General features: G+C 41.4%; 23 protein-coding genes, 1 long non-coding RNA gene, 10 other non-coding genes and 1 pseudogene across 78 annotated transcripts; 22 read left to right on the forward strand and 13 right to left on the reverse strand.

Moving 5' to 3' along the window:
- Nucleotides 1-312: 312 nt before the first annotated feature.
- YPEL2 (yippee like 2) lies at nucleotides 313-42,780 on the reverse strand. 7 transcript variants are annotated; one of them, XR_009222700.1, is made up of 6 exons: nucleotides 42,477-42,672; nucleotides 10,196-10,239; nucleotides 8,774-8,882; nucleotides 4,843-5,082; nucleotides 4,694-4,757; nucleotides 313-888 (listed from the first exon to the last, which is right to left on the reverse strand). XR_009222700.1 is itself a non-coding variant. In XM_058560522.1 (4 exons), exons 1-4 carry the CDS (start codon nucleotides 42,591-42,593, stop codon nucleotides 4,993-4,995), a joined length of 360 nt encoding a protein of 119 aa, XP_058416505.1. In that variant the 5' UTR covers nucleotides 42,594-42,780; the 3' UTR covers nucleotides 313-4,992. The 7 variants fall into 7 exon arrangements, 1 of the variants encoding a protein (XP_058416505.1); XR_009222701.1 differs by lacking the exon at nucleotides 4,694-4,757; XR_009222699.1 differs by having other exon boundaries at nucleotides 313-4,757.
- A 63,927-nt stretch (nucleotides 42,781-106,707) lies between these two features.
- On the reverse strand, nucleotides 106,708-146,906 carry GDPD1 (glycerophosphodiester phosphodiesterase domain containing 1). 3 transcript variants are annotated; one of them, XM_058560546.1, is made up of 10 exons: nucleotides 146,669-146,903; nucleotides 132,904-132,946; nucleotides 125,994-126,129; nucleotides 123,649-123,694; nucleotides 118,714-118,832; nucleotides 118,108-118,197; nucleotides 113,810-113,943; nucleotides 110,758-110,817; nucleotides 108,751-108,802; nucleotides 106,809-108,337 (listed from the first exon to the last, which is right to left on the reverse strand). In XM_058560546.1, exons 1-10 carry the CDS (start codon nucleotides 146,808-146,810, stop codon nucleotides 108,215-108,217), a joined length of 945 nt encoding a protein of 314 aa, XP_058416529.1. In that variant the 5' UTR covers nucleotides 146,811-146,903; the 3' UTR covers nucleotides 106,809-108,214. The 3 variants fall into 3 exon arrangements, with proteins under 3 accessions (XP_058416531.1, XP_058416529.1, XP_058416530.1); XM_058560548.1 differs by lacking the exon at nucleotides 108,751-108,802 and having other exon boundaries at nucleotides 106,708-106,892; nucleotides 146,669-146,906; XM_058560547.1 differs by lacking the exon at nucleotides 110,758-110,817 and having other exon boundaries at nucleotides 146,669-146,905.
- An 8,413-nt stretch (nucleotides 146,907-155,319) lies between these two features.
- Nucleotides 155,320-160,217, reverse strand: SMG8 (SMG8 nonsense mediated mRNA decay factor). The gene is made up of 4 exons (XM_058560540.1): nucleotides 158,440-160,217; nucleotides 157,266-157,411; nucleotides 156,136-157,008; nucleotides 155,320-155,720 (listed from the first exon to the last, which is right to left on the reverse strand). Exons 1-4 carry the CDS (start codon nucleotides 160,196-160,198, stop codon nucleotides 155,523-155,525), a joined length of 2,976 nt encoding a protein of 991 aa, XP_058416523.1. The 5' UTR covers nucleotides 160,199-160,217; the 3' UTR covers nucleotides 155,320-155,522.
- Nucleotides 160,218-168,777: 8,560 nt separating this feature from the next.
- PRR11 (proline rich 11) lies at nucleotides 168,778-189,679 on the reverse strand. 3 transcript variants are annotated; one of them, XM_058560543.1, is made up of 10 exons: nucleotides 189,601-189,679; nucleotides 180,630-180,765; nucleotides 179,045-179,195; nucleotides 178,683-178,805; nucleotides 175,947-176,210; nucleotides 174,898-174,996; nucleotides 174,433-174,542; nucleotides 173,034-173,093; nucleotides 172,848-172,944; nucleotides 168,778-169,001 (listed from the first exon to the last, which is right to left on the reverse strand). In XM_058560543.1, exons 2-10 carry the CDS (start codon nucleotides 180,758-180,760, stop codon nucleotides 168,933-168,935), a joined length of 1,104 nt encoding a protein of 367 aa, XP_058416526.1. In that variant the 5' UTR covers nucleotides 180,761-180,765; nucleotides 189,601-189,679; the 3' UTR covers nucleotides 168,778-168,932. The 3 variants fall into 3 exon arrangements, with proteins under 3 accessions (XP_058416526.1, XP_058416525.1, XP_058416528.1); XM_058560542.1 differs by lacking the exon at nucleotides 189,601-189,679 and adding an exon at nucleotides 189,512-189,594; XM_058560545.1 differs by lacking the exon at nucleotides 189,601-189,679 and adding an exon at nucleotides 180,875-182,888.
- A 604-nt stretch (nucleotides 189,680-190,283) lies between these two features.
- Nucleotides 190,284-217,289, forward strand: SKA2 (spindle and kinetochore associated complex subunit 2). The gene is made up of 3 exons (XM_058560549.1): nucleotides 190,284-190,460; nucleotides 207,009-207,095; nucleotides 217,227-217,289. The coding sequence occupies exons 1-3, from the start codon at nucleotides 190,324-190,326 to the stop codon at nucleotides 217,237-217,239; spliced, it is 237 nt and encodes a 78-aa protein (XP_058416532.1). The 5' UTR covers nucleotides 190,284-190,323; the 3' UTR covers nucleotides 217,240-217,289.
- Nucleotides 217,290-221,446: 4,157 nt separating this feature from the next.
- On the forward strand, nucleotides 221,447-375,211 carry TRIM37 (tripartite motif containing 37). Of its 15 annotated transcripts, none has more exons than XM_058560526.1 (26): nucleotides 221,447-221,912; nucleotides 222,182-222,319; nucleotides 223,615-223,716; nucleotides 231,309-231,349; nucleotides 233,156-233,272; nucleotides 236,572-236,659; nucleotides 238,341-238,463; nucleotides 239,890-240,013; nucleotides 241,123-241,190; nucleotides 262,793-262,938; nucleotides 269,803-269,853; nucleotides 271,241-271,322; nucleotides 277,309-277,385; nucleotides 285,963-286,142; nucleotides 289,555-289,669; nucleotides 290,568-290,786; nucleotides 291,845-291,981; nucleotides 298,953-299,038; nucleotides 308,364-308,558; nucleotides 315,934-316,236; nucleotides 325,591-325,719; nucleotides 326,306-326,495; nucleotides 328,609-328,748; nucleotides 340,124-340,234; nucleotides 343,375-343,453; nucleotides 375,023-375,211. In XM_058560526.1, the coding sequence occupies exons 1-26, from the start codon at nucleotides 221,892-221,894 to the stop codon at nucleotides 375,024-375,026; spliced, it is 3,066 nt and encodes a 1,021-aa protein (XP_058416509.1). In that variant the 5' UTR covers nucleotides 221,447-221,891; the 3' UTR covers nucleotides 375,027-375,211. The 15 variants fall into 15 exon arrangements, with proteins under 15 accessions (XP_058416509.1, XP_058416508.1, XP_058416506.1 ...); XM_058560525.1 differs by lacking the exon at nucleotides 375,023-375,211 and adding an exon at nucleotides 356,126-356,233 and having other exon boundaries at nucleotides 221,448-221,912; XM_058560523.1 differs by lacking the exon at nucleotides 375,023-375,211 and having other exon boundaries at nucleotides 221,449-221,912; nucleotides 343,375-344,649.
- Nucleotides 236,229-236,331, forward strand: LOC131418029 (U6 spliceosomal RNA). Its single transcript, XR_009222825.1, has one exon. It is a non-coding gene; the product is annotated as a U6 spliceosomal RNA (small nuclear RNA).
- PPM1E (protein phosphatase, Mg2+/Mn2+ dependent 1E) lies at nucleotides 356,330-548,409 on the reverse strand. Its single transcript, XM_058560541.1, has 7 exons — nucleotides 547,876-548,409; nucleotides 377,946-378,064; nucleotides 371,891-372,090; nucleotides 367,828-368,016; nucleotides 365,259-365,402; nucleotides 364,916-365,009; nucleotides 356,330-359,099 (listed from the first exon to the last, which is right to left on the reverse strand). Exons 1-7 carry the CDS (start codon nucleotides 548,325-548,327, stop codon nucleotides 358,039-358,041), a joined length of 2,259 nt encoding a protein of 752 aa, XP_058416524.1. The 5' UTR covers nucleotides 548,328-548,409; the 3' UTR covers nucleotides 356,330-358,038.
- Nucleotides 548,410-565,555: 17,146 nt separating this feature from the next.
- On the reverse strand, nucleotides 565,556-603,934 carry RAD51C (RAD51 paralog C). Of its 5 annotated transcripts, none has more exons than XM_058560550.1 (9): nucleotides 603,763-603,932; nucleotides 601,868-602,126; nucleotides 600,901-601,067; nucleotides 598,229-598,362; nucleotides 581,916-582,047; nucleotides 576,448-576,514; nucleotides 575,648-575,708; nucleotides 568,288-568,351; nucleotides 565,556-567,099 (listed from the first exon to the last, which is right to left on the reverse strand). In XM_058560550.1, the coding sequence occupies exons 1-9, from the start codon at nucleotides 603,878-603,880 to the stop codon at nucleotides 566,983-566,985; spliced, it is 1,119 nt and encodes a 372-aa protein (XP_058416533.1). In that variant the 5' UTR covers nucleotides 603,881-603,932; the 3' UTR covers nucleotides 565,556-566,982. The 5 variants fall into 5 exon arrangements, with proteins under 5 accessions (XP_058416533.1, XP_058416534.1, XP_058416536.1 ...); XM_058560551.1 differs by having other exon boundaries at nucleotides 568,288-568,348; nucleotides 603,763-603,931; XM_058560553.1 differs by lacking the exon at nucleotides 581,916-582,047 and having other exon boundaries at nucleotides 603,763-603,933.
- A 617-nt stretch (nucleotides 603,935-604,551) lies between these two features.
- Nucleotides 604,552-733,833, forward strand: TEX14 (testis expressed 14, intercellular bridge forming factor). 8 transcript variants are annotated; one of them, XM_058560556.1, is made up of 33 exons: nucleotides 604,552-604,615; nucleotides 640,841-640,977; nucleotides 668,562-668,676; nucleotides 672,317-672,482; nucleotides 673,478-673,614; nucleotides 675,395-675,476; nucleotides 676,376-676,506; nucleotides 677,860-677,973; nucleotides 679,026-679,149; nucleotides 688,208-688,386; nucleotides 693,626-693,777; nucleotides 694,668-694,858; nucleotides 695,274-695,424; nucleotides 698,858-699,774; nucleotides 703,384-703,490; nucleotides 706,083-706,205; nucleotides 706,405-706,490; nucleotides 707,336-707,617; nucleotides 708,508-708,608; nucleotides 711,127-711,246; nucleotides 712,890-712,956; nucleotides 715,227-715,308; nucleotides 717,181-717,243; nucleotides 717,742-717,869; nucleotides 718,467-718,672; nucleotides 720,033-720,129; nucleotides 721,794-721,868; nucleotides 724,601-724,678; nucleotides 725,441-725,537; nucleotides 729,210-729,302; nucleotides 731,219-731,328; nucleotides 732,617-732,668; nucleotides 733,111-733,832. In XM_058560556.1, the coding sequence occupies exons 2-33, from the start codon at nucleotides 640,842-640,844 to the stop codon at nucleotides 733,145-733,147; spliced, it is 4,599 nt and encodes a 1,532-aa protein (XP_058416539.1). In that variant the 5' UTR covers nucleotides 604,552-604,615; nucleotide 640,841; the 3' UTR covers nucleotides 733,148-733,832. The 8 variants fall into 8 exon arrangements, with proteins under 8 accessions (XP_058416539.1, XP_058416541.1, XP_058416542.1 ...); XM_058560558.1 differs by having other exon boundaries at nucleotides 731,897-732,668; nucleotides 733,111-733,156; XM_058560559.1 differs by lacking the exon at nucleotides 733,111-733,832 and adding an exon at nucleotides 731,897-732,253.
- LOC131418025 (U1 spliceosomal RNA) lies at nucleotides 613,663-613,826 on the forward strand. Its single transcript, XR_009222821.1, has one exon. It is a non-coding gene; the product is annotated as a U1 spliceosomal RNA (small nuclear RNA).
- On the forward strand, nucleotides 616,016-616,179 carry LOC131418036 (U1 spliceosomal RNA). Its single transcript, XR_009222831.1, has one exon. It is a non-coding gene; the product is annotated as a U1 spliceosomal RNA (small nuclear RNA).
- LOC131418047 (U1 spliceosomal RNA) lies at nucleotides 624,993-625,156 on the forward strand. The gene has a single exon (XR_009222842.1). It is a non-coding gene; the product is annotated as a U1 spliceosomal RNA (small nuclear RNA).
- LOC131417991 (U1 spliceosomal RNA) lies at nucleotides 631,471-631,634 on the forward strand. Its single transcript, XR_009222790.1, has one exon. It is a non-coding gene; the product is annotated as a U1 spliceosomal RNA (small nuclear RNA).
- Nucleotides 636,336-636,499, forward strand: LOC131418014 (U1 spliceosomal RNA). The gene has a single exon (XR_009222811.1). It is a non-coding gene; the product is annotated as a U1 spliceosomal RNA (small nuclear RNA).
- On the forward strand, nucleotides 649,079-649,292 carry LOC131418018 (small nucleolar RNA U3). Its single transcript, XR_009222814.1, has one exon. It is a non-coding gene; the product is annotated as a small nucleolar RNA U3 (small nucleolar RNA).
- On the forward strand, nucleotides 656,317-656,530 carry LOC131418019 (small nucleolar RNA U3). The gene has a single exon (XR_009222815.1). It is a non-coding gene; the product is annotated as a small nucleolar RNA U3 (small nucleolar RNA).
- LOC131418020 (small nucleolar RNA U3) lies at nucleotides 660,220-660,433 on the forward strand. Its single transcript, XR_009222816.1, has one exon. It is a non-coding gene; the product is annotated as a small nucleolar RNA U3 (small nucleolar RNA).
- Nucleotides 666,643-666,857, forward strand: LOC131418017 (small nucleolar RNA U3). Its single transcript, XR_009222813.1, has one exon. It is a non-coding gene; the product is annotated as a small nucleolar RNA U3 (small nucleolar RNA).
- Nucleotides 733,834-750,752: 16,919 nt separating the features above from the next.
- SEPTIN4 (septin 4) lies at nucleotides 750,753-774,521 on the forward strand. 7 transcript variants are annotated; one of them, XM_058560567.1, is made up of 14 exons: nucleotides 750,753-752,337; nucleotides 753,010-753,054; nucleotides 753,797-753,804; nucleotides 767,486-767,779; nucleotides 768,166-768,259; nucleotides 768,715-768,801; nucleotides 769,306-769,429; nucleotides 772,650-772,784; nucleotides 772,901-773,018; nucleotides 773,108-773,209; nucleotides 773,406-773,502; nucleotides 773,596-773,758; nucleotides 773,924-774,023; nucleotides 774,295-774,521. In XM_058560567.1, exons 1-14 carry the CDS (start codon nucleotides 750,753-750,755, stop codon nucleotides 774,352-774,354), a joined length of 3,012 nt encoding a protein of 1,003 aa, XP_058416550.1. In that variant the 3' UTR covers nucleotides 774,355-774,521. The 7 variants fall into 7 exon arrangements, with proteins under 7 accessions (XP_058416550.1, XP_058416553.1, XP_058416556.1 ...); XM_058560570.1 differs by lacking the exons at nucleotides 750,753-752,337; nucleotides 753,010-753,054; nucleotides 753,797-753,804 and adding an exon at nucleotides 762,420-762,494; XM_058560569.1 differs by lacking the exons at nucleotides 750,753-752,337; nucleotides 753,010-753,054; nucleotides 753,797-753,804 and adding an exon at nucleotides 762,608-765,341.
- Nucleotides 774,522-776,184: 1,663 nt separating this feature from the next.
- MTMR4 (myotubularin related protein 4) lies at nucleotides 776,185-799,368 on the forward strand. 2 transcript variants are annotated; one of them, XM_058560566.1, is made up of 19 exons: nucleotides 776,185-776,244; nucleotides 777,408-777,446; nucleotides 781,158-781,247; nucleotides 781,611-781,727; nucleotides 782,268-782,350; nucleotides 784,401-784,561; nucleotides 784,677-784,773; nucleotides 784,970-785,083; nucleotides 785,890-786,086; nucleotides 786,337-786,465; nucleotides 787,004-787,115; nucleotides 787,612-787,807; nucleotides 788,045-788,230; nucleotides 788,306-788,476; nucleotides 788,628-788,782; nucleotides 793,596-794,991; nucleotides 796,415-796,525; nucleotides 796,768-796,856; nucleotides 797,085-799,368. In XM_058560566.1, the coding sequence occupies exons 2-19, from the start codon at nucleotides 777,444-777,446 to the stop codon at nucleotides 797,260-797,262; spliced, it is 3,585 nt and encodes a 1,194-aa protein (XP_058416549.1). In that variant the 5' UTR covers nucleotides 776,185-776,244; nucleotides 777,408-777,443; the 3' UTR covers nucleotides 797,263-799,368. The 2 variants fall into 2 exon arrangements, with proteins under 2 accessions (XP_058416549.1, XP_058416548.1); XM_058560565.1 differs by lacking the exons at nucleotides 776,185-776,244; nucleotides 777,408-777,446 and adding an exon at nucleotides 779,545-779,756.
- Nucleotides 799,369-800,371: 1,003 nt separating this feature from the next.
- Nucleotides 800,372-838,614, forward strand: HSF5 (heat shock transcription factor 5). Its single transcript, XM_058560574.1, has 6 exons — nucleotides 800,372-800,978; nucleotides 805,710-806,084; nucleotides 814,573-814,670; nucleotides 817,411-817,932; nucleotides 819,993-820,170; nucleotides 838,544-838,614. The coding sequence occupies exons 1-6, from the start codon at nucleotides 800,372-800,374 to the stop codon at nucleotides 838,612-838,614; spliced, it is 1,851 nt and encodes a 616-aa protein (XP_058416557.1).
- Nucleotides 838,615-843,678: 5,064 nt separating this feature from the next.
- Nucleotides 843,679-904,316, forward strand: RNF43 (ring finger protein 43). Its single transcript, XM_058560575.1, has 9 exons — nucleotides 843,679-845,902; nucleotides 888,076-888,198; nucleotides 894,556-894,630; nucleotides 894,745-894,876; nucleotides 895,512-895,616; nucleotides 897,065-897,226; nucleotides 898,018-898,120; nucleotides 899,044-900,387; nucleotides 902,833-904,316. Exons 1-9 carry the CDS (start codon nucleotides 845,651-845,653, stop codon nucleotides 902,874-902,876), a joined length of 2,340 nt encoding a protein of 779 aa, XP_058416558.1. The 5' UTR covers nucleotides 843,679-845,650; the 3' UTR covers nucleotides 902,877-904,316.
- A 1,485-nt stretch (nucleotides 904,317-905,801) lies between these two features.
- On the forward strand, nucleotides 905,802-911,452 carry SUPT4H1 (SPT4 homolog, DSIF elongation factor subunit). The gene is made up of 5 exons (XM_058560576.1): nucleotides 905,802-905,935; nucleotides 906,504-906,610; nucleotides 910,223-910,278; nucleotides 910,560-910,613; nucleotides 911,039-911,452. Exons 1-5 carry the CDS (start codon nucleotides 905,867-905,869, stop codon nucleotides 911,104-911,106), a joined length of 354 nt encoding a protein of 117 aa, XP_058416559.1. The 5' UTR covers nucleotides 905,802-905,866; the 3' UTR covers nucleotides 911,107-911,452.
- Nucleotides 911,453-922,014: 10,562 nt separating this feature from the next.
- LOC131416681 (uncharacterized) lies at nucleotides 922,015-924,772 on the forward strand. Its single transcript, XR_009222628.1, has 2 exons — nucleotides 922,015-923,413; nucleotides 923,591-924,772. It is a non-coding gene; the product is annotated as an uncharacterized LOC131416681 (long non-coding RNA).
- A 4,474-nt stretch (nucleotides 924,773-929,246) lies between these two features.
- TSPOAP1 (TSPO associated protein 1) lies at nucleotides 929,247-954,802 on the forward strand. The gene is given in 32 exon segments (XM_058560578.1): nucleotides 929,247-929,609; nucleotides 930,419-930,526; nucleotides 930,802-930,930; nucleotides 931,514-931,693; nucleotides 932,248-932,433; nucleotides 933,679-933,756; nucleotides 933,843-933,926; nucleotides 934,199-934,288; nucleotides 934,478-934,600; nucleotides 934,851-934,955; nucleotides 936,371-936,421; nucleotides 936,824-936,844; nucleotides 937,677-937,881; nucleotides 938,525-938,697; nucleotides 939,896-940,011; nucleotides 940,297-940,406; nucleotides 943,570-943,715; nucleotides 943,717-944,401; nucleotides 944,568-944,719; nucleotides 945,034-945,411; nucleotides 945,497-945,736; nucleotides 946,052-946,237; nucleotides 946,810-947,676; nucleotides 948,328-948,427; nucleotides 948,542-948,693; nucleotides 949,184-949,352; nucleotides 949,725-949,796; nucleotides 950,219-950,251; nucleotides 950,439-950,542; nucleotides 950,633-950,704; nucleotides 950,946-951,056; nucleotides 953,576-954,802. Coding segments are annotated over 32 exon segments (5,730 nt in total). The 5' UTR covers nucleotides 929,247-929,279; the 3' UTR covers nucleotides 953,750-954,802.
- Nucleotides 954,803-963,888: 9,086 nt separating this feature from the next.
- On the forward strand, nucleotides 963,889-972,951 carry MPO (myeloperoxidase). The gene is made up of 13 exons (XM_058560579.1): nucleotides 963,889-963,973; nucleotides 964,124-964,217; nucleotides 964,539-964,714; nucleotides 964,916-965,039; nucleotides 965,142-965,271; nucleotides 965,357-965,563; nucleotides 966,391-966,709; nucleotides 967,519-967,679; nucleotides 969,371-969,626; nucleotides 970,098-970,268; nucleotides 971,039-971,276; nucleotides 971,948-972,162; nucleotides 972,860-972,951. The coding sequence occupies exons 1-12, from the start codon at nucleotides 963,898-963,900 to the stop codon at nucleotides 972,153-972,155; spliced, it is 2,160 nt and encodes a 719-aa protein (XP_058416562.1). The 5' UTR covers nucleotides 963,889-963,897; the 3' UTR covers nucleotides 972,156-972,162; nucleotides 972,860-972,951.
- A 1,882-nt stretch (nucleotides 972,952-974,833) lies between these two features.
- On the reverse strand, nucleotides 974,834-999,024 carry LPO (lactoperoxidase). 2 transcript variants are annotated; one of them, XM_058560580.1, is made up of 12 exons: nucleotides 998,949-999,024; nucleotides 997,917-998,004; nucleotides 993,429-993,589; nucleotides 991,910-992,027; nucleotides 991,384-991,513; nucleotides 990,401-990,604; nucleotides 988,574-988,898; nucleotides 986,769-986,929; nucleotides 977,156-977,408; nucleotides 976,148-976,321; nucleotides 975,237-975,474; nucleotides 974,834-975,051 (listed from the first exon to the last, which is right to left on the reverse strand). In XM_058560580.1, the coding sequence occupies exons 1-12, from the start codon at nucleotides 999,022-999,024 to the stop codon at nucleotides 974,844-974,846; spliced, it is 2,136 nt and encodes a 711-aa protein (XP_058416563.1). In that variant the 3' UTR covers nucleotides 974,834-974,843. The 2 variants fall into 2 exon arrangements, with proteins under 2 accessions (XP_058416563.1, XP_058416564.1); XM_058560581.1 differs by lacking the exons at nucleotides 993,429-993,589; nucleotides 997,917-998,004.
- Nucleotides 999,025-1,034,067: 35,043 nt separating this feature from the next.
- On the forward strand, nucleotides 1,034,068-1,046,772 carry MKS1 (MKS transition zone complex subunit 1). Of its 2 annotated transcripts, XM_058560582.1 has the most exons (18): nucleotides 1,034,068-1,034,156; nucleotides 1,034,581-1,034,690; nucleotides 1,036,036-1,036,106; nucleotides 1,036,793-1,036,948; nucleotides 1,038,289-1,038,386; nucleotides 1,038,575-1,038,703; nucleotides 1,038,977-1,039,081; nucleotides 1,039,750-1,039,858; nucleotides 1,040,420-1,040,476; nucleotides 1,041,563-1,041,605; nucleotides 1,041,840-1,041,905; nucleotides 1,043,395-1,043,465; nucleotides 1,043,828-1,043,897; nucleotides 1,044,002-1,044,109; nucleotides 1,045,055-1,045,188; nucleotides 1,045,707-1,045,789; nucleotides 1,045,875-1,045,972; nucleotides 1,046,071-1,046,772. In XM_058560582.1, the coding sequence occupies exons 1-18, from the start codon at nucleotides 1,034,077-1,034,079 to the stop codon at nucleotides 1,046,160-1,046,162; spliced, it is 1,680 nt and encodes a 559-aa protein (XP_058416565.1). In that variant the 5' UTR covers nucleotides 1,034,068-1,034,076; the 3' UTR covers nucleotides 1,046,163-1,046,772. The 2 variants fall into 2 exon arrangements, with proteins under 2 accessions (XP_058416565.1, XP_058416566.1); XM_058560583.1 differs by lacking the exon at nucleotides 1,045,707-1,045,789.
- A 977-nt stretch (nucleotides 1,046,773-1,047,749) lies between these two features.
- On the reverse strand, nucleotides 1,047,750-1,058,090 carry EPX (eosinophil peroxidase). The gene is given in 17 exon segments (XM_058562028.1): nucleotides 1,047,750-1,047,975; nucleotides 1,048,560-1,048,642; nucleotides 1,048,644-1,048,798; nucleotides 1,051,020-1,051,065; nucleotides 1,051,067-1,051,191; nucleotides 1,051,639-1,051,701; nucleotides 1,051,704-1,051,893; nucleotides 1,052,282-1,052,442; nucleotides 1,053,956-1,054,274; nucleotides 1,055,486-1,055,692; nucleotides 1,056,568-1,056,697; nucleotides 1,056,819-1,056,878; nucleotides 1,056,880-1,056,928; nucleotides 1,057,116-1,057,291; nucleotides 1,057,531-1,057,624; nucleotides 1,057,732-1,057,973; nucleotides 1,058,086-1,058,090. Coding segments are annotated over 17 exon segments (2,298 nt in total). The 3' UTR covers nucleotides 1,047,750-1,047,782.
- Nucleotides 1,058,091-1,071,161: 13,071 nt separating this feature from the next.
- On the reverse strand, nucleotides 1,071,162-1,072,092 carry LOC131416682 (olfactory receptor 4D2-like; annotated as a pseudogene).
- An 11,113-nt stretch (nucleotides 1,072,093-1,083,205) lies between these two features.
- LOC131416683 (olfactory receptor 4D2) lies at nucleotides 1,083,206-1,084,141 on the reverse strand. Its single transcript, XM_058559341.1, has one exon. The coding sequence runs from the start codon at nucleotides 1,084,139-1,084,141 to the stop codon at nucleotides 1,083,206-1,083,208; it is 936 nt and encodes a 311-aa protein (XP_058415324.1).
- Nucleotides 1,084,142-1,093,291: 9,150 nt separating this feature from the next.
- On the reverse strand, nucleotides 1,093,292-1,094,251 carry LOC131417928 (olfactory receptor 4D2-like). The gene has a single exon (XM_058562029.1). The coding sequence runs from the start codon at nucleotides 1,094,249-1,094,251 to the stop codon at nucleotides 1,093,292-1,093,294; it is 960 nt and encodes a 319-aa protein (XP_058418012.1).
- Nucleotides 1,094,252-1,103,682: 9,431 nt separating this feature from the next.
- On the reverse strand, nucleotides 1,103,683-1,104,618 carry LOC131416684 (olfactory receptor 4D1-like). The gene has a single exon (XM_058559342.1). It carries the CDS (start codon nucleotides 1,104,616-1,104,618, stop codon nucleotides 1,103,683-1,103,685), a length of 936 nt encoding a protein of 311 aa, XP_058415325.1.
- Nucleotides 1,104,619-1,114,692: 10,074 nt separating this feature from the next.
- On the reverse strand, nucleotides 1,114,693-1,115,628 carry LOC131416685 (olfactory receptor 4D1). Its single transcript, XM_058559343.1, has one exon. The coding sequence runs from the start codon at nucleotides 1,115,626-1,115,628 to the stop codon at nucleotides 1,114,693-1,114,695; it is 936 nt and encodes a 311-aa protein (XP_058415326.1).
- Between the last annotated feature and the right edge of the window lie 30,599 nt (nucleotides 1,115,629-1,146,227).

Here is a 1,146,227-nt window from a genome sequence, read left to right on the forward strand (position 1 = left end):
AAAGAAATTGGTGTAAACAGAAAAGCTTATAGGGTATAAGAATATGGACTTAGTAGACAGAAATGATAAAGGTCACTCAGCATTTCTGATATCTAAAGCCAGGAGATGCATTTGTAGATAAGCAGGAGGCCTGATTTTTATTCATTAATTGGCTAACTGTCCTAGAAGAAAACAACCCCTCTGGGTCTCAGTTGACAGATCTGTGAACAGGGTTAGAAAGATGACCTCCTGCAGGCCTTTCGGTTCCTTTAAATGCTAAATGTCAAGACAAAACATGCTGGGTAAATTAAGACAGATGAGTCCTCCAAAGAATTAATATTTGAAAACTTTATTTTCTCAAATGAGCACCAACACAGATTGGAAATATGACAGAAACAATGCACTTTTCTCTAATACTGAATCACTATGTACAAATACAGGAAAAGGTGAAGACAAATTATTTGAAAATAATTATCTTTGTTATTGAAGCAAAGTGACCTGAAAAATGCCAACAACAACAACAAAAGATAAAGAAAGAAAATAACAAAACCCAAACCCAACAAATACAGTTTGTAAACACAAGCATAAATAGACAGATTCTGTACTTAAAGATAGTCTCTGCAGGTTGGAAAAGGGAACCGACTCTCACTTTCATCAGAACGTTATACAAAAACATACGGGCAGATAGAATTTGGTAATACGAGAATAGCTTGTTTCTTCTTGGCTTTACTTTTCACTGCTGGCAGATTTCATGACTGTACGTTAATTTTAAAAATTAAACATCTCTTTCCTCTACCTAGACCACTAGCATGTTTTCTCATTTGAGGCAGACTCTTTTTTAAGATACGTAAGTTGATTGTGTTCAAGACTTGATTTCCCAGCCTCTTCCTGAAACTGAGGCAATCTGACCTTAAAAAAGAAGAAAAAAAGCTGTTTACCTACAAGGTATGTATATTATTTTATTAATGTTTTCTCAACTCAAATCAGTTAATGTTTAACATGATGTGGCTTCTATAACAACCGGAGCCTGGGATACGTGATGAACACATTCACATCTCAGTTAGAAACACAGACGACTCTGCTTGATCTTCACAAACAATGGATTTCCTTTACGGTCTGTAAAAGTTGAGCACACAAAGAAAGAAAAAGGAGCAAATTGGCTACAGCTCCATGCTCAGGAAAACAAAATCTTCGTGGTTTGTGCTGTTGGTCCACTCAGAAACAAACCACCAGAGAGAAAGAGAAGAAAAATCTTACGTGCCCAAGGTGTAAACTGTAGGTATAGTGTCCCCAGTAAGAAAGAAAACAGGAGGCACAATCCAAAGTGCTTTACACACACGCATACACACACACAATTAAAAACAAGATTCCAACTTGTTGGACATTCTTCCAACAAGAGGAATCACTCTAAGTTGTTACTAAATTTATTTGATTTTATTTATTTTCTTTTCTAGCCAATATTGGTGCAAGAAAATATTTCAACTCTCAACCTGGTAATGTACTGCAGAGTCTGTTCCACTGGGAAGAAATGCAGAGAGGCACTGCTTTACTGCCTCTGTCCAGACTAAAGTGATAGAGATCTTTTTTAAAAAAGAGTATATTGGTGATCACTGTTTCCCTTAAAATATACTTCAAGAAATGCAGAGGAAACCATAGGATTTAAAAATGAAAATAAAAAGTGCTCTCAGGGGATCTGAGAAAACAGCACCAAATATATTATTTAAAAAATTAAATATTATTTACAAAAGTATATTTCACAAGCAACTGTTTCTTTTATATATATCCACTTGAAAATCTCTTTATAAAGGGGACACCTCTTTTTCACACACTGATCCACCGCCAGTAAAGATGTACTCTATCCTATCTCCGTGATCTTACTGTCATAGGAGTTGGGGCAGCACTCAGTCAGGCCCAGCTGACACTCTGTGGGCATCGAGTTTGGCTGTATGTGATTCATGTCAAATCAACCCATCAGCAGCCTGAGACGAATATCCTAGGGGCATTGGATGTAATCCAGGGCCGCCAAGGCCACATGACCTAGGGTGGCACAGAGGAAATGGAACTAGAGAGTCTGCCGGCTGGACTTCAGTTGAAAGTGAAGGCAGCTGCTGGCTGAGGTATAGAACTTCATGCCTTTTCCCTTTCTCACTTCTCCCTTTCCCCTTCCCTACTCCCTGCACCCTGCCTAAGCTTTACCACCGAACTCAAATTCCCTGGACCCACCAGGGGCGAATGGATGAGGTCTTTGGTTATGCTCTGAGTCAATAATTTGGTAAGGAAATTAAAGAACGAACTGACTGAGGCCATGAGCTGATGCGTCTTCATCGCCCAGCTGCAGTCTCTCCAATGCTGCTAGATGTTAGATAGACAAGCCATGAATGGAGCTCAAGTTATAAGAAGCACTTTTGGTTTCACTGACACAAAGGGAAAGCCTAATGAGTGGTTGCCTTTTCTCCCCTGTAGTTATGGAAAAACCAACATTCTACTCAGATCTCTCGCACCAAGAATGGTGCCATGCACCCATTGGATGCTCAATGGATAGTAACTGTAAAAAACCAGAACCAGGGTCGAATTGGAGCCTGCTCTGGTCCATGCAACAGTCAGAGGTCCCATCCCCAAGCAAGAACAGTGGCACATCGGTCTCCTCTGCCCTTTGAAAATTCTAGGGCACCCCATGTCCTGTTTCTATGTCACCACACTCCATTTTTAGTTTTAAAGACAAAACACTTACCCAGGTTTAAGTCCTATTTTCTTTTTATGGAAAGGAGTATCAATAGCCAGGACATTCCCTGAACAAAGGGACCAACCAAAATCCATAAATGAAGACCACTACCTTCAGGGGGCATAGAGAGGGGAATCTATGATTTCTGTGCTGGCAAGCCAACTCAGGAATGTGAAAGTTGAAAGTGTATTTTTGGAGATCTTGGGCCTGGGAGCCAGAAGAACTCTTTCTCTGGGAGTGGAAATGAAATACTTCTTCTGAACCTCAGTCTGCTTTTTAGTAATGTGGGGAGGACAACTTAATCTCCCAGAGCTACTAAAGCACCAAAATATGTGGGCAAGAAGCCTTTGGGAACAAAATTTGATTTCTACGAATCCTTTTGTCTTACAGGCCGTCTACTGCTAAACCTGGAGCTACCCTGCTTCCTGTCAGTCCTGCTGCCCACCAGTGCCAGGGCAGGACCATGCCTGTCTCAGGTCCCTCATGCTGCAATCAGCACACAGAGACACAAAAAGGCATTTCCACCATGGACTCACTCCCTGTGGGAATTTGGTTCAATTCTGAAAATGTTCTACGTTGGCTGCTTGAATCTTGGTTAATCAATTTTACAGATTCTTGTCTCCGTGAACTCACTCTTTTGCGACTTTTAAGGTGAATTTTCCTATAGGATCAGCCTACCTGGAGAATGAGATGCTGAGAATTACCTAACATAACAGACACATATCTTAACAATAATAATATTTTCAGTCTAAGCAATGAAATTAACTCAGTTAAATGAGTCTCGGTCATGCACCGTGTACTGGCTAAATTGCTGTAGAACAGACTTCACAGTGTTGATTAAATGTAACAAACTCCTCTGTCTCTCATGAGCCTTACAGGGATTTGTCCTCTACTCCCCTAATACGATGAACTTCCGATGGGGAGGGGTTAGGGGGTAATATTGGAATTTGTAACTTGACGTTTGACCTCAAATCTAAGCCCTACCCACTGCTGGACCACACTGGCGGACTTCTCTCCACACAGAACACTCAAGTCCAAGGAGAACAGCTAGGGGCACGAGGAATCTACCAGCCCGGTTATCACTAAGCTCAAAGCCTTGGGACTTTGTTTTCCAAAATCTACAACGATAGAACTGGAGAAAAACACCCAAAACTCTATGTACAAAGAATTGCTGATCTCATTGAAGCCACTGCATACCAAAGAGGAAAGATGACCTAACCTGTAACGGTTCAGATCTAAACTATTCCCAGCATCGCCCCACCCTATCCCCCTTCCTTGCCACAATGCTCTTCTCTTATTAAGGGTCAGAAAAAAAGGTCAGACAGTCAGAATTGCTAACTGGTTCTACTTTTTGTTTTCTCTGGCCCAATACCTGAGCCATTTCTGCAGGAGCTCCCAAACTGCAGCCCCCTTTGTTCCCTGTTCTCCTCAATTACTCATTTTAGTTAGTTGCTGGTCAAAGCCTTTGGGATGTTTGGATCTTGCACCCATTGCAAACGGCAGTCCCCTCTGTCTCACCTACAGTGGCTGAAGAGGCAAAGAAAAAGATTACCCACAGGAGCAGGGAGGCATCCGAGTCATCAAAACCCATCTAGGTTTTCCCGAGTCACTCCTTGCTTCCAGGACGCTCCTCAACTCGGCCCAGGAGAACAAAGCCCCTGCCCCACTAGCTAGAATTAGGGCCACTTCTTGTGCTGATTTGCTAACCTGGCACATTTGGTGTCAGGAACAGAAGCTTCTGATCAGAAAGAATGCAGGCATGAGGTATTGTTTTTCTCTGTCATTTTAGACAAGTCAATTATTTCAAGCCTAAGTTACCAGGTCTCCAGGAGCAGCACAATTTTGTTTCTACCTCTACCCTCCCGTCCCCTGCCCACCCCCGGGACCTTCAAGGTTCCCCCCTTTCCCTCTTCCTCACACCCCTGTGCTGTGCCACTGCTCTCCTGACAAGCGGCCCTCAGGCAGCTCTTGCATGGGCCCCAAGGCCCTTACCAAGGTGTGCTGCCACCACGCAGTCAGGCATCTGTTCCTTTTGCTGTTTTGTTTTCAGCCAACACTAGAACAGAGAGAGAAGCCAGGATCAACTCACAAACAGATACAAAGCAAAGAGACAGAGAGACAGCGATTTAGAGGCCGGTCACCAGAAAGATGGCGTCAGGGTGGGAGAATGCCCCAGATGGCGAGGCCCCTAAATGGATGGAACCGAGTGTTCAGTCACTCTCTCACGCTCGGGTAGAATGTTCAGGTGGATGGCGTTCACGTGGACACTGGATTGGGTGGATGCTCTCCCATCAGTCCCAGCCATTGTCCTTGATCATGTGTGCTAGCTCAATGATGTATTTTCCTTCTTTATATTTCTGGCTGCTTTCAAAGGCATGTTCCTAGGAAACACAAAGGAAGAGAAACACTGAACGACCAAAGATGAGCACTTTTGTAGCATGGGGCAAAGGTGGGGCCAATGTCAGGCACCAGGACCACTGAATTCTGGTCCCAGCTTCACCCAGACTCACTGAGAGGATTCCCACCACTCAAGGATGCCATGTTTCCTTCACTAACTACAGCACTGAGGCAACACCAGGACTTTCTCAATATTTATGATAGAATTTCAATGTTTTGAAGTTGAAATAGTCTATTCACAAAAGAATTTCTTCAGGATCTTTGCTCATTCAAGTCCTTGCCCAAATATCACCATCTCAGTAAGGCCTTTCCCAACTACTCTACTTAAAATCAAAATGGCCACTGCAGCAATCTCTCTCCCCTCTTCTGCTGCTTTATTTTTCTCCACAGCACTTATCACTTGCAAATATACAGCAATGCTTGCATATCTATTTTGTATATTATCTGTCTCCCATTACTATAATATAAACTTGAAGGAAGGCAGAGATTTTCACTGTTTTGTTCATTGCTGTATCTCCAGTGCCTAGAAGACTGCGTGGCACATAAAAGGTCTTCAATAAATAACTGCTGAATGAATGGGTGCATGTATATATATAGTATCCTATGAGAACTTGGTTTCTGATGCTAATCAGAAATCTGCCCTATGGATGTAGCCGTAAAGTTTCTGTGTCATAATTTTAAACTGTGCTTTGTTAGGCTTAGAGAAAAGATGCTCAGGGAGAGAAACAAAGTATTGTGAGGCCAAACAGGTCTCTTTATTTCTTATCTTGCTGTTTCTATGTCAAATGTGTTAAGTCTGTTTTTCCTGCACTGCTTATCTCCAAGGAGACAGGAGCTGTATGAACTCCAGGCTGAAGAATCTGGCAGCTCTCGCACCCCACCCAGCTGCCAGGCCTCCAGAGGGAAAACCAGCTGGCAGTCACCATCCTAAACTTACAGCACTGTGGGCGCTCCCAGCTAATAAACTCCCCTGAAAGAAGTTCTGCATGAGTGTAGGCTTTAAGGGATATTTTATTTGCAGACACACATACATAAAAACATCTTGGTGTGTCATCTGAAAAACACTGGTCAGAGTTACTAGATGGCTAAGCTCGATGTGCAGAAGCAGTGGACATCAGCTCTTCCTCCTGAGTCCCCCAAATTAGTAAGTAACTAAATCCTACTGTCAATAGGTTCTGGGCAGCATCTATATGAACTGGATCTTCTGTTCCAGAGCTCAGGGGCTTTGAGTTTCAGAACAAGAGTTCAGACTTGAGTCTCTCATTGAGAGAGGAATCATTCTGAAAAGTGGAGGGGGGAGGGGCACCAAGAGAGAATGTGCAAGCACCATACACATATAAGAGCTGTGGGCTCAGCAGTCATTTCCGTGTGTGTGTGTGTGCGCGCGTGCACGCACGCGTGAGATGTGTACACAACAGAAGAATGTGGTTTGGGAATAAGACCTATTGTTCCATAGTAGTGTGTTCAGAGTAGTGGGGAGGAAAAAACAAAACTAGTAAAGTGAGAGCGTATCCCTATTAAACCAAAAAAAAAGAAAGAAAAAAATTCAACAGCCTCCAATCATCCAAAGGGCACTTGCAAAATGTCACAACTCCAGTGGACAGAGCACTAGATCTGGAGTCCTTAGAAGCACCCCAGACTGAACTCCACTTCTGCTTCCTAGCATCAGAAGCATCACTTAACCATTCGACTTCCATTTACAATTTACAAAATTATAAACTTCTCATTTGCAAAAATGGGATGATGACAAGTACTTCACAGGATTATCGTGAGGGTCAGAAGAAATAATAGAATGAAAGCCTGGAGCACTGTGTGTGGCCCATGAGCGGTGATGAATACATACTTGAGGAGATGGAGGTTTCTCTACTGTGCATATCACTATACTTGTCAAGCCGTTTTAGTTTTATCTGTTTACCTATCGCTTCCCTCTCTGGTATCATGACTATAAACACCCTTAGGGCAAGAACTGGATCTCATTCCCTTTTGTATCCAGCACAAAGGCTTTCAGTAAAGCTTTGTCAAAGGAGTGAGTCATTTTACCTGAAGTAAGGAGCTAAACCAACCAGCTCAGATTTATCTTCTGTCTGTAAGACAGCATATCCTCAAAGGAATAAGATAACCAAGAGGGTGGGAAACAGAGAAGGGGCAGAACATTTCTGACAACCAAAACCAGACCTGTGGCCCCCAGATCACCCAGAGGGGGCAGGTGGCCACAAAAGGGGAGCAGAGTGGCCAAGTCCAGTTTTTCCCACAAGAAACAACCAAGGCAACCATAGGGAGCTGTGGCTAAACCATCTTGGCATCATGAGAAACACAATGTCTAGGTATTTTCTTTCTAATCCTGAACACTTCAAGGGACGTGAAAGATGGAATCTAAAGGCGGTGCTGCTCCACTGCAGGCTCCAGCAGCAGCAGGTTTTAAGATTCGTACATTTTTGAACTTTATTTAAACGGAATCGTACTCTTATGTCTGGCTTCTTTTTTGCTCAATGTCTTTTTTTAAATAGACTTCATATTTTTAGAGCAGTTTTAGGTTTGCAGCAAAAAGGAGCAGAAGGCACAGAGATTTCCCCTATACTCCCTGCTCCCACATATGTACAACCTCCCCCACTATCAAAATCCTCCAGAGTGGTACATTTGTTACAATCAACAAACCTACATTGACACATCATTATCACTCTGCAGGCAGTTTTGACTACTTCTTCAGGCTCTTTCCCAAGCTAACAGCAGGTCATAAGAGACCAGCCCCATACTGACTCCATGCAACTGACAGGACAAGGAATTTGAAGCATTTCACATGGAATAAATTGCCCTCCCATAGACAGGAAGGCGCATTTTTCAACATCCCCACAATGACAGAAAGGCCAGAAAAAAGCATTGTGAAAAGATCTGCAAATAATAATAACACAACAACAATTCAAGTTTATTTTCATTGAACATGTATACCTCCTCTCACCCTGGCAAAGAACTGCTCACTCTCCTAGGTACCAAGAAGACGTCAAAAATATTTGTTGAGTTAAATAATGAAGGAACAAATGTCCAGTTGAGAACGTCCAGTCATCACTATATCTGATAGCGGACACTAATTAATATAATGCTTGATGCTACCTGGCACAAGGCCTAAGACCTAGATATTCTGGGAACATTTATTGAAGCATCAAAGAGCACGGGTTCTGCATCAGACCACTACCTGGACTCCTATCCTGGTTTGGCCACGTAATAGATAGATAACAATGAACATCCTATTAACCTCCCTAAGCCTCAGTTTCCTCATCCATAAAATAGGGATTAAAATATGACCTACCCTCTAGGGATGCTGTGAAGAATAAATAAAATAATGTATGCCTGGAACATAGTCAGCTGTCAGGAAATGTTATGCGCTATGATTGTTATTGTTTATTAAATTGAAAGGTAAGAATGTAGGAGTGTGTGTGTGTATCTCAGGGCAGGTGAGAAGGAATGAACAGGAGGAGACGACCATCGGTGAACAGGGAAAAAGGAGTGTGGCAAACAGAAGAGTGTGTCAGGAACTGCCCATGGAGCTCAGTTTCCTGTCCTGGTCTAAGACAATCACACAAGGCCACAGGAAGCAAGTAGAAGAAAGCTTTCTAGTTTGAGACTCTCAGCTATTCCTCTCACGGCCCTCTCCCCATCAACCAGATTCCTCATACTTACATATTTCCAGCCCAGAGTGGTTTTGCAGTTTTCACAGTAAATGTCTGCGACTGCATGCAGTCCCGTTAGCAAGACTCGCTCCTCTGCAGGCCCGCAGCCCACATTAACTCTATGCCAAGGGACAGAAAGAGAGAGAGCGGGCGGGTAGTTAGTCACATGTTCATCATCAGTCGTTCAAACAGCTTCCAGGAAAAAATTAACTGAGCATGGCTGCCTCAAGGGAAGCCAACACCGAGAAGGGCATCATCTGTAACTGAAATCAATAATGACCCCCAAAAGGTAGCCACATGGAAACATCGCCACTAAAATGAATTTGGGATCTGCAAGTTCTGATTCAATGAGTCTACTACAAGTAGTCTTTATGGTTAAGACTCTGGAATTTTTCTGACAGGTGCTTTTGGGGGGGGGGGTGTGTGTGTGTGTGTGTGTGAAGAGATCAGCCCTGTGCTAACATCTGCCAATCCTCCTCTCTCTTTTTTTTTTTTTTTGGCTGAGGAAGACTGGCCCTAGGCTAACATCCATGCCCATCTTCCTCCACTTTATATGGGACGCTGCCACAGCATGGCTTGCCAAGCAGTGCATCGGTGCGCGCCCGGGATCTGAACCGGTGAACCCGGGGCCACCGCAGCAGAGCGCGCGCACTTAACCGCTTGCGCCACCGGGCCGGCCCCATGACAGGTGCTTTTAATCTTGTGATTTAAGGGGACAAACTAACAACCACAATATGAAATCCATAGCCATGAGCACAGGAACTCAGAGCTTACAGAGGACTAAATGCAGTTGAAGAAGTCAAACATGATGGCACAGTCTTGTCCTGATCACAAGGATGAGTGAGCTCTGGGTATCAAATACTCTCCTTCACAGAGCAAGTATTATCTCAAGCTGAACACGCTAGATTTCCATTTTCACAGTTCATCGGGCTTATATGAGCTTCACCTTCCTTTCCTAGGAAGAGGCTGTAAATGATGTGCCCAGCAAGAACTGAGGGCTGTGGTAGACTGTGCATCTGCAGGAGGGTATGGAGATTCTTCACTAACTGAGCCTTCCCTCCAGCCTTAAGTCCTTCAGCAGATCTTAGAGTCTTCTGTTCACCCTCTCTCTCTTCTCTAATGACAAATCTCAGATCTGGTGATGACACCTCCACGCTGAGGCCCTCTCAACAGCACGTCAGCTTCTTCCCTATGAGACTACAGCACTCTGATGTGCCTACTGGGCGTAGAGAATATATTATTTTTAGCCAAAGATGCTGCCAAAAAAATTACCCAAATATAACTGGCTACCAATTGTGGAGAATAATGCTCCATGGATCTTTTATTGTCGCAGAGAGGGCAAGGTCCATCACTTAATTATCACTGAGTGTTGCTTTTCCCCACCCCTCAAAATCTGCATCAAGCAATGGATGTACCGTTCAGAGACACTCACACTGAGTTAAAGAGGTATGCTCGTCCTTGACTTCCTTGGAACGACTGAAATGCAAGAAAACAAATGGAAGTTAGATATCCATTTCACCCACCCATTTGGGAAATCAGCCCCAAATCACAACAGTCATGACCTTGCAGATTGACACAGCAAAAAGGGAGCAGTGAGTCAGTTAACAGTCCAGCTGGCAGATGGCATGGTGGGAGGAGGAGAAGGCAGAATGAACAGAGCTACAGAGCCCAGGCCAGCCCACACTTGGACTCACCAGCCCAGGTGAGAAGATATAAAAAACCCAAACTCCACAATATCATCACAAACTAACATTGTCTGATGTAATTAATTCACCTGAGATAATTAATCCATATTGGCCTTTCCTGGACCCACTTGATTTCAGTCATCTGTGCTGGCCACAGCTTTCGAGTTGGCTAGGGCATGGAAACCACTACAAGCACCTTTGTTTGCCCTCTTGGTCCAACCCTGCAGAAGACAGTGAAGAATCCCCAGGGCAAGAATAAACCACCAAACCCACACTTCTCACTCATCTTGTGTTCTTGTAGATCCTAACTGCCATGACAGTTACAATCCTCCTGAATAGGAGCATGGGAACTCTCCTTTTGAGATGTAAGCAAACTGATCTCTAGATCACAGGAATGCTCATTAAGCAGCAATCCCATTAAAACTTCTAGCTTAAATACAAGCTTCCTTCTTCTGGCTGGAGAGTGGCAGGGAACAGGCGAAACAGGAGCCAGAGCCTGCCATGCAATTTGGCGTCTACTTCCATTAACACAGGCCCTATCCGTGTTTTCCTCCTCTGGTTACGCTGAAACTTCTGGCTGACATGGGCCAGCCACGTTCTGCACTGCTGCCTGCATTTTTAATGTGGCCTGACAATTGTACCCTGAATTAAACATCCTAGTCTGCTCTGAAAACCACTCTAAAAATAAACAAACAAAAAAAATAATAATAAGAGACTCTCCCATGACCTGTTACTCAGTGGCTGGAGAAATTCAGGGGTGACTTGTTAACAGATGACCAGAGGGTAGGAGAGAACCAGACAGGACACAGATCACTGCACACGAGATAGTCACTGTCAGAAGCACAGAAGTTTAGGGATCGGTGCCACCAGCCAGACAAAGGCAAAATTCTTGACTTGTGGAAAAACTGCCTTTGGGGCAGCTGGATTGTTGGTTGCCTCCAACCTACAAATGCAGCAGAAGCCTTTGCTCCCAAGCATAGCTCCAAGGAGCAAGCAGATGTTACCCAGCTGCTGCTCAGACCTAAACCAGCTCTCTCTCTCCTTTGGGACTTGAAACATCCCTGGGGAACGTAGGAGCTCCCAGACTAGAATTGAGCATGAATATGAGTATCACAGCCTTGAAACCTGGAACCTGGAACTCCATCCAGTGTTTGGATGAGACAATGTCCCAGTGACACAGACCACAGATTTAGCCAACCTGTTAGTTCAACCTTGGAGCACAAAGACACCCAAGCTCTGCTTCACCATCTGGCCCCACTAACCTCTGCAGCCTCTTCTCTTGCTACTTTCCCACCGTGTCCTTTACTCCACTCAGGCCGAAGCACATGCAGTTCCTGGAACTTGCATTTCACCAATTTTGCCCACGATGTTCCCTCACTTGGGGAGGCTCTTCCACCCGACCAATCCTAAGCCTCAGCTCAGCTTCCTCTCTTTCGTAAGGCTTCCCCTGACCTCCCCAGGAAGAGGCACTCGTTGGCACCCATGTTCTGGACTCCTCTTGTTCCCTGTCTGTTCCTTGTTCTTAGCACTTAGCATACTGGATTTAAAGTCTGTTTATTTGTCTAACTCACTCGCTAGGATTGCGAGCCTTCTGAAGGCACGAGCTATGTCTTCAATCTCTCTCTGAACCCCCAGCACATAGCACATGAATCTAGCACACAGTAGGGATTTGTTAAATATTTACTCCACGAGTGAATTACCTCTAATTTCCTTTTTGTTATTAAATGGCTTCATTGATGTATAACTGACATATAATAAACCGTACATATTTAAAGTGTACTATTTGATGAGTTTTGATATCTGTATACACCTGTGAAACCATCACCACAATGAAGATTACAGACTATCTATCAAATCCAAAAGTTTCCTCATGCCCCTCTTAATCCAGCCTTCCCTTCGCTCCTCACCCTCTTCCCACTCATCCACAGGCAGCCACTGCTTACTGGCACTATAGTTTGTATTTTCTATAATTTTTTATAAATGAAATCATACAGTATGTAGTATTTTTTGTCTGGCTTCTTTCACGCAGCATACTTTTTTTCAGATTCATCTGTTGTTGCATATATCAACAGTTCATTCTCTTCTTATTGCTGAGTTGTATTCCATTCTCTGGATTTACCACAGTTCATTCACTTTTGGTTTGATTTTAATAAGGGATTTGGCTTAGATGATTTCCGAGTCCCATTCCAGATCCAGAACTATATTCTCTCATAAATCCATGGTTCTACATTATGGATAATCAGGAGTGTCATTTTCAAAGAAACATTTGTTAAGACCTTCAAGTTCAGAGCTTAGAAGAAGGTGGCTATGGAAAAACAAATTTTAGAAGAAAGCCGGCAGGAAAATAACAACTTGAATCAGCAAAGCTTCACCATTTATTACAGGAAAGACCCTTATTTCTCAAACACTCACAGATCATCTACTATCTGCTAGGCATACTTGGGAATGCATGGAGAGGGGCGGCATTGTAAGACTCTTCAGGGCAGCAGTATTCCCAAAAGGTACACAAGACAATCCTCCAGGGCAAGGAAAAAACATTAGAAATTTTATCTATTTATTTTTATCTTTAAAAAAAGTTTCACTAAACTGTCATAATATATAGATTTCCACTGGGATCTTCCCTAGGCTAGTATGTGTCATGTGTATACCGGTATCTAGAAGGAAGTGTGGGGCTCTCACTGTGTGTGTGGGGGGGGGGGGCGGCAGGGGTACCCTTCTTCTGCCGTTGCTTTCAGCATATCATGAATACTGTTGTTTCTGTGCTCTAGGATGTCAATAATGATAGTGAATTTATAAAAACAGGATCTTTAGAGTACCACAAAGAGGCTCACTTACATCAAAGTACTCAAAATAGTAAAGATAAGTTATGTATTTTTTTCTTCTGCAAAAAGATGAGCATTCCAAACTAGGCAGCCTTTGTGGTAAAGGGCAGCTGACAGTAATATGCTACTTTGCAATATTTTCCAAAAAACAAACACTAAATCTGTCCCTTCAAAGTAAAGGTGACATTTTAACAGGGAATGGGGCAGGGGCCGGCCCCGTGGCTTAGCGGTTAAGTGCGCGCGCTCCGCTGTTGGCGGCCCGGGTTCGGATCCCAGGCGCACACCGACACACTGCTCGTCTGGCCATGCTGAGGCCGCGTCCCACATACAGCAACTAGAAGGATGTGCAGCTATGACATACAACTATCTACTGGGGCTTTGGGGAGAAAAAGGAGAAGGACTAGCAGTAGATGTTAGCTCAGGGCTGGTCTTCCTCAGCAAAAAGAGGAGGATTGGCATGGATGTTAGCTCAGGGCTGATCTTCCTCACAAAAAAAAAAAAAAACAAAAAAAAAACAGGGAATGGGAATGTAACTCCTTTTCAAAAGAAACTTATGCTATGCCAAGAATTGGTATTTGGCAATGTTTTCATTTTATATGATCTTTATAGTTTAAAATTGATATGCCTGTACAAAAATTAATTCAAAATGGAAAAAATCTTTGTGACCTTGTGTTAGGAAAGATTTCTTAGATACTACCCCAGAAATACAATTTATAAAAGAAAAAAACTGCTAAATTGAACTTTATCAAAATTTTAAACTTTTATTCTGAAAAAAACACTGTTAAGAGAATGAAAAGATAAGTCATAGACGGGGAGAAAATATCTGCAAATCACATATCTGACAAAGGACTTGTATCTAAAATATATAAATAACTCTCAAAACTCAACAATAAGAAAACAAAAAACCCAATTTTAAAATGGGCGAAAGATGTGAACAGACTTCACCAAAGATAAACAGATGGCAAATAGGCACATGAAAAGATGCTCAATATCACTAGTCATTAGGGGAAATGCAAATCAAAAACACAACAAGATTATTACAACACATCTATTAGAATGGTTTTTTTTTTTTTTGTAACTGACAAAACCAAGTGCTGTCAAGAATGTGTAGCAACTAGAACTCGCATATGTTGCAAAACGGCATAGCCACTTTGGACAGTTTGGCAGTTTCATTTACCCAAGCGAAATGAAAACCTATGTTCACACAAAAACCTGTATGAGAATGTTTTTAGTAGCTTTATTCAGATCGTCCAAAACTGAAAACAACTTAAACGTCTCTCAGTCGGTGAATGGATAAACAAACTGGTACCACCATATAAGAGTACTCTGTAATAAAAAGGAACGAACTATTGATACACATACCAACATGGATGAATCGGAAATGCATCAGGCAAAGAAAATCAGTGGTTACCAAAGGTTATGGATAAAGGCAGAGTTTGACTATAAAAGGGTAAAAGGGGGAGATGGAATTGTTTTGTTATCTTGATTGCGGAAGTGGTTACAAGACTGTGTATTTGCCAAAACTCATAGGACTGTATACCAAAGAGTGAATTTTACTATGTAAAATTAAAATATCTTTAAAGATCTAATAAAAATTTTAAAATAATAAGCCATCTCTAAAATAGCCTGTATCTGTACACTGTACTCCTATTTGTACAATTAGGAATTGTAAATAATTTCCTAATCTATTTAAAAGTATTCCAAACAAGGAGTTTCAGAGGGTTTTTTTTTTTAATAATTTTATTTATTTATTTTTCCCCCAAAGCCCCAGTACATAGTTGTACGTCATAGCTGCACATCCTTCTAGTTTCTGTATGTGAGACGCAGCCTCAGCATGGCCGGACAAGTGGTGCATCGGTGCACGCCCGGGATCCGGACCCAGGCCGCCAGTAAGGGAGCGTGCGCACTTAACCGCTAAGCCACGGGGCCGGCCCTCAGAGGGGTTTGAAGCCTTGTTAAAAAACACTTTTCTGAAAGTTTGCAAAAGCAACTGCAAAGTGCAGCAAAACCTTTTGTGTAATTAGTAGATGGGCTGGAAAATGGGGATCACAATTTTCGGAAGCACAAAGGTGCTAATGTTCCATTTGAATCTACCTTTTGTTGTAAGGACGTTTTCAGCGAGGGATACTGTTAAAATGAAATACTGAAATATACTCTCCTTAGGACATACCTTTAAATTACTGTATCAGAATGTGATAAACCAAGATTTTTTTTTTTAAAAAGAGCATATTCAATCACATATACCTTCAATAAAATAAGATTCAAAAATAAATGTATAATTGTTTTATCTCTTTCATTCTTTTACATTATAGAAGTTATTAAATTTTATTTTTATATATGTTTATAATGTACACATTACATAGCAGCACATGTATACCATTTATAAGTAAGTATACATATATTAGGAGTATAAAAAAATGTGTCATTAGGCAATTTCATCATTATGCGAACACCAGAGTGTACTGAAAAGAAATAAAATTTGCCACCCCAAAAATGTGTCTCTTTAGCATGAAGATTATTTTAGGCTGATTATTATTATTATTATTATGTTTTTTTCCCTCTCCAAAGCCCCAGTACGTAGTTGTATATTCTAGTTGTAATTCCTTCTAGTTCTTCTATGTGAGCCACTGCCATAGCATGGCTACTGACAGACGAGAGGTGTGGTTCCACGCCCAGGAACCGAACCGGGGCTGCCAAAGTGGAGCGCGCCTAACTTTAACCACTAAGCCATCAGAGCTGGCTCGAGGCTAATTATTTGTAAGAAACAAAAGACTCAAAAGTTTTTCTTGTTACCTCCCCCTTAATTTCCTAAAAGAATTCAGATTAAAAAAAACTTGTCTCAGGAAACGAGCTATCACCTTAGCGTAAAATGAACTAGGTGGTAGACTGGGAGGAACCTAGAAAAGCCTGTTTGTTGGGCTCCCCTCTGAGTTCTTCTGCTTCTCTGTGGCCAAACACTTGTTTTCCAAACCTTTGCTTCTTTTCACCTACCTGTGAATTGCCTTCCTTCCCTATGAAGTCCCTAACTCTCCCCACTCCCAACATCTTCTTTTGTCTTTAGCTGAGGATGGTATTTAAGGTGAGGGCTTTGGCCATTTTGGTGAGTTAACTCTGTTTTCCTGAGTTTCTCCCATGAATATACATTAAACTTTTGTTTGTTTTTCTCCTGTTAATCTGTCTCATGTCAATTTAATTCTTAGACCAGCCAGAAGAACCTAGAAGGGTAGAGGGAAATTTCTTCCTCCCCTATAGTACTTATACAAACTTAGGTGGTATAGCCTGCTACACACCTAGGCTATATGGTACTAATCTTATGGGACTGAAACGTCCTTATACAGCACATGACTGCACTCAAACATTTTACTGATAGGGGTATGTGATTTTAAAAGCTTGGAGACCACTGCTCTGGGGGTTCCAGTCTGCTTCAGGGCAGGGCCTAAGAGTAACTTTCTCTAGCCTGACACAGATTAGAATTCCTAGAGAGGAGGGGTGTGGGGGGACACACAGCAGAGAAGAGAAATGGCAGCCAGGCCCAGAGGTGCCTCACAGGGTGCAGAGCCACTACGGTTCCTCCAGGTCTGTTCTATGAGAGTGTGTTGGCACTCTGGTGCTGGCACACAGAGAGGCCCACACTCTACAAAGGGTGCCGAAACCAAACAGGGCTGCCTGGGTGGCAGTATCTACTCAGGTAACTCCTGAGTGACATTGTCTATGAACCTGTTTCCTCAGCCTGGCACTCAAGTCCAGCTGAATTTCCTGGGGCAGAACTCTGGAAGCCCTTCCACCATGGCTTCCACACTGGGCCCCTGCCAAGCCAACATTTATGATAGGAAAAACAGCCACTGAGAACAACAGACATCTTGCAAATAGACACAGACAAGAATAGCCCTGGTTGGGTCACTGTATCCTGTGGGGCCCAGCCCAGCCTGGCGCAACCAGGCACAGCCTGGCACTCCCTTGAGTGAGGGTGGTACTGAAGGTGGGAAGACTGAAAGGAAGTTAAGGAAGCAATTAGAATGAAGCAAACAGAATTTCAGACCAGGAGATCCCAAACAGACTGTCAGACACATTTGTTTGCTGTCATTACTGCCAGGCAACAAGGCAGCTCTTTTCCATGTTGTGTATCAACCAAGGCTGGTGTTGAGGACTCCAGGAAAGGTTTTTTTTGTTTTGTTTTTTTTTTAATTACACAAAACTTTTCTTCTGTCCTTTAAAGGAAAGTAATAGTTCTAGGCCCAGTCCTTCTAGCCAGCTCAAAGGAACCGAAAGGGCTTTGAGTTTCCTGTTCAGTAGCCAAAACCACTGATTTCTGGCCCCATTTGAAAGTCTGGAAGGCAGCAATTCCTTTTAAAAGCAGGAGGACCATTGAAAAATGAATGGTTGTCAAGTGAGGTGGCAACAGAGCAAACATGTGGGTTCCTTCCCTTTGGTGACAGGCGCAGGTCCTCACCCTGGAGTCCTGTTCACTTGAACAGACTTAGGCATGAAGTCCTCCTAGCGCGAAGCAGAGCCTCTCAAACTTAGGCCTCCTCCTCTCACTGGAAAGGTGAAGCATTATCAGCTAAGCACGTGCACCTCAGGAGATGCGCAGAGAAATGAGGGAAGCAGATGTCCACCTGCCTACTCAGCGGTAACACCTGGGAGCTAGATGAGCCCTTGCATATCTGAGTATGCTAAGAGGATCTAGTCTTGGCATCAGAAATTCAGGATCAAATCCTGGTTTTACTGCTACACAATACAATAAATTAGCTACTTGACCTTGGGAGAATTATTCAGCCTCTCTCAGCTTCCACATCTTTTACATCTGTAGATGGAAACCATGCTATTTCATAGGGTTCTTGAGAACAATAAGTAAAACAAGGTAAATGAAACGCAGAGTAAAAAGAAGGTCAGTTCCCTATCTTTCCTCTTTGGCCTTTTCAGGAGCCTGGGGAAAAGGGATGAAAAGGCTTCCTACTTGGTTCTTCAAAATTCTTTTCTTTGGTGACTTTGGTCTCCCCCTTTCTCTACTACTGAGACAAAAGGCAAGTCTTCTACCCTTTGCAACTCAATGTCTCCATAAAAATGGAGGGATGAGACTGAAGCTCCCCATGATCCTTTCCAGCTATATTTTCTTTTTCTTTTTTTTGTGAGGAAGATCAGCCCTGAGCTAACATCCATGCCAATCCTCCACTTTCTGCTGAAGAAGACTGGCCCTGGGCTAACATCCGTGCCCATCTTCCTCCACTTTATATGGGATGCCGCCACAGATGGCCTGACAAGCAGTGAGTTGGTGCACGCCCGAAATCCAAACCTGGGCTGCCAGCAGCGGAGCGCTAGCACTTAACCGCGAGGCCACGGGGCCAGCCCCCTCCAGCTATATTTTCTGAATCCTTTAAAGCACCTGGTGCATGCTTCTCCAACCTACCATCCATAGGTAGTGGTAATTACATGGGCCTCAAAGAGGCACATTGCCAGAATTTGAGTCCTGGCTTTGCCATACACTAGGTATGTTACTAATGTGGTCAAGCCAATTAACTTCACTGAGACTCAAATTCCTAATCTGTAAAATGGGCCCAATAAAATAGTATTCACACTCACACCAGATTTGTATAAGAAATAAACGAGATACTATGTTTGAAAGAAAGTGCTTATAAACTTCCAGGCACTACAGTCATGTGTCACTTAATGACGGGGATACATTCTAAGAAATGCATCGTTAGGTGATTTCGTTGTTGTGCAAACATCATAAAGTCTACTTGCACAAACCTAGATGCTATAGCCTACTACACACCTAGGCTATATGGTACTAAACATATGGGACTACTGTTATAATATGTTCCGTCGTTGTCCAAAATGTCATTATGTGGTACATGACTGGGTATATATATTTTTGTGGTTGTTAGAATTTATTTTTATTGTGCAGCTATAAAAGAACTTAGTGGTATAAACATAAAGTTGAGGGTTTTGTTAATTGAAATGTAATTCACATTACCATAAAAGTCACCTTTTTAAAGTATACAATTCAGTGGCTCTTGGTATATTCATGAGGTTGTGCAACCATCACCACTATCTAATTCCAGAACATTTTCACACCCCAAAAGGAAATCTCACATCGTTACCAGTCACCTTCCATTTCCCCTGCCCATAGCCCCTGCGTTAGAGGTACAAATCTACTTTCTGTCTCTGTGGATTTATTCAAGGCACTATATACTATACTACGTACCATCTCAGTGAAAAGGTAGCAGAAGTGTTAGGTAGAGATACAAAGGAGGATTAGGAAAACCCCTGCCCTTGGGGTGTTGGCTAAACACCCCACTTCAACAGATCTGACATTCTGCTGGGGAGGGTCAGATCAGTCCTTTTTCCTTTCTCATTCTTTTCTCCATCCATGGTTAGGCTTGGTGGAGTTTCCTATTTAGGGTCAAAGTAAGCCACAGGCTCCATTCCAAAGAGCTGAAACCCAAGCAAAATAATACTGGATCCTGTTTGGATTTCACCCTTGAGGAAGTATATGGAGAAAGTGAGAAGGGTGATAAGAAAGAATAATGAAGGGGCCGGCCTCGTGGCATAGCGGTTAAGTGCGCGTGCTCCACTGCAGACGGCCTGGGTTCGGATCCCAGGCACGTCAGGGTTCGGATCCTGGGCACACACTGATGCACCGCTTGTCAGGCCATGCTGTGGCGGCGTCCCACATAAAGTGGAGGAAGATTGGCACAGATGTTAGCTCAGGGCAGTATTCCTCAGCAAAAAGAGGAGGACTGGCATTTTTTCCTCACAAAAAAAAAAAGAACAATGAAAATAATGAAAACTTCCGGAATTAGAACCCAAGTGCAACTTAAAGAAACTGTGAACATTTAGCTAAGAGGAAAGAAGATTAAAGGGGATTTCTTCCATCCTCTCTGCAGTAAGAACAAGAGGAAATGGACTTAGATGGAAATAAGACCGACTTGGGTTAATTATAAGGGAAGAATTTCCTGACTCTGTGACTTCTACACTACGACACAGGTCACCAGGAAAGACTAGGAAAGAGCAATGTCACTGTATGTGTTTATGGTTTACAAAAAGCTTTCACATAGCTGTCTAAAAACTTTGAGATGGGATAAAAAGCCATGTGTGCTGCTTAAGGGCAGAAGCATGGCCTCCTACGGAGCTCCTCCCCTAGCTTTGAGCTTTGTTAGGTCTCAATTCACCCTCACATTCCCTAAACAGATGGAGGGAGGGGCAGGGAAGGGGCTGGCTCTAAAAGAGGAAATATCTGCTGTGTGGAGTCATAAAATTCCAAGGGCATGGGAGCATACACCATGCAATGGATGCAAGGAACGGAACGGCAAAAACAAAAGGTGGTGAGGGGCCTGGGTCCCACATTTTATTGCTGAAAGGGGGAGATTCTGGGATCTAAGTCACTTAATGATCAGACCTTTCAAATTCACCTTCCTGTTGACCTACATGAAACGGGCTGCTTTCAGGGATGGGCCTGGAATAGAGAAATGGAATAGAGAAAGGTCCTGCAAGGTCTGTTCCTCAAGTGTGTCGTGTCTGCCTGACGCTTAGTGGAATGGATGCAGCCTTTGGAGCCAGGGCGGCCTTGGACGCAGCCCTTATTAGCTGTGTAACTTGGGTAAGTCACTTCATCTTTCTGAGCCTCCGGGTCCCATCTACAAAAGGGAAAAACATAACGCCTATTCCATGACGCCCTATTCCAAAGGGATGTTGTGAGTGTTAAATGAATGCCTGTACTTAAAGCACATTGCCTGGCTCATAAAAAGCATTTAATGAATGTTTGTTTCTTTCACACTACCACAGGCTTTCAGGATTTAAAATGGGAGCTGCATGACTAGTCTGGAAGGGCTGCGCTGTCTTACCAGAGCTTCCCCAGACTTTTTTCCACTCACCCCCTTACAGCTACAGACCCCCACAGCTCCTCTCCCACACCTCTCCCAGCTGTCCTAAGGGCCTCAGATGTGGCTTGGGGCCGTGCGGTTGGTTGTTCTCTGCTGAACCCACAGCAGATAAGGCTCTTTAGTCTGTGGCAAAGGGTTAGGACAGTAGATGCCAATGTAAACACACAGCCAGTGGGAAAACAGATGCTGTCAGCTCTCAACATCCTGCATTCCCTCCTCGTTCTCCATAGAAAAGGCATGGAAAACATGCTTTCTCCAGAAGGATAAAGAGCAGGGGATTCCCATAATCATATAAGCCCCATCCCCTACAGAAGAAAGCCTGACATGTCATCCTCACTAGGTCTGTTCAGGGAGACCGGCTTCTGAGTTAGAGAGCAGAAGTGGTGGAATCAGGAGGTAATGGCAGCCAGTCATCAACAGTTTGGCTCTTTGCAGTTCAATTCAAATATAAAACTAAAACTTTAAGGGGGCTGAAAAAATGGAGCTTAAATTTCTCTCAAAACCATCAGGCCTTTGAAAACAATTCACTATGAGCTGCTGAAGTTAAAAAGATAATGCAAGTTAATAGACCTAGGAAGGACAAATACCAATTCCTTGGAATTAAGTTTCAATCTACACTTCTGTTCCCAAAGCCAACTGGATACTGGCAAATGAAAATGTCCTTACACTACAAAGGAGGTCTATGAAGTCAGTAGGCAAAACCTACAGACTCTCAAGGTGAGTCTTCCCCTACAACCAATCCAGGCAAAAAGGCGAGAAAACGCCTCCCTCCAGGAGTGAAGCCACACGCTATGGAGAGGATTGCTTTTGAAATATTTTCTAACAAGCAACCACGATAATGAAATTGGAGAGAGTTTATCGCTGAGATTGAGGTGGCTCACTAAATTGGAAATTGTGAAATAACAACAGGAATGGCTCACATTTAAATAGTGCTTACTATATGCCATGCAGAATTCAAATTGTTTTACATAAGCCAAGTATTTAATCCTCTCAGCAACCAGATGAGGTAAGTAAGATCATCGTCCCCATTTTACAGATGAGAAAACTAAGGCAAAGAGAGGTTAAGACATATGCCTAGGGTCAAACAATCAATACTACATGACAGAAACCCAGGCAGTCTGGCTGCAAAGTCTAGGGGAGAATGAACAAGGGTGTTGTCCACCTGACTTCCTAAAAGAAAGGCGCCTAACAGAATTAGACTAATACTGACATGTATATAGGACTTCAGAATGTTCAAAGCACTGTCACATACATTAACTGATTCAACCTCCAAAACAGAGGTGGAAACTGAAGCACAGAGCTGTTCAAGTGGACTTACCCATTTTCACAAAGCTTCTGAGTCAAGGTCAGAACTTAAATCCATGGCTTTTGACTCCAAGTCCCAAGATTTTTCTAGAGCGTGTTCACTTGGAAAATCTGTCTCTTTGGTGAAGAAGGATGGATCAAGATGTCAGAACTGATGAAAATCTCTTAGGCTATTCAACTTCCTCTGCTCTGATTCCACATTTACTTAGCAACTGCCTAAATTTAATTCTCTCACTCAAGTGGGTTTACCATCAAGAAAGATAACACACAGTCCAAGCTTTCAGGATTACCTGTTTCACTGCAAATTAATGAATTAGAATCTTGGTCTACCAATTAGCTTCCTGTGAGTTGTGTTAGGGCGAATCACTTCACCAGAGCTTGGTCATTCTTGAGTGAATGGATGAAACTAAATTTGTAAACCTACAATGCTTGAGGCTGACTGAAGACCATCAAGGGAATGTTCTCTGCAACTCAGCCAGAAAACAGCCTTCCCAGCTCACTACTGAATAAATGATTCTCATTTCACAACCTGTAGAAAAAAATAATTAAAAGCAAAGAAGCTCCTTAAAATTCCTTCTTTCTTTGGCACCTGGACTTCATGGCAAAGAATGAGCAAAGAACCCAGAAAAATGCTTGGGGAATTTGTAAAAAGAGAAATACTTAACTAATTGCAGTCTGCAGGAATCTCACGCAGTGGACTGCAGTTTCAGTATAACGGAGGATCTCAAAACAAAACATACATATGACTCTATCCACTTTTAATTTCATAGACCATTGGGATTTGAAGGCGCCCCAAAGGTCAACCACTCCCCTGACGCATGGCTCTTGTTCACGTTTCTGCCAAACCTCTACTTAAATACTTTCAGGAACAGTGAACTCACTACCCCCCGAGGAAGCCCATTCTATTGCCAGTCACTCTGGCAATACCAAAATTCCTTATAAACGCTGAACTCTTGTCTCCTGAGAGCTCCCTGAATCCTCCATCTTTATATCCTTTGGCGCCAAATAACACTTCAAGTTATAGCTTGAAAGCTGTTATCTTGCCCACATCAAGGTTTCCTTCTATGGGCTAAACTTCTCCCAGTTTAGTAGCTTGGTACAATGAAAGAATTGTGTAGTTGGACGAACTTGCCTCACTTCTCAGTTCTGGCACTTCCTCTACCGTGTGCTCTTGGATATGTTCACTTCTCTGGCCTCAAGTTCCTCGTCTGCCAAATGGGATAATAATAATCTCACAGAAAGTAAAGTGTCTGGCATATAACAGGTCCTCAATAAATGATAGCATGTTCCTTCCACCAGTTCCTTCAAAATTCCCGTATGTAGCATGGTTTTACCCTCACCAAGTTTACCACTGTCTTCTACACCTGATTTTCCATTTCATACTAGGTGTTCCCTAAATACTTTCAACACTTTCCTCCCCTGGAAATGCTACTCAAAGCACAAAGCCTTACGTAAACAATTAGGCTTCAGGTTGCACGTACAAACTAAAGTAGGTGGATTAACGTGTTCTTCCCCACTGTGGCAGTGGTCCAGCATTAGGCTTTCCTCCCGTGAGCATATTAGCATATATCTACATTTAACTTCTGTATTCATATACCTCCAGGGACTGGGTTTAGGAGTGGAGTTATATGAAATACTTATGAAGGAAGAGACGGTGTTACTTAAAAGGGTCATGGTGGGGTGTGAAGAAATCACAGCCAAAGAGCTTTTATGAAAGAGACATGGGCATGTAAGTGTTAGAAAGATTTCAGCATAAGGCGCTTGCCACAGTGCAAAAGCTAGGCACTGCTGATTCTCGGTATTCCCTCTAGAAACAGAACACAACTGGGTCAGAATACCCGCTCCCACCCTTGCCAGGCAAGGCTGGATCATCTGCCTCCAATTAGCATGATGTCCTTGGGCAGATCCCTGCTCCTCTGAACTGAGAGTTGCATCATCTGTGAAATGAGGGGGTTGAGTAAGGTCTCTTACAAGGGTGAACATTCCATGAGTCCATATTCTCAGGAGAGTAGACACCTCACACATTACACAAACATTTCTGACTCAGAGTTAGGCCTCTTCTCTCATGTTTTTCAACTTCCTGTTTATCTGCATAAAAGGTCTTCTCTGCTCATCAGCTGACCTATCTCATCTGATAATTTCTCACTTAAGACTCGCATCCTCAAGACATGAAGACTTAAATCCCTTTCATATATTCTGGTGCTCAACCTTCTTTCCTGGCCAACATTAAGAGCCTCAGGCACATTGTGAAATATCATCTCCCAGGCAAAACCATTTCCCAGGCAAAAAAGTTTTGTCACACGAAAGTAGTCTAAAAAATTGGGGAGAGAGGTGGTATCTAAATGTCCAATACTAAGGGTATGGCTCATATGAAGGATGTGGTATGGTCATATGGAGGAATATTGTGCCTCCACAACTATAAATCAGCAAATATTTAACCAGCAGCTATGTCCTAGACCTTGCTGGGCACCACAGAGAACATATTGAGCCAGCTGTGTCCTGAAGGTGTTTACAATCTAACTAATCAGAAAATAGGACTCGGGGCCGACCTGGTGGCGTAGCAGTTAAGTTCGCACGTTCCGCTTCGGTGGCCCGGGGTTCGCCAGTTCAGATCCTGGGTATGGACCTACTCATCGCTCATCAAGCCATGCTGAGGTGGTGTCCCAGAGAAGACCTACAACTCTACAACTATGATACACAACTATGTACTGGGGCTTTGGGGAGAAAAAAGAAAAAAAGAGGAAGATTGGCAACAGATGTTAGCCCACGACCAATCTTCCTCAAAAAAAAAAAAAAGAAGATAGGACTAAAATACATAAAATATGTAAAATAATGTATATCACTGTAATACATTATGGATGTTAAAGGAGTTTTGAGAACAGGGACAAGACTGAAGAGGATGAGAGGATTCTAGGTGAGCTGATTACAGCAGAGGGCTTGCCTTAGAGAGGAAGTAAGGTTGAAGAGACCGTGAGGACCTAGCACAGCCTCAGCACAGGCTGTCTATATCCCCACCTCTTTCCTAGTGGAGAAGTCAGCAGTGGTCCCTAAATGTTTGTGACATATAATAATAAAATCAATGATATCTTGTATCTCCCATAGTTTGATACTGTCTCAAGGCATTGTCAAGTATTATCTGTGTTTTAAGTAAGGAAAGACAACAGCCTATGGGGATAGAGCCACTCCTGGAAGCCAAATCTCAAGAAGCCCCTGCCTCTCTTTTGGGCACCTACTGCATTTTGAAGTGAGTGTGAGCACTGCCTATTGTGCACACATCTAAATACAGGGCATTCTCATCACTCCCCTAATCTTTCCTTATTGATGGGGGTGGTGGAGAGGGTGTGGGATCCTTAACAGCACTGGGCAGCAAATTTGAAAGCAGAACTTGTTAGTTTTTAAACAAGGACCAGCCAGTTAGACCACAGAGTGGGTGTTTCCATGCAAATTCCAGCACTTTCAAGTTGCTCCACGAACTGAGCCCAGCCAGGACAGCAAGCCGTGGTTTTTGTTTTTTGTTTTTTGTGTTTTTTTGCAGCCAGCTCTTTGATTAGGTCTAGAGAGGGACTCAATTAGCATCATGGAAACAGAGAGCAGATTTCAGAAAGTAAAGGTCAGCTGCAAGCCCTAGCATTTGCTATCAGCCATCTGCCAAGCAGGAAGTGCTACTCAGATCTATTTTTAATCATCTTCCCCAGGCGAGGGCTCCTGTGAGAATGCAGAGGCCAGGCTTATTCCAATACAAACATTTAATTGCTACCTTTTTGTACATATTTTTAAGTAGCCTCTGGATACTCTGGACATTATTTTAAATATGGATACCAACCTATACAGAAAGGCCCAGCTCTTGGGTTCTGTCACTCTGGCACCTATCTACCAGGTTATCTTTGGAAGCCATGGTTGGGGATCTCTTCTTGGGGAAATCACCCGAGACGGTTTGGAATACTGACTCACTCCACATAACATAATAATCCCTATAACCAGGGTCCAGGTATTTGTGTTGGTTGCAAGTGACAGGGAAGACAGGAGAAGAGATGGGAGTTTCAGTCCAGGGTACATGTTCATTCCCCAAAGCAGTGAGACTGGCAAAGCTAACTGTGCAGACTTCCCAGTAACTCTTTTTTATTTTAGGTGCATCTATCAGCTCAGAAAGGTAAATTAAAGCCAGTTCATCCAGCAGTAACTCATTTATTACTGAGAATATGGATTGGCTAAAGGAGAAAGGTTTCATCTCAATTCCCAGGGACCTAGCCTATGCTGTGGCTAGTCCATCCAGGCACAGGAACATTTTGTCCACTGGCTTTTCCCCCTCCCGTCTCGCAGCAGCACTCATGTCTCAGTTCCATCCAGCCCAAGGAATGAAATATCTCTGCGAGGTCTGGACAATGAGTCTGGCACGGCGATGGCAGATTATGCAGAAACAGAGCCTGGCTCAGGAGCCCCTGCATTCTCCCAGCCCACACACTGAACACAGAGTTTCCTTGTCTCTTGACACTTACAAACTTTCAGCCTCCAATTTCCACCCTAAGGTAAAGCCTAAGCATATGTACAACTGTGCCTCAGCCAAGTCAAGTTCCATCTGCCAATAAAGGACTGGGGCCAGGCAGCTAGCCACCACCCAGGGCCTCCCTGTCACACACAACACTGGGGAGCTGAAGGACCCACTATGCCCCATGACAAAGGGACAAAGGGGTCTGTTCCGGGTTTTACCCACCTCTCCACCCTCCCCCTTCCCTCCTCTTAGGAGCTTATCTGTCATTGAGCAGCCGATGGGAAAGCTAAGCTGAAAGGGCACCTTGGCTGTGGGATCTCTGCCTAAGGATGTGAAATAAGAGACTGGGTATTTGGGGCAACTTAACACCAGCAGGAGCCCAGCCAGAAGCCAGGGAGGAAGGGACTGAATAGGCAGACATGACAGGAGATCTAAGGGTGGGGGGGTGGAGAGGGAGCCTGGAATCCCCCCGACCCCTCAGTGCCATGGAACTCTGCTCTAGTGAGCTGGGGCACAGATGTCCCCGAAAAAAAGAAAAGGCCATTGCACAGGGTCACAGCCCCTGACCCAGTTGGATCACAAATTAATAAGGGCTTCTGAGCCTTGCTGACTCTTGAGTTCCTCCTCTTTCTGGTTTCAGGAGCAAAGGGAGTTAATTAGTAAACAGCTTAAGAAAGAATAACTCTTCTGCCCCTGCTGAGGATCCCCTGTGCTCTTTCTCTATCCCTTCCCCTGTTTGCCATGGTTCTGTGGGTCAGAAAACCCTATTTTCAAAAAAACCCAGAGGAGACCATGGCGTGTCATGTTTGGTCCAAGTGCAAGACCCCAGGAACAGGTGGTTACCTGGAGATTTCAAAGCCAGGCACACCACCTGGGAAGGACCAAGAGCGTAGACTGGGCTGGGTTCCTCTGCTAATTCACAGCAAGAAATAGCCGGGTGGTAGAGCCCTTAAGGGCATATAGTGGGGACCACGCCTGAATTCCAATTCTGGTTCTACCATTTCCTAGCTGGGTCCCCTTGATCAGTTCAATTTGTCTACGGTTCACTTTCTCCATCTGAAATGGGAACAATAGTAGTACATCTCTCTCTGGGTTGGTATGAGACAAAAGATGTGAGTCATATAAAAAGTACCCAGCACAGTGCCTGGCATTTAGTAAACACTCAGTAAAATAATGACTATTGTCATCATTATTAGAAGAAGGCCTCCAAAGAGCTCTTTCCTTTTTCAAACAAATGTTTTTCCAAACCACACTTTGGGCCTTCAGGGGGTAGCAAGTGCTGGATGGTAGACAGTGGACAGTAGGGACAGCATGTGTAGCTACTTTCAAAGTAGTGAGAACACTTGTCCTAGAGCAGCGGCTCCCAAATATTAGTACTAGCTACATCAGAATCTCATGGGGGTCGAGGGGTGCTTGTTAAAAATACAGATCCCCAGTAGGGCTGGGACTAGGGTGAGGCAAGCCAGAAAGCTGGAACAAAACACTTAAGGAGGAACTCACTCTGAGGTGCCGCCCTGCACTCGTACAACAGGGAAAGTGAGTGCCTCCTTAAATCTTATGTCCTAGGTGACGTGGTCCTTCCCCTAGTCAGGGCTCTAATTCCCAGTCACATTCAGACCCACACAATAGGAATCTCTGGAGGTGGGACCTGGAGATCAGCCTTTTCATCCCAGATTATTCTGATGTGCTGTCAGAATTGGGATCACTGCCCAAGAATCCTCATTTTCGAATGCCAGTTTCAACTACTTTCAGGCAAGCCCTAAAATACATGAAGACTGCAGAAGCCACTTACATGCCCCCTTCACTTTGCCCTGTCCCAAACTCCACAGCCACATCAAAAGACATCTGAATTCTGCAACTCAGTTCTCCCTTTAAAGTAATAGAAAAATTCATAAATGTGTGGTTGCAGTTGCCAGCTTATGATGACTCAGTGAACCTCAAGCAGCCAAGAGGGTCATGCGTGAGGGAATACCTGGCCCAGCAAACCAGGGAACCCAGGTCCCAGGGAACTCTGAAAGGCCTTCTTCTCAGAGTTATGGGTGTTTGGTGTTTGCCAATGATTTATCTGGTTTCTGTTTAGCTGAAGGCATCACCAGGGAGGCACTGGTTCTGGTTATTAATTACAGCCACTGATTTAATTATCAGTGCTTATTAACTTTATATATATACCAATGTTCCTGTTTACACAAAGCTCATAGATATAAGGTTTATAGAAGCTGGAGAGAAGTTGATTTTCCAAAATAGGCCATGTTATAATATTCTAGTCCAATCTCAATCAAATGCTAACACTCCCTTGCTTAAAACCTTTTAGTGGCTCCCCACAGTATACAGAATTCAGTCTAAACTCCTTAGCCGGGCCTTCCAGGCCCTATGTGATCCGCCCCTGCTGACCTCCTGCTTCCCTCTCACACAACCCTCCCCTCCATCTCTCACCTGTGGTACCCTAGGCTTGATCTCTTCTAGAATGTTTCTCTGCCTCTGCTCAGAAAGGACGACTCCTTTTTTGTTCACTTAGTAAACACTCATCCTGCTCTTTGCCCCCACAGCATCCTGAACAATCACCTACTCAAAGCCTGTGTTTCCCTACATCTTATAATAATTTACCTGTTTGTCTTCCCCACTAGATCATAAGCTGCTTAAGGGCAAGAATTTTGTTGTGTCCATTTCTGTGTCCCCAGTGCCTCACACAGTAGTACTCAATATATGCTGAATGGTCAGAGAGGTTACGTGACTAATGCCACACTGAACAGTCAGTGGCAGAGTCAGGCCTAGAGCAGAGGCGGCTTGACCCTTCTTCATTCAGGGCTTTTAAAATCGCACCACTGACTCTCCATCCACACGGCCCCAAACTATTTTCTCACTAGAGTGATGAGACCATACGAAACTATGCGCACTGTCTGGCTTGGTCACTTTGTAACTTTTGGTGGGAACCTGTGGGTGCTAGACAGCTAAGGCTGAAGTTTGGCCTGTGCCGTGGAACTTTCTGTGCAGCTAACCGACTATCAATGAGCATACGCTATCCATACCAAATGTAGCCACCGTGTTGATTTGGGATTCCTCCTGAAATCACTTAAATCCGTTTCTCCAACACTCATTTCACAACATTCTTTCCAAGTATCTAGCCTAGGGGTCAGCAAATAATGCACAAGGGCCAAATTGGGCCTCTCCTCTGTTTTGCAAATAAAGTTTTACTGGAACACAGCCATGCTCATTTGTTTATGTATTTTCTATGGCTGCAGAGGTGAGTGGTTGAGGTCATATGGCCAGCAAAGCCTAAAATATGTACTATCTGGCCTTCACAGACAAGTTTTGCCGACCCCTGATCTAGCTGAAGGAACAGGGAATGAAGACTCCAAACAGCCCTTTCCTTCTACCAAGAGACTGGCTGCCTCCACTCTGGAAGTTAGTGGACCAACTGGCTTCTGCATGATGTCATTTCTTTTTTTAGCACTGGTTATAGGCCTGGGATCCAGCAGGAGATTTTGCCTGACAGAGACACACAAGGGCCTGAAACACCTAGCACATGGCCTGGCATATAATGGTGTTCAAAAAATGTTTATTGAATAAACAAACAAACAAAGGCATGAGAAGCCAGCCATTCTGTACCCTGAACAAAAGTCCATCCTCCCTCCTGTCTGCTTCAAGGTGACCAGTCACACAGGTGCCTGGCAGCAGCCTGGTGACCTAGATTTGTCAGACCTTATCTTATCGGCTTTCCTTCCTCATGTGTTTACCCAGCACCTGCCCCCACAGTGCCCAGGGCAGACCGGTCTGTTGTTTTTACAGAGAAGGAAACAGACAGGGAGGACCTCTCCTCCCCCACAGACACACTTTGGTTTTTTTCTTTCTCCCGCTGAGAAGAGGATCAAGAAATATGGGGACTTAGAGCTACAGGAGCTCCAAGAAGTCTGGTTTCTCTTGCTTCCTCTCTCCTTAGGTTTCCTGGTGAACTTGTCTGGGGTGAACCTTAGCCCTACCTGGCGCTTGGAACATTCAGCATCTAAAGGGGAGGGGCCAGCTGAGGGTCAAGTCTAGCAGCTTTCAGAAGTAAAACAAAGCAGCCACCACCCAATGGTGAGAATGCCTGGTCTGAGAACAGACATCCCTCCACAGACACATCAGAGAACAGTGAGTCTTATTCAGTGGCCACCTGCAGCTATAAGAGCCAAGCTGGCAGTTTTACTAGGCGAGCCTAGCCTAAGGCTGGCACTGCAGGGGAGGACAGGGACGGTCAGGGAAAAAGCTATATACATTTGGGCATCTCATGAAAATCAGGCAAATTGGATGAAAAGCAATATGGAAATGTTGGCTTCTCCGCCGCCCCAAACAACCCTGGGTACCAGGCTCAGGATGGAGATCTCCACTTGTACTGCCACAAGCTGCCCCTGCAGATGATGGGCTTTCCAGTAACCAAAGGGTACTGAGTTCAAGCTGTGTGAGGGCAAGGCATACAACTGCTACTGTATCCGCAATATCTAACATGTAAGAGGAGCTCACTAAATGTGGAACACATGACTGGGCTTGGTGCATGAGGTTTCATTCTGGGATCTTTTGTCTTGGCAAGGAAATGCTTTTCTGTTCATTTATCTGTAAGAGAGTTGAAGTTACCACGAATGCTCCTGGTGGAACCAGACCTAAGGGAGAAAAAGGAGTTCCTGGGCCCCCAAAGATAGATAATTTTCCTTTTGACAATCATAAGTTGCTCCTTCAAAGACCCAAAGGTATTGAGGGCAAAGGGGAGAAGAGAGCCAGTGCCACCTGCTCTGCCTCTTGATATCACTGTGGTCTGGAAGGGAGGGAGTTTATGGACTGACTAGATGTTGTTGTTGTTTTTAGCAGCAGCTGGCGGAGCCATCGCCTCCTCTCTTCCTCTCCTCCCCCTCCTCCCCTGAGTCACTGTCCAGCCAGAGGAGGGATGGGTAGGGAAGCAAGAGAGCTAAAGCTCTCCTTGGCTTGGCAGCCCTGACCCCAGAGACAACACTCTGGGTCACCAGGTCAAACCTTCCCCTCAAGAGCTAGCTGAGTGCTTTAGAAACAAAGGTATCAGACACCCTTTTTTGGTTTTGTTGTTTAAGGATAAGGAAAATGGCTTCTTTCAAGAGAACATCGCCCCACCCCCACGGTGAAGCATCACAGGATGAACCAAACTGACAAGCAATTCTGGCCCAGAATTCTCTTCCAGCCGCCTGGGCTGCTGTTGTCACAGTAGTTTGAGGTCTCTGTAACTGGCTGACATGTGGGTCGGAGGCAAAATAACCACCTGACAGACTAGAAGGGAAGGAGGCAAGAGCAGATTTTTCCTTTTAAATTCTAGAGAGGCCTCACAGCGGCTGGCAGGAAAGACCCTGCGAGTAGGGCGGAGGCTGCTGCTGCTGCTATTTAGTTACCCCCAGAGACCTGCTGGCCCCTTTGGAATTATAAGGAACAAGAGACTCAATGATTACAGAGGTCTCAGAAGACCACTGACGACAGCTGTATAGCTAAACGGCAATAGCTGAGACTCAAAAAATGGAGGGAGCAAACCAGGACCATTACGGGTGCTAGAACCTGGTTATGTTTGAGTGCCACTTTCTGTTTGGTTTGCTTAACGAGTATTCATAGACAACAACTACCAACATTTACTGAGCATTTACTGTATGTCAGGCAGTGTGATAAGTACTTTACATTGACTTAATTTCCACAAAAATCTTATAGGTATCTAATATTAATATTATTCGCATTTTCCCCTCGAGGGCATTAAGACACAGAGAGGTTACTTAACTTGCATAACTACTAAGTGAAGAAGCCAGGACTTGAACCAGGTAGCATCTGGCTCAGAGGTTATACTGTTAACCACTAAGTTATGTTGCCTCATATCATCGTTTTTTTTGTGTGTGTGTGAGGAAGATCAGCCCTGAGCCAACATCCACACCACTCCTCCTCTTTTTGCTGAGGAAGACTGGCCCTGAGTTAACATCTATTGCCAATCCTCCCCCTTTTTTTCCCTTTTTCTCCCCAAAGCCCCAGTAGATACTTGTATGTCATAGCTGCACATCCTTCTAGTTGCTGTATGTGGGACGCCACCTCAGCATGGCCGGACAAGCGGTGCGTCGGTGCGCGCCAGGGATCCGAACCTGGGCCACCAGTAGCGGAGCGCACGCACTTAACTGCTAAGCCACGGGGCCGGCCCCCTCATATCATCTTTTGCTGCTACATTAGAATCAGGATACGGGGGAGGTGGAAGGAAACTTTAATAACAGTCTATCCAATCTAATGCCTTATTTGCATGGATGAAGAAAAGGGAGAGCCAGAGAGAACAGTCTTGCCTGGGATCATACAGCTTAATACTTTCATTTCCCCAGCTGCCAGCCCTCTCCTCCAGGGCTGCCTCCAGCGTTTACAAGCACCCCGTATGTGCAAGGGAGTGGGCGGTACAGCAGGGAGGAGGTGGCAAAGTACAAAGTCAAGAGGCACTCAGTTTCTCTGGGCCTTGGTTTCCTAATCTGTAAAATGAAGATTTGAACCAGAAAACTCAGGTTCAAAGGCCCTTCTAGTGCTAACGTTCTGAGAGTCTATGACTCCAGGTCATTCAGAATCTTATTAGGAAACAAGACAATTATACATGAAAAGTGCCCGTAACCACAATAACACCCACCATATTATTACAAGACAGTCATTATTAATTGCCAAATGAACAATCAGGCAGTGAGTTATACAGACGTTCATTGGAGGGAAAGAATCCTACAGTCCAGGAAGACATGCTAGAAAATACTTAAGCTGGTCTTCAAGAATGGGTAGAAACTGACTAGACAGAAAGAAAGGATTCTCCAGGCAAGGGAGATGATAGGAGGGAAGACAGGGTAGGATTTACCACCAATATTACCGAGAGAGACGAGAAAATAGTCGATGCCAAAAGAAGCTACCCAGGTCTCGTCTGTCAAGCTATGTTAAAGAGGGCATAGACTTATCTAGATCTGTATCCCATATGGCTTCCTGGTAACCTATGGCTTAGGCAAATCATTTCATCCCTACCTTGAAGGGATGTTGTAAAGTGAGGGAGTAAGAAGCATGTCTGAAGAAGTCCCTAGCATACAGTCAATGTTCAATAAATAGTTAATAGCAGCAATGTAGATTTTTCATCCTGTGTTTTTTACGGCTCAACACCTCATCTGTAACATTCTTCTGCCCTCCTTGGTGGGCCTTGCATTTCCATGTACCCCAAGAGATCACAGGCTGAGTGCAGAAATCATTTGGCTTCATCTCCCTATCCCTAGCACCCAGCCTAGGGCCTGGCATGTTGTTTGAAACACAAAAATATTATTGAACTGAACAATGGTGGATTCTGGTCAGGCCCCCAAATACAAACAGTCAAACCAGCAACGGTGAAGTGTTACCATTCCAGAGACCGAGGGAGCGCAGTGATCAAACAAAAACAGGAGGAGGGGTCCTGCACCTACTTCTTGCTTCCCAGGAAGAACATCCTGTTGAAAAGAGTTTCTTTGGATTTTTGACTAAGAACACAAGCTTGCAATCACCAGCGTCCTTACTGAGTGCCGAGACGCTAACGTACAAACCAATCTTATGATTGCAACCTTACAGGCATTTGCAAACCACAGAGTTAATTTTCAGGGTACGCCTCATAGCTCAAGTCAACATTTCCTTTTGGTATTTAAAGCAACCACATAGAAAGAATCACATTTGAGCAGATTCGTGCTCCAGCTGCCTGCAGCAAAAAAACCACAGATGATTCACCACACTTGGTCCCTAGCAGCTCCTTTGATAATAAATTGGTGAGCAATTCTACTTGTGCCCAGATCATTAGTTTTCACAGGGAGCAGGGATGACTGTGGGACAGGTCTGCCTCCCATCCAAAGAGTGTGACTTCCTGAACTCAATTCCTCTTATTCATGGCTATAAATGATATAATTTTTTTAAACCTTAGAATCCTTGTATTTCTTTCCCAAACAGTGGTCAGTAAGTATTTACTGAATAATCACCATGTGCCCAGAACACCTCCAGACCACTGCAACATATATATACTAGTTTCTCCATTTCCAGTGTCTTCCTCAGTAGTTCACCTGCCACACCATGACAACATTCACCATCTCAGAGCAAAGCTCTGGTCATGTCATTACTTGCTGAAAACTCTTCAAGGACACCCAACTGCCAGCAGGATAAAGTCTGAACTTCCATTCTCCCAACAATCTGGCTTCAACCTACTCTTTCAATCTGTTTTCACACAGTTCCTCAATATCTAACCCAAAAGAACGGCTGCTCTCTGCACGCTTCCTGCCTCCACTACTTTGTTCATGCTGCTCTTTTCACTGGCCCCTCCCCATCCATTTCCATTTGTCTAAGTTCTTGCTTCAAGGCACATTTCAATGTCACTTCTTCTACCAAGTCTTCCCAGAACTTCAGTTTCTAGAAAGATGGATCTTAAGGGTTTTTCTGATCAACAAGCCCTTTGAGAACCTGATGAAAGCTATGGAACCCTCCCTAGAAAAATATACATGCAAACAGAATTAAACATACAATTTCAGGGATCCCTTGAAGCCAGTCCGGACCCCAGATTAAGACCTCCCCTGTTTGCGCCAGCCCAGTGGCACAAGCAGTTAAGTGCGCGCGCTCTGATTTGGCGGGCTGGGAGTTCGCTGGCTCAGATCCCGGGCGTGCACGGACGCACCGCTTGTCATGCCATGCTGTGGCAGCGGCCTATATAAAGTAGAGGAAGATGGGCACAGATGTTAGCTCGGGGCCAATCTTCCTCGGCAAAAAAAAAAAGAGGAGGATCAGCATCGGATGTTAGCTCGGGGCTGATCTCCCTCAGAAAAAAAAAAAAAAAAAAAAAAAAAAGACCTCCCCTGATGTCTGTCTCTATCTTAGAGTACTAATGGTCATTTGCCCAGATATTCACTGAAAATCTACCAGTATTTAGGAGCTATACTGGTGCTAGAGACACAAAGATGACATCAATCATCTCCTCAAGTAGTTCACAGGCTAATAAGAGACATGCATGACACTGTGATAACTACTTTAAGATAAACATAAGGTGAAGTACAAACTTCAAGAAGGGAGACTTATGAACCTATTATCTCCCCAACTAGAGTCAAAGTCACCTTAGTCACTAGAGTCAAAACACCTTATCTTGAGGATAAAATCCTTGAGGGTAATTTCATATTATCTAGTACAGTCTACACACACAGAGTACACATTTAATATTTATGCAATGATAGAACAGAGCCAAGACAAGAACTATTACCCACGTATACCAAAGCCCTCTGAGATCCAGTTAACGTGGTCCCATTTTGGAACAATTACACTTACAAATTGTTCCAGCCTAATTTATGGCTCATCTCACCTTGAACTGATTCAATCTCTGTCCCTATGGGGGGAAGATACCCTAAGATATTATATTTTATAAGCTCCAAATTATTTCTTTTCACCAAGAAACACTGTAATCTCATCACATCCCTTTGACAACTTTTTTTTTTTGTGAGGAAGATCAGCCTTGAGCTAACATCCACGCCAATCCTCCTCTTTTTGCTGAGGAAGACTGGCCCTGAGCTAACATCCGTGCTGATCTTCCTCTACTTTATGTGGGATGCCGCCACAGCACGGCCTGACAAGCGGTGCATCAGTGCGCGCCCGGGATCCGAACCCGGGCCGCCCGCAGCCAAGCGCACACTTCACCGCTATGCCACGGGGCCAGCCCCTGGAGACTTTCTGTATGGACTTGGTTCACCTGTCACCCTTCCCGGGTGGTCAACAGCACACCTTCAGAACTAACATTTCATTATAATAGGAGACAGGGCTTTCAAAGGTCAAATAGTTGAGCAAAAGAAGTAATTTTACGTTGGATATGTGATTTTCTTTACAAAAGCTAAATTGGTTGAACGTGTTTTGAAACCTGGCTTATTGGGTTATGGAACTCTTCTATAATTTATCACTTCTGCCTTTGCTCTACCTCAGAAATGCTCTTTAGGGAACTCTGACAAACATTCAACAATGTTTTGCAAACACTGCAAAGGAAACAAAGGCATCCACTAATGCCTGCAAAGAAGCAAAGACACCCACTATGATGTGGGTCATACAGTGTGGTTGTTCTCTCAACCTTTTGTTTCTTAAAGCCCATCAATTAATCACTCTGGTAAAGAGCCTGAGTCCCACTATTTTAGAAATAGAAAGTTCACTTTTAGTGACACAGACATTTACAGGTTTACATGCAATCTGGTTTTTTTCCCCCTCCTGCTAGAATAAAAATACTAATTTTATTGAATTATGGTTTTTGTAAAAATCGTCATACATCCACTGTAAATCAAAATCTCTCAATAAAATTAGAATTCAACATATATTTTTCAAGTTAGATAAGCTCACAGAATCATATACAAGAGCCACATCTTATTGTCCATGCTCTTTATGAATTGTGTTGCTTGATGTGACACAGCAGTCATTAACACTACTAATACAATCTGATGCTCACTATAACATTTTCCAGAGCACAGAGAGAAAAAGAAATGAATTGATTTTTAGAAATTCTGTTCCTTTTTTTATTTTTACATGAAGTTTTCAGGATATAAACAATTGCACTAATATTTTAGAGTTAGTTTTATTGTACATTAAAGACAAGCTGGTAGGCAGTGGGAATTAAGGGAAACAAATCCCTGAAGGTGGGACAGACCTCTGTACCGCCTTCCCAGCATCCCCTCCATGTCCACTACCTCTAAGTCACTCTGTTGGAAGTACAGTCTTTTTGAGAATCACTGGTGTAGAACACTAGTGCTCAGAAGCAGAGGTGGGAACCAGGGGCAGAGTGGGTCTGTCAGCAGTCACTAGATCAATACAAGGCTTCAAAACATCTTATTCCCTGCCACTTTATTCAAAGCAGTGCTGCATCTAATGTCTAGGTAGGAAGGGGAAACCAAAATGCCACCACTATAAGCCCAATGGAACCCCACAGGAAACAAAAAGAACCCGCCTCCTAAAAGCTCCCAGCCTTAAAAGGAAGCCCAGCACTTGAAAACAAGTCAAGTCAGAGTTCCTTACACAGAGCGCGGTTGAGAAGTGCGAGGTAGAGATGCCTGGCTCTGAGGCTGTGTAACCTCAGGCTGGTCACCGAGTCGCCCATGGCCTGTTTCCTCATGAAGAGGGGCTTAGCTAGATGATCTGCAATTCTGGGAATTCTGTATTTGTCACCAGATGATAATCTGACCTGAAGATTTGACATAGTAATAACAAGTAGTTTTGGAGGGTGAGCAAAAGATTTCTTCCTGCACTGGACACCCACTCCACAGCCTCCTACAACACCTTCCCTCCAAGGACCCAGTGCAGTAGAGCAACCTGTGTCTTGGAATGAAGCCACCAACCCCAAAGTGGATTCGTGACAGATTAAGCCAATGCACCATTCCTAAATAGTCTCCTGCACAATGCCATCGAAGGGTCAGCAAGGAGGAGGCCAGGGAAGGACTAAGAACATAAATTTTTCATGGAAAAGTTTTGTGAGGATCGAGGTTTCCGTAATAGATAGCATCTACTGAAACGAGCATTAGAATTGTTCTCATTCGGGGCAACTAACTGTTCCAATTGAAACTATTATTACTTTATAGCCAAAGTATATTTTTATACTGGGGCTTACACCATTAAGTGAGAAACAACAGCATGAGCAATTCCTCGTGCCAACTCAAAATACCTCGGCGTGCAAACACTCCAGCATTTAGATCACAACACCCCCTAAGAAAGAACTTGTAGGATGCCTCAGCACATTCCCTAGATAGTTCTGTCATCAATTCAAAAAGCACCCCCCCGCCCCAGAGCAAATGCTGTTACCTTTCTGCAGACACACACAAAACTTTGCTGTCATTTTCTTCTATCACCTTTTCCTCTTAAATCCAACTCTTGTGCTCGAGGTTCTAAAGTGAAACTATCTTGGCTAAACTAAATTTGCTTGGTGTCAGGCAGGATCAATCCCCTCCACCCCACTCCCTTGCTTTTTTTTCTTTTTTTTTTTTTTGGACAGCAAAGCCAGGAGAAGCAAAGGGACTGCTTTATATTTGCATAGAGCTTTGTGACTTGCAAACCACCCACACATCCATGATCTCATCTAGCCTCGGAACAACTCACTGAGGTAAACCTGCTTCCCCACCCTCTAATAATGTATGCCTACCTCACAGGACTGTTATGGGGATGGCACATAGCAGGCAGACACTAAGTACTAGCTACCAGCCATTAGACATAGCAAATGTTATTTTACCCATTTTAATAGTGAGAAACTGAGACTCAGAGGTTGGACAGTTGATTCCAGGCAACGAGGCCTCCAGGGATCTGCAGCAAGCTGGGAAGAGGGAAAGCCTAGGACAGGACTCTTTCCACCACATCAATACACAGTCATGCTTCGCTTAACGACCGGGATGCATTCTGACAAATGCGTCATTAGGCAATTTCATCATTGCACAAACATCACAGAGTGTACTTACACAAACCTAGATGGTAGAGCCTACTACACACCTAGGGTATATGTTACTAATCTTAGAAGACCACCCTCGTGTATCCAGTCAGTCATTGACCGAAACGTCATTATGTAGCGCATGACTGAAGACCCTAATTGTTCAAAAGTTTACAACTACACATTTCCACGTAGCCACACTGATAGGAAGGGAGTCCAAAGTCCTGATTCTGTTCCCAGTCGCCACCAGCCACATATTCAGAGCTTTAGTTCTCTGGACCTTTGTGTCGCCTTCTCTGTAATGAAGGCAGACTCACTTTTTTTTTTTTAAACCAAACAATGGAATGTCAAGCTTCCAGATGAAAGGCTCCATTACAAGTACAAAGTATCATTTAATTACACTGCTGCTCCAGTTATCTGCTTCCCAGCTCCTAACTCCCACTGGGCGGATTCTGAAACCACATAGGAGATTATGTCAAGAGGGGAGAACAGGAGAAACATTCTCTCCCTGAACTTTCTTAAATGGAAGAAACAAACAAAATGAAAAGAAAGGCCCATTTTCCAAGGAGGGGGCTGGGGCAATGATCTTTCCGTTAAGCGGACCTGCGTAAGAATCTATAGATTATTTAATGCCGGGGGTGGCTGTGGAGTAAAATAAAGGAATCTTTGTGCAATGCCAGCCACAGTTCCCTCACTCTTTCCCCAGTCAGGCATTTAACCTAACTCTTTAAATCAAGCTCTAATGCACCCCATCTGTGCACTGGTTGTAGCTAATGAAACTGAAGCCTGTGCTCACTTTGGCTTGGACTTGTGAATGAGCCTTTCTGCCCCAAAAAGGGCAGCAAGGAGGACATAAGGCCAACAAAGTCTTTTTTGCTCATCCCTTGTCTTCTCCCAAGACTCAAGCTCCATCCATCCATTTATTTGATCATTTACTGAGCTCTTGCCATGGGTCAGGTTCTGACCCAGAGATACAAAGCTAGTAGGACATGGCCCCAGGTGGAGAAGGCTATGTAAGAGCTCCTAGGAGAAAGGAAGGAGGTGAAGCAAATGGGCTGCACTTGACTCAGGCACAGAGGCCTGAAATACCCTTCTTTGCATAGTCAGGGAATGTTGCTTAGTTCCAAGTAGTTGGAACATAAAGCAAGGAATTGGCAGGAGACCTAACTGAAAAGCTAGGCTCTGCCAGATCATCCAAGGCTCTGTACTACAGGCCAAAGAGATAAGACATCGAATTTGAAGGCCATTACCATCTCTACATATTCACTTCTGCACATCTTACAAGGCCTAGCTCAAATACCACCTTTTCCAAAAATGCTTCTTGAACACCCTCAAAGTAATTGCTCTCTCTTCTTTGAGCTTCCAATTTGAGTTCTTTGCCAACTTGTATGAGTCTCAACTTTTCCTTCCATACAAAATATGACTAACATCACGTACTTTTAAGGCTTCTTATGAGGGTTAAGTGAGACAACATTTATAAAGTGTCAAGCAGCAGTTTTTAGTACATAGAAGGTGCTAAAATACATTTTATTGTTACCTCAATTTCTTAGGATACATAGCACTTCTTCCTAGTATTAAAAAGATATTTCAGCTTCCACTTTCTCTGGAGATTTCCAGCAATAGGACAACTCACATTTTCCCTCCAAGCTTGCAGGCCCCCTTCCAAAGCAAAGAGGATGGGCTCCTCTCTTTCCTCACTGACACAGCCTCCCCACATCCAAACTTCCCGAGTCAAGGGATTCTCAAAAGATTCAAGAGGAATCTGAGACAAGATGAGTTAGTTGACAGAGAAGGATGCTATAGGCTGACTGGAATATAAATAGCATAAAGGAGAGTAATTAGCAGAAACCCAGAGAGGGAAAGTGAGCCAGAGGCCAGGACTCTGAGGGCTCCAGGGTTCAAACTCTGTAGTAACCCTAGACCCTGGAATAGGCCTAGAAGGAGGAGTTCTGTCCTCAGTCCTGATTTGAGAATCCCCACTACCACAGACGTGGCTGTTCAAGCAGCCTTCTTCACTCCCTGTCAAATCAGCCAGCTGGACAGGACTGTTCAACATAACAGTTGATCCTTCAGTCCTCTCTGGCTGGGGCTACCAAGCCAGAGGCAAGGAAAGTGATGCCTCCTTTTCTAACGGTTCTTGTAAGCAGATCAAGAACATTAACTTTTTTTTAACTTAGTCTGAGTCTTCATGAAAATGTTTCTTTTTTTTTTTTACTTTAACAGCATGAAGACCAGGTTCTGAGGAATGATGCTTTTTAAAGGGAAAAGTCCCCCATAAACTCTTTCTCCTTTTTATTCAGCCTAGTAAAACCTGTTTCTCTCCCCTTGGGAATTTAGGGCTGGGAGGGAGGTAGCTCCCTTGAAAATGTTGCCTGAAGGAGACAGTTTCTGGATTGCACAACTGGGATGTTGGGTTTATTTACTTAATAATAACCACCCCCCAACGCTATGAAGCAGTTGCCAAGGCTCCTCAGGGAAAATAGGGTTCCATTCTTTCTTCGGATTGTGATCAAATGTCATGCCATATTACCTCATGTAGAAGCCCTAAAGGTCCCCACAGGCCAGTGGGTCAGCTCTTCACCAAGCCACTTTTGGCCTTCCCCAAAGGCCACCCATTTTAGTAATTCAACAGTCTGATAACCTTCCCCGGGGCTTGGAAGGCAATATCCTCTCTCATCTCAGCTAATAACCACCCCCCCAACACACACACACGTGATATCCTGCCCTCCCTCCCACCCCCACCTTTCTTAGAACTCACTTGCCAGCTAGGCAGTCCCCTCTTGGTGTTCATGTGCCAACCTAAGCCAAGCAAGCTGAGTGAAAGGCTCCCATCACTCCTCAGCCCCTCTCCCCACAGCCTGCGAGCCACAAGCCCCCACAGCTTCCAACAGGGATGACGTCTAATTTCCAAAATTACAAATTAAACCGGTATACTCGCCCTCCAACTCTATATCCCAGTTGAGTGAGACAGCCATGTGGGTCAGCCCTCCCTGCACAAAAGATGGAGTACAAATATCCCCGGCTCTGGGAGAGCTTGTAAACTTCTGCAACCTTAGGAGCCAGAAGTGCCCTCCCCGGGGTAGGCAAGGAAGGCCTGCAGGGAACATGTACCTTGGAAATGAGTTCGTCATGATTGGCCAAGTGGGCTCTGCAGTGAATGCAGCTGTAGGTCCGGTGGCAGGAGGGTAGATATGCTTGGAAAGTCTTGGATCTTGTCATCTTCACCATTGGCGCTGCTGAGCGTGGGGTGAACTCCGGGGCAGCCCACGACGCACTCCCACAGGATGGGTCGCACGGGAAACACCGGAAGACACAGGTAAAGGCCGTGGCTTGGCAGGGGGTGGGTGTGGGGCAGGCTCCACACACTGGTGATGTCTCCAGAGGAAGGACCCTCAAGCAGAGGTCTAGGGCTGGTTCTCAGCAGCCTGCAGTACCAAGATAAGGCAAACATCATTAACTGATGGAGCTGGGCTTCCTGCAAAGCAAGTCGAATCCAACTGCCACCTAGAGAGAGGGCAACACTTCCAGGATGAAATGACCCCCTTCCCAGTTTCTTGCACTATGCCAAGATGTCTGACGAATGAGAAAGAAACCACTGGAGACCCCAGTATTGCTGCTTTTCTAGAGTTGGAGCATCAGTATCACCTCAGGGTTCTCAGCAGTTACGGTAGGTACCCACCACCAACATCCAGCAAACTGGCATGAGCACCATTCCTAGGGAGCCCTAGAAAAGGCCAGGCTTAAAGATGTGCTACCTACAGCCCCAGGGAGAGGACTCCTAAGAGCCCCCCGCTCCTGAGCCAACCAAGATAAATGGCTAAAGGAAAAGGAGAAGTTCAGCCTCTAGAGATTCACGACATCAACAATCACATATGGATTTCTCATCCACTTCCAGACGCTGGGAGTCCTCCAACACTTGAAACCACCACCTGCAGAGGCAACAAACCCCATACCACCCTTTGCTTATGGACTAAGCCTGGGATATAAAGGATCAAGTTCCCAACCAGCAGCAGGGTCCCTCGTGGCTAGCCAGCAGCTCTTTTTTGGAAGAAGTGATTCCCTTTGCAATACTTTCCCCAGAAGTAGATGCTCAGTGTGTGTGTGTGTGTGTGTGTGTGTGTGTGTGTGTGTGTGTGTGCGCGCGCGCGCGCGCGTGTGCGTGTGTGTGTGTGTATTTTTTTTTTTTTTTTTGGAAAAAGCAGGTGAATGAATGAAACAATGGCATAATGGCATAATCAGACTCCTGCATCTAAAATTCACGACAGTGAATTTTACCAGAATTTCTTCTCAACCCCTCAAACTTTCATTACTTATCTCACAGTACCAAACATCTCTCCTACCATAGCCTCAGCTCTTTTATTCTACCGAGGACCAAGGACACTAAGAAACTGGGGCAGCTCCCAGGGTACGTCCAAGTAAAGGTCTGAGGACAAAGCCTCAAGGTCTAAGACTCACTCTGCTTCTCTGTGGCTCACCCACCTGAGGCTTCCGCACCTGCCTATTCCCTGGGCTTCACTAACGGGGGTGGTGTTCCCACTTGCCTACCTCCCAGGAGAACCAGAGTGTTAATTAACGCCTGCGTCATGCTTTGAAGATAAAATTATTTAGAGAGACGGGGGAGGAAGACAAACAAAATCAGATCTTCCGTGCTGGATTATGTCTGGGATCCATCTGGATGTTTAGAGAAAGCCCGCAAATCATAGTCCTCTTTTTCCTCTAAACCTCACTGGAACCAAATCTTCCAAAGGGAAGCTGCCCTCCTCCCTGACGTCCTTCCCACCACAGCAGTCACTGAAAGCTACTCTGCCCCTGGGACTCTGTATATCTTCCCGGGTGGCCAAGACCACTGTCCAGCACTAGGCTGAAGGAAGACAGTGGTTTCTACCCCTTACCCTGCGGGTCCTTTGTGCAGCCCTGAGCCAAGCACACTCCACATCCAGGGTGACCAGTTATACATGAGATGCCCAACTGCTGAAGGGATTCAGACCTACAGCGGCCCAGGCATAATATCTTCCCTGCTCAGTCTTCCACCACTATTTTTAAAGATGTGAAATCAGGTTAAACTGAACATCACAGAAACGCTTGAAGGATACGGAGGTGAGAATTAATTTCCCCAGCTTTGCCTCAGAGTTAGGCCTGGCCATAACAGGAGATGAGGAAGGAAGATACATGACCCCTTGGATCCAGAGCCCCTTTGTCTCACCCTGGGCATACTCTGGTAGTGGGCAAAGTGAGCGGTCAAAACAAAAGCCCATGGTAGACCACTGCTGCTGGGTGTTAAAGTGTTACAGGCGGTAGATAGAGCCAAGTACCCCACTTGGGATTTCCTGAAACACCCTCAAACTTTCCAATACTCCTGTTTCACTCTCAGGAAGGAGCATATTTCCAGGAAAAGAAGGGGTGATAGGCCAGGGTAAGGAACAGGAAAGAGACGGGCAGCGGGAGCGAGCAGAAGGCTTGCCCCAGGCTAGATGATGACGGCTGTGGACTCAGCTGCCCAGTGGGGAGCACTGGGAGCACTGGCCCCATCCGTCTTATACAAACACTGAGGGAAGAAAAGAAAACAACGAGCCCTGGCTGCCAGTCTGGGTTTATAGAGCAGCCACAGACTCTGTTTTCTTACACATGCAGACGGCTTCTAAATTATGCATTTCCCCAGAGTAGAATTATTTCTTCCCTCACTTCTCTTCTGTAGGAAACCCAAAAAAAGCTCCCAGGCAGGGGTTTCTGGTTATGCTCAGCTTCAGATCTGAATTCCAAAACTTACTCAAAGCTACCTTCTGAGGAATAAGCATTTATAGTCTGTATTAGATGAGTGTGTCACACAAACATACCCACGCACACACATTCATTGCACACCATAGCTCTGAACTTCAAGAGACAAGAGGAAAATCGACCACGTAAGCAATACCCCAGGCTGCCTGGTGCTAGAAAAACCCCAGAGAGCCTAGACAGCAGGCATTAGACTCTGCTGCTCCACAGCCACTCTGCTTCTCTCATTCTTTCACAGGAAGTCACAGGCATCAGAAGGTGACTGCTTCCCTGAGAAGAAAGGAAAGAAAAAGCGCCTTGCTGAAAGATGAATCTTGTTCAACTGGTACAGAGCTAACTAGAAGGAATGAGAAGGGATAAGTGAAAGCAAGGTAAAGCAGGATCAAGAGAGGGCCCGTGTACCTGAGAAGAAAGGAGAGAGTAGGCGGAGTGGAAGAAAAAAGATGAGAGCTAGGGACCGAAAAATCATCACCTATTACTGTCTTCTTCCCCCTTCAAGGAAAATTTTAAAGCTGCTTCTTTGAGTCGATTCTTAGGAAGGAAGATAAAACAGATGGATTTTTCTTTTAAAGGAAGAAATTAAAAGTATGGGGCTGCAGAACTCACCACATTTTAATTTTTGGACTTTGGTACCTGTTAATGGGGCCACAGGCTCCACGGGGCATCATGAGTCCAACTCATTGAACATATTGTGGAGTCCAAATTGATTTCCAACAATAATCAAATGAGCTCAATATTTAAAAGCCTCAGGGCACATGTACAAATTAAACACCATTTTAAGTGAAGTAATAATCCATCACAGTGGAAATTAAAGGAAGATTTGCTACCACCCCCAGCTGGCTCCTGCTGATCAGCATGGAAAGAAAAGACGTGAACTATTATGATTAAAAACAAAGACTTTAGATACTCCACTTTGGGAGCCAAATGCATAGGGAGCACACACCAAACCTGGCTGGCCCACCTGACAGACAGGCCTTTTCCATGAGAAGCCACAATTGCAGCTGGAACTCAAAACACAACCTTCTGAATGTCTTCAGGATGGAGGGGCAGGAGGTACGGATTCTTCAGGTAAGCCATGACGGAACCCGATGAATAATGTGGGGAACAAGGCTGTACTGCCACACACACAGAGACACAGAAACTGAGAGGTTAGAACCCACTAGGGTAGGTAACACCTCCAGCCACGGGACGGACCACCCCTAGGTGTGCCTTTGTGTTGTCATTTTTGTAGGGTGTTTCAGTGGAGGGCAAAGACTGCCTGGAAAAGAAGTGGACTCTGCAATCACAAACCAGTTCTACTCCTTTGTAGCTGAGTGACTTTTGGCAAGTTATTCAACCACTCTGACCCTCAGCTTCCCCAGCTCTAATAATACCAACCTACATAGGATTACAAGGATTAAATGAGATGATGTAAGTATATACACAGTGCTGCCACACAATACACACCAAAACTGTAGCTATTATTATTTTTAGCAGTCAAAGAAAAAAAAAATGCTGCTGCTTAAAAAAAGAAAAGAAAAAGAGGCCTGTTCAAAGACAGACAGAGAGCTTGCCCGCCATTTCCATTAGGACCCTCTAACTTGTCTTCAAGCATTGCAGGAGATGGTACCGTTGGGATGACATCTCTTGAAACCTAGAATTTTCTTCTCAAGGTGAGACGAGATGGTGACGACACTGGAGGAACCTTGGGAGTGTTCCCCTAATTGGTAGTAAAGTCCTTCTAAGCAGTGGCTTCCCCAGTGGCCATGCTCCCACAGGCCCTAAAGCACTGCCGGGAACACAGCACCTCTGATTTAACAGCCCTGGCAGGCCTCTGAGCCTCTTTTCCCCCTTAAATCTGCCCTCTGCATTTTAGCCAATGTTATCTACTAAAAAGCAGATTTGACCATGTCATCACTCTCATGGCCTTCAGAAAGTCAATACGGGGCAGTGGTTAAGAAGACAGGTTCTGAAACCAGACTCAGGGGGGTTTCAAATCCCAGTTCTGTCATTTACTAGCTTTGTGACCTTGAACAAGTTACTTACCTCTCTAGACCTTGCTTTCCTCATCAAAAAATAGGAACAATATCTTCCTCTTAAGGCTCTTGTGAGGATTAACTAAGTTAATGCATATAAAGTACTCGGCATATGCACCTGGCATGTAGTAAATATACAATAAATTCTAAGTGTGTATTACCGCTGACAACCGTCTACCACTGACACCCATAAATGGCTTCAGACTCATCTCTACCACCCTATACTCTATACTCCATTTATTGTACTCACATTTAAGGGTCTACCATGTGTCAGGAACTCTCTTAAGTGCTCAGATTTGACAGCCAAACCCTTTGTAGTTCCCCCTAATACCCCACACTTGCATTTCACCCTTCCACAGTTTTGTTGATGCCATTCTCCAGCCTGACACATCCTTCTCACTGCCCCTCACCAGGCCCTTACTACTCCACTAAGACTCAGCTCTAATGTCACCTCAGCATTAGCTTATTGGCCCCTCCTCTATGCTCACCTCTGCCTTAACACTTACCCTACTGAAACTGAAATTATCCTTTTCTGCCTCTGTATCCTCTACCAGAGGTAAGCTCCAAGAGCAGGAACCACATTTTAATCATTTTTGTACCCTCTGAACTCAGCAGCACAAGGTACACAGTAGAGGCCATCACTGAACTGAACTCCCTCTCCTTCGCCTTGGGCTACTGACTAGATCAGTCCATCCACCTGTGTGGGTAGCAGACATGATTGAGGCCCCCTCCTTCCCTCTCCAAGTACTGAGGCAGGAGGCAAAGTTACTTTAGGTCCCCAAGCCCCATGAAACCCTATTCTTCCCCAAGAGCCCCCACTCAGATCCTGTACTGCGATGCCCAGAACTATGGTTCTTCTATGCTATAGAGGAATTTTTAAGTCCTGGGTGTTAATCAAAGGCCTGTCATTGGCATCCATGCCCATTCTTTGCATTTGCGGAGTCTAGGTTAAATATGTATATATTGGGCTGTTAGAGTTACAGCTTAACCATATTCCAGCTTTTCCATCTCCTATTTATTGTAGAAACTCTTAGCAAGCCTGAAGAGGGCTTTATGCTAGCTTTAAGGACAGGAAGGTGGGAGCATGACTGAGTAGTCATGTTTGTTCCACCATGGGCAAGGAAAGAGAAGCCCTGATTGGAGGCAATAAATAGGTGGTGGCAGTGGAAAGGAATAGGTAAGCCATTTCGGGGACTGGGAGACAGAAAAAAAGAAAAAGAGATAGAATGGGTACGGAAAGCCTTCACCCCAAGAGGACTGTCCTCCCTCCTCATTCCTAATCTCACCAGAATCCTGAACCCAGGCCAGGGAGCAGACACTCAGTTTCCCTGGGCTGCCAAATAAGAGAAGTAGGTGGCAGTGTAGTCCACTGGCAAGGAGTACAGGATCTAAAGGCAGATGGACCTGGATTCATTCTTGGTTCTTCTCATTAGCTGCATCACCATTGGGCAAGTTGCCTGAAAGGGAATAACAACAGTGCCTACCTCATAGAGGAGACAAAAGAATCCTAGGAGATAATGCAAGTGAAGCATTCAGTACAGCATCTGGCACATGGATGGTACTCAATAAACTTGATTACCAGCAAGAGAGAAAAAGCACGAGAATTGTTCCTACTCACAAGACCCCAAAGAGTAGTGCTCCTATCTCCCAGGTTGACTCATGGCAGTTAGGGGGTTAGAGCCTAAATTAATCCACTTAAAGGTACACTATGGTTTAAGGTTTTTGTGGCTTAGCTGGGGATCTGACATTATTGCTATGTCATTCCAAACAACAGACCACCCCATCACTTAGTGCAGTGGAAAAGCTACCTCTGCGGTCTACACTGACTCTACTAATCCAGGATGGGGCCACTACTGAAAACTTTACTGAAATGCCCCTATTAAAACTGCCACAGAGCTGATGTGCAAGACACACAGGAAAATCAATGCCATCATTTCATAGTTATCTAGTGTATAGCACTGGACCCAGGGAGTACTTCAAATCCACCCAGTTAATAATAAAAACTAGCTTGGATATCCAAGAAACCCCTCTCTTTCATAAACAAAACCAACCATTCATCTCTACCCTGGATATAAGGCCTACTCTTGATTTCAGGGGGATTATCTGTCAGATGATAATTCTACATGATCTCTAGGATTCCTTCAACTCTACAAGTCCTGATTCCACGTTGTAATGATGTCTCTGCCAGCCAAATCCTGCCCCAGAGCAGAGTATCCATCCACCAACCTTCACTTTGTTAAGACCTTGATTTCAGTGAGGTCACAGAACACACCAGTCTCACTGAGTCCACTCAGAGATGGCTGCTGGACAATGCCTTTGCAACATCTGTTAGCACAGCAATGTATTTACCACATGGCCCTTAGCTCAGCACTTTGCCTGGGGAGGCCCCCAGATGAAGCTTGCATCTGTTACAGCAACTGCATAGAGAAGAGGCAGTTCCCCTTGAATATCCTGAAACTTGCATGTAATTTACTAGATATTAGAAAGAAGTAGCTGTTGCTAGCTGGCTATGAAGAGATAAGATATTCCTTTGGGTTGTTTCTACAATGTTAGTCAAAAATAATGTAAAAAGCCCAGACTATCTGTCTGAAGATAGGTTAACAAGGACACTTGGCTAAAGTTCATCAATGACTTCCTTCTTTTTCTTCTACAACTCCCAGCTCCAAAAAGCACATGGTGGTGGCTTACAAAAATATAAATAATAATATTAAAATATACTAAGAAATTAAGGCAGGAGGAATAAAAGAACAAAAAGAGAGTTAGGACATAGAAATGCATGCTGTTTAAGTTGCTAAATATTTACTGAATTTCAATTGCAAATTTGGCTTTGAGCTCCCCAGTAACCAAAGCAGAAAAGAAAATATCAGCAGTTTTAAGGTTTATATTTCCTATAAAATAAAAGCATCTTGGTTGTCCAGGAAACAGATTCTTCTGAGAGACATTTCTCCTACGAGTGATAGTAGAGGAGACAATGAGAAACCCGGTGGACAAGATCCCCAGCACACTCCAAGGGTTCCTACCACATACAAGACTGTTTCTGAGAGGTCCCTCCATGAAAAGGGACAGCATAACTAGCACCAAAGGGCAATTCGGTAAAAGGGATTCTACATGGGGTCAAATCAGGGCAGCCCAAGAACATGGCTTTCTGATGGTCCGGCCAGATCCAGAGCTACAGACTCTCCAGAGGAATGGAAGAGCTACAGGGCCTTCTGGCAATACTCCATGAATATCATTTATCACAACCAGGCTTGTTGAGTAACAAAAATATGGGCAGCCTCCAACATGCCAAGCCCAAACACTAATACTTTGAATGCTAACACTATTTGGCCCTGGTGCTGCATTCAGCTCTCTCGTGGGCTGCTTTCCCCTGAAACTCTCCCTTATGGGCCTCATGCCTCTCTCAGCTCTTCTCCTATCTCTCCGAGCCTCAATCTCCCTGGCTGCTCTTCTTCCATCTTTGTCCTCCTTGGAGGTGCTCCCACCATGTGCCTGACTGTCTGCTCCCCCTGGGCATTCTCATCCACACCTTCAAGTCTTCTAAACCTCTGTCTCCCACTCCTGAACCCTGGGTCCCTTTCAAAAGGATGCTTCCATCTGGCTCCTAGGAATGCACCTCAAACTAAACTCATCCAAAGCCAACACCATCTTTCCCCTTTCCCCTGGCTCCTATCATCTTCACCCCAATTCTGTTTCATCCTCCTGAAGGCCCAGTTGTCCAAGCAGGAAACACCCATTATTGTCTCTCCATTCTATGTCATATTTCATCTGTCCCCTTGACAGTTGCTTCTGCCTCTGAAATCCACCCTCCCATTGCCATCCTCACAGTCACAGCCAGCAGCACTGTGTGAGCCCTATCCTCTCTCATCCTGAACTACCGTGGTAGCTTCCTACTAGTCTCCCTGACTCAGCTCTCACCTCTCCAGCCCATTCTAGAATTCTATTTATACAACACAATCTGATCACATCTCTTTCATGTTTCAAAACCTCCAGTGGTTTCCTAGCAGCCTAAAGGACAAGGTCCAACCACTCAGGTGGCACCAAGAACCTGGGCCAGATTCTCCTTATGTTTCTCACCACCTTCCCACCTCACTCCAAACTGTTTCCCCAGCAGACCAAGCTCGCTCACTACCTTTTCTCAAATTGTTTCAGCCTCCTGCAACGCCTTAACCTATCTTCCTTACCTGGTAAATGCCTGCTCATCCCTTAATACCCAGCTCAAATAAGACCCTAAACAGAGCTGGTGGGCCCCTTCTTCCAGCATGCACAAAAAACGTTTTTTCTCTGGAATGGCCTTTATCACACTGTTCGTGTGTCTGCCTCCCCACCGGACTGGGAACTTTCTGCAGTCAGAAGTCCAGTTTTTATACCTCCTTGCTTCCCCAGGACTCCTAGTGTCCGGAACATTGGAGATTCTTGATAAATGTTAATTGAGTGAGATGAGTGACCATCAGTGAAACCGTGCTGCCCTATAAAGCTGATATTTTTTTAATCTCCTTACTTACTTTGCTACTATCCAGTATATTTAAAATATCTAATCCTGAGCATTACATGAGACTCGCACACCATTAATGTTCCACAAAGTTAAAAAGACAGCAAATTCTTGTGACCTCAACTTACTTGGGCTGGCAGAAGGAGTCTAAAACTAGTACTGTGGGGCCATATCTCCCATGAGCCATACTGCACAAACCTCTGATGGTTTTATCCGCCTGCTGTCTGATGGAATAAACATTTCCCATTCCACCTCCCCTAGCCCTTCACACCATCTCTGTGTGCTACCTAGGGCAGCTTCCCAAGAGACCCTCCCCAGGCTGGCATTGACTTATGGACACCTAGAGAAACCCTCAGACTGCCAACGCAGGAACCTTCTTTCTCTCAGGGTGGTCCCCACAAAACCCCCAGGGTAGGCCGAGCTGCTGCTCTAGGCCAGACTGAGTCAGAGACAAATGAAGTGTCAGACTTGGTTCAGGCCAAGAAGGAAAGGGGTCTCTTGACGCTGCCTCTACTCCACATGCAAAAGAGGGCCAGATCTGCCTTCTCCTCTAGCCCCAGAGACTGCCGCCCTCAGCATCAGCCCTTTGTTTGCTATTTGGCCATGCTCAGAGATGATAATCCTGGTTAAAACAAAACGAATACATTTTTCCCATGATCTGGGACTCAGAGAGGGATGGGGTCCATTCCTCTGCCCCCAGACAGGACTACACTCGAACTACAATGTAAAACAACCATTTAGAAGATCTATCAAGAAGAAAATGTCTTGGAAAGCAGGGTAAGAGATGTGGCCAACCTTCAGAAGTTACTTCACCAGGGAACCCTCTCCTTCACCTCCTCCAAGCCCCACTAAGTCAGGTCCCCTATTCCACATGCCTAATACTTTTCACAGTTGTAGTTTTACTATTATTGAGGTGATTATTTGTCATCTGTGTCTCACACACTCAAATGTTAGTTACATAATAAATGAATGTCTTTTGGACTATAGGCACTGTGTAACCTTGATTTCTCTTTAACTGCTGCTCCCCCAGGGCACAGCTGGGGCCCCAATTAGTTACAAACCATTCATCCCAAATCTGTCAATACAATTCCATTGTTCAGCTGTCAGCATGATTTTGGCTTTCTCACTTTAATCTCCCAATTCAAATAAATCCAAAACTCTAGACTCTGACATCTGTGGCTGGGCTCCCTGCCTGTCCACAATTGGAATTTGGAAACTGAACTTAAAATTCAAAAGCAAAAGACAGGAGAGGCACTGTCAAAAGGATGCCTGTATGTCACAAGTCCCAGCCATCACCAGCCCAAAGATGGATGTATTTTGTTCTAAGAATTATTAAACTGTTATCTAGTGTTGCCATTTATTGAAGGAGAGGAAAAGGAGTAGGGTGGGAAAGAGAGACTGATTCTAGAGAAAATTTCTGGATTTCTCCTGTTACGGGAATGGCAGATAGATTTTAATAAGAATTACAGCCTTTTTTCCTTTCAGGCCTGGCACATCAAGGGGAGCCACGCACCCTGCCAGTGCAGCTTTTTCATATAATTTAAGAAACCTCCACAAAGCTAGTTGTTTATGGATCCGTCTCTCCCCCCTTGATTGTGAGCCATTCCCGGCCAGAGACCATGTCTGGTTAATCAGCCCTCATACCTAGCCCAAAGCCTGGCTCACGGTAAGAGCTCAGAGAGTATTGGCTGAGGGATGGTGGGAAGTGAGGGGAGGGGGTAGAGAGAAGTCATCTGAGGCCCTGCAGCAACTGTCAGTAAGTCTCCAGGCCTTTACAATTTATTAATTTCCTACTATGGGTCCACGAGAGGCCAGGTACTTGATATGCATTATCTCAATTAATCTTCACAACAACCCAGGGAGGCAGGCATTATTATGATCACCCCTGTTTTAAAGAAGAGGAAGAAGCTCAAGAGAAGTTAAGCAATTTGTCTGAGGTCACTGAGCTAGAAAGTACCAGAATCAGGATTTGCATCCTGGGACATCTCCCCCCCCCCCCCCCCCCCCCCCCCCCCCCCCCCCCCCCCGTCAAGAGCTCCTTCAACCCAGACAAGTCAGAGTGGGGTCTGAAGATGTGCATCCTTGGTCCTTGAGCCCTCCAGAGCAACAAGCAGAATATCTCCCAGAGGGAGAGTCTAAGTCAACTAATTATAATGCAAAACAAAGATGTCAAGTTCTCTTAGAACATCTTCAGACTCTCAGGGTTGTCTCCGTGCTTCAACTTTTAAACTTTTAATCGCTGAAACCTGAGAAAACAAATGAGGGAAGGGAATAACCTGAACCAGAAGGTGGGACAATGGATTAGACACAAGAAAAAGCTTTATTGGTTCTTGTCATATCCTCCTGCTAATGGGATATTCAGCTTTAAGGCTGCAGTCATGTGTAAGGACAATTTTTCCCTCAAATCCTAAAGGAAACACACTAAGAATCATGTAAGCAAAACTAACCAAAAGCCCTATTTAATTTATGTTTACATAATATACATGTTTATACCATTAACACAGTAAATACTGAAAGAGAATTCATTTTTACTTCTGGTCCATTTGGCGGTGGGTTGATTTGAGGAAGGAACCCTCAACATACAAAGACCAAAGTGGTAAAAGAAGAGATAAAGGAGGGGCAAATATAATGGATGACACGCACAGGAGTAATACAAATAAAAAGAAGAAAAGCAAAGGAAGTGGCGAAAACAGAGAAAGCAAAGGAAAGGAGGCCAAAGGTCAAGGGTGCTCAGCAGTTGGTTGCTGCCAGGGAGATCTACCTCAGTGATTTCTGGACCTCAGGCATGTGTGGGGTGGGCTGCCTTAGAAAACCCTGGGAAATATTTTGGGGGGTTGTTACTGTTTGCTTGCTTTTATTAGATACCTCATCTGAAAATTCTGATTTTGTAGGCCTTTGGTGGAGCTAAGGAATTCTTACAGCAGTCAGGTTTGAGAAGCTCATTTTGAGGACACCTATTATCTATATCAATTAGCCATTGTTCACAGCTCTTCCTCCTCAAGAGGTCTACTGTGAATGGAAGTCACAGTCTACTTCCATGGAGTTGCTCGAAACTGTAGCAATGGTAGCCCAAGCAATATCCCAGTGTTCTCCTTCCCACTACTGAAGTACTGAACATTCCCCATATATTCCCTCTTATGTTCATACCTCTGTGCCTTTGCACATACGGTTCCCCCTGGAGTGTTCCTGCATGTTTAAACTCTCCTCGTTCTTCACAGTCCCTTTGAAAAAGCTCAGCCTTCTTTCTGTATCTCTGTAATGACTTTAAACTCTTTCTACCTCGTACTCTGGTTATCAACACAGATGTGTGAATCACTCCTACTTGAGCATATGCTCTTAGGGGCAGGGTCCATATCTTAACTCATCTTTATCTTCCAAAGGTCTATAAGACCTAATGTATCTGTTGAATGATTATCACCCAAGAAAATAAAACAAAACCAAGGTTGAGTTTCACCCCCAGGCCAGACGTTCCTCTTCTCTAGCTCAAAATAGGAATCAAAATTTTCCTGATCCAGGCAGGATGTGTTCCAAGCCTATGCTCTCTGGCCCCAGATACTTCCAGCCAGAACACCATTGGAAAACAAAGCAAAACAAATCATTAGGAAGGTTAATATTTTCTATAAATAAATTTCATACTAGATAAAATAAAGCCACTTTCTCCAGTCCAACCAAACTCAGCCACTGCCCACACCCAGAAGACCCTGCTGGAGCCTCAGGGGCACCCATCTGCCATCTGGATATTGAGCCTTCCTTTCCTGGCAAGAAATAGGCAAGGGAACTTCAGACACTAGAGGTTAACTTTATTCTGAGCTGGCCATCTAGTTTCAGATCAAAGCCACTAAGTTTGGACACACCACTTCTCTCAAGATCACCAGAGAGGGCTGGCTGCCCTGAAGCTCAGGAGACAGGAGAACACAGTGCTGCTGACCCAACCAGGATACAGGAATGCGGGGCAATTTCACACCTCACTGGCAGAATGCCCTCTGCCCCATCACAGAGAGGAGGTAGGCTTTGCCTAGTATTGAGACATTATACATTATTTTGAGTTTTGGTCTGGAGTTGGTATTCTTCCAGAATGTACAGGAGTAGAAAGAGCCCTGAGCCTGAGAAATAAAAGATACGGTTTACAGTCCGTGCTTTGCCCTAATTAGCTCTGTGTCTTAAGCAAGTCCTTTTTGCCTGTTTGAGCCTCAGTGTTTTGTATCTCTAAAATGTAACATCAAAAATAGATTTTAATATCCAATCCAGCATATACCTAATTAATTGAGTTATAAATCTTGAATTAGAGAAAATAAAAATTACAAGGTTAACACTGGAAAAAATTAGGATGCAGGACCCTACAGTTACTAAAGTCAAGCCACAGATTTGGCTCTGTGCTTCCTGGCAGCCAAAGCAAAAAGAGAAACCTGATCAGTTATAAATTTCCAATTGTCCACCAAGAAAAATCATACCAGTTCCTCGGGAGAGGCAAAGCTTTTCCTGGCTCTCTGTTCTGAAAGAAATTTCTCCAGTTTACTTCTTAAAGGGGACATTAAGTGAAGTTGTAGATAAAGTCTTCAATAATATAAACCCTTATAAGAAATACAGTAGCAAATTATATGAAGCTATTTCAGACACTGTCCCTCCATGAAAGCAAAGGGCAGGAGGGCACTGAAGTTCATCTCAGTAAAAACAGTTCTGAAGGGGCTGACCATGACATGGCCCAGGTATGCGGTTTTCACTCGGCCCAGCTTAATCCCAGGATAAAACTAAGACTGGCCAGAGGAACAGGTAGACAACATGTCCTTCCAAAAACTTCTATAAATATTACTTCTCCCACATGAGTGTTTATTAAGAGTTGAGCAGCAGTTTGCACTTAGGTGATTTCTAAATTCCATTCCAGTTCTGAGAGATCTAAGTGACATTTTGGTCTTCATTTACTTACACTAATTTAAGATTTGGTAGTTCTTCCCCTCTTACTGCCCACTCCCAAATCAATGAAATGGGAATTCCTGCCAGTCAGAGAGAGGGGGAATCTAACTATTAATATTAGTGTCATTATTAACAGCTTATGTGCCAGGCTGTGCTGGGTTTCTCCTTGCATTCTCTCATTTAATCCTCCCATCAATCCTGTGTGATAGTAACTATCATTAGTCCCATTGTACAAATAAGGAAGAGATTTAGAGAATTTTAACAAATTGTCCAAGGTCACAGAGCTAATTATCCAGATCTTTCTGGTTCCAAAGCCCAGGCTCTCAGCCCTACTTATAGTGCCTCCTAGTATTAATGAAATGTGATTACTGGTAGAAATGCTTATGGTTGTCAGAACAGTGAGGCCTAGAATAAGGCTACTAGAGGAGGCAGGAGTTGTTTACTAACAACAACAACATAACAATGGAGCCTTTAGAGATGCTGGTGAACTATAAAAAGAATAAAAGGATGAAAAATACTGTGAAAAGCAGAAATCCCAAAAGAAAGTAATTCCAAGGGAACACTATCCCATCCCAGGAAAAGGGAGAGAAAAATTCTTTTCCTCTTCTTCTCTTGAAAATAAAGCATTATTTTCTACTCTTAGAGACTCTAAATCTTGGCTCTCTGTATTCATTCATTCATTCATTCCACCGACAGACATTTATCCAGTGCTACCCCATGCCCGGTACTGTCAGCAGTGAGTAAGACACAGAGGATCTCCAGCTTCCAATCTAGACATCAAGTAAGTAGACAATGTATTTCAAGATGTGTTTTGAGGGGCTGGCCCAGTGGTGTAGTGGTTAAGTGCTTGCACTCCACTTCGGTGGCCCGGAGTTCACAGGTTCGGATCCTGGGCACACACCAACGCAGCACTTGTCAAGCCATGCTGTGGTGGCGTCCCATATAAAGTAGAGGAAGATGGGCACGGATGTTAGGCCACGGCCAATCTTCCTCAGCAAAAAAAGAGGAGGATTGGCAGGAGATGTTAGCTCAGAGCTAATCTTCCTCACACACACAAAAAAAGCGTTTTGAAAAAAAATAAAGTTAACAAGATTAAGAGAGGCTGAGGGGCAGAGAAGGGAAGAGCTGTTCTAGATAACTGGCCAGGGAAGGACTCTGAGACCCAAAGGAGAGAAACTAATCATGCAAGAATTTGGAGAAAAGACATTCGGGAAAGAGGGACTACCAGCAGAAAGGCCCAATGACATAAACCAACCTTCTACCCTTTAGAAAACTCAGGAAAGCTGGTGCAGTTGGAGCCAACTGAAGCAGAGTGGACCAGGGGATGAGTTGCAGGAGATGAGGTGGGAGAAGTTGGGGGAGGGGGGTTACCTGTGCAATGCCTACAGGGAAAGAAGTTGGATTATGTCTGAAGGGCAACGAGAAGACACTGGAAAATTGTGAACAGGGAAGTAGCCTAATGCGATTTACTTTTAAACCCTCCAGGGCTATATTCACAGCTCCCAGGGAAATTCAGGTAGGTGTGATCCTTTAAAGATGCAAGTATGTATCACCTTTTGCTAAGGATAATATCACTGAAAAAATGATCAACTCTAACAAAATACCTTTAGCCTGCAGGCCCTGGGGTTCTATCACTGAAGGCTAAAGTTCAACAAGATGTTTTCTTTTCCAGAGCTTTATACCTCTTCATGCTCAAGGAACACAATAGTCGGAGCACCTAGTGGTTTGGTTGACAGACCCTCGGGAAATGCCAAGAAAATTTACGAAGGAAATTGATCCTAATCCTCCATTTGAATCCCACCTGAACATTTCTTCCCTCTGCTTTTCCTATCCCAGGATATCCTTTCCTTTGCCATCCTTTTGCTGTTTTCCTTTTTCCATAGGCTCAAAACTAAACATTCTAAATGTGAGCTCCTTGACCAAACTGAACATTATTAAAGTTAATTTCAACAATCCTACAGTTAGCGTTCCCGTATAAGGCATACCTTTGGCAGGAAGTTGAATTTGCATTTGGATAATTTAGAGTTCTTCCTGAAGCTAAACTGCAGCTTTGATTAGTTCAAGGAAATTTCTTTTACCAATACGTTGGCACACAATTACTAAGATAGAAACACCCGACATGTGGATGCATCAGGTATGTGTGTATGTTTGGCCTGAAGGTAGAGATAGAGGTAACAGCATCAGAAACTGGATGACTAACAAGATGCACCTGCATACAGGAGCCGAGATGTCAGCAGAGGAAAGAACCAGGGTGAGTAGGCAAGGAGGTGGCAGAACTTGTGCCTCTTCTTATTAACAACTGTTGCCAGATAAGCCCCTGACTCCCCTACCCTCCCCAAACAAAAATAAAATCACCAGCCTGCCCTTCCCCCAGACTACACAGCCTGGAATACCCAGATACTAAACGAAATCAACCTTTTCTGCCAGCCAATTGTTAATATCCCACTCACAAGGGCTGTGTCGCTGCCTCAAAACCATTAAAATCATTAAAACAGTGAAAATTCACATAATCTGTGAATAGTACAGCAAACTCATCAGCACTACTCATGACCCCAATCCCACGCACCCAGAAATTAGAAACATCCAGCAGTACAGAACAGTGAACAGCAGCCGTCAAATGGGCTGGGGCTGGGACAGGGTGGCATGGGGAGGGAGGGCGGCCTGTCTCTTATGGCCAAGGCTTCATGGCAGCTGAAAGCAAACAACACTACACCTTTAGACTTTTCAAAGCCTAGGCTTTGAAACTGCCAGATGAGTGAGCTTGGGTTTACATAGACTGACTAAGGCCTTGCACTTCATGTCCAAGTTGATGCCTTTCATTTTTCATTGCCCCCAATTCCCACAAGATCAGGGTTTCTTATCAGCCACCTGCATCACAATCTCATGGCCCACTTAATAAAAATGTGCACCACTGAGCATAAACATTTCCAGAGTGGACTGACAAACTGCATTTTTAAAAACTACCAGGCCATCTTTACGCACATTTAAGTTAAGGACTTCTGCCCTAGAGCAGTGTTTCTTAAACTGTGGGCCATGACCTGTTTGGTCAAGAAATCAAATTAATGGGTCATGACCAGCAGTTGATTTTTTTTTAAGTAGAAAAAAATTATAAACAGAGCACACTGCAGGTAGTAAGGGCAATTGTTGTCTCCTGGAACTTATCGCAGTTGTGGGCCTCTGCACAGTGATGTAAAATGTATTCCTTATCGTGGATGCCACTCAAAGTTTGAACACCACTCTCTCAGAGGTAAGAAGGAAAACAGTATTCTTGTGCATGGTGTTTATTTTCCATTTTCCACCCCTAACTCCAAGCTTCTTGATTTTAGTTCAAGCACAGGATATTAAGACAGATGCCAGAAATGCTGTTATCAAATCTTAAACCGATAAGGCAAAGCCAAACTGAGGAGTGGGATGAGCCCAAGGCCTCCACTCAACTCCTGCCTGAGACCCTTATCACAGGAGCTGGGGATAAGGGACAGTGCCAAAGGGAAGTTTGCACAACTCTCCTCAGGCCGGACTGGTTCCTCGGTAAAGAACTTTTAGCCACTCATATCACAGTTCAGAAGAATGAAAATGTTCCTCATAGGGGGCAAGACTCAGCCACAGTATTAAGTGCTAAGGAAATGAGGGGAGGGATGGACAGCACTCAGGTTCAGCCGACCTCTGCAGTCCTGTGGCAGTGATTAGGTCCAAGGAAAGCCAGGGAAGGGTGAATCCAACTCCACTGATCACAAGGCCCTGAGTTCTCAGTACCAAGAGAGCTCTGAAGAGCATCAAGCATGTGAGGTCAAGTCCCACCCCAGAGCCAGTGACATGAGTTACCTTGGGCAAGTCACTTAACTTCTCAACTCCCTAAGCTCCTTGTGCTGCTAATGTTCTACGAGCAAGTGGTGTACAGGGAAGCAGACAGCTTCCCTTCCAGCCCAATGCTCTAGGACAGGGAGCCCTTGCACATCTTGCTGGACGAGAAGAGAGGCAGCCCAAGGAAAAACCGATAAGTAGCTAGCTGCCTCGTTGGCCCTTAGATTCACCAAAAGCAAGGCTCACTGAAACGAGCCTCAAGACTCCAGGAGAGCAAACTGACAAGGAGGCCAGACAGCAAAAACCCCAGCAAAGGCCAGGAGCAGTTTCCTGTGCCATTCACAGCGGCGGGACTGTGGGAGGGTGAGCTACATGCAGAACAGAGGAAAACGGAGGAAACTCACTTTTGGCTTTTTAAGATCTTGTAAGCTGAGAGTGAAGTCAGAGGTGGCAGTCTCCTGGGCTGAGTCCAAAAGAACAGGTGGTTCCCCCCAACCCCCAACGGGAGAAAAGCCACCACTTGGGTAAAGACACCCAGAGGAGGTCAGCGGCCGAGGAGGGTGAACTTGAAGCAGTGAGAAGTCGGGGCTGCCCCTCAGCGCCAGTTCCTGGGAGGTGCTCGCTGGAGAGGCCCCTACATTCCGTCGGGCAGGAGAGAACTGGCGCCCACCCCCTTGGCAAGGACACTGGGGAGGCGCCGGGAAGCGGCCAGGCGGGAACTCGGCTGCGGTTACTTCGGCCCAGGCCGGCCAGGCGCTCCCGGGAGTTTCGAAGGCAGCCAGGCCCCCATAGGCGGGGGCCTCGAGGGCGGCACCCCTGGACCCAGTGTCTCCAGCGGAGACCCGGCGTCATCGGGGACAGAAAACGTCCGAAGCCCCCCACCCCGGCCCCCACGGAGTCCGAAGCCGCGGGAACTATGCTGAGGAAGAAGCAGCGACCGGGTCTCCAGGTCCCCTCGCCAAACCACGCACCCCAGCCTTGCCCGACGCCTCGCACAGGTCCCGGGCCCCGATCCGCGTCCCCGCGCCGCCTCGGCTCCCTCGGCGGGCCGCCGCTGGGGCCCGGCAGTGTTTGTAAACAAACCGGTCACGTGGCCCCGGCGGCCCGCTCCCCGCCCCCGCGCCCGCTGCCCCCACGGGGACCTCACGCCAGACCCCGCGTCAGCCGCGCAGGGCAGAGGGCGCCGCGCGCTCCGCGGAGCGGGGCTGAAGGGGCCACCGGACCGGCGCCCAGTGCCCGGCGCCCGGCGCCGGAGCTGACAGTGCGCCCCACGCCCACGCGCGCCCGGCCCGCGCCGCGCGCCCGGCTTGCTTACCCGGCAGCAGGCTGCCCCGTCCGGCCAGCGCAGGGCTGGGCTCCGCGGGGGTGCGCAGCAGCTAAGGACCGCCCGGCTGGATCCCGGGCTCCCGGCGCGCTCTTAAAGCCACAGTCTCCGCCACTGCCGCCGCCGCCACTCCGCATCCCTCCGGGTCGGGGCCGGGGGCTGCCCTGTGACGGACGCGCCCCCGCGCCTATCCCCTCGGCTCAGCACATAGCAACACGCCGCGGGTTGGCTCGGCACGGCCACAGCCCATCCGCGCCGAGCCAATCAACGAAGGACGGAACTCCACCCCCCTCTTCCCCTACCTCCCACCCCCCCACCCCTCTGCCCTGGCCCGGCTTGGGTGCGGGGAGTATAGCGAGTCTGGCTCGGGGAGGCTCGGCCAGCGGAGCCTGGCTAAGCAAGGCAACTGGCCAGAGAAACAAGGAAAAAGGGTGATGAGCATGGGTGGGTTCTGAGCTCCTGGGAGGAGACCGCTTATTTGGGTTTGGGGTTTGTCCTCAGGTTAAGGCTGGGATTCCCAGAACCTGGGAGAGGCTTTATAGTGCTTCTACTTGGAGGGCCAAAATAGTAACTCCCTCCTTACACCTTAGCCATCCCTAATCCGGAGCCCAAGTTACCTGAAGAGGCCCTCAGGACCCGGGACAGTTGAATTGAATAAGATAGTGCCAGCCCGACCCAGCCCAGCCAGGCCCGACTCAGAAGCAAGGCATTTCCCCTCCTCTCTCTCTTCTGCCAGTAATTTCGGTGAGTTAAAAGTAGGAAAGGGGCCTTAGGGGGATTGGAAGATGCCCAGCCCCCTATTGCTGCTGATTTTCCGAGGCTTTTAGGAGATGAGGATGGTTAGCTCAGGAGAGTAGGATGGTCAGTGACCAGAGGGGAGGAGCCCACGTTCTGGGTCAGTGGGGTGGTGCTTTTCAAGGAAGAGAAGGTTAAAAAATAAGCCCAAGGCAGTCAGGAAATCCAGGGAGGCACCAGGTGGGTGGAGTGAGGCTGTCTCCCAGCAGGAAAACAGGTCAGTTTGAGAAAGAATACTGACAGAGTCAGGGGAAGAGAGCAGCCCAGCCTTTTCACTTGGGAGTGAGGTTCTGCAGTTCCTCAGAGAGCAGTAGGAAACCCCATGTTTTATTGAGCAGCTATCAGGATGCCAGATGCTTCTAGAGGCACAGCTGACTTCAACCACTTTCCATACACTGGTTTGCACATAAACCGAGAATGGTACTGGGATAGATCCCCAGGTGGCTCAAACCTCACCCCCAACTCCACCCAGCTGTCTTTAAAATATATTTGATTCAGTTAACGTACATTGCATTCAAATTGTGTTCAGTTAATATACATTTCATGGTTGGATGTGAATCCAGTCCTAATGTTAGTAAAAACAACAAAAATACCTCAAATACATCAGTATTATGCATGTGTGTCAGTCTTAAATTTGCAGTTTCAGTGTAAGCAGGAGCATCATGTCACTGTTTTTTTTGTGTGTGTGTGTGTGTGTGTGTGAGAGGAAGATCAGCCCTGAGCTAACATCCGATGCCAATCCTCCTCTTTTTTGCCCTTCTTCCTCTACTTTATATGGGACACGCCACAGCATGGCTTGACAAGTGGTGCGTTGGTGCGCACCGGGATCTGAACCTGCGAACCCTGGGCCAAGCAGAACGCACGCACTTAACCGCTGCGCCACCGGGCGGGCCCCGTGTCACTGTTCACAGTTGACAAACTTGGAAAGTCTAAAACAAAAAAAAAAATGCTTTTCAGGTAAGAAAGAATCATGAACAAGAAAGGCTTAACACTTAATCCTTAATCTAAGAAGATGTGATGGATTCCTTAGATTATCAAGAGCTTAATTTCTAGCCCTGATCTGCTTCTTGGGCAAATTTCTTTGTCTCTCTAGGCGTTCGTTTCCACATTTTAAAACAAAGAAGATTGAAATAAGATGATCTCTAAAGTCCCTTCCAGCTCCAAAATTCTAAGTAGAGCCAGAAAATCAAACTTGTTACAACATTTTAGCAATATTCTCCTAGTGAATATTTGTGCTGCCAGATCACCACTCCCAAACAGTAGATGCCGCGTTAGTTTAACACCCTAGGATATTGGTATGTTATGTAACAAGATTGGTGGCTACTGTTTCTGTTTAAATAAAAGATAATGTTAGCTGAGGAGGACAAGCCTGGTGTAGTGATTCGGAGGGAGATCTGAGGACCCCTGCAGGCGTGCTGTGTGTATACAGGGGATTGGAAGAGACAACCTGACTGCAGGACCAGAAGACAATAGAACCAGCCAGCCACCCAACAAAAAAATATTTCATAAACCTGATCAAGCCTCCTCCCAGTTAAAAGAGCCAAGCATTGTGAGTTGCTAAGCGAGGAAGTAGAAGTAAAACAAAGTAATAGGTGAAATAAAGTAGCAGAAGTGACTTCTCTTCCTCTCTGAAAGCAAGCACCTCTAATTGCCCCTCAGTACATATTTACTCAGTGCCTATTATGTGCAGAATTTCCTGCTTGACTTGGATGATAGTACTCAGAAGAATCTACTGAGAGGAGAGAAGCTGAGGCCAATGGAGAGTGTGTGTGAATAGACAGATATTTAACCTGTAGGGCAAAAAAAGAGATGGAGAGATGTAGGGAGAGATGTAAATAAATTTGTTCAGATTTAGCCAGAGGGCTGGGCTCTTTTTCTAAAAACCCTTGGCAGTAAAAGTTTGAGAGGTTCCTGGCCTCAAAAACAGGTGATCGACCTTGCTTTGTCAGTGGCACAGCATCGTTGTCTCCTCTGTGTGAGGCCAAATCCATTCATTCCCAAAGCCTTCGCAGCCATTCTTTTCCAGCATCCTCTCTCTCCAATCCCGTGTTCCTACTGTTGCCACACTGACATCACTACTACCGGGAACAAGGTCACTTTTACGTGCTCATCTTATTCAACCTCTTGTAGCATTTGATATGATTACATCTTCCTTTCCCTCACCCCCACACCAATCCATGAGCAGCTCCTGTCAGATCTACTTCAAAAATATGTATTTGCTCTGAACACGTCTGTCTCTGCTGCTACAACCCTAGTAGGAAACACCACCATCTCTTGCCTAGAGTAAGCAACAGCCTCGCAGCTGATCTCCCCACTTCCAATCCATTCTCTACACAGCAGCCAGATGGTACTTCTTCAAACAAACTCCTTATGGGAGCCCACAAGTTCCTGCTAACCAGGCCTGCCAACCTCTCTGATCTTCCCCATGGCTCCTTTTCTCATGCTGCTCCAGCCAGGCTGGCTGCCTTTCTGTTTCTCAAATACACTAGGCCTAGTCCTGTTATAGTGTTTGTATTTATTGTTCCCTCCACCTGGAACACTTTGCCCCCAGAAGGCTGCCTCCTCGTCACTTTGTTCTCAGGTCAAATGCCTCCTCCAAAGAGGCCCCCCTGACTACCCAATCTTACATGCTACCCCAGGGTACTCTCTATCATACCTTCTCCCAACTTATTTTCATCATAACACATATCACTCTCTGAAATTACCTTGTTCATTTATTTATTTGTTTTCTGTCCCATCCAGCTCTAAAGTGTCAACTCCAGGAGAGAACCAGGGACCTTGTCTGTCTTACTTCCTGTTGTATCCCCAGTGCCAAGAACAGTGGCTGGCACTCAACAAATATTTGTTTGTGGAATAAATAACGGAACCAATGAATGAATATGCTGACCACCTCCCACCCTTGTCCTTGTAGTTTCTTTCACTGAGAATGTTATTCTCTCCTTCATCCCCCTTTCCTCCCCCTCTGTTCTTTCCTCTTCTCTTTCCAAGTCAAAGCCATTTGCTTGATGACTCAGTCCAAAGATCAGATCAAAGGTCACTCCTTTGGAGGAGTTTCCCCTAACCTCCCTTAAAAAAAAATTAAATTTTGTCTTCTCAGTACCCTCAGTAACACTTTATTCATAGCTCTACTGTATCTCTCAACACTCTGCACTCCCTATTAAGCGCTATCAGTTACCACCCCCTCTGCCAGTTCCTCCTGTGCTGGAACCTTATCAGATCATCTTTGTATTTTCAGCACCTGGCACATGGTGGCCCTCCCCCAAGGTTTATATCTGAGTTGAATCCAGTAGGGATCCAAGCAGGAATGGACAGGTTCTGTCCTCAGAGTACACTGATCAACAGATAGCAGTCTTACTTTGTAGTATGACAACATTAAACCTGAAACTTCAGGATATTCTATAATAAAAGGGGAAACCTACATTTTAAAATCACAATGCAATGGAAACTTCCTGAAGGCTAAAGGCTACGTACAGGCTCTCACACTCCCATACCACCTGAGAAGACATTGCCCTCTGCCTGTGTGGGGAGGGGAGTTGCTCCTCCCAGGTGTGACTGTAGCCCCTCCTCCTGCCTTCCCCCACAAGTAAAGTCCCATGACATTACATCACAGAGGAGGGCCTGGTCCCATCTTGCTGTGGACAGATCACAGTAACAATACTTTCTGTATGTACAATAAATGCTTTCTCTGATCCCTGTCCAAGTCCCTCATTTTCAGTCATGAAAGTGGCTGATTTATGTCCTTTTCAGACTGTAAATGGGTAAGGGTTGTGCCTCAGCCCTCCTGAATATATCCTAACAAAACAGCTGCTGTCATTTATTGAGTATATATTGTGTATAGAGCAGTTTCTATTCTACCTAGGTATATTTAATCCTCAAAGCAACCTGCTAGATAGGTATTTTCCCCCATTTTTTAAAGAATCTGATGCTATGGAATTTGAACTCTAATCTATCTGGCTTCATAGCACATTCATTCTCTTCTACATCATCAAAGAGTAAAAATGCTTCTCTCCTCTTCTCTTCAAATATCTCAATCATCTTTACAAGGAAACTCACCCAAACATCAAACAAACCCACAAAGCAAAACCCTATGCCAAGCTAAAGAGCCCAGAAACAAGAGTTGTAAGGGCTTAGCACTTGTCTTAAAAACAACAGTAATGATAATATTTATTTGGTGCTTCCTATGCTCTAGAAGCTGGTATAAACACTTTACATGCATTGTTTAATTTAATCCAATCTTCACGACAACCTTATGAGGAAGATACCACAGGTCCACATACCTTAACCACGGTTCCAAAATCCAAAAAGCTCTGAAAATCAAAAGTAATTTTAATGCAGCTCATATGGAACAATAACAGGGCAGTAGTATTCAATAATTAAAATCTGTAGGGTGAAAAAATATCTGACAGGATACAAGCAATTTTATTTTCACAATCCACTAATAGTACTCTCATTGAGTATCCTTTCATTTCCAATCCTTCCCATGTGGGCTAGTCTCAATATTTGTCTAATTAATAGGTTGTATCTCACGATCAGTTACAATACCATTGAGGATGTCTCTCTTCTGCACAATTTTTAACTTTCAACAAATGATGTAATAAACCATAGAAGATTTTCCTATGCTCCACTTTCAAAAAAAAAAGTTTGATACAGCTCATTTGATGGCAAACTTCAACTGACATGAGGTCATTCATAGGCTTTCTTAATCCCATCTAGTATATTCATGTGTTTCTTATAGGAATATTAACGCTTGAAAGAGCTCATACTCCTTAGGGTTTTATGTAATATACAGTATATGCACTGAAAGATTCTAGAATCGAAAACACATCTATCCCAGGGTTTCAAATATAGGATTGAGGACTATATTATTACCCCTATTTTACAGACAAGCAAACTTAGGCTACGAGAGGTTAAGTAATTTGCTGAGGGTCACACAGCTAGGAAATAGTAGAGCTAGGATTAGAAATATGTCTGGAACTGTGAAAAAAAAATATTTGGAACACATATGACAGACTAAAGCCCAATTTTTCAGAAGGCACAGGATATGAAGTGACAATTCATGGTAGAGGAAAAAGAAATAACTTGTAAAGATATGAAAAAATATTCAACCATACTTATAACAAGAAAAATTAAAATTACAATGAGGTCTATTTTTATCTTATCAGATTGGCAAGTAGTACAAAGTTCAATAAAATTGTATTGGAGAAGATGTAAAGAAATAGCCACTCATATGTTGTTCACAGTAAGGTAAATGGGTACAATTTCTATGAAGGGCAATTTGGTAAGTTTCTCAAGATTAGAAATTAATATACTCAAAAATTTCACTTCTTGGAATTTATCCTTAAGATACACTCACATGTGCACTGGTTTAGCCTGTAGGACATTAACCAGTTTTGTATCAAAATTAGCAATTTTATTTCAGAATTTCTTTTAATCCACTGACTTTACAATTTTCAACTTTCATATTCCCTTTTGAACCAACTTTGTCATCCTGGTGGTTTCTTCATTAATGAGTTAAATAAAACCTTAATATGTGCTTTCTATGCCTTTATACTAGAAATATGCTTTTTTTGGTGGGGGGGGGCCGGCCCCCTGGCTTAGCAGTTAAGTGCACGCGCTCCGCTACTGGCGGCCCAGGTTCGGATCCCAGGCGCGCACCGACGTACCGCTTCTCCAGCCATGCTGAGGCCGTGCCCCATATACAGCAACTAGAAGGATGTGCAACTGTGACATACAACTATCTACTGGGGCTTTGGGGGAAAAGAAAAAAAAAAAAAAGGAGGAGGATTGGCAATAGATGTTCGCTCAGACCTGGTCTTCCTCAGCAAAAAGGGGAGGATTAGCATGGATGTTAGCTCAGGACTGATCTTCCTCACATGAAAAAAAAAAAAGAAATATGCTTTTCATCTTTAGAGACTAATGCTTTGAAATAACCTAAATCTGTCAATAAAGGATTAGTTGAATAAATCACAATGACTCTATACAAAGGAATACTATGCAGCCATTAAAAAGAGGCAGGTTGGGGCCGGCCCGGTGGCGCAAGCGGTTAAGTGCGCGCGCTCCGCTGCGGCGGCCCGGGGTTCGCTGGTTCGGATCCCGGGCGCGCACCGACGCACTGCTTGGTAAGCCATGCTGTGGCGGCGTCCCATATAAAGTGGAGGAAGATGGGCACCGATGTTAGCCCAGGGCCGTCTTCCTCAGCAAAAAAGGAGGAGGATTGGCGGATGTTAGCTCAGGGCTGATCTCCTCACAAAAAAAAAAAAAAAAAAGAGGCAGGTTGATACATAGATGCTCCATGAGGACAAGAATCTTTGTTTGGTTCCCTAAGGAACCTAAGCACCTAGAATAGTGTGTGAACACATAGTAGTCATAGTTTGCTTCTGGCTGTGGTAACAAACAACCCCAAAATATCAATGGATTATGCAAAAAACATTTAGTTTTCTATGGTGACACTGCCCCAGGCTGAGGGTCACAAGTTGGGTTTAGGTTGGCTACTAGTATCTTCTCATTTAGGGACCACTGTTGTAAAAGAAGTACATGAAAACATACGATGCCTCATAAAGCCTCTACTTAGAATGACACACTGTCACTTCCACCTACAATCCATTGGTCAAAGAAAATCTTATGGCCAAGTCCAAAGCCAAGAGGGAAGAAAAGTATACTATACCTTCGTTTTGGAAGAGTCTCCAAAGTCACATGGCAGAGAGAAGGATGTATAATCCTATTACGAGGAGCAGAGAACAATATTTCAGTCTATCACAGTGTTCAATAAATACATGTTGAATGAATGAATGAATGAAGAGTGAACAAACTCAAAGAATTAAGTGAAAAAAAAGCATGGTGCAGAACAATTGTATCAAGTATGGCACCATTTATTTTAAAAATTTATTTATATGTAGTATGTATACAAGTACGCCTGAATATGCCTTTATTATCTCTAAGAGAATACCCAAGAAGCTGGTATCTGTGGTTGCTGCTGGGGAGAACTGGGAGAGGAGAGTTAGGAATAGGAGGGAGTTTTCCTATTTAGTATTGTGTGTATGTGTACTTATTAAAAAATAAAATAAAATTTTCTATGGAAAAAATAAAAAGAACAACCCAACACTGTCTGACTATAGATTTCAAACTCTAAACTCTATGCTATAATACCTTTGGGGTAAGACATGGATCAGAATACTTCCTTTTGTTCTTAATTCATTGCAGACAAGCGGTACATGGGATCTCCTTTGTCTCTAGTTCCTGTAGACTTACTTACAGCACAACACAAGTTCCATGTCATCCTATTTTTAAATGTTCTAGAGCCATAATTTTCAAACTCAGTGGAAGGCTTCCCATTTCTGGGACGCCCTGTAGCTGAAGTCTCTGAAGAGAGAGGAGTGAAACTGGTTCATCCCGATCCCTTCAACGAAATTAGCTCTGCTTTTAGGTTTTTGCTTGAGTTTAAATAAAACCATTCTCCTAATAGTAAAATGTGATGATGACTATGGCTCCCTCATACTCACTTTGTGGTTCTATATGGAGCAGTGTCATCATTAGGCACCCTCAAAAATTCAGATAAAGTTCCCCTCAAGGAGTAACAATAAGGAGAATTAGAATGTGATGGAAGAGATCGAACTCGTCAGCATGGGTAGAGATTTAGGACTGGCCATATCCAGTTAAGGATTAGGGCATAATCTCTAAGCAAGAACTATTTATATTGCCATTGTAACCAAGGCTGTAAAATATTCTAGTCTCTGAGTGAATGCATTGTATTATATTGCCTGAAGAATAGCCTCATTCATTACTGAGGTATCCCAGCAAAGAATGGGAATTCCACAACTGGAGGGTTGACAGTGGCACCTCACTCACTGGTTTCCTCTCAGCATAGAGTGTGGCACCTTGAAGTTTACTGTGCCCTGTTTAATGGATTTACAAATTGTATTATATTACAGTATTCAGTTTTCACTAAGTTAACCCTCATAAAATGGACAAGGGTTTAACAAGTTTCCTGCAAAGAAACCATGAATTAAAGATAATACTTATAATTAAAGCAGAAGCAAACAAGAAAATGGTGGGGTTGACACTTCTCTTACCTTTAACATAAGCTGTCAGCCACATTACTCAGTAAAAGCAATAACCTTCTTGTCAGATCTGACAAGAAGATGATAACAAAAAAATTCAAAATTATCCACAGATGATTTGAAAAATGAATTTACAACTTTTTGCTGTTAGGAACGCACGCTTGAAAAAGTGACCCCTAAAGAGCAGGAATTTGTCAGTGACTCTCCAACGTGGTCCAGACAGAAGGTGCCCAGCCAGAGTCTGGGGTGTTTCATTCTGCTTAACTGGTCACCCCTACAGAAAGACCGAATGAATCCAGCTACTATAGTTTGGTTGTACCATCTTTTAAGATCACCCAACATATTTCTTAGTTGTATTCTTGATTTTCAAGTATAATTTATGGTTCTAATTTGGCTCCCCATGTTGTCTTTCTTACAAGTAGAGACTGTACCACCCAGTGTTAAGGTCCGGTCCTTGCATAATTCAGTAGTGGACTCTTATAAGCTTGGTTAGTGTGGATCCATCTCCCAGAGACTGCTCACTTCTGAGTGTTATGACAAAACGTGTTCCTGGATTTGTCAAGATTTTCCTAGAGGACAGGGACCCTCAGTTTCCCCAAATGACTTCTCCATCTCAGTACTCTCTCTTGGCAATACTGTAACCTAAATTCTTCCACTGAGGACCTTGAGAAGCAATATATATATAGGAACCTGGGCCTTGTTTCTAAAAGAAGGGAGTTTTAGGTCTGAATTGTATTAATTCTATAGCACACCTAATGTTATTCTTGCTCAACAGCTTTTTCTTCAGTTTTTGAACGGTGTTAATTCACTAACTTGTAAGCTGATTGTTGCTTTGGTCTGCCAGGCACCGAGGCCCAGGCTCCCAACAAAGGCTCTTGGACAACACGATAGCCAAGATAAACTGACAGGCAGAGCTGAGCAGAGTTTACAAAGGCTCAGAGTAGTCTCTCTGCTATCCCGGCTTACTACTGTGGCAGAGTGCTAAATAATTGCATAGCCAGCCTCTGTAGCATTCTCCCTCCCATGACTGCACTCTTCCTTCTTTGAATAAAACTGAAATAGATCCATTTCCTTTAGTCCAATGACAATATCATCAGCTGTCCGAGCAGGTTGGCTGACCAGACTTTTATTTTAGCTTCACTGCCTGATGGCAATATTCCAACTACAGCAATTTCTAGGAGTGAGGAGCGGCCTCAAGGAAGGGTATGTTGGGCTCTATGGAGCTGGACTGACTTTAGATCAATTAGGACCGCAGTTCTCTGCCTTGGTTGCATATTAGAATCACCTGGAGAGCTTTTTAAACATAGCAGCGCCGGTGCCGGCTCCTAGCAATTGTGCTTTAATTGGTCTGAGGTGGAACCTGAGCATGGATGCCTTTAAAAGCTCCCCAGGTGATAAGTGCAGTCAGTGATGAAGACCACAGACTTGGGATCTTACATTCAAAGGGAGGATTTGAAGCTGACAAAATTCTCTTCTAAGCCTTCTGGTCTGAAGCTCGCCTCAATCCTCTCCACACGTTCCATTTTGCAATTAGCTCACAGACATATTTGCAAAAAACTGTGGAAGTAAAAATGTGTTAATGATACAATGCCACACTTTACAGGTTGCAGGACGTTTTCTCATATATCCTTTCATTTACCCTTAAAATAACCCGGTGAGGTAAGCAGGGCAAGTACTATTATCCACCATTTTCTGGTAAAAATAAAATTGATATCCTGAGCCAGCTGAGGATCCAGACTCCTACTTTTGTTCAGCACTCTTTTAATTATATAATACATACTCTACAGTGACAGCGAATAACCTCAGCTGTCACACATGGGGAGGAAATTTTGCACAAGAGCTAAAAGCAAAGATTTTTAAATCAGACATAAAAATTTGAATTTTAGTTTTGCCACTTATTAGCTCTATGATCTTGGGCAGATATCCAATCTCTTTGAGACTCAATTTTCCTCATCTGAATATAGTACTGGAAAATAGTACCAACTTCAAAGGGGCATCAGCAAGATATAATACTTGATATTAACGTTATATGATCATGCCGCATTTACCTACTTGTTAGAATAGAAATAATCTCTAAGAATTATTTAAAGTAGTTGGGCTCATTTCCTCTATTAAAAGTTTTCTTCAGTATTAATCTTTGCCTTTCTTACCTAATACTGCTGCATAAAGTGAGGGGCTTGATTGGTTCATGATGGTGGCATTTCTCATTACAGTCACCAAATGATTCCTTTTAGATCAGAAATCAGAATCCTAGCAAATCCACCATTTTAAAATCTTCTTTGGGGCCGGCCCCGTGGCTTAGCGGTTAAGTGCACGCGCTCCGCTGCTGGCGGCCCAGGTTTGGATCCTGGGGGCGCACAGACGCACCGCTTCTCCGGCCATGCTGAGGCCATGTCCCATATACAGCAACTAGAAGGCTGTGCAACTATGACATACAACTATTTACTGGGGCTTTGGGGGAAAAAAATTAAAAAATAAATAAAAAATAAAATCTTCTTTATTTTACCATGGCAGCGCTTGATCAGATGCTTTTAAAAAAATTAATAGACAATTTCTTAGAGCAGTTTTAGATTTATAGAAAAAATTAAGCAGACTACAGAGTTCCCATATAACCCTGCCCCTGCACAGTTTCCCCTGTCGTTAACATTTTATATTAATATGGTACATTTGTTATAAAATTATAATTAATGAACCAATATTGATACTTTATTATTAATTTAAGTTCATAGTTATTTATATTTCCTTATTTTTTACCTAATATCTTTTTTTCTGGTCCAGAATCTCATCCAGGATACCACCTCATGTTTAGTTGTCTTGTCTCCAAGTTCCTTTGGCTGTGACAGCTTCTCAGACTTTCCTTATTTTTAATGACCTTGACAGTTTTTGAGGAGTTCTGTTCAGGTGTTTGTAGGATACCTCTGTATTGGAATTTTCCTGATGTTTTTCTCATGATTAGACTCAGGTTATGAGGTTTGAGGAGGAGGATCACAGAGGTAAATTGCCATTTTCATTGCACCATATCAAGGGCACACACAATCAATATGATTTATCAGTGTTGATGTTGACCTTGATCACCTGGCTGAGGTCACATTTGTCAGGTTTCTCCACTGTAGTTAACACCCCACTCCCCCTTCCAGACTATCCTCTTTGGCAGGAAGTCACCACCTACAGCCCGCACTGTGGGGAGTTATGCTCCCCTCCATTAGGGTGGAATACCTACATAATTTATTTGGAATTCTTGTGTGTGGGAGATTGATCAGGTACTTTTGTTTTTAAGCCTTTTGCTGTCACCACCCACCAAGTCATGACAATTAACCTGTTTGGTGGTGGCCATAGCCCCGTATTTTCCAGATTAGAACCATAATGGGGTCTAGGGAGACCTCTCGTGGTTAAATAAGGGCATAACCAGCCAGCTACAGGTTCTCACCTTATGCCACTGACATTCCTGCAGTCCATTGGTTCTCAACCAGGATTGATTTTGCCCCCAGCTCCAGGGAACATTTGGCAATATCTGAAGACGTCTTTTTCTGTCACACTTTTTGGCGGCTATGCTACTGACATCTAATAAGAAGAGGCCAGGGATGCTGCTAAACATCCTACAATGCACAGGACACACACAACAAAGAATTATCTGAGCCGATATGTCAATAATGCTGAGGTTGAGAAGCCCCATGGCCAACAGCTGTACACAGGTATGTAAAAGTTACAGCTATGCTCAAAGGAATACTGTCATAATGGGGGTGGCGTGGGGAGAACACCCTGTTTTGCAAAAAATGAGAACAAAATCTTCAATAAAATGTGCAGCTCAACACTATTGGACGCAGCAGAAATAGAAGAAATAGGGAAGTGACTTCTGGAAATGTGCAATTTCTATGTGGGCCAAGCTTGTGCACATGGATATGAGTGGCAAGAGCTCATGCTGTGGAGATAAACAGAAACACATGGCAAATAGGAAGCTGTTCTGAGCAGAAGCGGTGCAGGTAGAGAAAGAAACTGGACTGGGGCCATTGTTTTGAGAAGAAAATTATGTGATAAAATTGTTCATTTCAGATATTTTTTTTTTTTTTTGTGAGGAGATCAGCCCTGAGCTAACATCCGCCAATCCTCCTCTTTTTTTTTTTTTTTTTTTTTTGCTGAGGAAGACGGCCCTGGGCTAACATCTGTGCCTATCTTCCTCCACTTTATATGGGACGCCGCCACAGCATGGCTTACCAAGCGGTGCGTCGGTGCGCGCCCGGGATCCGAACCAGCGAACCCCGGGCCGCCGCAGCGGAGCGCGCGCACTTAACCGCTTGCGCCACCGGGCCGGCCCCCAGATATTTTTTTTAAGACTAAGAACAATTTTGAGGGGAAAAATTGCAGCCAGTCCTATTACAACCGCAATCCACAACTACTTTCAATAGCATTCCTACACGTACGTATTTTTCTGTTGTTGCAATCAATGAATATAAGTACTTCATATTCTGCTTTTTCACTGAATATGTATCTGAAATATTTTTTTCATCTTCCTAGAGTCTCCACTATCTTTTTTAATGTCTATATGATATTTCATAATGTAGGTGAACCATACTATAGCCATTCTTTTATTGTTAGACAATTACATTGTTTCAAATTTTTCTCTTTTCTAACTAACATTGCAACATAGTGTTTTCCTTTAGTTCAAGTATTTCCTTAGGACATCTTTCTAGGAATCGGATTCTAGGGTCAAAGAGTATGAACAGTATACGGCAACATAGCAGAGTGGGTAGAACACAGAATTTGGAATTAGACAACCCGGGTACAACACTCAGTCCTGCCCATTACTACCTGTGTGACTGGAATGATTTGCTTAAGCTCCCTGATCCTCTGGGGATTGTGGTCATGATTAAAGGAGATCACGGATGCTAAGCACATGGCATAGATCCTGGCAAACAGACAAACTACTGTTGTTCTTATTCTTGTTTTCCTTAAGGCTCTTGATACTTATTGTCATGTCACCTTTCCAAAAGATTGTGCCAGTTTACACCGCCACAGGCAATGCAAAAACTGGCCTTTTTCGGCCCCCAAAACTGGCCTTTTTTTTTTTATTGATGTTTTAATAGTTTTTAACATTGTGAAATTTTGGGTTGTACATTTTTGTTTGTCCATCACCATATATATGTCTCCCTTCACCCCTTGTGCCCACCCCCACCCCCACTGCCCCTGGTAACCACAATACAGTTTTCTCTGTCCATGTGTTGGTTTATATTCCACATATGAGTGAGATCATACGGTGTTTGTCTTTCTCCTTCCGGCTTACTTCACTTAACATAGTACCCTCCAGGCCCATCCATGTTGTTGCAAATGGGACGATTTTGTCGTTTTTTATGGCTGAGTAGTATTCCATTGTATATATATACCACATTTTCTTAATCCAATCGTCAGTTGAGGGGCACTTAGGTTGCTTCCACTTCTTGGCTATGGTGAATAATGCTGCAATGAACATAGGGGTGCATAAGCCTCTTTGGATTGTTGATTTCAGGTTCGTTGGATAGATTCCCAGTAGTGGGATGGCTGGATCATAGGGCATCTCTATTTTTAATTCTTTGGCGAATCTCCATACCGTTTTCCATAGAGGCTGCACCAATTTGCATTCCCACCAGCTGTGTATGAGGGTTCCTGTTTCTCCACATCCTCTCCAACATTTGTTGTTTTTTGTCTTGGTGATTATAGCCATTCTAACAGGCGTGAGGTGATATCTTAGTGTTGTTTTGATTTGCATTTCCCTGATGATTAATGATGTTGAACATCTTTTCATGTGCCTATTGGCCATCTGTATATCTTCCTTGGAGAAGTGTCTGTTCATTTCCTCTGCCCATTTTTTGATCGGGTTGTTTATTTTTTTGTTGTTCAGTTGTGTGAGTTCTTTATATATTATGGAGATCAACCCCTTGTCAGATGTATGTTTTGCAAATATTCTCTCCCAGCTGGTGGGTTGTCTGTTCATCTTGATTCTGGTTTCGTTTGTCTTGTAGAAGCTCTTTAATCTGATAAAGTCCCACTTGTTTATTTTTTCTTTAGTTTCCCTAGTCTGGGTAGGCATGTCATCCAAAAAGATTCCTCTATGACCAATGTCAAATAGTGTGTTGCCTATATTTTCTTCTATGAGTTTCAGGTCTCACCTTCAGGTCTTTGATCCATTTTGAGTTAATTTTTGTGAATGGCGATAGCAGATGGTCCACTTTCATTCTTTTGCACGTGGCTGTCCAGTTTTCCCAACACCATTTATTGAAGAGACTTTCCTTTCTCCATTGTATGTGCTTAGCTCCTTTGTCGAAAATTAGCTGTCCGTATATGTGTGGTTTTATTTCTGGGCTTTCAATTCTGTTCCATTGATCTGTGTGTCTGCTTTTGTACCAGTACCATGCTGTTTTGATTACTATTGCTTTGTAGTATGTTTTGAAGTCAGGGATTGTGATGCCTCCAGCTTTGTTCGTTTTTCTTAGGATTGCTTTAGCTATTCGGGGTCTTTTGTTGCCCCATATAAATTTTAGTATTCTTTTTTCTATTTCCGTGAAGAATGTCATTGGGATTCTGATTGGGATTGCATTGAATCTGTAGATTGCTTTAGGTAATATAGACATTTTAACTATGTTTATTCTTCCAATCCATGTGCATGGGATATCTTTCCATTTCTTTATGTCATCATCGATTTCTTTCAATAATGTCTTGTAGTTCTCATTGTATAGGTCATTCACCACCTTGGTAAGATTTATTCCTAGGTATTTTATTCTTTTTGTAATTTTAGTTATTTATTTTTCCCCCCAAAGCCCCAGTAGACAGTTGTATGTCATAGCTGCACATCCTTCTAGTTGCTGTATGTGGGATGGCCTCAGCATGGCCGGAGAAGTGGTGCGTCGGTGCTCACCTGGGATCCAAACCCTGGCCACCAGCAGTGGAGCGTGTGCACTTAACTGCTAAGCTACGGGGCGGCCCTCCAGTACTATGTTGAACAGGAGTGGTGAGAGCGGGCAGCCCTGCCTTGTTCCTGTTCTCAGAGGAATGGCTTTCAGTCTTTCCCTGTTGAGTATGATGTTGGCTGTGGGTTTGTCATAAATAGCCTTTATTATGTTGAGGTACTTTCCTTCTATCTCCACTTTGTTGAGAGTTTTTATCATAAATGGATGTTGTATCTTGTCAAATGCCTTCTCTGCATCTATTGAGATGACCATGTGGTTTTTATTCTTTGTTTTGTTGATGTGATGTATCACGTTGATTGATTTGCAGATGATGAACTATCCCTGCGTCCCTGGTATAAATCCCACTTGATCATGGTGTATGATCTTTTAATGTATTGCTGTATTCGGTTTGCCAAAATTTTGTTGAGAATTTCTGCATTTATGTTCATCAGCGATATTGGCCTGTAATTTTCTTTCTTTGTATCGTCTTTGTCTGGCTTTGGTATCAGTGTGATGTTGGCCTTGTAGAATGATTTAGGAAGTGTTCCATCTTCCTCTATTTTTTGGAATAGTTTGAGAAGGATGGGTATTAAATCTTCCTTGAATGTTTGGTAAAATTCAGCAGAGAAGCCATCTGGTCCTGGACTTTTATTTTTTGGGAGATTTTTGATTACTATTTCAATCTCTTTACTTTTGATTGGTCTATTCAGATTCTCCATTTCTTCTTGGTTCAGTTTTGGGAGGTTGTATGCGTCTAAGAATTTATCCATTTCTTCTAGATTGTCCAATTTATTGGCATATAATTTCTCATAGTATTCTCTTATAATCCTCTGTATTTCCGTGGTATCCGTTGTAATTTCTCCTCTTTCATTTCTAATTTTATTTACTTGAGCCTTTTCTCTTTTTTTCTTAGTAAGCCTGGCTAAGGGTTTGTCGATTTTGTTTATCTTCTCAAAGAACCAATTCTTTGTTTCATTAATCCTTTCTACTGTTGTTTTGGTCTCAATTTCACTTATTTCTGCTCTGATTTTTATTATTTCTCTCCTTCTGCTGACGTTGGGCTTTGTTTGTTCTTCTTTTTCTAGTTCTGTTAGGTGTAATTTAAGGTTGCTTATTTGGGCTTTTTCTTGTTTGTTAAGGTGGGCTTGTATCGCTATGAGTTTCCCTCTCAGGACCGCTTTTGCTGCATCCCATATGGTTTCGTATGGCATATTTTCATTTTTGTTTGTTTCCAGATAGTTTTTGATTTCTCCTTTAATTTCATCAGTGATCCATTGGTTGTTCAGTAGAATGTTGGTTAATCTCCACATTTTTATCACTTTCCCAGTTTTTTTCATGGTTCATTTCCAGTTTCATAGCATTATGGTCTGAAAAGATGCTTGTTATGATTTCAATCTTCTTAAATTTATTGAGGCTTGCTTTGTTTCCCAACATATGGTCTATCCTTGAGAATGTTCCATGTGCACTTAAGAATGTATAGTCAGCTGTTTTTTGATGAAGTGCTCTGTATCTGTCTACTAGGTCCATCTCGTCCAGTTTTTCATTTAAGTCTACTATTTCTTTATTGACTTTTTGTCTGGATGATCTATCCATTGATGTAAGTGGGGTATTAAGATCCCCTACTATTATTGTGTTGTTGTTAATGTCTCCTTTTAGGTTTGTTAATAGTTGCTTTATGTACATTGGTGCTCCTATGTTGGGTGCATATATATTTAAAAGTGATATGTCTTCTTGGTGGAGTGTCCCTTTTGTCATTATGTATTTCCCTTCTTTGTCTTTCTTCACCTGTTTTATCTTGAAGTCTACTTTGTCTGATATGAGTATGGCAACACCTGCTTTCTTTTGTTTGCCATTAGCTTGGAGTATTGTCTTCCATCCTTTCACTCTGAGCCTGTGCTTGTCTTTAGAGCTGAGATGTGTTTCCTGGAGGCAGCATACTGTTGGGTCTTGCTTTTTAATCCATCCTGCCACTCAGTATCTTTTGATTGGAGAGTTCAATCCATTTACATTTAGGGTAATTACTGATATATGAGTGCTTAATGTTGCTGTTTTGTCACTTATTTTCTGGTTCTTTTGCATTTCCTTTGTTTCTTGTCCCATTTGTTTCGGACTGCCAATTCAGTTTGGTTGTTCTGTCTTATGTCTCTTCTAGTTTTCTCTTTGTTTATCATATGTGATTTTGCAAAACTGGCCTTTTTTAGTACAACTCCACAAATTGTTTTAAAGTTATCTTAACTATTAGGAATAAGTTTTTATTAGTGTATGTTGCTTTCATGGACAAATTATCTTCCTAAAAGTGCAAATCTATAGGTAAAGAATATTTTGAGATCACTTTAACCAGGAAAAGGGCGATAGAGTGGGGCCTTGGGGTTCATCACTCCTCAGAGAAGGTGCAGTGAAGTGAAGGGATGTACCTGACATTTATGGCTTCTGCAGGGCCTTCAGCTGTGTGATGATGGCTTCGGATTAGCAAGGTTTCCCTGCTAGTGCCCCTGGCACATGCAGGTATGGCGCCTCATCACTCCTCCTGTAAACGTCTCTGATGTGACCCTTCCTGTCTCTCCTATAGGTCTGTGAGGCTTCACTCCTTGCTGGGCACCTGGAGTCACACGAGGACTGGTAATCCTTAAGTATAATTGATCATTTCCAGCGAGAAGAATATCCTCTGGCTCTCATTAGAGTCTTCTAAGTGCTTTCTCTTCAGCTGTGTATAATACAAAGAAAATAAAACACAACAGTCAAATTGATAGCTTCTACCTTTGGTTCTGCATTAAGGGACATAGGCTTGGGAGACCAGAAGTTTGAAATGAAGGTATCAGCAGGGCCATGCTCTCCTCTGAAAGTTGTAGGGGGAAAGTCTTCCTTGTCTCTTTTGTTTTATCTTCTGTTGTTGGCTGGCTATCCTTGACTTATAGATACATCGCTCCAATCTCTGCCTCCATAGCCACACAGCCGTCTTTTTTTTTTTTTTTAAGATTTTATTTATTTATCTTTTCCCCCCAAAGCCCCACTAGATAGTTGTATGTCATAGCTGCACAACCTTCTAGTTGCTGTATGTGGAATGCGGCCTCAGCATGGCCAGAGAAGCAGTGCGTCGGTGCGTGCCCAGGAGCCGAACCTGGGCCGCCAGCAGTGGAGCGCGAGCACTTAACCGCTAAGCCACGGGGCCGGCCCACCACACAGCCGTCTTCTCTGTGTGTGTGTCTGTCTTCACATGGTGTACTCCTTTCCTATAAGGACACTAATCATATTGAATTAATAACCCTCCCCATTCCAGTATGACTTCATCTTAACTAATTACATCTACTTAACCTATTTCCAAGTAAGATTACATTCCGAGGTACAGGGGGTTAGGATTTCAATATATCTCTTGGATGGAAACAATTCAACTCATAACAAATAGAATCACAGGATCAATATATATGAACATTCTCAAGACTCAGTATATTTTGCCAAAATGCTCTTCAGAAAATTATACCGGGGCCGGCCTGGTGGCACAAGCAGTTAAGTGTGCATGCTCCGCTGTGGCAGCCCCAGCTTCGCCAGTTTGGATCCCTGGTGCGCACCAAGGCACCGCTTGTCAGGCCATGCTGTGGCAGGCATCCCATATAAAGTGGAGGAAGATGGGCACGGATGTTAGCCCAGGGCCAGTCTTCCTCAGCAAAAAAAAAAGGAGGATTGACAGATGTTAGCTCCGGGCAGATCTTCCTCACAAAAAAAAAATATCATACCAAATTTATTCTGTACGTGAGTGCCTGTCTTATGATACATTTGTCAGCACTAAACGTTCTAATTTTTAATCCTAACCAATTTATTAGTTAAAAATGTTATCTCATTGGTTAGTTGACCTGCATATGATCAGTGAGATTGGACGTTTTTTCCATATGCTTGTAGCCATTAGGCTATTTGTATTTGTCTTCTGTAAACTGTTTATGTGTTTTGCCTTTTTTTTTTTTCCCCCGGTGTGGAGGATTGGCCCTGAGCTAACATCTGTTACCAATCTTCCTCTTTTGGCTGAGGAAGATTGGCTCTGAGACACATCTGTGCCCATTTCATCTTCCTCCACCTTGTATGTGGGACACCGCCACAGCATAGCTTGATGAGAGGTGTGTTGGTTCATGCCCAGGAATCGCACCTGCGAACCTCGGGCCACCGAAGCAGAGTGCGAGAACTCAACCACTATGCCAGTGTGCCTGCCATATGTGTTTTGCCTTTTTTGTAATGTTTTTCTGATTTATAAAAGTTGATGTAAAAGTATATTCACCTGTCATTTATCCATTTATTTTATCTATTTCCAAAATTTTTCCTTTTCTTTTTAATTATCAGTATTTGTTGGTATATTAAAGTTTATTATTTCTTTCTCCCTTTATACTTGAAAGTCATACCTTTTTAGAATTAAATATCCATATATGTTTTTCTTCTAAGTATTTAATGCTTTTATTTTTTAGATTTACTTCTTTAAATTCTGGAATTTATTTTCAGTCTATGGTATGAAGTAAAGCTCCAACTAGATATTTTTATCCAATTTTCTTCACACAATTGATGATATCATTTCTTATCTATTGTGATGTATCCTTATAAAATATTAACTTAATCTCTTAAAAACCCTATAACTGTTATTATTCACATTTTATACCTAAGGATTCAGGCACAGACTTGTCCAAGGTCACATAGCTAGTACATGGCAGAGAGAGAATCTGAACACAGGCAGTCTGGCTCCAGAGGCCCATTCATAATTAAATTAGCTAAATTATAAATGAGTTGATATTTGTAAAGAATTTAGAACAGTGCTTGGCACACAGTAAGCTCTGTGGTTTGCTTAATAAATACAGTGAAAATGTCATGGACTTATCTATCCTAGGATCAAGGATACCCGTTTAGGGGCCAGCCCGGTGGTACAGGCGGTTAAGTGCGCGCTCCACTGCAGCAGCCTGGGGTTTGCCGGTTCCGATCCTGGGCGCGCACAGACGCACTGCTTGGCAAGCCATGTTGTGGCGGCGTCCCATATAAAGTCGAGGAAGATGGGCACGGATGTTAGCCCAGGGCCAGTCTTCCTCAGCAAAAAAAGAGGAGAATTGGCAGATGTTAGCTCAGGGCCAATCTTCCTCACAAAAAAAAATAATAATAAAATAAAAGATACCTGTTTGTATTCCATTGTTCTGTCTTAGTTTCTGTTCTAGTTTTGATTATTGAAATAGCATTTTAAAATGCTATCTTCCTTGGGGAAGATAAATATGTGGTCAAAGCACAGGTCAAGCAAAGATTTTGAAGCAGGAGTTTTGATCAGAATTAGTTTTTGACAAAAATCATTCTGACACCAAGGATGGCTTGGCATGGGAAGAGAGAAGGGAGGAAAGATGGTGGGAGTCAGATTGTGAAGGGCATTACATGCACCCATAGGGAGCTAAATCTGCCATTTGGGCCTTAACCTGCAGGCAATGGTGTGATGAGATCAAATAAATAACAAAGTAGTGAAATAAGGTGTGGCAATCAATGGCACAGATAGCAGTAACTGTAGGCAATCAGGGGAGGGACTTATCACCACATTGGGAGATAATCTTGTCCTTGAAGTCAGACCTGGATAGGAATCCCAGTTCTTCCTCTCATCATCTGTGAACAAATTTTGTAGCTCTTTGAGCCTCAGTTTTCTGACCTCTAATAAAATAACAAGGCTAATAATGCCTACCTACGTACCTGTTGTGAGGACTAAATGAAATAGACCTACTAAATACCAAATACATAGTAAGTACTCAATAAACGTTATTTCCATGCTAGCTCCTACCTTGAGTTTATAGGTGAAAAATTTGCAGTTGTACTTATCACTGTTTTTCGTGCTCCTGTACTTCTCAAAATCCTCTACCAACTTCATTTTTCATGTCTACATTCTTGCACTTTAATTCCACCTTAAGAAAAATGTCTTTTTGTAGTATATTCCCTATCCTCTCTCTGCATTTTACCTTTCAAATCAAGAGCATTTTAGAACTGGAGGGACCACCTCCTCTACTCTGTCCATTTCACTATATCACATTTCCAAAGATTTGCTTTGCTAATTCTTTCTACCTGATCCAAGGGTCAGAGATCTTGACTACAGCACAAGCAATTTAGCTTAGGGAGACAATGGCTTATTTATTTTCCTCTTCCAGCTTCTGGAAAAATAATACTGAACAACTCAACAATCTTGGGAGAGTGAGAAATATGAACTGATATCCCCCACTGTTCTGCCTTTTAGCTTTGGGCCCAGAAGTCAACCAACTAATATCTTTGTCAATAAAATCTCAGTGCCTGCAACTCAACCCAAAGATTGACATCATTGTCCCAAAACCTATTTTGCAATCTGTAATCAGTTTGTAAATTAGTCATAGTGCTGATTATCAGGAAAGAGGAGTATCTCATGTTCCAGACAAAAATTGATTTGTAAATAGATCCAGAGCTGAAGTTGCAATATAGTAACTCACTTATTTAACAAATTTTTATTGGGATCTCTTATGTGCCAAGCATTGTTCTAAGATCCAGCAGTAAAAAAAACAAAGTCCTTGCTCTCATGGAGCTTACGTCCTAGTGGGACACAGATAATAAATAAATACATTAATATATAAAAAATATGTCAGCTGGTGGTATGTGCTATGGATAAAAATAGAATAAGAGGAAAAGGTGATGAGAAGGTAGAAAGGACTATTTTAAATAAGTGAATTTTTCTTTCTTTTATTTTTCTTTTCTTAATTATCAAGGTATAACATACATGCTGTAAAGTATGTTAAATGTACAGCTATGTACAACTTGCTAAATTTTTACATACCCTCATGTAACCACTGCCCAGGTCAAGAAACAGAACATTTACAGTGTCCCAAAAGGTTCCCTTGTGCCCCTTCCCAATCAGTGCTCTTCAAGTGCAAACTGCTATTCTGACTTCTATCACCATTGATGAGTTTTACCTGTTCTTGAACTTCAAATAAATGGAGTCTTAAAGTATTTATCCATTTGTGTCTGGCTTCTTCCACTCAACATAATGTCTGTGAGATTAATCCATACTGTTGCGTAAAGGTAGTTCTCTTTATTGCTATGTAGTATTCCATTTCATGACTATATCACAATTTATCCATTCTCTTGTTGATGACATTTGGATTATTTCCAATTTGGGGCTATTATGAATAAAGCTGCTATGAATGTTCTTGTATATGTCTTCTGGTGGGCAGATGCACTCATTTCTCTTGGGTATATGCCTCGGACTGGAATTACTGGGTCCTGGAGCAGGTATATGTTTAGTTTTAGTAACCAATGACAAAGAGTGATTGAACCAATTTACACTCCCACCAGCAAAGTATGAGAGTCCAAATTCCTCCACATCTATGCTAACACTTGATTGCATCAGTCTTTTTCATTTTCGTCATTCTGTGTGTTTGTAAAGTGACTCTTAAGCAGAGACCTGAAGGAAGTTTGCTTTGCTTGGAACTGCCTCTGGAAGAGAAGTACAAAGGCCTCAAGGCAGAAGTGTACTATTTGAGAAGCAGAGGCCAGTGTGGCTGGAACTGAGTGAGAAATGGAGAGAGTAAGAGGAGATGAGGTAAGACAAGTGGGGGCTGGGGCGAAGGATGAAGTAAGCCATTGTAAGGCCTTTGGCTTTTACGCTGAGATAGAGAAGAAATCATTGGAGAGTTTTGAGCAGAGGACAGACATGATCTGACTTAAGTTTTTAACTGGACCACTTTCGTTGAAGAAGAGCAAGGGAAGAAGCGAGCAGGGAAGAAGCAGGGAGAGCTTTTGCAGGAATCCAGGAGAGAGATGGTTTGGACTTGGCTCAAGGTTATGGCATTGTAGGAAGAAGTAAGAAGGGATCTGATTCTGGATACATTTTGAAGGGAGACCCGACAAGGTTCTTTGATGGGATTGAGGTATAAGAAAAAGAAAGTATCGGGCAGGCCCTGTGGCTTAGCGGTTAAGAGCGCGTGCTCCGCTACTGGCGGCCCAGGTTCGGATCCTGGGCGCGCACCGACGCACTGCTTCTCCAGCCATGCTGAGGCCGCATCCCACATACAGCAACTAGAAGGAAGTGCAGCTATGACATACAACTATCTACTGGGGCTTTGGGGGAAAAAATAAATAAAATCATATAAAGAAAAAGAAAGTATCAAGCATGATTCCAGTTTTGCAGACTTGAGCAGGATGGGATTGAACCCAGGTCTGTTGTACAAACTTTTTGGTATAATTGATCCCATAAAGAATCCGGCAGGGGTTACTCCTTCAAACTCCAATATGATAACATCAAGTTTAGGAAATATTCCATGTGACAAAGCTCTGCTGGAATAGCCTTGAACTGACTTATACCTGTAATCAAAAAAATATTTCTACTGGAGGAATTTAAGCCAGTTTACAATTATAACTGACAAAGAGTGGCTTTGTTTATAAATCTCCTCCAAGGGCTGTAGACACTTCACAAATCCCCCATGGCCAGGTGCTTCACCTCAAAAACAAAGCCATTTGAAAAGCAGAGAATTAAGAGGTGTGAAAGAGGCAAGAGAATCTAGGTCAGGAAAACTAACACCCTCTCATAAGAAAATAGCACAAAGCTATCTGCAATGCTTAGTTAAGGTCCAGAGAGCTCTGAGTCTTACAAAAGTGCTCAGAAATTGCTGAAACAGGAAACAAAAGTAATCCTCTCATTTCCCAGTGCAAGAGCAAACCTAAGGGAATTGCTTAGGGCATTCATAGAATGAAATGATCCTGGTCAATAAAAAGTTCAAGATTAATATTAAATAGGCACAACACAGCTCTTTTGCTTTCTCAGAGAATTATCCCAATTGCTTACAAGTCACTTTTCCTACATGACGAGAAAAAACCCCGTAGATTTCTGCCTTTACTGCCTGAAAAAAAGCACACTACAGTTTGTGTCACCCTACACCGAAAAAGGGGAATTCAAAAGCTTTCAAGTGACAGAAAAAGTGTGAATAATCACCCATAAGCTATGCTAGAAATGAAAGCATGAGGAAGTGGCATCTTTCACTGGCTTCTCCTGGTGATAACTAATGGCCCATATCTTCAAGTCATCGGCCAGCACTGAGGGTGGAATTTGAGATTGCAACAGGTTCACCAGTGCAAAGCTGATTTCATCATTCAGATGAGGATTAAATCCACAGCCTTGGCTTCATCACCAGGTCCTAATTAACTGAACTAACCAGCCCTTTATATCAGGGATTGGCAAACTATGACTCATGGGCCAAATCTAGCCTGTTTTTGTAGGGCCCACAAGCTAAGAATGGTTTTTACATTTTTATATGGCCGAAAAAAATCAATAGAAGAATAATATTTTGTAATATGTGAAAATTATATGAAATGCAAATTTCAATGTCCATAAATAAATTTGTATTGGAACATCGCCCCACTCACCATTTAGGTAAAATCTATGGTTGCTTTTGCATTGTAACAGCAGAAGTGAGTAGTTGTGACAAAGACCCTATAGCCTGCAAAGCCTGAAATATTTACTATCTAGTCCTTTACAGAATAAGTTTGTCAACTCCCTGCTCGATATCACACTGTTGTATAAAAGGCAGAAATTACAGTTGAAGGAATTTATATTCCCAAAATGCAATGGAAGACACATCCTGGAAATGGAAAAGCACAGAAACCAAACTGGCTAATGTTGCATGTATGATAGCTTTTGCACTCGACATTCATTCTTTCCAGGCAATAGAAAAGAGAACGATCACTTTTCCAAGAAAGGAGAAGGATACTAATCCATTTAATCTGCCAGAATCAGATACTATTCATGTTTTCTGCTCTTAGATTGTTCTTTTCCATGGGGAGGTAGTAGAAGAGAAGAAGGAGCTGAGAGTCAGGTAATACACAATAGTGACTTAGTCAACCCACTCAGTTGGATTAAAACTTTCACAATGGATTTTCAGAACAGAGGCCTTGCCTACCTTTTTCACTACTGTCTCCCTAGAACCTCCACATTGTCAGCACTCAAATATTTGTTGAATGAATACATGATAATAAACTCTCTGCACACACTTATAAAGAAAGTTGGCTACTATACGTCACGTTTTCAAAGAACTATAGAGTTGAACAAAATGAACCACTTTGTTCTCAGCTTCTAATTGCTTTGGGGAAACTGAAGCAACACTTGAGGCCTCTGCTCCGCCTCAGGATTAGAGCCCTCAATAACATAGTGGTCTTAGCCCCTCTTTCCCTGCTTAAGTCGAAGGGCAAGTACGGTTATTTTTTAGTGAAGGCTCCGCAGGAAGATTTATTTCTGATTCCAGCTTACTGGCTTGGCCAACATCAGACAGGCCTCAGGCCAGTATGAGCAGTAATGTTTATAACCTTGCTCAACCTCCATATCTCCTCTTCCTGCAGTCCAAGCTCTTTCTTCCTTCAAGTGCTTTTCAAAGACTGCTGATTAAGTGAGAAGAAAATACTGACCAAAACAAAACCCAAACCAGAATGCTCTTATTTACACAAAGGAAGCTGTTTTATCTTTATCCACTAAATACCAAAAGAAGTTCATAGATCCCTTAGCTATTTTTTCTAATTGCAAATATGGGAGTAACTAAACTATCTGAAATATTAACCCTGAAGAATGTTGTTGCTGCCCACGGAAAAAGAGTTTCTGTAACTCAGTCTCTCTTTTCTTGCTCTTTTCAACTTGAAGTTTTAATGAGGATCTACCATGCACCTTATATGCATTTTGCCAAGTTGGGAAAGACGGAAATAGCGGAGGTGAACGATGAGCTTCCTGTACTCCAGAAGTTCAGTTAATAAGTTGTTTTTTGTACATCACTGCAACACCCTAATGGAAATTGAAACTTATGTACCAATGCTACACATTGCAGACAAAAAGAAAAATTTAAGAAATCTCTAATTGGGCCGGTCCTGCGGCGCAGCGGTTAAGTGCGCACGCTCCTCTTTGGCAGCCCAGGGTTCGCAGGTTCAGATCCCGCGTGCGCACCAACGCACCACTTGTCAAGCCATGCTGTGGTGGCATCCCATATAAAGTAGGGGAAGATGGGCACGGATGTTAGCCCAGGGCCAATCTTCCTCAGCAAAAAAGAGGAGGATTGGCATTGGATGTTAGCTCAGGGCTGGTCTTCCTCACACACAAAAAAAGAAATCTCTAATCTACTGGACTTTAAGTTTATGACAACAACAAAAATTCCAACAATAGCACTTTGGAGTTTTTATACAATCATTTAAAATCTTCTAAAGATTGTTGCCTAAGTAGTCTCAAGAGATAAATAGCCAGAACACTACTGGTTCTCCAAAATGTTAGGTACAAATGCATTACCAGCTAAGAATGAAATTTTCCTTTTGCCTACCATAAAAAAGGGAGGAAATACAGAGAAATAGGTCAGATCTCCAGGTTCTCTCCAACTTCAGATACTAAATATTAATCCTTACTGTATACATCATGCATGAGCTTTGCCATCAGAAAATCTCAGTTTGCATACTCTGTGATTTACTTGATCATCAACCTTGGGCAATTCTTGGAACTCTCCGAACCTCTATCTCTTCATGCCTACTTCATAGGCCTTCTGCAAGAATCAAGGAAGGTAATATATGTATATAAAAATGCCTTATAAATTATAATTCCTCATCTATCCCTTGAGAGTAGGGACTGCATCTTATTCTTTATTAAATCCCCAATATCTAGGACAGTGCCTGGTACGTAGAAGGCACTTAATTTTGATTGAAGACATACTTTTCTATATAAATATCAGTTATTATATAGCAACTTTTACTATAATTTCTGGATTTATAATAAGGTAGTAACTGAATATGAGATGCCAAGTTAGAAACTGTCCTGGGGCCGGCCCCGTGGCTTAGCGGTTAAGCGCGCGCGCGCTCCGCTGCTGGCGGTCCGGGTTTGGATCCCAGGCGCACACCGACGCACCGCTTCTCCGGCCATGCTGAGGCCGCGTCCCACCTACAGCAACTAGAAGGATGTGAAACTATGATGTACAACTACCTACTGGGGCTTTGGGGGAAAATAAATAAATAAATAAATAAATATTATAATTTAAAAAAAAAAAAAAGAAACTGTCCTGGGACTATGAAGCCCTTATTCTAAATCTTTTTCTATAAAATATGATTTTCTTGATGGTAGCACCCAACTACAGAGTTTTATACACATTAGATACTCCACGTGTGTGTATTAAACTAAAGAAAATTGAAAGTGCACATTAAGGAAAAAAGTCATTCCAAGGCTGATAGTGTTGACGCCTTTTTTTGAAGGTGATTTTAGTAACAATATCAGTTGGATATTGTGCTTCGAGTTTTCTCAACAGTTTGCAATGAACCAGCCACACCATTTCTCTCAGGTTTCCTGTAAATAATGGCACACATTTGCGAGGCAGATTGCCAGAGTCTGGTGATATGAAACAGTTCTTCTCAGCAAGAAGTGACAAATCCTAATGGGGATCAAAGTCACACTGGCATCTCAGTAACTCAGGTTCCAATTAATTAAACTAACCAGACTGTAAAACAGCAAAGATATCAGGCAATTAAAGGACTAAGTAGGATTAGGGGCTCTGGGGACAAGAAGCAGCATGGATAAATTCCAAAGATCAAATGCCCTCAAAACTTTTGGTCTAAAACAAAAAATTTATTTTCAAAATTTTTTTCTCTAACTTGCATATTTATATTATTTGTACCTATTTCTTTTGGACTGTTCATCTTTTCTTTCTTCATTTATATGAGCTCTTTGTAAACTAAAGAACTTAATCCTTCAACTATTATATGTCTTGTAAATATTTTTCCCAGTCTTTTGACTTTAGAGTATTTTTGGACATGTAGGAGATTTAAAATTTTTAATAGCTCATTGAGATATAATTCATATATCATACAATACCAAAGATTTAATTTTTATGTAATCAAATGTATCAATCTTTTCCTTCTTTGCTTTTGGATTTTATTTTTAGGAAGGCCTTTTACAATATAACAACATAAATTTGGCCTATTTTTTTTAATTTTTTTTTTTTTTTTGGGAAGAAGATCAGCCCTGGCCTAACATCTGCCAATCCTCCTCTTTTTGCTGAGGAAGACTGGCCATGGACTAACATCCGTGCCCAGCTTCCTCCACTTTATATGGGATGCTGCCACAGCATGGCCTGACAAGCGGTGCGTTGGTGCTCGCCTGGGATCCGAACCCCAGGCCACCACAGGGGAGCGCGTGCACTTAACGCTATGCCACCAGGCCGGCCCCTAAAATAATTTTTATGGTTTCACTTTTTCACCTTTAAATGTCTACTTCATTTGGAATTTATTTTGAAATAAGATGTATGGCAGGGATTCTTCTTTATTTTTTATTTCCCAAGTGATTAGCAGATCTCACAATACCATATATATAATAATCCCCTTTTTCTAACTGGTTTGAAATATTATCTGTATAATGAGCCTAATTGCATTTGTATTTTTCTAGAATCTATAGTTTTTATTTTATTTTTTAATAAAAAAATAAGCTTTTAATATTACAAAATCATTTTATGAGCATTGTAGAAAATATAAAAACATACTAACACAACCAAAGATTACCTTACTGTATATTCTTTTGAGATATTTTTCTGTGAAGAGATAATAGATAAATGCATTTTTACCAAAATAAGATTATATGTATATTGCTTTATTTTTTTTCATAATTTTATTTATTTATTTATTTTTTTCCCCCAAAGCCCCAGTAGATAGTTGTAGGTCATAGCTGCACATCCTTCTAGTTGCTGCATGTGGGACGCCGCCTCAGCATGGCTGGAGAAGCGGTGCGTCGGTGCGCGCCTGGGATCCAAACTCGGGCCGCCAGCAGCGGAGCGCGCGCACTTAACCGCTAAGCCACGGCGCCGGCTCTGTATATTGCTTTATAACCTGCTTCAATTTAATGATTTCTACCTATTCATTTCAATAATTCTTTATCTCATTTAATACTCGTTATACAAATTTCACCAATCTCGAAATGGCCTTTACAGCTGGTTTATCAAAACCAGAATTTAATCCAGAACAATGTATCTGGGTGATATGTCCCATAAGCCTCTTAATCTTGATGAAGCGGAAACACAGTGCAGACTTTTACTTGTACAGTAAAGCTGTCGGGATCCTCCTCCAGTCCTTGAGATTTTGCTCTTGGAGCACATAATGATGTTTCCAACTTAGAATTTGTGAAGAATGTCATAGACAGTATTTCCTCCAAGCCTGGCAGAGTCTCAGACTTTACCTTAAACCAAATACGAGTTGCATAGAGTAGTAGAGGTCAGATAGCAAAATATGAACAACATTTCAAATAGAATGTAGAAGGAAGAACATGAAACAAAGAAGTGACCTCTATCTGAGCCTGCAGGAAGAAGCAGTCAATGCCCCCCAGAAAGAAATAGGGTACTAGTGAAGCTATAGGATTTCTGTTGGTCAGGGATTTTTCAGGAATTAGTGCAAATAATTAGTTTCAAGAACCCATAAGAAAGACACCAGAAATTCAAAATACGGTAAAGTTCATTAACTTTTATATTGTCCTGTAGGAGATCTTCAAAAGCAATTTGCCAGATTTTAAATTTTTTTTATCAGAGCTCAAGGTAAGATATTGTTTGAATCAAATTCTTAGTTTGTGAGAGTTTTCACAATGGAATAAGGAAGAAGTAAGACAGAGCAGTATCATGAAAATCCCTCACAATCCATTGTTGTAGCCTACTGTATAATATATTCTTGCTAATGCCTCAAAATATCCTGTGAATAGAATACTTTTGGATAATTAAAACAACACAGACTAGGGACCAGCCCAGTGGTGTAGTGGTTAAGTTGGAGCGTTCCACTTCGGTGGCCCAGGGTTCACTGGTTGGGATCCTGGGCACAGACCTACTCACTGCTCATCAAGCCATGCTTAGGCGGCATCCCACACAGAAGAGCTACAACTTGACAACTATGATATACAACTACGTACTAGGGCTTTGGGGATAAAAAAGAAAAAGAGGAAGATTGGCAACAGATGTTAGCGCAGGGCCAGTCTTCCTCAAAAAACAAAAAACACAGAATAGATTGTAAAATGAGAAAAGTAAGCCATAGAACAATATGAATAGTATGATATCGTTTGTGACAAAAATGGAATAATTTGTTTATACTTGAAAATATTCCGAACACATGACAGACAATTGTCATCTTTGGAATGTGGAACTGGATAAAGAATGAGACATCCATTTTTTTATTCTACATATATCTATAATTTTTAGATTTTTAAAAACATAACATTTTCACCCTCTGATATTTCCTGAAGACCAGAAGACATGTACTAAAAACGCGGTACAAGTTAGAATGGGACACTAAAAGCACACTCATTAATAAGGTGTAATCATTTTAATGGTGGTATCGGGACACGACTGGCTCTAGCGCAACAAGATGACTTCTTATCAGGCTTTTCTTACAGATTAGAGGTGGACAAAGCAGGAAAGCACAGGGAATTGGAGTTGCAAACCAAAGTGGGCCTCAAGCAGCTGAAATCGGTTGCTTTCCACCGTTATGAGAGCTCCCAATCACTGGAAGAGCATGGTTAGAGAGTAAATGCTCTTCTTTTGGGGGTAGAAGTATTTCTGTTTGGGTAAGTCTAGAATAGATGATCAGGGCCGGCCCTGTGGCTTAGCAGTTAAGTACACGCGCTCCGCTACTGGTGGCCCGGGTTCGGATCCCAGGCGCGCACCGATGCACTGCTTCTCCAGCCATGCTGAGGCCGTGTCCCACATACAGCAACTAGAAGGATGTGCAGCTATGACATACAACTATCTATTGGGGCTTTGGGGAGAAAAAATAAATAAAATAAAGTTAAAAAAAAAAAAGAATAGATGATCAATAAATGCTAAAATTCTAAAAATAATAAAAATCTAAAATATTTCCATTCACTCAAATTCTGTCTAAAGACAGGTGAAATAAACATTTATCTTCCCATACTGTCAAGGTCTTATTCGGCCTTCCAAATATTTTTTTTTTGCTGAGGAAGATTATCCCTGAGCTAACATCTGTGCCTATCTTCCACTATTTTGTACATGGGATGCCACCACAGTGTGGCTTGATGAGCAGTTTATAGGTCCACACCCAGGATCTGAACCCGCGAACCCCAGGCTGCCAGAGCCGGGTGCTCGAACTTAACCACTACACCACTGGGCTGGCCCCCAAATAATTTTTTTTTTAATTTTTAATTGTGGCAAAATACACATAACATAAATTTACCATCTTAACCTTTTGTTTTTTTGTTTGTTTGTTTGTTTTTGTGAGGAAGATCAGCCCTGAGCTAACATCCATGCCAATCCTACTCTTTTTGCTGAGGAAGAATGGCCCTGAGCTAACATCCATGCTGATCTTCCTCCATTTTATGTGGGACGCCGCCACAGCATGGCCTGACAAGCGGTGCATTGGTGCGCGCCCAGGATCCGAACCCTGGCCGCCAGCAGCAGAGCATGCGCACTTAACTGCTACACCACGGGGCCGGGCCCCAAGTAATTTTTCTTTAAATTTTTAATTGTGGCAAAATACACATAACATAAATTTACCATCTTAACTTTTTTTGTTATTGTTGTTTTAATAAAATATCAGTTGACCAGTTTTACACAGGTAAGCTTTCACATTTTGTTTTCAAATGAGTAAGGTAGTATGCTTTGGCAGAAACTAGAGGCCCACTTATATCCTCTGGGGATGACTCTGAAGATGGAAATCCTAATTATCCACCACCCAAAATTTATCAAATTTGTTTTGAACTTATTTTTTATAACCATATTTTTTTAAATCCATCTTAACCTTTTTTTTTTTTTTTGGTAAGGAAGATTGGCCCTGAGCTAACACCTGTTGCCAATCTTTCTCTTTTTGCTTGAGTAAGATTGTCCCTGAGCTAACATCTGTGCCCATCTTCCTCTATTTTGTATGTGGGTTGCCACCACAGCATGGCTTGATGAGTGTATAGGTTCGCGTCTGGGATCTGAACCTGCGAACCCAGGCTGCCAAAGTGGAGCACACTGAACATAACCACTACACCACTGGGCCAGCCCCCATTTTAACCATTTTTAAGTGTACAGTTCAGTGGCATTAAATATATTCACATTGCTGTGCATCCATCACCACCATCTATTTCCAGAACTCTTTTCACCTTGCAAAACTGAAACTCTACCCGTTAAACAAAAACTCCCCATTCCCCGCCCCAGGGGAATGCCCCAGTCCCTGGCAATGACCATTCTACTTTCTGTCTCTATGAATTTGACTACTCTAGGTACCTCATATAAGTGGAAACATACAGTATTTGTATTTTTGTGATTGGCTTATTTCACTTAACATGATGTCCTCAAGGTTCATTCATGTTGTAGCATATTGCAGAATTTCCTTCCTTTGTAAGGCTGAATAATATTCCATTGAATGCATACCACATTTTGTTTATCCATTCATCTGTTGATGGACCCTTGGGTTGCTTCCCCCCCTTGACTATTGTGAATAATGCTCCTATGAACATGGGTGTACAAATATCTTGACAAGTCCTTGCTTTCAATTCTTTTGTATGTATACCCAGAAGTAGAATGGCTGGATCATATAGTAATTGTATTTTTAATTTTTTGAGGAATTGCCCTACTATTTTTCCATGGCAGCCACACCATTTTGCATTTCCACCAACAGTGCACAAGGGTTCCAATGTCTCTACAACTTCACCAATGTCTCCACAACTTCACCAACACTTGTTATTTTCTGGATTTTTTTTAAAATTTTTATTTATTTATTTTTTCCCCCAAAGCCTCAGTAGATAGTTGTATGTCATAGCTGCACATCCTTCTAGTTGCTGTATGTGGGACGCGGCCTCAGCATGGCCGGAGAGGCAGTGCGTGGGTGCGCGCCCGGGATCCGAACCTGGGCCGCCAGCAGCGGAGTGCGTGCACCCAACTGCTAAGCCACGGCGCTGGCCCTGGATTTTTTTTTTATAGTAGCCATTCTAATGATTGTGAGGTGGTTCTAATAACTTTTTAAAACACGTTATTTGGGAGAAGTTATTCCAAAAAATGATGATTTTAGAAAAAACAACTTTTTTTCCTGAGAAAAATGTTGCCATTGTTCTCAGCATTTCCCACCTGAGCCAAGAGGTATTTTTCTTCTAAGATGATATCATTTATCTAAGTTTTTGATAGGCTAAATTCAGACTGCTATTAGTAATTAATAGGACCAGGTACATCCTGTTACATTTTGCAAAACTGTCTAAATGTTTCTTATTTCAGAATCACATGACCTAAAAGTGATGACTGCAGGAATATATCCCCCAAAAAGGGAAATGAATCAGCTCCAGAGGAGAAGGGACTGGGAAAGCACCTGTAAAGAATTATATAGTTCATCTGACCTTTTACTTAAGTACACAGAACTATAGCTTCATCATTGGTAAGCTTTAATATTTGACCTCAAAGATCACAGAAGACAGAAAATGTGAAACTCCTGGACTTTTTAAAACTCAAATTTATTTCTTAATATGGTAAAAATGGTTAGAATGAGGAAGTAAAAAAAAAAAAAAAAACTTCTGCATAACTCCATACAACAGTTGGGAGAGGCCCAGCACTGATGTATATTAAATATTAATGTGTTTAATCAAAAGTCTTACTTGGAAGAGAAAGGAAAACACTTACATGAGAGCTATTTTGATTTCTTTTACCACACTTTTCCCATGGTCATATTTAAGAAGTCCAGTGACGAAGGTTATGGAGAAAGAACCAGCCTGTGAACAGCAGTGTTGTGTGATGAAAACAGCTTTGAACTTTGTCTCTGAAGAACTAGATTTGCCTACCAGGTTTGTCGCTTTACTAGCTGTGCAATCTTTTTTTTTTTTTTTTTGTGAGGAAGATCAGCCCTGAGCTGACATCCATGCTAATCTTCCTCTTCTTGCTGAGGAAGACCAGCTCTGAGCTAACATCTACTGCTAATCCTCCTCCTTTTTTTTTTTTTCCCCCCAAAGCCCCAGTAGATAGTTGTATGTCATAGTCGCACATCCTTCTAGTTGCTGTATGTGGGACGCCACCTCAGCATGGCTGGAGAAGCGGTGCGTCGGTGCGCTCCCGGGATCTGAACCCGGGCCGCCAGTAGCGGAGCGTGCGCACTTAACCACTAAGCCATGGCGCCGGCCCTAGCTGTGCAATCTTATGTGAGTCACACAACCCATTTGAGCTTCAGTTCCCTCATCTACAAATCAGAGTTAATACCTCTGACCTCATAGGACTATGGTAAAGATTAAATAGGATGATAGGTGTGATAGCATCTGGCAAACAAAAGATACTGGTTAAAAGTTAACTTCATTCTTTTTTCTAAAGTAGGGTCAGACTTGTCTAGTTATTTTGTAGGACTTAAAGTATGCATAATTGAGCTCTGTATAGTGTTTCGTAAAGAGTGACTTGAATCAGAATTTTTCATATTCCTTCCAGAAATATGTATGTTTCTTTCCCATCTCAGTAAATGGCTCCACCATCCATCTATCCAATTGTATAAGTCAAACCTACCAACCAATCTAGAGTTTTTCCCCTTTCTTCACCCACTAAGTCTGTTGGTTCTACCTCCAAAATATATCTCAAATCCAGCCACTTCTCTCCATCTCCTCTCCCACCACCGTATCTCTGGGGCCATCTTGTCCCTTTCTAATCTATTTCTACTCAGCAGAAAGAATAATCTTTAAAAGTAAACTACATCACTCCTCTGCTTAAAACCCATTAATGACACCTCATTGCATTTAGAATAAAATGCAAATTCTTTATCATGGCCTGCCAAAAAGGCCCTACGTGATCTGACTCCTGCCTAGCTCTCTAGCCTTATGTTGCTTCTCCAGTTTACTTTGCTCCAAGAACACTGGTTTCCTTTCCGCTCTTTGAAAACATCAAGTGCCCCCCTACCTTTTGCACTTGGAGTTTTCTCTGCTTCAAACACTTCCCCTCAGGTTTTATCTCATACTTCAGGCTGAAATGTCACCTCCCCAGAGAGACCTTCCCCGGCCACTGAATCTAAAGCTGCCCCTTGCTCCCTTAACTCTCTATCACATCATAATTAGCCTTAAGTAAGTTGTTTCCATGTTCATTGTTTGTCTTCTCCCAAAGGCAGGAACTGTGAAAAGTTTTTTTTTTTTTCCCTTCTCTAGCAATCTGTGGGTTTGTTTGGTATCAGCTGTCTGTAAATCTCCAAGTGGGTATCCTAGGAAACTAAGAAATACACATCAGCTTCTTTCTGACAATTCTTGGCCACACTAAATTTCTCTATCCTAGCTTCTCCGTGGTGGTCTACAAGTGCTTCCTTCTCCAACTCTCTGATTTCCTCAATTTAGCTTTCCCATCTCCACCTCCTCCTACACATAACCAATCTCCAGCTTCCCCCTTTGACTCCTATCTCCACCTCTTATGGACTGATTTGTATCCCCTCAAAATTCATATCTTGAAGCCCTAACCCTCAATGACTGTATGTGGAGATAGGACCTTTAAGGAAGTAATTAAGGTTAAATGAGGTCATGTGGGTAGGGCCCTAATCCGATAGGACTGATGGCCTTGTATGAAGAGGAACAGACATCAGAAACCTCGCTCTGTATGTGTATGTGCATATAGAGAAAAAGCCAAGTGAGGATACAGCAAGAAGGTGCTGTCTGCAAGCCAGGAAGAGAGGTTTACCAGACATCAACCATGCTGGCATCTTGATCTTGGACTTCCAGCCTCCAGAACTGAGAAAATAAATTTATGTTGTTTAAGCCGCCCAGTCTGTGGTATTTTGCTATGGCAGCCTGAGCAGACTAATACACCACCCTTAGCTGTTCCATCCTCTTTCAAGCGCAAAACATCCCGGATTCTTATACTCCTATTCTACCCTGGAATATAAGAAAAAAGACATCTCTTCCTCCTCTTCTCTCGGCTCTAGATTATCTACTAACCAGACCATAAGCACCGAGGACAGGAATTGTTCCGTATGGTCCACAGCTGTAACCCAAGTGCCTGGCATGGCAGGTGTTAACGAATATTTGTTGAATAAATTACAACCCACTCAGTCTTTTTGTGTGTGTGTGTGTGTGTGTGTGTGAGGAAGATCAGCCCTGAGCTAACCTCCATGCCAATCCTCCCCTTTTTTGCTGAGGAAGACTGGCCCTGAGCTAGCATCTATTGCCAATCGCCTCCTTTTTTTCCCCAAAGCCCCAGTAGATAGTTGTATGTCATAGTTGTGCATCCTTCTAGTTGCTGTGTGTGGGACGCAGCCTCAGCATGGCTGGAGAAGCGGTGCGTCGGTGCACGCCCGGGATCCAAACCCGGGCCGTCAGTAGCGGAGCGCGCACACTTAACCGCTAAGCCACGGGCTGGCCCCCCGATTCGGTCTTGAAAGAGATCTTTGCTCACATGTCCTCCCTCTCCAGCATTTGCAATCTCTCTCCACTAGCTCTTTCTCATTTTCATACATTTATAAGCCTCCCCATTCAGAACATAACTCACTTGTTACTGCTGCCTCTTCAAATGTCCTGTCTCCAATTCCTTTGAACAGTGGCTGATTTTTATTAGCCTTATTTAGTACCAGTCAGTCCTCTTCATCCCTTTGCAATCTGGTACCAGTGCCATCAACTACAGAGATAAATGAACCATAGTTAAGGAGGCCTCCTTTTAAACCAAAAGCAGTCATCCTTTCCCAGCCCTTTCCTTCCTTGATCTCAACGTCCTATTTTGCACCCTTTTGATAACTACCTTCTTTCTTAAATTCTCTACTTTCACGGGGTTGAGGACATTGTACTTCTCTACTTCTCTTTCTCGGATCACATCTTCTCTGTCTCCTTTGGGCATATTCTAAGGCTTAACTCTCTGCTCACTCTTTTTCCCCACTCACTTCCTTCAAGAATTTTTTTATTCTCTTAATTTAAATTATCAACTCTTTTTTTGAAGAAGAAGAAGATTGGCCCTGATTGGCAACATTTGTTGCCAATCTTCCTCTTTTTTCCCCCCCCCAAGGCCCCAGTATATAGCTGTATATCCTAGTTGTAAGTCCTTCTAGTTCCTCTATGTGGGACACTGCCTCAGCATGGCTTGATGAGCCTTGAGTAGGTCCTCACCCAGGATCCAAACCAGTGAACCCCAGGCTACCAAAGCAGAACTGCGAACTTAACCGCTATGCCAGTGGGCTGGCCCCAAATTATCAACTCTTTTGTTCATGACTTTTGAGAAATCACAGCTGAGTTGATTTCATTTTAAATGCAGAATCTTTTTTGTGTGTGTGTGAGGAACATCAGCCCTGAGCGAACATCCATGCCGATCCTCCTCTTTTTTTTTCGCTGAAGATGACTGGCCCTGTGCCAACATCCGTGCCCATCTTCCTCCACTTTATGTGGGACGCCGCCACAGTATGGCCTGACAAGCAGTGCGTCGGGGCGCGCCGAGATCTGAACCCTGGCCGCCAGCAGCGGAGCATGTGCACCTAACCAATATGCCGCGGGGCCAGCCCTAAATGCAGAATCTTAAGCCTCAATTTAGCACTCAGAACAGCCCAGGAACCCCACTATGTTTCTCTAATAGGAACACATTCCCACTCCCTAAGATGACTGAGGGAAAGCCGCCTCTTTCCTCAAACCTTTTGCACTCCTTTCTCCATTCTCAGTTTTAGCAAAGACCTTTGCTCACCTGTCATGGAGAAATTAGAAACTATTGGATGAAAACTCTCTAATCATCCCACCACCAAAGCTACAAAGCACTGCTTTTATTTGTACCTTGATTCTTTTCGTTTACAATGAAGGAAGAGTCCTTCTTTCCATCAAAAGCCAATCTCTCCACTTATGTTCTATCTCTCTCCTTTTTATTCTTAATACCCACCATGCTCTTTCCTGCCTCAGGGGCTTTGCATAAGCTCTTGCATCTGCTTAGTGTGCTCTTTCCTCCTGTTCTTTGTGTGGTTCATTTCTCTTGCTTTAGATCTGTGTAAATGCCACTGCCTCAAAGTGGCCTACCTTGACCATTTTATCTAAAATAAGCTGGACTTTATTATTTCTTGTCTCAGTACCATGTTTATGTCCTTCTGCAAAGGGTTCCTGGACCCAATTCCAGTGTGTGTGTCGGGCGGGGAGGCTTCCCACACCAACAAGCAGTTCTTGGACTCTAGCAGGGTGTCTGAGAATTCAACTGTCAATTGTGTCAGTTCTGACACTATCTACCAGGAGATAGAATCAGATTCCACAGGTAAAGGGCTCAGTCCCACAAGACCACCCTCTACTTTAGATGCCAGCTGCAAGCTCAGGCTGTTACCTGTGCATGTGACTGACTGGCTATTAAATCAGAGGTTCCAATGACCCCCTCCTCAGGTTTGATTACTTTGCTAGAATGGCTCATAGAACTCAAGAAATTCCGTTACAACTTATTACAAAGGATGTTAAAGGATACCAATCAACAGCTAGATGAAGAGATACATAGGGTGAGGTCCAGAACAAAGGAGTTTGTGTCCTAAAGAAGTTTGGGGCTCAGCATAGTGGCACGTGGAAGCGTTCTGATTCCCCATCATGGAAGCTCTCCGTAAAGAGGACCAATGAGCTGCCCTTTTGGGTTTTATTGAGGCTTCATTACATATTCATTAATGACTGAGTTATTGGCGATTGGCAATTGATTCAACCTCTAGTTCCTCACTTCTACCCAGAGTTTGGGAGGTGGGACTGAAAGTTCCAATCCTCTGATCACATGGTTGACTCCATTGGCAACCAGCCCCCATCCTGAGCAGCTTTCCCAAAGTCACTTCATTAGCGTAACAAAAGACACTTTCATCATTCTGAACACTTAAGAAATTCCAAGCGTTTTGGGAGCTGTGAGCCAGGAACTGTGAAGGAAGACCAAATGTATATATGAAATATATTTTGGCCATCTGAATGACCAAATATATATTTCTTATAAATCACAATATTGCACCTTCATGATATCTGCTTCAAGTTGAAGTTTTGTTCACTCTTTTTGTTTGTATTCTCAAACTGAATGTAAGATCCATAAGTCTATATATCATGTCTATCTTGTTTACCATTATACCTCCAGATCTAATAAGTCACTGACCTATAGAAGGTGCTCGATAAATATTTACTGCATAAATGAATGATAATATCGAAGTCCTATTTCCTCCAGGGAGGGAATTCAGTGATTGGAGGATAGGAGTGGAAAAGAGACATTTTACTGTATATCTTTTTGTACTTTATGAACCAGAGAATATATTACTTATTCAAAAATAAATTACATTAAAATTAGAAAAAGAAGGCAGTTGTGTTGTGTGGGGGATCAGAATTGGCCACCTCAAAATACACCTCTTTACCTTGTTTATTTTCTGAAGACACTTTGACACTCCCTGACCACCAACTGCCTAAAAGAATTTAAGATAAGAGGCCTGTCGCCAGGACAGGCCTTCACCATAGATAACTCTGGGTATCTACAGACTGGGCGGGTCCTTTTTAAGCCCATTCTTATCAAAGTTCTGTTTACCAAACATTTACATTTGTAACGGAAATCTCCAATTGTAAAGGTATCTCCCTCTCCAGACTGGGAAGGGGCGGGATGACCTCATCTCTAGAAACTTGTCAATGTGGAAGGTGAGGCCTTAAATCTTACTCTTGTTTACTGTGCTTTTCTGGTAATCTCCCATAGCAGACTCACCCCACCCCCAACATCCTCCTTTGTCTTTACCTGAATATGCTATTTAAGATGAGAACCTCCACCATTTTGTCGAGTTACCCAGTTTTTCCAAGTCTCTCCCATGTATACATGTTATAAAGCTTTGTTTGATTTTCTCCTGCTATTCAGTCTCATGTCAATTTAATTTGTAGCCCAGCCAGAAAGGACCCAGAGTAGGTAAAGGATAGTCTTCCTCCCCATCAATTATTTTAGTCAGAGATGATGGTGGCTTGCACTATGATGATGGCAGTGGAGTTGAAAAGAAGATGTGATATCTAGGATTTCATGATTGGGTGTGAGGGAGTGAGGTATACATAAGAAAGTTCATCACAGCATTATTTATAATAACAAATAATTAGAAAATTTAAATTTCCAATGACAGAGAAATAGTTAAGTAAATCATGGCATATCTACTTGATTAAATAGCATTTCATCTTCTTAAAAGAATTTAAACATGGGAAACTGTTCATGTTACAGTAAGTGGAAAAAAATTTAAAAGTATAATTGTATGAATCTACAATAATTTAGGTTGTTTCCAATTTTTCACTCTGCATATGCACCTTTGGACACTTGTCCTATTATTTTCTTAGGATATTATTCCTAGCACTGGAATTGCTGAAGAAAAGGATGTATTTAAAGATATTACTGTCAGGCCGGCCCCGTGGCTCAGCGGTTAAGTGCGCATGCTCCACTGCTGGTGGCCTGGGTTCGGATCCTGGGCACGCACTGACGCACGGCTTCTCCGGCCATGCTGAGGCCGTGTCCCACATGCAGCAACTAGAAGGATGTGCAGCTATGACATACAACTATCTACTGGGGCTTTGTGGGGAAAAAAATAAATAAAATTATTAAAGAAAAAAAAGATATTACTGTCAAATTGATCCCGGAAAGTTCTGCCAATTTATATTCCCACTGACACACCTCTCATCTGCTTCCCCATGCCTCTCACCAAAGCATTCACTCTTGCCCATCTAAGAGGTGGAAATTGGTATCTCACTCAATGTTGTTTTAATTTATGGGTCTTTGATTCCTAGGGAGGTTAAACATTTTTTGTTTGTTGACTATTTACACTTGTAGATTACGTGTTCATGTCCTATGCTCCTCCCCCACCCACTGATTGTTCTTGAGAAGTTTCTGACCAGAAGGAAGGACTATAAACCCTTGAGGAACTGACTTAGAGTGAGTTAGGAGGGAAGGAAAGGATGGAAGAAGGAAGGGAGGAAGGGAGAGAGGTTCTATTCAAGCCTGAAGGGGAAAAAGATCTTAGATCAAAGATTATAAAAGCAAAAATAATTTTTTTTTTTTGCAGAAAACTCCTATTTTTTTTTTTTGTGAGGAAGATCAGCCCTGAGCTAATATACATGCTAATCCTCCTCTTTTTGCTTAGGAAGACCAGCTCTGAGCTAACATCTATTGCCAATCCTCCTCCTTTTTTTTCCCCAAAGCCCCAGTAGATAGTTGTATGTCATAGTTGCACATCCTTCTAGTTGCTGTATGTGGGATGCGGCCTCAGCATGGCCGGAGAAGGGGTGCGTCAGTGCGCGCCCGGGATCTGAACCCGGGCCGCCAGTAGCGGAGCGCGTGCACTTAACCGATAAGCCATGGGGCCGGCCCAGAAAACTCCTGTTTTAAATCAAACTTTATGTGGAACTCATACATGAAACAGAAAAAAGTGGAGCAGCTCTGGTCAAATTGGGAATGGGTAACACATAGGTATACCTGCTCAGCCTCCTCTTAGCATAACCATCTCCACTCACCCAGCAGAAGCTGTCTAGACCCTGTCTTATCTTAGGGCTTCAAGAAACTAAATTTTAAAACTACTGGACAAACAATACCAATGTATTTATATTCTTTTCATAAACAATACAACTAGTTAAAATTATGCCTGTTTTGATAGAGTTCTCTACTTTTGAAAGAAAAAGGTATAAATGAGTGGGAAAGTGTGTTATCATTCAATCTCACTGTGGTATGAACCACGCTGTTCACACGTAGGTATCTGGTGGCATAGCAACCTATTCAAATTGCAAGTAGAACACTGAGAAGGAACTAACATCACCTCTAAAGTGCTAGCTTTACAAATTCATACCTATAAAGTACACGTAACTCCTAAATCTATTCCTCCAGACCTATCTTAAGGGCTATTATACCTAAAGCATAGCCACTCAAACATCTGTCATTTCAAACAGCACCCATATACATCATTTTTACCACCAAACTGGTTCCCCTCTCCAAGTTCCCCATTTCCTTGCAGCTTTGGAGTTAGTAGTGACTTTTCCTTCTCCTTTTAAGCTCATCTAGTCACCAACTCTTATTAATTCTTCCCTTAAAGAGACACATAGATTCATTGTTTCCCTACTTACATCGCCACTACTTTCATCTGGACCATTATTTGTCCAGAATTGGATTGCTGCAAGTCTCCCATCCCATAGATTATTGCCAAATTAATTTTTATGCAGTCTCATGTCAATGGATCTGTTTAGTCTTCTGATCTGGTTTCTGAACTGTTCTCTGGTCTAGGCTTGTATTTTTATTTCAGATTATAGGATGATCCAACTTTCCAAACTTTAATTTGTCAGTGCTATACAAAAGAGGCAGAAAAGCTAAACATCATTAGTGGTTTTATGAGTTACCTTGGTATGCTCTCAGCATTCTGATCTCTGACTTTTGGATCTGACTGCTTTAGTTTTTTTTTTTTTTGTGAGGAAGATCAGCCCTGAGCTAACATCCATGCTAATCCTCCTCTTTTTGCTGAGGAAGACCAGCTCTGAGCTAACATCTATTGCCAATCCTCCTCCTTTTTTTTTTCCCCCAAAGCCCTAGTAGATAGTTGTATGTCATAGTTGCACATCCTTCTAGTTGCTGTATGTGGGACGTGGCCTCAGCATGGCCGGAGAATCAGTGCATTGATGCACGCCCGGGATCCGAACCTGGGCCGCCAGTAGCGGAGCGCACGCACTTAACTGCTAAGCCACAGGGCCGGCCCTGACCGCTTTAGTTTTTTTGTTTTTGTTTTTTTGTGAGAAAGATCAGCCCTGAGCTAACATTGATGCTAGTCCTCCTCTTTTTGCTGAGGAAGACTGGCCCTGAGCCAACATCCATTGCCAATCCTCCTTCCCCCCCCCTCCAAAGCCCCAGTAGATAGCTGTATGTCATAGCTGCACATCCTTCTAGTTGCTGTATGTGGGACGTGGCCTCAGCATGGCCGGAGAAGCGGTGCATCTGTGCACACCTGGGATCCGAACCCGGGCCGCCAGCAGTGGAGCACGCGCACTTAACTGCTAAGCCACGGGGCCAGCCCTGACCGCTTTAGTTTTGATCCTGTTTTGGTGCCTGGTCTCAGACTGGTATTTACATTTTTTTTCCTTTTGGTACTGAAATGATTATGTCACATAATTGCCTAGCAGTTTGGCTCTTGTTTTTAATGTCTTGAGTTTAGCCACCTACTTAAGACATACAATTTTCAATTCAAAACAAATTCTTCAACCTGGCAATCATGGCTTCCCTTCAATTGGCACTCTTATCTACAGCAGATTTTCTTTTTTCTTTTTTTTTGCTGAGGAAGATTTGCCCTGAGCTAACATCCACTGCCAATCTTCCTCTTTTTTTGTACTTGGGCCGCCACCACCGCATGGCCACTGACAGACAAGTGGTGTAGGTCCATGCCCGGGAACCGAACCTGGGCCACCGAAGTGGAGCATGCCGAACTTAACCACTAGGCCACCAGGGCTGGCCCAGATTCTCTCAACTATTTTTTTTTCTAATGCACCTTTCCAGGGCCACCATGTTGCACAACTCTAAGCAGAATCATTTACATGGTATTCTATGTTAATGGTTTCCCATACTAGAACATATTATGATTTATGTTTTATGTTCTCTTTTCCCAACCCACTGCAAGCATTTTTTTCTTCAAAGTTGTGGCTACTAGATGCCCACCTGTAGTCAGAGCCTCACCCCAATTTCTAGAACTAGCCCTGGCCAGAAATGAGAGGTTTAATAGCTCATGACTTTCTAAACATCTTTACCATACTAGGTACTTTATCTCCTACTGGTTGACACAAAATAATTGCTGGCCCTATAATGTGAACTGCTCTGAATCATAACCGAGCAAAAAAATTTTTTTTAACTTTATTTATTTATTTATTTTTTGTGAGGAAGATCAGCCCTGAGCTAACATCTGCCAATCCTCCTCTTTTTGCTGAGGAAGACTGGCCCTGGGCTAACATCTGTGCCCATCTTCCTCCACTTTATATGGGATACTGCCACAGCATGGCTTGACAAGCGGTGCAACGGTGTGCGCCCGGGGTTCCGAACCGGCGAACCCCAGGCCACTGCAGCGGAGCGTGCACACTTAACCACTTGTGCCACTGGGCTGGCCCCATAACCGAGCAAAATTTAAAAAGAAGAAAAAACAAAAAGAATTATATCAAAGATGATCCAAATGGTCCCTAGCAACTATAACCATAAATTGTAATAAGTGAAATGAAAATGACTGATTTAATGGATTATTTGCCCAAGTTATTTGTTCAAATGCCAAGAAGCAACTTCTTTACCATAAAAGCGTTTTTATATTGTCTTTTCCTTACTCTAAAGAGAAATCTCAGGTGTGTTTACTCATACTAACAATTTATTAAATTCTGCAAAAAAAAAATCTATAAAGCATATTTGGAATGACAACTGCAAAAAACAATGAAGAACCCTTATTTTGTTCTTGGAAAACTTTATTTCAGTTTGAACAAAAAAGCAAAGGTTATTTATGTCATCCAGGGACAGGTGGAAGCGTACGATCATCCTTCACAGCTGTTAGCGGGCAAACTTCAAATGAGAAATGTAATCTAGGTAAAAGACACATTATTTCAAATCACATGTACCTCCCAAAGAGAATAAAAAATTAGTCAAAAAGATTAAAAGAGAGTTACATGAAGTCACATTAGAAAAGCTGAGAGAGGGGCCGGCCCGTAGTGTAGCGGTTAAGTGCTCGCGCTCCACTGCTGGCGGCCCGGGTTTGGATCCCAGGTGCACACAGACACACCGCTTGTCAGGCCATGCTGTGGCGGCGTCCCACATAAAGTGGAGGAAGATCGGCTAGGATGTTAGCTCAGGGCCAGTCTTCCTCAGCAAAAAAAAGGAGGATTGGCATGGATGTTAGCTCAGGGCTGATCTTCCTCATAAAAAAAAAAAAAGAAAAAAGAAAAGCTGAGAGAGTGATGTCTAATGCTTTGGGAAATTGTGTTTCTACTTAATATTCAGAAGAATAAATTCTTAAAGATCACGAATAGGTGCTTTATACTATAAATATTAGAAATAATACGCATTTTCATCAGTTTCATATGATTATCAGGATTCAAGATATTATTTAAAATCCTAGACATAAGCCCAAACAGTTAGTCATTGCCAAAAATGGAAAATTTACATTTCTTTAGAGGAAACATAAAAGTATGACTATTTAGATCTTGTCTCAATGTACAATTGATAAGTCCAATCAATGTTTACAAAAAAAAAGACATGGTAGCATTGTTACACACCTGAAAAAGATTCCAAATAGAATGTCTCCATAAACAATAGCAACCAAGAAATCTAATTCAGTCTACAGATTTTATTTCTGATCAAGTAATAAACTTTTAATTATTCCTTTGAGTCTGCCTTTTGCTAACACTGTACAACTTGTCAGATAACTACATCACTGATTTCCAAGCTCTCCTTCCATTGTATTTTTCCCATTTAACTAAGATGTACCTAGAAATAATGAGACAACTCGTAACAGCTGTACTGGCCTTCAATAATTTTGTTTTGCTAATTAGTTGATCTTATTTCAGTGAAGGCCAACGTCAAATTTATCTAATAGTCTTTGATTTCAGAATTACTTATAATAGAATACTGCATCATATATAGAAATCTTGATCAATAATCTTCTACTTACATCTCATAACCAATTACCTTTCTAAACAATTTACAAATGTAAAATATGCAATATTGTTTAAAATAAATATACAATATATAATTTCTACATTCTCAGACAGGTTTAAAAATGAGGTAATAAAAACTTAACTGATTGAACCTTTTACCATTCTGGAAATGGCTTAGGGAAATGACGGTGAAATTTTTTTTTCTTAGGTCCTTTCATGTTTTCTTTAAATGTTTCCGAGTACCTCCTTTTCTATGCTGAAATATTATGTAAAAAATCCTTAAGCTTTGTTGGATAGTCTGTCATCACCCCAGTTGCTCCCAAATCAAAAGCTCTTTTGTATTCTTGTTCTTCATTTAATACCCAAATATACACCTGAAAATTAGAAGCATAAGAAATATGAGAAGAAAAGATAAAATAGAATATTATTTTTATAATAGCATTTATCCACTACAATCTCAACACACTTAAAACTAACCTTTAAAAATTGCCATTTTAAGAAATCATTGAACACTTTAAAAAACTTCCACTTTGCTCATTAAGTACGCACTGTCCCACCCCTCTGGCTTCAGCTATTCTTACCTACACTTAATTGGACTATAGCTACTGAAATGCCAGTGGTTTCTTGTGAACTGTAAGGCAGAGCCTAAGACTTTCATACGTGAACCAGTAAAACAGCATCATCAGAGTTGGGACCAAATTAAGTCAGTTAAGAGTTCCTGCCCTCCACACGAGTGTTAAATTAATAAACTGTACTGTTTCCAAAACACATCATTTCAGAAACTTACCTGAATGCCTCGGGCAGTGAGGTGGTCAAACAAAGCTTTTCTCATTAGTAAACTAGAAAAGAAAAGCAGAATAGATTTAGGTACGTCTTAGCCCTAAAAAAAGGACTAAAGTTAGTCCTTAGTCTTAATTTAGTCAATTTAGAGTTTATAACTCCCTTTTGTGTGTGTGTGTGAGGAAGATGAGCCCTGAGCTAACACCCGATGCCAATCCTCCTCTTTTTGCTGAGGAAGATTGGCCCTGGGCTAACATCCGTGCCCATCTTTCTCTACTGTATATGGGATGCCGCCACAGCAGTGCATCGGTGCGCACCCAGGATCCCAACCCGAGAACTCCAGGCCTGCGCAGCGGAGCGGGCACACTTAACTGCTTGTGCTATTGGGCGGCCCCCTAGAGTTTATAATTCCTAGTTGAATTTAATCCCAATGCTTCAGCAACACACGCAATGGCCTCAAGTAATAATAGCTGCTGTGGATGCATTTACATCTTAACTGCTGGATCTCCTTTCACTGCAGGCTGCTTACCGGTAGACAACCAGAACCGTTTTTCACTCCTTGCTGCCACTAGATCCTCAGGAAACCCATTCTTATTGAGGCAGCTCAATGAAGAAGAGGCTTCCTCATTTTCCCTGCTGGCACCATAATGAGACTGAGAAAGAGCTGGGAAGTCTGCGTTCCTAACTTTCCAAGTTAAAATAAGGCAGCAAACTTGGGTCAAGTTCTATAACATCATAGTTCATTTACATAATGGTTGGTCTTTTGTGAGCTATCTTAGAAATCTAATGTCCATTAATTACACTATCCTATATATAGGAAAAAAACCTTTTACTTTATTTTTTAGTTCCAAATAACTGACTTAAAAGTGAACTTTTATTTTATTATATTTTTGTGTGTGTGAGAGGAAAATCAGCCCTGAGCTAACATCTGCCAATCCACCTCTCTTTGCTGAGGAAGACTGGCCCTGGTCTAACATCCATGCCCATCTTCCTCTACTTTATATGGGATGCTGCCACAGCATGGCTTGACAAGCGGTGCATCAGTCCACACCCAGGATCCGAACCTGCCAACCCCGGGCTGCCATAGCAGAGCGTGTGAACTTAACCGCTACGCCACTGGGCCTGCCCCCAAAAGTGAACTTTTAGAATACAAATCACTTGAGCAAAATGGGAACTAATTGTACTGGAAAGTTATACATATTTTTTCTATTCTGTTTATGTCTATTAGAATGATTAAATAACAGAAACTAAAAATTTTATGCATTTAACACCAAGTAACCATGCATCCTTGAAAACCAGAAATTAAATCAGGAATAAAGCAAAAAAGAATAAATCCTGTGGCACAGAGAAAAGATAAAATAGTTTCTGAACTCTTTGAAAGAGGAACTAAGTAATAAAAGGTTGTGATTTAGGACTATTATTTAAGCATTCAAAATTCCATATTAAAGCAAAATATAGCATAATAACTTTCTGGTTTTTACCCAAAATTAAACTCAACATGTCTTAGAAATTAAGGCATTTTCTTTAAAGTAGATGCCCACTCTATAGATGGGGCTTCATTTCTGCTGTGAAGTCTTGGTGCAGATTTTTCTGAGAAATGTGACATTAGTCAACATACATTTTCACATTTACTGTATTGCTATACAGACTTCTTTTCACCAAGATTTTGACTGCAGGCTAGTGGAAAAGCAAATAAGTAGAAGGGAATGGTTATATATCCCAGCTATGCTACTAACTAGCTAGCTAGCTCCAAGTAACCCATTTAACTTTGCGTGGGTGGGTGCTCTGTTTTCTCCTGAAGTTGGATGAGATTCTCTCTCAAGATTCCTCCTAAGGTTTTGTGACTAGTAATTAAGCTAGTTCTAAATGATTCATACACATCCATTTGTATAGTAGGTGCTCAACATGTCCTTGTTACAAATTACATGTACAAAGCTTGCTCTTAATTATAAGCATAGTATTTAACAGATATAGCTAAAACAATAACTTGTATATCAAGAAACTAAATTCTTACACATCAGAAAGCCAGATGAGAAACTTTTGACTTCTGGACATGGTGTGTGGTTCTCTTAGTCTGAGGCAAAATAAAATTTGAATCATAAAATTAGAAACACAATAATATATCAGTGTGATAAAATAAAACAAGCTCAAAAAACAAAAACAGTCCCTTGCACTTAGTATGTGCTCAAAAAATATTTGTAAAAGGACAAAAATAAATTAAAATAAAGCCCATTTGGGTTGTCTGTTTCCATTGATTTCAAGTTAACTTTTTGCTACCACTATTTAAAGGTAAAGAGAAATAAAACTTATCTTTCCAGAGACCCTGGGCACCCTGGGTACCCGAGTCTCTTCTCTTTTTTGGTGAAGCCTCTTTCTCTTGCTTTGCCTGCTATAATTGAGTATATAGTAGATTCCAACATACAACCGAACTTTACTATAGATTAAAAAATATTTGGGGTAAAAATGAGACTAAGAAAACCCCTAAAAGCACGTTTTTTCTTTCCTTTTCAGTATTTGAAGACCTAGGCCCTGTCCTTTTTAATTTTCCTTCCTACTGAAACAGCATACTTGACTTTTAGACCAATGCTGAGTTCCTTCTCCAATCTCTGATGCCTAAAGCAGCACAACGACCTGTGTCACTAAGTTTGGGTTGTGTCCACAGGAAATCTCTGATGAGTCTCTCTACTATGGAGATTAAGCAGCTTCTTTCTAAATTTAACAGCAGGCAGTGATTTTCATTCTCCCCAGATCTGCATTTCTAGTTTCCATTTGAACTCCCCCGGTCTATATTCTTAGGTTAGTTCTGAGTCTCCGCATTTAAATTCATTTTTTTCTTTCTCTGAATTAAGTTTTTATTAAAAGCTCTCTAAATGAAATCCTTTTCCCCTAACTCCAAGTGGAAAGTCCTGGTTACAATTTCAGGAATCTCAGGGATTTAGTAACTCAAATACTATTCACCTTGTTAAACACAAATTATTATGTCGTCTTAGGAAGTACCCATTGTCTTCCACAAAAAAATATTAAAACTCACATAATATTCTACCTGTGTCTTAATACATAATCACTTTTTTTTGGGGGGGGAAGATTGGCACCACGCTAACATCTGTTGCCAATCTTCCTCTTTTTTCCTTTTTCTCCCCAAAGCCCCAGTACGTAGTTGTACATCACAGTTGTAGAGTTGTAGCTCTTCTACTTGGGATGCCAGCTCAGCATAGCTTGATGAGTGGTGAGTAGGTCTGCACCCAGGATCCCAACCAGCGAACCCTGGGCTGCCAAAGCGGAATGAGAGAACTTAACCGCTATGCCACCAGGCCGGCCCCCATAATCATTTTTTAGAGAAAAGATTAATTCTATGAAGTTTGTTCATATGTCTGCATTTCAATAATATTTGCTTCTAAAAGGAACACATGGAGATAATCCAGAAAGTACAATAGTCCATTCCAGGCCAGAGGAAACCTAACCACTTTAGGAATAAATGGTTAGGAATTATTATTATTATTTTTTCTTTTTTTGTGAGGAAGATCAGCCCTGAGCTAACATCCATGCCAATCCTCCTCTTTTTGCTGAGGAAGACTGGCCCTGAGCTAACATCCATGCCAGTCTTCCTCTACTTTATGTGGGACGCCGCCACAGCATGGCCTGACAAGCGGTGCATTGGTGTGAGCTGAGACCTGAACCTGGGCCACCAGCAGCGGAGCACGCACACTTAACCGCTACGCCATGGGGCCGGCCCAGGAATTATTTTAATCTAGCAAATGAAATGGTTTCTTTGTAGAAAAACTGATTTATGTTGTTTTATCTGAGAAACAGCTACAAAGACTGCTAATGAATATAACTGGAAATTGGTAAAATAAACACGCTCATCACTAAGAAACTCAAACTGGAAAACAAGCACAAAACAGATGCTGAGTTCAAAGGTACTGACTAAATTGTTTTTCTTACATATTTTCTAATGACTAACATTCAGCTTGATTTCTTAAAGTCCTGTTTGGTCTTAAAGTTCTGTTTGGGGATGAAAAAAGTTTTCACGCAGGTGAAATCACATTTAAATGATCTCCCCAGGAGCTCCCAATTCTTTTGTCATGACTCAGAAATCACATTCTAAGCGTGCAGGATTGTGAGATGAAGCTATCTTTCTTCAATAATAATGATAATAAAGATAATTTAACAGTAAAAGCTATCATTTATTGAGTGCTTATTATTTGCCAACGGTTTTATATATTTTTATTTTTGTAGTAAATCAGTGTGTGAAAAGCAAGGCTTTGTACCCAGTAGAGAAATTATGTAAATGAAGTATCTTATATAAACTAACTCTATCCTTTTCTTTCTCCTATCTCCAGAGGTTTTTTGGTTGTGGTGGTAGTGGTGGTTTTTCTGCCTTCATGTATTAATACTAGCAGTGAATTTGGAGTTGAATGGAATTTCAGCTGCGTATAGTTGTCAATGAAGTAGAAAGAAGGGAAGTTGGAGGGCAATTGCTATTAGACGTTAGAATAAAAGAATTATTAAGCTTCAATAGTTAAGCTCGATTCTTTTTACCTGACTTCTGAGTACACAGACACAAAAAGTCATTGTTACTTGAAATGGGTCCAGATTAAATACTTACAATCTTTTCTTATTCATTTTAGAGAATGTGTCTTAATTATATCAAAAAGCATTGTTAATATAGGTCAGCTAATTAAACATGGAAATAACTATAGCAACTTAATCTTGTTCTATTTTTTGTTTTTTTTTTGTGAGAAAGATTAGCCCTGGGCTAACATCTGTTGCCAATCCTCCTCTTTTTGCTGAGGAAGATTGGCCTTGGGCTAACATCCATGCCCATCTTCCTCTACTTTATACGGGATGCAGCCACAGCATGGCTTAACAAGTGGCGGGTCGGTGCACGCCTGGATCCGAACCTGTGAACCCCAGGCCGCCACAGCAGAGCGTGCGCACTTAACCACTATGCCACCGGGCTGGCCCCTATAGCAATCTATTCTTTATCACTGATATTGATATATTAATGAGCCTTTATCTTAGTCCTCCTGTTATTGATAATTGATGAAAACAGGGTAATCACTTACTTCAATACGATAGAAGGCATTGGGATTTCAAAAAACTGTTCTCGAATGGGCACAAAGGGCAAGAGGCCAGTGAAGAACAGGCCAAGAATGAGCAGAACACGTTGTAGACTGAAGAGTATAGGAATATCCGAATTCTAAAAGACACAAACAATATTATATGTTACTTTACACCGTTCAAATAAAGAGGATTTCCTCAAAATTTCCCAAGACTGTCTCTTGACATCTATTAAAAGCATTCCTTGAATTATCAATATCCACTTCCAGACACATCACACTTAGAAATGGCATCAGGATCTATCTTGGAGCACCACAATGTTAACTGATAATACTCAAGTTTCTCTATTCCCTGCTCTCTGCTTTTACTGCACCACTCTGTCTGTTGGTGATAGTTGATAGTGCTTATCACAAGAGATTAAACATACTGAATCTAACGAAACAAGATAAAGAAATGAAGATATGAAATATTCAGTAAACTTACTCCTGTTTATATATAAGATATAGTTATATATTTGTTAAACAGGATATGATATAGGTATGAATATCTAGAGATACATACTAATACTGTTGCAAATATGTCATCATTTAGCTACGTTATGGATCAAATATAAATTAAGGTTTTGTAAGCTGGTCCAAGAATCTAACCACCATTTTAAGTTCATATTGGAAAATGTGTTCAAGATCCCCAAACCCTTAGAATGCAAGCCTCATATATATATGAACTCTTTTCATCTTGTAAAACTGAAACTCTATACTGTACCCATTAAACAACTCCCCATACCCTCTCTCCCTAGCCCCTCCTATATTTTTGTCTTTAAAACAAATAAAAATTATGATAAATTTGAATTTTTCTGTACGAAAATAATATATTGAAAAAATCATGCAAAAAAGTAATTTATTTTAAACATTAGCTCTAAATTACCACTTCTTTATTTAAAAAAATACAGAGTAAATAAGTTTGAAGATTTCTTTTGCCCTATGTTCACATGCTGCTTTGTAATATTTTCAGTTTATTTGTATACAGATGTTTCAGCTGCTACACAATATACAAGTCCCCTGCAAATTCATACACCAAGAATAACAGAGTTTATGGGAAAAACAGGGTTAGGGGCTGATCCTCAAAACTTACACAACTTTAGAACCAGAGAACTAAAAACAATAATTGGTACTTCTGGAGAGTCATGCAAGGGCGGGGAGTGGTATGCTGGCATACCACTGGCATAACAACTGGTTGTACCCCACATCTTTTAAATTAGAATATCTGGAATGGGACACACATATCAGTATTTTTTGAAAGTGTTCAGGTAATTGCAACATATAGCCAAGGTTAAGAGCCATTGCTTTAAGTAGGAATGAATAAAAACTGAGAATAAGTGCCACGTTTTCCCATGTGTGCCCCACTTTCTTTTATTTTTTTAGTTTCTAGCATCTGAGAAAGGTAAAATTAAAATTCTTATAAATCATACTTTAAGAACTGTAGGGGCCGGCCCCGTGGCATAGCGGTTCAGTGCACGCGCTCCACTGCTGGCGGCCCGGGTTTGGATCCCGGGCGCACACCGAGGCACCGCTTGTCAGGCCATGCTGTGGCGGCGTCCCACATAAAGTGGAGGAAGATGGGCACAGATGTTAGCCCACGGCCAGTCTTCTTTTGCAAAAAGAGGAGGATTGGCATGGATGTTAGCTCAGGGCTGATCTTCCTCACACACACAAAAAAAAACTGTAAAAGATGCATGACTTAATTATACCGCATGTTCATAATATGAATGACAAATACTATTGAGACATTCTTACCATGATGTTTGAAAATTACTGCTGAAAGTTTTGGAGTTTTTAAATTCTAAAATGACAGAGAGCCAGAGGCTTCTAGAAAGATATGTGAATCAAGGGAAACGTTCTATGATTCTGGGCCAAAAATGAACTTTTTATTTTGAAATAATTATAGATTCACAGGAAGTTGTAAAAACATAGTAGAGTTCTGTATACCCTTAACCCAGCTGCCCTAAATGGACATCTGATGTAAAAAGACATAACAAAACCAGAAACTGATATTGATACACTACTGTTAATTAGACTATACACCCTATTCAGTTTTCACCATTTTTTTTTTTTTTTATAATTTTATTTATTTATTTTCCTCCAAAGCCCCAGTAGATAGTTGTATGTCATAGCTGCACATCCTTCTAGTTGCTGTATGTGGGACGCGGCCTCAGCATGGCCGGAGAAGCGGTGTGAGGGTGCGTGCCCGGGATCCGAACCTGGGCCGCCAGTAGCGGAATGCGCACACTTAACCGCTAAGCCACGGGGCCTTCACCATTTTTTTAACCTGCATTCATTTGTGCATGTTCAATGCAATTTTAACCTATGTATAGATTTGTGTAACCACCACCATAGTCAAGATACACAACAGTTCCATCACCATACAAGAACTCCCTCGCGCTACCTCTTAGTATTTGCACCCATTCTCTACCCCACTCCCAGTCCTTGTCCCCTGGCAGCCACTAATCTGCTCTTCATGTCTATAGTATTGAGAAAATTATATAAATGCAATCATATAGTATGTAACCTTTTGAGGTTAATTTTTTTCACTAAGCAAAATGTCTTCAAGGAACATCCAGGTGTTGCATAGATCAATAGTTCATTCCCTTTCATTGCTGAATAGTATTACATTATATGGATGTATCAGTTTGTTCAGCCATTTACTCATTGAAGGGCATTTGAGTTGTTCATAGTATTTCGCTATTATGAATAAAGCTGCTATAAACATTCATGTACAGGTTTTTGTGTGTATAGTTTTCATTTTTCTGAGATAAATGCCTAAGAGTGAGATTGCTGGTTAATACAGTAAGTGTATGTTTAGTTTTGTAAGAAACTACCCAACTAATTAAGAGAATGGCTGTACTATTTTACATTCCCACCAGCAATGTATGAGAGATCCAGTTTCTCATCTTCAGCCTTTGCTATTATCAGTAATTTTTATTTGAAAAAAATTTGGAGCCGGCCTGGTGGCATAGTGGTTAAGTTTGCGCGCTCCACTTCAGCGGCCCGGGGTTCGTAGGTTTGGATCCCAGGCACAGACCTTCACACTGCATATCAAGCCATGCTGTGGCAGCATCCCACACACAAAATAGAGAAAGGTTGGCAGAGATATTAGCTCAGGGACAATCTTCCTTAAGTAAAAGAGGAAGATTGGCAACAGATGTTAGCTCAGGGCCAATCTTCCTCACACACACACAAAAATTTTTGAATGATGTACAAAGATCAGCAGGTCATGAGGCCTCCAGTATATTATCTCCCTCTTAATGACATGTGAAAATACCACCAGACAATGATTAGTTAAGGAAAAGTCTTAGTCCTAAATTCTTAGGAATCTGAAGCCATTCAGCCCAGTGATTACTCTGTTCTCTCCTTTTGTACACAAACTACCTTGGGATCTCACAGAGCCTGCTGCGCATAAATAAAACTCACTTGCCTTTATGAGGGTCTGAACTGTACTTTTAATTTTGGTGCTGATCTTGGATCTATGTTTTTGCCTTCTTTGCTAGGAAGGAAGGCCTTCCCAAAAGAATTCTTTGTATTTTAGAATTGCTACTTCTGTCATGATATTTCTTCTGCACGATCACTAATATTCTGAAAAAGATGCTTCAATGCTTAAGTTTTTTAACATTTTGAATTTCAAATTTCTCTTAGCTGACTATATAGCTAAACTTGCTTATAGAGGCTTAGCATGCCATTTCAAAATATATCAAATTAATTTTTTATAGATATATTTTCTTCAAACAGAAAAATTTCAGTGAGTGGATGGCTCTACTTTTATATACTACCTGATAATCATGATCTTGGCTTAATTTCTATTTGGGAGGTAGGGTAAAGAGAAGCTTGAGCTATATATAGATCAAAGGACTAAATACTTTCCTCAATTCAAAGTTACACAAAAAATTTCAATTACCTAACAAAAAACAGACATTAAAAGATACGAATCATATTTTGTTTTATAACGTACATAATAAAATGTTGGTAAACAACTAATATTAGCATGTGAAAATAATAATTCTCTGAGCCAGTCCAATTATATTGAACTTAAATTGTAAGGTCTGTTATCTCTATTAAATCCATTATCTATAAATCTGTTATCTCTATTAGTAAACTTCTGGTTAGTTGCTTCCACCCAATACCATCTGTCTTTGTATCAAGGCTATGAAATAAGATGATTTGAAGAAATTATTACTGTAATAACTTAACTTTTATAGATATACAACAACAACAAGAAAGATAGATCATTCTGTATCATTTTTAAAGCTTACCTCTTTGTAGCACTTTTCTACAATTTCATAACTGGCATTACCCCACACTGTTATGTGTTCTCGTCTGTACAGCTTTACCAACTCTGAAACCTACATGTAAAAATTCACAAGTTTATGCATGTGCCTATTTGTAAAGCTACTTACATTATTTCACTTAAAAAATGGATTACAATTGACTATCTGCCAGTGAATAGTATAAAATTTTGGAAGAACCAATACAAAAATTCAGATTATTTTATAAAGTATAAGAAATTACTTACATTTTACCATTATACGATTGAGCTAAGAGAATACAGCTACTTAGTAATTTGACATTAACTACAAATGAAACAAGTTAAACTAGAAGAAGTTAATTATATAAATGCCAGAATGATTGGTTCACATGAGCTCACTTTTATCCATGACTCAGACATGACAACTCACTCTGAAAATAGGCTTTCTCACAGTAAAGTGATCTCTTCTACCAGGGCATTATTTAAAACAATACTGATCCCCAGCGTATCACTTTTCCTTGAACGTTATCAATCTATGCAGTCACCTACTCTAGCCTTATTTAGTTTGTGAAATGGGATGCAACACACCCAGAGGAGGCAATGCCTTAAATACCTTCTTAATCAGCACATTGTTGTTGACTTTGATATCGATGTTAATGGGAGTGTTAGGAAAGGCCTCAAAAACTTCCTTCAGTAATGGAATTCGGTTATCTTTTCCTTCACATTGGCATGCTGAGAAAGCAAGATTTTTAAAGGTATTTTTAAAAGATAACTTTTACCTTTTTGATGATTAGAAAAGTTATAGTATGTATTCATAATAGGACATTTACAAAATGATGAAAAGTATAAAGAAGAAAAGAAAAATGATCTAAAATCCAACAACTTAGATATGACCATTGTGACCATTTGGTGTACTTTCTCTATTCTTTTTTTTCCTATGCATAATTTAATAGAGTTATAATATACTGTACCTACAGATTTTAACCTGATCTTTTTACATAAAGAAAAATAAATATTGCATGTAATACACTGTATTTATAATTATGATTTAAATTTTTTTCATTCAACTTTTTGCGATAAATGTAGATTCACATGTAGTTGTAAGAAAAATACAGAGATCTGTGCACCCTTTGCCCAGATTCCCCAATGTAAAACTTGCAAAACTATAGTACAATATCATAACCATGACATTGACATTGGTATAATCCACTGATCTTATTCTATAATTATTATTTTTAAATGTTTTCAAATATTCCATTGAGTAGCTATACAACAATTTAATTATTTTAATTTAACCATTCCCCCCAAAGTGTAGCAGAATTTGCCACTCCAAAATATACCACTTTGGCATAAGGATTATTTTGAACTGAAGGTAATTGAAAAGCAGATACAAGAAAAGTTCTCTGCCCTCCCCCTATTTGCCTAAAAATAAGATTTAAATTTGTACAAATATTAATCCCCAACAACCCTAGACCAGCACCAGAGGACTCCACATAACAAACTACTGACTAGCCTTTATCTTCCATTATTCCCCCATATATTTACCGTCCCACAATTTACCATCTTAGAAACTCAAAGACCTTTCCCTTTGTCTTGTCACTTCTCTGAAAATTTACTGGTTTTTTTTGTTAATATATTACATAAACTCAAGTTCTAGCTACCCCTTTGAGTTACTCATCCCTGAGTTTCTCCCATGAGTTGTTGTTAGCTCCGTGGAGTCGATTCCAACTCCTAGTAACCCTCCGTACAGAAGAGCAGAACCCTGTCCAGTCTTTTTGCACCATCCTCTCACCTTCCTGCACTATTACCACAAAATGCTCCGCTGCTACGGCCAATTTTTTTGGAAGTGGGTGGTCAGGTCCTTCTTCCTAGTTTGTCTTAGTCTGGAACTCCACTAAAACCTGTCCACCCCGGGTGACCCTGCTGGTATTTGAAATTTCAGCAGCATAGCTTTCAGCATCACAGCAACACGGAGCCATCACAGTATGACAATGACAGACAAGTGGTGTGGTTCCCTGCCCAGGCCTCGGCAGTGAGAGCACCAAATCTTAACCACTGGATCACCAGGGCAGCGTAGCGCTATTTAAATTAAAATTAAATAAAATTAAAAATTTTATTTCCTCAGGTGTACTAGCCATATTTCAAGTGCTCAATAGTCACATTGGCTATTGACTATTGTATTGGACAGTGCAAATATAGACCATTTCTATCACTACAGAAATTTCTATTTAGACAGTGCTATTCTTTTTTTTTTTTTTTATAATTTTATTTATTTATTTATTTTTCCCCCAAAGCCCCAGTAGATAGTTGCATGTCATAGCTGCATATCCTTCTAGTTGCTGTACGTGGGACGCGGCCTCAGCATGGCCAGAGAAGTGGTGCGTCGGTGCACGCCCGGGATCCAAACCCGGGCCGCCAGCAGCAGAGCGCACACACTTAACCGCTAAGCCACAGGGCCGGCCCACTAGACAGTGCTATTCTAGTGAGGCAAAAATTTTGTTCGCTTGTTAAGTGTGGAAAAATTAATTTAGCAGTCAAAAGAATTGCCATGGGCCATAGCTAATCATATCCAAGTAAGATGTATGCAACTTAGAAAAAGGTCAAACAGACAAAACTAACGTTGGAACAGCAAAATACTACACTACACAAAGAAGAGTAATATTGCATCTAATAGTGGAGGAAACAAGGAAAATAAGTGTACTAATAAAAAAAATGTGTGCTAAAGTGATGTGAAGATATTAAAATTGGATGCCTCAGCCAGCACAGAATGTAGAAAAAGAGTTAGAGAAAGAAGTTTGTCCCCAGTATTGTTCCGGGCAGAGGATAATCAGCTGGGAAATACTACAAAAAGAGAAAGAGGAAAGTAACAGGAAAACAAGAATCATAGGCAAAGAGTATGCCACAGGATGTGTTGGGTGGAGGAATGAGTAAAGCAGCCTCCACAGCATGCTAGAACTTTAAAACTGATCATTACAGTCAACTCCAGACCATCCAAATCTATTTTCCATGAAAAAAGGCTACTTTCAAGTAAGCAAGATAGATAATAACAAACGCTTTGGTTAACACATTTTTATGTTCCTGATTTACATTTACTTTTTAATGTAGCCTGTGGCACATCAAAGCACCTTTTAAAAGAAAACACTTAATTCTTCTCCAGTAAAGTTATGAACCACAAAGAAAGCAAGTGGCCTGAAATATGTATTATTTCATACATATTACATATTCGTACATTCATATATACATACATACAATATTACATATTATATTCATACATACATACACACATATTTCATTATTATTCCTCTGAGATTTGATAGTCTGTCTCCAGCATTTAAAGAAAAGCAAGCAAGAGTTCAGAGCAGAATAGGATAGAAAAAAACTGAACAATGTTTTGCCTAATGTGAGTCAAGTTTTTACAGTACTATATTAGTTTGTTTCAAATGCAGTAAACTTTACATTTGAGGCACAGCGTTAGGTTAATTATGATATGAGTTGAATGCAATATGAGCAAAAGTTCATTATTATTTACAGTTGTCTGAAACTTGAGAGTACATGGCATTGCTATTAATCAGGCATCTGAAGAGACTTCAAATAAAGAGGCAGTATGTTGTAGCTGAACACTGTGTGGTACGGAGGAGATCTAGTTTCAAGTCCTAGCTCTGTCATTTACTTGTCATCGGACTTTAATCAAGTTAATTGACATCTTTAGGTCTCAATTTCCTTTTCTATAACAGGATAAGATAGGATTAAATGGTCTCAAAGGTCTGTTCACATTCAAAAGTCTTATGACTTTACGAGGGAGGTATAAAACCAGAAGAAAATTTAAAATATTTTTTCTCAAAGGATCTTTTAATCTTTGTGAGGCTTTGGCTTTGCTCTACAAAGGGAAAAATAGGAAAAACTTCACGTTATGAAATTTTCTTAACCTTCACAAGTCCACAATTGACATAAATATTAGAATAATTCAGCAAGTATAATCCTATTAATTATAAGAATGAAAAAACTGTTTCCTCAAACCAAACTTGCCTGGAAGGCAAGATCTAACAAACATCAGTGCTAAACATCCCTTAGAGATAGCTAATTTAAACAATTTTCTTATGTTTATTTGGCTTTCTAAAATTTCCCAATCAAGGAGAAATTACACTGGCTAATTTTAAATCAGTTCATAGAGCAATTACAGCTCTTTTTGTGTATGTGAGGAAGATTAGCCCTGAGCTAACATCTGTTGCCAATCCTCCTCTTTTTTTTTTTTTTGCTGAGGAAGATTGGCCCTGGGCTAACATCTGTGCCCATCTTCCCCTACTTTATATGTGGGATGCCTGCCACAGCATGGCTTGATGAGCAGTGCGTAGGTCCGCGCCCGGGATCCAAACCTGTGAACCACGGGCCGCCAAAGTGGAGAGTGTGGACTTAACCACTATGCCACTGGGCCGGCCCCTACAGCTCTTTTTGAAAATTATTATCAATAGATCCTTGACATTTAACCAAGGTTTTAACTATATGCAAGCCATATAAAGGACCATAACATGTAGCATCTTGTACTCTTACTGAGTTACATTTGAATCATTCAAAACATAAGGCTGAATTGTGATAGTGAGGGAGCCTATGTCTGCCAGCAACCTGTACCTCAAGGAGGTGTATCTTCCATTCTAACATGTTCCATTCTGACATAACCAACAAATTGGGCCAAGGGACATGTTTCTTTGTGAGAAATGTTCCCTCAAAAGAAAGAAAACTGCTATGCTGGTGATTAAAAAGTAAAGATGATAAGGAGATGGATGGTTTATTTGAGTAATACAATTCTCTTTAATAATTTAAAATATGGAGCAGCCAGGGCCGGCCCTGTGGCTTAGCGGTTAAGTGTGCGAGCTCCGCTACCGGCAGCCCGGGTTCGGATCCCGGGAGTGCACTGACGCACCGCTTCTCCAGCCATGCTGAGGCCACATCCCACATACAGCAACCAGAAGGATGTGCAACTATGACATACAACTATCTACTGGGGCTTTGAGGAAAAAAAACGAGGAGGATTGGCAATAGATGTTAGCTCAGAGCCAGTCTTCCTCAGCAAAAAGAGGAGGATTAGCATGGATGTTAGCTCAGGGCTGATCTTCCTCACAATAAATAAATAAATAAATAAATAAATAAATAAAATATGGAGCAGCTAAATAACATAGAATCAAATGTTATAGAATCAGTAAGGATCTGAAAGGGGTCCTTGCAATTTCTTTTCATTTATTCTTTTTATTTATGATGGATGATTACTACAAGTTATAGTAATATTCTAGAATTTGAAGCTTTAGAAGTTCAAAGTATCCCTAATAATATCTGGATTTCCTGTAATTAGTATTCAGGCTTAAATTAACTGTATATAAATTCAAGTAGAATGAGCCAGTTAAATCTCCGGGCTTCATAATCTCAGGGTCAAGATCTCAGATCCAGTACTTTTAGCTGGAACTTACTATGACAAAAGAACACGCTTGTATATCTAATTCTCAGCATAAATGAACACTTTAATGTACATGTTTAAGCTGCAAATGGGAAATATTACCTTTTTGAAATGCGACATCCAGTTTGCCAAGGTAAGGTGGGAGTTCCTTTAAAAGATATGATTGAACAAACTTAGCTCTCAAAAAATAAAGTATTTTAGTGTCCTACATTAAGACATAAAGATCTGCTTCTTCAAAAAATAGAAGAACAAAACATTACATATATTTACACAGGGCACCCTTTAGCAGAACATCCCCAACAGCAAATTAATCACATAATTACTTACTTTCATAAACTACAAAAGAAATCTGTACTATTTAATATGGATCTTTTCTCAATAATAAATACACAAAGATTTCAGCAGAAGAATGTCAAGAATAGACAATTCAAAGGAAAAAAAATGAAAAATGACAATCATATAGAAAAATCTTCAAACTCACAAATAATCAAATAAATGCTAATTAAAATTTAATCTAGCCAATTAGAAAATTTTGGTATAATTATAATTCTCAATAATAGTAAAGGTACAGCAAAATGGGAATTCTTCTAATATCAGATTAGAACTCTTTTAAACACTTTTAAAAAGCAAGCTGGCAACAGCAACTTTCAATATATATTAAGACACTATAATATTCCTAATCTTTTACCCGATAATTTCTCTGCTGGGAGTTTATTTAGGGAAATAATTTTAAATACAGAGATCACTTTATCTTTATATAAATACTTGTAATAAATATAAATATCACACATATATCTTTATAAATATATATTTATATCTTTTAAATAACTTTATTTAAGCATCTAAATATAGAGAAAGCTTTATCTTTATGCATAAAGATGTTCAGTGCAGTGTTATCTATAATAGTGAAAATTCAGAACTAATTCAAATGTTCAACAATAGAGCAATGGTTAAAAATAATATATATCCACTAAATGGAATAACTGTAGTCATTTAAAATGTTTATGAAAAATAAGCATAGAATCTGAAAAGGCTAAATACTATACAATTCCAATAATATGACATTCTGGAAAAGGCACAACTAAGGAGACAGTAAAAAGATCAGTGGTTGTCAGGGGTTAGGGGTGTAGGAAGGATAGGAGGAGCACAGAGGATCTTCAGGGTAGTGAAACTATTCTGTATGACCCTATAATAGTGGATATATGTCATTATACTAAGTTAAAACCTATAGAATGAGCAACATCAGGAGTGAACCCTAGGGCTGGCCCTGCGGCTTAGCGGTTAAGTGCGTGCGCTCTGCTGCTGGCGGCTCAGGTTCGGATCCCGGGCGCGCACCGACGCACCGCTTCTCCAGCCATGCTGAGGCCGTGTCCCACATACAGCAACTAGAAGGATGTGCAGCTATGACATACAACTATATACTGGGGCTTTGTGGGAAAAAAATGAATTAAAAAAAAAAAAAAAAAAGAGTGAACCCTAATGTAAACTACGGACTTTGGGTGATGATGATATATCAGTGAAGGTTCATCAGTTGTAACAAATGTACCACTCTGGGGCAGGATGTTGATAGTAGTGGGAGGCTGTGCTTGTGTAGGTTCAGAGGGTATGTGGGGAACTCAGGACTTTCTGCTCAATTTTGCCATGAACCTATGACTGTTCTAAAAACTAGTCTATTAACAAAAAGAAAAAAGTATGGAAAAATGTGTATCATGCTATAATGTTAAAGTGTTTAAAACACAATATACATAATATATAGTGGGCTCACAACTACCTAAAAAACATACAGTATACATACAGAAAGTATTCTGTTAAGTTTTCTTTAGGTGGTAAAATTAGACATTATTTTTCCTTCCATTTATCAGTATTTACTATAATGAGCATGTAAATTACTAAAAGCAGATTTTTAAAGGGTGCTTTCCTGTACTTGAAGACTAAAACTGATTCATATACTTAATCTGAATCAAATAAATTATAGAATACTTCAAGCAAATTGAACTCTAGTAGTTTTACATTTGAAGACTTTGATAATTTTGTTAAAATACTTATAAAAATAAGTCTTCACAGATGTATGACTTCCTTGCTGGAAGTCAGAATAGTTGTTTTTTTTTTTTTGGCTGAGGCAGATTCGCCCTGAGCTAACATCCCTTGCCTATCTTCCTCTATTTTGTATGTGGGTCACCACCACAGCACGGCTGCCAACGAGCAGCGTAGGTCTGCGCCAGGGAACCAAACCCGGGCTGCTGAAGCAAAGCACGCCGAACTTAACCACTAGGCCATGGAGCCAGCCCCCAGAATAGTTTTTAAAATTTTCTTTGACATTCTTTATTTAATCACTACTACTTATTTTTTTATTATTTATTGAAGCACTATCTGGCACTCACTGTTTTTAAAAATCTTACAAGCCCTAGTATCTATCAGATATTAGTTTATCATGCATTTTTACTTACACAGTACTTGAGATCGGAGATGTTTACATTGACCCCAGTTGATCTCTTTAGATTCTCATCATGAGACACTACAACTTGTTCATCTTTTGTGATATGGCAGTCCAATTCCAGCATATCAGTTCCAATTGTAACTGCACTGAAGAAATACAAATAAAAATAATGACACTCAAACTTAAGTAAACATTTAGGTTACGTTCATCAGATGTAAAAATTCAGTTACAAATCAAATAGCAAAAAAAATTCCACAATTTTAAATTTCTCAATACTGTCATCTATTAGGATTTATTGATGTGAAAATATTCCAAGTGAACTCAGAATAAGAGCATCCTGTTGTCTCCTTTCCATAACCAGCTATCCTTATTTCTGTCAACCCAATATAATGGAAAGAACAGTGGACCACAAGTTAAGAGATCTGGGTGCCAGTTCCTGCTTTGCTACAAACTTGCTGTATAACTTTGGGCAAGTAAATGTTCCTCTCTGGGCCTACATACCCACATCTATAAAATGAAAGGAGTAAAGAACAAGACAAGAGTGTCAGCTTTTGCCATTGTAATTCAACATATGATTAGAAATTCTAGCCAGAGCAATTAAGCAAGAAAAAAAACAAGGGGCATTCAAATTGGAAAGGAAGAAGTAAAATTATCTCTGTTCACAGATGACATGATCTTATATGTAGAAATATTAAAGATTCCACACAGAAAAAAAACCTGTTAGAACCAATAAACAAATTCAGTAAAGTTGCAGAATACAAAATCAACACCCAAAAATCAATTGTGTTTCTATACACTAACAATGAACAATCTGAAAAGGAAATCATAAAACAATTCCATTTGCAATAGCATCAAAAAGAATAAAAAACTTAGGAATTAATTTAACCAAGGGAGTGAAAGACTTGTGCAATGAAAACTACAAAACATTGCTGAAAGAAATTAAAGAAGATATACATAAATTGAAAGAAATCCCACACGTATGGATTGGAACACTTTACATTGTTAAGACGTAAATACTACATTCATCTACAGATTCAATGCAATTCCTATCAAAATCCTAATGATGTTTTTTGCAAAAATAGAAAAATCCATTCTAAAATTTATATGGAATCTCAAGGAACCTCAAGTAGTCAAAACAACTTTGAAAAAGAGAACAAAGTTGGAAGACTTACACTTCCTGATTTCAAAACTTACTATAAAGCTACAGTAATCAAAATAATATGGTACTAGCATAAAGACAGACATATAGACCAATGAAATAGAATAGAGAGTCCAGAAATAAACCCTCATATATATGGTGAAATGATTTTCGACAAGGGTGCAAAGATCATTCAATGGGGAAAGGACAGTTTTCAACAAATGGTGCTGGGAAAACTGGATATCCATATGTAAAAGAATGAAGTTGGATTCTTACTAACACCATATCCAAAAAAAACCTCAAAATTGATCAAAGACCTAACTATAAGACCTAAAATCAAAAAACTCTGAGAAGAAAACATACAGAAAAAGTTTCATGACATTGGATTTGGCAATGATTTCTTGGAAGTGACACCAAAAGCACAGGCAACAAAAGAAAAAATAGACAAATTGTACTTCATCAAAATTAAAAAACTTTTATGCATCAAAGGACACTCAACAGAGTAAAAAGGCAAACCAGAGAATGGGAGAAAATATTTGCAAATCACCTATCTGATAAAGGATTAATATCCACATTATATATAAAGAACTCCTAAAACTCAACAACAACAAAACAAACAACCTGAATCAAAAATGAGCAAAGGACTTCAACAGATATTTATCCAAACAAGACATGGCAACATCCTTTTAAATACATAAGCACTCACAACTCTTATTTGGCATGTGAATCTCCTCAGTGGGGTGAATATATCCTCTGTTTTATAAACTTAAAACACATAATATAAAAATATTACATATCAATTAAAGAATAAAGTTTTAACAACTAAGTAAAAGTTTCTTAATGTTTCTCAAAAATGTGTCGTAATTCATTTGGTTAAAAAAGAAAGAATGAGGTTGTGGACAATGCAAGCATCCAACGATAGGAGTTGGATTAGATGATTTATAAGATCTTTGCCATCCCAGATCCAATGATTCTAAAATTATGAAGCTGGCAAAATTTGCCTTTGGAGCCAACCACTTCCCCATTTTCTCTTCCTTGGCCTACTTCTGGTGATCCACTCCCATCAGCATCCCTTTCCAAAAGACCCAATGGCCACTTGCTGCCTTGTGCCAAAGTCTCATACTGCTCCCCCGGTCCTCCTTAAGTGACCCTCCCCTTCAGTGTCCTGATTACTACCAGTTGTTAGAAGAAAACGAACAAACCTGGCTCCTTAATGTAATTCTTGCTAAGATGTAAATAATTAAGTTGCTAACTTTATATATCCTCTTCTAAAGGATATCCACCTTTAAAAGAGAATATTTGTTTGCCAATTGTGTGTTTGCTAGAACCACAAATGTGTAAAAATAAAATCCAAAATGAAGTAAGCAAACAAAAACAGTTTTTAGGTTGGTAGAATTATTTTTCTGTATTTTAAATTTCCTTAAATATTGTTGTTACACTGTGTTTCATTTAAAAAAGAATAAAAAACATAGAAGCTGTAAGCAACATATATAGCCAGCAAACAGTTTTGAAATAAAATTCTAAGATCCTTTATATAGCAAAAAAAAATTGATACTATTGATTTTTGGTCACGCTCATATCTTATTTTTTTCTTTTTGTTTTGTATGAGTGTGTGAAAGGAGAGTAAGAGCAGGGGTTATCTATATTTTCTTGTATTTGAAAAAAATTATACATATGACTTAAGAATCTTTCTGAGTATGAAGTTTGCCTTTAGCTGAAATGTTGGCTATTTTTAGAAATGTTTAGGAATTATATGAAAAATATTTTCTATTTATTGTATGCTTATTTTACTAACAAGCTAATAAATACAAATTGAGAGCAATAGTAAGGACATCTAGGACAATGTGTAAACTATCCTAATAAAATTATCCCAAATTTGATACACAAGTAGCTAAAACACAGTGGGAAAAGAACTTTTTTTTTATCACTTTGGCCTTCAAAATTTTCCATAAATAACAATATGCATCTACTTCAATTGAAGCACCAGATATTTTACAGCTGAATTTCTGACAAGCTGATAACAAATATAGAAAAAAGTTATAGAAGCCAAGGCTTCAACATTTCCAGAAAAAGAAATAAAAACTTGAACTCTAAAAGAAGATGTGAAATTACTTGAAATTCCACAGAAATAAGGCATAACAACTTACAACAGACCATATGTTAAAGAATTTATTTGAATCTCATTTACTTCTCACAACACTGAGGTTGTATTATTATTCCCATTTCATAGATGAAATAATTAGTATTGCATTAATTAGATAGTCTAAAAAATTTATCATGAGAACCAGGTCACTGACTAATTACTTTGACTGTCTGCCAACTTCTACTTCCAGCTATTGCTAAAACAATTTGTTTTTTTCTCTTACCATTCACGTTAATCCCACAGGGATCAAATTGTCCTGTGGGTATTTACAAAGGCGGCCTGGTTTAATAACCTAGTTTTATTAGCTCTTAAGAACCAGATTTTACATACTCAAGGGCTTAGTGACTCTGTGTGTGTGTGTGTGTGTGTGTGTGTAGTACAATTCCTTAGTTTTGGGTTCTATGCTTATTACGAATAGGGTTCTGTCTCCTGCTAATATTCTGCTTTGTTCTTGAGTGCCCCATTCCATATCTCATGAAGTAAGCAACTAGTGAGAGCCTATTAGCACCAAAGCTAGATGTTAGGAATTGAGAGATCAACAAGGACAGATTCTTGCTCCCAAGGAATCACAGAAGAGTCATATTCATAACCTAAGGCATTCGTGAAAGCATTTTGTAAACCACATTAAAGGACTTTTTATAAATTTTGAAATACAATTATTTCTCTTTGTCAGTTCTAATTACTTCTTTAGCCCCACTATAATATAATGAATTAATTTTCTATGCATTCTTAAGGTCTTTTCAATTCCCTAAACATACCTTGTCCACATATCCTCACATCTTAATCTCAAACATTTCACATTTTAAAAATAGCTTCTTCCTCTCTAACAAATGACAGCTCTTCTAGCCCTGGTATCTTTTCAATTTTTTAGTTAATCTTAACCGGGCTTCCGACACCAACTACTTACACTTTCTCTAATATCTTCTTGTCTTCACCTGCACGTCATAATGTGGGCTTTGTGAAGTGTATGTCTAAATATGTAGATAAATAAGATCTAAGTTTTAGCTGCTCTTTATATTTTTACTCTCTCCCTCAATTACCTTATCTTATCAAGGATATACCATACTTAAGCACAGTATCTGTCTTTTGCCAATTATGTATTATAACTCTTTATCTTTTTAATACATGGTACCTTGAAAATAGTATGTTTAAACAATTTTTTCTTGTTGTTTATGAAGCGGGTATGTTTAAAAAAAAACAACAACAAACCTTCTAAGTGTCCTAGCAGTTAAATAGTAGACTATATGTAAATTTTTTTTTAAGTACAATAAAAAAGTACTTACTGATAACAAGGGCACTGATGCATGAGATAAAACAACAACAAAAACCAATAACTGCCGCCACCATGACCACCAATAACAAATTTTTAAAAGAGGTTAAAATTAAAGCCTATTTGATTTAGGTTTTAGATAAATTTCAAAGTCAATTAACAAGCAGGCTTACAAATAAATACATCCAACAAACACTAACAATAACATATAGAAGAGTTGCTTTCTTCTAAATTTTTTTTTTAATTTTTTAAATTTATTTATTTTTTCCCCCAAAGCCCCAGTAGATAGTTGTACGTCACAGCTGCACATCCTTCTAGTTGCTGTATGTGGGACGCGGCCTCAGCATGGCCAGGGAAGGGGTGAGTCGGTGCGCGCCCGGGATCCGAACCCGGGCCTCCAGCAGCAGAGCGAGCGCACTTAACGGCTAAGCCACGGGGCCGGCCCAAGAGTTGCTTTCTTCTAAAGTATCAGAAAAACTTCCAAAAAACTAAAGTTATAGAAAGCTACCACATGATAGTTAGAGAAGGCTGTGGCACTTTTCAATAGTTACTGCTTGAAAAAAACAATATAAAAACTGCTGAGGATGAGAAACGTAAGCTTGTAGCTAGTAAGTAAAAACCATCTAAATTAGATACTCTTTGAATATCAAAGAAATCTTCAGAGGATCAAAAAGATAAAAAATATATACGTACCATCCTTAGAAATAACTTACTATACAAATGCACCATCTTTAGAAATAGTTTATTACACCACCCAACACCCAGTAAGGGTGGTTGGTAAAATATCAATAAAAAATACGGAGAAAACCTTACAAAATAATATACTTTAAACATAAAGAATGCTAAAATCACTCATAGTTATGAGCAGTTTTTTCTCAATTAATATATATCACTACATCTCAGGCAACAAATATTTGATAAAGGATAGTGTGTATGTGTGAGTGCATTTGTGTGTGTCTCAGTGGAAACTGTACACATGAAATTATATATATATTTTACTTAACTATAGCTAGCCAGCTAAATATATAATCTCAGTATAGAAGATGACAAAGTAATTGTTTTTTTTTGTTTTTTTGTGAGGAAGATCAGCCCTGAGCTAACATTTATGCCAATCCTCCTCTTTTTGCTGAGGAAGACCGGCCCTGAGCTAACATCTATTGCCAATCCTCCTCCTTTTTTTTTTTTTCCCCCTTTTTCTCCCCAAAGCCCCAGTAAATAGTTGTATGTCATAGTTGCACATCCTTCTAGTTGCTGTATGTGGGACACCGCCTCAGCACGGCCGGACAAGCAGTGCGTCAGTGCGCGCCCGGGGTGCTGGCGCACTTAACTGCTAAGCCATGAGGCCAGCCCCAAAGTAATTTAAATTAAAGTATTCTGTTTCACAGTCTCACAGTGACAGGAGGAAAGATTTTGCATTTTAGAGCTCTAAGAGACTTTTGAGATTATAGTCAAAAGCCATCATATTATAGAACAGGAAGAATAAGCAATGACAAATACAAGGTGATATGCTTTAGATGAAACTAGAATATGGAGAAGCCATATCTTTGGACCTGATAACAGGAAAAATAATCTCTAAGGTGTCTTTGAAAGATGAGAAGCAGAACAAAAACTTAAGCCAAATTCTCCTGATTTCTTAGCCCCAATAAAAATGGCTCAAAAATTATATAAGAAAATATTTTTCTTACTAAATGTGGATAGGTAATGTCTTTCATGGGGTTTAACTTTTCACATTCCCTGTCGTATTTTTCAGGGAAAAGAAAACGGTGTTCTCACCATTACCACAAACTGATGATAATCATTTATTCTAAGATAAGAACAAGGTATCAATCAGCTTTCATTCTTGTCTCTCCTGCTGCTTGTCTATGAGGTGCTCTAAAAGACATCTATATGAAATATGAATAATTTAAAAATTGAAAAAAAATTAATTTATCGTATTTAAAAAAATAAGATCAACACTCATAAGGCTTCAAAGAAGAAAGACCAGGTTCAGGTCTGTAAAAGAATTACTGGGTAAACACATAACCCTATTCATAAACAGCAGCCAATGTAACTGTTGTTTCATTTTCTCCTTTTCTCTTTCTCTCCAAGACTAATTAGCATTACACACAGTATGTTCCTTGTCACAAACGTCTTCTTTCAGCTTTGGAACTATAGTATCTTTTGATTACCCAAAACTCTGATCTAGTTTTTTAGTTATGCAGAAGCCACTCTTTGTAACACTTCAGACTAACTAAATAAAAAAAGGGATTTTAATAAAATAGAAACAACTATTACGAGTGGATGCTACGTGTATACTATCTTCACTTTGTCAATCATCATCACTTTAAAGATAAACTGTAAAAGAAAAGAATACCTTTTTATATACTTACTGCTGAAAGGCTGCCATTGTATTCTCCAAATTTTCTCCAGCACCTGTGAAAACATGAAATTTAAACTTCATTTACTTATCTAATTTGAATATTTTATTTTTCCAGAAATTCATTTTAATAAGATACATCTAGTGAATCTTGATGTTTATATATCATGTAGACATTATAATACAAATATTTTAAAGAGTGTAATGGTATTTTGTAATTTTATTTATTTATTTATTTTTCCCCCAAAGCCCCAGTAGACAGTTGTATGTTATAGCTACACATCCTTCTAGTTGCTGTATGTGGGACACGGCCTCAGCATGGCCGGAGAAGCAGTGCGTCAGTGTGCGCCCGGGATTCGAACCCGGGCCGCCAGCAGCAGAGCACGCGCACTTAACCGCTAAGCCACGGGGCCGGCCCATGTAATGGTATTTTGAATTGTTTTTTAGCTACACCAGGAAGAATCAGAGATCAAAACACATAGCCACACTAATGCAGGAAGGTTAGAAGAACCTAAACATGAGTTTTAAGCTATAGTATCTGCTTGTCATAGGAAAGACAGAAGAGGACTTGGTACATATACACCTCCTCAGACAGAGTTAAACCGTCTCTCCTCTGTATCTCCATCGTCTCTTATGCATCTCTCCACTATGGCATTTATCATGTTATAGGGTAAATTATTTACCTGTCTCTCTCCTCTCTTTCCCATGAATTACTTAAAAGAAGTGATTGTGTTTTAATCACCTTGGCTGAAGGCAGTATAATGTAGCAGTTGAAGGTAGGACTCTGGAGTTAGGATCTCTGCTCTCAAATCTGTTTGATACTTCTGTGACCTTGGGGAAGTTACCTAACCTCTCTGTGGCTGAGCTTCCTTACCTATAAGAATAATGATGGCTCCTATCTCATAAGCTTGGTATAATTAAATGAATTAATATGTCAAGTGCCATATGTCATCAATTTGAAAAATAAGAGCTTTTCACTTTTTAACATCTCTGAAGTTAGGGTACATTTTACAGTGGATGGTGTGTAGTAGTTTAACTGGCAAGATTTTCTCTTTCTTAGCAGTACATAAAAAATTGTGCATCTTATAACTAATGGCATTACATTCAATGAAGCAGTGAATATTCAGCAGAAGTAAAGGATTATCACTATTTAATTATTAACTATTGCCATTATTATAGTAATTGATGCTTGGTGAATATCCATGGACTGAAGTAATGAATAATATTGTAATGACAAAAAGAACACAGATAAAAAGTATCTAATATTATATACTATGTAGAATCAATTAGCATAACATATGCTAGCCATAAGTTTTTAAATATTTTAAAACTAAAAGATTTCAGTATTATAAATAATTAATAGAATGCACAGGAAAAATACTTTGGAAATACTTTTCTAAATACTCTGGAAAAACAGCCAATTTCTTCTTAACAAAAAGAGGCACTTCAAATTTAGGGTACTGTTCAAGGATTAGCATTAAAATGTTTTATATACCGTACAATACCATATGAACATATTTACGAGAGTATTAAAATTTTCTTCTTCCTTTATATTGTTAGATTGTATTTTTATGGCAACCTAATTAATAATCAACAGAGGGCTGGCCCCGTGGCTTAGCAGTTAAGTGCACGAGCTCTGCTACTGGCAGCCCGGGTTCGGATCCTGGGCACGCACCGACACACCGCTTCTCCAGCCATGCTGGGGCCGCGTCCCACATACAGCAACTAGAAGGATGTGCAACTATGACATACAACTATCTACTGGGGCTTTGGTGGGCGAGGGGGAAGGAGGAGGATTGGCAGTGGATGTTAGCTCAGAGCCGGCATTCCTCAGCAAAAAAGAGGAGGATTCAGAATGGATGTTAGCTCAGGGCTGATCTTCCTCACACACACACACAAAAATAATAATAATAATCAACAGAAACAAAGGTATAAAGAAACTAATATATTAACCTAATGTTCTAAAGTTCCCTGAGTTTAGCAGAGAGAAAGGGATATCTATGTGAAAAAAGCTACTTTGATTTTAGGTTCACTTTAGTTACTACAGTTGATGCACCATAGAAAACAGATGAAGTAAATATGGAGATTATTTTTTTTTCCAAAAGTAAGTGCTCTTGGGGCCGGCCTGGTGGCATAGTGCTTAAGTTCGCACACTCTGCTTCAGCGACCCAGGGTTCGCGGGTTCAGATCCCGGACATGGACCTACACACTGCCATCAAGCCAGGCTGTGGCGGCATCACACATACAAAAAATAGAGGAAGGGTGGCACAGCTCTTAAGTCAGGGACAATTCTCCTCAAGAAAAAAGGGGGAGACTGGCAACAGATGTTAGCTCAGGGCCAATATTCCTCACCAAAAAAAAAAAAAGTAAGTGCTCTTTTGAGGTTAAAGGACTTTTAAAAATCTAGTTGGTGTTGTCTGTTTTAGTCAAAAACTATGAAAATATGTTATATTCAGATAATCTATATTCAAGAACAAAGCACTCTAGAATATTACCAAAAAGACAAGAGTGCTAAAATGATTATTAGTAGGTTAACGTAAACTACTGCCTGCTTGTTGTGCCAAAAAGCAAGGAAGTCAAAAGGATACAGAAGCCAGTTTGAAGGAGCTCTTACTGGCTAAACCTGGGACAATGTTAGCATCAAAATAAAGACAGTAACAGATTTTAAACCACTGAATAAAATAGGAAATTCTGAGTCCATTTTAATAAATGGACTGAAAGTTTGATGAGGAATGGGGTATTTACGTAGTTTAAGGTAACTTCCTACAAAAATACTTATTAATTACAAAAAGAGTAACTTTACAATGGAAAAGTCTGGCAGACACCACCTTCACTACGTGATCAAAGTCAACATCATTAGCTCCTTCAAGGTGACTCCTGTGTCCTTTTAATTTCCTTGCTTTTTGGCACAATAAGCAGTCATTAGTTTAACCTAACAAATCAAATTAATAGCAATTATCTCCAGATGGTCAGAATACAAATGGTTTCTTTTCTTTTCTTTTTTTTTTTTTGAGGAAGATCAGCCCTGAGCTAACATCCGTGCTAATCCTCCTCTTTTTGCTGAGGAAGACCGGCTATGAGCTAACATTTATTGCCAATCCTCCTCCTCCTTTTTTTTCCCCCAAAGTCCCAGTAGACAGTTGTATGTCATAGTTGCACATCCTTCTAGTTGCTGTATGTGGGACACAGCCTCAGCATGGCCCGAGAAGCGGTGCGTCGGTGTGTCCCAGGGCCAGGCCGCCAGTAGCGGAGCGTGTGCACTTAACCGCTAAGCCACGGGGCCGGCCCCAAATGGTTTCTTTTTTAATATGCATTCTCTTATACCTTACAAACTCTCTACAATGAATATGTATTACTTTTAAAATAGAGGAGAGAATCAAAGTCTTAGGCACGTGCCATAATGCCTGGAACATTCTCTTCACAATAGCCTCCCAATCTTTCTTCACCTTAATTCCAGAATCAATTCAATTCTCAATTCCTCCATAAAACACTTTCTTATCACTTCAGATTACAATGATTCTTATTACAGACAAGAGTTAATACCCTAAACTGGCAATTCCCAACTATTTTTGTCTCAGGACTCATTTATTGGGTATCTCAAAGAGCTTTTTGATTATGTGAGTTACAGCCATTAAAATTACACATTAGAGAGGCCGGCACAGTGGCACAAGCGGTTAAGTGTGCGCGCTCTGCTTCGGCGGCCCGGGCGTGCACCGATGCACGGCTTGTCAAGCCATGCTGTGGTGGTGTCCCATATAAAGTGGAGGAAGATGGGCACAGATGTTAGCCCAGGGCCAGTCTTCCTCAGCAAAAAAGACGAGGATTGGCAGATGTTAGCTCAGGGCCGATCTTCCTCCCACACACACACACAAAAATTACATATTAGAAATTGACTTCTAAAATTTTTTAATTTATTTATTTGAAAATAACAAAAATAAACTCATTACATGCTCATAACATTTTATGGAAAACAACTATCTTCCAAAAAAATTTAATGAGAAAAATGGCATTGTTTTACATTTTTGCAAATCTCTTTAATGTCTGGCTTAATGGAAGGCAGCTAGATTCTCATATCTGCTTCATACATACATATCAACCTTCACACAGATACACAGTTAGAAAAGAAAGATTCTTCTTGATACTGCACCAAAATTCAACAAGTAGTCTTTCTTAAAAGTTAGTTGTAATCTGAAGTCTGAACCACATCAGTGACCTTTTCATACTCTATTACATGAAAATCCATTGGTCCATCTTGAACTTTGAATGGATCTTTCACCCATGCAAGGTTTTATAATATCATGCATTGGTCTTTTGGAAAATATTGATTCACTGAATTATGCTGATCTTCTAAATGTTGGCACATTTCAATATACAACATTGTTAAAAATCACATTTGTTAATATCTGATCTCATCAGGAAAATCTTTAACAACTGCAAGCTATCAAGCTCAGAGTGGAGAATACTAGTTTTCCAAATTTCTAATTTTTGCTTGAAAGTTCAGATTTAATCATTGGCCCTGCCTTAATAGACGGTAGCTAGATTATTTTTCTTCTAATGACAGACTCACTTCATTAATTTTCAAGAACACATCTGCCAAATACTCATCTGAGTAACCAGTTTTTCAGTCAATTTTTTAAGTAAAAATGGCTTTTTGTGGAAAAAAATAAAGGCTAATTCAGCTCACAACTCAAATGATTGCACAAGTGTTCTTCCTCAAGACAACCATCACCACGCTTTGGTATGCAGCAAAGTGTTTTGTGTGTACTTCCAATTTTGTCACACAGAATATTAAAAGTTATATGTACTAAAGGGGTGAAATTTAATAAAATTAATAATTTTTACTAATATATCAAAGATATTCTTAAATAAAATTACCTTTTTTAAAAAACTGAGTGCATGACAGTGAAGAATACAGTGGCTACTAGTATATTTAGTACTACTGCTTTCATTCGTGCTAAAGTGACAGCAGTTTTACTCAGTACTGCTTTTGCACCATGAGCACAAATGTCAACAAAGTGAAAAAGGTAAATAATGTCTTACAAAAACAGTTTTGACCTGTAACCCATGAAATGTCCTGGAGACTCCCAGGAGTCCACAGATCACACTTTGAAAACCACTGTCTTAAATAATCAATGATGATAAAAGTCAGAGGAGTGGTTACCTCTGGAGACGAAGGAGGATAGACTGGGAAGGGAACCACGGGGATCCTATTGGATTCTAGAAATATTCCATATCTTGATCTGAGTGGTAGTTACCCGGGTGTATACATATATATATATATATATATATAAAAATTAAGCTGTACACTTAAGGTTACTGCTACTACATGTATGCTATCTCCAAATTAAAAAAAAAAAAAGCCTTTAGTTCTAAGTCTTATGATTTTCATATTCTAGTATATTCAACTAAACCCTAAGAAGGCTTTTTAAGGAAAATATTGAGGGAAACATCTACCCTCCACTCCCTGTTTCCACCTAGTGAAGGAAAATTCCACTCTAGTCCCCAAGAAGGGGAAAGAAGGGAAGGAACACTTTTAATCCTTCTTTATCCCTCATACACTCCTCCCCATGGGAGCAGAAATGACTTAGGAGAAAGCTGTCTGTCCATCTGTGACTCAACCCTTCATAGTCCTCTTAATTTGGAGTGGCCCATCCTCAGAAGGAACAAAACGCCTGCCAGGGCAGGCCCTGCCAATACAAGGAAAAAGCCTCCAATTTTAGTGTTAAGTTCAATTTAGAGGGCATTATAGAGTCCAAATTCAGCTCTATAAGTAATAAAGTTAGTATTTTTACTTCCATCTTTCTGATGCCTGCATTTTATTTCTAAACTGTTTCCAAACTTAGGAAGAGAAAGTAAGCAGTGTTAATCTATTAGCCTTCTCAAATTCCAATAGCAAGGGCTTCGTAATATACATCTTTTAGAATATTCCATAAAATAGTGTTCAATAAATATTTACTATGTTTGAAATGATACGATATCTGAAATTTGTTTCAAAATAATCTGGGTGAGAAGAATGGGCAGGGATACAGAAGAAAGAAGATTGGGCATGAGTTGATAATTGTTTGTATCTGGGTGGTGGGTTCATGGAGTCTTACTCCTTTTGTATATGTTTGAAATGTGCCATAATAAAAAATTCAAAGGATATTTATTGTTTGACCTTTTGGTTTCAAGGAAAAAAGCTAAGAAAAAAACAGGATAGAGATTCAGTACTCTGCTATAAACTGCCCCACAGTTAATATAATTTTTACTACAAATGTTAACATTTGAAGTCTGCCAGTTTGTCTTTTATATCTGCTTTCCATATTAATTTTTTAAAATTATTTTATTGAGGTCATATTGGCTGATAACATTGTGTAAACGTCAGGTGTACATTATTATATATCAGTTTCTGTACAGACAGCATTGTGTTCACCACCAATAGTCTAGTTTTCTTTGTTTTTGTTTTTTTTTTTGTGAGGGAGATCAGCCCTGAGCTAACATCCGTGCTAATCCTCCTCTTTTTGCTGAGGAAGACCAGCTCTGAGCTAACATCTATTGCCAATCCTCCTCCTTTTTTTCCTTCCCCAAAGCCCCAGTAGATAGTTGTATGTCATAGTTGCACATCCTTCTCGCTGCTGTATGTGGGACGCTGCCTCAGCACAGCTGGAGAAGCGGTGCATTGGTGCGCGCCCAGGATCCGAACCCGGGCTGCCAGTAGCGGAGCGCACGTACTTAACCGCTAAGCCACGGGGCCAGCCCCAAATTCTTCTTTTTTGTGTTGTGAGTTTGTGAACTAACTGTATTGGTTATAGTTACTTTTGATGCTTTCCTTCCCTTTATCTTTTATGTTATAATTGTTTACTAACATATTCTCATATAGTGCTACAATTTTCTGATTCTGTCTATTTATCCCCTTGCTCTAGGTTTTGTGAACCTTTGCTTTTTGGTTTCAGATAGGAGGGCTCCTTTCAATGTTTCTTATAAGCAGTTCTAGTGGTGATGAACTCCCTCAGATTTGTTTGTCTAGGAAAGCTTTCATTTCTCCACCATATCTGAAGGATAATTTTGCCGGATAGAGTATTTTTGGCTGATAGTTTCTATCTTTCAGTATTTTGAATATATCATTCCACTCTCTCCTAACCTGCAGAGTTTCTTCTGAGAAATCTGCTGAAAGCCTGATGGGGGTTCCTTTGTAAGTTATTTTCTTCTGTCTTGCTGCCCTTAATACTGTTTCTTTGTCATTGACTTTTGACAGTTTTAACTTTACATACCTTGGAGAAGATCTTTTTGCAATAAGGTAATTAGGAGTTCTATTAGCTTCATGTACTTGCATGTCCATTTCTTTCCCCAGGTTTGGGAAGTTCTCAGCTATTATTTCTTTGAGTAAGTTCTCTGTGCCTTTCTCTGTCTCTTCTCCCTCTGGGATACCTATGATCCTTATGTTACTTTTCCTAATTGAGTTGGATATATCTTGAAGAATTTCTTCATTTTTTAAAAATCTTAGTTCCCTCTCCTCCTCCACCTGACTCATTTCTAGGTTTTTATCCTTGAGCTCACTAATTCTCTCCTCCATATAGTCTGCTCTATTTTTAATGCTTTCTACATTATTTTTCATCTCACTTATTGTGCTCTTCATCTCCAGAGTTTCTGTTTCTTTTTTTTTTTTAGAGTTTTGATCTTCTTGGTGAAGTACTCCTTCTTTTAATTAATTTTACTCCTGAGCTCATTGAATTGCCTTTCTGAGTTTTCTTTTAACTTGAGTTTCTTTACAACAGCTATTTTGAATTCTCTGTCAGTCAGACTGTATATTCTATGACTTCAAGTTTGGTTTCTGGAGAGTGATCCTTCTCCTTCTGTTCTTCCATGTTACTGTAGTTCTTCAGGGTGTTTGATGAATTGCCCCCTGCTGGCACATTTGTGGTGGTAACCATCGTTCTTATTTGGGTATAGCTTTGGTTACTTTAGTTCTTTGCTGTGTCTGGGTGTATTTCAGAGTCTACACTTTCCTCTCTCCACTGCTTCTGCCAGGGGCATCGTCAGTGCCCTCCTAGTGCCACTTGTGCCTCTGGGGTTGCTGGTGCCTTTGCTTTAGTCTCGTGTGTTGCCACTGGGTTGCTAGGCTGTGAACACATCTACTGCTTCCAAGGTTGCCTGGGTCTGGTGTTCCTCCAACGGCTCTCCACAGGCTAGGAGGTTGCTGCCCTGTGTACCACTTGTGCTGCTGTTCCTGGGTTGTCTGGGGGTGCTGGGTTCACAGGTGTCGCTGTCACTGCCGGGGGCCTGGGGAATTGTGTGCAGTCCCTGATGCTGGTGGAACTGGTGTTGGGGATGCCACCACTGGGGGCTGGGTCCCCAGTTCTGCTGTGGTTCCCAAAGCCTCTAGTTACAGCTTCCACTTGCCACCACTAGTGGTGAGCAGGGGCTAAGCAGGTCAAGGTTTTTGTTGTTGCTCACCATGCAGCCTCTGGTCTCTAGTGCTAGCTGGTGTGTTTTTAAAACTGAAGTCAGTGTGCCCACCCCTCCTGGGAAAATCTGAGCTTTGTATACTATCCCCACTGTTGGAAGGACCTGGCCAGTGCCATGGCAGGAAGAGGGAGCACACATGCTGGACCTGCTGGTAGACAGGCAGGGAGCAATCCAATCTGTCCTCTCCACCCCCAGGACCGCTTGAGGGTGTGCAGGCTAAGACCTCTGGGAGACAGGCAGAGAGTACTCCAATCTGTACTCTCTGCCCCCACAGAGACTGCTCCCAGGCATGCAGGCCAAGTCCTCTAGGACTTGGAGCCTCTAGGACAGGGAGCACTCTGATCCACACTTTCTGCCCCCACTAGGACTGCTTCTGGGAGTGCAGGCCAAATCCTCTGGGAGACAGGCAGGGAATGTCCATATTCATTTTAACTGTAATCCACTTAAGCCTAACAGTTTAAGCATGCAAACATTATTATTTAAGATCTTTGATCTATTTTATAAGTTTATGAAATTACATAGCCAGCACTAAATAAAACATTGAAAAGGTGATCAAGATATTAATAAACAGAAGCTATGTACTGTGCTTAGCACTTTATATATACTATTTCATTAAAATCCCCACAACCATGATATTACTATCTCCAGAAAAAAAAATTGGGTAAGGTCACATAGCCAACAAGGGGAACTGGGATTCGAGCATAAGCAGTATGATTTCAGATCTCACTCTTTTTACCACTAACTATGCTGCAGCTGCTATGCTGCCATTCATATAACACTTTTAATTCAGTTTTACAGATAAGTTGTTCATGTTGGTCCTTATTCCCATATTCTTCTACGGTATTTGTTTGTATAGCATGAAGATAAATTCCACAATGATAACACCCACAAATTATTTGTTAGATTCATATGGTGAAAGCCTGGAGAGTAACCAAGGGACTAATTAAAAAGTATGCCATTCCTCTCCAAGGAATTATTTGGTGGTAGCTCTTCTCTCATGAAATGGTTTGAATTCCTTTTCTTTCCCATTATCATCACATCATTCATAGAATCACACTTGCCATTAATTTTTCTTTTCCCTCAATAAGCAACTTAATGCCTGGCTTTGCAAATAACCATAAATACATATAAACACAAGTTTAATTTTTAATTAGTTATGAAGTTGATTAATTATGAAATGTGGAAGAGAATAACAGATTTTACATGCTGTCCTAATATAACTTGTTCATAATTCCTCTGCTTATGTCCTCCTGCTTCCCTCTTCACCAGTTCACACTTTTCACTTCTTTGAGAAAACCTTCTCTGAAATTTCCCAATTCATTTTATTTATAGCTTCACAATAAACTTCCCAATTTTTCATTCTATATTAACTTTTCCTCTCTTATATAGTGCTTCATAATTACTTTGTGATTGGTTAATTTCTGATAGGATAGGAAAAGTAAAAGAAACATTCTCTTTTGTATTGTTAATTAGATTTAAATGCTGTTAAGGAAAGAAATATCTCTTCAGTTTCCTTTTTACCTCTTAAATGTTTTATATACCAATAAACATTCGACAAACATTGTAGACTTGTTTTATACTTATGCTCCAACCATCACTATTATTAACATCTTTGTATACATGATATATGTGTGTGTGACATTTATAAAACCAATGACAAATATGACAATGTGCATCAGCCACAAAAGAACAACCTCCAAAATTAAATATTTTCTGATATTGGAAAAGACAGTTTAGTGCAAATAAAACATATCTGAATGTGTTTGAAGATATGATCCTAACTTAACTCAAAATGGAGTTATTCAGTAAATCAAGCAAGAAGGTAAGGTCCTTCTTCATTTTTAAATTCATTTGTTCATTCAACATTTACAGTGTGCCTTGGAAAGAGTATATATGATTTATATACGAGCATAAAGAGCTCATAAGGTCTAGAGACGGCATACGCAAAAGAGTATTTCTCAAAATGGGTTCCCAGGAACACTGCAGAATTGTTTCTATATTTCAAGGGGAAAAAACTAGTGAAATTTATATTTGCAGATATAAGAAAAAAATTAAACACATTAACAGCACAGAAGCACAGAAAAATGTACCAACTAACCACCAAATGCACACTCTCTTCAATGACAAATGGTTTTTGTTTTGTATCTTGTCATAATTTCAATAATTTTTCTATAACTGTATTTTTCTAAATTTGTATACAGTTTAAAATATATACGTATATATCTCCACTGCTGAAAATAAGTACATTTTAGTTTGCTTTATTAAGCAGGAAAGCACTATTAAATAAAGAATAAATGACGCCACTGCTAATAAGGTATTACTCTGTATTTCACACAGAAATTAAGAAAATGGCCTTTGAGAACATTGCTTGCTCTCCATTTAATCCAAAGGGTTTATCTTTGGTCCTATTGGTGTTTCATCAATACACTTTAGTTAAAAAAGTCTTTTTTGAGTCAAATAAATTTAGGAAACACATGGAAGTTATCTAGCACGCAGTAGAGAATTAGCAGACTATAAGCTATTACTTACTTATATGTTAAAGTCTGTACTAGAGGCTAGAGACACAGCATTAATCAAATCTGAAACCTGCCCTTGAGGAACTCGCAGTCTAGCAAGAGAAGCAGATGTATTAACATATCTTATTACAATATAATGCAGTACAATGTATGCTTTAAAGAGGAATGAACAAAGCAAGCCTACAGCATTTAATTTTTGAAATATTAGAGTATTTTCCACTTTTACGGATAATCAATCGTAGTAAAAGGTGAAAGTGTTCATTCAAACTCTGAAAACATAAGTATAGGGTGATCTCATTCCTTCTCAATCAACTCAAAGTTCACTTGCAAAATACATGTAGATCCCCTGTACCCATGCTTATATTTCTCAACCATTTTACAGTTTTCAAAGTGCTTTTTATATACCTAATCCTCATAACAAACCAGAGCGAAGCAAGGCAATTGGTCCCCATGTATCAATAAGCAAACTAAGGCTTATTCTCAAGGCTAACTAGTGGTAGGTCCAGAATCTCACTCAGGTGATAATCCTTTTATAGCAGACATAATATAGTACATATTAAGAGTTTCAAGTTATACCAACTCAGGTGTATCTACTTTATACTCATATAATGATCAATGTTTCAATCTTGGAATGGTCATACACCTGGTTTACATGAAATATCAAGTATTTGCAGTTAGGGCAATAGAGAATTAGCCCAAATGTTAGCGATATGCAGAGACTAGTGACTGAAAAGCAAGCAAGGAGGTGACTCCTTCCTAGTCTATTATTTTCCAGAAATTTAGTATCTTGAGTTACAAAGTGTTCTTTAGTAAATATCTCCTCTACCACTCTGGATTCAACTGTATTATTTGGTGCACATACTCAACAAAAGTGTATTAAGCACTAACACGTAGGAACTTACTGCAGTTCTTTAGGACCGTCAGACAGGTAAACAGATTTTGAGTCTGCAGATACTATTTAACACGATTCCCAAGAAAGGCTGTAACATCTTTGAATATACAATTACTGATGCCACATTTACAAATAATGGAAATTTTTATATAAGGAGTGAAACTGAAACAACTGAAATGACTTAATATGTAGGGAGAAAATATTTTCAAGATTATTTCCCAAAGTAAATGAGAATTGCAGGTCTAGCTTATCCTGGCTTTGATATTTGCTGCATTGACCCACCACACATTTTTTAACCTCTAGAGAGTGCTGTTTTTTTTTCACCTGTAGAGTGTAACAAAATTTCAAAGATTAACATGTATTTCTCCTAAAATAAAATTTAGATTATCCATAATGACAGTTTAGATGGCTTTTTAGAGGGTCTAGTTTTGTTTTGGTTTGGGTTTTTAGTAAGCACACTTTCTTTTTTTAAAGTTAGTAAACACAACCACAGTGTGTACTACCTATCCCCCAAATAGGAATACTACCATTGAAAACTGCTTCTATAGCAACAACTTAAACACTAAAAGCTGGTTTTTGGCTTTAATGGTTGAAGGCACATTAATAGTCATATGTTATCCTACAGTTTAATACACAGATAAACCAAATAAGCAATAACACGGCATTTAGCTGGTGACCCCTTAAAACCTTTGATGCTTTTCATGAGTGGGAGACTAGCATAACTAATGAAGTTACTCTTCAGAACTATGTTTAACTGATAAAACATCAGAAGAATGCTAATGTATTTCCGTGGTATTTAGAACCTTATTCTTGTCCAATTCTTGTTAGAAAAGGAGTTAGGGTACTCAATCAAGTTTTAGACTGTAAACGCCTAGAATTTACCATTTCAAGTATTAGACTGTAAATTCCAAGCAATTTTAACCTAGTTTAACATTCATGTTTAAAGGACAGTTAAAATGGATTAAAATAATCCAATTTCACAACATTTTATACATCATGCTTGAAATGAAATAAAGACACATTATTACACAATAATGAAGAGAAAGATTTGGCCTGCTGTCTGGGAAATCAGAGGGTGGACCATCTAGGCTCCTTGGGGGAAGACACTTTTCCAAAAGAAACTTCTTTGTGTTCTTTAAACAATACTCTCCTATCATAAACTAAATCACCTTTCTGTCTTTTGGAAATCCACCTGTCATCGCTGGGGTGCGGGGTGGGGCTTAAACAAAAAAGGTGCAAGCTTTGCAGCCTTGGGAACCAGGACGCTCCAGTTTCTGTCCCAGTGCAGCCCAAGCTCTAATTGTGACCTTGGGAAGTGTCCCCGGCTTAGGGACTCGGTTTCCCTCTCCTCAATTATCAGTGCTCAGAGGTGGTGACGGTGGGGGGAGGACCCGCCCCCAGTGACCGCAGACACTCGGGCTGCAGCACGCTGCAGGTTCACGCAGTTCCTCAACCCTGGAACTCGTCGCCCCGGCTCTCCTACAAGCTCAGCCACTGGCTCGCTCCGAGCAGCCTGTTCCCGGTTACCCTGCGCGGGGTACCTCTGGCTCTGTCCGGCGCTCCCCCATTGTGCCTCGCTGCTAGGAAGGGACCTTGCGATCATCCTTCCATTCGCCGAGAAACGCTCCATCTACCTTGCATTCTCACTCTGGTCCTTCCTCCTCCAGAGAACCCCTGACACCGCCGCACTCGAGAGATCCCCGCCTTGGCTCTGTCTCAAGACCCCCTTCGTTCCCTCGGGAGACCTTCCCTTCACATCGCATTCATCTCCGAGGAAGCCCCCTATTCACCCAACCCCATTCTTCCTCAAACTCTCACGTATTTCCACCCGCCTGCCTCTTGCGAAGCTCCAAAGAACCCTCAGCTCTAGTCGGAAAAAAAAGCCTCCCCCACCTCCGCCATCGGGTTCTGGGGACCCCTCTCACCTCCGCGGTGAGAGATGTGTTTACTGAGGAATCGCTGTTTCTTTCTCTGGTGCAGCAAGGTCGGGTATTTGAGCAACAAGAATGAGGTCACCAAGTACCCTCCCAGGGTGGAGAGAAGGTAAAAAGCCGCGGTGGACGACATCTCAGCCACCGTGTGGGAAGTCTCCCACCTTCCGGCCCTCCGAACTCCGCTGCGGCGGTCCCAACGGCGACGGCGGCGGCTGCTGCTCGCCCCCAGCCGGTGCCAGCGGCACAGCGCACTTGTCCGCGCCGCGCCACTACGCAGGCGCATCCGGACCCTAGCGTCCGAGCAACAAAGGGGCTCCGGCACGCAGGCGCGCTCCGGATGCTGGGTAGGAACCTGCGGAGGTTTTGTCGTGAGCATCTGTCACCTAGCTTTGTGGTCGGACCTGCAGCGCTTCCAGGAACTGAGGCGAAAACTTGGAAACCTGCTAGTGCCTTCGCCATCACTCAGGCAGAAAGGCTATTCAAGGATAGCCTTCAGGAAGGCCTGACGTAATTAAAAAATACACATCGGAAAGGAAAGCTTTCAGGTGCATCTTTGCCCCTACTCTAGGAAATGTGAAGAACTGTTACTGACGGAGGAGTTAAAGCTTGCTAAACAAACAATAAACCCATCCATTTGTCTAACCAAGAGAGAACTTTCCCTATTGTCACGCATACCATAAAATGTACTAGTTTGTCAGTCAAGTATTTGAGGGACGGAGCCCTCTCTTATTTCACTAAGAAAAAACAATCCCCATGTCTTGTACGCGATAGGCAGTATAGGAATATTTGTTGACTTCCAAGTCCATTTAAAATAAGGGAAAGTTGACAAAGTTATAGGTTATCACTTCTTAGGAAGACTGGAAACTAAATTCCACAAGCCCCAACTAGTTTCCCTTTCGTTTCACACATTCCAAACTACTAAAACTCGAAGAGCCACATTTAAATGCAAAAGAATTAACCTAGGGCTGAGGGAGATTTGGCAAGAAGAGTTTGTCTCCCACAGAGGTAGAATGCACAGTGATTATTTAAAATCTTGTGATTCTTGTCTCTGGTTTTAAGCAAAGTACTCTTAGTCCTGTTTCTTTATCTATAAAATGAGGAATTTTTTACTATATGATAACTTCCAACTCTCACATTCTATTAATGATCTTGGTTCCCAAAGATTCTAGCTTCCTTTGAGAGGACTAAATAACATTTAGAAGATTCTTGAAAACAGGGGCTTGTATTACTTTTTTTTTTTTTTTTTGGTGAGGAAGATTGGCCCTGAGCTAACATCTGTGCCAATCTTCCTCTATTTTGTATGTGGGACACTGCCACAGTATGGCTTGACAAGTTCTGTATAGGTCTGTGCCCAGGATCCAAACGGGTGAACCCTGGGCTGCCAAAGCTGAGCATGCGAACTTAACCACTATACCACCAGGCTGGCCCCTGTATTAGATTTTTTAAAGTAGCTGAAAAAGACTTTTGCATCAGTTTACCTCCAGTAGTAGTCTTTTTGTTGATCTAACACCAAAATACCCAAAGAAATGGTGAAGCCTTTGTAGAAGAAAAAGAACTAAGTATAAAAATTTCCAAATACAACCAAACTTTTAAAATTAAAACATTTTAAGGAAACTCCTGAGTTGAAAAACACTGCCGTGTTAGGAATTAAGGAAAGCATCTGTTTAGGGCTGTCAAATTATATCCTATAAATCAGGTGATATGCATGGTTCTGTTTCCCTTTTCCAAAATCTCACCTGATAGCACCTTTTCTTTAAATTTGATGACTACTATTTATGATGAGTATAGACACATGTATATGATAAACATTACCAGAAAAAAAAAATCTATGTAAGAATACTTAACCTTCAAATATAGAGGCACCTGTGGCTTAGCAGATAGAGCCCTGAACCCACAGACATAGCTATACATTTACAAGCTGAGTGACTTTGGGCCTATCACTTAGTTTAAGCCTCAGTTTCCACATCTGTAAAATGGGGACAACAGTATCTACCCTCATAGGGCTGTTCTGAGGATCTAATTAAGTAAAATGAAAGCATTAAAAGTATCCTATATAAGTAAAGCCTAATGTCAGAAGATAAAATAGTTTCTTTCTCTAAAATATCACCAAAAAATTGGGAAAAGTATACAGAATTACTCAAAATAAGTAACCAAGCGGGAGCACATATACCTTATTGGAGGCCCAAGAAAATGAAAGAACAGGCAAGCTATAATAGTAGAAAAGCACATTTTAAAAAATTGTACCAATATGACCAGAAATGTCTTCCAAGTGGAAGAAGGTCATATTTTGAGGGAAATTTACAAGAGGCTCCAAAGTTAATAAGAGATTACTTAAACCAAGAAAGGAAATTAGTACAAGAAATCAATTATCACAGGGAAAAAGTGTTGAAAAAGAAAGGGTATCAGAAATCACCGGCCTGTTTCATTATAAATAGAAAACTCATGTCTTAAGTAGTTTTCCCAAGACTACACAGATAGTGGCTGATGTTATAATAAAAAGGTCACCAATCTTAATTCAGTTCAAGGGGGTGAAGATAGTATTGATCTTCTGAAAAGCAAAAGATTTAAAAAAATAGTCTTGCTCTTTATAGAAGACACTATAGAAGACATTATAGAAGACATTAAAGAAATTCCCACTTAAAAACTATCCTTAGAATTGTATCAGAGGTAGCAGATCCAGGAAGCAGTACAGTGGAAAGAACACTGAATTCTAGTCCAATGATTCCTTAACTTGTCATTTCAACCACATGTACAATTGCATTGCCCAAATCATTAGTGCTCTAGATAGCAGATGTAATTGACTAAGAACATATATCATTGGGACTAGAAGGGATTTACCCAAGAGTTCTGAAGGAACCCATAAAATAAATTAAATTGTGATACTATTCAAAATAAGAAAACTGCTGTAATAGTGTGCTGATACATTGGCAGACTGCCATCAAGATTCCCAACTATGACAATGAGAATCTGATACTAGGTTAGAGCATGGTTCAACTTTCTGTAGGGCAATTTAGCAATATGTATCAAAATGTAAAATGTGTATATCCTTTAGTCCATCAATCCCAGGTCCAGGAGTTTATTTTACAAAGAAAATTTCACAAGTATTAATAAAAAATGTATGCACCATGGTGTCCTATCAATGTTTGTAGGGGCCCTAAATTGGAAGAAACCTAAATATCAAACAATAAAGGACAGATTTTGCACATCATGATAAGGGAAAACGATGCAGCCATTAATAACAGACTTCCATTTATTTATTATTATTATTATTATTATTATTTTTTTTTGTGAGGAAGATGAGCCCTGAGCTAACATCCGACGCCAATCCTCCTCCTTTTGCTGAGGAAGACTGGCCCTGGGCTAATATCTGTGCCTATCTTCCTCCACTTTATATGGGATGACGCCACAGCATGGCCTGACAAGCGGTGCATCAGTGCACCCCTGGGATCTGCACCCGGGCCACCAGCAGTGGAGCTCGCACACTTAACCACTACGCCACAGAGCCAGCCCCTCACTAGCATATTCCTGATGGTTTTGGCAAATGAAGTGTACCTGGGCCCATGTGTGTAATGTAATCTGAACCCGGGCCACCAGCAGTGGAGCGCACGCACCGAACCGCTATGCCACAGGGCCAGCCCCTAGACTTCCATTTATTTACAGGAAAAATGTGCACCGCATAGTAGACAATGAGTGAAAAAAAGCTGAGTGAAAAAAAGTAGATTACAGAACAAGATGTATTCTATGATTGCAATTACTATGTAAAATTGAATACGTATCTACATGTGCATGTATGCATAAAGATGTTTAGAAGGATATTCACTAAAATATTGCAATCGATTAGAAGAGCACTAGCAGAGCAGTGGAATTACAGATAACTTACTCTTAGCTTTGTTTAAAAAAATTCTTAATGATGGATACAAGGACTAAATATTAGTTTTACAAAAACAGCAAAAGTATGTTCAAAACCAAAAACAATTGTTTTAAATGAGATTATAAAGTAGGTAGTCTTTTATATTGAGAAAAGAGCTAGGATAAGACAAAAGATAAACAAGGGCCGGCACCACAGAATAGTTGTTAAATTAGCATGTTGCGCTTCAGCGGCCCGGCGTTTGCGGGTTTGGATCACCGGCAGGGATCTACACCACTGGTCAGCCACACTATGACGGAGACCCACGTATAAAGTAGAGGAAGATTGGCACGGATGTTAGCTCAGGGCTAGTCTTCTTCAGCAAAAAAAAAAGGATAAAAATAATTTGATACTCAATTACATATAATTTAGTAGAAGAAAGGAAGTAATAATCAAGTGACATAATATAGTCCTCTAAGAGTGTTTGGAATAAAAAGGAACCACGGGATATAATTTACACTATAGACATTTTTCCTATACCTATTCAAATAGAAATTTTTTTTTTTTTGCTATACCTATAGGCAGGATTATTTTCAGTATGGAAATGTTTGGAGAAAATATTTAAAATGCATTTAGAAGATGATTGGATCTGAGCTATCAGTTACAAACAAACAAGGAATAACTATCCCTTATATTTATAAAACAGTTTAGAATTTGTAAAGGACTTCAATTAATATGATCTTTAAGTGTCTGAACCATGGTTATCTTTTGAGGTAGATAAAGGAGTTATTATCCCCATTTTAAAGATCAATAAGCTGAAGCTTTAGATGGGATCCAGTGTTAGGAGATGCAGTAAGATTATTTCCTCAAGACACCAACCCAATGAGCTGCTGTGTCAACTTAGGCCAATAAACATTATTAACAGTATTGAAAATTAAACATAAACTATTAGCTGGCCTTTGTGCAAAATTATGCAGCATTCCAAAAACTTAGTGCAGTTTTATTTGCCACATCTTAGGACAGGCACAAAGTTGTGGGAGACAGAACAGAAAAGGGCAATTAAATGGCCAAGGGATTTGAGAAGATGCTTTATATAAAGCATAAACAAACTAACAAACACTAAACCCAGTTTGAAAGTCCACAAAAGATAGAAGCAGGAAGGTACAAACCATGTTTACCAAACTGCTATATGTCATAGGGCTTACCACAGTGTTTTACATGTACTAGGCACTGTTTACCTGGTTATAAAAGGTAGGATTAAAACTAACAGAGACTTACTCACCATCTCCCAAACTATTAGAATTACAGGATAACTTTAAAAAGTAAATTTAAGGGCCGGCCCCGTGGCTTAGCAGTTAAGTGCGTGCGCTCTGCTACTGGTGGCCCGGGTTCGGATCCCAGGCGCGCACCCAACGCACCGCTTCTCCGGCCATGCTGAGGCCACGTCCCACATACAGCAACTAGAAGGAAGTGCAGCTATGACATACAACTCTCTACTGGGGCTTTGGGGGGAAAATAAATAAATAAATAAAATTATTAAAAAAAAGTATAAAAAGTAAATTTAAGATAAATTATAATTATTATCAAGAATTTGGTGCGGGTCTCCTGGCGTAGCTGTTAAGTGCGCACGCTCTGCTGCGGCGGCCGGGGTTCAGATCCCAGGCCTGCACCAATGCACCGCTTGTCAGGCCATGCTGAGGCGGTGTCCCATATAAAGTGGAGGAAGATGGGCACGGATGTTAGCCCAGGGCCAGTCTTCCTCAGCAAAAAGAGGAGGGTTGGCATGGATGTTAGCTCAGGGCTGATCTTCCTCACAAAACAAAAAAAAAATAATTTATCTATGTGCCTCTCTATTAGCTTTATATATAATACCTTTAATCCTCACAACCACCCTTTGTGATAAATAGGAATTACCATTACCATTTTAGGGAAAATAATACTCAAGAATTAAGTAAATTATTCAGGTTTCTTAAATGGTGGAGTCAATTTTTTTTTTTGGCTTCAATCTACTACAGCACTATTTTATACAGGAGAAAATACAGAACAGGACAGGGTATAAGAATATAAAGATTCAATACAGTTTTAGAGAGAATCAAGATCCACACTCTTAAGAGAAACTCAGATGTTTTGGGGGTAGCATACATAATTTTCCCCACATTAAAAACTCAGCCATTCAGACCAGAGTCAAAATATTCAGTTGGAAGAACTGACATGAAGTTTCTGTTCTTATATTTCCTAAGGCAGAACACAGGAAGAGTACAGCTTTGAAATCAGTGTCCTCAATTTAAATTCTGACTTTGCTACTCCCTAGCTATGTGATCTTGGACAAATTTTTTAACCACTTCAAGCTTTAATTTCCTGATCTATAAAATAGGGATAATATCTGTCTTGCAGGGTTCTGAGGATTAGAGGCAATGCATGCAAAACGGTTAGTAAAGTACATAATAAGTAGATATTCATGAAATAGCTATTATTACTGTATGCCATTCAATAAAGACTAGCTATTGTTATTTTTATGAATCAGGCTTCCCTAGTCCTATTTTTCTAATTTTCTTTGTTTTCTGTTCCTTGGAAGTCTTTTTTGTTGTTGTTGTTTTAGTATCGATTCACTGTTTAAGTAGTACAGGGGAACCTAACTTTAGGTAAAACAACATGTGAAGCCAATTTTAAAGTTAGAATAATATAATTTACTTTACAAAATGATGTATCATATTAGTCCTTTAAATAGTAAGCACTCCTTCAATAAGATATGATTTATTTCCTAAAAATTTTAATTCTATACAACTTTTCATGGACACATCAAAAGAGTTACCAATAGGCCAAAGAATGTCCTGTGAAGTCCCTTCTGACCTAGTGATTCTTAAAAAAGAATCAATTTGAAACATCTGCTTATATCTCAATAATAAAAAAAATTCTGCTAAGCAAAGCACAATGCAAGTGCTGCCACAGAAGAAATACAATTTCTTTAATAAAATCATCACTTTTGAAATTTGCTGAAGGTTTATGTGACCAAAGAGAAGAGTAGTAAGCAACACAAATTGCATAGTCCACATTTCTCTAATGCAACACTCTGTAAACCTATTTATGGATAAAAGCAAACAAGTGCTGTACTTGTCTTTTAAGCAAGTTATACAAATACAAATAGCTAAAGATTTTGTATTTCAAAACTCTACAGAAATTCAAATTAGGGTGGCTAAAAATAATCAAGGAAAATCATTTACTGATTTAAGCAGGAATGTAAAGTTGCTCCATACAGAATGACATCAAAAAGGAAACAAAGAAAAAAGACACAGGTTTGCTCTTCTGAAACTTATTTGTTCTTACAAACTACTTTCTTCTAGTTCCTTTGATCTACAAGTTTACACAACCTGTTATTCAAGTCTTAGAGGCTATTCAAAAAACAAAACAACTATTAGTACATATCCTACAGAGCAATCTAGCTGTATTTCCCAAATGCAGTGTGCTATTTTATAAAACCAACCAAGAACCACATTCAGTACAAAAGCAATCGTGATTTTTAAAATTGATATAAAAAGAATGAAAGATATAAAAGAAAGGATGAAAAATAAGGGTGAGATGTAAGAAGAATGTAGACTAATTTTCATATTGGCTAACATTCTCCTTTTCCTAATCAAAGTATAGTAAAATGGGCATAAAAATACATCTAATTAAATTACAGTTCTAAATTGGCTGCCAGTTACATGTTTCTCCCTATACATTTTTTTGTGTGTGTGTAAGGAAGATCAGCCCTGAGCTAACATCCATGCCAATCCTCCTCTTTTTGCTGAGGAAGACCGGCCCTGAGCTACCATCTATTGCCAATCCTCCTCCTTTTTTTCCCCTTTTTCTCCCCAAAGCCCCAGTAGATAGTTGTATGTCATACTTGCACATCCTTCATGTTGCTGTATGTGGGATGCCGCCTCAGCATGGCCGGAGAAGCAGTGCATCGGTGCGTGCCCGGGTCCAAACCTGGGCCACCAGTAGCGGAGCATGCGCACTTAACCGCTAAGCCTCTCCCTATACATTTTAAAATCTAAATCTAAATAACTGCTTTAAGCTGGTAGCAAAACATCTTAAACAAATACTATATTCATATATATTGAGACTAAAATTTCCAATTCCATTTGCCCAGCACTTCAAAATCAATGTGTCTAGGAAAATATAATCAATTACACTAGAATTTTGGTATGTTATTTTGCACATTTATCTAATTGATAATATAACAGTGTCACCATGTTGATGCTGGTAAAAGGTATCATAGATTGATAAGATTTGTATTACTTGGCAAATTGCTTCACAGTGTAAGAATTTTTAAACAACAAAGTGTGTATTAATATTTTGGATTAAAAAGTTTTAGTTCAGAGAGCATTCATTTAAAATACGGTCTCTTATCAGTCCAAGAATAAAATGGTAAGAACAAAACAATCTAACTCATATACCATAATTGTGAGCTAAAAATTGGGCTTTTTTTGCAATTAAGTCCTCTTACCATTACCAGATAACCTGCTGGATCATCTTTTTTTTTTTTTTTTTTAAGGATGTCGTCGTTTTTATTTATTTATTTACTTTTTCCCCCAAAGCCCCAGTAGATAGTTGTATGTCATAGCTGCATATCCTTCTAGTTGCTGTATGTGGGACATGGCCTCAGCACGGCCGGAGAAGCGGTGCGTCAGTGCGCGCCCGGGATCCAACCCGGACCGCCCACAGCGGAACGCGCGCACCCAACCGCTAAGCCACGGGGCCAGCCCTGGATCATCTTATTTTGAAGATAATTTCAGGAGCAGCATCTTGTTTATTAGTAAGTTGTAACCCCATTTACAGTAGATAGCAACAAGATCATGAAATAGTGGAACAATTATTGTCCAAATACTGAACTTCTATAACCAAAACACATTTTGGGTTCAAGAAAACACAGTACACACATACCAAAAAAAACACCATATACACACTAAAAACAAAAACCAGCTCAAATCTAGGATTGAACTGGCTGGACAACACTTATTGTGTAACTGCTTTAAGAACCCCACGGAGCACCTTGTAACTCATTAACTGCACATTTTCCTTTGGAGGGAAACAAGGTCCTCTCTCAGTTACATATGCATAAGGAAATCTCAAAACCCAGAGGCCATCTGGTGGAAGAGTGATTTCTTGTTTTTCTGGGTAGAATACTGGACATGGTGGTGGGCCTGGCTGAACCTGAAAAACACAGGTAATATAATTATTTTTACATTTTTCAATAAGAAACACCTGAAAGATAAATACCTAAACAGACAATAAGTTCAAAGAACATATAAGATTAAGGTAATGGGTACACTCCTAACTCTAATCATATCCAATATTACATTATTTAGTTTCAAATATTATCCTGCTTTTCTACAGATTTTTAATTTCAAGTTCTGCCTCTGAACCAACAATGTCAATTCACAGTGTGAATTGATTAACACATCCACAATTTATTTTTCAAGAAACAGAATATTAGTTATAAAAGGTATTCAAAATTAAGACCTTTTTAACAAAATAATTAGTTTGATATTATTCTGTACTTTCTAAAAAGAATCAAAACAAGCATCAGCATTTTTTGCTTGAGAATGGACAGGGTCGTATTTCTTACCTGAGGCATTAGTATTATCTGCAAAGGAGCGTCAGGAACCACAACAAAAAGCCTCATAAGTTGAGCATAATGTGGTTTTAGCCCTCTACCCTGAGACGATGACAGAATATATAAGGGCATATCACTATTCAGGGCTTTTAAAGCTGATTCCTTTGGCCCACTTCCCATTACTTTCATTACTTTGTCAGGTCCCGAGCACATAAATCTCCGACCTCGAGAGTCTTCATATTCAAAGCCCACAAATGCTCGAGCTATGTCATCTCGCCGTCTTCCTCTTCCCATTACAACTGCACTTCTCTTTCCAGGAATAGCTTTATTTGGAGCAGGCCAAGAATTTGTGTCTAAGTCTCCTTCATCTTCAGCTCTAGTCCTGATGACAATGTCCCAAGGCATAAGATAGTTTGTTCCTGGAATGAAGCCCTGTTGGTCTAAACCTGTGTGAAAGTTATAAGACTTAGCAGGGCCTAGTTTAACCAAAGACCAGCTGGAGAATTTGGGTAGGAGACCCTTAGGGCAATTTGAATGTAGCATGCCTGGGAGATACTCAACTGTAGATGCTTGTCGATCAACCAGGTTTGGTCTTTTCTCAGTTTTTACTTCTCCTTGACCATGAACTTCTGGATTATCTCCTCCTGCTTGTGGATCAGCTGGATAGGTACCTAAACTATCTGTGGATTGACCTAAACTCAAAGCTAAACTTAGGCTTGTGCTCTCTCCTTGGGTTTGAGGTTCTTTTTCTTTAAGTTTATCAGCATCTGGATCTGCTGGGGCAGGAGAAGATTCATTTTTGGCAGGAGCAGGATCTGGAGTACTTGGTTCAAATACTGGGAAATTGATATGATCCAATTTTCCACAACATTTTTCTTCCAGAAGCTATAGAGGAAGAAAAATTAATAAATAAATAATCCTGTTAACTTTTCATTTAAAATAATATATTCTTCACTCTAAAAAGCAAGATTTATAATTAACGGCTAAGCAAGTAAGTACATATAAAGAACTTTCCCCTGTTTACATATCACACTGCAGTCCTTTACTTTTCTAGACATTTTGCTCCTGAAAATATGTATTTTTAGTCAAATGGTAGTTAGCAAAAAAAAAAAGAGGAGAAAGAAGAAAAATTCAGAGTCTACCTGATAAAAGTCATAGTTAGCTGCCTTGATATCAAAGGGATCATCTCGAGGTGCTTGTTTCCTTCCACAGTTACAGGCACCAGTTGATCGAGCTCGGCTATTGTGATATAGCACAGGAGGATTTCTATCAGCCTCTGGTTTTTCTCCTGGAAAATATAACAGTCATTATTAATTTCACACACACAATGCAGAGTCAAATTTATTCTGCATTCTATAGCATCTAACCCCCAAATTTCTCCAAACAGTTCTTTGGAAATAAGAAGGGAAAAAACAAATATCAAAAACATAAAAACCTTGGGCGAGGGCGGTGGCGTAGCGGTTAAGTGTGCGCACTCCGCTGCGGCGGCCCGGGGTTCGGATCCCAGGCGCGCACCGATGCACTGCTTGTCAAAGCCATGCTGTGTTGGGCCAGCCCTGTGGCTTGGCGGTTGAGTGCGGGCGCTCCACGACTGGCGGCCTGGGTTCAGATCCCGGGCACGCACCGATGCACTGCTTCTCCAGCCATGCTGTGGCCGCGTCCCACATACAGCAACTATAAAGATGTGCAACTATGATGTACAACTATCTACTGGGGCTTTGGGGGAAAAAAAAATTAAAAAGAAAAAGCCATGCTGTGGCGGCGTCCCATATAAAGTGGAGGAAGATGGGCACGGATGTTAGCCCAGGGCCAGTCTTCCTCAGCAAAAAGAAGAGGATTGGCAGATGTTAGCTCAGGGCTGATCTTCCTCACAAACAAAACAAAACAAAAACCTTGACTAAATTCACATAACAGAAGAAACAAGTGAAAATACATAAAATATGTTTTTTTAATCTAAAATGTTAGGGTTTCTAAGTAAATTTTATCATCACCATGGTGGCCTTACACTTCATTATATTCATTTTAGTTCACCAAACCTCCAAAATAAAAATGTTAACGTTTTTCTAAAACTTTGTATTATTTAATAGTTGTTTACTAATGCCCTAGGGCTCATTCTTTAAATACAAGAAAATAATTAGTAATCATAGCTGATATTTTCTTTTTACAGTAGAAAGAGAGAAAATTTAAATCCGACGCACTTAAATTTCTGTAGGGCTCTCTTTTTAAAATATCAATACATAGTGAACAAACTCGCTTAAAACAAGAATAAAAACACAGCTCAGTTTTGATTTCAAAAGGGTGAAAAATTTTAGCTACCTGATTTAGGTAATGAATGAAATTTATGTACACAGTGTTGATCAGTTAAACTCCTCTCCTCACAGAGCTGATGGCCATTGCTCCAAAACTTGTAGCAGTCCTCGTGTAACTGCATGGCGTACTTGTGAAAGGCTGGACCCCTAGCGTGTTGACTGTACACTCGAAGAGCCTGGGCAAGCTGATTCTTATGGACAGTCATTGTGTAATTATGAGGCAAATTTGACTGATAGGCACTATGGGCCATGGGTAAAGCTTTTTGGCATCGGTTTTCTGAGAATTTGGTGTCAATATCCAAAAATCCTTCCAAGACTTTAATACTGCTTAAAATCTTAGATGTTAGCTCCCCAGTGGGAGACCCCAGGTCCTCCTCTTTCCCATCAATAGCTACTTCATACAGTTTTGAAGCTGCTGAGATCCACTTATGATAAGTGGGAAGTTCAAAATGGGAAGGCTGTGGGTTCCTGCCCACACTGTCATCAAAACCTTTCTTGCTTAGGACTAGCTCCACATGCTGCCATAGGAATTCCCGAAGAGTGAAATCCACTAGCTGCCCTGAAGAACTGGAACTGCTGCTGTCAATGTGGAAAGAAAGTTGTTGTCGGTTGTGCTGCCTCATCACCTGGTATCGCCTGGGCCCAGAAAGGGGTGTAGGCACTAGCAAAGATTCCGGGTCCTTCACAGTACAATGACCCCTGAGTTGGTCCAGCAACATGCCTACTGGGTCCTCCTCCTGGCTTCCGGGAACTATGTACACAAAAGCTTGGTTGGCAGGCACAGTAAAGAGGCAGTTGATACTCTGATTAGTCAAGACACGACTCTTCCGGAAGATTCTATAGATCTGGTCCTCTAGGGCATGCTGCAATCTCCTTTTGGGAGAATGCTTCTTGGGCTTGTCTGGATGGGCTGGGTCTTGGTTCCGAGGGGGTTCCACCTTGAGGGCTCCATTGAGTTGGAAGAGAAAAAGGAGTCTAGGTGGGCAAGGTCGACAGTTTAGCTTCCAGTCTTTGCCAACTGGACAATCCTTAATGGCTGTTTTGAGGAGGGGCAGTACTTTCTGTCTCAGTCCATCCAGGGCTCTGAATACTCGATCATAAGTGATATCAAAGGAACAAGTGGGATGGACCAGAAGCAGGATGTGACAGACAGAGAAAAGATAAAGGAGACTGAGGCACTGCAGCTTCTCTTGATGCTTCCAGAACTCGTGCGCTTCTGCATGAGGTAAAGACAGGCCACCTCCAGCTTCCCCGCTCTGAAGAGCCCGACAAGCCCGCAGAAGCTGGGAATTGTCACAGATAGAAGTGAGAAGAAGATATAGAACTTTGCTTTCCTGGCTGTAATATGCCTGCAGAAGGCTGTAGTCGTGCGAGCCTGGCTCAGGTCGGTTACCTTCCGCAGCGGCTCCACCTCCCTTAACTGCATCCTCGGCCCCAGCCCCAGGGTCCCCGGCTCCACCAGTTTCCCCGACGGCGCCAGGCTCGGTCCTGATTCCAGGCCCTGGGTCCCCAGGATCTTGGTGGCGAAAGAGGGGAAAGATCTGTCGGTCGCACACCGTATTCACAAGTGAGAACTTCTCGGAATTCAGTCGCAGAGCCGTCTTGCCGAAGATTCCCACCACGCAGATCTCATCCTCTCGCCAAGGAGGCTCCGGTCCGCCAGCTGCGCTCCCTCCGCCCTCCGTAGAGGACCCCTCGGGACTTTCAGGGCCGGTCCACGCTGAAGCTCCCATTAGAAGCTCTCGCAAGCTGACAGGACCCGCCATGGTGCAGAGACTTCTCTAGAGTCCTTCCGGTCCGCCCTGTAAACCGAACCGGCGTTGGTCCAATTTTGAAATCCCTCCCCCGCGCCTTCAGTACCTGCTGTCCTTTCACTTTAGGTTCCGCCTCCCGCTCCTCCTCTCCTAGTCTTTCCCTAAGCTTGTCCCTAGTCCTACACCACAGCCCGTTTAAGATTTTCCTCAACCTGAGGCTGTAAGACGAGATATCAAAAAGACAATTGGAAGCAGTTAGTTTGCACTTCAAGGAATACAAAAACACTGCAAAAGCAGGGTCAAGTGACTCTTCCAAAAGTAGAGAAATGGTTTAATTTAAGCTCTAGAACCTTGCTACACAAGGCCTATTGTGCAGAAAAAAGAGGAGGGAACTTGTTAGAAATGCAGAATCTCAGGCCCCAACCCAGACCTACTGAATCAGAAGATGCATTTCAACTAAATCCTAGTGATTGGTACACACTCTGCAGTTTGAGAAAAACGGCCCTAGAAACATCTTGCAAGGTGAACAGATTTCCTTCTTCAGACCTATTTGTAAAGAAAGATGATTCACTCACATCAATGGAAAAGAAAGACGGTGATTTTGAAAGGTTTATGGAGTAGAAGCTTTAAAAAAAATAATTTCTCAGGCTCAGAAGAATATATGACAAAATGTTAAACAAAATATATACCAAGGGGGCTGACCTGGTGGCATAGTAGTTAAGTTCACGCATGCCTGCTTCCTTGGCCGGTGTTTGTGGGTTTGGATCCTGGGTGTGGACCTACACACTGCTCATAAAGCCATGCTGTGGTGGCATTCCATATAAAAAAACAGAGGAATACTGGCATAGATGTTAGCTCAGTGACAATCTTCCTCAAGCAAAAAGAGGAAGATTGGCAACAGATGTTAGCTCAGGGCCAGTATTCCTCACCAATATATATAATATATATATACCAAAATATTTAAAATGTGATGGGATTTGTTTCATTTTTTTATTCCCTTCTTTTTTATATATATAATTTTATTTATTTATTTACTCCCCCAAAGCCCCAGTAGACAGTTGTATGTCATAGCTGCACATCCTTCTAGTTGCTGTATGTGGGACGCGGCCTCAGCATGGCTGGAGAAGCGGTGCGTTGGTGCGCACCCGGGATCCGAACCCGGGCCACCAGCAGCGGAGTGCACACACTTAACCGCTAAGCCACGGGGCTGGCCCTTTTATTCCCTTCTTTATGTTTTTTTTTAATAGACTTTATTTTTTAAGAGCAGTTTTAGATTCATAGAAAAATTGAGCAGAAAGTACAGACAGTTCCCATATACTCTCTGCCCCCACACAGGCACGGCCTCCTCCACCATCAACACCCTCCTCCAGAGTGGTAAATTTGTTACAACTAATGAACCTGGATTGACACATCATTATGGCCCCCAAATCCATAAATTACATTACGGTTCATTCTTGGTGTTGTACATTCTATGGGTTTGGACAAATGTATAATGACATATATCCACCATTATAGTATCATATAGAATAGTTTCACTGCCCTGAAAATCCTCTGTGCTCTGCCTATTCATCCCTCCCTTCCCCCAACCCCTGGTAATCACTGATCTTTTTACTGTCTCCATAGTTTTGTCTTTTCCGAAATGCCTCATAGTTGGAGTCATACAGTACACAGCCTTTTCAGATTGGCTTCTATCACTTAGTAATATGCATTTACGGTTCCTCCGTGGTTTTTCATGATTTGATAGCTCATTTCTTTATAGCGCTGAATAGTATTTCCTTATCTGGATGTACCACAGTTTATTCATCCATTCACTCACTAAAGGACATCTTTGTTGCTTCTAAGTTTTGGCAATTATGAATAAAGCTGCTACAAACATCTGTGTTTAGGGGCCAGCCCATTGGTGTAGTGGTTAAGTTTCTGCGCTCCACTTCCGTGGCCTGGGGTTCGCAGGTTCAGATCTGGGCGCGGACCTACAAGCTGCTTATCAAGCCCTGCTGTGGCAGCATCCCACGTACAAAATAGAGGAAGATGGGCACAGATGTTAGCTCAGAGCTAATCTTCCTCAGCAAAAAGGAGGATTGGCAATAGATATTAGCTCAGAGCCAGTCTTCCTCTCTCTCACACACACACACACACACACAAAATCTGTGTGCGGGGTTTTGAGTGGACATGCTCTTTTATTTTTATATCTGTATTTTCTAATTTTTCTACAGTGAACACTTTCTTCAATTTGTAATAATATTAAAAAATTCTTCCTTGAAAAAAATGTGGAAAGCTTTAACTCAATATTTGATTTAGTTGATTGGAAGTTTGAATGGTTAGATATTTTTTGAAATACTCGTGGTTTTAAAGTAGAAATGGAGTTAGATAATTTGTGTTTAATGAGTTCTTACTTGGGGTGTAAATAATGACAATAAAATAATAATCAAGCACATATTACTTACTCTGTATGTGGCTCTGTGCTAAATCCTTATCAAGAATTCTCATTTGGGCCGGCCCCATGGCTTAGCAGTTAAGTGAGCGTGCTCCGCTGCTGGCGGCCTGGGGTTCAGATCCCGGGCGCGCACTGACGCACTGCTTCTCCGGCCATGCTGAGGCCGTGTCCCACATACAGCAACTAGAAGGACGTGCAGCTATAACATACAACTATCTACTGGGGCTTTCGGGGGAAAAAAGTAAATAAATAACGTTATAAAAAAAAAAAAGAATTCTCATTTGTGTATGATCTCACTTATACATAGAATCTAAAAAACCCTAACTCATAGAAATAGAGAATAAGTAGATAGTTGCCAGTGGTTGGGGGTGGGCAGAATGGGTGAAGGTAGTGAAAAAGTATAAAGTTCCAGTTATTAGATAAATAAATTCTGGGGATATAATGTACAGAATTGTAACTATAGTTAACAATACTGTATTGTATGCTTGAAAATTGCTGAGAGTAGATCTTAAAAGTTCTCATTGCAAGAAAAAAAATTTGTAACTATATGAGGTGTTGGATGTTAACTAGACTTATTGTGGTAATCATTTTGCAATATATACACATATCAAATCATTATGTTGTACACCTTAATATAATGTTATCTGTCAATTACATCTCAATAAAACTGGAGGGGAAAAAAGAATTATCTCATTTAATCCTCAAAGGAAGGGTGGGGTCCTAAGTCATGATTGTGTTATTTTTAAAATATTAAGCTATATGGGGCTTCCATAAATTCTTCTCAACCAACTCTTATTTACTAACAAGAATTTAGCAAGGAGTAGGGGTGGGTTTTTTCTTTTTTTGTGTGTGAGGAAGATCAGCCCTGAACTAACATCCATGCTAATCCTCCTCTTTTTGCTGAGGAAGACCAGCTCTGAGCTAACATCTATTGCCAATCCTTCTTCTTTTTTTTTTCTTTCCCCAAAGCCCCAGTAGATAGTTGCACATCATAGTTGCACATCCTTCTAGTTGCTGTATGTGGGACGTGGCCTCAGCATGGCTGGAGAAGCGGTGCGTCGGTGCGCGCATGGGGTCCGAACCCGGCCGCCAGTAGCAGAGCACATGCATTTAACCGCTAAGCCACGGGGCGGCCCAGGGGTGGGTTTTTAAATGTATTTTTAAAGATTTTGTTTGTCTATTTGCTCTTTACTTGTTGCCTTCTCTACTTCTACATGTCCAGATCCTGTCTTTCTTTGGAAAGCCAACTAAAATGAGAAATTCTACATGTTTATTCACATAAATTATATTGTGATCCTCACCATGTAGATTATTTGCTATGTTCAGAATGTGACTTTGCTGATATAAGATCATTTTAACAATTCCTTGACTTATAAATCCAGGAAAAATAGTGTATATTAACCACACACATTGTACAGAATTTCCCAAGTAAACAAAATGTGGAAAAACCAAATAGAAAAGACTCTTTGAAGAAAACAGGAGCAACAAGAACTCTCATACTTTTCTGAAGGAATCATGGATTGATACAACTACTTTGGAAAACCAGTTTGACAGTATCTAGAAAATGGGCACATTAAGAGGTACAAACTCCCAGTCATGAAATCAATGTCATGGGGATGTAATGTATGGCATAGAGAATATAGTCAATAATATAACAACTTTGTATGGTGACAGATGGTAACTAGACTTATCATGGTGATCATTTCATAATGTATATAAATATAGAATCACTATGATGTACATCTGAAACTAATAGGATATTGTTTATCAATTACACTTCAATTAAAAAAAGAAAGAAAATAGGCATACTTTATATCCTAGCAGATCCACTCCTAGGTATACACATTAGAGTAGTTCCTGTATATATGTACATGCTCAAGAATGTTCATAACGGCATGTATGGTTCATAATAGCCCAAAACTAGAAACAATCCCAATGTTCATTAACAAACATCATCAACAATAATGAATTAATAACTCTATTTACACACCAAAAATAATCTATAGCTTTATACAATAACATGGTTGAATCTTAAAACTAAGTGTTGATTGAAAGAGGCCAGAAACAAAAAAATACATAATGTGTGTTTCTGTTTATATAGAGTTCAAAAGCAAGCAAAATAAATCATAGCATTTAGGGACGCATACTTAGAGGGTAAAATCAAAGAAATATTTATTGTAGCAAGCAGATCAGTACTTACTTCTTGAAGAAAGGGATTATGATAGGGGAGGGAGACAGGCAGGGCTTCTAAGACACTTATAATATCTCTTTCTTGGTGGTTACATGATTGCTTTATGATTTATAGATTTATGTTTTATGTACTTTTCTGTATGTATTATATTTCTAGTGAAAAAATGTTAAAAAAGAGAAAAACCAAAGGTTTTTTAAATTACTCTTTATTTAAAAACATAACCAGATGCACCTTGGTTGTTTATGCTCTCTAGGTGTCTTCAACTCTGGTTGTCATTCAGTCTCAAATAAACATTGGAAACATATGATCAGCAATAGTTTAATGAAGCCACAGCATTTACAGGATTCTCAAATGGGTACAATATAAAATCTGATATAAAAAGTAGTAAAAAATTCAGGGTAGAACACATTTTAATACTGGTACAATGGCAGTAGCAGCTTTACAAATGTTTATCTATAGGATTTCTATAGCATTTTTTTATGAACCTTTATCCCACAAGAACGATCAAATCACTTAAATTAAATTGATATAGCATAGGGTGGTTTAATAATATTGCAAACATTAGAAGTGCACCAGGGCAGGCCCCATGGCTTAGCAGTTAAGTGCGCGCGCTCCGCTACTGGCGGCCTGGGTTCGGATCCCGGGCACGCACCGACGCACCGCTTCTCCGGCTATGCTGAGGCCACGTCCCACATATAGCAACTAGAAGGATGTGAAACTATAACATACAACTATCTACTGGGGCTTTAGGGGAAAAAAAAAAAAAAAAAAAGGAGGAGGGGCCGGCCCGTGGCTTAGTGGTTAGGTGCACGTGCTCCGCTACTGGCGGCCCGGGTTCGGATCCGGGCTCCCACTGACGCACTGCTTCTCCGGCCATGCTGAGGCCACATCCCACATACAGCAACTAGAAGGATGTGCAACTATGACATACAACTATCTACTGGGGCTTTGGGGAAAAAAAAGGAGGAGGATTGGCAGTGGATGTTAGTTCAGAGCTGGTCTTCCTCAGCAAGAGGAGGATTAGCATGGATGTTAGCTCAGGGCTGATCTTCCTCACAAAAAAAAAAAAAAGTGCACCATAGGGGGCTGGCCCCCTGGCCTAGCGCTTAAGTGCGCACCTTCGGCTGCTGGTGGCCCAGGTTCAGATCCTGGACGCACACTGACACACCACTTGTCGGGCGATGCTGTGGCAGCATCCCACATAAATTGGAGGAAGATGGGCACGGATGTTAGCTCAGGGCCAGTCTTCCTTGGCAAAAAGAGGATTGGCATGGATGTTAGCTCAGGGCTGATCTTCCTCACAAAAAAAAGAAGCGCACCATAAAATATTCTGATATAAATGCTCAACTGGGGGCCAGCACCGTGGCTTAGCGGTCAAGTGATCGTGCTGCGCTACTGGAAGCCTGGGCTTGGATCCCCAGCGTGCACCGAGGCACTGCTTGTCCGGCCATGCTGAGGTGGCATCCCACATGCAGCAGCTAGAAGGATGTGCAACTATGGCATGCAACTATCTACTGGGGCCTTGGGGAGAAAAAGGGAAAAAAAGGAGGAGGATTGGCAATAGATGTTAGCTCAGGGCCAGTCTTCTTCAGCAAAAAGAGGAGGATTGGCATGGATGTTAGCTCTGGGCTGATCTTCCTCACAAAAAAAAAAATAAATAAATACTTAACTGCTTTATTCTCAGTGATCATTCTCTTTATTCTTACATAATGTAAACGTAAAATTATTAGAAGCAGCTATGTTTCTTAACTTCACTATCTGTTTAATTTTCATCCATAAACGTGTTATAAACATAAATGTGAGTCTCATAAAAACAAAACAGGGTGTGCTTTCTAGTCTGGCGACTTTCCACAACCCTTTATTTGGCATCTCAAAGCTATATTTATCTGTGGAAATATAGACATTTCTGGGCAATTGCCAAAATATCTTTTTAGCCTAAGCTAATGAGGGATATTTCAAGGATATCATCTATGTATCCACTTCCTGTCATGCTAGAAAGTGCAGTGAAGATCTGAAACTCTTTGTTTCCTATGTATCCAAGAGGAGCTGCTATCCTTATTCTTGGAACTGCAGTGGAGGTCATCAGCATGAAAGCTAATCCTGCACCTTCAGTCACACTCACCCTAATGAGAGTTCTCCTTCCTCCATGATACTTAGCACATTAGTGATGGGGATCCTGGCTGAAGCTACAGTAGTGTCCACTGCTAAGTAGGTATGTCTGACGAACTGGGGGCTCCCAGAAATACTTGGCAACTTTGTAGGTGGCTGACTGATAGGGCTGCCTATATAAAATATAGGATGCCCAGATAAAACTCTCAATTTCAGATAAACAATGAAAATTTTTTTAGTATAAATATGTCCCATGCAATATTTGGGACCTACTTATACTAAAAAAATTATTCATTGTTTAATGGGACATATTTATACTTAAAAGTTATTTGTTGGGGCTGCCCCACGGCGTAGTGGTTAAGTTTGGTATATTCCACTTTGGTGGCCTGGGTTCGCAGGTTTGGATCACTTGTCAGCCATGCTGAGGTGGTGACCCACATACAAAGTGGAGGAAGACTGGCACAGATGTTAGCTTAGGGCCAATGTTCCTCAAGCAAAAAAAGAGGAACATTGGCAACAGATGTTAGCTCAGGGCTAATCTTCCTAAGCCAAAAAAAAAAAAAGCTTATTTGTGTTTATCTGAAATTCAAATTTGATTGGGTGTCATGTATTTATATTTGCTAAATATGGCAACCTTGGACTGGAAGGAAAGAACAAAATCCACTGAGGTGTGTATTATTACTGTTATTCAATTGACAGGTTGTTGAGGACAGGGAATCAGGTCTCACGGTGAACCCACTATGTACCACAGAGAATCCTTGGCAGGGCACTGTGGAAAATACAAGGTTTGTGTTGAGGTCTTCATGAAATTTATATGTAGCTGCAGGAATGTGGACAGCAGATATAAAAGTAAGGAATATCTCAGACTTCAGTGAGCCAGATATAACTACCTACCTAAGATGCTAGAAATGATACATTCTAATTTTTCTTGTTGTTGTTGAGGAAGACTGGCCCTGAGCTAATATCTGTGGCCAATCTTTCTCTTTTTGCTCGAGGAAGATTGTCCTTGAGCTAACATCTGTGCCAATCCTCTTCTATTTTGTATATGTGATGCTGCCACAGCATGGCTTGATGAGCAGTGTGTAGGTCCACACCCGAGATCCAAACTCGCGAACCCTGGGCAGCTGAAGCAGAGAGCCTGAATTTAATCATTACCCCACCGGGCCAGCCGCAATACACTCTAATTTTTATGGTCACATTGGACCTTTTGCTTCAAATCCTTTTGGAAAATAGTTGGGTTTGGATGGGGGATGGTCTTACCTCCTAATTGTTTATAGTACACAGAAATCAAATCTAGAGGGTCTTTTTTTTTCCCCCCAGAAGATTGACCCTGAGCTAACATCTGTTGCCAATCTTCCTCTTTTTCCTTTTGTTCTCCCCAAAGCCTGAGTACCTAGGTGTATATCATAGTTGTAGAGTTGTTGCTCTTCTATATCGGACACCACCTTAGCATGGCTTGATGAGCAGTGAGTAGGTTCCAGGATCCAAACCAGCGAAACCTGGCCCACCGAAGTAGAGCATGAGAACTTAACCGCTATGCAACCGGGCCAACCCCTAGAGGGGGTTTTTTATTGATTAAGTTTGTAGCACTTAATGAATGCATGAGCTTCATAGGCTAAAATACTTTTCAATTACCCGAGAATACTCAAGATGAACAGGAACCAGGTGATTTTCTTATTGTTATAACTGCACCTATAGAGTATAAGCTACAGTTATGTAGTTAAATTTGAACAACTTCTCCAACCTAAATTGGGTAATTCCAGGATAAAATCACTTTGGAGATTCCATTTTTCCATCTGTTCTCTTATAGAACATGCAAACTAGAAAATATCCAAATACCCACTTTACACCACAGTATGAATGGGCTCCATACATACTTTAATTCTCCAAATGGAATTATGTATTAGAATAATTACTTATACATACCCTACTATATTAAAAAAAAGAGACAATTGGAGTGATTTTATCTGTATATTTTGTGGATTATCACGTGGAGTCTGACAGAGTTGGCATCAGTTTTGTTCATCAAAGCTGCTTGTAGGAAGCGGTAGAGTTTGAGTTGGGCTTCTAGGGTGAGCCAGCTATAAAAAAAAAGTTCCAATTATTATGTGAGTTACATTCCCATGGCCAACATAGTTCTCCTTCTTCCTCACCAACAGAACCCAGATTTGTGCAGGGCAGCAGTGCACCCAGATTCTAAAAACCACTTTTCCCAGCTTCCCTGATGTAATCAGAAGTTCCTGGATAATGCCTGTTTATTTTATTTATTTATTTATTTTTGGTGAGGAAGATTAGCCCTGAGCTAACATCTGTTGCCAATCCTCCTCTTTTTGCTGAGGAAGATTGGCCCTGGGCTAACATCTGTGCCCATCTTCCTACTTTATACGTTGGACCCCTGCCACAGCATGGCTTGATAAGCAGTGCATAGGCCTGTGCCCAGGATCCGAACCTGTGAACCCCCCGGCCACCGAAGCGGAGCACGTGAACTTAACCACTATGCCACGGGGCCTGCCCCTAGATAATGCCTGTTTAAAGAGATGAGGGGTAGCTTAGCTAGCACATCCTTTTGCCTTTTGCCCTTCTCCTTATCTTGCTTAGAATGTGGACACGAGGCTTCAGGAAGTGTAGCCATTCTGCACCATGAACATAAAAGCCACACATTAAGGATGGAAAAGCAGTGAGGACATGGTGAAGCTGCTATACCAGCTGTGAACTGTCTACTTCCCAAGGGAATATGTAGGCTAGAAAAATAAGCCCCTTGTTGGTTAAGCCACTGTAGTCAGATTTCTGTTACCTGTAGCCAAATGCAAAACCTAACTAAAACAGTTGCTTCAAAGTTAAAGAAAAAAGGAAGCCTAAGGGCTGGATGGGAAAAGTCATTCTATGTCTAAAAACAGTTTTTACTAGACATCCTCCTAGTGATAAGAAATTTTCACATATTGAGGTATATGGGGTAGCTATTCTGGTTTAAACCTGATGTGACCTGAACTAAAGAAGCCTGACTTATGGCCTGTCAAACATACACTGTACATCTGCTTTAACCGTTAAGATAGGGATGCATTAAACATTATCTGAAACTAAAAGAAGGCACTCTTTGCAGATAAAGATGCATACTTCCTTTCTTATGAAGCCAGTATAAGTAACGTCAGTATCAGTACTCCTTTGAAGATAAGTTTCCTTCCCCACCCCCCCAAGCCCGCAACATCAGAGTCATGTTGACCTGCTAATCTGCAGCTGAGTATCTCTTTGAAACTTTGATGTATATGTATCCTGGGTGCTTTTGATGTATATTCTTTGTTCTAAAAAAGGTATAAAACTGTACTGAAAACCATAGTTCTCTGGAACACTTTTTTCCTTTGTGGAGACTGCCTTCCTGGGATAGTCCTCAACTTGGTTAAAGTAAATCTCACCTTATCTGTCTTATCTATAGATTGGTTATTGTTTATTTATATCAACAATAGTAAGTGGATTTTGGGGAGTACAACATACGGCATAGGTCTTATCTGTGATTTTTGATGTGGTTGCTCAATATGTGGTCTATTTATTTATTATTTGGGTTTATTATTTATTATATTTTCATTTGTTTCCACATTACCCAACCCACTATAGTAGTTATGGGGTGGGGCAAGGACAAAAAGGATCCTAGAGCCAAATAAAGAAAGGAAAAGGCTTAGTCCTTTAGTGAGGCCTCTGCCCTCTGCCCCTGTCCATTATAATTTGTGATATCACTAAGGAACATGATCTAGGGGTAGACTCCTATTGGATGCTCCAAAAGAAGGAAAGAGGAATCTGGCCACACCTCCAAAGAAGGTCAAACATTGCCCAGGAGGACCAAGTTGATTGGCAAGAGGGAAACCAAGCTGTCCTGCAAAAGGCACTGATTCTTTTTTTTTGCTGAGGAAGATTCACCCAGAGCCAACATCTGCTGCCAATCTTCCTCTTTTTGTATGTGAGCCGCTGCCACAGCATGGCCACTGACAGACGAGTGGTATAGGTCCACGCCTGGGAACGGAACCTGGGCTGCCAAAGCAGAGTGTGCCAAACTTAACCACTAGGACACCAGGGCTGGCCCAAAAGGCACTGATTCTTAACAAGGAAATGAAGGGAGGGCAGTGTTGTGGTGGGAGAGTGTCAGCAGTGAAGTCTGTAGTGTGTCTCTGCTGCCAGAGGGAGACAGAAATATAAGCTTCATAGCCAAAGAGGCCAGCAGCCCTGTGTCCCAGCACTCTAGCAGGGGTGGCAGGATGGCTGCTCCTCACAGTTCTGATGATAGAGGTGATCAGGGAGATGATGGGACAAACAAGATTTGGAAGAAATCATACAAGGGCCAGCTGATGTACTGAATTTTGGTGTGTGGGTCATACATGTACATGACAAAGAAGAAAGCTGCCAAGACCTTTTCCTACCAACTCTGCGTGATCTAACTCCTATCTACATCTCCATCCTTGTCTTTCACCACTGTCAGACTTGCTTTGTGTTACAGCCACACTGCACACTTTTCAATTCCTCAGATAGGCCGTGATCTCTCCCTACCATGAGACCCTTGTGCATGCTGTTCTTTCTGCCTGGAACTCTCTCCTCCCTGACATCTGTCTTGACATGAGTACAGCCATGTTTGGCCGCTCCATTGACCTACAGCCACCAGCACAAAAAGAAATATGAAAGCTGCTTTCTGCGTGGTGGGAACTGGCCCTTCTCTCACGGAGGGAGTTGCAAGTTGTAACATTTCAAGGCTCTTGGAGCGTCGTAGCACGGGATGGACTGGCCATCTGTGCCGGGCTGGGACGATAACCAAAGAGAACAATGCACGTACACAACTACTGGGCCGCGATGTTAGCCAGGGGGCTCAGTGCACGTACGCCACTGATAACCATTTTGTGCATGGGAACACTAAATGCTTGCTCTGCAAACTCTGTAATTGCTTACTCTGAAAATTACTGATGGTATAAAAACTGCTGGAAACTGAGACCCAGTGAGAGTTCCACCTGTGGAAGGGACACCTTGCCCAGGACGTGTGATCCTTGCCCAGCCGCGTCGATTGACAGGGCTCTCCCGGCAGTGGGGCGTGGATGTTGTGAGTAACTGATTTGATGTGAAGTAATTGATTTGATGTGAAGTAATTGATTTGATGTGTTCTCTTTTCGGTTAACCTGGTGTTTCTCTTTCCGGTTGATTTGTGTCATTTTCTCTTCAGCCGACGTGGGTGTTTTCCCTTTCCAGTCGGGCTGATGTTTTTTCCCTTCTAATATTTGACCTATTTAGATCTGTTTGCAGACTGTCACCTTTACTATCCTCTATATAATAAAATATACCTTCGGTCCATTTGTTTGGAGTGGAAAGTGTCTTTTACGTCTCCGATCGAATCCTCGAACCTCTCTTAACAACATCCAAGGTGGGCCCACCCCACACCCTGGAGGTACCCTTCCCAGTTAATACCTATTCATCCTTCAAGTCTCACTTCATCTCTTCCTAAATCATCCAGGCTAGATCAAGTACCTCTATGGGTTCCCACAGAACCCTGTTCCTTTCTTTCACAGTGCTTACCCCAGTGCAAAATTATACAAATACGTGATTATTTGATTAATCTCTATTTTTCTCAATAGACTGAAAACTCCAAGACAGTAGATCTTTGTCTATTTTTGCTTACCACTATATCCCTGGCACTCCAGCACAGTGCCTGGCATATAGGAAGCGCTTAATAAATACTTATTAAAGGAATTAAGAAAACCAGACATTCATTGCTAAAGTGGAGATGATAATCCTAGCTACCTCAGAGAATTTTATGAAGCATAAATATGAAAGTGCTTTGTAAAGCATAAGGTACCATTTAAAAATTATGATTATTATTAAACATGATGCTTTAGATTATGATTCTAAATAAATGATTTTGAAGAAAAGGAACCAAATTTTTTTTTCTAAAGGCTTACCTGAAATTTTCTCCTCAAAGCTCGGGTCATTACTGGGGTCAGCCCAGTTCCTGTTTCCATATTTTCTTTATTGGTAAGTGGGGTTCCACCTGGACTCCTGCAAAGGTATTAAAAATATTAGGAGCTGTGTTTCATGCCAACTTTTCAAATGAATTCAGAAAGCATAAAGATAAGAGAACGTATTACCTCTCTACATTGACTTTTCTAAGTAGTTTCCGTAGATCTATCTGGCTCTTACCAGGAGTACTGATAAAATAAAGATGTGGAAAGTTTAGAGCTTGCCAGATTTTATCATTTTTCCCAAAGCAAAGCAATCATTTCTATAGGCAACATCCTAGAAAGTAGTTCTAATTTGTTACATTAAAAAATAGCAGTAGGAGCAGGCCCGGGGGCCTAGTGGTTAAGTTTGCACGCTCTGCTTCAGCAGCCCAGGGATTCACAGGTACGGATCCTGGGCGTGGACAAACGCCCTGCTTATCAAGCCGTGCTGTAGCAGGCGTCCCACATAAAGTAGAGGAAGATGGGCACGGATGTTAGCCCAGGGCCAATCTTCCTCAGCAAAAAAAAAGAAGAGGAGGATTGGCAACAGATGTTAGCTCAGGGCTGATCTTCCTCACCAAAAATAAATAAATAACCAAATAAAAATAGCAGTAGATGCCAATAGGAGCATAAGGTGGTATGATCATTCTAATAAGTAATATTTTTTGATTCAGTAATTACATGTACAAGAATCCATCTTAGGGGAAAACTAACCTATGCACACAGATGATGGACAAGGCTGTTCATTGAAGAGTTATAGAAATAAAAAATCATAAATAACCTAAATGTCTCAAAACAGGATTTTATCTATGAAATTTACACATAATAAACTGCATATATTGAAGAAGTCAAAATGATGCTGTAAACTAATTTTTAATAAGATGGGGGAAAGGTCAGGACAAATTAAACGGGAAGAGCTGTAACTGTGTGTACAGTACGATTATGCACAGGTATATACACACATACATATCATAGTTCAATTCCAAGACATACTAGTTTTTATATTTTATTATTTATGAAATCAAGCTGTTTTTAAAATTCTTGATAATATTTCTTCCACCCCCCAAATCTGTTATTAAATCAATGGTGTATCTTATAATAAACAGCATCATGAAATGGAAACAACAGAGTACATGCTTAGAAAAAGGCTAGAATGATAAACAACAGTATGTTAACAGAGACTATTTCCAATGATAGGATTATTTGGATGATTTTGTTTTCTTTTTCTTTCTTTGTTTTTTTTTGCTGAGGAAGATTCACCCTGAGCTAACACCTATTGCCAATCTTCCTCTATTTTGTATGGGAGCTGCTGCCACAGCATGGCCACTGATGAGTGGTGTAGGTCTGTGCCTGGGGAACCAAACCTGGGCCGCTGAACTTAACCACTAGGCCACTGGGGCTGGCCCTGATTTTTGTTTTCTTCATTAAACTTTTCTGTAGATTTCAATATTCTTACATGAGCGTATATATAACTTTTAAAGTTAGAAATAAGCAAAAAATCATTCTTTTAAGTAGCAATAGAGCATAACACTGTGCAGTTCCTTACATGAAGACATTTGTAACTTGAGTTAACACTTTGGAGCTGGGTTTCAGGGTAACATGCTTCAGGTCAGAGACAGTAACTAGTGGATTCCGTGCCTTTGGTGATGGTACAAGCTTTAATCACAAAATGAGACATTATTAAAAACACATTTAAAAATATCATTCAAAATGTAAACATGCTGGAACCATGAACATTTCCCTACTGGGTATGTGTAAGACATATCCACTACTCTATTCAATTTTTATTCCAAAGTGTCAAAGTACATCTCTACTTTTTCAGACTAATGATAAAACTGCCCAATTAAATAATTTTGAGATCTACACATTCTGTTGAGGAGATCCAAAACTACACAAATAAAACATCAAATACCTTGGAATGGTTTCTATACACAAGACTAACGCTTATTTTCCGTAAAGGGACAACCAGGTTAAAAGCTGAAAGACCATGATGTAGTCAATGACATCTTACCTTCTTCTTTTCATCAAAACTCTGTGTCTTCTTTAATTTCACAGTCATTAGATCTTTAACTGTTATCTGCATAGGTCCATCTTTTTTTAATGGTCCAGCCTTAAAATAGAGGGAGAGGTTAGAATTCAAATTGGAGCCAGGATTTCTAGTCAAATGCAAATCCAAATCTAGTGTTTAAAGACTTAGAGTTAAAAATTAACTGTCATTTACCCGAGGAGCCTATCAAATTCTTTCCACTCAAGCAAGAACCATCCCGTTTTCAGCACCCATGGATGCTAAGGCTATTGAAAAATATTCATCAAAATGTAAGCCTTTGATAGTAAATAAGAGATAGGTTAGTTCCTTGCAACTATGCGTCTTCCTTAGGAGTCATTATAAGACAAGAGTTGAAGGAGTTCCTCAAATCAAAGTGAAGTTTTGCCTGAACTACCTAAAAAAGATGACTCAGTTCCCATAGAGCGAGAACGTATACTCAGAGAGGTATATACTAGGGCAAATATAACAACAGGCTATGGATTTAACTCAGTCATTTCAAGCCAAATGTGTCTGTAGTAAAAATTCAGCAGGTTTTTAAACAGGCTTATGCCTATCTAAGTGATTCACAGATATTCTGGTCCCCTTGGCAGATAAGTAACTCGAACGGAGACTGGTTCTCCAGCTTAATGATATTATACTTTAGGATCCACCAACTCTTTGTATTCTGACTTCACTCACGAAGCCATCTTCTGTTCTTAATTTGGTTTCCCAGGGAGGTTTTCATTTTGGTAAAAAGATATACTGAGAGGCTAATAGGACTCTCCCACTCTACTGGGTTTCATTCATTTATCCTTAAAAAAAAAAAAAAATCACTTTCATTTCTAAATCCAGCTTTCGTGAGTTCCCAGGGGACTGAGTTTTTAAAAACAAAAGAATTGACACAATTAAGATATGGAATCAGAACAAAATGTAGCCTTCCTGTCAAAGCCCTTAGCCCAGCCTTAAAAAGCCACCTGCCTTTACTCTTCCAATACACACTGACCAAAACACACATTTATCAGATTGTTTTTTACCTGAAGAGCTTTAGCGAGATTGGATTTTCTGAGCATTAAAGGTGCTATAGGTGGTGGTGGAGGTAGAGGCAGAGGAGGCGGTGGAGGTGGTGGAGGCAGAGGTGGAGGAGGAGGAAGATGGCTGACTGGCTGTGGCAGTGTGGGAGGAAGTGCAGCTCCGGATTCTCCAGGGGTGGTTACAGCACATGCAGGCACATCTGTGAGTTTACCACTCATGTGACATGTTTGACCACAGCTTCGACAGGAAGAATTTTCTGAGACAGTCTGGAAGTAGGCATTACATTTGGCAATGAATAACAGATTAATTTGGTTCTTGTAACTGAGCGTCATCAAACACAGTGTATTGAATGCTTTCTCAGTATACCATGTGCTTCATAATCTTTTCTCATTTATCGTAAGCAAATTCATTCATTCATCCACTCACTCATTCATTCATCTATCTGTTTTGTGTGTGCTATATGCCAGGCACTGTGGGTACAATGTGAGCCCTGTCTGTCACCTCATGGAGCTGACAGTCTGGTGAGGAAGACAGACATGAAACACACAAACACACTCAAAGCAAAACAAAATAATATTTCAATAAGAGCAATCAAGTGTGCTGTGAACATGAATAGCTAGAGGCCTGGGGAGTGATATTTAGCCATGATCTCAAGGATGAACTTAGGCTTACCAGGCGAAGAAAGGGGATAAAGACTGGGGGAAGAGAGTCCCTGACAGAGGGAAAAATACCTAATGCAGCCAAGAATATAGTATATTCAAGGGACTGAAAAAGGCCAAGAGGCTGGAACATGACTGTTGTGGGCTGAATTGTGTCCCTCCCCCAAATTCATGTGTTGAAGCCCTAACCCCCAAGTACCTCAGAATGTGGCTGTATTTGGAGGTAGGGCCTTTAAAGAGGTGATTAAGTTAAAAAGAGGCTGTTAGGGTGGGCTCTAATCCAATCTGGCTGGTGTCCCTATAAAAAGAGGAAATTTGAACATACAAGGGAGATACCAGGCATGTGCACAGAGAAAAGACCATTTGAGGACACAGTAAGCAAGCCAAGGAGAAAGGCCTTAGAAGAAACCAACCCTAACACCTTGAGCCCAGACTTCTAGCCTCCAAAACTGTAAGAAATTTAATTTCTGTTGTATAAGCTAGCCAGTCTGTGCTACTTTGTTATGGCAGCCCAAGCAAACTAATACAATGACTCTATAACGTAAGACGGTATATTAGTTTCCTATGGCTGCTATAACAAATTATCACAAAAACTTGGTGGCTTAAAACAATCAAAATTCATTCTCTCACATGGAGATTAGAAGTGTGGAGATTAGAAGTCCGAAATCAAGGTATCAGCAGGGCTGTACTCTCTCCCAAGGCTCTAAGGAAGAATCTGTTCCTTGCCTTTTCCAGCTTCTGGTATCTATTGGCATTCCTTGGTGTGAAGCCGCATCACTCTAGTCTCTGCCTTTGTGGTCTCACTGCTCCTCCTTTTCCTGTATGTTCTGCTCCATGTGTCTCATTTATAAGGATATGTAATTGGATTTAGGGTCCACCCAGATAATGCAGTATGATTTCCTCACTTCAAAATCTTTAACTTTATATTTGCAAAGACCTTTTTCCCAAATAAGGTAATATTTACAGGTTCCATGAATTAGGACGTGGACATATTTTTAGGGGGGCCATCATTCAGCCCACTACAGATGGTATCTTCCCCATTTTATAGATGAGGAAACTGAGGTCCAGAGGAGTGAGGCGATTTGACTTTCCTTCTCTGACTAGTTCATTTTGAGGTACAAATTCTGGGAGCAGGGGTATGATCCCAGAAGCTTCTCTCCAAACTAATGAGCACGATGTTTATTCTTTGGGTTTTAGACACTGAGAATAGGGGCCTTTCTTAGGGGAATTTGGAGAGAGTAGATATTTATAGTTTTTTTCTGCCTGTATCAGTCAAGAAAATAGAAACCACTGAGTATTTGAAAGAGGGGGAATGTAATGTAGGGAGTTGGGTACACTGCTGATGCAAGAGCTGAGAAGCACACGAGGGACAGTGAGGCAGCCCAGAGACTAGCAACACCAGAAAGCCATGAACACCCTGAGGCTGGAGGGAGAAAGGGAAGAGCAGTGTAACCAGATCTCTGGAACTGGGTTAACCCAGAGAATCAAGAAACATAGACTCTGGGCCGGCCCCGTGGCTTGGCGGTTAGGTGCGTGCGCTCCACTGCTGGCGGCCCGGGTTTGGATCCCGGGCGCGCAGCGACGCACCACTTCTCCGGCCATGCTGAGGCCGCGTCCCACATACAGCAACTAGAAGGATGTGCAGCTATGACATACAACTGTCTATGAGGGCTTTGGGGGAAAAAATTAAAAAAAAAAAAAGAAACATAGACTCACCTAGTGGGAGCTGAAATCAAGGAGACAACTACAACCATCACTGGAGAAATCACCCAACACAGAGAACGAAGAGGAAAAATACCCCAGCTTCTCCCTCCCTCTAGTCTCTCATCACTGTCTCCCATTAGCCCAGCACTGCCAGGAGCCAGATGACATGGAGCTTGGGAAATGTAGCCTGCAGGGATCAGCCCCCCTACAATACAGAGCAGAGCCTCTGAAGTTTAAGGAATAGATCTGAGGGCAAACGGGCCCAGGACTAGCACTTGCCTGTAGTCATTCCTCCTGGTAAAAGCACACTAGGATTCCTATGGCGGACAACCCCTTCCCTCCTTACCTAACTGTTTTTTATTTGACAATACGAACCTTCAGTGCTTCCTGGAGCTTGCATAATTCACTTTCCAAAATGCAAAACCGTTCTTTTAGACTGTGAAGTTCTCGGCGGCAGAAACGGGATGGCAAAATGGTGTCTTTCAATACTTCTAAACTCTGCAATCAAAAATAAACCAGCCTGAATCCAATGAGCAATATGATAAGGACAAGAAAACAAGACAAAAATGTGGTTTGATGTATGTTTTATAGAAGCAAAGGCAGACATGACCCCATAATTTCATCTTCTCTGAGCTTAGCCTGAGTGTTGTGCTGACCTGAGTGCACACACATGTGAACACACATACCAAGTGTGTAGAAAAACTGTATTGCTGAAAACAGGTATATCCAACCCATACCTGGGTAATGCACCTCTGGCACCAGCTGTATACAGACCACACTCTATTTGTCCAAAGTTTTACTGCATCTTTGATATTGGGAAATTTGAAGTTCCAGGATGATCTTAGCCAGCTTCTGCTAAGGGGTCTATCTGTTGAAGGAATAACCACTCTATAGGAAAAACAAAACCAAACAAAGCAAAAACTCCTGAGTTGGAATAACAGCCTCTAATTAAATAACAAGCTAGTTTTATAGTATGACTCAGCAGCAGAGACTACCTAAAGCCAAATTCTTCATTCAATTCCAGAATTCTGAGATTCACTTATACAATACATATTTGTTGACTAAATAAATAGTAATGAATAAAATAAAATAAATGGTAAATAAATAGGCATCAGGGATTCAGTAATGGACAAAATAGATAAAAACCCTGCCCTCATGGAGTTTAGTCTCATGGAAGAAAGGTAAAAATAAGTAAATAAATAACATATATGGGTTGGTAGGTAGTGAGTAAATGCTAAGGAGAACAAGATAAAGCAAGAAAGGGGGAATGTGAAATGTTGGATGGAGGTGAAATTTTAGATAGAGTAGCCAGGGGAAGTCTCACTGAGACGGTGACTTTTGAGAAAAAACTTAAAGGAAGTAAAGAGACTGGCAATGCAAATATCTGGGAGTAGAACATTCCAGGCAAGGGCAATAGTAATTGCAAAGGCTCTGAGGTGAAAGCTCGTCTGAAGCGTCTTGAGGAATAGCAAGGAGGCCAAAATGACTAGGGTGGAGAGACTGAAGTGTAGGGGACTAGGAAATAATGAGGGTCAGCTCATGAAGGCCTTGTGGGACATACAAAGGACTTTAATTTTTACTCTGAGAAAGACATTGTAGAGTTTTAAGCAGAGGAGCAATATGCCATGATTTTAACAGGCTCACTCTAGCTGCTGTGTTGAAATATACTGCAGAGGGGGCAAGGGCAGAAGCAGGAAGACCAGTCAGGGGGCTTTCTCAATATTCAGGAGACATAGAGAAGAGTCAAGGATGATATCATGATTACTGCTTTTTGAGGGCCTGTTTTAAAATTTTTCCATAAAGAGAGCTATAACGACAAAATGTATAAAGTATGTTATTGTGAAAACTAGTACCCCAGGGTTCCTAGAACTTAGAGTCTCTTTCAGTAACACATTTAAGCTCTGAGTCCCAGAGAATAACTGACCAAACTTCACCAAAACTAAGATTTAAATTCTAATCCTATGTCTCTCTTTCATCACTTAGTTGCCAGATTTATGCAATTAAATTGACTAGGAAAAGAGAAAATAGTTATTGTGTACCTCCAACACAATTCCTTGTGATTTTTGCTCTGGACTCTTAAACTACAGTTGCCACATAAAATTCAGGATGGTCAGATAAAATTTAATTTCAGACAAAGGATGAATAATTTTTTAGTATAAGTATATTGCAAATGTTGAATTGGATAATACTAAAAACTTATTTGTTGTTTATCTGAAATTCAAATTTAACTGGGCATTCTGTATTTTTATCTGCTGAATCTAGTAACTTTATCCTAAACTGATCTGATTTTTAATATTTTCTCTGTTCCACATTACACCTTACCTTTCTGGCGAGGGTGGTGGTGGAGGGGGAGGTGTAATTAGCTTGGACTGAAAGTGACAGCCTTCTTTTTTTTTGAATAATCTTTTTGCTTTGGCTTTTAGTTTTCTTCTTCGTTGCTTGAACTTGGGCATGATTTCTACGGAGAAAATTTTTTTTACATTTTTTATTGAAGAATAATATATACATATGAAAAATGCACAAATCTTAAGTGTATAGTTCAATGAATTATCACAAAGTAAACATACCCCTGTAACTACCATCTTGGTAGGAAATAGGTCACTACTAGCATTCCAGAAGTTCTCTAAAAGGGAGAAAAATTTTTTTTTATGGTGAGGAAGATGGGCCCTGAGCTAATATCTGTGCCCATCTTCCTCCACTTTGCATATGGGACGCTGCCACAGCATGGCTTGATGAGCAGTGTGTCAGTCCGTGACCGGGATTCGAACCTGTGAACCCTGGGCCTCCAGAGCAGAGCGCATGAACCTAACCACTATGCCACAGGGCCGGCCCCTGAAAGGGAGAAAAATTTAAACCCAGATTTAAACTATCTCTCGAGAAACCTTGGCTTTGGCATTACATTAATCTCTAATTTTGTTTTGCTTATCTTGTTTTTCTTCATTAAGTCAAGTGAATTTCCCTTTCTTTATAACAGAGAAAATGGATATAACTGGATTATAGTCAGTTATTAAAAGGAAGTAAGTTTCTTTGCCAGTAACGCTTACCGTAACATCCACTGTAATAGGTAGAGTTGGTAATGGACAATTAACCATTATAGAATGTCCACTTACTTTTAGGCACCTTCACATACATTTTCTCAATGACTCCTCACTATCCTGCAAGATATTATCCCTGAGGAAGAATTTTTTATTCTCATTTTTACATAAGAATAAACCAAGGCTTAGAAAGATTAGATGATTTGCCCAATGTAGTGAAATAAGGTATTAAGTCCTGATCTGTAAGTCTCCAAAGACCATGTTCTTTCTAATACACTGTGGTGCAATAGATTAAATAGGTGATACACAATGTAATAACAATTACCCCAAATCTAAGATGTGTTTCAAAACATTTATTTAAAGCATTTCTAAGCACTATCTAGTATATTTAGATTTTAATCCATATATTTTCTGAAGAAAATTAAGTCTGAGCTAGTTTAATGTGAAGAAGTGCTTTGCTGGTTTTAGCTGTTGCTACCTGAGGAACAAAGATGTTGGTATTCAAGTAGCAGAACTAAAAATGGTCTCAAGGGCTAGGCCTCCTTCCCTTCAAACTTACATTTGAATAGGAACAATTGGCCTTTAAAATACACATTCATTCCACTTTTGTTCACCCAGTAACCTTCTAGCACTTGGTATGCAGCTCTAGGCTTGCTCAGCAATCAGATTCCACTGGCTGAAGAACCTCCCCCCACCCCGCTGCGGGTTGTGAAAACTCAGAAGTGGCTTAGTTTCAAAAGCTCTGGACTTGCAGAGGGCACCCCTAATGGCAATGGGTGACAGTGCATATATTATCAGCCCTCCTAGAAGTAAAGGTTCTTGATGGGATCTTATTGAACTAATTGCCAGGTCTCAAATTAACAGAGCATTTTTCTTAATTGTTCTTAGAAGCTTGGGAGACACATCAAAAAATAGTTGACTTCAACTCTATTATGTCACCTTTTCTTCCTGCTGCAATAATGAAGGAAGGCCATGCATGGATTATTAAACACAAGGGATGTTTAAAGGATTGATTGATTTTTTAAAAAAAACTTAACACAGAACAAAAATACTCTGAATGAAGATGTTTAGGAAAGCCTCAGAGGAAGCAGCAATCTTGTGGTTGCCTGAAAAAAATGTTAAACCTCATCAAATCCACGCCTACAACCTCCTATGGAGAAATGTCACTGGAAACCTCTACCCAAGGCCCAAAGTTCACTGGTTGGGATTCCTAAATCTGAGACTTCCATGGTAACCTCTCCTTCCTAATCTTCCATCTGCCGCTTCCCAGCCCTCCTGGCTTCTGTTCCCTCTCTCCCCTTGATATCTTTTTTTAGAGATCAAACTGACACAGAGAACCAGCCTCCTGCCTCTTTTTCTTGTAGCCACCAATCTCTAAGTTATGAAAATAGACTTTAGAAAGGAGCTGGACATTTTGGTTAAACTTAGTGGATTGACTGTACCTTTATCTCCACTCCTATGTGTGCTGGGGTTGGCACCAAGTCTTACATTTTCAAGAAGTCTGTGAGTCATTTGTTAAACATGTCCACCATTAAAATTAAATTATGTAAACTTACAATTAGATAATTTATACTTAAAAAGGTAATAAATATGCAAAAGTCATCATTTCCTAATGATTTTACTATCATCTATGCTCTTGAGGTTGTTTACCTTATTGTATCTATATAATGAAAATGCTACAGAATGATGTATTAGTGCTCACTTCTTCCTGGATTCACATTCCGTGACTTCATGTTGGAAACTTGAAATTGGCCATGATGGGTGTATTTATACCACAGATATTATAAAATACTACAGATTAGGGCTTGATTTATTATTGTGTCGATTGTTAAGAAAGTGATGAAGAAAATGTCAATAATGCAGAGTAAACTTAAAAATTTATCTTGTGTGTAGTCATTACATTGTGAATAGCACAAAAAATTGAGGAATATTATTCCAGTATTTGGAAACTATTATCTGATTCATCAAAGATGTTGCATACATAACTGAAGTGAAATTCCAACATAAAGTCTTTGTGTTTTGCTTTGTGTTTTGTTTTTACTCCACAGAGTAAATGAAAATATCAACCAACATTCATATCAGGACTACATTTGTTCTTAAATTACAACCACAGTTTGGCTATAGATATAAGAAATCTGTAAAAATTAGTATAGCATTCTATGAGAATCAATTGGTTATATGAAATTTACAGGAAAGAGTATTATGTATTTTATTATTATTTATAGCAATTATTACATTATTACTTTATATCAGTAAATTTTTAATAAAATTATGCTTATATATTTATGAAACATTTATCAGCACACTACTGCTCCACTCCCTTCTGAAACACGAAAAAGCAGTAAAGGAATAAAAAAGGCATAAACTCATATGACAAAGGATGGGAACAGACTACAGTAGATGATAGATGTCAACGAAATTATGGAAAATGGTAAGCAGATGGAGGAATGCTAATTGACTTGGCAGAGCAGAGGAAAGCTGAGGCTTGATTGTGTGTGGTAGGGAAGCAACAGAAAGTAAGACAATTCTTAAAACTCTGAGGAAGATTTGGGACCTGGAAGGACCTAATATCTTTGAAGGTTTGGGGTACGGCTAAAATAGGACTAGTTAAAAGTCGTTATAAAGATCGGATAGGCCTCTGGAGTCTATTCTCCTGTCCTTGCAGCCAGACAGTTCTGCTTGGCTTTCATGTCCTCTCCAGTAAAGATGGGCACATTTATTCTCTGGAGAAGTTGAGCAATAGAGGTGCTGAATTCTGGGCCACGAGGCATAGCAGGGTCATGTGTGTGTCACCATACAGAAGATAAGGGATGGTCCTGAACTGAAAAGTGAGATTTTCAATCCCCTTCCTCAGCTCAGCTCCCAGAACACAGGCCACCAGGTTTATTATTATTTATTTTATATTATTTATTATTTATTAACACAGGCAGATTAATTCCCTGCCTCAAACCCCCTCCTCCCTCATTCCCCCTGCAGGAGACTAGATTTCTTTCCAGGGAAATTGGCTGGCCCACGTAAAAAGACCTCCATATATTGACATTTGCGGTTCCCCCCAAATGGCCAAGTCCTTGATCAATTACCCCTTGTGGTGCACACAGATTGACAATATCAACCTCTCCTACATCAAGCTTCCAATCATCTTTTTTGTGCCTATCTTTGACAAGTAAGAGCCAAGGATCATCAGTCATTTTAGGAAAGTCTCTAACTTGAAAGACAGAGCCCAAAATAAAAAGAAAAAAGCTATTTCCATTTCAAAGGAAATGGAAAGAATGTAGGAAACAGAAGAAAACTTCAGAAAAAAAAGAAATATCTTCAGAAAATAAGATATCACATTCATGAAGCAAGAAGGATGACAAAAAGCTTTTAAAAATTAAAAATAGAAATTTAAAAAATGTAATAGAACAGTTAGAAGATAAAAATTTTAGGAGAGAACAGAGAAAATGGAGAGAATTTTATCAAATAAACAATACAAAAATATTCCCCAGAACTGAAGGACTTGAATTTCCAGATTGAAATGGTCCACTCAGTATAATGAATAAAAGAAGATCCATATTGAGGGATGCCAACATTTTGTTGTTAGTGCCGTCCAGGGATTCCGACTCCTACCAGCCCTGTGTACAGCTGGGAGGAAGCCTGCTCCATCTTTTTGCACCATCCTCTCACTGTGCTGTCTCAGCCAATGTTCTGCTGCTATTCATAGGATTTTTTTTTTTTTTTGGTGAGGAAGATCAGCTCTGAGCTAACATCCATGCCAATCTTCCTCTTTTTGCTGAGGAAGACTGGCCCTGAGCTAACATCCCTGCCGATCTTCCTCTACTTTATATGGGACGCCGCCACAGCATGGCCTGACAAACGGTGCGTCCCCAGGATCCGAACCGGGCCACCAGCAGCGGAGTGCCCGCACTTAACTGCTATGCCACGGGGATGGCCCTATTCATAGGATTTTTTTTTTTTTTTGTGAGGGAGATCAGCCCTGAGCTAACATCCGTGCTAATCCTCCTCTTTTTGCTGAGGAAGACCAGCTCTGAGCTAATGTCTATTGCCAATCCTCCTCCTTTTTTTTCTTCCCCAAAGCCCCAGTAGATAGTTGTACGTCATAGTTGCACATCCTTCTAGTTGCTGTATGTGGGACGCGCCCTCAGCATGGCCCGAGGAGCGGTGCGTCAGTGTGCGCCTGGGATCCGAACCCAGGCTGTCAGTAGCCGAGTGCACGCACCTAACCGCTAAGCCACCGGGGCCGGCCCTATTCATAGGATTTTTTTTTTTTTTTAATTTTTTGCTTATTGCAGTAACATTGGTTTATGACTGTAAAAATTTCAGGTGTACATCATTGTACTTCTATTTCTGCATAGATTACATCATGATTTTAATGGTCAATTTTTTCGCAAGTGGATGGCCGGGTCCTTCTACCTCGTCTGGCCTAGTCTGGAAGCTCTGCCGAAATCTGTCTACCGTGGTCCATCTGAAACATAGCTTTCAGGGTCACAGCAATACCCTCCATGGCAGTATGACAATAGATGGGTGGTGTGGTTCTCTAATCAAGACACAGACTGGGGTGCAGAATCCTAACCACTAGACCACCAGGGCTAGCTTGGTATGTACTATTAGCTGGAAAATTAGAGTACCACCATTCTAAAACTGGGCCATCTTTTTCTAGTCCTTTCTTGGTGGTTTTTCCAGTGCCCATGCATTCAAATATCTAAAGAGTCCTACACAAGCTGATGTATGTCATTTTGGAGATTATTTTTCAGTGAAAAAAAAAAAATCTAGGAACTAAATCATATTTTCTCCTCTCTCTGCCTCTGTCTGTGTGTATGTGTGTGTCCCCTGGGCTCTGGGTCATTGTTACTCTAATAGTCTTCTAATTAAATATAGAAATTAGCACATATAGAGAATTAAGAGAATATGTCAAATTTGTCAGGGTGGAAAGGCAGAGTCTGAGATAATTCCTAGATTAACATTCCATTCAAAAATAATCACAGCTCTTCCAAAAATGAAAAATAATGAATTCCTACATCAAACAAGACAGAGAACTCAGCAAGCTAAGGTTCATTTTATTATCATTGCTTTATTAAAAGCATGAGAATCTGCAGAGGAAAATTGTCCAATTGGAAGAGCATACATCAGTCTTCCTCTAGGTTAAAACACATAGACTTGTCCCCTTTCCGAAAGAGTAATGAGACACACAAATTCTTTTTGCTGGATTAGGTGGTATTTCAATTGCTAACACTAGATAGAAGCTCATTCTTTCATGATTACTCAAAGCATTTTTCCTATATTTTAATTGAAAGTATTTTTTTTTTTTTTTGATGGGTAAGATTCGCCCTAAGCTAACATCTGTTGCCAATCTTCCCCTTTTTTTGTGTGAGCCGCCACCACAGCATGGCCACTGACAGACAAGTGGTGTGGTTCCATGCCCGGGAACTGAACCCAGGCTGCCAAAGCAGGGTGCCATGAACTTTAACCACTAGGCCGTTGGGACTGGCCCCTCTTTCTTCATTTTTATCTGCCTTGTTTTGAAAAGAATTTAAAGTCAATTAAAAAAACCTGTACCACAACATGATTAAAAAATTAAAAAAAGGTAAGTAAGGAAATTAGGATACTCCATTATAAAATAGAATATATAAAATATATATATTACACTTATATACATATATTTATGTACATGAATCAAAAATATTTCTCTGATTAATTCATCCTGTCCCGTATCCTCACCATCCCTCCCCTTTCTGTCCTCTAACTTCGGTGGCCTTCACCATCTTTCCCCTGGGCTTTCCCGTTTCCGTCTTTTGCTATGGTCTATTTTCCCCTACTCTTATGTATTATAACATATTTATTTATATTTATGTATATATTATTATTTATGTATTATAATATATCTATTTTTAGGTATATATATTATTATATATAAATATTACATAAATATATTATATTATAATATATATTATATATCATACACATACCCCTATACAGAAAGATGACAATTGGTGAATCTAGGTGAATGATATATAAGTGTTAATTATACTTTTCTTGCAAATTTCCTCAAGTTAGAAAATTTTCAAAATAAAGTATATATAAATGTGTATAAATATGTAAAATTTATATATACACACATAAAAGTTTGTAGTTTTTGGCTGAGCAGCATTAGTTGTAGACATCATGATACTTCACTCCTAGATACTTCAGCTTGAGTTTCCTAACATGGACACGGACATTCTCCTACAAAACCATAATCACAGTTGAGAAATTTAACCTTGATATTATCTAATAAACAGTCCATATTCAAATTACCCAGCTGTCTCAATAACATCTCTGCTCACTTCCTCTTTCCACATTGCATTTAACTGTAGTGTCTCTTTAGTCTCCTTTAATTTATAACAGTTCCCCAGCCTTTTTATATGAGTATTTGCCTTTCTTCAGAGTCATATGTTTGAAGTGTCCAGGCCAGTTGTTTTGGAAAATGTTTCTCAGTTTGGGTTTGTCTGAGTGTTCCTGCAATGATCCTCCTGCCTTCAGTCTTTCCTCTTGCCAGTTCATTTTCTACACTTTTACTAGAGTTAGTTTTTTAAAACAAAAATACGATCCTGATATTGCTTAAAAGTATTGGAAGGTTCCTTATCACTCACTGGATAAACCAAATTCCTTAGCTTACCTTTCACAGATTTTCACAATTTAGCTGTAATGGCTCTTTGCAGCCTCATTTCTCCTAGTGATTAGTAGTATACCAAACACCTGAAGTACAAAATACTTTCTACAGTGTTATCAGCCTTTCTCCCTGCTTGGGTTATCCTCCTCCAGGTCAACTTATATAGCCTTCAAGATTCTGTTACTTTTTCTCACAGATATTTGTTGAGTGCTTATAATCCACCAGGTAATATGGTAGGTGCTGGGATACAATTCTGAACAAGACCAATCTAGTCTCTGTCCTTACGGAATGTATACTGGCTCAAATGTCATCTCTTTTGTGCTTCTATAGCACTTTATATGCACTCTTATTATAATATTTATTATACTGCATTGTAATTTTTGTTTGTATGTTTGTCACTCTGCCGGACTGAGAGCTTTTCAAGGGAAGGATAAATTTTATTCATCTTTTGTTCCCCAGGGCTTAGAGTACAGCAAGCACTAAATAATCTTTCATTCAATAAATGAATGAAAAAAATCATTCCTGCAAAGTGTTAGCTAGCAAGTGTTCTCTCTTTTAGTTAAGGAATATGCTTTAATACAATAAAATTCTGGAAAATCTCTTGGTGAGCGAGGTTTTTAGTTCTTCAAATCATACCACATCTTCATATGGTTAGAGGATGGGTCCAAAACTATTTCCACTAGGAAGATGCAATAAATAATAGCCTAAGAATTACAGTCTTCTGTAGAAGTTGGCATTGCTGCTTCTATTAAAACTCTACCCTGTGATATGAAAAGTGCTTTTGGTCAGAGGACACTTCCAAAGCTGTGGCAGCAATGGAAATGACAATTGCATTTCATTACCATCTTCCTAAAACATATTTCTATGGAGATTTCTTACACGCTCCCATAAACAGCTTTCAGTCAAGTAATCAATTTTCATTACCTGTTCAACTGATTCCTCTTGAACATCCATAGGATTATTTCTGGTAGTACTTGCTTATATTTAATTTTACGTTTTATGCTGTGCAGCATTGCTATTTTAGTTCTTGTTTTCTTTAAAGAGATTGCAGCTCCCTAAAGCCTAGTCCAGCACAGTATTAGGCACATAGTAAACAGGGCACACTTTTAAAATTAAAACTCGCACAGAACGTCGGAAGATATTAAGACTATATCAAGGAACATAGTAATATTTCCTGCCAAGAAATGTGCGTTCTCAAACTTTAATGTGCACAAGAATCACTGGGGGGAATCTTGTTAAAATGCATCTTCTGATTCAGTAGGTTTGGGTGGAGCCCGGTAATTTGCATTTTTAACAAGCGCCCAAGTGATGCAGATGCTGTTGGTCCGCGGACCACATTTTGAGTAGCAAAGATGTAAAGAACTGTGCAAAAGGAAGGCAGATTTTTTTGCTCCAAAACATTTTGCAGAGCGTAAATTAATATAAGTATGGTTAGGATGGAGCCCTGCCGAGCACTTCTTACGCAGCCTCAAATCTCTTCTTCCCCGCTCCATCTCCCATTCGAGTCCAGCCAAAGTCCTCACCTCTGTAAACCGTAAGAACGCAAGCAGCAACAGGCCCAGCTACGGAAGACACGAACCCAGGTAACAAAGGAAGATCTCCCTGCACTTACTAGTCTAAGAGCACGGGGATTAGATGGAGTCCCGGCAGCGGCGTCTCCCTCGCCATTAAAGAAAAATTCAAAATTAAAACCTTATCGTGGACGGACCAATCGTAGTCATGGTCTCGCCACGATTCGCTCTCGCGGTAGCGCAGGAGCACAGCTTGGCTTGTGATTGGCTGAGATAGTACCACGCTCCGGCCAATCAGAGCTGAGGCGCTTCTTGTATGAATAACGAGAAGGCGGGAGCGAAGAGGAGGGGAAGCAGGAGAGGGAAGAAGGTGTGTCACGTCCTCTGTGCTGTTTGTGGAAGCTTTTGTGTAACTGGTTGGCTCTTTTACAGATTGCACCAATCGCCAGCTCTTCTCTGCTGAGCCCTAACTATGAAATTGAAAGTTGATATGAGGGTGCAGCCAATGGGAAAAAAAAAAGTGTACAGTAGCCAATCCTCCTGCGGCGTTTTGTGTCTTTGTCCAACAGGGAAAGGTGTTTCATGGGGATGGGCGTTACCCAGTCGCCAATGGGCGGGCGCCGGTGAAGCGGAGGAGCCAATGAGTGCAAGACGTTGAGTGACAGCTGTCCAATAGGGACCCTCAGTGCTAGTACGGTTTGCGGCTTAAGCGCCGCCGCGGTCTGAGGAATGTCAACTATTCAACATGGAGGCGGAGGTCGATAAGCTGGAGCTGATGGTGAGTGTAAAGTGAAGCAGATCTACTGGGTATTTTCCTTTCCCCCATGGCCTCCAAGGTGGGTCGGAATTTGGAGTCGCCGGAAACCCTGGGCGGCGGAGGCCGGACCAGACTCGAGTTCCCTCCTCCTGCACCAAAGGGAGTCGCCGCCGCCTGGTCTCTTTTAACCGCCGCGGGGAAGGGGTTACATCCGGGAAACTCATGAGGGAAATGGCGGGAGATGCTGAGGGTGCGGGGCCTTTGGAATTCCTTGTTCCTTGCCCTCACCTTTCCGCTCCTCAAGGAGCCGTGGCTGGTGCAGACAGTGTTCTAAGTATTTCCAGCAAAAAGACGTGACTGGAATGGTCCCTAAGCGCCCCAAGAAGGGGAGAGGTCGTTCACACTCCAGGAAAAGAGGATGGAGGGTGGGGAGGGGAGTAAACCGAGGGGGGCGGAGAGAAATCCCTTTAGGGCTGAACCGTTCATTCTCCAGGGCGGGCTGAGAAAGTCTGAGAAAGGATGCTAGACTTGCTTGCACAACTTCCTCGCGGCCAAAGAAGCCCCTAGACTAGTTTTTTTTGGCCCGAAGGTGGCAGTCCTTGGGTGGGGGAGAGGTGTGAGCGATGGGGATCTGAACCGCGAGCTTCTTTCCTGGAGCGCGGGCGAGAGTGGGACAAGGAAGGGACCCTGCTCTCTAGTTGCCTAGTTTCATTCATTTGTGAAAGTAGGGGGCAGGGGCGAATAACTGGAAAGGATTCCCGCTGCTGCTTGGCCTGCCCGAGGGCGCCAAAGCTGGAAGGCTGTCCTAGTTTTCTTCTATGGATTCTTCCCTCACTTGTCTTCCTTATTCCCTCCCTCCCATCCCTAGACTACCAGTTTGATAGCCCGCGCTTTTTTTCTTCCCTTCTTAGCTCCCTTGTTCTATCTTCAGTCCTTCTTTTCCCCCTGCATTACCAGTTTTTTGGATTGGGCTGCTTCCTTTAAAACGTGGAATTTGGAGGACGCACCCTTCATTGATTTCCTGTTGGTTTTTTGTTAAGGAAAAATAACAAGATTAAGTAAAAAAGCCAAAATCTTTCTTCTCCATCCGCAGTCCGCCCCTCCTCCCCCTGCCATTGCCTGGCATTAGTCCTTAGGTATCATTTGTACTTGTGCTGCTCTCTCCAAGCTAAATCTTGGGTCACTTTAATGTCTGCATGTGTAGTGATCCTGGAAGAAACTGAGTGCCATCCTCACCTCCATTCCCACTCCCAGAAAATGTGAGACCTTAATATAACTTATGTTCTTCTGATGTGTTAATGAATTGTAGTGCCTTTCATATACAAATTCGACTTGAAGACTTTCAGTTGCTTCTAACGTTTTGAATTTTAATTTTCTTTGTGGGGGGGTGTGTGGGGATGGGGGGGAGAGAAATGGCAGTGAAGAAGGAAGAATTTTCTGCAGTTTTCCAAACCTGTAATAATGAACTTTTAGTTCAGAGTTTTGTTATTTTTATCATTAACTGTCTTAACAAACACAAACAGACAAATCAAAAACACCTTAAATATTGTAGTTGGATTCTGTCAATAGGCATAAATGTTAATACTGTCTTGCCCTTCTCCCCCATTCTGAATTCCTCCCTCCAGATCAATATTTCTGCCTAACTGTAAGATGCTAGATGATACTAATTCTGCTTTTAACAGCACCCCACCCTTAAGCTGGCTGTTTAATTTTGAGGTACCAATTAAACCTTACCAATTAAGCCTTTTCTAGACTTTGCAATAGAATCAATATTCTCACATGAATTTTTTTTTAGATTGAACACATATTAAGGGGAAGACAACTAAATGTACATGTTGAAAAAAGTAAGTTTTAGAAAATTATGAGGTAGCTAGACTCAAACTTTTAGATGTTTGAATGATGTAGTAGTTTTTAAAATTGTTTTTATGAGAGGAAGAGAAAAAAAGCAGATCTTCTTAAATTCCTTGCAAGTAACCTAGTTATAGTTTTTTTGTTTCCTGTTCAAGTTATTAGTTCGTTTCCAATATCACTAGGATTTTAACAAAGTGTTTGAACTGTTATCATAGTTTTATTATTACTGCTTTGTATTGATTGGATAGTAAAAGTGCATCTTATCTTCCGATTTGCTATGTGCTTTTAGAAAAAAATGTTATATCTGTGAACCAGTTTAATTCCTAAGATTCTAAAGGTAAATGATTTCCTGTACAATCCTCTGATTGTTGGTTTTACATTACTTGCATAAAGGATTTGTTGAGGAACCAATGTTGAATATTTAATAAGCAAAAGAGAATGCATACTATTTAACTTTGAAAACATAGTACTTATCCTAATTTTGTAGACAGATAGCCTGATCCTCTTAATTTAAAAATGTTTCATATTTTTCTCATTTATATTAACTTCAGAAAATCAAACATTTGTCTTTTGAATACTTGTCTTTAAAACCTGATCCTTGGCTAGCAGAGTCGAAATATTCTAATATTTGAGTTATGTGGCCCAGGATTTGAGAGCAAGACACTCATGTTCCAGCTGTCCTGAATGTCCAGTTCATTTCTTAGTAGGCTCAAGCCAAGTAAGTAGCTGAACTGGACCATTTATAGGAAGGTGTCTGGCCACACGCCCAGTTGGGTGAGCACTGCTGGATAGATTGAGGAGAGACCAAAGAAAAGACCTGGAGACGGCGAACGAGACATATAGGTTTATTGGGAGCTACTTACAGGGAGGTCCAGTAGTGGCCAGCTGGACAGAAATGTTCACCTGCCACTGTGAGTGGCGAGGGGGTTGCTTATATAGGCAGGGGACTCAAAGGCTATATGCTTGCCAAGGGGCTGTCCCTGGTACGACCAGCGTTCCCAGGAACAGTAGCTCACGTGGAGAGGCTCTATGTCCCTTTAAGACTTGATGTTCTTTAAGTGAGATAAGGTAGGATCCGGGCTGGCCAGGCCCTGGATTGTTACAGATCCCAGCAGCTGGGTGTCCTGCCCAGAAGGCAGCCAGAAGGACACGTGGTTGCAATGGGCTTGTGGGCTCTTGCTGAGCAAGCAAGGCCCAGGCCCTACAGAAGGTTAGTGAAAATAATGGAAAGTATTTTTGCATCAATCAACATTATTCATGGAGGAATAAGCTCATTGTGGGGTTATCTTTGTTCTTGTACTTTTTTCCCTTCACTTACTGATTGAGTGGTATTTGTCTAGTGTCCTTTTGTGGTACCGCTAGTGATTGTGCATAAGAGATGGTATAATGTGATAATATGATACTATTTCTATTTCTGGGTTTACATCTGACTTTTGAATGGTTTCTTACCAGTTAAAAGGTTAGGATGTTAATTGGCTTGAATCCAAGGAAAGCTGATTCTTGAATCTTGGACCCCACGCCCCCTTATTATTTTGTCTTTGATTTTTCTAAGTTTGAAGGAAATGAAGATGATTACCTCCTGTAATTAAGTTTTAGAGGTTAAATGAAAATTAAAAATCTCCTTCTATAGTGTTCAGTTAGGTACGGCTAATGGTATCTTGTTTAGGACACATTGATTCCTTGCAAGTCTGTAAACTCTTGAGATAAAAAGCCATAAAATGGTAAGTGCTTTTTGTGTTGTAGTTTAGATTCCAGCGAGAGAGAGAGAGATTTGGTGTATAGAGATTGGGAAACATTATTTTACTTTTCATTTGTTTTCTTTCTTATTCTTACTCAAAAGACTCATTTTATATGGCAGTTGATTAATCAATTGCTATGGAGGAGCTAACCAACACATCTCAGCAGGATGGAAATATTTTTCACACCTTTGCCTTAGCAGTAACTAGAACCAGTTTTGTTAATACTAACTAAGGTACTAACAATACCCTTGTTAATAATTTCTAAAGCTTAGGGCATGTTTACAAAATTCCCTTTTATATTTATGCATGTTTCTGTTTGAATATTAATCGTAGGTTAGTCATCAAAAAATAATATCACTTTGCTATTTAAGTCCTATTCTTTTTTTTTTTTTTTTTTAACATTGATATAAATGTTCTTAGGTTTTGGATGTCTTCTGTCCAAAATGGCAACCTTTCTTTAAATTCTTTTCGCACTGAAGCTTCAACTGATACAAGATGCTTTTGTGTTCCTTTTCTACCTATTACTGCTAACGAATGCTCTGACTTTATTGCACTACTGTACTTTACAGCTAGCAGTGCAATAGTATTGTCAAAGCATCTGAAAGCAGGATGCACACCAGACTTTTGATTCTTGCCTTACATCTTTCTTCAGTATCTGTGAGTAATTTACCACAACCTTTGTTGCTGAAAACTGAATAATTTTATTACCAAAAGTGTGTTTTAGAAAGTCATACTTTGAAAAAATAAGTTTTTAACTAATTTAAAACTCACTATTGTAATGTGTTATGAAACACATTGAAAGAATACTTTTTATAGCTAAAGTTATTAGGGCTAGTCTAAAGTCGTACTTTGTGATTTGCTTTTTTCTGTAACAGATTTGGATAGGCTCTGGTGAATCTCAGGTTTTATTTAATTGAGTTTTAAGATGAATTAGTAAGTGATGAAAACATTCTCTTCTCTATATTTCCTTTGGTAACTTGCCCCATATCTTAATTGGTGTTAATTTTGTGTATTGTGTAGTAAATGCTTGAATTTAAAACTAAAGAACGCTTCTTTTAAAGTTCTTTTTTGTGATTATGAGATAAAGTGTGAATCCATCACTTGTTTTTTTATATTCAGTTTTATTTATTTATTTATTTTTTTGTGAGGAAGATCAGCCCTGACCTAACATCTGATGCCAATCCTCCGCTTTTTTCTGAGGAAGACTGGCCCTGAGCTAACATCTGTGCCCATCTTCCTCTACTTTATATGGGACGCCACCACAGCATGGCTCAACAAACGGTGCCTCGGTGCGCGCCCGGGATCCCACCCGGCGAACCCTGGGCCGCCGCAGCAGAGCACGTGCACTTAACCGCTGGTGCCACCAGGCTGGCCCCTGTAATCAGTTTTATTAAGATATAATTTACAGGGCTGGCCCTGTGGCTTAGCGGTTAAGTGCGCGTGCTCCGCTGCTGGCGGATCCAGGGCGCACACCAACGTACTGCTTCTCCGGCCATACTGAGGCCGCGTCCCACATAGAGCAACTAGAAGGATGTGCAGCTATGACATACAACTATCTACTGGGGCTTTGGGGGGGAAAAAAAAGATATAATTTACATACAATAAAACTCACCAGTTTTAGGTGTATAGTTTGATGAGTTTTGACAAATGTGTACAGTCATGTAATCATCACCACAGCCATGATATAGAACATTTCCATCATCATAATAAGTTCCCTTATGCCTCTTTGCAGTCAACCTCCTCCTCCCAAACTCCCTGGCAACCACTGATCTCTTGCCTTTTCTAGAATTTCATGTACATGGAATCATATACAGCATGCAGTCTTTTGTGTCTGGCTTCTTGCACTTAGCATAATGCTTTTGAGATTCATCCATGTTGTACATATCAGCAGTTGGACCATTTTTATTGCTGAGTTATATTACACTGTATAGAATATCACAAGTTGTTTATCTGTTTACCAGATTATGGTCTTTGGGTTGTTGCCAGGTTTTGCCTATTATGAATAAAGTTGTTATAAACATTATAGTATAAGTCTTTGTGTGGACATGTTTTCATTTCTCTTGGGTAGCATGATAAATGTATGCTCGATCTTAAAAGAAACTGCTAAAATCTTTTCCAAAGCTATGTATTAGGGTTCCAGTTTCTCCACATCCTCACCAACACTTCGTATTGTGAGACTCCTTCATTTTAGCCATTCTCAGAGGTGTGTAGTGGTATCTCATTATAGTTTCAATTTGCATTTCCTTAATAGCTAATAATATTGAACATCTTTTCATGTGCTTATTTGCAGTTGGTATATCTTCTTGAGTGAAGTGTCTTAAAATCTTTTGCCTATTTGCAAATTGAGTTGTCTTTTTATTATTACATTACAAGAGTCATTTAATTTTGTTTGCCCTCTCACTTAAAAAATTTTAATGAAGTCCATTTTATTCTTCTATGGTTTATGCTTTCTGTGTTCTATCTAAGATATCTTTGCCTCACTCAAAGTCACAAATATTTTCTTCTAGAAGATTTACAGTTTTAGTGTTTACATTTAGATCTCTGACCATTTTGAGTTAATTTTTGTATATGGTATTAAGTAGGGTGTGGAGGGCCTTTTTTTTTTTTTCGCATATGGATATTCCCTTGTTCTAGTATCATGTTGAACAGAGTATCATTTCCCCATTGATTACCTTGGCTCCTTTGTAACAAATCAAGTGAGCATGTATGTATCAGGCTGGTTTATTTATTTTTGAACTCTGTTTTGTTCCATTATGTCATATCACACTGTCATAATTACTGTAACTTTATAGTGTCTTTTTTTTTTTTCTTTTTGGTGAGGAAGACTATCCCTGAGCTAACATCTGATGCCAATCCTCCTCTTTTTTTTGCTAAGGAAGATTGGCCCTTAGCTAACATCCATGCCCATCTTCCTCTACTTTATATGGGATGCCGCCACAGCATGGCTGGACAAGCGGTGCGTCAGTGCGCGCCCGGGATCTGAACCTGGGAACCCTGGGCCACTGAAGCGGAGCCTGCACACTTAACTGCTTGTGCCACCAGGCCGGCCCCTATAGTAAGTCTTGGAATCATCTAGTGTAAGGCCTCAAACTTCGCTCTTGTTTTCCAAAACTTTTAAATTATTTTGCATTTACAAATAAGTTTTTTGTCAGTTTCTACAAAAAATTCTGCTAGAATTTTGGTTGGGATTATGTTGAATCTAAAGAACAATTTGGAGGGAACTGATATCTTAACAATATTGAGTCTTCTGATGCATGAACGTTATCTACCTCTCCGTTTATTAGATCTTTTAAAATCTCTCTCAGCAGTGTTTTGCAGTTTTCAGTGTGTAGGTCTTGTTTATATTTGTAACTTGCTTAGTGTGTTGTCTGCCGGTGCTCTATATTTTAAAAGTAGAGCAAGAACAGTTACAATATGTGTTCTAAATGCATTGAATTTCAGGAAAAAAGTAAGCAATGTACATAAAATGGATGGGAGAATAGATACCAGAGGGAAGAAAGATGACTGAGATATTAGGCTGCACTCAAGGACATCATTTGTAGAGAATGAAGAACGTGATTGCTCATCCTAAAACCATTTTATTCCAAATTTTATACATAAAATCTCTTTCTGAGTTACCTCCCCTGGCCTCAAGTGTGGCTGTTTTTGTCTTCTTGGCTTTTAGTTTCCTACCATTTACTGGTGGACTATTAGAGCAGTGGGTAGAATTTTGTATTTTTTAATAACGTAGGATGTTAGTTACATGGGAAGGGACTGAGGGGAGAAAACTGCTTAATTTGAGGATCTCATTTCATTTCTCTGAAAAAGTGAATTGATAACAATGAAATGTATTTCTTTTCAAATATCATTGAATTTTCTTTCTATCCAGAGCTTGTGCAACTTAAAGTTTTTTGGGTAAAAGATTATATACTAATAAAATAATAATGAAAAAATATCAATTGGGTTGGAGATGGAAGGTTTCTTCTGCCTTAAATTGTATTTTAGTGTGACTACATCTTCAATTTTAGAAATAGGATATGAAAGGCCTTCCATATGAGCTCATTTAAAATCAAGTGGGAAATTTTCTTCTTCCTTGGAGCAAAGTAAAAGTTTTAAAACAAATAAAAAATATCTTACCTTTGTTAGTTAAACATAACACAAAGTGTCAATATTAAGAATATCTCAGATAAATAAAATTTATTCTTAATTAGATTTTAAAAGGTTATACTTTTAGTTTATCTCAGAATATAACATTTTATTTATTTGTTTGTTTATTTATTTTTTTGTGAGGAAGATCAGCCCTGAGCTAACATCCATGCCAATCCTCCTGTTATTTTTTTTTTGCCGAGGAAGACTGGCCCTGAGCTGACATCTGTGCTCATCTTCCTCCACTTTATGTGGGACACCACCACAGCATGGCCTGACAAGTCATGTGTCGGTCCGCACCCGGGATCTGAAACCGGGCTGCCAGCAGCGGAGCACGCACACTTAACTGCTACACCACAGGGCCGGCCCCAGCATATAACATTTTAAAAGTTTGAGTAAGTCAATCCTTGATTCTTTGATTCAGTGTTTTTGTTCTCATTTTATCAAAGAGGAAATAATCTCAGTTTCGCTAATGTTTTCATGTAGTGATTTAGTGACTGTAAAATAATTTAGCTTTTAAGAACAATTTATTTTTGTTAGGAAATGTGAAAGTTGTAGTAGCTTTTATAAATTTCTCTTCTCCCCACTTAATTTGCCTGATTGTAGGTGACAGTACTTCATACTTTTTTCAGTAGGTATTACTAGAGCAGGCTCATCCTAGAGGCTAAAGATAGTAAGGAACTTATCTGGGAGACACTGATAAATAAATTGCGACAGGTGCCATGATGGGACAACAAAATACCAGGTATTATAGAGGCACATTGGAAAGAGGCACCTAACCTGGGAAAGGCTTCTTGTTAGAGGCGAGATATAATCTGAGGTTTGAAGGATGAGTAAAGATTAGCCAATAAAGGAAATGGAAGATGTTTCAGGCAGAGGAAACAGTGCCTGTGCAAGTCCAGAGATGAGAGGTGTTGCATAACTGAGGGAAACTGCAAGTGGTTCAGTACAGTGTTGAGACGGGGAGAAGGAGGGTTGAGTTGAAGACCCAGTAAAATCAATGTTCTAGCTATTAGATTGGAAACCTCTGCCACAGTTTTTCTTTATTACATTCCTAAACATTTTAAATTATTTTAAATATTCATGTTCATGTGGTAATCATGAACGTATGTTTCTTAATTTAAAAAAAATTTCTGTATAAACATCCAGTTAAGGTTTTGGGTAAAATATAGGGAAACTTAACTTCTGATTAAATCACTATATATTGATTTTTGTGTTCTACACTCTTTATTGCCCTATTTATTTGGTATAAGATAGCATAAATAAGAGAGAAGTCTTTAAAAAAATAACCTAAGGGAATGTTTATCTGAATATTCTTGCAACAATACCATGTCTGTCATTTACATGTACCATAGTGACCTGTTCTGGATTTTTCCAAAGAAAATAGAAGTATTCTAGTAAAGTGAATGGTTTACTTCAATTCTTCACTCTTTTCTGTATCCAGATCTCTTTGTTATTAATTGAGGTATAACTGACATGTAACATTATCTTAATTTCAGTTGTACAACATAATGATTCCATTCATGTACATATTGTGAAATGATCACCACAATAAGTCTAGTTAACATCCATCACCACACATAGTTACAAATTTTATTTTCTGTGATGAGAACTTTTAAGATCTTCTGTCAGGGCCGGCCCTGTGGCCTAGTGTTTAAGTTCTGCGCACTCTGCTTTGGTGGCCCAGGTTCACGGGTTTGGATCCTGGACATGGACCTATACCACTCATCAGCCATGCTGGCAACAACCCACATATAAAGTAGAGGAAGATTGGCACAGATGTTAGCTCAGGGTGAATCTTCCTCAGCAAAAAAAAAAAAAAAGAAAAGAAAAGATCTACTGTCTTAGCAACTTCCAAATATACAATATAGTTAATAGTATTATTAACTGTAGTCACTGCTGTACATTACATCCCCTGGACTTAATTATTTTATAACTGGAAGTTTGTACTTGTATCCACATATTTGTCATGACTTCATGATGGGCAGAGTTCATTTCCCCTCCTTTTGGATGTGGTTTGGCCAATGGCATATAGGTAGGAATTGACAGTGTGCTGGCTCTGAACTTGGGTCTTAACAGGCCTTGTGTATTTCTGCTTACTCTTGTGCTTCTGCTATTTCCATGAGAAGAATATCTGCTGGTTCAAGGAGGATGAGAGACATCTGGAGCAAGGCCCTACCAGGCAACCCACAGAACTGCAGCCACGAAACTTAGCCCAGCCTAGAGCACCTGAACCTAGTCAAATTGCAGATTGACGAGAATAAATAATTGTTTTTAAGCCACTAAGTTTTTTTTTTTTTTTTTTTTTTGTGAGGAAGGTCAGCCCTGAGCTAACATCCATGCTAATCCTCCTATTTTTGCTGAGGAAGACTGGCTCTGAGCTAACATCTATTGCCAGTCCTCCTCCTTTTTTTCCCCAAAGCCGCAGCAGATAGTTGTATGTCATAGTTGCACATCCTTCTAGTTGCTGTATGTGGGACGCGGCCTCAGCATGGCCGGAGAAGTGGTGCGTCGGGGTGCGCCTGGGATCCGAACCCCGGGCCGCCAGTAGCGGAGCGCACACACTTAACCGCTAAGCCACAGGGCTGGCCCCAGCCACTGAGTTTCTTAGCATCGTGTGCCACAATTTTGAAGTATGTTGGTTTAATCTAGACTGCCATTTGAGTTTCAAAATTTATTCTATTCATTTCCTAGTGTGTTGGCTAATCCATTCTTAGCAGTGTAGCCTAGTTATATGGTAATATTATCTTATATGTAAAGGAAACATTGTGTTTGTCTTGACTGTTAATGAGTGACCAAGGATAAAGCATGTAAAGATACGGTCCTGTGCCACTTCTCTTTCTGGCCCTATATGTTTGATAACATTTAGAGATCCCTTAAATTAGGGTTGCTAGACTTAGTAAATGAATATATAAGATGCCAAGTTAAATTTGAATTTCAGATAAGCAATGTATAATGTTTTAGTATAAGTACGTCCAAATATTGCATGGGACATACTTATACTAAATTTTTTTCATTGTTTATCTGAGATTCAAATTTAACTGAATGTCCTGTATTTTATGTGGCAACCCTACTTCAAATGCCCTGTCAGAATGTGTTTTCATACAGTTATAAGCAGAGTACATTAGATTGTAATGCTTTATCTCTTTATTGATCAAATAATAACCAGCTGTGACTTCTTTTACCTGTTGAGTATGAGGAACTGTGCTAAGCAAAGTTAAATATATAAATCAGCAGGAGAGACACATAAGTCACAAAAAAATCTATATGAAGAAAAAATAGAGGGTGCTGTGTCTTTGAACAAATGTATATAGATAATCTCTTTGTCTTCTATAGTCTCTTAGCCCAGGACATAGACAATTCACAAATAAATATGTTTGTATTAGGTGAATTGGAGGGGGTAGAAGTTAACTTTAAAAAAAGATTCTTCCTTTATTAGTATATAATAGCATATTTCCTATGAAGACTTAGAAATCCAGATTAACAAAAGAAAAGTAAAGTACATCCTATTACTCAGAGATAGAACTAAAATTTTAGGGAAAACAGATATCTTTAGTGACTTTATCTCCTAGTCTGGATTCAGGATGACCCAGAACTACTGGCTTTACTAGTTTAAAAAGCTTTCCTAGATACTTCCTGCTCAGACATTTAATTTTCATTTTATTCCCTGAGGCCTAACTCATGAACTCAGATAAGCTTTAAAAGGGAGGGGACAGGGGCCCGCCCGGTGGGGTGGCAGTGGTGTAGCAGTTAAGTGCGCGCCCTCCACTTCAGCAGCCCGGGGTTTGCAGGCCTGGATCCCAGGTGTGTACTGACACGCTGCTTGTCAGGCCATGCTGTGGCAGTGTCCCATATAAAGCAGAGGAAGATGGGCACGGAGGTTAGCCCAGGGCCAGTCTTCTTGGGCAAAAAGAGGAGGATTGGCATGGATGTTAGCTCAGGGCTCATCTGCCTCACAAAAAAAAAAAAAAAAAAAAAAAAGGGAGGGGACGCATCTGCCTTTTATTTACCCAGCAATATGCTTAGCATTTGGGTTTCAAAAGCAATCACACTTTCTTTTGACCAAAAAACAGATTACCTCCTGGTACTTACTGTTCTTTCCAATTTTCCCCCTCCATCTTTAGGAGTACAGAGGTTCAGTTTATTTTGCTACTTTGTTACCTTATCATTGACTCTAAGACAGAAACTACATTTCTCTTAAAGCAATGGTTTGTAATGTTTTTTTTTCTTTAGGCCATGGATCCTTAGAGGAGCTCCATCTCACTAGAAAAATGTGCACAGATACATAAAATTGCCAACCATTGGTGGGGATCTGTCGATCCTTGCCCTCGTAAGATCATGGGCCCCTTACTAAGAACATCTGCTATTCAGAGGTTGAAGTGATTTGAAATTAAGTGACTAAATATCATTAATCGTATATCCTTTTCAGTATCTGTGCTGTCAAAGATGTTCTCCTTCAAGATTATACTAAGTTTATGTTTCAAGTATGTGTGCTATTCTAATTGTGTTCTGCAATTTAGGATTGTAACTGCTTTGTTATATTTGATGATATATTCTAACTTTATACTCTGAAAACGGTTTATCATGAGTATTTTATATACACACATACATACTGCACAATATTATAATCTATTACACAATCTTATTCTATATATATTACACAATATAATATTTGAGAGCGTGCTGTTTGCCAGGCACTATTAGAGATGAGTGATTTTAAAAAACAGCCTGGCATATTTGGGACAGTGAAATTCAGTGTGGCTGAGGTGTACATTAAAATGTGAAGCTTCAGAGCCAGCCCTGATGGCCTAGCGGTTAAAGTTTGGCGTACTCCGCTTTGGCAGCTGGGATTCACTTGCCAGGCGCAGAACTACACCACTGTTTGTCAGTGGCCATGCTGTGGTGGCAGCTCACACACAAGAACTTGCAACCTTATACAACTATGTACTGGGGCTTTCAGGGGAAAAGGGAAGGAAAAAGGAGGAAGATTGGCAACAGATGTTAGCTTAGGGTGAATCTTCCTCTGCAAAAAAAAACCTGAAGCTTCGGTGGAGAGAATGTCAATGTCATCTTGTGAAGAATCATATGGAATTGGAATTAATTCTACATTCCATTGCATTTGAAAACCCTAATGATCTTTAAGTGAAGAGTGACTTAGTACGGAATGCACTTACACTATTTAAGAAATTGTTTTAAATAGTTATTATACATGTAATACATATTCATTGTAATTTGATTAGAAGAGAGATAAGAGGGAAAAAAAACTCTACAATTCCATGAGTATTAAGACTATGTTGTATATTTTAGATTTTTTGATAGGTGTATCTTGAACTATTTTTTCTAAACTAGGTTCATTCAATACATGATGAAAGTTTGTCCCTGTAGTCCATTATGTATCTATTGCACAATTAACATAAATAACTTAGGATACTGAAAGCTTTAAAAAAGTTCAGTAGACCACTTCAACTGATAAAACCAGTCCTTTATAGGCAGGGGCCTGTGTGTACTCCCCTAACAATTGTTCCATAAAGGCCTGCAGATTAGGAACTGATGAACCTGAAGCTTCTGCCTACTTTCTTCTGCTGTGATGTTGCTATTTGCCTGAAATAACATGTCTGTAACCTGGTGCTTGTGCATATTACTGCTTATCTGTTTTAGACAAGCATAGACATGCATTTGTTTTATCCAGAAGAGAGTGGATAATAGTCAACTCTCCAGCAGAAATATACAAAAAACAATTTTGATTGTGTTGACATTAGATGCGGCCCTCAACTTGTGGGAACTTGAAATATTTCTCTTAAAATAGACTTTAGAGGGTGGTTGGGTTCCCAAGCTGTTTGTTCCTTCATCAATGAATGTTGTTTCATCTATTCCCTTTTGTCATTGAGCATTAGGCTGTATATTAAAAAACTAGGGATACAAAAATGAAAAGACAGGGCTTGTGCCTGCAAGAAATGTGAAATAAAGTGGTGATACTACCATGCAAACAAATGATTATAATATAATATATGAAGTGGTATGCCAGAGCCATGAACAAAATAAAATGAGAGTAGATAAAAGTGTTTCTAAATCTGCGTTGGAGAGGGGAATGTAAAGCGCTGCTTTAAGTAGATTCTTTGTTTAATAATATGGCTAACCTAGGTGTAGGAGTATTAAATTACCTAATCCTCCCTTAAAACAATGTTTCTATGCTAAATGTATTTCTAAGCCAAGCTACTGAGTCCGGAACATACCTCTTTACCAATTCCTCTCACTATAGACAAGACCACCATATTTTTTTCCCTTCGTTTCCCTGTGGTTTGATGCTGTTGAGACAAGCTCTCATAAGAGGATGTGTTTGGAGCTTTAAGAGCACTGGTCCTTTTGAAAGGGAGCACTACTGTGGCAGTGAGAATCTATGGGTTAGTTGTAAAAAGGAAGTGTTTTTAAAATGAACTGCAATTAAATTCTTTTTTCCCTGCTGCCATATGGTTGAGTGGTATGTAATATTGTGTGCCATTTACTTAAAGCCTTAAGCTGGTCATAACAAAAACTAGTATAACAGAATATTATATGTTTATGAAATATGTAGCATGGTCTCTAAAACTCAAAATTATTTCCTAAACTATTCCTTTTCCATTTTGTACGATATCTTCCTTACCATCTGTTTCCAAGGATGTCCAATTGGTAGAATGTAATTTGGCTATCTTTGGGGCTTTAATGTTGATTTCCATGGATTTTCCCCAGCTAAACTGCATATTTTATTTATCACTCTTAGGGTTGGGATAAAACTTTTCCCATTTATTTTTATTGCTGATTTAGAAGAAAACTGAAATATGAATGTCTTGGGCTTTAAAAAATTCACTAGTTTTATTTTAAATATTCAAATGCTCCTAAAAATAAGATAGGTAGCTAGAGTTAATTAAAAAGCAACCTCACTGTTTACAAGGCCTCCAAGAGGCTAATTTATAACTGAGGAGGGCTGTGAATGAAGTTTATCCATATCAATTTGTTCCATTAATCAGACACTAATGAGTTTTGGAGACTATCATAATTGGTCAGTAAATTTCCTACCATGTAACTAAAAAATTTCCTGTTAACCACCAGATCCTAGAACCCTATCGATATTGTCTCTGCTGTGTAAATAACTCTGAGTAGTGCAATATTGCTTATAGGGTTTTGGTGTTTGGGAAGAACAATGGGAAGGCTGCAGAAACTATGCAGCTGAAACTGAAGCAACAGTCATCTTTGTTTAGGAAGAAAACAACTAGTTTTCAATATAAACATTAAAATCTGAAAATCAAATGTCAAATTTTAATATATTAGAAGGACACACTTATCTTTTCTAAATTTTAACATTTTGATAAATTAAACTTAGGTTTATTTGTAGTATAATGAAATAATAGAATTTTAGTGTTGAAAGGGACCTTAGATTTCCAACTCTCTCGTTTAATAGGAAAGACTCAGTGAGATAGATGGAGGACTAACCTAAGGCCATATAGCTGGTTAGTGATACCAGGGCTAGAACTTCTACCACATCTCTCAATCCTTTTATTTTCTTTTTTCTGTACTGTACTACCAGGTTGTGTTCAGAGAGAATTTTTAATGGACTAACTTCAGTGATATTAGATTTAAAACTTAAAAAACCCTTTAAATTTAATTTTAGGTAAAGTCTTTACATTTTCTCTCCATCTTTGTAAATCTTATTGGCTTTAACGTCATGAATAACTTTGGTCGAACTACATAAAAAACAGAGTAATGAAAATAGAACTAGAGGCAAGTCATTTAGACTATTTCTTCATTTATAAAATGAACGGTTCAGATCAGAGAATCTTGATTGTCTATTTCTCAACATTGCATTGGCATCCTTTTCCCTTTTTTGTGCCCTGCTTATTCCTTAGCCTACTGACTTCACTAATGAGTAAATATGTATTATCACAAAATATTCTGTTCAGTTCTTCACTCTAGCTACTCATTCTACTCTCAAGCTTTTTTTCCTGTCTTCGTTTTTTTTCTTTTTAAAATTTTTAATTGTGGTAAAAAACACGTAACATCAAATTTACCATTTTAAGTGTACAGTTCAGTAGTGTTAAATACATTCACATTGTTCTACAACCATCACCACCATCCATCTCTAGAACTTTTTCATCTTTCCAAATGGACACTCTGCACCCATTAAACAATGACTCCCCATTTTCCCCTCCCCACAACCCCCTGCAACCACCATACTACTTTCTGTCTCTGTGAACTTGACTATTCTAGGTACCTCATTTAGGTGGACTCATATATTGTCCTTCTGTGACTGGGTTATTTCACTGAGCATAATGTTCTCAGTGTTAATTCATGGTATAGCATGTATCAGAATTTCTTTTCTTTTTAAGGCTGAATTATATTCCATTGTATGTATACACCTCATTTTGTCTATCTATTCATCTGTCAATGGACAGTTGGGTTGCTTCCACCTTTTGGCTATTATAAATAATGTTCCTATAAACATGGGTGTACACATATCTGTTTGAGTCCCTGCTTTTGATTCTTTTGGGTATATACCCGGAAGTAGAATTGCTGGATCATATGGTAATTCTACTTTTAATCTGTAGTTCTTTGGTTAGTGGAGTTGTAGATAATGGTAACAGTGTGAGTATTCCTGAAAATAAATTTGTTCTGTGTTTTAACTTGAAACCACATTTCCTACTAGAGGTAGGAAAACACTGCCTAAGTGATGAGAGTGTCAGTGACCCTAGGGAATTCTGGAAGCCATTATTAGTTCTTGTATTAATATATGACAGTGGCTACTTAGTATCTTAATTTTGGCTCAAAATTTAAGAGAGATGAATAGAGAAATGACTTTCAAAATGTTAACTAGTTTTTAAATTTTTAATAGAACATGGGTATTATAGTTGATGGAAGTTTTATATATTTTTCTATTTCCATATTTTCAAAATGAGTATATCATATTATTAAAATACTAAAAAATATAAAGAGAAAGAAAGAATAGTTACAGTATTATGTTTATTAATATGTCTTTTGGTTCACAAAATAATGATTTATGCTTTAGTTCCAGAAAGCTGACTCTGATCTGGATTACATTCAATACAGGCTGGAATATGAAATCAAGACTAATCATCCTGATTCAGCAGGCGAGGTAATCTGTAAAATAAATGTCTTTTTAACAGATTATTTTATTAAAAGATTTTTCTGATAGTATTTCTAACAGTAGATTATAACAATTACATTATTAAGTAGTCCATTTATAGAATCTTAGAATCTTTTTGTGGTGGAAGCTTGGTCACAGCATACTACAGAGATTATACCCACAGTCAAGGAAATTTGCGGCCACTTTTTTTTTTAACTGTTAAACAAGAATTATTGAGTCCAGAGGTACAAACCACTGTGGAAACCTCTGAAATTCTAAGAGAGAATATAGATACCTCTCAGGTAGTTGTTAAATAAGAGGAGAGAAATCTCTGCATCCTTGCTTTCAATTCTTTTGTATATATACCCAGAAGTGGAATTGCTGAATCATATAATTCCATGTCAACTTTTGAGGAACTTTTTTTTTGTGTGTGTGTGAGGAAGATCCACCCTGAGCTAACATCTGCCAATCCTCCTCTTTTTTGCTGAGGAAGACTCGCCCTGGGCTAACATCTGTGCCCATCTTCCTCCACTTTATATGGGACGCCGCCACAGCATGGCTTGACAAGCGGTGCGTCGGTGCATGCCCAGGATCAGAACTGGCAAACCCCAGGCCGCCACAGCGGAGCGCGCGCACTTAACCACTTGCACCACCAGGCCGGCCCCGAGGAACTAACTTTTTAAATACCTGTGTGGACTGAAATAAAGAGTCTAGGTGATATTAGTGAAGGAGTTTATTCAGTAATCATCATGAGGAGTTTGAACCCTGGGAAACAGTTCAATCAACAGAGTGCTCGGATGGAACTGCTCTGAGGTGTGTGAGTTTAAGTGCAGCTTATATCTCTTTCACAAAACAGTGTACATGGAGAGAAGATGAAAAAAACCTTACAACTAGATTTCATATATGTCAAAAAAGGGATAGGGCACATCTGGTTTTTTCTTTAGATTATACATTAAAGGTAACATAAATAAGAATTCCTTGGTTATACATCAAATAAGTTCAGAGATGCTGATGTTATCTGTGTGGAGGGAGGCAAGGACCAGGGTTGTGAATTATTCCCTCAATCTCTAAGAAATGTAACTGTGGATGTAGGAGCTAGGTACCCTTTATCTTTTCCTGTAGCTGATGTCTCCAGCTGGCGCCTTCAGTCATGAGGTGTGGGGTTGCAAGGTCATTTTGGCACAGGCTGAAGATGGCCTGCACGGTTGCTTCACAGTACGGCATGGATTTTTATTGTACTGATTTAAAGCCTATGCAGTTTGCTTGCTAGATTCACCTGTTAGACCAGGGAGGTGGGGGCCGGCCCCATGGTCTAGTGCTCTGCTTCGGAGGCCTGGGTTGGTGGGTTCAGATCCTGGGCACCCACCTACACTACTCGTCAGCCATGCTGTGGCAGTGACCCACATACAAAATAGAGGAAGACTGGCACAGATGTTAGCTCAGGGCCAATCTTCCTCAGGAAAAAAAAAAGGGACTAGGGCGAGGGGTCCCCAAAAGCTGTCCATCTGTAATATTTATCTAATAACTCCCTTTTTTGTATGATATTTGGGAAAAAAATCATGATCTTAATCTTTATGGATTTCACTGACATTAGTCCTAATGATTATATATGTATCAAGGAACAGGACAGTAAACAACCAGTTGCACTAACCTCTAATACCTCTACATGGTGTTAGTGGTAGTAAACATTCATTGAACATTACTATGCACCAACTACTGTGATATGTGTGTGTTTGTGTGTGTGTGTGTATACTCACACCCACATACATATAATTTTGTCTAGCTGCATTATCCTCATTTTAGTCCATTGTGATTTGGAGACTGTCAGTAATTCTGCATAAAAGTCAACATTTTTAAATAGCATCTATTTAGATATAAAGATATGATAAACTACAAGCTTCTGTTACCATGTTTTTCACCTATATTTGTTCCAGAAAGATAATTTTGTTTTATTTTATGAGCATTTTCCCTATAGATTCTTTTTTTTTTTTTAATCTTTCCTCTTTAATATTTATTTATTTATTTAGTGTGTGTGTGTATGTGCCAGGAAGATCAGCCCTGAGTTAACATCCATGCCAATCCTCCTCTTTTTGCTGAGGGAAGAACTAGCCCTGAGCTAACATCCCTGCCGATCTTCCTCCACTTTATATGGGACGCCACCACAGCATGGCCTGATAAGCGCAGTGTCAGTGCGCACCCGGGATCCAAACCGGGGCCGCCAGCAGCAGAACGCTTGCACTTAACCGCTATGCCACGGGGCTGGCCCCGCTATAGATTCTTTTAAATTTAGTAACATAACTAACGGCACGTTTCCTTTTGTTTCTTTCAAAGGACTTAATTGAGTTGAGCTTTTTGCTTACATATTGGCTTTTCTTTTCCCTCATCAGTAGCACTATCATTAGCAGAGTATTTCTTGTATATTCTTATGACCTATCATAAGTGATCACCTGCTTATAATACACAAAACCCTAAAATGAACTGAAGTGTTGTAGGCACAAAATTAAAGTGAAGTGTAGTTTACTAACACCAATAAAAGAACACAGTGGCTCCCAAGAAGTCATTCACTCAAACAAAACAGGCTATATACACAACAGTTTTTTCCTCTGTGGTATGGTGCTAAGTCCTAAAATCATGTTATCCTGAATTAATCGTTGCCATATCAGTTTTATTAGATCCAGTTAATGTTACAAAAACATGTAGTATAGATAATTGCCAAACTACCCTATCCTAGCTCTTAGCTCTATGGCTGTTTATTCTTTATGCTTGATTCACCAATTCTTTCTTTTCCTAGTTTAGGAGATCACCAAGGATTAGTTCTTGCCACATCTTTTTTTCTATGAATTTGTATTTGAGGAATTCATCGTTCTTTAATTTACATGTACAAGTCTCTGAGCAAGTCACTACTGAGCTCCATTCTAGTTACCTAAAGATCATTTATACTTGCATGATTCACTGTCATCTTAAGTCTTCTACCCTCATACCAATTTTCCTCCCAACTTTAAAATTTTATTTTTGTCAAATTAATTTTTGTATATGATTTGAAAAGTCACAGAAGTATAAAGCTTATAATTACAAATAGTAATTCCTTGTTTCACACTCTTCCACCCCCCAAGAAGGCCTACACTTTATTTCAGCATCTTTTCGTATTTACCTCTATATTTCTAAATAGTATGCTTGTATTGCTATTTTTCTCCTGATCTGAAATATCTACTGATTTCCTGGATACAGACTGTTCTAGTTCTCTGTATTGTGATCTTAGGTAAGTCAGTTAACCTCTCTGTACTTAGTTTCTTTGTTTGTAAAATGGGGATATTACTGCCTACTTTGTAGATTGAGAGAAAATAAAATTAGTTTTATATATAATGTGTTTAGAACTGTTTTGTCCAGAGTATACACTATATTTTAGCTGTTATTAATAATAACTTACTGTTATGGAAGATAAAGATTAAATACTTTACTCTCATATTTATCCCCATCATCACAATTTCTGGATATATCCATATTCATTGTTTGTTTATATTATTATGTTTTAGTCCGTTTGGGCTGCTGTAACAAAATACCACAGACTAGGTACCTTATAAACAACAGAAAGTTATTTCACTGTTCTGGAGGCTGGAAGCCCAAGATCAAGGCGCCAGCATGATCAGGTTAGGGCCCTCTTCTGGGATGCAGACTTTTGGTTGTATCCTGACATGGCAGAAGGGGAAGAGCTCTCTGGGGCCTCTTCTATCCAAGCATTAATTCCATTCATGATGGCTCTGCACTCATGATGTAATCACTTCCAAAAGGTCCCACCTCCTGATTCCATTACCTTGGGGGTAAAGTTTCAACAAATGAATTTTGGAGGGATACATTCAGACCATAGCAATTATAACTCTGCAAATATTGCTTTTATCTAAATCATGTAGTATACTATGTTTGCTTTTCCTTTCTTACATAACTTGTTTTTCTGGAACTAATTATTGTTTTCTTTTTTTCCTTCAATTTGCTGAGTTTTTCTGTGCATTTTTCATTAATTCGTTCTCAGACTTTTCTAACAGAACTGTAAAACTCTTGTCAACATTGTCAGATACATCACATGATCCCTAAGTTAAATTTTCTTCCACATCCCTTCTGGTGCTGCTATCTTCCTGCTCCAATCTTAACCTCCTGCTCTACAGCCTCCTGCATGGCTGTGTTTCTGGGATTTCTTTGCCATGATTTCGGTAATTCCGTTTGTTTTACTTCTAGTTTGGATCACATGTTTCGCTCTTTCTTGGTTTATTTCCTTAATTGGGTGAAGCATATCCTTTGGAAGCTTCCTGAGGAACAGTACACAAAAGGTTAACTTTTTGAGATGTCAAATGTTTGAAAATGTCTTTAACCCTTATTTAATCCTTTAGTTGATGGATGGTTTGGTTGAGTATAGAATTCTAGATTGGAGATTATTTTATCTTAATTTTAACATCATTGCATTGTAGTTTTCTAGCTTCTAGTATTCCTGTTGAGAAATAGATGCCAGTCTAATTCCTGATCTTTTGTGTGTGTCTTCCACCTTATTCTAACCTCTCTGCCCTCTGCACCCATCCATCTCTCTTGGAACTTTCAGAATATTTTATCTATGCTGTGAAATTTTATGCTTTTGGTATAGGTCTTTTGATTAATTGTGCTGTCACTTTGCTGGGCTCTTTAAATCTGAAAACACATGAATCTGAAGTCTTATATAACTTTTCTTATGTAATATATTCATAAGAAAAGAAATTCTCTTTTATAGCCTTTCCTATTAGTGAGATATTGGATCTCCTGGATCTATCCTCTATTTTTATTTTTTCTTCCTCATTTTGATTTTTGTGTTTTCCCCTCCCTACTTTTTAGGATATTTTTTTGACTATATTTTCCAGTTTTTCTATAGAGATCTTTTATCCAGTATAATGTATAGCATCTAGAAACATGATGGGAAATGTACCCAAGGATAAGGGGACAGTTCTGAATGTCATTGCAGTGTATACAAGTAGATATCCAAAAAGACATGTTAAATATACACTATTCCTTTATTTACTAGACTGCACATTTGGTGTTATCTATTTTTTCTTTGCCCATATCAAACATACCACTAAGTTCTCTTAACTTTTTCATGATGTCTCTCTTCTGTCTCTTCCTACTTCTACTGCTCATGCCATAGGTCTTGATCACTCCCTGCAGAATTATTTTAAGTCTATAAGTTAGATTTTCTGTTCTTATGCCTTCCTGTTGGAATCATCTTTATTTACCATTTCCATCACCAAAAGTTTAGAGAAAAGTCTCCAAGGAAGACGGGAGTAGAAGGCCATGAACTGAGCCTCTGCCCATAGCCATGAGGTAGGTCCACGAAGGAGATATTTGAAGAGTAGGAAGATAAACAAGATAGTTTTATGGAAATCAAGAGTTCATTTTAAGAAGGTTGGAACAGGAAGGAAATAAAGAGAGGCAAGAAGAGGGGTATCAAAATTATATGCTATAGGGCAAGCCTAACCTTTTGATTGTTTAAAATAATTTGGCAAAGGATACTAGTCTGTGGGGTGTTAAACTGAGGAAAGTATATTATTATAGGACCTAGAAGATTTGTGGCAAATGGAGTGAGAAAAATGAAACTAGTTTTGAAGTGATAACAGAGTCAAGAGAAAGAGTTAATTTTTCCACCAGAATAGGGAAGATCCATATATATCTGAAGTCTGTACAAAGGGAGCTATTGAAAAGATTATTGAAATATAGGAAATTTAAGGTTCTGGAAGACATGGGGAGGAAACAACAATAATAGTGGTAGTGTTAGGGGCTGAGTAAGGATGAGAATATCCATAGATGTTTTCATTTTGGGATGAAAAGCCAGGAAGATGGAGTTTCTACTAGATGGTTTCTGTCTTCTCAGTAAAGTAGTTGGTGAAGTCTTGTGCCAAGAAGGAATGGATAGGAAGTGGAGGGAGTAGAGAAAGTTTGGAATAGCTAGTACTGGAGGGTTTGCTAAGGAACCAGCAGGGAATGAAAAGAATTACCAAGCGGCAGAAAGGACCCAGTTGAAATGTCTTTTATGGAATAGTGGTTATTTATATTCCAAAATGAATTTGAAAAGCCAATGTAATTTATAAATATAGTTGCTTGAGTTGGCATATATTTTGTAGTTAGGTCAGTGAGTTGGTATTTATACATATTTTAGCCCCATGACAGTGTGTTTAAGACTTTTATGATAAGTGGTTTCAAGTTGTCTTATTCTTTAAGAACAAATCAAAATAGTTCCTTTAATCATCTTCCAAATAGCATTTAGAATTGTATTTTTGGAGTACTGTGTAATTAATTATTTTGAACTATGCATCAAATGTTATGTATCTAAAGTGACCTTATTTGCTGTTTAATATTGCTTTTTTTGTGTGGGCTATTTCTGTACCTAGGTTTTAAATTCCTTGAGAATAGGATCTAGGTCTTATACTTCTCTCTTTCTTCCCCTCCTCCAATCCTCTGTCACACAGTTGCATAATTAAATACTCACACTGTTTGATTAAATGGATGGTAGAATGTGTTGTATACATTTTAATTCTTATAGGAAGCTTAATTTTTCCTTTCCTTGATTTAATATATATTAATTTTTTTCCTGTTGTAGAAAAATCCAGTTACACTCTTAAAGGAATTGTCAGCAATAAAGTCTCGATACCAAACTTTGCAGGCACGCTTTAAACCAGTTGCTGTTGAGCAGAAAAAGACTAAAAGCCGTATTTGTGCTACTTTCAATAAGACTATGACCATGATACAAGAACTACAAAAGCAAACAGACTTGGAGGTAATGCTTTCAACTAAGTTGGATTTATAGAGTTTTAATTCTGAGTGTCACTTTCAAAGATAAATTCCCAGTAACTTTCACTTTGAAATTCAGCAGTCAGTTTGAACTGTTGATAGAAATGAGATCTTCTTGATTTCCTGAAATATTATAGCTCTTGTCTTTTTTATTTTAAAATGAGCATGTTGACTTGACATCATTAATGAAGAGTTGTGATGTCCTGGATTATGTAGCCATGGCAGAAAAGAAATCTTGCTAATACTTGCTCCTATAAGAACTAGTGAGAGTGAGAAATCTGGAAAGTATCTATACCAGTCACTTTTTTCTTAGTTCTCCTTTCATTCAGTTGAGTTCATGGGTTTGGGTAAGCCTGACCTTCATTCTCTCCCTCCATTCCCCATTCACTACTTGTTTAGTGTAAGAATCCTTGGGGGCCAGCCCGGTATGGGGGCCCCTGGTCCCTGTATCCTATATATTGGATACAATATATAGATGGTATATTTCTGACTGAGATTACAAAGTGGTACAGAAAAATAGTTATGATAGTGATAGGGGATTTCAGTCATTTGAATATGTGTAAAGGTCTTCATCAGTTAAAAGAAGAAATATCTGAAATGAGCAATAATTATATCAAAGGTAGAAAGCTAAGGAAGCTTTCACTTTGCATCAGATAACGACAAAGAGAAATGACTAAAGGGTAGATTATAAGCCTTGAAAAAGGAGATCATATTTTAGAATCAATGATGGCCAAGTTGGGAAATGTTAGCTATAGTGGGCCTTGTACCTACTAGTTTAAAAATGAGATAGTAGTAGAGAGTTCTGAGAAAATTTTTGATTAAATGTGGAAGAAAAGGGAACGGCATCTGTAGTGAGTTGTATAACCAAAAATAGTTGTGAGCCTAGAATTTAAAGGACATGCAAGGTAGACTTCATAAAGGAATTTCAAGTATAAAAAGAGGTGTATCAGTCATAGGGACAGAACTGTGAGAATAGTTAAGAAAGCCAAAGGCTAGATTGAGCTGAGGCTTCTGAAATTTTCTAAAATAAGCAAAAGGGCCTTTAAAATTATTTTGGGAACATGAAAAACAAGAAAGGGATAAGTCTACTTAGAACAAATGGTGCTCTGTTTATAGACAACAGAAAACAAACAAAGTAAAACTGTTTAGGTATTATTTTGCTATAGTCTTTATCAAGGTAACTGGTTTTTTACTTGGAAGGGTAGAAAATATATTTGAATTGATAATATTGGAAAAGAACACTTGAATTGATAATATTAAAAAATAAATAGGGAGATGAGAACAGAAAAGGACGTGGAAGGAAGGGAATACATATTAATTTCATCTTTTTAGTTGATACTGAGGCATTGAGGTTTAAATATAAAGGTGACCACCAAAAAACAAAAAAAGATGACTAAACTTGTACCAAAAAAAGAATAGCGAAACAAACCCCCAAAACAAAAATATAACAATAAATAGAAAATTAAAAAGGCATTAAAAATAGAATGTGTGGTATTCTATTGATGCTCTAAAACATTTGTGTTAAAAATTTTAGACTGGTTAATTCCCAGAAAAATTCTTTGAAATTTCTTGAACAGTGATCACAAAGAGCAACATGGATTCATGGCGAACAGTGTCTTCCCAGAATAATGCCATTTCCTGTTTTTGAGATAGAAGAGGGAAATTCTGTAACTTTGGGTTGCAATAAGGCATGTAATTTTCATTTTATCCATGTGAACATTTTGGGTAAATGTTGGCTTGATCAGCCAAACTACCTGGGCTGTATAATAGCCACATGTGGCTATGTAAATGAAAATTTAAGTTAAAATTGAAAGTAATTAAATAAAATTAAAAATTCAATTCTTCATTTACTGATTGGACTGTGCAGATATAGAATATTTCCAGCATCACAGAAAGTTCTGTTGGACAGTGCTGCCCTAGAGATTCTGATTCTCTAGGTATGGGGTGTTCTAGATTTGGCAGTCTCTCTAGAGATGACCTATATACTTAGGCAGATTTGTAACTATTTGAGTGATTCTTCAGGTTGTACTTCCTGTTACTCCCCATATAACCTTTTGTTTCAGCCAGCCTGTTGGTGCTCTGTGAAAGCCTCTTACAACTTCCCTTCAGCTTCTCTTCTTCCCTCTGCTTTTGGTCCTACCTACTTTTGGTGGATACTCTTGTTGGTTATTTTCTCAGCATCTGTTCTCCCTTCCTGGCTAACAGAGTACTGACTTTCTTGAGATGTGTGCCATCCCTCACAGCCTCATGCCTGAGGTAAAGTTGGCACTATCCTCAGCTTCAGGGATGTACCTCATTGGCAAGGGGAATATTTTACTTTAACTAACATTGGTTCAGGAATGAGTTTGTAACCCAAATGACATGTGAGGAGGGAGTCTGGAAGTAGGAAATTAGGAAGAGTTTCCTCACTGCTGAGAGATCCCTGGGAAGAGAAAATTTCTTTTCTTCTTCTATACACCATGTATAGATGTGATGCCTAGCACTGCTAGAGCCATTTTCCTGTCAGCTTGAGGGTAAAGACACCATCAAGGATATTGAGCCGTGAGATGGAAAAAAACTGAGTCCTTACATTGTTGAGCTGCTGAATAAACCAGTCTTGAAGTTTGCCCTTTTGTATTTATTGTGCAATGATAATACATTTTCTTATTATTTATCCATTTTGAAATGTGTTTCTATTAACTTGCAGCCAAAAGCCTCTTAATTATCCTTCAAAATTTAGCCTAAGTGTCTACTTCTGAGGAAACTTCCAGACTATTTTTGTTCACACTTCTTTTTCAAAATACTTTTAAAATATAGCATTCAAACGTGACTTCTGGGCTGGCCCCATGGCCTAGTGGTTAAGTTTGTCACGCTCTGCTTCGGCAGCCTGGGTTTGGTTCCCAGGCGTGGTCCTCCACCACTTGTCGGCAGTGTGGTAGTGACCTGCGTATAAAGTGGAGGAAGATTGGCACAGGTGTTAGCTCATGGCTAATCTTCCTCAAGCAAAAAAAAGAGGAAGACTGGCAACAGATGTTAGCTCAGGGCTAATCTTCCTCAGCAAAAACAAACAAAAAAACAAATGTGACTTCTTTGGTTCTGTTAAATTCCAGTCTTAAAATTGTTTCTTGGTCTTATTTCTTCAACTTAATTGCAAGTGCTTTGGAAACTCCAACATCAAAGTACCTTGTATGTAGATAAGCAAATATCTATTTTTTCTCTGCCTTCCTAAATTTGTGATCACATACATACATAGTGTGAGCTTATGGAAACATTTGTTGGTGTGACAAAGGAGAAGTTAACTAAATCAATTTAACAGTCTTTAAAGCTTTTAAAATAAAGATTTTGTCATTTGTTTTCTAGTTATCACCACTGACTGAAGAAGAGAAAACTGCAGCAGAGCAATTAAAATCTCACATGTCAGATTTATGAAGAAATGGACCTGCAAGAGGGAACTCTAATGGAGAAGAGATCAATTCCAGAGAGGTTTAGGAAGATGTCTTGTTAGCAGTTGATAACTAGAGGTGGGGGGATGGTGAAGGAGAAGATTTGGCTTGGGTGACTGGATAGTGTGCCTTTCACAAGAGAGGGGAATATAGGAGGGGCAGATATTATATTAATAATTAGCCAAAAGGATAGAATGGGAATAAAGGGATTTAAAAAATATATGCACATACTCTTAGTCTTATCATTTCAGGCAAGGAATTCTCTTAATACTATTTTGCATCTGTTTTTGTATAATTAGGATAACATAGGTGTCCTGGCCTATTGTAAAAGAATATTTGTGTACTATCAGTCAAACGTGAATGAGCATGCTTTGGAAATTAAAGGATAGAAAAAATATTTGTATTATATATGTAGATAATTTTATTTTGGAAAATTTTGATTGCAAATGTGCTCACATTATCTGTGAGACTAATATGTGACCTACAGTCTCCTACAAAACCTAACTTTAGTAGTAAGCTGGCTTTTCTAAGACAGCCTCACTTTTGTTTCTTTTTTTCCTATTCCTTATGCCTACTAATGTTGAACAGCATGAGCTCTGCTTTCAAATGCTGTTTCAGATGGTCCCTCTTGTATTTCCTTTTTTTTTTTTTTTTGTGAGGAAGATCAGCCCTGTAACATCCAATTCTGATCCTCCTCTTTTTTGCTGAGGAAGACTGGCCCGGGGCTAACATCCATGCCCATCTTCCTCTACTTTATATGGTACGGCGCCACAGCATGATTTGACAAGCTTTGCTTCAGTGCACACCCAGGATCTAAACCTGCGAACCCCGGGCGGCAAAGCAGAGTGCTCGCACCTAACCGCTGCGCCACCGGGCTGGCCCCTCCCTCTTGTATTTCAATACTACCTTTGTTCTCTTTCAGCCTATATTACTATAGTTGTTCATTCTATATGAAAAGTAAGAAACTGAAATCAGAGGAGCACTGGCTATTGCTACTTGCCAGTTTGTGTGTGTGTGTGTGCGTGTATGTGAATTTCCCTATTTATTTTTAAATAACTATGGGCAATAAGGTAATTGTTCAAAGTAGGGACAGATCTTGATACAAAGATGTTAATCAGAGTTATCTATAATAGAAATACACATACATATCCAGCTACTGGTATCTAAATAGGAAAGGAAATCATGTGTATCTATACAATAAGAGGTCAAGTTGCCAATAAATTATTACTGTTAATGTTCTGGGAAATGCTGAAGCTATGCTAAATGGGAGAGAAGAGAAGCACATCTTGCAGTTTTATAGTTAAGATTGGGCTTTGGAGTCATACCTGAGATGTAAATAGCAGGTTTTCAAATCTGGCTATGTGACCTTGAGCAAATCACTTAACTTCTATGTGTCAGGATGGTTGGAAGCACAATGAGATGGTAAAGTGGTTGGGTCTGATATTTAGTAATCCTTCAATAAATGGTTTTTCCATATATGTAATAAAAATAAGGCATTGAAAAGACTAGGAAAAATGCATCAAATGTTAGTTCTGCAGGTTAGAGAATTACACTTTCATATAATTAAAAAAATTTCTGTTGTGAGCATGTAGTTGTCCATTAAAAAACTTATAATAGCTGACAGACACGGTTGGGAGAGTAGCTTCAGTTAAAATTGTCCTGTCTAATTTAAGAACAGAAAGCTCCCCTTTTTTAAATTACAGAGAAATAAGTCACACCTTAGTAACAGATATTAATTTTCTTCAGTATTCAGGCAATTAATATTAAGGAAGTTTCTGTTGGGGGATGGCCCTGGGATATGATATTGATTGGTGGGATTGAAAAATGATAGTATCATGAGGTCATAACAAGTTCCTGGTGTTCAAGTGGTTTTGCTTTCACTTGGGAAAAATACTAGACTGTACTGTTTTTCCTTCCTTCTCAGCTATCTTCGAAATGTTGGTTCTTCCCCTCATCTCCCTTAAAATTGTTCTCTATGCACTTCTTTATATATTCATTTGTTTCCCAAGCTTCATTTATTGTCTCTTTGTGGATAATTCCCAAATATAACTCTTGCACTAGATCTACATCCATATTTCCAATGAAAACCTTTACTTGAGTATTCAAATTGAACACGTCAAAAATACTTACTGATTTCGTTATTGGCCACTATTCTGGTTAGTTGATAAAATCTATAATTTTGTCTCTGGAATGTTCATAGTTTCCAACCTCCACTTCATTCTTACTACCCTAATTTAGACCTTTTATTTCCCATCTGGATAATTGTTTTCTCTTATGTGACTATAGTGTTTTTATGTTTTTAGTTGTAAGTAATAAAAATTAATTTTAATTAAGTTGTTTTAATGCAACTTTAATTTTAAGAAATTTAAAAATACAAGTGTGCCTATTCTCCAGAAGTAATCTGCAGTTTCTTCAGATGTTTCTACATGTATACAAATTAAATTTTTTTTCATTACAAAAATAGGCTGATACCACACATTGTACTGCAGCTGCACTTGGTTTTTTCATTTTAAATATATTTTGGATATCTTCATGTCACAAATCTGCCATTCTTTTGAACAGCTGTAATCCAATATATGGGTGTCCCATAATTTTTACTAGTACTTTATTGATAGGCTTTAAGCTGCATAATAGACAAGTTAGGAGATTTGTCTGGGGCAGGGGCAGTAATGGGGGGAGGGCAGTAAGGTCAGCCTTTAAGGAATTCTGATGGAGCAGATTACAGGCTTCCCAACTCCACAGTGTGTAGTTTAGCATCCTGCCAACTAACTTCTTTTTTGCTTAAGTTAGCCAGAATCTGACTTTGTGCTTGCAACCAATGACTAGCTGTACAGGTTTTCTAATTTTTCAGTTATAAACTATTGTAATAAATCCTGAAACGTTTTTGGGTTCTTGGGCAAATATATCTATTTGTACAAGAACCTATTGTAATATTTATCATATATATTTTAATTTGTCTTATTCTTTTCTACTATACTGGGTTGCAAAGACCATTTCTCATTACTCTTTGAATCTCAAGTAGTGTTCTATAAATTTTTTTGAGGTAAAATTCACATAACATAAAAATTAACCATTTAACATTATTAAAGTGTACAATTGAGGGCATTTTAGTACAAATGGTGTTGTGCTACCATCACCTCAATGTTGTTCCAAGACCATGAATAATTGTTGGTGAACGAATTTTTCCGTCACAGATTAATCTTCCTAATTTATATCTTTGTCCATGGCTCACATAGTTTAAAAAAATTGTTGTTATCCACTACTTATAAGAAAGTCCAAATGCCTTGATACCAAGAACTTCTTTCTAGATTGTTGATTCTCTACATGTGCACTTTAGGTTGGGTTAAGTATAGTAGGTATTTGCAACAAACCAGAATGGAAAAATTAAGTTCAAATTAAGAATTTGATGTACGTCCTTTATCTCACACCTTCAATTCCTGCAATCGTTAAACATCTCTTATGCTAGAGAATTGTAGAAAGCAGACGCCAATAGAAGAAAGTTGAAGACAGCTGATAACCCTTGTGCACTTTCCATAGTTCCAGAGTAACAGCTCACCTCAAGCGGCAAGAAATGCAGGGCTGGGGTGGGGTGGGGTGTGGTATCGGTCTGATGTCTACACAGTCTGCGGTCTTTTCCTCCCACCCCGAAATGAGAAGCCCCACCGGTCTAAGCTTCATGATCTGGAGCTTTGCTTGCGTAGGTGGGGCGGAAGTCTTAAAAACCTGAGAATCTGGGCTTCCTCCCCGAGAACGAACTACCAGCCGAGAATCCTTTGCACCATGGTTTCTCAAAGCGCGGGCCACAGAGTGGTTGTTGAAAACGTGGATTGCATGGAGCCCCACCCTAGAATCACCGAGTCCGAATACCCAAGGGTGTGGCTCCGGAGTCGGCGTTCTCCACTAGCACACCAGGTGCCTCCGGTCATTGGCGCGCAAAACTTTGAGACGGGTGGAGCGCTGCCCCTCCCCCGAGGGGGGCGGGGCGAAGCGAAGCGCTAAGCTCCTGGCCGCCTGCGCTAGCCTGGGGCCGAAGGCACGCAACCCTGCGGCAGCGAGCCGCCAAATCTCGTCTGCGCACCCGCAACGCGGGAACTAGGGGTCCGCCCCGCCGCTGCACTCCCCTAACGCAGCGTCCTGCGCGCATGCGCGCCGCGCCTTCCCTAGCCGCCGCGGCTCCAGCTGCCCTGGTTACCGTTGGTGTTTGCGAACTCCCTGCACCGCCGTCTTCGCTGGAGACCAGCGCCGCCCGGCTGTAGCAGCGGTTCGATACCCCGCGTCACGTGGGCCGAGACTCCCTCGCGGTCGCTGGCGGGCGGCTGAGCCGGGAGGAAGGAGCTGCGGCCACAGCTCGCCCTCCCACTGCGCCCTGTGGCGGGCTCGCGAATAAAAATGGCGAAGGGGGGGTAGCTGGCGCCGAACCCGAAGCGATGGGGCGCGCAGGTGGGACAGTCGTCGGAGCACCCTGACGTGGGCGCCGGGCTGTTCTCCGCGGCGATTTGTCCCGGCGACCTCGGGCCGGCGCCTTCTAGGTCAGTCTACGGACTCCGCGGGTCGCCAAGGGCCCCGCCGAGAGCCGGAGGCAATGGATGAACAGAGCGTGGAGGTGAGGGGGCTTGAGGTGGGTGGTGGTTAGTCTACCCCCCGCCCCCCCCGCTAAGCGTTCTTTATTTCTTTATCCGGGGCGCTTTGCCCTAGTCCTCCCTCTGGTAGGGCACCCCACCCTGCCGCTGTGGAGAGGGCCTCCCCCCGTGCGAAGGACACAGCGCTTATTTGCAGCCTTCCAGGTGCCTTGTGCTCTGGCCGTTCCCGCAGTCAGATGGTTCGTATCCTGGCCTTTTCTGGATGTCTTGGCACCGGTATTCATCCCCACAGGGTTTTTGCAAAGTACAGCGTGTGCAGAGCAAAACTGCGAATTCATCAGATGGACGTGCCCTGCGACTCGCCACCAGTTCTTGCGAGTTTACGCGCGGATCCACATCTTCCGAATGGACAAATCATTCCCGCCCAGCGGTACATTTTGCAGCCCTTCCTAGATTGAATGAAGATATACTCTTACTATCCTATTTGACTGTAGTTTTCCGGAAAAACCTATTATTTTTATATCTGACTCTTGTAAGCTGTGATTTCGAATGGTTGGGATATTTACATTAAGGCTAGCAACATAAAAAAGATTGTTTATTAGACTCAATTATATAATAATTGTCAAATTTTGATCCTTCCAAGTACTAAATCTTTGCTTCTCAGTAAGGGGCAACTATGTTACTGGGCACTCCACTTGGAACTAGTTAACCCAGTGGTCGTATTGGCCACCCCCCCACGTCTGCATGTCACAGGTTCTTTCTGGTCCTGCAGAGTCATGATGAGACTCATGAGTAATTTTTTCCTTAATTCCTCGTGTGAAAGTATCATAAAGGTTTTGTAACCTTACCTTGGTTTTGGGAGAGTTTAATTCTCCTGGAATGGAGTCAAAATGAATGTGAGTACTGTAAAAACAAACATAAAATATATAATAACCTGTATTTAATTGTATCTGTTTTCTTGTCAGTTACTTCCTAAATTGATTCATCTAAGGCTTGCAAAGATAATACTGCTTTTTCTATTTATGTAATTTTTTTTCTTCCCAGAGCGTTCATAGAGCTACCACCAAAACTCAATAGGGGCAGAATCTCAGGCTCAAATAAATAGCTAGTTGGTTTCAGCATCAGGGCAGAAATTTGGATTTCTGGATTCTGAATTAGTTTTTCTCGTGATCAAAGCACACTGCTATTAGGATATGTATCTTTTTAAACCTTTTTTTTTAAGTTATAAAAGCAGTCCATCCTCTTGGGGAAAGTGCAGAAAACAGTAGAAAGTTCATATTGTTCATTCAATTATATAGTTTTTTTTTCTTACTGTTATACATCATAAGCATTTTTCTGTATCATTAAATAATTCAAAAAATATTTCTAGTGATTATCATAATCTGTATTAACTGCCATAGTTTAATTAGTATTTGGATATTTGGGCTAATAGCCAGATTCTTGCCATTATAATTAATGCTTCAGTGAAAATATTTGTGCATAAGTCTATGTTTGCGTTTCATATCTTTTCCTTAGAATAGAATCATTGAAAGCTTAGAAAAAAGGAAGCACCTTTTCCAGGAGACGTTCTCAGGTACCCTGGACCTTGACTAACCAAGTCCTGATATGGTATAAAGTTATCAGCCCAAAATAAATGTAAATATTGAGTGAATTATTTTAAGCATGCCTTTTACTCTTCATGCAGTAGCCTAATGTGGTGGACTTTACATCTTTTACTATTTTCAGAGCATTGCTGAGGTTTTCCGATGTTTCATTTGTATGGAGAAATTGCGGGATGCACGCCTGTGTCCTCATTGCTCCAAGCTTTGTTGTTTCAGCTGTATCAGGGTAAGTTGTATTTCTTTTTACGTGCATTTAGTATATATAGGATATATCGTAAAAAGTAACCTTTTCCTTTATCTTTTTTGTATTTTACATTTTGGACCCTTTTTAAAAATATCTTAAATGAGGGGCCGGCCCAGTGGTGCAGCGGTTATGTGCGCGGGCTCCGCTTTGGCGGCCCAGGGTTCACAGGTTCGGATCTCGGGCACGCACCAATGCACCAGTTGTCAAGCCATGCTGTGGAGGTGTCCCATATAAAGTAGAGGAAGTTACTTTAGGATGTTAGCCCAGGGCCAGTCTTTCCCAGAAAAAAAAGGAGAATTGGCATCGGATGTTAGCTCAGGGCTGATCTTCCTCACACACACAAAAAAATCTTAAATGAATATTCCTTAAGACCGTCGATGTATATTGTTTAGTACAGGGAGATGAATAATCATCAAATGATAACTGCCATGAAATGTCTGGAAATCAAAGCCCAGTGTAATTTAGTATATTTACGTTAAGTCACTGCACATTTAACAAGTAGTTATGAAGTGCTTGCCTGCATTGTGTTTGTGGTTGAGGGATGTTAAGATATGTGAGAAAGTGTTTGCCCTGAAGGAGCTTAAATCTAAGTGAGAGGATGGACTTTGAGTTTATGTTGAAGAATGTGTAGTGTCATAAAGAGGCGCTAACATGGGCCGGCCCCGTGGCTTAGCGGTTAAGTGCGTGCGCTCTGCTGCTGGCGGCCCGGGTTCGGATCCCGGGCACACACCGACGCACCGCTTCTCCGGCCATGCTGAGGCCGCGTCCCACATACAGCAACTAGAAGGATGTGCAACTATGGCATACAACTATTTACTGGGGCTTTGGGGGAAAAAATAAATAAATAAAATTACAAAACTTATAAAAAAAAAAAAAGAGGCGCTAACAAAGTGCTATGAGACTCAGAGGAGGGAAAGTTTAGACTTGTTTGATGGGTGGAATGGAGAAAAAGCTAGTAATAGGTTCAAAGGCAAAGAATAAAATCATATAATCTTATAGTAGTTACAGAAGACTTTAGAGATGAGTATAATCCAGTGGCTTTAAAAATTGAATATAGGTGAACCTCTCAAACAAAATTATGAGGAAGCCTAAGATGTAAAACAGAAGAACTTATTTTGGTTGTGTGTGCGGATTCAATAGCGCATCTGCAGACCGCAGTTGAAAACTGCCCTCCCTGCATTACTCTTAGTAGATTATTTCCTTTACTGAGAAAATCAAAGCCATCTAACATCTCTTCACCTCAAAATCTCTGGTTCCTTATTCCTGCCTAAGGAAGAGAAATATCCCTTTGACAAGAGTAGTATCTGTAACGCTTAAATCATTTGCGTCCAGTCACACAGCTAGCAAATTTGGAGCTGGATTTGAATCCAGGAAGCCTGGCTCTAGAGCCTGTGTTCTTTGCCACTACACCATGTGCAGAAGACCTAGGTTACATACCATGCTGGTTCTCCGACTCATAAACTGAGAGACTCAATCTTTCTTAGCCTTGTTTCCTCAGCTGTAGAATGTGGATAACCAGACCTGCCTCAGAGGATGGTTGTGGCATTAAATGAGATAAGCTAAAAAGTGATTTAGAAACTATGAAGTACTATCCACTTGTAATGTTTTATATTATTCTGTTGTTAAAATACGCGTATCAAGATTTATGTTTTATAAATGGTGAAATTGAAGCTAGAGAAATTAAGTAATTGGCCTCTATCACTGTAGTTAATTAAGTGGTAGAGGCTGGATCTGGACTTCGCTCTTTTGATGAAGGTCTAGTATACATATGACCCCTGGTTATTACTTTCTACCTCATTGATTCTTCATTTCTTCACTGTTACTTCTTCCTCCTCCTGCTCCTTAAAGGTATGTATTAAATATTGCTGCTGGCATTCTCTACTCTGAGGTTTCTGGGAAATTTTCATCTACTTTGGAAAATTTGATTTACTCTTGAAGGTTTAACTATTATCTCTGTTTATGGCTCCTAAATCTGTTACTTCAGCATTGAACTATAAATGTCTTACCTGATTGTCCTTCTAGCATCTTGAACTTTGTTCCAGGTCATATTCTTCCTATTATTTTCTCAAATTGACTCTTTTTGACTTTTTTCTTTTTATTCTGTTCTGCCAGTTGCTCAAACTTGAAACCTCTTACACCAATGATTTTTAAGTCCTGTCAGTTATTATCTTTTAGTGTCTCTTATATCTGTCCTACCTTTTCATTCCTATTATTACCATCCTAATAGAGAAATATAGTCATTTATTACCTCATGCTTAGATTTTTATAGTTACCTCCTAACTGATCTCTCTGTATTGAATCTTTTCTTATCTCTAGTCCATTTTGTATTCTGCTGCCATATTGATGTTTTCCAGCAATATCATTTTTTTTCCTCCCAGAAGTCTCAGAGATTTATTGCCTGAAGGATAAGGTCTAAGATCATTAGCCTTACATTCAGACCATTGGATCATCTGGTTCTAACCATTTTTTTCTAGGGTTGTCTTGGTTCCTGAATGCACCATTCAGTCATTTGTTCATTCAGCAAATACTAATTGCATGCTTATTACAGCTAGGCATTGACTTCTCAGGGAGTTGACTTACTAGTTGGGTTATGGACAAAAAAGTAAATAGATATGTTAGTTACCAATAAGTGCTGTGAAGAAAGACAAAACTGAATAATGGTATAGAGTGGGGACTTTGAGGAGGGCATGGGCAGGTCAGTAGCTATTTTAGATAGGGTAGTCTGGGAAGATCTCTCTGAGGAGATGATATTTGAGCAGAGACCAGACTGAAATGTGGGAGTGATGTGAATATCTAGGGGAAGAAAATCCCAGGCAGAGAAGTCGGAAGAGGCAAAGGCCCTGAGAAAGAAATATGGTTAGTGTATTGAGAAATAGCGAAGAAACTAGTGTGGCTGGAGCAGAGTGAACAGAGGGAGAGAGGGAAAGGAGATGAGTTTGGAGTCGTAGCTAGGGGCCTTGGTAAAGACTTTGGATTTTATTTTAAGTGTGATGGTAGCCATTGAAAGCTTTTGAGTGATATGAAGTAATTAATGTTTTAAAAGCTATCACTCTGGCTACCGTGTGGAAAGTAGACTAGGCAGGTAGGAGAGGAAGTGAGAAGACCAATTAGCATGTGCTTTATTAGTGAAAGATGACTGGTGCTTTAGACTAGAATGGTAACAGTGGAGGTAGTGAGAAATAGGGTAGTTCTGAATATGTTTTGAAGGTAGAACCAGTGGATTTGGCTACAGATGGGAAAAGTTACAGATGTGAGAAAAGTTTTTTACAGCATCTGGATGAATGAAGGATTTTTCATTATTCTGAGGTAGGAAAAACTTGGGGAGGAGCAGGTTTTGGTAGGCTATAGATGTAAAAATTTTGTTTTAAAATATATCAAGTTTGAAATGTTCATTATACATCTAATTGGAGATGTTGGTATTGGAAATATGAATCTGGAATTGGGGAAGGGGACATTAGAGAGATTGAATTATTAGTATATAGATAGTATTTAAAGCCAGGGGACTAGATGAGATCACATTACCTGCTTAGAAGGATATTTTTAGGTCTGAACTCTGAGGCCCTCAACATTTAGAGGTCAGGAGGAGGAGGATTCAGCAAAGGAGAACAAGAAGGAGCCGTGGGTGAGGCATCACAGAATTCAAGTGAAAAACGTGTTTCAAAGTGTAGTTTAGCTGTGTCATGGTTCTGGCCTGGGAATTGACCATTGGATTTGAGAATGTATGCAGGTCATTGGTGACCTTGATGAGTAGTTTCAATAGGGACAAAAAGTTGATGGCAGAGGGTGGGAGGAGAAGGAGACAGCAAGCATAAAAAAATTCTTACAGAATTTTGTTGTAAAGGGAAGAAATAAGGCAGTTAAGAAGGGTATTGAGTCAACTTTTTTTTTTTTAGGAGAAGTTTTATATCTTGCTGGGCCTGAACCAGTAGAGAGAGAATAGTTAATATGCTGGAGAGAGAAGGGATAATTATAGGAGCAAAAGTCCTTGAGAACTGAGTACTCTACCCCACCAAATTGTAATATTGTTCATTTGAATACCTTCCTTTCTCTTCCATCCCATCTCTTTTCATTTGACCATGGAAATTTAATTATTTTTGACAGTTCAGATTGAATAAAACAAAGTTCCAGACTCGTGAATAGACGTGTTCAGAGTCTCCTAGTAGTTGGTGACAGACCAAGACTGGAAGTAAATTTTTAAATCAGGAAATGTGAGTCCTCCAACTTCGTTCTTTTTTGTTTGTTTGTTTTAATTGAGATATAGTTGACATATAATATTGTATTAGTTTTAGGTATACATGTTCATTTTCAAAATAGTTTTGGCTATTTGGGGTCCCTTGAGATTCCATTTGAATTTTAGAATGAGTTTTTCTACTTCTGTAAAAAGCACCACTGGGATATTGATGGAAATTGTATGGCTTCTGTAGGTTGCTTTGGGTGGTATTGTCATGTTAAGAATGTTAAATCTTCTAAATATGAACACAGTATGTCTTGCCATTTATTTAGGAATTCTTCAGTTTCTTTCAGCAGTGTTTTGTAATTTTCCAGGTACAAATCTTTCAACTTCTTGGTTAAATTTATTTCTAGGTATTTTACTCTTTTTTGATGCTATTGTAAATGTATTGTTTTCTTAATTTCCTCTTTGGATTCTTCCTTGCTAGAGTATAGAAATGCAAGTGTTTTTTGTGTTGTTGATTTTGTATCCTGCAACTTTGGTGAATTTGTTTGTTAGCTTTAACGGTTTTTTTGTGGAATCTTTAGAGTTTTCTACATGTAAGATCCTGTCATTACAAACTAATAATTTATCATCGCAAACTACTAATTTTACTTCTTTTCCAATTTGGATGCTTTTTACTTCTTTTTATTGCTGAATTGCTCCAGCTAGAATTTTCAGTATTATGTTGACTGAAAGTGGTGAAAGCGGGCATCCTTGTTTTTTTCCTAAGCTTTAAGGGAAAAGTTTTCAGTCTTTAACCATTGAGTATGATGTTCGCTGTGATTTTCATATATGGATGTTTATCAAGTTGAGGAGTTCCCTTCTATTCCTATTTCTGGAGTGTTTTTATCATGAAAGGATATTGGATTTTGTCAAATGCCTTTTCTATGTCCACTGAGATGATCATATGGTTTTTTCATGTGATTTTATTAATATGATGTATTATAATGAATGATTTTTGTATGTTGAACTATTCTTGCGTTCCAGGAATAAATCCCACTTGGTCATGGCGTATAATCTTTCAAATATACTATTGAATTGGGTTTCCTAGGTTTTTGCTGAGGATTTCCCTAGTACAGTTTTGCAGAGTAGGTATGTTGATTCTCTTGTTGCATATGAGGAAACTTGAGTTCAGTCACTTGTCTAGTATCACGTAGTCAGTAAGTACTGGAGCTAGGAATCAGACTCAGGTCTGAATACTGTCTAAAGCTTATGATTCTTCCGTTTTAATGAATGAGAGAAATTCTTAAATTGAATGTGGAGGAATTGCTATAAAGATGTTCCTTTAATATTACTTGCGCATTACTATTGTATCACTGGTTCTTTGGTTTTGGTTTGGGAGAAATGTTGTTTTTCCCAAAGTATTAAGATTGCATATTTATTTTGTGATTAAGTTAGATTATGGAATACAAGATCAAAATGCCACAGATATTCAGGGAAAGGAAAGGTCACTGGCCTGGGATAGGCAGGAAAGTTTTATGGACATAATCAGTGGACATTCCCATGGAACAGGATGTGGAGGGAGGGACTGTATAAAAATAAGTACACAAATATGATGCCAAGAGTGGTATATACTGCAGCAATAAGCCTGTTTTTGACTGGAAGGGAGGGGCATATTTAAATATATGGACTGGTCAGTCCCTATCATGGTTCTAACTTTTATAGAGCTTGTAGTCTAGCAGGGCAGGGGAGACCAACATATAAGTCAGGGTAATGAAGTGTTAGAAACATGATGAAGAGGGAGTAATAGGTTGCTGTGGTAGAGCATGGCAGTGGTATCTAAAATAGTCTGTAGAGCGTCAGGGAAAGCTTTCTGGAGGAAGTGACGTAAACTGAAATCTAAAGGATGAGTAGGAATAACTCTGTTGAAGAGAACTGTTGAAGAATATTCTGGGTAGGGGCTGGCCCCATGACCTAGTGGTTAAATTGGTGCCCTCCACTTTGACAGCCTGGGTTTGGTTCCCAGGCATGGGCCTACACCACTTGTCAGTGGCCGAGCTGTGGCAGTGACCCACGTACAAAATAGAGGAAGATTGGCACAGATGTTTGCTCAGGGTGAATCTTCCTCAACCAAAAAGAGGAGAATTGACAACAGATGTTAGCTCAGGGCAGCTCTTCCTCAGCAAAAAAAAAAAAAAAAAAGAATCTTCTGGGTAGAGAGAAGAAACGTATTTAAAAACTTCCTTGCTGGGTCCCCTAGAGTGAGAGAGAAGATGAGGCTAGAGAGGTGTGAGCTGAGACCACCCCTGAAAGGGTACTATACTTGAGCAGAGCATTGTTTCAGGGGAAGAAACCTGATTCAAATCTTGTTTTTGCCGAGGGACCAAAGAAATAATGTTCAGGGTTATTAAGATTGGAGGAATCTTGTTCCATCTATTTTCTTTTTCTTCCAACTTTATTTTCTTTGCTGTGAAGTACTTTTTTCCCTATTATCTTTAATATTTTATTGTCCTTTTAAGGTTTCCTTGGGAATTTTATTTCTGAGCTAATTATTTGACTTTAGGTAAAAGCACATGTTCTTTTATAGAAGTAGACAGGGATAAACAGAAATAACAGATTATGAAAGTACATTGGTATAGGATTATATAGTTAGGTATTTACCTCTGAACCTATTTCCCAGACAAAACATAAAATATTTAACCATTGAGCTATCATTTTTGAAAAGGTATTCAGAAAATCTTAGCATCTTTGTATATGGTGTAAAACTGCTCCCTATCCAGTAATAACTAAAATGATTAAATTAATAGAATTTGAGGTTTAGAAGAGACATTATTCTCTTGTAAAACCTTTTTGTAATTATGAGGAAACCAAATTATATAGATGTTTAAATTACTGAGCTGTAGAAGTCTTTTAAGACATAAAAAATTTTGCTGTATTTCTTGTTCATATTTAGGTCTAATTTGTATACCCATAATGTATATACTTCAAAATTAGTTTGCTTTTCTAAAAAGGAATTTAGTAGTATCTTAAAATTCCTGGGAGATTTTATGGTAGGTTAGTTAGAAGTAAATCATCACTGTGGTTTATTTTTGGGAGTGGCGGTGACAGTATGACTATTATTTTGTGAAGATTATCCATATCTTCCCTGTGAGATCCAGACAGTCCTAGGATCACTTTCTCTCCTATGAGAGAATAGCTTCTTGACAACTGTTTTGGGGTGAGTGCTGTGCCTTTGAAAGTTTGTCCTTGTCACGATGATAATGAGAGGGAGACAATAGATTGCCTGCCATAAGTATCTCTATAATTAATGCAGGCACTAGAGAGTTAAACTCATTAAATTTGGTATATAAATATTCAGTACGTACAAATTAAAGTAATGGTCTTTCTACAATCAAAAGCTAATTTTTCTTTGCCTCCTTAGCGCTGGCTCACAGAGCAGAGAGCTCAATGTCCTCATTGCCGGTAAGTGTTTTGCTATGATTATTTGTGAATTTGGAAAATAGTAAGGTGTAGGTCAGAGTGCCCTGCAATTGCAGAGTTCTTTCTGCAATCTGCCATATTTCTCCTCTTTGAATACAGTTGAAAAGAAAATAAGCAATCTGTCGAGATAAAGAAATACAGACTAATATACCTGACTTAGAATTTTGTAGAATGCATTACGTTGTTTACCTTCTTATAGAAAATCATTGTGTAACTTCTTAACTTTTATAATTAAAAAAAAAATTTTAAAGGTTTCTAGTTTAAAAAATCCAAATAGTATAGATAAATATAAAATAAAAAGGCTTCTGCTTATGATATGCCCCACCTAATCTTTTCATGAAATAACACTTTCAGAAGAAGTTGTCAGGTTTGGTATCTATTCCTCTAGACATTTTTCTGTGTATATACGGATATGTAAACATAAAAATTTTTTCTTAAAACGCACAAATGATATAATACTATTTTGCTATTTGCCTTTTTTTTTCCTCCCCAAAGCCCCAGTACATAGTTGTGTATCCTAGTTGTAAGTCTTTCTAGTTGTACTATGTGAGCTGCTGCCACAGCATGGCAGCTGATAGATAGGTGGTGTGGTTCCACCACCAGGAAGTGAACCTGGGCCGATGAAGCCATGAGTGCCAAACTTGAGCCATTAGGTCATCAGGACCAGCTTGCTGTTTGCTTTTTTTCATGTAAATATGAAAAAATTTGGTACCTTCCTTGATGGTATGTACACACACATCATTTTAAAAAAATGTTTGAATAATAATCCATTATATGACTGTACGTTGATTTATTTATGCTTACATTGAGACATTTAGGTTGTTTCCAATTTGGTTATTTCAAATAATGGTGCCAGATTACATTGAAGGAAAAGTTTTTACCATTTTACATTCGTAATAATAGTTATGAAAGTGCCTTTTCCTCACATTCTTTCCAACACTGGATATTACCAATCTTTCATTTTTTTGTCATTCTGCCAGGTGAAAAATGGTATCTCATTTTTAATATGCTTTTTGAAAATGATTGAAACAATATCTTTTGAAACATTCTTAGCCATTTATATTTCTTTTTTTCTTAAATTACCTCTGCATATCTTTTGCCCATTTTTCTTCATGTAATGTTCACTTTTTTCATATCAACTTTCAAGAAGACCAGCGCTATCAAATAGAACTTTCTGTAATGAAGGAAATAATCTATAGCTTTGCTGTCCAATTTGGTAGCCACTAGCTACGTGTGGTGATTAAGCACTTGAAATTTACCTAGTTGTGACTGTGTAATGAAATGTTATTTTTATTTAATTTTAATTAATTTTAATTTTAAATAGTCACGTATGGCTAGTGGCTATCATTTTGGAGAGTACAGCTTTAGACTAAGGAATTGAAAATTCTTTCTGTAATCTGATTGTCAATATTTCTTTGTTCAGTTTTTTTTGGTAAATGATACATTAATGTAAAAAAGTTGCTAAGCATACTTTTCATTGTGTCTTTATTATTTTAATAGTAATATGGTATGAATATGATTGTGAGCTTTACTTTGAGGAATTTGTTTATTTTATTTTTTTCTTGATTGATAACTTCTTTTTTTCCCAGCTTTTCTGAGGTATAATTGACAAGTAAAATTGTAAGATAAAAGTGTATGGTGTGATAATTTGATGTATGTACACATTGTAAAAGGAGTCCCCCCATTAAGTTAAACACATTCTTCACCTCACATATGTACCTTTGGAATGTGTTTTAGAAAATAATCTCAAATTCCTGAATTACAATATATGTATATATTTTTTTCCAGTGCTCCACTCCAGCTACGAGAACTAGTAAACTGTCGTTGGGCGGAAGAAGTAACACAGCAGCTTGATACTCTTCAACTCTGCAGTCTCACCAAACATGAAGAAAATGAAAAGGACAAGTATGTCCTCATTTCTTTGTTCAAATATTTCCTAGATTTTTGCCATATGTTATTTTTTTTTAAATAATTTTATTTATTTATTTTTTTCCCCCAAAGCCCCAGTAGATAGTTGTATGTCGTAGCTGCACATCCTTCTAGTTGCTGTATGTGGGACGCGGCCTCAGCATGGCCGGAGAAGCGGTGCGTCGGTGCGCGCCCGGGATCCGAACCCGGGCCGCCAGCAGCGGAGCGCGTACACTTAACCGCTAAGCCACTGGGCCGGCCCACCATATGTTATTTTAATGACACTATTGAAAGTTTCCTTTTAGTTTCATAGGTGAACACTTAGGTATTTTTCCTCTGGTGTGATATGGGTATTGCTGTTTGGAAAGACCCTTCTCACTCTTGATTGGATTCTTTTATTAGAACCTCTCATAAAAGGAGTGGAACTGCCACAGTTTGCTAATCTGCTAATCTCTCTTCTTTGCCTCTTGGTGCCTGGCCACCCCCTTAGATTTGCTGAAGGTACATATAGGCCATTGATTAAGAACTGTTCTGGTAAAGTTCCTATGTTGTAAAAGCTGTATTTTAAATTTGGTAGTTTGGAAATCATGCTAAGTGAGCTTCCAGACAGAATCTAATATGCTGTTTCTTCATATTTTTATTAATTTCCTGTTTGATACTCAGATTACCTACAGGTGAGAAATACAAAATGTAGACCTATTTAGATATTTTCTCTAACTCAACATACTTAATCAAAAAGCTTTTTAAAAAATGCAACAGTGTGTCTCCTTTATAGGCAAGAGAGAACTTAAATTAAAAAAAATTTTGGGCCGGCCCCAGGGCTTATTGGTTAAGTGCGCGCTCTCCGCTACTGGCAGCCCAGGTTCGGATCCCGGGCGCGCACCGACGCACCGCTTCTCCGGCCATGCTGAGGCCGCATCCCACATACAGCAACTAGAAGGATGTGCAACTATGACATACAACTATCTACTGGGGCTTTGGGGAAAAACAGGAGGAGGATTGGCAATAGATGTTAGCTCAGGGCTGATCTTCCTCACACACACAAAAAAATTTTAGTTGTAAAATACACATAACATAAAATTTACTATCTTAAGCATTTTTAAGTGTACAGTTCAGTAGTGTTAAGTATATACATATTGTACAGTCAATCTCCAGAACTTTTTCATCTTGCATATCTGATGCTCTCTACTTGTTAAACAATAACTCCCCATTTCCCCTCCCACCAGCTCCTGGCAACCACCGTTTTACTTTCCGTTTCTATGAGTTTGACTAGTCTAGATACTCATAAGTGAAATTGCACAGTATTTCTTTTTGTGACTGTCTGCCTTCACTTTCCATAACGTCCTCAAAGTTCATCCATGTTGTAGCATATGTCAGAATTTCCTTCTGTTTTAAAGCTGATTAATAGTCCATCATGTGTATGTATCACATTTTATGTATCCATTTTTCTGTTGATGAACATTTGGATTAGTCAGTCCACTTGAATAATGCTACTGTGAACATGGATGTTCATCCCTTTTAGACCTTACTTTCAATTTTTTTGGATATATACCCGGAAGTGGTATTGCTGGGTTTTATGATAATTCTGTTTTTAATATTTTGAGGAACCTCCATGCTGTTTTCCATGGCAGTTGTATCATTTTACATTCCCGCCAGCAATGTACACGAGTTCCAATTTCTCTACATCCTTGCCAACACTTGTTGTTTTCTGTTTTTTTTTGATGACTGCCATCCTAATGGATGTGAGGTAATATCTCATTGTGGTTTTGATTTGCATTTACTTGATGAGAAGGATGTTGAGTGTCTTTTCATATGCTTGTTGGCCATTTGTATATCTTCGGAGAAATGTCTCAAGTCCTTTGCCTATATTTTAATCGAATTTTTTGTGTTTTGTGGTTTTTTTGTTGTTAAGTTGTAGGAGTTCTTTATATATTTTGGATATTGACTCTTTATCAGTACAGGATTTGCGTAGGTAGCCCTTTCAGCTCTGTTGATGTCTTTTGATGTACAGAAGTTTTAAATTTTGACGTCCAGTTCATCTATTTTCACTATTGTTGCGTCTGCTTTTGGTGTCTTATTTAAGAAAACATTGCCAAATCCAGTATCATGAAGCTTTTCCTCTGTGTTTTATTTTGAGAGTTTTATAGTTTTACGTCTTATGTTTAAGTCTTTGATCCATTTTAAGTTAATTTTTGTATATGGTGTAAGCTGAAGGTATTTGTCTGCTAGGGCTGCTGTAACAATACCACGCAGAGGTGGCTTAAACAGGAATGTATTTTTTCATGGTTTTAGAGGCTGGAAGTCCAAGGGCAAGGTATTGTCAGGGTTGCTTTTTGATGAGGCCTCTCTCCTTGACTTGGATACAGTCCCTTCTCGCTTTGTCTTCACATGGCTTTTTCTCTGTGTGTGCACACTCTTGGCATCTCGTTTTCTTCTTGTAAGGACACCAGTCCGGTTGGGTTCAGGCTCTACCCTTATGACTTCATTTAACTTGCATTACCTCTTTAAAGGCCCTATCTCCAAAAACAGTTACATTAGGGCTTCAACATAGGAGTTTATTGGGGTCACAATTCAGTTCGTAATCAGATCCAACTTTATTCTTCTGCATGTGGATATCTAGTTTAAGGGAAAACTTATAAAAATTGAGTTGTTCACTTCTTATGAAGATCTAGTATTACATTGTGCAGTTAATCACATGTGCAATTAATCACGTGTGTCTTGATTATCGTTAGCATTGGCCACATGTAGGGAAAGTATTTGCTCATGCATACGTGATCCAGTAGGTATAGGCACATAATCTGATTTGCCCAAAATGTAGTAGTAGGATAGAATTTATCATCTATAATGATGCTAGGAAATGATGTTATATTTGTACTTTATTTAGAAACTAATCTGCATTTTTTTTGTGATTGTAAAGTCCTTATAGGTTAATGAAAATAATACTTAAAAAAAGACACTTTGGCAGCACGTGTACTAAAATTGGAACAATACAGAGAAGATTAGCATGACCCCTGTGCAAGGATGACGTGCAAATTTGTGAAGCATTCCATACTTTTATAAACCAATGTTACTTCAATAAAATAAATGAATAAATAAATTTTAAAAATTGTGTCACATGGAATTCTTTAGCTTATTTCATAGAAGCGATGGAATACATTTTATATTGTGTTTCCTGAGATCTAATAGTTTAAAATTGACTGACCTCTTCGCTCAAACTTAGGAATTTGTTGACATAATTCTGTTCAAATTAAATTAAACTTGAATTTATAACTATATTTTCTTTTCATAATATATAGATGTGAAAATCACCATGAAAAACTTAGTGTATTTTGCTGGACTTGTAAGAAGTGTATCTGCCATCAGTGTGCACTTTGGGGAGGAATGGTGAGCAGAACAAATACAGTCTGTTACTTCTAGTTAGAGACTAGAAAATACTGAAATACTTATTTGATGTAGCTAGAAAGTAATGTCATTTTATTCTGTTTATCAAATGAAAATTAAATGTATCTGGATTATAGCAGAAAGTATTGTACTTTTGTTATTCCAGAAAAACTTCTTTTATGGGAAATTTTGATGTGTGATGTGTACCCCTTACATAAATATTTTATTTCAGTGGAAAACCTATAAAACGTATGTTCATTTGCAAATCTTTTGTTGTAGGAGCAAGGTCTTTTCTTTCATTAAATGTCGGTTGATCTGATTTCCTGGCAAAGATTTGCACTTTTGGTTTCTTTAAAATGGAACAACTTTAGACATTTGTGAAACAATATGAATGCAAACATCTAGATTTTATGATTTATTTCTTTTACTTTTTATTTTCTTTTTTCCAATCTAATTCAAAAGTAGTTTTTTAAGGTAACCTACCTTTATCAAGTTTAAAACATTCAAGTTAGTTTTCCTAGAAACAGCTTTTCATTTTAAAGTTGTGTTCTATTGTTTAATTAATATTTGTTTAAATTATATACTTACAGTAGTAAGTACAATTAGCATAAGTAGGTTTGAGAATAAACACAATAGAGTCTTGTTGGGGAAAGTTTAGTCATACTGGGAGCAGAAGTGAGTAGATGTCTAGAGTTGCCTGTTAGCAGTGAGACTTGATCATTGTTCGGGCATCAGTCAGCATGTTTTAGGGAGAGAATGGCAGGCAAGTTGCTTGAGTAGAGCTCAATTCAGAGAGCTTTCTGTTAGAATTTGAATACTAATGTGCCAACTAGAAAAATTGTTTCTCCAATTTATTTACTTAAATAAATGGGTTTTGTAAGAAACAATGGAAATATGCATTTCCTTGCTTTAAGTGGACATGTAAAAATTCACATCTTTTTTCTCTTAGAAACCATGGCTGGATGCCTTGGTTGAACAAGACAGTTCTAGTAAGAACTTATCTGTTATAGGAAGTTTCTTATAATAGGAATTTAAGTTCTACTTACCAAACAAGAGAGTTATATATTATAATACTAAAATCGGGTAGAAAATTGATTATATGTTGTTAGCTCCAAAAAAATTGTTCTTTACTACAACTGGATTTGTGAGGCTGATTTGTATGGGCCATCTGTCTCCACAGTGACACTCCGTGGCATGAGAATGGGTTCATTGCTTTTGCTAATAGTGTACATGGGCCTTTTCCTCAAATATCTTTCTAATTTATTCACTTGTGCTAGAGACTGGGGGGTTCAGTGATGAATAAGACTGATATCAAACAGCTAGTTTTGTGCTTAATTGCTGTTTAATAGATATTAGGCTGATTCAAAGGATTAGGATTCAAAGGATGAGTAGAAATTAAGAGGTGGAGAGTTTGGGGAGGGAGGATGAAGGAGAATAATTTCTGAATAAGGAGGAGTTACTTTTGCAAAAGCCTGGTGGGAAGAAGTTTGAGGACATGAAAGAAGGCTAGTGCTGACCAAGAGAAAAGTGGCAGATAAGGTTGTGCCGGATGGTTTGGGCCACGGTTAAGAATTTGGGGTCTTTCTAATTAGTGAAGATTTCTAGATTAAGTATTAATAAAGGAATGTAAATATAGATGAGGTATATGAGAATGTTCTAAAACTACTCTTATTAATTTAAATAGCATGGTGGACATACCTTTAAACCTTTGGCAGAAATTTATGAGCAGCATGTTACTAAAGTGAATGAAGAGGTAGCTAAACTTCGTCGGCGTCTCATGGAACTGATCAGCTTAGTTCAAGAAGTGGTAAGACTACTACTAAAAGATCATTATCCTTTTTGTAGTCTATAATACATAATATGTATTTTTTATAGTGTCAATCAGATATTGAAATCAAGATTTGAAAATTTGATAAGATATATTTATAGTCATTCTCATGCTCTTCACACTAGCTGAGGAATTTGCATCCAAACCCCTGACCTGTTCCACCATTGAAGCCAGAGAATTGCCTCTCCTTATGAAATAGAGAGTCAATTAATGAGCTAAATAAGCCTATTTGTTACAGAGTCAGTAATTGACTCCTAAACAGTCAGTATGGACTTGTACAAAGTCATTAAGTTACTCATTCTTTGGACCTCCATCTTTTGGGAGAGTTTGTGCTACCAAGGAGTGAACTATTTCTGATGCCCTGAATTAGAACTCCGCAGAATTGAAAGGGTAATATTTAACACTACTCTTCAGATACTGTATGGGTCAAACAGCTTTGGTGAGCTGTTTACCGCTTGTAATATTATTTATGTGGGAAAATGTGATAAGCTTCAAACATTTAAGTACTAAATATACTTTTGGAATATATTTTGTTTAAAGTTGCCAGAATGACAGTTGTTATTGAGGTTTGTGGACCATTCCTAACTTAAGATGTTGTCTTTATTTTACCCCTTCAGTAATCAAGATTCAAATCATCATTTATAACATTCTTTATACAGAAAGTAGTATTTTTGAGTTGCGTGTATGCTACCTACAAGGTCATTTTGGAATATAAACAGTTGGTTGGCTTCTATTTGGCCTTCATCTAACTACCTTTTTTCTATTATTTTATGTTGGCAACATTATAATTAGGTCATTAAAGAGGGTGTTCTAGGTTGAGATTCTCACTGCTTACATTTATAATAATAGTAAATATAGGAAAGAGTAGTTTTTATTTTTGGTGGTATTGCTATTACAAAATCTATATGTACTTTGTGATCTTTGAAAACCCTATTTTTTTCTGTTTAGTTCTGAAAAAAATAAAAAACTTTAGAGTAGATATGGTTTTTAAAAATTTCCATTAGTTCCCGAGTTTTAACAATGTAAACTGGCTTTAGTAAATTTTCTTATTTTCGAATAATGGTTTCCTATCAGAGTTATGATTGGGGCTTTGAGTGTGTGTTTTTTATGTTACCTAAATCAATTTTTTGTAATTCTATGTCTTTCTGTTTGTTAAAATATCATGTACTTTATTATGCTTTAATTATTTATTTTTAAGGAATTTTTTCCTGATTCAGTTCGTTGCACAATTTTTTAAAGCCATGAGTTTTCTGTGATACATGAACAATGAAAAAGTATTATTGGCTTAGTTTTTAATGTGGAAATCAACTACCTTTAAAAATAATTGCAGTGATTGCATTATTGTCAGTTTGCTTCTGTTTTAAAAATGCTGTAATCAAAATTTTTTTACCTGTTTATCTTCCAGGAGAGAAATGTAGAAGCTGTAAGAAATGCAAAAGATGAGCGTGTTCGGGAAATTAGGAATGCAGTGGAGATGATGATTGCGCGGTTAGACACACAGCTAAAGAATAAGCTTATAACACTGATGGGTAAGTGTTTTTCTGTGCTGCTGGGGTACATGGTGCTTTGAACCTCAAGGCTAGTGAGTTGTTATAGGCTAGGAAAAGATTGGTTTCACAAATAAAAAAAAGTTTCACCTATTAAATGTCCCTCTGTGTCAAATAACATTACTGAAATTGATACAACTTCTGCTAACCTCATGAGATATGCTTCCAGTTCTTCAGACCTTTGTGATTTACAAAGAAAATGGTCTGATTTGGCCGGCTTGCCTGTCTTGTCTTTTCTTTTTTTTAAACATGTGAAGCAGTTCTCTCTTCCTTTTCTGTAATAATAATTTCTCTAATAGTAATTCCTTTACCCCTGTGTGTTTTCAGCCTCTTGAGACTATTTTCCTCTCTGAGCATTCTTTTTTACAGGTTATTCTTTTTTTTTTTTTTTTTGTGAGGAAGATCAGCCCTGAGCTAACATCCGTGGCCAATCCTCCTCTTTTTTTTCTGAAGAAGACTGGCTCTGGGCTAACATCCATGCCCAACTTCCTCTACTTTATATGGGACATCGCCACAGCATGGCTTCATAAGCGGTGCGTCTGTGCGCACCCAGGATCCGAACCTGTGAACCCCGGGCCGCCTAAGCGGAGTACGCTTGCACCACTGGGCCGGCCCCTTTTACAGGTTATTCTTATGTTCAAAGAACATACTTGTTGCTGACATTTAACATAAACTTCTGGCCCACTTACTACATTTGTCTTTTTAAGCCACAGTTAAATTTTGGGGAGGAATTATTTCAGAATAGTTGACTGAGAAAAAATTTACTTTTCTAGATCTTTATATTCCTTTTAGAGGAAGCAGTAACATTAATTTCATTACAAAGTATACCGTCATTATATATTTCTTAGGTGAATTTGATAGACCTAAATTGCATTTGTCTTAAACTATAGTCAGGGTTCTGAAATCCTCATGTCAAAGTTACTACAATAGATTCAACCTCTTAAAGCTCTGGGAAAATGTTTTAGGGTAGCTGTAATGAAGCAATTTTCCTTACTTGAAATAGATTCCTTGTTGAATATATTCACTGAAAGTTATTTTCATTCATAAACCAGTAATGAGCCTGAATGTTGGTGTTTGCTATTTTTAAATAGGTCAGAAGACATCTCTAACACAAGAAACAGAGCTGTTGGAATCCTTACTTCAGGAGGTGGAGCACCAGGTGATGAAATATTAAATGTAATGAAATAAAATGTTTTTCTTTTTTTGTCCGTATGCTTTAAAAGTTTTTCACAGAGATAATATAAGATCAAAAGATCTGGGGATCTCTGTGCTATACTAGGGATTTTTATGAAATAGCAATCAGCTGATTCTTTCACATTTTCTCCATCATATTTGGAAACTAGTTGAAACTATTAAGATTTATTCTATTTTGTAAGAAAGGTATTGTTTTTACTGGGAATAATCCATAGGAATCTGTAAACCTATAAAAGATTAAAATCTTCTGCCATTGTGACTTAAATGGTGACTTTGAGATAGAACAAGTGCCAGTTACTTGTATATAGTGATTCTTATGCTAAAATTAACATTTTTATTTATTAAGGAAATTTTTATTGAGTACCAAATAGATAGCAGACACCGTTTTACATGTTTGGAATACAGCCTTTTCTCATAGAGTTTTTAATTTAGATTGGGGGTAGATGGGGATGAAGTACATAGTGAATGAATAAATAAAATGTGTAGTCTCACATAAATATTTGATATCTTCATCTGTCTTAAATTTGGTTTTTGGAATTCTTGAATTCCTTTCTGTGCCTAATACACAGCTGTCTCCTGAGATTTTTCTCTTAAGTTATCATCTTGGGGATTCTCTTCACCTCTTTCTTGGACTGAGTTTCATGTTTCCTGATTCCCTATGGCTTCCACTCTCTTGGTTTACTTGTTTGTTTTGGTATCACTCTTCCTCCTGTAGCTTTCCTGAAAGGGTAGTCAGAATAAATTTTTCAAGAGTGCATGTCTGAAAATATGTTTAATCTTTACACTTCATTGACGATTTGGCTGGTAGGATTCAGTACATATGTTTATTTAAATACTCTTGTTTTTCTCTTCAGTACTTCCATTCATAATTGTGCATGTTGTTCCACTAGTCCAGAGACTTTATCTCCTCCAGAGAATAAACTAGCAGCAAATTTAAACCAGCTATGGTGGAGTAGGGTAGGAATCTGGGGATCTGTGTGCTTTTTTTTCCTTAATGGCTTTATTAAAGAATAATTGACAAAAAATAATATTCTGCGTGTGTTTAAAGTGTATAATTTGGTAAGTTTTGACAAATGTATACACCTGTGAAACCATCACAGGTCAAGATAGGGAACATGCATTATCTCCCAAAGTTTCTCTGTCCCTCTGTAAATTCTCCTGCTTCTCTCCACACTTCTGTCTCTGGGCAACCCCCTATCTGCTTTCTGTCATTATTGATAAGTTTGTATTTTCTAGAGTTTTATATAATTAGAATCATATGTGTTATGTTCTTGTTTTAAGTCTGACTTCTTTTAGCATAATTACTTTGCAATTTGTTCGTCTGTCGATAGTTCTTTTCTTTTTAATTGCTGAGTAGTATTCCATTGTATGTATACACCATAATTTGTTTTTCCGTTCAACTGTTCATGGTCATTTGGGTTGCTTCTTGTATTTGGCTTTTACAGATAAAGCTGCAATGAACATTCAGGTACAAATCTATCCATGGACCTATATTTCTTCTTTTGGGTCCACCTAAGATAGAATGGCTCGGTCAAATGTTAGATGTATGATTAACTTTTTAGTAACTGGCAACTGTTTTCTGAAATGATTGTACCATTTTATATTTCCATCAGTAGTCGATGAGAGTACCATCTTCTCCACATTCTTGCCAACACATGATATAGTCAATCTTTTGAATTTTAGCTAGTCTCCATAAGAATGTATAATATTTCATTATGGTTTTTAATTTGCATTTGCCTCATAGCTAATAATGTTAAGCATCCTTTCTTGAACTTATTTGCCATCCGTATATCTTCTCTGTTTAGGTGTCTGTTCAGATCTTTTGCTGGTAATTTTATTCACCTGTTTTCTTGTTGAATTTTGAGAATCCTTTATATAAAGAACTAGCTATAAGGCCTTTACTAGATATATGCCTTGCAAAGATTTTCTTTAAGTCTGTGGCTTGTCTTTTCATTCTCTTAACTGTCTTTCGAAGAGAACTTTTTAATTTTGATGAAGTGTAACTTATCAATTTTTCATTTTGGTGTCGTAGCTAAGAAATCTTTACCTAACCCATGATCACAAAGATTTTCTCCTATGTTTTCTCCCAAAAGTTTTGTAGTTTTTTTTTTTTTAATTGAGGTAACATTGGTTTATAACATTGTATAAAGTTCAGGTGTACATCATTATATTTCAGTTTCTGTGTAGATTACATCGTGTTCACCACTTGAAGACTAATTACTATCCGTCACCATGCACATGTGCCTAATCACCCTTCTGCCCTCCTCTCTCCTCACTCCCTCCCCACTTCCTCTCTGGTAACCACCAATCCAATCTCTGTCTCTGTGTGTTTGTTTGTTGTTATTGTTATCTTCTGTTTATGAGTGAGATCATATGGACTTTCTCCCTCTGACTTATTTCACTTAGCATAATACCCTCAAGGTCCATCTGTGTCACGAATGGCAATATTTCATCTTCTTTTATGGCTGAGTAGTATTCCATTGTGTATATATACCACATCTTCTTTATCCATTCGTCCCTTGATGGGCACCTCGGTTGCTTCCAAGTCTTGGCTATTGTAATAATGCTGCAGTGAACATAGGGGTGCATATATCTTTACGCATTTCTGTTTTCATGTTCTCTGGATAAATATCCAGTGGTGGAATAGCTGGGTCCTGTGGTAGTTCTATTCTTAATTTTTTGAAGACTCTGCATACTGTTTCCATAGTGGCTGCACCAGTTTGCACTCCCACGAACAGTGTATGAGAGTTCCCTTCTCTCCACATCCTCTCCAACACTTGTTATTTCTTGTCTTGTTAATTATAGCCATTCTGACAGGCGTGTGGTTGTAGGTTTTATATTTAGGTCTGTGGTCCATTTTGAGTTATTTTTGTATGTGTGGTATGGATCCACAGCGTTTTTGTTTTTGTTTGTTTTCATATATGGTTCTCTTGTTGTTCCAGAACCTTTTTTTTTTTTTTTTGTGAGGAAGATGGGCCCTGAGCTAACATCTGCCAATCCTCTTCTGTTTGCTGAGGAAGACTGGCCCTGGGCTAACATCCGTGCCCATCTTCCTCCACGTTATGGACGCCGCCACAACATGGCTTGACAAGCGGTGCGTCGGGTGCGCACCTGGGATCTGAACCGGCGAACCCCGGGCCGCCGCAGTGGAGCGCGCTCACTTAATTGCTTACGCCACTGGGCCGGCCCCCAGAACCATTTGTTGAAGACCAGCATTTCTTCACTGAATTGCCTTTGCATCTTTTTAAAAAATTTGTTGTCTACATATACATTGGTCTATTTCTGGAGTCTATTCTGTTCCATTGATTTATTTATTTTTATGTCAATATAGTCGTGCTGCGTAATGACGTTTTGGTGAATGACAGACTACATATACAATGGTGGTCCCATATGATTATAATGGAGCTGAAAAGTTCCTGTTGCCTGGTGATTTAGTCATCGTAATGTTATAATGCAATGCATTACTCACGTGTTTGTGGTGATGCTGGTGTAAACAAACCCACCACTGTGCTGCCAGCTGTATAAAAGCATAGCACACATAATTATGTACAGTACATAATACTTTTTTTTTTTTTTGTGAGGAAGATCAGCCCTGAGCTAACATCCATGCCAATCCTCTTTTTTTGCTGAGGAAGACCGGCTCTGAGCTAACATCTATTGCCAATCTTCCACCTTTTTTTCCCCAAGGCCCCAGTAGATAGTTGTATGTCATAGTTGCACATCCTTTCTAGTTGCTGTGTGTGGGATGCCACCTCAGCATGGCTGGATAATCGGTGAGTTGGTGCGTGCCTGGGATCGGAGCCCAGGCCACCAGTAGCAGAGCACGCACACTTAACCACTAAGCCGCAGGGCCGGCCCCCATAATACTTGATAATAACAGACTGTGTTGCTGGTTTCTGTATTTACTATACTATACCTTTTTTTTTCCTGAGGAAGATTAGCCCTGAGCTAACATCTGTGCCAGTCTTCTTCTACTTTATATGTGGGTAGCTGCCACAGTGTGGCTGAGGATGGCGTAGGTCCGTGCTCGGGATCCGAACGTGCGAACCCAGGCTGCCGAACCAGAACATGCCGAGCTTAACCACTATGCCATGGGGCTGGCCCCTACATCCTATACGTTTTATTGTTATTTTAGAGTGCACTCTTTCTACTTATAAAAAAAAAGTTTAAAACAGTATGCCATGATACACCGGCAGCAGCCTCATACATCTCTTGTTTACCGCATCTCTCTCTTTTTTTTTTTGTGAGGAAGATCGGCCCTGAGCTAACAGCTGCCAATCCTCCTCTTTTTGCTGGCAAAGACTGGCCCTGGGCTAACATCCATGCCCGTCTTCCTCTGCTTTATATGGGATGCCGCCACAGCATGGCTCGACAAGCGGTGGATCGGTGCGCGCCCAGGATCCGAACCGGCAAACCCCGGGCCGCCGCAGCAGAGCGCGAGCACTTAACCACTTGTGCAACTGGGCCGGCTCCTGTTTACCGTATCTCTTGATTGCATCATTTTCTCTTTTGCTTGATTTAATATCCTGTTGTTTTATTCATCATGACCCCTAAGCATACAACACCCCTAAGTGTTGCCAGTAAGAGGCCATGTTGAGTGATTGACCTGGAAACAAAATGAAAAGTGATTAAGGACTAGGAAGGTGGAAAATCAGTGATGGTATTGCTTGCCGGTGAGGCATGTCCCATTCTACCATAGCTATGATCTTGAATAATAAGAACAAAGTGACTGGAGCTGTTAAAGGATCTGCTTCATTGAAGACAACAACACTAAAACAAAAACTTGAGAGGGCCTACATCAGACATGGAGAAACTTCTAACGACCTGGATTGAAAACCAGACATAGAAGCACATCCATCTCAGTACCATGACGATGATGGCCAGAGCAAAAAGTTTGTTTGTGATGTTGAAAGAAAAGGCTGGGGCCGGCCCCGTGGCTTAGCGGTTAAGTGCACGTGCTCTGCTGCTGGCGGCTCGGGTTTGGATCCCGGGCGAGCGCCGACACACCGCTTCTCCGGCCATGCTGAGGCCGCGTCCCACATACAGCAACTAGAATGGATGTGCAACTGCGACATACAACTATCTACCGGGGCTTTGGGGGAAAAATAAATAAATAAAATCTTTAAAAAAAAAAAAAGAAAGAAAAGGCTGGACTCGACTATGATATTGAATTTACTGCTAGCTCTGGGTGGTTTAAGCGATTCAAGAATCAGTATTCATTATATAACGTGAAAGTGAGTAGTTAGTCTGCCATTGCTGATGTGAAGGCAGCTGAAGAATTTTTGGAAACTCTAGATAACTGTGGAGGAAAATGACTTGCCAGGGCAAGTATTCAATATGATGAAGCCTCCCTGTTCTGGAAACGGATGCCTAAAAGGAGTTTTATCCATAAAGAGGCCAAGTCAGTGTCAGCTTTCAAGGCTTTTAAGGACAGGATAGCAGTCTTACTTGGGGGCAGTGTTGTGGGCTACAAAATAAAATCCTTTGTAATCTGGCACAGTGAGAACCCCAGGGCCTTCAAACACGTGAGTAAGCACACACTGCCAGTGTGCTACAGGGGCATTAAGGAGTCATCGATGACCCAGTTCCTCTTCCAGGATGCCTCCCTGAATTTCTCTGCCAGCAACATGGAGAAGTACTGTTTGGAGTGTAACATACCTTTCAAGATTTTGCTTATTGTTGGTAATGCTCCCAGTGCTCCAAGTGGGATCTTCATCCCAATGTCAAAGCAGAGTTTTGACATCTGAACACAACCTCTTTGGTCCAACTAAGTGGATCAAGGAGCTATAGCAGCTTTTAAGGCCTGCTACCGAGGAGGTCCTTTGCTCAGGCTATTGATGCAACTGAGGAAGACACTGAGAAGACACCGTTGCAGTTCTAGAAGGATTAAGACATCTGTGACCATATCAAGAACGTTGCTTGGGTTTGGGGTCATGTCACCAAGGAGCATATGAATGACATCTGGAAGAAGACACTCAAGAGGTTTGTCCATGACTTAGAAGGATTTGCTAAGGTTGAAGAGGCTCCAAAAATCAACAAGGCTGTGTATGAGATGGCAAACAATTTAAACCTGGATGTGGATAAGGGTGACACTGAGGAGCTCCTCAAGATGGTTTCTGAGGAATTGACTCATGAGTTAGGACTAACAGGACCGCATAGCTGAAGAATAGGCAAAAGAAGAGGAAACTGCAGAAGAAAAAGAAGAACTTGCAAGAAAATTAACAGTGAAGAGTTTAGCAGGAACTTTTGCAGACCTCAACAAGCTCCTTAAAAAGCTTGAAAATGTGGACCCCAACATTGAAAGGTTTTCATTAATAATGAGGAATGTTTATGGTGCATTATCTGCTTACAAGCAAATCTGTGGTTAAAAAAACCAACCAAGCAAACCACCATGGACATATTCCTGAAAAGTGACTCCTCAGGAGCCTCAGGCAGGTCCTTCAGGAGGCATTCCAGAGGAAGGCATTGTTATCATAGGAGATGATAGTTCCATGTGTGTTACTGCCCCTGTAGACCTTACAGTGGGACAAAATATGGAGGTAGAAGACAGTGATATTGATGATCCTGACACTGTGTAGGCCTAGGCTGATGTGTGTGTTTGTGTCTTAGAGTTTAACAAAAAAGTTTAGAAAGTAAAAAAAAATTTTTTTGATAGAAAAAATCTTATAGAGTAAGGATATAAAGAAAAAATATTTTTGTATAGCTGTACAATGTATGTGTTTTAAGCCAAATGTTACTATGAAAGAGTCAGGAAGTTAAAAAAAATTTCTAAAGTTTATAAAGTAAATAAAGTTACAGTAAGCTAAGATTAACTTCTTATTGAAGAAAGAAAAATATTTTTTATAAATTTAGTAGTCTACAGTGCTTATGTAGTCTCCAGTAGTGTACAGTAATGTCGTAGGCCTTCACATTCACTCACCACTCACACTGACTCACCCAGAGAAACTTCCAGTTCTGAAAACTCCATTCATGGCAAGTGCCCTATACAGGTGAACCATTTTTTAATCTTTTATATGGTATTTTTACTATTCCTTTTCTATGTTTAGAAATGTTTAAATACACAAACACATTGTGTTACAGTTAGCTGCCATATTCAATATGGTAACATGCTGTACAGGTTTGTAGCCTAGGAGCAATAGGCTATACCATATAGCCTAGGTGTAATAGGCTATACCATCTAGGTTTGTTTAAGTATACTCTGATGTTCGCACAACGAGGAAATCACCTAGAACGACCCATTGCTCAGAACGTATCCCCATTGGTAATTGACACCACTGTGCTACACTTTTTTGATTACTGTAGCTTTAGAATAAAAGGTAGTGTTAGCTCTCCAACTTTGCTCTTTTTTATAGAGTTGTTTTGGCTATTCCAGATTTTTTGCATTTCCATATGAATTTTAGAATCAGCTTGTTAATTTCTACCAAAAAAAGTTCTGGGGTTTTGTTTGGAATTGCATTGGATCTATAGACCAATTTGGGGAGATATGACATCTTAATAATACCGACTCCATTTATTTAGATCTTCTGTAACTTTTCTCAGCAATATTTTTAGGTTTTTTTGTGTGTGTGTGTGTGAGGAAGATTAGCCCTGAGCTAACATCCCATGCCAATCTTCCTCTTTTTGCTGAGGAAGATTGGTCCTGGGCTAACATCCATGCCCATCTTCCTCTACTTGATATGGGATGCCACCACAGCATGGCTTGACAAGCAGTGCGTTGGTGTGCCTGTGGGATCCGAACCCGCGAACCCTGGGCTGCTAAAGCGGAGTGTGTGCTCTTAACCACTACACCACCGGGCTGGCCCCAATGTTTTGTAGTTTTCAGGGTACAACTTTTTCACATCTTTTGTCAGATTTATTCAGTTTTTCAGTATTTTCGATGTTATAAAGGGTAGTTTTTTAAATTTCAATTTCTGATTTCTTATGTCTATATAAATTATTTTTGTATATTGATCTTATATCCTACAATTTTGCTAAATTCATTTATTAGTTCTAGTAGCTATTTTGTTGATACCTTGGATTGCCTATAGATAGTCATGTCAGTCTGAATAGAGACAGTTTTCTTCCTGATCTGGCTGCCTTTTATTTTTTTTTCTTGTCAAGTTTTTACTGGCCAGAACTTCACTATAATGTTGATTTAAGTATGATGTTAGCTGTTGGTTTCTTGTAGATGTCCTTTATCAGGTTTAGGAATTTCCTTTTATTCCTATTTGATGAGTTTCATTGGGAATGAATGTTGGATTTTGTCAAATTCTATTTCTGCATATGTTGAGATGGTTTTAGTTTTTTAGTTCTTAAAATGGATTGAAAATTTTTTTTTTAAGTAGTAAACCAGCTTTGTAATCCTAGAATAAAAACCCTGGTTTGGTCAATGTGTTATCCTTTTAATATAATATTGGATTGGATTAGCTAAGATTTTGTTAAGAATTTGTGCATTTTTGTGCATGAGGGATATTAGTCCATAGTTTTCTCTCAAAATATCTTTGTCATGCTGGCCTCAAAGAAGGAATTTTAAAGTATGCCCTCTTCAATTTTCGGCAAGAAGTTGTGTAGAAGTGGTACATTTTTTCCTTAGATGTTTGCTAGAATTCACCAATGAAGTCATTTGGGCCTTGTTTTCTTTGTGAAGTGATTTTCAACTACAAATTCAGTTTCTTTAATATAGTGCAGTTCATATTACCTATTTCTTCTTGAATAAGCTTTGGTAGTTTGTGTCTTTCAAGTAATTATTCCATTTCGTTTGAATTTGCTGAATTTATTTCTTTTGCTTAGTTTGAGTTTAATTTGCTCTTTTTTTCCTAAAATTTTAAGATGGAAGTTGAGGTTATTGATTTGAGACCTTTCTGTTCAAAATACTTTCTTACATCCCTTGTGATTTCTTCTTTGATCCGTGAGTTCTTCAGAATTATGTTATTTAGTTTCCAAATATTTGGTGATTTCCCTGATAGTCTGTGATGTCATAAAGTCAAGTTGGTTGATGATGATGTTCAAGTCTACTATATTCTCGATAATTTTCTGTCTACTTGTTTTATCAATTATTTAGAGAGGGGTATTGAAATTTTCAGCAATAATTGTGAATTTGTCTGTTTCTTCTGGCAGTTCTGTCAGTTTTTGCTTCATGGATTTTGAAGCCATACTCTTTGGGCATAAATATCTAGGATTGTTATATTCTCTTGATTAATTGTTCCCATTATCACTGTGAAATGACCTTCTTGTTTTTTTTTTTGGGGTGTTGATGAAGTTGGGTTTATTTATTTTTTTTTTTTTTTAATTTTTTGTTTATTGCAGTAACATTGGTTTATAACATTGTAAAAGTTTCAGGTGTACATCATTGTACTTCTATTTCTGTGAGCTGCTCCTGGCGGCCGTGAAGCTGGCTGCTTGTGAAGGCAGCGTTTTTCCTCTCCGGAAGGGAGTCTCTGCCTCTTCTACCCCAGTTAGGATTGTCCGTTGTTGTAGGAGTTCCTCTTATCCAGTTTTCAGTTCTGTCTCAGGGGTAATTTTTCCACAAGTAGTTGTAAATTGGCTGTGTCCACGGGAGGAGGTGAGTTCAGAGTCTGCCTACGCCACCATCTTGACTCTGCCCCCTGAAATGACCTTCATCTCATAATATTCTTTGCTTTGAAATCTATTTGATATCAAAAAAGCCATTTCAGCTTTCTTTTGACTAGTGTTATCATGCCTTATCTTATTCTATCATTTTATTTTTAATGTAGTTTTAAATATTTAAGGTGTATCTTTTAGGCAGCATACAATTTAGTCTACTTTTTTAAATTTAATCTGACCATCTTTGACTTTTTTTTTAATTGATGTCATAATAGTTTATAACCTTGTGAAATTTTAGTTGTACATTATTGTTTGTCAGTCACCATATAAATGCATCCCTGCAGCCCTTGTGCCCACCCCCACTCCCCTTTCTCCTGGCAACTGCCAACTGTTCTCTCTGTCTGTGTGTTAGTTCATCTTCCACATATGAGTGAAATCATGTAGTGTTTCTCTTTCACTTTCTGGCTTAATTTCGCTTAACATAATACCCTCCATGTCCATCCATGTTGTTGCAAATGGGACGATTTTGTCTTTTTCTTATGGCTGAGTAGTATTCCATTGTATACATATACCACATTTTCTTTATCCAGTCATTGGTCAAGGGACACTTGGGTTGCTTCCATTTCTTGGCTATAGTGAATAATGCTGCAGTGAACATAGGGGTGCATAGGCCTCTTTGGATTGTTGATTTCAGATTCTTTGGATAAATACTCAGTAGTGGGATAGCTGGATCATAAGGTACTTCCGTTTTTTTGTGTTTTTTTGTTTGTTTGTTTGTTTTTGGTGAGGAAGATCAGCCCTGAGCTAACATCCATGCTAATCCTCCTCTTTTTGCTGAGGAAGACTGGCTCTGAGCTAACATCTATTGCCAATCCTCCTCCTTTTTTTTTCCCCCCCAAAGCCCCAGTAGGTAGTTGTATGTCATAGTTGCGCATCCTTCTTGGTGCTCTATGTGGGACGCGGCCTCAGCGTGGGCAGAAAAGCGGTGTGTCAGTGCGCGCCCAGGATCCAAACCCAGCCGCCAGTAGCGGAGCGCGCGTACTTAACCGCTAAGCAGCAGGGCCGGCCCCTCTTTTTCATTTTTTGAGGAGTCTCCATACTGTTTTCCATAGAGGCTGCACCAGTTTGCATTCGTACCAGCAGTGAATGAGGGTTCCATTTTCTCCACAACCGCTCCAACATTTGTTATTTTTTGTCTTGGGGATTATAGCCATTCTAATGGGTGTAAGCTGATATCTTAGTGTTGTTTTGATTTGCATTTCTCTGATGATTAGTGATGTTGAATATCTTTTCATATGCCTATTGGCCATCTGTATTTCTTCCTTGGAAAAATGTCTTTTCATCTCCTCTACCCATTTTTGGATCAGGTTATTTGTTTTTTGGTTGTTCAGTTGTGTGAGTTCTTTATATATTATGCAGATTAACCCCTTGTCGGAAATGTGGTTTGCGAATACTTTCTCCCAGCTGGTGGGTTGTCTTTTCATATTGATCCTGGTTTCCTTTGCCTTGCGGAAGCTCTTTAGTCTGATGAAGTCCCACTTGTTTATTTTTTCTTTTGTTTCCCTTGTCTGTGTAGACATGGAATTCGAAAAGAGCCCTCTATGACCAGTGTCAAAGAGTGTACTGCCTATATTTTCTTCCAGGAATTTTATAGTTTCAGGTCTCACCTTCAAGTCTTTGATCCATTTTGAGTTAATTTTTGTGTATGAGAAGGAGGATGGTCTACTTTCATTCTTTTGCATGTGGCTGTCCAGTTTTCCCAGCACCATTTATTGAAGAGACTTTCCTTTCTCCATTGTATGGTCTTAGCTCCTTTGTCAAAGATTCGCTGTCCATAGATGTATGATTTTATTTCTGGGCTTTCAGTTCGGTTCCATTGATCTGTGGGTCTGCTTTTGTACCGGTACCATGCTGTTTTAGTTATTATAGCTTTGTAGTATATTTCAAAGTCAGGGATTGTGATGCCTCCTGCTTTGTTCTTTTTCTCAGTATTGCTTTCACTATTCCGGGTCTTTTGTTGCCCCATGTGGAATTTAGTATTCTTTGTTCTGTTTCCGTAAAGAATGTCCTTGGGATTCTGATTGGAATTGCATTGAATCTGTAGATTGCTTTAGGTAGTATGGATATTTTAACTATGTTTATTCTCCCAATCCATGTGCATGGGTTGTCTTTCCATTTCTTTATGTCATCATTGATTTCACTCAATAATGTTGCATAGTTTTCATTGTATAAGTCTTTCACCTCCTTAGTTAATTTTATTTCTAGATATTTTATTCTTTTTGTTGTGGTTGTAAATGGGATTGTCTTCTTGAGTTCTCTTTCTATTAGTTTGTTATTGGAGTATAGACATGCAACTGATTTTTTGTAAGTTGATTTTGTGCCCTGCAACTTTGCTGTAGTTGTTGATTAGTTCTAATAGTTTTCTAATGGATTCTTTAGGGTGTTCTATATATAAAATCATGTCATCTGCAAACAGTCAGAGTTTCACTACTTCCTTGCCTATTTGGATTCCTTTTATTCCTTTTTCTTGCCTATTTGCTCTGGCCCAAACCTCCAGTACTATGTTGAATGAGAGTGGCGAGAGCGGGCATCCTTGTCTTATTCCTGTTCTCAGAGGGATGGCTTTCAGTTTTTCCCTGTTGAGTATGATGTTAGCTGTGGGTTTGTCATATATGGCCTTTATTGTCTTGAGGTACTTTGCTTTTATACACATTGTGTTGAGAGTTTTTATCATAAGTGGATGTTGTATCTTGTCAAATGCCTTCTCTGCATCTATTGAGATGATCATATGGTTTTTATTCCTCCTTCTGTTAGCATGGTATCACATTGGTTGATTTGCGGATGTTGAACCATCCCTGTGTCCCTGGTATAAATCCCATTTGGTCATGGTGTATGATCTTTTTACTGTATTGCTATATTCGGTTTGCCAGTATTTTGTTGTGGATTTTTGCATCTGTGTTCATCAGTGACTGGCCTGTGATTTTCTTTCTTTGTATAGTCTTTGTCTGGCTTTGGTATCAGGGTGATGTTGGCCTTGTAGAATGTGTTAGGAATTGTTACATCTTACTGTATTTTTTGGAATAGCTTGAGAAGGATAGGTATTAAATTTTCTTTGAATGTTTGGTAAAATTCTCCAGAGAAGCCATCTGGTCCTGGACTTTTATTTTTTGGAGGTTTTTGATCACTGTTTCAATCTCTTTACTTGTGATTGGTCTATTCAGATTCTCTATTTCTTCTTGATTCAGTTTTGGGATGTTGTATGAGTCTTAAGAATTTATCCGTTTCTTCTAGATTGTCCAATTTGTTGGCGTATAGTTTTTCATATAGTTTTTCTATATAGTTTCATATAGTTTTTCTTATAATCCTTTGTATTTCTGTGGTATCTTGTAATTTCTCCTTTTTCATGTCTAATTTTATTTATTTGAGACTTCTCTCTTTTTTTTCTTGGTGAGTCTGGCTAAGGGTTTGTCAATTTTGTTTATCTTCTCAAAGAACCAGCTCTTTGTTTCATTGATCCTTTCTACTGTTTTTTTGGTTTCAGTTTCATTTATTTCTGCTCTAATTTTTATTATTTCCCTCCTTCTGCTGACTTGCAGCTTTGTTCTTCTTTTTCTAATTCTGTTAGGTGTAGTTTAAGGTTGCTGATTTGGGATTTTTCTTGTTTGTTAAGGTGGGCCTGTGTTGCTATGATTTTCCCTCTCAGTACTGCTTTTGCTGCATCCCATATGAGTTGGTATGGTGCATTTTCATTTTCGTTTGTGTCCAGATATTTTTTGATCTCTTCTTTAATTTCCTCGATGATCCATTGGTTGTTTAGTAGCATATTGTTTAGTCTCCAGATCTTTGTCACTTTCCCAGTTTTTTTCTTGTAGTTGATTTCTAGCTTCATGGCGTTATGGTCGGAAAAGATGCTTGTTATGATTTCAATCTTCTTAAATTTATAGAGGCTTGTCTTGTTTCCCAACATATGGTGTATCCTTGAGAATATTCCATGTGCGCTTGAGAAGAACGTGTAATCTGTCGTGTTTGGGTGGAGTGCTCTATATATATTTATTAAGTCCATCTCGTCCAGTTTTTTAAGTCCACTATTTCCTTATTGACTTTCTGTCTGGATGATCTATCCATTGATATAAGTGGAGTGTTAAGATCCCCTACTATTATCGTGTTGTTGTTAATATGTCCTTTTAGGTTTGTTAATAGTTGCTTTATGTACTTTGGTGCTCCTCTGTTGGGTGCGTATATATCTATAAGTGATATGTCTACTTGGTGGAGTGTCTCTTTTATTATTGTATATTGTCCCTCTGTTTCTCTCATTACCTTTTTTATCTTGAAGTCTACTTTGTCTGATATAAGTATGGCAAAACCTGCTTTCTTTTGTTTGCCATTAGCTTGGAGTATTGTCTTTTATCCTCTCACTCTGAGCCTATGTTTGTCTTTAGAGCTGAGATGTGTTTCCTGGAGGCAGCATATTGTTGGATCTTGTTTTTTAATCCATCCAGCCACTCTGTATCTTTTGATTGAAGAGTTTAATCTCTTTACATTTAGAGCGATTATGGATATATGGGGGCTTAATCTTGCTACTTCATTGCTCATTTTCCAGTTCTTTTGCATTTGTTTTGTGTCTCGTCCCGTGTGTTTTGGACTACCAATTCAGTTTGGTAGTTCTGTATGATGGTTTTCTTAGTTTTCTCTTTTTTTTTTTTGGTGAGAAAGATCAGCCCTGAGCTAACATCCATGCCAATCCTCCTCCTTTTTTTTCCCCCTTTTTCTCCCCAAAGCCCCAGTAGATAGTTGTATGTCATAGTTGCACATCCTTCTAGTTGCTGTATGTAAGACGCCACCTCAGCATGGCCGGACAAGCGGCGCGTCAGTGCGTGCCCAGGATCTGAACCCCGGGCTGCCAGTAGCGGAGCGCGTGCGCTTAACCGCTACGCCATGGGGCCGGCCCCTTAGTTTTTTCTTTATTTATTGTATGTGTCTCTGTTCTGAATATTTGTTTAGTGGTTACCGTGAGGTTTAAAATTTCATAGATGAGATAGCCTATACCATCGATTTGTTTATACCATGAGGTAAAAAGTCTTGTAGATGAGATAGTTCATTTTCTGATGGCCTCTTATTTCCTTTGACTAACTCGATTCCATCCCTTTCCTCTTCTCCTTCTGTTATTATTTTCACAACTTATTCCATCTTGTGTTGTGTGTTTGTGTTTAAAGTGATGAGGTTATATTTATTTTTGGTGTTTTCCTTCCTTTAATCTTTGATGTTATAATTAAGTGTTTGCTAACCTATTCTGGTAGAGAGCTGCAATTTACCTGATTTTGTCTACCTATTTTCTCCTTGCTTAGAGCTTTTATCCCATTTCTCTCTTTTTTTTCAGGCATGAGGACCTTCTTGAACATTTCTTGTAGTGGGGGTCTTGGGGCAATGAACTCCATTAGCTTTTGTTTATCTGGGATAGTTATTATTTCTCCATCATGTCTGAAGGATAGTTTTGCTAGATAGAGTGTTCTTGGCTGAAAGTTTTTGTCTTTCAGAATTTTTGAATATATCTTCCACTGTCTTCTGGCCTGTAAAGTTTCTGATGAGAAATCTGCTGAGAGCCTGATTGGAATTCCTTTGTACATTATTTTTTTCTCTTGCTGCCCTTCTGTAATACTTTTCCTTTGTCATTGACTTTTTCCAGCTTTACTACTGAATGCCTTGGAGAGGGCCTTTTTTTTTGTTGGTATATTTAGGAGATCTGTTGACTTCATTGACTTGTATTTCCAGCTCCTTCCCCAGGTTTAGGAAGTTCTCAGCTATTATTTCCTTCAACAATCTCTCTGCTCCTTTTTCCCTCTCTTCTCCTTCTGGAATACCTATAATCCTTATGTTGCATTTCCTAATTGAGTCAGATACTTCTTGGAGAATTTCTTCATTTCTTTTTAGTCTTAGTTCTCTCTCTTCCTCCATCTGGAGCATTTCTACATTCTTATCCACCATAATACTAATTCTTTCCTCCATATTCTTAGCTCTGTTCTTTAAAGATTCCAGATTTTTCTTTATCTCCTCCATTGTGTTTTTCATCTCCAACATTTCTGATTGGTTTTTCTTTATAGTTTCAATCTGTGTTGTGAAGAAGCTCCTAATTTCATTGAGTTCTCTCTCTTTATTTTCTTGTAATTCATTGAATTTTTTTATGATAGCCATTTTGAATTCTCTTTCGTTTAGGTTATAAATTTCTCTGCCTTCAGGATTGATTTCTGGGTGCTTGTCATTTTCCTTCTGGTCTGGAGATTTAATGTATTTTTGCATTGTGCTTGAGGGTGTGGTCTTACTTTTCCTCATCCTGAAAATATCTGGTTTCAGCTTCTACCTGCTGCCACTAGGTGGGGGTGAAGAGTTGTGTATTCTTTGCCTGCCACGATCTGTGGGTGCTCTGGCTGGGCTGAAGTGTTGTTAAGCTGCTGCGCCAAGTGTGGGTGAGCTGGGGTGCTGAGCACAGCTGACCTGGGGTCCTGAGCTGGGGCGCTAAGCACCACTGAGCTGGGGCTCGGAGCAGCAGGGAAGGGGCGCTTACTTTTGCCTTCCCGATCCCAGGGTCTTCTCACTCATTCCTCGCTATCTGCTCTCCTGGGATGCTTGCTTGATGAGGACACCGCCACAACTGTTCTGTTCCCTCTATGAGGGAGTTCCCCACAGGCTGTGAGGGAACTTGGAGAGTGCCGATTTTCCTGTGGAGGGTTGCTGCCTCCCCTGCCTCTCTCTCAGAGCCATGTGGTCTTGGTCTCAGGGTTGCTGTGGTTGGGGAAGAATGGAAGAAGAACTTCCCTGCTTCCACTTTCTCTAGGGGTTCCAGCACCACCACCTTCAGATGTAAGGCTGCCTGGGTCTCAGACATCTTTTGTGTAGTGTGAAAGACCTCTGTTGGTATATGAATGTCCTTTTTGTTGTATCTAAGGCAAGCAGACTCTAAGGGAAAAGCTCACTGTGCCATGATGCTGACATCACTCAATCTTGGACTTTTAATTGGAATGTTTAGGACATTCACATTCATTGTGCTTATTGATATGCTGAAGTTTGAGTCTAACATCTTGCTATTTGTTTTCTATTTGTCCCATCTGTTTTTTGTTTCCTTTGTTATTTTTGAATTTTGAGTATTGTCATCAGTGGATGACACTGATAACAGTAATGAAAATAAATATAAATTGATTAAGTTGATCTAAAAATATCCCATGATGAACTACTTAATAAGACAGATCTAGGGAATGAAGATGAATTTAAAGTGAAAACATTATACTAGTGATAAAAAGGAATACTACGTGATAGGAAAGGGAACAGTGCATCTTAAGAAGATAGGTCAGTTTATGCTTTTTGTACTCCAGCAGCATAAGCTTAGAATAGAATATGTAAAGCAGATACTGACAGAATTACAAGATTTTGATAAAATCATCATCTATAGTGAATGGATAAAAAATGTGATCAGCTGATAGCTCCAGCTAACAGAGGATTGTAAGAATAGAGGATGTTTGAAAAAGAAAATTAAGGCACTGGATCTAAAACGTATATGTGGAACCCTGAATCCCAAAATGAAGACTATATATTCTTTTCAAGTCCATGTGGAATAGTTTCAACATTTGATCGTGTAATAAGGTATATAGAAGTCTGAAGAAATTTTAGAAATTTATAGAAAGAACACTTTCTGTGATGACAATGTAATTAAGATAGACATCAAAAACAAAAACATAGTTTAAAAACATCATATATGTATGTAAATATTAATATAAATTTAAATATATTAAATATTTACGTAGTTTTTGAGTTAAAGAGGACACTGCAACTGAAATGATAAATTGTTAAAATACCAGACATAGGTAAGGGATATTTAGAAGCAAACTTTTAGTCTAAAATGCAATTTTTGGGCCAGCCCCAGTGGCCTAGTGGCTAAGTTCGATGCGCTCCAGTTTGGTGGTCCAGGTTTGGTTCCCAGGTGTGGACCTAACCACTTGTCTGTCAGTGGCCATGCTATGGCAGTGGCTCACATACAAAAAGAGGAAGGTTGGCAACAGATGGTAGCTCAGGACGAATCTTCCTCAGCCAAAAAAAAAAAAAAAAAAATCCAAACGCAGATGTTTGCAGTTATATTTGATCCTCATTTTGTCAAATTAATTAGCAAACTAAAAGTAAAGGAGAACTACGTTAAGTTTATTAAAGGTATCCATTTAAAAGTCTGCGGGAAACAATCTGTGGTAAAAGTGGTAAAACTCGAGAAGCTCTGTTGTAAAGTTAAGAATCCAGGGTTGCCTGCTGTCAGTGCTTCGCTTCTGAATGTGCTGGTCCTATTCATTAAATTATGACAGTGAAGGTGGCATAACTATATTGAAAGGAAGAGAAAAATTTCTTATTTGCAGAGGACATGATTATTTACATAGAAAATGTATCACTTTCTAGTGAGCTCATCATGGTGGCTGGATGTAAAATGAAGATATAAAAACCAATAATGTTTCTGTATATCGGGAATAGCCAGTTAGAAAATTTAATTGAAAAAAAAACGCCATTCATATTAGTAACTAATTAAGCGTTTTGAATAAATCTAACAAAGATGTTAAAGAGCTTTGTAGAGACTGTCATAAAACACAAAAGAGTTGAATGAAGAAATATTCTGCATCTCATTGATTCTCAGATGAATATTTTGTTACATTAAGCTCTCTTGAAATGGGATGTGTCTCAACAGTTGGTACAGTCATAATTTATTGAAGTTTTTTTCTTAGTGGAACATAAAGCTGTGTTTAATAATCAATGACCTGTTACATTCTACGGACTATGGTATATTTATCTAGGGGAAGATTCAACATCATAAAGGTGCTATTGTCTCAGTATTGTTCTACAAATGTAATTCAATCTTTATTTCAACATGAACTTTCTAAGAGTTTGGTGAAATTTCAACATTATTGTGAAAGAGCAAGGGGCCCCAAATAGCCAACACGTTCCTGGATTTAAGAAACAAAAAAGAATAAAGTTGGGGCTCTTATGATATCTTATATCAAGCTATAATAAGAAACCATAGTAATTATGACACAGGTTTCAGCGTAAGGACAGACAAATGGATAAGTAGAACAGAATAAAAAGCCCAGGAACACACCCCCAGGTATGTGTGAAGACTTGATATATGGCAGAGATGGAGAAGGATGGACCTTTCAACAAATATTCACAGTTACACATGTGAGAAGTCAAATTCGATCTTCATCTTACACAATACACAAGACTCATTTTCAGGTGGATTAAAGACCTAAATATGAATGGCAAAATTTGATTACGGTTATGCACTGCATGAAGATGTTTGAGTGAATGACAGACCACATATACGGTCCCATAAAATTAGTACCATAAAGCCTAGACGTGTTGTAGGCTATGCCGTCTAGGTTTGTGTAAGTACACCCTATGATGTTCACACATCAACAAAATCGTCTAACAGCACGTTTCTCAGTACTTATTCTCATCATTAAGCCATGCATGTGTATATTTTTAGAGAAGAATATCTTTGATATGAAGTAGGGAAAGATTTCCTTTTTTTTTTTTTTTTTTGTGAGGAAGATCAGCCCTGAGCTAACATCCATGCCAATCCTCCTCTTTTTTTGTCGTTGAGGAAGACTGGCCCTGGGCTAACATCTGTGCCCATCTTCCTCTACTTGATATGGGATGCCGCCACAGCATGGCCTGACAAGCAGTGCATCTGGGTGCGCGCCTGGGATCCAAACCCGGGCCGTCAAAGCAGAGCGTGCGCACTTAACCACTAAGCCACGGGGCTGGCCCCAAGAAAGATTGCTTAAGACACAGTAGGTGCAAAGTATAAGGAGAAAGCTTTGAATGCATTAAAATTAAAATGTTTTTTGAAGAAAAAGATCTTCAAAAACTAGATTGACAGGCCATAGATTTGGAAAAGATAGTTACCATTCCTAAAACTGAACAGGAATTGGTATCCAGAATTTATAAAGAAATACAGTTCAATCATAAATAGCTGAGGCAGTTTCATAAAAGTGGGCAAGGGATATGAACAGATAGTTCACAAAGTGGCTGTTCAGATGACCAGTAAATGTGAAATTTCATTGATAATCAGGTAAGTATAAGCTAAAACCACAAGATGCCATCTTACATCTGTTAGATTGGCAGAAACGTACATGTTGACAAGAATGTACAGCAAAGAGAACTTATACACTGCTGATCGAAATATAAATCTGCAAACTACATTGAGAGCAGCTGCTAAAGTTTTCAGTGTGCTTCAACCAGTAATTCTAGTTCCAGAGAAACTCACATATGTGTACGAGGACCTGCACAAGGGTCTTCACTCCAGAGTTACTTTTAATCATGAAGAATAGGTAGCAACCTAAATGTCCATCGATAAAGAAGAGAAGTAAATTGTACTAGATTCATGCAATGATATTCTTTAAAACTGTTCAAATTAGTAAAGTAGATCTATGAATATCAATACAATTAAATCTCAAAAACAATGGTGAGTGAAAAGTGTAGGCTGCATGGTGATAAAGCCTGATAGTATTTATGTGAAGTCTCAAAACGTTCAGAATATTGTTTGTAGATGTGAATAGTCTCACAGTACTTGTAGAAACACATGTATAGCAGTAATAAACTTCAGTTGAAGGAGTGAGTTACCTTTGGAGGAAATGGGGTCAAGGAAGGATACTCACAGTCTGTATTCAATAAATACTTCAGTAAAAGCTATACATTTTGATAGCTATCATGTGATAGCAGTCATGTATCATTATTCGTGAGTTGTAAGCAACTGTCATTTAAAAGACGTAAACCCAGTTGTACTGAGTTTTATAAATATTCATATGGCATTTGATAGTTTAATTAGTTTGCTAGGACTTCGATAACGAAATACCACAGACTAGGAGGCTTAAACAACAGAAATTTATTTTCTCATAGTTCTGGAGGCTGGAAGTCCAAGATCAAGGTGTTCGTAGGTTTGGTTTCCCTGCGGTTTCTCTCTTTGGCTTCCAGATGACTGCCTCCTCTGTGTCCTCTAAAGGGCAAATCCTCTTATCTCCAAATATAGTTACACTGAAGTACTGGGGGTTGGGGCTGCAACATATGAATTGGGAGGAGGACACAGTTCAGGTTCAGTTTGTAACAGTGTACAAAGCTGACTTACTACAGCTTCGTGATTATTACAAACCCAGCGAAGCAAGCAGTGGTGGGTACTGTTATTCCAGTTTTACACATAAACAGTCTCTCCAAGTCACGTAATTAGTGTGTGGCAGAACTAGGACTTCATGGGCTGGCTGCGTGGCTTAGCGGTTAAGTGCGCGTGCTCCGCTGCTGGCGGCCCGGGTTCGCATCCCGGGCGCGCACCGATGCACCGCTTCTCCGGCCATGCTGAGGCCGCGTCCCACATACAGCAACTAGAAGGATGTGCAGCTATGACATACAACTATCTACTGGGGCTTTGGGGGAAAAAATAAATAAATAAAATTATAAAAAAACAAAACAAAACTAGGACTTCAAAGTGGTTGTTTCAAATACAGAATCAGTAGTCTTTTAACTACCACGCATATTTTACTAAAGTTTGATTTCTTACTTTTTACCTTTGGCATAACTTAAAAGTAGTGTTTCCCAAATTGATATAGGTTAAGACTTTTTTGTGTGTGTTACATCTTAACAGTATCTCTGTTCCCTAGAATGCAGTTTGAAAAATCCTTGTTTGAAGGCTATCGATCTGTAGGGGTTTGTTCATTAATATACATAATGGTTTCAATGTATTAATCTAAAATATATCTGTAGTTGCGTAAAATTGGATTTGTCCTAATATGTGAGGCGAGAAAAATGCATTAAAATCAAACACTGCTGTTAGAACGGAAATAAATAAACCTAGATTCTTTGTAGATTCTTAAGTCTCAAACCTACTTTGAAAGAGTCATTTTGTTTTTCTTTATCTCATGTTTTTCAGCATATAACCAGAATAATTTCTATTTTCCTTCCTTATTAAGAATTTTGAGGTGCCAATGAATATTAATTTTGTTTATTCAGATAAATTTTTTCCTCACACAGTTGCGGTCTTGTAGTAAGAGTGAGTTGATATCTAAGAGCTCAGAGATCCTCATGATGTTTCAGCAAGTTCATCGAAAGCCCATGGCATCGTTTGTTACTACTCCTGTTCCACCAGACTTTACCAGGTATGACAGTTTTTTAACTTGATTTTCATTTGAAGTTTATGTGCAAATGCATATGCTTGTTTTAGAAGAGTGTTATTTTTCTTAACTCCATCTTTTTTTAAGTTGTTGTTTATAATGATGTAGTCTGGTGAGCTTTACGCATGCAAATCTGGTTAGAAAAACTTCTGGCGGACTTAACACTTTTGACTGTAAAGAGAAGATGATAGTGCATTAGGAATTGGTTTCTTCCTGGAGCTTCATCTTCCATACTGTAGGAATAAATAATTGATCCCATTCAATTTCATCAGTGTCTGTTCATTTTCCTTTTTTTTTTTTTTTTTTTTTTTTTGTGAGGAGATCAGCCCTGAGCTAACAACCGCCAATTCTCCTCTTTTTTTTTTTTTTGCTGAGGAAGACGGCCCTGGGCTAACATCTGTGCCTATCTTCCTCCACTTTATATGGGACTCCGCCACAGCATGGCTTACCAAGCAGTGCGTCGGTGCGCGCCCGGGATCCGAACCAGCGAACCCCGGGCCGCCGCAGCGGAGCGCGCGCACCCAACCGCCTGCGCCACCGGGCTGGCCCCCATTTTCCTTTTTAATTGAGGTATAATTGACATAAAAGATTTAGTTTTCAGGCGTACACATAATGATTCGATATTTGTATGTATTGCGAAATGATCACCACAGGAAGTCTAGTTAACGTCTGTCACCGTGCATAGTTACAAAGTTTTTTTTTTATGATGAGAAACTTAGCAACTTTCAAATATGCAATACAGTATTATTAACTATAGTCACCATGCTGTACACTACATCCCTATGACTTATTTATTTTATTACTGGGAGTTTATATCTTTTGACCTCTTGTTTTAGATTCCACATATAAGTGAGATCATATGGTATTTGTCTCTCGCTTTCTGACTTAGTGTAAAGCCCTCAAGGTCTGTCCATGTTGTAGCATGTTCATTCTGTTTACCTTCTGAGTTTACTTACATCTCATTACACAGTGACTATAACTCATTATTTACATGTATGGTGCCAAAAACAAAACTCAGAGAATGGATGAAATGCCAAAAGATTTTGAAGGTGACTCGATGTTATCTCCACATCTTAAAAGATAGTGGGAGAAAACAGTTGATTGCATTCTTTGCATCTTTTTAGTTTTTATGTTGGGCGGTCTTAGAATTCTTCTGAACAGCATATTCTTTCACTCATGTTTAGCATTAGACTGTGGTCTTAGAAGAGTGGTTCTTTACACTGTTGATAGGTTAGACTCACTTGGGGTTGAAAATTACCAATGCTGGCCCATACCCCAAGTCTTTGTGGGTTAGTTAGTCAGTTTGGACTGACATAACAAAATACCACAGACTGAGTGGCTTATGCAGCAGAATTTTATTCTCTCACAGTTATGGAGGCAAGAAGCCTAAGATCAAGGCGCTAGAAAAATTCAGTTTCTGGTGAGGCCTCTCCTCCTGCCTTGCAGACAGGGCTTTCTCACTGTGTCCTCACATGACCTTTTCTCTACATGCACAGAGATCAATCTCTGATGTCTTTTCCTCTTCTAAGGGCACAAGCTGTATTGGGTTAGGGTCTCACCTTTATGACCTCATTTAACCTTAATTACCTCCCTAAACGTCCTGTCTCCAAATACAGTCATATCGTGGGTTAGGACTTCAACATACGGATTTTGGGGGACACGATTCAGTCCATAATATTGGGTACAGCTAGGCATTTGTAGTTTGTGCTTTTTAAATCTCCTTAGTTTATTCCTAAAATGAGAGGTTAAACCATTGCTTCAGATAAATATATTGATATGGTAGACTTTAATCCATCTTATACTTTAGAGATGACTTATGGAATACTATCAAGTTTTTCTAGCTTGTTGAGGGCTGTGGTACATTTAGGAAACATCTTTTGTTATAAAGATGTTTGTTTAGCTGCCTTTTCTTTTTTTCTCTAATATGTGATGCCCTCTGATGGCCATAGTGCATTGATTGTACTAGATTGTATGGTGTAAGCCAGAGTTTTTCAGCCTTGGCATTGTTGGCATTTTGAGCTGAATAATTCTTTGTGGGGTGGAGAGAGCTTTCCTGTTTATTGTAGGACATTTAACAGTATCCCAGTAGTACCTCTCCCTTTACAGTCGTGACAAAAATGTTTCCAGACATTGCCAGAAATTCCCTGGGGGCAAAATTGCCCCTGGTTTAGAATCACTGGCTTATTCCTCATCAAAGATGCATTGCTGAGGATCATGACCACCCACAGTCCTATAAACAAAAGGGCAGATTTTTTCTGACAGCCAGAACTCAGATAGTTCTCACTGACCAATAAGTCTTTGTTTCTTTCTGAAGTAACAAACCAGATACAATATTCATATTTTATTCAAGCACTGAATATTATTAAAAGGACTAGGTATTTGCTTTCATTAAGTAGATTTGGATGAACTAAGGATGGTCACCAGTGTCCTAAGGCTGACTCTTTGATATTGTGGTCAGCCATTTCAATTTTGAGGATACCTTTTCTGAACCATTCCGTCACCAGTGGAATGAAACCTAAGTTTTGATGTAAATACTGTATATAAAGATGAGTGTCTTTCAGTTCAGAGTACATGGATCAGCTATATCAGAGGCAGTTGGAGTGTTTATCCAAAATGCAAATTCCCAGGCCTATTCCCTGACAGTCTTTGGAGGTGGTATCCAGAAATGAATCTTAAGCACCTTAAGTAATTCTGCACTAAAGTTTGGGAACCATTGATGTAGGTAAACTCCTATCCTGATACCACTTGCAGCAGCTCTTCAGGTAGACAATTCTGCTTTAGATTTCTTGAGTGTCAGTCTCTGTCATAGCCAGTGATTGTTTTAGTTTCTCTTCCCTTTCTCGCTGTCCAAGTGGCTCAGAACTCCAACAGTTCCTTCCTTTCACCACCTTCTTTTTTGGGTGTAGATGGAACAGACTGAAATTGGGAGTGGGGGAGGTAGCAGGCACATCAATAAGGAGGAAACCACCAAAAAATAAAAAAAATTGAGTCTGATAATTAAGGAGCTTTCCATGGGTGAAGGTCACCTGGGACCCTCTTTCTCCAGTAATGCTTTACTGTCTTGCTAGAAATTTTGGCTTATAATTTAACTGTAATTTTTATTAGAAACTCAGTTTATGAGTTGTACTATACTGGGAGCAGCTGTTCTCTGTTGATGCATTGATCAACAAAGAAAAGAGGACCGAATAAGAAAGGCTAGCATTTATTGACATTAAGTTACGGACCAAAGTTTAGATGTGCAAAGCAGTGGTAAATGTTTCTGAGCTTTGAGATCATGGGACTGGATTGCCTTACGTTCCATCAGTTGACGATTGTGATGGAGCCGCAATGAAGAATAAAAGATCAATAAACAAATGCAGTGTTATTTATTAAAGACCATCTATATGTTCAGCACTGTTGTAGGTGCTGCATAGGAGACATGGAAGAGGAACTAATATTATTACTGGGTGTATATTCCACGTTAAATAGTAGAGAATTGTGTATTAAAGTCTAATATTTGTTACTCAATTATATGCAGTCATATCAGAAATTCTGAAAAGAGGTCAGGGTAGAGACTGATGTGGTCAAGAAGGCTTAATAACCTAGAAAGGAATTGTGGAAGACCTTGAAAGATACTTAGGATTTCATTAGGCAGATGGGAATAGGATATTTATGCATGAGCAAAAATATGTATGTGATAAGAGCTGCTATATTTAGCAGACAGCAAGGAAATCATTTCAACTAGAATTTGAAAGGCTCTTGTTGGGGTGTTGTAGGAAATAAGGCTGTATGGGTGTCCTCAGGGAGCACTTAAAAGATAGAATAGTATGGCTTCCAGTCCATAGAGAGTTTTAAATTTCTGTGAGAAGTGGTCAAGTTGGGAAGGAAAACTAGTTTTTATGTAGCTGACCAACCTACTTTCTGAAGGAAAAAGTGGATACTTGTGGTCCTCTTTTTCTTCCCTTTGTTCATTAAGTCATGATGAGGTCTCTGGTCTAAAGATTTGCAGATCAGTATTTTTCAGGTTACTGGGCTAGAGATGGTTTGAGGCTAGCTTCTCCATATTCTTTGAAGATTCACTGACGACATCATGAGATGCTTCTAGTCATAAAGGCCACAGTAAAGGAAGTATAGAAATAAAGAAAACTATGGGAAGATAAAGCTGTGCCTTACTTACAGGCCCAGATTTGTAACATCAGTACGATTGCGGATAACCTTTGAATGAGTGAGCATAATGTGGAGATGTTGGGTGGTGGAATTAGATAGCTTAGCAGTTGCTATGGCTTTGTATATATATGTAAAGAAGGCAAAAGAAATTTTTGAGCAAATATTTCCACTAAATTACAAGGATTTTCCAGCAGATATTTGTAAATATTCCTCCATTCAACGAATATTTGAATGCCAGCTGTGTTCCAGGCATGTGGTAGGTGCCAGTAGTGAGCACAATAAAGAGTTCTTGTTTTCTCAAATTATGATTTAGTGAGAAAGATAGATGACTGAAGCAGTAATAAAATAAAATGTGATGATTGGTGATAGGGAAGTGTATGCATCCTGCTTAATGCTACCCCATAGCACTAATTTGTTATAATGTTATTGGTATCTGAAAAGTTTTCTCTAAAATATATACATATATAGGATTGTATCACAGTACCCTAGAATTGATAAACGTTTTTTATGTTCTGAATGTGATCATTTTCTCCCAGCAAGTGAAAGCTAGGGCAAACCATACTGTACCCTCTTGGTTAGTGAGCTTTAGCGACCTATATACTCTTTAGCCCATAAGCGTTCTGCCTTATTGTTCTGAGTTAAACGTGTCATCTCCTTCTGCTGTTCATTTTGTGTTTTGGTGAACCCTTTTGACCCTTAATGGCTGATAAAAATTTGAGAATGATAGTCTGGCCTTACAGCAAAAACAGCAGTAACAAGAACAAAGGAAATATATTACACTGGATGTTAAGGACATGGTGGAAGAAACAATATGAAGATCAGCAGGCATCTGGGGCTTGGTTAAAGTCTTTAGACATTATGAAGGATGTTATGAATTTGGTAGGAGAACTGACCGACATTTGTATGATTGGAAGTTGTGTGAAATTAGAGCCAAAAACATGTCGTGACTTGACCAAATTTGAAGACTATCCTGGGGAGATTTCCTTGGAGCTCTAATTAGGTTTGTGGTTCCAGGAAGGCTTCCCAGGCACTAATTGCATGGCTCCTGCTAATTGGGGTTTGTGTATATGGAGTGCTGGGAGAACATATAATGGGGAGAAGTTACAGCAGACCTCCAAAGGTATGTGACTTCTAATCTGTTATCTGAAGGAATAGTAAAGATTAACCAGGCAAAAGGATCTGGGAATGAGGAATATGAGTCTTCTAAGAAAAGGTAATAACTGCCTAGGGTTATGATAGGGGTGCTTGGCAATTCGATGGTAGCTATACAGTTAACAATTGCAGGGCAAACCACATTTACTTACTGTGAAAAAGATGTGAGCTATTTAACTATACATACTTAACCATAAAATAAAGACTTATATATTTTTTATTCTATACTGTGTTTTCACTGGCAAACCACTAATTTCTTTAGGCATTGTGACAGTGTGAAAATGCTATAGATGTGTCTTATATTTTATTTTGGTAATAGCAAATTTTCATGAATTGAACTTTAGAAAATATGTCTGAAGATGTGGTAAAATGGCTTGCAGTTAATCTTTTTCGTAAGTTTATAATTTTATTTCTTAAGTATATAACACTGTATTACAACACTATGTATGATAATGTCTTAATCATAAATGTTTTCCTGACTCTGACTTTTGAGGTGTTTTAATGACAGTACTACAGACTGTTTACATGACCTAAGGGTATTTAGTGGCAAAATGGTCTGTCCCTTTACCTATTTCCTTTGGTTGTAGTTTGGTTGTCTTGGGAGAAAACTGTGTGGAACTGACGTTGCCTAAGGTAATATTGCCTTGCCAAGAAACTGTTAATGTGCTCATCCATCCTACTTGCCCCATATGTGATTATGTATTCTTATCCTATAAGATTGTGTAGGTTTATTTGCTAGTACATAGTCTCAAAAATATTTGAGGTCTGTCAGTGTTCCTCATAATTTTTCTGAAGAAGGAAGTTTGGGGATTTATTATAATGTCTTTTGCTTTTGCTATTTCTTTTGATTTTTTAAACCTGTTTATATTTGTTTCATATTTCAGGTTCCCAGCCTAAGCACTAATTTCTTTCTTTTCCTGTTTCCATGAGTACTTTTAAAATGTGTCTTATGCTTATTTTTTTTTACTTATTTTTTTTGTGAGGAAGATCAGCCCTGAGCTAACATCCATGCTAATCCTCCTCTTTTTGCTAAGGAAGACCGGCTCTGAGCTAACATCTATTGCCAATCCTCCTCTTTTTTTCCCCAAAGCCCCAGTAGATAGTTGTATGTCATAGTTGCACATCCTTCTAGTTGCTGTATGTGGGACGTGGCCTCAGCATGGCCGGAGAAGTGGTGCGTCGGTGCGTGCCCGGGATCTGAACCCGGGCTGCCAGTAGTGGAGCGCACACACTTAACCGCTAAGCCATGGGGCTGGCCCTGCTTATTTTAATACTTAATCATATATTGCTTTTAAAAAAAAAGCTATCTTATAAAGTATTTGTTGTCTCCAATTTAATTGCAAACTTTTGTTGTCTGCTTTTGATGGTCTTATGAATTTATTTGATTTAATGTTATGTTTAATGAGAATTTTAAAATACTTCTTAGGGACTTAGTTTAGTTTAATAAAATTTTCAGCATGTTACTGAAGTTCTTAAACTTTATTAATAACTAAATCAAATTTTAAACTTATATAAGCCAATTAATTTCTTTTGCCTTTTGCTTCTTTTTAGTGAATTAGTACCATCTTATGATTCAGCTACTTTTGTTTTAGAGAATTTCAGGTAAGTTTTTGATAACTCTGGTTTTTTGTATATATACATAAGTAAGAACTGGGAAGGTGTCATTCTTGGGTAGGATACAGACCTATTCATCGGTGTGAGTCAGTGTGTAGTCTTAGAAGAAAGAAGTTTCCTATTGGAAACATAGAGGTCATTCGTCTGGATTCTGTTTTATCTTCGAGACAGATTGCTTCTCTAGTCTGGGAAAAAGGAACCAGCTTTTTAAAGAAGAGAGTCCACTTAGCCTTTGCTAGGATGGGGCAAATGGAATGACAAAGACTGATGAGCCCCACTACCCATCCTCAGAAATAAGAGTGATGAGAAGTCTATTTGAGTCCGTTTATCTCACCTCGAAGTGAGGAATTGTGAATGAGAGGCCATTATTGTAAGAAATTTGTAAGCTTTGTAACTTGCATATTAATTTTGTTAGCTTTTACTGCCTATTCTCTAAGATTGGAAGTAAAGGGGCTGGCCCTGTGGTGTAGTGGTTTAAGTGCGTGCACTCTGCTGCTGGCGGCCTGGGTTCAGATCCCCGGCATGCACTGACGCACCGCTTGTTAGACCATGCTGTGGTGGCGTCCCACATAAAGTAGAGGAAGATGGGCACAGATGTTAGCCCAGGGCCAGTCTTCCTCAGCAAAAAGAGGAGTATTGGCATGGATGTTAACTCAGGGCTGATCTTCCTCCCACACACACAAAAATAATAAATTAATTAATTAAAAAGAAGTAAATATCTTAAAACACAAAAGTCTTAAGGGACTTGTCTTCAAGGGCAGCATGGAAGTGGGGAACCAAGAATATAAGGTCTTTCCTTGGGGAGAGAAACTCCAGGGGGTAATAACCATCAAAATAAGGCCAAACTGTGAGAATTTATACCATTTCCAATTTAATTTGTTTTATTTATGGGATAATTTTGTGGCTAAAATGTAAACTTTCTTTGGATTTCCACACATATTTTAAGATTTAGCATACGTTCTTTTGTTTTTCCATTTTAAAAAAGGATCATTATACTACAGGAATGTGAGGAAAAAACACATTTTTTTTTTCTTTAATGGTGAAAGACTGCTTGTTGAAGTGGTGATTAAATTCAGGACACTTAGTTGTAGTTTCCTTTTCCCTTAAATGTCATAGTTTTGAGGGTTTTTTTTTTTTAAACTTGAAACTGAAAAGATATTGCTAAATATTTCAGTGTCATTAAATTTTCTTTTTTTTCACAATGTAACTATATATAAATATATACAGTGGAATTATGACTTGTTCAATCACCTTCATTTACATGTCTAAGACTTCAAATAAGTAACATAAATAAACTAGTTGGTTTTTGGTTTTGCCTGTTACTATTTCACAACAATTTTGATCTTAGGATTTGGTTGGTTTTCTTTTACTTTAGCACTTTGCGTCAGAGAGCAGATCCTGTTTACAGCCCACCTCTTCAAGTTTCAGGGCTTTGTTGGAGGTTAAAAGTTTACCCAGTAAGTTTTTCATATTTCTAATAAATTTTGAAACCAAGATCTGTCTTTCAGGGTTCTATAGTACATTAGTTCACTTTTTTAGTGGCGTAAGGAATTAAAGTAATGACAAGTCTGTTTCTTTATAGGATATATTACTAAGTCTATGAAAAAATGAGTTAAATATGAACATATAAACCCTGACATATTATTGAATCTTATTTCTTGTTTGTAGGAACATATTTATCTTTAGAAGAAATGTTTAAAATTCTTATTTTCAAAGTCATTTTTTAAATAAAAATAAAATACAGATACAGAAAGCCATCAAAAATACATGTATGCTGGAGCCAGCCCGGTGGCATAGTAGTTAAGTTCACGTGCTCTGCTTTGGCGGCCCAGGGTTTGCAGGTTCGGATCCCGGGCAAGACCTATGGACCACTTATCAAGCCATGCTGTGGCGGGTGTCCCACATATAAAGTAGAGGAAGATGGGCACGGATGTTAGCCCAGGGCTAATCTTCCTCACCAAAAACAAACAAACAAACAAACATATTTGCTGACTGCACATGCACAGTGCATTTTAGTGTGTTCCTTTGACGTATGTATTTTCGGAAAATTGGCAGCTGAATCCAGTGGCATGATGAGATTCGTAGTCGATTCCTATGGCAAGAATATAAGCAGTAGTGTGTTCTTTTATCACATCATGTCTAGTTGCATCTTTTCTGATACTGGAAGCTATTGATGCTCATTGCCTACATCTGTTAATTCATTGGGAGTTGCAGAATAGTGATATTCTCATTTTATTGTTTCTTTTTCATTTATTAGTTGTAATACTTCTATAAAGAGATGTTTCCCTTTATCTGTTATTTACTTACCCAGTATTACAGTTCATGTAGAAGAGGCGGGATTCTTTCCTGTTATTTGCCAGTTTTCCTTATTATTCTTTGAACGTGATTAATTAGATTTTTTAAAATATCATTATGAACTTAACGATTTATACATATTTAATCTCTTCAAGTTGGCTTCTGTGTCATTTTGCTCTGACCCTGATAGTCCCTAGTGTGACCAAAGTAGTTCACTTTCTTGTTCTCTTCTATGTCAGGATGTTCTAGGCTTATCTTGTACATTTCCCATTGACTATTTTATCCAAAGTTGATTCCTTTTAGTGGGGAAATTGTATTTCAAAACCTAACTGGGGACTAGGGATGCTCATTTCTACGACCAACAGGTTGGTCACTGTTTCTAGCCTCCTTAGTGAACAGAGCTAGGAAATAAATAAGTAAAGATATGTGGGTGTTCAGTGTGTGGGGGGTAATCTGTATTTATTTATATAAAAATTTATTTATAATGGAAGCTTTATTTTTTAGAGCAGTTTTAGGTTAAAAGCAAAATTGAGTGGAAAGTTCAGGGAGTTCCATTCACCCCCTGACCCTGCACATGCACAGCTTTCCTCACTATCAACATATCCTGCACCAGAGTGGTACATTTGTTGTAACTGATGAACTTACATTGACATGTTATTACCCAGAGTCAGAGTTTGCATTAGAGTTCATTATTGGTGTCATATGTTTTATAGATTTTTGTTTGTTCTTTGTTTTTAGGCCCAAGACCATACTTTGAGAAAAACTGGGTAGGAGTATAGATAAAATTAAAGTGATTAAGCTCCAGGGATCTCAATAGAGAGAAAAAATTTATGAACACTTTAAAATTGCTATGTAATTGTAGAATATTGGGGTGTTTTTTGACACATATATGTATTTATTTTTTTAAAGATGAAACAACTCATGAGTTAATGCTCACATTTACAATTCAAATTCAGGACTATAGATTTTTAACTTAATCTCTTTATATTACACCTGTATCTCCTTCCACTCTAGGAATCCTACTTCTTATCAATTTGATTACTGAGAACTGTTTAAAATTTTTTTTGCGTATACTCTCCACAGTCCCCTCCTCTGCCATGTCTGGACAACAGTTCAGATGTCCAAAGCTTGTTCTTTAGTAGATTTTACTGGAAGGGCTATTGGAAACAGTATTCCATGAGTTTTTATATGTTTGAAACCGTTGTGTCCTTTATACTTGAAAGCCAGTATTGCTGGATACAAAATCCTTGGCTCATGTTTTCTTTCATGGGGTGCCTTAAATGTTCAATTCCATTTTCTTTAGGTAGTCTGATTATAAACTATTCCTTAAAAGGCATTTGCAGATATTGTTTAGATGCCCATGAAATCATCTTCTTTTTAAGTCTAAGAATTTACTACTGTATATTTTGGTTTTTCTGGGTCAGTATTCTCAAGTACATGCTGGGCTCTTTCAATATGTAGTTTTAGATCTTTTTTTTGTCTTCTCCAAGAAAACGTTTCCTTAATTATAGTTTTAAATGTTTGTTTTGTTCCTTTCTTTGGTTTGCTTTCTTGGGACTTGTATTATCTGCATTTTGAATCTTCTTTGTCTGTCTTCAGTATTTACCACTTTCTCTCTAATCTTTTTAACCCTTCATTTCATTTTTATTTTTAAAATTTTCCTTCATTCACTTTTTTAAAGATATAAACTGTTGTGCTTATTTGCTATGTTCCTTTTAGTTCAGTCTTTATTTCTTAAATAACTTTTTATTTCTAATTCTTTCCTTAGTTCCATCACCTGATTTCTGAGTTTTTCTATTTCTGTGTTATTCTTTCATGTCACTTTTTTTTGTTGTCATATTATTTTCTTAGTGTCTTTTAGGTTGTTCTGAAATAGGTTACAATTTTGATCTGTTCTTTGAGTATGTTTTTCTGGAGTGCTTTCATTGTCTGTAGGGATGTTATTTAGCTCTTTATTCTCCTTTTTCATTTTGGTATATAACAACGTAAAATTTATCATCTTAACCATTTCTGAGTGTACATTTAGTAGTGTTAAGTATATTCATGTTGTTATGCAACCAATCTCCCGAACTTTTTCAACTTGCAAAACTGAAGCTCTCTGCCCATTAAACAATAACTCCTCATTTCTCCCTCACCTCAGCTCCTGGCAACCACCATTCTACTTTCTGTTTCTGTGAATTTGACTACTCTAGATACCTCATGTATGTGGAATCATATGGTTTTTGTCTTTTTGTGACTGGCTTCTTTCACTTAGCTTAATGTCCTCAAAGTTCAGCCACCTTGTGGCATGTGTCAGAATTTCCTTCCTTTTTTAAGACTGAATGTTCTGTTATATGTATATACCACATTTTGTTTATTCATTGATCTGTCAATGGACACTTGGGTTGTTTCTACCTCTTGGCTATAGTGAATGATGCTGCTGTGAACGTGAGTGTGCAAATATCTCTTCGAGATCCTGCTTTCAATTCTTTTGGATATATACCTAGAACTAGTATTGCTGGATCATATGGTAGTTCTATTTTTAATTTTTTGAGGAACCTCGATAGTGTTTTTCACGGTAGCTGTACTGTTTTTACATTCGCATCAGCAGTGCACAAGGGTTCCAATTTCTCCGTATCTTTGTCAATACTTGTTTTCTGTTTCTTTGATAGTAGCCATCCCTATGAGTATGAGGTAGTATTCATTGTGGTTTTGATTTGCACTTCCCTAGTGATTAGTGATGTTGAGCATCTTTTCATATGCTTTTTGGCTATTTGTATATCCTTTTTAGAGAAATGTGTATTCAAGTCCTTTGCCCATTTTTTAATTGGATTGTTTGTTGTTGTTGAGTTGTGGGAGTTCTTTCTATGTTCTGGATATTAGCCCCTTATTAGGTATATGATTTACACATATTTTCTCCCATTCTTTTGGTTCCTTCTTGCTCTGCTGATTGTGTCCTTTGATGCACACAAGTTTTGAGTTTACTTGTAGTCCAATTTGTCTATTCTTGTTTTTGGTTTGATATCCAGAAAATTTTTGCCAAATGCAATATCATGAAGCTTTTCCTCTGTGTTTTCTTCTAAGAGTTTTATAGTTTTAGGATTAGGTTTATATCTTTGATCCATTTTGAGTTAATTTTTGTATATGGTGTGGGCTTCCAGCTTCATTCTTTTGCATGTGGACATCCAGTGTGCTATGGCAATCAAAAATATGGTGCCTTGCTTTCTGAGAGATTTCTGGCTCTCCTCTACTTTAACTGGGCCTTCTTCCTTTGTCTCTATTATTTCTGTGCTGTTTATCTTTTATTTTACTCATAGCAGTTCTTTGCAGTCTTTGGACATGTCCTGAAAGGCCCTAAATATTCATTTTCAGTAGTTTATAGAGTGACTAGACTGAATTTACTTTTCAGACTTTTTTATATTAGGCCTCCTTGTACTCGGTATTATGTTGAGCAGCTCTTTCCAGTTTTAGCTGTAGTATTTGGCTCATGATACTTTTCAGTGACTAACTCTTGGCCATTTTGTGATTTTCTGTGTTCTGGTCCATTAGATACCCCATTGCATCCCCTTTTTTCTACCACACAGTTGTTGATATCATGCAGGTCTTTGTGGTTGTAATTGGTATGTCTTTACCTGTTTGTATTTTGGGGATTGTGGAGACAACCTGTCATGTAATTTTGTTATAAATGTTGTTTGTGAGCTTTTGGTTTTGCTGTCCAGTTATCTTTTGTTTTATGTTTGGATTTGGAGAGTTGCAAAAACTGCTGCCATTGCTGCAGTCTTTCCACAATCCTCTGCCTATTGAAAAATCTGAAAAGCCAGTATTTTGTTATAGGTATGGCTGGCATGTAAATAAGAGTAGCAAATTTTGTCGCTTAAAATTATGATAAAAATTAAATAAAAAAGAAATTTCTCATATTATTAGTTGATAAAGATCTGGAGTGGAAAATGTTCGTTTCCTTTTATTTATTAATTGATTGATTTCACTCCAGGGAAATTCTTCTGGGAACATAATTCAAAAGAAGAACACAGCTATTTTAACAAGGATGTTGATTGATTTTTAAAATCAATGTAATTTGTGATATAATTTGTTTTCAATAAAATTCACCAATTTTGGCAAGTTTTGACAAATATATACAGTTGTATAATTATTACCACAGTCAGGATTTGTATGATGCCCAAAAGTTATCTAATTCCCTTTTTCAGCTAATCCCTTCTTTCTCTTTTCCATGCCCCTCTGCAACCACTGATCTGCTTTTGTCAATATAGTTTTGCTTTTCCAGAATTTCATATAATGGAATCATACAATATATGATCTTTTGTGTCTGACTGTTTTCACTTAACTGATGATTCATTTATTCATTAGTGTTTATTGAATGATTACCATGTCATTTCCTGAAAGCTGCTTCAGGACCTTTTAGAGCAAAGTAGCCCAGAAATGTACTTGTACCTCTCTATAGTTATATCCCAGTAGACACTAGAGATGAATAATAGGATCCCTGCTCTCAGCCCTCACAGTCTGATTGGGGAAACAGATGTTTATATATATTCTTAGAACAAATGTAATCCTTTAAAAAAGTAGACACATGAGCAAAATACTGGAGAAATACAGAGGGGAATATTTATCTCTGTAAAAATCTCTGTAATAGAAATTTAAACAACTTCTCAATCTCCAGACAGAATCTTATATGGAATCCTAACAAATAAAACACAGAAATTATATTTAGTTACTTTCAACATCAAGTGTTCAACCTTTTTCTATTTTACTCTTTTTTGGTCTTAAATATTATCTTAATTTTTTTTGTCTAATTCCTAGTGAAATTGAGTGTTTTTTGGTATTTGGGGTTTTCATTTTTCTGGAGACTGATTTTTAAGAGTTCTGTATATGTTAAAACTCTTAACACTTTTCAAAGTTGTTCATATTTTCCTTCACTTGTATGCTTTAGTATTTTCATGGCTTTTTTTATGTACAGAAGTTTTAAATTGTTATAGACTCAAATCTCTTGGTCATTTTATTATTTTTCTTGCTGTTTTTAAGCTTAGAAGTACTTCCGAATCCAAATATCAGATATTAATCTGTGTGGTTTTTTTTTTTGAATCGTGGTTTGGTTTTTTTACATTTAAATTGATCTGGAGTTTGTATTTGAATAACATCTTTTTCTTTTTTAAGGATGGGAATGGAGTTGTTCGTGGTTACTACTTATCTGTGTTTCTGGAACTCTCAGCTGGCTTGCCTGAAACTTCCAAGTAAGTTATGCAATTAAATAACAAACTTTAGTGTGTGTTTACGTATATTCCTCCTAGCATTTTTATTAACTACTTTTGTTAATTACTAAGATGTATACTGGTATGGAATCCCTGGCATAGTATGATGGGATAGACTGGCAGTTCTCAAGCTGTATGGCCTAAGGACTCTTTATACTCTTAAAATTTATTGGAAACTCCCGAGTTTTTCTTTATGTGTGTTATATCTATTGATATTTTCTCAATTAAAAATTAAAACAAAAATTTTGTTCATTTTAAAATAACAGTAGACCTATTACATATTAATATAAATAGCGTTTTCTTGAAAAATAACTTTTTGTAAAGCAAAATAATATTTGGTGAGAAAACTTGTATTATTTTGCATTTTTGGAACTCTCTTAATATATGCCTTAAAAACAGACAACTGGATTCTCAACATCTGTTATTATATTCAATTTGTTGCAGTTTTGGTTGAAGTGTATGTATAAAATCTGGCCTCACAGATTTTGAATATCATATGTAGTTGGGAAAAGTCTTTTTAATTCACATACCATAAAATTCACCTTATAGATAAGTGTACAGCTCAGTAGATTTTAGTATACTAATGTATATATTCACTGAGTTTCTACCACCATCACCAGTATCTAATTTCAGAACATTTTCATCACTCCACAAAGAAACTCTGTACCTGTTAGCAGTCACTTCCTATTCCCTTTCCCCTCAGTCTCTGGCAACCATTAATCTACTTTTTGTTAAGGAGGAACATTTTAAAGAGCGGTTTTAGAGTGTTGTGAATCTTCTTTGATATTACACTAAAATTGAACAAGTGGTTGTTTGTTAAATGTAATTTGTAATGTGGAATCTGGAACCATATCAGTGAATTTTATTTTACTCTATTACATTAAAATCTGTTGGTTTGGTATAAGATGTCTGCTTCCAACTATGATGGAGTAACGAGGGTAACCCTTTCTCCTGCAACAACCAAAAGGAAAAGAAAATGAAAACATTTTCTAAACTTTGAACATCAGGCAACAAATGAAAGCAACCCCTGAGAGACAAGCAACAGACAAATGAGCTCTATGATTGCCTCATCTTACAGCCGTGAGCGTTTTCAAGCTATAACACAGGGAGGGGGAACTGAGATAGAGTCTGGCAGACTCCTTGAGTTGAGGAGACAGTGCTGAGTGTCCAGGAAGACCAACACAGCTAGAGTGTATTGGACAGAATACCAGAAAGGAGAGAGCTGCACAGATAGAGAACTCCAGAGATCTGTAGAGGGTTCCCTTCAAGTATTAGCAGAGTGTACTGATCAGGGCATGTGTGTGAGGCAGCATCCTGAGGTTGGGGAAAGAACTATCTGAAAGGATTAGAGGGAGTGGTGCCTGGTGCTCATACAGGGCCAGGAACTGTGTCTGTTTACCACTACAGTGGAGAAATTTATAATTCATGGGGCACTGGATAGAGTAGTCAGGAAACTTTGCTAAGTAGTGGGGAGCAGTTAGTCCTAGACCAAACACTGCTCCAGAGCTGCCTAGCAAGTAAAAGCAAGACCTGAAAGGATCAAATTGTTTCTAAGTAACTTAACTGCATTCCAGAGCAAAGCTCAAGAAAATTTATAAGATCACAAAAATATCCAGCCCCCCACAAAGTAAAATTTACAATATCTGGTGTTCAATCAAAGATTAATTGACATGCAAAGAGGCAGGAAGATATAACCAATAATGAGGAGAATACTCAATCAATCAAAATTGAGCAAGAACTGTTTTTCTTTACGTGGGTTATGTCTATTGATATTTTCTGAATTAGAAATTAAATCAGAAAAATTCTTAAGATTTTATTAATTCACTTAAAAATAATAAACCTATTGCATATTAACATAACATTTTCACGAATAATAAATTTTTCTAAAGAAAAATAGTATTTGATGAGAAAACTTGTATTGTTTTGCATTTTTGGAAATCTCTGAATGTATGGCTTAAAAAAAGACGACTGGATTCTCATGTGAGAATTAGGAGAGAAGGACATTTTTAAGACTGTTATTATAACTTTCATATTAGTCCAGAAGTTAAGTAGAGATATGGAAGATGTAAGAGACTCAAATTGAGCTTGTTGAAAATGAACTATATTTGAGATGAAAAATACACTGAATGACATGAATGACAGACTAGATATCGCAAAAGAAAAGATTAATGAACTTGAAGACATGGAAGTAGAAAACTATTCAAAATGAAACGTAAAAAATGAATTCCAGGGGCTGGCCCGGTGGCGCAAGTGGTTAAGTGCGCGCGCTCCGCTGCGGCGGCCCGGGGTTCGCTGGTTCGGATCCCAGGCGCGCACCGACGCACTGCTTGGCAAGCCATGCTGTGGCGGCGTCCCATATAAAGTGGAGGAAGATGGGCACGGATGTTAGCCCAGGGCCGTCTTCCTCGGCCAAAAAAGAGGAGGATTGGCGGATGTTAGCACAGGGCTGATCTCCTCACAAAAAAAAAAAAAAAAAAAAAAAAAAAAAATGAATTCCAAAACAGTAGAACAACTTGAAGCAGCTTAATGTACATACAGATAACTGGAGTCCTCAAAGGGGAAGATGGGAAGAAAAAATAAAGAAATAATAGTGAGAACTTTTCCAACTTGATGAAAACTTGAAACCCACAGATCCAGGAAGCTCAGTGAACTACAAGCACATGAAACATGAAGAAAGCACCAAAGCACATCATAATCAAATTGTTCAAAACCGGTGATAAACAGAAACCTTGAAGCTGTCAGTGAAAAAAAAAGATGTTACATAGAGACACAAAGATAAGGATGAAATCAGATTTCTCACTGGAAACAATATAAATGAAATGATAACAGAGTAACATCTTAAAAGGACTGAAAGAAAAAACTATTAACCTAGGATTCTGTATCCAGCAAAAATATCTCTTAAAAAAATAAAACGGGGGCTGGCCCGGTGACGCAAGCAGTTGGGTGTGCGCGCTCTGCTGCGGCGGCCCGGGGTTTGCCGGTTCAGATCCTGGGCGCTCACCGGTGCACCACTTGTCGGGCCATGCTGTAGTGGCGTCCCATATAGAGTGGAGGAGGATGGGCACAGATGTTAGTCCTGGGCCAGTCTTCCTCAGCAAAAAGAGGAGGATTGGTAGCAGGTGTTAGCTCAGGGCTAATCTTTCTCACCAAAAAAAAAAAAAATACTTTACTGCTAAAAAATGCTAACCATCATATGAGTCTTCAGCAAGTTGTAATCTTTTTGCTGGTAGAGGGTCTTGTACAAAATGCAGTATCTGTGAAGCACAGTAAGGCGAAGTGCAGTATAAAGAGGTATGCCTGTATTTGTAATAGCCAAATCGAATCAACCCTAATTTCTATCAACAGGTGAATGGATAAACAAATTTTGGTATGTCCATACAATGGAATATCACTCAGCAGTAAAAAGTAATGAACTCTTGATAAATGTATCAACATGAATGACTTCTAAATTAATTATTCTTAGTGAAAGAAACCAGACAAAAAAGAGCACCACTTAGATAAAACTCCAGAAAAATGCAGACTAATCTGTAGTTTAGACAGAATGCAGGTGTGTGGTTGCTTGAATGGGAGGAGAGGTAGGGCTAGAGTTTGGTGGAGGGAGAACGTAAGAGGGAGGGATTACAAAAGGTAGAGGAAACTTACGGAGATGATGGATATGTTTAGTATCTTGATTGTGGTAATGGTGATGGTTGCGTAGATATATACATATGTCAAAACTTAACAAATTGTACACTTCAAATATGTGCAGCTTTATTTCAGTTATACTTCATTAAAACTGTTTACTCAAAAAACAAACAACAAAAACTCCATTTGTCTGTTTTGTGCTTTGAATGGATCTTTTATTCATGCATGATTTTGTAACACACACTAATCATTTGGAAAATAATGGTTTACTATACATGCAGTTGATACATTTCATTATGAAATATCAAATAATCACATTGGTATTACCATTTTTATGAGCAAAGTCTTGAAGTGTTGGCAAGTTTTTAAGCTCATATGGTGCATAGAAATTTTTCAGAATTATGATTTTTTACTTGAATGCTTATGTTTGTTTTATCATTGACAACAAATGACATTTCTTTGCCTTAGTTGTTTTGGTCCAGAAATTGTCTGCCAGATCTGAATTGTCTACCCCATCTGAAAGTGTGTGGCAGTGAATAATATAATGACCACTAGTATATTTAAACTACCGTTGCTTTTGCACCATTAGTGCAAATGTCAACACAGTGAAAAAGGGAAATAACGTTTAGTGTTATTATGAAAATGGTTTTGACTTTTTGGATCTCTGAAAGGATCGTAGGGACTGACCCCCAGGGTCACACAGCCTACACTTGAACAACCTCTGGCATAGACTAACCTTAATGCAGAATGTGCTTGTCATCACTGGTGAGTCATACTATGAATAATCATGAATAATGAATAGTCACTAATAATGTGGAAATGTTTCTGGCCTTTGAATGTAAGTATGATTTAGGCATAGCTCTGCTCCAAATCTGTATGATCTGTAACAGTGGACTCACCTGTTTGTTAAAACAGCTAACACCTACTGAATATGTACTTGGTGCCGTGCACTATGCTTTCCATAACTCATTTTGCTTTACTACCACCTTGTGAGCTGTAGGTTCTATTATTACTCCCATTTCACAGATGGGAATACAATGACTTAGTTATTAAGTTATTCACTCAAGTTCAGCATTGTTTAAATAGTAATCTGTTTAACACATATATTTCAGTCTCTGTATTCTTTGTTTTTAACCGCCAAGCTCTGTTTGATACCCTGATATCAGCCTTTGTGGTTGGAAGGTGGTTGATCTTGGGCAGAATTATAAGAAGTTTCAGTGATTATAGGATTTTGTTCATGTTCCTGTTACTACCATTAATCTTGGACCTCTCTTTTTCTCTTGATTAGTCTGTTTCCTGATCTACCTCTGTTTCTTGCCTTGTGAAGATTCTCCTTCCTCTTTTACTGATATGTAGATTTTGTGATATTTCTGTTGCCTTTGGTGCTGGTTTCATCTCAGTGCTTTTATTGTTGACCATATACACTTCAGGAACTTAAAGTTCACATTGTCTTACAAACAGTAATAGCATCAGTGATAATGAGATATTATCATTGAGAATACTAAGGTTGAAGAAGATTAGAATTTGTATATTTATAAAAAAAAATTGTGTATTTGTTAGATATTATCTAAATACCTTAATGAGACTGTTCTATTCTGATAAAAACAAACGTCTTATCAGCTGTTAACTCTCTCAATACCTCAGTAAGCCTAGAGAAGAGTTTTGAATACTTTTTCATTAAATATTGAAATGTTATTCGGTTATGGAATTCAGAGTGTAACAGTGAAGTAGTTTAACTGCCAAACTATGGAATAAAAACTTAAGTCATTGTGTCATTATCTAATAGATTTTAGTATCACTTGGGACCCTGCAGAAGTACTTTCATAATTTCACTATGTTTAAATATCTCCATAAAGGTGTATGTCAGCATACACATATGTGTAGGCTTTCGGAGGAAATTTGCATGAGTACCATCCTGGAATTGACTCTTAACAGTGTTTGCCGAGTGACTTTTGTTTTAGAGATGAGAATTTCTTTGAGTTCCTTAAGGAAAGAGTAGAACTTTCCCTGGAAGAGTGATTATAATAAGACTAAAATTTTTAAGTTAACAGTTGTTAAATTTATTCAGACTTTCATTTTGACAGAAGAAAAGAAGTTGAAATATTCAAATTTAAGATTTTAGTTTTATGTAAGATTGGGGTTGAGATGCTATGTAAATAATTTAACTTGGATTAATTGCCATATTTATTAGAAACATAGGTCTATGCCTGTCATGATTTTAAAGAACTAATGCAGATAAAAAGAATGATTTTTTTTCCAAACATTAGGTGCTTTTTCTTACAAAAGAACTGCTTTTTTGAAAACTGTTTTATGTTGATTTTAAACTTTTACCTGTCTTGATCCTGGATGTATTTGACCATCTACAGTAATGTCTTTCTCCCCAGATTTTCACTATTCCTGATTGTTTCTCTGTGAGCTTTGAGTTTTTCACTGTTCATTTTTAAAATAGAAGTAAAAACTTTATTTTTTGAGGTGAAATTCATATAATATGTAATTAACCATTTTTAAATATACAGTTCAGTGGAACTTAGTGCATTTACAGTGTTGTGCAACCACCACCTCTCTCTAGTTTCAGAGTATTTTCATCACCCCAGAACCCATTAAATAAACACTCCCCATCCCTTGCCCCATTCCTAGGCAACTACTACTCTGCTTTCTCTCTCTGTGTATTTATTTGCCTATTCTGGATATTTCGTATAAAAGGCCATATGATATAGGACCTTTTGTATTTGGCTTCTGTTCACTAAGCGTAGTGTTTTCAAGGTTCACCCATGTTGAAGCATATGTCAGAACTTCATTCCTTTGCATGACTCAATATCACATCGTCTGTGTAGAACTCAATTTGTTTATCCATTCATCTGTTGATGGACATTTGGATTGTTTCCACCTGTTGGCCATTATGAATAATCCTTCTGTAAATATTGATGTACAAGTTTCTGTATGGACATATGTTTTAATTTCTTTTGAATATATACTTAGTTGTGGAATTGCTGGGTTATATGGTAATTCTATGTTTAACATTTTAAGGAACTGCCAAACTGTTTTCCACAATGGCTGCACCATTCTATATTCCTACCAGCAATGTACAAGAGTTCATATTTCTCCACATCCTCACCAGCACTTAATTATTTTCCATTTTTAAGTATATTTTGTAGCCATCCTAGTGCTTATGAAGTGGTATCTCATTGTGGTTTTGAATTGCATTTCCTTAATGGCCGGTGAAGTTGTACATCTTTTCTTGTGCTTATTGGCCATTTGTATATCTTCTTTGGAGAAATGTCTATTCAAGTCCATTTCCTATTTTTAAATTGGGTCGCTTGTCTTTTTGTTGTTGAGTTATAAGAATTCGTTATATATTTTGTATACTAAACCATTGTCAGATACATGGTTTGACAATAGTTTCTCCCATTCTGTAGGTATTTTTACTTTCTTGATAATGTCCTTTTATGCTCAGAAGTTTAAAATTCTTATGAAGTCCAAATTATCTGTTTTTTCTTTTGTTGCTCATATGTTGGAGTCAGATCTACGAATCCATTGCCAAATTTGAATTTATGAAGATTTACCCCTACGTTTTCTTTTTTTTTTTTAAAGGATTCCAGAATTTTTTTTTTTTAATTTTATTTATTTATTTTTTTCCCCCAAAGCCCCAGTAGATAGTTGTATGTCATAGCTGCACATCCTTCTAGTTGCTGTATGTGGGACGCAGCTTCAGCATGGCTGGAGAAGCGGTGCGTCGGTGCGCGCCCGGGATCCGAACCTGGGCCCGCCAGCAGCGGAGCGCACGCGCTTAACCGCTAAGCCACGGGGCCAGCCACCCCTATGTTTTCTAAGAGCTTTAAAGCTTTAGCCATTACATTTAGGTCCATTTTGAGTTTATTTTTGTATATGAAGCTAGACAGGGGTACAACTTCATTCTTTTGTATGTGGCTTTCCAATTTTCTCAGCACCGTTTATTGAAGAGACTTTTCTTTCCCTGTTGAATGATCCTGGCACCCTTGTCAAAAATTAATTGTGCATAGATATTTAGGTTTATTTCTGGACATTTAATAGCACCCTTTGTACTGCAGAGCTGATTTCATTACTTCCATAAAATCTAGGCAGACAAAATGTCACAGCTTTTGCATTGGTTAGTTCTTTGTGCCATCAATCTGGATAATGTACTATGAGAGATACTAATATAAAAATCATTTAACAGTACTTAAAGAAATACATCTGATATTTGTAAGTAAAGAGCTATAATTTTTTCTTTTGCCTTTGCCACCAGAAATAGCAGGTTGAACTATTGTGTTTTTGTTTTAAAAAATTATCTCCATCAAAAAAGAGAAGCTTTATGGCTACTATTGAGTGTTCCTTCTGATTATTTTTATTTCTTCACTTTTCTTTCTTGTAATAACAATGCTTTCTTAGTAAAAATGAGTTTGAAGACTTGAAAGTTTTCTATTGTGTAAGATATAGAAATCTAAATATATTGGCTTTCCGAATGTATACTTATTTTGTGTTAGAAAATTTTATAGGCCTGAATTTCTGAATACACAGTTAATTTATTATTACATGAATTAGAAAAATACAGTAGAGTATTTCAAAATTTGTTATTTATTTTAAAATTGCATGGTGATAAACCTCAAAGGAAATGGCAGAATATTTATATGTGAGGAAATACAGGTAATGAATATATGGAAAAATACATAGTTGTTGCTAAAACAAAAGTAACTTTGAAAGTACTATTTTATACAGACTTTATTTTTTGACGTGGTGTTTTATACTACTATTGTATTGCAGTACTGCTGTCTTTATAAATGATACAATCCTGTCTGAAAGAAATGTAACTATTAATAAGTTTGTTCTCAGATAATTACCTAATGACCTTAATGTTTTGATGAGTCTTTTATTCTTGCTTTGCTAACTGTATATTAATAGTCTATTTTTCAATTTTAGATATGAATATCGTGTAGAGATGGTTCATCAGTCCTGCAATGATCCTACCAAAAATATCATTCGAGAATTTGCATCTGACTTTGAAGTTGGAGAATGCTGGGGTTATAATAGATTTTTTCGTTTGGACTTACTTGCGAATGAAGGATACTTGAATAGACAAAATGATACAGTGATTTTAAGGTAATAGGTAACATTTGATGTTGTAGCTTTTATCATGGGGGAATAATGCCATCAGAACTTTATTTTTAAAGTCTATTCATTTAACAAAAATGAGTATTGAAATTCTTAGTAACTATAACCTTACCGTGTTTTTAACCATTTCATTTCAGGAGTCCTTTGTAGTCAGTAAATAATATGTTAGTCGAAATGTGCTTGACATCTAGTTAGTAATTCCATAAAAAGGAAACTACTACTTTCAATAAATGTAGTAATGTCCCATTAATCCAATTGAACTTCTAGCAGCCTCACTATTTGGAAATTGAAGACTAGTGAGGGATCAAGTGCTTATTTTTTTCACTTGATTTTGTATTTAGATTTGGGTGACTGGTTTTACGAACTTAATTTCACTAAAAGATTTTTCAGTTTTTTTCCTAGATAACAGCAAATTAAAAGTTAGAGAATAGAGATGAAAGTTGGTTAAAGTAAACTAAGTAATAGTAGTTGGTGTGTTATTTGCAAGAAAGGACAGAACATAAACTGACTATAAAACCATTACAGCCCCATTTAGTGTTGAGGTAATCTTTACAAGTCAGAAGTTTGGGGGTATCGATAACATGATGTTTTAATTTGTGATCAAAATGAGAACTTAAAAAAGATAGATTCCTGTGTGTGTGTGTGTGCGCGTGTATATATATATATATATATTTTTGTGTGTGTGTGTGTGAGGAAGATCAGCCCTGAGCTAACATCCATGCCAATCCTTCTCTTTTTGCTGAGGAAGACTGGCCCTGAGCTAACATCCATCTCCAATCCTCCTTTTTTTTCCCCAAAGCCCCAGCAGATAGTTGTATGTCATAGTTGCACGTCTTTCTAGTTGCTGCATGTGGGACGCGGCCTCAGCATGGCCCGAGAAGCAGTTCATCAATGCATGCTCGGGATCCGAACCCGGGCTGCCAGTAGTGGAGCTCGGGCACTCAACAGCTAAGCCACGGGGCCGGCCCCAAATATATTTTGAACTGAGAGGTTTCAGAGTGTTTAACGGTTTGGAAAGTTTCCATGAAAACCATTTTGAAAGATTTTTCCCTTGGAATTGATTTGATATGCTCTTAGATTTTACTTATTCTGAGCTCTTTGTTGTTGAGCATGCTGGAGGAGTTGTTAATATATCAACCTTTACTATTGTGTGTTCTTTTTAACTTTTCTGAGAGAATAAAGAGGAGAAAAAAGATTATTGCATTTTCAATATAGAAAAAAATCCATGTTTTTATCATCTTTTCTTTTGGGGGATTATTTTAGTTCCTTTTATAACCTTTCATGTTTTTGTATTTTTTTTAAATTATTCACCAAAAGAAATAATTTGTTGCTATTTCACACTTTAACCATAGAGAGGATTGCAAAATTACTCAAACGTCACTTTTACCAGCCTACAAAAGAGCCACTTTTTATATCCTTATTTCTCTTCTTATTGGAGTCACAATAATGGTAAATCTTTCTGGTGGCAGTCTTCATGAGAGAGTTTCCTTTTTTTAATGCCCAACCTCTAGTTCTTTATTTAGGCCATCCCTGTTTATAACAAAACGTTTACTTAGAGGCTTGAATATTAGTACAAGAACAGATTCCAGTTGTGATGTTTAATTACTGATATTCAGCAACATTTACTGAGTCTGTGCCTGACACTGGGCTAACAACAAGAAAGAATAAGACATGGTTTTTGTCTTCAGGAAACTCAAGATGAAAAGAGCAGATAAAAACAGAATGTATTATTTTACAAGATAGTGCTGTAATAGCAGTATACATAAATTGCTGTGGGGTTCATGGAGAGGGGGCTTTTAATTACTTAAAGTATGTAATGAGAGAGTGCTCATAATTTAAACCTCAGTTCAAGATTCTGATGGAATTTTATACGTACTTGTTAGAAAGTTATTTAAGGCTTTTCTGTCACTATATATGAATAAATATATTTTATTCTTCTTTCATTAAAAGAGAAAGTTAAGGAATTTTAGCTGCTGCTTGCTTTTGTTTTAATGGCACAAATACTAAAAATAATGTGCCGGGTTGACCACAATTTCCTTAGTAATTCAAAGATGATAATACTCCTTAGAAAGTCCTACTGTCTTACCAATGTATACTGTCTGGGCAGTATCCACTTAGAATGGGGGTTGAGTGAATCATCTCTACCCTCTGATGCATGAGTATCCTTGATTAAAAGTAGTTATCTGCTGCAGATAACTATTAAGATGGTCAGTAGATTCCTACACTAGCTGTAAAATCCTGAAAATAATGGAATGGTAGTTAACGTAAGGGTGGCAAGACTAGAAGGAGGATTTATAGGCTTCCAAATTAGTCTTGCCTCTTGTGACTCTTCTTTTTTTCAGAAGTGTCTTTACACATCACTGTAATTTTTTTTCACAGTAAAGGGAGTCATGTTCAGCTATCTTAACAAAGGTAGAGGTCTTTTTGCTTTAATAAGTATTGGTTTGTGGCGGCCTGGTGGCATAGCAGTTAAGTGCGCGCACTCCGCTGCTGGCAGCCCGGGTTCGGATCCTGGGTGCACCAGTGCACCACTTGTCACACCATGCTGTGGCGGCGTCCCATATAAAGTAGAGGAAGATGGGCACAGATGTTAGCCCAGGGCCAGTCTTCCTCAGCAAAAAGAAGAGGATTGGCGTGGATGTTAGCTCAGGGCTGATCTTCCTCACACACACAAAAAAGTATTGGTTTCTTAAAAGTACAGGTAACTGAATAGATTAAGATCCTATCATTTATCTGTTAATAAGCTTTAACATAGCTACTTATTTTTTTCCTAACCCTAGCTGAAATATGCCATATTGTGATATGAGTTTTGATTTTAAGCTGCTATCTTGAGAGGCTGGGAATATAGGTTATTTATAGCATGTAACTCTTTAGGGGACGGTAAAGCAGTTCTGGGTAGTTGACCCTCTAAGCGTTTTTTTTTTTTTACTGAGGAGCAGGAAATATGGGACTGTGAGATGGAGAAGGGGAAGAAAAAGAGCAGTGCCTAAAACAATCTTTGCCTATGTTGTAGGGTCCAACCCAGGCAAGACAGGGGAAGTAAAGGGTTAGTTTCCTCACTTCCTGCATGATATGGTCCTCTTCTTCCCAACTCATGATCAACATTGTATTTGAGCTAGAATCTTATAGTAAATATCCTGTAGTAGGTCCGTTTGGGAGTTTAACCATGATGTATAATGTTATTTCTTTAGAAAAGTACAGTTTGAGTTTAGACAACTGATTTACAGATTACTTTTTGGAACTGTATGTCGTAATTTGTAGATTATGTATTTAAATGGCAAATGCCAGCAGCTCTGAGTTCATTTTGAATTTTGGCCTTATAACGTAATCAAATAAACTTAAAGTTGTAGAACTTATTATACTGTATGGATTATGTTTCATGTGCAGCTATTCTTTTAAGGTTTCAGGTTCGTTCACCAACTTTCTTTCAAAAATGCCGGGACCAGCATTGGTATATTACTCAGTTGGAAGCTGCACAGACTAGCTATATTCAGCAAATAAATAATCTTAAAGAGGTAAGCAAAAAACATATGTTTTGGGTTTAGTGTTTCATTTGCCTGTAGTATTTGTAATTAGATTTTGGATATTTATTGCTGTTTATAATTTTGTAGAAAAATCCAGTTATCTTATTCTCCCTCCTTACCACCTTTGAGCCTCTAATTCTGCACTGTCCAGTTCAGTAGGCACTACCCACATATGGTGGTATAAACTTAAAAATCAGTTCCTTAGTTGTGCTAGCCACATTTCAAGTGCTTGTATTGGGCATTATGTGTATAGAACCTTTCCATCATCACATAAAATTGTATTGGATAGGGCTGCTCTAGTTTGAGGTAAACTCTTTGTGTTTCTCTCAGTGACTTGGGTATTTCTATTCCCCATGCTGTCTTGAATTTAGAGGATTCTAAGCTATAGAAAAATTGAAAGTTGCCCCATCTTGAATTTTCACTATTGTTGAATTGAGTGCTGGGGAGGATCAGTTAATTTTTATTTTACGATGGTAAACTAAATTATGTAAGGAAAGTTTCTTGCTGCCAATGGAAATTGGGATGGGGTGGGAGGTTTGAAGTGTTGACACTAGTTAATAGATGAGGGAGGAAAATATGAATAAATATATACTTTTGGAGATTTTTATGTTAAGTGTACTATTTAAAACTGCCTGAATTTACTATGCAGGTTGCTAAGTGTATGTGTATCTTGGGCAGGATATGAGAAGAAGGAGGAGAATGAATTGGGCAGTTTGTCTCTATCATAGATTTTTCCATAAGCAAAAGGCAGGAGTGGAGGTGAGAGAGATGGTTCAAGAAATGGTTTTAGGAACATCTGGATATATTTTTTTACTTGAAATATTTTTTACTATACTACTGAAGCACTGCTTATGACTCATGTTTATTTGTGCTGTTCTTGTTTTAAAAGAGACTTACTATTGAGTTGTCTCGAACTCAGAAATCAAGAGATTTGTCACCACCAGATAATCATCTTAGCCCCCAAAATGATGACACTCCTGAGACACGAGCTAAAAAGTCTGGGTCATGCGTTGACATGCTTCGACAGGATGGTCCTACTACAGCTTCTATAAGAGAGGCCAAAGAGGATGAAGAAGATGAAGAGAAGATTCAGAACGAAGATTATCATGTAATAGAGGTTTAGATTCATTTTGTGTTTGAAAAGAGAAATGATGAGATCATGATTTCCAACATATGATGTAGGGGAGTGAGTGTGCTGAAAATTTTGTCCATTTATTTTTATGATCAAGGTATGCCCTTCTGTAAATGTTAATGTTTATAAGTCAGAAGTTGTGGAATCAAAGTGTTTCAAGTTTCTAAAAATTAATTTATTGTGGGAAACAAACGGTGATACACATTCTAGAAACTATGTAAATTGTGGGTTTTAAAAATGTGTCCTATTTTCATTCACCAAAACTAAGTACCTTATCATTGCATACTTAGGTAGAATGATTTAAGATTTGGGAGATAGCCAGGTTTTGTCCTAGCTAAACAACAACCAGAATGAGAATTTAGAATTCAAGAAGCGGTTGTTATTGTTTAAAGTAAGACAGGGATGCAGAGACAAGCTTTTTTGTTGTTGTACTTGTTATTTTTAAGATGGGAGACTTCTGGTATGTGTTAAAATGAGGGAACCAGTGGGAAGAGAGATTCAAGATAAGGTTAAGGTATTGACAAAACAGATTATTTAAGGAGATAATAAGGGTTTGAATGGAGCACTCAGGTGAAGCAGTTAACCTTTGATAGGATGGATGAAATGAAGGGTAGAGTTTGCAGGTAGAGCAGCTGAAAGTTGAGGAGATTTATGCTTAATAGCCAGTATATTTTTCTGTGCAGATAGGTGACAGGGTTTTATATTGACCTTGAGGGTAACAGAGGTTAGGTAGGACTTGAGGAGTGATGGTTTGACATGTTACTCTGTGAGGAGCCTTAGCGGAAGCTGACGTGGAATACATGAAGCATTTCCAGTCACATTGAGAGCCCAGCTGAAATTGGCAGCAATACATTATTAATGGTACCAGGTAATGTGGTTGTATGATTTTCTCTGCAGAGCTCAGCAGCCTAGGCACAGGAGCAGAGAATTCTGGTGATTACATTATTCTTTGGTGCCTGGTCTGTGGGCTAGATGGGATGATCAACTGAGTAAAACATTTGAGATAGAAATCTTGTTTCTTTACCTTGATCTAGCATGAGCTTTCAGATGGAGATCTGGATCTGGATCTTGTTGGTGAAGACGAAATAAATCACCTCGATGGCAGCAGTTCCTCTGCCAGTTCCACAGCAACGAGTAACACGGAAGAAAATGACATTGATGAGGAAACTATGTGAGTGTCTCACAATAACTACCACTATAAATCATCTAAGTGGTAATTATTAGAAGCGTATTACCTAACTTGGGCCTAAAAGTGGGGATATTCAGCATTTTTTTCTTGATACAGAGTATCTTGTATAAATAAAGGAACTTGAAGGAAAGACTGAATCAGTTTCCTCCCTCTCATCTCCAGCTTCCGAAGTGAGTTTTAGTTTTAGTTTTAACTTTTCGATTTTGCAGTTATTTCACATTTAAGAAAAGTTGTAAAAATGTTAACTAAGAATTCCCATATTCCCTTCACCCAGATTAATTCCCCAAATGTTAATATTTTGCTTTGTTATATATTTCTCTTTTCTCTCTCACTCTATGTAATTTTTTTTCCACTAACAGAGATATATATTTATACAATTCAATACCATATAGCCAGGAGAATAAACAAATTAAACTACACACAACATGGATGATTATTGTAAACCGTTATGTTGAGTGAAAGAGACAAGACACAAAAGAGTATATACCACATGATTGCATATACATAGTGTTCAATACAGGCAAAATATTCAAAGTTGACAGAATACAGGTTACATTTGGAGATAATGACTGCAAGGGGCAAGAGGGGGCCTCTAAGGCTTCTGCTACATAATTTTTTGTGAGACATTCAAGGTGAATACACTTCTCATTGTGTACTTCCTAAAAACAAGTATGTTTCTTATGCAGCAACAGTACAGTTATCAAAATCAGAAAATTAACACTGATGTAATACTATAATCTATGGCCTTTAAAAAATTTTGCCAGTGATGCCCTTTGACTGGTCTGGGCTCCAATCCAGGATAACATGTTCCTTGTAGTTAAGTCTCTTTAGTCTGCTTCCATCTGGGTCACTTAGTCTTTTTTAAATTTTTTAATTTGTTTTTCATGACTTGGCCACTTTTGAGAAATACAGACCAGTTATTTTGTAGAAGGTCCCTCAATTTGGAGTAGTCTGTTTCCTCACAATTAGATTGAGGTTATGCACTTCTGGCATTGTTGACCTTAAACAAATAGCCAGATATTTCCCCAGCAAAAATGGGTTTATTTGGGATCAGCAAAGAACTGCAATTCTGTATCTGCAACCATGGGCAAGCCACGTGCAAGTGCGCCAGCAGTAAGGGAGGAGAAACTCTTTTATAGAGGGGAAGAGGAAGTTGGGAGGTCTGTTGTAAACAAAGAATTTGAGGTGTGGTGGCTTTTCATTGGCTGAATTGTGACAGTCTCTCGTTGGCTGAGCTTCTTGCTAGTCAAGAAGAAGTCTGTCTTTTTCCTGTTGGGCTCTGCTGACTTAGGGTGTGAGAGCTCCACCTTTTGGCCTCCCAACTCCAATTTATTGAGGTTTCTGTTTATTAATTTGACCACAGGAATACTACTAAAGTGATATGAGAGGGAGGTGGAGGACACGTGTCTTCAATCTGTCCCATTACAGTTGATTAATTTAGATCAGTTGGTTAAGGTGATGTCTGCCAGGTTTCTCCACTCTAAAATTACTACTTTTTCCCTTTGTAATTAATAATATCTTATGGGGACATATTTTGAGACTGTAAATATCTTATTTCTCATTGTACTTTTATCCACTAGTTTTAGCATCCATTGATGATTCTTGTTTGGAAAGATTACTGTGTTGATTGCCAAATGATGATTTTCTAATTCCATTATTCCTAATTAATTGGAATTCTACTTTAGGGAAGAGCTTTCCCCTGTGCCTGATTAATTAATTAATTTGATTAATATGGACTCATGCATTCTTATATTATTAAATGGTTTAATCCATTTACTTTCATAATTTATTGCTCAGATTATCCTAGATTTGGCCAGTGGGAGTCTGTTAAAGCTAACTCCTGTGTCCTTTTGAGATGTCCTCGTCATTTTTTAAGTGATTTTTTATTTTCTGGCACTACAAGACATTCCAGGTTCATCTTGTACGTTCTCTGTCCCAGCCCTAACATCAGCCATTTCACTAGAGTAAGGTGAGGGTTTTAACCCCATAGTTGACCTCACCTCTGTTCCCTCCAATTAGCTCCATGAAATAGACCATTTTCATTTAATGTTATCCCTTTAAGTTCCAAATCAGAAATCATTACAGTGATATTTTTGGATATATAAAATAGAACTGATTAATTTGAATCAACATGAGAAATTCTCTTAGATTGTTATTCTATAATGTGGAATCCACCTTGCTAATAGCTTAAATATGCAGTTCTATGTGAATTAATTTCTTTGACTGTTATGTCTCTTGACTTTTTTCAAAGTTGTTTTGAGGGTAGTTGGATTTTACATAAAATTTGATTCACGGTCTTTCATTAGGTTTTTAATCTTTTTTCTAGTAGAAAGTGTTTGATTATGTTTTCTCTATATGTATACATCCATATAATATCTCTCTAGTCAGACTATTTTGTATAATTCATAGAAATAGCACAATTAATCTTGAGCTATTCTGAGCACTTAGGGAATCATAAAATGTTAGAAATTAAGGTCAATTTCTTCCTTTTATAGGTGAGGAAATAGGCAAACAGTTTGTTTGGATAATTATTATAAACAGCTTTTAACTAACTAGAACACATTTAATGAATAGGTGTTTTCTTTCGATAATGATTATTATAAACAGCTTTTAATTAACTAGAACACATTTAATGAATAGGCGTTTCTTTCCTTCTCCCTCCTCTTCCTCTACCTCCTCCGTCCTTGGTGTTTCTACAGTAGTACTGTAGAAACACTTTATTTTTTTCTTTTTATTTTGAGATAATTGTAAATTCACGTGTAGTTGTAAGAAATAATACAGAGATCCCATATACCCTTTACCCCGTTTTCCCCAATGGTAAGTAACATGTTGTAAAACTATAGTACAAGATCACAACTAGAATATTGACATTGATATAGTCAAGATATACAACATTTCCATCCCCACAAAGATCCCTCGTGTTGCCCTTTTATACCACATCCTCTTCCTCTGCTTCAAACTCCTGGCAACCACTCATGTGTTCCCCATTTTTATAATTTTGTCATTTAAAGAATGTTGTATAAAAAGAATCCTACAGTAAGTAACCTTTAGGGATTCGCTTTTTTGATTCTGCGTAGTTCTCTGGAGATTCATCCAGGTCATTGTGTGTATCGATACTTCATTCCTTTTAATGCTGAGTAGTATTGTGTGTTGTGGATGTATCACAATTTGTTCAATCATTCTCCTGTTGAAGGACATCTGAATTGTTTTCAGTTTTTGGCTATTATGAATAAAGCTACTATAAGCATTCATGTACAGATTTCTTTATGAAGATGTCTCTGTTTCTCTAGGATAAATGCAACTGCTGGATTTTATGGTAATTGAATGTTTAGTTTTTGAAGAAACTGCCAGTTTTCCAGAGTATCTGTACTATTTTGCCTTTCTATAAGCAACGTATGAGTGATGGTTTCTGTGAATCCTCACTTGCATTTAGTGTTGTCACTATTTTTTTATTTTAGCCGTTCTGATAGGTGTGTAGTGATATCTCATTGTGGTTTTAATTTACATTCCCCTAATGGCTAATGATGTTGAACATCTTTTCATCTGCTTAATCTGCCGTCTGTATATTCTCGTTGGTAATATTTCTCTTCATGTCTTTTGCCCATTTTCTAACCGAATTTTTTTTTAACTGTTGTTTTTTTTTTTATTATGGTAAAATATACATAACATAAAATTAACCCTTTAGGCCGTTTGTAAGTGCAGTTCAGTGGCATTAAGTACATTCACATTGTTGTGCAACCGTCACCACCATCCGTCTCCAGAGCTTTTTTTCATCTTCCCCAACTGAAACTCTATACCCATTAAACAGTAACTCCCCTTTTCCCCCTGCCTCACCTCCTAGAAACTACTGTTGAGTTTTGAGAGTTCTTTATATATAGGTACTAGTCCTTTGTCTGATACTTTCAAATACTTTCTCCCACTCTGCAGCTTGTCTTGTTGTCATCTTAACAGTCTTTTGCCAAGCAAAAGTTTTTAGTCTTCCGACAGTGTTTTGTAGTTTTCAGAGTATATGTTTTACACTTCTTTTGTTAAATTCATTCCTAAATATTTTATTCTTTTTCATGTTATTGTAAATGGAATTGATTTTTTTTTAGTTTCCTTTTTGGATTGTTCTTTTTAAGTATATGGAAATACAGTTTGATTTTTGTCTATTAATTTTATGTCTTGGAACTTTGCTAACTTGTTTATTAGTTCTAATGGCGTTTTTTTTGGGTGAGGAAAATTGACCCTGAGCTAACATCTGTTGCCAACCTTCCTCTTTTTGCTTGAGGAAGATTGTTTCTGAGCTAACATCTGTGCCAGTCTACCCGTTTTGTATATGGGATGCACCACAGCATGGCTCAATGAGTGGTGTGTAGGTCCTCGCCCAGGATCTAAACCTGTGAACCCCAGGCGACCGAAGCAGAACATGCAAACTTAACCACTATGCCACCAGGCTAGCCCCTCTAATGGGTTTTTAAGTTCTGGATTTTTTAAGTTTTTCTGTCTACAATGTATCATCTGTAAATAGACTTAATTTTACTACTTCTTTTCCAATCTAGATGTCTTTTATTTCTCTTTTTTTGTCTAAGTGTGCTGGCTAGAATGTCTAGTAGAATGTTGAATAGAATTAGTGGGAGTGGACTTGCTTGTTTTGTTCTTGATCTTAGACAGAAAGTATCCATTCTTTCACCATTAAGTATGATTTTAGCTGTGAATTTTCTGTTGAGGAAGTTCCCTTCTATTCCTAGTTTGTTGAGTGTGGGTTTTTTTGTGTTTTTTTTTGTGTGTGTGAGGAAAATTAGCCCTGAGCTAACACCTGTCACCAATCCTCTTTTTTGCTGAGGAAGATTGGCCCTGGGCTAACATCCGTGCCCATCTTCCTCTACTTTATATGTGGGATGCTTGCCACAGCGTGGCCTGATGAGCGATGCGTAGGTCTGTGCCTGGGATCTGAACCGGCGAACCCTGGGCCGCCAGAAGCAGTGTGTGCGAACTTAACTACTACGCCACCAGGCTGGCCCCTTGTTGAGTGTTTTTATCATAAAAAGGTGTTGGATTTTGTCAATTTCTCTTTCTGCATCTATTCAGGTGATCATATGATTTTTGCTTTTTATTCTATTTGTATAGTGTATTACATTAATTGATTTTCATATTTTAAACCAACTTTGCATTCCTAGGATAAATCCCACTTTGCTGTGGTTTGTAATTCTTTTTACATTTTGCTGGATTCTGTTTGAGATTTTTTTTATACTCCTCATAGTGTTGCACATTTCTCTGCAGCTCTAGTTTACAGCCTGCTTCTCCTCCCAGGCAAAATCTCTGATGCTGGAGTGAGGACAAAAGTGTGCTAATTTCTCCTGCTTCAGAAGCTGAACCAGTGGGGGTGGGGGTGGAGGAGTGAGGGGCTGTAGTCTCAGATCTTTTCAGCTTGTCTTCTCAGGCCTGGGTCTTCTGCCTTATGAGTGAATTGGGGCAAGGGTGAACCAGTATTCTCAGCATGCTGCACCCAAGGTAGAGCCTTGGGTCTGGGTGGAAGAATGGAATCCCCACCTCTTGGCCACATATGCCTGACCTTAGCCTCAGCAACAGGTAGCTGGGGGTGGGATGAGAAATGCTGATGTTTGCCCTTCCTGGGAATATAGCCCTTCTGTAGGGAGCTGTGGGAAATGGGAGCCCTATGTTCTTAGCTACAGTAGTCTGGAGTGGAATTCCTGTATCACTGAATTGGGAGGGGAAGGAGAGAACGGTCTTGGTTCAAGTACCACAGACTCACTGTTCTCACCAAATTTTAGTACATTTTCTTGAGGAGATGTCTTTTCATTTGCTGTATGCTCTTAGAACTGTTTCCAGAATCTTTAAAGATTTTATTTATTTATTTTTTGCCCCCAAAGCCCCAGTAGATAGTTGTGTCATAGCTGCACATCCTTCTAGTTGCTGTATGTGGGACGTGGCCTCAGCATGGCTGGAGAAGCGGTGGGTCGGTGCACGCCTGGGACCGAACCCAGGCCGCCAGCAGCGGAGTGCACGCACTTAACCGCTAAGCCACGGGGCCGGCCCTGTTTCCAGAATCTTTAAATGGTTGTTTTAAAAATAATTTTCACCAATGTCACTGGAGAGCAGGTCTGCAAAGCTCGTTACACTGTCAAGCTGGGAGTTGATCTTGAGACTTTTTAAAATTTCCAAAGCTAGCATCAGTTAATGCTGTTCCATATAGTACTTTGTCATTGAAAATAAGGTAATAGTGTTTTTGGTATGAGAGACTTTGTAAGGACTTTGATAGGAGGCAACATCCTCTTTTCTGAAGTAATATTTTAAGAAAATAGTATTTAGTCATATACAGTAATTTGAGCATCTTTCTTTTTTTAAACCTTAGAATGTAGTGTCTTAAGCCGAATTTACTACTGTTATGTTACAAATTCTTTTTTTTTTTTTTTTTTTTTTTTGGTGAGGGAGCTTGGCCATGAGCTAATATCTATTGCCAATCTTTCTCTTTTATTGCTTGAGGAAGATTAGCCCTGAGCTAACATCTGTGCCAGTCTTTCTCTATTTTGTATGTGGGTCACCGCCACAGCATGGCTGATGAGTGGTGCAGGTCCGTGCCCAGGATCCGAACCCATGAACCCAGGCCGCCAAAGCAAAGCACGCCGAACTCAACCACTACACCATGGGGCTGGCCCAAAGTTACAAATTCTTTGAAGCTATACTCTCTTCTGCTTACAATGATTCACAGATTTTCTATTTTAAAAATTAAATGTTGCCAACCTATCTTGTTATTTTTAAAAGGTGATTTGAACAATAACACTACCCATACATGTGATAATGACAAAAATCTTTTTACTCATTTTTGTATATAGAAATATCCTATGTTACTTCACAGGAGAAAGCTATGCACTACTGTTATAAAATTCATTGAGGTGTGACAATGTTAATTGTATTTACTATAAGGGAATGATGAATTTTGATATGCTTAGGTCTGGAGAGAATGATGTGGAATACAACAACATGGAATTGGAAGAGGGAGAACTTATGGAAGATGCAGCTGCTGCAGGACCTCCAGGTATAGAGGCCAAGCCCCACAAGTCTGTCTTGTCTTTGCTCTTCTCTGACTGTGTTATATTTTAATATGTGGCAGCCACTGCTCTCCGTGGCTCATGGTGTTGGAAGTGCTATATTTTATATATGGATTGTAGAGTGTATTAATAATGGTATTTAAAATAATAATAATAGCTAACATTTGGTAAGTGTTCTTAGGTACCACTCAGGCATTGTGCAAAAGCACTTAATGTGTACTTTATTTCTTTACTTATAAAATTCTGTAAGATTGATTTTGATATTATCTACTTTTTATAGCTATAGAAACTGATGTGTAGAGAAATTAAGCCACTTGCTATCTTTTCATAGTTTAGTAAATGAAAGGGAAGAATTAGAGTTCCACATTTGTCTGAATTCAAACAAGTCATGGTCTTATTTACTGTTGTATACTATCTTTTTATGATATGTAAGTCTTGTTTGTATATCAGTTTGATTATAGAATAATCTGAATAGAATCATTGAATCTGACTTACAAAGGACCCTTTGAGAGCTCATTTTATACATGAAAACAACTCAGAGATTTAGTTGTCCAGATCACACAGGTAGTTGCTGGTAGAGCCAGGCTAGAGCCCCACATCGTTATCTCCTTGGACCCAGTTTTTTGCCAAACCATGCTGCTGCTCCTGGGAAGAACTGACTTAGATAGCAGCTGTCTGTTTTGTGTTCTTGGACCTGTTTTAAGCATACAAATCTTGGCTAGAACAATTCTAAGCCAGCTTTGTACTGCTTCTGCTTTACCTTTGTTGCCCTTGGTGTGAACACTGGCATATTCTATAGCATGCTTGGATACCTAAAGACCTCTTAAATACTGGTCCTCAGCATTTCAACTTCTGCCTATGCTCTGTACTCTTCCTACTTCTCACTTTATTCTTGGGTTATCTTAGTCACACCTGTATGTTGTTTCTGTCTATATGCTGGTTACTCTCTAAGTTCTATCTCTAGGCTTTATTTTTTTTCATGACTTCCATGACCCATGTAGCAGTCTGGTTTTGATGTCTGAGACTCAGCATCTCCCAAAGAGAAATCATTATCTTTCCATCTACCAGCCTGCCTGTCAGTTTATAGCCACCATCTTAGTGACTGATAGTGCTATACATTCTTCACCTTTTCCTCTCCCTCAAACTCTACCTTTAATATGTTACCAAAATCTGTTGATTCTCCCTCCTAAATGGTGCATGAATTCATTTGTTAATCCCCATTCCTTTGCCCTTCCTAGTCCAGGCCAGTGTCTTTCAAAGTGGCCTCTCATCTGGGTTCCTTGTATCCATTATTGCTCCCCTCCATTCTGTTTGCCATGGCGTGAGTTCAGAATGAGTTTTTTTTTCCCTCAAATTAATATCTGATCATGTCACTTCTCTACTTAAAACGTTTTATTGAATTCCGTTTACTTATAGGATAAAGTCCAAACTCATTAATATGGTACACAAGGCCCTTCCTGTGCTGGCTCCCGCATCTGTAGTCTTACCTCTCTCACACTCCCCTGTGTCATTTTTCAGCCCAGAAGAGCCTCTTTCAGCCCCTCAGATGTGCCATGGTATCTCTCACCTCTTTGCTTACACACGTTGTTCCTTACACCCTCTTCTCCTCCCAGGCATAGTCAGCCTGTATTCCTTCTTCGTTTTAGCTTGTATTTTTCTTCCTGGAAGCCCTACTAGACTGTTTGCCCTGGGCATCTTTTTCTGCTCTCTCAAATTAACCCATTTAGAACATATATTAAACATTATTGTAATTGCTTATTTAGGTGCCCATTTTCCCTTTCATTTCTAAGTCAATGAAGCCAAGATAATGTGCCTCTTGATTTTGTATCCCTAGCACATAACACAATATGATAAGGAGTCCTTTACTATTTTTCAGATAAAACTTTGAGTGAATAGACTTATTACTGTGTTGAATGTAATTTTCGTGCTTTAAAATAGTACAGAAAAATTCAGAGGCTACCTTGATATAAAAATGGAAGATGAGAGGGCCAGCCCCATGGCCTAGTGGTTAAGTTTGGTGCACTGCACTTTGGCGCCCCAGGTTTGGTTCCCAGGCGCAGACCTACACCACTCGTTAGCAGCCGTGCTGTGGTGGTGACCCACATACAAAACAGAGGAAGATTGGCACAGATATTAGCTCAAGGCCAGTCTTCCTCAGCAAAAAAAGAAAGAACATGAGTGTGATGAGTCAAGGTTACTGAATATTTTTCAACCTTGTGGGTTTTTTTCTTAGTTAAATCTGTCATTTCCTCTCTTAAATTGTGTTGTAGGAAAATTCTTGTATATAAGATTTTTATACATACTGAGTAAACAAGGTTATAGTTTTCAATTAATTTATTCATTTGTTCACCAAAAGTTTGCTGAGCACTTAGCTGGAACTGGGTACTGTTTTACTTTCTGGAACTACAATATTGAATCAAAAGACGTCCCTGTTCTCATGAAGCTTATGTTCTAGAATTCTGAAATTATACTTTATTCATTTAATAAATATTTTTTGAGGACCTGTTATAATTCAGACACTGAATTCTAGGTGCTGAGGATACAATAGTGAACCAAACACAGTTAATTTTTATTATGTGCTTTTGGGAATTTTATGTATTTGGCAGATATTTGTTGAATGTCTTCCCTATGTCAAGATTTCTGGAGAATACAATGAAAAAGACTTATTCTTAAGTAATTTATAATCTAAAGGTGAATAGATGTATGAACAGTTAGCTAAAATATAAGACAGTACACATACTGAAGAATTCCAAATAATTTCTTTAGGTACCACGTCCTCAAGGAGGTGGAACGTAGCTCCCCACCCTTAAATGTGGGCTCTGCTTAGTGACTTGCTTCCAAATAGTAGTTTAGAAAGGGGGGAAAATAACTTTATACTAGAGAAACCTGGCAAACATTACCTTAGTCAGGTTATCAAATTTAACATCATCAGTGTGGTCATGTTGATAGCATATACCTTTGATATGGTGTGTTGAGAATCACACTTTACATCTGTAGTGTCGTCCTCCTCAAAATCCATGAACACAATCTAACCATGAGAAAAATACCACGTAAACCCCAGTTGAGGGACATTCTACAAAATGGCTGACCAATACTTCTCAAAATTGTCAAAGTCATCGGGGCTGGCCTGTTGGCGCAAGCGGTTTAGTACATGTGCTCCACTTCGGCAGCCTGGGGTTCGCTGGTTTGGATCCCGGGCGCGCACCAATGCACCGCTTGTCAAGCCATGCTGTGGTGGCATCCCATATAAAGTGGAGGAAGATGGGCACGGATGTTAGCCCAGGGCCAATCATCCTCAGTTAAAAAAAAAAAAAAAAAGAAGATTGGCATCAGATGTTAGCTCAGGGCTAATCTTCCTCACCAAAAAAAGAAAAAGAAAAAGAAAAAAAATTGTCAAAGTCATCAAAACCAGGAAAAGACTGAGAAACTGTCACAGACCAGAGGAACCTAGGAAGAAGTGACCAGCTAGATGTAATTTGACATTCTGGGTGGGACCCTGGAATACAAGAAAAGGACATCAGGGAAAAATGAATGAAATCCAAATATAGTATCGAATTTAGTCTGTAATAACATATTAATATTGGTTCACTAGTTGTGATAAATGTACTATAGTAATGAAAGAAGTTAACAGTGGGGAAACTGAGTACGGAATTTACAGAAACACTCTGTATGATCTTTTCACCTTTCTATAAGTCTAAAACGATTCTGAAATAAAAAATTTTAATATATAAAGCAGTGAACATCAACTAGATAAAAGGTGAGATGGGACTGAGTGTGGAATGCATTATTGTTATGTGATAATTATAGAAGGTCCATTTTAAGCCTATTGTGGTTAATATTTCAGAATCACACAGTCATCTAAAGAATTATGTCAATTAGGATGTTAAGTTGTCCATTAAACAGGAGAAAATCCTATACAGACGCTAGGTATAAAGTACAATATTATTTACTTAATTTCATTTTATAGGCACATTAAATAAGGATATAGCTTGAAATAAGAGATATTTAGTGACTCAGGTGGCCTCCTTCCTGTAAGAAGTGCTTTTAGTTTTTTCAGTTATTTTCATTTTGTTGCAAGAGAACTTATGCTTAAAAATATGTGCTGAAAAAGGTTGTAACATTCTTTTTTTTTTTTGTGAGGAAGATCAGCCCTGAGCTAACATCCATTCCAATCCTCCTCTTTTTACTGAGGAAGACTGGCCCTGGGCTAACATCTGTGCCCATCTTCCTATACTTTATATGGGACACCACCACAGCATGGCCTGATGAGCGGTGCATCAGTGCGTGCCCAGGATCCGAACCCGAGTTGCTAGCAGCAGAGCGCGCGCACTTAGCCGCTACACCACTGGGCCGGCCCCAGGTTGTAACGTTCTGACCTAGAACATTAGCTAGTTGAATCAGCTAAGTAGGAAAAAGTTATTTTCTATTTGCATACCTTGTATGACTTATTAAACATTGTAATAATACTTCTTATTTGAGAACTAAAAGGTTCTGGCAATATAACACACTTGTAAAACAAATTGATGTTGTATAAGATTATTACTCAAAACATTTATTTATTTCACATTAAAGATTTTTAAGGTTACTTGTTCCACAAATGTTTAATGAATGCCCACTAGGCATCAGGCATTGTGTTGTTCATTGGGGTTATAAGATGAGTGAGCATCACTTTTCCTAAATGAGATTCTAGCACTAGTCATTGCAAAACTTTGATTGTAAATATAGAGATACAAGGTGGTACCAAAAATGGAAAGAAAGCTAATTGGGAATGGATGAAAAAAGGCTTCAGAAAGGGAGTGATGCTTGATCTTGCTCTTGAAAGATGAGCTGAGAGTTCATTAGGAGAGCAAGGGAATAATGAGATAAGAAAGCAAAGGCATTCCAGGAAGGAGACGCAGCTTTGTTCTCTTTGGGAACTTGAAATAATTGAGATTTTAGTTTTAATGGGGGCAGGTCAATGTTAGATTGGTAGGCAGAAACAAGATCAGGTAATGGAGAGTCTTATTTGCCAGACTTAAGGAGCTTGGGCTTTATTCCATGGAACCATGAAAGGTCTTTAAAAAAGAATGTGATCAGATTTGATTATATAGTGGAAGATGGATTAAAGGTGGATGAGACAAGATTAGCTAGAATACTACCAAAATGTTCCAGGAGGGGAAATTACTAGGGCCTGAAATAAGGCAGTAGCAGTAGGGGTGGAGAAGCAACATTTTGAGAGATGTTAAATAGTAAGAATCTGTAGGACTTGGAATCTAACTGGATGGATTGCAGTTGATAGAGATATGAGGATGATTTCTTAAGTTTTCTAGGTTAGGCCATGCCATTACATAAGATAATGAGTCCAGGAGTAGAAGATAATATATTCAGTTCGATCCCTGTTGATTTTGAGAGACCTGTGGGACATGTATGTGTTGATCTCCAGACTCATGTATCTAACTGCTTAGAAGATCTCAGGTGTGCAGTCTGGTCTAGAAATACATATAGATTTTTTTTAACAAGCACTATAATTTCTATTAATTAGAATAAACAAATTAATTTTAAATATTGTCCAAAAGACTCATCCGTAATATATAAAGAACTTCTACAAACTAATAAGAAAAAGATACGACAACCTCCTAGGAAAAAAAGGCAAAAGATTAGAATAGACACTTCACAAAGGAGGCTATCCAGATGGTCAATACACATTTTAAAAGGTGTTCAGCCTTTTTCATCAGAGAAATGCAAATTATGATGTGTCCCAGTGTAGCTTTCTTGAGTTTATTTATTCTATGTGGAGTTTGTTGAGTAGAGCTCATTGGGTGTATAGATTAATATTTTTCATTACATGTGGGAAATTTTCAGCCATTTTTCTTCGAATATTCTTTGTCTTCTGTGACTCCTATTTTGTGTATAATGGTACACTTGGTGGGGTCCCACAGGTCTCTGAGAACCTGTTCATTTTTCTTCATTCTTTTTTCAGGAAATGCCAAATAAAAACCACAGTGAGATACTACTGCACACTATAATAGCTAATATTTTAAAAACTGGCAATACTAAATGTTGAAAGCCTGAGGAGAGACGGAAACTCACATATGCTGCTGCTAGGAGTGAAAATGGGTATCACTACTTTGGAAAACTGTTGGGCAGTTGTGCTAAAGCTGAACATACACATACCTCTGGCTCCACCAGTTTCAAGAGATATGTGAGCCAGTGTTTGCCAGTAGATTTTTACAAGAATATTTAGAGCAGCATCATTCTTTTTCACATAGTTTTTTGTTATGTTTTTTAATTTAAGAAAAACAAATGAAATTTTTTTGTGTGCGAGGAAGATCAGCCCTGAGCTAATATACGATGCCAATTCTCCTCTTTTTGCTGAGGAAGACTGGCTCTGGGCTAACATCCGTGCCCATCTTCCTCTATTTTATATGGGATGTGGCCACAGCATGGCTTGACAAACAGTGCATCTATGCATGCCCGGGATCCGAACCTGTGAACCCCAGGCTGCCGCAGCGGAGCATGCACACTTAACTGCTGCGCCACCGGGCTGGCCCCAACAAATGAAATTTTAACAAAGGACGGATGTAAAAAAGTAGAGAAAACTGGAAAGGTAGTTTGGTACTAGACTGTGTAGGACCTTGAATGTCATGGTGATGTGTACAGGCACTGTATATAATCAAGAACTGACGTAGATCAGTGTGATGTTTTAGCAGGATTAATCTAGCTTGGCTCAGAAAGAGAGGAAGCTGTCACTAATCATTTGCTTTTTCATGAAGTGTTTTATTTATTTATACGTATATATATTTGTATGTGTGTGTGTGAGGAAGATCAGCCGTGAGCTAACATCCATGCTAATCCTCCTCTTTTTGCTGAGGAAGACCAGCTCTGAGCTAACATCTATTGCCAATCCTCCTCCTTTTTTTTCCCTCAAAGCCCCAGTAGATAGTTGTATGTCATAGTTGCACATCCTTCTAGTTGTTGTATGTGGAACACGGCCTCAGCATGGCCAGAGAAGTGGTGCATTGGTGCGTGCCCAGGATCCGAACCCAGGCCGCCAATAGCGGAGCGTGTGCACTTAACCGCTAAGCCACGGGGCCGGCCCTATATATATATTTTTTAATGTGAGCCTCAAGAGTAGATATCTGCTTATAATTGTAGTAGCTTTATTTTTAGTAGCCAAAAGCTAGAAGCAATCCAAATTCTTTCCCAATAGAATAAAGGAAATTGGTTATATTCATATACTGGGATGCTACACAGCAATAATGAAAATGAATAAACTGCTATGTACAGGAAATAAATAAATCTCATGAACATAATGTTGAGCAAAGAAGCAGAATATAAGAGTACATGCTCTATCATTACATTTATATATAAAGTTCAAAAACAGGCAAAACTAATCCATGGTGTTTAACTCAGGATGGAGGTTACCTTTGGGGAAGAAGGTCAGTGAGCAGTTTAAGAGGCATGGGAAGATTCTGGGTGCCAGAACTTTGTAAACATTCGTTAGGCTCATACTTTCACACACACGTACAAACCCAGAATGATGGCAGTATTAGCTCTGAGAGAGGGAAAGTGAAATAGGTACTACAGTCTTTTTTTTTTTTTTTTTTTGTGAGGAAGATCAGCCCTGAGCTAACATCCATGCCAATCCTCCTCTTTTTTTCCCTTTTTCTCCCCAAGGCCCCAGTAGATAGTTATATGTCATAGTTGCACATCCTTCTAGTTGCTGTATGTGAGACGCGGCCTCAGCATGGCTAGACAAGCGGTGCGTTGGTGCGCGCCCAAATCCGAACCCAGGCCGCCAGTAGTGGAGTGCGCACACTTAACCGCTAAGCCACAGGGCCGGCCCTGGTGCTACAGTCTTTGATGCTTGTGGATGATGAGTATGATAGTAGGAAGGATGGAAACGTGGGAAGAAAGGAGTAGCCAAAGGGCCTAAAGCTCAAAGGAAAGGAGTTTTTGCCCATAGGTGAGAGTAATGGCCTGGAAGAGCAGGGAGAAGCAGGAGACTGCTAACACTCCTTTCTGTAGTGTGGGTCCATTTAACATGGGAGAATGGGCAACTTCTATTTTTAAAGAAGAACCAGATATCAGGGCAGTAGATACCATACAGTGGGCTACTGAGCTTATTTACTATACAATCAGAACCACCTGAGTAGCTCTTAGGGAACGTTCCTGGATCCCACTCCAGTATTCTCATTCACCACACCTGGGTTGGAACCAGGACTCGAACTCCTTCAACTGACAGGCAGCCTGATTTGGGAACTCCCTATTAAAGGAAAAGAGTTAAGAAACAGTTGCAGAGTGGAGGGGAGATAGTTTTCTGTTATTTTTAAAAGGAGTTGCATTGGGTACAGAGGCTGGGAAGAAAAATTGGCAATGGGATGATAAATCCTTAGAAGAGGAAGAAGTAGGAGAAGATGAGGACATGAGCATGTGAATACAGATGAAAAACATATAAGTAAATAATTCGCCTGAAGCCTCTGAATAATTAAACTCTTTCTCCTATGTTATTTCCTGCCAGATCTCTTCGAAACACTCATGAATAGTCAGAACCTGATTAGTTTATGTTATTTTTATATTACCTACTTTAAGACTTTGCTTCATGAAACATTTTTTAATGTTATGATTTTTTAGAATATGTTTAAATAGTTTTATAAAAGGAGATCAGTTTTAACCAACATATTCATACCTAGTATTTGCTAGGCATTGTACTAGGCACTAGAGATAAGTCAGGTGGTTTTCTTCACTTAAGGAGCTTACTCCAATATAGGTTATATAGACATGACATTTGCTCACAGATGTCTCTACTATACATCAGTCATTAACAAGTTTAGTCTAAAAACTTCAGATTTTACTTCAGTATTTAATCAAGGTAGAAAAAAAGTCTCCCAAACTGTTATGACCTGTACATTTTGCTCTCCAGAGACCTGGAGAAGATTGCTATTTTGGTGTATACCTCCTTAGCATCTGTTATATCATGGGGATTTGTCTTTCATCCAAGACCACTGGGTTGATGTATTCTCCTTTTCCTCACCCTCATTCTGCTAATGGTATATATTATACATTGTCACCTTTTTATTTCTTGGGCTCAGGATGAAGTTGAGGGTTGCTCCTGAATTCTGGATAGTAATGAGGCCAATCACTGTAGTTGTGTACACCTCTCTGGCAATCTGGTTTCTTCTATGTGCTTCTCATCATGAACATCAACTCCTAAGAGACAGGTCCACAGACAAGTATTCAAACAACATTAACCAGTTTACTTTTTTTTTTAAACATACTTAAATTTGTGCAAATACACAGCATGCATTTTTTACATCTCTATTTCTTTTGCAGGTAGTAACCTTGGCTATGTGGGTGCCAGTAGCAGAATGTCAAGAAGAGCACATTTATGCTCTGCTGCTACCAGTAGTTTATTAGACATTGATCCTTTAATTTTAATACATTTATTGGACCTTAAGGACCGGAGCAGTATGGAAAATTTATGGGGCTTACAGCCTCGCCCACCTGCTTCGCTTTTGCAGCCCACAGGTAAAATATTAACAGTCATTTCCCTTCTTTCCACGGTTCTCCAAAAGAACTCTTGAATTTTAATCCAAGTATTTCATCTAAGTGTTGGAACATGGTATGTTTCTATAGCAAATTGAATTTTTCATTGTATGTCATAAAAATGACAAATTAATTTTTTGTTGCTGTTGTTCAAAGGTGTTTTGTGCAAAAATGTCCAAAGGTCTGTAAGAAGGTTTTTATATGATTTGGCTGTTTAGATTGTGTCTAGTTTACAGTTTGATCCATATGAAATACAATTGTCCTCTTTGTGAATGGACTTAGAGTTTTGTAGGCCTCATGAATATTCTAACTTTCAAGTGGAACTGTGTCTAAATTGAATATATAAAAAGATGGTTTACTCATGCTTTGATATTCAGTAGCCTACAAATGTACACCAGTTAGTAGCAGTGTTTTATATGCAAAAGTTATTTGTTAAAGAGAAATTACATTTGTGTTACAGTAATATGATGTATACACATGCCATATTGGATATATAGTCAAACCCTGGAGTTTTTGAAACTCCCAGGCATAGTCATTTTGAATAGCTAAGGATTTACCTTTAAATGCCACATTTTAAAAACTATTTTTGTTGGAAATCTAAGATATACTGAACATTTTCCTACCTTCTTAAACAATAATATTATACAAATCAAATCAATTATCGAGAACAGCGTTTTTGATACTTTTTTTTTTTTTCGGTGAGGAAGATCAGCCCTGAGCTAACATCCATGCCAGTCCTCCTCTTTTTGCTGAGGAAGACTGGCCCTGAGCTAACATCCATGCCTGACTTCCTCCACTTTATGTGGGCCGCTGCCACAGCATGGCCTGACAAGCGGTATGTCGGTTTCTCACCCACGCGCCTGGGATCTGAACCCCGGGCCGCCAGCAGCGGAGTGCGCACACTTAACCGCTCTGCCGTGGGGCCGGCCTCTTGATGCTTCTTTAAAGCAGCAGAGGGGGCCGGCCCCGTGGCTTAGCAGTTAAGCGCGCGCACTCTGATGCTGGTGGCCCGGATTCGGATCCCAGGCACGCACCAACGCACCGCTTCTCCGGCCATGCTGAGGCCGCATCCCACATACAGCAACTGGAAGCATGTGCAACTATGACATGCGACTATCTACTGGGGCTTTCGGGGAAAAATAAATAAATAAAATTAAAAAAATAAAAAATAAAGCAGCAGATCTCGTTTTTCTAACAAAGTCTGGGGCAGAGCCTTAGTGTAAAGAATGGAGACACAAAACTGCTCTAGTGGGGGACAGACTCGGAGCCTGGATTATTTAGGTCTCTTCCTTCCTAAGGTATACTTCCTGGGAGTCTGGGTCCTCAATTTGAAAGACTGTCTCCAACCAGATTATGAAACAGTTGCCTTCTATTTATGGTCCAAGTACATTTTGTATTGTACTTGTACTTTTGTAGCACTTATCCCATTGTATATAATGTTAAATTTTTTTCTGAGGCAATTTTATTGTAGAAAACTTGGAAGATATAGAAGAAAATAAAAATCACACATAATTCTTGTGATCAACAAAGAAATACTTTTTTAAAAAAAATACCACATTGGCAAAGGTTTTGCTTAAATTATTACCAGTGTTCCTTGCAAAGACCTAGTGAAACAGACAGGTTCCGATTCTGCAGGTAGATGTGTACATTGGTTTAACCTTTTCGCAAGAAAATTTTGTAGTAGGCTTAAAATACCTCTATCTTTTAATCCTGTAACTTCTAATAGTATATCCCAAAGAGAAAGCAATCAGAATTGTTTGAAAATATCCAATAATATAATTATGGCTGAAAAATTACAGTTTAGCCATGAAATAGCATATTTTATAGACAGGTAAAATCATATTTTTGAAAAATATTCAGTGTCATTGGGAAAAAGAATGCAAACTATATAAACAGAGTAAGATCTCAGTTCTCTAAAAATTTAGTTTTCTATGTAAAATTAATAATGTAAATGAGATGACCCGTGTTTCAAATCCAGGTGGTTAAAATACTGATGACAAAGGAGGATGGGGGAAATAGTAGAGAGGAAGAGCAAGTCTTAGATTTAAACATCTTGAGTTTGACATACTAGTGGGGTATCAAAGTAGAGACGCCTAGTAGATAGCTAAAAATTAAGAACTGGCATGCAGGCAGTTATTTGCCTAGAGATGATTCTGGATAATTAAAACTAAAGGAGTAAAACCGCAAAAGAGAGAGTTTCAAGAAATTTTTTTTAAAAAAGACCAGGGACATAATTGTGATCAATATCCATTTTTACTGAGTGTGTGGAAGGTGAGCCAGATGAAGAGCTTTTGGAAAGGAGGAAAACCAAGAGAACAGAGTCAAGGAAGCCAAATGAAAATAACCTGTCTGTGACAGGATATTAAAAGTTAATGTTGCAGAAAGATCCAGCTTTTTATTAAAATGCTTTTTGGGTTTCCATGTTTGTTTTGGTTCTTTGTGTATTCTTTTCTTCTCAATCTGTATACCTTTCATTTCCTTTTCTCGTCTTACTGCATTATTAGCTAGGACTTCCCTTATGATGTTGAAAAGGAGTGGTGAAAGGGAGTATCGTTGCCTTGTTTCTGATCTTGGTGGGAAAACTTTGAGTTTCTCACCAGTAAGTATGATGTTGGCTGTAGGTTTTTTGTAGATATTCTTTATCAAGTTGAGGAAATTCCCCTCTATTTCTAGTTTACTGAGAGTTTTTTTTTTTTTTCTTTATCATGAATGGGTGTTAGATTTTGTCAATGCTTTTTCTGCATCTATTGGTGTAATGTGATGGATTGCATTAATTGATTTTCAAATGTTGAAGCAGCCTTGCATACCTGGGATAAATCCCACTTGGTTGTGGTGTATGATTATTTTTATACATTGTTAGATTCTGTTGACTAATATTTTGTTGAGGATTTCTGCATCTGTGTTCATGAGAGATATTGGTCTGTAGTTTCCTTTTCTTGTAATGTCTTTGTCTGGTATTGGTATTATAGTAATGCTGTCCTCATAGATTGAGTTAGAAAGTATTTCCTCTGTTTCTATCCTTAGAGATTGTAGAGAATTGGCATATTTTTTTCCTTAAATGTTTGGTAGAATTCACCAGTAAACCCATCTGGGCCTGATCCTTTCTGTTGGGGAAAGTTATTAATTATTGATTCTATTTCTTTAATAGATTTAGGCCTATTCAGATTGTCTGTTTCTTCTTGTGTGAATTTTGGCAGATTGTCCTTTGAGGAATTGGTCCATTACATCTAGGTTGTCAAATTTGTTGGCATAGAGTTGTTCACAGTATTCCCTTGTTACCTTTTTATTTCTTTTAACACATATTGAGTGAATACCTATTATGTATCAGACTCACTGCAAGTTCACGTTCTTGATGACTATGCTGTAAAAGGAGCATTGTAAGAGGCATCAGGGTATGAACTATAGGTAGTGTAGCTGAACCAGATTTTAAGGTACATGTAGTGGTAAGTAGAACTAGAAAGTCAAGTTGGGTCTGTCTGTGGAAGGCCTACCCTGAGGAATTTATTCATAGTGGGCAGTGGGGAGCTATTCTTTTGGTTTAGGAGTGGTTTGATTCAAACTGTTTTTTAGAAAACTGGCAGTGCTGAGAAAACTATCAGAAATGGAAGTTTAATCAGAGTACTATTATAGAAGTTTATTTCAGTGATTCCTAGTATGAGAGGGCAAATTCATACATTTCTCTGTATTTTCTCAATCATCATATGCTTAAAAATATGTGGAGCTGGGGTAAGGTCTTCAGAATCTTTTGACATTATAAAAGTTCTACTTAACCTCTAGAGAATACATTAATCTAGGCAATATATAATTAAGATTTTACTTATAGCATGGCAGTGATAATATTTGGAACCTTGTGAAGTTAGAGTTTGTAGGGTTTGGCAACCAATTGGAATGTGGTAAAGAGGACTCTAAGGAAGCTTAGCTGGTGACCAGGAGAAGAGTGGCAGCATTGACAGATACTGAAGTCTGGAGGAGAAGCTGTAGAGAACTGTCGTTCCTGAAGACCATACTGAATGATGTGAAAGAAATGTTACAGATAAGACTCTCAATTGTAATTAGCCTTATAACTTGGCAAATTCAGGAAGGCTTCTCATCATCAGTGCAGTAAGTATTCTTAAATTGTCAGGTTCCCCTGGTGTAAGGTCCCATGGCACCTTACAGTTTCTTGTCTTGACACTCATCGCACGGTACTGAAATGGATGATTTTCCATTTTTCCCAGCTAGACTGTGACCTTTATGAGGGCAAAGGCTGAGTGTTCATCTTGTTCACTGTTGTATCCCCTGCCCAGCACAGTGCCTAGCATTTGAAGCAGGCTTGGTAATGGTTTATTGACTTTTCTATGTTCCCATTTGGGATTTTTACTTTTTTAAAATTCTTGTCAGTTTCTAGTAATAATAAACTGAACCATGTGGGTTAATACAGATTTTCATATTTAAGTCCGTGTAGACATGGGGGTGGGAGGTGGGACCCACAAAGACTTTATTTAACAAAACATTGTGAGTATTTTGTACTCGCATAGAGTTTGGCCTGGAATACAAAGATCACGAAGATGTGATCTTCACCCTTAGGTTGTTCACAGTCTACATGTTTGTCTTCCTTACTGTATTATGTTATAAGTGCTGCAGTAGAATTATACTCCATGTACTGTACAAAATTAGGTAAGAAATGATTTGGAAGGAAAGGGCCAGTTGGTGGTTTTGGTGCCTGAAGGACGGGACAACTCAGATTATATTTGATGAGTTTGGGTTGGTGAATGTGACAGAGAGAGCACAAAGGGAATAGGACATATGAAAAGCATGGAAGCATGTTAGAGCATGGCTGATGTATTAGAAAGAGTTGCAAGTAATTCCAGAAGATTGGGTTATGTTTGGGGTATAGGTGGAAGATAAAGCAACTGAAAGATAAGGTAGAATCAGATGATGTAGGGTCTCCTGTGCCATGCTGGTGCTTTCCTAAATGATTCTAAGCAGGAAAGTAATATCTGATTTGGTTTTTAAAAACTGCTCTGACGTCTTGGTGGACAACAGATTGGATGGAACTACACTGCAGAGTGCTTTCACAAACATTGAGTCTCCTGAGCCTCATGACAGCCCTGTTATGTGTATATTATTATTTTCATTTTACAAATAAATAAATAAATGGACTCAGAAGTTGATGGGCTTATAGAAAGTTACAATTACTAAATCGTATTTCTGAGGCCAAATCCTTGTTACTGAACCTCTTAATTCTCAAGTTCGCATGCCTGATGTGCAGTAAGCCAAACACTGAGACATCGGTACTTGGAGAGGAGAAAGGTTTGTTCGAATTGGCCAAAATGAGAAGGTGGGAGCATGTGTTTTCTCAAATCTGCCTTAACAAGAGAAGAAAACGGGGTTTTAAGGAGCTGAGGGGTTTGGCAGGAGGAGTTTCAGAGAAACAAAGGGGTAATCCGTGTTGCTTTCTTTCCCGATAAGACCCTGGGCGATCTGACTTCTGGGTGTCAGTGGGCAGCTGGGGGCTGGTTATCTGGTGATCCTTGAAGGCACTCTCTTTATTCTGTAAAACAAGCTCATAAATCCTTGTGACCCTTGAGTGACTCCAGGTTAAACAGGAAAATAGCAAGTTGACAAGATTAACTTCTTTTCAAAACAAGGTTGAAAGGTAATGTTATTGAATATTTGCAGTAACCCTTAGGTAGCCGGCTTTATCCTGAGTTTCTAAAATCTGTTATATTCTGTTGTGAAAGCTTTCAACTGCTAGTAACGAAATGCTACTAATGGTGGCTTAACTAATAAAGGCACTTAATAATAATGCATATTAAGAAGTCTGGAGGTGGGTGATTCCAGGTTCATCAGGTACTTAAAGGCAGGGTACTGGATGATCCTCCTGTAATTCTCTTGCTTCTTCTCTCATGGTAATAAGATGGCTGCCACAGCTCCAGGCATCATGTATTCACAGGAATGTGTCACTAGCAGGAAGGAAAAGACTAGATGGAAAAGAGACCCTATTCCTGCAACCCTGGAGAGCAGAGTTAACTAATATTATGATCACTGATTCTGGAGGCAGGCTTATAGGTTTGAATTCAAGCTCCTCTTCATAGCTGTATTACCTTGAGCGTGTTATGTAACCTTTCTGTATCTTCCTTTTCCTCATTTATCAAATGGAGATAATAATAGTACTTACATACCTCAGAGGATTGATATGAGAGGATTAAATGACAATATTTTTTAAATATCTGACACTTAGTAAGCTCTTTGTAGATGTTTGTTAAGTAAATAAACACAACAAAATCTCCCTATCAGGATAGAATGTGTTTCCCGGAAGTACCCCCACCCCTGCAGACTTTTGGCTGGGACTGAGTCATGTGCCCACCCTAAGCACCGTCAAAGAGGAATGAGCTTAGATCAGTCCTAGACCCGTATCCCCTGGGGCCAAAGGATGGACCTAACCTCCTGAGCACATTGCTGCCCACCTGATGCCTGAACACAATGTGGGTCGTTTTGCAAGGTAGAAGTGGGGGAATGGCTGTTGGAAACACTACAATGTCTGCCTTTTAGTGTACTTCATTTTTTATGGCAGAAGGTTGTTGCAATGTGTAAGCAGGTTCAGCTATCATTAGGGCTAATAAAGGACTTGTTCTTTGTGTAGTTAGGGTGCCTGTTGGTCCCTCGTTTTGACGTTTTTTTGTTTTTGTTTTTCTGGCCTGTTTTCTTTTCGCTTTGAGTCAGTTATGATCTTTGATTTCCAAAATATCCACTTCTTTTTCCCTTCCTGCAATAGAAAGTGTATACTTTTCTTGCTCATGCCTCTCTTTTTTATATTTGGGTAGGGGGAGAAGAAATTAAAAACAACTTCAACTACTTTCTCTGGGAAGAGAGAAAACATTGTTACTTTAGTGGCTGCAAAGATTCAGTGACAGAGGACTATTATTCTGTAATGTTACATGTCACTTAATAGCTGCATCTACATTGGATGATAGTTCGGTAAATCAACTTTTTAAAGTTAGAATATATTTATTTTTATATACTATGGGTAGCAAATTTGACTCAGTATTTGGCTTCCAGGTTTTTTTTTCACTTTTTCAACTTTGAGCAAAAAGATCAATGTAGAATATTTGAGAAAAGTAGAGAAGTATAAAGAAGAAAGCACAGGCAGTAGGGCAGCAGGGCAGCTTTTTAAACTTTTAGAATTAAATATATTACTCAGGTTTGAGGGATCGTAATGTGACCCAGATTCTAACTTTTACTCTAATGGAATTTAATGCATGCTTTTATTGGTGATACCACCTAAAGCACCTTATTTACACATAAAATTTGCATATATTCACAGTACAAAATGATTTCATGAATGTTAACGTGACTTGTCACTTTCTCTCTGAAGCATCATATTCTCGAAAAGATAAAGACCAAAGGAAGCAGCAAGCACTTTGGCGAGTTCCCTCTGATTTAAAGATGCTAAAAAGACTCAAAACTCAAATGGCTGAAGTTCGATGTATGAAAACTGATGTAAAGAATACACTTTCAGAAATAAAGGGCAGCAGCGCTGCTTCTGGAGACATGCAGGCAAGCCTTTTTTCTGCTGACCAGGTAGCTCTGGCTGCATGTGGAACAGAAAACTCTGGCAGATTACAAGATTTGGGACTGGAGCTCTTGGCAAAGTCATCAAGTTGTTACATGCGAAACTGTAAGTGAAAAACCTCCTATTAGTGTCGTTTCTCCATGTGTCATTTGGGAAGCTGGAGGACCAGTTATTTTCAGAATAATAATATTTAAACATTTCTCTTACAGTGAATTAAACTACGAATACATGCAGCCTTTTCTCCCATCAAAAATTGACTCTGTAAATTTTCTGCTATACAATAGAGTTAACATTTCTTGATTGCTTATTCTTAACCTCATGGATCTTGCATTCATGTGGTGGGACTCGGACATTAAAATGTATAGACAAGTAAAGATAATTTCAGTTGGTAAAAAGTGCTGTGAAGGAAATAACAGAAGAGTGGCATGGGAAGAGCAGGTGAGGAGTGTGCTACTTTAGTTAGGGTAGTCAGAGAAAGTCTCTGAGGAGGCAACATTTGAACTGAGACCTGAAGGTTGAGAAGGTGGCAGCCATGCAGAGATCTGGGGGAAGCAGTGTTCAGGGTAAACAGAAGAGAAAATTCAAGGTCACTGATACAGGAGTTGCTCCGTGTATTTGAAGGCTTGAAGGAAGACCAGTAGGGGTGAATATGATGAACAAACCAGAGAGGAGAATAATAGGAGGTAAGTCAGAGAGGTAGGCAGGATCTAGATCAGGTAGGGTCTTTTAGAACCTCAATAAGGAGTTTGAGTTATATTCTGATTTTAAGAGGAAGACTCTAGAGAATAAAAATCAAGGGTGTATTTATGACATGGTTTACCTTTTACAAAGATTACTTTGCTTGTGTGGAGAAGGATCTGAAAAAGGTTGAGAGTGGGAACTGTGAGATCAGTAAATAGCCTATAACAATAGCTTGTGTGAAATATAGTGGCTTATTCTGGAGTTGTTACAGTGGGTAGATGGGCTTGCTTATAGTCTAGCAACCTGTCTTGACTGAGGTTCCCATCTTTCTTAGTTCTTCCAAGGATGGTACATAACTAGTACTATTCTAGAAACATAGGACAGAAGTTAATCCATTACATGCAATGGATATTTTAGACGAGGAGGGCTCAATTCTTTCCCACAACCCTGGTAAGAAAGGCTGGGTAGTGTTTTAGGGAAAGATAACTAAAAATGATGTTTAAGTTTTTGGCCTAAGCAACTTAGTGACTGGTGGTGTCATTAATTGAGATGCAAATCAAATAAGGAAGAAGCAAATGTGGGGTTGGGGTGGTGGGGGCAGGAAGTTAGGAATTCTTTTTTTTTTTTTTTTTTTTTTTTTATTATTTATTTGTCCCCCAAAGCCCCAGTAGATAGTTGTATGTCATAGTTGCACATCCCTCTAGTTGCTGTATGCGGGACGCAGCCTCAGCATGGCCGGAGAAGCAGTACGTCGGTGCGCGCCCGGGACCCAAACCCGGGCCGCCAGCAGCGGAGCGCGCGCACCTAACCGCTAAGCCACAGGGCCAGCCCGGGAATTCTTTTTTAAACATGTTAAGTTTGAGATGTTTGCTAGATATCCTAGTAAAATGTTTTGTAGGTGGGTGAATGGTACATAAGTCTGAAGCTTATGAGGTCAAAGCTGGATAGAAACACTTGGGAGTCAATAGTATCGGATGTTTTTAAAAAAAATTATTTTTAATTTTTTTCTTTCTTTCTTTCTTTCCTTTTTTTTTTTTTTGGTGAGGAAGATTGGCCCTGAGCTAACATCTCTTGCCAGTCTTCCTCTTTTTTGCTTGAGGAAGATTCAGATGTTGTTTAAAGCCAGGGCCTGGTGATGCAGGGGAGGCCAGCAAAGGAAATTGGAAAGAGCAGTCATTGAGGTAGGAGAAAAACTAGAAGAGATAATACCTCAAAAATCTAAAAAAATACATCTCAAAAAGAAGTAGAGTGGTCTCACCACTGAGAGGTGTCGAGATGAAAAGCAGGTGGCCCTTTTGAGAACCATTTCCACAGAGGAGTGTAGCAGAAGAGTGAATGAGGTAACAGCTGGAGAATGATGGCACAGCTCTTTAAAGAAGTTTCACAAGGAATCAGGTGGTACCTGGAGGGGGTGTGGAGTCAAGAAAGAGTTTGGGGTGTGTGTGTGTGTGTGTGTGTGTGTTCATTTTCTTAAGCATATATGCTTTTTTTTTTACCTATTTTTTTTTTGTGGTGTAATATATAAAGTTTACCATTTTAACCATTTTTAAGTGTACAGTTCAGTGACATTAAGTACATTCACACTGTTGTGCAGCCATCACATCACTGTCTATTCTCTAGAACTCGCTCATCATCCCAAACTGAAATTCTGTACCCGTTAAACAGTAACTCGCCGTTCCCCCTTTTCCCCAACCCCTGGTAACCACTATTCTACTTGCTGTTTCTATGAACTTGACTGTTCTAGATATCTCATATAAGTGGAATCATATAATATTTGTCTTTCTGTGTCTGGCTTATTTCACTTTAGCATAATGTCTTCAGGGTTCATCCATACTGTAGCATGTGTCAGAATTTCATTCTCTTTTAAGACTGAATAATATTCCATTGTGTGGATATATATACACACTACATTTTGTTTTTCCATTCATCTTTTGATGGACACTTGGTTGGTACCTACTTTTTGGCTATTGCAAATAATGCAGCTGTGAATGTGGGTGTTCCTCTCTTGAAGACCCTGCTTTCAATTTTTTTGGACATATATACTCGGAAGTGGTATTACTAGATCATATGGAAATTCAATTTTTTATTTTTTTAGGAACCACCATACTGTTTTCCATAGAGGTTGCACCATTTTACAGTGGGTAGATGGATTGTGCAACAGTGCACAAGGATTCCAGTTTCTCCACATCTTCCCCAACACTTCTTATTTTCTGGGGGTTTTTTTTGTGTTGTTGTTGCCCCCCCCCACCCCCAAAGCCCCAGTAGATAGTTATATGTTATAGCTGCACATCCTTTTAGTTGCTGTATGTGGAACGCGGCCTCAGCATGGCCAGAGAAGCGGTGCGTCGGTGTGCGCCCGGGATCGAACCCCAGCAGCGGAGCACATGCACTTAACTGCTAAGCCACGGGGCCAGCCCACGTGTTGTTGTTTTAATAAAGCCATACTAATGGATGTGAAGTGGTATCTCATTGTGGTTTTGATTTACATTTCCCTAATGATTAGTGATGTTGAGCATCTTTTCATGTGTTTATTGGCTATTTATATTTTCTTTGGAGAAATGTCTGTTCAAGTCTTTTGACCATTTTTGAATTGGGTCAGTTTTTTTGATTTTGAGTTTTAAGAGTTCTCTGTATATTCTGGATATTAATCCCCTATCAGATATATGATTTGCAAATATTTTCTCCCGTTCTGTGGGGTGCGTTTTCACTGTATTGATAATGTCCTTTGATGGTACCAGTTTTTAATTTTGATGAAGTCCAATTTGTTTATTTTTTTCTTTTGTTGCCTGTGCTTTTGATATCATATTCCAAGAAAACATTGCTAAACTCAATGTTATGTAACTTTTCCCCTATGTTTTCTTCTAAGGGTATTATAGTTTTAGCTGTTACATTTATAAATGTCTTTGATCCATTTTGAGTAAATTTTTGTATACAGTGTTAGATAAGGGTTCAGCCTCATTCTTTTGTGTGTAGATATCGTTTTCCCAATGTCATTTGTTGAAAAGACTGTCCTTTCCTCATTGAATGGCCTCAATACCCTTATTGAGAATCATTTGAGCATATATGCAAGAGTTTACTTCTGAGCTCTCCATGTATGTGTTTATTAAAATGGGGTATATTAGTGCTTGATACTGATGGCAGTAATCCAGTAGAGAAGAATAAGAGAAGAGATAATTGCCAAATGCATAAAATTTTCTTAAAATAAGGATGATGATTCAATAGGAAAATGAGTAAAGGTTATGATTAGGCTGTTAACTTAAGAAGAAATACAAAAGGGGCCGGCCCCGTGGCTTAGCGGTTAAGTGCGTCCGCTCCGCTACTGGCGACCCGGGTTCGGATCCCAGGCGTGCACCAATGCACTGCTTCTCTGGCCATGCTGAGGCCAAGTCCCACATACAGCAACTATAAAGACGTGCAACTATGACATACAACTATCTACTGGGGCTTTGGGGAAACAAAAAACAAAACAAAACAAAAAAAAGGAGGAGGATTGGCATGGATGTTAGTTCAGGGTTGATCTTCCTCACAAAAAAATAAATAAATAAATAAATAAAACTGTTAAAAAAGGAAGAAATACAAATGGACAATAAACGTGTGAAAAGGTACTCAACCTAAGCTAGTTGTCAAGGAAATGACGATTTAAAACCAGAAGAAATAATGTTTTTTTGGATGGGCCTTTGCAAAAAGCTTTTCTTACATACTTTTGCAAATGCCTTCCCCTGTCATCACTTGTTTGTTTTCTGCTAAACACAGAGTTTTAAAAATTTTTTTTAACTTTTTGACATTTAGGTCATTATTCCATATATATAATGTTTTTCATGATGATGTGTGAGGTAAATTTGGTGATTTTTTTCCCCAAAAAAATATACTTTTTTGAAAAATCCACTTTGTCCAGCAATTTGTCCAGAAATGTATTCTTTATTGTAGACCAAATTCCCATGTTTACGTGGTTCCGTTTTTAAATTCATTCGTAGTGGGTGAACCAGATGAAATTGCCAATATGCAGCTGTTTTTGACCTACAAAACAGCAGTTTGATGTCATTCATCCAGATATTTTTTGTCTTCTGCTAGACCCATACTTTTTTTTTTAACTACTGTAGTCTTATAGTTTGTAATACTGTGATATGTTCGCCTTCATTTTGTTTTTATTTTCAAGGTATCCTTGGTGGTTCTTGCACATCTACTCTTCCAGAAAAACATATTGACTGGAGTTGTGTTACATTAAATGCGTTTAATTACATTTAATACATTTGATTTGGGTAATTGACATCTTTTCAGTATTAAAGCATTCATATCTAGGAATGTGGTATTTCTCTCCATTTATTCAGGTCATCCGTTATATACATATACTTCTTCAGAGTTTTAGTTTTCTTTGTACGCTCTTGCATTGCTTAACAGTGGTGATACATTCTGAGAAGTGCGTCATTAGGCGATTTTGTTGTTGTTCGAACATCATAGAGTATATTTATACAAACCTAAGTGGTATAGCCTACTACACACCTATGCTATATGGTACTAATCTTAAGGGACCATGGTTGTTTATTCAGTCCACTGTTGATTGAAATATTGTTATGTGGTGCGTGACTGTATAAGTTCTGTCTCTGTCTTGTTATATTTATTTCTAATTGTATTATAACTTAGGTTGCTATTGTGAATGGGATCTTTTTTCCCCCCATAATATTTTCTGATTGTTACTGACATATAGGAAGACTATTGGTTTTTATACGTTTATCTTGTATTCAGCCTGCTTAGTGAAGTTTTTTAATTCTAAGTTTTTCTGTCAGTTGTCTTAAATTTTCTGAATAGTCATATCATCAGCAAATAATCAGTATATTCATTCCTTTCCTGCTTGTTTACTTTTCTTATTGCATCGTCTAGGCTAGGACCTCAAAACAATGTTAACTAATAGCAGTAATAGAATTTTTGTAATATTTTCAACTCAAGTAATTCCTTCAGTTTTTTCTTGCTAAGTTCAAAATTTGCTGTATGGTTTTTGTGTGTGTGTGTGTGTGTGTGAGGAAGATCAGCCCTGAGCTAATATCCATGCCAGTCCTCCTCTTTTTGCTGAGGAAGACTGGCCCTGAGCTAACATCCGTGCCCATCTTCCTCCACTTTATATGGGACGCCACCACAGCATGGCCTGACAAGCAGTGTGTCGGTGCACGCCCGGGATCCGAACCTGGGCCGCCACCAGCAACGGAGTGTGCGCACTTAACCGCTATGCCACGGGGCCAACCCCTGCTGTATGTATTAATGGGTAGTTTTTATCAAGTTAAAAGATGTATCCTTCTATTCTTAACAACAGTAATAATGGTTAACATTTACTGAGTGTTTCTGAGTCACATGTATTAACTCATTTAGTCCCAACAACCACTCTATGAGGCAAATTATTTTTATCTCCAATTTACAGATAAGGAAGCCAAGACACAGGGCATTAAACAGCGTTCCCAGAGTTTCACAGTGGTAATCAGCAGAGCTGAGAACTTGAATCTCAGAGCCTATGGCTTTCACCATGACATCAGTCTACCTCTTTTCCTACTCACTGAGAGAGTTTGGGTTTTTTTTTAATCAAGAAGTTAGAATTATATCAAATGCTTTTTTAGCATCTGTCAAAATGATCATATAATTTTGCCTCATTACTTTAACATAGAGAATTACATTATTTATCTAATGTTGACCACTTTTGAATACTGGAATGACTCCTACTTGGTTTTGGTTTGTAATATTTTTTAATATGCTACTATATTCAGTTTGCTGTTATTTTACTGAGTGTTCTTTGACTATGTAGTCATAAGTAAAATCGAGCTGTAGTTTCATGACACTATCCTTAACCCATCTAGTTCCAATTTTATGCCAACCTCATAGAATAAATTCAGAAGCTCTTGTCTTTTTCTGTGCTGTAGAATTATTTTAACATGTTATCTGCTCCTTAAAAGTTTAACGAAACTCATTCGTAAAACCCTCTAGTAGTTCTTTCAGGGGTAGAACTGTAACAGCCTTTTTCATTTCTGTGTGCTTATTGGTCTCATATTTCTGCTGCTTCTTAAATCAGTTTCCATAATTAATTTTCCTAGACAATTATTCATTTTATTAGATATTTAAATTTATTGGTATAAAGTCACTTATTCTATTCTCTTAAATTTTAAAAACTTCCTCTGAATATGGGGTGTTAACTTTTTCACTTATTTCATTGCTTATTTGTGTTTTCTTATTTTTTCCCTTAATTTGACTTGCTTAGAGGTGTGTCCTTTTTATTAATCTCTTCAGTCATCTAGTTTTTTAGATTTATTTCATCTACTGTCTTCTGTCCTTTTGTGATGTTAATTTATGCCTTTGTTTCCATTAATGCAACTTTTTTGGTTTTTAATTAACCAATAATTTATATATATTTTGCAGTAGAGAAATTGGTCATATTTTTTCTCACAGCACTTTTTGTCCCTTCTTTTTCAAGTATACAATTTAGCAGTTGTTAGTATATTTACAAAGTTGTGTGACGATCACCATTATGTAAGTCTAGAACATTTTCATCACCTCTCTCCGCCAAAACTGCATACCCTTGAACAGTCAGTTCTCATTTTTCTCTCTCCCTAGCTCCTGGTAATCACTAATATATTTTGTCTGTATGGATTTGCTTCTGGACTTTTCCTATAAATAGAATCATAACGTGAAGCCTTTGGGTCTGGCTTCTTTCGCTTAGCATAACATTTTCAAGGGTCATCCATGTTGTAGCATGTATTATCTACTCATCAGTTGATGGACATTTGAAATTTTTTCCACTTTTTGGTTTTTATGAATAATGCTATGAATATTAATTTACAAGTTTTTGTGTAGACATATGTTTTTACTTATCTTGAGTTTATGCTTAGGAGTGGAATTGCTGGGTTATATGGGAACTGTGTTTAACTTTTTGAGGCACTGCCATACTGTTTCCAAAGCACCGGCACAATTTTACATTCCCATCAGCAGTATATGAGGGTTTCAGATTTTCATATCCTTGCCAACCCTTGTTATTGTCCATCTTTTTTTTTTCTTTGCCTCTTTGTCTTGGCCTCCGTGTCAAAAATTAATTGACCATAAATGTAAGGGTTGGGGCCAGCCCCGTGGCTTAGCGGTTAAGCGCATGCACTCCGCTGCTGGCAGCCCGGGTTCAGATCCCAGGCACGCACCGACGCACCGCTTGTCAGGCCATGCTGTGGCAGCGTCCCACATAAAGTGGAGGAAGATGAGCACAGATATTAGCTCAAGGCCAGTCTTCCTCGGCAAAAAGAGGAGGATTGGCATGGATGTTAGCTCAGGGCTGATCTTCCTCACAAAAAAATAAATAAATAAATAAAAATAAATAAATGTAAGGGTTTATTTCTGGACTTTCATTTCTGTTCCATTAATCCTTAGCTCTATCTTTACACCAGTACCACACAATCAAGATTACTGCAGCTTTACAGCAAGTTTTGAAATCAGAAATGTTAATCTTTTGCATTTTCATATGAATTTTAGAATCACCTTGTCAATTTCTGCAATTTAAAAAACTCAGCTGGAATTTTTATGGGGATTGTGTAAATCGACAACGATTATTGGTCTTCCATCTTGCTACCTTGCTGAACCTGTTTATTACATCTTAATGCATTTCTTCTTCTTTCTTTTTATTTATTTTTATTCTTTTCCTAGCTTCTTGAATCTGTGCATGTTAGGCCATTTAGTTTCACTTTTTTCTGATTAATTCATTTAAGACTATACCCATTCTTTTAATTACTATTTTAGCCACAAACATCTTTTTTTTTTTTTTTTTTGTGAGGAAGATCAGCCCTGAGCTAACATCCACGCTAATCCTCCTCTTTTTGCTGAGGAAGACCGGCTCTGAGCTAACATCTATTGCCAATCCTCCTTTTGTTTTTTCCCCCAAAGCCCCAGTAGATAGTTGTATGTCGTAGTTGCACATCCTTCTAGTTGCTGTATGTGGGACACGGCCTCAGCGTGGCCGGAGAAGTGGTGCGTCGTTGCGCGCCCGGGATCTGAACCCGGGCCGCCAGTAGCGGGGCACACGCACTTAACCGCTAATCCACGGGGCCGGCGCCTAGCCACAAACATCTTGAAGCATTGTAATTATGGTTTGTTTTAATTCAGCATTGATTTTCCTTTTAATCCATAATATTTTACAATTTCCAAGTGTTTTGGGAGTTATATATTTTTTGCTGGGAAAGATTTGCTCTGAGCTAACATCTGTTGCCAGACTTCCTTTCTCTTTCTCTTTTTCTCTTTTTTCTTCCCCAAAGCCCCAGTATATAGTTGTATATTCTAGTTGTAAGTCCTTCTAGTTCTTCTATGTGAGCTGTTGCCACAGCATGGCTACTGACAGACGAGTGGTGTGGTTCCGCACCTAGGAACCAAACCTGAGCCACTGAAGCAGAGTGCACCGAACTTTAACCATTAGGCCATCAGGGCTGGCTCTTGGGGGTTGTATTTTTGTTGTTAGTACTTACTTTAATTGCACTGAGATTGGAGTTTGTGTCTGGTATGATTTTTCTTTGGGAATTTATAGATATTTTTCTAGTTTTATAAGTTAAGAAGCTGCTCCACAAGCAGCTCTGCTCTACAGGTATTCCTACTTTTGCCATAAAACCCCAGATAAACCAGTTGGGACCACAGTATCCTGTTTATTTTTGGACATAGTAGATAAAATACCTTCCATGTGTGGTAAGATTAAACCTTTCTCTGACTGCCTATGTAATGAATTTTGTGCTATTTTATCATATTCAGAAATGTTTTTAAATGTCTTTGCAGCCACAAATAAGAAAGGTAATTTACCCAAGCCAGCTCCATGCGGTATAGTAGGTAGTCTGTCACTTCGAAGAGCAGTAGACTCCGGAGAAAATAGCCGTTCAAAGGGAGACTGTCAAACTGTGTCTGAAGGTAAGTTTGGAAAGTTCCGAATGTAACTCCAGTGGGTAGATGTCTGTTATTTGAAATTGATCTTATGTGTAGTTTTAGACCTTTAAAGGCACCAAAAATGCTGAAACTTGATTTGAAAGTTCCTTTTTTTTTTTTTTAATTTTATTTATTTATTTATTTTTCCCCCAAAGCCCCAGTAGATAGTTGTATGTCATAGTTGCACATCCTTCCAGTTGCTGTACGTGGGACGCGGCCTCAGCATGGCGGGAGAAGCGGTGCGTCAGTGCGCGCCCGGGATCCAAACCCGGGCCGCCAGCAGCAGAGTGCACGCACTTAACCGCTAAGCCACAGGGCCGGCTCTGAAAGTTCCTTGATCTCACAACAGAACAGACCCATCAGTAAGAAAATGCAGCCAATAGACTGCATATTCTGGACTCCTTGATTTTAAATACCTGGCATCAAAAAGACTGGGATATATTTTTAAGTTGTTCTTGAGTTTTCCTGCAATTTAAAAATGTATGTATAGTGAGATCTTCTAAAGTGGAAACTGTAGAGACAACTTTTTGTTTGTTTGCCTTCTTTCTGAATGTCCCCTCTTTTTCTGCAGGCTCCCCAGGAAGCTCTCAGTCTGGGAGCCGGCACAGTTCTCCCCGAGCCTTGACACATGGCAGTATCGGTGATATTCTGCCGAAATCTGAAGACCGGCAGTGTCAAGCTTTGGATTCAGATGCTGTTGTGGTTGCAGTTTTCAATGGCTTACCTACTGTTGAGAAAAGGAAGAAAATGGTCACCTTGGGGTAAATTAAGTTCTTTTGTTTATGTAATGGAATAATAGCTAATAGCTTTGTTTGGCACTTTAAGTTGACGTCATAATGAACAAAATAAATTTCCACTTTGTTAATTTTTTAGCAAACAGAAAATTCATTTGTTGTATTAAAATGTAGCTTTTAAAGTATCAGAGACCTTATTTTTTTGTCTTAATGAAATGGGATAGTGCCAAAAGTTCAGTTTAAATATGTTAGAGCTCATTTTCACTGAAGGTAGGATAATAATGGTGTGTGAACTCTGCCGTGTGAGACTCGTGTGTGTGTCAGGTTTTTTTCCATCTATCTCACACTTTTCAAAGACGTTTGTGCTGGGCTGTATTATGTCTCATAGGTCTTCTACACATATTTTGTATGGAACAAAGCACTTTTAGCAATTTTATCTTAAGAATGCTTTTCTCCTTTTATCTCACCTTTTTTCTCTCTTCTTATGAGAATGTCCTCAAAACTCATAGTTGGAATTTTCCAGAAGGATATATATTATAGTCAGAACCTTTTTCTCTCTCCCAGGAAACATAAACTCAAATCTCAGCCATGTCAATTAAAATTCCATCCATTCAAAAGATAGGGTGATTGTGGAATGTCTTATCTGTGAATGTGCTAGATGAGCCATTAATATACATCTGCTGATCTATTTTATGAATATTAAATACCTTTCTAAATTTAAACAATGGAATAGTTCTCCCTTGGAGACTTTGAAAAGAACTTTGAGTTAAATTTAGAGAAACATTAACATCCCTTAAGTTTGCTTAATTTTATACAGTTTTAAGATAATCTGTATAATTACCAAATCTAAAAGGACAGCTGGTCATTTAGTTTTCTGTTTTAGCTCAAGTTTAAGCAGTGGAAAGGTGTTGTGATCATTGGAGGTGTTCTTGTTCTCCCCATTACCTGGCCTGATTTTGTTCATGTTCCTTTCAAGTTGAAGCTGCAACTAGCTTTTTTTTTTTATTTGTTATGGAGACATTTATATCTGCCTTTAGTCATAAAGATTAGATGTATATGAACACAGGCTTTTATCTGGACTATAAAATCCTTTATAAATGTCTGCAACTCTTAGCTGTAACTCTCATTGTACAGTTAAATGTATTGCTGTTCTGGCTCATGTGGTGTTTTCCAGCTTGTGTCTTTTTTCCTTGCCTGATTTAAAATAAAGTAAGCTAAAATTTTAAATACTAATAATAAGTGGTTGAAAAATGGAAGTAAAAAAAGGATATTAAGTGAAAATTTTCCCATCTTTTCTCCCATCTGCTTTAGTTTTCCAACCCCCTGCCCATACACATTCCTGCTGTTCTTAATTTTTTATATATGGTGTGTCTTCTCAGTTTTTATGCATATTTAAGCAAGTGTGACTATATAGTTTTTTTAATACAAAAGGTATACCTTGTTTTCTCTCTCAATAATGTAGCTCAAAAGTCTTTTCCCGGAAGTTAGAATATATTGTTTAGGACTTCTATTTATATATATTGTTGTTGTTTTTTTTTTTTTTTTGAGGAAGATTGGCCCTGAGCTAACATCTGTTGCCAATCTTCCTCTTTTTTTTTTTTTTTTCCCTTTTTTCTCCCCAAAGCCCCAGTACACAGTCATATATCCTAGTTGTATGTTCTTCTAGTTCTTCTGTTTGGGCCACTGCCTCAGCATGGCTTGATGAGCGGTGGGTAGGTCCGCACCCAGGATCCGAACCTGCAAACCCCAGGTCGCCGAAGCAGAGCGCACGAACTTCACTGCTACGCCACCTTGCCGGCCCCTATATTTATTTTTTAATTGGAATTTTTATTGAAATAATTGTAGATTCACACACAATTATAAGAAAAAGAGAGATCCTGTGTGCCTTACTCAGTTTCCCCTAGTGATAACATTTTGCAAAACTGTGATACAATATCACAATCAGGATATTGACATTGATAAAATTCACCATTTTATAACCTTTTATTGTGAGTCTTCTAGTGAATTTTTTTTAAATAAAATTTGAGATTTAGTATTAAACACTAGTGCCATGTACCCTTCTTAGTCTGATGCTCAGTTTCATGACCGAAGAAGAAAATATAAATTATTGTATCACTGACTAGTTATACAAAAATATCAGGTTATTTTCTCCCTCTTTGAGGGCTAATGCTCAAGGAAGTCATCTGGAAGGAATGCAAATAACTGATTTGGAAAATAATTCTGAAACTGGGGAATTACAGCCTATACTACCTGAAGGAGCTTCAGCTGCCCCTGAGGAAGGTAAGGAATGATAAAGTCATAATTAGGCGGGAGGAGTGAATAATGATCTTTTTTTGGTGTTAGTGGTGGTGGGGAGTGGTTGGTTTCATAAAAAAGTTTTTGAGACATTATCTACTATCTGATATGCTTGATCTGAACACAGCATTCATTGTGCCACTGAATTTGATTTACTAGGACATCAAGCACAGAGGAAGGCAAAATGGCTAATTGACTGCGTAAAAGGAGATGTCTTACTAGAAGGTGCATTTTACAGGGGGAACATCTGCAGATAGTTCATCTGCTCATTCAATAAATATATTAAGCCGCCTATATGACAGGCATTGAATTTTTGCTAGATATTCAAAGATGAAACTAGATATACTCGCAGTCTTATACGGAAGACATGCCCAAAACAACTACTTGGAATATTAAGTGTTAAAGTGCTTCATCTTTTAAAGTCAGTCTTGGTTAATGTTTGTAGATTGCTTTACTCTTACAGAAGTATTCCAAACTTTAATCATTTTAAAAATCCTTTATGGTAACTGACTTCAGCTTTGCCGATTCGTTCTCAGTTACATTTCTGATATTCTTCGTGTTCTTCCACATTCATTATTGTTTATCTAAAAGCATAAAAGACATTTAAAAATTTTGAGTAACAGGAGATACTTGAAACAAGGTGATGTGTGTTGCCCTCATGTTGTCCTTTACATGTTAACAAAAAATCATGTCAACTTTATTAATGATATTTGACATTGAAATTTTTTTCATTTCTTATTGAAACTCTGCTACTTTCCACCTCTGTACTCATTTGAATTTCAGTGACTGATGAATTTTAGCTCAAAGCATATATACAGGTGCCAGTATCTATCTCTGGTTGCCTTGTGAGAGGGTGTGTGGGTGGTGGCATTTTCGGTTTTTTCAGCTCAAGAAACTAAACATTTTGGTCTTCCCTCTTAGTTGTTGCTCCTGTGACAGGCAGCATTATTTCAGTAGAAGAGATTAAATAGAAAGGATTTTTAAAGTGAAGTGTGTATTGTTAAAACATTAAGAAGGAAATATTATGATTGATGATCTTTATAGAAAGGACCTGTAGGGATTAGCTAGTTTCCATGTATTTATACATACTGATTATAAATTGTGGTGCCTTAAATTATTATATCATATGCTGGAATTACAGGCTTCTTTTATTCATACAGCATTTATAAAATGCTTCTAATTTGCCTGGCGTTGGATTTGATGCTGGTGATAAAGTAATTCCTGAACCTACTGTGTAGTTCAGGGTTTCTCTACCTTGATACCACTGACATTTTGGGCTAGATGATTCTTTGTTGTAAGAGACTGCCCTGTGCATTCATTGTAGGATGTTTAGCAACATCCTTAGCTTTTAACCACTAGGTGCCAGTAGTACCTCCTCCGAGTTACAGTAACCAAAAATGTCTCCAGACATTGCCAGGTGTCCCCGGGGAGGCAAAATTTTCCCTAGTTGAGAACCACTGGTTGAGCTGAATGACTCTCAACCAAGAGTGACCTCTCCTTAAGAATCACTTGCCAGTGGGTCACAGTTAGAAATGGGAGCAAGTTGTAGCCCTCACGTATGCTAGATATATGTATTGGTGGTGGTGGGAGGCGGGCAAGGAGAACAATGGAAAACCACTGGTCAGATGTCAGAGAGACCGGTTAATAGCCAATTATAATATAGAATGATGAGTGCTGTGATAGAGTATATAGGGAGCTCAAAGAACAGGTATGTAATAATAAAAATATAGATAATATTTACTAAGTCCTCATTATGTATTAGAGACTGGTAAAGACTGTACCAGTATTATCTTATGTTTTCTCAACACAGCCCTACATGGTATTTTATTACCTTGATTCTAGAGATGAACAGGCTGAGGCCTAGACATGTAACTTATCTTACCCAAAGTCAGAGTTAGTAAATGGAAGGGCTGGAATTTGAACCCAGAGCCAATGCTCTTAACTATTACCTCTCTACTAACCTAGTCCACCCTTGGACAGATCATCCTAAGGGATGAGTACGAGTTAGCCAGATGAAGACTGATGAAAGATGGGGCCAGAGTGGAGGCAGAGGTCCAATCATGAAAAGTTGCATTGTGTGTCCTAGCTAGAATTTGGACTTTGTCATTTGAATGGGATCTAAGCAGGTAGTGAGGTAATAAAATTATGTTTTTAAATTCCGACTCGAGCTGCATTGTGGAGAATGGATTTTGGAGAGTGGGAATGGGGTGTGGAACTCTGGGGGCAGGAATACTGGTAAGAAGCATGTTAAATTAATCTAGGTGAGGGATGACTTGGACTTCTTAATTTCAGCCTTCAACTCATAAATTCACAGCATCTTAGCAGTTTTTCTATATAATTAGCTAGTTAGCACAAAAAACCCTGCAAGTTTTTGACATCGGTTTCATTTCTTATTTAAAGCTAATCATTGACAGCTTATCCTAAACTGGAGAAAGGCATTTGGTTGGCCATATTTAGGATCTGTTCTGCACTTTAAAGTCCTTGAAACTGGGATTTAGAGTTAAGTGGTCAGTGTTAACACATTTTCTCTTCTATAAAGAGTGTTGTGATATAAAGCACATAGAACTCAGTAAGAAAAGTTGCTGTAAACATGCAAATCAACAGTGCCACTGAAGTACACCCTTGCAATTTGCTGGTATCTAAACAGCATGTTTACCGCTAGAGTCCCAGGATAGGCAGTGAGAAGGAGCCTGACTGATGAGGCTGGAAGGAGGGAATACAGTGGACAAAAGGAGCTCTGTGCCTTTTGGAATCTGTTTTGTTTGTGAGAGGAGAATGGGGCCTTACTCAGTGCTGTGGGTATTATTCTGTTATCAGCAGGAGCCACGTCTCAAGAAACCTTTATTTTTCACACCGGTAAGCCTTGGTAGAAAGCTGAGTCGGTTTGTCTTGTATCTTTGCTTAGGAAAAACAAGGCTCTTTATTTGAGCAGAAATTTTCTGTGTTGGATCACTGTGGGTTGATGTCTGTCTCCCTCTCTCTCTTTCTCAAGCTGTCTGAAGAAACTTTAAAATAAGTCATTGTTTGTGTTACTAGCTGGGAATTTGGGGCTACTAAAGTGATCTCTTAAATGTTCTTGAGCAAAATGTGACTTTTCTAAGACATGACAGTCATCAGCAGGCCTTTTCCTTCTAACTGGGACCATATGGGACAACCTTGTATTAATCTTCTGTTTAATATCTGATGCTGAAAAGCTTGATTCCTCCCTCCTCTGCTCCCCCTCCACTTGACACCCTACAGAACTCCTATAGGTAGACCACTTTCTTCCTTGTTCTCTCTAAAACTGGAGGCTGTACTCTGATTGAGTTCTTACTGAAGTAGCTCAGATCCCTTTCAATTAAGTCAGGGGTATCAAAACACCTATCCAGGAGAAAAGCCGTGGCACGCCTGTTACAAATCTTACTGACAGCCTATCTAAGAGGAATACAAAATCTGATGCCCCAGCGTTGCTGATCCCTTTTGGGATATCGATTAAGAGTTTTTAACATAGGTTACAAAAACTCAATGTGCTTCCTTAAACAAGGAAGATTTGCTCTCTTGTATTAACAAGAAATGTCACCTAAGTGATAGGGCAGTTTCAGGGTTGGAAAATTAAGCCATTCAATGTCATCAAGAACTTGTGGGGTTTTTTTTGCCAGCTTTTGCTCTGCCAGTCTTAGTGAATTGGCTTAGCTCCCCTCAGGATGGCAAGATGGTTGCTGCAGTTCCCAACTTTGTGTGGAATCAGAACAACATTTTGGGAGTAGGGGAGGATTATTTCTTTCTTTCTATGTATCTCCATTTATCAAGAAGGAAAACCTTTCTCAGAGCACCTCAACAACTTGCTGACTTCCTCCTATATCTCAGTAATCACTAGCTGAGAAAGGAAACTTGGCAAACTCTAAACATTTGGTCCCCCACCCCAGACCCCCTTCCACATGGCAGTGTGGAAGAGGGAACATAGCTGAATAATACTGAGGTTCTGTTAGAAAGGAGGAAGGCAGGTAAAGCCTTAATGTCTGCTGCACCAAGTAATTAATGTATTTTCCAAGCATCTGAAATTGGAGCACCCTTGAATAAGGAAATTATAACTCAAAAGTTAGCTTTGGACGGTAGTGAGTATGTATTAGATATTTAAAACGTGATAGGTGATTGATACAGAAATGTCCTATTTCAAATTTTACTCTAAGATGCAGATTTTTTTCCCACGTTAACATCTCTGAAGCATCTTACATTTAATGGAGTCTTATAATTACTATCAGTGACAGCCAGTTGTGTGAAAACCTTTGACACCTGGTGAGTTCAAGAAAGGTCCAGTATTCAAATTTCTTAGACTCGGTGAAATATCACTAGTTTGCTTTAGCCATTACTTAATGTAGTGGGTAGACATTGCAATTTATGGGGCAAGGCACAGCAAATAGCTTGTGACCTATTGCTTGACGACAGCAGCTAGTTTTCATTTCAGAAAAATGAAAGTATTTGACTCAACGTTGTGTTGACTCTCACTTATTGACGGCAATGTGTTGTACAGGACCTGTTGACCCAGTAGGCCAACTGTTAAGCTAAAGGTCAAGAGACCAATTTGTCTTTCTCATTACATTCACAAAGCTAGGGAATTTCCAGATCTTAGGACCTGATAAAAGACTAAGTAGTGTTTTCATGCAGGAATTCTTCCCACAGTTTCTTGGGAAATCTATGTTTTCCTGAATCCTGAGAAAAATGAGTCAAGAAATCAAATAAATGGAAAAAATTATTCTAATTCTCCTGTTAGGGTTAATCTTAACAATCAACACAAAAACGTTGCTGGTTTGAAGGAATCTGCTTATGGCAAGTTGAAAGTAAAAACCGGAAATGCTGGTACCCGGAATCAAAGGTTAAGATCAACAGGAGCACCTTGGAAAAAAGCGATCACAATCAAATTAGTCCTAGTTATAGCTGTTGCCATTTTATAAGTATGTATTTACGGCCCTGTCTGCTGCTATGTAACTATTAATGAATTTATACTATAGTTTATAGGAATTCTATGAGTGGTGTTCCAAGGAAGTTTTGGAAGGAAAATAGTTCCTTAAATTGGCCTTTTCGACATGTGATTCTATGCAGTGCTAGAAACCTTGCTAAGAATTCTAGATGTTAATTATTCGAATACTACCCAATAATGTTCACAATATTTTCCAGCATTTGAATATTCATTGTAGGCTGCAGATGTAACTACTACAAATTAAACAAAAATTTTAAAGATGTATAATTAATACTAAGAGTTTGAAAAATGTTGTTAGTATTTAGAGAATAACTTAAGATTTGGGGAATTCCAGAGAATTCCAGTTACTTGTTTATGAATCGTGAAGGTTAATATCTGTCAGGAATTCAGAAACACTAGTACCAAGAGGTCAAATTTGTGCCTATCATTTCCATAACTCAAGTGGGTTTTAGTGTTTTCAGCAACAGTTTCATGAAGGGCCACAAGGTGGAGGTGGTTCTTCACGGAGTAGCTGGTTTGGTCTCTAAGCAGTGTTACTCTTTAGAGCAGGAAAGGTCTTTTTCTTTGCTGACGAAGGAATTTCAGAAATGTCCATACATCCAGCTTATGTCTTCTAAATATTTAAGGGAGAAATAAACTGCACAAACTCTTCTTGAAAACAGTCGAGGAAGAATTCACCAGTAAAACCACCTGGGGCTACAGTTTTCTTTGTTGAAAGATTTTTTTAACTACAAATTCTATTTCTTTAACAGTTAAAATATTAATTTTTAACTGAATGAGCTTTAGTGGTTTGTGTCTATCAAAGAATTTGTCCATTTCTTCTGTGTTCTTGATTTCGTGAGCATAAAGTTGTTTATACTATTCCCTTATCATCCTTTTATTAATGTCTGTAGAATCTGTAGTGATGTGTCCCCTCTTTTATTCCTGATATAGTAACTTTGCTCTCTTTTTTCTTAGTCTGTCATTTCAATTTTATTGATCTTTTCAAAGAACTACCTTGTTTCATTGATTTCTTTTTCTGTTGTTTTCCTGCTAATTTTGTTTCTGTTTATTTCCTTCTTTTTACATGCTTTGAGTTTGTTTGCTTTTTTTTTAGTTTCTAAACTAGTTTTTTCTAGTTTTCTTTTTTCTAGTTTCTTAGCTCATTCGAGACCTTTTTCTTTTCTAATATAAGCATTTAATGCTATAAATTTCCATTTGAGTACTGCTGTAGCCACATCCCAAAACTTTTGATGTGTTTTTATTTTTATTTTCATTCAGTTCGGAGTGTTGTTCATTAATTCTGGAAAATTCTCAGCCGTCTCTCCTTTGTTGTTTTTCCTATCTCTATGGCAGTCTCACACAATTTGATTCATTCTTTTTTATCCCTTTATTTATTTTTTTTAATTTTTTTTTTTTAACTTTTATTTATTTATTTTTTCCCCCAAAGCCCCAGTAGATAGTTGTATGTCATAGCTGCACATTCTTCTAGTTGCTGTATGTGGGACGTGGCCTCAGCATGGCCGGAGAAGCCGTGCGTTGGTGCGCGCCCGGAATCCGAACCCGGGCCGCCAGCAGCGGAGGGCACGCACTTAACCACTAAGCCACGGGGCAGGCCCTAATTTTTTGTTTATTGCAGTAACATTGGTTTATAACATTGTAAAATTTTCAGGTTTATATCATTATACTTCTATTTCTGCATAGATTACATCATGTTCACCACCCAAATACTAATTACAACCCATCACCACACACATGTACCAAATTATCCCTTTCACCCTCCTCCCTCCCCTCTTCCCCTCTGGTAACCACCAATCCAATCTCTGTCCCTATGTCTTTGTTTATTGTTGTTATTAACTACTACTTAATGAAGGAAATCATATGGTATTTGACCTTCTCCCTCTGACTTATTTCACTTTGCATTATACCCTCAATGTCCATCCATGTTGTCACAAATGGCTGGATTTCATCGTTTCTTATGGCTGAGTAGTATTCCATTGTGTATATATACCACATCTTCTTTATCCATTCGTCCCTTGATGGGCACTTAGGTTGCTTCCAAGTCTTGGCTATTGTGAATTATGCTGCAGTGAACACAGGGGTGCATGTACCTTTACAAATTGGTGTTTTCAAGTTCTTTGGATAAATACCCAGCAGTGGAATAGCTGGATCATATGGTAGTTCTATCCTTGATTTTTTGAGGAATCTCCATACTGTTTTCCATAGTGGCTGCACCAGTTTGCACTCCCACCAGCAGTGTATGAGAGTTCCCTTCTCTCCACATCCTCTCCAACACATGTTGTTTCCTGTCTTGTTAATTATAGCCATTCTGACGGGCGTGAGGTGATATCTCATTGTAGTTTTGATTTGCATTTCCCTGATAGTGATTTTGAACATCTTTTCATGTGTCTGTTGGCCATCTGTATATCTTCTTTGGAGAAATGTCTGTTCAGGTCTTTTGCCCATTTTTTAATTGGGTTGGTAGTTTTTTTGTTGTTGAGGTGCATGAGTTCTTTATATATTTTGGAGATTAAGCCCTTATCAGAAGTATGGTTTGCAAATATCTTCTCCCAATTGTTAGGTTGTCTTTTCGTTTTGTTGATGGTTTCCTTTGCTGTGCAGAAGCTTTTTAGTTTGATGTAGTCCCATTTGTTTATTTTTTCTATTGTTTCTCTTGCCCGGTGAGACATGGTGTTTGAAAAGATGTTGCTAAGACCGATGTCGAAGAGCGTACTGCCTATGTTTTCTTCCAGAAGTTTCACAGTTTCAGGTCTTACATTCAAGTCTTTAATCCATTTGGAGTTAATTTTTGTGTATGGTGTAAGGTAAGGGTCTACTTTCATTTTTTTGCATATGGCTATCCAGTTTTCCCAACACCATTTGTTGAAGAGACTTTCTTTTCCCCATTGTATGTTCTTGGCTCCTTTGTCAAAGATTAGCTGTCCATAGATGTGTGGGTTTATTTCTGGGCTTTCGATTCTATTCCATTGATCTGTGTGTCTGTTTTTGTGCCAGTACCATGCTGTTTTGGTTACTATAGCTTTGTAGTATATTTTGAAATCAGGGAGTGTGATACCTCCAGCTTTGTTCTTTTTTCTCAGGATTCCTTTAGCTATTCGGGGTCTTTTGTTGTTCCATATAAATTTTAGGATTCTTTGTTCTATTTCTGTGAAAAATGTTGTTGGAACTTTGATAGGGATTGCATTGAATCTATAGATGGCCTTAGGAAGTATGGACATCTTGACTATGTTTATCCCTTTATTTCTTAACCTCTTTCTTATAATTTTCACTTTATTTTTCTTTGTATCCTAGTTAATTTCCTCAGTTCTATCTTTAAGTTGGCTAACCTCTTTTTCAACCTTGCCTAAATCCATCTATTAATACTTTAATTTTAATAACTATGTCTTTCACTTCTAGAAACTCTATCTAGTAAATTTTTTAAAGTCTATCCTTTCTTTTTCCATGTTAAACAGAATTTTGTAGTCTCTTACAGATTATTTCGTTTTATGAAAAATTCATGGTATTGTCCTTCTATTTGTTTATCTGCTTGACTCTTCAGGTTGAGTGTTCACCTTATTTGTTTTGTAGATTTTGATTAGAACACTCCTTCTGGAGACACCCCAACCCCACCCCCCCGAGATTTTTTTTCCCCTCCTGTGATAATTCTTGTGACCTAAATTATATAAGCTTCCCTCCAGAGAGCTTTTTAAAAATATGTTTCAAGAGTGTTCATGAGCTGTTTTTTTCCTTTTTTTTTTTTTTTTTTTGCTGAGGAAGATTCACCCTGAGCTAACATCTGTTGCCAATCTTCCTCTATTTTATGTGTGGGTCACCGCCACAGCATGGCCGCTGACTAGTGGTGTAGGTCCACACCTGGGAACCAAACCCGGGCCGCCAACGCAGAGCGCATGGAACTTAACCACTAGGCCACAGGGCCAGCCCCCACAAGCATTTTTTAAAAATTTATTATTTTTTTTTTTCAGGGGAAGATTCGCCCTAAGCGAACATCTTTTGCTGGTCCTCCTCCTTTTTTCTTCCTTTTTCCCCTCCCAAAGACCCAGTACATAGTTGTGTATAGTTGTAAATTCTTCTGGTTCTTCTTCTAGCTCTGTGTGTGCTGCCGCCACAGCATGGCTACTGATGAATGAGTGGTGTGGTTCCACACCCGGGAACCAAACCCAGGCAGCCAAAGAGGAGCGCACTGAACTTGAACCACTAGGCCATCAGAGCTGGGTCACAAGCATTTTTATATCTGCTTTAAAGTCTTTGTTAGATAATTTCAATATCTCTGTCATCTCAGCATTGATGTTTGTTGATTCTCTTTTTCTGGTTCTTCATATACTGAAGTAATTTTGGATTGTATCCTAGACGTTTTTTTAGTATAATTTTGTGAGACTCTGGGTCTTGTTTAAATCTGCTGATTTGGTGGTACTTGAAATTCTGATCTATACCAGTATGCCTGTTCCTATTTATTTTTCAATAGCTGCTTAATGTATTCTGTCCAGGTTTTTAGCCACATTCATTGGGAAAGATGGGGTGGAATGTGTTTTTACTCTATGTTACTAGAACCCTCCAGGTGATTTTACATTTACTTTATTCAAATAACACCAGCCTCTGACCAGTATTTTTGGGGGGGGGGGGGGCGGTGAGGGATATTGGCCCTGAGCTAGCATCTGTGCCAGTGTTCCTCTCTTTTGTATGTGGGACGCCACCACAGCATGGCTTGATGAGCGGTGTGTAGGTCTGCACCCAGGATCCTTTGAACCCCAGGCTGCTGAAGCAAGGTGTATAAACCCAACCACTACACCACTGGGCTGACCCATCCTGACCAATTTTTATGTTAATTTCCTGAGATCTGAACCTCAACTTTATTTATTTATTTATTTTTTAAATTTTATTTATTTATTTTTTTTTGGTGAGGAAGATCGTCCCTGAGCTAACATCTGCCAATCTTCCTCTTTTTTTTTTTTTTTTGCTGAAGAAGACTGGCCCTGGGTTAACATCCATGCCCATCTTCCTCTACTTCATATGGGACGCCGCCACAGCATGGCTTGCCAAGCAGTGCGTCGGTGCATGCCCAGGATCTGAGCTGGCAAACCCCGGGCTGCCACAACAGAGCGGGTGCGCTTAACCGCTTGCGCCACCGGGCCGGCCCCTATTTTATTTATTTTTTCTTTTTTCTGAGGAAGATTGGCCCTGAGCTAACATCCGTTGCCAATCTTCCTCTTTTTTTTTGATTGAGGAAGAATGGCCCTGAGCTAACATCTGTGCCAGTTTTCCTCTACTTTGTTATGTGGGACACCACCACAGCATGGCTTGAGTGGTGTGTAGGTCCACAGCCGGGATCCGAACCTGCAAACCCCCTGGGCCACCGAAATGGAGCATGCGAACTTAACCACTATGCAGCCAGGCCAGCCCCTGAACCTCAACTTTAAATCTCAAACCTGAATTAGGCACACAGGTCTTAGTTTGAATTCTGCTATGAGCTGAGCCCAGCAGAAACAGACAGCATTTCTTGCTGTCTTCCTGTGTCAGTAGGCAGACTTTTTCTAGTCTGTTCTTTTGATAAGAATTTTAGCTTTATGCAGGGAGTGGAGTTTTAGTCTCAGTTTCAACTCCCTTTCTATGGTGGGTCCAAAGTTTTTTTGTTTTCCTATCCCTAAGTGAGTGTTAAAGACCTTTACATCAAGCCCTCCGGGGCAGCATCTGACCCACTAGTTTTCCTTGTCCTTTTTTTGTTTTGGCCCCTGTGGATGTCCCTTCTTTCTTTTAAATGTGGCTGTTCATTGAAATAATATTTTAAGTTTATATTTTTATCTAGCATTTATAAGGATTTGAAGCAAAAGGAATTTCAGATTTTCTTGATTACTATCTTTTGAAACAGAAGTACTTTCTATAGAATTTTTTAATCAACTGATATACACAAAAAATTGGAGGCTCAGATGGGATATTAACTCATTTATTGCTAGAATTACTGGAATTTTTTTATATACACACATATAACTGTAAATGTGTATTTGTGTTTACATAACATGTTTATATGGTTTAGGTTAGAAACTATATCTACATTGAATCGGGATTAAGAGAGGTCCTATTAGCTCTTAGCAGTCTCTAGAAAAGAACTGTTTGATATGGAAAAAATATTCTAAGTATAATAAAATTAATACTGGTTTCAAATTATAACTTTCAGGTACTGTGGAAAGGGCAATTTTAATTTTTGAGAACAAAAATAAAACCACTGCTTTAAATAACTAAGGAGAATTGAAGTTTGTGTGGTTACTTTTTTCTTCGTTTGATGTCTTCCGTTGTCTTGGCATTCAGTGTAAAATTCAATAGGAATCTCAGTTCAGTAGATAAGATTTTCTTTTCCTTTCACTTGCAGTGGTTTCTTATCAGAAACATGTTCTCCCTTCCTTCCTGCTAGGAATGAGTAGCGACAGTGATGTTGAGTGTGACACTGAGAACGAGGAGCAGGAGGAGCACACCAGCATGGGCGGATTTAACGACTCTTTCATGGCGCAGCCCCCAGATGAAGGTGCAACACACGGTGTCATTTCACAGAGATTAATAAAATCATCTCTTCTGCTGCTGCTTTTGCTTCTATTTTTGCTTCTGCTCCTTCTTCTTCCTCTGCTCTGCTGCTTCTGCTTCTTTTTTTTTTTTTTAATTATTGTCATTTGTGAGACAATATTCTATGGGGTAAACTAAATGGTGAGTACTGAAAAAATTTGGTAGATAATATTTGGCTGTTCAGACACCTAATGGGTACTGCTGATTGGGTGGAGCAGGGGTCAGCAACCTGCTTTAGTACAGCCTGTGACCTAAGAATAGCTTCTACGTTGTAAAGAGTTGTGTAAAACAAAGAATTTTCAGCGGAGACCATTTGTGGCCTGCAGTGCCTAAATATTTACTATCTGCCTCTTTATAGAAAATGCTTGCCCACCTCCGGGGAGGTTTCAGATGTTTGATTTTTTTTTTTTTTTTTCCTTTACAGAGATATTTGTAGCCTAGCTAATAAAGTAACTTTTTTGAAGATAACTTTTTCTGATTTCATAGAAATGCATGCAGATTATGAAATCATCAATTTTTATTCCCTCTTCCTCCCAAAAACGTCTTAAGAAAAAAACCCACTGAGAGAAACTCACTGTTAGTATATTTGTTTTGTTTTGTTTTAGGTTTACAACCTAATGATTTGACATATGTGTATATTGCAAAATGATTACCACAGTAAGTTAACATTCATCACCCATTGTTAGTATTTTATCCAGAGACCTTAATGATCACTCTGAGCATTCCTCTGCAAGATTTCCTGGAATTACAGCATTGTCAGGCTTATGCTAATTGTCAGCTTTATATTTTACATATTTCCCTGATGTTCTAGTGTCTTTTTCAATACAGGGCCAAGCATTTGATGATTTTTAAGTACAGTCATCCCTCAGTATCTGCATGGGATTGGTTCCATGACCCCCCCCATGGATACCAAACTGAAGATGCTCAAGTTCCTTATATAAAATGGTGTATGTAGTATTTGCATATAACCTGTATACATTTTACCATACACTTTAAGTCATCTCTAGATTACTTATACAGGCATCCCTCAGAGATATTGCCGATTTGGTTCCAGACCATTGCAATAAAGCAAGTCACATGAATTTTTGGTTTCCCAGTGCACATAAAAGTTATGTTTACACTGTATTAAGTGTGCGGTAGCATTATGTCCCAAAAACACAGTGTACATACCTTAATTAAAACATACTTTAGGGCCGGCCGGCCCTGTGGCTTAGCGGTTAAGTGCGCACGCTCCGCTACTGGTGACCCGGGTTCGGATCCCTGGCGCGCACCGACTCACCGCTTGTCCGGCCTTGCTGAGGCCGCGTCCCACATACAGCAACTAGAAGGATGTGCGACTATGACATACAACTATCTACTGGGGCTTTGGGGAGAAAAGGGGGCAAAAAAAAAAAAAGAATTGAAGAGAGTTAGGGCCTTGCTTGGGTTAGGGTTTGGCTTAAGGGAATGTTATAGCTCGTTTGATCTTCTATCCAGACCATGAAAACTTTCTCCATATCAGCAATAAGGCTGTTAGGCTTTCTTATCATTTGTGGGTTCTCTGGAGTAGAACATTTAATTTCCTTCAAGACCTTTTCCTTGCATTCATGGCTTGGCAAACTTCAGCACAAGAGGCCTAGCTTTCAGCCTGTCTCTACTTTCGACATGCCTTCCTCACTAAGCTTAATCATTTCTCACTTTTGATTTAAAGTGAGAGATATGCGATTCTTCCTTTCACTTGCACGCTTAGAGGCCATTGTAGGGTTATTAATTGGCCTAATTTTATTACTGTTGTGTCTCGGAATAGGGAGGCCCGAGAAGGGGGAGAGAGATGGGGCAGTGGCTGAGCAGTGGAGCAGTTAGAACACACACAACATTCATCAGTTAAGTTTGCTGTCTTATATGGGTGCAGTTCATGGTGCCCCAAAACAGTTACAGTAGGAACATCAAAGATCACTGACCACAGATCACCATAATAAATGTAATAATGAAAAAGTTAAAAATACTGTGTGAATCACCCAAATGTGACACAGAGACATAAAGTGAGCAAATGCTGTTGGAAAAATGGCACCGATAGACTTGCTTAATGCAGCGTTGCCACAAACCTTAAATTTAAAAAAAAAAAAAAAAATGCAGTATCTGCAAAGTGCAATTAAACAAGATATCTTATGCCTGTAATTCCTAATACAATGTAACTCTGCTAGGTAAATAGTTGTTATACTGTATAGTTTAGGGGATAATGACAAGACGGAAAAGTCTGTACATGTTAAGTACAGATGCAATCATCATAGGCCTTTTTTTTTGGTCAGGAAGATCAGCCCTGAGCTAACATCCATGCCAATCCTCTTTTTGCTGAGGAAGACCCGCCCTGGGCTAACATCTATTGCCAATCCTCCTCTTTTTTTTTTTTTTTCCTCCTTTTTCTCCCCAAAGCCCCAGTAGATACTTGTATGTCATAGTTGCACATCCTTCTAGTTGCTGTATTGGGACACCACCTCAGCATGGCCAGACAAGCAGTACGCACCCTGGATCCGAACCTGGGCCGCCAGTAGTGGAGCACGTGCACTTAACCGCTAAGCCACAGGGCTGGCGCCCATCATAGGCCTTTCAGTCCACAGTTGGTTGAATCCGCAGATGCAGAATCCACAGTCTGAAGAGCTGACTGTATTAAGACACTTTAGTAATTTTCTTTGCTTCTAAAAGAAGCAGCCAAATTTTGGGCAAGTTATTTTGAGTGCTGATGGGTTTTGTAGTGATATCTGTATGTGCAACTTAATTGGCTTTGAAGTACGTTTTATGTTTACAAAGTCAGTCTTTGAGTATACATCATCATCGTTTCCTATTCCCTTCAGCTGCTCCCACAGTGTCCCCCAGAGGACAAAGTGAGGCAGTGCCTTTCATCTTCTAATTGTGGGTATCTATTACACATTTTGTTTTTTCTCCTTTATTTTCCCTCTGTATTTGCTTACACCTGACTCAGATCCCAAATTCTCTGAAGACCAGGATTTGTTCACAACCCAGCACATCTTTATTGCTTAAATAGCAGACTTGGTAAGATCATTTAAAGACAAGTAAAAAGAAAGTACTAGGTTTTGAAAAATGTTATCTGCTTTTAATTTATCTTAGATACGCATTCCAGTTTTCCTGGTGGTGAACAAATTGGCCCTGAGGATCTCAGCTTCAATACTGATGAAAATAGTGGAAGGTAATTTAAAAATCAAGAGAACTGACTTGCAAGCTCCCTTGACTCTGAAATTTGCTGTAGTTGGTGCTCAAATTTGTCATCAGGCAAATAATCAGATTTGGTTTTACTTTTTTCATCATCTCTACCTGAAATAGTAGTTCTTAAACTTTAGAAAGTAGCACAATTCTAGTATAAAGATATTTGTACATAGGAGAAAATTAACGGTGGGAAGAATTCCGTGTAGTGGAATGAAATGACAGTGTAGTCCTCAGTTAACTTAGTAAATTAGTCTGTTCATAAAAGGCAGTTTCTCTACAGAAAAGAAGGGCGATTAATGTACCTGGAGACAATGCATGCACTCAGTAACCTGCTCAGCATCGGTGCTCTTCTGTCCTTGGCTAGACACTCAGTTGTGTTTAAATGACCACCTTTATATTTTGGGTTTTCCTTACAGTTTATAGTTTCATTAGTGCCTGTAGATTACTGAACAGAAAAATTACTTATGAGTAGATTCTGCCCTGTAGAGACTTGATGTGAAGAACTGAAGTAACACTAGACTGAATCTCCTCTTTGGAGTATGTTGACTGACTCAATTAGTTTATTTATCTTTTCCTGTTTGTTCAAGTGCAGGCACACTGATATAATGGCACATAATCTTTCTGTTGTGTGACTTTTACAAATGTAATTTTAAATGAATTAAGTTAATGTGATTGGTTATGTTCCTGGTCATATGAACACATGTAAGAGCATTTAAAATTGTTTCATTTTTTCTGCCTCTTACTAAACAAATATAATGCAACAAATATTTTAAAACCCTCTTTTCTCCTATATTTTCATTATAGTTGGACATTGATTTCAGTGTCGCTGCATTTTAAGATTCATACATACTGCGCAGTGGCCTACATGAAACTGTGGTACAAGGTTTACTTGCATACTTGCAATTAACCCAAAGTAATTGCCAAAATTTGCCATTGTGCTCCTGCATTTGTTTTTGAGCTGCTATACTTTTTGTGAAAATTACACTGAAAGTTGACTGAGACTATTAAGAAAGCATGAATATATACATGTGAGAGGTATCTCATCTGCTCAAATTTTACTTAATGAATATTGTTCACTTTTCCAAGTCTAATGTCTTACTGAATGCTGTGATTCATGGTTTGCTTTTGTTCAAAACAGTTTGCACTTTTTGTTAATAAAATGAACTTGAGAAAATGTTATGCCTCTGCAGTTTATTAAAAGTGGGACAGGAAGCTCCCATTTTTTCCTATTCATATTGCCTGTATATAACAGAGGCTATTGAGCTGTGTAGTCTGTTAGTAAACACATGAGGAAGTTAGAAGACTTCTTTATAATCTCCATAATATATATGGTTACTTTTTCTCCTAAAAAGTTAGTTGCACATATATATGAGAAGTAAAAATTTAGCGTTTGCTTACTAACATGATAGCATTGGCATGCTGTTGTATAGTTATTAGGTAGTTTATCATGCAATGCCCTAAAACATTACTAATAAGTTCTTTAACACATTTCATTTTCTCTTCAATGGAAATGTAGTCACAGTCATTATATTTTGATGAGATCATATTTTTAATCCAACTTTCTCTTATCTCTACGCTGCATTGTAATGGAAACTATAATGTAAGAATGTAATGAAACTATAATGTAAGAATTTTGCACCTTTAGTGTTGAGAGCAATCCATTGTAAGTAATGAGGCTCATCGGAATCCATAAATGCAGGTGTGATTGACTCTGCTTTGACTCTTTCACTATTGCCTAGCTGTTTCTTGACCTGTATTTGATGTATAACTGAGTGCTGTTCCATGTACCTTTATAATTCTTCTTGTTTTCAAAATATGGAAAACCATGTGTGGTTAAGAACTAAGAAGGCTGAGAATAAGACTATTCGTTTGGGGAAATCGTAAAAGCTTTTAGCACGAGTAATTTAATCATGAGATTCTCTTGGGTCATTAATCTGTGTCATAGCATTTTGAGGTATCCCTCTGTTCTTTATTGGGAAGAGGTATCCTTTTTTGTTTTTAATCATAAATATTCTTAACCTTCACTCTTATTTTTCGTGACCTTGAGGTTTTTAAATCAGTGGATTCCACAGAATGGCATAGTGATATTTGGGTCATGGTACATTTGGATCTCGGGTATTTTTTTGGCTTTTCTTATGCTCTCTGGTTATGTATAAAAACAATCAAGAGTGCTGCCCTTATTTTACATGAAGTGAGAATTGGGTAAGACCTTTTTTTAAAGTGGTGGAGTTTGAGTTCACTATGTCAGCAAGACTCTTTGGTTGTTAACAGCAATAGGAGATTTGAAGGTATTTACTTCTTTATGCTTGTACAAAAGCTTTGTAGGGAAATTATTATCATTATTATTATTTTTTTTTTTGGTGAGGAAGATCAGCCCTGAGCTAACATCTGATGCCAATGCTCCTCTTTTTGCTGAGGAAGATTGGCCCTGGGCTAAAATCCATGCCCATCTTCCCCTACTTTATATGGGACGCCGCCACAGCGTGGCTTGACAAGTGGTGCATCGGTGCACACCTGCAATCTGAACCTACAAACCCCGGGCCGCCGAAGCGGAGTGCGCCCACTTAAGTGCTGTGCCATTGGGCTGGCCCCCTGTAGGGAAAATTATGTGAATTCAAATGGTATATTATCTTCTCCTGTATTTTAGGAACCCAACCGGTTTATACCATATTCTGGCTCCCTATTTAAGAATAAAATCTCTCTCTTGAAAAGCAAAAAAGTAAGCTTCTAAAGAAATGATGTTGTAACTGCCCTCCTGGTATAAAATTCTCCATTTTTGTAATTAAAGTTGACAACAGTTTTCACCAAAAAAAACAAAAACAAACTTATAGGTAGCTAAAGGATAGACTGAATACTCAAAAGCAGTTCTCCTATGATGAGGAAAATCATGTCTGTTTTGTTGGGCTCCAGCTCACCTCAAGTAATGTTATTGTTTGTGAATTATAAAATAGTAAGACATATGCAGCATATACAGATTCACACAGTTCATTGAGGAAAACCTCTGGGATTCAATTAACAAGTATCTATCTGGCATTCTCTCTAGGAATAGACAAACTACTATCCTTGGGCCAAATCCCTACCATTGTCTATTTTTGTAAATCAAGTTTTATCGTAACATAGCCACATCCATTCATTTACAGATTGTCAATGGCTGCTTTTGCCCTACAAAGGCAGGGTTGAGTAGCTGCTAAGAAACCTGATGGTTCCCGGAGCCTAAAATATTTGCTCTCTTACCCTTTACAGATAAAGTTTGCTGACTTCCGCTCTATCACTGATATTAATGGGAACTTCATGTTTTCTTCAGTATAGAAGGTTTGGGTTTGAGAAAGCATGATTTTTAAGTCAAAAAGATCAAACATTTGACTAGTTGTTTCGTTCTTGGTTTTGTGATATGGGCTGATAGGCAGCTTCTATCCCATTTATTCTAGAATCATAATCCTGAAAAACCAAAAGATTTCTTCAGAGATGAACCTGTTAGCTTTTCGTAGTGTTGTCTGTGGAAAATGTAATTTCTTCCCCAGTTTCTAGTCGTGTTACATACTAAGTCTGCACCCAATTCCTCAGCAGTACCAGGAACCCTCGTGTTTTCCCTCTTCCTTGATGTAGTATGCCTGCCTTGGCTGTGCTAGATTTTAGGTAGCAGTGAGGGAGGGAAGAGGCATAGGAGAAGATACCAATTCCTTTTCCCTCTCCCCATTGGTTGTTCATGATCTGGTCTGCAGGAGATCTGGTGCAAAAGAGATCTCTCTCCCATTCTCCCATTTGTAAATTGTCATCACCCACAATCTATACATGTCATGGGTAGCAGACCCAGATTTCCAATCAGTTGCTCTACTCTGCTTGTCCTACTTTCTGGCACTTTCTGTACCCTAACAGAGGCCCTATCTTTTTTTTTCTTTCTTTCTTTCTTTAAACTTTTCCGCCTTCAGCTGAAGGGTGTGGTTTCTCTTAGTCTTTCCTTCCACCAATACCTTGCTTCAGTATTTAGTATTTTTATCTCAAGTTTGTTCCTGGAAAATTTCTCCTTAATACTGTTTTCCCTAAGGCCTAAAGATAAAGTCATAATGCTTGCATTGCGCACAAGTATATCGTTTCTGGACAACTTTGACAACATTGAAACCTTAAGTAACCTTTGAGGCAGATGAGCTGTGTATTGTACCCATTTGGCAGAGAAACATGAGGTTCAGGGAGGTTGTGTGACTCTCAAGGTTCAACACTACTGGCAAGGATGGAATGAGTTGCTGGTCTAGTACTTTTTCCAATTCATCACACTTGAACCAAACCCAGCATTTTGATAACTAATAATTAAAAACCTAAAGATTGTCCTATTTTCTAACTTTTTATTTTGAGATAATTTTAGATTTACAAAAGAGATGCAAAAATCTTGAGAGAGTTCCTGTATACTCATTGCCCAGCTTCTTTTGTTAACATCTTACATAACCATAGAACAGTGATCAAAACTAAGAAATTAGTCTTGTTTAGAGTACTGTTAGCTAAACTACAGAATTTGTTCAAATTTCACCAGGTATTTCACTAATTTTTTTTTCTGTTCCAGGATCCAGGCCAGGATCCCACATTGCATTTAGTTGTCATGTTTTCTTAGTATCCTCCAGTCTGACGGTTCCTCGGTCTTTCCTTGTCTTTTATGCTCTTGACGTTTTTAAAGAGGACCAATTATTGTATAGAATGTTCCTCTATTTGGGTTTGTATGATGTTTTCTCATATTCAGTTGAAATTATACATTATCGGGAAGGTGCCCGCAGAAGCTGGGCTCTTCTTGGTGCATCATGTCAGGGGCTATACAATGCTGCAGATATTTATTATCGACGATGTTAATCTTGATTACTTCGTTAAGGTGGTTAAGGAGGAATCTGCCAGGATTCCTCACTATTTACTATATTCCCCCTTTATAATTACTAAGTATTTGGGGCAGATACTTAGAGACCATGTAAATATTCTGTTATTGCTTAAACTCTTACCCTCTAATTTTAATGCCCACCAGGGGATCTTGCCTACAACAATTATTTCTGCAGTGTTCTAATGGTGGTTTTCTATTTCCCTAATTTCTCCTATATTTATTATTAGAATTCTGTAAGGAAAAGTTGTCCCTTCTTCCCCATTTAGTTTTTTACTCAGCTACTTATTTATATCCATGTGGACTGATGGATATTTATTTTATTCTTTGAGTTATGATCCAGTACTGTCATTATCTTACAGTTCAGTCTGTTCCCGTTTTGGCTGTTGGAAACTCTTTCAGATTGGCACCTGTATCCTGTTGATATGCTCCATCCCCCGTCCCCCACCCCAAGATGCTCTGGGCTCATCTCGTATTTTCTCTGCTGTTTTTGGGGGACAGTAGTATTTAGAAACAAATATTTGGGTGCTAATATGCTTATTTTTACTAGAGTGTCACTGCTTCTAGTCCCTCTCAGGGCATAGAATAGGAAACATACATATATTCGCTCATGTGAACACACATCTATATGTATTTCTGTGTGTATCTCCCTGTGTATCTATATGTAAAATATACATTTTAAGACAAAAAACTATGAGTCTATATTGATAACCTACACCAGTCCAACTCCACAGTGCTCATTTTAGCCTTCCCTTTTATTTATTATGTCATTTTTCTAATAGCCTAGCTCTCATTAGCTGTAATGTATTTACTTCCTTGTTCAACCCTAATATACAAACCAAATAGTTTTAAAACTGTTGACCTATACCCTTGTGAGAAACAAGTTTACCGACTGCAGTATAGTATTTGTGTATGGTTTTTTGATTTTTAGCCTTTCAGTATCATCTCAAAACACTTTTCCAAAGTTATTAGGTCCTAAGATTCAGAGTTATGTTAGTTCCTTTCTTTTCTATTCTCTTCAGTGTGATTATGTGATTCGTTTGTAATACAGTTAGATTCATCTGTTATAGTCTGCATTCTGTCCTCCTTCACACATCCTGGTTGATTTTTTAATTTACGTACATTAAAATTCAGTCTTTGTGGTATACAGTTCTCCAGATTTTGACAAATACAGAGTTGTGTGTCTGCCACCATAATACTACACAGAACAGCTCACTTACCCCCAAACAATCACCCCCAAAATTCCCTTGTGCTGGCCCTTTATAGGTAAATCCCCACCACCACCCCCTAGCCCCTGGCAACCACCATCTGTTCTCTGTCCTTTTAGTTTTCCCTTTTCTGGAGTGTCATATAAATAGAATCACACAATATGTAGCCTTTCACTTAGCAAAGTGCAGTTGTTTCATCCATCTTGTTGTGTGAAGCAGTACTTCATTCCTTTTTATTGCTGAGTAGTATTTCACTGTATGGATTTACCAGTTTATTCATTTGCCCACTGAAGGACATTTGGGTTATTTCCAGTTTAGGATGATTATGGACCTTATAAACATTTGTGTATAGATTTTTGTGGGAACAATAAGTTTTGATTCTCTAGGGTAATATATGCCTTGGAGTAGGAATGCTGGGTGTGTCATAAAGAATTTGGCTTGCCTTTGTCCCTGGTTCCTGGGATGTAGCCTCTAAGTGCTTGGAATTTCCTGAGTGATGGGAGTGTCTTTTTTATTTATGGTGGGTCCTGATAGCTTATGCTAATGAGATAACTCAGGATGCAGGCTGGCCATGCCAGAAAGACTAACCATGTGATTAGAGGATTGGAGCTCTGAGTCAAATGATCTGAGCCTGAATAGTTCACCCTCATTGCCAGTCATGGTTATGTAATGAAACCCCAGTAAAAACTCTGGACACTGAAGCTCTTGTGAGCTTCCCTGGGTGGCAGTACTCTCTGTTGTCCTAGGTCGATGTTTTAGGAGGGTAACATGCCCTGATCACAAGGAAGCTTCACATTGGGACTCTCTGAGACCTCACCCTATGTGTCTCTTTTTTTGCCTGGTTCTGATTTGTATTTTGCTATAATAAAACTAATTGTAAGTAAAGTATTTTCCTGAGTTCTGTGAGTAGTTCTAGTGAATTATCAAACCTAAGGGGAGACAGTGGGATTTGTAGCCTACTAGTCAGAAACAAGGGTAGCCTGGGGACCCGCAAATTGCAGTTGGTATCTGAAATGAGAGCAGTCTTGTGGAGGGCTTTGTTCTTAACCTGTGAAGTTTGGCCTAATTCCAGGCAGTTGGTGTCAGAACTCATTGCACTGAGTCATGTGGTCTTTATATGCTTAACGTTATAAGAAACTACCAAACTTTTCCAAAAGTGGCACTGCCATTTTGCATTCCCAACAGCAACATATGAGGGTTTCAGTTGCATCCCACACTTAATACTGTCAGTATTTTTCATTTTAGCCATTCTAGTAAGTATAGTGATACTCATTTTGCTCATATTTTGCTGAGGATTTTTGTATCTGTATTCATGATGGATATTGGTCTGTAGTTTTGTTCTATCTTCATCTGATTTGGTATCAGAAATGCTGACCTCATAAAATGAATCTTCTCTTTTCTAGAAGAGAATGTATAGAATTGGTGTTATTTATACTTTAAACATTTGGTAGAATTTACTAGTGAAACCACCTGGAAGGATATTTCTTTTTCCCAGTTCTTGGATTAAACTGCAGTTTTAGGCACTGTGTGTGTCTATTTACTGGCCCCTCCCTAGCTTGTTCCCTTCCCTCAGCTGCAGTGACTTTTCACCAGTGCCCTAAGGGTGGCAGTATTTGTGGCCTTTTTCCCCCATAGGATAATACTTTTGTTCTGTAGAGGAGATAGAAGGGTCTGGTAGAGTTTCTTGACCCTCTTGCAAGGCTGCTGTATCCCGCTGCTGGGTCTGCACCACAATTGACACTTCTTAGGGTTCTTTCCAATCTTGTCTGTGAGCACCTGACAGTTTGTGAAGAAAATGCCTGCAAGAGGGTGCAGACTCCCCTAATTTCTGCAGCCCTCGGGATTTCACACTCTCCTTCCAGTCCACACTTTGCCTGTACCAGTTCATCACTTACTCAAGCTGAACTATTTTTCCCAATGTCTGCTTACAGCTACCCTATGTAAACTAGTGCTGATGGCCCTCTCTTCGAGCAGGCACCTGTCCCTCTTTAGATTTTGGGCCATTTGGTTACTCTGCAATCTCAAGCTCTCTGATGGGTTTGAAAAAAGTCATAATTTGAAGTTAAGCTGCCTTTTTTTTTTTCATTGTAAGAGTGGAAGCAATATTCCTTTTAGCTCTACATCCCAGAGTGGAGGCTGGAAGTACTGTGATTTAAAAAAATATATGTAATTATATTTGTTGAATAAAAACGTAAGTGTAATTAATTTCAACATCAGAATTCAGAAAGTAATGAACCATTTTTAATTTTATATCCAAATTTATTATTTTTTAATACAGGTGATAACATTATAGAAAATTTTGGAAAATAAGAAACTCCAAGAATAGTTTGTCTGTGTGTGTGTGTGTGTGCACGCGCGTGTGTGCATATTCCTTTCAGTCATGGTGATATTTCTAGATTTCTCCTCATTTACCTCTCGTTCCCACATCAACCAATATATGGCTTCATAGTCTAGATTTATATGTTTTAAAACTCTGTCTAGGGAGGCTTAAGAGCAAATGGTAACATCAGTCATTTTATAGTTTGGGACATAAAGATGGGCTGCTCTATTTCTAAAAACCCTTGTCTCCGGCTGGCACATTTATTTGGTTTTTCCTGTTACAGGGAGTCTTGTCTTCAGTTCCTGCTCTGAGAGCTGCTGCCCAGCCAGAGCCCTTGCCTGAGTCCTGCAGGGTGGTTAAGTGTGTGTCCTTATGTAGGTTTAGAAAAACCTGCTCCATAGGCCTCCCTCCCATTTGGTTTCATTTGACCCGTTGATCTCAAAACAACTCTTACTTGGCTCAGTTGCCTACCCCTAATGCTCTGGTTCTAGGATTACCCAGTGTCACAATTGGCAGGGACAACTTTTTCATCTTTAAACTCCAGTTACTCATTTGGAAGATGGTTTCTCCAAATATATATCATTCTTGACAGTTTTTCACATTTATTGTTTGCCTGGTCCTAAAGCAGGATCAGAAAAATCAGAAACTGTATGTGAGGGCCCCTGCTTGCACCATGAAGCGGGGCACATCTCATGGGGAGGTTTCACGACTGGAGGTCTTAGGCAACATCCTACAGCTCAGCTAAGAGGAATGCTAAACCCAGCTGCCCAGCACAAGAGCACTTTTCTTACTGATCAACACTTAAGAGTTTTGGGTCTCAGAGAAGAACTAGATTTGTTTGAAATATAAATAAGAAAGGATCTTCCCTAAGATTTTTCCTAGGACAAGCAAAAGTAGGTTTTCTAAAGTGCAATAGAAGAGTGTTCTTTACCAATTGCTGTTAAGCTGACACAGAGCAAACCTGAGTAATCAAAAAAGGAAATGAACAATTAAACACCATATCAGTCCAGGCAATCATTATCTGATAATTTGGTAACTCAAATAAATTTCTATTAAATGATTTCACTATACCTAGTGGTTCACTTATTTTGCTGTGCTGCTGCTTCAGAAAGATGTTCCTTTTGAACTAAGTAATTCTATATTTTAGGGGATTTTTTCAAATATAAATAATACTTATTACCAACATATTCCTTTTCTTTCTTTTCCTGCTTCAGCACACCCCTTCAGATATATGATTCTTTCTTCACTTTTTTCCCTCAATTCTTGCTTTTTTGGGTTCTATGTAAAATCATACAAAGTGCTGAATGAATTTAGGGAATTAGGAGTTTAAGATTGTTCTAACTATGTGAAATCAATTTTCTAGGACTTAATGTTGGGGAGAGGAGGGTAACAGTGCAGTGTGTTTACTAGGTTTACTTGTTTTTCGGGTTTAATTCCATTCCCTCAGATGCAGGTATCTTGCTTTATCAGCTTCACTTCTGTCCCCCATATTCTCCGTTCTCTCTCTTTCTATCTCCTGTTACTCTCTTAACAGCAGTCCTCCAGACAGACTTTCTTCAACCACAATTCACTTGATTATTTTCTTTCTTCCAGTTTAAAAGAGGAAAGACTAAGTGAGAGGAAAAAACTTTGGTTGGATGCAGAGTTTGAACAATAAAGTAGCTGGGAGATTTGCGGAGTCAACACTTAGCCCTTGGCGGGTCTTTGTCTATTTTAGGATACTAACCCCTCTGTCTCCCCCTGTCACTATTAAACTTGCGGGAAGAACATATATAAGATGAAATCTCTCTCTTCTGTGTTTTCTGGGGAGGAAATAACAGTTATAGCAGCACTTAGAAAATTTTCTTTTTAAATGTTCCTACTTTAAAGTTTAAGAAAACTACCACCTCGGGAGTTTATTTTCAGTTCTGAGGCAATCAGTCTAAATCTCAGCACTAAATAACTTATCTTTCCTTTGAATAAAAAGACAAATGACTAGTGGTTTTAAATTGCTGGGTTTTTATTAAGATATTGGCAAAATTTCAACATACTTCCTACTTGAATGAACAATTTTAATAAATAAAATATGAAGGATCACTCATGATTACAACTGAACTCAAAAGTGAGCTGTAGAGCAGGTTTATAAATTGACAAATTTACTTGGTAAGAAATGATTCACTTCATTTGCTTCGCTCCATAGAGAATTCTTTGCAAGAAGTGTCATGAACAAGAGAACAAAGCCCGTCTCTCACCGAAGAGCACCTAGAGTAAGAGTTAACAATGATGTATCTGTGGATTATCTAATACATCAAAGTTTATTAGAGTATTTCCTTTTCCAGAACAACTGCTGTGTCAATCTGGAGTTCCGTATCTTATTTCATGTTTTCTAATTAGGACAATAAATAGTCTTCAAAATAGAAGATAAAATGCTGCTAGAGGAAGTAACAATTATTTTTCAACACAGTACCATTTGTCTGGAAAATAGTCATGTTATAGTACTGGTGGTATCTTGTTTTGAAAGAAAAACATTTAAGCTATTCACAGGTCAGAACAGAAGAGTGGGTATTTGTCCTTTAACATCACATGATTTTAAAAGGTGAAAAAAGTATGTTCTTTCTTTTTCTAATTTATGATCTAAAGAAAAATTGTCCCAAATTATGGTGTGACCAAAACTGTAGTATCCCCTTTCATGGCCTTACTTAGGTGAGAATGGTCATGGAGTGAACAAAGTATGTTTAAACATTAATTTAGATCACTTTCTCACAAAGCCTGGGCAAGCCTTCGATGGGGAAGGAAGTACTTGAACCACAGCAGTTTTATCTGTAAACACTGAACTTCTTTATGCATCATTTTCATCTGCCCATTGGATGTTGCACTTCTTACTGGCACAGTGTTCCAACAATGGAGTGTGGTTGTCGTGAAGATGCATCGTGACACTACCACCACTTTGATGTTACACCACTGTCAGTGTGGTCAGAATCAGACTCAGTGTTGACATTGACATTGTTGACATTGTCCTTGGAAAAGGTGTTACTTTCAAGGACCCTACTAGTTAAATTAAATGCAACAGTAATCTTATTAATTCAAGGACAATGGATGGCACTTCTAGGTAAAGAAAAGGTATATACGTGTGTTTCCACCATCCTCTTGAGTACAAGCCTAAATGGGATTAACAGCCCCAGTGTTTGGTGCTGTAAAGTTGGTTAACCTCAGATATCCCTCAAAAGTACACATCTGGAAAGTGAACAAAGGAAACCTTTAAGTTAGGGGCTGATTCCCTTTGAAACTCACAGTGAATGTACAAGGAGTTTGTAATGACTTCAGTTGGTGACTTGAAGTCTGTTTCCCTAACCAATACTACACTTTCTTGTTTATATTTATTTTACTATTTCCTATTCTAACAAAACTTTAGCAGGCAAACAAATTGATGCAAACCATGTTCAAGTGAAAAAGGGATACTGCCACTCTGAAGGGTTGAGTGTAGAACTTTCACCACCACTAAATTACACAATGAATAAAAGTACAAAATACATAGTTCACAGACTATACCTCAGCATTAACAGTTAATATATAATATAGATACTTTTATATCTGTCTAATATTTTTACAATCACCAGATACACCATCATTAAATACAAGTTACGGAAATGTGTAGATACCATTAGTTAGAGGGGTACTTATTGCTTACGTCAGCAAGCAGCAAATAAGGGCACAGGATTTGAACTGAAGGGAACTACTGTCTATCACCAGTGGCATTAAGATATAACACTGCATTTCACAAAGCACTGCTTTTTATCTAGTTTATAGAACCAAGAGCAGCATATGTCAGACCAATAACCACTACTTTAATATGTATTATAGAATTTTAAAGGACTTACCTTACAAATGGTACCTAACTATAAATATATATGTTGTGAACAAATGAATAGTTGCTATTTTTTACAATATTGGTTGATAACTTGACCATACTGGAACTACTTTGCTTTATTTTCTAGAGGGCTACTGGTATGAGAAATGGAATTAACACTGCTTATGTAGTCAGACCTACGAAATCCAGACCCTTAAAAGATGTGGTCTATGTTCGTCCCAGTTTCATCCATTTTTTCCCCCACTGGAAAAACCTATCACTTGTACCTTCTTTCCTTTCACCTTTTTTATTCTGATCAAAAACATTAGCAATAGACAACTAGAAAGTCTAAAAAAAAAGGTGTTTTTTTTTTTTTAACTTAGCTAAGTGCTTTGGACTATAATGTGTACCAATATTCTGCTGCCTCTGTTTTTTTGTTTCCTTAGATAATGTGATTTGAAACTGACTCTGCACCTGATGGGTTGTTAACAAGATCTAGGCTTCAGAAAAGGACAGATGTGAGCGGGGTCCGTACATGGGGGTAAAGCATCAGGATGGTAATCACATTCTGGTACTGTAGTTGGAGCCATGTTTGTTTACTCCCTCCTTTTCAGCCATGTGTCACAAAACTTGAGAAAAGAAGAAATGACTTCAAAATCAAGAGAAAACAAATACTGAAAATCTCTACTTACATCCAAATTTTTAAAAATAAAATCTGTAGACTAACAGTCTGATCATTGCTAAAGTGGAGCTATTTTTATTTATTTGATATACTGGCACTCAAAATATGCTACAGTCCTCTATGTTTTTAAAATCCAGGAATTTCACTCTTCTGTTATGGGTGTGGGGAACATAGAGTAATTGTATTATTATGTAAAAACATGATTCGGCAATGGACGTTTCTCAGCAAGAGCATTTGGTGCCTCCTACCGGTATGAGTGACTGAGCACTACAGCAGGCAGCTCCTGTCTGTGGGCATGGCTGGTCCACGGTTGCCTAGGGGAGGGTAAAATGTCACGTGGAGACATTCACGATTCTCAGAAAAGCAGAGGCTGCTTCATCAAATGAATCTGATTGGTAGTTTATTTTCTGTCTTTAGTTGAAGATATGCCCTGGCTTGAAACCGCAAAAATGGCAAAAAGCAGGCAACTTGAAAATATCACATAAATGTTGAAATGGGAAACACATGTCCTGTCTCTGCAGTCTGAAGTTGCATGTAGCAGGACTCTGGAGCATTCTCTGTTTATAACCAAACAAACAGACCTCAGTCTTAGTAATGTGCATTCTCCTTTGCACTTGGCCTCTGGGCTCACTGTAGGCAGTACTTTGAGCCTCCTTCACACCAATTACTTTTTCATTCCTTTGAGGGGAAACAATTCTACAGAAGTTAAAACTAGTATTTATTTTTTCATTCTCCAAAACTACTTTTTATTTTATAGTAGTATATGCCTTTGCTGTCCGTGAACTTAAAAAAAAAAGTGGCAGAAAAAATAGAAATACTATTTGATTTTCTTTTTAAATGGCAACTTGATTCTAGTATATTTGTACCTGACATCATCTCCATTTAACCAGTTTTATTCCTGAGATGAAGGTACAGTAAAAGACATATTAGCATCGTAAGTTAAAACCAGTTGACAGTGGTCTTTTAAAATGACAAATAATAAAAATTCCACCAAAAGCACCATAACAGGTTATGAAACTCCCAAATAGCTACAGCCCTAGGAAATACTTTTTAATTCAAAAAATTTTCATATTCTATTATGTTACAGAAAAAAATCAGTAAATCGTTTTGACTATATACTGCCTCACAAGTTTGAGAATATGACATTTTTACACTGGTTTTCTACTTTCATTGTTACCAGTTAAGACCCATATGGCTTTTAGTCTTTTACCTACTGAAAAAAAAAAGGGAGAAGAGTTTCCCTCATAGTTCTCAGTATTTTGAGAAACGTTTTCCAACTAAATCTAATTCTGCATTGTTTTCCATAGATATATTAGGCACATCAGACCAGATTTCAACTGCGTTGAGATTTCAACACTCTCTAACCTGACTGAAGTAACTAACTCGCAGGCTTCCACTAGTGACGTGAAGGGGCAGTGGGGTGGGGGTTGTATGTAGGTGTGGAGACACATCACAGGGACTAGTTGTATAATTTTGCTAGTGAAACCGCCAATACTTCTTTTTTAGATTGAAAACACTATTTTGAGTTTCCTAGAGATCTATTTACATTTAAGAATTGAGCCATCCATGGTTTCATAATGAAGCACATACATTTCAGAAATGTCTACCTTGTTTCTACTCTGATGGTGGTGTTTTTATTGGGGGGAGAGCTAGCTAGCCTACTTTAACAAGAAAGTATTATATTTTATAGCTCCAGGGAAGATCTGGGTATGGCATATCATTACTCTTTCTGAGCTTCCTCATCATGTTTTCACTGTACTCTTTCCAACTACTTTGCCTCCATGGCAGAGAACTTCTTAACATCCTATTTCTCTTCCCACTTCGAATAAGTGAGGACAGGCTAGTGCCTATTTTGTGGGAAGGCTCTCGAGCAGAGAGAAATGAATAAGACTTTGGATTAAACCTGAATCCATGCCACCTCTTTGAGTAGTGGTGGCGTAAATGAGACAATCTAGAAACTCTCTTTCCCAGGAATTTGAACTGTTCATTTTCCAACCTAGAACAGACAGGAGACAAGCTCTCCATTCTGTATATCTGCTGCCCTGTTGAACCCAAATTAAAAGAAGAGGGAAACTCTCCAGCACCACTCCATTCAGGCAATGATGATTGAACTGATTTTTTCTCTGTTATTAGCTCATTAATTAGATTTGCTTTCTTTGGTGCACCAGGACCAAACATCTCAACTGGTGGCAAAAACTGGGCACTGTGAGGTTTGCTTGCTTCTATTTGAGTGAGATCTAGGTAGCCTGGGTCTTCCAGCACGTTGATTTGGGACCCTGGGCTCAGGCTAGTTCTATCAGTGAATGAATCCACGCGCCCATCATAGCCTAGATCGGCTGGTGCTGAGCACTGGTGCTGAGGCCAAGGGCGTTTGCACTCTCCATGATTCTCCTTATCATCCCCACCATCTTCTTGCCCTCCTTGAAAAGAGTTCTCTGTCCAATCTGATTCCTCACTAACATGTACAGCTTTGTTCATGTCCCTCAGGAATACCACAATAACAGTGATGTTATCACTTGACCCAGCATCACGAGCTGATGCCACTAATTTGTGGGCAACCATGCTGCTGTCTCCATTATTCTCCTTCAAGTGGTCAGACACAACTTTCACTGCCTCATCAGGGTTCACGGTGTCATAGAAGCCATCACAGGCCAGAATGAGGTAGTCTTCAGTTCCATCCAAAACAGTAGATGCAGAATCTGCATCCCCACAGATATATGGCTTATGTTCAGCATCTCCTGTGGGAATTAGAAAGTAGGTCAGATTTTGGTTTACCTTACATGTAAGAATGTTTATGGCCAATGCGATGATTCTGATCACAGTTTACAGGATTGTGATCTGAATTTACTGGAAAGAATTTATAAGCTAGTTTTAGATTAAAAATACTTGAATTCTCGTTAATCAGACACTGCTCACACCTTACTCTCAGTTAAATAATTGCCATTCACTGGGCTTAATTTCTTATCTAGCTTAGATTCTGAATCTTGTGCCTCTAGCTGTGATTTAGGCTTAGCTGAACATGGCAGCAAATGTCAAATCTATATTTGTTGCTGTACTGAAAAATTCAGTCCTATGTAGGAAAACTTTGTTGATTTAGTAGATCTGTTCTTTTACTGGTGGTTAGGTTTGATTTAATTAATATTTGAGAACAAGTCTGTATTGAAAAACAAAGCAAAGTTCTGATCACTCTCTTCAGTAAACAATTTTTGTTCTATCCTTGTTTAGAAATCAGTAGCTTGATGCTGTGAGCTGAGAGGAAGGTTTGAGTTAGAAGGGATTTTATTTTATTTTTGTGAGGAAGATCAGCCCTAAGCTAACATCTGCCAATCCTCCTCTTTTTGCTGAGGAGGACTGGCCCTGGGCTAACATCCGTGCCCATCTTCCTCCACTTTATATGGGACGCTGCCACAGCATGGCTTGACAAGCGCTGCGTCGATGTGCGCCCGGGATCCGAACCGGTGAACCCCGGGCCGCCGCAGCAGAGCACGAGCATTTAACTGCTTGTTTCACCGGGCCAGCCCCTCAAGGGATTTTAAAAAATCAAGCCAACTTGCTCAAGCCAGGAAAAGTCACCCCAAGCCTCAGACAAGGGACTAGAATGTAAGTCTCTTGGTTCCTAGTACAGTTTGCTTCCTATTTTTTAATGCTGCTTTACTTGTAATTTCTAGACAACAGTCAGAAAATGACCATTTTTCTCTCATTTTCAGAGACTACCGTGTTCTTGCTTCATATGTCTCTGATTGTCCCCCCCTTCTGTCTTTATTGCTATTGTTCGTTCTCCATTTATAAACAATTGTGAGAACCTCAAAGCTTTACTAGGTCCTTATTTCCATCTTTTCTTGCTTAGCTCATCCACTTACAGAATGACATTTGAGCTGGGCCTTGAAGGATAAGTTAGTTAACACCCAGCAGAGAAGGCCCTTGTTTGAGGGAACAGCATTAGCAAAGACATTAAGGAGTAACGTGTAGTTGAATATAGGGTGCTTGGAGTGGAGACAGACTGGAGACCCTTGGGCCCACACGAAGCTACATTTCTATCAACAGAGTACTGTGATTATTGATCATCTACAATGCATTTTGGAACTTTCAGATCCAGAGCACTTCCAGATAGATTCACTGTTTACATTCATTATTTTCCTTTAGGTACTTGGAGAGAGCCTAGCGAAAGAGTCCTTAGCCTATTGGGTAACCAAATAGCTTATTTCTGCAAAAAGGTATACTGATTTACTTCTTTACATAAACAAAACAAAGTATTGAGCAATAATTCCTAGATTAGGGTATCAGAATTCATCAGTAAACAGTAGTTAAAAAAAAATCTGCAAAGTGCTTCTTCATTTGTAAAGTAGTGGCATATAGTTTAGTGGCTTAGGATGCCAGCACTGGAGTCAGAGTGCCTGGGTCCAAATCCTAGCTAGCACTTGCTACTTAAAAACCCTTTTCAATTACTGTCCTTTCTGTTGTACTAAAACTGAACTTTTTGACTAGGGGAAGATGAAATGAAGATAAATATACTTACTTAAGTGATCTGGCTATATCATCACTATTGCTAGTATCTGTTATAGGTTCTCTCCTACCCAGGCAGGGCTCTCTCCAATATTTCACATCCCTGTTTAATCCTCAAATAGGCCCAGAAAGCTCAATAGGAACCCTATGGATAACTGCTAGAACCAGCGTGGGCCACATGACCTATCAGTAGCTTGCATGATGGGATAACCCTGAACAACAGATACTTAATGTAATTATCTAGGTTAGTTTATTTATAAGGTAAGAAACTAGTCTTTGTCATACAGTAGCCAGAACCATCGTCCTCAAGCATGGTTTTGATTTCATCAACTTCACTTCTGTACTCAGATGCCTCCCAATAGCCTGTTGGAACTAATTAAAACTTTCAATCATAGGATCCAGTGTCCTTCACCAATCCACTTTACTGAATTTCCCCATCCCCTGCTCCACCTGACTGTATTATCATCATCATTATTATTTTCTGAATTCCAGCTCTAAAAATAAATGTCATCTGAGTCATACTGTTCCCAAAAATCTTGTTTTAGTGATTCAATTAAAAGGCTACTGCAACTGTTAGTTCGGAACAGAACATACAAAGATTTGCACGGAGAAAATGCTGCCAAAATTCTGGCTTTTCACCTGCTCTGCTGTTGGATGTCAAATTCATGACATTTCGCCCCCAAATTTGGTAGGAGGGCATGATTATCCATTTCATGGTAGAAACGGCAACATACTTTTGTCTTCAACCTCCTCTCTCCATATGCTAGGAAACATATCATGCCTCTGTCAACTTTGGATCATAGATCTGAAGGGCTCATGGGGAGAAACGGTTGAAAAGCTTTTCATTTTTCAAGCTTTGAACGTCATTCATTTTCTAAGTAGAGTTGAACTCGGCTCAGGAGTCCTTTTTCTTGTCCCTCTTTAGCCCCTGTTTTATTCCGTGAGCTCTCCAAATCTTGCTCACATTCTTCAACTCCCTCTTCCAATTAAGCTACTGGATTTCGGTAGATGGCCTAATTTCCTACTTCAAAGAAAACTAAGTTTATCAGGCCTGAATTCCCTCAGTTCCTCCCTCCACCCCAATTTCTTTTTTAATCTGTAGAGATTCACCTATATCATCTACCATTCTTTCAGAGTAAGAGGTGTCCTTTCTTTTCTCAGAGCTAACCTGTGCTGTCTCTCTAGGACTCTGGTGTCTCTCTCATCTTCAATTTCTCTTCTACCTGCTGTCTTCTTTTATCCTACAAACATGTTCTGATCTAAAGTCTCCTAATCCTAAAAACACAAACAATAAAAGCAACCTTTTCCCAAATCAACTTTTCCCTCTAGCCACCACACTATTTCCCTTCACCACCAAATTGCCCAAGAAACTAAATCTACACATGCTCCTTTATGTTACTGCTCATTTTCCTCACCTGATTATTTTCTGGTTTTTTCACCTACTAATCCAAAACATTTCTCTCAAATGTTACCAATTATTTCCTGTTTTCAAAATTTCATGTCTTATTAACCCACATCTCACTTGTCCTCTGCAGCACTTGACCCTGTTGACTACTTATTCCTAGAAACCCTCTTTCCCTAGCATCTGTGATACCCTACTTCTATATCTCTCTCTGATCTCTTCTTGATTTTCTTCACTGGCTCCTTCACTTAATAATACACTGTAACAATCACTGTGTGCTAAGACTTTGCCAAGCAGGGTTCTAAGTGTGGTGTGTGTATTACACCATTTAATACAAAACTCCAGGAGTTTAGGTACTGTTACTATTCCCACTTTACAAAGAAACACAGGAGTTAAGTAAATTTCCCAAGGCCCACAGTTTATAAAGTAGTAGAGCCAAGATACAAACGTAGAGAGCGTGACTTCATTATGTTATTCTGCCTTAAGTAATGAGTCTCATCCTTGGTCTCTCTTCATACTACATATTCTTCCTGGGCAATGTCAACTATGCCTATAGTTTCAACTACTATATATCTATCACTTCACAGGTTGCAAATACTATTGCCAAAATGGGATGAGTTCCCAAATCTCTATTTCCAACTCAGAATTCTCTGCTAAGCACCAGATCTGTATTTCCAACTGCAGGTAAATCATCTCTTCCAAGACAGCCCACAGGTACCTAGAATATTGTATGTCCAAAATGAACTCATTATCTGCCCTCCTCCCCACCCCCCAAACTACTGCTGCTTTATTGCAAATGCTTTATCATCCTCTCGGTCACACAAGTCAGAAACCTGGAAGTTAGCTTTCCTCTTCTACCACAAACTCATTTGTCTCATCGATGTATACTCTCTTCTGTATCTGTTTTTAGCTCTCCTCCTCTCTAACAAACTGTATCAACAGCCTCCTGAATGACCTCTCATCTAAGCTTTTTACTCTAGTGGGTCTTCTGTACCATCATTACAGATAGCTTATAAATACAAATCTGATCATGTGGCCCCTCCGCTTATTCACCTGCTAAGATCCAAACTACTTCACCCGGCATATAAGCTTCTTCACAGTCTGGAGCCAACACTTATCTCTTACCGCTGCCACCCTCTGCCCTAGCCTCCTGTACTTGTTGCTGTTCCTAGAACATGACATGCCCTTTCAGACGCCCATGAATTTGTACTCCCCTATACCTGGAATTTCTCCCCTAAACGCTGTCCACATCCAACTTAAAGGTCACTTCTCTATGAAGTCTGCCTTATTCTCTGTTAGACTGTCATTCATTCAGGGACATTCTTCCCTTGGTTTAGTTTCCCCTTGTGTTATATTTTCAGAAGCAAGAAAGGGCAAGTATCCTCTAGTAAAGCTGGTTCTATAACAAGCATTAAAGATACCTCTCAATACTCTGACACAGTAAGATCATGGAAGAGGTCTCTGGTTGGAGCTGTCAAAAATAATTCTACATGGGGATATGTTTTAGGAATGAGAAATTTCCCCTTTTTGGCCTTATTCCAGAGTTCCTAATAACTCCCTCAGTTGTTAAGGTAAAGCCAGCTCTCAATTTTTCGGGAGGCATTTGCACAATCTTTTAGCTTTCTCTTTCTCTCTCAGCCTTCTGCTGCTCACATTTGGGCCACTTCACAGCTTGCCAGCACCTTCCCAAAGAGTGGGAGGAACTCACATCTCAATCCTTTGAGATTTTGTTAATGCTCTGGAATTTTTTGGTAATGATAAGCAAAATTTGTGGCTTAGATGTGAATTCCATTTATCCATGTTATCCTTATGTCAAACTACTTCATTTCTTTAGGAGGCAGTGACAAAGAACTGCAGTACATATGCATATCACCCATATAGACACACACATTGATTTATTCTTTTGTAAAAAACAGAAAATGAAGCTCAGCCATGAAGCCTAATAAATAAGCCCAGGTGCCAAAGTGAGACAAAGACGGAAACAGGACTGTAGCTCAATTCTTTGAACTTATACCTTTGCATTTTGTCCAATCAACTTAGCTGTTTGCTAAGTTTTAGATAGACTTTCATTGACTTTCCTCCTCTTTTGAAGAATTTAGGTCCCAAAGAGACAGATTCTTTGAAACCCCAGGGTTATCTGGCAAATTACTATATTCCACATATAGTAAATTGTTTTCATCTAAAAAGTAAAGTACAAGGTTTTTATTCTCTGTTGTTTATGTCATTTTAGAATTTATTGAAAAAATTTAAAGATATAAGCAAGGTAAAATATGGGGAGGGGCTTCCATTCTCTGAAAAATACTGATTGAACCTAACTATAACCCAAAATGGAATAAAATGAGGATCACTGTGGTTTTAAGCAGATTTGTGTTTGAAAGATGAAAGCCTTCTATTAAAAAAAGAAACTAGTAAGTTCTGCATTTCTTAATATAGTTTCCTTTTAATAATAGAATTTAAATATATAAATGAGTAGGTTAATTAAATCAAATAATTAAAAGAGGCATTATCCAATTGTTATTTTAAACAATAATCAGCACTCTGATAATATAAATTACTATCTCAGGTCCCCTTGTTGTATCAGAGTTAATATAAAACAATGAGCTAGAAGAGGACAGTTTAGAGAAACAAAAAATAATTGGTTTTTCCTACCAATAGCTCTGGAGACCGATAGACTTCCATTCACCCTCCAGGCACCAAACCAGACTACACAACCTCCAAGGGCCTCAATTCGCTGCTTTTCATCCTAAACAGCAATGCAATAGAAAGACATAAATAATTGGGTTCAGGATTTATTCATCTGCCTTAACAGTAAACAACAGATATAGTACTCATCAGCTTCCAAGAGAACCTGGGAAGGTTCTCTTTATTTCTCCTTTGGAAGGTGGGCATGGTTGCTGAGATAAGGGTGATAATTATAATAATTAAGTGAATCTTAATTAATAACTAGAAAACTGCCTGTGACATGTGCCCTAATAGAATAGACCATACTTACCTCTCTGTCCGGTTTATGTGGCTTCATTAGTTCAACAGCTTGGCCCTTTCTCACAAGCATAACCTGGGAATCACCAACCCAAGCCACATGTAGCATGTTGCCTCTGATAAAAGTCACCACTCCTGTGGTGCCACATCTTAAGCTCTGAAAATAATAATTTAAATAAAACTACAGTCAGTAAAAATAAATAGACATCAAATTCTCGTTGAGAAGCAATTTATAGTTAATACAAACTTTTCAGTCTACAGCTTGACTATTAATAACTCAATTTCACAAATAAACAGCAATTCCTACTTCTCAATGCATTTTTATGTGCATATATGTATTTCTGTGTGCACACACATATAGATCCATTTGATCTTGATATGCAAGGCAGGGATGATTATTAATGCCATTTTATATACAAGTAAGAAAACTATGGCAGGTTATGTGACTTGCCCAAGGGCAGGTAAGTGATTAGTACGCAAAACAGAACTGAATTTCTTTTTCCTCCTAGTCCAGTGCTAAATCCACTATATCAACCCTTAGAGTAAAGATTTCCATATTCTGGTCTCTGTTTTGTTAGTGATCTACTATACGTTCAGGGGGAGAGTCCTAGCTTTACAAAATAACCTATGAAGCATCTGATTGGTACACAACAAATGCTCCCATACTCTGGATATTAAGATAGGAGCCAAGAGATAACATACATTCCCTGGAGTGTTAGGATGCTTATACCTTTAAAGAAAAAAACAAAAAATTCAACTCCTCTACAATAATTTTAGGGGCCTTTGCTTTTGGAACATTGCATAAAGAACTAACAGCGTGGAATCTCACCGCTGTAGCTCAGTACCACTGTACTTAATGCTCTTGGTACTACCTTACTAAAATGACATCTTCATTTGACATGAGTCACCACCAAATGAGCATGACTTTCTGTTACTAAGGACTTGGCCTAAATTAGAACCAATGCGTCAAGGGTGGTAAAAGGCCCCTTGTATTCAATGAGAAAAACAACAACTCATTTTCCCTAAATAGGGAAAGTTTGTTATAAATCCTCACCCACCAATAAAATGTCTTCCCACACAGAATGTTCAAAAACTCAGCCCCCTGGAACACATGATAAAGACACTTCAGTGCATATGCCCTGGGGAGAACAGGAGGTAGGGCTGCTTCACAACAGGAATAGCTACTTTCTTCCCAGCAGTTAGCAGCACATGGAAGCACAAGAAGGAGAAAATTCACTGCTGAGACAAACCTAAATTATTCACAAGAAATATTGGCAGGACTGAGAGATACTAGGATCACTACTAAAGCAAATGAGGTGAACATGGTCAGAAAAACCATAATTTTGAGGACACAGAGGAAAAGAGAACAGAGGATGAAGAAGACAAAGTGATTCTCTTAGTTCACATTGGTGATTACAGATCACCTCTCAGGGGCCAGGTCTTGTCCTCAGTCAGAATGACAACCCGCAGCTCCGGGGCAGGCAGAGCCAAGCAGTGCTGGCCCTCCAGAGCCGCTGGGAAGATCTGAGGTCTAAACTGTATTTCATTTGCTAGCTCCACCTACATATGTAGACCCTAGTGGTTACTGTTTTAGATTTGCATATTAATCTAAGCCTGGGATCTATACAGGTAAGGAGATATAGAATATTTCCCTTGCTTAATAACAAATAGTTCTGAATTACTGTTTCATTAATTCCAAGCCCCACTATTGCTGTGTAGCATAACTATGAGATCAAAGAAATTGATTAAATGATTACCATGTTCTCTCCAAGTCCATTTCAAAAAGTTAATGTTTAAGTCATAGCAGGAGTCTTATTTCTGTGTGTATATAATTTTGTAATTACTTTTAAAAATTAAAAATTATTTTTTTTCTATTGGCCCCAGTTAGAAATGAACTTAGAGTACTATAGTTAATTATATACCAATGCCCAGAATGATAATTAGATTAAAATTTTTACTTTTAGATCTTAATATAGAGCCCCTGTTATTCATTCAGAATAAAAACCTTAGGTCTGATTCACCTTAAGAAATTAGGACATGAGCTCTGACTGTTATTCCTGTTAAGAGAAAATCAGTTCAAAGATCATCTAAGGATTCATTCTCTCCAAGCAAATTTTCCCTCAAGAGATACACAGCAAAACACTGCCAACCCATTTAGAGCCAAGTGTATGGGAGTAATCCCAGCTTCTGTTTCTTTTTTAAACCATTGTTTTAATCACCACATCCAGATCTTGTCAGCAAAAGTCTGCTTAGAGAGATGGTCCTGGTGTGAACCTGACAGGCAATGGTGAATGAGAAAGATAAAACTCACCTGCCAAATCTAGCAATGGATTGGCTTTCTAGAAAATGATAGCTTGGGAGTTTCTATACAGTACATCATAGCACCCCACTAAAACTATTCCTAAACAGGGAATTAGAACTACAACAGAATCCAGTACTGTGGGTCAAGAATATGGTTTGGAAGAGAACTTTTTAAGTAATGCCTGCCCCAAAAGAGAAAATACAAAGTAGCTCTTTAACCACAGACCAAGTTGAGTTCAGCTAGTGCATTCGTGGCTATAATTTATGAGAAAATGGCATACCTCCCTGGCTGCTTTCTGCACAAACCGCTCGTCAGTGACCCGGAAGGCCCGGCACAGGGCCTCAGCAGGATCATGGGGGAACATCTCCTGGCGTACTAAGTTAACATGCAGGTGAATGGAGGCATAAATGGCAGCATCCACTCCCCCATGGCCATCAAACACTGCAAAGTAAGCTTGTTCTTCCTGGTCCTGTCAACAAAAACACAGAAACAGTTTAAGGGAGTTAGGTATAGCATGATTCAAATGAGCCAATCCCCTGCACTGTTGCCCATCTTCCTCCACCGCATTTGTCACCCAGATAATGAGACTAAATGTTTCCCTTTTCTGACATGCCTGATCAACTGCTAAAATACCTGCAATATTAGGGCATCTGTGTTTACACACCAGAACACTAGAACACATCATGCCCAATTAGCTCAGGCTGAATTGCCCTCTCTCTGTGAAAGCTGTTGTCTTGTACCATGGAAACCACCCACATACATTTGCTTCAAAACTGGTGTTACAAGTTGTGGGGAGGAGGAGGAAAGAGAAGGTATGAGGAGGAATTGAGCAAAAGCTGTTCTGGATTGAGCATTTTTTCCAAAATGAAAGTATTTTAATAAAATTGGAAACTGAGAAGAATAGGAAATAATTGTCCTTCCAGCACAAGGCCAATTACATTAGGTTGTTTAAAATATACAGAGATAATGAAAGCATACATGTACTTCATAATAATGTCTCCTTCATAATTCATTCATGGTCACATTGAATTCTCACCATAAATAACAGTGTCTCTAAACTGGTTAGCAAAACGTGAACCACATCAAATGTCCAAATGCCCTGTAACCACTTTGCCTTGTCCCCAATCCAAGATCCAGCTTCACATTTCCTTTCCCACCCACTGCTTGAAGCACTGAGGCAACTGCCAGAGGAGGGTCTTCCACACTCTGTCTTGACAAAGGAAGCCTAATCACAAGATTACATTTAAACCGTTAAGTAGTTTGCTGCTTCATCTTCAACTTGAGTGTTTTAAATCCCAAAATGAGTACTGTTTTAGTACAGGTAGAAATTCTACATGTCAAGACTTTTTTTCTAGATTTGTTTAATCAGTTAATCTTCAATGGCATTATAGATGGTGTTAATTAAATTGCTAAATTAGGGGCTGGCCCCGTGGTGTAGCGGTTAAGTGTGAGTGCTCCGCTGTTGGCAGCCCGGGTTCAGATCCCAGGCGCACACCAATGCACTGCTTGTTAGGCCATACTGTGGCGGCGCCCCATATAAAGTAGAGGAAGACAGGCACAGATGTTAGCCCAGGGCCAGTCTTCCTCAGCAAAAAGAGGAGGATTGGCATGGATGTTAGCTCAGGGTTGATCTTCCTCACCAAAAAAAAAAAAAAATTGCTAAATTAACTAGTTGCAATGTCTGTATTAGATATAGATTTCATAATATTTGGGTGTTATCATACTCTATGGACATTTATATTTGGTACTTTTGTAATATGGACATTTATATTTGGTACTTTTGTAAATGTAGTATACCCAAAAAGACTTTTTCAAAGCACAAATATACCTGTTGTTTTAGTAGTCCTTCCAAATCCTCATGAGATAGCAACTCATCACTTAGGAGATCTGTAACTCACTGAACTCGCACTGAGTCCTGGGCTGCCTTTAGGCAACAGTATGTAATGATTTTCATTTGCAAAGTCTTTGATTTCTTCCTTGGGCTCTAGGAGCTCAGATGAGTCCAGGCCCTATCATTCAAAGTAAATCAAATATACAAAGTAAATCATGTAATTTTCTTGTGCTTGTTTTCTCATCTGTTAGGTGGCAATAATAGTTTTATGGGGGCATAAGAATATAACTTTAAACAATGTGAGATTGGTGGGGAGATTCTCAAACAATATAGCATCAGAAGAAACAGAAAGGAGCCAATGGGTCTCTTAAAAAAAAATTAGTATAGCTTAAATAAAAAAAAAAAATACTGATGTTTTCCCTGTTATAAAGAATGTATATTTATTTGGACTAATAAAAAAGTGTAGGAGCCAGCCCTGTGGCATAGTGGTTAAGTTTAGCGCGCTTTGCTTCGGCAGCCTGGGTTTGTGGGTTTGGATCCCCAGCACAGACCTACTCCACTTGTCAGCCATGCTGTGGTGGTGACCCACATACAAAATCGAGGAAGATTGACACAGATGTTAGCTCAGGGCTAATGTTCCTCAAGTAAAAAAAACAGAAAGATTGGCAACGGATGTTAGTTCAGGGCGAATCTTCCTCAGCAAAAAAAAAAAAAAAAAAGTGTAAAGAAGAAAATAAATATCTATAAGCCCACCATCCACAGATAACCAGTCTTTTTTCTATACATATAAATTCTTTAAATAAAATTAGGATCATACTGTACCTAAAATTGTACCTCTTGCTTTTTGTCATTTACCATATCATTAGCACTTCCCCCATGTCATTAAGTATTACTCAAAGACATTTTATTTTATTTTTTATTTATTTATTTATTTTTTGTGAGGAACATCAGCCTTGAGCTAACATCCATGCCAATCCTCCTCTTTTTGCTGAGGAAGACTGGCCCTGGGCTAACATCTGTGCCCATCTTCCTCCATTTTATATGGGACGCCACCACAGCATGGCCTGACAAGCGGTGCGTCAGTGCACACCTGGGATCCAAATCCCGGGCCGCCAGCAGCCGAGCACGAGCACTTAACCGCTATGCCACGGGGCTGGCCCCTCAAAGACATTTTAAATGGATATGTACTATACAGTTATCATTCCCAATATGTAATGATTTAGATCATTTCCAATTTTTTATTATTGACAATGTTGTGTAAAACATTTATGTCAAACAAAACATAAATGTAAGACTTCTGCATTTCTGTTTCCTTATAATATAAAATTAAAAGTGAAATTACCAGATCAAAAGGTGTGAAAATTTACAAGGTTCTAAATATGTGTTGCCAAATTGCCCTCAAAGCCTATTTCACTATAACAAGATACTCCTTTCTGAGTTAGGTCTTTGGACTAATTTTGAGGCAAAATGAAAAACCAACCAGGTCAACAAACAGCAACAATGCTCTCAAACCTGAGTATAGTCTTCAAGTGGGTGTAGTGATACAAGGTTTGTTCACCACACAACAGCCTTTTAGGTTACATTTGCATGGGCCTGGATGGTAATATTTGGAAACAAAGATATCAGCTGATCTGTCTTTGTAACATAAGCACCAATTACCAACCCACCATCACTGCTTATCAAACCTTGACAGTCAGCTGAAATTTAAATTTAGCTACTAAAGGAAGGAAATATTGTGCTTTGTATAAATTACTGCATTGTAATTTCTAAGTTATGGACTTGAGTGAAGAAAAAAGGCAAGTGACAGGCAAAGGAAACAAACCTACCTCTGTTTGCATTAACATAATACATTTAATAGAAAAAGAAGAAGAAGATAAGAAAATGGTTATTAAGTTGACAAGGCTCATATGATCCAATTTGTCAGTCACAGAGATTGATGAAATGTAATTCCAGCTACTTTCCAATCTCAGAAAGCAAGATTTAAAAAAGAAAATCACATGAAATCAGAAAACTGTCTCAGTCTCAAATTCACCCTTTTGTTTGTGTTTTGGTTGCTTCAGCAACATAGCAATGTGGGAACTAAAAAACACGATTTGATCATACTACAGAAATAGTTTCCTTTAAAAAACAGCTTTATTGAGATATAAGTTTTCTTTTTTTCTTGTGTGTTTCTAGAATAGCTCTGGAAGGTTACACAGGAAACTGGTAACTTCCCTTGCCTTCTAGGAGGGGAACCGAGTGTCTTAGAGACAAGGATAAGAGAGAGATTTTTATTTTCCAGTTCTGAACTGTGTGAATGCATTACCTATTCAAAGTAACATAAAATAAATAGTTCGTTTTCTATTGTCTAATGCAAGCAAATCTGTGCCACTTTGCCTTTAGTCCTACTCCAGCCCATCAGAGATACTGTCAGAAGTATATTAGAAGTTCTCCTGTTAGAAAACAGAACCATGAAGGTGTTTATTTTGTTTTGTTTTTTAAACCTCGTTGACTTTTCAGAAGTGCCCTTTACCTCTAGGTTGAAGAGCATATTAAAGTCAGGAATGCAGACATGTTTGTCCTCCATTTTTCTGCGCATGTTTTTGATGGCATGGATTGATGTCTCATAATAAAGCTGGGGTCTCCTGCGGAGAGGGAAGTCTTTCACCCAGCTGCAGCAAATCTCATGTAGTTTGCTGAAGACAGAACGGGCCAATTTCACTGTCTCAATCTCTGTTAAAGAAACACAGAAACCCCAATGAAGAGCCTTATAAAACAGCTTTTCACTTGCCTGCTTTGTAAAGACAGAAGTAGATCACCTTAGTCAAGCTCCTCCTTAACAGAAGAAATTCCTCTTTCTCAAGAGAAATGAAATGTTCCTTCTGAAGAGAGAAAATGACAACCTATCTAGCAGAAAATCATCAGCCAGCAGCTGCCCCTAAGATATCCTTATGTCATGAGGAGAAAACCTCTGGCCAGGGCTGGATCTATTTGTAGGCGGAATGTCTTCCAGCCTGTGAAGTGCTCTGGCCACTGCTATCTAGTTCAGAACATTGGTCCCCTTTTGGTTGGCTGCCATGGTTATCATCTGAGAGCCAAGCCCCCTATGCTTAGAAGAATGACTGAAATATGAACAGTGGTTATCCAGCTAACTGGAACATGAAAGGCCTATGAAAACAGATTATTTATTTATAAACCACAGGAGGAAGAAGAGTTTGCCTTGATTACCATTTGTCTTTGTCTCTCTCTTTCTTCCTGGCCTCTTCCTTTACCTCCCTCCGGTTCCCTAACTTTCGTCTCCTGTAACTGATCATAATTTGGAACTAAAGTGTATACTTTTGTTATTTAATGCATTTTTTAATTAAAGTTTTAGGCAATAGCTTAAATAGTTTAGCCAACAGATCAACAAATGAGTGAAAACTGTATATTTCATTAAGGAAAAAAGTACTTAAATTCTGTGTGTCTGTGTAACCCTGGATAGAAAAAAGGAAATAGCAATCAGAGGATTCTTCACCCTAAAGTATTAAGTCTACTACTTGACCTATTAAGTGGAGTAGACTAGCTGACTTCTGAGGCTGACTTGCCTCCCTCAATGGATAGACAGATGTGTAAGCCTTGTAAGCAACACTGAATAGTATTGAAAAGATCGTATCTCACATCATCTCCACTCAGGCTGTCCTCCCCTCAAGTTGCAGCTATTGAAATAACCAGGGAGAGATGAGTTTTTCTCAGGCCAGTATTCTAGAGGTTCCTCCTACATCACAGGTAAAATAAAATTTGTAATTCTCCAAATTTTTTTTTTTACTTTAATAAATCAGATATAGCTTGACAGCCTGAGAAAATAAGTTCCAGATGGGCAATGGCTGCACATGCCTCCTCCGATCTAGAACACAAATCCCAAAGAAGAGAGACTACGTGTTCTAGAACAGCCTGGAAACTTCCCATTTTTTATTCCTCACCCTGCCATTGCCTTAATTTGTGACTACATTTACTTGTTTTCTTATTCAAAATTCTTTTAAAAATGACTGTATTCAAAAGCTGATCTCAAGCATTTGTTGCTTTTTTTATTTTCTCATCAACATAGTACCAGGCGGTAAACCATGTTTTGTGGCTTTTTCCCCCTTGACATTTTCTTTAAACGATTCAAAATATGTATTTATCAATTCAATTAAAAATAAAGCCATTTCATGTTAACATAAATATTTTTATGAAAACTGTGTTTCCCAAAACAAAAATAGTTTGTGAGATCAGTGGCATCATTTACCATTTTACAAATCTCTTCAATGTCTGGGTTAATAGAAGAGAGCTGCATCTTTTTTTTAAATAATTGTGGGCCCTTGACATTTTTATATAACTGAAAATCAAAGGTACATTTGAAAAAGAAATTCAAAGGGCAAAAACAGCCTGAAGAGGTGTGTATATAAGAGGAAACTGAGGCCAATAGACAACCCAACATTTTGATTGTTTTGAGCAATTCCAATCTTTTAAAAAACAAAAAACAAAAAAAAAACACCAATTGCCAGAGACCCTCTCTTTCAGTCAGCAATTACTTACTTGTATCACTCCAACCCATCTGGTTTCTGCAGCAGTATAGTCCCCCAAATGTAGGGTCTGCATTTGGGTGTACATTTGACTCAATCACAGCAAAGGATTGCAGAACAATAAGTAAATTCAGAAACTTTGAGGGAGAATGGGGTGGGGTGAAACAACTAAATAGTTTCCAGTTTCCCAGATAGTAATATAATACCATTCTTTGGTTTGTATATTACTCTTACTATATAGACCTACACTGTCCCATAAGGTAGCTTACTAGCCACATGTGACTATTTAAATTAAAATTAAATAAAATTTAAAATTCAGGTTTTTTGTCACATTAGCTATATTTCAAGTGCTCAATAACTACATATGACCAGTGGCTACCACACTGGACAGTGCAGGTAGAGAACATTTCCATCACTGTGCTCTCTACTGGATGGTGCTGGTGTAGACAGATTGAATTGGTTAGGGGAAGCAATACCATCTTCCTCTAATATTTGGTAAACCACTGGATCTGTCCCTGCCCCCTCCTAGTTGCTCCTTCCCTTATGTTCCCATTTCACTTTGTTCACACTATTACAGCTCTTAACCACATTCTGTAGCAATAGGTAACATTTATGGGGTATTTGCTACATTCTATGTCTCTGGAACATTTCGCAAACAGGGAAAACCATTCTCAATCCCAGGTCTATCTAACTCTAACACCATGCTTTGCATTTCCCAAATTAGACTACAGATAGAGACTGTATCATTAATTTAAATCCTTTTTATGTTGCTCAATAGAGTTTTAACATAGGTCTTTCATGTTTCTTAATGAATTTATTCCTAGTTATTTAATTTTGCTATTTTAAGTCAGAACTTTGCTTTAATGTATTATTTGCCACCTAGCAAATATTCCTCTTTCTACTAGGAACATTTCCTTCTCTGCTGTCAGTCCATGTGCATCTAGGGATAAAACATGTGATTCAGTTCTAGCCAATTAGAGAATCACATTCCTCTGGCCATAGTGATTGGTTCAGGAATGGGAAATAATCCAAGTTGGGCTGATTAGAGTGAATCCTGTGACTTTATGTAAGAGCAACTGAAGTAAAGTTACTCTTATTTTCCTGCTTGATTTGAACCTGGGCAGGTGAGGACCTGACGCTCCTAGCAGTCATCTTGCCACCACATGGAGCCTGAAAATAAAATCAGAATGAAAGAGAGTACCGCGGAGAGTTGGAGAAATGCCAGGTTCTGATGACATCATGTGAAGCCTTGAACCCAGCTGTGTAGCCCTTACCTTGAAGCGTAGCCAATAAATTCTGTTTTGCTGAAGCCAGTTTGAGTTGTGTTGGTCATCACTTGGAACCAAAAGGTTCTTGAGTATACATTAAGCATAAATGCTAGATTTTGGATTGAGCCAGATTTTGTTCTACTTTATTAAGTATATTTTTAAAATTAGGAATGGATATTGAATTTTATCAAATGCTTGTTTGGGCATCTTTAGAGATTATTCCATTTTTTTTTCTTTTAACCTACTAATATATAAATTATGCTAATAGACTTCCCAATATTTTTTGTTTGTTTTGTTCACTGCTGTTTCCCCAGCATAGTGCTAAGCATATGGTAGGCCCTCAATAAAATACTCATCAAATGAATTAACTGTTGTACTCAATATGCAGATATTTTACTTAAGATTTTTTACATTGATTACTAAGACTTATCTATTTCCTTTTTTAGTTTTGTCTTAGGCAAGTTTTGATATCAGTATTATGCTATGCAAATTTTCCTTCTTTCTCTATGCAACTGGATAATTCATTTTAAAAAGCATTGGAGGGCCGGCCCCGTTAAGAGTGGCTTAGCCGTTAAGTGCTCGAGCTCCGCTGCTGGCGGCCCAGGTTTGGATCCCGGGCGCGCTCCGATGCATCGTTTCTCTGGCCATGCTGAGGCCGCGTCCCACATACAGCAACTAGAAGGATGTGCAACTATGACGTACAACTATCTACTGGGGCTTTGGGGAAAAAAAAAAATAAATAAATAAAAAGTAAAAAGCGTTGGAATTATTTGTCTTTGCTCATTTGAAAATGTTCACCTGTAGAATAACCTATTCTGTACTGTTGGGAAGATAGCTCCTTGACAGTCTTCTCAATCTCCTTCTTCTTATGTGAACTTTGTTAATTTGTATTTTTCTAGAAAATACTCAGGTTTTCAAATTTATTTACACAAAGTTTTCATAATTCTTTTAATTTCCTCTGTATCAGTCATCATTTTCCTCTTCCTGTTTTTAATTTTTATATTGGGATATTTCAAATTGATTTTAGGTTGTCTGGACAGGAGTTATATCTGCCAAACTAAATTTGTATCAAATGATATGCAAGGTCGTTTAGCAAACTTTCTTTTGGCAATGACAGAAACATGAAAAGAACTTTAAATTAAGAATTTTTGTTTTTGGAAAAAACTAAGAGGAGAGACAAAAGACATTTCAGTGGGGACTTCAGTGCCTTTAAGCCAGTGACAGCAGGCCTTATTCAGTATGCTCATTTCCCACTCTGACTATGGATAAACAATATGCCCTAGAGAGATTCTCCTCAGTGCAGTTCACACTGAGTGATTTGGGTTAAATAGATTAAGGATTTGCAAACAGTTTAGAATTATAATGGATCATTCTGAATCACAGCAATGGCATGGAAACATTACTGGGTAATCTCTTGGAAAAATATAAAATCAGAATGACCAATGATATCCACCAAAAGAAACGCCCTTAATTTCCCTTTGTTATCTTATGGGGGGGTGAGAAAATTCTTCCATAGTAAGCATGTAGGGCAACACTTAGTTTGCTACGTTAAATATTCTCCTACTGCTAGAACATCAGTATATAAATAATTGCTACTTGAAATGGAAAAATGAAATAAAATAAAAAAGGGTGCGAAAAAGAGAAAATTGTCCAAGGTAGCAGTCCACCCCCTCACAGCTGTAAATTACTCATCGGTCGTTAATGTCACTGTACTGAGCTGGAGCTGAGTCAGCCATCACCCTGGCTGCAGTGAAGCAGAATGTAATCTCCCTCATCTTTTCATTACGGGGCTTTTACTTCATGCGTCAGTACCAGAGGAAAGACCAATGCTTTGTAGCAGGAATTCCATCCAGCTTGACTCTGGAACAATCTGGTTCCAAGTGAATGAATTACTCTCAGTAAAAACAAGGAGAGGAATTCCTTCTTTGCCAATTTTCTGTCAAAAATGATCTGGAGAGATAAAGGAAGAATGGAATATTTACTTTTATATCTGCCTCACATTCTCTGGAATCTAGCTATTCTGCTTCATTAATATATGCTTTGCTTCTTATACACCATATTTAAAGGCAAATGCTTAAAAGAGAAATGGATTGAAATATTAAAATTCCTTAACAATTTTGAGTAGTAACTCCCTAATTTTTACTAAAATCAGTATTTCTTTAGAGCCTGTCAAATATGTATAAGACTAATACATTAATAAATATGCCTTCATTAATAAATAAATCCTCATAATTTGCCTGGAAAAAAGATGTACAATGATCCATGCAATTAAATCACAAGTTACATAATTCTCATAAAGAGCTCTATTTATTTATTGGTAGACACAAAATTTAATATAATTAATGAGAAGTTTTGTCATAGCTGATTTCTTGAAATTTTATATCTGATTTTTTACTTGGATTCTTAAAGGTAAGCTAAAAGTTTTAAATAGGTTTTGCTTAAACTCCTCTCCCCTCATTCACTCTTTTCTTTTGTGTCTTCACATTCTCACTTTACTCTTTCCATTTACCTAGACATTATTTATGATAATATCCTGTTATGATAATCTCTTGCTCCAATTACCTTCACATTTTCAAAATATATCTGTATTTTTTTCTCTTTTTCCCTCCTTTCATGGGTTAGTTTGAAAAAAAAATTATTTTTTGCATTTTTTTCTCTTGCTACCACTATAAAATCAACTGATGGGTAAACATAATTAGATTTAGTATTTTGTACACATTTTCTGTGGAAATGAGAAGATTTTAATATTTTTAAACACACAAGGTATAAAGGTACTCACCCACAGTCCCTTCTGTGCCATCCGTTTCCTTTGGGATATAATGTGCAGACAGATCACTCTGAAGGACTTCGTCTGATGTGGCTCTGGCTAAAGCAGCAGCCAAAAATGAAGGGCAGTTACTGAAAGAGAAAAATAAAAGGCTATTTCAGTAAGAATTAGGAAACAATACATTTAACATTATTAATAATTACTTATTAATTATTAATATATTATCTCAAAACAAAATTATACCTTTAAATAATATTCAACACATTTATCAAATGCATATTCTGTGGTAGGCACTCTGCCTAGGCTCTGGGTATATATTGGTGAATAACACAGACATGGCTCCTGACCTAGTGGGGCTTACAATGTAGTTAGGGAGACATGATAAATAAGTAAACAAATAGGATATAACTTAAAATTGGGATAAGTCTTACAAAGGAAACAAACAGGATACAGTGATAGAGAATGATCAAGAATGCCATACCTTGAAGGATGGGAAAGACTTGGTTATGTCTGGGTGGGAAGTTGGGAGACAATATTCCAGGCAGAGAAAATAGCGTGTGTACAGACCATTTCTGAAAGCTTGGTATGTTTGAGGAACTGAAAGAAGCCCAGAGAAGATGAAGTACTATAGTGGGTAAGGGAAAGTGGCAGGGAATAAAGTCAGAGGAACAGGCAAAGGCCAGTTATATGGACCTTTTAGGGCCATGGTAAGGAATTTGGATTTTACTCAAAGCACAGTGGGAGGTCAGTGAAGATTGTGAGCAAGAGAGTGCCATAACCAGACATATTAATTAAAATATTACTTTGACTGCTGTATCAAAGGAAATTGGAAAGGAACAAGAATGAAGGAGGATGACCAAGAAGGGGATTGCTGTAATCCAGGTGAGATGAAAAAAAGTTAGTATATTTTGGAGAAAGAAAATATAGAACTTGCTGATTAGTGAATGTAGAGGTGAAAGAGAAAAGAATTAAGCCTGAGTCCTGGATTTTGGTCTGAGCAACTAGGTGAATGGTGGCATCATTCACCTAGATGGAGAAACCAGGAAAAGAAGAGATTTGTGAAAGAAAAGGGGTAAAGTAGAAAACAAGAGTTCATTTTAGCATGTTAACTTGGAAATATCTGTGAGGTATCCTAATGAAGGTGTTGAATGGTTAATTAGATATTTTAGTGTGGAGCTGAGAGATGTTAGGAAATTTGGAAGTCATGAATGTATGCATGGTATTTAAAACTATGGAAACAGATCACATAGGGAGAAAATATAAAAAGAATTGCTATGGACCAGTGTGACTTCTATGTGACTTCTATGTGCCTCCTGTTTTCCCACTTTTGGAATAGAAAGGTTATCTTATGCCTTGCCATTATACGTTGGGTAGTGGTGGGGAAGGCGGTAGATAATTTGCCTCTTTAGTCCCCAAGTTTTCAAATCAAGTGGAACTATATTCAAGGAGCTGTCCTCAAGAAATCGTACCCAAGGAATGTCACCTGCACGTGGACCTGACCTCACTGAAATTCTGAACCTCAAGCCTGAGCCTGATGCCATACAGGGATGAAATTCCGGGAGACTTTGGAGGGGGAGGGGAGTGTATTTTTGCATGTGGGAAGGATGTGAATTGTGTGGTCAGAACAGACTCTGGCAATCGTTTTTCTAAAAAAGGCCACAACAATATTTCTGGTCCCACGTGCTCTTTAAGAACCTTACTATTCCACATAAAGAGGCAGACTCTCTTTCCTCTTCTTTGAATGTGAGACTTTTTTTTTTTTTAATTATTTTATTTATTTTTCCCCCAAAGCCCCAGTAGATAGTTGTATATCATAGCTGCACATCCTTCTAGTTGCTGTATGTGGGACGCGGCCTCAGCATGGCCGGAGAAGCGGTGCGTTGGTGCGCGCCGGGGATCTGAACCCAGGCCGCCAGCAGCGGAGCGCGCACACTTAACCACTAAGCCACGGGGCCGGCCCTGAATGTGAGACTTTGATGAAAAAAAAAAATGTAGCAAAAGTGATGCTCTGTGACTTCTGAGGTTTGGTCATAAAAGACTACATGACTTTCCCCGGGCTTTCCCTTTCTCTTCTCTCTTCTTTTTTGCTTCTTCTCTCTTCCTCCTCCTCACCCAACCCTGCCCTGGGACATGGACAGGCTCATGTGGATGTGAACCAAGGCTCCCAGTCAATAGCTGTTATCAACTGCTTCTCATATAATGGCACAGGCCTTCAGATGATACCAGTCTTCAGCCCGAGTCTTCCAGCTGAGGCCCCAGACATTATGGAACAGAGATAAGCTGACCCTGCTTTACCAAGTCTGAATTCCTGGCTCAAAGAAACTGTGAGCATAGAAAATGATTGTTTATGCCAGTAAGTTTTGTGCTAATTTGTTAGTCATAGTAACTGAAAACCCAACATTTAGAAGCTTGGTAGAAGGAACCTATAAATACTAAAAAGAAATAGCAAGATAAGTAAAAGGAGAATGAAGAGAATAGAATATTTGAAGGAGGGAATTCTCAACAGTGTCAATACTGCTGAAAGTAGTATTGATAAGGGAAAAATTGGATAGTGAATTTAATAACATGTAAATCATCACTGACTGGGTGCCAAGACAATTCAGTGGGGAAGGAACAGTCTTTTCAACAAATGGTGCTGGACAATTGGATATCCACATGTAAAATAATCAAGTTAGACTCTTTCCTTACACCATATACAACAATTTACTCAAAATGGATCATAGACCTAAATGTAAGAGTTAAAACTATAAAAATCTTAAAAGAAAACATAGGAGTAAAACCTCATGACTTTGGATTAGGCAAATTGACACCAAAAACAACAAAAATATAGTTAAACTGGACTACATCAAAATTAAAAACTTTCATGCCACAAATCAAGAAAGTGAGAAGACAATTCACAGAATGGTAGAAAATGTTTGCAAATCGTATATCTGATGAGGGACTGGTATTCAGGATATATAAAGAACTCTTATAACTCAATAATAAAAAGACAAGCTAATTTAAAAATGGGCAAAGGATCTGAATAGGTATTTTTCCAAAGATATACAAATGGCCAATAAACACATAAGATGTTCAACATCATTAGTCATTAGGTAAATGCTAATCAAAACCACAATGAGATACCACTGCACACCCACTGGATGACTATAATCAAAAAGATAGGTTATAACAAATGTTGGTGAGTATGTGGAAAAACTGGAACTCTCATATATTTCTGGTGGGAATGTAAAATGGTGCAGCTGCTTTGGCAGTTCCTTAAAATGTTAAACATAAAGTTACTATATGGCCCAGCAGTTCCACTCGTAATATATCCAAGAGAAATAAAAACATCCACACAAAAACTTGTACATGAATGTTCATAGCAGGATTATTCATAATAGCCAAAACGTAGAAACAACCAAATGTCCTTCAACTGATTATGGATAAATAAAAGGCAGTATATTCACACAATAGAATATCATTCAGCCGTAAAAGGAATGAAGTATTGATACATGCTACAACATGGATGAACCTTGAAAACTTAATGGTGACAGAAGCCAGTCACAAAAGACCACATTATTGTATGATTCCATTAATATGAAAAGTGCAGAATAGGCAAATTATAAAAACAGAGTCAAGTATTGGTAGCCTAGTGCTGAGGGGTGAGGTGAGTAGGGAGAAACTGCTAACGGGTAAGGGGTTTCTTTTAGGGATGATGAAATGTTCTATATCTTAGATTGCAGTGATGGTTAAACAATTCTGAATATACTAAAACCATTGAATTGTACACTTTAAATGGGTAACTTATAGTATGTGAATTATATCTCAATAAAGATGTTAAAATAATCATTGACTTTGTGAAGAACTATTGAATAGTGGAGGTGAAAATCAGATTAGAAGAGGTTAGTGAGTGGCAAGGAGGCGTGGCAGTGAAGGGAAACAGAAATGGGGCATAAGTGAAAGGGGATGTAGGAACAGAGAATGTTTGTTGTTTTAGAATGGTGTAGAATCTGACTATATACTAAATGAATGATCTAGTAGAGAAAGATTGATAGATAATGCAGGGGAGAGGGGATGACCATAGGAGCAAGTTCTTGAGAAGGCAAGAAGGGATGAGATCCAATCCATGTATGGAAATACTGACCTTTGATAGGATGAGGCATATTTCCTTAATTGGAAAGGAAGGAAGAAAATGGGTCCAGATGTAGGTAGGTTTCTAGATTTCTTAGTAGGAAAATAAGAGAGTTCTCATCTAATGGTTTGATTCAACAATAACTTATTGAGGCTTACAGTATTCCAGGCATTGTTCTAGTGCTCAGGATATAATACCCAAAAAAGACAAAAAACCCTTGCCTTTGGAGTGTACATTCTAGAGAATGGCTTCTCAATGAAGTATGAGGGTAGATCAGTAGTTCTTAAACTTTTGGGTGCATTAGAATCACCTTACAGGGCTTGTTAAAACAGATTGCTGGGTTCCCATCCCGAAAGTTTCTGATTCAGTAGGCCTGGAGTAGGGCCTGAGAATTTTCATTCCTGTCATCTGTTTATCATTTGTTCCCAGATGATGTTCATGCTGCTGGTCTGGGGACCACACTTTGAGAACCATTGGATTAGATCATCAGCTGGGTGGAGAGGGTAGAAAGCACATGGGGGAGGAGGGATGAAGAGAAAGTAGATATGAAATAGTCATTATCGCAGAGTAGTAGGACTGTAAGGCAGAGCTAAGAGATGATTCTAAGTTTGAGACAATTTTTAAATGAAACCAGTCTTTCTGATCGTACAATTTTCTCCCTCTATGTTCATGTGCTGAAACATGTGTGGGTAAAAAGAACTGTCTAGTTCATCAAGATTTGGCGTTTCGCAAGGTGAAGAAAAGACATGGGAATTGGGTATCTTTTAAAGGATGTGATTACAACGTTAGACCATGGCTAACATTGGCTAAGTTGGCTAAGAAAGAAAGTTGCAAATCAATGTGGTCTAAATGTAATTAAAGAATAGTAGTGGGAGTAATTGGGCACATAACCTAGAAAGACAGAATGTTGTAGTCTGAGAGCAGGATGCTTGTATATACAATTTTGGAGCTGGTGCAATTTTGCGATAACAAGGTTTGGATGAGACCAAGAAAGTGAGTGGTTTAGAAACATAAAATGGCAATGTTTACATTTTAAGTCCCCAAGAAAAAAAAAACTTAGAAAATTCTCTTCCATCATTCATCAGCATTTTTCAAGTTGTAGGATGTGATCCATTAGTGGGTAATGAAATTGATTTATGAATTGTGACCAGCACTTTTTTTTATTGATGTTTTAATGGTTTCTAACATTGTGAAATTTTGGGTTGTACATTTTTGTTTGTCCATCACCATATATATGACTCCCTTCACCCCTTGTGCCCACCTCCCACCCCATCACCATATATATGACTCCCTTCACCCCTTGTGCCCACCTCCCACCCCCACTGCCCCTGGTAACCACAGTCCAGTTTTCTCTGTCCATGTGTTGGTTTATATTCCACATATGAGGGAGATCATACAGTGTTTGTCTTTCTCTTTCTGGCTTATTTCACTTAACATAATACGCTCCAGGCCCATCCATGTTGTTGCAAATGGGACGATTTTGTCTTTTTTTATGGCTGAGTAGTATTCCATTGTATATATATACCACATTTTCTTAATCCAATCGTCAGTCGAGGGACACTTAGGTTGCTTCCACTTCTTGGCTATGGTGAATAATGCTGCAATGAACATAGGGGTGCATAAGCCTCTTTGGATTGTTGATTTCAGGTTCGTTGGATAGATTCCCAGTAGTGGGATGGCTGGATCATAGGGCATCTCTATTTTTAATTCTTTGGCGAATCTCCATACCGTTTTCCATAGAGGCTGCACCAATTTGCATTCCCACCAGCTGTGTATGAGGGTTCCTGTTTCTCCACATCCTCTCCAACATTTGTTGTTTTTTGTCTTGGTGATTATAGGCATTCTAACGGGCGTGAGGGGGTATCTTAGTGTTGTTTTGATTTGCATTTCCCTGATGATTAGTGATGTTGAGCATCTTTTCATGTGCCTATTGGCCGTCTGTATATCTTCCTTGGAGAAGTGTCTCTTCATTTCCTCTGCCCATTTTTTGATCGGGTTGTTTGTTTTGTTGTTGTTCAGTTGTGTGAGTTCTTTATATATTATGGAGATCAACCCCTTGTCAGATGTATGTTTTGCAAATATTCTCTCCCAGTTGACCAGCATTTTTTTTAAAAGGAAATAGAATAGGGTACATGAGGTAAGGCTAAATATTCTAGATATATATGTATGTGTGTAAATAAGTATCCTGATTACAATGAAAAAAAGTTGTGAGGGCCTGCCCCGTGGCTTGGCGGTTCAGTGCGTGCACTCCGCTGCTGGTGGCCCGGGTTTGGATCCCGGGCATGCACCGACACACTGCTTTTCCGGCCATGCTGAGACCGAGTCCCACATACAGCAACTGGAAGGATGTGCAACTATGACGTGCAACTATCTACTGGGGCTATGGGGAAAAAGAAAAAAAAAAAAAAAAAAAGGAGGATGATTGGCAATGGATGTTGGCTCAGAGCCGGTCTTCCTCAGCAAAGGGAGGAGGGTTAGCATGGATATTAGCTCAGGGCTGATCTTCCTCAAAAAAAAGAAGTTTTGAAAGGCACTGTCCTTTAACAATTGTGAAAAAAATTGATGGCATGCATTGAAATCCAAATGCTTTATAAACAGTATTACCATTTCTCCTTTCATGCTAAGTTAACAGACTTTTTCTTGATGAGTCAAAATTTTCCTTCATAGACCTAAACTCTGTCAGCACTAATTGTCTTTACCTTTCTATCATGCTTTACTTCAATTAACTGGATACATTAAAATATTTTGCCTAGGTGGATTTTTAGTATACAGTTATAACATTTACTTGGTCCTTTTGTTTGTTTTAAAATTTATATTAAAAATGTATCTGAAAATCTTTATTGTAATCTTTTTCCCTAGAATTCCAAAAAAAAAAAAAGCATAGCTTTTATGTAATTATTAAACTATCTGGATCTAGGTTCACCAAAGGTAAGAATATGAAAACTTTAGAGAATAAGGGAAGAACCATTAGTCTCATTAATGTGTCATCTGCAGTATATTTTTAGTCACAGTTAATGTAATTTTTTACTTTTTGTCAGACAGAATGAAAATATTTTCAGTGAAGTAGGGAGGAGGATTAGCTGACTAATAGCAAGATATAAAACATCAAGCTAGATGCCTCACCCACATCAGCTATTCTTACATGTCAGAAAGCTATAACACTTAGCATGAATAAGTTCTTATGGTTTTGACTCTGAATTGAAAGTGATTATTTATGAAAAATCAGAATTGCAAATATATTTTACAGCATAGTCACATCAGAGAATATTTGATACACCTCAAATAAAAGCTTATCATTAAAGCTCGTCATTTTTAAGAGAATTCCCAGGAGTGACTAACATGATAATAACATAGCAAACCGCTTTCTTTCATCATTTCTCATTCAATGCTTGAAAGAGCCTGAAAGGAGTTTTAAAATTTTGGCAAATGTATTACATAGCAAATATCAAAGGAGGGCCAATACTCATTGTAGTTTGGAGAACTGGGGTTACAAGTGTTATTATGTTGAGAATATTGCTAAAGTAAAGTATACTTAGAAATTTTTCAGCTTTTGTGTATGTCATTTTGGGGGACTGGCTCCTTTAAAGTCGAATTAATCTGGTTAGGCCCCTCAAATATAGACCAATACACATCCTGAGAACAAAAAGAAATGTGTTTTCGTATATACCAATTTGTTACTTTCTTGTTTGTTTTAGATATCAAAGTACAGACTTGATATATTAGATAAAAAGAAAATCTTTGTCTAGTTTATGTCTAAGTCATATATAAACTATATGCATAAATACCCTTTGAATAATGTTGAAATATTAATTAGGGGTCCATTTAGTTTTAATTTTTGTTTAGTCACATAAAGCATTCTACTTCATTAAAGGTATTTATGTTAATGAATACATAAATGCATTTTAACGTCTGTGTATACTGACATTCTCAATCTTATATATTGGAAAGCAGACATCCAGGCTGTATTAAGCTTCATAAACTGAACTCTGTAAACAAAGCACAGGAGCTCACTTTAAGTTAATAACAGTTGTTCTTCAAACAGAAAAATACATAAAACTCAGATTCATGAATGTTCTGATTGTTCTTCCCTGCTGCTCACATTGCCTAGTGTCATCTTTATCCTCAAAATATTTATCTGGGCAGGTCAATTTTGACTCCTCAATTCTATTTCAAAAATAACCACAGCCCAAAACATGTCTGGTAGAAGATTTTGAATTATAAAAATACATTCTAAGAACCTTCAGTAGTTCCGTACTTGTCAATGTTTATACAAATTATTTTGTTTTATTTTAAATCAGTCTTTTCCCAAATTAGACATTTAAGAAGTTATACAGTAGTATCTGGAAGCAGTATTTAAGGATAAGGCAGATGTTAAATCATTGTTATGGACTGAAAGTTTGTATCCCTCACCCCTGCCAAATTCAGATGTTGAAATTCTAACCCCCAATGTGATGGCATTTGGAGGTGAGGTCTTTGGGAGGTGATAAGTTCATGAGGGTGGAGCCCTCATGAATGAGATTAGTGCCCTTATAAAAGACAGCCCAGAGAGCTTTCTCACACCTTCCACCATGTGAGGACACAAGGTAAAAATAGTCATCTATGAGCCAGAAAGCAGACCCTCACTACACACCAAATCCGCCAGTGCCTTGATCTTGGACTTCTCAGCCTCCAGAACTGTGTAAATTTCTGTTGTTCATAAGCCATCCAGTCTGTGGTAATTTGTTATAGCAGCCCAGATGGACTAAGATAATCATTATGGGAACTACCCAAATCCTTATCATAATTAGTGATTCAGCATAGACAAGCAAAATTTCAATACTGAGTATGTTCATTTCTTATGCTCTAGATGAGCACTAATTTCTTTGGATTTCATAATGAGGTTAAGTCATAGGAGAATCCCTAGCATTACTTTCACCTATAGTGCTTGCATGAATTAATTATTATACATGGGTCTTTGTAAAGACTATCACTTATATACATAGATATCTCAGGCACTCAGAAATCACTTTATGTTCTAATTTAAACACTGATTTCTCTATGTTGCTACAAGAATTTTTTTAAATGATGAATAATTACGGATCACTTGACTTTGAAGCCTGGACATATATAGTCGCACACTGAGGGAGACCTAAAATTTCTGCCAACTTATCACTTAATTGCTATTCAACTAACTTGGAAACAGGAGGTTACAGCAGAAATACAAGGAATTAGAAAGCTGGGTTATAATTCTAGCTGGGTAACCTCAGAAAAAAATGCTTCAACTCTCTGGATTTCAGTTTCCTCAACTGGAAAATTAAGAAATTGGAATAAAATAACTCTAAAGTCTCTTCCAGGTCTAAAATTCTAATTCAGTAATTCTATCTCAAATAAGGTTTTGAATTTCAAAGATGCAACAAAGGCAGTTTTTTTGTGTGTGTGTGTGAGGAAGATCAGCCCTGAGCTAACATCCATGCCAATCTTCCTCTTTTTTTGCTGAGGAAGACCGGCCCTGGGCTAACATCTGTGCCGATCTTCCTCCACTTTATATAGGACGCTGCCACAGCATGGCCTGCCAAGCGGTGCGTCGATGAGTGCCCAGGATCCGAACCCAGGCCGCCAGCAGCGGAGCGCGCGCACTTAACCGCCATGCCACAGGGCCGGCCCCACAAAGGCAGCTTAATGGTATAAATTAACACACTTTAAAACCAAACTAATGTTTTCACATAGGCCAGCAGAATGGAAATAAACTCTATATACTCCTTTTGTAAGCAATATGGGAATACTCTGCTTTATGCATTAGGTATATTCTTAAAAGTTGAATGTATATTTATTTTGATAAATATAATCAATTCTTGCAGTGAATTCACTAGTTAGGAAAGAATCCTTCAGATTTTGTATAGCTATATGAGATATGCTATACCATAAACTTCATATAAAATAATATTGTTACCAACTGGTTATGAAGCTTTATATTTCAAACAAGAGATTACTATTTCCTACTTCTTTGAAAATACTTATTTACAAGAGCTTACTATTCTATCCCCACTCTATAGGATGACATGAGTCTGTTTAAAACAAGACAACGGGGGGCCGGCCTGGTGGCATAGTGGTTAAGTTCACATACTCCACTTCAGCGGCCTGGGGTTCACAGGTTCGGATCCCGGGCGCTGACTCATGCACTGCTTATCAAGCCATGCTGTGGCAGGCATCCCACATATAAAGTAGAGGAAGATAGGCACAGATGTTAGCCCAGGGCCAATCTTCCTCAGCAGAAAGAGGAGGATTGGCAATGGATGATAGCTCAGGGCTAATCTTCCTCACCAAAAAAAAAAAAAAAAAAATACAGCAGGCTGCAAATGGAGTCACTTATGCTAAGCCCAAACCAAGATTTAGCTTAATTATAGTTTCAGCTCTCCCAGAAATGCAACTTTAAACCAATCAGGGATTGCCCAATCAGCACTAGTTAGGTCATCTGCCAGACAGACCCTTGCCATCCCCTAAAGGAAAGTGGCCTTGGCATAACCAATCCACTTTTTTGTCTAGTATAACTTCCTTGTTCCCACTCCCTTCTGCCTGTAAAAGTCTTTTACCTTGTACAGCTCCTCGGAGCTCCTTTCTATCTGCTAGATTCCATGCTGCCCAATTCATGAATTGTTGATTGAAGCCAATAAGATCTTTAAAATTTACTCGAATTTTGTTTTTTTAACAAATCCAATCCACATTTTCCATTAGAGAAAAGGAAAGGAGTCAGATTGGAACTGAATATGAAAGCTGGCTCTCTTTCAGCGTTGTATATCGCCATCTTGATAGAAAGCAAAAGCCACAAGACATAAACAGATTATTCTTGCATAAAAACATTTAATTTGCATTCATTTTCTTTCTTTCTTTTTTTTTTTTCTTTTTGTGAGGAAGATCAGCCCTGAGCTAACATCCGTGCTAATCCTCCTCTTTTTGCTGAGGAAAACCGGCTCTGAGCTAACGTCTATTGCCAATCCTTCTCTTTTCCACCCCCCTCCAAAGCCCCAGTAGATAGTTGTATGTCATAGTTGCACATCCTTCTAGTTGCTGTATGTGGGTTGCGGCCTCAGCATGGCCGGAGAAGCGGTGCGTCGGTGCGCGCCCGGGATCTGAACCCGGGCTGCCAGTAGCAAGCGCGTGCACTTAACCACTAAGCCACGGGGCCGGCCTGCATTCATTTTCAAATATCAAGGGTGGATAAGTCCTGTTAGATGGACAGGATAGTATTTTAGTGAGAGCTTTTTCTAAGTTGACTTGTTAGTATCTTCCACATGCATATTAAGACAATATACATTTTAAGACTGCAAACTGAATTCTTGTTATAAACCAAGCCAGGAAGCATTTTCATCACAATACCAAACCTACACAAATCACTAAAGACATTATTAGATAAATTAGAGGTTTAAAAGTACATCCTTCCTGACACTGGCAATGTGGGCGTTGGCATAGCATCCACAGCTGTGTTTCAGCAGTCTTGGCATAGCATTGCTAAGGTAATGAAAATTCTTGAAGGTGGGAAGTTCCCATCAATTAACTTTGAAAGAGACTCGTCTGGAGCAGCCTCATCTCAGCCCACATATTATGATGATGCTCTCTACTCAGTACGCCCTTGCTAGGGTGACAGCACTTAAATGTTGAATTTCTGATCATCACCCCCTCCCAAGTTAACCATATGTATTCTAAATCTAAAATAACACATTAAACTAAAAATAAAGAAGGCAAATTCTCCACTTGACTTGATATTCTTTTTCTTAGTGGACTAAATGGAGTTAAAACCAGGGCTGAATTTTTTCCTCTTTAAGCTATTTTCTTTCTTTCTATACCAACCTCTAGGAATGCCACCTGGAGTCAACTGATTGTAATGCCCACACATCACAGAGTCTCTTAGTTAGTTTTTCTGAATCTAAATAATGTTACCTACTAAAGGGCTAGTTCCTGTAGTTCTAGGTTTGGGGTTCTCACAACAGAAATCTCATTCCCTACTGCAGCTATCACTGAAATCTTTTTTTTGTTTGTTTTTGGTGAGGAAGATTAGCCCTGAGGTAACATCTGTTGCCTATCCTCCTCTTTTTTTTGCTGAGGAAGATTGGCCCTGGGCTAACATCTGTGCCCATCTTCCCCTACTTTATATGTGAGACGCCTGCCACAGCATGGCTTGATAAGGGTGCATAAGTCCACACCTGGGATCCAAACCTGTGAACCCCGGGCCACCGAAGTGGAGCGTGCAAACTTAACCACTATGCCACCAGGCCAGCCCCATCAGTATAATCTTAAGAACCATTTGTTCACACTGGCCAGGTTGACATTCAAGCAAAACCAACAGTATCCTAAGTTTTCTGTGAATAGCAATCTAGATGTTACACATTTACCAAAGATCAAACTACCACTAGTGCCACAGACCACAAAAAGAAGGGAGCTTAGCAGTAACTATCTTTCTTGTCATCCCTCCTCCATGATCAAAAGGAATTAAATAGCACAAGTTTACTGAAACTTGTCAAAATCACCAATGTGACCTTTCTGTTGCTAAATCCTACAGTCTGTTCTCAGGTCTGCCTCACTTAGGAGCATCTGACTGCTTATCATTCCCTCTAACTTGATACACTTTCTTCTCTAGGCTTCCACAACATCACAGTATCTATGTTACTCACAGGGTTGTCTTTTCAGTCCCCTTTGATGGTTCTTTCTCTTCTCCTGTACTTGCAATTCCTCTCACTATGTTGTAAGTCTTTACTTTTCCCTTTTGCACAGGCTTTTGTCAATTTCTAGTATCCTATAATGCATCTCTTATTATGTTTATTGTTCATTTTATGTCTCCATTCCTCCTCCCACTAGACTGCAGATGTTTTTGTCTGCTTTTGGTCACTGATGCCTAATGCCTAGATTAGTGCCTGGCACACAGTAATCAATAAATATTTGCTGGGCCATTCCGGTGGCACAGCAGTTAAGTTCACGCATTCCACTTTGGCGGCCTGGGGTTGGCCAGTTTGGATCCTGGGCACAGACCTACTCACCGCTCATCAAGCCATGCTGAGGTGGCATCCCACATAGAAGAGCTACAACTCTACAACTATGCTACACAACTGTGTACTGGGGCTTTGGGGAGAAAAAAGAAAAAGAGGAAGATTGGCAACAGATGTTAGTGCAGGGCCAATCTTCCTCAATAAATAAATGAGTAAATAAATATTTGCTGAATCAATAAACTTCTTTCTTTCTGATTTACATATGTTTAGGCCATTCCCTAACTCCTTAGAGTAAATGTTCCTTAAGAGTAGAAAATCAGGACGTCAGCATCATGGTGGAGTGAGCTTCCCCCATTGAACTCTCCCCCTCTAACACACAACAAAAAGGACATCCACATTCCAACAGAAGCTATTCAAACACAGGGGACATCTGAGGCACCCAGGCAGCCATACACCTGAGGACTGAGGTGCTGGAATCCCCAGAGTAAGTGGAAGGAAGTAAGAGGGGCTCCCTTCCTTCCCCAAGGACTGCAACCCTGAGACTGAGACCACTCGGCTCTCAGACAGTGGGGGAAGGGCGGCTCTCCGCAGGAAAACCAGAGCTCTCCAAGACCCCTCACAGCCCATGGAGAGTCCCCCTACTGAGGGAGTGGAACTATTGTGAGGGTACTTTCGACAAGCTAGCCCAACAGGAGAGCAGAGAGTGATAGTGAGGCGAGAGGCTTCTGAGATAGGGGAGGTGAAAGTAAGCGCCGCTCCCCAACCCAGGCCACCCGCCCGCCTGGTGCTTCACCACAGCAGCGCTTCAGTTCAGCCCTGCCCCAAGAGGTAGCGGCCCCCAGGCGACAGGGCCCCAACAGTGGCACAGCGTGCCCCTGCCCCACCCCCAGAAGCAGTGACCCCAGGCACCCAGGCCCCACCAGTGGCTCAGTGTGCCTGCACCCCCGTGCCAGAGGCAGCAGCAGCTCAGGCCCCACCACACCACAGCCCCAGCTGCCCCGGCTCCACCGTGCCATGGCCCTAGCTCCTTTGGCTCAACTGTGCCCGGGACCCAGCCGCATCAGCTCGACTGTGCCCTGCCCCCAGCCCCTTTGCCTTGACTGCCCCCCACTCCCGGCACCAGCTGCTTCAGCTTGGCTGTGCTCAGGTTCCAGCTGACTTGGCACCAGCAACTTCGGCCCAGCCACACTCCAGTTCCAGCTTCTTCAGCCCAGTGGCACTCCGGCTGCAGCTGCTTCAACCCACCTGCACCCGAGCCTCAGCTGCTTCAGCCTAGCTGCGCTCCAGTCCCAGCTGTTCCCACACTGCAGCTCCAGCTGTTCCCACACTTCACCCTCAGCAGCCTCCGCTCAGCCACGCTTCAGATCAGCCGTGCTTCAGCTCAGCCGGGAGCTGACCAAAGCGCCCACAGATCGAAGCGGGCAAGAAAACATAGCCCTTGACCCCTACCCAGCAGCGGCAAGAGGAAACTGCAACCACATATTTTCACTATGAGGAAAAATAAGCCAACATTGACAGGCACTATGCAAAAATATATTAAACCTCCAGACCAAAAGGAAAATGACAAGTGCCCAGAAGTCAACCTGGAAAGCACAGAAATGTATAACCTTAATGACAGAGAATTCAAAATAGCCATCATAAAAAAGCTTAATGAAATACAAGAAAACACAGACAGACAAGTCAATGAAATCAGGAGTTTCTTCACAAAAGAGATTGAAACTATGAAGAAAAACCAATCAGAAATCTTAGAGATGAAAAATGCAATAGAGGAGATAAAGACAAATCTGAAAGCCTTAAGCATCAGGGCTGACAATATGGAGGAAAGAATTAGCAATATTGAGGACAGCAATGCAGAAATGTTCCAGATGGAGGAGGAAAGAGAACTAAGACTAAAAAGAAATGAAGAAACTCTCCGAGAAATATCCGACTCAATTAGGAAATCCAACATAAGGATTATAGGTATTCCAGAGGGAGAAGAGAGGGAAAAAGGAGCAGAGAACTTGTTCAAAGAAATAATAGCTGAGAACTTCCCAAACCTGGGGAAGGAACTGGAAATACCAGTGAATGAAATAAATAGATATCCTAAATATATCAACATGAATAGACCCTCTCCAAGGCATATAGTAGTAAAGCTGGCAAAAGTCAATGACAAAGAGAAAATATTAAGGGCAGCTAGACAAAAAAAAAAAAAAAAAAAAAACATACAAAGGATTTCCTATCAGGCTCTCAGCTGATTTCTCAACATAAACTTTACAGGCTAGGAGAGAGTGGAATGATATATTCAAAATTCTGAAGGACAAAAACTTTCAGCCAAGAATACTCTATCCAGTGAAAATATCCTTCAGCTATGATGGAGAAATAATAACTATCCCAGATAAACAAAAGCTAAGGGAGTTCATTGCCACAAGACCCCCACTACAAGAATTGCTCAAGAAGGCCCTCATCCCTAAGAAAAAACAGAGAAAGGGGATTCGAAGTTTTGAACAAGGAGGAAAATAGGTCGACAAAACCAGAAAAATTGCAGCCCTCTATCAAAATAGATTAGCAAACACTTAATTATAAAACCAAAGATCAAGGGAAGGTAAGCACCAAAAATAAATATAACCTCATCATGTTAAACACAAACTCAGAACACAAGAAGGAATAAGATGTGACAACAATAAGAAGAGGAAGAGGGAAGGGACTGAATTGACTTAGTCTAAGGGAATAAGAGGTCATCAAAAAATGGACTATTACATCCACAAGATTTCTTACACAAACCTCACGGTAACCACTAACCAAATAATCAGATCAGAATCACAAATGATAAAGAAAGAGAAAACTAAGAGAACTCCCATACAGAACCACCAAACTGAATTGGAAGTCCGAAACACATGGGATGAGAAGCAAAAGAAATGCAAAAGAACTGGAAAAAGAGTGATAAAATAGCAACAACAAGCCCCCATATATCAATAATTATCCTAAATGTAATGGACTGAACTCTCCAATCAAAAGACACAGCGTAGTGGGATGGATTAAAAAACAAGACGCAACAATATGCTGCCTCCAGGAAACACACCTCACCTCTAAAGACAAACACATGCTCAGGGTGAGAGGATGCAAGACAATACTCCAAGCTAATGGCAAACAAAAGAAAGCAGGTGTTACCATACTTATATCAGACAAAGTTGACTTCAAGATAAAACAGGTAATGAGAGACCAAGAGGGGCAATATATAATGATAAAAGGGACACTCCACCACGAAGACATATCACTTTTAAATATATATGCATCCAATACAGGAGAAGCAGGGTACATAAAGCAACTATTAACAAACCTAAAAGGAGATATTAACAACAACACAATAATAGTAGGGGATCTTAACACCCCACTCTGATCTTTGGACAGATCATCCAGACAGAAAATCAACAAGGAAATAATGGACTTAAACAAAAAACTTGAGAAGATGGACTTAATAGATATATATAGAGCACTCCATCCAAACACAGCAGATTACACATTCTTCTCAAGCGTGCATGGAACATTCTCAAGAATAGACCATATGTTGGGAAACAAGGCATGCTTATATAAATTTAAGAAGATTGAAATCATAACAAGCATCTTTTCCAACCATAATGCCATGAAGCTAGAAATCAACTACAAGAAAAAAGCCAGGAAAGTGACAAAGCTGTGGAGACTCAACAACATGTCACTAAACAACCAATGGATCATCGGAGAAATCAAATCATATCTGGAGACAAATGGAAATGAAAATACACTGTACCAACTCATATGGAATGCAGCAAAAGTGGTCCTGAGAGGGAAACTCATAGCAATACAGGCCCACCTTAACAAACAAGAAAAAGCCCAAATAAGCAACCTCAAACTATGCTTAACAGAATTAGAAAAAGCAGAACGAACAAAGCCTAAAGTCAGCAGAACGAGGGAAATAATGAAAATCAGAGCAGAAATAAATGAAATTGAAATTTAAAAAACAGTAGAAAGGATCAAGAAACAAAGAGCTGGTTCTTTGAGAAGATAAACAAAATTGACGAACCCTTGTTTGAAAAGATAAACAAAAGTGACAAACTCACCAAGAAAATAAGAGAGAAGGCTCAAATAAATAAAATTAGAAATGAAAAAGGAGAAATTACAACAGACACCACAGAAATACAACAGATTATAAAAGAATACTATGAAAAACTATATGCCCACAAATTGGACAATCTAGAAGAAATGGATTCATACACCATGATCAAGTGGGATTTATACCAGGGACACAGGGATGGTTCAACATCTGCAAATCAATCAACGTGATACACCACATTAACAAAACGAGGAATAAAAGCCATATGATCATCTCAATAGATGAAGAGAAGGATTTTTACAAGATCCAACATCCATTTATGATAAAAACTCTCAACAAAATGGGTATAGAAGGAAGGTACCTCAACATAATAAAGGCCATATATAACAAACCCACAGCCAACATCATATTCAATGGGGGAAAACTGAAAGCCATCTCTCTGAAAACAGCAACAAGACAAGGGTGCCCACTCTTGCCACACTTATTCAACACAGTACTGGAGGTTCTGGCCAGAGCAATTAGGCAAGAAAAAGGAATAAAAAGAATCCAAATAGGCAACGAAGAAGTGAAACTCTCGCTGTTTGCAGATGACATGATCTTATATATAGAAAACCCTAAAGAATCCATCGGAAAACTCTTAGAAATAATGAACAACTAAAGCAAAGTTGCAGGGTACAAAATCAACTTACAGAAATCAGTTGCATTTCTATATACCAACAACGAACTAACAAATAGAGAACCCAAGAGACAATCCCATTTACAAGTGCAACAAAAAGAATAAAATATCTAGGAATAAATTTAACCAAGGAAGTGAAAGACCTATGCAATGAAAACTATAAGACGTTATTGAGTGAAATCAATGATGATTTCATTGAAAGGGAAAAATATTCCATGCACTTGGATTGGAATAATAAACATAGTTAAAATGTCCATACTACCTAAAGCAATCTACAGATTCAATGCAATCCCAATCAGAATCCCAAGGACATTCTTCACAGAAATAGAACAAAGAATACTAAAATTCATATGGGGCAACAAAAGACCCTGAATAGCTAAAGCAATCCTGAGAAAAAAGAACAAAGCTGGAGGCATCAAAATCCCTGACTTTAAAACATACTACAAAGCAATAGTCATTAAAACAGCATGGTACTGGTACAAAAACAGACACAGATCAATGGAACAGAATTGAAAGCCCAGAAATAAAACCTCACATCTATGGGCAGCTAATCTTTCACAAAGGAGCTAAGAACACACAATGGAGAAAGGAAAGTCTCTTCAATAATGGTGGTGGGAAAACTGGACAGCCACTTGCAAAAGAATGAAAGTAGACCATCTACTTTTGCCATACACAAAAATTAACTCAAAATGGATTAACTCAAATTTAACTCAAAATTAACTCAAAAAGACCTGAAGGTGAGACCTGAAACTATAAAACTCCTAGAAGAAAATATAGGTAAGTACACTATTTGTCATAAGCCAGAAAGGGATCTTCTTGAATTCCACGTCTACTCAGACAAGGGAAACAAAAGAAAAAATAAACAAATGGGACTTCATCAGACTAAAGAGTTTCTACAAGGCAAATGAAACCAGGACCAACATGAACAGGCAACCCACCAGCTGGGAAAAAATATTTGCAAACCATATATCCAACAAGGGATTAATCTCCATAATATATAAAGAACTCATGCAACTGAACAACAAAAAAACAAACAACCCAATCGAAAAATGGGCAGAGGAAATGAACAGACACTTCTCCAAAAAAGATATACAGACGGCCAATAGGCACAAGAAAAGATGCTCAACATCACTAATCATCAGGGAAATGCAAATCAAAACAACACTAAGATATCACCTCACGCCCGTTAGAATGGCTATAATCACCAAGACAAAACAACAAATGCTAGAGGCTGTGGAGAAATGGGAACCCCAATCCACTGCTGGTGGGAATGCAAAGTGGCACAGCCTCTATGGAAAACAGTACGGAGATTCCTCAAAAAATGAAAAATAGAAATACCTTATGATCCAGCTATCCCACTACTGGGTATCTACCCAACGAACCTGAAATCAACAATCCAAAGAAGCTCATGCACCCCTATGTTCATCACAGCATTATTCACTATAGCCAAGACATGGAAGCAACCCAAGTGTCCCTCAACTGATGACTGGATAAAGAAGATGTGGTATATATATACAATGGAATACTACTCAGCCATAAAAAAAAGACAAAATTGTCCCATTTGCAACAACATGGATGGATCTGGAGGGTATTATGTTAAGCGAAACAAGCTAGAAAAAGAAAGACAAACACTGCATGATGTACTCATATGTAGAAGATAAACCAACACACAGACAGATAGAACTGTCTGGTGGTTACCAGGGGCAAGGAGGGTTGGGGGTGGGCACAAGGGATGGAGGGATGCATTTATATGGTGACTGACAAACAATAATGTACAACAAAAATTTCACAATAAAAAAAAATAGAAAATCAGTCTATTTACGAAAGAGTATCCCACATAACAATGTTGAGTTCTTACATGCAAGCTATGAAACTTGGGCTAGTATCAGGAAACAGGTGATAACCACTGGCAAACAGTAATTATGGTTACATTTACACTTTTGTTGTCAACTCATATAATTGGTTTATGCTGAGGCCTCATTTACATTAGAGACTTTAGTCCCTCTCACTAAGAGATAAAGTATTTAAATTTCAAAAGTATGTATGGCTTTTTTTTTAATAATTTTATTTATTTATTTATTTTCCCCCCAAAGCCCCAGTAGATAGTTGTATGTCATAGCTGCAATCCTTCTAGTTGCTGTATGTGGGACACGGCCTCAGCATGGCCTGAGAAGCCGTGCGTCGGTGCGCGCCCGGGATCCAAACCCGGGCCGCCAGCAGCGGAGCGCACGCACTTAACCGCTACGTCACGGGGCCGGCCCTATACTAAATTCTTTACATCTTTTATCTCTTTTAATTCTCACAGTAACAGTGTGAAATAGGATGTAACTGAAATTCCTAGCTGAAGAACCTGATGATTAGAGAGGTTAATAGTAGAGCCACATTTTAAACCCAGGTTTGTTAAGTCTTGAAAACTATATTTCAAACCTCTAACAGTATAATCATTTATCCCAAGAACACATGTGGTAACAATTACTCAGATTCTACTGACTGAGAAAACAGAGATACAAGATAATCAGCTAAAAGTTGTGTAGCTTATCAACAACATGGTGGCTATAGGAAACATGTTACCTGAATTTTGGGCCCTTACTCTTTAGTTTGTTCATGAACACAGCTTACATATTTATTCATTTATTTTAATTAAAAAGTGACACATGCCACATTATTGTTAAAAAAAATCAAAGAATACAAAAGTATTTAAAGTAAAAAGTAAAGATAAAAGTTATCAATTTGTTATATCCTTCCACACTTTTTTCTATGCATTTACAGACAAACAGAAAAATATAGCTTTGGGCCGGCCTCGTGGCTTAGCGGTTACGTGCGTGCGCTCCGCTGCTGGTGGCCGGGGTTCGGATCCCAGGCGTGCACCCACGCACCACTTCTCCGGCCATGCTGAGGCCGCGTCCCACATACAGCAACTAGAAGGATGTGCAGCTATGACATACAACTATCTACTGGGACTTTGGGGGAAAAAAATAAATAAATAAAATTATAAGAAAAATATAGCTTTGTTTTGGATTTATCGTAGTATAAATGAAATGACATATGTATTATTATAAAATGCACTTTTCCCTTATCAGTATGTTTTAGAGAACTTTCCATGTCAATGAACACACACACACAGACACATAAAACTTATTTTAAGCTGCTACATAGTTTCTCTATCAATGGACATTTAGAATATTTATAATTTTTTAAAACCATAAACGATACTTAAGTGAGCATCTTTATATGCCTTTTTGTACACACTGCACAAGGTATATAATCTATTGTTTATTAAATTATTTTTCTTTTATCAAAATATTGCAATCATTACCTTTAAAAAGTCAAATTGAACTAAAAGACACATAATGAAAGACAGAAAACCATTCCCCATCCTTATCTATGCTCTAGAGGCTACCAGCCTCAACTCTTCTAGCCACTCTCCTCTGTTTCCTTCTTTCTAAATAAAATTCTTATACTAATATTTCTTAATTTATCAATATTAGATATCAGATATATTATCTTCCCCCATGGTAGAAGAGGTTTTAGTTCTTGATTTATCAATATTAACCGTATCTTTTCACCATGATGAAGTTTTAGTGATTCTTCTCACACACACAACTCCCATCTCCCAAAATTTGGTTAAATCAGTAAGTTTTAAAATATTATAGCTATACAAATAGTGTGAATTCATGATCAGTATACTAAGATCACAACTCCTTTCTTGTACAACTATTTTGTTTTTCCTAGAGATGATAACTGCCTTATTTTTTTTATTTGCTTGTTTTCCACACACCTATCAGTATTTTTTCCAAATGCTCCAACATCATTGTGGCACATCATTCAATAATATTTTCCATATGCTCAAACAAATCAGTTCCTATTTTTTTTCCTGGAAAACTCCCTGGACTCTAGCCTTGGTGTGTAAATGACAACCTGGGACTTCTTTATGGAGCTCTTCTGTGTTGGGTCACCTCTTTCCTAGATCCCATGTTTTCTTTTCTTGACTTATTAACTTGGTTTTTAGATTTTGCTAGAGTACATCCTCCTGCAGTTTTGTTACCACCTTCTACTATCTCTCTTCCTTATCCTCCCAGTTCTTTTGAGTCATATAATATCTACACTGTCAGAGCTGACAACATAAATTCTGTCCTAGAAATAGTAGGCCCCACATTAATCCTATGGATTCAATGCTCACCAGGTCTTTTGCAATATTTTCTTTATCACTTGGTTAGTGAAAGTGTCTCCTCTAGTAGTTCCTCAAGAAGGAATCAGGGAAATTATATTTTCTGAGTTCTTGCATGTTCAAAAACGTCTGTTGCCTTTTTAGCTGAACAACAGTTTGACTAGATATAAAATTCTTAGGTCACACTTTTTGTCCTTGAGGACTATTGTTCCACTGTCTTCTGGCACTGAACTTTTCTGAGAAGAATTCTGAAGCCAGTCTGAATCTTTCTCCCCCTCATATCTTTGTTCTTTTTCTCTAGACTCATTTTTTTTTAATTTTTGCAGTCCAATAACATTACTAGATTGTGCCTTGATGTTAATTGTTCAATGTAAATTTTTCCTGGCTCATGATGTGTCCTCTCAATCTATAGACTCAAGTCTGCATTTGTTTCTCAATAGTTTCCTTGAAAAAATATCTTTAAATACTGAATTCTATTATTTGAGTTTTATTCTCCAGGGACAACAATTATTTTTCTTTATCCATGTTTCACATCTAACAGTGGCTCTTTAGTCCTTTGAAAGACTTGTTTAATTTCCATTTCATTTTGTTCATTATTTCTCAATTTTATCCTCCATGTACCTTACTATGTTTTTCAGAAGTGTCTATTCTCCTCTTTGCTGCTTCCAATACACCCTTCATTTCATTGACAATTTTATTTTTCTCTCCCACTTATTTCCTGGGCTCTGTTAGCTAAGTCTCATTTTTTGCACTAAATTTTCTTTGACCTAGCTCTGAGTTTTAGTTTTATCAAAGCATTTGCAAGATTAAGGTTTTAAAATTATTTTTCAAGGCAATATATTTTATTACAACTTTCATCAGCTCTGTTTTTCATTACTCAGTTTTTTTCCATTGCCATTTTTTATTTTTGTTCCTTTCAACTTTTTTACATTGTAATCTCTTTATATAAATTCCCTGATGGTTCCTTTATGATAAGTAGTCATCTATAAATGAAGTGAGTTCTTCCTGAACCAGCTATTCATAAGAGGTTCATGTGAGAAAGAGGCCAGATCCATGTTCTAGGCTAGCAAGAATTCTCCATAGTTCACGATGAAGTTCCTGAGGACCCAAGGTTGTATGAGGAAGTTATTTTATTATTAACTTCTCCTTAGCCAACAGATTGGCAACCACAAAGCTACTAATAATACAAGGTCTCTTTCCTCATGTTGCTTTTTAAAAAATATGGTATATTTATAATTTCTTACTCGGCTTCTCTCCTCCTTCTTGGTGCCAGAGTGGGTATTGAGAAGCTCCTACTGGTAGCCTGTGAATGGTTCCAAAATTGTTTATTTTTGCTCCTAAGGGCATATCACCTTCTTTGAAGCATACACTCTATCGGATTTTACTGAGATCTACAGTTGTAGGCATCCTATGTCATCATTTTCTCAAACCCATTTTGGCTTTCTTGTATTTGGCAGCCCTTACTCAATTTTGTGTTGATATTTCCTACTCTTATTGAAGATGGAGTTTGCATTTTTCTTTCTTGTTCATCCTCCAATTTTTTTTTCCTGGTGATTTCTGAGAGAAACAGAATGGCATTGTTATTCTACTATTTAAAAACATGTGGGGCTGGCCCCTGGCTTAGCGGTTAAGTGCTCGTGCTCCGCTGCTGGCGGCCCGGGTTCGGATCCCGGGCGCACACCAACGCACCGCTTCTCCGGCCATGCTGAGGCCGCGTCCCACATACAGCAACTAGAAGGATGTGCAGCTGTGACATACAGCTATCTACTGGGGCTTTGGGGAAAAAAAATAAATTAATTAATTAAAAAAAAATAACTGCTATAACATTTAAAAAATAAATAAATAAATAAATAAATAAATAAATAAATAAATAAATAAATAAAAATAAAAACATGTAATGAGCCCTTACTTTTTACTAGCGATTGAACTGTTTTTCAGAGACAGAGAGTGATAATTACTCTTGTAATACAGAAACATATGCATTAAGTCTATCTTGATTCTTGAGTATAGCAAAAAAGATAAAATGACACTTTCTTGAAGCAGTGCATCTTCAATGAGTTGAATCAAATACATTCAACTATGAAGCATAATAAATTAGGAAAAGAAGTGATTCCAGGAGGAAAATTGATATGTGAGGAATCAGTCATTCTAAACTCTGATTCTACACTATTTAACTTATGCTATGATCTTGTATTAGGCATTTTGCACTCAGATTCTTCTCAGTAAACTTAAAATCTTTAATTATTTGTTGCACATATTTTGGATGGAATTTAGAGATCTTGTTTAAGTATAAATTTATTACAACTAAGTAATATTGAGAGTTAATATCAAATCAACCAAAATTTTTATATGTTTATAATTACCTTGTATTCTCCTTTGTGCCCTCTAAAGTATTCCAATAAGCCTAATGAAAACTGAAGACAGGCAAAATCTGTAGCAGGTTATAGATTCCTTCTTTCTAGTCTGTGCAGCTAACATATACGCAAAACCAACTGCATTCACCAGAATTTAAATAAATTACTGAGGAGAGAAAGCTGTGATTTATTTTCCAACTTTATTTTAATCACACATGATTATATAGAAATTCCAACAAATGGTCTTGCAAATACTTGCTTCTTATAAATTGTGATAGAACCTCAATTAAATTCTGAGGACAGAGGTAGAAGGAAAAATTTCTGATAATTGAAAATAATGACAATTTATCTCATTTTTAAGACCTTCCAAACTTACCAGAATTTCAAATGATGCATTGAGGTTAGATAAACAAGCTAACTTCTCAGTGATGTATACAAAGTAACATGATAATATAAAGAAATCCAATAGGGTTTCATATTAGTTCTATAAAAACATACATCCAGCCAGAAACATAATATGTGATTTAACTTTCAGAGGTTATTGCTCACTTTGTTTCACTCTGTGGAGTAAATAAGGAAGCAATTGCTTTTGAGAGTATCAAATGCTTTTTTCCCTTCTCAGTATTCTATTATGAAAATTTCAAATGTACATAAGAGTTGAATGAATTTTACAGTAAATATTCATATACCCATCACTTAGATTCTTCCATTAATATTTTGCTACCCATCTATCCATTGATTAATCCATCAATCCATCTTATTTTTTATGTTTTAAGGCAACATATAGATATCAGTACATTTCCCCTTAAATACTTTAGTATACATATTATGAACTAAAATTCAGTATTTGTTTACAGGTTTTAGTAAAATTTACATATAATAAAATACACAAATCTTATATATACTTTCACTGAATTTCAACAAATGTACCTGTGTAACTCAAATCGCTTTCAAGATATAGAACATCATCATTACTCAAGAAAGTTCCTTAATGCTCCTTTCCAGTCAGTCCCCACCCCTAGCCTCCCACTGTTCTCACTTTTTTCCACCATAGATCAGTTGTATCTTTTCTTGAACTTCATATAAACAGACTCATATCGCATGTAGTCTCTTATGTAAAGCTTCTTTCATTCAGCAAAATGTTTTTGAGATTCATCCATATTACTGTATTTCAATAGTTCATTCCTTTTTATTGCTAAGTAGTTTTCCATTATGTTAATACACTACAGTTTATTCTCCTGTTGATGGACATGTGGGCCGTGTCCAGTGTTGGGCTGTGATGAATAAAGCTGCTATAAACATTCTTGTAATGAGTCACTTTGTAGACGTATGTTTTCATTTCTCTTGGGTAAACACCCAAGAAGTGGAATTGCTGGATCATAGAATAGGCGTATGTTTAGTTTTATAAGAAGCTGTAGATCTTTTCCCAAAGTGATTGTACCATTTTTACATGCCCATTGACAATGTATAGAGTTCCAATTCTTCCACATCTCCACCAGCATTTGGTATTGTCAGTCTTTTTAATTTTAGCAATTCTGGTGGGTGTGTGGTAGTATCCTGCTGTGACTTTAATTTGCAATCAAATCCTTTTTTAAGATTTAACGTAATAAATAATAGTAATATAATAATATACAATAAATATAATAATTTCTTTCAGATGTCAAATAGTCCTGATAACAGTATCAGAATACTTCTAATCTGAATAGTAAATTTTTCCATAGTAAGAGGCTTTTTTGTTTCTGGTTATATTTTCCAGATAAAGCAATTCTGTTTTAAAAAGCAAACACATTGTTAAGTGATAATCTTTTATTAGACCTAAATTAATGGACATGGTCATATATTTCCAAGTAGTCAGAAAAACAAATGTCACACAATAACTAATTAATATCTGATAACCCTGATAATACCTTGATAATCAATACCCTAATAATCTTAGGTTTAAAGCAGAAATAGCTATTTATATCATGAATGGATTCTAAGGTGATAGAAAACAGAACAGAGGATACCATTTCATGAAAACAAATTGCTTCAGGTGGTCATATTAGGGAAAAATATGACCTAAACAAGGAAAATGTTTGATCATGGCAACAACAATATGTGTCAAGAAATATTATAGAATTGCAAATCTATACAAAACTATTAAACTAGTAGATTCATTATCAGAGGGCTTATGGATGTAGTAAAGGAAAAGTTACTGAGGGTACGTGAAATTAAGAAGTATGTATACCTAAAACTGGTTCCACCAAAAAGATATACTATTTTCATCATCATAGCCTTACAAAGATAGCATACTTTATATGACCCTCCAGTAAAAGATGGTCTTTTTTCTTTTTTAAACAAACACAGGCTATTCCTAAAAATGCTTTCTACAAAGGTATATTCATGGTAAGTTAATGGAAGAGGCCCCAGTATACCTTAGGTATTTTCACTTTTAGTTCCCTTAGCAGAGGAAGCACCACATAATAAAATTAAAATGCTTAAAAATAAAACAAGGAAAAACTTGGGCCCCCAAATTTTACCTAGCTAAAGAATTAGTATCAGTATTAGTATATATTATGAGCTGAATTGGGTCCCCCCGCAAATTCATATGTTGAAGTCCTAACTTCCAGTACCTTATAACGTGGCTGTATTTGGAGATAGCGTCTTTAAAGAGTTAATTAAGTTAAGATGAGGTCATTAAGGTGGGTCCAATCCAATATGACTTGTGTTCTTATAAGACGAAATTTGGATACATACAGGTATAGAGGGAACACCACGTGAAGACACAGGGAAAAGACGGCGATCTGCAAGCTAAGGAGAAAGGTCTCAATTAGAAACCAACCCTGATGAAACCTTGATCATGGACTGCTAGCCTGCATGAGACAATAAATTTCTGTTGATAAAGCCATGAAGTCTGTGATACTTTGTTATAGTAATCATAGAAAACTAACATAGTATAATACTAATGGTGTAGGGTACTTTCATATTCAAATCTGGTATTTATCAATTTTTTTTCCCTTTAGTTCCAGACTGATTTCTATAAGATCCTGGCCTTCAATAATTTTAACAGCAGCTCTAGCAGGAAAGCAATATGAAAGTAGGAACTATTCAGATTAGAAAGAGTACTGACCTAGGACTCAAGAGAACAAGTCTTTTAATCATACTGTACTTCAATTCATACATCCATGAAGTGTAGAATTATGGTACCCCTACCATTCCCGTCTAGTGTCTATATAGCTGTGTTTCACACTTTTAACCTTAGCCGTTCACCATCCAACTATGAAATGATCCTTCAAAGTATAACCTTGATAAATGAGATATGTGAGAGACTTCCAAAGATAGAGAGAAAAGTATTACTCAATGTTAAAACAAGAATTAAATGAATTTATTTGAGGCGACACTGTTATAGTAACAAAGGCACTTGATATATCTATTTTGGGAAACTGAGAACAGTGAAGAAACTGCAATTCAAACACTTCACCAAAAGACTCCATTATTTAACTATTTTTGTAAAGGTAGCTGCAGGAGGCCAAAAGACTAAAAATGCTCTCTAGCTAGTTTAAAAGTCAATAAGTAATACATCTCTATAGTATAAAAATGAATATATTTGAAAGCAAAGCTATTTATTACAAGTCCATATATTCTGACAAATTTAGATCAGGTTAAAAAAACTAAATTGTGACTTAAGTTAAAAAGAAAGCACAAAGTGTCTGATTCAATGTTAGTGAACATTTTTTAAATGAAGAGTTTTATTTTTCATGTTATAATTTAAATAACTTGTTTTCAAGTACACATTTATTTTATACATTTGAGTTTATAACATTTACACATTATAAAGTCAATCCTATTAGAAAATGAGGTTGTTTTAATTAATGCGAACATTTTAAATCTGAAGTTGTAGATACTGTTGCAGTCTTATATCAGCCTTGACATCTAGCTTTTTTCTGTTTTGTTTTCTCTGTTTTTGTTTTGTCTTTTTTTTATGTTGTACTGAAGATAATTCAATTTCCACAAATGCCATGTAAATGGTAGCAGTTTTTTTTTTTTTAGTAAGGAAGATCAGCCCTGAGCTAACATCCGTGCTAATCCTCCTCTTTTTGCTGAGGAAGACCGGCTCTGAGCTGACATCTATTGCCAATCCTCCTCCTTTTCTTTCCCCCAAAGCCCCAGTAGATAGTTGTATGTCATAGTTGCACATCCTTCTAGTTGCTGTATGCGGGACGTGGCCTCAGCATGGCTGGAGAAGCGGTGCGTCGGTGCGCGCCGGGATCCGAACTGGGCCACCGGTAGTGGAGCACACATACTTAACCACTAAACCATGGGGCCGGCCCTAGTAGCAGTTTTTTAAAAATCAGCTTCTCCTAAAATCTCAAGCTACTCTTCAATTAAGGAGAAATAGCAAAGTTTATTAGGAGATGAACACATATGTACACAAAATAATCTGGCAGCACAATTAATTGTTCTGGCTGTGGTCTCTAAGGGTATTATATTAATATTTGATTGTTTCCTTATTATAACTTCTAGATAGTATACATAAAAACCAAAATATATATTTGTAATATATATACATATATAAAAATATATTTTTAAAGTATATAAAAAAATCAAAGAATATAAAAAGACATAATAAAAAACAACAGTACTCTTCCTTCCTCTTTTAGTTCTTTTCACCAGAGACAGACTTATTGGTCTGTCAATAGGTCAGTTTTAGAATATTTTGAATACAGATTAGTACAAACCTCTTAAATAGCGTTACCATGTTAATAAACAGTTGGAGGAGAGAAGGAAGAAGAGTATAGAGAAATTGATACTCCATATATTGTTGATGAGAGTATAAATTGATGAAAACGTTTTGAAGAGCAATTTGGGCATATCTAATATTTTTAAAATACGCATATCTTTCAACCTAGCATTAGAAATTTATCCTATTGATATGGCTGTAAAAGTACTCCACGACATATATTTCAAGATATTCGCTGCAGGAAAAACCTAGAAACAATCGAATGTCCCATACATAGGGCACTGGTTAAATACAAGGGAACACAGTGCAGCCATTAAAAAGAATAAGGTAAATCTATACATTCTGCTGCAGAGAGATGTCCAAGATATTGAGAGAACAAGAGAACAGTATCAGAATTTTAAAAAGGTATTTAGACCTTGACATGTACACATACTTCTAAATAAGTGGACAACAGTTACTTTTGGGTAGTAGGAATAAAAAGTTAGAGGACTCTATACTTTTCATTTTTATTATTTGAATTTTTAATCATAACATAGTATTGCTTTTATAAATAAAATAAATAAATCACTGGCACAACCAGGAGCCTAGCCAGTTTTTATTATATGAGCTATTTAGAAATCCTAGGTAACATAGTGGCTAGGGTTGAGAATCATCTCCTTTAAGAATCAATCCAGGGCCGGCCCCGTGGCTTAGTGGTTAAGTGCGCGCACTCTGCTGCTGGTGGCCTGGGTTTGAATCCGGGGCATGCACCGACACACCGCTTCTCCGGCCATGCTGAGGCCGCGTCCCACATACAGCAACTAGAAGGATGTGAAACTATGACATACAACTATCTACTGGGGCTTTGGGGGAAAAATAACAATAAAAAATAAAAAAAAAATAATCAATCCAATCATGCCCTATATCTCAGTCACAAGAAGCCCATATTTCCCAGGTAATCCCTTATATCAAAGTCTCTCATCTCTGTTAAGCTCTGTATGTCCCTTAAACTGATCCAGATTCACATCCCTCCTCTGCAACCTCCTCAGCCCTTCCACTGTGTTCTCTGGAAATCAAGGTCTATCATCAAAAAATCTCCTATCTTAAGCCTCTTCTCTAACATTCCATTCTTTTCACCTTCTTACATTAACTGATACTTGACTCCCTTGAAGTTACTGTTTTCCTTGGAACCCTCTCAGACAGTGCCAGTTTTCTCTTTCATTCCTCAGATCTCCTGGTCTTAAGGTAAGTTAGATGTCTTCCTTACTCCTCATTGCCACCTACCTTCTCCCTAAAAACCCTTTGAAACTTACACTATTGAGCTGTTTCATTCACTACCCACTACCATGAGTCTTCAGCAGACCTCCACATTACATGGCCTCATTACTTGAATATTTTAGCATCTATCTTACTGTCACTCTTTCCACTACAACTCATAATTTTTTAGCGATTTCAATATCTACACAGATGATCCTTCCAACATTCAGACATTTCAGTTCCTTGACCTCCTCACCTCCAATCATCTTGTTCTCCACTTCAACTCAGTCCCATGATCATCCCCTAGGCCACGTCATTACTAATAACCAAGTAGTCTTCATAATATCAATTTCAAGCATCTCACTCTCCACCTACTAGCTCCTATCTTTCCTACTCACTCCTTATAGAACATGGACTTCAACAATTTTAACTCCACCAGGGGCTTTAAGCAATTTTCCCTACAAACTTCACTACTTTCCTTCCTTGGTCCATCGTTATCATCACTCCCTTGCACAAACTCTCAAATCTCTTATCCTTCTCCCAAACTCACTTTATAAAATCCTGGTTAAATCCAACTCTCTCCTTACACCAGTCATCACCCAAACAGCTGGATGCAACCAAAGTAAAATTCAAACACACTAACCTGTCTTCCTTTAATTCATGAGCACTAACTTTAAGAGGGCTCTTAGTGTTGCTTAACAACTTATTATATATTTTCTTAATCAACTCTCTCCTCTTTCCCTCTCCTCATTCTGAGACAACAGAAATGATTAGAACTCACATAAGCTCCCATCACCAAATCTACCAAACTATGTGCACCTGTAACCATAAACTCTGTCTTTCTTCCTATTACAATGGTAAAACTAGCCATGTTCCTATCTAAGGCCATCTCTTCCACTTATCTACTAGATTCCATCCCCTATCAACAACCAAGGATATCACTCGTGCAACTGTCTTTTCTCTCACATTGTCAATTTTCCCTCTCTGTAAGTCATTCCCAACAGTATACAGTATCTCCAATGTTAAAATACAAGTTTCTTTTTTTTTTTTAATAGTTTTATTTATTTATTTATTTATTTATTTTGTGAGGAAGCTCATCCCTGAGCTAACATCCATGCTAATCCTCCTCTTTTTGCTGAGGAAGACCGGCTCTGAGCTAACATCTATTGCCAATCCTCCTCCTTTTTTTTTTTCCCCAGCCCCAGTAGATAGTTGTAAGTTATAGTTGCACATCCTTCTAGCTGCTGTACGTGGGACGCGGCCATGCTGCGGCCGGAGAAGCGGTGCGTCGGTGCGTGCCCGGGATCCGAACTTGGACTGCCGGTAGTGGAGCGCACGCACGTAACCGCCAAGCCATGCGGCCGGCCCAAAATACAAGTTTTTTGACCAACATCTAACCTCCCCAGGCATCGTTCCCTTTCTCTGCTGCCTATTACAACCAAACTGGAAAGAGCAATCTATACTTGCTGTATATTCCCATTGTCTCTTTAAAAAAACATTTTTTACTGTGGTAAAATACACATAACATAAAATTAACCATCTTAACCATTTTAAGTATATAGTTCAGCGGTATTAAATACATTCATAATGTTGTACAACCATCACCACCATCCATCTCCAGAACTCTTCTCATCTTGTAAAACTGAAACTCTATACTCATTAAAAAATAACTCCTCATTACCTGCCCCCTCTACCCCGACCAGCCCTTGGCAACTACCATTCTACTTTCTGCATCTGTGATTTTGACTATTCTAAGTACCTCATATAAGTGAAATCATACAGTATTTGTCTTTTTGTGACTGGCTTATTTCACTCAGCATCACATCCTTACAGTTCATCCATGTTGTAGTATGTGTCAGAACTTCACCCTTTTTAAGGCTGAACAATATTCCATTGTATGTACAGTCATGCACCACAAAACGACATTTCAGTCAATGATGCACCGCATATACAACGATGGTCCCATAAGATTAGTACCATATAGCCTAAGGTGTATAGTAGGCTATACCACCTAGGTTTGTATAAGTACACTCTATGTTTGCACAACAATGAAATCATCTAATGATGTATTTCTCAGAATGTATTCCCGTTAAGAGACCCATGACTATATATATATACCACATTTTGCTTACCCATTCATCCGTCGATGGACACTTGGGTTACTTCTACAATTTAACTATTGTGAAAAATGCTGCTATGAATATGAGTGTACAAATATCTCTTTGAGATCCTGCTTTCAATGCTTTTGGGTCTATATTGACAAGAGATTTTCACATATTGAGGTAACTGGGGTAACTATTTGGGTTCAAAACTGATTTGGCTTGAACTAAAAAGCCTGACTTATGGCCTATCAAACATAGATTGTACATCTGCTTAACCATTAAAGAATACACTCTCTTAAAATAAGAATGCATACTTTCCCTCCTACGTCCTATTGGTAACGCCCTATTGGTAATGCCCAGATTAGTCCCTTTCCTGTCAGTCCCTTTCCTGACATCACGGTCACGTTGACCTGCTAATTTGCAATTGAATACCTCTTTGAAATTTTGATAAAAATGTATCCTGGGTGTGTTTAATGTATGTTCTTTGTTCTAAAAAGATATGACTGTACTGAAAACCATGCTTCTCCAGAGCACTTTCTAAGGGCTTCCCGGGTTATAATCCTCACTCTGGCTCAAGTAAACTCACCTTATTTCTCTCGTCTATAGAATGGTCATTGGTTATTTTGCGTCGACATTTCTTGGCATAGTCGCGGCAGGATTTCAGAGAAATCCACTGAAGACTACCTGGAATCTACACTGAACTGGCATTTGGGCCCATTGAGACCCTCCCTCCATCCCCCTAGATCACTGCCTTCTTCAGGTACCCTAGTGAGTTCCCCTGAAACCGAGACCTCCTTATTTTAAGTCAATAGTCCAGAGTTTATTTGAGCTGTTTCAAACCTTAAGACTAGGCGTCTTAAGTGGGTACGGTACATACCCTAGGTCAGAGGAACCCGGTGGCGGGAATTCCTAGGAAAGAGAAACCTAGGGGGCATTTCCTAGGCCAGGGGAGCCTAGAGGGAACTTTTGGAGTGAATGGGGCAGGCTGACCTTTTTTGTTTGGCTTTAAATTGGAAAGAATTGTGTTTATAAAGTCTGAACAAACTGCTTGATAGAGAAATGAGAGTCTGAACTTGTTCAGCTCCGAAGAGAAGGGACATTAGCTCCTCATGGCTGAAAGGTGTTTTTAGGTGACTGAGAACCTAGTGGGAGTGTCTGAGGTTGATCCTTGAGACGTGCAGCGGTCTCATAGGGACCTCTACTATCATTCACCTTAATTAATTAAAGGCTCGTCTGGGGAAGTGCCTATGAGGGTTGATCACCCACACACTCCCAGCCCCCATGGCGGCCTTAGACTGCAGGCGGGAAAAACTCAGGCACGTAAGAGAGTGTTCACAACCTTTCTTTCAGGCGTAACACTCACAAGCAGCACACCTCTGACCCACTACAGTCCTTAGATGTTGTTCAGACTTTATAGCAAAACATAACTAAAAGAAAAGCAGGAAATCGAGCTTCTAAGAGCCCGACCAGTTCCCAAATGGCCAGCCTCCCCTCCCAACCCCAGAGAGTTGCACAAGTGCTTAACAAAAAGGGGCCTAAGACTGAAAGAAAGGAAAAAAAAAAGGGAAAAGAAGCTTTGCAGACGCAAACTGCTAAAATTTTTAAAATGAAGGCTATAAAATCTTTGTTGCATCCGTCTGATGTTTATGTGTGTGTCTATATGTATGTTATATTTGTGTGATATTTTACATCCGGATGGTATGGCTAAAATTAAGAGCTCTGTCTAATTGGCTTAAAGTAAGCACTTACAAAAATTATTTCTAAATGCAATTAACTCAAATGTCTTTTGAGTTAACATGATATGAAATAATCTTTGGTAAATAAAAGCTTGTTTAAGTATGTTGGTTTGATTAAAATAGGCATGTCTTCAGTTATCAGCATTGGAGATAATGCAGACCTGCAGCCTATATTCTACATTTATTGGTTAAATAAATAAAGCTGATGTTATCTCTATCACAAAACTGGTTAACAAAAATAATAGCTTTAAATAATAGCTAATTTTGTCTGTCTCATGAAGTTTTCATGGAAACAAATGATTTAGATAGATGAAAATGAGTAAGAGTTTTGGGGTACAATAATTATGTTTTATGATCTGTATATCTGTGGAAAAAAATAGCTTCCAAAATCTCTTTAGTAACTGAAACTTTGAAGTTTTGCTAGGTTAAATTAAATGATAAAAATTCATTAAGTATTTGGATCATTTTCAAATAACATATTAGATATTATTTATTAAATATAAGATTATCTACTTTTGGCTCCTTATTACAGAGAAACTAAAAAGTGTTGTCTATTAGTAAACATGCCTTGTTTTATTACTATAAAGTAACATGTTTCTAGAAATTATGAAAAGTGTTTATAAATTTGTCATGCCACAGAATGCTAATGTAAAAGAAAGTATAATTGCTTACTTAGTTTTTACTTAGAAAATGAGGTTTCTAAGTGTTAAAAATTCTAATATGTGATTAAAGCTACTAAAAATTAATAAGGGAAACATCTTTGTATTCAAGCAAAGTAAGATGTATGTTTTCAGTAAAAAAAAAAAAAAAAAAGGAAATATTTTTGTTTGTTTGGTTAAGAAAGATAAATTTGTCCCAAAATACTAGGAGGAAAAAGGAAAGTCATGGGACAAATTCTAAATGTAAAAAAGAAAGTTATAGAAGGTTTGTTGAAGAGGAACCCTGAGGAAAGAGTTTTATACATGGTCAAGCTGGCTAAGATTAAAATAAATTTAATTAAGGGAATAAGTTTTAAGATCAGAAGCTGATACAAAAATTAGAATTTGGTTTTCTTTCTCTTAAAAGGATAATTTCTTAAAGACAGAGATCTATGTTTAGTTAAGGTAATTTCCTATGTTCAAAAGACTGAGGTCTCTCTATTAAGGCCTTTTTTACTGTTTGAAGGCTCTGTTGGCCCTTGACTGTTTCTGTTGTCACTTTGTTTGAATGCATAACTAAGCATTGTTTCACAGTGACAAGATCAGCAACCCCTTGATCTTGTCTGACCAAATGTTTTAAAACCTTCTGATATATATATTTTTTTAATTTATTATTTTTTTTGTGAGGAAGATCAGCCCTGAGCTAACATCCGTGCCAATCCTCCTCTTTTTGCTGAGAAAGATCGGCTCTGAGCTAACATCTATTGCCAATCCTCCTTCTTTTTTTTTCCCCCAAAGCCCCAGGAGATAGTTGTATGTCATAGTTGCACATCCTTCTAGTTGCTGTATGTGGGACGCGGCCTCAGCATGGCCAGAGAAGCGGTGCGTCAGTGCGCGCCCGGGATCTGAACCCGGGCCACCAGTAGCGGAGCGCGCGCACTTAACCGCTAAGCCACGGGGCCGGCCCCCTTCTGATATTTTTAACAAGCTCCCCAAAATTCATATCCTTAATAAAAGTTTTTCTTTTGATTTTTTTCTTTGAGAATTTTCAAAGGGCCCTGGGACTTCTCAAAGAAATTTATTCTCGCTTCCTATAAAGAGAGAGATAACGAAACTAATTAGGCTTGTTTGGTATGCTAAATTGCATGGGAAGCATTGTCAAGTAAATGATAAACCTTCTTAGGTTATATTGCATAGGTAAATATTATTCACTATTTTAACCCTATTTTAACCCTGCTACCTTGCTTCCAACATCACAAGAGAAAAAGACCACAACTGCATTCTATTTAATTTGGTTTACAGATGGGTCTTACTTAAATGATAAGACATTATCAAGCTGGATGTGCTGTCCAGCCTCGAGAACGCCTGCTACTTTGTATTAACTCTGCTAACTCAGTAAAAGATTTCCTTCTACAGGCTCAAGAAATCTGGCCACAGAAGAAGAGAAACAGACATGACGGACAAAAGGGGGAATTTTTGACACCCCCTCACAGATGTGGTTTGGGCCCAATAAGAAACCCATGGTACCTACTAGAGCACAATTGCCACTGCTCCAGGATATACACCAATGAACCCACTGGGCATCTGAATAGGTAATTTTGTGGGGAAAGCAATACTTTTGAAAACTTTCTCCCACAGCGGCCCCAACAGTCTATACTTGTTGTGTTATATGCCCAAAATATAATCTAGGGAAACTAATTCATGAGTCACAAGGCCACTTTCCCATTCCTAAGGTACCCTTTGAGGTATGGCAATTGGACTTTGTCCAAATGTCACCATCTTAAGGATATAAATATATCTTATAATGACCTGTGTGTTCTCACATTGGGTTGAGGCCTTTCCTTGCAGAAGAGCAATGGCTTTAGACAAATTATTATTGGAGAGAATAATTCTTGTTTGGGGAATTCCTATCGAGTTACATAGTGACCAGGGAACTCATTTCAGCCAACAAATAATTAAATCTATTTGTAATATTTGGTCAATAATGCAGCATTTCCACTGCGTTTACCACCCCCAATCCTCAGGATTGATGGAAAGAACTAACGGCACAATCAAAACTCAACTGGAAAAGCTTTTAGAAGCATTTAATCTCTCATGGCCAAAAGCTCTTCCGCTAGTGCTCCTCAGTCTTAGACCTACACCCTTTGGTAAACATGAGCTGTTTCCTTTCAAGGTAATTACTGGACTTAGAGGAAGAAATGTATGAACCAACTTTGCTTAAAGGAAATATCTTAATTATTGATCATGGATCTGAAGAATTTGTTTATCAGAAGAGGCATCAAATAAAAGAATCTTTGCAGCCCTGCTGGAAAGGACCATACCAGGTACTTTTTTTTTTTTTTTTGTGAGGAAGATCAGCCCTGAGCTAACATTCATGCCAATCCTCCTCTTTTTGCTGAGGAAGACTGGCCCTGAGCTAACATCTATTGCCAATCCTCCTCCTTTTTTCCCCCTTTTTCTCCCCAAAGCCCCAGTAGATAGTTGTATGTCATAGTTGCACATCCTTCTAGTTGCTGTATGTGGGACGCCGCCTCAGCATGGCCAGACAAGCACTGCGTCGGTGTGCACCTGGGATCCGAACCCAGGCCACCAGCAGTGGAGCGCGTGCACTTAACCACTAAACCACGGGGCCGGCCCCCATACCAGGTACTTTTTTACCAATTCATGTGCTGCAGAATCAAGAGGCATAGACTCAAGGATTCACATTTTTTGTTTTAAAAAGAGGCTTTTCCACCTGAGTGGGTTTCAGTTCCTATTTCTGATACCCAGCTTCAACTGACCAATACAAATATCTCCAAACCAGGATGAGAAGAAGACGGCATCTGTTGTAGATAGCTGTCCCAAGACTCCAGACCAGGCCTGTATTCCCCACCTTAAATCTCCTCACTTAAACCTTTGTCATGCTTAAACTGTATACCCATTTTATAATTGTTCCATTTAAGGTTTTCAGAATACTATCATACTTAAAGAAAGTGATTTGGAACAGACTGGTCTCGAAGGCCAGGCATTTATCAGGAGGCTCCTAATGGAACTCAGTGGTTATGTGGAACAAATCTCTGGCCTTGGCTACTGCCTGGATAGCTAAAACACTGCACCCTAAGCTTCCCTTGGATGCAGGGAAGGATTCACTGAGCTAACATATGTTGCCAATCTCACTCTCTTTAAGGCCAGATGGGCTCATTCAGTGTTCCACTGGTATGACCACCAAACAGCTAGCTATATCTGTTCCTTCTTTGGGGCTAGAGGATGTCATACCCCATACAGAAGCCCTTAACAATTGTCAAGCAGAAATAGCCTTTTTAAATACTAAAATGTCTTTAATGAGGAAGGCTGTCCTTCAAAATAGAATGGCCTTAGATATTCTTACAGCATCCCAAGGTGGTACATATATATCACTCAAACTGAATGATGTGTTTTTATACCTGATGAGTCTTGCAATGCGTCATCTCTGAATGCTTTGAGCGAGCCTATACCTGATCTTGATTTGTTTAGTTGGCTCTCTTCTGGTATTGGCTTCCATTTGCAACCCAGGTGCAATTCCTGTTTCTATTACTCCTTGGAATTCTTGTGTTAGTCATAATATTCAAACTAATTGCTGTTTTCTTTACTCAGTGTTGTAAGACTGGCATGCTAGCTAGAGTAAAGATTACTCAGCAATGTGAGATGGTCGATCGATCTTACAACCCTGGACGAATCTCCTTTTCTTATTAAGGCTATGCTTGAAATAGTATTGGATTACCTGTTCTATAACTGTTATAAACAATGTAACTATAGGAAGTCATGTAAAAGCACATGTGCAATGTTTGTGCGATAATCTAAAAATAACCGACAAATTACATAACCTATGAAACACTTCCCCTGTTAATATATACTTCTAAGCTTGCCCACTATATCTGACTGTTTCCCCTCAATGTGGATAACTGGGCATATTGATGAAATAAAAGCCTAGCACCAAGGGACATGATGGACCCAGCGCAGGCAGCAACCACGCTGGCACCAACGGACAACATCAGCAATGCTTTCTATTGAAAGATTATTGATCAAAAGGGAGAAATGACAAGAGATTTTCACATATTGAAGTATATGGGGTAACTATTTGGGTTCAAAACTGAATGGGCTTGAACTAAAAAGCCTGACCTATGGCCTATCAAACGTACATTGTACATCTGCTTAACCATTAAAGAATACACTCTCTTAAAATAAGAATGCATACTTCCCCTCCTGCGCCCTATTGCTAACACCCTATTGGTAATGCACGGATTAGTCCCTTTCCTGACATCACCGTCACACTGACCTGCTAATTTGCAATTGAATACCTCTTTGAAATTTTGATAAAAATGTATCCTACATGTGTTTAATGTATGTTCTTTGTTCTAAAAAGATATGACTGTACTGAAAACCATGCTTCTCCGATACACTTTCTAAGGGCTTCCCGGGTTAGAATCCTCACTCTGGCTCAAGTAAACTCACCTTATTTCTCTTATCTACAGAATGGTTCTTGGTTATTTTGCATCGACAATATCCAGAAGTGGAATTGCTGGATCATATGATAATTTGAATTTTTTAAGGAACTGCCATACTGTTTTCCACAGTAGCTGTACCATTTTCCACGAACAGTGCACAAGGGTTCCAATTTTTCCATATCCTCACCGACACTTGTTATTTTCTCTTTTTGATAATAGCCATCCTAATGGGTATGAGCTGATAATCTCATTGTAGTTATGATTTGCATTTCCCTAATGATTAGTGATACTGAACATCTTTTCATGTGCTTATTGGCCATCTGTATATCTTCTTTGAAGAAATGTCTATTCAAGTCCTTTGCTCATTTTTAAACTAGGTTTGTTTTTTTGTTGTTGAGTTTTAGGAGTTCTCAATTTGTCTATTTTTTCTTTTGTTGCCTGTGCCTTTGGTGTCATATTCAAGAAATCACTGTAAAATTCAACGTCATGAAGCTTCTGACCTAGGTTTTCTTCTAGGAGTTTTATTGTTTCAGGTCTTACATTTAGGTCTTTGATCCATTTTGAGTAAACTTTTGTATGTGGTGTTAGGTAAGGGTCCAACTTCATTCTTTTGCATGTGGATATCCAGTTTTCCCAGCACCATTTGTTGAAAAGACTGTCCTTTGCCTGTTGAATCGTCTTCGTGCCCCTGTCAAAAATAATTTGACTATATACGCAAGGGTTTATTTCTGGGCTCTCTATTCTATTCCATTGGTCTATATATCTGTCTTTATGCCAGTACCACACTATTTTGATTACTGTAGCATCATAGTAAGCTTTTAAATCAGGAATATCACATCAGTCTTCTGGTTTTGTTCTTCTTTTTCAAGATTGTTTTGGCTATTTGGGGTCCTTTGAGATTCCATATGAATTTTAGGATGGGTTTTTCTATTTCCAAAAAAAACATCATTGGGATTTTGATAGGGATTGTGTTGAATCTGTATCTCACTTTGGGTAGTACTGACATCTTAAGAATATTAGATATTCCAATCCATGAATATGTGATGTTTTTCCATTTCTATGTCTTTAATTTCTTTCAGCAATGTTTTGTAGTTCATTGTACAAGTCTTTCACTTCCTCGGTTAAGTTAATTTCTAAGTATTTTATTCTTTTTGATGCTATTGTAAATGGAATTGTTTTTGTAATTTCCTTTTCAGATCGTTCATTGTTTGTGTATGGAAATGCAACCAATTTTTGTGTTTTGACTTTGTATCCTGCTACTTTGTGGAATTCATTTATTAGTTCTAACAGGTTTTTTTTTTGTGTGGAATCTTTAGGGTTTTCTACATATAAGCTCATATCATCGGCAAACAGATCATTTTACTTCTTTGTTTCCAATTTGGATGCCTTTTATTTCTTTTTCTTGCCTAATTGCTCTGACTGGAACATCCAGTACTATGTTGAATAAAAATGTTAAAAGTGGGCAGTACTATGTTGACCAAAAGTGGTGATAGCTCTTTCTCTCATTTATAGTTCAGTTGGAATGCTTGGGGTATTATAGATATCAACATCCCAGTTATTTAGATAAAATTTTAAACCTCATAACTGTAGCTCATAAAAACAATGTCTCATCTGTACTTTATCTAGATTTAGATTTGGGGTTCAAGAAGCAAAGATCATGGCTGAATCCAAATCTTTAGAAATATCTGAATAAATGTTTCTTATTCAGTTTTTTAGAAGCCTGCATTTTTAAAAGTATGTATTGTTTGTAAAAATCTATTTTAGGGAATTTATGGTAGGTAAAAAACACTCCACTAAAATTCATAAATTAAACATTATAAATCAGAATGAGATAGTAGAGCATTAATTCTAGTCTTATATGAAAGAGGATTTTCTTCTACTTGACACAAATTTCTGTCATATAAGTAATAGCTACCTGATAAAGGAATATGCTCTTAGGAATTCTACCGGTTAAATAGTTCAATTTCTGAAGGAGCTATTTTTAAATAAACCTTAAATATGCACCAAGCCCCCAATACAGTTGGCAGCTTCAGAAAAGCTTAATTACTCTCTTATTCTTTTAACCATCCAAAAAAATCAATCTAGTGACTACCATAGTACTTTTTACCTGCTGTGAGCATAAATGGATTCCCCAATGTTAAATTCAGAAAATAAACTAGGGAAGAAGGAAAAAAAGAGAGAAGAAACAGGAATCTTGACAGGAGAAGTAACAAAATACAGCAAACAGGGACAAATTGAGAATCTCAGCCTGGCTTTTGATACTGAGAAAGATCTGAGAAACTATTTTCAGAAACTATATGAAAAATATCTAGGAAAATGCCTTTGTTCGGTAGTAGTAAAATAAAATTCAGACTAAGGATAGAGTCAGTTGCTACAATTTTCTTTAAATACTACTCCTCAGGGAACTAGAGAATAAAATTACAATTTGACTTTGAAATGATCTGGTAGGGTCAGTAAATGAAAATGGAAAAAACTAAAAAAAAAAAAAAGAGGGACGGTCATAAAACTTCTTTTTGCAGAAGAACCAATAAGTACAAAGTATGTATTATTCTCATAATGAGTAGAAGAAATAATAGGTAGTAGACACTATAGCAGGGTTCAAGATCATTTTACTTTCCAGCTATAGCTTCCCTTCTGAAGTTACCATAAAATTGGTTCTGCACTGCTTGAGTTAAACCAACAGTAGTGACATCAAGCTCAGCAAATCTGACTGCAGAGAGCTACTGTTTTAAAAATGGTTTGGCTACTTTAAAATGGTTTTTGGAAAGATGACTCCTTAATGGAAATGCTGAATTATAACCTTAACCATAGCAACACTTCTGGGCATTGCCTTAGGAAAAACTGTCATAGAAGTAAGTGGACTGGAAGAAATAGGAGAATGTATGCTATATAAAAATGTGCAAACAGGGCCGGCCTGGTGGAGTAGTGGTTAAGTTCGGAGGCTCTGCTTCGGTGGCCTGGGGTTTGCAGGTTCGGATCCCGGGTGCAGACCCATGCACCACTTATCAACCCATGCTGTGGCAGGCGTCCCATGTATAAAGTAGAGGAAGATGGGCACAGATGTTAGCCCAGGGCCAATCTTCCTCAGCAAAAAGACGAGGACTGGCAACAGATGTAAACTCACGGCTAATCTTCCTTACCAAAAAAAAAAAAAAGTGCTATAATCCTCTAGCTAGGAAAACAAACATAAATAAATAAACAACAACAGCAACAATTATAATACTAATAAACTCTAGGTTTTACTAGGGAAAGAAAAAAACTCAACACATCAGATGTACCTTTTAATTTCCAGTGAATACAGAGGTTCTGATAGTTACTGAAGGAATCTCTGTTAACTAGCTAATTAGTGGTATATAATATCACATATTCGTATGATACTTTATGATTTTAAACAGTTTTCACATATATTATCTTGGTTATCCTTTATCAAACTCTGTGAGTAGGGACAGTAGGTATTAAAACATAAAATCACAGAATTGGAAGGAACCACAGATGTCATCTAGTCAACCTTCAATTTGCAGGTAGGAATTCTCTCTATAGTATCCCTAACATCTGATTAGTTAGCTTCTGTTATAGTTTCCTTGGTGACACAGAATTACCAAGGCTTATGAAGAATGAGCAAGGCTTAACTGAGTATTTACTTAAATAGTATCAGAAAAACAGGACAAAAGAAAATTCTACCTCCTTCAGCTATTTTCTGTTTATTGAGAATTTATTATGTGCCAGGCACTGTCTTTATGTAGATGATCTCATTTAATCCTGGAAGGAGCAGCTAATAGCTGCTTAATTGGAATATTTTGCTCAAAAATATTTTTTTCCAAACTATTTAATGGCCTTTAAAATCTATTTAAATGGAACACCTCTGAGAGTGCACGTTGAATAGCAGGCATAGCTAAAGACAAGATATGATGATTCCCATTTTATAGCTGTGAAAAATGAGTTAAGTAAATTAGTCATATTTAGGAAGTAATGGGGCAGGACTTAGAACACAGATCTTCAATCTAGTAATCCAGTATAAATTCCATTCCACATTGCAAAGTAGGTAGCCTACAATAAATTTTAATAGAGATAAACATTTTAAAAGTCCCTTAAGGGGCTTGCCTGGTGGCGTAGTGGTTGAGTTTGCACACTCTACTTCAGTGGCCTGGGGTTCGCAGATTCGAATCCCGGGCACAGACTGATGTACCACTCATCAAGCCATGCTGTGGCGGCATACCACATACAAAATAGAGGAAGATGGGCACAGATGTTAGCTCAGAGCCAATCTTCCTCAGCAAAAAGAGGAAGATCGGTAACAGATGTTAGCTCAGGGCCAATCTTCCTCACCAAAAATAGAAAAAAAAATGTCCCTTAAATCTGCAACAAAAATAAAACCATTTGGGATATAATAATAGTGTTTAATACAGCCAACTCCGAGTTGAATGAGAGTTATAAAGATGTGAAATTCAGGACTTTTACAAATTAACAAGCTACTGATCATATGTGATTCAATACAGTATTTGGTCATTGCAACTACTGATATGATATACATGTGCATTACTACAAAAATAGGCACAAACAGACAAAGCCTGCCTCCCTCCTCTCTCTCTCTCACACATACATATATCACAAAATGACAACAATAATCTTTGATGATAAGTAATGAATAATTGTGGAAAATGAGGAGATATGTCAAAAATTTAGATTTAAATTAACTTTGCCACAGATTATGTGTATTTTTTAATGAGTGCAGTCTATGGAAAATCATAAAGTGGACAAAGCTTTCTCAAAAATCAGGTTTTGTTCACATGTTATCTCTATATCAAAATCATTTCAACTCATCACCTCATATCAACATGACTTATCACTGGTAAAATTAACCTTGATCACTTGGTTAAGACAGTGTTTACCAGGTTTCTCGATACTCTTTAATTTGGTTTCTCTATTCTCTATACTCTTTACAGTGAGTCAGCCCTTAAAGCAGGGATGGGGTTAACTCCACCTCCTAGAAAAGGGCACTTCACTTCTGTGTATTCTTCTCAAAAACTTATAACCCTATTCTAGTCATTTGGAAAACATTATCAGATAAACCCAAATTGAAGAACATTCTATAACACACCTGGCCAGAGCTCCTTAAGACCGTCAAGGTCATAGGAAACAAGGAAAGACTGAACAACTGTCATAGACCAGAAGAGACCGAGGAGACATGATGATTAAGTGCAATATGGTATCCTGGATTGGATCCTGGAACAGAAAAGGACATTAGTGGAAAAACTGATGAAATTCAAATTAAGTATAGAGTTTAGTTAATAGTAATGTACCAATGCTCGTTTCTTAGTTTTGTCAAAGGTACCATGGTAATGTAAGATGTTATCATTAGGGGAAACTGGGTAAGAAGTAGATGGGAATATTATTTCAGCAGCTTCCTGTAAATCTAAAATTATTCAAAACAAAAATGTTTATTTTTTAAAAATCTCTTTAAGGCTACTTGCTTATAAACTCATTCATTACCTTGCTGACCATCTCCTACAATTCTACTCTTTCCTCAATCCACTCCAACCATACTGGCCTCCTTGTTATCCCTCAAACATACCAATCATGCACTCATTTCAGGCCCTTTGTACTTTGCATCATTTCCTCTGCCTGGAATGATCTATCTTTTCTCTTTTCTTTCTTTTCCTTCCTTTCCTTCCTTTCCTTCTTTCCTTCTTTCTTTCTGAAGATTCACCCTCAGCTAACATCTATTGCCAGTCTTCCTCTTTTTTTGCTTGAGGAAGACTAGCCCTGAGCTAACATCTGTGCCAATCTTCCTCTATTTTATATATGGGTCGCCACCTCAGCATGGCTGACGAGTGGTGTAGGCCCATGCCCAGGATCCGAACCCGTGAACCTGGGCTGCCAAAGCGGAGCACACTGAACTTAACCACTATGCCACAGGGCCAGCCCCTGGAATGATCTTTCTTCAGATATTCATATGGATCACACCCTCACTTCCTTCAAGTCTCTGTCAAATGTAACATTATTAAAGAGGATTTTCTTACCCACTCTGTATAAAAAAACAGCTCCATATATTGTCTGTCTCTCTCCCATCCTCCACAGGGGTGCAGTCAGTTTTGTTCACTACTTTATCCCCAGCACCTAGAATAGCACTTAGTACATAGTAGGCACTCAGTAAGTATTTGTTGAATGAATGGATGACTTTATATTAAACACAGATTTAAAAAGTCCTTCAGGGACATTTGTATCTTAACCAGAACAAAATCTTAAACCACAGGAACTGGTGTAATTTTAGATGTCATTATTAACCAGTATAAGTATTTAAAAATACAACAGAACAGCCTTCAAACCACCCCTTGAAATCATGTGTAGATTATTGCTTATTTCTTCTGGTCCTAAGGCCCTCTCCATTCTTTAGCAAGGTCCACGCTATTCTTTAGTACACAGGAAGGTGGTTAAAAGTTATTCTCTATTCCTGTGTTACAATGAAAATAGAGGGAAGAAATGTAGAGAGAATTATTTAAGTTAATATGATCAGAGCCAAAGCAGGAAATTAAAACCTCCTTTTTAATACTTTTTTTTTTTTTTTTTGTGAGGCAGATCGGCCCTGAGCCAACATCCATGCCAATTCTCCTCCTTTTGCTGAGGAACACCGGCCCTGAGCTAACATCTATTGCCAATCCTCCTCCTTTTTTTCCCTTTTTCTCAGCAATGCCCCAGTAGATAGTTGTATGTTACAGTTGCACATCCTGCCAGCTGCTGCAGTAGGACGCTGCCTCAGCATGGCGCAGCAAGCTGTGGGTCGGTGCACGCCCGGGATCCGAACCCGGGCCGCCAGTAGCAGAACGCACGCACTCAACCGCTAAGCCACGGGGCCAGCCAAAACCTCCTTTTTGAATATGTACATTATGGAGAGGATACCCTCAAACAATTTTAGAATAATGATATTTTTAAATATGAAGGGCTCTATATCTAAAACTAATTTCTCAGATTTGGTAGGAGCATATGTTATTCAAACAATGATGGTGTCAAATCATATTATATTCTCTAATTTCAGATTTTAACTCAGAAGACCCAAAGCCTGAGAGCTAGTTTGAATTCTAATGGTCATATTAAAATCTACCTGTTTCTAACATATATTTTACAGCATCTGGCATGGTATCTCATTTGTACCTACAGCTAAGCATCACCAACTCAAAGTGTTCTTGCGTCAGCAAGCCAACTGCTTCCACTATATCACATTCCCACTCTCTGCCAAACTGTTTACGCATTAGGCAAAGTTGCTAAAAATGAACTAAAATGGTTTCAGAAGCAAAAAGTGTTTTGTTACAATTAAGATCCAAGATACAGTACAGCTCAGGTGAACTCAAAGGTATCAAGATAGCTGGAGTTACTAACAAAGCTGTGCCAACCTACGTGTTCCTGCTTCAGGTTATTATAATGGGTGGAAAGCCTGATGAATCATTCATTTATTCAACTAATATTTACTAAGTGCTTACAAACATACACCATAGGGTGATCCCTTTTTGTGCTATAGGGCATAAAAACATATATAACCCAGTGATCACCCTCAAGTAGCTTATAGTCCATTAAGATAATTAAAATATCATTCCAATTTACAAGTCTTTCTTATACAGTACGGTAGTCTTCCCTTACTTGTGGGGGACATATTCCAAGACCCCCAGTAGATGCCTGAAACCGGGAATAGTACCAAACCCTATATATGCTATGATTTTTCCTATACACACATACCTATGATGAAGTTTAATTTATAAATTAGGTACAGTAAGAGAATAACAACAATAACTAATAATAAACTAGAACAATTATAACAATATACTGTAATAAAAGTTACTGTAGATCTTAGCAACCTCAGCATACAATTTTTTTTTCTTTCCTTATTAAGTCAAGAACTTTCACCTTTTCACTTAAAGGAAGCACTCTATGGCTTCTCTTCGGCATATCGAAATTGCCAGCATCACTACTCTTGTGCTTTGGGGCGTTAAGTAAAATAACTGTTACCTGAACACAAGCACTGCAATAGTGAGACAGTAATCTGGTAATTCAGACAGCTACTAAGTGACTAATGGGTGGGTAGTATATACAGCATGGATACATTGGACAAAAGGGATGATTCATGTCCTGAGTGGGACGGAGCAGGACAGCGCAAGATTTCATCACACTACTCAGAACAGTGTGCAATTTAAAATTTATGAATTGTTTACTTCTGGAATTTTCCATTTAATATTTTTGGACCATGGTTGACCACGGGAAACTGAAACCAGGGAAAGCAAAACTACGGATAAGGGAGGACTACTGTATTTCACTTGCTTGGGCTTGGCAGGTATTATCATCTCTATTTGCCAGATGAAGAAATTTGAGTTGAAAGAGGTTAAGAATCTTGCCCAATTATACAGAGCAAGTGGTAGAATAGTATAGTCATAAGCTACAGATCAGAGAAGGAAGAAATTACTTCCAGCAAGGGTGAAATTTTTTTCCTACTGGCTATTTTTATACTTTGAATCTGATTTACAGGCTTAATCTTCAACAGACTTAATTCTGCCCCAAATCCAAAAGGTCTTTCTCAGAGACACACCACTACTACCTTCTCCCAAATTAGCTGCTTGTCTAGAAGAATTTGCCAGCTGTTACATCATGATTAAAAGCATTGGTTTAGAACCTGGATTAAAATCTGGGTTCTGATACTTACTACCTATGAGACTTTGAACAAGTCAAACTCCTGAGCTTTTTATTCACCTGTAAAATGGGCCTACTACCTACTTTTCAGGGCTGTTGTGAGAATTAAATGGCATAAAATATAGTAGTTAATATACAGAGCCATAGTTCTTAGTACTATGCCTCGCTTATAGTAAATACTTAATAAATAATGATAGTATTATTTCATTTAGTGGGTTTCCTATGGTGGTAATTGTGTGGGATTTTACCCTTTATCAACTATTAACTCATCCTTCCTTATCGTCTATACTTAGTTTATTAGTTCAAGAAATGTTTTGAAGATCTGTTTGTGCTCTGCCACCCCATCAGCCTAATCTCAACTCTTGGCCACTCCATCATAGCTTTTATAAAAATATGTAATCATCTTATTTATTTTGGCTTATTGTCTGGCTTCCTCATCTGAAATGCAAGCTCAGTGAAAACAGGGACTTTATCTTTTTTATTTACTGCTTAACCCTAGAGCTTGGTAAATAGACAATACTGAAATATTTGACTGGCTGAATGAATGAATGAATGGGATATGGTCTCTTCTCTTGAGAATGTTACAGTTTTCTGGGGAGGATACACTAGTTAAACAGATAATCTTAATACAAAATGTATGATAGACTTGTACATTGGATGCAACAGAAATCCAAAAGATGGCTAGGAAAGTTTCCTGTGAGAGGTGACTACTCTTAGCTCTTTAAAATATGTTTTGCTTTGTTTCTTAAGTTCAGCTTGCTCTTTTCCTCCAGTGCAAAAAAAAAAAGCCAACTAACATTTATTCAGCCTTTACAATGTTCCAGACACTACTTTTAGTGCTTTCCATTTAGTAACTCATTTTATCTTTAAAACAATTCTATGAGATAGATACTACTATAGTTGAGGAAACTGAAGGACAGAAAGTGTAAGTAACTTGCCAAAAGGTCACATGATTCAAAATAGGGGCATTTTGCTCAAACCACTTCAATAAGTTGTCTCTCAAAATCAATCAAAACACTTTTTTAATGGAAAAACATAAAAGTATCTTTATAAGGGGGGTTGCTTCTTTTAAAAGGAAGGAACTTATACTACAGACTAAGAACCTAGCTCTTGAACAAAATATTAACAAATTGAGTTTTAAAAAATATAAAAAGAATTATACACCAAGACCATCTGGGATTTATCTCAGGTATGCAAGGCTGGTTCAACATTTGAAAATCAATTAATGTAATCCATCACATCAACAGACTCAAAAAGAAAAATCACATGATCGTATCATTAGACGCATAAAAAGCATTTGACAAAATCCAACACCCATTCATGATAAAAACTCTCAGTAAACTAGGAATAGAGGAGAACTTCCTCAACTTGATAAAGAGTATCTACAAAGAACCTACATCTAACATTGTACTTAATTATTGGAAACTCAAACATTTCCCACTAAGATCAAGTACAGGCAAGGATATCCCCTCTTGCCACTCCTTTTCAACATCATACTGGAAGTCCTTGCTAATGCAATAAGGCTGAGAAAGGCAAATAAAAGGTATACAGTTAGGGAAGACATAAAAGAACCTAGCTCTGAAGAATGGTAAGTTCTCATTCAATGCAGTTTTCACAATATAATAATTCTGCAATTCAGATTTCCCATAACATTATTCTTTTATCACAATATATTCTCGAATGAGGAATGCCTGATGTAAAATAATATGTCAATGGAATTATTAGTACAAATTCACAGTACTGAAAGAGAGAATAAGGAATTTAAATGTCATTTACCTTGTTTTTTTTATTCCACTGTCATTGAATTCACAAGGGAGTTTATCTTGGCTGTACATTTGAGACAACTCTCACAGAAAAGAGGATTTCTGCCTCTTCCAACAAGCTTTTTGTCTATGGAGAACTCCCACATGTTTATTGGTCAACTATAATTTGTCCTATTTTACATCTTCTTCACTCTTGGTAAGAGAGACAGCAATCCAGGAATTGTCCCTACTCTTTCATGCATTATAATTTTCCCCTCTCTAATAGGTTGTTCTGTCAGCATATAAACATGCTATGATAGCTCTAATCTTTTCTTTTTTAAAGGCTGTTATTCCCGCATTTCACTACTCTCCTACAGAACTAAATTCCTTGAAAGAATTGTCTATACTTAACTGTCTTGAATTCCTTTCTTCCTATTTTCTCTTGAACCAACTGTTCACTGAAATTGTTTTTGTCAAAGTCACCAAAGACTTACCAATCCAATGATAATTTCTCAAATCTCATTTTATTTGACCTATTGGTAGCATTCGACACAACTGATCTCTCCCTTCCTTCTTGATACACTTTCTAGGCCACCACTCTCTCGGTTTCCCCAATAAATAGTGATGTCCTTCACAGTCTCCTTTGCTGGTTCCTCCTCCTGTTCCTGACTTCTAAACATTGGAGCACCCCAGGGATCAGTCCTTGAACCTCTATTACTGTCTGTCTACACCTATTCCTGAGGTGATCTTATCTCGTCTCATGGCTTTAAACTAATCACTGTTTCCTTATGACTCCGGAATATTTATTTACTTCTAGCCCAAACTTATCACCTGAACCCCAGGCCTCTATTTTTTCTTGCTTACTCGAGTTAGAAGTCTAATATGTGTCCTAAACCTAACATGACTATAGCAAAATTCCTGATTTCCAGCTCCCAAACCTGATCCTCCAACCATCTTCCCAATGTCAACAAATGGCAACTCCACTTATTGACAAAAGCCTTCAAGTCACCTTTGACTCCTCTTTTTCAGCCCTATATCAGCAGATACAGGTGACTTTTTCTTCAAAATATATATATACCACTTTTCACCATCACCACAACTATCACCCTAGTAACCAAATAGATCTTTTCAAAATGTAAGTCAAACTCTGATGAAATGATAAATTCAGGCAAGAATCACTGATAGATGTCTAAATCAATAAATGAAACCGTGGTATTGTGGTTATGTAATCAATACGCTTATTTTTAGGGATGAAGTATTGTGATACCTGCAACTTTTAAATTGTTCAGCAAAAATAAATAGATAGGGAGGGAGGGAGATAGACAAATAAGGCAAAATGTTAACATCCGTTGAAACCAGGAGGTGGGCAAATGGATATTCATCATACTATTTTTTCAACTTTTTTGAATATTTGGAAATTTCATAATAAAAAGTTGGAAAGAAAAAAGTTGGGAAGAAAAATGTAAGTCAAATTGTGTATCGCTCTGCTCAAAACCCAATGGCTTCCTATTACATTCAAAGTAAAAGCCAAAGTTCTCACAATGGTCTCCAAGGCCTTGAATAATCTGGTTCTGTCCCCCATCCCCAACTCTTAGCCATAGCTCTCCTAAATACTCACTTCTTTACAAGCACACTGGCACCTGTTTCTCAAACATACCAGGCACTCAAGACCTATGCGTTTGTTGTTCCTCTACCAGAAATATTCTGTTCTCTTCTGAGGGAAGTATACTTTCACTTCATATGAGACACAACTCTACCTTATCCCTATATTATGCAGCACTCTCCTCTCCAATCATTGGTGCTATGACCCTAACCTTCCTTTATTTTTCTCCATAAATGCATCCTACCTGATATATTATATCTTTGCTTTTTTTTTGTTTATTGTCTGTCCCCCCAAACTAGTGCCCTCCATGAAGTCCAGGCCTTAATCTGTTCACTGTTACATCCCCAGTACAAACGACAATATCTGGCACATAGTAGGCAAATAACTAATATTTGTTACATGAAGGAAGGAATAAATAATAAAAGTTGTTGGGCAGCATAAATTGTTTTTCTGATTATTAATTTAGATGAATATCCATGAAGAGATCTATAGTACAAAATTTAAAATGAAAAACTGGAGATAGAGGAAACCACATATTTTTCCTTAAAATAAATTTATCATCGTCATCCTTATGCTTTTCATCTATTAGCAGTTCTCACAATGAAAAATAAAAATTCTCAGAGTTAGTTTCACATACTGAAACATTCTTGGTCATTTTATGTATAAAATATCACTTTTATACAAAAAAGCTATAGCTTAGAAAACTAGAGGAAAATTGATGATCCTGAAAAGTAAAATTCCAAATATAACAAATTTGGGTTATTTTAATATAAAATAACCAACTGACAATCACAGAAAAAGTATATTTAATTCACTTATAAAAAATTGTAACAATGGCTTCCTATGGGAACTGAATTAGAGGCTGAATTACAGGTGTGAAAGACATACTTTTTACTTTGTACCCATTTGTATCTTTTGAATTTTATATTACGTGCAACATAAAAAAATAATTTTAGAGCCAGCCTTGATGGTCTAGTGGTTAAAGTTCAGCTCTCTCACCACTTCGGTGGCCCGGATGTGTTTCCCGGTTGTGGAACCACACCACTCGTCTGTCAGTCCCCATGTTGTGGCGGTGGCTCACATAGAAGAACTAGAAGGACTTACAACTAGGATAAACAATCATGTACTGGGGGACTTTGGGGGGAAAAAAAAGAGAAAGATTGGAAACAGACATTAGCTCAGGGCGAATCCTTCCTTGCAAAAAAAATAATAATAATTTTTAAAAATATCGTATGTAAACTTCAACTCCTGGCATGAGACTAGGTACTCAGACTAACTCTTTCACTGAAAATAACTAAAAATGCTATTTAAAAAGCTTCTTTAACATATCCATGAGTTAGCAAAAACTATGGAATACTCATACCAAAAAACTAAGTGAAGGGAGGGAGCACCCAGAGAGGTGAGATGAACACTGAAGCCGGTTTTTGTCTTGAGGACATTTGCTGACTGGTGACCTAAGCTTTGATTTTCAGAGCTTAAATTGGTAGATTGGTTTGAGGATCAAGAGCCAAAGCCCAGAGTATGCCCAAAGTGGGGAATCTAATAAAAGATACCCCCATAAAGCAGGGACTTCCCAAACCACCTACCCTCAGAATAAAGGTAAACTGGAAATATCACCCACCCAACTCCAAATGCTAGACAAAGCATTTGTTTCAAACCACAGCATTGTGTGGAGATAGAAGAAAAATCCCCCTGTAGATTCAAAATCTCAGTGTGGCTCAAACAAAGGACTGCAACCCATATTCATATTGTCTGAAAAACTTTATGCTAATAATTTAGTTGAAAGTTGTCTTAGACTGGTAATATCCCTAGGGCACCCAACAGAAACAAACTCAAAATCCTGTCTGGATAAATCCAAGCCTTATTGTAGGCCTCAAATAATTTTCACACATAAATTTCATGGAAAATTTGAGATCATGTCAAAATTACAAAGCATATAAGAAGGGCTGGCCCGGTGGCATAGCAGTTAAGTGTGTGCGCTCCACTGCAGCAAGCCGGGGTTCAGATCCTGGGTCCGCATGGATGCACTGCTTGTCAAGCCATGCTGTGGCAGCATCCCATATAAAGTGGAGGAAGATGGGCACGGATGTTAGCCCAAGGCCAGTCTTCCTCAGCAAAAAGAGGAGGACTGGTGACAGATGTTAGCTCAGGGCTAATCTTCCTCACCAAAAAAAAAAAAAACCAAAACACTAATAGGGGCTGGCCCAGCGGCGTAGTGGTTAAGTTTGCACACTCTGCTTTGGTAGTCCAGGGTTTGCCGGTTCAAATCCTGGGTGCGGACTTACACACCACTAATCAAGCCATGCTGTGGCAGGATCCCACACATAAAATGGAGGGAGACTGGTGCAGATGTTAGCTCAGGGACAATCTTCCTCAAGCAAAAAGAGGAGGATTTGCAATGGATGTTAGCTCAGGGCCAATCTTCCTCACCAAAAAAAAAAAACAGACTAATAAAATTTATCAACCCTGGTGTAGAAAAAAGAGAGGAAATATAAATTATAAATATCAGGACTGAAAAATGGTACAACATTATAAATCATACAGATTAAAAAATAATCAAAAGGATTTTGAGAAAAACTTTTGCCAATAACTTTGAAAATTTAGATAAAGTAAATAAACTCTTAGAAAAATACAACCTATCAAAACTCCTGTAAAAAGAAATAGAATAGAAATTCTGAATAGATCTTTATCTATTAAAGAAACTGAATCCATAATTAAAAATCTTCCCACAAAAACAGTCCAGGCCAGTGGCTTCAACAATTTAACCTAACATTTAAGAAAGAAAGAACACCAATCTTAATCAAACTGTTCTAGAGAATAGAAAAAGAGGGAACAGGTCCCAATTCCCTTTATAAAGCAACCATAACTTAGATACCAAAATCCAACAAAATTAAAAGAAAATAAGGCTGGGCCGGCCCCGTGGCTTAGCGGTTAAGTGCACGCGCTCCGCTACTGGCGGCCCAGGTTCAGATCCCGGGCGCGCACCAACGCACTGCTTCTCTGGCCATGCTGAGGCCGCGTCCCACATACAGCAACTAGAAGGATGTGCAACTATGACATACGACTATCTACTGGGGCTTTGGGGGAAAAAAAAAAGGGAGGAAGATTGGCAGTAGATGTTGGCTCAGAGCCGGTCTTCCTCAGCAAAAAAAGAGGAGGATTAGCACGGATGTGAGCTCAGGGCTGATCTTCCTCACAAAAAAAAAAAAAAAAAGAAAAGAAGGCTAATGTCACTAATTAACATAGATGCAAAAGTCCAAAAGAAAATATTAGCAAACTAAATAATACATCATAAGTTAAAATTATTCTAGAACACAATATTAGTTTAAAATTAGAAAATCAATCTTCATGACCCTAGGATAGACAAAGTTTCCTTAAACAGGACACAAAAACCTCTAACCTTAAAGGAAACTATTGACACATTTGACTATATTAAAGTTAAAAACTTCTGTTCATCAAAATAAAACTTTTAAAATTCTTTTTAAAAAAAAATTAAAAAGAGACTAAGAAGTGAGGATATGGAGATAAATCTTTTGAGAAGTTTGGCTATAAAGGAGAATAAAGTGTGATGGATGCTAATTAGAAGAGGGATTTTTTTTAAGATGGGAGAGACTAGAAGGCTATTTTTGAATGCCAATAGTAAAGATCTAGTAAAAAAGGAGAAGCTAAAGATGCAGAAGAGGCAATAACCAATGGAATTACTTCTCTAAGAAAGCAGAAAAAGATGAAATTTAGGTTACATGTGGAGGGGTCAGTCTTTGAGAGGACAGGAGGAGAAGACATATGCAGATGCAGGTGAGCCTGTAGAACTGCTGCCTGCAAGAAGAGGAAAATTTCATTTGATAGCTCCTATTTTCTCTATGAATTAGAGGTAAGCTACAGTAAGGAAGGAAGAGAGGGCATCAGGAGGTCTGAGCAAAGAAAGTATGAAATAGAAAATATGGACTGCAGGAGAGTGAACTTACTAGAGAAAATGAGTTAATGACTACTCACTTGAGATTGTTTATCATGATTTTATAGTGACCCCACAAACCTGGTTACAGGATTTTTCTTTAGCAATGCTCAACTGTTTGCATGTAGTCACAGAGAAAGTGAGGACTGGAGTTTTGCTAGGCAGATAGCATAAAAAGAGAGAAGGGCAAAGGACCTGATAGTTATTACAAGAGAATAACTATAAGGAAGAATGGTAACATCCAGGTTGGATACATTTGGGAGTAAAAATAAAAGGGAATCAACGGAATGAGGGTGTTGATGAAATCAAAGAACTGTTGTAGTAGCATACTTGAACAAACGAATTTGGAGAATAGGAGGATGTGGTCGATGAATGGAATGTATGAATCAGTAATTGTGGAGGCCGGGCAATTTCTAGTAATGACAAGATCTTTGGGCAGAAGTAATACTTTGGCAGCCGAGAGGCAGAAAACGGTAAGAATTAAGGCTAAGATGATCTTTGCTCATTAGCAGGTACCTAAACTGCTGTCTCTAATGTGAGTGCCTGAAGGAAGGTAAATCCATATGGTAAGCATAGTTGAGCAATTACCTTCCTACGGAAGCAAATTCAGGCTGATCTGTAAACACATATCAAACCATTTAATAACATGCAATACATAATAGGCTGATACAAAATGGGGAAATAAAGTCATCTGGTTACATATGAATTCAACTCAACTGTATGATATCTCCATCTCACATTATAATAATTAAAAGTTGATAATCATCCCCTTCCAGTTTGAATATATAATAATAAAAACAATGTTATATTTGATGTATCTCAAGCACTATAAGTTTAAGTGATCATTATTATTTGCTCTTTACCACGTGGGAAAGGGTGTTTGCTGGCTAACAAGTCATTGCAACCAACGACATTTAAACACAGAGGCACTAGGGGCCGGCCTAGTGGCTTAGCGATTAAGTGTGTGTGCTCCGCTACTGGCGGCCAGAGTTTGGATCCCAGGCGTGCACTGACTCACCGCTTCTCCTGCCATGCTGAGGCCGCGTCCCACGTACAGTAACTAGAAGGATGGGCAACTATGACACACAACTATCTACTGGGGCTTTGCGGGGGAAAAAAAATAGAAGCACTAGGATTTTTGGCAATGCAAATTTTATATCTACTTGCTGAACAAGTGAAAAATGTCTCAATCCCAAATTATCTTATTGTACTTCAACAATATAATTTTATTTTATTTTAAAGTTTATTTACTAAGTACTTTTTTTGTGTGTGTGTGTGAGGAAGATCAGCCCTGAGCTAACATCCATGCTAATCCTCCTCTTTTTGCTGAGGAAGACCAGCTCTGAGCTAACATCTATTGCCAATCCTCCTCTTTTTTTTCCCCCAAAGCCCCCAGTAGATAGTTGTACGTCATAGTTGCACATCCTTCTAGTTGCTGTATGTGGGATGCGGCCTCAGCATGGCCGGAGCAGCGGTGCGTGGTTGCGCACCCGGGATCCCAATCCGGGCCACCAGTAGTGGAGCACGCGCACTTAAACTGCTAAGCCACGGGGCCGGCCCATCAACAATATAATTTTAATTTATATATGAATTGAAAAGGAGAGAAAAGTTTCATGCCAGTTTAAACTGTCATCTTTTTTTCAAAATGGAAATATCCTCATTGATTTGGGTTATAAAAGTATTAATATGCTCATTATAAAAATCACAATAAATGTAAGAATAAAAACTCTAACTATTGGTGCTCTACATAAAATAAAATACACATTTTTATTTTACAAAATGTAAAATAAAAGATATAAACATTTTTTACAAATTTAGTTGAGCTATCAACCTTTATTCTGTTCCCCGAGAATTTTAATAGTTTCTCACTGTATCTAAACTGTTTATCACTTTATCTAGTTTAAGCAGCATCACAGGTATGGTCTCCCTTACCTTCCCACTAACTACAATCAGAAAAGTAGGCATGCCATTTGTAAACATTGATTAAATTAACAAAGCCAAAGACATTAATTCTGCTTGCTTTGGACAAAGACGGAGGCTAATTAGTAGCCTTCTTGGCAGACAAATGGTTACAATTATACTAGCTTTTCCAGTGGCTGAAGTTTTAAAATACTTCCTAGCTGTAACTGATTTTTATTATATAACATTTGACTGTACCTGATTGTTAGAGCTATCTTTAGAATAAGCAGCCAGGTCTAGGGCAAAATGTATAATATTTAGAAGAAAACAAGAGAGAATAGGCGAGTCAAGCAGAGAATATAAAGGAGTGTCATCTGGAGATCAGTGGGAGATGGCTGGCATAAAAGTAGATGCAGTTTCAAAACATTAGAGATGTATATCTACACAATTTCCCCTAACCCACTAAGAAAGATGGTGCAGGACTCCCCTTGTGTCCATTTTACTCTGTTTGAGGTTTTCTGTGCTACTGCTGCCTTCCACTGGGGTGGAAGCAAAGGGTACGTTCTATTATTCTTACGATAAGTTTCTCTGTTAATTAACAACAACCTAAAGGCACTTCAAGAAGGTAAAGAGAATGCCATTGATTTCTCTCTGCTTGGTACTCAGTTAATCTAGAAAGCCAAAATAATTTCATCTCTTCCTAATAACACCATTAACTATAAAAGAAGTCTATTTTTCAGTTTTCATTGAAACTTACCGAAAAATCTAATATAATAAATAAATATCATTTCTACTATCTTGAGTTTTGTTAAAAGAAATTGCTCCTGAGCATCAAGAAATCATCTCTTTCTATATATTTTTATGTTGTTTCAAAATATTCTACAACACCCAAGATACATTGATATTTGTTTAGCTATAGAATGCTACATTACCTAACGTACAAAGGGTAAACTGCAAAGAAACTGTAGTTGTAGCTAATTAGAGAAAAGTTTTAACAAATGAGTTAGGGTAGAATGACTAATTATTCAAAAATAATTCTCAACTATTCACATAAATTTTATTTTCATAGTGCAGGTTTATAATTGATCTTGCTGTTTAATAAAAATCATTCTTTTTACTGCTTTTCTTCACTTTTTTCTCTCAATGTATTCCATTCTATTGAATAACAACACCATTACTTCAATTACTTAATAACACATTTGCCATTAGTGATTCGATAGAACTAAATTATATATAATAAAAAGTAATAGATAATTAGCAACAATAAAATATAAAGGTAGCTCTTATTTGGACATCTTTATGCTGCTAAGAGATAGTTGCTCCATGGGATAGCACTACAGGAACTTACAATTAGCTACATAAGAGTTAAGGTATATTTAAAAAATAGTAAAAGGAGGCATTATACTAAATTTCTTCCAGCTTTATTTCTCTAAGGAGGTCTTCATTGGTAAGGTTATTGGAGCAGAAGGTAAGAAGCCCCTGAACACCTTAACTTAGCATATCTGGCCCATGCTGTCTCTCTGCCTTCAACCTATTCCTCCTGTGCACCTTTTGCTCCAGCCACATGGAACTACTTACATTGTAGAGGTAGCAATAACTGTGTTATGTTGTTTTATGCTAACACATTTCCTCAGCTTGAACTACCCTTCTTTTCTTCTTCATTTAGTCAACAACCCTTACTGGGCTCTAAAAAACTCATTTAAAGCATTACCTTCTGCAGGAAGCCACATTTGACTCCTTTCCTTCCACTTGTATACTGTCACAGCATCTTTTTCATTTATTACATTAATAACTATTGATTTACTCATATATTTTTCACTAGTCTGCAAGATCCTTGAGGGTAACGATACATCATATTCAACTTTATTCTCCATCTCAGCTCTCAGAGTAGTACAGGCCTTAATAATAATTGTTGAATGTTCTTGAAATTATTTCAAATTCAAGTAAAAGTCATAATAATACTACTAGATCTGGTTTTATGACTCATTATAGATCTGTGATACTTTCCTATTCCTTAACATCTATTGAAAATACACAATAATGATATATTTTATTTGGGAGATATTAGATTACCTTTTAAATAGAGGGGAAAAAAAGCCTATTAACAGGATGCTTTACTCTGATTTTTACAGCAAGCAAGAGATAAATATAATATCCAAGTTGCTCATTTTATTAGTCATGTTTCAATTATTCATAAATATAGATTCATCTATAATAATCTACGGCCTCTTCCTACCAGTGCTCAATAAAAACTGAACAATTTAGAAGTAGCCCTTGGCAGAAAGATGGGGTAGCATGTGTATGTCTATGGGTGTATATGTAAGAGTTGCAGGGTAATTTGTTAAGTTTTTAATTTGCATTTTGTTCTCCATTTTTTTTGAATTATTATTATTATTTTTTTATTGATGTTTTACTGGTTTCCAACATTGTGAAATTTTGGGTTGTACATTTTTGTTTGTCCATCACCATATATATGACTCCCTTCACCCCTTGTGCCCACCCCCCACCCCCACTGCCCCTGGTAACCACAGTACAGTTTTCTCTGTCCATGTGTTGGTTTATATTCCACATATGAGGGAGATCATACAGTGTTTGTCTTTCTCTTTCTGGCTTATTTCACTTAACATAATACCCTCCAGGCCCATCCATGTTGTTGCAAATGGGACTATTTTGTCTTTTTTTATGGCTGAGTAGTATTCCATTGTATATATATATACCCCATTTTCTTAATCCAATCGTCAGTCGAGGGGCACTTAGGTTGCTTCCACTTCTTGGCTATGGTGAATAATGCTGCAGTGAACATAGAGGTGCATAAGCCTCTTTGGATTGTTGATTTCAGGTTCGTTGGATAGATTCCCAGTAATGGGATGGCTGGGTCATAGGGCATCTCTATTTTTAAGTCTTTGAGGAATCTCCATACCGTTTTCCATAGAGGCTGCACCAGTTTGCATTCCCACCAGCTGTGTATGAGGGTTCCTGTTTCTCCACATCCTCTCCAACACTTGTTGTTTTTTGTCTTGGTGATTATAGCCATTCTAACGGGCGTGAGGTGGTATCTTAGTGTTGTTTTGATTTGTATTTCCCTGATGATTAGTGATGTTGAACATCTTTTCATGTGCCTATTGGCCGTCTGTATATCTTCTTTGGAGAAGTGTCTGTTCATTTCCTCTGCCCATTTTTTGATCGGGTTGTTTGTTTTTTTGTTGTTCAGTTGTGTGAGTTCTTTATATATTATGGAGATCAACCCCTTGTCAGATGTATGTTTTGCAAATACTCTCTCCCAGCTGGTGGGTTGTCTGTTCATCTTGATTCTGGTTTCCTTTGTCTTATAGAAGCTCCTTAATCTGATAAAGTCCCACTTGTTTATTTTTTCTTTAGTTTCCCTGGTCTGGGTAGGCATGTCATCCGAAAAGATTCCTTTATAACCAATGTCAAATAGTGTGTTGCCTATATTTTCTTCTACAAGTTTTATAGTTTCAGGTATCACCTTCAGGTCTTTGATCCATTTTGAGTTAATTTTTGTGAATGGCAATAGCAGATGGTCCACTTTCATTCTTTTGCATGTGGCTGTCCAGTTTTCCCAACACCATTTATTGAAGAGACTTTGGGCCTCTTCCTACCAGTGCTCAATAAAAACTGAACAATTCAGAAGTAGCCCTTGGCAGAAAGATGGGGTGGCATGTGTATGTCTATGGGTGTATATGTAAGAGTTGCAGGGTAATTTGTTAAGTTTTTAATTTGCATTTTGTTCTCCATTTTTTTTTCCTTCTCCCATTCTAAAGAGGTAACCAGGTCTTTGGGCTCCATTATTTATGAAAGATCTGAGTTACTACGTGGAAAATAGAAGTCACTCGTGGATAATCTTCCTTCTAACTTTTCTTTTTGGGAGCCTGAGTTAAAGGCAAAGCTTGTGAGGGCTGTCAGGGAGACTGGAGGCTGAAAAGAGACTTAGGAGCCTCCTACACCCAACTTCCCCAGATTGGAAAAGGTTCAGCAATATCAGGCATAGTAGAGATCTGAATCCTACACCCTGGCTGTGCTTCAAGGAAATGGCAAGACTATAGAGGAGAATGGCTTCATGGTGTACCTTGACAGGCTATACTCTAGGTCATGGGGGCTCAAAATCAAAACTCTCCTGCACAAGCTTGGCCAAAAAGCAGTAATGGCATCTTACTTTAAGGAACAGACGGGCTTATTTAATAAGGAATCAGTCATGACCGTGATAAACTGCAGACAAGTGGGCCCATCCCACTTTGTTCTCTTTTAAAAGACTCTTAGATTCTTGGGCTAGGCAGGAGAAAGAAAGAGAGCCTCAATCTTTTCCATGTGCTGACATAATGACCAATATGAATCCCTATCCTACCAGCTTGGGCAATTCAAAGTCATATTTAACCTAGGGGGAATAAAATAATTTTATATTTCTTGCATATATGAATTTGTGGTATAAGTTATCCAAGTTTAGTTATCCAAACTAAACACGACAAAACATGGGTCTGTATGTTTCTAGCATACTTTAATATACATTTTTCATTGCTCATTATTTATATTATTTGTGCTTCACAACCCCTATAGCAGAATGACTGAAATGGTTGCATTTTGAAAATCTAAAAAGTTTTTCTTTGGAAGCAAAACAACAATGGCTTTTTTAAAAAATTTTTTGTGAGGAAGATCAGCCCTGAGCTAACATCCATGCTAATCCTCCTTTTTTTGCTGAGGAAGACCAGCTCTGAGCTAACATCTATTGCCAATCCTCCTCCTTTTTTTTCCCCAAAGCCCCAGTAGATAGTTGCATGTCATAGTTGCACATCCTTCTAGTTGCTGTATGTGGGATGCGGCCTCAGCATGGCCGGAGAAGCGGTGCATCGGTGCGCGCCCGGGATCCGAACCTGGGCCGCCAGTAGCGGAGCGCAAGCATTTAACCACTAAGCCATGGGGCCGGCCCCAAAACAACAATGGCTTTATGGGCAGAATTGATTATGGATGTCAATAAGAAGTTCATCATCATAAGAAGTATAATATTGCAAGATAAATTTATAATTTGGATTCAGGGACTGCAAATTCTGAAGGAGTGGGAGAGAAAATGCAATCTCATTAATTGTTCCCTAGGAAGGCCTGACAGAGACTGATGACTGATGATTCCTTTCAGAAATGCTTCACATCCCACATGCTAGACTAAATGAATGATACTTTATTAAAAAACAAAGAAAAAAACATTGAAGGATCCCTAGCATCCTTAAATTCATCTATATAAAGCTTAGCTGGGAAACATAAATACCAAATCTAGAGAAGTGGCTACAATGGGAGGGAAGGGGCAGGCACAGGATTAAGGAAGGGTATGCAAGGGGCCTTCGACTTGGATCTGTAATGCTTAGTTCTAAAAAATCTTTAAACAAATATGGCCAAACATTAAATATGACAAACAGCGTTGTGGGTATATGGGTGTTTGCTTTATTGTTTTTCAATACAAGTCTATATTTTTGGAATATTTCGAAATTAAAATCTAGCATAAGCATGTATCCTAATTTTTACCTGAGTATAAACTTTCTCCTCTGCAGTAGAATCAGCCTATTGCATCACTATGCTCAGTAAGTCTTTGTTTGCATAGAACAACTTAAAAGGCAATGGAAAAACTGATTATTTGGTTCATTATTCATTCCTTTCCAAATAAAGCAGTTAAATCCAAATGTAAAAAGAACCAACAAGGGGCCAGCCCCGTGGCTTAGCAGTTAAGTGCGTGCGCTCTGCTACTGGCGGCTCGGGTTCGGAATCGGGCGCGCACCAATGCACCGCTTGTCCGGCCATGCTGAGGCCGTGTCCCACATACAGCAACTAGAAGGATGTGCAACTATGACATACAACTATCTACTGGGGCTTTGGGGAGAAAAAAGGGGAAAAAAAAAGGAGGAGGATTGGCAATAGATGTTAGCCCAGGGCCGGTCTTCCTCAGCAAAAAGAGGAGGATTGGCATGGATGATCTTCCTGACAAAAAAAAAAAAAAGAAAAGAACCAATGAAAATAGAAATAACAAGAGATGTTCACTGGCATAAAATGTGTAACTATTTCCATTTCATATAGTCTGCAATTTTAAATTAATATAGACTCATTAAAATAATACATATCTATCCAAGACAACCCACCAGCTGGGAGAAAATATTTGCAAAACATATATCTGACAAGGGTTAATCTCCACAACATATAAAGAACTCACACAACTGAACAACAAAAAAACAAACAACCCAATCAAAAAATGGGCAGAGGAAATGAACAGACACTTCATCAAAGAAGATATACAGATGGCCAATAGGCATATGAAAAGATGTTCAACATCACTAATCATCAGGAAAATGCAAATCAAAACAACACTAAGATATCATCTCATGCCCATTAGAACCGCTATAATCACCAAGACAAAAAACAACAAATGTTGGAGAGGATGTGGAGAAACGGGAACCCTCATACACAGCTGGTGGGAATGCAAACTGGTACAGCCTCTATGGAAAATGGAATGGAGATTCCTCAAAAAATTAAAAATAGAAATACCCTATGATCCAGCTATCCCACTACTGGGAATCTATCCAACGAACCTGAAATCAACAATCCTGAAAGTCTTATGCACCTCTATGTTCACTGCAGCATTATTCACTATAGCCAAGAAGTGAAAGCAACCCAAGTGTCCCTCAACTGATGATTGGATCAAGAAAATGTGGTGTATATATATATATACAATGGAATACTACTCAGCCATAAAAAAGACAAAATAGTCCTATTTGCAACAACATGGATGGACCTAGAGGGTATTATGTTAAGTGAAATAAACCAGAAAGAGAAAGATAAACACCGCATGATTTCACTCCTATGTGGAATATAAACCAATACACAGTCAGAGAGAACTGTATTGTGGTTACCAGCGGCAAAGGGGGTGGGGGGTGGGCACAAGGGGTGAAGGGAGACATGTATATGGTGATTGACAAACAAAAATGTACAACCAAAATTTCACAATGTTATAAACTATTAAGACATCAATAAAAAATAATAATAATACATATCTATCCATTTGCAGAGAGGCTTAATTGATTCATTCATTTAAAATTTATTTAATTTCTAAGAATAGAACTACCATATGATCCAGCTATTCCACTGCTGGGTATTTATCCAAAGAACTTGAAAACACCAATGCGTAAAGATACATGCAACCCTGTGTTCATTGCAGCGTTATTCACAATAGCCAAGACTTGGAAGCAACCTAAGTGCCCATCAAGGGACGAATGGATAAAGAAGATGTGGTATACATACACAATGGAATACTACTCAGCCATAAGAAACGATGAAATCCAGCCATTTGTGACAACATGGATGGACATTGAGGGTATTATGCAAAGTGAAATAAGTCAGAGGGAGAAGGTCAAATACCGTATGATCTCCCTCATTAAGTAGTAGATAATAACAACAACAAACAAACACATAGAGACAGATATTGGATTGGTGGTTACCAGAGGGGAAGGGGGGAGGGAGGAGGGCGAAAGGGATAATTCGGCACATATGTGTGGTGACGGGTGGTAATTAGTATTTGGGTGGTGAACATGATGTAATCTATGCAGAAATAGAAGTATAATGATGTCCACCTGAAATTTATACAATGTTATAAACCAATGTTACTGCAATAAACAAAAAATTTAAAAAAATAAAAATAATTATAATAAAGTAAAAAAAAAATTATTTAATTTCAACTATGTGACCGACCCTATGTGAAGTACTAAGTATACAGAGACGAATGAGTAAAGGTTCCTGTTCTTGAGGAGCTCATAGTCTAAAGAATCCTGACAAAGAATTGACATAAAATGTGGTAAATATTATAAAAAGGAATGTACAAAGTGATATGAGACCACTCAATGAGTACTGGAGGGAATGCTAATTCTGTCTGAGAGAGCTGGGAAAGGTTTCAGAGATAGGGTGGTATTTGAGCTGGCACTTGAATAATGAATAGAAGGTTAGGAAAGAAACCTAACATGTTTCAGGCAGGAATGAAAAAATATATATGTATACAGTCGGTCCTCATTATTCATAGAGTCTGAATTTGCAAATCTACCTACTCACCAAAATTCATTTAACCCTAAAGTTAATACTTTCACAATCATTCACATACACAGAATGATGAAAAATTTGAGTTGCCTGAAGCACAGGTTCCCAACTGAGGTCAAACAAAGCAATACTCACTCTGTCTACTTGTTTTAGCTTTCATAGTGTAAAGAAGTGTCCTTTTCACAGTCCATTTAGTGCTATGTTTTTTGCATTTTTGTGTCTTTTATCGGTGATTTTGCTGTTTATTTTTTTTTCATTTTATTTTATTTTTTTTTAATTTTTTGTTTATTGCAGTAACATTGGTTTATAACATTGTATAAATTTCAGGTGTACATCATTATACTTCTATTTCTGCATAGATTACATCATGTTCACCACCCATATACTAATTACAACCCATCACCACACACATATGTGCCGAATTATCCCTTTCGCCCTCCCCTCTCCCCCCTTCCTCTCTGGTAACCACCAATCCAATCTCTGTCTCTATGTGTTGTTTATTGTTGTTGTTATCTACTACTTAATGAAGGAAATCATACGGTATTTGACCTTCTCCCTCTGACTTATTTCACTTTGCATAATACCCTCAATGTCCGTCCATGTTGTCACAAATTTAAAATGATCTCCAAACATAGTGCTGAAGCGCTGTCTTGTGATGCTAAGCACAAGAAGGTTGTGATGTGCCTTGTGGAAAAAATACGTGTATTCGATAACCTTCCTTCAGGCATGAATTAGTGTCCAAAAGTGCTGTTGGGGCCAGCCCCGTGGCTTAGCGGTTAAGTGCTCGCGCTCCGCTGCTGGCGGCCCGGGTTCGGATCCGAGGTGCGCACCGACGCAGCGCTTCTCCGGCCATGCTGAGGCCGCGTCCCACATACAGCAACTAGAAGGATGTGCAGCTATGACATACAACTATCTACTGGGGCTTTGAGGGAAAAATAAATAAATAAAATTAAAACAAAACAAAACAAAACAAAAGTGCTGTTGGCTGTGAGTTCAATGTTAATGAATCAACAACACATATTAAATAAGGTATCTTTAAGCAGAAACACACATAAAAGGTTGCACTGATTGCTTGATGAAAATGTTGTGACCAGAGGCTCACAGAAACCTAACTCTGTATTTCCTTTAGGAAAAATGGTTCAGTATTCACTAATTCAGTGTTTATGATGACTTTATGGAACATAACTACTGTGAATAATGAGAATCAACTGTGTGTGTGTGCATATATGTGTATGCACTAGTAACAAAATGTTTCTTTGAATAAAATTTATTTATAGGAACCACTGACTATTTTGATTAGATATACATACAATAGTACCTTGTCTTGAATCAGTAATGAATAATCAACTGTAACGAAGATAACTGACAGCTTATTATGCATACTTATAGTCTTTAAAGACTTTAAATAGCATGGTATTATGAGGTATTTTGAAATTTCTAGTAGGGGGCAAAAAGATCTCACTTAAAGATAGCTAACATACTTGCAACCACTTAAGAGATGGAGTAGAAATTTACAGAAGCAGATGTGGCATAATTGTACTGATTTAGTTATTTCTACAAGGTATTATTGTGGATAATGGCAAAAGCAGTATGGTAAGCCCTATGCAGCAGAAAAAATTCTAAGACTATTTTTAAAGGTTTCGTCAGTTAACAGAATTGAACTGTTACTTTCCCAAAGTGATTCCAATGAGCAAAAAACGTAGAAGATCCCACACATAGATTAGCTCATTATAATGAAAAAGAAGCAAGCGATATCTTTAAACAGTCATGTTGCTATAAGGTTAATTATGAAGATTAACCTTTTCTATAAAGGAAAAGTAAGTGACTTATACTATTTAATATTTTATGAAGACTTTTTTAACATTAACATTTCCTGTAATAATGATTTTAATAACTTTGAAGTACATAATTCAAAAATTCACATTTCCTTTCATTAGAATGGAGAAAAACTAAAAAGAACCTAAAAGAACATATAGACACTAAGGTCATGACTGAGAATGATGCCATAAATCCGTATCTGTCTAAAATGTTACATTTTAAGTTCATAATGCTACCTTTCCCATCTTTGCTGCATGGCCGGCACCTCTTAAATTATATTCAATGGTCTAACAATTAAGAGCTACATACTGCACATTTTAAACATCCATTTGTAGTTTGGGAAGACAGTTTTCAGAAGCTGATGAGATTGACAATGCTAACAGATAAAAGGCTTATGATAATTTCAAATTCTATTTCAAAATACAGGAAAGAAATGAGGATAAAAATCATCGTGTAAAGAGAAGAGGCCAGAAGAGAACAAGAGATCAGTATTCCATAATGCAAGAAAAAACAGTAGAAGTTTTTATTAGATGTATAAATAGTAATTGTAAAGCCAGTTCCATGGATATCATTTATTTTTAGATAATGCTTATTTATATCTCTAGTCATATCTCTCTTCTGAACTTCAGGTTCTTATACCCAACCACACAGCCTCAATATTTCCACTTGGATAGGTGCCACCATCTTAATGTGCCCAAAAGCAACCCCTTGATTTTCCCTTTAAGCCTGCTCTTCTCCAAGCCGTCTACATCTTAGTAAATGGCAATTCCATTCTTCCAACTGCTCATGCCAAAATCCTTGGATTTATCCTTGACTCTTTTCCTTTCTCATACACTACACAAACAAATCCTATTGTTTCTTCCTTCGAAATATATCCTGAAACTGACCACTTCTTACTGTTTCCAAGATTATGTCCTTGGTCTAAGCCATGATCATTTCTCACTTGGACAACTGCATTAGCCTATTAATTGCTCTCTCTTTTTTTTTTCACACTCTAGTTTCCACAAAGCACCCAGAGTGATCCATTAAAAATGTAAATCAGATATCTATATCATTCACTCCTTCATTTATTTCAGATCTCTACTTACCCTTATCAGAGAGGCCTTCCTTGATCACTTTATAAAAAGTAGCAAACTCTCTATGCACCCTTACCCCCTCATTCTCTAGTCCCTTATTCTGCTTTATTTTTTTTTCATAAATCAAAACCACCTGACTGAAATATTTAGTGTTTATTTTTCTGTCGTTTGCCCATTAGAATGAATTTAACTTCCTTGAAATAAAAGGCCTTCTTTGTTTTTGTTCACTGCTGTATCCTCAGGATCTAGAATAATACCTGGCACATAAAAGGTATTCAGTAAACATGGGGTGAATTATGAGTGAAATGAACCCAAATAATGATTTTAAAAGAAGGTCGCACTTATAAGATTAATAAACCTAAACCCCTAATAAGTTAATCTAAAAATAATTAAATGCTATAATAATTTGGTTTAAATTTGCTAGCTAAGATACAAAGAGGTTTATATATATAATGGTTACATTTCTATAATTTAATGTGTAATTCCTATTTTTTTTTTGTTTTTGTTTTTGCGAGGAAGATCAGCCTTGAGCTAACATCCACGCTAATCCTCCTCATTTCTTTTTGCTGAGGAAGACCGGCTCTGAGCTAACATCCATTGCCAATCCTCCTCTTTTTTCCCTAAAACCCCAGTAGATAGTTGTATGTCTTAGTTGCACATCCTTCTAGTTGCTGTATGTGGGACATGGCCTCAGCATGGCCGGAGAAGCGGTGCGTCGGTGCGCGCCCAGGATCCGAACCTGGGCGGCCAGTAGCGGAGCGCGCGCACTTAACCACTAAGCCACGGGGCCGGCCCTGTAATTCCTATTTTAAGACTTTTTTTATTTACATTTTTTAACAGACTTTTTAGATCAGTTTTAGGTTCACAGCAAAATTGAGTGGAAAGCACGAGAGCTCTCTTACATCCTTTGCCCCTACACATGCACAGCCTTCCCCACCATCAGCCATTCCAGGCCCAGACAACCACTAACTTACTTTCTGTCTCTATAGATTTGACTTTTCAAAATAGAATCACAATTATATAACCTTTTGCATCTGGCTTCTTTCACCCAGTATAATGTTTCTGAAGTTCTTGCACGTTGAAGAATGTATCAATAGATACGTTCCCCAACTTACAATGGTTCAACTTATGATTTTTCAACTTGACGATGGTGCGAAAGCAACACACATTCAGTGGAAACCATCTGTCAAATTTTGAATTTTGATCTTTTCCCAGGCTAGCAATATGAGGTACAATACTCTCTCGTGATGCTGGGCAGCGGCAGTGAGCATAGCTCCCAGTTAGCCACACAATCACAAGGGTAAACAACTGATACACTTACAATCATTTTCTACCCATACAATCATTCTGTTTTTCACTTTCAGTACAGTATTCAATAAATTACAAGAGATATTCAATACTTTATTATAAAATAGGCTTTGTGTTAGATCATTTTGCCCAACTGTAGGCTAAGGTATGTGTTCTGAGCATATTTAAGGTAGGCTAGGTTAAGCTATGATGTTCAGTAGTTTAGGTGTATTAAACACATTTTCAACTTACAATGAGTTTATCAGAATATAACCCTATCGTAAGTCAAGCAAGAGCTGTAATTTGTTCCTTTTTATTGCTGAATAGTACTCCACTGTATAGACATACCACTGTCCTTTTTATTGCTAAATAGTACTCTATTATATGGATACACCATGCATTCTTGAGAGTGTGCCAACATGGGACTTTTTCTTATGTGTCAGAAAAGAGGAGTCCTCAATGAATGCCAGTAATTAGAGCTAGTAAGAGGAAGAAAGGCAAGAAAAGGAAATAGCATTGTGGTTGGGTAAAATCTGTTCCTAACAAAGATGGAAAAGCCAAGCTGCAGTGAATTATCTGCAGGTAGAAGAATCTGCCCTTGCTGTGGGAACTCAAACTCTTTCCCCTGGATCCTATGACCTGAGTTTGTTTACTACCACCTGCGGAGGATGTGGACACAGCAGCCAGCCTCTACATCTATAGGAAGAAAACTGGTCTTTCTTTGCCAGGTGTGTTAGGGGTTGCCAATCCATTATATAATTAAGTAATATAGCTAAAAGCAATTATAAAATATTACTAAAATAACATTTATCTGATGACTTCTGGTAAAAAAAAATGGCAGGTTAGGCATATGCATTTATCCCCTCTCATTATAAAATGACAGCAAAATAAATTAAAAGTTTTAAATCCACAAAGAAAAAGCAAACAGAAGAGAGGGCAACAGTAGATAAAATATTTCACTAAATTTTTGGAAAAGGAAGAGCAAATGGAGGAGTGGTATCTGATTTATCAGGGTGGAAGAAGCTAAAACCTCAGGGGGACACTGATGAGAACAGAGTCAGTTCACCCTCCAAAGAACCTGGGAAAGTCTCAGACCTGGGAAGTATCAAGTGGGTGGAGGGGAGGCACAAAGTGGAAAAATAAGATGAAAGTCTATTTACGTGAACCAGTTGATTCCTCTCCTACACAGAATGCCAGCAGCTAAGTGCTACATCAAACTAAAAAGGTTCTGCACAGCAAAGGAAACCATCAACAAAATGAAAAGGCAACCTACTGAATGGGAGAAAATATTTGCAAATCATATATATCTGATAAGGGATTAATAGCCAAAATATATAAAGAACTCATACAACTCAATAGCAAAAAAAAATCCAATTAAAAAATGGGCAAAGGATCTGAACAGACATTTTTCCAAAGAAGACATACAGATGGCCAACAGGTACATGAAAAGGTGCTCAACATCGCTAATCATCAGGAAAATGCAAATCAAAAATGAGATATTACCTTACACGTTAGAACTGTTATCATCAAAAAGACAAGAAATAATAAGTATTGGTGAGGATGTGGTGAAAAGGGAACCCTTATGCACTGTTGGTAGGAATGTAAATTGATGCAGCCACTATGGAAAACAGTATGGAAGTACCTCAAAAAATTAAAAACAGAACTACCATATGATCCAGCAATTCCACTTCTGGGTATTTATCTGAAGGAAATGAAAACACTAACTCGAGAAGATAGCTGCACCTCCATGTTCATTGCAGCATTATTTACAATAGCCAAGACCTGGAAACAACCACTTTCTGAAAACATCTAATAATTTTAAAAGCTCTTCTTCAGCTACTTTTTTTTTTTTTAATAATCTTATTTATTTATTTTTTCCCCCAAAGCCCCAGTAGATAGTTGTATGTCATAGCTGCACATCCTTCTAGTTGCTGTATGTGGGACGCGGCCTCAGCATGGTGGGAGAAGCGGTGCGTCAGTGAACGCCCAGGATCCGGGCCCGGGCTGCCAGCAGCAGAGCACACGCACTTAACCGCTAAGCCACGGGGCCGGCCCTCAGCTACTTTCTGATGTCTTAATATGTTCAGTCTTTTGATTTACTATCAGTTTCTAACCTAATCTATAAGGAAATGTTTAAATTTTAATTCCTTACATTTCAGAAAGAGGACTAGAAATAACAAATAGACTACCCATGAACAAATATTTTCAGCTTGCCAGTATTTCAATTTTCTGTGAAAAGAGCAAAAAATACATCATTATATCATCACTATAGCAGATTTCAAAATATCACTCTCAGATTACAGAATTCCCTGTGGATTGACATTTTGGTTACCTGCAGCAAAGCCAAAACCTGAAAGTAACATGGAGATTAAATATAGGAAAATATTTCCTAATCTGATAAAATGAAGCCTATAGTCTTTTGTCTATAAATACAAGAAAAATACTCCAAAACTCAATTAAAAAGTGAAGGATAATAAAAATAAAGTTCCTTCAAAAATTCATGAAGATCATAGAAATTTTATCTACATACAAATTGTATCTCTATACAAATATAATAAAATTTTTATCCTTGGAGGTAAAATTCTATAGAACCTGCTACAAATTACAAATACACCTACTACTGAATGAATAGCATTTTGAGTGCTTTCTAAAAGCAAAGCAAAATTTTTGAAGCAAAATAAAAACTCATGTTCATAATACATTTAAATCACAAACCATAGTGCTCATCACGCAGTCAGTTTAACAAGATATAACATCCCGACAACAGAAAAGCCTAAACTCTTTTTATCCTTTGAAGAGATGTAAGGCCATGGGTACTCCATGGAGTCATTCTCTTCAGGTGAGGTCTTTGTACAATCTCTCTCATGAAGGACAGTGCAGATGTAATGACATCCTTGGGATTTTTCACTAAGATTCAAACTAGCTGTATTCCATCTCATGGGTCTCTTCTTTGATGAGCTGCACTTTCTCCCTTTCTTGTATTATCCATGGTGTTAGGAATGATTAGAACTAAAACAGACTTAATTATAGTACCTTTCAAATAAGGTACTAAATATAGTTCTTTGTTCAGTCAACTGTGATTGTCCATGTAAATCACAGGAATGTTTAACACAAGATGCATAGGATTCTATTACATTATGTTCTGGGACCTAAGATTTATTTATACAGGTATTTATAAGACTACTTATATTTGGAGAATTGATTATAATTTTAGCAAAATGAACTTTGTTCAGCATGTGGGTCTCAAAATGACAATATAGTAGTCCCTCCTTATCCATAGTTTCGCTTTCTGTGGTTTCAGTTACTCTCAGTCAACTTCAATCTGAAAATATTAAATGGAAAATTCCAGAAATAAATAATTCATAAGTTTTAAATTGTGCACCATTCTGAGTACCGTAATGAAATCTTGTGCTGTCCCACTCTATCCACCTAGGGCATCAACCATCCCTTTGTCCCATGTATCCTCGCTGTATACGCTACAGGCCCATTAGTCACTTAGTAGCCATCTCCGTTATCAGGTCGACTGTTATGGTATCGCAGGGCTTGTGTTCAAGTAACTCTTATTTTACTTAATAATGGCCTCAAAACTTAAGAGTAGTGATGCTGGCAATTCAGATATGCCAAAGAGACTGTAAAGTGCTTCCTTTAAGCGAAAAGGTGGAAGTTCTCAACTTAATAAGGAAAGAAAAATAATCATATGCTGAGTTTGCTAAGATCTACAGTAAGAATGAATCTTCTATTTGTGAAATTTTGATGAAGGAAAAAGAAATTTGTGCTAGTTTTGCTGTCGCACCTCAAATATGTATGTATAGGAAAAACCATAGTATATATAGGGTTCAGTACTATCTGTGGTTTCAGTCATCCACTGGGGGTCTTGGAACGTATCCCCCAAGGATAAGGGGGGACTACTGTACCTGAAACACTGAGATTTACAAATATAGTATACATTGTGCCTGTTCATTTTGAAACAAAGAAAAAGTATTGCTTCTATAAGATCCAAGCAAAAAATGATCAAAGTAAACTTGTGAGACCTAACTACAGCCAAGATCAAGAGAGCAAATTCTCTGACTCTTTTTTACACATTCCTCAGTGTGTCAACTCAACCCCTACTTTCTTTCATAGGTTCTTTTTTTTTTTTTTAAAGATTTTATTTATTCATTTTTCCCCCAAAGCCCCAGTAGATAGTTGTCTGTCATAGCTGCACATCCTTCAAGTTGCTGTATGTGGGATGCGGCCTCAGCATGGCCGGAGGAGCGGTGCGTCGGTGCGCACCCGGGATCTGAACCCGGGCCGCCTGCAGCGGAGCGCGCACACTTAACCACTAAGCCACGGGGCCGGCCCTCTTTCATAGGTTCTTTTCGGCAAAGCTTTCTTTTTCTTTCCTAGCTGCCTGCTGCTAATTAGACAAATTAATATTGATACAGAGAGCATATGTTATTTAACATACAATGTAGAGCTACTTGGTTATTGAGCTACTTGGTGAAAAATGTTTCTCAAGTTCATCATGCTACCTTAATTTACTAATCTAAAAGAAATCTACAGAGCAGTCTTTCAAACCTTCTATTTTTGTGTTTATTATTAGCCAAGTAGAGGGTGGTTATATTGTTTTTGTTTTTATTTTTATTTATTTATTTATTTATTTATTTATTTATTTATTTATTTTTGTGGGGAAGATCAGCCCTGAGCTAACATGCGATGCCAATCCTCCTCTTTTTTGCTGAGGAAAATTGGCCCTGAGCTAACATCTGTGCCCATCCTCCCCTACTTCATATGGGAAGCTGCCACAGCATGGCCTGACAAGCGGTGCATCAGTGCACGCCCAGGATCCGAACCTGCAAACCCCAGGCCGCCAAATCAGAGCGCATGCACTTAACAGCTGTGCCACCGGACCAGCCCCCTATTGTTTTTAGAAATAATAATTTTATGAGTTAGAAGAACACAAATCAAATTCATGAGAGGTTGCCTTTTACCGGAAGAGAGGGGAATGAGGCAAAGACGGGGGGAGGATAAAGGGTACTTTTGCTTTATCTATTCATGCTTTATTACTTTTATATGAAATATTTAAATTTTGAAATTTCTCAAAACAAAATCTAAAAAATTAATCTAATCTAATAAATTTAATCTAAAAAAACTGTAGGAAGTCCAATAGACTCCTATCACAGCCAACCAATCTCCTTTATATAGGCTGTATAGGAAATTGCAATGTGCAGAGTTTCCAATGGTGAAAGGCCGGTTACTTTCTCCTCTACATCTTTAAAAGTGCCAATTATCTCATAAGTCACTGAGAAAATACCCAAAAGCTCTCTGAGGTGATCCAAAACAGGTTCTCACTCATTTCTCAAAAGACCCACACAGGTACATATTATTATTGTAACTGGTATCTCTGAGGTCCAGAATCCACTTCTACCTATGTAGTGACATCTTCATATAAATGTCTTACAGTATGAACACTTTGACATAATTCATCTTATACTCTCAGACATGAAATATTATTTCTACCTGGGAAGATTTCTATAACTATTAGAATCTTGAATAAACTCGCAAAGCTATATGAATATAATCAGCCATAAAATTATAAAACATGAATCTATTTGTTCTCACTAGTGAGAGACTGAGTATACAAATGGAGAATGACAACATGATAGAACTCTGACCCATAATCTCTTCAGCAACCAGCCTGGAGAGCCAAATCATACCCTCTGCAGCAACCAACCCACCCAACAGTTAGGATTTGGTCAATGACTGTCACCTTCCCTTTTTTTTGCCTGTAGACCACCCACCACCCCACCCCTCCTTGCTTTCAACTCAGGACCAATCAGAAAAAGACAAACATGCTCTCCAAGCCAGCTACCTAAGATGCCCAGCTTCTAGTTAGCCCACTTCAGCTCCCCCATGCCAACAATCTCCAATCAGATCACATCTAAAGTCTTCTCTTTTTTTCACCATAAACTTGCCCACTCCTCTTTGAATCTGCCAAATGCAAGGGATGGTGGCTGACTTCCTTTTTATAGCAAGCTCTGAATACACAGCCTGTTTGTTCTCATTTTGGGTGGTCTTTGTTTATTTCCACAGTAGTCTAAAAATCATGCAAAAAGAAAACTAACACTACGAGTATTTGATTCTAATCCAACCAAGACCACACTTCGGTCTGACTGTTTCTACCTTAGCTATCATTCTGCTTGCCAGTCAGCACCCCAGAACCAATTTATTTCTTTTCTTTCTTTTTTTTTTTTTTTGTAAGGAAGATCAGCCCTGAGCTAACATCCATGCCCATCCTCCTCTTTTTGCTGAGGAAGACTGGCCCTGAGCTAACATCTATTGCCAGTCCTCCTCCTTTTTCTCCACAAAGCCCCAGAAGATAGGTGTATGTCATAGTTGCACATCCTTCTAGTTGCTGTATGTGGGACGCCGCCTCAGCATGGCCGGACGAGCGGTGCGTCGGTGCAAGCCCGGGATCCGAACCCAGGCCACCAGTAGCGGAGCGCATGCACTTAACCACTAAGCCATGGGGCCGGCCCCCAATTTATTTCTTTTGATAGATAAATGGTTTTCCATCACTTGGAAGAAAAATTTTGTATTCTTCTTCGATATTTGATATGTCAGACTCAAATTGGTATAGTTTCTTTCTTGGGAACTGTGATCATTTGAAAACAATATCCAAAGAAAAGATTGTGCTATATTTTAGAAAAACAATGATGATGATGTATAAATGGGAACTAAATAGTTCAGTTAAATATCTGCTGTCAATCTGTGAATATATCTGCAGAAAATGTCAGAGGGTGATTCTTCAATTTTGTTGATATTGAAGAGAGAAATCAGACCAATCTACAAAGAGTTATGAAAATTTATCTATAGTAAATTGAAGTTGTTTTAGATAAAATGTGAGTGTAGACCTATGATGACATAACTAATATGAATGGAAAATTTAATGGTATAAGAAAAGTTAAGAATGAGGAATCAAAAGCATTATATTCTCAATCACATCTTTTGGATTTGATAATAATGAAGTTTCTTAAGGAAGTTAAAAAAACTCCAAAATATTCTCAATTCTTTGTGTGACATTATTTATATATCTGAGAAAAGAATGAAAAAATTTTCAGGGTCGGCCCCGTGGCTTAGTGGTTAAGTGCGCGCGCTCTGCTGCTGGCAGCCCGGGTTCGGATCCCGGGCGCGCATCGATGCACCGCTTCTCCGGCCATGCTGAGGCCGCGTCCCACATACAGCAACTAGAAGGATGTGCAGCTATGACATACAACTATCTACTGGGGCTTTGGGGGGGAAAAAAATAAATAAACAAAATCTTTAAAAAAAAAAAAGAAAAAATTTTCAAAATATTTGTTAGAGTAACAAAGTGTAATATGTAGGAAGTATTATTTATGTTATACATTTGATGAGGTTTTACCATAAATAATTTGCTATGATAGAAGGAGCTTCCAGAGATTATTAAAACAATGGAAGTTTTATCAATTCATTTTTTAAAAAAACACAAGCGGCCAGAGAATTGAATGACTTACTGACATCATTTTCAATTTTTTATTTCTTTTTTATTTTTTAGCATCTATTACATGCTGTTCCAGGAAGTTTTACTAAAGAACTTCAGAGTAGAACTCTAGGCATTCACCTATATAGTTTACAATTTGAACTTTAAGGTCCTAATTTATAAGTAGATCTTAAAACCTGCTGCTAGGATTATAGTTACATGTGTTGTTGGCACTGTTATTGGAACAACATAAGGAAAAGTAGTATATTAGTTTGTGAAAATAATCCTGTATTATTAAAAAATAAGTAGCCCCCTTGGAAATAAGTTCATCTGAAATTCCATGCCTAAATCTAAGAGCAAAGTAATTTCAATAAACATTTCTACTAAATATTTCTAATAAAATTCATTGCCTTATCTGACAAAGCCATTCCTCTCAATTGTATTCATTATCTTGATAGCATCATTCAAGTGTTGAATATTGCTGAACAAAGGACCACAGCCTCAATTTGGGATAGCAGTAGCTCCAGTTGGAAGACAAAAGACTAATTCATTGTTCACATTTGAAAGGAGTGTTAATGTTATTCCAGAAGATGATCTCTGTATTACATGCAGTGGTATACCATTTTAAAGAACTTAGCCCATTTGGCTGAAAATCATGAACCACAAACTGAATTACAGAGAAATAAATCTGTAAAAGTGAATCTACTTGCTAGGTTGCTATATGCTACCATTGATTCCTTACTGAAAATACTAATTAATGATGATTACCAGAATATACCCAAATATTTACTATGTCAGAAATTTCCAGCAAATTTAGACTTGTCACACAATTCTCCTAAATGATTGGCTACACTGTTTTGTTTTGTTTGTTTGTTTGTTTTTTTGGTGAGGAAGATCAGCCCTGAGCTAACATCCAATGCCAATCCTCCTATTTTTACTGAGGAAGACTGGCCCTGGGCTAACATCCATGCCCATCTTCCTCTACTTTATATGGGACGCCACCACAGCATGGCTTGACAAGCGGTCTGTCGGTGTGCGCCCAGGATCCGAACCTGAGAACCCCTGGCAGCCAAAGCAGAGTGCGCGCACTTAACCACTGCGCCACCAGGCCGCCCCAAAATATTGGTAACTTTTTAAATCAACTCATCATTTTAGGAAATCTCCACAATAGATTCAGATAATAATTCAATACATTTGTAAATATGGACCATGTTTGTTTTTAGTCTCTATAATGAGTGAAATTCTCTTATATCTCAGGACCTATAGAAAGTAAAATGATAACTGGAACACATTTCTCAAAATATAGTAGTATAATTCCTATGAACTGAATCACCCAAAAAGTGCAACTGTCTCCATATGTGTGTGTATGTATATATACATATATATATATGTATATATACATACATACTGTATACGGTATATAGAAAGGTATCACAATGTTGTGATAGAAACTATAATGATTTCCCTAAAATAAATACTTGCAAAGCAAATCCTGCCCCCTCCTTTGACGGTCAGACATTTGTTTAAATTGTGTGCTTGGGGCTCTTAGTTATGATTAATCACTTTTACATATATCATTTTCCCTGTAATCTTCATTGTTCCACAGGACTGTCGTTTTTTCAATTAAAAAGAATTTTTTTTTTTTTTGAGGAAGATCAGCCCTGAGCTAACAACCATGCCAATCCTCCTCTTTTTGCTGAGGAAGACTGGCCCTGAGCTAACATCTATTGCCAATCCTCCTTCTTTTTTCCCCTTTTTCTCCCCGAAGCCCCAGTAGATAGTTGTATGTCATAGTTGCACATCCTGCTAGTTGCTGTATGTGGGATGCCGCCTCAGCATGGCCGGACAAGCGGTGCGTCGGTGCATGCCCAGATACTGAACCCGGGCCGCCAGTAGCGGAGCGCCCACTTAACTGCTAAGCCACGGGGCCGGCCCCCTAAAAAAAATTTTAAACAGTTTTAGACTTACAGACAAATTGAGCAGATAGTAGAGAGAGTTGCTATATTACCCCCCCAAACACAGTTTCCCCTATTATTAACATCTTACATTAGTATGATACAATTGTTACAATTTATGAACTAATACTGAAAAGTTATTAACTTTTCCATAGTCTATAGTTTATTCGGATTTCCTTAGCTTTTATATAATATCTTTTTTCTGTTCCGGTATCCCATTCAGGATACTATATTACATTTAGTCACCATATTTCCTTAGGCTCCTTCGCAGACTTTCCCTGTTTTTTTAGGATCTTGACAGTTTTGAAGAGTTTAGTCAGGTATATAGTAGGATGCTTCCCTACTAGAATTTGTCTGAAGCTTTTCTCATGGTTAGACTGGGATTATGGACTTTTGCGAGGAAGATCACAAAGGTAAAGTGCCATTTTCATCACATCATATCAACAGTACATGCTATATATATGATTTATGACTGCTGATGTTGACCTTGATCACCTGGCTGAAATAGTGTTTGTCAGGTTTCTCCTATAAAGTTACTTTCTCTCTCTCCATTCCCACTTTCCATACTGTACTCTTTGGAATGAAGTCACTATGCGCAACCCACAGTTAAGGAGTGAGGAGTTACCCTCCCTACATAATTTATTTGACACTATCCTATATGGGGAGATTTGTCTCTTAACCTCCATTTACTAATTTATCCAATTATTTATTTATATCAGTGTGGACTCATGGATATTTAGTTTATACTTTGAGTTATAATACAGTACTATATTATTTTCTGTTCAAATGTTTCTAAGTCTGCCCACCAGGAGCTCTTTCAGTTTGCTCCTCTACCCCTTTGACATAACCCCACTCAATGCTTTTTTTTGTGTGTGTGTGTGAGGAAGATCAGCCCTGAGCTAACATCCATGCCAATCCTCCTCTTTTTGCTGAGGAAGACCGGCTCTGAGCTAACATCCGTGCGGATCTCCCTCCACTTTATGTGGGATGCTGCCACAGCAGGGCCTGACAAGCGGTGCGTCAGTGCGCGCCCGGGATCCAAACCTGGGCTACCAGCAGCGGAGCGTGTGCACTTAACCAGCAGCCCCTCAATGCTTTTTTTTAAAGCACTTCCTTACTTTCTGCCACTACAAGATGCTGTAGGCTGATTCTGTACATTTTCTGCCTCAGTCCTTGAAACATACACACCCACAAACACACACACACACGCACACACACAGAATGGCATGCAATGATGGAAGCAGAGAATGAACTGCTGCAGCTGCAAGCCAAGGAACGCCAAGGATTGCCAGCATACCACCAAAAGCTAGGAATAAGCAAGAAAGGACTCTCCTCTACAGATCTCAGAGTAAAACCTGCAGGAATCTTGATTTTGACTTCTACCCTCCAGAACTGTGAGAGAATAAATTTCTATTGTTTTAAGCCAAACAGTTTGTGGTACTTTGTCACGGCAGCCCTAGGAAACTAATATATCCCCCTGAAATCCGCCCCTGCCCTATATGGTTTTCCCCATCCAGTAAATGGCACCACCATTCACCCAGCTGCTCAAGCCACAAACCCAGGAGTATTTGATTCTCCTGTTTCTCCCATCCCCACATCTAATTTATCAGCAACTTTTGTTGATTCTACCCCCAAAATATACCTTGAATCCATCCACTTCTTTCCATCTCCTTAGCTACCACTATAGTCCAAATGACCATTATCCCTAGCCTAAACAGATTACTACAACAGCCTCTGGATTGGTCTCCCTACTTCGATTCTTGCCCTTTCCAGGCTTTCTCCACATGGCAGCCAGAGTTATCCTCTTAAAATGTAAATCAGATCATGTTACTTCCTTGCTTAAAAAAAAAATTCAAACTCCTTAAAGGAGTCATAAAGGCCCTATGAGGGTCTGACTTGACTCCTGTCTAACTTCTCCAACTTTATATCCGATTACCCTCTTCCTCATCCACCAAGCTTCAGCCACAATGGCAGCTCTCTACTGCCTCAGGGCTTTTACCCTTCTGTCTGGACCTCTCGTCTCTCATGCTCTTCATGTGGCTGGATCCTTCTTTACTCCATTAGATCTAATCTTAAATATTTAATATATAATTGTGAGATGAATATAAGACAAGAATGAGTTCCTTAGTAATTGCAGTTACAGAAACTGCTCCTCAGGGAAGAAAAAATATTACTTCCTACCAGTATTCAAATTAAGAAAGTTTTAAATGAAATCATTAATATAATACCGGTAATTTATTGGTCTTTATATTGTATACGAGATATCTGTTAGGTCAGGAGGAAATGATACTAGTACAGAATCTAAATAAATATTGTATTCTTACATACTTAGAAAATAGTGGGTCAACTCTAGCTTTCAAAGTTGTTCAAAGACAACTCTAGCTTTCAATTCCCTTATTTAGGCAGAATTAAAGATATTTGATCCAGAAAATTTTTCCTACTGACAAAAGAAATATTCTTACCTCATTCCTCTTTAGAATTTATTGAATGCCTATAGCCTTTGCCCTAGAATAGAACAAATCACTGTATCAGTTATTACCATAGAGACACATAAACTCAATGTTATATTTGAACCGTCTTATTTATCTTCAAAATCCTCACTCATAATTTTTCAGAGCTGCCTTTCCTAAAACTAAAAAGAAAAATGTTCTTCATACATACTGTACTAACCATGTTTTTCAAACAGAGGGTCACAATCCATTATAAGTTGTAAAATCAATTTATTGGTGAACAATATTTTTTTAAAAAAATGAATATAATAGGGGCCGACCTGGTGGCGTAGCAATTAAGTTCACACGCTCTGCTTTGGTGGCCCAGGGATCGCAGGTTCAATCCCTGACGTGGACTGGTGCATTATTGTTAAGCCATGCTGTGGCGGCATCCCATATAAAGTAGAGGAAGATGGGCATGGATGTTAGCCCAGGGCCAATATTCCTCAGCAAAAAAGAGGATTGGCCACGGATGTTAGCTCAGGTCTAAACTTCCTCACACACACACAAAAAAAAATTTAAAAAAAAAAAGAATATAATAGAAATATCAGAGTTCATCACGTGTAAGTTTCATAAAACTTTTAAGTTGTATTTGTGTGTGTGTGCATGTCTGTACCAAGTCACAATATATCTCTTTCTGTGGATTGAAGTTAAAAAAAGATTAAAAGCCACTGCTGCATAGGTCCACCTAAGCAATAATCAAATCATGTCACTCACATGTCTAAAATCCTTCACTGACTTCCTAATTCACTTAAAATAAAAGCTAGCCTCGGGGCCGGCCCCGTGGCTTAGTGGTTGAGTGTGCGCCCTCCGCTGCTGGCGGCCCCAGTTCGGAAGCCCAGGCGCACACCGACGCACCGCTTCTCCGGCCATGCTGGGGCCGCGTCCCACATGCGGCAACTAGAAGGATGTGCAACTATGACATACAACTATCTACTGTGGCTTTGGGGGGAAAAAATAAATAAATAAAATCTTTAAAAAAAAAAAAAAAAAGCTAGCCTTATCATGGTCTATAAAGACCCTATATAGTCTGAACCCTGACTCTCTCTTCAGTCTTATCATGTGCCACCTTCCTTTTTACCCACTAATACCCCAGTGATATCAGTCTCCTTTCAGGTCCTCAAACATGCGAAGCTATTTTGTTCTCAGGATCTTTACATATGTTCCTTCCCCCCTTGTTATAGTCTGTAATTTACTTTAAAATCCTTCAGTATATAGTGAGATAGTTTGTTTAAATCTCATCCACTGCTTTTCACTAAGTTGGGAGTGAGATGGATGGTAATAGGGGAGGGTGGTATGTTCCCACAAGGGGCATTCAGAAATGTCTATGTGGAGGGGTAGTTTTTGTTACCTCAATACAGCTGGCAGATGAGAGTGGGGGACTGTCATTGGCATTTATGGGCAAGATTCAGGGATGCTAAATATCGTATAGTACATAACACAGTCCTGCCTAATGAAGAACTGTCCTACTCAAAATACCAATAGCACATTGTCCTCACTCCCCATTATGAGAAACATGGATCCACACTCTAAGGGCAGTTAGTTAATATTTGAAGCACCGTAATTCAGGAATACTCGTTCCAGGGTATTTGAATGACTTTAACAATAATAATAAATAAAAATCTACCCTATAAATTTTAGTTTGATCTATTCACATTTAATGTAATTACCAATATGGATAGATTTATGTCTGCTGTTTAGCTGTTTTCTGTATGTCTTACAGCTTTTTAGTTTCTCTATTCCTCTTTTACTGCATTATGTTAATTTTTTTAGTACACCATTTTAATTTATCTGATTTTTAAACTATAATTTTGAGTTATTTTCTTCTATATTTTTCTTAGTTGGTTGCCCTAGAGATTACAGTATGTATCTTATCACAATCTACTAACTTAATTCTGGTAAAATATAGGAACTTGGCTACAATATAGCTCCATTTCCTTCTCCTTCCTTTGTCCTACTGTTGTCATATATACAACATCTATATACATTATAAACCCAACAAACAGTATTATAATTATTGCTTTATGCAATCTTATACTTTTAAAAGATACTATGAGAAGAAAAAAAATACATTTATACTGTCTTTTACATTTACCCAAATATTTACCATTTCTGGTGTTCTTATTCCTATGGATTTGAGTTATGGTCTGGTGTCATTTCCCTTTAGTTCAAAGTACTTCTTTTGATATTTCTTGTAATTTTCTCAGTCTTTATCTGGGAATGTCTTTATTTTACCCTCATAGTTTTGCTAAATATGAAAATTTTGGTTGAAAGTGGGTTTTTTTCCCCAGCACTTTGAATATGCCATTCCACTGCCTTCTGGCCTCCACCATTTCTAAGACAGCTTTTATACATTTTGTTGCTCTCTTGTACATGGTAAGTTGTTTTTCTCTGGCTGCTTACAAGATTTTCTGTTTGTTTTTGGCTCTCAGTACTTCGACTATGATGTATTTAGGTGTGGATCTCTTTGTGTTTATCTTACTTGGGGCTTGTGGGTTTGCTGAGCTCCTTAGATCTGCAGATTAATGTTTTTCATCAAATTTAGAAATTTTTCAGCCATTATGTCTTCAAATACTTGTTCTGTCTCTCTCTTCTCTCCTTCTGGGACTCCTATTACACTTACATGGGTACACGCTTGATGCTGTCTCACAAGTCTCTAAGGTTCTTTTCATTCTTCTTCAGTCTTTTGTTCTCTGTTCTACAGACTGGATAATTTCTCTTGATCTAAATTTCAATTCACGGATTCGTTCTTCTGCCATATCAAATCTTCTGTTAGCCTATCTTCTAAATTTTCATTTTGGTTATTGCACTTTTCAAATCTAGAATTTCCATTTGGTTCTTTTAGTTACTTTCTATTTGTTTATTGATTTAATTATTTGAACATATTTAAAATAGCTGTTTTAAAATTTTATCTGCTAAATCCAACATCTTGGCCTACTCAGAGTTAATTCCTATTGGCTGCTTTTTTCCCTGAGTATGGCTTACACTTTCTTATTTCTTTGCATGTCTTACTTTTTTGTTGAAAACTGGAAATTTTAAATAATATATTATAGCAACTCTGAATTCTGATTTTTTTTTTCCCTGAGCGTTGTTGTTGTTGCCTGGACTTAATCTGTAAAAACTGTCTTCTCCATGATGTACAGCTGTTAATGTATCTGCTCAGTTTATTTTTCATTCTTTTATTATTTTTCTTTTTTAGCTTAGCTTTCAGAGGTCACCCCTGTGACTACACAGTTTAGTGATCAGCCAATGATTGAGCAGAGGTTGTGCTTAAACATCTCAAGCCCATTAGGTTTCCACCTTCTTCTGATAGATGTGTGTATGGGTTGAGGGGTGCATTCAAAGTTCAGGCTGTTTTCAAGTATGTCTCAGTTTTTACTTTCTGCTAGTCTCTTCTAATTCTCTCCTGTGTTTTCAGGCAGGCTTCCAGACACTGACTGGGAAGCTTATCTAGCCCTTTTATGGCTTTCTCATTTCCAGGGTCTCCCCATCAAATTACTGGTTAGTTTTTCATTCACCCCAATGGGGACTGCAACTTCAGGCTAGCAGAGTTTCAGGTTTTCATTTCCTATCAAATTTGCTACTTTTACTGATAATGTTGCCAGGGCTTTCATCTTCTGCTCCAAATCTAACGTGGCCCCCTCTAGCAATAAAGCTTCTGGTTTTCAAGGCCAATTGCATCCTGCTAATACTACTATGCTGACAAAGCTGGTGAGGGAAGGCATGGGAACAGTCCCAGAAAAGGTAACAGACACTCACTGTTTACTTACCTGAAGTTATAGCAGCTTTCCATAAATAAATGCTTCTCAATTTTCTGTTTGCCTTTTCTAGAGCACTGAAAGAGTTTTTTTGAAAATTTTGTCCAGTTTTATAATTCTTTTTGGGGGAGAGTATTTGTTGACCTCTTCATTCTCCCATACCCAGAAGCCCCCTACAGTTTAAAGTTTAGAGCTGTGCTGCCTAATATAGTAGCTATTAGCTACATGTGACTACTAAGCACTTGAAATGTGGCTAGTCCAAATTGAGATGTGTTGTAAGTATAAGATATACACCAGATTTAAAGTTGTAGTACAAACATATGTAAAATATCTCATTAATAATTTTTATATTGATTACATATTGAAGTATTTTGGATAAATTGCTTAAATAAAATACATTATTAAAGTTAATTTCACTGCTTCCTTTTTACCTTTTTTTAATGCAAGTACTAGAAGATTTTAAATTACCTATGTGGCCCACATTATATTTCTATTGGACAGCATTGGCTTGGAGGGTAAAGATTTAGAGTTTGGAATCGAAGAAAGTCCAGAGTCTAAATGAGAGCTAAGTGCTTCAGCCATCTTTATCTAAATTAATGCCAGAGGTTTTGTTCATTGGCATGATAGATGTTATCAATAATTTTTCACTTGTGAAAAAAGTGGTATTTAAAATTTGTAGATTGGGTGTTGTATTAGTTATTTATTGCTACGCGACAAATTACTCCAAAATTTGGTGGCTTAAAAAAACAAACATTGGGGGCCGGCCCCGTGGCTTAGTGGTTAAGCGTGCGCGCTCCGCTACTGGTGGCCCGAGTTCAGATCCCGGGCATGCACCGATGCACTACTTGTCTGGCCATGCTGAGGCGGCATCCCACATACAGCAACTAGAAGGATGTGCAACTATGACACAGTTACAACTATCTACTGGGACTTTGGGGAGAAAAAGGGAAAAAAAATAAAAAATAAATAAAAATTGCAGTTAAGCAATTATAAAAAAAAAAAAACATTTATTATCTCACAGTTTCTGTGTGTCAGGAATTTGGGTATGAGTTAGCTGGATGACTCTGGCTTGGGTCTCTCATGCAGTTGCTTTTAAAATGTTGACCAGGGGCTGCAGTCATCTGAAGGCTTGGATGAGGCTGGAGGATCTGCTTCTAAGAAGGTTCATTCACATAGCTGTCAGCAGGAGGCCTATGATAACAGAAAGCCTCAGCTCCTCTCCATGTTGGCCACTCCATAGGGCTACTTGACTGTTATCGTGACACAGCAGCTGAGAGAACAAGTGATCCAAGACAGAGCAAGGAGAAGCCACACTGTCTTTTATGAGATAGCCTCAGAAGTCACAGGCCAACCACTATGAAATGTGGAAGAAGACTACACAATGGTATAAATATAGAAGGTGGGGATCCTTGGGGGCATTGTAGAAGTTGGCTATCCCAGGCAGAATTTGTATAGGCATTTTAATATTTGCAGAACATAGTATAAGAATCTAGGGAGCTCAATGATGATGTCACAGGATTAGAATTCTGTAAACCATCGTATATTTACATCTTACTGGAAGATTTTCTTACCTGATTTCCCCTAGAAGATTATATGAATTCTGCTGCTAGAATATTATCCTATCAGCCTCAAATAAACTTTTCATACAAAGTGATTTCAGGGTGCCTAAAGAACAGAAATCTGGGACTTTATCAAGCATTTATACAGGTTGTATGACTGTGTTTATGTCTGTTTATAAGAAGTGTTTTTCTGTATAAAATAATTTGGTTTGAGATTTATTTTCATTGTAACATATCAACTATAGAGTTGTGAGGGAGGAGATCTTCAGCCTTCAGAACTATTGAAGGCTATCCATATCCACTAAAAAGATTAAAGTTGTAAACAACCAAAATGGCTTTAGGGCACTTCATAATGGCTCTTTGCATTGCTGACTTTTTCTCATTCTTCAGGTTTCAACTAAAACGGCACTTACTCAGAAAGGTATTCCCTGATAGCATCCAATCCCTTAGGTCAACTACCTTCTTGATTCTCTATCACTGCAACTTAGTAAGTGGCAGATCCAGAGTTTCTATTAGGAGTGGCAATCTGATAGGGGAGGGGAGGTTCTGGAAAGTTCTCTTGCAGCTGTGCTTCCTTAGAAAACACAATGTTTTTACCTAGATCGAATTAAAGATCAATAAAGATAGATAAGTGTTCAAAATAACCTTTTTTTAAATACTTCATATAAAATTGAGAACACCAAATGTCCATAGCAAAGAATAATTATTGTTTCATTGGGACAGTGGCCTTTGAGAAGACTAAAGCCCCAACTACTCCTTTTTGCTGCCACCAGAGTTATCATCTTCACTTTCTCCAGAACAATTATACTTTGTATGATATATTTATTTGCTTCTTTATTGTCTATCCCCAAGATATAAAAGATCCATAAGGCAGTCACATCTGATTTATTCACTACTGAAAAACTAGCAACTCACACAATGGCTGGCTTATAGTAAGCATTCATATATGTTAAATGAGTAATGAATCAATTATTATGTAGTTGAGTGAATCTATTTAGTTCTGTTGATCTGATAATTAATCTAACTTATCCAAAAAATGCTTATTCAGAATCTATTATTTTTCTAAAATCTGCACTAAATGTTTAGTAAAGAAAACCGACATTTAGAAATTACCTTATGGTGACAACAAATATATGATGTCACATCTATGACAGGATGGGTCCCTGAAAGACAAGCAAAACTATTTTAGTCATAAGAAATGTCATCACCCAAGGAATCCTCAGAGTCTAAGTTTTTCCCCTATTGCTATTCTTTATGATCTTTTTAACCCATCATTCTTCAAGACTCTTAGGGGTTGAAAAACGCACACACTAATAAAATAACTAATAAAAATTACTCAAATTGACAAACTCGATATAAAAAAATTATACAAATCTGTTGACAAAGATATAAGAATTCCCCCCCCCCCCCCGAAAGCCCCAGTAGATAGTTGTAGGTCACAGCTGCACAGCCTTCTAGTTGCTGTATGTGGGACGCGGCCTCAGCATGGCCGGAGAAGCAGTGCGTTGGTGCACGCCCGGGATCCGAACCCCAGGCCGCCAGCAGCGGAGCACGCGCACTTAACCGCTAAGCCACGGGGCCAGCCCAAGATATAAGAATTTAAAGCAATGTCTTACAAACAGTAAAATGTACTTTAAATGTTCAAAGTACATAACTGCCTCTTGAGAAGCAGTAGGGGTTTAAAGCACATCTGTATTCTAGTCCTTCCTCTGTCCAAGGAACCTGACCTTGGACAAGTCACTTAACTTAAGTCTCCATTTTCTGATCTGAAAATCAGGTAATAATAGTATCTGCCTTACGATGCTAGTGCACTTCAGCACTTTTTTTTTTTTAGAGAGGAAGATTGGCTCTGAGCTAACATCTGCTGCCAATCTTCCTCTTTTTGCTTGAGGAAGATTGTCACTGAGCTAACATCTGTGCCAATCTTCCTCTATTTTTGTATGTGGGATGCTGCCTCAGGACGGCTTGATGAGCAGTGTGTAGGTCTGCGTCTGGGATCGGAACCCACAAACCGTAGGCCAACAAAGCCGAGCGTGAACTTAATCACTACACCACCAGGCCGGCCCCTTAAGCACTTTTGAAGTGCTCAGCAAATGCACGTAATAAGCACTCAATAAATGTCAGCTATTAATAGTCTTTAGTAATGCAATGTCTCTCTCTGACTTCAAGAAGTTCAATCCAGCCTGCCCTCAAAGTGGAGGCAGCTTAAAGGCAGATTCTGACTGGTAGTGTAACTGGTTGAATACCCATTTGTTTCCCCTATTAGACTATAAATTCATAAAAGAACTAATAAGTTAGTGCCAAGTATAGTAAACAACAAACCCCATAGATTGGCCCCTACTTCTTTAAGTGCCACCAGAAATGAGTAACAACATTCCAAATTGATTACTACAAAATTGGAGGTAATTAAGCTGATTGTCCCAGAAGAGATGGCATCTTTTGTGCTTCAAGAATAAAAGAGGGCCGGCCCCGTGGCTTGGCGGTTGAGTGCGCGCGCTCCGCTGCTGGCGGCCTGGGTTCTGATCCCGGGCGCGCACTGATGCACCGCTTCTCCGGCCATGCTGAGGTGGCGTCCCACATGCAGCAACTGGAAGGATGTGCAGCTGTGACATGCAACTATCTACTGGGGCTTTGGGGAAAAATAAATAAATAAATAAAATCTTTAAAAAAAAAAAAAAAAAGAATAAAAGAATTGTATAGCCTAACCCTAGGAAGCTTGTTGGATTCCCAGAGGAAAAGATAAATGATTGCTTGCTCAATATTAAGCATGGAAATCAGAATCTTCAAGACAGTAGGATTTTACATGGAAATGGCTGCATGTGCAGGGCTGTGCAAGGATCTCCAATATCCAAACCTGGCATGAAGTAGTAGTGTCATTTCTCCTTGCTATGCCACTGAATGGTCAAACTGTTTATGGCAGAAGCCTAAAACAATCTTGTTTTAGTTGGAACCGCAGTGCCAGACAGGTGGAGGAAAACTAGTGCTTAACAGCTAAATTGGGTGATCACAAGGAGAAATAGCAGAGCAGCGACCTGAGACATCTCAGGACACCTAGAGCTCTTACAGGATCATAAGAAAGGAGAAAAATTCCAGAAAATGTGTGATAACTGGTCTTCTTGATAACTTGGCAAGAAGGGTTCAAGCCTATTTAATTTGATTTCGGAAATAAAGAAATATGGCATTTCTTGCATTTAGAGTATCATGGAGCTATTAACACCTATTACACCTGGCAATGGGAAATTATTGAAGATCTTTCAGGAGAGACCTTCGTGATCAGAGCTATGTAATTAAACTTTCAGTGGTAAGTAGAATGGACTAAAAAGAGGAAAAATAGGAGTCAGAGAGATCAGTTAGGGAGGATTCACTATATGGTGCTAGAGTAAGTGAACTAAAGGCAACAGAAGAGGAAGGGAAGTAAGTTAATGAGTTTTATGGACTATCTATTAGTTGCTGTGCTGGACACTTCCACACATATTAACTATTTTAATTCCTACAACCTCTCTTTGTCATATTATTATCCCTTTTCTTCAGATGAGAAAACTAAGGCTTAGGCTAAGTAACTTATTCAGTCACACAACTAGTAATTAACAGAGTCAGGCTACAAACCTGGTTAGTTTGACGACAGGGGTTGTGTACTTTCTATTACAGCATGTTGAAGTGGTAGGCCATGAATGTGAGATACATGCAAGGAAAAAATTCATAAGACAAGCTAAATTATTAGAGAAGAAAGAGGTCAAATTTGACACTAGAAGTTGGACTTGGGTGCCTAAGAGTTTGGAGAAAGGCTAGTCATTAAGGTATAGTTGAAGGGTAGGATGCAGTGAAGTGAAAGGATGTGTACAAGAAATCATAGAAGAAAAGAAACTTTTATTTGCAGAGCTTTGGAAACGTTTTTGAAGGAAGAACATTACAGTATGAACAAGATTTAAATAAAAGAATTTTCTAGCTATATATATCCCAGTTAGAGTTAGCATATATATGGTGTATAGTGGGCCAAGTATCAAAAAAGTGGAGCATTAACTTGTTGAGAATCAGCTCTGTGAATAGAATCAGGAAAGTGAAAGAATCTAGAAAAACATCAAAGAAAATATTTAAGCACCTCTTCATACAGTTTGACCTTTAGAAGAAATAAATCTTAGTTCGACTTAGTGAAAAACTTGGTGTCAATAAACAGCTAGTTCAGTGGGTGCAGAATAGTTCAGCAGGTTTGAACAGTTCAATGGATGTGACACAATGGGAAAGGAAGAAACTGAGCCCCAGAAAGATTAAGTCATCGCCTGTGGACAAAAAAGATTTGGCTTCTGTTCATCTCTCTGCTCTCCTCTGCTACACTCTCCCCTTCATTTTCTAAGCTCCAGTCAGTCACCCAAGTCTTATTTCTGACTCTTGAACACACCTAGCTTATTCCCTTTGCACTTTTAGTTCCTTCAGCTTAGAATGCTCTTCTCCCAAATATTTACATAGCTGGCTCCATCTTAAATGCCATCTCCACAGAAACGCCTTCTCTGTTACTCAAGTTTAAGTAGCTCTACCCTCAGTAATTCTCTATTGCTTTGTTTGATTTTGCTCAAAACACTTACCACCACCTGTAATTATCTACTTATTTTGTCTAAGTGTCTACTGTCTGCCTCCCCCACTAGACTATAAATTCCTTGAGGGTAGGGACCATGTCTTTCTTGTTCATTCTTTTTTTTTTTTTAATAATTTTATTTATTTATTTTTTTCCCCCAAAGCCCCAGTAGATAGTTGTACGTCATAGCTGCACATCCTTCTACTTGCTGTATGTGGGACGCGGCCTCAGCACGGCCAGAGAAGTGTTGGTGCGCGCCCGGGATCCAAACCCGGGCTGCCAGCAGCGGAGCACGAGCGCTTAACCGCCAAGCCACGGGGCCGGCCCTCTTGTTCATTCTTGTATCCTCAGTGCCTAACAGGACATGACACATAGTGGGCACTCAACAAATATTTTTAGAATGAGTAAATGAAAGAAGTAAGGTAGAGTTAAAGTTGTATCGAGTAATAATGAGAATTAAGCCAAAAGTTTTTGAATGGTTATGTTCCAGGCATTGGACTTTGCACCTTCATTATCCCATAAAAGCATTTAGGATCATAACATACACACTCTATATGCTAACCAACATTACACATTGCTTACAATTATTTTTCTATCCTTATATTTTTATACCCATTCTAGCTCACTTTTTGATTGCCTTGATGTATTTTATGAACTTTTTAAGCCACCTCTAATAATTTATAAGTGTATAAATAATCTCATCTAATAAAGATGTAATTATGTATCCAGGTCTTTGAAATTAGAGCATTTCAGTGACTTGAAGTAAAAATAAAAGAAAAATGCAAGGAAAAATTTATTCATATACTGGAAAAGTGAAAGTTCTAAAGGTAAGAGTTGGCCAAATATACTTAGGTAATTTGAGAAAGCTTGGGGAAAAAGAATGAACACTGCAATGATTCCTCTCACCCAAGTCTCATCTACACTATATTTGGATTACTGAATATGAACATCCTATATTTCAGAGGAGTCTATTTGTAGGTGTGGTAAATCATCTTCAAGTCACTTTTTTAAGGATTAAAGTATCCTAGAGTCATCAACAGGATATTAAGAGCAATTTAAATTCAACTGGAGCAACTTAAAGGTTTTTTGTGTTTGGTAAAGTATTTGGAGACATTTTCTAAAATTTATATACTGTTATTGTATAACAACCCAGGGAAAGCATTTTGTATAAATGTGCTCTCCTGTCAATAGGATGCTAAAGCAGCCTGTTTAAATAAGTATCAAATAATTTAGAAAATGGTATGCCATTCCTTTATATTGCCTTTATGCATTTGGTACCTATTTATGGATTCTCAATGTTTAAAGCAGGGAAAAATTTCCCAGAAAGGTGGTTGAAAAGGTAGAGCTATAGGTTACCTAAATTTGAAGTCATTGCAATATTCATGAAGAGTTAGAGAAAAATCACTGAGATCTTTTCCATTTCCTTTGAGGTTAAGTAAGGTCAGAATATATGACCACCTTGGGCGGGAAGTATGAACTGAAAGCTGGATTGAAAGCCAGTAACTGTGAGTTAATCGTGTGTACCGTGAGACAGTGTCTCTTTATTGTCTCTATAATGAGAAATGAGGATTGCATGTTTTGGGTCAAATATGAGTTCAGGTAATAAGGTCAGGATTTTCTTACAGCTTGGCAATACTTTGGAAGGTACCTCTGATACTTCTGACTTTTAAATTAAACAGAAAAGCATAGTATAGATATGTATATATATATGACATATATGACATGTAGAGAGAGTTAAGTGTTTGCTAGAGTATATTCTAAAATGTTATAAATTATTAAAAATCTAATATTATTATATATTAAATTGTTAATTAATATATGTTTTTATTCAAAACAAAATATTTGTCCAAAATTAGAGCTATATATTTGGTCACTTAAATCACAAATGGGAGAATATTAAATTTTTAAAAACAAAAATACAAATGCAACAAAACCACAGTAGAGGAAAAAATTCCACAATTCAATACTTAAGAGTTTCATTTGTCAATTGTCTAGTGTCTAACGTTAGATGCCAAAACTATTCATGAAAAAATTTATGTAATAGTTTATTTTCAAACTAATATTAACGAATAGCACAGTAGAAAGTTTCCATAAAATGATGTTTTCTAAATCTGTTATGTTATTATTGCCTTTACTCATTATTAAAGGCCATGAGAGGTAAGGTCAGGGAAGGATATCAGAAATTAATATTTTCTTGCCAAAAACCTTTTACGTGCCCTTAAATAATAAATGCTGAAGGCTGAAGTTTGCTACATATCTAACAAGAAACTGAATGAACATGACAGTAACTAAATCTTAACAGTAGCTGTCTCCAAGAGAAAATCCTCACCTATTGACTGTCTTTTCTTGTGTCTCATTTTTGTAGAGCTATTCATCCCTATTTGGAAAAAAGTTAACAACAAAAAAAAAAGCTTTTAGAAAGTGGTTGTAAATCTGACTTCTTTGCATGTAACTGTGTATATTGTAAATAGGTATAAAGGCCTTTTATCTAAATAAGGATTTAATTGCCTGTAACATGAGACTTCAAACTAAACCACTTACTCCATGAACTACTTATGATTTGTCTGACATTTCTCAAACCAATTAATTATAAATATGTTTTTTTAAATCCTCAAAAAAACAGTCTTAAGTATATGCCCAAATCATCATTTATTTCCATCTGTCCAGCTTCCTAATGCAAGCCTGCTCCAAATTTTTTGTTTGTTTTATGCCATAATACTAAATGCAAACACTATTCTAGAAACTGAATGATGGTCACACAATTCCTTATCCAAAGCTCTTGGGGTTACACTGTTAATGGAATTTCTAATCATTTGTCTACTAACCTCCAAGACCAATTTTTTCTAAAATGACAAATGCAAGAAACTAAAAATGCCACTGAATTATTGAGTATTCAGGCAGACTAGGAGATGTGGCTGAATTGACGGTAAAGTAAAAAAATATGGCTTATGGTTGCATCACAGTCAAATACATCTAACTTTCATTAATTTTGTAATATAAACTAGTTAGTATATAGCTATTATACTTTAATGATGAATTTTTAAATTTAGGAACTGACTAAATTTCAAAGATGACAATGGACAATAAAATAATGCTGAAAATATTTTTAGAAAACATAAAAGATTATATGCAATGGAGGAATAGTATATAATAAGTGTCTTTCACTGAAGGAAATCTGTCTTTACTGGGGAGTTTTTTCTAAACCAAATCTATTAGCATGGTTCTTAATATACTTAACTATAATTTCAAAACTACATATTTCCATGTGCTAAAAATATAAAAACCTAAAGTTAAAATAGCCTAAAATTTGTTTAAATCATAAAAATAGAATTATATGTTAAATGAAACAATTTAGATGTCAAATAATTTTCAAATTCAATGAATTCTTAAAACAGATTATCAGAGTTGCTCTAAAAATCAAAAACTGTACTCCTGGACATAAAAATTCTAAATGCATTAAGCAATCAACAACAAAGCTCTAAAACTTCAAATTCCTCAGCTCTGTTCTAATTGCTACATGGGAGTTAGAATACATGGGAACCCAGATTTATAATAAAACAGAAAGAGAAGATTAAAATACATGAAACAATGCATAAACAATGTATAACTAAGCATTATGTAATAGAGGTAGAGGTATTCAGAGGACAAAGAGATAAAGATAACTAATCTTACATACAGTTGTGAATCTCTCAGTGTTAGGTATAATGCAGGTGCTCAGCAATTGTTTATGAAATAAATGAACCAAGAGATCACAAAAGAAAACCAATTTAAAAAGCTAAAACACAATGGATGTGTTTATTAACTACAAAGGGAAAGAAACTACAGTGGAGACACCTGAAAAACACCAAATTAAACAGTGATCAAGGTAAACATCACCAGTAATAAGACATCAACACTGTGAATCCTGTGACATGATGCATTGAGAAGAACACGACATCATTTTTGTGGTATTCTGCCAAAAATACATAAATTTTTTCCAAACATGAGAAAACATCAGACAAACCCAAATTGAGAGAATTCTATAAAATAACTAATCATTACCCATCAAAACTGTTAAAGTCATGAAAGGCAAGGAAAGACTGAGCAACTGTTATAGACTGGAAGAGACTAAGGAGAAATAACAACTAAATGAAATATGTGATGCTGGATAAGACCCTAGGACAGAAAAGGACATTAGTGGAAAATCTGGTGAAACTTTAATAAGTAATGAAGTTTCTTTAATAATATTGTACCAGAGCTTATTTCCTGCTCTTGAAAATTATACTATGGTTATATAAAATGTTCACATTAGGTGAAGTTAGGTAAGGGATATAAGGGAACACTATTCTATTTTTGCAACTTTTCTCTAAGTCTAAAATTAGTTCAAAATAAAAATATTTTTTAATAAATAAAATTAAAAGCTACAGTGGGAAGGCACAACAATACTGCAGGTAATAACATTTCCAAGACCATTTACAATTATGCAAAAAAACTGAAATACTTAGACACAAACCTAATAAAATACATATAGGATTTGCGTGCTGAAAACTACGGAATGCTGATAAAAAAAATAAAAGACAGCTTAAATAACTGGAGAGACATAGTGTGTTCATGAATTCAAAGATTTAACATAGCAAAGATGCCAATCCTCTCAAAATTTGACCTGAAATTGGTTTAACGCAATTCCTCTCAAAATCCTAACAGGATATTTTTGTAGATATAGACAAGCTGATTCTTAAAATTTATATGAAAAGGCAAAGAAACTATTATAGCTAAAAGAATTTTGAAAAAGAAGAAGAGAATGGGAGGAACCACACTATTCTTTTTTTTGTTTTTTCCTGAGGAAGATTCACTCTGAGCTAACATCAGCTTGAGGAAGATTGGCAGGGCCAATCTTCCACTATTTTGTATGCAGGTTGCCATCACAGCATGGCTGACGAGTGGTGTAGGTCCGCACCTAGGATCCAAACCTGCGAACCCGGGCTGCCAAAGCGGAGTGCGCTGAACTTAACCACTACACCACAGGGCCAGCCCCTCACACTATCCTTTTTTTTTTTTTTTTTTGGTGAGAAAGATTAGCCCTGAGCTAACATCTGTTGCCAATCCTTCTTCTTGCTGAGGAAGATTGGCTCTGGGCTGATATCCATGCCCATCTTCCTCTACTTTATATGTGGGACACCTGCCACAGCATGGCTTGATAAACAGTGCATAGGTCCACGCCCAGGATCTGAACCTGTGAACCCCAGGCTGCCGAAGCGGAGTGCGCAAACTTAACCACTACACCACCTGGCTGGCCCACACTATCTTTTTTAAGATTTACTATGTAGGTAAAAGTAATGAAGATAGTGGTTTTGGTAGAGAGATAGACACAGAGATCAATAAAACAGAATAAAGAGACCAGATATAGACTCACAAATATATGGACAACTAATTTTTGACAAAGACATAAAGCAATTCAATGAAGAAAGGATAGTCTTTTCTTTTTCTTTTTTTTTCTAAGGAAGATTTGCCCTGAGCTAACATCTGTACCTATCTTCCTCTATTTTGTGTATGGGTTGCCGCCACAGCATGGCCGCCACCGAATGGTATAGGTACATGCCTGGGAACTGAACCGGGGCCACCAAAGCAGAGTGTGCTGAACTTAACCACTAGGCCATGGGCCAGCCCCAAGGATAGTCTTTTTAACAGTTGGTATTGGGACAATTGGTCATCTATCAGCAAAAAAAACAAACCTTGAGGGCCCAAGTGGTTCAAGTTCTGCGCGCTCTGCTTTGGTAGCCCAGGTTTTCAGGTTCGGATGCAGGCATGGACCTACTCCACTCCCCAGCCACACTGCGGCAGTATCCCACATACAAAAAAATAGAGGAAGACTGGCACAAATGTTAGTTCAGGGCAAATCTTTCTCAGCAATCAATCAATCAATCAACCTTGACCTAAACCTCACAATTTATACAAAAATTAACTCCAAATGGATCATAGACCTAAATGTAATTCTATAAATTGTTAGAAAAAAATATAGGAAAAACTCTTTGTGACATAAGTTTAGCCAAAAAGTTCTTAGACATGACTCCAAAAGTATAATCCATAAAAGAGAAAAGTTGGACTTCATCAAAATTAAAAACTTTTGCACTGTGAAATACATTGTTAAGAAAATGAAAAGAACAGCCACAGACTGGGAGAAAATATTTGCAAATCACGTGTTTGACAGAGTACTTATATCCAGAATATATAAAGAACTCTCTAAACTCAACAGTAAATAAAAAATCCAACTGGAAAATGGGCAAAAACTTCACCAAAGATACACGCATGGCAAATAGGCACATGAAAAGACATTCAACATCATTAGTCATTACAGAAATGCAAATTAAAGCCATCATGAGACACCACTACACACCCATTAGAATGGCTAAAATAAAAAATACTGATAATACTGTACTGTGTTCAATAGTGTCCCCTGAAAATTCATGTCCACCTGGAACCTCAGAATGTGATCTTATTTGGAAGGAGGGTCTTTGCAGGCGTTATTTTTTTTTTTAATTTTTTTTAATTTATTTTTTCCCCCAAAGCTCCAGTAGATAGTTGTATGTCATAGCTGCACAACCTTCTAGTTGCTGTATGTGGGACGCAGCCTCAGCATGGCCGAAGCCGTGCAAAGGTGCGCGCCCAGGATCCGAACCCCGGCCGCCAGCAGCGGAGTGCACGCACTTAACCACTAAGCCACGGGGCCGGCCCATCTTTGCACGCGTTATTAAGATGAGGTTATACTGGATTAGGGTGGGCCCTAAATCCAATGACTGGTGTCCTTATCTGAAGACCATGGAAACACACAGAAACACAGAGCAGATAAATACACAGAGGAAGGTAGCCATATGAAGACAGAGGCAGAGATTGGAGTTATGCTACCACAACACCAGGAACACCGAAAATTACTGGCAACTCGCGGAAGCTAGGACAGACACATGGGCCAATTTCTTCCTCAGAGCATGGCCCTGCCAACACCTTGATTTCTGACTTCTAGCCTACATAACTGTGCGAGAATAAATTACCATCCAGTTTGTAGTAATTTGTTATGGCAGCCCTAGGAAACAAATAGAAATACCAGGTGCTGGTAAGGACATGGAGCAATAGGATCTCTCATATATTGCTGGTGGGAATATAAAATGGTACTGTCATTCTGGAAAACTGTTTGGCAGTTTCTCATAAAGTTAAACACCACAAAACTCAGCAGTAACACTCCTGGGTATTTACCCTAGAGAACTAAGAACTTACATTCATACAATCCTATACATGAATGTTCATAGTAGCTTTATTTGTGATAGTTAAAAGCTAGAGGGGCCGGCCCCATGGCTTAGCGGTTAAGTGCACGCGCTCTGCTACTGGCAGCCTGGGTTCGGATCCCGGGTGCGCACCGACGCACTGCTTGTCCAGCCATGCTGAGGCAGCGTCCCACATACAGCAACTAGAAGGATGTGCAACTATGACATACAACCAACTACTGGGGCTTTGGGGAGAAAAAGGGGAAAAAAGGAGGAGGATTGGCAGTAGATGTTAGCTCAGGGCCGGTCTTCCTCAGCAAAAAGAGGACGGCATGGATGTTAGCTCAGGGCTGATCTTCCTCACAAAAAATAAATAAAGTCAGTGATTTAATCTATTAAAAAAAAAAAAGCTGGAAACAACCCAAATATCCTTCAACAGATGAATGGATAAACAAGCTGTGGTATATCTCTATAATGGAATACTATTCAACAATAAAAAGGAATGAACTACCTATACACGTAACAGTATAGATGGATATCAAGAGCATTATGCTGAGTGAAAAAAAAAAATCTCAAAATGTCACATATTATATAATTCCATTTATATAACGTTCTTAAAATGACAAAATTATAGTTATAGAGAACAGATCAGTGGTTGCTGGGGTTAAGGTTGGGGTGTGCCTATAAAGGGGATAGCATGTGGGAGTTTCTTTGGGAGTCCTGTATCCCAGTTATGGTGATGGTTATATGAATTTAAACATGTGATAAAATTTTATAGAACTATACAGCAGAAATTTTTTTTTAAAGGAGTGCATGTAAAATTTCATGAAATCCAAATAAGGTCTGTAGTTTAGTTAATAAATAGTATTGTACCAATGTTATTTTTCTGGTTTTGCTAATTATATTATGGTTATATAGTTTATTCAGCCTACAGTTCTCTTTTTCAATATCTTAACAAAATTTATACACACAGATGTGAGTAGTAATAAATTTGCATCCATTTGCACTCCCATATAAATTTGGCTTTGGGCTTTTTACTCTCATTATTTGCATTTATTTGTTGGTAGAAATGTATGCTTCAGAGGCTTGGTCAAGAAAGCAGACTTGCCTCGTCTTTTTTCCCCACTTCTTCTGATGTCATCCATTCTGTGTCTAAGGGAAAGAGAGACAATTGTTGTCATTGGGGGAAGCTGGGTGAAGAGTACATGTGAACTCTCCGTACTATTTTTGCAACTTCTATGTGAGTCTAAAATTATTTCAAAATAAAAGTTTAAAAATTAGTTTTACTTTATTACACAGAGTAAATTTAACTCTCAACCTACAACCCAAAGTTGTGGTATGATTATACTGGGGGTGGGGGGCGGGGCAGGTATGTGGTAGCAAGAGTTGCATAAGATTGTTAAATCTTTACCTTCAAGGGTAGGAAACAAAGAGTTAATGTCTAAATTTAAAAAGCTAGAAACATTCTTTAGGGACACAGAGGTAAATCCCATAAGAAATAACTTAAAGAATTAAAAACAGTTGCCTCTGAGGAGGATTTGGGGGTAGAAAAAACAGGGTAAAAGACTATTCTTTTCTATATAAGCTTTATAGTATACTATTTCACCTTACAAAAAAAACTGCACATGTATTACACTGCATAAAAATTATTTTAAAAATCTAAAGATTATTTAAAAAATTTATAGATTCTAATATTGTAGAAATCTACAGATTCTGGGAGTACAGGTCTACTCCCAGACCTACTATGTAACAATCTCTGAATAGATCTACTTATTTCAGTGGCTGTAAAAGATTTTAACTGGTTAGTTCAGTTGGATAAAGCATTAGTGTAAGATCATGGACTTAAAGCCCAATGCAGGCTTTGCATTTTCCATGGAATCAAAAATGCACCCTCATCCCTAGCCAGCATATTTAAATAAACATTCAACTCATTACAAAGAGGACCAAGAAAGAGTTTAAATGAGTCAGCACAATTCATCAACACTACAAGAAAACCTCCTTAGAAGTATATAAAAACTATACAGACTATAAGTTAGTAACAGAATCTTTGTACATTAAGGATATTAAGTTACATTGATAAGTTGAAACTAATTTCTTTCTTGCAATCAAAATGAGATAGTAAACGGGCCGGCCCCTGGGCTTAGCGGTTAAGTGCGCACGCTCCGCTACTGGCAGCCTGGGTTCGGATTCCGGGCAAGCACTGATGCACTGCTTCTCCGGCCATGCTGAGGCCGAGTCCCACATACAGCAACTAGAAGGACGTACAACTATGACATACAACTATCTACTGGGGCTTTGGGGGAAAAAAAAAAGGAGGAGGATTGACAATAGATGTTAGCTCAGAGCCAGTCTTCCTCAGCCAAAAAAAAAAAGGAGGATTAGCACAGATGTTAGCTCAGGGCTGATCTTCCTCACAGACACACAAAAAAATGAGACAGTAAGCAAAAATTTTTATTGTATAACTGGATTAAATGTAACTTTAATGTACTTCCCTCCTTAAATATAGCTTATCTTTGAGGTTCTGCTGAATTTTAGTTGCCATAACAACCTGAGTAAACCCTTTATTGCTGCAGACATCTGTAGCTATTTATAAATGCAACAGCTGGATCTGTCCAGCTAAATTTCTTTTATGAGACACCAAAGCAGTTTTCACTTGCTCTGAATCAACTTGAGAAAAATGTCAGAGACCATTAAAAGTAAATATAAACTATATAGAATAAGACAGAAAATGGAAAATTATTGCATTGTTTCCCGAAGAAATATCAGTGTCAACACAAAGCTTTCTAAACTGTCAACCTTTTTCTGAATCAAAATATGCTTAGATATTTTAAATGAATTTCTCCTCTCCATAGTTAAAAAATTCAAGACAACACACAAAGAAGTAAACACTAGAATTGACATAAAACAACATTTATCAGCGGCTAAGGCAACCCAAATTCATTAAGAAAAATAAATATTTTACAACTGAATCCTTTCTCTTTACAAAATGATTATATTGGTTCCATTAAAATGACTGATAATAATTAGACTGGAGAAATGTCTGTCTTCACTGATAATGTGTTTTTTTTTGTTTGGTTGGTTGGTTAGCTTTTTTTGGTGAGGAAGATTGGCCCTGAGCTAACATCTGCTGCCAATCTTCTTCTTTTTGCTTGAGGAAGATTGTCCCTGAGCTAACAATTGTGCCAATCCTCCCCTTTGTGGGACACCTCCACAGCATGTCTTGACGAGCAGTGTGTAGCCTGCACCCAGGATGCAAACCTGCTAATGTCGGGCCGCCGAAGCAGAGTGCACAAGCTTAACCACTACGCCACCAGACTGGCCCCACTGATAGGTGTTTTTGAGTATACATGATTTAAAAATAAAAGGTTTATTCTGCAACATGTAGCGGTTGATTAGCAGCTTCTTAGATAGGATCTGTGCCCATGTTACAGAGTCTCAGAAAGTGTTGGCTCAATAGATCACTCAGATTAAGACTGCTATATGTAGGACAATCTACAGTTTTTACCTACAGGAAAAAGTTTTAAATTATTTATAAATAAATTTGTTGACTGATAATTGTTACATACATTTTCTACCCTGAATTGAGACTTTCATCTATGTGCTCGCCTTAACCCCTTTGGTGCACACTTTCACATTCCTTTCCCCAACTATAATTCATATGTTTTAAAAGCATATACAGTATCTTATACATCAGTATATTTGGGGATAGTCTATTAATTTGTATGAAAATTAAATTCCACACTTTGTCTACATTTAATCTAATCTATGCTTAATTGTACAATAATTTTTTGTGTGTGTGAGGAAGATCACACCTGAGCTAATATCCGATGCCAATCCTCTTCTTTGAAGGAAGATTCAAAGGAAGATTGGCCCTGGGCTAACATCCGTGCCCATCTTCCTCTACTTTATATGGGATGCCGCCACAGCATGGCTTGACAAGCGGTGCATCAGTGCACGCCTGGGATCTGAACCTGTGAACCCTCAGGCCACCGAAGCAGAGCACACGCACTTAACCGCTATGCCACCAGGCCGGCCCCAATTTTTTTATAATAATTAAAAAATGTACAAAAGACAATTTCTTAAGGAAAAAAAATTAAGAACCAAACAGGTAATCCAAATAGCAGTGGCAATGTTATTTCCAAATTGCAAAGGATAACTATAGATGCATAAGAAGCATTCTCCTATATTTATTACTGCTGTATTTTGATATAAAAAATATCCAATTATTAAATGAGGTCTTTTCCCTTTCACCTAAATCTTTCAGAGAATAGCATAATCACAATCCTGAGAAACCATTTCTGTGCCTGGAATTTCAAGTAAGTCTGCCTTTCATGCAAGTCCCCACATGATTCTTTTCCCATTTCTTTTATAGTTCCTTTCCTGCTCATTCTATTCCTTGAAAAATTTATCAGAAGTGCTTACATGACAGGAATATGCCCATTTCAGCTTCTCTTCAACTAGATACAATTCTCCTTGGGTGACAGAAATGAGGATAGGATTTTATTTTTATATTTTGCCTTTACAGTTTAAAAAGTGCTCACATATACAATATTATCAGATGTACAAATAATACTTTGACATAGGTAAGAGATATTATTCTCATTTTGAAAATCAGAAAAAAATAAGCTCAGAAGGGTTTGCCCTAGGTCAAACCAGAAGAGCAAGAATAATTAGAACTCAACTCTCCTGATATACCTTTTTCACAACACTCTGCTGTCACTATTTTATAAGTGACAAGGAGAAGAGAGTGGGGCAACTGACTTTGGCAGCCTGCAGGTGTTACAGATCCTGAACAACAGAATCAATTACAATCTGTACTCTCTAACAGCAAGTCCTGAGAGTAAAGCAGATCTGTCTGATATCACAGCTTTGATTATCAACCAGAGGCTTAAACTTATGCTTGTTATAATTAGAATTTCCCTACAGAAGAAAAGCACATTGTATCTCAGAAATGGACCATCTATTAAATCCAAATTTTCACATTTTCAATTCATGGCCAATCAGTGTTTAAAACATGAATTATCTTAATCAAAGAGCAAGTTTACAAATGCCCATGGGCTACACCTTTAGGAATGTGAACACACTCTATTTTTAGGAAACAATCCTAGCATAAGGCCAGAACAGAAGGGGAATGGAAACTGGCTCCAACTTTGACATTCTTCCTACCAGCTAACAATATAGCAAACACCTAGAAGTTGTTCTAACCATAATTATCAGCTAAACCTATAACAAAATCAGAAGCAGGCTCACATTCTTGCATTGAGGGGGGACTGGGGGCGACAGAGATTTTTTGGACTCTCTTTCCAAAAAAATTAGACTTAGCAACTATCCTTCTAAGTAAACAACCCACATGGCTGCTTATGTTTTACATATAGTGGCTGCTCCTATTCACATACTTATTTATCTCATTCAGTGCCATGTTTCAGTGCCTCCTTTCTTTGATCTATTTTCCACTTTTTTTGCTGTTGTTACTTGCCCTCCTCCTTAATATATCTTTCTTTCCATCTCTCTTTTTGGTAATCCTTATCTCTATCTGGGCTGTCTTTGTCTTCTGCCTGCCAGATTCCTCCCTGATGCTGCCACCTCGACTCCCACTTGGAGCCTTGCCTTCATCAACAACTTATGCTTTAAAATGCTTTAAAATTATCTCCCTTAAAAAAAAGTTATCTTACTTTTCCCTTGATCTCCTTTCAAAATCTCATTATCGTGATGCATCTCAGTTACTTATTAGAAAAGCCAGTTGCGGGCCAGCCCCTTGGTGTAGCGGTTAAGTTTGCAGCTCCCTTTCGGCAGCCCAGGGTTCGCAGGTTCGGATCCGGGTGCAAACCGATGCACCGTTTGTCAAGCCACGCTGTGGAGGCATCCCATATAAAGTAGAGGAAGATGGGCACAAATGTTAGCCCAGGGCCAATCTTCCTCAGCAAAAAGAGGAGGATTGGCAATGGATGTTAGCTTAGGGCTAATCTTCCTCACACAAAAAAAATAAAAACTAGTTGATTAAACTAGTTCATACTAAAAGATGTGAGACTGTTGAATAATTGGTGTCATTTCAGACAGAATGGGGAAGAAATTTGGGAAAGCACAGTTTTCACACAATTCCGTGCACTCCCATCTCTGCCTCTAGCAAAGAATTATGGAATTAGTAAACCCGGGAAAACCCTTTCACCAATCCCATCGACTCTCAAACTAAGTTCCTTTCACTGTTGAAGAGGCCTTTAGTTATTATTCTCTCTCTTCTACTAGTTTCCTTAGGCCCTAATATTTGCTCTTCAATGAAGGGAGCCCATTTCTATTACATTGGGAAAGTGCCCGCCTGCCCTAAGCTAAGTTAAATCAAACACCTTAAGTGTGTATATCTATACCAAAGATGTGTGATTATTCTGGTCCCTGAGTGATACCCAATGGAAAATGGGCTTAAATGTAGGAATCTTCATATTAAAATGAAACAGCTTCTTTTTCTAGTGAACTCCTTCCTCCTCCCCAGGTGACTATAAAAATTCAAAGTTTAGCTGAAGGAACCTAATATTAATTATATATAATATAATCACTTATATGAATTGCTTACCATTTATACTTTAAACATCATACCTTACAATTAGAATTAAGCACATCATCAAATGTTTCAGATTAGGTTATGTTTTATTTTATTGTACGACAGAATTTGGTATCTATTCAGTCTTCACAGCTTGTTGTTCATACAGCACAGTAATCTGTTTATCTAAAATTAGCAGGACTGTTGCTACTAACACTTAATTATGACTCACACAAGTAATTTCCTTTATTCATGATATGCTTTAAATGCATTTATTTTTAAATATTTGTTTGTATACCTAAATGAGATAACTTAGCAAATAGACAATAATTCTGTTGAGCTTTTAGCACAATTTGGACACTGTCATGAAATAACAGTCACTGATGGGTACTCAAAATGGATTTAAAGACTTAAACATTGGTTTGGGCAAAAGACCTGAATAGACATTTTTCCAAAGAAGACATACAAATGGCCAGCAGATATATGAAAAGATGTTCAAATCACTAATCATCAAGGAAGTACAAATCAAAACCACAATGAGATATCACCTCATACCTGTCAGAATGGCAATTATCAGAAAGACAAACGATAACAAGTGTTGGCAAGGATGTGGAGAAAAGGGAATCCTTTGCACTGTTAGTAAAAATGTAAATTGGTATTATGGAAAACAGTATGGAGGTTCCTCAAAAAGTTAAAAATAGAACTACCATAATATCTAGCAATCCCACTTCTGGGTATATATCCAAAGGAAATAAAATCACTACAGTCATGTGTCGTTTAACCACAGGGATATGTTCTGAGAAACGCATCATTAGGTGATTTTGTTATTGTGCGAACATCATAGAGTGTACTTAACAAACGTAGATGGTTTAGCCTACTACACACCTAGGCTATACAATACTAATCTTACGGGACCACCATCGTATATGCGGTCTGTCGTTGACCAAAACAGCCATTATGCGGTGCATGACTGTATCTTGAAGAGATATCTGTACTCCCATGTTCATTGCAGCAAGTAGTAGACAAGATATGTAGACAAGATACGGAAACAAGCTAAAAGTGTCCATGGATAGATGAATGGATAATGTAGTGTGTGCGTGTGTGTGTGTATATATACAATAGAATATTATTTAGCCTTAAAAAGAAGGAAATCCTGCCATTTATGACAACACCAGGGTGAACCTGGAGGACATTACGCTAAATGAAGTAAGCCAAACACAGAAAAACAAATATCACATTATCTCACTTATATGTGGAATGTGAAAAAAAAAATGTCTATTTCATAGCAACAAAGAGTTAGAACGGTGGTTACCAGGTTTCCAGAGGCTGGGGGATAGGGGAAAAGGGGAAATATTGATCAAAGGGTATAAGCTTTCAGTTATAAGATGAATAAATTCTGGAGACCTAATGTACAGCTTGGTGACTATAGTTAATGATAATGCATTGTATACTTGAAATTTGCTAAAAGAGTAGATCTCAAGTGTTCTTACCACAGACACAAAACTAGTAACTATGGGATGTGATAGATATGTTAATTAGTTTAATTATGATAAAATCATTTTACAATGTATACACATATCAAAACATTGTGTTGTAAACGGAACAGAATCGAGAGCCCAGAAGAAATAAACCCACACATCTATGGACAGCTAACTTTCGACAAGGGAGCCAAGAACATACAATGCAGAAAGGAAAGTCTCTTCAATAAATGGTGACGGGAAAACTGGACAGTCACATGCAAAAGAATGAAAGTAGACAATTATCTTACACCATACATACACAAATGTTAACTCAAAGTGGATTAAAGACTTGAACGTAAGGCCTGAAATCATGAAACTTCTAGAAGAAAACATAGGCAGTACCCTCTTCGACATCAGTCTTAGCAACATATTTTCAAGTACCATGTCTGAATGGGCAAGGGAAACAATAGAAAAAATAAACAAATGGGACTACATCACACTAAAAATCTTCTGCACAGTAAAGGAAACCATCAACAAAATGAAGACAGCCTAATAATTGGGAGAAGATATTTGCAAACCATATATCTGATAAGGGGTTAATATCCAAAATATATAAACAACTCATACATCTCAACAACAAAGAAACTAACAACCCAATTAAAAAATGGGCAAAAGATCTGAACAGACATTTGTCCAAAGAAGATATACAGATGGTCAACAGACATGCAAAGATGTTCAACATCACTAAGCATCAGGGAAATGCAAATCAAAACTACAATGAGGTATCATCTCATGCCCATCAGAATGGCTATAATTAACAAGACAGGAAACATCAAGTGTTGGAGAGGATGTGGAGAAAAGGGAACTCATACACTGATGGTGGGAGTGCAAATTGGTGCAGCCACTATGGAAAACAGTATGGAGATTCCTCAAAAAGTTAAGAATATAACTACCATATGATCCAGCTATTCCACTACTGCGTATTTATCCAAAGAATGTGAAAACATAAATGTGTAAACATATATGCACCCCTTTGTTCATTGCAGCATTATTCACAATAGCCAAGACTTGGAAGCAACCTAGGTACCCATCAAGGGATGAACGGATAAAGATGTGGTATATATACATAATGGAATACTACTCGGCCATAAAAAAGGATGAAATTCTGCCATATGTGACAACATGGATGGACCTTGAGGGTATTAAGTTGAATGAAATAAGTCAGAGGGAGAAAGTCAAATACTGTATGATCTCACTCATAAATAGAAGATAACAAAAACAACAAACACACACATAGAGACAGAGATTGGATTGGTGCCTATGAGAGGGGAAGAGGGGAGGGAGAAGGGAGAAAGAGGTGATTAGGCACATGCCTATGCTGATGGATGGTAATTAGTCTTTGGGTGGTGAACATGATGTAATCTACACAGAAATTGAAATATGTACACCTGAAATTTATATAATGTTATAAACCAATGTTACTGCAATAAAAGAAATTAAAAAATAAAAAAAACCATCATGTTGTATACCTTAAATATACACAGTTTTTGTCAAAAATAAATAAAACTTTAAAAAATAATCATTGATGTGTATTCTGTTTCTATTTTATTCTAACTTATTCAGATATCCTATCAGTGTTTTAAAGTCTTGTATACAGTAGTCCCCCCTTAGCCACAGTTTCACTTTCTGCAGTTTCAGTTACTGTGGTTAACCACGGTCCAAAAATATTATATGGAAAATTCCAGAAATAAACAATTCGTAAGTTTTAAATTGTGTGCCGTTCTGAGTAGCCGATGAAATTCTGCGCCATATTGTTCCATCCTACTCAGGACATGAATCATCCCTTTGTCCCATGTATCCACGCTGTATATGTTACCCACTGGTTAGTCACTCTCGTAGCCATCTCAGTTATCAGATTAACTGACATAGTATTGCAATGCTTGTGTTCAAGTAACCCTATCTTACTTAATAATGGCCCCAAAGCGCAAGAATAGTGATGCTGGCAATTCCAATGTACCAAAGAGACGCTGCAAAGTGCTTCCTTTAAGTGAAAAGGTGAAAGTTCTTGACTTAGTAAGGAAAGTAAAAAATCATATGCTGAGGTTGCTAAGATCTATAAGGATGAATCTTCTATCCATGAAATTGTGAAGAAGGAAAAAGAAATTCACACTAGTTTTACCATTGCACCTCAAATATGTATGTATGGGGAAAAACATAGTATATATAGGGTTCAGTACTAACTGCAGTTATAGACATCCATTGGGGGTCTTGGAACAAATCCTCTGCAGATAAGAGGGAACTACTGAATATTATTTCCTATTTGTAGCCTAATAGGTACATTCCTTTAGTACACTGATCATGTCTTATACAGTTGAATCCCAAGTAATCTGAAACAGAAAAAGAACATTTATTGCACATTAAAATGGGTCCTGCACTTAGTTTAGCACATCACATATATTATCTTTAATCCTTCCAGCAATCCTGTGAGGTAGGTACTTTTATTTAACTCTATTTTCCTGATGAGAAACTTGAGGTTTGAGAGGTTAAGTACCTGGCTCAAGGTCATGTAATCAGTAAGTGGAGTCAGGATTAATGCCAAGTCTGTCTGACATCAAAACCCATGCCCTTGGGCTGGCCCTGTGGCTTAGCGGTTAAGTGCACGCGCTCCACTGCTGGCGGCCCAGGTTTGGATCCCGGGCGCACACCAACGCACCGCTTCTCTGGCCATGCTGAGGCCGCGTCCCACATACAGCAACTAGAAGGTTGTGCAACTATGACATACAACTATCTACTGGGGCTTTGGGGGATAAATAAATAAATAAATAAATAAATAATTATAAAAACCCATGCCCTTTATCACTGTATTACATTGTTTCTGACATATTCAAGAAAAAACACATAATTAGAAGTATGGCTATGAAAAATTAGGGGGCACAGATCAACAACCATAACTACAGTTATAGCATAAGATTTCATTATCTTATTTGATAAGGATTTATAAAGAGAAAACAGATTTTTACATATTTATTCACCAAAGATTTACTGATCACTGTTCAAAGATTCCTGTCCTTATAGAGCTTACATAAAGAGATCTTTCCAGGGAGCAAAAACGTTTCAAGGAAGTAGGAGAGAGGCACTACAAAATGACAAAGTACAAAATGGAGACGGTACGCATCAGGAAATTTTACCCAGGTTCTGTGTGATCTAATTATCATTGCATCATATATGAGTTGCCAGTGAATGAAATACCAAGAAAATAGTGAACTTGGGGACTATATTAAAAGCTTACACTAATTAAAGCCTGTATACAGAAATAAGGAGACTTCAAATTTCTATAATTAAAATCCAATTATCTTTTTTCCCTATATCCCTACAATAGTAATATTAGTGGTGTGGGCTCATCTTTACAATAGGAATAAAGATATATTTATTACCTTTGTCATGCCAACAAGCAGTCACCAAAATACACTTTTGGGTAAAAATGTTCCGAATTAAATATGAATCTATTACTTGTTACTCATGTGACCTTAGGCAACTTATTTAACCTCTCTGTCTGCCTCAAGTTTCTCATCTGTAAAATAAAGACAATAAGAATTCCTACCCCATATAGTTTGTTGTGAGGGTTAAATTAGATAATATGTTTAAAATACTTAGCACAGGATTTGGTGCACAGTAAGTACTCAGTAAGTAACTGTTGATAAGTACCGTCTTTTCTTTTTTTCCTGTTTAATATTATTTACTTTTTAAGTAAGGTACTTATAATAGACTAGATCAAGTATAGATTTAATTTTAGGAAAAAAAAAAAGCTCGAGTTTATTCTTTTTGGGGAAACTCAAGTATTTTCCAAGAGATAAACAAAATATAGTGTTTTACTATCATACAAGTTTCACAATGCTTGGGAATCCTAAGTGTTCACTAGTTTGAGAAGTGGCATGATTTATTTATAGCATGTTTCAATTGCTGGAATGTAAGAATTTTTCTAGCTTCTCAATGAATTTATAACAAAGAAATCAGTGTTTGATACTTCAAATTTAGAGAAACAAAAAAGAGAAAAATACTGAAAAGGCAAGTCTAGAAATGTTATTGCTCCCACATGATAACATATTTGTGAAATTCCAAGACATTTTCATATGTTAAAATGAAGATAGTAAATATTTTCAAAATAAGGTTATAAAAAAACGTCCAAAACTATCTGTTAAAACATAATGCACGGGGGGCTGGCACAGTGGTGCAAGCAGTTAAGTGCGCACCTCCGCTTCGGCGGCCCGGGGTTCACAGGTTCGGTCCCAGGTGCACACCAACGCGCTGCTTGTCAAAGCCATGCTGTGGCGGCGTCCCACATAAAGTGGAGGAAGATGGGCACAGATGTTAGCTCAGGGCCAACCTTCCTCAGCAAAAAAAGAGGAGGATTGGCATCAGATGTTAGCTTAGGGCTGATCTTCCTCACAAAACAAAAAAAAAACAAAAAACATAATGCACAGTACAGTCACTGTGAAAAAGTTTGGCGGTTCCTCAAAAAGTTAAACATGGAATTTCCGTATGATCCAGCAATTCCACTCTAGCTATCTACGCAAAAGAATGGAAAGCGTGGACTCAAAGAGATACTTTGTACACCAGTGTTCATATCAGCACTATTCACAATAGCTAAAAGGTAGAAACAGTGCAAGTGTCCATTAACAGATGAATAGATAAATGAAACGTGGTATATACATACAATGGAATATTATTCAGGCATTTAAAATTGAGTCTGGGGCCAGCCTCGTGGCTTGGCGGTTAAGTGCACACGCTCCGCTACTGGCGGCACGGGTTCGGATCCCGGGCACGCACCCACACGCTGCTTCTCCGGCCATGCTGAGGCTGCGTCCCACATACAGCAACTAGAAGGATGTGCAACTATGACATACAACTATCTACTGGGGCTTTGGGGGGGGGGGGGAAGGAGGAGGATTGGCAATAGATGTTAGCTCAGAGGCGGTCTTCCTCAGCAAAAAGAGGAAGATTAGCATGGCTGTTAGCTCAGGGCTGATCTTCCTCACAAAAAAAAAAAAAAAAAAGCTTAAAAAAAATAAAATTGAGTCTGATACATGCTAGAACATGGGTAATCTTGAAAACACCATGCTAAGTGAAACAAAAAGACACAGAAGGACACTATTGAACGATTCCATTTATATAAATGAGGTATCCAGTATAGGCAAGGGGGGAGGGCAGGAATGGATAAGTATTATTGTTCAATGGGTACAGAGTTTCTGTTTGGGAGGATGAAAAAGTTCCGGACCTAGATAGTGGTAATGGTTACACAACATTGAGAATGTATTTAATGCCACTGAATTGTACTCTTAAAAACAGTTAAAATGGTAATGTTTATGTTATATATATTTTACTACAATAAAAAAAGATTTTAAAAAACCAATGCAGGTAGAATACATATAATATTATTATAGGGAGAAAAAAGAAGAAAATATTTTCCAATGTAGAAACAGGAAATCCCTTATTCCACAGGTAAAATGACAACTATAAAAGATTTCTCTTACTATTGAGATTGGAGAATGGAATTATGTATGACAGTACAACATCATAATCTTCTCACAATGATTAGCAATATAATATCCTAAAAAGAGCAATTAACTTGTTATTCCTAAACCAAGACTCAAAAGCAATGTCAAAATCAGCCCTACCACATAATGAACATTTGATTTACATAATCTGATACAAAAACTCTTCAAAGCACTGAGAAAAAATATATATATATACTTTTTATTCCTTGAAAAGAATAGCATTAACAAAGCTTTAATTAAGTAAAAGCAAGATAAAGCCCATATTCTCCCCACCCCTTATGGGTATCTCTACTAGAACATATGCTTTTTCTCAATTATTAACTGTATTTCAAGAATGATGCAGTGGCAGAAAACTATGTGGTGGGGATCAAAATCAGGACAGCACAACTACCATATGCTAATTCTGTAGAGATCCAAAGCAATATATATTCTCCAGGTAAAAATCCTAGTTTACACAAAGTAACACAAATCAGATGAGATGTTGAATAGTACCAGCAATTTAAGCTTCAGCCTCCCTACCATTTTGTATTTATTAAGACTGCTGGATACAGTGGCACTCAGTTATAACAACATCTGAGCCATAAGACCCAGTTAACACTGATTTTAAGGAATTCAAAACAACATGCATATATTATCACTCTACCTCACACACCTAATTATTGTTAATTTGGTAGAACGGTAGTTTTCATTTTCCTACTGAGTATTCTGAAGCTGGGGGCAAAGGTTTAAGTGGTTTACCCAAGAATTCAATGGTAACATCTTTAAAAGGGAAGAGAGGAAAGTGGATGGATTTTTATCATTGAATCCACATGTACCAAGCTTGACATATTTCTGTGCTATAAATGTATATTTCTTATAGCTCATGTAATTTATTCCTTAAAACAACCTGTACCACATAAGTGCACAGCTCAAGGGGGCACTATTCACATCCTGGTCTATGTTGGTGGTAAGCAAACTTTGGGCTGTTGGCCCAATCTGTCCCAACACCTGTTTTTGTAAGTGAAATTTTATTAGAATACATATAGTCACACCCATTTGTTTACATATTGCCTATGACTGTTTTTGTGCTACAACAGCAAGGTTAAGCAGTTGTGACCGAGATCTCATGGCCTGCAAAACCTAAAATATTTATTCTCTGGCCCTTTATGAAAAAAAAAAATTGCCAATCCCTGCTCTGTGTGAATGCCACCCCTGGAATAATGCAGTGCACCACCTATGCAGCAGCCTTAAAACAACCTACTGAAGAAGGTATTATCCATACTTGATAGATGAGAAAACTACTGCTCAGTAATATCAAGTGACGTGTCTAAGATCATGCAGCTTTTAAGTAACAAAAGTCAACTTTCAAATCCATATCTTTCCACTAAATCACATAAGACCATGTATACACTGGGGGTAATAATAATACCTCCCATAGCTGTTCTTATAAGTCTCAAATATGTACATGTTATTAATACGTAGCTGTTATTAGCTGTTAGCTGCTATTAATATTATTGCAGAGTAAAAATTAAATACTCATATAGTTTGTCCTTATATTCTCCTTTATCCTTCCACAAAATTGGGGCTTTAGCCATGCACGCCTCCATAGTTACCAATTCCTCAAAAGGAGATCCTGACATTCCTATTCCCAACATCTTCCATCTATCCACATACTATTCTTTTTTCTAGAATCAACTCAAATGCCACATTCTTAGTGACACCTTCTCTGATTCTCTAATCGATCTTCATCGCTTTTTCATATGTTCCCCTACAGCATGTTACTGCAAACTCTGTTTAACATTTGTTTCATTCTATTTTCTATTATTTACTGATTATTTCTCCCACTGGATTTTACATTATTTACTGGATATACATTATTACATTATTTAAGAGACTATTTTTTTTCTGTGAGGAAGATCAGCCCTGTGCTAACATCTGCCAATCCTCCTCTTTTTTTGCTCTGGAAGACTGGCCCTGGGCTAACATCTGTGCCCATCTTCCTCCACTTTATATGGGACACTGCCATAGCATGGCTTGCCAAGCGGTGCGCCAGTGCGCGCCCGGGATCCCAACCAGCGAACCCAGGGCCACCGCAGTGGAGCATGCGCACTTAACTGCTTGCACCACTGGGCGGGCCCCAAGAGACTATTTCTTATTCATCCTTATATCCACCTCAACCTCTCTCCTCCTCTAGAGTGTCTATCAAAGTTCCTTGTACATAGTAAATATACACTGAATTGGACCCCCTGACATTGTACACCTAGTCCTGCTCTATGTTCCAATCTGTTGCTTACCACGCCAAACTACGTTGCCTCCAGTACATCTGTCCACTGCTCAAAAAGGCAAGAGGAAAGCTAGAAAACTCTTCTAAATGAAATATACAACAAATTTTCAATTTCTACAAAGTTCAGTATGATATTCAATACTCTAAATGGGAACTCTTCTCTATAACTTAGTAATTTTCTTTAAAAGATTAATAATTTCATCAGGTTTATCAATAGAATTTATTCCTTCATTTAATTTTTAAACCAAATTGTTCAGGGCCGGCTCCGTGGCTTAGCGGTTGGGTGCGCGCGCTGTGATGCTGGTGGCCCGGGTTGGGATCCCGGGCACGCCCCGAGGCACCACTTCTCCGTCCAACCCGAGGCCCAGTCCCGCGTACAGCAACTAGAAGGATGTGAACCTATGACATACAGCTGTCTGCTGGGGCTTTGGGGGGAAAAAATGAATAAATAAAATCTTTAAAAAAAAAAAAAACACCAAATTGTTCATACTCAAATCCTCTCACAAATAAACACAATGTTCCAACTCAGCTGTTGGCGGCACAATCTGTTCACGGTGAACAACCCCTACCATCCTGGCAGGAATTAGAGGATTAGCTAATTACAGTACAGTCTCCTATATCTGTTTTCATTGGCATAAGGAACAATCTGGATATACCAAAAAGCAAATGGCCCAGAAAGACATCTTAAGATTTTCCCACAAATATGAAGGTCTCACTAAGTCAAGTTAAATTGGGCTTTTCTCCACCATTAGCACAATTTTTCTATGCTAGTAAGAGAAATACCAAGGTATGACGTTTTCCTGAGAAATAGGCTAAAAAGATCCCATTGTACAAGCTAGCCAAGACAAAAGTATTCTGAATAAGCTGGAGATTTATATGGGCCTGAAGTTTGACAAAAAGAGGATAGAGATAGATAAACAGAATAGAAGACAGTCTCTGTCATAAAACAGCTTGGATTTTCTTTGGGGGAGGAAAAAAACATATGACATAACTTGAGAATAACAATGAACATCATATCTTAAAGGCAGTGATTCCAAATATTTCTCCCATCTCACAGCTACATCACAAATTATTATGACTATGACCCTAAAAAAAAAAATGCAACATCATTTGGTCCTTAAGATTGAGCCATAGAAATTGAAGGGAAGAAGATTATTTTTCATTTTTCATGAATTGTATTCCACTTGCTTCCGAAAGGACTTGAGGAAACCTGCAGAGTAAAACAATCTGTGCTATTTATGGTTAAAACAAAATATATCCCTCAAACAATGTAGGAAAGTAAATAATTATCACCTGAGGTAAGATTATATTTGGACCAAAAAAAAAAACTTCAATCTCCTACCATTTTCTTACAATAGAATGTAAAACTAATACCAAACACATCTTTTGCTATGAATTCAGCATCATAAACATGCTGAACAGACTATATTAGAAATCTTCATTATTAGGGAATTTAGAGAATAAAAAATTAAAATGGAATTCTGATACATCTGTCCTGCCTTTATCTGCGGTCTCATCTTCTAATGACAAAGGATGACAACGTTAATGAATAAGATCTTATATAGTTTTTTCTTCTCCAGCTAATGGCGTGAACTACAAAAAGAAAACTGTATCATTAGAGGAACAGCACAAATTCATTCACTTTGTACCTGCTAATCAATAATTAGTAACATCTTGGGGCTGGCCCTGCGGAGTAGCGGTTAAGTGTGCGTGCTCCGCTGCTGGCGGCCCGGGTTCAGATCCTGGCCCAGCATTGATGCACCGCTTGTCAGGCCATGCTGTGGCGGCGTCCCACATAAAGTGGAGGAAGATGGGCACAGATGTTAGCACAGGGCCAGTCTTCCTCAGCAAAAAAGAGGAGGATTGGCACGGATGTTAGCTTAGGGCTGATCTTCCTCACACACACACAAAAAAATAATAATAATAATAATTAGTAACATCTCATGGAGACAGGTAAAACAGGACACTTCACAGTCACATAGATGCCTACTGTTTAACACAACAGTTAACAATACAAAGGAAAAAAGTCTCCATTCTTTCCTATTAATTTTATTCTGATTACACAATGTATAAAAATTAATAACAGATTTTGAAGATGCAGAACAATTTGGTTGCCAAGAAGATTCATTTTTGATGCAACAGTGCAAAGAATGAATTCTAAAATTTCTATTTCAAAAGGCAAAGTCCCATTTATGTTGCTATAGGTACATTATTTCTCCTATTTTTTTCCTAATTAATTACCTAAAAATATTTCCTATTTTCCATTTCAGCCAAATCGAACACTAATTTACCTTGAAAAAACTTTCATAACATCAGTTACTTAAATGCTGGTTAAATTATGAAAATCATCTTGAGATAAATGAATATAAACTCACAATCGAATCACAAAACATATGAAGCAACCCACTGCAATTAAGGGTCAGCAGAAATAATAAACATGAGACTCAGACTCACAAACACAATGGAATTAATAGCTATAGAATAACATTTAAAGAAACAAGAAAGGATATAAAAATATGACTAAGGAGCAAGACTCTATTCAATGAGCAGGCAGATTTGAAAAGGAACCTAATAGAATTTCTAAAAACTGGAAATATAATAATTAAAATTAGAAACATGGTGGGGGCCGGCCCCATGGCTTGGCAGTTGGGTGGGCGTGCTCTGCTGCTGGCGGCCCGGTTCGTATCCCGGGCGCACCGACGCACCGCTTCTCCGGCCATGCTGAGGCTGCGTCCCACATGCAGCGACTGGAAGGATGTGCAACTATGACATACAGCTATCTACTGGGGCTTTGGTGGAAAAATAAATAAATAAAATTATTAAAAAAAAAAAAAAAGAAAGAAACGTGGTGGACAGGTTAAACAGCAGGGTAGTTGAACCTGAAGTGAGAATTCACAGTTTGAACTAGAACAGAGACGTGAAGAATTTACTGAGATGCAAAATGATGACATAAAAGATAAAGTTAAGAGACAAGGAGGAAAAAGTAAGAATGTTTAATACATTTAATATGAGTTCCAGAAGAAGAAAACAGACAGAATAATCACGAGGCAATAGTTGAAGAAATAATGGCTAAGGGCCGGCCCCGTGGCTTAGCGGTTAAATGCGTGCGCTCCGCTGCTGGCGGCTCGGGTTGGGATCCCAGGCGCACACCAACACATCCCTTCTCCGGCCATGCTGAGGCCACGTCCCACATACAGCAACTAGAAGGATGTGCAGCTATGACATACAACTATCTACTGGGGCTTTGGGGGAATAAATAAATAAAATTATTAAAAAAAAAAAGAAAGAATGGCTAAGAATTTTTCAAGTTTGATGAAAACCACAGATTCTCAGATATGGGGAGTCCAACAAATCACAAGCACGATAAATAAAAAGAAAAACACCCTATAAAGATTGTAGTGAAACTGGAAAACACCAAAGACAAAGAAAACAGTTTAGAGTCCACAAGAGAAAAAACTGACAACTGATTTCTCAAGAGCAACAATGAAACTCAGAAGACAGAGGAATAATAACCAAAAAAGAGCTAAAAGAAAATAATGATCAAGCTGGAGTTGAAATACATAGGAAAACTATCTTTAAAGTGTGAGAACAAATAATGACATGTTTGAACAAACAAAAACTGGTAACATTAATTACTAAGAGAACTTCTTTAAATGTACTTCTAAAGTATGTATTTTAGGAAGAAGGAAACTTGGAAGAAAGATTTATCTTAAGATGCTGGAAATCTAACCAAAAAAAAAAAAAAGACAAACACAAATCTAAACAAACATTGATTGTATAAAACAATAACAATGATGTCTAATTTGCAGAATTAAATTTAAAAAAAACTAAAATATCAAACAACAAACAATCACCCTTAAGGAAGATTATCAGAATATAAACATTCAGAAGTCCTTGTCACATAAGGAAGTTGGGTAAATATTATTGATTAACTTTGGATTTTAGGTTAAATATGCATGTTAACTTTTTAGAACAACCAACAAAAGAAATATAACATGTATAACTTCCAAAGGACAAGTAAAAGAAAATGAAGAAAAAGGAGGAGAGACAATAAAAAACATAAAAGATGGTAGAAATAAACCTATTAAATCAATAACAACAAAAAGTATAAATGGACTGACATCTACAATTAAAAAGACTGTCAGTCTAGATTTTTTTTAATTAAAATCCAACTATATATGTTCCCAAAAGACATATCTGAAATATAAGAAAAAAGATTGAAAGTAAAAGGATGAGTAAAGTTGTGCCAGACAATAATAACCAAAACTGGTTAGAGATATTAATACCAAACAAGATAAACTTTTATGCAAAAAGTATTACTGAAGTAAAGAGTGTCACTACATAATAATGAAGGGTTCAATTCACCAGGAAGACATAACAATTCTAAACTTGAATGTACCTAATAGCAGAACCCCAGAATATATAAAGCAAATATCAATAGAATTACATGAACAAATCAATAAATCCACTATCATAATGGAAGAAATTAACTCATCTCTTTCAGTAACTGATAGAACAGGAAAAAAACAGTAAGGATATTAAAAACTTGAATGACAAAATTAACAAGTTTTATTTTATGAATAAAATATGTTGGGTTCATATTTAGAACACGCACCCAACAACTGGAGAATACACATTCTGTTCAAGCACATACAAAATGTTTTTGAAAACTAACTATACAGTAGGCCATAAAGCAAGACTCAACAGATTTCAAAAACTGCACAATAGAGATCACATTTTCGACTACTATTCAATTAAGTTAAAAATTAATAACAAAAAGTGTAACTATGATAGAAAATAATAGAAAAGTAACTAAACAATTGATCAGGAAAAATTTTTCTTTACAGAACAGTTCAGCTATCAGATGCAAAAGTAATGATAGAATTACACAATCATCATCCCCCCCCCCCAAAGCCCCAGTAGATAGTTGTACGTCATAGTTGCACATCCTTCTAGTTGCTGTATGTGGGATGCAGCCTCAGCATGGCCGGAGAAGCGGTGTGTCGGTGCACGCCTAGGATCCAAACCTGGGCCGCCAGCAGCGGAGCGCACGCACTTAACCGCTAAGCCACAGGGCCGGCCCAACAATCATCATTTTTAATCATTAATGAAATATGAATGCAGGCAATTATCAATGGGAGTTAAAACAATTAGGCTAAAAGCCAATGCGAGACTGAACGATCAGGCTGACAATACCTGAACCTTTGCACCAAACTTGACATCATGCACCAAACACACCCAGACATTATCTGCCTTCTACTGTAACGCAATATAAAGTTCACAGTACCACTTATGAACTTTTCTTGACAAAGACTCAAACATAAGTCAGATAAGCCTCTAGATCTGCACTGTCCAATCTGGTAGCCACTAGTCACATGTGGCTATTGAGCACCTGAAATGTACCCACTATGAACTGAAATATGCTGTAAGTGTAAAATATACAATAGATTTCAAAAAATAATGTAAAATAGTTCATTAATTATTTATATTGTGTACACATTAAAATAAAAATATTTTTGATATCTTGGGTTGAAAAAAATGTCATTAAAATTAATTTCACCTTTTTCTTTTTACTTACCTTAATGCAGCTACTAGAAAATTTTACTTATGTGGCTTGCATTTGTGGTTCCTGTTATATTTCTAGTGGACAGCATGTGCTGCTCTAGAACTACCTACCATTTTATAGAAAATCATAGGTATAAAAACATATTAAATCACATCACAGGAATGCAATTAGCCAAATCCAGAATGTGAGAAAGTCTACCAACAAATGATCTGGTTTCTTCAACAAATAGGTGGCAAGAAAAAAATGGAGGGATAGGGAATTGTTATAGATTAAAAGAGATTTAAGAAATATATTAAACTAAGGCAACTTATGGATTGCTTTGAATATTGCTTTGAATACTGGCTGGATATTAGATGATACTAAAGAATTATTATTTATTCACAACAGCCAAGACTTGGAAGCAACCTACGTGTTCATCAAGGGATGAATGGATAAAGAAGATGTGGTATATATATATACAATGGAATACTACTCAGCCATAAAAAGATGAAATCTTGCCATTTGTGACGACATGGGTAGACCTTAAGGATATTATGCTAAGCGAAATAAGTCAGAGAGAGAAAGCCAAATATGATGATCTCACCCATAAATAGAAGATAACAACAACAAACACACAGAGACAGAGATTGGATTGCTGGTTACCAGAGGGGAAAGGGAAAGAGAGGAGGGTGAAAGGGGTGATTAGGCACATGTGTATGGAGATGGATGGTAATTAGTCTTAGTATGTATGTGTGTTTACTAGATTAGTAGTTTCCTGGGGCCAGCAGTGGGATCTAAGAGTACCAATGGGCACAAGGTTTCTTTCTGGGGTGATGGAAATGTTCTAAAATTAGATTGTGGCAATGGTTGCACAACTCTGAAAATCTACTAAAAATCATTGAACTGTACATTTAAAATGGGTAAATTTTAGGATATGTAAATTATACCTCAATTAAGCTATTTTTAAAATTGACATTATTCTAACACACACACACACACCCAGGAATAAATCTAACGAAAGAGTATGAGATCTTTGTGAAGAAAATTATAAAATGATTGTGTATGGGAGCAAAATTTGCCACCCCAAAATGTGTCTCTTTGGCATGAGGATTATTTTTAGCTGATTATTTTTAAGAAAACAGAAAGACTCAGGAAGTTTTGCTTTTTACCTCCCCCTTAACTGCATAAAAGAATTTATATCAAGGGCCTGTTCCAGGAAGAAGAGCTATCATCACAGACATCTACAAAGAATATGAGCTAGGTGTGAAAACTTAGCAAGGCCTGTTTGATTGAGGTCCTCTCTGTGTCCCATTGTCTCTGCATAGCATGGCAAACATTTGTTTATCAAGTATTTGCTTTTCCCATCTCCCTGTAAATTGTCTTTCTCTACTTTGAAGTCCCAGAACCCTACCCACTTCTCCTTAGCTCAGGATGGTATATAAACCTCAAACCTACTGTCCAGGAATCTCATATCTTTGGGGTTCCCGTATGTATGTAATTAAATTTGATTTTCTCCTGTTAATCTGTCTCATGTTAATTTAATTCTTAGACCAGCCAGAAGAACTTAGAAAAAGGGGAGGAAAAATTTTTTTCTCCCTGACAATTGAAAGACATTAAAGAAGACCTAAATAAATGGAGAGAGATATTATCTTCTGAAAATTCTTTTCAAAATGATGTATAAATTCAAAGTAATTCAATATAAGTTCAACAACAATCCAGCAGGATTTCTCATCAGACTTGACCAGCTGATCCAAAGGTTTATATGAAAGAGCAAAGGACCATGAATAGCTAAAACATTCCTGAAGACCATTCCTGAAGAAATTAACTCTACCAGACATTAAGACTTACACAGTAATTAAGCCAGAAAAAAACTGGTGCATAGATAAACAAACAAATTTAGAATACTAGAAAGTCCAGAAATAGACCAATGAAAATATGAAAACTTGATAAAGGTGGCAATACAGATCAATGGGAACAGGACAGAACACACATATAGAGGTGTACACATACACGCACACCTAAGAGTAGAACTGCTAGATCAAAGAGTATGTGCATCTTCAATTTTACCAGATAATATCAAAATATTTTCCAGAGCCAGCCCTGATTGCCTAGTGGTTAAAGTTCAGCGCGCTCCGCTCTGGGGGCCCGGGTTCAGTTCCTGGGCATGGAACCACACCACTCGCCTGTCAGTAGCCATGCTGTGGTGGCAGCTCACAAAGAAGAACTAGGAGGACTTACAACTAGAATATACAATTATGTACTGGGGCTTTGTGGAGGAAAAAACAAATTTTTCCAAAGTGGTTGTACCAGTTAACATTCCCACCAGCAGTATATGAAAGGGTTCCCGTGCCTCTGTATCTCTGTCAATACTCAAGATGATGCAATTCTTTAATTTCTGAAAATCTTGTAAGTGTAAAAAGTTTGTTTCATTGAGTTCATAATTTGCATTTCTTTGATCTCTAATGAGGTTGAGCATCTTTTTAATATGTTTCTTGGCTATTTTTGTTTCCTCTTCGTGAAATGCCCGTTCCTGTTATTTGTCTATTTATCTATAGAATTGTCTTTTCCTTACTGATTTGTGGGAGTTCTTTATCAGTTATATGTGTTACAAATATCTTCTCCCAGTTTATGGCTTATCTTTGCATTTTTTACATTCTTTTCTTATTGGGATATAATTCATGTACTATAAAACTTACTCATTTAAAGTATACAATTCAATGGTTTTTAGTATATCCACAGAGTTCTACAACCATCACCACTATCTAATTCCAGAACATTTTCTCACCTGGAAAGAATTAGCCAAAAAGCATATTTCCACTTTATATATTAACTGCTGCTTAAATATTACATTTAAAATTGAGCAACTGGGCCAGCCCCGTGGCTTAGCGGTTAAGTTCTCGCACTCCGATGCTGGCGGCCCGGGTTCAGATCCCAGGTGCGCACTGACGCACCACTTCTCCAGCCATGCTGAGGCCGCGTCCCACATACAGCAACTAGAAGGATGTGCAACTATGACATACAACTATCTACTGGGGCTTTGGGGGGAAAATAAATAAATAAATACAATTATAAAAATAAATAAATAAATAAAATAAAATCAAGCAACTAAATACTATATTCAATTCAACTCGCATGTTTATTCATAAAGTGGCTACTATGTGTAAGGCACTCTGAAATATACAATAATAATATACAAGATCTAGTTCTGACATTCCAGAATTAGAGGGGGAGTCTAACAATCAAGTCCATTCACTAAAACATTTTCTTTAAAAATAAAACTTATGTAGAAAATATCAAACTAATACAAACGTAGAAAGAATAACATAGTAAACTCCCATGTATCCAAGTTTAACAATTATCAACAAAAAACATTTTCTAATGCTGCTACAATTAGAAGCTACCAGCATTCACTGTAAGATTTGAAGATATCCATTGAAAAGTCTTTTTTTTAATAATGCAACCATAACAGGGTACACAGTAGTAAACACAGAATAATATGACTAGACTATTATGCAGTGGCTACTTTCACATCCCTTCTACCTCATCCCTACCTCTCAATTCTTTTTTTTTTTTTCTTTTTAAATTTTTTTTTTTTTAATCTTTTTTCCCCAAAGCCCCAGTAGATAGTTGTATGTCATAGCTGCACATCCTTCTAGTTGCTGTATGTGGGACGCGGCCTCAGCATGGCCGGAGAAGTGGTGCGTTGGTGCGCGCCCGGGATCTGAATCCGGGCCGCCAGCAGCGGAGCGCGCACACTTAACCGCTAAGCCACGGGGCCGGCCCTACCTCTCAATTCTATATTACAAATTCCCAAAGACCTAGTCTGACAAATGCTGAGCCTTTCTTGGAGGGAGGAGAAAGGGAAAAAATTGAATTAGCGAAGGCAGAACTGTCATTAGCACACAGAGGAAGAGTAGAAGGCTGGAAACTCACACACTGAGGTTTTTCCCATCACATTTTTTTACCATTCATTAGTTACAAAAGGGATAAAATTACTTTCAACTCAATCTCTATACTGTCAACAATGAACTTTTTCCATCTATAGCCCCTTTTCCACCTAGTTTACATTTCTTATCATATTAATCTTCTCAGCAAAACCATAGCAACAAAGAACACGGATTCTGGAGTCGATGGTGTGAATCTCAATTCTGCTGCTACAAGCTATGTGACCTTAGCAAGTTATTTTAATTCCTGATGCCTGTTTGCTTATCGGCAAAACTGAGATACTTCCTACTTTCAGAGGGCTGTTAAAGGAGTTAAATGAGATAAAGTATATAGTCATGGGCCTCATAACAATGTTTCAGTCAACGATGGACTGCATGTACAACAGTGGTCTCATGACATTAGTACCATATATATTATGCCAAGCAAAATAAGTCAGATAGAGCAAGACAAATACCGTATGATTTCACTCATACGTAGAAGATAAAAAAACAAACACATACATAGATACATAGAAAAGATTGGTGGTTACCACAGGGGAAGGGGGAGGGGGAGGGCAAGAGGAGTAAAAGGGCATATATTTATGGTGAAAACTAGACTTTTGATGGTGAACATGATGCAGTCTATACAGAAGCTGAAATATAATGATGTACATCTAAAATTTAATAATGTTATAAACCAATGTGACATCAATAAAATAAAAGACATTAGTACCATATAGCCTGGGTGTGTAGTAGGCTATACCATCTAGGTTTGTCTAAGTACACTCTATGATGCTGGCACAAAGACAAAATCACCTTACAATGCATTTCGCAGAATGTATCCTTATTGTTAAGCAATGCATGACTGTATAGCACTTGACATACAGTAAGTCCTACCGAGTCTCCTTTCCTCTCAAGTCCTATCAGGTGACACTTACCTTGACCAATTTACATAAAAATTCTTCCTGCTTGGTATAAACAATTCATCTTGCTTCAACCATACACACATATATAAATGACAAAAGCATCACCTTTGAATCATTAAACACATCACTAGAATTACCTTTACATTTTCTGTTTTATTAACATAAAGCACATAAAATAAACCCAAATGAAAATCTTTAATTGCGTGAAAATCATTATTGATTTGAATTGAATGAAAATCAAAAATTTGAAAATTAATCAAAAATCAGTCATCAAAAATCTTCATTAATTTAATCATAACTAAAATTAACTTTAAAAATTAACATAGCAACTTTCTTATTTTTAGTTTACTGCTAATAAAGTATTATCTATTTTAAATCTTCAATAATAATAAGCACTTACCATATGCCAGGCACTATGCTAACTGCTGTACATATAATTTTATCACTTGATGCTCACAATAACCCTATCACTATTTCATAGATGAAGAAACTGAGGCTTAAAGAAGTTAGCTAACTGGTCCAACGCTATCTGGGACCAGGTCCAATGCTACCTTTGCAGAGCTAGCGTAGGTTCATCTGTCATTAGGCTCTTGTTCATGATTATTCATGATTATTCCATTATAATGGTTCCTATCACTATCTAATATTTCCTCTTGGTGGCTATGGAAACACAAGGGAAACTCTGAACAATAACTTTTATTTAAAAAAAAAAAAAAAAAGGACAGGTGGCCGGCCTGTGGGGTAGCGGTTAAGTACGCGCGCTCTGCTGCCAGCGGCCTGGCTTCGAATCCCGGGCAGGCACCAACGCACCGCTTGTCAGGTCATGCTGCGGCGGTGTCCCACATAAAGTAGAGGAAGATGGGCACGGATGTTAGCTCAGGGCCAGTCTTCCTCAGCAAAAAGAGGACCATTGGTGTGGATCTTTGCTCAGGGCAGATCTTCCTCAAAAATTAAAAAAAAAGACAAACCAAACCAAGAGAATTTCTCTAGTACTACAGAACTAGGATCTTAGATCCTCTAGACTTAGCAGAAGCTGACTTAACATTGTAATGTAAGATTTGAAAATCTCGCTCATGTTTTTCTGGAAGTAGTATGGGTGATTTTCTCAAAAACAGAAAAATGGGAGCCACCCGGTGGCGTAGCGGTTAAGTGCACGTGGTCTGCTGCAGTGGCCTGGGGTTCGCAGGTTCGGATCCTGGGTGCACACTGACATACCGCTTGTCAAGCCATGCTGTGGCGGCGTCCCATATAAAGTAGAGGAAGATGGGCACGGATGTTAGCCCAGGGCCAATCTTCCTCAGCAAAAAGAGGAGGATTGGCATTGGATGTTAGCTCAGGGCTAATCTTCCTCGAGGGGAGGGGAGGGGAGGGGAGGGGAGGGGAGGGAAGGGAAGAAAAGAAAAGAAAAATGCCTAGGGCACTGTAGAAAGGAAGACACTCCTGGTTTTCCTACTTAACCTTGTTAAAAATTTATTAGTGCTCCAGGGATGTAAAAGAACTGAGTCCTATTTATTACCTAGCTTAATAAATGTTTCACACCATTTGAGATCGTAGAGTGTAACTAGATTAAATGCATCTTTCTTACTTAGATGAGTCTCTGATGAGATTTATTCATGGTTAGTAAATAATATTTCTAAATTCCAAACTCAACACATGAATAGCTACTGTCAAAAATCACTATATTTAGAGGCCAGCCTGGTGGCACAAGCGGCTAAGTGCCTGCACTCTGCTGCGGCGGCCCAGGGTTCGCCGGTTTGGATCCCGGGCGCACACCAATGCACCACTCAGGAGGCCATGCTGTGGTCGGCGTCCCATATAAAGTGGAGGAACATGGGCATGGATGTCAGCCCAGGGCCAGTCTTCCTCAGCAAAAAGAGGAGGATTGGCAGATGTTAGCTCAGGGCCAATCTTCCTCACAAAAAAAAAAAATCATTATGTTTAGTACTTAGGGCTTTTAAGACAAAAACCATACTGAAAAATGGTCTTGATTTAAATAGTTTAATTTTTTTAATTGAAAATTTGTCATATGTGTTTTAAATTTCACCTTTCTCTTATGTAAATAATAATTAATGAGAACTAACTTTCCAAAAGGGGAGAATAATTTTGTATTATTTTATGGCATTTTCTTTACATACCTGCTAGAAAATAGGACTTAACACTAATACCTATAAGTATTTTGCTCATATTATACACATTTATTTAGCATTTTCCTTCCCAAAACCACAGTTTTGGATCCTACTGTCTTTTCCATAGTTGGGAAGACAAGCCAGTATGAAATAAGATAATGAAGAAAGAAGAAAATAGTAATAATAGTATAAGTACCAAGTATTTTAATTCAATTCATTCATGGAAATTAATGTCAATACATTTAAAAAATGAAATATCAGTTCCCATCATAATAAACTATAAAATGATTCCTCCTTCACACCTATGCTGTTGCATTTGCAGAGTCAAAAACATGCACATTATGCAGAAATCCAGGTACTGTTAATTGAAAAAAATTTGATATTGAAAAGAAAAATGAATCATTTTTTAATGCTTAAGTAGATCCAATTTTTTTTCTATTTTCAATAGAAAAAAATTAAACTATTTATTTATTTATTTACTTACTTTTGTGAGGAAGATTAGCCCTGAGCTAAGATCCGATGCCAATCCTTCTCTTTTTGCTGAAGAAGACTGGCCCAGGGCTAACATCAGTGCCCATCTTCCTCTACTTTATATGGGATGCCCCCACAGCATGGCTTGACAAGTGGTTTGTCAGTGCGCACCCAGGATCCGAACCTCTGAACCCCAAGCTGCCGCAGCAGAACACATGCACTTAACTGCTACGCCACCAGGCCGACCCCTAAACTATTTAAATCAAAATGATACACCATCATCTGTGTCATACTTCTTTAGTGGAGAGGATCATATGAGTCATATCTCTTGTTTGACAAGTTGAACGTGTTTTTACAAAAAGACTATATCAAAATTAATATATTAATTTATTTGAGTATAACAGTCTGAGCCTCACCCTAAAAAGTCACCAGAACTGGTCTGGATCCATACTTAAATAAATCATATAACTTTAGGTTACCTATTCTTTTTTTTTTTTTTTTTTTTTTTTTTAATTTTTCCCCCAAAGCCCCAGTAGATAGTTGTATGTCATAGTTGCACATCCTTCTAGTTGCTGTATGTGGGACGCAGCCTCAGCATGGCCGGAGAAGCGGTGCGTCGGTGCACGCCCGGGATCCGAACCCAGGCTGCCAGCATCGGAGCACACGCACTTAACCGCTAAGCCACGGGGCCGGCCCTAGGTTACCTATTCTTAAATATAAGTGCAATGGGTGAAGGATAACATACTTGCTTTCTTCATAGTAAAAGAAAAATTATTTCCAGATCCTTAATGATCAGAAAATGAGAGTGTACATTGTTTTCTGATACCTAGAACACTACAAGTATGTTAACTTTCCTTCCATTCAGGGCTTTTGGTGAAGTCACATGTTTTCATAGAATAAAATTATGTCAGTAAATACGAGTGGATCTGTGTATTTATATGACGATAATGGCACCATTCAAGAGCAATGGCAAGAAGATTCTGCAACAGGGTGTATTTTAATTAATATTTTCTCAAACAGTTTTTGAGTATCAAAGAACTATCATACCTGATCATAATATCTGGAAACTGTAAAAAGTAGATGGCTTATCTTTAAAAGGTCCATCAAACTTATTATAATAAAAATGAAACAAGTGTAGCACAACATGTAAAGTCAAAACTATTTTTATGCACTTGAAATGTCATCCTCCTTCTCTTACTACCTCCATGTCTTCCAAAGATCTATGAAAATATTGAGAAACTATATGTATAATTCACTAAAGCTGGCTGACTGACAATTAAATCTAGTTACAGAAAAATGTTTTGGTGAGAAGAAAATAAAACAGGAAGTTAGAGGGCATATCCTTGGTGATTGGTGGACTAATACCAAAAGGTATAAAATATACCTAATTAGTGTGCCAAAAAGAGAGAATAGAGAGATGGGGCAGAAAAACATTTGAAGAAATAGTGACCAAAAATCTGTCAAATTTGGTGAAACACATAAATTTTCAGATTCAAAAGTTTAGTGAACTCCAAGCAAGAGAAATACATAGATAACTACATCTAGACACATCATAGTCAAACTGATGAAAATCAGATATAATCAGAAACTCTTAAAACCTGCAGAAAAAAAATTACACAATTCAGCTCACTGACGAGTTCTCATCAAAAACAATGGAGACCAGAAGACAATGAAATGACATCTTTAAAGTAATGTAAGGAAAAAAAAAACTGTTAAGCCATAATGAATATCCAATGAAAATATCTTTTAAGAATGACAAAAGAACCAGAGAAATTTTAGATAAATAAAAACTGAGAGAATTTGTTGCTGCAGCACTACAAGAAATGCTAGTGGTAGTTCTTCAAGCTGAAAGGAAAAAAATTGGAACTTCAGGAAGAAATGATGAGCACTGGAAATGATAACTATGTGGGTAAATAAAAGACAATTTTCTCTTAGTTTCTTTAAATACAAATGACTGCTGAAAGCAAAATTTTAACAATGTATTATGGAGTTCATAATATATGTGAATATAATACATAGGACAAAGATATCATAAAGGACAGTGAGTAGGGGTAAATGAACCTATACAATTGCTGAATTTTTATATTTAACACAAAGTGGTATATTAGCCTTAAGTAAACTATGAAAAGTTAAGGATATATATTTTAATCCATGGATTAAATAGTTAATAAGTAATGGGAAGAGATATAGATTTAAAAGCCAATAGATAAACTAAAATGGAATTTTAAAAAGAAATATTCAACTAATGCAAAGGCAACAAAGAACAATAAACAGAGGAACAATAAGCAGAGAAAACACAAAGAAAAAAATGTAAAATAGAAGACTTAAATTAACCATATAATTAAATTAAATGTAAATTAACTAAATACTCCAAATAAAAATGCAAACAATATCAGAATAGATTTTTAAAAAACAGGAGACAACTATATGCTTTCTGTAAGAGACACATTTTAAATATAAAGACACAGATAGACCCAGATAAGTGGAAGGAAAAGATATGAAGCATAAAAAGACTAGAGTAGCTTTATTAACATCAGATAAAATAGTCTTCGAGACAGAATATTACCAGAGATAAAAAGGGAAGGACATCTCCAAAAGATAAAATGATAAATTCATAAGAAACAAAAATCCTAAATGTGTGTGTGTCTAATAACAGAGCTTCAAAATACATGAAGCAAATTAACAGAATTAAAGGGATAAATGGACAAAATCACAATTATAGTTGGAAGTTTTAACACCTTTCTCTCACTTAACAACTAGATCAAAAATATCAATAAAAACATATTGATGAAAACACTATCAACCATCTTGACCCAACTGGCATTTATAGGACACTACATCCAACAAGTGCAGAATACACATTCTTTTTAAGAGCACATGGCATGTTCACCAAGATATAACATTTACTATGACATTTAAAATAAGTTTTAATAAAAATAAAAGGATTGAAATCATACAGAGTATGTTCTCTGACCACAATGGAATTAAACTAGAAATCAATAAGATAACTAAGAAAAACAACTATTAGGAAACTAAACAGCACACTTCTAAATAACCCACAGGTCAAAAAAACATTATAAACTGAATGGTAATAAACTTACAACATATCAAAATTTGTGGGATGCAGCTAAAGCAGTACTTAGAGGGCAATTTATAGCTTAACTGCCTATATTAGAAAACAATAAAATAAATAACCTAAATTTTAAACTTAAAAAGCTAGAAAAGAAGAGAGTAAACCCAGAATAAATAAAAGGAAAGAAATAATAAAGAACTGCAATCAATGAAGTAAAAATCAGGCAAATAATAGAGAAAATTAATAAAGCCAAAAGTTGGTTCTTTGAAGATCAACAAATTGATAACATCAACAAAATTTATAACATTCTAGCTAGACTAGTCAAGAAAAAAAAATAGAACACCAGTGTGAGAAATGAGGATATCACCCTAGATCCATTAAAAGGATAATAAAGGAATACTATGAACAATTTTATGCCAATAAGTTTGACAACTTAGATGAAATAGACAAATTCCTTGAAAAACACCACTTATCAAAACTTACATAAGATGAAACAGAAAATCTGAATAACCCTATATCTATTAAAGAAATTGAATTTATTATCAAAAACCTCCCCACAAAGAAAACTCAAGGCCAAGATTGTTTTACAGGTGAATTCTATCAAAGAAAGAAACAAATAACATCAATGTTATACAAACTCCTTCAGAAACTGGAAAAGAACACTTTTCAACATTTCATGAGGTCAACACAAGCCACTAATAAAGCCAGAAAAATTACCAAAAAAAAAAGAAAGAAAGAAAAATAAAGAACAAATTATAGGCTGATATCCCTCATGAAAAAAGATGTAAATATCTAAAACAAAATACTAGCAAATTTAATCTAACAACACAGTCATGTGTTACTTAACGATGGGGATACATTCTGAGATATGCATCATTAGATGATTTTGTTGTTGTGTAAACAACAGAGTGTACTTACACAAACCTCGATGGCATATACTCTACTATACACCTAGGCTATAGGGTACTAATCTTATGGGACCACTGTCGTATATATGGTCCGTCATTGACTGAAACATCATTATGTAGTGCATGACTGTTTATCATAATACACCATAACTAAGGGAGGTTTATCCCAGGAATGCAAGGTTGGTTTAATATTCAAAAAAACTAATGAATGTAATTTACCATATTAACAGAATAAAGGACAAAAAAAAACACATAGAATCACTTAAACAGATGCAGAAAAAACATTTGACAAAATTCAATATCGATCCATGATAAAAACTCTCAGAAAATCAGAAACAGAATGGGATTTTCTCAACCTGATAAAGAACTTGTTAAAAAATCTACAGCTAATGTCATGCTTAATGGTGACATACTGATACTGTCCTCCTAAGATGAAGGACAAAGCAAGCATGTTCACTCTCATCACTTCTATTCAATGTTGTACTAGTGGTTCTAGACAGTGCACTAAGAAAAAAAAGCATAAATATTGGAAAGGAAAAAATAAAACTATGCCTGCTCACAAATGACATAATTTGTTTACAAAGAAAATCCTAAAGAATATACAAAATGATTACTAAGACTGATAGTTATATGCTGCAGGATACAAGGTCAACATATAAAAATCAATTGCATTTTTAGATACTAGTAGTAAACAACTGGGAAAAAGTATTTTTCAAAATTGTATTTACAAAAGCTTCAAAAAACATAAAGCGGTTAGGAATAAATTTAACAAAAGTTATGCAAGACCTCTACACTGAGACACATATAATGTTCATGGATTGGAAGACTCAATATTAATAAGATTTCTATTCTTCCCAAATTGATCTACATATATTCAATGCAATCCCATTCATATCCCTACCAGGAATATTGTAGGTTCTGTTTTCCTTCATTCTAAAAGTTATATAGAAATGCAAAAGACATAGAAAATCCAAAGCAATCTTGAAAAAGAAAGTTGGAGGATTTACATTACCTGATTTCACGACTTATGACATTACAATAATCAAGACAACACAGTTTGGGCATGCAAATAGACAAATAGATCACAAAACATAACACAGAACACTGAATAAAAAATCATATTTGTATAATCATCTGATTTTCAACAAAGGCACCAGAGCATTGCAATGGAAAATGGAAGATCTTTTCAACAAATGGTGCCAGAACAACTGGACGTCCATATGAAAAAAAGTGAACCTCAATCTCTACCTCATACCACATACAATAATTAATTTCGAATGGATCAGAGACCTAAACACAAAGCTAAAAACTATCAAGTTTCTATAAGAAGACATGGGCGAATATCTTTGCAACTTGGGGATAGGCAAAGGTTTCTTACAGCAGAAAAGCAATAATAATAAGAGAAAAAAACTGATATTCATCAAATTTTAAAAATTCTGCTCACTCAAGACACCATTTAAAAAAAGCATAGACAATTCACACAATAGAAAAAAATATTTGTTCAACACATATCCAACAAAGACTGGTATCTAAAATACATGAAGAATTCCTACAACTCAGTAACAAAAAAGACCAACGACTCAACTTAAAAATGGGTACAATACTTGCATGGACACTTCACAAAGAAAGTTATATAAATGGCTAACAAGCACATGAAAAGATCCTTAACATCATAAGTCATCAGAGAACTCATACATTTTTGGTCGCCACGTGAAATGGTACAACTTGGGAAAATGTCAGGCAGTTTCTTAAAAACTAAATGACCTTAAAAACCTAATGAAAGAAAAAAAAAAAAAAACCCGAGGCCGCCCCGTGGCTTAGCGGTTAAGTACACATGCTCCACTGTTGGCGGCTAGGTTCCGATCCCGGGCGCCACCGACGCACCGCTTCTCCGGCCATGCTGAGGCCGCGTCCCACATACAGCAACTAGAAGGATGTGTAGCTATGACATACAACTATCTACTGGGGCTTTGGGGGAAAAATAAAGAAAGAAAATTAGAAAAAAAAAAAACCGGCCCAGTGGTACAGCGGTTAAGTTTGCAGGTTCCACTTCAGCGGCCCAGGTTTCCCCTGTTCTGATCCTGGGCGCGGACCTACTCACCACTCATCAAGGCACGCTGAGGTGGCGTCCCACATAGAAGAGCTACAACTCTGAAACTATAATATGAAACTATGTACTGGGGCTTTGGGGAGGAAAAAAAGCAAGAAAAAGAGGAAGATTGGCAACAGATATTAGCACAGGGCCAATCTTCCTAAAAAAAAAAAAAAAAACCTAATGACCTAGCATTTCTACTCCTTGGTATTTACCTAAGAGAAATAAAAGTGTGTATCCACAAAAAGTCTTGCACAAGATTTTTCATAGTAGCTTTATTCATAATAGCCAAAAACTGGAAATATCTCAGATGCCCATCAACAAGAGAATAAATGAAAAAACTGTGGTACATTCATACTGTGGAATACCACTCAGCAATAAAAATAAACTATTAGAATGCAACAAAATGGATGAATATCAAAAAACATGCTGACTGAAAGAAGCCTTACATAAAAGAGTATGTACTGTATGATCCCAATTACATGAGATTCTAGAAGAGGCAAAATTAATCTGTGGTGGAAAAAAGAGTAGTGATTCCTCTAGGAGATGTGGATGGGGACTGACTTAGGGCATGAGGAAATCTTCTAGAATCATAGCAACGCTCTAATTCTGATAGGGGTTTGAGTTACCAGATATATGCACTTGTCAAAACTCATCATATGATACAGTTAAGATTTATGTATTATATTGTATGAAAATTTTACTTTTAAAAGTAAACAAATATTGAAGTGTAGTAAATTATTTGCTTGTTTAGGTATTTAGGGGCAAAGTCTGCAACTTACTTTAAAATGCAACCAAAAATAAGAAGGATAGAAGGATCATAAATGTATAAAATGTGATAAAGCAAATATAGTAAAACAATTATAGAATCAAAGTTGTAGTGTTCACTGTTCAATCAGTTCTACTTTTCTGTGTTTGAAAATTTTTATATAAATGTTGGAGGAAAAAACAAAAGAATAATACTGAATCAAAACATAAAGGTCAACGTCAAGTTAAAGCGCCACAGAAAATCAAAAGGTAAAGAGTTGTTGAAAGTATTCAATCATTTAACATTTTAAACATTCCAAACTTTGAGACAACCTTAATGAGTGTATCATCCCAATTTAAAACTGATCTAGGGCTGGCCCCGTGGCTTAGCGGTTAAGTGTGCGCGCTCTGCTGCTGGCAGCCCGGGTTCGGATCCCAGGCGCGCACCAACGCACCGCTTCTCCGCACCGCTTCTCCGGCCATGCTGAGGCCGCGTCCCACATACAGCAACTAGAAGGATGTGCAGCTATGACATACAACTATCTACTGGGGCTTTGGGGGAAAAATAAATAATTATAAAAACAAAAACTGATCTAGATGTGGTTTTAGGTGATACTTATAAAAAGTATTTATAGCTTAAATACAGAATACCAAACTCAAGAATAACCATGTTGAAAAATAACGTTTTATTATGAACCCAAGTGGTGACAGTTCATACTTCAACTATGATAATTCAAGGTATTATAACAAGGAAGAAAACATTAGATAAATGTAAAATGTAGTATATAGTCAGTTTATGTATTAAGTATTAAATTCTACTTATATAGACAAAATGGATATTGAGACCTTGTAATCGTAGAATTGTAAAGATATAAACAAATATTGTAATGTATTTAACATAAAATTTACACTCCAGATCTCAGGTGTAGTTTGCTTAACTTTATCACTCTATAAAATTAAACATAGTATTTTACAAAAGCATTTAAAATACATTTCAAAATGTGAGATGTTAGTGTATTATATGCAATAGCATATACATATGTACCCTATTATATCTGTATATCTATATCTATCCAGAGAGAGAGGCTGATCATGAGAATCAGCAAATAGGAAGAGAACAACAAGGACTCGAGGTAAAAGGATGAAGGGAGTTAAGAAATCAGGAAAATTCACAAAGAAGAAATAAGAGAATCAAGTTCAAATAAAATAAAAGATAGGAAAGCAAAGAGTATCTGCCGAGCCAACATAATTATTAAATACTCACTAAAAAAGGTAGTAAAATTCATGTAAAGTAAAACAATCACTGCTCAAGGTATTTATAACCCTATTACATAGGGAATACTTGAAAAATTAAACAATCAATTGTGGTATAAGGCAGGATATAGTGAGAGTCATGTCCTAGAAACGGAAAAAAGCAAAATAAAAGCTCTGGGAAGAGAGAGATCCTTAAACTGGAATCTTCCAGGAACATTTCAGAGAAGGAGACTTAAATAATGGTTCCCAAAAGATATATATAAGCAGAAAAGAGAGGGAAGGCTACTCTAGGGAAGGGGAAAGACACATGCGAGGAAAGATACAAAGGTGGGAATAAGGACGGTGTGAGGAAGAAGCAGACAAGAAAGAAAAGTGTGAGGTATAACCTGAGTGGAGAATTACTTCCTGGATCACATTAAAATGAAATTAGGCAGAAAGTTCATGTGGGGAATAATAGAAAATAAAATGGGTAAGGATTACAGAGGATATTGATAGAATAAAGGACTTCATCTGAGCCTTAGTGTTCTTTCACTAAGTAGGCCCACCTCTGTGCTCCTTGGCATCAGTTCCTCTCCTCACCTGCCCTAACCTCTATGTATGTGATGTGGCCCATTATGGTTAAGTTCCCAGAGCTCAAAGCCCCAGTGCTCACCCATAACCTCTGGAAGGAAAATACTGCCCTATTCACATGGGTCTTGGGTGTAGGTATTAAGTTAGTCAGAAAACCTGGAATTTTGTGCTTGGATAGAATAAAGCATTCCTATACAAGGTGGACAAGGAGGAATGTTTTTCTGCTAATGAGGTAATTCTTAACCTTTTGGGGTTACAGACTTCTTTGAGAATCTAGTAAAAGTTGTTCATCATTACTTCAGCAAATATTAAGCATATATATCATGTACTGGGGATAGAGTTAAGAACAGGATAGATATAGTCTCTGCCCTCATGAAATGCATAGTTAAGCACAAAAGACAAAACATTATTAAACAATTATAGGTTGCCTCCTCTGATCACCTAAAATAGGCTTTTCCTTTATTCCTCTTCATGTCCTTTATCATAGTCTGATAATCTGTGATAACCTCTGTTCTGGTTATCTACCGCTGCGTAACAAACCACCCCTAAATTTAGCAGCTTAAAACAATTCATTCTCTCTCAAGGGTCTGTGAGTTGACAAGGCTCAGCTGTGTAGTTCTCACTTGGTCTTCTCACATATGGTTGCAGTCAGAGGGTACTGGAGGATAAAGTCATCTAAAGGCTCAATAGGACTGGATGTTCAAGATGGCTCACTCACATGGCCAGCTGATGCTATCAAAGCTCAGCTGGGGCTGTGGAGTGCCTAAACGAGACTTTTTCATATGGCTTGAGTTTCTCATAACATAGTGTGGCTGAGTTTTGAAAGGGATCATCCCAAGAGAAAATATTCTAAGAGATCCAGGTAGAAGCTGCAAGCTTCTTAAGACTTAGCCTCCAATGTTCCAAAACATCACTTCTGCCACATTCTTTTGGTCAAGGCATTAAGACCAGCCCAGATTCAAGGAGAGGAGAATTACAATCGTCTTGGGGCTGCCCCCTGGCTTAGCAGTTAAGTGCACACGCTCCGCTACTGGCGGCCCAGGTTCGGATCCCAGGCATGCACCGATGTACCGCTTCTCCAGCCATGCTGAGGCAGCGTCCCACATATAGCAACTAGAAGGATGTGCAACTATGACATACAACTATCTACTGGTGCTTTGGGAGAAAAAAAAGGAGTAGGATTGGCAATAGATGTTAGCTCAGAGCCGGTCTTCCCCAGCAAAAAGAGGAGGATTAGCATGGATGTTAGCTCAGGGCTGATCTTCCTCACAAAAAAAAAAAAAAAGAATTACAATCTTCTTGACATGAAAAATAGTATGCATGTGCACAAAAGGAAGGAATAGATGATGTCCACCACAGACTACCATAATCAGCCATTTATTTAGTATCTGCCTTTCCCACCAAATCATAAACTCTTTTAAGGCAGGAACCATATCTGCCTTTTTCAATGCTATGTACATCACAGTGTCAGGCAAATGGTAAGCCCTCAATAAATGTTTGCTGAATTAATTTATTTATTCAATAAAAATTTCACAAGTACCTAAGAACTGCCACACATTGTACTAGAATGAAAATTTTATAGTGTCTGTCTTCAAGAAATTTACTTTGTGGTGACAAAGACAAAAACAAACAAACTCTGAAACTGGACTACTATCTTACACCACACACACAAAGTTAATTCAAAATGGATTGAAGACTTGAATGTAAGACCTGAAACCATAAAACCCCTAGAAGAAAACATAGGTGGTAAGTTCCTTGACATCGCTATTCGTGATTTTTTGGATTTGGCAACAAAAATAAACAAGTGGGACTACATCAAATTAAAAAACTTCTGCACAGCAAAGGAAACTATCAACAAAACAAAAAGGCAACCTACCAAACAGGAGAAAATATTTGAAAATCATATACCTGATAAGGGGTTAATATTCAAAATATATAGAGAACTCATACAACTCAATAGCAAAAAAGCAATCAGATTGAAAAACGGGCAGAGGATCTGAACAGACATTTTTCCAAAAAAGACATACAGATGTCCAACAGGTACATGCAAAGGTGCTCAACATCACTAGTCATCAGGGAAATGCAAATCAAAACCACAATGAATATCACTTCATACCTGTTAGGATGGCTATTATCAAAAAGAAAAGAAATAAGTGTTGGTGAGGATGTGGAGAAAAGGGAACCCTTACGCACCGTTGGTGGGAACGTAAATTGGTGTAACCACTATGGAAAACAGTATGGAGGTTCCTTTAAAAATTAAAAATAGAGGGCCGGCCCTGTGGCTTGGTGGTTAAGTGCGCGCGCTGCGATGCTGGTGGCCTGGGTTCGGATCCCGGGTGCGCATCGAGGCACCACTTCTCCGTCCATCCTGAGGCTGAGTCCCACATACAGCAACTAGAAGGATGTGCAGCTATGACATACAACTATCTACTGGGGCTTTGGGGGGAAAAAATAAAATAAATAAAATCTTTAAAAAAAAAAAAATTTAAAAATAGAACTACCATATGATCCAGCAATTCCACTTCTGAGTATTTATCTGATGGAAATCACGACTAACTCAAAAAGCTATCCTTACCCACCTATTCATTGCAGCATGATTTATAATAGCCAAGACACAGTAGTAACCTAAGTGTCCATCAATGGATGAATGGATACACACACACATGGAATATTATTCAGCCATAAAAAAGAAGGAAATTTTGCCACTTGTGACAACATGGATGGACCTTGAGGGCATTATGCTAAGTGAAATAAATCAGACAAAGACAAATACCATATGCTCTTATATGTGGAATCTAAAAAACAAACAAAAAATTGAACTCATAGATACAGAGAACAGATTGGTGGTTGCCAGAGGTAAAAGATAATGGGTGGGCAAAATGGGTGAAGGGGATCAAAAGGTACAAACTTCCAGTTATAAAATAAATAAGTCATACGGATGTAATGAATAGCATGGTGACAACAGTTACTAATACTGTATTGTATAGCTGAAAGCTGCTAAGAGTAGACCTTTAAAAGTTCTCATCACAAGAAAAAAAAATTGTAACTATGGATAGTGGTAGATGTTTACTAGACTTACTGTGGTGATCATTTTGCAATATTTACAAATATCAAATCGTTATGTTGTACACCTGAAATATATGTCAACTATATCTCAATTTTTAAAAACCTGGCTATTTTGGGGCCGGCCCTGTGGCTTAGCGGTTAAGTGCACGCGCTCCGCTGCTGGCGGCCTGGGTTTGGATCCCCACACACCGCTTCTCCGGCCACGCTGAGGCCACGTCCCACATACAACAACTAGAAGGATGTGCAACTATGACACACAGCTATCTATTGGGGCTTTGGGGGAAAATAAATAAATAAATAAAATTATTAAAAAAAAGAAAAAAGAAACCTGGCTATTTCAAAATAGTGTGATAGATGCTGTATAGAACATAGGTGAGATGTCTAACCCAGTCTAGGGTAGTGGAGACGGGCAGGGGGTGGCAACAGTCAGGGAAGAGATCCTAAGGATATTTATCTGAAGCCTGAGAAATTAGGTTGCTTGATAAATTCAGAGTGTAGGATTAGATAAACTAACACTTGTTGAATGTCTGAAATAGGCAACAGGGTTCCTGTGTCTCACATCAAGAGAAGGCAATAGGCCAGGACCACAAGTACTATGCAAAGGGTCCCATCTAGAAGTCATCTAAGTAGAAAGAAGGAGAATAAAGATGTCTTTTGTTCAGACAGCAGGTAGATGTCAAATTAGCAAGAAAAGCACTACTGGATCATAGCTAATTCTTCTGATACAACATCCAGAGGTTAGCTAGTGCATTTTGCAGAGTTCCTGGGACTACCTCAGAGAGACACATGATGAAAGCAGTGTAAATTTAACCTACTACTAGAGAGAAGAATGTAAGCAGAAACAGCTAGAAGGCAGAGTAAGGAAGACCTGAACTAAGGTGGTTGCAATAAGAATGGAGAGAGAATCTGACACACATTTCAAAAAGTAACAAAATGAAAGTGGGGAATAAATGAATAGAAGTGGAGATGGAAAAGAATGAGATGACTGCAAGGCTTTAGAAATCCCAAAGAGGTGCTATTTGATGAGGAAAGAGGCAGAATCTTGATTCAGATTCACTGAAATGAAAACTGACGATTTTCTACGTTCTCTTGGAAACATGGGCTTGAGCTCCAGTGAGAGTGAGGCTAGAGGTGTAGAAGTCTATCATCATAAAAGAGAGAAAAGGTCATTTTTTGCTTTTACTAGGCAATCTTTTGGTCCAAAACAGATGTACATTTTTCATTTTTTGTGAGGAAGATCAGCCCTGTGCTAACATCTGCCAATCCTCCTCTTTTTTGCTGAGGAAGACTGGCCCTAGGCTAACCTCCGTGCCCATCTTCCTCCACTTTACATGGGACGCCGCCACAGCACGGCCTGCCAAGCGGTGCGTCAGGGCACGCCCGGGATCCCAACCGGCAAACCCCCAGCCGCTGCAGTAGAGCGCATGCACTTAACCGCTTGCGCCACCGGACCGGCCCCCAGATGTACATTTTATATGTTAGGTTTGATAGTCCATTTTGTGATCTATCATTATGAAAGTTCTCAATTTTGAGGATACGAAGGCAACACAGCTGAAGCATCTGCCACCTCATTATTAGGATTAATGCAGCTGATCTGGCTGGTTAGGTGAGCTCTGGGTCATCAGCCAAAGGTAAATTTACCAAAAATCATTTTATCTAAAGGCCAATTCACTGAATTCACCTTAAATCTTAGTTGATAGGATTTGTCTTCATAATAGCATTTAAAAGAATGTTCAATTTGTTTGCCCTAATTCCCTGCTGTCTCCCGAGATTGAGAGGCAGAGAAAAGACTAGGTTAAGTTTTCAAATTCTCCACTGATAAAGAATACATTCACTACAATTATATTCTTGAATATGAAAAATTCTCCTCTGTTCACCTCCTCAGCAAGGAATTGGAGCAGAAACAAATTGAACATTCTTTTATTTATTTATTTATTTATTTGTGAGGAAGATCAGCCCTGAGCTAACATCCATGCCAATCCTCCTCTTTTTGCTGAGGAAGACTGGCCCTTCGCTAACATCTGTGCCTATCTTCCTACACTTTATATATGGGACACTGCCACAGCATGGCCTGAGAAGCCGTGACCGGTGCGCGCCTGGGATCTGAACCCAGGCCGCCAGCAGCAGAGCGCATGCACTTAACCGCTAAGCCACAGGGCCGGCCCTGAACATTCTTTTAAATGTTACTAAGAAAATGAAAACTGATCAACTAATTCTAGTTAAAAAGAAATAAATTCAGGGAATTGGCATTTGGTGAAATGGACCTCTTCTGGGAGGTCCTGCTAAGTAAATGTACCCTTCCTTCCCTCACAATTACATGTGAATCCCTCTTGAAGCTACACCTTGATGAAAGAAGTGTCTACCAGACTGAAGAGGCTCCTTCTTCTGTGTAGGGCATACAAATAACTCCAGTCACCTTGTTAATCTTTAGGAAATAGTCTCTTCAAATGAAAACCAAGGGAAGAAAGACTTTATACAGTTTGATGTGCTGAAAGACTGCAACAATAGAAGAAACCTAGAACAAGAACCTGTGTAAAGAACTGGTATTTTCATGCTTTAAAGAAGACTGTTGTCTCCGAACATAGCAAAAGCCATTTTTTTCAGACTATTGGCATTTCAAAATTACCGTTTCTTTTTAAGTATAATTTTGTTCTTATAATTGTGATTTTCCTCTTCATTTTTCAGGCTATAGCAATAATTATGAGTTGTAGATAATTATTTCAAATACTAAACACACTTAATAATTCTACAATTTAAATAGCTAACAGCTGAACACTATTAATTAAACATACATTATTTGGACTTAGATGTCTCGATCAGAAATGCTATTGTGTATATTCTCCCCAAAATACTAAAATTTATATCTTTAAGATATCATAAAATTTTGATTTACATTTAGGTATTAAAGATTTCTAATTCATTTTCCATTTTCTTTTTTACTGCAGCGTTTATTCATTGAGTGAAACAATTTCTGGATTGGTTACATATGCTCTCTAGACCCTTTGGAATGGCAAATACTACACAAATGGGAATAACATAAAATGATTAATTAGTTCATGGGCTCCAAGAATAATGAATTATTAAATCTACAAAGGAAAGTCAGTCTTTAGAGCCCCATTTTTTAAAAAACTTTGGGCCAATAATGCAGTAGTACTTAACAAGTCCTGTGTATTCAGAGAACTTCTGCACAAAATACCTAATACTACTGTAGGAACCTTGCCATTATAACTGTTTGTAGGAATCTTGCCATTATAACTGTTTATGTCCAATCTGGGAGCCAGTGAAGTTTTGGAATCACACTGCCCTGTATGCCATCTTTGCCATTTATTAGTTATACAACTTTGGGCAAGTTATCAAACTTTCTTGAGCCTCGAATCCCTTATCTAATAGAATTTGTAGGAGAATTAAATACAACTACGCATACAAACTATTTGGCACAATGCCTGACCCACAGTCAGAGGTATCAGCCACTATTGTTATATTAAAAGAGCCAACAACAACGATCACACACACACACACACACACACACATCCCAGAATTCCTCCAAATCAAAATTATATAACTAGTCTCTAGTTGGTTTTCAATATATGTTTGAAAGAAATCCTTCCAGAAATTTACCTAAGAAAATTATCCAATGGAAGGCTAATATATTATGCAGAAGATTATAATTGCAATGTTATTTAAATAATAAAAAATTAGAGTAAATCCAAATATTCAAAATAAGAAACTGATTTAATAAATTATGTACAGCCAGCAAGTGGAATATTAGGCAACAACAAAAAATCATTTGGAAATCTATATAGCAATATGGAAAGTGTGTATCATATATACATATATTAAGTGAAAAAGGCAAAATACATAATTAGTATATTATGATTGCAACTCTATAAAATTTAAATGTTTATGTAGGGGGACTAGAAGAGAATACACAAAATAGTGAAGTTCTGTAAGAGTGGTAAAATATGCATTACTTTCTCTCCCCTCTTCCATAGTTCTTATTATATTTTAAAAATAAAAGTTATACTACTCCTTTAAAAATTTGAGTGCTAAGACAATTTAATGGGGGAAAGACTAATTTTTTCAACAAATGGTGCTAGGACAACTGGACATCCACATGCAAAAGAATGAAGTTGGACGCTTACCCTTACCAAAAATTAACTCAAAATGGATAGTAGAACTAAATGTAAGAGCTAAAACTATAACACTCTTAGGAGAAAACATAAGAGTAAATCCTCATAGGAGTAAATCCTTGAGTTAGGCAACACCAAAAGCACAAGTGACAAAAGAAAAAATAGATAAATTGAACTATACAAAAAATTTAAAACTTTTGTGCATCAAGAAAGTGAAAACAACCACAGAATGAGCGAAAATATTTACAAATCACGTATCTGATAAGGGACATTTATCTAGAATATATAAAGAACACTTACAACTCAATAATAAAAGAAATAATCAAGTAAAAAAAATGGTAAAGGATTTGAATAGCTATTTCTCCAAGGAAGATATACAAATGGCCAACAAGCATATGAAAAGATGCAAAACCAATATATTCGAAAGTTATTTGAACTTCAATACCCTCTACAGCTCACTTACATACTTACTAAAGTAGTAAACTAGCCTGGCTCAAACACATCACACATAAACTACTGCCTCTCAAGGTAGCCTGTTATTTTCTAGACAACAGAAAGTTCTTCCTTCTTTTGGGCTGAAATCTGTCTTTCTATAATCTTTGGTCCCAGAGCTGCTTTACAGCTCAGATTAAGTCTAATTCTTTTTCTACATGACAAAATGCTCAGACTGCTGTCATTTGGATATATTCCAATTTCCTCAAATGTGGTACCTAAATCTGGATATATGCCAGGTGTGGCCTAACCAACCTCCCTTGTTCAGAAAACTATAATAAATTTTGGTAGGCAAATCATGCTGCTGATTCATATTAAGTTTAACAACAGTAAAATTCCCTTTGTCATAAATGCTCCCATTAGGCTATTTATCCTTCATCAATTTTTCTTTCAACTGATTTTTTTCAACTTAAATGCAGGATTATATATTTGGTTATACTAAATTTCTTATTTAAACCGATCTGTTAACTCTCTGTTGCTACAGACTTCCAAATTCATTGCTTGCATAAAAGTCCATCAAACTTTGTATCATTTCTAAATTTGATCAACATGCATGTCAATGTCTTGAAGTACTTGTTGCTTACTTCCTATTCTTCCTATTCTCAATAATTCCTCGAAGTTTAGCTTTCTCACCTACAAATTCTCACAGCACCCTCAGATATAATTAGTTTAGGTTAGAAAACGAAGTCATATTGAGCAGTTAGATGCTTTATAATTAATTTCACCTATACTGGACTTTAATGCTCCTCTACTAACTGATTCTTTTGTTGTTACAGCATAAAGATTATTGTCCTTGACAGAAAATATGGAAACAAAATAGAAGCTGTTAATATCAGTACGCATGTAACTTCCTCGTTTCTGAATTGCAAAATGTAAAAAATTACCTTCAGCATATTCCCCACATCTGTGAATTCTGGCTTTTAGCTTTTCTGACACACTTATATGTGTCACTTTTCTATATTCATCTTCTAGAAATATCCTTTTAAAACTTGAGCTAAGATTGCTCCAAGTGGAGTCAAAGTAGTTTTAGCTGCTTTTGCCTTTTTAAAAACTCATTGCTGGGGCCAGCCCCGTGGCTTAGCGGTTAAGTGCGCCGGCTCTGCTGCTGGCGGCCCAGGTTCGGATCCCAGGCGTGCACCGACACACCGCTCGTCTGGCCATGCTGCAGTGGTGCCCCCATACAGTAACTAGAGGGATGGTGCAGCTATGACATACAACTATCTACTAGGGCTTTGGGGGAAAAAAATAAATTAAAAAAAAAACCTCATTGCTATAATCTATAATTGTATAAATTTGTAATTATTTTTGAGTGTTTCCCAACTTTCTCTAGTCTCAGGTTATAAAGTCATAACTCTCTATATTTTTTGTTCACTTTTTAAGTTTTCTTCCTATAATCTAGACTATGTATTATGTGACTACTTCTAGAATTCTCCACCCCAGCTATAGCAAACTCCATAACAATATGGTCACTTTGTCTCCAAAGGTTTTTCATTTCTACCCACCAAGCAATTCTTCCTCATTGGCTATAAATAGATCCAGAGCAGCAGTATCCTTCATTACATCCTTTACCTCCCGCTATATTATTTTTACTGAACAAATAACATTTTTTTGTTGATAAAAATATTAAACACAGTAGGAAGAAAAAATGTTTAAATATATCTGAAATCTTGCCATTTAGAGAAAATCATTGCTAATAATTTGGTGTATATCCTTCAAGACTTTTTCTTGGGGCCGGCCCCGTGGCGTAGCACTTAAGTGCGCACACTCCACTGCTGGTGGCCCGGGTTCGGATTCCGGGTGCACACTGACGCACCGCTTGTCAAGCCATGCTGTGGCGGCGTCCCATATAAAGTAGAAGGAAGATGGGCACAGATGTTAGCCCAAGGCCAGTCTTCCTCAGCAAAAAGAGGAGGATTGGCATGGATGTTAGCTCAGGGCTGATCTTCCTCCAAAAAAAAAAAAAAAAAAAAAAAGACTTTTTCTCAGACAAATATGTATTTTCCCCTTACGTTCTAAGAGAGAAAATGTCAGCAAGGCAAGAATTTGTCAAATACCTAGTGTTATGTTTCAAATAAGCTTGGCTGGTCATGAAGCCTGCACTTTTGTTGAAATATTTTCCTATCTAAAAAATATCTACTCTTACTCCAACTGCTTATAAATCTTATATTCATGCTCTGGCCAACTATATTTACCATCAATTCAAGCATTTTAACAAAATTAGAACTCTCTTTAGAACTCATTAATCTTCCTAATTTAATTATGAGTTGTTTAGTCACCAGAAGTAATGATTAGATGTGCACGCTCTGTTACTGGTGGCCCAGGTTTGGATCCCAGGTGCGCACCTACACACCACTTGTCCGGCCATGCTGAGGCAGCGTCCCATATATAGCAATTAGAAGGATGTGCAACTATGACATACAACTATCTACTGGGGCTTTGGGGAGAAAAAGGGGAAAAAAAGGGAGGCATATTGGCATGGATGTTAGCTCAGGGCTGATCTTTCTCACAAAAAAAAAGAAGTAACGATTAGATATATTAATTTTAAGTAGCTAAATGCAATAGTATCCACTACAAAAGTTAATTCTCAATGAATAAACAAAAAACTATAAATGTCAGAGGAAAACATAAGAAAATAGGTGGGGAAAGTAAGTTATACCATCTAAAACAGGACACAAATCCCAGAAGCCATAAAGAAAAAAAAATAGCTGATCTGATCAAGTACAAAAATTTAAACTTCCATATAGAAAAAGATTCCATAATAAAGTTTCAAAAGGTAATTTATAAACTGAGAAGCCATTTGCAACACATAACACTCAAGAGGCTAATATCCATAATACATAAAGATTTCTTACAAATCAATAATAAAGATAAATACAAAAATCCACAAAGGATATAAATAAGCATTCATAGAAGAAATACAAATCCTAATAAGCATATGAAAAGATGCTAAACCAATACATTCAAATTAAACAGTTTTTGCTCATCAGATTGGCAAAAATCAAGGTTGAAAATATCCAGTGTACCGGTTGGCCCAGTGGCGCAAGCAGTTAAGTGTGCGTGCTCCGCTGCAGTGGCCCGGGGTTCGCAGGTTCGGATCCCGTGTGCGCACTGACACACCACTTGTCAAGCCATGCAGTGGCGGCATCCCATGTAAAGTAGAAGAAGATGGGCACAGATGTTAGCTCAGGGCCAATCTTCCTCAGCAAAAAAAAGAGAAGGATTGGCGTTGGATGTTAGCTCAGGGCTGATCTTCCTCACAAAAAAAAAAAAAGAAAATATTGAGTGTTAATATCATGGGGAAATCTTTTCTCTCATCTACTATTGGAGGTAGTGCAAACTGATATAAACTTTCTGAAGGGTAATTTGAAGAATTAAGAAAAAAATTTTTAATGTGCATATCCTATATTTTAACAATCTCAATTCCAGGAATTCATTCTATAACAATATGTGCAGATGTGCACAAAGATCTACATATAAGAATAGCCACTACAGGGCCGGCCCCGTGGCTTAGCGGTTAAGTGCGCGCTCTGCTGCTCGCGGCCCGGGTTCGGATCCCGGGGGCGCACTGAAGCACTGCTTCTCTGGCCATGCTGAGGCTGCGTCCCACATACAGCAGCAAGAAGGATGTGCAGCTATGACATACAACTATCTACTGGGGCTTTGGGGGAAAAAATATATAAATAAATAAATAAAATTATAAAAAAAAATAGCCACTGCAGTATTCTTTGTAATATAAAAAAGGCAACACAAATCTTCATCAGAAATGGAAAAGTTAAATTTATGATCCACCTATAATGGAGTACTATGCAGCAGACAAAAGAATGAGGTAAATCTCTACATGTTGATATGAAAAGATATCCATGATACATTAACTAAAAAATTTTAAAAGCGTAGAATAATCTCATGTTTGTTTAGGGGAAAAAGAAAACTGTGTGTATAGATAGATATTGATATTGATATAGAGAATGAATGCATAGAAAAATATGAAAAATATCGATTACAAAATCTATATATTTTGCAATATATAAAATGTATCAAATCAACATGTTGCACACCCTAAACCTACACACAAAGGATATACAACAAACTAATAAAAAAGACTTTTACATTTTAACACTTTAGCAATAATTTATTACAACCAGCATATAATACTTTGGTAAAGATACTCACATACACTTTTAATTACTTACACCTACTGGCAAAAAATTGGAAAGAACCAAATTTATCCAGTAAAAGGGGCACAAGTAAATTACAGAATACTCATACAAGATAACAGTACTTTTCCAACTATGGGCTGCAACCCATTACTGAGATGCAAAATCAGTTTGGAGGGAAGTGATAAGCATATTTCAAAAAATAAAACACACAGGGGCCTGGGATTTGCAGTTCAGATCCCAGGTGCAGACCTACACACCACTCATCAAGCCATGCTGTGGCAGGCGTCCCACATACAAAATAGAGGAAGATTGGCATAGATGTTAGCTCAGCAACAATCTTCCTCAAGCAAAAAGAGGAAGGTTGGCAACAGACATTAGCTCAGGGCCAATCTTCCTCACACACACACACACACACACAAAACACACAAAAAAGTCAGAATGCATCACTTAGTAACTATTGCTTTACAATTTTTTGCTACAAATATTTATGTGTAGTGTTAATCACAAAGTAAAATGTATTTAATACTGTGAATTTTGAGCAAAACTGCACTTAGACCCTTAACAACCTTTTAACATTATGTTTCTAAGGAATATTTAATGATTTAAAAAAATGATCACTAGAAAGTATTAAATGAAAAAAGCAGGGCACAAAACTATATGTATATATATGTAAGTATGATCTCAACTTAGTTATAAATGTATTTGTATAAAAAAAGGACTAGAGAAAAATATTCTTAAAGAATGGCAATTTGAAGTGTCAAAATACAAGTAATTTTTCTGTTCTTTCATGTAGTTTCAAACATTCCTGCAATCTAATTGGAAATAAAAAATGCTATTTAAAACACGTTTTTTATGTATATTTTACCACACAAAAAATATAGATAAGCAAACATTCATTTACTCATCAAGTACTTACTGGAAACCTACTATGTACTGTACTAAGCACTCAGCATTCTAGGTATTAAGGATAGGATAGTGAGCAAAACAAAGTCCCTGCCTTCATGGAGCTTATATTCTAATAGGAAACTCTATATAGAATAAGTAAATACAGAATAACTTCCTTGTATAGTGAATTAAAATTCTATTTATTTGAGAAATAGGACATTATCATTCTTTCAATAGTTATTAAATGCTTTATGTACTCTTCTAAACTCTTGTTAGGTACCCCTCTTGACTATGCTTGACTTCTCCTAGCCATCAAGTAAAATGGTACTTTAATAGCACAATCCAATCTTCAATTTACATTTTAAAAACTTAAATATTTATCCTCAAAGAATTAAAAATAAAAATACTCTATGATTCAGCTATCCCACTACTGGGAATCTATCCAACGAACCTGAAATCAACAATCCAAAGAGGCTTATGCACCCCTATGTTCATTGCAGCATTATTCACCATAGCCAAGAAGTGGAAGCAACCCAAGTGTCCCTTGACTGATGAGTGGATCAAGAACATGTGGTATATATATACAATGGAATAGTACTCAGTCATAAAAAAAGACAAAATAGTCCCATTTGCAACAACATGGATGAGCCTGGAGGGTATTATGCTAAGTGAAATAAGCCAGAAAGAGAAAGACAAACACTGTATGATCGCACTCATATGTGGAATATAAACCAACACATGGACAGAGAAAACTGTACTGTGGTTACCAGGGGCAACTGGGGTAGGGGTGGGCACAAGGGGTGAAGGGAGACATATATATGGTGATGGACAAACAAAAATGTACAACCAAAAATTTTGCAATGTTATAAACTATTAAAACATAAAAAAAAAATATTTAGAGTAAGTTTCATACTGGTGTCAAATTCAGGAAGAAAAACATTTTATTCATAAAAAACGATATTCATTCTTTTCCCACGATTAACAAAATGACAAAATATAGATCAAAAGATAAAGGTACAAGAAATAGCTTTTCCCACATGAAATTACAGTGACCCTCTTTTAAGAGTTCCACAGATAATTCAATGTTTATACTGCTTTTCAATTTACTAGATTGTAAAGCTGCACTGAAAAAATGAAAATATCTTAATTATACTATTAAGAGCCACATACTTGGGCATACCCATGATCTTCTTATTCAAGATTCCTATAGCCCACCTCCTCTTTTTGGAACCCTTTGTTCTAAGGGTAAAAATCTCTCTTCTTTATTTTCCATTCTGGGTTTCTCTCTAATTTAGTTCTCCTCTTCTTCTGAGCTGTGCTGATTATAACAGAGACTGGTGGTATTCAATTATACCTTTTAAAAAAGTTAGTGTTTTGAGCAGACAGATTTTCAAACACAATCAGCATATTAAAACACAGCCTAACATATAGCATTCATAAGTTATTTTTACAAAGTTATTTTTACATTCATAAGATATTTTTACAAAGTAGTTAAATCATCTTCAGTATTTATTTATTGAAACAAAGCAATTAATGACACCTAAGATGACCAATTTGTAGAATTAAAAATGAGGAAATGACACAGATGAAGGACAAATATTTTATTAATGTGGACCACAGAAATATCAATAAAAAAAGCACTCTTTTTGTAGACAAAACTTCAGTAATCTTAATCAGAAAAAATATATATTACTAAACATCTTTTATATATAATTTTTAAAATTATCAGTATGCAAACTTATCTAGTTGTATTTCATAAAAAACTGTTGTGTTCCAATAGCTTCCAAAAGTTAAAACTACAGGACTTTCACTTGGGTCGATCAGTGCTGAAGATATGAATATTCCCCTCACATACTTTTTTTTTTTTTTTTTACTAGAAATGATCATCTACTGCAATCACAAACACCAAAAACGGCATGCTAAAACAATCTATTGACATCCAACTAATTTTAAGAAACCTCAATATTACTACATATCACTAAAAGCAGGAATAGCATTAAGACAATGCAAAAAATATAATGTTTGGATGTAGGCTGAGTTTGTTTAAAATGTTTACTTGGAAACATCTGCCATGTTATTGTTGGAAAATGCTCCTGATAATGACTAAGACAAAATCAAATTAACTGCTAGTCTAAAAAAATAACGTCATTCTAGAGTGGTTAAGAGTGCTGACTCTAAAGTTACACTGTACGGGCTCATATCTTAGCCATTTACCAGCTGTGTGAACTTGGACAAATTTCTTACTCAGTACCTCAGTTTCCTTACCTATAATGTGTGGTTGATAACAGTGCCTATCTCACTTGGTTGCTGTGAGAATTAAACAAATTAATATACGAAAAGTACCTGGACCAGTGCTCTACATTACAAGCATTATTTAAGTATTTCTTTAAGCATTTCTTATCTTTATTACTATAATAAAAATAGCTTAAGTTTATAAAACTATTGCATACCACATTAGAAATAAAAGAACTACCTGGATGAAGATATATATTGGACTTGTTTGCTACAGCTTATCTGTGCCCTTATCAGCTTCAACAATGCATAAGGCCAAGATAGTTGGCACTCTAGCAACAATTTCATATTTTTAAAAATCACAGACAAAACATTCACAGACAGGGGCCGGCCCGGCGGCGCAAGCGGTTAAGTGCGCGCGCTCCGCTGCGGCGGCCCGGGGTTCGCTGGTTCGGATCCCGGGCGCGCACCGACGCACTGCTTGGTAAGCCATGCTGTGGCGGCGTTCCATATAAAGTGGAGGAAGATGGGCACAGATGTTAGCCCAGGGCCGTCTTCCTCAGCAAAAAAAGAGGAGGATTGGCGGATGTCAGCTCAGGGCTGATCTCCTCACAAAAAAAAAAAAAAAAAAAAAAAAAAAAAAAAAACATTCACAGACAAGTAAATCTAAAACACTATCTTTGTTAAAGAAAGATAAGGAAAAACATATATTGTTAAACGGTACCTAAACCATACTATTTTTTAGAGTAGAACCATTAGTCACAAACTATATTATAGGAAATCATGCCCTAAAAGACATCTATGCATACAGCAATATAAGAATGTGCAGACAAAAATGTTCAACGCTTCTTTTCTTAGTCTTTAGTTGTGAAACCATGCTGCTTTACTTCAAATGCATTCATAGAAAATGGTTATCAATATTCAGAATTATTTACATCTAAATATGCTTTTTAAGACAAAGTTCCAAAATATTCAACAATGATCTTCACTAACATATAGAAAAATTGCATTGAAAATATCTTTCTATTCACTGTTTTCTTCTTATATTTTACACCCTGCTGTGTACAAAATGTTAATTTTAACATTAAGCACATCTGCAATTTCATGTAAATTCAATTTTAATTTGGATTCTTACATTTTCCCTAATGCAGTGGTTCTCAAACTTGAGTATGCATCATAATTACCTAGAGTTTTTATTCAAAACAAGATTCCTGGAACCAGTAGAAATTCTGGTTTAGTAGGCGTGGGCAGGAGCACAGGAACCTACATTTTTAACAAAACATTCCAGATGATTCTGAAGTAGGTAATTCATGTCCAATACTTTAAGAAACACTGCTCTAATGATTTAGATTATGATATGGATGCTATACTTAATTTCATTAACTATTAGCAGTGCCTTATATGTACAAAGCTTAGTGTTGTGGATCAAACATGAATTTTGCTTCGAGGAAGTTACGTATAGTTTAATAGAGGAGATAAGACACGTATATAGATAATAAACATAATAAAAAGGAAAGAATTATTGAATGTCTTTTAAAAAGATACAGATAAAATACTGGGGAGTTCAGGGGAGGAAATAATTACTTCTAGCTGATCTCAGGGAAATTCTTCTGGCAGGTAAGATAGCATTTGAAATGAGTGTAGAAGGCTGTCGCTTTAGATTGTAAAGATGGAGAAAATAAACTAATAATTCTTTCACTGAATGATAAAAGTATCTAATGATAAACACCCCTCCTTCAAACTCAGAAAAACCATTCCCTACCTCCTAAATTTTATATGTTGATTTATAATCTGGGTCATGGTCTTGTGTTGTCCCATATATCCATCCAGCAGCTTGATGTGCTTCTATCTCTCCCGACATGTCCTTGAAAGGATCTGTTTCATACTTTTAGTACGTTTATCCTCTGAAAGATAAGGTCACACAGTGGATACTAATACAGAGAAACATACTTATCCTTTCATAAATCTTTAAGAAGTAAATAAGATTTAAGCATAGTTGAAATGAGTACACTTTAGGCAGTCTTCAGTTCTAAAATCTCCAACACAGGTTGGCATCAGGTAGCATGATGAAAAAAATGATCAGAAAAAAATAGAGAGAGAGAGATTTTACAATTTAGAAGCCACTGTTCTAAAAGCCAAATAAAACAAATTAGAGGACTGAAGAAAGAGCATAAGGCTCTTCTGTTTCCTGATTATGGGGCATTTTGTTTAACATTAGTGTCATTTCTATGACTTGTAGTTTAAAAAATTCCAGTATCTTCCCAGAGATGCAGTGAATACAGAGTCTATAGTGCCCAATATTGACTGAATAAATGAATGAATGAATGATTTTTAGGTTATTTCTCTGGTTTTTCTTGCAGGTTTATCCTTCTTTATTCAGAGAAATAAGAGTTAGCCAGGTAAGACCCAAATGGGCTAGGCTTTCTATCTCCGTGCCTTTGCACATGCTAGTCTCTCTGCTAGAATGCTTTTCAGCTCCCTCCTCCTCTTGGCTAATTCCTATTTAGTCTTCTAAACTCAATTTAAGCATCCTCTTCCAGAATTTAACAGCCTACACTGGCACACCCACCTCAGTGTCCCATAAAATCCTCTGCATCGCTGTGTCTAGTATCTAGAGGCCACAAGATAACAAGCTTGGGAGTCAGATACATCTGAGTTCAAATTTGATTCTACCACGTACTGTGTGACCTTGAACAAGTTACTAGTATTGCTAAACGTTAATTTCCTGATTTAAAAATACAAAATAACAGCATGTAATATACTTGGTATATCATCTCATACATAACAGAATTAATAATAATTTTTATTATACTCACATTGTACTTTACTTGCTGGTTAACTTGTCTGACTTTTCCTCTAAATCGCACACTTCTTGAGGAAAGGAACATGTATTTTATTTCTGTATAAGCAGCATTTAGCACAGTGCTTGGCATATGTTAGGTACTTAATGGTTTTTTGATGACTAAATAAATATTACTCCCATTATAGTAAAATTAATTTGCCACTTGAAATCCTTTCTGTAATGAAGTGGAAAACAAGTGGATAAGAAAATAAACTCTGGCAATGTCAGTTTCAAAAAGGATACTGTCTTTAACTCTAATCATATTGTTTTTAGGATTTACTGTTAATTATACCCTATTACGAAATATCAAATGATTCAATATCTTGCTTGAACATAGCTGATCATATATGTCTCAGGAACTGAATACCTGTAAATAATTTTTTCATGGTATATTAACCACAAAATTACCAAGCCACACATAAGGCCATCTTTATTTAGACAACTACTTAGAAAAGTTAAATAAACTGCTTTTTAAAACCAAGGAAATTCTTATGCTTGGTTTGCTACCTGATAGCAAAGCTTAATTAAAATCTCTTTTTATAATCCTTGGGGAAATAAGAAGAAATTCAGTTTCATGGTTTGGAAATTTTGATCTATGTAAGAATATAAAAATATCCCAATTACTTAATGTAATATTTAATGGACTCTCCCATTGTGATGTTTAATTAGTTGGTTTGAGTAAGAGTATTTGTAAGACCTCTTTTTGAGAGAATGCTTTTGTTTTCTATTTGATCTTCAATATATTTTTACAGACCTACACTAGAAGCTGATATCACTTGTACTGGTTCCTCTTCCTTTCCTTGACAGTCAAGGATAGTTTTACTTTAGCACTGTATGTTGAACATAAACCGTATATTTTAATATATAAATGAAAATCTGACTTGGAAGGACAAGATTTACATTGAGCCATTTTTTAATGCATTCTGCAAAGGAATAATGATTTTACAATGATAATGATTCCAAAACTATATTACAGCTTATGGACCCAGTGGTGGGAACTATAATCCATGGCACTCCTAGAATACAAGTGTTCGTTATTTTATGTTAATTTATAATCCACTGCCTACTACTGACCATATGTATTTTACTGGCTTCTAAAAGATCACATACGGGCCGGCCCAGTGATGCAGCAGTTGGGTGCACGCGCTCTGCTTGGCGGCCCAGGGTTCGCCGGTTTGGATCCCGGGTGCACACAGACGCACTGAGCATCCCATATAGAGTAGAGGAAGATGGGCACGGATGTTAGCCCAGGGCCAATCTTCCTCAGCAAAAAAGAGGAGGATTGGCATCGGATGTTAGCTCAGGGCTGATCTTCCTCACAAAATAAATAAATAAAAAATAAAAGATCACATACTAAATATGACATTAATACAGAATGCAAACTGAGCAAAAATACTTCTCTTTTACTTAATTTTTAAAAATTAAAAAGGATTTCTTTGGGTCCAGCCCGGTGGCTCAAGCAGTTAAGTGTGCATGCTCCGCTTTGGTAGCCCGGGGTTCGCCGGTTCAGATCCCGGCTCACACCTACGCACCGCTTGTCACATCATGCTGTGGCGGCGTCCCATATAAAGTAGAGGAAGATGGGCACAGATGTTAGCTCAGGGCCAATCTTCCTCAGCAAAAAAAAAAGAGGAGGATCGGCATCGGATGTTAGCTCAGGGCTGATCTTCCTCACACACACACACACAAAAAAAAGATTTCTTTGCAAAAGAGACACTATGTTGAGTAGACGGCTACTACATTAGCCATTAAAACTATATAGAAAATAGGTACCTTTGGCTACTTCAACAATTAATACTGAAAATGAAAAATCTAAATAGATTGCAGTCTATACTTAGTCAAGTATAAAACAGAAAAAAATATCTCCAGGCACCTTAGTAAGTGAATAGTGAGTGATATGTTTGTTTGCCATTGTTATGAACTATACACCAAGTTGTGAACTTTTCTTTTTAGTCTATTGTTTAAAGAATTTCTGGATTTCAAACTGTGTTTTTAATAAGCAGCACTAATTATTAATCTTTTCTTTCATTAGAGTCAAGAGTTTAGAAAAATATTTGGTGCAAAAACATTAGATTGCTCTTTATTTATAGGTAATACCTGAGCAAGATGGACTTTTTGGATGCAAGATAAAATAAAAATCCAACTACCCTCTCTCCCTCAAAAGGGAGGTTAGTTAGGAAAGTGGATGTTCCATGAAGAAGAAACAGCATCTACAAAGGCAGAAAGGCAAGAAATAACATGATATCTTTAGAGAATTGCAGTGAATTCAATTATGTCAGAAAATCCAGTCACGCTAGATTAGAGGGAAAAGAGACTAATGGCTGGCATACTAGTGTGGAGGCTACTAAAGTAATCAAGGCAAGAAGTGATAAAAGCCTGAACTAAGCAATGCAGTGGTCAAAATTCGAACAATTGAATTGCATCGTCACTGAGATTTTTCCCTGTAGAAACATGTTTGTAATGTACCATGAAAATCATAAAATGAACTTCATAGCTATAACTTCTCGAGTCAGTATGCTTGGGTTCACATCCTAGCGACACCGCTAATGGTGGAAACTTGATAAAGTTCTTTCAACTTTCTGCACCTTGGCTTTTGCTTCTGCAAAATGGGCTAATACTAGAACCTAATATCAAATACCTTTTGTGAGGATTAAATGAGGTAAAAAATACAAAACAGTGGCTGAAGAAGCTCTCAATAAATGCAGCAGAAACAGGAGCAGCTTACTACTACCACTAGTTCTACAATTATTATTTCAAGTGCAGACAATGCTGACCCTCTGCAGGTTTACATCGTTAACTAAGGCTTATAGAAAGATACTTACATTTATCCAAGATTAGAGAATATCCTGAAAAGAGGCATTTAAATGCAAATTTGTATTTATCTGCTTTTAAAAGACTGAACATTGTTTCCAGATGCACAGTTAACTTCCCCTATGACCTTGAAAAGCTGAAAATATTTTTGTTCCTGAGTGTGTATAAGTAGATTGTTAATAATGAGACAAATCTCTTTCAAGGTAACAGAGGAGACTGTATTTATAAGCGACCTGAAACCAAGACTATATGAACTAATAAATATTCAAGGTTGCCAGAAATCAAATCCTAAAAATTCAGAAGTCATTCCTATTGCAAAATCAGTGATAGCCTGATTTAATGACTGTCACCTCTCATACCTATGTGCTAACTTGTTAGGTTCAATAAAGAACATAGTCACAACATGATTCTTGCCCTCTAGAGTTTTAGCCTAAGAAAAAATTTTATATATCACATACCTCAAACACAATTTTATAAATACTATATATATCACCTTAAGGGCATTACATTTTATTTTTCGTTGCTTGTTTTTTTTAATGCAAAGGTGAATATTAGCTGTAGCACAATATACTTCACACAAAATAGGCTTATTACAAAAGCATTTTTTGTTTTAGTTTCTGTATTTAGATTCACAAAGTAGGGCCGGCCCCGCGGCTTAGCGGTTAAGTGCGCGCACTCTGCTACTGGCGGCCCAGGTTCGGATCCCCGGCGCGTACCAACGCACCGCTTCTCTGGCCACGCTGAGGCCGCGTCCCACATACAGCAACTAGAAGGATGTGCAACTATGACATACAACTATCTACTGGGGCGTTGGGAGGAAAAACAAAAAAGGAGGAGGATTGGCAATAGATGTTAGCTCAGAGCCGGTCTTCCTCAGCAAAAAGAGGAGGATTAGCATGGATGTTAGCTCAGGGCTGATCTTCCTCACAAAAAAAAAAAAAAAAGATTCACAAAGTAGAAAAATGTGAATAAGAAATCACTGTAAAAAGATCAAAGATAAGAGGTTGTACCTTGTAGAAGTAGGTCAAATAATTCAAATCCATAAAAACAAGAACTGTGATGTTTCTGTAGGAATTCTACAAATCACCATGGAATCAAGTCACCAGGAAAAAAATTATCTTCGCTAGTTCTAACTAGCAGATTAGTTTTTTGGTTCTTTTTCTTTAATGACTTAAACTAAGATAGGGAGAGTGGACTGGAGTTCCTCAGAGCTATACACCAGAAGGTCAAGTCTTAAGTGAAAATACACACAAGGAATTAAGAATACTCTCAATCTTTTAACCAGCTCATTACTCTCTATACAGAATTATTACTCTTCAAACTTGTTATTGTCCACAATATTCTCAAGAATTTACATGAGAATACTCTTTCAAGTCCATGAAAATGTTCATTTACAAAGTTGTGGAGTGTTAATCAGTAATGAGAACTGCAAACATACTTCTGCAGCTAGTTGAAAATGTTAACAAACATATAACAATAACATAAAATAGGAAGCCAAGCTCCTCTACCATTCAGAGGAGAGCAGAGGAAGAAAATAATAACAAAGAGAGAAAAGAGAAGGAGAATAGGCCTATAAAAATCTGGAAAGGAAACAATCTAGTAGACTGAGCAGAGAAAAAGTTGAAGATTCATTCATCTATTCAACAAATATTTAATGAGTACCTACTATGTGCCAGGACCTGTACTAGGTGCTGGATACACCAAGGTGAACAAAACATTCTTTATCTGTTGTCCTCAGTCTTGAGAAGAGACATTAAATAAGAAATGAATAAATAATGATAAGTGGATATAAAGAAAAAGTAACAGATGCTATGAAAACCAAAAAGCAAGACTTAATTTAGACGATAGGTAAGGAAACACCTCTATGAGGAAGAGATATTTAAGATTTCCATGAGACCTAATGGTTGAGACAGACAGTTGGAGAGAAGAAGAAAAGTTGCTTGGGCAAAGAAAACAGAAGTGCAGAGGCCCTGAGGCAGGACAGAGCATGGCAGGTTCTGGGAACTAAATCAAGACCACTGTGAGTGAAGCATAGTAACTGAGCAAGAGCAGAGGCTGATCAAATTGAGACCAGATGATTGTTGTAGGGAAAACTGACTGAAGGGAGGGAAATATGAAACCAGAAATAGCAGTTGGGAGTCCTGCTATAGCCAGATAAAAGCTAATGGAAGCTTGGACCAGGCTGGTGGGAGTGGAGACAAAAGGAAATGTGCAGAGTATTTTTCTTTCATTTAGAAGTGAAATTAAAAGAACTCTAGGGCAGGCCCCATGGCTTAGCGGTTAAGTGCACGCGCTCCGCTACTGGCGGCCCAGGTTCGCATCCCGGGCGCACACCGACGCACCGCTTCTCTGGCCTTGCTGAGGCCGCATCCCACATACAGCAACTAGAAGGATGTGCAACTATGACATACAACTATCCACTGGGGCTTTGGGGAAAAAAGGAGGAGGATTGGCAATAGATGTTAGCTCAGAGCCGGTCTTCCTCAGCAAAAAGAGGAGGAGTAGCACGGATGTTAGCTCAGGGCTGATCTTCATCACAAAAAAAAAAAAGAAAAGAACTCTAAACAAAATTAAATTCTCTTTCATCTTGCTTCTCTACAGTGGTATGAAGAATTACTAAAATGGTCCTGCAAAGATGTCCCACTCTAACCACTAAAATCTGTGAATACTAATGAGATATCATTCCTATGATTGTATTGTTATATGGCAAGTTGATCTTAAGATAGGGAGATTATCTCAGTGGACCTGATCTAACCACATGAGCCATTAAAGGCAGAGAGCTTTCTCTGGCTGGCAGCAGCAGAAGCCACAGAGATTTGAAGCATGAAAAGGACTTAATGTGCCATTGCTGGTTTGAAGATGAAGAAGGCCATGTAAGAAGGAATGTGGGTGGCTTCTAGGAATGATAATCAGGCCCCGCCTGACAGCTAGCAAGGAAATGAGGACCTCAGACCTACAAGAAGGATCTAGATTATTTTAAAAACCTGAATGGGGGCCGGCCTCACGGCTTAGCGGTTAAGAGCACACGCTCCGCTGCTGGTGGCCTGGGTTCGGATCCCGGGCACGCACCGACACACTGCTTCTCCGGCCATGCTGAGGCCACGTCCCACATACAGCAACTAGAAGGACATGCAACTATGACATACAACTATCTACTGGGGCTTTGGGGGAAAAATAAATAAATAAATATAATTTAAAAATTAAAAAAACCTGAATGGGCTGGGAAGTGGAGTCTTCCTCTGAGCCTCCAGATAAGAGTCCAGCCCGGCTGACATCTTGACTGCAGCCTTGACTCAAGATCTTATGCAGAGAACCCAGATGAACATTCCTGGACTTCTGACATACAAAACTACATAATAAACGGTAAGATAATAAATAGGTGTTGTTTTAAGCCACTAAGTTTATGGTAACATGTTATACAGCAATAGAAAACTACCACCTCACAAACTGAGGAGAAATTAACAATTCAATAATCTAAATCTAAAGAAAGAAATCTAGGAAAAATAAATTCAGCTTGCTATTCCTCCATAGGCTAAATCAAGATGTACTTGGTAACTGGAGTAAGAACTCATTTGAATATGACTTTGAAAATAACTGTCAGATGTGTTATAGAATTAAAGTTTTTGTTACTAAGTCTAAACCTATGCCTTTCAATATGTTAGCCCAGGTGGCTACTAAATATTTGAAATGTGGTATTCCAAACTGAGATGTGCTATAGGTATAAAATATACACAGAATTTTGAAAACTTGGTATAAAAAATGTAAAGTATCTCATTAATAATATTTTAACATTGATTACATGTTTAAATGGTAATGTACTTAGATATATAATATTTGGATAAATTGGGTTAAATAAAACTATTAAAACTAAATTCACCTGTTTCTTTTCAATTTTTAAAATACGGTTAACAGAAAATTTCAAATTATATTTGTGGCTCAATTATATTCCTACTGAATAGCACTGGTCTAGACTTTTAGGCAAGTGTCCTCTTCCAAAATGCCCTAAATTAAGATCACAGTCAGCTTTAAGTATTCACTTTTTTTTTTTTTCTTTATTTTTTTTTTTAATTTTTCCCCCAAAGCCCCAGCAGATAGCTGTATATCATAGTTGCACATCCATTCTAGTTGCTGCATGTGGGACGCGGCCTCAGCATGGCCGGAGAAGCAGTGCGTCGGTGCTCGCCCGGGATCCAAACCCGGGCCGCCAGCAGCGCAGCGCGAGCACCCAACCGCTAAGCCACGGGGCCGGCCCATTCTCCTCTTTCTAACATAGTTCAGTGGCATTAATGGCACACAGCTATGTAAAAATACAAGAAGAGTGGTATGATAGTTCAAATATTAGTGAAAACATGGAGAAACCAGACCTCTCATACAGTGCTGCTGGACAAAGTAATTTGGCAATATCTAACAGAGTAAAAGTGTATGTAACTTCAATCTGACAATTCTACTTCTAGGTATATACCCAAGAAATCTATGAACATATACACAAGGAGACATGTACAAACTGTAGAATTAATTGTAGGGCAGAGGCTGCCAGCTATCCACCAAAGTTTTGTGTTCTTTTCCATAGTGTAGAGTTGTTTCTTAAATTAACTGCCAAGCTAGCAACTACATTTCCCAGTCCTGTTTGCTGGGAAATGTGGGCCCTAGGTGGTGCGACATAACTTGAATTCTAGTCAATGGAAAGTGAACAGAATTATATATGCCACTTCTAAAGACTGGCCCCTAAAAACCTCCAACACCATCCTCCACTCTTCTTTTGTTTGCTGGATGGATGCTGATGCCTAGAGCAACCTCGGAAACCACAGGTTGAAGATGACAGACCCTCTATTAGCCAGGGTCCCTTAATGACTCCATAGAACACAGCTCTTCTTCCCCACTGAAGATACTCTGTGAGCAAGAAATAAACTAACATTATGTTATGCTTTTGAGATTTCAGGATTTACCCATAAGAGCAGCTAGTATTAACTAACACAGTGTATAATATGCAAAAATTAGAAAAAATCCAAATGTCCATCAATAGGAGACTGGATAAATAAATCCTAATACAATCATATAATGGAATGCTATATAGTAGCTAAAAGGAAAAAAACTAGATCCATATGTATCAACATGAATAAATCTTTGGAAAAAAAGATTCGTTTCAAGATAGCTAGTTAACAAAAACAAAAACAAAAAAGCTCACCATATACCGACCATACAAATTCATGTGTAGTAAAAACAAAAAAATATAGACCAAAACGATACATTCCCAGAATTCCCAGATTATCTCTGGGAAGAAAGAAATGTGAATGGGATCACAGAAGAGAGTGACAACAAAGTCTTCAATTCCATAGGAAATGTTTTATTTCCTTAAAATAATCTTAAACAATTACGATAATCTGTTGAAACTGGATGGTGGGTTTGTGGATATTTTGCTTTATTATTCTGTTATTTTCTAAGTGTTTAAATTATTTCATAATACATGTACCAATAATCTTCTTCTTATATATATATCTGCTCAGAGGGTAAACTAGTAAAACTTTGTTAGAGGACATTTAAAAACTACATATCAAAAGCCTGAAATATGTGAATATCTTTTAACATAGTCCAAACACTAGAAATATACTCGGAGAACATCAAAAGTTTGCTCAAAGGATGATCATTACAATATTCTTATCTTAGAGTAACCAAAAACTGTTAGTACCTAAAATGTCCAATAGAAATGTGATTAAATTATGAGTATTCATTTAAAAATTACATAGAATATAATGGGAGGTGAGGTGAGATGTGTAGAGGCATAGATGAAACAAGATTGGCCACAAATTGATCATTGCTGAGGCTGGGTGATGAGTAAACTATTTTTTATATACTTTAAATTTTCCGTAATAAAAAGTTTTAAAATGTGAGAACATCAAAATTTACTAAGTTGTTTAAAATAGCAAGAACAATATCTTTTTTACTTTTTTTTTTGCTGAGAAAGATTCACCCTGAGCTAATATCTGTGCCAATCTTCCTCTACTTTGTACTTGGGTGCCTATGAGTGGTGTAGGTCTGCACTCGGGAACCAAACCCAGGCCACCAAAGTGGAGCGCGCTGAACTTAACCACTAGGCCAGAGGGCTTGCCCCAAACAGTATCTTTTTAAAAATCTCTTAGCTCATTCATTGGATCAGCAAATACTTATCATGTGTTGTATATGTGCCTGTCATTTCTGACTTAGAGATATGATGGCAAACATGTAGCTAATCATCTAATGTAACTGGCTCCAAATACTTGCTCAAGCACTCTATTAAAAAATTTGGAATATCATGAACCACCCCCCCCAATGTATATATACTTTTCTATGTATATGTATATATACACATACATACAAATTACATAGACACCCCTACATACACACATGCACATACGTGTACACACACACACTACTCTCACCAGTAATATTTCAGTATTCCTTTGAGTAAATGATACTTTACATAATCTACTTAATAATTCCATTTTTGCTGATTTCTCATCAGATATGATTACGTCATCTTTAAAAAAATCTAATGTAACCAACGATGAGAGAAGTATAAGCTCTTAAGTTTTGTTTTTTGTTGTTGTTGTTGTTGTGTGTGTGTGTGTGCGCGCGCGCGCGCGTGTGTGTGTGAGGAAGATCAGCCCTGAGCTAACATCCATGCTAATCCTTCTCTTTTTGCTGAGGAAGACCAGCTCTGAGCTAACATCTGATGCCAATCCTCCTCCTTTTTTTCTCCCCCAAAGCTCCAGTAGATAGTTGTATGTTATAGTTGCACATCCTTCTAGTTGCTGTACGTGGGATGCAGCCTCAGCATGGCCGGAGAAGCGGTGCGTCGGTGCGCGCCCGGGATCCGAACCCGGGCCGCCAGTAGCGGAGCGCGCACACTTAACCGCTGAGCCATGGGGCCAACCCTGTTTTGTCTTTTTATAGCTTTTTTTTGTTTTGGTGAGGAAGATTAGCCCTGAGTTAACACCTATTGCCAATCCTCCTCTTTTTGCTGAGGAAGATTGGCCCCGGGCTAACATCCGTGCCCATCTTCCTCTACTTTATATATGAGACGCCTACCACAGCATGGCTTGATCAGCGGTGCCTAGGTCCATACCCGGGATCCCAACTTGTGAACTCCACGCCACTGAAGTGGAGTGTGCAAACTTAACCACTACACCACCGGGCTGGCCTCTCTTAAGATTTGTTGTTTCTTACACTTGCATTATAAATATTATGTTCAACTCACGATTTCTCTGCAGGAATTCTTAAAGCCAACTGTTCATTTTGTGAGAGTTAATTTTGTTAAAACCAGGAAACATAATCAATAAATCCGTTAATCAGTGCAGGTAAACTGCAATATTTTGTAACGTTCTGAAAATTGGATGTGGGGTGCCATTGTCAATTCTTCTAAATTGTGGAAAATGTACTTTGTCAGTATACCTCATTCACCACGCTTGACATGACATCAGTTGTCATACAGAACAAGCTCCAATCTCAATTGGTATATCAAGTAATAACACTTAATTTCATAGTTTGTATACAAGTAAATAGATTTTATTATTTTCTTCCTTCACCTCAATGGATTATTTTGGGTACACCTCACTTTGAAGACCACTGGTCTAGTAAAAGATTTATAAATATTTCCTGACAAAAAAAATAATGAATTAAACAAGTGCTACAAGAGGAATAAGGAGGGGCACATGGAAGAGATACCTAACTCATTATGAGTGTGAAGATGGTGAACAAAGGAAGTAATATTAAATGGAGACCTAAGAATGAGTAAGAGATTGGATTGGGCAGGGTGGGGGAGCATGGTATTCAAAGTAGATGGAATAGTAAATAATATGCAAAAGGTGCAGAGGTTAAGAGCAAACACAGCACATTTAAACTAATATATTAGTAATCTAAAATAGCTGAAGTGTAGTTTCTAGAGGTGCAGAGGTGGGATGGAGTGGGTGGATAGTGATTCAGATATGAGGCTGATGAGGTAAGATTATAAAGCCTTGTTTGAATTTTATCTGGAGGCAATGGAGAGAGAAGTGATAGAGAGATAGTAAAGAATTTGGCCTTGCCCAAAGAGAGGTCTGGCCCTTGTCCCCAGCTCCTGGGAGGTAACCTCAAAATCCCTGGAATTTCTGGAGTAATAGGAGTTCCTCGTTATTCATGGTGGGTCCTTTGGACTACAAGGTATCAGCCAAACCTCTGGTGAGGGGAGACTGGAAACTAAGTTCAACCACGTAGGCAATCAATCTATAAGTCCCAATAAAAACTCTGGACACTGATGCTCAATTGAGCTTCCTGGGCTGGCAATACTCCATGTGCATTGCCACACATCAGTCCTGGGAGGGTAACACACCCCTGAGGTCAATGGAAGCTTCACATTTAAAATCCTCATATTGCGTCTCATGCATCACTTCCTTTGGCTGGTTCTAATTTGAATCTTTTCCCTATAACGAACCATATCCATTAGCATCCAATAGCTTTCTGTGAATTCTGTGAGTCTTTCTAGTGAATTATGGAATCTGGAGGTGTTTTTGAGAAAATCCCAAACTTACAGTTGGTGTCAGAAGTCTGAGGCAGACTTGGCAGTCTGGAAGCCTGTGCCGTTAACCTCCCAGTTTGGCTAACTCCAGGTAAAAAGTAAAGATGTTTAAGCAGTGGGTGACAATTAGACAATCTACATAATCTAGATTCTGAAGGAATCACTTTGTCTACACTGGGGAGAATATACTGGAGAAAAGTAAGACTGGCAAGAGATGACAGTGACAGTGGGAATGGAGAGGAACATATAAGATATTTACAAGGTAAGATTGACTGAAGGTGAGGGATGAGAGGAGGAGAAGTCAGGGATAGATCCAACAGAAACAGAATCAGGTTTTAGTGCTGTTTGTTTTGGGGGAAATAAAGGGAGTTGGAGGAGGAATTCAGTTTTGGACAGTTTAATTTGAGAAGACTTTCAGACATCTAAGTAGAGCCATTCCAGTAGCAGTCAAAGCAGGGATGGAGATAAGAGTTGGGAACCATTAGCATATCTACAGTAACCAAAGTCATGGGAGAGATTAATATTGACTACAGACAAATAAGTCAACCAGACTTGAAAAAGCCAAGGACCAGAAACCAATATTAAACGGAGAGGCAGAGTATTAAAAGCTCACAGAGAAGAAGTGGCAGCCTGAGAGGCAGGAGAAAAATCTGAAAAGCATGGTTAACACTGAATGGTTGGTATTTATTTTCTTTTTTTTTTGCTAATGTGAATTTTCTCCACTTCTTATAGTGAACATTTATTACTTTTTAATAAGAAAAAGATGTAGTTTTAAATGGGTGATATTATATAACTTGCATCCATGTATTTTTCCATTTATATATGTAAAAATGAGACAAAGTTGAATCGTTTTCTGACCTATCTCAAAGTCATTAATTAACAAAACATAATTCAATATGACTGAATTATTAGTGTCTATAACCAATGATTTTCCTTTCCAAGCCATTTTTAAAGTGCCCACCCTCATTACTACTATAAACCATCTGCAACTACTTAACTTTGCCAGGCTGCTGGGATATCTGTCTCACCCTTGAGAAATCCAACCTAGACTAAGTGAATAACTGAATAAACAACTGCTCCAAAAATGTAATGACATATAGCTCTAGTAAAGACATCAGAGTATTTGTTTCTTCTGGATTAAAACAAATAGATTTATCCTCAATATAGTATAGAGAAATAAAATACACAGTACTGATCCATGAACCTACACAAATAGTCTCATATTCACATCTGCTATAAGATCAGTTATAAAATATTTTTGCCAATTATTTCAAAGCTATAAAATATCTCACCTCCATCTTTTCAAAGAGATTCTCTTATTAATCTCAGAAATCCTAATATTATGTCATTAGAAAATATTTATTTTAATCTCTTGGGGGACATTTAAGTTTAGATAAAGGAGTAAAACAGATCATTTTTATACTAACAGCTGAAGGTTCCAAATCATTGGAATTTGATCTTGACAAGTAATAGACTAATTCAGTAAAACAGTCCTAAAGTATGACAAATTTATTATTGAATCTTAAGGTTTAATAAATTGAAACAAAATTATTTAAATGGTCCTTAAAAAAAGTATTTATAGCCCATAACAGAGTTATTTCTCATCCAAGGGGATTTTCGCCATTTTCGAGTTGTTATTATTTTTCCTTCAAAATGTTACATGTTGTTTTTATCTAGTAGAGGAATATCTAAATACATAAATCCCATGTTGTATATAAAGCCTAAAGGCAAAAACTTTATCCCAAAACTCTAAAAAACTTTGAAGTTGCTAATTATAACTATATCTTGTCCATTTAAACCTTGATCCTTTACTTATCTAACTGCTTATCTCAAGCTAGGCCTGAGCTTTGAGTTTACCAAAATGAAGAATGATAAATATATGTGCTGTCTCTATTCTAACTCTTTTGAGAGAAGCAAATTATTGAGAAAAACACTATTTTTTTTAAAAAGTGAAATTTCAACCAATGTATACACAAAACAGTATTGAGAAAATTAAGCCCCTTTATTTTTTTCTTCAGAGATCCTCAGTGTGTTTAGCAGCAATGTATATTTCTAAAATATTGACAGAAAAAACACACTAGAGATTTATGAAACCGGTATTAAATGCAGTGTTATTTTCTTCTTGCACTAGTTCCAACTATCAAATTGGTGGTGAATATATAGTTCGTGTAACTTCATTTAAGAATTTTAGCACCATTTGACAAGCATGACAGAGTTTTTAAAGAATATTAAGAATTCCCAGGGCCGGCCCCGTGGCTTAGCGGTTAAGTGCGCACACTCTGCTACTGGCGGCTGGGGTTTGGATCCCGGATGCGCACCAATGCACCGCTTCTCCGGCCATGCTGAGGCCGCGTCCCACATACAGCAACTAGAAGGATGTGCAACTATGACGTACAACTATCTACTGGGGCTTTGGGGAAAAAAAGGAGGAGGATTGGCAATAGGTGTTAGCTCAGAGCTGGTCTTCCTCAGCAAAAAAAGAGGAGGATTAGCACGGATGTTAGCTCAGGGCTGATCTTCCTCACAAAAAAAAAAAAAATTCCCAAAATAAACAGAGTGGGTGGGTATTTGAGATTTTTTTTTTTTTAATCTTCATCCTCCCCAAATAAGCAATTCCAACATATTCCTAGTCAGAACTATTTCAAAGTATTTCCTAGGAAATTTGAGAACCCAACATTTTGAATATGTCAGGGAGAGTTCTGAGGATAAGAGAGTATATTGAGAAATGTTGGAATCATCTGTACATAATTTGTCATTTCTGAATCTGGATCCACAGTTTTCTCATCTGTAAAATAAAGTGCTTGAACAGAAAAAATAATCTATTTCTAATAGTGCCTTCCAGTATTGATTCTTGTGACTAAGTCATGATTTTCTTTTATAAATAACAAAATAAAAACTAAATGTGTTGAAAGTATATTTTTTTAAACTGTGAGGGGCTTTTTTGCTTTTGTTTTTTTAATCTGGTAAGGACCTTGAAGATATTTTCATAAACAAGCCAGCCATTTTATACCTGAATAAAACTGTTTAGTAGCTTCTGCAGAAAACACAGTATAAATGATGAAATCTCTGATTTAACGTGAAATAATATTTTCCAACTTAAATTTTGCTAGTTTTACTTCAAATCCAAACTTCTGCTTTCAATTACATGGCTATTTTATCATCTGAATATTTTTTCTAGTTTATGTGTATCGAAATTAATCTTGCTTCCTTTCCATATGGAAAAACACATATCTTACCATCATCTTTTTACATATTTCATTTTTCAAAAAACCTTCTCGAATGGCAAATGTTCATGGCTGTTCTAAATTAATGACTCTCTTTTTAATGGACCTTCTCTAATGTTTAAATGTGTGTTTCTTTAATTCTGCAACTGCATTTGTAAAGGTAAGAACTGTCAAAACAGAATTAGTCTGATGCTGAGATAAATTCTTCCACTTTGGCAAACATTTCCATTTTATTTTAAGCAGGAAGTTTTAAGTGTCCTTATATAGTGCTAAAAAATGACATTTCATAGGCCCTTTTCTATGATAGTTTACAAACACCAGGAAGAAATACTCTAAAATGTTAATACTGTTTATCTCTGAGTGGTGGTATCACAAGCCATTTTATTTTGTACATTTCCCAAAAAGTACTGTTACTTTGGTAATCGGATAGTATTTCAAAATTAAATTTTAAATAGCTTATAAAGTGTGGGACATCCACACAGTCCACTTCTACAGAAGATATGTTAAATGCTTTTTCTCTCTTGACAAGCTTCTGCTTTAACAGGAAAAATGATTTGACCAGGTGTCTGTTAGGTAGGATGAAGACAAAACATTTACTTTCCAGGCCCTTCTCTTAATTTGGGCTTTTGAGAAAATCCAAGAAATGAGTGTGAACTTAATTGCAGGGACTCTTACAGCAGTAAACTTTCTGGGAGGGGCTAGGGTAACACCTTTCATTACAGCTATCGGCAGAATAGCAAAAGACTTTCAGGTTTACCAATGTTTTCAGAGACTTGTTAGCATTCTCCTCTGTCATTATTTCAGAACAATTCCATTTAGAAAGAAAGGCAATTGTAAACCGTTCTATTTCAAGCCCATAAAAACCAGAACTGGGATGAAAGGCAAAGCCTTGACCTTTCTATTTTAGACTTTCATCTGTGGAGCTAAGCCATCTGCTTTCTCTCCCCTACTCCATCTACTTAATGGACTGAAAATACCACACCTAATTGCAATTTTATCAAACCAGCCTGACTCTTTCACTTGAACGAATTATGACTTTTTCAGGCGTCTTTCACCTGAAGTCTCGCTCGTAAAATTTTGCTTACCCTTCCCTCCCAATTTCTTCCCACCTTCCTCAACTGTGCGTTATCAAATATCTTTAAACCAAGATATTAGCCTCCTGTGTATTAAGCCATCTAAAGAGCTCTTCACTTTCAACACTGAGCGGCTGACGGAAAAATCGACTCCAATCTCTCCTCATGTGGATATGGGGCCGGTATTATCATCATTGTTGCCGTTACGCAGGAGGCACCTCGAAGCACAGCCTAGAAAGGAGTCTCTCTGCCGCCAAACAACAGGGGACTCAGACTGGGAAACGGCAGACCCCGGAGGAAACCTCTGGGAGGAAGAAGCCAGCTGGGAAGAAGAGGGAGCTCTCAAGACTGGAAGGAAAGACCTTCCGAGGCACAAAAGGGGAAAGGGTGTGTGAAGCGGAGCAAGAAGTGGCGGCCGAGGGGAAGCGGGAGCAAGGGGCCGGGCCCGGCGGGAGGGCGCGGGGGGCCGAGGCGGGCGTGGGCAGCTCGCAGCCATCCGCCCGAGTCCGAGCAGCCGGGGCGCTTTCAGCGGCGCCAGACGCGGGTGCAGGGGAAGAGCCGAAAAGAGAGCAGTCTGAGGGGCCGAGGGAGCCGCGTCGCGGCCGGCGCGGCGGGGAAGCGGGCCCACCCCCACCCGAGCCCCGCTACTTAACTATTTGTAGAGCTGCTGCAGGCACAGGTCCAGGCTCTCGCCCTCCACCTCCTCGAGGGTGATGCGCTCCGACAGCGGCCGCGGGAGCGGGGGCAGCGGCGGCAGCTGGGGCTGCGGCGGCGGCACGGCCGACTGCCCCCGGGCTGCCGCCGCCTCCTCCTCCTCGCCCTCCGCCGCCGCTACCGCCTCCTCTTCCACCGCCTCCTCCTCGGGCTCGGGGTCTTGCTCCTGCTCTGGCTCCCCCTCCTCTGTCGCGGCTACCGTGGCCGCCTCCTCCGCGAGCTCCTCCACCGAAGCCTCGGCCGCCTCAGCCGCTACCAGTTCGGGCTCGGGCTCCGACTCAGGTTCGGGTTCCGGCTCGGGCTCGCCGCCGCCGCACGGTCCGCGAAACTCGCCCAGGAATAGCTCCAGGAAGCGCCGGTAAGTTTTCTCCTCAGGGATGCAGCCGGCCATCGCTGCTCATGCCCGGGGCCGACCGGGAAGTGGGTCGGGGAAAGCCCAGGAAGGGGTGGAGGCTGCCCTCGAGCCTCGGGCTCCCGCAAGGGCGGTTAACGGCCGCACCGGCACGACTGATCAGCACTAGGTTGCCTGGAGAGGGCTCCCGCAGGCGTGCGCGCCACCGAGCACGGACGTGCGCGGGCCGGGGGCGGGGGCGGAGCGCGCAGCCCCTTTCGGGTCTGGAGGGAAAGTTGGTGGCGGGCGCGCGCGCAGGGTCCAGCGGCGGCCCACCCTCTAGCCCTACTGAGAGCTCAGCCCGCGCTGCCTGGAGACTGTCGCTATGGCAACCGGCTCTAATTAAGAATTTCAGGGTCCCTCCCGTCGAGTCCGCGGTCGAAAGGACACTCGACTCTTCCGCTCTCCAACTGAATATCTTTATTGTATGGATGTCCTACCCTCAAGTGGGTAAGAATGAACTAAGACATCTCCAAGTCTAGCTGTTGGTTCCCGCTTATATTGGATTTACCTGTTTTCCTTATCTGTTCCTGTCTTGCCTTATTTAGCCTCCTTATCTATTGAAAGATACTACACTGTGAACACCTTTTGTTGTTGAGAACACTCATTCAGTAAGCAGTTTGGGGAGAGGGGCATCAAACACATACCAAGTGGTAGTTTCCTTTGCATACGTTCTCTCATTTGATTCTGTCAAGAAAGTGGTGTTATCCTCATTTCTCAAAAAGAAGAAACAGTATTAAGATTAAACACTTTACCTGCTTTAAGGTGTCAAAGCTACTAACCATGGCATTGGAATTAGAACCCAGGTTGTCAGCCTCCAAAGCCTTCTAGACCTTTTTTCCTTTACTCTTCTCTGCCTCTGAAGAGTCAACATTGCAATATGTCTTTAAAGCCTTATTTTTATAGGGCTTTATAGTTTACAAGTTGTTTTTATCCCTTTAGTTCTTACAACAGTGCCTTAAGACAGAGGACATTACCACTATGATTCCATTTTATTGATGAGGAAACTGAGCCTTAAAGACATTGTGACTTTGCTCAAGGTCACACACAAGTGATGCAACAAGGACTAAATCAGGTCTTTTCACTGCAAAGCCATTAGTTTTCCAGCACACCAAAACACTTCTCTTTACTCTCTGCATAATACATATTATACTTTATTACATAATATGTATTTTTCCTACATTTTGTTTGCTCTTCTTACCCATCCCCCCAAGCCTCTTTTCTTTCTTTTTTAGATTGAAACTGAAACGACTTTAAATGATTCTAATTTTCTTACCAAACTACACACAAACCTATTATTTTCAAGCCTTACTGAGGGGGGTGGAAGAGGCAGAAGCTGTGTTGTTAAACAGCTGTACAGATGATAGCATCATTACTGCATACTGCCATGTCCATGGCAACATATAATTCAGCAAAAACATAGTGATCTTTCTCTACTTTGAAAAACATGTTCACAAAAATGATCCACCCCATCCTCTCCATTTATTGTTTCTGGGTTTCAGTTGGATTTAGGGTCTTAAATACCATTTCTAGTCAGTTATTAATGGCAGAAGAAGGAGTCTCCCTGCTAACTGTTTTCATATAATACTGTATTCTAAATCCCTGACCTGATACTGTTATTTTAAGATTAAGTAAGTTGAGCTCACTAATGTACATTATGGCATCACATAAAATAGACGTTCATTCTCTCTCCTAGCTTGAGATTAAATAATACATGATAGAAAGTATATTGTGAGTAATGCACATGAGTCCTCTATTACTATTTATTTTTGTCTCAAAGGTAAATGGGAAGATCCAATAAATAACTCTGTTTCCAGACAAGCTAAATGTATTTATACGTGTTTTGTTTAAAACATCACCAGTGTAGAGCAACTTTTCTATGAGATGCCAAGAAACTCTTTAAACTCCTCATTTGCCTTTGTTTTCAATCCACCTGTTCATTTCCATTTCAGAATGTCTAGAAAAGACTGACGAAACTTTTAAGACTACAAACTGAAATATCCACAATTTTACATTCCAACAGCTATTTAATATCTCAGAATTTGACATGATGACATTTAAGTTCAAGAGTACAGAGCTGTCAACTGTAACAATTCATATCAAGCTACACCTTCCTACTTTGTAATGTAGTTGCCTCCCTCATCTGGGTGACATTTATTTGTGACATTAATTTATGACTCAACCCACATATCAAAAGGAAGTGTTATATGTTGGGGAAACATTACTACTAGGAGTAAAAGGAAAAGCCCACACCTCTATATTACTATAAATGAGAGGTGTTTGCTTATATTAATAAAGATATTTCTTCACATAAGATCAATATGGATCTTATTGCATCCATTTGACACAGTAGCTTTGCCAGAAGGTTGCTGAGAGCAGTGCTGGGATCTCGGAGCAGCTGTAGGATGATTTTGCCATTGTCAAGAAGTCTTTTTAGTCATTATTTTGCATTGCTTTACTTTCCTTTTTCAGTTCCTCTCCTCTTATACTTCCCTATCTACTTTCTTACTATCAAAAAATATGGAGCTATGAAAAGCATATGCATCAAGGGTATTTAAATTTTTTTTGAGTTTTTTTTCCATAAGAATTGTTTTTCCTCGGGGCCGGCCCGGTGGCGCAAATGGTTAAGTGCATGCGCTCCTCTGCGGCGGCCTGGGGTTCGCCGGTTCAGATCCCAGGTGCGCACCAATGCACTGCTTGTCAGGCCATGCTGTGCTGGCGTCCCATATAAAGTGGAGGAAGATGGGCATGGATGTTAGCCCAGAGCCAGTCTTCCTCAACAAAAAGAGGAGGATTGGCAGATGTTAGCTCAGGGCCAATCTTCCTCACAAAAAAAAAAAAAAGAATTGTTTTTCCTCTAACCCTTAGCTCTTTGGAGGAAATGCACAATGTCCTTTCCTGGACATTTATGGTAATGAAATTTATAAGGTTAAAAAGAATTGTTGAGTTTAGCAGTTTCTTATCATATGACCCAGCAATTCCTCTCCCAGATATTTACCCACAAGAAATGAAAACATGTCCACCAAACACACACACACACCACAAAAAACCTTGTATGTAAATGTTTGCAATAGCTTTATTCATAATAGCTCAAACTTGGAAATAACCCAGATGTCCATCAATAGGTGAATAGATAAATTGTGATGTAGTTCTACAATGGAAGTAGTAACTCAGCAATAAAAAGAAATGCATTACTGATAAACCAACAACATGGATGAATTTCAAAAACATGCTGAGTAAAAAAACTCCAGGCACAAAAGAGCACATACTATATGATTCCACTTATATGAAATTCTAGAACAGGCAAAACGAATCTGTAGTAACAGAAAGCAGATTAGTCGTTGCCTGGGGCTGAGATTGGGTGGGGGATTCATGGCGATGGAGTAAGAGGAAACTTGGTGGGATGATTAAAGTGTTCTGGGCCGGCCTCGTGGCTTAGCGGTTAGGTGCATGCGCTCCGCTGCTGGCGACCCGGGCCCGGATCCCGGGCGTGCACCGAAACACCGCTTCTCCGGCCATGCTGAGGCCAAGTCCCACATACAGCAACTAGAAGGATGTGCAACTATGACATACAACTATCTACTGGGGCTTTGGGGGGAAAAATAAATAAATAAAATTAAAAATAAAGTGTTCTATATCTTAACTAGTGGTTACATAGGTGTATCCATCTGTCAAAAATTATCAATGTGTGCATTTTAAATAAGTGTATTGTATGTGAATTATACCTCAGTAAAGTTGATTTTAAAAGTTAAAAATAATTGATTACCTTGTCAGTACTTGTCCTTTTTGGCTCTCATATCCATTCCTTCTCTCCTTTGCTATGCTCTGTGTTGTAGGGGGGCTGACACTTTCAGGATATATCCACCAAATTCCTTGACAGCTGACTTCCAGCTGGGATTTGCCCAGTGGGAGGCATTTTCAGGAAATTGGAAGGTGGGAGGAAAGGAGAAAAGCCAGGATATTTCTTCTCTGTTCCCTACCTCAGTCCTAATGACTGCTGCATCTCCTTTGTAGCTCTCCTCCCTCTGAACATGTCCACTGGGATTCCAGCTTTTGCCTCTGACACCAGCCCCTGAGCTCCAGAAACATCATCTTCTTCCATTTGTCCTAGAGATGGTAATGGGTTCCAGCTTCCTCATCTTGCCTGCTATGGACTGAATATTTGTGTTCTCTCAATATTCATATGCTGAAATCATAACCACAAGGTGATGGTATTAGGAGGTGGGTCCTTTGGGAGGTGATTAGGTCATGAGGGCAAAACTCGCATGGATGGGATTACTGCCCTTAAAGAGGAAGTCCATGGGGCCAGTCCGGTGGCATAATGGTTAAGTTTGCAGCTCTGCTTTGGCGGCCCCCAGTGTTCACAGGTTTGGATCCCAGGAGCAGACCTACACACCACTCATCAAACCATGCTGTGGTGGCATCCCATATACAAAATATAGGAAAATGGGCACAGATGTTAGCTCAGGGACAATCTTCCTCAGCTAAAAGAGGAAGATTGGCAATGGATGTTAGCTCAGGGCCGATCTTCCTCACCAAAAAAAAAAAAGAAGAAGAAGAAGAAGTCCAAGAGAGACCCCTCCCTGCTTACGTCATATGAGGACTCAGTAAAAAGACAGCTGTCTGTGAGCCACACACTGAATCTCCCAAAGCCCTGATCTTGGACCTCCCAGCCTTCAGAACTGTGAGAAATAAATTTCTATTTTTTATAAGCCACCCAGTTTACAGTATTTTTGTTATAGCAGCCCAAACGGACTGCCTCACCTTCCCTTTTGGCTTTCTAACTCTTCTATCACTTGTGTAATACTTCCCTATATTCTATTCCCTGTTTTCTTAACTGGATCTTGATTGATACAACAACAAATAGTACTTTAAAGAACTATAAAACGAATTATATATATAAAAGAACTATGACTGGATTAGCTGACATTAAAGCAAGTTTAGGTCTTTGAAGGTGCTACTGGAACACTGAGCTTACTTGAAGTTAGCAGTAAATGATTTCCTAGAAATAAAAGTTATCAATAGGTTGCCTGGGGTTCAAGGGGAGGGAGGGAAGGATGAATAGGTAGAATACAGGAGATTTTAAGGCAACAAAAACTATGTAATGATGGATACATGTCATTAAACATTTGTCAAAACCCATAGGATGTGCATCACAAAGAGTGAACCCTAATGTAAACTATGGACTTTAGTTAATAATAATGTATCGATATTGGTTCATCAATTTTAACAAATGTACTTCACTAATGTAAGATGTTAATAACTGGGAAAACTCTGTGTAGGGGGAAGAGGGCATAGCTATAGAAACTCTGTCCTTTCCACTCATTTTTTTGGTAAATCTAAAACTGCTCTAAAAAAATAAAGTCTTATTAATTTAAAAAGTTAATAAAATATTTGCTATATGGTGAATAATTGGTGTTTGTAACTAAGAAAAATCTATTAACCTCTCAGTTTATCTCCAGTTAATATTTGCTTGGTTATGCAAGTCTAGAATATTCTGTCTATCCTAAAGTATGCCTGTTTTATATCTTTATAGGCAAAAATAGAAATACTATGTCCAAAAAAAAGCCTCAATTTTGTTATTGCTATTTGTAAAAAATTATTGAATCTGACACCATATCTCAAATGATAAAACATACTTTATGGGCCGGCTCCGTGGCTTAGCAGTTAGGTGCGTGCGCTCTGATGCTGGCGGCCGGGGTTCGGATCCCGGGCACGCCCCAAGGCACACTTCTCCGTCCAACCCGAGGCCGAGTCCCATGTACAGCAACTAGAAGGATGTGAACCTATGACATACAACTATCTACTGGGGCTTTGGGGGGAAAAAATGAATAAATAAAAATCTTTAAAAAAAAAAAAACATACTTTAAGTTTACATAAAATATTGACATTTTATATTTTGAGAAAGTGTAATAACAATGAAGCGTATATACCTCTCTCTCAGATCTAGTCCCTAGGCAAATGTTTAAGGCTAAGCCTAATGACGAATGTTAAATTGCAAATATAAAAATGTGTACTTCTTTCATATTTTAAAAATTGAATGGAACGATAATATGTAAGTACTTCTTAAGATACTAATTTGATTTTGTTGTCAAACTGACTAGTAGGGAACAACAGAATACCTTACAACTGAAAAAACTGAGCATACAGAAATGTTTTCAAATAAGAACTTCTTCCTCTTTTCTCCTCAATATACTACCCTAGCTACATCTTCTACACCCTACATCAATAATATAATTTTAAAATCATCTCCACTTGCTGCCAAAAATATTACAGCTATATTAATTTTTCTTCCTTTTCTCTTGCTGGCTAATATGGTCATATTGCAGCAACAGTCCAAAGCTGTCAAAATTAAAATTCACATCAGGTAATAACAGGCCCACATGCACTATTTTCATCAGTTTTAAAAAGCAAAGAAGTCCCCAAAACAGGTTCTAACTTTTTTTCTTAATGTTTTAACTATTAATGATAACAATCTTTGTTTTTATCTAGCATAGTTCTTTGAAGAACCAAAATTATTTTTGAACTTATTATGACATTATGAAAGAGGAAGAGGGCAGGGGTTGATGGTAATTTCTAATGAAGGTACTATAAATGGCTAATGTGGTATATTCCTTCTATAATGAATGGTTCCTCTAAAATGAATTGACTATTTAAAAAAATCCACTTCAATATCTTGCTACTAGTTTTCACTTTACAAAAACCAAAAAGTGCTTTATGATGGTAAAAAATCTACATTATCATCATTGAATTTTTAATTCCCTCTATATATTTACTTACAATAAATACATGCAAGAATTGAGAGTGATATTGATCATGTTCTATTTTAGTCAGCAGATGCTTATTCCCCACTCTGGAGCATTCATCAAAAAATCTAACTGCTTTTTAAAATGAAAATGAAACCGGCAACTAAATATGAAAACTCTTCACAAAGGTGTCTTCTATGCTCACTTTATTCTTAGTTGAGTGTGGAGCTGATGGAATTGAGCCACAATGACATTTGTGACTAGAAGGGAAGATGGAAATGATTCCATTAACCTAGAGTGCTGTAACATATGGTAATCATAGGTGGTAGAATAGCTGTGTTGGACAAGGGTAGAAGCAAGCCATGTGGCACAGACATTATCAATTACCACACATGGTAACCATGCTGACACAATGTATCTTCTCCAGAAAGGAAATGATTTGGGCATATGAAGCAGTTTGCTGCCTTATGAAAGAGTGATCTATAAATGACATATCTGGCACCAATACAGCACACGTGGTTTCCAGTAATTCTGCAAGTTGAGGACTATTAAGATTTGATGAACCTCCATATACCTAAATAACTGTACAATACATTGCAGTTATTTGCACAAAGGCAGCAAATCAAAATATCTATGCAAAATAAACTTGGGTCCTTCACATATAAAACTATTTTTAAATTGTCACATAGAATCCTGGAATTCTGTATCTCTGGAAAGAGTAATTTCATGACTCTTTAAGGTATAAAACCTATGGACATGGGCAAAAGTTCAAAGTTAGATCTAAGCTGTACTGGGAGATGGAATTACAATTATTTGTTTCAAGTATTGGCAAAAATATTGAATCTGAAAGAAACATGAAAACTGTGTTTTAAGAAAATTTAATATACAAACATTCTTTTAGATGAGTGCAGGGTGGATTGAAGAAGAGAGACTGAAGGCTGAAAGATCAGTTGGACAATGGGAGATAATGAGAGTATAGAAGAGAATGGTGTCAGTGGGAATGAGGATGAACAGAAGAAACAAAAAGACACTAAAAGACACTGTACAGGAAGATCTGAAACTCTAAGAAGATAGCTGAAGATACAACTTGGGAAGAGCCAGCAACCCACCCAGAGAGGCTCTCAAGTGGCTATTCTTGCTATCTGTTGCTGCATAACAAAGTACCTCAAAACTTAAGGGCTAAAATGAAAACCACTTTACTATATTTCACAGCTCTGTAGGTTGACTGGGCTTAGGTGGTTCTCACTTGCAGGTCTCATGAGGCTGCGGTCAGATAGCAGTTGCTTGGGGATAGTCATCTGAAGGCTCAACTAGGCTAGATGTCCAAGAGACTCATTCACATTATACATTTTTTCATTTATATTGAAAAAAAATGAGTGGAAAAATGACTAATATGTAAATTGTTTTCAAGATATTAATTTGCGTTGCCAAACTGGCAGTTGAGGCTGGCTGTTGACTGGGAGCTCAACTCGGGCTGTCAACTGTAATGCCTACACATAACGTATCCAATATGATGGCCTTAGGCTAATCAGACGTCTTACATGGAGGGTTAGGGTTCCAAGAGTGAGTGCTCCAGTGAATAAGACAGAAGGTGCATAGCCTTTTATGACCTGGTGTCATAAGTCAATAGCATTACTTCTGTAGTACTCTATTGGTCAAAGCAGTAATAGGCCCATTCAGATTCAAGAGAAGGAGACATGATACACTCTACCTTCTGATGGCAGGAGTGTCAAAGAATTAATTTTAAACTACCATAGTGACATTTACCTGCATGAATTTATGACAAAGATTAGCAATTTGAACTTGGCGGCTCAGAAATTTCAGTGTTCCATAATCTGTGTCCTTCAAAGGATGAATGGATAAAGAAGTTGTGATATATATATATATGCTAAGTGAAATAAGTCAGACAGAGAAAGACAAATACAGTACTGTATGATCTCACTTATATGTGGAATCTAAAAAACAAACTCAGAAAAAGAGATTAGATTTGTGGTTACCAGAGGCGGGGGTGGGAGTAGTGGGGGAGGAGGAATTGGAGAAAGGTAGCCAAAAGGCACAAACTTCCAGTTACAAGATAAATAAGTACTAGGGATGTAATGTACAGTATAATGACTATAGGTAACACTGCTGTATGATATATATGAAAGTTATTAGAGTAAATCCTGTGTTCTCATCACAAGAAAAAATTTTTTTCTTTTTTGCTTTTACTTTTTTTTTAAAGATTTTATTTATTTATTTATTTATTTCCATTATTTACAACTGAAGAATCCTAACTAATAGATGTAACTTCTCTGAAGATAAAAATACCTCCCCTCAACAAAATTACTGAATGGGCTATTTATGATAATACATGTAAAGGAGTTAGCACAGTCCCCGGTATGTGGTAATCATGCAATAAATGTTAGCTACTATTAGTAAGAGGTCTTGAAGACTTCATAGTTTAATTCCGAAAGCAAACATTTCTTTAATTCCCAAGTCTTTAGAGTACAACTTGCTGACACTTGAGTGTACTTCTTATAAAATCAGTAATTTGGCAACTGATTAGTCATTATGAAAGTAAGTCTTTGAGAAAAGTTCTGACATTAAGAGAAACGAAATAGAGGGGTGGCCCCATGGCATAGCGGTTAAGTGTGCACGTTCTGCTGCTGGCGGCACAGGTTCGGATCCCTCGTGCGCACCGACGCACCGCCTGTCAAGCCGTGCTGTGGCGGCGTCCCATATAAAGTGGAGGAAGATGGGCACAGATGTTAACCCAGGGCCAGTCTTCTTCAGCAAAAAGAAGAGGATTGGCATGGATGTTAGCTCAGGGCTGATCTTCCTCACACAAAAAAAAAGAGAAACGAAATAGAAAAAGAAAATCAATTTGGGGAAAAATGGGTTTGGTTCTATATATGTCAAATACTTGATAGAACTATGACATTGTGAATTAAAAATGGACTGCAGTGGGTTTGGAGCATGGGTGACAGAGCTTAATATTTTTATTTGGGACACAAAAAAGGATTAACATGACAAGTGAAATAAGGAACTAGGATGATTCTTTCAAGGTTAGAGAGAAAAGTGGACATCCAAAGGGATTCTTTCATTATAAACAGAAGCCAATCTGGCTGATTTGAACAAAAAAAATGAAGATTTGTTAAAAATAATCAAGAAACCCCAAAATTCACAAAAATGCATTAACTGTAATACTACTATATTCCACTAAGTGTCCTCTACAGAACTTGCCTTTAGAGTTTAGCTGATATAGGATAGACTACCTTGGCATTTTTCATATAACTGCCTTCTGAGATATCACTTAGTGCACTTTAATGAGAGACCTTCAGTCAAATTCAAGACTCAAGGCCATGGCTAACATCTAAATAAATTCCAGATGGAGAGATTTAAATGTAAAATATCACTTGTTGAAAGTTCTATAGGAAAAAATGGGAGAATTTAATAATCACAGAGTGGAGAGGTCTAAATAAGACACAAAACTCAGAAACAAAATAAAAGTGATAAACTGACTATATAAAAATCAAATTTCAGCTGGCCTGGTGGGATAGTGGTTAAGTTCGTGCACTTTGCTTCGGCGGCGGCCCCGAGGTTCGTGGGTTCAGATCCCAGGCGTGGACTTATGCACCGCTTATCAAGCCATGCTGTGGCAGGCGTCCCACATATAAAGTAGAGGAAGATGGGCACAGATGTTAGCCCAGGGCCAATCTCCCTCAGCAAAAAGAGAAGGATTGGCAACAGATGTTAGCTCAGGGCTAATCTTTCTCACACACACACAAAAAAATCAAATTTCTATGAGGCAAAACATAAGACAAACTGGGAAAAATATCTGCCATATCACAAAGGCCTAATACTTTCCTTAATATGTAAAGAGTAATAAGAAAAGACCAACCACCCAATAGAAAAATAGCCAAAAATATGACCAGCCAGTTCATAGAAAAGAAAATAGAGTAACTGGTAAGCAAATGAAAAGATGTTGACCTCACTTATAAAAAGATAAAAGAACAAGAAAATGTAATATCACTCTATGAGATGTCATTTTTATAAACTTATCAAATTGGCAAAAAAGATAAAAAAACGTGTTGTCAAGGGCATGGAGAAACAACCACTTTCAAAGTCATTGGTGGAGGTATAAATTATGGTAGGCTCTCTGGAGGATAATGTGGGCAACATCTATCAAAATTTTAAGTGCATATACACTCTAACCAATTCCATATATCCTCATAAAAAATTTAATTAACCTAAATATCCATCAATAAAAGAATGACTAGGGGCCGGCCCAGGGGTGTAGTGGTTAAGTTCTCATGCTCCGCTTCAGCAGCCTGAGGTTCACAGGTTCGGATGCCGGATGCAGACGTATGCACCGCTTCTCAAGCCATGCTGTGGTGGCGTCCTCTATAAAGTAGAAGAAGATGGGCACTGATGTTAGCCCAGGGCCAATCTTCCTCAGCAAAAAGAGGAGGATCGGCAACGGATGTTGTTAGTTCAGGGCTAATCTTCCTCATGAAAAAAAAAAAAGGATTAAATAATAATATATTTGTATAATGGAATATCACACAGCAATTTTTTAATTGAGAAAATTCTATATGTATCAGTACAAAAATAGGGAATAGATTTGGATGTTGTAGTTTTGGGTTAAGATTGGGTGTTAAAGAAAAAATATATTTGCATTTTAGATACATAGAATAGCCCTGGAAGGTCACACAAGAAACTCGTAATGATGGTTGCCTCCTAAAGATGAACTGAATGACTACAGGACAGGGGAGGAAAGAAAACTTACTTTTTGTTGAGTTTTAAATCTTATGTAAATATTACTTAGTAAAAAAAAATTAATTAAAAAACAAAGATCAGAAAAACATCTTTTCTCTTGAAGAACTGTTGATAAGAACTATACTTCCTATCATTAGATCAAGAGAGTTATATAACCATTTATGTTTTTCTCTTTGCCTTGGTTTATATGACTTTTTAATATAAATTCTCTTTGCTACTTCACTTTTGTCTTTTATCTGTGTTAATTTTTTTATTTTGAAAGTAGGTAGGACATAATGTCCCTGAGTTCCCAAGCCCTGTGAGTGAATCCAACTTTCATATTCTCATAAAATAAGCTACACATAAAATCACTATCAGAGTAATGGTGTGTTTAAAAACTCACATCTTACTACACATGATGAGAGTCAAATGGATAGCTGAAACACAAAAAGGCCTATGTTAATGGTGAACTAAATCTGAAAACAGGCAAAGGAATATACTGCGGTCAAAAATACATGAAATCTTGCCAACATGTTTTCCGCCAAAATCAGTTCTGAGGGAGCAAAATGTTCTGTAAATTTTAACAGTAACAGTAAATTTAGGCACTGATGTTAACTAAAAATACATATTATGAACAGCCAGCCTCTCTCCTGCAACTCAATGTTTTTTTTTAAAGCAATAGAACATTTTAACATTATGTCTCAAAATTGAAATGCAATGTATTGGAATGGAAATCCTATTATTGATTTTGAAATTAAAAAATGTGTAAATGTCACTCTTTTCCATATTTCCAGTTTGTTCATTTAAAGTGAATATTTAATAACACCTATACAAAAGCAGAAACCACAAAATTGTGACCAATGAATTTAGCAATCATTTAGTCCTATCTTATTTTATAAATAAGAGACGGGCATGAGAAAATAAAGGTGCCAAAATTGACATGGCTTATTATGTCTCAGCTGGAATTAGAATGCAGGTCTTCTGACTCTAGTTCTATGTTCTTTTTACCATATTAGACTGTAATTTTATCACTGGTCACTAATTGTAAACATTTTAGTAAGAACATTATTAACAAGAAAAATAAAATACAAGCAATAAAAGTCTATAATCATTGCATGTGAAACATTAAGCCTTTATCCTAAAAATAAACCCAAAATCCTGAGTTAGATCATCTGAGCTTTTAATTCTATACCTTAATATATTTTATACTTTTAGTAACTTATTTGGAATTAAATTTATTTTCAAGTACATCAAAGTGGAAAGGGTTTCTCAAAGCAGAGCAAATTTTGTATTGCCAGTATTTGTTTACTATTTCCAGAATGAGTAATTTTTAAAATAGCCTATATTAGTGGCCTGTGTTGTACTACCTGTGGCCAGAGCATTGTAAAACATGGAATTGACATAAAAAACACTGTGGAAATAAATGTTTTTTTGTGTGCAAATATATTTATGTGTATACATGAGTTACCAAAAAGGGTGATCATAGCAATGACATGAAAAGAAGTAAAAGCCAATATACATCTTTTGGATTTACCACACTGTGGTAACCCCAAGATTTAACTAATTTACTGATAGCATTAGGTGACAAATTCATATGAATTACTGGATGATACATATTCTATCACATCATGAGTTAAAACTAAGTAACCAAGGGGCCAGGCTTGTGGCATAGTGGTTAAGTGTGCATGCTCTGCTGCTGGCGGCCCGGGGTTCAGATCCCGGATGCGCATCTATGCACCGCTTGTCATGCCATGCTGTGGTGGCGTCCCATATAAAGTGGAGGAAGATGGGCATGGATGTTAGCCCGGGGCCAGTCTTCCTCAGCTAAAAAAAAAAAAAAAAAAAAAAGAGGAGGATTGGTATGGATGTTAGCTCAGGGCTGATCTTCCTCACAAAAAAAACAAAAAGCAAAAAAACCCAAAAAACCAAAACAAACAAACAAAAAAACTAACCGAAAAGACTGGGAAAAAACTTTATACTATAGTAAGTATACTGTACTTACTATACAGTATACTTACTATAGTATACTATATATACTTATAGTATACTTACTATAGTATAAACTTTTTATATTATACTATATATTTTGTAATTAAGAAAAAATAATACTCCTTGAAAAATAAAACTTTCAAAAAGCTAAAGAATTATCTTTTCATATCCTTCCTTTTCCTTCAGTTTCATGAAGGAGAATGACCATCTATGAATACAGTTAAAAAACAGTAACATCTGTCCCAGTGCTTTTCAAACTTTAATGTGCACATGAATCATCCAATGATCATTATTTCTTGAATCATGTTACCACATGATTTGAGGGGCTGAATAACGGCTCCCCAAAGATATTTACAACTTAATCCTTGGAATTTGTGAATGCTAATTTACATGCCAAAAGAGACTTTGCAGATATGATTAAATTAAGGACCTAGACATGGGGAGATTATTTTGTATTATCTGACTGTGCCCTAAATGTAATCACAAGTGTCCTTAGGAGAGGGAGGCAGGAGTAGGAGACAGAGTAAGAAAAAGGCAACGGAAAGTAGAGTTTGGGGCTGCATGGTGGTATAGTGGTTAAGTTCACGCGCTATGCTTCGGCAGCCCAGGGTTTGTGGATTCAGATCCTGGGTGTGGACCTACACACCGCTCATCAAGCCATGCTGTGGCGGTATCCCATATACAAAATAGAGGAAGACTGGCACAGAAGTTGGCTCAGGGACAATCTTCCTCACACACACAAAAAAAGAAAAAGGCGATGGAAACAGAGAAAGAGAAAGAGTGAGACTGGAAGCTGCTACGCTGCTGTCTCTGAAGATGGGTTATGAACCAAGGAATACAGGCAGCCTCTAGAAGCTAGAAAAGGCAAGGAAATGGATTTTCCTCTCAACCCTCCAGAAGGAATGCAGACCTGTTGACACCTTGATTTTAGTCCTGTAAAACTGATTTCAGACTCGTGTTCTTTTTTTTTTTTTTTTTGGTGAGGAGATCAGCCCTGAGCTAACATCCGCCAGTCCTCCTCTTTTTTTTTTTTTTGCTGAGGAAGACGGCCCTGGGCTAACATCGGTGCCCATCTTCCTCCACTTTATATGGGACGCCGCCACAGCATGGCTTACCAAGCAGTGCGTCGGTGCGCGCCCGGGATCCGAACCAGCGAACCCCGGGCCGCCGCAGCGGAGCGCGCGCACTTAACCGCTTGCGCCACCAGGCCGGCCCCAGACTCGTGTTCTTTTAAGCCACTAAATGTGTTGTAATTTATTACAGCAGTAATAGAAAATTAATACAAATCATAATTTCAATTTCTTTAAAAAGGAATTTATATGCTTATTAGAAGTGTTATTTATAACACAAAAAATATAGTAATAACTAAAACTCCAAAAAGAAATTTTAAAAATCATGTACAACCATTAAAAATTATCATAGAAAAATTTAATTATGTGGGGACATGAGGATATATTAGGGTTTTTTTTTTTTTATTGGTTTATAACATTGTAAAAATTTCAGGTGTACATCATTGTACTTCTATTTCTGCATGGACTACATCATGTTCACCACCAAAATACTAATTACAACCCATCACCACACACATGTACCAAATTATCCCTTTCACCCTCCTCCCTCCCCCCTTCCCCTCTGGTAACCACCAATCCAATCTCTGTATATTAGGGTTTTTAAAAAGCAGGTTACAATATAATTTTAAAAAATTTTATGTGTGCGTATTTTAGGTTTCCCATAGTGCTATGGACTGAACTGTGTCTCCCCAGAATTTGTATGTTGAAGCCTAACCTCCAACGTGGCTGTATTTGAAGACAGGGCTTTTAGGAGGAAATTAAGGTTAATTGGGGTCATAAGAGCAGGGCCCTCATGATAGGATTAGTGCCTTTATAAGAAGAGGTGCCTGAGAGCTTGCTCGCTCATGCTCTCAATCTCTCCCCATCACATGAGGACACATCGAGAAGGCAGCCGTCTACAAGCCAGGAAGAACTCTCACCAGAGTTCAACTATGCTAGCACCTTGATCTTAAGACTTCCAGCCTCCAGAACTGTGAGAAAATAAACTTCTTTTAAGCCACCCAATCAATGGTATATTTTTATAGCAGTACAAGCGACTACAGATTTTAGTACTGAGAAGTGGGTGCTGCTACTGAAGAATACCTAAAAATGTGGAAGACTTTGGAACTGGGTAGGGTGGAGACTGGAAGAGTTTGGAGATGCATGCTAGAAATATGGATGCTAAGGGTGATTCTGGTGAGGTCTCAGATGGAAATGAGGAACATGTTCTTGGAAGCTGGAGGAGAGGTGATCCTTGTTATAAAGTGACAAAGAACTTGGCCGAACTGTTTTCTAGTGTTTTGTGGAAGATGGAACGTGCAAGTGATGAAACTGGATATTTAGCTGAGGTTTCTAAGCAAAGTATTGAAGAAGTGGCTTGGTTCCTCCTACTTATAGTAAAATGCAAAACAAGAGATATGAATTGAAGAAGGAATTGCTAAGCAAAAAGGAACCAGAACCTAAAGGTTTGGAAAATTCTCAGCCTATCCATATTGCAAAAAATTAAATAGCATGTTCTGAAGAGAACACCCAGAGTGTGGCTGGACCATTACTCTATAAAGAACTTATGGGATTATATGAGCAGAAACAATGACAGTTTGAACTGAAGGGAATGAAGACGGGACAAAATGAAGGAAGGCTGTCGGACTTCTTGGATTTGACAGGACTAGATAGACCCATTTTGCTCTACACATGCGCTATTCTCCAAGAAGAGAGACTAATGACCCTGAAGGTAATTCAGGTATCATCACGACTACTGCCTCAGTTTCAACAGGCCAGATGGACTCTGCCAGAGGTCTTGGGGGGCAAGACCTCCCAGAAGACCCTCAGTGGCAGGACTCCTGCCTAGAGCTGTGGGGGTGATGCTGACACTCCAGTGGGCCTGGAAGGCAGAGTATCAAACTGAAGAGGATTATTGTCGAGCCATAAGATCTAATGGAATTTGCCTTGCTAAGTTTTGGACTTGCTTGGGACCCATCACTCCTTTCTTCCGTTTGATTTCTCCCTTTTAGAATGGGAATGTCTATCCTACCATTGTCCCACCACTGTATTTTGGAAACACTTGTCTGGTTTTACAGGTTCACAGCTGGAGAAGAATTATGCCTCAGGAAGAACTGTACCTTGAATCTCACCCAGATATGATTTAGAGGATATTTAAATAAGACTTTGGACTTTAGAATTGATGCTGGAATGAGTTAAGACTTTTGGGGTTGCTGGGATGGAATGAATGTATTTTACATGTGAGAAGGACAGGAATTTTGAGGGGTCAGGGGCAGAATGCTATGGACTGAAATGTGTCCTCCCAAAAATTTGTGTGTTGAAGCCCTAACCTCCAATACGACTGACTGTATTTGGAGACAGGGCTTTTAGGAGGTAATGTTAAATGAGGTCACGAGGGTAGAGTCCTAACCTGATAGGATTGGTGGCTTTATAAGATGAAGAGAGAAAGATCTCTCTCTCCATGAGCATCCACCGAGGAAAGGCCTTGTAAGCACACAGCGAGAAGGCAGCTGTCCGTAAGCAAGGAAGAGAATCCTCACCAGAACCAGACCATGATCTCGGACTTCTAGCCTCTAATACTGTGAGAAAATTCTGTTGTTTAAGTCTATGGTATTTTGTTATTGCAGTCCAAGCAGACTAAGATTTAAGTGTATATTATAACTAGAAAAATAAACTTTTTTCAGCAATAGCAACAACTCTGAAAGGCTGTGGTATGTAAATTTTATTTAAAAAGAGTTGCAAACAAAAAGAACTTTGTCTATATTCAGGGACAGTTCTTTACAGTGTTATAATGCTTAATAAAATGAGATCCTACAGTATCTTATGCCTGCTAACACTGATATTTATCACTTATAACTCCCTCACTCTCTTAATGATTTGAACATATAGAAAATTATGGGTCATTTTTTATAATGACTGCATTAATTATAATAAAAATATATGCCTTAAAACCCTCAAAAGTAAAACAGTTACAATCAGTCATCCTAAACTAGTCATTTGAAATTATTCTTATATAATTAGGATGACCATATGCCTGATTTGCCTGGGACAGTCCTGGTTTATGTCCACTGTCTTGGTATAACTGTTAACAGTGCCCACTTTCACTCTCAAAAAAATCCTGGCAAACTATGGTTATTCTGTATATAGTCAATTACAGAATAATTATATGTTTAAAATTTTATAAATTTAGTGTTCAGTCTGAGACAGGAAATACTGTCATTAAAATCTGGAAAATATGATTGTCACAGTATATAATAGTAAATTACTTAAATAATTTTCTTCCACTGGGAACCAAAGTAAATTGTGTGAATGAATTGAGAAGTGCTAAGAAGAACCAGGTGCCAAAATGTTTTTAGATGATTTTGAAACCACTCAAGAATCCAAAATTTTAATTTATTCAAGCAATATTGAGATTATTCAAAGGAAAATGTCAATACACCTATAATTCTAGATCACATCGTATTTCAAAAGTGTAGAAAGAAATAATTGTGAGCTTATCAACTTGACTATTCTGGAAGATAAATGTTCCAGACAATTTCTCGATGGGATAACAGCTCGAAAGTCCCTCCTTTAACATAAAATAACATAAAAAAATAAACAAATCGCTTAGATTTTAAGAGTGGGATCACCAAAATCAGACTGGTCAACCAAAATTTGTATACTACCCATAAAACTGAACATAATGATATGCTGACTCATGGTGCTAGATTTTCTTTATGATAATAAAAACGGGTCATTTTAAAGAATTATCAAAGCTACATTTAAAGAGGAGAATACAATAGGAATGCAAAAAATATCTTTTCTTCCTAGGAATTTCTAGGCAATTGGCAAAGAAAGGAGGGAAAAAGAGTCTGAATGGGTAAATTCAGATTGGCCACATGAGATCAGTAAAATACAATACCTATATCACCTCTACTGAATGTTACTAAAAATGAAAACAGGGCAAAATATAATTGTAGAACACTGCTTTAGAAAAATTCTTTCAGAGAATCATATTCACTAAGTATTTTTCCCATTCATTTCATATATTCCTGATTCATTCATGCCATAGTGTATGTTTATATTTTAAAGTAATGAGTCTGCTACTTGTATACATTGTATTTCACAGCATCAATACATATGTATACTTTGAGACTAGTCTTTGGATTCTTGTTCTTCCTCTGATTCTCGTGACCGTTTCCGGGAATTCAATGAACCTTCTGTTTGCAATGAACGTGCAGTAGCAACGACAGCATCTCTAAATCCCTGAGGCTGCAAGATGAAAAAATATACATGAAGGCTTTAAGAACATCTAAAATAATGACTGGTTTTCCAATATTTTTAAGTAATTAATAAGAGAGCTACTTGATTCTTGGGATTGCAGTTATCAACCACTGGGAGTGAAGAGGATAAACCTCATGGATAGGTATCCAAGCCAGGGCTGTACTGGAGTATTTTCTATCTCGAGAATTTTATATATATTTATTTATACATACACATACACAGAAATAACATTGTATTATAAAAACGTTCTCTAAAAGACAATCCTAACAACCTTGATGGTGGCTCTATTGGAAGAGGTGAAAGGAAGTAATATGTACTAATTACCTAGGGGCTCTTTACAAATTTATTTTCACAATTAAATACTCTAAAGTTTTCCAATTAGGATACTTTAAATGCACCTGGGCAGTGCAAAGACTAAGCAGATAATTCAGTTTTAGAATCTCTTTCTGGGCCGGCCCTGTGGCTTAGCGGTTAAGTGCACGTGCTCCGCTACTGGCGGCCCGGGTTCGGATCCCGGGCGCGCACATGCGCGCTGCCTCTCCGGCCATGCTGAGGCCGTGTCCCACAGACAGCAACTAGAAGGATGTGCAACTATGACATACAACTATCTACTGGGGCTTTGGGGGAAAAAAATAAATAAATAAAAATTAGAATCTCTTTCTATTTCTGTTTTTGTCCTTAAAAAATGAGATGCATGCCAAGAATATATTTGTCTCAACACTATTGATAAAAATGCATATTTCAGCCAGAAATGTGTATTCTAATGATGTAAAATTATAGAAAAAATTAATTTTAAAGTGGGATATATTTGGTGGCTACCATAGACCTATAGTATCTACAGACCAAAAGGAGTAATGTTGGTATTTTTTTCTTTTCTGAAAATCTTTAACAACTTTCACTTTTAAAATCTTTAATATCCTGACATTACATATGGCATGGAACACACTACACTACAAATAAGTATTTCCTCTGTTCTTAAGAATAAATTTCAGTCCAATTGTGACTAGAGTATTCTGTATATATACTACTATTTTGGGAATAATGTTCTAAGCATTAAAAGCTGTCCTCAAATATGCTTGCTGCCTACAGAAGTTAACAGAAGCAATTTGTAAATGCTCTCTTCAGATAATTACTGCCCACCAACACCAAAATCCACTCTAATCAAATAATACTGACTGTGATTTGAAATAGTACTGTAGATTCCTTCTGGCTTGGTGATTTGTACAACGTTGCCAACCTGCTTAGAGAAAAAGAATAAATATACACAAACACATGATTTTAATTAATTAGTTCAGATAACTGATTTCATAGAATTATAGTAAAAAACTATAAACTATTATTTTTTTCTCTTAGGACACAGAAAGCAAAGAAATATAAAAACTATTCCCTTCGGGCTGGCCCCGTGGCTTAGCGGTTAAGTGCGTGCGCTCCGCTGCTGGCGGCCCCGGTTCGGATCTCAGGCGCCCACCGACGCACCGCTTCTCCGGCCATGCTGAGGCCGCGTCCCACATACAGCAACTAGAAGGATGTGCAACTATGACATACAACTATCTACTGGGGCTTTGGGGGAAAAAATAAATAAATAAAATAAAATTATTAAAAAAAAAAACAAAACTATTCCCTTCAAACAACAGCTATATGTATTCATGTAATAACAAAAATAGAGTTCTTTATACATACGAAATTTTAAAGCAACCGGAAAAGTCCAATGACTGATTCAAATAAATTATTTTATACTTGATGAGATACTATTTATGCTTAAGAAAATAAAGTGGAAGAAAATATTTAGTGAGATAAGGAAATAATAATATATTAAGTAAAAGTTATGCTGTATGATCCCACACTTATAAGTATGTATATACTTGGGCCGGCCCCGTGGCTTAGCGGTTAAGTGCATGCGCTCTGCTGCTGGCAGCCCGGGTTCGGATCCCGGGCGCACACTGAGGCACCGCTTCTCTGGCCATGCTGAGGCCGAGTCCCACATACGGCAACTAGAAGGATGTGCAACTATGACATACAACTATCTACTGGGGCTTTGGGGGGAAAAAATAAATAAATAAAAATCTTTAAAAAAAAAAGTAAATAAATAAGTATGTATATACACATATATAGAAAAATTACTAGAAGACTACAATAAAAACGTTAGGTTGGAGGCCGGCCGGCCCGGTGGTACAAGCCGTTAAGTGCGCGTGCTCTGCTGCAGCGGCACGGGGTTTGCCGGTTTGGATCCCGGGCACGCACGGATGCACTGCTTGTCAAGCCATGCTGTGGCGGCGTCCCATATAAAGTAGAGGAAGATGGGCACAGATGTTAGCTCAGAGCCAGTCTTCCTCAGAAAAAAGAGAATTGGCATCAGATGTTAGCTCAGGGCTGATCTTCTTCACACACACACAAAAAAATAAAAATTAAAATTAAAAAAAAAAAAGTTAAGCTGTCATTACAAGGTAAAGGTTGCTTTTTGTTTATAGCTTTCAAATTTTCTGCAGTAATTGTGTATTTTTTGTGTTACAATAGAAGTATTAAGACAATTTCTTGGAATATAAATGAGGAACACACGCTCATATTAGGCTAATACAAATAAGCTAGGAAGACACATTATTTCAAAATAATTATGTCCAGAAAAATCACTGTCATGACAGAACAAGGTCTGTTTAGGTAGGATTTTTTTTTGCAGGGAAAGATTCGCCCTGAGCTAACATCTGTTGCCAATCTTTCGCCCTCTTTTTTTGCCCCCTAAATCCCCAGTGCATGGTTGTATATCCTAGTTGTAAGTCCTTCTAGTTCTTCTATGTGAGCCACTGCCACAGCATGGCAATTGACAGAAGGGTGGTGTGGTTCTGTGATCGGGAAATGAACCTGGGCCGCTGAAGCAGTAAGAGTGTTGAACTTGAACCACTAGGCCACTGGGGCTGGCTCTAGGTAGGATTTTATTATGTACTCTACAAAGTAAATAATATAAAACTGAAAGCTGAAAGTAGTTGAGAAATAAAATTCTAAGCTCTTATTAACTATGTTCAAATACCATAACAGCAACAAGTATAAGCAAAAACTTTTAAAGTGCCTTTTAAAGTCACTTTAAAACTGATATAATTTATTCACAATAGCCAAAAGGTAGAAGCAACCCAAGTATCTGACAGATAAATGGATAAACAAAATATACATACAATGGAATATTATTCAGTCTTAAAAAGAAATTCTGACACATGCTACAATGAACCTTGAAGACATTATGCTAAGTGAAACAAAGCCAGTCACAATAGGACAAATATTGTATGATTCCACTTAGATGAGGTACCTAGAGTAGTTAAATTCATAGAAGGTAGAATGGTGGTTGCCAGAGGCTGGTGGGAGGGGAGAATGGGGAGTTAGTGTCTAATGGGTATGGAGTTTCAGTTTGGGAAGATCAAAAAGTTCTGGAGATGGATGGTGGTGATGATTGTACAATAATGTGAATGCATTTCATGCCACTGAACTGTACACTTTAATTGGTTAAAATGGTAAGTTCAATGTTATGTATACTTTACCCCAATTTAAAAAAACTATGATATAACTGCACGAAATACAGATTCTGACTTAGAGAAAAATCATAGACTCCCAGAGTTAAAAGGGTCATTTATTTACATTTAATATAATGTTGATTTGTTTTCAAAGACAATTCAAAAAGGACATCTTGGTTTATGATCTGTTACTCTCTTAATTTTGAAATTGCCCCTCTACTCAGGTACAAATCAAAAGAGAACCAATCAGAGACCATGGTCCATTAACTTCATGTTTTAGGTTTATACTTTCAGGATAAAAACAGCAGAACCTAAAATGTCATATATTCTATAATTGCAACTATTTGCATAAATAAAAAAACTAGTAAGGAATATGTAACATAACAATAGTTGTGTTAGGGAGTGAGATTATAGATTTTTACAATGCTTTAACAAAAAATAGAGGCACAGTGTATTTTATTTTAACCCGCTTTATTAAAAAAATCACTCCCTTGGGGCCAGCCCAGTGGCACAGTGGTTAAGTTCGCAAGCTCGGCTTCAGCGGCCCAGGGTTCGTGGGTTCAGATCCCAAGTGCAGACCTATACACCACTCATCAAGCCATGCTGTGGCAGCATCCCACATACAAAATAGAGGAAGACTGGCACAGATGTTAGCTTGGGGACATCTTCCTCAAGCAAAAAGAGGCAGGTCAGCTACAGATGTCAGCTCAGGGCCAATCTTCCTCTCAAAAAAAAAAAAAAATCCCTCTTTTTGATTCAATAAAACAAAAATTAGCTAACCTTCTCAAAAATTTGTATCTAAATCACCCTATATCACCACGTGTCCAAAAAAGTACCCAGTGCATCTGACTTTTCTGAAAAAATTATTAAAAAGTAAATAAGCTTTTAAGAAGTATTTACATGTTCATTAAGAATCCTAAAGTCTGGGCCGGCCCCGTGGCTTGGTGGTTAAGTGCTCGCGCTCCGATGCTGGTGGCCCGGGTTCGGATCCCGGGCGCGCACTGAGGCACCACTTCTCCGTCCATCCTGAGGCCGAGTCCCACATACAGCAACTAGAAGGATGTGCAGCTATGACATACAACTATCTACTGGGGCTTTGGGGGGAAAAAATAAATAAATAAAATCTTTAAAAAAAAAAAAAAAAAAAAAAAGAATCCTAAAGTCAAATGGGCATTAAGTATTCAAAATCTTCCTCAAATTTAACAGTAAAAATAAAATTTTATATTTCATGTCTGCATCTCAAGAGATCTTTTTAAACAACAAACTAAACCAAAGAATCACTTGGCTCACAGCCCCAGCAGAGATGAAGCTTAACATATGGCTGAACTACACAGTTTGGGTCAGGAAGAAACAAGACAGAAGCACAATTTGTGCTCTAAAGCTGAGCACACATATGAAACACTGTGTGGGGGTGTTGATATATTACTCCACTCTACCACCAGATCTTCTTGGCAAAGAGTGGTATAATTCTGAACAGTCTTAGCCTCATATTATCATGAATATGCAAAGTGGAGGAAAACTCACACAATTTACAAGACAGACAAAAGTTAGTTCTTTTAATAACTGTTGGAATGTTACTCCATTATTAGTCAAAGGGTAAAAATCAGGTATTTCTGGTGAAGCAAGGGGAGTAAGGCATGAGATAGGACACAAGTTAAATTTTCAATATAAGTTTGGCTAGTCAAAGTTTTTAGTTTTCTGCTCAAACTGGAAGTATTCATTTTTTTTTTAAAGATTTTATTTATTTATTTTTCCCCCCAAAGCCCCAGTAGATAGTTGCATGTCATAGCTGCACATCCCTTTAGTTGCTGTATGTGGGACGCGGCCTCAGCATGGCCAGAGAAGCGGTGCATCGGTGCGTGCCTGGGATCCGAACCCAGGCCACCAGCAGCGGAGCACGCGCACTTAACCGCTAAGCCACGGGGCTGGCCCTGGAAGTATTCATTTTTATAACTATTTTCCCCCAGTGTGAATTTCTATTTCTATCCTTTCAAGATAAACTAAATTTTAAAATGCATACAAGGGGCCGGCCCGGTGGCGCAAGCGGTTAAGTGCATGTGCTCCGCTTCGACGGCCCGGGGTTCGCCGGTTCGGATCCTGGGCGCGCACCGACGCACTGCTTGGCAAGCCATGCTGTGGCAGCGTCCCATATAAAGTAGAGGAAGATAGGCACGGATATTAGCCCAGGGCCAGTCTTCCTCAGTAAAAGAGGAGGATTGGCATTGGATGTTAGCACAGGGTTGGTCCTCCTCACACACACACAAAAAAATGCATACAAGATTTCATGTAACTTGAATGACTTAAAGATATCTGGTTTCAAACAATGAAGAACAAAACTATTTTAATTCTATTAAATGAGATCAACTATTCTGATTATAATAAAGTATGCATATTACTTATATATCCACAGCCTGGGGGGAAAAAAGCAGTTTGGAGAAAAAGGATTTTACCTAAAAAGGAGAATAAGAGCTATACCTCCAGATTTGCTGGCAATCTATGCAATATTATAATTATATTCTAGAAACATCAATTATAAGAGAAAAGGAATGGATTCTATTATAGAGTCAGCTATAAAAGGTGGATACTGGGGCCGGCCTGGTGGCACAAGCGGTTAAGTGCATGCGCTCCGCTGCGGCAGCCCAGGGTTCGCTGGTTCAGATCCCGGGCGCGCACCGACGCACTGCTTGTCAGGCCATGCTGTGGCGGCGTCCCATATAAAGTGGAGGAAGATGGGCATGGATGTTAGCCCAGGGCCAGTCTTCCTTAGCAAAAAGAGGTGGATTGGCAGATGTTAGCTCAGGGCTGATCTTCCTCACAAAAGGAAAAAAAAAAAAAAAAAAGGTAGATACTACTACCTATTCCACAGCGTTATTTGGAAAATGAAATGAAATAATATATATTTTATATATATATGTATACAGTGCTTAGCACAATAAAGAACAGTTAATAAATATTCAATAAATGGTAGCAATTATTTACTACTTAATCTTTCTGGGCCTTGGTCTTCTCACTGTTAATGATAACAGGTATAGATTCTTCAAAGAGTTATTGAAGGGATTATATGAAATGTTATACATAAAGTGCCCAGTTAAATACCTAGCACAAGCAAGCACTCACTAAAATGACAGCATAGGATACAGGAAAATTTTTATAGAACAGATTTCCCCTAAATCTATCTATTCAATGTTAGTGTTCTACGCCATTCTCTAATTTCTTGGGAAGGATTAATAAGAAGCTGAAATCATAAAATGGTTAACTCTTAAAAAGTAAGCATGATATTCTGATCTCATGGGTATCTAATCAATGCTAACTTCTAGAATTTGACAAAGAGGCAAACTTCTCCTTCTAATGAGTACATAAAAAGATGAAACATCTTGCTATGCTCCTATTATTTTTCTTATTTCTTAGATGTATTCTATTAGTATTTAACAGTAGAATCATAGTGGAAGACTGCTATAGTATACTAGCTTAGGGGAATTCCTAAAATCATTAAATAGCGGGATGCACTTTACAGAAAACCTAAATCTGAGAAAGTATAAGCAACATGTTCAAAAGACTCTCATCTGGAGAACTGTCGCCAAATCTTTACAATAGGGTTTGTTGCTGAGAAAAGAATTCCTTTTATGAATCCAGTATACAACGACTTATTTACAGAATTGGGGATGGAGAGGGTGGGAGTCAACTGTAAAGCACTGTGTATTATGAAAAAAAAAAAAAGAGTTACCTGAGTTCACTGGAAATGCCATCTTTAAAAGAGATACAAACTGCATGAATTAGTTGCAAAAGATTTATATAAGTATGATCGGTTCTGCTATGAGCTCAGTCAGTAAAACCTAACTTGGTCAGGCATGATTTTGACAGTTTGTAGAAGAACAGAGAAATGCAGATAAAGAAATAGACAATATCACTGACCAGACCCAATATGTATTTAAGCAACCCTTTTTTCCATCTTTCCCCACATGCTGTCTCAATTTACCCTTTTTATTAGAGCATTTCCAAACCAAGTTCTCTAGGTTATACCAATTAATCTCAAAGCAGAGAGGCTGGCATAAACTTGACACTTCTAGAAGTACAGAATAAAAGACTCCACAGCTTTCAATTGCCTATTTTAAAGAAAATGAAAGCTGGTTTGTTCACTTGCTCAGAAGCTTTAAAAACAAATACAAAGGTTTCATGCTGCCATAGTTTTATTTTAAAGAACAATACTTGTGAAAGGCAGGTAAGTAACTGGATGACAAAAGTAGGATGAGAAAATATAAAAGAAAACAAAAATAGAAACAATTTCTTTTTTTTTTTTTGAGGAAGATCAGCCCTGAGCTAATATCCGTGCTAATCCTCCTCTTTTTGCTGAGGAAGACCGGCTCTGAGCTAACATCTATTGCCAATCCTCCTCCTTTTTGTTTTTTTTTCCCCCAAAGCCCCAGTAGATAGTTGTACGTCATAATTGCACATCCTTCTAGTTGCTGTATGTGGGACGCCGCCTCAGCATGGCCTGACAAGCAGTGCGTCAGTGCACGCCCGGGATCCAAACCCGGGCCGCCAGTAGCGGAGCGCGCGCACTTAACCGCTAAGCCACGGGGCCGGCCCCCTTGAAACAATTTCATACAAGAAATATATTAAACAACTAAAAAAACCATCGTATTTTCCACATAAATTAGTCCTAAAGCGAACCTCAAAAGTTTTCCTTTTGTCTTGATTTTATTCTTCTTTCAATCCCTTTCAGGAACACAGAGTACCCACCTCCTTCTGTGTGGCTAATAAATGTACTTGATTTCAAACAGCTTTAGAAGGTAGCATTCCTTGGCCACCTACTCATTTCAGGTGCACCCCATCATTTAACTATTCCAAAGAATTTCCTATGGAGCTATACGTGTAGTATAACAACATGTTTCTATGTTTGCTCTAGGTGATGAAGGAGAAGGCAACAAAAGCTTTAGTTCATGGGGCACTGTGGATCTCATCCACTGGACTAAGAAACTGATAAGTGTTCAGTGTAATTAACCCAATATTCAGAATTATTAATTTGTTTCTATACCGACCTTTGCTTTTGGTCCCAATGAAAGATAAGCCGTATTGTAGCAGCATGTCCCCAACTTTCCCCTGAGGGAAAAAGAACATAAAAGTTGTATATTGCCTTACTAACTAGGTTATAAGACCCTCAGAATGCCTCTGACCAAATACAGTTTTACTTTACTTAATTTAACATAACAAGAGTATACTTGGTTTCAAAAAACCTGGTATATGGGTTAGATCTTGAGATTAATAGATTTTTACCTATCTACAGAAATACTGCAGATTATCCTCCTATTTGCTTTTATAAAACTGTATAGTTTGAGTCAATACATTTGTCAATCTTGCATATCATCAGGCTTACTAACACATTTCTGACCACCAGAAGAAAAGCGAAAACTTTGATAGAATATTCTTAAAGATTTTAGTAGAAATAAATCTTGAAGCATTGTGTTCAAACAAAACCATGACTGAGGTTAGGAACAGAGTCATAAGTCTATTCACTGCAGTGTGATTTGTATTTAAACGCATTCACCATTCCTCCTGCCTAAGACTCAGCTTTCTGAGGGCAAGAGTCATCTTATGAATATTTGTACACTCAGTACCTGACACAATAGTTGCCAGATAGCAGATGCTCAATAAATGTTTGCTAAATAACTGAAGGGAAAAATCAGTATCTAAGGGCACTGTGTCCGTGCTTACATTTATCAGTGAACAAGACAGATACAGTCTCTGCTTTCGTGGAGCTTACAGTACTCAACAAGCATCAAATGACAGAGGTAGATAAAAATGTGTTTAACTAAAAATGTTTATTTGATTAATTACCCACCCAATGCAGGAACTAGCAAGGCCTGATTTCTATCAATCTTTGTTGTCATCTGATTGGTCAAAATTACCTACAAAAACAAAACGTGAAAAACTACATGAGTCTCCCCCCAAAATTATCAAGTAAATCATCCTGTGATTTCAGTATTCTGAATATAATTTAAAGAAAGACATATTTAGGTAATAAAGACTTTTCTGATAAATTTTTTAAAATTTACGCATAAAAATGAGTAGTTATCTGCATGCAAACATGATTCTGTTGACCATAAAACTTTTCTTAACAGACAGGAACAAAGAAGTTCTTACTGTGAAAATGGAAGAATAAAAATAGAATAGATAATACATAAAGGTCTAAAGAGACCATGTGTAAAAATTTCCTAACGAGGAGCATTTAGAAAACCTTACGTTTAAAATTTAAGTTTTGTATAAGCCAACAGAAACAGCCAGAACACTAACAACATCAGTAGTGGTAATAAGCATTTATTGAGTACTTAATACATGCCAGAAACTATGCTAAATGGTTTCCCTTCATTATCTTATCTAATCTTCACTATTCTATTAATGAGGTATTATTATTATTCCAGTTTAACACATGAGGAATCAGAAGCTTAGAAAGATTTTATCTGTATTCTTTACCGCTGTTGCCTCTCTAGAACATACTTTTCAAAGGATATGAAATCCTTAATAAATAACTCAATGTTTACATTTTTAGGGAAGAAACATAACAATATTACCACTTATGATTTTACAGAAAAAAAAAGAGACTGTGGCAAAGAATTATGAGAAGAGACCTAAAATCATAAAGAAAGTACAGTATAAGTAGAAGTGGGAAAAAATAAAACCCAGTAATCAGGTCAAATGATCCCAAATTATGACTGTGTTAGTCTGCTGGTAACAGATACAGGTGTTGCTTTACTCACAGATGGCCCTCAAGGCTAAAAATATTGCTAATTCTTTTGGACTAAATAGTGGCCTATAGAAAAGATTCCACATTTCAAAAGACAGTAATTTTAATTTTTTTTATTTATTTTTTTTCCCCCAAAGCCCCAGTAGATAGTTGTATGTCATGGGTGCACATCCTTCTAGTTGCTGTATGTGGGACACGGCCTCAGCATGGCTGGAGAAGCGGTGCGTCGGTGCGTGCCTGGGATCCGAACCCGGTCCGCCAGCAGCAGAGCACGCGTACTCAACTGCTAAGCCACGGGGCCGGCCCAACAGTAATTTTAAAGTAGAGAAAACAAAAGTGTTTAAGGCTGACTTAATACAGTAGAAGTCACATTATTTGGCACCTTATCATCCAAAACTCTCCAGAAACGTTTTTTTGAAATGTTTTTCCAATACAGATCTTCCCTCCAGAAATAAACAGATACTATTGCAAGCTGAAACTGGTAAAGAACTTCTATTAAAAGCAATGGGAAAAGGTATCTACTCTGAAAAAGTCATCAATTCTATAAGAAAACTGAGAAAGAAATGGCTATTTGGCTCTTCCCATTGCAGTGGTAACACTTTAAAATTTTGGTTTCTCTACAAAGGAGAAATCTGTGATCCACCTAGATCTCAGTTAGGCACCAAATGGATGGCATGACTTTCTTCTAGTTCCTCTCCCCTTAAGAGCCACAGTGGCTTCCCCATGTATTACACCAGGCATCTTAGAACAAGCTAAGTAGGAATTTAAATTGGTAATTAACTGAAATATATGACTAACTGGTATCCCCAACATGCTAAATACCCTTTATGTACATACTACAACATACTTCCAACTACTAAGCTTTAGCAACTGGGATATTTACTTACAACAACACTTTTTGGTTAGAGTGCGCTATCCAATTCTGCAGCCATTAGCCACATATAGCTTTTTAAAATTAAATTAATTAAAACTAGAAATTCAGTTCCTCAGTAGCGCTAGTCATATTTCAAGTGCTCAACAGCCATGCAACTACTGTATTAGATTGGCATTTTCATCTTTAATAGAAAGTTCTATCAGAGAGCACTGGTTCAGAGAGTATTTAGTTTATCCATTACATATTTTGAGGAAGATGTAAATAGACATACTGGCTTATCAGCTGTTTAACATCCCCAAATTAGAATTTGCATTTGCATTGTTAGCAAATATTTATAAAATAATTACATGACTTCTGCAAAAAATCTTGGGTTTATCATGATACAATGAAAATTACTGTGTGATTACTCCAAGCTCCTAAAAAGTGAGTCTTTAAAATAGCGAAGTTGGGGCCAGCCCCGTGGCGTAGTGGTTAAGTGCACGCACTCCGCTGCTGGAGGCCCGGGTTTGGATCCCAGGCGCGCACCGATGCACAGCTTGTCAGGCCATGCTGTGGCAGCGTCCCATATAAAGTAGAGGAAGATGGGCACAGATATTAGCCCAGGGCCAGTCTTCTGCAGCAAAAAGAGGAGGATTGGCATCGGATGTTAGCTCAGGGCTGATCTTCCTCATAAAAAAAAAAAAAAAAAAACTAGTGAAGCAACAATCACTTTGAAACTTTGAACTTCATTGCTTTATTTTTTTTTAATAATTTTATTTATTTATTTTTTCCCCCAAAGCCCCAGTAGATAGTTGTATGTCATAGCTGCACATCCTTCTAGTTGCTGTACGTGGGACTCGGCCTCAGCATAACCAGAGAAGCGGTGCGTCGGTGCACACCTGGGATGCGAATCTGGGCCACCAGCAGCGGAGCGCACACACTCAACCGCTAAGCCATGGGGCTGGCCCTGAACTTCATTGTTTTAAAAATACTTCTACTACCCAAACGTCCTTCAATTGATGAATAGATAAACAAAATGTGGTATAGCAACAAAATGCAAAATTATTTGGTCATAAAAAGGATACTGATACATGCTACAACAAAGATGAATCTTGAAAATATTATGCTAAGTGAAAGAAGCCAGACATAAAAGACCACATATTGTATGATACTATTTACATAAAATATCCAGAAAAGACAAATCCACAGAGACAGACAGCAGACTAGCGGTTGTTGGGGCTTAAAGGGAGGGTGCAATGGGGAGTGATGGCTAATGGGTATTTTCGGCAGCGGGGGGGTGATGGAAATGTTTCTAAAATTATATAGTAGTGATGGCTGCACAACTCTGTAAATATGTTAAAAACCACTGAATTGTATACTTTAAAAGGGTGAATTTTATGGTATGTTAATTATATCTCAATAAAGCTGTTAAAAAACATTTCTGCTAATAATCAAATAAATGCATCTCTAAAAGGACTCTTTCCATATCAGTTTGGCCAAGACTTAAAAGACTCAAAGTTGGTAAAGATGTGGGAAAACCAGAATTCCCATTCATTGCTGTAGAGAATATGTTTTGGAATACACTTTCTGAGGGCAATTTGATAATGTATATCAAAATGTTTAAAAATAGAGATATCCCTGTGGCTTAATACTTTCAGAAATAACTAGACAAATGGACAAAGCAGCATATATAAAGTTGTTGATTGCAGTATTTTAAATGGTGAAAAATTGGAGCTGGCTTTAAAGACAATCAATAGGGAGGTGGTTAGAAAACTATGCTACAATAATAGAATGGAATACTATGCAGCTGTTAAGGTAAGGTAGACTTAGAAAATAGTGTATATGGATAGGAAGATATTCACAAAATATTAAGTGAAAAACAAAAACTTGCTTTGTATAACAGCATGCATAATATGATCTCACTTTAAAAATATGTTTATGTACGCATAGAATAAGTTTGGAAAAATATGTACACCAAACTCAACAATAATCATCTCTGGGTAATAGATAATATATTTGCTTACTTTCTACATTTTTGATTGTTTAGAACTTTTTTTTACAGCAAGCATATATAACTTAAAATTGTAAAATGTATTTATTATCAAAGGTCATACATGTTTCTATAAATGCTAACCGGGAAATTAAAAATCAAGCAAAGAAGAATTTATAAAGTAAAAGGGGAAAGAATGCCCTCAACCCCGCAAAATCCCATCTCTAGAAGTAGCCACTGTGAATGTTTTAGTCCTTTCAGATCTTTTTCTTCATATATAAAAATATAAAGGCACATATATAATTTTTAATTTCTCAAAAGTGGGATTGCACTAAATATAGTGGCATGCAACTTGAATTTTTTCATTTAATCACATATCTGGATATATCTTGTTCCACGTTAGTAAGTCTATATTTACATTAATCTTCTTAAACATTGCATAGTATTCCATGTAACTGTTCATATTACTTTTTTAATCAGAAAAGATGAAGCTACTTCTGGTAAAAACAAACAAAAACCTAAGTAATTATGCAACCCATTAGTCTTGAGTGCCCCCTACTGGGGGCTCTTCACTGATACAAAATGCTAAATTACAAATTAATGGCAAGAAATAATTCAAAGACAGGACACTATGCTTTTCAGCATACGGCAAAAAAATCTAAAAACTCAAAAGAAAAGATGTTTTGAAATGATTTTATCAAGCAGTTCTTTATTTACTTATGATGTATTACAGGTATGTGCTAAGGATTCTCTAATCAGGGTAAAGACAAGAAAATCAAGTTAAGCAGTTTGACCTTCTCCCATTTCCCTCCCGGACAAGCATGTATATTTGTGTCAGTGGTGGGATAGGGTTGCAGAGTGGGAAGTGATGGCAAACAGGTAGTAAAAAAAAGTTTTTACCTCTTTTTTATCTCTTTACTTCTGAGCTTATCTTTACCTCTCTCCTCACATTTCAAATCTACAAGAGTTAGCTCCATCTCCAAACATCTAGGTTGTTTATACCATGTAATTTTTCTATCTGTCTGAGTCTGTGATTTTACACTACGTAATAATCAAAGACTCAGAGTAAAAGAAAAACAGGGATGTTGGAACAGCTTACCTGAAAAACATCAAGTATATTTAGACAAAGAAAGCACTGCAGTTACCAAAGGTGGCATTTCTTTATCAAAGTCCACTTTTACAATATGGCATCTTGGGCCGGCCCGGTGGCTTAGAGGTTAAGTGCGCACGCTCCGCTACTGGCGGCCCAGGTTCAGATCCCGGGCGCGCACCGACGCACCGCTTCTCTGGCCATGCTGAGGCTGCGTCCCACATACAGCAACTAGAAGGATGTGCAACTACGACATACAACTATCTACTGGGGCTCTGGGGGAAAAAAAAGGAGGAGGATTGGCAATAGATATTAGCTCAGAGCCCATCTTCCTCAGCAAAAAGAGGAGGATTAGCATGGATGTTAGCTCAGGGCTGATCTTCCTCACCAAAAACAAACAAACAAACAAACAAAACTATGGCATCTTGATTACGCTTGTTATTTTCCAGGAATACTGATACACAACACTTATGACTGGAATTTTTTACAGAAACCAAACCAAAACTACATTTAAAATTGTATGTCTATGTTATTTGCTTCTAGTCAAGAAATTCTATTTTGCTATTTCTAGACATTAATGTTTTATACAATCTTGACTTTATTATAAAATTCTCTTGGCTAATAATACTTACAGCTAATCTGTGATTATTTGCAAGGCTGATCATTTGCTGGGCTAGGCCATTTAGTAATCGTGTACGAAGGGATAGGTCATCTAGGTCATGACGAAAAGGAAAAGCAATACCATCCACTATCACTAATCGAACCTAAATACAGAAGAGATAATGAGATGAGGTTTGGTATTAAAAATAAAATAATGAAAATGGCATACAAAAGCATAGTCTATTGCAGGGTAAAAAACCCTTAAAATCCAGGGTTCTACTTCTAACTCTCCAAAGGCTTATTTTGGAGAGTTATAAATGTATTCATTCAATGCTTTCTGTACTAATCACCAATAATTAAAATGTACTCTGGTTTGATAATTTATTGACTTAAAAAAGTAACCCAACAAAAAGAAAAAGTAACAATTACAATTTTCTTATAATTTACCACTATACACAGTCTTTACGGAGGTATTTTATACTGATAAAAGGCACATCTGAAGTCTTAGTAAAACAAATTTCTCAATTAAATACGTCAATTTTACCCCCTGGGTTCTTTTCATGTTAAAACTCTTCAAATTTTAAATTATAATACCTCCTTCAAAAACTTAATTCTTGTTATACTTTTTCCCTTAATTTAAAATATACTATAGGGCAATTAACCATTACAGAATCTGTTGTAATACAGAATTCAGCATGAGGCAGGTTTGTCTTAAATTCCAATCAAGAAGGTTTACTTCAGGCCGGCCCTGTGGCTTAGCGGTTAAGTGCGCGCTCCGCTACTGGCGGCCCAGGTTCAATCCCGGGCGCGCACCGACGCACCACTACTCCGGCCATGCTGAGGCCGTGTCCCACATGCAGCAACTAGAAGGACGTGCAACTATGATGTACAGCTATCTACTGGGGCTTTGGTCGGGGGGCGGGAAAGGAGGAGGATTGGCAATAGATGTTAGCTCAGAGCCAGTCTTCCTCAGCAAAAAGAGGAGGATTAGCATGGATGTTAGCTCAGGGCTGATCTTCCTCACACACACAAAAAAAGGTTTACTTATAGATGATAAACATTTTCATAACAGTTTCATTTCTAATATAATGTAAATAATGGCTCCTACTGTGAAGTTAAGAGTAATATATAAACCCAAGGGCCAAGAGCAAAGAGAATCTGGAAACTAATCCAAATGTAAACAAACAAAAACTACAAGATTATATTTTTTTCTATCTAATAAGAATTAGGCTAAAGAAGAGGCTTTTGTGAAGCAATGTCTAAGTAAGCCATTTTTATATCCTTTATTTAGAGTATTCATTCCTTCATTTAGCAAGTATTTACTGACATCTACTATCTGCTAGTCACTGTTCCAGGCATTGGGGAACAAGAGACAAGGTCCCTGCTCTATTGGAGCTTACATTGTAATGGAGTAAGGAATAATTAACATGCAAACAAATATATGAATAAGATAATTTCTAATAATGATAGGAGCTATGAAGAAACTAAAACTGGGTGAAATGACAAAGAGAAAGTAGGTGATGGGGTAGAGGGAGGATTAGACTAGATGTGAGGGAAGGCATCAATGAGAAACTGAGTCTGGATAAGAACCTCCAGGAGGGAAATACAACCCATGTATAAGGAACAGGAAGGGCAAAGGCCCTAAGCACAAACAAGTTTGGCATGTTTAAGGGTCAGAAAAAAAGTAGTGAGGGGGAGTGGTAGGAAATTACATCAGAAAGGTACAATGGTCTGCTGGAGCCAAATTGTACAAGAAAGTGCTAAATTTTCAGAAATTTTGCAAATCAGTTATTAAATACACCCATTAGTAAAAATTAAACTATATAAATTTATGAGTAAATAAATTATATTAAAATATAATAAATGAAATATGGATAATAAATACTGAAAACTCACTCCTTCCTAATTATTTTACCACATTTTACTATTATCTATGCTCTTAAGGTTATTTATATCAATTTTATCTTTATATTGGAAATACTACATAATGATGTACTACTGTACATTGTTTCTTCTCTACTCCATGTTCAATGACATCACACTGGTAGCTTGAAATCAGCCATGATAGGGGTATTTCCTACATGGAAATCAGCAAACAAATCAGCTACACATGAGGGCTTGATTTGTTTTGTTGATTGTCTAGACTTTTAACAAAGTGATGGAAAAAATGTCATAATCAGATTGACCTTAAAAACGTTGTGTCTGGGCCGGCCTTGTGGCTTAGCGGTTAAGTGCACGTGCTCTGCTGCTGGCGGCCCGGGTTCGGATCCCGGGCGCGCACCGACACTCCGCTTCTCCCGCCATGCTGAGGCCGTGTCCCACGTACAGCAACTAGAAGGATGTGCAGCTATGAGATACAACTATCTACTGGGGCTTTGGGGTAAAAATTAAAAAAAAAGTCTTAAAAAAAAAACGTTGTGTCTGTACCTATTACATTGTGAACTACACAAAATATTGAGAAAATATTCTTCTACTATTAGAAAACTAATCAAATAACTAGGTATGACCATTCACTCAAATCAATAGAAAAATATTCCACGGGAAAACTCCATTTAACTGCAAGTTTGGGTTCCAGGGTATTTGCAAGGAGCCTCAAATACCCACTGCATCCAGGACCTCTCTGTCATGCCAGAGGTGCTATACAGCTTAACCTCCAAAGAACAAAGAAAAATGGAAATAGCCTATTTTTCCTCTTCACAGTCCAGATTTTACTGAAAGTGACTGAATTACAAAGATGTGGGACTTCTTCTAAGTTGTAACTGTTCACACTAATATCTGTTCCCCAAGTTTAGGGAGGAAGTGCCTGGATGTGCTTTGGTGAATTTGCCTGGTCTCTCAAAAAGGAGATTATACTGAATAACGGAAAGCCAATGATTTAAGAGTTTGAGTGGAGAGGATAAAACAGTTAAAACATTGAACTCATAAAAGTTGAAATTAAAAAGTTACCAATTGTGAGTTTTTCAAAAATAAAAATTAGAGGGCCGGCCCCGTGGCTTAGAGGTTAAGGGCGCGCGCTCTGCTACTGGTGGCCCGGGTTCAGATCCTGGGCGCGCACCGGCGCACTGCTTCTCTGGTCATGCTGAGGCCACGTCCCACATACAGCAACTAGCAGGATGTGCAACTACGACATACAACTATCTCCTGGGGCTTTGGGGAAAAAAAAAAAGGAGGAGGATTGGCAATAGATGTTAGCTCAGAGCCCGTCTTTCTCAGCAAAAAGAGGAGGATTGGCACGGATGTTAGCTCAGGGCTGATCTTCCTCACAAAAAAAAAAAAAAAAAACAATTAGAAACCCAAGAGAGAGAGTTTTAAACTCTTTATGTTCCAGAAACATTTTGTGTAGTATAATTCCCTTCTCCCCAGCAATGCCTTCCTTTGTGCAACTATCAAAGAAGAAATTTGGGATAAATGGACCATGGGATGACACCATTTGATATTCCTTGTATTCTTATTATTCACTTATATGCTAACATCATTATAATAAATGCCCCCTAAAAGTGGCTTGTAAGAGATGTGAGATCCTTCCCATATCAGAGATCACACTTAAATTGTTCAAACAGTGTAGAAAAATGATGTAAACGAAATGTAAGAAAATCCTGTAATAGTCAAACTTACGGTCCATATTTTGAGAAAATTACAGAAAATAATTAACAACCAGAAATAAATGGTAAAAAATCATTAAATTCCTCAAAAAAAAAGAAAAAAAGCTAATCAACTCAGCAAAACATACACCTTTGCTCTTTCATTTTCATCACACTTGCTAATGTAAGCAAAAATACCAACCAGCATTCATGTTAAACAGCACTTGTTCATCAATGATGTGAGCAACTTCTTTGCTGATTGGACAGCAATCAAGCAGTTATTGGTAGCTTGATTTTCCCAAATAACGTCACAGGTCAGATATGGATACATAAGTTTAGCAAAACTCAAATCAACGAAAACCTCATACATTCATGGTGGGAATGTAAAATGGTTCAGCAACTATGAAACACAGTTTGGCAGTTCCTCAAAAAGTTAACCAGAGAATTACTCTATGACCCAGCAATTTCACTCCTAGGTATATACCCAAAAGAACTGAAAACTAGTACTAAAACAAATACATGTACACACATGTTCGTAGCAGCACAATTCACAACAGTCAAAAGGTGGAAACAGCCCAAATGTCCATCAATAGATGAAAAGATAAACAATTGAGGTGTATACATACAACAGAATATTATTCAGCCATAAAAAGGAATGAAGCACTGACACATGCAACAAAGCGGATGAACTTTGAACACATTACGCTAAGTGAAAAAGTCAGACAAAAAAGGTCACATATTATATGATTCCATTTTTATGCAATATCCAGAATAGCTAAATTCACGGAGACAGAACACAGACTGGCGGTTGCCAGGGGCTTTGGAGGGAGAGAGGAAGAGAAAGCAACTCCTTAATGGGTATAAGTTTCCTTTTAGGATTATGAAAACGTTTTGGAACTAGATAGAGGTAGTGATTGCACAACATTGTGAATGTACTAACTGCACTGAATTTTCAATTTGAAATGGTAAATTTTATTATGTGAATTTAACCTCAATAAAAAAATCAAATCAACGAAAGCTTTCTGTAAGACTCAACTGGCTATACAGAATTTATAACAGAGCATTGTACATTTTATTATTCCTTGTAAATGGTGCGCTACAAATCCTTTATATCAGCAACTTTATAATAAACATTTATGTATATATGTGCATACATTTTTTTTCTGGAAAGCCAGTCATTAAACATTTACCAGCATACCAATGGAGAAGTAAGAAGAATTAGATCATATATATCTTTATTCAGTGGTTCTCAAAGACCAGAAGGTGGTAGAGTGACATATTCAAATTGCTGAAAGAAAAAAAATCTGTCAACCAAGAATTGTATATCTGGCATAAATATTCTTCAAAAATGAAGTAGAAATTAAGACATTCCCAGATAAACAAAAAAAAAAAGAGTTCATCACTAGTAGATCTATCCTACAAGAAATGCTAAACAGAGTCCTTCAGCCTGAAATTAAAGGACACTAGACAGTAACTCAAATCCATACACAGAAATAAAGAACGCCAGTGAATGTAACTATATAAGTAAATCTAAAAGTCAGCATTAATATACTTTTAATTTGTAACTACTCTTATTTTCTTATATAATTTAAAAGACAGCTATATAAAACAATAATTATAAATCTATGTTGATGGGCACACAATGTTTAAAGATGTAATTTGTGACAATAACAACATAAAGGGGGATAAATGAAGCTATATAGCAGAAAGATTTTTGTATACTGCTGAAACTAAGTGGGTATTAATTCAAACTATATTGCTATGAATTAAGATTTTTTTTTTTATACAGATCTTTCACCTCTTTGGTTAAGTTTATTCCTAGGTATTTTATTCTTTTTGTTGCAATTGTAAATGGGATTGTATTCTTAATTTCTAAGATTCAGGCCGGCCCTGAATTAAGATGTTAATTGTAATCTGCAGGGCAACTAAAATAGCTAAAAAATATATAGTAAAAGAAAGGAGGGGGCCGGCCCCGTGGCTTAGTGGTTAAGTGTGCGCGCTCCGCTGTTGGCGGCCCAGGTTCGGATCCCGGGCATGCACCGAGGCACCGCTTCTCCGCCCATGCTGAGGCCGCATCCCACACACAGCAACTAGAAGGATGTGCAACTATGACATACAACTATCAACTGGGGCTTTGGGGAAAGAAAAGGAGGAGGATTGGCAATAGATGTTAGCTCAGAGCTGGTCCTCCTCAGCAAAAAAAAAAAAAAAAAAAAAGGAGAAATGAATCAAAATTGAACACTAGAAAATATCTATCTAACAGAAAAAGAAGGCAGTAATGGAGAAATTGAGAAACAAGATATAAGACATATAAAAAACTAACAGCAAAATGGCAGAAGTACCTCCTTATCAGGAAGCACATTAAATGTAAATGGATTAGGGCCGGCCCTGTGGCTTGGTGGTTGAGTGCACACGCTCCGCTGCTGGCGGCCCGGGTTTGGATTCCGGGCGCGCACCGACGCACCGCTTCTCCAGCCATGCTGGGGCCGCGTCCCACATGCAGCAACTAGAGGGATGTGCAGCTATGACATGCAACTATCTGCTGGGGCTTTGGGGGAAAAAATAAATAAATAAAATTATAAAAAAAATGTAAATGGACTAAACTTCCCAATTAAAAGGCAGAGATTGGCAGAATGGATTAAAAAAATGATCCATCTGGGCCGGCCCGGCGGCGTAGCAGTTAAGTTTGTGCATTCCGCTTTGGTGGCCCACCTACTCATCGCTCATCAAGCCATGCTGAGGCGGCGTCCCACATAGAGTAACTAGAAGGATGTACAACTATGACATACAATTATCTACTGGGGCTTTGGGGAGAAAAAAGAAAAAGAAGAAGACTGGCATCAGATATTAACGCAGGGCCAATCTTCCTCAAAAAAAAAAAAAATGATCCATCTATAGGCTTTCTACAAGAGACTCACTTTAGGTCCAAAGACACAAATTAAAGTACAAGAATGAAAGGACTGAAAAAGATATTCCTTGCAAACAGTAACCAAAAGAGAGTTGTAGTGGCCATACTAATATCAGATAAAAGAGACTTTAAGACAAAAATTGTTACAAGAGATGAAGAAGGACATTGTATAATAATAAAAGGGTCAATCCATCAAGAAGATATAATAATTACAAAGATATATACACCTAACAACAAAGTCCTAAAATATATAAAGCAAAAACTGACAAAATTAAAGGAAGAAACAAGACAGTTCTACAATAATAATTTGAGATTTCAACACCCCACATTCAATGATAGATAGAACTAGACAAAAGATAAGGAAAGAGAAGACTTAGCAACACTATAAACCAACTAGAACTAACAGATATATAGCTAGAACACTCCACTCAACAACAGCAGAATACACATTCTTCTCAAGTGCATACGGAACATTCTCCTGGACAGATCAGACATTAGGTCACAATATAAGTCTCAATAAATTTACAAATATGGAATCCTATAAAATATCTTCTCTGACCACAATGCAATTAAATTAGAAACCAAGAGCAAAAGGAAATTTGGAAAATTCACAAACATATGGAAATTAAACAACATACTCTTAAATAACCAATGAATCAAAGAAGAAATCACAAGAGAAATTAGAAAATACTTAAGAATGAATGAACATGAAAACATAATATAACAAAACTTATAGGATGCAGTGAAAGTAGTACTCAGAGGGAAATGTAGAGCTCTAAACAACTATATGTAAAAAAAAAAAAAAAAAGACCTCAAACCAATAACCTAAACTTCTGCCTTAATCAACTACAAAAAGAGCAAACTAAACCCAAAGAAAGCAGAAGGAAGGAAGTAATAAAGATTAGAGGGGAAATAATCTAAACAGACAAGAGAGAAACAATATGGGAAATTAATTAAATCAAAAGTTAATTCTTTGAAAAGACCAACAAAATTGACAAATCTTTAACTAAACTGACTAAGAAAAAAAGAGAAAAGATTCAAGTTACTCAAATCAAGAATGAAAGTGGGGACATTACTACCAACCTTACAGAAATAAAAACAATTAAAGAGATATAATGAACACTCATATGTCAAAAAATCTGATAACCTAGATGAAATGAACAAATTCACTGAAAGACACAAACTACCAAAACTGAAGAAACAGAAAATCTGAATAGACCTATAACAATTGATATTGAATCAATAATCAAAAATCTTCCAACAAAGACAAGACCAAGACCAGATGGCTTCAATGGTGAATGTTATGAAATGTTTAAAGAATTTACCCAATCCTTCTCAAACTTTTTCAAAACATAGAGAAAGGAACACTTCCTAACTCATTCTAGGAAGACAGTATTGCATTGATACCAAAGCCAGACAAAGACAACACCAGCAAAGACAGCTACAGACCAATTACAGATGCAAAAATCCTCAATAAAATACTTGCAAACCAAATTCTGCAGCATATTAAAAGGATTATATACCATGATCAAGTGGGATTTAACCTAGGAATGCAAAGGTGGTTCAACATATGGAAATCAATCAATGAAATTCACTATATTAATAGAATGAATAGGGGAAAAAAGCCACATGACCATCTCAATTAATGCAGAAAAACTATTTGACAAAATCCAACACCTTTCATGATAAAAACAATCAACAAATTAGGAAAAGAAGAGAGCCTCCTCAACATGAAAAAGAGCCCACAGTTAATATCATAAAGTTGATTCTCACGATTTGCAGTTGTGGTGTTGTATAAAGACACCAGGAATGCTGGATGAGGGAATACTGAACCATTGCTCCTAGGGGAAATACAGGGCTAAGTTTCTGCGAGCTTCTGGTCACATTTTTGTCAACTGAACAATATATAACCTTATGTGTATTTCTGTTTAAAGACACAATATACATTGTTGATTGACATTGAACTTGCGGCCAAAAGCATCATAACTCACACATGAACAATGCTTATCTAACACATGTATTTTCTCCACAACACACATCACAGCCGCCTTCTGCTTAGGAACAATAGACAGCACTTCAGCGTGATGCTTGAGGGCCATGTTAAATAGTGAAATCACCAACAAAAGCACAAAAATGCAAAAAATTACGACATTAAATAAATCATGAGGAGGACACTTGTTTACAGTACAAGAACTGAAACAAGAACGCACAGAATCATCTTGTTCAACCTCAGCTGGGAAAATGTGTCTTGGCAGACTCAAATTTTTTGCCACTCTACACTTGTCCACTACTATGCACTGAATTGTGTCCCCGCAAAGTTCATATGTTGAAGCCCTTACCCTCAATGTTAACTGTATTTGGAGATAGGACCTCTAAGGAAGTAATTGAGGTCATTATGGGTGGGGCCCTGATCCAACAGGATTAGTGTCCTTAAAAGAAGAGACACCAGAGAGCTCACTCTCTCTTGCTCTGCCATATGAAAACACTGTGGGGCTGGGCCGGTGGCATAGTAGGTAAGTTCGAGTGCTCTGCTTGGTAGCCTGGGGTTCGCAGGTTCGAATTCTGGGTGTAGACTGACTCACTGCTCATCAAGCCATGCTGTGGTGGTGTTCCATACACAAAAAATAGAGGAAGATGGACACAGGTGTTAGCTCAGCGACAATCTTCCTCAAGCAAAGAAAGACTGGCAACAGATGTTAGCTCAGGGCCAAAAAAAAAGAATAAAATACTTAGGAATACTTGTACATTAAAAGCTACAAAACAGGGGGCTGGCCGGTGGCGCAAGCGGTTAAGTGCAGCGCTCCGCTGCAGTGGCCCGGGATTCGCCGGTTCGGATCCCAGGCGCGCACCGACACGCTGCTTGGCAAGCCATGCTGTGGCAGCATCCCATATAAAGTGGAGGAAGATGGGCATGGATGTTAGCCCAGGGCCAGTCTTCCTCAGCAAAAAGAGGAGGATTGGCAGATGTTAGCACAGGGCTGATCTCCTCACACACACACACAAAAAAGCTACAAAACGTTGTTGAAAGAAGTTAAAGACCTAAATAAATAGAATGCTATCCTGTGTTCCCAGATTAGAAGACTCAATATTATTAAAATGTCAATATACTCAATCTACAGATTCAGTACAATTTCAATCAAAATGCCAACAGTATTTCTGCAGAAATGGACAAGCCTCCATTCATATGGATTAAATTCATATGGAACTGCAAGAGGCCCTGAATAGCCAAAACAATCTTGAAAAGAAAGAACAAACTTGGAGGAGTCACATATCCCAATTTCAAAACATACTATGAAGCTACAGTAATCAAAATAGTGTGATACTGGCATAAGAACAGACACACACATCAATAGAACAGAGTCCAGAAATGAACTCATACATCTATGGTCAACTGAGTTTCCACAAGGATGCCAAGCCCATTCAATGAGGAAAGAAGAGTCTTTTCAACAAATGGTGCTGGGACAATTGGATATCTGCATGCAAAAGAATGAAGTTGGACATCTACCTCAGACTGTGTATAAAAATTAACTCAAAATGGATCAAAGTCCCAAATAAAAGAGGTAAGGCTATTAAACTTGCTGGGGTTCAGGACACACCACCCCAAAATATGGCACCTTGGCATACTGAATGTCTTAAATTGAAGGAGTTTGAGAAAATGGCAGAAGTAGGAAGGTCACTTTGACCTCCCCCCCTTGCTCTTCTTCCCTGAAAACAGATAAATCTCCTGTGTGGAAGATACCATCCCTGTATCAGGAGGGAGATATCCTTCTCACCAGAGACAGGAAATTTAGGGCTGAGAAGGCTGTATAAACAAACCTTGTTAAACTAATCCTTATCTTACAAGTTATTCCTTCACAATTTACCACCTCTAGCCCAAAACCCTTTGTCTTACCAATTCTTTACAAATTTATTGTTTTTGTCTAAAAGGTATAAAAGCTCCCTGCCCTGGTCACTTCTGGTTTTCAACTTTTGTGAAGGCTCCTAGGTACATGTAAAAATTCAATAAAATTTGTGTGGTTTTTCTCCTGTTATGCTGTCTTTATCAGTTTAATTTTCAGACCCAGACAGGGGCCCTAAGAGGGTCAAGATAAACCTTTTCCTCCCCTACAAACTCTTAGGAGTAAAGTTTCATGATCTGGGATTTGGCAATGGATTCTTATAAATGACAGCAGAAACACAAGCAACAACCACCACCAATAGATAAATTGGACTTCACCAAAATTTAAAACCTTTGTGCATCAAAGGACAGTATGGAGAAAGTGAAAAGAAAATACAGAATGGAGAAAGAGTCCTTCGGGGAAAACAAATGACTTTTTGGAAAGATAAATGGGTCCTTAGAACAGATGAGAGATTTGATAGTATTGTGACAATGCCTATCTTGGTGAAAGTTCCATGTGAACTTTCTTACAAGTTATTGTAAGAATGTGTATTTGGCTGTTGTTGGATGAAGTAGTCTATAGATATACATTATATCCAGTTGATTGATGGTGTTATTGAGTTCAAGTATGCCCTTACTGGTTTTCTGCCTGCTGGATCTGTCCTTTTCTGATAGGTGTTTATATCTCCAAATAGTGGATTCATCTATGTCTCCTTGCAGCCCTATCATTTTTTGCCTCATGTAGTTTGATGCTCTGTTGTCAGGCACATACACATCACAGATTGTTATGTCTTTTTGGGGAAGTGGCCCCTTTCTCATTATGGAATTTCCCTCTTTATCCCTGGTAACTTTCCTTGGTCTGAAGTCTGCTCTCTAAAGTAAATATACCTACTCCCGCTTTCTTTCTTTCTTTCTTTTTTTGCTGAGGAAGATTCACTCTGAGCTAACATCTGTTGCCAGTCTTCCTCTATTTTTTGTATGTGGGCCACCGCCACAGCATGGCCACCGATGAATGGTATAGGTCAGCACACAGGAACCGAACCTGAGCTGCCGAAGCAGAGTGCACCAAACTTAACCACTAGGCTACTGGGGCTGGCCCTTGCTTTCTTTCAATTAGTGTTAGCACGGTATATATTTCTCCAATCATTTACTTTTAATCTGCATGTATCTTTATATTTAAAGTGGGTTTCTTGGCTCCCTAACTCATTCTACGAAGCTGACATTACCCTGATACCAAAACCAGACAAGGACAACACAATAAAAGAAAATTACAGGCCAATATCACTGATGAACATCGATGCAAAAATCCTCAACAAAATACTAGCAAATCGCATACAACAATATGTTAAAAAGATTATACACCATGATCAAGTAGGATTTATTCCAGGGATGCAGGGATGGTTTAACATTCGCAAATCAATCAACGTAATACACCACATTAATAAAATGAAGAATAAAAATCACATGATCATCTCAATAGATGCAGAGAAAGCATGTGACAAGATACAGCATCCATTTATGATAAAAACTCTGAATAAAATGGGTATAGAAGGAAAGTATCTCAACATAATAAAGATCATATATGAGAAACCCACAGCTAATATCATCCTCAATGGTGAAAAACTGAAAACCATCCCTCTAAGAACAGGAACCAGACAAGGATGCCCACTGTCACCACTCCTATTTAACATAGTACTGGAAGTCCTAGCCAGAGCAATCAGGCAAGAGAAAGAAAGAAAAGGGATCCAAATTGGAAAGGAAGAAGTGAAACTGTCACTATTTGCAGATGACATGATTTTATATATAGAAAACCCTAAAGAATCCACCAGAAAACTTTTAGAAGTAATAAACGAATATGGTAAAGTTGCAGGATACAAAATCAACATAGAAAAATCAGTTGCATTTCTGTACACTAACAACGAAGTAGCAGAAAGAGAAATTAAGAATACCATCCCATTTACAATTGCAACAAAAAGAATAAAATACCTAGGAATAAACTTAACCACAGAGGTGAAAGATCTGTACACCGAAAACTATAAAACATTTCTGAAAGAAATTGAAGAAGACACAAAGAAATGGAAAGATATTCCGTGCTCTGGGATTGGAAGAATTAACATAGTTAAGATGTCCATACTTCCTAAAGCCATCTATAGATTCAATGCAATTCCTATCAAAGTTCCAACAACATTTTTCACAGAAATAGAACAAAGAATCCTAAAATTTATATGGAACAGGCCCGGTGGCTTAGTGGTTAAGTGCGTGCGCTCCGCTGCTGGCGGCCCGGGTTCAGATCCCGGGTGCGCACCGACGCACCACTTCTCCGGCCATGCTGAGGCCGCATCCCACGTACAGCAACTGGAAGGATGTGCAACTATGACATACAACTATCTACTGGGGCTTTGGGGAAAAAAATAAATAAATAAAATCTTAAAAAAAAAGAAAAAAAAATTTATATGGAACAACAAAAGACCCCGAATAGCTAAAGGAATCCTGAGAAAAAAGAACAAAGCTGGAGGTATCACACTCCCTGATTTTAAAATATACTACAAAGCTATAGTAACCAAAACAGCATGGTACTGGTACAAAAACAGATACACAGATCAATGGAATAGAATCGAAAGCCCAGAAATAAACCCACACATCTATGGACAGCTAATCTTTGACAAAGGAGCCAAGAACATACAATGGGGAAAAGAAAGTCTCTTCAACAAATGGTGTTGGGAAAACTGGATAGCTATATGCAAAAAAATGAAAGTAGACCCTTACCTTACACCATACACAAAAATTAACTCCAAATGGATTAAAGACTTGAATGTAAGACCTGAAACTGTGAAACTTCTAGAAGAAAACATAGGCAGTACGCTCTTCGACATCGGTCTTAGCAACATCTTTTCAAACACCACGTCTCACCAGGCAAGAGAAACAATAGAAAAAATAAACAAATGGGACTACATCAAACTAAAAAGCTTCTGCACAGCAAAGGAAACCATCAACAAAACGAAAAGACAACCTAACAATTGGGAGAAGATATTTGCAAACCATACTTCTGATAAGGGCTTAATCTCCAAAATGTATAAAGAACTCAAGCATCTCAACAACAAAAAAACTACCAACCCAACTAAAAAATGGGCAGAAGACCTGAACAGACATTTCTCCAAAGAAGATATACAGATGGCCAACAGACACATGAAAAGATGTTCAAAATCACTAACAGGGAAATGCAAATCAAAACTACAATGAAATATCACCTCACGCCAGTCAGAATGGCTATAATTAACAAGATAGGAAACAACATGTGTTGCAGAGGATGTGGAGAGAAGGGAACTCTCATATACTGCTGGTGGGAGTGCAAACTGGTGCAGCCACTATGGAAAACAGTATGGAGATTCCTCAAAAAATCAAGGATAGAACTACCATATGATCCAGCTATTCCACTGTTGGGTATTTATCCAAAGAACTTGAAAACACAAATTTGTAAAGGTACATGCACCCCTGTGTTCATTGCAGCATTATTCACAATAGCCAAGACTTGGAAGCAACCTAAGTGCCCACCAAGGAACGAATGGATAAAGAAGCTGTGGTATATATACACAATGGAATACTACTCAGCCATAAGAAATGATGAAATCCAGCCATTTGTGACAACATGGATGGACATTGAGGGTATAATGCAAAGTGAAATAAGTCAGAGGGAGAAGGTCAAATACCGTATGATTTCCTTCATTAAGTAGTAGATAATAACAACAATAAACAAACACATAGGGACAGAGATTGAATTGGTGGTTACCAGAGGGGAAGGGGGGAGGGAGGAGGGTGAAAGGGATAATTCGGTGCATGTGTGTGGTGATGGGTTGTAATTAGTAGTTTGGTGGTGAACATGATGTAATTTATGCAGAAATAGAAGTACAATGATGTACACCTGAAATTTTTACAATGTTATAAACCAATGTTACTGCAATAAACAGAAAATTAAAAAAAAAAAAAAAAGAAAAGAAAAATAATAAAGTGGGTTTCTTGGGCCAGCCCCGTGGCTTAGTGGTTAAGTGCGCGTGCTCCGCTACTGGCGGCCCGGGTTCGGATCCCAGGTGCGCACCGACGCACCGCTTCTCCGGCCATGCTGAGGCTGCGTCCCACATACAGCAACTAGAAGGATGTGCAACTATGACATACAACTATCTACTGGGGCTTTGGGGAAAAAAAGGAGGAGGATTGGCAATAGATGTTAGCTCAGAGCTAGTCTTCCTCAGCAAAAAGAGGAGGATTAGCACAGATGTTAGCTCAGGGCTGATCTTCCTCACAATAAATAAATAAATAAATAAATAAATAAATAAAGTGGGTTTCTTGTAGACAAAATATAGTTGGATCTTGTTTTTTGATCCACTGGTACAACCTTTTGGTAGGGGAATTTGTGTTAAACAGTTAGACTTTATTCAAGAATATTGCAATAGGGATTGCAATAGGGGAGAGAGATCGGGCTCAACTCCAAATACAACAAGGACAAGTAGGGATTCATAGCCAAGGGTGAGGGTGTCAGTGAATGGAAAATTACTAAGAGGAGACATCAAGGGTAGGAGGATTCTTGCTCAACTGACCTAACAGGATTCTTGCTATAGGCAGGACAAAGTCACATACATCAAAGGTGGGGAATGAGGAACTTTAGATATCAAGGGTGATCAGATATTAAGGGTGGGATATTCTCTCTAAACTAACTTAGCAGGATTCTTTACTATCGTACACCCATGTTCATAGCAGCATTATTCACAATACAGTCATGCATTGCTTAATGGGGATACGTTCTGAGAAATGCATCCTTAGGCAATTTTGTCATTATTCAAACATCATAGAGTACACTTACACAAACCTAGATGGTATAGCCTACTACACACCTAGGCTATATGGTACTAATCTTATGGGACTACCATCGTATATGCAGTTTGTCGTTGACCGAAACATCGTTATGCGGCTCATGACTGTAATGAACTAGGCTGGTCAGGCCAAAGACAGGATGTGGGTTAAGGTCAAGACCTATTCAAAAAGAAGGCTCAGAGAAGGCTGACTAAAGTTTGGTCAAGGAGTGTCTTTGTCATGTGTATTGTTCATCACAATTAAAGATGCACATACTCTTTAATATTACAATTTTAATACTTAGAATTTATCCCATAAACATACAAATGTACTCCAAGATATATGTATAATGATTATCTCCAAACCATTGTTAGTAATAGCATCTAAAAGTCCAACAATAGAGGACTGGTTAAATAAATTAAGGTACCTATGCTTTTCCCCCCAATTTTTATTATTGTGGTAAAATACACATAACATAAAATTTACCATCTTAATCATTTTTAAGTGTACAGTTGCGTGGTATTAAATATTCATAATTTTGTGTTACCATCTCTATAACACTTTTCATCTTGTAAAACTAAAACTCCATACTCATTAAACAATAACTCTCTATTCTCCTCTTCCCCTCAGGCCCTGGCAACCACCATTCTACTTTCTATCTCTGTAAGTTTGACTACTCTTTTTTTTTTTTTTTTTTCCCCAAAGCCCCAGTGGATAGTTGTATGTCATAGCTGCACATCCTTCTAGTTGCTGCATGTGGGACGCGGCCTCAGCATGGCCGGAGAAGCGGTGCGTTGGTGCGCACCTGGGATCAGAACCTGGGCCGCCAGTAGCGGAGCGCTCGCACTTAACCGCTAAGCCACTGGGCCGGCCCATTTTATACTTTTACATACAGTTTGATAGGAGCTATTCCACCATTACTAGAGGTGGAACCTCTTTCTACATTATTTCAATTTCTTACTTTGGGCATTTAAATATATATATGCTAAATAAATGTAAATATAAATAAATTGTAGGACAAGGAAAAGATTTTCAGCATTGGCTTATGCCACTGTACTATTTACTTATTTTTCATACTAATCAAACAGCTCCAAAGACACTTGAATAGCTATATTTCAGTAGTTTGAGCCATACCTTTGAGTGTTCTGAAAGGAAGTCTGGAAGAAGATAAACTTGTGCCAGTAGCTCTGTGTAGTCACGACAACGAAAATAATAAATATGGGAAAGAATATTTTCAAGAGTGAAATCCTCCAAAGCTTTTGGGTGCTCTGAAATAAACAACAAAACAATCTGTTTTGTTTTACCTGTTTTGGTATATTGGTGAAGGTAGGAAAACAATACCTTTGAACAAGAATATGCTTCACTCTGAATAACAAAACTATTCACTTTAAATAAAACTGTAGCAAAATTATTATAAACTATCATTTCATAATTCCTGGCCTATTATTTTTACCTTTTCCATTGCTTCCTTACATAGTAGGCTATCCAGAAATTGTTTATACACATATATGACTAGAGTTTTAATGCCTGCCTTTTCATATTTCTAGTTATTGACTTCCATTGAATAGAAGTAACATAATGGAATTTCTCTTTGTTTTTTTCATAGGACTACAAAGTAAGAGTTAGAAGGAATAATGTTCAAAAGAAGCATTTTTCCCCCTTAAATGCTGCAATATAGTTTGATATTTCAGTAGAAACAATGATAAAAAATAAAATTCCCTCCTTAGATTGGATTTAAAAAAATAACCAGTTTGGGGGCTGGCCCCGTGGCTTAGCAGCGGTTAAGTGCTCGCACTCCGATACTGGCGGCCCGGGTTCAGATCCCGGGCGCGTACCTATGCACTGCTTCTCTGGCCATGCTGAGGCCATGTCCCACGTACAGCAACTAGAAGGATGTGCAACTATGACATACAACTATCTACTGGGGCTTTGGGGGAAAAAAAGGAGGAGGATTGGCAATAGATGTTAGCTCAGAGCTGGTCTTCCTCAGCAAAAAGAGGATTAGCATGGATGTTAGCTCAGGGCTGACCTTCCTCACAAAAAGAAAAAAATAATAAAAAAAAATAACCAGTTTGGTTTTGTACATATTTCAAAGAGAAACCAGTGAAAAATTACTGCATTTTAAAATGTACTTTAAGTTTTAACATTGGAAAAAAACCCCAAGAAATTAAATTTCAGAAAACATTGCCTATTGCAAATACACATTTAAAAAGTTCAGGGGCCAGCACCGTGGCTTAGCGGTTAAGAGCTCGCACTCCAATGCTGGTGGCCCAGGTTCGGATCTGGGCATGCACCGACGCACCGCTTCTCCAGCCATGCTGAGGCCACGTTTCACATACAGCAACTAGAAGGATGTGCGGCTATGACATACAACTATCTACTGGGGCTTTGGGGAAAAAAAATAAATACATAAATAAAATTATAAAAAGTTCATTTTTAACCAAAAAATAACAGCTTAATCACACACAAATCATTAAAAACTCTCTATTCTAGTACTATACCTACAATATTTACAATAAGATTTTAAGACACTATAGGGCCAGCCCCGCGGCTTAGCAGTTAAGTGCGTGCGCTCCGCTGCTGGCGGCCCGGGTTCGGATCCCAGGCTCGCACCGACGCAGCGCTTCTCTGGCCATGCTGAGGCCGAGTCCCACATACAGCAACTAGAAGGATGTGCAACTATGACATACAACTATCTACTGGGGCTTTGGGGGAAAAAATAAATAAATAAATAAAACTTAAGACATATAATAAATACACATTGTGACATGAGTAGCTTTAAGGACTTTCAGTAGATATACTGGTCATTAGTTAAAAAGGATACCTAGTACTCCTGTGAAAATACAAATATCCAGCTGATTACACTCATTCAAAGGGAATACAGTCATGCGCTGCATAATGACGTTTCAGTCAATGATGGATCACACATACAACAGTGATCGAAGAAGATTAGTACCATATAGCCTAGGTGTGCAGTCGGCTATACCATCTAGGTTTTGTAAGTACACACACTCTATGATGTTCGAACAATGACAAAATTGCCTAACGATGCATTTCTCAAAATGTATCCCCATTGAGCAACACATGACTGTACAAGCATCTTATGAAGAGCATTATGGTTTTTAAAACTTCTAGAGAAAAGAATAAGGACTGCATATCAAAAAATAAAGTAAAATAAAACAAAGCAGTCAAACCAGAAACCATTTAATTTTATAAGTAATTGAAAGGTTGAATTAAAATTACCTTAAAAAAGTTTTTTTTAATAATTTTATGTCCACATAACAAATGCAAAAAAACTTCCCAAACACTTTAACAATACAATTAACACAGACATGAAGTCAATTACATACTACTCAGAGCCCCATAAGTTCAATCAGCTTAATGTTCCAAACATTTCCTGACATGCTTTTTCAAAGCTCCCTTAGATTTTTGGAAAAACTTGTATGGAAGTCAATATACACTGAATACATTGAACGCACTAAGACAACACTTACTTTTATTCAGGCGTCCAGCAACAACAGTTTATACCTGGCAGGTCAGAGCATGATGATTCGAAGTCATGCACTGAAATACATACGTAGGTTTTGCCACAGAGCTCCTGCAGTAAGAAGTGAAGGCCATAAAAGGGGAAGGCCAGTCCAGGTTGTGGCATTTCTCATTTTGTAAAGGAAATATGAGTTTAACACTAGTACACTGTCAAGTCATCAAGCTTCACATTCCAAATGGTCTCTTGCTGAGGCATGACATGGGTACAAATGCAAATTACTTTTATCATACAGAAAAAAGAGGGTCACTTGCTAACTTACCCTCTCCCAAATGTGTTCCTGCTATAAGCTGAAGGTGCTGAATGCAGGCAGTAGCAATGTCTACCACTCTATCAACCATAAAACTTCCTTCTGTATCAATAAAAACTGCTTCACCTTCCACTCCTCCAAAACATTCTGGTATCTGCACATCTACTGCCAACTGCATACTGTCAAGAGAAAGTCAAATGACCAAATGATTATCATGCTCATCTAAGGCAGTGCTTTTCAGACCCCAGATCACCACCCATTAGGTACCACTAAATGTTTTATAAATGCAAATATACTCCCCAAGGCAACACAGGTGGCTGACTCTCCATGGCTCCAAATATATGTGAATCAATTAATGCTTGGATTAAGGAGAAGGTATGCCTATAAAACCATAATTAAGGACTATTTAGTGGTTTTTAGGCCTCTGGGAATGGAACACTTTATTATTATAAGTAAAGCTACTTTCAAATATTTGAATTTTAAATATATTCTCACAAATTAATTATATAATAAAGTAAAAGACTGCCTGTTTACCCCAATGACTACATTAGTATGTTACAAAAGAAACATTTTTAATTAATTAATTAATTTTTTTTTGTGACAAGGACCAGCCCTTAGCTAACATCCAATGCCAATGCTTGCCCATCTTCCTCTACTTTATATGGGACTCTGCCACAGCATGGCTTAACAAGCGGTGCGACAGTGCGTGCCCGGGACCCGAACTGGCCTGGGATCCGAACTGGTGAACCTCTTGTGCCACCAGGCTGGCCCCAAAAAGAAACATTTTTTTGATATCAAAATAATTGTATCAATTTAGATTGCTTAAGTAACACCAATGGTAAGTTGATTTTTGTTTGATGCATGCACGCACACACACACACGTGCCTTTTTTGGTTTCCTGACCAGATCCATAGCACAATACTCTTATTACTTACATAAATGTTAAGCCCATCCTTAAGAGGGGAACATTTTACTTTACCATAATTGTGTTTTTCCAACACCTGGTGCACCACAAATTTCTGTTGTTTTGGTCAAGGGTACTCCACCCCCAAGAATATCATCCAGTGCCGAACAGAAGGTAATTATGAAGTTCTGGGTGTGCTCCTGCTCAAGTAGTTCCAGTGCTGTGCACTTCTTGGCTGACTCAGCTGTGCCAATATATCTTGGTTTATTTGTGAGACATTCTCTTCTTATAATTTGCAGAGTTTCTAAGGCTTCCTCTTTAGTTATCCCAACTTCTGAAAGTAAAATAAGAAAAACACACCCTGACTTTAGAGATTTAAAACAATCTATGGGGCCGGCCCCCTGGCTTAACGGTTAAGTGCACGAGCTCTGCTACTGGCGGCCCGGGTTCGGATCCCGGGTGCGCACCGACGCACCGCTTCTCCGGCCATGCTGAGGCCCAGTCCCACATACAGCAACTAGAAGGATGTGCAACTATGACATACAACTATGTACTGGGGCTTTGGGGGAAAAAAAAAAAGGAGGAGGATTGGCAATAGATGTTAGCTCAGAGCCAGTCTTCCTCAGCAAAAAAAGAGGAGGATTAGCATGGATGTTAGCTCAGGGCTGATCTTCCTCACACACACACAGAAAAAAAAACAAAAAACAAAAAACAACCAATCTAACATGCTAGTAAGTTGTCCTCCTTAATTTTTTATTTTCTTATTTTTATTTATTTATTTATTTTTTGTGTGTGAGGAAGATCAGCCCTGAGCTAACATCCATGCTAATCCTCCTCTTTTTACTGAGGAAGACCAGCTCTGAGCTAACATCTATTGCCAATCCTCCTCCTTCCCACCCCCCCAAAGCCCCAGTAGATAGTTGTATGTCATAGTTGCACATCCTTCTAGTTGCTGTATGTGGGACTTGGCCTCAGCATGGGCGGAGAAGCGGTGCGTCCGTGCGCACCGGGATCTGAACCTGGGCGGCCAGTAGCAGAGCACGCGCACTTAACTGCTAAGCCACGGGCCGGCCCAGATGCACAAATATTTTAAACAATACACTTATGCTTCCTCAATGACACAATTTCATTCCTATCCAACAATATGGCATAGTCTGCAGTGAAAGATTTAAAACAAACAGTTAACACTGAGTCTACATTTACTCTTGAGCGGCAAGTTGGAAACTCCTTATTTTCCATTGTTAAGGGCAATGACTTAAAATTCTGTTCTATCTTAATAGCACAGTTCGGGCAAACTGGAATGTAATGTGCACAGTGAGACTGACGGCAGACGGCTTCATTTTTGCACACCTCAGGATACAGTGGTTCCCATCAACATATAATCTACAGTGTTCTGGAATGTGAGGTTTTGGTTTTTTTCAGTGAATCACATAAGAAAAGCGATGTCTTCTTTCTACCGCTTTCTTCAGGTTCTGGGGATTCTATTCCCTTTCTCACTCTTAGTATCTCTAGTCCTATCTCGAATCCCGCATTTCTCAAATTTAATCATTGCCCCTTTGATTTTGAAACAGCAAAAATCAGACAGCCTGTCTAGGTTCCAATCCTGGCTCCATAACTACCTAGCCCAGGCATCATGAAAAATTACTTAACCTCCCCAAGCATCAGTTCCTTCATCTACATATTGGACATAATCCACGTAAGAAGATTCTTTTGAATATGAATGAGATAACCCTCAGAGCATTCAGCAGGCACTGGCAGAGAAAGCAATTAGTAAACGTTTTCAAGACCACAGTTCTAACCACGCAAACCACGTTTAAGCGGAGTCAAGGAGCCGTTTCACGGTGTAAACACAGCGGTGGCGGCAGCAGAAGCTGGCGGAGACTGGGCTGAGGCCTGAAGGCGGGAGAACGGAGAGGGAGGCGACACAGACGGCGGCCAGCGTGCCTCAGCCTGCCGTCGGGAGTCGTTACCTTTGCTGAGCTCGGAAGGTTTCACCTCTAGGAGGTCCTCAGCAGTCTGAAAACCTGAAGACACCAGCTTCACCCGCACCGCTGGCGACAAGGGGAAACTAACTAAACCCCGCTGCATTTCAAACCCGGACGCCTACGCGCGCAGCCGCGCTGACCCAGAGCTACTAAACCCGGATCGACCAAATCCCGCTCGCTCGCGCTCGGCCGCGCCGTGTGACGTCAGACGTAAAGCGAAAAGGGCGGGGGCGCGGCCTGGCTGCACGCGGCCTGAGGCTTTGTGGCTCTGTGGCGGTGTGTTAGATTTTCACACTTCTACATCGTTTCCATCGTGATTCTTCCAAATCCCTTTTAGGGTTTATCCATCAAACCTACATCCTGACAGTAAAAGATAGATGGAGACCGCAGGCTGGATAGCCAGGCCTAGCAGGCCCTGTACACTACATTTCTTCACCTCTGCCTTGGCCCGTTGGTTGGAAACTTGAGGGTTGTTAATAGGAATGATACCCCCCCCCCCCCGCCCCGAGTGGGAGTAACGCGTACACACACACTGGCCAGTTGCCGGTTTAGGGTATGGAACGGTCATATAAGGATTAATCTGTGTTCTCATTATAGGGTTTCAGTCTCTTGACTCTTCTCGCCCACTGTCCCCCTTGGCTTCCCCCCTCGCCTTTCACGCCCTCGCCCTCGCCCTCGCGAGGGATTGTGGGTCAGCCCCCCACCGCGCGAGGAGAGCTCGGCGCAGAATCGGCGCAGAATCCCTGCACCCCCCCCACACCAGCCCGCGAGTCCAGTCTGGAGCGTGGTGGTTTCTGAGACCGTTAGTTCTTCACGGCTAGAAGCAATAGCTGGAAAAGTAAGCAAGTAATGTCCACATATTGGGCTGGGCATGGGCTCCCGGGGCCCTGAGAGGGAGTAGTTGGGCTGCTCAAGAGCTCCTGCTCTGGTACAGACTTGGGAAGGGACCGCGAACTTGGAGGGAATTGAGAGGCAGTTTCGAAGGTGGTTACGCAGTGTTTCTTTGCCTAGGTGAGTATGATTTAATTAGGGGAGTAACTCATTGCCTACCTTTTGCGACGGTTCTTAGCCTTGACTTTTCTTTGTAGCTTAAAGGCACTCTCTAAATATTGCAAATCAGAACCCTTTAAGTATGTAAGGTCTAAGGAAGGAAACATGTTAAGCACGCTAGCAAATACCACACATTTCAAATGCTCACAACCATGCTGCGAGGAAAATAAGGACATAGAAGCTCAGAGCACAGTTTTCTTGAAGTCAAAATTAAAACCTGATACCCTTTTTTCCACCCCGAGCTACCTCCAAATTGTGAGCTCCTCTTGGGGTGGGGGTGGGGAATTCGAGACATATTTGTCCTCCATTTGGTAGGGCAGGGAAAGTCTGGCAGGACTGGTCAAAATGTGGTTTTGTTTGCCACTCAGTACATTGCTTAACTGCAAGTATGATCCACATCTGGGCATTACATAAATGTTGTCCGTGTAGAGAACTCATGGTTTTCCTTATAAAGCAGCCAGAGTCTTGGGTGAAGAGATGGTGTTGACATATTCAGGGATAGCTCTTCAGTTAGTTTGGTCAAACTGAGTGGAATCGGTCGTGTTTAGAATTTTGTTTCATTGGCAGTGGAGAGTTAAGAAACTAGTCGACTCTGTAGCTATACAATTATGTGTTAGTATCTCATTCTGACCCTTGAGTTGCTTATAATTACTGTTTCCGTCATCATTCTTAAGATCTCTTTAGTATAGTTTGCTCTATATTCAAGTGGGATCCTCGGATCCAGGTTTATGAGGCCAGGTACCAAATCCCATACCAAACAAAGCTATGACATTTTTATGGAAGGTGCACGTTCCTATAGTGGCAGGTTTTCTCACATATTTTCTTTAGAGAGGGAAGAATTGAATGATTTAACTGGTAACCCATTTAAAACATTTTCTTTTAAACGTTAATAAATTGTAGAGTAAAATGCAAACATAAAAATAGATTTTAAGATAAAAGTAAGACTTTAAAGAAAGATCTAGTTTAAACGGGATACTTCAGTAGCCTCCCAAAGCTTCTTGAGAATGTTTTTATTTTCCTTTGCGATTGGGGTTACTTGAGGAAAAAGTTTGAGAGGCACTACTATGGGCAAACAAGCATGAGCTTTGAAGTCATACAAAAATTGGGCTTCTATCACATCTCTGGAAATTACCAACTGTGAGACTTTCAGCAAGTTACTCAGTTTTCTCACCTGCAAGTAGAAGGTAATATTTCATGGGGTTGTTAGAAATATTAAATTAACAGATATAAAACATTTAGCACAGAAATGATATATAATAAATCTTAGTTTGTCCATTTTAAAATATTCTAACGTGTTTGCATTTGAAAAGCCTTATTGAACACTTAGCTCAGCAGAGTGCTAATGCTGTAATGCCTACAATTGTAAATTGCCAAAGAAATGTATGCTTTTACATATTTTATGTGACTTGATCGTTATAATAATCCTGTGAACAGTTTACTGGGATCCCTATTTAAGACTAGCACACTGAAGATTGGATCACTTAAGCAAAATTAAATATTTGTTAAGTGCTAGTAATATGCAGGAAGACAGGGCAAACGAGACAGAGTCTGCCCTCATGGAGCCCGTAATCAGGATCGTTACTGGGTATTTCTGACTTGTGTTGCATTCCTGACTTCTGTTGCTATCTAGATATAATACTAAGGGTAGGAATGAGCTATTGCTGTCAATATCTATAATTAATCTAAGTATTCAAATAAGGAGACATTTTCACACTGACGGCTATTTTCTAGAGATGTGAGAGAGGAATAATATGAATATTTCTGTTATAGCTGGGAACTTTATTTTCTTTTAGCCTAAGAACATAGAACTTTTAAAAATGGTGACCTTGCATGTTCAAGTGGATTAGGAAATAGGAGAGAGAAATGAGTGCTGTTTGGATGGAGAAGAAACTCCAAATCAAGGCTTAGCTTTAGAGGTGATTGTGATAAAGCTTGAGGCCTCAGACATATATGTTTAGAGTAGCAGTATCAATTACACAAGGCCTTATACATAGTAGGAGCTCAATATATATTTGTTGTCCACAAACTCTTTCTTGAAACATTCTTCTCACTTGACTTCTGTGATGCCACACTCCAGATTTCCTTCCCGCCCATCTGGCTTTTCTGTCTCCGTTGGAAGCTCATGCTCCATTACCTGGGCATGAAATGTTAGAGTTATTTTAAGGCCCTGTAGCAGAGTTTTCGCTGACTACTCGGTTCTATCCTCTCCTCTCCTCTCTCATTCTCTCAGCCTCGCTGCTATCGTATTCACATTAACAGTTCAGTGACTATTTATATGCCAATGATTCTTAAATTTCTGTTTCTAGCCCTGACCTGTTCTCTGACTTGCATATGCAAATATCTAATTGCCTACTGGACAGTGTAAAGTCTCCAACCCAGCCTATCTTAAACCTAACTCACTATCTTCATCCTACTCCGCAGACCTTGTCCTCTTCCTGCATTCTCTACCTCCATGAACTGAATATCTATCCTTCTGTCTACACAAACCAGAAATCGAGGAATCATCCTCAACACCTCCTTCCCTTTCACTCCACGTATTCAATGTATCCACAAATCCTGTCAGTTTTCTTTCTAAAATATCTAGGTTATGTTCATGTCTCCCTCTCTAGACCAAGCTCCCACCATTTCTCTTGTAGGTACTGCAAGAGCCTTTTAGGTGGTCTCTCTGCGTCTTGTCACCTCTGCTTCTAGTCTGTTCTCCCATGCTGCAGCCAGTGTCCTTTCTACAGTCCTTTCAGTTGTTTCACTCCCTATTTTGCTTTTAGGATAAAGACCAGATTTCTTGGTCTGACCGGTGGCTTAGCAGTTAAGTGCGCGCGCTCCGCTACTGGCAGCCCGGGGTCAGATCCGGGCGTGCACCGACGCACCGCTTGTCTGGCTATGCTGAGGCAGCGTCCCACATACAGCAACTAGCAGGATGTGCAACTACGACTTACAACTATCTACTGGGGCTTTGGGGAGAAAAAGGGAAAAAAAAAAAGATTGGCAGTAGATGTTAGCTCAGGGCCGGTCTTCCTCAGCAAAAAGGGGAGGATTGGCATGGATGTTAGCTCAGGGCTGATCTTCCTCACACAAAAAAAATAAAAATAGGGGCCGCCCCCGTGGCTTAGCGGTTAAGTGCGCGTGCTCCGCTACTGGCGGCCCGGGTTCGGACCCCGGGCGTGCACCGACGCACCGCTTCTCTGGCCATGCTGAGGCCGTGTCCCACATACAGCAACTAGAAGGATGTGCAGCTGTGACAGACAACTATCTACTGGGGCTTGGGGGCGGGGGAAGGAGGAGGATTGACAATAGATGTTAGCTCAGAGCTGGTCGTCTTCAGCAAAAAGAGGAGGATTAGTACAGATGTTAGCTCAGGGCTGATCTTCCTCACAACAAAATAAAATAAAATAAAAATATAAATAAATAAATAAAAATAAAAAAGACCAGATTTCTTAATAAGATTTACAGAAAGCCTTACGTGTTCTGACTCTCATTTACCTCTCTGCCTTTTACTCTCTATGCTCCAGCCACTCTGGCCCTTAATTCCTTGTGTGTGCCAGACTTTATCCCACAACAGAGCCTTTGCACGTGCCTGTAATATTACGTCTCCCTGCTTCATGCAGTTAACTACTGTTTATCCTTCATTGACCTGTTCTCTGACCCTGAACCTCTGCCTCCAACAAACCCCCTCAAACTAGGTCAAATCTCCCCTTTAAGGCTCTCATAGCACCAGGTGCCTTTGTGCGATCATTTTTTTACCATATGTCTCCCCAACTAAACATAAAGCTTCAGTAGAGCGGGGACCATGTGAATTTTGCTCACTATTGTTCTCCTAGAGCCCCTAGCCCAGTGTATGGCTATAGTAGGTGCTCAGTAGATATTTGTTAAAAGAACCGATGATTAGATGATTGACCTGCTCCTCTTTCCCTATATTTTTCTGTTTTGTACTCTTAAATATGGTAGAAAATATATACTTGTAGGATGTATCTATTTATAGAAAACAAATACAGAAAATATAAAGAAAATAAAACATTCATAAACTTTTTCAACTCAGAGATAATAATATTAAAATTTTGGTTTATTTCAATCTTTCTTCAAGTTCATATAATGTATTTATTTTACATACTTGTGATCAAATTGTATAAAATTTTTATGTCTTTTGTTTTTCACTTAATATTTTGTCAAAGCTTTCTCCCGTGTGATTGAAAATTATTTGAAAATTAAGTTTAATGTTTGTGTACTATTCTGTCCTGAGGCCCATTTGGACAGCTGAATTATTTCCAGTTTTTTGCTGTGATGAAGTAGTGTGCTTACTCTCACTCGCTTTTGCTAAGGATACATTTCTGGAAGTAGAATTCCTGGATCAAAGAGTATGCACATTTTCGTTTTAAATCATATTGCCAAATGTTTGCACCGCTTAGACTCCTATGAACAGCACATGAGGGCTGGTTTTCCCACCTCCACCAAAGCACTGGCCCTTAGCAGTCTTTGTGTGTTTTTTTTTTCTCTTTTTTATTGGGGTATAATTGACTTTAAATGGTTATCATCTTCTATTACTAAGAGAGGTTAAAAATCTTTTCATATAATTTTATTTGCCAAATATATTTTATCATTATAACTATCTCATTTATATCTTTTGCCCACTTTTAATTGTTAATAGTGGTAAAATACATGTAACATAAAATTTACCATCTTAACCATTTTTAAGTGTACAGTAGTAGTGTTAATTATATTCACAATGCTGTGCAACTGATCTCCAGAACTTTTTTATCTTGCAAACCTGAAACTCTGTACTCATTAAACAACAATTTCCCATTTCTCCTTCCCCCAGCCATTCTGCTTTCTGTTTCTATGAGTCTGACTACTCTTGATACCTTTTATAAGTGGAGTCATATAGTATTTGTTTTTTTGTGACTGTTTTATTTCACTTAGTGTAGTGTCCTCAAGGTTCATCCATGTTGCAGCATGTCAGAACTTCCTTCTTTTTTAAGGCTGAATAATATTCTGTTTTATGTATATACCACATTTTGTTTATCCATTTATCTGTGGGTGAACGCTTGGGTTGCTTCCACTTCTTGACTATTGTAAGAAATGCTGCTATGAACATGTGTACATCCTTTCCCACTTTTTTTTTTTTTGAGGAAGATCAGCCCTGAGCTAACATCCATGCCAATCCTCCTCTTTTTTTTGCTGAGGAAGACTGGCTCTGGGCTAACATCCATGCCCATATTCCTCCACTTTATATGGGACGCTGCCACAGCATGGCCTGACAAGTGGTGCGTCAGTGCGTGCCCGGCATCTGAACCGGGCCACCAGCAGTGGAGCCTGGGCACTTAGCAGCTTCGCCACCAGGCCGGCCCCAAAACCCATGCTCTTAATCCATATGCTGCCTACCCTCTCTCATATGCATATTCTATCATACAGGATATTTGCCTAACTCTATATTGTAAATATCTTCCTACTTTGTCATGTGTATTTAACTTAATAAAGTTTTCTACTTTATTGAGGTTTTGTGTATGCAAATCCAGTCAAGTTTGTGTTTAATTCTGACTTTGGTAACATACTTAGAAAATCCTTCCTGGGCCGGCCCCATGGCTTAGCGGTTAGGTGAGCGCGCTCCGCTGCTGGCAGCTCGGGTTCGGATCGCACCGCTTCTCTGGCCGTGCTGGGGCCGCGTCCCACATACAGCAACTAGAAGGCTGTGCAACTATGACATACAACTATCTACTGGGGCTTTCGGGGTGGGGGGACTTAATAAAAAAAAAAGAAAATCTTTCCTTTTTTCAAAATTATAAACATAATCATCTGTATTTTTTCTACGTTTGGCTTACGATTTAATTTGGCTATTTTAATCTGATTTTTTTTTAATGTAAAATAGGAGGAAGGAAGCAGTTTTTTCCTTTCCAGTGATGAGCCAATTTCCTAAGCACTCTTTATGGGGTAATCCATTTTTTTCCCCATCTATAGGAAGTGCTACCTTTATCATATATGTTTATGTACTTAGGTCCCATATTCCTGGTATAAAACCTATTTAGTTATTGTGTATGTTCTAATATCTTACTAGATTCAATTCATAAAGATTTTATAGATGTAGCTAAGAGTTTTGCATTTTTTTGTTCATAAATGAGATTAATCTGTGAGATTATTATGTCTACTTTGGTTTTGGCAACAGTTTTGCAACGTTTGTAAAATGAACATAAGCTTCTCCACTTTTTCTGTGCTTTGTTAGTATTTAAAAATCACATATAGTTCCTTATATTTTTCTACAAAGAAATGTTGTGGCTCTCCTCCAAAGTTATTAAGGTCTGAAGGGCTTCTGTGAGGATTATAGCACTAATGTTTTTCTTAACCTGCTTGAGCCACAAGAGTGGAGGACAGTTACCTTTTTTGCCCTAAGGCAGACTGTCTTAGACAAATATTTTGATAACTAGTCCAGTAACAATGAAGTTCTTGTGAATATTGAAATTAGCCTTGTGGAGACTATGGATCCTTTAAGGGCTCTGTGCTATTTAAGAAAGCACTGCTAGTCACAGATCTGAAAATGGAATTTTGAATTTGAGTTTGATGGTAACAATAGTCTAGTTCATAGACATCACCTTTTTCCCTTACATGAGTGGTTCCCAACCAGATTTCAAGATATCTTAACTTTTATTTCACAAAACAAAATATAGATATTTTGTTTATAGATAATATCTACATGTATGTAAGTTTATGTATGTGTGTATATTTATAACATAATACTTCCTTCTTTTTTTTTTTTTTTGTGAGGAAGATCAGCCCTGAGCTAACATCTGATGCCTATCCTCCTCTTTTTTCTGAGGAAGACTGGCCCTGGGCCAACATCCGTGCCCATCTTCCTCTGCTTTATATGGGACGCCGCCACAGCATGACTCGACAAGCAGTGCGTCGGTGTGCGCCCGGGTTCAGGAACCAGCGAACCCCGGGCCGCCGAAGCGGAGCGCGTGCACTTAACCGCTTGGGCCGCCAGGCCAGCCCCAATACTTCCTTCTTTAGAGGGAGAAGGTCTGTATGTATCAAACTGGTGGACTGACAAAAGGTCAGACTTCAAGAATAGTTGCAGCTCACGTCATAGAATCCCCTCCCCCCTCCACCCCTATATCTTTTTCTCTGTTGTAGACACCTCTATGTTCTCAGTTATTGCTTGTTCATCTTTAATAAGATTTTTTTTTAAAGCATTATTTCTTCCTGTTTTAAAGATACAAAACTCTGGCTGGCCCCGTGGCTTAGCAGTTGAGTGCACGCGCTTTGCTGCTGGCAGCCCGGGTTCGGATCCGGGCGCGCACCAACGCACCGCTTCTCCAGCCACGCTGAGGCGGAGAAGGATGTGCAGCTATGACGTGCGGCTATCTACTGGGGCTTTGGGGAAAAAAAGGGGGAGGAGGATTGGCATGGATGTTGGCTAATTTATTTTGGCGCAGGAGAGAAGACCAGAAGAGTCCTTCTGCAGGATAAAAAGACTTGGGAAATAGAGTGTTTCTTCCTTGATCTTGGAGAGACCATTGAAGAACAGTTAAACTTGGAAACTCCAATTCTAATGTACAGTGAAGAAGGAAGTAGAGGAGTGAGAAGACTGATGATATTTATTATGTGGATGTGGAATATGTGGGTTATTAACCACTGCCTGAGACAGGATTTGCTCTTTTTAAAGAGTCTAATAGGAATCTAGCAGGGATCAAGAGTCTCTTGTAGGATGGATTCTCCAGTAGTCTTGTTCTGGATTTCAGAGACACCATTTGCTTTTTCCATTTGGAAAAAGCGACGACCCTGTGGTTGTAGTGTTGAGCACGGGAGGGTTTAAGGATACATGGAAACACAACTTATTCTTGCTTAGGAGGGGAGACACTCTGATCATGGAGGTAGTTTCCAATGGTGAGGGCCATCATCACATCCTGCTATGCGGACCCCTTCGACTTCTCCAAATGTTTGTGTGTAGAGGGCACGCTGCATGAGCTTTTTCCTAGTTGGCTTGGTTCAAAATTAGAATTAGCTTGTGCAACTCATCTTTCAAGTAAGGGTGATCATTTGCTGCATATTTGAAAGAGAGCATAATTGGTACTTGGGCTCAAAGGTTTGAACTGACAACCTATTTTTAGCAATACATGGACTGGATTTTCAAATGTAGTTTGGTCAAATTTCATCTTTTCAGACTTACTCTTTCAGTTACATGGATAGCAGCTTGCTGAGCTGCGCCAGACATTACAGTGACATCATTAGCTCCAAGCCCCTGAAAGAAGGAACTTATTTATGTTGTTTATTTTTATTTTATTTTTTTTTGTGAGGAAGATCAGCCCTGTGCTAACATCTGCCAATCCTCCTCTTTTTCTGCTGAGGAAGACTGGCCCTGGGCTAACATCCATGCCCATCCTTCACTTTATACGGGATGCCTCCACAGCATGGCTTGCCAAGCAGTGCGTTGGTGCGCTCTCAGGATTCCAACCGGCGAACCCTGGGCGCCGCAGCGGAGTGCGCCCACTTAACCGCTTGCACCGCTGGGCCGGCCCCTGTTGTTTATTTTTAGAGCATCTCTACCTTTAAGTTTTATTTGAACAGCACCACTTTAGCTATACTAGGAAAAGGAAGCGCTAAATGACATCAGCAAAAGGGGTGTGGAATATGTAGATAAGCGCAGTGACTGCTGGTCATGCTACACTAGGCATATATTTCCTAGGATTTTGGCAATATCTAGGTATACAAAATATGCTGCATGTTAATTATAGTTTGGAGACTCTTCGTTCTAGAAGTAAGAAGGTCGATAGACTGCATGAGAAAAGTGATCCTATCTTTAGAGTGATTTGAATCTGAGGGTGAGATGCCAGGCAATACTGACAACTCATACTTACCTGGCAGGGGAGATACCATGATCACGAAGGTGGTTTTCCCAGGGCGAGGCTTATCCATTGCACTCCGGATGTGCTGACCCCTGCGATTTCCCCAAATGTGGGAAACTCGACTGCATAATTTGTGGTAGTGGGGGACTGCGTTCGCGCTTTCCCCTGACCTTGGGTGTTTGAATGTAAGCTTCTGGTGTCTTTGTTTTTTTTGTTGTTGTGTGTAGTTACCCTTTTAACTTGTTATCTTAGGGCTTTATCTTAGTTGCATAAGGGTGTAGATAAGGTTTGTGGTACTGTAACTCAGAAGTCTAGAGGTTGGCCCTGTGGCTTAGTGATGTGTCCCGCTACTGATGGCCCAGGTTCTGATCCTGGGCGCATGCCGACGCACAGCTTGTCCGGCCATGTTGAGGCGGTGTCCACAGCAGCTAGAAGAATGTGCAACTATGACATACAACTATCTACTGGGTTTTTGGGAGAAAAGGGAAAAAAGGAGAATTAAAGCAGCTAGAAGGATGTGCAACTATGACATACAACTATCTACTGGGTTTTTGGGAGAAAAGGGAAAAAAGGAGAATTGGCAATAGATGTTAGGTCAGCTGGTCTTGCTCAGAAAAAAGAGGACAGTTCAGGGCTCATGTTCCCCCCCCACACACACAAAAAAACGCTGTCTGTCTCTCCATAGACATTCCTTGCCTGTGGTTCCTTTCTCCAGTCAGCAATTTAGCATCTTCTTTCTGCTGACATCTCTTCTGTCCTTAGGTTTCTTTCTCTAGTCTTCCTGCTTCCTTCTTAATTATAAGGGCCTGTGATTTACATTAGGCCCACCTGGGTAATTCGGGATGCTTGCCCTATCTCAAATCCTTAATCGCATCTGCAAAATCTCTTTTGCCACAAAGTAAGGTTCCAAGAATTAGGACATTTTTGGTGGGCTATTATTCAGCCTGCCACCTCAACAAAACCCACAGATATATTTGTCAGGAGCTGTAGAATGACGTCACTGAAAAGGTTCTCGGAGCATGTAAATGAGCACAGTGTCTGCTGATCTTGTTCACGTTGTACATACGTTATGATTATTGCAAATGTTCTGGTATCCAAAATGCTGTTATCTGGCTTTTACAGTTTAGAGAAGTCTTTATTTCATTAAGTGACGGTCTAGAGCTTGTGTGAAGAGGGTGTCGATATGTGTTGAGTGTTTGGAATGTAAGGGAATGTGAGGAAACTTGATTGCGTAGTTTGTGGTAGTGGGCGACTGCATTCGTGCTTTCTCTTGTTTCATCCTATTTTCAACCATAGTACGTATATCTTGACATGGGTGGCAGTTAGTGCTTGTGTGTTCGTTCACCTAGTACCAAGTTGTGTAGCAGAATGCGGTGTACTTCTCTGTCGACTGCTAGAGGGCTGTTTTTGTACCTAATTGTTACCAAGGTGTGTACCAAAGAAGAGGTTTCTGGGGAAGATTGAGCAAAGGAATGCACCTAGGGCAGAGGATAAAAGGGGGTAAAGAATTTAAGAGACTGTCTTCAGGTTGTTGAGTGAGTGTGAAATGATAGATTGTTTCACAGAAGGCTGGGAGTTTATAATTTACTTTTCTGAACTGGGTAGTTACGATTTCAGAGCGGGGGGAGAGAGAGAGGCAGGTCCCTCTAGAGAGATAGGCAGGTCCCTCTTAAGTGTTTTGAGGATTCATTCATCAGCCTGGAGTCCACAAATACAGTGTGACACTGAAATTTGCTTAACCTTTTTGTGCCTCAGTTTTCACGTCTATAGAGATAACAATGGTACCTACCTCATAGCGGAGTTATGAAAATTAAATTGGTTATTATATGTAAAAGGCTTAGAACAGTGCCTGGCATATAGTAAGCATTAAATAAGTGTTACTGCTATTAGTATCATTGTTACTATTTTTGTAATTATTACTGTTACTTGTGATTCACACTTGGAAGCTATACATCTGATTTCAACGCTTATGAAAGAAAAATCTATAGTTTCTAGCAGGCTGCAAAACAAAAAGAATCTGAGTTATCACCTGCTAATAGGCTCCTCACAGGCCGAGTTTTCTTTTCCAAAGCCAGAGAAAAGACAGAATCCGGGGGTGGCGACAGACGTCATCCGCGGAGGCGTGTGATATGTAGATGAAGAATTCCGGTGCAAACTGGGAAAGGCTGCTTCCCCTTGTGTGTTTCGGGATGTGGTTTGGGGAACTTTCAAAGACTACCAATCCTCCCAAGAGTTTCAAGATGTTTGATTTAATTTTATGCCACATTATGGAGCTTCTAGGTGAACATTTACATTAGAACCCTACTTAAATAGTGGTATGCACACCGGGCTATGAAGGCCACGGGCTATGACAGCTCATACTTACCTGGCAGGGGAGATACCATGATCACGAAGGTGGTTTTCCCAGGGCGAGGCTTATCCATTGCACTCCGGATGTGCTGACCCCTGCGATTTCCCCAAATGTGGGAAACTCGACTGCATAATTTGTGGTAGTGGGGGACTGCGTTCGCGCTTTCCCCTGACATTTGTGTTTCTAACAGAAGGTTAACGTGGTGCACGTGTGATTCGGTGTTTTCATTATTGAGATTTAAAGTAGGGGTTTATAAAGGTTTAGGAGGTTTGTTGGAGGGTCTGTGGCATTTTCTCATTTTCTTTTCTTCTCCAAATAGACTCCTTAATAGTCCTTTGGTTTTAATTATTTTTATCTATTTTTGTGCAGAAGGTCAGCCCTGAGCTAACACCCATGCTAATCCTCCTCTTTTTGCTGAGGAAGACCGGAGACTGGCTCTGCGCTAACATCTATTGCCAATTCTCCTTTTCTTTTTTGCCCCCAAAGCCCCAGTAGATAGTGGTATGTCATAGTTGCACATCCTTCTAGTTGCTTTATGTGGGACGCGGCCTCAGCATGGCCGGAGAAGTGGTGCGTTGGTGCACGCCTGAACACGGGCTGCCAGTAGTGAAGCGCGCGCACTTAACCGCTAAGCCACGGGGCTGGCCCCCTGAATAGTGCTTTGAATGACTGTTTCTCAGAGTGGTTCCAAGTTTAAACCAAAGCAGACACTGAACTCTAAACTGAGTTTCTATTCAGTTTTTCTCAAGCATGGACTGCCTAAATTGTGGCAATGAAATGAATAGCTGCCCTTAATTACTGTTTCTCTTTATTTTATCTCTGGTGAGAAAGAAGGATTAAGGTTTATTTCTGGCTAGTGGTTCTCTTGGTCAATTTGAAATCTGGACTCTTGAGGGGGTTGAAACAACTAGGGTGTATATTACCCTCTTAATCAGCTGTTTTTCTCTGCAGTGTGGCCAATTTGGGACTTCGGAACCCTGTTTTAGGAGGCTACAGTCTTCTGTTAATCTTTTCTGCTTCAGATAAAGTTGGACAAATTCGGCTCTCCTTTATTATTGGTGCTACACTTGGATTGGATCTGGGTATTTATAAAGCCCCTTAGCAGGGTCTTCGAGAACCTATTGGTGGCAAGTGGAATGTGTCTGCAGGTGATCGTTATTCCTTTTTGTGCTGCTGATTGTGTTTCAGTTTCAGGGTATGGTACGTTCTGGTCCTTCCTAATTCCCAAATCTAGCTATTCTGAGGATTTTCAGTGACCTCCACACTCATGCTCACCTGTCTTATAGAAGCAGTTCCTGCTTCTCCTTTGTAAAACTAATCTTTGTCTATCTGAACTTCCAGTCTCTTCCTGACCCTGAGCAATCTGACCAGGTTTACAGTGTCTCCAGAGGCCTGGTATATAAAAATATGATCTCTCATTTGGCTTCTAAGTTTAAATACTCACCTGATAATTAAAAATAGTCACCTGAGTACTATTTCTGGGAATTTGTTTAAAACTAAGTGATGAGAGAGACAAAGTGCAGATATTTTGCAATATGCTTTTTAAATTTCTATCAAAGTAACACATATACTTCATTTAAAAAGTCACATAGTCCTTTTAGGCTATAAGCTGAGTTCTTCGCCCACGTCTTCCCATTCTCCAAGTCCTTTTCAGATGGAGACACTTTCCACTTTAAAATAACTAAAATTTGATTCTTCTGACATTTACAAACCTCTGCATTTATAAATAAATGTGTATTATATTACCCTTTGATGCGTTCGTTTTTGACATTGTCTATTTTCGATAAGGGTAAATGAGGATTTAGCTTTCTTGCATCACCATCTCTTTTCTATTTTTCTAATATACTTTAAAAACCATTTGGTTAAATCAGTATTCAGTGTTTATATTCAAACATTACTCACAGCAGAGCATTGTTGTTGAATGTCATTAACTTTCCTTTAATTTTGTTTTTCCTTTGGTTAATTTTATTTTCCCATTGTTTAATTTTACCTTTTTTCACTTGGCTACTTGTCTTTTACCCATTCCTAATTTTTCCCACATCTTCCAGTAGCCTCTTGTTTTCCACAAGGTCCACTGGGCCGGACCGTAGTTTAAATTTTTTTTTTTTTCCTAAAGATATTCTTTCTGGGGCCAGCCTGGTGGCATAGTGGTTAAGTTTGCCCATTCTGCTTCAGCAGCCGGGGGTTCATGGGTTCAGGCGGATGTATGCACCACTCATCAAGCCATGCTGTGGCGATGTCCCACATACAAAGATAGAGGAAGATTTGCACAGATGTTAGCTCAGGGCCAGTATTCCTCAAGCCAAAAAAGAAGAGGAGAGTTAGCAACAAATGTTAGCTCAGGGCCAGTCTTCTTCAACAATAATAACGAAAAGATATTCTTTCTGGAGATCTTTCTACTTCTGTTTTTCTTGTATCTAAACCCATTGCTTTTTCAGCCTACTGCATAAGTGTAATAGTTTAAATGGGGTGTTAAGTTTTCCTTCATGACTTCAAAGGCATCACTTTATTGACTTATAGCGTCCAGAAACTATTGAGAAGGCTTTCTGATTCCTGATCCTTTTTATGTGACCAAGCTTTTCAGTCTCTCTCAGAAAAGTTAAAGAATCATCTCTTTATTTTCATTGTTCTGTAGTTTCCTAATGATGTGCCCTAGTGTGTCTTATACGCATTCATTGTATAGGGTGCTTGATGAGGGCCCTTTTGACCAGAAAACCTTCCATGTTGGGAAATTCGCTTATATTATTTTATTGATGATTTCTTCCCCTTGGTTTTTAATTTTTCTAGAACTCTCCATATTTGGATATTAGAACTCCTACAATGGTTCTCTAATTTAAAAAAAAATTCCATTTTCCATCTATTTATCTTTTTTGTTGAACCCATGTATTCAGTTTTTTATTTCTACAATCATATCATTAAGACCTCTTTTTTTGTTCTTGGTTCTATTTTTGTATAGCTTCTTGTAGTACTTGTTTTTCAGATGCAAGTTCTTCTCTTATCTCTCTGAGGATTTTAATGGTAGTTTTTATTTTCTTTTTTAGTTTTCTTTCCTTTGCATAGTTAGTTTCCTCCAAATTGTCTTTTGGTTGGTTGGTTTAGCTACTATCTTTCATATTAGAGGCTTTTGTCAAATGTCTGGTCCTCCTTGGTGGTTCAGTAGTCCTTGATTGTTAATATGAGGAATCATATTAACAAGTAGGGAACTGATTGGAAGGTCTGAGGGCCAAGGTGAGGTGTACCACCTTTCTGCTTCCCTGCAGAGCGATCTGGCTCCGCCTTTGTAGAGGAAGCACATGTCAGCGTCTTTGGGGGCTGGTCCCTGTGGCCTATTGGTTAAGTTCAACGTGATCTGCTTCAGCGGCCCAGGTTCAGTTCCTGGGCGTGGACCTACACCACTCGTCTGTCAGTAGCCATGCTGTGGTGGCGGCTCACATACAAAAAGAGGAAGATTGGCAACAGATGGTAGCTCAGGGTGAATCTTCCTCAGCAAAACAAACGAACAAACAAAACATCTTTGGGACTTTTGGTGTTCGTGTTCCTCAGAGGAAACTTCCAGTATCCTAGAAAGTTAAGGCTTGTTTGCCAGTGTTCTGGAAACCAAATGGAGAATAGAGGGAGGGGATCTCAGCATTCAGCCTTTGGAATGCATATGTCCATCCTCTTTTTGGTTAATGTTTAAGCTTTCATCTGCACTTAGGATCTTCTCCAGAGAGTCTCAGTTGTACCCTCCTCCAGTCTTTCTCACCACTCTAGATAGTGCCGGGGTAGGCAGTTCCCCAGCAGCGCAGGGAGGGAGGGGTTTGCACATCTTTTCTTTTTTTTGCCCCCAAAGCCCCAGTAGATAGTTGTATGTCATAGTTGCACATCCTTCTAGTTGCTGTATGTGGGATGTGGCCTCAGCATGGCCGGAGAAGCGGTACGTCGGTGCGCGCCCGGGATCCAAACCCGGGTCGCCAGTAGCAGAGCACGCGCACTTAACCGCTAAGCCACCGGGCTGGCCCAATATCTCTTCTGAAATAGCTTTCCATCAACCCGGTTTCTTAGTATTGCCCCATTTCACTGGTTCTAGAGGTTCTGATACTGTTAAATCCGGAGTTTTTTGAGAATTTTGCAATGTCTGTTGGATTACTTTTCAGCTTTCCCCAGAACTGGTTTAAGATTTGAGTGTCCCCAGTCTAGTTCAATCATTTGTCATTTAAAACTGTCAAAATTATGTTGCTGCTGTCCCCTTTGTCCTCTCCATTCTTGAGAGTTGTTGCCTTTTTAGAAATTGCTTTACTGCAGTTTTTGTGAGGTTTTGGGAAGGAGTGAAATTTACAGGTGTTCAATACACCATCTCTACACAGAACCCAGAATTATTTACAGTGGTGAAAAATTGAACCCAACCTAAATGTCCAGCAATTGGGGAATGATTATATGAATTATGGTCCATCCCTAAGATGGACTGTCATGCAGAAATTTAAAATTATGCTTCCTGTATATTTTTAATGAGAGAGAATGAAGTTAATTGATAAAATAATATAAGCAGTAATTGTTGTATTATCTCAACTGTTTTGTTTTATTTATTTATTTTTTTATTTTTATTTTTATTTTGTGAGGAAGATTAGCCCTGAGCTAACATCCATTGCCAATCCTCCTCTTTTTTGCTGAGTAATATTGGCCCTGGGCTAACATCTGTGCCCATCTTCCTCTACTTTATATGGGACGCCGCCACAGCATGGCTTGACAAACAGTGCCTTGGTCCGTGCCCGGGATCTGAACCCTGGGCCGCCAAAGCAGAGCGTGTGAACTTAACCTCTGCACCACCAGGCCGACCCCCATCCTAACTATTTTTAAAGAAGCAAGGAATACCCTGCTCTAGAGGACCATAGCCTAGTGGGTGAGGTAACTCTGAATACCAGGCAGAGAGAAAGCGAGGCAGTAATATCGGCACAGTCTGGATTGCTCTCAAGGTCACCCACGGGTGTTATTGTGTCTTAAAACTGAGAGAAACCAAGCCAACCTCTGATACAACTCCCAGGCGATTTTACCAGGGTATTACTGCTGTTTTAGTAGTTCTGGTAGTTGCTTTTCGCCTTGTTTATAATCAGTCCTCTTGGCTCCCTGGACAAGCAGTGATAAAGAAGTGACTTCAGGCTCCAGAGATTGAGGCAGGTGTTGGACCGTGCCTAATATGAAAAGCTTCACAAAAAGAATAGAGAGGCTGAGGTGTGCGCAGACTTTTTCTCTGAGTCATGGTGGAATCAACTTGTGCTATTGGGAATAGATGGGTAACTTTGCTAAGAGTATGGAAACATGCATTCTGTGTGCTTTTTTATCCCCCCTTTTTCAGACAACTGTATCAGAACCCAAGACTAATCCATTCAAAGTAGTGATTTCAGAAGGCAATGCATGAATATTAGTCCTAGAGCCATTGCTCAGATCCCATTAAGAAAATCTTTGTGGAAGTGCCTCCTGAGTTTGATACCCAGTTCATTCACCTCAGCCAACATGTATGGGGTACTTTCTGTGTACAAAGCTTCATGCTGGATGAGGGGAAGGCAGATGCCCATGGAACACAGTCCTTGTCACAATTGGTGGTCTATTTGGGTAGAAGTAGGGAAAACATTATATGGCACAACAGACTGTAATAGAAAGATGAGGACATCCTCAATTGTGGTCACCTTTGTCCCTTTGAAGGTGGTTTTATATATATATATGTAAATATAAATATATATATTTATTTATTTATTGGTAACAGCTTTATTGAGGTATAATTCACATACCATACAATCCACCCATTTAAAGGGTGGTTTGATTGCCTGGAGCCCCATCTTATGAGTTATAAAGCTGAAGTGTTACTATTAAAAGCAAAAAGACTAAATATTCTGAGTGCTTCCTCTAGAAAAATTCTAAAATGTTGGGAGCAAAAAACAACCTGAAAAGCTGGAAGAGAATAGCACTCATTGGGAAGGATAGCTTATGGTACATTTGAATAGAAAACCAGCCTCTTCTCTTTATAATCGGTCCTCTACTTTACCGCCCATGTCAGTTCCCTGCTTGCGCCAGCTCTTTGGGGACCTGTGGGCACTGTCATGATCAGAGTAGTACAGTTTGAAAATAAAGGCATCCTACTTTTGTAGAACCTGAAGACTCTTTCCTACCTCTCAACATGTGGTTTTCTGGAATGCAGTGCAGTCACTAGACTCTGTTTTATTGAGTTAGATTCTTCTAGCTGAAGAGGAGAAAAACCAGTTAGCACTTTGGGGGCAGAGGACCTCCAGAGTGCAAGTAGAAGGGCGAGTGAGGACCAGGAGAAGCCAGGGTCAGCAAGGTGACTCTCCTCCCCTAGCTGCTGAAAGGTGAAGCTCAGCTAGTTCTCATCAGCTAGTGGTGACCCAGGACTTCTTCACATGCAGGGGGCAGTGTGATTTGTGTGGCAGGGAGCTGCATTTATGCTTTCCCTGATACTTGCTTTTCCAAAGACTGTATTTATTTTCTTTCTTTCTTTCTTTTTTGGTAACAGCTTCATTGAGTTATAATTCATGTTATACAATCCACCCACTTAAAGTGTACAATTCAATGGTTTGTAGTATAGTCAGAGAGTCTTGCAGTCATCACCACAATCAATTTTAGAACATTTTCATCATCCCACAAAGAAACCTATATCCTTTAGCAGTCATCCCACAAACTGCTCCCCCATCTCCTCCAACCCAGCAACTACTAATCAGCTTTTTGTCTCTATGAATTTGCCTGTTTCATATAAATAAAATCATATAATATGTGGTCTTTTGTGACTGCTGTCTTTCATTTAGCATAACTTTTTAAGGTTCATCCATGTTATAACATGTATCAGTACTTTATTCTTTTTTATAGCCAAATAATATTTCATTATGTAGACATACCACCTTTGTTTATTCATTCATCTGTTGATGGACATTTGGGTTGTTTCCACCTTTTGGCTATTATGCATAATGCTGCTATGGTCATTCATGTGCAAGTTTTTGTGTGGATATATGTTTTCATATCTCTTGGGTATATACCTAGGAGTAGAATTGCTGGGTCATATGGTAATTCTGTGTTTAACTTTTTGACTGCCAGACTGTTTTCCAAAGTGGTTGCACCATTTTACATTCCCACCAGTAGTGTACAAGGGTTTCAGTTTTTCCACATCCTCAACACTTGTTATTATCTGTCATTTTTTTTTTTTAATGAAAGACAGCTGGATTTTCAGGTTTCCACATTTAATCTGTTGTGATATCATGCATCAGGTAGCCTCAGGAAAGCTCCACTTTAATAATTTTATTTATTTATTTTTCCCTCAAAGCCCCAGTAGATAGTTGTATGTCATAGTTGCACATCCTTCTAGTTGCTGTATGTGGGATGCGGCCTCAGCATAGCTGGAGAAGCGGTGTGTCGGTGTGCGCCCGGGATCCGAACCTGGGCCGCCAGCAGCAGAGCGCGCGCACTTAACCACTAAGCCATGGGGCCGGACCTATTATCTGTCATTTTAATTCTAGCCATTCTATTGGGTGTGAAGTAGTATCTCATAGTGGTTTTGATTTGCATTTCCCTGATGACTAATAATATTAAGCATCTTTCATTTGCTTATTGGCTATTGGCACATGTTCTTTGAAGAAAAATCTATCAGATCTTCTGCGTATTTTTAAATATCAAATTGGGCTGTTTGTCTTTTTATTGAGTTGTAATCATTCTTTACATGTTCTAAATACAAATTCCTTATTAGATATATGATTTACAAGTACTTCCCCCATTCTGTGGGTTGTCTTTTCACTTTCTTGATAGTGTCCTTTGAAGCACAAAAGTTTTTAATTTTGATCAAGTCAAATTTATGTAGTTTTTCTTTTGTCACTTGTGCTTTTGATGTTATGTGTAAGAAACCATTCTGTAAAATAAAGTCATGAAGATTTATGCCTGTGTTTTCTTCTAAGTGTTTTAGAGTTGACTTATGTTTAGATCTTTGATCTATTTTATTTTTTCTATTTATTTTTTCCCCCAAAGCCCCAGTAGATAGTTGTATGTCATAGTTGCACATTCTTCTAGTTGCTGTATGTGGGACGCAGCCTCAGCATGGCCGGAGAAGTGGTGCGTCGGTGTGCGCCCGGGATCCGAACCCCGGGCCGCCAGCAGCAGAGCACACGCACTTAACCGCTAAGCCACGGGGCCAGCCCTAGATCTTTGATCTATTTTAAGTTAATTTTTGTGTAAAGTGTGAGAGGTTGTCCCAGCACCAGTGTTGAAACTTTTACTGTTCTTTCCTTCATTGAATTAATTTGGCACCCTTGCCGAAAAGCAGTTGATGGTCAGTATGAGGGTTTGTTTTCTGGGTTCTCCAATTCTGTCCCATTGATCTATATGTCTGTCTTTATGCCAGTACCACACTGTCTTTATTACTGTTGTTGCTTTGTAGTAAGTTTTGAAATCAAGAAGCATGAGTCCTCCAACTTTGTGGTTTTTTCAAGATTGTTTTTGCTATTTTGTGGTTATTTCCTTTAAAAATGGGTTTTAGCCTAAGCACTAGGGAATTGTGAGTCAAATAAAATGGATATTGAACACAGCATTGTGAGAAGCTGCAAGAGTCTTTGATTGCTTAAGAACCTCAGACTCTTCAGTTTCCTTAATAAGTAGAAATCTCCAAAGCATTTTATTTACAGCTGCTGTAGCCTGTATTTCCCAGACAAAGGTTAGAATTTCTTCTAACAAGCTTCTAACAAGCTAGACATAGGGAGAAAAAAAAAAGGGAAGTGATGTCACATGGGCAGAGGGTGTGGATATGCAAATAATAAACGCAATGCATGCTCGGATCTTCGGAGATGCCAGAATTCTGGAGATGTCAAAAAAAGTGCGAGGAGATATGGACGCTTATTTTTCTTAGGATATCTAATGATATTGAAGTGTGTTTTGTGGGTACTGGCTCTTGTAGTGACCGTATGTAAAATGTCTTGTACATGGAAGGGTCTGGAGGCCAACCAACTCAGCTGTTCATACTTACCTGGCAGGGGAGATACCATGATCATGAAGGTGGTTTTCCCAGGGCGAGGCTTATCCATTGCACTCCGGATGTGCTGACCCCTGCGATTTCCCCAAATGTGGGAAACTCGACTGCATAATTTGTGGTAGTGGGGGACTGCGTTCGCGCTCTCCCCTGACGTTTTTGTTGTTGCTAAAGATAGTTCCGTTATTACTACTTTATTAAAGTCAGTCTGAGTAAGGTTGTGTTACGGGGTACTTTTTTCTCTGAGGTTTTTAGTCTTAATTTCCTGCTTTCTGTGTTTTTCCAGATAGGGGGGAGTTCTATGAGAACTGGGCTTTGGACTTTTGTCTATTTTGTTGCATTCCTAGGTTATAAGAAAGTGCTTTGTATGTGGTAAATAAAGGTTCAAGTGACAGGATGTCGAATGAATGAGTGAATACTGTAGTTATAGTACACGTGTGTGTAACCTGGTCTCACTTTTTTCTTTAAAATTTAAAATTTCTTTAATGTTTGTGTTTAGACATTTATGACTATTAATTTTTAAAGCCTGCAAGAATTAACACCAAAACCAGTAGAATTTGGGGTGATTTTTTTTCATTTGTTCTTTTCAGTTTTCCCAAAGACTGAATAGTTACTTTTAAAATCAGAACTGTTTCTCCAAAACGTGTGTTTTTGTTTTGCTTTATTGCTTTTCTCTCTTTTAAATTTGAGGTTGGAGGGAACTGTGAAGTCAGCTACCTGGGGTTTGTGATGTGATTATGTAAGTGAAAGCCTTTACTTTTAGGATGATGTTCCTGCTTTAAAAATCAAATGTGCTACTGTTTTAAAGGGGTTGTGCTTCTTGGAGGAGAAGTCCCAGAACAGGTATTTTGGAAAATGGGGATGGAGGGGAAAGTATAGGCAAGGTATGGTGATTACTGTGGAGTTTACATAGTAAAAAGCTAGATCATGCAGCTGTGGTTGTATGAAGAGATCACGAAGTTGCTTTCCCAGTTTGAAGCTAATTCACTGACTCTTCCAAATAATAGTTTGTGGTAGCATAGGCTGGTATTTTGACTTTCTTTTGGTTATGTATGGTCTGTTGAAAGTCTAATCCAGAAGATGCGCTGCCATTCCCACTCCCAGCAGTGTTTAGTTACCAGTAACTCTGGAATTTGTTTGGAGTCTAAAGTTGGCTGCTTATGTTGGAGGAATGGCATGCCATTCGGTTAACTAGCAGCCCAGGAATGGGAGCATGCTGTTTGAGTAATATAGATCTCTGCGGGGGCTGAGACAGCGGTGTGAGATGAAGATTTGGAAGTGAGCTATAGAAAGGGTTTAGTTGAATAGTTGAATTCACACCATAGTTGGCATCAGGAAGGTGGATGAATTTTTTGAGGAAAGAGCATGCAAGCTGAGAAAAACAACAGTCAAGGACTGGGCTTTGAAGAATTGCCCTAATTAGAGCAAGAGAGAAGAATGGACACCCTTGAGGAAGCTGGGGAAAGAGCAGAAGTGAGCACTGTAGTCAGGCGTTCCAAGAAGAGGTCACTGCTGATGGTGCTGAGGGATGGAAGAGAATGTACACTTTAATAGTCAGTAGTCATTAGTGACCTTTAAAAAAATGCAGTCATTTTCTGCATTGGTAGAGTTGGGGGCAATGGCAAGAAAACAGGCATAATACATGTTGGTCACATTAGTAATTTCTAATGAATGGTGGTGAAGACCAAGGTGAATGGTTTGAGGCTAAAGATGAAACAGACTTACTCAGGAACCACCAGTTACTATTGTCAGGCCAGGGGAAATTTCCCCCAAATCCTTCTAGATTCTTTTGGCTGGTCAAATTAAAATCTGACACAAAACAGATTAACAGGAGGAAAACAAGTTTAATTCATACGGAGGCCTCATAGAAATGGGACCTGAAGAAATGACCAAAGCAAGCAGCTTTTATATGTTTTAGACAAGGAAACAATAAATTTGTGAGGAATTGACAGGACAAAGAAATTTAGGCTTGGGTGCTTTTTTTTTTTTTTTTTTTTGTGAGGAAGACCAGCCCTGAGCTAACATCTGTGCTAATCCTCCTCTCTTTTTGCTGAGGAGGACTGGCTCTGAGCTAACATCTATTGCCAGTCCTCCTCCTTTTTCTCCCCAAAGCCCCAGTAGATAGTTGTATGTCATAGTTGCACATCTGTCTAGTTGCTGTATGTGGGTTGTGGCCTCAGCGTGGCCGGAGAAGCAGTGCGTCGGTGCGCGCCCGTGATCCGAACCCTGGGCCACCAGTAGCGGAGCGCGAGCACTTAACCGCTATAGGCTTGGGTGCTTAATTAGTGAGGAATGTAAGCAGAGTTTTGGCTTGGGGTAGTAAATTAGTAACGAAGTAACAAGGTTTGTTTATGTAGGCTTCTTGGCCCTGAATTCCCTAGCTCTGGTGATAAGGATGTCTCTCTGTCTCCTGGTGCAGGGAGGGTACAATTCACATGGGAGATTTATTTCCTGCTTTCAGGGGGAACAGAGAGAGATGGGTCAGAGTGCCCTTTTTGCATCAGCTGTTTTCTCAAGTAACTTCACTTCAAAATAATCAATATGCCACTGTGGCACATCTTGGGATGGCCTACTCTGAGCCCCAACACTATTTTTATGACCCCTTCTACAAATTAAACAAGGAGTACATCTTAGAAACTCCCCAGAGGCCAGCCCGCTGGCGCAAGCGGTTAAGTGTGCGCGCTCTGCTGCATCGGCCCGGGGTTCACCGGTTCGGATCCCGGGTGCGCACCGACGCACTGCTTGGCAAGCCATGCATGCTGCGGTGCCTTCCCATATAAAGTGAAGGAAGATGGGCACGGAGGTTAGCCCAGGGCCATTCTTCCTCAGCAAAAAAAGAGGAGGATTGGCAGATGTTAGCACAGGGCTGATCTTCCTCACAAAAAAAAAAAAAGAAAGAAAGAAACTCCCCATAGTCCCTGGGCTTGAGAATACCTTCATTTACTGCATTGACCACATCACATTGAGAGGGTCCTAATCCTGTGTTCTCTTAGGTTCCCTGATGCCAGAGAGACTTTAAATGTTCTGGAGGATTTTCCAGCTTTGCTCTCAGGAGATGAATTCCCCCAGTCCTTCTAACCTGATGTTTTCTCCACAGGTTAATAGACCCTGACTGTAAAGTGGTTTGATTATATATCAGTCTGTAAGCCACTGAGTGTAGAGGTTAAGAGTGTGGACTCACTAGCTCTGCTACTGTCTAACTCAGTGGTTTTAGGTAAGTTAGGTAACTGTCTTGTGCCTCATTTTCTTCATCTCTAAAATGGGGAATAATAGTAATAGCACCAGGGCCGGCCCCATGGTGTAGTGGTTGAGTTCGGTGCGCTCTGCTTTGGCGGCCCAGGTTTGCAGGTTTGGATCCCAGGGGCACACCTACACCACTCATCAGCCATGTTGTAGTGGCAACCCACATACAAAGATTGGCACAGATGTTAGCTCAGGGCGAATCTTCCTCAGCAAAAAAAAAAAAAAGTAATAGTACAGACCTACAAAGGCATTGGTGAGAATTAAATGAGATAATATCTTGTCCATGCAAATAACCAATAATCATTCTATAGATAAGAGAGATAAGGTGAATTTTACTTGAGCCAGGCTGAGGACTATAATCTGGGAAGGCAGTCTCCATAAAAGAAGATGGCTGTCCAGAGAAGCATGGTTGTCAGTACAGTTTTATACCTTTTTAGAACAAAGAACACATATCAAGCATGCCCAGGATACATATTCATCAAAGTTTCAAAGAGATATTCAGTTGCAGATTAGCAGGTCAACATGACCTGATGTCCAGGAGAAGGAAACTTAACCTTCAGGAGTACTGATACTGGCATTACCCAATACTGGCATCTTAGGAAAGGAAGTATGCATCCTTATCTTCAAAGAGTGTGTTCTTTTACCTTAAGATAATGTTTAACGCATTCTTTGCTTTAATGGTTAAAGCAGATGTACAATATATGTTTGATAAGCCATAAATCAGGCTTCTTAGTTCAAGCTGAATCAGCTTTAAACCAGACTAACTACCCCATACACCTCAATATATGAAAATTTCTTCTCAATCTGTAAAGCCGTAGAACAATGTCTGACATGTAGGAGCTATTCCATTTGTGATGTTAAAACAAGGAATTAACCCCTAAGATCCAAGTAAATGAAAGGAAAGCAAGAGAACAGTAATGTAGGGGGACTATGGAATTGAGAAAGTTTTCTTTTCTGGGTAAGGGACTTCTGTGTATGTTTAAAAGGAGAGGAGCTGAATCCAGGGCAGAGGAAGGGACTGAGGCCAGAGAGGATGGAATTGGGAGCATATGTGGAATGAGAGGTTTAATAAGAAAGGCGTTCCTTTGACAAAACAGAGAGGCTGGGCCCAGTGATTTTCAAACTTCATGGGTGTAAGAATTACCTGGAGAGTATGTTTTAAAAGCATACACACCCAGGTCTCATCCCCAGACATCTTGATTCAGTAGATGATGTTGATGCAGATGGTGATGGCTTGCACTTTGAGAAATACTAATGAGAAAGAGAATTCATTGTACTTTTGAAATAAAGAAAGCTAAATTATTCTCACTCCTGTAAAAAGGATTTATGGGTGTGATTGGATTAGGGTTGGGTTCTCAGTTCTGTCAAACCTGGAGTCTTCTTTTATAACAAATAATAGTTCCCTTTACTATCCTGAAGACGTTCATAGAAAATATAAGCTACACATACTTCCCCCACAAATGATATAATGTCCTAACTGTAATATAAGGGAGAAATAAAAATAAAATGTTTTTTTTGTGTGTGTGTGTGTGTGTGTGTGAGGAAGGTCGGCCCTGAGCTAACATCTGCCAATCCTCCTCTTTTTGCTGAGGAAGACTGGCCCTGGGCTAATATCCATGCCCATCTTCCTCCACTTTATATGGGACGCCGCCACAGCATGGCTTGACAAGCGGTTCATCGGTGTGTGCCCAGGATCAGAACCGGGGAACCCCGGGCCGCTGCAGCGGAGCGTGCGCACTTAACCACTTGTGCCACCGGGCCGGCCCCCAAAATGTTATAATAAAATATTTTAATGTGTAAATGCTTGGCATGACAACATAAGGAAACAAAAACGTTCTCACAGATTTTCAAAACTGCCCCTTGGTAGTGGTGGCACAGTCATTGAGAACCACTGGTTTAGCTGGAGATTTGAAACAGCAGGGTAGAAAGAATTTAAAAGACAATATAAAAGGAATGCCATAAGTAGCAATGAGGATTTGGTTGCAGTTTGCATGAATTTGGAGTAGGAGGGTCACAACTTCCTCCAGCAGTGCTGGGAAAATGGGAGTAGAAGGGATGATTGTCGCATCTAGGGTCAGCTAGAGGAAATGTGCTATGTATACTGCAGTGTAAAGGGAGCAAGATGAGGCGGTTGAGGGGCTGGTGAGTAAAAGGGCATTTAGAGTCTGAAGAATCAAGTAAACTGAAAGGTCAGACTCCCCTCTCTGGCAATAAGTGGACTGGAGGCCAAGAGAAACTTATCTTGGTTCAAAACACATAAAATGCTGGGAAAATAGAATAGCAATAAAACAGGCTTTTCAAATATATTACTTATCTAGCAAAAAAGAAACTCGCAGAGATCAGGAGAAAGAAAAAACCCAGAGGGGAAAGGTGAGGATGGACCCTGTGTATTCCCTGAGATCTGTCCATCCTCAGAAGCCCGGGGCTAGGTTTTAACAGATCACGGGCAGGGGCAGGAGACAAAGCCTGGGGCCTGAGGTGGGTGGGACGTCTGCCTGGAGAGTTCCTCCCCATTCTGTACAAACAGGAACAGATTCAGAGGCTTAGAAGCTTATCTAGAGTCGTGCAGTGTGAACACTGAATTGCATTCCAGATCTTGGATTCCAAAACCCTCAGTCTTTGCAACACACCTCTCTAGCGGGTAGCCACGACAGTCTCGATTCGACGCCCTGCACCAACCCCTTTCGGAATAGGAGGAAATGGTACCAGGGTGGTGTGGAGCGTGGTCTGCAGGGAAGGCCTGAGGCCGGTTCTCAACTAACAGCTCATTCGTGTCCGTTTGCTTAAGAGGACTTCACACGGAGATCCGAAGACCTTCGGCCACGCCAGAAGTTGGGAGAGGGATGGATTTTTGTCTGGAAAATAGCTTGATATACGTTACTTAGGTCGGGGCTGGTGGGAGGAGGAGCCGGCCCTCCGAAGCAGCCCCGAGAGTGCGCAGCCGTCGGCCTCAGGGAGCGCTGCTGCGGCTCTGACCCGCCAGGCTGCGCGTGACGTAACGCCGGGAGTTGGAGTATGTAGATGAAAGACTCCGGGCGTTAGGAACCGCGTTCCCTGGAAAGATGTGCATGGTTATCTGCTATTACCAATGCTAAGATGTAGTACGAAAATCTGATTTTGGGGGTCCTATATGTAGATAAAAGCCAATTGGAGTCGTTTCGAAGTGACCTGAACCTTACAGTGGTGTGCCCGGTAGTGGGTAGTGCCGGTGTCAAGTGTGATTTATACTTACCTGGCAGGGGAGATGCCATGATCACGAAGGTGGTTTTTCTAGAGTGAGGCTCATTCATTGCACTCCGAGTGTGCTGACCCCTGCGATTTCCCCAAATGCGGGAAACTCGACTGTATAATTTGTGGTAGTGGGGGGCTGTGTTCGCGCTTTCCCCTGGTTTATTGTTTCATAAGGCAGGCATGTGTTAGGTTTTTTTTTTCATTTTAGTTTACGGTCTAATGATTTTCTTTAGTAGGGGTGTAATGTGTCGTATTTTCATATTCGGTGTTGTGGCATTTGGTTTTGGGTATGTGTTATATTGAGGTGAGGAAATGAAGTTTCTTAGTGTTGAGACAGAATGAAACCCTTTTCGTTAGATATAATTGTCTTTAGCATTTTATATGTGGTTACTAAAAGTTTAAAATTTTAAAATACCTAATATTGCTCACATATTCTATTGGACACCGCTTATCCCTTATTTTGAAAAAGTTTCCAGAAGACGTTGTTGTGTTACTTTTATAAACTCCGGTGCTTGCTCTTTTTGGAATGCCCTGCCTTTCTTCATCAACCTGGAAAATGCATTCATTCAGCTCCCTCTCGTGCAGCTGCCTGGGATCCACCCAAACTGCCACTGAATCCAGGATGGACTTAAACTTTAGGCACTGTAGGCACAGTGATTCTGTGTGATTCTTCTCAAATCAGAAGAAAAAAGATGATGTATTAGGTGTAGGAAAATGTTGTCATATATAATAGTCATGTTTTATCAGTGGGGTCATATAATTTTTTTGTGTGTGTGTGAGGAGATCAGCCCTGTGCTAACATCCGCCAATCCTCCTCTTTTTTTGCTGAGGAAGACGGCCCTGGGCTAACATCTGTGCCCATCTTCCTCCACTTTATATGGGACGCCGCCACAGCATGGCTTGCCAAGCAGTGCGTCGGTGCGCGCCCGGGATCCGAACCAGCGAACCCCGGGCCGCCGCAGCGGAGCGCGCGCACTTAACCGCTTGCGCCACCGGGCTGGCCCCCATATAATTTTTTTTTAAAGATTTTATTTATTTGTTTTCTTTCCCGCCAAGCCCCAGTAGATAGTTGTATGTCATAGCTGCACATCCTTTTAGTTGCTGTATGTGGGACGCGGCCTCAGCATGGCCGGAGAAGCGGTGCGTCGGTGTGCGCCGGGGATCCGAAGCCGGGCTGCCAGCAGCGGAGCGCGGGCACTTGACTGCTAAGCCACGGAGCCGGCCCCAGTCATATAATTTTGATATATTTTTTCATGCAGGTAGGGGGTCCATGAAGGCAAAAGTATTTAGGACCCTTCAGAGTCATAATGTGGTCCTGACTAAACATAGTCCTTACCGGTTTTGTTAGTACTCACCACTCTTCCTAAGGTTCTGGCAGCTCTGTTTCCCCTACAGATTGTGATTTTTATTGAAGGCAGAATCTATCTCTGTGTTATTATTCTTAGTATCTCCAGTGCCTAGGCTAGTTGGCTGGCACCTTAAAAGTTTAAGTGGCTGTAAGTAAGTGAACAGTATGTAAACATATAAATTATGACTTGAGAACAAGTGTTTTTTCATCATTAACAGCACTCATAGAAACTCAGGGATACTTTGCAAATGCTGGAAATACTGGAGTAGACGATGTGATCATCAGAAATAGAGTTCCCTCAGCATAGCAGAAAGAGCCTTTGAGTACCTGTAAAATCCAGTCTGTGGGGGACACCAGTAGTCCTAGAGGGTCTCAGAGCTGTGGTCAGCCTGGCATTCATGGATACCATGGAAACAGCCAAAGTGTTACCTTCCTCCTGTGAAATCAAATCTAGAATGAAATTAGGAAAGTAGTTCAATAATGAAGTGATATTGTATAACTGAGGTGGGCTGGGTTACATTTTGTGGGTGAGGGTATCTAGCAAATGTCTAAATAGAGTGACTGTAGCCTATATTGCGGTTGATATGCCCCAGTAGATGGGAAATGCAGGGCCAGGGCCAGTGTATGTCAGAAGTGAACGGGTTCAGTTCCCTGCAACCCGGGGTGTTTGTACAAACTCCATAGAGTTACTCATGCTTTCCTAGTAGTGGACGTTTAGATTCAGTTGTGTTGGTGCCATGGAATTCTTGACAGTCACACCTGCTTTGTGAACTTATATAAAAGTTGGCTTTTAAAAGTTACTGAGTATACCTGCCACCTTCATTATATTTCTGAGCATCAACCCTTCCTTGACCTCCATGAGGCTAAGGAATGGGTGGAAATTCAGAGGTGGGGATGAGACTCATGGACTGAGGGGTGTGTCTGTAGGAATAGAATATCTGAGTTGGCAGGGGCAGCCATGATCTGAGAGAGATTGGTAGATGTGCCAGTGCCGCCCTTCCTCAGGTGTTGGGGAACTCTCCAAATATTTACTGTGCTGAGAGAGGGGCTGTGCTCCTCCATCTTGGCTTTTTTGGGACCTTTGAGTTAGTTGATCATTGTAGTTGTTTTATTGTGTGTGTGTGTATGAATATATATATTCACTATAATTATTTCTAATAATCATCATTGTTCTTAGAGGGTAAATTCAGCTAAAATATGGTAAAATGACAATTTGAACCTAAGTCTACCTGAGGCCTATGTTCAAAACTTTTTAAATACTATGCTAAATACTTCTTGTGGTGGTTCAACCAGGATTTGTTCTCCTTAATGTGAAGGAAAAACAGTCTAAGGATATTATTGAAAGTCTGTAACCTGTATCTCACAACCAGTAACGTTTATATCATTTTACTGCATTTCCTTCTAGTAATTTTCCTTAAGGATACACATTTTTACAAATTGCCATCATGATATACATACCATTTCATATCCTTTTTCCCTCTATATAGTAAAAATGTTTTTCTTGTTGTTGATTGTTGTTACATTACTATTATGTTTGCTTAATACTTCATTTCCCTATTGCTTTGATATCTAGGAATTAGGGGTGATTTTGGTTTTCTGTAATTGTAAATAAATCTATGATGAACACCATTGTGCATAGGGCATTGTCTTTCTCTAGAATTATTTCGTATAGGTAAATTAAAACAAATTTCTAGGTCAAAACGTATGAACATTTTTTGGCACTAGATATATAGAATAGGGTTAAAGTTTTTTTCATTATAAGTAATATTATAATCATGTTATAGAATATTTAGGGGAAATATATTAGTCCATAGTTCTGTATTGACATTAACATAATTACGTTAGTTTGCATTTTGGCGTATTTCCTTTAAGTCTCTTAAACTTTGCCTTTTTAGAAATAGTTTTAATCATAGTATATATTCAATTTCATTCCTCAGTATATATTCAATTTCATTCCTCAGCAAAAAAAAGTACTTTTCTGTCTTTTCCTAATTATCTGCAAGGGAAATTTATCACTATTGTAATAATTAAAAATACCCTCCAAAAAAAAAAAGCAAAGCTTTTTAAAAAATTATGTGGACTAAGAGGGAAATACCACTGAAGGGTTGTAGTATATGCCACCCCAAAGTATGCCACTTTGGCATAAGGATTATTTTGAGGTAAAACCACTTGAAAAACAGCAGATATTAGAAGAGCGTTCTGACCTCCCTTTTTTTTCCTGAAAGCAGGAGATAAAATTCCCATGTGAAAGATTTCTTCCTTCTACCAGGGGAAAAGAAACATTCCCAGAGAAGGGAAGTCAAAGCTGAGAGAATTCTGTACAAACAGACCTTGTTAAAATAATTCTTATCTACTTTTAGCCTCCTCATGTATGTCAGTTACTTTTCCGCAGTTGCCTCAACCTAATATAAAAGCATTTAGGTTTTGCCACTTCTTTGGGTCTTCATTTCCTTATGAGGCCTCCTGTGTCAGGTACACTTACGTTAAATAAATTTGTATGCTTTTATCCTGTTAAACTGTCTGTGCCAATTTAATTCTCAGGCCCAGCCAGAGACCCTAACAGGGCAGAGGTCAAGTTTTCCCTCTGCATCACCAAAGCCTTTGATATTATAGTTGCTGCAAACGGAATTGTTTTGCCCGGAGCGCCTAGCCATCAGAGCCAGAACGGAAAACACAAATTGTCATCTATTTTTGTTGTCCAAAAAGAAGGGAGGAGCACTCAGTTTGTTACCAAATCAGGCCAGATGCTGGTTCCCTTTGCCCCGAGAACTGCAGAGACTTGAATCTTGGCAAAACTGGCTTTAGGTCCCCCACTACAGGGCGCACCTGTCCAGGAGTGGAATGGCCTGGGTGAGGGTGGAGGGGCTCAAGGCTGTATTTTACCCACTTTCTCTTATTCAGCTCTCACAGAAACCTTGTGAGGTAGGCAAGCAGTGTTATTCCCACTTTACAATTTGGGGAAATGGAGACAGAGAGACTGAGGGTATGACCTAGTGCCAGAGTGGAGCATCGATTCAGACCGGGTAACCACTGTGCTGCCTTCCCCTCTGCGGGCGCAGCCCACCGCCAGCCAAACTACCCTACCCTGCAGCTCAGAATGCAGACTCGTGGTAACAAGTACACGCGAGGACGTTTTCTTATGCCCGGAAAGGCAAGGAATTTTAAAATATTTCCGGCTACCCCTGTCGATGATCATCTTTTGCATCGTCGAGAGGCCTAGCTAGAGCGAATTTACCCGCTTCTCCGAGAAGCAGAGTGACGTCAAGAGTGACGACGAGTGATGACAAGAGGCGGGGATATGTAGATGAAGGACGCGGTGACTGCCGGTTTGAGTGCATTCTTTGTGGGGAAGAATTTCCACTGAATATCCAGAAAGATGTGCGCTGATCTCTGTCATATAAATAACCCTTTAGTTTCGAACCGAAGACCTGAAGAACGCGGACTATAATTGACCATGACTTTATAGTGTGTTGAAGACGATGGTGAGGTCCCAGGCAAGAGTAACAACTCATACTTACCTGGCAGGGGAGATACCATGATCACGAAGGTGGTTTTCCCAGGGCGAGGCTCATCCATTGCACTCCGGATGTGCTGACCCCTGCGATTTCCCCAAATGTGGGAAACTCGACTGCATAATTTGTGGTAGTGGGGGACTGCGTTCGCGCTTTCCCCTGATAAGCTTGGTCTTGAAGATAAGAATGTCATTTTAAATCCTGCTTTTCACGTGTTTATTTTTTCAGTGTGGTTTTTTCGAACATGTTTATTAAACAAGGTATTTTTTTTACGTTTTTGTTGTGTCTACAGAAATGCCATGTTTTCCTGGTAAATACTGTGTTATTCTGGCAGTTGAATGTGCTTTTGGGTTTTTTTCAAGGAATGTTTCAGCTGCTGTTTCAAGGTGTCCTGGTGGGGTCAGTTTAAATGATACTTTATTCTGTTTGTGAGGCTATCCAACCTTTTAATTTTGAGACTTGTGTGATAAGGGGCAGGAAGTTAAACTCCTAATCTTTCTTTTTTAAGAGTTGTATTTTGTCCATGCAGATGAATTTAATGGTTTAGTTTTTATTCTAGTTGTGGGATGCTGGTGTTATATAGACGGAAAACTGTGCTGAATCTTAAAATAGTGAAATGTGCCTGGAGCCAGAACTCCCAGGCAGAACTACTGGGTCAGGTAACTACAGGAGCTAGCTTGTTACAAAAGTGCTGCGGTGGTGAGAACCTTGGCTAATGTTTTAAGGCCCAGTACTCCCCAGAAGCTAGTTTCTTAACACAGAATAAGCTCTGAGGGTGACTGGAAAAGAATAAAGGAAGTAAGACTTACAAATACCCAGGGAGTGGATGTTAGTATGTAAATAGTGAACACAAGGCATACTTAAATCCTCAGGGATGTGTGTGCTCTGGAACTTGAAGGAAAAAAAAGTCCTATGAAACTCAAGTGGGCCTGGGGGGTTTTATTTATCTGTATTATTTGAACATTTTATGTCAAGAATGTAGTCATGTATTTATGTAAATACAATTAAATAAAAATACTTTTGAAGAGATTGAAAACCATTAAGATGGCTATTATCAAAAAAACAGGAAATAACAAGTGTTGGTGAGGGTCTGAAAAACTTGGAACCCTTGTGCACTGCTGATGGGAATGTAAAAATGGTACAGCTACTACAGGAAACAGTATGGCAGTTCCTCAAAAAATTAAACATAGAATTATTGTACCATCTAGCAATCCTACTCCTGGATATATACCCCAAAGAACTGAAAACAGGGGTTTGAAGAGATATTTGTACATCCATGTTGTTCATAGCAGCATTATTCACAATAGCCAAAGGTGGAATCAACCCAAGCGTCCATCAGTGTATGAATGGATAAACAAAATGGAATATATGTGTGTGTGTATATATATTCAATACAATGGAATATTATTCAGACTTTATTAAAAAGGAAGGAAATTCTGACATATACTACAACATGGATGAACCTTGAGGGGATAGTGAAATAAGCCAGTCACAAAAGGACAAATACTGTATGTTTCCACTTATATGAGGTACCTAGGGTAGTCTAATTCGTAGAGACAGAAAGTAGAAAGGTGATTGCCAGGGTCTGGGTAGAGGGAGAAAACGGGGAGTTAGTGTTTAGTGGGTATGGAGTTTCAATTTGGGAAGAGGGAAAAGGTTTTGGAAATAGATGGTAGGTGATAGTTGCACAACGGTGTGAATATACTCAGTGCCACTGAACTGAACATTTAAAAATATTTAAAATGGTAAATTTTATGTTATATATATTTTACCACAATAACGTAAATAAAGAACAGCAGTGTCACATACAGGCGAACATTTCAGTATGACAGAGCCTGAAAATGCACATTGGATTTGTCCAGGTGTAAGAAGATATTGGGGACTTTTGCCAGCAGCCCAATGTCAGAGGTGTGGGGAAGAATAACTAGCAGGCCCTCAGTGCAGGTGCAGTCCAGCTGAATGGATGAATGAAGTGGAGATAGTAACTATAGACTCCCCTTTTAAGAATATTTTCCACTTTCTTTTTTGTAATTATTAAAACTTGTCCCATGCCTTTGTTAAACTAAGCTAAATAAAACCATATGCATATTCATATGATATAACTTGCTATTATTAGTGTATTAGTTTGCTAGGGCTGCCGTTAACAAAATGCTCCAGAATGAGTGGCTTAAACTACAGGAATTTATTTTCTCACAGTTCTGGAGGCTGAAAGTCCAAGATCAAGGTGCCGGCAGGGTTAGGTTCTTCTGAGGCCTTTCTCTTTGGCTTGCAGATGGCTGCCCTCTTGCTGCCTCTTCACTTGTCCCTGATGTCTCTTCCTCTTTCTATAAGGACATCAGTCATATTGGATTATGGCCCCATTCTGACAGCCTTATTTTAAGTTAATCACCTCTTTAAAGAGCTTATCTCCAAACACAGTTGCATTCTGAGGTACTGGGGGTTAGGGCTTCAACATTTAGGGGAAGGGGATACAGTTCAGTCCCAATTAGCCATCCAAATTTTAATGGAAATATGCCAGTCTTTTTATACCTGGAAGTAGAAGGGAGGCAGAGTGGGGGGGGGGGGGGAGGAATGACAGCTTGCTATAAAAGCTTCAGTTCATATTTAAACTGAACGATATCTGTCACTTTTGTTTGCTTAAGAACATTGTGATATTATTGGATTACTAGGGTGCTGTTTGTAGTCACTGCTGTGGATATTAACAAATACCAAAGGAAATAAAGTTAAAACACTCAAAGTATTAGCACTTTCCACGTTTTGTCAGTAGATAAATTAAAAAAGTGTTACTTCTTTGGGGCCGGCCTGGTGGCGTAGCAAGTTAAGTTCTCACGTTCCCCTTCGGTGGCCCCGGGTTCTCCGGTTCAGATCCTGGGCGTGGACCTACACACCGCTCATCAAGCCGTGCTGAGGCGGAGTCCCACATAGAAGAGCTACAGCTCTATAGCTAGGATACACAACTATGTACTGGGGCTTTGGGGAGAGAAAAGAAAAAGAGGAGGATTGGCAACAGATGTTAGTGCAGGGCCAATCTTCCTCAAAAGAAAAGAAAAGAAAACGTTACTTCAGGGTCGGCCTGGTGGCATAGTGGTTAAGTTCACGCACTCTGCTTCAGTGGCCCGGGGTTCACAGGTTTGGATCCCAGGTGTGGACCTAGACACCGCTTATCAAGCCATGCTGTCTCACATATAAAATAGAGGAAGATGGGCATGGATGTTAGCCCAGGGCTAATCTTCCTCACACACACACAAAAAAAGTGTTACTTCTCAGTAGCCTAAAAGCCTCCTGGCTGATGAAGACCCACCAAATGTGTCAGCCTTCATGGCTTTTTCTTTTACTTTACCTCATATTACACCTTCTGTGTCTTTCCACGTAGCATTTAGTTATGCCCTTGATGTGCGTACTTGTTGATTCAGATGGATGTGGCTTCCTTTTCTTTTCTGCTGTCTGTGGAGCACCAACATGGTGCCACTTGTCTGCCCTCCTAGACTGAGCATTGTGATGGCAGCGATCCAATTTTAGGTATCTTACACAGCACTTGTCACATTTGAGACATATGGTAGGTATACCACAAACACTTGATTGTATGCTGGTCAAGTGTGGATGCCACATGTGGAAAGTTAGAATTTCTCTGCATGGTCCTTATCATGCACAGTAACAGCTAACAACTACAGAGAGCTCCCTTGGTGCCAGGCACAGTTCTAAGCACTTTACACATATTAGCTCATTTCAACCTCTCAGCAACCCTCTGGTTATTATTATCCCCATTTACAGAGAAAGAAATTGAGGCCTATCAAGGTTAAATAATTTCTCCAAGGTTACACAGGGAAGTGACAGAGCCAGGACCAGAACTTCAGAGCCTGAACTGTGAACCCAACCCACTATATTATACTATCTACATTCTTACATAATGACTGCATTTGTGTACCAGCCTTTCAAAGTTAATACTCTCCTAAAAAGCTTAACGGTACAACAAACATGTGTATTTCTAATTTTATTTACTAGTCATCACTTTTTCAATCCTGGGCATTAGTGATAAATATATTCAGTTCAATTTCAACAGTAACATTGAGCATAAACATTAATCTTATAGAATTTCAGTATGTAATTATTCCTCTAATCCTGTTCATTATAAATGAAAGTAGACAAGGGCTGGCCTGGTGGTGCAAGTGGTTAAGTGCGCGCGCTCCACTGCGGTGGCCCGGGGTTCGCTGGTTCGGATCCCAGGTGTGCACTGACACACCACTTGTCAAGCCATGCTCTGGCGGTGTCCCATATAAAGTGGAGGAAGATGGGCATGGATGTTATCCCAGGACCAGTCTTCCTCAGCAAAAAAATAGGAGGATTGGCAGATGTTAGCTCAGGGCCGATCTGCTTCACAAAAAAAAATAAAAAAAATAATAAAATGAAAGGAGACAAGAAGTGAAAGAAATGTGAAAGAATGTAAGTTGCTTCCTTGCATTTCTGATTCAGTTGGAATAAGCATGTTGCTCTCTTTTGAAACAGGATGTCTCGGGCTATTCATCTTCCAGTCCCCTGTCCAGTTCAGCTTGGTTCCTTAAGAAATGACTCCTTGGAAGCTCAGCTTCATGAGTATGTCAGACAAGGGAACTATGTGAAAGTGAAGAAGATTCTTAAGAAAGGTAAGCACCATGCTGAAATGGCAGATGCAGCTTGGTCCACATTTCTGAATAGCATTGGAAAGAAAAGCAGGTACATCATAAAACTATGAGTTCTTGGGGAAATCGGAAGTTAAATTTAGAGATGAGGTGTTCTCTACCAGTGCAGTCATATTGTTCAATAGCGGTCTTAAATCACTGTTGGAGGCTGTTTTGTTTTGTTTTGTCTTAGGGAACCATAAGGTCTTCCAACTGTTAGGCTCCTAAGGTTTCTCATCAGGCCCCAGCCAGCCACCTTTGATTCTGCTTGGTTCCCTTTTCTCCTTCAAATATACTCCATCCACTGGGTCTTCTGAGGCCTGTGGTGGAGTGAGGAGCCATCTTTCACAGCTCTCCCCTTCCTTGCTCCTAGTGCTTTTATTTTCAGGGTTGTTTTGCTGGAAGCTACAGGCAGCTCAGCCTACAGGGCAGACAGAAATAGCGAACATAGCTCAGGTAGTCTTCAAAAGAACAAACACACACCAAAAAACCATTCTCAAACACAACCTCTGCTGGTATTGGGCCCCTAAGCTTGAGATCCACACCTGCTTTTTTCAGAGTAACCGGAGTCCTGCTGGATTCCCCCTCTCTCTTCTTAGTATTGAAAGGGAGGCTTATTAAACTTCTCTCAGCTGGTTTGTGGAACAGCCAGGGTGACCTAATTTCTCTACCGTGTTTCTCCATTTGCCTCAACGGCATTCCTGAGGACTTCCGAAAGGGTAACCCCAGTTTTTGTAGGATCCAACTAGCCCACAAAGTAGTTCCCTCAAAAAGTTCTTGAGGGGCTGGCCCGATGGCGTAGTGGTTAAGTTCGTGTGCTCTGCTTCGGTGGCCCAGGGTTCACAGGTTCGAATCCTGGGCACAGACCTACACACTGCTCATCAGGCCATGCATGGAGGCATCCCACATATAAAATGGAGGAAGATGGGCACAGATGTTAGCTCAGAGCCAATCTTCCTCACCAAAAAAAAAAAAGAAAAAAAAAGGTTCTTAAACTTTTCCATGTACCACCCCTGGAGTCTATAGATGAAGTAGCTGACAGTGAGCTCAATAATTTATTTGAAAGGTCCTATTTTTTCCCCCCTTGAAATTTTGCATTTTATCCCATAACATACCCATGTGTTTCTACATAAAAATTGATGTTCAAGATAGGCATGCTGTGACTTCTAGTGTTTGTCTATCCAGACTCTCCAGTGTGAGAAGCAGAGTTTTAGGACATTTATTATCTCCTAGATATCTCCTGAATGTTCTTCATCTTCAAATTCTTGACATTAAGCTAGAGCAGGGGATGGGGTTGACAGGTGTAACTGGATATGAAGCATGACTTCATCTGTATCTGGGAATTTCTTCTAAAGCCTCAGAGTAAAAAACAGAATGGCAAGTTCCCCCACAGTCTAAAGCAGGGTTTCCTAGGAGATGGCCAAAATGGTCCTTGGACCTTCAACTCTGTTACCCACCTCAGGCCTATCTAAGAGAAGACAATGGGGTAGTGGTGGGGGTGTCAGTGGAAAAGATGCTTTAAAACGGCAGTCACAGGAGTAGAATGCTATGGCTTTTCCCTCCTTCCCAGCCTCAAGCCAAGTAAGAGGCTCTTCAGGTGAACCTCAGAGAGAGAATTGTGGTGCTTGCAAGTAGGAGAGATGGGAGCCTATGTCCCAGCCTGCTGAAGAGTAGAAACATGTCAGCCCACCCAAGCTGCCACCAAGGTGGCATGAAGAGAAACTGGCATGTTACTTGGAATTTAGAGGTCAGAGAGACTGCCATCTGCCTCCCGCCTAGAGCAGTCCTTGATGGCTGGGTGAGCATGGGAGACCAGCAGTTGCAGTAGCCAAACTTCCACCAGTTGGTGGGTAAGTAGACTGGATAGAGGATAGCTGAACCATGGAAAGGGACCTCACTTAGGCAGAAAGGAAGAATCCCAACAGAGAGGCTGGAGATGTAGCAGCAGGAGAGAACACTGGCCTGCATTAGGGTGCTGTGCAGTGGAATGGAGGTACCTGAAGGACCCACTAAAACAAAAGACCCTCCCCCAAAAGAGAAGGCATTAGGACGAAGCCAAAAACCTGAGCCAAAAGCTCAGTTAAGCCTTTGTACTTGGCCCCTTGTCATCTCATTGACTCTCCCCCTACTTCAGCTCTAGAGTTGCCAGAAACAGCCTTGAGATCAGAGGAGGAGTAAAAAGCAGGAAAGAGGTTATGATTTCAACAGGACTGGGCAATTTATTACCTGAAATGAGACTGTGCTCCAGTGTCTCAAAGTGACTGAAAGACTATGGAGTCTTCCTGAGGTGCATCTCAGGAAAGGGGGAGAGCCAACTGACAGTGTAGGAGAAGTGAGGGCAGTAGAGGGGAAAAATTGCTTCCTGATTGTATCCTACTGAGTTCAGCCCATTCAGAAGGGCGGTTGCTACAGATTATGGGAGTTCTATATGGGTAAAACCCAAAATATGAGTTTCAGAACCTCAGTCAATCCAGACTTTATTAATTTTTTTTTATTATGTGTATACTACTTAGGCATTGAGGTTAGAGCAGTCAAGGAAAGATGTATGACCCTGCCTTCCAGGAGTGTCATCCAGCAGAAGAAACAGACATGAGTTAGTAATTGAAGTACTGAGAAGGCCAGGAGGTGAAGGGAGCACACCGTGTACATCTCAGCCTCCTTGTCTGGGGGGTAATCAAGGGAAACTTCTTAGAGAAAGTGATATTTAGGCCAAGACCTTAAGGAAGAAAAGGAGTTGAGGTAAAAGGTAAAAGTTGTAGGCAAGGGAGGATTAAAGGGGGATGCCAAGGCCCTGAGGATGGAGAGGTGCTAGGAAAAAAAAAGTCAAGTCTAGATGACTTGAGTGGAAGAGAAAGCAAAGAGGTGGGAGAGAGTGGTGTGGGGTGAAGCTGGCAAGGCAGGCTGCAGCTGGACCAGGCCTCAGGGGCTGTTGGAAGGATTTTGGTATTAGGTGTGTGTATATTTAGGATTGTTACCTCTTCCTGATGAATTGACCCTGTTATTATGAGATGTCCTGCTTTATCTCTGGTAATACTTGTTGTCTTGGAGTCTACTTTATCTGATGTTAGTATAGCCACTTCAGCTTCCTTATGCTTCCATTGCACAGAACATTTGTATCTTTATAGTTAAAGTATGTCTTCTGTAGAGAGCATATCATTGAGACTTGCATTTTAAAATCCATTCTGACACTCTCTGCCTTTTAATTGGAGTATTTAGTCCATTAACATTTAATGTAATTATTAATATGGTTGGATTATTTATTTATTTATTTTTGTGAGGAAGATCAACCCTGAGCTAACATCCATGCCAATCCTCCTCTTTTTGCTGAGGAAGACTGGCCCTGGGCTAACATCTGTGCCTATCTTCCTCCACTTTGTATGGCACGCCACTACAGCATGGCCTGACAAGCAGTGCCTTGGTGCGTGCCCAGGATCCAAACCCAGGCCGCCAGCAGTAGAGCATGCGCACTTAACCGCTACGCCACGGGGCTGGCCCCTGGTTGGATTTAGAACTAACATTTTATTATGTTGTTTTCTGTTTGTTCTGTTTTTTGTTTCTCTCTTCTTTTCTGCCTTTTTTTTTTTTTTTTTTGGTGAGGAAGATTGTCCCTGAGCTAACATCTGCCGCCTATCCTCCTCTTTTTGGTTGAGGAAGATTGTCCCTGAGCTAACATCTGTGGCAGTCTTCCTCTATGTTATATGTGGAACGCTGCCACAGCGTGGCTTGATGAGCAGTGTGTAGGTCTGCACCCGGGATCCAAACCTGCAAACCCTGGGCTGCCGAAACAGAGCGCACAAATATAACCACTACACCACCAGTCCAGCCCCCGCCTTCTTTTGACTTAATTAAATAATTTTTAGAATTCCATTTTAATTTAGCTCTTGACTTTTTACTGTACTTCTTTGCATTATTTTTTTAGTGGTTGCTCTAGTCATTACAATATATATCTTTAATTTTTCACAGTCTACTTAGAATACTGTAGCACTTCACATAAAACATACAACCATGTGGGCTCATTTCTCCCCTTCCCTTGGTCTTTATATTGAAGATGCCGTTAGTATTATATTTGTTTGAGTTATGAATCCCATAATATAATTTTATAATTTTTATTTTAAAGAGTCATATATACTTTACTGATTTTTTTTTTTTTTTTTTTTTTTTTGCTGAGGAGGATTCTCCCTGAGCTAACATCTGTGCCCATCTTCCTCTGTTTTGATGTGGGTCGCCGCCACAGCAGGGCTGCTGACAAGTGGTGTAGGTCCACACCCAGGAACCGAACCAGGGTCACCAAAGTAGAGCACGCTGAACTTAACCACTAGGCCATGGGGCCCGGCCTTCATATATACTTTAAAGAAATTAGGAGGAAAAAATAGTCTTTTACATTTACCTACATATATACCATTTCTAGTGCTCTTCATGCTTTCCTGAAGATATGAGTTTCTTTCTACAGTCTGGAGAACTTCCTTTAATGTTTCTTGTACTGCAAGTCTGCTGGCAACAAATTCTCTTAGTTTTCTTTTATCTAAAAATGTCTTTATTTCACTATGATTCTTTTTTGTGTATGTGTATATATATATTTTTTTTGTGAGGAAGACCGGCCCTGAGCTAACATCCGATGCCAATCCTCGTTTTTTTTGCTGAGGGAGACTGGCCCTGGGCTAACATCCGTGCCCATCTTCCTCTACTTTATATGGGACGCCGCCACAGCATGGCTTAACAAGCGGTGCGTCGGTGCGTGCCTGAGATCCGAACCGGTGAACCCTGGGCCACCGCGGCAGAGTGCGCGCACTTAACTGCTTGCGCCACCGGGCCAGCCCCGCCATTATGATTCTTGACAAATATATTCACTGGATGTAGAATTCTAGGTTGAGTGTTTTTGCGTCAGCCACTGTCTTTTGGCCTTTATAGTTTTTGATGAGAAATCATTTGAATCACTGTTTACCTGTGTGTAATGGGTTTTTCTTGTTTTTCTCTGGCTTCCTTCAAGAGTTTCTTTTTAGTGGTTTGACTATGATGTGCCTAGGGGTGATTTTCTTTATATTTATTCTGCCTGGGGTTTGCTTACCTCCTTGAATATGGAAATTAATATATTTTACCAAATTTGTGAACCTTTCTGCCATTATTTCTTCAGATACTTTTTCTGTTCTGTTCTTTCCTTATCTTGTGGAAATCCACTTATGTTTATGTCAGACTTTTTTATATTGTCCCACAGTCCCCAAAGCTCTGTTAATTTTCTTTTTCAATCTTTTTTCTCTGTGTCCTTCAGATTGGATAATTTCTCTTGATCTATTGTCAAGTTCATGGCTTTTCTATTATCTCTAATCTGCTCTTAACCTTATCCAGCTTCAGTAATTCACTATAATGACTCACAGAACTCAAGAAAACATTTTACTTACTATTACTGGTTTATTACAAAGGATACAATTCAGGAACAGCCAAATGGAAGAGATAAAGCAAGGCATGGGGGTGGTAGTGTGCGGAAGGAACTTCCTTGCGCTCTTCAGGTACACCACCCTCCCAGCACTTCAATGTGTTCACCAATCTGGAAGCTTTCTGAACCTTATTGGTTAGGGGTTTTTATGGAGGTTCCATTATGTGGGCATGATTGATTAAATCATTGGCCCTTTGTGATTGAACTCAATCTCCAGCCCCTCTCCCCTCCAAGAGACGGGGTGGGGTTTGAGATGAGGGGCGGTGGTGGAGGTGAAAGTCCCAATCCTCTAATCATGACTAGGTCTTGTTCTTTCTGGTGACCAGCCCCCATCCTGAAGCTATCTAATAACACCTCAACCAGGAGTCACTTCGTCAGCATACCAAAGATACTTTTATCACTCCTGTCACTCAGGAAATTCCAAGAGTTTTAGGAGCTCTTGTGCCAGATACCTGGGACAGTAGGTCTTATTATGCCACAGGTGTGAATAGATTTGTATTTCTCAATGGTTGCTCTGGCTGCAGCTGGCTATGAGGTAAGTGAAGGGAGGGAGAAGAGAGTAGGATGACTCATTGTTTTTGGTTTGAGCAACTGAGTTGAATTTAATGTCATTGCCTGGAAGAGGAATAAGTTTGTGAAGGAAGCTGATGGAAGCCAGTTTGGGCAGGCTGAGTTTGAGATACCTGTGATTCAGCTAAGTGGAATGTCCAATAGAAGCTGGATATATGAGCTAGCAGCTCAGAAGACATCTGACTGCACATCTATGTTTTGAAACCAAGGATGATCAAGAGGAGAGAGCCCAGAACCCTGCTCACAGGGACCTCACTCTGTTACTACAGGCTGGCCTTGTGGGGTGGGGAGTAGAGAGAGAGGGAGGGGAAAATCAGGTGGTTCCCATCAGTTAGGTCAGTAACCAGGGTGAAGGAAGGAACAATACATTTATTGATTCATCATTAATTCAATTAGTTAGCATTTATTGGACATCTGCTGTGCCCTGCAAGGTGTTGGAGATACGAAGATAAATGTGACCTGGTTCCTGCTTTTAAAGAGCTCACAATTTAGTAGGGGGAAGTAAATGTATTTATAACACAGTGAGTTATGTAGAAGCACATACAAGGATCATTAGGGACACAAAGCACATGGTAGTCACTGTTATCTGGGAAGGTCAGGGAAGGCATCCAGAAGAGGTGACATGAACTCGGTCTTAGAATGTGCTGGAGTGATGGTCAGACCCACATGCAGTTGGAGAATCTGCTCACAGGAGGCCAAAGGATGGCATGGATGGTGAGGGGGCCCCAGAAAGGTTGGAAGAATGGAGAATGGAGAAGTCTTAGATATGGAAGGGCCCAGACCAGAGACAGGGTCCGTGGGTAAAAGTGACTGGAAGGCACTTTATAACTTCAAGATATGAGGAACTGCTCTGACACTAGGAGATATGTCCCAGATTTGGCCAGATTGCCTCACACTGTCCCTTTCTTGGAAGGAATTTAAGTACAGAGCATTTGGCTGTCTCTAAGGAGATTATATTACAGGTGGTTGGATGAGATGAACCTGATGGTCATATTAGTCATGTTATTATGATGTGATAAAAAAATGTAGTTAATTCAGAACACCATGTGCATGTCTGTGTGGCACTGGGCTTCCTGGCATACGAGAAGATGTAGGGCAGAAGCATTTTTACAACAGGAAGTTAAGTGATTAAAACAGTTACACACCATCATATATAAGGTGTGTTGTTTGAGGAGAAACTGGAATTAACTTTTGCCACCAGTAAACAGGTAGGCTTCCTCTGGGATTTAGAAGACGACAGGAAGAAGACAGGCCAGGAAGACAAATCGTTCAAGACTGAACGTTGAGGGATGATGTTATTTAGTGCTTTATTAAAGAAATGAATTGATTGGAGACTAGCCCTCCTGAGGAAGACCATTTTGGCTTACCAGAAAGAACCTGGACTTGATTTAGTGCCAGACAGACTGAGGTTCCAGCTGTGGTTCCCTCAGCTGTGTGACAGATCCTATAGCCAGCATCTCTAAGAATGAGATGTAAGAATCACACCCTTCTCCTTCACTTGTGTAGAGAATGAAATGAGATAACCAATTAAATGTCTGTCATAGAGTAGGCACTCAGTACACCATGGTTATGATGTTTATTACGTGGTGGTAGAAGTGTACAGCACTTCTTTCTCTGTTCCTCTCTCCTCCCTCCCTCCTCCCCTCCCCTCTCTTTCAAGGCAAAGGAAACGTGGTCTCTCCAAGTCGGCAGACTTCTCCAGCAGGCGAGAGGCAGTCTTCGCTGACCAGTGGCGGGAACAGCGTTTCCTTAACCCATAGTGGGGCGGCGCTAGCCGACCTGTTCCAGGTGGCGCCTGGTGCGGTGGGCGGGGTAACAGCTCGCTTCCGGCAGGAGTCAGCTACGTGCAGCGTGTGATTGGCTGCTAGGAAGTCGTGTGTTAATAAGGCCTGTTGCTGCTTTGAAGTGTTTCTGGAAGATTTACAAATGAAAATGGTGTTTGGGAACTTTGCCATTTGACCGAATTGTTATGAGATATAAAATATCGAAAAGGCAGATGAATGGGCAAAGATAAAAAGAAAATGTCGCCATGATTACAAAGTGCGCGGCCGTCACAGAGCCAGCAGAGGCTGCGAGTTCAGGGTTAAGACTATACTTTCAGGGATCATTTCTATAGTTCGTTACTAGAGAAGTTTCTCTGAACGTGTAGAGCACCCGAAACCACGAGGAGGAGGCGCAGCGTTCTCTCCTGAGCGTGAAGCTGGCTCTTGGTGTTGTTTTTGCAACTGCCAACTGCCGTTGATGATCGTTCTTCTCTTCCTTTGGGAGGGCAAGAGGGAGAGGACGCAGTCTGAGTGGTTTTGTTTTAAGTTGAGGGAAAGAAAAGGTTTTTCTACTGTTACAAGATGATGTATTTTGGGGAGTCTTCATTGTGTTCTTTGTTTTCCTTTTGGTGTCATGAGTGGTTTTTTTATTTTTTAATTTTGTGTATGTTGCTGATTTATTTTTTCATGGTTTCACCATTAAAGTTGTTATACTGTCTTTTCTTTTTTTTCACTCGGTTGTGAAAGTTTTTTTATTCTGTGGGAGTTTTAAGAATCTTTTTTGTTTCTAGACAGTTGGTGAAATCTTTTCGACTGTTCTTTTCTTTTTGTAAAAAAGTGTTTTTCTACACTTTCTCTGTGATATCTTTGTAGATCTCCCTTTAGTGAGATATTGTACTTTCTAAGTTAGTCCTTGGAATTTCATATCTTTTCTTTCCTCATTTTGTATTACTATCTGGGATACTTACTTTATTCTGTTAACTTTTCTATTTTTTTTTAACTTTATTTATTTATTTTTCCCCCCAAAGTCCCAGTAGATAGTTGTATGTCATAGTTGCACATCCTTCTAGTTGCTGTATGTGGGGCTCGGCCTCAGCATGGCCGGAGAAGTGGTGCGTCAGTGCCGCCGGCAGCAGAGCGCGCGCACTTAACCGCTAAGCCACGGGGCCGGCCCCACTAACTTTTCTATTAAATTTTTATTTTTGGTTGTGAATATTTTAGTTTTCAAGAGTACTTTTTTTCAAGGCATTCTGTTCTTGAACTTTAGAGATCATATGTTTTTTTCGAGGATATTATACTTTTTGATGTTTTCTTATTGTCGTTGACCTGTTGTGTTGTGTGTGTGTGTGTGTGTGTGTGTCCTCCTCCATTCATTTTGCTCTCTTCCACTGAGCTTTCCTCAAGCGTGTGATGATTCTGGCCTATCCATATTTTAAAGTGAGTCACTGGTTGGAAGAAGCTGATTGGAAGTTTTGTGGGCATGAGTGGGGCTTTTTCCCCTTCTGGGCTTCACTTTTTTTTTTTTTTAATAATGTTATTTATTTATTTATTTTTCCCCCAAAGCCCCAGTAGATAGTTGTATGTCATAGCTGCACATCCGTCTAGTTGCTGTATGTGGGACGCAGCCTCAGCATGGCAGGACAAGCGGTGCATCGGTGTGTGCCCGGGATCCGAACCCCGGCCACCAGCAGCGGAGTGCGCGCACTTAACCGCTAAGCCACAGGGCCAGCCCACGGGCTTCACTTTTTTGTGTGTGTGAGAGGAAGATCAGCCCTGAGCTAACATCCATGCTAATCCTCCTTTTTTTTTTTTTTTTTGCTGAGGAAGACTGGTCCTAGGCTAACATCCGTGCCCATCTTCCTCTACTTTACATGGGACGCCGCCACAGCATGGCCTGACAAAACGGTGCATCTGTGTGAGCCCAGGATCCGAACCCCAGCCGCCAGCAGCGGAGTGAGAGCACTTAACCCACTACGCCACCGGGTGGCCCCTGAGCTTCACTTTTAAATGCCTTGGTGGGGAGGGTAACTTGTAAATATCAGTAGATGGAGATCTTTGTATTCTTCCCTGGGGCTTATCATCTTTTTTCTGAGAAAACATGGATGCTTTGCCTGGGGGATACAAGCTTAGTAATTCAAGACCTGTCATTAGTATTTTCCAGTGCTTAGATCCTGTGAAGATCTCTGCTGTTATGAGTACCATCCACACTCCTGGACATGTGTGGTCTGTAGATCATTTATGGGCAGGTCAGGCATCTCGCCCTTGAGTCCTGTTGGTCTGCTTGTAGTGGATTACCCAGCACTATTTACTTATCTATGTTCTGAGCAAGATATCCCGGAAACCACAGGTTTAATAGATAGTTTTAATGAGTGTTTTTGGTTTGGTTTTGTTTCGTGAGGAAGATTAGCCCTGAGCTAACACTGTGCCAATCCTCCTCTTTTTCCTGAGAAAGATTGGCCCTGGGCTAACATCAGTGCCTGTCTTCCTCCGCTTTATGTGGGACGCTGCCACAGCATGGCTTAATGAGCAGTGCATAGGTCCTTTTCCAGGATCTGAACCTGCGAACCCTGGAGTGCCAGAAGCCGGGCTGGCAAACTTAACCACTACACCACCCAGCCAGCCCCTAGTGTGTGTTTTTTAAAAAATGAATATTGATATGTTATTATTAACTAAAGTTCATAGTTTACATTAAACTTCACTCTTTGTGCTATACAGTTCTATGGATTTTGACAAGTGTATAATTTTATGTGTCCACAATTACAGTATCATACAGACCAGTTTCACTGCCCTAAAAATCCTTTATGCTCCTCCTGTTCATTCCTCCCTTGTGAATCCTGGCAACCACTGTTTTTTTTTACTGTCTCCATACTTTTGCCTTTTCCAGAATGTCATATAGTTGGAATCATACAAGATGTAGCCTTTTCAGATTGGCTTCTTTCACTTAGCAATATGCATTTCAAGTTCCTCCATGTCGTTTGGTGGCTTGATAGGTCTTTTTTTAATCATGAATAATATTTTATTGTCTGGATGTACCATAGTTTGTTTATCCATTCACCTATTGAAGGACATCTTGGGGGCCGGCCCTGTGGCTTAGTGGTTAAGTGCGTGCGCTCCGCTACTGGCGGCCAGGGTTCAGATCCTGGGCGCGCACCGATGCACCGCTTCTCTGGCCATGCTGAGGCCATGTCCCACATACAGCAACTAGAAGGATGTGCAGCTATGACATACAACTGTCTACTGGGGCTTTGGGGGAAAAAAATAAATAAAATAAAAAAAAAATTTTTTAAAGAAGGACATCTTGGTTGCTTGCAAGTTTTGGCAATTATGAATAAATCTGCTATAAACATGAATGTGCAGGTTTTTGTGTGGATATACGTTTTCAACTCATTTTGGGTACGTACCAAGGAGTGCAGTTGCTGGATTGTATGGTAAGAGAATGTTTAGCTTTGTAAGAAACTGTCAAACGGGGCCGGCCCCGTGGCTTAGTGGTTAAGTGTGTGTGCTCCGCTATTGGCGACCCGGGTTCGGATCCTGGGCGCGTACCGACGCACCGCCTGTCCGGCCATGCTGAGACCGCGTCCCACGTACAGCAACTAGAAGGATGTGCAACTATGACATGCAACTATCTACTGGGACTTGGGGGGAAAAAAAAAAGGAGGAGGATTGGCAATAAATGTTAGCTCAGAGCCGGTCTTCCTCAGCAAAAAGAGGAGGATTAGCATGGATGTTAGCTCAGGGCTGATCTTCCTCACACACACACACAAAAAAAACAAACTGTCAAACTATCTTCCAAAGTGGCTGTACCATTTTGCATTCCCACAGCAATGAATGTGACTTCCTGTTGCTCCACATCTGTGGCAGCACTTGGTGTTTTGGATTTTAGCCATTCTAATAAGTGTGTAAGTGATATCTCGTTGTTTTGTTAATGTTTTTCAAATATATGTTAAAATAAATAATAATTTCAGTGTAGCACTTGAAATAATTTCGTGGTTCACCAGTAAGTCCTGTGTCCCAGCACAGTGGCCAGGAGCCCAGCTCCAGATTCATGTCTCCTCAGCCAAGTTATCAGATTCTCTGTGTCTCAGTTTCCTCTTCTATAAAATGGGGATAATAATAGTACCTACCTACAAAAAGATCAAATGATGTAATATGTATAAAGCTTTTAGCACAGAGCCTAAATCAGTATTGAGAGCTTAATAGATTTTGCTATTATTATTAAACTTTTACCATTATATGAGTGGTTTCATAGGGGCTAGGGGCAGCCAAACCATACAAATCCTACCCATCCCTGGCCCACCTAGATTTTCCTAGGCTCCTTAGGGCCAGTATCTGTACTGTATTCCAAAAAAATCTCTCCATGGATTTGGGAAAAAGGCCTCTACATTGAGAATCGCTGGATCTCAATAGTAATAGTGTCCTATTAACCTGCTGGCTTTGGAGACTCAAATGTTAGGCTGTGAAGTTTAGGACAAATCAACGACGACATATATTCCCTGTTGCTTCAATGATTCATTAATTTCAAAGTTGTCAAAAATGTCCACAGAAGCCCAGCCTTTCCTTTCCTAGTATCAGTCATGGATGTATCTGTTTTTGGAACTGCTGATGAGTGGAGAAAAACCGGGATCTGTGAAACAGTTGTGTGATTGCCATCAGTCAGTAGCGTGCACATTGTGATTGTGAGGCATGCAGAGGCCAGTCAGGTGTCCCTGAGTGCCAGGCTCTGTTAAGGCGTTTCACAAGTGTTAACTAACTCCTCTCATCTTTGCAGTCTCCCTTATATGAGGTACGTTCTGTTATTTTCAGGTAAGTGAAGGAAGCACCAACAGGTTGTTCCAAACAAAACTTCTTAGACATGTTGAACATGTCAAATCTTAATAACTGGCTGCCAAAAGGACCAGCAGGTGGCAAGGTGAGCATGGTTTGGTATATGGTTGGAATACCATATAATAGGCAAGTATTATTTAAGAAATGAGCACTAATTTAGGTAGAGATTACCTAAACTTTTGTTTCACATGGTCTTAAAAATATTAAATATACATGTCTTATTACAGAGGAAATGTAGGCCAGGCTGGCCGAAGGTGCCAGGTGTACTGACTCTCAATCAGAAAGCATTTCAGGCAAAGGGAACAAGAGGTGGGAAGGCCTTTGCTGGTGGAGGCATAAACACAATATACCTAAGAAGCAAACGATGAGGCTACGTCTGTGGCTGTTACTTGGAATAAGAAGGTTTCATTCCCCAACAGTAGTTTCACCATTCCTATTAACATGGAAGCACAAACCTATCAAACAGTGGTAGAAGTAAAGCCCCAAGGAGAGATTCTGATTTTAAATGGGCTACTCTCAACAGAGATTTTCTCAAGCTGCAAGCAAAGGTGCAGAATACACAGTTCACCCAGTGCTTAGTTTGGGGAGAGAACCTATCTTTCTTTGACAAGGTTAAGGGATTTGCCCAAGATGCAACATAATAAAATACTGGAGAAATGGTAGTTTTTTGTTTTTTTTCCAAATGAACAAGAGAAATCACATTTAAGTCAGGGTTTTTTTAGGGGGAGGGGGAGGGATGTGTAGCCTTTCAGACTCAGTTGGCAAGTTTTTTTTTTAAGTGAGACTTATTTAGGTTGGAATTGTTTTCTTATACTGAGAGGCACAAAGAATAAAACTAAAAATGCGCTCTCTAGATAGACCTGCTGATATTTAAAAATAAATGATATAGTGTAAGGTTAAAAAAATTCAAACAGTAAAAAATGTACAAAATTACCAATAAAACAGACCCCCCCAAAAAAAAACCCCCAAAGTAACCACACTACAGTTGTTACTTTTTTCCTAGTTAAAAAAAAAAAATGGAAAGAATTGTTTCAAAATAAACCTCTCCATTCCCCATTTGAGATCGGCCTGGGTACATTAGTTTGAAAAGCTACCCAGGTGAGCCCAGTATGCTCCCCTCAGGTCCACGCTCACGTGAATAACCAGCAAATGATTTCAAAGTAAAAGGGTCTCTATGGACAGCTAATCTTTGACAAAGGAGCCAAGAACATACAATGGAGAAAAGAAAGTCTCTTCAACAAATGGTGTTGGGAAAACTGGACAGCCATATGCAAAAAAATGAAAGTAGACCCTTACCTTACACCATACACAAAAATTAACTCCAAATGGATTAAAGACTTGAATGTAAGACCTGAAACTATGAAACTTCTAGAAGAAAACATAGGCAGTACGCTCTTCGACATCGATCTTAGCAACATATTTTCAAGCACCACGTCTGACCGGGCAAGAGAAACAATAGAAAAAATAAACAAATGGGACTACATCAAACTAAAAAGCTTCTGCACAGCAAAGGAAACCATCAACAAAACGAAAAGACAACCTAACAATTGGGAGAAGATATTTGCAAACCATACATCTGATAAGGGCTTAATCTCCAATATATACAAAGAACTGATGCATCTCAACAACAAAAAAACTAACAACCCAATTAAAAAATGGGCAAAAGATCTGAGCAGACATTTCTCCAAAGAAGATATACAGATGGCCAACAGGCACATGAAAAGATGTTCAAAATGATTAACTATCAGGGAAATGCAAATCAAAACTACAATGAGATATCACCTCACGCCCGTCAGAATGGCTATAATTAGCAAGACAGGAAACAACATGTGTCGGAGAGGATGTGGAGAGAAGGGAACTCTCATACACTGCTGGTGGGAGTGCAAACTGGTGCAGCCACTATGGAAAACAGTATGGAGATTCCTCAAAAAATCAAGGATAGAACTACCATATGATCCAGCTATTCCACTGTTGGGTATTTATCCAAAGAACTTGAAAACACAAATTTGTAAAGGTACATGCACCCCTGTGTTCATTGCAGCGTTATTCACAATAGCCAAGACTTGGAAGCAACCTAAGTGCCCATCAAGGGACGAACGGATAAAGAAGATGTGGTATATATACACAATGGAATACTACTCAGCCATAAGAAATGATGAAATCCAGCCATTTGTGACAACATGGATGGACATTGAGGGTATTATGCAAAGTGAAATAAGTCAGAGGGAGAAGGTCAAATACCATATGATTTTCTTCATTAAGTAGTAGATAATAACAACAATAAACAAACATATAGAGACCAAAAAAAAAAAAAAAGTAAAAGGGTCAAATTAACTCACCTATTAGCTTTTGAAATTCAGGATCTTAGAGGTTAAAATTAAAAAATAGAAGAACTCACCCATAGACGCTGCGTGTCATATTTAAGATTAGAAAAGTAATTTGACGCATCTGAGTTTACCCTTGTCTTAAGACCGGAAGTTAGCGTTTTTTTTAAGAGACAGACAAGAGCTTCTGATTGGCTGTCAGTCTGTAATAGGTTAATTAAGAACTTGAAATCTTAGTTTCTTAAAGGAAAAAACTCTTTAGTCAGAAAATTTTAAAAGTTGTATATAAAACGACGCTTTGAAAATGCATTTATATAATATTTCTGAAAAGAGAATAAGGTAGAAAAAATATCGCCATCAACAAAAAGTGCGCGGCGGTCACAGACTCAGCAGAGGCTGCGAGTTCAGGGTTAAGACTATACTTTCAGGGATCATTTCTATAGTTCGTTACTAGAGAAGTTTCTCTGAACGTGTAGAGCACCCGAAACCACGAGGAGGAGGCGCAGCGTTCTCTCCTGAGCGTGAAGCTGGCTCTTGGTGTTGTTTTTGCAACTGCCAACTGCCGTTGATGATCGTTCTTCTCTTCCTTTGGGAGGGCAAGAGGGAGAGGACGCAGTCTGAGTGGTTTTTGTCTACGTTATTGTTGCGAAAAGTTAGAAGTTGCTTTCTTAATATGCCATCAGATGAGATTTGGGCTTCCTGCTTTTTTGGTCCTCTTTATTTGTTTTATAGCATATGACTTTTCCTGCTTTCTTGCTGTGTGGGGTTTTTTTTTTCTTGGCAACTGTTTTCTTTTTTCTGTTGCTGAAATTGTACAGGCACACTGTAGTGTGTAGTAGATGTGGTGAGCTTTATTCTGACACAAGTTTTGTGCATGTGTTTGGGTTTTCTGATTAGATTTATCAATTATGTAATTCGGAGTTTTCATGTCTGGGTGCTTGGGGCAGCGCAAGCAAGAGTATTGAAATAGAAAGTTTGTCTTTCTATACTCTCCTTCCTGTGAAGTCACCCTCCTGACGACACATGTAGACACCCCCTACCTGTCCCCTGTGGTGACTTCTTCCTCTGTCTCCAGGGAGGCCAAGGACATGTAACATGTGTAGCCCTCGAGTTTATAGGACCTTAGTCCTGAGGAGGGTCGAAAGAAGGCAGGGTTTGGCCAAAGCATGGTGGACAGAAAGGTGGAGATAATTTTACCTTCCATCCTAAGGGTGGTGGGCAGCTATTGAAGGAGAGTGACTTGACCAACTGTGCAGTTTAAGGTCACTCTAACTGCTATGTGGCAATTAGATTTGGGGGCGAAGGGTGAGGTGGAAAGTGTGAGGACCGGTTAGGCACCTGCTGCATTCATCTACATAGGAGAAGATGGTTGTGGTGATGGAGAAAGAGAGAAAATGACCGGATCTGAAAGAATTCAAGTGGTAAAATGGACAGGACTTGGGAATAGATTCAATGTAAGTATGAGTGAGAGGGGCTGTCAAGGATAACTGTCAGATTTTATGGCTTAAACAAATGGGTGGACAGTGGTTCCCTATGTTAAAATAGAGAAAATAGAGGAGGAACTGAATTAGATAGGGCAATGCGGTGGTAAGTGATGGTAGGGCACCAGTTCAGTTTAGGGCACATTTAGGAGAGATTTCTGATCTTTAACAGATGAATGGCAAAGGAGATGGAACTCCCAAAGACAGAATGAGCAGCCAGAGAGGTAGGAGGGAAACTGGATGAGTGTGATTGATGGAAGCCAAGGAAGGGAAGTGGGACAGTGAAGTGTGTAGAAAGCTGATGAGAGATAAAGATGGAGATAGAAAAGTATCCACGGCATTTATTGGTGACTGTATTGGTCCTGCATGAAGACAAACTGGTTTGGGGTGGACTGATCAGTGAAGGGATGTGAGTGCTTGCCACTGGGTGGAAAGAGCTCCTGGAAGCAGTCAGGCGGTGATGGAGGGTATAGAGGTGGGCGTGCATTTAGCTGGGGGAAGGGGAGGAGATGTGGGATCCAGACAGGGATTAATTAAAGATGGGAGAGGAAGTCTGAGTGCAGATGGAAAGACTGAGTAGAGCAGGAGAAACTGAGATATGGGAGAGAGCAGCTCCCAGCAGGCCGGGAGACCTTGGAGTCGACCAGAGAACGTAGGGAGTGCAGATGTTGGTGGGTTTGTCTATTAAATGAGACCATATTGAGGGTGTTTCAACTGATGGCTTCTAGTTCTGTGCCAAGTATGAGGCAAGATCATTGCTGAGGGAGGCTGGTGAGGAGAGGGGTAGAAGGTTGAGAATAAAGAAAGAATGGAATTATCATCCCCATGGAGCAGGTGAGGAAAAAACCTCCTGAGAGTATGCCTCCTCCCCTTCCCTGCTCTTGAAGTTTTGAGATTGCTTCCTGGTCTTGGAGGCATTTGCCGAGATCCCCATTACTTTCTCTTTCTTCCACTCTCGCCATGTACCATGTAGTTCCTCCTTGATTTTCTCTTTCTGGGTCTACAGTTGTCAGGCTTTCCCTGTGAGTCTTAAATTAGTTCTTGGTCTTCTTCAAAGTTTGAGGGGCCTCAGAGAAGCAGTGTATGCGCTGGAGTTGACTCCTTGGTCTGTTATTTACTAGCTGTGGGTTCGTGGGAAGTTCCTTAACCTCAGTCTGTCCCTCTGTAAAGTAGGTAGATGCCTGGTTGTTCCAGGCACAAACCAACATGTCACTTTTGAAGCCTCTTTCCCTTACCCACCCCACCTACCCCCAACAAGTCCATCAGTGAGTCCTATCAACTCAACTTCAGAACAGCCCAAGTTTCTCCTTCCTTGCTACGCCCCAGTGCAAGCTGCCATGATCTCTTCCACAAACACCTTGCGGTGGCCTCAGAACTGGTCTCCGCAGTTTCAAACCTCTCAGTGGCTTCCCTTCACACTTAAAATCCAGACTCCCATGGCCTTGCGCTTGCTTAGAAAACCCTCAGATATCTGGCGCCTGCCTGCCTCTCCTCTCCCTCATACCCTATGCTCTCTAGCTGTCTTCAAGTTGCTGGAACACATCATCTTCTTCCCTTCTTTGGGTCTTTGCATTAGTTGTTTTCTGTGCTTAAATGTAACTCCAAAGAGAGTCCTTCCCTGACCACCCAAATCTAAAGTAGCACCAAGTCCCTCTCTGTTTCAACGCTTAAAATCTTCGACATAACCTCATTACCTGACATCCTCTTGGGTATTTGTTGTCTGTCTCTCTCCCTCACTAGAATGTAAGCTCTGTGTGAGAGCAGGGAGAGACCTTGAGTCACCTTTGTACCTCTGTATGCCCAGTACCTAGAATAGTGCGTTAGCACATAGAAAAGCAGGATAATGGTTAAGGTGACACCTACCAGCTCTTCTATTTATCAGACCTCAGGGGAGTTACCTGATCTTTCTGTGCCTTAGTTCCTCCAGCCATAAAACTAGGACAATTAATAATTGTCTTGGGGCCAGCCTGGTGGCATAGTGGTTAAGCTCGAGCGCTCTGCTTCGGTGACGTGTGGTTCGCAGGTTCGAATCTTGGGCGTGGACTGATGCACCGCTCATCAAGCCACGCTTTGGTGGCGTCCCACATACAAAATAGAGGAAGATGGGCAGAGATGTTAGCTCAGGGCCAATTGCCCTCAAACACACACACAAAAAAATTGTCTTTTCTCATAAGTAAAGCACTTAGAATGATGACTGGTACCTGGCAAGTCCTCAATAGCTGGTATTGTTATAGTTGGCACTCAAGTATTTGTTGAGGGAAGAAGAAACGTCAAATCCACCAACTAGCTTTATTTTTAAAACTCAGAAAGTGTGAACAGGTTGTGCAAACATATGGTACAAAAACCAAAGAGTTCTGTTTTCCAGCACTGGTTCTCAGCCACCCAGCTCCTTTTGCTGCCACAGTCATGGAGACCTGCCTTTTACTTACCAGAGTTGGAAAGTCAAACACTTAGGACAGCCGTTGCATGCAACTGCTAAGATTTACTAATCACTGAATCAGCTTGGCTCTCACTGGCCACCATTTCCTTTAGCTTTCATGGGTGAGGCTGCTTTACCAAACTGTGGAGTGAATGCCTTCTTGGCTTTAAAGATGCAGGTTGTGATTGGCTGTCATTCAGTATTATGTTAATTAAACGTGGCTATTTAAAAATTTTTAAAATTACATTTCCACTTAAAATGTTAAAATGCGTTGTTAAGTGACAGCATTTGAAATATTGTATTGCAAAATCTCATTCTCTTTTTTCAGTAGAACCAGAAATGAGGAAACTATCTTAACCATCAGTAGAAAGTGTGCAGCTGTCACAGACCCAGCAGAGGGTGCAAGTTCAAGGTTAAGACTATACTTTCAGGGATCATTCCTATAGTTTGTTACTAGAGAAGTTTCTCTGAACGTGTAGAGCACCCGAAACCACGAGGAGGAGCTGTAGTGTTCTCTCCCGAGCGTGAAGTTGGCTTTTGGTATTGCTTCTGCAACTGCTATCTGCCGTTGATGATCGTTCTTCTCTCCCTTTGGGGGAGTAAGAGGGAGAGGATGCAGTCTGAGTGGTTTTTGTCTTTAGCTAGTTAAATGGAAGAAGCTACTTAAAAAACGTTGTGTTTGTCATTAGTTTTTCTGTAGCAACGTGAGGCTTTTTTTCCTTTAATGAGTTTTTGTTAAGTAGCTGCTTGTAGTTGGCCTTCTGGTTTTGAATGTAGAATTTCTCTAGTGTTGCCACCTTTCCTGGACAAGCTAGGCTTCAGATATGCTGCTAGAAATATGTATCTGGGCCTGCTATTAAGCATTCGACAATGTCTGCCTTTTGAGCAATGGGATATAGTCTGAGTGGTTACCTTTTAGGACTTACAAAGAAAAGTGATTTAAAGTAATTTTAAATGCACTTTTGATATTTTCTTGTTTTAAGATGGTTTGTTCTTTTTATTTTTTTTCTTGCGAGGAAGATCAGCCCTGAGCTAACATCCATGCCAATCCTCTTTTTGGTGAGGAAGACCGGCTCTGAGCTAACATCTATTGCCAATCCTCCTCCTTTTTTTCCCTTTTTCTTCCCAAAGCCCTAGTAGGTAGTTGTATGTCATAGTTGCACATCCTTCTAGTTGCTCTATGTGGGATGTGGCCTCAGCATGGCCGGAGAAGCGGTGCATCGGTGCACGCCCGGGATCCGAACCCGGGCCGCCAGTAGCGGAGCACACGCATTTAACTGCTAAGCCATGGGGCCGGCCCCTAAGATGGTTTGTTCTTTTTTCACCCCTCAACGCTATGAGTAGTTCTTTTAATTTTGTTTCTTTAGGCTAAATGCAATTTGAAATCAGTCTTTTTAGTCTAGTGTGCTTTTTTTTTTTTTTTTTAATTTTCTTAGTCTAAGTATTTTTCTTTGATTTTTACACCTCCCAGTTATTCCAGGCTAATCAGGGGTTTTTCCAGACATCTACTTTAGGAGGCTACTCTGGGGCTCTTAATACATCACCCTTGTAGTTGTACACCTGGCTAGAAAAATCAGCAAAATCTCATAATTCTACTGACTATTATGTGATGTAGTTCACTTTAGGTACAAGCAGGCTTCATTTCATGTTGCAGGTGACAGTGCCGTTGAAAACTGCCCTTATAAAACTGAGAAAGCAGCATATATTCAGTTAATTCAGATCTCATGCCAGCGAGTAAAGCCGCTGTTTTCTCTTTGCAGTTTTACTTGTCTGTCACTAGCCTAGTCCTTGTTCTTAAAATTTGCATTATCACTTTTCTCCTATTCTCACGTTTCCACCTGAGTTCATGGCTTTAAGAAACCGTGGAAAACTCTTTTCTTCTCAGGAAGTGTCTAGAACATGCTTCCTTGGGTGATCCTTAAAAAACAACTTTTTTTCCCATTAAACCATGTTTTTATTACAAAGGTAATATGAGGTTATTTTAACCAGTGGAATGAAAGATATATTGATTCAGTATATTTTTTAAAGTTGCTAATCTGCTTTTCCAAAAGTGGTATCATCCTATACACATTCTGCATCTTGCTTTTCCTATTTAACAGTAGTACATCTTATCTGTCTCTAGTCCCGTTGATATACATATAACTCATTCCTTTTAAAAACTGCTTAATATTTTATCATCTTTAGTACTGTAATTTATTCAGTTGTACCTCACTAATGGATATTAAAATTTATTTCTTTTTTTGCAGTTTGTATCACCAGAAACAATGTTTTGATAAAATACTTTGTAATATATCTTCATATAATGAGTTTTTAATATTCAAAGTGGGATTTCTGGGTCAAACTTTAATAGATATTGCCATATTGCTTTCCAAAAGCATGGTAACAATTCACAGTCCCAACTACATTTAGGAGTGTCCATTTTCCCACCTCTTCTCCAGCACTGAATGTTTTCTCATTTTTCAATTTTTTGCAAGCTTCATGGGAAGTTTATCCTTCTTTCCACTATTTTAATCCAGGCACCATGTTGTGTTAGTTTATTGCGTATTGTAGAGTAAGGTGAAATATCCCTCCTTCTTGTACCTACATTATTTGTTTTATCCCCTCGTCCCCCTTTATACCCATTGTCCTAATTTCCCCCAAAGCTATCTAGGTTCCCTTCTCTCAGGAAGTAATATTTTATCTCCCTTTTGTGTTCAGTGCAGTGGAGAGCATTACTTAGTAATTAAAGCTTGTGCAATTCTGAGCAGGGAGGCTGAGGAATTAGGATGGGAGGGAGATGGTGTGGTACAGTGCGTGGACTTCGGAGCCAGATTGCTTTGTGACCTTTGGCAAATTGCTTATCCTCTCTACACCTCGGTTTCTCCATCCATAAAACAGTGATGACAATAGTACCTTCCTCCTATCATACTGTTGTGAGGATTGAGTTAGAATGGTGCCTGGTCTGGCCCGTGCCTTAGCGGTTAAGTGCGCGCGCTCCGCTGCTGGCGGCCAGGGTTCGTGTCCTGGGTGCGCACTGACGCACCGCTTCTCTGGCTATGCTGAGGCCGAGTCCCACATACAGCAACTAGAAGGATGTGCAACTATGACATACAACTATCTACTGGGGCTTTGGGGGGAAAAAAAAGGAGGAGGATTGGCAATAGATGTTAGCTCAGAGCCAGTCTTCCTCAGCAAAAAGAGAAGGATTAGCACGGATGTTAGCTCAGGGCTGATCTTCCTCACATAAAAAAAAAAAAAAAGAATGGTGCCTGGCACACATTGTTATCAATATCAGGTCTTGCCTTCCAGGAGGCCTAGAGGTTAGGTGACTGACTCGTCTGGAGTCCCCATGCTACAAAGGGTTGTCATTAGGAGTTTAACACTTGAACCCAGGTCTTTTGACCTTTTTGGTCAGTCTTTGTATCATGTCAAAGCTGCCTTTATTGGTCACTTATTTTAGTCACCTTTATATCAGCCACAGCATGGTTATAGTGCTGGCCTGAAAGAAATATTTGTTGAATGAGTGAATGAATGAATAAATGTTTTCTACTAGTAAATCACCAAAGGGCTGTTGTTCGTGTAAGTTGTGGGAACAGTGGTTTTCAAACTATTTTTCTCTCCAGCCACCTGTATCCTCTCAAGAATTGTTGTTGGGTGCCTCCCTAAGTGCTTCCTGTTCTTTAGAGAAGCCCTTGGAGGCTCTGGTTGATTTCTTTTCTTTCTTTCTTTTTTTTTTTTTTGTGAGGAAGATTAGTCCTGAGCTAACATCTGTTGCCAATCCTCCTCTTTGTGCTGAGGAAGATTGGCCCTTGGCTAACAGGCATGCCCATCTTTCTCTACTTTATATGGGATGCCGCCACAGCATGGCTTGACAAGCGGTGTGTTAAGTCTGCGCCAGAGATCCAAACCTGCGAACCCTGGGCCGCCAAAGTGGATTGTGTGAACTTAACCACTATGCCCCCGGGCTGGCCCCTGTTTGATTTAGTCTTTTACTTCATGAGCCCCAGTCTGCTTCCCTGGCTGTAGTCCCTTCCTGTTAAGAATTATGAATAGTCTGCAGTTTTACAAATGAGCCTGTTACAGGTTTATGGATGAAGTAGAAGACATGAGATTCCTGGGTCAGAGCTGAGTGATAGTTTATTATTCACAGCAACAGCAGTAGCTAGAATGTTGGCATTTTTGGTGCTAGTTCCTCAAGCCCCAATTCCCACAGAGACATGCAAAGAGCTAGATAACATTGCACATGTAGTGGATTTCTTTACAGTAGAAGTACCCTGAGCTTAGGGAATCCAAATCTTTTATAATGGACAGTATGCCCTCTGCTCCAGAGGGAGACATTATCTTTATCATACTGGACAGTAAGCATGCCTGCACTTTGCTCTAAAGGGAGATATTGTATCTTCCAAAGTTTGCTATACAAACGTCTTCAAAAAGGTAGTCTGGAACAAAGGGTAGTTGGTGCCTTGCTAAATAACTTTCTGACATGCAGATACACGAGTGATCCATGGAGAATTGTCTTCCCACACTGTTCGTTGCTCCTCTTCTCTACTCAGGCTTGCTTATGTTGGGCAGTTAAGTTTACCAGGCACTGAAGATAGGTAAAGTTGGTAGTTCCTCCTACCGTCCAGGTTACAGGAGACAGTCTGGTAGGGGAGTCAGAGATGCCACAAATACTTGTGACTCATCAAGCCCTGAGCAGTAAGAAATGTGAACCCCAGTGGCACTGCTCTCACCAAGAACACTGTTCCTTCTTACTAGACGTCTCCAGCTTTGATGCTATTGGTGACCCTCCTTTTTGAAACTCGGACCTCCCTTGTCACTGTGATCCATTTGTTCCAGGTTTTGTTCTTGCCTCTTTTGGTTTCCTTCTCTCCCTACTTTTTGGCTTTGTCATCTCAGCTTGCCCCTTAAGGTGTTATTGGGCCTCAGGGTCCCATCTTCAGCTCTCAGCTGTTTGGGTAGTATGTTTCATGACTCATTTCACCCCATGGCTGTAACATGGTCAGTGATCATATTAACGACCCCTATCTTGCCCAGTCTTTGCCCTGGACACCTTTGCTTGGATTCATTCATTCAATACTAGGTGCTTAGGGGGCCAGCCCAGTGGCGCAGTGGTTAAGTGCGTGTGCTCTGCTTCGGCGGCCTGGGGTTTGCAGGTTCGGATCCCGGGCACCCACCCACACACTGCTTGTCGAGCTGTGGTCTGTGGCGGTGTCCCATATAAAGTAGAGGAAGATGGGCACAGATGTTAGCCCAGGGCCAGTCTTCCTCGGCAAAAAAGAGGAGGATTGGGGCCGGCCCGGTGGCGCAAGCGGTTAAGTGCGCACGCTCCGCTGCGGCGGCCCGGGGTTCGCTGGTTCGGATCCCGGGTGCGCACCAACGCACTGCTTGGTAAGCCATGCTGTGGCGGCGTCCCATATAAAGTGGAGGAAGATGGGCACCGATGTTAGCCCAGGGCCGTCTTCCTCAGCAAAAAAAAGAGGAGGATTGGCAGATGTTAGCTCAGGGCTGATCTCCTCACAAAAAAAAAAAAAACAGAGGAGGATTGGCATTGGATGTTAGCTCAGGGCTGATCTTCCTCACAAAAAGAATAAAAATTAAAAAAAAAAATACTAGGTGCTTAGGGTATTGTGAGTACACAAAGCCATTTCATGGTCTCTGCCCTTCTGAAACATAGTCTCAGGCGGGGGGCAGGCATTAATCAAATAATTACACGGAAGAGATGTTTGATCTGGTTAAGAAGGTCTGAGACAATGACACTTGGACAGATGTCTCAATGATGAATTGAAGTTAAGTTGGAAGGGGTGGGGGAGAATTCCTGGCAGAGGGAACAGCTTGTGCAAAGGCCTTGGGGCAGAAGGAAACATGACTAGTATGAGGAACTGTAGGAATCTTAGTATGGCTGGAGTGAGGGGGAATTTGGTGCAAAATAAGGCTGGAGAGGTGGGTGTGGGCCAGACCATGCAGGGCCTTTTAAGCTATGTAGAGTTTTGTCTTTAGCCTAAGAGCTGGCAAGCTACTGAAGCTTTAAGCAGGGGGACGATGTAGTGTCCTCCTTATTTAAACACAAATTTTATATAAATAAAAATATCTTGATTTGGAAAAAAAATCCGAAAGAACTGTTATATGTCTAGTATTTTGATCACAGGATAAAGTTTAAAAACAGGGCTTTGCAGGGGCCAGCCGAGTGGCATAGCGATTAAGTTCACGCGCTCCGCTTTGGCAGCCAGGGGTTCGCAGGTTCAGATCGCCGCCGCGCACCGACACACCGCTCATCAAGCCCTGCTGTGGCGGCGTCCCATATAAAGTAGAGGAAGATGGGCACGGATGTTAGCCCAGGGCCAATCTTCCTCAGCAAAAAAGAGGATTGGCAATGGATGTTACCTCAGGGCTAATCTTCCTCAAAAAAAAAAAGGGGGGGGCTTTACAAATGTCATAGTGTTTGGCTTTGGATCGTCGCTTTCACCATCCACTTTTTCTTTTACGTTTTCCTTGCGAAAGGCGTCCTCGCTTGGACCCTTGGTCTAAACTGAGGCGTGTCCTGACGCCCCGGCGCGCTCTGTAGTCGTCAGCGCACACGTAAACCTGGCGCTGCGGAAGTGCCGCCGGAACGGGGTGGGGTTGGAAATAAATGGCTTGTGATTGGCTGTTTTGCAGCCGTATGTTAATTACAGTGACAGCTGGAAATGTCTTCGGAAAGTCGAGTGTTCAAAACGCTTTGTTGAGCTTCTAATGGAAGGATTCTTTAGAAAACACATGCCAATGTATCCTTTGAAAAGATAGTGCCGTAAGGAAAACTCACCGTCAGTGAAATATGTGTAGATTTCGTTCACTCCGGAAACGCAGAGTGGGTGTTGTTAAGACTATACTTTCAGGGATCATTTCTATAGTTCGTTACTAGAGAAGTTTCTCTGAACGTGTAGAGCACCCGAAACCACGAGGAGGAGGCGCAGCGTTCTCTCCTGAGCGTGAAGTTGGCTCTTGGTGTTGTTTTTTACAACTGCCTTTTGCCGTTGATGATCGTTCTTCTCTTCCTTTGGGAGAGTAAGAGGGAGAGGACGCAGTCTGAGTGGTTTCGGTTTTTGCTTTCGGTTATTGAAAATGCAGGTTTTTTTTTATGCCGTCCTGTGTTATTCATTTGCAGGTGTAGACGTTCGTACTTTTTAGTGTTGTATGTAAGTTTTTTTTGTGTTACTGAGTTCATAGTGTTGGCTACCGTAGAGCTGGTTTTTCAACGCTAGGTCTTTGGTCGCGGTTTATGTTTTTTCAGAGGTTTTGAGCTTCGTAGTTGTTGGTGGTGTTACGTTGGATAGAAACAAAAACAGAGCTTGTTTGTTAGGTATGTTTGAAGTTATTCATTTACTTTGACTTTTTGATTTTGTTGTCTTGTGTTTTTGTTTTTCGTTGTTGTTTTTGGTGAGGAAGATTAGGCTTGAGCTAACACCTGTTGCCAATCTTACGTTTTTTTTTTGCTGAGGCATTGGTCGTGGTCTAACATCTGAAGAAGGGTGGGCCTGGGCTAACATCTGTGCCCATTTTTCTCCACTTTATGTGTGGGACGATACCGCAGTATGGTTTGATGAGCGTGCGTTGGTGCGCGCCCGGAATCCAGGATTCTGCGAAGCAGAGCGCGCGGATTCAACCAACTATGTCGCCGCTGGGCCACCCTGTGGGTTTTTGGTTTATGATGCTCATTTTCTTAAGAGCTTTCTCTTTCGTCTTCTTTTTTCAGTTGGTAACTTTCTTGTTTTAATTGATAACGGTGGGGTGTAGGTCACTTTTTAATTTTTTTCCCCTGTCAAATTAGTCTGTATTTTAATGAGGTCTAAAGATGGAGCCTTCTGTTTCAAATAATCTTTTTGTGTTATTGTCCCCTCCCCAACACACACACAGTATCATTAAACCCCCCTCCCTCGTACCTTCTGAAGATTGAGAGCAATGTTAGTCTATCTTTTAGCATACCAGAGTGGGGTGAAATGCTTTCACGCAACTTTCCGTAAATAACGTTTTTGATGAATAAACGCGGCGGTTGCCCTCTAGTTGGTCTGTGGCCTTTTGTGTTTGTGTGACTAATGAAGCCTTTCATTTTAACTTTAAAAAAAAAAAAGGTTTAGGGGTCCGCCCCGTGGCTTAGCGGTTAAGTGCGCGTGCTCCGCTGCTGGTGGCCCGGGTTCGGAACCCCGGGTGCGCACTGACGCACCGCTTCTCGGGCCATGCTGAGGCGGCATCCCACATACAGCAACTAGAAGGATGTGCAGCTGTGACATGCAACTATCTACTGGGGCTTTGGGGAAAAAAATAAATAAATAAAATTATAAAAGATGGGTTTACATGGGCCAGCCCCGTGGCTTAGCGGTTAAGTGCATGCGCTGTGTTACTTGGTGACCCAGGTTCGGACCCTGGGCGGACACCGAGGGACCGCTTGTCTGGCCATGCTGAGGCGGCGTCCCACATACAACAACTAGAAGGATGTGCAACTATGACATACAACTATCTACTGGGGCTTTGGAGAGAAAAAGGGGAAAAAAGGAGGAGGATTGGCAATAGATGTTAGCTCAGGGCTGGTCTTCCTCAGCAAAAAAAAAAAAAGAGGAGGATTGGCATGGATGTTAGCTCGGGGCTGATCTTCCTCACACACACACAAAAAAGGTTTACATTAGTAATACATGACAGTACTGTATGAAGAAATTTTAGTTTTTTCCCCCTAATATAAGTTTTCCTAGTTTTATCTCAAGAAATTTCCTTATATTTGCATTCATCCTGGCATTTGCCTTTCAGGAATTTATGTTGATGCAGTTAACTCCCTGGGCCAGACAGCGCTTTTTGTTGCGGCATTATTAGGCCTTACAAAATTGGTTGATGTTCTGGTGGATTATGGATCAGATCCAAATCAGTAAGTACAATAACATCACTATGTAGAAAATTAGTATGCTCTTAAGATGAGTTGGGGCATTTGGAAACTATTTTGACAAGATATTAAAAGCACCTTTACTAATATTTATATCAATGAAATACAGTCATATACATATGTTGAAACATACTTTTGACTGGTAATACAAAGTTTTCTAAGCAATTTTACTAGGCCCTGTGAAATAAGTGAAATTTATTATTCATTAATTAATTAGTCATTAACAGCATGGTTTGCATATTTCCACCCCGGGTTATAATTTGTATGATTTGCTTAAGCAGTTTAATATACCCACAAACAAGTTCTTCACCAATTAATGTGCTTGGCATCACCTTGTCAGGATGACTTTTGCCTGGGTCCTGTAGTTGTGGTTTAAAAGAATTGGGGGGCTGGCCCCGTGGCTTAGCAGTTGGGTGCGCGCGCTCCGTTGCTGGCGGCCTGGGTTCGGATCCCGGGCGCGCACCGACGCACCGCTTCTCCGGCCGTGCTGAGGCCGCGTCCCACTTACAGCAACTAGAAGGATGTGCAGCTATGACATACAACTATCTAGTGGGGCTTTGGGGGAAAATAAATACATAAATAAATAAAATTATAAAAAGAATCTGGGTTTATTAGTTGGTCCAAATTTTAATATGAAACAGTAACACAAGGTAATGAATCAGCTACATCCTTCCCTTTGTGTAGTAATTTTTTTTTTCCCCGGGGCCCTCCCAAGCACTAGCTCACTAGATCTTTGCAACCACCTTCTCAACAGAGAGGGGACATTTTTACACTTTCCATCTGACAGAACCAGAAACGGGTTTTGAGTGCTTACATGATTCCAGCTGGCAGCTGATTTGCACAGGAATGCTAGAATATGAACAGTCATAGAAGTCATAAAATAGCTTTCCCATCTTACATTAGGAGGCTGTGTTTAATGAACTTAAAAAAAAAAACCAACAACAACCTGTCAGAAGGTTGTGTCTTTTGTTTTTGTTTTGTTATAAGATTGCTTGCTTAGTGGGAGACAACTTGGAAGCTTGGAAGAGTATAAAGAAAAAAGAAAAACAACAATCAATGTGAAAATTCTGTAACTCAGAGATAACACAGTGAACATTTTTCTGTGTTTCCACCTAGAATTTTTCTAGACTCAAATTTCATCTACTGTCTCTACTGTTAATGTTTAATTTCAAAACTCAGAAATAAAGGGCTAGCTCACCTGATGTTTGCAGATAACAGCTTTGTAGAGAGGCTATGTTGGGACCCCCTGCAGTTCCTCAGCAAAAATGGGACATTTTCTAGTCATCTGCATTTACATCTGTTTTGTGGAGGTTTAGCGCTGAGGTTTTTTTTGTTTTTTTGTTTTTATAATTTTATTTATTTATTTTTTCCCCCAAAGCCCCAGTAGATAGTTGTATGTCATAGTTGCACATCCTGCTAGTTGCTGTATGTGGGACGCGGCCTCAGCATGGTCGGAGACTTGGTGCGTCGGTGCGCGCCTGGAAATGAACCCGGGCCGCCAACAGTGGAGTGCACGCACTTAACCACTAAGCCACCGGCCCCAGCGCTGAGTTCTTTAAATATGAAATCATTCAGACTTAGTATTCCAGATTAGGGAACTGATACCTAGAAAGTTTGTGACTGGCCCATAATGGTGCATTGTGTTAATGATAGAGCTGAGACCAGGAGCCTAGCCCCCCTGAAGAACTCAGAACATCCCTTTTTAGAAGACCCCATGATGCCAGGGAGAGGTGAGAAAGGACAGTATCAAGGGAAGGAAGGCAAACTCCATGGCTTTGTATTTTGTGATAGGAATGTTTTCATGTGACTTTAAAAATATCTTCCATCCAGGTGAAGGGAAATTTCTAGGAGGAAGTTGTATTCCTAAGTGCTCAATGGAAATGCTGCGATGGCCTGGGCTTATTGAGATCACAGAGTCAGATGCCTGTGGGACCAAGTGGGGTCAGTAGGTACAGACTCTGTCTAAGGAAGGTTGGGCATCTGTTGCTGCTGGGCAGGAAAGGGAGCTAAAGAGACCAGATCTTCCAAATTTTCAAGATGCTGGAAATTCCAATTTTTAATGTGAAATCTCCCAAGTGTTAAATATTTTCCATTATTTTAAATTATTTTTTGAAACACTATGTGGACCAAATAAAACATGCCTCTGGGTTGCCGTATCAGTCTGCAAGCCTCCCCTGTTTTCAACCTCTAGGATAAATTTTGATACCACCTGGACTTGGATTCCCGTATAAGTTTAGTTGGGTGTAAAAAACATTATTCCTTTCTTTCTTAGCATTCATGAGAAATGAGAAATAATGTCTTCTCTCTCCCTACCCAGGTTTCTTACTGTTTATGGGAAGAATGAGTAGAAGACTATAAAACATTATAAAAATTTGTTTTTCCACAAGGAGGATATTATGATTTCCACAGTGCAGCGTGCTGGACTGCTCATCAGACCCAGCAATAGGATAGAGCTCAGGATGAGATAGCCCAGTGGTTCCCAGATGCCTGGGTGCAGGCCAGCCTTGTTGGCATCACTGGGGGAACTTGTAAGAAGTACACATTCCTGGGCCCCATGCTTGCAGCTTCTGCTTCAGTCTGGTGTGTAGTCTGAGAATCTGTATTTTTGACCAATATCCCAATGGTTCATTAACTAAATTATGGTACATCCATACACTGAAGTTCTGTGCAGCTGTTAGAAAGAATTGAGGTGGCTTGTATGTTCTCATATGGAAATTTCTCTGAGGTATATTGTTAAATGAAAAAATTTAGATGCAAAACAGTTTTTATAGCATATTCTTATTCCTACTTATATATGCATAGAAAATTTCTGGAAAGATATAAAAGGTTATAACAGTAGTTGCCTCTGGTCAAGAGAACTGGGAGTCTGGAGTTGAGAAACTTTTCTTCTCCTCCTCTTCCTCCTCCTTTTTCATTTTATTTCTTTTCCTCCTTCCCTTTACTCTTCCTCCTTCTCCCATTTGTGTTTCTTTTTCCATTAGAGAGTAGGCTCTCCAGGTGATTCTGATGTGCAGCCAGGTTGGGAAACCACGGCTGCATATCACATATCACTGTATCCCGGACACAGTGAAGGCCCTCCCTTCTCGCCTCAGATAGTTTATAGGGTTTGATTAAATTTTTCTGAGTTGTAGATCCTTGACCAGATTACTGATGCCAAGGTTTTGTGGGCCTCTACCATAGGGTTTGGGAGACAGAGACATTCTCACGTGAGAGAGATGGTCTCTGGTTAGACTGAGCTTCACCAGCCTGACCCCAGGACACTATAGACATGAGGAAATTGTTTCAGGGCAGCCAGCGTCAGGTCAGGGGGCAGTGGGGGAAAGAACACTGGATTTGGAACCACACCCATACCTGGGTGTGAATCCCAGCTTTGCCTTTTTGTTTCCTCATCTATAAATTGGTAAATGATACCGCCTTGAAGGTGGAGGTAAGGATGGAAAAAGGGTATGTGTGTAAACCTCCTTTTGGCACAGACCAGGGGCCTGACAAATGGTATTATAATCCTCATCTCCAAAGGTCGTCTTTGTAGAAAGGGAGCCCTATGTTACCCAATGCATCCCACCTCTCTGTTCCGTGGAAGGGAGGAGTGCTGCCGTGGCCACTAATTGTACCACCCCTCCTCCAGCCGCTGCTTTGATGGGAGTACCCCTGTCCACGCAGCGGCATTTTCCGGCAACCAGTGGATCCTCAGCAAACTGCTGGATGCAGGAGGTGACCTTCGACTCCATGATGAGAAGGGTCGAAACCCGAAGACCTGGGCCCTGGCAGCAGGGAAGGAGAGTAGCACCGTGGTAAGGGTGGGCCCGCTCTGCAGCCGCACCCAAGGCAGAGCATTGGGCTGGGAGTCTGGAGCCCAGCGGGCAGGGGCTGGTCCTGGGGACAGCACAGCGCTTACAGTGGCTTTGGCACTGGTAACACAGGCCTGGGTTTAAGCTAGTTAACCAGCTGTAAAACCTTGAGCAAGTCTAGTGAACCATTCTAGTTGTCCATTCAGTGGAGAAGGGAGAACAATTGTAATTTTGTCTCACCCTTAGCTAGCACTCACCTTGCATCAGACAATCTGAATTAAGTTACAGTCATGCGCTGCATAACAATATTTCAGTCAATGATGGACCACATATGCAACAGTGGTCCCATAAGATTAGTACCATATAGCCTAGATGTGTAGTAGGCCACACCATCTAGGTTTGTGTAAGTACACTCTGATGTTCGCACAATGACGAAATAGCCTAATGACGCATTTCTTAGAATGTATCCTTGTTGTTATGTGATGCATGACTATAGTTAAATATTAACTCATTTAATCTTCACACCAATCTTTTCAGGTAGCTTCTATAATTGTCCTCATTTTACAGATGGGGAAACAGGCCCAATGACATTAAGTAACTTGCCTGAGGCCTCTAATGAGGATTAAATAACCTAACAGATGTAAAGCACAAAGAGCATGCTCAGTGCAGGGCACATAGTGGGAAGGAGTGGTGGGCAGAATCCCCTTCCCACCCTCTGGGCCTCCTGCTCATTAGCTGTTGGGCCTTGGACAAGTAATTTCACTCTTGCCTCAATTTACTCATCTGTCAAAGGAGGGAATTGAAGGAAATTATTGGAAATCCTCTCTCTGAAAATATTGCATACCTTTAGAAAACAACTTGAGCCCTCCCCTTTCCAGAGATTTCCCTGTCAGGGGCTCTCAGCTCCTCAGCCCATTCACCAGACCATTCCAATTCCGTTGAAGGCCAGGGTGGCCACTAGCCGTGCCAACACTGCCCATCCGTACCCTGTGTTGCAGATGGTGGAGTTCATGCAGCGCTGTACCTCGCACATGCAGGCCATCATCCAGGGCTTCTCCCATGACCTCCTGAAGAAGATTGACTCCCCTCAGCGGCTCATCTGTGGCCTGCCTCGTTTTGGGGGCCTCATGCAGGGGTGAGTGCTGCCCCAAGCAGAGTGGGACATTCTGCATCACCCCACCCTTCCTCCTGAGATCCCTGCAGGGATCCTGCCTGCAACCTCCGTCTCCTCCACGTTGGTCCCCTCCAGCATCTCACGCACCCAGAGGGGTGAGCTTGAAGGAGAGGATGTGGTCACTGAAAAAGGATGGCTTTTTCTGACCTTAGGCTGTCTCCCCCACTCCAGGTACATCTGGGGGAAGTGAGTTCTGGGCTCCAGTAGGAACCACCCTATGGGTAGCAGAGAAGGAACTTTTCAGGTCTGGGGAGCCCAGCAGAAAACCCTTTCCCAGCAAGGCGATTGGCTGGTTTTTTTGTCATCTCCTGAACCATAGAAAGCATGTTCCTTTATTACTAAGGTTGCAAAAGCCCACAAACCTTTAATTTATGGTTTCTTGGGCTGTTTAAAGCTGGTATAAGAGCCTCGCTGCTAGCTGGGTAGACAGCTCCCCTCACCCCGTCACAGCTGCAGGAGGTGGGCCTCAGGCTTCTCTCCACGCTCAGCGACTGAGTTATTTTAAATTCTTGGGGCTTTATTGACTTAGGGTTTGTGTGCGGAGAATCCTTTCCATTTTGGTTTTCTCTGACGGCATCTCTTTCTGTAATCAGGGTGGCTAGACTCATCACACTCTCATAGGCTTCTCCTTCTTGTCCTTCCATGCACCTTGAGTCCGGGTTTTCCTCTGATGCTGCTGGCTTCTCAGGCGAGATGAATTAATGGTTTCCTTGAGGACTAGTTATTCCTAACTGCTCTCTCTGCTGCCACTCTTGCTGGTCTTGGTTCTTTACTCAGCATCTAGAGTGACCTTCTAAAAATGGAAATCGAATTGTGCGGCTCTCTGCTAGAAATCCTTTAGGGCCTTCTCCTTGGCTATTAGGATGAACTTTCAAATCCCTCATCTGGCCTTGGAGGCCCTGCATGGTCTAGCTTCTCCCATCTCTCCCACCTCCTCTCCTGCCAGTGTTTGGATCTTGGCAGACCGAGTTCCTACTAACGGGGCCCAAGCCTAGTTCCTGCTACAGCTCTGTGACCCCAGGCCAACAGATTTCCCTTTTTTGGCTCCCTTTTTCCCATCTGTAAAATGAGAAAGTTGGACAAGATATGCTTTATGATTCTTTCCAACTTTGACCATCAGTAATTATCTATCGCTGCATAATGAATCACCCCCAAACTTAGCATAAACATTTGTATCTCACACAATTTCTGTGTGTCAGGAATTGGAGAATGGCTTAGCTGGGTGGTTCTGGCTCAGGGTTTCTCATGAAGTTGCAGTCAAGATGTCAGCTGAGGCTGCAGTCATCTGAAGGCTTGACTGGGGCTGAAGGATCCAGTTCTGAGATGACTTACTCACGTAGCTGGCAAATTGGTGCTGGGTGTTAGGCCTCCCTGTTGGGCTGCTGGAGTGTCCTCACAACATGGCAGCTGGCCTGCCCCAGAGCAAGTGATCCAAGAGAGATCCGGCCAGAAGCCCTGTGGATCCAGCCTTGGAAATCACACCGCTCCGTCATTTCTGCAGTCCTATTGGGTTAACAGGTCAGCCCTCTCTGACCTTTGAGGGGCTACACAGGCCTAACACCAGGTGGTGGGAATCACCGGGGCCCTCTCAGAGGCTGGCAATTATATCATTTGTAGTTCCATGATAGTCAGGTAGTAGAGAGAAAATCAACTACATGTTCTGAAAACTTGGCTCAGCATTGTTCCTATGGATGTGGGTGGTTAATCCTTACTTTTTTTTACCTCTTTTAAATATTTCTAGCAACGCTAATGGCTCTCCTAACCGACTGCTTAAAGCTGGAGTCGTTTCTGCCCAAAATATCTACAGCTTTGGCTTTGGGAAGGTAAGAGGTTGCCACTGACAGCCGGTGTTTGCAGGACTAACTGGAGAATCAGCCGGCCCAGCTCCGGCCCCATCTCCCATGACTTTGTCCAGCTCCTCCTTCCTCTTCTCTCCTAAGTGTTTTTTCCTCCTTTACCCCTTTTGCAGGACAAGTACCTCTTAGTTTTCCTGTCCTGGCTGGCAAATGGTGAAAACCCTGGAGAGTTCTCTTGAATGACCTTGGGCTAGATTCAGGGAGTTTAGAAAATCATCCTTTAATTCCCAGTAAAGGCCCCACATATGTTCTCCTGGATGTTCTCCTTGAAAGAGGCAGATAACTGTGCTGACTCCGTGGGTCTTGCTTGTGATTCACCTTGCCCTCCCACAGGTTTATGAGCGTTGTTGGAATGCCTTTAAGACTCAAGATTTTAAACTGAGAAATGTTCTAAGGGAAAATAGTATCTTTTGGTACTTGGTTCTGCTCATCAAAGAAAGAGACAGTTGGGAAACATTGCTGGGTGGCTGGGTGATGCTTGCCAACAGCTCAGGCCCCACCCCTGAGTCTCTTGGTTGGGCTGAGGCAGCCTGGGGTGGGGTGAGGGTGGGAGGAGAGGGAGTGTCGGCTTTGGCTGCACACAGGCCTGGGCCCTGAGCCCCAGCCTGGTACTTCAGGCAGGCGTCTGACCTCTCTTCATGAGCCTCAGTTTCCTCACTAGGAAAAGGGAAAGAATATTACAAGCTTGCAGCGTGTCTAGGAATATAAAAGATAATATAAATTAAAGCATAATCTCCAGTGCATAGGAGTATTCAGCAAATTGGAAAATAGCTGCTATCATTATTTTTAGCTGGCTGATAAGATTCTGGAGGTATTTTACTTTTCCTCTTTTCTCCCCACAATTTGAAGCTGTGCTTTGCTTTCAGTTTTATCTCACAGGGGGGACGCAGCTGGCCTGTCTAGGATCTCTTCCAGTCATTGGAGAAAAGGAGGTGATTCAAGCTGATGATGAGCCCACCTTCTCTTTCTTCAGTGGCCCCTACATGGTCATGATCAAGTGAGCAGAAGCTGGCCATGGGAGGTCTGACTTAGTCCCAAGGAAAGAGTGGGCTTTGTGTGACTTCCTTATGTGTGGAGAGTCTCCCCCAAACACAAGGAAACACTGAAGAACATGGACACCAGGGCCAGATATCCTTTGTTGTTGCTGTTCTGTGCATTGTGGGATGTTTAGGAGCGTCCCTGGTCTCCACTCACTAGATGCCAGTAGGAGTCCCGAGTGCCCACCACTCCCCCACAGTTGTGCTTGTGACAACCAAAATGTCTACAGTCATTGCCAAATGACTGTTGAGAATGACTGCTCTGAAAGTTTACTAAAGACAGTGTTTTAACCTTGCTGTCTAGAGAGTTAGAGGCGGCATAGTGTGACTGTCTGGCCTCTGATACAGGCCAAAGGGTATTGAGGCCCCTGTAGAAGCCAGAACAGGCATCAGCCGCGGCTCTCACTAGCCAAGTGCAGCAGAGGCGGTAGTAACAGGTTTGGCTGTGACCAGAGTCCCTGAGGTGTTCTCAGTCCCCAGAGACCTGCCTCCTGCAAGGTCACGGTTGTTTTCCTGGCCGATGTGTCGTGGCTTCCTTGAACCTGGATGCTTCTTCCTTGCTTAGAAGAAACACCCTTCTAAAAAGGCCTCTGCCAGACTCACAAGGCCCTCTGTCCCCTGCAGATATGCACCTTGTTTTCCTGCCCATGTCACAGATTTCTTGTTGGGTTCCCTCCTCTCTGTCTACTGCCGTGACCTTTGCCCAAGTCATCGCTGTTCCTCACCCAGACTGGCCTCCTAGCTGGCCTCCCATTCTCGGGACTATCGCTCCCTACCATTCCCCACACTGCTGATACCATTGTCTTTCTAAAATACAGACCCAGGGGCCCAGCCCTGTGGCTGAGTGGTTAAAGATCTGCACATTCTGCCTCAGTGGCCCAGGTTTGTGGGTTCGGATCCCGGGCGAGGACCTACTCCACTCACCAGCCATGCTGTGGCGGTGTCCCACATACAAAAAAATAGAGGAAGGTTGGCACAGATGTTAGCTCAGGGCTCATCTTCCTCAAGCAAAAAAAAACGAGGAGGATTGGCAATGGATGTTAGCTCAGGGCGAATCTTCCTCAGCAAAAATAAAATACAGACCTGATCTAGTCACTCCCTCCCTTAAATCCTTCAGTGACTTCCTGCCACCTGTACCTAAGTTCCCCAGGGTGCTTTAGGACCTCGGGGTGGGGAGAGGGAGGACACAGTGGTGCCCAGGGGTTTGACAGATTCTGTGTAAATGCCACTTATCTGATCTCTGGCTGGAGAGCTGCTTACTGAAGAAGTGGCTGCTCACCCCCTTCTGCTTGTACTCTCTCCTGCCCTTGTAGCCTGGTGTGGAACGGGAGCAGGGTCACAGTGAAGGAGCTGAATCTCCCCACCCACCGGCACTGCAGCAGGCTGCGGCTGGCTGACTTGTTAATTGCCGAGCAGGAGCACAGCAGGTGAGGAGGTCCAAGGGCATTTCATGTCCAACTCTCTTTACAGACCCAGGTTCAGGGCTATGCAAGACTGTCCCTGGGGTGTAGAGACCAACCTCCCTCGCACTCAGCGTTTTCTGACTGTTGGAATCGGTTGATGTTAACTTCCAATGGCTGCCAAAAGAGAGAGAGGAATTAATGAATAACCTGAGGGGTGAGGGTGGTGGTGGTGGAGGGGCTCAATTCTCTTAGCTGATTGACTCCCCAAACCCATGTCTCTGATAGTCCTGCCTCCAGACCCTACTGGCTCTCCTGCAACAGCCCCCAATGCCTGCCCCATATATTGGCCCTGTGCCCATGCAGGACAGCATGTGCTGTCCTGTCTTCATAGAGCATGGCTGTGCATGAGAGCCGTGTCTCTGCCATTGAGGATGTGCCCATGGGTCTTAGGTTTCCTGTGGCTCCAGGGTTAGTCCTGCAGCTCTTGCTGGGGCAGGAGTCTGATTCATGGTTTCACACTAGGGCTGCTGAGACCTTAGAATGGACCCAGGTTCCTGAGAAGGCTACCCAACTCCTGTAGGCGGTGTGTCAGAGGCCAGACCCTTCCTTTTGGTCAAACCTTCCTAAAGGGACTGGAAGGACTCATAGACACAGTGTGGACTTTGACATGAAACTGAGAGGGGTGTGACCTTGGGCAAGTTCCTGACATCTCCCTGACCTTGGTTTCCTCCTGTCTAAAATGAGTATAATGATACTTTCTTGCAAGTGGTTGTTAGGATTGAGATAATGTATGTAAAGTGCCTTGCTCAGTAGCTCTTAGTGACATTGTCATTGATGATTCTAAGCCCTTGGGGTCTGATTAGTGGGAGGCCACAGATTCTACCAACAGATAGATCTTATTCCCACCCCACCCCACCCCACCCAATCCTACCTCATCCTGTTTTCTTAGAAAGACATTGTGTGCAAATGATATTTGTTTAGAATGTATTCAAGGGGCCTAGAAGAAAGGAAAGCACCCATTTTTTCATCATGTCTTCCTTCCTTCTGCCTCATCTGAAGCTGATTTTCTTTTGCAGCAAGCTGCGGCACCCCCACCTGCTGCAGCTGATGGCTGTGTGCCTGTCCCAGGACCTGGAAAAGACCCGCCTCGTGTACGAGCGCATCACTGTCGGCACACTGTTCGGTGTCCTCCATGAACAGGTAAATGGCTGTTTCCGTGGATTTTCCCTTGCTGCTCTCCCCACTTCTTCCTGCCCCAGTGGAGTTCCCATTTGTACATGCATGGAAGATAAATCTCTTAATTCTTTACCTTATGGGGGCTATATAATGCACCATTTAAAGCTGATAAGCACCTGTTTGGAGCTAGTGTGGTTTTATAATTATCAGTCCTGCTTCTTTATCAGACATGTAAGAGCACAGCAGACCCAGAAAACACACAGACCCATTTCTAGCTAACTAATCGGGACAGCCACTGGCCTTGTTTCCCTGTGTTCTCACTTGTGCCCTTCAGGGCCTTTGCTGTAGAGAGAGGTTTGTTTATATGCAAGCTTTTATCAGTCCCCTCTTACTTACTTTTCAGATTTCCTTTTGAGGGTATCTTCCCTGGCCCACAGACTCCCTGGGAAATGTGTTTTGGGTTGAGATGTGGCTTTGGAGAGGTTCTGAAGCATTTGTTTTTCTTTCTCTGTGACTTTGTTCTGATGACCCTGGGCAGGAGTGAGAAGAGACCATCCAGGAAGGGCCCTTCCCACAGATGGCTAGCCATCCGTGCTGCCTGAAGACCTCCTATTAGTGTTCTGGTTTTTCTTCCCTCCCCCCACTTCTCTCCTTTGATGAGGGCATTACCTTAAAATGCTATTTCTCTGGGGACAGACCCATCATGACTTTAATCAGCCAGGTATGTTGGTATGGAATTTCTGTCCTTGTAGGGTGAACTTTCTAGGTCATCTGACTGGGGTAAGGACTGGATTGGTGCTTTAAGCTTCCAGGTTCTCCCAGCAGCACAGGCTTGGATGGGGGCTGCAGAGCAAGGTTCATTGGTGGTTGTGGTGGGCCAACCCTAGATGCACATACCAGGCCTTGAGAACTTCCTCTCTTTTTTTTTTCAGTTATTTTATTGAGGTCATATTGGTTTATAACATTGTGTAATTTCAGGTGTACATTATTATATATCAGTTTCTGTAGAGACTGCATTGTACTCACCATCAATAGTCTAACTTTTATCCATCACCATACATATACGCCCCTTGACTCCTTTTGCCCACCCCTTCACACTCTTCCCCTCTGGTAACTACTAATCTGTTCTCTCTATCCACGTGTTAGTTTATCTTCCACATATGAGTGAAATCATACGGTGTTTGTCTTTCTCTGTCTGGCTTATTTCGCTTAACATAATAGTTGCAGGGTCCATCCATGTTGTTGCAGATGCCACAATTTTGTCTTTTTTTCATGACTGAGTAGTATTCCATTGTGTATATATACCACTTCTTCTTTATCCAGTCATCAGTTGATGGGCACTTGGGTTGCTTCCATGTCTTGGCTATTGTGAATAATGCTGCAATGAAAATAGAGGTGTATAAATCTCTTTGTATTGTTGATTTCATGTTCTTTGGATAAATACACAGTAGTGGAATAGCTGGATCATATGGTATTTTTATTTTTAATTTTTCGAGAAATCTCCATACTGTTTTCCATAGTGGCTGCAACAGTTTGCATTCCCACCAGCAGGGTATGAGGGTTCCCTTTTATCCACATCCTCGCCAACATTTTTTTTTTTGAAATTTTTTTTTTTGTGTGAGGAAGATCCGCCCTGAGCTAACATCTGCCAATCCTCCTCTTTTTTTTTGCTGAGGAAGACTGGCCCTGGGCTAACATCCATGCCCATCTGCGTCTACTTTATATGGGATGCCGCCACAGCATGGCTTAACAAGCAGTGCGTCAGTGCGCGCCCAGGATCCGAACCTGCGAACCCCGGGCCGCCGCAGCAGAGCCCGCGCACTTAACCCCTTGCGCCACCGGGCCGGCCCCACTCGCCAATATTTTTTATTTTTTGTCTTGGTAGTTATACCCTTTCTGACAGGTGTAAGGTGATATCTTATTGTATTTTTGATTTGCATTTCCCTAATAATTAGTGATGTTGAACATCTTTTCATGTGCCTGTTGGGCATCTGTATATCTTCTTTGGAAAAATGTCTGTTCATATCCTCTGACTATTTTTTGATTGGGTTGTTTGTTTTTTTATTGTTGAATTGTATGAGTTCTTTGTATATTTTGGAAATTAACCCCTTGTCGGATATATGATTTGCAAATATTTTCTCCCAGTTGGTGGCTTATCTTTTCGTTTTGTTGATGGTTTCCTTTGCTGTGTAGAAGCTTTTTAGTCTGATGTAGTCTCATTTATTTATTTTTTCTTTTGTTTCCCGTGACTGAGTAGACATGGTATTTGAAAAGATGCTGTTAAGACCCACGTTAAAGAGTGTACTGCCTATATTTTCTTCTACGAGTTTTATGGTTTCAGATCTTACATTCAAATCTTTAATCCATTTTGAGTTAACTTTTGTGAATGGTGAAAGCAGATAGTCTACTTTCATTCTTTTGCGTAAGGCTGTCCAGTTTTCCCAACACCGCTTATTGAAGAGACTTTCGTTTCTCCATTGTATGTTCTTGGCTCCTTTGTCGAGGATTAGCTGTCCACAGGTGTGTGGTTTTATTTCTAGGCTTTCAGTTCTGTTCCATTGATCTTTGTGTCTGTTTCTGTGCCAGTACCATGCTGTGTTGATTACTATAGCTTTGTAGAATATTTTGAAGTCAGAGATTGTGATGTCTCCAGCTTTCTTCTTTTTTCTCAGGATTGCTTTGGCTATTCTGGGTCTTTTGTTGTTCCATATAAATTTTAGGATTCTTTGTTCTATTTCCGTGAAGAACGTCATTGGGATTCTGACTGGGATTGCATTGAATCTGTAGATTGCTTTAGGTAATATGCACATTTTAACTATGTTTATTCTTCCAATCCATGAGCATGGAATATCTTTCCATTTCTCTCTGTCTTCTTAAGTTTCTCTCAATAATGTCTTATAGTTTTCAATGTATAGGTCTTTCACCTCCTTGGTTAAATTTGTTCCTAGATATTTTTTTGTTGTTGTTGTGATTGTAAGTGGGATTGTATTCTTTTTTTTTTTTTATATGAGGAAGATCAGCCCTGAGCTAACATCCATGCTAATCCTTCTCTTTTTGCTGAGGAAGACTGGCTCTGAGCTAACTTCTATTGCCAATCCTCCTCCTTTTTTTTTTCCCCAAAGCCCCAGTAGATAGTTGTATGACATAGTTGCACATCCTTCTAGTTGCTGTATGTGGGATGCGGCTTCAGCATGGCCAGAGAAGCGGTGCGTCGGTGCGCGCCCGGGATCCGAACCCGGGCCGCCAGTAGAGGAGCACGCACACTTAACCACTAAGCCACGGGGCCCGCCCGGGATTGTATTCTTAACTTCTCTGTCTGCTAGTTTGTTATTAGTGTATAGAAATGCAACTCATTTTTATAAGTTGGTTTTGTACCCTGCAACTTTGCTGTAGTTGTTGATTATTTCTAATAGCTTTCTGGTGGATTCTTTAGGGTTTTCTATATATAGAATCCTGTTGTCCACAAACAGAGTTTCACTTCTTCCTTTCCAATTTGGATACCTTTTATTTCTTTTTCTTGCCTAATTGCTCTGTCCAGAACCTCCAGTACTGTGTTGAATAGGAGTAGCGCGAGTGGGCACCCTTGTCTTCTTCCTGTTCTCAGAGGGATGGCTTTCAGTTTTTCACTCTTAAGTATGATGTTGGCTGTGAGTTTGTCGTATATGGCCTTTATTATGTTGAGGTACTTTTCTTCTATACTCATTTGATTGAGAGTTTTTATCATAAATGGGTGTTGAATTGTGTCAAGCGCTTTGTCTACAACTATTGAGATGATCATGTGATTTTTATTCCTCATTTTGTTAATGTGGTGTATCACATTGATTTGCAGATGTTGAACCATCCCTGCATCCCTGGTATAAATCCCACTTGATTATGGTGTATGATCCTTTTAATGTATTGCTGTATCAATTTGCCAATATTTTGTTGATGATTTTTGCATCTGTGTTCATCAGTGATATTGGCCTGTAATTTTCCTTCTTTGTGTTGTCCTTGTCTGGTTTTGGTATTAGGGTAATGTTGGCCTCATAGAGTGAGTTAGGAAGCGTTCCATCTTCTTTAATTTGTGGGGATAGTTTGAGAAGGATAGATATTAAATCTTTGAATGTTTGGTAGAGAGGCCATCTAGTCCTGGACTTTTGTTTTTTGGGAGGTCTTTGATTACTGTTTCAATCTCTTTACTTGTGATTGGTCTATTCAGAGTCTCTATTTCTTCTTGATTCAGTTTTGGGAGGTTGTTTGAGCCTAAGAATTTATCAATTTCTTCTAGGTTGTCTAATTTGTTGGCATATAGTTTTTCATAGTATTCTTTTATAATCCTTTGTTTTTCTGTGGTATCTGTTGCAATTTCTCCTCTTTTGTTTTTAATTTTATTTGTTTGAGCCTTTTCTTTTCTTAGTGAATCTGGCTAAGAGTTTGTCAATTTTGTTTATCTTCTCAAAGAACTAGCTCTTAGTTGCATTGATCCTTTCTATTGTTTTTTTTTAGTCTTTATTTCGTTTATTTCTGTGCTAATTTTTATTATTTCCTTCCTCTTGCTGACTTTGGGCTTTGTTCGTTTTTTTCTGATTCTGTTAGGTGTAGTTTGATTATTTATTTGAGATTTTACTTCTTTGTTGTGGTAGACCTGTATTGCTATAAATTTCCCTCTTAACACTGCTTTTGCTGCATTCCATAAGAGTTGGTATGTTGTGTTTTCATTTTCATTTGTCTCCAGTTTTTTTTTGATTTCTCCTTTGATTTCTTCATTGATCCAGTGGTTGTTCAGTAGCATGTTGTTTTAGTGTCCACATATTTGTGACTTTCCCAGCCTTTTTCTTGTAGTTGATTTCTAGTTGCATAGCATTGTAGTTGGAAAAGATACTTGATATGATTTCAGTCTTCTTAAATTTATTAAGGCTTACCTTGTTTCCCAACATATGGTCTGTCTTCGAGACTGTTCCATGTGCACTTGAGAAGAATGTGTATTCTGCTGGTTTTGGATGGAATGTTCTATATTATATCTATTAAGTCCATCTGGTCTAGTGTTTCATTTAAGGCCACTGTTTCCTTATTGACTGTCTGGATGATCTGTCTGTTGATTTTTTTTTTTTTATAATTTTTATTTATTCATTTTTTTCCCCCCAAAGCCCCAGTAGATAGTTGTATGTCATAGCTGCACATCCTTCTAGTTGCTGTATGTGGGACACGGCCTCAGGATGGCCGGACAAGCGGTGCGTCGGTGCTCGCCCGGGATCCGAACCCGGGCCGCCAGCAGCGGAGCGCACGCACTTAACCGCTAAGCCACGGGGCTGGCCCCTGTCCATTGATTTAAGTGGGGTGTTAAGGTCCCCTACTATTATTGTGTTACTGTCAATTTCTCCCTTTAAGTCTGCTAACAGTTGCTTTATATACTTTGGTGCTCCTGTGTTAGGTACATATATATTCATAAGTGTTATGTCCTCTTGCTGGAATGTCCCTTTTAGCATTATATACTGTCCCTCTTTGTCTCTCATTGTTTTTTTTAATCTTGAAATCTGCTTTGTCTGATACAAGTATGGCAACACCTGATTTCTTTTGTCTGCCATTTGCTTGGAGTATCGTTTTCCATCCCTTCACTCTGAGCCTATGTTTGTCTTTAGAGCTGAGATGTGTTTCCGTGAGGCAGCTTATTGTTGGGTCTTGTTTTAATCTATCCAGCAACTCTGAGATGTGTTTCCGTGAGGCAGCTTGTTGTTGGGTCTTGTTTTAATCCATCCAGCAAATCTTTGTCTTTTGATTGGTGAATTCAATCCATTTACATTTAGAATGATTATTGATAAATAAGGGCTTAATACTGCCATTTTGTCTTTTGTTTTCTTTTGTTCTGTAGTTCCATTGTTTCTTTTTCCTTGTGTTTCTGTCTGCCATTTCAGTTTGGTGGTTTTCTGTGATGCTTTTGTCAAATTTCTCTTTATTTATGCTTTGTAACTCTGCTCTGATTTTTTGTTTTGTGGTTACCAAGAGGTTTGTGTAAAAGATCCCATAGATAAATAGTCCATTTTCTGATAGCCTCTAACCTCTGTTAGCCTAAGCAGGTTCCATCCCTCTCCTCTTCCCCTTCTGAGTTATTGTTGTCACAAATTGTTCTTTTCTGTGTTGTGAGTTTGTGATTAAATTGAGGTATTTATAGTCATTTTTGATGCTTTACTTCCTTTTGTCCTTTATGTTATAATTAAGTGTTTACTGACCTATTCTTATATAGAGCTGAATTTTTCTTTTTGTTGAGGAAGATCAGCCCTGAGCTAACATCTGCCAGTCCTCCTCTCTTTGCCAATCTTCCTCCACTTTATGTGGGATGCTGCCACAGCATGGCCTGACAAGTGGTGCATTGGTGCGCGCCCAGGATCCGAACCCGGACCGCCAGCAGTGGAGCGCGTGGACTTAACTGCTATGCCATGGGGCCAGCCCCTGAAATTTTCTGATTCTATCTGTCTATTTATCTTCTTGCTCCAGGTTTTGTAAACCTTTGCCTTTTCGTTACAGGTAGGAGGGCTTCCTTCATCATTTCTTGTAAGGGAGGTCTAGTGGCGATGAACTCCTTCAGCTTTTGTTTATCTGAGAAAGCTTTTATTTCTCCATCATGTCTGAAGGATAGTTTTGCTGGATAGAGTATTCTTGGTTGAAAGTTTTTGTCTTTCAATATTTTGAATAAATCATTCCATTCTCTCCTAGCCTGTAAGGTTTCTGCTGAGAAATCCACTGAAAACCTGATAGGGGTTCCTTTGTAGGTTATTTTCTTCTGCCTTGCTGCCCTTAATATTTTTTCTTTGTCATTGACTTTTACCAGTTTTTTTTTTTTTTTTGTGAGGAAGATCAGCCCTGAGCTAACATCCATGCTAATCCTCCTCTTATGCTGAGGAAGACCGGCTCTGAGCTAACATCTATTGCTAATCCTCCTCCTTTTTTTTTTTCCCCAAAGTCCCAGTAGATAGTTGTATGTCACAGTTGTGCATTCTTCTAGTTGCTGTATGTGGGATGCGGCCTCAGCATCGCCAGAGAAGTGGTGCATCGGTGTGCGCCCGGGATCTGAACCCGGGCCGCCAGTAGCAGAGCGCGCGCACTTAACCGCTAAGCCACGGGGCCAGCCCGTCTTTTGCCAGTTTTAGTAGTATATGCGGGGCCGGCCCGGTGGCGCAGTGGTTAAATGCACGTGCTCTGCTGCGGCGGCCTGGGGTTCGCAGGTTTGGATCCCGGGTGCACAGTGATGCACCACCTGTCAAGCTGTGCTGTGATGGCGTCCCATATAAAGTAGAGGAAGATGGGCACGGATTTTAGCCCAGGGCCAATCTTCCTCAGCAAAAAAGAGGAGGATTGGCACTGGATGTTAGCTCAGGGCTGGTCTTCCTCACGAAAAAAAAAAATAGTATATGCCTTGGAGTAGGTCTTTTTTATTGATGTATTAGGAATTCTATTGGCTTTTCATGTACTTGTAAGTCCAGTTTTTTCCCCAGGTTTGGAAAGTTCTTAGCTATTATTTCTTTGAAGAAGCTCTCTGCACGTTTCTCCCTCTCGTTTTCCTCTGAAACCTATAATCCTATAGGTTATAAACTTATAATCTGAGTACCTATAATCCTTATGTTGCTTTTCCTAATTGAGTTGGATATTTCTTGAAGAATTTCTTCATTTAAAAAAAATCTTAGTTCTCTCTCCTCCTCTACCTGAAGCATTTCTATATTTCTATCTTCTAAATTACTAATTCTGCCCTCCATAACGTCAGCTCTGTTTTTTATGGATTCTAGATTATTTTTTATCTCACTAATTGTGTTCTTCATATCCAGAATTTGTTTTTTTTTTTCTTTTTTTTTTTTTTAGAGTTTCAATCTCTTTGGTGAAGTATTCCTTCTGCTCCTTGCTTTTATTCCTGAGTTCAATGAACTGTCTTTCTGAGTTTTCTTGTAACTCATTGAGTTTCTTTATGGTAACTATTTTGAGTTCTCTGTCATATAGGTCGTAAATTTATTTGAGTTCAGTATTGGGTCCTGGAGACTTGTCTTTTCCCTCTGCCTTGAAATGTTAGTATAGTTCATGGTGTTTGACGAAGTGATCCTTTGCTGGCACATTTGTGGTAGTATTAGGTTTCAGATTCCACCTGCCACTGCTAGCGGGGGCAGGAGCTGTGTTTTCTGGTCCCGCCCTATCTGCCCGAATTTTTGTGGGTAGGGCTACTCTGTGTTTGCCCAGGCTGGCTGCAGCTGCTCTTCACGTGGCACTCACACGGACAGGGTGTCTACACTGGGTGGACAGGTCGGGCACCGCAGGCCAGGCCTCTGTGCTTGGCAGGGGACTTGCTGAGCTGCTGAGCGCTAGGTGGGAGGGGTGCCCACATGGGCTGAGCCTGCCACTCGGTGGGTTCCAGGTAGGGGTGCCTTCTGAGTAGGTGAGGCACCTTCTTGCCTGCACTGTGCTCAGCGAGCAGGTGCCTTTGCAGGGGCTGAGCTGCTACCACTTGGTGTAGAGCATTCCCACTGGCACAGCCACTGCAGCATGATGGGCACTCCCATGGGCTGGGCTGCAACTGCGAAAGCGTTCACGCAGGCCAGGCTGTCCTCTCCTCCTCTGACAGTCGCGCTGGCCACTGCGTGAGGATCCAGGACCTGGCTTGCTGCCACCGATGAGGGGTAGGGGTGCACTCACCTAGTTCCATTGCCTCCCGGAGATCCAGTCCACCCACCTTCAGATGTATCGCTGCGTGGATCTCTTAGATGTCCTGTTGTGCTGTGGAGAGAATCCTCTGCTGGTTAATGAATGTCCATTTAGTTGCAACTTAAAGGAGAAGGACTAAGGGAACAACCGTGGTGCTGATGTCACCTATTCTCCTTATTTTTTATGGTATGAAGCAGCTCAGCTGAGGGAAAGGAGCCCAGGTTTGGAGCCAGAGGCCTGGATCAGTGGGATCTTAGGTCAGTAACTTACCCTCCCTGAGCTTTAGGTTCCCCGTCTGTAAAAAGGAGATATTAGGTAGGTGTGAGGATCAATTGAGAAAACTTTAGAAACTGCAAAGCATCCTGCAGTGCCACGGGACTCAGGTCCTCTCATTCCTGGCTGGTGTATCTCTTGCTTGCAGCGCTCCCAGTTCCCTGTGCTGCACATGGAGGTGATCGTGCATCTGCTGCTCCAGATCTCTGACGCCCTGAGATACCTGCATTCCCGGGGCTTTATCCACCGCTCCCTCAGCTCCTACGCCATCCACATCGTCTCTACAGGGGAAGCAAGGCTGACCAACCTGGAATACATGATGGAAAGGTGGGTGCAACCTCCATCATGACTTCCATAGAAGGTCTCCCTAGGGGTCCTTTACTGTAGAGAGGAAATCTGATCTGGGTGGGACTCCTCCTCATTGGTGGGCTGAACTGTCCACCAGTGGGAGAAGAGGTTTCCCAAATCTCTTGCCCTGTCTGCTAAGGTTAGACTGACTTTGGGGAAGTTTCTTCTGCTGTGGAAATAAACATTTAATAAGCAAGAACCCAGATTAGCCAATCTGTATAAATGCTCTAACTATTCACTCCGAAATTTTCAGTGGCTTAACGCAACCGGGGTGTGTTTCTCACTCACATTGCAGTCTAATGTGTGTGTTGGAGGGGGATACTCTGTGTTCCGAGTTCCTCCCATCTGTGGCTCTGCTGTCCCCCAGGCCTTAGTCCCTCAGTGTGTTCTCTGCATTGCTGGTCAGTGAGCAAGAGAGAGCATGGAGGGGCACACGGTGGGGTTTAGGGGCCAGCCTGAAGTGGTTCTGTCAGTGCTTCCCACTTTGCAATGGCCAGAGCCCACCTTCTCACTGCCGGGAGGCTGGGAAACGTGCTGTAGTCCTGCATCCTGGAAGGAGAGAGAAGACGATGGGTGCTGATGAACCTTACAGTCATCACACCTCCTATGGCAGGGCCAGGCACTGGGCTGGGTGGGTGCAAAGGGCCTTCCTTGCCTTCAGGGGGCTCAGTGCACTGAGGTAGACAGTCATAAAAACAATGCCCTCATTCAGGGGTTGGTGGATGGGCTTCGTTTCCTGTTTGGCAGGAATCAAAATCCTCCTGATAGTTGGGAGCTGACTGCCATCTCCTGCCCCTAGACTCTAGGAAGCAGAGGATCTCCCCTGTGCTTCCTCACTGCCATCCCCAGTTCTGAGCCTTTGGCCCGGTGTTCGCTCTGCTCTGCTGTGAGACCTCAGCCACTGGCAGACCCCTTGCTTAGGCTTGCTTACCCCCGCTTACCCTTGTGCCCACCCACCCACCAATCACTGTCATTGAGGCTTTGTTTCCAAATCTCTCAGCAGGTCTTTGCTTCTCACATACTCGTAATTTACTTTACTCACTATGTGAAAAGCTTTAGGAAGGTAGGGATTTCTGTTTTATCCACTGCCATTTCTGAAATGCCTAGAACAGGCCTTCACACAGTGGATGCTCAGCATGTATTTTTCAAATGAATGAAACAGAAAGACTCACCTCCCTGACCTCATGTGCCCCTGTTCCTCTACCTGGAGAGGAGAGCAGGGACCAGATTGTGCTTGCCCTTGTGGGCCTTGGTGAAGAGTTTGAATTTTATCCTTAGAACACTGGGATGCTGTGGAAGGGTTTTTTTGAGCAGGATGGTGTTGTGGATGATTTACAGGTTAAGAAGATCCCTCTTGCTCTGGCCTGTGGAGGAGGGCCTGTGATGGGACGAGAGAGAGGCAGGGGAGCAGTTAGGGTATGACTGGAGCTGTTGCAGTTTTCCATGTGGGAACCTGTGGAGGCCAGACAACTATCACCAAGTGAGCTTCTTAGCCTCAGATCTAGTCCATTTTCAATCCCAGGTAAAACCTTTCAGCAGCTCCCTGTGGCCTGCAAGATTAAGTGCAGGTACTTTACAGGGTATAGAAGCCTTCCAAGGTAGGGCTCTGCGCACAGTGCCAACCTCATCACTTCCCTGCCTGGCTGTCTGAAGCCACTTTGAGCCCGTGCCATTTCACAGTGCTTCTCCTGGCATCTGGACTACTTGGCACTCGCCTGTTTATCCTTTTAAAATCACTTCAGGTGCAGTCTCCAGTCACACCCCGTGAAACCTATACTGAAGTCCTCCTCCCTGCAGCACTTTGCGTATTCCACTCCTCCGCAGTCAGGTGTGTCTGCCCCACCAGATGGCGAGCTCTGAGAGGACAGGGACCATGGCTTGTTCATCTTCAGTACCCAGCTGAGGGCCTGCCACATAGTAAGTGCTCAGTAAACGTTTGTTGAGTGAATGGCTCAGTCTAGGGGAACTTGAAATGGTTCATAACAGGGTTGACCACTTTGGCTATGTGTTCTGAAGCAGTGGAAGCTAAGGGGTTTGGACATTTTTGCTGTTGATAACAACAAAGGCATTTCAGGAAGCCTGTGAGAGAATCCAAGCTATTTGCTGGCGATAGAGTGCCATCTAATGTTGAGAAGGTATAACAGTTTCTTCTGCTTCAGTTCTCCAACAGAAATGTGAATCCTAGAGTGAAATGGAGCTTTGGAGATGACCCAGTCCAACCCTGTCATTTTATAGATGAAGAAACTGAGGCCCAGAGAGGTGAAGTGATGGTCTGAAGTTACCTGTCTGTGGCTAGAATGATAGAGGCTGATAGAGGCTGTTTCCTGGCTATGGAAGCAGGGTGGATTGGAAGTTGAGGATAGGAAGACGAGCTAGGAGGTGACAGGGCAGGGCCTGGTAGTGACCAAGGAACCAAAAGAGAAGAGAAAGATGTGAGATGCACTGAGCTTCTGGGGTCCACACACTGGTCAAGTCAGGGGCTGGGAGGTAACTGGGTAGGAAGGTGTGAGTTCTCTTTTGGGCTTGTTGACCTCAGAATGGAACTTCAGGCAGCAATGTCCATCAGCAGGCAGTTGCAGTCATAACAGCATTCCCTTCTTTGACAGCTGATAACATGAGTTGATTATCCAAGAATCCCAAATAGCTTTCAATTCCACGTTTATTTTTGGTAACACTGTATTTGGGTAGGTCGGTTTGTTGAGTGTCATTGTCAAGGGTAGCACTCCATCTCTTGGTGTAAAAATGATACAGCAGCTTCTCCTATTCTTCAACTCCTTCTTAATGGAATCTTGAGAGCTCAAGTTGACCTTGGAAGTGGTCTGACGTAACCATAGTCAAATCTAACTTTAATGATGTCAAAGCTGAAGCCCAGAAAAATAACTGCCCTAGAATGACAGCCAGAAAAGAAGCTGCCCCTCCCAACCCAACCAGCTTTAACAGAGAAGGAAGAGGGATCATAAGAGAGGAAGGTGAGTGGAAGTAAGAGAGAAAGGATATAAATTCTGGTTGTAAGTGACTTGTCCCTGCCAGAGCCTTAGACAGCCTGAGAGGCCTGATAAGGTAGGTGAGTGTTTCCCTTAGAGAATCACCCTGCAGCATGTGAAGAGCCTCAGAATGTATTTCTGACAATAAAACATGCCATTGCTTTTCTTGTGATACTAATATAATATTTGCATGTGTATCTACGCTGTTCACACCACTCTAGGCCACACATACCTATTCAGCAATACAACTAAAAAGTCAATACCAGCTTTTAAAACTTCGTGGCTTCCTGAGTTCACTGCCATCTATCAAAAACTCTGCTGGAAGAAATATTATTTAGGGAAGTTTGCTCAAAGTCTAAGAAGCCCATCCCATCCTCTAAAAAAAAAAAATTTTTTTTAAAATTTTTATTTATTTATTTTTCCCCCAAAGCCCCAGTAGATTGTTGTAGGTCAAAGCTGCACATCCTTCTGGTTGCTGTACGTGGGACGCGGCCTCAGCATGGCCCGAGAAGCAGTACGTCGGTGCACGCCCGGCATCCGAACCCGGGCTGCCAGTAGCAGAGCACCCGCACTTAACCACTAAGCCACGGGGCCAGCCCCCATCCTCTAAAATCTATCCTTTGACAAAGAACTTCTGGTCACTTGCTTTTTAAAAACTTGCAGTCATCAAGTCTTTACTAAATGCCTACCATAATGTTCATATTAATTCCTTACTTGCATGGTGCTTTTTGGCTCACAGAGTGTTTCCAAACACGTGATCTCATTTGATACTCTTGACAGCTGTGGGCAGAAGTTAGTGCTGACCTCGCCCTGAGGGTTCTTTTTTTTTTTTGTGAGGAAGACCAGTCTTGAGCTAACATCCGATGCCAATCCTCTTCTTTTTGCCAAGGAAGATCGGTCCTGGGCTAACATCCGTGCCCATCGTCCTCTACCTTATATGGGACGCCACCACAGCATGGCTTGATGAGCCGTGCGTCGGTGCGTGCCTGGGATCCCAACCAGCGAACCCTCGGGCTGCCGTAGTGGAGCACGCGCACGCTGCGCCACCGGGCCAGCCCCGCCCTGAGGATTCTTGCTGGCCCAGAAGACATTTAGGACACTCTGATTTAGTTCTCAAGGAGTCAGGTTGGGAAGTTGAGTTATTCAGGCAAATCAGTGAACCTTTGAGTGCTAAACTGAGAGGCTCATTCCCAAGAGGGCAGAGTTCACAAGAAGCAATTGTGAGGAGTTGGAGGAGTCCCAGAAAGCTTTGATAAAGCAAGTGGGGCCTGAGGGGACAGTCTTGAAAGAGTCTTACATTTACTTATTCAAAAGTAAGCATTGAGGGCCAGCGCCGTGGCGTAGCGGTTAAGTGTGCGTGCTCCGCTGCTGGCGGCCCAGGTTCGGATCCCGGGCGTGTACCGACGCACCACTTCTCTGGCCATGCTGAGGCCGCGTCCCACATACAGCAACTAGAAGGATGTGCAACTATGACATACAACTATCTACTGGGGCTTTGGGGGAAAAAAAAACGAGGAGGATTGGCAATAGATGTTAGCTCAGAGCCAGTCTTCCTCAGCAAAAAGAGGAGGATTAGCACGGATGTTAGCTCAGGGCTGATCTTCCTCACAAAAAAAAAAAAAGTAAGCATTGAGGCCCTGGTATAAATTTAGAGATATGGTGATATAAAAGACAGATAAGGTGCCTGCCCTCAGGGAGCTGATTCTAGTGGAGGGGAGACAGATAATAAACAATAAATAAATGAACAAGAAATTCAGGTAATAAGTGCTCTGAAGCCAGTAAAACGGGACTACTTTAGATTAAGTGGTCGGGGAACGCCGCTCTGAGGAGGTGATTTTTGAGCTAACACCTTAATTACAAGAAGCAGCTAGTTGTACTAGGATCTGTGGGCAGAGCGTGCCATGCAGAAGAAGCCACCAGTGCAGAGAGCTGAAGTGGTGATGTGCCTGGCATGTTGGAGAAACTGAAAGAAGGGCCCCTGCGACTTGGGTGGAGTGAGTGAGGAGAGAGCGGCCAGATCAGGTAGGAGGGTGGGCAGGGCCACTCAGGTAGGAACGGTAAGGAATTGCAGGTGTTGGAACAGTTGGCAGCATGGGTTAGCTCAGGTTCTAGCTGGATTTCTAGAAGTTCAAGGAGGTTGCCAGTCTGCAGAGGCAAATGGTTCACAAACGTGCTGAGAGGTGATCACAATTATCCTTTAAAACATGAACCCTACCTTGTGTTTCCTTCTGTAGCCAGGATGGAGGTGTCCACAGGGACCTGACTCGAGTGCCCCTCCCCACCCAGCTGTACAACTGGGCTGCTCCGGAGGTGATCTTACAGAAGGCAGCCACAGTGAAATCGGACATCTACAGCTTTTCTATGATCATACAGGAGATTTTAACAGGTAGATCAAAGAGCACGTTGACGGTGACCAAAGTCCCAATTCTTAGGTTGGATTTTTTGGCCCCCCCCCCCCCCCGAACAGTTAGTTAGTTTTATGAGATTTCTTCAAGGAAACTTCTTTGTGCTTATGGAAGATATAAGATTGATCTCCTGGAAATCTTTCTCTTTTAACCTGTTCTTTAAGACTCAGCAAAGCCCACCTATTAGCTTGTCAGTAGTAACGCATTTAATCCAAGCAAAGATTTTAAACTAAAGATTACTGTCAATGCTTAGAGGTCTCTGTGAGGTGCCCCTTAAGAACTTGTAAATGAGGGGAAAAGCCTGGCCTCTGAGAAGTAAACCATGAAATAAAACACACCCAGGTTCCAGTGTATATATAAGCAATGTCACTTGAAAGAAATAGAAGCTCTTCCAAACATGCAGGGCTCTAATGTGAAGGAAATGGTCACATATCTGAAGACAGCAGGAATCCTTCAAGAGAGGGGGACACACACACACATACATACGCAGTAAAACCACGTTCTCTAAGCAGGTAAGTGAGAGTCAGCCTCCATTTAGCAGTGTTTACAGTCTCAGAGGCAAAATCACACCTTCCATGAGATGAATCCTTTGGGCGACCCAGCCTGACCCCATGAAGCATTCCCTTGTGGTCCCCAGGTCTGCCAGTGGGGAGTCCATGTATACGTGATTCTGATTCTGCTTTTATCTGTCTCTGTGGCAGGGATTTCCCTGGTAAATGGGTAAAGTAGCTTCTTATTTGTTATTGGGCTTCCAGGTAGTTTTTCTACAGAGAGAAGTTAATGTTTAAAGAGGTTGAGTGACTTGACTAAGGTTACCCAATTTCATCTGATTATTTAACGTCACTCCTTCTTATGACTTTTTCCTTAACAGATAACATACCTTGGAATGGCTTAGATGGCTCAGTTATTAAAGACGCCATAGTCTTGGGAAAGTATTTAGAAGCTGATGTCAGACTTCCGAAACCTTATTATGATATTGTTAAGTCAGGCATCCAGGTCAAGCAGAAAGACCGAACTGTGAACCTTCAAGATATCCGGTATATTCTGAAGAATGACTTAAAGGTAAGCCCTGAAGTTGTCAGGAGTTTATTTCTGCTTATCCATCCCAGGGGAGTAGGGAGTTCGAGACCAAGTTGTAAGAAGTTTCAGAAATCCTGATTTCATTACACCCTCTCTGTGTTCCTGAGAAAAGTCTAACTGCCTAACTTGGTGAGGGCAGCAGGGCATTGAGGAGGGAGGCTGGGGAGGGTCCACACATAGTGGGGGCACCTTGTAGGCACATAGTGCGATTCAGTGAATGGCAGTTACTGTTACTACCTTTTAAGTATTGGTGATAACAGTGAATTAGCTAATTAGGACTTCAGTTAGTCTGCCCAACAGGAGTAAGAAGGAGTTTGATACCTAGATCTGTTTCTGAAACACCAGTGACAGTCAGATGATTGCATATATGTCCTTGACAATATTACCCTTGTTACAGGATTTTATCGGAGCCCAGAGAACTCAGCCAACCGAGACCCCCAGGGTGCAGAGATATGAACTCCATCCTGATGTCAATGTCTATCTAGGACTGACTTCAGAACATCCAAAAGAGACCCCTGATTTGGAAATAAAAGAGCTGAAGGAAATGGGTACGGCCTTAACCCACAGGTTTTGACGTGAATGTGTGCTGAGAATCAACAGCTGCAATTAATCAGCTCCTTCAGACTATACCCATAACTTATACTGGGAAAAGATGGATGCCTTAGGGAAAAGTCAAGATGCTTAAAAAAATAAGTTCAACTTTTTGGGCTCCATTTACGCCTTGGTTGGATCCAGATCTAAGCAGTAACAACCAGTTTATTTCTAGCATGATTACTTTTAGGAATTTATCTAATTGTTTCACAAATAAAAATGATGATTTTTTTTTTTTAATTTTTTGTTTATTGCAGTAACATTGGTTTATAACATTGTAAAAATTTCAGGTGTACATCATTGTACTTCTACCTCTGCATAGATTACATCATGTTCACCACCAAAATACTAATTACAACCCATCACCACACACATGTACTGAATTATCCCTTTCACCCTCCTCCCTCCCCCCTTCCCCTCTGGTAACCACCAATCCAATCTCTGTCCCTATGTGTTTGTTTATTGTTGTTATTATCTACTACTTAATGAAGGAAATCATGCGGTATTTGACCTTCTCCCTCTGACTTATTTCACTTTGCATTATACCCTCAATGTCCATCCATGATGTGACAAATGGCTGGATTTCATCGTTTCTTATGGCTGAGTAGTATTCCATTGTGTATATATACCACAGCTTCTTTATCCATTCGTCCCTTGATGGGCACTTAGGTTGCTTCCAAGTCTTGGCTATTGTGAATAACGCTGCAATGAACACATGGGTGCATGTACCTTTACAAATTGGTGTTTTCAAGTTCTTTGGATAAATACCCAGCAGTGGGATGGCTGGATCATATGGTAGTTCTATCCTTGATTTTTTGAGGAATCTCCATACTGTTTTCCATAGTGGCTGCACCAGTTTGCACTCTCACCAGCAGTGTATGAGAGTTCCCTTCTCTCCACATCCTCTCCGACACATGTTGTTTCCTGTCTTGCTAATTATAGCCATTCTGACGGGCGTGAGGTGATATCTCATTGTAGTTTTGATTTGCATTTCCCTGATAGTTAATGATTTTGAACATCTTTTCATGTGTCTGTTGGCCATCTGTATATCTTCTTTGGAGAAATGTCTGTTCAGGTCCTTTGCCCATTTTTTAATTGGGTTGGTAGTTTTTTTGTTGGTAAGATGCATGAGTTCTTTATATATTTTGGAGATTAAGCCCTTATCAGAAGTATGGTTTGCAAATATCTTCTCCCAATTGTTAGGTTGTCTTTTCGTTTTGTTGATGGTTTCCTTTGCTGTGCAGAAGCTTTTTAGTTTGATGTAGTCCCATTTGTTTATTTTTTCTATTGTTTCTCTTGCCCGGTCAGAAGTGGTGTTTGAGAAGATGTTGCTAAGACTGATGTCGAAGAGCGTACTGCCTATGTTTTCTTCTAGAAGTTTCATAGTTTCAGGTCTTACATTCAAGTCTTTAATCCATTTGGAGTTAATTTTTGTGTATGGTGTAAGGTAAGGGTCTACTTTCATTTTTTTGCATATGGCTATCCAGTTTTCCCAACACCATTTGTTGAAGAGACTTTCTTTTCTCCATTGTATGTTCTTGGCTCCTTTGTCAAAGATTAGCTGTCCATAGAGACCCTTTTACTTTGAAATCATTTGCTGGTTATTCACGTGAGCGTGGACCTGAGGGGAGCATACTGGGCTCACCTGGGTAGCTTTTCAAGCTAATGTACCCAGGCCGATCTCAAATGGGGAATGGAGAGGTTTATTTTGAAACAATTCTTTCCATTTTTTTTTTTTAACTAGGAAAAAAGTAACAACTGTAGTGTGGTTACTTTGGGGGTTTTTTTGGGGGGGGCTCTGTTTTATTGGTAATTTTGTACATTTTTTACTGTTTGAATTTTTTTAACCTTAGACTATATCATTTATTTTTAAATATCAGCAGGTCTATCTAGAGAGCGCATTTTTAGTTTTATTCTTTCTGCCTCTCAGTATAAGAAAACAATTCCAACCTAAATAAGTCTTACTTAAAAAAAAACAACCAGTTTATTTCTAGCATGATTACTTTTAGGAATTTATCTAATTGTTTCACAAATAAAAATGATGATTTTTTTACTTTAAAACTATTATCTGCTCATTATAGAAAACTGGAAACAGTACAAAGAAGGAAATTACTTACCATTTTAATTCTGCCACTTAGAAATAATTTGTTAACATTTTGGTGTTTCATTCCAAACTTTTTCCCATAGCCTTACTGCTTTTTAAGTATACTCGGGGAAACCTTAGAATTCAGAGCTGGAAAGAACCTTGCAGTCATCTGACTTAATGCCCTCATATTCCAGATGAGAAAACTAAGGTTGAGAGAGGTGGCTTGCTCAGGATTCTAGGCTTGTTATGGAGCTAGAACCCAGGCCTTTCGATTCCAGCCAAGTGACCATTCTCTCTGATTCTCTTTGGACAGGGCTGGAGGCCTCCAGAATGGTCCTCCAAGCTCTCATTACTTTGGCTCCTCTGTCCCTGTTCTCGTTCTCTCTCTCTGTATACCATCAACCAGGGGTGGTGAGTGTTCAGTCCTGGCATTATTTTTTGAGGTATTATCTCTTCCATGGAGGGCCAGCCCTGGTGGTCTAGTGGTTAAGATTCAGCGCTGTCACCGCCATGGCCTAGGTTTGTTTCCCGGTCAGGGAACCACACCATTGTCTGTCAGTTGTCATATTGTGGCAGCTGCCTGTTTCTGTGATGCTAAAAACTATGCCACCGGTATTTCAAATACCAGCAGGGTCACCCATGGTGGACAGGTTTCAGCGGAGATTCCAGACTAGACAGAGTAGGAAGAAAGACCTGGCCACCCACTTCCAAAAACTTGGCCATGAAAACTCTATGAATAGCAGTGGAGCATTGTCTGATATAGCGCTGAAAGGTGAGAGGATGGCATGAAAAGACCGGGCAGGGTTCTGCTCTGCTCTACATGGGGTTGCTAGGAATCAGAATCAACGGCGCTGACAAGTCCCTCCCGTGATGCAATAGCTCCTTGGACAGCGTCTCCGTTACTTCTATCAGATGCTCACCAAGAGCGTAACGTTAACTGACATGAATATTGAAGCCTTTTTGTGTGTAAAGAAAGCTATGAATTTAATCCTTAAGATTCAGGGGTCTGTAATTTGCGTGTCCTGACAGTTATGCATGTTTTGAACATACTATAACTTAGGCTTAGAACATTTCCCCCAGAATTTGATCCCTCCCAAATTTTCTACTTCAACCCACGTCAAAATGGGAACTTTCGCCTAGGTTAGAAATACCCTCTGTGAGTATATCTGGTAGTCTTCGACACCTGGGAAGGGAGTGGGAAAAAAAAAGTTTCTTTCTGCATTCTCATGCCACTCAAGCCAAGGCTGCTTAGCTGCTGCATGTGATCACTTTAATCAGGTGCCTGTCGCTACTCTTTTCAACAGGCAGTCAGCTTCATTTGCCAAGGGGTCACTCTTCTCCTGCCGAGAAAGCAGCACTGGATCCTCATGTCCCAGATCCAAGTCTGATGGCCACGGAGACTCAGAACCAAGACACTGCTTCTCCTGCTTGTTCTGTGGTAGAAGAGGCCAGGAGCCCCAGCCCAGGTCAGGCGAGCCTCTACAGCTTCGAAATCAATGAAATCTACTCAAGCTGCCTGGACATGGGAGATGACAAAGAGGAAGAGCCCCCAGGAGCTGGTTCATCTTTTGAGGGAGCTAGACCAAACCAGGTAGATGAACTGAAGTCCATGGAAGAAGAGTTGGAAAAGATGGAGAGAGAGGCATGCTGTTTTTGCGATGAGGATGAGAGCTCTTCAGAAGCTGACACAGAGGTCTCCTTTGAGGACTGGGACTGGCAAAATGGTTCACTTAATTCACTCAGCCTACCTGAGCCAGCCAGAGAAGCCAAGGGCAATGTGAGCAACAGGTCCATGACTGAGGAGTACATCAGTAAGTGTGTACTGAATCTAAAGATTTCACAGATATTAATGCACCAGAATGCCGATTTGCTGAGGAATACCCAACAGAAAATAGATAAGCTTGAGATGATACAGAAAGAGCAGGAGGAGCACAAGTCTTTGTGGGCTTCTTCAAGAGAGTTTGCAAACATCTATGACTTGCCTTCAGCCCTGGGCCCCCCAGCTTTAAGCTATATTCCTCCCGTCATGCACTTGCCAGGGGACCAGCAGCCAGACACTGGTGGCAATTGCTCAACCTTAGCAAGTCCTTCAAGAACAATGAGAGACTTTCAAGGGGGACATTTTGGCAAAAGGTCCAGGAAAAGAAGTGACTGTGGCTGGAAACCTTTCACTCAAGCCTCTGAAGAAAGCACTGGGGGTCATTCAGAGAAGAGCCATCAGGTAAAGCTAAGAAGTGGGAGACAGGCAGCCTGAACAGGGCTTGGAGCTGGGTTTAACATTGCCCCTAACCTGTGTGCAAGGACTGACATATAAATACAACCAACTCATAGCGGGGTCCTCTTGGCTTTGGGAAATAAGGCCTGTAGGATGGAATTCCAAGGTAGATACTCTTCACCTCCCATTCCAAACCCAATACACAGCCCATGTCCTTCTCTGTAAATTCTATGCATCGGGTTGAACCATATGAAATTGCCATTTTATAGGTCAAAATAATCAAGTACTGATGATTTTACGTGGTTCAACTTAGTAAATATGGTATCTTGGGCAGGTATTAATCCCCATTCTAAATTGCTTATTCATTCATTCGCTCATTCAACAAACATTTATAGAGCCAGAGACTGAATATTAGACTGTGGGATATGATGGTGAATGAACCACAAGCTCTACCTATGCATAGCTTAAATACCAGTTGAGGACAGAGGGACCTGGTGGTCAAAGAAGGAGCCTTAGAGGAGGTGAGAAGACACCATGGGAGCTGCCCTTGGATGTTTAGCTTGAGGCTTAGTGAAGTTGCAGAGTGGCTCCTCCCTGAGCTCCTTAAAAAGACAGGGCCTAGGTCTTGTTCATTCTGTGTCCTAACCCCTAGCAAGGTTCCTAGCAACTAGAAGGTACTTGATAAATGGTCACCGAGGGAGTGAATAAATAAATGAACTTGAACAAGTACACACATAGAGCTAGCTGTCTCTTGAATCATAGCATTTTAAAGATGGATCAGCTCGATCATTTTGCAGAGTGTGAAGCTCAAGCTCAGTGACTTAAACTTAAACATCATTGGTGTTACCAGGATGGAGGTGGAGTAGGAGAGGTCAGCCCCACTGGAAGGAGGATTTTATTACTGAAGTTATTTTGAATTGCTGGCTCGTGGTGATGAAAAGCAGTCCAGCTTTTATTTTATTTTATTTATTTATTTTTTAATAAATGCTTTTTTAATTTTATTTATTTATTTTTCCCCAAAGTAGATAGTTGTATGTCATAGTTGCACATCCTTCTAGTTGCTGTATGTGGGACGCGGCCTCAGCATGGCTGGAGAAGCGGTGCATCGGTGCGCGCCCAGGATCTGAACCCCGGGCCGCCAGCAGCGAAGCGCGCGCACTTAACCGCCAAGCCACGGGGCTGGCTCAGCAGGCCAGCTTTTAATGGGTTTTATTACTGTTTTAAAATTGTCCACCTACAGTGTACCCCCTTATTGCCTGCACAGGGCAGACAGCTCCCACCACCCCCACCCCTTGCCAAGGTCCACAGCTGGTTAGGGGCAAGTTTCTGAAGTCCTGATGTAGTGTCCTTTCACTGTGCCCTGCTGAATTTCAGTGAGCCTTCAGTCCTCACTTAGAACATTTGGAAAAGCATTGGCATTTGTTTTTGTATAAAGAGAAGGCACAAAGAATTTACTTAGACTCGGATATTTCTGTTTCTATTGAAAATTAAAATTTGCTAGAAAACTATTAGAAATAACTTTTCTTGTATATTATGTGTTGGTTATCTGTTGCTATGTAACAACAACAACAAAAAATCCCCCATACTTAGTGGTTTAAAATAACAACGGTTTATTATTTCTCACAATTCTGTGGGTCAGGAATATAACAGGGCTTACCTGGGTGATTCTTCCACTCCATGTGGCACAGGCTGGGATCACTGTTTCCACTGCATTCAGCTGGAGACTGGGCTGGGCAAGAAGGCCCAAGAAGGCTTTACTTATGTGTCTGCTGCCTTGGGCTCCTCCAGGTGGCCTCTCTCTGCAATTGGCTTCTTATCATTCACTAAAGTCTCATCCAAACTTCTCTACAGCGTGGCAGCTGGCTTCCGAAGTGAAAGCTGAAGCTGCCAGGCCTCTTAAAAACTAGTCCCAGCCTTAGGGTAATGTCACTTCTGTGGCTTTCTGTTGGTCAAAGTCACAAGGCCAGCCCATATTCAAGGGGAGGGAAATAGACTCCAGCACTCGAGTGGCCGTGGACAGGGATGGAAGGAGTTGATGGCAGCCATCGTGGGAAACCATCTACTAGTACATCTGACTTTGTATAACAATTATACCATATTTAATTTTTCTTTAAAAATCCACCCTGGGCCAGCCCCGTGGCTTAGTGGTTAAGTGCGTGCGCTCCGATGCAGGCGGCCCGGGTTCGGATCCCGGGCACACACAGACGCACTGCTTCTCCAGCCATGCTGAGGCTGTGTCCCACATACAGCAGCTAGAAAAATGTGCAACTATGACATACAACTGTCTACTGGGGCTTTGGGGGAAAAATAAATAAAATTATAAAAAAAAAAAAAATCCACCCTGGTTTTCTAGCATAATCAAGAAATAAGGCATTTTCACCTAAGTGAATTTTTCAGACAATTGAATTTCATTCCTTTAATTCCTCAGTTTTTATTTTTTATTTTTTTTGTGAGGAAGATCAGCCCTGAGCTAACATCCATGCTAATCCTCCTCGTTTTGCTGAGGAAGACCGGCTCTGAGCTAACATGTATTGTCAGTCCTCCTCCCTTTTTTTTTTTTCCCCCAAAGCCCCAGTAGATAGTTGTATGTCATAGTTACACATCCTTCTAGTTGCTGTATGTGGGACGCAGCCACAGCATGGCCGGAGAAGCGGTGTGTCAGTGCGCGCCCGGGATCTGAACCTGAGCTGCCAGTAGTGGAGCGCACGCGCTTAACTGCTAAGCCACAGGGCCGGCCCCTGATTCCTCAGTTTTTAAATTTTTAATCATACTGAGTGAAAACATTACAAACTTCTCGTTATTCTAAATACCTATTTTGAATATATTTAAATATATTCTAACCTTCCCTTGGTGACCCGGACATTTTTCTGGACATCTATTATTGTGAGTGCTGCATGATACAATGCTGCCTTCAGCCCCTGCTGAGGAGTCTTCGCCTCCAGGCAGAGGCCTTTGAGCTCACACTTCAGGGAACTTGTGATCATTTTTATGCATCCTCTCACTTTTAGGCATCTTGCTGCCATCCCCAAACCCCACATTTTTTACCTTAATTTGCTGTAGGTTAGGAAATATAATTAAGTTTGTTAAAACTGGAATAAGCAGATCTAAAAGTCACTCTTTTGGATAAAGGGTATAGGCTTTAATTTATTTTATTTATATTGTTTCCAAGCTATTATAGTCTTTATTTTATTGCTTTATTTTCATAGCATCCCCACTGGTGGATGCAGGCAGATATTATTGTCCCTGTTGTATGGATGAGGAAACTGAAGCACAAGACTCGCTTAGGTTAGTCTGAGTTAAGGATTAGACTAGAACCCAGGGCTTGGGGCCTTAATAATAATATAGGGTAAAGTTTTTGAATTTTTGATATCTGTTTTATCAGCTCATTCTTCCACTTGCGCCCTGTCTGGACTGGGTTCCTAGGGGCCAACATTTCTACGTAAAAGGCCTCCAGCTCAGAAATAAGTTACTAGATATGAAACATGCAAGGGAAATCATCTTTGTAGGTGGGGTTATTTCTACATATTTACCAAGAATGGCTGTAAAAATAGAATGTGAGAATAAAGAGAAGAGGAATTCCTTCAAAGCACTAAAATATGTTTACTGCCTTTTAAGCTGCCAACTCTTTGTGGCCCTGGAAAACAGAGCACAGGTGAACAAGTTCAGCCCCCTCAAGGAGTGAAGGACAGTTTGGCAAGAAACAGGAACCAAAATACCAGCAGGTGGGTTAACATTTTATTGTTTTTTGTGTCACCATGCCTGTAGACTCCCATGTGACCCTGAAACCACTTAATAATCTTCATATGTCTAGAGACAAAGAGGTTGTGAGAAATGAAGAATAATAACACAGAAACAGATCTTGGCAAGTTCTGTTAAGTGAGCAAAAAGAGCGGTGTAATGGAAACTTCTTGGAGACGTCAAAGGTCAAGTGGCTGGCAGGTTAAACAGAACGCATCAGTTGTCAAAAGCAAAGCATCTTGCCTTTCCAAAACTGCCCAGATTGTTTTTCTTATTAAATAAAAGGGGGCCAGCCCAGTGGCGTAGTGGTTAAGTTTGTATGCTTTGCTTCGGTGACCCGGGGTTTGCAGGTTCGGATCCCGGCCGCAGACCTACACACCGCTTATCGAGCCATGCTGTGGCAGGCATCCCACATATAAAGCAGAGGAAGATGGGCATGGATGTTAGCCCAGGGCCAATCTTCCTCAACAAAAAGAGGAGGATTGGCAACGGATGTTAGCTCAGGGCTAATCTTCCTCACACACACACACAAAAAGTCAGGTATTTCATTTTCCAGAGCTCAGAAACCAAACTATTCAGAAACAAATGTTCAAAATAAGCATCACTGGCTCTGGGGGCCAGAAGGAGGGGGTTGAGCAATATCACTATTATCCTCGGCCTCTGATTTCCAGCCAGATCAACGAAATGAGTTGGCTTCAGCACAAATCACTGGAAGGAGAGCATATGTGTACACTAGGTTTTTAAGAACTTAGGTCAAACAACTTTGATTTTGCATAGGGGGAATTGTTAAAGGAGCAATAAATGTTTTTCAAGATAGGCTAGTGTATCAATTTTAGTTTTGTTTTTCTGTGGTTAAATGGCAGCATTAATCCACAGCTTTGGAGTCAGTTCTCCTGGAAGAAAATTTTTTGTTCTCTCCTCCAAGTGGTGACTGAGGTTAATGACAAGAGTTTGCTGTTCCTTTCGTGTTGGTAAATATGTCCATTAAGGGAGAGTCAAGGAAAATGCCCAGACATTTTAGATTAGTGTATTTTACCTTTTTGAAGGGAATTACTTTTTTTTTTAGTTTTTTTTTTTTTTTTTTTTTGTGAGGAAGACTGCCTCTGAGCTAACATCCCTTACCATTCTCCCTCTTTTTGCTGAGGAAGATCAGCCCTGAGCTAACATCTGTGCCCATCTTACTTGGTTTTTTGTATATGGGACGCCACCACAGTATGGCTTGACAAGCAGTGCGTAGGTCTGCACCTGGGATCCGAACCTGTGAAACCCCGGGCCGCCGAAGCAGAGCATGTGAACTTAACCACTATGTCACCGGGCCGGCCCTGCAGGGAATTATTGAAGGACTACCTCACTGGCATCAGAGGGTTGAGCACTCACATCACTGATAGAGGCAGATGGGGTGATAGTATGCCATTAGATGACAAAGCAAAAGCCATAGTTGTGGCTGCCCCTGCCCAGCTCCACCCTCTTCCCCCAAAAGAACAAAAAACAGACCAAGGAAAAGTTTAACATTTTGCTACCAATCCACCTAGTCTTTTTGTATGCTTTAAAAAAATTAATTTATAATTATATATGTAAAGACAATTTTATATTCTGATTTTTTCACTTTACATTAGAACATGAGCACTATCCCATGTTATTAAAGAACACCCTGTAAATTTATTTTGAAATTGTTGGATTTCCTTCATTGTTAAATTTTAGGTTGTTTTATTCTTTTTTCTGTTATGAATAGGGCCACAGTGACTTGTCAGTAAAGCTGCTTCTTCTGACAAAGAATAATGTACAACAAAAATTTCACAATAAAAAAGAAAATTAAAAAAAAATAAAGCTTTTTATGCATTTTGGATTATGTCCTTGATAGATTACCAGAAGCAGAGTTACTAGGTCAGAGGGTTCAAACATTTTAAAGATTCCTGATAGCTGTTGCCAAATTGCTTTTAGAAGAAGCTGATCAGATCTGACATTTCCAATTCAGCAGTCTCTCTGCTCTCTGGTCCAGCAGGAGAGTAGGGCCTTCTGGATAACAGGGAATTCATATATATGCTACAGATCACACATTTTCAAAGAGTTAGTTTAATAGATGATAAAATATATATAATCATGGGATATTTAGAGGAAAAGAGACTCCCTTGTTTTGCAGCTGAGAAAACCTTGCCTCAGAGAGATTGAAGTTAGCTAAAGTCCAACAGCTAGCTAGTGGCAGGTCAGGGCCTACAACTCAATGAAACTAGGCTGAAGATCCGTGAATGTTCTTCAGAATCCGTGGTGCCTTAAAACCATCTTACAAATGTTAGTTATTGTACTATCGCTGGTATGCAGGTGGGCCTGTTACCAGAGAATTCTGATCGAAGGGCAGAAACAGTTACTGAATCGTTACCTATGTTCTGTGGCATTGTGGGGGTGCTTTGCGTCAGCCCAAGGACCAGAATTCTGCCTGGTGAAGAAAACTTCCTTTCAATTGTGGGTTTATTCTACCTCTGAAATTTTTCCAAAAGCACTTTTAGAATCATGAAATCTGAACTTGGAAACTGAAAAAAGCCTTAGAGATCTTCTAACCCATTCCTTTCATTTCTTAGCCAGGGAAGGCTTATAGAGTCCAGTGCCCAAGCCAAAGTGACACAGCTAAATAGTGTACTCTTCACCGTGTCAAGCCACCCAAAGGGACCTCCTGTGTCATCCAGCCCTGGCCGGGGTTCTAGGTGAGTCTTGTGGGCTGAACCTTAGCGAGTCTGGCGCTCTCTGGTGGTGGGCAGGAGTCAGGGCAACCCCAGGCTCAGAGAATAGGGGACAGTCCTCTGGGTGGGCTAGTGGGCTCTGGATTGTGTCAAGAACTTGAGCAAACTGATGTGTTTGTGTTCACCCTGCTCCTCTCATCCCCCAAAAACCTATGCAATTTAGGATCAGTATGATATCTGTGTCTTCTGAAATCTGTAATGCAAAGTCAAGAAATGAAGATGATGGAGAGGTACACTTAAAATGGAAAAGTGAGTATAAAATCATGGGTTCTGTTGGACAAAATGAAATTTAAAATGTATTTCTAACCTGGTTGTTACCTCTAAGTACACAGCTTGTATCGCACTGTTCTCCCACGTTAGATCATTCCATTTTAAAAGCAAGGCCTTTCTGATTACAAACTGCAGAAGAGAAATGCTCTTTTCATTTCTAGACTATATAGGAAATATTTGTATTATATATATTAATGTATATTATATAACAAGTGTAGTAAAAATACATGATATAGATATTTAGTATATAACATTATTAAAATAGAGAGCATGCAATATCACTTTCACATATCCTGTGGGCATTATCCTTTTGTATAAAGTTTTATCTTGTAAACTCAAAAGGATATAGTATCTATTTTTTTAAATACTAAGTGATATTAGCAAAAGTATAAAACATTTGGAATGAAAACATTCACATATATACACACTCCTGGCATATGAGCTTAGTGTGATCTAGAAAGGCTAGACAAACTCAAATAGAATCCTTTCCATTAGTCTCTGCAGACTGGGGGCCTCAGATGTCATTTTCTTGTAAAATCTTCATAGCAAGAAGGTCCATGTACAAGTGTTCTGCTGCCTTCCACTCTGGAATTCAACAAGGGCTATAACTAACTGAAATTCTGCCCTTTCCTCACTCTGTTATCATTTCTCTTCTCTCCTCCCATTGAAGCCAAACAGGGCAAGCTAAGGATGATACAATTCTAAAAGGCCAATTATTGTGCCAATTATTGTGCCAATATGAGCTATAAAAGTATTATGTAGCTCTTTAAAAATCAAAAACTTTTGTTTCCAGTGTTCACAGTCCTGCTTTCTCTTATATCCAGCGGAGGTGAAAGAAATGGCAGAGAAAGCAGCTACTGGGCAGCTGGCAGTACCTCCTTGGCATCCTCAAAATAGTTTGACTTTAGAGAATGAGGCTGAAAATGAGTCTGATCCCTTGCTGCAGCCCCCCATTAGGGACCCTGAGAATGTGGATTGGCAGCGAGCTCTAGAATATCCCAGGAAGAATGATGAGCCAGGAGGAAATGGCAAGTGTAACAAAACAGACAACAGTGACCATGACAGTGACCAGCATGGCAGACAGTCTGGGCCTCGAAGCTTCACCGGTAAGTTCAGTTGGAAGAATAGAGATAGATGAGCTCTATCAAGTTATCAGCTCTCAAAAATAAGTAAACCTCCTGGAATATTTCCTTTGCTTGGTCTTCTTTTCTATCTGGGAACCTTGAATTCCAGGGGAAAGCAGCATACCCCTTTGATCCCACTGTCTTTCCCGCAGGTAAAGAAATCCAGAGATTCATGAGTTTTTCTATTACTGGAGCAGTCCCCTTTGGCCAAAGGAAGTAAAATAATCTCCATGCACTGACCCTGGTCCTGGATTTAACCTGGCAAGGAATGGAACCTTTTACCTGAGGGCATTGATGGACTACTGCTGTCTACTGCCCATTTCTTTGCATTACATTTTAAGCCACAAAAATTCCACTGGCTCCCGGAAAGTCTATGCCAGAGGAACCTAGAGACAAATGACATTTACTGTTACGATTTTTATAGATTTTCAAGTTAAAACTGAAGGCTGTGTATTTCCACCTGGTAATTTGCTTACAATTAGGGTGTAGGATATCATTTCACAGTTGTTTGCAAGTTAAAGAAAGGTACATCTAAAATTATTAGTTATCTTAGGTAGAAAATCTATTGGCTTCGTTTTTTTTAAATTATTTTATTGAGGTCATATTGGCTTGGGTTTTTTTTTGGTATTTAGAATCTGTTCCTTGTCAAGCATCACTTTTGAATGGGTAGACAAAAGGATAGATGAAGCAGGGCTGTGTCCTAGGGTGAGGCTAAACTAACAGTCTCCACTCTCTAGACTGAACCTGACATGAGACATGGCCACCCTTGGCAGAATATGCCTGCATCTCTTCTCTTACATTGCCCTTTGCCACTTCCATGCCATCTGAGTATCACTGAATGACTTTGGCCCTGGTTGTGTTATAATCATTAGGTATCAGGCACCTGTCCCCCAGAAAAAATGAGCAGCCAGAGCATAGTGAAGTCCTTCAAGCAAGTTCTGACGCATCTGTGGTCATTGAGAAATCTTACAGCGTAAGTAATATGGCCTGGAGAGCCAAGATGAGCCCAAGGACCTAATAAAGTAGAACTGAGTGTTATGACATTGAAATAATTTCTGTAGTAGTTCCTTTTTTGTTGGAGCGTATGCCCTCAGGTTTCTGACATGAATGAAGAAGCCTTTCCTCCCTGCCTAATACTTTTTGAGTCAGTTCAACTCAAAGCGTTATGTATCTTGGAGCTTGGGGAAAACACAGATAAGTGTCAGGTTCAGCTCTGACCTTGAGCTTTCTTTCTGGTTGGGTAAACAAGACCAACTCTTAAAGCACAGTGTGAAGTCGAATACCAAAAGCCTGTAACTGAGGTCAGATGGGAGTAGGAAAAACAAAGCCAGGTTTGTATGAGAGTGCCTTCACTTGGAATGTTCTCAAAGACCCAAATTCAGCTTTCAACCCAGTAGAAGGAGTGTGTTCATGCCTGACAACTGTCCCTCAGCAGGATCTGTGGGGTCCAGTCATTTGCTAGTATTTGCATTGAGGTTACAGCCTTGCTTCAGGAGTTTAACGCATTCTTGAAGCATGTGGTTGGGCCATAATCCAGCCAGACTAAAGGAACCACACTGTTTTTTATCGTCATTGACATGGGGCCATAATCATGTAAAGAATATAAATAGTAATTGAGAATGAAACAATGTACAAATACAATTGTGATAACATTTGAGGTCTTTCGAAGAACATACTATTGTATTTAATTATAGCACACAAACCACTCACAGGACAATTAATTCTTTCTCTCACGTGAGGGCTGGAAGGACCTGCCACATAAGCATACCGGCTTGGCTGGAGAAGCAGGTCTGTCAGGGAAGTTGGGAAGGTGTGGGAGGCCAGGCTTGTCTTAAACTTCAGTGTGATATGAGAGGTGAAGGAAAGCAGCTGCTAGGTGCGCAGAAGAGGAAGCATGTGACAAGAGCAGTTTCCAAGGAAATAAGCCACAAACCTCTGCAAAGGGATGATTGAAGGTGAGGAAAGGAGCCAATTGTCTGACCATGTGGTGATCAGGGCTTGAATGTAGAAATAAACAGAAAAGGAAGGGGTGGAATGGAGATGCTGAAGAAATAACTGTTACTTTAAAATTTTTAATTTTACTTTTATTATTTAGATTGCATTGCTATTTTTAAAATCATGCTCCTTCACTTGCCTTTAAACTGAAATACCTGAGGGACCCCCAGTTCTGAGCAGCCTCAGCCTCATCTGGAAGATGATGCCAACATATGGACTGTGTCTGTGGCCTTGAGGATCAGGGTGTTTAAATTCAGTCCCCAGCTTTAGTGGTCCAGGACCTTTCTTCTTTCTGGGAAGTTTAGAGCAGAGAGGTCACCTAACCTCCCCCACTTCGTTGTGAAGATGAGGATGCTGAGACTCAGGATTGTCGTGCACCACACTTGCTCCAAGGGGTTCTCAGCTCCCTGTGAGGAAGGGGAGGGCAGAGGCAGAGGTGCAAGCAGGCAGGAAGGGCCAGCTGAGAGAGCGTTACCCTGACTGCTGGGTAATTTTATTTATTTGGAGGTTTTTTGGGTTTTTTTGAATTATTTTATTAAGGTCATATTGGTTTATAACATTGTGTAATTTCAGGTATACATTATTATATATCAGTTTCTGTATAGACTGCATCTTGCTCATCCCCAATAGTTTAGTTTTTTGTGTGTGTGTGTGAGGAAGATCAGCCCTGTGCTAACATCTGCCAATCCTCCTTTTTTTTTTTGCTGAGGAAGACTGGCCCTGGGCTAACATCCGTGCCCATCTTCCTCCACTTTATATGGGACGCTGCCACAGCATGGCTTGCCAAGCGGTGCGTTGGTGCACGCCCGGGATCCAAACCGGCAAACCCCGGGCCGCCGCAGCGGAGCGCGCACACTTAACCACTTGCGCCACTGGGCCGGCCCCCCCAATAGTTTAGTTTTTATCCCTCACCATATCTGTGTGCCCCTTTACCCCTTTCGCCCTCCCTCCCACCGCTTTCCCCTCTGGTAACCACTAATCTGTTCTCCTTATCCATATGTTTGTTTATCTTCCACATATGAGTGAAATCATACAGTATTTGGCTTTCTCTGTCTGGCTTATTTCGCTTAACATAATACCCTTAAGGTCCATCCATGTTGTTGCAGATGGCACGATTTTGTTTCTTTTTATGACTGAGTAGTATGCTATTGTGTATGTATACCACATTTCTTTATCCATTCATCAGTTGATGGGCACTTGGATTGTCTTGGCTGTTGTGAATAATGCTGCAGTGAACATAGGGGTGCATAAATCTCTTTGTATTGTTGATTTCATGTTCTTTGGATAAATATCGAGTCGTGGGATAGCTGGATCATATGGTGTTTCTATTTTTAATTTTTTGAGAAATCTCCATACTGTTTTCCATAGTGGCTGCACCAGTTTACATTACTGCTGGGTAATTTTAGATAACCCCGTTATTAACACTGCCTCCAACTATAAAGGGATTTGTTTACAATGAACGCCAACTTAAAAGTAATTTCCTACATTATTAATAGGATCAGTCCATGCAATCAACTTGTTCACCAGAGTCTTCTGAGGATATAACAGATGAATTTTTAACTCCAGACCATGAATATTTTTACTCTTCGACTGCTCAAGAAAACTTAGCTCTAGAGGTAAAATTTATAGTTTATAAATAAAGTGCATTTTCAGCTTTCTCCATTGCCTTATTCCTTTTAAATTATTTTTATTGAGAAAAATAGCTGACACCTAAAAGTATATAATGTCAACTTATCAGTGTTTTCATGTTTTGAAAAAACATCTGAAAAATAAGATTTTTGAGAATGGAAGGTTATAAGCAATTTCTCTCAAAGTTGTGGTTCCTGCATTTGTATAGTACTTTGTAGTTTTTTTCAAAAACACTTTTCTTCATAGTATCTAAATCACATATCCTTCCTGTGGGGAAGAGAAGGCGGCCTGCTATTATTCCTCTTTGTGAAGAAGAACTGGCGATCCGCAGATGTAAGGAATTAGTCCTTGACCTGCCAAGCTTTAGTGGTAGGAAAGCCAGGAATGGAGGCATGGGTTCAGTAGTGAATATGAGGCTGTCTAGTACATGGGGCTTTCTCTAAGATCTGCCTAGCTTTTGCAAGAACCTATTTGTACAGAGTATTTTCATGTATAAAATGAAACTCATTGGAGTTTCTTATTTACTTACATAATTTCTACCTCACCTACCCCTTAACCTGCCACCTTTTTGGGATCTTTTACCCATATGGAAGGTGGAGTGGAGGAAAGGGAGGATTGTATATGTCAGTCACAACATTTGACTGACAAGAAGAATTCAGTGATGCATCAAAAAGCATAATTTCCACTTGTTTGTACTTTTGAAAACTCAATCAGACCAGTTTTCCATTATTAATCCTTTAAACATTCTTGATTTTACTGTGAGCAGACTGGGACATTAACAAAATCATTAATAAAAAGATACAAAGTGTATATATGTACATACATATAATATATACATATATATAAAAAGTATAACGTAGAGAAAAGTACATGGATCTTAATTGTACAGCTCATGAACTTTCACAAACTGAACACACTCATGTGACCAACACCCAGATCAAGAAACAGAACATTACCGGTCCCCAAAACACTTCCGGGTGCTTCCTCTCAGTCTCTGTCTCCCCTCAAAGGAACCAGTGTTCTGACTCCTCACCCCATAGAGTAGTTTTGCAGTCTGGGCCGTTTTTCCAACCTTCTCTGGCTCTTCTTTTTTTTTTTACAATTTTATTTATTTATTTATATTTCCACCAAAGCCCCAGTAGATAATTGTATGTCATAGCTGCACATCCTTCTAGTTGCTGTATTTGGGACGAGGCCTCAGCGTGGCCGGAGAAGTAGTGCGTCGGTGCGCGCCTGGGATGTGAACCCAGGCCGCCAGCAGCGGAGCGTGCGCACTTAACCGCTAAGCCACAGGGCCGGCCCTCTGGCTCTTCTGATAAAGTTCCTAGGAATCAAAACATCTTTGTTGCAAGGTTGGGGTGAGGAGGGGATGACGACATAAAGAAGGGAGAAGTCACATAATTAATTCCTCCTTATAGTGGGAGGTGGGGGAGGGCTTGTTGAGGAGAAAGATATAGTACAAATCAGTACTTTATGTCTGCAAAGCAGGTTTGTCTTTTTTCTATAAAAGATACGGGAACCTTATGAAGATTTTCAAGGTTTAAGAACATCAAGAAGTCCTCTCTTGACCTTTTGATGATATGTCTGCCTCCAGTGAACCTCCTTTCTTTGCTCTTTCGTCCTTTTGTAGACCTCAAGTCCCATAGAAGACGACTTCGAAGGAATGCAAGATGCATTTGCCCAACCTCAAGCCTCTGGTAATAAGCCCTTAGGGCAGATTACTTTGAGAATCACTTGCCTTCACTTTCTGTTGGATCTCAGATGTTTAGAGCTTGACCCGTTCTTAGAGAGAACCTCCTCCAGGCCTTTCATCGTACAGATGAGAAAACTTGGGCTCAGTGATTTCCCTCGTTAGAATGAACCTCCTGCCCCTCACCAGCCTCATGACACCCACACATCATGTTATTTATACCTCCCCTTGTGTTCTTGGAGCAGGTGTCGTAGTAGTTGCTTCTGGTTTTTGTCTGATTTTCTCTAGTGAAAATGAGATCTCAGGCTCCTTTGTGGCACATAGCAGGTGTTCCGTTATCTTTGCTGAGCTGACCTGAGGGATTTTCCCAGGCCACACAGCTAGTTATTGACACAACAAAAACTAGAACTAGGTGTCCATGTCCTTCTCTACCCCAAAAGGCAGTTTCACCATCATTTTTCTTTGCTTGCTTAGCTTCTTAGCAAAGAATTAATAACAGCCAATAGTGCAGGGTCAACTTACCATCCTTCCCTCGGGAGGCCTTGTATTCTCTGTAACAGCAACTGCTTTCCTTTACATGGGAAGTTAACCTTGGATCAGCAGCCGGGGTATGGCACAAGACAAGATATAGGTGAACCACTGGTTCTGATAAAGACGTTTAAAAAATTACGCACTTTTGGTCTTTTAAGGTATGCAGCCATCTATTATAAAACCAGAGTTATCCACCTGCCGAGCCATGTAACTGTCTATGGTCATTCTCAACATTCTGAACCCAGGTAGGACAGCCTTGGGTTCTGGACTTACTCCCTTCCTCCTGCTGCACACGCTGGCTTCCATCTCTAATCTGAGTCAGGCCCCCGTCACACTGGGGAGCATTTTTAAGAAGCTGTAAGCTTTTAGGTGCACAGTTAAATTCTCAGGATAATATGTATTAAAAGTCCCCAGATCTGGGTCTTGGGCCACCCACTCTCTGTGGAGCCTCTGCCCATGATCACTTACTGTGTGAGCCTGGCTTGCACACGGCCACTTCACTTGTGGTTGGAAGAGGGTTGAGTGGGGTAGAGAAGCTGTGGGGCAGGCAGGTCAGAAAACTGGGACTAGTTCGATACAAACATCTGAAGTACATGAAGAAGCCTCTGATTTCTACTCTATTTCCTTTTTTCAGCCCTTCCCTTCCCTTTTTCCCCCTAAGGCTCTGATATACGTCCTCTCCACACTAGGTGATGCAACAGAGGTAGTGATTGGACACATGCTGGGTTCCAAGCCCAGTTCTGCCACTGATTTTTTCTGCGTGACCTTGGGCAGGTCACTTCACCCCAGGGCCCCACTCTCCCCTTGAATAAAGTAAAGGAGAGGGTCAGACTCTAAAATCTCTTAAGTTCCCCTCCAGCTCTAAATTGTGCTTATTAGGAATTCGTTTATGCTTTCTAGGTGTTAATACTTTCTAGGTATTTGAAAGAGGGTCACAGGAAGAAGAACCCCAATACTTCTCCACTGGTGGGGTTTCAGAGCTCCTTGGTACCTGCTAAAGGTGGCGCTGTTCTCATGGGCCTCCCCGTTGCCCACCAGACTACCTGGACCTAAGGAATGGCAAGGGGATCATGAGCATTTGCCAACATGGCAGGCTGCTGTGTCGGTCCCCTTCTCTATAAACCAGAGCAGTACACTAGTGGGAAGGAAAATGGATATTGGCCCTGTCTGTCCAGAGGTCTGCAAAGTATCTTACAGAGAACTGAGGAGGAGTAACTTCAGACACTTCATGTCAGGGAGAACAGAAGACAGTTGAATTAGCTCCTTAGTGCTTAAGACCCCCACCCCCACTCTTTAAGTGGTGTTTGATGGCCAAGAGGCACAGTTAGCACTCTGGGAAAGCCCAGCTAGTGGTCTTTTCTATTTGAATCTTTAGTGAACAAACAGTTCTTGGTTTCAACGCCCCCTGGTGTCTGTTGACAGGAACCAGGTCAGTTTGCCTTCCTGAAAAGACAAAACAACATTTGTCTCCAGAAATAACTGTGCAGTTATAAGTGAAAGGCCAATAAATGGCTTGATTGTATTCTGAGTGTCAGAATATAGTTCTCCCCTCTGAGCAAGGAAAATAAACTTTCAGAGCAAAAACCTCTTTTACAGCACTCAGTCCAAACCCAATTAGGAAGTACTTTGTTTATCCAGATTACTTCTCATTCTAGACCAGACCAAGAGAAATTCTAGGGAATGAAAATAGTCATCTGAGTTGGCAAAAATTCCGTAAAAAAAAATACATTTACTTTATTCTTTCAGGTGAAGAAAAGTTCCAAATGAGAAAAAGCCTTGGAGAGAATGCTGAGATTTTGACCAGGTCTCAATTCCAATCTATACGAAGGTATATGCTATTATTTTATTCACAGTTTCAGACTCCTAGAAGTGATATTAAATAATGGTAATGCCCCATATTTATATATTGCTCATCTTCAGATGTATTAGCCACCATGTTATAAAAATTAGCTCTGGGCAGCTTGGCTTTGTTAGGCCTTGTTCAGCAAAATTGTGAGGGTTCGTGAAAAGGAGTCATCATCTGTATTCAGATCCTGACTCTGCCTTTCTATCCGTGTGTTGTTGGTCAAGTTTCTCAACCCCTCTCTTCTGTTTCCCCATTTGTAAAATAGGGATAAGAATCCTTACTAAGAATGTTGACATAGGGATTAAAAGTAATCGTATAAGTCCTGGGCATTTATCCCAGAGAAATGAAGACTTATTTTCACACAAAAATACCTAGAAAAATGTTTATAGCAACTTTTTTCATAATAGCCAAAAACTAGAACCTAAATGTTGCTAACAAGCGAAGGATTTAACAGATTGTGGTGCATCCGTTCCGTGGAATACTCAGCAATAAAAAAGAATGAACTGTTGATCTGTGCAACAGCCTGGGTGAATCTTCAGAGAATTATGCTGAGTGGAAAAAGCAATCTCAAAAAGTTATTTACTACATAATTCCACTTATATAACATTCTTGAAATGATAAAATTATAGAAATAAAGAACAAGTGAGTGGTTTCCAGGAGTTACAGAAATGGTGGGGAGTGGGAGGGAAGTAGACATGGCTATAAAAGGGCAACATAAGGGATCCTTCTGGTGGTGGTGATGTTATGTATTTTGACCATATCAATGTCAACATATCGGTTGTGATATTGTTCCATAGATTTGTAAGATGTTACCATTGAGGGAAACTGGGTGAAGTGTATTTCTTAAAACTACATGTGGATAGACAGTTATCACAAAGTAAAAAGTTTAATTAAAAAAAGTAATAGTAGATGTAAAGTGCCTGGTACAATAACAGTCAGTTTACTTTCCCCGTCTCTGGGTCTCAATTTCCTTATCTATAGTAATTATAGCTAGTATTTCCTAAGCAGATACCATATGCCAGGTACTTTTTTTTTGGTCAAATTTAATTCATATAACAACCCTCTGAGATATGTAGTGTTATTTCCATTTTGCCAATAGGCAAAGCAAAGCAAAGCAACTTTGAAAGCAGAGTTCAGAGAGTTTAAGTATTTTTCCTAAGGTTGTACAGTTAGTAGGTGGCTGTATCAGTCAGGATAGGCTAGATTATGCTATGTAACAAACAACCCCCAGATTTTAGTGGCTTAAAACAACAAAAGTTTAATTTTTGCTCGTGCTCTATGTCCATCATGGGTTGGCCAGAAGTGTTCTGTGCTTTATTACCTTCTGTAAGAGATTCAGGCTGAAGGAGTATTGCAATTGAATCCTAAATATTGGTTAAAGTAGAAATGGGTCAATTTTGTCTTTGGTATTCTTTTCTGGCCAACTTTTTTCACAAGCCTCTCTTGACCTCTCCTAATACTTCATGCCAGGAAGCTGTCTTATAGTTGGTAAGGCCCTGTGGCTGTGCCCTTTGCTCCAGACTCCATCCCCAGCTAAGTTCCTGTGCTCCATTGATTTCCTCAGAAACTTTCTCCCTGTCATGTAGCATCATCGCTGATTTCAGATGAGCTGACCCTTAGAGAGTATTTTTTCAATCTCTGGAGAGGCAGCTGCAGTCCAGAGCAAGGCCCAGATATGCCTGAGAACATGTGGCTGGTCAGTAGTAGAGCTAAGACCAGACCCACACTTTCCACTTTTGAGCTTAGTGCCTTTCCCTCTGCTTCTCACAAGAGGCTGGTAAACTGGTCCCTTGTACCAAGTTAGTGCACTCTGCTGATGAGATTCATATAATTTTCTCACTTTCTCTCTTACAGTACTGAAGGTGAACAAGAGGAGACATTAAAGGAGTCACCAATGGAACTGAAAGAGAAAGACATGTATGGCCACCAAAGGGTTGCCTAAGGATGCTGTGTAAAGTCTTGGTTTTAGAGAAATAGTATTTCCTTGTTTGTAAGAGCCTTCATTCTTCCCCTTTTTACGTATACATTTCATGTGAGTGTGTTTCTTCTTTCACCGAAAAGCTGTTCTGATGATGTGATCTAAATTAATAGCATCTTACAATCAAGGAAATGCAGTGATAATAATAATAATTTAAGTTTATATTTGAGGTAAATTAAATCTGTTTTCTACATGAACATACTTTTGTCTATGGAAATAGGTTATTTGTAGCTGCTGAAAAATGTTTAAAGTCAGTATCTCCTTTTAAGATATTGTGTAATATTCTTTTTAAGATATATAAGATATTCTCTAATTCTAGCCTATTGTCAAATAAAGATTTTTATTGAGAGCATCCTTAAAAAAGTACCTCTCAGGAATATATTGTTTGATTTTTCTTAACATTTTCTCCCAATTACTGTGTGCTTTTAATTCTTTAGATCATTGACAGATATTCAAGACCTGTCTAGTATCTCCTTTGAACAAGACGGTTCTTTTAAGGAGGTCTCATGCAAAACACCCAAAATAAACCACGCACCTACTAGTGTCAGCACTCCGCTGAGCCCAGGTAAACCTGCAGGGGAGAAGTGTTTGGGGAGAGGAACTAACAGCCCCTGTCCCATTGGCTGTTGGAAGCGAGGCTGCAGGAGCAGATCCCAAGGGTGTTTTCTCACAGTGCAAAAGCTGAAGGGGATGCTCCCATGGGAAGCCAGGTGGGCGTAGTGGTGGTGGTTATTAAGCAGCTATAAAGTTTTTGACTTCAATGGTGGAGATATGCAAATGCAAAGCCTACTTTCTACTCTAAAAACTACTGAATTTAGTATAAAAACATTGGATTCTCCAGAGTCTGTAACTTAAAACAGGACCTTGTGCTTAAACATACATAGTTCTGAGTCCTGCAGCTGTGTACAGCCAGTATCAAATATCCTCTCTCTGGTGTCTTTATTTCCATATATCTGTGATTCAAATAATCTACCTTTATTTTGATGGCCAAGTTTAGAGACTGTCATTTTTTATCTCTTGAGAAGCTGTGTCTCAGATCGGTGATTTTTTCGGTTATTATCAGTTTAAAGAATTCGTGGTATAGGGTTTTGTGGGGTTTTTTGTTTTTGTTTTTAAATAGTGTGAAGGATTCGGACACTAACTGCACTCTTTTCTACAACAGGGTCAATTTCTTCAGCTGCCAGTCAGTATAAAGACTGCCTTGAAAGTATCACATTTCAGGTTAAAACAGGGTCTACCTCGTGTTGGAACAGTCAAGAATCTATCCAAATGTTGTCTGATAAATTTACAACTGTCAGAGAGAGAGCAAAGAGCCTAGATTCCCTTCTTTCTTCCTCTGAAACTCCCCCTTCAAGATTGACTGATCTCGTAAGTATACCGACCCTGCATTACACACTCATGGAGTCAGCCCAAAGGCCTCAGTGATCCAAAGTGTCAAGATTTCTCAAAATCCGTTTTACAAAGAAAGCAAGAAATAAGCTGGATCCTCTCCAGGGTTCCCTGGGGCTCCTCTCCGAGTCCATATTGTAGGATGGATCCTGGGTTTTTGTGTGCTTTTGTTCCCCCAGAGGTAATGTTTGGCCATTTCTCTAAAGAGCCAACCACTGTCATAGCTTATGATGCTACCTTCACCTGCATTGTTCTGTCTGTCTAACCATATTCTACCTGATCAAGGAGGCTCGAGTTCTGCTTCCTTCTTAAAGCCTCCTCTGGTTAGTTCTCTGAGAGTTTTGATTGATCTGCACCTTCTCTGAATTCCTGAACATAATAGTCTGCAATGAAAACACTTAATTGTATAGTGTCTTCTCCTCTCCTCCTCCTCCTCCCCCTGCTGCCCTTTCTTCTTCTTCTCTCTCTCCCTCATATTTCATGTGTGTAGTCTCCTCAAGAAAACTACAAGTTCCTGACTTGGTATACTCATTAAAAACCTGTCAACCGACCATTCTATAGGCAGGTTGATTACTTGCTTTTGGCCCTTAATGAAAAATTGACTGTCATCTCCTTGGGGCATTTGACTCACAAAGGTCTCACTCTGAATTAGGGAAATAAAGAATTTTATGCTTTCATTCAACAAACTTTTTTTTTTTTTTTTTGTGAGGAAGATCAGCCCTGAGCTAACATCCATGCTAATCCTCCTCTTTTTGCTGAGGAAGACCGGCTCTGAGCTAACATCTATTGCCAATCCTCCTCCTTTTTTTCCCTTAAAGCCCCGGTATATAGTTGTATGTCATAGTTGCACATCCTTCTAGTTGCTGTATGTGGGACGCAGCCTCAGCATGGCAGGAGAAGCAGCGTGTCAGTGCACGCCTGGGATCCGAACCCGGGTCGCCAGTAGCGGAGCATGCGCACTTAACTGCTAAGCCACGGGGCCAGTCCTCAACAAACTGTTAATTGGGCAGGTTCTAAGTGCCAGGCACCATGCCAGGCCCTCTTCTAGGCATCCAAATGTGAATAAGAAAGACAAGGTCCCTGCCCCAAAGGAGCTCACTGCCTAATGAGAAAGACTGCTGTGATATAACACAGAGCTAGGTAGTGAGTGCTGCGGAGGCAAAGAGGAGTGAGAAGGCTTCTCAGAGGAGGTGACATTTGAATGAGTTTCACTCAATCAGCAAAACAAGTGGCTTCTTCCATTGGTGATACACAGGCTTAATCTTGGAAATGATTGAGCTGCACGGGCCTTTTTAGCTTAACATACGTGTCAATTACCATGTTTATGTCTTACCTATAGAAAAGATTGCCTACATTTACTGGGGCTGGTTCCTCCAGCATTGCTGAGGCGCCTGATACATCATCCCATGCCATGCAGAGAAGGAGCCTGCCAAAAGGTACCCTGTGTTTAATATGAAAATACAAGTAAGCCAATTTAAGGGAGCTTATTTATTTATTTTTTTTGTGAGGAAGATCAGCCCTGAGCTAACATCCGTGCTAATCCTCCTCTTTTTGCTGAGGAAGACCGGCTCTGAGCTAACATCTATCGCCCATCCTCTTCTTTTTTTTCCCTTTTTCTCCCCAAAGCCCCAATAGATAGTTGTATGTCATAGTTGCACATCCTTCTAGTTGCTGTATGTGGGACGCGGCCTCAGCATGGCCGGAGAAGCCCTGGGTGCGTCGGTCCGCACCCGGGATCTGAACCCGGGCCGTCAGTAGCAGAGCGCCCGCACTTAACTGCTAAGCCACAGGGCCGGCCCAAAGGGAGCTTATTTTTGGTGTTGCATTAGATTCAAACAAAAATGCTTTTTTCCCCTGATTATAAAAGTGAAACATCCTTATTATAGAAAACTTGGAGAATAAAGAAGAGCTTAAAAAAGAAAGCCACCACTTAATCCTACCATTATTTTTTAACCTCTAGTACTTTTTGGTGCATATCATTTTCATATTTTTTAGAAATATACAAAAATATATATATATTCAGCATAGTTGAAATCATATTGTATATCAGCTCTGGCCTGCTTTTTTTCTTTGATGATATATTTTGAGGATTTCCACTTGTCAGTAAAAATGGTTTGTAAAAATATGTAATGGTTACATAGTAGTCCATTCTACGTATGTTACTTAACCATGCTCTTATGTTGAAAATTTTTATTGTTTTCCAATTTTTGTTCTTTGTACAAAAATCTTTATCTGCACCTCTGCCCCTTTCCACAGGATAAATTCTTAGAAGGCAATTTCCAAATCAAAGGGTATGAGAGTGTTAACAGTTCTTGGGTCATATTGCCTTTGCTACATTAATTTTAATGTCTATGTCTTTGGTCCAACTCTTAGAATTTCCCTCCGGGGGATAGGGATTTTGTGGATTATGCTGAGGGGTTTTGGTTAATGTTATAATTGAGCACTTAGGGGAGGCCCAAAGGATGGTTGCTTCTATATGTCCTGGCTTGATAGTCTACAGAGAAAGCCTCCCACTTTATGTTTTGTTCATTTTGCCTAACCAAAGCCTCTATATCCCTCAGCAACCCTGATCCAGATTGGGTCCCCAGCCTCTTAGGAATTTGTACCTCACCTAACCCAAATGTCCTTGGGGAGGGAGGGGCACTGATCAAGCAGTACTGGGCTAAGGGGTGATGTAGGAAAGGGTTTGGAGTAGAAGGGGGAGTAAAGCCCTTCACATATTAGCAGGTCTCAGCTAGGACTGTTTATTTATTTATTTATTTATTTATTTTTCCCCCAAAGCCCCAGTAGATAGTTGTATGTCATAGCTGCACATCCTTCTAGTTGCTGTATGTGGGACGCGGCCTCAGCATGGCCAGAGAAGCGGTGCATCCGTGTGCGCCCGAGATCCGAACCCGGGCCGTCAGCAGCGGAGCATGGGCACTTGACCGCTAAGCCATGGGGCCGGCCCTCAGCTAGGACTGTTAATGTCCGAGGCTTTCTCCCCGCCTTAGTTTGTTTCATCACTGAGAAAGCCTAGGTCAAATTCGTGTGGAAGCCTAGAAAAGCCAGTTCAGGTCCAGGAAGGTGTTAAGTCATTTTCCCCTTTATCTTTTTTAAGAACTAGTAGAAGCCATCTCGCAGCATCACATTGATGAGCTACCACCACCATCTCAGGAGCTACTTGACGAAATTGGTAAGGGATGTTCACTACGGAGTGTACTCCATGGCCCTGTTAGTTATGGTCATTGACTGCAGTATGGTTTCTTCGTCTCAGGTGTGAACACTAGTACAGAAGGCCTTATGAAGGTCTGATTGAATTTACAGCATTCAAGAAGGGGTGGTTTCCCAATAAAAGGGGCCTCAGGTGACTACTGAAGCCTGGCCAGGATAATTGGCCTGTGTCTGTTGTCGTTTTGTTACTTAAAGGGTCTATGGTAATGATTCTAAGAGGAAATAACATTCAAATGTTTTATGATGATGAACTTCGTTTTATTAAAGGAATTCTTATTTCCTTTTTGAACCAAATCAGCCATACCTGGGAGGCCTAAAGTCTGGCTGCTAAGGCCAAGACACCTTGTATTTTTAGTTTTGCCATTATCAGGAGGTATTAAAGGTATTGGCATATGAATCACTTTCCTGAGGGCAGAGAAGTCAGTGGCACAAGACCTAATGAGACCAGAATTTTCCGTTTCAGGCAGAGACTGAGCAATACCAACTCAATTTTAGTTGTAGCTGATGGGCTGGCCCTGCTCAACTGAGCTGACGTTGAACGTAAATGGTGCATGGTTATAGAGACATTTGAGGCAGGTGGTTTGCTTCCCCAGGAAAAAGACCTGACTGCTCTCTTCTTGACAGCCTGGCCGACCAGAAGCCCTCAGAGGACATGTCTCGTCAGACTTCTGATGGTCCAGTTCTGGGTATGGGGCCTTTAGAGAATTTCCTGAGGTGCACCACTTGGTTTTCGGGGGCTCTGGGGTTTTGTGTCTTACCAGGAAGAGGGAGGTAAATGAGGCCTTACCCGGTCTGACTCAACTAGCTACTGTCTAGGCTGTGACAATCCCTAGCCCCTGACCGTTGGCCTGATGAACTTAGATAGAGACAGTCAGAGCTGCCAGACCCTTTCTTAGTTTCTTTCTTTCCCTGTAGTCATAGGCCCCTCTTGCCTCACCGCATCCCTCCCCCAATGCCACAGGGTTGTACAGGTCACAAGGTTGTTGGGTCAGGCTCTTAGGGCCCCTACCCCCACATAGGCTTTCCTCCTCTGGAACTCCCTAGGGACTCCTCATAAATTCCTCTCCAGTTGCTCTTCTTAATACAACAGTAGAACTGCTACTTGTGAGAGTAGAGGTCACCTGCACCCACATGTCCTGCTCAGGTAGATTCTTAGTGTCATCTGTTCCTTGGTCATGGCTTAAGGCAGTACTTGGAGGCTCCTTTGCTGTTTGACCTCAGTGATACTTTTCCTCTGGATCTGGCCATCTTCTCTCTTCAGTCACCATGTGGACTCCCCTGTTTCCCCAGCTGTTAACCTGGCTTCCTCCAGGATTGCAGCCTCGTGGCACTGTTGTACCCCAGCGCACTCTGCAGAAACCCTCCTTCATTTTACTCATGGGAATTATCTGGGCCAAGTTTCTAGGTGATGTCTGGACTTTGAGCTACATCAGTAATTTTCCAGGAAGTCAAAGGGCAGAGGGTGCTTGGGTAGTTTCTCCTAATAATGAGTGATTATTGTCCCACCCAGTTATTGTATATCATCACTCTGTTGTTGTTTCCCCTCAAGAGAGCTTTGGGGAGTAACCTGGAGCTGACGCCGGTGCTTTTGGAGGGCCCACATCCAAAGCTCTAGGCTTCTGACAAGGGCCTAAAGGGGAGGATCCTTTAGAACCCTAGGATGTAGGTGATTCTTTAAGATCACTAAGGGACTACTTTTAAACAAGGACAAAAATGGATTTTTTTTATTTCAAATTATATTAAATGATCTTATGGAGCCCCTTGATACCCAGGAGCTGCCACGTAGGGCCTGCTTCCTGACCTGTACCTGCACACAACAGGGCCATGCCAGCAGCGAGCCCAGGGTTACTGTCTGCGCTGCCTTCCCGCTGTCTCTTCTCTGCTCTGGGGAGCACTTGGAAGAGACTGAGCATCTAACAAATGCAGAGCAGTGTGCTGAGTTTAGCAGATGCTTGTCTTGGTCTAGTGATCAATTCTTTAGCAACTGGAAATTATAGATATTCTTTGCCTTCTGTATTTCCATAAACTAGGTAAAAAATATGAAATATAAGCCAATAGAGATGGGGAAATTTTTGAGTTGCTTTATAATATTGTTACAGACTTGTTGAGAGAGTATAAAGTAAAGATTAAGAGCATAAACTTGAGAGCTACACTGCCTGGATTCAATCCCAATTCTACTTCTTACTATCTGTGTGATTTTATAACCTTTCTTTACCTGCATTTCCTCATCTGTTAAACAGGAATAACAATTACATGATCAATCTCAAGGGCTGTTGTAAAGGTTAATTGTGAACCTTAATCTTGAATTAATATATTTAAATTAGAAACAGCACCTGACACATAGGGCTCTGCAAGTGTTACCTATCATCATCATCATCATCATTATTTAAATTTTTATTTTAGTATTGTATGAGATTGAATGCCCTAAAGCAGTGGTCCTCAAACTTTATCAGGCCTCAGAATCACTTGGTGGGCTTGTTAAAACACAGATTGCTGGACCCCTCCCCCCTAGAGTTTCTGATTCAGTGGGTCTGGGATGAGGCCCGAGAATTTGCATATCTAACAAACTCTCAGGTTATCCTGAGGCTGCTGGTCTGAGGACCACCCCTTGAGAACCACTGCCCTAGAGAATGGTAGAATGGTATGGCATGCAAAGGAAGAAATAAGTTGCCTACTGCTTTTGTATTTGGACAGAGCACTTGAAGCGGCAGCAGGCCTCATCCACAGTGTTGGATGAGAACACAGCAAGTCATCTGGACATCACTGCAAATGGTAAGCCAGCTACCCAGATCTTTTTCATCAGCTTCTTGCCATAACGCCATCCTTGGCAGCACAGTGGTACATTTAGGGGAGTGTGGGCCTTAAGGTCAGCCCCCTCAATTCTGACTCCACTTTTGGATGGCAAACTGTTTAATGTCTCTGAGCCTCAGTCATCCTCATCTGTAAAGTGGGAATAATTCCTACCTTATGATGTACATAATAGCTCCACGAACAGTGCCTGGTACATTGTAAAATACTTAACAAATGTTAGTCCCCTCCCCTTCATAGGACTGCAGGATGAAATGAGATAGCATATATAAAATGCCTGGCATACATTAAAGGGTACTACCCTTCCCCACCCAAATTCTTTCCCTGGAGCTCCAACCTAGAAACATCTAACAAGTGAGAACAGGGTGGTCCCCCGAAGTAAATCTATGCAATGTGTTTTCAGGGTCTCTTGCCATCTCTTTTTTGTGCCCTTTCTTTCCTCTGCTTTGTCTGTCTCTCTTGAGCCTTGGCATGGGCAAGGTTTCCTGTAGCTTCACCTGGCACCAAAGAGTTCCCAAGACTCCAGAAGCAGCTGCTGTGAATACAGGCGCCCTGCAGACTGCCACCTGGCCCCCTGCTCTCCTGGGAAGAGGAGAACTAGTGCATCGCATACTTCAGGGGCCACTGATTAGCCTTAATTTTTTGCGCTCCATTTTAAGGCACACTTTCTCAATTATTTTTTATTGTTGTTGTTCTAATAAAATTAAGTCTTTCAACTGTTTTTAGATCAAAGGCGCTTAGAAGAACAAGAAATTAACAGTAAAAAAGAAGATAGTATGCTTTGGACCAAAGAAACTCAGGATCTAGAAGAGGACACAGAGAGGTAACAGAAAAAGCTGGACTTGGGAAAGAATTTTACTGTATTAGTTTGTAATAGTTTTTCTCCTGATATTGACAAATAGTAAGAAGGAAAAAAATGGTCTTTTTTTGTACTATCCTAATAGCCCCTATTTCTAAAAGGTTTTTTTTATTGTTTTGTTTCTTTTTCTTTTTCTTTTTTTTGTGAGGAAGATTAGCCCGGAGCTAACATCTGTTCCCAATCCTCCTCTTTTTGCTGAGGGAGGTTGGCCCTGGGCTAACGTCTGTGCCCATCTTCCTCTACTTTATATGTGGGACGCCTGCCACAGCATGGCTTGATGAGCGGTGCGTAGGTGGGCCTGGGATCCGAACCTGTGACCCCCGGGCCCCCAAAGCAGAGTGTGCAAACGTAACCACTGCACCACCAGGCCGGTTCCTAAATTTTTAATCGTGATAAAATACACGACGTAAAATTTTTAAGTATACAGTTCAGTAGTGTTAAGTATATTCACATTGTTGTGCAACCAATCTCCACAACTTTGTCAGGTTGCAAAATTGAAACTCTATATCCATTGAACAACAACCCCCCATTTCCCCCTCCCCTCAGTCCCTGATAACCACCATTCTACTTTCTGTTTCTATGGGTTTGACTACTCTTAATACCTCATATAAGTAAGATCATACAATATTTATCTTTTGTAACTGGCTTATGTCAGCATAATATCCTCAAGGTTCATTCATGTAGCATGTGTCAGAATTTCCTTCCTTTTTAAGGCTAAATTCCATTGTATATATATATGTGTGTGTATATCACTTTTTTTTTTTAATTATTTATTTTTTCCCCAAAGCCCCAGTAGATAGTATGTCATAGCTGCACATCCTTCTAGTTGCTGTATGTGGGACATGGCCTCAGCATGGCCGGAGAAGCAGTGCGTCGGTGCGCGCCCGGGATCCGAACCCGGGCCGCCAGCAGCGGAGCACGTGCACTTAACCGCTAAGCCACGGGGCCGGCCCCTATATCACATTTTGTTTATTCATCTGTTGGTGGACACTGGGTTGTTTCCACCTTTTGGCTATGGTGATTCACGCTGCTATGAACATGGGTATACAAATATCTCTTCAAGACATTCTGATTTCAGTTCTTTTGGATATATGCCCCGAAGTGGTATTGCTAGATCATATGGTAAATCTATTTTTAATTTTTTGAGGAAATACCTAACTGCTTTCCACAGCAGCTGCACCATTTTACATTCCCACTGACAGTGCATAAGGGTTCCAATTGCACTACATCCTTGCCAATACTTGCTATTTTCTGTTTTTTTGATAGTAGCCATTCTAACAGGTATGAGGTGATGCCTCATTGTGGTTTTGATTTGAATTTTCTTAATGATGAGTGATGTTGAACATCTCTTCATATGCTTGATGGCCGTTTGTATATCTGCTTTGGAGAAATATTTATTCAAGTCCTTTGCCCATTTTTTAATAGGATTATTTGTTTTTTTCTTGTCAAGTTGTTTTTTTTTTGTTTGTTTTTACTTCATTTTGTGAAGCAAACACAGATTTCAGCATCTTTCAAAACATTTTAGTTAAAGGCCTTGGAAGAGAATTTTTAGATCTTCCTAGCCAAGTAAGAGAAAATAGGGGCAATCATGCAGGCAATTCAGTCTAAAAACACAGGGTCGGGGCCGGCCCAGTGGCGCAAGTGGTTAAGTGCGCGTGCTCTGCTGCAGTGGTGGCCGGGGGTTTGCTGGTTTGGATCCCAGGCGCTCAGCGACACACCACTTGTCAAGCCATGCTGTGGCGGCGTCCCATATAAAGTGGAGGAAGATGGGCACGGATGTTAGCCCAGGGCAGGTCTTCCTCAGCAAAAAGAGGAGGATTGGCAGATGTTAGCTCAGGGCTGATCTTCCTCACAAAAAAAAACAAAAACACAGGGTTGACTCAAGAAACCCAGTTCCATTCCTGATTGGGAGCTCTCCTTTGACCTGTGTCGTAAGGTAAACCACTTCAGCTTACCTCCTGTGCCTCCTGACTTCTCTTGCCTTGTCCTGCGTTCAGGACCAGGACTGGGGTGAGGTGAGTGCAACACATTCCTTGGGCACAAAATTGAAGGCAGCACCAAAAAACTCAGGAGTCAAGATAAGTGCTGTTTTAATGCCATATTTTAAAAAATCAAGATTAATGCAAAAAATATTGGTGATGAACAAAATACCTAAATTTTAAAGAAAGATAGGATTTGAATCTGCCCTTGCACCACTCGCCTCATCCTAATCCTAGTCCTGTGGATCCTTGGGGTAGCCCTGCAGAATTCTTTCAGCTGCAAATGATAGAAAACCATACCGTCGTGCTTAAATAAGTTTGTCTCACGTAACAAGAGGCCCACAGGTTGGCAGGGAATGGCTGGTGTAGCAGCTCAACGAAGCCACCAGGGACTTAGGCTCTTTTATCTTGCTGCTCTGCTACTCGTAGCATGTTGGCCTTTATTTTCTGGCTTGTGGCCTCCTGGTTGCAGGATGGCTGCTGTCCACACCCCAGTCAGAGATAAGAGTGGGGGTGGGGGGGCTAAGGGATATTCTAGCCAACTCTGCCCCTTCTTATCTGGACAGCAAAAACTTTCTCAGAAACTCTTCTCAGCAGATGCCCACTTATATCTCATTCGCCAAATGTGATACCTGACCACCTTCAGTTGCGAGGCAGACTGGAAATGGAGTTTTTAGCTTTTTGGCTGCTATAAAAGAAAAAAGTGTGAGAGAGGAGTGTTATGAATAACTTTTGGGTAGATAATCCAGTTTCTGTCACACTTTTCAAAAGCTAAATTATTCTCTATAAGAAAGGAAAAGAGAGACCTGGAAGGGAAGTTCTAGGAAGTGGAGGAGGAAACTAGAGCCCTGGGATCTGCGAGGAAGTGGGGAGAGGGTTTTTGGGGAGAGAGAGAAAGAAGACAAAGAGGAAAAGGGGGAGGAAAATAAATATTTTTTTTAAGTTTTAGAAATCTTTGTCTATAATGTGTGATGTAAATCCAGTCCTTCCATTTCCCAGAAACACCTTCAGTAAAAATCTCCGCCGTTATTTAAGGCAAATGAAGAGTAGCTCAAGAAAGGCGAGTTACGTTTGGTTATATAAGTATAAAGTGCTTTGCACATGCTCAAAAGTTAGCTGCTGTTATTGTTGTCTCTTCCTTTTCCAAAAGGGCTGGCTGTGCTGGACACAGATAGATGCTCACAGATGCTCAGTCATCTCAGTTCTCGGTACCCAAGCCAGAATGGAAGATGTTTTTTCAGATGAGTGGGACTTTTTAGGGCTTCTGAAAACACACTCTGCATCTTTTAGACTCAAAGGCTGTTCTTAATCCAAAAAACTTATAGGAATGAGTATACAGTTCTAGCCTCAGGTAGAAATTGACTTAATGACCTAGGATTGAGACAGAGTCTAGTATTGGACTTTGGGAGATAGTGATCTATCTCGTGGTTGCTAGGCTTTTTGTCAAGGGGCCTAACGGAGGGTTTGGGTGCACATTTAAATCGGATCTAAGTGACCTCTACAATTCCGGATACAATCTCACCGACCTCTTGTTTTCTCATATGCACAGTGAAAGCAGAAGTTTGAAAGTCCTTTCCCACTCTAAAGTGCTATGCTTCCTTGTCAAGGGAGAGGGGAAATGACTTTTGTCTCAGTTCCTTCACTTGCCCTTGGACAGAGCTCACTCTACTCTGGATGAGGACCTGGAAAGATGGCTGCAGCAACCTGAGGACAGCACGGAGCTACAGGATCTCCCCAAGGGCTCTGCAAGGTTATTGCTCTCCATCAGGGGATCATTTTCTTCTTTTTCAGGAAGAGGGTTAGGTTTTAGTTTTTTTAAAAATGCCTCAGCTCCTTGGAGAATGAATGTATGGTGATGATGGCATTACATTGCTGTAGATAAGCCAGCCCTGACTCCTGTCTGCCCCTCCACCCTCCAATCAATATTGATTAGCAGATTGATATCAGTATAGAGGGAGGCCTCGAAGATTGCTGTATCTTGGCCCTGTCACCTTCAACATTTTCATCAGTCATTTGAATTAAATCAGAAAAGGCATGCTTATCAAATTTTTAGATAACACAAATCTAAGAATGAACGCTGATGTGATGGCTGATAGACTGTGGATTCAAAATGCTCTTGACAGGTAGAAATGTTAGATTTCTCTAAAAGATAGAGGTGAGCATTTAGATGCAAAAGTATAGAATGCAAGAGATCTGACCTAATGGAGAATTTTTGATCAGAAATTCCTACTCACTGTAATTTCATTGAAGGCAGGAAGTATGTCTTATTTTTATATGCCCAGCATTTAGCGTGCATTTTGAGACATGGTAAGAATTCAAGAAATTCTTCTCAAAGAACGCATGGACAGCGACTCCATGAGTGACTTAGTTTCATACAGTTGCTAAAAAGATCAGTGCAGATTAATGCTGAACAGACAGAAATGTACTGTCCAGATTAAGGTGATGTCTCACGCTGGTTAGAGGACTCCTAGGACACAGCGTGGGGCTCCTTTCTGCGCATCACATTTTAAAAGGAACATTCACAGACAGAAAAGGGTGGCCACAGAACAGTCAGAGGTCTGGAAACCATGTCATATGAGAACAGCTGAAGGAGCTGGGGAAGCTCAGCCTGAGAAGAGCAGATGGAGTGGAGCATTTGATAGCTGCCCTCAAATACCTGAAATATTGTAAAGTGAAGAGAGTCATCTTACTCTCTTCTGCCTCAAAGGACCAAGCTAATGACTAGAAACTGCAGAGTAAGAGATTTTTATTCAGTAAAGCACGAACTTTCTAATAACCATAGCTATCTGATCAAGAAAACAGCTGCCTTTACAGTTACTCTTAACAACAGCTCCTGCCACTCAGGACAGGCAGGATGACTGGTCCGGGACATTTGGACTGAGGTAGACAGACGATAACCCAAAGGCCTTCTCCAACCCTGGAGCCTAGGATTCTGTGATGAGAGATTAGGAGGAAAAAAATCCTTCTCACCCTCACTGGCTTTATTTTCTCTCTCATTTTACATATTTCGTTTTGAATATCCACTGAAGGAAAACAAGAAAAATCCCTAGACAGTGTCAGTTTGGTTCAGCCAACATCTGTTGAGCACTGACAGTGAGCCGAGCGCTGTGCTAGGGGCTGGAGGTGCAGAGAGAGAGGACATCTCTGCCCTTAAGGAGCTTATAGTTGAGTGGGGGAAATGGTTTCTGCTTACTAGTTTGACAAATGCGGTCTTAAATCATTAGGTACTTCAAGTAGCTATTTCACTTCAGAGAGAGTTTTAGAAAATGAAAATAAGGTAATAAAACAAATGGTTGTTGTAAAAAGGACACCAATTACAACATAAGTGAAATGGTTTTTTTCTTTGAGACTATATAGTCTAGTGGTTGAGAGCAGAGTCTGAGACAGACTGCCTAGGTCAGATCCCAGCTCTAGGACTTAAGAGGCGTGTCATTTTAACTTCTCTGCACCTCAGCTTCCTTATCACTTAATGAGGATGGTAGTGGTAACTGCTTTATATAGTTGTGATGAGAATTAAATGAGTTAATATACATTATAGCACTTGAACCGATGCCTGGCTCATGGGGAACACTTTGTTAGTGCTAGCTATTGTTATATTTCCTTTGGAGTATAGTTCCCCTGGCCATTGTGCATATGGTTTGATACCCAAAATCATTGTCATTGAAGGGAGACAAATACCAAGGATCAAGAAGTTGGTGAAAAGAAGAGAAAAGGGGAAGAAAGCACCAAGCCAGAGAGAAGGAAATCAGAGAGCTTTTTAGGGACTTCTGAAGAAGGTATGCATGAATGATTGTTTATAATGTAGCCTGGAGTCCTTGGGCTTTGATGAGCATCAAAATTATTTAGAACTGTTTCCCAGATGCTATACATCATCCTCCTACACTTTTTCTCTGTAGTTCAGCCCAGGTTTTCTGTTAATTGCCAATCATACCTTTATCACAAAAAAGTAACGACAGCCAATTGTATTTCTAAAGCAAGCCTTTGGCCAGTCTCATCATCCTTATCTTGCATGTTGTCTGGAAGGATGTTTTGCTTCTAATTGGTGTCTTCAAAAGAGTTCTAAATTTAACTCACACAGAGGCTACAGAATCCAATAAAAAATCATAAATTGTAGAATTTAAATGGAGTCTACAAGTAATGTGAAAGATATAAATGAACCTTAATTTCAAAACTATTTTGATAGAGTTTTAAGGCACCATTCACAAATGACGCCTTGCTATATTTGGGTTCCTGCTACTCAGGAAGTTAGAGACAGTAACTCTTTAAGATCATCTGGTATCCCTTTCATGCCTTCCCCAGTCCATTCTCATTCTCCTTCTTTCTCTGCCCTGCTTTGTGCCCCAGGATGCTGACCCTTGTGGACTGCATCTCCTGGGCTTCCTGGCCGACTGGCTTCCTGTTGGCTGGGGGGAGGCCCCAGCAGAAGATCAGAGGGCAGGAGAGCAGTTGAGATATTACTTCCCCTGCCTGCTTACTTCAGCACCTCGTCCCTGCATAGAAGTGGTGTCCCTCTACAAGCACAGCTTCTATAAAGCAGCTCATCCTTCCCAGTTCCAGCACTCACTGCGTTCCAGTAACTGTCCTGCCCCACTTCTGCCCCCAGTCCCTTCAGACTTAGGAATGATAATGACTTCCCACCGCTGCTAGTCCCTGGATACCTTGCCATCCCTTGTTTGCTCCCTTAACTCCAACTACACCTCTGTAAGTAGTCACTTCATGAAAGGGCTTGGGATGCATCCTGTTTCTTCCAGGACCCTGACTGGCACAGAGCCCAGAGTGTGTGAGCATCTAGCTAGTATTGAATTCAGAGAGAACATAATGCAGGGACTTTGTGAATTAGCATCATAAGTGTCCATTACTATGACAGGGAACTGCAGAATGTTAGGAGGGGAAGCCCATTAACTGTGTTTTTAGCAAGATTCTATTTCTGTAGAAGGAAACAACTCTTGTAGGTAAAACTGTTCACCCTATACTAGAGAGAGCATTAATGTGACTTCTAAATACTGGCATCCTTCGACCTAGAAAGTAATCAGATTTTTTTTTTATCTCCTATATTTCATCAAGAGGAACTAAAACCATGTATTTGGAAGCGACTGGGTTGGTCTGAACCATCCAGGTAATAAGATATCAGATGTCTGTAGGTCAAAGTTCACTGTTTATGGGCAACATGGGCAGACTTTAAACATTTACCAGCATCTAAATCAACATTAATGACAAAGACTTGAATTCAAAATTGCCCAATTTTTTAAGCGTTAATGTTTATAATTAATTAAAATATAAAGTGAAATTAATGCCAACTTTGGTTAAGTAATTGGTAGAGTCAGCACAGGAACAGTTTTACATGGTGAGAGTACAGAAGATGCTGCTATCAATTGCTTGGCAGTCATTTTGTATTTCCATGATATACTAGTTGATCATAATCTCCCTTGATTAAAAAGATCAAAACCCCTTTTCCTTGAATTCAATTGAATAGAAAGAGGCTGTTGTTTGTGTCTTTTAAAAAACATACACACCAACTCAAAACTACCTTTTTTGTTCTTTAAAAAATACTCACACAGGATAATTGTGCTGGATCAGAGTGACTCGTCAGACTGACCGGCATTGGACTCTAGATGGACTCCTGGCCTGAGTTTGAGCGTCCTGCGTGTGAGCTCCCTTCTTGCCTTGTCTGCTCCAGTCACCATCAGGGCAGTGGTTCCATAGCTCACACTTTGTTCATCTGCCACAATAGACAGAACAGCTTGGCCCTGTCTGTTTGCACCACATTTAACCATTTGTTTTCAGTCAGATTTCTGAAAAATGAAAGGTCATTTTGATTGTAAAAGTTTCTCATTGTGCTGAGAAGGGCCTTTGGTTTCGTTCATAGAGGTTTTCGAAAACTTTAACTCTTGTTATATAATAAAAGGTTTACTTTGAATACCAGTTAGGTTTCAGCTGTGTAAGATATATTTCTGTGTTTCAGTTATTGGGAGAGGAACGGCCACCCAAAGAGGCTTCAATTTCTGTTTGACGAATAAGCAGCTACTGCTACCCATCATACAAACTGGCACCAGTCATCCATGTTTTATAACAGAAATATTGCCCTCCTCTTGGCCAGGATTAACATATTCCCATTCCAGCGAGAATTGACTTACACAATGAAGGTACAGGTAGGAATAAAAGCCCGAGGTATTTTGAACTCATCATCTCTGTATGTTTCAGATTGTACACCTCACATCATTAGTGTCTCAGAGGAATGAAATTGTGGTAAGACTAAGATCACACCATTTCCTCTAATTTAGCCTCTTGTGACTACTGGCCAGATGCATACATGTGTCTAGCCTAGTTTTTAGAGGATCTGTATACCTTCATCTACCTCCAGTTTGAAACCTTCACCTATGAATGAAAACCTTTTCTCGGAAGCTATGTGCCTGTTGTGCAGTACTACCCAGCTAACATTTTATTCTGTCTTGGTAAGTAAGAAGTAGGTCTTTCGTTTGTGAAAACTGAATAGTTCCAGTTGTGAATGGTCATAGTCATACAGTTCTTAGCTCCCCCACATTTTACCCTGCACAAATAAAATAGGGAGGTACAAATATATTTGACCATTTTAAATTAAAGAAACAGTTGCTTGCTGTTGTAACCAGAGGAAAACCAAAGCAAACTACTTTACAAATAAAACTACGTGTAAAAAACTTTGAAGGATACAGAAACTTATAATACACAGTCCTTCCTCTCAAAAAACTTTAATTGGTGAGACAAAACCAACATACATAAAAATATAAGGACTAATAGCAGGCATATCATGATAAATGGTGAGTTATAATATAACAGCATTATCTATTAGTATTCACAAAGGCTACAAGTCCTAAACAAACTCCCACTGATGTAGTTTGTAATCTTTTGTCTACAAGGCCAGGAGAGTAGACTTAGCCAGTGACTATGTAATATTGGCCAGTGTTAACAAAAATTATATTGGTAGATATTGTTTATTGGTTATGGAGCACCTGTTATGTATCAAGTACTTCATATACATGAATCCTTTCCTGTGCATGGCAGTCCCACTGTGTTTCTTTAGTATACTTCTCCCACTCTCAGCAGCTATTATTTCAAATTTCCATCCTTGACTTCCCATCATTCAACAGATGACGTCACCTCCAACTTTACAGAGAAAATAGAAGCCATCAGATGGAAACCAACTCAGCTTCCCACCACCAAAACTACTAACATGACCGCATCTGTCTCTGTAGACTAGAATAGCTGTAGGTAAAGCACTCTACCCTAAACTAGATATGGACCTATTATACACCTATTCTTTCTACTTTCCTTCCTATTACACTGAAGGAGAAGTCTCTTTTCCTGTCCAAGGCCAATCTCATCTTCTCTCTGCTCAGAGGTATCCTTTTCAAGTTATTGTCTCTCTTTTCAGTAGCTTCAACCCCTTTCTTATTAGCTTCTTTTCATCAATTAATACACTTGGATTTTTCCCATCTTTAAAAAATATTCCCTAGATCCAACCTCTCTTTCTAGCTACCACCCCATCTCTTTCTTCCCACTACAGTTAGAGTTCTTAAAAGAGTTGTCTACACCTGCTATCTTTAGTGTCTCACCTCCCACTCGCTCCTCAACCCACTATAATCTGAATTCTCCTTCCATTCTCTAGCAGTCCTAAGGTCCCCAGTGACTTCTGTATTACTCAATGCCAGGGACATTCTTCTGACCTCATTGTCCGTTTGCTGTCTCAGCCTATTCCCTTGGGTCCCTGATGTTACTATCTGGTTTTCCTTTTACCTGTCTGGTTACTCCATCTCAGCCTCCTTTGGGGTTCTGCCTCTATCTTTCCCACTGCTAGCTTTCCTCCTAAGAGACTTTGTGTTCATGCCCATCACTTCATTTAGCTTCTGTATGCTGACAACTTCCAGATTTATACTGTGAATCTAGGAATAGATTTTTCCTCTGAGCTCATATATCTACCCATATATTTGATGTCTCCCCTTGGATTTCTTTCAGATGTCTTACTGATGTACCCAAAACTGAACTCATGGTCTTAAGCACAAACCTCCTCCACCTCCAGCATGCCCCTTCCAGTTAATGATATTACTGTCTACTCAGCTACTCAAACCACAAACCCAGGAGCCATCTTTGACTCCTCCCATTTCTTTACTCCTTACATATGAAAATATCAATCATTAAGATTTGCTTTTTTAGGAGGCCGGCGCGGTGGCACAGTGGTTAAGTGTGCACGCTCTGCTTCGGTGGCCTGGGGTTCGCCGGTTTGGATCCCAGGCGCGCACCGATGCACCGCTTGTCAAGCCATGCTGTGGCAGCGTCCCATATAAAGTGGAGGAAGATGGGCACGGATGTTAGCCCAGGGCCAGTCTTCCTCAGCAAAAAGAGGAGGATTGGCATGGGATGTTAGCTCAGGGCTGATCTTCCTCACACACAAAAAAATTTGTTTTAACCTCCAAAACATATGTTCCTTATACCCACTTCTCTCTACCTCTACTGCCACTACCCTCATCTGAGCCGCTAGTAATTCTCACTTCGACCATTGCAACAGCCTCCTCAAATGACCTCCTGCATGTAGTCCCACATTCAACAAATCTTTTTTGAATGACATCTATGTGCCAGGCACTACTCTAGGTGCTGGAGAAATAGTGAACAAAGCAGAATTCCTGCTCTCCTTGAGTCTGCAGCCTTTAAATGAATACATAGATAATTTTGGTAGTGGTAAGTGCTATGAAGAAAATAGATTAAAGTGATACTGATTGGGGGGAGGGGACACTTAACATTAGAGAGGGTATTCAAGGGAAAGCTGCCCTGAAGAAGTGACCTTCGAGCTTTGATTGGAATAAAGAGAAGGAGCCAGTCTTTGTGACTCTGAGGGATGAGCATCCCAGCAAGAATAGCGAGTACAAAGGCCCCACGGAAACACCACATTGAAGCAGGGAAAGGCCGGTGTGGTTGAGCAAAGTAAGTTGTGGGGAGGCTGACAGAAGGTGAAGTGAGGCTGGAGATTGAGCAGGGGCATTATAGACCACGCTAAAAAGTGAAAGTCCAATGGAGAGTGCTAAGCAGGGTGGCAGAGAGCAGGGTAAAACTGATTGACGTTTTTTAACGATTTCTTTGGTATTCTTGCTCTGTAATTTTTTTCTCCACAATGATCTTTTAATGTGCAAAAATCATCATTCATTTCTTGCTCAGGTCTCAGTTCATTGCTCTTAGAAATATGGGACTTCTCTCAGTTCTCCAAATACATCATGGCACATGCTGTTCTCCCTGCCCGGAAAGCTGCTCCTCTTCACCTAGCTGCCTCATTGTTGTTTTCAGCTTACACTTCATTTCCTGAGGGAGTCTTCCTGAAATCCCTGAACCTCAGACTAGGTTAGGGCCTTCTGTAAGATTCTCTCAGATTACCTGCCTGCTCTCCACCTGTGCCACATGTAAACCATATTTTTATTTCATATCACATATGTAGCACACTTATAGACCAGTAGAGTGTTCTACCTCCATGCATCTGCGTACAGCTGTAAGCTCCACAAGGCCAGGGATCATGTCTGGATTGTTTACTGAGTTATCTCTAGCTCTTGGCGCAGAACGTGCACGTATCAGGTGCTCACAGGTATTTGAGTGATCATTTTTAATTCTCCAAACCACTAACAAAACAAAAGTTGGATTATTATCATCCCTACTTACAAAAGAGGAAACTGACCCAAAGAGAGTTCCATGACTTGTCCAAGATCACATTGGAGCAAATATATATATATATATTTTTATACTTAGAGTAAAACACAGTAGTTTTCCCTGAGACTGTAGTTCAAGAGAGCCCTGAGCAAAGTTTAAGGATTGTGGAAGTGAACCAAGAGCTAACTTCAGGTTAAAACTGATGGTGGTGTGTCCTTTATGGACCTGGTCCCCATCCTCACATCTATTCTGTGGGTTTGGTGCCAAGATTTTGGAGTATACTGAGTCCTTCACTTTTCCTCAATATGGGGAAGCAGAGACTATGTAAAGAGTTCCAGATTCGTAGTAGATGATTAATAAACATCAGCTCACTATTATATGAAATTACTGGGGCCCCTTTGAAATTTCCAGATTTGATTTCAGTTGCTTTTTTCCAAACGCATTACTTTTGACCCTTTTCTAAATGCTTCTTATTTATTATTTATTTATTTTTTGAAGAAGATTGTCCCTGAGCTAATATCTGTTGCCAGTCTTCCTCTTTTTTTTTTCTTTTTTCTCCCCAAAGCCCCAATACATAGTTGTAGATCCCAGTTGCAGGTCCTTATAGTTCTATGTGGGACGCCACCTCAGCATGGCTTGATGAGCCGTGAGTAGGTCCACACCCAGGATCCGAACCAGCGAACCCCAGGCCACTGAAGTGGAATGCCTGAACTTAACCACTATGCCACGGGACCGGTCCCTCCAAGTGCTAATAGTAATGTTGTATGCATTGCTGTTAGAAGTAGGTTATAGTGAGGTGCCTCCCAAGAGCTTAGAAATAAGTTGGTCCTCTGGGAATTATCTAAGTAAAATCCACTCTTCCACTGAATACAATTAGTTGTATGGTGGAGTCAAATTAAAGGACTTTCTATAAATGTGCCACTTAACAGACATTTGGAAACAATATTGAAAAAGTAGAGTGAGGAGGGATTTGTCCTACCACATATGAATGCATACCTTAAACCTGGAGTAATTAACAGAGTATGGTGTTGGCATAGGAATGGAAAGATTTTTAGAACATAATAGAGAATCTAAAAATATACCAAAGTATAAAGTTTGGGAATTTAGAATGTGAGATAATATATGTCAAATTAGGTAGACTATTTAACAAATGACATTGGGATAACTGACCAGCCATTTGGAAAAAGAAAAGCTGTCTTTTTACCAGAAAATAAATGTCTAATGAATCAAAGATTTAAATAAGATTTAAAGATAAATACATAAAAGTTAAGAAAATATAGGTGACTATTTTCTAATCTTGAAGTGGAGAAAGCTTTTCTAAGCCATGACTTCAAAGTGAGATTGATGGATTTTAGTACATAAAAATGTAAAACTTCTTTACTACAAATGCCTTAACAAAGATAAAGTCAACAAACTGAGTGGAAATAATTGCAATATATTGGATAAATACAAGGTTTATATCTTTAATATACAAAGAATTCTAATAACCAGTAAGAAAAAGACGTATGCCTAACTAGACATATAGTCAAAGAACAATTCACAAAAGATGCAATACAGATGGCCAATTAGCATATTAAAAGATATTCTGTTTCACTGGTAATCAAAGAAATGCAAATTAAAATAGGATATTGTTTTTCACATAACTGACTGAGAAGAAGAAAAACATTGATAATACCCAAGGTTGGTAAGAGTGTGGGGAAACAGACGTCTTTATTCACTGTGTTAGGGATAGAAAGTGGTACCACTCTTCTGGAGGGATATTTGTCAGTATGTATTTTATTTATTTTTATTTTTTTATTTTATTTTTTTTTATAATTTTATTTATTTATTTAATTTCCCCCAAAGCCCCAGTAGATAGTTGTATGATATAGCTGCACATCCTTCTAGTTGCTGTATGTGGGACATGGCCTCAGCATGGCCGGAGAAGCGGTGTGTCAGTGCGTGCCCGGGACCCGAACCCGGGCCGCTAGCAGCGGAGCACGCGCACTTAACCGCTAAGCCACGGGGCCGGCCCTGTCAGTATGTATTTTAAATGTTAATATTTTTTGACCCAGAAATTCCGTTTAGACTAGTTCTTCACAAATTTTATTGTGCATATGAATCATCTGGAGATCTTACAGTACAGATTCTGATTCAGTAGGTCTGGAGTGGGGCCCAAGTTGCCATATTTCTAACAAACTTCCAGGTGCTACTGGTGCTGCTGCTCTGTGTACCACACTCTGAGTAGAGAGGATTTAGAGGACTTTATCCTAAAGCAGTGGTTTTCAACCCTGTCTGCACATTAGAGCCATCTGAGGAGTTTTTTTAAAATACTGATGTTCAGGCCCTACCCCAAATTATCCGATTTATTTTGTCTGGGGCAGAACATGGGCTTTTAAAAGTCCTCCAGGTGATTCTAATGTGCAGCCAGGATTCAGGACTGCTGTCCTAAGGAGAAGATTGGATTGTACACAAAGATGTATTTATATAAAGAATATTTATTTTATTTTTTTCCAAAGATTTTATTTATTTATTTATTTTCCCCCCAAAGCCCCAGTGGATAGTTGTATGTCATAGCTGCACATCCTTCTAGTTGCTGTATGTGGGACGCGGCCTCAGCATGGCCGGAGAAGCAGTGTGTTGGTGTGCGCCTGGGATCTGAACCCGGGCCGCCAGCAGCAGAGTGCGAGCACTTAACTGCTAAGCCACGGGGCCGGCCCTATAAAGAATATTTATTGCAACATTATTTATAATATTTAAAAATTGGAAACACTCTAAATGTCCAGCAATAAAGGACTGGTTTAAAGAATTATGTAACAGAGAATTCTGGGAAGATGGTGGAGTAGGAAACACCAGGAATCTGCCTGCCCACTTAGACAGCAAATGCACTGGCAGAATCTGTCTGGTGTAACTATTTTGGAACTCTGGAGTCTGTTGAAGGCTTGCAACTTCCAGGGGAAGGCTTGCGTGGTTAATTTTGGTCAATTTCAGCTTGTACCACAGTAGCAGCTACCTATTTCCCACCCTTGGCCATGTGGCAGGCAGCTGTGCACATGTTCCTGGAGCAGCTTGCACACAGCTTGTGGGAGCCAGGGTGGGCAAAAAGGACCCTGTCCTCCAAATACTAGGGATCTGCACTCTCATCACTGATTGCTGCTTCTAATCACAGAGCTATAGGTAAAGTGGTGAGCAGCCGTTGTTGTACCTCCCCCCATTATTGCAAGCCCCTCCCCCTCTGGCTGAAGTGACTTCTGGGGGATTTAAAAGGCCAATTCCCCCTTTATTTTTTGTTTTTTTTCCCTTTTGGGAGCCAGACATTAAAGACTAGGACATTCAAAAACAATTACATATGTGGGGTAAGTTAGGAAGTGACCATGCATGCCTAGGGAAAGGCTTAGAAAAGACCTGAGAAGACCTTAAGTTCGCACCTCAGGCTTATTCTCTGCACAAAGACAGCCTACAACAATTTAAAACAAAAAACAAAAACAACAGCAAACCCTGGGAAAGAGAAGAATCTGATGTCCAGAGTTATAACATTATTAGATTCAAATGTCTAGTTTAACACAAAAAAAATCACAAAGCATTGAAAAAACAGGAAAGTATGGCCCATTCAAAGGAAAAAAATAAATAAATAGAAACTCTCCCTGAAAAATATCTGATGGCGGATATACTAGACAAAGACTTTAAAACCAATTTTTGAAGGTGCTCAAAAAACTAAAGGAAGATGTGGAGAAAGTCAAGAAAATGATGTATGAACAAAATTGAAACATCAGAAAAGAGAAAGAAAAACCTAAAAAGAAATTCTGGACCAGAAAAGTACAATAAGTGAAATAAAAATTTCACTAGAGGGATACAAAGGCATATTTGAGGAGGCAGAAGAAAGAATCAGCAAACTTGAAGATAGGACAATGGAAATTATCAAGTCTGAGACACAGAAAAGTCAACAGAGCCTATGGAACCTATGGGACACCATCAAGTGAGCCAACATACTCATCATGGTGGTTCCTAGAAGAAGCAGAGAGAGAGAGAAGGGGGGAGAGAATATTTGAAGAAATAATAGCTGAAAACCTCCCAAATTTGATGAAAGACATGAATATAAATAGCCAAGAAGCTCAACGAACTACAAATAAGATGAACTCAGAGACCCACACCCAGACACATTATAATCAAATTTTCAAAAAAGAGAATCTTGAAAGAGAACAGTGAATTTTCATATACAAGGGATCCTCAATAAGATAATGAGCAAATTTCTCATCAGAATCTTTGAAAGCTAGAAGACATTGGGCCAATATATTCAAAGTGCTAAAAGAAAAGAAAGTTGTCAACCAAGAATCCTGTATCTGGCAAAATTGTCCTTCAAAAGTGAGGGAGAAATGAAGACATCCCAGATAAACAAAAGCTGAGGGAGTTTGTAACCACTAGACCTGCTCTGCAAGAAATGCTCAAGGGAGTCCTGCAAAAGTGAAATGAAAGGACACTAGACTAACTCAAAGTCATATGGAGAAATAAATATCTTTTTTTAAAAAATAATTTTATTTATTTATTTATTTTGTCCCCCAAAGCCCCAGTAGATAGTTGTATGTCATAGTTGCACATCCTTCTAGTTGCTATACGTGGGACATGGCCTCAGCATGGCCGGAGAAGCGGTACGTCGGTGTGTGCCCGGGATCTGAACCCGGGCTGCCAGCAGCGAAGCGCGCGCACTTAACCGCTAAGCCACGGGGCCGGCCCTATAAATATCTTATTAAAGGTAAATTCAGGGGTGATTATAAAAACTAGTATGATTGTAACAATGGTCTATACCTGCACTTTTTGTTTTCTATGTGATTTGAGAGATGAATACATTTAAAGAGAGAAAACGGCAGTAGTTATTAAAAAGCTAGTATTACTGTAACTTTGGTTTGTAACTCCAAATCTTGTTTTTTACATAATTTAAGAAACTAATGCATTTAAAGGAATTAATTAATGTTTTGGGGCACACAATATATAAAGATGTAATTTTGTGACATCACCAACTGAAAGGAGTGTGGATGGAGCTGTAAAGGAACAGAGTTTTTGTATGTTATTGAAGTTAAACTGGTATAAATTCAAATTATGCTGTTAAAACTTTAGGATGCTAACTATAATCCCTATGGTTACCACAAAGAAAATAGCTATAGAATATACACAAAGGGAAATGAGAAGGAATTTAAACATTTCACTACAGAAAATCAACTAAACACAAAAGAAAACTAATGCAGGAAATGTTGGACAAAAAAGCTATAAGGCATATAGAAAACAAATAGCATAATGACAGAAGTAAGACTCTCCTTATCAGTAATTAGTTTAAATTTAAATGAATCAAACTCTGCAATCAAAAGACAGATTGACAGAATGGATGAAAACACATGCTCCAACTATATGCTGTCTACAAGAGACTCACTTGAGATCCAAAGACACAAAGAGGTTAAAAGTGAAAGGATGGAAAAAGATATACCATGCAAAATAGTAAACAAAAGGAGCAGGGGTGACTATACTAATATCAGACAAAGTAGACTTTAAATCAAAAGAGGTTACAAGAGACAAAGAAGGACATTATATATTAATAAAAGGTTCAAGACAGAAAAAAAGACATAATTTATGTTTATGCAACTAATGACAGACTGCCAAAATATATGAAGCAAAAACTGACAGAATTGAAGGGAGAAATAGACAATTCTATAATAATAATTTGAGACTTCAAAAATCCACTTGTAATAATGGGTAGAACAACCAGACAGAAGATAAGTAAAGAAATAGAAGACTTAACCCAATAAACCGATTAGACCTAACAGACATATACAGAACACTCTACCCAGCAACAGAATACACACACATTCTCCTCAAGTGTACATGGGACATTTTCCAGGATAGACCATGTTTTAGGACACAAATTAAGTCTCAATAGATGTTGTTTTATTTTATTTTATTATTATTATTTTTTTGGTGAGGAAGTTTAGCCCTGAGCTGACATCTGTTGCCAATTCTCCCCTTTTTGCTGAGGAAGATTGGCCCTGGGCTCACATCTGTGCCCATCTTCCTCTACTTTATATGTGGGACACCTGCCACAGCATGGCTCGATAAGCGGTGCGTAGGTCCACGCCTGGGATCTGAACCTGTGAACCCCAGGCCGCCGAAGTGGAGTGAGTGAACTTAACCGCTGTGCCACTGGGCCGGCCCCTCACTAGATTTTAAAAGATAGATATCATATAAAGTATCTTCTCTGACTACAATAGGCTGATGTTAGAAATCATTAACAAAAGGAAAACTGGAACATTCACAAAATTGTGGAAATTAAACAACACACTTTTAAACAACCAATGGATCAAGGAAGAAATCACAGGGGAAATTAGAAAATACTTTTAGAGATGAGTGAAAATGAAAATGCAACGTACCAGAACTTATGGGACACAGCAAAAACTGTGCTAAGGGGGAAATTTATAGCTATAAACACATTAAAAAACAAGAAAGATCTCAAATCAACAAGCTAACTTTACAGTTTGAGAAACTAGAAAAAGAACAGACTAAACCCAAAGCTAGAAGAAGGAAGGAAATAATATTAGATTAGAACAGAGATAAATGAAATAGAGAATAGAAAAACAATAAAGAAAATCAATGAAGGGCCAGCCAGGTGGCGTAGCAGTTAAGTTTGCGCACTCTGCTTCAGTGGCCCAGAGTTCACAGGTTTGGATCCTGGGCGTGGACCTATGCACCACTCATCAAGCCATGCTATGGCGGCATCCCACGTACAAAATAGAGGAAGATTGGCACAGATGTTAGCTCAGGGACCATCTTCCTCAAGCAAGAAGAGGAAGATTGGCAACAGATGTTAGCTCAGAGCCAATCTTCCTCACCAAGATAAATAAATAAAAATAAAAAAGAAAATAAATTAGAAAAAGAAAATAAATGAAACCAAAAGTTGGTTCTTCTAAAAGATCAGTGATATTGACAAATGTTTAGTTAGATGGACTAAGGAAAAATAAGTCTCGAATTAGTAAAATCAGAAATTAAAATGGATACATTACTATTGATTCTACAGAAATAAAAAGGATTATAAGAGAATACTATGAACAATTGTATACCAACAAATTGGATAACCTAGATGAAATGGACAAATTCCTAGAAACACAAGACCTTTCAAGACAAATCATGAAGAAATAGAAAATCTGAATAGACCTATAACTAGTAAGGAGATTGAATTAGTAATCAAAAGTCTCCCAACAAAGGAAAGCCCTGAACCTGATGGCTTCACTGGTGAATTCTACCAAACATTTAAAGAAGAACTCATACCAATCTTTCTCAAAGTTTTCCAAAAAATTGAAGGGGAAAGACAACTCCCTAATTCATTCTGAGGCCAGCATTACCCTGGTACCGAAGCCAGACAAAGACACTACAAGAAATCTACAGACCAACATCCTTTATGAAAGTTGATGCAAAAATCCTCAACAAAAAACAATATTCAGCAGCATAGTGAAAAGATTATACACCATGACAAGTGGGATTTATTTGTGAAATGCAAGGATGTTCCAACATATGAAAATCTGTCAGTGTAATACACCACAGTAACAGAATGAAGGGAAAAAAAAACATGATTATCTCAATTGATGCAGAAAATGCATTTGACAAAATTCAATACCCTTTCATGACGAAAACACTCAACAAACTAGGAATAGAAGGAAATTACCTCAATAGAATAAAAACCATATATGAAAAACCCATGGTGAACCTTATACTCAATGGTATGGAAAGACTGAAGGCTTTTCTTTCCTCTAAGATCAGGAACAAGAGAAAGATGCCTGTTTTCACCACTTCTATTCAACATAGTACTGGAAGTTCTAGCCAGAGCAGTTAGGCAAGAAAAAGAAATAAAAGTCATCCAAATTGGAAAGGAAGAAGTAAAATTATCATCTCTGTTTGCAGATGATATGAGCTTATGTGTAGAAAACCCTAAAGATTTCACACACACACAAAAAAATCTTGTTAGAACTAATAATGAATTCAGCAAAGTAGCAGGGTACAAAGGCAACACACAAAATCAGTTGTATTTCCATACATGAACAATGAACAATCTGAAAGGGAAATTACAAAAACAATTCCATTTACAATAGCATCAAAAAGAATAAAATTAACCAAGGTGGTGAAACAGTTATACTGTGAAAATGACAAAACATTGCTGAAAGAAATTAAAGAAAACATAAATAAATGGAAAAACATCCATATTCATGTACTGGAAGATTTAATATTGTTAAAATGTCAATACTACCCAAAGAGATCTATAGATTCAATGCAATTCCTATCAAAACCCCAATGACTTTTTTTTGGAGAAATAGAAAAAACCCATCCTAAAATTCATATGAAATCTCAATGGACCCTGAATAGCCAAAACAATCTTGCAAAAGAAGAACAAAACTGGAGGACTCACTTCCTGATTTCAAGACTTACAAAACTACAGTAATCAAAACAGTGTGCTATTGGTATAAAGACAGGCATATAGTTCAATGGCATAGAATAGAGAGCCCAGAAAGAAACCCTCGCATATATAGTCAAAAGATTTTTCACAAGGGTGCCAAGACCATGAGGAAAGGACAGTCTTTTCAACAAATGGTGCTGGGGAAACTGGATATTCACATGCAAAAGAATGAAACTGGACCCTTTTCTAACACCGTATGCAAAAATTAACTCAAAACAGATCAAGGGCTTAAATGTAAGACCAAAAACAATAAAACTCTTAGAGGAAAACACAGGACAAAAGCTTTATGGCATTGGATTTGGCAGTGATTTCTTGGATATGACACCAAAGGCACAGGTAACAAAATAAAAAATATATTAGGCTTCATGAAATTTAAAATTTCACTATCCACAGAGTAAAAAGGCAACCCATAGAATGGGAGAAATAATTTTCAAATCATATATCTGGTAAGGGATTAATAGTCAGAATGTATAGAGAACTCCTAAAACTCCACAACAAAAAACAATGCAATTCAGGGGCCCAGATCTACACACAGCTTATAAAGCCATGCTGTGGCGGCATCCCACATATAGAGTAGAGGAAGACGGGCATGGATATTAGCCCAGGGCCAGTCTTCAGCAAAAAGAGGAGGATTGGCAACAGATGTTAGCTCAGGGCTAATCTTCCTCACCAAAAAAAAAAGCCATAAAACCAATGCAATTCAAAATTGGGCAAAGGACTTGAATAGACATTTCTCCAAAGAAGATATACAAATCCTCAACAAGCACGTGAAAAGATGCTCAACATCACTAATCATTAGGGAAATGCAAATCGAAACCACAATGAGTTACCACCTCACACTTATTAGGATGGCTACTATCAAAAAACAGAACAGTGTCAGGGCCGCCTTGTGGCCCCACTGGTTAAGTTTGGTGCACTCCACTTCTGCGGCCTGGGTTCGGTTCCCAGGCATGGACCTACACCACTCATCAGTGGCCATGCTGCGGTAGCGACCCACACACAAAATAGAGGAAGATTGGCACAGATATTAGCTCAGGGTGAATCTTCCTCAAGCAAAAAGGGGAAGATTGGCAACAGATGTTAGCTCAGGGCGAATCTTTCTCAGCAAAAACAACCACAAAAAAACCCAGAAAAGTATTGGCAAGGATGTGGAGAAATTGGAACCCTGTGCACTGTTGGTGGGAATGTAAAATGATACAGTCATTGTGGAAAACAGTATGGCAGTTCCTCAAAAAGTTAAAAATAGAAGAATTACCATATGATCCAGCAATTCCAGTTCTGAGTATATACCCCAAAGAATTGAAAGTAGGGTCTCCAAGTAACATTTGTACACCCACGTTAATAGCATTATAGCTAAAATGTGGAAGCAACCCAAGTGTCCATCAATGGATGAATGGCTAAGCAAAATGTAGTATGTACATACAATAGAATATTTTTCAGCCTTAAAAAGGAAAGAAATTCTGCAATATGCTACATAATGGATGAACCTTGAGGACATTATGCTAAGTAAAATCAGCCAATCATAAAAAGAAAATACTATATGGTTACACTTATATGAGGTACTTAGAATAGTCAAAATCATAAAGACAGAAAATATAATGGTAGTTGTCAGGGGTTGGGGGGAGGGGAGAATGGTGAGTTATTGTTTAAGGTGTACAGAGTTTTTGTTTGGGATGATGAAAAAGTTCTGGAAATGAATAGTGGTGATGGTTGCACATCATCATTAATGTACTTAATGCCAATGCATTGTATATTTAAAAATGGTTAAAATAGTACATTTACAAGATGAAAAGAGTTATGGGGATGGATAGTGGTGATGGTTGCACAACAATGTGAATGTATTTAATACTACTGAACTGTACACTTAAAAATGGTTTAGATGGTAGATGTTATGCTGTGTGTATTTTACCACAATAAAAAAAATTTTAATTATGGAACAACCATAAGTGGACTAATTAGAAATTATGTCATAGATATAGATTTATTGACACAGATGTCCATAACATATTATGGAATAATGCTAGTAGTAGTATGCTAGTAGGTATAATAGGACCCCATTTATGTAAATTTATGAATAAATATCTTCATGTGGTAAATGCATAGAGAGATATCTGGAAAGATGCTTATTAAAATAGTAAAGTGATCCTTTCAGGTGATTTCAGCTTTTTATAATTCTCTGTAAAGCTGTTTTCATTTTGGAGAACACAAAGAGTTTATGAATACTTAAAAGTCAAAACAATGGGAAGCAGGACTAGAACGTCATTATAATTAAATAATCATAAACTTAATCCATAACATTTGAAGAAAAACTAACAGAAAGGAACGGTCAGTGTAAGGCATAGGAAAATGAAGCTTTAAGAGCTGGACACTGGGAACGCCCAACTAAAGCATTGTGGGTAGGTGCATGGGGGTGCACTAGGTATGCCTAGTGCTCTGTGGCAGGTATTGCCTTCTTGTGGATCATCGTATAACTTCTTGATCCAATTGCATGTTCACCAAGCAACCTTTGTTCCTATCGAAGTTGGTCTATAGGGAGAGAATGATCTGGCTTTCCAATGAGCTCAACAGTTGTGTATCTCAAAGCATATTAGTAAGTTGCTATTCTGGTTTATATATTGGGCTCTGTGCTTGGTTAATGAGAGTTTATGCTAGAGAAATGGGTCTTACATTATCTATTGCTGCATAAGAAATCCCCTCCAAAACTTAGTGACTTAAAACAACAATAACAATTTATCATTTCTAACACTTTCTGTGTGTCAGGAATTTGGAAGTGGCTCAGCTGGGCAGTTGTGGCTCAGAGTTTCTCTTGAGGTTGCAAGTTTGATGCATTTTCAAGTTGGCTAACTTACATGACTGGCAAATTGGTTGTGGCTGTTGACTAGGGACCTCACTTCCTTTCCACATGGGTCTCCCATTGAGTGTCCTCACCACATGGCAGCTGGTTTCCCCCAGAGGGAGCAATCCGAGACACCAAGGCAAAAGTTGCAATGCCATCATGATCTAGCCTCAGAAGTCACATACCATCATTTCTGCTATTGGTCACCATTTCTATTGGTCACACAGGGCAAGCCCTGATTTGGAATGAGAGGGGACTATGCAAAAGTATGAATACTAGAAGGTGAGGATCGTTGGGGGCCATGTTGGAGACTGGCTACTACAGAGCCCATCAATCAAATGGCTATACCTGGCACACCTGTTCCTCACTACCTGCCTTTCATTCAAAATAAAACAGTATACTATAGCTTTTACATCTGTCATCACATTTTATCTTCATCACAACCCTGCCAGTAGGGAGAGCAAGAGAAGCTGGGGTCACCTTAAAAGAACCCATCTGTATCTCAGGCACAGATTAATTTGAGTTACGTTATTCATGAGGAGGAAAATGTCAAGATTCTGTGTTGTGTTTTGCAACATTTCTGCTAAAGTCACCCTTTATGTTTACTTGTACTGAAATTGAATGCTGAAAGGAAAATACATATTTTCCCCAACATTAAGAGACTATAAACAATTATTTAAACAACTGAGCTGATTTTAATATGATCAGAAAGTGATAGCAGACTTAATGTTACATGTTAATTGGGAAATTCAAACTCACTCTCTCTTAGTAAACTTACAAAGAGAAATATAATCTTCCCAGACATACAAATAAGCATTATAGTCTCATGGTTGAAGGTTGCATATCAATAAATAATCATATTTAAAGTAGAATCTCATTGGAAAGCTTTGTTCAAGTCAGCCAGTCTCAATTTTATGATGACAAGATAGCAAATAAATATAAATCAATAAGAACCATCTTTATTTCAACCTGGCTTACCCTTAGTGTCATCAAGATATCTGACTTGTGAATATTCTCCCACTTTTACCCTTTTCTATAAAGCAAGATATAATGGCTAGCCGAGTGTCTTATACTCGAAAGACTTGTGTCAGTAGCTCAAAGTTTCTCAATCTGTTGAGATTCCTGTTACCTAAAAATGTGTGGTTTTGGTTTCAACTTCATGTCTCTAATCAAGGCTGAATTTAAAGATCCAGAAACAATGAATCTGACCATCCTATAACCATCATGACCCTTCAGATCAATAGTAGAATGTTGAATATGGTGTGGTCTATGTCTGAAAGAGAGAGAAAGAGGGAAGCATGTGAAAGGAAGAGAAAGATGACAGTGTCTCTCTTATCCACATTCGTCATCCGTGTTGGAAAGGCATTCTTCAAATCAAGAAAGAACCAGAGTGTGGCTGATTAGGATAGCTGAGAGGAGAGGATCATGAAAAAGGACACTAACATTTATTGTGTGACACCCACCTACCAGGCAGTGGTTTCCAGATGAAGAAACCAAGGATCAGGCAAGTCAAATAACTTGTCCAAGGTGCACAACTAGTTATTTATGATTGAAACCAATGGCTAACTCCAAATCCCTTCTACAATCCTATGCTTACTCCTGGACAAAGAATGTGAGAATTTATGATTTGGGTAACTTGGATTTTTACCCCAGGGTCAAACAAACCACCCGTGAAACCTGGAAAGGGCTGGAGCTCTATTTTTTGACTTTCATACAGTGCAGTTCCAAACCAGATTGGGACAACTTTGTGCCTTGCACCCCATTAAAACTGGGGCTAACACAGCATGATTGATTTGAGTAGCCTTGCCTTAGTAGAATATTCAGGCCAATTCCTTCTCTGAATGAGTCTCTGAGAATTCCTAGAATCTGGGAAGAGTAACGGAGGGTCTGGAGCCTTCCCTATACACCAGGAAGTCTTGGTTTTGCTAAGAACTTGGCCAAAGCCTTGGTGGCGTCAACTCCAAATCCACAGTTTCCTTGCAGTTACTGCTTGAGATTCTCTGAAGAATTGTGGCTATATGCCAGGATGTTTAATAGGAAGCTCTTTCCTTTATGACATCACCAGCCAGGTAGCTAAGGGGACTATCTGAGACACTCTTAGAACAACAGCCACTTTTGTGGGAGTGCAAGAACAGCTTTTAACACTGAGGGTAAATATTCAGGCTTCATTAGGACCCTGAATACAAGCCAGCCGGTAAAATATGGGATCTACCCAGAGAGGCACAGTCTATCAAATGGTCAAGATGAATAAAATTGGGTCGAAGGTAGCAGTTTCACCACAGAAAGGGGCTGAGGTTACTAACACAACCCCTCAACGGGGACATGGTTATGTTCTTGCCTCAAGCCAGCGAAGTGCTGCCGTCTCCCTGAGCCCTTCGCCCCACCGAAGATCAGAAGCTGGGCATTCCACCACTCCCCATTCAGCGTCAGACTATCCTCGATCTACCTCCCCCCAGTCAGGCCCCCGCCTCTCTGGAGCACCTATCCCTCGAGGAACCGAGACCCGACCAAAATCAGAAGCATACCGCCATTCCTCTCTTCAGCGAAAGATCCAGCAAACTCAGACATCAGCTTCCCATGCCATCCAGATGCAGCAGACTGTTAGTCCATCCAGGGAAGAATCCACACGAAGAGGGTGTGAGAGCAAGTCAGGGCGTGACATCAGTAATAGGTACTCATTAACCCCAGATGCCAAATCCTCTCGCCGGTTGAGTTTTGTAGACCAGAAGGATAACTTACAAATCTTACAAGAAGAAGACCCACCCTCCAAGGTCCAGTACCCACAAGGGGTCAGAGTTCCCCGTAGGACTTTGGTTTGCCCAAAGGATGAAGCAGTCCAAACTGAGCCTATCCGAAAGAGTTTGACTGCTGCTGAGATCAGATCTCCAAGGAGACCCTCTAGCCCCGAACGCAGCGGCAGCCGCGTCTATGCAGATTCTCGGACAACACAGAGAAGGATCCTTGGCCAAGAGTCTGAAATGGGTCGTCAAAGCTCAATTTATGTAGAACCCAAGCCCTTGCATAGGAATATGAACTTGGAATCATCCCTCAGACTCTCCATCCTTAAAGATTTGGATGGTGGACAACGAGCTTCTGTGCGTCCAGAACCTGAGTCTATCCACAAGCATTCTGTCTACAGTGAAACCAAGCCCTCCTCAAAGGTCTTAATATCATCAGAAGTGGAGTCCAACATGAGGTCCTCAATCCGAGGAGATGGCGAGGTCGGCCGCAGGGTCACCATCTGCCCAGGAGTACAGTCGGTACAGTCAGCTCACCGTGTGACATCTCAAGCAGTGTCTGAGAGCCCCCACAAGTCCTCCATGTTTGTCACTCCAGAGCCGGTCTATAAGCAGCAGACCCAAAGACCCTCAGAAAGTGTCTACATGTCCCCAGGACCCGCACTCAGGTATCCAGAACCCTCCCGAAAGCCCTCTGTCCATGCAGAACTGGAACTGATCCCTCGGCCTTTACCCCCACGGTCTTTACCTAGGTATGGGCCCGACTCCTCATGGTGGGCCTTACTCAATCCTGAAGTTGAAATGCCCCAAAGTCGGCCGACAACACCTGATTTTGAGCCTAAGTCCCCTCCTCCCCTAGACCCTTTATTGTCCTTTTTTGAAATGGACTCAAGCCCTTTCTGTGAGGATCCGATGTTCCAGAGAGAGAAGGCAAGTCCATCACTACCACCAGCACCAGCAACACAACCACCACTACCATCACCAAAGGAGTCTCCAAGCCGGGCACCATTGAGGGAAGTGCCACAGGCCCCCAAGCACACCTCCAAACAACCCAATCAAAGGTTTAGTGCTTTCTTCTTGGGTATGTGAAGAAGCAGACTGCCCAGGTGCAGCCCCAATTTAGTGAGGTGGGATGTTGGGGTGGGCAGGAAAGGCCCCCTCTTCATTCTGGGCCTCAGAGCTGCCCCCTGCCAGTGCCAAAGCTAGTCCCATTCTTGAGCCCATTGCTCCATTCCTTCCCCGCTAGCTTCTTTGAGCTAATGACATTGATAACGATGCTTGGGCCAGCGTCAGACATTGACTCTTCCAGGCAACACTGCTTAACTTCTCAATGGAGGGTTGTAGAGAGTGGTTTGCAGAGTGGGAAGCAGCTTCCAGAGAGAGGAGATGAAGAACTGAGCTGGAGTGAGGGCTGGTAAGGGCTAGTAAAGTGAATAAGATCCTCAGGTAAATATTACGGCAACAAAGTGGAGAGGGTGGAGCATAGATGATCTGGGACTTACACTTCGAAGAGGGGAAAGGCATTAACAGTGACAAAAAGAGGGTGGAAAAAAAGGGAGAGGGAACAAAAGGGAGAGGGAAAGTGGGAGTGTGACATTTAGTCCTAGGCTGGAGGAGCTTTTTAGAGAGGATCAAGGGCTGAGGGCACCTTTGGGTGGAGAAATGTGGAGCTAGAAAGGGAGATATTAAGTAGTGGGGGGGGTGGTGTGTACATCCCACAGAGAGAAAAAAGGCAACAATCTGTTACTTTCAGATGTCTCTGAGGAAATGTACAATCGTGTCATCTGGTGGCTCAAAGGTCTGTGCGTTTCCCTCCTGTCGGTCCGTTGTGGGGCTTTGGGAGGCAGGAGGACAGGTAGGAGGGTGGCCTCTGTGTATCTGCAGAGCTAGGTCTGTTAGGCCAGTACACTGGGGTTTTGACTTGAAGGAGCAGAGGAACTTCTCATCTTGCCTATAATTCTACAATTAGAGTCATCCCTTTGGGACTTGGAACCTTTTTCATTTTCAAGAGTCTCCTTTTAATGGGAAGTAGTCACTTCTGGAATGGAGAACAATTTAAGACCATGGCCTTTCAGCTTAGCTGGTCTTACCTATCATGTGATTAAAAAAAAAAAAAAACCACCAAAATGAACTATCTGCTTCATATCTTACTTCAGAGCTGACTCCACACTAATTCAGGTTGAGGGGTATCCTCGTGTGTCTCTCTGGTTCCTCAGAACGCTCCTCAAGCCCTCACCCCAGGACCTAGGAGGTACTTATTGGCTACTGCCCAGGTGGGATCTCCAGGGATGTCTGGGCCTCCACCTTGAGGCCATGAGTGGGTCCTGTAGCCAACTCGAGAATCCTTGAGAAGTGTCCCCAGGGCCTGGTGACCCCCTGACTCCCTCCCACTCCCTTGGTACTCTTGACCTCTCTGGTGGGAGGGAAGATGAGGACCAGCCCTCATATAGTTAATTTTGGTGGAAAGGAGTTCCTGCTTTGAGCATTGTAGCCCAAAATATTCTCCAGCCCTTTGAGCATGAGGGAAGCCAGGGCTCTAGATGAGGAAGTTCCTAGGGAGAAGAGAGCCTTGGGAATGCAATCCATTTCCAACCAGCATGAGCCCTCTCAGTGATGGACAGCAAAGAACAGAGAAGGGCAGCCCTGCCCCTCAGAGGGAGCAAAGCTGTATAAAGTAGAAGTTTAGTAAAGTATGGATTCTGGACTTAGATTATTGAGTTTGAGCCCTGTTTCCACTATTTTCTGACTGTGACCTTGGGTAGGTTATTTTACCTCTCCAATCATTAGTTTCCCCATCTGTTAATGGGAAAAATGGCTTCCTCTTGGAGTTCTTGTGAGGACTGACCAAGCTATTACCTGTAAAGCACTTAGCATGGTGCCTGGCAACAGAGAGCACTCAGTAAATGCTAGCTGTTGTTATTTGGGTCACTTGTGCTAGGAAGGAATTTGGGCCAGGTTATGCCCAAGTCCACTGGACATCATTAGTAAAATTCTCTTTTTCCCTTCTTGTTGGCACTCTCTGAATCCATTTGCTGCCCCCTGGGAATGCATGGCTTCTGCTTCTTCGTTATGACAGATGAGGAGGTAAGAACACCCCTGGGAAGTTACTTCCAGTCTTCCTGTGCTCCCCCTTATCCAAGTCCCTTTCTTACCCTCAAATGGAAGTATGTATGGAGGGAGACAGACAGACCTGCTCCTTATGGTTGGTCAGGTTGTTTACTGAACAAGGGCACCTGGCTGAGAGAGTAAGTGGGGCCTGAAATCTAGCCTGTGTTCTACTTGCCAAGCTGTGCACCTGTAGGGCTGCATCTCCTTGGATGGGGGTTTGCATGAAGGTGCTATATGAGCTAGTTGCAGCCATGGAGAAAAAGAGTAGAGACCTTCTGGCAGACGATGAATCCTGCTGAGTGCTCTATGGGAAGGCTGTCTGGGAAGCCATAGGTTGGATCCGTCCCCACTTGGATCTCCCCTCTCCAGCCTAGGGCACTCCAGAAAGGGGACGTTTTTCTGGGTTACACAGTATTTGAGTCCTCAACTTGGAAAGGCACAAGGTGAACTCTGCTCTCAGCAGCCCTGTGTCCTGAATTTGGCGAAGAGTGTCCTGATTTCACAGTGCATTGTTCCCATAAGTACCTTAGTTCTTCTTGGCCCATGTTTGATAAGATAGTCTGAGCGATTCCTGCCTGCATTCTTTCTCTTGCCATATGTCTCCCTTCCCAAAAGCCTAGCATGGCCTCTAATAGGTCCTCTCCATGATCTAGCCCAGGATGGACAGTTGACTACAGATGGAAACAAATGGGAGGGGGTAGGATAGCCTGAGCTCAGATAATGGAACAGCTGAAGGGGAGGTGCCAGAAGTGCGGCTGCCACCCCCTCTGCCATGGCTTCTTATCCAGCCCAGTGCCTTGAGCTCAGCTGTGGGTGGGAACAGCTACTTTTAGAGATTAATTCCGTGCAAGATAGTAAATCCTTCTCTCCCTCCTCTCTTTCTCCCTCCCTTCCTTCCTTCTTCTCTCCCTTCCTTCCATAAACAATTTTTATTCAGATGCCTAGCACTCTGCTAGGCACTATTGGGGAAAGCTCCGAAGACTTATAAGCGCACACATTCTTTGGCCTTAAGAAATTTACCGTCTGGGTAGGGAGATAAGACATGGACAGGAAATGTTTAAACAACAAAATAAAATAGTCTGTGCTCAAATGTCCAAATAAATGCGACAAACTGAATAAGTGCTCTTGGAGGGTCTTAGGAGAGAGGGAGTCAGCAGGGAGTGGTGGGGGTGTGTGTATGGTCAGGTTACCCCTTCCTTCCCAAAGCCAGGGGGTATCTTAACAGTTAGCCTCTTGCTCACCCCTTGATGCAAATCTATACCTTTGGGAAGGAGTTAGTATTTCCCCTTGTTCAGGATGTGATGTTTTTGACTGCGCAAGTTCCTCCCTGTTTTCCCCCACCCTCACCCCCTTTCTCTGTGCATCTTGTTTTAGTTTAGGAAGTCAAAAGCCTTGGCAGCAGGACGGCTCCTTCCCAAAATAGCTGTTGTCCTGTCTCGATAATTGCAGCTCTCCAGCCCTGTTCAGCAGCAGAGCTGCTCCCCAGAAGCTGGGAAGAGAAGACTCCCAGGCAGCTGGGCCGCTGGTCTTCTCTGGCTCCCTGGAAGTGGGGCAGCATGGAGGTGGGCCAAGTACTCTCTTCGCAAAGCATGAGAGCACTAGGCCTTCCCCATCCTGTCCCCCAGGCTGCGTGGCTCACAGGTAGTCCCAGGATGGAGACAATGGTGCTGGTGTCCAAGGCTTCTGGTTCCTCTGATCTGGGAATGGCTGACTGTAGAGTCTGTCCCAGATTCCATTCCCAGCAGGAATTCTCTGGTGGCCCAGCCACGGTGCCTGGCTCGTGGACGGCAGCATGATGGTTGTTAAGCTTCACAAGCCCTTTTGGTTCCACAGCTGGGGACAGAGCCTGATTCCGCCCATCTCTCTCTCTAAGTGTCAGCTTCCTCCCAAGCGGCTCCTCAAGGCCCTTTTTTCTAAGGAGTGGGGTGGACAGATGCTTCTCATCCTTGGATTGGGACATTAGGGGCTGGAGTCTCCCCAGAGGAGATTACGCTGGACTGAGGGAAGCATTCCTGATGGGTTTTTTTTGGGTATTAGAACTAGCAGAAGCTCAACAGGAAGGTCCTAAGGGTACCCTATGGGGTCAGCGGGGGCTGTCTTCTCACACAGCCCTGGAGAATTCCCTGGAGTAAAGCAGCTCTTGATGGATAGGGCTGCCCTGGCCCCAAGATCCTGTGTCCTCAAGACACCTAACCTACTTGCCCTTGGATGTGACTTCTCAGGCCGTCAGGGGACAAGGTGGTTTACTCCCTGCTGTATCTATCAATTATGCAAAACACAAACTCTGGAAAACAGGCCAGGAACCAGAGGAGGCCGTCTCAATGATACCTAAGGAAGACTTCAGTGTCTTTAGGGTGACATGTCATTTGGCTCCTGGGGGATGATACAACCAGCCTCCTGTTGGCTCCTGAGCCACAGGGATGTTTTGCTTAGGTAGACTTCCTCGACAAAGAAAAATCCAGAGCCTAGGAGAAACACAGGGAGGCTCTGCATTCATGGAGATGTTAACAGAATCCCAAGATATGGGCTTTCTGAAAGGAACCCTAGAACTATCTTTCCTCCTCCTTTCATTCTCTCTTGCTCAGAGGCTCAGAGTTGAGAGGAAAAGGAATTATTGAAAGAATGGAGCAGAGCTGCTGAAAATGGGGCACGGGACCCTGGGAGGCTTTTCATAGCAGCTTGACCCTCGCTACTCAGGTTCTTTTTCTGTCAGATGGTACCTTGTTCATTTCCAGCTACAATGGACAGCTAAATCCAGAGCAGGATGGGAGACTGGTGACCTCTGGCCCAGACTTGCTATTTTGGGGACAGGCTAGGTTGACTAACTCATCAGAATTTGCCAAAGACTTTCCTGGTTCTAGCATTGAAAGTCCTATGTCCTGGAGACACCCTCAGTCCTGGGCAAACCGGAACAATTGGTCACCCTAGGACAGGCTGTGGTGTGGTATGCCTCAGCAAGAGCTACTGGAAGCACAGGGCAGAGAGATGCTGTCCTGCCTTCACTGTGAGACTTGGGCAGATTACTCCCTCTGTCTATAAAATGGGGGCAGGAAAGTGCTATGCCTTCCTCTTGGGCTTGATGGCAGAACTGAGGCCAGAATTCCTTAGTTTTTTGTTCAGCCCAGAATGATCCCACATAGGGAAGAATCTGCCACATCCATTTTGGACTTTCTGGTGTGTTTCAGGAGCTACTTGTTTCCCTGCCTGGAACCCATCTCCAGCATTATGTCTTTCTGTCAGAGTAGTTTGGTGGTGTTTGAAGTGGCAGGTTTTTCAAGTAAGAGGAGAAACACTGGGCCTGGGTAGTAGGGAGCTTGGCTTCAGAGGGCAGGGTGCATACTAGGGTGAGGAAGCCACCCTAACAGCTGCTCAGCCAGAGGAAGGCCGTCCTGAGTGACAGAAATGACCATGTCCCTTCACTCTCCTCTGCTCAGCTGCCTTTGGCCCAGCTGCCATGAGGGGAGAAGCAAGAGACAGCTGCACCATGGGGGCTGAATGAAGGCCTGGAGGAGGGGGACAGAATGTGAGGCAGTTCCTGAGAGAAGCTCAGGCTCTGACACTGTAGGTGGGAGGACTGGGCCAGCCAAAGTCATTTCCTTGGCACACCCACCACAAGCAAAGTCATTTAGCTCCAGGAGTTGCCACAGTGGCTGTTTCTGGGAATTCACAGAGTAAGTCTGAAACCAAGCCCTGTCTTCTAGAGATGGAGTGGTGTCTAGCTGGAGAAGCTGACTCCACAGTTGGTGGCAGCATGGTCATTCCAATGCCACTTAAGTCTAAGGTTCTTCTTCCATCCCTCCACATCCATTACACATGCACAAGCCTAATCCCTTTGGAGGGAAGGCATTTGAAGTAGTCACAGTTGACAGTTGCTGACTTGGTGTTGATAATTTTCTCATTAGCTGAAATAATAGCCACTACTCATTTTAGTGTTTATACCATGCTAAGTATGTTACCTTAGTGAATCTTCACAGCAACCCTATGAGGTAGACTTTTTTCTCCCTATTTCATAGATGAGGAAACTGAGGCTCAGAGCTGGCTCCTCAAAGCTGGGAGCACTTTAGGGAGCATCCTGCCCCAGGGATTCATATGTGGTGTAGAAACTCTTCTCCTGTAGCCACTTCTTCCTGGAAAAAGAATTCTATTTTGGCAGCACATTTAGATAGCAATAATTGTGAAGGGAAAAGTTTTAGAGGGGACAACATTTGTGTCTTAGCGTGTGAACTGTGAGGCTGGGAGGTGGGTATGAGCTGGTGAACAGCCAGAATGAAGGGCAAGTTATGGGTCAACGAAGCCCAGAGCCTCAAGGCTTGTCTGTGCTCCAAAGTCAGAGTGGAAAACTAATCAATGGATCCTTTCAGCCAATCCATATTGATCAGACACCTCCTGGGGACAGAGGCCTGGTCACCCAGGCAGACATCACAGCACATGTTCACTGAATTGAAGTGAGTAGAGGTTAAAATAGAAGACATACTCCCTGTCCTTAAGGGGCTTGTGGTTAATTTGGGAGAGAAAAATATACAGATGGGTCACTTGAAAGGATGTGGACATCAAAGGACAAAACAAATTCCAGTGAAATGAGTCAGCAAAGCTTCTAGGTCTGGAGGGTCGGGGGAGACAAATTTCGGCTGGGTATAATGAAGACCTTGGTAACTTACTGCCCGAAGATTGAAGGGCAGTTGTTAGAGTTAGTGAGTTTTTGGCCATGGGAGGTATTCAAGTAGAGGCTAGGAGGTCAGGGGTGGCTCTAGAAGGGAGTCAGACTCCAGTGGGTAGTGGCATTGAGAGGTGTGTAAGTCCCTCCCATCCCTGAGCTCCTGTGCCCCTCCCTGCTGCAGAGAGGGTATTGGAAGGATGCTCTGGCTGGCTTCTAGCACCCTGTTGGCTCCGGAACTGCCCCTCACTGCAGCCATTCAGCAGGTGCCAGAAAACACAGTGCTCCCTGGCCTTGCACCCACATCTCATGCCTACCCCAGGATCATGGGACTCTGGGGAACAATTTGGGGAGAAGTAAGGCTTGGGGTATTTTGGTTTCTTACCTCTGCACAGACCTTGCTGAATGGACTGGCTAAGATTTCCTTGAAAGACACAATGCAGTGATAGCCCTTTGGCCCCACCAGGGCTCTCTGACTATAGTCAGTGACTCATCACCTCAGGGGGAAGAGAGGTACAATTAGTTTTTGCACCACTTAAGGGAAACTTCTACTGAGAGGCAAAAGTGGCCTTTGCTAGTCAGGCAGATCTGAAATCCTGATTTCCTGTGGTAATCACTCTTTATTCTTGGCTTTTAACCTGGGCCCTGGCTTGGCCCAAGCACAGTATCCTTGTTTATCTCTGTGCCATGCAACCTTCACCCATGGGTGGGCAGGAAAGATCCAGTGGAGGGGGCCAGTAGTTTTTCAGACATGTTGGCCTGACCTAAGCAGAGGGAGCCCAGGACAGCAGGCTGAGGCTGTGGTTGCTGATCTGAATTTCCCAGAGAGTCACCCTTTGTGCCAAATTAAGCGTCCAGTCCCCAGACACTTGGCTTGAATACCCCACTCCAGCAGTGCCTGGGAAATTGTTCTCTAGTCAAGAATATCAACGCCTGGTGGGATGTTGAATTTCAAGGGAAAGCCAGAGCTCCAAGAGCTAAGGGACATTGAAGCAAGGTTGACCCGGCCACCTGCTGGCTGGAGGTGGGGAAGAGGGCTCAGTGGTCAGTGACTCACACAAGGGCTGCTTATATCTTGGCCCTGCTTCTGACCAGGTGTCAGACTCTACCTGTGCCAACAAAGAACATGAGAGCTGGAGTTGGGGGGAGTTCACTTTTCTCTTTCAATGGGGGAAACCGAGGCCCAGGAAGGGGAAGGGACTTTCGGGCAATGAGATAATCACCAAAGCTAGATTGGGCACTTATGCCCAGGCCAAGTTCTCTCAGAAACCCCTGAATGCTGCAGGCTTAGCATATGGGGTTTGTGCAGGTGGAATGGCTTGAAGTCTGTCTTCAGCTTTTATTTCACCCAGCATGCCTCATGTTGGGCTTGTGGTGCAGTGATTACAAGGGGACTGTGACCATTGAGGCCCCAAGATTTTTGGCTTAGAGATGAGTTCCACGGTCCCAGGCCTCCCTTGTGGCCTCACTTCCCTCAAAGCAAGCTGTCACCAATGTGCCTCAGGACACACAGGACTCTCTGGGGCCCGGGCAGCAAGTGCCAGGGCAGAGCTTGGATTCCACCAGCAGCTGAGGGTGAGCTAGCCGAGCTGCCTTCTGAGATGTGTCTGTGTCCACACTTGGACTGCAGCCGGGGCTAAGGGGAGGAGGGTACTTGCCATTGTGGAAAACACGGCTTTGTGATGGGGCCTGTCTTCCTTGACGTAGGTGTCCTCCTCTAGGCCCAGCGCCCCCAGCCCACACAGAGACTGCCCATGGAAGCACCCAAGAGGTATTATGAGTGTGCACATGAGTACTAGTGGCCTGCAGCAAGTTCCCAACAGTGGAGCTTTGTGGAGCCTGAGTTTGACGTCCAGGTCTGGGTCTAATGGCAGCAGTTGCTGCTGCTTCTGCAGACTTCCAGCAGCCACTGGTTTCTCTCTAAAGAAACTCTTTTACATCTTTGTTCTCCTGAGTACAGCTTCAGATCTCCTGTTTACCCCAGAAGACTCTCTATACGTTCAGAGTTTCCCTCTCATCAGAGCCAAGCTGCTGGCCCCTATCCTAGTTTAATCTCCTCATTTTCAGGCGTGGAAACGGAGGCCCAGAAGTGAGTTGCCCAAGGTCACCCAGCTAGAAAGGTTTTTCCTCAACTTGCTGGCTCATGAATGCCCCTCATTTCTTTAAACAATGACACACACCCCTCTCATCCTCCAGGCCACCAGTGCCAAATATCCAATAACATCTCCAATAGCAGCCCCATGTTTTCTGAGCCTGTTCTCACCTGCCGTACCCAGGCCCCCCTCCCTCCCTCCACGGAGTTCTAACTGATCCCAACTATGACCATGGGGTCACAGATCAGACTGAAATAGGTAGGCAGGCCTCTGGTACTTCTATAAATAGAGAGAGCCATGCCTCTGGGCCTCAGTTTTGTCCGAAGTGTATTCAGGCCAATCAGCCTGTCCTTGGGGGAGGGATCTTGGAAGTCAGGGAGGGGCATGCTTCTGGAAACTTCCACAGAAGCCTGACCAGCTCAGACCTGTATTAGCTCAGGAAATCCCCACCAACTCCCCACCCCCTAAGCATCTACTTCCCCCTGGCTGCTGCTGACCCTTCTGAGCCTCTAATGCCTCTAAAGCTGCTGGGGCATTTGTCCCCACAGCATCTCACCTGCTCGCCCAGCATGGCCTGGGTCACGCCTGGGCTGGCCTCTCTTGAGGCTTCCCCACTTTCCTCAGTCCCAGGCAAGCCTCTACTGCCAAGGGTAAAGGCCACTCAGCCTCTCCCTTTCACCATTCCAGCAGATGATCCCTGGATAATTTATGCAGCAAATCTTCTTTAATCTTTAATCTAGGGTCCTGAACGAAGGCAACCTCCTGTTTCTTCTTCACAGCTTGGGTGGAGGTGGAGAATGTCTGACATTCCACCTTAGGAGGTGTGGAGGGGTATGAACAATCAGTAACTTCGATATCAGACAGGTTCACTCTCCGTAAACCTTGCGGAATCTTGGGGGTAACTAATGGTTTCTCTCCAACTCGTGGGATAACTACCCCCCCCCCAAGGGCATCTCCTCCTGGGGATGCCAGGTGGGCCCTTCTGTTTTCTTTGGGGACTAGCTCAAGCCCCCACAGTGATGCGCTGCCTGAAGAGGCCACTTGTTTAGCGGCTGAGTAAGGAAGAGCCAGGTGACCAGTGCAGCCCTGTCCTGAGCGCCTCTCTGCACTCTGCGCTTCTGGGGTCGCGGGCTGCAGGGCCGGCGCCCAGGCCGGCTGCCCCCTGCGCACCAAGCGAAGGCACCCCGCGCCGCGAAGGTGCAGGCCCCGCCCCAGGGTCGACTCGCCCCGCCCCTGCCCCGGGCCCCGCCCCCGCCCCCGGCCGGTCCGCGCTCAGGGCGGCGGGCGGAGGCCGGCGGTGCGGCGAGGTCGGCGCAGAGCTCCGGCCGCGGGTCGCTCGGGCGCTGTCCAGGCGGAGACGGCCCGGCCCGGGCTGCAGCCATGGTAAGGCGAGCGGACGCGGGGCACGGCCGGGGCGCACAGGGCCCGCCGCTCCCAGGCGGCTCCGCGGAGACCCGCTGCTCCACAGCCCCGGCTGTGCGGGGCGGGAGGCGCTGTCGCCGGCCGCGGGCACAGGCGGGCACTGCTGGCAGGCAGCGCTGCGCCGCCGCTCCCAAGTTCCTCCTCCTGATCCGAGCAGCGACGGAGCGGGCCCCGACCCCCGGGGTGCTGCCCGCGTTCTTGGACAGAGGAGTGGGTCCGTGCTGGAGGCGGGGGGCCTCCGGCCGAGACGCTCATGTTGGGCTGGGGAGGGCGCGTCAGCGATGCGCGGAGGTGAGGGCTCCCAGCCTTGCCTGGGTCAGCTGTTACCTGGGTGACCCCTCCTCACCCACCTACCCTAGGTTCAGGGGTTAGCACCAACTTCCTTTAGAAGACATACAGAGGAGGCCCAAAAACACTGCCTGCCTCCCCAAGAGGGATGGTGAGACGCTTGGGCCCTCCTTCCCACAGCCTGGCCAGGGGCAGCTCCTAGGCCCTTCCCACAGCGCCCTCTGCCCAGGCACCCCTGAGAGAGGGAAGCCCAGACCACCATCCTACCCCGTGGGATCAGCTGTGTCCCTCTACCTCTGAGACAAGAACCATGGGGAAGCTTCCTGCTGCTGCATCCTACACCCCCCCCCATACCCAAACCAGGTCCCGCTGCAGTGGTGGGGGTTGGGGGAACTCATTCCTGCCACCTGCCTGTAGTGGGAGGAGAAGCAGTAACCCTAGCCAGCCTCCCTTCCTTCCCCAGGTAGGAAGTTTTGATGTTTGGCTGTGAGGGTGCCAGCTCTTCTCCTGCCATCGTTGCCAGAGCCCACCACAAACACATTATGCCGGGAGTCAGGGCCTCCAGGCCCCAGGCCGGCCTCTCCTCTCAGTCTGGAAGTCAGTCAGCCTAGCCTTTGCCCTCTGCATTGGGAGGCACAGGCTGTTTACAGCAGGAGGAGGTCTGTGACTAGCCTGTGGGGCAGGGTGTTGCTGTGGGCAGCCTCCAGAAGGGAGCTCCCTGGGCCCCATGGAATCAGAAGCTTCCAGGTCTGGAAAGGCCAACCTTTTGGGCTCTTGTCGCTCAAGCTGTGTCTAGGCTGAGGCCCAAGTCTTGGCCAGGAAGTCTTGGTGACCCTTGGTGACCTTCCCCAAAGGGGGGTTCCTGGGAGAGGCCAAGCGGTGCCTTTCTTTATTTATCTCTGTCCCCCTCCTTCTCCCTACATGGGGATGGACAGACTGATTGTTCCAGGGATGGAAGCCTGTGGGAGCACTGATTGTCCCCAGTGCCAAGCCCAGCAGGGGCCAAGAGGGGCTTTTTCTACCACATGCTAAGTTCAGGTCAGCTAAGGTCTTGGTGCTTTCAACTTGGCTGAGGTCATCCTGTTCCTCTCTAATTAAAGACACCCCACCACCACCAGAGTCCTCAGCCCCAAGTCTCTGCACTCAAGCCGTCCAGTCCTTAGGCTGACTGGTTCATGTCAAGCCAGACTCCTCTATGAAGGTCTCTTTGTGAGGGGAGATCAGTGTCCCAGCTGCTTTGGAGGTCAGTGGGGAGAGCTCCCCAGCCCTGGAGTTCCAGGGGGTTTTAGTTTGCATGTGATAAGAATAACAGGCCAACATTAATAACCATCCTGTGACTTGAGATGCACCTTCTCTCCTCAGGTTCAAAGCAGCTTGAGGTATCTGTCATCTGGGAGAGCTTTCTCCCCCCAGCCTTCCTGGGAGGCAAGGAAGGGCCATTCACAATAGTACATTAAGACCCTGAAATTAAGACACTATTCCAAATCACAAAGGGTGTTTCTGGCCAAACCAGAAACAGCGGCCTCCTGACTCCTAGTCAAGTGCTCTATCTGCACACTCCCAGCCCGGCCCCTCAATTTGTTCCCACCTAATCGGCAACTCTGAAGCCTCTGAGATGCTGGCCTCCTGTTGGCCTGAACTCATGCCCCTCAGAGAACAAGTGCTAGCAGCTCCTCCACGGACTCTCTGGAAGCGATGGGGTGATAGAAGTGATACGGGTCCCCATGAGTCAGAGGTCAGGTATTCTAGGGTGGGAGGAGTCCATCTGTGGCTGGGGCTCTCTGCAGGGAAATCTAGGGGCAGATTTCTGAAGACAGTGGGGTTCTCTGCTGGGAGTACACAAAGGGACACTTGGGAAGAAAAGTGGGGCAGTTCCCATGAGAACCTATACCCAGGGGATTATGGGACATCCCACCCTACTTCAGCGCTGCTTAAAGTTAAGGTTAAAGAGAGAGAGTGGAATCCTCTGGGAGTGGAGTCTCCTGGGTGGCTGTCTCCGTGTACTGATGGGCCAGGTCACCTTGGGGTCAGCTCACAACCCTCTCACGGACCTCGGTGTCCTTGGGGGTTAACAGGAAAGGCCAAGTGGATCAAGAGCCTGTGCTGCAGACAGACTTGGGAGGCTGTGCCCACCAGGGTAGGCAGCAGGCAGGCGTCATGGGGCAGCCAATCAGAGGAGATGGGGACTGCAGAGAAACCGAGTGATCCCGCTGCAGCTGAGCTGTCCTTGGAGGGTAGGAGCCCAGGGAAGGGGAGGAGGAGGGGTGGGGAAGGACATTCCACAGGCTTTTTTGGCCCCTGACAGAGACAGGGAGGTCAAAGAGAAAGGGAAAGGAGCAAGCCAGGAAGCTGGATTACAACAAGAGCATCAAGACCAGGCTGTTTCTGTGTGTGAGGAACTTTGCCTGGGAGACGAAATTAGACCTAGAGCTTGCTGACAGGGATTCTGAAGCGTGGGACATGGACCATTCACTGGGACTGCAAGGCAGTTCTGTCCCTGAGGACAGGACTGAAGCTGGGGTAAGGTGCTGCTCTGGGAGATGGTGGACCTGACCTGTCTTCTCTTGCCTTGGCTGGGATTGGGGCTAAACGTCAGAAAATGATTTGGTCACTGGCAGAGCTGGAGGTGGGGAAGAACAGACGGGAGGTGAGGACTTTGGTGTCCTGACTCCTTGTCTAAAGCCCCTGTGGGCCCCTCCATGCTGATAAGTAGCCAGGGCTGGCAGGGAGAATGGTGCTGGGTTCCTGGTGGCTCTATTGGAAAATTGTGGGGGCTAGAGGTCTCCATCAGTGCCTTCTCTGCTCAGTGCCCCTGGGGAAACCAGGTGGAGCACAGTCCTCTCTCTCCCACCCTTAACCTGACCCCCAGACTTACTGCTGGGTCACTGCGGGGTTGTGCAGAGGGGCGGGATTTCCTGGAATTCCCCAGACTCTTTAGCTGCCAGAAAACAAGAGCTGCTGCCCTCCAGCCCCATCCCTTCTCTGTTGCCATATAATGAATCATCCAAGCTGGGACACTTTTGCAAGTAAAAAGGGGCACAGTTAGTCATTATGCTAGGAAAACTAACATAAACTCGGACGTATGGTAACCCCACTGGACCCCACAGATATTATGAATGAGAAAAGCCTGTTAGGTCAGACTCTCCTCAGGACAGCCTCTTCTGGTCACTAAGCCCCCACATGCTGGTTCCAGTTCCAGGCTAAAGGTCCTCTTTTCTTCCCTCTGTCCGGGTGAGTCCTGGAGACTATGGCTATAAGCAGGTGTGGGGACTTGAGAGGCGACAGCCTAGAAGTAGCTCTTGGGGGACTTTTGCCTCTAGCCTCCCTATCTCAGTCTCTTCCGTCTGGCATGAACTGACAATGTGCATGTCTGCCTTCCTCAATTCTTCCCTTTGTAAAATTTTGCCAGAAGACTGTAGCCATCTTATCTCCCCCCACCCTGGTTGGGACTCCACAATGGTCTGGGGTAGCCCTCATTGGCTTGGCCAATCCCCAGAGGGTGAGTCAGCCTCTGAAGCCGGCCCTTGTCCATTGTCTGGGGGTGGCACGTGGGTATTGTAAGGCAAAGCTGAGCCCGGCACTGCCAGGCACTCCACAAAGGGGCTGGCCCCCAAAGGAGAGAGGAAGGTTTAGGGTCTAGAGCTGAGGATGAGAGTGGGGGGAAGTGGCCTCTCTTCCAAGCTGGAGATGGGATGGAACAGGTCTCCGCAGAGGAGCCAGCCATTCTCTGCCTACTACCCTTGTGGTTCGCAGTTCAGGCCGCTCCTGCACTGCTAGGGCTAAAGCCTAGTTCCAGACAGAGGGGGCAAGAGGCAACTGAGGGGTGCTTCCCCTTATATGTCCCTCACAGTTAGTGGCTGTCAGCAGCTCCAGAGGCCCAGTGTCCTCCCATCCTCCCTCACCTGGTCCCTCCCAGCTCCCCTCCACCCATACTCAGCATCCACTGGCAGGTTTACCCTTCTCTCTTGGGGCCCAGGCTCAGGCTCTGGTGTGGCTCAGTGTCTGGAGTAAGGGGCGTCAGGACAGCTGTACTGAGCTCTGGGCAGTGAGGCCTGGGGAGTGAGCACCTCCAGGAGAGTCTACATCTCAGTCCCAGAGCTCACTGACCTGCAGTGACCGGAGGCGCGGAGCGCCCTGCTGGCTCTTGCTTTACCTGGGGCTGGCAGCTCCCTTCTCCCATACCTTTTTCCCTCCCGTCCCTGCCCCTTTCTGACTCTGCATTCTCCTGGAATCCTGAGCCACATTCTTTTGTCAGCTGAAATGCCTCTGTCTGCTCCTCCTTATTCAGTCTGACTTCCTGGCCTTTGGGGCAGTCCCTGGCCCCGGCTTGGCCAGACCCCCCAGGAAGAGCAGCCTCAACAAGCATGCTGTTGAGAGGGAGCATCAGGACTGGAGCTACTCAGCTCCCAAGAGCAGTTACTAGGGCTTTGGGGGCTGCCCAGGGCTGCTCCTGGACCCTGGGGCCTTTCCTGGCCTCTTGGACTGGGGAGGCCTGCGAGCAGGTGAGGGAGGGGTGGTGAGCACTTCCTCTGGCTTGGCTGCTAGTGCAGTTTCTTTCCCTTCTAACCACAAGCGCTTTCCTCTCTCTCCATCTCACCTTCTCCTGTCTTCCTCCTTCATTCTTCCCTTCCTGCCACCTACCCACCTACCTCCCCAACCCCCAGATCAAGCGCTTCCTGGAGGACAAGGATGGTGCAGAACTGAACAAGTTCGTGAAGGATTTCCCAGGAAGCGAGAGCTGCCACCAACCAGAGGCCAAGACCTGGGCGTCCAGGCCCCAGATTCTGGAGCCAAGGCCCCAGGCCCCGGATCTCTCCCAGGATGACCTGGAGTTCAGACCCCCCTCGTGGCCCCAGCCCTCTGACAGCCAGCAGTACTTCTCTGCCTCAGTCCCTCTCAGCCCCTCAGCCCGGCCCCGCAGCCCGTGGGGCAAGCTTGATCCCTATGACTCCTCTGAGGTAGAGCCTCCAGCCCTGCCTTTGTCTTTCAGTGGGCTGATGCAGGAAGACCTAGGGAAGGAGCAGAGAGAGCCTGAGTGTGTGTGTGTGTGTATGTGCACGTATGTGTATGTGTGCACACACACGTGCATGTGTGTTGAGCTGGGGCCTCTCTCTGTCCTGGGTAGGCCCCAGCTCTGTGGTATCAGCCCCCAGGTGCACTGGAAACTGATAGTATCAGCAGGGGCAGAAGCCCAGCTGGTGGCCCCAGATGGGGCCTCAAAGGAGTCTGGCACTACTCCTCTAAGACTGAGATGAAGACCTAGGAGGGAAGAAAGAGGCTCATGTTGGGTCCTGGGGCCCCTCCTGCATCTCACCCTGATGCACTCTGCCTTCCTGTCCACTAGGATGACAAGGAGTACGTGGGCTTTGCGACTCTCCCCAATCAGGTCCACCGAAAGTCCGTGAAGAAAGGCTTTGACTTTACCCTCATGGTGGCAGGTAGAGCAGGGGCAGGGCTGGGCTGGGCTGGGCAGGGGATGTTTCAGGTGGGGATGGTATGTACGTGGGGAGGGGTGATGGGTAGGGAAGGAGAAGCAGCAAGTGGCTATGCCTTTTTGCCAAATAGCCAGGAGTCATGGGTGGCCAAATGTATGTATATGTAGGGGGGTGAAGTGGTGCAAAGAACACTTGACCAACAGTTTTCTAGTATTTGCCTTTTTCTGTGTGACCTTGGGTAATCTCCTACCCTTTCTGGGCCTCATTCAAATGGGAAGGCTGGACAAGCTGTTCTCTCTGCTTCCTTCTAGCTTTAAAATGCTATGGTTTGGTTAGTTTCTTCCTAATTAGACAAGAAAGCACTCCCCCTTGGAAAAACACCTTGGTTTAGTGGGGTTGCCTCTTGGCTATAGGTCTTATCTACTGATTTAGTGCTTCTGTCCTCTCTTCCCTGTCAGGAGAGTCTGGCCTGGGGAAATCCACCCTTGTCAATAGCCTCTTCCTCACTGATCTGTACCGGGACCGGAAACTCCTCAGTGCTGAAGGTAGGCAAAGGAGAGGAGCCCGCAGACAGGCAGGCCGACCTGACTTGGGAAATCAAGCTCACTCCAGAGTCTGGGGGATGGGGCCTTCCCCAGCACGCAGGAAAACATGACTTCCTAGAGAGACTGACGGCATATCTCCATAGGCCTTTCTGGCCTGGCAGCCCACCAGCCAGCTCCCTAAAGATTTGGGTGCCGAAGCAGGGCAGGGACCAGAATCCTGCTCTCTGAGTGAGTCTCTGACCCCCAAAGGATTCCAGGAATCTAAGAAAAGAGCCGGGAGCAGAGAAGAGGCTGGGGCCAGAGCCAGCAGCCACCGGCATTTCCTGTGTTGGGAAATGTGCTCCTTGCTGGTTCCCAGAGAACAGGCCCCCCAGCAGCCTGGGGGTGGGAAGGGGGGCAGTGTGGATGAGGCAGTCTGGGCAGCAAAGCTGGTTGGGGTGGGTGGTTTGTCCTGACTGGGCAGGTCCTTGCCCTTGCCCTGGCCTCAGTTTCCCCCTTCTCCAGAGCGGATCATGCAAACTGTGGAGATCACTAAACATGCAGTGGACATCGAAGAGAAGGGCGTGAGGCTGCGGCTCACCATCGTGGACACACCAGGTTTTGGGGATGCAGTCAACAACACAGAGTGGTATGTCTGACCAAGCACAACCCCCTGTTACTGAACCAAAAGTGGGTTTACCTCCTGGCAGAGTTAAAATCAGACTCTTGTCCAGAAATAGTTGTCACACAAAGTAGACAACTACTTGCAGCAAATAGGGGGCCATACGGAATCATTTCCAAAGTCATGGCATCCCCGAACAAAAGGAAGCAGGGGCCTTTTATTTTGGATGGGAAATGAATATTCAAAAGGGACAGGGGGGCATTTGCTTGCACAGGCTCTGTTGGAAAACATGCTTCCACATACACTGCAGGTTATGGTAATAAGGCCTAACCTCCAGAGTGGAGGTCTTAACACTAAAAATGAAGCGAAGGTCGTAGGCCTCACTCTTATGGTGGGGCTTGGTCTGGTTCAGAGGGATTGGTGATTGCATCTCTTAAAGAGTTAAATGCTTCTGAACCCATCCTTGAGTTCCTTGGGGCAATTAATCGGTGACACCCTCACCCATTCCATACACCCATACAGGGGCACACATAGGTGCAGACATATCCAAAATTGTCAGGAGGAAGAGGTTTGTGACCTTGAGTGTGCTGTGCCCTTACTGGACAGCTGTCTCCTCTGTAGAGTGAGAGGCAGGGATTGGAATAGATGATCTCTAATGTTCCTTCTGACTCAGACCTGTAATTCTGTAATGGGGGCGAGGACACAAAGGTAAGAAAGAAGAGCCTCAAAAGAGCAAACACATGTGAAAACATGGGGCACAGGGCCTGACATACACTAGGTGCTCAATAAATATCACCCTCCCTCCTTCCTTTCATCTCACCAGCAACACTTTAGGTACCACAACAAGTTTTATTAAAGGGCTGACAGGGCATAGAGGGAGGGGTGAAGAGGAGAAAGAAGAGACAAAGGGAAAGAATGGGTGGAACTTTGTTTAAACTCCAGGCATCCTCTAGGCTACCTGCCAAAAGAAAAGATGGCTTTGCCACACACCCGCATCATCCCTGGCTTCTTTTTATCAGGAACTGGAGGGATGCTTAGATAGTGGTCAGCCTAAATGAGTAGATGAGAGGAGAATGGATGATAAAGACAGGAGAAAAGGTGATGCCTTTGATGAAGAAGTTAGGTGGGATGGTGCTAGGACCCCTAGACCAAGAGCTCAAATCTTGATTCAGCATTTAATAACTGTGGGATCTGGAGCAAATGACTACTTCCTATTTCTTCCGTTGAAAAATACCAGCCCTGCCTGGTGGTGCAAGCGGTTAAGTGCACGTGCTCTGCTTCGGTGGCCCAGGGTTCACAGGTTCAGATCCCGGGCGCACACCGACACACTGCTTGTCAAGCCATGCTGTGGCGGCATGCCATATAAAGTAGAGGAAGATGGGCATGATGTTAGCCCAGGGCCAGTCTTCTTCAGCAAGAAAAATAAAAAATAAAAAAAAAAGAGGAGGATTGGTAACGGGTGTTAGCTCAGGGCTGATCCTCCTCACACACAAAAAAAGGAAAAATACCAGCCCTTACCATCTCACCCAGTTGATCTGAAAATCACCCTGAATGAGGCACATGAATGTACATTGAAAACTGTAAAGGGCTGTTTACATGACACTCATGACTTTTAAGATGATAATTGCAGGACCAGTGCAAAAAAAAAAATGTGGGGCTCCTTGTTCAAAATTATTAAGAATTTCAAGACGGCCACAGCGGAGAATCAAACCAAGAGTGAACGCTTCTGAGTGTGGGGCCCTTTGTGACTGGACAGGTCGCACGCCCATGAAGCTGACCCTGGATCATTGCCTCACAGACTAATCAGACGCTTACAGACCTTTCTGTGCTCTGAACCCCCATCACATGCTTTATTATTACAACATGAGACTTTCAGCTCAGCACACTGGTTCATCTTCAACTTCATAGTCTAAGTCTTGAGAGGAGGGCCATTTCTTACATTCTTGCCATGGCACTGTGCTAGTACATAGTACATGGTCTCCATAAATAGTCCTGATAGATTGAGGTGGCCTCCATGTTATTGTCACCCTTCTGCTCTAGGAATACATCTCAGCAAACTGGCTTGCCCGGACACTCTAGCCCCAACCAGCATCTGGTTCCTACTGTCCAAAGTGTCACCCCTTGCTTCAATCAATCTACTTACCTCCTTTTACCTTCCATAATAATAATAATTTCATTTGCCTGGCACCTCACAGTTTATAGCACACCTCCACATATACTCATTTAGTCAACCAGGAGGAATTTATTGAGCACATGCTAGGTGTCCAGCCTGTGCTGGGCATTATAAGGGATACAGAACAAGTATGAATGATCCTTGTCATTCATGAGAGGCTTACAGTCCAGTGGCAGCAGGGGTGGGGGAGAGGGGGGCAGCAGTTCTCTAACGTGTGTGTCAGTCAGGTAGCAAGTTAGTAAATGGGTCAGGCAGTGTAGTGGCAAACACACAGAGCTAGGAGTCAGAAGGCCAGGGATTTGGGTCAGTGGAGAATTTGCTAGCGAAAATGATCCAGATTGAGTTTCTTAGCTGCTCTGGATTTAGTCTCATCATGTATAAAATGAAAGTGATGGTGGTCATAATGTCCACCTATCAGTGAGGATTAAACTAGATTAACAGAAGAGCAAAGGACTTGAAAATTGAAGTTCTTGAATATATATATATTGATTATATATATAATCTCACTCTGGTAAAGAGAAGGGGAGAGCATGAACCTCAATTTTCATATCTATTTATCTCTCTCTCTCTCTATCTCACTGTGTGGTGAAGAGAAGGGGAGAACAGTGTGCATTGGTGTAGTCAAAGGAGCCTTCGTGGAGGAGATGGTTCTTGGATGTAGCCTTGAGGAATAGGTGGGTTTGGAGAGGTGGAAGAGAGGGTGGAACCACATGAACAACGGCTCTGAGGCTGGACTGTGAACCTGACTTAGGGCTGCCCTGGCTTCCAGTTGATTCATTTGGTTCATCTGCAGGCACCTTGCTATTCTATTGCTTTGTTTGGTCACCTGGGCTCTTTTCCTCTCAGAACTAGTGTTTATTGAACTCTGCTGTGTGCTTAGCTTGATTTTTCTAACAGGATGTGTGAGATACACCCCTGTCCTACCCAGGTGCCTCCCTGAAGATGTGGTAAAGCAAGCCAGGGGAATAGCAAAGTCCTGAAAACACTGCTCAGGGCGAGGGCTGCTCTGCAGTCACAGAGCTCACTAGGCAGTCCCCAATCCCACAGTTTCTCTGCTTGTCTGTTCCTGCCCAGCTGGAAGCCTGTGGCAGAATACATCGATCAGCAGTTTGAGCAGTATTTCCGAGATGAGAGTGGCCTGAACCGCAAGAACATCCAAGACAACAGGGTGCACTGCTGCCTGTACTTCATCTCGCCCTTCGGCCACGGGTACGGTCCGAGCCCGAGGCTCCTGACACCATCGTCAGGAGCTGCCAAGGGAACAGGCCAAGAGCACCAGGGGCAGGGCTGCCACTAGTAGGTGGTCACAGATTCCTGTTCCCCAGGCTCCGGCCATTGGATGTTGAATTCATGAAGGCCCTGCATCAGCGGGTCAACATCGTGCCTATCTTGGCTAAGGCGGACACACTGACACCTCCTGAAGTGGAGCGCAAGAAACGCAAAGTGAGGGAAGCTGGTGCAGGGAGGGGAGCAGGTGGGCTTCTGCAAAGGCTGGGGTCCCCAGAACTATGGGCCCCTCGTGTGTTTGCCAGATCCGGGAGGAGATTGAGCGCTTTGGAATCAAGGTCTACCAGTTCCCAGACTGTGACTCTGATGAGGATGAGGACTTCAAATTACAGGACCAAGCCCTAAAGGTGGGGCCATCCCAGGGCTTCCCTTTCCCATCTTGTTTCTTCTGGGCAGAAGAGGGAAGTAGAATTCTATATAAGGGTGGGCTATTGGGGTGGGAGAGGACCTTGCTTCCTAAAATGAAGCAGAGAAGATGAAACTATAGGTGAAAAGGAACAGGTGAGAAGGAGGGTGTTGACCGGCCCCCCTAACTTCTTCCAGGAAAGCATCCCATTTGCTATAATTGGCAGCAACACTGTGGTAGAGGCCAGAGGGCGGCGAGTTCGGGGCCGGCTTTACCCCTGGGGCATTGTGGAAGGTAAAGCCCTGAGCTTGTGACTGGGGAATCTCCTTGCCCTCAGTGGCTCTCCCCTACCCACGCCCCTGGCTGACCCCTAGCCTTGCTATGCAGTGGAAAACCCAGGGCACTGCGACTTTGTGAAGCTGAGGACAATGCTGGTGCGTACTCACATGCAGGACCTGAAGGATGTGACACGGGAGACACATTATGAGAACTACCGGGCACAGTGCATCCAGAGCATGACCCGCCTGGTGGTGAAAGAACGGAATCGCAAGTATGGCCAGAAGCCAGGGCAGAGCAGGCAGTGGGGGGGGAATCCCAAGCGCAGCCTGGGGTGAGACCAAGCCCTTCCTTTGTTCTTCTACTGGCCCTGGGCTCAATCCAAGCATGTGCTAGGGTCCCCGTAGCCTTACCAACCTCTCTTTCCCCTTCCCCTCAGCAAACTGACTCGAGAGAGTGGTACCGACTTCCCCATCCCTGCTGTCCCACCAGGGACAGATCCAGAAACAGAGAGGCTGATCCGAGAGAAAGATGAGGAGGTGAGAGCAGTATGGGTTGGTAGGGGATGACAGCCTGGGAGGTCCCCTGCTTGATCATAAACCTCAGTATCTCTTGGTTTGAGAATGGGAAGATCCCTGGCTCTGATGCATCTCTGGGTCCTGGATTGGTGGACTAATGGCTCTACCCAGGGTCTCCATCACACTTCAGGGCTACCAGAGCCCTGGCTCCAGGGATTAGAGCTTGGGGGCACTTCCTTAACACTATCCGACTCTCTGAAGGGCCCCATTTTGATACATGTGCCTGTTCCAGCTGCGGCGGATGCAGGAGATGCTGCACAAAATCCAAAGACAGATGAAGGAGACCCATTAGCTGGCTTTCAGCCTTGGATATTTAAATCTCCTCCTCTTCATCCTGCCCATGCCGGCCCCTCCCAGCACCAGCTCTGCCCAGGCCCCTGCAGCTACTGCCACTTCGCCTTACATCCCTGCTGCCTCCCCAGAGACTCAGAGGAAATAAAGTTTAACAAATCTATAGGAGGCTTCTGGTGTCGCTGTCTGTATCTTTACCACCTCCCAGAGACCAAGATCCTAGGACCCAGTTTTGAAAGAGGGCTAGAGAAGGGTGCTGGATTCTGGCTTTTAGTAGGGAAGGGAGTGGGGGAAAACGTTCCCGCTCCATGACAGGGTTCAGTCTCTGCCTAGAATCCAGCCCGGCCTCTCATCTTACTAACTATCTATTCTGCCTCTATTATCTGAGGCCTGAGCCTCTCTCCATCTTTCCCACATACAGTACTTTAAATTCTATAGAAATTTTGGTCTGATATCTGCCCTTGGGAAAACATGATGTTAACTGCATGCAGCCTCCTGACTTCTATTTCCCCTGATTTGGGGAAAGACATACAGAATTAAACTCTGCACTCCAGGAAGCCTGTGATGGAGCACTGAACAAATGTTGAAACCCCTGTAAGCACCAAACACTATAGTAAATGCTGAGAATGGATAAAGTACAATCTTTGCCCTGGAAGAGCTCAGTATTCATTTAACAAATATTTATTAAGCATCTGCTAGGTTGCAGACACTATTCTAGATCCTGGAGTTAAAGCAGTGAACAGAAGCAAGGTTCCTGTTTCCCTGGAATTTACTAACTGTAGTAATAAAGTTCCAATGTTCTATAAACAAAGAGGCACGTGAAGACATTCTGGCCATCTGGACATCTGGTATTAACGCATTCAGGCCCACTCCCAAACTGAAGCTATCGGTTGAGAATCTGAATCAACTGTTCTCCATTTCTGTCGGGTTGGTGGTATCCCGGGGCCACGGCGACCTCTAGCGGCCACCCTCCGCCCTGCTGTCTGCTCTGGCTCCCCAGAGGAGAGGAAGGCCCGAGCGAAGAGCTGGGTCCTCGGGAGAGTTCCCCAGTCCCTTTACAGACCAGGAGGTCGCAGCTAGCTAGTCGCAAGTTTCCTATCTCTCAGGTAACAGATCTTTACTCAGGACTGACGGCACCATGCAGGTCACGAAGGACGGCAGGGTCGGTTCGCTGATGAAAAGTGAGGGTTGGAGGAACCCGTCAAGGCGCGGAAGGGGGAACCCTCCCGCCGCCAATCGGAGAAGACCGAGACGGAGCCTCAGGCCCAGCCCTCTCTCTCCTCTCAGCTTGCGGGGTCTTTTCTCCCTTTCTGGCTTCCGGACCGGATGACCGCAGCGAAACCAAAACGGGAAACGATAAGCGGAGGGGCCACCAGGGATCTGAGAAGTACCCCCGAGGCAGCGTCGTCACCGGAAGTGGCTGTAAAGCCTTTGCCCCTGCAAGGCCCCGCCCCCAATTGCGCTACCAGTAGGCGACAGGCCGCCCCCACTTCCGGCCCCTGGAGCCATAGTCAGCAGCCCTCCCTTTTACCGCTCTCTCATTGGTTGCCGTAGAGACGCGCTGTGATTTCCCATTGGTTGCGTCTCCCCTCTGGCGCCGTGCCTCCTCCCTCCAGGTATAGTCTCGCCTCCCGGCACCCGATAGGCTAAAGGCTGGGAGGGCGTCTGCCCTACTTGACCAATGAGCGGCGTGAAGCGTGAGGGCGGCGGCTGCGTGGTGGGGGCAGGGCGGGATTTGGTGTGGCTATTGGCCAGGGCGGGCACAGACCAGAGATACGATTGGTTGGGGAGAGAGGCACCCTGGTGGGGTCGCAGCTGCGTGGCCTTAGCAGCTGCGGGAGACGGAAGTGGTGAGAGCGCGGCCTCCGAGGGTCGGGCGGACGCGGCCTGGGTGAGTCACCGTGCCCCGTGTACTGCCAGTCTGGGAACCGCAACGACCGCGTCTTGCCCAGCCCCGCCCCGGCCCCACCGGCTTTCGTGAGCCCCGCCCTCTGTCATTCGGGGCTCCGCCTCCGAGTCTTTAGGCTCCGCCCCTAGAACCTGGGCACCTGGGCTCCCCTGCCAGCTTGGCCCGCCCCCTGGGGCCAGATACCCTAGGTCTGGGAACCCTGGGTCTCCCACGTCTGGTCCTTGTCTCTCTCTCCGTTTCCCTGAGGCTGCGTGCCAGTGGGCGGTGAGGCAGCACCTCTGGCTTGCAGCTTTCTGGCTCCCCCATGAGGAAGGATGAGCTGTGATCAGGAAGGCGGGCAGGACCACAGTTGGAGGCTTTTATCCCGAAGCCTTCCGCGGGGCACTGCTGGACTGCTCCTGAGCTCGGATAGCAGGCATGACGGAAAGTGTCAATGAAACTGGGGCCTGGCCCTAAGTGGGCCAGCGAGCCCCATCCTGAAATTTCTGTTGCTTGGGCCAATTTGACAGGTACTGACTCTGAGGCCTGATTCTGTTCCTGTTGTGTGGCCTCCTCCCACTAACCTGTACCCTACTTGGTGTCAAGTACCTTCAGTAGGATCTGTCCAGCCCTGGTGCCTTTTGATCATAGGTTGTGGTCCCCTCCCTCTTCTACTCTGCTTTGGACTCTGCTCCCAGTAAACAGGTCAGGTGGGTGCTACTCCCAGATTCAGAGGCTGGCAGAGCATTCCTGTGGATTCATATCCCCACCAGGGCCAGAAGTGAGTCCTGGTTGGGCAGCCTCTGCCTCTTCAGAGTTGGCAGTTCTTTTGCTCTCCTACAAAGAAAAGGGTTTGGAGTGTTCTACTTTTCCTTCTGGGTCTGGGAACCAGGACTCTTGAGTTCTGCTGAAGAATCGTGGATGCCACTCATTCCTGCTCCAGAACTTTGTGGCTGACTTCAAGCCCTGCAGAATCACTTGTTGCTTTCTCCCCATGTAGCTCCCATTGCCTCTGTCTGGCATGGTGACTTGTGGAGAGGGTGGATTCTCTGGGAGGGAACAGAATAAGAGTTGCAGAGAAGTTCAGGAGTAGATCTGTGGCATTTGTTGATTCTATGGTGATGTTAATGTGCTCTTTACTCTTATGTTTCTGTGTCTCCTTACAGTGAGAAGCAGGCAGCCAGGACCCTCACCACGGTAGAATGGTGAGTACTCTCTTACCTCAGACCATTGTGTTTCTGTAATCCTTGTGGTTTTCTCCATGAAGCTGCCCCGCCCCTCTTGGACCTTGAGCTCCAGGCTACTCTGTTCAGCTTCTAAACAGGTTCATCTACCCAGGAGATAGATTAGGGTTTCTTTAGATTGCAAAACATCAGCCAATATCCTGGCACTGGGACAGGAAGCCTCAGAAGTATTTTTCTGCACATGTTATGCCATGCCTTCTCCACACTACCACTGGCTTTCTCAGCTGTTTTCATAATGGCTCTTCTCTTGCTTTTCCTGGGTCCTTGATAGAAGCTCTCTGTTCTGGTCTGAAAAGCCAGGCCTCCTTTATCTCAAAATCCTTCTACTTCCTAGTGGGCCCCTTGAATACTGTGGGTACTGTATCAGGAGTGACTCCACTAAAGTTGTGGGGCTTCTCCAGCTCCAAGGTGCTGCTGTCTGTTAAGCTACTGCAGGCAACAGCTGACTGGATATATAGCAGGATAGCACCCTTGAGGTGCCCAGATATCACTGTGTGTGTGTGTGTGTGTGTGTGTGTGTGTGTGTGTGTTTATAATGATCCCAAATAGTTTTCATTAACTGTAAGTGCTCTTCTCTCACCCCAAGTTCAGGGAACCCTTTAAGCCTTGAAAGCTAGAGGAGGCAGCAGCGAGATAGGAAGGGAATGGAGAGCTGCAGGCCCTGGCCCAGACCAGGCCCTTGCTCTGGCTGTGTCTCTTCAGTTGTTTCAGGTGTCCCTTGTGCTTAGGGACAGGTTAAGGAATTCATTTGGTGAGAGAACTTCCTCTTTCTCTCCAAAGACATGTGGGTGTGTGGCGTGTGCAGTACCGTTCTGGTTTCTTCTCAGCCTGCTGGTCTTGGCCCCCCACCAACCGGTACCCCTCTCCTTTTTCTCCTCTGTGATACCCTGAAAAGACCATGGGCTTCAGAGTCAGCCGGGTCTAATCCTGAATCCTAGCACCACCGCTTCAATACCTTAGGTAAATTGCACATACTCTCTCTAAGCCTGAAGTCTCATCAGTAAAACAGGATAAAGCTTACCTCTTGGGGAGTTAAAAAGTTTTAGTGAGATACTGTTTGAAACATGTCTGGCTCACAGTAGATGCTTAGAAAATGTCAGATTTTCTTCCATTCCTCCCTTCTCCCAAAACCAAAACCAAAGCCCAAGCCCTGGTTTCTGAAAGTTACCAGGCACAGGAAGTGTGGGGTTCCAGCCAGCTGCTTCCGTGACTCTTAGTGACATTTTGAGTCTCTTATCACTTCTCCTTATTCCTTTACCCTCTACCCAACTCCCTCCATTCCCCTACCCTTGGGTTTCAAGTTTTATTTTTGCATAGCTTCTGTGGTCCGTAGTTCCAGCTCTTCTCTTTCACAGCCTAAGAAATTGTTTCTCCTCCAAGAAGGACTTTCTTACCCAGAAGTCAGAGTATGTGAAACAAGGGAGAGAGAGAGCTGAAGGAGTAGGGTTGGGTGGGGGCCACGGAATAAAAATCTCAGAGAATTTCCCTTTCAGGAGTGTTGAATGACCAGCCTGGCACTAGCCCAGTGTCCATTCTAAGGGGCGAAAAGGGAGTGGGATTTAGTGAGGTGAGGGGATTGGAGGACATTGTGGACAGGGGTATGGTGTGGTGGTTTTGGAGGGAAAGGAGGAAGTCTTGAAACTGGAAAGGGCCTGAGGTGAAGGTAGGTGGGATCCGTCTTGGGAATTCAGAACAGGCATTGGGGGAACTTAGAGAGGGGGGACGGATGTGTGAACTGAGCAGTGTGAGTGGCTCACCTGGGAAGATGGGAAATGAAAAGATATACGCGGTCCCGTCTTCCCCTCTCACGCCGTCTGGGGACAGTCCCGCAGCCCAAACTCCTGTAAGCCCCTAGACGTCCCCTGGGGACGCCCTCCCACGCGGCCGAGGGGCTGCGGGGCGGGGGCGGCTGAGCCTGGGGCTATGGGCGGGGCCCCGAGGGTCCGCCCCGCCCCCGCCTTCCCCGCGCGGTCCGGGCGCCCCCCTCGCCTCGCTCCCCACCCTTCCGCGCTCGTGCCGGAGGGCGGAGCTGGGCTCGCTCCATTGTGGAAAGGAGGGGAGAAGCGCGCGGGAGCCGCGCGGAGGGCCCGCCGCCAGTGCGCTCGCCTCCTGGTCGCCGCGGCTGCACCTGGCGGGCTCCGCAGCCGGGATGCGGCGGGCGCCCGGGACTGGCGGGCAGCGCAGCGGCTCCGGGGACATGTGCGCTGGCCCAGACCGCCCGCGACCATGAGCCTGACCGCCCGCGTCTCCTGCTCTATGCTCAGCTGCTTCGTAAGTGCCGGCCCCGCCTGCGGGGGCCCGGGAGCCCCAACGCTTGCTGCACCCGCAGCCCCGTCCAGGGCCAGCCCTTGAGATTCCGAATTTCAGCCCATCCCCCTTCCCAAGGCCCCTGGCAGGGGAGAAGGGTTATCCCCTTTCTTTCTTGGACTTGCTTTAATCTTCGGGTGCTGGAGATTGTCGAAGCCCAGGGATGGAAATTCTGTGACCCATCTTGGCCCCGCAGCCGCTGCCCTTGACTGCAGATCTCCAGGCCCCGCCCTGCAGGGGTACATCCTTTTACCTCCGCCTCTCCATCTTGGTCCCACCCGCTGCCTCCTTGCTTGGGGATGTGGGATGTGGCTAGTACGCCCTCTGGGATGTTAGGGGGCTGGTCGAGGAGCGCAGGATATCTGAGCTGTCTCCGTGGCTCCCGTCCCCTCCCCTTTCCACTATTCCATCCCTCACCTGACACTCCAGTCTTTTCTCCTTGACTGTCCCCTAGACAGCCTCTCTTCTCCATCTTCCCTGCCTCTGTGGGCCTCCGTACCTCTGCATCATTTCCAGTCCTCCCCTCCTCCCCCTCTAGCTTAATGCTCCTTCCCAGCTTCCCCCATCTGTCCTCTCAGATGTTCCCACCCCTCCCTTCCTCACCCCCCTTGGGTGTCTGCCAGGCCTCTTCTCTCTTTCCCCTGGCTGTCCTTGGGTCTCCTGGTTCCTCCCAGGCATGTGGATCCCCTCTTTTCCCCTCCCTGGTGGTTGGGAGGGGAGTTCTTCTTGCTATGGGTATTCCTCAGGAATTCCCCTGAGATCAGCAGGCAGGGCAGGTTGCTTGGTAGGTGGTGGGGGCTTGTTAGCAGTGTGGGTCTAACTGGAAAATAAGCTTAGCTTCAGAACACATCCTCCTTTTGAAAGCATCCGTGAAGGCCCTCTAGAGGCATGGGACTGAATCCTTCGTCCCACTTGTCTTTGTCTCCTTCACCCACCAGATTGAAGCCTGAGTGGCCTTAGGTGCCTGCTTTCCCTCTTGTTTCTGTAACCAGCTGCCACACTGGTTCCTTTTCCTCAGGGCAGCACTTCCCATTCCCACTTCTGTCTTACCCTTACAGTATCTTTCTTTTCCTTAGTTTCTGTCCTCCTCCATTTGGAAAATTTTGGTTCTACAGAAGAGTCCCTTTTTGAGGAGCACAGATTCCCAGTTCCTCTTTGAACCTTCTCTTCCGTTATGCTTAATAGGCTTGAGTACTTTGTCCACTTAACTCCTACCACCAAGCCACATCTCCTTGCCCTCCTCTGGTGGCCAGAACCTTTATAAGTGTGTATGGGGTGTATGTGGGTTTATTGAGGGAGGGGAGCAGAATGAGGCCTAATGGGCCAGTGGAGCCTGGTGACTTAAGGCTGAGGCCTTCCCCACAGGGTGAGGAGGGGCCCCCCAGCCTGGAGTACATCCAAGCCAAGGATCTATTCCCCCCCAAGGAACTAGTGAAAGAGGAGGAGAATCTGCAGGTAAGGAGGAGCTGGGGGCCCAGGGTGGGTGAAACTCTCTGCTGGGTTAAAAACCACCTTCCTTTCTCTCCTTCCCCCCGAAAAAATATCTCCAAGGGGATCTAGTACAGGAGCTCTGGCTTCCTGCTCCGCAGTCTCTGGAGGGAGGGGAGTCTGTCTGTATGTGCATTATGGAGCCTTTGGCCTCAGGGAAAGAAAGGCAGCTTTCCTGTACAGCTGTTGCCTGGTGCTGTTACCATGGAGAGGACTCTTCTCTCCTGCCTTGGCCTAGCTTTTCCAGAGGGGATCCCACAGATCAGGGGTTGGGGAGGGGAATGAAGGGATAACCCACTTCTGGACTGATGGTTCCTCTGCCCCCGGCAGGTGCCCTTCACAGTGCTGCAGGGTGAGGGAGTGGAGTTCCTGGGCCGGGCAACCGATGCCCTCATTGCCATCTCCAACTACAGGCTGCACATCAAGTTCAAGGACTCTGTCATCAACGTGAGTTCCTATCTTGTTCTCCCAGACTCAAGCCAGAATCCCTGTAAGGTTCAAGATGAGATTGCTCCAATGCTGCACTTAATCATGTCTCCAAAAAGTGGGGGTTCCCTTTTTTTTCTCACTAACCTTTCTTTTCCTGCTTCATTCTCCTAGCTATGGGTTTCTTTCTGTCTCTCTCACTTATTCTCCCTTCCCCTCTTCTCCCTTTCCCCTACTCTGTTGCTGGCCCTTCTAAGGGGCACAGTGGCATTGTTGGAAGAGTGCCACTTACCAACTGTGTCACCTTGGTCAAGTCACCCATGTAAGGCTCAATTTCCTCCCTAATAATAAGGTGTGAAAACACCTGCCTTGCAGGGTTCTTGTGATTATTAATTGGGGTCACAGATGTAGAGGACCCAGCACAGTCACAGGCACTTAACAGGCCCTCAGTAAATGTCAGGTTCCTTCCTTCTATTGATACATCAGCATCTGGGTGAGGGTGGGGATGAGGAGTGATGTGGAGAGTGGGGATCTGAGGTCCAGTTTGCCCTTCCTCTAAAGGTCCCCCTCCGGATGATCGACAGTGTGGAGAGCCGTGATATGTTCCAGTTGCACATTGCCTGCAAGGACTCCAAAGTGGTGAGGTGAGGACAGTGGGGCGTCACTCAGGTCCTCTGGCCCTAGTCCTGCCCAGACCTCTCTGCTGCAGGGTTTCTCTGGAGCAAGAAAGGAAAATACTGCCTCACTTTCCCCATTTAAAAGAAAAGGTGAAAATCCTTTCTGGGTTGGGAGGTCAGTTTATTGACCCACAGTGTCTTGACCTGAAGAAATGGGGATAATGCTCAGCTCATGGGGTTGTCATAAGGATTAAATGAGATAATGTGTGTGAAAGGACCTAGGATGATATCTGGCATACAGCACTCACGTTGTTGGTTCATTGATTTACTCATTTAACATACATTTATTGAGCACCCTACTCTGTGCCAGACTATTATAAGCATTGGGAATACAGCAGAGAGCAAATAGACAAAATTTTCTGCCCTCGTGGAGCTTAGAGTCCGGTGGGGAGATACCAGCAGTAAATAATAAGTGGGTAATGGATGTTAAATGCCTTAGTGTAAAGGTAAAGAATAAAGCAGGGAAAGGGGATATGGAGTGCTGTGGGTGATGGCTGTGGCTTTAAACAAAGTGATCAGAGAAGGCCACGCTGGAAAGGGTGCATCTTTTCATTTGAGTCAAGACCTGAAGAGAGTGACCATGTGGGTATTTGGGGGAAGAGTGAGCCAGACAGAGGGAACAGTGAGTGCAGAGGCCCTGAGGTGGGTATGTACCTGGCATATTGGAAGAATGGCAGGGAAGCTAGTGTGGCTGGAGTGGAGTGCACGTGGATGAGGGTAGCAGGATATGAGATCTGAGAGGTAAGGGGGTGTCAGGCTGATGTAATGACCGGCTTTTACTTTGAGGGAAATGAGAAACCACTGGAGGGTTTTGAGCAAAGGAGTGACGTGGTCTGATTAATGTTTTATAGAATCACTCTGGCTGCTGTATTGAAAATAGATGGAAGGAGGATGGGGGCAAAAGCAAGGGCAGAAGCTGGGAGACTAGTTAAGAAGCTATTGCAGTTACCCAGGTGAGAGATCATGGTGGCCTGTCCAGGGTGGTAGCAGTCAAAATGGTGAGAAATGGTCAGATTTTTGAAGGGAGAGATGACAGGATTTGTTGACAGATTGGATATGAGAGAAAGAGGAGTCTGGGATGACTCCAAGGATTATTAAAAGATGCCCAGTTTAGAGCCTGCCGTGTGCTCAGGTCTGTAGGGATTCAGAAGGAGAATCCACATTGCCCTTCCCTTCAAGGAGGTTAAAATCTAGTTGCTGAAGGAAGACTTAACATGTGGCAGTATGCAATGGAAAAACTTACTGTTGAACACTAAACACATTAAGAATAAGAGGGGAAGGGGTCTGTGGAACGGAGTAGGCTGGGAAGGCTTCAAGGAAGAAGTGGGACTGAAATTGTCTTCAAAGTATCAGTAGCTTGTGGCGAGGCCAAGAGGAAATGTTAAGCAGAAATGAAAAACCGAGGAGACAGGAATGACATGAGCAGGACTTCCTGCCTGAAGCAGCAGGTTGGTATTAGGGAGTTACGGGAGATAACACAAGGAGTAGCGGACATTCAGTGCCATGGGGTAGCTAGCGTTTAGATTTTTTTTTATATATAATTTTATTTATTTATTTATTTATTTTTCCCCCCAAAGCCCCAGTAGATAGTTGTATGTCATAGTTGCACATCCTTCTAGTTGCTGTATGTGGGACGCAGCCTCAGCATGGCCGGAGAAGCGGTATGTCAGTGTGCACCCGGGATCTGAACCCGGGCCGCCAGCAGCAGAGCGCGCGCACTTAACCGCTAAGCCACCGGGCCGGCCCGCTAGCGTTTAGATTTGATGGGAGAAATGGTAGGGCCCCATTAGTGGGGATAAGTATGTCTCAAGGACAAAAGTTCTTGGGAAGAGAATTGTCCCAAAGACAATTCCTGTTGAGTGTTGGCCACTGTCCCTGGTGCTCCCCAGGGTCCCCATGCCTTACCTCCTGCTTTGCAGCCTCCTCTCCCCACAGCCTTCCTGTGGCCGTGTTTTTGACCCATATGCCCAAATGCACACCCACCTCTTGCCTCACTCTGTGGCTTCTTGCTTGGCAGGTGCCACTTCTCCACTTTCAAGCAGTGCCAAGAGTGGCTCTCGAGGCTAAGCCGGGCCACAGCAAGACCTGCCAAGCCTGAGGACCTCTTTGCCTTTGCCTACCATGCCTGGTGCCTGGGGCTGACCGAAGAGGACCAGCATACCCACCTATGTCAGCCAGGTGAGGCCAGGCTGTTTTCTTTGGGAGACGACTTCTTATCTCTTGGTTCTCATCCATCCTCCACTCCTGGACATGGCGCTCTTGGATGCTGACAGGTGTGGGAACTGTGTTGCAGGAGAGCACATACGATGTCGGCAGGAGGCTGAGCTCACGAGGATGGGCTTTGACCTGCAGAACGTCTGGAGAGTCTCGCATATCAACAGCAACTACAAGTGAGAGGGCAGGGAGTGGGGAACCAAAACACCCATCCAGGCTCAGATCTCCTCCACATGTGGATGAAGCCCAGTGGGCACAGCTCCTGGCTCTGGGAGGGAGGAGGGCTCCTGGTCCCTCTTCCCACAAAGCCACCAGATCTTGTTATCACATGTCTTAGATCAAGCTTGGTGACTCCATCTGGTCTTTTCTCAGACTGTGCCCCAGTTACCCCCAGAAGCTGCTGGTTCCTGTGTGGATCACAGATAAAGAGCTGGAGAATGTGGCTTCCTTCCGCTCCTGGAAGAGGATCCCTGTGGTTGTGTACAGGTGAGGCAGTGGGGGATAGGAAGTAGGGAGGACGTTTTTTATGCAATAAGGAAAGAGTCAAATGAGGAGGTTTGCGGCAGCCTGGTTGACTGGGAGTTGACACCTTGCAGGGAATGAAATAATTAAAAAAAAAAACTGCCTCAATTTTTTTCTCTCAGAGATGAGACTTTTGGAGAGTATATTCCTTTTACTTGTTTTTGAGGACATGTGTGTGTAAAATATTGCATTAGAGCAGAGGTTGGCAACCTGTTGCCTGTGAGCCAAATCCAGCCTGCAGCCTGTTTTATGTACAGCCTGTAAGCTATGAATGGTTTTTACATTTTTAAAAGGTTATTTAAAAAAAAAAAAAAAAGACAGAAAGAAGAATGTGTGACAGAGACTGGCTGTGACATGCAAAGCCGGAAATTTATCGTCTGGTTCTTTACTGAAAGAGCTTGCTGACCTCTCCACTAGAACATTGTAGCTAAAATAGAGAGACAGGTAGTAGCCAGGAGGTTTGGAGGTGTTCGTGCTCTGGGCTCAGGCTTGTTCTCCTGTTGGCTGTCTGTACCAGGAGCAGGTGCTGTGCAGATTTGATGAGTCGAGGTCACTTTGGGAACACAGAGCCCATTTGAGAAATGTGTGTGACAGCGCTTTGTAAACTATAAAGCCCTCTAGATGTGTTAAGGGCTTTGGTTGTTATTGTCATGGCCTGGATGAACCACTGCTGTTTGCTGGAGATCTTGGTCTGGCCCCCTGGGGTCTCGGTGGTAGGCCTCTGGGGGCTGCGAATGCCAAGGGCATGATGGTTTCTTCTGTTTTGTCAGGCACCTGCGCAATGGGGCTGCCATCGCCCGCTGCAGCCAGCCCGAGATCAGCTGGTGGGGCTGGCGCAATGCTGATGATGAGTACCTGGTCACATCCATCGCTAAAGCCTGTGCCCTGGACCCGGGGACAAGGGCCACTGGGGGCTCCCTCAGCACCGGGAATAGTGATGCCAGCGAGGCATGTGACACTGACTTTGGTAAGGTGTGGATGGTGCTGGCCCCTGGGGGAGCGGGCCTCCACCTTGGCCTCGTTGGCTTCCAGGGAGCCCCCAGTGAGAGGATGGGAAGAGAAGAACACACAGAGTGCCTGGTCCCTGCCTTTTGGGAGGCTCTGGGGTGTGAGGGATCTCTAGTTGTATGTTCTTCTCTTCTGAAAGGGAGTACCCCAAGGGAGAGTGAGGATGGGTGGCTGGCTGACCCAGGGTCTTCTGCCTGCTATGTATTTAGATTCCTCTCTGACTGCGTGCTCTGGAGTGGAGAGCACAGCGGCCCCCCAGAAACTGCTGATTCTGGATGCTCGATCCTACACGGCGGCAGTGGCTAACCGGGCCAAGGGTGGAGGCTGTGAGTGTGAAGGTATTGCTGTTATCCCAGTGTCTGCAGCCTGTCTGTGCTCTGGGGAACTTTGGTGAGGAGGGCGCTGGGGGCAGCTTGTGTAGTAGAAAGAGCCAAACAAACCTGGTTTGGAATCAGGACTCTGCCACATACTAGCTATAACTATGATTAAGTTGCTTAATCTGTCTACGTTTTACTTTCATATCTGTAAAATGGGGATGATACATGCCTTGCAAATTTGTTGGGATGATTAGAGGTTACATATATAAAATTATTGGCACAGAGCAGCTACTGTTTATTGAGAATTTACTCTATATGGTCATTACTAATAGTACTATGGCTATCATTTGTCATTAACATTATTACTAACTACTATTAGTATATGGCACCTGAGCATCCAGAGATAAAAGGGTGGTTTAGATTTCCAGAGCATATTCAGTTCCCATCCTGGAGTGTTCTGCCCTGCCAGGGAAGCTTTGCCCACTGGGGCTGCTCTTGTCCTGGATGCCTGTTTCCAGGACATGCTTTCATGCTCCACTCTCCTCTTTTACGTCTACAGAGTACTACCCCAACTGTGAGGTCGTGTTCATGGGAATGGCCAACATCCATGCCATCCGGAACAGCTTCCAGTACCTGCGGGCTGTGTGCAGCCAGATGCCTGATCCCAGCAAGTAGGTGTTCCCTGCTCTGATTCTATCTTCCCTTGTCTCACCCCTTCCCCAGTACTTCTTGTTCTTGGAGGATCAGATGGGGAGATGGGAAGTGTGCAGGTGCAGGAGACTTGAGGGCCTGGTGCAATAGGCCAGTTCCAAGAACACTTCTTCTGCTTCTCAGCCAACACTTTGGCATGGCCACAGGACATTGGGTTCCTTTTGTTTGGGTCAGTTGTCCTACTCAAAGAACAAAGAGAACTGGGGCAAGAAATTGGCTAAATGGGTATGTGTTGCTTCCCAGTTTCTCTCTCAGTCCCAAGAGTCTCTTGTCTGCCTCAGGCTCTGTCTTCCCTACCTTCCTGCTAGATATCTCTTGGCAGAAAGGCCATGGGCTGGACCTCTTGGCTTCAGCTCTCACTAAGGACTTTGTTAGGTGTGGCTGGCTTTGGGTGATGGAGAGCCAGTTGTAGCCTCAGTGCCCTTGGTGACTGACTTGATTTCTGCTTTTGTGTAGCTGGTTGTCTGCACTGGAGAGCACCAAATGGCTGCAGCACTTGTCGGTGATGCTAAAGGCAGCTGTGCTTGTGGCTAACACAGTAGACCGGGAAGGCCGGCCTGTGCTGGTACACTGCTCAGACGGCTGGGACCGGACGCCACAGATTGTAGCCCTAGCCAAAATACTGCTGGACCCATATTACAGGACACTGGAGGTATTGAGAGGACTTGGGTGGGAAAAAACAGAGGGAAAGGGGGATGGGGAAGGTGTTGGGCCCTCTGGATCTGTCTCGGGGATCTTTCGGTAGAGGACATTGGTGGCTTTGTGTCCTCTTCTAGGATCAGTCCTATTCTTCTCTGAAGCTGCCAGCTCCTGCTTCAGGCATCCCCTGGGGAGTGGCACACTAGCCTTTCCAGAGAGGCCCTGTGCTTGAACTCTTTCTTCTTTGCAGGGCTTCCAAGTATTAGTAGAGTCCGACTGGCTGGATTTTGGACACAAGTTTGGAGATCGCTGTGGCCACCAGGAGAATGCAGAGGACCAAAACGAGCAATGCCCTGTGTTCCTCCAGTGGCTTGATTCTGTTCATCAGTTGCTCAAGCAGTTCCCCTGCCTGTTCGAGTTTAACGAAGCATTCCTGGTAAGTCCTAAAGCCTGTGACCAGGGTGGGGGGACGCTGGCCGAGGCCACAGGTGCAAGCTGTCTTGGCCCCTAGGTAAAACTGGTGCAGCACACATACTCCTGCCTCTATGGCACATTCCTGGCCAACAACCCCTGTGAGCGAGAGAAGCGCAACATCTACAAGCGGACTTGCTCTGTGTGGGCTCTCCTGCGAGCTGGCAATAAGAACTTTCATAACTTCCTCTACACACCTGGCTCAGACATGGTAAGTCCAAACCCTTATCCTGTAGGTGCCACTTGGAGACCTGTAGGGAGAACAGGCTGAATCAGTGGGGAGAACGTAGGGCCAAAGGCTTAGGGAAGGCAGAGGGACCTGGAACATCTCACAAAATACTGGTATGGGGCTGCTTCCCTAGGTCCTGCATCCTGTGTGTCATGTCCGGGCCCTGCACCTCTGGACAGCTGTTTATTTGCCAGCATCGTCTCCATGTACACTTGGGGAGGAGAACATGGACCTTTACCTTTCCCCAGTGGCTCAGAGCCAGGAGTTCTCCGGCCGCTCTCTGGACAGGTAAGAAGAGCCCTTTTTGCTTTCCCTCTCTCTGCTAGGAAGCCAGTAACTGCTTTGTGTCTTTCCTAAATGCTGTTCTCTTTCGTTTTTTTTTTTTTTGTGAGGAAGATGAGCCCTGAGCTAACATCCATGCCAATCCTCCTCTTTTTGCTGAGGAAGACCAGCCCTGAGCTAACATCTATTGCCAGTCCTCCTCCTTTTTTTCCCTTTTTCTCCCCAAAGCCCCAGTAGATAGTTGTATGTCACAGTTGCACATCCTTCTAGTTGGTGTATGTGGGATGCCGCCTCAGCATGGCCGGACAAGCGGTGCGTTGGTGCGTGCCCAGGATCCAAACCCGGGCCGCCAGTAGCGGAGAACGCGCACTTAACCACTAAGCTACGGGGCTGGCCCCTGTTCTCTTTCTTTTATGAGATATTTAAAAGCAACTTCTTGAGTCAGTTGAAGGAGAAACTTGGCCCAGGACTTGTAGCTAGGCTGGAGTGCACTCTGTGTGTTTTCAAGGTCCTGTCTTAAGATAAGTGTATCATAATTTATATAACCTGTTTCCTATTGATCATTTAGGTGATTTCTGTTTTTTATCATTACAGGTAGTGCTTTAGTTAACATCCTTATGTGTGTATACTTTTTAAAAAAATTGTGGTAAAAAACATATAACATAATATTTACCATCTGAACCATTTTTAAGTGTACAGTTCGGTATTACATTTTTTTTTTTTTTTAATTTTATTTATGTTTTTCCCCCAAAGCTCCAGTAGATAGTTGTATGTCATAGTTGCATATCCTTCCAGTTGCTGTATGTGGGACGCGGCCTCAGCGTGGCTGGAGAAGCGGTGCGCCGGTGCGCACCTGGGATCTGAACCCGGGCTGCCAGCAGTGTAGCGCATGCACCTAACTGCTAAGCCATGGGGCCAGCCCTCAGTATTACCTTTTATGTGTATCTTTGCATTTGTGCTAGCATTTCTGCCGGATAAATTCCTAGAAACGCAAATGCTGGGTTCAAAGGATATGTACATTTCAAATTTTTTTTTGTGTGTGAGGAAGATTAGCCCTGAGCTAACGTCTGTTGCCAATCTTCCTCTTTTTGCCGAGGAAGATTGGCCCTGGGCTAACGTCCATGCCCATCTTCCTCTGTTTTATGTGGGACACTGCCACAGCATGGCTTGATAAACGGTGCGTTGGTCCGTGCCCGGGATCCGAACCTGCAAACCCCGGGTTGCCGAAGCAGAGCCTGCGAACTTAATTACTATGCCATTGGGCCGACCCCACGTTTCAAATTTTGATCTTTGTTTATTGGTGTAAGATTTTTAAAGTTAAAATATAACTTATATTATTGGTTGAATATTATAAAGGAAAATAAAAACCCACCCCCCCTAAATTATTGGTTTTAGGGTCTTGGGAACTGAGTCCATTGTTAGGCCCATATAGGCTCCAGAAATTCTGTGATTTTCTCCTTCTCCACAGTATGCAGAATTTGGGTATAGGTTCATAAGTTTACTTTTCCAGGGAGATGGGCCATAACTTTATCAGATTCTCAATAAGTTCTGTGACCCATTTAATAATCATTGCCTTAAATCCATATTTAACTTTTCAATTCAATAAATGTCTCTTTAATGCCTACAAGTTGCCTATTACTATACTAGGATTTATGGGCTGTACCAGAGAAATAGAAGATATTGATCCTATTTAAGATATTTGTAAAAAGCTATAAGATGTACGGCAACTAGAGAACGATTCTAAGTCAGCATTTAAGCAGACAAGAATGTGTATAGTTCAAAGCTATTGGAGAAATGAGAAGTGAGAAAGGGGTCGTTTGGTGACTGTTTACCCAGAGAAGTTTTCATGGAAGACCAGACAGGAACGATGGCTTTTTTGTGTCCCTAGTATCTGGCTCAAGGCCTGGCACATAATAGGTGCTTTAGTAAATGCCTAAATAAAGAAAGAAATGGAATAAAGGGAGCTGTGAGCTTGGTAACAAGGTTAGTGGAGAGAGGTTCTAGGAATTGGATACATGAAAGATAGTTTGGGGGGAAAAAGAAAAAAGAACTTCTCTGGAGCTGGCAGGGGTTGGGAAGGGGCTATTTTGAGGAATAGCAACAAATATATATAGGAGAGTTCATTGAGAGCTTTAAACATTACACTGAGGAGTTTATTTTGATTCAGTGGTCGATAGTAAGTCATTGCAGGAAGTCATTGTGACCAGTGACAATGGGATTTTTGGAGAACTAATCAGTGAGCAGAGTAGTTGGAGGCACAGAGACCAGCCAGCACTGTTGTAATTCAGATATGAGGGGATGAGTCCTTGGAAAAGAGAAAGGATTAAATTCAGAGACATTGTAGAAAAATCATTAGCAGGCTCTGGAGTTGATTGAATGTTGGAGGGTGGAAGTGAAGAGTAAAGAGGACCAGTCAAAGACATGCCCCAAGTCTCTGAGCTTAGAAACCAGAAGGATGTTAGTACCACCTATAGACACTGAAAAGTTGAGAAGATGAGTCAGTTTGCGGAGAAAGAGGAGATGCAGGCAGGTTGGGATTGAAATGTTAGTTGACAGCAAAGAGGCGGTTTGCTGTAGGCAGTTCAAGATGGAACGTTGGATTTGGAGGAATAAGTAGTATAAAAATTTTAAAGGAAATGGTTTCTTTAAGAGCTGACCTGACTTACCTTTGGTCCTACCTTTCCCTAGATCAACAATGTCCTGCCCTCTTTCCTCTTCTTCCATTAAAGTCTAACACATTCTTCTATACCTAGCTCAAATCCTACCCTCTCTCTGTAGCTTTCCCTGACACCCTAGCTGGATGAGTTCTGTTTGTCCTAAACTCCTCGGACATTGTTGTCTCTCCCAGCTTTATTGATTAAACCTTTGGTGCACAAAGGAATCAGCTGTGGAGAATGGCAGACTGTTGATATCGTTGAATCTGAATGAAGAATACATGGGAGTTCTTCATACTCTTCTCTCTACTTCTTTTGTATGTTTGTAAGTTTCCATAATAAGTAAAACAAAAAAAGAAAAAAGAAAAAAACCAAGTTAGCTGTAGTACTTTTTAAAAAGACAGATGCCTACGTCTTACTTTTGGCCATTCTCATTCAGTAGGTCTTGGATGGGCCCTGGTTGTATACCTAGAAGATCTATAGAAGGTCCTGATATATACCAAATATTGAACCCCACTGGTCTATTTCATTCAACTGGCACCTAGCAGTGGAAACTTTTTTTTTTTTTTAATTTACTTATTTATTTTTTCCCCGAAAACCCCCGTAGATAGTTGTAGCGCATAGCTGCACATCCTTCTAGTTGCTGTATGTGGGACGCGGCCTCAGCATGGCCGGAGAAGCGGTGCGTCGGTGCGCGCCCGGGATCCGAACCCGGGCCGCCAGCAGCGGAGCGCACGCACTTAACCGCTAAGCCACGGGGCCGGCCCAAGCAGTGGAAATTTGATGTTGTTAGATTTTAGGCTTATTCATTCATTTCTCAAATTGTTTGCCTAGCTCTGTGCTAGGCGCTGGGGATTCAAATAAGACACAGTTCTGCCCTCAAGGCACTTTAGTAGAGGGAGATAAACAAGTAAACAGTAAGTGCAATAATATAGGAAGCACTGAGCAATGTGTTTTGACGCAGATTATTTTGTTCAATTCTCATGATGGCTTTGAGGGGTTGGTTCTTTACCTTTCTCCCATAGATGAGGGAACTGGGCTTAGAGAAGTTAAGGTCACGGGCTAAAAAGTTGTCAAGCTGGGATTCGAGCTTGGGACTCCAGAGCCTGTAATTATAACCATTGCTATTGCCTTCCTGGAATTTCATATCACACATGCACAAAAAAAATTGATCACAAAAGTAAAATCAACCACAAAAATACTTTTAAAATGTTACAAGTTTCAAAGACCAAACACTTAAAAAAGAATCAGCTATATTGTTTAACTCTATGGGGGATTTTCCTGTATGGGCTGGACTGACTGAGGCATCTGAAAATAGGAGTCCAGTGAAGTCTCCATGGTTTTCTGGGGAATTTCCCTGAAGTTTTCGTTGCTCTAAGGACTTTTGAATTGTCTTAAAAATCAGGGTGGTCATTCTTGAAAATGTTCGTTACCCGTTTGGTGTGTTGGAATGCCTCTAGAACTCTTTGAGTGCTGTATACCAGGGGACGTTTCCATGGTGACTTAGGACTCTGAGGGGCATGCTGCTGCTAAGTGGTTGTGAAAAGCTGTGTTTAGGGACAATTTATAATAAGGAAAGTTGTAAAAATGAGGAGTTTTGAGTGTAGTCTTAATAAGTTCGTGGTTGGTTGCCTATATTTTGAATCCTCATAGCATCCTACAAGGTATAATTTATTATTATCATTTTACAGAGGAGGAAATCAAGTGTCTGAGAAGTTAAATAACTTACTTGTTATTTATATAGCTAATCAGTGTCAGAGCCAATATTGTCTAGCTCCAAAACCCATCTTCTTTCTGTCTTACTGTGTGTGATGGAGGCAGTTGGACATTAGGTTTGAGGCTCAAGTGTGTCCCTAGCTGGAATAGTAGATTTAGAAGGCATCAGCATAGAAGGCAGTTGAAACCATGGTTGAGATTGTCCAGTGAGATTGTGTAGGGTGAGGACTGATGAAAGCTGAGGACAGCTCCTAGGTTCTTGAGGACAGGGTTCATGTCCTACACTCTTTGCAGAGTAGACTTGTTGCAATGAACATTGGTTTTTTGTAATCTTAAATGTCATTATGTTTTGTGAACTCTGGCTTTGATAATTGCTTTGATGACCTGAGTTTGTATATTGGAGGTGGCTCCCATTTTCTGACCTGGAGGTATTGTGTTTGTCATTCCAGATTACCTAAAACCAGATCAATGGATGATCTTCTTTCTGCCTGTGACACAAGCAGCCCCCTGACTCGCACATCCAGTGACCCTAACCTGAATAACCACTGTCAGGAGGCCAGAGTAGGCCTGGAGCCCTGGCACAGCAATCCCGAGGGATCAGAGGCAACCTTTGTGGAATCTGGGGTAGGAGGTCCTCAGCAGACTGTAGCAGAAATGAGTCTTCCCCCTCTGCCCAGCAGCCAGAAAGACTACTTGAGCAATAAACCTTTCAAGAGTCACAAAAGCTGTTCTCCAAGTTACAAACTGCTTAATATCACAGTGCCCCAGGAAATGAAGAGTGACACCTCTGATCCTGAGATTAAAGTCCTGGAAGAGACTAAGGCACCAGCTCCAGACCCTCCTGCCCAGGATGGGCTGGGTAGGACTTTAGATGGCACAGAGGGGCCACCTGAACATTGTCCTGAAAGAGAAGCTGTCAGTGCACTCTCTAAAGTTGTTTCCAGCAAGTGTGATGGAATTTGTGATTTTCCTGAATCTTTCCAAGACTCCCTTACAGGCACCCCACAACAGGCCCAGCTAGGCTCCGTGCTAGGTGTGCCCTCCAGATGTGCTCCAAATCACAGTCTGGGCACCCTTTGCAAACCAAGTGCTACCTGCCACACTCCTCCAGATCCAAGCGCTGACTTCCTCAGCCAAGATCCCCCAGGGTCTGTAGCAAGGATCTCCCACCAGGAACAGCCCAGTTCTGTGCCAGATCTGATTCATAGGGAGGAAGACACTGGCAAAAGAGGGAATAACAGAAATGGGCAGTTATTGGAAAATCCTCGCTTTGGGAAAGTGCCATTGGAATTGGCCCGAAAGCCAATTTCTCAGAGCCAGATAAGTGAGTTCTCTTTTTTAGGGTCCAACTGGGACAGCTTCCAAGGGATGGTGACTTCATTCCCGAGTGGGGAGACCACCCCTCGGCGGCTGCTTTCCTATGGCTGTTGTAGCAAAAGGTCGAGCAGTAAGCAGATGCGTGCAATGGGGCCCTGCTTTGGGGGCCACTGGGCTCAGAGAGAAGGGGTGAAGTCACCGGTCTGTTCTAGTCATTCCAGTGGACATTGTACTGGTCCAGGAGGAAAAAACAACCGGATGTGGTTTTCCGGTCACCCAAAGCAGGTCTCCAGCACAAAGCCTGTTCCACTGAGCTGCCCTTCTCCAGTGCCTCCTCTCTACCTGGATGATGATGGACTCCCCTTTCCCACGGATGTGATCCAGCATCGATTACGGCAGATTGAAGCAGGGTACAAGCAAGAGGTGGAGCAGCTGCGTCGACAGGTGCGTGAGCTTCAGATGAGGCTGGACATCCGTCACTGCTGTGCCCCTCCAGCAGAGCCCCCCATGGACTATGAGGATGATTTTGTAAGTATTCATCTACCGACATCCATCCATTTATTCTATCCATCCAATTTTCCATCCATTCAGCATTCATTCATTGGGTCCTTGCTGTGTGCCACTGCGTTAGGTGGTTGGGCTGTAGGATGAAAGACATAGTCCCTGCTCTCAAGAAGCTTATAGTCTATTGGGAGAGACAAGCAACAATTAGAATGGTGTTCTTAAGTGTTATGGTTGAGGGAAGCATCAGGTGTTGGGGGCCAGAGTAAAGTGAAAGGTCAGGGAAGGTTTTCCTGAGAAGATAATGCTTGAGCTGAAAGGTGAAGAATGTGTCATGTTTAGCTAGGTAGACAGTGAAAAGGAAATACCATTTGCAGAAGCATGGAGGCAGTAGGTACTCCAGTGGTCTGGCTTGCACAAAGGGGTAGGGTGTGTTTGTGTGCATGTGCATGTACACTTGTGCTGGGACTGTGAGGGAGGGAGTTGAGTATTGCGGTGGGAGGTGATATTAGAGAAGTAGACGAGGACTGGAAGGGTCAGCTTGAGTTCCCTTCTTGTTTGGATTCTACCCTCAAGGCCATAAAATTTTTGGCCAGTGAGTAACATGATCAGGTTTGTATTTTAAGAATATTACTCTGGCAATAGTGTGTCAAATGGATGAGGCGGTTAAAACCCAGGTTGGGAGGCTGGTTAGGATGTTTTGGAATAATCCAGATGAGAGATGATGAGGACCATCCAGGCTTCACTCTGTTGGGAGGCCCTGGGTCCAGTACAGCAGTCCTTGGGGAGCTTCTAGGAGTCAGCTTCTTGCCCATAATATCCTATCATCCACACAAGCACTTCCTGTCCTCCTGTTAAGACATTCCCACTTGCCTGCTGCCCAGTTGCTGGGATGGGATGGTCGGGGCTAACAACTTCTTACTATTCAGGGTGATGATTTAGAACAGGAGTCAGCAAACTGTTTTGGTAAAGGGCCAGATAGTAAATACTTTCAGTTTTGTGGAACATATAGTCTCTGTCACAGCTACTCAGCTCTGCTTTTCATAGACAATATGTAAACAAATGAGTGTGGCTGTCTTCCAATAAAACTTGATTTACAAAAACAGGTAGTGGGCTAGATTTGGCCTGTGGACTATAGTTTGTGAACCCCTGGTTTAGAATGTAACAAGAGAAATATTCTTTCCATGCTGTGATATAGGTTAAGAGCATGGATCTGAAGCCAGAATACTAGGTTCAAATCCCCGGTTTACTACTTATTAGCTCTTAACTTTCTCTGTGGCTGAGTTTCCTTATTTGTAAAATGGGGGTAATAACAGTACACACATAAGATTGTTGTGAGGAGTTAAAGAAGTTCACACATGTAATGCACTTAGAACACTGCCTCATGCATAGTAAACAATAAATGTTAGTGGTGATGAAGATGATGTTGATGGCTTTGCCTTTTCTTCAGACATGTTTGAAAGAGTCAGATGGCAGTGATACAGAAGATTTTGGTTCTGATCACAGTGAAGACTGCCTTTCAGAAGCAAGCTGGGAACCTGTTGATAAGAAAGAGACTGAGGTATGTCCAGGCAAATATGTGGTGGAAACTTCTGCGAGCCAGTGAGTTCTCATATTTCTCAGAGATAGGTGACATGCTATACACTGAGCTCTCCCCCAGGTAAGTATTTTCTTTCTGGGCAAGTAGTGGCCAACTCTAAAGACAAGCCTTGTTGTTTTCTCCTGGGATGCTTTCCTTGTTGCAATGTCACTCTTCCACTTTGTTGGCAAGGACCTGAAATTTTTCCTTGTGCCTTCTGTTAGGTGACTCGCTGGGTTCCAGACCATATGGCATCACATTGCTATAACTGTGACTGTGAATTCTGGTTGGCCAAACGAAGACACCATTGCAGGTAAGATGTTTTATATGATTTGGTATGGCTCGTAAAGCAGTGAGGTATATATATATATATGAACTAAATTGAATTAATCCGAAAATGGAGACATCTTTATAGGAACTATTTTTGTTTTCCCCCAACTTTTCTCTTTATTTACTCATTCACGTAAGGCCTTTGAGGGTGTCATTCATTCTGAGTATTTTGGCATTTCTGATGAACTCTTCCCTCTTTGTGTTTTGGCAGAAATTGTGGGAATGTATTTTGTGCTGGCTGCTGCCATCTGAAGTTGCCCATTCCTGATCAACAGCTCTATGACCCAGTTCTCGTCTGTAACTCATGTTATGAACACATCCAAGTATCTCGTGCCAGGGAACTCATGAGCCAACATCTGAAGAAACCCATTGCTACAGCTTCCAGTTGAATGCCAGAGGAGATGACCTGTCCAATTTTAGCAGGTTTGAAGGGAGGATCTGCTTCGGGTGTAGTTTTGAAGGTTTCTTGGTGTAGCTCATGAAATCACAGAGCTCAAAGATACCGTCATGAAAAATCCTCCTTGGTACCATGAGACTGGAGCAGAGGAATTCCAGTTTGGCAGGACGTCCTCTACTGGTGAGACCCTCACCTGGGGGTAATGGTCCTGGCCCAGACCCAGAGTCTGGAAGCTTTATGTTGAGTTGGTGACTCCAGCTTCTTTCTCCTGGGGGTCACAAGATGATGATTTCATAGATACTGCCTGGTGATGCGTGCCCCAAACAGCAATAGAAAGGCATATGTATAACCAAACTCCAAGTGAAAAGCAGATCCATCTCTCCTCCACCTTGAAAAAAGCAGATTACAGTATATAAGATAGGAATTCCTATCCCATCAAAATGAACTCTACCCTGTACCTCTGTGCTCTGTGTCTGTGCATGAAGGCTCAGTCTTTAGAGGCACTCCCTCTAGTTACATTAGTTCCGTCTTTCTGTGGAATTTGGTTTAAAGACTGGTTCAGCAAGTGGAAATTTTGCTGTATTTTTCACGTGGCTCACTGGCCGGCATCAGTGAATATTCAATTTAGGGGGATGGTTCTAGAGAGTGAGACATTTTTGGGAGCAGAGGAGAACTCTGCTGATGTTCAGTCCTGGCAAAAATCAGTTATTTTGAGCTGTGAAGGCAGTAGTCTCTTATTCAGCGGCAGCTCTTGAGGTATGCACTGTGAAGAATGAGAAGGGAAAAGCAGAAATGATCCTTGTGAAATATTTGCAGATTGTGCCCTACCCTTTGCGCCTGACTTTTCTTAGTTGTCCTGGTGCTAACACAGGAGCTACACCTTGATCCTCTTCTGGCATGAAAAAAAAACAATGGTTTTTTTTAATTTTTTTGATGTGTTCCATTGCCCACTTCCCTCATGTTGTCTTTCCCTTGGCTGCTGCCTCCTCTGGGTCACACTGCTTCTTATCCTGGACACTTGACACCTTGAGGGTAGAATTTAGTGTTTGGTTTTTACCTCCTAGAATATGCTGTTTGGTATGTGAGGGTTTCAGTACAAATGCTGCTGTCTTTTTCTGTGCACTTAACAATGGAACCCAAACAGAAGAGAATAAAGCCTTGATACCAAAATTGGGAGAGAAAATGTGTCCATTTGGACCAAACATTGTTTTTTTTGTTTTGTTTTTTTTCATCTTAATATGTACCAGTGGCACGTAACCAAAAGATACCGTGATATAGCCATGTACCATGGTTGCGACAGATACAGTCTCCTTGACCTATAATGAAACCACTAGGGTTTCCTTTATACATTTTCCTTAATTTGTTGGTGTATAAAAGGTAAATTACACTTAGGCTTATCCTGTTTTAAAACTATTGTAGCTGTCTGTCTAACTGCCACTCTCATGTTGCTTCCTAGAAAGAAATTTTTTCATTCTAAAATAACTAGGATCTGCATTTAGAACAAGAATTGTTATTTGTCCTGAGCTTTTCTTCAGTCCTACAGAGAAGCATCTGTGCTTTTATACTTGCCATGGATGTAACCTAAAAAGTTTTGGCGTATTTAGGTCAGCCTAACAGAACTTTTTTTTCATTTAAATGGAGTTGAATAATGAAGATTTTGTGTCTGGGAAATTCCTGAGATCACTGAAAAAGTAACAAACTATTTCTTGTCTCTGATATGTGAAATTCTTCTAAGCATTTTCTCAATCATTAAAATTTACTGCCAGTTGTGAGTGGCTTTTTAATTAATTTGACTTGCATTGCACTTCACTCTGCCCGTTTTCAGGGGGAGTAGGATTGGTGATATTTGAGGAGACTGTATCTGTCTACTTTGTGTGGCTGTTTTGAGGGACTGTCCCATCAGTGAACATACTGCATGGCCTTGGAGAGAGTCTCTGGGCTCTAGGCTCAGATGTATTCATCAAATACTCCTTTCAGAGCTCTTGTGGGTGTAAGTGACATGATGTGGCCAAAAATCCAAACTGTGCAGTTGCGTTGTGACAAACATGCAATGTGCTGTAAAAACTCAATACAATTTAAATAAAATCTCTATATTAGTGCTGCTTTGTTGGGTCTTTTTATTGATTTTAATTTCTAAGAAAACAATCCTCATTTTTTCTTTGACCATAAGAAAGAACTACGTTATACCCCTTTGTCCCAACCATTTCCGTTTTTTTAATGGCCCTCTCTTTTTATCAGCACAGCTCCTGTTATATTCTTATTTATTGATTAGATAGGGACTTATCCTTATGGATACCGTAGAATTCTATACCATCTCATGTGAGCTTTATTTCTCTTTGTCTAAAATTTCACCAGCTGGTTGATCAGGCAGGCAGGTTTGTACCTAGAGCCTCCTGATTCCCTCCTCATAGGCACCTCCGTTCTCATCCTTTGAGTAAACTGTCCTGAGCAAAATACTGGCTTAAAAGAGTATATTTAAAAATATATAAAACGGTACCATTTAAAAGGTGAATTTGTTTACTCAGGATACTATACCACCATCACAATTTTTATCTGGAGAGACGAGCGATTCAACTGTTAGTACTATGAGAGTTAGGCCCTTTGTTCTCAAGAACGACTGGCTTTGTATTGAACAATTTCTGAATTCTAAATCCCCACACGCTAGTTGTGGTGCGAAACAGGAATCTTAGTATTCTATGGGGGATAATCGGGCTTCTTTCTTTGCAGGACTTAACACCACCTGGTGGGTGGCAATTCCCAGCCCACGTCCGGCGATTTTAGGACTTCCAGGGAGGGTGACTGTCTCCCGCGGCGACCCCGGCTGCTGCACGTGGCGGGGGCCACGCGGTGTCGCGCGGGCCCGGGTGCGCGGCGTCGAGGGGGGCGGGCCGGCTGGCGCCGCGTCGGCCGCGCGGCGGGAACTCGAGGCCCCATTGGCCACGCTGGGAGGCAAGGCGGGGGCTCGTGCGCCAACGGTCCCCGGGTCCGCGGCGGCCGGGCGCTGGCGGGAGGGGGCAGGGCCAAGCGAAGGCCGGGGGGATCGAGAACGGGGTGGGAAAGCCAGGCTCTGCGGGGCGAGGCCCAGGGCCCGGGCGGGGGCGATGGAGGAGGCGCTGCTCTCCACCCCCATCAACCCCAACAACTTCCCCGCCAAGCTGTGGCGGCTGGTGAACAGCCCCCGGTACCGCTCGATCCGCTGGGACGGCCGCGGCGAGGGGCTGCTCATCGACCAGCCTCTCTTCGAGGCCGAGCTGCTGAGCCCGCCGGGCGCGGGGGCCGGGGCGGGGGGCGGCGGCGTCGGGGGCGCCGGGGCAGAGCCCGAGCTCTTCAAAACCACCAACTTCACCAGCTTCATCCGCCAGCTCAACCTCTACGGCTTCCGCAAGGTGGTGCTGGGCGGGCCGGGCGCGGCGGGGCCCGGGCCTGGGCCGGGGGGCGGCGGGCCGGCGGGCGACGGGCCGCTCCACCACTTCCACAGCCCGCACTTCCGCCGCGACCAGCCGCAGCTGCTCGTGCACCTCAAGAGGCTCACCAGCGCCAACAAGGCCAAGCTGGCGGCCGGCCTGGAGGTGCCCTGCCGCCCGCCCAACCGCTTCCAGAGGCTCCTCATCACGTCGGCCTCCGCCTCGGCCTCCACCTCGGCCTCCACCTCCCCGCTGCAGCACCAGGAGCCGCCGCCGCCCGCGGGGCCCCGGCCCGAGCCGCACGGTGAGTGCCATTGGGCCTCCGTGGCCCTCGCCCGCCGCAGGGCACAGGGGCGTCGGGCAGCGACCGCCACTTCCAAAGGCATTTTCGCACATCCGCCCCTTTGAGGTATCCGAAATGCCCCCGGGATCCCCTTTCTGCTGTGCTTCCCGGGAAGTAGGTCTCATCACCTCCATCGTTCTCACTGGCACCAGCACTCCCTTTCCACCAGTACCTCCTCTGGAGAGAGTCCGTAAGCATTTAGTTCCTGCCATGTCCACTGGCAGCCAAAGGGACCTCTTCAGAGGCTTTCGCTCTGTTCTTCCTGGGCCCTTCTTGAACTCCAATCCACCATAGCCATTGCCTTCTTGAGACCCAGTCTCTCCACTTGGAACATCTAGAGTAAGGAGCTCTTTGTTGAAGCCCTGGGTCTAGACGAAACACGGAGGAGTCTCCTGTGCCCTAATGGGAAGCAGCACAGAGGTGCTATACGGAGTGAGAATGTGCTGAAGGTCAAGGTAGGAAGGAACAAAGTCACAGCAAAGAAAACTTGGAAGGTTTATACCAACCAAGAGAAAGTGAACAAAGTACCTTAAGTAGAAGTTTGTCTTTGAGACATGCCATCTTCCACCCGTTGACACAGCTGAGAAATGTTGGAAGAAGTGTTCTTGGAAGAAGTTTCTTTAGAGCCTAAATAAGCATGTTTTAGGTTCCAAGTAATGTATAGAATGATAGACATTGTTTGTATATCTTAAGAGCAAAAGTATAATATTCTTTATTGTTTACCAGATATTGTTCCTATATAGAATAAATTGGTTAAACATTTCTTTCATTGTAGCTCATTAGAGCTGATGCTTACTTAGGTGTTGTGGTTAGACAAACATAAGACAAAAATGGTTTTCTTTATAGCTGTCAAATTGCAGTTAAAGAGAATTTTAGAAAGCTCACATTTACAGCCTTTAAATTTTTCATTCGCTACAATATTTCAGTATTGAAAAAACTTTGTATGTATAAATGTGTATTTACTAAAAGTTGAAAAACTGTCTGTGATAGAAAATTATTTTATAAACTTGCTTTCTGATGTTCTTCCCCTTCTTCCAGGAAGGTGAGGGTGGCAATATTCCCTTTCTCTGTTTAAAGAGTGCATGATATGAAGCAGTATACCAAGAAAGCAACAGGATATAATAATGAGAATTCATTCTTTACCTTCAACTAGGAGAGCAATAGAAACATTTTCAGTATGTTAATGTGGATTTAACATAAAGGTGTCTGGGTTATTTTTCAGTTATGGAAAACTTTTTAAATATACAAATAAAAGCAACACTATGTTCAGTTTAACCGAGGCCTGGGTTTAGGAATGAGGTAGCACTTTGTTCATTTGGAATTGAGAAGATAAGGGATTAGGTTGTGTTTCTGTGGAGTTTAGAAGATAAGGGATTAGGTTAGAGTTCTAGTAACAAGTTGGAAAAATAGCAGTGGCATAGGAATGTTCTAAAGGAGTTCTAAAGGAATATTAAGCCACTTCCATGCGATGGCCATTGATTTTGATGGGGAATCCGATGTGGAAAGGCAATAGAGACAATACCATGGCATACGTTTGGCAGAATCTCTGACAAGGATATTTGTTTTTTCAGGTTGTGTTATCTGGTGGGCATAAGGAGAAAAGACTGGAAAATATGTTCTTCGGAAAAATAGGATAACCATTTCAAACAAAGAGACATATATATATACATACATAAAAATCAACTCTTGCTCACTTTTTTCTTTTCTCTGATTTTCTTTTTCCCTCACCTATCTTAAACCTAGTTGTGTTCTAAGGATAGAGTCCGTTTTAATAGAGGAAATACAGGGACTATCTATGTTCTGATTTTCTTCACTTATAGTTCAGTTGGTCAGCATTTTAAAGATTATTTATTAAAAATTATAAATTTAATTCATACTTTTTCAGTATAGATAATACATTAATCCATATATACCTAGATTATTGTAGTTTTCATGCATTTCCTGTTTTTTACCATTCTACCTGTTAGTATATGCAGAAGGTATGTCAGGTGTGGATTGTCTACACCATAGGCTTGGTTCACTAGGGACTTGTGTTACTGGTTTGGGTGGAATGTAATTCTAAGTTCAAGAATGCTGGCCTTACTTTGCTTTAATTCCGTGTTCTGAGTCCTTGGCTCTTCTGTTTTTCCTCACTTAATTTTTATTCTGCTTGAATCTTGCCTTGGTTATATGCTTGACTACACTGCTACTTCTTAGTTTCCATTTTGTTTTCTGTGTTCTACTTCAGCTTATTGTTTGAATATTCTATCTCTTTTACAGTAGAATCTTCTATTTTAGGACCTAGTTCTTTTATCTAGATCCATTGAGCCAGCTGTCTTGTTCACCTTAGGAGAATGTAAGGATCACATTTTTCTTTTTTTGTTGTTTGTCTACTTTTGTTATTTTGTTTTTAGTAGCAATTTATTTTACAACATTTGTTAAAACCTCCTAAACTAAGTAACAAGTCTGTGCAGTAGATAATCTGTCTTTTCCTGGGGATACCAAGCTCTCAAGAGGCAAGTTTTGGGCAAGAGGCAAGTTCTTTCCTGGGGGTTAATTAGCTCAGATTCACTTATATAGAAGGAATAGAATCTTTAAAAACAGAAATCCATCCTGCCTTTCATTTCCAGAATTCAGAATTTAAACTTTGTCTAATCCATCTTAAAGATGTTCTGAAGACATGCAGGTGATATTCGGTAAAGTTGATCAGAATAGAACCCTATGAGGTGACTCTTAATCAGAAGAATAAATAAGAGCTGAACATGTTTTAGTTCTTTATTTTAAAAAATAAACAAATTTAAAGGAATGCCCTTCTAATCCTAACAGTCTTCTTATGTTAGCAACATCTAAAGTATATAAATATTTGGCCATCAGTCAAAGATTATCATGAGAGAAGTAGAATTTATATTTTAACTCAGATATAAACCAGAATTTGAGAAATCAAGGTACAAAATTCTTTAATTAGCTGCTTAAGTTATTGACAATCTGAAAATTCATCCACAGCCTAACCCGGTAGAGGGTAGAAGAAGGATTAGTGAGCTCTTGCACACGGTAGCAATATGTAGTTTTAGCATGTGAAGTATCCATGGAAAAATGAAGTGATGGGTAGTTTGGGACCTCAGAGACACCTGTCATGAAAAGCAAAAACTGTTTCTTTAGATATTAAAACAAAGGATTGTCAGTGGTGAGTTCAAAGTGTATATGCATATGGAATTGCTAGTCAGGTATTGTTAAAACGATTTAAAGTACTTTATAAAAACAATAAAGTACTTTAAAGGAAAAAAGGAAGAGTAGTTTTTAAGAGGTGTATCATTTGAATACATTCAATCTTTTGAACTAAGATTTTTTTCCCATTAGATTTAGAGCTCTTGATTTCCAGGGCTCCCGAATGTGTGTATATATGTATGTGTGATTTGTTTATTTGTGACATTAGTGTTTTATTCTTTTTTTTTAAATTTTTATTATTTTTTAAAGAGTTTACTTGAGCAAAAATGGATTTGAATCAGGCAGCGCCAAACCAGAAGTGGTTAGGAGCACTCCGTAATGCTTTATCTTTAGAGGAAATTAAACATCATAGAAATAGAATGAAAGATGTGTAACATGTTGAATGGATTTACAGTTTAAATATTTGGAAAGGTAGGTGTTTGAGTGCTGTTTTTCACCTTGTGGTTTAACAGATGATAGCACATAAATTAGACTTTCCCTCTGTTTTGTGGATTAGTTCAATAAAACAAATTGAAAGGAATTTGTGAACCATATAATTTAATACATAAAGCCCTCCCTAGGAATAAATTAGGTTAGCTATGTTTATGTTCAAGAACCACATTCTATAAAATAAGTCCAGCTTGCAACATTTATATTTTTCTTTTCCTCATTACATAGTATTGCCCTTTCTCTCTCTTCCTCATCTCCATTTTTTAATTTGTTTCTAGCTTGCTAGAGAGGAGAAAAGCAAATATCAGAATCTCTGGGCCTGGGTATGTGGATTTTTAACAAACTCTCCCGGTGATTCAGATGTAAATCAGTGTTTGAGAGCCACTGACATCTAGGAGTATCTAGAGATACTCTGAGGAAAAAAAGACAACGGAGAATTATTGATTGATTTAAAGAATGAAGAAGAGAACTAAGTCAGAATTTTCAAGCCTGACTTTTCTACAAGATTATCATTAAAAAAAAAATTGAAATGGAGCAAAGAACATTTAATTTCTTTTTGGTTTGTGTTATAAATTTTATTTCTTCCACACGTATTTCTTTTATATATATGGTTGAGTGCTTATTTTCATGCCTATTATTAAGGTTCCTAAATGATTTGAAAGACTGAATGGAATTTCTTAAACTTCTGGGAAGTAGTTTACAGATTGGAAAAATCTGGGTCAATCAGTTGAGGTAAAAGGTAAGATGACTGAATCAGCTATAAAAGACTTTTAACACTGAATATTTTATTTAACATTAGAGTTTGGCCACTTTGTCTCTTATGACAGTCGTATTGAGAACCAAACAAAAGTTTATTTGATTATTTTATCGCATTACATGTGTAATCTCATTCTGGTATCTGAATTTGTTTTTATCGAAACTAAATTTCTATTGTGTTAAAAATGGCTGAGAACTAACATCTTCATAGGTGAAGAGTAGAGTTTATTTTGTGACTTTTGGTTTACTACGTCTGGTTGTGTAATGTAAAATTAGTAAATGTGTTCTTTCTCTTTTATGCAGGACCAGTGGCTGTAGGACAATTCCACCGGTCATTCCGGCGAGATAGTTTGTCTCCTTACTCCTACGTATCAACTTCATCTCACAACCACAGTACTTTCCCTCTGAAAGGTTTAGATCGGACCCCGATTCCTCCTAGAACATGGCAGAACTCCCTTGGAATGCACCCAGGACAAGTGGAAACATCTCCCACTTTTTCAGATAAAGGGGTTCCATTTCCTGTACTGCAGAGGTTTCCAACTGAGGTTACCTATACCTTGCAGCCCAGCGCCACATCCGTACATGTTCAGCAAGGTCCTCAAACAATGGTCAGCTCCTCCCAAAAATATAGTAACTACACATCCTCAGCGCAGTACTCCCAAGCCTACTATCCAACAGGTATGAGAAATTCAAGTTGGTTGACCTCTCTTAAGGTACTTTATAATGAGCATTTATAAATGCATTTCTGTATGCTTAAATAAAAATAGGAATCTGCGCCTAAGAAATGTCAAAGTTTTCTCATCAGGACCTATTTTTAAGCAATATATAAAATTTCATCGTGTTCTTAAGGATTATGAAAATTCTGTTGGTGCATACAGGTGTATGTTTTTAGCGAAACTTTTGTATCTTCAAAATGTGCCCTAGTCATGAAATTAAGACTTACTACACCAGAAGCTTGCCGTAACTCTGCCCTTGGTGCAGTAGGTTTTTTAAAAAAAATTTATATACATATTATATATTTTATACTTTTTAACTTTATGGGTGAGATTACCTCATAATGAAATCATTTTAGTATCTCAGTAATGAAGTTTAATAAAACAGCGTATTCTCCATCATTTAAAGCTAAATTATAGTCTTTTAGTGAAAATGTGATGGTGTTTTGACAGTGTGGTCCCTAGGAGTAGCAGAGAAGGAGAACCTGGCAATGACAACTGACCTAGAGCTCAACCAAGGGCATTGAAGACATACCGGTAGATCTCCCACTAATTGGGAATCCTTACCATAGTGACCATCTGTTTAGCTTCTCGGTTGGTGGGGGGAGGGATGTCTTTTTTGCAGGTAGAGTACATTTTTGCAAGATAATAGCCTTAACATTTCATTCAAATGTATTTTCTACTTTGCAGAAGCACGATAGCAGTGCTGTGTGTTTCATCATATAATGTGCTTTACACAGAGTGATGAAATGGGGCAATAGAAACAAAGCAAGGGTCAAGGCTTTCAGAAAAGACCAGAGAGAGAAGAAAGGGGCATTTCTTTGCCCTATGAATTAAGACTCTCAGAATATTAATTTTCTCAGATATGTTGATACGGAAGCAATCTCTAGAGATATTTTGTTAGACCGGTTCTCCCAGGCAGGGTGAAATCAAAAGCTAAAATAAGTGGAAGGAATTTAAATTAGATAAGGGAATTAAATAATTTGTTGTAAAAGTTGTATATCTCGTAACTGTTCTATTTGTGGCAGTACTCACTATTTTCTAGCTGTAACATCCAACTATATTCTTTTACTATTGGCTCATTGCAGTCTACCTGAATATAGCAGTAAAAGGGATTGCTTTATTTTCCCAAAGCATTTAACTTTAATAATATTAAAATAATAAAACCAGAGTTTAAATTAGGTTGGGTCTTATGGATTTTAGAGCTGCTGCTGTGTTGGTGGATGGAGTTGAAAACGAAAAGGGGAAGGAATTATATGGAGTAAGGATGATTTAGCACTTTTAATCATTTGCCTATTAGAAGTTAAAAAAATTTTTTTTTACCTTCTTATATAGAAAAAGGTTGAGGCTTAGTATTTTTCCAGATTTTCAGGTACTTCTTTGAAAAACAAAAATGTCTATGTGATCTTTAAAAATAGAAGATGACTAATTTCATGTTGTAAGTTATATATCTTATGTATAGCAACAAATAGGGTCAGGTTTTTATGAATAAAGAGTTTAATCCAATATTTTAATAAACAAATTAGGCATTGCTATCTATATTAAAATTTTGGCTGCATTCCATGTATGCACAGAGTATATACATAGAGAGAGAGAGAGTCTGTGTCTTCCTTAGACTTGCTTTACATTCTGGAGCCTATCAACTGAACAATACCCCTACCACCCTCCTTTTACCCATAAATGTTTCTCTTTCCTAACCTCCCTCCTCAAACTACTAAAGACTCAAAAGCTTCTGGGGAGTTGAAATTTGGAAGGACTGCAGCAGAGAGATGTAGAAATGTGCTTTGCCTTCCAATTTGGAGTTTTGGAGGCATTTTCCTATGGACGTATTAGATCTAGTGGTTAGGTTCTATATTACTATTAGTCCTACACTTAAGATGGTTACAGTCTGGCTTAGGAGCCAAACCAGCCTGTATGATGTTGTTTCTCTGGGAAAATGTATTCCACAGTCCCAACAATCCTCTTGGAAACTCCTAGTTCTAAGTTTTATTAGAACCATTTATGTATTATTTACCAGAAAACACTACAAATAGTTAATATTATTCATTCATTATAGAAATACTGTTTGTTAAATTATTATGATTTAGGATATGTTTTAAAAATATTTTATATTAGCTTGGATGTAAATTTATAAGTTGAAAGTTGTTTCCAAGAGTTCAGGGTAAGGACTAGGAAAGAGACATTAAAAGAACAAGTAAGTGCTGCTGATGTTTTGATAGTGTACAGTGCATATGAAATAGAATCTGTGTTACCTGAATTTTTGTTTTGTTTTCTTTAATAGGGATAATTGAAATGACTATAAAGTTTCTGAGGTTATGAGAATAAGAAATCTCATGATGACTTCTGAAACATAGAGTAGTTCTATGATATAATGTAGGCAAAACTGCTTTGAACATTCTGAAGTACTATTTAAATAAAAAGTTGTATTGTTAAATATTAAAGACCTGATATGGAAAAGAAAGTGCCATAAAAACACTGTTCAAGTACTTAATTTCTCCACATTTTAGGTGAAGGAAGCAAAAAGTAGTGAGCGATTTAACCAATATTTAGTGAGTACCTGTTTATGAAGAGCATTACAAATGACTTTCCCAAAGTTAAATAGAATATCATTCTCAGAGGCAGGATAGTAATCACTCCCAAATCTGGCTCTCTAAGTCCTAATAAAGTAACTAATTTTGGAATAATGGTCATACTTGAATGCTTTCAAAGTGAACTCTGTGAGTTGAGGTGTGGATCAAATTTTAGTAAAAAACAACACCCAATTTTATTTAAAAATTAGTTATATTGAAAATAAACTTGGATCTGGTCTTCAAAGAGTAAAACCAGTAACTTTTGAATTTTGTAATATTTCATAAATTATTAATTTCTGTAGCAAAGCCAAACATTGAACCTAAAAATTATCAGACTGACTCATAAAATGACTCATCTGAATCATTTCTTTCATTTGTCATTCCTCTCTTGAAGCGTCTGTTTTCTTTGCCTAGCTCATTTACATTTTTTCCGCTCTTATTATTCCTTCAAAGACAAAATGTTGTAGATCCAGTATTAGTTGACTATTTAGTCTTGCCCTATCTTGAATTCAATTTTTTTCCTCTGATGTTATTTTTGCAGTGTGCTACTGTAATAATTTCCCTTTTTTATGAAAAATTTCATTTTAGACTTTTTAATTTTACTCATTCTCTCTATCTTTGAACATAAGAATATTGATATATTCATATTTATGTATAGAGAGAGTCCTGTATTGAGGAATTGTTTTCCTTTGACTAATGTTATAGTGCTGAATTGACTCAAAATCTACTTTGCCTTTTTTTTCCAAAGTTCAATTTTAAGCTCAAAGCAATGGTTAGCGATTTGTAACTGCCCTTCATCTCATATTTTATTTAACAAATATTTATATAGCAATCACTATGACCAGGTACTGTTCTGAGTACTTTTCAAATATTAATTCATTTAATCCTCACAACAACCTTATAAGATAGGGGATGTAATTATCCTTATTTAATAGATTAGGAAACTGAAGATAGGCCTCGGCAACAGACCCAGGCAAACTGACTCAAAAGTCAATTCTTTTGGCTTTCGTGCTTTGCTGCCTGCCTACCTCTCGTACAAAGAGGGACTTTTTGCTTTGTTTTGTTCTGTTTTTCTTTTGAGAGACTCTTTCCTGGTATATCTCTTCCCCAGAGTTCGTTACTCCCAGTTGGAGTAGACAACAGAGATTGGTGGAGGGGCCTACCCTTCTATGCTGCTGGTGGCAGAGGGACTGCCCTGGGTTATTGACTCACCTTGCTCAAGCGGAAAGAACATACTCCAACTGCTAGAGTGGGAGGTCCAGTTGGGACCTCTGAGGAGTGGGGCTGCCTCTAATTCATTTCAGTATCCCTCTACACCTAGTGTAGTGCTTGGCTCTGATGGGCCCTTAGGAAATAATTTATTGAATAGTATGAAATAATTCTAGTCTCAGCTTCGCAGTTAGTCATCCAATGTGACCTTCAGTGGATTATTTCATGTTAGCCTCAATTTCTCTTTCTATAAAGTGACAATAATAGTTTGGGTCAGGGATTAATTGAATTAATGTATGTGAATGGACTTTATAAAATTTAAAACACTATTTACATATAAAAGATAAAATATTTTAGAAGCTGTCTTTCAAATGAGCCTAGATAGTAACACTTTAAAGCCTAAATAAAGTAATTTGTAAGAATATATACTTCCCCCCAAGGTAACATATGATATTTTAATTTTTTATTGAAAAATATAGTATCATTATTTAAAAATTTTTCTGAATTGACTCTGGCAAAAAGGGTTGCATATTATTGTTTTAAAGTACATTTAAGGGGCCCGCCTGGTGGCTCAGTGGTTAGGTGCGTGAGCTCCGCTTTGGCAGCCGGGGTTCACGAGTTTGGATCCCAGGTGCGCACAGATGCACCGCTTGTCAAGCCATGCTGTCGCAGCGTCCCATGTAGAGTGGAGGAAGATGGGCACGGATGTTAGCCCAGGGCCAGTCTTCCTCAGCAAAAAAGAGGAGGATGGGCATTGGATGTTAGCTCAGGGCTAATCTTCCTCTCACACACACACACACACACACACACACACACACAAAGTACATTTAAATTCTAAAGATTTGATCTTTAGGCTTCTAATCCTACGTAATGTACATAAATATAGGATCTGGATTTATAAGAGCTTTTGAATGCTGTTACTCTTGTGCTCAGGTAGCTTGTGTTGTCAGTTTCTGAAAAGGCTTGATTTTGTTCTTATGGAAAGAGGGACTTGGCATAGATACACTAGGAAGTTTCTTTAGGCACCAGAAGAAACTATGCAAAAGCACAGTTATATTTGCCTTTCTTTTTATTGAGCTAAAATATATATAACATAGACTTTACCATTTTACCCATTTCTAAGTGTACAGTTCTGTGGCATTAAATACGTTTACATTGTACTAGCATCACCACCATTTATTTCCAGAACTTTTTCATCTTCCCCAACTGAAACTCCATACCCTTTAAGCACTAACTTCACATTCCCCTTTCCCCCCGGCTCTTGGCAACCACCATTCTACTTTCTATCTTGAAGAATTTGACAACTGTAGGAACCTCATATAAGAAGAATTATATGATATTTATCCTTTTGTGGTTGGCTTATTTCACTTAGTGTAATATCTTCAAGGTTCATTGATATTGTAGCATGTGTAGCAATTTTCTTCCTTTTTAATACTGAATAATTTTCTACTGTATGTATGTACCACATTTTGTTTATCCATTCATCTGTTGATAGACGCTGTGTTGCTTCCACCTTTAGATTACTGTTAATAATACTGCTATGAACATGGGTGCACAAATATCTGTTCTCCTTTCAGTTCTTTTGGGTATATACTCAGAAGATCTTTTCTTTACCTCACCGTAAATGAGGAGATGTTGGGGTTCTCATTGCTATAGTAACTTATCTTGAAATTAAATTTGTTATTAGGATGTTTTTCCTTTTGAGCATTTATACTGGGTATTTTCTCACTGTTGACACTGTACTATTCTAGAGTATATTCAAGTCTAAAACATTTAAATTATATATTTGAATTACCTCCATAGGATTAAGTATGTGAACTTGTTTTTCTAATCTATAGTGGAAATGAAAATTGTTACCTTTAGATAATTTTTAGTAATCCTGGCTTTTTATTATTACCAGAATTGTTTTTAAAAATGTCATCAACTCTTATATTTATATCTGAAATAGAATTCTGTCCATTATTTTGAGTTTTTTATTCTATGTGCAATTTAATGCCTTAAGTGAACACTGCCATCAGGAAGACACTGGAAGATCTCTGTGCAGATGAAGATGTCTTAGGACGTGGTGATAAACTCAGTTTTATAGATGTTAGTGCTGTCATAATGCTTTCCTAATACACACTAGATTAATTTGTCATTTATTAAGCACACAGTTGCATTTCTATAGCTAGGTTTTCATATTCAATAAACTTACTAATACTTGCTTTGTTCTATTTTGTTGACTATACAAAGTAGGACTGCACTGGTAAGGAAATAGCCATTGAGGAATCTTTTTGGATTATCTATTCAAGTCTTCCTTTTCTTCATGCAGGTACCTTTCTACCTTCTATATGTTACTGGACTCTTTAAGGACATTCACTATTTTGCTCTTTCCTTAGATACCACCAAATTACCTATCGACTATATATTAATATATTCTCTGTTGTATATTCTATTTTTCCAAGAAACTTACTTTAAAGTACACTAACAACTATTCAAAATGTGTAACCAATGGAGTTATAACATAGCAATATCAGAAAAATAAAGCTAATACCTTTCGTTGACTTATTTGTATTGAAATACTGTTTTATCGTGCCCTTGTGGGTGAAAACCTGCAGCTCCTGACTGAGACTTTTCCTGCCGCTGGGGGGCTAGGTTTTCTTAACTGTTAAAACTCTAGAAACAAGTCCCAGTTTTTTCAGAGTTTTGGCAAACTCTGCAGACCCCACCTTGCTGTTTTGCTCTTTGGATTTAACTTATTTCCTGGGATATTTATGCTTTCAAATATCCTGGGAAACCAAGTTCAAATCCAAAATATTTTAATTGTATATTTGAATAATCTCCAAGGGTAAAGTATAAGAACCTGTTTGCCTAACCTATATTGGAAGTGACAACAGCTTGAATTTTATGTGGCCATCTTAGTAATATCTGGCTTTTTTAATCACTTGAATATTAAAATGATATAATTCAGAAAACACCAACCCTTATCTTTGTATCTGAACTAGAATTCTGTCCATTATTTCCTTCCATGTGGAAAATTTAATGCCTTAAATTGCACGATATAATAAAATATTTATTTCTAGTATACCTTTATGAACTTCTGACATTTTAAAAATCAGTAGTCAATGGAGAGATAGGGAAGCATTTCATTGAATTTTTATAATCTTTAGGGTAATTTGCTTTCAAAGGATTACAGAATGAGGTTATTTAATAAGTTTATTAGCACACTCAAAATATGAAAAATGTGGACATAAGAAAGTTGCCACCTCATAATAAAGACACCTTAAAGATATTCATCAAGCGGAGTTCTAGTAAAATTCAAATGTGACATTTTAGGAAGAAGGAAAGATTTGGGAAGTATTTAGGTAGATTAAAGAGCACGTGCTTTAGAGTTTGATTACTGCCTCTGTCACTACCAGCTTTGTGACTTTTCCGCAAATTATCTAACATCTCTGAGCTTTAGTGTCCTTATTTTTGTAAAGTAATGTTAATACCTCATTCAATGTTGTTTGGATTAAATGAGGCAATATATGCAAAGCACCTAGTACTGTGCCATGGTAGGTGCTTAATAGATGTCATCCTCTGTTTAATCCAAAGGTGTGATGTTATAACTGATTCTCATTTGTCTGGAGAGTCTCTCTCTGGAAAAGAGGAGACTTAACCTATTATTAAGACTGCATTGGGGCTGGCCCCGTGGCTTAGCGGTTAAGTGCGCACGCTCCGCTACTGGCGGCCCGGGTTCGGATCCCGGGCGCGCACCAATGCACCGCTTCTCCAGCCATGCTGAGGCTGCGTCCCACATACAGCAACTAGAAGGATGTGCAACTATGACATACAACTATCTACTGGGGCTTTGGGGGAAAAAAAAAAGACTGCATTGTAAGTATAACTATCACAGTACAAAGAATTCTATCTTTTCATGGTATCCTAACTATAAAGAGAAAGTTTGGAAAATGTATTTCTTTAGTTAAGATAATAGCATGTTAACTATTTATGTGTTGATTGCTTACTGTATGCCAGTACTATTCTAAGTGCTTTATGCATATTAACTCATTCATTCCTCACAACAAACATGTTAAGGAGGTGCTGTTATTATCCCTATTCTAATAGGATGCAGAAACTGAGACCCAAAGAGATTAACCTTGCTTAAATTTATACACAGCTATTAAAATTTTGCAGCTGGGCTCCAAAGCCAGGCAGTCTGGCTCTAGGATCTGACTTCCTAACCACTTGTCTAAATGGTTAAAACATTTTTTGCATAGGTTTCACTGGATGCATTGTATAATGGTAGGAATGTTTGGAGAGTATTTCATACTTACTTTATCCTTAAAAACACACCCTCCTCCAAATGTTTGTTACTATTAAAATGATTGAGACAATTATTTTGGAACTCCAACTTTGTTCTGATATTTTCCACAAAGGAAACTACTTTTAATAAGAATAAATGTTTGGTTAGAAAGGTAACAATGTTTAGGTGTTAAAGAAATCATTTATAAAAGTAGACATGACCCTTTTAAATTAGTTATTTACCATGTTGTTTTCAACAAATAATAGCATCTAATTGGACTAAAGATATTTTGTTGCGCCCACAAAGGAAAGCTTTTGGAATTTTTCCAAGTTGAAAGAGGGGAGCGCTTTGAATGCTGTAGAGGTTTATTTTGTTTGACGGCTTTTCTATATTTGAATTTGTTCCAGCTGTGCTACAGTGCTGCTCTCCTTCTACCCACATGGACGCTCTCAGTAGTTGTGTCACTCCCACTGCCTCCTCCTATGCACACTGCAATTACTTCCAGGTAAGAGTCTTGGAACAATGGACATACTCTGTGCATCAGGTGCAATATTATTGGCCTTGCAAAATTTCAAAGTGTAATTTTATCTTAATGAGTAGCCAGAGGTGAGCTGCAGATTTTGCCCTCAGTTTTCTCAATTCTAAAGAAAGAGAGTTGATATAAATGATGTCTGAGGAGTCTTCTAGGCCTGCATTGTCCAATACAGTCAGCACTACCCATGTGTGTCTGTTTAAATTTAAATTAATTACAACAAAATTTAAAATTCATTCCTCAGTTACACTAGACGCATTTCAAGTGCTCTATAGTCTCATATGGCTAGTGGCTACCAAATTGTACATCATAGATAGAGAACTTTTCTGTCATTGCTGAAAGTTAGTTTTGAACAGTGCTGTTCTAGGCTCTTCCATGGTAAAATGAATACCAGATAAACTGTAAAAGTATGTAAGTCACCCAATGATAGGGTCTTCCAAAATGGTATGGATAATTACGTTTTTTTAAAGGAAAAGGACAAATGATGTCAAAAATGAGAAATTTAAGTGGTAGTCCCCTTCAGCCCCCATGTTGTAAACACTGTACTTCTGTTATCTTGTCATTATTTACTAGGAAACAATTGCTTTGATTTAATGTTTTAGACTGCTATTTCTAGGATAAGATTAAATTCCATGCTTTGTATTTTTATGCTATGATTGCTTAAAGATTGGAATTATGTGTTTGCCTTTGATACCATGTAACCAAGATGCTTTCCACTCTTAAGAGAATATCTATAAAAGATAAAGAAAGAAAGAAAGAAAGAGGGGGCTCTAAGGCCAAAAAAAAAAAAAAGAGAGAGAGAATATCTTACCAGTGGCATTCCAGTACTCAAAAGAATGTTCCTTTTTTTTTTAGAGAAAATCTATATGGGAAGTCAAATTATAATCAGATTGTTGTTTGAAGAGTATAGAATCAGATCAAGAGGACTCAGTTGGACATTTTTAGTGGCAGATATCATCAAGCATGATTGTCCAGTCTGATCATCTTCACTGGGGGACACATCTGTCCCACAAATTAGATGCTCTCATTTGTGGATCCAGACACTCTCTCACCTGGATCATATTGGACATACTCTGACAGTGTTTATATCTTGATTACGTTTATGTTTTAAATAAGTCATTTAAAACATCTTTAAAGACCTTTCCTTACTACAAAGACAGAACATGTTCATTATAAGAAAATAGAGATAAGTAGACATAAAATTTTAAAATGAAAAAAAAAGTATTTCAGATGCCATTCTTTTTTTTTTTTTTAAAGATTTTATTTATTTATTTATTTTCCCCCAAAGCCCCAGTAGATAGTTGTATGTCATAGCTGCACATCCTTCTAGTTGCTGTATGTGGGACACGGCGTCAGCATGGCTGGAGAAGCGCTGCGTCAGTGCGCGTCTGGGGTCCGAACCCGGGCCGCCAGCAGCGGAGTGCGCGCACTTAACCGCTAAGCCACGGGGCTGGCCCATCAGATGCCATTCTTGAAATAAATGCTGTTAGTTTAGTTGGGCTGTAGGCGTTGGTGAGAGTGTGCATGGATGGTCAGTGTATTCTAAGCGTGAATAGCAAGAACTCTTGAGTCAGGCAAACCTGGGTTTGAAACCTGGCTCTGTCAGTTATTTCATTGTGACTTTGGGTAAATTACGAAGTTTCTCTGAACTTCAGTTTCTTCATTTGGAAATGGAGATTATCACATTTCATAGGCCTCTTGTGAGGATTAAATTAAATAATGTATATAAAGCACTTTGTCTGTGCTTGACACATAGTAAGAACTCAATAATTGGTGCTATTGTAAAGTAGCTTGATACTTAAACCATTTAAATTTACGTTGTTTGGCATTAGTGTCCTTCAGGTTATTGACACAATGTTAGTAGTGTGTTTGGCAAAATCAACTCACTACATGTTTTATTTCATCATAACTCTTCTGTATTTTATGTTTATAATCTGAGATAATCAACATTTATTGAATGCCTACTCCGTGCAAAGCTCTGTATTTGGCAGCATCAACTCATTACATGTTTTATTTAATCATTACTCTTCAGTATTTTATGTTCATAGCTTGAGATCATTTATCACCAAACATGTAATTGAATGCCTACTCTGTGCAAAGTACTGTGTGTAAGAGAATACATCTTACAGATATCAATCTAAAAGTGACAGCTATTTTTATTCTATTGTTTTATTATTAAAAATAATCTCAGGAATCAAAGGACATTCGATATTCCATCCATTTTTTCCCAGATCATTTGGAACAGAATATCAGTACCTCCCCCTGAATCTATAGAAGCATTGGTGGACTTGTGAGCATCCTGTATTTGAAATTTCCTTACTACATTCTGAGAACAGTATATGATAGATACAAGTGATGTTTTTGTCTGTCAACCTTTATGGAAGAATTTGGTATATAGACATTTTATTGGAAAATAGATATTTGGGTACTATAGCTTTTTGATTTTGTATACTTTAACCCTGAGAATTATTGGTCCATCCTTGTATTAAACTTAGCATAGTGGTTGACATGTAATGGTTGCTAAGTAAATGTTAACAATAGAATTGAAACTACCATTGCTGAGAAGTTGATTGGCATTCAAGTTTTTTTAGTGAGCTTTAGTTTAAATTTAATCTATTTGTGTTTAGCATTATCAGCCTATCATGTTGTTGCTTTCCTCCTTAATCTCATATTTGATTTTCTATCCAAACAGTCCTATTTTCTCTTTTCCCAGAATCCTGCAATGCAATCCTCCTATCCAGTTGAATTTCTGCCTTCTAATTGGCCTTGCAGTGCTACTGATGAAAATAAAAAGACAGAAGTAAACCTAGAGGCTGTTTTTCAAATAGTAGATGAATTGCATTCCTCTCCTAAATTGGAGATGGTAAAGGTGGAGCCTGTTGAGAATCAGTGCCCAACATCTCAGTCTAACAGAGGCCAACATATTCTAGCTAATTCAAACAACAGCAATCCATCTTCCACAAGTCAGGGTAGCCAGCTGGAGCCACTTACTCCTGTAGGCTCAGATATTACGTCTTTTGTGGTTGGAACAGAACAAGCAATTACCTGCTCTCTACCACAGTCACCTGAGTACATCTATACCATCCACACAGCTCAGCCTCTTGAAAATACTACAATGCAGGAATCTGCAGCTATCCAACAAGCTCATGTCAAACTGAAGGAGCAGCTAAGTCATAATCCATCTCCAACTTCAGTAGTATTTGTGCAGGAAGGGCTACCGTTCAGCACACACCAGGTAAGGGGCAAAGAAAAAATCCTAATAAAGTTCAAAGTACCTAGTGCTTTTTGCTAAGGACTGTTCTAGTGGAGAGTTTGTCCAGAGTTTATTTCGGTTTATTCCAGTTCATTATGCTTTCCAGAAGGATCATGTCCCAGTGGTTCTGCACACAAGATTCAGAAAGAAGTAACCTTAACCCCCAGGCATCCTTTTGTTATGTTATGGTCTGAAGTCAGCCTCTAGAGAGGCAGTCTGATTGAGCATTGTGGTATAAGACTTATTTTCATGTTAAAAGCATCCCTTGAATTTTGCTTCCTGTCCTAATTTGGATGGACTAGGTGTGCCTGGCTGATTAAATTCCACTACTCAGGAGGGATGGTTTATCTCCCAGATAATATCAGGACTTTCCTAGTCATCTGTAGCATGGAGGTAAGGAGATGGTTGGAGGTCTTTTCATACTTTCTTACAGCATTATTGAATTCTGATTTGACTTGTGAGCCTACTGTGTTTGAATTTCCTTACTAATATCTGCATTCCTAAAGCAGAACTCTGACTCTAGCTTGAGAACATACTCTGAAGGCAGAGAATAATTCTTTTATTGCTGCTAGTTTATGACCAGAAAATGAATAAACTTTGGTTCTAAATAAAAGTACATCCAAATTAAAATCACTTTTTGTGAATTGATAAGTATTTTTTGTCTACTTTTAATTTTTTTCTTCATCTTAGCCTGATACATATATTTTTTCATTTTGGATTTTTGTTTCTTTAATGGAACTGAAAATATCTTTATTGTTAGAGATCCCCAAGGTAACTTTTTGGCAGTTTTTTTTTAATGCATTTTTTATCTCTAATTTTAGATCCAAATGTCTTAAGGTGCCTATCAGCTCATTTCCTTTTGAGCCCAACTGTTAAGACCCAGTATAAGTTAAAATAATATTATAAATTCCATAGACCCAAAGATAGGCCTATTATGTTTCAAGTATGCCTGTGAAAAGAACACAGAATTTGTCTTTGTTCCTTCATAGTCACATCCAAAAGATTAGATTTCGTACCTTAAAATTGCATTCACACAGTTACTTATTCTTTAAAAAATATATTTGGACATCACAACTTTTTTTTTTCTGAGGAAGATTGGCCCTGAGCTAACATCTGTTGCCAATCCTCCTCTCTTTCTTTTTTTCTCCCCAAAGCCCCCAGTACATAGTTGTATATCCTAGTTGTAGGTTCTTCTAATTCTTCTATGTGGGACACCGCCTCAGCATGGCTTGATGAGCAGTGAGTAGGTCCGCGCCCAGGATCTGAACTGGCGAACCCTGGGCTGCTGAAGTGGAAATGCACAAACTTAACCACTATGCCATCGGGCTGGCCCCTGAACATCACAACTTTTGAAAGCTATGTTTTTAACTTCTAGCTTTATTTTATTATGTAGTTTATTTTAAAATAAATTCATAAAGAAAATAGAGTGTTTCAGAAGTTGGTCACCTTGATGAAGGGATTTGACATTCCAAAGGAAACTTAGGAACTCCAAGAAAGAAACTCATGTCTCATAAGCAGGGCCTAGATTTTATAGGGCTGAAGCTTATACAGTTTTCATGGCCTCTTTAAGACAAAGAATACAAAATTAGTAGAATAAAATGTCCACAAACCCACTGACAGCATCCAACGGGATTATGCCTGTGGCCATTCCAGTATCACAAACAGGAGGGGAAATCTGGTGGAAGGGATGCTAGAGTGGAAGAAGATAGTGGTCTTAACAATTGTAAATTTGTGTGTGTGTGAATTTTACCAAAAAAAAAAAAATCAACAAGCTTCATGGTGAATCTTCCTCTGATCATAAGTAAATGTTTTTAGCTCCATATACATTGCAATGGTTCGTGTATGGGGAAATATACATCTTACTACTGGATGTTCAGATTAGCTCAACAAAATCAAAGGTAGTATCATTCATAAGGATGAAAAGCCTTATAAGCATGTTTGTTAGATCATGTTTCTATAATAGAACTCCTCTGATAAAATATCTTAACTTTTAGTAGATATTTGGGGGAAATTCAGAATAATGAGTGGGTTTAATATTTTAGGTGGATGCCAGTATAAAATGCCAGACCAATCCAGCTGAGAATATCTTGCCTTCAGAACAGATGGGATTCCTAATTTCAGAAATGGGGCCTGCTAGCAAGCCTAGTAAAGACACAGGTTTACCCACTCCAGCCAGATACAGAGAGCTAAGAAGCAACTCACAGCAAGGAAAGTCCCCTGGTAAGGATTATTGTGCTCTAGAATGCTAGAAGTAGAAGCATGATGTAGAATTAATATATGAACAACAATTTTTCTGGGTCTTCATTTATTATTCATAATTCTATTATACTTATCATATTGCTGTTTTACATAACTGTAATTTTAACTCTATATTTTTTCTTAATTATCCTTGTAAAGAATGTAAAAGTTATTTTACTAATATTGCAGGTAAGAATTTGGGCTTTGGAAAAGGTAGAACATATTAAGTAAAAGCAAAAGTATTTGGGTTGTTTAACTTGGAGAAGGCAAGGGTGAAGGGTGATTTGGTAACTGCTTCAGATGTCAAAGAGTTTATAATTATAGTCTTATTAACAGCCTATAGACAAGAGGGAATGTGCTTAAACTGTGGCAGGAAAAAATGAGATAGACATTAAAGAAATTATCCTGAGCACATTATAAAGATACTATAAAGTATGACTTTGTATCAATAGGATTGTTTTTCTGTGGTTTGTAGAGCCCCGAATTAGTGATTGTTTTAGGCACATACGGTTGGTTCTACTCTTTCTAGGGAAATTGGACAAAATAATTTTTTAAAGAAAATAGTGATATCTAATAAAACATTTCTTATCTGATCCAAAAGCAAGTCATCAAAGTGTCCAGTGGACAGCTTTAATATTCTTAAATTATGTGTGTGTCACCGGCATGCAATTCAGGTAGAAATAATCAATCAGATCAAACAATCGTTGTAACCTATAAAAATTTGAAAAATGTTGAGAATTTTTGTGAGAATTTCTCCAAAAAGTAAACTAATAGTGATATGATCAAGATGTTGCTCAGACTCATAGAGTTCTTTCTGCAAAACACCTTTCAGACTAAAAACTATCTTGATCACTCATCTTATTCATTAGACTTAGTCACTTTTAGTTGAGTATATGATCCAATCCATGATCAAAGATTAAGATTTTGCACCACTGGAGATGTTTAAAACAATGACATAGACTTTGAAGGCAATTTAGAAAAGGACAAGAACTAATATTTACTGCATACCTATTTTTATGCCATACAACAAACTTGATGAAAGTGGTATTGTCATCATTTTAAAGATCAGGAAACTTAGGCTTGGAGAGGATAAGTAACTTGTTCAAGGTCACACATTAATTAATGTAGCTAATATTCTACTCATAATCACTCTGTTGATTGTGTCTTTTGATGAACAAAAGTTTTTAAGTTTGATGTCATCTCATTTGTCTATTTTTGCTTTTGTTGCCTATGCTTTTGGTGTCATATCCAAGAAATCATTACCAAGTCCAATATCATGAAATTTTCCCACTGTTTGCTTCCAGGAATTTTATAGTTTTGGGTTTTACATTTAGGTCTTTATTCCATTTTGAGTTAAATTTTTGTATATGGTGTAAGATAAGGGTTCAACTTCATTCTTTTGCATGTGAATATCCAATTTTCCCAGCACCATTTGTTGAAAAGGCTATCCTTTCCCCATTGAGTGGTCTTGGCATCCTTGTCAAAGATCATCCGTCTGACCACATAAGTGAGGGTGTATTTCTGGTCTCTCTATTCTAGTCCATTGGTCTATTTGTCTGTCTTTATGCCGATACCGTATGATCTCTGTTTAACCACTCAATTCTGCCATTGTAGCACAAAAGCAGCCATAGAGAATATATAAATACATAAATAAATGGTTATGGCTATGTTCCAGTAAAACTTTATTTACAAAGGAGACGCTGGGCGCAGTTTGACCCTGAGGTCATAAGTCACTGACTGCTCAGTTAGACTAATAGCTTATTTCTGAGCAAATATGGAAGTCAGAAAAGAGTAGAATCACATTTTCAATATACTGAAAGAAAACTGCAATCCTAGAAATCTCTACCCAGCAAAAAGATCCTTCAAGAATGAAGGCAAAATGAAGACATTTTCAGGTAAACACAAAGTTGAGAGCATGTGCCACAGCAGATCAGCACTAAAGGAAATTCTACAGAGTGTTCTCCAGGTAGAAGGAAACTGCAGTAAAGGTATTGATTAATATGGGCTTTGATGAATCAAGGATACATACTGTAGTTTCTAGGGTAATCACCAACATAATAGAAATAATCCAAAAGAAGGCTGGAAAAGGGAGAAGAAAAGAATAAAAAATAAAGAAGGCAATGAGAAAACAAATAATAAAATGGTTGACCCAAATTCAACCAATACGACTATGATATGTACAGGTGTACCTCGTTTTATTGCACTTTGCTTTATTGCACTTTGCAGATATTGCATTTTTTACAAGACCCTCTACCAGAAAAAAGATTACGACTCACTGAAAGCTCAGATGATGGTTAGCATTTTTTAGCAATAAAGTATCTTTTAAGTAAGGTATGTACAATACTTTTTTTAAACATAATGCTATTGCACACTTAATAGGCTACACTGTAATGTAGACGTAACTTGTATATGCACTGGGAAACCAAAACCAAAAAATTTGTGTAACTCACTTTATTTCAGTGGTCTGGAACCGAACCCTCAATATCTCCGATGTATGCCTGTAAATGGTCTTAAAAATTCTAGTTCAAAGGCAGAGATTGCTAGAGTAGATGAAGAGCAAACTCCTCCTATAGGCTGGCTACAGGAAACGTGTAGGTTGAAAGTAAGTGGATGGAAAGAGATATAACATGCAAACAGGAAGCATGAGAAGGCTGGTATGGTTTTTTATTAATATCAGATGAAATAGACTTTAAGACAAAGTATTATAAAGAGGGCCACTTCATAATGATGAACCATTCATCAGGGAGACATATCAACTATAAATGTGTTTTTATGTAAAAATAGACCCTCAAAATACATGAATCAAAAATTGACAGAAGTTAAAGGGAGAAACAGACAATTCCTCACTATCATAGGATTTTTAACACTTTTCTCAGCAATTGATAGAATGACTAGACAAAATATCAGTAAAGACATAGTAGATCTGAACAACGTAATCAACCGCCTTGAACTAATTGGCATTTATAGACACTATCCAACAACCGCAGAATGTAAGTTATTTTCAAGTGCACATAGTACATTCACCAAGATTGGTGATATACTGGGCCGTAAAACGAGTCTCAATAAATTTAAAATAATTGAAATTATACAAAGTGTGTTCTCTGAATACAACAGAATTAAGTTAGAAATCAGTAACAATAAAGTAACTAGGACAACCTCAAATATCTGAAAATAAAGCGACATACTTATAAATAATTCATGAGTCAAAGACAAAAATCACAAGGAGAATTAGAAAATATTTTGAACTGAGTGACAATAAAAATACATCAAAGTTTGTGTGATGAAGCTAAAGCAGGATTAGAATGAAATGTATACCTTTAAGTGCTAATATTAGAAAAGAAGTAAAAATCTAAAATCAGTGACCTGAGGTTTCACCATAAGAAACTAGAAAAAGAAGAGGAAAATAGACTCAAAGTAAATATTAGGAAAGAAATAATAAAAATAAGGGTAGAGGGGACCGGCCCAGTGGCGTAGTAATTAAGTTCGTGCTCTCTGCTACAGTGGCCCAGGGTTTGCAGCTTCGGATACCAGGGTTCGCAGGACTTACACACTGCTCATCGAGCCATGCTGTGGAGGTTCCCATATACAAAATAAAGGAAGATGGACACAGATGTTAGGTCAGGGCTAATCTTCCTCCTCAAAAAGAGGAGGATTGGCAATGGATGTTAGCTCAGAGCCAGTCTTCCTCACAAAAAAAAAATGAGTAGAAATCAATGAAATAGAAAATAGACAATTGAGAAAATTAACAAATATAAAACTGGCTCTTTGAAAAGATCAACAAAGTTGACAAACCTCTAGCTAGACTGATCAAGAAAAAGGAGAACACAAATCATAACTATCAAGAATGAAAAAGATTATCACCTCACACTCTGTAGGTATTATCTATTATGTCTATTATCACCTCAATACCTACAGATATTAAAAGGATAGTAAGAGAATGCTATGGACAATCATGTCAATGAACACAACAAATATTGAATAAATGGAATAGACTCATTTCTTCAAAAATACAACTTGCCAGAATTCACAAAAGAATAACCAAATGAATAGCTTTACATCTATTAAAGAATTTGAATTGGCTATCAAAAACTCAAAAGAAGAAAGAAAATTATAAACCAATAATCCTCATAAATATAAATGCAAAAATTGTTAACAAAATAGTAGTAAATTGAATCCAGCAATATTTAAAAAGGATAATACACCACAACCAAGTAGAGTTTGTTTCAGGAATGCAAGGCTTGATTGATTTTCAAATGTTAAACAATGTCATTCAACATATTAATAGAATAAGGAGAAAAACTATGATGATTTCTGTAGATGCAGGGAAAGCACTTGACAACATTCAGCACTCCTTCATAATAAAAACTCTCAACAAAGTAGGAATAGTAGAAAATTCCTCAAACTGATAAAGAGCGTCTATAAAATATATGTAGCGAAGATCATAATTAATGGTGAAAGACTAAGCTGTTTACCCCAGAGATTGGGAACTCGGTAAGGATGCCCACTTTCACCACTTGTATTCAATATTGTACTGGCAGGCCTAGCCATTACAATAGGCAAGAAAAAGAAATAAAAGTCATAAAGATTGGGAAGGAAGAAGTAAAACTGTATTTGCAGATGATATGATCATTTATGTAAAAAAATATAGGGAATCTACAAAACAACTACCAGAACAAATAAATGAATTTAGCAAGGTTGCAAGACATAAGGTTAATATACAAAAATCAATTGTATTTTTATAAACTAGCAGCACACAATTTTAGTTGCACACAATTTTAGTTGGAAAATGAAATTTAAAAAAAACCCAAACATTTACAATAGGACTAAAGTCATAAGATACCTAGGAATAAATTGAACAAAGAATGTCTAAGACCTCTATACTGAGAACTACAAATTTTGCTAAAAGAAATTAAAGAAGACATTAATAAATGGAAGATATGCCATGTTCATTGATAAGAAGACTCAATATTGATAAAGTGACGGTTCTCCCCAAGTTGATCTATAAATTCAATGCAATCCCAATCAAAATTCCGGTAGACTTTTTTTTTTTTACTGACAAGCTGATTCTGAAATTTAAAAGAAAAGGCAAAAGACATAAAGTAACCAAAGCAATTTTTAAAAACAGAAAGTTGGAGGAGATTTAACCTGGTTTCAAGACTTACCATAAAGCTACATTAATCAAAATAGTTTGGTATTGGTGAAAAGGTAGATATGTAGATGAATGAAACAAAATAGAGTCCAGAAATAGATCCACACATATCTGGTCAATTGATTTTCACCAAAGGTGCCAAAGAATGCAGTGGAGAAAGGAAAGTCTTTTCAACAAAAATTAACATTGACCCATACCTCACACCATACATAAAAATTAACTCAAAATGAATTACAGACCTAAATATAAAACCTAAAACTATAAAACTACTTGAAAAAAATAAGAGAAAAGCTTTGCTACTTTGGGGTGGGCAAAGGTTTCTTAGAACACAAGCAGCATGGTCAATAAAGGAAAAATTCATAAATGAGATTTCATCAAAATTTAAAACTTTTGGGGCTGGCCCGTGGCATAGTGGTTAAGTTCAGCATGCTCCACTTTGGCAGCCCGGGTTTGCGAGTTTGGATCCCGGGAGCGGACCTGTACCACTTGTCACCCATGCTGTGGTGGCGACCCACATTCAAAATAGAGGAAGATTGGCACAGAGGTTAGCTCAGGGCTAATCTTCCTCAAGCAAAAAGAGGAAGTTTGGCAACAGATGTTAGCTCAGGGTGAATTTTCCTCAGGAAAAAAAAAAGAGAGAGAATGCTACAATAAATGTGAAATATATAAAAAAAATTTTTTTAACTTTTGCTCTTTGTAAGATACTATTCAGAAAATGAAAAGGCAAGCCCAAGGCTAGGAGAAAATACTGACAACACATATATCGGAAAAAAGGACATATCTAGACTGTAAAAAGAGCTCTTACAATGTGATTCAAAAATGGGGGAAGATATGAACAGACATTTCACAAAAGAAGATATACAGATGACCAATAAGCACATGAAAAGATGTTTAACATGTTTAATCATCAGGGAAGTCAGATTAAAACTACATGAGATAATCACTACACACCAATTAGCGTGGCTAAAATTTTTTTTTAAAGAAGAAAACATGACCATACGAAGTGTTGATGAGGCAACAAGAACTCTCATACACTGCTAGTGGGAGTTAAAAATAGTATAACCACTCTTGAAAACAGTTTGGCAGTTGGCAGTTTCATAGAATTTAAGTTAAACATACACCTACCACCCAACCCAGCCACGTCCACAGAAAGACTTACACACAAATGTACATAGCAGGTTTGTTTGTAATAGCTAAACAAACAACCCTAGAAACAACTACAAATGTCCATCAAAAGGCGAATGGATATACAAATTACAGTATATCCATACAGTAGAATACTACTCAGCAATAAAAAGGAACACAATATTGATATACACAAATCATTACGTGGAAGTGGTCCTTGGAGAATGTGCATTTCTTTGGGGTGATCCGGTTTTTGTTGCCTGCTTCCTGCTAGAGTGGATCTAAAGGGTCTGAGGATTACTTTAGAGGCTGAACAATCACACATCTTAGCAGGTCCGGCTTGTTATTTCTCTGGGATTTCAGTTCTTTTAAAAAAAACTTGGGGGCCGGCCTGGTGGTGTAGCGGTTAAGTGCGTGCGCTCCGCTGTGGTGGCCTGGGGTTCGGATCCCGGGCGCACACCAACGCACAGCTTATCAAGCCATGCTGTGGCGGCGTCCCATATAAAGCAGAGGAAGATGGGCACGGATGTTAGCCCAGAGCCAGTCTTCCTCAGCAAAAAGAGGAAGATTGGCAACAGATGTTAGCTTAGGGCTAATCTTCCTCACACACACACACACAAAAACAATTTGGTAGACTTCTGGTTTGTTTGCTTTTGGTCATTCCAAATATGGATTATAACAGATCTCATTTAGGTAGTTTTTAAGCCTGAAAAGTCTGGTATTTGTTTACTATCTGTACTTGCTCATTGCCTTCCCTCAACCTAATGGCACTTATATTGAGATCATCTGAAGGAATGGATTTGGGAGCCAGCCCTGATGGCCTAGTGGTTAAAGTTCGGCATGCTCGGCTTTGGTGGCCAGGGTTCAGTTCCTAGCGCAGAACCACACCACTCGTCTGTCAGTGGCCATTCTGTAATGGCGGCTCACGTAGAAGAACTAGAAGGACTTAGAACTAGAATATACAACTATGTACTGGGGCTTTGGGGAGATAAAGAAAAAAGAAAAAGAGGAAGATTGGCAACAGATGTTAGCTCAGGGTGACTCTTTCCCAGCAAAAAAAAAAAAAAAACTCTCCATTGATTTAAAAAAAAAAAAGAGTGGGTTTGGGTTTCGGAAGATAACCCCCTAAATCTGGATCTTTGCCATAGAGCTCTCTCCCACTGTCTATCAGAGGTACTTGAGAAAAGCTTGAGGCCCTCTTTAGAGGCACCTCTTACTGCTGCTTCACATTGGGATATTGGAGCAGTTGGATACATAACCCAAATTACTGAACCCTAGAAATATTCCTTTCCATCTCTAGTTGCACACTGGCTACCTCTAGCCTGAGTTCATCTCTCTTTGTTTTTTTTAGGAAGATTGGCCGTGAGCTAACATCTGTTGCCAATCTTCCTCCTTTTTTCCTTTTTTATTCCCAAAGCCCCAGTAGACACTTGTATGTCATAGTTGTACATCCTTCTAGTTGCTCTATGTGGGACACCACCTCAGCATAGCTTGATGAGTGGTGCATAGGTCTGCGCCCAGGATCTGAACCTGCGAACCCTGGGCTACCGAAGTGGAGCATGCGAACTTAACCACTACACCACCAGGCCAGCCCTTTCATCTCTTGTTTCAGGGCTTTGCTGAATGGATCAAGAAACAGCCAACACATTGTGAATTTTGTCAGCCTTTCCGCCTATCTTTACATGCTCACTTGGCATGTGGTCTGCCTTCTAGGGCACCACTGGCAAGGATTTTACCAAATGTTTTGCCATGGATTACAAAGATCACCAGCATTCTAGTCTGCTTTGTCCTAACCACTTGCTCTCTGACTGCTAAGCCAAGACCACGTATTTGAAAATGAATTCTAGCAGCACCTCACTTCTAGATTCCAAATTCTATATTAGTCCACATATAAGTTAGGCTACTGTAACAGACAAAACAAAACACCAGTGGCTTAAACAATTTAGAAGTTTATTTTTCCCTCATGATTCAGTGTGAAAGTAAGCTTTCCAGAGTCAATGTGGCAGCTTCACATCTCTCTGCTAGCCCTCAGGTGTTGCCTGGTTAAAGATGGCTCACCGCTATATCCATGTCAGCTAGCAGGCTGCTATAAATAGCCCTTCCTTTTATGAGCATAATCATCGCTTATGCTCACATCACTTTCACCAGAACTTGGTCACACAATCAAACTAGCTGCAGGGGAGCTTGGAAATATAGTCTTTAGCTGCGGACCATTTGCCTATTTAAATAATATCATGATTTTTTTTTTAATGAGATTTTTTTTTTTTGAGGAAGACTGGCCCTGAGCTAACATCTGTTGCCAATCTTACCCTTTTTTCTCCCCAAAGCCCCAGTACATAGTTGTGTATCACATAGTTGTGTATCATAGTTGTAGAGTTGTAGCTCTTCTGTGTAGGATGCCACCTCAGCATGGCTTGATGTGCGGTGAGTAGGTCCGTGCCCAGGATCCGAACTGGTGAACCCTGGCCCGTTGAAGCGGAACGCACGAACTCAACTGCTGTGCCACAGGGCCGGCCCCTAATACCATGATTTAAAGGAAGAATAAATATTAGTGGACAACTAGAAGTCTCTGTTACGTGGATTAAGAGAAAATATTTACAACACAAAATATAAAGCATTGTATTCATAATACATAAAAGCTCGTACAAATTGATAAGAAAAAGGCAACCCAATAAAAAGAAAGTGATATTAATATGCAGTTTAGAAGAAATACAAACGACCAATAAAAGTATAGAAAGATGTTGACCCCTCAGAGAAATCAGTAATCAGAGAAATGCAAATTAAATCAACCCCCAAAATTTTTTTTTGCCAATTTGATTGGCAAAACTTAAAACTATTGATAATATCCAGGTTTGATAAAGGCATAGGGAAAAAGGAACCTCTTATACACTGTGATTGAATTGTAAATTTGTATAGCTTTTTGGAGGGCAATTTGGCATTATTTGTAAATAACTAAAATGCTCATGTGCTTTACTTAGGAATTCCACTCCTAGGAATCCCTCCTACAGAGTTCACTATAGTGTTATTTATAATAGTAAAAATTTGGAAAAAGCATAAATGCCTGACGATAGAGAACTAGATAAATTATGATAAATCCATGTAATGAAATACTATGCAACCATCTAAGAAAATAAAGTAGCTTGATCTGTTACCTGGAAAGATAGTAAGAGTTCATAATATGTTAAGTGAATGAAGCAAGTATGCAGCACAATATGTCAAGGACAACTCCCTTTCTAGAAAGAAAAAAAGACAGAAAAGTATATACTGTGTAATTATAGGAAAAAGTCTGGAAATATATGATAAAACTGATACATATAACAGTGGTTACCTCTGGGAAAGTAGAATTGGAGGTGTAGAGAGTTATTTTTTTACTTCAATTTGTGTATGACTGTACATAATGGTGGGATTATGGGAGATTTTCACTCCCTTTTTGTATTTTTCTAGATTTTTAAAATTGAAAAAAAATCCAAAAGTACTGAAAATAGTTTACTTTAAAGTGTTCCTATAGTATGAACAGAAAATCCTCAAAATAATAGGAATGAGTGATTTAAAGAATGTTTTTAAAAAAATATTTATATCCCAGATAGTAACCTGACTTTTGAGATTTGGATGTGATTGACTCAAGCTAACTTTATCCCAAACCAAAAATGCCTGTTCAAGATTTCTGAGAATTTCTAGGGCTTACAGTGGCTTTTATTTTTGAGTTTCTGCTTCTGCTTAATTCCATTTTCATCCATTTCTCACTTCCTAAATCTGTTCTGTCCGGTCTGCTCCACGCGATACCACATGCAGAGCTTAGCCTGCTTCCTTTGATTTCTTCCCTCCCCGAAGCATTTACATTAGGCATTTGTATGTGTAGCACACTTTTCTGAAGGTTTGGGGAGATAGAAAGGGTTTGCATTTAAAATATTGCAAATAATTTTAAATGGAATGTTAGTCATCCTTCTTTTTAAAAGGCCTTCAGTCACTTTACCACTCTCTCCCCTTTCCTTGTCATTAGTCAATATGGCCTCCTGCCATGTTGCCATCTTCCCTTGTACTAACACTATCCCTTCCCTTCTCTGGTCACTTTTCTTTCTGTTCTTTCCCCAGGCCCTGAATTCTGTGTCTTTCTCAGGCAGAGGAGGTTAGCTCTCTCTTCTATTTCCTAATGTCCTTGAGGCCTCATCTTCCCCAACCAAAACAACCTGTCAAGATAGAGTCCTCAACAAAGACAGTTACCTCCCCAAGAGGAACTCTGGTGCCTGCTGTTAAAATAATAATTTCCTCTCTTTTACTACATATTATGCTTATAAGTGTAACTGATAAAATAATTAGCACATTAATTATCTGTATTAACTCTTCCTGTTATTTGTTTTTTTTTCCTCTAAGAAAAGCCTTATCCTTTGGTCAGTAGTATTGATAGATGAGTGTTAATTGACCTTGGCTTCCTGCTGTGAAACAAGTGTTGTGAAATACTGGCATTATTATGACATCTAATAACATTTTCATTTTAATAGGGGCAGGGAGCAAATGACTTAGGCTTAAGCTAGAACCTCTTTGCTAAAAAGTTAACTTTTGTAATGGAAGTGTAAGCAGAAATACAATTCATCAAGTTGCAAATTATTCCTTAATAGAACTTAGCCTAACAGTTGGTCTATGAAAACATCGCTATAAAGTCCTGTGGCATTAAGAGACCTTGACCAAAGTCAATGTAAGATTTATATACTATCTTTTAGAGGCAGTGCGACATAGTAGATAGGAAGGAAGCTTTTGGTAGTAGAAAAACTTAAATTAAAATCTGGATTCTGCCATTTACTATGGTTATCTTGAACATATTTACTGAGCCTCAGTTTCTTCATTTGTAAAGTGAAGATAATAATGATATAAAACATATAACTGGCTTAGTATGGTGCCTGGTACATAATAAATAGTACATGGTAGCAGTAGAATTTTAGCAATAATTATTCTTTTCATGATACCTATTATTCTTATGTTTATTCCTGTTAAATACTTTTCAAATGACTGGTCTCACTTTAAATTCACGTGGGCTCCCAGTGTTGCCAGCAAACATATAATATTTTCCTAGTCAGCACACTCCCCATTTTCCAAAGCCGCTCTATCATATCTTTTTTCCTCTCTGCTCCAGCTTCCAACACCCCTCCTCTCTTTTCATTCTCAACTATGACCTTGTTTCTTATTTTACTGAGAAAATAGAAGCAGCTAGACGAGAACTTTCATATCTTTCCACCAACAAATCTATCAGTCTACCTCCAGTTGTAACCCTACACTGTTTTTCCTTCTATTACAGTCCTTCCATTTGTGTACAGAATCCTATCCCCTTTTGTGTACTTACAGATTTAGCACTTACAATTATCTCTCCTTACTCTTCAATAATCACATTTTACCTTTTATGTTAGATAATTCCCCTCAGCATACAAACATCCCATCGTAGGTTCTATGTTAAAAGAAATTCCTTTCACCTTTCCTTCATTCATATTTCCATCCAGCTACTACTCCATTTTTCTGTTCCCCTTAGAGAAAAGCTCCTTGAAAGCATATCCTTATCTCAACCAGGTTTGCCACTCAACTGAAACTGCTCTTGTCAAGGTTTCCAATGACTGCTACGTTGCCAAATCCAGTGGTCAGTTCTCAGTCCCCATTTTACAGTACCTACCTCAGCAGCATTTGAACAGACTACTTCAACCTTCCTGAAGTACTTTCTTCACTTGGCTTCTGGAACATCACTCTTTCCTGGTTTTCCTTCAACCTCACTGGCCACTCTGGAGTTTCTTTTACTGAATCTTCTTTATCTTCCCTGACTTCTAAATACTGATGAGTCCCAAAAGTCAATTCTTGGACCTCTTTTCTTCTCTCTCTATTCAATTCCTAGGTAATCTCAACCAGTCTCATTGGTTTTATCATCATCTCTATAGTGATGACTACTAAATTTATATCTTATCTCAATTTTCTCTGAACTCCAGACTTGCATACCTTATTGCTTATGCTACGTCTTTGGCTGACTAATAGGTGTCCCAAACTTAATATATTCCATGCTTTCCCCAAATATTTCCATGCTTTTACTTATTTCAGGAAATAGTACTTCTGGTCACCTCTAGTCAACCAGAAATCTTGGAGTCTTCCTTGACTCTCTTCTCTCACATCCCACATCCAACCCATTAGCAAATCCTATCAGCTCTGTCTCAGTGTAGATACAGAATCTGACCATTTCTCATCCCCTTTACATGCTGTCACCATGGTCCAGGCCACTACCATCTCTTGCCTAGGTGACTACAATAGCTTCTTAACTGATCTTCCTGCTTCCACTGTTGGCTCCTATGGTCTTTTCTCCACACAGCAATCAGAGTGATCCTTTTAAAACATTAATTACTTATCTGTTTAAATTTTTCCAATGGCTTTCCATCACATTTAGAATAAAATCTAGAAATCTTTACTATGATCTCCAAGATGCTGAATGATTTGGCTCCTGGCAACTGCTCTGACTTCATCTCCTGCCAACTTCTGTCTCCCTCATCTATTCCAGCCACAGCAGCCTCTTCACTATTCTTTGAACACCTTAAGCATAATCCTGCCTTCACACTTGCTGCTCTCTCTGCCTGAAATGTTCCTCACCCAGATATTCACATGGCTTGCTCCTTCATTTCATTCAGTTCTCATGCTAGCTCATCATAGAAACCTTTCTGACCATGCTATCTGAAATAGCACCCTATTCCCCATGTCCTGCTTTCCTTCAGTCTCTATTCTTTATCCTCTTTTGTTTTTCTTTTGTAGTGCTTATCACTACTTGACATTTTCTAATTTATTGTTTTTCTCCCCTTGTAGAATGTTAGTTCCATGAGGAACAAAACAAGGACTTTGTTTTGTTCATTGCTGTTTCTCCAGCACCTGGAATATTACCTGTGGCACTTGATGTTTGTTGAATGAATGAAGGAAAATTGCTTTTTCCTCCATCAGATATGCTCATATCATACTGATATACCTAGGAGTGGAATTGCTGGGTCATATGGTAATTCTGTGTTTAACTGTTCAGAAACTGCCAAACTATTTTCCATAATAGCTGAACCATTTTACATTCCCACCAGTAATGTACAGGGTTCCCATTTTTCCACATCCTTGCTAACACTTGTTATTTTCCACTTTTTATTATTATTATAGCCATCCTAGTAGATGAGAAATGGTATCTCATTGTGGTTTTGATTGCATTTCCCTAATGACTAAATGTTGAGCATCTTTTCCTGTGCTTGTTGGCCATTTGTATATCTTCTTTGGAGAAAAGATAATTTTTTGACAACTGTTATAACAATATTCTATTTGAAAATCTTCTCCTGTTTTGGTTAAATTTCTCTTGATTATAGCCCTAGTGTGTGCTATTAGAACAGGAGTTGATAAGTTATGGCTTGTGGACCAAATCTAGCTCACTGCCTGTTTTTATATGGCCTGCAAGCTAAGCATGGTTTTTACATTTTAAATGGTTGGAGGGAAAATTAAAAGAAGAATATTTTGTGCCACATGAAAATGATTACGAAATTCAAATTTCAGTGTCCATAAATAAAGTTTAATTGGAACACACAACCACACCCATTCATTTACATTTTATCTGTGGCTGCTTTCACACTGCAACAGCAGAGTTGAGCAGTTGCAATAGAGACCATATGGCCCATAAATGAATAACAGTAAGTAAATAAAAAATATTTACTATCTGGCTCTTTACAGAAAAAGTTTGCCTACTCTGTGTCTTACTCTGTTAGGGCTGCTATGACAAAAATAGCATACAATAGGTGGCTTATAAACAACAGAAATTTATTTCTCACAGTTCTGAAGGCTGCGAAGTCCAAGATCAAGGCGCCAACACATTCAGTGTCTGGTGAGAGCTTGCTTCCTAGTGCATAGATGGCCATCTTCTTGCTGTGTCCTCACATGGCAGAAGGGATAGGGATGAGAGAGCTCTCTGGGATCTCTTTTATAAGGCACTAATCTCATTCATAAGGGCTCCACTCTCATGACCTAATCACCTCCCAAAGGTCCCACCTTCTAACACCATCACATTGGGGGTTAAGTTTCAACATGTGAATTTTGGGAAGACACAAACATTCAGTCTATTGCACCCTGTACTAGAAAGTCCTTGTTGTTAGCTTCTGATCTTTTCACTGCCCTGAGCATTGATGACCAGAGAAGCCCTAAGAGAGTAAGGAGGTACTTGTGGGGAAGACTCAAAATAGACTAGTGTTCAGTTTAGTTCTTGTAGATAATCAAATGTTTTTTATTTTGATAGGTATTAAACTTCAAGGTTAAAGTGTTAATACTAGGAACCAAATGTAAAATTCCTCAAGTATCACTTAAATTTCAACTGTCACTATCATTAGGAGTATCTCCCCTCAATAAGGTTCCAACTCCTACAATACATTATTCATGGTAAAAAATAAGAGAATTTCATGAAATTACCTCTAAAGACTCCTTTGGCCCCAAATTCTGAAACACTATAATTCTAACATTAACTGTTGGAATGTCATTATGTTGCTGAATATCCCATTGAGCAGGGGCATCCTATATTCTAGAACTTATCAGTGCCCTTCTGTAACTGAATTATTTTGAAAATTTGTCTGCCCTTTTTAAGTAGGGACATCTTCTCACACTTCAAGCTTTCTTTGAATTTTTTTTGAATAGGAGACTTCAAGTTGATTAGGTATCCAGATTGTATTGATTCAATAGATGTGTTAAAAGGAGGCTGTTAATCACAGTCATGCCATGCTGTGTGTAGGCCTTTTGAGCACATGTTGACTTAAGGAAATACCTTTTGGATCAAAAATACCAAGCGGTAAAGAAAATTATACTCAATCATGTTCCTCCAATTTCTATAGTGATATTACCCTAAACTGAATGTACCCAAATATTAATCTTACTGTGGAAGCTACACTCTCTTATGTTCTCATGGAATATTTACTTTATAGTTAAGGAAGCTGAATGTTTAAGAGCAAAGTTCAATTCATTCCAAAAGAAAGGATTCTCATTTTGTAGCTATTGGATTATGGATGAGATCTCATGAAGGTAATAGCCCCAAAACCCTAGAGGGTGCTCTCAGGAGGAATTAACATTCCCAAACAAGTAGATACAATGCTCTTGTCCCCCAAGGCCTTTCAGCTCTCAAACCAACTCAGCTCTTGTGGTTCCCAAATACTTATCTTCTCCAATGAGTATGCAAGATTCTCTTCTGAATGGAGTTATGTAAACCTCTGGTAGCACCAGGCTAGTCTATGTCTTTTTGTATTTTTATTGGTCTCTAGATGCTAACTTTTTGATTGGCTTCTTTGTTAATGAAGGAAGCTCACTTTAATAAAATTATGATGTTTAGATGCTTGTTGTTAGAAGCTGTGTGCCAAATGCTACCTTAAAGCCCAATCATTAAGATTAAGAGGTTTGTTGCTCACACTACTATCCGTAATTCATTCTGAGGCTGTTACAGAGCCATACAGGCTATTGTTATTTTAAACATGCCTATCTGTGATGTGTTCTTGTCTATTATTTGAACCTGTCAATATGCTAAAGTCTTAATAAGCAATTAAATAAATGACATTTGTTCACTGAAAAAAAAAAAGGGTTTGTGTCTTTTGTTCTTCAGTCTACCTCCCCATGTGAAATCTGTAGTCGATTCAATAGTCTTTACCTTTGTCATTGTCAAGAATTCTTACTCTCCTTTCAAAGTTGGGTTACAACTGGGTCTATTCATATTCCAAAATCTTATTTTAGTATTTTCTATTACCATATGGCCTGTCCCTCTTGTTCTGATAGGGAGCTGAGGTGTTTAGAGAATGATCATAGTTAGGTGTCACTGCTTCTCCATCTTTTGGTCAGCTTTTAAAAATCCTGATGCCTATGTTGAACTCCATACCAATTAAATCAAAATGTAAGAGGGTAGGAGCCCTAGATATCAGTATTTTTTAAAGATCCCCAGGTGATTCCAATGTGCAGCAAGGTTTAGAAACCACTGGATTTACTTATTAGCCATATAGCTTAGAGGTTCTTCCTCCCAGTATCTATTTACTCCTAAGGATTAATTAGATGACCTTATAATAATGCATTTTAGTTACTTGAAAAAGAGATGTTATATAAATATGAGATATTACTGTTATTATGACTGTTATTATTTAGATCGTAAAGAAGCCATTTTTGTGGTAAAATATCCATAAAAAATTTACCCTTTTGGGCCGGCCCCGTGGCTTAGTGGTTAAGTGCGCGCGCTCCGCTACTGGCGGCCTGGGTTCGGATCCCGGGCGCGCACCGACGCACCGCTTCTCCGGCCATGCTGAGGCCGTGTCCCACGTACAGCAACTGGAAGGATGTGCAACTATGACATACAACTATCTACTGGGGCTTTGGGGGGAAAAAAAAAAAAAGGAGGAGGATTGGCAATAGATGTTAGCTCAGAGCCGGTCTTCCTCAGCAAAAAGAGGAGGATTAGCACAGATGTTAACTCAAGGCTGATCCTCCTCACAAAAAAAAAAAAAAAAATTTACCCTTTTAACCATTTTTAAGTGTACAGTTCAGTGGCATTAAGTACATTAATACCATCACCACCATCCATCTCCAGAACTTTTTCATCTTCCCAAACTGAAACTCCGTATCCATTACACAATAACTCCCTTCCCTGCAGCCCCTGGCAACCACCATTCTGCTTTCTGTCTCTATAAATTGACTACTCTAGGTACTTTGTATGAGTGGAATCATATAGTGTTTGTCCTTTTTGTGACTGACTTTTTTCAATTAGCATAATGTCTTCAACATTCATCCATATTGTAGCATGTGTCAGAATTTTCTTCCTTTTTAAGGCTAAATGCAGGTATGTACCACATTTTGTTTATCCATTCATCTGTTGATGGACACTTAGATTGCTTCCACCTTTTGGCTATTGTGAATAATAGTGCTATGATCATGGATGTTCAAGAAGCCAACTTTAAGTGATAAACTGGTGGTCTGTTCTGCCTGTACAAGATGTTCATCTGGATAAATTGCTTGTTATTTATGAATGGGTTGTAGTGTAGTTCACCAGATGCATGAGTACCTGCCTGTAGTGTGACTGGTCTACCTTTTATAAAATATGGCAAAAATTAGGTATTCTTGCAGATGCTTTCTAGATTTTCGCAAAGGTGGTAGTAGAATTATTGTATTGAATCAGCTCTCTTGCCCAGGCTGTGGATCAATCCCACAGAGTCTGTGTTCTACAAATACAGTGACAAAAGTCTCTATATGTCTAGAATGAAATAAAGGACTCATGCTGTCTAGTTTAACTCTAAATGCTACTAGGGCAAAATTGTCAGCTTAAAAACCAACCTAAAAAGGCTCCTTGGTCATGTTGCTTTAGAAATGGTAAAATAATTAGATTGAATCTAGAAGCCATATTAGGATCCTTTTACTTCTGCTTGTGTCACTCAGGCCATTTAACTCTATTTCTATACATGGTCTTAGCTTTTTGTGTTACAGTACCTGAGCTGAGAGGTCACTTTTTTACTTCTTTCCATTCGTAATGAGCCACTCTTTGTTACTTGACCTCCGAGAAGGGTATGCTTTCTTTTTTACAGAGGGTTCAGCTAGGTATTTTTACAAAAGATCAGCTATATTAGTCAATAAGTGGAAGTTTTATGGAGGCGATCAACTTTGGAAAAGTAGTGATTACTTATTTTAACACTATTTCTGAAAGCATTGCTTTTTCATATTTCCACAACCCACCCACCTATCCTTATAGCATTGAAGAAATAAATTTTAATTTGTGTGTGTGTATTTCACTTTGATACTTTTTTTTAATTTTTCACTTATAATAAAAGGCATTTGAAAAGAGGCTTGGCCATATCACTGAAAGGATAGAAACTTTAAACTTTGTTGGTCTCTTTGGGTTAACAACTGAACTGTATCTGTGTCGTTTAGAGGTAAGGGAATGCCCTAAAGTTGAGAATCTGATGAAATAATATAATTTCAGAACCAATTACAGGTGAAACATGAGTGACTTGTTCTTCTTGTCTGAAGACTTGTCTATGGAACTCTACAGTCTGAGAGGCTAAGAGTGAGTAAACAAACCTTCTTTCTTTCTAGATCTTCATCTGCTGGTGGACGTGGCCTGCAAGCAGGAGCACTTTCCAAAGGAGGAAGAATTAAAAGAGTGAGGAATGGATGACAAATGTGACATTGTGCACTAGCTGTAGCTGGAGGCAGACTAGCCTTGCACGTGACACACTGTTGGGATTTTTTTCAGTTCTGTTAAGGGAAAAAAAGTATTTTTGTTTTGTTAATTGAGAATTTTGTTAATTGAGAATTGGGAATTTGGTATTTTGTACAGCTATTCATTTCAAATTATTTACCTTGACAAACTACTAAACATCTAGCAGTCATTTTTTTTTTGCTGCCCAGATCCCTTTCAAATGAAAAGTCCTGGCCTTCTGTACTGTCAAGAAGCTTCTAAAAACTGCTGCATCTATGGTACTGGAAAATAATCTGTGTGTGTGTGCTGCTTTGTCGTCTTGCTGCTCTCAAACTGTACTCAGCACAACTCCAGTGGGGAGTTCAGTCTATCTGTTTCAAGTCACAGTGTGATCCTTTTAGAGAAGATTGTGTGAGAAACAAAGGCATTTGAGGTCACCAAGATCACAGGTCTAAATGGGTCAGGAATTCCAGGGAAGAACCTCTGAGAAAGAGCTAATTTTCTAAGTGATTAACCAGGAAATGCTCTTACTTCCTAACCCAGCATTCTGTTTCAAGAGCAAGGCATCCTGACGTGGACCATCCATTACACTTAACAGCCCCTGATTCTTTTATATTAATGGGAACATTCTATTTTCATTCTTTCTTTAATTTTAATGATACATTATCATAAATGGTAAGAAGGTTTTGTTAATATATCACTTATTTAAGTGTCTTCTAAAGAAAAATATTTAACTTGTTTAATATAATTGTATTTATAAATGCTGGTAGATTTAAAAATTTAAAGCTTTATATTTTTATTAGTATTGCAGGATAGAAGGATAAAGAATGCATGTGTAATATTTTTATTTTGAAGGGGGAATGTACAATGTGTGAACAAAAACATTAAGAGATTTAAGACAGTGTTTTCTTATTTTAGATTTTTACATTCAGTAGGTATAAATTCTCATCTATGTAAGATATTGTGTGCAAATTTTGGGAGAAACTGATTAGTAGTCGTTTAACAGGAGCTATACTTCTGATATTTTTAATTGTTTATGTCTGGTTTAAGCTGCTGAGAGAATTTTGGATAGTGGGATAGACTATAGCATTTTTATCTTATCCCCTCTATAGGAGTCTAAATTCGAGTAGTAGGATTGTGGGACTGGTTTTTAGGAACGGTATCTTGGATGTCTGTTTCCCAGTGGTTGAGCCCTTGTTTGTTCACCCAATGACAGCAAGAAACTTTCTGATTTAAAGTCTTTTAAATTGACTAGAACTGTCTTATTGGATTCTGTTTCATTTTTCCCAATAAGCACTGCAGAAACAAAAAGAAAGCCTAGGAATATGAAACTAATTAAAAAGAAAAGGCACGTAGTGATATGATATAAGTACTATGCTAGCCATTGTGGGTTTAACAATTCATTTCATAAATTGTGTTGTGCCTTCCCAATGATGTCAAACCCTAGAAGTGTTACAGAGATAGTAGTTTTTTGGAAAACAGTGAGCTTTATATTGGTCTGCAGTGACTCAGTTTAGATATGAAAGTAGGTTCCAAAAAGTGACCTGTTTGGTTCATCTGTTTAGACTAGTTGATGCCCATGTGATGGGCATTTATTCTTATTTATTAGCAAGGTTGAAAAGATGAACAGATTATCAAGACTCCTACATCTTTTGGCCAGACTGTGTATTTTGGCAGAGTATGTGAAGAGTATACCCAATTTCCAAATGAAGGAACTTTGCCTTTTCTCAGTCATGTTGAAAAGCTGATATACTGTGTAGGTGATATTCCTTCCCTTAAATATGCCTTTCTTAGCTTTGTATATGTTGAAAAAGATATCTTTTGAGAAACATGTATCAAGCAGGAACCTTGGCATGGATTTGATTTCAGTGGTTTTAAGTCTTAATTAATGAAATGTCTTTATCAGCTTTCCAAACTTTTAAAATATAGGAATACAACAGACCAAGGAGCTGGATCTCCTGCTTTACTCACATGCCTGCTACCTATCAGCTAAAGCTGTCATCACTGACTTGGGCAAAATGGCAAAAGATAAAATAAAATCTTTGTGTGAATTAACCAGTAGGGTCTGACACATACTAACAAAGTTCCTGACCAGCACCTCAGTATTTTAGCACCTTAAGCACAATAAATTTCAATCAGTCAATAAAGTGAGTGTTTCAACTAGACATGTCTTGCTTGTTTTTACTGTTTGGTGATCAATAGAAATCTCAGTCAGGGGCCGGCCCGGTGGTGCAAGCGGTTAAGTGCGTGTACTCCGCTGCAGTGGCCCGGGGTTCGCAGGTTTGGATCCCGGGCGTGCACCAACGCACCGCTTGGCAAGCCATGCTGTGGCAGCGTCCCATATAAAGTAGAGGAAGATGGGCACGGATGTTAGCCCAGGGCCAGTCTTCCACAGCAAAAAAGAGGAGGATTGGCATTGGATGTTAGCTCAGGGCTGGTCTTCCTCACAAAAAAAAAAAAAAAAGACATCTCAGTCATTATGACTGTTAGTCATAATAGTAAAGTTCTAAAGAGAATGTACTCTGTTTCTCAACGAATCTGACTTATTAAAAAAAAGTGTCCTGGCCTTTTTTTACATTTGCATTTGAATAGAGATCAAATCTTTGAAATGCCGTTAAGGATAAGGACAATTCTTAGACATGTTTATAGAAACCCAGTGTTTTGGAAAAGGATGAATGGTCTTCAGTAACTTTAGTCAATCCAGATGTGAAAGTAGATCCTGAAGGGTGATCTGTCTCATGTGTAAGATTAGGTAGTAGATGTCAGTGAGATGGGCATTTCATTACCATAGTGATGGCACTTTATGACATCTCTGTGGAAGTTGCGGTATATCAACCCCTGAGGAGTAACTCTAAAACTTTGAAGCTGGAGAATAATTTCTCTGGCTTGTCAATTCTGGTGGCCTAAATAAACATAGTATATCAGTGAACTAAACTACCTAGAGCTGTTTGGTTTGATCCTGAGTATCTCAAAGCACCCAGATTCAGGATACATATTATCATCATTCCCAGATCTCAGAGTTTCCTCAAAAGAGGGCATCCACATCTATATTTCTATATATTTCAACTAAATGTATGTATTAACTCTTAGGTTTGGCTCTCTTAATTCCTTTGCAAGTTTCAAGCAATAAGTGAGGCAAAGTCCATTGGTAGGTTACTTTTTGTTTAGTTTAATTTTAAAGATATTTTTCCATATATCAGATATATAATATATATTTAGCATTATTTATGCAAAAGTTTATTTATTACATAGTATACATAAAATAAAAATATAAAACCATAGCAGATTTAATAAAATTCTCTCCAAAAGAATTAGATCTATTCCTATTCTTCAGGAAAGGAGCTATAAAAAATCTATACTTGCATCATGTTCTTAAGGTCCAACCAATAAAGAAAAAGTGCAAATTAAGAGTTTACTTTAGGGCCCAGGCCAGTGGCGTAGTGGTTAAGTTCGCACGCTCCACTTCGTCAGCCTGGGGTTCACTGGTTCGGATCCTGGGTGTGGACCTAGGCACCGCTAATCAAGCCATGCTGAGGCAGTGTCCACACAGAGCAACTAGAAGGATGCACAATTATGTAGATGATGTACAACTATCTACTGGGGCTTTGGGGAGAAAAAGGAAAAAAAGAGGAAGATTGGCAACAGATGTTAACTCAGGGTCACTCTTCCTCAAAAAAAAAAAAGAATTTACTTTAGAGTTTATGTCTGTGCCGTAGGTTAGTTATTAGGCCTAAAATGCCAAAACCATCCCCATAAGCCTTCTTTAGGGAAAAAATGCTCAAGGTGAATAGACCACTCATACTTTTTGCTTTCAGAGGCATTATATCATTTAATCTTTACAACAAAACTGCAATGTAATTATTATTATCCACATTTTACAGATGATCCATTTGTACAATTAAAAAAATTTTTTAAATTTTATGTGCTTCTTACCACAATTTAAGCACATGACATAAATCTTGACCATTTTTAAGTGTACAGTTTGGTAGTGGTAACCACATTCACATTGTTGTACATTTGTGCAATTTAGAAAGATTATTGGCAGCAGGTCAAAAACAAAATGTTTGGCCACAGTCAAATATAGTCTGGTAATTTGAAAATTCAAATTTTAGAAACACATAATAGAAGCTTTTCATCACTTCACTAATGACAAAATTACTAGGAAGGTTATAGTTCATGAATGTGGTAATGAGCCAAAAATTAGTTTTCTTTTTGCCTATACTCTTCTCATTAAGCATATATATTTTACCCCTTTGCTTGTATTTATGACATAGACTTACTTGCAATCTTACATTGAAGGCATAGGTCTGGTGCATAGTATTATTTCACCTCCCAAGGATGTAAGCAGAAAATAACAGATTCTACTCTTCTGACATCAACCTGATCTGAAAGCTCCATACAGGCATAGTTTAGAAAAGAGCTACTGAATTTAAATTAGTAAGAGTTGAGGAAAAACTATGCGTAAAATGGACAAGAGTTCTTGCGAGAGCAGCAGACATAAGACAGCAATAAATTAGTATTACAGCACAGGATCACTTTATTCTGGCTTTGTGCCATTTATAGACACTAAAACCCGGAAAGAGCAGAAATCCCTTTGAACTTATATTTGCAAAACCTTGTGTCCATTCTTTTATCTTCTGAGTTTCCTTTATTTATTTCTCTTTATTTCCTCATACCACTGTCTATGCTCTCTTGGGTACAGAATCAGCCTTAGATATCTGTTTGAGTGGCCCTGATTTACATGTGGCAGTTTGCTTACCCAGAGAAAGGTGTTGAGGGTTGAATAGAATGCAGTTTGGCGGTAGCTCAATAGAGGGAGTAGAGGAGCTGAGAGAGAAGCGAGAGCAAAAGAACGCGTCTGGCTAGGTAAGTGTGCGCGCACCCAAGCCCGTGCCCTAGCCCGCCAGGAGGAGGAGGGGCGGGAGGCGGAGTGGACGCCTCTAGCTGCTCCCCCCTCACTTTGTGTCAGCAGGTAGAGAGCGTGATTGCAGTCCCAGGGGAGGGAGTCAGAGCTAGAACGCCAATTACAAACCACAGGCTTCCTCCTCTAAGGAGTTGATCCAGAATTGTCTTTCTGGAAGGGAAGCACTCGAATCCTTCCGAACTTTCCAAGTCCATCCATGATTCAGAGATATTGCCTTCTCCCTTTGGGATTTTCTGTGTTCCTGGTAGTGAATTGTTGCTGATGTATTTGCTACTTTGCTTCTTTTCTCTTTCAAGATTTGATCATTTTATATGCTGTTCGGGGAGAAAAAGAACTTTTGTTAGAAAGGAAATTTCAGAAATGATTCTGGATCCTCTATAAGTGTTTTTAGAGTTCTTGGGGACAGTAGCTCTAACCTTGGAGTAAGTTTCTGCCTTTGACCTGCATGGATTATTTTTTCAGGCTGCGGAATTTCTCGGCACCTACCTGCAGTGTGGGGCACTTGGTTTGGTTGCAGAGTAAGAAGGTGGAAGAATGAGCTGTACTTGGTTAAGCAGTTCAAACCTTTTTTGAGCAGGATCTATAAAAGCATAATTGAATTTGTTTCACCCCCGTGGATTCCAGTGGGCCTGGCAGCGCAACAGGTTTGCAGATTTCTTTTGAAATTCTTTTTTTTTTTTCCCTCCCTCTGCCTCAGCAAAAGAAAAGAATCTATATAACAGGTTCATGTTCAATTGCTTGGCTTTTCAGCACTTATTCTGAAGACTTTGTATGATTTTTTACCTAGACCTCTGAACACAGCAGGCTTTGTGGTTGAAGTGCATTTATATTTACTTAAGGGTGCACATTGTAAAATCTTAGAATAAGATTTTGTTCGTACAAAGACTCAAATTCTCAAGTGTGCCTAGAAATAGCACAGATCTACTGTACTCAGGCTTATTTTTACTTTTTCAGGGTGTTCTGCTTAGAGCCTGTAGACTAATCACCTCTCTACTCCCCTATCTTTTATTCCCCACCCCCTCAAGGAATTTGAAAACGTGTTAGGAATAGTCCTTTGTTTTACTTATGAACCTAGAAAATTACAGATTGTAAGAGCTGGATAATAAAGTAGTTTCCAAAAGCATCTCATGGGAAATCAAAGTGCTTGACATTCTCATGCAGGAGAATAAAAGCTGGAATCCCTAAGAGTGAAAGGAAAATAAAGACAGAAATATGCATTTTAGCTGAGAAAAATAATTGGAAAACTGCCCTTTTCAAATATTCTTCTAATTTTGAAAGTTGGAAAAGGTTGTGATGCTCAGGATTATCTTGTAATGTGTGAAAATATATAAATTAACACCTAATTTATAGGCAAATTTAGATAGGACATTAAGAAAATTATAGTATATTTAAGTTCATGGAAAGTGTTATAAATTCAATGGGCCTAGAACTTTGGCTCCACCGAAATACAGTTTAATGTGGAATATTTTATGAGTACATGTTGTAGCATCTTTGGATATCTCTCAAGGGTAGCCTGAAATATTGTTCCCTCTTCTTCCCTGTTAAAAAAAAATTCTCCTGTGATTTGACAAATTTTGTGACTTAAAAAGGACCATCTCTTCATTTTCTGAGCTGGGGTTTTGCACTCGCACCTTCGATGCATGGCCTTGGTGGTCTACTTTGCCTTATTTTGTTCATTAACATTGGGTTCAGTGGCTCGGCAACTTGATGCATATGGAAGACCAGCACCAAGTGATCTGACATAATAAAAATTCAGGATGTGACATTCAACCTCAAGCAAAGTTGGAAATTCCATAGAGAAGTGGTGATATCTGTGCTAATCATAGTGAAGATGGGAGAAAATGACATACCTGCAGCAGAAGTGGGCTGAAAACACCCTCTTCCCTGCCAGATCAGGAATGCCACCTGTTCTTGGAAATATGCTTTAGAGAAAGGAAGGGCCAAAACTACGACTTGGCTTTCTGAAACTGAAGCATAAATTCTGTTTTCCTCCATTTGTCTGGATCTGAGAACCTGCATTTGGTATTAGCTAGTGAAGCAGTATGTATGGCCGAAGTGCATTGCTGCAGCTGGTAGCATGAGTGTTGGCCACCAGCTGCAGCTGGCTGCCCTCTGGCCCTGGCTGCTGATGGCTACCCTGCAGGCAGGCTTTGGACGCACAGGACTGGTACTGGCAGCAGCGGTGGAGTCTGAAAGATCAGCAGAGCAGAAAGCTATCATCAGAGTGATCCCCTTGAAAATGGACCCCACAGGAAAACTGAATCTCACTTTGGAAGGTGTGTTTGCTGGTGTTGCTGAAATAACTCCAGCCGAAGGAAAACTAATGCAGGTAAGGATAACTTTAATAATTTCCCTTTCCATCTGTTTGAAATATGCCTTTCTTCTTTTGTCTCCCAAACCAAGTACCATATAAGGGCTTCTGCTGCTTAGTTTTCTATTTGTTCCATCTTTTAAGGATATTGCTTTATTGGCATTCTAAAGCAAATTATTAATTTATACTCGAGAAGAAACATATAAATCCTATATTTTAGAAGATCATCTGCTTATAGTTAACTCTGGTATTACATTGTCTTTTTAGATACGCATAATAAGACCTTTCTTTGCAAGTGATATATTCGGGACACTATTTTTTGAGAAATGAAATCTGTGGGCTTATATTTAATTGACCTGACGGTTATACTTTATACACTGTTTAAATTTGAAGTGATCGCTAAGGAGGTTGATTTTAGTGATCAGCAGCACCCTGAAGTCTAGAATGCTCTTGGAGCATATTTGATCACTGTGTCACTTTTAAAATTCAGTCAAGCTTGAATGCTACGGCTGGCTTCATACCACGTGTGGCACCCTATTGCTAAGCCCAAAATGGAGAGGACTGGATTACAAAATGGACACAAGGTGTAAACTTGCCTCCTGATCACTTTGGTGTTGTCTGCACATAATTTTATTATTTTCAAACATTTTTAATTTAACATCTGTTTTTTATTGACATACAGAGTTTTTCAGACACAGTTTCTTAGGCTTTCAGGGTGTGAATTTTGCCTATAACTCATTCATAGCCTACTCTTGATGTGTTGAATTTACGAACTGACTGGGGCCACGAACTGACTGGGGCCGTAGCATTTTGTAGACTAACTGCTCATTCCCCACGGTAAGGATAGAGCCTAGAGGGCTGTACCTTTTTAATGTGGCATTCTGGTGTCTTATTCCATAAAATTATGTTGCTTATTGATTAAAATTCATTTTATAAAAGGACACTTCTTGCTGTAGCTCTTGGATACAGCTTAAAGTGTTGTTAAATATGATTTATCTCAGCACCCAAGCTCAGATTTTTATTTTGTGATATGACCAGAACCAGATTATTATATGAATTTAAATTTTTGTCTACTTAGAGAAAGAAGGTAAGAAAAATTTAGTAAATTATAGAACTCTCTTTTCCAAATACAAATTTTTACCTATTTGATTTAGTGGTTCTTCACGATCACTTCCTAGGCAATATTTTGAAGCTGAGATAAGTGAAGTGGAAGAAGAATTGGGTGAAATGGAAGGCATGGCTATTTAGAAAAATAAATAGGCAAAAAAGAATGTATCTGGAAAAAATGGCATAAGAGTTTTTGAATAAGAGTCCATTCATTTAATTTGAACTCTAGGATGGAATGAGGAATATTTAAAAGTTGAAATCGTAAGTCATTTTGAATACAATTGGAAAGGAAACTTACTTCCTTAATACCCTTGAAGCATGAGGTATGTGCTCCATTTAAATTTTTTATCCTGAGTAACTTTATTATAGAATCATATTTTGATATCTCTGAGGAGGTTTGATATCATTGGGAACCATACTAAGCTTTATGCCTTGTTAATATCCTGTGGCCACATGTTCAATGGGTTAATTATATGCTGCATAGTGTCCTCTTTTATTTTAAATTTGTTATCTTCTATTATCATAAAGCTCTACATAAAGTTTCTGTGTATTCATAAAGGAAAAGGTATATAAGAGGCACTAGCTGGCATTCTCTTTGCCATTCATTATTTTGTCAATCTTTATCATAGCTTCTCTTATTCTGCCCTTTTTCTCGCTCTGGTAAATCTTGCTAATCTTTTTTTTTTTTTTTTTTTTAACTATTAACTTTGAGCCTATCAGTATGCTTTAAGTATCATTTCTTTACTTTTGAAGAGGGGATTTCATTGTGTCTGTTATTTAGCAAGGCCTGTCAGGCTTCACAGCAGATAGTTTGAGTCGTTGGCAGTTTTCAGTCATTCTTCTCCTTTTCTGTCCACATAAGCTTCTTCTAGGTCGTTAATAAATTTGTACACTAACCTAGTATTAATCTTTGGAGACTTTCAGTGTTGGTTCTGGTTTATTGTCTATTAATCAATTTTTAATCCACAATAGTTACTAAACTTTCTTAATTATCTCTTATGAGAGACTTGATTTAAAAAAAACAAAAACAACCTTTTGAGTGATATGCCTCAGTTCTTCTTTATCCACTATTTGATTAATTCTTTCAAAGAACTCTAGTGGGTTAGGGACACATGGTTTACACTTCTAGAATCCCTGCTGCTTGTTCCTTATCAGATTACACTGCAACTCAGGTTTACACAACTGTGGTTAACCAAGCCTTCCATTTAACTGAAGTTCTGTTTATCTCTCCTAGAGTTGTGCTTTGCTGCTCTTTAGCTTTCTTGGTGGATAGCTGTACCCTGGTGTGACAAATCTAAAGGCGGTCTTCTCTGCTGGCTTTGAGGAATTTTGGCTAATTCTATGTATCCTTCTACCTATGAATTATTCTAGCTACCTGTCATGTTTGATTGTCTTCAAAGATGCAGTCAGGTCTTTGTAAAATTGGGGATGCTGTGCATTGGGAAATGTAAACGTATGAGAACAGTGATTTAAAAAAATAATAATAATCTTGTTGTGGTTTCTGGAGTTCCCAGAGAGTTTCTGAAATTCTCACGTTTCTTTTCATTTTGCTTAATTAATTTAGGGTTAGGGTATGTGCAATTTCATAAGGACCAAATTAACTGGAGTTTCATTTGTATTACAATTTTAATTTTTTTTAGACAAAAAGAGACATCCTTTGTCAATGTGCCCACAATTTGTTTAATAGCAAATTAGACCATAGAATTGTCTCTAAAATAATTTTGCTTGTCTCAACTTCATCTGATGGCTGTGTATACAAGGGCGTTAAAGCCATGCCTTGGTGAATTTTTGTCCTGATTCTTATTCCTCACACTTTGTGCTTAGGTTTCTCTTTACCAACAATAATATCCATTTTACAAGATATATTCAGTTTTAAATTGTAATATTCTTTTAAAGTACTAGAAGGTCAAAATAAAAGAGGAAATATTGCTTTTACTATATTCTCTTTGTTTCTCAAGTCCTCTCTTTTCCGTTTCAAAACTCCCCATCTCAGCCCTGACCAAATCATATTGCTTTCCTTTCTATTTTGCCCAAGAGCTGCTGCTTTGCGTTACCATATCATTTCAATTCCATGTGCAGGTTTGCCTTTGTCTTTAAAGTGTCTACTCTTAGGTTTCCCCTACATTTGCCAAAATCTTTGTCTCTTCCTCTCTGATTTCCTCTACTTTTTTTATCTTTGTTTTCCACTGAATTTTTGTATTTAGTATAACCTTCCATTGCTGTTCTGATCGGTATTTTGCTAACTAGCCATCAAAAATCTGTGTCAAAAAAAGAAAATTTGTAACTATGTGTAGTGATGGATGTTAGCTAAATGTATTATGGTAATCATTTCATAATTTATCCATATATCAAATCATTTTGTACACCTAAAACTAATACAATGTTATATGTCAATTATATCTCAAAAAAAAAGAAAGTGGGAGACCAAAAAAAAAAAAAAGAAAAAAAAATCCATGTCAGGGAAACTTTCCAGATCTAATTACTTGGCGGCGACTAATAAAGAGGACTAAATAATAGGGATTATAACTTCTTACTATTTTGATTTTTCATTTGGATATTTTCGTTTTCTCCTGGTTTTACCATTGGAGATGGGGAACATGCTGGAGCTTATGCATTGTCTGATAGTCCAGTTTTCTGATTTGTTTACCTCATCAGTGTTTGTTTCTATTATTTCTAGTAATGTTGTTGCTACCACTTCTAAAAATGATTACAGTCCTACTTTCTTTCTCAATTCTTGTTCCTCATTTATAAATGTTACTTACAGGGACAACTCAAAATTCATCTTCTTTGTTCTCAAAGCAAAAGAGCAAGAGGATCTTAGTGTAGCTCAAAAGAGGTCGCCAATTCTTTAACCATCACACTCTTCCTGCTCAGCTGGTTGTCCTGGATTTTCTTAGACTCCAGGATAAAGTTATGCTCGAGATTAGAATGTGCTGCCCTGAGGCTTCAGACCTACAATGCGAGCCATGGTGGTTTCGCATTGGGCCAATAGCAGTGAACACCTCCTGGACAAATTCCCCTGTGCACAATGTCTCTGCTTGCCCTTAATTTACCTGTTAGTCAACACGTAGTTATCCTATCTTTGTGTTTTTACTTTATTTGTAGTCAGGGCCTGAAATGAATTATTTGGGGAGGGAGAGAAAACTTGATAATTAAAGTTTTGGCCAAAGCCAGAGAGAGTGAAATATAGGGACAAATGATAGTTGAGAAAGTGACTAAACTGTGACCCAAAGGACTTGACTTTTAGCTCTGAATATGCCACTAAGTAGTTGGGTGATTTGGGACAAATTAGTTTTTACCTTTATAGGCTATAGATTGGCTATCTGTAAAACTGAAGGATTGAAATATAATAGTGCATAACGAACTCATGCTATGTACTCTGCATGTATTAGCTCATTGATTCCTCATAATAACTTCATGAGAGAAATACAGTACTTTTATTTTTCATATTTTATGGATAAGGAAATTGGCTCCAAGTGTTAGTATCTGCCAAGGTCATGTAGCTAGTAGGTGGCATAGCTGAGACTTGAACCCTAGAGCCTACTTCTCCAGCTCTAAAATTCTGTACCTCTAAGAATGCCACAGATGAACAGAACAACAGTGCAGGCTTTGTATAAGTGATGAATTTACTTCCAGAATAGAAAGGAATGAAAATGATGAGTACCATTCCGAGATTGATCCAGAATACACAATATCCTGCTAACTTCTAATTATCTTTGTACGTCTTCTCATTTGTGTTTCATTTGCAAAGATATTTGTAAATCACAGTGTTTATTCACTCAGTATCTCCCTTTTAATGTAACAACTTTCTTTACCTTCCTCTTCATTTTATAACAGTTTATGGTAAGTTATCTAGTACGGGAACCTGACATAATAAGCTTTGATATAGCATGCATTTAACTGTCATTGCTGAAGTTAGAGTTCCTTGGAAGCAGAGATTTCAAAGATTTTGTGATTTTACTTTGAGGCCAGCCTTTAAAAGAAGTATAAATATTCAAGGTACAGTCAACTCTCAGTTATTTATGTTAATGGAGGTGCAAAAAATCCCATTAATTTATAATTGACTTTGGAACGTAGTTAGAAGTACACCAGCTGACGTAATTCCTCTGTGTGAACAATCTTAAATGCTTGCCTCCTACAATCCCAGCTCAGAGCCTTCTTAACTTGCCTTTGTTGTTAGAAGCCTGGCACCCAGAGGAGAGAAGGAAGCTGCAGAATATTTTTAATGGTGATTTTTCAAGTTAAGAAGATATCTCTTTTACAATCAAACAGATTGTATATATAATAGTTCTGTACTTCACGTGGAAATCCAGCAAAAATTTTGTAAGCTCAAATTCATAAAAATCTCTGTGGTTAATAGGAGGTAATGAATGATCTGTGCCCCTGACTTGTGCCCCTATCAGGCTATTGAGTGTTCATTTAGCTGATTCTGGGATAGGCATTTCCTTGGTTTTTATAGTAAATTGTTTGTGTGTGTTGTCATTTTCTTTATCTAAAAATTAGCCATAGTTTGCTTTTTACACAGTATTAAAGATATTCCTGGGGCTCATGGTTTGTGTGTTTTTTTTTTTTAAATAGCCTTTACATTTTATTCACTGGAAAGTGTTTATTGGAACTTTTTTGTGCTTTTTTTTCCTTCTTATTCCCTTCAAATTGCTAAGTATAGTAAAGGAAAAAGATGTTATAAATGAGCAATGTGTTATATAAATGTCCTGTCAGGAACCAGAATTGGTAGCAGGGTATTGTTAAAGAAGAGTGTGATAATGATGTTCCACTGAATTTATACAGTAATTTTCTTCCTGGAAGCTTAAAATGATGCACAAATACATGCAAGCCAGATAAGAACAGACGATATTTACTCCATTTTACAGAGAAGGAAACATAATGGGGAAGAGAAAGCAAGTAAATTATCCAAGAATGAAGTTGCATAGAGATGGACCCAATCTGCTTTGCAGGAGGTAGACGAGTAATCAAATTTTTTTTTTTTGAAGCTTTATTTTTTTTTTGTGAGGAAGATCAGCCCTGAACTAACATCCATGCTAATCGTCCTCTTTTTGCTAAGGAAGACCAGCTCTGAGCTAACATCTATTGCCAATCCTCCTCCTTTTTTCCCCCCAAAGCCCCAGTAGATAGTTGTATGTCATAGTTGCACATCCTTCTAGTTGCTGTGTGTGGGACGCAGCCTCAGCATGGCTGGAGAAGCGGTGTGTTGGTGTGCGCCCGGGATCCAAACCCAGGCCACCAGTAGCGGAGTGCGTGCACTTAACCGCTAAGCCACAGGGCTGGCCCAGTAATCAAATTTTTAAGGTATCTGAGAATGTGGATTTTTCAGAGATCAATTCTATTGAGTAGGAATCCTAAAAAGCTAAAATATTGTTAATGGCTGAGATATCCTCTGCTTGGACCTATGTTGCTCAATGTGATAATTCAGACAAAAAACTATTGGTGAAGCAGTTTGCCAACTTTATGTCTCAAAAAGCCCCATGAGCTAATGCTCTGACCTGCATTCATTGTTCTTTTGAGAATTGTTATTAGAGTAAAAGCCAGAGTTTTTACAATGACCTATAAGGCCCTTCAGGATCTGGCCTGACACCCCCACCTTGTACCTCCTCTCCCCCTCACTCTACTCGAGCCACTCTGACCTCTGTGTTGTCTTTCAATTAGACCAGGCAGACTCCCACATCAGGGCCTTTCCATTTCCAAGTCCCACATATACCCCAGGTATTTTCTTCTCTTAGTCTCTCAAATGTCACCCCAGTGTCAAATGTACCCTCTCAATGAGGCCTTCCTAGACCATCCTATGCCAAAAGACTCTTCCTATTCCCCTCTGGGCTCCTATTCTCCTTCCCTACTTTATTTTTCTTTATAAACCTATCACCATGTGACGTACTATAATGCTTTACTTTTATAATTATCTGTCTCCCCTCAGTAGAACATGAGCTCTGTGAAAGCCGGGTTTTTTGTCCCTTTAGTTCAGAGCTGTATTCTTGGGAATAGTGCCTTAGTGTACTAGACAGTGTCTTAGACATAGTAGGTACTCAATAAATATTTATTGACTGAATGTAAGGAACATTATGGTGGTGCTGAGTAACTCTGATAGCTGGGAGGTAACTCTGGGATGAAACAGATTTATCTCTCTCATCACATTTTTAAGTATACTATGAGGTCAATTATTTTGAGGGCTTTGGGTTTGATAGAGCATGCTGCATTCCTTTACTCCTCTGACTTACTGACAGCATAGTGCTTCCTTGATTGTTATTTCCAAATTGCAAACATGGCTATAATCAATATGTTTGAGGTGCTCCTTCAGACAGCATTTTTATATAGCATTTATTTAGTTTGGTAGCTCAACCCCTGCTTTTTAGGAAATTCTGATTTTCCAAGAAAGATTTATTGGGATACTAACATTAAATCTGTGATTATAAGATATTAGCATATATCCAAAGGACCTCACCTTTTTAGTCCTGAAACTTGGGATTCCCAGTTCTGGTTTTGAGATACCCTAACACAGTGGTTTTTAATCTTTTTTTGGTGTCACAGGCCCCTTTGAAAATGTGGTGAAAGTTATTGACCATACGTACTTAAAATACATTTTTGCATAAACTCTCAATGAGTTGAGAGCATCTGAGACACATGTTGGGATCCAAGGACTCCAGATTAAGAGCTGCTATCCTACAATAATCCCAGTTATTTCAAGAAATGAAACCAAATTCTCAAATCTAATTTATCCTCAATTTACTACATTTAAAAAATATTTGTATACATTACTTGAAGTAAAAAAGACAACAGCATTATGAGGCAGTTAAAAGAAAGTTAGCCTGACCTAAGATGACCTTAGATGTAAAAACTGGTATCTGACGGAGATCTGCTTATGTGTGGTAAAGGACTTGCGCTCTCTAAATGTTGAGTGAAACTATGCATTGATTCAAGAAATGCTTACAACCCTTCATCATGGTGGTTTCACTGAATGGCCCATAAGAATAAAGGATATTTTACTAATTTGTTTTGCTATAAAGCAGAACAATTTTGGCTCTTTGTGTCTATTTGGTTACTAAATTCAGGGAACAGAGGCTATGAAGCAAACTAACTTGGTACTTTCCATCTCTTTGGTTTCTATCCTTTAAGCTCCATTGCTTTCCCTAGGATAGGATTCCTTGAGCCCTTAAATTTCTATTTGCTGTGATGGAAAACTTTGTATCTTTTTTTAAAGGTTTATTGTTTCTTGCTTGTTTGTTTTTAAATAAAAGATAAGTTACTTTACAAACTCTTTTTATCTGAATTCTAAACATTACAGTTCTTGGATAAATTTTTTGTTTTGTTTGATACTTTTTAATATGTTAGAGTTTATGTTTTTTTTTTTTAATTAATTATTTATTTAGTGTGTGTGTGTGTGTGTGTGTGTGTGTGTGTGTGAGGAAGATCAGCCCTGAGCTAACATCCATGCCAATCCTCCTCTTTTTGCTGAGCAACACTGGCCCTGAGCTAACATCCGTGCCCATCTTCCTCCACTTTATATAGGACGCTGCCACAGCGTGGTCTGACAAGCGGTGCGTCGGTGCATGCCCGGGATCCGAACCTGGGCCGCCAGCAGCGCAGTGTGGCCACTTAACCACTATGCCAGAGGGCCGACCCCTAGAGTTTATATTTAATTTATGAATTCAGAAACACCAAAATAATCAAAATGATATGAGTTAGAGTTTTTTAAAATTATAAACACAAAGGCTCACATTTTTCCTGGAGATAGAAAATTAAATTATTTAGAAATTCTCATCCCTGAATCTAAAGCAGTGGTAGCTGTTCAAGATGACAACATAACCATCAAGACCACTGTTTGCTTGTTTTTAAAAAAATCTAGAATACTTCCATTATGATGGAAATCAACCATAATACAGCATATTCAGCTATCATGTACCTATCAATTTTGTGCATGCTGCTATAACAGAAGGGTACTGTTGTGTGTATATAGATATATGATAATTGAGAAACACTTTTGCTATTGTTACTTCTGCAGAATAATTTGAATGAGACTGAAGGCCTTCTGTTTTATGCCTAATAATCTTGCTAATTTCCTAAAAAATGATTACAGACTCCCATTCGTTTTCCCCTAAACCATTTTCTACAGTCTTCTGAATTACCCACTCTTAAAACAAACAGAGAAAAATCTTTTACATGATTCAGGTTTCACGTTCTTTCATTGGTATATCTTCTACTTAGAATCGTATTGGTTATCTGACTTTAAAATTCTTGTGGCCAAGTTTTTTTTAACTTTGTGAAGGACTTTATTGGCCTTATACTGGAATTAAGTCCTGTTCAGTTTTTCATACCTGGAGTAAAATACAGTTTTGTGGAGGATGGCAGAGGAGCAAGCTATTCCATTTGTAAAATATAATCGTCAAATTTCAAGCTAGAAAAAACACCTACTCCAATCACTTTATTTTATAGACGAAGAAATAGACCCAGAGGATTTAGTGGTTTTGCCAGTCAAAGAGCTGCCAATCTATTGCCATATCTTACTGGCCAGCATTTTTAGCAGATCTTATTTATCTATTTTAAACTTTTTTTGGGTCATTGCAGGGAGATTAAAAAGCAGATGTTGGCAGAGATTTTTCCCTGAACATTCTGTTAAGAAGACATTACAGACTGCTGCAGGGGCTCTTTCGTCTTTGATCCCTAGTAGACTAGAAGGCATACTTTAAAACACGTGAACAAACAAAAAATACCTTACCGCAACTTAGCATTACTTTATGTGGTGCATATGTCATTTATTCTGCCATAGAATCACCGCACACCAGGGGGCCTGTTGTCCTGGATCCTCTCCTCAAAGCAATGGAAGCTCTTTATGAAGTCTAGTCTGAGAACTTTACGGAGACTGGGGGCTGCACTGGATTCTCTCTGTGTCTTATAACGTGGGTCTCCTACTGTGTACCAAATGCTATGGCAGGTCCTGTAGAAATATGAACAACACCCCAGCCTAGTCCAACTGAGGAGATACAACTTAAACAGCAGAAGGCAGTATGTGATGAATGCCAAACGAGAGGTATAGGCATAAATGCACTGGAGGTTTTTATTTTCTCAGGAGTCGTTCAGATGACTGTGGAATTCTGTCTCAAGGTCCCCTATGACTGAAGAAAAAACAAACAAAAAACATAAAATTTTAACCTAGGCAACTACAGGTAGCTTAAAGCTAGAGGACAACTACAACCCAAACAGTCATACTTTCTAATTTTCACTGTTATCAGTTAAGTATAGGTTATAATATTGCCTGTATAAAATATTCCTATAGGAACAATAGTCATCTTTGGTGTTTTCTTTAGAAGTGCAAATCACTAAACACTATGGCTTTCTTTTCAAGTTGCAAGAAGTTCCTGTTAAATAGTAGTAAAATTAAAACAGAAAATTTAGCTTTACACAGAATTCAACATATTGGGAGTTCTGTTTGAATTGATAATCTCACTGGCTCAGTTTTAATTCTTCACAAACTGCATAAAGGAATAAATAAATACTAAGACTGTGTAGAAGGTGAAGAGTATTTGAATATCATCTCTATTCAGCAAAATTTATTTCTAATACCAAGATTTTTTTTTGTTATTGACTTCAGTCATTAGTATCTGTTATTCCCATTCTCTAAAATGTGTTGATTTTAGTGTAATACGAGGGATATAGAGACCAACTCAAGGAAAATGTACATATCTGCTATGACAACAACATTAGGTTATTACCTGCTCTAAAGTTAGTAAACTGTATAGTATACATCATGCACTTTTATCGTCATTAGAGATTATTTGGAATTAATTTTCTCCCTTTGGGTAAATGGAAAGTCCATAGGTGCCTTAAGACCATTTAACACTGAAAGCAAGTCACTTAACCTTTCATCTGTTGGCATAGGGTTGATGGGGCAACTAAATAATCTTTTAGATCCTTTCCAGCTCTAAACAGAGTTTTTGCTTATCCTAGAAATAGACTTATTATACTAAAGGGAGATGTAACTTGCTTATTTATTTCTTTTCCCTGAGATAAAATTTGTTTGGTAGGTGGTACAAAAAATCTGACCCAATTACTTAAAGTCATACAACAAATTGGTAGCAAAACTAAGCATCAGACTTAGTTGCACTCCTTCTCCTCTGGTCCTGTGCTGTCTTTACATTCAGTTAACACACACGAAAAGGAGTTCTTCTCTGGAGTTTTATATTTTTAAATATCTATGGTGGATTGAGGAGCCTTATTCCAAATCCTTCATCAAGGCTGTCCCAGTGACCAAACCACACTGACTTCAATCATGAACCTACATTTAAGTGAATCTGAACCTTTGGAAAGGCTTGGAAAAGCCGGAGATAATCTAGAGCCAATCTGGGCCATGGTAGTAAAAGGAGGATGATGCATGTGATCCTAAAATACTTGGTGAAGTTGAATTATTAGAGATAAGCTGACTAATTACACTAGAAATAAGACTTTAGAACAGCTGGTAGGTGTTCATGTGTGGGGCTGGTGGATAGAGCTCTAGTATGTAAGCATTTGGAGGCATCTGGGAGGAGTGGAAATGGGGCCATCTGATTAGTAACTGTGCCTTGTTATTAAACCGTGACTTTCTGCATTGTGTATCCCCAGAGTTGGAAAACTTGCGCTGGCAAAAAAAGAGAAGGGCTGCCGTGCTGTTGCTGAGGGCCATACAGTAGACACAAAAGCGCCTTCTTAGAGGCCTGCAGCAGAGGCAACTTGTACAGGCAGGCCCGTTCCTCTCAAAGACTGGGAATCAGATTCTTTCCCCAGGGGGTTTCCAACTAGTTTGCACTTCAGAAAAATCTTTTCTTTCTCCTACTGTTCACGCCCTGTAAAGAATTTTCTTCCAACCAAAGAAATTGTTTTATTATCAAAGATCCTTGTCCTTAGTTGTTGGACATCAAAGAAGGTTTGGAGGAGACTGGGGGATTATGTGAGCGCCTAGAATTTATTTTGAGTGCAAACTTGCAACATTAGCAAGTCTCCCAAAGAATAGACTCATCTCAGAGCTGGGAGACAGCCTAATAAAAACAAGTCTCTGTTCTTTCTTGGTTGGATGTACCCCACTAAGATACAAATGAGTAGCTATCTGGACTTACTCCTATATGTTTGGTTCTTGAGATTCTTAATGGAAGAGGTACCCTTATTCTGCCTGTACTTTTAAAACTTGATATTGGGGAACATCAAAATCTATTGATAAACTTGAAACAACAAAAAACCTTTTTTAGCCTTCAATACTTCAACTCTTGGGGATCTAGGGTTTCTCCCAGGGCAGTTGATGATATCACCAATGTTGGGAGCCACATTCCCTGCATTCCCTACTGTCTTGGAGGTGTTGATGATGTCATTTTCTCCCACAAAGGAAAACCTCAGCACCCTGAGGGCCTAAACTCAGGTCTTGGCAGGTAAATGAAGGAGGAACTTACTTTTGGATTTAAACTGATTGAGTCAGGTATAAAGAGGCACAACCACATTAAGTACTAAGCTTCATAGCCTCATCTCTGGGGCCTGAATAGACTATTTATCATTTAGGGAGAATTAAGACTGTAACTTTAAGAAATTATTTTCTGGGTAAGAACAATGATTCATTTAATATTTTGGTTCTTGCACTATGGGACATATTTATAGGGCATTGTTCTCAGAGATTATGGCTCCTTCTTAAATATCCTTCTCTGAATCCATGAATTTTTCCAAACTTTTCTGGAACCCATTTATAGATTATCTAATTTTTCCTTCCTAGAGCAAATTAACAACAACAAAAACAAGAATTAGGAAAAATAAAGTGATGGATAGGACAGATTTAGGCAGAATTATGCCCTGGGCAAAGTAGATTCTTGTTATCTTAATCTTGGCTCTGTGGTTATGAATAGAAGAGAGTATTTGCTCTAGAAGACTTCCAATCTCTTCCTATCCCTTCATTGCAACCACAAAGTAGTGGTTGGAAATAGAATTCCAGGAACACCAAAAATGCTCACAATTTCCAATAGTGGCAGCTACACTGCCCCCACAAGGATTCTTTGAGCACTCTTCCTTGGAGCCTTTTTGTGGTGTCCTTGTGGTTAGGAGCCTACACCATCAATCACAAAGGCTTGTCCTGAAGACAAACCTGGTAAAAATGTCAGTTGTCTGTCTTTGCCCCCAGAAACAATCCTTTATATTTTTACTCTGTCTGAACTAACATGCTATAGTTTTTTTTTTTTTTTTTTTTTTTTTTTGTGAGGAGATCAGCCCTGTGCTAACATCTGGCAATCCTCCTCTTTTTTTGCTGAGGAAGACCGGCCCTGGGCTAACATCCGTGCCCATCTTCCTCCACTTTATATGGGACGCTGCCACAGCATGGCTTGCCAAGCAGTGCGTGGGTGCCCGCCCAGAATCCGAACCAGCGAACCCTGGGCCACCGCAGCAGAGTGCGCGCACTTAACCGCTTGCGCCACTGGGCCGGCCCCCTCACAAAATTTAAAATGCACTAGTTTGTACTAGGAAGATAAGTCAGGATGTGGGGGCTAGGCAGGATTTGCCAAAGGTTTTTATTTCACTCAGCAGTGCTAACTTGCCTGTGTTACTCCTATGCAGGTATTAGATTACAGTTTTGGGGGTTTTTTTGCACTAAGAATATACCAGTAAAATTCACTAAAATGTCTGAGTGCCCCTTTAGTTTATATAGGGAAAAAGGGAATTGAACGATGTATAAGGGAAGAGCCCAACCTACAACTGACCTTTTGTTTTCATAATTTTATTTCTCCTGAGTTGATGTATGCTTGAACCAAATTATTGTTATTATATAAAATGCCCTAATTTTTCAAGCAATATCAATCTTCCAGGTATGGAACAGGATTCGGCATTTTGTTTCCGTTTTTATTGTTTTGTTTTCTAAAGGGAAGTTTGAGTTGGAGCCTGTCTGGCAGGATTCCATACTTCTACCAAACCACCTGTCCTGACAGAGACAATGGAATCAAAAGTCAAGTTCTTTATGACTGCACCTGCCTTGTAAGTGCTGCCAGAAGATCTAATTTTTTCCTGTAGCCAAACTTTGCCCAGAAACTATAGTACTTGGCACCCAAACAGTGGGTGCATACGCCCAAAAACTTGGGTGTCCTAATTTCAGGAGGACTAGCACTAGTTTTCCCATTGACTTCTATGTAGTCTTTCACATTACATTCAATGATTATTTACTGTTTATCAAATGAAGGATGTGTAACTTTCTGGTTCAATTGGTTTTCAAGATTTTTGTGAGGATCTACTATTGATGAATCATTTTGTAATTTATTATTTGGAAATTGCCTTATTATGCATCTAGTAAGCATGAGGGAGAGTATGATCTACCCAAAAGAGATCAAGAATGTAGCTCTCAAGTCAGAACACCATGCAGTGTTTCCAGGAGTGAGAAATTACCATTTGTCTCTGCTTCTTTTTCCTTTTCCTGGAAATGTAAGTTACCCTGTGGGCCACCAGTTGAATGCTCTCTGATTAGGCAGTTGTTTTGGAGGCAATCTAACTTCTTTGATGAGGACTTTTTTCCTTTCGAATTTTCATAGTGTTTCTTGGCTTCCCTTAGGGTAGACTTACTTCATTATCTTCTAACTTTAAGTATAATTGGAGGCCTTCTGGCTTAAGAACATAATTTCTATCACCAATCAGATAATTGAAGATAATATGCCCACGAAATAATGCTCTTTGCACAGTATCCACATGTAATGATATAATATGATAATAAGGCATAAAAAGCATTCTAAAATGAGTGGCAACATCCTACAGTGAAAAGAGCTCTCAGTAGTCTTGTGTTTTAATCTCAGCTCTGATCCTTCTTAGCTTTATGACCTTAAGGAGAATTGCTTAACCTCTTTAAGCCTGTGTCCTCATGAGTAAAATGGGGATAATAGTAACAGTCTGCCTACCTGAAATGATAGAAAGTATGAGAATTATCTTTGAAAATTGCAAGTGTAAGGTATTATTATTATTAATAGTAATTAAACTTGAGCTCTTTCTTATTCATCTAATTACTATAAGAAATATCAAGTTTGAGGGTTATTGATTTAGGCTCAGTTAACCTATTTGAATTCAGTTTGGCATTGTCCTAAAATAACTAAGCAAGACTATTTGTATTTTTTTATGTAGCTAAAAAGACAAAGCTTTAGGTTAAAAATTTTGTGGGCCAAAGGGCTGATGAAATGTTACTGTAATGTAGTAACAGGTAGCCTTAGTGGCTTAGAGAATGACTAATAGTATATAGGTTCTAGGGTGGGAACTTAAGAAATGTTACTGCTGTGCTTGTGCTCTGGTGAATCACTTGCCCTCCTGGACCTTTGTACATGTGGCTGTGCTACATTGGTAAGCCCATTAGCTTCCTTCCACAATCAATGAGGTGATTACTGACATGACAAAAAGCATCTCCTTTCTAAGTTTTTTCTTCTCAGAATCAGAGAAATCCTAGAACTATGTTACATATCACTCTTACATTTTCCCTTTTTGAAATTTTGGAGCATTCTTTTAATTGTTGTTACCCCGAAACAATTGCTCAGAGTGCTGAAGCTTCAGCTTTCTGTTTAGCTTTGCAGCCATTTTCTAAGGGCTAGAAGGGACGGAGTTCAGGATTTTGAAGGCAACTAATTTACCCAGTTCATTATACCTGTACTGTGCTGGTCCCAACACGTAGTTCTTTGAAGCTCAGCAGATAAGGTTCCATAGCCTGCTTGGAAATTACCCACAAGTCCCTGGGACTCCCTGAGAGTCCCAGTTCCCCATTTGAGAAGTCACAGGTCAAAATGAGAATAAGCAGTTTCAGTCATAGTACCTATCAAATATTTGTGGCCTGGAAATCATTTTCAGGTAAAGATCATCCTTTGAGCCATCTCAGAGACTACTATTCTGCAGTAGGGAAAATCTGTATTCCATACTGTAACTTTACCAATTTGAAGTCTCCCCTCAAGATAGGTAAATAAAGGGATAAAGGTAATTATGGGTTTTCTCATCTTTTCTACTTACCTGTTCTCTGTTATGATTAAACACACATGGCTTTAACTCTTTTAGAAACAAACTCAATTACCATTATTATCCTTTCAACACTTGCATGGTATTATAATCCATTTTAATCACAGTGCGACATAGTGGGAGTCAGGAGACAAGTGTGTATGGGGGAGGATGGAGAGGGCCAAGTGTTTTCCCTTGTATTGGTTTTGGGAAGCGTCCTTCCTCTCTGAAGGTACTTCTTGGGGAAAACTGTTTTTTTCCCAAGGCCTAGTAAAGATTAGTGAGAGATGTCTGCAAAGCATTTGAAGCTCTTTGAAATAAAGGCACAGATAAACACTCAGTATCACTGTTATTATCATTAAACAGGAAAGCCCAGCATGTGATGTTTTGGGTCACTTCCAGCGGCCCTGTTTGATGTTCGTGGTTCCTTTTTTGACCTTTACCTCATGATATCTTTATACATTTATTGAGGCTATTGGACAAAGTCTTGAGATCCTAAGCAATAGGATGTTAAGAATGAATGACTGCTAGCCTCCATTTCTGTGGATGGAATGCCTGAAAATATGTTTAAAGTAAATAGTTCAGGTTTCTGTCTTTGGATACCTTGTTCAAGTTTGGCAATCTTGGTGGCAAAGTTAATTTAATATCTGATCATTTGAGTTTTTATTTCCAATTCTATTTCTTACCTTAGAACCAGAGTTTTATATGAAATTTTTCATTAAATAGAATAAATGTCAAATTAACTGGGATTTTCTCTATACCATACTTATGAGTTAGAGATAAATTAAAAGAAAGAAGCAGTTATAAAGGATCTGAAAAACAAATTATATAAAAACTTCCAGAAATAATACAAGAACTTCCTAGGGACACTATAAGTTCAGCCCAATCTCCTATACTTCAGAATATAAATTATTTCATGCTAAAAAAGGACCGTAATGATATTCTTGTAGTGTTATAATATACCAAAGATACCAAATAAAGACTAAATTATGTTCAGTATAATGTATTTAGGCAGGAAAGTGCACCAATACATTTTAGAAAGGGTTTCAACAGTTCAGACTGAATTTAAAAGGACTTCCTCCTGGTCCTTGGAAAGCTAAATAAATCACAAACTTTTATTTTGTGCCTTCTATATTCAAGGACTTGTGCTAATCAGAATATCCTATTCCATGATTGGCAGCTGTATTTGAGAATCGAGTAGAATTAGTGCTCAATTTTTTTTTTTTAATGTTGCTGGTCTTACATTAAAAAATGCAGTTTTTTGAGTTTGTGGGATTGCTGTGTTGTTTTGTAAAAAAAAGGGCACAGTCTTCATAACCCTAGTTGATGAATTATTTGTTTTAGATTTTAAATGGTTATCCTACAATAAAGTTTCTGTATAAACACATATGTTTTCGCCTCTAGTTTTTCAACTGAGTTTGATTTTTCAATCCCCACACCAATTTCTGCATCTCTACACACACAGATTTTTTTATTTCTAAGGTTAGCTCTCACCAAATAAATGTAACATAGGAAAAAAATTTTGAAATTTTCCATCAGAACCAAAGGAACTCAATAGATTCTATAGGAAATTGAAGATGAGGATGGTATATATCATGCCAACCACACTAATGGAAAAGTATTTGAAATTAACATCATGTTTAGCTTTAGGCAAAAGCAGCCTCCCTGAAACTACTATGGTAATGTGTGTGTTTGTGTGTATACACATAAAGGATTGAAAATGAGTGTTATATTAGAATGAATAATATATATTATATGTATTTATAAATAACATATATGCTATATATTATTATAGCTATAATATATAATATATAACATGTAGCATATGTGTTATTCATATTATTTATAGAACATATATATGGAATATAGAATATATGTATATATTCTAAATACTTATTTTCAGTCCTTTACGGGAAGCTACTTCCTCTAAGCAAACCTTGGACCAGTCTCTGAAAATACCTGCCTTTGGAGACCCTGAAGCCAAATTAATTATCTGGCCTTTGAAATTTTGCCTATTCAGAGGATGGTCACATGCAAAATGGATAACCTTAGGACAGTCCCCACTCTGTATTATTTTCCCTGAAGCCCCTTCTTACACTAAAAATTTCAGTTAATTTGATTTTCAGAAAACAATCAAGTCTAATCTCTTCACAAACTGGTGTCTTTGTCTGTTTCAGCCTTGTCTCAAATTCAGCATGTTGGAGCTGAGTTTCTCTCCTATTAAGTTTTGCTCGCTATCTGTCCTCAATTATGTTGGCTATCTCTCTCAAGAATTTTAACCTACATTTTAACCTCCTTCTGTTTCTTTTCTCTCATTTTCATTTTGGGGCCATTAAAAAATCTGTGCCCACTGTCAAATCAAATGTCTCTTCTCACTATGAAAATTTATTATCACTCTTGTATCTTCCATATTATGTTGGTCTTATTTAGGTTGGGATTTAGATGACCAGGCCTATTCCCTTCTATGCCATATACTGTACCAGGTTCACTGTATGTGTTTAATAAATGTCATAAAATAACCATCTTTTTGTTGAATAAGTTGGTGTGTTGCTGCTATTGTTCATCTGTAGACAGTTTTCCACAGGCTGCATTAACAGGCAACTGCATGTCAGGTTACGTGCTGACAGCTGTGTCTTCCCATCAGAAAAAGATTCTTTTTTCTCCCTATTAAATGAAAGCTTAGATTTTAGAGAAAATTACAAAATACGGAAAATGAAAGAGAGGAACTGAAATCACAGCATCTGTGGTTTTCTTTATCCTTAATGGTAAGGCAGCTTCCTAGAGGATTTTATTGTAATATGTTGAAATGTTTATAGTCATCCTTTTGCAGTTTGTTTTAGAAAGTAGTTTCTAAGCAGCAGATCCTGCATCATCCAGAAAACTTTTAGCTAGAGAAACCACATTTCTTTCTTTCTCAAGCTGCAGAACCAGTCTAATCTTTTTTTTGAGTTTAACATTTGATCTTTATAGTGAAGGACAAGTTATATGATCTTCCTTCCAAAAGAATGTTTCTCAGATTTTTATGTTTTATAGCTTTCTGATTTCATTGCCATGATAGATTTACTTATCAGGGAACTGTGACTATCTCTTCGAGTTCAGGAGTATGCAACAGTAACCTATCCCTCATAAAGAAGGAATAACTTCATAGCTGTTGCTATGAGTGTGGGTTTGGATGCATGTTACCGTGGCTCCAGACGTCTGGTCAGAAATAATTGAGTCATGTGTATGTTTAAAGCTAGGGGATTTACCATCACATTATATTGCCTCATATTGACAATAGCCTTTCCGTAATCTTTGGATAGGTAGGTCATGCTATGACAGACCATTTGGCTGCCTCAAAGCCATTACCTTATATTTTTCCCCAAAGGAGTTTCAGATCCTGTTCATTATTTGCTATTTTTGCTAGGTACTGAAGGCAGAGAGGTTGTAGTAGTAATCTTGTGAAGAAGGAAATCAGTGTTTCTTATCTATTTTCCATATATTGTCAATCTGTCCAAGAAAACTTATTATATGGAAAACTGATAAGGAAATTTGTTTTCCTCTTGATATACTTGCCTGCACAGCACCATGCCCCACTTTGGAGAACCCTGTGGTAGAGTTTCAGCTCTCTAGATAACATGGAATATCTGTAAAATAGCTGAACCGTTGTGCCTCCATAGATTTTTACAACCCTGAAGGTGAGAGGAGTTGGGAGGATGAAAAGGGGCCATTTTTCCCCTTAAGAGTCCTAAAGTTCAAAGACATAGCTGGTGTTCCAGTGGAGCCAGTGCATCTGGAGCAGTCCAGTTACTGGAGAGGTAACTATTGCATGCACTATAGCTTTCCTGTTGTTATCCTCTAAAATATTTGTCTAGGTGGCCCTTGCCCTTCCCTATGAATCATCTCCTCAAGTCCTTCTATCCTTTTGTTGGCTTGCTTTGAACTTCTTGTGTGTTAATCTCTTTTACAAAGTAAGGGCTCTAAGCAGTGGATAGTAAGTACTCCAGGTGTATTCTCACCCACGCTATGTGAGGAGGATTGTTGGACTATCTTGTTTCTACATATTTCAAGCTGCAATAATATCACTCTCTAAATTCTTGCTCACTTGACTTCTTCTGTTTCCCTAATAACTTTCAACATTATTTCTCTCCATTTGTACAATATCCAATGCATTACTTTTCTTCATTCTATCTGATATTAAGTCATTGTTAATCACCTATATACAGAGGCTAAAGACAAATTCTCTTCCTTCTTTGAGGTTACTTTCTAGAACAGTATGGGGCCAAATTCTAAGGGATTATCTGAAATTTCTTCATAAAATTTACCATCAACTGATAGGATTTACTTTTGTAGTTTTACCTCTCAAGCTTACCACTGACTCATATTCTTTCTACAGTTTCAGGGCAACCAAGATTTTGATTTGTGTTCCAAAAAGCAAACTGAACTCTAGTCTTTCCCCAAGAGAGAAGAGTATTTTCAGTAGATAGGAGTCTAGAGAATGTTGGAAGTGCTTCTCTGAAGTAACCCAACAATATCCAACTGTGTTTCTGTTCAAGGCATTGTGCAAGTAAATGCACATGGGTTGTGGTCTGTTGCAGAAGATATAGTACATCACAATGAATCCCCAAAATCAAATCAGTCAGTTTCCTGACCTACACTGTAATCTAAATAGTAATGTTGAGTTCATCTCTACTTCAAGGTAGATAGTCTGAAGAATAGTCTATTAACATGAAGGCCTATCCCCTGCTACACAGGGTGGGTCACCAGCTGCTCCATAATAGCAACATTACCCAGCAAGTTAGGACAGGAGAATAAAACAACCATATCCAATTGAAGCTGCAAAGGAAATTCAAGGAAACAATGTAATAATGATGATTATATTCATATATGGATAAAAGAGCATGAGTTGCATCCACTGTCCCAGGATTTTCTTGTGAGAACATTTTGTGATAAGTTATATGGTGTCTATTCTCTCAACATCAGGCTACGTATGGAAATAAAAAAGCCGTATAACCCCTCCTTAGATTTTGAAGACAGCTATTTTCCTTTGAGAGAGCTGAAGTAATGATGATAGTTTTGGAGTGAACGTGCAGCTGTCTTATATATTAACTTTAGGTTTATGGGTCTTAGTTGTAGGAGCTGCCATTTATTCCACTATCAAATGTATTCAGAGACCACTAGGTACTTAATAAAGAAACAGTAAAAACTTTTACTATCTTCCATAAGTTAGTGTATAATTAAGTAATAACTAGACTCAGTGTTCCCTGGCTTGAGTGCTCTTTAATATTTGCTGCCCACAGAACGCTTTTATGGCATTATTGGTGTGAAGTCTATTTTTCTGTCATAAGCTAGCTGGTTTCCCATTATACCTCATGATTAATACTCATATGTATTTGTGTGAAAAACATTTTGATAATGCTCAAACAGATGCCATTCGGTTTTTTGGGACTCACCCCAATAAACAGGTGTCCTCTTAGCTCCTCCTAACTTTATTTACTATCATTTTTTTTTTGAGGAAGATTGGCCCTGAGCTAACATCTGTTGCCAGTCTTCCTCCTTTTTTCCTTGTTTTTCTCCCCAAAGCCCCAGTAGATAGTTGTGTTATAGTTGTACATCCTTCTGGTTGCTCTGTGTGGGACGCCGCCTCAGCACAGCTTGATGAGCGATGCGTAGGTCCTCGCCTGGGATCCAAACCAGCGAACCCCAGGCCACGGAAGTGGAGTGTGTGAACAACCGCTACACCACAGGGCCAGCCCCTATTTACTATCATTTTTGAAGTCTCTTATTCTCTCCCAGTCTTGAGGTGATGCATTTTTTTCAACTTGTGCATTGCTCTCAGAAGAAAAAATATACTTTCCTCCTTCCTCTGTCTGCTGCCTCGTAATAATAAATCCAACCTTACAGATCTACTGTCTTAGGGGCTTCTATATCATGAAGTAGTGCAGATTTCTGCTTCATCTCAAGGTTCTTGTTTCCCTACCCCCATCATCCTCTAGCTGCCAGCTGTGAAGACTCTTACCTACACCTCCTAAACTGCTTGGAAAGGAATCGAGTTCTCCTGGCCCCAGTGCTGACCTTGACCCTTTCCCCAGTCCTGAGCCGTCCTGGAAACTCAGCCCCCTCAGCACCTAATTCATGCCTCTAACTTTCTTGCTCTGGCCTCAGGAGAGAGAGAGCACATTCTGAACACTCCTCCTTTTGTGTCGGCATCTCTGTGAGGTGCTTTGGAAGGACTCCAGCCAGGCATGGAAGGGCTCTTTGATAATATCTGACGGGTGGGTAAGAATTTCGGGCACCTGGCCAAGATACACATTGCCTGTAATCGTTAACTCAGTCTGTAAACAGTTCAAACGGCACTGAGAGGCCGTCAGTTATTACATTAGAAGAAGCCTTTCTTCTCTCTTGCTTAGAAGCCAGGCGTCCAGCATTGGCCCCCACTGTGGTGATTGGAGCCACGGTGCTCTGTGCACAGCCACCGAGGCCCGAGACGTGCAGAGACGTACAATGGAACCTGCTCCGAATGACTGACTTTCAAACTTGCAGCACTGGAGCAATAACTAAATCATTAGTTTCCTTTTGTTCTGCACCTGGCTGATGCTGTAAGGAAAAAAGATAAAAAAAGACCTTGACCAGGAATAAGTAGTGGGGAAGGAATTATCATCTAGGATCAGAAATTTCATTTTTCAGCTCAATTTTCTTACTTACATGTCCATTCATGTTCTGAAAACTTTACAACCTCGCCATTCACACCTTTTTATTTTGCCACTTTACTCCAAATTGGTTCTAAGTTTAGTCCTCAGCGTACTCCATGTCTTCGGTTAGCTTTACAGTTATTCAATATTACTAGACCCTAAGTGCAAGGCACAATGCTGGGCCCTGGGGAGGGCCCGAAGGAGCGTAAGATAACAAACATTCCTGCCCTCCAGGTACTTACTAATTGAGACCTGAAGATGATGCTAGATACATCCTAGAGATAACTACCCCCATGAGCATTTATAATAAGTGCCAGCATTAAGGAGTGTGATGAGTTTCTGCTGGAGTTGACAATAAGGACAAAGAACAGCAATGTGGACAAGGGTGATCAGGGAAACTCCTTTCTAGTTCTGTGAAAGAATTTTTTTCAGTACTTTTTTTATTAGCTTCTTTTTCTTCATGTTTCTCATCCATTTTCTTTTGCCCTTTTCATTACATTGCTATTTTTCCTAGGCGCATATTGAGTGTGCTAGGCACTTAGTAAATGGAATCGTCAAGCCTCTTTTAGAATTTCTCTGATGAGTGGAATTTCGCAGAGGTGGAGTTGAGACCTGCCTTCCCACTGAGTATTCTGGTACCAAAAGATGGCTCAGGAAAACCAAGCATAACTTCTTCTAAGCATCTTAGTTACAGAAGACCCTTTACTGATGAATATTTTTAAAGATGTTCAGATTAGTTTTAAGGCTACTGTTGCCGAAGCAGTTTGAGTAAAATTTAGATTAGGCCATAGGTTTTAAATAAACAAGTGAAGTAAAATCCTATACTCACTGTGTTCAAAGTGAGCATAAAGCCCCGGATTTTGCCCCTTACACCAGAATCCCAAGTGTAAAGCAGCTACACTCTTTTTCTCTACAAAACAATATCTTAACACTTGCCCTACTTACTTCTACTGAAGGAAAATGATAGAGCCATAAGACATTCTTCCAAAAAAAAAGATTGGTGGTGGGGGGACTACCTTATGTAATTAACGTGACCCGAGGCCCTCATAACCTATTCGTCAGAAAGCTCTGATCTCACGCCTCTTATTTTCTTTGTTTCATTTCCCATTTTGCTCAGCTTTCTGGGTCACATTTTCATTCTCTTTAAATATTTTGGATTTGAGGTTTGCCTCTGTCCCACCATCCAAGTTTTCTTTGCTGATTCTGAATGTAGCTTTGGAGGAACATGGATAAAATAAAAGAGAAGGCATGGCTTGGGGATGTGCAACCTCGCGCTCCATCATGTGCTCTGCTTCTGATTTACCAATCTGCTGAGGATGAGCACCTCTGTATATCCTTTCTTTTTCCCAGGACCATAAATACTTTCTCCTACTTTTAGCTCAATCTTAAAAAAAAAAAAATTAAATCCTGTAGAAGAAAACAGGCGCTAGAGCAAACAAAATCAAGTTTCTTTACCATTTGCTCAGCATTGTTATTTGTTCATGGTGAACAGGAGAGTGGTTATTTGAAAGGATGTGTTAAATCACATTTATAGAGTAGAATTGTAGAAATACAGAATTTATAAGGTACTTATACAAGGAAACTTTGAGGCATGCTATCTGGTCTACCCAATTCAATGTCCTGGTTAATTTTGAGGTCATTTACAGGTTTAATATGATGGGGAAATAATGATGGAAGCCCCTGCTCTTCTACCTGAATATACCTTTTGGGAAATGATCAGTCTTGAATTTTTGCTCCCCACCCTCATTGCTTTCCTTATACATGTAGTAAGGAAACTGGCTAGAATTATTTTGGTCCCTCTAGATCAATGGTTCACAAATTTTAATGTGTCTCAGAATCAATTTTAGAAGAATTCTTAAAACACAGATTGCTGGGCCCTACCCCTAGAGTTTCTGATTCAGTATGTCTGATGTGAGGCCCGAAAATTTGCATTTCTAACAAATTCCCAGGTGTTGTTCATGCTGCTGGGTCTTGGGGACCACATTTTGAGATCCACTGCTATAGGTTACTGCCTACTTTATAACTGCCATGAGTTTAACAGATATTGACTATCTTCACATGGCCAGAGCATCCAGCTTGCGATGAAGTAACTGTGGCTTTAATGTCTGAAGGTAGACCCTTAATTATGAAAGATTTTGTCCTGCTTGCAGAGATTAAGTGGCCTGAAGGCTAGATCATTTACCTGCAGGTACCTGGCACATGGCTTACTGACTCTTTTAACCAGCGGATAGCAGGTGGGAGCTTGCTTTTGGAAAAATTATTAGCTGGGCTACAGAACTAATAATATAACATGAGGAGAATAAAACCAATGCTTTTAATTAGTTGCTATGTCATCCTCAAAGAGAAGATTCTAAGGGTTAGGAATTCTCATTTTTCTTCTTTCCACTTCCCTGAGCTACGGAACCTCGTAGGTTGTACATTAGATTATTTTAGAAGCTCAATGATTGCTGTTTCACTCTAGCGTAGCAGGCTACACAGCATCATCTCTTCTTTTATTGGATTTATTGTAGTGGGACCAGCTCAAGTGAACCAACAACCATGAGCTCTACATTTAATAGGATTCATTTATGCAGCCATTTTAACTTTTTCTATGTGTTTTCATGCATTAAGCTTAACATTTAAAATGTTACACCAATAGTACTATTTCTGAAGATATAAACAGTGTTTGGCAAATTTGTATCTCCAGCCTTGTCTTTCCACTCAAACTCCAATTCTTATTTCAAATTGCCTATGGGATTTAAATGTCTATCTTGAATTCAGTATTCCTAAGACTGAATTAAAATTTCCCTGCTTGAAATTAACTTCTTTTTCCAATATTCCTTTTTTGGTTGATGCAACATTTTTTTCCTCCAATTCTCCAGGTTTAGAACCTTTAACTCCTTCATCCCTTGCAGAGATTAAGTACTGTCAGCAAGTACTTTCAACACTTCCTTTATAATTTCTGTGATTCATCCTTTCACCTTTTAACTGTTACCACCAGAGTTCAAGCTTTCATCATGCCAGTACTAGATGACTGGAACAGCTCTCTGACTGGTTTTCCTACCACCAATTTTCTTTTCATTCCACTATAGTTTTTACTCTGATACTAAATTGTTCTGCTTAAAATATTGTTTTGATCATGAGATCCCCTTGCTTAAAAATTTAGGATGATTCCCTTTTCATATGTGCCAGCAAGATCTAACTCTTATCTTGGCTTTCAGTGGCCTTCACAATTTGACCCTATCTCAGCTATCCAAATTGTCTCTGCAGATCTGTTTTTTAGTTCCTGTACCTTGAAGACTTGAGAGAAACTGGTCAAGAACTCTTCTTTCCCTCTCACTTGGTCCCTTGTTTTCTCTCAAGGCTGTAGCTGGGAAGTTTCCAAAATACATTTGACAGATGAGTATGGACCAGATCCTGCTTATTTTACTTATGTGGTTATTTTTCTCCTATTCAAATCCTGTCTTTCTTAAGAGCTAGCTTAAGATCCATCTCCTCCACAAAGTCTACAGGACCTATTGCCTCCACCATACAATGTGACACTTGATAATATATCATTTTGTACCACGGTTTAGTTTGTGTATATGTGTATGTATTATCTCCCCAATGAGACTATAACTCCTAGAAGGACCTAATACAATTTTGGGATGAAGATAGGTGTTCATCAAATACTTGCCAACTAAGAGGCCATAATTCAGCCCCATTCTGATGTATGTGTCTATGGGGAAAATCTCCACGTGTACCCATCCAGCGTCCCATTCAACAGTAACATCACGTAACTCTCTATATCTTGACAAGGAACATTTGGAAGCTATTGATGTTCCCTGTTACAAAGGGTTTGGGGGGAAATTGTAGCAGCTGCTATTTTAGGGATAGAGATGGCTCCAGAAACAGGCCTGATAATGTCCAGGCTAAGAATCAACTTAGTGACAGACAGCAACTCCGCTAGTTAGTATTTGGCTAGGAAGGGAGTTCAACCTCTGAAGCATTTCAGGTAAGTATGGGCTTAGCAATTAGATATGCTGCTACTTTTTGAAGTAAACCTACCCAAAGGTAAAAGCATGGCCTAATGACTGGGTGATCACTCCTACACCATAAGTACTCATTTATAGAGATCTGCACAGAGGTACCCACCCGAACAAACACTAAGAAGAAGCAAAGGAAAGTGCCTAGGACCTAAGTGTAGTCACTGTGTCAACAGCAATATCAGATAAGGTGGTTTTTATGGAGACAGGGGGTGTGGTGGTGGGGAAGAGACGATGCACCTGTGGTTGGTGATTCAGAAACTTGGTGCCACATTATATGGCACCATGAAGCCACCTTATGTTCCAGCCACCCCGTGGTGGCTGATGTCATATAATTACCCATTTGCTAACTGGGCCAAGAGGAAATGAATTGGATGAAAGCCAGAGTAAGATATAGTTACCTCTTAGCTAAGCCGCATTCAGAACTTATGAAACCAAATGGCTTTGCGGGACTCCTTTCTATACTAGTGAAGCCATTGTCATTGTCAACCTAATAGTGGTTGATTTTTATAGGTATCATGCGTTTTTGCTTGCTTATTCCTAAGACAAATAGGTTCTCATCTAAATTTATTCAAATGAGCTCCCATGGCTCATACAAGTTGCCAAATTATGATATCTCAAGCAGGAATAGGGTCCAGACAATTCCTGTTGGCTGAACTAGGACTGAACTTAGTCCTAGACTGACTCAGCTTCTCTGTTAAAGTTGTTTGAAATTCTGATATCCCACCAGAGATTGTTTCTAAAGAGTTCTCAGTGTGAAGTATGAATCATAAACGAATGGACTCTCAGGAGACCAAAAGTTCAAGCTTTCGATATGAATTCAGCACACATTTATTGATTGCCTGTTATGTTAGGGCATTGTGCTATGTGGGATATAAAGACACTCCTGTCCTAAATTTAGTAGATGAGAATATAAAGCAAAAGGTGAAAAGTGCCATACAGTAAATACAAATAAGTTGATTGGGACATTTCAGATGAAGAAGAGATTCTTCATAAAAGAGGTAGCATATAAACTTGCCCTTGAAGGACAAGCAGGATTTTAAAAAGTGACAAGATAGGAGTAATAGGCAGTCCAAGAGAATGTGAGAGAATAGTGAGTAATACAGTTTGGTTTGGATAAGTAGTATAGTACACTTAGGAGAGAAGTGGGGATAAAGCTGAAAAGGTAGAGGGGAAAAGGAAAGAATTAATACTTTTTGAGTGCCTACTATGTGCAGGAACTGCTGGTACGTTAAATAAGTTATTTCATTTAATCTCTACAATGATCTTCTTGGGTGGGTGGTGGTATCCGCATTTTTTTACCCATAAGGAAACCAAGACTCAAGAGGTTAGGCTACCCACTGAAAGTCACACACATCTTGTAAGTGACAGAGCTGAAATGTGAAACCAAGGTGTCTGATTCCAAAGCCAGTGCAGAGCCTTGATTTGATAGGCTAGGGAGTTTGAATTTAATTCAGAAGGCAGTGGAGAGTCATTAATGGTATTTGAACAGTACAACGATATGATCAGTGCTATATTTAGGAAGATTGATTTTGCAGAGATACATAGAGAGTTTTAGAATGGTGAGAGACTGGAGACTAGTTAGAAATCTATTGTAGTGGTTCAGACTCCAGAGACATAAGAAGGTAGGTTTCCAAAGATGGGTTTGAGTGATTGGATACAGAGAGGAGGAATTATAATGACCCTGAGGTGCTTGCTCAGCCTGAGTCTCTAGGAAAATGATGGTGCCATTAACAAAAATAGGTGAGTTAAGAGGGGTTATTGGTTTGGCATGGAAGATGATATGTAGGTTTGGTGTATCTCAGTTTGAGGACCAGTAAGGCTACAAAGAAATAATGTCTAACAGGCCTTTTGAAGTGCAGCAGAATTTGACTTTGGAGACAAATTTGAGAATTATCATTGAAGATACATTGGAGTGAATAAGAAACCCAGAAGAGAGAGAATATAAATCAGAGAATATACCCTTATATTTAAGTGAGAGGAAGAAGAAGAGAAGAAAAAGGAAGAGGCCACAAATGAGGACATTCAGAGAAGTGGAAGAACTAGAATAGCATTATGTCATGAACAGTGAGGAGATTGTCGAGTAGGAGTATTCAACAGATCAGAAGTAATTTAGGGATATTTGTCTTGCTTTACCCTCAGTCCCTTTTCTTAGGAAACAACTGGCACCATTGAGTTCAGATATGTCCTATTTTCTTTCTGCTTTCAACTCTGTTATGGAGGAAATTAGGCAATCAAGAGAACTGTGTTCCTATTAAAGATGTGTTTCGTGGTCACATTTTTAATTTAAGCTAGTGAGAGCTCTCACTTTTACTGCTAGCAAAATCAAGTAAAATTTTCAAGTCTTGCCCTAAATTATTGGAGGTTTAGTTCCCAAGAAGGCTCTTATAATTTTGGTGCTTCTGTTCTTTTACTGTATGACTCTTCCTGTGGTCTGTCAAGTCTCCTTTCATTATATTTAGTACATGAAATCCATGCCCATAATTCAGGATTCCTGGTTGCAAGCCCAATATGCATTGCGTTGTCTCTTCAACCTAATTTGTGAAATGGTGAGTACTAATAAAGGGAGAATAAAATAGCTAATGAAGGATTATAAAGCACTTTGCTAATATAAAATGCAATATCAAAGCTGAATAATAGTCTTAATTTAGGGTGAAGTGTTCCATTAGCAGAGTAAAAATAAAAAGGACAAAGGGTAGTGTTGCTTTGTACCTTGATAACAGTGTACAAATCAAAAGTACTGCTATTGATCCTCACTGCCCTGTGAACTCTCAACCCAGGAATTTGACTCCCCTCTCTAACTCTCTAAGTATTTCCCTTACCCACTGAGTCTGGTGACGGCACCTCCCGAATCTCCTGACAAATGCAAACAGGAACTTCTATTCAGCAGAGCCAACTTGATAACTGAGAAGATTCCTCTTCCATTTATCAGCATTTTGATTATCTTTTCATATCTCTTACCATCCGCACTTAGCAAGAAAAATAAAGAGGTTTGAGCAATTAGGAAGTAACAAAGAACTCGTAGTTCACAAAGAGCAAGTCAAGGGATGTTTGGAATATTTGAACATAGAGCCACATTTGGTGTGAGGTGGCCTACATACATCCTCAGTGCCAGAGTAGGCTGGAGAGCTGATCAAGCTGCTCGGAAGCTGAAGCAAAGGAAACTTGGTGATATCAAATGGCTCCTCAACTGAAGTCTTTAAAATTTGGGCTTCAGACATATCAACTTTTCAGGGTATAAAGGCTGGAGAAAAGAAGTATAATTCATCTCTCATTCTACTAAAGGTAAGAAAAAAGACCCACTCAGAAAAAATATGGGGCCGGCCCCGTGGCTTAGCGGTTAAGTGCGTGCACTCCGCTACTGGCAGCCCAGGTTCGGATCCCGGGCGCGCACCGACGCACCGCTTCTCCGCCCGTGCTGAGGCCGCGTCCCACATACAGCAACTAGAAGGATGTACAACTATGATGTACAACTATCTACTGGGGCTTTGGGGAAAAAAAGGGGGAGGATTGGCAATAGATGTTAGCTCAGGGCAGGTCTTCCTCAGCAAAAAGAGGAGGATTGGCATGGATGTTAGCTCAGGGCTGATCTTCCTCACAAAAGAAAAAAAAAAAGAAAGAAAAAATATGGAATACTACAGGGAGTAAATCAACTCTTAGTTTTTCCATGCAAGTCACTAGTCCATGTCCTCATAAAATCTTGGTAGAGACTGGAGTTAACCTGAGACGCTTAGCCAACACTATGGCCTAAAGCCAATGAGGGGCAAGAGTTTCTTTGAGTTAATTCTATTGAGATAAAAAAAGAAATAAAATTATTTTTAATAGTCTCTAAATGGCTCCTGCCCTGAAGAAGCTTCCCATCAGATCTGGGAGATAGACTAAAGGGCCAAAAATGACAAGAGCACTTCCAAAGCAATATAGCAAGAGTGAGTTAGTCTACCCATTCATTTCACATTCTCCCATTATGCACGTGCTGTGCTCTGTGAATTTGCATTCCCCATGTGTTGTTTGACAAATGGCCTTAAGACCCTTGTGCCTGAGCATGTGTGCGCATACTATAGATCTACAGTCAGATTTCGGTCTCTTGAGAGCAGGAACCATTCCCTTTTTTTGATGAGGAGATAATTTCTTTCCCATCAGGGATTATACTTGACTCAGCACATTGATACTTAGGGAAGACAATAAAAGAGTAACCGGGAGTGGGTTATTAAGCAGGAAGGTTTTCCTGAAGTGCGTTTTGTTCGGTGTTATGGAGGAGATTCAGGTGTGATATAAAAGAGGAGGAAGAGAACTCTTCCTTGCTAAGAAGTCAAAATCTTGTAAAGCTGACTTTAAAACTTAAACTCATAGGGAGTATGCAGAAGTTTTCTGAAGAGAAAGCAGAAATCTGAAAATAATCATATCCTGATCAAATAACAAGGCAACCACCAAGTTTATTTGATCTTGCATCTGTTTATTAAAACAGATAATTCAACATGCAGTTTTTCTTAACATCTCCTGTGTGCCTGGTGTTATGCTAAGGAATGAATAAGACCTAGTCCCCGACTTGAAGGAGCTCAGGATCTACTTTACAGAAAGAAGGAAAGGACTAATATTTTAGTGAACTTTTACTAAGAACCAGGCATTCTGCTGGAGGAAATGGGTTAAGAGGGTGGGTCACAGTGAAATACTGACTGATACAACTAACTGTAAGAGGTAAGTGTCATTTAAGAATTTTGAATATATCTCTTTAGGGGAATATATGGGGGAAAGTGTTTAATTCTGGGCACTGAGGGCTGGTCAGATGATTAGAGAAGGACGCAGTTTGGGCTGGGCTAGGGGTCGAGGGTATAAAGAGAGGGAGAGCTGTAGGACTTAGATCTTGGAGTCTCTGGCTCACTGGGGAAGGGGAGGTACCATTTGTTTTCTCTCTAGAGCCAAGGAGATAGGGAACGGTCCAAGGGAAAAGAAAGTAAAAGGAATTTAGCAGAGAACCAAAGTACTTTCCCATCTCATACATTTTTGGTAAAAGATTTCTTTTTTGTGTATGTATGTGAGGAAGATTAGCCCTGAGCTAACATGCGATGCCAATCCTCCTCTTTTTGCTGAGGAAGATTGGTCCTGGGCTAACATCCATGCCCATCTTCCTCTACTTTATATGGGACGCTGCCACAGCATGGCTTGACAAGTGGTGCATCACTGCACACCCGGGATTCGAACCTGCAAACCCTGGGCCACTGAAGCAGAGTGTGCACACTTAACCACTATGCCACTGGGCTGGCCCCTATGAAAGATTTCTTAAGAGCAAAGACAGTGTTTTTCTGGTGTCATTCTCTTTAATGCCTAGAACTCTGCCACAAGAGGCCACTTATATATCTTACTCTTTGGTTCCTGGGAGCTCAAGAGATGCTGCTATTAGGAATTACTAAAATATTCAGAGGATGGAAATATCAACTGGCACCAATGCCAAGATATCCAGGCACCATCCATAGAGACCCAGTGAACTGCTGAGCCCCAAATAGCAATCCCTTCCACGCTCTCGCAACACCATCTCTCACTTTTTCTTTTATCCCCTGCCTGGAAGGCTACACTGTGGGTGAGAATAAAAATCTACTCTCCTATTGCATCGAGGCAGCTGCCAGCAGTCTGTTTGCCTTGTTCTTTGCTGGCAAATCATTAAACAGTACCCCCAAAGCAGGCCTCTTCCCCAGGGCCACCCCATGGACAGGGATTCAGAGCTGTGGTCAAAGGGCTGTCAGCAGTCAGGCTGGAGCTCTTGGGCTGTCTCCAACACAAGCCTCTCCTGACTGTTGCCTCTTCTGAACAGAAGCCTCCTTGGCCTGATCTCAACCCCCTAATGGCTTCTGAGGAGAGACTCTGGGCATCTGAGTTGGCTGGTGGCTTGAATAATTGTGTCCTTCTCCCTTGTAATTTCTAAGTGCAACTACCCCTATATCCCCTCTGTTGTTTCTCTGTTGAAGCTCAGGCCCATGCTGCATATTTTTTTCACTTTGCAATGTAAATGCAATATTGTGTGTTACTGCCCTGGAGCTGGGGATTGGGATCAGCCAAGCAAACTCTAATAGCTTCACCCATCCCCACTCACAATGTGACAACTAAAACCTGAGCATAGATTTAGTTGAGCTGGCCCATTTGGTCCTCAAAGGGCTTATAAGCACAGGGCAAGCCAGTCATGGAAGTCAGCAGTATGGAGCAGATTTTGCAGGGCAACTTGAAATCTTACAACCTCTGAGCAGAAGACTAGGCCTGAAAGATATGGAATGTGTGTGAAATAACCAGGTTAATTTAGCCATTTCACACTCTTGCATTGAAATCACTAAACTTAGCAATGCTTGAGTAGCTCTGCTGGTAGTTCTGATATGCCTCTGTCATATTTAAATAAATAATCTGATTTCCTCAAGTTTAATTTCCTTGGTCTTTTTCCACAAGGACTGTCTGGTTTTAGTCTTTGGCTTTTTCAGCATTAAAATCTTAACCTAAATAATTACTTAAAAGCCAACCTGCTTCCAGCAGGTTTCTAAATTCCTACCATCTCTGGCATGAGTTTGGCTGGAACAAGAACAGCAAAATCATCAAGCAGACTGTGTCAAGGCTGTTGGCAAATAGCACGTGGGGTTAAGTGTAAGCACCTGTGAGAGTTCAGTTAACTACCTCACTACGGTAAGAGTTAAGGCCATGCCTAGGAAGGGCCTTGGCCAAAGCTGCCTCAGACCTTTATCCTGGAAATGAGCGGAGTAGATATTACCCCTAGTGATACTGCCACCTGTGTCAAGACCTCAGCTTTTCTGCAGAGTACCTCTTTGAACAAGACTTAGCTGAATGAGGGGCCTCAAGTGGTGCTTCCTAAAGGATGGAGGTTGGTGAAGGTGGCAGGATCTCTCTGGGACAGTGGTCACTAACTGAGTGGTAGAACTCAGCTGACATTTCAGGACCTCTTAGTATAATTCTTGGTGGTTTGAGCCCTGAGTTCCTCACCTGGTGGAGGGAAGGAGTCCAAACTACATGACTGGGGTGTCTTCTAGGGTCTTGACTTCATGGGCCTCAGAAGCTTGGTATCCTATTTCGTAGCCTTCCTTCCAAAGAGTGCTGATGTAACTAAAAGGATATTTGATGGGCTCCCTCTCATTTGCTCCTAACTTCGTGAATAGCTTCCTGATGCCCCTGTAACGAGAGGTCATTCTGGGCTGAGTCAGGACAAAACCTGTTCCTATATGGGAATATAGTGGACAAAAGCCCTACCTCTTGAGTGGTTGAGATTTTTCTCCTATTCTTTGGTTACTGCCAAATAAGCTTTCTTCACTGATGTCAATTTATTTCAAATCAACTCAGATAGTTAGCTCTTTCTTCTCCCTTTCTCTTGCTGCTTATGACTCTGCTTATGACCCTGTGAACCACCCATACAAAGACACCAGGCAGAGTGTGGGGTCAGGAAAACCCCACCACGGGGGCCATTGTAGGGTAAAGAGGTCCAGTTGCATCACGGAGCTTGGACATAATCTGAGACGAGGATAGGTGAATTTTTAAATAGAAGAATGAAGTCTTTAACGTGGGCTGAGAGAGGGAGGGAAATGGTAGTCTGGTTGAATGACCATTATTTGGGTCTGAGCTTCTGTGACCTCTAATTTCAGGACACACCTTTCTCATCCTAAACAAACATAGACTGTTCACTGGGAAAGCATCTCTGAGCAGCGTCTGGGTCTGGCTGCCTTTGTTGTGGCTAGGAGAAGAGATGAGATAAGCCCTAGGGAAAAGGAAGGAAGCTGAGGTTGCTGGGCAGAAAGAGCCTAGGCCCAGAGGGAAAACGAGCAGACAGACCTTTCTTCTTTCTTATTGCTAAGAATGATTCAAGTTTGAAAATTCTAGAAATGGGGGTCGTGAAGCCTTCCATGTATTGTTATACTCAGCTAATGTTTTGTACCACACAGAATACCTCCCAGCATATATACCTGGAGGTGGCATGGTGGAGTAGACAGGGTACTGGGCTTGAATTTTGGAGGCCTCAATCTCCTTTAACTAGTTGTGTAACCATGGGCAGTCTGTAACTGGAGTCTCAAGTTCCTCATCTGTAAAAAGCAAGTTTTGAAGTTCCCTTACAGGTATGAACCAGGCTCAGCTGTTAGGAATTCACATCTCTTTTATAAACTGTATGGCAACTGGATTCAAATTGAGTTTTATTCATTCTTTCACCTAAAATACTAAGGGCCTACAATATGCAAAGCCCCAGACTGGGCCTTTGATAAGCTCAGTTTTTCCCCTCAGACTTTGTCACCCTGCTCCCTATTGGAAGCTGGCACATCATTTCAGTTCTTCTCTTGTGAGCCATCTTGCTCACCAGCGCCCAGGAGGTTTTCTGGAACAAGTAAGACATGCTGGAGGCCTCTGTCATCCATCTTCTCTCTGCTAGTCCCCTCCCATCAGGTGGCCCAAAGTTGTGCTCCTTTCACCCCGCCAACATTATTTTCTTTTGTACCTTAAAAAATTACACAATTAAGCGAGAATACATTTTCCCTGTAAAAACATTTTAACAAAATACATAAAACTAAACTCCTCTTGACAATTCCCAAGCCTCCCAACTTAATTCATTAGAAAACTCAGCCATCCCAAAGAGATGGCAACAGGCTAAGGTAAGGATGGGAATAAGGTCTAGAGGTTTCCAAATGCAAGCCTAAGCAATCACCGTTAGGATCTAACCTGTAGATGTGAGCATCGACCTCTTTAAATAAAGGGCAAGGTGACCAAACTGGGCCTCAGAGGCTATTCTGGTGCTGGGAGCCGGAAGTAGCAACTCCAGGCCAATCTGTTTTTTCCCAACCCCATAGCTACGGGAGCTTGACTTTATGATGCTGGTGTGTCCTGCTGCCTGAGATAAAAGTCAGGTAGTTCTAAGTTCAGGTAATGGAGGTTGCACAGGGGAGGAAGATTATAAAATCTGAAAAGAGGAAATGGGGAGAAGGGTGCCTTTGATGCCTGGCCAATGTTCCTGATTACAAAGGCAAAATTGTAGCAGGCAGTAAAGTTACCTGTCCAAGGCCTGGGTGAAGGTCTGTACGTGGAATCAGAGAAGTAAGAGATTATTGTGGCATGGGTGGGGAGAGGAGGGTGCTGGGAAACAGGAGATAGTAAAGAATTGCTTGCAAAAGCACACACCCCAAGAGGAGGAGATCCTACGGATAAAGGAAGACCAGCATTAAGTTCGGGGCTCAGTTGAGCCCTGGAATGCCCTTTGTGAGAAGGTGATGAGATCACATGGCCTCCTTCATGGGAAGGAGGCGGGCTGAGAACTGGAAGAGCTTGTTCAGTGGGGTTTAGAGGGCTGAGCACAGGAGGCAAGTGACCGTGGATAATGAGCTGTCCCAGACTGCACCTTGTGGAACGCTGGCTTTCAGAGGCACTGTTGACGATCGCCAAGGGAGAAGCAGTCAGAAAGGGCTTTGTCCCTTCCAGGAATAAGGAGGGATGCAATAATAAAAACGCCTACCATTTAATGAGCACTTATTGAGTGTTGGGCTCTGGGCTAGGCACTTATATCCATTATCTCCAGTCATCAAGATAATCAGGAGGTATTTTGTTCCCATTTTGAAGGTGAGGAATATGAGGCTCAGAAAGGCTAAGTAACCTGCCTAAGGTCATACAGGTAAATAATGGAGTCAGAATTTGAACCTTAGGTCTGTTTTGGGAGGAAGGGAATAAAATCAGAACCAATAAGTTTAAGCAGGAGGACAGAGACATAGAGAACAGATTCAAGATATTAAATGTAACACATACCACTAAAGGACAGTACACACATCTTTATGTAGGTGTATAAAATGTATGTGAAAAGCTGAATTCTCAGCCAGAGTGGCCTGGACCCTGAGAGCAAGTCCTCTTAATTTGCTCTGCAAGGCAATAACTGGGAGAGGGGTGTCCCAACTCCTGGCCTTCCAGGAAGACGCAGATACCAATCCTTAAGCCTACCAAGTTTCCAGGAGCCCTTCCTAGCCACACCCTCCCTGAATCCTGGAAGCCCACTTCTTTTGGCCCTCTCCAGGTGTCACTGAGAGGACAGGTGGCCCGATGTAGAAATCATGTTTGCATCTTCATTATTAGGAAACCTTGCACCCCAAGGAGGCAGATGCCTTTGGATCTGTTTTCTTCTCAGGGGCCCTGTTCCCAGCTGAAAATTCCCTAGAGGAGGGGGCAAAGACAGCCTCTGTGTTGCACCCAAGGAAGACTAACTCTGCCTTGCTAGGTAATGAACAGCATCCTGGTTGAATGGCCTTTGTTTTTATTTTTAATCTAAGAGTACTCGAAAAATTCTCATTGTAAAAGAGTCAAACCATACAAAACTGTGTTGAGTGTGGTTTTCATGCCACAAATATGACTATACAAGAAATATCATGGTACTTTATTTTCTTTTTATCAAATTAAATCTGGCTTGAAGGTGCTATCCCACTAAGTGGGTGGAAATTTATTTTCGTGGGAGCTTCCCCCCACGGAGCAGCCAAAACTGAAATATCTAAGAGACCCATCTGATATTTGTCCCTGCTGGTCACCACAAATATGCCCATTGCCCAAGCACAGCTGTTGCCTTGAAATCCATGTAGGCACATCTTCTTTGCCAGGGTCCATCTTCCTGATGTCTACCCCATCTGGGGTAGACACAGGCTGCAGATTCCCACAACTTGGCACATCCCCAGGCCCCTCCCCACATCCCTCAGGATTCCAGGGACACTACTCGCCTACACACACGGTCCCCCATACACACTCCTTTCTGCCTTCAGGACACTCACATTTCCTCAATGAGTTCAGTCTTTCACAAAAGCCAGGAAGATAGGTCTTGAGCAACATTTGCTTTTGGCAAATGCTCCTGAGGCAAAGAAATAGAAGGCCAGACTATCTTCTTGGAATGGGAAGAGGGAAAAGACACAGAACAAAATATAAATAGCTCTCATTCTTTTTTATTCTTCCACAACAGCAAAAAATAAAACTCACTTTAATATTTCAATATATTATCCTATGATTGAAATATTCAAAGCAAAACACCAAAGTTTCTCTTCACCATCTCCTCTATAATTCCTCTCTGAAAGCCACCATTATTAGGATTTTGCTGTGTATTGTGTTATCTTTAAAGTTAACTGTCGGGCTGCCCCTGTGGCTTAGCGGTTAAATGCGTGCGCTCTGCTACTGGTGGCCGGGTTCGGATTCCGGGCGCGCACCGATGCACTGCTTCTCCGGCCATGCTGAGGCCGCGTCCCACATACAGCAACTAGAAGAATGTGCAGCTATGACATACAACTATCTACTGGGGCTTTGGGGGGAAAAAAAAATAAATTATAATGTTAACTGTCAGTTGTCTGGTTTTAGACCTTCAATATTTAATTTAAAAAAATATGTAGCAGGCACTGAAGGGGCAGCAGAGGTCAACCATAGCCTGAAGGAGAGAGGGACAGAAGCAGGCAACTAAAATACCGGGGAATAAGTCTATGGGGAAATACCAGGTGCTAAGGGGACCCAGAGGAGAGGCCTCCAACCTATCCAGACAGAGCAGCAAGTGCCGAAAGTGTTTGGGGACATGAAACAAGTTGTTATTTCTGGAGCATGGGTTGCCAGAGGGGAAGATGTGTGGGAAGGGAATGTAAGCTGTGAGCAAGGCATGAAGGCATGAGCCTCAGAGCAGGCAGAGCCTTTTAAGCTATGTTTAAAAGCTCAGACTTTATTCCAAGAGCTATGAGGAGCCTTTTAAGAGCTTAAAGTGGAAGAGTGACACATTCAAGTTAGCATTTTAGATCAGTTTGGCTTCAGCGTAGAGAACTGAGTGGAGTGAGGTGACCCCAGTTAGACTTCAGTCAATTGGAATAGCAGTGATGGTGGCCTGTATTAGAGTAGCCATGGTGGGAATGGAGGAAAGAGGACAAATGAGAGAAATGTTCAGGAGGTAGAGTTATTAGGATCTGGGGATTGGCTGGTATTGGTGGTGGTGGTAGGGGGAAAGCAGACAGAGGAGACTAGGGGGACAACATCTGACTTGGGTAGCAGGTAGATAGTGGCTCCAATCTCTAAAATAGGGAACACTGGAGGAGCGGTTTTGAGAGATAAAACAATTAGTTCAATTTTGAAATGCTGAGTTTGAGGTGTCTCATTTAAGTTTCTTCAGGTAGAAACGCCCAGGCCCTACCTGTTGGACCTGTTGGACAAAAATACCTGGAGCTCAAGAGAGGTCTAGGCTGCACATATGTAATCAACGACCTCTATGTGGAACCTGAAGCCAGGGGATTGGCTGGGGTCACCCAGGGCCAGCATGGAGAGTGAAAAGAGAAGAGGGCCTAGGGCAGAATCCTGGAGGTCACCACCAGTATTTCAGGGACTCCTGTTTGGTCTTAAGGAACATATCATTAGGAAGGCAAATTTTCTTGGTAGTGAGTTGGGGGAAAGTATCATGTTTTCAAAATCAGATGGAAATTGTTTTTAATTTTTTTTCTTTATCCTACTTCTTTCCATTTCTTCTGCTCTCAACTGTGTAATCCTGGGTATATTACTTAACTTCTTAGTGCCTCAGTTTTCTCATCTTTAAAATGGAGACAATAATAGTTTCTACTTCATCAGGTTGTTATGAGGATGAAAAGAGTTAATACACAAAAGTGCTTAGAAAAATCACTGGCCCACAGTATTTACTCAATAAATGTAAACTATCATCGTCATCATCATTCTTAGCATGGACAATGGAAGGATTGACTCTGTGTTCATTTGGAGTTAGACTCCCGAGGATGGAGTCAGACAGAGCTGGGTTCTAATCTTGTGTGACCTTAACTTCTCTGAGCCTCAAGCTTCTTTCTCTTCTTTAAATGGGGATGATCACACTTACCTTATAGTGAGATAACATCTAAAGGCCCTGGCATGCCACAGGGATTTACTAATGGTTAATTTCCTCCCCTTCTCTCTTCTGTAATTGTTAATTCAGGACCATGGAAGTCCGGTGACACCAAGTTTTTCCCCCTCCACCTGTCAGAGGATATGTATCCTACAATATAGCCTGCTCTGTACATGCTGGTTCCCCCTGTGAAGGCCTGGGGGCAGAGTGCTGGCTAAATGTTTGCAAATCCTTCTGTAAAGACTATTCTCCAAAGTGACTTTCCCCTCTCCCAATTGACCCTCCGGTCAGTGAGAGGCATCTTGGAGTCATGAGAAATCTGGACCCCGGGTAGGAGTCGGGGAGCAAGCAAAGCAGTAGACTTCTGTGGCTGCAATTTGTTATTCCTGGAGGGAGCTCTCGCATCTCTTATTCTGTTGGAGCAGCTGACGTCTGACTCCTCACCACACTGACTGTCCTCTGTGGTCACCAAGGAGATCCTTCTCAAGTGCAGATCTGTGGTCCCTGCTCCATGGGACCTTTCCATCCTCATCTCTTGCCTTCCCTGTCACGCCAGACCTAACAGCCCTCAGTCCCTCCCAACCCCTTGCCTCCATGCCTCAGCACAGGCCGCTTCTTCTGTCGGGAATGATTCCTCCCCCTTTTTGTTGGTCCACTGGGTGAACACATACCTATTCACCTTCCAAGGAAGCACTCAAGTCACCTCTTGTGAAAACATCTCTGCCCTCCTGCATGGGATTGTTAGTCCCCCCTCCTTGTGCCCTCCCACAGGCCCTTGAATAAACTTGCATCATAACATCGCAGTACAATGTGTTTGCACACTTGCCTTCCGAGCTTCTTTAAGGCACAGAGCCTATCTTATTCATTGTCAACTCCTCAGTGCATTGTACAGTACCTGGCACCAAGGGGGCCTTCAGTGTTGGTAGAATGAAGAAATGAATGGATGCGTTGTTGGACAGATGGGCAGACAGACAGACTAATGGAGCTTGTTGAGACAGGGGCTACAGCTTCATTGAAGTGAGAACAGCCCCCAACCTTATGCCCCAGCCTTTTTCTGGGGGTGGGGGTGGTGCATAACCTTTCTCCCACACTAAATCTTGATCACAGACTAATAATCCTTAAATTTTGGGAGCAAGGCTACAATTCAAAGCCAGGTAGTACATATGCATTGAGAACCTACTGTGTTCAAGGGCCTGCAGGGATACAGTGAGAGGAAATAGCCTGAAAGTGCTGTCACAGAGTGACCGCTTCTAAATCCATCATCAACATAATCATCTCTGCAAATTCAACATTCTCTCTGGTTCCTCTGATGGGTCTTTCTGGAAGTCCTTTAGACTTCAACAGCAATGGAGAGGAAAGTGTGGGCAGCTCCCTAGTAGGAAATCCTCTTTCTTTCCAGGATACATTGCATGTCCACAGTGTGGGAGTCCCTGGCTCATAGGATTATCCAGGGCCAAATAAACCATACTTTGTTCTTACAGCACTCTGGGAAAATTAGATTCAAATGGGCATTGGAATCACCTTGAATGAGAAGAGAGTTTCATCCTTTTGATGAGGGCATCCTCTGGTCTCTGGTAGCACAGGTTGGGTACTTCCCTTTTAGTTGTTGCTCAGCACCAGCCCAGCTAGAGGCACAGGGTCTTGGACTGGACCTGCCATACCCTCAGAGCAGATGGGCTATGTTGGCTCCATCTACACTGCATCATTCCTGGGGACAGGATGAACTCCTAGGAATTGTGCTGTTCAAGGCTTAACTCTTAGCCAAGCCTCATCCCGAAATAGTCTTGGCTCCCTGTCAGCACCCTGCTTAATCCAAGCCACATGAGGGATGGGAATCTACAGGGCGACAGCTGCCTGGGGGCATTCTGCGGAGGCAGGAGCACTGCCTTTGAGGAGCAAGGAGGGAAGGCAAGATTCTGAAGATACTGATATAGGAACAACTGGGTTTTCTCTTAGCCTGGGGTTTGGGGAGCAGGTAGAAGAATTAGGCGGTGAGAGAGGCTGGGGCAGAAGAGCCTTCTGCGTCTGGTCAGTTTGGAAAACCAGGGCTTGAGCGTTGTTGAGCAGCTCTGCAGTAGGCTCTTCATTTAGATCCCCCTTTTGGATGCCCCTCCCTCCTGTCTGCCCCACTCCATTTATCCTTGGCCCTGGCACTCCCGAAATGACAACCGACAGTTACTAGCTTACTATGAGGCCATCTAATAAGAAGGACCTCTCTTCCGGCCCAGTGGTGCAAGCGGTTAGGTGCACGCCTGCGGTGGCCCGGGGTTCACCGGTTCGGATCCCAGGCGCGCAGCGACGCACTGCTTGTTGGGCTATGTAGTGGCGGTGTCCCATATAAAGTAGAGGAAGATGGGCATGGATGTTAGCCCAGGGCCAGTCTTCCTCAGCAAAAAAAGAGGAGGATTGGCAGATGTTAGCTGAGGGCCGATCTTCCTCACAAAAAAAGAAAAAAAAAGAAGGCCCTCTCTTTCATAGCACCAAGAGACCTGCCTGGTACCTGCCTAGAACAGCGGAGAGGTGCTTGGCTCTCACAGCTCACTCCTTCTGTTCCCTAGAGCCTCCCTAACCCAAGTCTTTCTCTCTCTTTCTCTACAGTCCCACCCCCTGTACCTGTGTAACGCCAGTGATGACGACAATCTGGAGCCTGGATTCATCAGCATTGTCAAGCTGGAGAGTCCCCAGCGGGCCCCCCGCCCGTGCCTGTCACTGGCCAGCAAGGTAGATTCACACTTGACCCCACACATGCTCTGAACTTCGCTGAGCTTCAGGCTGTGAGAGGCCTTTGTGCTGTCTGTCCCCTTGTCTCCTTAGAGTGATATGTCCAATTCACTCAGGTTTTCCTAACCCATGACTGGTCTGAGAGGTGGAAATCCAGGCCTCTGTCCTTTCCCCAGCAACCATCTACCAGCAGAACACTTTGACTGTCATCCAGGACATGTGCTGCACCCCATCTCCTCCCCCATCACCTGGAAGTTCCTAAACCCCTTCCCCTGCCCAGCATCAGAGTAAAGAGGGGGTCTGTTGGAGGGTTATTCCATCTTTCGTAAATATTTACTGAGCACTGTGCAAGAAGAGCAGAAACAGAAGCCATTGCTCCTACCTTTAAAAGTTCACACTCCTCCCCTGAGATTGCAAAGTGGTGGCCCCACATTTCCACAGGGCACCATTGGCTGGAGCTGGCGGCTGCTGCCTTTCTGTAGCTGTGGCTCTCTGGTTCACCATGTTCCCCACTGGCCTGCTACCTCCAGGGCCCTGTAAACGTTTGCATCCATGACCCCTACTTTAACTTAGTTACTGTTTTCTGTGTGCTTACCATGTGGAAGGTGGGACATGGGACAGATTCTTTATACATATTACCTCACTTGCTTTTCACAACAATCAGGAAAACTAGACGTTATTATTCTCTATTTGATGTATGAGGCAAGTGAGGATCAGAAAACATAAGTAACTCGCCAGGGTGACACAGCTAGGAAGGGGTGGAGTTGAGATTTGAACTGAGCCTTGTCCACTTCTCAAACTTAATCTCTCTGCTCTGTTGCCTCCCATTATGGCTGGAAAAACTGAACATATGTGAAAAGATTCTCATGGTGACATAAGCCAGAGTGTAGTTAGATTGTGCGTGACACAGTCAGGTGGACTTGGGGGAGGGGTCCTCTTCCCAGGGGTGGTGAAAGAGGAGCGTGACAGCCCAACCTGTGTGCCTGCTCATTGCACTCAGGCCCAGATCCCCTGGGAATTTCCTGATCCTCCTGAGAGCTGGGGAAATCGAGCCTTGAGTCTCAAGGAAACGGCCTGGGTTCTTACCTGATCCCATGGGGGTGGGGATATGGCAGGATTCTGAATGTGGTGCCCACAGGTAGGTGAAGATATTCTCCCAGCCTGGCCATGCTGATGCCAAAGGGGGCTCCAGGGGAGGTGGGAAGCAGGGGCCAGGACATCCCTGGAGGCGCTGGAAAGTGTGGTATCGCTACAAGGCTGTGAGGGTCCTTTATGGCAGCAGAATTTTGTTAGGCTGAAGCTGCCCTACTTCTGGATATTTCATTTCTGTTGTTTTACAAAATGTGGGAAAATGTCATTCATTTATTCATTTAGCAAATGAGTGCTCAGAGTTAGGTAGTGTGTGAGTGTGAGTGTGAGTGGAGTGTGTGTATTTGTGTGTGAGAGAGAGAAAGAGAGAGAGAGACGGGGGAAGAAGGGTTCAGAGAAACTCTGCTGTTCTACAGCAGTGTGCGATTTCACATACACGTGAACACTTGTCAGCCTTAAGGATGCATCCACAAAGGAGATTTTCCTCTCAGCTCGTGGAGGACCACACTCCTGTAGGAGAAATGAGACATGCGCACAGACTCTGGGAAGCAAGGAAAATGTGGTCACTGCTTTGAGCACCCACCCCTACTTAACCTTGTTGGGCCTTCGTTTCCACCACCATCAACTGGGACTTTTATTTCCTACCCCAGTGATCACTGTGAGGATGAAATAATGTACGCCAAGTGCCAAATAGTGCCTGAGCTAAAACAAGCACAAAACCAAAAAACCATGGGGTTTAGAAGAAACACCTTGGCTACTGCCCTGTGACCTCTTTTCTTTTGAGGCCTCTGCGGTCACAGCCTCCTCTCACGCTCACTCCTTGGCTTCTCCTCACCTGGCCCCCATCACTCGAGTACCTCATTCTCTAGTGGGAACTGCTCTAGCCCCGGGCTCTCCAACTGGTCTGGTCCAGAGCTTCCCTCAGGTCTCATCCTTTGACCTGTGCCACGTGGCTCCAACCTGGGATCCCCTGGCCCAAAGGAGGTCTGTGAAGGTAGTAATGTGGGTCTTTGAGCTACTTCCAATATTTCAGAAGTCCCACAGGCTTGACTAAAATACTCATGTCTGCCTTTGGTTGGAATTCTGTCAGTTCAGTGTGTTAACACAAGCTATCTCATAGGAAAAGGAATTGTATGTAATAAATGCAGTTTGTTTGGTAAAACTTTTTTTTTCAATATGGAAAGGTGGGTCCTTGATGAGGAAAGTTTGAAAACAGCTGACCCCGATCAGCTCTGCTCTGGCATATTGATTAGTGTCGGTGATGCCATCACCATTGACAGAGCTGGGGCTCTGGAGCCAGACAACCCTGGTTCTGAAGCCTGGCTCATCGACTGCTCCTCAGTTTGATCTGGACATTTTAGCTCACCTCTCTGAGCCTCTGTTTCCTCATCTGTAAAAGGGGAATAATAATGGGACTTACATCATAAGGTAGTTATGAGGATTTAATGAAACAGTACAGATAGATGCTCTTAACCCTATGCCAAGCACATAGCAGTCACTCAATAAATGATTGCAGTTATCACTGTTGTCATCATTGGCATCATCATCCCATATTTTTATAGTTAACAAGGTTGGTTTTTTTCTCTCATTCTTATCTCTCTTGATCTCTGAAACCCTCACCATAACTCTTCTGGACTCTTCCATTCTTTCACCATCACCACCACCCCCTCTCTATCCAGTGACCCAAATTGCTTTCTGTTTCTTTATTAGCAACTCCACAGCCATCCTTGTGATAAGCCAGGCCCTTATCACCTCATGCTTGGAGTAGTGCAGTGGCTTTTTGCCTGGTGGAAGCAGCTGGCTCTGGAGGCAAGCAGACGGGTGCAAGCCCTGCCTCTCTTACCGTAAAGACCACAACTTCGTAAACAGGCACTTGGAAGGCCAAAGTCCTGGGTAGGAATCCTGCCTCCAATGCTTATCAGCTGTGTGACCCTGGGCAAGTTATTCAGTCTCTCTGAGCCTTGGTTTCCTCAACTCAAAAGTAAGGCTGATGACTGTCTTGTAGAGTTGTTGTGAGAAGTAAATGAAATCATATATGCAAAGCACATAGTAATAGCTGACATAATAGTAACTAATAGTTAAGGAACACTTACCATGTGCCAGGCACTATTATGAGGCTTCACATGGATTAACTTAAAGTCCTCAAAACAACCCTATGAAGTAGGTCCTATTGTTATCCCCAGCTTACAGAAAGGAAAACTGAGGCCAGTTAAGTAACTTGCCCAAAGTTTCACAGCTAGTAGTTGGTAGCAGATTCAGGACTCAAACCTAAGCAGTCTGGGCAGAGTGGGTCTCAATAAAGGTTATATCCTTTCTATATCCTCCTACCCTTGCTTTCAAACCCAGATGAACCCCTCCTCTTCTATTGAATCTTTCCTGACTGGCTCAGCCCCGCTAGCCCACTAGGAGCAGAAATCCCTTCCTTCTGGCACACTGCCAGGGTTGCTGTCCATGCTTTCCGCACCTGGTTTCATGGAGTTGCCTTGGTGGGAGGGGAAGCCGAGGGTACATCTTACCCCCACCCCCACCCCCAAGCTCAGCTGACTTTTATCTGTTTTGTATATTGAAGATTTGTGTCAGGTTGTGTGTGTGTGTATGGTGGTAGAGGGAGTGGAGGGAATAGCTTTTTGCAGTGAAAAAAGGTTTGGAAACTCTGGTCTGTTTCATTCATTTGTACTCTAGAATGTTGTTATCAGCATTATAATTTTATGTATATGCCTTGCCTCCACAGCTAGATTAGGAGTTGTTCTGGAGGGCCTGGCCTTTCCTGGCTTGGTGCCCTGGGTACAGTAGGTGCTCAATTTTCGATGAGCAGGAGATATACAGAGACTGTCACTGTGTCTGGAGAGGAAAATCTGAGGCCCAGAGAAGTGCATAGTGTAGTGTGGAAGTCCTGAGTGTGTGGGCTCCCATTGCTAGAGGCTGTGGGCAGCCTTGCTTTCTGCCCCTAGGGGGCTGGCTGACTCTGCAACTCTCAAAGAGGTCTCTGCATTCTCTTTCTAGGGAAGACCTGCCCACCTCTCTGCCTTCCAGATTCCAGTCTCCGAAGAAGTGCTTCTTTTTCTCCCTCCCTCCTACTTTCTTGGGTGCAGGTGGACTGGAGGGAAGCATGGATAGCCCCAGAGTGGGCTGCCATCTGGTCCCAAATCTTGCTTCTTGATTCCTAGAACTCTGGACACAGGCACCCACTGCCTGAAAGTCCTGTTTGTTTCCCCTCTTGGCCAACTCTCTCACTTTGATCACTTTTACAACTTTGTAATTATGGGCTGTAATGGGCTGGGGTGTTTGAACGTCAGGGTAATTACTTTCCACTGTTCCTACTCCAATCCTTCAAAGGGAGCAGGGTGGGGAAGTAAGAAAATCTCTAGAGAAAGAAGTCTGTACCCTTCCCTCATGCTCTTCCAGGCCGAGCTGGGTCCAGGGTCTCATTCTGGGGATGACAAACATGAGGTCCTGGCAGCATAGAGGACCCAGGAATCTCAATTCTGGGACCACTGGGTGACTTCCCCACCCCTTGACCAAGTCCTGGACTATGAGATTAGCAGTAGAAGTCCCCTCCCTTTCCCCTGGGGCTGCTCCCATAGCCTGGGTTGGAGGGCTCTGAAGATTGGAGAGCTTCTTTTTGCCTGGGGTCGCCTAGGTGGGGTGGACTTCCTGGGAGTAAGTGGGTGAGAGGAGGATGAAGGCCGTGACCTTTCAATTTCTGCAGCAATTTTATTCTGGAGTCCTGTGAATTTCCAGTCAATTAGCCTGGCGAGCCTGGGCCTGGGCTGGGCCTGGGTGCTGGTAGAGGGCCCAGCCCAGCTTCTGTTGGGGAGGGAGGGAGGGAAGTGGGAAGTTACCCTCCTGACCAAAACAGGGCCCAACTTGAGTGTCTCCACCACCCTCCCGGGCTCCCCTGCCTGCAGGCTGCCGCTTCTGAGGGGCCCCCTGGCCCCCTCTGCGGCCTGGGGAGTGGGGAGCAGGGAGCGGGGAGCAAGGAGCCGCTCCCCTGGCTTGCCTGGCAGGAGACCTGCCCCAACAGGCTCTCCCCGGGAAGGGAAGCGGAGATCAAAGTGCTGAGAGTGTGAGTAAGCCCCTGTACTGGCTCCTCTTCCTGCCACCACCACTTGCAGAAGGATTAACTCTTTCAGTGCCTGCAGGAAGGCCCGAAGACTCGGCAGGCCCCCTGGGCCGAGGTCCCAGCCTGATGCCATTGCAAGATGAGCCTCTGCTCTAGGGAGGAAGGCTGGGGAGTAGCTGTGCTGGAAAGGGAGACCTGACACCAGGCGGGGAACAGTGTCTGTCTGTTGGTGCTTTGCCCATGTGCCTCCACCCCACCCTCGGCTCTTATCTCCCTTCTCTTACCCCACACCCAGAGCCCCTAGATTCCTGCTTTTTGTTCTCTTTCTGGCTCTGCTGTCTGCTCTGCCTGGTTGGCTAGATTCTGCTTCCCCGAGCCTGCTCTTGGAGCCTTGGTCAGCACGCATGTGCACACATGCATAGTTGTGTCCTCGTGGGAACAGCCCCTGGGGTCCCTCCCCACCTGAGTCTCTAGTGCCACCCTCGGGGACGGGATGAAGGGAGACAGCTCCGGAGGGACTCCATTAAGTTTTTTAATTGGAGCCAGAGAAAGAGTTGGCAAACTAGAATGTGGCAGGGAGAGAGAGCCCACAAGATGGGCTGAGCCTGGGGCTCTGCCCTGGGGACCTTGGGTGGGAGCAGTGTCTCAGGCTCTTGGAACTTTGCCTGAGCTGGGGGGAAGCCCAGCAGCTCCTCTAGTCAGGCAGGGCTGGACCCTGGAAAGCCCAGCTCTATTCTGAAGGAGCTCTCCACCTCTCTGTTCTCCCTCATTCCCTCTCTGGACTGGGGACTGGTCACCACCTACTCCCTTTGGGGTGCTGGTCACTCCCTACTCTCTGTTCTCACACTTCTTAGTGAAGACAGACTGGTGGAACCCTGAGGGCAGAGACTGTGTCTTATTTGTCCTTAGCCCTAGAGCCTAGTCCACCACCTGACACCTACTAAACCCTTGTTAAGGGTTTGCTGCGTTACAAAAGGGAGGACTCAATGTTATCCTTGAAGGCAGTGGAACCTGGGTGAGCTCAGGGCAGAGCAGGGGATCCGAGTCCCACTGACCCCTTGCATGTGTCATATGTGTGAGTGTGCACAGATGTGGTGTGTGCAAAATCCTAGGGAGGGATGGATGTGTGAGAGGGTGAGGCCGGGGCATAGATGGGCTGTATTCTTCTCTGACCCCAGCCGGATCTCTGCTGTGTGTCTCTGCAGGCCCGGATGGCAGGTGAACGAGGAGCCAGCGCTGTCCTCTTTGACATCACTGAGGATCGAGCGGCTGCTGAGCAGGTACCCAGAGACACTAGGGTGTTTGAGGAGGGGGCTGGACAGAGGAGGGTGAAGTTACCAGGGGAGGGAGGAGTGAGGACACAGCAGCCCTTGTGGGCACTTTTCCTCCTGCAGCTGCAGCAGCCCCTGGGGCTGACTTGGCCAGTGGTGTTGATCTGGGGCAACGATGCTGAGAAGCTGATGGAGTTTGTGTACAAGAACCGAAAGGCCCATGTGAGGATTGAGCTGAAGGAGCCCCCAACCTGGGTAAGCACGCCAGATCTCCAGACCCTGACCTAGCACCTGCTCTGGCCCTCCCTTTGTCCTGTGCCAACTCCCACCAAAGCCCTTAGACTCCTGGACCTAAAGAAACCTTAGAAACCCTCTAATCCAACTTATCCACCAGCTGTGTGCCTCTGGGTAGGTTTCTTCCCCTCTCTGGGCCTCATCTGCAGAATGAACAGATTGGGCCAGCTGAGTTGTAAAGTTTTTTTCAGCTCTGTGGTTTCATGGCACAGAGGAGCAGACCCAGAATGAAACCCTGGCCCCCTAGCCCCCTGACCCCTGGCTGGTGTTTCTCCACTGGCTAGGAAACTCACCCAGCTGTTCACTGGGCAGCTCCCACCTTGCAGAGGGGTCCCTTTCCCCTTTTCCCCAAGCACACAGGTCTTCAGATGGTACCTGTCACGGCTGACATCTGGTGGACCCTCTCCTATGAGTGTCCATGGGCAGAGAGGGACCACCTGGCCCCACCTGCAGGTCCCTCCCCACCTCATCCCCTCTGCTGGAAGACTCAAGGGGACCTCCAGCTCTCTGTGTGTCTCCTGGGCTCCTGTGTTCCTCCCAAATTGGCCCTGCTCCTTCCAGAAGTATGATCTTTTCCCTCTCTGCTCGCTCCCCAGCCAGATTATGATGTGTGGATCCTCCTGACAGTGGTGGGCACCATCTTTGTGGTCATCCTGGCTTCAGTGCTCCGCATCCGGTGCCGCCCCCGCCATAGCAGGCCGGTGAGCAGAGTGGGCTCCCTGGTGGAGGTGGGCGTGTGCATGTGTGTGGGAGGGTGGGGATCAGGAAGGGAAAACTGAGGAAAGAAGGTGCCTTTATGCCCACGAAACAGTTTACATCTAAATACCCTCGCATCTGATTGTTGATTTCCAGCAGCCTCTCTCCATAGGCTTGCTCGTTCGTTCATTCTTTCAACAAACACAGTGAGCTCCTATCATGTGCTGGGCACTGTTCTAGGCATCAGGGATAGCACAGGGAACAAAAAAGACAAAAGACCCCTTCCCTCAGGGAGCTTTCCTTTTAGTGGGACAAGACAATGAACAAAATAAATAAGTAAGATATATAGTGTTTTAGATGGTGGTATATGCTAGGGAGAAAAATAAAATAGAAAAGGGGAGAGGAAATGCCAAGGGGACAGGGTTAATTTTTAAAAGCAAGGCCAGGGAAGGCCTCATTGAGAGGATGACGTTACAGGAAAGTCCCTAAATGGGTGACAGGGTGACCTCTGCACATATCTGGGGAGAAAGTGATCAAGGTGGAGAAAACAGTAAGGGCAAAGGCCTTGAGGCAGAAGTGTGCCCATTGTGTCTGAGGAACAGCAAGTAGGCCATGTGGCTGTAATAGAGCGAGTGAGAGGGCAGAGCGAGAGGTGAGGACAGACAGCTCACCGGGGCCCAGTTGTACCGGACTGTTTAGGCCATTGTCAGGACTGGGTTTTTTACTCTGGGTGAAATGGGAGCCACTGGAGGGTTTTGAGCAGAAGGAGTGCCATGATCTAAGTTTTAACATGATTGTTCTGCCGTTGTGATGAGATTAGATTACAGGGAGGCAAGGCTGGAAACAGAGAAACCAGCTCAGAGGCTGCTATAGGAATCCAGGTGACAGTAATGGTAACTTGGATTAGGGAGTAGCAGTGAAAGTGGTGAGAATTACTTAGATTCTGGGTGTAGTTTGAAAGCAAAGCCAACAGGTTTACTAAAGGATTGATCATGGAGTATGAGAGAGAGGAGTCAAGAATGGCACTAAGATTTTTGGCCTGAGCAATTAAAAGAATGGAATTGCCATTTACTTAGATGGGGAAGACCTGGGGGAGGATAGGTGTGAGTCTAGGGGTGGTTAATGGGATTAGGAGTTCAGTTTGGGGCATGTTAAGTTTGACGTGTCCATTAGATAGCCAAGTTGAGATGTCAAGCAGGCAGTTGCTTGACAAAAAAAGTTTCTCTCATGAGTCATCAAAGGAAGGAAAGCTTAATAGTATGAGCAGGGGAGTAGGGTGGGAGGGCTTGGCCTGCTTGGCAGAGCCACGTATGAGCTCGAAGGAGACAAACTGCCAGGGGAAGTCAATTGGCCATGTGATCTAACTGGGTGACTGGAAACTGAGTACAAGCTGGGGCCAGGGGTGAGGGGAAAGGAGCCCTTGCCCCATTCTGAGCCCCACCACTCTTCCTAGGATCCCCTTCAGCAGCGAACAGCCTGGGCCATCAGCCAGCTGGCCACCAGGAGGTACCGAGCCAGCTGCAGGAGGGTCCGGGCTGAGTGGCCAGACTCAGGTAGCAGCTGCAGCTCAGCCCCTGTGTGTGCCATCTGCCTGGAGGAGTTCTCTGAGGGCCAGGTAAGGCAGGACTTGTGGTGCACCTCCATGACCAGGCTGGGGAGGGAGGCTGGAGCTGGGGGGAGGAGGCACTTAAGGCTGGTGTGGGTGCTCTGGCTGCATCTGTGTTCTGTGTATCCTGCATGGGGCAGAGGTAGGGGATAGCCCTGAGGTTTGGTTGTTTTCCTGGTCTTCTAGGGAAAGAGAACTATTGAGCGTGTACCATGTGCCAGGCTCTGCAATGGGTGCTTTAGATGCATTATCTCATTTTAGCCTCATGACAGTAAGGGGTGGGGATAGATTAGTTTTTTATCCTCATTTTACATCAGAAAACTGTCTGTTAAGAAAATTGCCCTGGGCCAGCCCCGTGGTTTAGCGTTTAAGCGCACTCGGCTGCTGGTGGCCCGGGTTCCGATCCCAGGCGTGCACTGATGCACCGCTTGTCAGGCCATGCTGTGGCGGTGTCCCACATAAAGTGGAGGAAGATCAGCACGGATGTTAGCTCAGGGCCAGTCTTCCTCAGCAAAAAGAGGAGGATTGGCATGGATGTTAGCTCAGGGCTGATCTTTCTCAAAAAAAAAAAAATCTAAAAAACAACAAAAAAAGAAAATTGCCCAAGGTCATACAGCTAAGTGGCAAAATCCAAGTCTACCCGATACCCAAGTCCATCCTTTTTCTATTCTACTATGAGGTCTTTTGCAAGTGGGTGATAGCAAGAAGGAGAGGCCAGAGGGAGTCAGGGGGATGTCCTGGCTCCTGGCCACTCCTGTAACTACAGATAACTTTGGTTTGGCCCCCCTTGTTTTCTCCAGGAGCTCCGAGTCATTTCCTGCCTCCATGAGTTCCATCAAGCCTGTGTGGACCCCTGGCTCTATCAGCATCGGACTTGCCCCCTCTGCATGTTCAACATCGTAGGTAGGAGGTGGGCCAGGGACTCCCCTGTGTGCAGGCAGATGGGTCTAGAACGTGGCTTCCCTTTAGGAAACAGTTTGCCTTGAAGCTGAGGAGAAAGCAGAACTGCCTCAATAGCTTTTGTGTTTTTTTTTTTTGTGAGGAGGATCAGCCCTGAGCTAACATCTGATGCCAATCCTCCCCTTTTTTCTTGAGGAAGATTGGCCCTGAGCTAACATCCGTGGCCATCTTCCTCTACCTTATATGGGATGCCACCACAGCATGGCTTAACATGCAGTGCGTCGGTGCGTGCCCGGGGTTCCGAACCTGCGAACCCCGGGCCGCCGAAGCGGAGCGTGCACACTTAACCTCTTGTGCCACTGGGCCGGCCCCCTGCCTCAATAGTTTTTTAAGCTGTGCCCACACCAAGAGTGCCTCATCTGAGGGGAATGGCCATTTCATTGTAGACATCTTTATTATTTAAAAAATTATTTGTATTTTAACGACAACTTTGTTGATTTTAAATTGGAGTGATTTGTATACTTATTATTCTAATTTTCTGGCAATACAGTATCCTATTCTAACAAAACCAGGATATTAGGACAATTTTATAAAAGGTGAACGTGAAGAATCTTGAGGAAAGAGAGCCTTCACCCAAAGGTGCAATATGGGCTAGACCATGGCCCTGGGTGAAAAAGCCCCAAACGGGCTGACGGGAGGAGCAGGGGTGGACATGCATAGTGGAACTCCCAGGCAGACGATCTGACTGGAAGGAGCGAAGGTGTCCCAGGGCACAGGCAGGTTAGGAATATCCTTGGTCCCCTAAACTCTGAGTGAGCTCGCAGGCTATGCAGGCTCAAATAGGTACACTACAGCCCTTCCATTCTGAATGAACCCTCCATTGGTTTGTGGAGTCAAACACCCATGCTCTTGGTTCTCTTTTCCAGAGGGAGAGTCGTTTTCCCAGTCCCTGGGACCCTCTCGATCTTACCAGGAACCAGGCCAGAGACTCCACCTTATTCGCCAGCATCCTGGCCATGCCCACTACCACCCCCCTGCTGCCTACCTGTTGGGCCCTTCCCGGAGTGCAGCGGCTCGGCCCCCACGACCCGGTCCCTTCCTACCATCCCAGGAGCCAGGCATGGGCCTGCGGCACCATGGCCTCCCGAGAGCTGCACATGCCCGGGCTCCAGGTGAGCAGCAGCGCCTGGCAGTGGCCCAGCACCCGTATGCGCAGGGCTGGGGGCTGAGCCGCCTCCGATGCACCTCACAGCACCCCACCGCTTGCCCAGCGCCCCCACGCCGGGCCAGGCCTCACGACAGCAGCGGGTCTGGAGAGAGCTACTGCACAGAACGCAGCGGCTACCTGGCAGATGGGCCAGCCAGTGACTCCAGTTCAGGGCCCTGTCATGGCTCTTCAAGTGACTCAGTGGTCAACTGCACGGACATCAGCCTGCAGGGCATCCACGGCAGCAGTTCTACCTTCCGCAGCTCCCTGAGCAGTGACTTTGACCCCTTGGTATACTGCAGCCCTGAAGGAGAGTCCCGGGTGGAGGAGACTCAGCTTAGTGTGACCTCTAGGCCTCGTTCTTTGGACTCGGTGGTGCACACAGGGGAAACCCAGGTTTCCAGCCACATTCACTACCACCGCCACCGACACCATCACTACAAAAAGCGCTTCCAGTGGCGTGGCAGGAAGCCTGGCCCAGAAACCGGGGTCCCCCAGTCTAGGTCTGCCGTTCCTCGGACACAGCCCCAGCCAGAGCCGCCTTCTTCTGCTCAGCAAGCTGCCAGATCCAACCCAGCAGCACCTTCAGGGCAGCTCCCCAACTCACAATGGCCCAGAGCTGTCACAGAGTCACCCCCGGGCCCAGCTGACGTCTCCAGTCCCAGCAGCCTCTTGCACTTGCAGAAATCCAGCCTCCCTGTCCGACACCCACAGAGGAGACGACGAGGGGGTCCCTCAGAGCCCACCCAAGCCTCTCGGCCCCAGGATTTGACTGCACACCCAGCTTGCCAGATTCTTCCCCATTATGGCCCCGACCTGGCATGCCCGTGGTCCCCAGAGGCCCACCCATTGATCTTTGGACCTCCAGGCCTGGACAGGAGGCTGCTACCAGAACCCCCAGGCCCCTGTTACCCAAGTTCACAGCCAGTGTGGTTGTGTCTGACTCCACGCCAGCCCCTGGGACCACACCCACCTGGGGAGGGGCCTTCTGAATGGAATTCTGGCACCCCAGAGGGCAGACCATGCCCTTACCCACACTGCCAGGTGCTGCCAGCCCAGCCTGGTGAGTTTTCAGGGGAAGCAGGTGTGGTGGGAAGAGGAAACGAGAGCTGGATATTGCAGAATGGTTGAAGTCAGCCAACAAGGGGTTGATGGACGCTGAGAAGGGTACAACAGGGGTGACATTCAAAATAGTGAACAACTGCCATAGCATAGGGTGCTGGCAGGAGCATTCTGGTTCTGCCAGGTCTTACTCCTTTAGTTGCCAGATGATAGGGAGATCTCAGGGGAGGTACCAGTGTGGCTGAGACGTCAGAAAGCACTTGGCGTGGTTTGGGGCAGCAGCTCACATGGAATTGTTTCAATATTTTAATAATTGGTACAGCTGTACCAATGTATATAGCTCAATATTAGCTTTAAATACAAAGAAGGCCAAGAAGTGTTCCTTGCCCTTGAAGAGAGTATGGAGGAGAAATAGTTACTGATAACCATAATACTAGGCCATATGAGAAGAGCTAGGTGAATGAGACAAAAAAAATAGAGATCATGGGTGGTTCCCAGCAGTCTTGTGAGTCCATAGGTTTTCTCCTGTCCCCTGGGGTAAGAGAGCAACTCTGCTTCCCTTCTAAGCTTCCTTGTTAATAAGACCAACCTCATTTTCTTGGGGGCTCAATGCATCCCTGTTACTGTATTACAACCAATGGTGATAACATAAATCAACTTTAAATTGGTATTTATTTGCTCAAATCCCTCTCCTCCTCCTCTGGAGCCCTCTACCTCCTACTCTTCCTCATCTTCTCCCATTGTGTAGATGACACAGCTCTTTGCCTACCGCCCTCGCTCGGAGGACCACTCCACCGCAAAAGGGCACTGACCTAAAGGTCCTGAAATATAAGACCTCAGAGTCTAGAATCTTATAGGCGGGACCTGAGAGCTGCTATCATTCATTTCTTCCCTCCTTTTTCCTTTCTGCATTGTATGCTTGCTATGTGCTAGGTTCCAGGCTAGGCTCTGAGGACGTGGAACTTGTCAACCAGGAGATCCAGGTTTGTGGGGAGACAGGCATGCAAACAGTTATAGTACAGGAAATAATTGCTTCCATAGAGCCATGTAAGGCAAGCTTTGGCCATGTGTTTGATGATTCCATTTGAACCCTTCATGTGTATACTTCCAGTGCTGCCGGTGCCAGACCACCACTTCCCCTCTCTCCCAAACTCAGAACTAGTTTCAATGCCTCCCTTTTCCCTGCTCCTCACATCCCATCAGTGCCAGGTTCTGTTAATTGTATCTCTGCTGGCTTGATCCTATTCTCCTCCAGGACTGATGGGCCCTGTCCCTGTCTTAGGTGCAGCCTAAAGATGGAGGCAGGAGCCTCCTAGCTCTTCCTTTCCCTCTTACAGGGCCATGATGGCAGGGCACTGCGCATCCAGTGTTCTGTCCTGTAGGATCATACAGCACAGTTACCCTGCTCACCTACCCCTCATATAGCTGCCAGGGTCGTCTGCCTCAAATGAACTGTCCAGAATCTTCAAATGTTGTTTCACTCACAGTAAAGAAAAATCCAGCCTGGTTTGGCCTTCCAGGCTTTAGCACCAGCTAGCTCCCAGCTTCCTTCTCAACTTTATTTTCCATTCTTTCCCTTCCCTTCTCTGCCCCATGCTTTAGCCAAACTGGGTAAACACTTCTTGCAGTTCCTGCGGCCCAGAACATTCTGCTGCCTTCCTGTTCCCATAAATCCAATTCTTGCAGGACCAGCTCATTTATCTCCACTTTCAGGAAGCCCTTCCTGATTGCTTCACTTGGACATGATCTCACCCCTTCCTCAATTCATCTCTTATGACCCCAGTCCTGTCCCACTAACATAATTGCTATTTGCATGCACACCTTCTCTCCTACAAGGTTGTCAGGTCCCTGCTTCTTTTTTTTTTTTTTCTGGTGGGGAAGATTAGCCCTGGGCTAACATCTGTTGCCAATCTTCCTCTTTTTGCTGAGGGAGATTGGCCCTGGGCTAACATCCATGCCCATCTTCCTCTACTTTATATGTGGGATGCCACCACAGCATGGTTTGATAAGCAGTGCATAGGTCCGTGCCCGGGATCTAAACCCACGAACCCCAGGCCACCAAAGCTGAGTATGTGAACGTAACCACTATGCCACCAGGCTGGCCCCAAGGTCCCTGCTTATTTATTTATTTTTGGTCTTCTATTTGGCACATGGTAGCAGGCCAGATCCAAGAGTACTTCATAAATATTTATTGGGTGAATGAATGAATAGTAAGTATTGGTAACATATTGGTTGCTATATATATTTCTCTTTCTGTAGATTTGTTTTCTCTCCCCCATGTCCCAACTAGGGCCCCTCTCAGCTTTCAATCTAGTCACCCTCTGGACACATTCCCTGTTCTTCCCTCTCTTTGGTTCCCTCCCAGCTGTACTCTCCTGCAGGTGGAAAAAGCAAGAGGCTGGCCTGACTCTCAGTGACCTCTTTCCTCCCTTTTCTCTAAATGCAGGCTCAGAGGAGGAGCTTGAGGAGCTGTGTGAACAGGCCGTGTGAGATGTTCAGGCCTGGCTCCAACCAAGAGTGTGCTCCGGATGACTCGGCCCTACCTGGCACAGAGTCCTGCTCCTGAGAGAAGAAAGGACCTCAGAAAGCGCCCCTCTCTTTGCTGTACTTCCTGGAACCACTGGAAGAGGAGCGGTGATGGTGGGTGGCAGGAGGTATTGTTTCCTGCTCCCAGCTCCCGTTCTTGTCGGCAGAAAACATTTGCAGGGCAGCAAGTCTGTCCAGCCAGGCAACCAGCTGCTGCCTGTGTGGACTGGCTCCCTTGAAGGCTGTTTTTTGAGAGCAGAAAGCTAGGTATGGGTAGATAGGAGTTAATAAAGGTGCTGTTCCTTCCCTCAGCCCCTGCAGGTTGCCCTCATCCCAAGCCTCATGTTCATACCAGCCAGTGGGTCTAGATGAATGCATGACCCCTTCTCACCTCCTTCTTTGGGTGAGTCCCGCACACCAGCTTTGGCTCCTTCCGGGTAAGGCTGCTGCATCAGCAGCAATCCTGGCTCTTACCATTTTCCTTCTTCGCAAAAGGATCAGGAGCATAGGTGAGCCCTGAGCCCTAAAAAGCAGGGCTCTGCAGCTTCTCTAGGCAATAACTGCCCTGGTGCATAAGGGAGGATGTTTTCCCCTTCTTGTCCTTAATTGTCAGAATCACTACATTAGGTCAGAGGGGAAGCTTTGGGAGCCAGGGGGTGGAGTTCTGTCCCCGAGGTGGTACAGTACCTTGAGGAACCTGAGACGAAGCCTCTGATTTTCAAACTCCCTTGTCACTCCAGGAGCCCTAGTTCCTCAGGGAGCTAGGAATGGGGGTATGGGGAGGGAATAACTCTTCCTTGGAGATCTCCTATCTCAAAGTCTCAAAGTAGGTGGGAAGAAGAGGATTTCTGCTGGCTTCATCTAGGATGAGGGAGGATGGAATGAAAGTGGAAAAGGCAGAATTAGAGCTGAACAAGGACAACAGGGAATTCGTCTCTGAGAGTTTTCTCTCAAAGCAGAGATGGGAAACAGGGGAGAACAAAGGAAAAGCAAAGTGGGGCCCTTGGGTTTAGATGGCCCGGAGGTCTAGCTTCCTAATATAAGCCATACAGGCCAGGGACACACAGGAAGGTGTGCATGCGAGAGTGGAGATGGAGCAGGAGGTCTGGCCTGGGCAGCTGGTACTGAGTGGGCAAGGGCTGAGGGGTTTCCTTAGGGTGACATTCACCCCAGGGCAGCTGGACCATTGCTGGCCCCTCTAGGATTATCCCATTTGGAATGTGAATGTGGGAGCAAAGTGGGCACAGGACCCCGCCTGGGAATCTTCTTCCCTCAAAGTAAGTGGGGAACTAGCACCTAGGCACCCACATTGGTATTTATATCTGAACCAGACAGAAAGACGCTTGAATCAGGCACTATGTTGAGAAATGTATTTATTTGCTAATATATTTATCCACAAATGCGGTCTGGTCTCGTGGTTTTGTTATGTCACGACTGTCACTCAGGGTAACAACTTCATCTTCGACATTGACAGAAATAAATTATCTCTGATATCAGAGGCTAGGCTCTGATTTATGAAAAGATAGGGTAGAGTAGTGGGCTTGGCACAAGAAAGGGTTCGTAAGCCCCTAAAAACATGGTGTAGTGAGATCAGGTGAGGAGAAAGCATGGCTGGTTTCCCGCTGTGGTTCAGTCGTTTTCTGCATTATTACTGCACTGTTTACTTCCCACTCTAATTTATGATGCTTCGGTGACTTTCTTTGTGACCCTGGGCAAATACTCTGTGCCTCATTTTTTCCACCCATAAAATGGGCCTACTTCACAGTTGTTGCAGAGCTCCCCTGAGATAACAAAGAGGAAAGTACTCAGTGATAGAGAATATCCTAACCCCAGTCCCAGAGCCCATCTGAACAAAGCATGAGACCAGCACAAGACAGGCCTGCCTTGAAGCTCGGTTTCAATTAGGAGGCCTGGTTGGGAGGATAGGGCCTGAAACTATTTATATCTCAAAGCTCCAATTCAGATAAACACAAACGACTGTGCTCTGCCTACACATGGGCTATTGTGAGGCTCAAGGGAGCCGGTGCTGTGCCGGTCTGAAGAATTCCACAGGGCCTGGGGAGGCCTTGCTCTCGTCCTCACAAAGCACATTTTCCCCTCTGCCTCTCCGGGAGAGGTTTGGTAGGGGTAATGGTTGTCCAGTGCCCAATTCTGAACCAGAGAGCAAGACATATAGCTTTCTATAGAGTGAAATTAAAAAAAAAAAAAAAATTAAAGGACACTTAATCCCCTACAGATGTTCTGAAGTAAAGGAACTGTGTCTAAATGCTAAAAGCTGCACAAAGCATAAACTATCAGCTGGAACGAGGAAACGTACATAAAAAATTTTTAAAAATAATTAAATAGGCATTTTTTCCGCCGTGCGCTCACAGGCCAGCATTCCTGTGGACAGCGAATGGAAACCCTATCATGCTCTGGCCGTTAGGAAGGAGGGGGGCTTTCCTGGATTTCTTTCGTCTCCGCAGAGATAATCCAGAGGGAGACAGTGGACTCTCTGGCCTTGCGCTTTTAAAACGGGAAGACAAAAGGCAATCTCGGCTGTCATCTGGGAGACTTCCAAGGGGATCGGCGGCCGAGTGCCAGCGGCCTAGATCAAATGGCCCGCGCCGCCCGGATTCCGGCCCGGGCCGCGACGAGTTCCTGCGCAAGCGCCAGCTGCGCCGCCCCTCCCCCAGGGGCCCCGCCCACAGGCCCAACGGCCGCGCCCGCCTCGCCCTCGCGCCAGCCCAGGTGGCGGGGGCGCGCGCCGGCCCAGGTGACTCCCGGCTGGCCCCGCCTCCAGGCGGGAGAAACCATCTTCTAAGGCGGGGGGAGGAGCGGGGCTCGCGGCCTCCCACACCGGAAGAGGAAGTCTGAGGCACCGGAGGTAGCAGGCATTCTGGGTAATTCGCTGTTTACTTCCCGAGAGCGAGGGGGTTGTGGCTCAATCGCTCGGTGTTCTTCCATCGGAGAGGATGGCTCTGGAGACGGTGCCGAAAGACCTGCGGCATCTGCGGGCTTGTTTGCTCTGTTCGCTGGTTAAGGTACCCATCGGGGACTTGGTTGTAGGGGCGATGGGGGACCAAGCTGGGGGAAAGAGTGTGGAACGGGGCTAGGGGATAGTGAAGAGAAAGGCGAGGTCCAGGACCCCGGCGGTGGCAGGCGATGTGGGGAGCTGCAGGAGATCGTTGTTTTATGTCGGTAGGAACGCGGGCAGGTTTTGCAGGCGTAGGAACGGGCAGTCTTACATGCCTTTGCATTCTCAGCTCTTAGCACAGGCCTGACCCTTAACAGATGTTCGGTGAACTTCTTTTGGAGCTGAAGTACACTGGGAATCAGAGGAGGGTGGGAATCTGCAGCTGAGGGAGTAGTCGGAGGGTGCCTGACCCTGGGGAGACTAGGGAAGGGAGTAGGTAAGACGCAGTTGGGAACAAGGAGGGAAGGAGTGTGAGGGTGGAATTTAGGAATGGGGCTCTGGGAGTGTTGGGTGGGGGACCTGATGAGACGAGCCAACGTAGGGAGCCTTCTACTTGACCAGGTAGAAGTGTTGAGAAAGCTGCATTTTTTTGGCCTTGTTCGTGCTCACTTCTCTCCTTTTTTTTCCCCTCCCAGACTATAGACCAGTTTGAATATGACGGTTGTGACAACTGTGATGCATACCTTCAGATGAAGGGTAACCGAGAAATGGTATACGACTGCACCAGCTCTTCCTTTGATGGGTAAGCCCCTTTAGATTCTTTCCTTCACGTTTACGTCACTTCCACCCCGGCCCTAACGGCCGCATCCTAATCCCTTCACCACCCCACCCTAATCCCTTCACCGCCCCACCCTAATCCCTTCACCGCCCCACCCTAATCCTTTCGCCGCCCCACCCTAACCCACCCCACCAAGTAAACACGGGTCAGGCTTTTGAGACCTAATCCTGTGGCTAGTCCAAATTGAGATTTGCTTTAAGTGTAAAATATACGACGCTGGGTTGCAAAGACTTAGCACAAAAAAGAGTGTAAAATATATTAATATTCTTTGTATTAATGCCAAAATGATAGTTCTTTGGATATATTGGGTTAAATGAAATACATTATTGAAATTAATTTCACCTTTTTTGTCTTTACTCTTTTAAACATGGCTGCTAGAAAATTTCAGATAATTTGTGTGGCTTTCATTATATTTCCACTGGACAGTTTTTCACTAGACTGTTAGCTCCTTAATGGTAGGGACTGTGTTTATCTTGTGCACCACGCCTGGCACAGGGCCTGGAAGGTGGTGGATGCTTAATAAATGTTTGTTGAATGCATGAAGATGCTTTTTGAAAATGAAGAAAAAGGAAGGTACAGTAATGGTAAATTATTGCCCTAAAGCTGATGCTTTTAGATGACTCTAAGAGGCCCTATAAGAAAAATTTTCCCTTGACGAGATTGCCCAGTGGGGAGAAGGGGAAATGAGGAAAACATAAGTGGCCGGGTCTCAATTTTCCTTCCCCAAGGTAGGAGCCAGAAGGCAATATTCTTTGGGAGTTAAGGAGGTATTAAGTTTCTTTTGACTGTTAGGCCAATTAAGAGTTTATACACAAACTGGACCCAAACCCAGTACTTGCCAAGGTTCCTTCAAGGTGGGCCAATTCCATATGTGCTTTGATTTCCTTTAAGGAAGAATAAGGGATTGGGCAAAAAAGTTGTTGTCATGGGACCTTTACTTCTTACTCATGCATGTGCATACTCAGATGGATACTCCAGTCCCTTCATTCATTTGTTAGCACTGAATGGTACAGTGCTAGCAAATGAATGAAGGGACTCCCATCTGTCGGTAAAGTACTATGTTGGCTGCTGTGAGAGATGTCAAGAGTTACACAATGAGATACTTACTAGTAAGAGACACAGTGTAAAGTTTTGCATGTTAGTTTTTTTTAAAAATTGTGGTAAAATATACATAACAAAAAATTTACCATTTTTAGGTATAGAATTCAATGGTATTGAGTATATTCACATTGTTGTGCGCAGCCATCACCACCATCCATCTCTAGAACTTTTTTCATCTCATTCCCTCCTCCCCTCAACCCCTGGCAGCCACTATTCTACTTTTCTATGGATTTGACTAGTCTAGCTACTTCATATAAATGGAATCATACGATATTTGTCCTTTTGTGACTGGCTTCTTTCATTTAGCATAATATTTTCAAGGTTTATCCATGTTGTAGCATGTGTCAGAATTTCCTTTTTAAGCTGAATAATGCATTGTATGTATACACCACATTTTGTTTATCCATTCATCTATTGATGGACACTTAGGTTGCATATCAGCCACCTTTTTGGCTGTTATGAATAATGCTGCTGTGAACATGGGTTTACAAATATCTGTTCAACTCCCTCCTTTCACTTTGGGGTATATATCCGGAAGTGGAATTGCTGGATCAATCTGTTTAATATTTTGAGGAATCACCATACTGTTTTCTATAATAGCGGCACTATTTTACATTTCTACCAGCAGTACACAAAGGTCCCAATTTTTACACATCCTTGCCAACACTTATTTTCTGGTTTTTGTTTTGTTTTTGGTAACAGCCACCCTATTGGGTCTGAAGTGGTATCTCATAGTGGTTTTGATTTGCGTTTCCCTAATGATTAGTGATGTTGAGCATCTTTTCATTTGCTTATTGGCTACTTGTATATCTTTGGAGAAATGTATGTGCAAGTCCTTTGTCCATTTTTGAATCAGGTTGTTTGTTTTTTTGTTGTAGAGTTGTAGGAGTTATTTATATATTCTGGTGCATATTAGGTTTTGAAGAGTGAGTATATCAAAGGCCAAAGGAGATCAGAGGAGGGTTAGATGAACTCAGCCAGAAGTGGAGGAGATAGCAAATGAACAAGACTCCTAAGGAGAGAAATACAGGATTTTTGAGGAGGTTGGGGTGAGAGAGAGGTAGAAAAAGCATTCTAAACAAAGAGAAATGACTCTAGCAAGGACATGGGGTGGGAAAACCAGGGTATGTTTGGAGAATGGTGGGAATTCTGTTTAGGTTAAGTCATAAGGTCGGATAATAGGCGCTGTAAGGCTAGGAAGATAGTGAAGGACAGAGGAGAATGGCCTACATACCCCAGATCAGTCTGCCGGGCTAGGGCAAGTGTTACCCTACTCACCAGCCCTGGAGGTGGGATCAGCCACTCAAAGCATATGGCTGAGAATGTAGGATTTGGATGGGAAGAGAGGCTCCCCAAATAAGGAGCGAAGATTGTTGCAAGAGAAGAGGGAATGGGTTTTGAGGAGGCAGTCAGCAAATATCAGTGCCTAGAACAGTCCTGTCACAGTAGGCAGTCAGTAAGCATTTGATTGAGTGAGTGACAAAGATGACCTCTGTAGCTTCTGAAAGCACCTGATGCTCAGCTGTTCTGCTCGAGTAGCAGCAGGCTTCTAGCCCTTGAGTAGCCTTTCTGTTGCCTGTGCTCTGGGATCAGAGCTACCCTGGGAAGGACTATTAGGATAATAAGGAGAGCTAATGCTTATTTAGCACCTGCTCTGTGCTGGGTGTTTTTCATGTATTAGATCAACCTTTGAGTCTTATCCCAGTGAAATTCCGAGAGAGGTCTCCATAAGTGTGTCAGGCAGTACAGCTCATTAGAGGCAGAGCTTGGCCAAGTCTAACTTACTTCTGGTAGAAGGACCCATTGTTTTGACTCATCCTCCCCTTCGCACTAGGCCCCAGCCCCCTAGTGGTTGTGTTGGTTGTAAACAGTAACACTGGCCATCTACCTCTAAAGGTGTCCTGTTTCCCAGGGAATCTGTGGGCTAAGGATGTTTTTGAGCCTAGTGAGATAGTCTTTGGGGGATGGTGACTGACGTGACAGGGACATAAGTGCAGAGGACCTTTGTCAGTACTAGCTTTGAGTCAGCCCCTGCCCAGCATTAGAGCTCAGTTTCCCCTGCTTTCTAATAGAGACTCAAATCTTGGCTTTTTTTTTTTTTTTTTGCTGAGGAAGACCGGCTCTGAGCTAACATCTATTGCCAATCCTCCTCCGTTTTTTTGCCCCAAAGACCCAGTAGATAGTTGCATATCATACTTGCACATCCTTCTAGTTGCTGTATGTGGGACGCAGCCTCAGCATGGCCGGAGAAGCAGTACGTCGGTGCGTGCCCGGGATCCGAACCCGGGCTGCCAGTAGCAGAGCACGAGCACTTAACCGCTAAGCCATGGGGCGGCCCAAATCTTGGCTTTTTCATGGGTTTCCTCTCAGCACTCTTGTGCTGGCTGGGAGCAGAGTAAAGAGGGCAGCTCCCTTGGTCTTTCTATTTTGTAGTAGGGAGGCTCAGGCTGATTCTGTTTTCTTTTCCCTTCCTAGAATCATTGCAATGATGAGTCCAGAGGACAGCTGGGTCTCCAAGTGGCAGCGAGTCAGTAAGTTTCTCCCTTTCTTCCTATCCTCATGGTGGTATTGCTGTCCCTCGGGTCTAGTGGGGGAGTCTTATATCAGAGGGTAAGTGGGTTCAGAGTGAGAAAGATGGGGTTGTAGGAGAGAAAAGCAAAGCACCCTGTGCTCTGTCGTGTAACACTTGTAGCCAAAAGAAAGGATTGCTCTTCTCTTGGAGTTGCAGCGTTTCTTTCATTTTTAGCTTAAGCTTTCATTTGGTCTTCAGTCTTAACTCATTCTCACTGCAATCTCTTTTCTTCTCTCTCAGGTAACTTTAAGCCAGGTGTATATGCGGTGTCGGTCACTGGTCGCCTGCCCCAAGGTAATAATAGTCATAATAAGAGCCAATGTTCATTTATTCTGCCAAGCTCTGTGGAAGTCATTTATGTGAACTAATGCCAGTCCTCACAACTCTGTGAGGCAACATAGACACAAAGAGGTTAAATAAGTAGCCCAGGGTCACCCAGCTTGTAAGTGAGGAGCCAGAATTTCAACCCAGAACCCTTGCTTTTGATGACTACAATGTATCTCTTTTTCTTCTCATTCTTACCAAGCCATTACCAAGCACTAGCCTGGGTCTTCGTTGGTAACAAGCCAACCAAGCAGGCCTGTTGATAAGCAGTCTAGGAACTCCAGTCTGCTCAGGACACCCCCCACTCCCAAGTAGTAGCTGCGGGAGCTTTCTTAGCCTTCAGAATCTTGGAATCCTCTTCCCTCACAGAGCTGTTTTTTTTTTCCCTGCCATAGGAATCGTGCGGGAGCTGAAAAGTCGAGGAGTGGCCTACAAATCCAGAGACACAGCTATAAAGACGTAGCAAGATGCATGGCCGCCAGCGTCTTTGCTCCCCATCTCCTGCCTCTGCTTGTTTTTTGTTGTGGAGCTAAATGGGCAGAGCTTCAGCTGCTTCCCACCTTCCAGTTCTGAGACTCAGCAGACTGTGTTGAGGGAGCGGCACAGCGTGTCCCTGGGCCATTTTACCTTCTTTGGACTACTGGTCGGGGTGGGAGGGGTTTGAATGGGTGCATTAACAGAGACTGAATTGGTTGGGGAGTAGGATGCTGGTTTTCCTACACACGGCCCTGGGCTGTGCCATTGCCCGTGGGCAGGACTCTGGGTCAAATGCCAATAAACATGAACCCCTGGGAAAGTTCTTAAGCCCATGACAGATGCCTTGTCTCTTTCTTTTATCTGAGCTGGGGAGGGGGGGCACACAGTAAGAACTCACTTGCTTCGTAAGCACCTTCTCAGAGCAGCAGAGGCTCTTGTGCTCCCTGTTACCCATCCTTGAGCCTCCAGGGTTGCCGCCTGTCTAGTGTGCTTCCTTGCATCTCGTTGGAAGGTCTGCTGTCCTAAGTCTAGGCAACCCCATCAGCCTGGTAGTCCTGGTGTCTGGCGGTTGCAGCCTTCTGTCCTCTAGACCTGGCACAGCAGGTGTCCCTTAAAGAAATCCTGAGTCTTCTTGGTATTCTTTGCCCCTTGACCATATTTAATGCTTTTTTTTCCTTGTCTGTTTTCTTCTTTTTACTGCTCTTTCTATACCTTAGGCCAGACAGTGGCACTCACGACCTGCCCCTCCCCCTCTTACATTCCTCCCTATTCCCCTAACAGACCCTCAGGTGGCTGCTGGGTCTCCATCTGGCTAGTTTGTGCCTCCACAGGACGTGGGCCCCTCCCTTTCTCCTCTGGCCTAGTAGGGGGCCTTGAGTGATGTCACATTATTGGCCAACGTGAGTGATTTGTTTTAGAATTAAAAATTTACCATAAATTCTCATTTACTTAAATTTCCACAAAAATCTTGTTAGTATCCCCATGATTTCCCTAAGTTTCTTGTTCTCCATGTGTAAAATGAGAATGATCACACTCTGCCTATTTACCCTAGGAATGTTGCGATTATAAAAATGAAGCAATGGGAAAATTCTATGGTAAACTTTGTTTGCTCTCCTTTTATTAGCCATTCTTCAAAATATACAGTATGTGCACAATTAACCAAAATAGTTGGGGGAGATGCCTGGAACCACCACAGCAGGGTAAGCTCTGACTCATTGGGCTTTGTGTCTCTTAGCCACCTGGTGTTGCTAGTGAGTCAGTCTCTCCCTACCTGTGGCCTGGAGTGTGGGGCAAGGAGGGAGAGACGCTAACTCTGCACTGACCCCTTTCTGTGTCCTCTCATAAGCCCATGGGAAGGAAGCTGGGACTGGCCCAGACCTCATGGCGCCACTCACAGGTCCTCCTCAAGCCAGAACCATTTTCTCTGATGCCTTCAAGGCCTGAGGGAATGGTCTGTTAACCCCAATTTCCAACTGAGTTTTTCAAGGATTTCCCCTGCCCAGCAAACTGGAAGACCCCCAGGGGTCGTGGTTTCTGTTCAATTTCAATCTGAAAGGAGTCTTGGGAAGCAGCCCCACCAGGCTAGGGCTTACATCCTGGAGGGAAGAAGTGGGTGTCAGCAAGAGTGCCTAGGCTGTGCAGCCACTACCCAACTTTCACTGGCTTTCTCAAAAAGTCCCTTGGAAATCCCCGGCTGCTGTCCTGCGTGTCTGACCCGGACGTGGCTGCTTGGTGAGAATGGAAACAGTTGTGGGGGGGGGGCGGAGGCAAGAGGAGCTGTGCACAAATAACCACACTCAGGCTGCCTCAGCCCCACACTGAGCTGGGGCCCTAACTGTCAGCCTCGCAGGAAGCGAAAGACACAGGCGCTGGTGGTTGTGGGGGAGGGGGGGCCAGTTGCCGTGACTGGATTTTGCACTCAGTGTGCCAAGTGGACTCTGCCTGGAAGCTGCTTCTGAATTTGCTCTCTTGCTTTGTTTGGTCCTTGAACCTGCTTGTGGTGCCACTCAGCAGCCCAGACAGGCGATAAGGTGCTGGAGTCCCATCCCCGGCTGGGAGCCCAAAGAAGCTGAAACAGAGACTATTGATTCTTCAAGGCTCCCTGGGAGTGAGCAGTGCTGTGTGGAAGAAAAGGTTTCAGGTGCTGGTACTGCTGCCCTGCATTCCATGTGCATGAGGCCTATGCCCTGCCCATCATGCCTGTCAGAGGTTCAGCCCCATTCTGACTGCTGAGGTCCCGTATCTGCCCAGAGTCTTGCTTGTTCTCTTGCTCAGTAGTTTGGCTTCTTTCCTTCAGGAAGGCAAGGCTCCTCCCTAGTTCAGCAAGGACAGACTCAAGTCAGACAGGTTAGAAACCAGGCTGCCTTCCCCTTGCCCGCTTATTGCTCATTCTCCATTCCCTACCCACCACAGGCTGTGGGGTTAGAGTCTCTCCCCTAAACAGGCTAAGTGGTAGTGCATTGCTGAATGCAGCTTCCAGCCCAAGGCAGAGATTGGTAGCTGATAGAACAAGGGTCAGAACATTCTGGTCTTGGAGGGGAGCAGTTTCCCCAAGAGTAATGGGGATGGGCTCTTTGGGTTTGGGGACTGAGGCCTCTCCTCTGGGCATGGCCACTACCTGCTTACTCCTAACTGGTCTATAACCTGTTATTCCATCCTCAAGCCCCCTCCCTGACACCTGATCTCTGTGTGTGTATATAAAAGAAACAGGTAGGTAATGTTTAGAAGAGACTAATAACATCTTTGTCTGGAAGTCTAGTTCATGTTTAGTGTCAGTAAAGCCTTTCATTTAAACAGCATATTACAGTTGACAAAAGGGCTTTCATGTCCATTATCTTATTTGATCCTCACAAAACCCCTGTGTCATAGTTAACATCCTTATGTAGTGATGAAGAGACTGAGGCTCAAAGAGTTAAAGTGACTTGGCATGATCAAGTGGTGGAGCCTTAGCTCAAGAAATACATTGCCCACACTCGATTTAGGGCTGCTTGCTGTTTCTGACATAGTTATCCCCACCAAAGGCAGCAGGTTGGCTCCCTTCGTGAGTATTCCACAGAACCAGCGGGAGGCATTAGCTTACTAAATTACAGGTCCCTACACATTGAGCCCCCTCTCACCCTGACCACACTACTCCCACCACCTACATCTCTGGTTTCCAAGTCTAATATTAGCCAAAGAGAGGGAGGCAGTGTGGGGAAATGGCCCAGGGAGGAGATCCTTGGGGTTTACTCAAGGACCCCTGTGTGGAGCACTGGGAAACTGGTCCAGTCCTCCTCCAGTTCCCACCTGGCTGCATCTGTTCCACTCCAGCAGCTCTTAGACATCTGCCGGCCTGTGCCCCATACTCCCCAACCTCTCCTGGATTTTTCTGCTCGCTACCTCCCTCCATCTGCAGCCCAATTATGGCATCTTCACACTCCACTGGAACACAGACTCATGTGATGAAAATGCACACATCCAACTAGGGGCGTTGTCTCTGCCCCCCAGCCTCGCTGCCTCTACCACCCACTAGCTGTGACTTTTCCAAGTCACTTTACTTCTCTAAAATGAAGTTTCCCTCCTATAAATGCAGTTGACAAAACTCGTGTGTTAGGCGGCAGGAATAGTGGTTACCCGTGAAAGGCGGGGGCGGAAGAGGGCGTGAGGGGCTCCTAAGGTGCTGCTTATAGCTTATTTCTTGATCTGGATGCTAGTTACATAGGTCGGTTCACTTTCTGAAACTTTATTGAGTTATACACGCATGATTTGTTCACTTTTCTGTTTGTATGTGATACTTTAAATTTAAAAAGCTCGCTCAAAGATGCAGTTGTGCGTCCCTGTCTTAGGATAATGGTGAGAATCAAATACATTAACTTAGGTAAAAGCAATTTGAGAGCTGTAAACTACTAAGTGTATCTAAGAGATTGTCATTATCCAAAGTTGTCCACCTCTAGATAAGTTCTAGGTAAGTGTGGCGAGAATGTCATCCCTATGGCATGGTTGGGCAATAGATGTTCCAATACATCTATCATACGTAAAATATCAAAACAGTTTTTTTCAAGCATTATGGCTTTTTATTTTAATCTCTCTTTCTGTTCTCATTTTTTATGACATAAGTTTTGTTTTTTTAAATACCTATTTCCCTTCTATTTGGATATGAGATTCTGGATGTGATTTAACCTCTACTTGGCTCAAAGTCATTGTTATAAACTTCCATTTTTGTATCATCTGGTGAAATGGTTCTGAGACTGATTATTTTTCTACCTCTTGGATTCATGTCAGCCTGTCAGCTGTCACTTGGGCTGCTCACGTGTGGCTGTCCCCCTTCCAGTCTTTTTTGAGCTAGGAGAACAGATAGCCACGCTTGGTAAAAATTGCTGTAGGGTGAGCCAGTAAGGCTTAGACTGAGGGAGAAAGCACATGTCTGCCTGCCTGGGCCTTGGGGCTCAGAGACCTTTGCCAGTGGGAGGGTGAGGTCCTGAGTGTTGGGGCTGTTGAACGAGTGAAGGCAGCTCATACAGAGAACGTGAGGGCTGGGAGAGTCAGGACTTAGGCCAGCCCCTCACTTTATGGGTGAGAAGACTGAGCCCCAGAGACAGTGGTCAGAAGTCCAGAGGGGTCACTGCTACTTCGTATGTCCTGCATGCTTGGCTCAGCGCTTTTCACCTACAGATTCTTGTGTTTCTCTTTGCTTTAAGATCCCAGGAAGCAGGAACTGGGTGCAGAGAAAACTCTGCCCCATGCTGCTGGCACCAAGATGCCAGGTCCTTTGAGAAATATGATAGAAAACATCTCCCCTCTAGATCTCCACCCTTCTATTCTCAATACACCCCCCAGAGTGGAGAGCAGGTATTATGTGGTCATGGACAGAGGACTTGCTGTGGGGGGTCCACCCCACAGCAGAGGGAGGCCTGGGCATGTAAGAAGTCAGGGAGCTGGCAGGCCCACTTCAAGATCTCCTGTGTGCTGCTTCCTGTCTGTGCTCTCTCCTTCCTCCAAACTGAACTCTCGTGCTACAGAGAAAACTTGAGGGAAGGTAAGGAACAGCTTCAGATACCAGTGGCAGGACCCCAGCCCCTCTTCAAAATGGATTCCTCACTCCTTCCCCAAACCCAGCAACTGCCACCCTTTCAACCCCTCCCCCCATCCCGGAAAATACCTGGAAGGAAGTGAGTGCTCTGGGGCCACTAGCCGGAAGAGGGGTTTAACTGTCACCTCGTCCCTGGGGGCTTGAGTAGCAGAGGGCAGAGGGGTAAATGCAAATCCATGCTTGGGAGAGAGAAGAACTCCACGGAGAGGAAGAGGATGGCAGCCAGCACCCAGCCTTCCTCCTGGTTCGTGGTCCCAGCGGGGGCTGGGGAGGCCTGAGGCAAGAGAGTGATCACAGGCCCTGGGAGAAGCCAGTAGCTGCCCCTACCCTGTGTAGGCAGCTCCGCACTGGCACTTTCTCTGGGCAGCTGAGTAGACTCACTTCCTCAGCCCTGCACCCCAGGGGAGCAGGGAGATGGGGGCGGGGTCTGGAGCCCAGTGGAGCCAGGCACAAGATAAGGAGATGGAGGAGGTCGAGGTGGGCACTTCACATCCCTGGTGAATGAGCCTGAGGAGAGCATACCTATTCTGCTTCTGCAGCAGGAGGGACTAAGCTTAGATTGGAAGGACTCCTCTGGCCTCCGTCCCTCCCCGCCCTCCTTGTAGGCAGCAGAGGCCAGAATTGAGAACTACATGGTGTCCTTGCAAAGGGATCTTTACAGCAACTGGGAGGCAAGAATACGAGTGAGAAGCAGCCCTGGGCCAGTGCTTCTACAATAATAATCTATTATATCAGTATGGCAATTGCCAGGTTCAAAACTGGCCGCCTCCATTATTGCATTTGATCCTCAGTACCCTCCTGTGAGACATTATTCCCCTTTCACAGATGAGAAAACTGAGTTTCAGTTATGTCACTTGCCCACGGTCAGTGGCCAGGCAAGGCTGCGCTGGTGTTTCAGTCCAGCCGTCCTTATGGCCTCCCTTTAGTTTTGCCATGGCCTATGGGGATCTAGGGCCCATAACCTGGGCAGGAGGGTGGGGGTTCTCCTTGTCTTCCTTTTGCCCCCTTGAGCCCAAGCCCGACGGCGGGGCTCTTGGGGTGTGGGTCTACTGACCTGGTCTTTGGGGATGAGGGCCGCAGCACCTCCCCGGGCTCACTCACCCTTGACCCTTCCCGGAGGGCCTGCACCTCCTGCTGGTCCCCCACCCCCATTTTGCCCCAGGCCTCTCACCTCCTCCCTGACGCCCCCCCCCAGCCACAGCCCCATGACGTGGCTGCCCGCACCCCATTGGCCGGCCTGGGAGCATTTGCCCTTATTTGGCCAGGCCGGCTCCAGGGCGGGCCTCCACCCCCAGCCCAGCCCCCGCAGGCTTGTCTCTCTCACTTCGTCTTTTTGAGGTTTGGCTCTGGGGCCCTGGCGGGCGTCGCTTCAAACGCACTTTCTGGTTGAGTCACTTTTTAACGGCTCCAGTGCTGTGAGCTGCTGCTGCTGCTGCTGCTGTTGCTGCTGGGGGACCCAGTCTGTGTGGCCAACCCTCCCCCACCTGACTGCCTAATAGGCTCTGAGAGAAGGGGCTGGGTGGCCATTCGCTGTGAGAGAGATTCTGCAGACCACTTGGTTACCCGTTAGACCCCTCTGCTCCGCTCACCCACAAGCCTGGGGGCAGGGCGTTAGGCCTGAGTCCCTCCCATGGCTTTTTCCAACTCCCTTCTCGGGGTTTGTGAGGCTGCATCTCCGCTGTCTGTTGAGTATCCCCTCTGAGGTCTGCCAGGCCTGGCCCTTTTGGGAGTACTTTGAATAGAGTCCCTTAGGGGGACAGAAACAAGATACAGACTGTTGGCCGATTTTCAGGAAGGTGAAACTTAACCTCGCCGAGTTTCCGGTTCCTCATCTCTGAGATGGGGACACCATCGTTTACATCACTGGCTCAGCATGATGATCAAATGAGACTCAGATTGAATGTGTTATATAAAGTTCTCCAGATGTCTCAGCGGCTGCCCTTCCCCCCAGCTCAGTGGAGGTGAATGAAGAAACAGCCCAGAGGAGTCCACGGGCACTCCTCACAGAGCTCTCCAATCTTTCCACCCCTCACCTTCTGCTTCTCCAACTGTCGCTGGGATGGGAGGAATCCTGTGGGGGGCAGGATGCTTACAGGAGGAAACAGACAGAAGAGTTCCCCCCAGCCCCTTGCCCCTTGTTCCTAGCTAAGACAAGGGGAGGATTCTGCTCAGGATTCTTTCCCAGCCACCTGCCTTCTCTGAGCTATGGGAGTTCTGCCCTTGAGCCAGCTGGGGAAATCCATGGGCTGCCTAGTGGCTAGGCAGGTCTTGGAACACAGGCCTTGCTACTTCCTCCTCCAAAGTCCCTGGGGCCCCTTGCTCTTGGGGACTTCCTAGAGTATAAACTGGTCCTTTGGTCAGCCTCCTCCTCAATTTTGTAGATGAAGAAACAAAGGCTGGACGTTGAGGGGCAGATTCAGTGACTGGTCCAAAGTTACACTGTAAACAGCCACAGGGTGGGGACTGGAACCCTAGTCTCCTGCCCCCTAGTTTTGCCCTCTGCTTGGTGGGCCTGCTGTTGGGGGTAGGGATGAGAGATCACCAACTCTCAGGACACATACACAGACACAGACACAGACACAGACACAGACACACACACACACACACACACACACACACACACAGTTTATTTGTAGCAGTTTAAACTGGAGCAGGTGCAGCTCTGCAAGTGAAACCAGGAGCCTGTGTATGGAGGGAGACAAGAGGAGCTTTCTCTCATTTCCCTGCTTGTGTCCCTAGGAGATCCCAGTGGAGGACACTTCTGGTTTCAGAGCCACTCCCACAGCAGTGGTCAGGGGGGCCTTCCTCACACCCACGCCCCCTCTCCTACCCAGCCCACCCTGCCTCTTCCCAGATGCTGTGGACCAAACCCTGAACTTGGCCCTGACTTGCTTTGTGACCTCAGGCTGCCGTCTGCCTCCCTCTGGATTTGCAGCTCAGTTTCCTGACTCGGGCCAGTTTGCTGCCTGACCTTGCTGCTTAAAAGGCCTTGGATACTATGATCTAGAGAGCTGAGCCAGAAGCCCATCCCAGAGCAGAGCTGGCCTCACAGGGGGCACTGCAGCTGCCTCTGGCCAGAGTAGAGCAGGAGAGCATGAAGTAAAACCTGGAGGACGTCTGGGCAGTGCAGGTAGGGCTGAGGGAGAGCCTCTCAGCACTCCTGGTGCTCTCCAAGGCTCTGAGATGAGTCAGGGGACCTTCCTAGGTGCTGAGATGACCTCTGCAGGGCACATGGCTCTCTTATGTTCTTGAGGCTCTTCCCTCTCTCAGCACTGCTTCCCTTGGCAGCCCCTCCCAGGAGGGTGGTGAAAGGTTCCAACATTTGGGACTATTGACTCCAATTGTCTTTAGCCCCATTTTGCAAAGCTGGGGGCTCAGTTTCCCTCCTTTGTGGCCAGGCTTGCTCCCAACCCTGGCTCCCTTGAGGGCGGGCCTGCTCTGCCTTCTGACTTCCTGTTTGTGAGTGGTTAGGTCCTGTGGCTTCTCTCTTGTTGTCTCTTCACAAGGCAGGTTATCTGGGCTGCCATCTCTGCCTGCCTGCCGAGTAAGGGCCCCAGGCCCCTGCAGCTGGAGGGGAAGGCTTGGTGTTCTTCTCAGCCTTCATGTGCCGCCCCTGTCATTTCTCCCACCCTCTGGGCTTGCTCTCTGTTGCAGGTGTTAGGCCTTCAAAAGACCATTTTCTCCCTGTTTGTCCTCCTTGTTTGGTCAGCTTCTGCCCTCTCTATCTCCTGTCCTTCCAAACTCTCTTCCATCTGTACTCACTTCCTCCAGGAAGCCTTCTCTGATGGGTGCCCTGGGACTCTGAGGTTGCCACTGCACCATCCGTCAGTCCAGCCCGTTGGGCTCCTCACCCCCACCTAGGACTAATTTGCCCTTGTTGCCATGATTTTGTAAGATGTAGGTATGTGTGGAGGTGTATATGTGAGTTCTTCTTCACTCCTTAGGTTCAGTGCTCACTCAAGCAGGAGCCAGTGGTCCCGTCAGCCCTGAAGCTCTGCACCTGCTTTAGGTACAACTGCTCACTCACACCGACACGCAAAACTCTCAAACCCTGCATATGTGTCTCGCCCATCAGACTGAGAGTCCCCGAAGACAGGTCCTCTGTCCTTTTCTCCTCAGGCTCACCTTTACCTGCCCACAGCCTCAGCTTGGCACACAAAGATGGCTGTCCCCAAGGTCAGTGAGGTTGGGGTGGGAGTGAGGGATTGTGAGCCTAGCGTCCTCCAGGATCCCAAGCCCAGACCCTGGTGGCCTCAGCCCTCTCACTACTTTGTCTCTGATGCAGCTGCCCCATCCCAACTGCTTCTGATCTTGGTCCCTACTCCTCCTCCCCTTTTACTCCTCTGAGCAGGAATCTGATCCCTGGACTGAGAGTGTCAGAACTGGAAGGGACCATGGGGGACATTTTATAGCAGAGTCCAAGTGAGCTGAGGCTGCCCAGGGGGTGCCTGGCCGAGCCTGGACTTACCGCCAAGCGGCAGAGTTTGAAGAATCAACTGGAACTCCTCTCTCCCCCACAAAGAGAGGCCTCCTCTTTCAGCCACTGGCCATCACCAAGGGTTTAATTTCTCTCATCCTGGGGAACTCAGGCAACAGGCAGCTTTGGGAGCAGGAGTAGGAGTCACACCTCTCTCACAGAGGTGCCTGTGTTCTCAAGCCATCCCCAGTTCCTTCCAATCACCCTCCCAAGCGCTGGCCTCAGATTCCCGAGTGAGCCTTGCTGAGTGTTTCCGGGGAGAATGCAGGTGTGTCCAGGAGTGTGCAGCAGGCCTTCCTCAAGGCGTATATGTAGGCCTGAGCTGCGGCGTCACCCAGTGTGTCTCTGTGGCTCTAGGCCTGCTGTACTTCTCTAGAAAGGAGACTGAATCTTTTGGGCTTTTTGGGCCCCGTGTGTGTGTGTGTGTGTGTTTGTGTGTGTGTTTGTGCGTGCTCAGGCACCCACTGCTCTTCCCTCGGGCACCTGCCGGTCAGTCATGTAGGCCACACGTGTGGGCTGTGCCAGCCTGGAGCAGGGCTTCCAGTCCAGTGCTTCTGTTCTACTCACCTGGGTGGTTCTCATTGTCTCTGCGTCCTCGTCTCAGACCTGGCCCCTTTCTCATTCCTGACTCTGTCTCTGGCCTTGTTCTGTTTCTCCTGGTTTGAGGCCCAGCAGAGCTGGGAGTCATCGCAGGGCTGGGGGAGAAATCCAGGGTACAGGGACCCTGAGCCCCACCTCAGTTCCATCCCTCTTCAACTCCAGCCTCAGGGTGGGAACCAGCAAAAGGCTTAGCCCCTCCAGAAACATCCTGACCCTAGAAGCTCTGTGGATGTAGAGGCTGGGCCTCAGTCTCTCTCCTCAAGAAAAAAAAAATCAGTGGTGGTCTTTGGCCTTGGGCATTGAGGGCATACAAAGGAAAAGCAGCCTCTGTTGTCACCCCCACACTGCTCAGGACAAGAGAGGGGCTGCGTTGGAGACTGTTGAGGAACGAGCGTGTCCCTCAGAAGGAACTTCAGGTCTGACTTGCCGCAGGTCACATGCTGAGGGAGTCTGTGGCAGATCTGGGCCCCGAAGCCAGGCCTCCTGGCTCCCAGTCTGTGACTCTCCTTTGCTGGGACAAAGCATCTCTGAGGTGATGGCTATGGGAGTACTCTAAGCAGAGGGTGGGGAGGCAAGATGCTCTAGGAGGAGGGGCCCTGAAGGGTGGGGGTCCAGGAACCCAGGTTACTGCACAACTTTGATATTCTTATCCTCTTATCGCCTGGGGCAGCCACTTCCCCTCCACCCAGGGTCTGAGGCAGCGGTGGTCCGTTAAAGGAGTACTGTCCCATTTCTGGCCAGCTCGCCCTCCTCGCCACTGTCTCTTCAGACACTGGCGGGTGAAGGGCCCTGTTCCCCTTTCTTTGTCCCATTTAGGAGCCTGGGGATGGACAACAATTTTCCAGATTGAGAGTTGCCCTTCCTGAAGGAAAGGATGTGAGGCAATCTCCCTCCCTCCTGCACCCTTCCGTGCCTATCCTCTTCTGGGCATTGAATCAGAGAGTTCCCTGAAATCTGTGTGGACCTAACCCTGAATGGAGGACCCAGAGAAGAGGCCTATGGCTTTCTGGGAAGGAGCCACTGGGTGAGTCTCATCCACTCCTACTCCTCCCTCTCCAATCTATTCCTTTTGACTCCAGAGCCAAGCCCACTGAGAGGCTTGGAGTACCTTGGGGAAAACGTGTAGCCCAGACCCAGCTCACCTCAGCCCCTGGCCCAGACCCACACCCTGTTCCCCTCCCCCAGGCAGGGGCCCTGGGATGGGCAGCTTCCTGCCTTCCCCATGGGGAAAGCGGGGGTGGCATGCAGGTGGGCGGGCCCCGTGCCCACATCCGGTGGCTGCCAGAAACTCTCCTGGAGCCTCTTTCCCTCCACTCCTCCAAGCCCAGTGGGACCCATGCCCTGCCTTAGACCCTGGTCCTTACCACGGTTCTGCCCTGCCCTCCTATCCCTACAGGCCCTGAGGGAAGCATGAACACCCAGTCTAGTGTCAACAGGCCCACCTGGCCCAAGTGTGACCCACCCCCATACCGTGCTGAGGGCACAGGCCTGGTCTCCTGCCAGCTGGGGCTGGGGGAGGGGTGACTTTGTAGGGTGCTGAGGGCAACTGACTACATGGAGGGTACTGTGATGTGCTGGCCCAGACCCCCCTTATTCATCTCTATCTCTGTGGCCTCTCTGGGCAGCACATATTGAGGAGCCACGGCTTGGTCTGAATGCCACTGCTATCCCGAAGGGAAAGGAGTTTTCTAGGCTGGGGTCGGTGGACGTGGGGCTCAGAGAAAAAGTCCTTTTCTTGTACTGGAATTCACTCACTGAAGGCCCCGACAGGGAGCCCTTGTCTCCTGGGGTCACTCAGTGCCTTGAGTCAATCCCAGACTCTTGAACCATTCCCTGGAGCTGGTGCCGTGGGGGAGGAGCAAGCCTGGGGTCCCGGAAGCCACCTGCCCAGGGCGTGTGAGATGGTCTCTTCAGCCCCACTCCCGCCAATACCCAGCCTTGTCTCTGGTTTCCTGTCAGTCTGTCCTCCCTAGGGAGGGGAGGGGCGCGCTAATCTCCGCTGTGGTGTGGGGGCGGGCTCCAAGACCGTTGGGCGCCCTGAGATCTGGCCCACGTGGCCTCGGGGTTATAAGCCCTGCCCGCCCTGAAGGGAACCCCACTTGAGAGCCTGGAGCACAGGACTTGCTCCCTTCAGCCCTGCAGCATCAGGTAAGTGTTCGACTTTCACTTCACTCCCCACCGGGCTCCTTGACTCTGGGCCTCAAGGGGCAGTGAGGGGCTCCGGCTGCAGGCCCTGGGTGGAGAGGCTTTGGGGAGGGGCTTCAGGGGCTTGGGTGCCAAGGCTTACAAGCAAAGCTCTAGGCAAAGAGGTGCAATAACCCTCAGATCTACCGGCCTTCATGGTGGGACAGCTCCTCAAAATCCTGGGCCTTGACTTCCCTCTAGACAAGGAAGGTAAAATGGCTCCTGGGCCCCAGATGAAGAAAGAGGGGTCCAAGGCTTCAAGAGACAAGGCGTCATCGCTGGGCTGGGGAACGGCAGAGGGTGGGCACAGGCTGAAAAGTGAGACTCGTGTGAGCAGAGGCGCTAAGCGTCTCCCTCCACCCAACATGGCTACCCTCTGCGTTGCAATAGCCTTAGGCTCCTGCCTGAGGAGCTCTGGGCAGTGAGGGAGTCAAGGCTTTGGGCTGGTGAGGAGCCTGGGGATGGAGGCCTTGTGCGGAAGGAGGCTGTGGCTGCCTCATTTGGACTCTAGAGGGCAAGTATTGTGGCTGGGGGGGGGTCACTCGAGGGGTCAGAAATGGGGACTGTGGTGAGGCCTCCAGAATGGCCATGGTCTCTACCTGAGTACCCCTGAAAGTTGGGGGGATGGGGTGGAGCCCTAGGGGGAAGGGAAGAGGGAACCAAAGAGGAAGTGGGGGGAGGGAGGTAGAGGAGGCAAGTCTGGCGCCATGCTGAGTCACCGCCCACAAGGCCCAGGGCGGGCCCTCTGGGGGCCACGGGGCAGGGTGTTGGGGTCTTGGGAAGCCATGAGGAGGGCTGGGGGGCTCTTGAAACAGGAGTCAGGAGGAGGAGCGGGCGGCCTGAAGAGTACCTGCAGATGGACAGACAGACAGTGCAGTCACCCATAAAGTAGAAAGCACTACTAACAGCACTGGAGGGTGTAGTGTTTCCTACTTTATGGATGAGTGTACTGTGGGCTTCGGAGACCACGCCGCTGCCGCCTGCCACCGTCTTCCTCCACGCTCAGGACCGTGCGTGACAGGTGAGCCCCTCAGGCATCCTCCCCACCCTGCTCAGACCCCTGAAAGGCCCTCACTGCCCACCACGGTGCTGTCCCTCCTGGTTCCGGCCAACCAGGGAAATGCCACATCAGCTCCTCTGCTGCCTCGAGGTCTGGGAGGGCTGGACATCTGGACCTGATGCAGCTGCGGAGAGGCCCCGGCATGGGGGCCCAGACGCCAGTGGACAGATGCCAGGACAAAGAAGAGGAGGGAAAGGAGGGTAGATGGAAGGGAATGGGGTGCCAGGGACTCCAACACTAATAAACAATGGACTCTGCTTCTCTTTTGTCTGAGACTCTGTTGCTGGGATTGGGGGGCTGAATGGGCTTAGCAGGCACATGGATGGGATGGGTGCACAGAGGGGCCGGGAGGGAGAATCACTCTCACTCTCTTGAGATATATGGGTTTGACCCTGCCTATGAGACCAGAAGAGGGCTCTGGGCCTGGCCGGGCCGCAGCCGCCAAGGAACAATGCCTGGGGGTGAGGACCTCCCTGCAAACTGAGGAAAGGGGGCAGGAGATGGAGGCGCAGGGTTGTGAGGGGCCCTTCCACCTTTAACCTAGCTCTGGCTCTGTCCTCTACTTGCTTTCCACACCCCTAAACTGAAGGCTGCCTACCTCCAGTTCTTTTTTTTTTTTGGTGAGGAAGACTGGCCCTGGGCTAACATCTGTTGCCTATCCTCCTCTTTTTTCTTGAGGAAGATTGTCCTTGCGCTAATACCAATGTCAATCTTCCTCTATTTTGTATGTGGTATGCCACCACAGCATGGCTTGATGAGTGGTGTGTAGGTCTGCGCCCAGGATCTGAACCCGTGAACCCCGGGCCACTGAAGTGGAGGGTGTGAACCCAACCGCTATGCCACCGGGCCGGCCCCTACCTCCAGTTCTAATCTAAGAAAGTCTAGAGGGTTGTTGGTAATATAAGAATTGGACACACACACACACTGTGGCCCCAACACAAAGCATCTTTTACATAGACAAGGGCACAGATGCTGCTATACAAAGCACACACACCAGCATGCGTGTGCATTTACATCCAGGGGCCCTGTACGTGTATGCTATCAACACACGTGTATGGTGACATACACATGTGACATGGCTGGCATGTCACACAATGACACACAGGGATATACACACACTCAGGACACATACATATTCAATAGTACACACACATACAATGATATAAACACATATGATGTGTGTCACATGTAGAAGAGAATACAAATACACACATAGTGACATTCACAATAAACACATTGGTTCCATACACATACAAATACAGTGACACATTCATACCTGATGATAAATATACAATAGGTATATAGTGATATCTATATATCTAGATACATAGATATAAATAAAACCATGTCATTGTACGGCATTACACATATTTACATGACTGTATGATAGTGCATCATTACATATTGCGTAATGCCATATAATGGCATCCATATACATATATTGTGTCATACATGTAATTTATACACACACAATCATAGCTCACACATACATAACAGCACACAGACACTATGGCAAGTAGGCATCTATGCAACGGCACACACATAGAAACGTGCATACGTATATACCAGCGAGACTTATAGACTCATAATAGTACACACACATACATACATATATAGATATGTATGTGTGTACATATGTAAAATAATATAACTGCCCCACACACATATACAGAGATAACTATGCAGTCATGCACCGCACAATGATGTTTCAGTCAACGACAGACCACATATATGACAGTGGCCCCATAAGATTATTACCATATAGCTTAGATGTGCAGTAGGCTATACCATCCAGGTTTGTGTAAGTACACTCTGTGATGTTCGCACAATGACAAAATCGCCTAACAATGCATCTCTCAGAACATGTCCTCATCGTTAAATGACCCTACACACCTAGGCTATATGGCATAGCCAGCCTATTGCTCCTAAGCGACAAACTTGTACAGCATGTTACTGTACTGAATACTGCAGGCAACTGTAACACAATGGTAAATATTTGTGTATCTAAACATAGAAAAGATATAGTAAAAATATGGTATAAAAGATCAAAATGATACACCTGTATAGGGCACTTACCCTGAGTAGAGCTTGCATGACTGGAAGTTGCTCTGGGTAAGTCAGAGAGTGAGTGGTGAGTGAATGTGAAGGCCCTGGACACTACCGTACACTATACAAACATTGTACACTTAGGCTACACTAAATTTATAAAAAATATTTTTCTTTCTTCAATAAATTAAACTTAGCTTACTGTAACTTTTTTATTTTATAAACTTTTTAATTTTTTTTAACTTTTTGACTTTTAATAATACTGAGCTTAAAACACAAACATATTGTACAGCTGTACAAAAATATTTTCTTTCTTTATATCATTCTATAAGCTTTTTTCTATTTAAAAAGATTTTCATTTATTTTTTCTTTTTAAACTTTTTTGTTAAAAACTAAGAGACAAACACACACATCAGCCTACGCCACACAGGGTCAGGATCATCGACATCACTGTCTTCCACCTCCAAGTTTTGTCCCACTGCAAGGTCTTCAGAGGCAATAACACACTTGGAGTTGTCATCTCCTATGATAACAACGCCTTCTTCTGGAATACTCCATGAAGGACTTGCCTGAGGCTTTTCTTAAGGAGGTGTTACTCTTTTCAGAAATATGTCCATGGTGGTTTGCTTCTTTTTTCCATCATAGATTTGCTTGTAAGCAGATAATGCATCATGAACATTCCTCTCTACTAATGACAACCTATGACGTTACAATGGCTATGATGTCACTAGGCGATAGGAATTTTTCAGCTCCATTACAATCTTATGGGACCACCGTTGTATATGCGGTCCATCGTTGACTGAAAGGTCCTTACGCGGCACGTGACTCTATGTGCATACTACACATATGCATGCACATAATGGCATGCCTGTATACCCTGACATAAATATCAGTGACACACATCATGTAGTGGTGCCCATATTGATCCACATACTGCTTTAGGGAAGTGAAGATGTCACCTCCACCCCGTGCATCAACTCTGGCCTGGGTGGAGCCCATGGTCAAGGGCTCTGTGGTTTAGTGCTGCTGCTGCTATTCCTCAGGGGTGCCACACGAGGGCCCCTGACCTTGGCCGAGACTGGCTTCTGTGCAGATGGACTGAGTCCCGGGTTCAGAGGGGACAGGGGCCGCCTCCATGAGGCATCTCCCAATACCCCTGTCTTTGAGGACTCTATCTAAGCCCCTGCCCCCACAAAGAGGCTGACTTGTGGGTGGGGGAGTTTCCACGTCCTTGTCCCAAAAAGCCATTTCCTCATAGCAAAAATGCCTAAGGCTAGAGAGAAGATGAACTTCCTGCGAGCTTGGGGCATAAGCCTGCCCAACAGGCCACGTGGTCTCCCCTGCTGGCCCTAGATGGCCCGGTTGCCCCCAGAATGCAGTCTACCAGGAGGAAGCTGAAACAATTCTCTCAGCCTGTTTCCACCTGTCTTTTTCTTCTGCCTTCCTGTTTTCATTTTCTTGATTTCTGTCTTTGTTTCACCTCTAATCCCATCTTGTCTATTCCTGCTCTGCTCCATGGCTGGATCTCTGTCTATCTGTCATACTACCCCATTTCTGTCTCTACCAGACTTGGGTTGGGGCCGATGTGGGGAGGACTGTCTGCAGCCCCCTTGCCTCTGTACCCTGGAAAGTGTGGGGGTGTTTGAGGACAAGGGGTGGGAGGCTACATGTTGGGGGCACCGGGCCAGCATCCCGTGAGGAACCTGCTCTTCTCTCTGTCCCAACCCTGCCTGCTGGTCCAGCCCACCAGTCCAGCGCCATCACCATGGAAACCAGCAGCTGACTTCCTATTGGTGGGCGGGAGGGGAGGGGGAAGAGCAGGGGAGGGTTAGCTCTCCCCTGCTCGCCCCCCCTCTTCTGAGGCTCAGCCCTCCCCCGCACCCACCATCTCGGACTCCGGGACTGTAGGGGACCCCTGCACTCCCCAGAGCTGAAGCCAGCAGGGACAGAGACTATGAGGCAAGCAGCCCACCGACCCAGGCCTCCTTAGGACCAGCCCGGCCGCCCAGCAAGCTAGTGAGCAGCAGCGGAGAGAAGAACAGGACATAAAGGACCACAGCGGACCATTGGGGATCACCCCCAGCAGCTCCTGCGGACCCTAGCCAGGCTGAGGGGTTGTGATGGATGGCCAGACTCACAGACGCTGACGGACAAACAATGACACCGATGCTCGCAGCTGCACAACAGTGAGACGCTCAGATACAACCAGTGACAGCATCACACACTGCCACAGCCCTGCAATACAGACACCCACACACACACAGAAACAACTGGTAACTCCGAAACAGGCACAGACAGTGACACACAGAACCACTACCCACCAACACACATGAGAGGGGGCACCCATCCTCCAAACACACACGAGACAGTGCTGACCTGCACAGACCGACCCGGAGACGCGCAGACCCTCACCCAGGCACTGCTGTGGGTGGCCTCTGCACATCCTCCCTGCCCCCACGGGGACACCCTCGCTCCTCCACACACTCACACACACACACAGCCACGAGCAAACATAGCTCGCATACCCCCAGCTCCAGCTCTGGCAGCCCCGACTCCTGCAGCTTCCTTTGTGGGGGAGAAAGAACTCGGTCAACCTTGGATGGAGACTCGGTGAAGCCAAGAGCTCAGAGAGGAAAGGGTCTGGCCTGGCATGACCCTCATCAGTCCCTCCGCTTGGTTGGGTGATGTCCCCGGGCCGGGGTCCTGGGGCCGCTCGGCAGTACCATGGAGCAACTGACACCCCTCGCACGGCCAGGGGACCCTGCAGCCATGGAGCCATGGGCACTGCCCGCCTGGCAGACCTGGACTCCAGGCCAGGGGGGCGAACCTGGAGGCGCAGCCCCAAGCATTGCCGATACTCCGGCAGCTCTGCAGCTTGGAGAACTGGGGCCTGAGGAGAGCTCTGAGCCCGAGGGAGCCCGGAGCCCCCCACCTGCGGGGGCCATTGACCCCGAAGGAACAGAAACTGAGCTGCCCAGCCTAGGGCAGCAAGTAGCAAGCTCTGGACCCCGCTGCCCGAGGGTGGAGGATGAGGAGGTGGAGGCTTTCCCTGAGGTAAGGGAGCTGTGGAGGGCTGGGGTCTGCAAGGTGGGGGGCCTCTCATCATGCCCTCCAGTGGGCATGACATGCAACCGTACTGCCCAACTCTCCTCTCCTGGCCTGTCTCTGTCTGTGGTCTGTCTCTGTGACTGTCCGTCCTCCCTTCCTTGGGCAGGAATCTCAGTGGCTCCATTTTTTGCCGTCTGTCTGTCCTTCTGACTCTCTGCCTGTCTGTCTACATCTGGCCCTGCCCCTACCCCCTCCCTCTGTGAGTCTCTCTCTGACAGTCTGTCTGTCTGTGTCTCCTCCTCCGTAAGTCTCTGTCCTTGGGGGCTGGAGGATACCAGGTGTGTGTGGAGGTGTATGGTGGAATCAGAGTCCAGAGGAAGCAGATTCAGGGGAGGGGGCTCAGTGCTGGGCTGAGCCTAGGGAGGACAAGGTTTGGGGTGGGTGTGAGCAGTCTCCTGCAGAAGATGGAGGGACCATGACTTTGGGGGAGGGAAGGGGACTCAGGGGCCATGAGGAGGGGTGAGGATGGGAGCTTGAGCTGGCATTTCCCCGGAGGAGAAGATGGGCAGGGATGGGAAGAATCAGGAGCCAGCAGAGAGGAGTCCAAGGTTGGGGGATGCCAGTGCGGGCAGGGAGGACTAAACAGTCCCTTCTCCAGGCCTCCTGTGCTCCCCTCTGAAGGCCTGGGATGTGGAGGAGAACCTTCTCATCTCCATGTCTCCTTGGACCGTGGAGGGGGGAATGCTTCCATATGGAGGGCTCTGACTAGGTAGGGTGGGTTCTTGAGTGCTGTGCCCTGTCCTTTCCCATGCCAGGGCAAGCTGAACATGGGCTTTGGGGACAGGCCCAATCTGGAGCTGCTGAGGGCCCTGGGGGAGCTGCAGCAGCGCTGTGCCATCCTTAAGGAGGAAAACCAGATGCTGGTGAGGCTTGGAAAACGAGTCCTGGGTCCTGATTGGACTGGGGGAAGGCAGACTCAGACACCCTGGCCCTCTGCCTCAGCATCCTCCTCATCCCATGAATATCCCTCCAAGTGGGGATTACATGGAAGTGACATGATCCCAAGACCCAGAGAGGATGAACCCCTACCTAGAGTTGTGAGGACCCCATTGTGAGGGGGGGTCCAAGGCCTGGGCAGTTAGAATTGGGTCTGTGGGGTGCTCCCCACATACCCCAATTCTGACTGACCCCTTGTCAGAGGAAGAGCAGCTTCCCTGAGACGGAGGAGAAGGTGCGGAGGCTGAAGCGGAAGAACGCCGAGCTGGCGGTCATTGCCAAGCGCCTGGAGGAGAGGGCCCGAAAGCTGCAGGAGACTAACCTGAGGGTGGTGAGGATGGGAGGCTGCAGGACGGAGGCTGGGGGACCAGAGAAGTGGGGAGCTGGGGCTGGGCCTGAGGGAGTGGGGCTTGGGAGTCACAGCCTGTTAGCACCCAGAAAAGCAGGAACTCAGGGGCCGAGGTGTAGGAAGGGCAAACGCTGGCCAGGCCAGGAGGCTGAGGGTTTCTGGAACTACAGGAGGGAGGGAAGGGCTGGGCAGGGAGTTCCTGAGCAGGCAGGGAGCAGGATTCTGGATTGCCACGTGCTGGTGCTGGCTGCAGCCGCCCGCTGAGCTCATCTCTGGGTGCAGAGCTGTTGGGGGCAGGGATGAAGACCCATCACAGTGGCAGCCCTGAATTAGCAGCATCCTTTGGGCCTAAACTAGGATGTGGAGTTAACTCTTTCAGTCCTGCTTGAGGATTGCTGGGATGGGGTCAAGTGAGGCTGTTGGTACACTGAGGCCCCAGACACAGGGTAGAAGCAGGAGGCCACACTTCTAGGTTTTCATCCTAACCCTTCCTTTTGGGAAGAGCTGAGGAGTGGGAGAAGTGCCCCAGCCCTCAGATGATGGTTGGCCTTACTCCTCTGGCCAGGTGAGTGCCCCCATGCCCCGCCCCGGGGCCAGCTTGGAGTTGTGCCGGAAGGCACTGGCCTGCCAGCGAGCCCAGGACCTCAGTGAGACAGCCCGCGTCCTGCTGGCCAAGGACAAGCAGATCGCTGCTTTGCAGCGGGAGTGCAGGGAGCTGCAGGCCAGGCTCACCCTGGTCGGCAAGGTGCGAGGAGGCCCTGGTCACCCTTTCCAGCTCAGCCCTACACAGGGCCGAGCGCCTGGCTTGTGGGATGTGGACGAGATGTTAATGAGATGCAAATGAAGCGGGAAGGTGGAGGCTGCTGGGGAGTAGGTTCCCCTGGCAACGGCCCAGGTGGAAGCAGGGAGAAGGAGCCTGAACTGAAGGGGGTGGAGCCATGAGTCCCAGGCCTGGGAATTTCTGTGCTCCAAGCTTCAGGCTGTATACCAGTGAGTCTGGCTGTAGGAATCCACAAATACCTCACACTTGTGTGAAGAGATGTTCTCCAGGCATTTAGCACAGTGTTGGGCACACCACAAGTGCCCAGTAAATGAGTTTCTGTGAATGTATGCACACGGGCTAGCGGAAGCATGCGGCTGTATACGCACGCACCTATGACCAGGCATGTATGCATGGGAGAATGTGCATGTTCCCGCGCATCGGAGTCCCTCCAGCAAGGCGGAGGGCGGGCTCTGCTGGGGATGGCGTGGGGCGGGCAGGGGTTAGGCCTGACTCCTCTCCCCGTCCCCCCACCCCAGGAGGGCCCCCAGTGGCTCCACGTGCGGGACTTCGACCGGCTGCTGCGCGAGTCCCAGCGGGAGGTGCTGCGGCTGCAGAGGCAGATCGCTCTGCGCAACCAGCAGGAGCCGCCCCCGCCACCCCGGCCCCCGGCCCCCGCTGTCCGGCCCAGAGCAGGGGCGCCCGCCCCCGGGGCCCCGGGAGAGGTGAGCGCCGGCGCAAGGGCAGGTGTGTGGGTGTGTGTAGATGGGGGATGGGGGCGGCTCCGGGATCTCTCCTTGCGACGCACTCAGAGCCCCGACGACCCGGTGGTGGTGTGCGCTCCAAGGGCTGGGGAGTTTTCCAGACCCCGGGGGCAAGGTCCCCCGCCCAGCCTCCCCGCGGTGGTACCTGCGCCGTGCCCGCCCCCAGGGCTTCGAGGTCCGCCCTCTGCAGGCCTGCGCCCCGCGGGGCCCGCCCCGCCGCCCCTGCCGCGCCGCCAGTGGTACGGCCCGGCCGCAAATCCCTGGTTGCCCTGGCAGCCACCCGGGGCCCAGCCCGCGCCGCCGCCTCCCGCTGCCGCCCTAGCACGGGGACGCCCCCTTCGGCGCCCGCCTGGTGGGCCAGGCCCGGCCCTGGCTCCCGGGGGGAGGCGGTGCGTCTGCGCCCGCTCCAGGTATGGGCGACCCTCACTGGGCGCCGGGCTTAGGCAGCCGCTGTCGTGAGGGTTAGAGACCCCGCCCCGGAACCCCCGAACTTAGGGGTCTGGCTCATTTCCGTCCTCTCTGCTTGGGCAGCAGCTAAGTCCACCTCTTTCTGGGCAGAGGGGTGGGTGAAAGGACTGCGTAGCGACCAAGGCCTCAGGGTGTGGGGTGCTTCTTGCTCAGATTTTGTGCCTCTGCCTGGCCCAGGGAGGGAGATGCACCGCTCATCAAGACCTGTCCTCCCCCAGAGTTCGCACAGATAAATGGGCAGTGCAACAGGATGGGCTTGAGGGGAAGCCGGGAGGAGGGTCTGGCCAAGTCTGTACTGCTCTAGGCCAAGCCCAGATTTGGTTGATTGGTAACGCCTGGCTCTGGGAACACTACCTCCCTGGGGGCCCAGGCAGCCTCCTAGTTCTCTGCCAGTCACTGAAGGAGACCCAGGACAATTATTGAGTGCAGAGCAGGGCTGCTGCTGGAAGCTAAAAAGGGAAAGCTTTGGCCTGGATAAGGGACCCATCTCCCAGGGCACACGTGGGTCTCAGGATCTGAAAGCACGATGTCTGGAGGACACGGGTGCAGCCACTGCACTTCTACATCAGCTGGAGATGATGGGAGGGGGTGGGCAGACAGCACCCCCCTTCCTGGGCAGGGATCTCTTTGCTGACTGTGAGATGGAGTGGGAACCTCCCACCGACTGGCTGGGCTGGGGGCAGGCTGTCCTGGGGCCCTGTTCTCAGGTGCCAGCCCCCTGTCCCTGGGCATTTCCAGGCCACGCTCCAGGAGGATGTGGAAAACCCACCCGTGGTCCTAGGGGAGCCAGAGAAACAACAGAGGGTGCAGCAGCTGGTAAGTCTCAGGTCAAGGGCTGGAGGAGACCTGTTGTGGACAGATCTGTCTTTCCACATGAGGGGCCCTGGATTCTGACCCCACAGGAGTCAGAGCTCAGCAAGAAGCGGAAGAAATGCGAGAGCCTGGAGCAGGAAGCCCGGAAAAAGCAGAGGCGATGTGAGGAGCTGGTGAGCTCTAGAGGGCCTCCCGGGGCCTCCCGGAGGCCAGCTCCTGCTTTCCGCAGGCCAGCCAGGTGGTGGGCTCCCTCTCAGCTCTGCTTTCATCCCTCCTGCCCTTGAGTACACACATTCCCTCCTTTTCTGTAGGGCTCTCCTTTCCTGGCTGATGCAGCTTCCAAGTGGGGGAGGAAGGCCTTATCTGGGAGGGCAGGATCCTCTGTGTGGGGAGGGGCAGAATGTGGGTGCTGGGCCCCCTCCCCAGAGCTCCTCTGGTCTCTCAGGAACTGCAGCTGAGAGAAGCCCAGAGTGAGAATGCCCGCCTCGTGGAGGAGAACTCTCGGCTCAGTGGGAGAGCCACGGAGAAGGAGCAGGTAGCACCTCTGCACAGGTGCTGTGGGGCCTGGGCTCCTGCGAGGGCCCTGGTCCCCGGGCAAGGGGCTGTCTCCTCCACCCCTCACTGGGCTAGGGTATGAAGGGTACTGTTCTCCCTGGGGAGGGAGCTGGTGGCACAAGGCTCACACAGCCAGCTTGCCCAGCTCCCTGTCACTCTCCGTCTCCAGGTGGAGTGGGAGAATGCGGAGCTGAGGGGCCAGCTCCTGGGGGTGACACAGGAGAGGGACTCGGCCCTTCGCAAGAGCCAGGGCCTGCAGAGCAAGCTGGAGAGCCTGGAGCAGGTGCTGAAGGTAGGGGACTGTGTGGGGAGGTGTTGGTCCCTGGCTCAGGGAGAGAGTGGGACAGTGGAACATGCCCTTTGTGGGGCACCGGGGTCTAAGGCACAGTCCTGGTGCCGGCGGCCCCTTGCCTTCTCTGGCCACGGTTTCCCTTTTGATAGAGGGCATCTGGAATGTATAGTGTCTGCGGCCCCGATGTCTTGGAGCTTCTAGAGAAGCAGTGGGGTGGGCTCTGGCCTTGACCCTGGGTCTTGTGTTTCAGCACATGCGCGAGGTGGCCCAGCGGCGGCAGCAGTTGGAGGTGGAGCATGAGCAGGCTCGGCTTAGCCTGCAGGAGAAGCAGGAGGAGGTCCGGAGGCTGCAGCAGGTGAGGGCAGGGTCTCCAGGGGGCAGCAGTGAGGGAAGGGGGCTAGGCTGCTGGACCCCGGCCTAGTCATCCGCTCATCCAACGAGCATTTACTGAGCACCCACTGCATGCCAGCCACTGTGCCAGGCACCAGGGGATAGTGGTGGGCAAAGAGATCCATGAGTGAGGTGATCCCAGTCACTGATAAGCGCAAGGGGGGAAGTGAACCGGGTGATGTGACACAGAGTGACTGGCATGGGTTGAGGTGCCACTTTAGAGAGGGCAGGGAAGGCCTCTAATCCCTCAGAGGCGAGAAGGAGCCAGCTAAAGAGCACTCCAGGTAGAGGGATAGAAGTGCAAATGCCCTGTGGCAGGAAAGAGCAATGTGGGGATGGACAGAACAACAGGAGTAGGTGAGAGCCAGATGGCTCCAGGCCCTAAAGGCTGTGGAAAGAGTTTGGATATTTTGCTCTCTGAGCAGATAGAAGCTGCTGCAAGGTCCCAAGCAGGGGAGTAGCATGATCTGAGGGGTCATTTTAGCAGATCACATTGGCAGCGCCGTGGGGGATGGGTTGGGGGAGTGGGCATGGAAGCAGGGCGATCAGGTGTTGGAGCTGTGGCAGGTCTCCAGGTGGGAGATGATGGCCATCTGGACCAGGGAGCAGGCAATGCAGGGGGAAACAGGTGGATGTATTTGAAATATATTTTGGAGATAGAATCAACAAGACTCACTATGGGATTCCAGTTGAGGCCCAGCTCTGTCACCCATTTGCTGTGACACCCTCATGGAGGGTGGGGCTTTTCACTCCCCAGGAGGTAAGGGATGAAGGGGCAGCTGATTTGAGAGGTAAGGAATCCTGAGTTCTGAGTTCTGTTTTGGCCACATTTGGGTTGTGTGTGAAACGTGCAGGTGGAGATGTGCATAGACTGTTGGATGTATGAGTCTGCAGTCTTGGGGAAGTAGGTCTTGGAGGCGTATTCTGGAGTCATCAATGTGTCTAGTCATGTGACTAGGTGGGACCCTTGGGAGAGACTGTAGGGTATAAAGTGGGCCCAGCACTGTGCCCTCTGGCACCCTAACATTCTAAAGGGGTAGAAGACGGAGCAGGCAGAAGAGGCTGAGAAGGAGCATCTGGAGAGGTAGGAGGGAAACCTGAGGGTGAGTGTCCCACAGAGGGAGAAGCAGTACCAGGCTCACCTCTCCTTGACCCCATTGCCTTCTAGCCTGAGGTGTGGTTCAGTATGGGAGTTCCGGAGGGAGGAACCCTCAGCTTCACCCTTCCCAGCACCCCTGCCCTCCTCTTCTCCTCTCCTCTCCCTTCCCCCTCTTTCTTCTCTTCCTTCGCCCTTCCTACCCTCCCTCCCTTTCATCTCCTTCTAGCCCACGCCCAGTCCTCATCCTTCTTCTCCAGCATTTTGCCTCCTCTCACCTGTAGGCCCAGGCAGCAGCTAAGAGGGAACATGAAGGAGCTGTGCAGCTGCTGGAGGTAGGGTCCCCGGGGGTGGCCACCAGCTTCACCAGCTCATGGGGGCAGGCAGGGGAAGTTCAGAGGGAGCTGGAATGGACTGTGTCGGTGTGGGTGTCAGCGGTGTGGGGTTGCACGAAGGGCCCTTAAATGCTCCAGGGCCTGGGGGAATCCCCTCCACCATTGGCCTATTTCTCAGGCTAGGGCACAGCCGGGCAGGGGCTCCTGAGTCTGGCAGCAGCAGTGTCCTGTTGCCACCCCCCCGAGGCTGCCTTCACCCTGAAATATCCTTCATTTAGGAACTGCTCAGTCAGTCCAGTGAGCTGACCAGGTGGGCCCCTCTCTCTTTCCCTCCCTCTCCGGCTAGTGACCCACAGGGTAAGGGTTCTAACCTCTCTTCTGTGCTTTCCTTTCCCGCCACAGTCCACCCTGGATTCCATGCAGGTATGGCCTCCCGATCCCCCATCTCCTGGGGTGTCGTCTCCCCCACACCTCTCCAGGCTGGCCGAGCTGCATCTCTTCCCTTGGGTCCAAGTGGTCCCAGCCCTCATGTCCACCAGAGGAGGGTGTGACTGGTAGCAGCCCCAAGAATCTGTAGATGGGCTGGGATTCCCACAGTACGTGTGGGCATCCCCTCATCTCAGACCTGCCACTGTGCCTGGCAGACATGGGGGCTTCCCTCCTCTAAAACCTTGCCATTCAGACCATGAGGAAGTTGGTCACCAGTCTACCCCATGATCTGTTGGCCGGGGAGAGTCCCTAATATTGGGACTCTCCTGATACCTGAGGAAAATTCTTGGGAATTGACCTGTTCCTGTCACAATGATGTCCCTAGCTCCCGTGTGAGATCCCTCTGGGGACCTCTCTGAGGGCAGAGATTTGGGTCACTGACTGTAGGGGGGTGACAAGCAGTGGAGCTGAGAAAACTCCTGAGGTGATACTGGTGGTGGTGATGGGGGTGGGAGTGATCTGTTTTGGCCTAGAAAGCGGCCAGAAGCAGAAGTGCCACTGCCTGGGGCATGAGGGTGTGCTGGGTGTGTGGCCAGTCGGCCCTTGTCTGGAGGTGGGTAGGGAGTGATGGTGTCCCGCCGTCCCCGGACACCACCCTCAGCTCAGACCCTATTAGGGGCAATGGGGCAGCCAGGCTGAGGGTTGGTGCCCAGGCCCAGGGGCTGGGCGGATGTGATCTGAAGTCGGTGTGGGGCTGTGTGGAGATGGCACAGGCTGAACTGGGCAGCTGTGCTGGCCTGGTGGCTCATGGTGGGTCTTGGCTCAGGTCCGGGTTCGAGAGCTCGAGGAGCAATGCCGCAGCCAAACCGAGCGCTTCAGCCTCCTGGCGCAGGAGCTCCAGGCCTTCCGCTTGCACCCTGGCCCCTTGGATCTGCTCACCTCTGCCCTGGGCTACAGTTCCCTTGGGGACCGCCCGCCACCCCCCTGTTGCTGCTCTACCCCCCAGCCCTGGAGGGGGTCCGGCCCCAAAGGTGAGGTAGACCCCACTGACATTAGCCTGGAATCCTCAGACCTGGGCCTTTTGTATAGGACAGAGAGGTTAGGGTCAGAGGAAGCTAGCAACTCACCCAAAGCTACACAGCAAATTAGAGCCAGGCCTGGCTAGAGCTAGGCTCTGATGGGGAAAACATGAGCCGACAGGAGTGTCTGTCCCAGAGTCTGGCCCGGGCATCTCAGGCCACTGCTCCTCCTGCTCCAAGAACTCTGTGGTCATGGTTGGGAATTGGGCCCTAGGAGTCAGTAGCACGCATTATGGGCTGGTGAAGAGTCAGGGCCGGGGGTCAGTCAGATCTGGTGGTCCCAGCTCTACTCACTGAACAGTGCCTGTGATTTTGAGCATGCTGCTTCACCTCTGTGGGCCGTGATCTCCTAATCTGTAAGACAGGGATAATTCAGTGCACCTCATCAAGCTGCTGTGCTTCACAGAGCATCCTGTGAAATAATATACGTAAATCACCTCTACCTCCACTTAGTAAATTTCCCCCAAGTATTTTCCTTCTTGTAAGGAAAGCTGGCTGTGGAGGGCCTGACTCCCATATCCAAGAGACTCCACCCTTGGTCCCTGGTCCTTCCTAAGGCTACAGACTCCAAGCCCCCGTGCCGTCTTCTCTTTAGACCTTGACCTCCCACCGGGCTCTCCAGGGCACTGCAGCCAAAAATCTTCCGAGCCTGCCCCTGCCACCCCTGCTGGGGCCCCACGAAGGACGGCCAAGAAAGCAGAGTCTCTCTCCAACTCCTCTCGCTCCGAGTCCATCCACAACAGCCCCAAGTCATGCCCTACTCCCGAGGTCAGTGTGGGGGAGGGGCTGGGTCTCTCTCCGCCTTGGGTAACGGGAGAGGGGAGGGGGCCCTGACCTCTTCTGGGGTTCCCAGGGGTTGGGGGGCCGCTGGCCCCTGTGGGGAGGCGGAGCCAGGCCCTGGGAGAGAAGGGGCTATGGATTCCTCCTTGTGGGCAGGGAGCTTGGGTGGAGCCCGTCCTGCTCTCCAGGGCCTCCTGCAGGCCCTTTCTTGGGGCTGCCCGGCCCCACCCCTCTGGGCCCAGAGAAGCCCTACAGTTCTGGGCTGGATGGAGGGAGACACTTTGGCGCCAGGATCCACGTAATGAGACTGTTCATGAGAGCCTCTGTCGCAGAGGCAGAAGGTTGTGTGAGAAAGAGCCCAGGTTCCGGGATTCAAGTCCCAGCTTTGTCTTAGGCAAGTCACAGACCCTTTCTGGGCTTCGGTTTCCCTGTCTGAGTTTTGGAGCAAATAAAACCTGCCTTGTTAGGTTGTTGTGAGGGTTACTTGAAAAAATATAAGGAAAGTGCCTTGCTCAGTGTGGAGGACACAGCAGATGCTTAATGTATGGCAGCTGTTATTATTACCAAGTTCTTGGGCATTACTCACAACTCTCCTGAGCGCCTGGTCCCTGTCTCTACCTCCCAGACCCCAGAAAGTGGAGAGGGGAAGGTCAGGAGCAGCCCTGCTGTCCAAGGTTGTGGAAAGTGGTAGAACCCAGCCCCAGGCCTCTACTGCCCCCTTGTGGAGCAACATGGTGGTGCTGGCTTTGGCTGCCCTTTTTCCCTCTCAGTGACCCCCTCACAGGGACTTCTCAGCCCCTTCTGCCTCGTTGCTTCCAGCTCTTTACAGTCAGAGTACTTAGCTGTGTTTTGCCTTAAGGAAACAAACCGCCATGGACAGCCACCCAACACCAGTGTGGCTGGCTCCCTCTCCGATGGAGAAAGTGGTCTTGTTTACTGGGCTGGTGCAGTAGAGGCCAGGGCTCAGGGAGGAATCCAGGTTATCCCCACTCCCCTCCCCAGGGCAGCTGGGCTCTGCCAGGACCTGCTGGCTCAGGTGCTGATTTAGAAAACATCAGGGCTCACTGCTGCTTGCCTTGTCCAGCACATGCTCACTTTCCCTTCTCAAAGCAACAGGTCCTCCTCTGCCAGCTTTGCCATTGGCCCTGGGTCCTGGAGAGGACTGGCCCTTTCTGTTTGCCCCCAGGTGGACACAGCCAGTGAGGTGGAGGAGCTGGAGGCGGACAGTGTGTCCCTGCTCCCTGCAGCACCGGAGGGCAGCCGGCGGGGAGCCAGGATCCAGGTCTTCCTAGCACGCTATAGGTGGGCCCCTCACCCCTGTTCCCCATCCGCCCAGCATTTGGGATATATGGGAGGAAGGGGCAGAGTGAAGATAGCAGCCTCTGGAGGTGGTGGGGGGTGCAGGGATCCCAGTGGACATGTCCTCTTAGCCTAGTTGGGCTGAGGTGGGCGCAGTGAGCACTCCATTTGGCTGAAGGTGGACAGCCAAGTCTCCATAAAGGCCGAGCGTGTGGAGGGGAGGAGCTAGGGCATGGCGGTAAGGCTGTTGGTCGCTATCCTCCTCCTCCTCCCTGCCTCCCCCAACAGCTATAACCCCTTCGAGGGCCCCAATGAGAATCCGGAGGCAGAGCTTCCGCTTACTGCTGGCGAGTACATCTACATCTATGGCAACATGGACGAGGATGGCTTTTTTGAAGGTAGGGAGGTAGAAGGGATCATTCTGTCCATTCGCCTGCTTTTAAGCTCCTCTTCCCAAAGACTTCCACCATCCATATCCTCTCAGCCCACCATAACTTTTCAGACTCAGCTAAAAGGCATACAGAGACCTGGATCCTGTGGGGAAAGGGAAAGGAAGGGATCTGGGACAAGGAGGCAGCTGGTCTGACTGCAGGTCTGCCCCAAGCAGGGCAGGACAGGGCCTACCACAATGATGGGCAGTGTGGTAGGGAGTTTCGGCTAAATTTGCTTTTGTGCTGGCAGACAGGGCATGGGCAGTGTTTAACACCAGTGACACTCGAGGTCAGGCATGTAGCATAGTTCTGATGCTGGACTCCAGTCGGGTGTGGGGAGGAGGAACCAGGGTCCAGAGCGCAGGAAAGGGTGTTAGCAAGTGGGTAGCAATTGTCAGGGCCCAGGTGTGGGCTTCAGGGCAGTTCTCCAGTGCCTGTGGGGAGATCGGGCAACTGAGGCAGATGCCCCATTACAGAGACTGGGCAACAGGGCAGGCCTACAGAAGAAATGGCCTTGGGGGGCTTCCCCGGGTGGCCCTGGCTGGGCACCAGGCTGCATCCTTCAGTAGCAGGGAGGATGACACTAGGTAGGGACTGAGATGAGGTGTGGACAGGGCAGGGGGAGGGCCGTAACCATGTGTGGGGATGTAGGAAAGAGGTTAGCTCTGGGCCTGTAACACCCAAAGCTTTGGGTCTGTAAGGCCAGGCCTTCAGAGCCTGCTCCGTGTCTGTTCCCCAGGCCCTATGGCTATTATTCGAGCAGCTGCTGGGAATGATGATCAACAGCTCAATTCCCCATAGGGGTGGATAACAGAGAGCAGGATTAAATAGCTTTCAGAAACACAGCTTTTTTTTATGGAGAAAACGAAACAAAACAAAAACCAATACCTTTTTTTGGAAGGGGGCAGCAAAAACATAAATATTAACTAACCACAAATTACTGGATTTGAACTGTACAATCTGGGATAGATTTAAAGGCATGTAGGCACCTGGGTGTAGGATGTTGTATTCCTTGTCAAATGAGCTGAATGATTCCTTCGTCTACATCTGGTCCCACCTGGACCACTCTCGGTGGCACGCGCTTCGGGAGTATGTGCCTGACTCGGGCCCAGGCTCCGGCGCCAGCCTTTCAGGGCTGTGGATCTGTTCAGTGTGAAGGCTCTTGCTTTAATGTCACACTCCTTAGCGCTGGTGCTTATATGCATCTCCTAGGGCTGCATTTTACTGCCAAATTACTGCCAACTGGGTGGCTTAAAACAACAGAACTGTATTCTCTCACAGTTCTGGAGGCCAGAAGTCTGGAATCAAGGTGTCGGCCGGGCCACACTCTCTGGAGGCTCTAGGGGAGATTCCACTCCTTGTCCCTTCAAGCTTCTGGTGGTTCCAAGTGTTCCTTGGTTTGTGGCCACATCACTCCAGTTTCTGCAGTCACATTGCCTCCTTCTTTTCTCTCTGTGTCCCTCCCTGTGCGTCTCTTATAAGGACACTTGTCATTGGATTTGGGACCCACCCGGATAATCTAGGAGGATCTCATCTCAAGCTCCTTAACTTAATTACATCTGCAAAGACCCTTTTTCCAAATAAGGTCACATTCACAGGATCCAGGGATTAGGACGTGGACATATTTTTGGGAGGCCACCATTCAGCCCATCACAGAGCTTATATTATTCAATTTAGTGACAGTCCCTATGTGTCTTCTTCAAGTTTTCATGCTTTTTTTCCCTCCTAGCATAAGCAGAGAGAGAGAGAGAGAGGGTGTGGGGGAAACTCACAGGCCCTCCTGCAGCTCAGACCTGCCTCCACACACCCTCTGCCCTCTGCCCTGGCCCATGCTTCCCCTTCCTTTTAAGAAGGCTCAGCAGCCACCAGCTCATCTGTTCCTGGGAATCTTTTTCCTTCTCCCAAATTAGCTGTGACATGACAGGCCGTGTGCCCAGTTTCTTCCTTCCTTGACATCCCTCAAACAAACAACAAATGTTTGATGGTACTCTATTGACAAGTGTTCAGGGGAACTGGCACATGGTAACAGAGCTTACTTTTGGTCACTGCCTGGACTGACCGCCAGTCAGGCTTCTAGACCCAGGTCTGCTGTGGGTCCTAATCCCTTCTAGAACCCACAGGGGACTCTTTTCGTTTGCACTTAAGTCTTTTGTATCTAAAGATTCCTTCCCTTCCCCTGACCAGGTGTTGCTTCCCTCTCCCTTCGAGGATGTCTGTTTTCCAGAACTGGAAGGTGAGGGGTGCCTTGCCCCCACTCTCAGGGTTGCATAATATGAAAGTTTTCACATGTACAGAAAAAGAATAATCCAATGAACACCTATATACTTACCACCTAGATTCGACTGTTGTCTCGTTTTGCCATATTTGCTTTTCCATATGTAGGTTAAAAAAGAAAAACGATTTAAAAGCAAGTTGTAGGGCCGGCCCAGTGGCACAAGCGGTTAAGTGCGCGCGAGCTCCGCCGCTGCGGCGGCCCGGGGTTCGCAGGTTTGGATCCCGGGCGTGCACCGATGCACTGCTTGTCAAGCCATGCTGTGGTGGCGTCCCATATAAAGTAGAGGAAGATGGGCACGGATGTTAGCCCAGGGCCAGTCTCCCTCAGCAAAAAAGAGGAGGATTGGCATCGGATGTTAGCTCAGGGCTGATCCTCCTCACACACACACAAAATAATTAAATAAATAAATAAATAAATAAATAAAAGCAAGTTGTAGACATCATGAGATTTTGCTTAGACATAAGTCAACATGCATCTCCTTGGAACATGGGCGTTCTCCTACATCCTTGCAGTATCTGCATCACCTGGGAGCTTGTTAGAAATGCAGAATCTCAGCCCCACCCAGCTGAATTAGGATTTGCATTCTAAAGAATCTCCAGATGATTCATATGCGCATTAAAATTTAAGAAGCACTGTCCTGTGTAACCACAATACTGTTATCACACCTACGAAAATTAACAATAACTCTGCAATCCAGATCTTGACTGCTCTTGTCTTTTAAAAGTGCTGACGGGTAAATGTTGATTTGAATCATATGCTTAAGATCACTCACTAACCATTGCTAAAATGCATTTTTTGGACTGGTTTTTCTCTACTTCCTCTCTGTCTTTCCCTTCCCTGCCCTCCCTCTGCCAGGGGAGCTTATGGATGGCCGAAGGGGCCTGGTCCCTTCCAATTTTGTAGAGCGTGTGTCTGACGACGACCTCCTGACCTCCCTCCCTCCGGAGCTGGCCGATTTATCCCACAGCTCAGGCCCTGAACTCAGTTTCCTGAGCGGAGGTGGGGGGTGGCAGCAGTAGCGGGGGCCAGAGCAGCGGGGGACGCAGCCAGCCCACACCGGAGGAGGAGGCTGCAGGGGACGAGCTCAGTCTGAGCCCCCTGCCCGAGGGCCTGGGTGAGCCTTCTGCTGTGCCTTACCCCCGCCGTCTGGCAGTCCTCAAGCAGCTGGCCCACAGCGTGGTGCTGGCCTGGGAGCCGCCTCCTGAGCAAGTGGAGCTACACGGCTACCATATCCGCGTGAATGGGGAGCTGCGTCAGGCCCTGGGGCTGGGGACGCCCCCCAAGGCTGTGCTTGAGAACCTGGACCTGCGGGCCGGGCCCCTCCATGTTTCTGTGCAGGCCCTGACCAGCCGGGGCAGCTCCGACCCTCTGCGCTGTTGCTTGGCGGTGGGTGCCCGGGCTGGGGTGGTACCTAGCCAGCTGCGGGTCCATCGACTGACAGCCACGTCTGCTGAGATTACCTGGGTGCCCGGCAATAGCAACTTGGCCCATGCCATCTACCTCAATGGGGAAGAGTGTCCCCCTGCCTGCCCCAGCATCTACTGGGCCACCTTCTGCCACCTGCGGCCTGGTACACTCTATCAGGCCCGAGTGGAGGCTCAGCTGCCACCTCGAGGGTCCTGGGAACCAGGCTGGGAGAGGCCAGAGCAGCGGGCTGCCACGCTGCAGTTCACCACACTCCCCGCAGGTATGCCGGCTTGGGCATTGACTGTAACACCCAGCAGGCCAGATCATTTGTGATGGGGGAAGGGGAGGCTGTAGCTATTTGCGTTTTCAGGGAAATGGCGAAGTGGGCTGGTGTCTCTGGTGCCGAGTGTCCTACATTACGGGGTCTTGTGCCTCCCTTCCCCCAGGCCCACCTGATGCCCCCCTCGATGTGCAGATTGAGCCGGGGCCCTCCCCTGGAATCTTGATCATCAGCTGGCTCCCAGTAACAATTGATGCTGCCGGCACCTCCAACGGTGTCCGGGTCACAGGCTATGCCATTTATGCCGATGGGCAGAAGGTATGGCCTGGGGACTCTCCCTGTATACTGGAAATAGGATGTGGGTCTCTCCTTGCCGTTCTCAGAGGCCTATTCTCCCCAGCTTGACACAGAGATGCCTGGCCCTTGGCATTTGGGCACTATGTAGCAGATTAGTTAAGAGCATGGAGTTTGGAAGCAGATGACTGGGATTCAAAAACCGCGTGTGGCCAGGACGAGTAAATGAGATAAGGCATGCCAGGGGCTTAGCACAGGGCCTGGCCACCATTGTTGTCATTGTGTTCTCACGCTTGGCCATCTCAGCCTCCCTTTCCTGTGCTCCCTCCGCCCTGCAGATCATGGAGGTGGCCTCGCCCACAGCAGGCAGTGTGCTGGTGGAGTTGTCCCAGCTGCAGCTGCTGCAGGTGTGCAGTGAGGTGGCCGTACGTACCATGTCACCCCATGGCGAGTCGGCCGACTCCATTCCAGCTCCTGTCACCCCAGTCCTGGCTGCGGCCTGCCTTCCAGCTCGGGTCTCCTGCCCCTCACCACGACCGGGCTCGGAGGCCAGACCACCCGTTGCTCCAGCCTCTCCAGGGCCGGGAGACCCCAGCTCTCCCCTCTGGCACCCAGACCCCCATGGAACTCGAGAGCCCCCTGGGGGCCCCCCAGCAAGCCCTCCCAGAGAGACACCAAAAGGATCCCAAGAGGAGCCCCCAGCACCTTGCTCTCAGGTACCTGGCTGGGGAGAGGGGAAGCAGGTGGAGGCTGGGAGAAGGGCCTGGGGCTTGGGCCCTTCCTCAGTGCCCTCTATTCCAGGAGGAAGCTGGGACAGCTGTGCTGGGTGCCTCAGGGGACAGGAGGACCAGCGAGCCAACCGTGGGGGAGACAGTTCCTAGCCCTGCAGCTTCCTCACTGCCCAAGGAGGAGGCTGAGTGGACCGCGGGAGAGGCCTGCCCGGCACCCTGCTCCACCCAGGAAGCACTGGCCCAGAGGGTACCCTGTGCTGAGGCCTGCTGCGGAGGAGACACAGGGTCTGGGCTGAGGCCCAGGGCTGAGGTATGGGGTTGAGGAAACACTGTACCACCTCAAAGAATCGTGGCCTGCCTCCCTGCCCTCTGCCAGCCAAAATCTGGTTGCCTTCTCCGCTTGTTCTCTGCTGTAGTCTGGCTCTTGTCTGTGCTGTGTGTCTCTCTGTTTCTTTGTCACTTTATCTTCCCAGATTTCTTTTTCCCTTTTGACTACCATCTTTCTTCTCCCCCACCCTCCCTGTGTGTGCCTATTTGGGGCATGACCCTCTGCCAAGGGACCCCTTTCATTCTGGCTGGGGCTGACCCTGCCAGAGCCTCCCGTCCCCCTCACTGCCTCTTGCAGAGGGAGGACACGGCGGAGCTCGGGGTCCGTCTGGTGAACTCCCTTGTGGACCATGGCCGCAACTCAGATCTGTCAGATATTCAAGAGGAGGAGGAAGAAGAGGAGGAGGAAGAGGAGCTGGGTTCCAGGACTTGTTCTTTCCAGAAGCAGGTTGCTGGCAGCAGCATTAGGGAGAATGGGGCCAAGGTAATGGGGTAAGGAGGGGCTGGTGGGCCCTAGACCTCGGGTTCCAGGGGCCTCCACCCCCTGTGTCAGCAGCTGCTTCAGCCGCCACTGAGTGCCAGCAACGTTCTAGGTGTGTGGCCTGGGCCCTGTCCTAAGCAGCAGATAGGAAGTGGCTCAGGATTGGTCTCTGCGTTCCTGGGAAGAGAGGGGAGAACGAGGAGCTCTTTTTTGCACCTTTTCCCACCCCAGCCCACCAGACACAGAGATCTGGCCATCTGAGATCTTTGTGTTGGGAGCTTCTGGGGATGGGGTGCGGAGGCCTCTCTACTATTACAGGCACAGCCTGCTCCCTGAAGCTCCTGTCCCTCAGGCGCTGTTCCTTGGGTGTGTCCCTAATTCTTCCTCTGGCTCTGCCCTGGACATGCTGTGTGCCTTTGGGCCAGCCCACCTCTCTGGTCTTTCCTCTTGGAGGAAACTGAGGGAGGACTATGGGTTGCCCGCAACCTCTGCCCTCATCTGAGGGCAAAGATCACAGCTCTCTTCTCTCTCCATGGACCTCTCTTTCTCGCTGCCCTCCTCCCTCCGCCCCCCAGCCCCAGCCCGACCCCTTCTGGGAGACTGACAGCGATGAAGAGGTCTTGGAGCGGATCCTGGAGCTGCCTCTCCAGCAGTTCTGCAGCAAGAAGCTCTTTAGCATCCCTGAGGAGGAGGAGGAGGAGGAGCAAGAGGAGGAGGAGGAGGAGGAGGCGGCGGCGGAGGCCGAGGAGAGGCCAGGGCCTGGCTGTTCTTCCGGAGACCCTGGCCCACCTGAGCCTGCAGTGCTGGGGCTGGGCTGTGACAGCGGTCTGCCCCGAGGACCTGGCCCATGTCCCTTGTCTCCTGAGCCCTCCAGGGCTGGGGACCGCCTGGAGGACATGCCCGGACTAGTTGGTGGAAGCAGCTGGAGGAGAGGAAGTGGCTTCCCCGAGAAGCCCCCAAACCGCAAGCGGTCCCCAGATCCCCGTGAACACTGCAGCCGACTTCTCAGCAACTGTGGGCCCCAGGCCTCAGGACGACCAGGCCCCACACGGGAGAGGGGCGGCCCCCCTGTGGGCGAGGGTACCAGGGGTGGACCAGAGGCTGGTGGAAGAGGGCGGCCGGCCCCTTCCCGGAGATGCCCCCGGGGCCGGGTTCCAGAATCTGGCCTGGCCAGCTGCCTTTCTCCCAGATGCTTGGAAATCAGCATCGAATATGATTCTGAGGATGAACAGGAGGCGGGCGGCGGGGGCATCAGCATCACCAGCTCCTGCCACCTTGGAGATGGGGAGGCCTGGGGCACAGCACCCATAGGAAGGCCCAGGGGCCCTCCGAAGGCCAATTCAGGCCCCAACCCCTCCCCACGCCTCCCGGCCTGGGAGAAAGGGGAGCCAGAGCGGAGAGGCCGCAGTGCGACTGGCAGAGCCAAGGAGCCACTCTCCTGGGTCCGTGCCCACTTCCCACCCTGGGCAGCCACCCGCCTGCTGCCACCTGGTGGCCCTGCTTTCTGCCCACCAGCCACTCCCATTCCATGCTGCTGCCTCCATCAGCAGAGGTGGAGCTGGGCCTCCAGGCTCCCTCACCTGCCTCCTCCCACCCACATTCCACTGCTTTGCTGCTTCTGCTGATCCGAACCTGGATGCACAGTATTCTGTTATCATTAGTTGCCAATTGCTGCCAGCCAGCCGCCTGTCTTCAGGCGGGGTGGCCCTTTCCTCTGCTGAGTTAGTTACATCTTCAAGACACTGACTGTGATGTCCAGCGTCCCCCAACCCTGACGCTGAGAAAGGCCCTCCTCTCACACACTCGTTGCTCCTCAGCCAGCTCTGAGATCTAACCTCAGTGCCCTCTACTACATTCGTCTTCTGGGGTGGCTGGAGCTGGGGCCTCCCCTCCTGTCCTTCCCCCCATGGGGGTGTCTGATGTCTCCAGTGAGGTTGGGCCAAGGCTCCAGGAGAAGAATGTGTCCCTGCTCTGCTGCGCTGCTTATGCTGATGGGGCACAGCTAGGGGAGTGCACACGGGGTCCTGTCCCTGCTGAGGTGCCCGCTGAGGAGTGATGTGTCACGTCTGCCGTCTGTTCCCTTCTCTTTGCAGGCAGCAGAGACTGGGGAGCCCAGGGGGCAGGACAGCTCTGGGCGGAGGGGCCCCCAACAGAAAGGGGACCGGGCCCATAGGCCAGGCTCCACTGAGCTGGGTGAGCACCTGATGGGGGCCGGGCTAGGCCGAGGGGGCCTTTCCTAACCCCTTATTGTCATTATTGGGCTTATCGATCTTATTGTCATTGCTCTCTTCCCACTCCTCTCCACAGCCCCTCCGAGGAGCCCCCTAGAAGTGCTGGCTTACCAGGATCTACCTGTCAGGGTCTTTGTGGCTCTGTTTGACTATGATCCTGTGTCAATGTCACCCAACCCTGATGCTGGGGAAGAGGAGCTCCCATTCCGGGAGGGCCAGATCCTGAAGGTGACTGACTCATCATTCGCTCCTCCCTCCTCCCTCCTTTTCCTGCACATGAGGAAGTATAGCCATGCATGGGTGAGAACAGCGCTTCTAGAGCCAGATGAGGTGGGGTTGGATCCTGACTCTGCCACTTCTAGCTGTGTAACCTTGAGTAGGTTAACTAATCCCTCTGGGTTCAGTTTCCTCATTGGTAAAATGGGGATAGTGTTAGTGTCTACCTCACAGGCTTTTTGCCATTGCTGTGAGGTTTGGGAGATCCAGTCTGGGGTGGGCTGGGTCGATGGACGTGCACACAGTGAGTGACGACAATATGGAAAGGGCTATTTTCTCTCACCCTCTGATCCTTATTCTTTGCTGTTTCCCCGTTTCCTGCTCCACGGCCTGCGAAAGGGAGAGCACTCTGCAGTTCCAAGTGTGGTGTGCGGGGCTGAGGGCCTGGGCCACAGCGGGCAAGCTGAACTGGCCTCCTGAGACAACTGGTCTTTGCCTCCAGGTGTTTGGGGACAAGGATGCTGATGGCTTCTACCGGGGTGAAGCTGGGGGCCGGACGGGCTACATCCCTTGCAACATGGTGGCTGAGGTAGCTGTGGACAGTCCCGTGGGGAGACAGCAGCTGTTCCAGCGGGGTTATGTGTCCCCAGATGTTCTCATTGAGGGCTCAGGTATGACCTGCTGCTGTCCCTCACCCACCTCCCGGCACCCCAGTTCCAACTCACAACCCCCTCCTGAGCAATTTGTGTGTCTGGAGTGGCTGGGGCGCCTCGTTTATCCAGAGTCTAGCAGAGGTGCTGGGGCCTTGCAGAAACTGAGGCCAGTGTGGCCAGAGCAATGGGCTCACCACAGGGAGTGGGGTCTGCTGCAGGGGAATGGGTCATGTGTTTTGGATCCTGGAGGTCTGGGTTGGGAGAGGAATGCCCTTTAGAAACGAGAGCAGGAACCCTGGCACAGCCCCGAGAGGAGACTGCAGAGTCACTGTCCTGCCCCTCTCCCCTGCCTCAGTTTCTCTCTCACATCTACTTGCCTTCCTGTATCAGGGAATGGTCCCTTTGTGTACTCTACAGCCCGCACAGCTGGGCCTCCCCCCAAGCCCCGCCGCTCCAAGAAAGGTGGGTGAGACTCCCTTCTCCCTCAGGGGCCTGTGAGGATGAGTGTGTGAGGAGGGTGGGGCACTGCTTGGCTCTCTGGGGAGACAGCTCTGGGGTTTTGAGCAGGTGAAGAGAATCAGGGCAGACCTTCACCCACGTCCATCCACTGCAGTGGGGGGCTTTATTCTAGTGGGGATGGGGGGTGGTTTGCGGGACCTCTGTTCCCAAAAGCATCTGACTGTAAATTCTGTGCAACCTGGAGCAAGTCACTTACCCTTTCTGGGCCTCAATTCACTATCAAAATCAAAGGGCTAGGCTAGTGTGCTCTCTGAGTATCTTTCTCCATTGTGTGAGGCTGCACATCCTGCCTGCCCTGCACCAGCCCCAGCCTGGGATGGAGAGGCGAGTGAGGGGCAGGGCTTACACGCCCGTTCTCTCCGCAGCTGAGTTGGAAGGCCCTGGCCAGCCCGCTGCAGGTGAGGGGCCAGTCCTGTGCAGGGGAGACTGGGGAAAGAGGTGGGGAGGGACGGCCCCTCTGGCCTCTCTCCAGGGGCCACAACTAGTGGTGGTGGTGAATAGGGGGTCAGGAGGCCTCCAATGTGGAGGAAAGTATGGGGTGGCGGGTCTAGAGAGGGTCCTGAGTCTTCTCCCCATCCCCTGCAGGCCTCCCCCAGCCGGTCTCCTCTGCCAGCCTGAAAGCTCCCCGTTCCATGGTGGCTGCATTTGACTACAATCCCCAGGAGAGCTCCCCGAACATGGACGTGGAGGTGAGGACCCTCAGAGAGAGCCCAGCCAAGGGGGGTGATGGCAGGGCCTCCCCGGGCCTGACATCTATCTGCCTCTTGGTCTCTCCACAGGCAGAGCTGCCCTTCCGGGCAGGAGATGTCATTACTGTGTTTGGGGGCATGGACGATGATGGTTTCTACTACGTGAGAACATTGGGGTGGGGGTGTGCCATACCCACCTCATCAGCCCTTTCAGAGAGGGCTTTCCCAGAACCAGGGAAGGGGATGAGCAAGGGTTCCTGATGGAAGCTTGGAGGAATGGACCACGTCACCTTCCATGACAGTGATATTCACCCCAGGCTGTTCCCCCAGAGGCTTCAGGATCAAGGAGGTGGGGCTGAGGCCTCTTTTCCTGGTCTCAGTCTCACCAGCATCTCTTCCCCAGGGGGAACTGAATGGACAGAGGGGACTGGTTCCATCCAACTTCCTGGAGGGCCCTGGGCCTGAGGCGGGCAGCTCAGACAGGGATCCCGGGACACCCCACACCGAGAGTCAGGTCAGTGAGGAGCTGGGCTCCCAGCTCAGCAGTTAGGTTTCTACCGTGCTGGTGTGGTGGTGGGGCCAGGACAGTGTCCTGGCGCAGCTGGGCAATGATCCAGGTGAGCTCTGTGCCCAGGGTGGAGCTACTAAGTTACCCCCAGAGGGAGCCCAGCCAGGGCCAGCTCCCTCCTAGTATGTGCCCCTCTCTGCGGAGGGGTGGTGGCTGCGACCTGATCCCCGGCCCATCTGATCCAGCTGCCCATACCCCGGGGCCAATGCAGGTGAGGGGGCCTTGTGGAAAAGGACCCCATGACCCCCACACCTCTAGCCAGTCATAGTCCTGGTTTCAGGGACCCTCCCACCCTGCTGGATCTCCCTGTCTCCCAGGTGCCTTTTAAAGCCAGTTGCCCAGCAAGACCCAGCTTCCTGGGTTCTCATTCTTAGAGCTTGCCTCTCCTTGGGGCGGGTGGAGTACAGTTAAGCTCCAGCCTCACGGGACAGGGAGAGGGTGAGGAGGCCAGGCCCCAACCAGAAAACCCTGGCTTTCCATCTGCAGTAGTTCCAAGGGCAAAGGCTATGCAAAGCAGGACCAACCCCTGTGACTCGGGCAACCTGGTGACTGGGCAGAGAGCATGTGGGTCTGTCCATAACCCATCTCCTCTCTTTGTTCCCTGTTCTTCAGAGAATGAGGAGGAGAAGAGTCCAGTGCTAGATGGAGATAGATATATGTAGAGAGAGCAACATGTAAGTGGGGGGCCGGCCCCCTGTGTCCATGTGTCCATGTCACTTCCCACATCACCATAATCAGATGGTGTTCCTTTGTCTTGAATACTGGAGCTGACCTGGCTTTTCCACTTTCTTCCAGGGAATAAGGGAGGGGGATCTTGCCATGAGCCAGGTTTGGATATAGGATGATCCCTTCCCCTTGCCTTTACCCTGGGCAGTGCCAGCTGTCATAGGAATACATGTCATCTTAGTATATAATGTCCCACATTAGCTGACTCCTCATATTCTATAGCACATGCGGCTTATAGAATGTTACATGACATCCGTATTATGACTCATCAGTGTATTATGATACTATGTGACTATGGTATTGTAATATTGTGATTATTATTGGTGACAAAAGGATGACACTGTAATGCCACCAGTAATAATGGTCTTCCTGCCCTTGTCCTCTGCATCATGACCTGTTAGGGGATCAGATGCATGATTTTACTTCCAACTTTCAGTTCTCCCTCCTGGGGGGAAGAAAAGGGGAACTTAAATGGTTGGAGTCTGTAGATAACCCCAAACCATTTGCCTCCAGGGCTCCATTCATTTCCCCAGCAACCCCTCTCTCCTGGGATGCAGTGGAAGGAGCCCTGGGAGGGAGTGGGTAGAGCCTGGGGCTCCCGGGCTACCGTCAGCCCTGGCTGGTTGGCAGTAGGTGCTTTGACCTCTAGGTGCTTGCAGACCTGTTTGTGGGCAGGCCCTGCCACGTCATCAGGGCCTTGGGTGAAGGTGGGCCCCAGACTGGGTACCCAGCTCTCCTGCTTCTAGTCTGGGCTCCATGGCTGGCTCTGGCCAGGAGACTGCCAGGCTCTGGTGGCATGTGGGGGTTTGAGAAAGGGAGTCAGGGGCAGGGTGTGGGGAACATGCAGGCTGGCAAGACCTGACTGGGCTGTGCCAGGTGCAGGAGGTCATGGTGGGGATGTGGGGGTGTGGGAATACAATGGGGGTGTGGGAATGTGGTGGGGGTGTGGGAATATGCGGGGGGAGGCTTCCTGGTGGCTCTCTTCTTCGCCCAACTCCTGTCCTTGGGCCACTGACAGCACTGTCTGAGTGGCCTGTGGCAGAGGGAGCCACTCACTGTTGCAAATGGTGCTAGGAGGAGATTCAGCAAAGGAGAAATGCTAAAGGAGCGGACAGGGCAGCCTCCAGAGTTTGTGATGGGGGCTGAGTGATGCCCAACTGTAAATCCCCTCTCAGGGGCCATTCCAGCTAGAGTCCTGATCTCCTCCCCATGGGGTGGGCCCTGGCTCCACTCTGAGATCCCTAGGGCACCGCATCTGCTGGGCTGGACGGGCATGCTCCTTCCCTCTGTGAGGTGGCACAGGAACTGCCCTCCCTGGAGGGGACAGCTGCCTCTAAGCGATCCTGTCCTTGCTCTGCCTTTGTTGGGAGGAGATCTCACAGGGGCAGTTGGGGCACCCATCCCGAGGGTCAGATCCAAGGACTCTTGAGCTCTCAGCCCAGCACCCTGTAGAGAGACTCAGAGAAGAGGAGGGGCTTGCCCAGGTCCCAAGTGGACAGAAGCAGAACTGAGACTCTGGGTTTGTCGCTTTGTTCTCCCAGCTCAGTGCACCCTCAGCATCAGTACACCCACTCTCCTCTCTGCTCCAGATGTGCAGGACAGTGGCAGGGGGTGGGGCTCTGGTTCTCGACCGTGGTTCTGTGACAAGGGGGCTGCAGGCACCTGAGGTTGTAGGGTACAGGAGTCAGGATGGGGCAGGCAGTTGGGCCCTGACCTTGCCCTTTTCTCTCACATTCCAGGACTGGGCCAGCTCAACACAAGGACCCCCGGTTCCCCCAGGCTGGCCCTGTGCCCCTGGCAGCTTGCCCAGGATTGAACTGGGGGGGCCACAGGGCACAAGAGAGAAGGTGCGGAGTCTCCTCTCCAAGGGGAAGCAGCTCCTCAGGAAACTGGGCTCTGGGAAGAAGGAGTGACGCTGTGGCCCATCCTGCAGGCAGACGTGGCCCCCCGAGGCCCCCGGATCACTGTCCCGGCTGGGCAGGGAAGGCCCTGGACTCCCATTCTTCCAACTTAACACTGTGGCACTTGGATGCGAATCAGAAACTTGGTGAAGGTCAGAGCTAGATGAGTCCTTAAAGATGAGTCCTCTGGAAGGGCACCTTCCTCTTGCAGGAGGGGAAACTGAGCCCCAGAGGGAGGAAGTAACGCAGCCAAAGTCGCTGAGCACCTCGTCACAGAGCCAGGCCTGGACCCGGGACTCTTGACTTCTAGTCCACCCATGTAGGCCTGGGTTCCCACCATGCTATGCTAGTCCCTTCTGTGGCCCTCTCCCAGGATGGGGGACCTGGGGGGAGAAAGGGGCCTGTCCCCTCTGATGGCACTGACTATCCTGATCACGTCTTCCCTCCCTTGAAGAAAAGTTTGCACTGGATTCTCTCGAGCTCCGCCTCCCACGGGGCAGGCAGGGTGGAGCCGTGTATATATGTACATACTCAGTGCCTCCGTCCAGCTTCCTCCATCTCGCTTCCACTGCACAGGCCCGGGAAGGAGAAAGGCCATGCCAAAGCGGGCCTCACCCCGCCCCATAGTGCTCCACCCCTCCCTGCCAGCCCGGCCTCCTGGCCCCTGTGTGTCCCCACCCCAAAGACCCAGGGGGCCAGTGGGCAGAAAGCAGGAGTGGGGTTTGCCTTATTTTGCTCATTGGATTCAATTTCTCCTTTGCATCATTTTCCTCTGGCCCCTGTCCGAGTCCGGGGCTGGAGAAAAGGACAGATTTATGCAGCTATTGTCATACCTTCCTTGTTCAGAGTAGGGGGGAGGGCTCACCACTCTACCCTACCCACTATCCCCTGCCCTCGGCTGGGTGAGTGTCTGCATGTTCCCTTCGCTGTGGCAGGAGATTGTTTGACTGAAGCCCCACCCCCACCTTGGTCTCAAGGGGTGTGGAATGGTGGGGGCATTTGTTTAAAAAGACATTTTATTATAATAAAGTCTATTTTCACAAAACCCATGCTGGGCTCTACCTGGGGCAAAAGACTCCTCAAGGGGTAGGTCATGCTGGGCTTTGGACTGGACTTTAGAACCCAGAAGTTACATCCAAGGGCGACTGGGGCAAAACTAATGACACCAAGAAGACCAAGCGGCTCTTGAATTCTTTTCCTAAGAAGGAGGTTTGGCAGCTTCTTGAGTCTGAGGTTGCAAGGCCAGGTGCTTGGAGTTGGGCAGGGTCCTAGAGGGAGAAAGAGACCTGGGCAAGGGGACGGGGGGACATGAAGAGAGAAGGCACCAGTTCAAGGCAGTGGACTGAATGCATCCTGCAATCTTGATTCCCCTGCACCAAATTCATAGAAGTAATGGATGTAAGAAAAACCAACCAACCAAGCAAACAAACACCATCCGTAGTTCCACTGGAAAGCAAGAAGGGGGACTCTCGGTAGACTAGAAACGACAGATTCCAGAAAAGACAGAAAACAGATGAGAGATCATACTCAGAAACCTCAAAGCAGGGTACATGTGGGAGAGTTCTGCACATTGCTCCATGCCTAGAGGTGGCACGAACAAAGCAAAAGAGACCACAGGGGCTACTGGCAGCATGGTAAGTTGAGGTTCCATGTAGGGAGCAACGGGGTCAATTGACTGTTGCATATTCTCCTTCTCCCTGCGGGCCAAGGGGCAAAGGTGAGGATATCTGCCTTTAAGGGAGAACGGTGGGAGTGACAGCTTGGATCAGAGACCAGGTGGTACTTTAGGTGACTGGCAACACCTTGCAGAAACAAGGAACATCACTGCGCAGGGGAGGAGCCAGTAAAGAGCAGCATAAGTGCCCCTTCCCTCTCCCTGAAACGCTCCGAGTCAGCAGCAGCTCCCACCCAGCTGTCTCGCAGGGACTCTCAAGGACTAAGGCAAGGACACAATTAAGACTCAACAAACAGATCAATTTGGGAAGAATGGACATTTGAACAACGTTGAGTCTTCTGACCTCTGAACAAAATATCTCTCTCCATTTATTTCCGTCTTTCATTTCTCTTAGCAAGGTTTTGTAGTTTTCAGTACAGATCTTCCAATCTTATCAGATTTATCCCTATTTCATATTTTTGATGCCATTATAAGTGCTATTGTTTTACACTTCAATTTCTGATTCTTTGTTGTTAGTATATAGAAACACAACTGATCTTTGTATTTTGACCTTGTATTCCGCAACCTTACCAAACTCACTAGCTCTGGTAGCTTTTTTGTAGAGTCCTTAGAATTTTCTATATATGTGATCATATTGTATGTAAACAAAGACAGTTTTACCTGTTCCTTTCAAATTTTGATGCCTTTAGTTTCTTTTTCTTGCCTCACTGCACTGGAAAGAACCTCCAGGACAATGGTAAAGAGAAATAACCAGAGCAGACACACTTGCTTGGTTCCTGATCTTAGGGAGAAAGCCTTCAGTCTTTTACCATTAAGGATGGTGTTAGTGATGTGTTTTTTCATAGATACCCTTTATCAGGTTCGTGGAAGTTCTCCTCTATTCCTAGTTTGCAGAGAGGTTTATTTTTTTACTTTTGTAATCAGTAATGGATGTCGGATTTTGTCAAATGATCTTTCTGCATCTAATGAGAGATCATATGGTTTTTCTTTCTTAGTTATGGCAAATTTCGTTCGTTGATTTTTGAGTGTTAAACCAACCTTACTTTCCTGGGATAAATTCCACTTGGTCATGACCCTGGAGGAGGATGAAAGTGTATTCCCTAGCATGTGCTCCTCTTGTTGGGTTTGAGTAGTGTGTACAGGGCAGAGATAAGGGGGTGGTGGCGGTGGTGGGAGACTCAGACCCTAGAGTGGAGAGTCTCCGGGGTTACAATCTGGGCGTATTCATTCTCTATTTCCTCCCTACCCTCAGCAGGGGGACCTTACCCATTAGAGAATCTTCATGCCCCTCTGTCAAGGCAACAACTTCCCCTTAGGTCATAATGCTCTCGTCCTCGGGGCAGAGGAAAGGACCTGCTCTTTCCACTCCCTAACCTGGTCAGGATCCAGCACTACTGTGTAACATCCCCTCCTCCAAACTTTCGCTGGCCTTGAGGGGCCGTTTTCCTGCCTTGCAGTTGCTACAGTAGAGGCACTGATCTGATGAGGGCAACACGGTGCAGAGAGGAGGGCGCGACTAGAAAGCTCTCCCTAGCCCATCCTCTGCTGGAGACACCTGGCCCTGCCCTCGTCCCCTCTGAGTCTGTATTCCCCTCGCCAGGTCCCAGTCTCCTTCTGACTCCATGGGGGTTTCCCACAGCTCTTGTTATTTTCTGCTCTCCAACAATTTCACTTCTGTGTTTCACTTCCGTGACATGTCCAGGGTCAGGTTTGGCTGATGGATCCTGCAGCCCATGTTAATTCTGCTTTGCCTGAAATAGGGGTTAACACCTGTATTTCAGGAACTGGAAGTCTACTTATAACAGAGAACTTAACAGAAATACTAGACACATAAAGATAATGGAGCAATATCTTCCAAGTGCTGAAGAGAAAGAAATTTGAACTTGAATTCTATACTTATCAGTCACACGACCGAAGCCTCCCACAGGGGAAATGCTCACTCTCGAATGTACGTACGCCAGTGCTATCATCTCAATCTTTGATAGTGTTTGCCTTCATATTAAGAAACCAAGGTAAAAGTAATCCCAAACCACTGATTATGTGAAACAAATCAAAGTTTGCTACTTTGGAGGGTTGCAGTGGAGGGAGAGATTATTCTTTCGTGCTAAAATTATTATATTTTCTTTGCAAAACTTTCAAAGAGAGGAGCATTGGTTATAAAGTAAAAGCCCCCTCAGCCCTTTCATTTCCGTTATCCAAAGGTAGCCACTGTTAATAGACTTCTGTGCCCGCTCCAAGAATTTTCTATGCATACTATCTAAATATGCATGTGGCATGCACGCATGCATGTGCGTGTGCATGTGTGTGTCTGTGTGTTTTGCATAAAGTGCATCATGCTGTATACAATGTTTTCTAACTAGTTCTTCTTTTAACAATCTATTTTTGTATATTGCTACATATAGATCTCCCTCATTAGTTTTAAAGTCTTCATAAAACACCACTATGTGGATGTACTACAGTGGCAAAACTTTTTTGATCGACATTTGGCTTGTTTCTAGTCTTTTGGTTGTTGCAAATGAGGCTGAAATGCACCCTTGTGCAGATATCTGTATGCTTTCCTAAGAATGCATCTGAAGGAAAAATTCCCTCCTGGAAGGAGAATTGTTGAGTTAGAGCAGATGTACATTTTGGATTTTGACTGACATTGCCAAATTGCCATCCCATGGCATGGGGCCAATCTACATTTGTTTTTTCACATGCAGACTGGCACTGGCTTTATCAATCTTTTTAAATTTTAACTAATCTGATTGGTAAAGATGCTATTGAATTATTTTACTTTGAGTTTAGTACTTCTTTTATTTTACTTCTTATTTTTAGTGTTTTTTTGTAGAACTTTGTCTCATGAAAGCTTGCTACCCTCCCCACCCCCACCACTAACCACAAGTATAAAGAGAACTATCTGAATAACCATTAAACATTTGTATAATCATGTCATTTAACTTGTCTTTACCTTTATAATACTACCCTAAACGAATCTGGAAACCATTATTTGGAACTAACAAAAGCTTAAATATTTACTCTTTTTAAAAATTTTATCTTCTTCATTAAATAGAGAGTGCAACCTTTCTAGAATGGTGGGTTAAAAATGTCCAAATTTATAAATTGAATTAAATACAATATCAATAAAAATCTCAATAGGATTTCTTATGGAATTAGACATTAAAAAATGCACAAGAAAGCGTAGATATATTAGAATGTTGAAGATTCTTTTGAAAAAGAAGAATGAGGAAGAATTTATCTTACCAGAAATCAAAACATAGTAGAAAGTTATGATAATTGCAATGATGAGGTATTGACATAGGAATCCATAAACAGATTAGATCAGTAGAATAGAATAATTTAGAAATACACACTTATTTATGGTAAATGATAAAAGTAGTATCTCAATTCAGTAGAGAAATGACAGATTATTGAATTATAGGTGTTAGGACAGCTGGTTATCCATTTGGGAAAAAAATAAAGGTAGTTCCCTACCTTACGCTATTCACACACAAAAATTCCAGATGGTTTAGTGACCTAAATGTGAAAAATCAAGGTATTTAAGGTATTAAAAGAATGTATAGGAGAATATGTTTATGATCTTGAAGAAGGGAAGATCCTCTTAAGTCTGAAAAGAAAATTCTTAAAGGAAAATATTGATAAATTTGACCACTTCTAAAATTGAAACACTATAGAAAACATAAATGAAAAGTGACAGACTGGAAAAAAATATTAGCAACATACATAACAGCTGAAGGATTATTGTTTATCCAGAATATATAATGACTTTTACAAATCAATAAAAGTGTGACAATCCAAGAGAAAAATGGACAAAACCAAAAGCAGGAAATTTACAGAAGAGGTAATACAAATAAAAAGATGCTCAGTCTCACTTTTATTAATCAAAGAAATAAAAATTGACCCGATATTATGTTTCCAATCTTTGCCCGTGAGAATTTTACAAAGTTTGGAGGACAGTTTGGCAATATCTATTAAAAATTTTAAATGCACAAAACCTGTGGCCCACTTCTCAGTCTTTACCCTGGACAACATGTCTGTGTGTGTACAAAGAGGCCTCTTGCTGCATTGTTTTTAACAGTGAAAAAATGGAAAAACGTCAACTTCCATCAATAGAGCAATGGTCATATAATGGAGGTATAGCCCAGAGAGATAATACTATGTAACAGTTCAAAAAATGAGATTGTTCTCTCAGTGGCACATGACAGATCTGCAAGATGTATTGTTGAGTGAGAGAAACATGTTGCCGAGCAATATGTATAAGGTGACATCATTTATGGAAAAATAAAGGAAGAAGAAGATTTCCCACAGATCCATATATATGTATGAATGTGAAGTAAAAGGTTTGGAAGGACAAACAAAAATGACGAGAGTATTTATGTCTAGGGAGTGGAGTTGGGGGTGGTGTAATAACCTAATCAAAGGGGAGCTGTAACCTGATCTGTGGTACTTTAATTTTATTCAAAATAGATCCAGTTATTACCTGTATAAATCAAAATTAATTTTTAAAATTTTAAAGAGACAAGTCTTTGGGCTGGGTGCAATTAATATGTGTGAGGAGTCATGGCCCCCCCGCCCCCAGCCCCCTCCCCAGCTTCCAAGGCCTCCTGCTCTCCAACCCCACACACACAGGAAATCTGGCTGTAATCCCAACTGAATTGTTTCCTAAACAGCTTTAAGAAAGAACAAGCTGTTTTGCAAGCAGTAGCAGAGAGGGCCCGTTATCCCACAGGCAGTTGGACTTCGCCCTGCTGGTAGGGATGTTTGGGAGAGGCAGGTGAGAAGGGAGGGCAGGGTATGTGGGGGAGGGGGGTGGGCTTCCCTCAAAAGACTCTAGTCTGGAGATGTGGCAGTTCCAGCACTGCCCTCCAGAGGCCACCCTCACGATGGGGACCTAGTGGGTAATTTATGGGACAAGGCTTGTTCGGAATATCTCCTCAGGCAGACATATTCTCCTTCTGGTTACTCTGCCTGCTGAGCATCCCTTTGAGCCTCAAATACCCGTGGGCTAGACTAATAGGGCCTAGATGAAGGATCAACAGAGGTACAGACCAGGCAGCCTTGCAGTGATCCTCGTTGGGTCTTTATTAATTGGTTAGAAACATGATAAAGTCACAGAGCATCTCAAGCCTCTATACACAAATGCAGGCCCAGAGCCCCAGCCCTGAGCCAAAGGCAGGTGGTTTAGGGATTTCACATCTTGAGAATTCTCCCATCTCCACGTGGGTAGAGAAGGAAGGGCATTTTACCGTCATTCTTTGAGAAGGCTTTCGTTTTACAAACATTCATTGCCTCACCGCTGCCCATGAGCAATCGGGGTAGGCATTTCGACATCTGTGAATCACTGCGATGCCACCTGCCTGGCTCTCGGCCTCTGGGCCTGCCCGCACAGTGCACCCTTCACTCCACTGCTGCCAGAGTGAGCTTTCTAAAATGTAACTCTGATTGTGCACGTCACAGCCTTCATGGCTCCCTGGAGCCGTCAGGACAAGGACGTCTTAGTAGGTCAGCAAGAGTGTTGGTCCTGGGTCTCTGCCTGCCTTACTAGCCTCATCCTGCCCCACCATTGCCCCATGTTGGAACTGTCTGAAGGAAGCCCTCTTGTGTTGAGGTCTTTGCTATGTCATTCTCTGGGCCCACAATGTTCTTCCTCCCTTGTCCACTTGGTCAACTCCTAAACATTCTTCAATATAGTCTCAAGCACCAGCTCCTCAAGAAAGCCTTCCTAGGTCCCCCCAGTTGGTCCAAATGCTGCTCTTTGATGCTCCCAAAGAATCCTGCACCGGGCTCTTGGGGTACCATTGGTTTTCCTTTCTGCATCCTCCTGTGTGCTCCTTGAGGACAAGGCCTGCACTTTGCTCAGTGGAGGATGCCCAGTGGCCAGCACAGCACCTGGCACCTGACAGCTAGATTATTCTGAACTGTGCCACACTGTTGCCCTTGGCAAAGTAATTTCCTTCCCTGGGCTCTGTCATTCTCATCCGTGCTATGAGGGGCTTATATTAAATGTCTCTTCCCTCTTGAGCCTTGACAATTCCCCCAGAAGAGTAAAAGGACACTAATTGTCAGAGTTGATGAGAGCAATGGGGAACAGGCGCTCCTTTGCACGGCTAATGGGAGGGTGAGGTGCAATCTTCACGAGGCGCCTTGACAATTTTTTTAAAAAGCCTTAAAAATGTGGATAACCAAATATGTAGCAAATTTTACTTCTAGAACTTCTTGCCTAAGGAAATAATTGAAGATGTGACTAGAGATTTAACTCCATAGATGTTGATCCTAGTACTGCCTCTAATAGTGAAAACTGGAAACAACCCAAGTATCTAACAAGAGAGGATTAGTGAATAAATCACAGTACTTCATACAAAATATTAAACAGACATAACAATGAAGTAAATCTATACTTATTGATATAGAAAGATGTCCAGGCTAAATTGTTAAGTACTAACAATAGGTTGTAAAACAATATTTAAAGTATGTTCTTATCACTGTTTAAAATACATCTTATATCTACACACAGGATATCAAATTCTTGAGTGGTGTTTTTGGTGAGTGGTGGGATTACGGGAAATTATTTTCCTTCCTACTTCTTTTTTTTTTTTTTTTTTTTTGTGAGGAGATCAGCCCTGTGCTAACATCCGCCAATCCTCCTCTCTTTTTGCTGAGGAAGACGGCCCTGGGCTAACATCTGTGCCCATCTTCCTCCACTTTATATGGGACGCCGCCACAGCATGGCTTGCCAAGCAGTGCGTCGGTGCGCGCCCGGGATCCGAACCAGCGAACCCCGGGCCGCCGCAGCGGAGCGCGCGCACTTAACCGCTTGCGCCACCGGGCCGGCCCCCTTCCTACTTCTTATTTATGTGAAAAACAATGACAAAACTGGAAAGAAAAAAAATTACCCATAATCTCACTTGATTGTAAGTAATTTTGATGTATTTTTATTTTTGCTTGTGTTCTCTAACTTTTCATGAATGGAAATATACTACTTATAGGATTAAAAATGTATTTTCAAAAGTCTATAAAATTCTAGAATCTGATTCACAAAGAGCCACTTGTCCAAGTTCACACATAGCAAGTAATTGGCAGAGCAAGTCTGGAAGAATGGCCTCCTCTCGTGGGCCCCTGGGCTCTGCTTCCCAGCGGGTGACAGGATCTCTGGGCATACTGGGAAGGTGTTCTGGGTGTGTTGCTGTCCCTTGTTCCTTGGCCAAGATGGTTTGGGCATAGAAGACAAGAGTGAGGGCAGGCAGGTGGCTAGAGTAGGAGGTGCAGCTAGACCAAACAAGCCCTGGGAGCCATGGTTGGCATGTGCCCAGCCTAACAAGGGCCCAGGGAGGTGGACGAACACAGTTATTAGTCATAGAGAACTTTTCCTGCCTGAGAATGGCAGCCTCTTTGCCAGCCTTCTTCAGGGGAGAAACTTCCCCCTCTTCTATTTCAGAACGATCCTAAAGTTTAACCCCAGTCCTCCTAACTGCACTGACCTTGTCCCAGAGAGGCCCTGGGCTGCATCAGCCAACTGACCACTAACCACAACCAGTTCTGCTTTCTCCTTGTTCCTGAAATCCAGGAGCAGATGGTGGGGGTGTTGGAGACAGCCCCCTACCAAAAGCCAAGAAGAAAGGGGAGGAGGAGAGGGATAGAGGAAGTTATCTGGGTCCTAAGCCCATAGCCCCCAGGGTCTTCTTTCCTGTGAAGCCAACGGTCTCCAGCCAGATTTCCTGTCCCTTTAACCCTCACCAAGAATGGGGGGCTGCCCACTAGGGTTGGTTGCAGGGGCTAGGTTACTGTTGGGGGTGGGGAACAGACCCCTGAGGCTGATTGGATCATCATCAGTCCAAGTGTCCCCTTTACCCTCCCTCCTTGTCTGGGGTCACTCCATTTTCCATAATTCCTTAGGGTGTTGGTTTCTGACTTTTGTCCTTTTCAAAGGAGCCCTGGATACTCAGTTTAACCAGAATCGTGGAGGGGGGTTAGTTGCCTGTACCCCCTGGAGACAGCACTGATCTAGGTACACAATGAGAGCTGAGAAACTCTGGGGTGGGGGTGCTAAGTTCAAAGGTTGGGGACAGTTCTGGTCCCTCCTTTTCTGCCCCTCTCTCCCATATTAAGGACCTCTCTCTGTGCACCCCAACCCCAGTGGGGGAGGAGAGAGAGTTCAGTCTCCAGGGGCGGGCCTCATCTACCCCACGCCTCCCCCAGCTTGGAGGACATAAAAGCCTAGATCCAGCCAGGAGGTGCTGCCAATGCTAGGTGAACTTCAGAGGTGGTGTCGTCGGGGGCTGAGTGACTGAAGCTAGCAAAGAAGGGGCGTTGTGGACCCCTGCCTCAAGGAGGCCTGGATTCCATCTGTAGGCAGGGCCCATTGAGGTGGGACTGGGGTATGAAGATGGGAGTGAGGGGCCTGGGAGGAGAGGGATGGTGGAGCTTTCTTCTCCCAAATGCTGTGTGGGCTTTGGGCATTTACTGGACTTGGGGTCTTGTTGCAGAGATGAAGCTGGTCCTGGCCCTAGCAGGGCTCCTGGCCATTCTGGCCACGCCCCAGCCCTCTGAGGGTGCCACTCCAGGTAACAGTTCAGAAAGAAGGGAAAAGGTGGTGGGCTGGGGGTGGTTCTGAGTCCCAGGGATTCATTTCCTCTGTGCCAGCCACTCTTGCTCTGGGGCCTGATCGGGGGCTTTGGGCTCATCCCTCACCTTGTGACCCCTGTTGTGGGCAGCTGTCCTGGGGGAGGTGGACACCTCGCTAGTGCTGACTTGCATGGAGGAGGCCAAGCGGCTAGTGGACAAGGCCTACAAGGAGCGGCGGGAAAGGTGAGGCGCTGGGCACGGCCTCGCTCTGGGCAAGGCTGCCCCAGGCCTTTCAGAAAAGGAACAGGCGTGGGGAATTTGCGGGTGGGGGTGGGGTGCTCTGTCTGTCTGTGGTCTTTGTGTCTTTGGGTGTGAGAATATCTTCGAAACCATCCCTCTCATGGCTTTGCATCTGTCTGGACACCCAGGTCCATACCCTGTTTATAAAGAGAAACCTTCCCGTCTGTGGGTCTGTCTACACTGTCCTGCACGTTCATCTCCTGGGCTGGGGCTCTGCTGAGTGTCTCTGCCTGTCTTCCCTGGCCCTCACTCTTCTCCAAACAGCATCAAGCAGCAGCTTCGCAGTGGCTCCACCAGCCCCATGGAACTCCTGTCCTACTTCAAGCAGCCCGTGGCAGGCACCAGGACAGCTGTGAGGGCTGCTGACTATCTGCACGTGGCCCTAGGCCTGCTGGAGAGGAAGCTGCGGTCCTTGTGGTCAGGGCCCTTCAATGTCACTGGTACTTTGGCCCCCAAAACCCCAGCCCCCGGCTCCACTAGTGACCCTCCCAACGATCGCCCCAACTCCTCCTGGGGGGGAGTCTTAAGGGCATCAGGGCCTCCCCTCTACATCCTCAGACTGCTCCCCCAACCAAGGCTCCCCAGCCTAGGATAGGAAATGGGGTCTCAGCTCTCACGCCCCTCTTTCCCCGCCCCTGCAGACGTGCTGACGCCGGCCCAGCTGAATCTGCTGTCCAAATCGAGCGGGTGCGCCTACCGGGACGTGGGGGTGAGGTGCCCGAGGAACGACAAGTACCGCACCATCACCGGGCAGTGCAACAACAGGTGCGGCCTGTTGGGGGCGGCCCCTCGGCGGGCGGCTGAGGGCAGCGTCCCGGGTCCGCCCGCGGCGCCGCCTGGTGTCAGCTGCCTGTCCTCCCCCTGCAGACGCAGCCCCACGCTGGGGGCCTCCAACCGCGCCTTTGTGCGCTGGCTGCCGGCAGAGTACGAGGACGGCTTCTCGCTGCCCTTCGGCTGGACGCCCGGGGTCAAGCGCGGCGGCTTCCCGGTGCCCCTGGTGAGCACTGGCCGGCAGGGGGGACAAGGCCCGGCCCGATGCCGCGCGGGGCCCGCGGCGGCCCCTGACACTGAGTGTCTCGCAGGCTCGCGCCGTCTCCAACGCCATCGTGCGCTTCCCCACGGAGCAGCTGACCCCGGACCAGGAGCGCTCGCTCCTGTTCATGCAGTGGGGCCAGCTGCTGGACCACGACCTCACACTCACCCCTGAGCCAGCTGCCCGGGTCTCCTTCATCACGGGCATCAACTGCGAGACCAGCTGCCTGCGGCAGCCGCCCTGCTTCCCGCTTAAGGTGCTCCCTTCTTTCCTCGCTGCCTGCTGGGTGGGGAGAGGGGACATCGTTCTTGGAAGTGGCCACCTCCCTCTGCGCCCAGGTTTCCTTCCCCAGCTCCTGAGTAAGGCTGGCCTTGCCGGCCCATCCACCCTCCTCTGTGCTGAGGACCTTCTCACTGTCCCTCAGACCTGTGTGTGTAGGTGCACGGTGCTCAGTCCTCCTTCCTCCCCACAAGGGAGCGCCTCCCCAGCCCACATTTCACAGAGCCTGGGGTGTGGGGTAGGAGCAGGGCTGAGAGTGGGCTGGTTGGTTGAGGCATATGCTAAGTAGGGAGAGGAGGAGGGAAAAGAAGGAGAATCCGGGAGAGAGGGAGAGAAAGAGACAGAGAAAGACAAGGGGCAGGAAAGGGACAGGGAAGAGGAGGCCGACTCAGAGTGTGGAGACCACATCCGGAGAACAGCGGGGAGGAGCAGACACAATGGAGAGCCAGAAAGAGAGAAAAGAGTTCTGGGCGAGGGGTCAGCAGACTGGCAGGTCACCTCCAGGGGGCCCCATATTCCCCAGTCTAGCATTCTAGTCGTCACCCCTGAAGCTCAGAGGCGCTCTGCTGGTGCAAACTCAGGCAGTGATGCCTTGTGGGCCTTGAGAGGCATCTCTGCAGGCTGAGGGGGCCAGAAGTCCTGAGGAACCCCTATTTTGGTGTCTGGGTCTCCCTCTCCGGTCCTGGACTCCAGGCTTCTTCTGAGGGGCGATGAAGGTCTTCAGGAGGGTGGACAGGGGGAGAGCCACTCCTGCCCCCTGTCCCCGCCCTCGGTGAGCCGGCCCGGTCTCTCTCTGTGCCTCAGATCCCGCCCAATGACCCCCGCATCAGGAACCAACAGGACTGCATCCCCTTCTTCCGCTCAAGCCCTGCCTGCACGGAGAGCAACATCACCATCCGCAACCAGATCAACGTGCTCACCTCCTTCGTGGACGCCAGCATGGTGTATGGCAGCGAGGATGCCGTGGCCACGAAGCTGCGCAACCTGACCAACCAGCTGGGGCTGCTGGCCGTCAACACCCAATTCCGTGACAATGGCCGGGCCCTGCTGCCCTTCGACACCCTGCACGACGATCCCTGTCTCCTCACCAACCGCTCCGCGCGCATCCCCTGCTTCCTGGCAGGTCAGCCCTGCCGGGGGACCCGGGATGGTGCAGGGGTGCTCCCTGCGGGAGCCACAGTGGGCCTGTTTGTGAGCAGCTTGTGGGTTTGCATTTAGAGAGACTCTGTCCTCGCCAACTTCGTGATGTTAATCCAGTTGCCTTGGTGACGAGTTGGATGGAGCCAGAAAGGCAAAAAAAACAAAACCAACAAAAAACAAAAACCCCAACCTAAGAAGCAGACTCAGGGATGGCCAAGGAGCCTCTGTCCATCTGTCCATCCCTTTCTCTGTCTTTCTCTTTCCCTCTGGACTCTGGCAGAGAGGAGAGTTGAGTTCCTCAGGGCCAGGGAACTAAAGGGACAGAGAGCAGCGTGGCAGCCCCACCCTCTAGAAATGCATTATCCAATACAGTAGCCACTAGCCACGTGTGGCTATTTTCATTTAAATTCAAGTTAATTAACCCCATATGTCTATGTGTGTGTTGGGTGGGAGGGTCAGATACAACAAGGCACAAGCCATGGTCCTTGTCCTCAAGGAGTCCCAGTCTCAGGTATGGGAAGGTAGCAAGTCATGTGTCGGAGCTGATGCCTATCAAATGAGCATCTCCAACCAGCAGTGCCCCTAAACAGAGGAAGAAGCTATTATGGTGGACTAGGGCATCAAGGCAGGCCTCCTAGAGGAAGTGTAAACTGAGCGTGGCATGGAAAGATGGGTAGAGAGGAGTTACGGGTAGGAGGCATTTCAGGCCTTGGCTGGGGAAGGAGTTTCAATAGAGCAAGTCCCTTCTGGGATGAAGGTCTTAGGAATGACAGTAGCTTATGCTTTCCCAAGGGGACACCCGCTCGAGTGAGATGCCCGGGCTCACCTCCCTGCACACACTCCTTGTGCGGGAGCACAACCGGCTAGCCACACAGCTAAAGCGCCTGAACCCCTGTTGGAATGGAGACAGGCTCTACCAGGAAGCCCGAAAGATTGTGGGAGCCATGGTCCAGGTAGGCAGTCCTGAGCGTCAGTGATGCTGGGGGTCAGGCAGACTTGGGATCCAAATGTGCATTTGCCACATCCTAGCTGTGTGACCTTGGGCAAATTAACCCTCATGAGCCTCAGTTTCTTCATCCACAATGCTGTAAGGATTAAAGGACGTAGATGAAAACACCTGGCAGATACTAAGTGCCTGACAAGGGTTACTTGCCTCTATCCCCTCCTTCTCAGGCTTGCTCCCTTCTTCTGTCGTGTCCATCAGGACTGGTATTGGGAGGGTTAAACGGGTGGGTCTAAAGTGCCTGGTGCATAGCAGCTGTTCAGTAACTGCCTCTCCTTTCCTTCATCTCATCATCACTCTTGGCTCTTTTACCCACTCACCTCTTTTTGGCTCCATCATAGCTCACTCAATTTCCTTATTCCTATTTATCCCTGGGCAATGTTCCTGGTTTTCTCTCCCAGCTTTTGATGCTCCAGCACCCCCATCCTCTCCCCAAGATATAAACACAAACACGCACACACAAATACACGTACACTTTTTTTTTTTTTTTGTGAGGGAGATCGGCCTTGAGCCAACATCTGCCAATCCTCCTCTTCTTTTTTTTTGCTGAGGAAGACTGGCCCTGAGCTAACATCCGTGCCCACCTTCCTCTACTTTATATGGGTCGCCGCCACAGCATGGCTTGACAAGCGGTGCGTCGGTGTGTGCCCAGGATCCCAACCAGCGAACCCCGGGCAGCTGCAGCGGAGCACACGCACTTAACTGCTTGCGCCACCGGGCTGGCCCCATGTACACCTTTTTTTTTAATTTATTTTTAATCTTTTTTTAAAGATTTTATTTATTTATTTTTTTCCCCCAAAGCCCCAGTAGATAGTTGTATGTCATAGTTGCACATCCTTCTAGTTGCTGTGTGTGGGACGCGGCCTCAGCATGGCCGGAGAAGCGGTGCGTCGGTGCGCGCCCGGGATCCGAACCCGGGCCGCCAGCAGTGGAGCCTGTGCACTTAACCACTAAGCCACGGGGCCGGCCCTCATGTACCCCTTTTTAATACTCCTAGACTCTGGACGGGGAGAGAGTTGCAGTTGCTGAGGGTGAGTTTTTGATTTGCACTAAGAATTTAAGTGAGATTCATTTAAGCCTCAGAGGAAATTCCAAAGTATAGAATCTAGAGTGAGACTGTTCCATAGCTTCTCTTTACACTGCGGGAAATCATGTAGGGTGGCTCTTTTCGTTCTTGCCTCCCCTCCTTCCACAAACATATACTGAACCCTATTGTGAGCCAGGCACTTGCTGGGAATTGAGTAATTTCAAGAGAAATGAGATACAACCCTTGCCCTCAAGGAGCTTTAAGTTAGTAGGAGAAATGAGATATTAATAACTCAAGGGCAAGGCAGCTATTGCAATGACTAACAAAGCCCTTTGTTATTTAATCCTCTAAGGCAGAGGGCAGAATAATTACCTTTAATTTACATTTGAGGAACTGGGGCTCAGAGAAGTTAATGACTGGTCCAAGGTCAAACAGCCGGCAAGCAGTAGAGCCCTGTTTATGCCACTTGATGCCACGCTATTAGACCCGGATCCAGTTCTGTGGAAGGCAAACCCCTGGCCATAGACGAGGGAGGAATCCCCCAAGCCAGGAGCAGGTGGAGAATCTGCAGGGAGGGGTGAGTGGAGACACCACTCTGAGTGACTTTTCCTTAGATCATCACTTACCGGGACTACCTGCCCCTGGTGCTGGGGCCAGAGGCCACGAGGAAGTACCTGCCCAAGTACAAATCCTACAATGACTCGGTGGACCCTCGTATCGCCAATGTCTTCACCAATGCCTTCCGCTATGGCCACACACTCATCCAACCCTTCACGTTCCGCCTGGACAATCGGTACCGGCCCATGCAGCCCAACCCCCGGGTTCCGCTCAGCAGGGCCTTTTTTGCCACCTGGCGGGTGGTGCTGGAAGGTGAGCAGGACCTAGGCCGGGAGAGAGTGGGCTGGCAGCTGAGGGTGGGGTGGGATGGGCTTGGCCACAGGGAGCTAGAGTGGGAGAAATCCTCTTTCCTTTCATCCTTGGGGATCTGATCTGGCTTTCCAGCCTCAGTTCACCTGACTCTTCTTCCACGTCTAATAATAAAAGATGGAGTGGAGATGGCTCGTAGGAAACTGGCTCTTTCCCGTGTGTTGTGACTCTCAGTGACCCAGGAGGCCAGGGTCTGGGTGCATCCCAACCTTGCATGTATGAATGGCATGATCCCCTGAGACCTCGATGCGCTGGTGAGGACCTGCTCATAGGGCCACCTTGGTGCCAGGAGCTGCATGTGCCCGGCCTTCTTCTGCAATCCCCCCAACTCCACCTTGGACTTGTCCCTGACTCCAATCTGAGCTCTGATACTGAGCCAGATACTTCCCTCAGTCTTGCTCCTCTTGCCCCCAGGTGGCATTGATCCCCTCCTCCGAGGCCTCATGGCCACCCCTGCCAAGCTAAATCGCCAGAACCAAATCGCGGTGGACGAGATCCGGGATCGGTTGTTTGAGCAGGTCATGAGGATCGGGCTGGACCTGCCTGCACTGAACATGCAGCGCAGCCGGGACCACGGCCTCCCAGGTGAGGGCCTGCAGGAGTGCCCCGCCCCCACCCCCACCTCCCACTCTAGGGCCCTGCCCTCTCCAGTGCCCCCTGCTGCCAAGGCTTCCCCCCACCCCAGCACCTTGCTCTTAGGAAGTGGTCTGAGGTCAGGCCCCTACCTCTCCCTGGGCCCGCCTGGTCCATTTCCAGCTCCTCCTGACCTCCTTTGCATTGCTGTAACCCTCAGACTTGGAGCATCATCATAATAACAACAAGCCCCCTACCCCCCACAGTCTGAGAATCTGTCTCCCTCATCATTTCATTTTGCTTCATTTTACATGAACTCTGAAGGGAAGAGAGTATTATCACTTCCATTTTACTGATGAGGAAACTGAGGCTTGGAGAGACTCAGAACCTGCCCAGGTTCTCCAGCCGAGTCAGTGACAGAGCTAGAATTTGAACCCAGATCAGCCTAACCCCCAAACTTGTGCCTGCATTATGGGACAGCTGGTGTGGCTGAGCCTTCTAGACACACTTCACCCCTCACAGATCTGAGATCTTCAGAGAGGGACAATGAGATGTCCCTATTCTTGGACCTGGCAGGAGTTTATGGCAATTTGGGATTTGCCTTAGGGTAGGAGGGCAAGGGAGAGAGAGAGGGTCCTGGAGAGGCCCAGCTATCCCTTTGGCCTGTGCCAAGGGTCCTGTGTCCTCCCCTCCCTCCTGTACCTCTGTATATGGCCGTGGTGTGTTGGGAAAGTGGGTTTTCTGGGACCACACACAGCCACTCCTCCCCTCCCTCCACGCAGGGTACAATGCCTGGAGGGGCTTCTGTGGGCTCCCGCAGCCCCGCACGGTGGGCGAGCTGGGCACAGTGCTGAGAAACCTGGACCTGGCGAGGAAGCTGATGGAGCAGTACGGCACACCCGACAACATCGACATCTGGATGGGCGGCGTGGCCGAGCCCCTGGAGCGCAATGGCCGCGTGGGCCAGCTCCTCGCCTGCCTCATCGGGACCCAGTTCAGGAAGCTCCGTGATGGCGATCGGTGAGGAGGCAGGTGGAGTGGCCCAGGCCTGCTGTGTGGCTGTGGAACCTCGGGTTCCGTGACTTTCCAGTGTGTTCCAGGGAGCCTCAAGGTCATCCTTAATGTCCTCTGAACCTGTTGGGGACCCCTGGTTGTGAAGCAGCAAGACAGAGAAAATGGTGCTGTCATTCACTGTTGAACAGTCCCATCCTTGCTTTCCCACGGCTTCTCCTAGTGTCATTTCATCATGGTCTTGACATCTATCATACCCCGTTCTCACCTAGCTTATATTGTGCCTTTGGGAAAATCAGAAAAAGAAGGTGTCCCTCTCTGGGTAGACGAATTATAAATCATCCCCAAGATTCTCTCCACTCCTATGGATGCAGCCCCAGGCCAGGGCACAGGACTTTGTGAGCGAGTGTGGGCCCAGCTTCCTGTCCGGCATTAATGGTGTCCCTCTGGGACACCACCCACTGGGGTGGGGGCAGCTGGGCAGCCATGCTTTACTCTGCACTGTGAGTGGGGGTCCAGATGTTTGAAAACCCCTGGGCTGCCCGAGGCCTGGAGTTCTCCCATGCTGTAGAGTGGGCGTCTGCTGTGGTCCCCTTGCATCTAGGGAGCAGCTCAAGCCAGTTGATGCCGTCCCAGCCCAGAACAGCCTCAAGGACAATGTCGTGGGTGTTCCCATGCAGGTTTTGGTGGGAGAACAAGGATGTGTTCAGCACGCAGCAGAAGCAGGCCTTGGCCAAGATCTCCTTGCCCCGCATCATCTGCGACAACACGGGCATCACCACTGTGTCCAAGAACAATATCTTCATGTCCAACACATTCCCTCGGGACTTTGTCAGCTGCAGTACACTCCCCATGTTGGACCTGGCTTCCTGGAGGGAAAAGGACTAGAGGCTGGGTAAGGGGGTGCAGTGGTGAGGTGAAGGCTGGGCACCCCGGGGCTGGCCACTTGGAACCACAGAGATCTCCCTTCCCTAGGTGAGCCCATCCCCGTTCTGGTGCCGGCTGAGAAAATGAATGACTAGACATTCATTCGTGTGTGGGTGCAATGTTTATAAATTGCATTTCGTATGTGTATGTTGTCTGTGCACAGGGGTAGTGTTTTGTGTGCTGTGTATGTGTGTCATTTATGTGACGGTGTGTGGCTGTTTATGTGAGTATTAAGTACATGGAAGGCAGCAAAGCGGATTGGTGAGGAGCACAAGCTCAGGAGGGTTCAAATCCTGGCTCTGCAGCTTCCCAGCTGGGTGACCTTGAACAAACTACTCAACCTCGCTAAGCCTGCGTTTTCTTCTTTGTGAATAACATCTGTCTTGGCTCCTTAGAAGGCCCTTTTGCATAGTCTAGTTCTTTGTTTATTGAGCACTTACTCTCTGCCAGGCACAGTGCTAGGCATGGGAAACATACAGAGAATGTCAGGCACCGTTTCTGCCACGTGGAGCTTGTACCTTGACAGTGTCCTGGTTAGCAGAGGTGAACCAGCGACCCCTGGACGACCAGCCATTAGCAATTGGGCTGTGCGTGGTGGTTGACTTATGGGCCCAGCGGAGCCAGGCTCAGTCTCTTTCTTACTTTGTTCTCTTGCTTGTTCACAGGAGCCTGACTGGAGAGGAACTGGGACCGTGGGCCGTTTTGTACTATTTGTTTGTACCAGATATTCACGATAATAAAGCACCACTGATGGGGATCTTTACTCTGTCTGTGTCTGCAGTGGGGCTGGAGCCTCGGCGTGAGGCTTGCTCTGGGCTCTGAACTTGAACCAGTGTGGTCTGTGCCTCAGGGTCCTGTGTTTTCTGAACTGGGGGTGAAGGCAGCGGGGAGTCTTCCTTTGGCTGATCGATACATGGAAGGCAGTCAGTTCTTAGAAACCTAGGGACCGGGCCAAACCGAGCAGACTCTCCTCCCTCACCTTCCACCCACACCACCCCGGAGAACAGGAGCTGTGGGCACCAAGCCCTTATGCTTATTCCTTGCTCTGGCAAGTATTTGCTACGTGCTCACTCTGTGTCAGGCCTGTGCCAGGTGCTGGAAAACAGGGTCAGAACGCTGTTCTGCAGGAGAGAAAGAGCAGAGGTGTGATGGGAAGGTAGGCCCTCACCGATTGACAGGTCCTCTGGATCCTGCATCCCTGCAGCCTGGCACCGTGGTTCAGAGGGCTTTGAGGCAGTAGACTCCTTCTCACTCCTGGCTTCATGTGGCCAGGTCCCCAGAGCAGGGACAGCAGATGGCTGGGCTGAGGGAGGGAGGGAGGGTATTTCCCTAATTTTGGCTGGAGCTTGATCCCGATATTTGACTGGTGGGTTCCCTCCCCCTTCCTCCCTTCTTCCCATATGTGGGGAGGGGCACCCACAGCTGGGAGCTTGAAGGTGTGCAGGATGCTGGGGCTAATGTACCATAGGAGCCCCAGGCAACAGTAGGACCTCACCATAGCAGGGTAAATACTACTCACCTCTATTTCCTTGATGACGAGAGGCGTGCCAGAGAAGTGAAGGGACTCATCCAGGCTTTGAATAAGTGGGTGCCAGAGCCAGGGCTGCAGCCCAGGTCTGACTCCTGGGCTCTTCCCACAGGAAGGCTAAGTGCCTCCCACTCTCACCCCACCAGTCAGGGGACCTGGAGGCCCCGGCTGCGCTGACCTTACCCAGAGGGTTGTTTTAAAAGAAGAACACATGAATATGTATTGGGCAGCCGCACAAGGAATATTCTGGAGCTGCCCCTTCAGAGGCCTCACAGGCTTCAAGGATTACCCTAGAAGAAGAGGGGTTTCCCAGAGTGGTTTCTGGAAGGGACATGAACTTGAGCTGTAGGGGAATCCAGGCTTGCACTTGCTCCCTGTTTGATCCCTTGGCACCACCCCAAGCCCTCTCTCCTGCCACTCCACAGCCACTGCTTGTTTCACCAGGAGCCCCTTGCCTCCTCCTTTTCTTTGAGAGCTCTTTGAAATCCCACCGAACCATGCCTTCTCACCCCACAGACTCATGCACATGACATCTTAGTGGTTAGACACATCTGGACTGTAAACACATTGTTACTTATTTGGCAGTGATTCCAAGGCCTGCCTTCCAGAAGGGAACAGTGTCACTGGCAGCATCTTTTGTCAATCATCAGATGTTTATTGAGCGCTTACTGTGTGCCGAGCACCATGCTGGGAGACACTCAGAAGCAGGCTGAAGTCCTGGCTCCGGAGCTTACAATCTAGTTTGAGAGGGCAGGAGGAAGGATAGGGGTGCAAAGGCTTCAGCCAAGACTTGTTCCAGGGAGAAGATCGGTGACATCTGGCAAGCTAGACTGGAAGGGCATCTCGGAGGGTCTATGCATGGCAGAAAGGAGAATTTCCCCAGGCAGAGAGGATGGGGTGGGAGCAGTGGGATTCAGTGGCAGAGCTGGAAAGGCTGAGGCGGCTGGCGCTGGGCTTGAGCGAGGTCTGCATCTGGCGAGTGTAGAGAGACCCAGAGGAAAAGAAGTGCTGGGGCTGGGGTGTGGCAGTCTCAGGGAGAGCTCACTGAACTTGCTTGAAATGGCGTCGTGGACAAAAGGGAGCTTTACTGCACAGTCTGAGAGGCCGTGGAGTCCAGGCCCCTAATTCTCCACTGAGGCCCAGGGTGAGAGATCCAGCTTCTCAATGGCTGAGCAGTCCACAAAGCCGTGGGGGTAGCTGTTGGCCCGGAATGGGTCCAGTGGGACCTTGGTGATGTGAGTGTTGTCACAGACAAGGCGTGAGAAGGACGCTTTCTGTAGAGAGTCCCGCTGCTTCTCAGTGAAGACCCCAGGGTTCTCCCACCAGAACCTGCAGAGACAGAGGCAGAGTCTCTCTATACAGCCTGGCTGTTGGCCCCTCCCCACTGAGCCAAAGGGGAAGGACGTCATTGGGAACATGCTAAGGTCTGAGGTAGTCCTCACGAAGGACACTGGGACACCCACCTCAGAGAAGGGTCTGCCCTCCCCCACCCTCCCCACTGATGTCTCACTTGCCTGTCTCCATCGCGGATCTGCTGGAACTGCTTCCCCAGGAGGCAGGCCAGGAGAGACCCCACCCGGCCCCTTTTTACCAGGGGCTCAGCAATGCCCCCCACCCAGATGTCAATGTTGTCAGGGGTCCCGTAGAGATCCAGTAACTTCTTAGCCAGCCCCTTGTTCTTCAGCACATCGTCCAGCTCCTCCAACGTCTGGGGTCGTGAGAGGTTACAGAAGCCTCTCCAGGAGTTGTACCCTAGGGCAGAGAGGCTGAAGCTGTCTCATCCCAGGAACTTCTTGTCCACAGCCCCCCTTGGGGACATACCCATTCCAGCTCCATCAGCCCCAGAAAGTCTGGACTCATGGCCTTTGGGACGGGGGACGTGGCGATCCATTGTTTTATATCTGTGGCATTTCAGTCTCGAGAGGGCTAGTAGGTTATATGGTGCTTACTGTGGGTCCAGGCACTATTCTAAGCATTGTACAAATATGTAAACTGAAGAACAGAGATATTAAGTAACTTGCCTAAGGTCACATAACTAGAAATGGTGCAGCTGGGATTTGAACCCGAGCAGTCTGGCTCTTAATTACAACATTAAATTGCCTTTCATGGGTACAAAAGAAAGGTCCAATAGTCATTGGTTTCTCTCTCTTCTCCTTCTCTTAATCTTTTCTGGGCTTCTAAACTGGTTTTACAAGTCAGTTGTTGATTTCTTTTTCATTTGAGGAGCTCCAAGATAGCACCAGATATGTTCTCTTGTCTCTGCATTAGGGAGAATGGAAGATTCTATTTCACAGATGAGCACAGTGAGTTTTAAAAACTGGCATCTCTGCTTTCTGTTTTAGAATTGATCACATCCTCAGGGTTATAGAAGAGAGTCCCCTGGAACCCCAGTCCCTAGGCCAGGCCAGACCCCAGGCCCACCCACCAGGCATCCCGTGGTCCCGGCAACGCTGTATGTTGATGGCAGCCAGGTCAAAGCCGTGGATCTTGTGAGTGGGCTGGAAAAGCTTGTTGCGCAGCTCTCCTGTCATCATTTTATTCTGATTCATCAACTTGGACTTCTTGGCCAGCAGGCCCCGCACCAGAGGGTCAATTCCACCTGCAAGGGAGACCCAGAGGCCATCCTGGGGATGGGGGTAGGGTGGGGACATCTTGCACTGCTAGCCCCTCCAGACATTTTTCTCTCAGGGGAAAGCAGGGCCAACTGCATGTCTCAGGCTGGAAGCGGGGAGAGAAGAGCACACTGCAGCCTGCAGGCTGTGCTGGGGCATTGGGGGCAGTCCAGACTGCCTACCTAGGGGGTGGAAGAAAGGGGCATTCCTGGGATGATGCATGAATATAAGCTTCAGGATTTTTTCCAAGCTCTAATTCAGACAGTTGGCTCCTTCTCCTTCCATCTGTTCCCCTGAGGAACTTTGCAGCAGGGGAAGAGGTGGCAGAAGTCTCTAGAACATTGCCGTGACTTGTCAGTCCTTCAGGAAAGCCAGTTTCAACACAGCCCAGCCTAGGATAAAGGAGAGCGGGGTCTAACTTTTGGCACTTGATGGAGGTGGAAGGCCCTAGAGGGGAGCAGAAAAGAGCAATTTATTCACCAAACCCATGAGTTCCTTCTACAGGGGTCAGAGAAGCCTGAGGCAGGGAAAGAGGTAGGGAAAATCCAGGCACCTTAGGGGCCAGAGGAGGCTTAATAATAATAAAAATAACAACGAATTATATAATCATATATCTCACTTAATTTTTTGTGTATCCTAGTGAGATAGGTACTATTATTGTCCTCATTTTACAAACGAGGAAACCGAGGCTCAATGAGGTGAATTCACTTGTCCAAGGTCACACAGGAAGTGCCTGGAGTGTGACTTCCAAGCCAGGTTTCCCCAGAGGCAGGCTGCAGAGTGAGACAGCCAGGTGCCAGCGCTTCCCTGAAAGGACATACCGTCTTTGACCATCCTCCAGGTGTTGAAGAAGAGGGTGTGCAGGGGGAGCTCTGGTTCTGGCCCCCATGGCTGATAATTCTCATCCAGGCGGAACACAGTAGAGGGGACCTCCAAGTGGCCAAAGCGGAAGGCGAAGGTGAAGACATTGGAAATTCGGGGATCCACATTTTTGTTGTAGCCTTGGTATGGAGGGATCCACTTCTGCATCTCATCACCTAGCACAATGGGCAGGTAGTCCCTAAAGGTGATAATCTGGAAGGAGAAACAAGTCATGAGGAAAGTGAGAAGCATGAAAAGCCTTAAACGTCCGCAGAGTAAGGTTGGAGAGGAGCTGCGGTCAAGAAGGATGAGTGGTCAAAAATCAAGGATGGCAAATGGATAGCATATGTGCCCAATTTCTCTTCCTATGACCACGCAGACATTGCTAATTGATCATGGCATTCTTTCTGCTGATCTCTCATGATTTGTTTCAACACGGGCTCTACTGATCAGTCATTGGATTGGCACTAGATATGTACTCTCTTTGTCATCTTTGGTCTAAATTTCTGACTTTGAAGCTTAAGTGACAGTCCTTGTGTGTCACCTTAACATAACAATGTCATATTAATAAACTTCTCCCCATAGGCCAGGGCGAAAGGAATGAATAACCACAGGAATGATTCACATGGTAACCAAGGGAAGTTTGTTCAATCTCCAGTTCTTTTTTTTTTTTCTTTTTTGTGAGGGAGATCAGCCCTGAGCTAACATCTGTGCTAATTCTCCTCTTTTTGCTGAGGAAGATTGGCTCTGAGCTAACATCTATTGCCAATCCTCCTCCTTTTTTTCTTCCCCAAAGCCCCAGTAGATAGTTGTGTGTCATAGTTGCACATCCTTCTAGTTGCTGTATGTGGGACGCGGCCTCAGCATGGCCGGAGAAGCGGTGTGTCGGTGCACGCCCGGGATCCGAACCTGGGCCGCCAGTAGCGGAGCGCGCGCACTTAACCACTAAGCCACCGGGCCGGCCCACAATCTCCAGTTCTGAAAGAAATGCTGCACCATGGAGAGATCAGTTTCTGGTTTTGTTTTACTCAAAACAATGAACTAACATAAATTGATAAATTTTTGAAAAAATAAAAAATCATGCCATCATGTAGCACAATAATTATATTAATTTTTTATTCTTTCTAATCTTTGTCTAGATGATACACATTTTTACATAGTTGTAATCCTAGAGAACGCACACCTCTGCATTCTGCTTTTTCACTTAACATTTCTCACATTTCTACCTAGTTCACAATTATTATGTAATTAAATGTGTATAATATTCTGCTGCACTCATAAGTTCTTCTCTTATTGCTTTACTCTTAGATTGTTTCCAATTTGCTCAGCAGCATAGACTCTGGGGAAGTCATCCTTGGAGAGGCAGTCTGCTCCTCAGGCTGTGGGAGGCAGCAGGAGAGAGAACCTGCCTCTGGCCACAGTGGACTGGTCCAGCTGTGGCACCAGACCAAGCTGGTCAGATTCTCTCTCTCAGGATCGTAGATTTTGGACACAGCTATTCTAGACTGCTTCTGATGGCGCTTGATCTGAGGGGACAGGTGGGGTCATATGGTTTGTCATTTTCTACCACGTGTAGAAAAGCAGAGAAAATCCATTTGCGGAGAGAAAGTGCAGAACAATGGAGAAGTGAAGGGAGGACCAGAGAGGAGGGAGAGACAGAATGAGAATAGCTGCCCTAATTCCAGATAGTTTCCAGTCTCTGGCTCTAACCCTTGCTGAGGCCCAACTATACTCCCTGCTCTGGGGTTCCGGGAGAAACTCTTATTAGATTCCATTTGACACATGCATAGGGTTGAACCAATACTGAATATCTGAACTAGCCTGAGTGGGTTTCTTTTCTTGTAGTCCAAAAAGCCTTGTTATAGATAGAACTGTGTCTCCCTCAAATTCATATGTTGAAGCTCTATCCCGCAATGTGACTGTATTTGGAGACAGGGCCTGCAAAGGGTTAAATGAGGTCATAAAGATGGGGCCCTAATCCAATAGGACTAGTGTTCTTATAAGAAGAGGAAGAGACATCAGGATGATGCACACACAGAAGAAAGACCATGTGAGAACATGGTAAAAACGTGGCCATCTGCAAGCCAAGGAAAGAGGCCTCAAGAGAAACCAAATCTGCTAACACCTTGATCTTGGACTTCCAGCCTCCAGAGAACTATGAGAAAATGAATTCCTATTGTGTAAGCTACCCAATCTGTGATATTTTGTTATGGCGGTCTGAGCAAACTAATATAAGTCTTAACTTGGATAATGTTTAGGTTGATATTTTTTATTCTTTGGATGATTTCCTACAAACATCTCCAGCAGCAAGACTTCTGGGTCCAAAAATTTTTTATAAATATTGACTTCTGGAGATTTTGAGAAGAAATAAATCTCTTTGATTGTTAAAAATAAGTGCATCGGGCTTCTGCTTCCAGAACAAGATAGAGCAGACTCAGTTTTCCTTAGTCTTCCCCACTAAATATAACTAAACACCCTGGAAATTATTCAACAGACAACAATAAATAGACTCTGAAAGCTGGAAAGAAGGTGGACTGGCTGAGGACCTTAAGACTTGAGGAATGACAACATAGTGAGTTCCAGACTGGGTACATGAGAGGCTGGCAACCTGGACCCTCTAACTGGAAGAGACAAAAGAAGCCAACAAAAGCCTTCTCTCTATTTCTCCAAAGGACTGGGACAGGGGAAGTCCAGCGGAGACCTAGTAAAGAGACACCAAACTCACTTCACAACCCAAGCTCTTGGCCATCCCAGCCTTTAATCCACAACCCAGGCTGGTAGATGGTTTGATCTGCCTGCAGCAGTGTCAGCCGTGAAGCCCTGTGTCTCTCTGTTATTCACCCAATGGCATAAAGAGACCCAGGTGCAGTAGCTTCTGCTCCACTGGAACGTTGTTCAGCAATAGAAGGCAGCCAGGAAAGTACCTTCCCACTCTTCAGACAGCGTCAGCAGGGATTGAGTGGGAACCCCAGAAGCACCAGAAGAATGAAGTAGACCAGGATAGCTTTGCAAAGGCTCAGGAAACTAAACTGTAATTGGAACTAAAGCCCACAAAAATATGCCAGACCTACATGCCAAACCTAAACAGGGTAACTACCTGCTTAAGTAGGTTTAAATAGAATCAAGAGTCTCCTAAAATAATAACTAAAATGTATAGGATACAATTGAAAATCACTCATAATACCAAGAACCAGGATAGTCACAATTTGAAGGAGAAAAGACAATCAACTGATGCCAATACCGACACGAATTAGATGTTGGAATTATCTGATAAAGATTTTAAAGTACTTGTAATAGAAATGTTTCAATAATCAATTATAAGTTATTTTGAATCAAATGAAAAAACAGAACATCTCAGCAAAGAAGTAGAATTTATTAAAAAAAGAAATGAATTGAAATTATATAACTGAAAATACACTGACTAAAGGAAATAAAAAACTTGTTGGATAGACTCAGTAGTAGGGTGAAGATGACAGGATAGAATTGAAGACAGATCATTAGAATTTAGTTAATCTGAACAACAGAGAGAAAATACACTAAATAAACACTAGACTTAAAAAACCCCCCTCAGGGGCCGGCCCCGTGGCGTAGTGGTTAAGTGCGCACGCTCTGCTGCTGGTGGCCTAGGTTCGGATCCCGGGTGCGCACCTACACACTGCTTGTCGGGCCATGCTGTGGCGGTGTCCCACATAAAGTGGAGGAAGATCGGCATGGATGTTAGCCCAGAGCCAGTCTTCCTCAGCAAAAAGAGGAGGATTGGCATGGATGTTAGCTCAGGGCTGATCTCCCTCACAAAAAAAGAAAAAAACAACAACAAAAAACCCCTCAAACACAGCCTCAGGGTTTTGTGGGACAATAACAAAAGATCTAACATTCATATTAATGTAATCCTAGAAGTAGAGGAGAAAGGCGGTGGGACTGAAAAAGTATTTGAAGAAATAATGCCTGAAAACTTCCCCAAATTGGTGAAAGACATACATTTACAGATTCAAGAAGCTGAATGAATTTCAAACAGAATAAATCCAAAGAAATCTACTCCAAGACACATCATAATTAAATTTCTGAAAACTTAACACAAACAAAAAGTCTTAAAAAAAGCCAAAGAAAAATGACACATACCTATAAAGGAACACCAAATTAAATAACAGAGAATTTGTCATCTGAAATAATGGAGGACAGAGGGAAGTGTCACCACATTTTTCAAGTGCCGAAGGAAAAGAACTGTCAACCCTGAATCTAGTATCTGGTAAAACTATTCTTCAAGAATAAAGGGGAAATAAAGACATTTTCAGATGAAGGAAAACTAAGAGAATTTATTGCTAACAGACCTATCCTCAAAGAATGACTAAAGGAAACTCTTTAAACATAAAGAAAATGATAAAAGAAGAAGGCTAGGACTTTCAGAAAGGAGAGAAGAACAATGTAATGAGTAAATCAGAACCTGGGCCTCCAGCAGCAGAACGCACACACCTAACCGCTTGCGCCACCAGGCCGGCCCACTGAGAACGACTCTTAAGAAAACTATACAAAGCAATATATGAAAATCAAAATGGACCTGCAAAAAGTGTTCAAATAGGGGCCGGCCTGGTGGCACAAGCGGTTAAGTGCACGTGCTCCGCTACGGTGGCCTGGGGATCGCCGGTTCGGATCCTGAGCATGCACTGAGGCACTGCTTGTCAAGCCATGCTGTGGTGGTGTCCCATAAAAAGTGGAGGAAGATGGGCATGGATGTTAGCCCAGGGCCAGTCTTCCTCAGCAAAAAGAGAAGGATTGGCAGATGTTAGCTCAGGGCTGATCTTCCTCACCAAAAAAAAAAAAAAAAAGTGTTCAAATAACCTTCATAAGAGCAAGAAAACAATAACAATAGAGGGATGAGAAACAGGGAACAAACAGAAAACAAATAATAAAATGGCAGATTTAAACCCTACACATCAATAATTACTTTAAATGTAAATGATCTAAATACACCAATTTAAAGACAGAGATTGGCAGAGTAGACTTAAAAAAAAAGTAACCCAACAATATGCTGTTTACAAGAAACTCACTTCAAACATAATGACATAGGTAAGTTGAAATAGATGGAATAAGATATATCATGGAGACATTAATTTTAAAATGCAAGAGTGGCTATATTAATATTAGATAAAATTAGCTTCAGAGCAAAGAAAATTACTAGGAACAAAAAAGGACATAATAAAAAAGGATTTATTCATCAAGAAGATAAAGCAATCCTAAATGTTTATGCACCAAACAACAGAGCTTTAAAATACATGAAGCAAAAACTGATAGAGCTGAAAGAAGAAAAAGACAATTTCTTAATTATAGCTGGGGACTTCAACACCCTACTCTCAGCAATTGATAGAACTACTAGACAGAAAATCAGCAAGGATACAGAAGAACTGAATAGCACCACCAACCAACAGGATCTAAATGACATTTACAGAACACTCCACCCAACGGAGCAGAATACACATTCTTTTTAAGGACCTATGAAAAATTCAACAAGATAACCATACCAGGGTTATAAAACAAACCTTAACAAATTTAAAAGAACTGAAATCATACAAAATGTATTCTCTGCCCATGATGGAATCTAACTAAAAATCAATAACAGAAAGGCAACAGGAAAATCTCCAAATACTTAGAAATTAAATAATATACTTCTAAATAACCCATAGGCCAAAGAGGAAGTCTGAAAGAAAACAAACAAACAAAAAATACATACTGAATGAAAATGAAAATACAACATATCAAAATTTGTGGGATGCAACTAACTCAGAGCTAAGAGGGAAATTTATATCACTAAATACTTTTGTTAGAAAAGAGGAAAGCTCTCAAATCAATAATCTAAGTTCCCACCTCAACAAATTAGAAGGAAAAGCAAAATAAACCCAAAGCAAGCAGAATAGGCTAAAAAAGAAAAAGTCATATGATCATATAAATTGATGCAGACAAACCATTTGACAAAATTCAACATCTATTCATGATAAAAACTCTCAGTTTTCTAAGAGTGTTTTTCTCAGGATTCTACTAGGAATAGAGCAGAACTTCCTCAACCTCCTAAAGAGCATCTACAAAAAATTTACAACTAATATTATACTTAATGGTGAAACATTGAATGCTTTTCCTCTAATATTGGGAAGACAAGGATGTCTGCTCTCACCACTCTTATTCAACATAGTACTGGAAGTTATAGCCACTATAATAAGGCAAGAAAAAGAAATAAAAAACATAGAGATTAGAAAAGAAGAACTATAACTGTCTTTATTTGTAGAAGACATGATTGTGTATGTAGAAAATCCCAAGGAATCTACAGAACTCCTAGAACTCATTGAGTTCAGCAAGGTCATAGGATACAGCATCAACATACAAAAACCAATTACATTTTTATATACTAATAACAAACAAGTGGAAACTGAAATAAGAGATGTAATACCATTTACAATTCCTCCAAAGAAAATGAAATACTCAGGTACAAATGTAACAAACATGTACAGGATCTGTATAATAAAAATTACTAAGTGCTGATGAAAGATCCAAAGAAAACCTAAATACTTGGAGGGACATATTGTATTTATATACTGGAAAACTCAACATTGTAAAGATGTCAATTCTTCTAAATTGATCCATAGTTTTAATACAATTCCTATCAAAATCTCAGCAAGTTTTCTTTGTAGACACAAATAAGCTAATTTTAAAATATATATGGAAAGGGAAATACCATACAATAGCCAAAACAATTTTGAAAAAGAAGAATAAAGTGGAGAGAGTCATTCTTCCTGATGTTAAGACTTACTATATAGCTACAGTAATTAAATAGACACTGGTGTAGGAATAGACACATAGATTAATGGAGTAGAATACAATGCAGAAATAGATTCACATAAATATGCCCAAATAATTTTTGACAAAAGAGCAAAAGCAATTCAATAGAGAAAAAAATAGCCTTTTCAATAAGTGGTGCTGGAGCAATTAGATATCCATAGGTGAAAAAAGTGAACCTTGACCTACACCTCACACTTGATACAAAAATTAACCCCAAACAGATCATAGACTTAAATGTAAAACATATACTTCTAGAAAAAAAAAGGAGAAAAACCTTTGGGACCTAGGATTAGGGAAAGAATTCTTGACACTTAACACCAAAAGCACAATCCATGAAAGGAAAAAATTGATAAATTTGATCTCATCAAAATTAAAAACTCTTGCTCTGCAAAAGACCCTATTAAGAGAATGAAAAGAAAAAGTACAGACTAGGAGAAAATATTTTTTTTTGTGAGGAAGATCAGCCCTGAGTTAACATCCATGAGCTAACATCCCTGCCAATCCTCCTCATTTTGCTGAGGAAGACTGGCCCTGGGCTAACATCCGTGCCCATCTTCCTCCATTTTATATGGGACGCTGCCACAGCATGGCCTGACAAGTGGTGCATCAGTGCATGCCTGGGATCCGAACCCAGGCCACCAGCAGCGGAGTGCGCGCACTTCACCGCTACGCCACAGGGCCGGCCCCCATAGGAGAAAATATTTAAAGTCACATATCTGATAAAGGACTTGTATCTGGAATATAAAGAACTCTCAAAACTCAACATTAAAAGACAAAGTATCCAGTTTGAACATGGGCAAGATATATGAACAGGTATTTTATTGAAGAGGATATACAGATGGCAAATAAGCACATGAAAAGATGTTCAATATGATTAGCCATTAAAGAAATGGAAATGAAAAACACAATGAGATGTTACTACATACCTATAAGAAAGGGTAAAAAAAAAAATAGTGATGCCACCAAATAATGACTGGGATGCAGAGAAACTGGATTATCCATTCATTGCTGGCAGGAATGTAAAAATGGTCCAGCTACCCTGGAAAATAGCATGGCAGTTCCTTTTAAAACTAAAAACGGACTTAGCATATGACCCAGCTATTGCACTCTTGGGCATATATCCCAGAGAAATAAAAACTCATTTTCATGCAGAAATTTATACACGAATGTTCATAGCAGCTTTACTCATAAGAGCCCCAAACTGGAAACTATCCAGATGTCCTTCAATAGGTGAATAGTTAAACAAACCATGGAATACCACTTAGAAACAAAAAGGAATGAACTATTGATAAATGCAACATCTCGGATGAACCTCAAAGAAATTATGCTGAATGTAAAAAGCCAATGTCAAAAGGATATATATATACTGCATGATTTCATTTATGTAACATTCGTGAAATAACATAACTACACAGATAGAGAACGGACCAGTGGTTGCCAGGGGTTAGGGATATGGAAAGGGGAGGGTGGATGTGGCTATAAAAGGGTAGCATGAGGGAGTCTTGTGGTGATGGTAGAATTAAGTATCTTTATTGTTGTCGTGGTTACATGAAGCTACACGTGATAAAATTGCATGGATACACACACACACACACACACACACACAAAGAGGATTGCATTTTTAACTGGTGAAATCTGGATAAGCTCTATGGTTTGTATCAATGTTATCTTCCTGCTTTTGATATTGTATCATAGTTACGCAAAATGTTAGCACGGAGGGAGGCTAGGTGCATGTATATATATTTTTTTACAACTTCTCGAGACTCTACAATTATTTCAGAATCAAGTGTTTAAAAAACATGTGCTGGCCGGCCCCATGGCTTGGTGGTTAAGTGCGCGCGCTCCGATGCTGGTGGCCCGGGTTCGGATCCCGGGCGCGCACCGAGGCACCACTTCTCCGTCCATCCTGAGGCCGAGTCCCACATACAGCAACTAGAAGGATGTGCAGCTATGACATACAACTATCTACTGGAGCTTTGGGGGGAAAAAATAAATAAATAAAATCTTTAAAAAAATAAATAAATAAAAAAATAAAAAACATGTGCACGGTTAATATCAATATATCAACCTTGCTAAGTCTCTTCTAGTTAGTCAATCAGCCAACTAACAATAGCAATTGACTATGTCTGAGACATGTGGCTTAGGTGTAGAGAATTTTAAAAGAAGATAATCCAGGCCGGCCCCGTGGCGTAGCGGTTAAGTGCGCGCGCTCCGCTGCTGCTGGAGGCCTGGGTTTGGATCCCAGGCGCGCACCGACGCACTGCTTGTCAGGCCATGTTGTGGCGGCGTCCCATATAAAGTGGAGGAAGATGGGCACAGATGTTAGCCCAGGGCCAATCTTCCTCAGCTAAAAGAGGAGGATTGGCGTGGATCTTAGCTCAGGGCTGATCTTCCTCAAAAAAAACAAAAAACAGATAATCGAATCAAAATAACCAAAATAACCGATATGTAACAGTCCCAAGAGTGATCTCAGTGATGCCAGTGGGGCAGGCACACCAAGTGACGGACAGATGAATGACTCTCCAACACTCTGCATGCAGGGATTCATTTTGGGGCAGAGAAGCTGAAGAAACAAAAGGGAGAGCTTAAGAGAATGAGACAATGGGAAAGTAGGAGCAGAGGAGAGGAAGGGGGAAGTGGAGGTGTGGAGAGCGGAGGAGGTAGCTGGAGATGTGGCAGCGAGCAGAGGGCAGAGCCAGCAGTGGAAGCCGGGCAAGCGTGTGTGGCAGTGCTCCCGGGCCTCTGTACCTGCACGAAGGCTCCCAGGATTTTCCGGGCTTCCTGGTAAAGCTTCTCTGCATCCCACTGAGGATTGAGTTTCTTTAGTTCTCTGGCCAGCCGGTTGTGTTCTCGGATAAAGAGGGTGTGGGAAGTAGCCAGCAGGATCTGCTCCGAGGCTCGGGAATCCCCTGAAAGCCCAGAAGGCAGGAAGGTGGGATCCCCTTGAGCAGCCCCCAAACCAGTTACCTGCACCAAGAAATAAATGAGAGTGCCCCAAAGACACCCTCTCCTAAGCCCCTCCTTCCAGTCAACTTAAGGGAAGTCGGGTGGAAAGGGGTCGGGGTCAGGATTCATAGGTTTGACTCTCAGCTCTACACACACACTTTTTAGCTGTGTGACTTGGGACAAATTACCTAATGTTTCTAAGCCTCAGTCTCCATATCTGTGAAAATGGGGATAATAAGGCCGACCTCACAAGATTGTGATAAAGACTACAGATGACATTGAAAAGTAAAATTTTGCTAATTACAATCCCAACTGCCCTCTCCGGCTTGGCCGTACAAATAAACGAGGGGCTTTTTGTTGTGTGGAGCAACCTTGAAGGTTTTAGGAATGCAGTCGAGGCTAGGAGCCTGGGTAGGGTTGAATTCCTCTATGTAATAAAGGAGAAGAATCTAGAGATGGGGCTATGGGGAGCGAGGGAGGAAGGGGCTTGGGGGGGGGGTCAGTGAAATGATAAAACACCAGGTGTTTCACAAGAGACTTCCTCTTGTGTCCTCTAATCTTCAAGAAAGTCTATTACATTTACAAATGCTTGGTCTTACTGGATACTTTTGTGGAAAACAGGAAAGGGCTCAGTTTTGTGTCTAGATTGGTGTGAGACATGTGTGGACACAGAATCCAAGAGATCTGAGCCCACGGACCAGCCTTCTGCCACATCTGGGTGGACAGGGGGTTTGTCATGAGAGAGTGGATTTTTGCAAGTGAGAAGGCCTCCACAAGCCAAAGGCAGAGAGGACCAGGAGAGCCCGAACTCCTGGAATGAACAGAATTGGGGGCTTTGGTTGTGCACCGGCTGTGTGAAGTGAGGGCTTTGTGCCAAATTTATAAAAAGCCTTAAAAATATACATTCCTCTTAATCTAGAACTTCCTCCTCTAGGAAGTTATCTTAATAAAATTATTAAAAATAAGCACAAAGATTCATCAACAAGGATGTTCATAACCTAAAAAACAACAAGAAAAAATCACAGAAAAACTAGATAGAGCTTAAATGTCTCCAGACAGGGTTGATAAAATAAATTACGGTAATTTATGTCATGGAATACGAGGCAGCCATTAAAAATTGTGTTATAGAAGAATATTTAATGATGTGACCTGTTAAATGAAGACATCAGGTTATAAAGCATCATTTAGAGTGGGACCTCAATCTTGTAAAACAATGTAGAACTATATGATAGAAGAAATATGATAGAAGAAAGATACACATTAAATGTTAACAATGATTATCTGTGGGTGGATTTTGTGGATTTTCTTAGTGCTTTTCTGGACTTCCTTGATATACATATATATATATATTTATTTTATTTTTTTTACAGTGAACAGGTGTTCTTAGACTCTATATTCATCTGGGCCCTTCTGCCAGTCCTGGACCAGTGCCAGAGGCAGTGGTGGCTTGGTGTGCATTTTTTAAGAAGATGATGAGAAAAAGCAACGGTAAAGCTTCTCTGGAAGCTGCCTAGTGGTCTTGTGAGGTTTTTCTGGCCTCCTTCTGCTCTCAGTCCTCAGGATAATCCCCTTGTCCTTGGGCCCCTCTGTTGCCAGCCTCGACTCACCTGCCAGGAAGCAGGGCACGCGGGCAGTGGTGTTGATGAACTCGCAGGGGCTCGGCTTCTTGCTGACAAAGGGCAGGTAGGCCAGATCCTGGTCCCAGACCTCCTGGTTGACGGCCATGAGGCCCAGGGGGCTGCTGAGGTTGCGGAGGCGGCTGGCCAGGCTGGGCTCAGGGCCGTACACGAAGCTGGCGTCCATGAAGGAGGTCAGAGCATTGATCTGCTCTCGGACCAGGGACTGGTAAGGTGGAGTGGGGCAGACAAACCCGGCTCGGAAGAAAGGCATGCACTTCCCTTGAGTCTTCAGCTTGGGGTCATTGGGCGGGAACTGCAAAGAGATTGGGGGTGGGTGACGGGGCAGAGGTGGCACAGCTGGGCCCTGGCAATCTCTCCCCAGGGTGGAAGATACAGCTGGATGCAGCTGGAAAAGATGCTGATGGCGCCTTCCTGGGACCCTGGTACCAAACAGGCTTCAGATGCCTCCTGCTGACACTACACATCCTGGACCTGCAATACCCTGAAGTTCATTATATCCCGCTATATAAAAGGGCTGAGGGGAATCATTCAATCTTTCATAGCAAAGGCTCCAAATTTTTGGTGGGGAGGGAGTCCTGAGATCCCTGGATAGGGAAGCAGGACATGAGCTGGAAGGGTTTGTTAATAATTACTACTAACAACAACTACCACTGATGTATTTTGGACCTACCATGTGCTAGGCATTATGCATACTTTATCTCACTTTGGTCCTCGTGAAACCCTGTAAGGTAGATAATTCAGTCTCATTTTACAGGGGAGAAAACTGAGGCTCAGAAAGGTTATGTAATTTTCCCAAGAACTTACAAACCAGAAAAGAAAGATGTGAGACTCAAATCCAGATTGACCTCACTCCACAGCTCCTGTTCCTTTTTTTTTTTCTTTTTTTGTGAGGAAGATCAGCCCTGAGCTAACATCTGATGCCAATCCTCCTCTTTTTTGCCGAGGAAGATTGGCCCTGGGCTAAGAACCATGCCCATCTTCCTCTGCTTTATATGGGACACCGCCACAGCATGGCTTGACAAGCGGTGTGTTGGTGCGCACCCGGGATCCAGGCCTGCGAACCCTCGGGCTGCTGAAGCAGAGTGTACGCGCTTAACTGCTACGCCACCGGGCTGGCCCCACAGCTCCTGTTCTTTATACCACAGCACATAGCCTTGATTTGTTGTTTGAGTAAATAAATCACTCTCTAACTGTAAAATCCATAAATAAGAAGAGAAGGTGCACCATTGCAAGTTCCTCTCTCTGCCTTCTGGAAACTCCCACAAATCCTTGCTGCTCACTCTGATTCATCTATCAAGTTTCAGCTCTTTCTGAGAGTAGCCTTCTCAGACCCCAGGATGACTTACAGCAGCGTTCCACAAACTTTACTGTGTATGAAATTAATCTCCTGGGGATCCCAGTAAAATGTAGATTCTGTTTCCCAGTGTCTTGGATGAAGCTTGAGGTTTTACATTTCTAATAAGTCCCCAGGTGAGGCCAATGCTGCTGGGCAAGGGATGCAGACAACCCTCCCCAAACTTCCCAATTTTGCCATTACTGGTTACTTCCCACACAGGCCCCTTGTCCTTGAGGGAAGGAACAATGTCTTACTCACCTGTGGATCCTGGCATGGAGTAGAAGATTAATGTCTATTTACTGAATAAATGGATGAGTGAATGAATGCATGTGTGAGGCTTGGGAAGCTGTCAAGTCAGCATTCAAGGTCTACCAAGAGACCCTAGCTGACGGGCTGGGAACATCTGCTACATGAGGGAGGCAAGGGGCTTGCCAGGGACAGGCAGCTGAGCGGCCTACCATGATGGGGAAACAGTTGTCTCCCTGGATACAGTGCTCGTCACACTGCGTCTTGGAGTACTCACTGCTCCCCAGCTCGGTTTCGGGAGCAAAGTCCAGATCGTGGTCCACAATTTGACCCCACTGCATGAAGAGCAGGGATCTGTCGCGGTCCAGCACATCCTCAGTCAGGTATCCTATAACCTGGTTGGATACCTCACGGGCCTACAGATGGAAACAGAAGGGGAGGGAGGATTGGAGGAAAAAGTGCTTTGAGGATTCAGATTCAACTACAGTTTATGGAGTACCTACAATGTAACAGGTACATTTAATCCCCACGACAAGCTTGTGAGGTGGGTGGCATCACCCCCATTTTGTAGACAAGGAGACCGAGTCCTAGAGAGGTAAGGTCAATTCTCCAAGGTCCTGCAGCTACAAAGGGGCAGGGATGGGACTGAATGTGGGTCTGTATGACTTGATGACTTGCAAGGCCAGTGCCCTTTCCACCAAGGAGAGGGAAAACAAAGACAGGCTGCCCCTGAAGTAAGTACTACAGGGAGGTGCCAGGTTTTCTGGGAATGGGAGAGGGGCTCTGGGGAGGGGTTGCCAACTCAGATGACACCAGCAGATAGGACCTCCAGGCAAACAACAGCTGATGCACTCCAGGGGCTGGAGCAGGGTAAGCTCTAGCAGGATGGGGCGGGGAGGCCATCTGCCTGGGAGACCCCAGGGTATCTGGCCTGTGGGCTGGGACGTGACCACCATGGGGCTGGGCTCTGGGCTCCGAGATCTGCTGCCCTCTAGTGGCAATTTGGGGGAACATCACCAAGGAGCAAGTCCATATCTCCATCTCTCTCCTGCGACTCCGTTGCGCGTCCCTCTGTCCTCCCACCTATTTCTTCTTCTTCCTTTCCATGTGTGTTTGGGGAGTGCATCCTCTCCCCTTCCTCTTCCATCCTTCACTCTGCTGCTCGGGGCTCGCCCCCACCCAGGCCCGCCCTCACCAGCGGGAGAGGGAAGCCGTTCCGCGTCTTCGCCGGCGTCCACCCGAAGGGCAGGGAGAGCCCGTCCTCGTACTCAGCCGGCAGCCAGCGCGCCAGCTCCCTGTTGGCGGCGCCCAGCGCGGGATTCCTCCTGAAACCGAGCAAGACCCGCCCTCAGCCTCCGCCGGTCAGCTCCGGGGTTCGCTTCTCCGCAAACCCCACGGGATCCCATGGGGAAGGACTGGGAGCCTCTGTTCGAGGGAAAGGGAGCGCGGAGGAGGTGCCTCTCATACGTGGGATTTCTGAACTACTCTCACCACCCGAAGGCGCGGGCCTCCTCTGCCCTGGGGAAAGGTGCTACTTCCAGCGGGTTACAGTGGTCTTTTTAGAAGGTGAGGAAGTTAGGGGAGGGTTCCAACAGAACAGATTCCGGTGAGACGCAAGTCCAGGAGGGTAAGGCAGTGGGAGTTCTGCCTGGAATGCCCAAGCTGGAAAGCCCCTGGCTGGGCAGGTGGGCTGGGCAGGTGGGTTGGGCGTACCGCCTCACCTGTTATTACAGTCTCCCGTAATGGTGCGGTAAGGGCTGTTCTCGTCGCATTCCACCACAGGAACAGAGGCCCCACAGCCCACCTCCGAAGAGAGTGCAGTCAAGTCCAGGCCGGGGTCTGAAACAGAAGGCAGGCCACAGGGGCTGAGTTCTTTCTCCATTCTGAGGCACTGGGGGGAGGCAGGAAACGGAAACCAGGGCGAACTTACATTTTCTGGAATACATTCTATGTTCTAAGTAAGCATTTCTCAGGCAGTTTCTCATTTAATCCTGGCAACCCATTCAAGTAAGAATTTTAATTCCTGTTTTACAGAGTAGAAACTGAGACCATAGTGCTCAAGAGACTCGCCCAAGTCCACACAGATAGTAACTGCGAAAGCCCCCAGAATTGTTAGTAATTCTTTATCTATCATTTGAATCAACAGATCTCTTAGAATGAAAATGCCCCCAAGAGGTTAAGTACACATTAGTATGAGTTAGTTTAGTAAGATTGCTTTTCTTCTAAAACTTCTCTGACATCTAAAGTACCAAGAAGCAGAAATCTAGATAGGAAAGTCGTGGAGAAGGGACAGGTCATTTTTAAGTGAGGGGCACTGTGGTCTTGGGAGGAGTAACATCGTGGGGGCTTGAGGCATCAGAGGCTTCCATGTGGGCACAGAGTGGAGAGAGCTGCCCACCTCCTAATGCAGCCTCTGATCCATCCTGGTGCCTGCAATGAAAGAGAGGCGAGGGAATCTGGCTCTATGGGGGCCTCTCCAAGGGGATCATCTGTGAAAGCTGGCAGGGGCCAGGGTTCAAACCACAGCACCTTTTGGGTCTCAGAATCCAAAGTGCTCCCTACTTCTCCCTACCTTGTTCCAGTTTCCTTCTTTTGGATCTTTGGGATGTGCCCAAGTCCTAGGCCAAGTATCTTCCCCCTCGTGATGTTTTCCCAGGGAGAACCTGCAGCCTCTTCCTCTGGTCAGGACCAAACCCTTTCCTCCATGACCCTCCGTGAACTGTGACATTTGGTAGGGTTGGGGGTGGAGAGGTTGGAGGAGGGCACGATCGATCCATCAGCTCATTGTTTCAGCACCGTGTTACCCAGAACGAGATGCAAATCTTATCTCCTGTGACATAATCCCAGTAAATCCCCTTGATACAGGTGGCTTAAATGTCCCATTCACAGGCAGAAGTGGTGACACTGTGGTTTGGACAGGGAGCCCAAGTTTACTGACGTTAGTACTTCCTCTGGACAGAGGCCTTACAGATGGTATTATACAAAGAGCGTGAATGTCCCCTCATTTGGAGTTGGCAATGTGACCTTGCTGGGCCTAAGTTCCTTTCTCTGCAAAAGAAAGCCTAGCTGTCCTCTCAGCCCCTCCTTGCTCTGCAGGTCTACTATTCTAGAAGGGGGAGACAGGAGTGCCTCTCTGAGGAGGTGGCTCCTAACGGGGAATAAAGCTTTTGGTGTCTTCTGCTCTCTCCTGCAGAGAGATGACCCCTTCCTGCCATCAGAGGACCAGTGGGTTTTCTGTACCTGTGGTGTTGGTCAAGGCCACTTCCCGCCTCAGTCTCTTTAAGGACTCCTCCCACACCTGCCCGTTGCGGATGGCCGTGCGCGTCCGGCCTTTGGCATGCTTGAGGTACTTGGAGAGTTGTCGAGTGGTGGGCGCCTCAGAGGTCATGGCCGTCTTCAGCCTACAATGGAGAGCAATGGGGAAGTCATGACCGGGCCTCTCAGCTCCAGCCCTGTAGAAGGGATGTGGAGAGGTGTGTGTATAGGGAGAGCCAAGGGGGGTGGGTGGCACGCAGGAGACGAGCACTTCCTGTGCTCTCAGGAGCTTTCCCCGTTTCTCTTCTGATGCCTCTGAAAATCTCTTCTGGGAGGAGGAAGCTACAGCGTGTCATCAAGCTTTGTTGGGTCTGGGTCTGAGGGAAAGCAGGCAGATGGACATGAGCGCTTCCTGAATTAGAATCAGAGGGTTGCTGTGCTGGCTACGTCAGCATCAACTGGGGAACCTCAAAAATACTCAAAATCCAGGACGTACTAATTCAGACTGAGGAACCCCTGACATGTAGCCGGCCTCTCACTGAGCCTGGTGGACTGAGAATTCTAGAAATAACATGCTGATGGGCTTTCAGTTCTGCCCATGAAAACGTCCTTAATGGCACCTGGCTCTAGAGTTAGTGTGGAGGTTGTTGAGATGTGGGCTGTGGCTTCCAGCCTCTTGCTGACCATTTCTCGGGTCAGATGTTCAGCCTTTTTATTCTTAATTCCCATGTACAAAATGAGAAGCCAAAAACCCTTTTACTAAGAATTTGGTGACAACACAGAGATGATTGAGGGCAAGGTAGTGTCAGAAAAGTCCCTCCATGAGAACTGTCTACCCCTCCCTGTGCCTCAGTTTCCCCATGTGGGAGATGAGGGGTTCTATGAGATGATCTCTATGGCTTTAAGCCTCTGAAATATTGGAAGTGGCTCAAATTCGCACGAAAGACAATGCTGCTTTTGGGGTACAATTCACTGGCTGTAACACATGGCCTGTCACTATAGATCAGGGTATTAAGTCTATTTCAAGTGTGAGGGGCACGTGTCTCAACCTGGGGGGGGGTCCATGAGCGAGTGGGGCAGGCATACGATTGTAATGATTGCACTCCAATCATCAGGCCTAGCCCTTCCACCCTCTCCCCAATTCGATAAAATGCACCCCAGAAAATAAGCCAGATTGTCTTTTTGCTGGTGTTGCAAGAGACATTGTGGCCCAGTGGCCCAGACTGCGGCACTGTCCACTATGGTAACCACTAGCCACATGTAGCTATTTAAATGGAAATTCATTAAAATTAAATAAAATTAAAAATTCAGTTCCTCAGTGGCACTAGCCACATTTCAAGTGTAGTTAGTGGCTCCTGTATTGGACAGCACAGACATAGAACATGTCACCTTGAAGACAGTTCTATTGGACAGCACTGACCTAGGGTTTGGGCCTAGAGGCAAGGTGTGAATCCTGGTTCCACCAGGATTGGTTTACTGATATGATCTCTGAGTGACCTGCCCCTCCTCTGCGAATGGGAATCATAGTATTCCTTATATCAGGGCCTTGTGTGTGACCTCTGAACACACTGGCTGGGTCTGACTCTTGACCGTCACTTACTAGTTGTGTGCCTTTGGACAAGTTACTCAACCTCTCTGTACCCAGTTTCCTTATCCATAAAATGAGGAGCATGATAGTAACCTTAGGTTGAACCATGCTATTTGATCATTTTGACCTTGAAAACAGCTATTTCATATAGTTCACTCAAGCACTTCATAGGATTTGGGGAAGGAAGGAATATAAAGTACCTAGAGCTGTGTGAAGCACAGAATAAACACGTGTTAGCATCAGCGCCATTGTCATCATCAGCCAGGTCCCAAAGGGGCCCCTACCCCATGAACAAAGAAGGTGGGATGCTGGGCCTCCCAGGGCTCCACCTGAAAGGCCCCCTGCCAGGGTCCGGGTGCTCCTCCCTTCCTCCCCTGCCCTCCTCTGCACGGCTCTCCTGCCTGAACACTGACTCACCAGGCACTCGCCTCCTGCTTTACCTCGGGGCTGGGCTCCAGGGGAGCAGGCAGGGCTTTGGAGGGACTCTTTTTCCATCTCCAGGCCTCCACCCTCGTCCTCTCCCGTCTGGACGGCCGCAGCAGCCTCCTATCTGGGCTCCTGCCTCCACTCCTGTCCCTCTCCCATCCATTTTCTACAGGGCTGCTGGAGGGAGCTTGTTAGAATGAAAAGCAGACCATGTCACTCTCTGATTAAATCACTTCGTTGGCTTACCCTGGGACATGGATGAATCCATCTGCTTCCTGCATACATGCTCCTAATGTTGTGCAATCCTCACCTCTACCTAGTTCCAAAACATTTTCATCACCCCCAAAGGAGACCCCATGCTCATTAAGCAGTCATTCCCCATTCCTCCCTCCCACCCCACCCCTCAGCCCCCGGCACCCACTTATCTGCTTTCTGACTCTATGGCCCTTGGGGTCCACCTTTCTGTCCTCACCTGTGCTCTCCTGCTTGCCTACCACCTCCACCAGCACTGGCCTTCTTCCTGTCTCCTAAGCACCCTAAGCTCTTTCCTGCCCCAGGACTTTTGCCTGTACTGTTCCCAGTCCCTGGAATGCCATCCCCCTGGCTCTCCGCATGGCTGGCTCCTTCTCATCCTCCATCAGGCTTCCCTGATCCCTGTACCTAAAGTAGCAACCATTGCTCTGTTTATTCCCTTCATTGTCCTTATCACAAATCACAAGTAGCTGGATTGTCCGTTTCTGCCCTTGTGTAGCAAGATGTTTAAATGTGATTCTTTACATCTCCACGAGCCCCTTAAGTCCAAGAACGACCCAGTGGGGATGAGTTCCAAAGCAGGGCTAGTCGTCCTGTGTACAACTTGCAAAGGAGGTGATGAACACCGATTTTGTGGCTTTTGTTCTATCCCCACCTTGGGGCTATAAAAGGATTAAAGTTAAGGAGAGAGAAAGAATTTTCATTTGGAAATAGTTGCTGAAGTACCAGGCATTTCCCTCCCACCACCATGGGGCTTCCCGTCAGCTTTAACTCTAGTGACAACGGCCTCAAGAGGAGGGCTCGGCTGTGTGTCCTGGAGTCATGGTTGACATCTGCCCAGAGCCAAAGAAAGGAAGTGGTGGCTGGCGCTGTGCACCTGACGCCGGAGTAAGCCAGACAGGGCGGCACTGGGCCCTGAATACGCACATCTCCAGCAGCAGGGCAAAGCTTTCAGTCTCTGGAGCCTGCCTAAAAGGAACCTGGCTCAAGAGGGTGTGGAGGGAGAGGGAGTGAGCCGGATGCTTCCCTCCAGGCTGAGGGCTGGAGCCATATAAGCTACAGGCCAGAAACTTCCCTGGGTCAGGGAGTTGGCAACAGAATCTCTCAGAGAGCTGGAAGGTGCCCAAGAGGGAGCTTCTGACCCCCCATGAGGTACTAAGTTGTCCAGGTGACTTGCCATCCTGTATCTCTCCTGCCTCCCCAGCTGAACCCCTAAGGAGTCAGAAACCTGGGCTGGGGGAGAAGGAGGAGCACAGGAGAGAGGGACAAGCAGACTGTGCTCCCCTCTCTCACTATAAGCCTAAAGCAGCTCTTAGCTGAGGGAAGTGAGCAGCTCTGGTCTTTGTCTTCTCATGCTGACATTTAAATTCCTGAAAGGACACTGCTGGTGGGACTAGGAGTGACCAGAGTACATCTTGTCATCTAAAGTCAGCAAAAAAGTGATGGGTCTGCTTGAGAGGTCGTTCAAGGGCCAAGGAGGAATGAAGCCCCTAGTCTGGTGGAAAGGGACAGCGAAAGGAAATAATAAGGTAAAAATAATAAGGAGGTGCCTGGTAGTTACACGGTGTGTCATTCCCCTCACCCCCAACCCCGAGCCTGCTGCACATCTGACTGATGTCAAGGAAGCATTGGGCAGATGAAACCTCCACTTCATTGCTCCAAGGCGGGACAGACTCTGAGGTGCAACCTATGCTCCAGATCTCCCTGTGGAGTCAGCTGAGGCTAGACCTAAACCACATCCTTGCTTAACTTCCTCCTTTCACCCCTCCAGCTTCACTCCCTCACTCAGCGACAGCTCTCCTGAGAGCGCTCCCTAATAAGTCAGCTGCCCCTAATAAGACCTGGAACCAGGTCTCAGGTTCTGCTTCCACGGAACCTGACCTAAGTCAGTTAGTATTAGTTGAATGAATGGACAGCTTCTACCTACTGCCTTTCTGAAACTCTGGAAAGCATGACCCAAGGAAACACTCAGCCACGTGGAAGAAAGTGTTTATTGGATTAGATTAGACTTCTTCTTCAAGGTAATTTATAGGCTGAGGGTTTTAGGAGTTGTGGGCTGGTACTCCTACTTGCCACATATGCGGAGGTGGAAGGGCAGGTTATATAATTGCTTTGGCTCGTTGGTTTGTCAGGTCTGGCCTAGATGTGCTTGTTGTTAACAGGAAGCCTCGGAAGGGAAGTATGTTGTGTGTATGCATCTCACCTACCTGGTTCGGGATTCCAGGAAGGCCTTGTTGACTTGGACCTTGACCTGATTCACAGCATCAGAGATGGCAGTAGTCCTGGGAGATTGCTCTTGGAGGGGAAGAAGCAAGGAGCAGGATATCAGACGTCACTCTTTCAAGATGCCCTTTGCTTCTGTCTCCCTTTTTCTTAGCCATTACCCCCATCTCTCAAATCTGAGCAGGTAGAAGGTCAATATTAGCAAACATTCACAAGAATCTTCAAGGAGAAAAACCACAGAATGGGAAGAATTCTCTCCGATCCTCAGTAAGATGTCAAAATTGCTCTTCAGGAGTCCACTAGAATACCCAGCGATGGGATTAAGAAGGTATGCAACTGCTCAGGTTGGCTCAGGCTACTGGGCTAAAGGAATTTTTCTGGTTCTTGGTGAGGTGGACCCTTAAGTAAGATCAAAGGGCTTAGCTGATCACCAGGACCCTGAAGTAGAGAAGGGGATGGTGTAGGGTAGAGGTGGGATTCCTTGTTTTCATTCATATTAGGGTCTGGAGCACAGGGGGCAGGATGCATTCTGTGAACAAGGGGAGTGTAGTGTTAAATAGTATCCCCCAAAATACATGTCCAACCAGAACCTCAGAATGTGATCTTATTTGGAAATAGGGTCTTTGCAGGTATAATTAATTAAGATGAGGTCATACAGGTACAGGGTTAGGGTGGGCTCTAAATCCAATGACTGGTGGTCTTTCAACAAGAGGAGATGACACACACAGAGAAGAAGTGTGTGTCATGCCTCCATGTGAAGATGGAGGCAGAGATTGGAGGAATGCAGCTATAAGCCAAGGAGTACGAAGGATTGCCCGGGGGCCACTGGAAGCTGGGAAAACACAGGAGGGATTCTCCTCTAGACCCTTCAGAGGAGCATGACCCTGCTGACACCTTGAGTTTGGACTTCTAGCCTCCTGAACGGTGGGAGAATAAATTTCTGTTGTCTTAAGCCACCCAGTTTGTGGTCCTTTGTTACAGCAGCCCCAAGGAAACCAATACAGGGAGACACTCACCTCTTGAGGCGGACGCTGCAACCTGGAGCAAGGTCAGCGAAGCTACAAGGGCTGGGAGATGGACAAGGACCCGCATTGCTGAAATGAGACCCAGGGTCACGGGGTGAGCCGTATAGAGCTCCCATGCGAGGAGATGAATCACAGAAAGGGGAAGGTAAGTCAGAGAAAGCCCGGGGAACACCAGACACGCTAACGTTGAGACAGAAAAGGGGAAACCATGATAACTAACTAAGCATCTGCCATCTGTGCAGGCCCGTGCTGGGTACTGGGAGACATGGAAAGAAGCAGTGGTGGAAGGGAAGGAACTCAGGCTTTGGGATGAAGAGGTCCTGACTTGTGGTTCTGCATTTTTTCTAACTAGCTCTGTGACATTGGGCAGGTTACTTAACATCTCTGGGCCCCTGGCCGGCGGAGTGAGGGGGTCAGACCAAGTTATCCAGGATGTCCAATTCTACCCTGACAGCCCGTGACTGGAGGTCCTGTACCTGAGAAATCTTATCACAGGTTCAAGAAATGCTGGAACCTGGAACACATCTTTGGAGTTCCCCTCCCTCTTTTCCCTTGGGATGTATTGCTCCCTGCAAGCCATTGTCCTCTGGTCCATCCCCAGGGGAGTGTGCTTGAGAAAGAGACACTCAGCTCCTCCCTTCAGAAACTGGCAGGGGCTTCACCCTCCCTCTAAGAGCCGATTTGACGGAACACAGGAATGAAAGTTGTGACAAAGCTCAGAGCTCCCTTGAGCCCACAGCTGTGTGCCAAGCTGCCTGGAGAGATTCCAGCTCTTAGATTAAGCCCTTCAAGGTGAGCTTTAACTCTGAACCTAAATCATCAGACTAAAATTCTTGCAGCCTTGTTTGCTGATGAGGGGTTTGGGGGCTTAGACTGGTCATTAGGTTTGGTGGAATGGACCCAAAATATCTTTTGAGAAGATTCTAGCTCCAGCACAGGGAGGCGCCTGGCGTACAGATGGAATGATTGTGTATTTCCGCTACGCTCATGACAGGCCCTTCAGCTTGAACAGAGGGCACAAGTTGTCCCCTCAGTGTACATTCGCTGGTTGGACTCTGGAAATACACCAGGGAGAACATCCTCAGGTTGGCTGCCCCTCCATATCTACTTGAAGCTCCCTAAGAGAAGTTGTGCTTCTGGAGCTTTGCCTGAGAGACCACCCAGGTGGTCTTCCAGACACTCTGCAGACAGTCTCCCCTTGGGTTAGGCCAGACCAGAACAGGAGAGCTGGGTATCTGGACTCGGTAATTTCAGCCTCCTTCACACTCCTCCAATCTTTCCCTTTGCCCTTTTATGATCCTCCTAATAATGTTTATCTTGTTGACTGTACTTTTTGTAAGCTAACTCTAGAAAAAAAGGCAAGGTACAAATAATTACCTGTCTGGCCAAGATTCTCCCTGGCACCTTTTTTTTTTTTCCAAGAGGAGTTCTCAAGTGGCTCGACCCCTCAGTGGGCTCCTGTCCGTATACCTCTACAGCCCGAGTAGAACCATGGTCCTCCTCTTTGTGACTCGAGGAGACCATTGAGCCAGTAGAAATCTGCCCTTTCAGGCAAATAAAGATGATGGTTTTGAGTAAAAGGTATCGTTGGTATATATTTTTTAATCGTGGTAAAAACACAGCATAAAATTTACTCTTAGCCATACAGCGCAGTAGTGACAAGTATATTCACATTGTTGTACAGTAGCTCTCTAGAACTATTTCATCTTGCAAAACTGAAACTCTATACCCACTAAACACCAACTCCTCATTCCCCCCTACCCTCAGCCCCTGGCAACCACCATATCACTGATTTTTTAAGAGGGCTCGTGGGCACACAAGTACTCACTATATGATTCTTTCAATGACTAATGTATTTCATAATAAAATAACAACAAAAAGTAAAAGGTTGGTCTATAAAAAAAGGGCATCATCTAAAATAGACTGAAGAAGAAAAATATTGTAGCTGAAGACATGAAACGAGAAATCTGAACAGGAAAAAAACCTTAGCTACTCATTTCTCCTTTTTTTTTTTCCTTGGAGCCCCCTTTATACTCCCCTCACTGGGAAGTGGTGGTGGTGGTGGGGAACCTCAAGGCCAAAGCTAAATGGTTTTCCATGTCTTGGCCAACTTTCTTGGTGGATGTGAAGGAAGGATGTGGGACAGAAAGAAGAGCCAGGCAAATATGAGGTCATGCCACTGGAAAAGAGACACGCAAAAAGATCCTGGAGAGACACTGTCTATAGCCAGAGCCAAGCAGGGTAGAGGGCAGAGGACATGGGGCTTCAGAGTATAAGAGGCCAACAGGAGCTTTCTGTGATGTTTGGATATTTACCCACATTCTTATCATCGTGCTCAGTGCAGAAACTATTTCCCAAGCCCTTCGGCTTTTAGCAAAGCCTAGAGCTTTCTCTGGGACATGAAGCACTATCTGGAGACAGAGGCATAGCCTTTACCCCTCAAATGCCAGGCTGGTCCACAGTCCCCTGCCTCTACTCACGCTCTTTCTTATGCAATGCCCTCTCTGCCTGATAAACTCCTATTCATTCTTCAAAACCCAAGCTAAATGCCACCTTCTCTGTGAAGTATACCAGATTTCTTTAGGCAAAATTAGATCATTCCTTTTTCTGTCTTCCCACAATACTTTACTCATATCTCATATCACTGTTTTCATGTCTGTTTTCCCTATCAGACCATGAGCTCCTCAAGGGCTATGTCTTATTTATTTTTGTTTTTCCAGGACCCAAGCCTAGTGTTGGTACATAATAGGTGTTGGGTATATATTGAATGAATGAAACTCCTGGGCAGAGAAATTCAGCTGGAGGGTGCAGATGTAGAGAGTGGTGATGGTCCCTTAGCAGGCTTCTCACACCTTAATGTGCCTACTAATCACCTGGGGACCTTTTTAAATACAGATTCTAACTCAGAAGGTATAGAAGGAGCCCAAGAGTCTGCACTTCCAACAAGCTCCCAGCTGATGCTGATGGTGCTGATCTGCAGACCACACTCTGAGTCCCAAGGCCTTTCAGTCTGGCTCTCAGACGTGCTGAGAAGTCACCAAGGGGGCTACAGGAAGGCCTGAGAAAGGAAAGAATCAGTGGGATTCTTTTCCATGAATGATGAGAGCTCTGTTGAGGGTGATGGGATGAGCCAGTAGGAAAACCACCAAACACCCCATCACCCCCAAGAAGGCTCTGTCTGATCTTTTGAGCAGCTCCAGGATCAAGAGGAGAATGGAGAGGAGATAGCTCTTCTCCAGCTCTCTAGAGCCGAAACAATCCTCCACCTCAGTCAGCCACAGGGTTTGGGACACCCAATCACATTAAAAAAATCATGATTCAACTACTCCATCCTCCCAAAATGAAGCCCATCTAATATTGCTGCAATTCATACACCTGATTGAGAGCCAGGTGTCCACAGGGTATTGAAGACACCTGGGACTAGACATTCAGGGCTAATTGGACGTTCAGATCCACTGTAGATAGCAGGCATGAGATGCTGGAAGCGAGATGAAGATCTGAGAGCCTTGGCTTAGGGAACCCTTTAAAACACTGCAAAAACTTCAATTACACTATATTGAAATTTGGTCATATAATATCACACCAGTCTCAAGAGCACCATGCAGAGCATCATTCTATTACTAATTTCCCCTAACTTTCTGTGTGACCTGGATACGTGATATCTGTTAGGTCTCAGTTTTTGTTTTTGTTTTTTTTAATTTATTTTTTCCCCCAAAGCCCCAGTAGATAGTTGTATGTCATAGCTGCACATCCTTCTAGTTGCTGCATGTGGGACTCGGCCTCAGCATGGCTGGAGAAGCGGTGCGTCGGTGCGCGCCCGGGATCCGAACCAGGGCTGCCAGTAGCGGAGCGCGCGCACTCAACCGCTAAGCCACGGGGCCGGCCCAGGTCTCAGTTCTTAAACAGGATGGATGAGAGGTCTATGGTACCCTATGGCCTTAAGAGTTTATGAGTCTGTGAATCAGTTTTCAGACTCAGAAAATCCTCCTTGCCCCACAATGGATTTAATCATTCTCCCTAAATCTGGCACCAGAAAATGCCCCATGAAAACAAGTCTAAATCTAGCACCGAGTTTTCTGAGAAGCCTTAAGGAAATTTTTTTGCAGAAACCAGTAAGACTAGCGTTAGAGTCTTACCTGCCAAGTGCCTTGCCTCCTGTGGCAGCCAGGGGAGTTGCTCTGCTTGGAGGAGCCTTTATACCTTCTACCGAGAACTTATTTCTGGGAAAGGCCCGGAGGAAAGATTTTGAGGGGCTGATGTGGCTTGAAGGAGACACTCAGGTTCAGCAGGAAACACCCTGTGACTCCAGGCAGATGCACGAGGAAACTGCAGAATGAGAGGGGTTGGCTGTCTTTTATACCGTTTACCAAGAATTTATTTCTGGGAAAGGCCCAGAGGAAGGATTTTAAAGCTGATGTGGCTTGGAGGAGACGCTCAGGTTCAGCAGGAAACACCCTGTGACTCCAGGCAGATGCACGAGGAAACTACAGAATGGCAGGGATTGGTTGATGCAATATCACTGGCTCTGGTTGAAGCAGATGCTCATCTTCCCATTTTCCAGGTTAAATACATGGTCCTGTTGCAGTCACGGAAGGCAAAACTCCAATCTCTGAGCAGGCTTGTCCCTTTTAAGCCCGTAATGGGATCTGAATAGCTCTTAAAATTAGGAACAATTAAGTGGCTTTCTTCTTCATTCATTTATTCACTGTCCTCCCATCCCTCCCTTACCTTCCACCCAATCCATTGTGGAAGCCAATAAATTCTTCTTTTGGGTTTAAAGTGGTTAAAAACGTTGAGTTTTTTTTTAGTCAAAATTTCAAAATACTTCCCCTTTTTTGGCCACCGGAGAGGTGAGAAGAGCCCTGGACTTGTCGTCAAGGTGGTAGGTTAAGTCCTCGCCTCTGTCACTGTACGGCTCTGAGCGAGCCACTTCACTTCTGGTGCCTCATATTCTCTAGTTGCAAAATGGATTGTTGGTTTAGATGATTATTAGAATTCTATGACTTCATGCCTTCTATAGGGCGGCCCATTAAAAAACACCAGTATCTGGGAACTTATTGATTTAAAGCCCAAGTATAGGGCCGGCCCTGTGGCTTAGCGGTTACGTGCGTGCGCTCTGCTGCTGGTGGCCCGGGTTCGGATCCCGGGCACGCACCGAGGCACCGCTTCTCCGGCCATGCTGAGGCCGCATCCCACATACAGCAACTAGAAGGACGTGCAACTATGATGTACAACTATCTACTGGGGCTTTTGGGGGAAAATAAAAAGGAGGAGGATTGGCAATAGATGTTAGCTCAGAACCAGTCTTCCTCAGCAAAAAGAGGAGGATTAGCATGGATGTTAGCTCAGGGCTGATTTTCCTCACACACACACACAAAAAAAAGCCCAAGTATAATGTTATATACCATCCCTACCTCAGTGACTTTGAAATTCCAAGGTCATTAAATCCATACAGAAAGGAAACAGGAAGGTATAGAGAAAACAAAATTTCATGAAAGTGTATTTTACAGACAGACAATTAAAACGTAAGCCTCTTTATGAAATTATACTTTGGGTTGAAAATAGTCTGGGGACTGTCAGAAATTCATCAACCAAAAGCCAAACCCCTGGGTTTACCTTCCAAAAAGTGATATCCCTTTTCTCCAGCTGGTGGAATGTTGTTAAAACCTGCTTCTTTTATGATGAATCCAGGCAAATGAGCTGGACTTCTCAGAAGAAGGCAGCTGTCCAGGAAAGGTGAGTGAGGGACTTCAAGCTCTTCTTGTTTTCTTTGAAAGACATTTCTGCTTCTCAGCTAAGTGTTGTTTTTCTTTATCTGACCATTCCCTGAACTTTGAAGCCTGCTCTCAAGGCTCTTGCCTCCAGGTTTCATGCTTTATGGGTTAATGAAACTGCATCTTTTTTTTTTTTTTTTTTTTTTGTGAGGAGATCAGCCCTGTGCTAACATTTGCCAATCTTCCTCTTTTTTTTTTTTTGTTCCTGAGGAAGACTGGTCCTGGGCTAACATCCGTGCCCATCTTCCTCCGCTTTATATGGGATGCTGCCACAGCATGGCTTGTCAAGCAGTGCGTCGGTGCACGCCCAGGATCCGAACTGGCGAACCCCAGGCCGCCGCAGTGGAGCGCACGCACTTAACTGCTTGCACCACCAGGCGGGCCCCAAAGCTGCGTCTTTAGATGGACAGCTTTTTTTTTTTTTTTTTGTGAGGGAGATCAGCCCTGAGCTAACATCCGTGCTAATCCTCCTCTTTTTGCTGAGGAAGACCGGCTCTGAGCTAACATCTATTGCCGATTCTCCTCCTTTTTTTTCTTCCCTAAAGCCCCAGTAGATAGTTGTATGTCATAGTTGCACATCCTTCTAGTTGCTGTATGTGGGACGCGGCCTCAGCATGAGGCAGTGCGTTGGTGCGCGCCTGGGATCCGAACCCCGGGCTGCCAATAGCGGAGCGCACGCACTTAACCGCTAAGCCACCGGGCCGGCCCTAGATGGGTCTTGACATAGTTGATTCTGAATGATTTCAAAATGGAACTTTCTTATGGAAGACCCTACAAGAGAACACTGCCTTCCTATGTGCAATATACAATGAGCTACTGGAGTCAGGGTAACAGCAAAATGCAGGTCTGACTGTCCCTGGGTCTTGATCACATCATGACAAGATGTGATACGTCCTAGGTTTGACCTTTTTGTAATGGGCAGGGATGGGGCAGTGTCGGATCCAGACCCTATGGTCCTTTTTTATTCCTGGCATGAAGCATACCTGGAGGCAGTCACGGTGGACATGAAACTGTCCTATGGCTAATTTGTATTTTTAGAGCTATGCTGACACCTGATGACGTGTTTTCATGGACTTATCTCTGTCTAGTTAAATCTGTTTAGTAGTTAGATATCTCCCCATTAAGGAATGGCAAATTGGCCTGTATGGAGACTGGAAGACAGAAAGTCCAGTAGAAGGCTAAAAAGGCCAACAGCTTCTCATAGATCAGCCCAGAGATTCCAAGCGATTTTAGTAACAGCAGCAGCAGAGAGTATCCAACGAAGATAAAGTCCATCACTGGCACATGGCAGTACACGTGCAAACACACACACACACTGACATATGTTCCAGGAATTCACGGTCTATATATGAGGCTGACCATGGTTGGCTCTCCTCTATCCCCTTCCAGAAGTAGAATTCTGAATGCTGCATACAAAACCTTTGGCTGATCAAAGGGACATTCACGGTCAGTGGCAAAGTGACCACTCTGTTTGTATGAGGTGATTATAGCTCTCACACTGGGCCATGGCGTCCCAGCCATCCTCACCACTTCAGAGGCCATCTTCCTTGGAAGCTTAGCCAGTCCTTTTCTCAGCTGTCTGTTTGCATCTATCTCCCACTGGCTTGGCTGTCATTCACAGCTAGACAGGTAAGTTTTTTTTTCTTTCCTGGCTAAAATGCGTTTCCTCTTGTTGGTTTCCCAGAACACCAAACAAATAGACTTCTTGTCCCCGGAATGGTTCCATATGCCAATGTTTACCCTCTCTGAAACTTGTCCACTTGTTCTACCCCAGAGAAGGGAGGAACCAAGGTGCTCTGACGTATGCCATCCTGGCCTCTGGAGAGGTGTGGAGACGACAACGTTTCTCTGAATGGTGTCCCTGGGCAGCACAGGCCCTTGGGAGGGATGGGAACGTTGCCAGCTAAGCTCCGTCAGAATGAGGAGAAATTTGTGAAAGAGAAAAATGTCTGGGATGGTTTGTGTGTCTCCCTCAGCAGACAGGAGGAGGCTCCGTGGTCTTCTCTAAGTATTTTTCAGTGGGAGGATTCATCGGATGTTTGGTGGCTTCTCAGATTGGCATAACATCAGGGTTCTGAGTGGTAAACCTAATATCAATGAGTTTTTCCAATTAGCCACAGAATGTTGGGTACTGAAGGGCTGGGACTTGTTCAGGGCCTCTCTAGAAACCACCCTGGTGGGGCAGGCAGAGGAAATTTCCAAGAACTACCCTGGTGGAGTGGGCAGAATGTTGTCCCTTCCTTCTCTTCATTACAGTCATGCACCGTGTAGTGACATTTTGGTCAACAACAGGCCGCATATACGATGGTGGTCCCATAAGATTAGTACCATATAGCTTAGGTGTGTAGTTGGCAAAAACATATGTTTGTGTAAGTACACTCTATGATGTTCGCACAACAACGAAATCGCCTAACGGCACATTTCTTCAAACATATCCCATTGTTAAGCGATGCAACTGTAATAAAAAATCCTTTGATAGGGCCGGCCCCGTGGCTTAGCGGTTAAGTGTGCACGCTCCGCTGCTGGCGGCCTGGGTTCGGATCCCAGGCGCGCACCAACGCACTGCCTCATGCTGAGGCCGCGTCCCACATACAGCAACTAGAAGGATGTGCAACTATGACATACAACTATCTACTGGGGCTTTGCGGGAAAATAAATCCTTTGATGGCAGATGGACGGGACTGGGGGAACAGACGGGAGCTATAGGAACTTACAGATAGGGCTAGGGGCTGACAGCTGGACAGGGCTGGAGGGACGGAAGGGACTGGAGACGGACGGGGCTGGGGGGACTGGGGAGGGAGGAGGGAGCCGGGGAAGCCCGGGTGCAGCCCCCTTTCCTCTCCCCTGATGGGAGGCGGCGCCACGCAGATTCTGATGGAAAGGCGGGAAAGCGACTTCCAGAAATACGCAGCCATCTGCCGCTTGGTATCCTTCAGTTGAACAACTTGGGTTCTAGATCCTCACCCAAAGGTGGTGCGTTGACAAGCTTCCCCTTCTAACGTGGTTGTCATCACGTGATCACTCTCTGCACCTGCGTGTCACCTGATGCCGCTCTGACCTCTGTGCTATGTCTGGCTTCCTGAGGCTCCTGATGGGCACCACACCTGCTAATTTAAAGCGAGTTCATGCTCAGTGACCAGAAGGTGCCTGGTAGGTAGTAAGGGCTCGGAGATATGAGTTGTTTATTGTGTATGTGCAAGGATGTATTGTTAAAGGTACTTTTATGTTTCCCAGCTACCAGAGTGGTTCAGAAAACTTTTCTGAAATAAAAATCTTTTATGAAAATGTAAATGATGAAGATTCCATTCACACAATAATTTCTTCTAGTTTCTGATTTGTTTACTCACATTTGGAAAGCAAACCATCAAAACCACTCAGGAAAAAATAAAATAAAATATTGTTTCATCTGGTAAGAAAAAAAATCCTTTTTTCTGTCAAGGCCATGCTCCCATCTCCCGTCAGTGATCCATCTCTCCTTCCTTTCTCTATCTCCCTCTTAGATATTCAGTGAGCACCAAGTAGTATGTGCTTCTTATTTTTTCCTTTTCTTACTCCCAAATCTCTGTTTTCCCAATTAACTTACAAATTATAAATTTTGATAAATTTGCTTCAAATGAAATAGGCATCAGATCCGTTTCCTGCCTTGGCAGGGTAATGTAGGGATAGGGCTTGGAGAGGTGACAGATCTGAGAGCTTAGCCAAGATAATTTGACCCAAAATAAATCCAGACATGGTCAGGGTAGAGACGGAGAGATAAGCCAACTATCATATAAGTCATGAATAAACTCAGGATTTTAAACAAAAGCCAATCTTGACTTTTTTGTTATTTTGTTAAAATCTTATTATTGTTATTTTGTTGGGAGTCAGATGAGGTATGCTTTGTGGCAAATCTGCAGAGAAAATATCATTCCAATAAAATACTCCCTGTTGCTCAAGCAAGCATGCGTGTGGACATGCACACACACAGATAAATCATGAAGAAACAAGTAGAAATGCAAGGAGCGCTGGATTAAGACTCAGCAAGCCAGGTTCTAGTCTTAACTTGCTACTCACTGGCCATGTGATCTTGGAGAAGTCACTCCTCTTTTGCAGGCCTCAGTTTCCTTATCTGTAAAGAGAAGTGCATCCGCTAAATATTTGTGGTGGTTGCCTTAGCTCCGATGTTCAGGATTCTGTTGTGAATCATCAGCTCTGGTAGGTCCAGGTACCAGTCTGCTTCTGCCCCATTGTACAATTTTGTATAAGTCACATATCCCCAGGTTCTCTTTACACAAAAAGAGGATCAGAATCTTATGTTACTCACTTTTAGGACCTGGGATGGGGTTTTCTTTAGTTCTGAGGGACAACTGAAATAAAAGAATGAGAGGAGTCTTGTTGAGAAAGGGGAAGAAAAATTCTGCTGGAAATGTGATCATTCTCTGAGTTCACTTAAGTTGGAAACCAGATAGTCATCCTGGGTGCTTTTTCTCTTCTTTTCTCTTCCTCTTGCTTCCTCGCACCCCATGTCTCAGTTACCAACTCTTATCCATTTGTCCTCATTAATCTCTTGCATCTAGCACTTCCTTGCCTTCCTCACATTCTGGTTCTTCCCTGAATCACCTCAGTTTTCCTCCAATGTCACACCCTTTTCACTGGTCTCCCTGCCACTACCTCTCTCCACCCATTGTTCTTCTACACTGGAGTTTTCACCACAGAGCTAGCTCTCTACTACCCACAGGACAGTCTCCAGTTTTAGCCAAGGTTCTTTTCTGCCTACCTCCCTATTGCTCCCACCCCATCACACATCGCTCCTCCATCCAAGCTCTTCATCCCAGTCAAACTTAACCTACCTTTTTTCCCCCAAATGCCGTGCACATTCCTGCTTCTGTGCCTTTCCCTCAGCCATCCCCATGCATGGCTTGCTCTCTCCCTTCTTGTCCAAATCCAATACCTAGCTCAAGCCCTATCTTCTCCATGAAGCCTTCCCTATCTGCCAAGCCCCAGAAAGCATTGTACATTGGTTCTCTTTGTCTCCCTTTTGCTTTTCCTATTTATTATCTCTTTACGCATCTTTCCTGTTGCCCAAATTACATCATAAAGTCCTCAAGAGCTCTAAATTATATTGGGCAGTCAATAATATTTATTTTCACGATAAAGACGATGACACTGGTATAAAAATTACCTTGCCTTACTTAGTCATTCAAGTCCAAGTTCTTGACTGTCAGTTCTAAAGCTGTTTCTGGAAACCATTTTCTAGCCTGATTAAAATACTAGACTATTTAAAGTATAGCTAGAAGATATAATTTCTGGATTATTCTCTTCTCTCTTCTATTTTCCCTTACTTAGAGGCCCACTGCCCATCCCAAGCTGCACAGAATCAGAGAGAGCCAAGAGATCACGAGGAGGGTCTGACTCTTGGTCTGTTTACAGTTGGGAGAAAATAACTGCTTGAGCCTCTTTTCCAAACTTGAAGTGGAACTTCAATGCCTACTTCCCAGATGTCTGGAGGATCTGTCAGAGGCAACAGAACCCACGTGTCCCTAGTCTTGTGAAGATGTATCCTTAGGTCTCCGTGCCAGATGGAAGCTGGAGTCCTGAATGGACGTCCCCGAGAAGGCACCCTGCTCCCCTGCTGACTAGCCCACCACTGGTGCACGGTGCCCTTTGGGTGCTAGGGTGTGTGCTCTCCAGGATCTACCGTCAGTGGCTGAGTTCTCACCACTTCTTCCTGGGGCTCCACCCAGATGATTTGGAGTGTGCGAGGATAACATCCTCTGGGAGATTGTTGTGGAGGCTGGAACGAGGTGAGGTGCTCAAGCCAACCCTCTGTAATAGAATTCCTTCCTCTCTGGTGGGAGCCTGGGGAGGGCTGAATGCTTATTTGCCTCTCACTTTCTCACAGTGCTAAGAAGGGGACGGAGGCCAGGGAAGGGGAGTGAAAGAACCTTTACTGTCCTGCTTTCTTGTTCTTCTCTTAAGAAATACAGGCTTTGCAAGATGCTGTAGAATGTCCTTCTACTCTGCAAACAACAGGGGATGGGCAATGTTTTTTAAACATCATCTCTGATGTACCTCTAACAAAAGAGGAGTGTGACCAGGTACCCTTGGAGGAAACTGAGATTCTACCATTTCTTTGATATCTCACATTTTTGTAAATAAAATTTTTATTTCAGAACAGTTTTAGATTTACAGTATTATTGCAAAATAGTACAGAGTTTCCATATGCTCACACCCAGTTTCCACTATTATTAACATCTTACATCACTATGGTACAATTATCATAATTAATGAACCAATGTTGTTACATTATTATCAACTAAAAGTTTGATATCTTACATTTTAATTAAAATAAGTCACGCTTTTGTGTCCTACTCCAGAACTTATCTGTGTTTGTTTTTATATAAAAATTTTAAATTAACTTAACATCAAGCTAAAATGGACCCCCAAGGAATGTGAACCCCTTGGAATGTTTAGCTTTGTGCTCCACGTTCCCTGGGCTTCTCCTGCTCCCTGGGGAGGTGTCCAGCCAGCTTGGAGAGCATGAGTTTCAGAGAGTGAGCTTGGAGCAGGGTCAGAAGATCTCAGTGGGTTTTGACAACCCTGCTCAGTAGCTGTGTGACCCCAGGACAGTGACTCGGTCTCTGAGCCTTGGCTTCCTCCTCTGGCAAATGGGAACAATAGCACCCGTCTGTATCACAGGGCCACCTGAGATCACGTTTGCAGACATGGGAAGCGTGGTTCACATGTAAGAGATGGTTATCGAGACGAGTTCTTAGTGATGGGAGGTAAGCAGCTACTTCAGCATGAGCTTGTTCTTGAGATTTTGTGCTCTCTCAGCCTCATCTGAATCTCCAGTTACAATCCTGAGGAGGGTCAGAAGCTGAAACCAAGAAAGAAAACGGCTTAAGTCCCATGTCCTCATTGTCAGGTTGTGTTTCACAGACAGGGGTGCGTGGGTGGAGTAGTGGAAAATTTCTCTTTTTTGCTTCTACTGCTGGACTTCTTGTCTATCCTGGTGACTATTGGACCCCCTCCTATGGGCTGCTTGCTGTCTGATGAGGAGAAAGAGAGAGGTGATGGGGACCATGAGGACCACCCTACCCCCACAAGGAGGCAGCTCTAGTTTTCCCATTTAGGAGGGATGTGGATGTGAAAAAACACCATCTCCATCCTGAGGACAGCAGCTGGCCCAGGCAGGATTTCTGCTCTTGAACTCGGCAACCCAAGCTAGCTGCTGCCACCTCTCCAAATCTCGGTGGGCCTGGCCACTGCATAGATGGGATGCCTGTCTCCCGGAATATCCTAGCCTCATATTTTAAAACCAGCCTGCAGTGCTGCTAGTAACCCATGTTTTCTCTTTTCCCTTCTGGCTGCAGTCTTTAGGAGGCCCACCTTAATCCAAGTACCGGGGGCCCCTGAGTCAATGGCCTCACTGTTAGCTTCCCTTATCCAAACCCTGGAATTTTCCCCTGAATCCCAGCCCAGTGTTACTCCTGATAACTTAATTTAATTCAGTTCAGTACAATTCAAATAATTATGCGTTGAGCAATTGTTTGGGTTACCCGAGGATAAGCATGTCACTTTCTTGCCAGAAATTTGGCAAGCCTTTTCTTACATTTCACCAGCCTGAATTGAATTGAATCACATGCTTGTTCCTTAATTGGCAAAGAGATTTTACGCCTCATCAGATTATTGCCTTAGAAAGGTCACTTTGGTTTCAGTATGGAGAAGAGTTGAAGGGGACAAGACTAGACACAGAGAGATCAGGCATCTAGGCAAGAGCTAATGGTAACATGGAACAAGGTAGTGACTGGTTGTCCTGGAGATGGAGAGCTGAGAGAAGATTCCAGAGATGTTTATGTGATAGATTAATCTGATTGAGATCTTAACTCTATTTTCTTCTGTTGAAAGAATAAAAATACTTTTCCCTCCACCCTACCTCAAGAGAGCAATTAAGAGTTTCGTGTCTCGGAGGGCTGAATTTTCCTTGCCTCCTGGGAAATTCATAAACCCTTGTTTTAAACAAGCAAGCAAATGAACAATAAACCAAGCAAGCAACGAACCAACCAACCACCCACCATCACCAACAGCAATAGCAACATAACTGACAAACAAACCCAGCTCACAAAGGTTAGGGAGCTTCATTGAGGTACTGGGGGAAGGAGGGAAAGTAGACGAGACTGGTTGGATTCCTGAAGCCTGAGGGGATGGAGGGATTGCTAGTTACCTTGGAGATGCAAGGCCAAGAAGAAGCAGGGACCTTCAGCTCCCATGTAGCATTCCTAGATGGGATAGGACCTCTGATATGGTGGCACATGGATATCTGGGATGGATCCCTAAGGCTGTGGTCTTAGGGACCAACCTAGTCATGAGGAAGATGGATGTGATGAGCAGAGGGTATCTTGCTCCACTGCAAGCTTGGGTCACGAGCATCCCAGCAATGACTGTGATGGATTAGAGGCCCCTTTCCAGTGCATAGAGACTCTACTCTGAGTCCAGGGAGTGGGAAGGGCTGCCAATAACGACTGACACTGGACATCTCCTTAGCTTTGCTGAGTAGGGGCCTGGAGCCATATTTAATTTAACAGTATATATTATTATAATTGTGCATATATAATTGTAATAGTTGAGAATAAATATAATGTACACTCACGCCCCGCCATCCTGCTTTGCATTGGCTGTTTCCTCTGCCAGAATGCTCTTTCTCCAGATATCCACATGGCTTGCTCCCTCACTATCTTCAGGTATTTGCTTAAATATCACAAGATGTTTTCCTGATTTCCCTTTAAAAAAATTTCAAACTCTTCTCCTCTCACAATTCTTATCATCCTTACTTTCTTCATCTTTTTTTCATAGAACTAGCCACCATATATTGTACCATGTTTTACTTTTTTATTTGTTTACTGTTTATCTATATATATCCCGACCATAATGTAAATTCCATGAGGTCAGAGACTGTATATCCCCAGGGCTTAACATAGAGTTCCGCATACAGAAGACCAGCAATAAATATTTGTTGAATGAATGGATAAAGTGAATTAATTAATGAGTTGTGGAGCAAACTCATAACTACCACGTTTTAGGGGCTCAGACAGGATTGTTGAGAATCCTTACTCAAAGTAGTTTGCATCACCACCTAATTTCAACCCTAAGAGCTGTAGTCAAATGATTCTTTTGAGACAATAGCCGAAAACTTGACTCAAAATTATTGTGTAGATTGAATATAGACTTTTAAAAGGTCATTGCTGATTAAACTGGAAAGAATCCTACAACTGGCAGAAAGTTCTGCCACTTATTAGAATTTATTGAAGAGATTAATTTCTTTGTATTTCCAGGAGAATACCAAGCAAGAGAGGAGCATGGAAGGTGAATTTTAAAGTCCCTGTAGTATTTCTAAAACTTGAACCTTCTTCGAGGGGGAGAGGCCATAGAAGCCAATGTCGTCAGAGTCCTACAATTTAGAACATTCCTATTGCTCCAAGTCTTAACACTGAAGACCTAGGCTAACCTGTTGGGACACACTGTAGGGAAAATAGGGGCTGCCCAAGATAGAAGCAATGAATTATCAGAAGCTGAGTATGTATCTTGGGAAAAGGCATTTGAAATCTGGCTGGGACATACAAACAAACTGCTTCAGAGGCTGAGCTTCTGCGTACTGCTGACCTTTTTTATTCTCCAACTGACTCTGGTAGCATCGTGTGATAATAATACCCATGTGGTCCCACCTGTTCTACCTGTTGGCACACTGCCTGGAAGGGGCTGGGAAAAGGTGGGGATGCTCACTTTCTTGGTGCCCTGAGTAAGTTGGTCAGGGTTTAGCCACACTCCCATACCAGTGTTTCCTGGGATCACCTCCCCAAAACGTACTTGAAGCAGATGCTGTTGGTGCCCTGCCCAGGTCCCCTTAGCAAGCTGCTGAGCAGGTTGACTGGTAACAGCTCATACCTACACCCATCTCAGGACTGCCCTTGGCTGATGGGAGCTCCCTACCCAGAGGTGCCTAAGAGGTTCCATTCTGCCTCTTTCAGGGAATCAGTCAATTCTCCAATGAGCCCTGATTGTTTTGTAATGGAGAATGGTATTTAGAAACCAAGGTCCTGGTACTGGGAGTGCTCATTTCTACCGGGGAGTGACTGCTTCTAGACTCTCTCGGTAGACAGAGCTGGGAACTACATGTATGGATACCAACCTGTGCATACATATCTATATTCATTTCTGACGCTGTCTGTATATACATATGTTAAAATACCCATGAGTTTTTACTGCTAACTCCAACACTGATCCAGCACCACAGGGTTCACTCTCGTCTTCACCCCTTTCTTTATTTGTAATTTCTTTCTTAGACAGTGAGAAATACAGCTCTTGTTATCTACAATATATTTACTTATTTGTTCAACCTTAGTATACATACAAAGTAGTTTCAGAATTGCTAACCCATACCCCTCTGAGAAATAAATTTACCAACTAGAGTACAGCATTTGTGGACAGTTCTTTTATCTTTAGCCTTCAGTTTCTAGTCAAAACACCACTTTCCAAAGTTATTTAGGTTGGCTCCTTTCTTTCTCACTCTCTTCAGTGTGGTTACATGTGTCATTTGTGACACAGATTCCTCTGTCATAGTCCGCATTCCATTTTAGGTACGTCTCACAACCTGGTAAATAGTTTACAACTTACACATAGTAAAATTCACTCATTGTGACTTGCAATCCTACAGGTTTTAATAAATGCATGTTTGGGTTGTGTACCACCATCACAGTTCCATGTAGAATAGTTCCATTACCCCCCAAATTCCCCGACACTGCCCCTCTATAGTCAACCCCTCTTCCCAAACCCAACTCCAGGCAACCACTGATCTGTGTTCCATTTTTATAGTTTTTCTTTTTTTCTAGAATTTCATATAAAAGAAACCACACAGGATATAGCCTTTTGTGTCTAGCTTCTTTCACATAGCATAATGATTTCTGAGGTTCGTTCATGTGGTTTTATGTATAAGTAGTTACTTTGTTTTTATTGTGGAGTGGTATTCCATTGTTTAGATATTACACAATTTGTTTAAACATTTACATGTTGGTGGACATTTGGGCTGTTTCCTGTTTTTACTATTATGAATAAAGTTGCTATGCACATGCACATGCCAGTCTTTGTGTGGACATGCGTTGTCATTGTGCTGGTATAATAATTAGGAGTGGAATGGCTCGATCATATGGTAGGTAAATGTTTCATTTTATGAAATGTCCCATTTTCCAAAGTGGCTGTACTATTTTGCATTCTGACCAGCAATTTCATGAGTTCCAATTGCTCTGCATTCTCATCAGCATTTCGTATTAGTTACCTATTAAATTTTATCATTCTAATAGGTAGAATAGGTGTGTAGTGGTATCTTATTGTGGTTTTAATATGCATTTCCTTGATAACCAATGATATTGAAAATCTTTATGGACTTATTTCCAATCATATATCTTCTTTGATGAAGCGTATGTTCAAATCCTTTGACCATTTGAAAAATAAGATTGTTTGTCTTATGATTACTGAGTTGTAAAAGTACTTTATTTTTCTGGATATAAGTCCTTTAACAGATATATGTTTTGCAAATATTTTTTTCACTCCGTTTCTTGCCTTTTCACTTTCTTAACAAGTGTTTTATAAGAAGTTTTTCATTTTGGTGAATACTAATTTATTAATTTTTTTCTTTTATAGTTTGTACATTTTGAGTCCCATCTAAAAAAATATTTGCCCAACTCAGGGTCTCAAAGATTTTCTCTTGTGTTTTTGTCTAGAAGTTTTGTAGTTGTATCTCTTACTTTTAGGTCTATGTTACATTTTGCTTTAACTTATTAAATTATGTGAGATAAAGAATTACTTTTTTGGGGTCGGCCCCATGGCTTAGCAGTTAAGTGTGTGCGCTCTGCTACTGGCGGCCCAGGTTTGGATCCTGGGCGCGCGCCTGACGCACTGCTTCTCCGGCCATGCTGAGGCCGTGTCCCACATACAGCAACTAGAAGGATGTGCAACTATGACATACAAGTATCTACTGGGGCTTTGGGGAGAAAAAGGGAAAAAAAGGAGGAGGATTGGCAATAGGTGTTAGCTTAGAGCCAGTCTTCCTCAGCAAAAAGAGGATTGGCATAGATGTTAGCTCAGGGCTGATTTTCCTTACCAAAAAAAAAAAAAAATTGCTTTTTTTATTTTTTGTATATGGATATCCAGTTGTTCTGCATTATTTGTTGAAAATATTTTCCTTTCTCCATTGAATTACTTTGGGACCTTTGTCAAAAATAGATTGAGTGTATATATATATATATGGATCTATTTTGGACTGTCTATTCTGTCCCATTGATCTATGTGTCTATCTTTATGCCAATATGACACTGTGGTGATTACTGTATTTTCTTATTGTCTAGAAATCAAATATTGTAAGTCCTCAACTTTATCATTCTTTGTCAAATATTTGTTGGCTATCTAAGTCTTTTGCATTTCCATGTAAATTTTAGAATCAGCTTGTCAGGGCTGGCCCCATGGCTTAGCAGTTAAGTGCACGCACTCCGCTACTGGCAGCCCAGGTTCGGATCCCGGGCGCCCACCGACGCACCGCTTCTCCAGCCATGCTGAGGCTGCATCCCACATACAGCAACTAGAAGGATGTGCAACTATGACGTACAACTATCTACTGGGGCTTTGGGGGGAAAAAAAAAGAATCAGCTTGTCAATTCTACAAAAATCCTGGTAGGATTTTTATTGGAATTTAGATCATTTTGAGGGATAATATCTTAATATTGATTCTTCTAATCCATGAACATGTTACATCATTCCATTTATCTAGGTCTTTATTTTATTTTACCAATGTTTTGAAGTTTTATAAGCCTTGCATATGTTTCATTAATTTTTTTGTTTCATGTGTTTTTATGGAATTGTAGATGGTTGTGATATTTAAAATTCAATTTCAAATTGCTTGTTCCTAGTATATAAAACACAATTGATTTTTGTATATCAACCTTATATTTTGTGACTTTGTTAAACTTATTAGTTCTACTGGCATTTTTGTAGATTCTTTAGGATTGTTTACAAATATGATCATGTTGTATATAGATAAGGATAGTATTGCTTCTTCCTTTTAAATTGTGCTTTTCATTTTTTTTTTGCCTGATTTCACTGGCCAAAATTTGTAACATAATATTAAATAGAAGTGGTGATAATAAATATTCTTCTTGGTTTCCAATCTTAAGGAACATGGTCAATATTTCACCACTAAGTCTGATCCTAGCTGTTTTTTTGTAGACACGTTTTCAATTCTCCAAGGTAAATACCTAAGAGCGGAATTGCTGGATCATAGGGTAACTTTATGTGTAACCTTTCGAGAAAATGCCAGACTGTTTTCCAAAGCAGCTGCACCATTTTATATTCCCACCAGCAGTGTATGAGGGTTCCAATTTCTCCACATCATTGGCAACACTTCTTATTATCTGCCTTTTTATTATAACCATCCTGGTGGGAATGAAGTGGTATATCATTGTGGTTTTGATTTGCATTTCCTTAATGATCAATGATGTTGAACATCTTTTCATGTGCTTGCTGGCCATTGTATATCTTCTTTGGAGAAATTCATGTTCAGATCCTTTGCCCATTTCTTTACTTTAGTTATGTATCTTTTTATTATTGATTTGTAGGAGTTCTTTGTATATACCAGATATAGGTCCCTTATCAGACACATGACTTGAAAATATTTTCTCTCATTTTGTGAGTTATATTTTCATTTTCTTGATAGCATCCTTTGAAGTACAGAAATTTTGGATTTTGGTGACATCCAATTTATCTATTTTTTTCTTTAGTCGCTTGTATTTTTGGTGTCATATCTAAGAAGGATTTGCCTAATGCAGTCATGAAGATTTATGCCTGTTTTCTTCTAAGAGTATTATAGTTTTAACTCTTACATTTATGTATTTGATACATTTTGAATTTTTTGTACGTGGTGTGAGGTAGGGATCTAACTTCATTCTTTTGCATGTGGATATCCACTTGTCCCAGCACCATTTGTTGAAAAGACTATTTTTTGCCCATTGAATTGTCTCAGCATACTTGTCAAAAATCAATTGACCATAAAGCTAAGGGTTTATTTCTAGGCTCTCAATTCTATTCCATTGATCTCTGTGTCTACCTTTATGTCAATACTACACTGTCTTTGTGACCATAGCTTTGTAAATTTTGAAATCAGCAAGTGTGAGTCCTCCAACTTTGTTCTTATTTTTTAAGATTGTTTTGGATACTCTGAGTCCCTTGAGTCTCCATATGAATTTTAAGATAAGTTTGTCATTTTCTGAGAAAAAGGCAGCTGAGATTTGGTTATAGATTGTGTTAAATCTGTAGGTTAGTTTAGGGAGTATTGCCATCTTAACGATATCAAGTCTTGGGATATCTTTCATTTATTTAGGTCTTCTTTCATTCTCTCAATGATATTTTAAAGTTTGCAGTGTATAAGTCTTGTACTTCTTTCATTAAATTTATTCCTAAGTGTTTTATTCTCTCTGATGCCATTGTAAGTGGAATTGTTTTCTTAATTTCATTTTTAGATTGTTTATTTTTTAGTGTATAGAAATACATTGAGTTTTTATATTGAGCTTATATTCTGAAACATTGCTGAACTCATCAATTAGTTCTAATTGTTATTTTGTGAATTTCTTAGGATTTTCTATATACAAGATCATGTCACCTGCAAAAAAGAAATAGTTTTGCTTCTTCCTTCCCAGTGTGGATGCCTTTTATTTCTTTTTCTTGCTTAATTGGGTAGACCCTCGAGTACAATGTTGAATAGAAATAGTGAGAGACATCCTTATCTTGTGCCTGATCTTAGGGGGAAAACTTTTAGTGTTTCATCACCAATTATGATTTATATGTGGGTTTTTTGGTAAATGTCCTTTATCAGGTTGAGGGAGTTTCCTTATATTACTAGTTTGTTGAGTGTTTTTCCCATGGAAGAGTGTTAGATTTCATCAAGTGCTTTTTCTGTAACTATTGAGATGATCAGGTGTTTTTTATTCTTTTTTCTGCTAATATGATGTATTATATTGATTGATTTTTGTATGTCGAACCAATCATGCATTCCTGGGCTAAATCCTACCTGGTCATGGTGTATTAGCCATTTTATGTATTGCTAGATTCATTTAGTATTTTGCTGAGGATTTTTGCATCTATATTCATAATGGATATTGGTATATATTTTTCTTTTCTTGTTGTGTCTTTGTCTGTTTTTGTTATCCTAGTAATACTGGCCTCATGCAGTGAACTGAGAAGTGTTCCCTCCTCTTCTATTTCTTGAAAGAGTTTGTGAAGAATTGGTATTAATTTTTTAAATGTTTGGAAGAATTCACTAGTGAAGTTATGTGGCCTGGGCTTTTCTTTTTGGGAAGGGATGTTTTTTAATAAAATAAATTTAATAATTCAATCTGTTATGGGTCTATTCAGATTTTTAAATTTATTTTTTATTCAGATTTGGTAGTTTTGTATTTTGTCCATTTCATCGAGGCTATTTAGTTTATTAGCATACAATTGTTCATAGTAATCCCTTATAATCCTTTTTATTTCTGTAAAGTCAATAGTACTATTCCCTATTTCATTCTTGAATTTAGGAATTGTTATGTCTTTTTGATCGATTAACGTTTTTATTATTATAAAATGTTCTTTATCTCTATAACAATTTTTGTCTTAAAGTTTATTTTGCCTGATATTACTAGTAGAGCCATTCTAGCTCTATTTTAGCTACTGCTTGTATGGTATATCTTCTCCCATACATTTACTTTCAACGTATTTATGTCTTTGAATCTATAGTTTGTCTATTGTAAATAGCATATAGTTGGATCATGTTTTTCTAACCTAGTCTGTCAATCTCTGCCTTTTGATCAGTGTGTTTAATCCATTCACATATAATGTGCTTACTGATAAGGTAGCATTTATGTCTGTCATTTTGCTATTTGTTTTTTATATGTGTTCCATCTTTTTATTCCTCTGTTCCTCTGTTACTGTCTTATTTTGTGTTAAATAGATATTTTCTAGTGTATCATTTAAATTCCCTTATCATTTCTTTTACAATGTTTCTTTCTTTTCTTTTTTTTTTTTTGAGTTATTTTCTTAGTGGTTGCGCTAGGGATTACAATTAACATCTTAACTTATAACAACCTAGTTCATATTAATTCAAACTTAATTTCAATAGTATACAAAAGCTTTGCTTCTACATAGCTCTGTTCCCTTCCCTCTCCTTTACTGTCATACAAATTACATTTTTATTCATTATAAGATCATCGACATAGTTTTAAATTCTTGTTTTATGCAACTGTCTTTCAAATCAGATAGGAGAAGAAAAAATACTGTCTCTTACGCTTACCTAGGTGGTTACCTTTAATGGTACTCTTTATTTCTTCACGTGAATCTGAGTTACTGTATCATGTCCTTTCCTTTCAGCCTGAAGTACTGTCTTTACTATTTCTTTTAGGGAAAGTCTGCTAGTGACAAATTCTCTCAGTTTTTGTGTTTTTGGGGGTATGTCTTAATTTCTCCTTCATTTCTAAAGGATAGTTTTGCTGGATATAGACTTCTTGGTTGACAATCTTTTACTTTCAGCACCTTAAATATGTCATCCCACTGCCTTCTGGTCTCCAGCTGATGAGAAATCAGCTATTAATCTTATTGAAAATTCCTTGGACATGAGAAATTACTTCTCTCATGCTGCTTACCAGATGCTCTCTTTGAGTTTATCCTACTTGGAGTTTGTTCAGCTTTTTGGATATATAGATTAAGATTTCTCACATCAAATTTGGGGAATTTCTAGCCATTATTTCTTCCAATATTCTTTCTGATCCTTTCTCCTTCTTTTCTCCCTTGGGACTCACATGATTTAAATGTTGGTATGCTTGGTTATGTCCTACAGGTCTGGGAGTCTCTGTTCATTTTTGTTCATTCTTTTTTTCTCTGTGTTCCTCAGAATGGATTATCTAAATTGGCCTATCTTCAAGTTTTCTGATTCTTTCTTTCTTTCTTTTTTTTTTTGGTAAGGAAGATTGGCCCTGAGCTAACATCTGTTGCCAATCTTCCTATTTTTGCTGAGGAAGACTGGCTCTGAGCTAACATCCATGCCCATCTTCCTCTATTTTTTGTATGTGAGATGCCACCACAGCATGGCTTGATGAGTGGTACAATGTTCTGTGCCTGGGATTCGAACCTGTGAACCTTGGGCCGCCAAAGCAGAGTGCTCAAACTTAACCACTACACCACCATTCTGGCCCCTTGCTGACTCTTTCTTCTGCCAATGCTAATGTGCTGTTGAGCCTGTCTAGCAAGTTTTTCATTTCATTTATTCTTCTTTCCAAATCTAGAATTTATATTTGCTTCTTTTAAATAATAAGTTATATTTCTATATTGACATTCTCTATTTGGTGAGATGTCATTCTCACATATTTCTTTAGTACTTTAGACATGGTTTCCTTGAGTACTTTGAACATATTTATATAAACATTCTTTTTATATAGACATTATATATAAAAATTGTATATATAAAGAATCTACATCTATATCTATATCTAGCCTAGTAATTCCAACACCTGGGCTACCTTAGGGACAGTTTCTATCGACTGCTTTTTCCCCTGTATATGGGCAATATTTTCCTGTTACTTTGCTTGTCTTGTAATTTTTGGTTGAAAACTGGACATTTAAAATAATATAAAGTGGCTACTCCCTCCTTCTTTCCCAGGGCTTATTGCTGTTGCTGTTTGTTTGTGGTAGTGCTGCTGGTTATTTGTTTATTGACTTTCTGAACTAATTCTGTAAAGTCTGTATTTTTTGTTATGTGTGGCCACTGAGTCTGTCTAGTTGGTTAGCTTGTTGGTCAGCTAATGATTGAACAGAGATTTCCTTACATTCCTTAAACTGATAAGTCTCTCAGCCATTGTCTAAGTCTCTGTGAATATATTGGGGTACACTGTCAATGTTTTGGCAGATAGTTTACAACTCAATCTTATCCTTCACTTTGTGCTTGTCAGAACCTCAAGTTCAGCTAGAGATGAGAGATTCAGCCATCTCATGTCTTTCCTGGGCATATACACCTCTCTGCAGATGTGTGTGGCCTTCTAGATTCCCAAGAATATACCAGAGCTCTTGAAAACTCCCATGAATATAGCAGTCCCCAGTATTTCCTTTCAAGTTTTTTGGTTACTTTCTTGTTTGTCTCAGGTATTACTATCACCTCAAGCAGCTGCAACATTAAACAATTGCCACTCATGCTTTTAACATTGCCTCCAGGTGAAAAGACTATTCACAGTGAGTTTGAGCTGGGGAGAGATTAGAGGGACTAGGACAGTTAAAATGCCACAAAGCTCACTGCCCTTATTGAAATTTGGCTATTTTGCTTGAATAAACGCTCTTTGGACTATTGCAAGCCTCTGGTTAATTTCTAGAGTTCTGAAAAAGTTGATTTGGATAAATTTTGCCAGTGTTTTCATTATCTTTATGGAAGAGTGACTTTTTGAGGTCCTTCCTCCAGCATTCCAGAAGTGGCTTTTTAAAAAAAATTGTTTTTATGTTTTCTACTTCATTGATTTCTGCTGTTACATTTATTATTTTTCCCTGCTTCTTACTTTGGTTTTAATTTCCTCTCCCTAGTTTATTAAAATTGAAATTTAGATCACTAATTTGAGAGCTTTTTTTCCTTATAGAAACATTTGATATAAATTTCCCTCTAAGCACTACTTTAACTGCATACCCAACATTTTGATATGTTGTGCTTTCATTTTCATTCAGGTCAAGACATTTCCTAATTTCCATTATAACGTCTCTCTTGAACAATGGATTATTTAGAAGCATGTTGTTAAATACTTGGGAATTTTCCAGATACCTTTCTGTTTTTGATTTCTTGTTTAATTCTATTGTGGTCTGGGAGTGTATTTCATATTATTTCAATCCTTTCAAATTTATTAGGACTTTTTTGTTTGTTTGTTTGTTTCTGAAGAAGATTCGTCCTGTGCTAACATCTGTTGCTAATCTTCCTCTTTTTTTGCTTGAGGAAGATTAGCCCTGAGCTAACATCTGTATCAATCTTCCTCTGCTTTGTATATGGATTGCCGCCATAGCACAGCTGATGAGTGGTGTAGGTCCGTGCCCGGGATCTGAACCCACATTGAAGTGGAGCACGCAAACTTAACCACTATGCCACAGGAACAGCCCCTAGGACTTGTTTTATGGCCTAGAAATGGTCACTCTTAGTCACTGTTCCATACACACTTGAAAAGAATATGCATTCTGTTGTAGAGTGGAGTGTTCCACCAACGTCAATTAGGTCAAACTGGCTGATGATGTTCAGGTCCTCTATATGCTGATTTTCTGTCCACAGGTTTTATCATTTACTAAGAAAAAGTGTTGATATATCCAACTATAATTGTGGATTTGCCTATTTCTCCTTTCATTTCTATCAATTTTTTGCTTCATGTATATTGAAGTTCTGTTATTAAGTGCACAAATATTTAGATTTATTATGTCTTTTTGATGAATTGATGCATTTATCATTACAAAATATACCTTGTTATCCTTGGTAATATTCCTCATTTTGAAGTCTATTTTGTCTTTTATTAATATAGCTGCTCCAGCTTTCTTTTTTTGTTTGTTTGTTTTTGGTAACTCTAGATCTCTTTTGATTAGTGTTGTATGGTATATCTTTTTCCAGCCTTTAACTTTCAAACTATCTTTATATTTAAAGTGGGCTTCTTATAAACAGCATATAGTTAGATATTGCTTTTTATCTAATTTGATAATCTCTGCCTTATACTAGGAGTGTTTATACCTCATGGCCCCTTCCTCCAACTTTAAAGTTGGGCAGAGAGAGAAAAAAGCAGGAGTCAATCTTATTATTCCTCTTAAGATTGTTTCATTCAGAAGGATCTCTTCCTGGGACCAAGGTGAATTCAAAGGATATTTTTTAGGCACAAAGCATGGACACTGTGGGACCCAGAAGAATTTCTGAAGAACTGTAGTGATGTCCTTCCTCTTCTGCTTTCCTAAAGTCTTGTATTGAGGAAAGCCCAAATAAGTTATAAAGTACCAACTGGGGAGGGGAAAGGAGATAGCACAGTTCAAAGGAGAGTCCATAGGTCTGAGTTAGAATATCTTGAATGTAAGTCCAGGATCTATGCTTCTTAGTCATAAGACTGTGAGAAATTCAATGAATGTCTTGGTTTATAAATATGTGAAATGGAGGCAGTAATATCTACCCTTCATGATGGTTTGTGCAAGTGTTTTCTAAACCAAAAAATTTCTCCAAATGATGGTGTTATTTTAGGGAGAACACAGCAAATCTCAACTCTGAACCATCCTGGTTGGGGATGAGGGTGGACAGGTTGTTGGTGATCGTACAAGGGATTTTGCCTTTAATACTATGTAATCCAAACTTCTGACTTTTAACAAGATGTCAGTATATAAGTATAGTAGGGCTATAACTACAGTGGGGATCAGGCCATTCTAGATATCAGCGTACAAACTCCTTCCAGAATCTGATAAAAGACACGAACTCCTTCCAGAAAATGCCTCCCACAAAATTCTACGGAAAGAGTTCATAGACTCCTTGAACCCCACTCATGGACCCCAGTTTTAAGAATCCTGATTTATAGATACCTGTAAACAAAGAGAAAACATAAAAATCTAGTTTACTTGTATAAAAATAATTCAATTATGGTAACTTGGATTCCCATATCACGTGGTACAGTATCTATTTTGCCTACAATTATGTCAGATTGACTTTGCTCTAAGTTTGATTTGGTTATAACACAATTGTTGAGGCAGGCTCCACCTTTATCATTTGTTCTTCATGTGGCACAGTGTTGTCTATTCACAACTTTAAAAGGAAATTAGAAAGACTATTTATTAAGAGCTAGTATTCTGCCTCCATGGTTTCATCTATTGAAATAATTACTTCCCAGGTTGGAAATTGTATGCTCTTATGGAATAAACTGGTAGGTGAGAGGCTATGAGGCAGAGTGGAAGGTGTTCAGGATTCAAAAGACAAACCTGGGCTGGAACGCCAGCTCCTTCACCACTGACTAGAGTTCAACCTTAACCAGCCCTTTAATTCCTGGCCTTAACTAACTTCACTGATTAAATGGGAATAACAATATTTAGTTAAGGTGTTTCTATGAATATTAGGGACAATACAAACAAAACACCCAGGCTGTGTTAGATGCTAAATAATGGGGCTATGACTATGGTGAGTCCTTGGTGTTATGCAACAGCAGCTATGTTGCCCAGGGCTCCCAATGCCACATAATCAAACTGGCAGGAGACTCTTGAGTTCAGGGGACAATTGCTTATTCTGTTGAGGGAATAGTGAATGTCAAAGCCTGATAACTGTTGACATCCCCAAGGTGCCAAGGAGATAGACTCGAGATTATAGTGTATCCTGCCTTTGACAGTCCAGGGAACCATGATTTCAGAGTGGCACTTTGTTGGCTTTTCAGGAGGCTAGTGCAGTATCCAAGGTGGCTTAAAAATCCGGAACTAACACATGCAAAGGAAAAACCAGTTCAATAATAACATATTTTCCGTCCTTACTGTTAGCTTCCTTGTTTTTTCTTTCTCTGGCTCAGTGAATACCAACACAAAGAGGAATAAATCTTCTGACAATTTTTTGTTTTCTTCCAAGATTATTTAGTGCTATAGGGGAGGAAGGCAATTTACAGGGAGATGGAAAAGCAAATGTTTGATAAACAAATGTTTGTTGGGCCATCTACAGACAATGAGACATGAATTGAGAGAATGGCCTTCGCTAGGTGCCCTCCTGTCTACCACACCTAGAATTATCTATGGTGAGAGCTTCTTCCTGGGATAGGCTCTTCTATCTTAAATTCTTTTAGGCAATTAGGGGGAAGGTCAAAGTTTCCTTAAGAATCTTTTTTTTTGTGTGTGAGGAAGATCAGCCCTGAGCTAACATCCATGCCAATCTTCCTCTTTTTGCTGAGGAAAACTGGCCCTGGGCTAACATCCGTGCCCATCGTCCTCCACTTTATATGGGACGCCACCACAGCATGGCCTGACAAGTGGTACATTGGTGCGCGCCCAGGATCTGAACCCGGGCCACCAGCAGCAGAGTACGTGCACTTAACCGCTACGCCACAGGGCTGGCCCCATCCTTCAGAATCTATTGTCCTTAAAAACAATCAAGCCAAAGAGACACATTTTGGGGTGGCAAATTTTGATCCTCTACAGTCCTGTCTTTGAAACTTTAAGAATTTTCACAGTCCAGAAGCTGAGTTGGTAGATTGTTCCATCTCACTGAACATGTCTCTTAGTCCAGAAGATAGGTCAGTCCAGTTATTCACTTCAGGAAGTGGTGATGCAGGTGGGCTCCTATGTTGTGTGAGCAAGCAATCAGGTATTTAATAAGAAGCATTTCTATGAAAACAAAAACAAGATTAATGGTTGGAGCAAATTATAAATCAGTTTATGGGCCCAGGGGCCAATCAGTCAAGAAGATTTCTGCATCTTTTGCAGTTTGAAATGTCTCTGATGATGTCATCGGGTGTTCAGGTATCCTTCTGAGAGGCTTACATAGCAACAGGCATGCTATCGTGGTGATCCCTACAAAGTTTATATCAAGTTGTCCAGCTTCAGTTCGCAGGGCTTCAGGAAAAAGAGTGGTTTCAGTTCTCAATGATTCCAAATGAAAATGATGGAAAAAATTGAAAACGTTAGTTGGCGATTTGTAGCCAGATGTTTCAGGAGACTAGATGAATTCAGGATGCAGTCCAGTTTACAGGTATAAAATAAAAACCTCAAAGACAATTAACAGAACTAGAATCTAATATCCACAAATTTATACTATAGTTTCTATTGAAACATAATTTTTCTCTCTAAAAATCACCCTCATTTTTCCCAAAGATAGCCAAATTAAGACTAACTGGTTTGCAAAATACGTCTAGTTTCAATAAACTTGGCCCAATTATTTACAAAAATGCAGCAAGAATAGCAATTGATCTTATAGACTCTTTTAAATCTGCTCTGCTGGAACTTTTTATAAGGAATCTCATATTGAACTTTATAGGCCTCTCAAGGCCAGGAAAGCAAAGCCAAAGACTTGTTATCAGAGTGAACCTGCAATACCTACAGATTTGGTTGAATTCCTCTCTTTTCAAGGTCCCCCAAAATATCCTGTGGTTCTTTGTACCCGCCAGGGAAGTAACTTTCTTTACTCACCTGTTAAGGTTGCTGGGAACTCTGTAAGCAAGGTACCAAGCCAATATTTCCAAGTGGCTTTATACCATAAAGTTGACCTTTGTTCCTCAAAAGCTGTCTGGTCATATCTGGGTCTATGCATGTTTCTCTCAAATACGACATTCCAGTCAAAGCTTTGGCAATATAACCAATGTTTTTAGTTGTGTCCTGTTATAAGGAGAACAGACTCTTACTGAAATTATGTAAATAACTATATTGCCATGAAAATAACAATACTTACTCACTAAGAGTTTCCAAATTCTGGAGGGATCAGGTAGGGAGAAAAAGATAAATGTTTCAATTCTGCTTACAAAGGTATAACTTACTAAGTTGCTATAAGTCATAGTTAGCTTAAGAGAAAAGAGAAAAAGGTTTCCTTAAATATGGAAAAACAAAACATTAAAAAATCAGCAATATTTTAAATGAAAAGTTATAAAAATTATAATCATACTCATCAGTTTATTGAGTCTCATGTAATCAACTCTTGATCTTGATCTTCTTTACCAGTTTCATGAAGTTATCAGTTTTTCCATTAGAGTTCTGTAATTTCTTTTATTTATTTATTTATTTATTTATTTTTTGTGAGGAAGATCAGCCCTGAGCTAACATCCATGCTAATCCTCCTCTTTTTGCTGAGGAAGACCTGCTCTGAGCTAACATCTATTGTCAATCCTCCTCCTGTTTTTTCCCCCACAGCCCCAGGAGATAGTTGTATGTCATAGTTGCACATCCTTCTAGTTGCTGTATGTGGGATGCGGCCTCGGCATGGCCCGAGAAGCGGTGCATCGGTGCGTGCCTGGGATCCGAACCCGGGCCACCAGTAGTGGAGCGCACGCACTTAACCGCTAAGCCACGGGGCCGGCCCAGAGTTCTGTAATTTCTTACCCAATTCAGTTTAATGATCTGAAAGTTTATCAGAAACCTGTATTCTAGAGTAAGCGTCAGAGTCCTTTCCATGAATTTCTCTGAAGATGAAACATGTTTGCAAAAGCAGAGTAAAACAAAACCGTCTGTAAATGACAAAAGACTTAAAAATGGCAATTGATAAAAATAAAAAAACTTGGGGGCTGGCCTGGTGGCGTAGCAGTTAAATACGTGCGCTTCTCTTCAGCAGCCTGTGGTTCGTGGGTTTAGATCCCAGGCATGCATTGACGCATCGCTTGTCAAGCCATGCTGTGGTGGCATCCCACATAAAGTAGAGGAAGATGGGCACAGATGTTAGCCCAGGGCCAATCTTCCTCAGCAAAAAGAGGAGGATTGGCATCGGATGTTAGCTCAGGGCTAATCTTCCTCACACACACACAAAAACAAAACAAAACACAAAACTTGGCCATTTCTGTGACACAACACTAAAATAATAATTGGAATTATAACTGACAACCAGGATAGATCAGCGTTTTAGGAATGTTATATAATTTTTTAAAAACACTTATATCAATAACATTTACCCACATAATGTCATAGGTTCCTATGAAACAATGCTTAGTTATCCATTTAACCAAAGTGACAATTAGATTTTGAAGGCAGAGAGAGCCAAACAGTTTAAAAAAGCTTAATAGAGAGACTTCAGCCTTTTTGAACATAGGAAATTATTTTGACAAAACATAGCTTTTCTTTCTTTTACGTAGATTTACTCAAAGGTAAAGAAAAACCTTTTATAATTTATTATTAAGAGCAGACTAAAAGTTTAAGAAAATTATCCTTTCAAGAGAGAGACAACCAAATTCTAATTTTGCACCAGCTTATTTTTGATATTAAAACTCATTTACTTAATTAAATCCACTTTAATCTTAGCCAACTTGACCATGTACAAAATTCTTTTCTCAGTTTTTCTTTTTATAAACCTTCTATAACCTTTTTAACAAACAAAAATCTTTATTTCTCATACCTTCTTTACTGAAAACATACATCTTACTTTCCTTGAATACAAAGATGTTTTCCTTATCAATTTTTAGTAGTTTTAATCACATATTAGAATTTTTAACCCTTATAGACCTTAATTTTTAGTGAAAACTGAGAAGTAAGCAATTATAAACTGTCTTTTACAGTAGCATTCTGTGGCTTGGCAAGTTTATAAACACTTTTCATAATTTCTAGAAACATGCTACTTCATAGTACAATCTTTTTTTGTGTATGTGAGGAAGATCAGCCCTGAGCTAACATCCATGCCAATCCTCCTCTTTTTTTTTTTTTTTTTTTTGCTGAGGAAGACTGGCCCTGAGGTAACATCTGTGCCGATCTTCCTCCACTTTATGTGGGATGCTGCCACAGGATGGCCTTACAAGCAGTGCATCAGTGTGCACCCGGGATCCAAACCCAGGCTGCCAGCAGCGGAGCACGTGCACCTAACTGCTACGCCACGGGGCTGGCCCCCAGTACAATCTTTTAATAAAACACAAGACATGTTTTCTAAAAGACCTAAACACTTTTTAGTTTCTCTGTAATAAGAAGCCAAAAGTAGATGAACCTATATTAATAATTAACATCTAATATTTTATCTTATTTAGAAACGATCTTGATATTCAGTGAAATTTCCATCATTTAATTTAGCCAAGCAAAACTTCAAAATTTCAAGTTACTAAAGAGATTTTGGAAGTTATTTTAAATACTCATGCCATAAAATATAATTATTGCTAAAAGTTTATCTATAAACTCTTATCTCACTTACATCTAAATCATTTGCTCCCAACAACTATGTTTAGATTACCCACGAAAACTTCATGAGACATTAGACAAAATTAGCTTATCATTTTAAGCTATTATTTTCCTGACAAATTTTTAACAGAGATAACATGAGCTTATTTTTTAATTTTATTTTATATTTTTGCTGAGGAAGATTCACCCTGAGCTAACATCTGTGCCAATCCTCCTCTATTTTGTATGTGGGTCGCCGCCACAGCATGGCCCCCAATGAGTGGTGTAGGTCTGTGCCCAGGAACCAAACCCAGGCTGCTGAAGCAGAGTGCACTGAACTTAACCACTAGGTCACAGGGCCAGCCCAACATGAGCTTATTTGACTAGTAAACCCAGGCTGCATGTCTGCATGATATCCAACGCCGATAACTCTGAGGACATGTTTATTTCAATCAAACCAACAAACTTAAACAAGTTTGCATTTACCAAAGATTGTTTTATATCATGTTAACTTGAAAGACATTTGAATTAGTTTCTATTACATTTAGAAATAATTTATGTAAGTGCTTACTTTAAGCCAATTAAACAGAGCTCTTAATCTTGGCCATAGCTTCCAGAGGTAAAATATCACACATATATAATATACATATAGACACACATACACAAAGACTCCACAGCTACTGTTTTAAAACTTTAGGACAATGTACCACACCTTTAAAAGTCTGCATAAAGCATTTAACAAAGGCCTTCTTTCTAAGTGTACAATTTAATCCTAGACCAATTTACCTTGGGTGGGGAGGAGCTTTTATTACCTTTTTTTTTTTATTAGCACCTGATATTAGCCTCTAGTTTTTATCTCATACAGTACAGGCTCAGGCAACTCTATTGACTTCCCTTTAGTATATTTAATTAACATTGTCTGAAGGGCAGATTTATATGCTGTCTTACAATCAGGCAGGGGAAATGTTCCCCAGTAAGACAGGATGTCTATCCCCATAATACGATCTATAATACAATCAGGCAAAAAGAGATGCAATCACTTCACATAAAGCCCATAAATATATCAATTTTCTACAAAATTTCATCTGAATTCCATTAACTCTTATACCTCTAATGATAGTTCCATTAGGACTTTATCAATAGGTCTCAGTCTTATAATATTGGAAGGGGAAGTGTTCCCAGCCAGATATAACGTCCATTTTCAAAACACACTCAGGCAAAGTTGATATAGCCTCTGTACAATATTAGCTCAAACACTTCAACTTCTATAATCTCATCAACACTTATATTTTTACAGTTTCTCAATTTAATTGTAACCTGAGTCAGGGTCTGAAGGCTAGTCATTATTTGTTTTGTATTTCATTTTTAATTTGGTCTTTTCATAGTTACCAATAAAACAATTATGATGAGAGTTCTCAAAAAATGTTTTATAATTTAGAGAAGTTTTTCCAATTTAAATGATCCATCATCTGGCCACATTGAGGAGGAGGATCTTAATAGCTACTCAAACTGATACTGAACTTCTTAATCTCAAGTTCATGTGCCTGGTGTGCAGTAAACCAATCGCTGAGATATCAGTGCTTGGAGATGGAGAAAGGTTTATTTGAACTGGCCACACGAGAAGTCAGGAGGATAGGTTCTCTCAAATCTGCCTTAAGAGAAGAAAGCAAGGGATTTTATAGAGCTAAGTGGCTTGGCAGGAGGAGTTTCAAAGAAACAAAGGAGTAATCCATGTTTCTTTCACTCCCGATAAGCCCCTGGGCAATCTGACTTCTGGGTGTCCACAGCAGCTGGGGGCTGGTTATCTGCGGATCCTTGAAGGCATTCTTTTTCTTCTGTAAAACAAGCTCATAAATCCTTGTGATCCTTGAGTCACTCCTCAGGTTAAACAAGAAAACAGCAAATTGACAAGATTAACTTATTTTCATCTACGCCTGTGTTGGGAACAAGGTTGAAAAGTAATCTTATTGAATATTTACAGTAACCCTCAAGTACCTGGCTTCAAAACCAATAAGCCTTATGGCTTAACCATGGACACGGAGCCATCCCCAAAACATAGTGCAAAAGAAGCAGCCCTCACAAGATCCAGAAAGTTCATTCACAAAAATACTAAGAAAGCAAGGGCCTTCATTGCCCAGGCAGTAAGACCAGCATTAACAAGCCACAAAGGTTGAGATGACAGAATTCCCTTATGAAAGCAAGTGGGATGCCTTATGACAAACCCCCCTGAGAGCTGATACAGCCAGACAAAGAGAGTGCATCTCAGACCCCAGTCTACTCGACTGATCGCCAAGATGCATGCCAGTACCTGCATCTTCTGAATGGTGGAGACCAAAAAGGTCACAAAGCCAAGCTCTCAAGACATAGACACAAAGACAGAGACAAGGAAAAATAGTGACTATCTCTGGGAGGAAAAGGATCAATAAATAAATCAATGAGTACTCAAACCAAATTTCCCAGAGTCGCTGAGGCCAAGAAGCTAGCTTCACCAATATTTTCTCCTGCTAATCTAAATTTAGAAAAGGAAAAACACTCACCACTTTCGCTTCCATTGGACCATGCAGGCAGAGATCCGGGAGACTGACCTGGAAAGAACTCTTACCTCCTGCCGGCTCTTGTCAGGGATCCAGGATCTCTCTCAGCTGCAGTAGTCCAGGAGCAAGCAGCCTCCAGCCAGTTAAGTTTTGCCCCATCCTGGTCACCAAACTGTGGGGGAGGAAGGCAACGTACATGGTGATGGAAAAGCAAATGTTGGATAAGCAAATGTTTGCTGGGCCATCTACAGACAATGAGACACGGAAGCGATCTTTTGAGAAAATGGCCCTTGCTAGATGCCTTCCTGTCTACCACACCTAGAATTATCTACAGTGAGAGCGCCTTGCTGGGACAGGTCCTTCAATCTTAAAGCCTTTTAGGCAATTAGGGGGAAGGTCAAAGTTTCCTTTAGGGTCTTTTGTCCTTCAAAATAATCAAGCCAAAGAGACACATTTTGGGGTGGCAAATTCTGATTCCCCACAGTGCTATCACCTTACGTGACTTTTTTGGGAAAAATGGGTGCTTTCTGTGAGTCACATCCACCGATTTTCAGGCCAAAGTTTCCGATCACTCAGTGGAAGGCAGTGTGATGTGGTGCAACAAGTAGTGTTTGAGAACTCAGGACACCGGGGTTTGGTCCCCATCACCATTTCTGAATCTATTTGAAAGGGGCCGATGGCTCTGCCTTAGTTTCCTCATTTGTAAAGTGCATCAAGTCCAGCCTTGGGTGTGAGCGACCTTTGTTCTCACGCGCTGCAAACGGTGGCTCGCAGGACCCCAGCTTGAGCGTGCACACACGCTTCGCCTGGCCTAGGCCCCTCCTGGGGGGGCTGCGGCAGCGCGGCGCCGCTGACCGCGAGTTGCGCGCGCAGAGCCTCCACACCTCACCAGCCCAGCGTCTCCGTTGCTGGGGGAACGGAGCGACGCGCTTTCCGGCGCAGTCGCGGCGCGTCGCAGCTGTCATGGCGGAGGCCTTCTGGAGCACTGACACCGGAGAGGCCGTGTATCGCTCTCGGGACCCCGTGCGCAACCTGCGCCTCCGGTAGTCGCATCGCCCTACCTAGAGCCCCGTGCTTTTATGCCCTTAGATAATTCGAGCCCGAACTTCACTTCTCGTTTGCTGAGGCACGCACATCCGCCTACAATCCTGACCACTGCCTCCCCATTCTCCTCGCGTCGCCCTCACTGCCCGGAACCTTCCGCACTCACAGCTTCCAGACTCTCCGAAGCCCTTTTAAGACCCTGCCTCTCCCAGATTCCTCGGAGCTCTGTGTCCCCAATACACTCTGTCATTCTCGCCCTTCTCCTTAGGACCCCACACCCCGCTTACCTCCCCCTCTGTTGCCTGCACCCAGTACACCTTGGTAGCCTCACCCTCTTCTGTGTTTTGTTTCCATCTTTGCTCTGTGTTCATCTCCTAGTTGTATGTCTTGTAACGAGTATTTCGGGTTCCCTTTTCCTGACAGAGTCCACCTGCAAAGAATCACATCAAGCAGCTTCCTCCATTACCAGCCTGCTGCCCAGCTCGGGAAGGACCTCATAGACTTGGCCACTTTTAGGCCTCACCCAACCGCCAGTGGGTGTATGGTGGTGATGCGGCCCCTTGGGGATCTGGAGAAGTGCCTGGGGCGGTAGTTACCTCTTAAGACAGAGTAGACCCAGGTCTCTCATCTGAGAAAAGGCATAGATAGGTTGGGTTCCTTACCAAGGGTCACTCGGCTGGGTAAATGTTGAAGCCAGATTTAATCCCAGGCAATTTTAACTACTCCATTATGTTGAGTATGACAATTGAATATGACATGATTCCTGCCGTCAAAATACTGATCTGAATTGTGGTCAAATATAATAAAATAACAGAGGCCATACTTTAGATATGTTATAAATCTGCCTGGAAACGTAAATACCATTTGTGGCATTTTTTTCTAAGAGAAAATCTGATCCAAATACTTTGTAAAACGATGTTAAAATTGGGGTCTGCTTGAAAGATGTACATATTAACATCAACTGCCCTCTTGTGGTTTTCCTTATTTGGGAAGCCAGAAGAGTGAGGAAGCGAGGACAGTGTGTTTGTGTTGTCACTATTCTCTCTGCTTTTATTGTTTCTGTTCGTATATATTCCTGGACAAAAGTATGGGCTGATGGTTGTGAAGCATGTAACTCTGAAAAAGGCATACCCAGCCAGGAGTGTATTAGATTTGGTTCTTTTTTTTTTTTTTTTTGTGAGGAGATCAGCCCTGAGCTAACATCCGCCAATCCTCCTCTTTTTTTGCTGAGGAAGACGGCCTTGGGCTAACATCTGTGCCTATCTTCCTCCACTTTATATGGGACGCCGCCACAGCATGGCTTACCAAGCAGTGCGTCGGTGCGCGCCCGGGATCCGAACCAGCGAACCCCGGGCCGCCGCAGCGGAGCGCGCACACTTAACTGCTTGCGCCACCGGGCCGGCCCCAGATTTGGTTCTTTAAATAATCATTTATTTGCCTTTCCTCTTCTTGCCTGATACTTGGTCTCCTAAGGGTAAGTGCTTGTGATTCTAGATATATGGCTTCAGGGATAGTAAGGATAACAATGCCAGGGTTCCTTTCTAGCAAATGTAGACAGTTGGGGTTGAGGAAGAGCTCTTCAGCCTATATCTAAATTTCAGCTCCTGACACTGAATTAGATTAAATAATTCCTGGAAGGCATGACTCATTTTTATTCAAATTAGAGTCATAATTAAGACTTCTTGGGTCCTAATCCTGGCTTCTACACATGTCCACAGCCTCTCTAACCTTTGTGTAGAGTGAGTGCTTAATAAATTGCTGAACTCCACCTGGTTTTGTGGCAAATATTAGAGCAGGGACTTTGGTTATAACCAACCACAGAGCAAGAAGTAGTACTGCTTTGGCTCAAACGTTTGACGCACTCTGTTGTCTTTGGAGGTGGACACCGCCCAGATGAAGATGAAGAGGAGGAGGTCGTGATTGGGTGGCAGGAGAAGCTCTTTAGCCAGGTAAGCTGGTGTCACTTGTCTGCTAGGTCTACCTCCACCTGGCTGTAGCAGGGAAGGATCTTTGATACATACTGCCAAACTGATTTCTAGAAAGGTTGTAGCAGTTTATATTTTCCCCTGTTGTGTTTATAGGGGCAGTGTAACATAGTGACTGCCACTACCCAGTTTTATGATCCTGAGTAAGGCACTTTTCACCTCTGGGCCACGTGCCGTCTGTAACAGCAGAGTTAGATGAGACCATCACCCTGGTTCCTTTTAGCTCTAACATTCTTTGGATCCCCTGCCCTCCAGTGCTTTAGATAAATTGAGAGTTGGCTACGAAAACATGTCAAATTGCATTAGCTCTATAGAACTGATTTGACTAAACAGTTATAGGAACAAAAGTTTGACATATTTGGGGCCTGCCCCATGGTGCAGTGGTTAAGTGCGTGCGCTCAGCTTCCAGGGCCCGAGGGTTCACAGGTTGGGATTCCGGACGCGCACCGAGGCACCGCTTGTCTAGCCATGCTGTGGTGGCGTCCCGTATAAAATAGAGGAAGATGGGCACACATGTTAGTCCAGGGCCGGTCTTCCTTGGCAAAAAGAAGAGGATTGGCATGGATGTTAGCTCAGGGCTGATCTTCCTCACGCACACACAAAAAAGTTTGACATATTCTCAGTAGATCTCTGTCTCATTGTGACCTCAGTTTGAAGTAGATCTGTACCAAAATGAAGCAGCCTGTCAGAGCCCTTTGGATCATCAGTACCGTCAAGAAATCCTGAAGCTGGAGAATTCGGGTGGCAGGAAGAACCGACGAATCTTTACCTACACTGACTCTGATAGATACACCAATTTGGAGGAGGTATTGTTCTTTCGGAGGTCCCATAGCTTCCGTCTCCTTTCCCTCCCCTAGCTTTCTGGCCTCACTGGGTTCTGTGTGTTAAATTAGAAGCCTGTTAGGGAGAAACAGACAGCCTGTCGAAGAACTGCCTTGTGCTATTGGCAGCCAAGCTGGAGTAGAGTGGGCAAGTCTGCAGGTGGTGTGACCTGCTGCTCCCTTCTCTGCCTGCTGGAGGGCCTGGGGGAGCTGGCAGTGTCTCTAATAATAGGCTTACAGACTACAAACCAGAAGAAGCAGCTTGACTTCCTCCATGTATCATGAGATAAGATAGGTGGGTGGAGTCTCGAACCATCTAGATAAAATTCATCAGGAGATTCAGTCAAAACTCTTGAGTAGGGGCCAGCCGGTGGCGCAAGCAGTTAAGTGCACACGCTCCGCTGCAGCGGCCCGGGGTCTCCGGTTCGGATCCCGGGCGTGCACCGATGCACCACTTGTCAGGCCATGCTGTGGCGGTGTCCCATATAAAGTGGAGGAGGATGGACATGGATGTTAGCCCAGAGCCAGTCTTCCTCAGCAAAAAGAGGAGGATTGGCGGATGTTAGCTCAGGGCTGATCTTCCTCACAAAAAAAAAAAAAAAACAAAACTCTTGAGTATATGGGTTTGTAAAGGAATTCAGCATAGCCATGGGGAATGGCTTATGTCCTCAATTTGTCTGTGCCTACAAACCCTTGTGGACTTGTTTTACATTTTCTTTAGTCATTGTATAATATGTTCTATCTTCTCAGTGAGATTTTAAATTCCTTGAGAGTAGAGCCTGTATTTTCTGATTTTTGTCTGTGACCTTGTAGATCTCTGCAAGGAGCAGGTGTTACATGAATGTTTTTGAAAGATTGATGCTTATATTAGGAAAGCAGTGGGTTGGTAGTATATAAAATTTGGGTTGTCTTTGGAAAAGTAAAGCAAATTGCAGTTAGCGCTCAGTTACCCATGTGAGGATCACAGAATACTTGTATCCCATTTGGCGTCTTCCAACTACCTGGTTAATGTCAACATCTACCAGGCAAACTCACCCAACTTTTCGTTGGTATGGATTGCAAACTCATTTTAATATCAGCATAAATAAACTCATTTCTGAAGGATAACATACAGCTAAAATCTTAGGGCAAACCAAAGCATGGTAGGAATCTTATGCGGATTGTTTGTGCCACTGCTCCCCTCTGTTAGTATGTGTAATTGTGAGGTGGCTGTACCTCTTAGGTTCAGGTCTTGGATGAGGTTTCAGAAGGAAGACTTGCCTTCAGGTACTTGTCTCTTGTGGCCCTGACTAGATGGGTTACACAGGGCTGCTCTCTTTTCCCAGCACTGTCAGAAAATGACCACTGCAGCCAGCGAGGTGCCATCATTCTTGGTTGAGCGAATGGCAAATGTCAGACGGCGACGGCAGGACAAGCGAGGGATGTGAGTGCAAGTGTATACGGGGGCTCTGGGGAGCCTTTGTGGTCCTTCGTGCCGGTGTCCTCGATATGCCCACCGACTTGAGCTTCCCATTCTGCAGTAGGCCTCCACCTGGGTGTGCTCCTCTGTGTTCCTCCTTCAGGCTATTCAGGGGGTGCCAGAGAAGTGACCCTTCCTGTGGTGTCTCCCAGGGAGGGCAGCATCCTCAAGTCGCGAATTGTCACCTGGGAACCCTCAGAAGAGTTCATCAAGAACAACCATGTCATCAACACCCCTCTTCAGACAATGTACATCATGGCAGACCTAGGGCCCTATGGAAAGTGAGTGAAGCTTCTCACTGCCCAGCTCAGGTCCTCATCCTCATGATCTCTCACTAACCATCACCTACCTGTTATAGTCATGTGGGAGTATGGGAGGGAGGGACTTTTTCTTCGTTTTCTTCTTCTTAGTTGTACTCAGAAGAAAGTATTCTACCATGATAATTCTCACTAGAGCCTCTGTCCTCTCCCTGATGTGGGCTGACTACTTCTTCCTCTTTCCCTGGAGGTGGGACCAGTGATCCTGAACCTTGGTGTTGATTTCCTGGTTTCTAGGCTTGGCTATAAGAAGTATGAACATGTCCTGTGTACTCTGAAGGTGGACAGCAATGGTGTGATCACAGTAAAACCTGATTTCACCGGCCTCAAAGGACCCTACAGGTGCGGAGAGGAAGAAAGGGGTAGTGGAGCCTGGCATTCCTTCCCTAGGCTTCTCTTCTTACCCCTAGTGGAGAAGATTCTCAGACAGCCCGTCCTCTGTTCTAACTTCTAAATTCTCAGGCAGTGGTTCACATTCTATTCTGGGTCATAGACCCTTAGGATACTGGGGCTCTTGTTCTCAGAAAATGTGCAACTGCACCAATTCAAAAATGATAACTTCAGCCGTGTAGTGAAGTGAAAATAATTCTTCGTGCTGCTGAATGTAAGAACTAACCAGAACAAGGTGAGATGAACTCAGCCAGATCTTTTCCTCCGGGCTGATTGTTCCTCATCTCTATGCCTTAGAATAACAACTGTAAATTAGAAATTATCCAGACCCACCTGTCCATTTTTCAGGTGAGAGAACGGAGTGCTAGGGATGTTGTGCTTTAGGGTTTCACTATGACTTTAAGGCAGAAATGAGCCCAGAACCTGTACTCTCTGAGTCGAGTCTCGTGCCCTTTCTGCTTTGCCATTTTGTTTCCCTCTCCTGGTCACCATTCTGGCCATTTTTGTCATCATATACTCTAAGTGAGGTGTGTGGCCGGTTATGTCTCATCTCTGGGCTAGATCTGGGGGCCCCATCTCTTATTATCAGAGTTGGTCTTTTTGTGGCTTTGACCTTACAGAATTGAGACTGAGGGGGAGAAGCAGGAGCTGTGGAGGTATACGATCGACAACGTGTCCTCCCTCGCACAGCCGGAGGAGGAGGAGCGGGAACAACGTGTGTTCAAGGATGTAAGAACTAGTTCATTCCAAGTACCAAAGGGATGAGCCTCAGCACCTGGGAGCTGAGACCAGGCCTGAGGTTGATGTCAGCATTTGCAAATTCTGTTCTTAATGACCCTCTTGACTTAGGAAGCATTGCTGATGTGTCAGACACAAGTTTTTGATCATATAATAATAATAATAATAACAACAACAATGACCATTTATTCGAGCATTTACCATGCTCTGTGCTAGGCACTTCACATATTTATTTCGTTTATACTGTACAACAATGCTTTGAGATGAATACTTTCATTATTACCATTTTATATATGAGGAAATTGAAATTGAGAAGCTAAGCAGTCTCTGCCCAAGGTCACCTGTAGCCTGTAAGTGTAAGAGCCAGGATTTGGTCCCAGACCAGCGGACTCCAGAGCCGCTGTGCTTCACTTTAAAACGTCAGTGGCTGGGATGCTTACACCTCCAGCTCTCTGGGGCGTTTCCCGTTACTGCTTTTCTCCCTCCCATTCAGAACCGAACGCTCTTCTGGCTGGGGTCGCATCTTGAGTTTGGTTTGGTTTGTTCCCTCAGCTTTATGGCCGGCACAAGGAGTATCTCAACAGCCTTGTGGGCACTGACTTTGAGATGGTGAGTAGCTTAGCTTCCTGCAGCACCGTGAGCTGGGTTTAGCCAGAGCATTCTGACTGCAGCTGAGTAATAGTGCCTCTCTTAAAGGTCCTGAGACATACTCTTCAGTGTAAAAAGGAAGTCAAACAATAGCATACAGATTATAGTCCTTGTTGTGTGTTTTAAAACATTGTGTATTGATATAGAGCAGAAATGTACAGAAGAAGGTCTGAAAGGGTGTACACATGCTATGGGTGACTTTCTCTGGGGAGGGGCTGGGATCAAGAGATGGTAGATGGGTGTTGGGTGGTGAGAGAGATATGTCAAGGGTTTGTACTTTTATTCCCTAAACTCAGGTAGTGTTGAGTTTTTATCAGTGGTAATGCACTCATGTATTACTTTATAATTAATTTTAAAAATAAATATACAGATGAAAAATGTCTTCCTCACTCTTCAGGTGGCTAGTTTTCCTAAGTGCCCCATAGAGAGAGAAGGGGCATCATTTCTGTTTGTCAAATAGTTTAGCTCTTAAAAAACAAAATGAAATAGTTTAAGTCCGTTATTCTGTGGTCCTGTTCTGTGTCTTCCCTTATTCCAGGAGTTTCATTTCTAGACCTGGAAACAAGGATGGAATTACCCAGTGATCTCCCTCTCTCTCTCTAAAAAGTTAACTTTCAGTATTTTTATATTGCATTAGCAACAGATGTTCAATGTTAAAAGTTAGATAAGATAGAAACACAAATAATTAAAAAAAGAAACTCCCTTGTTTCTTGACCTCAGCCATCTAAAGGGTACCGGGGTCTCCAGCTTCCCACTATATGCCAAAGGGCACCTGTTGTTGCTTCCCTTGGCAGTTCTTGTAAATTTCCCATACTGTGTTGCCCTCCCTGCCTTTTAAATTATTTACTTTTTTTCTACTTTACAAATTTTAGAAATGAAGGAAACAGATCCATGGAGAAGTGGCAGGGTGGGGAGGAAGTTGCGGTAGTGACGCACCTGGATCTGACATCCCAGTGTCAGGTCTTCTGGGGATTTGTGGACAGGCTGGAGGAGAGGTGCTGGTTCCCTGCAGACCTCCTGATCTTTTCCCACTTCTTTCTACCTTAGACTGTCCCAGGTGCCCTCCGGCTCTTTGTAAATGGAGAGGTAGGTAAGTGTCTTGCCAGACAGAGATCTCTTGATGCTTGGGCAAGTGCCCACCTGCCTCAGTGGAGGCCTTGGGTTGTCTGCAGTACTTGGAAAACTCAGTTGTGAGTCTTTTCTGGAAACACAGAGTTCCTGGCCCTCGAGGGACTTGCTCCCAGAAGTGTGTAGGCCCTTCAGGATTGGGTTGGGTGCTAAGGGTGATAGGAGAATAAGCTGAAATAGTTTCCTGTTTTCTTAGTTTCAGCCCAAGGCTATGAGTATGACAATCTCTACGTCCACTTCTTTGTGGAATTGCCAAGTACTAGTAAGTAATATTCTCTAAGTCTCTCTTCTTTAAACCCATTCTGACAGTTTTCTAGAGGCATTTGGTAAGGCTTCCTTCCCCACTCCTACTGAAACTGTTACTGTTCTTTTCAAGGTCATAGATCACTTCCAAGTTGTCAAGTCCTATGGTGACTTCTCTGCTTTTACCTTACTTGTCCTCTCAGGGCATTTTTCACACAGCTCACTTTTCCTTGCTGAAACTCTTCTCTTGGCTTGTGGCTCCACGCTCGTCTCTTTTCTCTCCTTGGTGGCTCACTAGCCTCCTTGGCTGATTCTTCATCTTCTCTTGATCTTAAACTATTAGAATATCCAAGGCTGGGCCTGGGCCCTCTGTTACTCTCTCTCTACAGTCTTTCTAGGTGGTGTCATCCATCCCATGGCTCGAATACTGTTTATATGTCTCAGACCCCCAGATTTCTGCCTCTAGCCTTGGCCTCTCCTCTGAACTCCAGACTCATAGCCAGTTACCTCTTTGTCATTTCTGCTTAGTATGACCAAAAGAACGCTCGATTCCCCCTCTTGTTTCACTACCTCATGGTTTTCCCCGTTTAGCAGAATGGCAATGTCACCCACTTAGTTGCTGATGCCAAACACCTAGGAGATATCCTTGTTTCCTCACTTTCTCTAGCTCCCTACAACCAGTCATTCCATCAGCAATTCCTGTCAGCTCTGTCGTCAAGAAATGTCCTGAATTGTCTCTTCTCTCGAGCACCCTATTCCAGGCCACCATCATCTCTTGCCTGGGCCGATGCATTAAGTTTCTAATGTAGCCTGTTGCTTCCTCTCTTGCTCCCTCTTACAGTTCATTTGCCACATGCATGACAGCCAAATTAAGCCTTTAGAAATGTACACTAGTTGTATATCTCTTGAGCTTAAAACTCCAACAGCTTCCCCTCCCACTTAGAGTAAAATCCAAACTCCAAGCCCTGAATAAGCTAGCCCTGCCTTTCTCTCCCTTAGAACATTCCAGTCATACTTTCTTTCTGTTCTTGAACATGCCAAGTTCATTCCCACCATAGGGCCTTTTCAGGACCATTTGCTTTGTCTGAAACCCTTTCTGTCATATCTTTGCATGACTGATTCTTCTTGAGTTTAGGTCTCAGCCTAAGTGTCACCTCTGGAGGTCTTCCTCACCACCCAATCTAAATGAGCCTCCAGGTCACTCAGTCCCTTCACCCTGTTTTATTTTTAGTATAGCCTTTATCACTACCTGCTAATCTCTTGTTGGTTGGTTTGTTGTCTGTCTCCCTCCACTAGAACATTAGGTCTGTAACAGACAGGGATCTTTTCTATCTGGTCACCAAGATATCCCCAATGACTTGTCATAGCACATAGTAGATACTCAGTGATGTTAAATGAATGATTGATTGCGTGAATGAGTGAATGAAGGGATAAAGGAGCTTTGTTTTTTTCTCAACTACTTGCCCTCTTCCCAGGTAAACTCACTATGTTTGGTCTTTGGCTTTCAGACTGGTCAAGCCCGGCATTCCAGCAGCTGTCTGGAATAACACAGACCTGTGCCACCAAATCCCTGGGAATGGTATGGAAAATGAGAGGGGGTACCTGGAAGGAAACAGGGCTCTGCTTCTGGGGTGGCATCTGAAGATTTATTGGGCTGACAGCCATGCCCTCTGGGGAGGATTCCAGAGTTGAGTCTGGCCCCTCTCTGTGGGCTCTGCAGGGCTGCCTGGTCGAGGGGTCCTCTCTGCCTTTTTGAGAATGGTAGCAGCTTGTATTTGGGTATCCCTTCGCCTCTCAGCCTCTTATTTCCTACCTGGGGTGATAGTTTTTGTTTTTCCCTTGTGAAGGTGACCTTGTCATTGGCCACAGGGAGAACAAATTCCAAGTGAGGCCTTGCCCACCCCATGATTCTGCGTATAAAATAACACTCCTCTTTTTTAGGACAAGGTGGCTTACTTCTCCTACCCATTCACATTTGAGGCCTCCTTCCTCCACGAGGATGAATCTTCTGGTGAGTAGCTCAGCAGTTGATCCTAGGCCTTCAGTCTCCTCACGCAGTGCCCTCTCTTGGTGAAGGCCTCCTGTGACCTGGCTTCTTCTCTCCCTTGCTCCCAGATGCTCTCCCAGAGTGGCCTGTGCTCTACTGTGAGGTCCTCTCACTGGACTTCTGGCAGAGGTATCGTGTGGAAGGCTATGGGGCTGTGATGCTGCCTGCCACCCCAGGTGACTTCTTGTCCCTGCCCTTCATGTGGCTCATGTGCCCTGGCTCCTAGGAACAAGACTAAGGTTTCCAAAAGCTTCAACCACTTCCAGTGAGAAGTCAGGATAAGTAGGAGTTAGAAGCATTTAACTTACAAGATTCCTTGCTCCTTTTGAGGGATTTTTCCCCCTCCATTAGAGACAGCTGAGTGTGAAGTTGAGCAGCCTGAGCGTCTCCGGTATTGGCTCCATGCTCCTCTTTTTTTTTTTTTTAAAGAGATAAGACTTCGTATTTATTTATTTATTTTTTAAAGATTTTATTTATTTATTTTTTCCCCCAAAGCCCCAGCAGATAGTTGTATGTTATAGCTGCACATCCTTCTAGTTGCTGCATGTGGGACGCGGCCTCAGCATGGCCGGAGAAGCGGTGCGTCGGTGCGCGCCCGGGATCTGAACCCGGGCCGCCAGCAGCGGAGCGCGTGCACTTAACCGCTAAGCCACGGGGCCGGCCCTCCATGCTCCTCTGATTTGACTTGTGGCTTTGAGGGAGAAACTGTGTGGCAAAATGGGTTCTCAGCATATGTGCATTCAATGAATCAGTGTTCGTTTTGAAATAATAGCCATTATTTTCTGTTGTGTGCCAGGCGTTGTGCTAAGTGCTTCTCATTTAATTCTCCCACCCACTAGGTGTTGTTATTTTCATTTTATTAGATGAGGAGAATGAGGCTCAGAGAGGTTAAAAAACTTGTCCTAGGTACATAGGTAATAACTGGCGGCACTGAGATTTGGATTTCTGTCCGATTGATTTCCAAACGGGTGCCCTAAACTACCGTGATAACCTTCACCAGAGGTCAGGTCGTCACCAGACTAGGTGTTTTAGTGGTGGCTGGGACTGTGTCATCGCTGGAGAGTCAGTGAGGGACCACATGCCCTTTCTGGCCCTGACCCCATTCTCCTCTTCCTGCACAGGCTCACACACCCTGACAGTCTCCACGTGGAGACCCATGGAGCTTGGCACAGTGGCTGAGCTGAGGAGGTTTTTCATTGGCGGTTCTCTAGAACTGGAGGACCTCTCATACTTGCGGATACCAGGAACCTTCAAGGTGACTTTTGTCTCTGCAGAGACTTCATGCTGGGAACTTACGTTCGTATCTCTTCTAGGGAAGGTGGGATCTGAGTTAAGGTCCCTTGTTCATTGCTTTGTTGTTACTTAGCCCGTTCTTTCCTGTGGTGGCTTAAGCTGGAAGTCATGGCCACATCCTGAACTAGGTACAAATATCTACTCTACTATCCTAGGAGATCTCTGGAAAATAATATACTTAGAGATTTCCCCTAGTCTCTGTCAGAATAACTGGTCCCTCCTTCCAGCCCATCACTGAGGTCTCAGTCGTCAGAGATGAGGAGGACTGGCAGCTTGTAAGACTGCTTATTCTCAAATGAGATTGGAATGTTCCCTGATTTACAGTTGGGAGCCCAACGTTAGCCCTGAGGTGATGAAGTCTGGGTGCTGGAATGTGGTTTCCCCAAGACAACTATTCTCCCCAAGAATGGGAGGAGGCCAGCATGGTGCCTGGGGTCTAGAAACCACAGAAACCTGATGCTATGTAACTGTGTGCCACAGGGGAAGCGTCTGAGCCGCTTTGGACTCCGCACCGAGACCACAGGCAGTGTCACCTTCCGTTTGCACTGTCTGCAGCAGTCCAGGTGAGTCACCCTGCCCTCTGCCTTGGGGCTCCTTATCCCTGAAGGCTGGAGAGCAGCTGTGGCCATGTGGTGGACTCCCCTGCAGGGCCTTCATGGAGTCGAGTTCCCTCCGGAAAAGGATGCGGAGTGTGTTGGACCGTCTGGAAGGATTCAGCCAGCAGAGTTCTATTCACAATGTGCTGGGTAGGTTCCCCTCTCTCCCAACCTGGCCATCCAGGGTCAGCATGGGCCATGTTCCTCCCCACACCAGTAGCTGACTACTGTATTTGCTTCCCTTGCAGAGGCCTTCCGTCGAGCCCGGCGCCGCATGCAGGAGGCCCGAGAAAGCCTTCCCCAGGACCTAGTGAGCCCTTCGGGAACCATGGTCTCCTAGCTCACTGCAGCCCTGGCCCCCTGTGGAAGAGGACAAGTGATATCTAAGGCCGGTGCCCCCTGCCCCATCATCTTTCTTATTAGAGACCACATTGACCTGCTAAGAAAGTCCCAGCCTGGCCCCTCTGCCTAGTCTTCAGCAGGGTCTTCTCCCTGCCAGGTGGCAATAAAGCCGGAGACCCCGTGACCCCCAGATGGTCTCCCGCTTCATGTTTCAGCTACTGCAAGTGGGCATCACGAGGTAGACTTTTTGGTTTGAGACGAGTTTGGGGTAACCCCATAGTTAGTTCTGTCCTTGACACAGCCTCTTTTCTGGCTCGTCTCAGTCTCAGTAGCAGAGGGCTGCAGGTGCCTCCTGATCCACAACCATTTTTTACAACTGGAGGTTCAAGAAAGAAGAAGGAAGGCGAGAGAGATCTTAAATTCCTGGCCCGGGAGTCTCGGCATCCTCTTTCCAAGGGTAGCCTCATCCTCCTGCTTGGGGCTTGTTGTGTTTGAGATACAACTTATTTCTGGAGTAAATGAAGGCTGAAGGTAGTGCCCAGTCCTTTCTGCTAGCTCGGTGGTATCTTTTTATTATGTTTTTTGTACATAAAAACTTTTTATGCTGACTGATGTTGTGTCGGCTGTTTGTCTGCTCAGCTCACTGTCATGGCCGAGGTATCCTCAATGTTGGGGCCCTTAATGCCACTGCTCATCCCCTTTTCTGCCTTTTCCTACTCCAGAGTGTTCTTTTGATGCTCTTAGCTCAGCCACCAGGAGAGGCTTAGAGGTTAGTGCCAGCTGTGTCTTGGCAGCACTCCTCTTATACATCTGGAGCAAAGCATGGGACTGAGGTCACGCCCTCCCCAGACCAGTGCGAAATCCAGCTCCTGCCCTTAGCAGTGCTTTATTGGTAGAAGCAGAGCATAATTCCTAGCCTGCAGGCTCCAGAGAAAGATTGTGGGGTGGCTAGAGGCTGGGACTGTGTGGCCTCCCAGTCATGGGCAGGGGCTGGGAACGAGCTGGGAAATAGAAGAAAGGGGCTGGAAACCCTCCAGCTGACTCTTCTTGCCTGGGCCTCAAGACCTTGTTGCTTGGTTCACAAGTCCTTACACCTGGACCCGATGCATGACCTAATACCTAAGAGGCTCCCAAGGCGGGAGGGTTCATTCCTGCTGGGAGCCCCAGCTGTCACTCCCAGCCCAAGAACCAGCTCTGAGCTGTGGCCAGCAAAAGCATCAGCACAGTACGGGGGAGAAAGTAGCCTTGTGGTCTTCCACAGGTTCCCTGTCTCCAAGGTCGGAGGCTTGACGTGGACTCCTGTGGAAGCAGCAAAAGTGGGCAATGAGGAACTGGTCAGGAAATGGAGTTGTTTTAGGGTGTTGATGACTAAGCTGAGGTTTGACACTTCCTAATCATCCCCCAAAGTCCTAGGCCCTGGAATTAACTGTCAGCCCAGAAGCTGGCATACTGGGAAGCCACTAGGAGAGAGTACCCTGTCCCTAGTGACAAATTCTGTTGTCTCTGCTTAGAGGCCTAGCAGGACTCAGCCATCCCCTGCAGGGAAGGATGTGAGGACCTGACCCAGCCTGGGGCTCTCGGAGCGGGGCCTCCCTTACCTGCAGAAGCCTCATTTGCCTCAGCAGGCTGACAGGTTCAACTTAGGGATGCGGCTGCAGCTCACAAAGCCCCGGGGGTAGGTGTCGGCCGTGAAGATGTGCCTCGAAATGGTGGTGATCCCGGTGTTGTCACACACAATTCGAGACAAGGAGGCCTGTCTCAGGGCCCTGCACTGTCTCTTGATGAAAACACCCCATTTCTGCCACCAGAACCTACCAAGACAATCGAGATTTGTGGGTGAAAATTGAGGAATTAACATATAAGGAGCACCTGTTGTGTGCCAGGTACTTTACATACATTATGTCGTTCAGTTCTCCAAAATGCCTGCAAAATAGGTATTATTCCCATTTTATAAATGAATAAACAGGTTCAGGGATCAAGTAAATTGCCCAGTTTTAAATGCAAAGTAATTTAAGTGGCCAGGGCTGGATTTGAACCCAGATTAATGCCAAATCCAATAAGGAGTCAGGTCTTAAACCACAAACTTATCGGAGGGAAACCAAATTCAGCCCATTCTGCCATGTTCCTGGGATCTGCTAGCCTGGACCAGTGAGGCTGACAAGTCTGTCTCCTAGGTTAAAGGTGCCTTCAGCTCCGGCAATATCAGCTTTGCCTGGGTCAGTGGTCTTTCTCCCTCTGACCAAGCTCTCCAGGGAGGAGCCTCCTGGTCCCAGATCCTGTGAACTTGGAAGAGATTAGGCTAAAAAGAGTACCTTCCCCCATTGTTGAGTCTTGAAATGCTAGTGCTTTTCTGCCCTGCCTCTGGGGCTGGTCTCTTTAGGGTAGAGTCACTTACCTGTCTCCATTTCGGGCTCTTGTGAACTGTTTCTCAAAAAGACAAGCCAGAAGAGGCCCCACTCAGGCCCCTGGCATAGCCCCAATCTGCGATAGCCCCAAACCAGATGTCAGTGTTGTCAGGTGTTCCATACAGATTCACGAACTTCCTTGCCAAATCCTGGTTTTTTAGCACCCGGCTAAGCTGAGCCAGATTCGGGGGCTGGGAGAGCCCACAGAAGCGACTCCAAGTATTGTACCCTGTAGCGCAAGGGGCAGAAGCGGTTTCAGTCTTTCCCTGTTGACTGCCCATTAGCTTCTGCTTCTCTCCATAATTTCTCCTGAGAGAGCTCTGTGGTCAAGCAATACTGGGCAGAACAAGATCCCTGCTGGCAGAAGAGGCCCTGAACCTTCCAAAGACCAAACCACTGCCCTCTACTTTTCATTGTGAGCAGACAAGCATGCTTTGTGTGCATCAAACTGAGAGTGTGTCCTAATGTAAAAAGCTGTTGTAACCTGACACTCATAACCACAATGATATTATTATTGGCCTTATGTGCATTAATTAGGGACAAATACGACGGTACCCAGAACACAAAAGAGTCTCAATGGGTTTGTAGAATGAATGAATGAATGAATAAATGAGTGAACAAACCAAGAAATGAAGAGCGTGAGTAAAGTTTACTACTCAGAAAAGGACCATATGCTGTCTGATTCTCTGTATATGAAAGGTCCAGAATAGGCCAATGTGTAGAGATAGAAAGTAGATTAGTGCTTGTCAGGGGCTGGGGAGAGGATGGGAAATGATTGTTATTATGAGATTTCTTTTGTGAGTGATGAAAATGTTCTGATATTAGATATGGTAATCAATGCACAACTCTCAATATACTAAAATCATTGAATTATATACTTCATATGGGTAAATTTATGGTATGTTAATTATATCTCAATAAAGCTGTTTAAAAAAATTTTTCACCTACTTGGAAACTTCCAAAGACTAGCCATACTGATTGATTTCTCAGCTATCAGGATCCCACACCAGCACTAAGCCATAGGATGTGGCGGGGACCATCGAGATGGGAGATAGCTTTGCCATAACCTGAAGAAACACCAGCCCAACACGGTCCATTGAACTACAACTCACAAACACCATCTCCCAGCTGAACAAAGGAAAACCATATCATGTTTTACCTTACTATGCACTGTTATGTGATTATCTCTCAGGATCTTCACAACACCTTTGTGAGGCACTTGGTAATCTCCATTTTATCAATGGATATTTGTTGAGCTTTAACAACCGTGACTTTTCCAAGATCACTCCACTATTAAGTGGAGTTCAAACCAGGTCTTCCAATTCCAAATTAAGTATTGGACTTGGGAAGTGACTGGAGGAGACTGCAAGAGCTAGTATCAGGAAAATATTTCTGGGACAGCTTGAAGGAAACAGAAACTCACTATGTGGCAACTTGGGTCGCTGGCACTCTCCGTTCTCCAGCAGGGGGCGCCAGCAGCCCCTTAGGCATCAGGAGCACCCAAGTGGAGGGAAGGAAAGGAACTCAGGTTCTTGAGCGCCTGTGGTGTGCCTGCCAGGTGCTGTGTTAGGTGCAGTAGAAATTCCCCCCACTCAATTATACACGGCCAAAGATTAGCCAAGGCAGATGGGGCTTCAGGTTGTATTTAGACAGAGAAGTAGGAGGTGGGGAGAGGGAGAGAGGAGCAAGGCGATGGCCAAAGCCTACTCCTAACATTGTGGATTGAACAGGCAGAAGAAGGGAGAACATTTGAACTTGATTCAGATTTTGCTACTTCCTAGTTATGTGGCCTTGGGCTAATTGCTAGATGTCTCTAAGCTTATTTCCTCATAAAAATGGCTGTAACAGCTGTTTCTCAAGGTCATTGAGAGGACTAAATGAGTTAATATCCATGAAAGTTCCTAGCAAAGTGCTTAATTTTTCTTCTTTCCTGGGATTAGGTCTTTTTGTGTCCTCACCAAACAGCCAAGGCAGTCTTAATTTTACTCCACCTGCTCCCTGCCTCTCAGGCTCTTTGTCTTTCTCCACTTAGAGCCAGGAGCCAGTTCCTAGATCCCTGGACCTTTAGCCCTCCTCCTTGGAACTTGCCAGGGTGGTGGGGAATGGAGCAGTTCATCTCTATCTTTTAAATCTACTGTTTTTCTCTACTTGGAAAATCCTGATCTCTTTTGTTCAGCTCCTGTGTCCAAGTCCTGGTCCTGTTGTGAACCTAAAGCTTAAAGACCCTACAGTAGATGGAGAAGACGTCACAGGACAACAAAAAGGTGGTGCCAGGGATGCTTTACTGCATCAACCTCGGCCTTGTGTGCCTCTGAACCACAGCACATCCTGTACACAGTCCCAATCAGAAAGGAGGTGCCAAGGACCTTCTCTGAAACTCCCCCCCGCCACCAGCAGCAGCACCCCTGGTCCAAGTGAAGCCTGGGAAGAGGGGCGGGCAGCCCCCTCACGTGGGAGGCCATGGTCCCAGCTGCGTTGCATGTTGATTGCCGCCAGGTTCCAGCTCGATTCTTCTCACTTGCAGAAACAGCCGGTCCCAGAGCTTACCTAGTACTGTGGAATCCTGACAGTTCAGCTTGGTGGGGGTGGCCATGAGGCCTCAGAGGATGAGGTCAGTGCCACCTGGTGGTGGGGAATATGAGCAGCACAGATTCTGCTAGCCTCTGGGAAGCCCCGTGGATCATCACATGATGCCAAGCTAGCTCAGAGCTGGACAAGACAGTCGCTTATACTCTATAAGGTTTGTATCAGGAAACAGTGGCCTGAGTGGACATGAAGGGAGTTGGAGCTGGCAGGGAAAGAAGTGACCCCCCACTTCTTAAAGAAAGAGTGGGAGGTAAGCTCTTTTCAGGCCCACAAACTGCAAGTCGGACATCCATCCCCTCCCCTTTCAGAAATCCTCTAATCTCAGAGGAGATGGGAGGCCTGTGACTGAGGGTCTTGGTGGCACCTGCCTTGCTTTCACTGTCCTGGGGAGATGATTAGCAGTGGCCTGAGCAGCAGCCTGGCCTCCTGGCACTAAGCTGGGCCCCACCCCAACTCCCATCTGCGTCTGGAAACCCTGGTCACCTTCATGCACAATTCGCCAGCTGGCAAAGAAGGTGGAGCTAAGTGGGACATGCGAGTTGGGTGCTGGGCCCGATACTGGGTGTCCAAGCGGAACATGAAGGGCTGGAGTACGGTGTGGCCAAAGCGGAAGGCCAGGGTGAAGACATTGGCCACACGGGGGTCCACATTGGAGCAGTACCCCCGGTAGGGCCCCAGGGTTCCCTTGGCGCAGGCCTTGCCCAGAACCAGGGGCAGAAAGTCTCAGTAGGTGATGATCTGGAAGAGAAGACACAGCAGGAACATTATCTTAGTGGCCACCGATCCCCCTCCCTTGCCTTTGGACAGACCTCTTGCTTTTCGAAGGGCTGCTCAGACATATTAATTCTTTATTGTCATCATGTCAGATGTGACAATGTTAATTTCCTATTGGCTAATGGAGGTACTGAAGCCCAGAGAGGCTGAGTGACATGGACAGGGTCACACAGTGAGTGAGTGGCAGAGTTGGGGGTACAGGTCAGATCTCAGGTACACCCACAATCTCCCAGACCTAGTTGACTTGAGGCACATCCCTGAGGATGTGTTAAGGAAAGTGGGAGTCACTCCCTCAGATGGCTTCTCATGCCAGATTGTCTTCTAGGGGATGCTGGGACCCAGGGCTCCCTACCTGGACCATGGCCCCCACAATCTTCCGAGCCTCCTGGTACAGCTTGTCCCTGCTCCACCGGGGATTCAGCCGTCTCAGCTGAGTAGCCAGCCAGTTGTGCTCTCGCATAAAGAGGGTGTGCAGGGCTGCCAGTTTGGGAGTTTCAGCTGATCAGGAGTCACCTTGAAAATCCCAAGTTCAGAGTCACCATAGTCCTTTGCAGAGAATGTCTTTCTGCTAAGGCAGAGCGAGACCTGGGGACTAGAGAGAGGTGGTGGGACTTTGCGACCCGGGCCAAGCTTCTGGCCCTCACTGGGCCTCCATCTCCTCAGCTATGCTGTGAGGCTCCACTGACTGCCATCCTCTTCCCCAACGCAACGGGCCAGGATGGGGAGGACAGTGGGGTCTTGGATCCCGAAGTGACTGGAACAGGTTTGGGTGAGGGCGGAAAGTGTGGGGCGGCTGCTGGTCTTGGGCAGGGAAATCTTTGCCTAATGATTCTACTCTACAAAATGACCAGATCCACGACTGGTGGAGGGACCTGGATGACTCTAGGAACCTTGACTTTGGGACTGTGAGCCCACCTGTCCCGTGAACTGCATCCATCTGCACATCCTCTACCCAGGGCTGGACCTTTCCCCAGTTTGGACTTGGTATCATGCTGCTCTCCCCAGGGAGCCCAGCGGAAAGAGAAGGAGAGTTGGGCAGAGCCTGTTCCTGTAGCAGATGTTCCCCTCAAAGCCAGGAAGGAAAGTCAAGTCCTGAAGGTGGGCCTTACACAGAGTCATTTGCTGGCTTCGAACTAAACCCTCTTGTACAAGGTCATATGTAGTCTACTTTTCAGTAGACCTCTCATGAAGGTCTGGCTGCTCTTGCCAGGAGCAAAGAAATGCACAATCCTTAGAAAAGGCGGCTGGAGGCAACTGCCCGCAAAGAAAGCAGTGGAGTCGAGTGGGAAGAGCACAGACACGGACACGACTTGAGTGCCCGCTGTAGACTCTGCCACCTGAAATCTGTGCTCTGAGCACATTAGTTGTTTTCCCTGAGCCTCAGTTTCTCATCTGTAAAACGAGGGTGGTGATAATGCCCTGCTTTCAGGGCTGCTGTAAGGATTAGAGATGGTACATTTAAATATCTTAAATAACCAGAAACAATGCCCATTATCATCATAACTAGCACATGGAGCAAAGGCCCCAGCAAAGTTCAAACTATGCATCCAGAGGAAGGTACCAGGTAACAGTGTCTAGTGAGGCAACAGAGAGGGGAAATAAAAACCTAAGGGAATTTAGCCCAGAGAAGAAAAGTATTTAGGTCATTAAAGAGGCTATTACTGTGTGAAAGAGAGACAGCTTCTTCTCTGAAGTTCTAGAAGCGTGAAGAAGAGCAATGGGTGGATGTGGGATGCAAATTAGAGGGAGCTTTGTAATGGTCAGCGCTGCTCCAGATGGACCAGAGCGCTGTATAGGCGTGAGCCCCTTATCACTGGGGAGAGTCAGGCAGCGACTGCCGGCCACACACAGGGTGTTTGCAAAGGGACTCCTTCCCACTGACAACTACCGCGGATCTGCGCTATGGCGTGTCTAATATTGAGGTCTGAAGCCGTGTACCCCCACCACATCCCACCATGGCTTCCCAACCCTAGAATCCAGGAACTGGCTGTATCTTGGGAGGACACCACCTTCCTCCCAGTCTGACCTGCCAGGAAGCAGGGGATGCGCGAGGAGCGGTTGGTGAGGAGACAGGGGTTGTCGTGCAGAGTGTTGAAGGGCAGCAGGGCCCGCCCGTTGTCATGGAACTGTTGGTTAACGGCCAGCAGCCCGAAGTAGTTGGTCCAGTGACGGAGCCGTAGGGCAAGGGAGACCTCGCTGCCGTATGCCACACTGGCGTCCACGAAGGAGGTGAGCACGTTGAGCCGGTTTCGGACTTGGTTCTTGTTTTGAGGACATGAGGGTGCTGAGCAGAAGAAGGGGATGCAGTCTTTCTGGTTCTTGGTGCGGGGGTCATTGGGCAGGATCTGAGGTGGAAGAGGAGCCAGTGACACTGGGGCCCCTCAAGAGCAAGCTTACTCTTCTTGGTCATCCCCCAGCTGCTATGAAACCTTGCTCAAAACCTCCTCCAGGAAGCCCTCCTTGACTCACCCAGACTCACACTTCTCACCAGGTCAATCTGAGCATCCTCAGCACTTTGTATCATAGAGTCATGAAAGGTTAGAAATGGATGAGGCCTTAGATCCTCATTTTACAGATGGGGCAACTGAGGCTCAGAGAAGGGAAGTGACAAATAGTTATCAGGAGAGGAGGGATTAGAATCTAGTTCTCCTGACATTTAGGCCTGTGGACTCTCCTTTCATTCGGTTCGACAGACATTTCCTAAGCACCTTTCTGTACTGGGTGCTTGGAGACTATGAAGGTCAATAAAACCAAGTACAGGTTGCAGGAAGCCAGTAATTCAGTGAAAACAGCCACACACATAGAGAATGTAACTCTAAATTGAGGTGCCATTTGCTATGCTCAGTCTAAAAGCCAAAAGCAAAAGTTGTAATAGGAAGATATGGGAAGGCTCCCCGGAGGAGATGCCCCTGAACCAGAGCTTGAGGAACGGGTAGGTTGCAACAGGGAGGAGCCAGCCAGGGGCCCTCACATGTCATGCCTCATGAATGTCACCTGCCTCTTAAGGGTGAGTGAATGTGTGAGGGTGTGCGTGTATGAGTGTGTGCACGTATGTCCCCCCTCTACCCCCAGCAGAAGCTCTGCTCCCTGGAGTCCGTCATTTCTTCCCTAGTGTTCCACACCATCCTTGCCTCTCAACCTGAAGGATAGCACCCTGCTCACACCGGATCCCAGGAATTGGTGACAGCTACAGGGCCCTTGGACCATCCAAGGAAGGAGAGAAGGGCAAGAACTAACAGGCCCTAAAGGCTTCCAAAAGCAGCAGCCCAGAGGCTTCCCCTGTTGGAATCAGACCCATGCGCCAAGGCCAGTCTCAATTGCTTTCCATTCGGTGAAGCCTCTGCACTGAACCTCCAGGCAGATTGCCCCACCCCCACCCCTCAAACACACGCAGAACCAGGAGTCTATGCTGAGCTGTGCCTCTTGTCTCTACCTGATACTCCAGCATCACAGACAGCTCCTTGAGGATGGTGCTTTGGTCTTCCAGATCTCCACTCCCAGCTCTCAGCTCCGGGCGGAGGCCACACGAGGGGCCTGGGAGGTTGGCTGAGGGTACCTTGATGGGGAAGCAGGGGGGAAGCTGGGCACAGGTCTTCTCACAGTCGACGCCTGCAGTGAAGGCCACTCTGGCTGGGGACTCAGGGGAGAAGTCCAAGTCGTGGTTGACGAACTGGCCCCATTGCATGAACATGAGGGCCTGGCCCGGGTTGGAGGCCAGCCTCTCGCTGGGGAAGTGCATGATCTGGTTGGAGACAGCCCAGACCTGGTGGAGAGATAGGTCAGCATGGAACATGGGCTCCCAGACCCTGCAAGATGTCAGGGCCAGGTCGGACCTCGGGGGGCAGCAGGTGGCCCCTGCCGGAGTTAACACAGTCTTTCCTCCTCTCCTGCCCTCCCCTCCTCTTTCCTACTTTGTCCCGCCTCCTGTGGCTGTCATTCCTAGAAAGATGGTCTCTGGCCTGGCTTCTGAGGATCCCAGGAGTAAAAAGAAGGAGAGGGGCCAGGCTGGCTGGCTGAAACCCCACCAGCTCTTCCAGAGAGGTAAGTAGATCAAATGGATAGATCAATTCATAGACTAATGGGTAATTAGATGATAGAACTGATTGACAGATGCATGGACTGGTTGCTAGGTGGTAGATAATAAATATAGAGAGAATTGGATAGATAAATGGAAGGATCAATGGGAGAAAAATTAATAAATAGATGTTGATAGATGGGTAGACGATAGATTGTTATATTGACATATGAATAGAAAATTGATAAGGTGATAAATGTGAAATCATTTAGATCAGTAGACATAGCTAGATGAAGGTGTATAGCTCTTTATATTTAGATACTTTGACACTAATTCTTTCAGAAAAAACAATACTGCAATGGCTAGCATTAATAGATCACATCCAATATGAATGGTTATAGCAAGGACTTTATTTAATATTCACACCAGCAATATGAGGTAGGTTTTACCACAATTTTACAGATGAAGGGACTGAGACTCAGCTATATTACTTGCCCAAATTCACCCAGCCGGCCAGTGGTAGAGCCTGGATTCAAGCCCTGTCTGGCTGACTCTGGGCTGTGCTTTGACTCTCCATGTTTAGAAGAGATGGAGCATCCTCCAGACCCTCAGCCCTGACTCACAAGAGGGAGGCGGAAGCCATTGTGCTTCTTGCTGGGGGTCCAGCTGAAGGGGAGCGACAGCCCGTCCTCATACTCGGCTGGCAGCCAGAGAACCAGGGCCTGATTGGAGGCCCCCAGCCAGGGTCTCCTCCTACAGCAATAGGTGGGCTCAGGTCAGATGGGTTTCAGGCGTGGAGACCACTCAGCATGTAGGGAGGGGGTGGATGAGGGAAGGGAGGCACACCCTATCGGGTGCAGCCCCTGGCACCCACTTGTTGTTGCATCCCCCGGTGATAGTGCAATACTTGTCACTGCACTTCTCGGCCTGGTGCACAGCCACTGGCCTGGGACAGCAGTCGCAGCTGGGGTTCCGTTAGCACATCTAGCGGTGGGGCAGGTGGGCAGGGTCCTGGATCCAGGGTCCTTCCCTAGCTGGTCTGTTCAGTAGCTCCCATCTCTTTACCCTCTCCCCACAACACCCCAAGGCTGTGTACCCTGCCTCCCCCTCCCGGCTTTCTTCCACTCCCAGGCCAGGGCAGGCCCTGGGGGCTCAATGGGGAGCACAGTACCAGTGACACTGAAGGATCTGGACCCCTGGAGTAGTACCTTCTCCTCCAGCAGCCCCAAGGCCACATGCATATAATTGGCAGCCCAAACAACTGTCCTGGTGGCCGCTACAGGTTGTTTAAAGTAGGACAGCAGGTCCATGGGGCTGGCCAAGCCACTGAGAAGGCCCTGCTTGATGCTGCCCAGAAGAGGAGAGAGGGCTGGAGAGAGGAAGCAGACCCACCCAGCAGAGCCCAACCCGGGCGGTGGACAGTCAGGACAATGTAAACAGAAGGATGGGTGGAAGGGAAGCTCTCTACAGACATGGCGCTGCCCCATGGTGCCCAGGGGCAGGGTGATGGGTGAGATGACCTTGGCTGAAGCCCTTCCTCCCTCATCGACCCTCCCAGGCCATGCAGGCCCCAGACCCAGGCCCACCTCTTCTGAGTCTGATTGTAGGCAGCATCCACCAGCAACTTGGCCTCTGTTAGGCAGCCCCAAAGGACCAAGATCTCCACTGCCCCCGGGGAGGCTGTCCAGAGGGAAGGGAACTCAGGGTCCAGGAGAGCTGCAGGCCCCCCAGACCCGAGCGCTTCCTCCTCCATTGCCCTCCTCCTTGGCCATCCAAGGGTCTATTACCTGGGGCAGTGCCCTCACAGGACTGGGCCAGGATGAGTCTGGCTAGGACCCCCGCCAAGGCCAGGAACAGTTTCGTCTCCACAGTGAGACCCCCCCAGCCACAGCGTGGTAAGTGACCGACACCCACATCCTGCACACGGGTAGGGTCCCCTGCTTCCTTCTCACTCAGAGGACTGAGCTGACCTCTCCGCTCCTCCTGCTCTTCTCTGGAAGTAGCTGGGAAGGGACTTTTATATCCCGTCCTAGGGTGAGGGAGGGGAGCTCTGGGCCCCAGAAGCTCAGCCCCTTGAGGTGGAGCTCTGGAACTTGCCTCATTTTCGGGGGAGTCTTGAGACTGAGACACCCCACCCCCACCCCATCCCTCGGAGGTCTAGGGATATTCTTCTCTCCTACCCACTAACCCCATCCCCACCCTCTTTGCTATCAAGTTCACTCCCAGGGCCCAGAGCAGCGCCTGGGACACAGGCGTCACTCAGGGAGTATTTGCTGGATGATTGAGGAGCAGTGTGCCTCAGAAGAGGATTGGGCCAGGTCCTGCCGCTAACTAGTTTTATGGTCTTGAGCAAGTCACTTCCCCTCTCTGGGCCTCATTTCCCCATCTCTAAAATGAGACTTGGGCCAGATGATTGGAAAGGCTCCTCTCCTGCCCCAACAGGGCAGAAACTGGGTCTGCCTTACTGTTGTATCTCCTCACACCCCCCAGCACAAAGCCTGGCATTCAGTAGGTACTCAATAAATGTTTGTTGAGTCAATGAATGATGTAAGATCGATGATTCAGCCCCTCCCCCTTACTCCCTATCCCTACCAGCTCTCTCCAAGGTGCCAGGAGAGGGTGAGGTGATGGCTGAGGAAGGGCTTGGTAGTGAAAACTAAGGGGCTACCTCTACCCCCTTAGAAAACTAAGGGGGACCATTTGGGGGGCACAGTGAGATGTCACGGGGACAACCTCCCATAGAGCAGTGGTAGCAGGCCTCCATAAAAGTCAAGGGAGGAGCTGTTTTGGGCTCAGTGCTTCTCCCATGTTTCTTCGGTGCATATCACTAGCAGGTTTGCACTGAGTAGTGGGTGTCAATTCTGACTTCTGTGGGGCTTGACCAGCAGTAGCTTCCTTAGAGGAGTGACCTGGATAGTGGTCGGCTCTGTCACTACGTGTGCGACCTTGGCTGAGTCTCCATTTCCACATCTTAAGGGTAGAACGCCCCCCCACCCCGTCAATCTCCCCCCGGGGCCGTGCCGTCTCATACCTCCTTGCCTCTCCTGCAGGTCGCTCCACTGGGTGAGCAGTGCTCGTCCTTCGCTCCAACCTGGCCTACCTGGAGAACACGCGCTCATCTCTCCACACTCAGCCCCAGAACCGCCCCTGCTGCGCCCTGCAGCCTGCCTGTCCTCGGCCCTTCTTCAGGTGGACTTGTCCGTCCCTTCCTGAGAGCAGACCCTGCGCCTGCTCCAGACTTCCAGCAGGGCTGTTCTGAGTGTCCTTGTCTCCTGCCTTCTGTCCCCCCCACCCTACCTAAACCCAGCCCCAACGCTCTCCACAGCCCCCTCCTCCCACACCAACGCCACCGGCGTGACAGTTGCTCTTGAAACAGCCCCTTCTGCAAGCCCTTTCACAACTCCAGCTGAAGGCCTGGGCCCTGCTGATCTTATCGCCTTATCTTCAGCAGGGACCCCTCTCCTGTGACAAGGGGGCCTGGGTGGAAAGTCACTGAGTAGTCACCAAAAGCACACTGAGTTCCTTGTTGCTGACCCCTGCAACAAGGGGGTCACAACACTCCCTTGGTAAATCACACCACTCCCTGGACCTCAGTTTCCAAACCTGTGAGATGAGGACAGTGATCCTCACGAAGGAGTGAAATTTAAAAAAATTGTAGTGTGGGGCCGGCCAGGTGGCATAGGGGTTGGGTTCATGTGCTCTGCTTCGGCAACCCAGGGTTCACAGGTTCAGATCCCGGGCGTGGACCTATGCACCACACATCAAGCCATGCTGTGGTGGTGTCCCATATACAAAATAGAGAAAGATTGGAACAGATGTTAGCTCAGGGACAATCTGCCTCACCAAAAAAAAAATAACCTAAATAAATAAAAATAAAAAATTGTAGTGTGCTCCTCAAATGTGCTTCACCTCTGCTGCCCTCAGGAAGCCAGATGCCCCCAGAAGTTTGGAAGCCAGGGTGGGGTATATGTAACCCAAGTTGCCCTCCTTCCAGGGCCCCCCCCCAAAGAGGACTCAGAATGAGTTCTGTTCTCCCCCCAGGAGGGACTCTAATTCTTCAGCAGTAGTGAGTTGTGCAAAGGTTTTGCCACAGCTGTGGGCTACAGTGAGTTATTGTGACAAGCTCGAAACAGAACCCTGGGCTCTAGGCCCAGCCCTGCCATGTTGGCCCTTCTCTGGGTGGGGTTGGCACGATGACTGCTTGAGGGAGTGATGAGAGGCAAGCAGATAGGAAGGGACCACTGAGGGGCCCTGTACAACCAGTCTATGGAGGGAGGTTCCCTGGGGCACTGTCCGGGCTGGACTGGCAGGCAGATGTTCAGGCAAGGAGACCAAAGGAAAAGCTAAACCTGCCACCTGGTTCTCCTGCCCCTTCAGCCTGCCCTCTGCTGCCCTTCTGCTGGACCCTGCCCCTGTGCTCCAGCCACCACAACCCTCCACAGACAACCCTCCCTCTTGTCTACTTCCAGGCTTCTACTAACTCTGCAGGAAGGCTCTCTCTGGGAGCCACAGCACTTTGCACCCAGGAGAGAAGTACAGAGAGGTGACTAAGAACTGGCCTGTGTCCCAATCTCGGACTGTCATCCATTTGGGCGAGCTACTTGACCTCTCAACCTCGCTCCTCACTGTCAAGTGGAGGTCATTACTATGTCTGCCTTACAGAGTTGTTACGGGCATAAATGTGAAACATACCACATGGCCTGGCACACAGCAGGCACTCAACAGTGTTGGCCAAACCTTGTTGTTCTGTCCCACAGTTGCTTCCTTCATTGAGCTTACTCCAGGCTGGCCCGCTAGGGCAGCAATGACCATCAGGTTGAAGGGTGGGGGGCAATGAGAGCAAGGGCTTTGCAGACCATCCAGGCCTGGGCACTTGGAAGGAAGGAAAGAAGGAAGGAAGGAGGGAGGGAGGCAAGGAGGGAAGGAGGGAAGGAAAGAAGAGAGGGAGGAAGGGAGGATCCTCACGTCGGAGTGGGCCTGCCAGCTGCCAGTGCCGGGGCCGCTGGAAACTGAGTGGAGCAACAGCAGAGGAGGGAGAAGCCCTCCAGGGGCTCCCAAGTTTGGGGAGGGCACCTGCCCCCCCTCTGGCTGTGACCTTCACCATGGGGCAGGCCTGGACATGCGGAGAACTAGCCAGGTCTCACAGCGGTCACCTTTGACATCTGCTTTTCTCCTGTGGTCAGGGTCAGCCACTCCCAGAGACGAGAAGAGGGGTGTGAGCAAGGGGCATGGGCCCCATATATTCCCCCTGAGGGCTCTTCATGATGCCCCCTGGGTCCTCATTGGAGAGATTTTAGATTTTCCTTGGGGCTAAGGGCTGCCCAGTGGCGACCTAGAGTATCTGATAGGGGGAGCAGATTATTTTTTGATACCCCCTCCTCCACACAACAAAATTACTTTTGGTAATACTCATTAAATGAAACAAGTCATAAATAATGGCTAAAAAAGACACGCGTGAAAGTTCGCTTATTAAACTTTGTACATATAATCATGCCAGTAAAGAAATGAAAAATTACAATAAAAAGAGTAATTAATTAATATTTTTTAATTATATGCATGTGTTTTAAATAGAAAAAACTACCTACATATTGTTTTTAATATAATATTTAATATATCATTACAGTTTCTGTGTTCTTGATTTGTTTTTTAGTTTTAAAATAAAGAATTAAAAATTTTCAAAAAATAAATTTCAATATTAAAGATAATATTCAAATTCAATAAAATATTCATGTCTGAAGTGAAATTTGCACTCATAAATATTCTACTTCGCAGTTTGCACGCTGTTTTACTGTTTTAAATTTTAAACACAAATTAAAACTCCAAATGGTCACATAGAAGGACAGAATTGAAGGAAATCAAGTTCCGTCTCTTCATCTTTACAATCACTGTTATCACTTTATATCAAACCAGCTGTTTGAACAGAAGAATATGCAGGGCTACAGGGGGTAGGAGGCGCAAGGTGTGGCCGGCACCAGCTCAGGTGATTCTGAACCGTTAGAACTTACTCTCGAAGCGAGTGCGTGTAGCTGAGGGAGCCACTCTATAACTGGGAATTCTCCAAATTGACTTCCACGTAGAATACAGTGCTTATTAAAGGATAGGTAATAAAATGCATTCATTTGAAGCTTACACATAGGATTATTAAAGCCACAGTAATTGTAGCAATTGTTTGGAATGTAGACCAACAGAAGATGTCCTTGGGGAGGAGTGCTTGATCGCTGACATTGTTTACAATTGCGCTGCGTGGCGATCATAGGAAGCAGTCTGACCTTTCCTCTGTGTTATTAGAACTTTGAAATTCCCTAAGGACAATGCACCCTTTATTTTCTGCATGGGAGTGACCGTGTCCTCTGCCCTCTCCTTGGTACTGGCATTTTGCCCCTTCCACTAGATGGCATTTTGCTAAATGACAAGTCAGCAGCTTTCAAGTCCTTCCACACACCGCCCCCAACTTTGGGTTCCGGGGAGAGGGCAGAGGGGGAGCACTGGCCTCTGAGCACCTGGGGCGGGGGAGGGGCTGCTCACCTGCTGAACTGGGGATGAGCCCGGGCCCTTCCCAGATCCTAGTGGGCAGGGTCACGGTCTATGGGGTCCATGTACAATGTCCCTTCAGCAGCAGCCCAGGGAACTCCAAATCCTTCCATGCTTCTGGGCCCTGCAGGACCTCTCCAGCCTCCACTCACCCCTCCCCACCAGCTCACCACTCTCTAGCCTTGACCTCCCTGAAGCTCTCTGAAATTACCATGTTCTCCCTCACCTCTGGGTCCTCGTATGTGTTGCCTTTGCCTTACTAACGTCTACTCATCTTCACAACCCAGCTGAGACATCACCTCCCCCAGGAAGCCTTCCCTCGTCCCTTTCCTGTTCACCCCCTACACTATGGGGGTTATATCCGCAGAGCACCCTATGCTGATGCTTCTCTCAGCACATATTGGGCTGTACTGAAGGCACGCTGTCACATGTCCATCTTCTGGACTGGCCACTGAGCCCTTTGGGGACCCCAGGCCTGATCTTGTTTATAACTGTGTACCCAGCACCCTGCATGGCTGGGCCCATGGCCAGTGCTCAGAAATGTTGTGGAACATGAGTGAACTGTGTTACGTCCTGGCTTAACTCCATGAGTCCACACGGCCTCTTTCACCCTGAAAGGGAGGACAAGTCCCTTCCTCCACCCAGCTGGGCTTTCCTCTTCCTTCTCCGGTTGGCAGTTTGGTGCTCCCAGGGTCTTGACCCCCATAGACCAGGTAGGTGGAATGGGGCAGGGGTTGGGGTACCACCTGTAGAGCCTTATGGTGGACACTAGGTGGGCCCCATGACTATTCCCAGCGCAAGGCTGAGAGGGCAGGAGCCTGAGCTATGGGTGGTTGGAGTGGGTGCTGCCCGAGGGACGTGAGGAGGGACAGCCCACTGAGCATGGGGGCCACATGCTGGGGACATCAGAGTGGGATGCCCCACAGGGTTGGGTGTCTGGGAAGCTCCGCTCCCTGTAAGGCCCGTGTGAACTCTTCTCTCTACAGTGGAGTCTGGAACCCATTGCTGAGGATGGGCCAGGCTCCTTATAGGCCTGGGGCCTGGTTGGACCTCAGAGGTTGGGGAGTTATGTGGGAGAGCCTCTCCTCTGAAAGGGAAATGGGCAAAATAGGAGTCCAAGACCAAGCTACACAGGAGGAAAAGATTTGTAATGAGACCCTTCAAAAAGACCACTTGGGGTGACAAGAGGAGATGAGGCTGCTGGGAGACTGGAAATAAGGGGCCAGGGGAAGCGTGGGGTCTGTCCTTGGAGGTCAGGGCCCTGACCAGCCAGCCCCTCAACTGCTCTCCCTCCCTCATGGCCATGGGAGTATGAGGCCCCGGGGGACTTGTCACCACCAGTCCCGAAGCATGCTATCCCCTCTGCTGACTCGTCTTGGCCCTCCACGCAGCTTATCCTAAGGAAGGGAGCCCTGGGGCTCACACAGTCTAACTCCTGCCACCTCCCCTCTCCAGAGCCCTGTCTCCTCTCTCTATTCCTCTGCCTTCTAAACCTTGGCTTTCAGCTCCTGAAATGGGCCCACTCCCACCTGCTATGGGTCTCAACCATGAAGGCCCTTCTCCCTTTGTGCCTGGTGACTCCTCCTGACTCTCCAGGCCCCATCCACAGGGAGTCTTTCCTGTCCCAGCCCCACCAGCCATGACTTGGGTGGCTGGTCTTCCATTTTCTTACTCTTATAGCTCCTTTCATAGAACATAACATCACTGTAACTAGACGTGTAATTCTGTGGTTGGATCTGATGAAGCTCCAGCTCCCTGCAGGTCTGTGAGTGCCACACGGAAAAGGTGGGTGCCTGTTCTGTTGCTCCCTGTAGCCTCAGCACCTAGCACAATGCCTACCAGGGCCTCTACACGTCTTTGTGGGGAGGAAGCATCTGCTATGACCTTGCCTCTCACAGCTCTTGGGTCAGGGAATGGATTTGTGCCTGTACATCTGTTAGGACCTGGTGCCTCTGCTCCGGGGCATCGTTCTCCTTGGGCCAGGCCAGCCCTGGCTCAATGGATGCTGTTGCAGGCCTGACTCTGCCAGGCTGAGGACCAGACCCTGGACCATGAGGGATCCTGCCCTCACTGGCATCTTTCAGCTGCAATACCCAAGAACGTTCCTTCTCGCCCTCCCCTGGCCAACTCGAAACCTCAGGATTCTGCAACCACTTTCACAAAAACCGTCTACCAGCTACAGTGGAGCTGCCAGCCACAGGCCTGATTGCATCTCTTTATCTGCTCAGCTCCAATGGCCCCCAAGGACACAGCAGTGATGGAGCAGGGCTCAGGGCCTGGGCCTGCTCCTGTTCCCAGGGGTTCCTGGGAACTGGTGGCGATAGGGTCCTTGGCCCTATTCTCACCATGAGAACACTGAGGTGCACGGGGAGAAGGGGCTTGGCTCAAACTGTGGTGTCTCCACACTGTGCCAGAGGCCGGGGCAGGCCCAGGGACGCATGCACATGTGTGCCTGTGTATACGTGTGTGCTCCAGAGCTGAGAACTCTCCTGAGAGAGGCAACGCTGAGTGCTCCGTCTATAGTGAGGCTGGAAAAAAATGCACTGTGAACCCTTGGAGAGCTGGCCTGGGAGCCCAGCACCTGCTTGGCTCTGTGACATTGAGCAAGGGCTTGACTCCTCTGATCTGCTAGTAAAGTCCCCAACGGGCAGGAAGATTCAGGAGGCAGGAGGGGTCTCTGGTGAGCACTTGAGAGATGCTCATGTCCAGCCTGGGGGTCAGCTGAGGGCAAGCACCCGTCCCTTCCCCTCTCTCCTGCCTTGGCCTTATGTGAGAGCTGTAGCTCACCTCCTCCATCAGACTGGGAACTCCCAGGGGCAGGGACTGGGGGCAGGGGGAGGAGGATCGTGGGCTTGCAGACAAGACAGACCCTGCTTTGAATCAGGACATAACGAGCGAGGGGGCTCAGTGGGGCCTGGGACCTCAGTTTTACTGTTGAGGTGGAGAGAAAATAACGTGTCATGGTCTCGGAAGGAGGTGTCACCCTGGGTCTGACTCTACAAGCCGCTTCCTTCTCCCCCAGGCTCCCAAGGGCACAGGTGTGACCAGACAGAGAGAAGCTCCTCACACAGGCTGGGAGGGTGCCTCAGGCCTGAGCAGGCCACCCTGGTGGCCCCTGGGTGGGCCTGGAGGGGAGTCTGACAGGCCGCGCTGGCTGCTCTGACTGTACTCCCCGGGCCCTGTGTTGGGTGAGGCTGCTGTGGTGGCTGCCCAGCAGGGGGACGGAAGCCACTCTGCAGCAAGGGGGCAGGGAGGAGCACCCTTCCTAAGCCCCCTCGGCCTGTCTGTCCGCAAGAAAAGGCCCACACTGATCCACTTTTGCATCCAGGTATCTCAATACACCTAGAAAGAAAGAGTGCCTGAAGTCTGTAGGAATTGAGACACCCTGTTGAACGCCACAGTCTCTTGCGCAGGGCACTTACAATTTAGAAGGTTTAAAAATGCGAACAATGGTTTGAAAGATTGTGCAGGTTTTACACCCACCCCCAGCCCCAGCCTCCTCAGCAGTGCTGGCGGTGGTGATGAGCGTGGGTGTGGTGAGCTCAGTGGTCCCTGCCGTTCAGTAGCACTGAAGGTGGCTGGAGCCAGCACCCAACGTCAAGGGCAAACAGCCACCAGCCAGGGCCCTTCATGCTAGGTGAGGGCTGCTCTCTCTCTCCGCTCTTCCTGTCCCATTCCCCACAATGTAGTCTTCTGGCGGGGTCCTCCCTGCTCCTCCTCACTGTCCCTGGGAGGCACATTAGCCAGCCATGAATTTGCCACTACTTGATGCCACCTATGGCCCCCAGAGCAGGGTGTCCTGGCTCTGCCACTCACGCTGGGCTCTGGACAAGGACGAGTCTTAGCACTCTTTGTGCCCATCTGGGCAGTGGTGATGGTTCTGAGTAGCATCGGGCCTCATGGACTTGAATCCAGAATGAAGCACTGGATTATTTCAGAAGAGGTGGAGCCAGGTGCTCCCCCAGCGCTCCTCCCCGACACTGCACAATTACTGAAGGCTTATTGGGTTGGTGGACACTCCAGAACCGAAAGGTCAGAGATGTCTGTCTTCAAGGACTAATGTGGGGTTTACAAGGTTTTTGTTTACTCTGTCAACAAATGTTTATGGAGAGCCTTCACGTCCCAGGGCCTACGCTGGGTGCTAGGGTCACGGTGGTGAGTCAAGACAGTCATCTAACAGAGGAGAGACATAAAACAAACATCCCCCTGCAGGTCTGAGGGAGGACAAAGCCCTAGGTAAATCCATATAAATGCACAAGGATGCTCCTACACCCTCCAGTACTAGGAGACTTGCCCGAGGTAACGGCTAATTAGTGCAGGAACTTGAACTTGAATCCAGGTCTCCTTGCTCCAAATCAAGTCCTTAACCCACTCCGCCAGGTTTGACCTCTATGACCCACCCTCCGTCTAGCAGCCAACATGACCTTTTAAAAGTATAAATTATATCATACCACCATCCCCACTTCCACCCAAACCTTCCAAAGACTTTCATTACGTTTAGAATAAAATTCACACTCTTTAATGATCTGGCTCCTATCCACATCAGTGGTAATTTAAAAATATGTCCACAAATTCTTTGACAATCCTCATTCAAAAGACGGAGTCTAATTCCCCTCCCTTGAATGTGGGCTGGCCTTGCTGGCTCACTTCTCTCTAGTAGAATGTGGTAGAAGTGAGGCTGTGTGACTTCTGAGGCTGGGTGTAGAAAGGACTCAGGTTCCATCTGGCTCTCTCTCAGGATGCCTATCCTTGGAACCTGACTACCAAGCTGTGAGGAAGCCCAGGCCATGTGGCAAGACCAGCCGACAGCCCCACCTAGGCGTGCAGCTGACACCAGTCAACAGCCAGACATGTTAGTGAACAAAACCGCAAATGATTCCACCCCTGGCCCGAGTCTTCTAGCTGAGGCCCAAGACATCACAAAACGGAGAATAGCTGTCTCTGCCATGCCCTGTCAGAATTCCTGGCCCGCAGAACCCATGAGAGAGAACACATGATTGCTTTGGTTAAAGCTGCTAGGTTTGGGTTGATTTGTCATGCAGTAGTAGATAACTAATATGACATCTTAGAGCCACCTCCCACCAAGGTCCTCATTGTTCATGACACACCAGGTACACTGTCTTCTTTTTTTTCCTCTTTGGCCACCAAGCTCATTTGTACCTCAGGACCTTTGCACTTGCTGTTTCTTCTGTCTGGAATGCTTGCCTGTCACCCAAATCTCTGCCTGACTAGCTCCTTCTCATTATCCAGGTCTTTGCTCAAATATCCCCTCCTCAGAGATTCCTTCTCCAACCACATTTTATAATGCTGCCCACCCTACCAGTCGCATCACTCCATGCATTTCCTTTACAGCTTTTATTCTATGAAATTTTCTTATTTATTTATTTGTCCAGTTGTTATTTGTCTGTCTCCTCACACTTCTTCCTTCCCCTTCCAGCACCTCCCATCTGGTGCTGGTGTGGGGAGGAGGAAAGGGGAAAGTGATGTGCTCTTTCCTCATGAGAGTTCCCACTGCAGAGCAGTAGGCCCCCTGGTCTTCGTGGCTTCTCTGTCAGTTCATGCTATGGGGCAAGCCCAAGGGCCTGTGGGCCCCATTTCCAGGTTCTTGGGAGGACTGTACAGCGGCTCTCTGGGCACGTTCCCTGTCATGGGAGACAGGGCTCCAGCTCAACATCCTCCTCCCTCCTTGGCTTCCACCTCAGAGGTCTCCCCATAGCCTTGCTGCTTTCTTGACACCTGTACAGAATCAGAGAGCACGAGGTCCCCTCTTTCCACCGCTCACACTCTCCTCCCTCACAAGGCCTCTGGTCTTCTCCCTTCTCCAATTCTAATTCATCCCCCACTTTTTCAGGGTCCCCTCTTTATCTCTCCCACACACACACAGACACCCCAGGTTTATGAAGGGCAGGGTGGTGGGAGCAACCTACCTGGCAGGGAGGCACATTTTAGCTCTAACGTTGTTTAGAGTTGCCCAGGCATAACAATTATAGAAAGCACCTTTAGGAGCCGGCTTGGTGGCGTAGCGGTTAAGTGCGCGCACTCCGCTGTGGTGGCCCAGGGTTCACAGGTTCCGATCCTGGGCGCGCACCGATGCCCCGCTTGTCAAGCCACGCTATGGCGGCATCCCATATAAAGTAGAGGAAGATGGGCATGGATGTTAGCCCAGGGCCAATCTTCCTCAGCAAAAAAAGAGGAGGATTATCATTTGATGTTAGCTCAGGGCTAATCTTCCTCACACACACACAAAAAAGCAGCTTTAGTCAGTTTTATTGTTGTTTTTAAATTCTCCAGAGTAAAAGAAACTCTTTATGAGGCCTGCACAGGCACCCTCTGCTCTCCCCTTGGTGTGAGACACAGTAGACACCGCTGTAGGTGGATATCCAGGCAGGCATCATGTCGTTGGGTGCTCCAGCTGCCTCCTCTCCTGCCTTCAGCTCTCTCTCCATCCCAGCTCCCTCAGCAATGCTACTGGGCCAGTCACGGCCACTGCCATGTGTGTCCTCTCAGGATGCCCTGCTTCCTCAGGCTCCTGTCTTTTCTTCTCTTGGTTCAGCCAAAACGAAGTCAGGAATTTTCTCTAAGAACCTAGGGGTAAAGAGGGCAAATTGGGACAGAAAGAGTAAATTGTAGGCACTCAGTAAATACGTTTAATGAATGAATGAAAACATGAATGTCAGACATAATTAACAAAAAGTTCCTGGGATGGTGTCATTTAAGTGGTACCCTGCTTGTTTGTTTCATCGCAGACATATCTGGGAGGAGTCTGTCCACCCATACGCTCTTTCCCTGAGAAAAAGACGCACCCACGATTCCTGCTGCAGGGATGGGCCTGGATGGCCATGCTTATATCACATGACCTGCATATCCACAGCCCCATGGGACGCATGGCCCAACCTCAGACAGACAGATTATTCTCCTAGGACTTTGGAATTTGAACCCTGAGAGACTGAGCCAGTTGACTGCAGAAGGCAGAAAGGAAAGGTTAGGTTTTGGGGCTGAGGCTCCCATTTGGGCCGTGTACAAGCAGACTGCAAGGCAGGGAGGGACGGAGGGAGGGAGGGAGGGAGGAGGAGACAGCAGCTGTGGCGGTCCTGACAGCTTCTTAGTCCCGCCATACCCAGCTCCACCTTACTTCAGGGAGACCTTTAAACTCCCTCTTTTTATTTAAACTTGTTGGGGTCACAGCCCCTTGCAACTCTAACCATAACCTATTTCTTCTTTTCAATTCTGCCTAACAACCTCACCCCAAAGCCCCAGTTTGATAGTGGAGGAAAGATGTGACAGGTGCATGGCAGAGAGGTCCAGGCAGAGAGGAAGCAAGGCACACCACTGAATTGAGGGGAAAAAAAGGGCCCAGATGGATGTAAAGACTGAACTGGTAGAAATCAGTGTAGGGAGGGAGAGAGGGAAAGAGGAAGGGGTGGGGATGTAGAGAGAGAGAGAGGAAGAGTCAACAAATTGTTATGAAGCGCTTCCTATGGATAAAGTACTGCATTAGGCCCCAAATGCATATTAACAAACATGAATGACTGGACAAATGAAGGGATTTTCCCATTGCTGCTTGCAGGAAGCGTTGAGTCTGAAAACGGGAGTGGGTGGGGGATAGCAGTAAGTAGTCAGAGCCTTGCAGACATGACCTTGGATATATGCCCACTCCCTGTTCTGTTTCACCCTTGGGCATGTTGCGTGGCCCCTCTGGGTTTCAGCCCCCACCTTCTCCATGCCTCCCTCACTGCACCTGGGAATCTCTGCCCTGCTTCCAAAACACTACTCAACTGATGAAAAAATAAATGTCAGGTATAATAATAATAATAATAATCCTTACATAGGTTCTATGGTTTACAAAATATTCTCACACATTTTCTTTTTTTTTTTTTTGAGAAACTTTGGCCCTGCGCTAACATCTGTTGCCAATCCTCCTCTTTTTTCTTTTTTCTCCCAAAGCCCCAGTACATAGTTGTGTATCATAGTTGTAGAGTTGTAGTTCTTCTATGTGGGATGCCACCTCAGCATGTCTTGATGAGCAGTGAGCAGGTCCGTGTCCAGGATTTGAACGGGTGAACCCTGGGCTGCCAAAGCAGAACACACAAACTTAACCACTGTGCCACCGGGCTGGCCCTCTCACTCATTTTTTATTTGAATCTTATAACAAATCTGTGAGATTATTGGGACAGATAGTGTTTTATGCCAGTTTGGTGAGGAAGAATCTATGAGTCCAAGAGAGGCCAGGTGGCTTATCCAAGGTCAGCGGTTTGGTAACTAACGGCTCAAGGGCTCTCAGTTTAGGACTAAATCGCCAAGTTCTGTGTATTCTCTAACACTCTGGACACAGACCAAAAGGGGTGCTGGGAAGAGAAGCCAAAACACATAAAATACAACTGCTCTTACTGGGGAAATACCCTCATCATAAGAGGAAGGGGAGAAGGAGAGTATGGCTTTCCAGGGGCCAGGAGAACACTTCTCATTGTTGCAGAAGTTTTAGAACACTTTCTCCCAGACCTTGCTCACCAAAGAGGACTCTATCCTTTTTCCTAAAAATCTGAGTAAGTTTCCTAGTTTCAAAATTCATTCATTTCTACAATGATCCTCACAACATATCCACAGGCTATGAAAAGAGAAGATACAATAGCTCTCTTGCCACTTTACAAATGGAAAACAAAACCAAAGAGAAGTGACCTACCCATTGTTACTTCCTTTTACACACCAGCCAGTGCCTCCCTAACCTCTTCACTGCTGCCTGTATCTCCTGGTTCCTCAGGGTGTAGATCATGGGGTTGAGCATGGGGGTCATGACCGTGTGGCTGATGGACATAGCCTTGTCCATGGAGAAGGGGGTGAAGGGCCAGGCATAAAGATAAATACTTGGAATGAAGACCATAGACACCACGACAATATGGGTGGTACAAGTGGAAGCTGTCTTCCTCCTCGCCTGCCCTGAGTGGGACCTCAGCATCACCAGGATGACTGAGTAGGACATCCTGAGTAGGAGGAGAAAGAACCAGATAACTTCCAACAACCCACTGTTGGAGATCATGAGGAACTCTAAGACGGAAGTGTCAGTGCAGGCAAGTCTCAGCACTTGTGGAACATCACAGTAGAAGTTATCTAGGACATTGGGGCCACAGAAAGGCAGTGGGAGCATCAGTGTCAGTTGGGAAACGGAATGGATGAAGCCTCCCACCCAGCCAGCCATTGCCAGCCCCACACAGAGCTGAGTGTTCATGATGGTGACATAGTAGAGGGGCCGGGAGATGGCAACAAGGCGGTCATAGGCCATCACCGAGGGGAAGAAGACCATGGCACCACCCAGAAAGTGGAAGTAAAAGATCTGGGTCATGCAGCCCTGGTAGGAGATGGTCTTCTTCTCAGAGAGGAGGTCGACCAGCAGTGACCAAGGAGAAACAGAGGTCTATGACAGCCAGATTTCAGAGCAGAAAATACATGGGTGTGTGGAGCTGGGAGTCTGAGGTCACTGTGACCATGATGAAGAGGTTTCCCATGACAGTGGTGGTGTAGACAAACAGGAACACCAGAAACAGGAAAAACTGGAACTCCCGAGTCTGTGCGAGCCCCAGGAAGACAAATTCTGATGCCCATGTGAGGTTCCCTGCTTCCATGGTGTCTTCTCCATACACCTAAAGAAAACAAACCACACACATAGATGCATGAAGTCACTACTTGCCCTTTTAGCGCTCTGGAGCTCAGAACTGAGTTGTCCAGGTCCATATGATGTGCATCCTTAGATGCAGACCATGTCACCAGGTGCTGATTAAATGGCCTTGTCTCTGGAGAGTCTACAAGTTGGTGCTTGAATATACATTCATGAGATATCTTAAAGACATCTAGAACATATGTAACCCTCTTTTCAAAGATTCAGTGTAATATGCTGGTGGGAAGACACTTGGAGTCTGACAGCCTGCGGTCAAATTTCAGAGCTTCTATTTCCTTGAGATTTGACTTTGAGTATGTTACTTAATCTCTCTGAGTCTCAGTTTCCATATCTGAAAGTTAGGAATAAAAATACTTTATAGAATTTTCTGAGAGCTTAAGTAGAACAACACATATAAAGTCCCTGGGACAGTGCCTGGAAATAAATGGAAATCACTCTCCTCTGTGTAGTCTCCTGCTCTAAAGATATCCTCCCTTCTTCCAGGATCTAGAAAATTTTTCTACCAATCATTTTTCACACAACATTTAGCATACTGTAATGTGAATGGACTTTTCATATGTCTATGTTTTTCCTCCACAATTCAGCCATAAGATCCTAGAGACATAGGTCTCAATTTCACAATTTATGTGTGCCCCTCAGAGCCCATCCTTGCTCACAGTCAGTACTTAGTAAGTACCTGGGTTGACTGCTGGGTAGGTGAATACCTATAGGATGTGCAGGTCCATGCAGGGGCGCCTCTGGACACAGCTGGACACCTGGGACATCCAGTTTCCCCCCATCCCTAGTATTGGTGGTCCCTTACTGGACGAGGCTCCCCAGAACATATGTGGAGATAAGAAGGAGAAGGGTAAGGGAGTTTCGTTAGATTAAGAAATAGGTGATAAATATTTTGTTTGAAGGAGACTCAGAGCTCTTCCGAAAGGATAGCAATTTTAGAAGATGATGTTGAATCCAAGGATAGAAAGGAAAGGAAAATGTTGAAGGAAAAGAAATGGAAATAGATGAAGAATTAAAGGGAGATTACAAGGAAGGAAAATGGGGGAAGAGAATGAGTGAAGGAAGGGGGCTGGAAAGTTGACGGGGTGGGGAGGGAATGAGACAAAGATGGAAAAGGGGATGGAGGGTGAGAGACAGAGGGTGATGGGGTTAGGGGGTAAGTGGCCTCCCCATCCCCCTGCTTTGTCTCAATCTCCCATCCTCTCCCACCTGGTCTGCTGCAATGCATTATCTATTAGAGGTCATTCTCTTCTTATCTTGCATTTCCAGTTGCTTCCACTCTAGTCCACCTCCTACACAGCTGTGCATGAGACCTTTGTAAACTCTAATCTGATCACCTTCCTCTCTCACTTATATTCTCATAGTAATGTTCACTAGTGCTGCTTAGGAGCAACATCGAATACTTCGTAGATCAAGCCAGGGTAGGAATACATGCTTACATATGTGCATGCAACCCAGCGTGTCATACAAGGCTGTAAAACCTAGCCTCTGTCTGCCTCTAATCAGTATCTCTGCCTCTTATGAACCACTGGCTCTTTAGCTGATTATAGTTTCTTAAACATGCCACATATTTGTTTATTTCCATGTTTGTTTCCTGGAATTCTCTTCACTACTTTCTCTACCTTAGAAAAGACCCACTCAAACGTCACCCTCTGTCACTCCTTTCGCCGTTTCTCCCATGCAGAGCTAATTCCTCATTTCTCAGGTTCTTACAACATTTAAAAAATACCTCTGTTATAGGTTTATCTTCATTCATTTGTTCCATCTTCTCTTCTTAACCAATTACATTGTAATTTCAATATCTTAGGAACCCTAGAACTTGGAACAGCAACTTGGACATAGCACATGCTCAATAAATATTGTCAAATTTACATATTAAGTAGGTAATTGATTATGTGGAGAATTTTTGAGTGATTTTACTTAGCCCCTGTTCCCTATCCCACAAGGCCAGTTCTACGCTTGGTGCTAAAATTACTGGGTTTTACATGCAACCTGAAGCAGCTGTTTTAAGAGCACATTCCCCCAGAATTACTTCTTGAAGCTGTCCTCAAACTTTAGACTTGCTACCACCAAGTCCTTGTCACTTGTTTATTCTCTTCACCCTCCAGCAAGTGTTTTCAAGAATTACCACTGACCTATTGGCAGGTAAGGAAACCTTCAGTCTCTCACCTTCCTTCAGCCCCGAATGGGAGAAGCGAGGTCAGGTCTTACATCTTTCTGGGGGGTCCTCCTCATGCAGCTTCACAGCTTCCTGAGCCCTGCCCATACCTCACACACACTACACATGGGCATGACACTGGGGAAGAGGGGAAATCCTCAGGGAGAAACTATTGGACTGGGCTCAGGAAGCAGAGCTGGGAGGATTCCCACTGGGAGAAAGAGAGCAATGGGAGTTGTTAAAAAGTTTCTAAGTCTCAAAAACACTATTTGAGAGGTCTGCCTCGAGGGGGAAAAAAAAAGCTACCAAGGACGTGGAAAATTGTAGAGATATGAAATGTAGGATTAGCAGGCCAAGATCAGAAAGGACAGAATCTCTTCAAAAGAAACAAAATTTCTGGGATTTTTGGAAGGACCCATCTCATGGAACAGTGGTTCCTACACTTGAACATGCATTAGAATCACCTGGCAGGGATGTTGAAACTCAGCAACCCCACACCGAATTTCTGATTTAGCAGCTCTTGGGTGGAGCCTGAGAATTCATATATCCAACAAGTTTTCGGGTGGTGCTGATGCTGCTTCTCTGGGGCCACAGTTTGAGAACCACTGACTTCAAGTTTCACTGTTCTCTGCTTGTCAGTGCAGCACAATGGACAGTTCTCTCTCACAGCTTCAAGATGGCTGGTTTGATATCTTACTTTAAAAAAAATTAATTGATCTTAACTTGGGCAACATCATAGGTGGGAAATGTTTGTATACTACATTGGAAAGTGGAACCCTGTAAATTCTGTCTTTTATTTTGCCAACCAGACCCTAAGGTTGATTTCCCATCTATATCCAATTCTACTGCACCATCTATAAATTCTAGAACTCCTTATATATGAGTTATTACCCAATAAAATCCTTCCTTCCATACAAGAACTAGTATAGGAAGTGCATATATTTTCTTATTATGATGAATTGGTCAGAATTAGAATTAACTGGCTTGTAATATTGATGTACTATAAAAACTGTGATTTCTTAGAGCTTTCTGCGCTACCTGAGATTTCCAGGTTGGTCTGAGTTCTTTCGTTGCAAATATTTATACTTAGCAAAATAAAATCCCTCTGGCATATAAAAACACTAGTGAAGCTCTGGTTTCTTCCACGTATAAGAGATATGGATTTTTGAAAACACTAATTCTTCCCAATATTTAGAGCTTTAGTCCATTTTAAAAACCAGCCACTTGTAAAAATAGCTGGGGAAGGGAATATTTCTTATCACTCTCATGGACTGTCGGATGTTACCAACTGTAACTTTATTAACAGTAACTAACTAAGTTATCTGGATTAATTCCTTGTTATTCAGATTTAGCTCTCAATAAGGAAGCCCTTGTATGTTCTAGTTTATATGTTTCCCCTCTCAAGGCACATATATGTCTGTGAAACGTTTAATAAACCACATCTCAAACCCAAAGTTGATCCCTCAGAGCAGGATTATGGATGATTTATCTGTTGTAAAAACTGATTATGATGTGGCTTATTATTTTGGAGTACTGTACCTGGCCCATTGTGAAAGTTTGGTAAACATTTGTTAGCATAAACGAAAGTTCTCCTTCTTGAAGAGTAGGAGAGCAGCGAGAGGCATGTCTAGGTACCCCTTTATCCTCAATGCTGGGGATACAAAAATATGACATGCTTTCTGCTCTCAAGGAACTCACAGGCTGATGGGGAAAACAGAACTAGAAACACATAAATGCACTCACTGCAGAGAGGAAACTGCGCTACCAAGAGAACGCTCAGAGGTTAAAGGGCTGAGCAACTAATCATGCCTGGGAGAGAGGGGAAGCCTCCCCGAGGAAGTAATATTTGAACAAAGGGGAAGTTCAGGTGTGTTCAGCAGACAAAGGAGGGAAAGTGTGTTTCTGGCGGACAGAACAGAGGTCCAGAGACGAAATGGCCCAGCATACACTCCAGGCACCCTGAATGCCTCAACAAGACTGGAACACAGGTGAAGTGGTGGGGGACTAGCGTGGAGAGGAGGCAGGGATCACTCTGAGTAGTGTTAAGAGACCAGGCTAATACATTTATATTTTATCCTGAAGGAGGTGACATACCTGTGGAGGATGTTATGTAGGAGAAAGACCTCCATGGTAGCAGGGAGGAGGAGAGGGGGGAGAGTTGAGAGAATGGACATAGGGGGAGCAGCTCCTTTGTTTATTCATACTCCCGCTTGTTTCAGAGAAGACTTAATGAGGGCAGTTAAGGGGCTATAACTTTGCCTGTCTCCCTGACTCATCCCATCCCAGCTCCAGAACCCTTAAAGCTGTGAGGAGGGTGAAGAGAAGAGAGAAGACAGGGACAAGGAGATAGGACATAAGAAAACAAGAAGGAAGATAAAAAGGTAATGCAGAAAAATGAGAGAGTCAAAGCCAATGAGCCGGCGCGACCCACGGCTCAATAAATCTGTGACGCTCTTGGCCTTTCCCTCAGGAGCCACGACGGCCTCCATAGCCTCAATCATCGTGTTTGTCCTCACACAATCTCATCCAAAGGCTGGAAGTGAGGAAAGGGGTGTACGGCAGTTCCTTTCTCCTCCTGCATCTCTTGCCTTTCTTCATGGAGGAGAAATCTTTCCCAGAAGCTTCTTGGCAAACACACTTTTTGTTGTATTTGTCATTCCGGGGTCACATGAACACATGAGCACTCCTAGCTTCTAAGTGTCTGGGAAAGCAAACACCTATGATAGGGGACAAGTGAGGGAGACATGGTTGGGAATGGTTGTTACATAAGCACCCAAGAACAATGCTGTGTTCTTACAAAGCACGTGGAAATAGGAATGAACATGATGGGCCAGAAGCAAGAGAATCTTAACAATGATGTAGTCTGTCTTATACAGAAAATTCTTATGATAGCAGAGGTCATAAACTCAAACGTGAGTAATGCAAATGAGACAAGGAGATCAGGTAGGAATTTTTCTGTCTAAAGAGGTACTGAGGCCCATCACCCTCTTCACCCCAGTGCAAAATTCTAGCATCTAAGCCAAAGGAAATCAAGATTTTTCCTTGGAGAAACAACAACTCCAGAAAAATAGACTTCCATGTATTGGCACTTGGGGGTTCTCCAGTAAATAGTTGATTTCCACCTGAACCCCTAAAGTGAATTTTAAAAGCTTTATCCATACATAGAGGTACTAACTAGCATTTTATTGCCTTACTCTTAAATGTAGATAACAAAATATTGCCAAGAGTTTAAGGAAGGACATCAACACAAAAGAGCAAAAACACAATAAATAGAAAAATGAATGAGAAGCAAACAGAAATTACATGGGAAACAGAAGAAAACTTTTAAAAAATTTCCAGTTTATATAATTAACACCCTTTGAGAGAAGCAAGAAGATATAATATCCAAAAAATAAGAACAGGATGGTATGAAAAAAGCCATGGAACAAAAAAGAGTTCTTGGAAATTAAAATATGTTGACAGAAATGAAAACTTTCATAGAGGGATTGCAAGATAGAGTTGAGGAAATCTCTTCTGAACATAGAATAAAAACATAGTTTGAATAGGGTGTCCCCAGGATGGGCCCAGCATGGGCTGTCAGAGCCTGGGTGTCCCCTCCTGGGAGCAGCCCATCGTGGGTGTTAAAGTAAAGTGAGGAGGGTACCCCCACAAGGGGATGGCTCAGCGTGGGGAGTCAAAGCTTCAAAAGAATGAGAAGAATGTGCACGCAGAGGTGCAGTCCAACATGAGGTGTTGGCACCCAAGCAGGGTGAGGAGGGTGTCCATATTGGGGGATGTTCTGTGTGGGGTGTTGGAGCAGGAGTAGGGTAAGAAAAGTGACTGAGCAGGGGGCTGGCCTACAGTGTGATACCAAAGCCCAAGTGGAGTGAGGAAAGCATCAGGGGAGAGAGTAGAAACAGACATGGAACTGCTATGGGAGATGGGTTGTATAGAAGGAAATGAATTAAATAAGTTCCTAAATTAAGGATAGAGGGATGTCAGAGAAAATGGCAGAGTAGGGAACTCCAAGGGCCCATCCCTCCACAGAAATACTGAAAAGATAGATATACCAAAGGAATAGAACTGATAGCCCAGGAATAAATCCATACACTTATGTTCAACTGATTTTCAATAAGAGTGTCAAGACCATTCAATGGGGAAAGAACATTCTCTTCAACAAATGGTGCTGGGACAACTGGATATCCCCATGCAAAAGAATAAATTTGGCCCACTACCTCATACCGCACACAAAAATTATCTCAAAATGGATCAAAGACCTAAATGTAAGAGCTAAGGCTATAAAACTCTTAGAAGAAAATATAAAGGTAAATCTTCATGAACTTGGATTTGGCAATGCATTCTTAGATATGATACCAAAAGCACAGCAAAAAAGAAATAATGATCAATTAAACTTCATCAAAATTAAAAACTTTTGTGCATCAAAAGACACTATCAAGAAAGTGAAAAGACTTCCCCTAAAGAGTGGGAGAAAATATTTGCCAATCAAAATTTAATAAGAGTCTAGCATCCAGAATATATAGTGAACTCGCACAAATCAACAACAAAAAGACAAACAACCCAATTCTTTAAATAGGAAAGGACTTGAATATTTCTCCAAAGAAGATATACAAATGACCAACAAGAAAAGATGCTCAACATGAAAAGATGCTCAACATCATTAGTAGTTAGAAATGAAAATCAAAACCATAATGAGATACCACTTCATACCCAATAGGATGGCAATAATAATAATAGTAATAATAATAGAAAATAATACGTGTTGTTGAGGATGTGAAGAAATTAGAACCCTCAAAATTGCTGGTGGGAATGTAAAATGGTGCAGCTGCTGTGGAAAACACCTTGGCAGTTCTTCAACAAGTTACACATAGCATTGTCACATGACCCAGCAATTCCACTCTTGGGTATATACTCAGAAGAACTGAAAACAGGTACTCAAACAAATATTTGCACACAAATGTTAATAGCAGCACTACTCACAATAGGCACAAGATAGAAACAACCAAAATGTTATTCAACGGAAGAATGGATAAACAAAATGTGGTATGTCCATACAATGGAATATCATTCAGCCATAAAAAGGAATGGAGTAGTGATACATACTACAATGTGGATTAACATTATTAAACACTATGCTAAGTGAAAGAAGCTAGACACAAAATATTGTACCATTCTATTTATATGAAATGTCCAGAATAGGTAAATCCATAAGCACAGAAAGCAGATTAGTGGTTTCCAGGAGCTAAGCAGAGGGGAGGGAATGGGGAGTGACTGATTAGTGGGTATGGAGTTTCCTTTTGGGGTGATGAAAATGTTTTGGAACTAGATAGAGGTGATGGTTGCACAACTTTGTGACAGTACTAAATGTCACTGAATTGTACACTTGAAAATGGTTAATTTTATGTTATGTGAATTTCATATATATATTAAGGATTATAGGAGCCAAGTTCCTCACCAGAGAAAGGAGTTACAAGTGTGGAAAGACAAAACAGAATGAATCTTGTGGTGTTGAACTGGAAATGAAGTATCCATGTGAACATATGGTTTTCATTAGATAGATGATAGATAGAGAAATAAGGATAGATTGAATGTATGTGTGTATATATGTGTATATATGTATATAATAATGAGCACACCTAGCACCCAGATATTGACTTCTAAATACCATTCTCCACTAAAACGAAGCAGGACTATTGAGAGAAATACTTGAATTTAGAGCTGGAGCAGAGACAGCACAAGATAAGCATGGGCATTTCATTGTGCCAGAAAGTAAGGAAGCGCTCAAAGAACAAAACGAACACGGAAGTCAGCTTGAAGAGACTCCGACTGGCCAAATCTGGGGTAAACTAAGCATCAGAATAAGTAAAGATAGTAATGGATTATAACTCAATGAATTAAAAAAAGAAAAGAAAATACGAGTCTGCACAGATAAAAATAAACAAGTGAATAAATTGGAAGTTTGGTAAGGAAACAGATATTCACATAATCTCAAAGTACCTCTCCACAAAATATTTACTAATTTCCAAGGGCAAATGAATAATTTAGGCGAGAAGCCTAACAAACACCTCCTTAGTCAGTAATCAAAGTAATGGGACGTCAGTAACGGGACAGAGTGAAATCGCCTGCACCTCCTAGGATGCAGTAAGAATGAGGCACGACTTCTGCGATATCCTTGGCAGAGTGACAAAAACACATCACCAGAGTCTAATCATGAAGCATCAGACAAATCCAAACTGAGGGACATTCTACAAAATAACTGGTCTGTAATCTTTGAAAGTGCTAAGATAATCAAGTTCAAGGAGGAACTCTTCCAGATTAAAGGAGTCTAAAGACACCTGACACCTAAGTGCAACACATGATTTTGAATCTGATTCTCCTGCCATGAGACTTTATTGGGACATTTGGCAAAACTTGAATAGAGGCTAAAGATTAGATTCTGGCAATGCATTGTTACTGTATCAATTTTGATGACTATATGGCAGTATTGTAGAAAAATACTTTGTAGAAAACACATTAAAGTATTAAGGAGTGGTGGGCATCAGGTTGGCAACTTATCCTCAGACTTGAAGGAAAAAGTCCTTTATACCATACTTGCAACTTTTCTGTAAGTTTGAGATTTTTCAAGAAGTTAAAAAAATTTTTTAAGTTAAAATAAAAGAACAATGTAGAATATCTTTCTGTCCTCTAAGAAACAATTTTTTAAAAATAGATCTCAATAAGAGTTAATACTAGGGGCTGGCCCCATGGCATAGAGGTTAAGTGCGCGCACTCTGCTGCTGGCCACCTGCGTTCAGATCCTGGGTGCACAGTGACGCACCACTTGTCAGGCCATGCTGTGGCAGTGTCCCACATGAAGTGGAGGAAGATTGGCATGGATGTTAGCTCAGGGCCAGTCTTCCTTAGCAAAAAGAGGAGGATTGGGGCCGGCACAGTGGTGCAAGTGGTTAAGCGCGCACGCTCCGCTGCGGCGGCCCCGGATTCGCCGGTTTGGATCCCCGGCGCGCACCAATGCACTGCTTGTAGAGCCATGCTGTGGCGGTGTCCCATATAAAGTAGAGGAAGTATGGGCACGGATGTTAGCTCAGGGCCAATCTTCCTGAGCAAAAAGAGGAGGATTGGCATCAGATGTTAGCTCAGTGCTGATCTTCCTCACAAGAAAAAAAAAAGAAAAAAAAATCCATTGGCATGGATGTTAGCTCAGGGCTGATCTTCCCCACACACACAAGAAAACAACAACAACAAAAAAAGAGTTAATACTAAAAGAAAAGATTGATACACCTGACTACATTAAAATTAACACCACAAGTAGAGAAGACAAACCACAAACTGGGAGAAGCTATTGTAATAAATATATCTGACAATAAATCAGTACCAAATTATACAAGAATTCCTACGTTAACTAGAAAAGGTCATTAGAAAAATGAACAAAGGCATTCATGGGAAATCCGAAAGCAATAAAAAATGAAAAGAAATATTCAGGAACAGAGAAATGTCACTTTTTACCTACTAAATTGGCAAAAATTAAGAAATCTGACAATATCAACTGTTAGAAGGATGTGAATTAATGGAAACATTACACACTGCTGATCAACATGTAATTTGGTACAACTTTGAAAAACAATTTGGCACTATTTTGTAAAGTTAAATCTTTGAATATCTCATGACTTAGCAATTCCACTTTGAGGTATATAACCCATAGCCCGTCAACATGGCAACTGGAGACAAGTGGAGGAACATTCAAAAGAGCACTGTTTCAATAACAAAAAAAAACTGGGAACAACCCAAATCACCTTATGTTCACAATGGAATGTTATACAGCAGTGAAAACGAAGAGTTATAGCCAAACAGAGCAATATGTGGAGCTTAGAAACATAATGTTGAGTGAAAAAAGCAAATCCCAGAATATCATGTACAGTAGGATATTTTTATAAAACTCAAAATAAACAAAAAAAACCCAATATACTGATTATGTAAAAATGTGATAAAACTGTTTTTATAAGCAACAGAATGATAACCACAAAATTCAAGAAAGTGGTTTCATCTGGAGAGGGGTGAGAGTGAATGGAATGGAGAGGACTCCAGAGGTAGGTATAAGTTCTTGCTAACTTCTGTTTCCTGAATTGAGTAGTTTTTACATAAGCATTCAGACATAATATAATGTTTTATAACTTATTTGTATTTTACACATAATCTTTTGTTTTTAACTATTATTTTACTACATTAAAAATGTAAAGAGGAAAAAATCTGAACATTAGTGATAATTTCAAATTTGAAAATAAAATCATCAAAAAAAGACTAGAAGAAAAAAATAGTTATATGATTTGCCCAATGTTTTGTCACACAATTTTTTTTATTTGATTCTTATAATAAAGCTGGGAGGTTTGGGGGTCAGATATTAATTTAAGCAAGTTTGTTGAGGAAGAAGTCATGAGGTCAAGACAGACCAAATGGTTCCTCCCAAGTCATCAATTTGGTAAGCGATGGGTTAGGGCCTCTACTTGAAGACTTAAGACTCTAAATCCTGTGCTGTTTCCAACAACCCAGCCCACGTCAAAATTGAGTATTGGCAAAAGTACAAAAAATACAGAAAATAGGACTATTCTTATGGGGAAATGTTGTTATCATGAGGAAACTGTCCACCGAGAAGGTGGAAAGGAGGGTGTGGCTTTCCAGAATGTTTCTATGAGAACATAACTTATTGTCATAGAAGTATTCAAATCATCCGTCATGAACAAAAATAGGATATTTTACTTGTTGCTAAAAATCTAAGTTGCTTAGTTTCAAAACTTATTCACTTCTACAACAACCCTCAAAACATATCTACAAGCTATGAAGATAGCAGATAGAGTAGCTCTCTCTCCAGTTTACAAATGGAAAACAAATCCAAAGAGAAGTGACCTGCAAACTGTTACTCACTTTTACAAACCAACCAGTGCCTCCCTAACCTCTTCACTGCTGCCTGCATCTCCTGGTTCCTCAGAGTGTAGATCATGGGGTTGAGCATGGGGGTCATGACCGTGTGGCTGATGGACACAGCCTTGTCCATGGAGAAGGGGGTGAAGGGCCGGGCATAGAGGTAAATGCTTGGAATGAAGACCATAGAAACCACAACAATGTGGGTGGAGCAGGTGGAAGCTGCCTTCCTCCTCGCCTGCCCTGAGTGGGACCTCAGCATCACCAGGATGACTGAGTAGGACATCAGGAGGAGAAAGAACCAGATGACATCCAACAACCCACTGTTGGAGATCATGAGGAACTCTAAGAGGGAAGTGTCAGTGCAGGCAAGTCTCAGCACTTGTGGAACATCACAGTAGAAGTTATCCAGGACGTTGGGGCCACAGAAAGGCAGTGGGAGCATGAGTGCCAGTTGGGAAATGGAATGGACGAAACCTATCACCCAGCCAGCCATTGCCAGCCCTACACAGAGCTGAGTGTTCATGATGGTGACATAGTGGAGGGGCCGGGAGATGGCAACAAGGCGGTCATAGGCCATTACTGAGAGAGAGAAGATCATGGCACCACCCAAAAAGTGGAAGAAGAAGATCTGGGCCATGCAGCCCTGGTAGGAGATAGTCTTCTCCTCTGAGAGGAAGTCCACTAACATCTTTGGGGCAGTGACTGAGGAGAAAGAGAGGTCTAAAATAGCCAGGTTTCTGAGCAGAAAATACATGGGCGTGTGGAGCCGGGAATCAGAGGTCACTGTGACCATGATGAGGAGGTTTCCCATGACAGTGGTGGTGTAGACAAACAGGAACACTAGAAACAGGAAAAGCTGGAACTCCCGAGTCTGTGAGAGCCCAAGGAAGACAAATTCTGATACCCACGTGAGGTTCCCCGGTTCCATGGTGTCTTCTCCATATACCTAAAAAAACGAACCACAGACAGATGTACGAAGTCACTTTCAGTGTCAGGGGCTCAAACTGAGTTGTCCAGGTTCAGGTCATGAACATCTTCATGTGCAGATCATAATACCAGGTGCTGATTAAATGGCCTTGTCTCTGGAGGGTTTACAAGTTGGCGCTGCAATATACATTCATGAGATATCTTAAAGCCATCTAGAACATATGCAACCTGCTTTTGAAAGATTCAGTATAACATACTGGTGGGAAGACACTTGTCTTGGAGTCCGACAGATCTGCAGTCAAATTTCATGGCTTCTATATCCTTGAGATTTGACCTTGAGTAAGTTACTTAATCTCTCTGAGTCTCAGTTTCCACATCTGTAAGTGGGAATAAAAACGTTTTCTTTATAGAATTGTCTAGGGGATTAAATAAAATAACACATAAAGTCCCTAGAACAGTGCTTGGAAATAAATGGCAATCACTTTCCTCTGTGTAGTCTCCTGCTCTAAAGACATCCTTCCTTCTTCCAGGCTCTAGTAGATTTTTCTACCAATCATTTTTCATGCAACATTTAACACACCATAATGTTAGTGAATCTCTCACATGTCTATGTTTTTCCTCCATAATTCAACCGTAAGCTCCCAGAAGGATACATATGGATCTTATAATTTATTTGTGCCCTGTAGTGCCCATCCTTGCTGATAGTCAATACACAAAAAGCATGTAGTGTTGACTGCTGGTGGGTGAATAACTATAGGGTGAGTCCCCCACCTCCACCCATGTGGGTGGCCCCTTACTGATTGAGGACAAGACATATATGGTGTGTATGCTGAGACAAGAGAGAGAAGGAGGAGAGACATTCTTTGGACTAAGAAATAGATGATGAATATAGTATGAAAGGGATTTAAAGGGCCCTTGTGAAAGGAACAAGAATTTTAGAAGATGTTACTGAATACAAGAGGAGCAGAAAAAGGAAGATGTTGAAATATGAGCAATGAAATAGACACGGGAATAAAGAAGGGAGATTAAGAGGAAGGGAGATGAAGGAATAGAGCCAGTGAAGGAAGGGGAAAGGAAGGGTGGTGGGGCCGGGGAGGGAATGGGACCAAAGAAGAGAAGGAGATGGAGGGTGAGAGAGAGAGGGGCACGGGGTTAGGAGGTAAGGGGCTTCCCCGCTCCCCCTGCCTTGTCTCAATCTCCCATCCTTTCTCACTACAATCTACTATCTATTAGAGGTCATTTAAATCTCATCCTTCTGCTTCCATGTGCTTCCACTCCAGTCCATCTTCTACATAGCTGTCAAGGAGACTGTTCTAAACTCATATCTGATTGTGTTTCTCCCTCTCTATAATCTTTTAATGACTGGCCAGTGCCCACAGCTCAAAACTCAAACTCTTAGAAGCCACCTAGTATGCTTTGTAGATCAATTCAAGGTAGAAAAACACACTCATGTATGTGCACGCAACTCCCTCTCGGCATGTCACACAAAGCTATAAAATGTAGCCTCCATCTACCATTCTAATCACCTGTCACCCAGGAGCTGATTGCTCTTCAAGGAATTCGTAGCTTCTCACATATGCCATATGCTTGGTTATTTCTGTGGCTTTGGTAATGAATTCTGTTTCCTGAAATACCTTCCACACCTTCTCAACCTAGAAGTACTCAGACATCACCTTCTCTGTGACTCCTTCCTCTATTTCTCCCATACAGAATCAATACCCCATCTCTCTGGGTTCCAGTAACATTTTATAAATGCCTCTCTTGTAGCACTTATCATTTTTTCTGTTGTTCTTCTTAACTAGATTGTAAATTCAATAACTTAGGAACCCCAGCACCTATACAAGAACTCTGAGTTAGCAGTTCCTCAAAAAGATCTTTGATAGGTTATTGTGTTAGTAGGTAACTTCGTGATCTTGTTTATGAAACTATGTGGAGAATTTGTGGTGTGTTTCCCTATCCTTTGCTCTCAAAATCCTCCCTCTAAATCATAGGGCCAATTCCCTGCTTGGTTGATAAAAGCCTGGATTCTCACATGCATCTGTTTTCAACATTCCATTTTCCCTGCATTACTTTCTGAGGCTCTCCTCACATTTAGACTTACTACCTTCAAGTCTATGTCACTTGTTTATTCTCCCCACCCTCCAACAGGTGTTTCTGGATCCCTCCTACAGCTCATCTACAGGTGAGGAAACCCTGGTCTCTCACCTCCCTCAGCCCAGAATGGAAGAGAGGCTTCAGGTCTTACATCTTCTTGGCAATCCTTTTCATCCCGCTTCGGTTTCCCAGTCACTGCCTATACCTCACGTACACTACAATGGGAGTGACTCGAGAGGAAGAGGGGATCTCTTCAGGGAGAAACTATTGGACTGGGCTCAGGACACAGAGCTGGGCTGATTACCACTGGGGACAAGGGAGCAATGGGAGTTGTTAAAAAGTTTCTAAATGTCTCAAAAACACATACACTTTGAGAAGTCTTCCTTGTGGGCCAAAAGTATCAAGGATAATGGAAATTTTAGAGATTTGCAGAATGTAGGACTCTGAGGCCAAGATCCAAAAGGACAAGAGTCTCTTCAAAAGAAACAGACTGTCTGGGAGTTTAAGAAGAACCCAGTCCTTAGACCAATGATTCTTCCGCTTTGAAGAGTCAGCTACAGAGCTTGTTAAGGGCAGATTAGTGCGCCCCAGCCCCAAACCTTCTCATTCAGTTGGTCAATGGTAGGGCCAAGAATTTGCATTTGTAAGACGTTCTCAGGTGATGCTGATGCTCCTGTTCCTGGGACCACACATTAAGAACCACTGACTGTTTACTCAGCACAACAGACTGTTCTCTCTCGTGGAATCATCAAGATAACTGGTTGGATTTCTTTCTTTCTTCTCCTCCTCCTTCTCCATCTTCTCCTTTTCCTTTTCCTTTGACTTTAAACCTAATCGATCTTTACTTAACGATGGTCACAGATGGGAAATGTTTGTGTACTACAATGGAAACTTATTACCCTGTAAACCTTGTCCTTTATTTGCCAACCAGACCCCAATGTTGATTCACCACCCATATCCAAGTCTACTCACATCATCTCTACAATGCTAGCATTCTTTACATGGAATTATTGCTACCTCTAATACAAGGGTTGGTACAAGAAACCCATATATTTTCTCATTATGAGGAATTGATCAAAACTGGAATTAACTGGCATTGTAATCTTGATGTGCTATAAAGATTGTCTAATGTCTTAGAGTGCTCCGATCTATATAGGGTTTCCAGGTTGGTCTGAATTCTTTCACCGGAAATGTTCTACTTGGCAAAATAAACTATCTGCCTCTGGTAAATAAGAACACAATGTGAAGCTCTTCCAACGTACAAGAGATATAGATTTTTTAGAAACATTAATTCTTGTTTAGAGCTTTAGTCCTTTTTAAAATTGAGTCACTTGGGGGCCGGCCCCGTGGCTTAGCGGTTAAGTGCGTGCGCTCCGCTGCTGGCAGCCGGGGTTCGGATCCCGGGCGCGCACCGACACACCACTTCTCTGGCCATGCTGAGGCCGCATCCCACATACAGCAACTAGAAGGATGTGCAGCTATGACATGCAACTATCTACTGGGGCTTTGGGGGGAAAAAAATAAATAAATAAAAATCTAAAATTGAGTCACTTGGAAAAGTAGCCTGAATTGATTCTGCGGAAGAAGACAGGATTTGTCGATCTCATTGCTTATTGTGTGGGTGATTTTGAGGTCTGATTCTGATTCAGCTTTCAATGAGGGAAACCTGATATGTTCCAGTTTATAGATTTCCCATGTCCATATATGTGTGGCTCTATAAAATGTCTACCCCCCAACCTCATCTGGTCACTTCATCCACAGGCCAGCATATTGATTGCCAAAGAACCCAATGGGAAGAATGGAGTAATTATGCTAAAAACCCAGTCATGGAAACAGAGCTGAGAAAATTATTTTCCTATGTGCCAGATATCTAAGAAAATAACTATTTCTCAGACTTAACTATTGTTACAACTTCACACTGTTAAATGGATGCAGGATGTATACAGAAGGAACTTCATTTATGTTCCCATTGAGGGAGACTAGCATCATTGATAATTAATACTTCTCCCCTTGTGATGGTCAGTTTTATGTGTCAGCTTGACTAGTCTATAATTCCTAGTTATTCAATCAAGCACTAATGTAGGTGTTGCTGGGAAGGTATTTTGTAGATGTGATTGATGTCCATAATCAGTTGATTTTAAGTAAAGATTATCCTAGATAATCTGGATGTGCCTGAGTCGATAAATTAAAGGCCCTAAGAGTAGAAATGAGGTTTCCTTGAAGAAGGTGAAATTCTGTACTGCAGCTTCATGCCCAAGAAATCCAGACTGCCCTTCCTGATGCCTGCCCTACAGATTTCATACTTGCCTAGCCAGTTTCACAATCACATGAGCCAATCCCTGCAAGACATCTCTTAATATATATATCCATATCCTACTGGTCCTGCTGCTCTGGTGGACCTCTGACTGATACACCACTTTTTATGGATCATATCTGAAGTAAACATCTCAGTCAAAGTTGATTGAGGTCTTTTCCTCCTTACACTTTGATCATCCCTGAGCTTGATTATAAATACCACAGAAATGGCAAGATGTAGGGATTAATAAGGCTGAGAAGTGACGTATTCTCCAGATCAGAATAAATCTATCACTGAAATGATTTAAGCCTTCTCTCAACCACTTTTAAGAGAGCTGTTTCCGCTAATGCTATCTAATCTCAAAATGATTACAAAGCATTTCTTGACCGGAATGTACAGATCCTAAGGAACTAGATGCCTAACTATCTTGGTTCAATGTAAAAGTATTGATGAGAAGTCAAAAAATAATGGTAAATGGGAATGTGTGAAGGAACTAACATTAATTGAACACCTACTATATGCCAAGTACTGTGCTGGATGGTTCACATTTACTCATTGGTCCATACAACACTCTGGGGAATTATGTAAGCTTTACAGCTAAAGAAGTAGAGGCTCAGTGATGTCCAAAAGGAACACAACAATTCTAGTTAGAGCCAACATTTGAACGCCATGGCTCAAAGCCTGTTATAGTCCCACTATACTATTGAAGACAGCACCAGAACATAAGGAACATTTTTAATTTAAGCCACTTATGAGCAACTTATTTTTAATTTTTCTTTAAATTCTTTATAGTGGAAGAGATTGCACCAACTCATTTAGTGTCAATAAATTTAGATTTGAGTCAAATTTATGTCATAGAAACAGCAGAGTTTCTGCAAGAGATGTCTTCAGGGTATAAATTCTCATGGATATAGCCATATGTATTTAAATGGGGGTATTTCTCAAGAAATTCAGTTAAGAATCGAGCACTTTGTGCTCTGGAATGGTCATTTGTAAGACAAGTCTGGGGAAATTTTCTCACATTTATTCTTTCTGGGTCAACATTATAGATTATTATTAGCATTTCTGTGCTTCCTACCACTCTTAGAATTGATATTCTGGGTCACGTAAAGTAAAATTTTCATAAATTAAAAAAAGGGACTCAAGACAACTTGTCAAAAAATTAAACCACTAAATGACTTCCAGTCATTTATAAATGGAATCAATAGATTCAAAGGGCACATTGTGTGCCAGGAAAAATTGATAAATATCACTGAATGCTAAGACGTAACGGAATAAAGTTACAGAACTCCAATGATAAAGAAAGAATTCTATAGTCTTCAATAGAAAAAAGATGAAGTCATCTATAGGGAGAAAAATCAGGCTGGCCTCAAACTTCTCAACAGCCCTAGAACACAGAGGAACATCTACAAAGACCAAAGAAAATAAAGTATGATCCAAAGATGTTTGCCCTGTCAAATTGCCATTTATATGTACAGGCCATGAACAAATATTTTCCAGCATTTAACTCAGAAAATGTAGTTCTCATGAATCTTTCTTGAAAAACCTACCTTGGAACAACCCTAGTCAACCAAGATATTAATGGGAATGCAAATGGTCTCTCCACCTGGCTGCTTGGGTTTTCTCACAGCATGGTAGCTGGTTTCCAAGAGTGGACATTCCAAAGACAACTCGTTAGAGTCTGTATTGCCTTCCATGACCTAATCTCAGAGGTCACAGGAGGCACTTTCACCATGGTCATAAACCCTTCCAGACTCAAGGAGAGGAAACAAAGATCCCACCTCTCAATGGGAAGAATGTCAAAATCATATTGTGAGGAAGAGCACGTGGAATGGAAGCTAATGCTGCAGTCATCTTGGGAAAATGCAGTATGCCACAAACCATACTTTCAATTTCCGAGAATTTTTCTGTCTCTGATTGTGCCTTTCTAAAATGGCGTCCTATTCTTGTTTCATTAAAACAACAATCTCTCTCATCTCTTTGCGGATATTAATTGTAGAGTTTTTTAAAAAGTTTCCTGTTCTGTGTCTTGACTATATCAATGTTAATATCCTGGCTGTGACCATTGTATTATAGTTTTGCAAGATGTTACTCTTGGGAAATATTGGATAAAGGGTACATGAGATCTCTATTGTTTCTTACAACTTTGAGTGAATCTGCAGTTATCTCAAAATAAAACATTCAATTTAAAAACATTTTTTAGAGTTTTCTTCTAATGCTTGAATTGTCTCTGTTTTCTTGGAGTTCCTTTGTCTCAGTTTTATATTTTCTTTTGGTGTCCTTCTTCTATATTGGACGTTTTCTTCAGATGTCTAGTGATTTCTGGTTAGACATTAGTATTTAAAACTGAACCACTAAAATGCTTATTGGAAGCATGAGCAGGGCTGGAGGAGTTGTAGGCCTCTCTTTAGGGTGATCAGGTAGGTTGTACTGTTAGAAGATTCCTGAATGCCAGTTCAGGAAGATGGCCTGGACTGTATATCTGGGGCAGTTTAGTATAGATAAATAAAGTCCTTCTGATTGTTCGGCAAGGACTTAGATATTGGAGTTCTGCAGTAAGGTGGGGGAGAGCACTAGGACTGGGATGTCCTCTCTGGCCTTGATATGCACTCTCCACTTCACCTTAGTCTTCACAGGGCCCACTTAACTTATCCCTCTTATATGTCAGCTTCTACAGTCATTTGATTTTGGCTATGACAGACTTTGCTCATTGTCACGATTTTAGACTCAGGCCAATTTTGTGTCCTCCTGCTGCCAGGAGTTTATATCTATATGGTAGACACGGTTGATTGCCATTCCCAACCCCCTTCTTTCTGGCTGAAAAAGCGAGAGATTCACCTTTCCATTCTCCTTCATAGTCTAGGCTGACCAAATGACCAAGCTCTGGCCAAGGAATCAAGGAGAATTCTGATGGAGTGCTTCTAGGATAATTTTCCTCCCCTGGTAAAAAGAGGGGGAAAAAAGCACATGGATGCCTCTCCTCTTCCTTCTTGCTGAATTATTTGAATATAAAGACATGGTGACTGTCAGTTTGGCAGCCACATGGCCATCATGAGGGGAAAAGCAAGGAATTGTAGAGCAGCCAACCCAGAGCCCTAAAATGTTTAAGCTGCTGAATCAACCAACTCTGGAACTGCCTATCTTCTAGTCTTCTTTTTAAGTGAGACAATAATTTCCTCATTATTTAAACCACTGTTATTCAGTTATGCTGCTGATTGCAACCAAAGGCATCCTTATGGATATGTATTTCAAAGGGGATAATCATTGTTTTCTAAAGAGTTCACACCCCCAGTGCAGCAGTGTGTCATATGGTGAGCACCACATTTTAAGGAGGATGTTGTCATAGGAGAGTCAACACCGAAGAGATGGCCAGGATGGTGGAATCAGGAAACTTGTCACAATGGGAATACTGAAGGATGCCAATGTTGTATCTGGAGAAGACACAAATGAAGGATGAGAAAAGTATCATCAGTTAATTAAAGGACTTTAATGCGAAAGGAGAAAACGCTTTTGAGGGACCACATGGATTAAATATGACAGTCCGTTTTCTCTTCCCTCATCTCCAAAGGTCCACTGTGAATAGGGAGAAATGTGTGAAATGGGGGCAAGGAGGAGATGTGGAGAAAGGGTAAGCTCAGAGTTGCCATGATGGCTTCAAGAGAACTCAAGGGGAGCCTATAACTTTTATTTGTCGGATGGGATAGTTGCTGGGAGGGAAGAGGGAACAACAAGGCTTCTGCGTTATCTTCTTAACTTTGGTTCAACATGATAGATTGCCTGAGACTTTAAGAAAATGACACATACCTCAGGAATGGAGAAAATAAATATAAGATACAGAGGCAGAAATAAAAAGTAGATTCTGAAATTCACAGGGAAAGAACAGAGGGCAGGAAAAGGTAGAAATGCCTCTCTTGTGTAAGATACTATTCAAGTGCTGGGAAGATTTAAAGATGAATAAAACATGGCCCCTGCCCTCCAGGAGCTCTCAATCCAGTGCGGGAAGTCAAAGAGAAAGGTGAAAGCCCACAGGGTGCTAGCCTTGGACTGAACTCACTACCTCAAATCTGGAACCGTAATAGCCATGGCTCTGCCCTCTCTGGCCTTTGTTCCCCAAACATACATCATCCTCCTCCAGACATTTCATCCAAATGATGTGGATTGTATTGGGTAGAAAGAAGGATAGTTTGCAGATTATCCAAGGAGCATTTGGTAGAGAAGGGACAAATCCAGAGGACAAATGTTCCTTATGAGAAACATTTCAACAATGTGAAAAGTGGGACCACTTCCTAAGTACCAGAGTGGGGAATGAGGCAGAGAGGCAGGGAGCAGAAAAGAATATGATTGTTCCAGAGTTAGGATGAAACTGTTCACCATTCAGCACAGAACTTCATCCACACATGAGGAACTCTCTAGGTTTCCCCTTGTGGTTGTTTGAGACCCTGAGGTTCAAATCCCATCCATATCTGCTGCCTCTCAACTTGGAGTCAGAGGAACCAGGTTTCTGGCCAACCTCTGCCACTCACTCGCTGTTCCTCATGGAGCAAGTCACTTCTCTCTGATGTTGCTCATCTGTTTAATTCTAATAGTAATCTATTCACTGTCAGTTGTATGAGAATGAGATAAAAGTGTGCAATTGCCTAATACAGTACCTGTCACAGGAGGAGGTCCATAGAAATATTAGTTTAATCTCAACTGTCACACTCTATAAAGACTTTCTTCCATTTTTCACATGGGAAAACAAAAGTTCAGAGAGAAGTTTGATCATTTATAGTCACCTATTTTAAGTTCAGTCCCTGCTGAGATCACTGCGCGCTTGCTTAATCTCTTCACGGCTGCCTGCATCTCCTGATTCCTCAGTGTGTAGATCATGGGGTTGAGCATGGGGGTGATGACCGTCTGGCTGATGGACACAGCCTTGTCTATGGGGAAGGGGGTGAAGGGCCTGAAGTAGATATAGATACAGGGAACGAAGATCATAGACACCACGATGATGTGGGTGGTGCAGGTGGAAGCTGCCTTCCTCCTCGCCTGCCCTGAGTGGGACCTCAGCACCACCAGGATGACAGTGTAAGAGATCAGAAGGAGGAGGAACCAGATGAGGACCAGCATCCCACTGTTGGAGATCATGAGGAACTCCAGGAGGGAGGTGTCAGTGCAGGCAAGTCTCAGCACCTGTGGAACATCACAGTAGAAGTTATCCAGGACGTTGGGACCACAGAAAGGCAATGGGAGCATCAGAGCCAGCTGGACAATGGAGTGGACAAAGCCCCCTCCCCAGGCAGCCAGCACCAGCCCCACACAGAGCTGAGTGTTCATGATGGTGACGTAGTGGAGGGGCCGGGAGATGGCTATGTAGCGGTCATAGGCCATCACTGAGAGAAAGAAGAGAGTCCCACCGCCCAAGAAGTGGAAGAAGAAGATCTGGGCCATGCAGCCCTGGAAGGAAATTCTCTTCTTCTCAGAGAGGAAGTCCACCAGCATCTTTGGGGCAGTGACCGAGGAGAAAGAGAGATCAAAGATAGCCATATTTCGCAGCAGAAAATACATGGGTGTGTGGAGCCGGAAATCAGAGGTCACTGTGACCATGATGAGGAGGTTTCCCACGACAGTGGTGGTGTAGACAAACAGGAACACCAGAAACAGGAGAAGCTTGAGCTCCCGAGTCTGTGCGAGCCCCAGGAAGACAAATTCTGATACCCATGTGAGGTTCCCTGCTTCCATGGTGTCTTCTCCATACACCTAAAGAAAACAAACCACGTATATAGACGCATGAAGTCACTACCTGCCCTTTAGGCACTCTGGAGCTCAGAACCAAGTTGTCCAGGTCCATATCATGGGCATTCTTAAATGCAGAGCATAACACCAGGTGCTATTAAGTGGCCTTGTCTCTGGAGTGTTTACAAGTTCGTGCTGGAATATACATACATGAGATATCTTAAAGCCATCTAGAACATATGAAATCTGCTTTTCAAAGATTCAATATAATATACGGGTGTGAAGACATTTGAAATCCAACAAACTTCTAGTCAAATTTCAGAGCTTCTATTTCTTTGAGATTTGACCTTGAGTAAGTTACTTAATCACTCTGAGTCTCAGTTTCCACATCTGTAAGGTGGGAATAAAAATGGTTTCTTTATAGAACTGTCTCGGGATTAAATAAAATTACACATAAAGTCCCTGGGACAGTGCCTGGAAATAAATGGTAATCACTTTCCTCTGTGTAGTCTCCCGCTCTAAAGACATCCCCCTTTCTTCCAAGCTCTAGTAAATTTTGTACCAACCATTTTTCATGCAACATTTAACACACCATAATATGAAGGAACTTTACACGTGTGTATGTTTTTGCTCCATAATTCAACTGTAAGCTCCCAGAAGGATAGATATGGATCTTATAATTTATTAGTGCCCCATAGTGTGCATCCTTGCTGACAGTCAATACTCAAAAAGCATGTGGTGTTGACTGCTGGTGGGTGATTAGCCATTAAGCACACCCCCCACCCCCACCAATGTAGGTGGCCACTCCCTGAGTGAAGACATGACATCATGGTGTGTATGCTGAGACAAGAGTGAGAAGGGAGAGAGACATTCTCTGGACTAAGAAATAGATGGTGAATATTGTATGAAGGGGACTCAGAGAGTTCTTCTGAAAGGAACAAGAATTTTAGGAGATGTTACTGAATACAATGGTGGAAGACAAAGAAAGATGTTGAAATAAGAGAAATGAAATAGACAAGAGAATAAAGAAGGGAGATTAAGAAGAAAGGAGAGAAGGAATACAGCAAGCAAAGGAAGGAGAATGGAAGGGTGGTGGGGCCAGGGAGGGAATGGGACCACAGGTGGAGAAGGAGATGGAGGGTGAGAGAGAGAGGGGCACGGGATTAGGGAGTTAAGTGGCCTCCACACTCCCCCTGACTTGTCTCAATCTCCCATCCTCTCTCACTACAATCTATTATCCAGTCATTTTAATCTCATCCTTCCATGTGCTTCCACTCCAGTCCATCTTCTACATAGCTGCCAAGGAGACCTTTCTAAACTTGGATCTGATCATGTTTCTCCCTCATTATAATCTTTTAATGATAGCTTAAAACTCAAACTCTTAGAAGCTACCTAGTATTCTTTGTAGATCAATTCAGGGTAGAAAAACACACTCATGTATGTGCATGCAACTCCCTCTCAGCATGTCACACAAAGCTATAAAATGTAGCCTCCATCTACCATTCTAATCAGTATCCCTGTCACCCAGGAACTGATTGCTCTTCAAGGAATTCATAGCTTCTCACATATGCCATATGCTTGGTTATTTCTGTGGCTTTGGTAATGAATTCTGTTTCCTGAAATATCTTCCACTACCTTCTCAACCTAGAAGTACTCAGCTATCACCTTCTCTGTGACTCCTTCCCCTATTTCTCCCATGCAGATTCAATCCCCCATTTCTCTGGCTTCCAACAACATTTTATAAATACCTCTCTTGTAGCATTCATCATTTTCTTTTGCTGTTCCTCTTAACTAGATTGTAAATTCGATAATTTAGTAGCCCCAGTGCCTATAATAGCAACTCTGATTTAGCAGTTGCTCAAAAAACGGGTGCTAACTTAGTATATTAGGAGGTAGTTATGTGCTCTTGTGTTAGTGACCATGCTGAGAATTTTGTGGTGTATTTCCTTATCCTTTGCTCTCAGCATCCTCTCTCTAAATCATAGGGTCAATTTTCCACTTGGTTAAGAGACTGGTTTCTCACGTGCAACCTGAGACATCTGTTTTCAACATCCCATTTCCCCTGCATTGCTTTCTGAGGTTCTCCTCACCTGTAGACTTATTACTTTCAAGTCTATGTCACTTGTCTATTCTCCCCACCCTCCAGCAAGTGTTTCTGGATCCCTCTTGCAACTCATCTATCTACAGGTGAGGAAACCCTGGTCTCTCACCTTCCCTCAGCCCAGAACGGGAGAGAGGTTTCGGGTCTTACATCTTCTTGGCGATCCTTTTTCTCCAGCTTCAGTTTCCCAGCCACTGCCTGTACCTCACGTACACTACAATGGGAGTGACCTGAGGGGAAGAGGGGATCTCTTTAGGGAGAAACTATTGGACTGGGCTCAGGACGCAGAGCTGGGCTGATTACCACTTGGGACAAGGGAGCAATGGGAGTTGTTAAAAAGTTTCTAAATGTCTCAAAAACACACACACTTTTAGAGGTCTTCTTTGTGGGCCAAGAGTACCAAGGATAACGAAAATTTTAGAGATTTGTAGAACGTAGGACTCTCAGCCCAAGATCCAAAAGGACAAGAGTCTCTTCAAAAGAAACAGACTGTCTAGGAGAGTAAGAAGAACCCATTTCTTAGACCAGTGATTCTTCCGCTTTAAAGAGTCACCTGGAGATCTTGGTAAAGGCAGATTAGTGTGCTCCAGCCCCAGACCTTCTCACTCAGTTGGTCAATGGGAAGGCCAAGAACTTGCATTTGTAAGAAGTTCTCAGATGATGCTGATGCTCCTGTTCCTGGGACCACACATTAAGAACCACTGACTTGTTCCTCAGCACAACACTGTTCCCTCTCTCTCTGACTCTTGCTCTCTGTCTCTGAATCATCAAGATAACTGGTTTGATTTCTTTCTTCTACTCCTCCATCTTCTCCTTCTCCTTTTCATTCTAGTTTTAAACCTAATTGATCTTTACTTAGGGGAAGTCCTAGGTGGGAAAATCGTTCTTTACTACAATGGTAGTCTATTACCCTGTAAACCTTGTCCTTTATTTGCCAACCAGACCCCAATGTTGATTCACCACCCATATCCAAGTCTACTCACATCATCTCTACAATGCTAGCATACTTTACATGGAATTATTGCTACCTCTAATACAAGGATTGGTACAGGAAACTCATATATTTTCACATTATGAGGAATTGATCAAAACTAAAATTAACTGGCATTGCCGCCTTGATGTGCTGTAAAAACTGTCTGATGTCTTAGACACAGCTCTCAGATCTAGGCAGGATTTCCTGGTTGGTCTGAATTCTTTCACTGCAAATGTCTACACTTCGCAAAATAAAGAATCTGCCCCTGGTAGTAAAGAGTACAATGTGAAGTTCTTCCACATGCAAGAAATATACATTTTTTAAAAAAATGTTAATTCTTATTTAGACCTTTATTCCTTTTTAAAATTGAGTCACTTGGAAAAGTAGCCTGGATTGATTCTGGGGAAGAGGACAGGACTTTTCGATCTCACTGACTATCACGTGGGTGATTCTGAGTTCTGATTCTGATTCAGCTTTCAGTAAGGGAAACCTGACATGTTCCGGTTTATAGATGTCCCATGTCAAGGCACATGTGGGTCTGTAAAATGTCCACCCAACCTCATCTGTTCAGTGCATCCACTAGCCAACGTAATGATTTCTGAAGACCCCAAAGGCAGGAATGGAGTAATTATGCTAAAGACTCGCTCAGGTAACTGAGTTGAGAAAATTATTTCCCTATATACCACATATTTAAGAAAATAAATATTTCTCAGTCTTAAGTACTATTACAGTTCCAAACTGTTAAATGGATGCAGGATACATACATAAGGAACTTTATTTATATTCTCATTGAGGGATCCTAGTATCATTGATAATTAATAATTCTCCCCTTGTGATGGTCAGTTTTTTGTGTCAACTTGGCTAGTCTATAGTTCCCAGTTATTCAATCAAACACTAATCTAGGTGTTGCTGTGAAGGTGTTTTGTAGATGTGATTGATGTCCATAATCAGTTGATTTTGAGTAAAGATTATCCTAGCTAATCTGGATGTGCCTGAGTCAATAAGTTAAAAGGCCCTAAGAGCAGAACTGAGGTTTCCTTGAAGAAGGTGAAATTCTGAACTGCAGCTTTATGCCTAACAGTTCCAGACTGCCCTTCCTTATGCCTGCCCTACAGATTTCATACTTTTTAAGCCAGTTTCACAGTCACATTGTTACCGAACCAAGTGGGCTCGCCTCCTGGTGAGCTAAATAAGACTCTACACCAGTGGAAGTTGTCTCACAAAGTAAAATGTATTTGCAGCAAATAGGAGGCCATGAGTAATCATTTCCAAAGTCATGGCATCCCCGAACAAAGGGAAGCAGGAACTTTTATTTCTGTTGGGAAAGGAATATTCAAAAGGGAGAGGCAGGCATTCACTTGCACAGGATCGCTTGGAAAATATGCTTCCACATAATGAGGGCTAAACTCCTCCTCAAGAGACCTTTGCATTAAAAATAAGGCAAAGGTCATGGGCATAGCTGTTGTGGTGAGGCTTGGTCAGTTTCAGGATGGCTGCTGGTTACATCTCCTTAACATAGAAAAGGAAAAGAAACAACTTGGAAAAACAGTTAATTGCTTTCAAACCCACCTTTGAGTTTCTCAAGGCACCTAGTCAGTGACAACATGAGCCAATTCCTTGCAATATATGTCTCAATATATATATCCATATCCTACTGGTCCTGTTTCTCTGGTGGAACCCTGAATGATACAGAACTTTTTATGGATCATATGTGAAGTAAACATCTTAGGCATAGTTGATTGAGGTCTTTTCCTCCTTAGACTTAAATCACCCCTGAGCTTGATTATAAATACAACTGAAATGGCAAGATCTAGGGATTATTAAGGCTGAGAAGTGATGTATTCTCCGGATCAGAGTAAATCTGTAACTGAAATGAGTTAAGACTTCTCCCTACCACTTTTAAGGGAGCTGTTTTCACTAATCCTACATAACCTCAAAATGATTAAGGAGCATTACTTGACTTTGCTGTTTAATTCTTAAGGAACCAGATGCCTAACTATCTTGGTTTAACGTAAAAGTATTAACAGGAAGTTGAAAAATAGTGGTAAATGGGAATGTGTGAAGGAACTAACATTAATTGAACACCTGCTGTATGCCAAGTACTGTGATTGGTGTTTTATATTTACTCATTGATCCACACAACACTCTGAAGAATTATGTAAACTTTACAGCTGAAGAAGTAGAGGCTCAATGATGTCCAAAAGGAACACAACAATACTAGTTAGAGCCAGGATTTGAACGCCATGGCTCAAAGCCTCTTATCGTCCCACTATGCTATTGAAGACAGCACCAGAACATGTGAAACATTTTTAATTTAAGCCATTTATGAACAACGTATTTTTAATTTTTCTTTAAATTCTTTATAGTGGAAGACATTGTACCAACTCATTTAGTGTTAATAAATTTAGATTTGAGTCGAATTTATGTCATAGAAACAGCAGAGCTTCTGCAAGGGATGTCTTCAGGGTATAAATCCTCATGGACATAGCTGTATTCATTTAAATGGGGTAGTTCTCAAGAAATTCAGTTAAGAATCGAGAACCTTGTACTGTAGAATGACTGTTTGTAAGATAAATCTGAGGAAATTTTCTCACATTTCTTCTTTTTGTGTCAATATTATAGATTATTATTAGCATTTCTGTGCTTCATACCACCCTTAGACTTGATATTCTAGATCATATACAGTAAAATTTTCATAATTTAAAAAAAAAGACTCAAGACAACTTTTTAAAAATTGAGCCACTAAATGACTTCAAGTCATTTATAAATGGAATCAATAGATTCAAAGGGCACATTGTGTGCCAGGAAAAATTGATAAACATCGCTGAATGCTAAGACATAACTGAGTAAAGTTACAGAACCCCAAAGATATAAAAAAAAAGAATCCTATAGGCTTCCATGGAAAAGAGATGATGTCATCTATAGGGAGAAAAATCAGGCTGGCTTCAAACTTCTCAACAGCCCTAGAAAACAGAGGAACATCTACAAAGACCAAAGAAAATAAAGTATGATTCAAAGATGTTTGCCCAGTCAAATAGCCATTTATATGTACAGGCAATGGACAAATATTTTCCAATATTTAACGCAGAAAATATAGTTCTCATGAATCTTTCTTGAAAACCTTCCTTGGAACAAACTCCAGTCAATCAAGATATTAATGGAAATGCAAATGGCCTCTCACCTGGCTGCCTGGGCTTTCTCACAGCATGGTAGCTGGTTTCCAAGAGGGGGCATTCCAAAGAGAACTCGTTAGAGTCTGTATTGCCTTCTATGACTTACCCTCAGAGGTCACAGGTGCCACTTCCAACATGGTTACAAGCCCTTCCCGACTCAAGGAAAGAAAACAAACATCCTGCCTCTCTATGGGAAGAATGTCAAGGTCATATTGTGAGGAGGAGCACGTGGAATGGAAGCTACTGCTGTGGCCATCTTGGGAAAATGCTGTATGCCACAAACCATACTTTCAATTTCCAGGAATTTTTCTCAGTATCTGATTGTACTTTTCTAAAATGGCATCCTATTCTTGTTTCATGAAAGCAGTAACCTCTCTTATCTCTTTGTGGAAGTTAATTATAGGGTTTTTTAAAAAGTTTCCTGTTGTATGTCTTGATTGTATCAATGCTAATATTCTGGTTATGACCATTGTACATAGTTTTACAAAATGTTACAATTGGGAGAACTGGGTAAAGGGCACATGAGATCTCTGTTTATTATTTCTTCGAGTGACTCTATAATTACCTCAAAATAAAAAGTTTAACTTAAAAACAATTTTAAAAGTTTTCTTTTATTCCTTGAATAATCTCTGTTTTCTTAGCATTGCCATTTTTCAGTTTTTAATTTTGTTTTGTTCTTTTGTCTGCCTGCTGTATTAGAAATCTTCTTCACATGTTTTATAATCTCTGGATAGACATTAGTATTTAAAATCAAACCACTAAAATGCTGATTGGAAGCACGAGCAGGGCTGGAGAAGTTGTAGGCCTCTCTTTAGGACGATCAGGTAGGTTGTATTGTCAGAAGATCCCTGAATGTCAGTTTGGGAAGATGGCCTGGACTGCATATCTGGAGCTGTTTAGTATGTCTAAATAAAATCCTTCTGATGGTTCTAGAAGGACTTAGATATTGGAGTTCTGCAGTAGGGTGGGGGAGAGCATGGGGAGTGGGATGTCCCCTCTGGCCTGGATATGCACTCTCCACTTCACCTTAATCTTCACAGGGCCCACTTAACTTGTTCGTGTTGTCTCTTGGCTTCTCTAGGCATCTGACTTTATAAACTTTGTCCACAACAGACTTTGCTCATTGTCAGGACTTTAGATTCAGGCCAATCACGTATCTTCCTGCTGCCAGGAAATTATACCTATATGTAGACACTGTTGATTGCCATTCCCAAACCCCTTGTTTATGGCTAAAAAAGCCAGGCATTCACCTTTCCATTCTCCTTTATAGACTAGGCTGACCAAATGACCAAGTTCTGGCCAAGGAATCAAGGAGAATTCTGATGGAGTGCTTCTAGGATAATTTTCCTCCCCTGGTAAAAAGAGGGAATAAAAAGCACATGGATGCCTCTCCTCTTCCTTCTTGCTGAATTATTTGAATATAAAGACATGGTGAGTGTGGGTTCGGCAGCCACATGGCCATCATGAGGGGAAAAGCAAGGATTGTAGAGCAGCCAACCCAGAGCCCTAAAATGTTTAAGCTGCTGAATCAACCAACTTTGGAACTGCCTATCTTCTAGTCTTCTTTTTAAGTGAGACAATAATTTCCTCATTATTTAAACCACTGTTATTTGGTCATGCTGCTGATTACAACCAAAGGCATCCTTATGGATTTGTGTTTCAAAGGGGATAATCACTGTTTACTAATGAGTTCACACCCCCAGTGCAGCAGTGTGTCATATGGTAAGCACCACATTTTAAGGAGGATGTTGTCATAGGAGAGTCAACACCGAAGAGATGGCCAGGATGGTGGAATCAGGAAACTTGTCACAATGGGAATACTGAAGGATGCCGATGTTGCATCTGGAGAAGACACAAATGAAGGATGAGAAAACTATCATCAGTTAATTAAAGACCTTGAGTGTGAAAGAGAAAATGCTTCTGAGTGACCACATGGATCAAATATAATACTCAGTCCACATCTCTCCCCTCCTCTCCACAGGTCCACTGTGAATAGGGAGAAATGTGTGAAATGGCAACAAGGAGGAGATGTGGAGAAGGGGTAAGCTCACGATGGCTTGATGATGGCTTTGAGAGAACCCAAGAAGAGCCTATAACTTTTATTTCTTGCATGGGATAGTTGCTGGGACGAAAGAGGGAACAAAAAGGCTTCTTCATCATCTTCTTCGCTTTGGATCAGCAATATACATTGCCTGAGACTTTTACAAACTGGAGAAAATAAATGTAAGATACAGAGGCAGAAGTAAAAAGGAGATTCTGAAATTCACAGGGAAAGAACAGAGGGCAGGAAAAAGTAGAAATGCCTCCTTGTGTAGGATACTGTTCAAGCAGCTGGGAAGATTTAAAGATGAATAAAGCACGGCCCCTGCCCTCAAGAAGCTCTCAATCCAGTGCGGGAAGTCAAAGAGAAAGGCGAAAGCCCACAGGGTGCTAGCCTTGGACTGAACTCACTACCTCAAATCTGGAACCGTAATAGCCATGGCCCTGCCCTCTCTGGCCTTGGTCCCCAACCATACATCATCCTCCTCCAGCCATTTCATCCAAACGATGTGGATTGTATTGGGTGGAAAGAAGGATAGTTTGCAGATTATCCAAGGAGCATTTGGTAGAGAAGGGACAAATTCAAAGGACAAATGTTCCTTATGAGAAACATTTCAACAATGTGAAAAGTGGGACACTTCCTAAATACCACAGTGGGGAATGAGGCAGAAAGGCAGGGAGCAGAAAAACATGTGATTGTTCCAGAGTTAGGATGAAACTGTTCACCATTCAGCACAGAACTTCATCCATACATGAGAAACTCTCTAGGTTTCCCCTTGTGGTTGTTTGAGACCCTGAGGTTCAAATCCCATCCATATCTGCTGCCTCTCAACTTGGAGTCAGAGGAACCAGGTTTCCGGCCAACCTCTGCCACTCACTCGCTGTTCCTCATGGAGCAAGTCACTTCTCTCTGATGTTTCTCATCTGTAAAACTGTTTAATTCTAATAGTAATATATCCACTATCAGTTTTATGAGAATGAGATAAAAGTGTACAAGTGCCTAATATAGTACCTGACACCGGAGGAGGTCTGCAGAAATATTAATTTAATCTCAATTGTCACACTCTATAAAGACTTTCTTCCATTTTTCACATGGGAAAACAAAAGTGCAGAGAGAAGATTGGTCATTTACAGTCAACCTATTTTATATTCACTCCCGACTACAGATCACGAGGCGCTTGCTTAATCTCTTCACAGCTGCCTGCATCTCCTGGTTCCTCAGGGTGTAGATCATGGGGTTGAGCATGGGGGTGATGACAGTCTGGCTGATGGACACAGTCTTGTCCATGGGGAAGGGGGTGAAGGGCCTAGAGTAGATATAGATACAGGGAACGAAGATCATAGACACCACGATGATGTGGGTGGTGCAGGTGGAAGCTGCCTTCCACCTCGCCTGCCCTGAATGGGACCTCAGCATCACCAGGATGACAGTGTAAGAGATCAGAAGGAGGAGGAACCAGATGAGGACCAGCATCCCACTGTTGGAGATCATGAGGAACTCCAGGAGGGAGGTGTCAGTGCAGGCAAGTCTCAGCACCTGTGGAACATCACAGTAGAAGTTATCCAGGACGTTGGGACCACAGAAAGGCAATGGGAGCATCAGAGCCAGCTGGACAATGGAGTGGACAAAGCCCCCTCCCCAGGCAGCCAGCACCAGCCCCACACAGAGCTGAGTGTTCATGATGGTGACGTAGTGGAGGGGCCGGGAGATGGCTATGTAGCGGTCATAGGCCATCACTGAGAGAAAGAAGAGAGTCCCACCGCCCAAGAAGTGGAAGAAGAAGATCTGGGCCATGCAGCTCTGGAAGGAAATTCTCTTCTTCTCAGAGAGGAAGTCCACCAGCATCTTTGGGGCAGTGACCGAGGAGAAAGAGAGATCAAAGACAGCCATATTTCGCAGCAGAAAATACATGGGTGTGTGGAGTCGGGAATTAGAGGTCACTGCGACCATGATGAGGAGGTTTCCCACGACAGTGGTGGTGTAGACAAACAGGAACACCAGAAACAGGAGAAGCTGGAGCTCCCGAGTCTGTGCGAGCCCCAGGAAGACAAATTCTGATACCCATGTGAGGTTCCCTGCTTCCATGGTGTCTTCTCCATACACCTAAAGAAAACAAACCACGTATATAGACGCATGAAGTCACTACCTGCCCTTTAGGCACTCTGGAGCTCAGAACCAAGTTGTCCAGGTCCATATCATGGGCATTCCTTTTTTGTGTGTGTGTAAGGAAGATTGGCCCTGAGCTAACATCTGCCGATCCTCCTCTTTTTTTTGCTGAGGAAGACTGGCCCTGGGCTAACATCCGTGCCCATCTTCCTCCACTTTATATGGGGTGCCCCCACAGCATTGCTTGCCAAGCGGTAGCGTCGGTGCGCGCCTGGGATCCCAACCGGCGAACCACGGGCTGCCGCAGCGGAGCACACACTCTTAATCGCTTGCGCCACCAGTCCGGCCCCTCGTGGGCATTCTTAAATGCAGACCATATCACCAGGGGCTGAATAAATGGCCTTGCCTATGGAGAGTTTACAAGTTGCTGCTGGAATATACATTCATGAGATATCTTAAAGCCGATTGCATAGAACATATGCAATCTGCTTTTCAAAGATTCAGTGTAATATACTGGTGGGAAGACACTTGAAATCCAACAAACCTCTAGAGAAATTTCAGGGCTTCTATTTCTTCGAGATTTCCCTTGAGTAAGTTACTTAATCTCTCTGGGTCTCAGTTTCCACATCTGTAAGGTGGGAATAAAAATGTTTTCTTGATAGAACTGTCTAGGGGATTAAGTAAAATTACACATAAAATCCCTGGGACAGTGCCTGGAAATAAATGCTAATCGCTCTCCTCTGTGAGGTCTCCTGCTCTAAAGACATTCTCCCTTCTTCCAGGCTCTAGTAAATTTTTCTACCAGTCATTTTTCCTGTGAAATTTCACACACCATAATGTTAATGCACCTTTCAAGTGTCTATGTTTCCTCCATAATTCAACTGTAAGCTCCAAGATGGATAGACATGGATCTTATAATTTATTTGTGCTCCATTGTGCCCGTCCTTGCTGACAGTCAATACTCAAAAAGCATGTGGCGTTGACTGCTGGTGAGTGAATAAGTATAGGGTGCATGCCCCCGCACCCCGCACCCCACCAATGTCGGTGGCCCCTTCCTGAGTGAAGACAGGACATACATGGTGTGTATACTGAAGACAAGAGAGAGAAGAGAGAGAGACATTCTCTGGACAAAGAAATGGATGTTAAATATTGTATGAAGGGGACTTGGAGAGCTCTTCTGAAAGGAACAAGAATTTTAGATGTTACTGAATACAGTGGTGGAAGACAAAGAAAGATGTCGAAACCAGACAAATGAAATAGACAAGGGAATAAAGAAGGGAGATTAAGAGGAAGGGAGATGAAGGGATAGAGCGAGTGAAGGAAGGGGAATGGAAGGGTGGTGGGGCCGGGGAGGGAATGGGACCAAAGAAGAGAAGGAGATGGAGGGTGAGAGAGAGAGGGGCATGGGGTTAGGAGGTAAGGGCCTTCCCCGCTCCCCCTGCCTTGTCTCAATCTCCCATCCTTTCTCACTACAATCTACTATCTATTAGAGGTCATTTAAATCTCATCCTTCTGCTTCCATGTGCTTCCACTCCAGTCCATCTTCTACATAGCTGTCAAGGAGACCTTTCTAAACTCAGAGCTGATCATGTTTCTCCCTCATTATAACCCTCTAATGGCAGCTTAAAACTCAAACTCTTAGAAGCCACCTAGTATTCTTTGTAGATCAATTCAGGGTAGAAAAACACACTCATGTATGTGCACGCAACTCCCTCTCGGCATGTCACACAAAACTATAAAATGTAGCCTCCATCTACCATTCTAATCACCTGTCACCCAGGAGCTGATTGCTCTTCAAGGAATTCGTAGCTTCTCACATATGCCATATGCTTGGTTATTTCTGTGGCTTTGGTAATGAATTCTGTTTCCTGAAATACCTTCCACTACCTTCTCAACCTGGAAGTACTCAGACATCACCTTGTCTGTGACTCCTTCCCTTATTTCTCCCATGCAGAATCAATACCCCATTTCTCTGGGTTCCAGTAACATTTTATAAATGCCTCTCTTGTAGCACTTATCATTTTTTCTGTTGTTCTTCTTCACTAGATTGAAAATTCAATAACTTAGGAACCCCAGCACCTATAACAGCAACTCTGATTTAGCAGTTGCTCAAAAAAATCTTTCATAGCTTACTCTATTAGTAGGTAATTATGTGATCTTGTTTTATGTAACTATATGGAGAATTTGTGGTGTGTTTCCTTATCCTTTGCTCTCAGCATCCTATCCCTAAATCATAGGGTCAATTCTCCACTTGGTTGTTAAGAGGCTGGGTTCTCACGTGCAACCTGAGACATCTGTTTTCCCATTTCCCCATTTCCCCTGCATTGCTTTCTGGGGCTCTCCTCACATTTAGACTTACTACCTTCAAGTCTCTGTCACTTGTTTATTCTCCCCACCCTCCAGCAAGTGTTTCTGGATCCCTCTTGCAGCTCATCTACAGGTGAGGAAACCCTGGTGTCTCACCTTCCTTCAGCCCAGAACGGGAGAGAGGCTTCAGGTCTTACATCTTCTTGGCAATCCTTTTCCTCCAGCTTCAGTTTTCCAGCTACTGCGATACCTCAGGTACACTGCAATGGGTGTGACTCGAGGGGAAGAGGGGATCTCTTCAGGGAGAAACTATTGGACTGAGCTCAGGACACAGAGCTGGGCTGATTACCACTGGGGACAAGGGAGCAATGGGAGTTGTTAAAAAGTTTCTAAATGTCTCAAAAACACATATACTTTGAGAAGTCTTCCTTGGGGGCCAAAAGTACCAAGGATAATGGAAATTTTAAAGATTTGTAGAATGTAGGACTCTCAGCCCAAGATCCAAAAGGACAAGATTCTCCTCAAAGAAACAGACTGTCTGGAGATGAAGTAGAACCCATTTCTTAGACCAGTGATTCTTCCGCTTTAAAGAGTCACTTGGAGAGATTGTTAAAGGCAGATTAGTGTGCCCCAGCCCCAGACCTTCTCACTCAGTTGGTCAATGGGAAGGCCAAGAACTTGCATTTGTAAGAAGTTCTCAGATGATGCTGATGCTCCTGTTCCTGGGACCACACATTAAGAACCACTGACTTGTTCCTCAGCACAACAAACTGTTCTCTCTCTCTCTTCCTCTCTGTCTCTGAATCAAGATAACTGGTTTGATTTTTTTTCTTCTTCTCTTCCTTCTCCATCTTCTCCTTCTTTTCATTCTACTTTTAAACCTAACTGGTCTTTACTTAGGGATAGTCAGACATGGGAAATGTTTGTATACTACGGTGGGAATTTATTACCCTGTAAACATTTTCCTTTATTTTGCCAACCTGACCCCAATGTTGATTCACCACCCATATCCAAGTCCAGTCATGTCATCTCTACAACTCTTTATATGTGCATTATTATTACCTGTAATACAAGGATTGGTATAGGAAACCCATATATTTTCTCATTATGAGGAATTGGTCAAAAGTGGAATTAACTTGCATGTAACCTTGATGTGCTGTAAAAACTGTTTGAGAAAGAGCTTTCTGTTCTACATAGGATTCCCAGGTTGGTCTGAATTCTTTCACTGCAAATGTCTACACATGGCAGAATGAAGGATCTGCCTCTGGCAGATAAGACTAATTGTGAAGCTCTTCCACATAAAAGAGATGTAGATTTTTTTTAAAACACTCATTCTTATTTAGAGCTTTATCCCTTTTAAAAATTGAGTCACTTGGAAAAGTAGCCTGGATTGATTCTTGGGAAGAGGACAGGACTTTTCGATCTCACTGACTATCACGTGGGTGATTCTGAGCTCTGATTCTGATTCAGCTTTCAATAAGGGAAACCTGACATGTTCCGGTTTATAGATGGCCCATGTCAAGGCACATGTGGGTCTGTAAAACGTCCACCCAACCTCATCTGTTCAGTGCATCCACTAGCCAACGTAATGATTTCTGAAGACCCCAATGGCAGGAATGGAGTGATTATGCTAAAGACTCACTCATGGAAACTGAGCTAAGAAAATTATTTCCCTATATATCACATAGTTAAGAGAATAACTGTTTCTCAGACTTAACTATTGTTACAACTTCAAACTGTTTAATGGATGCAGGATTCATATAGAAGGAACTTCATTTGCATTCTTAATGAGAGAGCTCAGCATCATTGATAATTAATAATTCTCCCCTTGTGATGGTCAGTTTTCTGTGTCAACTTGGCTAGTCTATAGTTCCCAGTTATGCAATCAAACATTAATCTAGGTGTTGCTGTGAAGGTGTTTTGTAGATGTGATTGATGTCCATAATCAGTTGATTTTAAGTAAAGGAGATTATCCCAGATAATCTGGATGTGCCTGAGTCAATAAGTTAAAAGGCCTTAGGATCAGAACTGAGGTTCCCTTGAAGAAGGTGAAATTCTAGTCTGCAGCTTCATGCCTAAGAGTTATAGACTCCCCTTCCTTATGGCCACCCTACAGATTTCATGCTTTTTTAGCCAGTTTCACAGTCACATGAGCCAATTCCTTGCAATATATCTCTTAATATATATATCCATATCCTATTGGTCCTGTTTCTCTGGTGGAACCCTGAGTAATACACCACTTTTTATGGATCATATGTGAAGTAAACATCTCAGGCAAAGTTGATTGAGGTCTTTTCCTCCTTAAACTTAAATCTTCCCTGAGCTTGATTATAAATACAACTGAAACAGCAAGATCTAGGGATTATTAAGGCTGAGAAGAGACGTATTCTCTGGATCAAAATAAATCTGTCACTGAAATGATTTAAGCCTTCTCTTAACCACTTATAAGAGAGCTGTTTTAGCTAATCCTATATAATCCCAAAATGGTTAAAGACCATTACTTGACTTGGTTGTTCAGATCCTAAGAAACCAGATGTCTAACTATCTTGACTTAATGTAAAAGTATTGATGGGAAGTCAAAAAATAATGGTAAATGGGAATGTGTGAAGGAACTAACATTAATTGAACACCTACTATATGCCAAGTACTGTGCTGGATGGTTCACATTTACTCATTGATCCACACAACACTCTAAGGAATTATGTAAACTTTATAGCTAAAGAAGTAGAAGTTCAATGATGTCCAAAAGGAACACAACAATATGAGTTAGAGCCAGGATTTGAATGCCACGGCTTCAAAGTCTATTATCGTCACACTATACAATTGAAGACAGCATCAGAACTTGAGTAACATTTTTATTTTTTATTTTATTTTATTATTGTGAGGAAGATTAGCCCTGAGCTAACATCTGTTACCAATCCTCCTCTATTTGCTGAGGAAGATTAGCCCTGGGCTAACATCTGTGCCCATCTTCCTCTACTTTGTCTGTGGGACGCCTGCCACAGCAGGGCTTGATAAGCGGTGTGTATGTCCATGCCTGGGATCTGAACCTGCAGGCCACCGATGCGGAGCACATGAACTTAACCACTATGCCACCGGGCCAGCCCCATGAGGAACATTTTTAATTTAAGCCATTTATGAACAACTTATTTTTGATTTATCTTTAAATTCTTTATAGTGGAAGACATTGCACCAACTCATTTAGGGTTAATAAATTTAGATTAGAGTCAAGTTTATGTAATAGAAACAGCAGAGTTTCTGCAAAAGATTTCTTCAGGGTATAAATTCTCATGGATATAGCTGTATTCATCTAAATGGAGTATTTCTCAAGAAATTCAGTTAAGAATCGAACACCTCGTGCTGTGGAATGATCATTTGTAAGATAAATCTGGGGAAATTTTCTCACATTTCTTCCTTCTGGGTCAACATTATAGATTATCATCAACATTCCTGTGTTCCTACGACTTTTAGAATTGATAGTCTGGATAGTATAAATGTAAAATTTTCATAAATTAAAAAAAAGGACTCAAGACAACTTTAAAAAAAATTAAACTAATAAATGACTTCCAGTTATTTATAAATGGAATGAAGTAGATTGAAAGGGCACATTGTGTGCCAGGAAAAATTGATAAACATCAGTGAATGCTAAGATATAACTGAGTAAAGTTAGAGAACTCCAATGACAAAGAAAGAATCCTATAGGCTTCCATGAAAAAAAGATGAAGTCATCTATAGGGAGAAAAAGCAGGCTGGCTTCAAACTTCTCAACAACTCTAGAAAACAGAGGAACATCTACAAAGAGCAAAGAAAATAAAGTATCACCCAAGAATGTTTGCCCAGTCAAATTCTCATTTATATATACAGGCAACAGACAAACACTTTCAAATATATAACTCAGAAAATATAGTTCTCATGAATCTTTCTTGAAAAAATCTAGCTAGGGACAAACTGCAGTAAACCAAGATATTAATAGAAAGGATATTAATAGAAAGCCAGGTCTCTCCACCTGGCTGCTTGGGCTTTCTCACAGCATGGTAGCTGGTTTCCAAGAGTGGGCATTCTGAAGAAAACTCGTTAGAGTCTGTATTGCCTTCCATGACGTAATCTCAGAGGTCACAGGTGCCACTTCCACCATGGTCACAAGCTCCTCTAGGCTCAAACGGAGGAAATAAAGATCCCACCTCTCAATGGGATGAATGTCCAGGTCATATTGTGAGGAGGAGCACGTGGAATGGAAGCTACTGCTGTGGCCATCTTGGGAAAATGCTGTATGCCACAAACCATACTTTCAATTTCCAGGAATTTTTCTCAATCTGTGATTGTACCTTTCTAAAATGGCATCCTATTCTTGTTTCATGAAAGCAATAACCTCTCTTATCTCTTTGTGGATATTAATTGTAGGGTTTTTAAAAAACAGTTTCCTGTTCTGTGTCTTAACTATATCAATGCTAATATCCTGGCTGTGACCGTTGTATACAGTCTTGCAAGATGTTACCATTGGGAGACACTGGGTGAAGTGTTCATGAGATCTCTATTTATTGTTTCTTACAACTTCGAGTGAATTTACAATTATCTCAAATTGAAAGTTTAATTTAAAAACCTTTTTTTAAGTTTTCTTCCATTCCTTGAACTGTCTGTTTTCTTGGAGTTCCTTTTTTTCAGTCTTATCTTTTCTTTTGGTATCCATCTTCTATATTGGACATTTTCTTCACGTGTCTAGTGATTTCTGGTTAGACATTAGTACTTAAAATCAAACCACATGGGGCTGGTGCGGTGACTTAAGTTCACGTGGTCTGCTGGCCCAGGGTTCGCCGGTTTGGATTCGGGGCATGGGCCAAGCACTGCTCATCAAGCCATGCTGTGGCAGCATCTCGTATACAAAATAGAAGATGACAGGCACAGAAGTTAGCTCAGGGCCAATCTTCCTCAGCAAAAAGAGGAAGATTGGCAACAGATGTTGGCTCATGGCCAATCTCCCTCACGCCCCCCTCTCCCCCAAAAAAATCAAACCACTAAAATCCTGATTGAAAGCATGAGTGGGGCTGGAGGAGTTGTAGGCCTCTCTTTAGGATGATCAGGTCGGTTGTATTGTCAGAAGATCCCTGAATGCCAGTTCAGGAAGATGGCCTGGACTGTATATCTGGGGCTGTTTAATATCTCTAAATAAAATCCTTCTGATTGTTCTGGAAAGATTTAGCTGTTGGAGTTCTGCAGTAGGGTAGGGGAGAGCACTAGGAGTGGAATGTCCCCTCTGGCGTGGATATGCACTCTCCACTTCACCTTAATCTTCACAGGGCCTACTTAACTTATCCCTGTTATCTGTCGGCTTCTCCAGGCATTTGATTTTATAACCTCTGGCTATGACAGACTTTGCTCATTGTGAAGATTTTAGACTCAGGCCATCATGTCTCTTCCTGCTGCCAGGAGCTTATACCTATATGTAGACACTGTAGGTTGCCATTCCTAACCCCCTTCTTTCTGGCTAAAAAAGCCAAACATTCACCTTGCCATTCTCCTTTATAGTCTAGGCTGACCAAATGACCAAGCTCTGACCAAGGAATCAAGGAGAATTCTGATGGAGTGCTTCTAGGATAATTTTCCTCCCCTGGTAAAAAGAGGGGGAAAAAAGCACATGGATGCCTCTCCTCTTCCTTCTTGCTGAATTATTTGAATATAAAGACATGGTGAGTGTGGGTTCGGCAGCCACATGGCCATCATGAGGGGAAAAGCAAGGAATTGTAGAGCAGCCAACCCAGAGCCCTAAAATGTTTAAGCTGCTGAATCAACCAACTCTGGAACTGCCTATCTTCTAGTCTTCTTTTTAAGTGAGATACTAATTTCCTCATTATTTAAACCACTGTTATTCAGTTATGCTGCTGATTGCAACCAAAGGCATCCTTATGGATATGTATTTCAAAGGGGATAATCATTGTTTTCTAAAGAGTTCACACCCCCAGTGCAGCAGTGTGTCATATAGTGAGCACCACATTTTAAGGAGGATGTTGTCATAGGAGAGTCAACACCGAAGAGATGGCCAGGATGGTGGAATCAGGAAACTTGTCACAATGGGAACAATTGAAGGACTTCAGATGCTGCATCTGGAGAAGAGACAAATGAAGGATGAGAAAAGTACCATCAGTTAATTAAAGGACTTTAATGTGAAAGGAGAAAACGCTTCTTTTCTTTTTTTTTTTTGAGGAAGATTGGCCCTGAGCTAACATCTGCCAATCTTCTTCTTCTTCTTCTTCTTTTTTTTTTTTTTTTGCTAAGGAAGACTGGCCCTGGGCTAACATCCATGCCCATCTTTCTCCACTTTGCATGGGACGCCGCCACAGCATGGCTTGACAAGCAGTGTGTCGGTGTGCGCCCGGGATCCAAACCGGCGAACCCCGGGCCACCGCAGTGGAGCGCGCGCACTCAACCGCTTGCGCCACTGGGCCGGTCCCAAGAAAATGCTTCTGAGGGACCACATGGATTAAATATGACACTCAGTCCATTTCTCTCCCCTCATCTACAAAGGTCCACTGTCAATCAGGAGAAATGTGTGAAATGGGGACAAGGAGGTAGATGTGGACAAAGGGTAAATTCAGAGTTGCATGATGGTTTTGAGAGAACCCAAGAAAGCCTATAACTTTTATTTCTTGGATGAGTTAGTTGCTGGGAGGGAAGAGGGAAGAAAAAAGCTTCTGCATTATCTTCTTCACTTTGGATCAACATGATACATTGCCCAAGACTTTTACAAAGTGACGCACACCTCCGGAAATGGAGAAAATAAATACAAGATACAGAGGCAGAAATAAAAAGTAGATTCTGAAATTCACAGGGAAAGAACAGAGGGCAGGAAAAGGTAGAAATGCCTCTCTTGTGTAAGATAATATTCAAGGTACCGGGAAGATTTGAAGATGAATAAAGCACGGCCCCTGCCCTCAAGGAGCTCTCAATCCAGTGCGGGAAGTCAAAGAGAAAGGCATAACCCCGCAAGGTGCTATCCTTGGACTGAACTCACTACCTCAAATCTGGAACCATAATAGTCATGGCCCTTCCCTCTCTGGCCTTGGTTCCCCAACCATGCATCATCCTCCTCCAGCCATTTCATCCAAACGATGTGGATTGTATTGGGTAGAAAGTAGGATAGGTTGCAGATTATCCAAGGAGCATTTGGTAGAGAAGGAACAAATCCAGAGGACAAATGTTCCTTATGAGAAACATTTCAACAATGTGAAAAGTGGGACCACCTCCTAAGTACCACAGTGCGGAATGAGGCAGAAAGGCAGGGAGCAGAAAAGAATGTGATTGTTCCAGACTTAAGATGAAACTGTTCACCATTCGGCACAGAACTTCATCCACACATGAGAAACTCTCTAGGTTTCCCCTAGTGGTTGTTTGAGACCCTGAGGTTCAAATCCCATCCATATCTGCTGCCTCTCAACTTGGAGTCAGAGGAACCAGGTTTCTGGCCAACCTCTGCCACTCACTCGCTGTTCCTCATTGAGCAAGTCACTTCTCTCTGACGTTTCTCATCTGTAAAACTGTTTAATTCTAATAGTAATATATCCACTATCAGTTTTATGAGAATGAGATAAAAGTGTACAAGTGCCTAATACAGTACCTGACACAGGAGGAGGTCTGCAGAAATATTAATTTAATCTCAATTGTCACACTCTATAAAGACTTTCTTCCATTTTTCACATGGGAAACAAAAGTTCAGAGAGAAGATTGGTTTTTTACAGTTAACCTATTTTAAGTTCACTCCCGACTACAGATCACTAGGTGCTTGCCTAATCTCTTCATGGCTGCCTGCATCTCATGGTTCCTCAGGGTGTAGATCATGGGGTTGAGCATGGGGGTGATGACTGTGTAGCTTATGGACACAGCCTTGTCTATGGGCAATGGGGTGAAGGGCTGGGAGTAGATATAGATACAGGGAACGAAGATCATAGACACCACGATGATGTGGGCGGTGCAGGTGGAAGCTGCCTTCCTCCTCGCCTTCCCTGAGTGGGACCTCAGCATCACCAGGATGACAGTGTAAGAGATCAGAAGGAGGAGGAACCAGATGAGGACCAGCATCCCACTGTTGGAGATCATGAGGAACTCCAGGAGGGAGGTGTCAGTGCAGGCAAGTCTCAGCACCTGTGGAACATCACAGTAGAAGTTATCCAGGACGTTGGGACCACAGAAAGGCAATGGGAGCATCAGAGCCAGCTGGACAATGGAGTGGACAAAGCCCCCTCCCCAGGCAGCCAGCACCAGCCCCACACAGAGCTGAGTGTTCATGATGGTGACGTAGTGGAGGGGCCGGGAGATGGCTGTGTAGCGGTCATAGGCCATCACTGAGAGAAAGAAGACAGTCCCACCTCCCAAAAGGTGGAAGAAGAAGATCTGGGCCATGCAGCCCTGGTAGGAGATGGTCTTGGTCTCATGAAGGAAATCCACCAGCATCTTTGGAGAAGTGACTGTGGAATAGCAGAGGTCTATGACAGCCATATTTCGGAGCAGAAAATACATGGGCATGTGGAGCCGGCAGTCAAAAGTCACTGCGACCATGATGAGGAGGTTTCCCACAACAGTGGTGACATAGACAAATAGGAACACCAGAAATAGGAATTTCTGGAACTCCTGGGTCTGTGAGATTCCTAAGAGGACAAACTCTGAGACCCATGTGATGTTCTGTGGTTCCATGTGATCTTCCCCACATACCTAGAGAGAAATCATGCAAAACAAAATTATGGAAATTCAATCATTCTCCTTTGGAGGTTCAGGATGGAGTTGATCAAAGTCATTGCTGAGTACCTTTCTAAGATGGAGCTTAGGAGAGCCTTGATCAGAATAAATACATTTTCAAGACCCTCACAGACTTATCTCTCTAACCACACCCTCGTTGCATGACAGGCATTTATGGATCTTTCCCCCTTTGTACCACCCTGTCCTTCTCCATGGATTTCACGTCTGATTCATACCTACTGTGCCCAACACGGTGCCTTGTGAACCACAGGCTCCACAAATATAGTTGAATCAATCAATAAACATGTCAGAAAGCACTTGTGACCACAAACATCATCTACCTAGGTGCATAAATCTTGAGAGGATATAGAAACTATGATTTTAGATAAACAAATAGATGCTTCCTCATGGCAGAGATTTGAGGAGATGCACATGGTTCATTGCTGAAGGAAGAAAGGAGCGTATTAGAAGAAACTGCCATGTACAAATTCAGAGGCAAATGTGAAGAAAAACTAGCAGATGATCTTGGCTGTCATGAAGTGGGATAATTAGTGCTTCTCAAACTTTTCCACGTAAATACTTCTCTAATGGCATTTGTTGCCGTGGAGCCATCTGCAGGAGTAACTCAAAGCAGCCCAGGACAAATGCAAAATTTCCTTGAACTCTCATGCTTTATACTGTAAAATTTATGTGAATTTTCTATTATACACGTATCTCTAGACAACCTTTGGAAGGCATTTTAAAATTTAAGCATTGTGGCTTGTAAAACTTTGATTGATAAGACCGAGGTGTTATAGAAAATATAGGAGAGGGAAGAAACATGTTTCTTTAGTTCAGTGCGTGAAAGTTTTGGAAGACATTCACTTGAAAAATAAATTGAGTTCTTGGTGTTAAAACCCATTCCCTTGGGTTACGCTTTTTCAGAACTGTTTCCTCTAGTGGTGCAGGAACATTTGCCCTGAGGACCCGCCCTGTGAAGGTCATAAAACGTAGAAAGATCTCTCCTCCCTGATTTCCACCTGATATGTGGAAGGGGCAGCAGCAATGCACTGATTTTCTTTTTACAAGAGAATTGAATGAATATATGTAAAAAAATTTCTGTCAACTTCTGTAGACAAATATAAAACAGAATTTTCTCTAAAATTATGTGTGAAGTATAATAATACTCAAAACATTGCCATATTTATTTCACGTAAAACTCACACTTATCCTCAAATATTTGTGTAACAATGGTGTTCCGGGAAGATGCTCTCTGTTTATTCTGTGGTTTCAACGACTCCCAACATAGGACCATGCATAGGGCAACTGAGAACCCCTGCAAGCTCTTTGGTGGGAAACGATGAAACAGGGTTAAAATGGGCTTATTGTAGCCGTCCAGGAAGCCGTGAGACAGGCAAGAGTGGAGCAGATGCTTCCTGGGGCATTGTCAGAGCAACCCCAACAGAGGGCAATACATTATAGTCTCTGGCTTTGTGTCCTTGCTTTACCATGTGGTGTCGAGCTTAGAGTGGGTGGGCAGCAGCTTAAATGGCATGGTTTGGCCTCTCTGAGAAAGCCCCTGACCCCTAACCCTTCATCCCCAACCCCATCTCTCCCACCTGATCATTGATTCCTAAAATGCCAACAGCATAGCTTTATTATCTCTACTCTTATCATTTTCCCTATTAATATTACAATTACTATATACTTTTATATGCTTTTATCAGTCAGAGATGCACACTGTGCAACATCATACATAAGTCAACCTTCTAAAAGACATTTCCCCCTCTAGTTCAAAATTTTTTCAAAAAATTTCCATGGGTCTTCATTGTCCAGGGAAAGAATTCAGGGTTTTCAGATGGTTTTCAGGGGCTTCCACACAAACTGGCTCCTACCTTTCTTTCCAAACCCATCTGCCACTAGCAGTAGGAGAAGTAGTAAACATCTATTGTAGTAGTAGCAGTAATTGTTATCCTCATAGTAGTAAACATTTATTGAGTGTTTACTACGTGCTAAGCACTATGCTAAGCATTTTATAAGCATTATCCTGTTTAATTCTCATATATTATTTTCATGCTTATAAAGTATAGTAAGTACAATTAGTTATCTACTACACTTTACAGATAGGTAAACTGAGGCTTAAAGAGTTTAAATAATTTGCCCCAGGTCACACAGAGAATGAGTAGCAGAGCTGGGATGCTGAACCAGGTCTGATTAGCCCCAGAATCTGCACTCCTAACTACTATGCTCTTCTTACTCACTCCCCTCTGAGAATCTTTAGCTTCAAACAAACTGATCTCCTCCTCAGTTCCTCAGGCCTCAGTGTGTTTCATCAGGCTAGTGCCCCACCTGGATTGCCTTCCCATACTGTTCACCTATCCGAATTCCACCCCTCCTTCAATTCCCAAGAGTAATTATCTCTTCCATACGTTGCCATGTATTGCATTTTTTCCAGAAGAATGGCTCTATCACCTCACGTGTGTTTGTAATTTCAATGCAAGTCTGACATGTTCAGTGCTATACAATTCCTAGTGTACACATAGCCTTTCTCATAGATGGTTCCCAAAAGAATGCTTGATTGCTTGATAGCAGATGGAGTGCTAGGAGGGGCCAGACCACCGTGAGAGGTGAGAAGAGACAGAGTAGCCACTGAATGAAGCAGTTCAGTTTAAGGGACCTTGAAGGGAATCCAAGAATCCTAATTCCCAGCATCACCCGATTTACAAACCTAGAAGCATCATCTTAGCATGGCCAGAATTCTTTCCACAAACTCATAAGAATCTTTGGAAATGATTCTTCCACCTACATGCATAGAAAATAGATTTAGAGGGATTCTAGATGGGAAAGAAAATAAAGAGACGTAAGGGAGGGGCATGTATGTATGAGGTAAGGGAAGGATGCCAGACCCCTTTCTGTTGTTACTCAATCTTATCTCCCATCTGTCTTGCTCTTAGGAAATCAGTCCACACAGGACTAAGAGAGAGAAGAGGAGGAGGAATAAGTGGTTCCAAAAGTGGGGGTGAATCTAGGCTGTGGTCATCTCAGGAGCATTAACAGGTTTCATTAAACACAAGATTTAAGAGAAGGGAGGATAAGACGGAGGTGTAGCAATAAAGAAGGAATGAAAATCTGAAGTGAGTGGGAGAGGCAGCAGGCAGGAGAAGGAGGAAGGTGGAGGAATAAAAGAGCATTGAAAGGGAAACATTAGGAGGTGGGAAGTGTGAGAGACAGGCCTGGTTTGTTTTCTCCCAGGGGTGGGAAGAAGCTGTAGCATGTGTGTGGGAGGTGGGGGAGAAACCAGTTGCGTCTGTATTCTGTCCTCCTGCCCACCCTCTGTCCTAAATTCCACCCAACACATACGCCAGTACAGACAAAAGACTTAGTTCCAGATAGAATCCACTGTTCCCCAAATCCCATTCCCTGGCATTCTTGCCCAATGACTGACTCTCCCATACCTTCACTCCACCCCATGCTTTTCTCACAAGGCTTCGGCAGGAGCCTTCTCAGTTCTAACTTGTCCATGGGAAGGACACTGAGGCCATCACCCACCTCCAGCCCAAAGTGGCCAAGGGGACTTAGAGCCTCTCATCTTCCAGGCCACTCTTCTCCTGCAGCTCCATTCTTCTCCTGGCCTCTCTCAGACCAACACATGGAGGATTGGCCTTAAGGGAAGGGACATTCCTTGGGGGAAAAACTGAGGCTTAATTCGTGAAATGAAGCTGGGTTCAGGCTGCTGAGGGCAAGAGCAATGGGAGTTATTAAAAGGTATGTCAGCTGTTGCATCAGATGCACATTATAATTGAGAAACGTCTGGGGGCCAAATACTTCAAGAGCACTGATCATAGGACCAAGATAAAGAAGGATAAGAGTCCTTAAGGGAAATGAATTCCCAAGGAGGTTTACAAGAGCCAAATCCACTGAGGTCAGCACCATGGGCAGTGCAAGGTCTCCACCCTCTCCTACCACGACTGTAGTTGCAAAAGTGAGCTATGTCCCAGGACACCGTCCAGGTCATGCCCTCTATAGAGTAAACTCTGAAGCTTTTTTCACAGGTACAGTTGTTAAGGTATCTCTCACCCCAATCTCTTATCTGTTCTCCTTAAAGCCAGAGTGAACTTCTCAGTGTAAATTGGCTAAGTTTACCCTCCAGATATAATTCATATACATAAAATTCACCATTTTAAAGTGCACAGTTCAGTGGGTTTTAGTATATTCACAAACTTGTGTAACCATCACCACTATCTAACTCCAGAGCATTTTCATCATTTCCTTAGCAGTCACTACTCATTCTGTTCTCTCCCTAGTCCCTGGCAACCACTAATCTACTTTTTGATTTTTTTTTTTTTTTTTGGCTAAGGAAGATTCACCCTGAGCTAACATCTGTGCCAGTCTTCCTCTGTTTTGTATGTGGTTCACTGCCACAGCATGGCCACCCACAAGTGGTGTAGGTCCACGCCCCGGAACCAAACCCAGGCTGCCAAAGCAGAGTGCAGCAACCTTGACCACTAGGCCATGGGGCCAGCCCCACTAATCTACTTTTTGTCCCTACGCATTTTTCTATTCTGGACATTTCATGTAAATGGAATCATAAAATATGTAGTCTTTTATGTCTCGCTTCTTTCACTTAGCATAGTGTTTTCAACATCCATGTTGTAGCATGTATCAGTATTTCATTTCTTCTTATAACTGAATAATATTCCATTGTGTGGATATACCATTGTTGTTTATCTATTAATCAGTTCTTGGACATTTGGGTTGTTTCTTCTTTTTGGCTATTATGAATAATGCTGCTATAACATTTGTACACAAGATTTTTTGTGGATATATGTTTTCAATTATCTTGAGTGTATACTGGGAGTGAAAGTATTGGGTCATATGATAACTCTATGTTTAACTTTTTAAGGAACTACCAGTCTGTTTTCCAGTGGCTGTGCCATTTTATATTCCTACCAGCAGTGTATGAGCAGTGATGATTTCTCCACATCATCACCAACGCTTATTGCCTTTTTATTACAATCATCTTCGTGGGAGTGAAGTATCTCATTGTGGTTTGATTTGTATTTCCTTAATGGTAGATGATGTTAAACATCTTTTCGTGTGTTTATAGGCCATTTGTATATCTTCTTTGGAGAAATGTCTATTCAGATCTTTTGTCCAGCTTTTTAAATTATTTTTTTGAGGTAATAATGGTTTATGACATTTTATGAATTTCAGGTATACATCATTATATTTTGATTTCTGTGTAGACTACATCATGTTCACTACCTGAAGTCTAATTACCATCTGTCACCCTACCCCTGTGCCCTTTAACTCCTTTAGCTCTCCCCCTCCCCCTTTCCCCTCTACTAACCACCAATCTATTCTCTATGACTATGTTTGTTTGTTGTTGTTGTTTTATCTTCCGCATATGAGTGAAGTCATACGGTACTTGGCTTTCTGTGTCCAACTTATTTTGCTTAGCATAATACCCTCAAGGTCCATCCATGTTGTCACAAATGGCAAGATTTTGTCTCTTTTTATGGCTGAGTAGTATTCCATTTTATATATATACCACATCTTTATCCATTCATCCATTGATGGGCACTTAGGTTGTTTCCAAGTCTTGGCTATTGTGAATAAGGCTGCAGTGAACATAGAGGTACAACTATCTTTATGAATTAGTGTTTTTGTGTTGTTTGAATAAATATCCAGCAGTGGAATAGCTGGATCATATGGTAGTTCCACTCTTAATTTTTTTGAGGAATCTCCATACTGTTTCCATAGTGGCTGCACCAGTTTACATTCCCACAAGCAGAGTATGAGGGTTCCCTTTTCTCCACATTCTCTCCAACACTTGTTATTTCTTGTCTTTTTAATAATGGCCATCCTGACGGGCATGGAGTGATATTCATTGTAGTTTTGATTTGCATTTCCCTAATAATTAGTGATGTTGAACATCTTTTCATGTGCCTGTTGGCCATCTGTATATCTTCTTTGGAAAAATGTCTGTTCATATCCTTTGCCCATTTTTTATTTTTTTTATTTTATTTTTTTTTTTTTTGTGAGGAGATCAGCCCTGAGCTAACATCCGCCAATCCTCCTCTTTTTTTTTTTCGCTGAGGAAGACGGCCCTGGGCTAACGTCGGTGCCTATCTTCCTCCAGTTTATATGGGACGCCACCACAGCATGGCTTACCAAGCAGTGCGTCGGTGCGCGCCCGGGATCCGAACCAGCGAACCCCGGGCCGCCGCAGCGGAGCGCGCGCACTTAACCGCTTGCGCCACCGGGCCGGCCCCTGCCCATTTTTTAATTGGGTTGTTTGTTTTTTTGTTGTTGAGTTATAAGGGTTCTTTTTATAGTCTGGACATTAAACCCTTATAAGATGTGTGACTTACACATATTTTCTCCCGTTCTGTAGGTTGTCTTATCACATTCTTGCTATGTGCTTTGATGCCCAAAAGATGTTTGTTTTTATGAAGTCTAATATAGCTATTTTTTCTTTTGTTGCTTGTGCTTTTAGTGTCAAATTTAAAAGTCCATTGCCAAATTTGAGGTCAGGAAGATTTACTTCTATGTTTTCTTCTAAGAGCTTTACCGTTTTAGCTCTTATATTTAGGTAGTTGATTCACACTGAGTTAATTTTCATGTATGAAGTGAAGTAGGGGTCCAACTTTATGGTTCTGCATGTGGTTATCCAGTTGTCCCAGCACCATTTTTGGGGGAGACTATTCTTTCTCAGTTGAATGGCATTGGCACTATTGTAAAAACAGTCAATTGACCATAGATGTTATAGTTTATTTCTAGACAATCAATTCTAGTCCATTGGCCTATATGTCTATCCTTATGCCAGAACCACACTGTTTTGATTACTCTAGTTTTGTAGTAAGTTAGGAAGTGGGAGTCCTCCTTCTTTGTTTTACTTTTTTCAGTGCTGTTTTGGTTATTTGGGCCCCCTTGTAGTTGCCTATGAATATGAGGCTGGAATATTCCATTTCTGCAAAAAAGACCATGTGAATTTTGATGGGAATTGCACTGATTCTGTAGATCACTTTAGGGAGTATTGTCATCTTAACAATATTAAGCCTTCCAATCTATGAACATGAGATGAATTTTCATTTATTTAGGTCTTTATTAATTTTTTAAGCAATTTTTTGTATTTTTCAGTGTACAAGTCTTTCACTCTCTTGGTTATATTTTTCCTAGGTATTTTATTCTTTTGGAATATTGTTAATGGAATTGTTTTCTTAACTTCTTTTTCTGATTGTTTTTTACTAGTTTATAGAAGCACAACTGATATTTGTGTGTTGATCTTGTACCCTGCAACTTTGCCAAATTTGTTTATTAGCTCTAATAGTGTTTTTGTGGATTCTATGGGATTTTCTATATATAGAATCATGTCATCTGCAAACAGAGATAGTTTTACTTCTTGCTTCCTAATGTGGGTGCCTTTTATTTTGTTTGCCTGCCTAATTGCTCTGGCTAGAACTTCAGTACAATATTGAACAGCAGTGGTGAAAATGGACATCTTTTTATTGTTCCTGATCTTAGTAGGGAGAAGCTTTCAGTTTTTCACCATTGAGTATGATGTTGGCTGTGAGTTTTTCATAAATGCTCCCCTTCTTTTCCTAAATTGATGAGTGTTTTTGTCATGAAAGTGTACCGAATTTTTTCAAATGTGGCTGCATCTATTGAAATGATTATGTGGGATTTTTCTTCATTTCATTAATGTGGTGTATTACAGTGACTGAGTTTCTTATGTTGAACCCTCTTTGCATTTTTGGGATAAATCCCTCATTGTCATGGTGTATAATCCTTTTAATGTACTGTTGGATTTGGTTTGCTGGTATTCTGTTGATAATTTTTGCTTCTATATTTATAAAAAATATTGGTCTGTAGTTTTCTTGTGGTATCTTTGTTTGACTTTGGTATCAGGGTAATGCTGACCTTATAGGATGTGTTGGAAAGTGTTCCCTTTGCTTCTATTTTTTGAAAGCATTTGAGCAGTATTGTTCTTAATTCTCCTTTAAATGTTTGGCAGGATTCACCAACGAAGTCATCTGGTTCTGAATTTTTCTCTGTTGGGAGATTTTTTTATACTAATTCAATCTATACTTGTTATAGCTCTGTCGAGATTTTCTATTTCTTCTTGAGTAATTTTGTTGGTAATTTGTGTGTTTCTAGGAATTTGTCCATTTAGTCTAGATTATCCAATTAGTTTGTATATAACTGCTCATAGTATTCTATTATAATCCTTTTCATTTCTATAAGGTTGGTAGTATATTCTATTCTAGTAAATTCTTTACATTCTATAAGATTGGTTCCTGCTTTCATTTCTGACTTTATTTATTTGCGCCTTCTCTATTTTTTCTAAGTTAGTTTAGCTAATGGTTTGTAAGTTTTGTTCATCTTTCAAAGAATCAACTTTTGGTTTTGTTGATTCTTTCTATTGTTTTTCTATTCTCTATTTCATTTATCTCTGCTTTAATCTTTATTATTTCCTTCTTTCTGCTGGCTTTAGGTTTAGTTCGCCTTTCTTTTTCTAGTTCCTTATAGTGTAGTTAGATTCTTGATTTTAGATCTGTCTTGTTTTTTAATGTAGGCATTTATAGCTATAAACTTCCCTCCAATACTGCTTTCACTGTGTCTCATAAGTTTTGGTGTGCTGTGTTTTTGTTTTCATTCATCTCAAAGTATTTTCTAATTTCCCTAGTGATTTCTTCTTTGATCCTTTTGTTGTTTAAGAATAAGTTGTTTCATTTCTGCATATTTGCAAAATTTCCAGGTTTCCTTTAGTTATTGATTTCTAGCCTCATTCCATTGTGGTCAGAAAAGATACTTTGTATGATTTCAATCTTTTTAAATTTATTGAGAATTGTTTTATGGCCTAACACATGATCTATCTTAGAGAATTCTCCCTGTGCTCTTGAGAAGAATGTATATTCTTCTGTTCTTGGGCGTTCTGTATATGTCTTTTAGGTCCAGTTGGGTTATAGTATTGTTCAAGTCCCCTATTTCCTTATTGATCCCACCCCAGCTCTCTTTTGGTTACTATTTTCATGGAATATCTCTTTACATCCTTTCACTTTCAACCTATTTTTGTCTTTGGATCTAAAGTAAGTTTATCATAAGCAGCATGCTGTGGTCTGAATGTTTGTGTCCCTCTAATGTTCATAAGTTGAAACCTAACCCCCAAGGTGATGGTATTAGGTTGGGGGCCTTCAGGAGGTGATTAGGTCATGAGGGCTCCCCCTTATAAAAGAATACTGAGGCAGCTCTCTCTCTCTCTTTTTTTTAATGTGAGGAAGAATAGCCCTGAGCTAACATCTGTTGCCAATCCTTCTCTTTTTGCTGAGGAAGATTGGCCCTGGGCTAATATCTGTGCCCATCTTCCCCTGCTTTATATGGGATGCCGCCACAGCATGGCTTGACAAGAGGTGCGTTGGTCTGCGCCCAGGATCTGAACCTGCAAACCCTGGGCCAAAGTGGAGCATGCGAACTCAACCACTACACCACCAGGCCGGCCTCCTGGGGGAGCTCTCTTGCCCCTTCTGTCACGTGAGGATCCAGTGAAAAGATGCTGCCTATGACCAAGCAAATGGAACCAGACACCAAATCTTCCAGCATCGTGGTCTTGGACTTCCCAGCCTCCAGAACTATGAGAAATAGGTATTTGTTGTTATTAAGTCACCCAGTTTATGGTATTTTGTTGTAACAGCCCAAACAAACTAAGATAACAGCATACAGTTGGATCATGTTGTTTTAATCCAATCTTCCAGTCTCTGCCTTTTAATTGGTGAGTTCAATCCATTTATATTTAAAGTGATTGCTGATAACAAAAGACTTATTTCTGCCATTGTGCTATTTGTTTTCTACATATCTTGCATTGTTTTTGTTCCTCAATTCCTCCAATACTGCCTTCTTTTGTGTTTGGTTGAATTTTTTTTTCTAGTGACCATTTTTATTCTCTGTTTATTTCCTTTTCTGTATATGTTTACGTTATTTTCTTAATGGTTACATGGGGATTACTAACTGTTAAGATGTTAACTATATCTTAAATTTATAACAATCTAATTTGAATCTAGTCCAAATCTAGTTTGATGACCAACTTGGCTTGAATAGCATATATTAACACTGCTCTGTCCCATTCCTTCCCCCCCACCTTTATGTTATTTTCACAAATTACTTCTGTATGCATGTGTGCCTGTTGACATTATAATTATTATCTTACACTTTATTTTTTTGGAGGAGGAAGATTAGCCCAGAGCTAACATCCGTTGTCAATCCTTCTCTTTTTGCTGAGGAAGATTGGCCCTGGGCCAACATCCATGCCCATCTTCCTCTATTTTATACGGGACCCCGCCACAGCACAGCTTGACAAGCAGTGTGTCGGTTCAAGCCTGGGATCCGAACGTGTGAACCCTGGGCTGCCAAGGCAGAGCGCATGAACTCAACTGCTATGCCAGCGGGCCAGCCCCTGCATTTGTTTTTTAAACCATATAGAAAAAAAAGAGAGAATTCACATACCAAAATACAGTAACACTAACTTTTATATTTGCCTGTGTAGTTACCTTTACCAGTGATCTTTATTTCTTCACATTGCTTTAAGTTACCTAGTGTCCTTTTGTTTTAGCTTGAAAGGCTCCCTTTAGCATTTCTTGTAGGGCAGGTCCATTAACAATGAACTCCCTAAACTTTTATTGACCTGGAAATGTCTTAATTCTTCCTTCATTTTTGAAAAATAGAATTCTTAGTTGATGGGGGTTTTTTTTTCTTTCAGCACTTTAAATATTAATTTAATATTATAATTATAATATATTTACTATATTATAATATTATATTAATATTTAATATTATAATATGAATATTATATCCCACCACTTTCTGGCATCTATGATTTCTAATGGAAAACTGGCTGTTAATTCTATCGAGAATCTCTTGAACATGACGAGTTGCTTCTCTCTTGCTGCTTTCAACATTCTCTCTTTGTTTTTGGCTTTTGACAGTTTTATTATACAGTCATGCCTTGCTTAACCATGGGGATACATTCTGAGAAATGCATTGTTAGGTGATTTAGTTATAATGTGAACATCATAGAGTGTACTTACACAAACCTAGATAGTATAGCCTATTACACACATAGGCTGTATGGTATTAATTTTATGGGACCACTATCATATATACGGTCCATTGTTGACCAAAACGTCATGATGCAGTGCATGACTGTAATGTGTCTCAGTGTGGATCTCCTTGAGTTTATCCTGCTTGGAGTTTGTTGAGCTTCTTGGGTGTGTAGATTCACATCTTTCATCAAATTTGGGCAGTTTTGGCCATTATTTCTTCAAATAATTTTTCTGCCCCTTTCTCTCTCTCTCTTCTCCTTCTGGACTCCCAGAATTCATATATTGGCCTGCCTGATTGTTTCCCATAGGTCCTTTGGGCTCTGTTAATTTTTCTTTATTCTTTTCTCTTTCTTCTCCTTAGACTGGGTAATTTCAATTGTCCTGTCTTCAAGTTCATTGATTCTTTCTTCTGCCTGATCAAATCTCCTGTTGAACTTCTCTAGTAAATTTTTTATGCAACTAGTGTACTTTTACAGCTCCAGAATTTCTATTTACTTCTTTTTTATAATTCTCTTGTTATTAATATTCCTTACTTATTCATATATCATTCTCTTTATTTCCTTTAGTTATTTGTCTATGGTTTCCTTCTGCTTTCTGAGCATATTTAAGACAATTAATTTAAAATCTTTGTCTAGTAAGTCCAATGTCTGAGCTTTCTCAGGGATGGTTTCTGTCAATTTCTTTTTTCCCTGTGAATGGGCCATATTTTCCTGTTTCTTTGTATGCTTTGTAATTTTTTGTTGAGCACTTGATGTTTTAAATATTGTATGTGGTAACCCTGGTAATCCCTCTGCAGAGATTGCTCTTGTTACTTGATGAAGGCTTCAGTCATCCACTTGTTTAGTAACTTTTCCAATCTATTTTCACAAAGACTATATTTCTTGTTGTGTGTGGTCACTGAAGTCCTTGTTCCATTATTTCCATGGTCAGCCAATGACCTGACAGAGATTTCCTTAAATGCTTGGATCCAAAATAAAAAGAAATGGAAAAAAATGGTGTCTGTCATTTTTATTCTTCTCTAACCAGTGCCACTGAGAAAGCCACTTCAGCAAATGGAAGTTCAAACAATGGCCAGCCTCTGTGCTGCCTCCTCAGTGATCAAAAGCAGCAATCAAAATGCCCAACCTCAATTTTTGGAGGGCAATGTTTCTATGCCCACCCTTGTACAAGCAAGACACACCAGGATCACAGACTGCCATCCCCATGGATGCCTGTCACAGGGCTGGGGGTTGGGGACTGGTAGGCATTCACGAAATGCCAAAATTCACTAAAATTTACCTGCCTCTTTCTTCATCAAGCACTTCCTTGGATACTGAAATTATTTGACCAGACTCCAGAGTTCCAAAATAGTTGCTTCAGCCATCTTCTGTGCATTTCCCACTGGTTATCTTTATATTATAAATTTCTAACTTAAATCCACTGTGGTCAGAGAACATATTTGGGATGATTTCAGTCCTCTATAATTTGTTGAAAATTACTTTCAGGCCTAGCATACAGTCTATTTTGGTAAATGTTCCATGTATATCTGAAAATGATTTTGGCAGTTGTTGGATGCAGTATTCTATGTTAACTAGGTCAAATTTGTTAATTGTGTTACTCAAATATTTTATATCCTTATTTTTTTTCTCATGTCCTGTCAGTAACTGGGAGAAATATCTTTAAACTTTCCATTATGATTGTAGATTTGTGTATTTCTCCTTCACATTTGGTTTTAGTTCAATCATCTTATTTAATGATAAATTTTCTATCTTAATGATATCTATCTTTTATATTTTATTTTTACAATACAATATGTCTTTCTTTTTATTTTTGTTTGTTATCTATATATCTAAAGTATATATACACATATATAATTCTTATCCACTTTAGACAGTATCTATTGACTATACATGTTAAAATATAAGGAAATTGATATATCCCCTTTTCCCAGCTCCCTTCCCCCTCCTCTGTTTTATTCCCCAATTTTAGTTATGTATACTATATTTCTTAGTTGATCTAGTGGTAATAGTAAACTTATAATTATAAAATGTAAATTAAACTCATATACCCATTACTTGATTTATCAGCTTTAAACAATGAAAAAGAAAGAAATTAGTATGCTTAAACTACTTCCTATTATTCTTTTTACTATCTTCCAACTTTTGCTAATTATGTTACTAATTCCACTTCTTTGTGGTTTCTAATATTTACAGTATATTTTGAAACTGTAATTCCCTCTAGTGTTTAACCTTAAATCTACTTTAAATAAGTTTAATACTCAGCATCAGTACCTTTAGCATAGCCTCTCATTTATCTTTTGATATACTGAAGTTCACCTTCTGTATTTTCTTCAAAAAGAGCTGCAAAAATATTCTCTGCATTCTTGCACATTTAAAAACATCTGTCTCTTTTATACGTGAATGGCGGCATATCTGGATATAAGAGCATCACACGCTCTGTTCCTGAGGACCATATAGACATTGCCTCATTGTCTTATAAAATCAAATATTGTTGTTGAAAAGCCTAAAGCCAGTCTGATTTTCTTCCTTATGAGTGGTTTGATTCTTTTTCCTGCACAAGGGCTGCATGGTATCAGCATCTGTGAAGAAGGAAGCAGAGGGAAGAAACAGGGTGCCTGACAGAACTGAAAGGAAGAAAATAAAAAATAACCAACAGGTATTCTCTAGAAAGTATGGAAGACCAATTCAAAAATAGCAGCTGAAACTGAGAGTGGTTCTTTCAAATTCAGTGGAGGATGGATGAAAGAAGCCTAGAGTCACAACTGAAGGAACTGGAGCCATCTCAGTCATAGGAACTCTCAGAACTGACAAGACAGAGCCACCTTCCAGCACACACCCCACATGGAAGACAACTGCTGTGAGTGGGATCAAAACTGATCCACATGAGACAACTGAGACAAAGGGAATAGAAGGTACAGACAAAAATGGTAGGGAGGACAGAGCTAGCTCTAGAAGAGCTAGTGAATCTCAGAAAGCGAGAAACCACTTTTTTGAATACTACATAAAAACAACAAAAGAGTGAGATGCGTGAATCATGCCTCCTTCTAGAAGTTCAGCAAAACTACTTTCACATAAAAGTGAGCCACAGAAAAATACCAAGAGAAAATCCCATACAAAGTTGTTATAAGAAATAAAAGACTAAAGAGTAGAATAAGATCCCAAGGACAATGAGATCACACCAGAAAGACACATCTAGCAAACAAATCAAAACCATAACCTAGGGGTTCTAAGACTCCATCCAACTTCTCTCACTTGTTACAAATAAAAACTAAAATCCGAGGGCTCTGAGAAGAGAACAGCAGCAGGCAGTTTGGGGAGGGAAGCCAAAACTAGAATAACAATCAATATGGTGGTTGGTTCCCTGATGTTTTTTCCTTCCATAGCTACTGGGTTAGACTCTGCAGTCCCAGAAGTGTACAGTGGACATGGACAACAAACCCCCAGAAAAGCCCTCTCTTTATAGCAAGAAGACTGGGAAAGGGGCCCCTGCAGGATTGAGAATATGTGGGGAAATCTCCACTTTTTTCCTTTTTCTTTTTCTTCTGGCCCTATACCAAGTAAAGCCCTATCATGGAGCTACAATCCTGCAGCGCCTGCACAGGCACTTGAAACTCTGAACAAAAACCCTCTCTTACCAGAGGACCTGGATAAACGAACTCCTGGGGTCCAAATAGCGTGAGGGGAATCCTCGTATTTTTTCTCTCTCTTCACTTTCACCATTTTGCCCAGAGATGGACTCAGTCATGGGAAGTTCATGACAGCACAGGGAGGCTAAAACCCTGGCTTTGCAGCCAGAGCATCAGGAAAAGGGGCCCCTGGGAGCCAGATGGCATAAATCACAAAGAGAAAGGGATCCTTAAATCTGTGCATGGGTAGGACTGACTTGAAACAGCATAGCAAAGGCTTTGAGAACTGAGGTACTGTGTGGACCACCACCCTGGTCTCAGACTGGCCCCTAGGTGCACACATGGCTCAGACCCAAACAGCACTGCAAATGCTTTGAAAAGTCGGCAGACATTGGAAGCGCATCTCACACAAGACAGGTCGGGACTTACAAGGTTAACTGACAGCTCAAAGAAACAAAAAAAACAAAATCAACATTCTCCAGACAATGTTGACAGGATTCAAAGTCTCACAATACAGGGCCAGCCCTGTGGCTTAGCGGTTAAGTGCGCGGGCTCTGCTATGGGCGGCCCGGGTTCGGATCCCGGGTTCGCACTGACGCACCGCTTCTCCAGCCATGCTGAGGCCGTGTCCCACATACAGCAACTAGAAGGATGTGCAGCTATGACATACAACTATCTACTGGGGCTTTGGGGGAAAAAATAAATAAATAAAATTATTAAAAAAAAAGTCTCACAATACAATATTTCCAAGATACAATCCAAAATTATTGAACATCAAAAGAAAAAAAAAAACAGGACAATGTCAACAACTTGCAAGGAAAAGACAATCAACAAACACCAACTCTAACGTGATGCCGATGTTGAAACGATCAAACAAGGACTTTAAAGTAGCTTTTATCACCATGCTCCCTGAGGTAAAAGTGAACATCCTCAAAACACATGGAAAGATAGCAGTTCTCAGCAAAGAAATGAAAGCTGGGAATGGAAAATGTTAGAACTGGAAAACACAACAATGGAAATAAAAAATTCACTGAAGGGGCTCAGTGGAGGTGACAGAGGGAAAAGTCAGTGAACTTGAAGATGGATCAATAGAAATTATCCAATCTGAAAACAGAGAGAAAAAAGATTACAATCATGGTTGAGTTTTGAGTTCACACGTGGTTGGAGTTCACCTGGGAGACCATGTATCTGGGCCTGATGATCTGGACTCTTCCAGATCTTCCCAGCTCTCTGGGGTCTCATTTTCATGTGTGTGTGTGTGTGTGTGTGTTTGTGTGTTTCCTTCCCTTTCCTGCTTTAAGTGTCAGCCCTTGTGGAGTAAATGGGAGTTAACAGGAGCCGAGGAGCTCTGTGGTCTCTCAGCTTCCCTGGGCAACGGGCCTGGATTAGTTTTCCTTACCCAAAGGTTCAGCTCATTCTTTCTTTAACCTTGAGGCTATTTTACAGATTCACAACACTTTCACATCTGCCCTTGGATAGGAGCCTCTCCTGTCTCCTTGCCACGCATTATCTTTCAGAGATTGTCTTTGCCTGTGGAATCAGACATTTTTATCTCTCTCTTTTAAGAGCTGCCTTATTCAAGGTTGAGGATATGTGACCAAGTTTCATTCCTTTCTCCAAAAATCCTCCAAAAAGTAACTTGGCCACTTTCCCCCAAGATTTCCACCACTTATACTCTGGATCATGCTTCCTTATAGCCCAGATTTAAGTGCAAAGTGTTACAGCTCCGTTCTTCTTTTAATCCACCCTCCCATCCTACCCATCCTCCTCCCTGTTCCTTTCCTCCAGCCAAGTCTTTCTATCCCAACAATGGACAGAGGAGAAGGAGGTAGAAGCCATAGCATCCACTCATTCTGGAGGAAACTTGTGGAGGAACTCAGATTATTTGTGGTATGATCAGATAAGCACTGGACTAGGAGCCAAAAAATCTGGATTCTTGCCGCGGTTCTGCCACAAACAAGCTATGTAACCTTGAGCAGGACATAACGTCATGGAATATTGAAGTTCTATAAAAACTGAAGAGGTCCTCTAATCCAACTTTTTACTTTCCTATATGCAGAAACTGAGGCCTGGAGACATGACATAACCTGCCCCAAGTCACGTGATTGGTTAATGGCATAGCTGGGTCTTATACACCGGACTATTGCACCAACGTTTCTTCCATCACCCCTTGCTGAGTGCCTCCATTTCCTCATCTGCACAATGGGCACAATGAGGATTATAGATGAGAATAAATGAGCTAATGCTGCTGTAGGAATATGGAAAATATAAAATAGTATTCAAATGAGACGTTATTAACATCATTAACAATCCCCACTGGAAACTGACTCACTGCTATGCCCCAATGGAAGGTCAGAACCTAAGGGAGAGCTAAGCTGGCTCGTCTACCTCTCCTGGGGCCTGTAAACTTTTAATGGAAACGCTGAGCAGAGAGCCATGGCCACTGCAGCTAATAAGGCTCACTGGAACCACTTTAAAAGTTGTTTTGTTCAAAAATACCTGAAGTAAATACCCAGATCTCAACAACAAATGTGTTAAGGGATATGGGGTTATGGATGATTTATCCTCTTTCTTTCTCTCTTTTACAAATTGAGTACAATGTGATTCATTGTTTTGGCATATTATACCTGGTCTATTGTGGGTGTTCAGCAAACTTTTGTCAAGTATGGAATTAATAATTTGAAATGAAATTTCTTAAAGAGTTAAATAGCAGTGAGTGGCACACGTGGTTTTATGCCTCTACCCTCATTGCTAGAGATACAAAAATAAGACATACATTTTGCTCTCAAGGAACTCACAGGCTGATGGGGAAAACAGGCCCAGAAACACATAAATGCACTCACCACAGAGAGGAAATAGCTCTACTAGGGAAATGCTCAAAGGTTAAAAGGCTGAGCTACTAGCCACGCCTAGGAGAGAGGGAAAGGCTTCCCAGAGGAGGTGACATTTGAACAAAGGGAAAGTTCACGCATGGAGGCAGAAGTGTGTTTCTGACAGGGAGAATAGAGGCCTGGAGATGAAATGGCCCAGCATACACTCCAGGAACCCTGAGTGTCTCAGCAAGGCTGGAGCACAGGGGAAGTGGTGGGAGACTAGAGTGGAGAGGAGGAAGGGATCAGACTCTGAAGTGCTTTGAGGCACCAGGTTAACAAATTTCGATTTTATTCTATAGGACATGAGAAGCCAGCGGAGGATGTTATGCAGGAGAATGACCTACAGATGGAGGCCTCTATGGTAGCAGGGAGGAGGAGAGACGGGAGAGTTGAGAGAATGGACATAGAGGGAGAATTTCCTTCGTTTATTCATACCCCATCTTGTTTCAGAGAAGACTTAATGAGGGCAGTTAAGGGCCTATAACTTTGCCTGTGTCTCTGATTCATCCCAGCTTTGAAACCCTTAAAGATGTGAGGGGCGTGAAGAGAAGAGAGGAGAAAGGGAAAAGGAGATAGGAGATAAGAAAAGAAAGAGGAGGATAAAAAGGTAATTAAGAAAAATCAGGGCATCATAGCCAATGAGCCAGCTGCGACCCATGGCTCAATAAATCTGTGACGCTCTTGGCTTTTCCCTCATGAGCCACGATGGCCTCCATAGCCTCAATCGTGTTTGTCCTCACACAATTTCGTTCAAAGGCTGGAAGGAGTAAAGGGGTGTGGGACAAGGTTTTTCTCCTCCTAAATCTCTTTCCTTTAATCACGGAAGAGAAATCTTTCCCCAAATCTCCCCAGTGAATACCCCTATGTCTTATGGGCCATTACTGAACTGATCACATGACTACTCCTAGCTGCTAAATGGTCTGGGAACATAAATACCTGGCCTTTTCAGCTACTTTGGTAGGAGACAGGCAAGGAAGAAGGGATGTGGAGTGGTACTGGGTAGGCAATGTGCAGTGTCTGCCATGCTGTTGAAGGTACCTGGCAACAAGGATGAACGTGATGGGCCAAAAGCATGAGAAGCTCAAGAATGACACAAAGTCTCTCTTGTACAGAAAAATTCCTATAATACCAGGGGTCACAAACTCAAATATAGGGGCCAGCCCAGTGGCATAGCAGTTAAGTGCGTGCGCTCCGCTTTGGCGGCCCGGGGTTCACAGGTTCCAGCCCCTGGCACGCACCAATGCACCGCTTGTCAAGCCATGCTGTGGCAGCCTCCCATATAAAGTAGAGGAAGATGGGCATGGATGTTAGCCCAGGGCCAGTCTTCCTCAGCAAAAATAGGAGGATTAGCAACAGATGTTAGCTCAGGGCTGACCTTCCTCACATACACAAAACAAAATTTCAAACTCAAATATAGGTAATGGAAACGAGAGGATGTAGGTGGGAACTTCCCTGACTAAAAGAGGACTTCGTTTCATCTCCCTCCTTAACCCAGGGCAAAACTCTAGCGTCTAACTTAAAGGCAAGAAACCAAGATTTTTCTTTGGAGAAACAACAACCCCAGAAAAATAGGCCTCAACATATTGGTACTTGGAGGTCCTCCAGTGAATTACTGATTTCCCACCTGATCCGCTAAAGTGAAGTCTGTCAGTAGAAAAGCCCTGCCTATACATAGAGGTTCCAGTGAACATTTTAGTGCCCTACTCTTAACTGGATATAGACAATCGAAGATCAACACGCATTTAAGGAAGTCTTCCCAGATGAAAGAGCAAAAATAAAATAAATAGAAAAACGAATGGGAAGAAAACAAAAATGATGCGGGAAACACAAGAAATCTTTGGGAAAAAAACCTCTCTAGTTCATATAATTAGTATCTTTAGAGAGAGGTAACAAAATATTATATCTATAAAATAAGAATAAGAAAAAATAGAGAATACAAAATATCTCTTAGAAACTCAAATATATTTGCATATGTAAAAATGTCAACCGAGGGCTTAGAAGATGCAGTTGAAATTACCTCTGAATGTAGAATAAAAATTAAGAATTGGAGAGAATACATAAGAGGCTTGGAAATTAATTCAGTAGGAATTCCCCAAAGAATGGCAATTACAGAGGTGAGAAAACTATTGAAGAAGTAATACGAGAAATTTCCCAGATTGAAAGGGCCCAACGAATATCAGCAGAAGAAATAAAACCCATACCAAACACTTCATTGTAAAATTTCAAAACACTGAGGACAAATAGGAGATCCTAAAAGCCTCCAGAGATAAGGAATGGGTCACCCACAAAAGAACAAGAAGCAAAACAGCTTAAAATTTCTCAAGAGCAAACTGGATGCTAGAGAAAAATCAAGATATGTCTTCAACATTCCGGGGGAAAATTATTTTCAATCTACAATTCCAATCTCAGCCAAAACATCAATAAAGTGTGAAGTATTAATAAAAGGACTCTGCAATGGACTAAAGCTTGAGTTCCCCCAAAATTCATATGTTGAAATCCTAAACCCAATGTGACGGTATTAGGAGGTGGGGCCTTTGGGAGGTAATTAGGTTGAGAGAGCAGAGCTCTCATGAATGGGATTAGTGCCCTTATAAAAGGGACCCCAGAGAGCTCTCTCATCCTCCTTCCACCATGTAAGGTCACAGTGAGAAGATGGTCATCTGTGAACCTGGAAGTGGACCTCACTAGACACTGACTCTGCTGGCATCGTGCTCTTATACTCCCAGCCTCCAGAACTGTGAGAAATAAATTTCTGTTGTTTATAAGCCACTCAGTCTACAGTACTCTGTTTTGGCAGCCTGAACTGACTAAGAAAGACTCCTGTTGCCCTCTTTCTTAGACATTTTCCTCAAATGCCTAACGATCCCTGCATAGGCATTCTTGTGTAAAAAGCTGTGAAAATTGAAAAGAGCAAGTGTGCCTACTCTCACCACTCCTATTCAACATCATACTGAAAGTCCCAGCCAGTAAATTAAAGCAATAAAAAGAAATAAAAAGTATATAGATTACCCCTATTCTCAGAAAACATGATTGTCTATATAGAAATTCCCAAGGAATATACAAAAATACTTCTAAAATTAATAAGTGAGTTTAACAAGATGGCAGTATACTAGCAATGAACTATTAAAAACTAAATTGTAAAGAAAAACACTTAAAATAGCTCTATAAATGAAAAGCTTAGGTATAAATCTAACAAAATGTGTACAGGATTTATATGCTAGAAACTTCAAAATGTTGATCAAAGAAATCAAAGAAGACCTAAATAAATGGAGAGACATACTATGTTCATAGACCAGAAGACTTGATGTTGTTAAAATGTCAATTCTCCCCCAAATGATGTATAGATTCAGCGCAAACACAACAAAAATTCCAGCAAGTTTTTCAGTAGGTATTGACAAGATGATTCTAAAAGACATGTGGAAAGGGAAAAGAACTAGAATAGCCAAAAATTTAAGCCAAATTTAAAAAAAAAATAAAGTTAGAGGAATCCTAACTTTAAGACTTACTATAAAGCCACAATAATCAAAACAGTGTGGTATTGGTGAAGGGATAGATACATAGATCAATGAAACAGAATAGAGAGTCTAGAAACAGACCCACATAAATAGGACTAGTTGATTCTTGACAAAGATGCAGAGACAATTCAATGGAAAAAGGATATTCTTTTCAACAAATGGTGTTGGAACATTTGTACATCCATATACAGATAGTTGAACATTGCCTAAACTTTACACCTTATACAAAAAAATATATGCAAAATGATTTATAAATCTAAATGTAAAACTTATAAGTCTTTTAGAAGAAAATATAGGAGAAAATCTTTGCGACCTGGAGTTAAGCAAAGAGTTTTTAGACATTGTCACCACCAAATAGAGGTCCTCTACTTGCCGCAAAGACAAGCCAACAGTTCAGAGGCAAGGTGGTAGGAGAGAAAGGGTCTTTATTACAGCTTGCCAGCAAGGGGGAAGATGGCAGACTCATGTCCTTAAAGAACCATCTTAAAACTACAAAATTTTGAAGCAGTTATATAGGGCAAATGGGCTAAAAGGAGGGGGCTTCAGAAGGTGACTATCTGGTGTTGCAGTCCTTGAGACACCGGATCATCCCTTTTTCTTGTCACTGGTGATGGATACCAGCATAGGGGCCCCTTTCTAAAGGTCATCACATCTCTGGGAAAACTTCACAAACAAAGTTACTGTCTTATCACAATAGGGAGGTCTATGCATAAGCTAAGGCTGAGAAAGTAGCAGAGCATGCATATTGCTCACAAGAAGGGGTAGACTTATCCAGGCTACGTGCAAACTAAAGCATTGAAGACTCAACAAACGGGTGTCTTGTGGATCAGTTTATTTATAGCTCCAACATGGTTCCCTCTACAAGATGGCTTCCCTTATGCTAACATATGCTAACCTTTGGCTATATCTACCATTGCTATTTAGGCAGCACTAACAACATGACACCAAAAGCATGATTCATAAAAGAAAAAAATTGATAAATTGAACTTTATCAAAATTAAAATTTTACCCTATGAAAGACACTGTTAAAAAAATGAAAAGACTATCTCAGACTGGGAAATAATATTTTTAAATCACATATCCAACAAAGGATTTATATATATATGAAGAACTTACAAAACTCAAATTGTAACAAAACCCAATTTTAAAATGGGCAAAAGACTTAAACACACATTTCACCTAAGAGAATTTACAGATGGCCAATAAGCACATTAAAAGATGCTCAACATCATTAGCCATTAAGGAAATGCAAATTAAATTACAATGAGATGCTACTACCCACCTATTAGAAAGGCTAAAATAAAAAATACTGACAATACCAAGTGGTAACAAGGATGTGGAGCAACTGAAATTCTCAGACATTGCTGGTGGGAATATAAAATGGTATTGCCACTCTAGAAAACAGTTTGGCAGTCTTATAAAGTTAAACATACACTTACCATATGTCTCAGCAATTCCACTCCTTGATATTTATCCTAGAAAAATAAAATTTTCTGTTTATACAAAAACCTATAAATGAATATTTATAACTCTATTTGGAATTTTGAAAAAGCTGGAAACAACACAAAAGTCCTTCAGTGGGTGAATAGATAGACTGTGGTACATCCATACAATAGAATACTACTCAGTGAGAAAAAGCAGTGAACTACTGATACACACAACCACTTGGATGAATCTCAAAGGCACTACACTGAGTGAAAGAAGCCAATCTCAAAAGGATACACACTGTGTGATTCCATTTATATAACAGTCTCAAAAAGATAAAACTATAGTGATAAAGAACAGATCAGTGGTTGCCCTAGGGGTTGGGGGAGAGTATAACTACAAAGAGGTAACATGAGGGAGTTTTTTGAAGTGATGAAACTGTTCTGTATTCTGTGGTAGTTACGTGAATTAACACGTGTTAAAATTCATAGAACTGTATATTTAAAAAGTCAACTTTACTACATGTAATTTAAAAATAAAAAAGCTCCAGCCGGCCCCCTGGCTTAGCGGTTAAGTGCACGTGCTCCGCTACTGGCAGCCCGGGTTCACATCCCGGGCGCGCACAGACGCACCGCTTCTCCGGCCATGCTGAGGCTGTGTCCTACATACAGCAACTAGAAGGATGTGCTATGACATACAACTATCTACTGGGGCTTTGGGGGGAAAATAAATAAATAAATAAAATATTTTTAAAAAATAAAAATAAATAAATAAAAATAAAAAATCTGCGAGGATAAAGACATTTTCAGATATGCCAGGTTCTTTAAATTTACCTCCCCATATACCCTTTCTCCAAAAGCTACCAAAAGATGTGCTTTCATGATGTCATAATGAATGGAGTAAACAAAAAAGAAGAAAAGATGGGATCTAGACAACCAGAGAATCAATGCAAAAGAAAACCAATGGAAACTTCTTGAGTGATGTTGAACAGAAGTGCCAAGAAGACAGGTGTGCAGCAGGTCTAAGAAGCAATCTGTCAGTTTGTAGTGAAAAAACAAAGAGCTGGAGGATTGACATCAAGAGAAAAGTGGAACGGATAGCTCATTTGGTGTGTCTGAACATAAATTCAAAGAAGATTTTCAGTTCTAGTGGAAATTTTCAGAATGAACTAGTATATAGAAACCTAGGTAAACAAAAAAGAGGCAGTTATTAACTCCAGGAAATACAAAAAGTTGAAATGTAATTATAGGACAGTATATGGCTCACCTATCAATATTAATTGTATGATCTGATAATACAAACACTGAACCAGTGGCATACCAAAGGCAAGATGGTGAGAGCACTTGCCCCAAGTGCTAGCAATAAGAGGTGCTTCTCTACAGATAACTTAAAAATAATAATAAAATATTAAAAGTTAGTCTGGTTTTCATTGTCACTGTGCGCTAGCAATTCTAAATAATATCAATGATAAAATACTTCTCCCCCCAAAAAATCTTTTGTATAATTCATAAATAATTATTGAAGTTATTGTTGAGTTTTAATAATATATTTGCAAGCTTCAAATTAACACATTTTTAATATTTATCCTTTAATGAACATTTTATTTTACACAAAAGTTAATTTGAGGAGCTCTCAGTTGTACAGTTGGTCTCCAGTGCCCATGGATTCAGCTACATGCAATTGTTTTGAAAGTGAATTTCTAATGGTTCAGAATCATTGTTCAAGTTCATTTCAGGTACAGTTCATGTCTCCAACCCTTTGGTACCACATATTTCTGCTTTTAAACAGAAGAGTAAAAGTAAACAATGCAGGCACAGTAATTGTAAAGAAACAGAACTTGACTTTAATTTTGTCATTCCTTGTGACCAATTGGAGTTTTTATTTGTGTTTAAAATATAAAACAGTGAAACAGAGTGCGAACTGCCAGGTGTAATATATTTGGTTGGTATATACAAATTTTATCCATACATGATGTTTTACTTAATATGAATAAATTGAAATGTATTCTTCCTGTCTCATTATTAATTTTTTAAAACTCAAAAATAAATCCAGAAAATTAAATGTAGTATTAGCGGTATGAACAGTAATTTTCCAGATTGTACCTTTTGAAGACATTTCAGTTTTATACAAAAAAATCACTTAGTTATTGGACAATTATTTACCTAAAATATTATTATATTAGACTGTAACCAAAAGATAAAAATTCTATTAAGTAGATATAAAACTCTTGGATAAATAGTTGTGCTTTTTTGCCCTGCAGGAATTTGGAAGAATTTATAGTTATTTGTAATATTGTTGTGAAACCAGCAACTGATTCAGTCTGTAATTATTTTGAGTTTCATAAAGAAACTTGAAATGCAGTACCCATACTAGCATAAAACAATATTAACCCACTGGAGTTCAATAACGAAAATGTAAAAAAGAAATGTATGGATTTATTCTGAAACATACAATACTTTCAACATTACACAAAGTTAACGAAAAAAATCTTAAGAAATGCAAATTGGTGCATCCAAAGAACCTACACTAGAAATAACACAAGAGTCAAATGATTACTTTTTCCTTTTTTGTACTGTTAAGTTAAAAATGTTTTTACTGGCATTGTATATATGAAGGTCAGTAAAAGAAATTTTTACTCTGTGCTTCTTTTCTGGCCCTTATCATTATTTGTTATATTTCATGATTATTACTGAAAATAAAGTTGTCATATAAAGCAGGAGGTGTCAAAAAAATGAGCCAGTACAGGTGTGATATATGTTGGCATGCCTCAGCACTGGATATTGATTCAACAGACAATGGTGATAATTCTATTTGGGGGATGAGAGGAGGTTGAGTGTGTGCATGTGTGTTAGGGAGAGGGCCCCGTAAATTATCTAGAGCCTCTACTGCCATAGCAGGGAGTCAATGCTTTGGGGTGTGAATGTGATAGCAAAGGAGATCACTGTAGGAGGTGGGGATTACTCCCTCAGAGCAGTGAGATTTGGATGGATGAGGACATGGAGCAGAGAAATGCTGTCTTTCACTTAGAGCCCGGTGGTAAAATTTGACTTTTTAAACCACATGCCTATACTACTTTGAAAAGAAATAATTACAAAAATCAAAAGAACTTAACAATGGAGAAAGCAGTGTAAAAAGACTGGGCAGTCAGCTTTAGACACATTTAATTATGTAATCTGAAAATTATGGTTACAGAACAGAATATAAATAATATAAATCCCAATGAAGGGAAAAGCAACAGAGTAACAAAACTGGGAGATTGATAAAGCAAGGAAGTGTAACTGTGCTAACCACCTCACCTCTTATAGCACGGATCAATCAACACTGTCTAAAACTGAAACGTGAGGCTTGAAAAATCAATGACTCTAACCTCTTTGTGGTTTTATGGTTTTCATAATCATTTTTCCTTAACCCTGGGGGAACCCTGGGAGTAATTAATATCTCCTGTGGTAGAAAAAATATTTAAAGTACAGCGTTTCCTTCAGATCTACTTCAATTTCTCTTAAAATTAAGCTTACATTTTGATAAAATGTAGAATAGTGATCAAATTTTACAAAATAATTTCTAACTTGAGCTAAAACTTTCTCTCACTTACTTATTCATTCTGCTTTTTGTGTATAAGCATAGAGAGATATTTGAAATAATGTCAACCAGAGTTTAGGTTTTCATTCATTCTAAAATGCAGATTTATTTTTTCACATATAAACAACTTGGAAATCTAGTGAGCTCATGCAATGGCCGTTGGCCAGGTGTCAGTAGCAAAGTAGTTGTCATTGCTGACACCTTCTGGTAAGAAGAAGAAAGTGCCAGCATCAAAATTAATAGCTGGGTATCAGTACCTTGGAAGAAAAGTCCAGAGACGATAGCTGAGCACTCTTTTAAGAAATGCTGCATCACCTATACTCTTGACACACAAAGAATTATATTGTATTCACACACACACACACACACACACACACACACACACTCACACACACACTTGAGGTCAAAAAGTGATTCAGAAGAGTTGAACTCTAAATGTGAAGATGGTTTAGGAATATATTTCCAAATATATTTCACTTGTATTTTCCTTTTTATGTTTGCATAAGAATAATATATTATAAAATATATGTTTAAGTATGTCTAAAAGAGTTCTTTCAATAAAAATTCTAAGTGATAAAAAAACATTGTGGGGGCCAGCCCAGTGGTGTAGTGGTTAAGTCCGCAAGCTCCACTTTGGTGGTCCGGGGTTCACAGGTTCGAATCCCAGGCACCAACGGAGGCACCGCACACGAAGCCATGTGTGGCGGCATCCCATATACAAAATAGAGGAAGATGGGCATAGATGTTAGCTCAGGGCTAATCTTCCTCAGCAAAAAGGGGAGGATTGGCAAAAGATGTTAGCTCAGAGCCAATCTTCCTCACCAAAGAAAAAAGCATTGTGCCATGGTTTATTGGCAGTATTTTTTTAGTGATACAAAAAATGATTTGTCTTAGAATCGAAACCTAGATTTGATGAAATATGGTATTTCTGAGTGATAGAACTGGATGATTGCTTTCTTCTTTAAAGTTTTCCATATGGCTTAATTTTATAATGAATATATAATAAGGAATATTATATACATTACATGTAATATTATATATTACATATATTCTATGTATATATCATAATATATTTACATATAATATATTGTATATTATAAATATAATACACTAAATAATATCTCATATATTATATAGTATGCATAAAACATATATCATATGTTGTATTACAAATATATATTAAATAATTAATATGTAAATTATAACATGGCTTGATTTTATAATAAATATATAATAAAAAAATAAAAACTATGGGCTAATTAGTATAATATCTTATTTCACTTGAACTGTCTTGATATTGCTCTCTCAATCTTATCCATACTCACCCACATTTGCTTAGCTTGGTGTATAATTTCTCTGTATTCTTCTGCTTTTCAATATTTTGGCCATAGTCTAGGTCTAGGATGGTTTCTTTCATGGTGGATATAAAAATCAAAGAACTTTATGGCACTCTTTCGGAGCTGTGCCTTTCCAACAGGCTGTATACATTGCCTCTCTCTCTCTCTCTCTCTCTCTCTCTCTCTCTCTCTTTCTCTCACCCCCCCCACCTCCCCGATCTCTATTTTCCTCCACATTTTTATTCCTTACCTATTTCAGGATCTCTGAGAGATGTTCCACAGGAGTCACTATGTCCCTGGATTAGAAAACAGTCATATCCTCAAGACCAAGGATGACAGTTCAGGACCATGGACAGTAACACATAGCCCTGGATGCCAAACAAGCTCCCTACCCTCACCCTGCCTGTTCCTCCACGATCTGGGGAGCAGCAAAGGATACCCTTCTAATCCCCAAACAGTATCCTCTTCTCTTGACTGCCTCTACGACCTGAGGTTTCCATGATTAAACATCATCCTTGTGCTTAAGGTTTCTAAGATTCCAATAAGCATTATCCAGGAAAGCTAAAACACCACACGTTCCTTCTATCCTAACCAAGACGCTCTTGATTTCCAGTAACAGGAAATCTAAATCTCATATAAACTATCTCAGGCAGGAAAGGGAAATTTACTGTGAGGAACAGGTGTATCTCACAGAACTCGACAGTAGGGCCTGCCAAGGGTGAAGAGTAAGGCGGTGTGTCTCTCAGATTGTCTTTCTCTGGGGCACTTCACTGAGCACCAACTGTGTGCCAGGCACCACAGCAGGCTCTGTGATTGGTCACACACAAATGAGACAAGGTCTGTCCCCTCAGGAAGTTATGGTCTGTGTGGTATGATCAGACATGACACACAAACTAGAGCAAAGGTGGAAGGAGCTACAGGGGAGTAGGAGTCAGCCACGTGGAGAAGGACAATCCAGGGGCCTGTCCCAGAGGGAGCAAAGCCATGGTGCCCTTGGCTAAATTATGGAGACAGTGAACATGGACGGTGAGAAATAGGATGAAAAAGTAGGTTAGGATGAGATCATAGAGGGCATGGGTGCCAGGAAAATTAATTTAGCTTTTATCTAGCAAAAAAAAAAAAAAAAATCAGAAGCCACTGAAGGACTGATGACAGTAGAGTGGTGCAATCAAATATGGGCCTCTCAAGGACCCATCTGTCTTTGACCTGAGGGAGGGATGGGGACAAGGGAGACCATGGAGGCAGGGAGGCTTTTGGAGCAGCACAGAGAGGAAGGGACTGACCGACCAGCTGAGAAACAAGCTGGGTGGGGACAGAGGTCATCAGCACCTGTGAGCGCCCCGAACACACAGACACTGACACACAGATGTCTCCTTCCGAGCATTCGTCAGCCACACAGGGCCTGAGAGCAGGGGCCCCAGGCAAGGGCATTCTGTTTGGGGGAGAGATGGTGGGTGAGTGTCAGGAAGGACCCAGAACATGGGCAACTCCAGGGGGCAGCAGGGACCAGGGGAGGGATGAACAATTGATGGTGTTGAATACAGATGTACCTAATCAGAATCACACACACACATGCACAGACACCCAGCAAGCACACAATGCAATGACGAGAGCAAGGGCTCAGAGTCAGGCAGATGCTGGTTCAACTCCTGACTCTGCCTTTTACTAGCTGTGAGATCTTATGCAAGTCTCTCAACCTCTCTGAGCCTCTGTTTTCTCATCTGTAAAATGTCAATGATAAGATCTACCTCCTGGCTTGTGGTGAGGATTAAAGAGAAATAATAAAAGCTATGACAGACTAATCCTAAAAAATGGCTACCCATTCTTGCCCTCCTATATTTATGCCCTTGCAATGTGACCTTGAGCTCCTCTCATCAAGAAATGTAGTTTATTTCTCAACCCCTTGAATCCGAGTTCATGACTTGCTTTGGCCTGAGGGACAATAGCAAAAGTGATGTTACAATAGACTTGAATATTGCTCATCATGGGGGCTTGCTCTCTTGTGCTCTTGGGACCCAGCCACCACGGAAACAAGCCCAGGCTAGACTGCTGGATGATGAGAGACACGTAGCCCAGTTGCCCCCATCACTCCAGCCCGCCCAGGAAGGAGAGCCACCTAGCTGACCCACAGCTGACTGCAGACTCATGGGTTAGCTCAGCCAAGACCAGCAGAACTTCCCAGCCCAAATTGCCAGCCTGCCAAATCATGAACAAATAAATGGTTGTTTTAAGCCACTACATTTTGAGTAGTTTGCTACGCAGCAAAATCTGATAGACTTATGCTTTTGCCCAAGATGAAGTAACAGGGATCAAATTTATCTTCCCACCTGAAACAACCAAAATAACCAAGCAAGGCTCTGGACATTGGGTGGGTAATGAAGAACTGTGATCCCCAAAAGACAAGAAAACAAATGATATGAGCCCTAAGATCTCCCCAGCTTACTGCCCAGAAAAAAGTTTCCAGGCCGCAGTGCAGATGGGGGTACCCAGATGGAGTCTGGGGAACTCCTGAATGGAGGAGACACAAGTGAGAGTCTGGGGAGACCAAGGTGAGTAGAGTTCTCAGGACAGAGTTCTGGAGAGGAGAGAGCTGCAGGGAGAGAGAACAGTGGAGATGTGCAGAGGGTTTCCCTTGAGTATTCAGCGGAGTACTGATCAGCGCATACGTGTGAGGACAGTACCTGAGGCCAAGGAAAGAACCATCTGAAAGGATGAGAGCACAGTGCCCGGCACTCTCACAGAGCTGGAAATGGTGTCTGCTGCCACCAGCCAGACTGTAAAAACTCATAATCATGGAGCATTGAGTAGAATACTCAGGAAGGTCATGCCCCAGTAATGGGAATACTTAGTCTAGACAGAACACTCCTCCAGACCTGCCTAATAAAAGCAAGATCTGAAATGATCAGACTGTTTCTAAGTAACTTCACTGCATTCCAGAAAATCTAACTGATACAAAACCTAAAGCTTATGGAGTGCTAACTATATTGCAGCAACTTTACATATATGTGAGCATTTTACATCTATTACTATATTTATATTACTTTATTTATAGTAATCGCTTTCAAATAGCTGCAATTATTATCTCCATTGTACAGATGATAAAGTCTAAGCTAATACATATAAAG

This window comes from Diceros bicornis, chromosome 18 (assembly GCF_020826845.1).
Source record: "Diceros bicornis minor isolate mBicDic1 chromosome 18, mDicBic1.mat.cur, whole genome shotgun sequence".
NCBI lineage: Eukaryota > Metazoa > Chordata > Mammalia > Perissodactyla > Rhinocerotidae > Diceros > Diceros bicornis.

What these genes read in the sequence shown, in the direction of transcription:
- LOC131416684 (XM_058559342.1), bottom strand. Translation starts at nt 1,104,618, where the DNA reads ATGGAAGCAGGGAACCTCACATGGGTATCAGAATTTGTCTTCCTGGGG.
- RAD51C (XM_058560550.1), bottom strand. Translation starts at nt 603,880, where the DNA reads ATGCAGCGGGGTTTAGTTAGTTTCCCCTTGTCGCCAGCGGTGCGGGTG. An exon ending in GTTGGAAAAACACAATTATG is followed by an intron (nt 601,068 to 601,867) that starts GTAAAGTAAAAT and finishes TTCTCTTGACAG; the next exon opens with TATGCAGTTGGCAGTAGATG. An exon ending in CATTGGGACCAAAAGCAAAG is followed by an intron (nt 568,352 to 575,647) that starts GTCGGTATAGAA and finishes TTTTTCTCTAAG; the next exon opens with CAGGTTGGCAACGTTGTACA.
- MKS1 (XM_058560582.1), top strand. Translation starts at nt 1,034,077, where the DNA reads ATGGCGGAGGCCTTCTGGAGCACTGACACCGGAGAGGCCGTGTATCGC. An exon ending in GATACACCAATTTGGAGGAG is followed by an intron (nt 1,036,949 to 1,038,288) that starts GTATTGTTCTTT and finishes CTCTTTTCCCAG; the next exon opens with CACTGTCAGAAAATGACCAC. An exon ending in GGCCTCAAAGGACCCTACAG is followed by an intron (nt 1,039,082 to 1,039,749) that starts GTGCGGAGAGGA and finishes TTGACCTTACAG; the next exon opens with AATTGAGACTGAGGGGGAGA.
- PPM1E (XM_058560541.1), bottom strand. Translation starts at nt 548,327, where the DNA reads ATGGCCGGCTGCATCCCTGAGGAGAAAACTTACCGGCGCTTCCTGGAG. An exon ending in TGGCACAGAAGGGACTGTGG is followed by an intron (nt 372,091 to 377,945) that starts GTGAGTACCTTT and finishes TTTCTTTAACAG; the next exon opens with AGATTGAGACAGTGAAATTG. An exon ending in CACATAAACCGGACAGAGAG is followed by an intron (nt 365,010 to 365,258) that starts GTAAGTATGGTC and finishes ATTGCTGTTTAG; the next exon opens with GATGAAAAGCAGCGAATTGA.
- PRR11 (XM_058560543.1), bottom strand. Translation starts at nt 180,760, where the DNA reads ATGCCCAAGTTCAAGCAACGAAGAAGAAAACTAAAAGCCAAAGCAAAA. An exon ending in AGCTCCAGGAAGCACTGAAG is followed by an intron (nt 176,211 to 178,682) that starts GTTCGTATTGTC and finishes GCCTACTTCCAG; the next exon opens with ACTGTCTCAGAAAATTCTTC. An exon ending in AGAAAAGTCAATGTAGAGAG is followed by an intron (nt 172,945 to 173,033) that starts GTAATACGTTCT and finishes ATACCTTTGCAG; the next exon opens with GAGTCCAGGTGGAACCCCAC.
- LOC131416683 (XM_058559341.1), bottom strand. Translation starts at nt 1,084,141, where the DNA reads ATGGAACCGGGGAACCTCACGTGGGTATCAGAATTTGTCTTCCTTGGG.
- MTMR4 (XM_058560565.1), top strand. Translation starts at nt 779,712, where the DNA reads ATGAGCCTGACCGCCCGCGTCTCCTGCTCTATGCTCAGCTGCTTC. An exon ending in CATATTACAGGACACTGGAG is followed by an intron (nt 787,808 to 788,044) that starts GTATTGAGAGGA and finishes TCTTCTTTGCAG; the next exon opens with GGCTTCCAAGTATTAGTAGA. An exon ending in AAACGAAGACACCATTGCAG is followed by an intron (nt 796,857 to 797,084) that starts GTAAGATGTTTT and finishes GTGTTTTGGCAG; the next exon opens with AAATTGTGGGAATGTATTTT.
- TRIM37 (XM_058560526.1), top strand. Translation starts at nt 221,892, where the DNA reads ATGGATGAACAGAGCGTGGAG. An exon ending in TCAGCTTAGTTCAAGAAGTG is followed by an intron (nt 238,464 to 239,889) that starts GTAAGACTACTA and finishes TTTATCTTCCAG; the next exon opens with GAGAGAAATGTAGAAGCTGT. An exon ending in TTCAGCTGCCCCTGAGGAAG is followed by an intron (nt 328,749 to 340,123) that starts GTAAGGAATGAT and finishes CCTTCCTGCTAG; the next exon opens with GAATGAGTAGCGACAGTGAT.
- SMG8 (XM_058560540.1), bottom strand. Translation starts at nt 160,198, where the DNA reads ATGGCGGGTCCTGTCAGCTTGCGAGAGCTTCTAATGGGAGCTTCAGCG. An exon ending in TCATTCATTACCTAAATCAG is followed by an intron (nt 157,412 to 158,439) that starts GTAGCTAAAATT and finishes TATATTTTCCAG; the next exon opens with GAGAAAAACCAGAGGCTGAT. An exon ending in AGATAATACTAATGCCTCAG is followed by an intron (nt 155,721 to 156,135) that starts GTAAGAAATACG and finishes TGTGTTTTTCAG; the next exon opens with GTTCAGCCAGGCCCACCACC.
- SEPTIN4 (XM_058560567.1), top strand. Translation starts at nt 750,753, where the DNA reads ATGGTCAAGATGAATAAAATTGGGTCGAAGGTAGCAGTTTCACCACAG. An exon ending in ATCCCTATGACTCCTCTGAG is followed by an intron (nt 767,780 to 768,165) that starts GTAGAGCCTCCA and finishes CCTGTCCACTAG; the next exon opens with GATGACAAGGAGTACGTGGG. An exon ending in CCCCTGGGGCATTGTGGAAG is followed by an intron (nt 773,503 to 773,595) that starts GTAAAGCCCTGA and finishes CTTGCTATGCAG; the next exon opens with TGGAAAACCCAGGGCACTGC.
- YPEL2 (XM_058560522.1), bottom strand. Translation starts at nt 42,593, where the DNA reads ATGGTGAAGATGACAAGATCCAAGACTTTCCAAGCATATCTACCCTCC. An exon ending in ATGACGAACTCATTTCCAAG is followed by an intron (nt 10,240 to 42,476) that starts GTACATGTTCCC and finishes CTTGCATTTCAG; the next exon opens with TCGTTCCAAGGAAGTCAAGG. An exon ending in GCATACCTCTTTAACTCAGT is followed by an intron (nt 8,883 to 10,195) that starts GTGAGTGTCTCT and finishes CCCTTGGCATAG; the next exon opens with AGTTAATGTGGGCTGCGGGC.
- HSF5 (XM_058560574.1), top strand. Translation starts at nt 800,372, where the DNA reads ATGGAGGAGGCGCTGCTCTCCACCCCCATCAACCCCAACAACTTCCCC. An exon ending in GCCCCGGCCCGAGCCGCACG is followed by an intron (nt 800,979 to 805,709) that starts GTGAGTGCCATT and finishes TCTTTTATGCAG; the next exon opens with GACCAGTGGCTGTAGGACAA. An exon ending in TACCGTTCAGCACACACCAG is followed by an intron (nt 817,933 to 819,992) that starts GTAAGGGGCAAA and finishes TTAATATTTTAG; the next exon opens with GTGGATGCCAGTATAAAATG.
- LPO (XM_058560580.1), bottom strand. Translation starts at nt 999,024, where the DNA reads ATGCGGGTCCTTGTCCATCTCCCAGCCCTTGTAGCTTCGCTGACCTTG. An exon ending in TGCAGCGTCCGCCTCAAGAG is followed by an intron (nt 998,005 to 998,948) that starts GTGAGTGTCTCC and finishes TTCCCCTCCAAG; the next exon opens with AGCAATCTCCCAGGACTACT. An exon ending in CCGGGACCACGGGATGCCTG is followed by an intron (nt 975,475 to 976,147) that starts GTGGGTGGGCCT and finishes TCTCTGCCCTAG; the next exon opens with GGTACAACTCCTGGAGAGGC.
- SUPT4H1 (XM_058560576.1), top strand. Translation starts at nt 905,867, where the DNA reads ATGGCTCTGGAGACGGTGCCGAAAGACCTGCGGCATCTGCGGGCTTGT. An exon ending in TGCTCTGTTCGCTGGTTAAG is followed by an intron (nt 905,936 to 906,503) that starts GTACCCATCGGG and finishes TTCCCCTCCCAG; the next exon opens with ACTATAGACCAGTTTGAATA. An exon ending in ACCAGCTCTTCCTTTGATGG is followed by an intron (nt 906,611 to 910,222) that starts GTAAGCCCCTTT and finishes TTCCCTTCCTAG; the next exon opens with AATCATTGCAATGATGAGTC.
- SKA2 (XM_058560549.1), top strand. Translation starts at nt 190,324, where the DNA reads ATGGCCTCCAAGGTGGGTCGGAATTTGGAGTCGCCGGAAACCCTGGGC. An exon ending in TTAACCGCCGCGGGGAAGGG is followed by an intron (nt 190,461 to 207,008) that starts GTTACATCCGGG and finishes TTTATGCTTTAG; the next exon opens with TTCCAGAAAGCTGACTCTGA.
- GDPD1 (XM_058560546.1), bottom strand. Translation starts at nt 146,810, where the DNA reads ATGTCGTCCACCGCGGCTTTTTACCTTCTCTCCACCCTGGGAGGGTAC. An exon ending in ACAATGGCAGCCTTTCAGCA is followed by an intron (nt 126,130 to 132,903) that starts GTAAGTATATAA and finishes GTATTTCTTCAG; the next exon opens with TGCAGTTACAATTGGAACTG. An exon ending in TCACTGCCCGAGGCATTCAG is followed by an intron (nt 108,338 to 108,750) that starts GTAAGTTTCTGA and finishes TCTAATTTTCAG; the next exon opens with GTGTATATTTGGGTATTAAA.
- TEX14 (XM_058560556.1), top strand. Translation starts at nt 640,842, where the DNA reads ATGTCTCGGGCTATTCATCTTCCAGTCCCCTGTCCAGTTCAGCTTGGT. An exon ending in TGGGCCTCGAAGCTTCACCG is followed by an intron (nt 707,618 to 708,507) that starts GTAAGTTCAGTT and finishes TATAATCATTAG; the next exon opens with GTATCAGGCACCTGTCCCCC. An exon ending in CAGCACTCCGCTGAGCCCAG is followed by an intron (nt 717,870 to 718,466) that starts GTAAACCTGCAG and finishes TTTCTACAACAG; the next exon opens with GGTCAATTTCTTCAGCTGCC.
- RNF43 (XM_058560575.1), top strand. Translation starts at nt 845,651, where the DNA reads ATGAGTGTTGGCCACCAGCTGCAGCTGGCTGCCCTCTGGCCCTGGCTG. An exon ending in TGAAGGAGCCCCCAACCTGG is followed by an intron (nt 894,877 to 895,511) that starts GTAAGCACGCCA and finishes CTCGCTCCCCAG; the next exon opens with CCAGATTATGATGTGTGGAT. An exon ending in CTGCATGTTCAACATCGTAG is followed by an intron (nt 898,121 to 899,043) that starts GTAGGAGGTGGG and finishes TCTCTTTTCCAG; the next exon opens with AGGGAGAGTCGTTTTCCCAG.
- LOC131416685 (XM_058559343.1), bottom strand. Translation starts at nt 1,115,628, where the DNA reads ATGGAACCACAGAACATCACATGGGTCTCAGAGTTTGTCCTCTTAGGA.
- MPO (XM_058560579.1), top strand. Translation starts at nt 963,898, where the DNA reads ATGAAGCTGGTCCTGGCCCTAGCAGGGCTCCTGGCCATTCTGGCCACG. An exon ending in CTCTGAGGGTGCCACTCCAG is followed by an intron (nt 963,974 to 964,123) that starts GTAACAGTTCAG and finishes TGTTGTGGGCAG; the next exon opens with CTGTCCTGGGGGAGGTGGAC. An exon ending in CGCCCTGCTTCCCGCTTAAG is followed by an intron (nt 965,564 to 966,390) that starts GTGCTCCCTTCT and finishes TCTGTGCCTCAG; the next exon opens with ATCCCGCCCAATGACCCCCG.
- LOC131417928 (XM_058562029.1), bottom strand. Translation starts at nt 1,094,251, where the DNA reads ATGGAAGCAGGGAACCTCACATGGGTATCAGAATTTGTCTTCCTGGGG.